At 44.1% G+C, this 1,153,433-nt stretch overlaps 4 protein-coding genes and 2 long non-coding RNA genes across 13 annotated transcripts in view; 3 read left to right on the top strand and 3 right to left on the bottom strand.

Moving 5' to 3' along the window:
* Positions 1-115,125: 115,125 nt before the first annotated feature.
* SPTSSA (serine palmitoyltransferase small subunit A) lies at positions 115,126-126,069 on the top strand. Its single transcript, XM_073577849.1, has 2 exons — positions 115,126-115,413; positions 125,409-126,069. The coding sequence occupies exons 1-2, from the start codon at positions 115,281-115,283 to the stop codon at positions 125,510-125,512; spliced, it is 237 nt and encodes a 78-aa protein (XP_073433950.1). The 5' UTR covers positions 115,126-115,280; the 3' UTR covers positions 125,513-126,069.
* Positions 126,070-305,060: 178,991 nt separating this feature from the next.
* On the top strand, positions 305,061-337,115 carry EGLN3 (egl-9 family hypoxia inducible factor 3). Of its 2 annotated transcripts, none has more exons than XM_073577848.1 (5): positions 305,061-305,740; positions 306,635-306,754; positions 306,847-306,983; positions 307,065-307,138; positions 336,851-337,115. In XM_073577848.1, exons 1-5 carry the CDS (start codon positions 305,384-305,386, stop codon positions 336,862-336,864), a joined length of 702 nt encoding a protein of 233 aa, XP_073433949.1. In that variant the 5' UTR covers positions 305,061-305,383; the 3' UTR covers positions 336,865-337,115. The 2 variants fall into 2 exon arrangements, with proteins under 2 accessions (XP_073433949.1, XP_073433948.1); XM_073577847.1 differs by lacking the exon at positions 336,851-337,115 and adding an exon at positions 323,122-324,095 and having other exon boundaries at positions 305,067-305,740.
* Positions 337,116-366,936: 29,821 nt separating this feature from the next.
* NPAS3 (neuronal PAS domain protein 3) lies at positions 366,937-953,567 on the bottom strand. 6 transcript variants are annotated; one of them, XM_073577841.1, is made up of 12 exons: positions 953,199-953,564; positions 732,601-732,660; positions 704,359-704,603; positions 606,390-606,472; positions 514,935-515,024; positions 471,425-471,599; positions 438,041-438,159; positions 431,055-431,248; positions 418,004-418,110; positions 388,343-388,490; positions 386,365-386,480; positions 366,937-372,914 (listed from the first exon to the last, which is right to left on the bottom strand). In XM_073577841.1, exons 1-12 carry the CDS (start codon positions 953,345-953,347, stop codon positions 371,509-371,511), a joined length of 2,892 nt encoding a protein of 963 aa, XP_073433942.1. In that variant the 5' UTR covers positions 953,348-953,564; the 3' UTR covers positions 366,937-371,508. The 6 variants fall into 6 exon arrangements, with proteins under 6 accessions (XP_073433942.1, XP_073433946.1, XP_073433945.1 ...); XM_073577845.1 differs by lacking the exon at positions 953,199-953,564 and adding an exon at positions 952,952-953,170; XM_073577844.1 differs by lacking the exon at positions 953,199-953,564 and adding an exon at positions 927,560-927,696.
* Positions 380,437-386,178, bottom strand: LOC141091994 (uncharacterized). Its single transcript, XR_012232639.1, has 2 exons — positions 382,517-386,178; positions 380,437-382,002 (listed from the first exon to the last, which is right to left on the bottom strand). It is a non-coding gene; the product is annotated as an uncharacterized lncRNA (long non-coding RNA).
* On the top strand, positions 927,871-1,050,882 carry LOC141091996 (uncharacterized). Of its 2 annotated transcripts, XR_012232640.1 has the most exons (5): positions 927,871-927,984; positions 949,869-949,982; positions 1,012,590-1,012,868; positions 1,049,938-1,050,043; positions 1,050,646-1,050,882. It is a non-coding gene; the product is annotated as an uncharacterized lncRNA (long non-coding RNA). The 2 variants fall into 2 exon arrangements; XR_012232641.1 differs by lacking the exon at positions 1,049,938-1,050,043.
* Positions 1,050,883-1,091,948: 41,066 nt separating this feature from the next.
* The window catches only part of AKAP6 (A-kinase anchoring protein 6), a 476,852-nt gene continuing 415,367 nt past the window's right edge, over positions 1,091,949-1,153,433 (bottom strand). Inside the window, exons 11-15 of the mRNA XM_073577839.1 lie at positions 1,139,997-1,140,143; positions 1,135,679-1,135,894; positions 1,103,934-1,104,146; positions 1,100,542-1,103,349; positions 1,091,949-1,098,947 (exon numbers count right to left, since the gene is read on the bottom strand). Of these exons, the coding sequence (XP_073433940.1) occupies positions 1,098,909-1,098,947; positions 1,100,542-1,103,349; positions 1,103,934-1,104,146; positions 1,135,679-1,135,894; positions 1,139,997-1,140,143 (3,423 nt within the window). The 3' untranslated portion in view covers positions 1,091,949-1,098,908. The remainder of the gene's footprint in view (positions 1,098,948-1,100,541; positions 1,103,350-1,103,933; positions 1,104,147-1,135,678; positions 1,135,895-1,139,996; positions 1,140,144-1,153,433) is intronic.

Genomic DNA, 1,153,433 nt, shown 5'->3' with positions numbered 1-1,153,433 from the left:
TTGACCATATAAGGTACCTGAAGTCTGGTCACATGAGAGAGAGAGCGCATGGATCTGATTGGGCCATGTGGAAGGTCCCGGCAGGCCTAGGTGGAGGAAGGTGGGCTACCTTCCTGAAGACCACGTGCTGAGGCTGCTGACCCGGTGAGGCCTACGTATGCAGGCTGTATGTGAGGAGGGATAAGCCTCCTGTGCTTTGCTGAGGCTCCAGGACTGAGCCTGAAGTAATGGACATTTTTATGTTCTTTTTTGCCTAGGCTAGAGGCTATTTTTGGTGATATGCTGATTTATGGTTTATGACACAAATAAACCGCATGAACTTTAAAGGAACCTGCCTCTTGACTGTCTCCCACTGCACCTGAGTGAGTCGAATCCCTACAGCGGGTTTTTATGTTTGGCAGCTGTCACACACTTAAAGACGCTTTTTATTGTAAAAATAGTTTTTGCATCACCACATTTTGAGAGCTATAATTTTTCCATATTTTGACCCACCGAGTCATGTGAGGTCTTATTTTTTGTGGGACGAGTTGACGTTTTTATTGGTACCATTTCCGGGCATGTGACATTTTTTGATAGCTTTTTATTCTGATTTTTGGGATGCAAAATGAACAAAAAAACAGCATTTCATGAATTTCTTTTGGGGGGGTGCCTTTACACCGTTCCGCGTGTGGTAAAATTGATAAAGCGGTTTTATTCTTCGGGTTAGTACGATTACAGCGATACCTCATTTATGTCTTTTTTTATGTTTTGGCGCTTTTATGCAATAAAAACAATTTTATATAAAATATAATTTTTTTGCTGATGATGCTGTATGGTGGATCATTCTTTGTGGGACAAGATGATGTTTTCAGCGGTACCATGGTTATTTATATACTTTTTTTGATTGCGCGTTATTGCACTTTTTGTTCGGCAGTATGATGATAAAGCATTGTTTTTTGCTTTGTTTTTTATTTTTTAAGGGGCTTGCTAAAGGGGTTAACTAGTCAGACAGTTTTATAGGGGGGGGCCGTTACGGACGCGGTAATACTAAATAAGTGTACTTTTATTGTTTTTTTATTTCCAAAACATGAATTACTAAGGAAATTTATTTTTTAAATTAGGGAATTTTTATAAATTATTTTTAAATGTTTTTTATTTATTTTTTTATTTTATTAATTTGTCCCAGTGTGGGACATAATAATAATCTTTATTTATATAGCGCCAACACATTCCACAGCGCTTTACAGTTTAACAGTTTCAAAACACAAGTCATAAGTAAGGGCTGCCCCTTTAAGAGAGACTTGCCTGCTGCCCCTGCAAGACTTTCAACTCAGGATCCGTTTTAACAGAGGGTGCCTCTCAGGGGCCACTTTGGCCTCAGGGTCTGATTTGGTGGGTGGGGCCCCTCAGGATCCGATTCGGTGGCCTGGGCTCCTCAGGGCTTGAATTGGTGGCCGGGTTCCCTCAGGGTCTGATTTTGTGGGCGTGGCTCCTCAGGGTCCGATTTTGTGGGTGTGGCCCCTCAGGGTCGAATTTTGTGGGTGGGGCCCCTCAGGGTCCGATTTTATGGCCGGGGCCCCTCAGGGTCCGATTTTGTGGCCGGGGCCCCTCAGGGTCCGATTTTGTGCCCGGTGCCCCTCAGGGTCCGATTTTGTGGTTGGGGCCCCTCAGGGTCTGATTTTGTGGGTGGGGCCCCTCAGGGTCCGATTTTGTGGGTGGGGCCCCTCAGGATCCGATTTTGTGGCCGGGGCCCCTCAGGGTCTGATTTTGTGGGTGGGGCCCCTCAGGGTCTGAATGTGTGGCTGGGGCCCCTCAGGGTCTGATTTTGTGGTTGGGGCCCCTCAGGGTCCGATTTTGTGGCCGGGGCCCCTCAGGGTCCGATTTTGTGGGTGGGGCCCCTTAGGGTCTGATTTTGTGGGCGGAGCCCCTCGGTCCAATTTGGTTGGCTGGGCCACGCTTGGTCCGATTTGGTGGGCGGGGCCACTCTGGGTCCGATTTGGTGGGCGGGGACCCTCGGGGTCCGATTTGGTAGGCGGGGCCCCTCAGGGTCCGATTTGGAGGGCGGGGCCACTCTGGGTCCGACTTGGTGGGCGGGGTGTTATGAATGGGTCACCGAGGAAGAAAAAACCTAAACAAGCTAAGCCCAGAAAAACCAGAGAGGTTAGTAACTATGCAGATCCCTGATCCTAACCACACAACTAGCAGCAGCCGTGGAGCGTACCTACGATGAACCTAGATGCCTCGTCACGGCTGGAGGACTAAATAAGCCTAAAGCAAGAAAAGGGGAAAACTAACTGCCCCAGAGCAGACCCCAAAGGAATAGACAGCCCACACACATGTATTGACGGTGAAACAAGATGAAAACACAGACACAGGCAGGAAAATAGGCTGAGCAAACGATGGGGCCCAAATTAACTAGAAAGGAGAGGAAAGGAAAGACACTGTCTGCAATCTGCCAAAAACCCTACAAAAATAATGTCCAACACTTCTGATAACAAAATTAACCCTGAAGTAACTAGACTTCTCCCACTATATCAGCACTCTGAAATATTCTGAGACAGAGCAAAAAGAGGCCAATCTAATAAGGGACAAAAAGCAAATTGGCAAATACAGATAAATAAGAGTGGAAATTCAGCACAGCCCCAGCCGAGGCTTGCTGACCACACAAAAAACTGAATAGAACAACAAAATCAAGTGTGAACATTAGCAGAAAAACTTAGCTTGAGCTGACTGGAACAGAGCTGAGAACCAAGACCTGACAAGCAGAAGGAATCACCAGCACCAGAGTAGGGCGTCGGCTGTCTTAAATACAATCTGAGATTCCTGAGGTCCAATGGTCATCCTCATTATCAGGTGGCAGATCTCTACTGATTAAATCAGCCTCACTACCTCCTGTTACCACCAGAGGGACCCTGGAAGGAGAACTCACAACTGGTAGACCAGAAAATGAACTCACAACACGGGACTGTCCCGCTGGGAGGTATGAATGCTCCCCACCATACACCTTGTACACATATGGCTCTGCACACATCATAAACACACGGTTCCGCTTTTTATGCCTCGCACACACACAGCTTCGCTCTGTACACCTCGCACACACACGGCTCCACTCAGTACACACATGGCTCCACTCCGTAAACCTCGTACACATGCGGCTCTACTCCGTACACCTTGTACCCACGTGGCCATGCTCTGTAAACCTTGTACACAAATGGCTCCACTCCGTAAACCTTGTACACATGCAGCTTTGCTCCATACACCTTGTACACTCGCAGTTCCGCTCCGTACACCTCGCACACACGTGGCTCCGTACACCTCACACATGTGCGACTCTGCTCCTTACACCTTGCACACGCGCTGCTCAGCTCCGTACACATCTCTGCTCCGTACACGTGCGACTCCACTCCGTGCACCTCGTACACACGCACGGCTCAGCTCCGTGCACCTTGTACACACGCACGACTCAGCTCCGTGCACCTCGTACACACGCACGGCTCCGCTCCGTGCACCTCGTACACACGCACGGCTCCGTACACACGCACGGCTCCGCTCCGTACACCTCGTACACATGCACGGCTCCGCTCCATACACCTCGTACACACGCACGGCTCTGCTCCGTACACACGCACGGCTCCGCTCCGTACACCTTGTACACACGCGGCTCTGCTCCTTACACCTCGCACACACATGGCTCCGCTCTGTACACCTCATACACACGCAGCTCTGCTCCATACACAGGGCTGAGCTGAGACCAAAAAGCAGCCCTGACACAAAAAAAATTCACCAGCCCACATACAATGAATGTCCTCACCCAAATCATAGAACACTGGCAGATTGTGCCAACTTTTGCTTTAGCTGACACACACACACACGTACCACACAGCTCACACAAGTAGCTCACGCACAGCTCACATGTATCACACACACACACACAGCTTACCTTGTCACGCACACACACAGCTCACCCGTATCACACACAGCTCACACGTATCGCATACACACCGCTCACATGTATCACACACACACACACACCTCACACGTATCACACACACAGCTCACGCGTATCACACACAGCTCACACACCACAGCTCACACGTATCGCACACACACACACAGCTCACACGTATTGCACACACACACACAGCTCACACGTATCACACACACGGCTCACACGTATCACACAGCTCACACCTCACACGTATCGCATACACACACACAGCTCACATGTATCACACACACAGCTCACACATATCGCACACACACACAGCTCACACGTATCACACACACAGGTCACACGTATCACACACACAGCTCACACGTATCATACTGATAGGAACTGAAGGAGTTAAATTGAGTTCTGTCTATGTTGCATTCTCTTGTTTAAAACCTTATCTGTTCTTCGAGGAGATGTCTCAGACATCTCCCTTGTGAACCAAGGTCAAATACCTCTGCTTTTTCGCCTAAATGACTTTCTTTGTCTAAAACAAGTTGTAAAATCATTTGTACTGCGCATGTCTGTAAAATGTTTAAATTCTTTACTATAAAAGACGGAAGCCTAACTGATAAGCCAGAGGCGTCTTGGAGGCATCCTGAGTTGTACCATACAGCTGGTGTCTGTGTAGTTCTTCTCCACGGAGCTGATTTAATTAGAGACATATGATGCTTCACACCCAAGAACATCGGTCCTTCAGATGAAAGAGTAATCTGAGGGATCCCGACAGTTTCCTGGCGCCCGAAACAGGGACCTGATATAGGCACCTCTCCAAGACTACCCGATCTACAGACCACACCAGTTACTGATGAAATTGTGAACAGCAGACCTAAACACCTGGCCAGGTAAGAGATCAATTTTTCTCTTCTCTGCTCTTCATAATCTATCATTATAACTAAGGTCCGTATAAAGGGGAATCTAGTAGAGGAGGGGGCCGTAAAATCAGGTCCATATAAGAACTCTGAGGAAATCGGGTGTGACACGCATATGTAATTTCTGCTCGAATGAGAGGTTACTGTAGGTTCTGTGTGTGCACAGCTATTTTTAGAAAAAGAGCTGATGCAAATCAAAATGGGAGAGGTCTGACATTATGGAATATAAGGCTGGGTGAACAGTTCATACTGCGCAGCCCGGACGGACAAGTTTTTCACAATAGACGGTTCCGCACTAGGAATAGAGGAGGTTGTTGAATGGCTACTTTGATTTGAAAGGTTGTGGAAAGTAGACAAATAAGCTGCACAGTAGGTATTCGTTCAAAGAGTGGTGATATTGCCTAACTGGGCCATGTGACAGCGTCCTTTCGGGGAGGTCACCGCCTAAGCTTAAATCAACACCCTTTACGAATAAACCTTGTGACAGATAAGAGTGTGACCGAATGAGCACAGGACCGTGAAATGAGCCTGTGACAGGATATGACTGAAGAACCCCAGTAGATGGACACTTTATTTACAATCCTGTGTGTTGTGGGAGTATTTCTGTTTGGATGCTACATAGCATATAAGTACACGAAACACGTAGTACACCGAGGAACAGACACTCCATTTAGCCTGTTAGCACCTTAGGAAGAAGGTAACGAGGTATAGTAGAGCCTAGTCTTGAGCTTACCCAATACACCACCTAAGGCAGGGGACTAACAGGAAGACAACAAGAGAGACAGGATAAGAATAAAAGATAAGATGGGGAACAGTCAGGGAAAGATACCTGAAGAAGGAAATCGGTTATGTGATATAATTGAGGATAGATATGGAAGTAGTGCAGCAAAGAACCTGGAAAAAGTATTCATCAAATCCAAAGTGCAAGATAGGCAGGCTGTGTGAATCCTTGTATATATGTCTATGAGAACCTCTGAATAAGATGAGAGATGAGTAATTGAGTATAAAAAAAAAAAAAAAAATCAGTGAATGAGCACGTATGAATGAATCATCACACATCATTTTTGTGTCAAGAGATTTGTGACCTTTCTAGTTGTGGTGGAATCCCGGACAGATGCGTTATAGATATTTCAAATCTACATCTGAGACTGAATGAATTGAGTAATGATATAGTTCGTGTTATATGTGGCATTACATTGTAAAGTTTCCTGAATGCATTTGGCCAGAAAAAGGGCAAGGCATGGTTAATCTCATTATACAGTTATCTGCTCTTACAGTGAAATCCCGTGATTTTGAGTTTCTTTGTAGAAATTGATTTTGATAAGTCTAAAGAACTACAGAATTCTGTGAAGGACGACGCTGCATTCTGATGGGAGGGGGGAATGATACCGCTGCGTAGTTTTTCTTCTCCCTTCGCTCTTATCTCTGCTGAGTGTGAGCTGTGCTCAAAATTCTCTGTAATTCTATCCATAAGGTACACGCTGAAAGATTTGTGCATTTTAAAGCAACAGTACTTAATTGAAGATTGGAAGTTAAAAGTAAGATATGGTGCCTAATTTAGAAGGGAATTGTAAGTGATTGCTTGGTCATTAATGTGTTTGAACCTGCTTCTAGTTGTGTGATTGATTTGTATAGCAAATTGTGTCAAATTACAAGAGACAGAGAAGGAAGGAAGCAGTAAAACAAGTGGGACAAATATTGAAAAAGGCAAAAATACCAGAGTGTGAATGTTTGGATGTACAAAAAGGCACAGACAAGGGAAGAAAATAGCAAGTGAATAAATGATGCTTGAGAATGTGCAGCAGTGTGGAAGGTGTATTATGAATGTTTGATTGACAAAGTGTAACCAGAGACCCAGACAAAACAGATGGACTTGTAAACACTGTGGTCAGACTCAGACAAACCCAGACTGAATAGCTACTTGTGTGACCTGTGCTACTGACCTAAGAGAATTGCACTAAATCCTATCCAGACAAGATCATAAGAAGCTGACATAATAGTGTGGATAGTGGGTAGTAGGGACATTGGCCCTTGAGGAGTAAGCTGACAGTAGACATCAGACGGCCAACCCCATCAGGACCTAGAAGTGTGACTAGAATAAGAAAGATACAGGTGTATTATCCCTGGAGCCCCTCTGACCAGCTAGCTTTGCTGAAGCAGCTGCCTGCCCCTGAAGACCAACCATTCCCGTTTTACAGACACATAAAGGAAGTACAGCAGACATATAAGTGTACCTGGGCAGACCTAGAGAGGTTGATGAGTTTAAAGGCAGGTGACGCACTAGATCATATAATTAAGACACATACAGATGTGACAAAGAATCAGGCTTGGGGCATGGATGATAAATCTGCACAATCTGGGGAGACGTACTGTGAGTCACTAAGACAATGGGCTGCAGTGGAACAATCAGAGCAGTCTGTACTCCTGACTAATGTGACACAGCAAAGAGGAGAGAGTGTAGAGATGTACTTTGGACGGTTACAGCTGAAATGGGCAGACATGGGGTACATTTGCATAAACCCACTTGATGTTAGAATACTGGTGAATGCATTCATTGACGGTATGAACAAAGACTTACGAGACGCAGTACAGACAGCCAGACCTGAATGGAGACATGTAGATCCGAAAGACCTCCTTAAGGTAGCTAAAGAAATTGAGCAAACAAGGATAATAAAACGACCTGTCATGTATGCTGGAGCACAAGGAAAAAAGTGGAGACGTAATAGGGAAGGCATGTGAGATGACACTGACGTTTCTTTTGACAATCTATTCCCCACATGACATCCATGCCATACTCCTACAAGTTCAACCAAAACATCTGTCTAGGGCCAGACAGCTCCGACTTGAGTGTGCTCTACTAATTCCTGAGTATGTCACTCCTCAAAAGATGTAACGTTCTGAATCCAGCCACCCTCCTGCCTATGGATTCAGAAAAGGGGGAATTGGTGACCGTATTGGCAAGTGAGGAAGGATACTTTGACATGACGCATGAACATGTCTGCATAGAACTGATGAGTCAGGAGACAGTTGGGTTTGCACACATTCATGAAAAACCTGTTCCTAATGCAGACTTTGAGTTTCTTTTTTGTAGATGGCCCCAGATACCACCAGGATGGACGATTCTACACTGGATATGCAGTAGTATCCTCACATGAGGTAATCCGAGCGGAACCACTCTCTCCTCACATGTCGGCGCAGGAGGCAGAGTTGAAGGCACTCACTGAGGCGTGTAGAGCCGCTGCAGGTAAAGTCGCTAATATTTTCACAGATTCGAAGCCCATTAAAAATGCAGAGCTGGTGAAACAATTGATGGAGGCATTGATGTTACCAGTCCAGGTTGGCATTGTCAAGGTAAAAGCACACACAAAGGTGACTCCGTGGAGGTAGAGGGCAATAGAAGGGCGAACGAGGCTGCTAAAATAGCACAAGGCGGCCTAGAGAGAGCAGTGGACGGTGGCGGGGAGTCAGCGTATTCCAGCCACATTGGGTCTAGATGTCCTGAAATCCCTCCAGCAAAAGGCTGCCCAAACAGAGAAGGTACACCGGGGGAGACTGGGAGCTGAGCTGAACTCAAATGGAGTATGGGAGAATAAGGATAAAATGTGCCCACCAAAGTCCCTGTTCCCAATCATGGCGCAAGCAGCACATGGCCCCAATCACACCTCAAAAAGTCACATGTGTGCCATGGTAGATGCCTTCTGGATCGCTCCTGGCTTCAGTTGCGCAGCCGCGAAACTTGTACAATCATGCCTCATCTGTGCACAGCACAACCCAGGTAAAACAGTAAAAGTCCCTAAGAAAGCGACACCTAGGCCTCTCTACCCGTTTCAGAGACGGCAGATTGACGACATACAGCTACCAAGGTAGGAGTGTATGCAAATATCCTAGTATGTGTAGATCTCTTCTCTGGATGGCCAGAGGCCTACCCGGTGAAAACGGCTACAGCTCGAGCCACTGCAAAGAAACTGGTGATGGAACTAGTACCACGATTCGGTGTCCCTGAAACAATTGAATCAGACAGAGGTACACACTTTACTGCTGAGGTAATGCAAAATGTAATGCAAATGATAGGTGTAGAACAGGCATTTCATACACCCTACCACCCACAGAGTTCAGGGAAGGTAGAAAGAATGAACGGGACACTGAAATTGAAAATACAGAAAACCATGGAGCAGACCCATAGACCATGGCCAGAGTGTCTCCCATTAGCATTATTCTCAGTAAGGTACACACCCACGGGGAAAACTAAACTGTCACCCTTCGAGATACTGTTTGGAAGACCACCGAACACAGGGTTGTACTACCCACAGGTCTTAACACTTAATGTGGATAATTTGACAAGTTATGTAATCCAGTTGCAAAAGCATTTAACTCAAATGCATTCTCTAGTTTTCTCTTCCATTCCAGATCCAGATAGTGTGGAAGGAACTCACTGTCTACAACCTGGTGATTACGTATATGTCAAGAAACACTCCAGAAAGACCCTTGAACCCCGATATCAAGGACCTTACCAAGTACTCCTAATAACGCCTACTTCTGTTAAGTTGGAAGGACGACCAACCTGGATCCACGCATCGCATTGCAAACTAGCCACAGGAGTTAACAAAGCATAAGAGTGCATAATGTTTTGGTTTGGTTTTGTTGCATTATCTGTAATAATGGTAGCTGCGTGGGACAATCTAAATTCTCCAATGTCCTTGAATAATAAGTTTATACAACATCATGAAAAATTACTGAATGATTGGTCAAATCATTTGCTGGATCTGCACACATTCACCAGTATCAGCCACTAGTATTCCGTTCCTTGTTATTCCTATGCCACCCGAGGAATTATTTGCCTGGACCAGTTGTTCTGATACACTTGCTAATAATGCCACAAATAATGTGAAGTTATGGAACACAACTGTTGGTATACCTATTGTGGGATGGGTAGGATACCCTTGGTGGCAGGGTAATCTTTCAGGAAGTAATACATACCTTCAATATCTGGCATATAAAGGGGGGGCTTGGGTACCCAGGAATAGAACTCGATTAACCTACCTGGGGCAAATTCCAATGTATGGCCTACAAGTTAGTTTTAATGTAACTTCCCACTCTACTGATGCCTTCAAACCAATACTGCTAGAAAGAAGGTTGCATAACACGTCCTGGGAGTATTCCAATTTATTTCCCCAGGGCAATAATGAAACTTGTTTTAATATTTCAGGTAATATACCTTGCAACGAGTCATCTGGATATGAGAAAGGAACTCCCACCTGTGGAAATCCCGATGTAGGGTAGTGTAGCCCTTTAGGACAACTTCCAAATTGGTGTATGGTTCAGAATGTATCTGTGTTCATAGATTTAGTTCATAGACTGGTATTACAACATTCAGCCCTATGGGACCTACCTAGTGACATGTTCTGGGTATGTGGAGACAATGCATATAAATGGTTGCCAGTAGGGGTAAAAGGTGCTTGTACTCTGGGTCGTTTGACTCCAGCTACCTTTGTTATTCCGAATGACCAGTTGAATACTCAGAGCATACCTAAACACACGTTGTACAAAAGAGCTGCTGACAATACACCTCGCCTCTCTGGGAGACCACATATAGTGCAGATGAGTGTGGCTAATAAAATTGTCAGCTCTATTTTTATTTATCCTATGATTACTCAAATGTGGGATAAATTAGTCAGGGCTACAGATTACTTAGATGACCAAATATGGGATATATTGGATATATTGAACACCACCGTTGCTGTCCAAAATCATTGTTGTTTGTATCTTCGTAATATATGTGCTATTGAAACTTGTTTTTTGGTGTATCTCTGTATGCAAGAAAAGATGTAGAAATAGATAAGGAAGTTTGACTGTAAACAACAAGAATTTAACTATTATTCCTTTGAGTCCTAGATTGACATCTCATTTCTGGCATGAAGGAGCGTACTCTTGCAATGATGGACGTGGCTTCAGTATCTGGGGGATGGAGAAGGTAGAAGACCTGTCTCCCTCAGGCAACCCGTCGGCCTGGGATAGTACCTGGTGAACGAGCCACTATCCGCTGTTGTTGCAGGATCCAGTGTTCCAGATTGTGGAAAATGAAGATGTCAAAGGGGGGAATGATAGGAACTGAAGGAGTTAAATTGAGTTCTGTCTATGTTGCATTCTCTTGTTTAAAACCTTATCTGTTCTTCGAGGAGATGTCTCAGACATCTCCCTTGTGAACCAAGGTCAAATACCTCTGCTTTTTCGCCTAAATGACTTTCTTTGTCTAAAACAAGTTGTAAAATCATTTGTACTGCGCATGTCTGTAAAATGTTTAAATTCTTTACTATAAAAGACGGAAGCCTAACTGATAAGCCAGAGGCGTCTTGGAGGCATCCTGAGTTGTACCATACAGCTGGTGTCTGTGTAGTTCTTCTCCACGGAGCTGATTTAATTAGAGACATATGATGCTTCACACCCAAGAACATCGGTCCTTCAGATGAAAGAGTAATCTGAGGGATCCCGACAATACCCAGCTCACACCTATCACACACCCAGCTCACACATATCACACACAGCTCACAATATCACACACCCAGCTCACACGTATCACACACCCAGCTCACACGTATCACACACAGCTCACACGTATCACACACACAGAGCTCACACATATCACACGTACCACACACAGCTCACACGTATCACACACAGCTCACACGTATCACACACACAGCTCACACGTATCACACACACACAGCTCACACGTATCACACACAGCTCACACGTATCTCACACAGCTCACACGTATCACACACAGCTCACACGTATCACACACAGCTCACACATATCACACACACACAGCTCACATGTATCACATGCACACAGCTCACACGTATCACACACACACAGCTCACACGTATCACACACACACAGCTCACACGTATCACACACACAGCTCACATGTATCACACACAGCTCACATGTATCACACACACAGCTCACACGTATCACACACTCTATCACAGCTCACACACAAGTAGCTCACACAGCTCACACTCACACAAGTAACTTACACACACGTATCACACAGCTCACGCTCACACACAGCTCACACGTATCACACACATGTATCACACAACTCACACACACATGTATCACACAACTCACACACACGCATGTATCACACAACTCACACACAGCTCACACACACACATGTATCACACAACTCACACACAGCTCACACACACGCATGTATCACACAACTCACACACACACATGTATCAGACAACTCACACACACGCATGTATCACACAACTCACACACAGCTCACACATGCATGTATCACACAACTCACACACAGCTCACACACGCATGTATCACAGTTCACACACACAAATAGCTCACTCACGATGACAGACAGCAGTCCTGCATAAACCAAGGAATGACGCGCACAGGACCTGTGATGAGGTCACAGGAGGGGAGGAGTCATGGGTCACATGATCAGGGGGCCCTGACACTTTCCCTCCTGTGACCGCATCAATTACAGCCATTTGCACGACCGCAGCATCAGCGTGCAGAGGCTAAATTGTAGGTGCTGCGGGTAGAGGAGCGCATAATGCCGCCCCCTGCTGCCTGCCGCTTGAGCAGCTGGTGCAAGTCGCCTCATTATAGGTGCGGCCCTGGGTCCAGCCATCTTGAGGGAGTGAAGAATGGATGGAGATAGTGAATGAGCTACACATGCACACTTACACATAGAATGACTTTGATTAGTGAACGTGAACTTTGCAGTGCAGTGTCAGATCATTGATCTGACACAGGCACTGCAGCAGGCTTTCTCGGCGCCTGCTCTCTGCAGGCACTGAGGAAGCCGCCTCCCTGCAGCACCCATCCTGGATCCGGGAGCCTGCAGGGAATGAGACCCTCCGAGCAGAGCAGCACATTGCGCTGCTTTGGGGTTCTCAGGGTAGTGCGCAGGGAACCCCCTCCCTGCGCGATTCTTCCCTGTGCCCCCGGTAGACTGCGATCATGTTTGATCGCAGTGTGTCAGTGGTTAATGTGCCGGGTATCAGCTGTGATAATCAGCTGACACCCGGCCGTGATCAGCGGCGCTCCTCCCTCGGGGGCACCGCTGATCGTTTAGATGTACTATTACTGGCCCGGGTACCATGGACGGGATAGTGTTAGCAGCGGATTAATCAGCATAACATCCAGAGTCAGCAACACAGAATGTAGATTTATTCATATCCAGGTTGAACAACTTACAGCATGAAATGTGATCAGTTTGGTATCTGCTATGGCTTGCAGCATGGGAGCATTACAACAACAAGAAGGGAAGAGAAGGAGGGGGCATCCTGTCTGTTTTTTTTTTTGTCACTGAACTTTGTTAACAATCTCACAATATGCACAATATATAAAGTAGTACAGTAGTAGTTGTTGCAGTACATACAGATCAATATGCATTATTCCATCACCCCCACTCGACAACTACTTATCCTCTTAGTCCCAGTGTGGTTCTCAATTCTTGGAACCTGGCTCGTGGCAATGGCTTTGTCATAATGTCAGCTGCCATCTTATCAGTTTCACAATAGATGAACTGAATTATGCCACGATCTATCAAATCACGTAAATGATGATGTCTGACGTCAATGTGCTTGGTTCTAGCACTGATTTTTTCACTGCATGCAAGTTTAATGCATCCTTGGTTGTCCTCATAAATCACCGTCGGCTGAGTTGACGGTGTGCCAAGATCATCCATCAATTGTCTTAGCCAAATGACCTCCTGGATTGCATAGACTGCGGACACATACTCCGCTTCTGTAGATGACAAGGCAACAGACACTTGTTTCCTACTAGACCAGGAGATTAAACTTTCTCCAACTTTAAACAAGTATCCGCTTGTGGATTTACGATCATGCGAATCACCAGCCCAATCTGCATCTACATAGCCGGTGAGTTCTAGATCTCCCGTTGCAGACAGCTTTAAATTTACATCTTGCGTTTCTTTTAAATATCGGAGAAGTCTCTTAACAGCATTCCAGTCTCTTTGGCGTGGTTTTTCCACATATCTGCAAAGGATTCCAACTGTTGTTGTGATATCCGGTCAAGTCATAGTTGATATGTATAGAAGTGCCCCCACTGCCTGACGATATTTCTCATTGTTTGGCAACAGGTCATCTTCTTCCAGCTTCAGGTAGGATGGTTCCATTGGGGTTGATATACCTTTGGCTTCTGACATTCCAAACTGATTCAGAATCGAATTAATTTTTGCATTTTGGTTTAGAAGAAAACTTCCATCTTCCTCTCTCTGGATTTGGTTTCCTAGATAATATGTCACATTTCCAAGGTCTTTTGTTTCAAAATGCTGGTTCAGAATTTCAGCCGTTTTTCCAATTTCTGCGTCTTCCTGATGAACTATAATCACATCATCCACATATAAGAGAATATACATCCACTTTCCTTCTGTATATTTTGTGTATAAGCATGGATCCGCTTGACCTCTTTTAAAACCTTCTTCCAACAAGACCTTATTCATCTTGGTATTCCATGCTCTTGCTGATTGCTTAAGACCATAAAGTGATTTTTGTAGTTTGCAAACAAGATTCTCTTCACCCCCTTTTACATAACCTTCAGGTTGAGTTATGTATAAGTCCTCCTCAATGTCACCATTTAAAAAGGCAGTTTTTATATCCAAATGTCTGACAATCATCTTTTGTACAGCAGCTACAGCTAACAAAGCTCTGAATGTGGTCTGTTTAGCGACTGGAGCAAACGTAGCATCGTAATCTTCGCCATACTTTTGAGAATATCGTTTTGCCACCAACCTTGCTTTAAATCTGGGGACTTTACCTTCAGAGTCATATTTGGTTTTGAAGACCCACTTGCACTTGATTGCCTTTTTGCCCTGTGGCAGCTTGGTGAGTTTCCAAGTTTGAAGTTGATGAAGCGATTTGATTTCCTCATTAGCAGCATTACATAGTAACATAGTAACATAGTAATTAAGGTTGAAGGGAGACTTTAAGTCCATCTAGTTCAACCCATATCCTATCCTAACTTGCCCTAACATGTTGATCCAGAGGAAGGCAAAAAAACCCCATGTGGCAACAGTAAGCTTCACATTGGGGAAAAAAATTCCTTCCCGACTCCACATACGGCAATCAGACTAGCTCCCTGGATCAACGCAATATTAAGGAGACTAGTGTATATACCCTGTAATATTATACTTTTCAAGAAAGGCATCCAGTCCCTTCTTAAATTTTAGTAGTGAATCACTCATTACAACATCACATGGCAGAGAGTTCCATAGTCTCACTGCTCTTACAGTAAAGAATCCGCGTCTGTGAGTATGCTTAAACCTTCTTTCCTCCAGACGTAGAGGATGCCCCCTTGTCCCCGTCACAGGTCTAAGAGTAAAAAGATCATTAGAAAGGTCTTTGTATTGTCCCCACATATATTTATACATTGTAATAAGATCACCCCTAAGCCTTCGATTCTCCAAACTAAATAACCCCAAGTGTAATAACCTGTCTTGGTATTGCAGACCCCCTAGTTCCCTAATAACCTTGGTCGCTCTTCTCTGCACCCGCTCCAGTTCAGCTATGTCTTTCTTATACACCGGAGACCAGAACTGCATTGATCCACTTTGTTCTTTCATGGACAGGTAGTTCTTGCATTTCATCCCATGACTGCGGCTCTGATTCAGGTAGTGTCTTGACTATGTAGGATAGACGTTTAGCTGGTACGCCTCTGTTTGATCTTGAAGATCTCCTGATTTCAGATTCACCTGATTTTTCTGTTGCTTCTTCAGTGGTTGAAGAATCCAGCCAGACCTCTACATCCTCCTTGTTATTGTCTTGTAATTGTGACTTCAGCTGGACTTACTGGCGTGATGTCACAAAACTTGGGGGACACAAAGTTCTCATCAATCACTACATCTCTACTTATTGTGATCTTGTTTGCTTCTGGGTGTAGAATCCTATAACCTTTCTGGGTTTCACTGTAGCCTACCAGGATCCCTTCCTTAGCGTGAGATTCCCACTTAGTTCGCCTTTCTTTGGGAACATGTACAAGCGCTTTACTTCCGAATATTCTTATATGATGTAGTTTTGGCTTTCTGCTGTTCCATTGCTCAAACGGAATTTTCTCTGTAGCTTTACCTGGTAGTCTGCTCTGAAGATAGCAAGCTGTCATGATTGCTTCACCCCAATATGCTGTGGGCAGATTTGCATCAAACAACATACTTCTTCCACTTTCACAGAGTGTTCGGTTCCTTCTTTCCGCGACACCATTTTGCTCAGGATTGTAGGGTACAGTGGTCTGAAATAGGATTCCATTTTTCTTTAAAATGCTCTGTGTCTCATTACTTGTGTATTCAGTTCCATTATCTGCACGTAGAATCTTTGGCATTCTCCCAAATTTATTATATACCTCAGCTAGATATACTTCAAGTTTCTCTGGAACTTCTTCCCTGCTGTGAAGCAGATGGACAACTGTATATCTTGAATGATCATCAATAAATGTGAGAAAATATCTCTTCTTCCCAGGAGTCTGAGTGCTCATTGGAGCACAGACATCTGTATGTATTAAATCTAGTGTCTGTTCTGTTCTTATAGTACTTCTCTTAGGAAAAGCTTTTCTAGACATTTTCCCTTTGATGCAGCTAGTACATTTCATTATCTGCTTACATAGATCAATTGTAATGTCCTCAGCTAGTTGCTTTTGAACTAACTTCCTTATTGCTTCTGGGTCTCTGTGTGCTAGGCGCCTATGCCATACATGAATGCAGTTATTGTGCCTCTCTTCCTGAGCAGTGTATACACACTCTTTGCATTTAAGCTGGTAAAGTTCATTTGTGATTTTTCCTTCTGCTAGTGTGTGGCTCTCTTTTGAGATGATGCAGCTATCATGCTTAAATGTAACTTCATTTCCTTGTTTTGTGAGTTTCTTCACAGATAGTAAATTACTCTCAAGACTAGGCACACAGAGCACATCTTTTACTGGGATCTTCTTGCTTTGTGTTGGTGAGATTTGACAATCAATATAACCATCTCCTATACCTTGTGAAGTCATGTACTGACCATTAGCCATAATCACTTTCTCTGACTTACTTTGGTTAAGCTTAGAAAAGAAGTCCCGGGGGGGCGGAGCCTGAACGTTGGTGGAGCAAGAAGCAGGAAACCTGAGCTCCCGGACAAATGCACCAAAAGGGGCTCTAATATCACCAGAGCCTTCTTTTTATACCATCCCCGCATTACAACCCAAACCAGGACCCCACTGGATCGCATAGACCCTGGGTGGCAAGTCACGTTCGGGATAAAGAAGGGATTCATATAACTGTGGCCCTGCAGGCGGGAGATTGCCGGAGTGGCGGAAGGATATACTGCTAACAGCACCATCGCCTCGGGTAGAGGACTTCACCCCTGACCCAAGGCTGTCAGATAAGAGAGACCCCGGAGCTAACCCTCCCCTGCAAATAAGGTACCATTGCGAAACCCCCTGACCAGGACACATAAAATCGCTACTATTCTCATAGCTGGGGGACGGCTACAGAGAGTGTGTATCACGCCGCAGCATTGAAAATAGTCCCGTCGGGCTTGCAGAAGACACGCGGCCCGGGACCTAGAATAGACGTGCAGCGGCACGCTTCAGCCTCCTCCCCTCTCTGCAGTCAGTGAGAGAGATCTGAGGAATTCAAGCGTCTCCTGGAGCTGAGGTAACATTGAAATAACAGAAGCAAGGTGACGGAGTGTCTTAAGCAGAGGGGTCTGATTCAGGGGACAGAGGACCAGGAGAGCATGGTCATTCTCCCTAACTCCGTAGCAATAAAGGAGATAATCAATTAATCAAGTGGGGGCCTGAGACTGTCTGACCCGAGGGGTGCGAGGAGAGAAGGGAGTAATATAAGGAGCCTTAGATCTGTATTAAGCGCTCCCCCCCCACCAGTGCTGTCCCTACATCTTTCATCCCCCCCTTATTTGCTTTCTAATTAACCCATGTTATACCTAGCTGTACGAATATAAGAGAGGATTCTCTGGAAAACCAGCAGAAAGTGGTTATAGACTGCCATCTAGTGACCAGAGCCAGAACGACATCTCTTTCCATTGTTTATCACTTATAAGATTGGGCATAAAATGGAACATTAGAACAATGTCAGTAGGTAACTATGGTACGTTGGCATATTGGTCAATGATATTGTGCAACTTAATAACATGGATAATGTTAATATTGTGTTCTCCCCCTCTTTACCTTTCTGTTTTCTCTACCCTTTTCTTTCTTTCGTCTGGTCTACTTGTCCTAGACCCCCTCCCCACACCTATAGGCACAAGGATTCGTCCCCGTCGTGAGCTGCAAGGATGCTGCTGTGTACAGAAACATGATGGATTCGGATAAGGTACACACATTCATCTCTTTTAACGCACATGGGCTGAACTCTCCAAACACTAGACGCCACACATTACAACTATTCAAAAAACAGCAGGCAGCAGTATTGCTTATTCAGGAAACGCACTTCAAACCGGATAAATTGCCCTCCTTTGAAAGCTCGATTTATGATAAATGGTTTCATGCGACAACCACCCAGTCCGGTTCCAGAGGAATGTCAATAGCAGTGGCAAGGGGAGTGTCCTTCCAGCTAAGAGAAACTATGGCGGACCCTCAGGGTCGTTACATCTTTGTCAAAGGTCTACTAAACGGTGCCCTGGTAACATTGTGCAGTTTATACGCACCAAATAAAAAACTATTGAGATGGGTACTCTCAACACTGAAAAAAATTGATGGCTTTAGAGAGGGTGCATTGATAGTGGGTGGGGACTTGAATGTTGCATTAGAGCCTTTGCTAGACACGACTAAACAGAAAAGTTCGCTCTCACCTAAAGATCTTTACAGAATAAAGTCACAACTGGGATCTCTACAATTGATTGACACATGGAGATATCTAAACCCCTCTGACCGAGACTACACCTTCTACTCCCACCCTCATAAATCTTACCACCGTTTAGACTATATTTTTATATCCAGTAAAATGCTTGCCAATATACAACAGGCAAAAATAATTCCGAATATTTATTCCGATCACTCTTCGGTTTTGTTAAAATTCTCATTATCTAAAGCCTTTCCCCGACATAGAGTATGGCGGCTCAATGAGTCAGTACTTGGAAGTACCGAGGTACAGACACGTATAAACAAAGTGCTCTCCCAATATTTTGAGCAAAATGCTTCACCAGAAATTTCCTCACAGATACTATGGGAAGCACATAAGTCAGTTGTCAGAGGGGAGTTGATATCTATCACTTCCTTTCTAAATAAACTGCAACAAAAAGAAATCCAGGATCTTTATGATAGTATATCACAGCTGGAGCTTACACATAAACATAAAATAGATCAACATAGCTTAGAGAAGCTGCAACAAAAAAGACAGCAACTTAAAGACATATTAAACTCGAGATCTGCTAAGCTCTATGCAACATGGAAAAACAGAATGTACGTCCATGGAGACAAAGCATCCAAATTAATGTTATCGCAACTAAGGAAGCGGCAGTCATGTACGCTGATTAACTCAATCAAGAATGAACAAGGGTTCAGCTCGCAAACTCCTGAGCACATGGAGCGGGCATTCCTTGACTACTATAAGAAATTATATAATCTCCGTCCGGAAGATAACGCCGATTCCGCACTTAAAAGAAGCATGGACACTAGGTCCTTCCTAAGCACTTTAGATCTGCCTGTCTTGTCTGATTCCCAAAAACAATATCTTACTAGACCTTTTTCACTGGGGGAGTTGCAGTCCGCCCTGTCAAAGTGCCCGAAGGGGAAAGCGCCCGGTCCAGATGGATTCTCAGCATTTTACTATAAATCCTTCTCTGGCCTCCTACTCCCACATTTATTGAACGTTTGCAACGCAGTTTTACAAGGCCACCCATTGCCAAACCAAATGCTTACAGCCAGAATATCCCTAATACACAAAGAGGGGAAGGATCCTGAACAATGTAGTAGCTATAGGCCAATCTCTCTCCTTAATGTGGACCTAAAAATCCTAGCAGGGCTGATGGCAAAAAGAATGGCCAAGTCATTGCCAAATTTGATTTCCTTAAATCAGACCGGGTTTGTGGGTGGAAGGGAGGGAAGGGATAATGTCCATAAAGTATTGCACCTTCTTCAATACGCAAAAAATCGTAAACTACCATTGATGCTTCTTGGAACAGATGCAGAGAAGGCCTTTGACAGGGTGGACTGGGTATACCTACGGGAAGTGCTGATCAAGTTTGAGATACCCGAAGCGTTTATAGCAGCCGTAATGGCAATGTACGATAAGCCCACAGCACATATTAGGATTAACGATTTTACAACAGATGCATTTACTATAAAGAACGGAACAAGACAGGGCTGTCCCCTATCCCCGTTGTTATTTGTGCTAGCAATGGAACCTCTCTTAAAGGCCATACAAGTACATGAGGGAATAGAGGGTATTCGCATCAATAAGACACACTATAAAATAGCGGCATTTGCGGACGATCTCTTAGTCTTGATGACTAATCCTTTGCTGGGACTCCCAACATTGATGGCTCTTATAGATCAATATAGCAAAATTTCCAATTTTAAAGTAAATATGTCTAAGTCGGAAGCGCTAGACATACATATATCCCCGAATACCTTAGCTAAACTAAAAAGTACATACCCATTCACCTGGCCAAAACAATATATCAAATATTTAGGTGTAAAGATAGGAAGATCGGATAGAGACCTTTTTCAACAGAATATTCCCCCCCTAATTGCCTCAGTAGAAACCATCATGAAATCATGGAGGGACTCGTATGTGTCGTGGATGGGAAGGAAAAATTTACTGAAGAGCCTAATCTTACCCAAGTTCATATATATTTTCCAAATGCTCCCTATCACCATCCCCAAATCGTATCTTTTTAAAATTAATACATTATTCCGCAGATATGTTTGGAAAAAGCAAAAGCCCCGATTAGCATACAGGACATTAACATTAAACAAATCGAGGGGTGGGATGGGTGCACCAGACATAATGAGGTACTACCAAGCGACAATGCTTACCAGAGTGGTAGACCTGTTGCGGTCTCCTAACAATAAGCAGTGGATTGAGGTGGAGGAAGCCCTAGCACCTTATCCCCTGAGATCCATCCTTTTGGCATATCCTTGTAAAAACATAAACAAAAATCTACCTAATATACACACCAAAGCTACCTTAAAATTATGGAAGGGATTGGTGAAAACTCTAGTTCCCCCTTTGTCCCCCTTACTCAAGTTGGCAGATATAATGCCACATGCATCTTATTCCCGAGACAATGATGTAATCAAACCCGGTTCCCTGGCAAATGTAGCGGTTGATGACCTCTTGGCGGACGGGGCACTCCCCTCCTTTCAGGAACTGAAGAAGCAACCAGGGCTTTCCAACTTGACCTTTATACAATTTGGCTCTATAAGAGACTCCTTGGCACAGTATCTTTTAGGAGCAGACGTTACCCGCCCACTGACTGCATTTGAGACTCTCTGTGCAACAAAGGATAAACCCAAAAAGATAATGTCGTCTATTTACCAGATTTTAAATATAACTGACTGTTGTCTCAAAAGAGCTTATATAACACATTGGGAAAAGGATTTGGGATTCAAGTTTACCCCAAATCAAATATCACACATTTATAATTCATCTCATGGCCCATCACAATGTGTTAGAGCACAAGAGAATTCCTTTAAAATAGTCGCCAGATGGTATATTACACCACAGCAGAACACTTATTGGCGGACGGGGTCTTCTGCTAGATGCTGGAGATGCTGTGATTCGGAGGGAACATACTTACATATGTGGTGGTCCTGTCCACCCCTGCTGCAGTTCTGGCGACTAGTAGAGGATTATATCGGGGAAATTGTGGGCAAAAAGCTTACATTGACACCGGAGATAGTGCTTTTAAATTTTCTGTCACCGACTGGACATAAAAATACTGCTCTGTTGACTCAACACATTCTTTCAGCAGCGAAACTTTTGATACCTATGAACTGGAAGTCAACTACCATTCCATCTATATCCCAATTGCAAGAGAAGGTAGATATGCTATATCAAGTAGCCAAACTGGCTGCCTTGGTGAATGGCTCACTTTCAGCTTTTGAAAGAGTATGGCACCCATGGACCCGATTCAGATCCATTAGTAGAAGTTGATAAGGCTATGGTGGCCTCCTTGCTTGGCTTTATCAGAGTGGACGAAATCCTTGTTGCCTAGTGTTCCCCCCCCCCTCCCCTTATCTCCCTTATATTCCACCCCTATATCCCAACTTCTTCCTCTAATTACTTGACCTCCTGTCCCTTTACTCCCTATACTGTTTTTTTTTTTTTCTCTTCTCTTTTCTTCTTTTTTGTTCTTCTTCATCTTTGTTTGAAATCATGGCATATGTGATGTAGCAGGGGCGTGTGGATGGGAAGAACCCAGATTTGAACCCAGATAATCCTGCTGCTGGAAGTTCCTTTAAGGCTGTTGGTGTCCTTAAACCTCTATATATCAATAGTTTTTGCCATGAATTGATATTTCAAACTATCTGTTTATCTCCTGAAAAGTGGAATTTGTAGGTTATATAATAATTTTGTAAGCTACCCTGTTGATTGCTTTCTTTCGGATGTAACTTGCAGATTTCAATAAATAAAACATTAAAACAAACAGAAAAGAAGTCCCTGTTATTAGTCATGTGACTAGTTGCTCCAGAGTCTATACACCATGCATGCTTTGATGTATTTACACTGACAGTAAATGCAGTTTCAGTATTCACAGAATCATTTTCTGCAGACACAGCACTTTTAACCCTTTGAAGACTGCTTTGCTTTTTCAGCTGATTCATTCTAGCTTTCCAGACTCTGCAGTCGGCTTTCAAATGTCCTGATTTCTTGCAAACAAAACATTCACGTGTTTCTTTTAGTTGCTTTCTGTTATCATTTAGATTTTGTGTCTGTAAAGCAGATTCTGCATCGCATGTCCTGCTGTTTACACATTCCGCTTTCCGCTTATATTCACTATGAGCTTCCCTCTGACATACTCCAATGTAAACTCATCATCTGGGCGCGCATCTAGTGCGGTTACAAGCGTGTCATAGTTTTCTGGAAGACCACTAAGCAGTAATGCGTCTACATGAAAGTCCTTCAAATCTTCCACAATGCCTCTCAGGCGCTCTACAATCTCTATAATGCTTGTTATGTAGTCCTGCATATCCTGGCCATTCTGTAGTTTAGACTGGTACAATTTTCTCATGAGATAAAGTTTATTGCTTAAATTTATCCTCTCATGCACCTTTTGCAGCTGCTCCCACATTTCTCTTGCAGTTTCACTTTTACACACATGCACAATCTGATCATCATCTATACTGAGTGATATGGTACTTTGTGATTTCTGATCCATCTTTATGCACTCCTGTGATACTGGGTCAGGTTTAGGCTCCTGTGTGTATTTCCACGTACCTTCTCTTATCAGCAGCATTTTCACTTTGAATTTCCAGGATTGATAATTCTGGTTAGTGAGACTTGGTACTGTAAACTTCATGGAGTTGCCGCTGCTGGTGGCCATCTTTGCTGTCTTCCTTTCTTTTCTTTTCTCTGTGCTCTGGGGATCTGGGACTCTAGGACTCTGGGCCCATAACCTGTTAGCAGCGGATTAATCAGCGTAACATCCAGAGTCAGCAACACAGAATGTAGATTTATTCATATCCAGGTTGAACAGCTTACAGCATGAAATGTGATCAGTCTGGTATCTGCTGTGGCTTGCAGCATGGGAGCATTACAACAATAAGAAGGGAAGAGAAGGAGGGGGCATCCTGTCTGTTTTTTTTTTTTTGTCACTGAACTTTGTTAACAATATCACAATATGCACAATATATAAAACAGTACAGTAGTAGTTGTTGCAATATATACAGATCAATATGCATTATTCCAACAGATAGTACGTCTGATGTCAGAAAGAGGTTAAATTATTTGAGTCAGAGATGTGTCCAGGCTTCTTCCCCATGCAGTTCCCATTCAATTAGAGTTCTGGTTCCATCCATTTCAGCCATCTTCCTGCCCACCCATCCCTACTTTTAGGGAGTTCCGGAAAAATGCTTGTGCTTCCCATTGACTTCCATTATAACTCGTTACTCGAGTCGAGCATGTCCAAGCGTCCGACCTGCTCGAATCAAGTACCATGCACTCAAGCATTTTAGTGCTCTATCATCAAAACCAGGGCCGGTTTTAGACAAATTGGGGCCCTAGGCAAAATTCAAAGTGGGTACCCGACATCCACATAAAACATGCACGTGTTACAGCGATATCGGTGTCACCAGTGTTTTCAATCAGTGTGCCGTCCATGTGCCATCTGTGTTTTTCCGGTATGGATAATGGAAATGAAATTACAAAGCTTCTCATATACTTTCCATGTTAAACATGGACGGCATACGGACGACACATGTACGGAAATTTTACATGGACTCATAGACTTGTATTGACCCTTGTCATCTGTGCTTCTGGGAAAACACGGACATGAGTGCAGCACTGTAGGTTAAATAGGGGACACGTGGCATCTGTGAAAATCATGATAGGTCTTGTGAAGGGGGCTGTACAGTCACATAATAGAAAACATTAGCGGAATTGCCGTCTTTTTCTACATCCTACCTCACAAACAGCAGAATAAAAAGCGATTACAAAATATCTTACATGTCCCCCAACCTACTCTGCTAAATCCCCTCTGGCTCTGTTGCCGATGGTTTGGGGTCCCTGATGGTTATTATTCACTTAGCAGCTATAATATAAGGTGCTGCCACAAGACCACTGCAGCCTAGTGCTAAGACTGACGGAGACCTCCAGAGCCACAAGACCACTACAGCCCAGTGCTGAGACTGGCAGAGACCTCTAGAGCCACAAGACCACTGCAGCCCAGTGCTAAGACTGGCAGAGACCCCCGGTGTCATGAGCGCTTTGGAGGTGACAGGCTATCATCCTGCGTCAGGCCTCAGAAGGTCTGAGCGCCTGTCCATACAGACTGCTCCCTGAACCATCTGCCTCTAGGACCCAGCGTCGACCTCCTCCTGCCCTGAGAAATTGGGACCTATTTAGATAGTGGCTCAGATGTGACGCAGTGCGGGTAAAGCTTCATTTCCACTTCTGCATGCTAGAGTGTTGGACCTTATCAGAGTACTCTAGTTTGGTGTCAGAAATCCCTCTTCTGGTATCCGTATATGGCGATTCAGCTAAGTGTTCCCCTGTTTGTCTCACCTTACCTTCTTTAGTTTAGCGGAAACTGCCTAGCGCGCATCTCTCTCCCGTTCTCTATTCAGGACTAGGCCCCAGGGAGATTCAGGGCCTCAGGTTCCGGCTCGGCGAATGGTGAGGAACCAATATAGGGACTCGGTAGGAGTTCTAGGGAGAGATTAGATCCAGCTTAGCGGTCTCCATATCCCTTCCTTAACATCTGGGCCCCCTTCCCCATTTCCCTTTGTGTTACATTTGGTTTTCCCTCACCGTGTGTGACATTGTTGCCAGCCTCACTGTTTAGAGAAAAAAAAAAAACTGACACGTGGTTCATTTGTGCATGTGTTTTGTGTTTTTTTTTGGTTGGGGTTTCTTCTCTCTTTCTCCCTTTGGAGATGGATGCAGTCACTGAGTTGGCTGAGCGACTTTGCTGTCTGTCTCTGGAAGTGACTGATCTCCGTCGGGAGGTTCTGCAGCAGCAGCAACTGCAGGTCGCCAGTGTTGGGGCCTCTGCTGCTGAGCCGGGTCGGCCTGAACCTAAGATTGCTCTCCCTGACAAATTTTCAGGAGGCAGGGACAAGTTTTTTGTGTTTAAAGAGGCCTGCAAATTGTATTTCAAACTTCATCCCTACTCATCTGGCAGTGAAGAGCAAAAAGTAGGGATTGTGATTTCTGGGCTTTTTCCTTACCACAGGACTCTGTTTGTCTCCAGTCTGTGGAGGCATTTTTGGGGGCCGTGGCCCTCATTTATGACGACCCTGACCGAGTTACCCTGGCGGAGTCTAGACTTCGCTGACTCCTGCAGGGAAACCAGTCAGTAGAGTCATATAGCTCTGAATTCCGTAGGTGGGCAACTGACACAAAATGGAATGATGCGGCTCTTAAGAGCCAATTTTGTGAGGGTCTTTCTGAAAAACTAAAAGATGTTCTGGCTATGTATGAGGCTCCTGTGTCATTGGAGGTGGCTATTTCGCTTGCTATACGTGTGGATAGACGCCTTCTGGATCGGTGGGTAAGAACACTTTCCCCAGGTCCCTCTGGTGGGAGTCGTTCCCCTGTGTCCGGGGATCAGCCTGGCGGTGAATCTGTGTTGGGGGAGGAGGTAGAACCCATGCAGTTAGGAGGGGCCGCCACCCCGTACTTCTCCGCTGAGAGTCGCAAGAAAAAAGGTGTTTGTTTTTTCTGCAGGAAAAAGGGTCATTTTATTGGAGCCTGTCCTTTGGTACCAAGGCAAAAGGGTACTCGGTTAATCCTTGGTGGTTTGGAGTTAGATAAGCAGGTCGTGCATTTTTCTTTTGCTTGTAGTTCCTGATTTGTCCTGTCAGCAGAGGCGGTGCTAGAAAGCAAGGCTGAGAACATTTCTGCGTTTGTCGACAGTGGAGCTGGAGTCAGTATGGTGGATGCCGAGTTTGTGAGAACTCATGGCCTTGCTTGCTGTACATTAGCTAAGCATATTCCCATTTTCACCATTGATTCAGCTCCACTTGCACAGAAGACTCTCACACAAATTGTTCATAATATAAAACTGAGGGTGGGGCCGACTCATTCTGAAATAATTCCATGCTATGTTTTAGAGGGGATCCCCACTCCAATTGTGTTGGGCCTACCCTGGCTGGTCAGACATAATCCAGTGGTGGATTGGCAAGCCAGGGAAATCATTATATGGGGAGATTACTGTCAGGAAAACTCTGCTGAAATCTTGCTTTGAGGATGTCTTTTTGGGTCGCCTTCACACACCCAGGGCAGCGGGGCACTCGGTACCGGGCCGGTGTCAAGGCGGGAATGTGTCACAGCAGCGGTGACCCGGTCCGTGGCACTGGGCACCCAATATCAATGGCTGTGATGTTAATGGTGTTAAAGTTTCTATGAATAGTTCGTGACACCACCCGTGGTGTTTAGCAAGTAAGATGGTAAGCCAACGCTTCATACAGATCCGCTGGGACTGATGGTGTGGTGCAGCAGAGATGGTATAGCTCCCCACAGGTGGAGCTGTAGTCCCAGGGCAGTGTAGGTGCAATGGATGAGGAGAGGCGCAGAATGGTATGGATGCTGGTACCCAGGTGTAGTGTTGCGGGAATAACTGGAGGACACCAGAGTATGCGGTTCCAAAGCTTTACTCACTGTTTGCAGTTCACTCAACTGCCTGCCTCCGTACTGTGTTCTCCAGGTCAGGGCTCCAGCCAACCTCCAGGCAGGATAGGATTCTCCCTTCCACACTCCAACATGTACCTTACTGAACAACTCCTCCAATGCGCCTTTAGGTGCGAAGCACTCCAGTACTTAGTTACCCTGGAATGCCTCTCTCTAGGTGTTCCTAGCCTTTACTTGTATGACAGACAGCTGTAGCCTGCTTCGGGGACTCCACTCTGCGTCCTGGCTCTCTATTCAGTTGCTGTTGTGTCCCAAGTCTATGATGGGAGCAAAGCGTTAATGGCTCACTACTCATCCGGTGTCTGTTGCCAGACATAAAGATCCAATCAACCTCGGGGACCGGGCCCCGGCCTTTGCGCTCTCTGGACTGGAAGGGTTCTCTCTCTTTCTCAGCCTGCTTCCCACCGTCCTTCTATTCTCCTTCGTTCCGATCTGTTCTATCTCTCTTATGGAATCTGTAGTCTCCAGTCTACGTCTCTTTCTCCTTCTCTTCCTTCCCTAGGGAGCTCGTTCCACTAAGACCAGTCCTCAGCCTCTCCTGACTAACTGCCTTCCTCCGCCTTGAGCTCCTCTCAGGCTGACCTGCTGTCAGCCTGCTCTCTCTCTCAGACCCTCATCTGACTGATTTCCTTCTCTGGGACTCACCCCAGACTGACCTGAAATCCTACACCTTCCCTCTCTTTTATATCTAACTCCACCCGCCTCCCCAGCAGCTCTCGTGTTACGAAGCCAGGGACCACAAAAGGCACCCTATGACCTTTCCAGCATAAAGCATGGATGGGTCCCTGCTGAACTATCCTGTGTGTGGGGTGCAGGTGTTGGAATGCAGAAAGGAGTTCTCAGCCTACCTGGATGGTGGGGCACTACACCTTAGGAGAAGGTGCAGTACCTCTGTGGCGACTGAAGCCTCAGGGGCGCCACATTTTTGGAGAGGGGGAGTCAGGAGCTACCCCCGCATCGTGCATACGATTGTCCCATTAACCTGATCCCCGTAGCTAAACTGCCCTAATCCATACTGTATAATCTTTCTGGCCGAGAGACAGGCTATGAAGGAGTTCATTGCCGAAAGTCTGGAGAAGGGACACATCAGACCCTCATCTTTGCCCGTTGCAGCAGGGTTCTTCTTTGTGAAGAAGAAGGATGGCAGCTTTCATCCCTGTGTAAATTTCCAGGAATTAAATCAAATCACCATCCGAGACCCATACCCTCTGCCTCTGATTCCAGATTTGTTCAGTCAGGTGATGGGAGCTAAAGTGTTCTCCAAGTTGGACTTAAGAGGGGCTTACAATCTGGTTAGGATCAGAGAGGGGGACGAATGGAAAACTGTCTTCAACACCCCTGAGGGGCATTTTGAGAGCCTGGTTATGCCATTCGGTCTCACTACTGCCCCTGCAGTTTTCCAGCACTTCATCAACGACATATTTCATCACTTGGTGGGCAGGTTTGTGGTGGTCTATTTAGATGACATTTTGATTTATTCGCCGGATTTCGAGACCCATCAGGGGCATGTTAAACAGGTTTTACAGACCTTAAAAGATAACAAACTGTACGCCAAACTAGAGAAATGTGTTTTTGCCATACAGGAAATACAGATTTTGGGATATTTGTTGTCATGTTCAGGGATTCGGCTGGATCCGGAGAAGGTCCGTGCTGTTCTGGACTGTGACCGCCCTGAGAACCTGAAGGCCTTGCAGCGTTTTCTGGGCTTTACGAATTTTTACTGAAAATTCATTCGGAATTACTCTGCAATTGTTAAACCCCTTACTGACATGACAAGGAAGAGGTCGGATTTTTCTAATTGGTCTGAGGCCACTCTGAATGCTTTTTCTTCCCTAAAAAACTGTTTTGCCAAGGCACCCATACTCAGTCAACCCGATGCCTCTCAGCCATTTATTGTAGAGGTTGATGCATCGGAGGTGGGGGTGGGGACTGAGTTGTCTCAGGGTCAGTCTCCTGGTAAATGGCAAAAATTGTCATCGGCCGAAAGGAACTATGACATGGGCAACAGGGAGCTGTTGGCAATTAAATTGGCATTGGAAGAATGGCGACATTGGCTGGAGGTGGCTGCCCATCCTATTACAGTTATTACTGATCACAAAAATCTCACATATCTGCAGTCGGCCAAGCGTCTGAATCTGAGACAAGCTAGGTGGTCATTGTTTTTTACAACGTTCAATTTCGTGGTCACTTTTCGCCCTGGGGTCAAAAATGTTAAGGCGGATGCTCTGTCCAGAAGCTTCCCGGGTGGGGAGACCAAGAGAGTCCAGTACCGATATTGCAGGGGGGTAGTTGTTTCGGCACTATAAACTGAACTGGAGGCTGAGGTGTTGGAGGCACAGAGGGACGCCCCTGTCTCCTGTCCTTCAGGGAAGCTATTTGTACCACCCAATCTGCGCCGCAAGGTTATTAACGAACACCACAACTCGGTGCTAGCAGGGCATCCAGGGGGTAAAGCAACTGCGGACCTTCTCTCTTGTCATTTTTGGTGGCCGGGGTTGCAACGGGATGTGGTGGAACAAGTGTTCGCATGCAGCACTTGCGCTCGCTGTAAGGTATCGCGCACTCACCCATCTGGTACTCTCCTCCCATTACCCATTCCCTGCAGGCCTTGGACACATCTATCCATGGATTTCATCACGGACCTACCAGTATCTGCGGGTAAAACAGTGGTGCTGGTGGTCGTGGATAGATTTAGTAAAATGGTCCATTTCGTCACATTACCAGCACTTCCTAATGCCAAGACTCTGGCCCAGGTTTTCATTAATGAGATCGTAAAACTTCACTGGGTTCCCACCGATGTCGTGTCTGATTGGGGAACCCAATTTGTTTCCAAGTTCTGGAGGGCATTCTGTTCTCGACTGGGGGTACAGCTGTCCTTCTCTTCAGCCTTTCATTCCCAGTCGAACGAGCAGACAGAGCGGGTCAACCAGAATTTGGAGACATACCTCAGGTGTTTCATCTCTGAAAACCAAGAGGATTGGTCATCTTACTTACCAGTAGCTGAATTTGCAATTAATAATCACCATCAGGAGTCCACTGGCAGGCCACCGTTTTTCGGTGCGTATGGTTATCATCCACAGTTTGTTACCTTTAATGAAGGAGGGGCTTCAGGAGTTCCAGAGGAGGAGCGTTTCACTGTCTTCCATGTATCCAAAGGGAGTTTGTAGCTATATTCTGCACTGCCGCTTTAGACAAATTCCAGGAGAATGCTGTATGATTGCAGTGGTTTTATTCTACGCGTTTCAGGGGTCTCATGCCCCCTTCATCAGGAAATACCACCAATATCAACTAGCAGGATCTGGGAAAATCCTCCTGGTTCAAGACTGCACAGCAACAGAGGGTCTGTTACTTTCTCACCTTTTTTTTTTTTTTTTTTTTGACTAGGTGGTATTTCCTGATGAAGGGGGCATGAGACCCCTGAAACGCGTAGAATAAAACCACTGCAATCATACAGCATTCTCCTGGAATTTGTCTAAAGCGGCAGCGCGGAATATAGCTACAAACTCCCTTTGGATTCATCATTTCTTTGGTCACTGAAGACCTGTGGATCTGCAGCAGCCGCTACCTACACGCTCTTATCTCATCCTAACCAGGTGAGCATATTTCATGATATACTGTCTTTTGTAACGTGGATAAGACCCTATTGCGCTTTTTTGTCTCCCCCTTTTTTTGCAATAGTTATCAACTAGCAGGATCTGGGAAAATCCTCCTGGTTCAAGACTGCACAGCAGCAGAGGGTCCGTTACGTTCTCACCTTTTTTTTTTTTTTTTGACTAGGTGGTATTTCCTGATGAAGGGGGCATGAGACCCCTGAAACGCGTAGAATAAAACCACTGCAATCATACAGCATTCTCCTGGAATTTGTCTAAAGCGGCAGCGCGGAATATAGCTACAAACTCCCTTTGGATTCATCATTTCTTTGGTCACTGAAGACCTGTGGGTCTGCAGCAGCCGCTACCTACACGCTCTTATCTCATCCTAACCAGGTGAGCATATTTCATGATATACTGTCTTTTGTAACGTGGATAAGACCCTATTGCGCTTTTTTGTCTCCCCCTTTTTTTGCAACTGTCTTCCATGTGGCAGGGCGTCCTGAAGAATTTGAGAATTATGGGAGGCAGGTACAAACGTATGGCTGACAGGAGACGTGTGCCAGGTCCGGACAAGAATGTGAATGACTTTATGTGGTTGTCCACTAGGAATATTAAGCTGAAGGTTCCTTCTTGGAAGTTGGACCCAGGTTTATTGGTCCTTATAGAATATCTGCTGCAGCCCCCCGCTTCTCCCACGGTCTCCCTTCCTGCCTTCAGCGGTCACGTGGTACCGCTCATTAAACTCATGAATATACACATATTCATGAGTGTAATGAGCAGTACCACGTGACCACTGAAGGCAGGAAGGGAGGGAGACCGTGGAGAAGTGGGGCTGCAGAGACCATGCCAGGGGGGTAAGTATAGCGATATTCACCTGTCCAGGGTCCATCGCTGCTCACTGCTGTTTGCTGCGTCCTTTGTCAGTAACGCCTAGGCAGCAGAGGGCGCGGTGACGTGGTTAGTGCATGCTGCGCCCTCTGTTGGCTGAACAGTCACTGACACAGGAAGCGGCAGACAAGGGTGAGCAGCGATGGACCCCGGACAGGTGAATATCTCAGGTGCCAGGTCCTGAGCAGGAGAGGTGAGTATGGCATTTTTTTTTGCAGCAGCATATGGGGGCATAATATATGGAGCATCTTATGGGGGCAGCATATGAGGGCATACTCTATGGAGGAGCATATGGGGGCATATTCTATGGGGCAGCATATGGGGGCATATTCTATGGCCCAGCATATGGGGGCATATTCTATGGAACATCATATGAGGGCATAATCTATGGAGCATCATATGGGGGCATAATCTATGGAGCATCTTATTGGGGCATAATCTATGGAGCATCTTATGGGGCCATAACCTTTATGGGGTATATTATTCTATGGAGCATCTTATGGGGGCATTATTAACCTTTGTGCAGCATGATATGGGGTGTATTTTGTTTGGAGCATCTTATGGGGCCCATTATGAACTGTATGGAGCATTTTATGGGGCTCCTGATTCAATATGGATATTCCAAAACATTTAACATACTGATGTCGCAATTAATTTTACTTTTATTGGTATCTATTTATATTTTTGAAATTTATCAGTAGCTGCTGCATTTTCCAACCTAGGGTTATACACGAGTCAATAAGTTTTCCCAGTTTTCTGTGGCAAAATTAGGGGGGTCGGCTTATACACAGGTCGGCTTATACACGAGTATATACAGTACTTGGTGCATAAATTGGCTTAATTCCTGTGTGCCCATCAACCGTGGCAAGGTAACCTTCTTCTGATGAGTCCCTGTTCTACTGTACATACCTCTCTTTAGCTATCAACTGTTTCTGGGCACAACACTTGCACACCTCACTTACGACAGTCATGGGCATAAGAGACTGCAGTCAGACACTGACTTCATCTCTTGTATTGATGTCGTTCCTCTTGCCTCTCAGCTGTGACCTGGGCATGCCCCCTGGGCTGTCCAGGTCACAGCTGTGGGAAGAGATTGCGCCCATTTTGTTGTAGAGTATGCTTTGGGCTTTATTTTCCCCTGTCATCGCACACACTGCTCAGGGCGTGCGATGACAGGAGCTGCCGGTAAAACCGCCGGTCATAGCGCTTTGGGGTCATGCTGTCAGATGTCAGGGTGACCCTGCAGTTGTGACTGTCACCCGCGGTAACGCTACTTCCAGTACTGTCGGGTTGATACTGGCAGATGTCAGCGTGATCCCGCAGCCGACTGACCAGCAGCGGTGACCTGTAGTAAAAAGCTGGCGTGGGCCGATGAGACTAACAGTGACAGAGGTGCCACTGATGGGAGAAGTAGTATCATCTGCCGGCGCCTGTGCTCACAGATAAAAAAAAAGCCATTACACTCACCGAACACCTAATTCCCGATTCCCTCGTCTCCTAGAAGTAGTGTAAAATAATAAACCAACATATACTCACCTGTCTGCCATAGTCCAGGTAATACAACTGTCCCACGGCGATCTCAAGTGTAGAACAGTCACTTCGGCTATACCCGGCCGCCGGTGATACACTGACAGGAGGTGAATGCTCCCTCAGTGTATCACTGAGCTGCCGTGAGAGTTCACCGGAGTTCATCAGCTCCGATGCTCTCATTTACAGCACCGCTGCGTGAGAACTTTCCCACGCAGCAGTAGTGCTGTAAGTGAGAGCACCGCAGCTGATTAGCTGATGAGCTACAGTGAACTCTCTCACGTCAGCTCAGTGCTATACACTGCAGGAGCGATTACCTCCTGTCAGTGTATCGCTGGCTGTCTTTGAAAGCAGTCACATCAGTGACTGTTCTCAAAGTGATCAGAATCATTGTCTGGACATAATGGATTATTTTCTCTGTGGACAGGTGAGGAATATTGTGGTTTATTAATTTATTTTTGTTGCAGGAGATGCTGGCTTCGGTGGATTAGGCGTTCGGTGAGTATGGTTTAATTAAGATTCATTAAATGAGTTGGTGTCATTATTTCAAATAAAGGACTTTATTCTGGGTGTCTGTGTTGTATAAACTATCAATATGGGGTTAGTAATGGAGAGGTGTCATATTGACACCTCTCCATTACTAACCTGTGGGCTTGATGTCACCTGACACTACAAAGGTGACATCAACCCCACAAACATAAACCCCACTTGCCACCGCTACAGAGCAAGTGGGAAGAGCAAGGCTGAGTGCCAGACTTGGCGCATCTTATAGATGCGACTTTTCTGGGGCAGCTGAGAGCTGATGTTTTTAGTTACCCATTGCCCCTTCCTATTGTATTAATATCAGCCTGGAGCTGTCTGCATAGCCTTTGCTGGTTATAAATTATAGGGGGACCCCATGTCATTTTTTGGGGGTCTCCCATTTTAAGAGCTAGCAAAGGCTAAGCATTCAGCTGCGAGCTGATATTAATAGCCTGGGAAGATCCATAGGTATTACCCCCTTCCCAGGCTATAAATATCTGCCCCCAGCCATCGGCTTTCCCTCTGCTGGTTATTAAAATTACGAATTTTTTTCTTTAAAACTAACAGTTGCTGTCTGATTACAGCCTATGTACGTTTGTTCTGTTAATGCTCCTACACAGGCTGGTGACAATGTGTGTGTAGGTTTGTGTGTGTTTGTGTTTATAAATCGGCTTAGTAATGAGGGTGTTGGGCTGAATGTGAGCGTGTGAGCGTGCGTGCATGTGTGAGAATGAGAATGAGCATGTGTGCGTGTGATTGTGAGCATGCGTAAGTGTGAGTGTGCATGTGTATTTTCCTATGTGAGTGTGCATGTGTATTTTCCTATGTGAGTGTGCATGTGTATTTCCTGTGTGTGTGTGAGCGTGTATTTTTGTGTGTGAGCTTGTTTATTTTCCTGTGTGAGCGTGTATGTGTGTGTGAGCATGCATGTGTATTTTCCTGTGTATCAGTGTGCATGTGTATTTTCCTGTGTGTGAGCGTGCATGTGTACTCCCCAGTTTATGATACAGCGAGCAGCATCAACTAACAGAATCGTTCCAGCCTGCCATCCTTGGTGACCGTCTACTTGTCAGTATAATTTTGCAGTCACCAACAAAATGGCTCGGCATTGTGTTTCTAAATATCATCTTCTCTTATTCCTTAGCAAACACCCAGAAGGGGAGGGGATTAGTGACCACACACATGTGAGCAGATGCAGCCCATATTTACTGCAGTTGTAAGGTGACATACGAGTTGTAGTTGTACACTAGGGTTTTTGTGTCAAGTTTCAGTAGTGCTCCCTCTAGTGTTTAAAAGTGGAAATACCAAACCTTGTTAAACTATTTTTCATATTTTACTAAATTATAAACAAATTAAAATATTTTTTAACAAAATTGAAACATTAATTCTTTACATTTTTTCAACTGCTGAAAATTTTTTTTTTTTTATGGTACCTTCCCTTTAACTCCTGCCTATGGACGGTATAGTATGTCTAGCGCGATCAGCGGCGCTCACGGGGTGAGCGCCGCTGATCGCGGCCGGGTGTCAGCTGATTATCACAGCTGACACCCGGCACTATGTGTTAGGGGCGGTCACGGACCGCCCCCGACACATTAACCCCTGGCACACTGCAATCAAACACGATCGCAGTGTACCGGGGGTTTAGGGAAGCATCGGAAGGGAGGGGGCTCCCTCCGTGCTTCCCTGAGACCCCCATAGCAGCGCGATGTGCAGCGCTGCTGCGGAGGCCTCCTTCCCTGCAGGTCCCCGGATCCAATATGGCGGCGGGGACCTTTCGGGGGCCTGCAGGGAGCTTGCATCCTCACTGCCTGCAAAGGGCAGGCATGAGGAGGTCTGCTTCAATGCCTGTGACAGATCGCTGATCTGTCACAGCGATCTGTGATGTGACAGATCAGCGATCTGTCATATGACAGTGATGTTCCCCCTGGGACAGTATAATAAAGTTAAAAAAGAAAAAGTGTAAAAATAATTTATAAAAAAAAATCGCTAAATAAAAAAAAAAAAAAAAATTCCCTAATAAATTCATTTTTGGAAATAGAAAAAAACAATAAAAGTACACATATTTAGTATCGCCGCGTCCGTAACAACCCGCCCTATGAAACTGTCTCATTAGTTAACCCCTTTAGTGAACTCCTTAAAAAATAAAAATAAAAAACAAAGCAAAAAATAATGCTTTATTATCATACCGCCGAACAAAAAGTGCAATAACGCGCAATCAAAAAGACAGATATAAATATCCATGGTACCACTGAAAACGTCATCTTGTCCTGCAAAAAAAACGAGCCGCCACACAGCGTCATCAACGAAAAAATAAAAAAGTTATAGCTCACAGAATAAAGCGATGCAAAAATAATTATTTTTTATATAAAATTGTTTTCATTGCATAAAAGCGCCAAAACATAAAAAAATGACATAAATGAGGTATCGCTGTAACTGTACCGACCTGGAGAATAAAGCTGCCTTATCAATTTTACCACATGTGGAACGGTGTAAACGCACCCCTCAAAAGAAATTCTTGAAATGCTGGTTTTTGTTCATTCTGCGTCCCAAAAATCAGAATAAAAAGCGATCAAAAAATGTCACGTGCCCAAAAATGGTACCAATAAAAACGTCAACTCGTCCCGCAAAAAATAAGACCTTACATGACTCGGTGGGTCAAAATCTGGAAAAATTATAGCTCTCAAAATGTGGTGATGCAAAAACTATTTTTACAATAAAAAGCGTCTTTTAGCGTGTGACAGCTGCCAAATATAAAAACCACCATAAATAGTAAATCAAATCCCCGTTATCACCCCCTTAGTTAGGGAAAAATAATAAAATTAAAAAAATGTATTTATTTCCATTTTCCCTTTAAGGTTAGGGTTAGGGCTGAGATTAGGGTTAGGGGTGTGTTGGGGTTAGGGATGGAGTTAGAATTGGGGAGTTTCCACTGTTTAGGCACATCCGGTGCTCTCCAAACGCAACATGGCGTCTGATCTCAATTCCAGCCAATTCTGCGTTGAAAAAGTCAAATGGTGCTCCTTCCCTTCCAAGCTCTGCCATGCGCCCAAACAGTGTTTTACCCCCACATATGGGGTATCAGCCTACTCAGGACAAATTGCTAAACAACTTTTGGGGTCCAATTTCTCCTGTTACCCTTAGGAAAATAAAAAATTGGGGCAAAAATATCATTTTTCTGGAAAAAAATATGATTTTTTTATTTTCATGCCCGGCATTATAAACTTCTGTGAAGCACTTGGGGATTCAAAGTGCTCACCACACAACTAGATAATTTCCATGGGGGGTCTAGTTACCAAAATGCGGTCACCTGTGGAGAGGTTCAACAGTTTAGGCACATCAGAGGCTCTCCAAACGCGACATGACACCCGCAGACCATTCCATCAAAGTCTGCATTCCAAAACGTCACTACTTCCCTTCCGAGCCCCGACGTGTCCCCATACAGTAGTTTTCTCCCACACATGGGGTATCAGCGTACTCAGGACAAATTGGACAACAACTTATGGGGTCCAAATTCTCCTGTTACCCTTGGGAAAATAAAAGAATTGGGGACTAAAAGATCATGTTTGTGGAAAAAATGATTTTTTTATTTTCACGCCCGGGCGTTATAAACTTCTGTGAAGCACTGGGGGGTTCAAAGTGCTCACCACACATCTAGATAAGTTCCTTAGGGGGTCTAGTTTCCAAAATGGGGTAACTTGTGGGGGGTTTCCACTGTTTAGGTACATCAGGGGCTCTCCAAAGGCAGCATGACACCCGCAGACCATTCCATCAAAGTCTGCATTCCAAAACGTCACTACTTCCATTCCGAGCCCTGACGTGTGCCCATACAGTAGTTTTCTCCCACATATGGGGTATCAGCGTACTCAGGACAAATTGGACAACAACTTTTGGGTCCAATTTCTCCTGTTACCCTTGGAAAAATAAAAGAATTGGGGACTAAAAGATCATTTTTGTGGAAAAAATATGATTTTTTTTATTTTCATGCCCGGGCGTTATAAACTTCTGTGAAGCACTGGGGGTTCAAAGTGCTCACCACACATCTAGATAAGTTCCTTAGGGGGTCTAGTTTCCAAAATGGTGTCATTCGTGGGGGGTTTCCACTGTTTAGGCACATCAGGGGCTTTCCAAACGCGGCATGGCGTCCAATCCCAATTCCAGCCAAAAAAGTCAAATGGCACTGCTTCCTTTCCGAGCTCTGCCATGCGCCCAAATAGTGGTTTACCCCAACATATGGGGTATCAGCATACTCAGAACAAATTGCACAATAACTTTTAGGGTCCTGTTACCCTTGGGAAAATAAAAATGGGGGCGAAAAGATCATTTTTGCGGAAAAAAATGTGATTTTTTAATTTTACGGCTGTACGTTATAAACTTCTGTGAAGCCCTGGAAGGTTCAAAGATCTCACCACACATCTAGATAAGTTCCTTGGGGGGGTCTAGTTTCCAAAATGGTGTCATTTGTGGGGGGAGTCCTGTCATGCCTGCCATGTCTGTTATGCCGCATGAACCCTTGAGCAGTGTGCACGCGCACCAGAACTATCATGCCCGTCATGCCTGGTATGACGCATGACTCCTGGAGCAGTGTGCACTGAACTATCATGCCCGTTATGTCATATGCTGTAAGATCCCTGGAAGCAGTGTGCACATGCACCTTGTGACTGCTGTGCTGCAAGATGCCTGGAGCAGTGTGCACGCGCGCCTCATCTCATGGCTGCCTGCCAGTGCGCATGTGTGTTTTACCTTGTGGCTGCACGCCGTTGCTGTGTGACCGTCCGTCTCTGCTCTGCCTGCGGCGGTCCTCTCTGTGTTTCTGGGGCCCCTGATCATGTGACCTTTCCTATGTTCCAGCACTGTGATGCAGCAATCCTCTGTATTCTTGGAGCCCCTGATCATGTGACCTTTCCTATGTTCCAGCACAGTCTGATCCAGCAATCCTCTCAATGGTCTTGGAGGCCCTGATCATGTGACCTTCTCTATGGTCCAGCCCAGGCTGATCTAGCAACCCTCTCTATGATCCTGGAGGAACTGAACCGGAAGTCCTCTCCTGGTCCTGACCCGGAAGTGCAGGTGCTAATGCATTACATCAGACCGCCCCTTCCTATGGTTCGGGGCCTGAGTATCGTGTTGCTTCCCTGCAAGGCTGCTTGGTCTGCTCGGTTGCTCCCTGTATTCTGTGCCCCTGCACTCTGCCCTGTAGTGCATCTCTGCACACGCTCTGTGCTTGTATTCTGCCTCTTGTCTCGTGCCATGTCTTGTGTTGTCTCTCGTGCCGTGTTTTGTCCTTGTTATGCTTTGACTTGTAGTACTTCCTATGTTCTCTGCCTTAGCCTGTTTTGCTATGTCTCGCCTTAGCTATTCTTTGACTTGTAGTCTTTCCTCTGTTCTCTGCCTTGCCTGTTTCGCCATGTCTGGTTTTTGCTTTTCTGAGCCTTGTAGTACTTCTCATGTTCCCTGTCTTTGCCTGGTTTTCCTTACTCTGTCTTCTGGTGCTCGCTAGCACATTCCATGTCTAGTCTCAAGGTCCTGCCTTGACCCGGCTCTGGGCTTCGGCCTACGCTCTGCTGCTAGACTCTGTCCTATCATGCTCTCTTGCATGTTTCCTGGCTAATCTCAAGGTTCTCCCTTGACCCGGCTCTAGGCTTCGGCCTACGCTCCGCTGCTAGCCTGTTGTGAGTTCATTCTCTGGTTCACCAGTTGTGAGTGCTCCTTCCAGACTCCCTCTGGTGGTAACAGGAGGTAGTGAGGCTGATTTGATCGGTGGAGATCTGCCACCTGAGAATGAGGATGACGATTGGACCTCAGGAGTCTCAGATTGGATTTAAGACAGCCCACGCCCTATTCAGTTGCTGGTGATTCCTTCTGGCTTGTCAGCTCTTGGTTTTCACCAGCAACTGAATAGGGCGTCGGCTGTCTTAAATCCAATCTGAGACTCCTGAGGTCCAATCGTCATCCTCATTCTCAGGTGGCAGTTCTCCACCGATCAAATCAGCCTCACTACCTCCTGTTACCACCAGTGGGAGTCTGGAAGGAGAACTCACAACTGGTGAACCAGAGAATGAACTTACAACACTAGCCCTTTACTCTCTCTCTGACCCCGCTCTGTGCTTCTGCCTACGTTCCGCTACTTGTTCTGTACCTTGTCTAGCTTTGCCTTGTTTCTTGCCTTGCCTTGATTCTTCGTGTGCCCTTTGCATGTGCCTGGCCTTCCTAGCCTCCTGTCTGTGCCTCAGCCGTGCCCGCCCTAGCCGTGCCCACCTGCTTGTGCCTCAGCCGTGCTCGTCGGCAAGTGACAACTGTGTCGCCTGTTATGCCTCAGCCTAGTTCGTCTCAGTCTTGCCTGTCTGTCTGTGTCTAAGCCCGACCAGCTAGCTAGTGCCCCAGCCGTGTTCTCCGTGCGTCCTTGCACCCACACTGTCTCTGCACTGTGCTTTGCGTGCTTCTCTAATAGCACACACAGGCCCTAGCCTGCTCCTTGGCATACCTCCCCGTGCTTCTGTAAAAGTACGCGCAGGTCTTGCCATGTACCCTGTCGTGCCCTCTAGCACGCACAGGCCCTAGCTTATACCCTGTCGTGCCCTCTTGCACGCACAGACCCTAGCTTGTACCCTGTCGTGCCCTCTTGCACGCACAGGTCCTAACCTGTACCCTGGCGTGCCTCCTAGCACGTGCAGGCCCTTGCCTTAGCCTGAACCCTGGCGTGTCTCTTAGCATGCACCCTGACTTGAACCTGACCCTGGTGTGCCCCTCTACACGCGCAGGTCCTTGCCTTGAACCCTGACCCTGGCGTGTCCCTAGGCACGCGCAGGACCTTGCCTTGAACCTGACCCTGGCATGCCCCTCTGCACGAGCAGGACTATGCCTTGTACCTTGAACCCTGGCGTGTCCACACGCACCGAGACTCGTACTTTGAACCCTGGCATGTCCCCTACACACGCACCTTGCCCTGGACCCTGGTGTGCCTCTAGCACGCACCCTGCCTGGAACCTTGCCTTGGACCTTGGCGTGTTCCCTAACACGCACCGTGTCTGGAGATCTGTTGTGCCTCCTTGCCTGAACCTGGTTTGCCTGCCGGATGCCTGGAACCTGCCGATCGCTGCCAGAGATCGTAAGCCTGACGACTGCGGCCTGATGTCCGGAGCTGATGTCCGCAGCCTGATGCCCTGATCCTGTCGATCGTTGCCAGCTGTCCGGAGTCCGACGCCATCAAGCCCTTGCCTGTACCCAGGCAAGCCCTTGCCTGTACCCAGGCATGCCATTGACCTTGGCGTGCCCACGCACGCACCTTGCTGTGTTTTCCTGTTTTCACGTCTTGCACCTGATGTTACCCTGAGTTTGCTTTAATGAAGATGCCTTGAAATCACGTCTTGTCTTGTCTTGTTTCCTGCACGTCCCTTGTTGTCAGACACTCGTGTCTTCCTTGAGCTGGCCGTCTGGTCCCAGCAGTCGTGGTGACTCACCCCCTTGGTCTTGCCCCTGACACTCCCTGTATAGGGGGTGGTTCCTCACAAGGTCAGCTCGCCCTAGGTGGGTGGGTGCCACGACCCAGAGGGTCCACTCTAAAGAGAACGACTCAGCGTAAGCTGACTCCGTCACATTTCCACTGTTTTGGCACATCAGGGGCTTTCCAAACGCGACATAGTGTCTGATCTGATCTCAGTTCCAGCCAAAAAAGTCAAATGGCGCTGCTTCCCTTCCAAGCTCTGCCATGCGCCCAAATTGTCGTTTATACCCACATATGGGGTATCAGCATACTCAGGACAAATTGCACAATAATTTTTAGGGTCCTGTTACCCTTGGGAAAATAAAAATTGGGGGTGAAAAGATCATTTTTGTGGAAAAAATATGATTTTTTAATTGTACGGTGGCTGTACGTTATAAACTTCTGTGAAGCCCTTGTGGGTTCAAAGTTCTCACCACATATCTAGATAAGTTCCTTGGGGGTCTAGTTTCCAAAATGGGGTCACTTGTGGGTAGTTTCCACTGTTTAGGTACATCAGGGGCTCTCCAAACGTGACATGGCGTCCGATCTGAATTCCAGCCAATTTTGCATTGAAAAAGTGAAACGGCGCTCCTTCCCTTCTGAGCTCTGCCATGCGCCGAAACAGTGGTTCCCCCCCAAATATCAGGTATCAGCGTACTCAGGACAAATTGCACAATAACTTTTGCAGTCCAATTTCTCCTGTTACCCTTGGTAAAATATAAAAAATTGGACCTGAAATAATTTTTTTGTGAAAAAAAGTTAAATGTTCATTTTTTTTTAAACATTAAAAAAATTCCTGTGAAGCAGCTGAAGGGTTAATAAACTTCTTGAATATGGTTTTGAGCACCTTCAGGGGTGCAGTTTTTAGAATGGTGTCACTTTTGAGTATTTTCTATCATATAGACCCCTCAAAGTGACTTCAAATGTGATGTGGTCCGTAAAAATAAAATGGTGTTGTAAAAATGAGAAATCGCTGGTCAACTTTTAACCCTTATAACTTCCTAACAAAAAAAAATTTTGGTTCCAAAATTGTGCTGATGTAAAGTAAACATATGGGAAATGTTACTTATTAAGTTTTTTGTGTGCCGTATCTCTGTGATTTAAGGGCATAAAATTCAAAGTTGGAAAATTGCGAAATTTTCGCCAATTTTCCATTTTTTTCACAAATAAACGCAAGTTATTTGAATGAAATTTTACCACTAACATGAAGTACAATATGTCACGAGAAAACCATGTCAGAATCATTGGGATCCATGGAAGCGTTTCAGAATTATTACCTCATAAAGGGACAGTGGTCAGAATTGTAAAAATTGGCCCAGTCATGAACGTGCAAACCACCCTTGGGGGTAAAGGGATTAAATGGGCAAAACATGTCTCTACCGGGCCATGAACTTACAATTCAAATGGGTAAGTAGAACTGATACACTTCACCTGCTGGTCAATGGGCGGAGTGCAGAGTCAGGCTGGAGGCAATCACACCTCCAATAGTAAAGTACAAAGAAAAAACCTGACCAGCACCTCCTAAGTGTGAACAGGTGCAAGCTGCAATAGCTGCATTATATAGAAAAAAAAACACAGCAGAATTTTATATAAGCCAAGATATATGCAAACACTGAAAACATTGAATCTAAACTGTTATTACTCACTAAGATGTACTTACAAAAATTAAGGCTCAGCGCATAAAGTGGCCAATACCCAATTCATGTCTAAATATTTAGGCTGTGTGCACACGATGCAGATTTCCAGCGGATCCGCAGCGGATTTTACTGCTCAGAAACGTTGCATATCCGCATTGTGATGTACAGTAGCCTTAAAATCAATGAAAAAAAAAACCGCTGTGCAGACGCTGCGGATTTTTCCGTGCGGTTTTCCTGCGGTACAAAATCCGCAGCATGTTACTTTTGTGCGGTTTTCCATCTCCCCTGTCACCAAATCCGCAGGGGGAAAACCGCAGTGGAAAACCGCACAAAAACCGCAGGAAAAATGGAAGAAATCCGCAGGTAATTTGACCTGTGGATTTCTTCCATTCTGCGCGGAAAAATCTGCAGGGCTAAAAAGTCCGTCTGCACTCAGCCTTAGGCTGCACAGCGTTTTTTTTTTTCATTGATTTTAAGGCTACTGTACATCGCAATGCGGATATGCAACGTTTCTGCACGGTAAAATCCGCTGAAAATCTGCATCGTGTGCACACAGCCTTAAAGAGAATCTGTCAGCACGATTTTGTAATGTAAAGTAAAGACATGGCTGTTATGGCTCTATAATACTGTAGAGGAGAGTGCAAAAATGCAGGATTTCTAATTTTAAAATAAAAATAATAAACAAAAAGTTACTAATTATTTTTTTGGTGGCATTGCTGGGATATTTAAAGGGTTGTCGCCTGAAAAGTATATTTCGAAATAAAAGTGCACCTGTCACCTTTTTTGGCCGATACAAGATACGGCCACCGCCTTTCAGGGCTTATCTACAGCATTCTATAATGCTGTAGATAAGCCTCCGGTCCAACCTTCAAGATAAGAAAAATAAGTTTTATTATACTCACCGGGGGGAGGGAGTGGCCAATGCGTTCCGCTCCGATGGGTGTCGCAGGTCCGGGTCCGACGCCTCCCATCTTCTTGCGATGCCGCCCTCCTGCTTGCTTCCTCACTTCTAGTATTGCACTTCTGCGCAGGCATATTTCTCTGCCCTGTTGAGGGCAGAGCAAAGTACTACAGTGCGCAGGCGCTGGGCCTCTCTGACCTTTCCCGGCACCTGCGCAGTGTATTGCTTTGCTCTGCCCTCAACAGGGCAGAGAAGTACGCCTGCGCAGAAGTGCAATACCGGGAGTGAGGAAGCAAGCAGGAGGGCGGCAGCGCAAGAAGATGGTAGGCATCGGGGTCGGACCTACACCCATCTGACCGGACCGCACCACAGGTGAGTACAATAAAACTTATTTTTCTTATTTTGCTGGTCGGACGGGGGGGCTTATCTACAACATTATAGAATGCTGTAGATAAGCCCTGAAAGGCGGTGGGCGCATCTTATAGCGGCCAAAATAGGTGACAGGTTCCCTTTAATAAAAAAAAAAAAAGAAAAGACATTGCAAAAATCTTTATAAAATATTTTTAACACAAAAAAAAACTGATTTAAACAATAGATGATTTTGTGATGACACAATCCCTTTTCATGTGCAGGTTAGGTTAGATACAACTGGTATAGAACGTGAACGTACTAGTACAAAGATAGCACAGTCATAGCCTCAACAAGTACAGAGAGGCTTCTATCCATTTGTAGCTGGATTAAACTCGCAGTCCACACCTGCACTCTGCCTGTACAAACTAATGCCGCCTCAAAATAACTACATTTTTTGTCTAAACTGGTGTTGTATATTTTTAACTTCTTACAATTGACAGCACACCTGACAAATCTACTGTTATTATTCAGCAGTGTATTTTATTTTTTTTTCCTGGAATCATCTATTAAAGTTTTATGTTTTACTATTGTATGTAAATCACTTTATTGTATTTGAAGGGAATTTGTATCTGATTCATGCTGCCCAAACCACCTGCGGCATGAATCAGAGTCTAGCTGCACGATGGCAGGCAGGTGTAGCTCCAGCAAAATACGGTTTGAAGATTCAGCTGGGCTTTAATTCATGCTAAAAAAAATTGTCACAAGTCTTACAGAGGGATGCAGCATGCTTGAAATTGGGGTGTATTCATAGAACCATCAAAATTTTTCTTGAAAATAGTCAATCCAGTCATAAAAAATATGTTTAGAAATAAAAACGCACATTAACCAACAAAGATTTGAGAAGAATCCAACGTAAATCGACCAGGAAACCATAATTCTGCAGCGCTGTCATTTTCCAGAGCTGCAACCTCCCTGAAGGTTCAGACTACAAGGTGTTCAGTGTTCAGAGACATGACTGAAGTAAGGAGGGCTGAAACTTGACCACAACTGAGCAAGACACGGAATTACAAGGCGTTCAGTGCAAAGAGACAAGGCCGAGGTAAGGAAGGCTGAAACTTGACCACAACTGAGCAAGACACAGAAGTACAAGGTGTTCAGAGATTAGAGACATGGCCGAGGTAAGGAAGGCTGAAACTTGACAACTGAGCAAGGCATAAAAGTACAAGGTGTTCAGTGCGAAGAGACAGTGCCAAGGTGAGAAAAGCTGAAATCCAACCACCACTGAGCAAGACACAGAAGAAGAAACGTCAAGTCTGGCCCAAAAAATATCTGAAAACAAGACTAATGGACAAGATGGTTGGGCCCATGGCTGGATTAGTAACGGGAACAGACCTCCACTTCCACACAGACACCAGCAAAGTGGAGGTGAGGTAGTGCTATGGACTGGTATCAGTAAAGATGAGCTAATTGGAACTTTTTGGGTTAAAGATGGGCTCACAATCAACTCCCAAACTGTTATGAATGGGTCACCGAGAAGGATGGCAGGAATAGGCTAAGCCACCAGAAGACCAGAGAGGTTGGTAACTAAGCAGATTGCAGAACCCTGATCCTATCCGCACAACTAGCAGTAGCCATGGAGCGTTCCTATGATGCCCTAGAGGCCTCGTCACAGCCGGAGGACTAACTAAGCCTAAAGACAGAAAGATGAAATCTAAACTGCCCCGGAGCAGATCCCCAAAGGAATAGACAGCCCCCAAATATATATTGTCGGTGAGACAATATGAGACACAAACACAGGCAGAAAACAGACTGAGCAAATGGTGGGGCCCAAGCTGTCTAGACAGGACAGGATCGAAAAGATACTGTCTGCAATCACGCACAAAACCCAACACTACTGATATACAAAAAACCTGAGATCACGTGATCTCACCCCCGCTAGATCAGCACTCTGGTATAAACTGGCAGCAAGCAAAAAGATACTAACATAACAGGGGACTGAACAAGCTGCAACATATGAAGCAGGGCCCAGTGCTGCCCTCAGCAGGGAGCACGCTGAACCCTAGCAACAAAACAGAAAGCAAAAAAAGACACAACCAGATTAGATGCAAAGGATTAGCAAAAGAATCACTTAGCTGAACCATGCAGATCAGGCAGGGGACAAAAGAGCTCCAAATGCACACTGAGGAAATCACCAGCAACCTCCAAGAGCAGCCAGCTTAATTATATGCTCCCAGCCAGTAATCCCAGGTTTCCAATTATTGTCGTCAGGTGGGGAACTTCCATCAACCTGACCAGGTCCACTACTCTCAGCAACCACCAGAGGGAGCAGAGGGAGCTTCGGCTCAGAAGTCCGAGCAAGAGAATTCACAACACCAAACCTACCTCTAGTATTTCGAAGACACTTTCTTCAAGTAGTAGTGGTACAGGAAAAAGTCTGCATCTTTCAAGAAAATCATGATTTTCTGCAGGACAAGGCTCCATCGCAGCATCGAAGTCTTCACTGCTCGACTGCCAGTAATAGCCTTAAAGATGGAAGAATAATGACATGGTCCCTTTCTCACCTGACCTAAACCCTATTAAGAACCAGTGGGGCCTTCTTAAACGGAATCTGTTGTGAGTTCATTTTCCCCTTCACCATTGAGGTCTGATGAACTCCCTCTTCTGGTGAAGGAAGGTAGTGAGGCTGATTACCAAGCACCTGAGCAGGATGATGATGACTGGGTGACTGGAATTGCTGACTGGATATAAGGCAGCCGACGCCCTTCTGCCTTGCTGGTGAGCTCTCTGAGGGATTCTAGGAGACCAGTCTGATTCCTGCTCCTCAAAAGCTAAGTTTTCTGCTCTGCTTTTTGCATTTGTGTTTTGGTTTTGTTTTGCCTTGTTTTTCTGGATTTCTGCCATTCCCTGCTGGGTGAGCTGAATTCCTTTTTGCTCTGTCTTCAGAAAATACCTGAGTACTGATATAGTCTTTTTTGAAGCCTAGCGTCTTCAGGGCTTTTTCCCTATCGGTCTGTTGGCTCTTGTTTTGATAGGGTTTTGGCGGATTGCAGACAGCAGCTTTTCTGTCCTTTCCTTTAGTTAGCTTGGGCCCCATCATTTGCTCAGCCTATCTTTCTATCTGTATGAGTGTTTTTTCATCTTGCTTCACCGTCATTATATGTTGGGGGCTGCCTATTGATTTGGGGTCTGCTCTTGGGCAGTTTAGATTTCCCTTTCTGTCTTTAGGCTATTTAGTTCTCCGGCTGTGATCGAGGGGTCTAGGGCACCGTAGGAACCCCCCACGGCTACTGCTAGTTGTTGTTGATAGGTTCAGGGGTCTGCAATCCGATAGCTGCCAACTTCTCTTGTTTTCTGGACTTAGCTAGTATTTCTGTTTTTGCCTCCTACGGTGACTCATTCATAACAGAATCACCAGCCATACCGCAGATCCTAGGGTCCTCAATAGCAGGAAAGAATTGTATATATTCTTTCCTCTATATCTCTGAGGCCATAGGGGGTATTTTTTTTTTCTCTCAATGGAGATAAAGCAATTGTCTGATCGTGTGGAGCAGCTCGCTGCGGAAGTGCGGGGAATTTCCGCCTACCTTGCTCATTCACATGCTGCTGAACCAAAGATCCCTACTCCTGATGTGTTTTTTGGGGATCGGTCTAAATTTTTGAATTTCAAAAATAATTGTAAATTATTTTTTGCCTTGAAGCCTAACTCGTCAGGGAGCTCCGCGCAGCAGGTTAAAATTGTCATCTCTTTGCTGCGTGGCGATCCCCAGGATTGGGCGTTTTCTTTGAAACCAGATGATCCTATTCTGACTGTGAACGCATTTTTTCAAGCCTTGGGGTTGTTGTATGACGAACCTAATGCTATTGATCAGGCTGAAAAGACCCTGTTGGCATTGAGCCAGGGTCGAGATTCTGCAGAATTGTACTGTCAAAAATTCCGAAAGTGGGCGGTCCTTACTACCTGGAATGATAATGCCTTGGCAGCTCTCTTTTGGAAGGGTTTGTCAGAAGCCGTAAAAGATACTATGGTGGGATTTCCTGTTCCCTCTGGTCTTGACGATTCTATGTCATTAGCCATTCAGGTTGATCGGCGTTTACGTGAACGCAGGACTGCACGAGAGGTGTTGACACCTGTTGAACAAGTGTCTGAACCTATGCAATGTGATAGAGTTTTGTCCAGGGAGCAACGTCAGGAGTTCAGAAGGCGTAATAAGCTGTGTTTTTTTTGTGGAGATGCCTCGCATATTATTTCTGTCTGTCCTAAACGAGAGAAACGTTTTGCACACACGTTTTCTGTGGGTGGTGTGCAACCTAAGTTTCTTCTGGCAATTACTCTGATCTGCTCCCTGTCCACATTTTCCGCCAAGGCTTTTGTGGATTCGGGAGCAGCCCTGAACCTAATGGACTTGGACTTTGCTAAATGTTGTGGATTTCCGATGACACCTCTGCGGACGCCTATCCTGTTGAGGGGGATTGATGCTACTCCTTTGGCGAAAAATAAACCTCAGTTTTGGACCAAGGTGGTAATGCGGGTCGCCCCAGACCATCAAGAAAATTGTAGATTTTTGGTGTTGCATAATTTGCATGATACCATTGTTCTGGGGTTTCCCTGGTTGCAAATTCATAATCGAGTTTTGGATTGGAAATCTGTGTCTGTGGTGAGTTGGGGTTGTCGGTGTGCCCTTAGTGAGGCTCCTGTTTTTTCCACCTCTCCTCAGTCGCATGATGTTCCTGACTATTTGGCAGACTTTTATGATGTATTTAGTGAGAATGAGTCTACGTCTTTGCCTCCTCATAGGAGTTATGACTGTGCAATTGAACTGAGCCCGGGGTGTAAATTTCCCAAGGGTCGTCTCTTCAATTTATCTGTACCCGAGCACGAGGCTATGCGATCTTATATTAATGAGGCATTGGAGAAGGGTCATATTAGACCATCCTCTTCACCCTTAGGTGCCGGGTATTTTTTTCGTGGCCAGAAAGGATGGTTCATTAAGGCCTTGTATTATCGTTCCCTCAACAAAATTACTATTAAATATCAGTATCCGTTACCCCTGATTTCGGATCTATTCTCCAGAGTTAAAGGTGCTGGCTGGTTTACCAAGCTTGACCTCAGGGGGGCGTATAATCTTATTCGCATTAAGCATGGGGATGAATGGAAGACAGCGTTTAATACTCCGGAGGGACATTTTGAGTACCTGGTGATGCCTTTTGGGCTCACTAATGCCCCTTCTGTCTTCCAGTGCTTCATGAACGACATTTTCCGAGACTTTGTGGATAAATTTTTGATTATCTATCTGGATGATATTTTGATCTTCTCCAAGGAGTGGGATTCTCATGTGGAACATGTTTGGACTGTGTTCCGGATCTTGAGGGAGAATTCCCTGTATGTCAAAGGATCGAAATGCCTTTTTGGGGTACAGAGGATTTCTTTTTTGGGATTTATTTTGTCTCCGTCAACTATTGAAATGGACCCGGCCAAGGTACAGGCCATTTATGATTGGGTTCAGCCCACTTCTTTGAAGGCCCTCCAGAAATTTTTGGGTTTTGCTAATTTTTATCGGAAATTTATAGCAAAATTTTCTAGTATTGCCAAGCCATTGACTGATCTGACTAAGAAGGGTGCTGATGTGTTGAATTGGTCTCCGGAGGCTGTTTCTTCCTTTCAGGAGCTGAAGCGAAGATTCACTTCTGCCCCGGTTTTGCGGCAACCTGATGTCTCACTCCCGTTCCAGGTAGAGGTGGACGCTTCTGAGATTGGTGCAGGAGCTGTTTTGTCCCAAAAGGATCCTGTAACATCTAAAATGAATCCCTGTGCTTTCTTTTCCCGAAAGTTCTCTCCATCTGAACGTAACTATGATGTGGGGAATCGGGAACTGTTAGCCATGAAATGGGCATTTGAGGAGTGGAGACCTTGGTTGGAGGGAGCTAAACATCAAGTCGTGGTCCTCACCGACCACAAGAATTTGATTTACCTGGAGTCGGCCAAACGCTTGAATCCTAGACAGGCTAGGTGGGCCTTGTTTTTTACATGTTTTGATTTTGTGGTCTCTTTTCTTCCTGGCACTAAGAATGTCAAGGCTGACGCTCTCTCTAGGAGCTTCTTTGCTGATTCTCCTGTGGTGACCAAGCCTGCTACCATCTTAGGCGAAGGGGTAGTTCTTTCTGCCATCTCGCCCGATTTGAGACGTGGTCTGGAAGAGTTCCAGGAGGACAAACCTGAGCGTTGTCCCAGTGGAAAGTTGTATGTTCCTGACCAGTGGAAGAAGAGAGTGATGTCTGAAGTTCATTGCTCTGCATTGGCTGGTCATCCAGGTATTTTTGGTACTAGAGATCTGGTGAGTCGGTCTTTTTGGTGGCCCGCCTTGTCTCGTGATGTCAGGAATTTTGTGCAGTCCTGTGGGACTTGCTCCCGGTCTAAACCTTGTTCTCGCTCTAGTGGGTTGTTGATGCCTTTGCCGGTCCCCAGGAGGCCATGGACCCATATTTCAATGGATTTCATCTCTGATATGCCTGTCTCTCAGAGAATGACTGTTATTTGGGTGATTTGTGATAGTTTCTCTAAGATGGTTCATATTCCTCTGAGTTGGTGCCCCTGTTTTTGCAACAGGTGGTTCGCTTGCACGGGATTCCTGAGAACATTGCATCTGACAGAGGATTTCAGTTTGTGTCTAGATTTTGGAGGACTTTCTGTTCCAAGCTGGGAATTCAGTTGTCCTTCTCCTCTGCTTTTCACCCTCAGACCAATGGGCAGACGGAGAGAACAAACCAGACCTTGGAGTCGTATTTGAGATGTTTTATTTCCGCTGATCAGGATGATTGGGTTTCATTTTTGCCCTTGGCCGAATTTGCTTTAAATAATAGAGCTAGTTCTGCCACTTTGATATCACCTTTTTTTTGTAACTTTGGGTTTCATCCTCGATTTTCTTCAGGGCAGGTGGAGCCTTCGGTCTGCCCAGGTGTTGACACTGTGGTGGAGAGAATGCACCAGATCTGGGACCAAGTGGTGGATAAGTTATCTCTCTCCCAGGAAAAGGACCAGCGGTTTTCCAACCGACATAGGACCATTGGTCCCCAGTTTAAGGTTGGTGATATGGTTTGGTTATCATCAAAAAATATCGCTATGAAGGTGGCTTCTCCTAAGTTTAAGCCTAGATTTATTGGACCTTACAAGATTTTGGAGATTATTAATCCGGTCTCTTTTCGTTTGGCTCTTCCTGTCACATTTAAAATCCATAATGTGTTTCATAAGTCCTTGTTGAAGAGGTTTGTTGAACCAGTTGTTCCTGGGGTGGCACCTCCGGACCCTGTATTCGTTGAAGGTAACATGGAATATGAGGTAGAGAAGATGCTGGATTCCCGTCTGGCTAGACGGAGACTCCAGTATTTTGTTAAGTGGAAGGGTTATGGTCAGGAGGATAATTCCTGGGTCTCTGCCTCTGATATTCATGCCAAAAGATTGGTGCGTGCCTTTCATCGGGCTCACCCTGATCGCCCTGGTGGCGTGGACGAGGGTTCGGTGACCCCTCCTCAAGGGGGAGGTACTGTTGTGAGTTCATTTTCCCCTTCACCATTGAGGTCTGATGAACTCCCTCTTCTGGTGAAGGAAGGTAGTGAGGCTGATTACCAAGCACTTAAGCAGGATGATGATGACTGGGTGACTGGAATTGCTGACTGGATATAAGGCAGCCGACGCCCTTCTGCCTTGCTGGTGAGCTCTCTGAGGGATTCTAGGAGACCAGTCTGATTCCTGCTCCTCAAAAGCTAAGTTTTCTGCTCTGCTTTTTGCATTTGTGTTTTGGTTTTGTTTTGCCTTGTTTTTCTGGATTTCTGCCATTCCCTGCTGGAGTGAGCTGAATTCCTTTTTGCTCTGTCTTCAGAAAATACCTGAGTACTGATATAGTCTTTTTGAAGCCTAGCGTCTTCAGGGCTTTTTTCCCTATCGGTCTGTTGGCTCTTGTTTTGATAGGGTTTTGGCAGATTGCAGATAGCAGCTTTTCTGTCCTTTCCTATTTAGTTAGCTTGGGCCCCATCATTTGCTCAGCCTATCTTTCTATCTGTGTGAGTGTTTTTTCATCTTGCTTCACCGTCATTATATGTTGGGGGCTGCCTATTGATTTGGGGTCTGCTCTTGGGCAGTTTAGATTTCCCTTTCTGTCTTTAGGCTATTTAGTTCTCCGGCTGTGATCGAGGGGTCTAGGGCACCGTAGGAACCCCCCACGGCTACTGCTAGTTGTTGTTGATAGGTTCAGGGGTCTGCAATCTGATAGCTGCCAACTTCTCTTGTTTTCTGGACTTAGCTAGTATTTCTGTTTTTGCCTCCTACGGTGACTCATTCATAACAGGAATCTGTCACCCCTTTTTTCGACTATGAGCTGCCGACACCGGCATCAGGGGCTCATCTACAGAATTATAGCATGCTGTAGATAAGCCCCAGATGTAACCTGAAAGAGAAGAAAAAGGAGTTATATTATATTCACCGGGGTGCGGTCCGGTCTTGGTCCGATGGGTGTTGCTGTCCGGCGCCTCCCATCTTGTAATGGTGATGTCTTCTTCTTTGCTGCCTGTCGTGGCTCTGGCGCAGGTGCACTGTAGAATACTGCAGTGAGCAGGTGCCGGACCTTTACCCCTTGCCTGGGAGCCAGTCCCAAAGTCACCATAGACGATGTCACCTTTGAAGAGACTCTGACGCCAGAGGCAACAGTGCCAGGAGCTGTTGCAGCGGAACTGGGACCTAGTCTCAGAGTTGCCAGGGAAACCGCAGGTGGTCGAGCATGACGTGTTGACGGAACTGCATGTAAGGGTGAACCTCAAGCCCTATAGAATTCCGGTAGCACAGAGAGAGGTGATATGCAATGAGGGGAAGATGATGCTAGACCTTGGGGTGATAGAGGAGTCGAAAAATGGTTGGTCGAGTCCATTGTCCTCATACTGAAGCCTGACAGTGAGTGGCGGTTTTGCAACAACTACCGCAAGCTGAATGAAGTCTCTAGTTTTGACGCTTACCTGATGCCTTGTGTGGACGAACTCATTGAGACACTTGGACCCACAATATATATTACAACCCTGGTCCTGACAAAGGGCTATTGGCAGATCCCCATGTCCCTGGCTCTTCAGTAACCCCATCAATCACAGACACACTTTCAAAGGCCCCTTTTAGGGTAAGATCCCACAGTCCCAAAATTTTCCCCAGACACCCCCAGCTCAGAAACTTCGACCTCATTGGTCACCCGCTTGTCTTCATCACCAGCTAGGACACACAAGGGGAACTCTTCCACCTCCGAGTGCAATGGGGATTCATCAGGGTTGCGGTGGCTCCTGCCTGAGACACTGGGCACCTCTGCTTTTCCCCACAAGTCCCAGAACAGGCTGAAATCCGGCCCAGGGTGTAGTAAGTCCCTGACTACTGAGGAACTCAGTACCACGGCTTGTTTTAAACAACACTCTGGCAGCAGTGTAGTCTTTGGCATCCCCACGGATACAGCGGACACCCACGTTTCCCTGTGATCAACTGGTGTGAAAGTGTGGCCATAATCAGGGTCACCAAGCTCACGGAGTCCAAGAGTCCTGACACCAGCACTCCGTTTATGGTAACGGGACATGACTGCGGCCCCTCTCTGAGCTGATAGTCCACACTGCAGGCTGGGTAGGCATAATATAAGCAGCACCTGCCTAGGCTGCAATCCTTCTGCTCAGAGGACATAGGACAACGGGCCGCTATGTGTTCTGGACCGTGACACCACCAGCAGATCAGGTCTTTAGCAGCAGCCTTTGGTAGCCCCTCAGCGGCTCATGGGGACCTCGGACTCACCCCAGTAGTGGATCTTTTACCCCTCTTTTGGGAATCGGGCACCTGCTGGGTACCCCAGTATGGAGATGTACCACCCCCTGGCATCCTTAAGAACCTCTCGACCACCTGGCACCTTTCTACGAGGCCCACCAGGTCATCCACATCTCAGGGTTCACCCTGGGCAATCCAGGTCTGCACCAGCCTGGGGAGTTAGTGAATAAACCGGTCCATGACCACCTGCTCGACCATCTGGGCTAGAGTGGAGGACTCTGGCTACAACCATTTCTGGACCAAATGCAACAAGTCAAACATTTGTGAGCGTGGAGGCTTATCACCACAATATGCCCAGTGATGAACCCTTTGGGCTCTGACAGACATAGTGACCCCTGAGCGTGCTGCCAATATGTCTGTTTTCAACTTGGCATATTCATAGGCATCCTGTAATGTCAAATAATAACAGTCCTTCTGGGGCTCAGGAGTCAAATAGGGGGCCAACACCTCTGCCCACTGCCCTGGTGGTAGCCTCACATGCTCCACCACCCGCTCGAACACAATAAAAATGCCTCTATATCATCCTCTGGGGACATCTTTTACATGGTTCGTCTTATCACTTTCAGGATGCAGGAGTTATCACCTTGATGTAGGGGAGGGGCAGTTTCTCTGCTGCGGACATCTCCCGCCATTCCATCTACCTTTGTTGTTGTTGTATCTGTTGTATTAGGAGTTTAGTAGTCTCCTGCTGTACCTGGTGCTGCTGCTGTTTGCTCAGGATCAGGTGCCTGAGTAGCTCCTCCATTTTGTCCGAACGCTGTTCCATCCCTGTAGTCGCCTTCACCCAGGACATACGATTTATCCATCGCTGCTACACGTGTTCCTAGAACATTGCCCTCATTTTCCAACACGTATGAGGGTTTGACACGCTTAGCTGCTCATCGAGGTAGACACCGGATCACGTTTGGTTAAAGACTCAGGGTGGTTTATTGCATCATAAACCCAGAACCCAAACAGGTAACAAAAAACAGCCTGTCTGGCTCAAAAAGAAAGCAAAAAGTTCATATACAGTCCTGTCCAGTTCTTCTATGGCAGCTCTCACATGAGCTTCAGTATGGAGACTTCCTTTCTCCACACAACACAGCCAAAGAATAAAAAACTGGCTGGAAATTTAACTCCCTCCAGCCACACCCCGAAGGCGGAGATATAGTGATATGGTGGATAGGCGTCCCGCCCATCTCTAACCTACCCACCATGAAAGCCATGCCCATATAGCAACTGGATTGCTCTCAGCACCTATGATGCTGGAGAAAACACTTATAGTATATATTCATATATAAGCCGAGTGTTTCAGCACTGGCGGGGGAGGGGGAGCAGCGGGTAAGAGACAGGAGCCGGCGGAGGAGGGGGAGTGGTGGAGCTGCGGGTCACAGAGCCAGGAGCCGAGGCTAAAGTTTGTGCCGCTGCGGTAATAGCTCACAGTGCCAGCCGCAGCCATCGGCTTCCAGCACACATACTCACCTACCTGTGCGCCTTCGGTGAGTCGGTGACACTGCATCTCATTCCGGGCACAGGCGCCAGCAGCTCTCTTCCAGCCGAGTGGTCACGTGGTACATCTCATTAAGGTAATGAATATGCACTGCTCTCCACTCCCATAGGCGTGGAGCGCATATTCATTACCTTAATGAGCGGTACCACTTGACCACTTGGGTGAAAGAGAGCTGCTGGAAGCCGGAACAAGATGCATTGCCACCAAGGGAGCGCAGGCAGGTAAATAAAATGTTTGTTTTTTTTGTTTTTTTTAACAGGAATCATACATAGAGATAAGGGGATAAGGAGCCATGCATACCAGGAGAGGGACTGGGGATCCATACATACAGGAGAGGGACTGGAGAGCCATGCATACCAGGAGAGGGACTGGGGAGCCATGCATACAGGATATGGACTGGAGAGCCATGCATACAGGATAGGATCCATGCATACAGGATAGGGACTGGAGAGCCATGCATACAGGATAGGGACTGGAGAACCATGCAGACAGGATATGGACTGGAGAGCCATGCACAATAGGATAGGGACTGGAGAGCCATGCATACCAGGAGAGAGACGGGGGAGCCATGCATACAGGATAGGGACTGGAGAGCCATGCATACAGGATAGGATCCATGCATACAGGATAGGGACTGGAGAGCCATGCATACAGGATAGGGACTGGGGGAGCCATGCATACAGGATAGGGACTAGAGAGCCATGCATACAGGATAAGGACTGGAGAGCCATGCATACAGGATAGGGACTGGGGGAGCCATGCATACAAGATAGGGACCGGGGAAGCCATGCATACAGGATAGGGACTGGATAGCCATGCATACAGAATAGGGACTGGAGAGCCATGCATACAGGATAGGGACTGGAGAGCCATGTATACCAGGGGAGGGACTGGGGAGCCATGTATACAGGATAGGGACTGGGGAGTCATGCATACAGTATAGAGACTGGAGAGCCATGCATACAGGATAGGGACTAGAGAGCCATGCATACAGGATAGGGACTGGAGAGCCATGCATACAGGATAGGGACTGGAGAGCCAAGCATACAGGATAGGGACTGGAGAGCCATGCATACAGGATAGGGACTGGAGAACCATGCATACAGGATATGGACTGGAGAGCCATGCATAACAGGAGAGGGACTGGAGAGCCATGCATACCAGGAGAGGGACTGGAGAGCCATGCATACCATGAGAGGGACTGGAGAGCCATGCATACAGGATAGGGACTGGAGAGCCATGCATACAGGATAGGGACTGGAGAGCCAAGCATACAGGGTAGGGACTGGAGAGCCATGCATACAGGATAGGGACTGGAGAGCCATGCATACAGGATAGGATCCATGCATACAGGATAGGGACTGGAGAGCCAAGCATACAGGATAGGGACTGGAGAGCCATGCATACAGGATAGGGACTGGAGAACCATGCATACAGGATATGGACTGGAGAGCCATGCATAATAGGATAGGGACTGGAGAGCCATGCATAATAGGATAGGGACTGGAGAGCCATGCATACCAGGAGAGGGACTGGAGAGCCATGCATACCAGGAGAGAGACTGGGGAGCCATGCATACAGGATAGGGACTGGAGAGCCATGCATACAGGATAGGGACTGGAGAGCCATGCATACAGGATAGGATCCATGCATACAGGATAGGGACTGGAGAGCCATGCATACAGAATAGGATCCATGCATACAGGATAGGGACTGGAGAGCCATGCATACAGGATAGGGACTGGAGAGCCATGCATACAGGATAGGGACTGGGGGAGCCATGCATACAGGATAAGGACTGGAGAGCCATGCATTCAGGATAGGGACTGGAGAGCCATGCATACAGGATAGGGACTGGAGAGCCATGCATACAGGATAGGGACTGGGGGAGCCATGCATACAGGATAAGGACTGGAGAGCCATGCATACAGGATAGGGACTGGAGAGCCATGCATACAGGATAGGGACTGGAGAGCCATGCATACAGGATAGGGACTGGGGGAGCCATGCATACAAGATAGGGACCGGGGAAGCCATGCATACAGGATAGGGACTGGAGAGCCATGCATAATAGGATATGGACTGGAGAGCCATGCATACCAGGAGAGGGACTGGAGAGCCATGCATACCAGGAGAGAGACTGGGGAGCCATGCATACAGGATAGGGACTGGAGAGCCATGCATACAGGATAGGATCCATGCATACAGGATAGGGACTGGAGAGCCATGCATACAGGATAGGGACTGGAGAGCCATGCATACAGGATAGGGACTGGGGGAGCCATGCATACAGGATAAGGACTGGAGAGCCATGCATACAGGATAGGGACTGGAGAGCCATGCATACAGGATAGGGACTGGAGAGCCATGCATACAGGATAGGGACTGGGGAGCCATACATCCAATGACAGGGGCTGGGGACAGGGGAGCCATGCATACAATGACAGGGACAGGGGAGCCATGCATACCACATAGGGATGAGGGGACAATGCATACCCGGCTTATACTCGAGTGAATAAGCTGACCCAGTTTTTTGTGGCAAAAGTAGGTGCCTCGACTTATACTCAGTTCGGCTTATACTTGAGTATATACGGTATGGCTTTCACATTGCGCAGGAAAGCAATCTTTGTGAAACATATCTCCCCTCATATAAGACACCACTGTATATATATACAGTGGGGAAAAAAAGTATTTAGTCAGTCAGCAATAGTGCAAGTTCCACCACTTAAAAAGATGAGAGGTGTCTGTAATTTACATCATAGGTAGACCTCAACTATGGGAGACAAACTGAGAAAAAAAAATCCAGAAAATCACATTGTCTGTTTTTTTTTCATTTTATTTGCATATTATGGTGGAAAATAAGTATTTGGTCAGAAACAAAATTTCATCTCAATACTTTGTGATATATCCTTTGTTGGCAATGACAGAGGTCAAACGTTTTCTGTAAGTCTTCACAAGGTTGCCACACACTGTTGTTGGTATGTTGGCCCATTCCTCCATGCAGATCTCCTCTAGAGCAGTGATGTTTTTGGCTTTTCGCTTGGCAACACGGACTTTCAACTCCCTCCAAAGGTTTTCTATAGGGTTGAGATCTGGAGACTGGCTAGGCCACTCCAGGACCTTGAAATGCTTCTTACGAAGCCACTCCTTCGTTGCCCTGGCGGTGTGCTTTGGATCATTGTCATGTTGAAAGACCCAGCCACGTTTCATCTTCAATGCCCTTGCTGATGGAAGGAGGTTTGCACTCAAAATCTCACGATACATGGCCCCATTCATTCTTTCATGTACCCGGATCAGTTGTCCTGGCCCCTTTGCAGTGAAACAGCCCCAAAGCATGATGTTTCCACCACCATGCTTTACAGTAGGTATGGTGTTTGATGGATGCAATTCAGTATTCTTTTTCCTCCAAACACGACAAGTTGTGTTTCTACCAAACAGTTCCAGTTTGGTTTCATCAGACCATAGGACATTCTCCCAAAACTCCTCTGGATCATCCAAATGCTCTCTAGCAAACTTCAGACGGGCCCGGACATGTACAGGCTTAAGCAGTGGGACACGTCTGGCACTGCAGGATCTGGTGGCGTAGTGTGTTACTTATGGTAGGCCTTGTTACATTGGTCCCAGCTCTCTGCAGTTCATTCACTAGGTCCCCCCGCGTGGTTCTGGGATTTTTGTTCACCGTTCTTGTGATCATTCTGACTCCACGGGGTGGGATTTTGCGTGGAGCACCAGATCGAGGGAGATTATCAGTGGTCTTGTATGTCTTCCATTTTCTAACTATTGCTCCCACAGTTGATTTCTTCACTCCAAGCTGGTTGGCTATTGCAGATTCAGTCTTCCCAGCCTGGTGCAGGGCTACAATTTTGTTTCTGGTGTCCTTTGACAGCTCTTTGGTCTTCACCATAGTGGAGTTTGGAGTCAGACTGTTTGAGGGTGTGCACAGGTGTCTTTTTATACTGATAACAAGTTTAAACAGGTGCCATTACTACAGGTAATGAGTGGAGGAAAGAGGAGACTCTTAAAGAAGAAGTTACAGGTCTGTGAGAGCCAGAAATCTTGATTGCTTGTTTCTGACCAAATACTTATTTTCCACCATAATATGCAAATAAAATGAAAAAAAAACAGACAATGTGATTTTCTGGATTTTTTTTTCTCAGTTTGTCTCCCATAGTTGAGGTCTATCTATGATGTAAATTACAGACGCCTCTCATCTTTTTAAGTGGTGGAACTTGCACTATTGCTGACTGACTAAATACTTTTTTTCCCCACTGTATATATATATATATATATATATATATATATATATATATATATATATATATATATATATATATATAATATATATACAGCATATATATATATATATATATATATATATATATATATATATATATATATATATATATTCAAGCTAAAATCTATTCAAAAGACACTCACTAAACCCCCAACTCACAAAGAGTCATCTTTCAGTGCTCAGGAGAGGAAACCCACACCTTTCCCCCTTTGGGCTAATATCAAAAATGCCAATCAACATGTTATTTTGTTTTAAATTACATGCTAACTTGAACAAATGAAGGTCATAGATAAAGGATGCAATGATACAGAACAGGGTAAGCGGTCAAGTATTATATTAAATATACAAAAGTGCAGTAAAACAAGTAAAAAAACAGAGAAGGTGGGCGGGAAATGCTTCTGCCATATCGTCTAATAGGAGAAAGAGGAAAATACAGTGAGACAGGGAGTCGAATTTTACCATAAACACACAAAATCGGACTCGTGTTTCTAAAAGGGGTAAACACCCAGCCTAATACAATCAACATAAATATAGATACTAAATACTGCAGGATTTGAGGGTCCTCCCTTCCTAGAGTCATGTGTCCACTTTGCTTAGTACTCTGAGGAGCTCAGAAAAGGTGTGACACATGGGTAAAGCAGAGCCTTCTGCACTAAAATGCTATACGTAGATGTAATTAGCTATTATTGTGTAACACATCTCTGCACTAGTCTGGTGCTGCTGAAAATTGACATTGTCAGTGTGCACATTATTCTCCCAGTAATTATGAAAACAAAGAGGCAATGAAAGAGGGGCACGTTCATGAATGCAAATACCTACTTTTACAAAGAGAAGAATTATTTTTGCTGGACCCCATATTATACAGTGCCTTGCAAAAGTATTCGGCCCCCTGGAACTTTTCACCCTTTTCCCACATATCATGCTTCAAGCATAAAGATACCAAATGTAAATATTTGGTGAAGAATCAACAACAAGTGGAACACAATTGTGAAGTTGAACAAAATTTATTGGTTATCTTAAATTTTTGTGGAAATTCAAAACCTGAAAAGTGGGGCGTGCAATATTATTCGGCCCCTTTACTTTCACAGTGCAGCAAACTCACTCCAGAAGTTCATTGTGGATCTCTGAATGATTCAATGTTGTCCTAAATGACTAATGATGATAAATATAATCCACCTGTGTGTAATCAAGTCTCCGTATAAATGCACCTGCTCTGTGATAGTCTCAGGGTTCTGTTTGAAGCACAGAGAGCATCATGAAGACCAAGGAACACAACAGGTCCGTGATACTGTTGTGGGGAAGTTTAAAGCCGGATTTGGATACAAAATTATTTCCAAAACTTTAAACATCCCAAGAAGCACTGTGCAAGCGATCATATTGATCAACTTCAAGTACTGAGGAGGACACATTCATCTTACACTGGGTCTACTTTATAAAGGTTTTCTGCCCTTTACAACACTAGATTGTTGTACATGGTCAAGTCCAGTATTTGAACCTCATTCCTTAAAGTGGTTGTCCAGTCCAAACCAATAAGTCTGCAATCACTCTGTGTGACTGCAGACTTATGAATCCGCCAGCGCATGCACTATGTGCTGCGGCCTGCGGGGATTCACCAGCTTCTTAGTCAGGGTTGGAGGGTATGTATGAGTTATACTGTACATATTCCCAGCAAGGTGGCGCAGCCTCGCTCTCCATATGCTTCACTAGATGGGGCACAGCCTCGCTCGTTACAAATGTATGTTGCGAGGTAACATACACCAGTTGGTTTTAACTGATGGTGCGCACTGACGTCAGCCACCAGCCTCTGATAGGTCGTTGGTCATTTTAACACAATTGCGGCAGATCTGGAGGGAAAGGACAGCGCACGGCACTGAGAGTGCAGGCAGACAATAATATTTTTTTTCCCTTCTTCTGTGGATGTGGCATGATGCAAGACTAGGGAAACAGGACCATGGACATGGGGTCAAGACTGGGGAAATGGGGCCAGGGCCAGGGACATAGGGGCCAGCAGTAGGAACATAGGGCCAAGCACAAGGGACATAGATGCAAGGACAAGGGACATAGGGGCCAGCACAAGGGACATGGGGCCAGCACAAGGGACATAGGGGCAAAGACAAGGGACATAGGAGCCTGCACAAGGGACATTTTTTATCTAAACGCAGACATCTCATTTTTCTCTGAGAAAAAAAAATACCTGCAATTCAATATTAAAAAAAAAGCCATGTCAATCAAATTAAGAAATCAAGTTTAAACACAGTAGTCTAAAAAAATACAGTTCAAGACATAGCAGGGTTACACCCTGCTGTATATTATCTTCCCCTGTCAATACAACACCCTCTTTCAATCTCTTTCTACATTTTGTTCAGGGCTTCAGGCAACCAGTCCTCAACAATTTGCTGAACTTGTTTTGAGGCTTCTACAATGTCTAATACATAGCCATGGCCTCCATGCAGCAGTCATTCAAACTCGCCAACTTCTGTGTCTCCCATTCCAGGCTCCATCCACATTCTCTCACCAATATCACATGGCAGTGTCTACATGGTGGTGTCTTGGGTTTCACTGTTCCTCAGGTTCCTGTCAGACTCTTAGCCTCTAACGTCCATCAAAAATTCAGGTGCAAAATCCGTTGCACACCTCCACCTCATAGATTGTTTCTGGTGTCCCCATTAACACAATATATAGCATCATCATAGATATAGCACCTCTCCATCTCATCATGTACACATCAGGTGGCACCTGGGCTACATGGCATAAACCAGTGCAATAACACAGGATGCAAGAATTCAATAATATCACATATGGAATTGTCAACCTGAAAGTAATACCAATTTCTTTAAGGTAAATGTTAGATAAATATTCAAGAAAGTTCACTGCTCAGGAGCATAAACCTCTTTTCTATACATGTGTCATGCCTGTAGTAAGGATGGTGGACTAATGCGGTGGCGTTCCTGCCCTTGAAGACACCAATCGCATTATGTAAATATTGTATCATGTGAGATGTAATTTATTGTGTTGTGTTTGCATGGGTAATGTAATATATAGTGTAGTATGCGTAGATACTTGACTGTAGCGTAAGGGGTACTTCACACTAAGCGAGATCGCTAGCGAGATCGCTGACGAGTCACCAATTTTGTGACGCATCAGCGATCTCGCCAGCGATCTCGCTGTGTGTGGGTATCGCTGATCGTGCAAGAATGTCTTGGGCCATTGTTTGATAGTTGGTCTCCCGCTGGCCAGCACGCATCGCGTGTGGCAGCGGGAGACCAACGATCAGCGAGCTCCCATTGCTGTAAGCAGACGCTGGGAACTGGTATCCAAGGTAAACAGCGGGTAACTAAGCGCCGCGAGCGCTTAGTTACCCACTGTTTACCTTGGATACCAGCTCCCGGCGCGAGCACGCTGGTATCCAGGGTACACAACGGGTAACTACGGGACGCGCGTGCTTAGTTACCTGCTATTTACCCTGGATACCAGCGTCCTTGCTTGTCCTGATCGCTGGTGAGATCTGCCTGTTTGACAGCTCACCAGCGATCATGTAGCAACGCACCAGCAATCCTGACCAGGTCATATCGTTGTCGGGATCGCGTTGTTTAGTGTAACGGGACCCTAAGTTAAGAGTGAAAAGTTGGGACTAGCTCATAGTGGGAGGGGCTAATGTAAGGGAAAGTGACTCCTTACTCCTTGGAAGGCAGATAGGGTCTGGAGTGCATAGTGAGAGGTGCCATTTATGAGGGTGACCCTAGATGAGAAGCCCAGAGAGAAAAGATAGCAAGATCCTAAAGATAAGTGACTATGAGAGACAGAGTGACCTTCTGGAGACAGGTTCTAGGAGTGGACGCCTAGCCACAAGATCTTAGGCTTGTAATGGTGTGAGGTAACGAGCCTAAACACAACTGAGTACGGGGGACTAGTGAATGATCCTGAGCGAACATTTCAGTGCACCAGTACTGGAAGAAGTAGGACGCGGAACTGCTGAATAAGTCAGAAAGCCTTGCTAATCAGGACTGTTGCGTTAAAGCTGGGTTTTGGCGAAGTAGGGAGAAACACTGAACATAAAGATCCCTGGAGTAAACTAAAGAGGAAGGATACTGAGTGAAAAATGCTTCATGTTGCAAAAAAAATGTTTATAAGACTTTGTACCTGCCATCCGTTGTTTATAATACTTACCAAATTGCTTAGTTTATTTTTGAACCGTGGTCTCCCTCATTGAATTGTGAAACATCTGGTCCTGGCAAACCAGCAACATTGGTTACATGCAGCATGCATGAGCATAAGGTACTCACTAGCGATGAGCGAGTATACTCGTTGCTCAGGTTTTTCCGAGCATGCTCAGGAGTTCTCTTAGTATTTTGGCGTGCTCAGAGATTTAGTTTGTGTTGACGTAGCTGCATGATTTGTGGCTGCTGGACAGGCTGAATACATGTGAGGAATGACTGTTCGTTAGGGAATCCCCACATGTATTCCAGGCTGTCTAGCAGCCGCAAATCATGCATCTGCTTCGACACAAACTATATCTCTGAGCACGCCAAAATACTCGGAGGACACCCAAGCAACGAGTATACTCGCTCATCACTATACTCACAGTACAAGTCCCACACACCTAGCCAGAACCTCCACTTTCATGTAAAGTGGCGGGGTGCCTCAGAAGAGTGCCTCGCCCACAGCTACCGCCATGAGACACATTACAGCTGCACATACATACAGCATAATAAGGAGCTCAAAAAAGATCTTGCTGCTGTATGGAATAAAACGGACGACCTGGAAAACAGGTCCAAGCGCAATAATGTCCGTATTGTCGGTGTCCTGGAACGCTGCAAGGGCAAAAACCCTACTACTTTTATCGAAGCCTGGATAAAGGAAAAAGTTGGGCCAGACAATCTGACTCACTTGTATGTGGTGGAGCACGCTTATAGGGTCCCGGCTCGTCCCCTTCCCCCTAGCCATCCACCAAGAGCCATCCTGGCTAAAGTACTTCACTACAGAGACAGAGACAGTATTCTTCGGTTCTCAAGAGACCACCCTAATCTAACTATTGATGGTTCTAGAGTTTCATTCTATTCGGATTTTTCACCGAAAGTGCAAAAAATGAGAGCTCAATTTGTTGATATTAAAAAACGACTGAGGGCCCTTGACCTCAAGTACTCTATGATCTTCCCAGCCAAATTGCGGGTCGAAGTTGTGTAGGGTCGGTGGGCCGAGCTGGGGGGGTGGTCCCTCTTCTTACCATGCAGAGACGAAACAGAGACAAGATGGAGACAGATTCTGGGTGCAACAGGTCCAAGTTTTATTCTCTCTTGCCGCCCACTTGATGGCCTCCGCAGTACACCACACTTCACTTCACGGCCCACCGTTTCCAGGGCCCATTATACACACTGTACTTTTACTTTAGGGATGTACATGCACGTACCGTCCTTTCTTCACTGTTTGATGCTTCTGACAGGTCCGTCACTGTGGTCGCCTTAGGCCCGTTAACCAACAGCAATTTTACTGGTCAGGCGTCGTGTCAAATACGGTGTCCCACACCCGGTGTCTAGTCTCTTCTGTGGTTCTTCCTGTCAGGACCACCCCCCTGACGTTCTCTCTCCTCAGTCCCCCTGGTCTGTTTCTCCTCAGAGTGCACAAACTGTCGTAGTCCTCCTGTCACCTGAGCTCCTCCTGGGGACTGGAACTTTCTGGAACCCTCCCTCAGTATTTATATCATTCCCGGTTCCCTGTGACTCCGCCCCCCATGACCAACGGTTTCCTAAGCCCTAAGCTGATGTCAAGTCCTTTGCTCACACTCCTCCCTGCCCTCTAATGGTTAACTGTTATGAATGAGTCACCAGAGGAGGAAAAAACAAAAACACAAGCTAAGTCCAGAAAACCAGAGAGGTTGGTAGCTAGCGGATTGCAGACCCCTGATCCTATTCACCACAACTAACAGTAGCCATGGGGGGTTCCTACGGTGCCCTAGACCCCTCGTCACAGCCGGAGAGCTAAATAAGCCTAAAGAAAGAAAGGGGAAATCTAAACTGCCCCAGAGCAGACCCCAAAGCAATAGACAGCCCCCAACATGTATTGTCGGTGAAAAGCAGATGAAAACACAAACACAGACAGAAAGACAGGCTGAGCAAATGATGGGGCCCAACTAACTAGATAGGAAAGGACAGAAAAGATGCCCAACACGTCTGATAGAAAAGGCCCTGAAGTCACTAGACTTCAAAATCACTATATCAGCACTCAGGTATATTCTGAAGACAGAGCAAAGAGATGAACTGATCAGAGACAAAAATGGAGTTCAGCCCGTCCCAACCAGGGCAGGCTGAACACAAACACTAAGTAAACAGACAAAATCTCATGGAAAAATAGCAGAGCAAAAACTTAGTTTTTAGTAGACAGGAACTAAACTGGATGCCAGAGCTCAGAGCAGAAAGGATCACCAGCGACCCTGCAGGGCGTCGGCTGCCTTATATCCACTCAGAAATTCTGGATGTCCAATCACACTCCACCTGTTCAGATGACAGGTTCTTCCCATCCAGATCAATTTCACTACCTCCTTTCACCAGCAGAGGGAGTTCATCAGACATCAGAGGTCAAGGAGAAAATGAACTCATAACAGTACCTCCCCCTTGAGGAGGGGTCACCGAACCCTCATCCACGCCACCAGGGCGATCAGGATGGGCACGATGAAAAGCACGAACCAATCTTTCGGCATGAATATCGGATGCAGGGACCCAAGAATTATCCTCCTGGCCATAACCCTTCCATTTAACCAAATACTGGAGTCTCCATCTAGCCAGACGAGAGTCCAGTATCTTCTCAACCTCATATTCCACATTGCCTTCAACCAATACAGGGTCAGGAGGTGCCACCACAGGAGCTACTGGCTCAACAAACCTCTTTAACAGAGACTTATGAAACACGTTATGGATCTTGAATGTAACAGGAAGAGCCAAACGAAACGAGACTGGATTAAGAATCTCCAAAATCTTGTCAGGTCCAATAAATCTAGGTTTAAACTTTGGAGAAGTCACCTTCATAGAGATATTCTTTGATGACAACCAAACCATATCACCCACCTTAAACCGGGGACCAATGGTCCTGTGCCGGTTGGAAAACCGCTGGGCCTTTTCCTGGGAGAGAGACAACTTATCCACCACTTGGTCCCAGATCTGGTGCATTCTCTCCACCACAGTGTCAACACCTGGGCAGGCAGAAGACTCCACCTGCCCTGAAGAGAATCGAGGATGAAACCCAAAGTAACAAAAAAAAGGTGACATCAAAGTGGCAGAACTAGCTCTATTATTTAAAGCAAATTCGGCCAAGGGCAAAAATGAAACCCAATCATCCTGATCAGCAGAAATAAAACATCTCAAATATGCCTCCAAAGTCTGGTTTGTTCTCTCCGTCTGCCCATTGGTCTGAGGGTGAAACACAGAGGAGAAGGACAACTGAGTTCCCAGCTTGGAACAGAAAGTCCTCCAAATTCTAGAAACAAACTGAACTCCTCTGTCAGATACAATGTTCTCAGGAATCCCGTGCAAGTGAACCACCTGTTGCAAAAACAAGGGCACCAACTCAGAGGAAGATGGCAACTTAGGGAGTGGTACAAGATGGACCATCTTAGAGAATCTATCACAAATCACCCAAATAACAGTCATTCTCTGAGAGACAGGCATATCAGAGATAAAATCCATTGAAATATGGGTCCATGGCCTCCTGGGCTCCGGCAAAGGCATCAACAACCCACTAGAGCGAGAACAAGGTTTAGACCGGGAGCAAGTCCCACAGGACTGCACAAAATTCCTGACATCACGAGACAAGGCGGGCCACCAAAAAGACCGACTCACCAAATCTCTAGTACCAAAAATACCTGGATGACCAGCCAATGCGGAGCAATGAACTTCAGATATTACTCTCTTCCTCCACTGGTCAGGAACATACAATTTTCCAATGGGACAACGCTCAGGTTTGTCCTCCTGAAACTCTTCCAGAGCACGTCTCAAATCGGGCGAGATGGCAGAAAGAACTACCCCCTCACCTAAGATGGTAGCAGGCTTGGTCACAATAGGAGAATCAGCAAAGAAACTCCTAGAGAGGGTGTCTGCCTTGACATTCTTAGTGCCTGGAAGAAAAGAGACCACAAAATCAAAACGTGTGAAAAACAAGGCCCACCTAGCCTGTCTAGGATTTAAGCGTTTGGCCGACTCCAGGTAAATCAAATTCTTGTGGTCAGTAAGGACCACGACTTGATGTTTAGCTCCCTCCAACCAATGTCTTCACTCCTCAAATGCCCATTTCATGGCTAACAGTTCCCGATTCCCCACATCATAGTTACGTTCGGATGGGGAGAACTTTTGGGAAAAGAAAGCACAGGGATTCATTTTAGATGTTACAGGATCTTTTTGGGACAAAACAGCTCCTGCACCAATCTCAGGAGCGTCCACCTCTCTGAAACGGGAGTGAGACATCAGGTTGGCGCAAGACCGGAGCAGAAGTGAACCTTTGCTTCAGCTCCTGAAAGGAAGAAACAGCCTCCGGAGACCAATTCAGCACATCAGCACCCTTCTTAGTCAAATCAGTCAATGGGTTAGCAATACCAGAAAAATTAGCTATAAATTTACGATAAAAATTAGCAAAACCCAAAAACTTCTGGAGGGCCTTCAAAGAAGTGGGCTGAACCCAATCATAAATGGCCTGTACCTTGGCTGGGTCCATTTCAATAGTTGACAGAGACAAAATAAATCCCAAAAATGAAATCCTCTGTACCCCAAAAAGGCATTTCGATCCCTTGACATACAGGGAATTCTCCCTCAAAATCCAGAACAAAGTCCGAACATGTTCCACATGAGAGTCCCAATCCCTAGAAAAGATCAAAATATCATCCAGATAGATGATCAAAAATTTATCCACAAAGTCTCGGAAAATATCATTCATGAAGCACTGGAAGACAGAACGGGCATAAGTGAGCCCAAAAGGCATCACCAGGTACTCAAAATGTCCCTCCGGAGTAATAAACGCCGTCTTCCATTCATCCCCAAGCTTAATGCGAATAAGATTATACGCCCCCCTGAGGTCAAGCTTGGTAAGCAAGCAAGCACCTTTAACTCTGGAGAATAGATCAGAAATCAGGGGTAACGTATATTGATATTTAACAGTAATTTTGTTGAGGGAACGATAGTCAATACAAGGCCTTAATGAACCATCTTTCTTGGCCACGAAAAAAACCCCAGCACCTAAGGGTGAAGAGGATGGTCTAATATGACCCTTCTCCAATGACTCCTTAATATAGGATCGCACAGCCTCGTGCTCGGGTACAGATAAATTGAAAAGTCGACCCTTGGGAAATTTACACCCAGGGCTCAGCTCATTTGCACAGCCATAACTCCTCTGAGGAGGCAAAGACGCAGACTCAGTCTCACTAAATACATCATAAAAATCAGCCAAATAGTCAGGAACATCATGCGACTGGGGAGAGGTGGAGAAAACAGGAGCGTCACTAAGGGCACACCGACAACCCCAACTCATCACAGACAAAGATTTCTAATCCAAAACTGGATTATGGATTTGCAACCAGGGAAACCCCAGAACAATGGTATCATGCAAATTATGCAACACCAAAAATCTGCAATTTTCTTGATGGTCTGGGGCGACCTGCATTACCACCTGGGTCCAAAACTGAGGTTTATTCTTCGCCAAAGGAGTAGCATCAATACCCCTCAAAGGGATAGGTGTCTGCAGAGGTGTCATAGGAAACCCACAACGTTTAGCAAAATCCAAGTCCATCAGGTTCAGAGCTGCTCCCGAATCCACAAAAGCCTTAGCGGAAAAGGTGGACAGGGAGCAGATCAGAGTAATTGCCAGAAGAAACTTAGGTTGAACACCACCCACAGCAAATGTGTGTGCAAAACGTTTCTCTCGTTTAGGGCAGACAGAAATAATATGAGAGGCATCTCCACAAAAAAAACACAGCTTATTACGCCTTCTGAACTCCTGACGTTGCGCCCTAGACAAAACTCTATCACATTGCATAGGTTCAGACATTTGCTCAACAGGTGGCAACACCTCTCGTGCAGTTTTGCGTTCACGCAAACGCCGATCAACCTGAATGGCTAATGACATAGAATCGTCAAGACCAGAGGGAACAGGAAATCCCACCATAGTATCTTTTATGGTTTCTGACAAACCCTTCCGAAAGAGAGCTGCCAAGGCACCATCATTCCAGGTAGTAAGGACCGCCCACTTTCGGAATTTTTGACAGTACAACTCTGCAGAATCCTGACCCTGGCTCAATGCCAACAGGGCCTTTTCAGCCTGATCAATAGCATTAGGTTCATCATACAACAACCCCAAGGCTTGAAAGAATGCGTTCACATTAGTTAGAATAGGATCATCAGGTTTTAAAGAAAACGCCCAATCCTGGGGATCGCCGCGCAGCAAAGAGATGACAATTTTAACCTGCTGCGCGGAGCTCCCCGATGAGTTAGGCTTCAAGGCAAAAAATAATTTACAATTATTCTTAAAATTCAAAAATTTAGACCGATCCCCAACAAACACATCAGGAGTAGGGATCTTTGGTTCAGTAGCATGTGAATGAGCAAGATAGGTGGAAATTCCCCGCACTTCAGCAGTGAGCTGCTCCACACGATCAGACAATTGCTCAATCTCCATTGAGAAAAAATTCCCCCTACGGCCTCAGAGAAATACAGGAAAAAATATACACAAAAAAAAATTCTGACTTTTTTTTTTTTTTACAATTCTTTCCTGCTATTGAGTACCCAAGAAACTGCGGTATGGCTGGTGATTCTGTTATGAATGAAATATATATATATAAACTTGGCACACACCAAAGGTTTCTGATGCAGAAAGGTGATTTTTAATTATACAACAGTACATACATACACAGACGTTTCGGTCTAGGACCTTCATCAATGTACGATATATTGTACTGTGAGATTCTTAGTGACTGGGCTTTGTGAGATAGACCAATCCTGTGAGGAGGCACATGAAGCCGTCCCACTGACTTTCGTAATGAAGCAAACTATTGCGATCAGTGGGTTTCCTATAGAGGTCAGTGGATAGGTGTCCCGAATCATCCTTCATGACTACCGTATCAAGGAAATTGATTTGTTCAAGGTGATAGGTCATGGTGAAGCTCAGTCCAGGCCAGGCTGTTTGTAACATGGAGAAGAAGGATTGTAGTGTATCTAGTGATCCCCCCCAGATACAGAAGATATCGTCGATATATCTCTTCCACACTAACGCATGAGTGCGGAAGAGACAGTCACGATATATGATGTGATCCTCCAAATGGGCCACGTAGCAATTTGCATACGGAGGTGCGGTGTTCGAGCCCATCGCAGTCCCCCTCGTCTGCAAATAATATGTGTCTTCAAAAAGAAAAAAATTCCTGGTTAAAATGATGGACAATAATTCACAGCATAGGTTGGTTTGTTCAGGATGGAATTTGGATAGTTCCAGAAGTCTCCGCACTGACTGAATACCCTGTATGTGGGGAATGGATGTATATAGATCTTTTACATCAAAAGTGACAAGAATGGCATCTTTAGGGACATGGTCCAGAGTACGGATAACATCCAAAAAGGCCCCTGTATCAAGTAGAAAGGAGGGTGTCTGTTTGATGAGAGGTGTAAGAATTTTCTCTAGATATTTGGAGATGGGAGAGAAAATTGACTCCGTAGAGGCCACGATAGGTCTTCCTGGTGGGTTATCTAAGTTTTTATGTACTTTAGGCAGTATATAAAAAACCGGTGTAATGGGGAATCTTTTGGTTAGAAAATCACAAGTTTTGTTATCTAGGACTCCGCTCAAATTATATTTAGATAAGGTAGTTTGAATAATGTGTTTTATTTCGTTGGTGGGATCCCTCTCAAGTGGTAGATAAACCGAGGTGTCACTCAATTGGCGATGAACCTCACCCAAATACATTGTTTTGTCAAGGACAACAATGGCTCCCCCCTTATCTGCTGGTTTGATAATAATGTCTTTGTCGTCCTGTAAGGTTTTAAGAGCTTGTTGATCAAGTGCAGTAAGGTTGGATGGGAAATGCATACGCCCTTTATGGATGTCATCCCGCAGATTTTGGAAAGTGTTATCAATAAAAGAGATGAATGTCTCTAGGGCATGTGAGCCTGTGGGAGGTCTGAAGTTGCTTTTATTCCTCAGTCCTAGGCTATCTGAGGATAGCAAGAGAGGGTGTGGTGGTATAGTACTATTGTTGGTGCCAATAGCATTGGAGAAGTGTAATTTCAGCCTTAGTAATCTATAGAACCTCTGAAAGTCCATGTCAAGATTAAAGGTATTGTACCTATAACTTGGGCAGAAGGAAAGGCCTTTTTGTAAAACCCGGTATTCTGCTATACCTAAACTTTTGGAAGAGATATTGATTACCAACGGGTCATTACCTGCGAGCGAGTGATACGACCGGAGTCCATGTTTCTGTGTGGGTCTCTTCCCCCTGCGGGTCCTCTTCTTTTCGTGGATCTGCGTGTCTGGCCTAAAAAACGACTGTATGAGGCCTGTTTGTCATGATCCGATCCCGAAGACGAGATGTCCATGGTGGATCTGTAATTGGAGTAGGCATTGAAGTTCCCGGAGTTGTAAGATTCTCGCCATTTGTAGACTCTATTCTGTTCGTAATCTTCTGTGTCACGGGCAAACTTATTCCTCTTTCTGGTCTCGGTGTCTCGTCGGTGTTGATCGATGACACCGTTGATCTTGGTCTTCAAATTATTGAAGTCTTCAGTGCTGATGGAAGATGAGAGCTGGATTTCTATGTTAGAGATTTCCTCTTTGCACTTTGCAATTCCTAGATGTAGATGCTCTAACGTGAGGGTCATAAAGTCAAAGGAACATTTGTTAATTATTTGTTCAAATTTAGAACAGAAATCACTTGAATCGCTGAAGAGGGTGGGACGTAGGGGAACCCGTAAACCTCTCGGTATCCTCTGAACTTTAAGGTATTCAGTGAGGGTAACACAGTGTAGCTCCAAATTGGTGCACCGCCTGAGTGTCCTCTCCAAGTCACGACCTCTGGTCTCCCTGGGAGGCAGTCTAAGGAAATCGCTGGGAAGGGTGGATTGTGCTATAATGTGAGATGTCTCCTCTGCATTATATGAAAACGTAAGGGATGTCATTGCCCAGAAGGGTGTGCACAGCGTAAAGGGTAGCTATGTAAGAACAAAACCGTTGGCACAACCCTGAGAATTGTAGGTGGTGCCCAAGTAGGATCCCAATCCGTGAACTAAATATATATAAACTTGGCACACACCAAAGGTTTCTGATGCAGAAAGGTGATTTTTAATTATACAACAGTACATACATACACAGACGTTTCGGTTTAGGACCTTCATCAATGTACGATATATTGTACTGTGAGATTCTTAGTGACTGGGCTTTGTGAGATAGACCAATCCTGTGAGGAGGCACATGAAGCCGTCCCACTGTGGGACGTACATTGATGAAGGTCCTAGACCGAAACGTCTGTGTATGTATGTACTGTTGTATAATTAAAAATCACCTTTCTGCATCAGAAACCTTTGGTGTGTGCCAAGTTTATATATATTTAGTTCACGGATTGGGATCCTACTTGGGCACCACCTACAATTCTCAGGGTTGTGCCAACGGTTTTGTTCTGTTATGAATGAGTCACCGGAGGAGGAAAAAACAAAAACACAAGCTAAGTCCAGAAAACCGGAGAGGTTGGTAGCTAGCAGATTGTAGACCCCTGATCCTATTCACCACAACTAACAGTAGCCGTGTTGGGTTCCTACGGTGCCCTAGACCCCTCTTCACAGCCGGAGAGCTAAATAGGCCTAAAGAAAGAAAGGGGAAATCTAAACTGCCCCAGAGCAGACCCCAAAGCAATAGACAGCCCCCAACATGTATTGTCGGTGAAAAGCAGATGAAAACACAAACACAGACAGAAAGACAGGCTGAGCAAATGATGGGGCCCAACTAACTAGATAGGAAAGGACAGAATAGATGCTGGCTGCAATCACGCAAAATCCCTGCCAAAAATAATGTCCAACACGTCTGATAGAAAAGGCCCTGAAGTCACTAGACTTCAAAATCACTATATCAGCACTCAGGTATATTCTGAAGACAGAGCAAAGAGATCAACTGATCAGAGACAAAAATGGAGTTCAGCCCGTCCCAACCAGGGCAGGCTGAACACAAACACTAAGTAAACAGACAAAATCTCATGGAAAAATAGCAGAGCAAAAACTTAGCTTTTAGTAGAAAGGAACTAAACTAGATGCCAGAGCTCAGAGCAGAAAGAATCACCAGCGACCCTGCAGGGCGTCGGCTGCCTTATATCCACTCAGAAATTCCGGATGTCCAGTCACACTACACCTGTTCAGATGACAGGTTCTTCCCATCCAGATCAATTTCACTACCTCCTTTCACCAGCAGTGGGAGTTCATCAGACATCAGAGGTGAAGGAGAAAATGAACTCATAACAGTCAACCCAGGTACTGCACGTCCACCACACTTTCCTAGCTGTTTCCCCACTGTAGTAACTGACAACTATCTGAACTGTGCAAACCTTTCCTTCTCTATACTGACAGGTCCGTCCGTCAGGTCACCTTCCCTACACTCCCCCTTTCTTTGTCCATTGTCGTCCTCGACAATCGTCATCCCTGCCTTCGTCGTTCTGAAGCTTCACCTACACTCTGTTGTCGGACCAGCTGTTGGGCCAAACCCACTACCTGCGGGGGCCGAACCATACTGGGAGCACCATGCTCTGAGTAGCCTACTGCTACCTACCAGCGCACACGCCACATGACAACGTCTTTCACACTGGGCTAGGTACACTCATATTCTCTCTATGGCATGTACCTTCCCCTACTCTCCCCTTCTGTTACCTTCCAGTGTCTGGTACGCCATGATCGAGGTCTCACACCTACCAGATCATTGCCGATGTCCATCTCTCCTTCAGGGGTGTCTGTGGTGTCAGGGACCTGACCTACGACGGCTGTCTTTTCACATCTTTCACCTCTTGTACCTTTCCTTCAATTACTTGTCATGGTCGGCGTCTCGATCTCCCAGACCCTCTTCACACATAGACCCCTCTTCGGATCTCACACTTCCCGTTGGTCCCTCAGACCTTCCCTTACCCGGACCTGTTGCATTTTACTTTGGCATATTATACATTAAACAACTTTATAATAGCACAAGCACCCATTTTTATTTTTTTTTTTTCATTTTTTTTTCCTTCTAAAACCAACATATAACAATACAACATCACATGTTCTCCTCCCCATTCCTTTGAGATTGACACTTCCCTTTTTTTTTTCATCCCGGCCATGTCAGGCAAACTAACTGCAACAAAACATTTTCTATAACTTGGACGGAAAACTGTCCTCGTGGTCTGCACAACGGTGCAACGGAATCCTGACAGTCCAGACCATCTCCTGATGGCCGGTAGCAAGGGGCTCCACAGCCGTGGAGCTCCTGGGATGCAGGGAGTGTCCACAACAGTCCTCTTTACAGGGGTTAGCCTTCTTCGGGCCCTGCCAGTAGTGCCACCGCATAATATCGGCGGGGGCAGTATTCTTTATAATAGGAAACTAAGTCGCCTTCCTTCAGAGTCCGGCCATGCCGTATGGAGGCCACATTCACATACACCTTCTGGCCAGTCTTATCACGGATTAAACCGTACCCCGTCAGCGTTGGTGTACACCAGCCGCCCCTTCGATCTCCTCACCGCCATACCTGCCTCTCCCTTTTCATGCAGCTGCTTCCAGATCGCTTGCTCCCGTTCCTTCTTCACATTAATAACCTCCGCCACCCAAACGGAGGGTACTGCGCAGGCTCTAGAGTCCGGTGGGCGGGACTTTGCTGGAAAAGCGCGTGGGCCAGAGGTAGCCGATGATATCTGCGGCCCAGCAGCCGCTGGGGCCGGGTGGCGGACAGGAGCAGCTGTGTTTCTGGAGGACTGGGCCACAGGGCCTGTCAAGCAGGCCGCAGCCGGTTCTAGCGCTGGCATAGCCGTGGCCACAGGGTAGGCCGCATCCAAAACCTCCAACAGAGCCGGGGTGGCGGCCGGTTCAGGTAATGAAGCTGTTACCAGTCGGGGGAGCACAGCTGCGTCTTCTGTAACCGAGCTCTGCGCTGGTGACTCCGGGCAGGATGACTCAGGGACGGGGCGGGGGCTTTGCTCAACTCCACGTACACCATAGGGCCCTCCGTGGTCAGAACTTCCGTTACGCTGGAGGCTGCGTGCCGCGGCAGAATGGTGGGGGCCGCTTGTGAAGCCGCCGGCAGGGCCGGGGGAACTCTCATCTTCCCCGGCGCCGCGGCCTCCGTCACGTCACCACACGGCTCCTCCCGCAGTCTCCGCTCCTCAACTTGTTGTCCCGCGGGCCTAGCCTCCAGGCTCAGGGACTCTGCGGGGAAGTCCTCCGCCGGTATCAATGGCGGCCGCTCCTTCTGGCTCCGCACAGGCTCCGCTTCCTGCCCGTGGATCTGAAGATGACGTCTTCTGGCACAGCTCAGTCTCCCGCCGCCATTGCCACTCCAGGCGGCTGATGCCCCGACACCCGCAGCGTCTCATACCGTCCGGTGGGCAGCAATCGAATGGCGCCAAGCAGCCGCACCCAAGCTTTTCTTCAGTGTCACTCCCTCTGTGGGGTGGGGCGTCGGCAGTCCTCTCCACCCACCGGTCAGGGTTCAATATATGGAAGCGTCGGTCTCCGGGCACATACAGCTTCCCTTTGGGGTACGTTGGAGGGGGTCCCAGTCCATTCTGAACAACTGCGAACACCCGGACCTCTGCTCTACGCTGAAGCAATACCGCCATACTGCACAGTACTTGGTACCACCCCGGATCCTCTGCTGCCCACACAGATCCGTCACAGCGCTCCCAATTTGTATTCCACAGGTAGGTAATTTGTAATCCACAGGTGATTGTAATCCAAACAGACTAGTCCCAGTCTTTTTCCATTCTTTGAGGCAGGTCTGCCGCAGAAGATGACGCACTAGCGGCGTTGATCCTGCTGACTACGCCAAGTGTAGGGTCGGTGGGCCGAGCTGGGGGGGTGGTCCCCCTTCTTACCATGCAGAGACGAAACAGAGACAAGATGGAGGCAGATTCTGGGTGCAACAGGTCCAAGTTTTATTCCCACTTGACGTCCTCCGCAGTACACCGCTCTTCTCTTCACTTCACGGCCCACCATTTCCAGGGACCGTTATACACACCGTACTTTTACATTAGGGACGTACATGCACGTACCGTCCCTTCTTCACTGTTTGACGCTCCTGACAGGTCCGTCACTGTGGCCGCCTTAGGCCTGTAAACCAACAGCAATTTTACTGGTCAGGCGTCGTGTCAAATACGGTGTCCCACACCCGGTCTCGTCTCTTCTGTGGTTCTTCCTGTCAGGACCACCCCCCTGACGTTCTCTCTCCTCAGTCCCCCTGGTCTGTTTCTCCTCAGAGTGCACGAACTGTCGTAGTCCTCCTGTCACCTGAGCTCCCCCTGGGGACTGGAACTTTCTGGAACCCTCCCTCAGTATTTATATCATTCCCGGTTCCCTGTGACTCCGCCCCCATGACCAACGGTTTCCTAAGCCCTAAGCTGATGTCAAGTCCTTTGCTCACACTCCTCCCTGCCCTCTAATGGTCAACCCAGGTACTGCACGTCCACTACACTTTCCTAGCTGTTTCCCCACTGTAGTAACTGACAACTACCTGAACTGTGCAAACCTTTCCTTCTCTATACTGACAGGTCCGTCCGTCCGTCAGGACACCTTCCCTACAATTAGGAACAAATCTCATTTTTTCTGGAAGCTACAGAGGCAGCTGAATGGTTGGATCTGAACGAACAACATCTACGAAGGGAGGTGGAGGACTGTGGTGAAGAAACATCTTTTGGACGTTCTGGACGTTTTGAGCTGATCCTGTGTCTAGATGGTTGCTTTGTGCTGTGGGGTATTATCCTGAAATATGTGGGGGGCGAGATAGGAACTAAAGTGCCCGGTATTTGGCTTTATACATTTTAAGGGGGATAACATTGTCCTTCTTTGTGATGGGCCTAATACAGTCGAGGGTTACGCTGGGATGTGTTATTAGGGGGGAGGGAGGAAATAGGGGGGTGTTAGGTCCTTTGATAGGTGCACATATGTCCAAATGTATTTAGCTAAGATTAGTTGGATATTGTTGTTTAAGTTTAAAAATACCAATTATGGGGGACGTTAAAATTCTTAGCTGGAATGTTAGAGGGATGAAATCCCCAGTAAAAAGACAGGCGATTTTTTCTTTTATTATGGACTGCAAACCAACTGTAATTTGCTTGTAAGAGACGCACCTTACACGTGAAACACTTAATATTCTGGATAAAAGGTGGATATTGGCGGGATATCATTCTACATATTCCCAGTACTCTAGAGGTGTCAGTATACTAATTAGACGGGGTGCTCAATTTTCATGTAATCGGGCGGTGGTAGATGAAGAGGGGCGATTTGTTCTTTTGTATTGTATGTTGTCTGCGGTCATGATGGTACTCATATCTATATATATTCCCCCGCCCTATAGTAGCAAAATCATATATAAAATCCTAACTATTTTGAGAGATTTTCCAGGAGTCCCATATTTAGTGGTGGGTGATTTTAACAACATTTTGGACGCCCTTTGGGATAGAGGTAATCATGCACGTATAAAACTGGAAGGCAACTGCACACCATTCAGGGCGTTCCTGCGCGAGCTAGCCTTAACTGATTTGTGGAGATGCAGGAATCCTGGGGTATATCAGTACTGTTTCTCCTCTACTTTTTCCTCCTTGTCTCGTATCGACTTGGCTCTGGGCGACGGTCTCATACTGGGGAAAATTATGAATGTTGAATATCTATCGAGGACAGTGTCGGACCATTCGCCCCTGTGTATTATAATAAAAGGAGATAATAATATGTCACGAGATAGGCCGCTTTGGCGTTTAAATCTGTTTTGGCTACTACTAGTGGACAAGACTGATTCATTCACATCTGAATTACAGGAATTTTTGGGGTTTAATGAGAACTCGGCCTCTAGTCCAGCGGTTTGGGAGTCTCTGAAGGCATATTTGCGTGGTATGTTCATACGTGAGATTTCAAAGATCAAGTCTAGTTCTAGAATGAAATCCAAACTTTTGCTCCAGGAATTGGAAGATGCAGAGCGCGCTTTTTCAATACAGGTCACTCCCAGTGCACAACAGAGACTTAAGGATGCTCAGTTGCGAGTGACCAAAATGTCTCTGGAAGCGGCAGCGCAGAAACATATGTTCCAATCGACCCAATTCTTTGAAAATGCAGAAAGTGTGGGGCACCTACTCTCAGTTATAATGTCAGCACAAAAGGGGTCATCGTTCATACCTGGGCTCAGTGGTGAAAATGGGACACTCGTTACTGATGCGCCAGGAATCCTGGGAGTTTTGGGGGCCTTCTTTACTAACTTGTATACCTCTCATTCTGGGGCTTCCGCGGAAGATCTTGAGGATTTTTTGGGACTAGCTAAGCTCTCACTACTCTCTGACGCAGACAGAAATTTGCTCGATGAACCCCTGGGTTTGGATGAGCTTGAGGAGGCCTTGAGTACTATGTCTAATGGCAAGGCACCGGGGGTGGATGGCCTGCCAGTGGAAGTCTATAAAAAATATAAGTCGGTATTACTCCCACTGCTGCTGACTACACTTAATGATAGTCTTGGACTTGGGATCCTCCCGCCGTCCATGCGGGAAGCTATTACTGTCTTACCGAAAAAAGATAAGGATCGTACCCTCCCGACCTCGTACAGGCCAATTTCCCTTCTGACAGTAGACATCAAATTATTAGCAAAGGTACGGGCCACTCGTCTTTCGAAGGTAGTGTAATCTTTAGTACACCCGGATCAGATGGGATTTATGCCTCGTAAGTCAACGGCCCAAAATATTAGAAGATTGTATCTTAACATGAAGGTGGGGGCAGATAATGTGGGGAGGAGGGCGGTCCAGTCTCTTGATGCTGCTAAGGCATTTGACAGCGTGGAGTGGAAATACCTTTTTGCCACGCTTCAATGCATGGGTTTCGGTCCAGGCTTCATTGGTTGGATTAAGCTTCTGTACTCTGCACCACTGGCAAGAGTGCGGGCGAACGGATTGCTGTCTGGGCCCTTCCCTCTTCACAGGGGTACGAGGCAGGGCTGTCCTCTATCTCCGCTGCTCTTTGCCCTGGCGTTGGAGCCCTTGGCTTCGAGGATAAGACTAAACCCGGAAATTGAAGGATTTAGGTATGGGGCATTGGAGGAGAAAGTGGCTCTTTATGCAGATGATATTCTTTTGTTCTTATCGGACCCTGACACATCACTGGATAGTGCAATGTCACTTCTTACCTCATTTGGAGCTGTCACGGGACTAGTTATAAACTGGGAAAAGTCTGCTATTCTTCCATTAGACCCAACTGTAATCAGAGTTCCACAAGTGCCGGTAGTGTCGTGTCTTAAATACCGGGGTATTAATATATCTAATAACATACCAGACTATGAGCGTTTTAATCTCTCACCGCTTGTAGCTAAGATTAAACAAAAGATTACGGCATGGGCTAAGTTACATCTGTCAATGGTGGGGAGAGTGAATCTGTTGAAAATGGTGATTATGCCACAACTTTTGTATGTTCTTCATAACTCCCCGATTTGGCTTCCTCAAAATAGGTTCTTTAAAATCAATGCACTATTCAGGGATCTTATTTGGCTAAAAAAGGGTGCGAGGATCAAGTTAGAACACTTACAAAGGGGTAAGGAGGAGGGAGGGCTGGCATTGCCTAACCCTTGGTTATATTTTTTATCTTCTCAGTGTCAGCATCTAGCAGGGGGATCGGAAGACGCATCTGTGGAGATGGGGGGAGGTCAAGGGATTCTCAAGTTTCTTGGGGGTCGGGGACCTCTATTGTCTAAGTTGGAGGCGAATAAATTCAGACCTTGGATAGCTAAACTTCCGACGGTAATGCTTATGGTTAAGGTGTGGGGTAAAATCAAAAGTTTAAGAGGAATTGCTGGGTTCACGAGGTATGCGCCCATATGGGATAATCCGCACTTGCCGCAATTGAGGACATTGAAAGGGTTCGCGCAGTGGCGACGTGTGGGTATCTGGTGAATTGCACAGCTGATAGATGGGGGGGTCTTCAAGTCATTCGATTACCTGCGAAGAGATTTCCCACTTCAACACTCTACATTCTACCAGTATTTACAGATGAGGCACGCTTATACAATGCAGACTCGCATGCACCCTATTATTATACATCATGATGCTTTAATTAATAGGCTCGGTCTGCTGACATCCACGAGAGAATTGATTTCTTTTGTGTATGGGGAACTCCTTTCAAAGGTGCTATTAGGTCACCCGATAACGGCGCTAATGAAATGGGAACAACAAGTAGGTGGGATTTCGGCAGACCAATGGGAATCAATAATGCAAATGATCCCTAAGTTGTCCCTTAGTGAGCCCATTCGTCTATCCCAACTATACATCCTCTACAGGGTTTATAGAACTCCAAAGTGGTTGTTTGATTTGGGTTTGAGACCGGATTCAAAATGTCCCAAATGTGCGCTTGACAATGCGGATATTCTACATATGCTCTGGATGTGTCCGTGCATACAGATATTTTGGATTATGGTTCTTAACTTAATATATGTAGCCACTGAGCAGGATATTCCCAGAGATCCCACTGTCTGTGTACTGGGATATGTGGAGGAGATGAGGGGTGACGATCATCTACAAACATCAGTTGCTAGAATTCTCTTTATTGCTAGGAAACTAATAGCGTATCACTGGATCTCGGATAAGGCCCCTTTACATTTAGCGATGCACCAGCGATCCCGACCACGATACAACCCGGTCAGGATCGCTGGTGCATCGCTAAATGATCGCTAGTAAGTTGCCACACAGGCAGATCTCACAGCGACATAGCGATGCAGCAGCGGTCATTACTTACCTTTCAGACGCGGCGATCCTGAGGTCCTCCCGCCCGCGTCCACGTGTCGCTCGTCGGCGCCAGCAGGAAGCCCAGCAGGAAGTGCCTGACGAGAAATGGAGCTGTACGATCTCACGCGATCAGCGACAGACAGCGGGGGAGCCGGTCGGAGGTAAGTATCACACATAGCGATATCGCTAGCAATATCGCTGCTGCGTCACAAAATCGGTGATGCTTTAGCGATATCGCTATGTGTAAAGCCCCCTATAAAGTCCCCACGTGGAAAGAATATGTAAATAAGCTTAACCTTACATTGTGTAGAGAGAAGGCCATTTATCTTAAACGAGGAAGGCCGGCGATGTTTGAAAAAATCTGGGCAGGATGGTTGAACATTCCAGGTTTATCGTCTGTAAATTTGTTATCGTAACAACATGTTCATGATACTCTGAATATGATTTATGTATACATTATCATACTATGCGCCTTAGGATGTGTGCCTTATCTATGTATGCTTTGTATCTATTTTGGTATAACTTAGCATTGGACCAGGGAACGGGATGGGGGGGTGGTAGGGAATGTGGTAAGGAAAGTGGGGTACTTTGAAATAAGTGATGTTATGTTTTAAAAATTTCAATAAAAAATATCTGATTAAAAAAAAAATTTTGTACAAGGAGTGACATAAGGTCACTCAAAAGCAGTGTGAAAGACTTGTGGAAAGCATGCCAAGACGCATGAAAGCTGTGATTAAAAATCATGGTTATTCCACAAAATATTGATTTCTGAACTCTTCCTGAGTTAAAACATTAGCATTGTTGATTCTAAATGATTTTGAACTTGTTTTCTTAGCATTATTTGTGGTCTGCAAGCACTGCTTTTTTTTTGTTCTTTTGACCATTTCTCATTTTCTGAAAATAAATACAAAATTTAGTGCTTGGAAATTCGAAGACATATTGTCAGTAGTTTATAGAATAAAAGAGCAGTTTACATTTTACTCAAAAATATACCTATAAAGAGAAAAATCAGACAAACTGAAAATTTTGCAGTGGTCTCTTAATTTTTGCCAGAGCTGTATAGTGGACCTAAAAAGTCTACACACAGGTTTTTGTAATGTAAAAAACAATCATACCAACAATCATTTCAGAACTTTTTCACCTTTGTAAGTCATAATCTGTAAACATCCTTTAAAGGGGTTGTCTGGTCAAAACCCATAAGTCTGCAATGACTCTGTGTGACTGCACATGAATCCCCCCCCAGCGCACGCACTGTGAACTGCAGGGATTCCTGGTTTCAGACCCGTTACTTTCTATGTAGCAAGTTAGCCTAAAGGAGCTACCCCAACAGAGGAACCCCTTCTCCAAATGAATTCACAGCAGCCATTATCTCATTCTGTAGATACATTTTCTGTATTAGTTTTCTACTAATTTCAACGGCATGTATCATTTCATGGGATACAGTAAAATCAATAGGAATGCTGATTTTATTTGATCAGGAATAAAAAAAACTGCCTGACACAATTAATATGTGGGAACACCGTCCAACCGAGTTTCTTGTAGGTAGTTTTTTCTGATATCCCTTTGCCTGCTTTGAAGCTTATCATTGTGACCTTTAGCATATGGGATATGTGCCATTCCTCATACCCAGGGAATCTTTATTACTTTATTGCAGTTCGAATACTTAACCCCGTGGAGTTAATATTATCTAAGTTATGATTATACATTTTTGATGGCCAAACAAACTGGCTGTCCTATAAACTTCATTTGTCATTGTTGGTCCAAAACCAAACTTCACAATGCGCCAGGGTAAAATTAGGTATAGTCGTTTAAAGGGAACCTGTCAGCAGGACTGTGATCAGTAATCTACAGTGTCAGTTTGGCGCCATTATACTGATTAAAATTATACCTTGGTTGATGAAATCTATCTTGTGTTTGTTGTTTTGGCTGCAGCCAATTTTTTTTCCTCCAACAAAATGACGCTGGCAGCGACACTTTCACAATAGCATCTACCGGCAACCCCAGTCACTCAGATTTGGTGATGCAGGGTCAGCTTCCAATTCCAAAAGTTGACTTGACATTACCGGACTTCAGAGGAAGCCGCAGCCGTGGATCACGCAATGGGGATGAGCGGACAGCGACAGCGCCGCTCACAGGCATATATGGAAACGCAAAGGTATTTGAAGAAAGCTTTATTTCCAAGGTTTAAATCGTTCTGCCCACTACAAATTGTAGTGGCCAAACTCTTGCTTTATGTTGCTTTATGGTGTTGCAGCCTCTGTGGCCTTTCAGAGAAGGTAAAGTGTATATACTGACAGACATGTGACAATTAGATTGCACACAGATGGATTTCATGTCGCTTTGCATGTGACTTATGAAGGTAATTGCTTGCGCCAGAAATTTTTATAGACTTCATCCAGAGGCGTAGCTAGGATTTTGGTTTGGGGGGGGGGCGAAACTTCTGAGTGGGCCCCTAACCAGAAAACCTCAGCAGATGACCGCGCTGTTGCCAAAAATAATCTATATATATTCCATTATTGCGGCGTCAGCATGGCCCCCCAGTACGCGCTGCATTAATGGAAGAGAGAGCGTCACATGACGCTCCCTTTCCCATCATTACCCTCTTCCTCTGACACACAGCGGGTGCGCGATGATGTCACTTCAATGCGTCCCCGCTGTGTGCCGGTCTGACTGCAGCGCAGCTCCTGACATCAGAGCAGAGCCGCCACCGAAATCAGAGTAGGAGTGAGGAGGAGAGGTGGTATAGTTTTTTTTAAATTTATATAGTGAGTCCAGGTTGCATGATTATGATACCCCGTATGGGAGGGGGCAGCAGCATGATACCCGGATGAGGGGGCAGCATGATATACCCAGTATAAGGAGGGGGCAGCATGATACCCCATATGATGGGGGGCAGCATGATACCCCGTATGAGGGGGGTAGTATGATACCCTACATGAAGGGAGGCAGCATGATATCCCGTATAAGGGGGGCAGAATGATACCCTATGAGGAGGGCAGCATGATACCCTATGAGGGGGGCTGCATTATATTCTGAAGGGGCTATATTATATTCTTTGGGGGGGCTGTATTATTCCATATGAAGGGGGCTACATTATAGAGAAAGAAAGAACAGAGGGGATGGGAGGAAAAACAGCAGACATGAACATGCAGCAGAAGGACAAACTAATCAAGGATACTAGATGTGGTAAAGAAGGAAGCTAAGAAAAAAGAAGCAAAACTTCTTTCCTGCATGCTGACCAATGCAAGAAGCCTGACCAATAAGATTGAAGATCTGGAGTTGGTAATATATGGGGAAAAATACGACATAGTAGGAATAAATGAGACATGGTTAGATGACAGCTATGACTGGGCGGCTAACTTGCAAGGATATGAATGTTTAGGAGGGATCGTAAAAAAAGGAAAGGGGGTGGAGTCTGTCTATATATAAAGTCCACTTTAAAGCCCACACAAAGAGAAGATATACAAGAGGGAAATGAAGAGGTGGAGTCTCTATGGGTGGAGATACAAGGAGAGAAAAGTAATAAAATCCTCATAGGGGTTTGTTATAAGCCAATAAATATAACAGAAACCATTGAAAATGTATTATTGAAACAAATAGACAAAGCAGCAAATCACAATGAGGTGATTATTATGGGGGACTTCAACTACCCCGACAGACTGGGAAACTGAAACCTGCGTATCTCAGAAAGGAAACCAATTTCTGTCAGTAACCAAGGATAATTATGTGCAGGGCCCAACTAGAGGGACAGCCCTTCTGGACTTAATTTTAAGCAACAGGCCAGATAGAATAACAGAAGTACGAGTCGATGGGCACCTAGGGAACAGTGACCACAATATAATACAATTCCACTTGTCCTTCAGTAAGGTGCCCTGGAAGGGGGTTACAAAAATGCTGAATTTCAGGAAAGCAAAGTTTGATCAGCTTAGAGAGGACCTTCGCCGAATTGATTGGGACAATGTCCTCAAAAATAGGAGCACAGAAAATAAATGGGAAATATTTAAATCAGTTTTACACACCCACTGCGAGCTAGCCATACCGTACAGAAATAAAAGGGCTAGGAACAGGAGAACACCAATGTGGCTAAATAAGGATGTAAAAAGGGCAATAAATAACAAGAACAAGGCATTTAGGAAGCTAAAACAAGAAGGCAATGAAGAAGCATTAAAAAGTTATAGAGAAAAAAATAAAATGTGCAAAAAACAAATACATTTAGCAAAAGTGGAAACTGAGAGACTCATTGCTAAGGAAAGTAAAACAAACCCCAAACTATTATTTAATTATATAAACAGTAAAAAGATTAAAATTGATGGTGTCGGCCCTTTAAAGAACAATGAGGGTGATATCATAGAGAGTGATGTGGGAAAAGCAAATGTTTTAAATACTTTTTTCTCAACAGTGTTCACACAGGAAAAGGATTTGCCAGGGGAAATGCAGAGTGATAATGTAAACTCCCAATTAAGTATTACCTGCCTAACCCAGGAAGAAGTGCAGAACCGCCTTAGTAAGATTAAAATTGACAAATCACCAGGCCCTGATGGCATTCACCCTCTGGTATTAAGGGAGTTAAGTAATGTGACAGACAGGCCTCTATTCCTTATATTTAAAGACTATAGAAACAGGGTCTGTTCCTTTTGATTGGCGGCAAGCAAATGTGGTACCAATATTCAAAAAGGGGTGTAAAAGGGAACCTGGGAACTATAGGCCGGTAAACTTAACATCTGTTGTGGGTAAAATTTTTGAAGGGTTTCTAAGGGATACCATTATGGAATATCGCAATGTTAATAAATGTTTAACTCCATATCAACATGGATTTATGAAGGATCGCTCCTGTCAAACTAACCTGATCAGCTTCTATGAGGATGTAAGCTCTCAAATGGACCAAGGAGAATCATTGGATGTCATTTATCTCGACTTCTCTAAAGCATTTGACACTGTCCCACATAAAAGATTGGTAAGTAAGATAAGAAAGCTTGGGCTAGGGGAAAATGTGTGTAGATGGGTAGGTAGCTGGCTTAGTGATAGAAAACAAAGAGTGGTTATTAATGGGGCATCCTCAGATTGGGCCAGGGTTACTAGTGGGGTACCACAGGGTTCTGTATTGGGCCCCCTACTATTTAATATATTTATTAATGATCTAGTGGATGGCTTACACAGTAAAATATCAGTATTTGCAGATGATACAAAACTATGTAAGGTAGTTAACACAAAGGAGGACAGTTTGCAACTACAGACAGATTTGAGTAAATTGGAGAATTGGGCTGAAAAATGGCAAATGAGGTTTAACAGATAAGTGTATGGTAATGCACATGGGAAGGAGAAACAGATGCTATAATTACTTACTAAATGGGAAACTGCTGGGGAAATCAGACATGGAAAAAGACTTAGGCATCTTAGTCAATAAGAAGCTAAATTGGAGTGCCCAGTGTCAGGCAGCTGCCACCAAAGCAAATAGGGTCATGGGATGCATTAGAAGAGGTCTGGGGACACGAGATGAAAACATAATTCTCCCTCTGTACAAATCACTCGTCAGACCACACTTGGAGTATTGTGTGCAATTTTTGACGCCGGTGCTCAAGAAAGACATTACTGAACTTGAAAGGGTTCAAAGGCGGGCTACTAAAATGATATATGGAGTTGGTTCACTACAGTACCCAGAAAGGTTATTGTGAAGCCTTTAACAGCTTTCTTCATAATTGTTTATTTATTGTCCTTCTGTGATTTCTTATGCTTGTCATTTATAATGCAACAGCGCCACCTACTGGCTGTCTGTACAAACAGCTTTGGAGTTCATTCTAGTCTACTTCTCTTGTTTGATCTATCCGGCCACCGTAGTCTCTACCTTTGACCCCTGGGAGACATCATATAACCTTATTCTCCAGGAGCCATTTTAGTTTTTCATTCCATGTGGTACTGAAGCATCTCTCTGCCTCCCGGCTTACAGAAGCACTGTCGGTAAGGAGATTCAGGTTTTGACTTAGGACTATCTATACGTCAGCGCTTTTGTGTTTCTCCTTTGTAGTCAGCATTAGTTAGATCTCATTTCCGTTTAAATAGGAACTACTTATGTACATATCTGTGATTTCAGTTCATGTATTACTTTACTATGTATGTACCATGTACTAAATGCTCCTATTGTTGTTTCACAGTTTCACTCTGCTTCATTGCAATAAAAGTTGAAAACGGAAACTTCTCCAATCAATGAGTTGCGTGAAGGGAGTTAGCTTTATGTCGATTTATGTACGCCTTACACATAAAGAGGACAGAACAGTGAAACGACACTTCTAGAAGCTACGCAGTGCACCGAACCCAATCAGTACTATAGATCAGTGACGTTAGAACCAACATGTCAGCAGCAGAGGGAAGCCAATGTGAGACACGGTCACACGTCTCTGTCAACTCCGGAAGCTCGACTAGGTCAGTGACCAGCTCCGCAGTCGCCAGAGCTCGCGCGAGAGTCGAAGCCGCAAAGGCACGAGCGACCTTTTCAGAAGAGGAAAGACGATTGAAATTAGAAAAAGCACATCTAGAAATGGCATTAGACAAACTAGCAGCCGAGAAAGAAGTTGCAGCCGCCATTGCTGAAGCAGAGGCCTTACAAGAGGCCGCAGATGCATCAGAGAAAGAACGTGACAGCATATCCTGTCACTCACAGCGCGTTCTAGACTATGTAACGCAACACGTTAAGATAGACGACAACTTGCACCCAAGAACTACACCAATTCCTGCCGATGAATTCACACAGAAACCTATTGCACTGAACGCAAACCTTATGACCCAAACTCCTTATATGGACCAATATGATCATCCCGTATACCGTGAACCCGCAATGCGGACGTCACCTAGATCAACAAACTTCCACAACATGAGCACAGGTTTCGAGAAAGAGAAAGATGATGTTTACTATGCAGATGAATGTAAAGATTACTACGGTCGACCAGCCCCGACAAATGACAACTCAATGAGTAGAGATCAAGGTATGCCTGACTTTCTTAAGTTTTACGCACGACGAGAGCTTATAACCAAGAGCCTCCTAAAATTTGACGACCGTCCAGAAGGTTATAGAGCTTGGCGTTCTTCATTTAAGAACGCTATCAGAGATCTCGAGCTGTCAGCAAGTGAAGAAGTTGATCTCCTAATCAAATGGCTAGGTAAAGACTCCGCAGAGCACGTAAAGCGAATTAGAGACATTTGCATTAACCACCCTAGTAGAGGGCGAGCCCTTATATGGGAAAGACTCGATGAATGTTTTGGATCACCAGAAGTGATAGAGAACACTCTCTTCAAAAGGGTTGAAGACTTCCCTAAGATTTCTAACAAAGGGTACCAGAAGCTGAGAGAACTAGGGGACCTGTTAATGGAGCTCCAAGTCGCCAAATCTGAAGGCGACCTACCAGGTCTCGCGCTGTTAGACACTTCACGTGGGGTCAACCTCCTAGTGCAAAAGTTACCTTATAATTTACAGGAGAGGTGGATCACCCAAGGCTCAAAGTACAAACAACGACATGGTGTTTTGTTTCCCCCCTTTGCCTTCTTCGTAGAGTTTGTGAATCAACAGGCAAAAACCCGAAACGATCCTAGCTTTGATCTGTCTCCGCTTGACGCTGCTTGTCTTAAAGTAGGTAAACCCACATTACTTCGCAGCGGGAAAGGCATGCCAATAGCTGTCCACAAAACTAGTGTATCCTCATCAGACTCTTTACACAATCCTCTACCCTTAGAGGACCCAGAGAAGCCCCATGCAAGAGACTTAAGCAAAGAGTGCCCTCTACACAACAAACCCCACTCACTACTAAAGTGCCGAGGATTCAGGAGCAAACCCCTGAAAGACCGCAAGATATTTCTTAGAGAAAATCGCATTTGCTTCAGGTGCTGTATAACAACTGCTCATTTGGCAAAGGACTGTACAACAGAAGTCAAGTGTGCCGAATGTGATAGCAGAGAGCACAACACAGTATTACATCCAGGATCAGCTCCTAAGTTCCTTACTCCTCTAGACCAGGCTACGGACCACGGCGGGGAGGAAGACGCCACAGCATCTCCCGAAGTGACGCCCCAATGTACCCAGGTTTGTGGAGAAGGCCTCAGTAACAAATCATGCTCCAAGATCTGTCTTGCTGTAGTCTATCCCGTTGGACAGAGGGAAAAAGCGGTAAGAATATACGTCATCCTCGATGATCAGAGCAACAGGTCTCTTGCTAGCTCAGCTTTCTTCGACATGTTCAAAGTTGAAGGAAACACCTTTACGTGTCTGCTCAAGACGTGCACAGGTGTGAGTGAGACGGCGGGGAGAAGAGCAACAGGCTATCAAATTGAATCTATAGATGGAGAACTATCTCTACCTCTGCCTACGCTGATTGAGTGCAATCAAATCCCAAACAATAGAGAAGAGATCCCTACTCCTGAGGCGGCATTACATCACAGACACCTGAGAGCCATAGCCGACCACATTCCTGCACTAGACCCAAAGGCTCAGATTATGCTTCTGCTAGGAAGAGACATTATAAGATTACACAAGGTGAGGCAGCAAGTAAACGGCCCTCATAATTCGCCATATGCGCAGAAGCTCGACCTAGGCTGGGTCATTATAGGCGACGTCTGCCTAAGGGATTTTCACAAACCAACCACCGTGAGCTCTCTGTACACAAACTCACTAGAGAGTGGGCGCCCATCCTTTTTGCCACCCTGCCCTAACAAGTTCCTATTTAAAGAGAATCTTAGTGGCCCTGTGCATCTTACCTTTAACGAGCGAGAAGACTACTCTGGTAGTACAGTCAACGACCATCTAGGATGTACAGTCTTCCACAGAACAAAGGAAGATATCAAGATAGCCCCTTCAATCGAGGATAAAGCCTTCCTAAAGATAATGGAGAATGAGTTTCTCCAGGATGAGACAGGAAGCTGGGTCGCACCACTCCCTTTCAAGACACAGAGGCGTCGCCTCCCTGACAACAAGAGTCAAGCACTAAAACGCTTTACTTCTCTCAGACACAACTTTCAGAGGAGACCAGACATGAAAGAACATTTTTTACTGTTCATGAAAAATATATTTGAGAGAGGGCATGCAGAAGTAGCTCCACCTTTAAAGGAAAAGGAAGAATGCTGGTACTACCAATCTTCGGAGTCTACCACCCTAAGAAACCAGGACAGATTCGGGTAGTCTTTGATTCTAGTTCCCGTTATGAAGGCGTCTGCCTTAATGATGTTCTCTTAACGGGGCCAGATCTTAACAACACCCTCCTTGGGGTCCTCATCCGATTCCGTAAAGAAGCAGTTGCCGTCGTCGCCGACATACAGCAGATGTTCCATTGTTTCTTAGTGAAATCAGAGCATCGGAACTTCCTAAGATTCTTCTGGTTCCGAGAGAACGATCCTACCAAAGACGTCATAGAGCATCGTATGAAAGTACATGTTTTCGGCAACAGCCCTTCCCCTTCAGTTGCTATTTATGGACTCAAACTGTCTGCACAGAAAGGAGAGGAAGACGTCAGGCGCTTCGTAGAAAGAGACTTTTACGTGGACGATGCCCTAAAGTCTTTTCCATCAGCAGAAGCCGCTATCAATTTGCTCAAAAGGACCCAGGATGTGTTAGCCCATTCAAATCTCAGACTACATAAGATTGCTTCAAATAGCGAAATTGTTGTGCAAGCTTTCCCCAAGCAAGATCGCGCTAGCGATCTGAAAGATCTAGACTTGCCTACAGATTCCATCCCTGTTCAACGGAGTCTGGGGCTCAAATGGGACCTCAATACTGACACCTTTATTTTTCAGGTTGTCCGAGATCAAAAACCATTCACAAGACGCGGCGTCTAATCCATGATAAACAGCTTATACGATCCGCTTGGGTTTGCAGCACCAGTGACGATCCAAGGTAAGGCTCTGCTCAGAGAGCTAATTACAGATACGTGTGACTGGGACACTCCACTCCCTCTTGAAAAGGAACTGTTGTGGACAGTGTGGAGAGATTCTCTAGAGGTATTGTCAAGCTTACGCATACCCAGACCATACGCACTTGTCCCTCTTGATGAGGTCCAGTCTAAGAGACTACACATCTTCTGCGATGCTTCCGAAAAAGCAATTGCTGTGGTAGGTTACCTCAAAACTGCAGACATTGGAAATCGAGCTCATATAGGCTTTGTAATGGGCAAGACGAAGTTGGCACCACGTCTGGAACTCACGATACCGAGACTAGAGCTTTGTGCTGCCGTCCTGGCAGTAGAACTATCTGAACTGATTGCAGCAGAAATAGACGTAGATCTCGAAGATACAATGTTTTATACAGACAGTAAAGTAGTGTTAGGCTACATTCACAATGAGACCAGGAGGTTTTACGTCTACGTAAGTAATAGGGTCCAGAGGATCAGAAAGTCAACACAACCTACCCAGTGGCACTATGTGTCAACTAACCTAAACCCAGCAGACTGCGCCACGAGAGGTGTAGCAGCGTCTCGCCTCAGAGACACTATGTGGCTCACAGGACCAGTATCGTTATACGAGACAAAACCTGAAACTCTGGAAAGAAATTCATTTGAGTTGCTAGAACCAGAATCTGACATAGAGATTCATCCTCGAGTCTCTACACTTAATACAGTTGTTTCAGACAAGCAACTCGGTATTGGACGTTTCAACAAGTTTTCTACCTGGCGGTCATTGTGTAGAGCTATAACCCATCTACGTCACATAGCTAGATCCTTTAAAGCTGAATCACCACAGTCAGAACATTGCAAAGGTTGGCATTGCTACCGCCAGACCCTTGACCTTGATATCCAATGATCCAGAAGATCCTCTTTTGCTCACTCCTGCTACTCTGCTCACCCAAAAGGTTGGTACAGTTGCTGCACCTACTGATGAGTTTCCTTCAAAAGACCTATACAGGTGCCAGTGGAAGAAAGTACAAACTCTTTCTAATACCTTCTGGGAGAAATGGAAAAAACAGTACATTTCTGTTCTCCAGACACGAGACAAATGGCAGGTTGACAAACCTAACATGCAGGTTGAAAGTGTTGTCTTAATCAAAGACCCTCAATCAAAGAGAAACCAATGGCCTCTAGGACTGGTCACCAAAGTGTTCCCGAGCGAAGATGGAAAAGTTAGGAAAGTAGAAGTGAGAGTTTGGAAGCAAGGTCACTCAAAACTTTTCTTGAGACCCGTTACTGAATTGATCCTGTTAGTTTCCCCTAAAGTGTGTTAAAGTGATATCTTCAAGACATCAGACGGGGAGTGTGAAGCCTTTAACAGCTTTCTTCATAATTGTTTATTTATTGTCCTTCTGTGATTTCTTATGCTTGTCATTTATAATGCAACAGCGCCACCTACTGGCTGTCTGTACAAACAGCTTTGGAGTTCATTCTAGTCTACTTCTCTTGTTTGATCTATCCGGCCACCGTAGTCTCTACCTTTGACCCCTGGGAGACATCATATAACCTTATTCTCCAGGAGCCATTTTAGTTTTTCATTCCATGTGGTACTGAAGCATCTCTCTGCCTCCCGGCTTACAGAAGCACTGTCGGTAAGGAGATTCAGGTTTTGACTTAGGACTATCTATACGTCAGCACTTTTGTGTTTCTCCTTTGTAGTCAGCATTAGTTAGATCTCGTTTCCGTTTAAATAGGAACTACTTATGTACATATCTGTGATTTCAGTTCATGTATTACTTTACTATGTATGTACCATGTACTAAATGCTCCTATTGTTGTTTCACAGTTTCACTCTGCTTCATTGCAATAAAAGTTGAAAACGGAAACTTCTCCAATCAATGAGTTGCGTGAAGGGAGTTAGCTTTATGTCGATTTATGTACGCCTTACACATAAAGAGGACAGAACAGTTATCAAAATTAGGTCTATTTACTCTAGAAAAGAGAAGACTTAGGGGAGACTTAATATATATTGTGGTGTAGTTACCACTATGTCAGCTAGGGGGCGCTGTGTGTGTGTCCCAGGACGGGTGTACAGGCACATTCAGTGTGGTAACAGGAGCAGGGTCCTAAATGACCATTATGGGTCTCAAGGTGGGTGGCCTTGGGATGCAGGCTCCAGGGTGTATTGATCAGCAGAGGTACTGCTGATCTTTCTGTTACACTGTGTCAGGGAAACCTGTGTGTGTCTATACAACCTTTAGTGATGTCATAGCCATGTGATCACCTGTGGGTGTGGTTACAGGACTATGTAATTGAGGTGTTTGGCACATGTGAGAGAGAGTGGAGGGAGTCTGTGAGAGTGTGGACAGACTTCCCTGTGTCCAGGTGGGACACTACAGAGAGGGGCCTCTATGCTAAGGAAGGAGAAGCCTTCCTGGGTCTGCGGCTGCAGATAGAGCGCTGCTCTGGACATTGCCCTGAGCTGGGTATATTAGTTGTATATGGGGAGGACTACACCTCCCAGCATGTGCTGAGACTCTCGGTCCGAGTCTGAAGCCACGGACGTTTATGTTCTTTTGTGCCTAAGCTAGAGGCTATTTTGGTGATACGCTGAGTTATGGTTTATGGAGCAAATAAACCTCATGAACTTTGGGAAGAACCTGCCTCATGATTGTCTCCCGCTGCACCTGAGCGAGTCGAATCCCTACAATTGGTGACAGACTGCGGGCAGCGACTCCCAGAAGCACATGTGGCAGCGCTGGCGATTCTGAGCCAGGAGAGCAGACGGTCTGACAACCGTGAGTAATACTGACCGAGGTCAGAGAAAGTGACTGTATTAAAATTTGTGGGATACCTCTGGAGGAGAAGAGGCGTCCAGGAACCTGTGTGGCCGACACAGGTAACAGACAGGAGTCTGTGTTGCACTGACCTGGGTCAGTGAGAGACTGTGTTCCTGGAGGGGTCAGTGAGCAAGGTCCTGGAGGGTCAGTGTTGGGAGGTTCTGGGAGAGGAATCGGATCCCTGGAACACGTGATATGACCTTGGACCTGATGAGGCGTGTGTTGGGCAGTCTCAGGCGGAGACGGATGTCCTGAAGAGCACCCGCTGAGCCCCTGGACCTGGTGAGGCTGGTGTGTTGGGAGACCCTGGGAGGAGGGCTGCTCCCTGAATAGCACCCGGTGTGCCCTGTGTGTTGGACGGTCTCAGGTGGAGACGGTACGTCCTGAGTGTCACACGAACAGGACATGTGAGAGACTGTGCATGTGTTTTTGTTTGTTTTTTTTCTTTTCCTCTGCAAAACCTGAAGGTGCTTGCTGTGGCTCAGTGGGGTCACGAAGGTCTCGCAGCACAGGGTCCTGGTGTTTTTCCTTTTTTGGGATCTGCCCTGGGAGCATTGGTAGCAGACGCTGTCTGTCTACACCATCCTGCTGCAGCTTTATTGCATATGACTAAGCGGATACAGTAGTTGTGGCTTTACACAACTATTAAGGGTGAGTACCCTGTATTATTGCTGCATAACCCATTATACCTGCACTGGTAAGGCCCTATGGGCGCACTTTTGTGGTTTCTTTTATCTTCGAGGGTGACAAGCGGTTTCCAGTAACCCGGCGGGGTTAAGAAGGGGACAAGCGGCTTCCGGTGGATCGGCGGGTCCACGAAGATGGCGCAGCAGGAGCTGCAGTGACACCAGCCGCTGTGTGTGTGTGAACAGCAGCCGGAGGTGCCGGTGATCAGTGACAGCAGGAGCTGTGGTGGTGCCAGCAAAGACTTGTGTGGTATCGTTAAAAGACAAACTGTACTGTGTGAACTGTGGCATAAGAAGTTCTGCAGAACGGACATGGGAAAATCCCAAAAGGGGGCGGTGACCCAAAAGGGAGTGGTAACCAAAAAAGGGGTGGAGTCCCAAAAGGGGGCGGTGACACAAATTGGAGTGGTAACCCAAAAAGGGGTGGAGTCACAAAAGGGGGCGGTGACCCAAATTGGAGTGGTAACCCAAAAAGGGGTGAGGTCCCAAAAGGGGGCGGTGACCCAAATTGGAGTGGCAACCCAAAGTGGGGTGGTGGTCCAGAAAGTGGCCAAGTGTGAAGTGACAGCACTGGGTGTCTCAGTAGGTATGTCTGGAGTACCGCAGTGTATGTGCAGGTCTTTTTCAGAATGTGGAATATCCTTTCCGGGTAGTAATGACGGGCCACAGATGTGTACAGTGATGCTGCACCGGGAAGGAGCCTTTGGTCGGCTGGACTCAGAGAGTCAGGTGACTCTGACAGGAACGCCTCTCGTTTTCTCTCTGACCGAGAAAAACGTCAGGGTTCGCTGTAAACACGGGGTCACGGTGAACTATGCAGTAGACACAGTAGTGTTTGAGGGGACCAAAGGTGGTGAGTGCCAAGGTAGAGGAATACCACGGGACTTAGTCTATGCCTGGGAGAGGGGCCGGGACTTTCTTTTGTTTGATGACGTTTGGTCTGACGATGGAGATGCTTCGACTGTGGGGCAAGCGGACACTGAGACAGTGACGGCTCCTGACATGGACAGGTCAGAGGTAGAACTGACCAGAGGAAGAAGTACATCTGCCCAACTGACGGACCTGACGTCTCGTGATAAGACAGATGGTGGGCTGGGAGATGAGACGACTGGACTAGACACATTGGTGCTGGACGGTAACTGGAGGGTTCACTCGACTGGTGTGACTGACCCAGTGGTACCCTTTGATGATATAATTAAAGAGGTAGTGGTGAGACACGTGCTGGCCAAAAGAGAACAAGATCATGAGATACAGCTGATAAAGGAGACTGTAACAGAACATGTCGAACGGGAAAGAGTCCTAAGGCAAGCAGCTGAGCACAGAGTGGATGAGCTGGAGAAGGAAGTCTCTGAGCTCAGAGGTCACCTGTCAGCATGTAAAACCATGAACAAGACCCTGTTGGAAGATATGGAGGTGCTCAGAGAGGCCCAAGAGAAGCTTCAACAGGAGATTCTCAGGAGAGAGGATCAGCGTCGCTACCTGGCAGAGGAGCGAGATAAAGTTCTGCAAGAACTCAGTGGAGTAGTAAAAGGTCTTCTGCAGAAGAAGTGGATGGGTGAAGACGTACAGCGGCCGTGCCCGACTGATAGCAAGGCAGAACTGCCAAAGCCCATCTTGGAAAAGGGTCCTGAAGACTGTAAATCTCAGGAAGATGGTGAACCAAGAGCTGCACAAGACAGTCACCCGGTCTTGGCAGATACCTTGAGGGAAGTGTCCGTGGGGAACCCAGAGCCATCTGTCCAGGATGAGAGCAAGTCCATGACCTTCAAGTGCGTGATGGAGGTACCCGAAGACGTGCGAGAAGCGTGTGCCAGCGAAGGTGTGCATGAGACCTTTAAAAAGGCAGTAAAGGCCTATAGTGTGAGCTGGGCACCAGAAACAGACCAGTTGATGATACTGGCAGAAACGGAAGACACAGAGAGAAGGGTGGCTGTCCTGAAGGAGATGCACCTACAATGTCTCCGCACGAAACAGATGCTCGTGGAGCGTAATAGGAAAGCCGCTCGACGTCTGGAGCTTGCAAGGGAAGCACAAAGTCGGCTGGGCTTTGTGGAAGACATAATTCCGGTACCCAGAAATCTGGTGGGGAAAGTCGTTGGCAGACTTGGAAAGGTGATGCAGGAGATGGTGAATCGATCCTGTGTGAAGAGAGTGAGGATCCCACCTGCTGGTGAAATCCAAGTCGTTATTGAAGATGACATGGTTCCTGTCATTGTGGTTGGTTCGGTGGAAAGCATTGGGAAGCTTCGCTTGCTCCTGGAATATCGGGTAGCGTACCTGAAGGAGATTGAGCAGCTAAGACAGGATCGGCTGCAGATGAATAAGCAGATACAGAACGTCAGGTGGCGTCCACCTCCAACCCAAGTTGTAAAGACCCGAAGGGATCCTCCAAAGAATGAAAGGACAGGTAGTCGAAGACAAGAACGTCGAGAGTCCGCAAGTGGCAGTTCTAATCTTAGTAGCATAGGCACGAGACCCGGTGGTGGACGTAGCGACAGAGGGTCAGACTCATACCAGCCAGTTAGCTCAACTGGACGTGGGACTCATGACCGTATGAACCGGGAGAGTCAGCTAGTGAGAGAAAGGTCGGGTGATGGAGCGCACTGCAGACAGATGGAGACTAAAGAGTGCCTGGTCACCCTGACGGACTTTGACGGGAAGGCCAAAGCCCAAGGCCGAGATACTGACCGCTGGGGGCGGGGGAGGCCTAACGTAAATATGATGCAGTATGACTGCCGAAACAGATGGAGACGGTCCTCTCGATTGGTAGGGCAAGGTGACATGAGTGCCCGGTCTCAAGATCCCTGGGTGATGTCATGTGTTCAACCCCACAAGTTTGAACAGAGGGGGGAGGTATGTGGTGTAGTTACCACTATGTCAGCTAGGGGGCGCTGTGTGTGTGTCCCAGGACGGGTGTACAGGCACATTCAGTGTGGTAACAGGAGCAGGGTCCTAAATGACCATTATGGGTCTCAAGGTGGGTGGCCTTGGGATGCAGGCTCCAGGGTGTATTGATCAGCAGAGGTACTGCTGATCTTTCTGTTACACTGTGTCAGGGAAACCTGTGTGTGTCTATACAACCTTTAGTGATGTCATAGCCATGTGATCACCTGTGGGTGTGGTTACAGGACTATGTAATTGAGGTGTTTGGCACATGTGAGAGAGAGTGGAGGGAGTCTGTGAGAGTGTGGACAGACTTCCCTGTGTCCAGGTGGGACACTACAGAGAGGGGCCTCTATGCTAAGGAAGGAGAAGCCTTCCTGGGTCTGCGGCTGCAGATAGAGCGCTGCTCTGGACATTGCCCTGAGCTGGGTATATTAGTTGTATATGGGGAGGACTACACCTCCCAGCATGTGCTGAGACTCTCGGTCCGAGTCTGAAGCCACGGACGTTTATGTTCTTTTGTGCCTAAGCTAGAGGCTATTTTGGTGATAGGCTGATTTATGGTTTATGGAGCAAATAAACCTCATGAACTTTGGGAAGAACCTGCCTCATGATTGTCTCCCGCTGCACCTGAGCGAGTCGAATCCCTACAATATGTACAAGTATATCAGAGGGCAATACAGAGATCTGTCCAATGAACTGTTTGTACCAAGGACTGTGACAAGAACAAGGGGGAATTCTCTTCGTTTGGAGGAAAGACAATTTCTGCACCAGCATAGAAGAGGGTTCTTCACGGTAAGAGCAGTGAGGCTCTGGAATTCTCTTCCTGAGGAAGTGGTGATGGCCAACTCACTGAATGAATTTAAGAAAGGAATGGATGCTTTTCTTGTGAGTAACAGTATAGAAGGTTACGAATAACAGAATATTATAGGTAGATGGTTGACCCAGCTTAGGGGAAGGAATTTTTTTCCCTATGGAGAAAATTGGCTTCTACTCTGTGGGTTTTTTGCCTTCCCCAGGATCAACAATGCAGAACAGCTGCACTAAAAATAGGCTGAACTAGATGGGCATAAGGTCTTCCTTCAGCCTTCAAAACTATGTTACTATGTTATGTTAGAGAGAGAGAAAGAACAGAGAGAAAGAAAGGAAGAACAGAGAGAGAGAAAGAACAGAGAGAGAAAGAAAGATTAGAGAAAGAAAGATTAGAGAGAAAGAAAGAGGGGGAAGAAAGAAAGAATAGGGAGAAAGAAAGAACAGAGAGAAAGAACAGAGAGAGAAAGAAATAACAGAGAGAGAAAGAACAGAGACAGAGAAAGAGAGGAAAGAGCAGAAAGAGAGAGAAAGAAAGAAATAACAGAGAGAGAAAGAACAGAGAGAGAGAAAGAAAGAACAGAGAGAGAAAGAAAGACTAGAGAAAGAAATATTAGAGAGAAAGAAAGAGGGGGAAGAAAGAAAGAACAGAGAGAAAGAACAGAGAGAGAGAAAGAGAGGAAAGAAAGAACAGTGAGAAAGAAAGAAAGAACAGAGAGAGAAATAAATAACAGAGAGAGAGAGAAAGAAACATTAGAGAGAAAAAGAAAGGATTAGAGAGAAAGAAAGAGGGGAAAGAAAGAACAGAGCAAAAGAAAGAACAGAGAGAGAAAGGAAGAGGGGAAAGAAACAGAGAGAGAAAGAAACAGAGAAAGAAAGATTCTATAAAGATACTATAGCAGCCCGGCTCCCATTGTAGTGCCCACCTGAGCCTCCCGATGCAGGACATATCATGATTCGCTCACATGGCCGACATCCCCGAGTCCAAGGCGATCCTGCTGTCCGCATTGTCGGGAGGACACGGGGATGGATCTGAAGCATTCCCTGAGGTGCCTCCATGGTTCCATCACAATCTCCTCCCGAAAGTACCTCATTTTTGATCAGCTTCCAGCACGTCACTTCCGGTGAAACGTCACGTGCAAATTTTAAAGTGCTCCTCGGGGCTGTACTCCTGTGTCAGCGGGAAAAGTAAGCTCCCGACTGGAGCAGACTCTCTCTCAAAATCGAGATGGTTGGGAGATATGACTGCTCCCCACCATACACCTTGTGCACGCATAGCTCCGCACACCTCATACACACACGGTTCCGCTTTCTATGCCTTGTACACACATGGCTCCGCTCAGTACACCTCACACACACGGCTCCACTCAGTACACACATGGCTTCACTCTGTAAACCTTGTACACATGCGGCTCTGCTCCGTACACCTTGTACAGACGCAGCCACGCTCCATACATCTTGTACACACATGGCTCCGCTCCCTACACCTCCTACACATGCGGCTCCGCTCCGTACACTTCGTAGATACACGGCTCTGCTCTGTACACCTCATACACACGTTGTTCCGCTCCGTACACCTCATACACACGCGGCTTTGCTCCGTACACTTCGTACATACGCGGCTCTACTCTGTACACCTCATACACACGCTGTTCCGCTCCGTACACCTCATACACACGCGGCTTTGCTCCATACACTTCGTACACACGTGGCTCCGCTCCGCACACTTCGTACACACGCGGCTCCGCTCCGTACACTTTGTACACACGCAGCTCCGCTCCGTTCACTTTGTACACACGTGGCTCCGCTCCGTTCACTTCGTACACACGCGGCTCGGCTCCGTACACCTCGTACACACGCGGCTCCACTCCGTACACCTTGTACACATGCGGCTCCGCTCCGTACACCTCGTACACATGAGGCTCCGCTCCGTACACCTCGTACACACGCGGCTCTGCTCCGTACACCTCGTACACATGAGGCTCCGCTCCGTACACTTCGTACACACGGCTCCGCTCCGTACACCTCGTACACACGAGGCTCCACTCCGTACAACTCGCACACACGCGGCTCCGCTCCGCACACAAGCGGCTCCACACCGTACACTTCGTACACACGCGGCTCCACTCCGTATACCTCGTACACACGCGGCTCCGCTCCATACACCTCGTACACACGCGGCTCTGCTCCGTACGCCTCGTACACACACGGCTTTGTTCCGTACACCTTGTACACACGCGGCTCCGCTCCGTACACTTCGTACACACGCGGCTCTGCTCCGTACACTTCGTACACACGCGGCTCCGCTCTGTACACATCGTACACACACGGCTCTGCTACATACGCCCTGTAAACTCCTCCTGTTCCCACACAGGAAATTCCCTTCATCCAGCCCCATGACAACCAGAACAGCAGAGTCCTGCATACACTGAGAGGCCCATGATCATGTGACCTCGACTCCTCCCCTCCTGTTACCTCATCACAGGTCCTGTGGCAGAGAAGAGAACATAGTGGCAGAGCAGGGGGATGATCGATTCTCCCTGCAGATACAGTTACAGTAGCGTAATTCCGGGTGGGCCCCCTCAGAGCACAGGGCCCGGGGCCACCGCCCCCCCCCCCGGTAGCTACGCTACTGGCTTCATCGCAAAAGGAGTAAAAATATATTGCACATGACAATTTTTAGTTATTTGATCCCAAAAGTTTAATGTGCTGTATGCCTATATTTTTCTCATTTCACCAACTTAGACTATTTAGTGCTGATACGTCACACACAAATAGGATTACAAAATTATTTAAACACAGGTTGTAATGTAACAAAATAGGTAAAAAGCCAAAAGAGGGTGAACACTTTTGAAGCCACTGTATATATGAACCAAAGGAAGTTTTTAAAGCTGCAGTGTACCCATGGCTACCTTCGTGTGCAGCGGAGTGATTCAACCTACCACAATATATACAGTGGGTTCAGAAAGGATTCAGACCCCTTTAAATTTTTCACTCTTTGTTTCATTGCAGCATTTGGTAAATTCAAAAAAGTCCATTTTTTTCTCATTAATGTACACTCTGCACCCCATCTTCACTGAAAAAACAGAAATGTTGAAATTTTTGCAAATGTATTAAAAAAGAAAAACTGAAATATCACATGGTCATAAGTATTCAGACCCTTTGCTCAGACACTCATATTTAAGTTACATGCTGTCCATTTCCTTGTGATCCTCCTTGAGATAATTCTACTCCTTCATTGGAGTCCAGCTGTGATTAATTAAACTGATAGGACTTGATTTGGAAAGGCACGCGCCTGTCTATATAAGACCTCACAGTGCATGTCAGACCAAATGAGAATCATGAGGTCAAAGGAACTGGCCAAGGAGCTCAGAGACAGAATTGTGGCAAGGCACACATCTGGCCAAGGTTACAAAATAATTTCTGCAACTCAAGGTTCCTAAGAGCACAGTGGCCTCCATAATCCTTAAATGGAAGAAGTTTGGGACCACCAGAAGTTTTCCTAGACCTGGCCGTCCAGCCAAACTGAGCAATCATGGGAGAAGAGCCTTGGTGAGAATGGTAAAGAAGAAACCCAAGATCACTGTGGCTGAGCTCCACAGATGCAGTAGGGAGATGGGAGAAAGTTCCACAAAGTCAATTATCACTGCAGCCCTCCACCAGTCTGGCCTTTATGGCAGAGTGGCCTGACGGAAGCCTCTCCTCAGTGCCAGACATATGAAAGTCCATATAGAGTTGGCTGGCTAAAAAAACACATGAAGGACTCCCAGACTATGAGAAATAAGATTCTCTGGTCTGATGAGACAAATATAGACCTTTTTGATGATAATTCTAAGCGGTATGTGTGGCGAAAAACAGGCACTGCTCATCATCTGCCCAATACAATCCCAACAGTAAAACGTGGTGGTGGCAGCATCAAGCTATGGGGGTGTTTGTCAGCTGCAGGGACAGGACGTCTGGTTGCAATTGAAGGAAACATGAATGCAGCCAAGTACAGAGATATCCTAGATGGAAACCTCTTCCAGAGTTCTCTGGACCTCACACTTGGCCGAAGGTTCACCTTCCAACAAGACAATGACCCTAAGCACACAGCTAAAATAAAAAAGAAGTGGCTTCAGAACAACTCTGTGACCATTCTTGACTGGCCCAGCTAGAACCCTGCCCTAAACCCAATTGAGCATCTTGGAGAGACCTGAAAATAGCTGTCCACCAACGTTCACCATCCAACCTGTTGGAACTGAAGATTATCTGAAAGGAAGAATGGCAGAGGATCCCCAAATCCAGGTGCGAAAAACTTGTTGCATCATTCCCAAGAAGACTCATAGCTGCACTAGCTCAAAAGGGTGCTTCTACTCAATACTGAGCAAAGGGTCTGAATACTTATGACCATGTGATATTTCAGTTTTTCTTTTTTAATAAATTTGAAAAAATTTCTACATTTCTGTTTTTTTTTCAGTCAAGATGGGGTGCAGAGTGTACATTAATGAGAAAAAAAATAACGTTTTTGAATTTACCAAACGACTGCAATGAAGCAAAGAATGAAAAATTTAAAGGGGTCTGTGTGTCAGCTAGGAAAACCACAGTATATAAGTACGCCACACAATATATATATAAAACTATATATTATACAAAGTGCCTTCAAAAAGTACCGTATATACTCGTGAATAAGCCGAGATTTTCAGTCCATTTTTTGGGGCTGAAAGTCCCCCTCTTGGCTTATACACGAGTCATATACCTGGGGGTCGGCAGGGGAGGGGGAGTGGGGGTGTCACAGATCATACTTACCCCCCCTGGCGCGGTCTCTACAACCCCCCGCTTCTCCACGGTCTCCCTTCCTGCGTTTCACTGTCTTTCGTGTGGCAGGGCGTCCTGAAGAATTTGAGAATTATGGGAGACAGGTACAAACGTATGGCTGACAGGAGACGTGTGCCAGGTCCGGACCAGAATGTGAATGACTTTGTGTGGTTGTCCACTAGGAATATTAAGCTGAAGGTTCCTTCTTGGAAGTTGGACCCAGGTTTATTGGTCCTTATAGAATATCTGCTGCAGCCCCCCCGCTTCTCCCACGGTCTCCCTTCCTGCCTTCAGCGGTCATGTGGTACCGCTAATTAAACTCATGAATATGTGCATATTCATGAGTGTAATGAGCGGTATCACGTGACCGCTGAAGGCAGGAAGGGAGACCGTGGAGAAGCGGGGCTGCAGAGACCGTGCCAGGAGGGAGTAAGTATAGCGATATTCACCTGTCCGCGGTCCATCGCGGCTCACCGCTGTCTGCTGTGTCCTGTGTCAGTGATGTTTAGGCAGCAGAGGGAGCGGTGAGGTGGTTAGTGCGCGCTGCCCCATCTGCTGGCTGAACAGTCACTGCGATGGACCCCAGATGGTTGAATATCTCAGGTGCCGGGTCCTGAGCAGGAGAGGTGAGTATGGCATTTTTTTTGCAGCAGCAGCACATGGGGGCAGAATATATGGAGCATCTTATGGGGCAGCATATGGGGGCATATTCTATGGAGCAGCATATGGGGGTATATTCTATGGGGCAGCATATGGGGGCATATTCTATGGGGCAGCATATGGGGGCATATTCTATGGAGCATCTTATGGGGGCATAATCTATGAAGCATCTTATGGGGGCATAATCTATGGGGCATCATATGGGGAATAATCTAAGGAGCATCTTAAGGGGCATATTCTATGAAGCATCTTATGGGGCCATAACCTTTATGGAGCATTATATGGGGCATATTATTCTATGGAGCATCTTATGGGGGCATTATTAACCTTTGTGCAGCATTATATGGGGTGTATTTTGTATGGAGCATCTTATGGGGCTCATCATGAACTGTATGGAGCATTATATGGGGCTCCTGATTCAATATGGATATTCAAAAACATTTAACCTACTGATGTCTCAATTAATTTTACTTTCATTGGTATCTATTTTTATTTTTGAAATTTACCAGTAGCTGCTGCATTTTCCACCCTAGGCTTATATGCGAGTCAATACGTTTTCCCAGTTTTTTGTGGTAAAATTAGGGGGGTCGGCTTAAACACGGATCAGCTTATACACGAGTATATACGGTATTCAAACTCTGTGAGCTTTTCCACATTTTTTCATGTCACGTCCACAAACTTAAATGTATTTTATTTAAATTTTATGTGATATGCCAACACAAAGTAGCAAATATTTGCGAATTATAAAGGAATTAATACATGGTTTTCTATATATTTTAAAAATATAAATCTGAAAATCTGACAAGCATTTGCAATCAGTCCTCCTGAGTCAATACTTTGTAGGACCACCGTTAGTTGCAATTATTGCTACAAGTCTTTTGGGCTATGTCTACCAGTTTTGCACAGCTAGAGGCTGAAATTTTTGCCCATTGTTCTTTGAACACTCGCTCTAGCTCAGTGAGATTGCATGGAGGCGTCTGTGAACAACAATGTTCATGTCTTCCTGAGATTCTCAATGGGATTTAGGTCTGGACTGTGACTGGACAGTTCACACAAGTGAATATGCTTTGATGTAAACCATCTATTGTAGCTATGGCAGTATGTTTAGGGTCGTTGTTCGGCTGGAAGGTGAACCTACACCCCAGTCTCAAGCGTTTTGCAGCCTCTAACAGGTTTTCCTCCAGGACTGCCCGGTATTTAGATCCATCCATTTTTCCCATCAACTCAGCCCAGCATCCCGGGCCCTGCTGAAGAAAAGCTTTCCCACGGCATGATGCTGCCACCACCACGTTTGATAGAGGGGATGGTGTTTTCGGGCTGATGTGTGGTGTTAGTTTTCCGCCAAACATAGCATTTAGCGCAAAAAGTTCTACGTTGGTCTTATCTAACCAGATCACCTTCTTCCACATGCTATCTGTGTTCCCCTGCATGGTTTTCTGCAAATTGCTAATGGAACTTCTTATGACTTGCTTTCAAAATGGCTTTTTATCACTCAGTAAAGGCAAGATTTGTGAAGTATATGACTAATAGTTGTCCTGTGGAAATTCTCCCAAATGAGCTGTGGTCCCTTGCAGTTCTTTCAGAGTGGCCATGGGCCTCTTGGCTACTTTTCTCATTAGTGCTCTCCTTCCTTGTAATGTCAGTTTAGGTGGAAGGCCAGGTCTTGGTAGGTTTGCAGTTGAGCCATACTGCTTCCATTTCTCAGATGTTCAAAGCTTTCGCTATTTTTTATAACCTAAGCCTACTTTACTCTTCTCCACAAAGTTAGCTCTGACCTGTCAGGTGTGTTCCTTTGATATTACGTGAAATTATAAGTAAAAGTTTACAGGGTATGAAAACTTATTCAATGCACTGTAAAAGGCCTAACTCTTTGTACATATTTAAAAAAAAAAAAAAAAAAAATGTTATAAATCCCTGCATCGTATGCTCGTCAGCTTGGTTCAGTCCAATAGGTGTCGGTGGTCTGGGGTCTATGCCTCCTCTATCAGCAGAATTGTTGTCCTCCTACCTTGAATGATGTGGATCACGCGTCCTACATCATTCATAGATCCCTGTGAATCTCACACACTTGTGCAGTTGAAGTGCAGGTACAGTTTGCTCTGCCTTAAGGTCAGCGCCAGGAAATTATACAACTTTGTTCTACATCTAGTATTTGTGTGGTGGCTTAGTTAAGATTGTCAAAATCTGATGACAGGTTCCCTTTAAAGACTTGTTACCTCTACTCTCTTAATGAAGCAGCTAGAGGTAAGCATAAAGCACCCCATTCATGAAAGTATTTCTGAACACCTTGAAATTATGCCAAATTTTTGTGCAACTTGGAATTTGAGTAAAAAATGTTGAGACTTTTGCCGTTTCTAGGTCAGTTCTCGCTGCTCCATCCACTAAAATGAGAGGATCATGGACAGAACGAGGCTAAGTCCATTAGAGTCAAAAATATTTGTTCCAAATGAGGCTTAATTTTTTTAATTTTGAAAAAATGCAATCCAGTCAGGTACTGGAGTACATTCCTGGCGGAGGCGTACAGCACTTGTAAGATGCACCTAATGTATTAAGTGGCAACTCCAAAACGCCACTTAGTTAAGACTGACATGATAAACAGCAGCTTTAATGAATTATGGCCAATAAGTATAGGCCACTAATCATGGGCCATTGCTTTGTGTTTACCCTGTGGGCCAAAATTTGCCAGCTAGCCCCTGTATTCTGTGTGTTTGCTGATGTAGCAAAGCTGTGTGTGTTTTGATGTAGCAGAGTTGTGTGTTGATGTAACAGAACTGTGTGCTTGTTGATGCAGCATTTGTTTGTTGATGCACCAGAGTTGTGTTTGTTGATGTATCAGAGTTGTGTGTTGATAAAGCAGAGTTGTGTGTTGATGTAGAAAAGCTATGTATTGATGTAGCAGAGCTGTGTACTGAAGCAGTAGAGTTGTGTTTTGACGCAACAGAGCTGTGTATGTTAGCTGTATGTTTGTTGATGTAGCAGTGTTGTGTTGATGTATCAGAGCTCTGTGTATGTTGATGTAGCATAGTTGAGTGTTTGTTGATGTACAAGAACTGTGTGTTGATGTAGCAGAGTCATGTTTTTGTTGATGTGGTACAGTTACTCACCAAAAAGGACACAAAAAACACAGAAAAAAGGCAGCTTATTCATGTAGGAGGTGGTTGATTAGAATCACAAATGCACAAATATAAGACTTGCATAGGACGCCAGTCTTTGATGTAACATAGCTGTGTGTTTATGTAGCAGAATTGTGTGTTTATGTAGTTGTGTGTATTGATGTAGTGCAGTTGTGTGTTGATGTAGTAGAATTGTGTGTGAGTAGATGTAGCAGAGTTGGGGATGTCGGCAGATAGGTGATTTTCAGGTCTCTGTCCAGCAGCAACAGATTACTGACATGGTCCTGTTTCTGCAAACTGATTTGCACCAACTAGGGGGAATTGCACTGTGTGGGAGGGCTCTCTGTGGGAATCATACTGAGTGGGGGTCCTGCATGAGCATTATACTGTGTATAGGAGGACCCTGTGGAGGCATCATACTGTGTGTGAGGCTTTGGCAGGTCCATCATACTGTGTGTGTGGGAGGACACTGTGGGGACATCATACTGTGTGTGGGAGGGGCGCCCCCCGAGGAAGCAGGGCGAAACGTACACGTCGGGGTCGGGTGACAAGGCTCCTGTTCACTGTGTTGCATGCTGCTGTGATCCAGGTAATGTGTACATGTGGATTGTCTACCTTTGTTTGAGCGTTTTTTTGCTAGTTACTTCACTGAGAGTATTGGATCCTGCCTTTAACCCTTACCAGTAAGATTCGAGTTGTTGAATCTCTGAGTGTTGTGAGTTGAGATGCAGTGGATTCACGGCACCCAGTTCCCTGTTGTGAACCCCTGAGTGGCATCATTGGCTTTGTGTAGTCACAGGTAAATGTGGGGGATTGGTTTCCACAGGGATTATTATAGTGGATACAGTCAATATTTATTGCTCTACAAACGGATTGTATCATGTCTCATACCATGCGGCAATTTAAATTTATACTAATACCATGGAGCCAGATTTGTCATTAATATTTGTTTCTGTACCTTGTAACATAATTATGCAAATATTTTTAATGATTTATTAATAAACTTTGATATTTAAAGATTAATGCTCATGTTTTGGTTGGGGCTTGATTGTAAGCCTCAGTTGCTGTACATACTTAGTGCGGTAAGCAATGTGCGGCTGCACCCTGTGACTGCTAACAGGGCACAGCATTCTATTAGTGTCTGTCCATGCATCGCTGTGCGGTGCTGAGCGCTAGTGGGACTAGAGGGGCTCTAACCCTGTGTCCTTGGAGCAGAGTCCTGTGTCTTAGCTCTAGCGCTCTCCTGCCGAGTCCAGTGAGGATAAACAGGCTCTCACACTTGTTCCAGCGGCTCAGTGAGGTAACTGAGTTCGCTCCTGTACACACCGGGTCAGCAGTTAACCCGCTGTGTCTAGTTAGTACTCCACCATTACCAAGCAGCAGTTAACATCTCTGCACGGTGGACCCCAGGCTGTGAACGCACATCTATACCGTCTTATATTATTTGGTGCGTTCCGCAAGCCCGTAACGTTATGCTAGCGCCAGGGTCTGGCTAGTAATGGCGGATGAACAGCGACTGCAGCGGTACATCCAGCAGCTGGAGGGCAGGCTACTGGCTCTTGAGCGCTCAGCCTCAGATGTGGATGTTAACGCAGTCGCTGTTCAGGCAGCTATGGAGGCTGTCTCCCGTGTGTCCCCTGCCATCCCTGCCCCGACTTTGTCCCACCTCCCATTGCCCAAGAAGTTCTCGGGAGATAGTGCTTGTAGGGGTTTCGTGAGCCAGTGTACCATACAGCTGGAGCTGCTGGCTGCACGATTCCCCTCTGAGTGGGCCAAAGTGGGATTTGTTATTTCCCTATTGTCGGGCAGGGCTCTGGAGTGGCCCACACTGCTGTGGTAGCGTGGTGATCATGTGGTGCAGAGTGCCTCGCGGTTCTTGGGCACTCTGAAGCAGGTCTTTTTGGGACCGCGAGTCACCCATGATAACACGCTCCAGCTGCTGGCATTATCGCAGGACTCGTCTCTGGTCAGCCATTATGCCATCCAGTTCCGGAGGCTGGCTTCAGAACTGGAGTGGTCAGATAAGACCCTCATTCCGATGTTCTGGAGAGGTCTGGCTGACCATGTAAAGGACGCCCTGGCCAACAGGGAGATTCCCGCCACACTGGAGGAGCTTATCACCATCTCCACCCGCATAGACCTTTGTTTTTCGGAGCGACGGTTGGAGAGGACCCAGTGTAGGCAGAGGTTTAGGTTGGCACCCAGTTATACTAAACCTCCGGAACCTCTCGATCGGGTGTCCGAGCTCCAAGAGGCCATGGGGAATTCTCGCGTGGGATCCAGGTCCCGGCCCGCGCGGGCACCCGTGGTCTGTCACATTTGCCGACAGTCTGGTCACCCTGCCAACAGGTGCCCACAGCAGTCAGGAAAACGCTCGCGTCTAGTGGCTGCTGGAGGAGGCTTACTAGATACTGCAATGTTTTCCTCCAAGCTGTCCTTTGAGGGGACGCTTGAGTTTGACTCTTCCGCTCTGGCGGTGGAGGTTTGCGTGGACTCCGGGACGGAGGGCAATTTCATGTTGTCTGCCTTCGCCCAACGGCACGCAATTCCTCTGGTTTTACTACCTCAGCCAGTCACCATCAGAGTGGTGAATGGAGCGACACTCTCCTCTCAGATCACCCACCAGACCACACCGCTGATAGTCTCGGTGTCTCCTTCCCATCAGGAGACGCTGTCTCTCCTTATCATGCCCGAGGGTATCGACCAGGTCCTCTTAGGGGTCCCTTGTTTGCGTCATCACTCTCTCCATATAGAGTGGTCCTCGGGGAGAATTCTCGGGTGGAGTAAATCCTGTGAGGGTAGATGTCAGAGGGAGTGCGTTCAGGTTGCCTCCACTGAAGTCCCTGCAGATCTCTTCTCTCTCCCCAAATGCTATCGACAGTATGCAGACGTATTCTCCAAGAAGGCAGTGGAGACCCATCTGCCTCACTGCCCATACGACTGTCCTATTGACCTCTTGCCTGGTGCTGAGCCTTCCCGGGGTCGAGTCTATCCCCTATCTCTCTCGGAGACAGAGGCCATGTCTCAGTATATCAGGGAGAATCTGGCAAGAGGATTCATTAGGAAGTTGGTGTCACCAGCGGGGGGCGGGATTTTTCTTCGTCCAGAAGAAGAATGGAGAATTATGTCCCTGCATCGATTACAGGGGTCTTAACGCTATCACCGTTAAGAATAAGTATCCTCTGCACCTGATATCGGAACAGTTCGATAGGCTATGGGGAGCGAGAGTGTTTACTAAACTTGATCTGCGAGGGGCTTACAACCTGAATCGCATACGTGAGGGGGACGAATGGAAGACAGCTTTTAACACCAGGGACAGGCACTATGAATACCTGGTGATACCCTTCGGGCTCTGTAATCCTCCAGCCGTCTTTCAAGACTTTGTGAACGACATCTTCCGGGGTATGCTCACCACCTCAGTTGTAGTCTATCTGGATGATATCCTCATCTACTCTCCCGATATTGACTCTCACTGAAGATGTTTGCAAAGCCCCTCTACGCCAAGTTGGAGAAGTGTGTGTTTGAGCAGGAATCCTTGCCTTTCCTGGGCTATATCATCCCCGCCCAGGGATTGGCCATGGATCCTGCCAAGCTACAGGCGGTGATGGATTGGACGAGCCCCATTCTCTCAAAGCGGTGGAGCGCTTTATGGGGTTCATAAATTATTACCGCCAATTCATTCCCCACTTCTCGACTTTGGTAGCCCCCTTGGTGGCCCTCACCAAGAAGGGTGCAAATCCCAAGTTGTGGTCGAAACCTGTCTCCAAGGCCTTCTCCTCCATTAAGTCCCATTTCGCTAGCGCTCCCATTCTACATCACCCCAATGTAGATAAACCCTTCATTCTGGAGGTGGATGCCTCTTCCGTCAGTGCTGAAGCGGTCCTGTTCCAGAAGGACACGCAAGGTCGGAAGCACCCATGCTTCTTTTTCTCCAAGACCTTCACACCGGCGGAGAGGAATCATTCCATCGGGGACAGGGAGTTGCTAGCGATGAAGTTGGCCTTCTCGGAGTGGAGACACCTCCTGGAGGGGGCTCGCCACCCTTTCCAGGTGTTCACCGACCACAAGAACTAGGTGCATTTGCAAACAGCCCAGCGGCTAAATTCTCGCCAGGCCAGATGGTCCTTGTTCTTCTCCCGGTTCCACTTCACCCTCCATTTTCTCTCTGGTGAGAACGTCAGGGCCGATGCTCTCTCCCGCTCTGTGGTGTCATTGGAGGAAGAGGAGCCTCGGCTGATCGTCCCGTCCGAGAGCCTGAGGACTGTGGCTCCGCTCGCCCTAGAGTCAGTACCTCCGGGCAAGACATTTGTGCCTGCCCATCTGCGACCGGAGGTCCTCTCTTGGGCTCACTCGTCCAGGGTGGGTGGACATTTCGGGACAAAACGGACCTCTGAGCTTCTGGCGAAGACGTACTGGTGGCCGCATATGGCCCGTAACGTCAGGGACTACATTCGGACGTGCGTCTCTTGTGCCCAGAATAGGTCCCCTCGGCAGCGGCCCACTGGGCTACTTTACCCCCTGTCGGTAGCGGACAGGCCCTGGGAGATGGTCGGTATGGATTTCGTGGTGGGACTGCCCAAGTCCAGTGGCAGCACGGTCATTTGGGTTGTCACCGACCATTTCTCCAAGATGGTGCACCTTTTACCTCTGTCCCGTTTACCTTCTGCACAGGGCCTGGCAGCGTTGTTCATTAAACACGCTTTCCGCCTGCACGGCAGGCCGGACAGGATTGTCAGCGACCGGGGTCCCAACTTTGCGTCTCAGTTCTGGAGAGAGCTCTGTAGTCTGCTCAGCATTGAGCTAAATCTGTCCTCGGCCTATCATCCCGAGACGAACGGGTTGGTAGACAGGGCCAACCAGACCCTGGTCACATATTTACGACATTTTGTCTCGGCCAGGCAGGATGACTGGGCATCCTTGCTGCCGTGAGCGGAGTTTGCTTTTAACAACGCTGTGGCCGACTCCACCGGTCAGACCCCATTCCTCCTTAATTATGGCCAACATCTGCGTGTCCCTGTGCCCATGCTCGTGTCCTCCACTGACTCTAGGGTGGCAGACTGGGCGGTGGAGGCACATGATATTTGGGACCGCACCCAGGATGCCATCCAGGCCTTCGCCCCTGGCGACTTAGTGTGGCTCTCCTCCCGTAATATCAGGCTGTGGGTCGAGTCCACTAAGTTCGTGCCTTGCTATATTGGTCCTTTCAAGGTCCTCAAACAGGTTAACCCTGAGGTCTACCGTCTGGCTCTTCCTCCACACCTGGGTATCACTGACACCTATCACGTGTCCCTCCTTAAAGGGACTCTGTCACCCTTTTTTTGGCCTATCAGCTGCCGGCATTGACATCAGGGGCTTATCTACAGCATTATGTAATGCTGTAGATAAGCCCCCGATGTAACCTGAAAGATAAGAAAAACACGTTAGGTTATACTCACCGGAGGGGGTGGTCCGGTCCGATGGGTGCGCTTGCGCCGGAGCTACTAAAGGAAGGGAAGAAAAGAACGGCATCGTATCAAGATGGGAGGAGCCGGACCGGACCGCGACACCCATCGGACCGGACCGCCACCTCTGGTGATTATAATCTAACGTGTTTTTCTTATCTTTCAGGTTACAACGGGGGCTTATCTACAGCATTACAGAATGCTGTAGATAAGCCCCTGATGTCAGTGCAGGCAGCTGATAGGGCAAAAAAAGTGACAGATTCCCTTTAAGCCCGTTCACATGTCCCGGTTTTCGGAGTCACCTACCGGGACATCCTCGTGGGGTGTAAGGTGGCACAGGGCAAAAAATATTATCTAGTGGATCGGAAGGGTCATGGCCTAGAGGATAGGACCTGGGAACATTTGTGCTCCCTTGCTCATTGCAGCCTTTGGGCATAGCAAAGCACAGGGGGGAGGTAATGTTAAGCATCGGGTTCCTGCCTCAGCACAGGAGGAATCCCAACCCTCGTCTTCTGTGGTCTCCCATTCCTCTCCAGCCACAGAGGAGTCTGCTCAGCAAAGACATAGCTCCCAGCATCTTGCTCAGTCTACTACTGCTGGCTCAGTTTCTGCTGCCAATCAGGGTTCAGCTATAGTAACCTGCAATAGCCAGCAGCGAGCAGCTCCTGGGACTAAGTCCTTCTTTCGGCCCACTGAGCATGCCCATGGGAAGACCTCTCATTGGAGGTCTGAGGTCACATGCTCAGGTCCTATTGCTGCTCCCATTGGACCACTAGGAAGGTCCCTGAAGGACGCTGCTACAAGAGTCACGTGGCCGCACGACCATGCGCTAGTATAGACAGTAATTGGTAGTGATGTGTGTGATGATGGATGCTTGTGAACCGCTGAATGACTCATATTGAAACCCCTTCCCTTTGATACGCATGTTGGTAGGGTTTAGAGTCCTGAGTCAGCGCCGACTTGTGGCACTGCCTAGCACCGCAGTGCTCCCAGCTCCTCACACATGCTAGCGCCAGAGTGCGCCACTCTACCTTAGGCACTACGCTACTGCAGATACTGCAGCATTCCTTAGAGTGGCGCCGTGCATGTCCTATGCGCTTTCCAGTCCTGAGCTTAGGCTGGTTAGTGGCGTCCGCCAGAGCTGTGGTAAGCAAAGTGCAGCTGCACCCTGTGACAGGGCACAGCATTCTATTAGTGTCTGTCCACGCATCGCTGTGAGGTGCTGAGCACTAGTGGACTAGAGGGGCTCTAACCCTGTGTCCTTGGGGCAGAATCCTGTGTCTTAGCTCTAGTGCTGAGTCCTGTGAGGATAAACATGCTCTCTCATTTGTTCCAGCGGCTCAGTGACGTAACTAAGTTCGCTCCTGTACACACCGGGTCAGCGGTTAACCTGCCGGTGTCTAGTTAGTGCTCCACCATTGCCAAGCAGCAGTTAACATCTCTGCACGGTGGACCCCAGGCTGCGAACGCACCTCTACACCATCTTATATTATTTGGTGAGTTCCGCAAGCCCGTAACACTAAGAGAGCATTGCACTATGTGGTAGGGCTCCTTAGGGGCATCATATCGTGTGGGAGAAGCATCTATAGGGATATCAAAGTATGTCAGGGTCGAGTGTGTGCATTATACTTGGTGGGATGGCTTTGTGGGGGGGGGGGGCATCATACTGTGTGTAGGAGGTCACTGTAGAGTATCAAACTATGCAGAGGTCCTGTGTCAGCATTATACCGAGTGGTAGGGCTCTATAAGCGCATCACACCGTGTATTGGAGGGCTCAGCAGGGGGCATTACATGGTGTGGAGGTCCTGTAGGAGCAATATACTGTGTAGGAGAGTTCATACTGCATGGGGGTCCTTTCTGAGCATCATACTGTGTGGGAGGGCTCTGCGGGGGCCTCATACTGTGTGTGGGGGCTCTGCAGGGGGGGTCATACTGTGTGGGAGGGTTCTGTGGGGGCATCATACTGTGTGTGGGCTCTGCAGAGGGGTCATACTGTGTGGGAGGGTTCTGTGGGGGCATCATACTGTGTGTGGGCTCTGCAGAGGGGTCATACTGTGTGGACTCACCGGGAGAGCACATATACATGAATGGTGATGTTGCCAGAGTCTGCCCCTCTTTCCTACCTGATACAGGTGGGAGGTGTGCTATAACCACATGTGGCAGCCGGACCGGCACCATATGCGCATAGCACGGCGGAATGGACAGCCTTCCAGCTACAAGTCCCACTCCTAAACTGACACAGGTTGGTGACCCAGTTACTAAAGCAGACACCCCACGTCACACCGCGCCTTGCAGGCAAGAGCTCATTCACGGCCACACCCGGCGCACACACTCATTCACCCAGAGTCACGTGACTGCTAAACAATTATCACGTGATGCAGGCGCTTACTATTCCACGGCTACTGTTCCCACTGATGGGCGGAGCTTATTGTCACAGGAACTGGCGCTCTGCGTATCGTTACGTCACCGGACTTTTTGTAGGTGCGAGGCGAGGCGGAGAGCAGCGTTCAGTGCCGGGTTCTCGTGTGATCTGACAGGTGTGTCCCGGAGGTTTTCGCTTATAGCTGAGGATGAAGGTGTCTTGTGACTCCGGTGCTCCGGGATCTCTGGGCCGGGCGTGGAAGCAGATGTCGTGGCTGTACTACCAGTACCTTCTGATCACTGCGCTGTACATGCTGGAGCCGTGGGAGAGAACGATCTTCAGTATCCTTATCAGTATGTACGAGGGGTGGGGAACTACAGGTGACAGCACGGCGGCCGGTCACGTGACACATGTCAGGCCCTCCTTGCAGCGAGAGTGTGCTCCCGGGCGGACACCGGATGCGTCCTGTCACAGGTCACCCGGGGCCACAGTGACTGCACGTACCCCCCCCCCCCCCCCAGAGTAGGGCCCAGTATGGGGGGAGTGTGTTCCTGTCACAGGTCACCCGGGGCCACAGTGACTGCACGTACCCCCCCCCCCCCCAGAGTAGGGCCCAGTATGGGGGGGAGTGTGTTCCTGTCACAGGTCACCCGGGGCCACAGTGACTGCACGTACCCCCCCCCCCCAGAGTAGGGCCCAGTATGGGGGGAGTGTGTTCCTGTCACAGGTCACCCGGGGCCGCAGTGACTGCACGTACCCCCCCCAGAGTAGGGCCCAGTATGGGGGGAGTGTGTTCCTGTCACAGGTCACCCGGGGCCACAGTGACTGCACGTACCCCCCCCCCCCCCCCCCAGAGTAGGGCCCAGTATGGGGGGGGAGTGTGTTCCTGTCACAGGTCACCCGGGGCCACAGTGACTGCATGTACCCACAGAGTAGGGCCCAGTATGGGGGGAGTGTGTTCCTGTCACAGGTCACCCGGGGCCACAGTGACTGCACGTACCCCCCCCCCCCCCCCCCCAGAGTAGGGCCCAGTATGGGGGGGGAGTGTGTTCCTGTCACAGGTCACCCGGGGCCACAGTGACTGCACGTACCCCCCCCCCCCCCCCCAGAGTAGGGCCCAGTATGGGGGGAGTGTGTTCCTGTCACAGGTCACCCGGGGCCGCAGTGACTGCACGTACCCCCCCCCCCCAGAGTAGGGCCCAGTATGGGGGGGGAGTGTGTTCCTGTCACAGGTCACCCGGGGCCACAGTGACTGCACGTACCCCCCCCCCCCCCCCCCAGAGTAGGGCCCAGTATGGGGGGAGTGTGTTCCTGTCACAGGTCACCCGGGGCCGCAGTGACTGCACGTACCCCCCCCCCCAGAGTAGGGCCCAGTATGGGGGGAGTGTGTTCCTGTCACAGGTCACCCGGGGCCACAGTGACTGCACGTACCCCCCCCCCCCAGAGTAGGGCCCAGTATGGGGGGAGTGTGTTCCTGTCACAGGTCACCCGGGGCCACAGTGACTGCACGTACCCCCCCCCCCCCCCCCCCCCCCCCAGAGTAGGGCCCAGTATGGGGGGGGAGTGTGTTCCTGTCACAGGTCACCCGGGGCTACAGTGACTGCATGTACCCCCCCCCCCCCCCCAGAGTAGGGCCCAGTATGGGGGGAGTGTGTTCCTGTCACAGGTCACCCGGGGCCACAGTGACTGCACGTACCCCCCCCCCCCCCCCCCAGAGTAGGGCCCAGTATGGGGGGGGAGTGTGTTCCTGTCACAGGTCACCCGGGGCTACAGTGACTGCATGTACCCCCCCCCCCCCCCCAGAGTAGGGCCCAGTATGGGGGGAGTGTGTTCCTGTCACAGGTCACCCGGGGCCACAGTGACTGCACGTACCCCCCCCCCCCCAGAGTAGGGCCCAGTATGGGGGGGGGAGTGTGTTCCTGTCACAGGTCACCCGGGGCCACAGTGACTGCACGTACCCCCCCCCCCCCCCAGAGTAGGGCCCAGTATGGGGGGAGTGTGTTCCTGTCACAGGTCACCCGGGGCCACAGTGACTGCACGTACCCCCCCCCCCCCAGAGTAGGGCCCAGTATGGGGGGAGTGTGTTCCTGTCACAGGTCACCCGGGGCCGCAGTGACTGCACGTACCCCCCCCCCCAGAGTAGGGCCCAGTATGGGGGGAGTGTGTTCCAGTCACAGGTCACCCGGGGCCACAGTGACTGCACGTCCCCCCCCCCCCCCCCCCCCAGAGTAGGGCCCAGTATGGGGGGAGTGTGTTCCTGTCACAGGTCACCCGGGGCTACAGTGACTGCACGTCCCCCCCCCCCCCCCCCAGAGTAGGGCCCAGTATGGGGGGAGTGTGTTCCTGTCACAGGTCACCCGGGGGCCACAGTGACTACACGTCCCCCCCCCCCCCCCCCCCCCAGCAGAGCCCAGTGCGAGGAGAGTGCTCCTGTCACAAGTCACCCGGGGCCACGGTGACTGCACATCCCCCCCCCAGAGTAGGGCCCAGTATTGGGGGAGTGTGCTCCTGTGTCTACAGTGACTGCATGTCCCCCCCACCAAGAGCAGGCCCAGTGGGAGGAGAGTGTGCTCCTCTCAGAGGTCTCCCGAGGTCAGCAGTGACTGCACGTCCCCCCACAGCAGGGCCCAGTATGGGGAGAGTGTGCTCCTGTCAGAGGTCTCCCGAGGTCAGCAGTGACTGCACGTCCCCCCACAGCAGGGCCCAGTATGGGGAGAGTGTGCTCCTGTCGCAGGTCACTTGGGGGACACAGTGACTCCACGTCCCCCCCCCCCCACAGCAGGGCCCAGTGTGGGGAGAGTGCGCTCCTGTCACAGGTCACCCGGGGTCAGTGTGAATGCACGTCTTCCCACAGCAGAGCCCATTGTGGGGAGAGTGCGCTCCTCTGACAGGTCACCCGGGGGCCACAGTGACTGCACATCCCCCCCCCCCCCCCCCCAGCAAAGCCCAGTGCGAGGAGAGTGCGCTCCTGTCACAAGTCACCCGGGGCCACAGTGACTGCACATCCCCCCCCCCCCCTCCCAGCATAGCCCAGTGCGAGGAGAGTGCGCTCCTGTCACAAGTCACCCGGGGCCATAGTGACTGCACGTTCCCCCCCTCACCCAGAGTAGGGGAGAGTGCGCTTCTGTCACAGGTCACCTGGGGCCACAGTGACTGCACGTCCCCCCCCCCCCCCCCAGCAGGGCCCAGTGCGAGGAGAGTGTGCTTCTGTCACAAGTCACCCGTGCCCACAGTGACTGCACGTCTCCCCACCACCACCACCCAGAGTAGGGCCCAGTATGGGGAAAGTGTGCTCCTGTCACAGGTCACCTGGGGGACACGGTGACAGCAGGGCCCAGTATGGGGAAAGTGTGCTCCTGTCACAGGTCACCTGGGGGACACGGTGACTGCACGTCCCCCACAGCAGAGCCCAGTGCGAGGAGAGTGCGCTCGTGTCACAAGTCACCCGGGGCTACAGTGGCTGCACGTCTCTCCCCCCCCCCCCCCCCCCTCCACAGCAGTATGGGGAGAGTGTGCTCCTGCCACAGGTCACCTGGGGGACACGGTGACTGCACGTCCCCCACAGCAGAGCCCAGTGCGAGGAGAGTGCGGTCGTGTCACAAGTCACCAGGGGCCACAGTGACTGCACGTCCCCCCCCCCACAGCAGAGCCCAGTGCGAGGAGAGTGCGCTCGTGTTACAAGTCACCAGGGGCCACAGTGACTGCACGTCCCCCCCCACAGCAGAGCCCAATGTGAGGAGAGTGTGCTCCTGTCACAGGAGCAACTTGTGTGAAAAATGTTGCATAGTAAGAAGCTTTTAGCTTTCAAAACTAGAAGTGCTAATAGTTTGTTCACTTTGCATTTTGTTGATAAAAATAATCAAAATAGAAATGTAAATCACATCAATATTGCCGCTGCCCTTTGCCTTTTAATATCAAAATTTGGTGTGCTGTCCTTTTTTGCATTCAAATGGGTATAAGTTCTTCTAAGTACTTGGACACAGTTTATGAAGTACCTCGGCAGGAAGATTACTCCTCCAAACATCTTGGGGAACTAACCATAGATCTTCTGTGGATGTCACTTGTTCAAATCCTTTTGTGTCTTTATGTGATCCCACACATCCTGGATCATGTTGAGTACAGGGGTCGGATCATCACTTCCACGACTGACTCCTTGTTTATGCTGAAGATTTTTCTTATTAAAGGCAGATACTTATTCATAATGCAATACCATCAGAGACCCCAAACACACGGCCAATGTAAAAAAATTGCACAAGTGACATCAACAGACGATCTGCGGTTCTCCAAGATGTTTGGAGCAACCTCCCTACTGAGTTCCTTGGAAACCTGTGTTACAAGTACCTAAAAGAACTGATGCTGTTCTGAAGGTAAAGTGCGGTAACAACAAATATTGACTTGATCTAGATTTCTCATTCACTTTCCATTTTCTTTTTGGAAAAAATTGTTACTTTGCAGCATTTTGTTTCCTCACTTGCCTGAAATCTATCCTTTCAGGCATTTTTCCCCCAAGGGGTTTTTGAAGCCTTTTGACTAAGGCTATGTGCACACGTAGCAGAATCAGAGCACGCTAGGGTTGTAAATCCAAAAGTTAGGAAAGAAAAATTAAGAGGTAGGAAGTAACCGACTTTAACGACCTTCTGACAAAAGATGAAGAACAAAAGCAATATGTCCTGCAAGTTGTAAGCAAATGCCGAGCATTATATTCTGACGTTTCAAAAACTACTTTAACAAAAGCTCTAGAATAGATTAGATAACTATGTAAAATTATCAACTCATGTAGGTTAGCGTGCTCTGATGGTTCATCTGTGCTACTGAGCAATTTATTAGCCATTAACAACTTTTCATTGTCTGTAATGGTGGGATCAAAAAACGATAATCCCACCAACTCTGCATTCAAATACCACAAATGGTTTGAAAATTTGGTCAGGGCTATTTCTGCAATGTTGTTGTCACATTCTTTATAGTCTAACAGACTATGCAAAATACCTAAATCTTAAAATACCTCAATTTGGATTTTTTCAAACTTTGAGCGACGAGCGGCACGGGTTAACGTCGTTTGATCGAGCTCAAATTTTGGCTATCTCAATATCTGGAAAGGGGAATCGTTTTGTGGGGTCCAGACGGACAAAATTCCGACATCGATTTTTTTTGCGGTCACCCTAGTCGGCAATATATTCTGACCTGTCTGTTATTGATTTTTTTTTTTTTTTTTTTCCAGCAGGACGGGCCGCAAAACGTCCCACACACGGATGACACAAAGGGATGTCATCCGTGTGACATGTATCGGCGCCTCAGAAGCAGCAGCACAGTAAGCACTGTTCCCCGGCGCCGGGTGCTAAAGACAATTCGCATCATTCTTTCCTGCTCTGCCAGTGATCAGCGCAAGCAGGGGACAATGATGAGTTAAGGGCCCGTTGCACTAAGCGATATCGCTAGCAATATCGCTATAACGTCGCTGGTTTTGTGACGTAGCAGCGATATCGCTATGTGTGATACTTGCCTTCGACCAGCTCACCCGCTGGTTATCGCTGATAGCGCGAGAACGGCCTGGGCCGTTTCTCGTCGTCAGCTTCCTGCTGTGGCAACGAGCGACGCGTGCGGGAGGACGTCTTCATCGCCTCGTCTGACAGGAAAGTAGCGACCGCTGCTATGTCGCTGGTGAGATCTGCCTGTTTGGCAGCTCACTAGCTACCACTTAGCGGTGCACCAGTGATCCTGACCGGGTCATATCATTGTCGGGATCGCTGGTGCATCGCTAAGTGTGACAGTACCTTTATGTTCAACTGATAACAGCGACAGCAGGTGCTGGCTGATGGGACTGTTACTCCCATCAGCCTACACCTGCTGCTGCTAATGACAGTGACAGCAGGAGTGGCTGATGGGAATATTCATCAGCCGCGGCCTGTGCTATAAATAAAAAAAAAAAAAAAGTTGTTCGCCTTGTATTTTTGATATCCAGCCAGGGAAAACTGACAGCTGGGGGCTGTAACCCTCATGTGTCGGGGTCCCCTCTCTGTGTGTGTTTGTTTTATTTTTTTCAATTATTTAAAATGACTAAACCAAATGGCGTGGGGGTCACCCAGATTTTTGATACAGCTCGGGGCTGGTATTCTCATGCGCCAATTGTGGCACTTTACCTGGCTTTTCCCACTTGCCCTGTGGCGATGGCAAGTGGGGTAATAGTTGAGGGATTGATGTCACCGTTGCATTGTATGGTGGCATGAAGCACACGGCTTAGTAATGGAGAAGCGTCTATAAGATACCTATCCATTACTAATCTATAGTTATATGGTAAAGACACAACCAGAATAATGTCCTTTATTTGAAATAAATCAAAACACTTTTCCATTTTTATTTAAAAATTTAACAGTTATCCTCACTTTGCTCCTAATTCCACTGAAGCCCTCATCTCCTGTAATAAAACAAAAATGAAAAGCAACAATATACCATACTTGTCTGTTGTTCTGTCCCACGCCGTAATCCACGTCTCGGGATAAACCGTTTTCAACCTGGACGGTGCCAAGACGCGATCGTCCAGGCTGAGAACCGCTGGGAAATGAGCTGTTGCGAGCGCAGCATTAGTGACCAGCGATGATGTCATCGAGGTTAACGGCGGGTCACTGAGGTTCCGCTCCCAGCCGGGTGGAACTGCGGTGACCTCAGCACCGTGAGGAAAAAGTCACTGAGTTCAGCTTAGTGAGTTAACCGCAGATCTTTGATCGATTGATGTCACCGCTGCTGCTAATAAGTGAGAGCAGGTGTAGGCAGATGAGAATAATAGTCCAATCAGCCGCCTCCTGCGCTTGTTCTCGCTTGAATATAACGCTCATCATTCTCCACTAATTGCTGGCAGAGCCGGGGGAGAATGATGCGAGCCGTCTTCAGCACCCGATGTCGGGGAACAGCCCTAACTGTACCGCTGTTTCCCTGGCGCCGGTGCGTGGTACTGCTACGACACACGGATGCCACAAATATTACACACACAGACGCTGATATGTCTGGTACTGGTTTTTCCAGTACTGGAAATATCAGGACGTGTGAAACCGGCCTTACTGACATACTTGCATTACAGTAAAATGAAATTAAATTACAAAGTGTGAAACATCATAATCCGCTTGTAAATGGAAAATTGTTCCCAAGCTGTTCTCGTTGCACAAAGACCCCTGAGGCTTTAGATTCCGATCTGGCCTATTGTTCTGGCTGTTTGCGCGTTGCATGTTTGGTGCAGATTTTTCTGCAGTGTATATGCAGCTGATTTCCCCCCCCCCCCCAAATCTGCCTGTTTTACATTTTAGATTTTGTTACTGATTTGGTGCAGATTGCAAAAGGTCGTTTCTTTCTCTGAATGTGCACATATACACATATACACATTGTGGATTTAACACTTGGCACCACTGGTTAATTTATGTGCAGGAAATATCAGCAGTATGTGACATTTGTAGCAACCTAATTACTTAGCTGATACTGTATTATGCTGTGGATTTTCTGCATGCATGTCTTCAAGGAAAATCTGCAAAAAATGGCCAGACTGAGAATCCAAGGCTTTTCTTGTCACCTAGCTGAGTATTTTTGCATTTATTCAGAAGTCTGAGTAGAATCTTCTTCTACAGTGATGTGTGTTCTCTTGGTTGGCTTTATGTATATAGATAGTTTGTTTTTTTTTGTTTCAATAGTTTTATTTATTTTTCCAAAAAGAAAGAGGGAAAAAAAACAAACTTTTTGTTTTTTTTTAACAATAACAAGCTGTGCATGTGGCATTTCACCTCTATCTTTTAACCCCTTTCTGGCCTTGGACGCAGTGGTACGTCCAATGTTTTGAACAGCTGACGTGCCTATTAGGTAAATCTCGCTGTCGAACGCTGACAGCGGGATTTAACCAGCTCGGCCGGAAATACGCACATCGCCAATCCCAGTCACGTGATTAGGGGTCAGCAATGCGTTGCCATAAAAACCTGAGGTCTCCTAGAGACCTCTATGGTTGTTGATGAGGCATTGCTATGAGCGCCACCCGGTGGTCCGCGCTCATAGCAATGCTGTAATTCTGCTGCATATAGGCGATCTGCTCATCACCTATATGTAGCAGAGCCGATCGAGTTGTGGCAGCTTCTAGCCTCCCATGGAGACTATTGAAGCATGCCAACATTAAAAAAAAAAAAAAAAAAAGTTTTGAAAAATATGAAAAAAAAAATATAAGTTTAAATCAACCCCCCTTTCGCCCCCTTCAAAATAAAACCATAATAAAAAAAAAATCACACATATTAGGTATCACTGTGTTCAGAATCGCCTGATCTATCAATAAAAAAGATATAGTGTAGGAGAAAAAAAATCGAAACGCCAGAATTACTTTTTTTTTTTTTTTTTTTTTTGGTCGCCGCGACATTGCATTAAAATGCAATAATGGGCGATCAAAAGATCGTATCTGCACATAAATGTTATCCTTAAAAACGTCACCTCTGCGCGCAAAAAATAAGCCCTCACCCAACCCCAGATCACGAAAAATGGAGACGCTACGGGTATTGGAAAATGGCATAACTTTTTCTTTCTTTTTTTTTTTAAGCAAACTTTGGAATTTTTTTTCACCACTTGGATAAAGAGAACCTAGACATGTTAGATGTCTATGAACTCGTAATGACCTGGAGAATCATAATGGCAGGTCAGTTTTAGCATTTAGTTAACCTACCAAAAAAAACAAACAAAAAACAAGTGTGGGATTGCACTTTTTTTTGCTATTTCACCGCACTTGGAATCTTATCCTGCGTTTTCTAGTACATGACATGGTAAAACCAATGGTGTCGTTCAAAAGTACAACTCGTCCCTCACAATGGTCATATTGACGGAAAAATAAAAAAAAGCTATGGCTCTGGGAAGAAGGGGAGCGAAAAATGAAAACGCAAAACCGAAAAAAGCTGGGGTCGTTAAGGAGTTAAGTATGTTATATCTTCACTCAATATGTTACTATACTTAAGACATATTTATTGTAATGAGAGGCATTTTATCAACTTTTCGCACGTTATAAATAGTAAATTGAAGGACATTTGGGTCTGATTAGTCAGTGGTAATTTACTTTTTGTTTTATTTAGAATTGTCGTTTTTAGATAAGATTAATTTTATTACCTCTGCATGCTGCACCACAAAAAAGAAAGTTATCTAGAGTTACTGCAAAATTTGGCTTCTTGAACTGTGATACATTTTGTTCTTTGCAGTATCTTCTTTTTTTTTGTGCATACTTTGTTTTACTGACTATTTGAAGATTTAGCATGAGTCGATTTTTCCTGCTCTTTAGCCCGTACAGCACTTTAGGTAAAGTGCAGACATGGAGCGCCACATTGGTGACTAAAGGCCCCGTCACACACAGCGACTCACCAGCCATCCCAACAACGATATCAACGTGTCAGGATCGCTGGTGAATCGCTACATGATCGCTGGTGAGCTGTCACACAGACAGCTTCACCAGCGATCAGCATAGCGACGCTGAGCGAGCGGCGTTGCTGTGTTCCTTAGTTACCAGCGCGCTGATGCCGAGAGCGCGCCCGTCCCTTGGATACTCAATGTGTACGTTAGTTACCAGCAGATCGCTGGTCTCCCGCTTGTCACACGCAGCGATGCGTGCTGGCCAGCGGGAGACCAGCGACCAAAGAAAAGTCCAGAGGTTTCCCAGAGCGATCAGCGATACCGGCAGGGGGGCCGATCGCTGTCACACAGCGATCTCGCTGGTGAGATCGCTGTTGTCACAAAACTTGTGACTCAGCAGCGATCTCGCTAGCGACATCGCTATGTGTGACGGGGCCTTAAGGCTATGTTCACATGAGAGCGGATCCAGTTGTGCAGACTCTACTTTTTTTTTGTCTGGCTACAAATAAACTATTTAAACGGAAAACTTTACCACTGTAGCCTATGGAAATGGAAAACAGATCTGTTAAATAGCCATCGGTTTTTCTCCCTTTTGAAATGGATCTAGTAAGCAAAAAGCTGATTGTTTTCAAAAGGAAGAAAAACAGATGGCTAATCGATTTTTCCATGGGAAACTAGGACTGCAGCCCTGATGTATGATGATCTGGTCACCCCCATGGAAAAACCTTGTCCTTCCAGCTGCAGTTTGTTTTTGTTCAGTTGTGCTTTACCTACCCCTGATCCATCATGAAGTCTCCGCCATAGCTCCCGGTGTCTGTTAGCTGCAGTACTCTCGGCGAGATGTCAGTGCTGCAGGCAGTGACAGTGAGCAGGGGTGAAGACTCCAGTGCTGGACCTGGGGAGGGTGAGGTTTTGCATTGTTCTTCTGTTAACTGCATGAAATGAAACTTTTATTTGGCAAAATTCCTTAACCCATTTTCCCTAGATTCCATGTTGGTGTCCATCATCGGAATGGCTTTGTATACAGGATACATCTTTATGCCACAGCACATCCTTGCCATCTTGCACTATTTTGAGATTGTTCAATGACGCATGACGTCCTTGCACAGCAAGGTCTATAAGGACAGAGCATCAGTCTTGGACATTTCTGGTGTCAGACTGGAACTTTGAAATTGTCTTCACCACGTCGAGCTGAGAAGATGCCAAAATTGGATGAGCATGGTCTCTAGTGAAACTGCCACAATCTTTACCCTATTGGCAAGGTCATTGCAGTCTTCTTCTAATGTCCAACCTCTGTTCAACCTACTGGTTTCATCACCCAAGAGCACTGCTAAACATGCTATTCTGGCAGGGCTGGGGGCAGTATTTGTGTCTGTGCGACATGTTTTGTGGAAAGTAATAGCTATTTTAATATTGCACTGTAAATGTTTTAGTTCAACTTTTTGTTTGCTTTTCTCTCCTTGTGTGGCTGCATCTCGTCTCATTTGGGTTTATGATGTCACACAAGTTTGGACACAATTTTGTTAATTGTAAAGTAAAAACACATGCAGCACCTCTGTACACAAGATTAATATTTTATCACTTACAAAAGGAAACTTTCTTAAACTGTTTAATTTCTGTATGATTAACATAAAATCTCAATATGACAGCTGTGCTTTTATGGTTATTTAACAGTTAGTACTATCTTTAATTTTGAAAATGCTCATAAAGCCAAAAAAAAGACCTTTCCACTTTTACTACAGACAATTTGGATCAGTTTTCCCAGCTATATCTAATTTTCATAGTTCGTAGCTTGTTGCCTAAGAGACCGGCCACCTCCTGCTGGACTGGGCTATAGCGCTTATAAGCACCGACTCCGGCTGGGATTGCTGGCGTGCGCTGTTGGATCCTGGTCAACTTCAGTGCTGTATAGGCCTGGCGGCCTCATGTAGCTGTATTCGAGAGTGCATAGTCCGATCGGAGCAGGAAGCTGAAAAGTAGTGTGCTCGTGAAAAAGTATGAGACAAACCCTTTAAAAAAAAAAAAAAAAAAAATGACCTCCATTTTAAAGGACATGGAAGCTTCATAGGAAGCTGAGTAACATGATACCTTGATATCTGCGATCTGATGTCTTATTCCTGAGAACTTCATGTTTTGCTGAACATGTAAATGAGTTGTTAAAGGGAACCTGTCAACAGAAAAATGCTGTTATAACTATCTCTTCTGCACTGACTCACAAGCTTGCTCTGGTTTGAGCATGGTCTAACAAGCCTTCTAGAGCCTGGTGACGTGGATGTCGTCATGAATACGTTGGATCACCATGACAGCGATCTGTCACTCACGATGATGTTGCGGGGGTGCAGATTGGATGGAGTCCCCTCCCTCTGTCTTCTAAATGCTGCAATTGATATTGATCACAGCATTTAGGAGGTTAAACTGCCAGGAGTGGTGCAGGCACCGCTCCTAGCAATGAGAGCCAGGTGTTAGCTGTCATGTAAGTGCTTATGCGCCAGGCGATTGCCATGATGTGTGTATGTATACAGTACAGACCAAAAGTTTGGACACACCTCATTCAAAGAGTTTTCTTTATTTTCATGACTATGAAAATTGTAGATTCACTCTGAAGGCATCAAAACTATGAATTAACACATGTGGAATTATATAATTAGCAAAAAATTGTGATACAACTGAAAATGTCTTATATTCTAGGTTCTTCAAAGTAGCCACCTTTTGTTTGATTACTGCTTTGCACACTCTTGGTATTCTCTCTGAGCTTCAAGAGGTAGTCACCGGAAATGGTCTTCCAACAGTCTTGAATGAGTTCCCAGAGATGCTTAGCACTTGTTGGCCCTTTTGCCTTCACTTTGTGGTCCAGCTCACCCCAAACCATCTCGATTGGGTTCAGTTCTGGTGACTGTGGAGGCCAGGTCATCTGGCGTAGCATCCCATCACTCTCCTTCTTGGTCAAATAGCCCTTACACAGCCTGGAGGTGTGTTTAGGGTCATTGTCCTGTTGAAAAATAAATGATGGTCCAAATAAATGCAAACCGGATGGAATAGCATGCTGCTACAAGATGCTGTGGTAGCCATGCTGGTTCAGTATGACTTCAATTTTGAATAAATCCCCAACAGTGTCACCAACAAAGCACCCCCACACCATCACACCTCCTCCATGCTTCACGGTGGAAACCAGGCATGTAGAGTCCATCCGTTCACCTTTTCTGCGTCGCACAAAGACACGGTGGTTGGAACAAAAGATCTCAAATTTGGACTCATCAGACCAAAGCACAGATTTCCACTGGTCTAATGTCCATTCCTTGTGTTCTTTAGCCCAAACAAGTCTCTTCTGCTTGTTGCCTGTCCTTAGCAGTTGTTTCCTAGCAGCTATTTTAACATGAAGGCCTGCTGCACAAAGTCTCCTCTTAACAGTTGTTGTAGAGATGTGTCTGCTGCTAGAACTCTGTGTTTCTAATCTGAGCTGCTGTTAACCTGCGATTTCTGAGGCTGGTGACTCGGATGAACTTATCCTCCGCAGCAGAGGTGACTCTTGGTCTTCCTTTCCTGGGGCTGTCCTCATGTGAGCCAGTTTCTTTGTAGCGCTTGATGGTTTTTGCCACCGCACTTGGGGACACTTTCAAAGTTTTCCCAATTTTTCAGACTGACTGACCTTCATTTCTTAAAGTAATGATGGCCACTCGTTTTTCTTAGCTGAAATCTCACTTATTAAACCTGACAGGGCACACCTGTGAAGTGAAAACCATTTCCGGTGACTACCTCTTGAAGCTCATCAAGAGAATGCCAAGAGTGTGCAAAGCAGTAATCAAAGCAAAAGGTGGCTACTTTGAATCACCTAGAATATAAGACATATAGTATTTTCAGTTTTTTCACACTTTTTTTTGTTATATAATTCCACATGTGTTAATTCATAGTTTTGATGCCTTCAGAGAGAATCTACAGTTTTCATAGTCATGAAAATAAAGAAAACTCTTTGAATGAAGTCTGTCCAAACTTTTGGTCTGTACTGTATGTATTTTCTTAAAAAAATTTTTTTAACTTTTGGCATGCTTTAATAGTCTCCATGGGAGACTAAAATCTGTGATAACCCGATCGCCTCTGCTACACACAGGAAATGATCAGATCGCCTGTATGTATCAGGAATGCTCATAGCAATCCGGCAATGACAACCATAGGTGGTCTGCTGGAGACCTCTGGTTGTCATACCAACCCATCGGTGACCCACGATCATGTGACAGGTCACCAATGGGCGGGATTAGTGACGCGCTTCCGGCGTGATCACATTAAACGCCGCTGTCAGTAACTGACAGTGGCATTTAACGGCTTAACAGCTGCAGGTGAATTGCTATTCCACCCGCGGTTGTTAGTGGCACATGTCAGCTGTTCAAAACAGCCGACATGTGTCGTGAAAGATGTAGGCTAAGGGCCGGGGCCAACATTAAAGGGAGAGACATGACGTGCAGTATCGGTATGGCGCATGTTGATAAGGGGTTAATGTACATTTTAAAAAATAAAAATCAATCATGTTTTATGAGGTAGTTTTTCTGTGAATATTTAAGTCTATATCCTATCCTATTGTTTGGTGACTGTCCTTGGTAAAAACTTAGTCCTTAGTAGGGATGAGCGAATAGTCACCGGAAATGGTTTTCACTTCATAGGTGTGCCCTCTCAGGTTTAATAAGTGGGATTTCTTGCCTTATAAATGGGGTTGGGACCATCAGTTGTGTTGTGCAGAAGTCTGGTGGATACACAGATGCTAGTCCTACTGAATAGACTTAGCTGCTTTTTTCTTGCCATAATACAAATTCTAATTAAAGAAAAACGAGTGGCCATCATTACTTTAAGAAATGAAGGTCAGTCAGTCCGAAAAATTGGGAAAACTTTGAAAGTGTCCCTAAGTAGCAACCATCAAGCGCTACAAAGAAACTGGCTCACATGAGGACCACCCCAGGAAAGCAAGACCAAGAGTCGCCTCTGCTGCGGAGGATAAGTTCATCCGAGTCATAAACAAAAACTAATTTTACAATGTTTATACTTTATTAAAAAACACAAACCAAGCAACTTGGTGCTGATCAAAAAACTCCAAACCAATTAGCGTAATTAGTTTGGGGCGTGTACCCATGACTTTTGCTTTGAGTGATCGGGGGGCATGTCCCCGTGGCCTGCCTTGTCATGGACATACGCACAATGAATAGGGGGCGTGTACCCGCGGCATATCATGGGCGTATAATCACCACCTTTTATGGCTCGTCATTGGTGACATCACGGACATGCGCGGTGTGAGGTTGGGGCGTGTACCCGCGACGTGATGAGCGCAAGGGGGAGGCCGTTTACAAGGATCGTGGGCATGCGCAGAATGACCTGGTGGTGTATACCGGCAAAGTAATACAGGTGTGATGGGCCTGCCTTTAGCCCCTAATGAGCGGTAACAGGAATTAGAATGGATTAAAGTGTAATACCTCTAGTGTCTGCAATTCTGCGCATGCGCAATACTATACGTGGAGACATCTATGAGACAATGTCAGTGCAGTGCGTTACTCTGGAATCTGGGATGCATGGTGTGGGAAGTATAAAAAACCGTCAGTAACCACACTCCTATTGATACCTGCAACCAGGCGCCACATCTGATGCTCAGAGAGCATGAAGGGATTATCATGAGCCTCCTGAGGAACTCCCATGTTAGGAGGGAAACGCGTCGAGGCGATATGAAGCTTTAATCAGCATTAAGCTAAGTTTCAAGTTGTTTATATTGGCTGATCTAAAATTTGGGCATGGTGCAGTATGAGGGCACACAGCAATTATTGGGTTAACACCTACATATGTCTTTGGGGGTGAATGTTTTTCAAATATGTCATGCTATGATAGATACCCCCAGGAGTATTAATCCAGTCACTTATTTAGATTATTGCCAAGGGACATGGTTTTGATAAGAGATTTATTGCTATGTCACATATGCTCTTCTCCTTAAGGGTTTGAGAGCCTTTATACATTTGATAGCCCTCAAGTAGCTACCTATGAGATTTAGGAGGTTATTGGTCAGTAGTCCATCTAATCCCCATATTTTAGTACCCTCAAGTCTCTTGTTTGTGAGACTAATTTGTTTATATGGAAGTTAGTAGGGTCAATAAGGGATAGCCGATGCAGAGCGGGGGCACCAATAAAAATCAGGGTGAAAAAGCTCCACTGGTAGGTAGGGACTGTAACAAACAGGGAATCCAGTTAGGAAATTTCCCTCCTGCTCTCCCCATAAAATAATCATTTTCTTCAGTTACTGGTTGTACCCTCTCTATATAAATTTTTGGTGGTGTGTGATAATTGAAATCTAATAGAACTGTTATTTATTGGACTGCTAAAATTGACCAGGTAGTTTTTTTTTTTTTTGTTTGGTCATTTTGTACTCATCCTGAGAGACAGTATTAAACAGGGTGAGTAGCGCATGCTATGTGATGGTTTACTGCATAGCACCCGGCCTTGTTATTTGGTAGTGTGACTCCGGCCTAATAGTTGTCCTATGGACAGATTCCTCCTGGAGCTGTGGCTCTCTGCAGCTCCTCGAGAGTGACCATGGGCTTCTTAGCTGCTTCTCTAATTGGTGCTCTCCTGGCTGGTAATGTCAGTTTAGGTGGATGGCCAGGTCTTGATTGGTTTGCAGTTGTGCCATACTGCTTCCATTTTGGGATGAATTGAACAGTGCTCTTTGAGATGTTCTTAGGCTAGATTCACATTTGTGTTCAGGAGGGCTGCGGATGGCTGCCTACTTCCTCCTTTCTTCCTCCCTGAAGCTCCGCCTACTTCTGTATGCGTCCCGCGTACCTATCTTTAACATTGGGTGTGCAGGGACATGCGTTGTATGCGGATGCGTCCGCATGCGGTGATTTGACGTGTGCGGCGACCGCATGAAAACGCAAAACTTTGCGTTTCCGTGCAGTCGCTGCACACGTCAAATCACCGCATGCGGACGCATCCACATACAACCTATGTCCCTGCATGCCCAATGTTAAAAATAGGTACGTGGGACGCATACAGAAGTAGGCGGTGCTTCAGGGAGGAAGAAAGGAGCAAGTAGGCAGCCATCCGCAGCCCTCCTGAATGCAAATGTGAACCTAGCTTTAGGCTATAGTATGTGTTTGTTTTTTTGGTTTTTTTTTTGTTTGTTTTTTTATTATAACCTAATCCTACTCTACAATTTTAGCCCTGTCACAATTTACTAATGATCTGACTTCTGGAGGCAATTGGTCACTCAGGATTTTATTTTTATTGAGGGGTATCAGACTACAGCGGCATGAATACAAATGCATGTCACAATTCTCACATTTATATTTTTTAAATATTTAGAAAACTATGTATCATGTCCATTTACTCTTTGCAAATATTTGCTACTTTGTGTTGATCTATCACATAAAATCACAGTAAAATACATTCAAGTTTGGGTGTAACGTGAAAAAATGTGGCAAAGACAACAAGGTATAAATAGTTTTTCAAGGCACTGTAATAATATAGTATGATTATCATTAAAAAAAATCACAAACGCTTTTTTATGGACAGTGAGAAATATGTTCTCTTTTTACACACTATAGGAATTTTTGATTGTTTAGTAACCATTGTCAAAAAGCTTCTTTTTTTTCTAATTAATATTTGTAATTTACATAGTTACCACAAATATCCAGTGGAGAGTTGTGATAGTTACATACATACTGATGCGCCACCTGGTCCCCAAAGCAATGCACAGTTCTCTATCCTTCAATAGTGAGTTTTCCAAGTCAGTCGCCTAATTAGCAAGCGGCTGTGGTCAGGGCTGCCATCAGGGTATTACTGCCCTTCCTGATATATGGGGCCCCTTTCTCTTCTCACCGGGCCCCAGCGACAGGCTTCTGCCAGTTTACTAACTAGCCAGCAGCAGACGCCAGTGCGCACGTCCTCTCCTCGATTCATCTGAGGTACTGACGCCGGCGTATGGAAGTGACGTCATACGCCAGCTGAATCATGGCGAGGACACCGCTGGATCTCAGCCAGGTAAGGAGAACCTTTTTTTTTTTTTTTTTGTAAAGCTGGGGTGAATTTGGAGAGACACTGGGGCAGTGTTAGGCACTGAGATTCTCCCACTGCACAGGATGGATCTCAAGCCTTGTCTGGTGCAGCGGTCTCCCATTCAGGCTCAGCTGCTGGAATGACTGCTCAGCACAGACTCTGGTCCCAGCACCTTGCCCAGGCTCATGTTGCATGTGTAGTTGCTGCTGGCTCTCCAGCTAAGCCTATGGTGACTACTGGTATACATATGCAGCTCTGTGCTCTGGAGCCTAAGTACAGATTTCACCCTACTGAGCATGTCCATGATATGGTGCCTTCCCATTGGTGCTCGGACGTCAGGTGCTCTGGTGATGTGGCAGCTTCAGATCGGACCACAGGCAAGATCCTGTCTGGACTAGAGCTTAAGGTATTAAAGGCTCTCAATGGCGCACGCCTGTGCGCTAGTATCATTTATGGTTGGTGTGTGAGTGGATATGCTACCACTCTGTATGCACGTGTGTGTGTTTTCAGTTTCCTCCTGAGTATTAGCCAGTTAGGGCTTTTTGTACCCGCTTGGCTTAGCATGTGTGCAGTTAGCACAGTGGATGTACAGGGGAAGTTCCAACCATAGAGCTGTGTTCCCATGTGAAATTTACAGGGTTTGTAGTTAGCGTCAGTTTTTGTATTTTTCTTGTGACTCAGCATCTGTTTCGGCCACGTGTGCTATTGGCACGGGTCAGTTACAGAGCGAGCGCAACCCTTTAGTTCTACCTCTCTGTGAGGCTAAGGGCAGGTTCACAATGCGTTATGGCAGTCTGTTTAACGGATTGCGTTACAACTTGGCATTAACGCATCCATTAACGCAGCCATAGACTGCCATAACGTGGCGCATCCCTAACGAATGTCAAAATCAGCATGCGTTAGCGATGTGCCAACATGCTGTGACGGACCCTCGGACGCGGTCTGCAGCGTTCGAGGGTCCGTCACTGCTAGTGCAGATGTTGAAGCTGCACTAGCGCGATCGCATAATGCGATCAAAAAAAGTAGCGTTAGCGCAGTCCGTTTTACGCATGCGTTGAACGGACTGCTCTAACGCAATGTGAACCTAGCCTAACAGAGCTGAGTGTTGTGTGTTTTGTTCATACTGCGTGGAGTTAACAGTCCTTTTTAGGAGTTTGCACGCTGTCTTTAGTTTGCCATTGTACACATTACCTGCAGTTTTACATCTCTGCACGGTGGACCCCGGGTTGTGAAAGCACTTTATTATTCTATTTTATTTAGTGCGTTCCGCCAACCCTAGCAGTATGCTAGTGCCAGGGTCTGGCTAGCAATGGCGGACGATTAGCGTCTTCAGTGGTACATTCAGCAGCTTGAGAACAGGTTGACCACCCTCGAGCGGGTGTCTACAGCTGTGGATCTTGCTGCATTGGTAGCACAAGCAGCCGCTACTAAGGTTACTGCTGTGGTTCCCGTTTCCTCTGTGCCACATTTTTCGCTGGCCGAAAAATTTTCTGGAGACAGCAAGGGTTTGTGAATCAGTGCTCAATCCACCTGGAGTTACTGGCTTCATGATTTCCATCAGAGCGTACCAAAGTGGGATTTATTATTTCCCTTTTGTCAGGCAGGACGTTGGAGTGGGCTACGACATGGGAACGAGATGATCACCTGATCCTTAGCGCCACTCGTTTTTTAGGGGCCACAAGTAACCCATGATTCCGCTCTGGAGCTCCTGGCTTTAACTCGGGGCTCGATTTTGGTTAGCCAATTTGCTATTCAGTTCTGTACCTTGGCTACCGAGTTGGAGTGGCCTGATTAAGGTTTTAATACCTATCTTCTGGAGGGGATTAGTAGATCATGTCAGGGATGCTTTGGCCACTAGGGAGATTCCAACTACCCTGGAGGAATTAATATCTGTGGTCACCCGATCTGCGGCATGTTGAGCGTGGCTTGGAGCGAGCCCATACTAAACCCCGGGTTCAGTTGGCTCTGAATTTCTCCAATCCCATGTGTCCGCCAATTCAGGTTTCAGGTTGATGGCCCTGTAGAGCCCATGGACGTCTCACAAGTGAAGCCAATCTCCCGCTCTGTACGTCCGCAGCCGACTTGTTTTGTCTGCGGGCAAGTAATCGCTTTCCCTATAAATGTACCAAGCGTCAGAAAGAGTCACAGCCTCAAGTGGCCTTGGGGAGAGGTTCACTAGTTCCTGTTGAGGTGTCACCGAAGTTGGCTTTTGGGATTTCTCTGACGTTTGGGTCGGCTTCTCTGACAGCGCAGGCTTGCGTGGACTCCGGGGCTGAGGGCAATTAAATGTCTGCTACCTTCGCCCAACGGCACGCTATCCCATTAGTAGTAATAATAAATTTTATTTCTATAGCGCCAACATATTCTGCAGCACTTTACATTTCAGAGGGGACTTGTACAGACAATAGACATTACAGCATAGCAATAATCACATAGATCATAACAGATACCAAGAGGAATGAGGGCCCTGCTCGTAAGCTTACAATCTATGAGGAAAAAAGGGAGACACGAAAGGTGGGTGGTAACAGTTGCCCTGATTGTATGGACCAGCCAATGTCTTTTCCGGTAGCTAATGGGTACGTTTTGCCAACCCCAATTTCCCATCAGAAGACTGTACCCCTTACACTCACCGTGTCTTCGAAGTTATCACTGAGGGTATGGATGAGGTACTTCTGGGGTTACCTTGGCTGCGTCTTCATTCCCCCCAAATTGATTGGGCAGCGGAGAGCATACAAAAATGATGTAGCTTCTGTAAGAGTCTGTGTCTGAAGGCCCAGGTACCCCTGGGCAAGTTCTATGTACCATCTAGAGCTTTAGTCGATCAGCAAAAACACTTCCATGCCTTCCAGTGTATGGCAGCTTTTAAGCATGGCAAACGTCGCTAAGGAGGGGGTGTTGGGGGGGTAATGTTAGTAATGTTAATGCTCCTGTGTATAATGTCCCCAGTGATCCCTATATTACCAGTACACTGACACTAGACTGGGTGCAGAATTATTAGGCAAATGAGTATTTTGATCACATCATCCTTTTTGTACATGTTGTCCTACTCCAAGCTGTATAGGCTTGAAAGCCAACTGCCAATTATGTAAATCAGGTGATTTGCATCTGTGTAATGAGGAGGGGTGTGGTCTAATGACATCAAAACCCTATATAAGGTGTGCTTAATTATTAGGCAACTTCCTTTCCTTTGGCAAAATGGGTCAGAAGAGAGATTTGATGGACTCTGAAAAGTCACAAATTGTGCGATGTCTTGCAGAGGGATGCAGCAGTCTGGAAATTGCCAAACATTTGAGGAGTGATCACCGAACAATCAAGCGTTTCAGGGCAAATATCCAACAGGGTCACAAGAAGCGTGTTGATAAAAAAAGGTGCAAAATAACTGCCCATGAATTGAGGAAAATCAAGCGTGAAGCTGCCAAGATGCCATTTGCCACTAGTTTTGTCATATTTCAGAGCTGCAACGTTACTGGAGTATCAAAAAGCTCAAAGTGTGCCATACTCAGGGACATGGCCAAGGTAAGGAAGGCTGAAAAACGACCACCTTTCAACAAGAAACATAAGCTAAAACATCAAGACTGGCCTAAGAAATATCGACTGATTTTTCTAAGGTTTCATGGACTGATGAAATGAGAGTGACTCTTGATTGGCCAGATGGATGGGCCTCAAGGCTGGATCAGTAAAGGGCAGAGAGCTCCACTCTGACTCAGATGCCAGCAAGGTGGAAGTGGGGTACTGGTATTGGCTGGTATCATCAAAGATGAACTTGTGGGACCTTTTCAGGTTGAGGATGGAGTGAAGCTCAACTCCCAGACCTACTGCCAGTTTCTGGAAGACACCTTCTTCAAGCAGTGGTACAGGAAGAAGTCGGTATCGTTCAAGAAAAACATGATTTTCATGCAGGACAATGCTCCATCACATGCATGCAAATACTCCACAGCGTGGCTGGCCAGTAAAGTTCTAAAATAAGAAATAATGACATGGCCCCCCTGTTAACCTGATCTGAACCCCATAGAGAACCTGTGGTCCCTCATAAAATGTGAGATCTACAGGGAGGGAAAACAGTACACCTCTCCGAGCAGTGTCTGGGAGGCTGTGGTGGCTGCGGCGCGCAATGTTGATCATAAACAGATCAAGCAACTGACAGATTCTATGGATGGAAGGCTTTTGAGTGTCATCGTAAAGAAAGGTGGCTATATTGGTCACTGATTTTTTTTTTTTGTTTTTGAATGTCAGAAATGTTTATTTCTAAATTTTGTGTTGCTCTATTAGTTTACCTGGTGAAAATAAACAAGTGAGATGGGTATAAATTTGGTTTATATTAAGTTGCCTAATAAAGGCCCCTTTACACATAGCGACACACCAGCGATAACAATAACGATCCGACCTGGCAAAGATCGCTTTGTCCTTACTTGATCGCTAGATAGCTTTCAAACAGTCCAATCTCCTCAACGACGCAAGACAGATCAGCGATCTGCATAATGACCTCGTTGGTCGTTGAGTACCTTTCACACTACTTAATTGTAACCGATTCCGACCTTGGTGGGCGTGCTTAAGCGTTTCCTTTTCAACGCCCCCCAGCACTGATTGGTGGTCACTGCTGCGTTCTCATTAAAGAGAACGTATTAGCGCTTCAGTTTATATCTCTGGAGCACTGTGGTTTACTTCAAAACCTGCATTGTTCTCGTTTGAGACACAAGTGCTTTTTTTGTTGAATTTGCAGTTCGTCCTTCAGCGACCCTGTTGAAGACGCATCAGCGATATTTTCCAAGACCAGCATTTTTGGCTCCATCTGAAGATGCAACAGTGCTATTTAACAAGACCGTCTTCATTTTTTTTTTCTCCGCCATACCTTTAGGATTTTTGCCACCTTCAAAGGTAGGTTTTGTTTGGTGTCTAAAGTTATAATGTTTGTATGCGCAATTTTTTTTTTTTTTTTTTTGCCGGGCTCCCCCCCATTGCTTTCTTTTTCAAAGCATAAACTTTTCTAGGTACACTGTGTCCATACGCAGTGGCCTGGTCAGCCATTTTTGCTTTCAGACTGCGCCCGCCCCCATTCTTGTTATTTCAGAGAGTGATACTTTTATAGCACAGCGACCATGTTTCTGCAATTCAAACTCTTTTTTACCTATTGTATGTCCATTGTGTCCATACGCACTGGCCTTGGCAGCCATTTTAGGTGTCAGACCGCGCCCGCCCCCATTCTTGCAATTTTTGAGCGTGATACTTTTATAGCACAGCGACCATGTTTCTGCAATTCAAACTCTTTTTTACCTATTGTATGTCCATTGTGTCCATACGCAACAGGCCTGGGCAGCCATTTTAGTTTTCAGACCACGCCTGCCCCCATTCCTTCTATTTTTGAGCGTGATATCCATTGTTTCCATACGCACAGGCCTGGGCAGCCATTTTAGTTTTCAGACCACGCCTGCCCCCATTCCTTCTATTTTTGAGCGTGATATCCATTGTTTCCATACGCACAGGCCTGGGCAGCCCTTTTAGGTTTCAGACCACGCCCGCCCCCATTCCTGCTATTTTTGAGCGTGATACTTTTAGAGCTCAGCGACCATGTATCTGCAATTCAAACTCTTTTTTACCTATTGTATGTCCATTGTGTCCATACGCAACAGGCCTGGGCAGCCATTTTAGTTTTCAGACCACGCCTGCCCCCATTCCTTCTATTTTTGAGCGTGATATCCATTGTGTCCATACGCAACAGGCCTGGGCAGCCATTTTAGTTTTCAGACCACGCCTGCCCCCATTCCTTCTATTTTTGAGCGTGATATCCATTGTTTCCATACGCACAGGCCTGGGCAGCCCTTTTAGGTTTCAGACCACGCCCGCCCCCATTCCTGCTATTTTTGAGCGTGATACTTTTAGAGCTCAGCGACCATGTATCTGCAATTCAAACTCTTTTTTACCTATTGTATGTCCATTGTGTCCATACGCAACAGGCCTGGGCAGCCATTTTAGTTTTCAGACCACGCCTGCCCCCATTCCTTCTATTTTTGAGCGTGATATCCATTGTGTCCATACGCAACAAGCCTGGGCAGCCATTTTAGTTTTCAGACCACGCCTGCCCCCATTCCTTCTATTTTTGAGCGTGATATCCATTGTTTCCATACGCACAGGCCTGGGCAGCCCTTTTAGGTTTCAGACCACGCCCGCCCCCATTCCTGCTATTTTTGAGCGTGATACTTTTAGAGCTCAGCGACCATGTATCTGCAATTCAAACTCTTTTTTACCTATTGTATGTCCATTGTGTCCATACGCAACAGGCCTGGGCAGCCATTTTAGGTGTCAGACCGCGCCCGCCCCCATTCTTGCAATTTTTGAGCGTGATACTTTTATAGCACAGCGACCATGTTTCTGCAATTCAAACTCTTTTTTACCTATTGTATGTCCATTGTGTCCATACGCACTGTCCTGGGCAGCCATTTTAGGTTTTAGACCGCGCCCGCCCCCATTCCTGCTATTTTTGAGCATGATATCCATTGTTTCCATACGCACAGGCCTGGGCAGCCATTTTAGGTTTCAGACCGCGCCCGCCCCCATTCCTGCTATTTTTGAGCATGATATCCATTGTTTCCATACGCACAGGCCTGGGCAGCCATTTTAGGTTTCAGACCGCGCCCGCCCCCATTCCTGTTATTTTTGAGCATGATATCCATTGTTTCCATACGCACAGGCCTGGGCAGCCATTTTAGGTTTCAGACCGCACCCGCCCCCATTCCTGCTATTTTTGAGCGTGATACTTTTAGAGCTCAGCGACCATGTATCTGCAATTCAAGCTCTTTTTTACCTATTGTATGTCCATTGTGTCCATACGCACAGGCCTGGGCAGCCATTTTAGGTTTCAGACCGCGCCCGTCCCCATTCTTGCTATTTTTGAGCGTGATACTTTTATAGCACAGCTACCATGTATCTGCAATGCAAACTCTTTTTTTACCTATTGTATGTCCATTGTGTCCATACGCAACAGGCCTGGGCAGCCATTTTAGTTTTCAGACCACGCCTGCCCCCATTCCTTCTATTTTTGAGCGTGATATCCATTGTTTCCATACGCACAGGCCTGGGCAGCCATTTTAGTTTTCAGACCACGCCTGCCCCCATTCCTTCTATTTTTGAGCGTGATACTTTTAGAGCTCAGCGACCATGTATCTGCAATTCAAACTCTTTTTTACCTATTGTATGTCCATTGTGTCCATACGCAACAGGCCTGGGCAGCCATTTTAGTTTTCAGACCGCACCCGCCACCCTTCTTGCAATTTTTAAGCGTTTTACTTTTATAGCACTGGCCTGTAATGAAACGTTCTCACCATTTCCTTTTTTTTATGTTTTCCAGATGTCAGCAAGTAGCCAAGATTTCATTCGCCAATTTATTGACTTATATCAGTCCATGCCCTGCCTATGGAAGGTAAAGTCGGTGGACTACAGCAACAAGTACAAAAAGAAAGTGGTGCATGAGAAACTTGTGCAACTCTATCAAGAACATCATCCCAGCGAAAACGGTTGATGAAGCTGTTATAAAAAAAAAATACAGGCACTACGGACTGTGTACAAAAAGGAATTAAACAAGGTTGAAAAGTCAACCAGGTCGGGGGCGGGTACAGAAGAGGTCTATGTTCCAAAGTTGTGGTACTACCACTTAATGGAGTTTACACGAGACCAAGAAATACCCCGACCTATGCATTGTTCAATGACGCTGCCTGAAGAAGAGGAACAAACTGTGACACGGCCTGACTCCCCTCTTGGCGATGTAGGTATATTTTGGGTTTCCCTCTAAATTGCAATTAAACATTGGTATGTACATGGCTTGGTTGAATTAAAATGAATGAGTCCATGATTCTTTTTCAAGGGTCCAAACTTTTTCCCTTCCACTGCTAAGTATAGAAGTTTAATAGTTTTATCACAACATTTTTTCTACCAAAGGTGAATGGCATTTCATATCCTGTACCGCTTGTCCCCCCCCCTCATAATATTTTCTTTTATCTATTTATAGAACACTATTTTATTTTTCTGTGTTTTAACCTGGTTTTTCTGTTCTTGCAGGATCGTACAGAAGATCTGTCACCTACACCATGTGTCAGTCAGGGCACCCCAATGACGCCAATCGCTACCGACGACAGGATGGCTATCATTGTAGAGGAGGCAAGTGAGCCAGCGGGACCTTACACAGTACAAAGGCGTTTCACAGTGTGTCGCAAAAGAAAGGCCACCGCTCCGCCATTTCCAGAGTTTGTCGATTTGGCAAAAAAGATTTTGGTACAGCAGGACAAACAACCCATTGGTGGCTTTGCACACATGGTAGACGACAGACTTCGGACACTTGACAAAACGCAAAGGCTACAGGCCAAGAGGCTAATTTTTGAAACATTAAATAAAGCTGCTGTCGGCAAACTGACTGACACTTTTACTCTTGTGGATGCCCAGTCACTTTCACAAAACCCATGGCCGCCGATGCAAGACCATGTAACCAGCACGCCAAGAAGGGGGATTCAGCCAACACAAACCATGAACTTTGGGACCCCCGATTATCTACCTGCCCCATTGTTCAATCCTGCAAGGCAGCAACTGAATGATTCTGACTGTTATTACACTCAATTATAGTTTTCTTGTAACTAAATAACTTAATGAAGCCCTTTTTGTTTTGTTATTCATTTTAAATAATGTAATAAAATTATACTTTTTGCATTACACTTGATCCCGGTTTCCATTTCTCCGTTGGCTGCGAAAAGTTGTTTGCCGCGCGACAAAGACGGGGTTCATTGGCTGGTGTGTAGCTATGGAAAGCATTCAATTTGGCCTTAACCCCTTAATGTCCAATGACGGACACAGTCCGTCATCAGACATCTCCCCTGCTTTGATGAGGGCTCCGGCGCTGAGCCCGCATCAAAGCCGGGACATGTCAGCTGTTATGAACAGCTGACATGTGCCCGCGCCTATTAACTAGTTAAAGCGGGCATTCAAATAGCATTTCCGGCCGCCGGGCCGGAAATGACCTCATCGCCGACCCCGTCACGTGATCGGGGGTCGGTGTCATGTTGCCTGGACAACCAGAGGTCTCTATGAGACCTCTATGGTTGTACCAGGCATATGGCTTTCAGTGCCACCCGGTGGTCGGCACTGAAAGCACGGCAGTAAATCTGCTACATATGGGCGATCTGCTCATCGCCCATATGTAGCAGAGCCGATCGGGTTGCGCATGCTTCTAGCCTCTTTTGGAGGCTATTGAAGCATGCCAAAAGTTTAAAAAAAAAAAAAAATTAAAAATAAAAAAAATTTAAAAAACCTAAAAGTTCAAATCACCCCCCTTTTTGCTGCAATCAAAATAAAACCATTAAAAAAAAAATCCCACATACACATATTAGGTATCACCGCGTTCAGAATCGCCCGATCAATAAAAAAAAAAAAAAAAGCATTAAACCGATCGCTAAACGGCGTAGCGAGAAAAAAATTCAAAACTCCAGAATTACGTTTTTTTTGGTCACCAAGACATTGAATTAAAATGCAATAACGGGCGATCAAAAGAACGTATCTGCACAAAAGTGGTACCATTAAAAACGTCAGCCCGGCACGGAAAAAAATAAGCCCTCACCCGGCCCCAGATAATGAAAAATGGAGACGCTACGGGTCTCGGAAAATTACGCAATTTTTTTTTTTTTTTTTTGTTTAGCAAACTTTGGAATTTTTTTCACCACTTAGATAAAAGAGGACATAGACATGTTTTGTGTCTATGAACTCGTAATGACCTGGAGAATCATAATGGCAGGTCAGATTTAGCATCTAGTGAACCTAGCAAAAAAGCCAAGCAAAAAACAAGTGTGGGATTGCACTTTTTTTTGCAATTTCACCGCACTTGGAATATTTTTACCGTTTTCAAGTACACGACATGGTAAAACCAATGGTGTCATTTAAAAGTACAACTCGTCCTGCAAAAAATAAGCCCCACATGGCCATATAGACGGAAAAATAAAAAAGTTATGGCTCTGGAAAGAAGGGGAGGGAAAAATGAAAATGCAAAACCAAAAATACCCCTGGTCGTTAAGGGGTTAACGTTTAATCTGCCCTAATAAAAAGATTATTTTATTACGTTAATATCTCATCTGTTAGGATGTAAAAAAATAGGTGACACATGAGCTGTTGAATTGTTTTTTTAAAACTACCTTTTTTATTGTGTACCAGATAATATCTGGTTGTAAAAGTTTTTTGTTTTTTTTTGTAATTTTTTTTTTTTTAAACATTTTTTACAACACATTTTTTTTCTATCTAAAAATCAGATCTAAAGGATTTTAAACAAAAAAATAAGTACAGTAAAAACAAAAAGTAAAAAAGAAAAAAACTTACTGGGTTCCACCCTGGGGTTGGGCTGCCACAAATCTATCCAGCATCACTCCAAGGTGGTTCAACGCAGCCATCGCCCTCCTGTGTGCTGCCAGCAGGTCCGGTAAGGTTGGTATTTCTGTAGAGTAAATACAGGAAAGATGTATATCTTTGTACCGTGTTAGCCAGTAGATAGAAAAATATTCAGGATTGAGAGTCCTCAGTAGTTGATACCTTTTAATGGCTAACGGAAAAGATGGTAACACATTGCAAGCTTTCGAGACTACTCAGGTCTCTTCATCAGGCTAGACTAATACAAAATCTGAAGTCACATATTTATGCACAATTCTAGGCTGTATTGTGCATAAATATGTGACTTCAGATTTTGTATTAGTCTAGCCTGATGAAGAGACCTGAGTAGTCTCGAAAGCTTGCAATGTGTTACCATCTTTTCAGTTAGCCATTAAAAGGTATCAACTACTGAGGACTCTCAATCCTGAATATTTTTGTAGAGTAAATAGTGAGATTTTAGATTAGTATATAGGATTCCGCAGTGCAGTTATTTTTTTTTTCTTTTTTTGATGCAGCATATGGGGGGCATAATATATGGAGCATTTTATGCGGTGCAGCATATGGGGGGCTTCTTCTATGGAGCAGCATGTGGTGGCATAATCTGTGGCGTAGCATATGGGGCCACATCCTATAGGTCAGAATATGGGGGCATAGTGTTATGTGGCAGCATATGGGGGCATAGTCTATGGGTCAGAATATGGGGGCATATTCTATGGGGCAGCATAATGTATGGGGGCATATTCTATGGAGCAGCATATGGGGCCATATCCTATGGGTCAGAATATGGGGGCATAATCTATGGGGCAGCATATGGGGCCATATCCAATGGGTCAGAATAAGGTGGCATAGTGTTATGTGGCAGCATATGCGGGCATAATCTATGGGGCAGCATATGGGGGCATATCCTATGGGTCAGGATATGTTTACATAGTGTTATGTGGCAGCATATGGGCAAAAAAACTTGGGGGGGTCGGCTTATACACGGGTCGGCATAAACGCGAGTTTATACGGCTCTTTTTTGTGGGCAAACACTTACGGTTTTGTGCCGCTTCTGCCTCGTCAGATGAGGTGATTACAGCCCTTCTGGATCCTGTGGCATCGCGGACTAGAAAAAAAAAAAAAAATTAAGCTGACCGCTCTTTAACCAACAAAATATCATTTCCAACATGCTGGAAACAAAAATAATGTTATTCAATTACCAGAGGCCGAGTCTGCACCAACTTCACGGAGTGATGCTGGAGAGAACGCAGCCCTCGGTGATTATATGGATGACCCAATTTGCGGCGGAGGCGTAGAAGCAGGCGAGGGGGTCCTTACAGGTTCTGGAGATGGTTGTGGTGGCGGGCTTGCCTGTTCAGCAGGGGCTGGTGGTGCTGAAGGTGGTGTCGCAGGTGCTGCTGGGGCTGGTGCCGCTGTTGGAAAAAAATTATACTGAGCGCTATACTACTTTATCTTGAATTGTGCATTTTCACATGGGCCAATGTCTACATTTTTTTTTTTTTTTTTTTTTTATTTCTAACTGTATACCCTGACTGCAGACAAAAAAAAATCATAAAAATGTTATGTAACATGAAGTACATGTAATCAACAACACTCACCTTGCTCCCTTCTCACTTGTTGTTGGAGGCTGGCGAGGAGGTCTCTGGAGCGGAAGCGCAGATCCGCCAGTTGTTTGCGGATTTGGGTGGTGGTGCGCTCCACTCCAAAGCGGCGTGACAATCCTCGCCGGACGGATCCTCCGCAACACAGCCCGCTTGTGTCGCATTGGGTGTGCATGCGCCTGTTCACACGCATAATCCCGCCTCTCCATCTCCTGGACCAGGAAGCGCATTTTGGCCTCCCCCCATGGAGTTGCTCTCTGCCTGGCAGCCATTGCTTCCTGTATTAACTTCACAACGCAGCAAGGACGCCCACAATAACGTATTGACGTCACAACGTCCGCGCGCCGCTGTCGGCGACGCTACAGCGTCAACGAAGAGAATCAGCAACAAGTGCACTCGACGGTGACGCTATAGCGTCCTTAAGAGGGCGAATACAACATGGCGGCTTCACGCCGTTGTAAATGTGTCGCTGGGCTGTGTGTGGGGCTGTGCTGTATATACTGTGTGGGGCTGGGCTGAATGTACTGTGTGGGGCTGGCCTTTATATACCGTGTGGGGCTGGCCTGTAAATAATGCGCGGGGCTGGCCTGTATATACCGTGCGGGGCTGGCCTGTATAATACTGTGTGTGGCTGGCCTGTATATACCGTGCGTGGCTGGGCAGTATGTTCCGTGCGTGGCTGGGCAGTATGCTCCGTGCGGGGCTGGGCTGTATTTACCGTGCGGGGCTGGCCTTTATATACCGTGCGTGGCTGGCCTGAATATACTGTGTGGGGCTGGCCATTATGTACTGTGTGGGGCTGGCCTGTATATACCGTGCGGGGCTGGGCTGTATGTACCGTGCGGGGCTGGCCTTTATATACCGTGCGTGGCTGGCCTGTATATACTGTGTGGGGCTGGGCAGTGTGTTCCGTGCGTGGCTGGCCTGTATATACCGTGCGTGGCTGGCCTGTATATACCGTGCGTGGCTGGCCTTTATATACAGTGCGTGGCTGGCCTTTATATACAGTGCGTGGCTGGGCTGTATGTACCGTGTGGGGCTGGGCTATATGTACCGTGTGGGGCTGGGCTGTATGTACCGTGTGGGGCTGGGCTGTATGTACCGTGTGGGGCTGGGCTGTATGTACCGTGCGTGGCTGGGCAGTATGCTCCGTGCGGGGCTGGCCTGTATATACCGTGCGGGGCTGGCCTGTATATACCGTGCGGGGCTGGCCTTTATATATCGTGCGTGGCTGGCCTGAATATACTGTGTGGGGCTGGCCATTATGTACTGTGTGGGGCTGGCCTGTATATACCGTGCGGGGCTGGGCTGTATGTACCGTGCGGGGCTGGCCTTTATATACCGTGCGTGGCTGGCCTGTATATACTGTGTGGGGCTGGGCAGTGTGTTCCGTGCGTGGCTGGCCTGTATATACCGTGCGTGGCTGGCCTGTATATACCGTGCGTGGCTGGCCTTTATATACAGTGCGTGGCTGGCCTTTATATACAGTGCGTGGCTGGGCTGTATGTACCGTGTGGGGCTGGGCTATATGTACCGTGTGGGGCTGGGCTATATGTACCGTGTGGGGCTGGGCTATATGTACCGTGTGGGGCTGGGCTGTATGTACCGTGTGGGGCTGGGCTGTATGTACCGTGCGGGGCTGGGCTGTATGTACCGTGCGGGGCTGGGCTGTATGTACCGTGCGGGGCTGGCCATTATGTACCGTGCGGGGCTGGCCATTATGTACCGTGCGGGGCTGGCCTTTATGTACCGTGCGGGGCTGGCCTTTATGTACCGTGCGGGGCTGGCCTTTATGTACCGTGCTGGGCTGGCCTTTATGTACCGTGCGGGGCTGGCCTTTATGTACCGTGCGGGGCTGGCCTTTATGTACCGTGCGGGGCTGGCCTTTATGTACCGTGTGGGGCTGGCCTGTAAATAATGCGCGGGGCTGGCTTGTATATATCGTGTGGGGCTGGGCTGTATGTACCGTGTGGGGCTGGCTTGTATATATCGTGCGGGGCTGGGCTGTATATACCGTGCGGGGCTGGGCTGTATATACCGTGCGTGGCTGGCCTTTATATACTGTGTGGGGATGGCCTGTAAATAATGCACGGGGCTGGCTTGTATATATCGTGTGGGGCTGGGCTGTATGTACCGTGTGGGGCTGGCCTTTATATACTGTGTGGGGCTGGCCTGTAAATAATGCGCGGGGCTGGCCAGTATATACCGTGCGGGGCTGGGCTGTATGTACCGTGCGGGGCTGGGCTGTATGTACCGTGCGGGGCTGGCCTGTATATACCGTGCGGGCTGGCCTGTATATACCGTGTGGGGCTGGCCTGCATATACTGTGTGGGGCTGGCCTTTATATACCGTGCGTGGCTGGGCAGTATGTTCCGTGCGTGGCTGGCCTGTATATACCGTGCGGGGCTGGGCTGTATGTACTGTGCGGGGCTGGCCTTTATATACTGTGCAAGACTGGCCTTTATATACCGTGCGTGGCTGGCCTTTATATACCGTGTGTGGCTGGCCTTTATATACCGTGTGTGGCTGGGCTGTATGTACTGTGTGGGGCTGGGCTTTATATACCGTGCGTGGCTGGCCTGTATGTACCGTGCGGGGCTGGCCTGTATATACTGTGTGGGGCTGGGTTGTATTTACCATGTGGTGCTGGCCTTTATATACCGTGCGTGGCTGGCCTGTATATACCGTGTGGGGCTGGGCTGTATGTACCATGTGGGGCTGGGCTTTATATACCGTGTGGGGCTGGCCTTTATATACCGCGTGGGGCAGGGCTGTATGCACCATGTGGGGCTGGCCTTTATATTCCGTGCGGGGCTGGCATGTATATACTGTGTGGGGCTGGGTTGTATGTACCGTGTGGGGCTGGCCTTTATATACAGTGTGTGGATGGCCTGTATATACTGTGTGGGGCTGGGCTGTATGTTCCGTGTGGGGCTGGGTTGTATTTACGTGTGGTGCTGGCCTTTATATACCGTGCGTGGCTGGCCTGTATATACCGTGTGGGGCTGGGCTGTATGTACCATGTGGGGCTGGCCTTTATATACCGCGTGGGGCAGGGCTGTATGCACCATGTGGGGCTGGCCTTTATATTCCGTGCGGGGCTGGCCTTTATATTCCGTGCGGGGCTGGCCTGTATATACTGTGTGGGGCTGGGTTGTATGTACCGTGTGGGGCTGGCCTTTATATACAGTGTGTGGATGGCCTGTATATACTGTATGGGGCTGGGCTGTATGTTCCGTGTGGGGCTGTACTGTATATACCGTGCGGGGCTGCGGGGGTTTTTTTTTTTAAAAAACCAAACACTTTGTTAAGTAATAAAATTTTGAATTTATTGCAGTAGTTATATCAAATGAAGAAAAGAAACATGTTTAATATACACATTTGCTGACTAGATTTGATGCTGCCAAGTAACAGCACCTGGCCCATTAAAATATTCGCAGTATTTCTCCCTGCAGGCCTTCGCATGATCCCTGTTTCTTCCTTTTGTCAGCGCTTGAAGTCCTGGTACTGTGGGATCATTATCACGCTACCCACCTAGAAGTACTTGACCATTTGTCTGGTCAACACAGTCCACATAGCCAGGCGGACTGTAGTCGATAGCATCGCGCCGCCGCAGGAAATTGCGCAGCACACAACAGGTCATAACAACCGAGTCTATGGATTCCAACTTTAGGTTGATGGGTGTGTGGAAAATCCGAAAGCGGCTGGCCATGATGCCAAACGCATTCTCCACAACCCTTCGTGCCCTCGACAAACGGTAATTAATATCCATGTTTGCTCCGTAACACTTTTTTGGGGGAACGGTTTGAGCAGGTTGGCATGAAGCGGGAAGGCTTCATCACCGACAAAAGCAAACTTAAGGTTGCCGGTTGTCTCTGAGTTGGGAGGCAAGTTCAGGTCACTGTTGTTCAATCGCTCTCCAAAAAGTGTGTTCCAAAACTCCCCCATCTGAAACCCTGCCGATCATGCCAACATCAACATTTATGAACTCGTAGTTGTCATTAACAAGGGCCATCAGGATTACCCTGAAATAGCCCTTATAATTGAAATAATAGGATCCGCTTTTCGGCGATTGGGTGATCCTCACATGTTTACCATCCAAAGCCCCACCACAGTTTGGGAACTGCCAAAGCCGCTCAAAATTAGAGGCAATACTTTTTCAGTCTGCCTCCGTTTTTGGAAACTGAATGTAGCTCCGTAGACTTTGGACAATGGCATTGCATGTTTCTGGAATCAAAGTGCTGAGCAGTGACAAAGAAACGGCAGAAGAAAATTGCAAATCTTGGAGTGATCGGCCGGTGGCCAGGAATCTCAGTGTCACGGCCAATCTTTCATCTACCGGTACAGCAGCTCGCATTGCTGTATTTTTCCTTTCAATTAATGACATCACCCTGGCAAGTAAAAATTTGAAAGAGTCCTCAGACATCCGCAGATAGTTCCTGAAATCCTGAGCATACTTCGCCTGCAGTTCTCTTACGAGCTGCATGTGTGAGAATTTGGACCTCTTCGCCAGCCACTCTCTGGTCCACATGCGATGCTTTCTTTTGGACCGCCTCTCTTGCATCTGTGACTCTCCAACAGCAAAGCAGCAGCCACTACAGCACGCTCCGCGTCGTTCATGATATTAAAACTGCAAAATAAAATAAAAAGATGAGACAATTTAGAAAAAAGCTTAAAATGAATAAAGCCACAAAATATCAACAATGGGGGCGGGCGCGGTCTGACACCTAAAATGGCTGCCCAGGACAGTGCGTATGGACACAATGAACATACAATAGGTAAAAAAGAGTTTGAATTGCAGATACATGGTCGCTGAGCTCTAAAAGTATCACACTCAAAAATAGCAGGAATGGGGGCGGGCGCGGTCTGAAAACTAAAATGGCTGCCCAGGCCTGTGCGTATGGACACAATGTACATAGAAAAGGTGAAATTGCAGATCTTGGATCGCAGAGCTAGAAAAGTTAACGCTTATCAATAGAGACAATGGACGAGAATGGTGGACGAGTCAAGAACAAAATAAGGGGAAAACTTAAAAAAAGGGAACGCTACTTTCGGTACAATTGAAAAACATACCTGGCAGACAGAGCAGTCCTTTGCTGAAATAAATGAATCCACGAATAACAGCGCACTTGCGATTCACACAGGGACGCTGTAGCAACCGCGGTGTGAAAGCCATTAAAATATGAACGCTGTAGCGACTCACACGGGAACGCAGAAGGCAAACCGGTTAATACCATCCACTGTGCGCGGGAACAAAGTGTGGAAGGAGTCGCTACAGCATTGTCTTTTATAACTACGTCGAACAATTGCACACATTGGGAGCGCTGTAAAGACCAATAGGGGCAGAGGAGGCGTGGCCGGTAACATAGCTAAGTCACGCCTACGTCACTGAGCTCTGCGTCGCTAATGAGGTCGCTCGTCGTTTTTAAGCTTCAAACACAGCGATAAGTGCTGGCCAGCGGGATGCCAACGATGGAAAAATGGACCAGCACTTTCGAGCACGATCAGCGATAGCCAGCGGGGGGGCCGGTCGCCACTACATTTCACACGTAGCGAGATTGCTAGCGATATCGCTATTGCATCACAATATCGGTGACGCTCAAGCGATCTCGCTAGCGATCTCGCTATGTGTGAAGGCCCCTTAAAGCTGCACAGTAATCGTTACCTGCACAAACAGATATCCTCCTAAGATAGCCAAATCGAAAAAAACACCCACTCCAACTTCCAAAAATATTAAGCTTTGATATCGGAGTCTTTTGGGTTTATTGAGAACATAGTTGTTATTCAATAATAAAAAGAATCCTCTCAAATACAACTTGCCTAATAATTCTGCACATGGTGTATATACAAAGCTCCTATATATAATATCACCAGTGATCACTCTGTTGCCTGTACACTGACACTATATACAGAGCTCTAGTGTATAAAATCACTGGTTATCACTGTTTTACCTGTGCAATATCCACTATATATAGAGCTCCAGTGTATAATGGCGCTGGTGATCCCTGTATTACCTGTACACTATACACAGTGCTCCTGTGTAGAATGTTACTGGTGATCTCCATTACCTGTACACTGACACTATATGCTGGGCTCCTGTGTATACTGTCACTGGTGATCACTGTATTTCCTGTACACTATACAATATATGCAGAGCTCCTGTTTATAATGTCACTGGTGATCACTGTATTACCTGTACACTATATGATATATACGGAGTTCCTGTGTATAATGTCACTGATGTTCCCTGTATTACCTGTACACTGACACTATACACGGAGCTCCTGTTTAGAAAGTCACTGATGATCCCTATGTTACCTTTAGGCCGGGGTCACACTAACCTGCGCAAAATACGGTCAGTATTTTACAAGTGTAATACGGATGACAGACCCCTAAACAGTGCTCCGTATGTCATCCGTAATCAAGGTGTGGTCACGTATTTTGCGCATGTCAGCATCCGTATGTAATCCGTATGGCGAGATTTTCTCGCAGGCTTGCAAAATGGACATATAATGGAGCCCTATGACAATTTTAATAAAGAAATGAAAGAATAGATATAGACACATAGAATGCGTGTATATATATATATATATATATATATATATATATTCTATGTGTCTATATCTATTCTTTCGTTTCTTTATTAAACCTGTCAGTGTGAGTTTACTGTATAGCGCACTGAATTGCCGGCTTTGCTAAAAGACACCGGGTGCGTATTTCTCGCAGTTCACATGTGGTCCGTGTGTAATCCGTATTTTTTGCGCACCCATAGACTTGCATTGGCGTACTACGGCCGTAGTACACTAACAATCGCAGCATGCTGCGATTGGCACAGAGCGTAGAATACGGATGAGAAATATACGGCTGGTGCGAGGGACTCCATAGAGAATCATTGGTCCGTGTCTAATGCGTGCTTTTAACGCCTCTCACTCGGCCGTATTCCTCGCCAGTGTGACCCCGGCCTTACACTGACACTCCTGACACTATACACTGCGAATATGTACAAAGCTCCTGTGTATAATGGCACTTATGGCAATATTAGTATTTTTTTTATTAATGATCAGTATTATAGTATTTGGTTACTATGTGGTGGTAATATGTGGTCCCGTCATGGTATGGCTGTATTTGTTCATTTTATGTGGTGGTAATATATGGTCTGGTCATAGTGTGGTGGTATTTGTCCATTGTATGTGGTATCATTCGGTCACTATGTGGTGATAAAATATGGTCCAGCAATGGTGTCACAGTATTTGTTCCTTGTATGTGGTATTATTCGGTCATTATGTGATGGTAATGTGGTCTGGTCATAGTGTGACAATATTTGTTCCTTGTTATGGGTATTACTGTTCTTTTTAAAAAATGTATGTGACACATTCCCTTAAAGAAATAAATGAAAATATACCTAAAAAGAATACAGGATATTTTAACAAATGTTTAATAGGTTAGAGTAGAGTCTACCTTGTCGTGGTGGTGGCTTAAAAAAAATCTTTTGGCCAAATCAAAAGCTGCTGGCTGGTGAAGCGGAGTTTTTCTATGAGTTAGCAGTGGGACTATGGAAGTTTTGAGGGTTGGAGGCGGAGCTGGGGTGGAGCCTGGGCGGAGACTCAAGGGGGCCTGAAAATTTTGCCAGTATGGAGCTCAGAAATTCCTAGTGGCAGCCCTAGCTGTGCCTTATGGTTTCTTTTCAGTCACCTACCTCACCGCCGACCCCCTGCTCTCCAGTGCCATGAGTAGGCTTTCCTTTCTGCAGTACCGCTAGGGGAAATTAAGGACACATATGCCCAAACTCTTGTTAAAGGGGTTGTCCACTACTAGGACAACCCCTTCTTGATTTGAATATTGAACATAAAGAGGAAGTCGGAGATCAGTGACAGCCCTGGCTTCCTGTTCATCTTCAATTTGTCCGAAGTTGGGGACAATGACACCAACGCTGATTAAGCACCAGGCACCACGTGTCATGCAACCATATGCGTGCCCTGGAACAACAAGTACCGACACTGCTGGAATGGCGCCGGCACAGGAGGTGAGTATAGGATTTTTAATTTTATTGAGGCCAAACATTTAGATCAAGCAGGGGTTGTCCTTGTTGTGAGTAACCACTCTTAGTGCTTGCATAGTGAGGTCACTTACTGCCTCTGAGCGTGTTGCGATGCACTTATCTTGCACACTCTCAAGGGACCATCCAGGTCATAAGTGACAGAGCTCCCTTGCTCTATGTAGAACTGCGGCAGACTCAGACTAAAATGCGTTCAGGTACTCATACCCCACCAATACACACAATGTTCCCTGTAATCAAGGAAAAATAGTAGCACACAAAGCCAAGAGCAGTGACTGTTTCTTTAGTTTGTCATGACTCTCAAAACTTGTTTAAAGGGTTTGTTCACTACTTGGACAACTCCTTCTTAATTGTTGTAATCCCCTGTATGAAATAAAAAAAAAAATATATACTCTCCTTCCTCACTTTGGCTGCAGCGCCAATAGCATTGGAATGGCTTATCAGCAGCTGCTAAAAGAGGGGTATGTCTGTATGTTATGGGTGATAAGAAAGTAAGTGTAACAGGGACAAGCAGTTGATAGGAGCAGTTGTGAGCACGTTGAGGCCTTCTGAGTGGACTTACATAGGGAGGTAAACTAACACTGGGTGAAGGATAAGTAAGTGCACAACAATAGGAAGGGGGAGCCCAAACAATAGGGAAGATGGTAGTGGAGAGCCCTAGACAGATCTAAAATCGCCCTCTGTGCCCTAAATGTCTCTATATAGGTTCTGCACCTATCGCCGAACAGGAACCTAATCCCTGGAACCTAGCGATAGGCCCTACATAGTGAGGGGACGGGGTAAGAACTAGTTAGCCCCACTAAATCTAAACACAGGGAAATCTTCTCTAGCTATGTATGACACTGTCCCTTGTTACAAGTCATCCTCTCTAGCTACAGTTGTGGCCAAAAGTACTGACGCCCCTGCAATTCTGTCAGATGATACTCAGTTTCTTCCTGAAAATGATTGCAAACACAAATTCTTTGGTATTATTATCTTCATTTAATTTGTCTTAAATGAAAAAACACAAAAGAGAATGAAGCAAAAAGCAAAACATTGATCATTTCACACAAAACTCCAAAAATGGGCCAGACAAAAGTATTGGCACCCTCAGCCTAATACTTGGTTGCATAACCTTTAGCCAAAATAACTGTGACCAACCGCTTCCGGTAACCATGAATGAGTTTCTTACAATGCTCTGCTGGAATTTTAGACCATTCTTCTTTGGCAAACTGCTCCAGGTCCCTGATATTTGAAGGGTGCCTTCTCCAAACTGCCATTTTTTAGATCTCTACACAGGTGTTCTATGGGATTCAGGTCTGGACTCATTGCTGGCCACCTTAGAAGTCTCCAGTGCTTTCTCTCAAACCATTTTCTAGTGCTTTTTGAAGTGTGTTTTGGGTCATTGTCCTGCTGGAAGACCCATGACCTCTGAGGGAGACCCAGCTTTCTCACACTGGGCCCTACATTATGCTGCAAAATTTGTTGGTAGTCTTCTGACTTCATAATGCCATGCACACGGTCAAGCAGTCCAGTGCCAGAGGCAGCAAAGTAACCCCAAAACATCAGGGAACCTCCGCCATGTTTGACTGTAGGGACCGTGTTCTTTTCTTTGAATGCCTCTTTTTTTTCTCCTGTAAACTCTATGTTGATGCCTTTGCCCAAAAAGCTCTAGTTTTGTCTCATTGGACCAGAGAACATTCTTCCAAAACGTTTTAGGCTTTTTCCGGTACGTTTTGGCAAACTCCAGCCTGGCTTTTTTATGTCTCGGGGTAAGAAGTGGGGTCTTCCTGGTTCTCCTACCATACAGTCCCTTTTCATTCAGATGCCGACGGATAGTACGGGTTGACACTGTTGTACCCTCGGACTGTAGGGCAGCTTGAACATGTTTGGATGTTAGTGGAGGTTCTTTATCCAACATCCGCACAATCTTGCGTTGAAATCTCTTGTAAATTTTTCTTTTCCGTCCACATCTAGGGAGGTTAGTTACAGTGCCATGGGCTTTAAACTTCTTGATGACACTGCGTACGGCAGACACAGGAACATTCAGGTCTTTGGAGATGGACTTGTAGCCTTGAGAATGCTCATGCTTCCTCACAATTTGGTTTCTCAAGTCCTCAGACAGTTATTTTGGTCTTCTTTCTTTTCTCCATGCTCAATGTGGTACACACAAGGACACAGGACAGAGGTTGAGTCAACTTTAATCCATGTCAACTGGCTGCAAGTGTGATTTAGTTATTGCCAACACCTGTTAGGTGCCACAGGTAAGTTACAGGTGCTGTTAATTACACAAATTAGAGAAGCATCACATGATTTTTTGAACAGTGCCAATACTTTCGACCACCCTCTTTTTTATGTTTGGTGTGGAATTATATCCAATTTGGCTTTAGGACAATTCTTTTTGTGTTTTTTCATTTAAGACAAATTAAATGAAGATAATAATACCAAAGAATTTGTGTTTGCAATAATTTTCAGGAAGAAACTGAGTATTATCTGACAGAATTGCAGGGGTGTCAATACTTTTGGCCACAACTGTATGTATGGCACTGTCCATTATTGTGTAGCATCCTCGGTTATGTAGAGCACCATCTCATTATTACATATATCCTGCCATTGTTACATATATCCTCTCTCATTATGTTATGTATTGTTTAGTTATTCACAGCATTCTCTCTATTACACAGAGTCCTCTCTTATTAGATATAAAATGACTGCTGATGGAGCAGCTGCTGTTCAGAAAACCAAACCATTGTAAATAAGTCCCTTGCTCAATCAGCAGTTATTGTATATCTAACAAGAAAGGACAGTATGTAACAAAGAACAGGACGCTGTAAATGGCAAAAATAACAAGAATCCGATATGTAAGGAATGGAACTGTACATAACAGGAGAGGGCACTATGTATTTATACATGTACTACATATATAGATATGGAGAGAGGGAGAACTGTATTTTTGTCACTATAAAAGGAAAGCAGCCCCGAAGCATGTCTTGCACTGCACAGGGGTCCCAAGCTGTCAGTGTCTTCCCCTCTTCAAATAAAAAAAATATATATATTTACACGGAAAAGCACAAAGTGGCCACACGATGGCAGTATAACACCACTCATTTATAACAACATGCGCCCTATCTAACACCACTAGACCTGCAACAGGAACTAGTGCAGATGAAATCACCCAGATATATGGACATCGGTAACTGATTTGTGTGTGATGTCTCTCAGTAATGAGCCCTGGTGCATGTTCTCTCAAGGGTGTAAGAGAAAGGCTGGAATAAGGGGCAGGCAATGAAGGTGGCTGTTTAGGGCAATAGTCCCCAACCTTTCTTACTGTGAGAGCCACATTCAGCTCTAGGACATGGTCACGAGTTACATTCAGTCCCCCTTTTCCCCCAAGAGTAGGGACACTGAGAACCTGATATAAAGACAGTCATAACGTCCCCACAAAAAGTACACTGCAACCTCGTGCCCCTTCCTTGTTGGCAAGATACTTCCATACTTACATCCAGGAGTGCTCACTTTACTCCCATTCAATATTCTTCATCAAGCATACATGTCATACTCTCATGTCCAGCTTCACGCACTCCTCTAACACCGTAGTGTACTAACTGTGAGGATTCAAAATCTGCAGTCACATAGACTGACGACCCAAAGCCTGGACAACCCCTTTAAAAACAACAGGATAAAACAAAAAAACTAAGTTAAGGCAGACCTGGGCAATGCGCAGCGCACGGGACACATCCGGCCCTTTCCCTCTGGCTGTTCCAGTGTGGCCTGCAGACCGAAACAACCAAAGGGCTGAAAACAGTGTCCCATGTGCTGCACCATGCCCTACCGCGCCTGCCCGCTGTCACCGCTATTCGTATCCTCAAGATGCAGACAATACATCGGTGAAGGACTTGGCCGCAGGCTCCTTCTTCCACCAATCAGCGTGTGCACTGCTGCTGAGACTCAGTGCATAGGTGCAGAGAGCCACGGGAAAGCAAATGAGGTTTTTTTTTTGCTTTCATATGTGTAGGGAATGTTCACATGTATATTGAAGGCTATCTGGGGGATCATACTGTATATAGGAGGCTATGTGGGGGATCATACTGTATACATCCTGTATACAGAGGGCTATGTTGGGGCTCATGCTGTATATAGGAAGGCAGTGTCGGGGTTCATACTGTATATGAAAAAGGCTGTGTCGAGGCTCATGCTGTATACAGGGATGCTGTATGGGGACTCATGCTGTAGACAGAAGTCTGTGTGGGGTCTCATGCTGTATATAGGGAGGCTTTGTGAGGGTTTGTGACGACAACATTTCATCTTAATTATCGAGACGTAAATTCGGCATTGGAGGCATAGACTTATTTTTATGTTGACTCTTCTTGTAGGTTGAATTGATATTTGTAAATTGATGAATGGTTGTTATTTACCTCTCATATCAACTTCTACAGTTTATTGTATTGTTATCTTTGCAAAACAGGGATGCAGGGTCACTGAACAATGATGTTCACTGATATGTTGATTACACATTACACCAGGCCATGCAGTTTGTTGATTGGTAAACGTTGAAGGATAAACTGTCCCCACAGCCCTTCATTTAGTATGGGGTCCCACACAGTGCCCAGTTCAGTCTGTTTGGGGTCCAATGCTGTATATAGGGAGACTGTGTGGGGGCCTCATGGTTTATATAGGGAGGTTGTGTGGGGTCTAATGCTGTATATAGGGAGGTTGTAGGGGCTCATGCTGTTTATCGAGGGATACTATATGAGGGCTCATGCTCTATATAGGAAGACTGTGGGGTCTCATGCTGTATCTAGGAGGAGGCGGTGTGGGTGCTCATGCTGTATATAGAGACTGTGTGGGGGCTCCTGCTGTATAGAGGGAGGCTGTGTGAGGGCTCATGCTGTATCTAGGAGGAGGCTGTGGGGGGCTCATGCTGTGTTTAGGGAGGCTGGGTGGGGTCTAATGCTGTATGTAGGGAGGCTGTGTGGGGGCTCATCTTGTATATAGGGAGGTTGGGTGGGGTCTAATGCTGTATATAGGGAGGCTATGTGGGGGCTCATGCTGTGTATATAGATAGTCTGTGTGGGGGTTCATGCTGTAGATAGGGAGGCTGTGTGAGGGCTCATTCTGTACATAGGGAAGCTGTGTGGGGGCTCAAGCTGTAGATGGGGAGGCTGTGTAGGGACTCATGCTTTCTATAATGCTGTATATAGGAGGTTGTGTGGGGGCTCATGCTGTATCTAGGAAGCTGTGTGAGGATCATGCTGTACATAGGGAGGCTGTGTGGGGACTCATGCTTTTTATAATGCTATATATAGGAGGCTGTGTGGGGGCTCATGCTGTATATAGGGAGGCTGTGTGAGGACTGGTGACGACACAGCATTTAATATCTTCATTATCTAGATGTAAATTTGGTATTGGAGGCATAGACTTATCTTTATGTTGACTCTTTTTGTAGGTTGAATTGATTTTTGTGATTTGATGAATGGTTGTTATTTACCTCTAATATCAGCTTCTACAGTTTATTGTATTGTTATCTTTGCAAAACAGGGATGCAGGGTCACGGAACAATGATGTTTGCTGATATATTGATTACACATTTTACCAGGCCATGCAGTTTGTTGATTGGCAAACATTGAAGGATAAACTATAAATAATCACACCCAGTATGTCCCCACAGCCCTACATTTAGTTTGGGGTCCCACACCGCACCATACCTAATATGTCCCCCACAGTGCCCCGTTTAGTATGGCCTTACAGCCTCCCTTTCACTATTAGGCTTCCACAGCCCTCCACTTAGAATAGGGGCTCTAACAGTCTCTCACTCAGTATAGAGACCCCCATGGTTCACCTTCCTCAGTATCATATCCCATTATGATGGTCCCGACAAATACTGACATTTAAAAGCAATAATATAAAGACTACTCACCTCACCCCATTCCCCCGGCATGATGCTCAATTCTTTGCAGTGTGAGTACTGAGGCTTGCATACAGCATTGCACCAAGTTTTAGACTTGCAGGCAACAGGGAGCCTTTCTATTCAAAAGCATCCGCATTCCTGCTAAATCTGATCAGCTTTCAGGTGCCCCTAACAGCCGCAGATGGAATCACGATCCACCCGCGACTGTTAACAAGTTAATTGCCACTGTCAATCTATGACAACGGCATTTAACTTGCACAAGCCAGAAGCAAGTCATAAGACATGCCTATCGGCACTCCTGTCACTGGATTGTGGGGCACCAATGGGTTGTCATGATATCAGGGGGTCTGCAGAAGACCCCGGGCCTGTCATTTTAAGTCTCCTATGAGGATATCATGGTTTATGCTACACATAGCGGTGTTGAAGCCCTGCTATGTATAGTACAGGCAATTTGAATATCGCAGCTTCAAGTCTTCTAAAAGCACTATTGAGGTGAGTAAAAAGTTTTTAAAAAAAATTTAAAATATTTATAAAACAGAAGTTCAAATCACCCCCTTTTGCTCTATTCAAAGTAAAATGATTGCCCTCTCGTGATGACATCGCAGAGCGCCAATTGGAAGGCAAAGGCAGCCCACACCCTCTTCTTGCCTTCTAAATGCTGCGTTCGACATAGATTGCAGCATTGAGCTGGTTAAACTGCCTGGAGCGGTGTGGGTGCCGCTCCTGGCAATGATTGTCGGGTGTCAGCTGTCATGTTAGCACAAGCGGCAGCGATCGCGTGTACAGCTGCTGTGCTTGCAAAATCGACATGTATCTATACGCCAAGGTTGGGACGTACTTCTCAACCTGAACAGACGTATGGATAGGTCTAAGATCGTGAAAGGGTTAAATAAAAAATAATAACCTATAGATATTTGGTATCTTCTTACTCGTAATGACCTGGAGAACAGGTCAGTTTTAGCATTTAGTGAACATGGTAAAAAAAAAATAAATTGTGGAATTGCACTTTTTTGCAATTTCACCGCACTTGGAATTTTTTTCCCATTTTCCAATAAACTGAAAGGTAAAATCAATGGTGTCATTCAAAAGTACAACTCATCCCACAAAAAGCAAGCCTTCATGTGGCCATATTGACAGAAAAATAAAAAAAAAGTTATGGCTCTGGGAAGAAGTGGAGCAAAAAACGAAAGCGCAAAAAAAAACCAAGCAAACAGAAAGTCGCAAGGTGGTGAAGTTTTCAACTATTACACTGTTCATGTAAAATTCAGGTGCCATACAGATGAACAAAACAGACATGTGGACATTAAAAATGGACACGGATGCAATACTGATATTAAAAATGGACAGATGTAAAATTAATACAGTAAAAATTTCGGCGTAAGGGAGTAACAATTGGCACCTCTATTGCTGAAAAATCACTATAGATCTACGATAACTCTTGTATTTTCCGTTATGTTCCTTCCCCTCTTCCTCCACAGCATATCCTTTCTTTATGTAACACTCCCTGAACATGTCACATCTGAAGGGCTGAGGATCATGCAGAGGTGCTGGGCACAATGTGTGGGATTAGGCCCCTGCTGATGAATTACACCTCCTGTCAGGCTGACCGCACCCAGCCTTGGCACAGCTTCCTCAGACGTGCGCTCCAGCACTCACATCTAGACACCTGCTGCAGATATTTGGTCATAGCAGAAACTGAAGAGAGGCCCCATATCCTGTTTGGGGATTCCTTATCTAAGCAGAAATCCTTTTTTCACATGCAAATGTCTAATCTTTTATCACCAGCTAAATCTATATTTCCTTCTTCCCAGTTTAACTCGAAAATTTACCTGAAAAAAATGCCATTTCTAAGACAATTTTCTTTTGGTTTTCAAACATCTATAGAGGCGCTGGTTTTTCTTTGATACAACAGCTAAAAAAGGTTAACGATCAAATCAATGTCAGTCCTCGAGACATATTCTGGGGAGAAGTTTGCCAGTTTCCAGCTACGATTTGGCAAAAACTGAGCAGATTTGGTGAGAAATGTCTGAAAAAATAGTACGGAATATCACTCTATTTTTCCAAGTACAATGCTGTCCTCCCATAAAAAAAAAACAGACTGCATCCAGCATAGTCAGTTGGGTCCCTTTACCGACCACCATGCCGGGGGCTCATAGCATTATGTTATTTTCATGTTTCTGTTCCTATAGCACAGCAAAAAACGGACATAATAATCAGAGATTGTGTTGTTACAAAATCAGCATCCAAGCTACAATACAACTGTAATGTGCAAATGCAGCCTAAAGGCCTTATTCAGATATATGCTTTTTTAATTTTAAATGACTATTTTTCATCAGGGCGCTGGATGCAATTTTCATTCATTTATAGTCTATGTGTCCATTTTTACCACTACTGTGGCATTTCCAAGTGCTCCTCCTAATTATGCAGTAAAAACAGACAGCACTCAGATGACACACGGATTTTTTTTTCCTTGGACCGGCTTGTTGGCCAAAAATTATAAAAAACATGGCAGATTTACCTGTCTGAAAAAGAAGTCCATTCAGTCATTATCGTACAGTGTTGTCACACCCAGTGGCTCTTGTTTTCATTCATTTGTTTTAGTTATGTATTTAATGTGTTTGGTTTGAGTTGTCTATCATGTTTTTGTTTCTTTCTTGGTCTACGTGTATGTTGTTGTTGTTTTTTTTTTTTAAATCTTTCTTATTTTCTTTATACTTGCACGTAGTTGAGTGGGAACAACCATCTATTGTTTCACTCCGTGATGAGTCATATGATTCATTCTATTGAATTAATTAACTACTCTCTTGTTCTCTTTTTGGCTTGTGAAACCAGAAAAAAAATATCTGCCTAGCTTTACATTGGAGATCTTACAAAAGGCATTCATAACCAAGATATTCTTCCTTTCCTGGGGTGAAAAACTGGAGCACTGACAGTTAACTGCTTTGCTTTGATCTGTTGTATACTTCATGGACAAATTATAGGCACACACGAACCATTCAGTTCAGCGTTTCCATTCAGTCGCAATGCCATCGATTCAGCACATTGTCTGACATTCCGGAAACAATGGGTCGTTCTAAAGAGCTTATCTGATTGTACTATTGTGTGGCCCCGTAATAGGTCCCCACCATTGTAGCAAGTTTGTGAAATTTCTTCCCTAATAAATATTCCACGATCAATTCTATTAGGGCTTGTGCACACGACCATATAAATTGGAAGAGTGCTATCTATAGTTTTGGCAGATAGTCCTCAGCCTCATGGTATTCTATGGGGCTGTGCACATGTACAATTTTTTTTCCTTGGACTGAGTGAAATGTGGAAAAAAAAAAATTTACCTATAGAGAATCGGATGGCACATTCATGACAATGGGTCCGTGAAAAAAATTGGGTCGCAGTTGGATGATATCTGAATGTGGTCCAATTTTCACAGACTGACAGAACAGAGAAGGATGACATCCGAATGTGGTGAAGAAAGGAGACAGAATGGAGAAGGTGGAGAAACTTTTTTTTGTTTTATTTTCCTCTCCACCTTTGAGAAAATCAGATCACACTCTGATCATTGTGTGACTAGCATAATCGGACTGATTTTCTCGGATGGTCTCGAAAATGGTCATGTGAACCTAACCTTATCTTTGCAATGTGAAACCAAAGCAAATTTAGAACAGAGGGATTGACTATTCCATAGTTTACTGCTTGTTGTCTACATTGCCAACCACCCCGGAGTGGCTAGTCTCGTAGACAATGAGTGCGCTCTTGCAAGTCGTCTGCTATAAACCTTCAGTGTAGCTTCTTCTGTGCTGTAAAGGCAAAACTGGATCCACTAGCAGCATCGCAGAGCGCACAGTTCAGACCAGTGGAATTACCATGCTGCTATTAAGAATTGTCATTCTTCAGGAGCATTGAAGCAGTAAGTTGGCAGGCAAAGGAGTTTTAACCCCAACAAAGATTTACAGAGCTGTGTCAGAAACACACTGCTCTATTATAAAATATACATAGCAATCAGAGGGATTGTCCTTGTTATTTCATTACCTGGAAAAATTGCTGTATCTTCTAAAAAGGACAAATGACCCTACTGAAATTTTCACTGTACATACTTTGGTTCATGAGAAGTCAGAGCGCAATGAACTTTAGCGACAGCGACGAGAAACATCCAAGTGATTTCACCAACACGTCCCGTCGGTTGTCCCCACTACAAGATAGATTGGCTGGACGCCTTTCTGCGCGCTGATAGTTTGTTGCTGCTTGCGTTTCCCTCCTGCCAAATTCCTTCTTCATTTGTTAGCCATGTACAGGTACAGTTTGGAGGAGCTGGTTATGAAAACTTATTGGAAAACAGAATCCTTATAGAGGTTCCAAAGTGTGCTTCTAAAGAAGTTGGGGGGTCGAAATCCGCCGTCCAACCCGTGTATTCTGTCATTGGTGAATAACGTACACGAACATTACTGGATAGGCATGATGGAGGGCGTTCGTAAGTGTCTAAGGAAACAATTCAAGATGTGAAACAGCGACTTCCGCCATCTCCACCTAAATTGTTGCTCATTGTTGCTCTCTCTTCTGTTATCTTTCCCTCCTCATTTAAGCATGCCATCTTACATCCACTACTTAAAAAACCATCCCTCGACCAAAACTGTGCCGCTAACTATAGACCTGTCTCTAATCTTCCCTTCATCTCTAAACTCCTGGAACGCCTGGTCCACTCCCGTCTTATCCGCTATGTCTTTGATAACTCTCTTCTCGACCCTCTCCAATCCGGTTTCCGCTCTTACACTCTACTGAAACTGCCCTCACTAAAGTCTCTAATGATCTACTAACAGCTAAATCAACTGGTCATTTCTCCATGCTAATTCTCTTGGATCTCTCTGCAGCATTCGACACTGTGGATCATCAGCTCCTACTCACTATGCTCCGTTCCATTGGCCTCGAGGACACCGTTCTCTCCTGGTTCTCCTCCTATCTCTCTGACCGCTCCTTTAATGTATCTTTTGCTGGTTCCTCCTTCTCTCATCTTCCCCTTACTGTTGGGGTTCCTCAAGGATCTGTCCTAGGCCCCCTCCTCTTCTCTTTGTACACTGCCCCTATTGGTCAAACAAGCAGTAGATTTGGTATCCAGTACCATCTCTATGCTGATGACACCCAATTATACGCTTTTCCTGACATCACGCCAGCCTTTCTAGAAAACACCAGCGATTGTCTAAACGCTGTGTCTAACATCAAGTCCTCACTATATCTGAAACTAAACCTGTCAAAGACTGAACTCCTTGTGTTTCCTCCCCCTACTAATGTACCTATACCGAACATTGCCATTTCTGTGTGTGGTTCCACTATTACTCCCCAGCAACATGCCCGCTGTCTTGGGGTCATACTTGACTCCGAGCTTTCATTCGCCCCCCACATCCGATCACTGACTCGCTCTTGTTATCTGCACCTCAAAAACATTTCTAGAATTCAACCTTTTCTTACTTTTGACTCTGCAAAAACTCTTACTGTTTCTCTTATTCATTCTCGTCTCGACTATTGTAACTCTCTTCTAATCAGTCTCCCTCTTACCAAACTCTCCCCTCTCCAATCTGTCTTGAATGCTGCAGCCAGGATCATATTCCTCACCAATCAATACACCGATGCCTCTACCTTGTGCCAGTCATTACACTGGCTACCCATCCACTCCAGAATTCAGTATAAACTTATTAGCCTCACCCACAAAGCTCTCCATGGCTCAGCACCACCCTACATCTCCTCCCTTGTTTCAGTATACCACCCTACCCACGCCCTCCGTTCTGCTGATGACCTGAGGTTAGCATCCTCAATTATCAGAACCTCCCACTCCCGTCTCCAAGACTTTACACGTGTTGGGCCAATTCTTTGGAATGCGCTTCCCAGGTCAGTACAATTAGTCCCCAATCCCCACAATTTTAAGCGTGCCCTGAAAACGCATTTATTCAGACTGGCCTACCGCCTCAACACAATAACCTAATCTATCCCTGTGTGGCACAGCCAAAAGTTTTACCATAACCAGTTTCCCCGCATCATGTTCCCACATGCTTTATGCATCCATTAGCCCTTTGTGTCCGTACTGTTACACACTTAGCATTATGGCTGGTCCATACAATCAGGGCAATTGTTACCACCCACCTTTCGTGTCTACCTTTTTCCTCATAGATTGTAAGCTTGCGAGCAGGGCCCTCATTCCTCTTGGTATGTGTTATGATCTATGTGATTATTGTTATGCTGTAATGTCTATCGTCTGTACAAGTCCCCTCTGAAATGTAAAGTGCTGCGGAAAATGTCAGCGCTATAGATATAAAATGTATTATTATTTTTTCCCAAGAGACAGGCATGTCATATTCCACATGTCAACAAGCGGCCAAGAAAAGTCATGATCCAGGTTGGATCTGGCAGAGTAAATGCACAAAGTAACAGTTTTTCCCCTTGGCTGTGTGCCAAAGGTGGTTTTCCCCCGGTGGCCATTAGGGTCATTACACTCTGGTTACCTTAGTTTGTGCACGTAATTATGTTACAGGTGTGAATGCTCTATAAGAGAGTAAAATATTCAGGATTGAGAGTCCTCAGTAGTTGATACCTTTTAATGGCTAACTGAAAAGATGGTAATACATTGCAAGCTTTCGAGACTACTCAGGTCTCTTCATCAGGCTAGACTAATACAAAATCTGAAGTCACATATTTATGCACAATACAGCCTAGAAAAAATGCAATAGATAAGACAAGTGACGTGAGGCAGAACTATCAATATGGGAGAGGGAGAAACATAAATATAAACATTGGACCAGTTCATAGATAAGGAGTCTGGATGTTTTATGGTCCTCTGATTGGGGTCTAGTTCTGTGTTGCCCCGCAAGGTTTTAAAAGGAAATTCCTTAATTGATGTAAAAAGACATAAATCCATGCGACACATTCATTCCAGCACTGAGAGTGTCAAAGTTCATCATAAATTTGTACTCCCAAACTCGTCTCTCTCTCTGAGATGTGAAGTTACCTTTCAATACCAGTAATTTCATATCCATGCTGCTGTGATCAGGGATACAGAAATGTTTTGCCACAGGTAGATCCATTCTTTTTTCTCTTATTGTGTGACGATGAGCATTCATCCTTGTTCTAAGCTTTTGCCCTGTCTCCCCCACATACAGACCCCCAGTTGGACATTTAGTACAAATAATTAAGTATACCACATTAGATGTAATGCAGGTGAAAGTACCTGGGATCTTGTAGTCCTGATGTAAGTTGGGGATCTTTATCTTGTCCGTGGTCATTATAAATGGACAGGTTTTACATTTTTTCTGGTTGCACGGAAAGGTTCCTGCAGCTGTTGGAGAGGACAGGGAGCTTCTGACAATGATGCTTCTTAAATTTGGGGGCTGCCTAAAACACAGCAGTGGGGGGGTCTGGAAAAATGGATTTTAATCGGGCATCTTTTTGTAGTAAAGGTTGTAATTTCCGTGCAGCTCCCCTTAGCACCTCCAGATTTGGGTTGTATGTGACTACTAGAGGCACTCGGTTATTTTCTTCTTTAGCTTTGTAATGTAGCAGGTGATTCCTTGACAATCTGGTGGCTCTTGTAATTTGGTTTTCAATTGTTCTTGGATGGTAACCCTGATTCAAAAAGGTCTTTTTGAGGCGACCAAGGTGTCTCTATCCATGGGGTTGGAACATATACGATTGTATCTGATGGCTTGGCTATAGATAATAGAGTTCTTTATGTGTTTTGGATGGAAACTGTCCCATTTAAGGTATGTTGGACGGTCGATTGGCTTCTGATACAGGGATGTCTCTATTTCATTGTTCACATGCACAAATGGACAGCGACATTTTTTTCTTATCTAAATGCAAAAAGGAGAATCTAATTCCCAAAGGACTCTGGATTACAAACCCAATTCTTCATACCTACAATACCCATTATGCACAAAACCTTTGTCACAGGACTTCTGAGAGACTAAGGAACCACCTTTTACATGTCTGCTACAGCATAAGGAGTAAAGTCCAGGGGCAATTTGAAACTCTGAGGAAAACACTTACAGAAAGCACAGAGCAAAAATTACAACAATACTACAACAAACTACGGACCTTTCTGGTTCATAACAAGGAAAAGAAACTACACAGACTGCGTCTCAATCCAGGACTCTATACAAACAGATACAAAACAAATCCAAAACCTGACAACTTGGACAACCACTCCATTCCAGACACAAAAGCATCTAACTGTGTCATCAATCTCTCAGATTATAAACCCAACAAAGTGGAACTGGCCGTGCTTTCTAGAGGACTCTCATTTTGTCCCACTAAGGCCCTAGATAAAACTGAACTCTGCAGTGATATGGAACAGTATTTCAGGAGACTGCGCCTGAGGGAATATTTCAATGATACAGAAGATTCAGAAAACACTCAGACCGAAGGAAAAGGGATCGTAACAACTAGGAAAAGGTCAGACTGGACACCTCCACCTGGATGCAACCCTCATTTGGATAAATATATAGACTCCTTCAGACATTTGATAAAATCCACAATCATAGACACTAACAGGAGACAAGCATCCAACATCAGTGCCCAGGAGAGAAAGGCCATACAGTCTTTAAAAACCAACAAAGAAATCATCATTAAACCTGCTGACAAGGGAGGTGCAATAGTCATGATGAATACGTCAGACTACATGAAGGAAGCAAACAGGCAACTTATGGACACATTCTACTATAGAAAATTGGAGTCGGATCCTACACAGGACTATTACAAGGAACTAAACAAGTTGGTTTCTTGTCTGCCTGACCAGTCCATAAGAGCTGGCGATGACCTGATACCAGAGACTCCAAGAATAGGGACATTCTACTTGCTTCCCAAAATCCACAAATCTGGAAATCCAGGAAGACCAATTATTTCATGTGTGGGCACCCTCACTGAGCAGGTATCTGGATGGGTAGAGGGTATTCTTAAACCACTGGTGAAGGATACATCCAGCTACATTCAGGACACAACTGACCTATTGAATAAACTAGCAGCAATAGGTCCTCTACCAGAAGGAACCATCCTGGCCACCATGGATGTGGAATCTTTGTACTCTAATATCCCACACCAAGATGGTTTACATGCCTGCAAATTCTTCATGGAAAACACAGGGACTGATGCTAATGCTGTGGTGAAACTTATAAAATTCATCCTCACCCACAATTACTTAGATCCTGTTGTCAAATTCAATCTACAGGAGACTGGCACAGCTATGGGAAGTAAAATGGCTCCACAGTATGCAAATCTTTTCATGGCCAAGCTTGAAAGCGATTTTTTGTCCTCATGCCCCATCAGGCCCCTGGCCTACTACCGCTTCATTGATGATATTTTAATCATCTGGACGGAGTCTGAGCAACAGCTAAAGACGTTCCACGAACAGTTTAATCAATTTCATCCCACCATCAATTTAACACTCAACTACTCCAGTACCGAGATTAATTTTTTGGACACCATCATTAAGCTAAAAAACAATGAAATAGAGACATCCCTGTATCAGAAGCCAATCGACCGTCCAACATACCTTAAATGGGACAGTTTCCATCCAAAACACATAAAGAACTCTATTATCTATAGCCAAGCCATCAGATACAATCGTATATGTTCCAACCCCATGGATAGAGACAAACACCTTGGTCGCCTCAAAAAGACCTTTTTGAATCAGGGTTACCATCCAAGAACAATTGAAAACCAAATTACAAGAGCCACCAGATTGTCAAGGAATCACCTGCTACATTACAAAGCTAAAGAAGAAAATAACCGAGTGCCTCTAGTAGTCACCTACAACCCAAATCTGGAGGTGCTAAGGGGAGCTGCACGGAAATTACAAACTTTACTACAAAAAGATGCCCGATTAAAATCCATTTTTCCAGACCCCCCACTGCTGTGTTTTAGGCAGCCCCCAAATTTAAGAAGCATCATTGTCAGAAGCTCCCTGTCCTCTCCAACAGCTGCAGGAACCTTTCCTTGCAACCAGAAAAAATGGAAAACCTGTCCATTTATAATGACCACGGACAAGATAAAGATCCCCAACTCACATCAGGACTACAAGATCCCAGGTACTTTCACCTGCATTACATCTAATGTGGTGTACTTAATTATTTGTACTAAATGTCCAACTGGGGGTCTGTATGTGGGGGAGACAGGGCAAAAGCTTAGAACAAGGATGAATGCTCATCGTCACACAATAAGAGAAAAAAGAATGGATCTACCTGTGGCAAAACATTTCTGTATCCCTGATCACAGCAGCATGGATATGAAATTACTGGTATTGAAAGGTAACTTCACATCTCAGAGAGAGAGACGAGTTTGGGAGTACAAATTTATGACGAACTTTGACACTCTCAGTGCTGGAATGAATGTGTCGCATGGATTTATGTCTTTTTACATCAATTAAGGAATTTCCTTTTAAAACCTTGCGGGGCAACACAGAACTAGACCCCAATCAGAGGACCATAAAACATCCAGACTCCTTATCTATGAACTGGTCCAATGTTTATATTTATGTTTCTCCCTCTCCCATATTGATAGTTCTGCTTCACGTCACTTGTCTTATCTATTGCATTTTTTCTAGGCTGTATTGTGCATAAATATGTGACTTCAGATTTTGTATTAGTCTAGCCTGATGAAGAGACCTGAGTAGTCTCGAAAGCTTGCAATGTATTACCATCTTTTCAGTTAGCCATTAAAAGGTATCAACTACTGAGGACTCTCAATCCTGAATATTTTTCTATCCACTGGCTAACACGGTACAAAGATATACATCTTTCCTCTATAAGAGAGTGTTAGCTGTGTTAATGACTGTTGGTGATAAGATCCCCATTTGCAAGCAAGCCTGCGTGAAGGATGGAGCTAAAGGAGAGTCACGGGCAGCTCAGTGAGAGTCCGGGTGTGTCAGCTATGGTGTCTGCAAGGAGTGCTGGCATGGCGTGGTGGAGTTGCAGTTATGGTGTCAGCAAGGAGTTCGTGCATGGATTGGTGGAGTGGCAGCTGCGGTGTAGAGCTGCACTCAAAATGCTGGACTTGGTTGCTGAGAGCTGGATTCAAGCATGCTGGACTTTTTGGCAGAAAAGCTGCTCTCTGCGGGACTCTGTTTCTGGACAGCTGCACGCAGGTGTGGACTCTGTTTGCTCCAAGGCTGCACTATGATGCTGAGAAGGTCCATTTCTGGACAGCGCACCCAGATGTCGGACACGGTGGAGGAAAAGATGCACGCAGGTGGTGGGCTCTGTTGCTGGGAGCGTAAGCAACAGAGCAAAGCTAAGTGGTGTTCCCCTGTTTTGTCACATTTCCTTATGTGTTTTTAGTGCAGTGGTGGGATTAGTTTCCACACCAACCAATTCCCTAGTGAGGGTTTAGGTGCAGGGCGAGTCAGGGTTTTGAGGTTCCTGATCGTCGCCCAGTGCGGAATCGGCCTAGGGAACATTAGGAGTGTAGAGATACTGACTCAGGGGAGTGCAGGAGGTCTCCACTTCCCCGTTTCCCTATCGCAGGGCCACCGTTATTATTGTTACCCAGGTTTTCCCCTATTCCCTTTGTCTTATTGTATCAGTTACCGGCCTGCTGGCCATGTCATTCAGGACGGGGCACGTGACAAGAAAGGTCTTGTTCAACCATACAGAGTAACTGTCATTCAGGAATTAAAAAGGCCCGAAAAGAATTCATTATTACCGAATTTTTTTCTTTGGGGCCATTTGCAGGGTTGGGTATCCAATAACAAGCCACGAACATTAAAGGTGCTCTGAGAGAACTTAAAGGGAGAATTCAGGCTATGACCCCAGACATCCTGCAGAATACATTCAACATTATGGGACGGCGCAACATTTTCAACATCTGCTTTGAAACCAAGGTATGTACAGTGCAAATTTCACTATAATCTACCATCTCTTTTAGAAGTTACTGCAATTTTTCTGGGTAAAGTAGTGAGTGAATTACCCTGTATAAAATTATACATTCTCCTCCTGCTCTTGTTAGTACAACAGTGACGGTTAGGCTGGGGTTATACTTGTGAGTGTGATGCGAGAAACTCACGCGAGTCTCTCGCATCAATACCCGGCACTGCCGCTGGCACTCAGGACTGCACACTCAGCTGCACACTCCGGTCCCGAGTGCTGGTGGCAGCGCCGGGTATTGATGCGAGAGACTAGTGCGAGTTTCTCGCATTACACTCACAAGTGTGACCTCATCTTTACAGACAGAATAGGCCTCTGAGCAAGAACAGTATATGGACTGTTTGCACTCCAGTAGTCCTGTCTATGACCGAAGCTTATTGCTGCTTTGGAGGTAGAAGTGGCCCCTTTACCGCTTTGGCCCCTGTGCCAGAGGCGTATCTGTGGGGTCTTTGGAGCGGGGATGGGAGTGTTTAACATGAGTGGGGATGGGAGTGTTTAATGTGTGTGGGGAGAGTTGGAGTGGGGATGGAGGATTTAATGTGTGTGGAGATTTGGAGTGGGCATGGGGGATTTAATGTGTGTGGAGATTTGGAGTGGGATGGGGGATTTATTGTGTGGGGGGATATTTGAGGACACAAATTGAGGAGTAAAAGGGGTGTTATAAGTTTATACTAGAACTCTATGGAGCCCGATGACGTGGGTCAGAAATTAAGACAGACACGGTATAATGTAGTGACCTGATTTTCCGCAGTAGAAGCATAAATTTTCTCAAAAACAATGTTCCTTGCGTGTGTCGACGGTACTGCTCCGATCCGTATCAATCTGCATAGGTTCATCCTCTGCCGGAGAAGACGACTTATTTTGAGTTTCTCTGGAGGAAGATGGGAGGAATATGGGGTTATTACGATTGGCCTCAGCGCACTTCTCCTGCCGGCATTCCGTGATATGAATATCTATCCGGATACAATGATTTATAAAGTCAGTCAGGTTAGTAGGTGATTCACCCCAAGCAAGTTCATCTTTAATAGTAGCAGACAAACCCCTCCTGAACATTGCATATTTTGTTGAGTCACACCATGTAGTGTCCAGCACCCACCTCCGAAAATCCATAGCATATTCCACAACAGGACGCTTTCCTTGGTGAAGTACTAATAATGCGTGATATTTCGGTTAGGATCATCGAACATCTGACACATAGCAGCAATAAAGTCATTCAGAGAATTCAAACATGCATCATTGGTTTCAATTAGAGGATTTGCCCAGGCTAAAGTTTTGTTTGTCAGCAGCATTATCGTGGTTAATACTTTATCCCGATCAGTTGTGAACTGAGCCGCACATGCAGAAAAATACAACTGACATTGATTCAGAAATTCATGAAATTTCTCTCTTTCTCCACCAAACCTGAATGGTGGGAGTTTGGGGAAAGCCAGATCTGGAGTTGGAGTTGGGACTGGAACCGCAGCTGCAGTCTCCACATTTGAGAGGCGAGAGGTCATAGCCTGGATAGCATTATCAGCTACATTTGCATTATGATTAGTTTGAGCCTCTAATGCCCCCAGCTTAGTCTTAATTGCTTGCAGCTCCCCATGCAGTCCCGTGGCAAATGAGCACAGCTTTTTCACTTGTGTCTCCACCGTATCTGTCCCAGTGAGCTCCATCTTTTGTGGCTTGTGTATTCTGTTATAAGTTTATACTAGAAATCTATGGAGCCCGATGACGTTGGTCAGAAATTAAGACAGACACGGTATATCACAGTTCAAGATGTGTGTATATATATATATATCTTATTGCAAAAATGTGCACTTCAGCTGACAGATGCAAAGTAGACAATAAGATAGTCTCAGTAGTATGCCTAAGTAATAGTACAGACCGAGGGTGCAAATACCAGTCCAGCAATGCGGAATCCAGGACCCAGAGCCCGGGCCTAATGGAGAGCAGACCGTAGCAGAGGTGGGTGCAGAGCAGGTATAACAGCAAAGTCCTTCCGTGGTACATAGATACGGAAACAAGCGGGGTATCCCGAAGAGTAGAAGGGGCAAGCAGGTTGCTAGTCCTTCCAGCTTGGCAGCAAGTAAAGAACAAGATACACAAGCAATGCATAGTGTGCAGAGTTCCCTTATGTATACAGCAAACAGGAAACAAGGAGTCTCAGACAGGAAACAAGATGGCCCCCGTGAAGCCAGCAACTCCATCTTGGTTAAGGGCAGAATCCATCAGAAGTAAGGGCAAGAGCAGACAAAACAGATATATAATCCCAGTCCTTACAAGGGGAGATACAGAGCATGTATGAGGAAACATTATGGGGGCATGTATGAGGAAACAGTATGGGGGATGGGTGGCATGTATGAGGAAACAGTACTGGGGAATGGGGGGCATGTGTGAGGTATCAGTATGGGGGGAATGGGGGCATGTATGAGGAAACAGTAGTGGGGAATGGGGGGCATGTATGAGAAAACAGTATGGGGGATGGGTGCAGACAGTGTGGGGAGCGAACGGGGGAATTTATGCAGACACAGTATGAGTAGCGATGTGAAAAATGTTTGTGGACAGAGTACAGGGAGTGAGTTTGATGGGATGTGTGCAGATATACAGTATGTGGAGTTGGGGGTATGTGTGAGCAGTCAGTATAGAAAATGAGGGGGTAAATTCACGAGGAGACAGTATGATGAACGGGGGGATGTGAAAGGAGACAGTATGAGGAGGAAGGGGAATTGTGTGAGGAGACAGTATGGGGGGAGAAAAGTGAGTGGGCACAGAATAGAGAATGAGTAGTGGGGGCGTAGCATGGGGGGACAGTATACCAAGAATGAGGAGTATGATGAGAGAGTACAGTATAAAGACTGGACCCTATAGAGTGGATACAGTGTGAGAGGACAATGTGAAGAAGGGGCCGGTATGGAAAGGAGAGGTAAGTGTAGAGAGAATGTACAATAAGGGTATGTGCACACGTTGCAGATTTGTCTGCAGAACTTTCTGCACAGAATCTGCATCTCTTGCCAGAAAACGTAGGTGAAAATCTGCGTGTTTTTTATGCGGATTTGATGCATTTTTGTGTGGATTTTCATGCACTTTTTTCCTGCAGATTTGTCTGCGTTTTTGTAAGCTAAAAAAATGTTAGTTACCAAAAAAAAAAGTTGTGATGTCATTTCTTTATCCAACCTCTTATTTTGCATACTCCATTGCTCACACAGATAGGTAGATAGATCTATAGATAGATAGATAGATAGATAGATACATAGCTATATCTATCCATATATCTATCTATATCTATCTATAGATATACCCATAGATATAGATAGATACACTGTATGGATAGATTGATATAGATAGATATATGGATAGATATATCTATGTATCTATAGATCTATCTATAGATCTTTCTATAGATAAATCCATCTATCTATAGATAAATCCCTAGATCGATTCATCTCTAGATTGATCGATTTATCTCTAGATAGATAGATAGAAAATCAAAAAAGATAGAGGCAGCACACCATATGAAATTTTAGAAAAAAGTGTTTTTAATAGCCCATGTGGTGAAGTTTCGGTCTCAAGTGCAGATCTTTCTCAAGTACACATCTAGATAAGTTCCCTGGGGGGGTCTAGTTTCCAAAATGGGGTTACTTGTGGGGGGTTTCCACTTGTGAGAATCATGTGGGAATAGTGGATGAGGGCAGGTATATCTCGCCCAGATTCCTTTCCTATGTGGCCTAGTCTGGTCAGTATCGCACCTGCTTACTAATGGATAATGGGAGGTGGATATAAAAGGATGCAAGGTGGTTGTGTGAGTGTCTCAGCCTGGGAACACAGAGAGCCTGTCTGTGTGAGAGACACACACTTGAGTGGAAGCAGTGCCCACTGCAACTGTGGTTTGGCTGGATGGGAGAAGCCCGCCAGTTGGTAGTTAGGTTGTCCATTGTTTAGTTAGTGCCGGACAGGCAAGGATTTGTTTTATGTTTTATTTCCTTTTGCATTGCTTTCACCGTTAATAAACCTGACCCACGGTCAGTTATACACGAATCCCAGCTCTGCGCCTGAGTTTCATGCTGACTGCACGTGACCTTTGACCCCAGCAAAGGCGATCCCGGAGTGTTTTATCACACACTGTTCAGGAACATCAGGAGCTCTCCAAATGTGACATGGCGCCCGATCTCAATTCCAGCCAATTTTGCGTCAAATGGCGCTCCTTCCCTTCCGAGCTCTGCCATGCGCCAAAACAGTGGTTCCCCCCCACATATCAGGTATCAGCGTACTCAGGACAAATTGCACAATAACTTTTGCAGTCCAATTTCTCCTGTTACCCTTGGTAAAATAAAAAAAAATTGAACCTGAAGTAATTTTTTTGTGAAAAAAAGTTAAATGTTAATTTTTTTTAAACATTCAAAAAATTCCTGTGAAGCACCTGAAGGGTTAATGAACTTCTTTAATGTGGTTTTGAGTATCGTCAGGGGTGCAATTTTGGAATGGTATCACTTTTGGGTATTTTCTATCATATAGACCCCTCAAAGTGACTTCAAATGTGATGTGGTCCCTAAAAAAAAATGGTGTTGTAAAAATGAGAAATCGCTGGTCAGCTTTTAACCCTTATAACTTCCTAACCAAAAAAAATTTTGATTCCAAAATTGTGCTGATGTAAAGTAAACATGTGGGAAAAGTTACTTATTAAGTTTTTTGTATGCCATATCTCTGTGATTTAAGGGCATAAAAATTCAAAGTTGGAAAATTGTGAAATTATCAAAATTTTCGCCAAATTTCTGTTTTTTTCACAAATGCAAGTTATATGAATGAAATTTTACCATTAACATGAAGTACAATATGTCTCAAGAAAAACAATGCCAGAATCACCAGAATCTATGGAAGCGTTCCAAAGTTATTACCTCATAAAGGGACAGTGGTCAGAATTGTAAAAATTGGCCCGGTCATTAACGTGCAAACCACCCTTGGGGGTAAAAGGGTTAACAAATAAACGCAAGTCATATCAAAGAAATTTTACCACTATCATGAAGTACAATATGTCATGAGAAAACACTGTCAGAATCACCAGGATCCGTTGAAGCGTTCTAGAGTTATGACCTCATAAAGTGACACTGGTCAGAATTGAAAAATTGGCCCGGTCACGAAGGGAAAAACAGGATCTGGCGCGAAAGGGTTAATGAAATAAAACATTACACAGTTTTCCCATTTAATTGTATGCCTAATCCATGTGGTGCCCTCGATCTCCTGAAAAAAATATAAACAAATACTCCCTGTTCCGACGTAGTCCATTTAATAACGAGTGTCCCATGACTTTCTCCCCTATAAAGATGTCACATCAGGAGATGTGACCTCTCTACAGGGCCTCCAGTGACACACTGACAGGAGACAATGGCTCCTGCAGTGCATCACTGAATTTACCTGAGTTCAGGCTCTCACTTTACAGCAATGCTGCATTAAATTAGGGTTAGGGTTACGGGACCTCTTTCCACCTGTCAGTTCATCGTGGGAGCCCCTGTAGAGCACTGACATCGCCCGATGTCAGTGTTCTACAAGGGAGATCGTCATGGGACACTCGTCATTAAGTGGTCTACGGCAGAAAGGTAAGTATAGGTTGGTTTATTATTTTTATTAGGAGGTCGAGGGCTCCGGGGACTAGGTGATTGGTGAGTATGTACTCTATGTTACATGTTGTATGTACTGTCTGTAATGTATGTGTATATGTACTGCATGTTCTGTATGTTTTTTTTTTTTTACACTTGACATGCATTATCTGACTACTTTCCCATCATCGGCAAAGCAGTAGTCCCATCAGACAATGGCTACACAGCAGACACGCACACACACAGGGACACACAGAAATGCACACACACAGCCCCGCAGGCCCAAACACAACCCCACAGACACAGATTCACACAGACCCCGCGTTTCTAGCACTCACATTCGCAGCAAATCCGCAGATCTTTTCTACATCTGCGGTTTTGCTGCGGATGTGCCTGACTCAATGGAAGTCAATGGGTGCAGAAACATTGCAGATCTGCAAAAAAAATTGACATGCCGTGGGAAAAAAACGCTGCGTTTCTGTGCAGATTTTTTTGCAGCATGTGCACAACAAATCTGCATTTCCTATAGGTTTACACTGTGGATTTGATGCGAATCCGTGCAGCCAAAAATGCTGCGTATCTGCAATAAAATCCGCAACGTGTGCTCATAGCCTAAGAGGGAGAGCGTGGGGTCATATTTTGTGCAGACAATATAGTGAGGGTCAATTTTTTATTCAGGAGCATTACAATGACACTTCTATCTTTAAGGGCATCATGTGGAGATTTTCTGCAAAACAGTGGAGAAGATGGAAGTCTGCATAGATGAGTTGTGGATGAGAAATTTCATCACGGGGTCTGGACAAGATGAAGAAAAGAAGGAGAACGACTCCAGAGACGACATCATCTATAAGGTACCTGGATGTAAATATTATTTGTGAAACAGACTAATTCTCGTGTTTTTATTTATGTTAGGAGCATTAAAGGGGTTGTCCAGGTTTGTGCTGAGTCTGGGGTCATTCTATATGACCAGGCTCGGTCTGGCCTGGCGGGGTACCGGGTAAATGCCTGGTGGGCCCCAAGGGTCGCTGGGGCCCTTTAAAAATGTTGCCCCTTTAAATGAGTTGGCTCTTTAAGAGCGCATCCCTTGATTTGCAGGGACGCGTGTGCACATACCATAGCGCCGCGCGTACCCCGCTGAGGCACTGACGCGCGGTCGGGCGGCAACCCCCTGGCTGGCTGGCTCCGGCTCCACTGACTGTGATGATTCACCCTGCCCGCCGCGTGACCTTGCTGTTCTTGATGGGCGGTGACACCCGCCCCGCGCTCTACTTTCCGGCTCTGTAGCTGGCTGCTGCCTGGCTAATAACGTAGCAGCGCCAGTTGTTATGATTGGGTCACCGAGAAGGAAAGCAAGACCAAGCTAAGCCACAGAAAACCAGAGAGGTGGGTAACTAAGCGGATTGCAGACCCCTGACCCTATCACAACAACTAGCAGTAGCCGTGGAGCGTACCTACGATGATCATAGATGCCTCGACACAGCCGGAGAACTAAATAAGCCTAAAGCAAGAAAGGGGAAATCTAAACTGCCCCAGAGCACACCCCAAAGGAATAGATAGCCCCCAAACATATATTGTCGGTGAGACAAGATGAAAATAAACACAGGCAGGAAAATAGACTGAGCAAACGATGGGGCCCACACTATTTAGACAGGACAGGAAAGGAAAGACTCTGTCTGCAATCACGCAAAAACCCTCCAAAAAATGCCCAACACGTCTGATAGAAAAATACTGAAGTCATTAGACTTCGCCCACTATATCAGCACTCTGGTATATTCTGAAAGCAGAGCAAAAAGAGGCCAATCTAATAAGGGACAAAAACAAACCGGCACAAGCAGTAACATAAGGATGGAAATTCAGCAAAGCCCCAGCCGGAGCTGGCTGACCACACAAAACAAATAGACAAAACCAGATCAAATGTGAACAATAGCAAAAGAACACTTAGCTGAGCATGCAGGGACTGAGCTGGTAACTAAGACCTCAGGAGGCAGGAAAAATCACCAGCAGGGATAGCGGGAGTCGGCTGTCTTAAATCCAGTCAGAAACTCCAGATCTCCAGTCATCCTCCTCATTATCAGGTGGCAGGCCTCTGATAATTAGATCAGCTCCATTACCTCCAAGTAACCACCAGAGGGAGCCCGGAAAGAGAACCCGCGACCCCTCTGTCAATACAACCAGCTCCACCACCTTCACTAGTAACCAGAGGTAGGCCAGAAAGCGAATTCACAACAGCCAGCATTCAGAGAAGAGGACGCCGCCGAGCTCTGCTCTCCCTGATGCTCCCGCTCCCTCTGCTCGCCTCTCTGTGTGTACACTGCCGCCCTCCAGTCCAGTGAGTAGAGAGTAGTAGAGAGACTGAGTCAGGGTCTGTGCGTCCAGTGTCCTCCTCGAAGTTAGGCAGCTTTGCTCTGCCGGCTCCCGACTCCCGCTATTCTGCAGTGCTGGCCCGGCTGTGTGGTGGTGTGTGCTCTCCGCCGGGCTCCCTGTCTAACTCCTGCTTTGCGGCCTGCCCTGTGTAGAGAATGATGGCTAGCCTGGTGTGGTGAGCTGCTCTGCTGTCTCTGCACCCTCCATGATGGGGCCCCAATGAGAGGAAAAATAGGTTTCTGGGGCCCCCAGAAACCTATTTTTCCCCTCATTGTGGCCCCATCAGGTAGCCGCCACAGCTTCCAGGGAGGGTGGTGAGATATACTATTACACTGTGTAGGTGACCACCTAGTCTGGGGGCCCCAACGGAGGTCGCCTACGCAGTGTGTAATAGTATATATAATCTCACCACCCTCCCTGGAAGCTGTGCCGGCTACCTGATGGGGCCACAATGAGAGGAAAAATAGGTTTCTGGGGGCCCCACCGTTGTCGCCTACACAGTTTAATAGTATATGATTCTCGTCACCATGCTCCCTGGAAGCTGTGCCGTAGCAGAGGAGGCCATAGTATGCTGCATGGAGGAGCAGGGGGTCATAATGTGCTGCATGGAGGAGCAGGGGGGCCATAATGTGCTGCATGGAGGAGCAGGGGGGCCATAATGTGCTGCATGGAGGAGCAGCGGGGCCATAGTGTGCTGCATGGAGGAGCAGGGGAGGCCATAATGTGCTGCATGGAGGAGCAGGGGGGCCATAATGTGCTGCAATGAGGAGCAGGGGTGGCATAATGTGCTGCATGGAGGAGCAGGGGGCCCATAATACTGTATGAAGGAGCAGGTGCCCCATAATACTGTATGGATGAGCATTATATGGGGCCCATAATACTGTATGGTGGACTATGAGGTGCCCATAATACTGTATGGCGGACTATGTGGTTGCACATAATACTGTATGGCGGACTATGTGGTTGCCCATAATACTGTATGGCGGACTATGAGGTGCCCATAATACTGTATGGCGGACAATGAGGTGCCCATAATACTGTATGGCAGACTATGTGGGTGCTCATAATACTGTATGGAGGACTATGTGGTTGCCCATAATACTGTATGGCAGACTATGTGGTTCCCATAATACTGTATGGCGGACAATGTGGGTGCTCATAATACTGTATGGAGGAATATGTGGTGCCCATAATACTGTATGCCAGACTATGTGGAGCCCATAATACTGTATGGCGCACTATGTGGTGCCCATAATACTGTATGGCGGACTATGTGGTTGCCCATAATATTGTATGGTGGACTATGTGGTTGCCCATAACATTGTATGGCGGACTATGTGGACCCAATCGGCAGAATGTGGAGCTTTTATCCCCATTAGACTGTAGTGGCATGTCTGACTTGATCACTGATCCATTCTTTCCCTCAGTGGCTGAACTTGTTTTTTATAGAAGCCCCAAAGAGAATGAATGGAGCTGCGGTCAGATATCCTACCTGCCACTCCATTTTAAAATGGGGATAAGTGTCCTATCAGGGATAAAACTTCCTCATTCATCCAATCGGTGCAGTTTCTAAAGGTCGGACCTTAAGTGATCACCTATCCTGAGGAGCCCATGGATCGGTGATAACTTGTTTTAACCAAAGAACCCTATTAATGTAAGCTACTGTAAATATACATCCCAGTTATGGGGGCGCACAGTAAATGTGCAGGAGCCGTCTGTTTTACAGCCGATGCTCCACTATAATGGGGGTAATGACTGATAGATATTTGCATAAAGCTGTAGGGTGGGCCCCTGGAGTCTATGCCCCTGGTGGGCCCCAGACACCCCAGTCTGACCCTGTATGTGACTGCAGACTTCTGAATTCTCACAGTGCTTACTGAACGCTGTTAGGACTCTCTCGTGCCTGCGATTTACATACATGCAGTCACGTGCTGACTAGACGTGTGTGGCCTCACTCAATGAAAATGAACTGAGCGAGGCCGGGCACGTCTAGTCGGAATGTGGCCAGAAGTATACAAATCACATACTTGTGCTGACATGACCGTCCACCGGCAAGGGAGAATGCTAAAAGTATTCAGTGCATTCATTGTGAGAATTCAGAAACCTGCAATGTCAGGATTCAGCTCTGCAGGTTCCAGTAGTCATCACATAGACTCTTCACTTATATGCAACTTTCATGCTTATGGTCCTGTGACAACGAGCTTCTTTTCCTGCTTCTCTCAGTTTTTCACTGAACATTGAGAGCATTAGGGAGAGCAGCTTGTCGGTACATGACTAAGGCTGGAGTCAAACACAACGTTTAAAAAAAATCCGTTTTTCATGGACCAGAATCGCACAAATGTTTCATGAACAGTGATCTGTATGTCATCTGATTGTAATGCGAGGATGCGATTTTCTCACATCTAAGCATCCGTGTGGCATCCATATGGCATCCGTATGGCGAGATTTTCTCACCTGCTTGTACAATGGACATATAATGGATCCCAATGACAGGTTTTAAAACACAAACGAAAGAATAGATATATACACATAGAATACATATATATATATTTATAGTTCATAGAGTTCTACATAGCAAAATAGCTGCTAAATCAATTGCCGGCTTCTGTAAATTCATTACAGAGCCCGACATGAAATGACACGTTTTATATACAGTAAACCATTTCATTTCATTTAGTTTTATATATGTCTTTGACTAATAATTATAAAAAAAGGGGGAGACAGAAGCGCACAATAGGGTCTTATCCAATGATATAAACGTTTCACAGATATGGATCCACTCACCTGGTTCAGTTGTGTGGAACACAACAACCATAAGCACAAATGGGTAGGATCCGATGAACTGCAGCAATCAGCCGGTCACTAGAATTGCATATATAGGAAGGAGAGAAGTCCGGCTTTCAGGATCGCGCTGTTCCAGTCCAAAGTTCACAAGGAGTTAATCCAAGGACCAAGCAGTGATTATAACTTTCTTTTTATTCCATAAACTCTACGCGTTTCGTGTACACACTGTACACTTCGTGTACAAGTTACTTTGCTCCTGAGGAAGTGTACAGTGTGTACACGAAACGCGTAGAGTTTATGGAATAAAAAGAAAGTTATAATCACTGCTTGGTCCTTGGATTAACTCCATGTGAACTTTGGACTGGAACAGCGCGATCCTGAAAGCCGGACTTCTCTCCTTCCTATATTTGACTAATAATTAGATTAGTGTATGTTTGTAAAATTTGGGACATGTAGGTGTTAAATTAATGGGTAAATTCGTTGAAAACAATTGTGTGGGCTCCAGTGGTATTTTCTCCGTCAGAGAGGGAAAGCCAGTAACTGAGGGCAGATATTTATAGCCTTGGAAGGGACCATGGTTATTGCCCCCCCCCCGGCTAAAAATATCTGCCTACAGCCACCCCAGAAAAGGCGCATTTATAAGATGTGCCAATTCCGGCACTTAGCCTCTCTATTCCCATTGCCTTTAGTGGTGGCTCATGGGTTAATAAGGGGTTAATGTCACCTTGCTATTGAAAGGTAACCTGAAGCCTGGTTAATAATGCAGAGGTGTCAATATCCATTATTAATCCTATAGTAGTAAAGGGTTAAAAAGACACACAAGCACATTAATTAAAAATATTTTAATGAAATAATTACAGTTTTTGAACAAATTTATTATGCTGCCAATCCAACAGAATCCTTTCTTCTCCGTAACAAATAAAAAAAACAAAAAAAACCCAACAATATCCTTATCATTGTTAACATGATTTCATTCATTCTGCAGTGGTTTACAGCTGGGCCGGTAGCATTAGCACCGGTCCCGTTTGTAAACTAGTTAACCCCTTGTGATGGATTGCAGCGGTGGACCTGGCTGAACTTCCGAGTGGTATGGATATTGTTTTTTTTTATTTTGCAGCAGTGTGTCCTCCTCCCTAGAAAGAACAACAGGGGGTAGATTCTGTGTATGTCTCTCCTTGAGGCGTCTATCCACCCGGATAGCAAGGGCCATGGCGGCCTCCAATGACCCTGGAGTAGCATACTGCACCAGAGTATCCTGACGCTTAGCTTACAGACCGTAACAAAAATGGCTCCTAAGAGCAGGGTCATTCCACTGAGTGTCAGTGGCCCATCTCCGAAACTGAGCAGTGCTCCTCAGCCAGCCGGCTCCCCTGCTTGATCTTACGGAGTCGAGACTCAGCCAGGGAAACACCATCAGGATCCCCATATACCAGCGCCAATGCTGCAAAAAAAATTGTCCACTGACCGCAAAAATGGTAAATCGGTTGACAGGGAGAATGCCCAGGATTGGGGATCACCCTTGAGAAGGGAGACTACAATCCCCACATGCTGCTCCTCACTCCCTGAAGAACAAGGGCAAAACCTGAAATATAACTTACAGGCCTTTTTTTTTTTAAAAAAATGTATCTCTCCCTCCAGAGAACTTGTCAGGGAGAGATATCTTGGGTTCCGGTTAAGCTGAGACCATGAACACAGATACCTGCTGAACCTGCTGAATCACCTGAGACCAGAGCTCTGTTAACTCATCCGTGAGGGTCTGGATCAGGCAAGCCGAAGCCTCTACTTGCACCATAAGTTCTCAGGAGGAATAGTGCCGTTGGTGATAATGTCATGACCACAAGGGTCAATCCAGAGAACGACACAACAAACACCAATAACGGGATGGAAAAAGGGGGAGGAAGGTGTGGCGCCTCTGAGGGTTCAGTCGCCACAGAGGTACTGCACCTCACCCAGAGGTGTGGTATCCTATTCCCAGGTAAGGAAGGGGCACCTCACTGGACTCTTAATACCTGCACCCAATACACACCCTATAGCAGCAGGGCACCCTGGATGTACCCTACGAGAGGATGATCTCAACCCTGCCTGGGTAGTAAAGGGTGTTGGGAGGTGGGTGGAGTTAGAAGGAAGAGAGCAGGAGAAGAGAGTTAGTCAGAAAGGAGACTGAAGGGAAAATGAAAGGGAGCAGACGTGCTGACAAGCAGCTCCCTTGAAAGCTGAAGGAAGGAGACAGAAGGAAGCTCCCTGAAGAGGGAAGTGATCCTAGAGGCATGGTGCAGCGACCTTACTGCCCGTGGGGCTTGTTCCACGCCAACTAACCTTGGGTGGAGAGATCAGGTCGTAGTGGCGTACTGGACCCCTAGTCCAGTGGAATAGTCAATGGATTCAGCTGGCAAGCCAGAGGAAGAGGCACCTGTAGGTACCTCAGCCACAGGCCACAGTTATCTTCTCCAGAAAGTCAGCCATAAGGGATCAAGGGGACGCAGAGAGGACATCGCCCGACAAGGTCTGCGGCTGCTGGCCTGGGACACTGACTGTGAGGTGTTGGGCAGGAAGAGGAGTAGAAACCAGCACAGTGAGACGGCCAGGAAAGGCATATACTGAAGGGAGTCCTGGGAAGTTGGATATTGATCTACCCTAGAGTTTGCTGGGCCCCTCACCTGGAGGACGCAGCACCAAGCTGGGCACCAGAACTGTGAGCAAACCTTTGGAACTGCACCCAGCTGTGTCCTCTAATTATTCCTGCATCACCTATCCAACTCTGCTACATCTAACATCATCCATCCAACATCTTATTTATCACAACTACCCTGAGACAAAGCTCTGCATGTGGAGAGCTAGTCCAACTCTGCTGCATCACCACCAGTCCCAGAGGATCTGCACCGCAGCGCTGGTCACCAGAAAACCATAGGTGGCGTCACGAACACTTTATTGCAAACTTTATTATCCCTTGTAAATATGTAGGGAAGGTAACCTGATGGCCGGACAGACGTGTCAGAACAGGGAAAGGAAGGTTTGCACAGTTTAGACAGGTGTCAGTTACTACAGTGGGGAAACAGCTGAGAAAGTGTAGTGGACGTGCAGTACCTTGGGTTGACCATTAGAGGGCAGGGAGGAGTGTGAGCAAAGGACTTGACATCAGCTTAGGGCTTAGTAAACCGTTGGTCATGGGGGCGGAGTTACAGGGAACCGGGAATTATATAAATTTGACAGGAGGGTGTTGTGAGTTCATTCTCTGGTTCACCAGTTGTGATTTCTCCTTCCAGACTCCCTCTGGTGGTAACAGGAGGTAGTGAGGCTGATTTGATCGGTGGAGATCTGCCACCTGAGAATGAGGATGACTATTGGACCTCAGGAGTCTCAGATTGGATTTAAGACAGCCGACGCCCTATTCAGTTGCTGGTGATTCCTTCTGGCTTGTCAGCTCTTGGTTTTCAGCTCTGTTCCAGTCATCTAAAGCTAAGTTTTTCTGCTAATGTTCACACTTGATTTTGTTGGTCTATTCAGTTTTTTGTGTGGTCAGCCAGCCCCGGCTGGGGCTGCGCTAAATTTCCACTCTTATTTATCTGTATTTGCCAAGTTGCTTTTTGTCCCTTACTAGTTTGGCCTCTTTTTGCTCTGTCTCAGAATATTTCAGAGTGCTGATATAGTGGGAGAAGTCTAGTGACTTCAGGGTTAATTTTGCTATCAGAAGTGTTGGACATTATTTTTGTAGGGTTTTTTGCAGGTTGCAGACAGTGTCTTTCCTTTCCTTTCTGGTTAGTTTGGGCCCCATCGTTTGCTCAGCCTATTTTCCTGCCTGTGTTTGTGCTTTCATCTTGTTTCACTGTCAATACATGTGTGGGGGCTATCTATTCCTTTGGGGTCTGCTCTGGGGCAGTTAGTTTTCCCCTTTTCATGCTTCAGGCTTATTTAGTCCTCCGGCTGTGACGAAGCATCTAGGAACTTCGTAGGTATGCTCCACGGCTGCTGCTAGTTGTGTGGTAGGATCAGGGATCTGCAATCTGCATAGTTAACAACCTCTCTGGTTTTCTGTGACTTAGCTTGTTTTGCTTTTTTCTCCTCGGTGACCCATTCATAACAGAATCATCAGCAATACCGCAGATTCTAGGGTACTCAAAAGCAGGAAAAAGTTGTTAAAAAAAGAAAAAAAAAGTGTCAGAATTGTTTTTTTATATTTTTTTCTCTGGGGCCGTAGGAGAAATTTTTTTTTTCTCTTTTCCTAATGGAGATTAAGCAATTGTCTGATTGTGTGGAGCAGCTTGCTGCTGAAGTGCAGGGAATTTCCACCTACCTCATTCAGTCACATGCTGCTGAACCTAAGATCCCTACTCCTGATGTGTTTTCTGGGGATCGGTCTAAATTTCTGAATTTTAAGAATAATTGTAAATTATTTCTGGCCTTGAAGCCTAACTCATCGGGGAGCTCTGTGCAGCAGGTTAAAATTGTCATCTCCTTGCTGCGTGGCGATCCCCAGGATTGGGTTTTTTCTCTGACACCTTAAGATCCTATTCTGACTAATGTGGATGCATTTTTTCAAGCCTTGGGGTTGTTGTATGATGAACCTAATGCTGTTGATCAAGCTGAGAGAACCCTGTTGGCATTGAACCAGGGTCAGGATTCTGCAGAGCTATACTGTCAGAAAATCCGAAAGTGGGCGGTCCTTACTACATGGAATGATAGTGCATTGGCAGCACTCTTTCGGAAGGGTTTATCAGAGACCGTAAAAGATGTTATGGTGGGATTTCCTGTTCCCTCTGGTCTGGATGATTATATGTCATTAGTCATTCAAGTTGATCGGCGTTTACGTGAACGTAAAACTACACGGGAGGCGCTGCCACCTTTTGAACAAACGTCTGAACCTATGCAATGTGATGGGGTTTTGTCTAGGGCGCAACGTCAGGAGTTTAGAAGGCGTCATAAGCTGTGTTTTTTCTGTGGAGACGTCTCTCATACTATTTCTGTCTGCCCTAAACGAGAGAGACGTTTTGCACACACATAGGCTGTGGGCAGTATACAACCTAAGTTTCTTTTGGCAATTACGCTGATCTGCTCCTTATCCACGTTTTCCACTAAGGCTTTTGTGGATTCAGGAGCAGCGTTGAATCTGATGGATTCGGACTTTGCTAAACGTTGTGGTTTTTCCATGACGCCTCTGCAGACGCCTATTCCTTTGAGGGGTATTGATGCTACTCCTTTGGCGGAGAATAAACCTCAGTTTTGGACCCAGGTGACAATGCGAGTTGCCCCAGACCACCAAGAAAATTGTAAATTTTTGGTGCTGCATAATTTGCATGATACTATTGTTCTGGGTTTTCCTTGGTTGCAAACTCATAATCCAGTTTTGGATTGGAAATCTGGGTCTGTGCTGAGTTGGGGTTGTCAGTGTGTTCTTAGGGACGCTCCTGTTTTCTCCACCTCTCCTCAGTCTCATGATATTCCTGATTATATAGCCGATTTTTCTGATGTATTTAGTGAGAGCAAGTCTGCGTCTTTGCCTCCTCATAGGAGTTATGACTGTGCAATTGAGTTGATGCCTGGGTGTATATTTCCCAAGGGTCGGCCTTTCAACTTATCAGTACCCGAACATGATGCTATGCGATCCTATATTAAGGAGTCATTGGAGAAGGGTCATATTACACCATCCTCGTCACCTTTAGGTGCTGGTTTTATTTTTGTGGCCAAAAAAGATGGTTCATTAAGACCGTGTATTGATTATCGTTCCCTTAACAAGATGACGGTTAAATATCAGTACCCGTTACCTCTGATGTCTGATTTATTCTCCAGAGTTAAGAGTGCCTGCTGGTTTACTAAGCTTGACCTCAGGGGGGCGTATAATCTTATTCGCATCAAGCACGGGGATGAATGGAAGACTGCGTTTAATACTCCGGAGGGACATTTTGAGTACCTGGTGATGCCTTTTGGGCTCACTAATGCCCCTTCTGTCTTCCAGTCCTTTATGAATGATATTTTCCGTGACTTTGTGGATAAGTTTTTGATCATCTATCTGGATGATATTTTGATCTTTTCTAGTGATTGGGATTCTCATGTGGAACACGTCCGGACTGTGTTCCGGATTTTGAGGGAGAATTCCCTGTTTGTTAAGGGATCGAAATGCCTTTTTGGTGTACAGAGGATTTCATTTTTGGGATTTATCTTATCTCCATCGACTATTGAAATGGACCCGGCCAAGGTACAGGCCATTTATGATTGGGTTCAGCCTACTTCTTTGAAGGCCCTCAAGAAGTTTTTGGGTTTTGCTAATTTCTATCGTAAATGTATTGGTAATTTTTCTGGTATTGTCAAACCACTGACTGATCTGACCAAGAAGGGCGCTGATGTGCTGAATTGGTCTCCTGAGGCTATCTCAGCATTTCAGGAGCTTAAGCAGAGATTTACTTCAGCTCCAGTTTTATGGCAACCTGATGTCTCACTTCCATTTCAGGTGGAGGTAGATGCTTCAGAGATTGGTGCTGGAGCTGTTTTGTCCCAAAAAGACCCTGTGACTTCTAAGATGAATCCCTGTGCCTTCTTTTCTCGAAACTTCTCCCCATCTGAACGTAACTATGACGTGGGGAATCGGGAATTGTTGGCCATGAAGTGGGCATTTGAGTAGTGGAGACATTGGTTGGAGGGAGCTAGACATCAAGTTGTGGTCCTCACCGATCACAAGAATTTGATTTATCTGGAGTCGGCCAAACGCTTGAATCCTAGACAGGCTAGATGGGCCTTGTTTTTCACGCGTTTTAATTTTGTGGTCTCTTTTCTTCCGGGCACTAAGAATGTTAAGGCAGACGCCCTTTCTAGGAGTTTCTTTGCCGATTCTCTTAGTGTGACCTAGCCTACCACCATCCTAGGTGAAGGGGTAGTTCTTTCTGCCATTTCGCCCGATTTGAGACGCGCCCTGGAGGAATTTCAGGAGGATAAACCTGAGCGTTGCCCTATGGGAAAATTGTATGTTCCTGACCAGTGGAGAAAGAGTGATGTCTGAAATTCATTGCTCCGCATTGGCTGGTCAATGGTATTTTTGGTACCAGAGATTTGGTGAGTCGGTCCTTTTGGTGGCCTGCCTTATCTCATGACGTCAGGAATTTTGTACAGTCCTGTGAGACTTGTTCTCTGTCTAAACCCTGTTCTCGTCCTAGTGGGTTGCTGATGCCCTTGCCGGTGCCCAAGAGGCCATGGACCCATATCTCAATGGATTTTATTTCTGATCTTCCTGTCTCTCAGAGAATGACTTATCTGGGTGATTTGTGATAGATTTTCGAAGATGGTCCATCTTGTACCACTCCCAAAGTTGCCATCTTCCGCTGAGTTGGTGCCCTTGTTTTTACAACAGGTGGTTCGGTTACATGGGATTCCTGAGAACATTGTGTCCGACAGAGGAGTCCGGTTTGTTTCCAGATTCTGGAAAGCCTTTTGTTCCAATCTGGGAATTCAGTTATCCTTCTCCGCGTTTCATCCCCAGACCAATGGACAGACTGAGAGAACAAACCAGACCTTGGAGTCTTATTTGAGATGTTTTATATCTGCTGATCAAGATGATTGGGTCTCATTTTTGCCCTTGGCCGAATTCAAACTGAACAATAGAGCTAATTCTGCCACTTTGTCACCCTTTTTCTGTAATTTTGGGTTTCATCCTCGATTCTCTTCAGGGCAAGTGGAATCTTTGTCCTGCCCAGGTGTGGACACTGTGGTTAAGAGAATGCAGCAGATATGGGACCAAGTGGTGGATAAGTTGTCACTCTCTCAGGAAAAGGCCCAGCGATTTTCCAACCGGCATAGGACCATTGGTCCCCGGTTTAAAGTGGGTGATATGGTTTGGTTGTCGTCTAAGAATATTCCTATGAAGGTTGCATCTCCTAAATTTAAGCCAAGATTTATTGGTCCTTATAAGATTTTGGAAATTCTTAATCCTGTTTCGTTTCGATTGGCTCTTCCTGTTACGTTCAAGATCCATAACATATTTCACAAATCTCTGTTGAAGAGGTTTGTTGAGCCAATGGTTCCTATGGCAGCACCTCCTGACCCTGTGTTGGTTGAAGGCAATGTGGAATATGAGGTAGAGAAAATATTGGATTCTTGTTTGGTTAGACGGAGACTCCAGTATTTGGTCAAATGGAAGGGTTATGGTCAGGAGGATAATTCTTGGGTCTCTGCCTCTGATATTCATGCCAATAGATTGGTTCGTGCTTTTCACCGGGCCCATCCTGATTGGCCTGGTGGCGTGGATGAGGGTTCGGTGACCCCTCCTCAAGGGGGGGTACTGTTGTGAGTTCATTCTCTGGTTCACCAGTTGTGAGTTCTCCTTCCAGACTCCCTCTGGTGGTAACAGGAGGTAGTGAGGCTGATTTGATCGGTGGAGATCTGCCACCTGAGCATGAGGATGACGATTGGACCTCAGTAGTCTCAGATTGGATTTAAAACAGCCGACGCCCTATTCAGTTGCTGGTGATTCCTTCTGGTTTGTCAGCTCTGTTCCAGTCATCTAAAGCTAAGTTTTTCTGCTAATGTTCACACTTGATTTTGTTGGTCTATTCAGTTTTTTGTGTGGTCAGCCAGTCCCAGCTGGGGGCTGTGCTGAATTTCCACTCTTATTTATCAGTATTTTGCCAATTTGTTTTTTGTCCCTTACTAGTTTGGCCTCTTTCTGCTCTGTCTCAGAATATTTCAGAGTGCTGATATAGTGGGAGAAGTCTAGTGACTTCAGGGTTAATTTTGCTATCAGAAGTGTTGGACATTATTTTTGTAGGGTTTTTTTGCAGGTTGCAGACAGTGTCTTTCCTTTCCATTCCTTTCTAGTTAGTTTGGGCCCCATCGTTTGCTCAGCCTATTTTGCTGCCTGTGTTTGTGCTTTCATCTTGTTTCACCGTCAATACATGTGTGGGGGCTATCTATTCCTTTGGGGTCTGCTCTGGGGCAGTTAGTTTTCCCCTTTTCATGCTTCAGGCTTATTTAGTCCTCCGGCTGTGACGAAGCGTCTAGGAACTTCATAGGTACGCTCCATGACAGCTGTTAGTTGTGTGGTAGGATCAGGGATCTGCAATCTGCATAGTTACCAACCTTTCTGGGTTTCTGTGACTTAGCTTGTTTTGCGTTTTTCTCCTCGGTGACCCATTCATAACAGGAGAGTTCCAGAAAGTTCCTGTCCCCAGAGGGAGCTCCAGTGACAGGAGGACTAAGACAGTTTGTGCACTGTGAGGAAAACCGAACCAGGGGGACTGAGGAGATAGAAAGTCAGGGGGGTGGTCCTGACACCAGAGTACCGCAGTATAGACGAGGCACTGAAGTAAAGCATACCATATTGAGAGAGAGAGACGACTGATCAGTAAAAGTGCTGATGGTTTACGGGCCTAAGGCAGCCACAGTGACGGATCTGACAGGAGCGTCGAAGAGTGAAGAGGGGATGGTGCGTAAATGTACGTCCCCAGTGTAAAGTACGGTGTGAGGGAAGCGGCCCTGGAAACGGGGGGCCGATAAGTGAAGTGAAGCAAAGTGAATTGAAGTGCGGTGTACTTTGGAGGCCATCAGGTGAACGGCAAGAGAATAAACTTGGACCTGTTGTACCCGAAATTGCCTCATCGTGTGTCTGTACGTCACTGCGTGGTATATTGAGGGACCACCCCCCCAGCTCGGCCCACCGACCCTACACTTGGCTTAGTCGGCAGGATCAATGCCGCTAATACAAGAACTTCTGCGGCAGGCCTGCCCCAAGGGATGGAAAAAGACTAAGACTGCTTTGTGTGGATTATAAGCACCTGTGGAATACAAATTACCCACCTGTGGATTACAACTTGGGAGCGCTGTGGCGTATCTGCGTTGCCAGCAGAAGATCCAGGGAGGTACCAGGACTGGTGCAAGATGGCTGTGCTGCTTCAGCGCAGAGGAGCGTTCCAAATGTTTGCTGTTGTTCCCAATGGACTGGGGCCCCCTCCTACGTACCCCTGGAGCCAGCGATATGTACCAGGAAGCCGGCGCTCCCATGTACTGGACCCTGGCAAGTGGTTGGAAAGGTCTGCCATCGCCCCACCCAGCAGAGGGAGTGGCACAGGGAAAAAGTTTGGCTGCGGCTGTCTGGCGCCATTCGAGTGCTGCCCATTGGACGATATGAGACGCTGTGGATGTCGGGGCACCGGGCGCCTAGAGTGGCGGTGGCGCCGGGAGGTCGAGTCACGCCAGGAAACGTTCCCCTCAGGGCCACGGGCAGGCAGCTGGATGGTGAGTGAAGGAGCGGAACCATCGGGACCGTAGGAGAATTTTTTTTTTTCTCTTTTCCTAATGGAGATTAAGCAATTGTCTGATTGTGTGGAGCAGCTTGCTGCTGAAGTGCAGGGAATTTCCACCTACCTCATTCAGTCACATGCTGCTGAACCTAAGATCCCTACTCCTGATGTGTTTTCTGGGGATCGGTCTAAATTTCTGAATTTTAAGAATAATTGTAAATTATTTCTGGCCTTGAAGCCTAACTCATCGGGGAGCTCTGTGCAGCAGGTTAAAATTGTCATCTCCTTGCTGCGTGGCGATCCCCAGGATTGGGTTTTTTCTCTGACACCTGAAGATCCTATTCTGACTAATGTGGATGCATTTTTTCAAGCCTTGGGGTTGTTGTATGATGAACCTAATGCTGTTGATCAAGCTGAGAGAACCCTGTTGGCATTGAACCAGGGTCAATGCCAACCAGGGTCAGGATTCTGCAGAGTTATACTGTCAGAAATTCCGAAAGTGGGCGGTCCTTACTACATGGAATGATAGTGCATTGGCAGCTCTCTTTCGGAAGGGTTTATCAGAGACCGTAAAAGATGTTATGGTGGGATTTCCTGTTCCCTCTGGTCTGGATGATTATATGTCATTAGTCATTCAAGTCTATCGGCGTTTACGTGAACGTAAAACTACACGGGAGGTGCTGCCACCTTTTGAACAAACGTCTGAACCTATGCAATGTGATGGGGTTTTGTCTAGGGCGCAACGTCCGGAGTTTAGAAGGCGTAATAAGCGGTGTTTTTTCTGTGGAGACGTCTCTCATACTATTTCTGTCTGCCCTAAACGAGAGAGACGTTTTGCACACACATAGGCTGTGGGCAGTGTACAACCTAAGTTTCTTTTGGCAATTACTCTGATCTGCTCCTTATCCACGTTTTCCACTAAGGCTTTTGTGGATTCAGGAGCAGCGTTGAATCTGATGGATTCGGACTTTGCTAAACGTTGTGGTTTTTCCATGACGCCTCTGCGGACGCCTATTCCTTTGAGGGGTATTGATGCTACTCCTTTGGCGGAGAATAAACCTCAGTTTTGGACCCAGGTGACAATGCGCGTTGCCCCAGACCACCAAGAAAATTGTAAATTTTTGGTGCTGCATAATTTGCATGATACTATTGTTCTGGGTTTTCCTTGGTTGCAAACTCATAATCCAGTTTTGGATTGGAAATCTGGGTCTGTGCTGAGTTGGGGTTGTCAGTGTGTTCTTAGGGACGCTCCTGTTTTCTCCACCTCTCCTCAGTCTCATGATATTCCTGATTATCTAGCCGATTTTTCTGATGTATTTAGTGAGAGCAAGTCTGCGTCTTTGCCTCCTCATAGGAGTTATGACTGTGCAATTGAGTTGATGCCTGGGTGTAAATTTCCCAAGGGTCGGCCTTTCAACTTATCAGTACCCGAACATGATGCTATGCGATCCAATATTAAGGAGTCATTGGAGAAGGGTCATATTACACCATCCTCGTCACCTTTAGGTGCTGGTTTTATTTTTGTGGCCAAAAAAGATGGTTCATTAAGACCGTGTATTGATTATCGTTCCCTTAACAAGATGACGGTTAAATATCAGTACCCGTTACCTCTGATGTCTGATTTATTCTCCAGAGTTAAGAGTGCCTGCTGGTTTACTAAGCTTGACCTCAGGGGGGCGTATAATCTTATTCGCATCAAGCACGGGGATGAATGGAAGACTGCGTTTAATACTCCGGAGGGACATTTTGAGTACCTGGTGATGCCTTTTGGGCTCACTAATGCCCCTTCTGTCTTCCAGTCCTTTATGAATGATATTTTCCGTGACTTTGTGGATAAGTTTTTGATCATCTATCTGGATGATATTTTGATCTTTTCTAGTGATTGGGATTCTCATGTGGAACACGTCCGGACTGTGTTCCGGATTTTGAGGGAGAATTCCCTGTTTGTTAAGGGATCGAAATGCCTTTTTGGTGTACAGAGGATTTCATTTTTGGGATTTATCTTATCTCCATCGACTATTGAAATGGACCCGGCCAAGGTACAGGCCATTTATGATTGGGTTCAGCCTACTTCTTTGAAGGCCCTCAAGAAGTTTTTGGGTTTTGCTAATTTCTATCGTAAATGTATTGGTAATTTTTCTGGTATTGTCAAACCACTGACTGATCTGACCAAGAAGGGCGCTGATGTGCTGAATTGGTCTCCTGAGGCTATCTCAGCATTTCAGGAGCTTAAGCAGAGATTTACTTCAGCTCCAGTTTTATGGCAACCTGATGTCTCACTTCCATTTCAGGTGGAGGTAGATGCTTCAGAGATTGGTGCTGGAGCTGTTTTGTCCCAAAAAGACCCTGTGACTTCTAAGATGAATCCCTGTGCCTTCTTTTCTCGAAAGTTCTCCCCATCTGAACGTAACTATGACGTGGGGAATCGGGAATTGTTGGCCATGAAGTGGGCATTTGAGGAGTGGAGACATTGGTTGGAGGGAGCTAGACATCAAGTTGTGGTCCTCACCGATCACAAGAATTTGATTTATCTGGAGTCGGCCAAACGCTTGAATCCTAGACAGGCTAGATGGGCCTTGTTTTTCACGCGTTTTAATTTTGTGGTCTCTTTTCTTCCGGGCACTAAGAATGTTAAGGCAGACGCCCTTTCTAGGAGTTTCTTTGCCGATTCTCTTAGTGTGACCTAGCCTACCACCATCCTAGGTGAAGGGGTAGTTCTTTCTGCCATTTCGCCCGATTTGAGACGCACCCTGGAGGAATTTCAGGAGGATAAACCTGAGCGTTGCCCTATGGGAAAATTGTATGTTCCTGACCAGTGGAGAAAGAGTGATGTCTGAAATTCATTGCTCCGCATTGGCTGGTCAATGGTATTTTTGGTACCAGAGATTTGGTGAGTCGGTCCTTTTGGTGGCCTGCCTTATCTCATGACGTCAGGAATTTTGTACAGTCCTGTGAGACTTGTTCTCGGTCTAAACCCTGTTCTCGTCCTAGTGGGTTGCTGATGCCCTTGCCGGTGCCCAAGAGGCCGTGGACCCATATCTCAATGGATTTTATTTCTGATCTTCCTGTCTCTCAGAGAATGACTTATCTGGGTGATTTGTGATAGATTTTCGAAGATGGTCCATCTTGTACCACTCCCAAAGTTGCCATCTTCCGCTGAGTTGGTGCCCTTGTTTTTACAACAGGTGGTTCGGTTACATGGGATTCCTGAGAACATTGTGTCCGACAGAGGAGTCCGGTTTGTTTCCAGATTCTGGAAAGCCTTTTGTTCCAATCTGGGAATTCAGTTATCCTTCTCCTCCGCGTTTCATCCCCAGACCAATGGACAGACTGAGAGAACAAACCAGACCTTGGAGTCTTATTTGAGATGTTTTATATCTGCTGATCAAGATGATTGGGTCTCATTTTTGCCCTTGGCCGAATTCAAACTGAACAATAGAGCTAATTCTGCCACTTTGTCACCCTTTTTCTGTAATTTTGGGTTTCATCCTCGATTCTCTTCAGGGCAAGTGGAATCTTTGTCCTGCCCAGGTGTGGACACTGTGGTTAAGAGAATGCAGCAGATATGGGACCAAGTGGTGGATAAGTTGTCACTCTCTCAGGAAAAGGCCCAGCGATTTTCCAACCGGCATAGGACCATTGGTCCCCGGTTTAAAGTGGGTGATATGGTTTGGTTGTCGTCTAAGAATATTCCTATGAAGGTTGCATCTCCTAAATTTAAGCCAAGATTTATTGGTCCTTATAAGATTTTGGAAATTCTTAATCCTGTTTCGTTTCGATTGGCTCTTCCTGTTACGTTCAAGATCCATAACATATTTCACAAATCTCTGTTGAAGAGGTTTGTTGAGCCAGTGGTTCCTATGGCAGCACCTCCTGACCCTGTGTTGGTTGAAGGCAATGTGGAATATGAGGTAGAGAAAATATTGGATTCTTGTTTGGTTAGACGGAGACTCCAGTATTTGGTCAAATGGAAGGGTTATGGTCAGGAGGATAATTCTTGGGTCTCTGCCTCTGATATTCATGCCAATAGATTGGTTCGTGCTTTTCACCGGGCCCATCCTGATTGGCCTGGTGTTGTGGATGAGGGTTCGGTGACCCCTCCTCAAGGGGGGGTACTGTTGTGAGTTCATTCTCTGGTTCACCAGTTGTGAGTTCTCCTTCCAGACTCCCTCTGGTGGTAACAGGAGGTAGTGAGGCTGATTTGATCGGTGGAGATCTGCCACCTGAGCATGAGGATGACGATTGGACCTCAGTAGTCTCAGATTGGATTTAAAACAGCCGACGCCCTATTCAGTTGCTGGTGATTCCTTCTGGTTTGTCAGCTCTGTTCCAGTCATCTAAAGCTAAATTTTTCTGCTAATGTTCACACTTGATTTTGTTGGTCTATTCAGTTTTTTGTGTGGTCAGCCAGTCCCAGCTGTGCTGAATTTCCACTCTTATTTATCAGTATTTTGCCAATTTGCTTTTTGTCCCTTACTAGTTTGGCCTCTTTCTGCTCTGTCTCAGAATATTTCAGAGTGCTGATATAGTGGGAGAAGTCTAGTGACTTCAGGGTTAATTTTGCTATCAGAAGTGTTGGACATTATTTTTGTAGGGTTTTTTTGCAGGTTGCAGACAGTGTCTTTCCTTTCCATTCCTTTCTAGTTAGTTTGGGCTCCATCGTTTGCTCAGCCTATTTTGCTGCCTGTGTTTGTGCTTTCATCTTGTTTCACCGTCAATACATGTGTGGGGGCTTTCTATTCCTTTGGGGTCTGCTCTGGGGCAGTTAGTTTTCCCCTTTTCATGCTTCAGGCTTATTTAGTCCTCCGGCTGTGACGAAGCGTCTAGGAACTTCGTAGGTACGCTCCACGACTGCTGTTAGTTGTGTGGTAGGATCAGGGATCTGCAATCTGCATAGTTACCAACCTTTCTGGGTTTCTGTGGCTTAGTTTGTTTTGCGTTTTTCTCCTCGGTGACCCATTCATAACAGGAGAGTTCCAGAAAGTTCCTGTCCCCAGAGGGAGCTCCAGTGACAGGAGGACTAAGACAGTTTGTGCACTGTGAGGAAAACCGAACCAGGGGGACTGAGGAGATAGAAAGTCAGGGGGGTGGTCCTGACACCAGAGTACCGCAGTATAGACGAGGCACTGAAGTAAAGCATACCGTATTGAGAGAGAGACGACTGATCAGTAAAAGTGCTGATGGTTTACGGGCCTAAGGCGGCCACAGTGACGGATCTGACAGGAGCGTCGAAGAGTGAAGAGGGGATGGTGCGTAAATGTACGTCCCCAGTGTAAAGTACGGTGTGAGGGAAGCGGCCCTGGAAACGGGGGGCCGATAAGTGAAGTGAAGCAAAGTGAATTGAAGTGCGGTGTACTTTGGAGGCCATCAGGTGAACGGCAAGAGAATAAACTTGGACCTGTTGTACCCGAAATTGCCTCATCGTGTGTCTGTACGTCACTGCGTGGTATATTGAGGGACCACCCCCCCAGCTCGGCCCACCGACCCTACACTTGGCTTAGTCGGCAGGATCAATGCCGCTAATACAAGAACTTCTGCGGCAGGCCTGCCCCAAGGGATGGAAAAAGACTCAGACTGCTTTGTGTGGATTATAAGCACCTGTGGAATACAAATTACCCACCTGTGGATTACAACTTGGGAGCGCTGTGGCGTATCTGCGTTGCCAGCAGAAGATCCAGGGAGGTACCAGGACTGGTGCAAGATGGCTGTGCTGCTTCAGCGCAGAGGAGCGTTCCAAATGTTTGCTGTTGTTCCCAATGGACTGGGGCCCCCTCCTACGTACCCCTGGAGCCAGCGATATGTACCAGGAAGCCGGCGCTCCCATGTACTGGACCCTGGCAAGTGGTTGGAAAGGTCTGCCATCGCCCCACCCAGCAGAGGGAATGGCACAGGGAAAAAGTTTGGCTGCGGCTGTCTGGCGCCATTCGAGTGCTGCCCATTGGACGATATGAGACGCTGTGGATGTCGGGGCACCGGGCGCCTAGAGTGGCGGTGGCGCCGGGAGGTCAAGTCACGCCAGGAAACGTTCCCCTCAGGGCCACGGGCAGGCAGCTGGATGGTGAGTGAAGGAGCGGAACCATCGGGACCGTAGGAGAATTTTTTTTTCTCTTTTCCTAATGGAGATTAAGCAATTGTCTGATTGTGTGGAGCAGCTTGCTGCTGAAGTGCAGGGAATTTCCACCTACCTCATTCAGTCACATGCTGCTGAACCTAAGATCCCTACTCCTGATGTGTTTTCTGGGGATCGGTCTAAATTTCTGAATTTTAAGAATAATTGTAAATTATTTCTGGCCTTGAAGCCTAACTCATCGGGGAGCTCTGTGCAGCAGGTTAAAATTGTCATCTCCTTGCTGCGTGGCGATCCCCAGGATTGGGTTTTTTCTCTGACACCTGAAGATCCTATTCTGACTAATGTGGATGCATTTTTTCAAGCCTTGGGGTTGTTGTATGATGAACCTAATGCTGTTGATCAAGCTGAGAGAACCCTGTTGGCATTGAACCAGGGTCAATGCCAACCAGGGTCAGGATTCTGCAGAGTTATACTGTCAGAAATTCCGAAAGTGGGCGGTCCTTACTACATGGAATGATAGTGCATTGGCAGCTCTCTTTCGGAAGGGTTTATCAGAGACCGTAAAAGATGTTATGGTGGGATTTCCTGTTCCCTCTGGTCTGGATGATTAAATGTCATTAGTCATTCAAGTTGATCGGCGTTTACGTGAACGTAAAACTACACGGGAGGCGCTGCCACCTTTTGAACAAACGTCTGAACCTATGCAATGTGATGGGGTTTTGTCTAGGGCGCAACGTCAGGAGTTTAGAAGGCGTAATAAGCGGTGTTTTTTCTGTGGAGACGTCTCTCATACTATTTCTGTCTGCCCTAAACGAGAGAGACGTTTTGCACACACATAGGCTGTGGGCAGTGTACAACCTAAGTTTCTTTTGGCAATTACTCTGATCTGCTCCTTATCCACGTTTTCCACTAAGGCTTTTGTGGATTCAGGAGCAGCGTTGAATCTGATGGATTCGGACTTTGCTAAACGTTGTGGTTTTTCCATGACGCCTCTGCGGACGCCTATTCCTTTGAGGGGTATTGATGCTACTCCTTTGGCGGAGAATAAACCTCAGTTTTGGACCCAGGTGACAATGCGCGTTGCCCCAGACCACCAAGAAAATTGTAAATTTTTGGTGCTGCATAATTTGCATGATACTATTGTTCTGGGTTTTCCTTGGTTGCAAACTCATAATCCAGTTTTGGATTGGAAATCTGGGTCTGTGCTGAGTTGGGGTTGTCAGTGTGTTCTTAGGGACGCTCCTGTTTTCTCCACCTCTCCTCAGTCTCATGATATTCCTGATTATCTAGCCGATTTTTCTGATGTATTTAGTGAGAGCAAGTCTGCGTCTTTGCCTCCTCATAGGAGTTATGACTGTGCAATTGAGTTGATGCCTGGGTGTAAATTTCCCAAGGGTCGGCCTTTCAACTTATCAGTACCCGAACATGATGCTATGCGATCCTATATTAAGGAGTCATTGGAGAAGGGTCATATTACACCATCCTCGTCACCTTTAGGTGCTGGTTTTATTTTTGTGGCCAAAAAAGATGGTTCATTAAGACCGTGTATTGATTATCGTTCCCTTAACAAGATGACGGTTAAATATCAGTACCCGTTACCTCTGATGTCTGATTTATTCTCCAGAGTTAAGAGTGCCTGCTGGTTTACTAAGCTTGACCTCAGGGGGGCGTATAATCTTATTCGCATCAAGCACGGGGATGAATGGAAGACTGCGTTTAATACTCCGGAGGGACATTTTGAGTACCTGGTGATGCCTTTTGGGCTCACTAATGCCCCTTCTGTCTTCCAGTCCTTTATGAATGATATTTTCCGTGACTTTGTGGATAAGTTTTTGATCATCTATCTGGATGATATTTTGATCTTTTCTAGTGATTGGGATTCTCATGTGGAACACGTCCGGACTGTGTTCCGGATTTTGAGGGAGAATTCCCTGTTTGTTAAGGGATCGAAATGCCTTTTTGGTGTACAGAGGATTTCATTTTTGGGATTTATCTTATCTCCATCGACTATTGAAATGGACCCGGCCAAGGTACAGGCCATTTATGATTGGGTTCAGCCTACTTCTTTGAAGGCCCTCAAGAAGTTTTTGGGTTTTGCTAATTTCTATCGTAAATGTATTGGTAATTTTTCTGGTATTGTCAAACCACTGACTGATCTGACCAAGAAGGGCGCTGATGTGCTGAATTGGTCTCCTGAGGCTATCTCAGCATTTCAGGAGCTTAAGCAGAGATTTACTTCAGCTCCAGTTTTATGGCAACCTGATGTCTCACATCCATTTCAGGTGGAGGTAGATGCTTCAGAGATTGGTGCTGGAGCTGTTTTGTCCCAAAAAGACCCTGTGACTTCTAAGATGAATCCCTGTGCCTTCTTTTCTCGAAAGTTCTCCCCATCTGAACGAAACTATGACGTGGGGAATCGGGAATTGTTGGCCATGAAGTGGGCATTTGAGGAGTGGAGACATTGGTTGGAGGGAGCTAGACATCAAGTTGTGGTCCTCACCGATCACAAGAATTTGATTTATCTGGAGTCGGCCAAACGCTTGAATCCTAGACAGGCTAGATGGGCCTTGTTTTTCACGCGTTTTAATTTTGTGGTCTCTTTTCTTCCGGGCACTAAGAATGTTAAGGCAGACGCCCTTTCTAGGAGTTTCTTTGCCGATTCTCTTAGTGTGACCTAGCCTACCACCATCCTAGGTGAAGGGGTAGTTCTTTCTGCCATTTCGCCGGATTTGAGACGCGCCCTGGAGGAATTTCAGGAGGATAAACCTGAGCGTTGCCCTATGGGAAAATTGTATGTTCCTGACCAGTGGAGAAAGAGTGATGTCTGAAATTCATTGCTCCGCATTGGCTGGTCAATGGTATTTTTGGTACCAGAGATTTGGTGAGTCGGTCCTTTTGGTGGCCTGCCTTATCTCATGACGTCAGGAATTTTGTACAGTCCTGTGAGACTTGTTCTCGGTCTAAACCCTGTTCTCGTTCTAGTGGGTTGCTGATGCCCTTGCCGGTGCCCAAGAGGCCGTGGACCCATATCTCAATGGATTTTAGTTCTGATCTTCCTGTCTCTCAGAGAGTGACTGTTGTCTGGGTGATTTGTGATAGATTTTCGAAGATGGTCCATCTTGTACCACTCCCAAAGTTGCCATCTTCCGCTGAGTTGGTGCCCTTGTTTTTACAACAGGTGGTTCGGTTACATGGGATTCCTGAGAACATTGTGTCCGACAGAGGAGTCCGGTTTGTTTCCAGATTCTGGAAAGCCTTTTGTTCCAATCTGGGAATTCAGTTATCCTTCTCCTCCGCGTTTCATCCCCAGACCAATGGACAGACTGAGAGAACAAACCAGACCTTGGAGTCTTATTTGAGATGTTTTATATCTGCTGATCAGGATGATTGGGTCTCATTTTTGCCCTTGGCCGAATTCAAACTGAACAATAGAGCTAATTCTGCCACTTTGTCACCCTTTTTCTGTAATTTTGGGTTTCATCCTCGATTCTCTTCAGGGCAAGTGGAATCTTTGTCCTGCCCAGATGTGGACACTGTGGTTAAGAGAATGCAGCAGATATGGGACCAAGTGGTGGATAAGTTGTCACTCTCTCAGGAAAAGGCCCAGCGATTTTCCAACCGGCATAGGACCATTGGTCCCCAGTTTAAAGTGGGTGATATGGTTTGGTTGTCGTCTAAGAATATTCCTATGAAGGTTGCATCTCCTAAATTTAAGCCAAGATTTATTGGTCCTTATAAGATTTTGGAAATTCTTAATCCTGTTTCGTTTCGATTGGCTCTTCCTGTTACGTTCAAGATCCATAACATATTTCACAAATCTCTGTTGAAGAGGTTTGTTGAGCCAGTGGTTCCTATGGCAGCACCTCCTGACCCTGTGTTGGTTGAAGGCAATGTGGAATATGAGGTAGAGAAAATATTGGATTCTTGTTTGGTTAGACGGAGACTCCAGTATTTGGTCAAGTGGAAGGGTTATGGTCAGGAGGATAATTCTTGGGTCTCTGCCTCTGATATTCATGCCAATAGATTGGTTCGTGCTTTTCACCGGGCCCATCCTGATTGGCCTGGTGGCGTGGATGAGGTTTCGGTGACCCCTCCTCAAGGGGGGGTACTGTTGTGAGTTCATTCTCTGGTTCACCAGTTGTGAGTTCTCCTTCCAGACTCCCACTGGTGGTAACAGGAGGTAGTGAGGCTGATTTGATCTGTGGAGATCTGCCACCTGAGAATGAGGATGACGATTGGACCTCAGTAGTCTCAGATTGGATTTAAAACAGCCGACGCCCTATTCAGTTGCTGGTGATTCCTTCTGGTTTGTCAGCTCTGTTCCAGTCATCTAAAGCTAAGTTTTTCTGCTAATGTTCACACTTGATTTTGTTGGTCTATTCAGTTTTTTGTGTGGTCAGCCAGTCCCAGCTGGGGGCTGTGCTGAATTTCCACTCTTATTTATCAGTATTTTGCCAATTTGCTTTTTGTCCCTTACTAGTTTGGCCTCTTTCTGCTCTGTCTCAGAATATTTCAGAGTGCTGATATAGTGGGAGAAGTCTAGTGACTTCAGGGTTAATTTTGCTATCAGAAGTGTTGGACATTATTTTTGTAGGGTTTTTTTGCAGGTTGCAGACAGTGTCTTTCCTTTCCATTCCTTTCTAGTTAGTTTGGGCCCCATCGTTTGCTCAGCCTATTTTGCTGCCTGTGTTTGTGCTTTCATCTTGTTTCACCGTCAATACATGTGTGGGGGCTATCTATTCCTTTGGGGTCTGCTCTGGGGCAGTTAGTTTTCCCCTTTTCATGCTTCAGGCTTATTTAGTCCTCCGGCTGTGACGAAGCGTCTAGGAACTTCGTAGGTACGCTCCACGACTGCTGTTAGTTGTGTGGTAGGATCAGGGATCTGCAATCTGCATAGTTACCAACCTTTCTGGGTTTCTGTGACTTAGCTTGTTTTGCGTTTTTCTCCTCGGTGACCCATTCATAACAGGAGAGTTCCAGAAAGTTCCTGTCCCCAGAGGGAGCTCCAGTGACAGGAGGACTAAGACAGTTTGTGCACTGTGAGGAAAACCGAACCAGGGGGACTGAGGAGATAGAAAGTCAGGGGGGTGGTCCTGACACCAGAGTACCGCAGTATAGACGAGGCACTGAAGTAAAGCATACCGTATTGAGAGAGAGACGACTGATCAGTAAAAGTGCTGATGGTTTACGGGCCTAAGGCGGCCACAGTGACGGATCTGACAGGAGCGTCGAAGAGTGAAGAGGGGACGGTGCGTAAATGTACGTCCCCGTTGTAAAGTACGGTGTGAGGGAAGCGGCCCTGGAAACGGGGGGCCGATAAGTGAAGTGAAGCAAAGTGAATTGAAGTGCGGTGTACTTCGGAGGCCATCAGGTGAACGGCAAGAGAATAAACTTGGACCTGTTGTACCCGAAATTGCCTCATCGTGTGTCTGTACGTCACTGCGTGGTATATTGAGGGACCATCCCCCCAGCTCGGCCCACCGACCCTACACTTGGCTTAGTCGGCAGGATCAATGCCGCTAATACAAGAACTTCTGCGGCAGGCCTGCCCCAAGGGATGGAAAAAGACTCAGACTGCTTTGTGTGGATTATAAGCACCTGTGGAATACAAATTACCCACCTGTGGATTACAACTTGGGAGCGCTCTGGCGTATCTGCGTTGCCAGCAGAAGATCCAGGGAGGTACCAGGACTGGTGCAAGATGGCTGTGCTGCTTCAGCGCAGAGGAGCGTTCCAAATGTTTGCTGTTGTTCCCAATGGACTGGGGCCCCCTCCTACGTACCCCTGGAGCCAGCGATATGTACCAGAAAGCCGGCGCTCCCATGTACTGGACCCTGGCAAGTGGTTGGAAAGGTCTGCCATCGCCCCACCGAGCAGAGGGAGTGGCACAGGGAAACAGTTTGGCTGCGGCTGTCTGGCGCCATTCGAGTGCTGCCCATTGGACGATATGAGACGCTGTGGATGTTGGGGCACCGGGCGCCTAGAGTGGCGGTGGCGCCGGGAGGTCGAGTCACGCCAGGAAATGTTCCCCTCAGGGCCACGGGCAGGCAGCTGGATGGTGAGTGAAGGAGCGGAACCATCGGGACCGTAGGAGAATTTTTTTTTTTCTCTTTTCCTAATGGAGATTAAGCAATTGTATGATTGTGTGGAGCAGCTTGCTGCTGAAGTGCAGGGAATTTCCACCTACCTCATTCAGTCACATGCTGCTGAACCTAAGATCCCTACTCCTGATGTGTTTTCTGGGGATCGGTCTAAATTTCTGAATTTTAAGAATAATTGTAAATTATTTCTGGCCTTGAAGCCTAACTCATCGGGGAGCTCTGTGCAGCAGGTTAAAATTGTCATCTCCTTGCTGCGTGGCGATCCCCAGGATTGGGTTTTTTCTCTGACACCTGAAGATCCTATTCTGACTAATGTGGATGCATTTTTTCAAGCCTTGGGGTTGTTGTATGATGAACCTAATGCTGTTGATCAAGCTGAGAGAACCCTGTTGGCATTGAACCAGGGTCAATGCCAACCAGGGTCAGGATTCTGCAGAGTTATACTGTCAGAAATTCCGAAAGTGGGCGGTCCTTACTACATGGAATGATAGTGCATTGGCAGCTCTCTTTCGGAAGGGTTTATCAGAGACCGTAAAAGATGTTATGGTGGGATTTCCTGTTCCCTCTGGTCTGGATGATTATATGTCATTAGTCATTCAAGTTGATCGGCGTTTACGTGAACGTAAAACTACACGGGAGGCGCTGCCACCTTTTGAACAAACGTCTGAACCTATGCAATGTGATGGGGTTTTGTCTAGGGCGCAACGTCAGGAGTTTAGAAGGCGTAATAAGCGGTGTTTTTTCTGTGGAGACGTCTCTCATACTATTTCTGTCTGCCCTAAACGAGAGAGACGTTTTGCACACACATAGGCTGTGGGCAGTGTACAACCTAAGTTTCTTTTGGCAATTACTCTGATCTGCTCCTTATCCACGTTTTCCACTAAGGCTTTTGTGGATTCAGGAGCAGCGTTGAATCTGATGGATTCGGACTTTGCTAAACGTTGTGGTTTTTCCATGACGCCTCTGCGGACGCCTATTCCTTTGAGGGGTATTGATGCTACTCCTTTGGCGGAGAATAAACCTCAGTTTTGGACCCAGGTGACAATGCGCGTTGCCCCAGACCACCAAGAAAATTGTAAATTTTTGGTGCTGCATAATTTGCATGATACTATTGTTCTGGGTTTTCCTTGGTTGCAAACTCATAATCCAGTTTTGGATTGGAAATCTGGGTCTGTGCTGAGTTGGGGTTGTCAGTGTGTTCTTAGGGACGCTCCTGTTTTCTCCACCTCTCCTCAGTCTCATGATATTCCTGATTATCTAGCCGATTTTTCTGATGTATTTAGTGAGAGCAAGTCTGCGTCTTTGCCTCCTCATAGGAGTTATGACTGTGCAATTGAGTTGATGCCTGGGTGTAAATTTCCCAAGGGTCGGCCTTTCAACTTATCAGTACCCGAACATGATGCTATGCGATCCTATATTAAGGAGTCATTGGAGAAGGGTCATATTACACCATCCTCGTCACCTTTAGGTGCTGGTTTTATTTTTGTGGCCAAAAAAGATGGTTCATTAAGACCGTGTATTGATTATCGTTCCCTTAACAAGATGACGGTTAAATATCAGTACCCGTTACCTCTGATGTCTGATTTATTCTCCAGAGTTAAGAGTGCCTGTTGGTTTACTAAGCTTGACCTCAAGGGGGTGTATAATCTTATTCGCATCAAGCACGGGGATGAATGGAAGACTGCGTTTAATACTCCGGAGGGACATTTTGAGTACCTGGTGATGCCTTTTGGGCTCACTAATGCCCCTTCTGTCTTCCAGTCCTTTATGAATGATATTTTCCGTGACTTTGTGGATAAGTTTTTGATCATCTATCTGGATGATATTTTGATCTTTTCTAGTGATTGGGATTCTCATGTGGAACACGTCCGGACTGTGTTCCGGATTTTGAGGGAGAATTCCCTGTTTGTTAAGGGATCGAAATGCCTTTTTGGTGTACAGAGGATTTCATTTTTGGGATTTATCTTATCTCCATCGACTATTGAAATGGACCCGGCCAAGGTACAGGCCATTTATGATTGGGTTCAGCCTACTTCTTTGAAGGCCCTCAAGAAGTTTTTGGGTTTTGCTAATTTCTATCGTAAATGTATTGGTAATTTTTCTGGTATTGTCAAACCACTGACTGATCTGACCAAGAAGGGCGCTGATGTGCTGAATTGGTCTCCTGAGGCTATCTCAGCATTTCAGGAGCTTAAGCAGAGATTTACTTCAGCTCCAGTTTTATGGCAACCTGATGTCTCACTTCCATTTCAGGTGGAGGTAGATGCTTCAGAGATTGGTGCTGGAGCTGTTTTGTCCCAAAAAGACCCTGTGACTTCTAAGATGAATCCCTGTGCCTTCTTTTCTCGAAAGTTCTCCCCATCTGAACGTAACTATGACGTGGGGAATCGGGAATTGTTGGCCATGAAGTGGGCATTTGAGGAGTGGAGACATTGGTTGGAGGGAGCTAGACATCAAGTTGTGGTCCTCACCGATCACAAGAATTTGATTTATCTGGAGTCGGCCAAACGCTTGAATCCTAGACAGGCTAGATGGGCCTTGTTTTTCACGCGTTTTAATTTTGTGGTCTCTTTTCTTCCGGGCACTAAGAATGTTAAGGCAGACGCCCTTTCTAGGAGTTTCTTTGCCGATTCTCTTAGTGTGACCTAGCCTACCACCATCCTAGGTGAAGGGGTAGTTCTTTCTGCCATTTCGCCCGATTTGAGACGCGCCCTGGAGGAATTTCAGGAGGATAAACCTGAGCGTTGCCCTATGGGAAAATTGTATGTTCCTGACCAGTGGAGAAAAGTGATGTCTGAAATTCATTGCTCCGCATTGGCTGGTCAATGGTATTTTTGGTACCAGAGATTTGGTGAGTCGGTCCTTTTGGTGGCCTGCCTTATCTCATGACGTCAGGAATTTTGTACAGTCCTGTGAGACTTGTTCTCGGTCTAAACCCTGTTCTCGTTCTAGTGGGTTGCTGATGCCCTTGCCGGTGCCCAAGAGGCCGTGGACCCATATCTCAATGGATTTTAGTTCTGATCTTCCTGTCTCTCAGAGAATGACTGTTATCTGGGTGATTTGTGATAGATTTTCGAAGATGGTCCATCTTGTACCACTCCCAAAGTTGCCATCTTCCGCTGAGTTGGTGCCCTTGTTTTTACAACAGGTGGTTCGGTTACATGGGATTCCTGAGAACATTGTGTCCGACAGAGGAGTCCGGTTTGTTTCCAGATTCTGGAAAGCCTTTTGTTCCAATCTGGGAATTCAGTTATCCTTCTCCTCCGCGTTTCATCCCCAGACCAATGGACAGACTGAGAGAACAAACCAGACCTTGGAGTCTTATTTGAGATGTTTTATATCTGCTGATCAAGATGATTGGGTCTCATTTTTGCCCTTGGCCGAATTCAAACTGAACAATAGAGCTAATTCTGCCACTTTGTCACCCTTTTTCTGTAATTTTGGGTTTCATCCTCGATTCTCTTCAGGGCAAGTGGAATCTTTGTCCTGCCCAGATGTGGACACTGTGGTTAAGAGAATGCAGCAGATATGGGACCAAGTGGTGGATAAGTTGTCACTCTCTCAGGAAAAGGCCCAGCGATTTTCCAACCGGCATAGGACCATTGGTCCCCGGTTTAAAGTGGGTGATATGGTTTGGTTGTCGTCTAAGAATATTCCTATGAAGGTTGCATCTCCTAAATTTAAGCCAAGATTTATTGGTCCTTATAAGATTTTGGAAATTCTTAATCCTGTTTCGTTTCGATTGGCTCTTCCTGTTACGTTCAAGATCCATAACATATTTCACAAATCTCTGTTGAAGAGGTTTGTTGAGCCAGTGGTTCCTATGGCAGCACCTCCTGACCCTGTGTTGGTTGAAGGCAATGTGGAATATGAGGTAGAGAAAATATTGGATTCTTGTTTGGTTAGACGGAGACTCCAGTATTTGGTCAAATGGAAGGGTTATGGTCAGGAGGATAATTCTTGGGTCTCTGCCTCTGATATTCATGCCAATAGATTGGTTTGTGCTTTTCACCGGGCCCATCCTGATTGGCCTGGTGGCGTGGATGAGGTTTCGGTGACCCCTCCTCAAGGGGGGGTACTGTTGTGAGTTCATTCTCTGGTTCACCAGTTGTGAGTTCTCCTTCCAGACTCCCACTGGTGGTAACAGGAGGTAGTGAGGCTGATTTGATCGGTGGAGATCTGCCACCTGAGAATGAGGATGACGATTGGACCTCAGTAGTCTCAGATTGGATTTAAAACAGCCGACGCCCTATTCAGTTGCTGGTGATTCCTTCTGGTTTGTCAGCTCTGTTCCAGTCATCTAAAGCTAAGTTTTTCTGCTAATGTTCACACTTGATTTTGTTGGTCTATTCAGTTTTTTGTGTGGTCAGCCAGCCCCAGCTGGGGGCTGTGCTGAATTTCCACTCTTATTTATCAGTATTTTGCCAATTTGCTTTTTGTCCCTTACTAGTTTGGCCTCTTTTTGCACTGTCTCAGAATATTTCAGAGTGCTGATATAGTGGGAGAAGTCTAGTGACTTCAGGGTTAATTTTGCTATCAGAAGTGTTGGACATTATTTTTGTAGGGTTTTTTTGCAGGTTGCAGACAGTGTCTTTCCTTTCCATTCCTTTCTAGTTAGTTTGGGCCCCATCGTTTGCTCAGCCTATTTTGCTGCCTGTGTTTGTGCTTTCATCTTGTTTCACCGTCAATACATGTGTGGGGGCTATCTATTCCTTTGGGGTCTGCTCTGGGGCAGTTAGTTTTCCCCTTTTCATGCTTCAGGCTTATTTAGTCCTCCGGCTGTGACGAAGCGTCTAGGAACTTCGTAGGTACGCTCCACGACTGCTGTTAGTTGTGTGGTAGGATCAGGGATCTGCAATCTGCATAGTTACCAACCTTTCTGGTTTTCTGTGACTTAGCTTGTTTTGCGTTTTTCTCCTCGGTGACCCATTCATAACAGGAGAGTTCCAGAAAGTTCCTGTCCCCAGAGGGAGCTCCAGTGACAGGAGGACTAAGACAGTTTGTGCACTGTGAGGAAAACCAAACCAGGGGGACTGAGGAGAGAGAAAGTCAGGGGGGTGGTCCTGACACCAGAGTACCGCAGTATAGACGAGGCACTGAAGTAAAGCATACCGTATTGAGAGAGAGACGACTGATCAGTAAAAGTGTTGATGGTTTACGGGCCTAAGGCGGCCACAGTGACGGATCTGACAGGAGCGTCGAAGAGTGAAGAGGGGACGGTGTGTAAATGTACGTCCCCGGTGTAAATTACGGTGTGAGGGAAGCGGCCCTGGAAACGGGGGGCCGATAAGTGAAGTGAAGCAAAGTGAATTGAAGTGCGGTGTACTTCGGAGGCCATCAGGTGAACGGCAAGAGAATAAACTTGGACCTGTTGTACCCGAAATTGCCTAATCGTGTGTCTGTACGTCACTGCGTGGTATATCGAGGGACCACCCCCCCAGCTCGGCCCACCGACCCTACACTTGGCTTAGTCGGCAGGATCAATGCCGCTAATACAAGAACTTCTGCGGCAGGCCTGCCCCAAGGGATGGAAAAAGACTCAGACTGCTTTGTGTGGATTATAAGCACCTGTGGAATACAAATTACCCACCTGTGGATTACAACTTGGGAGCGCTGTGGCGTATCTGCGTTGCCAGCAGAAGATCCAGGGAGGTACCAGGACTGGTGCAAGATGGCGGTGCTGCTTCAGCGCAGATGAGCGTTCCAAATGTTTGCTGTTGTTCCCAATGGACTGGGGCCCCCTCCTACGTACCCCTGGAGCCAGCGATATGTACCAGGAAGCCGGCGCTCCCATGTACTGGACCCTGGCAAGTGGGTGGAAAGGTCTGCCATCGCCCCACCCAGCAGAGGGAGTGGCACAGGGAAAAAGTTTGGCTGCGGCTGTCTGGCGCCATTCGAGTGCTGCCCATTGGACGATATGAGACGCTGTGGATGTCGGGGCACCGGGCGCCTAGAGTGGCGGTGGCGCCGGGAGGTCGAGTCACGCCAGGAAACGTTCCCCTCAGGGCCACGGGCAGGCAGCTGGATGGTGAGTGAAGAAGCGGAGCCTGTGCGGAACCATCGGGAGCGGCCACCTAAGTTACCAGCGGAGAGCCTCCCTGCGGAGCCCCTGAGCCTGGAGGCTAGCCCCGCCGGAAGGCGGGATGAAGAGCGGAGACTGCGGGAGGAGCTGCGTGATGAGGAGACTGAGGCCACAGCGCCGGGGAAGGTGAGAGTTCCCCGGCCCCGACAGTGGCTCCGCAAGCGGCCTCTACCATTTGGCCGCAGCGTGCGGCATCCTGTGTCTCCGAGAGCCCGGCCAAGGAGGGCCCTACCATATACGTGGAACTGAGCAGGGCCTCCGCTCCTGGTTCTGAACCACTCCACCCGGTGGCACCATGCCTGGTGGCACTGGTGCGGAGTCTGACCGTAGGCGACCCTGTTGCATTCCCTCTGCCGCTAGCGACCGTATCTTCAAAGGCGGCCGCTGCCCCGGCTCCGGATAAAATTTCAGGTGCGGCCTACCCTGCGGCCGCGGCTGCTATGCCGGCACTGAAATCGACTGCGGCCTGTGTGACAGGCCCTGTGGCCCAATCTCCTAAGAACACGGCCGCTCCCATCTGCCACCCGGCCCCAGCGGCTGCTGGGCCACTAACATCATTGGCCGCCTCTGTCCCGCTCCCTTCTTCGGCGGAGTCCCACCCACCGGACTCCCGAGCCTGTAGTGTGCCCTCTGTTTGGGTCGCAGAGGTTATAAGGAAGAAGAAGGCCCGGGAGCGGGAGATATGGAACCAGCTCCACGCAGGGGGAGAGGCTGGAATGGCGGATAAGAGGTCTAAGGGACGGCTGGTGCATACCAACATCGCTCAAGGATAAGGCTTTATTCGGGATGAGACTGGCCAGAAACTTTACGTAAATGTGGCTTCCATTCGTCACGGCCGGGCTTTGAAAGAAGGAGACTATGTGTCTTACTACAAAGAGTACTGTCCCCGTGGTTATTATGCGGTGGCCGTACTGGCGGAGCCTGAAGGATGTGAACCTCCGTAAAGAGGACTTGTGTGGACACCCTCGGTATTCTAGGAGCTCCACAGCTGTGGAGCCCCTCATGACTGACCGCTAGGAGGCAGAGTGAACTGTCAGGAGTTCGTAGCACCGTTGTGCAAGTTATAAGGACAGTTGTATGTAGAGGAAATTTTCTTTTGTTGTTTATCTGTTGTTTTTATTTTCTTTTTCTTTCCTTCTCCGTTCTATGTACCTTTTCTAGGAAAGTATACGTAGATATGTTTACCTGACAGAGTGGGGATACAAAGAAACGAGGGAGTGTCCATGTCCAAGGAAGGAGGAAAAGAAGATATGCAATGTTATATTGTTATATGTTGGTTTTAAAAGCAAAGGAAAATGAAAAAAAATATATAAAAAAATGGGGTACTTGTGATATTGTAAAGTTGTGTTGGTGTATAATATTCACAAGTAAATGCAACAGGTCCGGGTAAGAGAAGGTCTGAGGGACCAAAGGGAAGTGTGAGATCCGACAGGGGTCTATGTGTAGAGAAGGTCTGGGAGACCGAGACGCCGACCATGACATGTAGCTAAAATAAAGGCAAAAGAGGTGGAAGATGTGAGAAAGACAGCCGTCCTAGGTCAGGTCCCCGACACCACGGACACCCCTGAAGGAGGAAGGTGGACGCCGGCAATGATCTGGTAGGTGTGAGGCCTCGATCATGGCGTACCGGACAGTGGAAGGTAACAGAAGGGGAGAGTAGGGGAAGGTACACGCCATAGAGAGAATATGGGTGTACCTAGCCCAATTTGAAAGACGTCATGTGGTGTGCGCGCTGGTGAGTAGCAGTAGGCTGCTCAGAGCATGGTACTCCCAGTATGGTTCGGCCCCCGCAGGTAGTGGGTTTGGCCCAACAACTGGTCCGACAACAGAGAGTAGGTGAAGCTTCAGAACGACGAAGGCAGGGATTGCGATTGTCGAGGATGACAATAGACAAAGGAAGGGGGAGTGTAGGGAAGGTGACCTGACGGACAGACAAACGTGTCAGAACAGGGAAAGGAAGGTTTGCACAGTTTAGACAGGTGTCAGTTACTACAGTGGGGAAATAGCTGAGAAAGTGTAGTGGACGTGCAGTACCTTGGGTTGAAAATTAGAGGGCAGGGATGAGTGTGAGTAAAGAACTTGACATCAGCTTAGGGCTTAGGAAACCGTTGGTCATGGGGGCAGAGTTACAGGGAACCGGGAATGATATAAATTTGACAGGAGGGTTCCAGAAAGTTCCAGTCCCCAGAGAGAGCTCCAGTGACAGAAGGACTACGACAGTTTGCGCACTGTGAGGAAAACCGAACCAGGGGGACTGAGGAGAGAGAAAGTCAGGGGGGTGGTCCTGACACCAGAGTACTGCAGTATAGACGAGGCACTGAGGGTAAAGCATACCGTATTGAGAGAGAGATGACTGATCAGTAAAAGTGCTGTTGGTTTACGGGCCTAAGGCGGCCACAGTGACGGATCTGACAGGAGCGTCGAAAAGTGAAGAGGGGACGGTGCGTAAATGTACGTCCCCGGTGTAAAGTACGGTGTGCGGGAAGCAGCCCTGGAAACGGGGGGCCGATAAGTGAAGTGAAGCAAAGTGAATTGAAGTGCAGTGTACTTCGGAGGCCGTCAGGTGGGCGGCAAGAGAATAAACTTGGATCTGTTGTACCCGAAATTGCCTCATCGTGTGTCTGTACGTCACTGTGCGGTATATCGAGGGGCCACCCCCCAGCTCGGCCCACCGACCCTACAAATATCCCTTTTAATTGGATGCCCAGGGCGACGGATCGGGTCACAGCTGCCGTGACATATCCTTTTAAGAAGCGGCCCAGTACTGAGTATCCCCACTGCCCTGGTGGCGATCCAAAGGCCCTAAAAGTAGGGAACAGGCAATGTGGCACCTCCTAACTCAGCCTGTTCCTATCCCTAAGCTCCCCTAATACCCTATGCAGGTCCTTCCCCCTGCCACGATCACAAACTTCGTCCATAGCCGTCACCTCACTTAACCCTGTCTAGTGCACTGGCCGACAAGGATGCTAGCATCACTACTGCAGATGGTATAAACACAGGGGATAATGACAAGCACAAGACAGACAGGGTAAATACACAAGTAACTTAGCTCCAGACACCGCTGCCAAGCTCCACATCGGAGAGGACACGGAAACAGAACCCCGAACTCCATAGAAGTAGCCGATTCGGCGCTGACACCAGAGAGCTGTAACTCCACGGCTGGTCTCCATAGAAAACTCTATCACCAAAAGTCAGCTGATGCATCATGTGACTATTTAAAGGATGGTGGGAGTGGTCACCACCCACACCAGCTGACCTAGCAACTCAGCAGCAGCTTGCAGCAAGGAAAACTGACATTAACCCTTGCTGGCACAAAAGCAAAAAACAATGTTTAATTTAAAGCAGAACCAGAGCTGTCACAAATCCAAAAATGGATTGTGACAGTTTCTTTGCCTTTTTTTCTCCATTTTTTTAAGTTGCTTTTATTGTTTGCTAGCTGAAGAGCCTGACGCTGCCCGGGCATAGTAACTAACTACGGTTAGTTATAATAAATTATAATGTTTTTATCTATATATATAAAGCTGAGTGTATAGCCCCGCCCATTCCGCATAGCCACATTCACTATAATATCCCACATCATCCCGTCAGCCAGAGCTACCGGACTACTACCCATAATATCCCACGTCATCCCGTCAGCCAGAGCTACCGGACTACTACCACTAATATCCCACTTCATCCCATCAGCCAGAGCTACTGGACTACTAATAATATTCCACATCGTCCCATCAGCCAGAGCCACCGGACTACTACCACTAATATCCCACATCATCCTGTCAGCCAGAGCTACCGGACTACTACCCATAATATCCCACATTATCCCATCAGCCAGAGCCACTGGACTACTGCTCCTAATATCCCACATCATCCCATCAGCCAGAGCCACCGGATAACTATCACTAATATCCCACATCATCCCCTCAGCCTGGAGTCAGAACCAGAGCGCTGAGTGGAACAGTCCTAACTTCCATAGTGGGGATCCCTTTAAGAGAGGCCTGGCGTCAGAACCAGAGCGCTGAGTGGATTTGCCCTGACTTCCATACCAATGATCCCTTTAATATAAGCCTGGGGTGAGAATCAGAGTGCTGAAGGATTTACCCTAACTTCCATACCGGAGATCCCTTTAAGAGAGGTCTGGGGTCAGTACAAAAGCGCAGAGTGGATTTTCTCACTTCTGTACCGAGGATCCCTTTAAGAAGGGCCTGGGGTCAGTACCAAAGCGCAGAGTGGATTTGCCCTAAATTTCATACCAATGATCCCTTTAAGAAATCCTGGGGTCAGAACCACAGAGCTGAGTGGAACAGTCCTAACTTCCATACCGTGAATCCTTTTAAGAGATCCTGGGGTCAAAACCAAAGCGCTGGATGGATTTGTTCTGACTTCCATACCAATGAACCCTTTAAGAGGGAAGATGTGCCCATAGGATGGAGGATGTGTGATGGTATATGGGCACGGGAGGGGGGATTCATTTCTGTCATGTGCTCTGTGCTCCTTTCAGGGGGGCAGACAATGGCTGTGAGCTTATGTTCCCGAAGATGCTATATTTCTCCCATCATGTCAGTGTCTGCTGAGGTGTTGTCAACTGGGAAAACTGTTGGTCATAGCAACCAATCACAGCTCAGCTTCTTTTAACCATCTCTGGTGAAATGATAGATGCTTACGGATTGTTTGCAAGGAAAACTGTTGCTCATAGCAACCAATCACAGCTCAGCTTCTTTTGAACAGCTCTGGTGAAATGAAAGATGCTTCGTGATTGGTTGGTGATACACACACATTCATTTTTATATATAGAGATAACTATGAATCAATAAAAATGTACCATTTTATTACCTAGCTATATTTGCTTCCTTGTAATAAGCAACTTCATAACATTCAGCTAATTAAAATTCATGACAATTATGAAGCGACCCAACACATCTATCTCAAATGGATGAGGGGGGGACATGTTACTAGGGAACGCAACAGCCCTTCACATCTTTTAATTAGGGAATGTAATTGTTTTTATTATGCAGTATTAGATGCCATAGCTTCTGTGAGATGAATTTGTCCCCACACTGCCCCTTTATATCTCCTTTTCAATGATATTTGATGAAAACAATTAGATTTAATTAAGACAGTATCCGTGAGAGAAGGGCAGGGGACAGCATCCGGCTTTTCCTTAGAATAAGCGCTTATTCCTGGCAAGGGTGGAAGTTCTTCACAGCTGCATGGAAAACACCGTTAAGGATAACCTTTCTATGACCGAAATTATAGCTACTCAAGGGTAGTCAGAAATGACAGTTACCGTATATTGTTTCTAGAAATGTATACACCAACCTGTCAGCTCACTTATGCCTGTTTTAATTAATACTAGTATTCCCCATGACATCTGTATTGTCTCATTACTCAATGCCAAGCAACAGCTGTAAAATTAAATACAATTTTAGGGCAGATAAAAAGAGAGAGAAAATCCTGTGCAAAGCCATATCTTCAATATGGGTGTAATGAGGCTTTGTTAGTGCAACTTGGCAGCTCTAAAATAGTTACTATGGACAGCATGCCTCCCAGCTTTTGAAGAAGGGAAAGAGGGACAAAGGATGAGGCGCGCCGCCGCACATTTAGGCCACGCCCCAGACCACACCCATTTTGTGACTAGTCACACCCATGGCCTCGCCCAATCGCACCCATTTAGCACTGCTGATCACACTGACTGGTACTGGGGGCATAGTGGCTGGCATTATGGGCACAGTGGCTGGTACTGCGGGCACACTGACTGGTACTAAGGAAAAGAAAGAGAAAACAGAGAGAGAAAAAAGAAAATAGAGAGCGAGAGAGAAAGAAAGGACAGAGAAGAAAGAAGGGAAAGAAAGCACAGAGAGTGAAAGAAAGAACAGAGAGAGAAAGAAAGAGGGGAAAGAAAGAAAGAAAGAACAGAGAGCAAAAGAAAGAACAGAGAGAGACAGAAAGAAAGGAGAAACAAAGAACAGAGAAAAATAAAGAGGGGAAATAAAGAAAGAACAGAGAAAAAGAAAGAGAAATTAAGAAAGAACACAGAGAAAGAAAGAGGGGACAGAAAAAAGAACATAGCGAGAGAAAGAACAGAGAACGAAAGAAAGAGGGGAAAGAAAGAACAGAGAGAGAACAGATAGAAAGAAAGAACAGAAAGAGAGAGAAAAAAGAGAAAGAAAGAACAGAGAGAAAGAAAGAGGGGAAAGAAAAAAGAAAGAACAGAGAGAGATAAAGAAAGAACAGAGAGAAAGAAAGAGGGGAAAGAACAGAGAGAGAAAGAAAGAGGGGACAGAAAAAAAAGACCAGAGGGAGAGTGAAAGAAAGAAAGAGGGGGAAGAAAGAAAGAAAGAAAGAAAGAGTAGAGAGAGAGAATGAAAAAGAAAGAAAGAGAAAAAAAGAAAGAACAGAGAGAAAAAGAAAGAGGGGAAGAAAGAACAGAGAGAGAAAAAAGAAAGAAAAAAATGAAAGAAAGAACAGAAAGAAAGAACTGAGATATAGAGAGAAAGAAAGAGGGGAAAGGAAGAACAGAGAGACAGAGAATGAACAGAGAGAGAAAGAAAGAAGTAAAGAAAGAAAGAACAGAGAGAAAGAAAGAAAGAGAGGGGAAAGGGAAAGAAAGAACAGAGAGAGAGAAAGAAAGAACAGAGAGAGAGAAAGAAAAAAAGAAAGAACAGAGAGAGAGAGAAAAAAAGAAAGATTAGAGAGAGAACGAAAAAGAGAGGGAAAGACAGAACAGAGAATGAGAAAGAAACAGAGAGAAAGAAAGAACAGTGAAAGAAAGAAACAGAGAGAGAGAAAGAAATATTCTATAAAGATACTATAGCAGCCCGGCTCCTATTGTAATGCCCACCTGAGCCTCCCGGTGCAGGACATATCATGATCCACTCACATGGCCGGCATTCCTGATTCCAAGGCGATCCTGCTGTCCGCGCTGTCGGAGGAGGACATTGTGATGGATCTGAAGGATTCCTGGTTCCATCACAATCTCCTCATGAAATTACCTCATTTCCGGTCAGCTTCCAGCGCATCATTTCCAGTGGAACGTCATGTGCAAGTTTTTTAAGTGCTCCTCAGGGCTCCGCCGTGTACTCCTGTGTCCGTGGGAAAAGCCCACTTTGTATTCCTCGTACACAGTTGGCTCCACTCTGTACATCCAGTACACATATGGCTCCACTCCATACACACGCGGCTCCACTCCGTACACCTCGTACACACACGGCTCCGCTCCGTACACCTTGTACACACACGGCTCCGCTCCATACACCTCATACACAAGTGGCTCCGTACACCTCGTACACACGCGGCTCCTCTCCGTACACCTCAAACAAACGCGGCTCCGCTCCCCACACCTCGTATACACACGGCTTCACTCCGTACACACGCGGCTCTGCTCCGTACACCTCATACACACGTGGCTCTGTACACCTCATACACACGTGGCTCTGCTCCCCACACCTCGTATACACACGGCTCCGCTCCGTACACCTCATACACACGTGGCTCTCTACACCTCGTATACGCATGGCTCCGCTCCGTACACCTCGTTCTCAACGCGGCTCCGCTCCGTATACCTTGTACATACGCGGCTGCACTCCGTACACCTCATACACACACGGCTTCGCTCCTTACACCTCATACACACACACAGCTCTGCTCCGCACACATCGTACACACATGGCTCTGCTACATCTACACTGTAAACCCCTCCTGACCCCACACAGAAACTTTACCTCATCCAGCACCATGACAACCAGCACAGCAGAGTCCTGCAGAGTGCAGACAGACACGGACAGAGGCCCCTGATCATGTGACCCCTGACTCCTCCCCTCTCACAGGTCCTGTGCGCACAGAACACACAGCCCAGCCACATCATTGCAGGCTGCGGTGGTTCTACCTGGGAGGGCAAGGATCATGGGATCGGTGGATGGGGGGGCGTGGCGGCTCAGTGCAATGCAGGAAAAATAGCATCCTGGCGGGACACGGGAGGGGGGGTGTCAAAAATGGGACTGTCCCGCGGGAATCAGGACGCTTGGGAGCTATGGTCCTGGACAGATTCAGTGCTAACCAGTCCACTTACCAAATCTGAGGGATTGTCCTGGGATTGTCCTGGCCTTCACCCTTTAACCCCTGTACAGGGATCTGGACTTAAACAGGGGCACCTGGGCTGTGCCCACAGAATAAGCTGCTGTTCAGTGTTGCAGGTTGGCAGGAGTGGTCAGGTAGCTGAATCAGAACCAGGAGGACAGGAAAACAACAAAATCAGAAGACGCGAGAATAATTAGTAAGACAAGCCGAGGTGAAAACAGGAAACAAATACACTATACTATGAGCTGAACAGACAGAACTAAACCAAAGGAGCACAAGAATATATCCAGCAGATCCCAGCAGTGTGGTGACGGTGCTCTCCAATTGGCAATAGCAAGGAGCTGATGGCTTCGGCTGGACAGCACACAGACACACCAATACTGCAAGACTGGACTACAGGTCCAAGCCACCATAATTTAAGAAGCTGGACAGATGATGTGTCATGCAGAGCTTCTGGTTCCATTGTCTCTTCTATCAGTAGCATTGCTCCCGGTGACAGAAGCAGACGTCACTGTAGCAGGTCCTGGTGGAGATGTGACAGTGGGATCCAGTTTTTGAGCTTTGCATTTGAAAATGAATATTGGAAAACTGTAGTTGGTTCAAAGGCGGGCAACTAAATTACTAATGGGATGGAAGGCCTCTCCTACTATTATTGTTACAAAACCTACAAGAGACAAAATGAGCCAAAAGCCTGCTGCAACTAAATAAATAAAAAGCAAAAGTGCATTTAAATAACACAGAGTTCTTAGTAATACTGTTTTTGATCAAAAATAGCATCCCGATCAGAGTCACCTTGTCGACGGTGGGATGACTTTTATGCTATTCTTGATCAAAAACAGTATTACGTGGAAGGGACGGGGCTGTGGTTTAACTGCTGTCCCTCTGTTAAGAGGTGATGTCAGTTCCACTCACCTGTGTGACCAGTAGAAGCGCCACTGCAGCGCAAAACTGCTGTCGTCCCTTCCACTTCTGCTCCCATTCTCCCAACGCCGATGTTTTCAAGTATTGGAATAAAGAAGTCTTTTTATCGGTGAGTGCCATCCGTTTCTTTCAATTTTGGCATATACCAACTTAAACCAAGCTCATTTTGTGTGTTTTTTTATTGTTGTTATTAATGGTCTTCATCTCAATCTCAACTTGATGGATGACTGCTCCGTATGAAGATTGACATTGTGCAAGCCTAGATAGGTCCACCAGGGTCTTCTCTGCCATTATCAAACCATCAGGTTGATGGTCTTCCTGTTCACCTTGTTCCTTCTATTCTTCCGACCATGATGTCCTTCTCCAGTGATTGCTCTCTCTGTATGATGTATCCAAAGTAGGCAAGTTGCAGCTTGGTGATCCTTGCTTATAGCTAATCTAGATATAGAGCCGGAGGAGAAAGGTTGAACTTGATGAACTTTTGTCTTTTTCCAAATTATGTACCATATTTGTTTTTATACATTCATAACTTATATATGGCACATTAGGAGCAGTTTGCCTTTCTTGCAGACACCATATTCTGGCAGATGGGCCGGGGAAGAAGCCAAAGACCCTACCCATAGTCCAGACCCATGGCACCGAAAGCACATTACACTAAGAACAACCAGGCTCGTTACTCACTAGTAACACATTCAACTCTGCTCAACATCCAGCAGACTGACACTCCCTCAAAAGACTGCCACTCCATGAAGCTACTTCTTCATTCTTATCAAAACATTACAGGTGTATCTAATAAATACTCTGCAGAGCTGGGATTTAACCCTGTCCTTCCCAGCTATGATACAATCTCATGAAAAGGAGAAAGTGTCATGATCCAAGGTTGATCTGACAAGTAAATGGACAAAGTAAACTTTTTTTCCTTTGGCTTGGTGCCAAAGTGGGTTGATTGCCCCCGGTGGCTATTAGAAATATTACATGTGGTGTCGTTTGTTCTAAGTTGCCCCAGTGGTGGTGAGCGGTAGTGCACTTTAGTTTCTTTGGTTTAATGTGCACGTAATTATAAAACAGATGTGATGCTCTATAAAAGAGTGTCAGGTGTGTTTGATCACGGTTGGTGATATTGATAGTTCGTCATTTGGGAAGCAAGCCTGGGTGATGAAGGAGCTGAACGTGAGTCCTGGGCAGCCCAGTCAAAGGGGACGAGTGGCAGCTAGGGAATCTGCATGGAGTGCTGGCATGGATTGGTGGAGTCCAACGATGTGGTCTGCAAGAAGGGCTGGCATGGCGTGGTGGAGTCGCAGTTTATGGTGTCAGCAGGAAGTTCTTGCATGGCTTGGTGGAGTGGCGACTATGGTGAGAGTTGCACTCAGCATGCTGGACTTGGTTGCTGAAAAATGGACTCAAGCATGCTGGACTTATTGGCAGAAAAGTTGGACTCAAGCATGCTGGACTTTTTGGCAGAAGCTGGACTCATCTTTGGGACTCTGTTTGCTGGGCTGCTGCAACTGGTGGTGGACTCTGCTCCAAGGCTGCACTATGGTGATGGATCCAGTTATGGTGATGGATCCGGTTGAAGAAGATGCATGCAGGTGGTGGGCTCTGTTGCGGGGAGCATAAGCAACAGAGCAAAGCTAAGTGGTGTCCCCCTGTATTGTCATTTTTCCTTATGTGTGTTTAGTGCAGTGGTGGGATTAGTTTCCGCACCGACCAATTCCCTAGTGAGGGTTTAGGAGCAGAGCGAGTCAGGGTTTTGAGGTTCCTGTGCGTTGCCTGGTGCAGAACCGGCATAGGGAATGTTTGGAATGCAGGGACACTGGCTCAGGGGAGTGCAGGAGGTCTCCACGTCCCCTTTCCCTATCGCAGGGCCCTCCATTATTGTTGTTACCCAGGTTTCCCTTTATTATTTAAATTCGCCTTACTGGAGGCGGGGTTTCCAGCTGCATGTCTTATTATTTAAATTCGCCCCACTGGAGGCGGTGTATCCAGGGTCACGTGTGTCATATGGGTTCGCCTTGTGGTACTCGCTGCGTCCAGACACGTGACCGTGACATTATCACCAACCATACATTTTTTTTTCTGGTTAGCCTTGGCCATGTGGAGACCGCTGAGTAATTGCTGCCGGGCCTCACTAAGGTGAGTGAGAAGCGACACGGTGTGTTAGAGCCGCTGCAGCAGTAGTCATCAGTGTCTGGGGCCTTCCCTTTGGCTTCAGCAGAAAATCAAATGGCGGCTGCGGTCTGGCAAAAAGCCCTTAGAGTCTCTGCTGGGGAGCGGGACTTGTTCATACTGGCGGACGCACCCAGACAGGTGGAGTTGATGATCCCCATGGTGCTGTCTGGGGTTCCCCGAGGTGAAGGGGTACGTCCCTGTAGTGAGCAGACTGGTGTGATAGTCCACGGGGCTCACGCCAAATCTTCCATACCATTGAAGAAGCCGCCCCCTCCTGGTCGTGTGAAGGCAACCAGAGAGTGTATTTTTCCTCCATATTCCTGCGGCTCTGGCAAAGTGCCCCCTAGAGTCACTGCTGGGGAGCGGGACTTGTTCATACAGGCGGATGTACCCAGACAGGTGGGTGGAGTTGGTGATCCCCATGGTGCTGTTTGGGGTTCCCCGAGGTGAAGGGGTACGTCCTTGTAGTGAGCAGACTGGTGTTATAGTCTGCGGGGCTGACGCCAAATCTTCTATAAAACCGAAGAGGCTGCCCCCTCCTGGTCGTTTGGAGGAAGGCGACCAGCGAGTTTATATTTCCTCCATATTCCTGTACCCTTCTCCTCCAGGTGTGAGTGGCAGGTGTGCTGCAGGGGAGTAGGGACAAATCTCAACCCTCGCCATTAACCAACCCTGGGAGGTGGAGACTTCATGGTGAAAGGGTTGGAGGGTGGTGTCCCTTGGTGAATAGCGGGGGTGTGAGTGTGGTGACACAGGGGGATGCCTCTGGATCTGGTGGTGTCCCCCTGTATTGTCATTTTTCCTTATGTGTGTTTAGTGCAGTGGTGGGATTAGTCTCCACACCGACCAATTCCCTAGTGAGGGTTTAGGAGCAGGGCGAGTCAGGGTTTTGAGGTTCCTGTGCGTCACCCGGTGCGGAACCAGCATAGGGAGAACTTTGGAGTGCAGGGACACTGGCTCAGGGGAGTGCAGGAGGTCTCCACGTCCCCTTTCCCTATCGCAGGGCCCTCCATTATTGTTGTTACCCAGGTTTCCCTTTATTATTTAAATTCGCCTTACTGGAGGCGGGGTTTCCAGACTTTTATATATATATACGTGTAATATCTAAATTCCCCAGTTGGAGGCGGTGTATCCAGCTGCACGTCTTATTATTTAAATTCGCCCCACTGGAGGCGGTGTATCCAGGGTCACGTGTGTCATATGGGTTCGCCTTGCGGTACTCGCTGCATCCAGACACACGTGACCGTGACAGAAAGGCTTCCAATTAACCTATCCCTCAAAGCCAGACGACCATAGTGAGAGTCAGATGTTAGTAGCCTCTCATAGCCAAAACTAAAGGAGACCCAATCTTGCTCCTAGTATCTGCCTGGGTTCCCACCCAAGTGAGAACTAGGAGTCATCTAAGTTGGCTCTCCTCCCAAGAGATAATACAAAATCCCAGGAGCAGAGAGCATCATATCATAGGTGCACTTTGCGTTCCCCTATATTATACTGTTGGTGTTTTTGTACTGTAATAGGTTCTGTATGTTGTAACAATATTTTGTGTATTATTGTCACTGGTTATTTTTAGATATATATATTTTGATTGGAGGATTGCTGGAGGTGTCCCCTCTAGCTATGATATTTACAGTTGGCAGATTACATTGTGCCATTACTGAGGTTCCGGTATCAGCACCGACATAGTTATTCGGTGTGGGATCTGCAAGATGATTCCTCTGGCTAGTGCGCATGTCTCTGGCTGGTACTGGCATGATGCGTTCCATTGGCGCCGCTGTATGACACATGTGTGTCACTTATGTCATCAGGGTCTTTCCCTGTGACACATGCGGTCATTCTGGCGCCGGATGTGACGCCACTTCCAGTTTCCAATCCGGAAACATGGGCTGCTAATGGCGGTACATTCAACACCTGGTAGAGGTATATTTAAGGAGGACCCTGAGACAGATAATACCGCAGCAGCCCCCGGAAGAAGCCCACATGAAACGCGTGTCGGGGTGGAGAGTGCAGCACCGCTGGCAGTTATGGGTAAGATGTATATAGGTTTATGACCGGGTAACTTGTCAGTTAGGGACAGATCAACTTAGTTGGGAATTAACTATGTCTCTGCTGATTCGGTCTCTGGGGTCCTATGCACTGGCATGGTATGTATAATTAAGAGTATCTGAACCCTGCTGCCATACTTTTGGTGCTGTATTTGTGTTGTACCAATGTCTCCTGTCATCTTTCTGTCATGATATTTTCTGTTTTTCAAAATTTGTGTGATATTGATTTTATCAAGTGGATTGGTACTCTGTTTTTCCTGCATGTGTATCTCCTCCCAAGAGAGAAGAGCCAGGGGTCAGGACGGTTTGGAACCTCATGGCCACACACAATCCAAGCTAACCTATCAGAAGGGAACTGCATCCTGACAAATCGTAGCAAAGACACATGCAAAGGGTGGAACACAAGTTAAAAGCTACTGTATTAGTTACATAATGAAGGCTGTTCTAGTGTAATACTAGCCATTAGTGTTGAGCATTCCGATACCGCAAGTATCGGGTATCGGCCGATACTTGCTGTATCGGAATTCCGATACCGACTTCCGATATTTTTTCAATATCGGAAGTCGGCATCGGAATCGGAAGTTCAAAGTTGATTGACAGCCGAAATGACGTCATCATGATGCGCGGTGTGTGCGCATCATGATGCGCCGTCATTTCGGGCCTTCCGGGGGTCTCTGCCGGCCTGCCGGGGGGCTGTGTGGACTGCCCGGGGTCTGTACCGGCCTGCCGGGGGGCTGTGCCGGCCTGCCGGTGGTCTGTGCACCCTGTGGGGGTCTGTACCGGCCTGCCGGGGGGCTGTGCCGGCCTGCCGGGGGGCTGTGCCGGCCTGCCGGGGGGCTGTGCTGATGTCCGGGGGTCTGTGCAAGCATCGTCCGATGGGACTATAAGTCCCATCTGGCGATGCCTGCTACCATGACAGTGATTGACACATTAGCCAATGATGGGACAGTAGTAGTCCCATCATCCGGCTAATGTGTTAAATGTTAAAAAAAAAAAAAAAATACTACATACATACTACATACATACTACATGCATGCTACATACATACTACATGCTACATACATACTACATATATACTACATGCATGCTACATACATACTACATGCTACATACATACTACATATATACTACATGCATGCTACATACATACTACATATATATACTACATGCATGCTACATACATACTACATACATACCACATATATACTACATACATACTACATGCATGCTACATACATACTACATACATACTACATACATACCACATATATACTACATACATACTACATGCATGCTACATACATACCACATACATACTACATACATACTACATGCATGCTACATGCATGCTACATACATAACACATATATACCACATACATACTACACACATACTACATGCATGCTACATACATACTACATATATACTACATACATACTACATACATACTACATGCATGCTACATACATACTACATGCTACATACATACTACATATATACTACATGCATGCTACATACATACTACATGCTACATACATACTACATACATACTACATGCATGCTACATACATACTACATGCTACATACATACTACATATATACTACATGCATGCTACATACATACTACATGCTACATACATACTACATATATACTACATACATACTACATACATGCTACATACATACTGCATGCTACATACATACTACATACATACTACATACATACCACATATATACTACATACATACTACATGCATGCTACATACATACCACATACATACTACATACATACTACATACATACTACATGCATGCTACATACATAACACATATATACTACATGCATGCTACATACATACTACATGCTACATACATACCACATAATAATAATAATAAATTTTATTTTTATAGCGCCGACATATTCCGCAGCACTTTACATTTCAGAGGGGATTTGTACAGACAATAGACATTACAGCATAACAATAATCACATACAGTAGATTATAACAAATACCAAGAGGAAAGAGGGCCCTGCTCGCAAGCTTACAGTCTATGAGGAAAGAGGGAGACACGAAAGGTGGGTGGTAACAGTTACCCTGATTGTATGGACCAGTCATAATGTTAAGTGTGTAACAGTACAGACACAGAGGGCTAATGGAGGCATAAAGCATGTGGGAACATGATGCGGGGAACCTGGTTATTGTAAAACTTTTGGCTCTGCCACACAGGGATAGATTAGGTTAATGTGTTGGGGTGGTAGGCCAGTCTGAATAAATGCGTTTTCAGGACACGCTTAAAATTGTGGGGATTGGGGACTAATCGTATTGACCTGGGAAGTGCATTCCAAAGAATTGGTGCGGCACGTGTAAAGTCTTGGAGACGGGAGTGGGAGGTTCTGACTATTGAGGATGCTAATCTCAGGTCATCAGCAGAACGGAGGGCGCGGGTAGGGTGGTATACTGAAACAAGGGAGGAGATGTAGGGTGGTGCTGAGCCATGGAGGGCTTTGTGAGTGAGGGTAATAAGTTTATACTGAATTCTGGAGTGGATGGGTAGCCAGTGTAATGACTGGCACAAGGTAGAGGCACCAGTGTAACGATTGGTGAGGAATATGATCCTGGCTTCAGCATTCAAGACAGATTGGAGGGGGGAGAGTTTGGTAAGAGGGAGACCGATTAGAAGAGAGTTACAATAGTCGAGATGAGAATGAATAAGAGAAACAGTAAGAGTTTTTGCAGCGTCAAAGGTAAGAAAAGGTCGAATTCTAGAAATGTTTTTGAGGTGCAGATGACAAGAGCGAGCCAGTGATCGAATGTGGGGGGCAAAGGAAAGCTCGGAATCAAGTATGACCCCAAGACAGCGGGCCTGTTGCTGGGGAGTAATAGTGGAACCACACACAGAAATGGCAATGTCGGGTATAGGTACATTAGATACATACATACTACATACATACTACATGCATGCTACATACATACTACATATATACTACATGCATGCTACATACATACTACATGCTACATACATACTACATACATACTACATACATACTACATGCATGCTACATACATACTACATGCTACATACATACCACATACATACTACATACATACTACATGCTACATGCTACATACATACTACATATATACTACATGCATGCTACATACATACTGCATGCTACATGCATGCTACATACATACTACATACATACCACATATATACTACATACATACTACATACAATACATACATAGACATACAGTACATATAACATAGAGTAACATACTTACCAATACTTGTCACATTGTTCCCCGAAGCCATTGTCTTTTACGGAATAAATATTAACATAACAAACCACAAAAATACTCACCCACGATCCGAAGCAGTCCACGAGTGTGTCCCACGACGATCTTGGGTAGAGAACTGCAGCATCAGCTGATGCTGCCGTTCTCTACGGGCTGCAGGAATCCAATGACGGAAGGTAGGTATCCTTCCGCACTGTATTCCTCCGCCACTTAAAAAAAAAAAGTCCCTATTCTCACTTTATGCCATTGCTGCGTGGGAAATTCCCACACAGCAATGGCATAAAGTGAGAATAGGGACTTTTTTTTTTAAGTGGCGGAGGAATACAGTGCGGAAGGATACCTACCTTCCGTCATTGGATTCCTGCAGCCCGTAGAGAACGGCAGCATCAGCTGATGCTGCAGTTCTCTACCCAAGATCGTCGTGGGACACACTCGTGGACTGCTTCGGATCGTGGGTGAGTATTTTTGTGGTTTGTTATGTTAATATTTATTCCGTAAAAGACAATGGCTTCGGGGAACAATGTGACAAGTATTGGTAAGTATGTTACTCTATGTTATATGTACTGTATGTCTATGTATGTATTGTATGAATGTATTGTATGTAGTATGTATGTAGTATATATGTGGTATGTATGTAGCATGTAGTATGTATGTAGTATGTATGTAGCATGCATGTAGCATGCAGTATGTATGTAGCATGCATGTAGTAAATATGTAGTACAGTATGTATGTGGTATGTATGTAGCATGTAGTATGTATGTAGCATGCATGTAGTATGTATGTAGTATGTATGTGGTATGTATGTAGCATGTAGTATGTATGTAGCATGCATGTAATATATATGTAGTATGTATGTAGCATGTAGTATGTATGTAGCATGCATGTAGCATGCAGTATGTATGTAGTATGCATGTAGTATGTATGTGGTATGTATGTAGCATGTAGTATGCATGTAGCATGCATGTAGTATGTATGTAGTATGTATGTAGTATGTATGTGGTATGTAGCATGTAGTATGTATGTAGCATGCATGTAGTATGTATGTAGCATGCATGTAGTATGTATGTAGTATGTATGTAGTATGTATGTGGTATGTATGTAGCATGTAGCATGCATGTAGTATGTATGTAGTATATATGTGGTATGTATGTAGCATGTAGTATGTATGTAGCATGCAGTATGTATGTAGCATGCATGTAGTATATATGTAGTATGTATGTAGCATATATGTAGTATGTATGTAGCATGTAGTATGTATGTAGCATGCAGTATGTATGTAGCATGCATGTAGTATATATGTAGTATGTATGTAGCATATATGTAGTATGTATGTAGTATATATGTAGTATGCATGTTGCATGCATGTAGTATATACACTCACTGGCCACTTTATTAGGTACACCATGCTAGTAAGGGGTTGGACCCCCTTTTGCCTTCAGAACTGCCTCAATTCTTCGTGGCAGAGATTCAACAAGGTGCTGGAAGCATTCCTCAGAGATTTTGGACCATATTGACATGATGGCATCACACAGTTGGCGCAGATTTGTCGGCTGCACATCCCTGATGCGAATCTCCCGTTCCACCACATCCCAAAGATGCTCTATTGGATTGAGATCTGGTGACTGAGGAGGCCATTTGAGTACAGTAAACTCATTGTCATGTTCAAGAAACCAATCTGAGATGATTCGAGCTTTATGACATGGCGCATTATCCTGCTGAAAGTAGCCATCAGATGTTGGGTACATTGTGGTCATAAAGGGATGGACATGGTCAGCAACAATACTCAGGTAGGCTGTGGCGTTGCAACGATGCTCAATTGGTACCAAGGGGCCCAAAGAGTGCCCAGAAAAAATTCCCCACACCATGACACCACCACCACCAGCCTGAACCGTTGATACAAGGCAGGATGGATCCATGCTTTCATGTTGTTTGCGCCAAATTCTGACCCTACCATCCGAATGTCGCAGCAGAAATCGAGACTCATCAGACCAGGCAACGTTTTTCCAATCTTCTACTGTCCAATTTCGATGAGCTTGTGCAAATTGTAGCCTCAGTTTCCTGTTCTTAGCTGAGAGGAGTGGTACCCAGTGTGGTCTTCTGCTGCTGTAGCCCATCTGCCTCAAAGTTCGACGCACTGTGCGTTCAGAGATGCTCTTCTGCCTACCTTGGTTGTAACGGGTGGCAATTTGAGTCACTGTTGCCTTTCTATCAGCTCGAACCAGTCTGCCCATTCTCCTCTGACCTCTGGCATCAACATGGCATTTCCGGCCACAGAACTGCCGCTCACTGGATTTTTTTTCTTTTTCGGACCATTCTCTGTAAACCCTAGAGATGGTTGTGCGTGAAAATCCCAGTAGATCAGCAGTTTCTGAAATTCTCAGACCAGCCCTTCTGGCACCAACAATCATGCCACGTTCAAAGGCACTCAAATCACCTTTCTTCCCCATACTGATGCTCGGTTTGAACTGCAGGAGATTGTCTTGACCATGTCTACATGCCTAAATGCACTGAGTTGCCGCCATGTGATTGGCTGATTAGAAATTAAGTCTTAACACACAGTTGGACAGGTGTACCTAATAAAGTGGCCAGTGAGTGTATGTAGTATGTATGTTGCATGTAGTATATATGTAGTATGTATGTTGCATGTAGTATATATGTAGTATGAATGTAGCATGTATGTAGTATGTAATATGAATGTAGCATGTATGTAGTATGCATGTTGTATGTATGTAGCATGTATGTAGCATGTAATTTTTTTTTTTTTTTTTTTTTTACATTCAACACATTAGCCGGATGATGGGACTACTACTGTCCCATCATTGGCTAATGTGTCAATCACTGTCATGGTAGCAGGCATCGCCCGATGGGACTTGTAGTCCCATCGGACGATGCCTGCACAGACCCCCGAAGCCTGCACAGACCACCGGCAGGCCGGCACAGCCCCCCGGCAGGCCGGCACAGCCCACCGGAGCCTGCACAGACCACCGGCAGGCCGGCACAGCCCCCCGGCAGGCCGGCACAGCCCACCGGAGCCTGCACAGACCACCGGCAGGCCAGCACAGCCCCCCGGCAGGCCGGCACAGACCACCGGAGCCTGCACAGACCCCCTGGCAGGCCGGCACAGCCCCCCGAAAGGCCCGTACAGACCCCAGAGAGGCTGTACAAGGCAAAAACAGGGTTTTTCTTATTCCGATACCGGAAGTCCCATAGACTTGAATGGGACTTCCGGTATCGGAATCGGCGATACCGATACTTTTTTTTAAGATCGGCCGATCCATTCCGATCCGATACTTTGAAGTATCGGACGGTATCGCTCAACTCTACTAGCCATATCTTTGATCAGGAATTTAAAAATTCCCCATCCTAGCCAGAAGGCCCAAAATAGGGTGTGTGCTCTAAAGAGAAATAAAAGTAAAAGTGCAGTGAAAACGTTACAAAACGCAACAGTATATATACACTGCTGAAAAAAATAAAGGGAACACAAACAACAGAATATAACTCCAAGTAAATCAAACTTCTGTGAAATCAATCTGTCCACTTAGGAAGCAACCACTGATTGACAATCAATTTCACATGCTCTTGTGCAAATGGAATGGACAACATATGGCAATTATTGGCAATTATCATGACACCCTCAATAAAGGAGTGGTTCTGCAGGTGGGGACCACAGACCATATCTCAGTACCAATTCTTTCTGGCTGATGTTTTGGTCACTTTTGAATGTTGATTGTGCTTTCACACTCGTGGTAGCATGAGACGGACTCTACAACCCACACAAGTGGCTCAGGTAGTGCAGCTCATCCAGGATGGCACAACAATGCGAGCTGTGGCAAGAAGGTTTGCTGTGTCTGTCAGAGTAGTGTCCAGAGGCTGGAGGTGCTACCAGGAGACAGGCCAGTACACCAGGAGACGTGGAGGGGGCCATAGGAGGGCAACAGCCCAGCAGCAGGACCGCTACCTCAGCCTTTGTGCAAGGAGAAACAGGAGGAGCACTGCCAGAGCCCTGTAATGACCTCCAGCAGGCCACAAATGTGCACTTGTCTGCACAAACGGTTAGAAACCGACTCCTTGAGGATGGTCTGAGTGCCTGACGTCAACAGATGGGGGTTGTGCTCACAGCCCAACACCGTGCAGGACGCTTGGCATTTGCCACAGAACACCAGGATTGGCACTGGCGCCCTGAACTCTTCACAGATGAAAGCAGGTTCACACTGAGCACATGTGACAGAAGTGACAGAGTCTGGAGATGCCGTGGAGAGCGATCTGCTGCCTGCAACATCCTTCAGCGTGACCAGTTTGACAGTGGGTCAGTAATGGTGTGGGTTGGCATTTCTTTGAAGGGCCGCACATTTGTGGCCTGCTGTCGAGGTCACTTTGCAGGGCTCTGGCAGTGCTCCTCCTTTTCCTCCTTGCACAAAGGCTGAGGTAGCTGAAATGTATGTTCAGTAAATGCACTCAATGCTTGGTCAGGGCTCCTTTTGCATTAATTACAGCATCAAGGCAGCGTGGCATGGAGGTGATCAGCCTGTGGCACTGCTGAGGTGTTATGGAAGCCCAGGTTGCTTTGATAGCAGCCTTCAACTCGTCTGCATTGTTGGGTCTGGTGTCTCTCATCTTCCTCTTGATATTACCCCATAGGTTAAGGTCAGGCAAGTTTGCTGTCCAATCAAGCACAGTGATATTGATGTTTGTAAAGCAGGTATTGGTACTTTTGGCAGTCTGAACAGGTGGCAAGTCCTGCTGGAGAATTACATTTCCATCTCCAAAAAGCTTGTCAGCAGAGGGAACCATGAAATGCTATAAAATTTCCTGATAGATGGCTGTGCTGATTTTGGTCTTGATAAAACACAGTGGGACCTACACCAGCAGATGACATGTCTCCTCAAACCATCACTGATTGTGGAAACTTCACACTAGACCTCAAGCAGCTTGGAATGTGTGCCTCTCCACTCTTCCTCCAGACTTTTGGACCTTGATTTCCAAATGAAATGCAAAATTTACTTTAATATGAAAACAACACCTTGGACCACTGAGCAACAGTCCAGTTCTTTTTCTTCTTGGCCCAGGTAAGACGCTTCTGCCATTGTCTAGTGGTCATGAGTGGCTTGACACAAGAAATGTGATACTTTTAGCCCATGTCCTGGATATGTCTGTGTGTGGTGGCTCTTGAAGCAATGACTCCAACAGTAGTCCACTCTAGGTGAATCTCCCCCCGAATTTTTAAATGGCCTTTTCATGACAAGCCTTTCAAGGCTGCGGTTTTCCCGGTTGCTTGTGCACCTTTTTCTACCTCACTTTTTCCTTCCACTCAACTTTCCATTAATATGCTTGGATACAGCACTCTGTGAACAGCCAGCCAGCTTCTGTGGCTTACCCTCCTTGTGGAGAGTGTCAATGACTGCCTTCAGGACATCTGTCAAGTTAGAAGTCTTCCCCATGATTGTGAAGCCTACTGAAACCTTTTCAGGTGTTTTTTGTTAATTATTTTAATTTACTGAGATAATGACTTTTGGGTTTTAATTGGTTGTAAGCCATAATCATCAACATCAACATAGATCACTCTGTTTGTAATGATTATATATAATATATGCGTTTCACTTTTTGTATTCAAGAACTGGAATAAATTAACTTTTTGATGATATTCTAATTTTGTGAGAAGCACCTGTATGAGGGTCTCCCATTGTTTATGAAGCCCCACAATCACACCACAAGTTTTATGAAAAATGAAATAACATTATATACTCTCCTAATCCAGGATCTCGATGAGTCCATAGGCGAGGCTTGGGCAGGTCAATGTCCTGATGTCATAGTGCCAACTCATACACAGAACCTCAGTGTCCCAGCGCATCTGCCACTGTATCACCAACGGAGAGCTGTAGTGCAGGGCGATTGTGTTTCCTTCCACTATTGCACAGCTTCACTGTATAAGAGTGCTGTTGCACACTGATGTACTCAATGGTGGCGGTAGCTCCAGGAGGACCCCTCTCAGAGTGGGGCTTGGGGCCACTGCACTCTCTGCCTCCCCCTCCGGTACCTACGCTACTGGTGGCAAAACAACTGTTATACATACCATGGAAAGTTTTACATTGCATATTTCATCAAACAAATAATGGAGTATAGTTAGACTTATACATCATTTTTCATTGCTTTGTAGTATCTTTAATAATAACAATATGGAAGAGGCCAGGAGCCATTTGGTGAGCTGCATTTCTTCCTACATGTTCACAGACTTACCAGTGGAAAAACCAAACTTCACATGCCACAAATGCAAGCTTGTGTCCCTGTTGGAGGAAAAGTTGCAAAATCTCGAAGAGAGGTTAGCTACATTGAAAATCATTAATGAAGGTGAAGAGTTCTTAGACAGAGCAGAATTATCTCTTCATGTTACAGAAAGAGAAGAAATTTGAAGTGCACCTGAAGAAACAGAGGAATGGAAACATGTGACCCAGAGAAGCAGGAGGATCGGGAGGCAGTCAGCTCCAATACTGCTCAGGAACCAGTACCAGGCTCTTACACAGGAGAACGATGAAGAAATACATCAGGATAAGACTTTGCCCACAAACAGCAACCTTGTACGCCCTCAGAGTCGTCCTGGATGGAGAAAGAAAAATGTTGTGAAGAAGAAACGAAGAGTGGTGGTCATGGGGGATTCGCTGTTGAGAGGAACAGAGGCCGCTATCTGCAGACCGGATATAACCTCAAGAGAAATGTGCTGTCTTCCAGGTGCAAAAATTAAAGATGTGTCTGACAGGATATCTGGACTCTTCAGACCTACTGATGGCTACCCATTCCTGCTAATACATGTGGGGCCAAATGACACAGCAAGAAACGACCTGGAAACCATCTGCAGTGACTTTGAAGACTTAGGTAAGAAAGTGAAAGAACTGGGAGCGCAGGTGGTCTTTTCTTCCATCCTCCCAGTGGATGGCCATGGAACAAGGAGGTGGAATAAGATTCTGCAGGTGAACAACTGGCTACGTCGATGGTGCCGTCAGCAAGGATTTGGATTTCTGGATCACGGAGTGAATTACCTATATGATGGGCTACTTGTTAAAGATGGGGTGCACCTTACGAAGACTGGAAAACATTGTATTTGGAAGTCGCCTTGCTACACTTATAAGGAGAGCTTTAAACTAGAACAATGCGGGAAGGGAAGCAAAAGGCCAGAAAAAGCCATACACCTGACAAATACTATTGAGAACTCTGCTATTAGAAATGGGAGGAAAGAACAAAGACAAAAAAATCTAAATAATAAAAATATTGGAGAAAGAGAAACCAATCACAAACTAAAATGCTTCTATACTAATGCACAAAGCATGGGCAACAAACAAGGAGAATTGGAACTACTAACGCAGGAAAAGAAATATGATGTCATTGGAATCACTGAAACTTGGTGGGACAATACACATGATTGGAATACAAGGCTAGAAGGATACAACTTATTTGCAAGAAACAGACTTTATAAACGAGGAGGAGGTGTCGCATTGTATGTTAGTGTGGCGCCCCTGAGGCTCAGTCGCCACAGAGGTACTGCACCTTCTCCTAAGGTGTAGTGCCCCACCATCCAGGTAAGGTGGGAACTCCTTTCCATGCTCCAACACACGCACCCCACACAACAGGGTAGTTCTGCACAACCACATTGCGGCTCAGTGCTTAGAGAGTAGCAGAGCACCTCTGGTGGTTCCCTGCATGGAACACTGGATGTGCTGGGAGGTGGGTGGAGTTGAGATATATAAAAGAGTGGGAAAGTGTAGGATTACAGGTTCAGTTTGGCAGAAGGTCAGGCGGCTAAGAAGTCACTCAGACAGGAGTGAGGATCCCTGGAAGAAGGGATGGAGGAAGGAGTGCTGCAGCTGCCTCAGTGATCTGAGCCAGCTAGCACGGGAAAGGAACAGAAGGAGGAAGACGTAGAACTGCAACCTAAGCTTCCATAAGAGAGAGAAGGATCAGTACGGAATGAAGGAGTAGAAGAACAGAGAGGAGACGTGGGTTGGAAGAGGAACCCTACCTATAGGTTCTCAGTGCAAGGCCGGGGCCCGGTCCCCGAGGTTGAATGGACACTTATGGTTCTGCAGCAGACACCAGTGGAGTAGTTGGCTGTAAATGCACTACTCCCAACTAAGACTTGGGCACAACAGCAATTGAATAGAGAGCCAGGACTCCAGAGAAAGGGGTCCCCGAGAGAGGCTACAGCTGTCTGCCATACGAGTAGAATTGTTAGGAACATCTGACAGGAGGAACTCCAGAGTACCATGGTACTGGAGATCTTCACACCTTAAGGCGCAATAGAGGAGTCATTCGGGAAAGGTACATGTTGGCGGAGTGTTGGAGAGGAGCTTTCCATCTGGCCTGGAGGTTGGCTGAGTCTCTGACCCGGAGGACACGGCCCGGAGGCAGGCACCCTTGTGTACCGCAGACTGTGAGTAAAGCTTTGGAACTGCAAGCCTCGGTGTCCTCCATTCATTCCCACGCTAACCCATGCAGCACCGCTACATCTGGGTACCCTCTTTTACACTGCCTGCGCCTTTCCACAACCATTACAACTACACTGCCCTGGGACATCAGCCCTGCCTGTGGAGGGCTATACCATCACTGCTGCATAATACCATCTGTCCCAGAGGATCTGTCTGCAGCGTCGGCTTAACACCACCCTTGCCGAGCACCACAGGTGGCGTCACAAACTATTCCATTCCATTAACTACATATACATTCCGCCATTGACTAGGGCGCCCAGGGCCACGGTCCGGGTCACCGCTGCTGTGACACATCCCCCTGACACCGGCCCGGTACCGTGTACCCCACAGCCCTGGGAGGGCGACCCATTAGAAACGCGTATATCTGCACAGAGATTGAAGCTTCAGAGACTGGGAGTTCTGTGGAAACTGTTTGGGTAAGAATACAAGGACAGAACAATGGAAAGGACACCATTGTAGGCATTTACTACAGGCCGCCTGTGCAAGCTGAAGTTATGGATGAACTCTTTATGCATCATGGCTGAGTTCTCCAAAAAATATGACATAGTTGTCATGGGAGATTTCAACTATCCAGACATTTGTTGGGAATCTCTCTCAGGCAAAACTTTATCTTCCAAAAGGTAGGGGAGAAAACAAGGGGAACTGCTACCTTGGATCTAATCCTTATAAACAGGGAGAAAATGGTTGAGGAGGTAAAAGTGGCTGGGACACTAGGAGGTAGCGACCACGCTATTTTAGAATTTTGGATAACTAGAGGAGGAAGACCTGTGAAGACTCAGATGTCAAGGTTAGATTTCAGAAAGGCGGATTTTAACCCCTTTCTGACATCAGACGTACTATCCCGTCCATGGGACCCGGGCCCCTATGCCCATGGACGGGATAGTACGTCTAGCGCGATCAGCGGCGCCCACGTGGTGAGCGCCGCTGATCGCGGCCGGGTGTCAGCTGATTATCACAGCTGACACCCGGCACAATGTGTCAGAGGCGGTCACGGACCGCCACTGACACGTTAACCCCTTGCACACCGCGATCAAACACGATTGCGGTGTACCGGGGGTTAAAGGGAAGTACCAACAGGGAGGGGGCTCCCTCCGTGCTTCCCTGAGCCCCCCACAGCAGCGCAACGTGCAGCGCTGCTGCGGGGGGCTCTTTCTCTCCAGGTCCCCAGATCCAAGATGGCGACGGGGACCTTCGGGGGCCTGCAGTGAGCTGGCTTCCTCAGTGCCTGCAAAGCGCAGGCATGAGGAAGCCTTCTGCACTGCCTGTGACAGATTACTGATCTGTCACAGTGATCTGTGATGTGACAGATCAGCGATCTGTCACAAGACAGTGATGTCCCCCCTGGGACAATCTAATAAAGTTAAAAAAAGATTAAAAAAAGGTGTAAAAATAATTTTAAAAAAATCGCTAAATAAATTTAAAAAAATATATATATATTCCCTAATAAATTCATTTTTTGGAAAAAAAAACCAAAACAGTAAAAGTACACATATTTGGTATCGCCGCATCCGTAACGACCTGCCCTATAAAACTGTCGCATTAGTTAATCCCTTTACCGAACCCCTTAAAAAATAAAAATAAATAACGAAGCAAAAAATAATGATTTATTATCATGCTGCCGAACAAAAAGTGCAATAACGCGCGATCAAAAAGACGCATATAAATATCAATGGTACTGCTGAAAACGTCATCTTGTCCCGAAAAAAAACGAGCTGCCACACAGCATCATCAGAGAAAAAATAAAAAAGTTATAGCTCACAGAATAAAGCGATGCAAAAATAATTATTTTTTATATAAAATTGTTTTTATTGAATAAAAGCGCCAAAACATAAAAAAAGACCTAAATGAGGTATCGCTGTAACCGTACTGGCCCGAAGAATAAAACCGCTTTATCAATTTTACCGCACGCGGAACGGTGTAAACGCACCCCCCCAAAAGAAATTCATGAAACGCTGGTTTTTGTTCATTCTGCGTCCCAAAAATCGGAATAAAAAGTGATCAAAAAATGTCACGTGCCCGAACATGATATCAATAAGAACGTCAACTCGTTCCGCAAAAAATAAGACCTCACATGACTTAGTGGGTCAAAATACGGAAAAATTATAGCTCTCAATATGTGGTGATGCAAAAACTATTTTTACAATAAAAAGCGTCTTTTAGCGTGTGACAGCTGCCAAAAATAAAAACCGCCACAAATAGTAAATGAAACTCCCCGTTATCACTCCCTTAGGGAAAAATAATAAAATTTTAAAAAATGTATTTATTTCCATTTTCCCATTAGGGTTAGGGCTAGTGCTAGGGTTAGGGCTAGGGCTAGGGCTCAGATTAGGGTTAGGGGTGTGTTGGGGTTAGGGTTGGAGTTAGAATTGCAGGGTTTCTACTGTTTGGGTACATCAGGTGCTCTCCAAACGCAACATGGCGTCTGATCTCAATTCCAGCCAATTCTGCGTTGAAAAAGTCAAATGGTGCTCCTTCCCTTCCAAGCTCTGCCATGCGCCCAAACAGTGTTTTACCCGCACATATGGGGTATCAGCCTACTCAGGATAAATTGGAAAACAACTTTTAGGGTCCTATTTCTCCTGCTGCCCATAGGAAAATAAAAAATTGGGGCCAAAATATCATTTTTGTGGGAAAAAAAATGATTTTTTTATTTTCACGCCCGGGCGTTATAAACTTCTGTGAAGTCCTTGGGGGTTCAAAGTGCTCACCACACATCTAGATAAGTTCCTTAGGGGGTCTAGTTTCCAAAATGGTGTCATTTGTGGGGGGTTTCCACTGTTTAGGTACATCAGGGGCTCTCCAAAGGCAACATGACACCCGCAGAGCATTCCATCAAAGTCTGCATTCCAAAACGTCACTACTTCCCTTCCGAGCCCCGACGTGTGCCCATACAGTAGTTTTCTCCCACATATGGTGTATCAGGGTACTCAGGACAAATTGGACAACAACTTTTGGGGTCCATTTTCTCCTGGTACCCTTGGGAAAATAAAAAAAATGGGGACTAAATTATCATGTTTGTGGAAAAAATACGATTTTTTTATTTTCACACCCCGGCGTTAAAAACTTCTGTGAAGCACTGGGGGAGTTCAGAGTGCTCACCACATATCTAGATAAGTTCCTTAAGGGGTATAGTTTCCAAAATGGTGTCATTTGTGGGGAGTTTCCACTGTTTAGGTACATTAGGGGCTCTCCAAAGGCAACATAACACCCGCAGACCATTCCATCAAAGTCTGCATTCCAAAACGTCACTACTTCCCTTCCAATCCCCGACGTGTGCCCATACAGTAGTTTTCTCCCACATATGGGGAATCAATGTACTCAGGAAAAATTGGACAACAACTTTTGGGGTCCATTTTCTCCTGGTACCCTTGGGAAAATAAAAAAGGGGACTAAATGATCATGTTTGTGGAAAAAATACAATTTTTTTATTTTCACGCCCGGGCGTTATAAACTTCTGTGAAGCACTGGGGGAGTTCAAAGTGCTCATCACACATCTAGATAAGTTCCTTAGGGGGTCTAGTTTCCAAAATGGGGTCACTTGTGGGGGGATTCCACTGTTTAGGTACATCAGGGGCTTTCCAAACGCGACATCGTGTCCGATCTCAATTCTAACCAAAAAAGTCAAATGGAGCTGTTTCCCTTCCAAGTTCTGCCATGTGCCCAAATAGTGGTTTACTCCCACATGTGGGGTATCAGCATACTCAGGACAAATTGCACAATAACTTTTAGGGTCCTGTTACCCTTGGGAAAGTAAGAATTGAGGGTGAAAAGATCATTTTTGCGGAAAAAATATGATTTTATAATTGTACGGCTGTACAAACCTAGTTTCCAAAATGGGGTCACTTGTGGGGGGTTTCCTCTGTTTAGGTACATCAGGGGCTCTCCAAACGTGACATGGCGTCCGATCAGAATTCTAGCCAATTTTGCATTGAAAAAGTCAAATGGCGCTCCTTCCCTTCTGAGCTCTGCCATGTGCCAAAACAGTGGTTCCCCCCCCACATATCAGGTATCAGCGTACTCAGGACAAACTGCACAATTACTTTTCCAGTCCAATTTCTCCTTTTACCCTTGGTAAAATAAAAAAAATTGAACCTGAATTATTTTTTGGGTGAAAAAAAAGTTAAATGATCATTTTTTTTTTAAATATTCAAAAAATTCCTGTGAAGCACCTGAAGGGTTAATAAACTTCTTGAATGTGGTTTTGAGCACCTTGAGCGGTGCAGTTTTTAGAATGGTGTCACTTTTGGGTATTTTCTATCATATAGACCCCTCAAAGTGGCTTCAAATGTGATGTAATCCGTAAAAAAAAAATGGTGTTGTAAAAATGAGAAATCGCTGGTCAACTTTTAACCCCTATAACTTCCTAACAAAAAAAAATTTTGGTTCCAAAATTGTGCTGATGTAAAGTAAACATGTGGGAAATGTTACTTATTAAGTTTTTTGTGTGCCGTATCTCTATGATTTAAGGGCATAAAAATTCAACGTTGGAAAATTGCGACATTTTCAAAATTTTCGCCAAATTTCCGTTTTTTCACAAATAAACATAAGTTATATGAATTAAATTTTACCACTAACATGAAGTACAATACGTCACGAGAAAACAGTGTCAGAATCACCGGGATCCATGGAAGCGTTTCAGAGTTATTACCTCATAAAGGGACAGTGGTCAGAATTGTAAAAATTGGCCCGGTCATGAACATGCAAACCACCCTTGGGGGTGAAGGGGTTAAGGAATTCAGAAAGAAAATTGGAGGGAACAAATGGCTGGATAGCCTTAAGGACACAAATGTCCAGGAAGGATGGGAAATCTTGAAAAATGAAATTCTCAAAGCACAATTGTTAACAATTCCGAAAAGAGTGAAGAATAGGAAGCGTTTAAGGAAACCAGGATGGATGAACACAGAACTTAAGCACATGGTAAAAAGGAGAGAAAGGAAGAAAGAAATATTTATAAAATGGAAAGAGGGAGGCATATCTAAAGAAGAATATAATGCTGTCTGCAGAATGGGAGGAATAGGGCTAAGCAACAGCACATGTGAAAAAGACTTGGGTATACTAATAGATCACAGACTGAATATGAGTCAACAGTGTGATGCAGCAGCAAAAAAGGCAAATGCAATTCTAGGATATATTAACAGAAGCATACAGTCTAGATCACGTGAAGTCATTATTGCCCTCTACTCCTCTTTGGTCAGACCTCATCTGGAATACAGTGTCCAGTTTTGGGCGCCACATTTAAAAAAAAACATCAACAAACGAGCAAGCTCAGAAAAGAGCGACCAGAATCGTGACCAGTCTGCAAACCCTGTCTTATGAGGAAAGGTTGCAGGATTTGGGAATGTTTAGCTTGCAAAAGAGAAGACTGAGAGGAGACTTAATAACTGTCTACAAATATCTCAAGGGCTGTCACATTGCAGAAGGATCATCTTTATTCTCATTTGCACAAGGAAAGACTAGAAGCAATGGGATGAAACTGAATGGGAGGAGACACAGATTAGATATTAGAAAATACTTTTTGACAGAGTGATCAATGAGTGGAACAGGCTGCCAGGAGAGGTGGTAAGTTCTCCTTCAATAGAAGTCTTCAAACAGAGGCTGGACAGATATCTGTCTGGGATGATTTAGCGAATCCTGCTTTGAGCAGGGGGTAGGACCAGATGGCCCAGGAGGTCCCTTTCAACTCTACGATTCTATGATGCTATGATCATCTACATTGTACATGTCAGTAACAATAAAGTATTTAACGTTCTTCAACAATAGTAATGCTTAATAGATCTACATTTATTGTAATAGAAGATGTTTAGGAATCATTAAATTCTAATGATAATTATTTTTCAGTCCCCCTGAAGTGTCCCATGACTCTTCTGCTTTATAGCATTGTAGCAGGGATGTGTAATATTTAATGGAACTCCTTGGTGTTCCTAGTTATTTCAGTACTAGTGGAGAGATAATAAAAACAGACCTTGGGGTTAAAGAGCAATATGATATACAAGATCAATAAAATTTGATTGCACAGTGGTGTCGAAAAGATTTGAAACTGGCACAAGTTTTGGTGGTCACAATTTTGCTGCTTCAGTTTTTATAGTTGCAATTTGCTTTTCATCCATGCAGTCTGCTAACTCACAATGTTTCTCACTTTTGCTGAGGATAACACCAAAAAGAGGACCCCACAATTTGTTACCCACTTTCTTACAAGTGCAGCGATACCCCACTTGTAGTCAAAAAGTTCTGTCTGGGCAAATGACAGGGGCATTATTTGAATTTTGGAAAGCAAATTTGTCTGAAAGATGGCAGACACCATGTCCCATTTACACAGCCCCTAAAGTGCCTAAACAGCAAAAAAAAAACTCCACATCTGACCCCATTTTAGAAACCATATCCCTCAATGATTTTATCCAGGGGTATAGTGAGCATTTTGATCCCACAGGTACAACACAGAATTTGATAACATCAGGTCGTCCTATTGAAAAAATTCATTTTTTTTTCACAAAAATCATGCTTTATCCCCAAATGTCTCACTTTTGCCAGCGATAACACCAAAAAGCATTCCCTACAATTTGTTACCCACTTTCTTACAAGCTAGGCGATACCCCACATATAGTCAAAAAGTTCTATTTGGACAAATTGCAGGGCTCAGAACGGAATGGGCACAATGTGAATTTTGGAACACAAATTTGCCTCTATGTGGAATAGATTGTCATATGCTGAAACTGTGTGGTTCAAGAGCAACATAAATCCCCCATAAATGTCTTTATCAATTATACCCTGTAATTTATTTTTATAGGGAAGTAGTGAGTAGTTTGATACCATCATTTTTTAGATAGTTGATGCAGCGCAAGTTTGAAAACATACAATTTGCATTTTTTTCACTGTCTCTTTTATTAATCTTTTTTTGTACATTCTGAGGAACTCACTTCAAATTTTATTGCACTAGTTTTTCACTGTTCTAAAGTACTTTCAATATGGACACACGGCTTTGCCTATAATAATAGAAGGCACGTCATTTGGTCTTTAGGGTAAAATTGAAGGAATTCCAGGATCCATTCAAAGCTTACAGAGACCATTGAGCAAACAATAAAATCTTTCTAGGAATTATTACTCACAGAGGGTGACAGGCCTCTAATAGCATATTTTGATGATAATAAAACTTGGTGTTGCTAATAAAACAATTGTTACACATTTGCATATTTTGTAGCAGGAAGAAAAAACATTACTGTAAGGAAGGCAAAATGTGGTGGAAAATGCAGCCAACCATGTGGCAAAATTTGTTCCAAAGATGAAAGAAGACCAGCAGGGCTAGAATGACAGAGACTTTCTAAAACTGGTTGTACAACGTCTGTTTAGCGCCATCAATCCCTATATGAGAGACGAATGTGCCAAAAGACGTGGTACACCATAGCAAGCTCCCGCCCACCAAGGTTAAAACCGCTACGTATATGTGTAAGGAGGTGGCGAGGAATCTCATGTGCCCTCCTGCATACCAGGCACATGTAGCCCTTGCGGCACCTGAATGGTTCCCTTATGTTTAATTGTGTTAATGTGCCATGTCTCATATATACTGTGCAATGTGAAATGTTTTATATCTGTCATGTCAATGTATATTGCCATTGCACTGTATTAGATATTAGTGCAGGGATAGAGAGAGTTAATGAACAGGGCTGGACTAGCAGCCTCAAGGAAGCAGGAAGCTCCTGCTTCCAGGAGCAGAGCCCAGGCAGAACGGCTTGAGGCAGGTTGTGTGTTCCCGTCTGGGGCACAGGTGTGTCCCCGCTTGGGACAGAAGGAGCCCTCGTCTGGGGCATATGTGCATCCTTATCTGGGACAGAAGAGACCCCCCATCTGGGGCATAAGTGTGTTCCCATCTGGAACAGTGAGGACCCCCGTTTGGGGTATATATGAATCCCCGTCTGGGACAGGAGGAATCCCCGGCTGGGGACTTCAAGCTGCCAAGGAATGCCGGGCAGTGGAACAGGGCACAGGAGCTGTGATAGTGCCATCCAGGTGACTTCCAGGAGCCTTGGGAGCTGATGCTTTTGCTGCTGCTGCCGAAGGAGCCGCATCTTTGAATAGGGACAGTTCAGGAATTGTTATCTTTTTCCATTCTTTATCTTCATTAAACATGTTGCTTCTGTTGGGCCCTAAATAGTGTGACGTGTTGTGCATCCGGAGGACGCCGTGCCAACGTGGAGAGCATCCGTGATTCTAAGGTAACCCACTATGACCTGGGGCTGGGACTAGAACTGTCTATTCATGTGCAAGGGGCCGGGGTGCTCACTGACTGTGACCTAGTGGACCCGGCTATGACTACCACCCCGTGTCACCTTGTTACATTTGGCGCAGTCAGCAGGATCAAACCCAGCAGCCCTGCAATCCTAAGAATGCCAGTGAAGGATCTGGGGACTACGACTGGGGCGGGAGGAGCTGAGATGGCGTTCCTGACACCTTTCCCAATTGGAACCAGACGAGGGACTGACAGTGATTTTGAAATGCTGATGGAGAAGACTACCGAGCCATGTGAATTGTTGACCGCTGTGAAAGAGTTAAAGAAGGCGGCTGACAGTGACTTTAAGGTGGCGCCAAACACTGGTAAGGAGACAGCCATTGGTGTGAAAATGATGGATGGTGCCACCTTTCGTGGGAGTCATGCAAGAGATTTGGCACCAGAAGAAAGAAGGCCGCACCCTGCTGTGATGGATGCCAGCCCGAAATGGGTGCGGGCGAAAAGAGAGCTCCCGCCCCCACCGCAGAATCTGGAGAAATGGGTGAAGCTGCAAAAAGTGATTCCACCCACAAATGGGTGGAACTCAGAAGAGCAAGACGGCGATACAGGAAGAGAGACGCCATTGCCGAGTGAGTTACCTGTCCGTGTGCAGCAGCTGGTGAGGAAGATCTTTGGGAGCTAGAGCACCACAGATGTGGAGGACCCTGAGCCAGAAGCAGTCAAGAAAGCAGAAACGGTGGAAAGAGGGACCACCATGGCCGTGATCTTGAGTTTGCGCGGCCGCAGTGGAGGACTGTCGCAGCCGGAACCAGTCACAATGAGTTCGATGCTTACCCTCACCATAATCCTCACACCTGTTTTTGCCCCGAGGACCTTATGCTGTGGTGGTCACAGTGGTCTCTGATATTGAGGAGAGACAGGTGCAAGAGACACAATGTGTCCGCCGAACGCTTGCAACGACCGCAGCTCCTGCAGTGAGACAGAGGGCAGAGGTGCCCTTAAGGAAATTGGTGGCCACAGTTGGGTCATGGGAGCGGTAGGCTCCAAGTTTGCTGAGCCGGCCTTTGCAGGAGGAAAGAAGATAGTGATCCAGTGCCAAAATGCGGCCCATTATGCTATGCAGTGGCCCTGTACTGACTGATGTGGCCCCTTTAAGAGAGTTGTGCCATTTGCACCGAAGTAATAGAAAAATGTATGAGGAGACTGTTCCGCATTTCTGGAAGGGCAGGGAACCCTGGATGACACCAGGACTGAGTGTCGGTGGTGACCCGCATGGTCATGAATAAGAGACTGTTTGTTTTTGTTTTCCCCCTTGCTCATCCAAGTTTTATTTGTGCACATTTGCGCATCCCCTGCTGGATTGCGGGACTGAAGCCCTGAAAGGATTAATCATTGTGGACTGTGTGTGCGGTTTCTTTGAGGACTGTGTTGTTTTAACCCTGGACTGTTCCCTGATGCAACCACCTATGTGTGTTTGAGGACCCATGATCTGCTAAAAGGAGGGAGGGGGAGAGATCTGTGCAGGAGGACCCGAGGAGCGAGCCGGGTCAGCACTGGAAGAACCATGGATGAGTTGGCCGTTGGGCCGGTGTGTTTCTTATTGGTCCCAGGAGCCAAGGGACCAGGGTCTGTTGAACCTTTTTTAAGAGAAAGTTGTGCAGGAGGACCCAAGGAGCGAGCTGGGTCAAGGACTGAAGGAACTAAATGGACTGTTGCCATGCATCAAAAGTGACTTCCTGTGTTTGGCTACCGGAGCAGGAAAGGACTGGCCCATAGGCCTAAATTGTTATGCAACACTGTATTTGTCTGTGTACCATGAGCAAGGGGATCGGGGTCAGGCGGACCCACATTGAAAGAACTGAACTCTTTGCTCCAGGGCTCCAACCTAGAGGAGTTATCAGAGACTGTATCACTTTTGCTGTTGTGCTTATGTGTTTTATTAAAGAGCAAAATTTGTGTTCTAACCATTTCAAATTTTCAGGTGCCACCATGGTCGGGGATGACCATAAATCAAGGAAGGAGAGTGGAAGGAGGTGGCAAGGAACCTCATGTGCCTTCCTGCATACCAGGCACATGTATCCCGAGCGGCATCTGAATGGTTCCCTTATGTTTAATTGTGTTAATGTGCCATTTCTCATATGTACTATGTAATGTGAAATGTTTTATATCTGTCATGTCAATGTATATTGCCATTGCACTCTATTAGACATGATTAGTGCAGGCATAGAGAGAGTTAATGATAGGGGCTGGACTAGCAGCTTCAAGGAAGCAGGAAGCTCCTGCTTCCAGGAGCAGAGCCTAGGCAGGAGGGCCCTGAGGCAGGTTGCGTGTCCCCATCTGGGGTATAGGTGCGTCCCCACTTGGGACAGAAGGAGACTCCATCTGGGGCATATGTGCGTCCCCGTCTGGGACAGAAGAGACCCCTCCATCTGGGGCATAAGTGTGTTCCCGACTGGAACAGTGAGGACCCCCATTTGGGGTATATGTAGATCAGGAGGAATCCCCGGCTGGGAACTTCAAGCTGCCAAGGACTGCCGGGCAGTGGAACAGGGCACGGGAACTGTGATAGTGCCCTCCACATGACAGTGAGCTTCCTGGAGACTTAGGAGCTGATGCTTTTGCTGCTGCTGCCGAAGGAGCAGCATCTTTCAATAGGGACAGTTCAGGAATTGTTATTTTTTCCATTCTTTATCTTCATTAAACATGTTGCCATTGTTGGGCCCTAAAGAATGTGACATATTGTGCATCCAAAGGATGCCATGCCAACGTCGAGAGCAGCTGTGATTCTGAGGTAACCCATTGTGACCTGGGGCTGGGACTGGAATTGTCTATTCATGTGCAAGGGGTCGGAGTGCTCACTGACTGTGACCTAGTGGACCCGGCTATGACTACCACCCCATGCCACCTTGTTACATATGCACAAAACAACCAATACCCTATAGAATCCGTAAAGTGTTGCCTGGTACAGGAGTTTCAGCAAGAACCATGCAGTAAATCCCATAGTGTATAAGTATGGAACATCCTCATTATTAGAGATTCTCCAATAAAATGATCATGCCCGTATCACTAATATAAATATACTGTATAAGTAATATAAATGGTAGCAAAAGTTTTCTGTAGCCAGCCACAGTCATTAAAACCAGTCAAAATAAGATGATTGTTCAAAAATGTTTGTGATTAATCAAGTCCTGGAATTAATTGTCAGATGACCTGACTTTAAAAGAACATTTGTGGGGTCCACTTTCTGAAGTATACTGGAGTATACAGATGTGGGTGCATGGATGAGAATTTATCTGAATAATATGTGGTATGTGATGCACAAATTCTGGAATTAATTGTGAAATGGGATAAAATATTCTTTTTATTACTTATCCAATTAAAATTCCTCTCTATTGGTGCCCACTAAACTGAAAATATAAATTATTTGGAGAAAAAAAGAAGACACTACCTCACAATTTGGTCTTTTTCATGTCAGGTAAATAATAGGAAGGTGTGTGGTAGATTTCAAAGCAGGGGTTGACACAAAGGCCTGGTTGGAATGGGCACATGGGGCAATAATATTGGGAATCTCTTCTAGTGTGCTTCCTTCAAACCCTGCATCTGTTTTGGGGATGGTTTTGGGTGGGAGTGGCAGAGACAAGGAGAATAATTTGTCTCTTCAATAGACCCTCTGGGTTGTGGCACTAACCCACCCAGGGCGAGCTAACCTATTGAGGATCACCCCCTATACAGGGAGTGTCAGGGGCAGTTCCAAGGGGGGCAAGGCACCACGACTGCTGGAACCAGGTGGCCGGCTCACAGGAGACACGACTGAGTGTGTCTGCAGGATGCAACATGGAGAGTGCAGAAAACAGGAGTGTGCAAAGCGTGGACACAGGGGCACGCAGGGTATAGGACAGTACAGGGCGAGTGTACGGAAGTACGGAGGGTTCAGGACAATACAGGGCGTATACACAGGAGTGCTCTAGATACTGGATAGTGCAAGGTGAGTACACAGGAGCACGTATGGTGCGCACTGACAAGCATGCCTGGGGTTGCGGGCAAAGCAGGGCGCGTGCAAGGGAGCATGCCAGAGCACAAGGTTAAACAGTGCGTGTGCTGGGAAGCACACCAGACTACAGGGTTAGGCAGCACGTGTGCTGGGAAGCACACCTGAGTGCAAGGCAAGACAGAGGGCATGCTGAGAAGCACAACAGGAACATAGGACTAGAGCAGAGCACGAGCAGAGAAGCACGACAGGGCACAGTACAGGAGCCGAGGGCGTGCTAGGGAGCATGGCAGAGCAGAGTGCAGGAACAGAGCATGTGCTAGGAAGCACAGCAAAACAGAGTACAGGAACGGAGCGTGTACTAGGAAGCTATGATTCTAAGCACGGCAAGGCAGAGTGCAGGAACGGAGCATGTGCTAGGAAGCATGACAGAGCACAAGGCAGGGGACGCGAATACAGCGCGCAGCCAAGCAAGGACCAAACATACCAAGCCTGGAAGCATAACAATAATCAGGCACCTCCCATAGGAAGAGGTAGCCTGATATAGGGCAAGAGCACAGGGACTTCCTGTTCAGGTCCTCCAGGACCATAGAGATGGCGTGGCTGCAGTCAGAGCAGGGAAGAGCGCGCTTGCTTACTGGCAACGTTGTGCAGCCATGAGACTAGGTGCAAGAGGTGCACGTGCGCACCCGACGGGACACCTGGAGCGACCGCGGCACCGGAAGTGGTGACGTCGGGTGCGGAGTCCCGGCCCCAGGTGAGAGCAGCGTGACACTCTGACTTGAAGACTGCCTCCTGTGCCTGCGTTGAGTCAAAGAAGAGATACTCGACTGGAGAAATATCAGTGCTCCTTGTGACCTTTTATAGAGGACAAAGCAATAGTAGGTGGCAATCTGGATGAGGTAGATTTCTACCTTTTTGTATCAGACCCTGGTCTCCGCTTCACCAGATACGGTTGAAGCACATAGTCCAACAAGTCAACGCCTCCCATATATTTATTGTAGTCTGTGATGCAGACTGTGTTTTCCTTGTCTCTGGTAGCACCCTTGTCTCTGACCGTCACAGTGGTGTTCGCATGCAACGTGATCAGCATGTAGACGTCCTTCTTGTCATTCCACTTCACTGCAAGAAGTTGGTCGCTTGCAAGTGAGAATGATATCCCCTTTTCCAAACATCTCCCAGAACAACTTCCAGAAGAGGAGAGGGACAGCCCAAGTGCTGCCACATTTACAAAATATTGGGTGCTTTTAATCAATGTGATAGGGTCTATTACAGTAATCAAAAGCCATCAGCCAATCAGAAAAATTCCAGCGGTTGCTGAGTGCAAGGAGGCAAATATTGGCGGGCGCACTGAGCATGGCCCACCATTTTCTTTCTTCAGAAGGAGGGGAGCTGGGGGTATGTCGGTTTCAGTACTAAGGTACTGGGTGGGGGGCTTGGGGACATCAATTCTCTCTTCTCTGACATATTAGATCATATCAGAGTAGAGAAAATCTATTTTTAACTGGATCAGGGGTTCTTTTTACATGATCACCGTTATTCATTGAATAACGGCGATCATGTCATTGGAGACCAGAAAAAACGGCCCTGATCATGTTGTCCAGGGACTTAAGCGCCCGTTATGCTGTAACGTCACTGGTTTTGTGATGTAGCAGCGATATTGCCAGCGATATCGCTACATGTGACACCTCCGACCGGCTCCCCCGCTGGTTATCGCTGATCGCGCGAGAAGGCCCTGGGCCGTTTCTCGTCGGGCGCTTCCTGCTGAGCTTCCTGTGGCGCCGACGAGCTACGTGTGGACGCGGGCAGGAGGACGTCAGGATCGCCGCGTCTGACAGGTAAGTAGCGACCACCGACCCCTGCTATGTCGCTGGTGAGATCTGCCTGTTTGGCAGCTCACTAGCGACCACTTAGCGATGCACCAGCGATCCATATCATTGTCAGGATCGCTGGTGCATCGCTAAGTGTACGGTTGTACCCTTAGCTACTCCCGGTAGCTGAAACCCCAGAGAGTTTGCAACTCTGTGGGGCGTTACAGCCTTATTCCCGATCACCATTTTAAAATGACAATGAAGGAATAAGACCCCCAATGGTTGCGTATCAGTGGTCATTAAATGGTTAAAAGCCTATTTACACAAGCAGACCACTCTTCAGGTGAACACTGAACAATATGTAAAGGATCCTTCAGTGAGCTGAATCTGTCATTGTTCTTGGCAGATCCTGTTTACACAGGACAATGCACTGAAGAACAATGATCTTTTGTGTAAGCAAAAACACAAACAATTTTCTCTCATCCCAGTGAATTGGTCCAATTATGCTAATCTCACTCTGATAAAAAAAAATCTCCATATTCTCCATTCAGTTTGTCAATAAAAATGTCATCCGAGTGTTTTCCACAGACCTATAGACATGAATGGGTGAGTGCCATCCGATTATTGGAGACAACTTTTGCATTTCTTTTTCCTCGGACTGACTCTGACTTGTGCACAGACCCACAGAATAACATGAGTACGAGTGCTTTCTGTCAAAACAATGGATAACATTCATCCAATTTCTGTCATGTGCATGAGCACTTAGGGTGTGGATCAGAATCGTGTGGACATTGGCCTGCTGTATGGTCAGAGCCTCTGCTGTGTGGTCAGAGCTTCTACTGTGTGGTCAGAGCCTCTGCTGGGTGGTCAGCCATACTGTGTGGTCAGAGCCTCTGCTGTGTGGTCAGAGCCTCTGCTGTGTGGTCAGAGCCTCTGTTGTGCGGTGTGTGGTCAGCCACACTGTGAGGTCAGAGCCTCTGTTGTGTGGTCAGAGCCTCTACTGTGTGGTCTGAGCCTCTACTGTGTGGTCAGCACCTCTGCTGTGTAGTTAGAGCCTCTGCTGTGTGGTCAGAGTTTCTGCTGTGTGGTCATAGATATATAGACTCCTTCAGACATTTGATAAATTCCACAATCATAGACACTAACAGGAGACAAGCATCCAACATCAGTGCCCAGGAGAGAAAGGCCATATGGTCTTTAAAAACCAACAAAGAAATCATCATTAAACCTGCTGACAAGGGAGGTGCAATAGTCATGATGAATACGTCAGACTACATGAAGGATGCAAACAGGCAACTTATGGACACACGCTACTATAGAAAATTGGAGTCGGATCCTACACAGGACTATTACAAGGAGCTAAACAAGTTGGTATCTTGTCTTCCTGACCAATACATAAGAGTCGGTGATGACCTGATACCAGAGACTCCAAGAATAGGGACATTCTACATGCTTCCCAAAATCCACAAGTCTGGAAATCCAGGAAGACCAATTATTTCATGTGTGGGCACCCTTACTGAGCAGGTATCTGGATGGGTAGAGGGTATTCTTAAACCACTGGTGAAGGATACAACTAGCTACATTCAGGACACAACTGACCTATTGAATAAACTAGCAGCAATAGGTCCTCTACCAGAAGGAACCATCCTGGCCACCATGGATGTGGAATCTTTGTACTCTAATATCCCACACCAAGATGGATTAAATGCCTGCAAATTCTTCATGGAAAACACAGGGACTGATGCTGATGCTGTGGTGAAACTTATAAAATTCATCCTTACCCATAAATTACTTTGAATTTGACAGCAAGATCTATCTACAAGAGACTGGCACAGCTATGGGAAGTAAAATGGCTTCACAGTATGCAAATCTTTTCATGGCCAAACTTGAAAGCGACTTTTTGTCCTCATGCCCCATCAGGCCCCTGGCCTACTACCGCTTCATTGATGATATTTTAATCATCTGGACGGAGTCTGAGCAACAGCTAAAGATGCTCCACGAACAGTTTAATCAATTTCATCCCACCATCAATTTAACACTCATCTACTCCAGCACTGAGATTAACTTTTTGGACACCATCATTAAGCTAAAAAACAATGAAATAGAGACATCCCTGTATCAAAAGCCAATCGACCGTCCAACATACCTTAAATGGGACAGTTTCCATCCAAAACACATAAAGAATTCTATTATCTATAGCCAAGCCATCAGATACAATCGTATATGTTCCAACCCCATGGATAGAGACAAACACCTTGGTCGCCTCAAAAAGACCTTTTTGAATCAGGGCTACCATCCAAGAACAATTGAAAACCAAATTACAAGAGTCACCAGAATGTCAAGGAATCACCTGCTACATTACAAAGCTAAAGAAGAAAATAACCGGGTGCCTCTGGTGGTCACCTACAACCCAAATCTGGAAGTGCTAAGGGGAGCTTCACGGAAATTACCACCATTACTACTAAAAGATGCCCGATTACAGTCCATTTTTCCAGACCCCCCACTGCTGTGTTTTAGGCAGCCCCCAAATTTAAGAAGCATCATTGTCAGAAGCTCCCTGTCCTCTCCAACAGCTGCAGGAACCTTTCCTTGCAACCAGAAAAAATGTAAAACCTGTCCATTTATAACGACCACGGACAAGATAAAGATCCCCAACTCACATCAGGACTACAAGATCCCAGGTACTTTCAGCTGCATTACATCTAATGTGGTGTACTTAATTATTTGTACTAAATGTCCAACTGGGGGTCTGTATGTGGGGGAGACAGGGCAAAAGCTTAGAACAAGGATGAATGCTCATCGTCACACAATAAGAGAAAAAAGAATGGATCTACCTGTGGCAAAACATTTTTGTATCCCTGATCACAGCAACATAGATATGAAATTACTGGTATTGAAAGGTAACTTCACATCTCAGAGAGAGAGAGACGTGTTTGGGAGTATAAATTTATGACGACCTTTGACACTCTCAGTGCTGGAATGAATGTGTCGCATGGATTTATGTGTTTTTACATCAATTAAGGAATTTTCTTTCAAGACCTTGTGGAGGCATCACAACACATTAGGAGACCCCAATCAGAGGACTATAAAACATCCGGACTCCTTATCTATGAACTGGTCCAATATTTATGTTTCTCCCTCTCCCATATTGATAGTTTTGCTTCACGTCACTTGTCTTATCTATTGCATTTTTTCTGTGTTGTATTGTGCATAAATATGTGACTCTTCAGATTTTGTATTAGTCTGGCCTGAAGAAGAGACCTGAGTAGTCTCGAAAGCTTGCAATGTGTTACCATCTTTTCCGTTAGCTATTAGAAGGTATCAACCACTGAGGACTCTCAATTCTGAATATTTTGCTGTGTGGTCAGAACCTCTGCTGTGTGGTCAGTGCCTCTGCTGTGTGGTCAGAGCCTCTGCTGTGTGGTCAGAACCTCTGCTGTGTGGTCAGCCACACTGTGTGGTCAGAGCCTCTGCTGTGTGGTCAGAGCCTCTGCTGTGTGGTCAGCCACACTGTGTGGTCAGAGACTTTGCTGTGTGGTCACAGCCTCTACTGTGTGGTCAGAGCCTCTGCTGTATTGTTAGAGCCTCTGCTGTGTGGTCAGGACCTCTACTGTGCGACCAGAGCCTCTGCTGTGTGGTCAGAGCCTCTGCTGTGTGGTCAGAGCCTCTACTGTGTGGTCAGAGCCTCTACTGTGTGGTCAGAACCTCTTCTATGTGGTCAGAGCCTCTGCTGTCTGGTCAGAGCCTCTGCTGTGTGCTCAGCCACACTGGTCAAAGCCTCTGCTGTGTGGTCAGAGCCTCTGCTGTGTGGTCAGCCACACTGTGTGGTCAGAGCCTCTGCTGTGTGATCAAAGCCTCTGCTGTGTGGTCTGAGCCTCTGCTATGTGGTCTGAGCCTCTGCTGGGTGGTCTGAGCCTCTACTGTGTGGACAGAGCCTCTGCTGTGTGGTCAGCCACACTGTGTGGTCAGAGCCTCTGCTGTGTGGTCTAAGCCTCTGCTCTGCTATGTGGTCAGAGCCTCTGCTGTGTGGTCAGAGCCTCTGCTGTGTGGTCAGAGCCTCTGCTGTGTGGTCAGAGCCTCTGCTGTGTGGTCAGAGTCTCTACTGTGTGGTCAGCCACACTGTGTGGTCAGAACCTCTGCTGTGTGGTCAGAGCCTCTGCTCTGCTGTGTGGTCAAAGCCTCTGCTGTGTGGTCAGAACCTCTGCTGGGTGCTCAACCACACTGTTTGGTCAAACCCTCTGCTGTGTGGTCAGAGCCTCTGCTGTATGGTCAGCCACACTGTCTGGTCAGAGCCTCCACTGTGTGGTCAAAGCCTCTGCTGTGTGGTCTGAGCCTCTGCTGTGTGGTCAGAACCTCTGCTGTGTGGTCAGAGCCTCTGCTGTGTGGTCAGCCACACTGTGTGGTCAGAGCCTCTGCTGTGTGGTCTGAGCCTCTACTGTGTGGTCAGAGCCTCTGCTGTGTGGTCAGAGCCTCTACTGTGTGGTCAGAGCCTCTACTGTGTGGTCAGAGTCTCTACTGTGTGGTCAGAGTCTCTACTGTGTGGTCAGAGCCTCTGCTGTGTGCTCAGCCACACTGTCTGGTCAAAGCCTCTGCTGTGTGGTCAGAGCCTCTGCTGTGTGGTCAGCCACACTGTCTGGTCAGAGCCTCCACTGTGTGGTCAAAGCCTCTCCTGTGAGGTCTGAGCCTCTACTGTGTAGTCAGAGCCTCTGTTGTGTGGTCTGCCACACTGTGTGGTCAGAGCCTCTGCTGTGTGGTCAGATCCTCTGTTGTGTGGTCAGAGCCTCTGCTGTGTGGTCAGAGACTCTGCTATGTGGTCAGAGTCTCTGGTGTGTGGTCAGAGTGTGTGGTCAGAGTCTCTGGTGTGTGGTCAGAGTCTCTGGTGTGTGGTCAGAGCCTCTGCTGTGTGGTCAGAGCCTCTGCTGTGTGGTCAGAACCTCTACTGTGTTTTCAGAGCCTCTGCTGTGTGGTCAGCCACACTGTGTGGTTAGAGCTTCTGTTGTGTGGTGTGTGGTCAGCCACACTGTGTGGTCAGAGCCTTTGCTGTGTGGTCAGAGCCTCAGCTGTGTGGTCATAGCCTCTGCTGTGTGGTCAGAGTCTCGGCTGTGTGGTCAGAGCCTCTGTCGTGTGGTCAGAACCTCTACTGTGTGGTCAGAGCCTCTGCTGTGTGGTCAGCCACTCTGTGTGGTCAGAGCCTCTGTTGTGTGATGTGTGGTCAGCAACACTGTTTAGTCAGAGCCTCTGCTGTGTGGTCTGAGCCTCTACTGTGTGGTCAGAGCCTTTGCTTTGTGGTCAGAGCCTCTGCTATGTGGTCTGAGCCTCTACTGTGTGGTCAGAGCCTCTGCTGTGTGGTCTGAGCCTCTGCTGTGTGGTCTGAGCCTCTGCTGTGTGGTCTAAGCCTGTGCTGTGTGGTCAACCACACTGTGTGGTCAGAGTTTCTGCTGTGTGGTCAGAACCTCTACTGTGTGGGCAGAGCCTCTGCTGTGTGGTCAGCCACAGTGTGGGTACAGCCTACAGCTAAAATCTGCAGGCAGAAAAAAATACTGCATGTGATCAGAGTGATGATTGACATAAACTTTACAAAAATGCACCACAATGTGAAAACAAGGATTGATAACACAATCTGGAGAATTTCATAACTTTTTGTTTTTATCTTAAGTATCATTACAGTGAACTTGTGAGGAAATGTACAAAGTGCAAATTGCAAACTATATGAGGTAGGTGGGGCATTGCCACACCTGATCGTCAGCTTTTTCATATTTCCAAGTTCTCTCTTAGACTGTACGTGATGAGGAACAGATATCTGTAAAACCGCTCCCATACTGCGCACGCACTCCATGTTAACCCTATCTTAACTTTGTGAGATTACCAGTCTTCGTTCTGTGGTTTGGAAAAGCTAAAGATAAATATGTACTTTTTTAAAAACTCAGTTTGTAAAACCGCACTAACCACCGTGCTTCATCATCATAACACCCCACTCTGCTCCACATGCAGCTATATTTTCTTAGTAATATGAGACAGTTTAGGGCTTTGTTGCACTTTCTGGATAAGTGTTATAATGCACTTTTTGGTGAAAGAAGGGGTAGCACCAAATGAGAGCAGATAACAGAGCGCTTTAGGATATGTTCACACATAACAGACAAATGGGTCCGATATTTCTGGATGGGATTTATAAACATCACAGTCTGCAGAAACAACCACATACAAATGTATGGAATGTGTTTCTAAGGGCTCATACTCACTTGCGAGAGACTCGGTCCCAGGTTTTCATGCAAGAGACTCGCTCGAGAATCGGGCGAGTCTCTCGCAAGTATGAGCCCTCAGGCACAGAATTTTCGACAAAGATTTGCTGCCATGCAACAAAAACGCATGCGTCCATGGGACCTTTGGGTACCTTTTTTGTAAAGCGCCAGGTTTTGATTCCATTATTGACTTTACCTTTTAGAATCTACATTTGATTTTGGTTCAAAAACTGCAGTGGGTTTTTCCTAAAAAAAAAAAAGGCTACCCTGGGGCCAAGAGCACGTGAGTGGTGATGCTAAGGGCCACCCATTTTTAGTGCCATTCTGCATAATTATATCTCGCATTCTTACCTGCAAAATGGACAAGATTAATACATTCTATGATATTCTTGTGAACTGACAATGGCTCGGTATACGTAGAATTTGTGCCCATTTTTCGGTGAAAATGCTAAGGAAGTACATGCCAACAGTGGCTACAGTCAGCATGGATGTAGAGGCATCGATATACATTCCTTTGCTGAATATGTCTGTATAAAGCCCCCGTCTCACATAGCGAGATCGCTGAAGCGTCACTGGTTTTGTGACGCAACAGCTACCTCGCCAGCGATCTTGCTACATGTGACACACAGCAGCGACCGCCCCCCACCCCGCTGGATATTGCTGATCGTGCTCGAATGTCCTGGGCCATCGTCGGCATCCCGCTGGCCAGCATGCATCGCTGTGTTTGACCCGACGAGCGACCTCGTTGATGACGCAGAAATCAGGGACGCAGGCTGGAATCGTTCAGAAAAGCTGCTGTGTGACAAGGTACCAACGACCGCCGAAGATCGCTAGTTGGTTGCTGCTTCGCTGAAGAGATCTGCCTGTTTGGCAGCTTACTAGCGACCATTTAGCGACGCACCAGCAATCCCTACCAGGTCATATCGTTGTCGGGATCGCTGGTGCGTCGCTAAATGAAACGGGACCCTAAGAAAACTTAGTCTGCTATGATTTCCTATACAGCTAAACAAACAGCATACAAGTGAATAACTGCCAGAATGAGGCTCTATGCAACATTCTCCTCCGTATTCTGGATTTTTTACTGATTTATTTTACTAATTTTTATAGCGCCATTAATTCAACGGCGCTTTACAGACATTATTGGCACTGTCCCCGATGGGGCTCACAATCTAAATTCCCTATCAGTATGTCTTTGGAATGACACCTATGCAAGTTTTATGGATACATTTCAGTTCTTATACATGGCCAATGTCTCGGGTTTACCGCAACAAAGAGAAGTCAGAAGACCGCAGCGTCTGAGTTCTTCTATTCCTGTGCTGAATAGAAGCACTTCACCTTCAAATTTACATTTAAATGGTGCAAATTTCTTCAGGCTGTGCAGGGGTTAATCTGCTCTGTTGAGAGCTCTTGGAGAAAAGGCTCTCAGTTGTGCACTGTTAGCCACTCCTATCCCCTATATAACCTGGGTCCTGACTGACACACATCATCATAGATAGCTTATGTTGCATGGCTGGAGGTTGTTGTTGGTGGTTATTTGAGAAGGCGTTTGGTGGTTTTATCTGTGACTGTTGCTTGGTTTTGTGAGTGTGATAATTCCGTTTCTTCTCCTACTTTGGTTTTACCCCCATCCTCCACTCTCCAGTGCGTAGCTCTGTGAGTGTATATTTGTATGCTTGGTATTTTCAGTTACCCCTGTTCGTATTACCTTTTTAGTCTGGTTGGTGTACAAGTCTGGTTGGTGTACTACTGTGCACTACTACTCCCTTCTTCTCTGGGTGGGGGAAGGGTACAGACTAAGGGTGGATTTAGGAGCTAAGTCAAGGTACGTGGCCCTGGCATCTTCACCTTCAAAAGTAACCTGGGGAACAGGGCAAGCTAGTGAGCCCCATAGCATTAGGGACAGGGAATGAGCCCCTGGTTCTGGGTCATGCAACAAGAGAGTCGTGACAGCCAATTTCCATTTTTGCCATTTTGTTTTTTCCTCCACTTCTTCAAAGAACCATAACTTTTTTATTTTTCTGTCCACATAGAGGTATGAGGGCTTGTTTTTTTGCGGGTTGAGTTGTAATTTTAATATTAATACCATTCGTTTTACAATATAGTATACTGGGAAACGGGAAAAAAAAAAAGTGCGGTGAAATTGTAAAAGAAAAAGCAATTCTGCCATTGTTTCTTGAGAATGGTTTTTAAGAAGTACAACATTGTGTGATAAAAACGATCTAGGAATATGATTCATCTCTTCAGTACGATTATGGCAATATGAAACGAGTCCAGTTTTTTAAATTATTTTAAAGGATGAAATTCAGAAATTGTAAAAAAAAAAAAAATGTTTTGGGATGTGTCTCAATTTTATGAGGCCCGTAAAGTTTTAATTTTTCGGCTAACAGAGCTGCATGAGGGCTTATATTTTGTGGGGCAAGACAAAGTTTTTATTCATACTATTTTCTTGCAGCCTTTTTTTGCACTGTTGTGGTGCTAAAAAAAACGCAATTTTGGCATTTTTAATTTTTTTCTGTTTACGGATTTTCCCGGTTGGGTTAATTAGTTTAATATTTTGACTGATCAGACTTTTGTAAATGTGATGATACCACATACAGTGGGTATGGAAAGTATTCAAACCCCTTTATATTTTTCACTCTTTGTTTCATTGCAGCTATTTGGTAAATTCAAAAAAGTTCATTTTACCAAAGCCATGTTAGTGATTTGGGCCTCAGCAGTAAGGAAAAGTATATTACATCAATGGTTACACTCAAATGTTCTGTCAAAATCATTAATATTGACAAAAATTCATTTTCTGTTTAAAATGGACTGGTTGGAAACCTTGACCAACAAAAAAAAGTTAACAGAGAAGTTCTTCACCAGATGGTCGTTTTTTGTTCCATCCTTGGATACAGAATCTAGGAACAGACTTAGGAAGCAATTTGAGAGCACCAGATGGTACCTGGTAGAAAGCATCAGTGGACACGCACCAATTTAAGGAATCCTTTCAAATGATGACGATTGTAGGAAGGGGGGGGAGGAAAAGGTGGGATTTTGGCTTAATGTCATAAATATACTGTAACTGTCTGTACCTTTTCCTTGTTGTTAAAATTGTTAAATTAATAAAAATAGTTTTAAAAAAAAAGTTCATTTTTTGCTCTCATTAATGTACACTCTGCATCCCATCTTGACTGAAAAAAAATCAGAAATGTAGAAATTTTTGCAAATTTATTAAAAAAGAAAAACTGAAATATCACATGCTCATTAGTATTCAGACCCTTTGCTCACACTCATATTTAAGTCATATGCTGTCTATTTCCTTGTGATCCTCCTTGAGATGGTTCTACTCCTTCATTGGAGTCCAGCTGTGTTTAATTAAACTGTTAGGACTTGATTTGTATAAAGGCAGACGTCTGTCTATATAAGACCTCACAGTGCATGTCAGACCAAATGTGAATCATGAGGTCAAAGGAACTGGCCATGGAGCTCAGAGACAGCATTGTGGCAAGGCACACATCTGGCCAAGGTTACAAAAATTATTTCTGCAGTACTCAAGGTTCCTAAGAGCACAGTGGCCTCAATAATCCTTAAATGGAAGACGTTTGGGACCACCAGAAGTCTTCCTAGACCTGGCCATCCAGCCAAACTGAGCAATTGTGGGAGAAGAGCCTTGGTGAGAGAGGTAAAGAGGAACCCCAAGATCACTGTGGCTGAGCTGCACAGATGCAGTAGAGAATTGAGAATGTTCCACAAAGTCAATTATCACTGCAGCCCTCCACCAGTCGGGCCTTTATGGCAGAGTGGCCCGACAGAAGCCTTTCCTGTTGTGAGCTCATTTTCTCGTTCACCTTTGGTGTCCGATGAACTCCCTCTGTTGGTGAAAGGAGGTGGTGAAACTGATTTGGATGAGAGACCTGTCACCTGAACAGGTGGATTGTGATTGGACATCTGGAATCTCTGAGTGGATTTAAGGCAGCCGACGCCCTGTTGGGTTGCTGGTGATTTCTCCTGCTCTGAGGTCTGGCCTCCAGCCCAGTTCCTGCCTTCTAAAGCTAAGTTTTGCTCTGCTATTGTTCAATGAGATTTTGTCTGATTTACTTAGTTTTTTGTTCAGCCAGCCCCGGCTGGGGCTATGCTGAATTTCCATTTTTGTCCCTGATCGGTTTAATCTCTTTTGCTCTGTCCTCAGAATATATCGGAGTGCTGATTTAGGGATTTTGAAGTCTAGCCACTTCAGGGCCGTTTTTCCTATCAGACATGTTGGGACATTTTTGGTAGGGTTTTTGCGGATTGCAGCCAGCATCTTTTCTGTCCTGTCCTATCTAGTTAGTTGGGCCCCATCGTTTGCTCTGCCTGTCTTTCTGTCTATGTTTGTGTTTTCATCTTTTTTCACCGACAATACATGTTGGGGGCTGTCTATTGCTTTGGGGTCTGCTCTGGGGCAGTTTAGATTTCCCCTTTCTTTCTTTAGGCTTATTTAGTTCTCCGGCTGTGACGAGGCATCTAGGACCACCGTTGGCACGCTCCATGGCTACTGTTAGTTGTTGTGAATAGGATCAGGAGTCTGCAATCCGCTAGCTACCAACCTCTCCGGTTTTCTGGACTTAGCTTGCATTTTTGTTTTTTCCTCCTCCGGTGACTCATTCATAACACTTTCCTCAGTGCCAGACATATGAAAGCCCACATAGAGTGTCATGATCCATGCAGGATCAGGACAGATAAAAAGCACAGGTAACCTTTTTTTTTCTTAAGCTGTGCTTAAGTTTGGTTTTTGCCCCCGGTGGCCATTAGGATTATTGCACTGTGGTGTCATTTGTTCTAAGTTTGCCCCGGGTGGTGGTGAGCATCATTGCACTCTTGTTTCTTTAGTTAAGTGCACATGATTATAATGCAGGTGTGATTGCTCTGCTCTGCTATAAGAGTCACAGGTGTTGCAATCAGTGTTGGTGATAGTGTTCACTTCAACCAGCCTTGGTGGAGGAAGGAGCTGGAGAGCGTTCCTTGCAGCAGTGTCTTAGCCCTGGTGTGGAAGGAGTCATAGGGGATTTCCTTGTAGCTCTGACAGAGCTTGGTGGCAGCGATTCAGGAGGAGAGCTGCATTCTGGTGGTGGACACTGTTGCCAGGAGCAAGAGCAACAGAGTAAAGCTAAGTGGTGTTTCCCTGTTTGTGTTTTTCCTTAGTGTGTATTAGTACAGCGGTGGGGCCAGTACCTGCGCCACTCAGCTCCCTAGCAAAGGATAGGTGTAGGGTGTGCTAGGGCAACAGGTTCTTGATCGGCGCCTGGTGCGGAACTGTCATAGGGAACGTTAGGAGCGTTAGGGACACTGACTCAGGGGAGTGCAGGAGGTCTCCACATCCCCTTTCCCTATCGCAGAGCCCACCATTGTAACTGTTTCCCCTTTCCCCGTGTCTTGTTGTTTTAGTTACCGGCCTGCAGGCCGTGTCACACAGGACATTATCACGTGTCGCGTCTTGTTGTTTTAGTTACCGGCTTGCTGGTCACGTCACACAGGACGGGTCATCGTGACATAAAGTTTGACACATGAAGGACTCCCAGAGTATAAGAAATAAGATTCTCTGGTCTGATAAGACAAAATAGAACTTTTTGATGATAATTCTAAGCGGTATATGTGGAGAAAACCAGGCACTGCTCATCACCTGACCAATACAATCCCAACAGTTAAACATGGTGGTGGCAGCATCATGCTGTGGGGGTGTTTGTCATCTGCAGGGACAGGATGACTGGTTACAAATGAAGGAAAAATGAATGCGGCCAAGTACAGAGATATCCTCGATGAAAACCTCTTCCAGAGTGCTCTGGACCTCAGGCTTGGCCGAAGGTTCACCTTGCAACAAGACAATGACCCTAAGCACACAGCTAAAATAACAAAGGAGTGGCACCAGAACAACTCTGTGACCATTCTTGACTGGCCCAGCCAGAGCCCTGATCTAAACCCAATTGATGATCTCTGGAGAGACCTGAAAATGGCTGTCCACCAATGTTCACCATCCAACCTGACAAGACTGGAGAGGATACCCAAATCCGGGTGTGAAAAACTTGTTGCATCGTTCCCATCCTAAGGTTGACTCCATGATGACAGGCACAGAGGTTTTCAACAGACTCCAGGTTGTCATGGCAACACAGGGGCACCCCACGATTGCGTTATGTGGGCGCCGATGGACACATAGAATAATTGGCCCTCATATCAGTTAGGCAGTGGCATTTTGTAATTGCCCTCAGCCGCGGGGGCCGATCTCTCATGGACAGGGAGACCGGCGCTCCTCACTCACCCTGTTCGTGGCTCAAGATGATTGGCGGCTCCGTTCCCTGCTAGGAACCTGCATCCCCTTGGCAGGTCTCCTGCAAATGCTCTTAGGAGGCACACACGTGACAGTCCTTGGTTGTGCCGGGTCTATCCCTATATAGGAGTTCGCTCGCTGGTAGCTCCGTCAGGGGTATTCTGTGTTTCAGCCTAGGGGGTTCTCCCTTGTGGCTTTACCTGCTTTATAACCTGAATAAAGCTTTGCTGATTCATCTGACATCCTTGTCTGGCTGGTTCCTAGGGCTCAGCTTCCACAGAGTCATCTGTGGACTAGTGGGTTCACTAAGGCCAGGTTCACATAGCGTTAAATGTAGTCCGCTCAACGCATAGCATTGACTGACTGCATAACGCTACTCACATAATGCGATCGCATTAAGTGATCCCGCTAGCGCAGATGCAGCCCGCATCCGAGGGTCCGTCACAGAATGACGGCACATCGCTATCGCATGTCGATTATGACATGCATTAGCGATGCTCTCCTCTGTAGCTGTGTATGGGTGCGTTAACGCATCCGTTACATAGCGTTAATGCCACTATGTAACGGATGCGTTAAACGCACTCCTTTAACGCTATGTGAACCCAGCCCTATCTTGCTCCGCCTGCCTTGGCGTGACACATTAAACAGATGAACTGCCATGGATGGAGCTCTGCACCACTCGCAGTTATTGGGAGCAAGTCTTTGCTTTATGTTTCAGCCATTATCTGCTAGGTATGGGGCATGCTCACCTCGTGAGCCTGCTCCATAGACCTGCCATCGATATACGCCATACATGTACGCTGGCAAACAAATGACAATATGGATGAAAACTGAACGAGTTTTCTGGATAAAAATCAGACAATTTTTCATATGCACATCTGAACTCGGACTTGATTTGCAACTTTTTCGTACCTTGTAAAAACAAGCATGAATTTCAAGAGTTTTTTGCATGAGCGTTTGCTGTTATTTTTTTGGCAAATTCTTTTTTTTCTATAAAAATGGAAATATAAAAATCACAGCATCCCTATATCACATGGTATTAAAAAAATATATATAACGAGAGCAAAATAATTTTTAAAAAAACTGCCAAAAAATGTTTACTAACACAGGTCATAAAACGAATACACTTACAGGCAGAACCCAAGAAAAAAAAATGCGCAAATACCCTGCAGTAAGTAAATAGTAATAGTACGTGTAAATATCATAGGGAAATTAGCTAACACTATTTTGATTTAAAAAAAAACGTAAAAGCCATCCCACCGCAACAAGGTGAACCCAATTGAGACAGTACCTAAGTCTTGTAGTTCACCATGCTATGTGTCACTAGATGTAAAAATAGATAAGGGTAGAGCCAGTCCTGGGGTCCTGACTATGCAGCCACCTGCCTGTGGAAAACTATAAGCAAAAGGGATGGCCCAAAAGGGGGAGCCCCATTCCTGTTTGCACAAAATACAAAAAAACTGAAACCAAACTCCCCAAAAGCCAGAGACTATACTGGTATAAATTAAATGCATTTCTCTATTACTATTTAACAGACTGAATCCAATGAGCAAATTAGTACTTTGCACTTGCAGGATACAGCAGCCCCCTTGATAAAGTTGAAGGCAGCACAGGTGCAAAATAATACACTAAAAGGGTGAAAAAAATAGCACAGATAGTTTGAAGTGAATGTATCCAAGCAGCATAGTTCATAGCAAAAAATGAATTGGATGGATCCAATGGCTGGATATCCTTAAAGACAAAAATGTACAGGAAGGATGGAAAATCTTGAAAAATGAAATTCTCAAAGCACAGTTGTTAACAATTCCGAAAAGAGGGAAGAATAGGAAGCATTTAAGGAAACCAGGATGGATGAACACAGAACTTAAGCACATGCTAAAAAGGAAGAAAGAAATGTTTATAAAATGGAAAGAGGGAGGCATATCTAAAGAAGAATATAATGCTGTCTGCAGAACCTGCAGAGCACTTATCAGATTATCTAAAGCTGACAATGAATTGAGGCTTGCAAGAGATGTCAAAAGCAATAATAAAGTATTTTGGGGATATGTCAAAAGTAAAAGAAAAGTCAAAGATACTATAGAAATTTTACAGGATGAAAATGATGAAATGGTAAGCCAGGATGTTGAGAAGGCTGAACTTTTAAATTCCTATTTTGCATCTGCTTTCTCTCAGAAAGGAAATGTAACATCAACTGTTCTTCACTGTCCTATTAAGGGAATAGAGGAATCCAGGATATCTATAGACAGAAAGATAGTGAGGAAACACTTTGCTAACCTAAATGAATTCAAGTCTCCATGTCCAGATGAAATACACCCCAGAGTACTGAAGGAGATAGCAGAAGAAATTTTTGAACCCCTCTCCATAATCTTTGAAAATTCTTGGAGAACAGGAGAAGTCCCAGAAGACTGGAGAAGAGCAAATGTTGTTCCTATCTTCAAAAAGGGGAAGAAGGTGGACCCAGGCAACTATAGGCCGGTGAGTCTGACTTCTATATCAGGAAAGATCTTTGAACAAATTATTAAACAACATGTATGTACGTACCTAGATAAGAATGAAGTGATTAAACAGAGTCAGCATGGGTTTGTAACTAATAAGTCATGTCAGACTAACTTAATTTCCTTCTATGACAGAATCACTGATTGGGTGGATCAGGGAAATGCTGTAGATATAGTATATCTTGACTTCAGCAAAGCATTTGACAAAGTATATCACACAATCCTTATTGAAAAAATGACTAAGTATGGAATGGACAAGGCAACTGTTAGGTGGATTCATAACTGGCTTAGTGATCAGACCCAAAGAGTGGTCCTAAATGGCTGCACATCCAGTTGGAAGAATGTCTCAAGTGGGGTACCACAGGGCTCTGTCCTGGGCCCTGTATTGTTCAACATCTTTGTCAACGATTTAGATGAAGGAATTGAGGGTAAACTGATTAAATTTGCTGATGACACAAAGCTAGGAGGGATAGCTAGTACTAGAGAAGAGAGAGAGAAGATTCAAGAAGATATAAGTAAACTGGAGCAGTGGGCAGCAACTAACAGAATGGTTTTTAACAGGGAAAAATGCAAAGTACTACATCTGGGCAATAAAAATGAAAAAAGCATATACAGAATGGGAGGAATAGGGCTAAGCAACAGCACATGTGAAAAAGACTTGAGTATACTAATAGATCACAGACTGGATATGAGTCAACAGTGTGATGCAACAGCAAAAAAGCCAAATGCAATTCTAGGATGTATTAACAGAAGCATACAGTCTAGATCACGTGAAGTCATTATTGCCCTCTACTCCTCTTTCATTAGACCTCATCTGGAATACTGTGTCCAGTTTTGGGCGCCACATTTTAAAAAAGACATCAACAAACTGGAGCAAGTTCAGAAAAGAGCGACCAGAATGGTGACCGGTCTGCCAATGTGGCGCCCATGAGGCTCAGTCGCCACAGAGGTACTACACCTCCTCAGGTAAGTTGGAAGCTCCTGACCACGCTCTAACACTCGCATCCCACAGAACAGGGTAATTCAGCAAAGCCACATTGCGGCTCCTTGCTTAGAGAGTAGCAGAGCACCTTAGGTGGTTCCCTGCTTGGAACACGAAACGAGCTGGGAGGCGGGTGGAGTTGAGAATACATAAAAGAGCGGCAAGGTTTAGAGTTTCAGTTGGTTCGAGGTCAGTCTAGGAGAGGAAGCCACTCAGAGAGGAGTGAAGAAAGAAGATCCCTGAGAGAGGGATGGAGGAAGGAGGTGCTGCAGCAGACCTAAGTGACCGGGTCTGCTGGCACGGGAAAGGAAGGAAGGAGAAAGACATTGAACTGAAACCTGATCTTCCATAGGAGAGAGAGATTAGTACGGAACGAAGGAGTAAAAGGGAACAGAGAGGACGTGGGTTAGAGGAAGAACCCTGCCTAGAAATTCTAAGCGCAAGGCCGGGGCCCGGTCCCTGAGGTTGTATGGACACTAATGGTTCTGCAGCAGACACTGGTGGAGTAGTGGGCTGTAAATGCACTACTCCCATCTAAGACTTGGGGCACAACAGCAAATTGGATAGTGAGCCGGGACTCAGGAGTAAGGAGTCCCCGAAGCAGGCTACAGCTGTCTGCCATACAAGTAGAGTTCTTGGGAACATCTGTCAGGAGGCACTCCAGTGTAACTCAGTACTAGGAGTACTTCACACTTAAAGGCGCTATAGAGAAAACGTTCAGAAAGGTACATGTTGGCGGAGCCTTGGAAGGGAGCATTCCATCTTGCCTGGAGGTTGACTGAGTCCCTGACCCGGAGGACACAGTACAGAGGCGGGCACCTGTGTGTACTACAGACTGTGAGTAAAGCTTTGGAACTACAAGCCCTAGTTGTCAGGAACACCACACTGAACTTGCTCACTGAGCCAGTGCGCGTGTCCTGAGTAAAGCGAACAGTGCTCAAAGATACCTGTGGAGCGGGCAGCAGCCGAGTAGATGCGTATTTCAGAGCCGCAGGACCTGAAGCACGTGACTGCTAGGGGCGTCGCCTAAACTCCACAGAGCTAGGAGTTGTAAGATAACTCCTAGCAGGGTAACTGCGAGACAAAGTTACCAGGGGGCATAGACAGGGAGAATAGTCAAGACGTAGCCAATGAGTCACACACAGAGATAGCTGCAAAGGTACAAGAGGGGCGAGCAGAGAGTAGTCAGGTCACAGGCAATGAGTCATACACAGAAATAATAACGCAGTACAAAATCAACAGGCAAACTCACAACGGGAAACAGAACCGGGTCAGAACCATACAAGCAAACTATAGCAACAAACAGGCACACAGGGGTCAGCACACTAGGCCAAAGGCAAAAGTATAACTGGCAGGGATTGAAGCTTCCCAGGGGTTTAAGAAGCTCTCCCAGAACCAGAAAGAGGCCACAATCATTAAACCCAGGTGTGCAGGTCAAAACCTGCACCGAGCTCCAGACATTAACCCCAGGTGTGCAGCTCAAAAACCTGCACTGGGATCATGACACTAGTGTCCTCCATTGATTCTTGTGCCAACACACCCAGCACTGCTACCTTAGGGTACCAGCTTCTACACCGCTTGTGCCTCTCCTCTTCCCCCACATCTACACTGCCCTGGGGCTGCAGCTCCACCTGTGGGGAGCTTCACCATCTTGGCTGCAACACACCACCAGACCCAAAGGATCTGCAAACAGCGTCGGCCTAACATCTCACTTGCCGAACACCACAGGTGGCGTCACGAACTATTCATTCAAACCATTACATTTCCCCTATTACTTGGGCGCCCAGGGCCACGGACCGGGTCCCCGCTGCTGTGACACATCCCGCTGATCCCGGCCCGGTACCGAGTACCTCACAGCCCTGGGAGGGCATCCCACAAACACTGTCTTATGAGGAAAGGTTGCAGGATTTGGGAATGTTTAGCTTGCAAAAGAGAAGACTGAGAGGAGACTTACAGTTGTGGCCAAAAGTATTGACACCCCTGCAATTCTGTCAGATAATACTCAATTTCTTCCTGAAAATGATTGCAAACACAAATTCTTTGGAATTATTATCTTCATTTAATTTGTCTTAAATGAAAAAACACAAAAAGAATTGTCCTAAAGCCAAATTGGATATAATTCCACACCAAACATAAAAAAGAGGGTGGACAAAAGTATTGGCACTGTTCGAAAAATCGTGATGCTTCTCTAATTTGTGTAATTAACAGCACCTGTAACTTACCTGTGGCACCTAACAGGTGTTGGCAATAACTAAATCACACTTGCAGCCAGTTGACATGGATTAAAGTTGATTCAACCTCTGTCCTGTGTCCTTGTGTGTACCACATTGAGCATGGAGAAAAGAAAGAAGACCAAAGAACTGTCTGAGGACTTGAGAAACCAAATTGTGAGGAAGCATGAGCAATCTCAAGGCTACAAGTCCATCTCCAAAGACCTGAATGTTCCTGTGTCTACCGTGCGCAGTGTCATCAAGAAGTTTAAAGCCCATGGCACTGTGGTTAACCTCCCTAGATGTGGACGGAAAAGAAAATTTGACAAGAGATTTCAACGCAAGATTGTGCGGATGTTGGATAAGGAACCTCGACTAACATCCAAACAAGTTCAAGCTGCCCTGCAGTCCGAGGGTACAACAGTGTCAACCCGTACTATCCGTCGGCGTCTGAATGAAAAGGGACTGTATGGTAGGAGACCCAGGAAGACCCCACTTTTTACCCCGAGACATAAAAAAGCCAGGCTGGATTTTGCCAAAACTTACCTGAAAAAGCCTAAAACGTTTTGGAACAATGTTCTCTGCTCAGATGAGACAAAAGTAGAGCTTTTTGGGCAAAGGCATCAACATAGAGTTTACAGGAGAAAAAAAGAGGCATTCAAAGAAAAGAACAAGGTCCCTACAGTCAAACATGTCGGAGGTTCCCTGATGTTTTGGGGTTGTTTTGCTGCCTCTGGCACTGGACTGCTTGACCGTGTGCATGGCATTATGAAGTCTGAAGACTACCAACAAATTTTGCAGCATAATGTAGGACCCAGTGTGAGAAAGCAGGGTCTCCCTCAGAGGTCATGGGTCTTCCAGCAGGACAATGACCCAAAACACACTTCAAAAAGCACTAGAAAATGGTTTGAGAGAAAGCACTGGAGACTTCTAAGGTGGCCAGCAATGAGTCCAGACCTGAATCCATAGAACACCTGTGGAGAGATCTAAAAATGGCAGTTTGGAGAAGGCACCCTTCAAATATCAGGGACCTGGAGCAGTTTGCCAAAGAAGAATGGTCTAAAATTCCAGCAGAGCATTGTAAGAAACTCATTGATGTTTACCGGAAGCAGTTAGTCGCAGTTATTTTGGCTAAAGGTTGTGCAACCAAGTATTAGGCTGAGGGTGCCAATACTTTTTTCTGGCTCATTTTTGGAGTTTTGTGTGAAATGATCAATGCTTTGCTTTTTGCTTCATTCTCTTTTGTGTTTTTTCATTAAAGACAAATTAAATGAAGATAATAATACCAAAGAATTTGTGTTTGCAATCATCTTCAGGAAGAAACTGAGTATTATCTGACAGAATTGCAGGGGTGTCAATACTTTTGGCCACAACTGTAATAGCTGTCTACAAATATCTCAAGGGCTGTCACATTGTAGAAGGATCATCTTTATTCTCATTTGCACAAGGAAAGACTAGAAGCAATGGGATGAAACTGAATGGGAGGAGACACAGATTAGATATTAGAAAAAACTTTTTGTCAGTTAGAGTGATCAATGAGTGGAACAGACTGCCACGAGAGGTGGTGAGTTCTCCTTCAATGGAAGTCTTTAAACAGAGGCTGGAGAGACATCTGTCTGGGATGATTTAGCGAATCCTGCTTTGAGCAGGGGGTTGGACCAGATGGCCAAGGAGGTCCCTTCCAACTCTACGATTCTATGATTCTATGTTCGATGCGGTAACATTCAAGCATTGCACTTTCTCCTGTTGTGTCATTTTTTTTGTCATATTATTTTTCATTGTTTTTTTGGCATGTTGGAAGGACAGTCACTTTTTTGTTTAAAGGCAGCATGCTTTAAATTTGCTGGGGTTTTTTTTAGCTAATTTGTGGCATTTTTCTCCCTTAGACATCTATTGGTTTTTTTTCTTCCTCTTTTCCCATGTAAAAAGAGTTGTTTTTTTTCATCTGCCATTTGTCAGATTACAAATCAAAAGATTCTAAGGGCACAGTCAGACGGCCATATAACATGTATGCTGATTGCATCGAAATGCTCGAACTGGCCGGTAGCTCTCTTGACCCAAGCGTGATAGTATGCATTTCTATGCAGCTGTCATGCTAGGGTCAGAATAGCCATCGGGCCAGTCCGAGCATTGCGATGCGATTGTCGTCCGTGTTATACGGCCATCTGACTGCGCCCTAAGAAGACTTGCATAATCTCAAGTGATTTAGAATATGAAGAACACAGGAAAAATATATTACCAAGAATTTGCGCATAGTAAAGTACATTTCTTGAAGAATAAAAGGCAGAAAATAAAACATTTATTATTTGAAATGGAACTCCAACAGTTTATATGCATTTTTTGCCAATAAATACTTTAAAAAGAGCCAGTGGTGGCAGTTTAAGGCCAGTGTCATACAAACATTTCTTGCATCTATAGTTCTGATGAAAGCCTTATGACCCAACGGAATTTACGATGCCTATGAATGCAAGTGAACCAACTTTTAGAATTCCAATAAAAATAAAGCCCAGTAACGTGTCATTCCTGGTAGATAAACAAACACTGTACATTGTTTCAGTGCACGTTATTCTAGGGCACAGTGTTTTGCAACAGTTATTCTATGCAGAAAGTGTCAAAGGCATTTGATACATTTGGCACATGTTCAATAAACATTAAAGTTCTATTTTAGTAAGGCGACGATCACACGACTACTTTTGTTCCACGTACTGTCCGTGAAAAAACTGAGAGCACTCGGACCGAGGTTATTCAGTAGGGCTGTGCAGATGATTTTTTCACATGGACTGAATGTCTGCATGAAAACCAATCACAGTCTGCATTAATATATTTGGTATCTCAGATGAGACTTGTTCATTCAAGTCTATGGGTGCGCAAACAAAAAAATCAGGTCCTTTGTGGATAAAGTATATAGCATCCGATTTTTACGGGGACGTTGCAATTCTTTAAAATAGGAAACTGTAGCTGGTATTGTAAATTGTAACAATTGCTGATAAACAAAAACAGCACGTGGATGGTAATACATATGAAAAAATCATCCATTTTCTCTGACAACTTTTTAGACCCTCAAGGGAACTTTGCCTAAGAAGAAGTTATCACCTATGTACAAGATAATGTCTAGATGCATGGGAATTCCACCACTGAGGCTCCACCAATCATCACAATAGGAGGCTCCAGTTCCCCATTTTAAAGGGAATCTGTCACCAGATTTTTGCTACCAAATCTGAGAGCAGCATGATGCAAGGAAAGAGACCCTGATTCCAGATATGTGTCACTTATTGGGCTGCTTTCTGTAGTTTTTATAAAATCGTTTTATCAGCAGGAGACGAGCACTATAGGATTACTTAGCTTGTAATCACATGGTCCAACCCAACCACTGATTGGCTGCTTTCTGCCTATGCACAGTGTATACAGTAATCTACCAATTAGGGGTGTGGGCGGGTTATACAGAGCTCAGCATTCAGAGAACTGCTAGATCTGCAGAACATAAGATTAATCAAAACTGCAGCATCTTGTAAAGTAAGTGATACATTTCTAGTATCAGAGTCTCTTTTCCTACATCATGCTGGTCTCAGATTAGGTAGCAAAAACCTACGGACTGGTTCCCATTATTGGTGTGGCAGAACATATGCTCACTGAGGGCTACCAAAAATACAGTATAGAGCTCAATTCAGCATTGATAATGGTAAGAAATGCTTCTTACTAGAATTACGCAACAAAAAAATATCTAAAACGAGAATAACTGTCAACAAATGGCATCTAAATTGGTTATCAATATATTTTCTGGTTCAGCACTATATTAAACTTCATATGTAGCTCGCAAAAAAATGTCCAACAGTTTTTAATAAATTTGCCCCAGAATGATTGTAATACAAATATCTATAGTAAATGATTTTCTTATGGACACAAAGCTAGTGCACATACAACCTGATTATGATCCCTCCAGCAAAGAAATTTAAACAGGACCCATAGACGCAAAAAATTACATCTCGCTTCCTTTGCAAAGAAGTCAACCATGGACAGTCGTTTTGAATCTGCTTGATCCCTCCAGATACGAGGTATGATGACATTTGTACTTCCTGCATTTTTCAGGCTTTTGGCACTGTATCAGACAGGTGTCTTTTCAGCAGTGACAAGCCTGGAAAATAGATGCGTGCAGCGCCTCACGTTTATGCATTCCTCAGCTAAGGCTGTGATTGGTCTTCTAGTTTGCTCCTATAACCAACACTGGTATAAGCTTGGAAATGCATTCATTGAATAATGACATGATAATAAAATGTGGCTGTCCTTTATTCCCAAAATCTATTTGTAATAGCTGTTTTAAGCTTATTTTATTTACTGCTTGAAAGATTCCAGTGAAGAACCAGAAACTAGAGAAACATCCATAATCCTTGATGTGCTGTACAATACGTTGGCTCTACTGTATAATTCTGAATAATATGGTAATTCAGGCGCAATTGATTTTTGTCACGATTCCACCACTCGCGTTACCCTAAGGACACTGTGAGTGACAGCTCAGCCGCCCTATAGGGTCAAGGACATGCTCGACTGTCAGTATTGTGTCAGCCCAGTCGTCCAATCTGAAGCAGGGCTGTCAGTATTGTGAATGACTGCCCGGCTGTCCGGTCCTGTGGGGTTTCCTCATGGTGTCACCTGTTCAGGGTGATTAACTGGCTATTTAGCTGTCTGGCAATGGTCAGACCATTGGCAGTTGTAGCCTTGCTCAGTGGTGTGTTTGCTCTGTGTTCTGATCTTAGTTTCAGGACCTTGGATTTCCCTTTTGACTACTGATTAGTATTACTCCTTTTGCGTTTGTTGCACTGTGACCTTAGTTACCTGACCCCCAGACTTTGCCCCTGACTATTTGTTTTATCCCTTTGTCATATATCCTCTTAGCTTTTGACCTTGGACATCTTGACTTCCCCGCCTCATGGCTTACCCATGAGAAATGACGCATCACATTACAACTGGACATGCAACTGGAACTGTGATGATTCAAGGTTCTGGTGCACATTAGCCAGATTCTGAATCATGTGGGTCAGATTCACCACTAGATCGCAAAGAGTGTGAATAGGATTCATATTGGCGAATCTGACATAAATTATTCAGGATCTGGCTAAAGAGTACCAGAACCTTGAATCATTGCAGTTCCAGTTGCAGGGCCAGCTTGCCTAGCTTTATGGAAACCCCTTATAACTCTTTGCTACGGACAGTTACTGTGATGTCTGTACCTTCAGATGTGCAGTTGACCTCTTCCGAACCTGCAGTAGCCCTTCCTGATACAATTTTGTGAGAGAAGAATCAGTTTTGGGTATTCAGGGAGAGATGTAGGTTATTTTTTACCCTGCTCCCTCAGTCTTCAGGGAATGATCCCCAGCAGGTAGAAATAATTATGTCCCTCCAGAGAGAGGGTCTTCAGACTTGGGCATTTTCACTGTCTTCACAAGCCCCAGAACAAGTTTCTGTTGATGCCTTAGGATTAATCTATGACGAACCTGATAGATGTGGCCCTGAGGTGTCAACTCCGTAATGGTGTGTCCAAATCTCTTAAAGAGAACCTGTCAGCAGGATTTTGCCACCTTAACTACAGGCATGGTCATATTTGTGCTTTGATACTGATTAACATTATACGTGCGTTGAAGGAATCCGTTTTGTAGTTTTTGTTTAATCTGTGTTTGAAGTTTTTATTTAATGATATCTTTGTGCATAGGGGCGGCCTGTGGTTGGGGTATTATCTTGGTGCTCTGGTCCCTTATTCATCCTCCTGTGAAAATGACAGGTCACAGATTGGTCAGGGACCTGCCTACTTTAAATATTATATCTGCGCAGCCTGTGGAGTGGTTTCCGACAAAAATCATTCTGCTTACAACAAAATGGCACCGGAGCATGCGTGGTCAAATGTATCATCAAGTCTAGATACTCTCATATATACGCATGTGCCGTCTACTGTGAGCAGTGGACTAATGCGGGAGCGTGCAGAAGAAGACATTGTCTTATAGTGATCAGTAGATTAGAAGGACAGCGTCCAAACTTCAATGAAGTAAAAAAAATTTGTTTTTATTCTGGCAAATACGGTGCAATGTTTCTACAATCCCCGGGTCTTTATCGTCAGCGTAACACCATAGTGCAAGCAGCAGATAGAAATAGCATTACTGATTAATGACACCAATAAGAACAAGTCCGCCTCCTTGTAGCTATGGCGACAAGTCTACTATTCCAGAAGGTCCATTCCTGGATATGAGGTAATGTTGTGCATCTTGATGTCATCCAGTCTTAGATCGGATGTTATTTGGTCAAGCTGTCACATGACTCGCTAAACTTATATTGTCCAATCAAGAAAAGAGATATACCTCGTGATTAAGTCACCTGACTGTGAATAGAGGTCACATGACTGTAGGTCCTGCATGTCAAGGCTAAGGCTACTTTCACACTTGCGTTTTTTTGAGCTGCGCACCGCAAACGCACATAAAAAACGCATCATGCGTTTTTGTGCGTTTTTTGCAGTTTTGCGCGCGTTTTTTTTAAAAAACGCATGTTTTTTTGCGCTGACGTATGCATTAACATGCGCACGTCAGCGCACCCATAGACTATAATGGGTGGTTGGGTGAAAAAAAAAAGTCGGACGCTCAAAAAATGCAACAGAGTGCATTTTGTGCGCCCGAGCGCACACTACAAAAAAACGCATGCGCGTACAAACGTGTACAAATGCATGTGTATGCGCACCCCTGTTAACAATAGGAAAAAAACGCATGCTTTTTTTGCACGAAAAAACAGCGCAAAAAACGCAAGTGTGAAACCAGCCTAAGTTCACACTAGACTTTTTTCCTGTGGGTTTCACCCATTGACTTGAATGGGTAGTGTAAAAATGCTGAAAAAAAATGCACCAAAAATGCAGTAATCAGGTTTTGCTGTGTTTTTTTTGTGCCAAAACCTGATTCTATGGAATATGACTTTTTTTTTCAACATTAAACTTTATCAGCATGCACAAGAGACAAATCTAACATGCTTTTTTCTGCAGCTTCTTACCTGCCAAGAGATCAGGTTTTGCTGCAGAAAAAAAAAAAGCAGAAAAAAGCCTAGAATGAACTTACCCTAAAGGTATAGAAAAACTGCTGCATAATGAAATTTCAAAATTAAAAAAAATCATAAAAAATGAGGAAAAGAAAAGGAAAAATATATAATTTAAGTATAATCAAAAAAGGAAGGAAAATGCAAAGCCAACGGAGGGGAGACAAAAAGGGGCGAATAGACCTTTTCACAGAACCACCCACCAGAAATTCCTGTACCCCTCAGTCTGTTGTCCCATAGATAATGGTCTAAAATAGGAAAAACAAAAATCAATAAAAACATACTGAGTAGGAAAACACAGCAAAATATACATAATGTTATCGGAAACATCCCAGGATATTATCCCCCAAATTAATAACTGTAGGGAAAAGACCCTGTAACTCATATCTCAGCCAAGCTCCTTTTTCTTTAAGATTTTTAATCTATCACCCCTCGCCTCCTAACCGGTACACTGCCTATCATCCGTAATCTTAGCTGATTGGCCGAGAGCCGATATCCCATGAAATGTTTTGGTAAATCAACAAGACCCTTCTGTGTTTGCTAATACGTGCCCATATTTCCATAGTGGTCTCACCCACATAGAATAGCCCACAAGCAAAGGGTATTAAATAAATTACTAAATTAGAAGAACATGTAAATCTGTCCTTTATTTCTTATGTTTTTACCACTCCAGAGGTGCGAAAAGGAGTCTCCCTTCAACATGGGGATTTAAAATTTTCATGTGTAGGGTGTCCTCTAGACAGAAGTGACTAGTGTTTTTTTAATATTCCAACCATCTTTCCACTAGATGGGCAATATGTAGACACAAATGTAATCTTCCCTGTTTTATACGGTTGGCTTTTAAATTTCAAAACATTCTCAGATTTCAAATGTAATGCCTTGGTCTTAAACCTATAAATTACAGAAAACTGACGGCACATCAAGAACTAGTCTGAACAAGTGCATACCAAAAAACAGCTTACATATCAAAATGAGGAAATGGTTGCACTCAATCGCATTAAGGCATGTCAAGGCACGAAGTTTGAGTAGCGTAATAGCTTTTGAAATTTAGGAAAAACACATGAGATGCTTAGCACAAAATGTGGCCAAAAAATGTGAGCCCATTCACCAACGTCAAGGTGATCTCATTGAATGGGTCCCTTACCTGACTGCCTAGTGTGAACACTTACCTCTGGCTAATAACTTGGTAAAGCCTATATTTATAGGAAGGTCAGAGTAGTGAAGGGTGGAGTGCTCAGTCAGAAAGCTAGCATAGAAATTACAGAAAACTGACGGCACACGTAGAACTAGTCTGAAACCTAGTCATCAGGGCCAGCTACAGGTTTTCGTGGGCACCATATAGTGCTCTATACAGTATTATGGGCACCACATAGTGCTCCATCCAGAATAATGAGCGGCCCCATATAATGCTCCATACAGTATGAGCACCACATAGTGCTCCATATATTGCTCCATACAGTATTATGGGCACCACATAGTGCTCCATACAGAATAATGATCCCCATATAGTGCTCCAAATAGAATCATGAGCCCCACATTTTGCTCCATACAGTATTATGGGCACCACATAGTGTTCCATACAGAGTAATGAGCCCAATATATTGCTCCATACAGTATTATGGGCACTACATACAAAATAATGGGCCCCATATAATGCTCCATACAGTATTATGGGCACCACATAGTGCTCCATACAGAAAAATGGGCCTCATATAATGCTCCATACAGAATAATGACCCCCATATATTGTTCCATACTGTTAGGCATCGGGTTCCAGTTGCTGCACAGCAGGAATCCCGAGCCTTGCATTCGGCAGTCTCCCATTACTCTCCGGACGCACAGGAGGCTGCTCAGCAGACTTGTCGATCCAGGCGCTCTGCTCAGACTAGCTCTGTAGGTTTAGTTGCTGCTGCCACCTCTGGTCCAGCTGTAGCAACGCAGGCTGGTCAGCAGCGAGCTACTCCAGGGACTAAGTCCTCCTTTCGGTCCACTGAGCATGCCCATGGGACGATCTCTCATTGGAGATCGGAGGTCACATGCTCAGGTCCTTCTCCAGCTAGGATTGGACCATCAAGAAGGTCCCGGAAGGACGCTGTTATAAAAGTCGCATGGCCGCACAAAGATTAGACAAAGATTAGACCATGTGGAGTGAGTGTTGTATGCATGTATGAATGTCTCTGGTGAATGACTCATTGGAAACCCCTACCCTTGGTATGCATATGATGTGCAGCCTAGCTTGTCAAGTGCCCAGATCTAGGTGTAGGTAGAGGCTGTCACAGACAAGAATCTGTGTCCACCGCTGGCTCTACATGCCACGGTGCACGTGCTCGGCACTTCTCCAAGGTCAGCGTCTATAGTGGTGTCCACAGGTGCGACGCCACGTGCTCAGAAGGTCTAGAGGGACTCTGACCCCGTGTCCTTGGGGCAGAGTTCCGTGACCACATTCTGTGCGCCCCCTTGCTAAACTCTGTGAGTGCTAACAGACTCCGGCATTTAAGTTTTGCAGTACAACGGCTCTGTGACGTAACAGAGACCGCTCCTGTTCACACCGGGTGACATTAACCTGCGTATGACCTTTGTATACCGCTATCTACATCTGCCATTACTAAGCAGCAGTTTATCACCTTTGCACGGTGGACCCCGGGCTGCGAATGCACCTACTATCATTATATTATTTGGTGCGTTCCGCCAGCCCGTAACATTATACTAGCGCCAGGGTCTGGCTAGTAATGGTGGACGAACAGCGACTGCTGCAGTACATCCGGCAGCTGCAGGGCAGGTTGGCGGTTCTCGAGCGTTCAGCCTCAGCTGCGGATGTTACTGCGGTCGCTGTTCAGGCAGCCACAGAGGCTGTCTCCCGTGTGACCACTGCCATCCCTGCCCCGACTTTGTCCCGCCTCCCGCTGCCAGAGAAGTTCTATGGCGATAGTGCGTCTTGTAGGGGTTTCATGAGCCAGTGCTCTATACAGCTGGAGCTGCTGGCAGCACGATTCCCCTCCGAGCGTGCTAAAGTGGGATTTATTATTTCCCTCTTGTCGGGCAGGGCTTTGGAGTGGGCCACACCGCTGTGGGAGTGTGGTGATTATGTGGTGCAGAGTGCCTCACGGTTTTTGGACACTCTGAAGCAGGTCTTCCTGGGACTGCGAGTCACCCATGACACCATGCTCCGGCTGCTGGCATTGTCACAGGGCTCGTCCATGGTCAGCCATTTTGCCATCCTGTTCTGGACGCTGGCCTCGGAGTTAGAGTGGCCAGATAAGGTCCTCATTCTGGCATTCTGGAGAGGTTTGGCTGGCCATGTGAAGAATGCTCTAGCCACCAGGGAGGTTCCCGCTACATTGGAGGAGCTTATCACCGTCTCCACCCGTATACACCTTCGCTTTGCCGAGCGAAGGTTGGAGTGGTCCCAGTGTAGGCATAGGTTTAGATTAGCACCCAGTTTTGCTAAACCTCTGTAATCTCCCGATCGGGCGTCCGAGCGTCAGGGGGCTTCCCGTGAGGGATCCAGGCCCCGGCCCGCTCAAGCCCCTGTGATCTGTCATGGTTGCCAGCAGTCAGGTCACTTTGCCAACCGGTGCCCACAGCGGCTGGGAAGATGCTCGCGCCTAGTGGCTGTAGGGGGCGGCTCACTAGAATCCGTGGCATTTTCCTCCAAGTTGTCCTTTAAGGGGACACTTGGGTTTGGTTCTTCCACTCTGGCGGTGGAGGTTTGCGTGGATTCCAGAGCGGAGGGCAATTTTATGTCATCTGCCTTCGCTCAACGGCACGCGATACCACTGGTTATGATGTCCAAGCCAGTCACCATCAGAGTAGTGAATGGCGCGACTCTGCCCTCACAGATTAATCACCACACTACTCCACTGTTACTCTCGGTGTCTCCATCTCAGCAGGAGACGATATCCCTCCTTGTCATGCCCGAGGGTATCGATCAGGTCCTTTTAGGGGTTCCCTGGTTGCGGTATCACTCTCCCCATATAGAGTGGTCCTCGGGGAGAATTCTTGGTTGGAGTAAGTCATGTGAGGGTACATGTCTGAGGGAGTGCGTCCAGGTTGCCTTCACCGAGGTCCCGCAGATCTTTCCTCGCTTCCCAAACACTATCGACAGTATGCAGACGTGTTCTCCATAAAGGCGGTGGAGACCCTTCCACCGCATCGCCCCTATGACTGTCCTATTGACCTCTTGCCTGGTGCTGAGCCTGCCCGGGGTCGAGTCTATCCCCTATCTCTCCCGGAGACAGAGGCCATGTTTCAATACATCAGGGAGAATCTGGCAAGAGGATTCATTAGGAAGTCAGTGTCACCAGCGGGGGCGGGATTCTTCTTCGTCCAGAAGAAAAGTGGGAAACTACATCCTTGCATCGATTACAGGAGTCTTAACGCCATCACCGTTAAGAATAAGTATCCTCTGCCCCTGATATCGGAGCTGTTTGATAGGCTACAGGGAGCAAGAGTGTTTACCAAACTTGATCTGCGGGGGGCTTGCAACCTGATTTGCATCCGTGATGGGGACGAATGGAAGACGGCATTTAACACCAGGGACGGGCACTATGAATACCTGGTGATGCCCTTCGGGCTTTGTAATGCCCCGGCCGTCTTCCAAGACTTTGCAAATTATATCTTCCGGGATATGCTTACCACCTCGGTAGTAGTCTATCTGGATGATATCCTCATCTACTCACCAGATATTGACTCCCACCAGAGAGATGTTTGCAAAGTTTTTGACCTCCTGCGGGCAAACTACCTCTATGCCAAGTTGGAGAAGTGTGTGTTTGAGCAGGAGTCCTTGCCTTTCCTGGGCTATATCATCTCCGCCCAGGGTTTGGCCATGGATCCTGCCAAGCTACAGGCGGTGATGGATTGGCAGGAACCCCATTCTCTCAAAGCGGTGCAGCTCTTTATGGGGTTCATAAATTACTATCGCCAATTCATCCCCCACTTCTCGACTTTGGTAGCGCCCTTGGTAGCCCTCACCAAGAAGGGTGCAAACCCCAAGTTGCGGTCGGACCTGTCTCCAAGGCCTTCTCTATTAAATCCCATTTTGCTAGCGCTCCCATTCTACATCGCCCCGATGTGGATAAACCCTTCATTCTGGAGGTGGATGCCTCTTCCGTCAGTGCTGGAGCGGTCCTGTTCCAGAAGGACTCGCAAGGTCGGAAGCACCCATGCTTCTTCTTCTCCAAGACCTTCACACCGGCAGAGAGGAATTATTCCATAGGGGACAGGGAGTTGCTAGCAATGAAGTTGGCCTTTTCAGAGTAGAGAGACCTCCTGGAGGGGGCTCGCCATCCTTTCCAGGTGTTCACCGACCACAAGAACTTGGTCTATTTACAAACAGCCCAGTGACTGAATTCTCGCCAGGCCAGATGGTCCTTGTTCTTCTCCCGATTCCACTTCACCCTGAATTTTCTCTCCGGGGAGAACGTCCGGGCCAATGCTCTCTCCCGCTCCGTGGTGTCATCGGAGGTGGAGGAGCCTCGGCTGATAGTCCCATCTTAGAGCCTGGGGACCGTGGCTCCGGTCGCCCTTGAGTCTGTACCTCCGGGAAAAACTTTTGTCCCTGCCCGTCTGCGATCGGAGGTCCTCTCTTGGGCTCATTCGTCCAGGGTGGGTGGACATTTTGGGACCAGACGGACCTCTGAGCTTCTGGTGAGGACATACTGGTGGCCGCATATGGCCCGTGACGTCACGGACTATATTCAGGCGTGGGTCTCTAGCGCCCAGAATCGGTCCTCTCGGCAGCGGCCCGCTGGGCTACTCTATCCCCTGTCGGTAGCGGACAGGCCCTGGGAGATGGTCGGTATGGACTTTGTGGTGGGACTGCCCAAGTCCAGTGGCAGCACCGTCATTTGGGTTGTTGCCGACCATTTCTCCAAAAAGGTTGCATCTGGTACCACTCTCTCGGCTTCCTCCTGCACGGGGCCTGGCAGTGTTGTTTTTTAAGCACGCTTTCCGCCTGCACGGCATGCCGGATAAGATTTTCAGCGACTGGGGTCCTCAGTTTGCGTGCCTGTTCTGGAGAGAGCTCTGTTCCCGGCTCAGCATTGAGCTAAATCTCTCCTCGGCCTATCATCCAGAGATGAACGGGTTGGTAGAGAGAGCCAACCAGACCCTGGTCACATATCTACGACATTTTGTCTCGGCCAGGCAGGATGACTGAGCATCCTTGCTGCCATGGGCGGAGTTCGCTTTGAACAACGCTGTGGCCGACTCCACCGGTCAGACCCCATTCCTCCTAAATTACGGCCAGCATCCGCGCGTCCCTGTGCCCATGCCCGTGTCATCCACCGACTCTAGGGTGGCAGACTGGGCGGTGGAGGCACGTGACATTTGGGATTGCACTCAGGATGCTATCCTTGCGTCCAAGGAGAGAGTGAGGAACTCCGCTGACACACACCAGCGCCCTGCTCCGACCTTTGCCCCTGGCGTCTTAGTGTGGCTCTCCGCCCGAAACATCAGGCTGTGGGTTGAGTCCGCTAAGTTCGCACCACGCTACATTGGCCCCGTCAAGGTCCTTGAGCAGATCAACCAAGTGGTCTACCGTCTGGCCCTTCCACCACACTTGGCTATCTCTGACACGTTCCACGTGTCCCTCCTTAAGCCTGTTCACATGTCCCGGTTCTCCGAGTCATCTGCCGGGACATCAGACCTGTCTTCGGACGAGTTTGAGGTCAATGCCATCGTGGGATGCAAGGTGATGCGGGGCAGAAAGTTTTATTCAGTGGATTGGAAGGGTCATGGTCCAGAGGCTCGGACCTGGGAGCCAGTGGAGAAAATCCACGCTCCGCTCCTTATTGCGGCATTTGAGCGTAGCGAGGCTCAGAGAGGAGGGGGCCCTAGGAGGGGGGTATTGTTAGGCATCGGGTTCCGGTCGCTACACAGCAGGAATTCCGAGCCTTGCATTCGGCAGTCTCCCATTCCTCTCCGGCCGCACAGGAGGCTGCTCAGCAGACTCGTCGATCCAGGCACTCTGCTCAGACTAGCTCTGTAGGTTTAGTTGCTGCTGCCACCTCTGGTCCAGCTATAGCAGCGCAGACTGGTCAGCAGCGAGCTACTCCAGGGACTAGGTCCTCCTTTCGGTCCACTGAGCATGCCCGTGGGGCGATCTCTCATTGGAGATCAGAGGTCACATGCTCAGGTCCTTCTCCAGCTCGGATTGGACCATCAGGAAGGTCTCGGAAGGACGCTGCTATAAAAGAGTCGCATGGCCGCACAACCATGCGCTAGTATAGACAAAGATTAGACCATGTGGAGTGAGTGTTGTATGCATGTATGAATGTCTCTGGTGAATGACTCATTGGAAACCCCTACCCTTGGTACGCATGTGTTGTGCAGCCTAGCCTGTCAAGCGCCCAGGTCTAGGTGTAGGTAGAGGCTGAGTTAGAGATTAGAATCTGTGTCCACCGCTGGCTCTACACGCCACGGTGCACGCGCTCGACACTTCTCCAAGGTCAGCGTCTATAGTGGTGTCCGCAGGTGCGACGCCACATGCTCAGAAGGTCTAGAGGGACTCTGACCCCGTGTCCTTGGGGCAGAGTTCCGTGACCACATTCTGTGCGCCCCCTTGCCGAGCTCTGCGAGTGCTAACAGACTCCGGCATTTAAGTTTCACAGTACTGCGGCTCTGTGACGTAACAGAGACCGCTCCTGTTCACACCGGGTGACGTTGACCCGCGTATGACCTTTGTATACCGCTATATACATCCGCCATTTCTAAGCAGCAGTTTACCACCTCTGCACGGTGGACCCCGGGCTGCGAACGCACCTACTATCATTATATTATTTAGTACGTTTCACCAGCCTGTAACACATACAGTATTATAGGCACCGCATAGTGCTCCATGCAGAATAATGAGCCCCATAGATTGCTCCATACAGTATTATGGGCACCACATAGTGCTCCTTACAGAATAATGAGCTCCATAGATTGCACCATACAGTATTATCGGTATCGCATAGTGCTCCATACAGAATAATGAGCCCCGTATATCGCTCCATAAAGAATAATGGACCCCATAAAATGCTCCATACAGAATAATGAGCTACATTGTCATGACGCTGGACAGGATGGTTCCGCCTCCATCCTGGTCAGGTCAGTGTTAATTCTAGTTCGCCTCTCTTTGGGTCTGGGGCAGCTATTTAATGTTGGCAGTTCCTGGATTTAGTGTCGGTGATACTTCCATATACTAGGTTTGTGGTTGTTGACCCAGGTTACTCATCCGTAAATGTTGTGCCTCTGTGCTTTGCTGTGTATAATCTGGTTTGTCCCCTGACTTCTGCCTCTGCATCCTGCTTTGTACTGCTCTGTCCTTCCCTGTTATCTGACCCTTTGGCTTGTCTCCGGTTACTCTGTCTTATCCCTACGTACCACGCTCTCGTCTGGTTTTGGACCCTCGGCTCTCCTTTGACTAAAATACTTTCTGTGCCTGTACTCCACGCACTCAGTTGCCTTCCCTGTCAACAAGTGCTGTGACTCTGCCCTCCGGGCACGTGACTGCTTAGTTCCAGGTCCTATGCTCACAGTTTAGTCTCAGGTTCTTGAGCACTGCGTGCCTGGTTCCTTCACTCCCTGCGCTTGTTCACGTGCCCCCTGATAGTGCCCCTTAGGCTGTGGCAGTGACACCACTGGTGTCATCACACACATATATTGCTCCATACATTATAATGAGCCCCATATATTGCTCCATACAGAATAATGAGCCCCTTATATTGCTCCATACAGAATTAGCCCCATATATTGCTGCATACAATATAATGAGCCCCATATATTGCTCCATACAGAATAATGAGCACCATATATTGCTGTATGCAGTATAATGAGCCCTAAATATTGCTCCATACAGAATAATGAGTCCCATATACTGCTCCATACAGAATAATGAAGCCATATACTGCTCCATACTGTTACACCCAGTCCCTGTTCTGGCGCGGCGCCCAGGTCTGCCACTCTTACACCTGGTCCGCGTCCAGGTCTGCCGCTGCCCCCCATTCTGGGTACTCACCTCATGCCTCGCACGCTGTCCATAGGCAGCAGCCGGCCTCCTCTGTGTCTCATGCGACTCCTCAGCATTCAGGTCTCTCCCCTGCCTCCACCTCCTGGCGTCCTGTCGGCAGATCTGTAATTAAAGCTATTAGGGCACGCCCACGGGCTCTCCTGCCTTCTTAAAGGGACAGCGTGCATTTTTCAAAAAGAACAATTAACCAATGGCAGCGCACTGGCTGCTATTTCTGGCCTCTCCTCCATAGGGAGAGCGCCGGAGCAATGAGTATCAATCATTGCTACATCCAGTTCTCTTGCTAACCTGTCTGCGCTGCGTCTGCAGTCTCAGTGCATTCTCTAATGCTATCTGTCTCCACAGAGTATCAGTATCCTGACCTTCCTGGTTATATCTGCAACCATCTGGGTGAAAACCATCTTGTTCCGCCAACAGCCATCCAAGTCCAAGGACTAAGTGAAGGTCACTGGAACCCCAACTACTTACCAACTACCCAGATCCAGGACCCGTCTCATTACGGACTCTGCTGTAACTTCTGTTATTCCTTTTGGTCCCACTGGGACAGCTGCCACGTGTCCGGGGTCTAACTGGAGGTAGCACCTGTGTCCTCCGGGTATTCCATTTTGGTCCTGTCTGAGGGGCTTTACTACGGGTACCCGGGGCTCACTAATCACACCCCCTTCGGAGCTCCCCGGACCGTGGTCCCGAGGTTCCACTTTAAAAATAAAAAATGAATGTGAACTTCACCATCTCTGCCTCCGCTTCCATTCGTAATACATACGGTATATAATAGGCCACGTATATTGCTCCATGCAGAATAATGAGCCCCATATATTACTCAATACATAATGGGCTCCATATAATGGTCCATAAAGTATATGATGAACTCCATATAGTGCTCCAGTATATGATGGGCCCCATATATTGCTCCATTGATAATGGGCCCCATATAATGCTCCATACAGTATAGGATGGGCCCCTTATAATTCTCCATACAGTATAGGATTGGCCCCATATATTGCTCCATACAGTATGAGTCCCATATAATACTCTATACAGTATATGATGGGCCCCATATATTGCTCCATACAGAATGGGCCCCATATGATGCTCCATATATAATGGACCGCATATGATGCTCCAGTGTATGATGGGCCAATATATGATGCTCCAGTGTATGATGGGCCAATATATGATGCTCCAGTGTATAATGGACCCTTATATGATGCTCCTGTGTAAGATGGGTCCATACAATGTTCAATACGTAATGGGCCCCATATATGATGCTCCAGTGTATGATGGGCCCATATATAAGGCTCCAGTGTATGATGGTCCCCAAATATTGCTCCGTCTTCCGGCTCTCTTCACTGTGGTTGTTTAGGCAGAGGGCGCACAGACGTGACATCATTGAGCCCTCTGACCTGAGCATCACAGTCAGAAGACGTGGAAGATGCTGCAGCGGTGGAACAGGGAGAGGTAAGTATCATAAGTGCTGGAGCACGGAGCAAGCGGGAAGGCCCACTCGCGGGCGCCGGCAGTACAGAGGCAGTCTCATTCCTGATAAAGAAGAATGTCCAAAAACTTCAAGCTCACGTCAGAGCTAATGAACATGAACTGCAATTCAGTATAGACCCCATTAATCTCAGATTGAAAATCAAGGCGTTCTTTCATACTCTCTTCCCATAAAAAAACATTGTCAATATAGCGCTATCAGCTATGGACAAAGCACCACCTTGGATACCTGTTCACAAATCTGTCCTCAAAGACAGCCATGTAGATATTTGCATATGTTGGGGCCACATTGGACCCCATAGCTGTCCCCCTTTGCTGCAGGAAGTACTCATCACCAAAGAGAATATAATTCCTCCATAGTTTGAACCCCAGCAGTGAGTGGACAAGTTATGCACACTCCAGTGACATGTCCAAGCTGATGAGCATGTCAGCAACAGCCGACAGACCTTGTCATGATCAATTGAAGTGCAGAGTGATATAACATCAAAAGATGACAAACTTTTGTCATTAGACACCTTTACACCCTTAATTTTATTTTTGAAATCACTTAAGTGTCTTTTATATACAGTATGAAATGGCATTACCAGCAAAATTCCTCAGAAGTTGATCCAGAAAATTGGTTACCCTATTAAATAAAGAACCACGTCCCAAGATAATAGGACTGCCTGGTAGACACTCCAAACTTTTAAGGTTCTTTGGTCTGCTGTTTGCACTATGGTGGTATGCTTAATAAAGACTGATATTGTCAAAACGTTGCACTGTATTTGACAGAATAAAAAGATTTTTTACTTCACTTAAGTTTGGATGCTGTCCTTCTATTCTACAGATGATTACTTTATCCAAGTGAGCTACTTGGAGATTGGGATGCTGCATCTGTGTGGGTATGATGACCTGATTTCTGTAAGTACTTACAGAGTGCTGCGGATAACCTTTCTACATTCAATTGTCTTATAATAAATCATTATATATTTTAATGCATTGGTGGCATAGCAGGGTTGAACTTCTCTGAAGTTATCTTTTTAATGATAATACCGAATGGAGGCATCTTGTTCGCAGTGCCGATGACAATGTCTTCTGCGTGCTCCTGCACTGATCCTCTGGTCAAAGCAGGCGGCGCATGCACAAATTGAGACTTGATGATAGAAGCGACTGTACATGCTCACCATTCTGTTGTAGGCAGAAAGATTGATTTTTTCAGAGACCACTACACAGGCGCGATATTTAAAATAGGAGGTCTCGCTGACGGATCAGTGACCTTTCATTCACACAGGAGGATGAATGAGGGACCAAAGATAAGACCCCAACCACAGACTGCCTTGATGCATGAAGAAATCATTAAATTAAAACTTCAAACACAGATTAACAGAGAGCAATTGTGGGAGTAGAGCCTTGGTGAGAGAGGTAAAGAATAACCCCAAGATCACTGTGGCTGAGCTCCACAGATGCAGTAGGGAGATGGGAGAAAGTTCCACAAAGTCAACTATCACTGCAGCGCTCCACCAGTCGGGCCTTTATGGTAGAGTGGCCTGACGCAAGCCTCTCTTCAGTGCCAGACATATGAAAACCAGCATAGAGTTTCCTAAAAAAAACACATGAAGGACTCCCAGACTATGAGAAATAAGATTCTCTGGTCTGATGAGATGAAGATAAAACTTTTTGGTGATAATTCTACGTGGTATGTGTGGAGAAAACCAGGCATTGCTCATCACCTGCCCAATACAATCCCAACAGTGAAACAAGGTGGTGGCAGCATCATGCTATGGGGATATTTTTCAGCTGCAGGGACAGGACTACTGATTGCAATTGAAGAAAACATTAATGCAGCCAAGTACAGAGATATCCTGGATGAAAACCTCTTCCAGAGTGCTCTGGACCTCAGTGTTGGAATAATGCATATTGATCTGCATGTATTGCAACAACTACTACTGTACTGTTTGATATATTGTGGATATTGTGAGATTGTTAACAAAGTTCAGTGACAAAAAAAAAAAAAAAGGGACAGACAGGATTCCCCCTCCTTCTCTTCCCTTCTTATTGTTGTAATGCTCCCATGTTGCAAGCCACAACAGATACCAGACTGATCACATTTCATGCTGTAAGCTGTTCAACCTGGATATGAATAAATCTACATTCTGTGTTGCTGACTCTGGATGTTACGCTGATTAATCCGCTGCTAACAGGTTATGGGCCCAGAGTCCTAGAGTCCCAGATCCCCAGAGCACAGAGAAAAAAAAAGAAAGGAAGACAGCAAAGATGGCCACCAGCAGCGGCAACTCCATGAAGATTACAGTACCAAGTCTCACTAACCAGAATTATCAATCCTGGAAATTCAAAGTGAAAATGCTGCTGATAAGAGAAGGTACGTGGAAATACACACAGGAGCCTAAACCTGACCCAGTATCACAGGAGTGGATAGAGATGGATCAGAAAGCACAAAGTACCATATCACTCAGTATACAGTCGTAGCCAAAAGTATTGACACCCCTGCAATTCTGTCAGATAATACTCAGTTTCTTCCTGAAAATGATTGCAAACACAAATTCTTTGGTATTATTATCTTCATTTAATTTGTTTTAAATGAAAAAACACAAAAAGAATTGTCCTAAAGCCAAATTGGATATAATTCCACACCAAACATAAAAAAGAGGGTGAACAAAAGTATTGGCACTGTTCAAAAAATCATGTTATGCTTCTCTAATTTGTGCAATTAACAGCACCTGTAACTTACCTGTGGCACCTAACAGGTGTTGGCAATAACTAAATCACACTTGCAGCAAGTTGACATGGATTAAAGTTGACTCAACCTCTGTCCTGTGTCCTTGTGTGCACCACATTGAGCATGGAGAAAAGAAAGAAGACCAAAGAACTGTCTGAGGACTTGAGAAACCAAATTGTGAGGAAGCATGAGCAATCTCAAGGCTACAAGTCCATCTCCAAAGACCTGAATGTTCCTGTAAAAAAAGAGAAGAGCCAGCACTGCCAGTGGTCAGAACGCATAACATGAGGTGCATATGCACATATCTTACTGCATTCAAAATGAGACATTTAGCAAAATATTGATCAATATATTGAGCCGCCCCGCCACGCCAAGGCAATCTCATATGGGGGGTCCTACTCTACATTTTTATTTATTCACTGTGCCATTGCGGCCTCCTAAATGTTTTAAAAGCAAGACCATATCAAATGCAATCCATACCTGAAGCATATCTGCATCACTCCCGTGCAGCCAGATGGAGCAGGTGCAGATGAAGGCCAACCAGGTCTGAACACAGACATCTCAGGTTTGACCTCCACACACTGCCTGACCAGCAAACACAGATGAAGGGCAATGCAGGCTCAGACATGGATGCAAAAATAAATAAAGCCTGGGGCAGGGCGGGGCTGCCGTGAGTGTGCACAGCAGCCTAGATCAATCACAATAAACACAGAAAAGATGGCGAACATGACCCAGCGTGCACGGCAACAGTGGTGGTCAGCCACAAAAACAATTTGCAATAAAAAAAGAGAAGAGCCAGCACTGCCAGTGGTCAGAACGCATAACATGAGGTGCATATGCACATATCTTACTGCATTCAAAATGAGACATTTAGCAAAATATTGATCAATATATTGAGCCACCCCGCCACGCCAAGGCAATCTCATATGGGGGGTCCTACTCAATATATTGATCAATATTTTGCTAAATGTCTCATTTTGAATGCAGTAAGATATGTGCATATGCACCTCATGTTATGCGTTCTGACCACTGGCAGTGCTGGCTCTTCTCTTTTTTTATTGCTGAATGTTCCTGTGTCTACCGTGCGCAGTGTCATCAAGAAGTTTAAAGCCCATGGCACTGTGGCTAACCTCCCTAGATGTGGACGGAAAAGAAAAATTGAAAAGAGATTTCAATGCAAGATTGTGCGGATGTTGGATAAAGAACCTCGACTAACATCCAACCAAGATCAAGCTGCCCTACAGTCCGAGGGTACAACAGTGTCAACCCGTACTATCCGTCGGCGTCTGAATCAAAAGGGACTGTATGGTAGGAGACCCAGGAAGACCCCACTTCTTACCCCGAGACATGAAAAAGCCAGGCTGGAGTTTGCCAAAACTTAACTAAAAAAGCCTAAAACGTTTTGGAAGAATGTTCTCTGGTCAGATGAGACAAAAGTAGAGCTTTTTGGGCAAAGGCATCAACATAGAGTTTACAGGAGAAAAAAAGAGGCATTCAAAGAAAAGAACACGGTCCCTACAGTCAAACATGGCAGAGGTTCCCTGATGTTTTGGGGTTGCTTTGCTGCCTCTGGCACTGGACTGCTTGACTGTGTGCATGGCATTATGAAGTCTGAAGACTACCAACAAATTTTGCAGCATAATGTAAGGCCCAGTGTGAGAAAGCTGGGTCTCCCTCAGAGGTCATGGGTAGTGTTGAGCATTCCGATACCGCAAGTATCGGGTATCGGCCGATACTTGCTGTATCGGAATTCCGATACCGACTTCCGATATTTTTTCAATATCGGAATTCGGCATCGGAATCGGAAGTTCAGTTGATTGACGGCCTGACGTCATCATGATGCGCGGTGTGTGCGCATCATGATGCGCCGTCATTTCGGGCCTTCCGGGGGTCTCTGCCGGCCTGCCGGGGGGCTGTGCCGGCCTGCCGGGGGGCTGTGTGGACTGCCCGGGGTCTCTGCCGGCCTGCCGGGGGGCTGTGCCGGCCTGCCGGGGGGCTGTGCACCCTGTGGGGGTCTGTACCGGCCTGCCGGGGGGCTGTGCCGGCCTGCCGGGGGGCTGTGCTGATGTCCGGGGGTCTGTGCAAGCATCGTCCGATGGGACTACAAGTCCCATCGGGCGATGCCTGCTACCATGACAGTGATTGACACATTAGCCAATGATGGGACAGTAGTAGTCCCATCATCCGGCTAATGTGTTAAATGTTAAAAAAAAAAAAAAAAAAAAAAAAATACTACATACATACTACATGCTACATACATACTACATATATACTACATACATACTACATACATGCTACATACATACTACATGCATGCTACATACATACTACATGCATGCTACATACATACTACATGCATGCTACATACATACTACATATATACTACATACATACTACATACATACTGCATGCTACATACATACTACATACATACTACATACATACTACATGCATGCTACATATATACTACATGCTACATACATACCACATGCATGCTACATATATACTACATGCATGCTACATACATACTACATATATACTACATGCATGCTACATACATACTACATGCTACATGCATGCTACATACATACTACATACATGCTACATATATACTACATACATGCTACATACATACTACATACATACTACATATATACTACATGCATGCTACATACATACCACATACATACTACATACATGCTACATACATACTACATACATGCTACATATATACTACATACATACTACATATATACTACATGCATGCTACATATATACTACATACATGCTACATATATACTACATGCATGCTACATATATACTACATGCATGCTACATATATACTACATACATGCTACATACATACTACATACATACTACATATATACTACATGCATGCTACATACATACCACATACATACTACATACATGCTACATATATACTACATGCATGCTACATACATACTACATATATACTACATGCATGCTACATACATACTACATGCTACATGCATGCTACATACATACTACATACATACTACATGCTACATACATACCACATATATACTACATACATACAATACATTCATACAATACATACATAGACATACAGTACATATAACATAGAGTAACATACTTACCAATACTTGTCACATTGTTCCCCGAAGCCATTGTCTTTCCGGAATAAATATTAACATAACAAACCACAAAAATACTCACCCACGATCCGAAGCAGTCCACGAGTGTGTCCCACGACGATCTTGGGTAGAGAACTGCAGCATCAGATGATGCTGCCGTTCTCTACGGGCTGCAGGAATCCAATGACGGAAGGTAGGTATCCTTCCGCACTGTATTCCTCCGCCACTTAAAAAAAAAAAGTCCCTAGTCTCACTTTATGCCATTGCTGCGTGGGAATTTCCCACACAGCAATGGCATAAAGTGAGACTAGGGACTTTTTTTTTTTAAGTGGCGGAGGAATACAGTGCGGAAGGATACCTACCTTCCGTCATTGGATTCCTGCAGCCCGTAGAGAACGGCAGCATCAGCTGATGCTGCAGTTCTCTACCCAAGATCGTCGTGGGACACACTCGTGGACTGCTTCGGATCGTGGGTGAGTATTTTTGTGGTTTGTTATGTTAATATTTATTCCGTAGACGACAATGGCTTCGGGGAACAATGTGACAAGTATTGGTAAGTATGTTACTCTATGTTATATGTACTGTATGTCTATGTATGTATTGTATGAATGTATTGTATGTATGTAGTATATATGTGGTATGTATGTAGCATGTAGTATGTATGTAGTATGTATGTAGCATGCATGTAGCATGTAGTATGTATGTAGCATGCATGTAGTATATATGTAGTATGTATGTAGCATGCATGTAGTATATATGTAGCATGTATGTAGTATGTATGTGGTATGTATGTAGCATGTAGTATATATGTAGCATGCATGTAGTATATATGTAGTATGTATGTAGCATGTATGTAGTATATATGTAGTATGTATGTAGTATATATGTAGCATGCATGTAGTATATATGTAGTATGTATGTAGTATATATGTAGCATGCATGTAGTATATATGTAGTATGTATGTAGTATATATGTAGCATGTATGTAGTATGTATGTAGCATGCATGTAGCATGTAGTATGTATGTAGCATGCATGTAGTATATATGTAGTATGTATGTAGCATGCATGTAGTATATATGTAGCATGCATGTAGTATGTATGTGGTATGTATGTAGTATATATGTAGTATGTATGTAGTATATATGTAGCATGTATGTAGTATGTATGTAGCATGCATGTAGCATGTAGTATGTATGTAGCATGCATGTAGTATATATGTAGTATGTATGTAGCATGCATGTAGTATATATGTAGCATGCATGTAGTATATATGTAGTATGTATGTAGTATATATGTAGCATGTATGTAGTATGTATGTAGCATGCATGTAGCATGTAGTATGTATGTAGCATGCATGTAGTATATATGTAGTATGTATGTAGCATGCATGTAGTATATATGTAGCATGCATGTAGTATATATGTAGTATGTATGTAGTATATATGTAGCATGTATGTAGTATGTATGTAGCATGCATGTAGCATGTAGTATGTATGTAGCATGCATGTAGTATATATGTAGTATGTATGTAGCATGCATGTAGTATATATGTAGTATGTATGTTGCATGTAGTATGAATGTAGCATGTATGTAGTATGTAGTATGAATGTAGCATGTAATTTTTTTTTTTTTTTTTTTTTACATTTAACACATTAACCGGATGATGGGACTACTACTGTCCCATCATTGGCTAATGTGTCAATCACTGTCATGGTAGCAGGCATCGCCCGATGGGACTTGTAGTCCCATCGGACGATGCCTGCACAGACCCCCGGAGCCTGCACAGACCACCGGCAGGCCGGCACAGCCCCCCGGCAGGCCGGCACAGCCCCCCGGCAGGCCGGCACAGCCCCCCGGAGCCTGCACAGACCACCGGCAGGCCGGCACAGACCACCGGAGCCTGCACAGACCCCCTGGCAGGCCGGCACAGCCCCCCGGCAGGCCGGCACAGCCCCCCGGCAGGCCGGCACAGCCCCCCGGAGCCTGCACAGACCACCGGCAGGCCGGCACAGACCACCGGAGCCTGCACAGACCCCCTGGCAGGCCGGCACAGCCCCCCGAAAGGCCCGTACAGACCCCAGAGAGGCTGTACAAGGGCAGGAAAGGGTTTTTCCTATTCCGATACCGGAAGTCCCATAGACTTGAATGGGACTTCCGGTATCGGAATCGGCGATACCGATACTTTTTTTAAAGATCGGCCGATACCATCCGATACGATACTTTGAAGTATCGGATGGTATCGCTCAACTCTAGTCATGGGTCTTTCAGCAGGACCATGACCCAAAACACACTTCAAAAAGCACTATAAAATTGTTTGAGAGAAAGCACTGGGGACTTCTAAGGTGGCCAGCAATGAGTCCAGACCTGAATCCCTTAGAACACCTGTGGAGATATCTAAAAATGGCAGTTTGGAGAAGGCACCCTTCAAATATCAAGGACCTGGAGCAGTTTGCCAAAGAAAAATGGTCTAAAATTTCAGCAGAGCATTGTAAGAAACTCATTGATGGTTACCGGAAGCGGTTGGTCGCAGTTATTTTGGCTAAAGGTTGTGCAACCAAGTATTAGGCTGAGGGTGCCAATATTTTTGTCTGGCCCAGTTTTAGAGTTTTGTGTGAAATGATCAATCTTTTGCTTTTTGCTTCATTCTCTTTTGTGCTTTTTCATTTAAGACAAATTAAATGAAGATAATAATACCAAAGAATTTGTGTTTGCAATCATTTTCAGGAAGAAACTGAGTATTAGCTGACAGAATTGCAGGGGTGTCAATACTTTTGGCCATAACTGTAGATGATGATCAGATTGTGCATGTGTGTAAAAGTGAAACTGCAAGAGAAATGTGGGAGCAGCTGCAAAAGGTGCATGAGAGGATAAATTTAAGCAATAAACTTTATCTCATGAGAAAATTGTACCAGTCTAAACTACAGAATGGCCAGGATATGCAGGACTACATAACAAGCATTCAAGAGATTGTAGAACGCCTGAGAGGCATTGGGGAAGATTTGAAGGACTTTCATGTAGCCGCATTACTGCTTAGTGGTCTTCCAGAAAACTATGACACGCTTGTAACCGCACTAGATGCGCGCCCAGATGATGAGCTTACATTGGAGTATGTCAGAGGGAAGCTCATAGATGAATATAAGCGGAAAGCGGAAGGTGTAAACAGCAGGACATGCGATGCAGAATCTGCTTTACAGACACAACATCTAAATGATAACAGAAAGCACCTAAAAGAAACACGTGAATGTTTTGTTTGCAAGAAATCAGGACATTTGAAAGCCGACTGCAGAGTCTGGAAAGCCAGAATGAATCAGCTGAAAAAGCAAAGCAGTCTTCAAAGGGTTAAAAGTGCTGTGTCTGCAGAAAATGATTCTGTGAATACTGAAACTGCATTTACTGTCAGTGTAAATACATCAAAGCATGCATGGTGTATAGACTCTGGAGCAACTAGTCACATTACTAATAACAGGGACTTCTTTTCTAAGCTTAACCAAAGTAAGTCAGAGAAAGTGATTATGGCTAATGGTCAGTACATGACTTCACAAGGTATAGGAGATGGTTATATTGATTGTCAAATCTCACCAACACAAAGCAAGAAGATCCCAGTAAAAGATGTGCTCTATGTGCCTAGTCTTGAGAGTAATTTACTATCTGTGAAGAAACTCACAAAACAAGGAAATGAAGCTACATTTAAGCATGATAGCTGCATCATCTCAAAAGAGTGCCACACACTAGCAGAAGGAAAAATCACAAATGAACTTTACCAGCTTAAATGCAAAGAGTGTGTGTACACTGCTCAGGAAGAAAGGCACAATAACTGCATTCATGTATGGCATAGGCGCCTAGCATACAGAGACCCAGAAGCAATAAGGAAGTTAGTTCAAAAGCAACTAGCTGAGGACATTACAATTGATCTATGTAACCAGATAATGAAATGTATTAGCTGCATCAAAGGGAAAATGTCTAGAAAAGCTTTTCCTAAGAGAAGTACTACAAGAACAGAACAGACACTAGATTTAATACATACAGATGTCTGTGGTCCAATGAGCACTCAGACTCCTGGGAAGAAGAGATATTTTCTCACATTTATTGATGATCATTCAAGATATACAGTTGTCCATCTGCTTCACAGCAAGAAAGAAGTTCCAGAGAAACTTGAAGTATATCTAGCTGAGGTATATAATAAATTTGGGAGAATTCCAAAGATTCTACGTGCAGATAATGGGACTGAATACACAAGTAATGAGACACAGAGCATTTTAAAGAAAAATGGAATCCTATTTCAGAACACTTTACCGTACAATCCTGAGCAAAATGGTGTCGCGGAAAGAAGGAACCGAACACTCTGTGAAAGTGGAAGAAGTATGTTGTTTGATGCAAATCTGCCCACAGCATATTGGGGTGAAGCAATCATGACAGCTTGCTATCTTCAGAACAGACTACCAGGTAAAGCTACAGAGAAAACTCTGTTTGAGCAATGGAACAGCAGAAAGCCAAAACTACATCATATAAGAATATTCGGAAGTAAAGCACTTGTACATGTTCACAAACAAAGGCGAACTAAGTGGGAATCACACGCTAAGGAAGGGATCCTGGTAGGCTACAGTGAAACCCAGAAAGGTTATAGGATTCTACACCCAGAAACAAACAAGGTCACAATAAGTAGAGATGTAGTGATTGATGAGAACTTTGTGTCTCCCAAGTTTTGTGACATCACGCCAGTAGTTCAGCTGAAGTCACAATTACAAGACAATAACTAGGAGGATGTAGAGGTCTGGCTGGATTCTTCAACCACTGAAGGAACAACAGAAAAATCAGGTGAATCTGAAATCAGGAGATCTTCAAGATCAAACAGAGGAGTACCAGCTAAATGTCTATCCTACATAGTCAAGACACTACCTGAATCAGAGCCACAGTCATGGGATGAAATGCAAGAACTACCTGTCCATGAAAGAACAAAGTGGATCAATGCTGCTAATGAGGAAATCAAATCGCTTCATCAACTTCAAACTTGGAAACTCACTAAGTTGCCACAGGGCAAAAAGGCAATCAAGTGCAAGTGGGTCTTCAAAACCAAATATGACTCTGAAGGTAAAGTCCACAGATTTAAAGCAAGGTTGGTGGCAAAAGGATATTCTCAAAAGTATGGCAAAGATTACGATGCTACGTTTGCTCCAGTCGCTAAACAGACCACGTTCAGAGCATTGTTAGCTGTAGCTGCTGTACAAAAGATGAATGTCAGACATTTAGATATAAAAACTGCCTTTTTGAATGGTGACATTGAGGAGGACTTATACATAACTCAACCTGAAGGTTATGTAAAAGGGGGTGAAGAAAATCTTGTTTGCAAACTACAAAAATCCCTTTATGGTCTTAAGCAATCAGCAAGAGCATGGAATACCAAGATGAATAAGGTCTTGTTGGAAGAAGGTTTTAAAAGAGGTCAAGCGGATCCATGCTTATACACAAAATATACAGATGGAAAGTGGATGTACACTCACTGGCCACTTTATTAGGTACACCTGTCCAACTGTGTGTTAAGACTTAATTTCTAATCAGCCAATCACATGGCGGCAACTCAGTGCATTTAGGCATGTAGACATGGTCAAGACAATCTCCTGCAGTTCAAACCGAGCATCAGTATGGGCAAGAAAGGTGATTTGAGTGCCTTTGAACGTGGCATGATTGTTGGTGCCAGAAGGGCTGGTCTGAGAATTTCAGAAACTGCTGATCTACTGGGATTTTCACGCACAACCATCTCTAGGGTTTACAGAGAATGGTCCGAAAAAGAAAAAAAATCCAGTGAGCGGCAGTTCTGTCGCCGGAAATGCCATGTTGATGCCAGAGGTCAGAGGAGAATGGGCAGACTGGTTCGAGCTGATAGAAAGGCAACAGTGACTCAAATTGCCACCCGTTACAACCAAGGTAGGCAGAAGAGCATCTCTGAACGCACAGTGCGTCGAACTTTGAGGCAGATGGGCTACAGCAGCAGAAGACCACACTGGGTACCACTCCTCTCAGCTAAGAACAGGAAACTGAGGCTACAATTTGCACAAGCTCATCGAAATTGGACAGTAGAAGATTGGAAAAACGTTGCCTGGTCTGATGAGTCTCGATTTCTGCTGCGACATTCGGATGGTAGGGTCAGAATTTGGCGTAAACAACATGAAAGCATGGATCCATCCTGCCTTGTATCAACGGTTCAGGCTGGTGGTGGTGGTGTCATGGTGTGGGGAATTTTTTCTGGGCACTCTTTGGGCCCCTTGGTACCAATTGAGCATCGTTGCAACGCCACAGCCTACCTGAGTATTGTTGCTGACCATGTCCATCCCTTTATGACCACAATGTACCCAACATCTGATGGCTACTTTCAGCAGGATAATGCGCCATGTCATAAAGCTCGAATCATCTCAGATTGGTTTCTTGAACATGACAATGAGTTTACTGTACTCAAATGGCCTCCTCAGTCACCAGATCTCAATCCAATAGAGCATCTTTGGGATGTGGTGGAACGGGAGATTCGCATCAGGGATGTGCAGCCGACAAATCTGCGCCAACTGTGTGATGCCATCATGTCAATATGGTCCAAAATCTCTGAGGAATGCTTCCAGCACCTTGTTGAATCTCTGCCACGAAGAATTGAGGCAGTTCTGACGGCAAAATGGGGTCCAACCCCTTACTAGCATGGTGTACCTAATAAAGTGGCCAGTGAGTGTATATTCTCTTATATGTGGACGATGTGATTGTAGTTCATCAGGAAGACACAGAAACTGGAAAAATGGCTGAAATTCTGAACCAGCATTTTGAAACGAAGACCTTGGAAATGTGACATATTATCTAGGAATCCAAATCCAGAGAGAGGAAGATGGAAGTTTTCTTCTAAACCAAAATGCAAAAATTAATTCAATTCTGAATCAGTTTGGAATGTCAGAAGCCAAAGGTATATCAACCCCAATGGAACCATCCTACCTGAAGCTGGAAGGAGAAGATGACCTGTTGCCAAACAATGAGAAATATCGTCAGGCAGTGGGGGCACTTCTATACATATCAACTATGACTCGACCGGATATCACAACAACAGTTGGAATCCTTTGCAGATATGTGGAAAAACCACGTCAAAGAGACTGGAATGCTGTTAAGAGACTTCTCCGATATTTAAAAGAAACGGAAGATGTAAATTTAAAGCTATCTGCAACGGGAGATCTAGAACTCACCGGCTATGTAGATGCAGATTGGGCTGGTGATTCGCATGATCGTAAATCCACAAGCGGATACTTGTTTAAAGTTGGAAAAAGTTTAATCTCCTGGTCTAGTAGGAAACAAGTGTCTGTTGCCTTGTCATCTACAGAAGCGGAGTATGTGTCCGCAGCCTATGCAAGCCAGGAGGTCATTTGGCTAAGACAATTGATGGATGATCTTGGCACACCGTCAACTCAGCCGACGGTGATTTATGAGGACAACCAAGGATGCATTAAACTTGCATGCAGTGAAAAGATCAGTGCTAGAACCAAGCACATTGACATCAGACATCATCATTTACGTGATTTGATAGATCGTGGCATAATTCAGTTCGTCTATTGTGAAACTGATAAGATGGCAGCTGACATTATGACAAAGCCATTGCCACGAGCCAGGTTCCAAGAATTGAGAACCACACTGGGACTAAGAGGATAAGTAGTTGTCGAGTGGGGGTGTTGGAATAATGCATATTGATCTGTATGTATTGCAACAACTACTACTGTACTGTTTGATATATTGTGCATATTGTGAGATTGTTAACAAAGTTCAGTGACAAAAAAAAAAAAAAGGGACAGGATGCCCCCTCCTTCTCTTCCCTTCTTATTGTTGTAATGCTCCCATGTTGCAAGCCACAGCAGATACCAGACTGATCACATTTCATGCTGTAAGCTGTTCAACCTGGATATGAATAAATCTACATTCTGTGTTGCTGACTCTGGATGTTACGCTGATAAATCCGCTGTTAACACTCAGACTTGGCCGAAGGTTCACCTTCCAACAAGACAATGACCCTAAGCACACAGCTAAAATAACAAAGGAGTGGCTTCAGAACAACTCTGTGACCATTCTTGACTGGCCCAGACAGAGCCCTGACCTAAACCCAATTGAGCATCTCTGGAGAGACCTGAAAATGGCTGTCCACCAACACTCACCATCCAACCTGACGGAACTGGAGACGTTCTGCAAGGAAGAATGGCAGAGGATCCCCAAATCCAGGTGTGAAAACCTTGTTGCATCATTCCCAAGAAGACTCATGGCACTCAAAAGGGTGCTTCTACTCAATGCTGAGCAAAGGGTCTGAATACTTATGACCATGTGATATTTCAGTTTTTCTTTTTTAATAAATTAACAAAAATGTCTACATTTATTTTTTTTCAGTCAAGATGGAGTGTAGAGTGTACATTAATGATAAAAAAAATGAATTTTTTGCATTTACCAAATGGCTGCAATGAAACAAAGAGTGAAAAATTTAAAGGGGTCTGAATACTTTCCAAACCCACTGTATATGGCTCGAGGGATATTAGTAGTGTGATTATACTGTATATATAGATTGGGAGATATTAGTAGTGTGATTATACTGTATATATAGATCGGGGGATATTAGTAGTGTGATTACACTGTATATATAGATCGAGGGATATAAGTAGTGTTATTGTACTGTACACATGTGGTCAAAATTGTTGGTACCCCTCATTTAATGACAGAAAAACTCACAATAGTGACAGAAATAATTTGAATCATTTGAATCTGACAAAAGTAATAAATTAAAAATCTATGAAAATGAACAAATGAAAGTCAGACATTGCTTTTCAACCATGCTTCCACAGAATTAAAAAAAATAAAACTCATGAAATAGGCCTGGACAAAAATGATGGTTCCCCTGAAAATAATGTGACAAAAGGGACATGTTAAATCACGGTGTGTCCACTAAATAGCATTTCAGGTGTCTACAATCTTGGAATCAGTGAGTGGGCCTGTATAGAGGGCTACAGATACTCACTGTGCTGTTTGGTGACATGGTGTGTATCACACTCAACATGGACCAAAGGAAAGAGTTGTCTCAGGAGATTAGAAAGAAAATTATAGACAAACATGTTAAAGGTAAAAGTTATAAGACCATCTCCAAGCAGCTTGATGTTTCTGTGACTATAGTTGCACATATTATTCAGAAATTTAAGCTTAATGGGACTGTAACCAACATCCCTGGACGTGGCCGCAGGAGGAAAATTGATGACAAATCAAAGAGACGGATAATACGAATGGTAACAAAAGAGCCCAGAAAAACTTCTAAACAGATTAAAGGTGAACTTCAAGCTCAAAGAACATCAGTGTCTTATCTCACCATCCGTCGTTGTATGAACCAAAGTGGACTTCATGGGAGACGACCAAGGAGGACACCATTGTTGAAAAAAAATCACAAAAAAGCCAGACTGGAATTTGCCAAACTACAGGTTGACAAACCACAAAGCTTTGGGGAGAATGTCCTATGGACAGATGAGACAAAAATTGAACTTTTAGCAAGGCACATCAGCTCTATGTTCACAGATGGAAAAATGAAACATATCAAGAAAAGAACACTGTCCCTACTGTGAAACATGGAGGAGGCTCTGTTATGTTCTGGGGCTGCTTTGCTGCATCTGGCACAGGGTGTCTAGAATCTGTGAAGGGTACAATGAAATCTCAAGACTATCAAGGAATTCTAGAGAGAAATGTCTAAGAGGAAACACACAGCTAAAAACACCCAAGAATGGCTAAGTGGAAAACATTGGACTATTCTGGAGTGGCCTTCTATGAGCCCTGACCTAAATCCTATTGAGCATCTTTGGAAAGAACTGAAACATGCCGTCTGGAAAAGGCTACCTTCAAACACGAGACAACTGGAGCAGTTTGCTCTTGAGGAGTGGGCCATAATACCAGTCAAGAGGTGCAGAAGTCTCATTGACTGTTACAGGAATCGTTTGATTGCAGTGATTGCCTCAAAAGGTTGTGCAACAAAATATTAAGTTAAAGGTACCATCATTTCTGTCCAGGCCTATTTCATGAGTTTTATTATTTTTTTTTAATTCATTGGAAGCATGGCTGAAAAGCAATGTCCGACTTTCATTTGTTCATTTTCATAGATTTTTTATTTATTTTTTTGTCAGATTCAAGTTATTTCTGTCACCATTGTGGGTTTTTCTGTCATTAAAGGACGAGTACCAACAATTTTGACCACGTGTGTATAGGGGATATTAGTAGTGTGATCAGCGTCGGACTGGCCCACCGGAGAACCGGAGGATTCTCCGGTGGGCCCTGGCATCTGGTGGGCCCTGGCACCAGCTGGCATACAGGGCCAGCAGTTGCCTAGGGCCCCCGCTGCTCCAGGTGCCCCCAGCCAGTGGTGTGTCGCACACCATGCAGCTGCTATGGGGGCCCCTGCCAGCGGAGCAGCAGCGGGTGTCAGGAGGCAGGAGTCCCTGTCCCCGCTGCTAAAGAGAAATGAATATTCACTGCGAAGCAGTGAATATCATTTCAGGTCTCCACCCCCAGAGGCCCCGCCCCCAGCCCAGTAAGCCGCTCTGCAGACTACAGATGTAAATCAGGGCCGGTGCCGCCCTCAGTCCTCTCTGCTCCTGGCTCACAGCCAGTGCGCGATGACGTCACTACTTCGCGCACCCGCTGTGTGTCTGGCAGAGGGGGCAGCTCCTGACACTGAAGCCGGGATCAGCGTGGGAGCGAGGAGGAGAGGTGAGTATTGTTTTTCTTTTTTTTTTTTATATCTCTCTCGCTCTATCTGTCTCTCTCTATCTATCTATCTCTATATCTCTATATATCTCTCTCTCTCTTATATCTATCTTTCTATCTCTATCTATTATCTATATCTATCTATCTCTATATCTATCTCTATCTATCGTTCTATCTTTATATCTATCTTTCTATCTCTACATCTATCTCTATATCTTTCTATATATATCTCTATATCTATCTATTATGTCTATCTACCTATCTCTATATCTATCTATCTTACTCTATCTATCTCTATATCTATTATCTCTATATTTATTATCTATCTAGCTACCATCTATATCTATCTATCTATCTTTATCTATATATATCTCTATCTAATATCTATATCTATCTATCTCTATACCTATCTATCTATTTATCTATCCGTTATCTATCTCTATATCTTTTCTCTGTATCTATCTATCTCTATATCTATATCTCTCGCTATCTATCGCTCTATCTTTATATCTATATATCTATCTCTATATCTATCTCTATATCTATCTCTATAGCTATCTATCTATCTCTATATCTATCTATCTTTCTATCTCTATATCTATATATCTATCTATCTTTCTCTATCTATTTATCTCTATATCTTTTCTCTGTATCTATCTCTCTCTATATCTATCTATCTCTATATATATCTATTATCTCTATATCTATTTCTCTCTATATCTCTCTCTATATCTATCTATCTATCTATTTATCTCTCTCTCTATATCTATCTCTCTGTATATCTATCTATCTTTCTATCTCTATATCTATCTCTATATCTATCTATCTTTATCTATCTATCTCTATCTATTATATATATATCTATCTCTATCTATCTATCTATCGCTCTATCTCTATATCTATCTTTCTATCTCTACATCTATCTCTATATCTATCTTTCTATCTATCTCTATATCTATCTATATCTATCTATTATGTCTATCTATCTATCTCTATGATCTATATCTACCTATCTCTATATCTTTCTATCTTACTCTATCTCTATATCTATCTGTTATCTCTATATTTATTATCTATCTTTATCTATCTATCTCTATCTATTATCTATATCTATCTCTCTATCTATTTATCGATCTCTGTATCTATCTCTCTCTATATCTATCTCTCTCTCTATCTACCGCTCTCTCTGTCTCTATCTATCTTTATATCTATATCTATCTCTATATCTATCTATTATCTCTATATCTATCTACCTATCTATCTCTATATCTATATCTCTCTATATCTATCTCTATATCTCTCTCTCTATAGCTATCTATATATTATCTCTATATCTATCTATCTATATATTATCTCTATATCTATCTATCTCTATATCTATCTATCTATCTATCTCTATATCTATCTATCTCTATATCTGTTATCTCTATATCCATATCTATCTCTATATCTATCTATCTCTATATCTATCTTTCTAACACTATATCTCTATATCTATCTCTATATCTCATTATCTATCTCTATCTCCATCTCTCTCTCTTTATCTATCTATCTTTTGATCTATCCATCTATCTCTATATCTATCTATTATATATATCTATTATCTCTATTATCTATATCTATCTATCCATCTATCTATCTAGCTATCTCTATCTATCTATCTATCTTTCTAACTCTATATCTATCTATCTCTATACATATCTCTATATCTAGCTATTATCTCTATATCTATCTCTATATCTATCTTTCTATATCTATCTGTCTCTATATCTATATCTATCTATCTCTATATCTATTATCTCTATATCTATCTATCTCTATATATATCTCTATATCTATTTTTATTTATAGCCATCTATCTATATATATTTATCTCTATATCTATATATGTCTATATTATTATTATTATTATATCTGTATATCTCTATCTATTATCTATCTCTATCTATATATCTATCTATCTCTATATCTTTCTATCTATAGCTATCTATCTCTATATCTATCTATCTATCCATTATCTATTTTCTATCTATCTCTATATCTATCTACCTATCGATCTATCTATCTATCTATCTATATTTCTTTCTATATCTATCTTTATATCTATCTCTATCTATCTCTATGAATCTTTCTATCTATATCTATCCATTATCTACTTTCTATCCATTATCTACTATCTATCTCTATATCTATCTATTTCTACATCTATCTTTCTATCTATATCTATCTAACTCTATATCTATATATCTATATAGCATTATACCCTATGATGGGGCAGCGTTATACCCTATGAGGGGGGCAGTATTATACCCTATGAGGGGGCAGCATTATACCCTATGAGGAGGGCAGCATTATACCCTATGAGGGGGGCAGAATTATACCCTATGAGGAGGCAGCATTATACCCTATGAGGAGGGCAGCATTATTCCCTATGAGGGGGCAGCATTATACCCTATGAGGGGGTGCATTATTCCCTATGAGGGGGGCAGCATTATTCCCTATGAGGGGGCAGCATTATACCCTATGAGGGGGTGCATTATTCCCTATGAGGGGGGCAGTATTATACCCTATGAGGGGGGCAGTATTATACCCTATGAGGGGGCAGCATTATTCCCTATGAGGGGGGCAGTATTATACCCTATGAGGGGGTGCATTATACCCTATGAGGGGGGCAGCATTATTCCCTATGAGGGGGCAGCATTATACCCTATGAGGGGGTGCATTATTCCCTATGAGGGGGGCAGTATTATACCCTATGAGGGGGGCAGTATTATACCCTATGAGGGGGCAGCATTATTCCCTATGAGGGGGGCAGTATTATACCCTATGAGGGGGGCAGTATTATACCCTATGAGGGGGCAGCATTATTCCCTATGAGGGGGTGCATTATTCCCTATGAGGGGGTGCATTATACCCTATGACCTATGAGGGGGGCAGTATTATACCCTATGAGGGGGGCAGTATTATACCCTATGAGGGGGTGCATTATACCCTATGAGGGGGCAGTATTATACCCTATGAGGGGGCAGCATTATACCCTATGAGGGGGCAGCATTATACCCTATGAGGAGGCAGCATTATACCCTATGAGGAGGGCAGCATTATACCCTATGAGGGGGGCAGCATTATACCCTATGAGGAGGCAGCATTATACCCTATGAGGAGGGCAGCATTATTCCCTATGAGGGGGCAGCATTATACCCTATGAGGGGGTGCATTATTCCCTATGAGGGGGGCAGCATTATTCCCTATGAGGGGGCAGCATTATACACTATGAGGGGGTACATTATTCCCTATGAGGGGGGCAGTATTATACCCTATGAGGGGGGCAGTATTATACCCTATGAGGGGGTGCATTATACCCTATGAGGGGGTGCATTATTCCCTATGAGGGGGGCAGTATTATACCCTATGAGGGGGGCAGTATTATACCCTATGAGGGGGTGCATTATACCCTATGAGGGGGTGCATTATACCCTATGAGGGGGTGCATTATACCCTATGAGGGGGCAGCGTTATACCCTATGAGGGGGGCAGTATTATACCCTATGAGGGGGGCAGTATTATATTCTATGAGATGGCTGCATTATATTCTATGAGATGGCTGCATTATACTATGTGAGGGGGCTGCTTTATATTCTATGAGGGGGCTACCCCAACTCCTGCTACATAATTAAGACATGTACAACCTTATATTATACCCAGATATTAGCGTGTTTTACCGCATAATTGGTGGTCTGGTATTTAACTCTATGCAGCTACATAGTGGGCCCCAAGAATGATATTCTCTGGTGGGCCCAAGGTGTTCCAGTCCGACGCTGAGTGTGATTACACTGTAGCTATAGATGGAGGCGTGTAGAGTATGGAGACAGCACTGTATATGGTGCTCCTTCCCCTTCGGTTGTGTGGTGCCTTCTCCCGTCCCTTCCTCAGTGTCCCCGCTGTCTGTCCGGCTGTGCTGTCCACCTCGCTGACACACAACATTCTCCCTCCCTCACACACCCTCCCCTCCTCCCGCCATGTTTACTACTCTCAGCACTTTGCAGTAGAGGCTACATGCCGAACCAGGATTCCTCAATGGCGGATGACACGCCCACTACCACGCCGTCTCCTGGTAACCTGAACACGCCCAGACGTGCTTAGGCAAATTGGCGGCCAGCTCCGTGTGTCCCTCGAGCACGTGCTGATGTGCGCGCCCAGGCCACGCCCTCCTGGCCCTGTGATTGGCTGCAGCCGGCGGGCTGTGATTGCCGGCCGTACAGTGTAGCTGTGACTCCGCCCGGCGTGAGCAGTGCTCATCTCGCACGTAGTGAGGTGTGCGGAGCAGGAGATGCTGATACAGACACGTAGCTGAGCCTTTATAGCGCACACTGCCTCACTGCACGGACTTCATGGGGCGCGGGCATGTCCCGGGGCATCCTGCACTGGTACCACTGTCCTAGGCGGCTTGTCGGGACTCTGGCAGGTCACATGGCCTCCTGCTGACAGCTAGGGTGGCACCATGCCCTGCAGGCGCCTCTGACCCCTAGTGCCCACCATAGAGCCAGCCATGCCGTTCAAGCAGGGGCCCTCCGTGGACCTGGAGAAGCTGGCCCTGGAGCACATCGCGCCCCGCCTGCTGTCCGCTGGCTACTGTTATCTGGACCACATTCTGGGCGAGGACATGGGCACCCGAGTGCTGGAGCAGGTGCGGGGTCTGCACCAGGACGGCGCCCTGAAGGATGGCCAGCTGGCGGGGCACCTGCAGGGCGTCTCCAAGAGGCACCTGCGGGGGGACAAGATCGCCTGGATCGCGGGCACGGAGGCCGGCTGCGAGGCCATCGGACTGGTCCTGTCGGTGATTGATCGCCTGGTGGTGTTATGTGGCAGCCATCTGGGCCAGTACTATGTGAAGGAGAGGTCCAAGGTGAGGCTCAGCCCATACACTTCTGGCCACCACAAAACTCTTTTGGTCCTGACTTCTTCTGGACTCCCCAACATAGGTGTCCTCATTGGCACGAGAGAAGGAACAATCGGCTGCTTCTTGTGTCCATGATCGACTCCTTTTCACTAATTGCAGGATCTGCTCTGGTTTTGTGTCTTCCATTTACTAATTTCTGGTACTGTTGGTTTCTTGGTACCCATCTTAGACTGGTCTGTCCCTGCCGTGGGTGCGGGGTGCCCTAGCTGTGTCCCTGCCGTGGGTGCGGGGTGCCCTAGCTGTGTCCCTGCCGTGGGTGCGGGGTGCCCTAGCTGTGTCCCTGCCGTGGGTGCGGGGTGCCCTAGCTGTGTCCCTGCCGTGGGTGCGGGGTGCCCTAGCTGTGTCCCGGCCGTGGGTGCGGGGTGCCCTAGCTGTAAGCTGTCCTCCATGGCATGGGCTCCAACCCCTGGGTTGTGGAGTTTTCTGTGTACGCCTGGCTTTAGCTTCACCTCTTAGCATAGGCCACATTTAACCCTATCCTGCCATAAATGTACTAAATAGAGCTCGGTGTTATAGTTGTTCCATAGTGAAGATGGCAAACTATAGAGCGGTAGTTATATTCCAGTGAGGGCGACCCTAGGACGGGGCCAAGGATAGTGTCCCTACAGTCACCAGTAACGTGATCTCAGCCCACAGAGGCATGGCATGCTGGGGCAGTTTATTAAATGTGATCGACTTCCCTAAAACAGTCCAGAATTTTCTGAGAGTGATGAGAATTCACCCCCCCCCCCCTAAAAAAACAAAAAAAACCCAAACATATAAAGCCGTGAAATGCTGATGGCATGCTGTGATTGTCTCTACTGAGGGCAACAGCGATAACGCAGACACCTGTCATTTCAGGCAATGGTGGCATGTTACCCTGGGAATGGAGCTGGATATGTGCGACACGTGGACAACCCAACTGGAGATGGCCGCTGCATCACCTGCATTTATTATCTCAATAAGAACTGGGATGCCAAGGTGAGAGAGCAAATATGGCCCACGGTTAGTCCTCCGCACAGCCACGTATGGTTGTATTGCCTTATGTTACCTGCCGCTATCTTGTCCTGCAGGTCCATGGTGGAGTGCTGCGCATCTTTCCTGATGGCGGCTCCTGTGTGGCTGATGTGGAGCCTCTTTTTGACCGGCTGCTTTTTTTCTGGTCCGACCGTCGCAACCCACATGAGGTGCAGCCATCTTATGCCACCAGGTAATAGCCGAGTGATAGACTGAGAGCATGGCACTTGGGCACTGCACTCCCTAAGTAACTGGTGTTCCTTCATCCTCACAGATACGCTCTCACCGTCTGGTATTTCGATGCCAAAGAAAGAGCTGCAGCCAAGCAGAGGTTCAAACGATTAAGTGGTAAGTGCACAGGGTGGGAATGCAGAAGTCTTGTCACCTCCAGCAACACAGATGTCAATGTGTCAGGGAATGATTACAATTCTCTCTATAGTGAGCACTGACTGTTACTGATGGTGTAAGGAAGCGGCTGCAGGGAGAATGTAACCTCATGCTCTCCCTGCAGCCACTGCCTGTGAGCCGGTTACACAGATTTACCTGCAAATTACTACTGTCGGCAGGTAAATGGCGTTTCTGGACGTAACCCGTTCCTTTAAGAGGATGAACTATTTCTTTGCCTGGGATAATATTGGAAATTCCCTTTGTTTCTGAGATTACAGGGATTCCAGTTACTCCTTCGATACCTTCTAGATCCGACCACAGGCTGCCATACACCGCAGCTGCCAGGTTGTACATCAAGACCAGGACATTTAATGGGGACACACATGTAATATGGAGCTTCCGGCAGTTAGTGAATTGCTCCTTCCCTGCTCTGCCCTCATTCACATTGAGGTCGGTTGACACATGGTGAGGTTTTAGTTTCAATAAGTTTTATTTGAAACATCATATGAAAACATAAAAACAATAACCAATCTCCCATGCAAACATGGTGAGGTTTTAATACTACAGACAGGACCGTCCAGACTGGGTACACCTTGTAACGGTGGGATGGCTTTTATGATGTTTTGATCAAAATGGTGATAATGAAGAAGCCTATGTTATTTCCATGTACTATTACAGTTTACTTACTACATGGTTTTTGCTCGTTTTGTCCACAGTGTGAACGTGCTTTTACACTTTACACATATACCAGCTTATGTTCCAGGTCATTTCTTTGGCTTTGTATGTTAGTTGGCTAAAACGAGTGTTGAACGTCGTCATTCTGCCATTTGTTTTTTTTACTCTATATGAATGGCAGATTTCACAGCAGTCTGAACCTCTGCTCTGTTTGCCAACTATCGCAGTGGAATTCCTCTTTAATCTAGAAATTCTGATAATTCAACAATTCTTTCTAACACCGACTTTTGTGATTGACTTTCTTGGGGCTTAGAGGAGAGAATCCCGAACAGTTGGATGGGTGGTTCACATCTCCTCCAAGATCAACTGTCGGAAGGTCGGGTCGATAGCACTGATAAAGGCCGGTTAGGCTGACATTTAAAGGGTATTGTGACCTGTCTACTGTCAAACTTGGTGCTAAAAAAAAAAGTACTGAAATAATGGTGTGTTACTCTACATGTAGCAAACATAGGGATAGAATCCATTGTTTAATTTGTATTGTCACATCTGTACTGATTCCCCCCACATTTCTATGTAGTGACCCCAGAGATGAGACGCGCATCCTTGTATTACTAGAGCAGTAAATCTGCCCCATCAGATGATCGTAATGTAGGAGAATCGGCCTTTTGTGCTGATTGCTACATATCTGCCCAGAGGACACAATGTATACATTGCTTCCTCTCCGTGCAGACATGTGTACGTGTGTGACATTGCCTACGTGCCTCTGTATGGCAAGGGAGGAGCCGCCTGTAGGTTGGATCACACTGCCAGTCACAAGTTGTTTGGTGATTAGGGAGCTGTCCTTATCAGGGGCCACAGTGCCCCCCTCCGGGTGGGCTGCCTATAGGCACAACACGGCTTGTGCTCACCCAGAGCTTTCTAAATCTTTCACCTGTCTGGTGCTCACTGATCGGCTTCTATGTGATGGTGTGTGTGTGTATGTATAAATATATATAATATATGGAAACAGCACAGTACTTAGCTTCGGGTGCCCGGCCCCTGGCAGAAAGTCCCGCTTTCAGCCACAATATCCAATATTCACTCCAAATAAAGGCAGCACTCCATGGTAATTGTTTTCAAGTGGTAGAAAAATATTCAGGATTGAGAGTCCTCAGTGGTTGATACCTTTTAATGGCTAACTGAAAAGATGGTAACACATTGCAAGCTTTCGAGACTACTCAGGTCTCTTCATCAGGCTAGACTAATACAAAATCTGAAGTCACATATTTATGCACAATACAACACAGAAAAAATGCAATAGATAAGACAAGTGACGTGAAGCAGAACTATCAATATGGGAGAGGGAGAAACATAAATATAAACATTGGACCAGTTCATAGATAAGGAGTCTGGATGTTTTATGGTCCTCTGATTGGGGTCTAGTTCTTTGTTGTGAAGCCCCCACACGGTTTTAAAAGGAAATTCCTTAATTGATGTAAAAAGACATAAATCCATGTGACACATTCATTCCAGCACTGAGAGTGTCAAAGTTCGTCATAAATTTGTACTCCCAAACTCGTCTCTCTCTCTGAGAATTGAAGTTACCTTTCAATACCAGTAATTTCATATCCATGCTGCTGTGATCAGGGATACAGAAATGTTTTGCCACAGGTAGATTCATCATCAGATACAATCGTATATGTTCCAACCCCATGGATAGAGACAAACACCTTGGTCGCCTCAAAAAGACCTTTTTGAATCAGAGCTACCATCCAAGAACAATTGAAAACCAAATTACAAGAGCCACCAGATTGTCAAGGAATCACCTGCTAAATTACAAAGCTAAAGAAGAAAATAACAGAGTGCCTCTAGTAGTCACATACAACCCAAATCTGGAGGTGCTAAGGGGAGCTGCACGGAAATTACAACCATTACTACTAAAAGATGCCTGATTAAAATCCATTTTTCCAGACCCCCCACTACTGTGTTTTAGGCAGCACCCAAATTTAAGAAGCATCATTGTCAGAAGCTCCCTGTCCTCTCCAACAGCTGCAGGAACCTTTCCTTGCAACCAGAAAAAATGTAAAACCTGTCCATTTATAATGACCACGGACAAGATAAAGATCCCCAACTCACATCAGGACTACAAGATCCCAGGTACTTTCAGCTGCATTACATCTAATGTGGTATACTTAATTATTTGTACTAAATGTCCAACTGGGGGTCTGTATGTGGGGGAGACAGGGCAAAAGCTTAGAACAAGGATGAATGCTCATCGTCACACAATAAGAGAAAAAAGAATGGATCTACCTGTGGCAAAACATTTTTGTATGATGGACCACAACACCATGGATATGAAATTACTGGTATTGAAAGGTAACTTCACATCTCAGAGAGAGAGATGTGTTTGGGAGTATAAATTTATGACGACCTTTGACACTCTCAGTGCTGGAATGAATGTGTCGCATGGATTTATGTCTTTTTACATCAATTAAGGAATTTCCTTTTAAAACCGTGTGGGGGCTTCACGACACAGAACTAGACCCCAATCAGAGGACCATAAAACATCCGGACTCCTTATCTATGAACTGGTCCAATGTTTATATTTATGTTTCTCCCTCTCCCATATTGATAGTTCTGCTTCACGTCACTTGTCTTATCTATTGCATTTTTTCTAGGCTGTATTGTGCATAAATATGTGACTTCAGATTTTGTATTAGTCTAGCCTGATGAAGAGACCTGAGTAGTCTCGAAAGCTTGCAATGTGTTACCATCTTTTCAGTTAGCCATTAAAAGGTATCAACCACTGAGGACTCTCAATCCTGAATATTTTTCGATCTACTGGCTAACACGGTACAAATATATACATCTTTCCGTTTTCAAGTGGTAGTGAGTTTATTCAGCCCACATATCAAGGCAACGTTTCGGCTCAACTGAGCCTTTCTCAAGCGATATGTGGGCTGAATAAACTCACTTCCACTTGAAAGACTTACTATGGAGTGCTGCCTTTATTAGGAATATATATTATATTTATTTCATGGTGGGAGCAGTGTATATAGCAATATTTTAATTAAAATTAAAAGCGGCTTACAGTTCAAGCAAAGCCAGTTTTTGTTTTTTGTTTCCTCTGACTTAATTGGAAGTATGCAGCTTTTTAGTTCTTTCAGGGTGTTTGCAGTGGGTTTTTTTCACCATAGAAAGTAATAAGAACGAGGGGGAAAAACAAAACAAAAACGCAAGAGTCTGTGAGATTACCGTGAATCAGCTCTTGATGCAGAACATTATTAATCTCTTCTCTTTCGTAGACTAAGTTCCCACGATGAGTTTTTGATTACGTTTTTCTGCATCTATTAGGTTGTGGGTTTTTTTTTGTTTTTTTTTCTCATTTAGTGTATTTTGTCTTGGTTTTTTTATTTTTTTTTTTTTTTTCATGCTGTTTTCTCGTGTTATTTTCAGCTCCAATTTGTCTCTTCAAGTGCCAACATAGAATGAAGTGCCAAAGAAGTCTCATAAAATATACAGTTTATTGAAAATATTAAAACTAATACTTGAAAAATGAAGATATGGCGTAAAGCAGAGTACCAAAAAAAACAGGGGGAATAAACACTATACACAAATATATACATTGGTAATGAAAAACATATAACATGGACACAGACAACAGTGTGTCAGCCTGCAGCTCACAGCTATGGTAAATAGAGTGGTATGTATGAATAAGAGAGGTATTAAAGGATATATCCAAAGGGAGTGGGCCTAAATCAATGGCACTTCAATACAACAACATATCCAACAAGAGCAACGAAGTTATGCCATATAAAAATAGCCTTTATTAATGCATTATGCCAAATAACTTATAAAACCATTTAAAAAGAGCGATACATGTCTATTAAGCCTTACAAGGAAATGCATGTATAACCTGCCACATGGCAGACAAACACCAAAAAAGAGCATACAGTATAAAATATACACACTTTTCTATGCGCTGGTTTCCTGATGTGAGGAACTGTGTGTTATTGACAAATATATATGCTATACTATCTAGCACTACAAGCCACCTCTGACTATTGTTTGACAGATTATATACCGTATTTTTCGGACCATAAGACGCACTTTTTTCCCCAAAAATTTTGGGGGAAAGTGGGGGGTGCGTCTTATGGTCGCAATGCACGGTACCTGGTGCGCTGGTGGCAGCGGGCGAGGCTCTGCGGTGCGGTGGTGGCAGCGGGCGGCGCTCTGCGGTGGTGGCAGCGGGCTGTGCTCCGGTGCAGGGGCGGCGGCGGCTCCGCCGGCATTTCTTCGCAGCCCGGAGGCCCCCGCACACCCCTTGCTGGGCGCCGCCATGTTGCGGTGGCCTCCGGGAGCATGGCCGCCGGTCCTGGGACGGCGCATGCGCAGCTTCAGATCTCGTTGCCGAGATTTGAATCTCGCCCCCCGAGATCTCGGCACGAGATCTGAAGCTGCGCATGCGCCGTCCTCGGAACGGCGGCCATCTTGCCGGCGTCCATGCTCCCGGAGGCCACCGCAACATGGCGGCGCCCAGCAAGGGAACTGTGGTGGCCGCCGGGCTGCGAAGAAACGCCGGCGGAGCCGCCGCCCCTGCCACACCTGCCCCTGCCACACCTGCCCCTGCACAGAGCCACCGCACGAGCCTGGACCACTGAATGACCCCTGTGACTACTTCTCCACCTGTGCCGGATCCCTTCCCAGGTAAGCTGAATTTGGACTGTAAGACGGACCCCCATTTGACACATTATTTTTTTTTCCCTATTTTCCTTCTGAAAATAGGGGTGCGTCTTATAGTCCGAAAAATACGGTATACAAACTTAACTGGTCATTGCTAAATACATGGGATATTTCCTTACTTAGAATAATCTTTACAGACACATCTTGTCTTCACCTTGATACTTGCAGAGTGTTTTCTGGACAAACACAATTTGGAGCAAATTACATTAACTCTTTCCAGTCACTGTACTGCTATATGAGCTTATATTTTATACTGTATGCTCTTTCTTGGTGTTTGTCTGCCATGTGGCAGGTTATACATGCATTTCCTTGTAAGGCTTAATAGACATGTATCTCTCTTTTTAAATGGTTTTATATGTTTTTTGGCATAATGCATTAATAAAGGCTATTTTTATATGGCATAACTTTGGTCTTGTTGGATATGAGGTATTAAAGGCGCAGCCGTAGTACTTGCATTAAACGATGCACCCAAGACAGGTAATGGTATAGTGTTGACTCACCAACGTGCGTTTCACCCAAGCTTCGTTGAGCTGCAGGCTGACACACTGTGTCTGTGTCCATGTTATGTGTTTGACAGACTGTTGTCTGTGTCCATGTTATGTGTTTTTCATTACCCAAGTGTATATTTGTGTATAGTGATTATTCCCCCTGTTTTTTTGGTGCTCTGCTTTACTCCATATCTTTATTTTTCGAGTATTTGTTTTAATATTTTCAATACGCTGTATATTTTGAGACTTGTTTGGCACTTTATTTTATGTTTGTACTTGATTCTATTTATGGTGTGTCTCTATATATTCTTTACCCTATCTCACATAATTTTTGGTACTTTTTTTGTCTTGTTTTGTTAATTAAAGCAATAAAGTTTTCTCAACGTTAATTACGTGTAGATTACATGCAGTTTTTTTAGTGTGTTTTACTGCGGAAAGGCACTAGTGTTTTTACCTTTTTGGATTTTCCTCATCTCATTCTAGTCTTTTAGAAAAATCTGCAAATAGAAGGCATATTTACCACCACAGAAATTGACATGTTTAAGATTTCAGACTCTCACTGCTATAAAACAAAACCAAACACATTGGGCAGAAGATTTCAATAAATCCCATCCACTTTGCTGGAATTGGAATTGGGCAGCACGGTGGCTCAGTGGTTAGCTATTCCTGGGTCCTGGGTTCGAATCCCACCAAGGACAACATCTGCAAGGAGTTTGTATGTTCTCCCCGTGTTTGCGTGGGTTTCCTCCGGGCACTCCGGTTTCCTCCCACATTCTAAAGACATACTGATAGGGAATTTAGATTGTGAGCCCCATCGGGGACAGTGATGAAAATGTGTGCAAACTGTAAAGCGCTGCGGAATATGTTAGCGCTATATAAAAATAAAGATTATTATTATTAATTGTAAGATGCTGCACTTTTACCCAGCATGAAAATCTCAACAGATACTCATCGTGGGAACTTAACCTTACGGCTGGGGTCACACTTGCAACTACAATGCAAGAAACTTGTCTCAATACCCGGGAACTGCCGCCAGCACTCGGGACCGGAGCGCTCCGCTGCATAGAAATGCATGCAGCCGCACACTTCAGTCCTGAGTGGCGGCAGCAGTGCTGGGTATTGAGGGCGAGAGGCTCGCGTGAGTTTCTCGCATTGAAAGTGTGACTCCGGCCTACCTCTGTTTGTCGATTTCATGCTCCAAGTATAGGTCTATGCAACAGGTTCCTTCTAGAGCGTAGTACGTGGGACCTGAGGCACATGTCAATTACATAATACCGGACCCAATTAATCATTTACGCTTTTTTTTTTTTTTTTGTATATATATTTTTTTTTTTTCTTTTTTGTCTTATGATATTTGACGTATTTTGTCAATTTTTTCCAAATGTGGTTCATGAATTTTATTCAAAATTAAGTGCTTTTTTTTTTTTTTGTACCTTTTTACTGTAAAAGGTCACGTTTCACTAAAACGTTGCAAAATTTGTGCAAAAATTAGACATGGGTAAAATCACTTTGGGGATTGCGGTAACTGCAGTACATCTGCCCTAAAGTTTTGCACCTTTTTTAAAAAATTACAGGTAATGAATCAGCCAAAAACATCTGGAAACATGAACACACATAAAATAGACTTTAACCCCTTTTACAGGGATTATAGGCGATCGCAGGATCAATTCCCCCCCCCCCCCAAAAGTTTAAGAAAATAAATATGCATTGGGAGTGCTGGCAAAATATATGGAAAAAAGTGGCCAAATCCTCTAACTACACCGATATGAAATTTTGATGTTTTGGTATCCCACTCACTCTGGAGCTCCTTCATAGACTGAACCACCAGCTCCCAAATATTTGCTGGGGTTGCTCAGCACTGGGTTCTCGGTTCCATATTTTTTTTGGTCTTGTCCTGGGCTGGCTGGATTTTGGGAAAAGGTAAAAACCTTAATACAAAAGGTTCTGTATGTGGAGTTTGAGCTGGACTCTGCTATATACCTACTAAATGTTTCCGCTAGAGCAGGGTTCCCGAACTCCAGTCCTCAAGGTCCACCAACAGATCATGTTTTCAGGATTTCCTTTGTATTGCACAGGTGATCCAATTATCACCTGAGCAATACTAAGGAACTCCTGAAAACATGATCTGTTGGTGGACCTTGAGGACTGGAGTTGGGGAACCCTGCGCTAGAGGGGTGGGGAGGAATTCGACCAGACTGCTGTTACATCTGTTGACGGCAGCTAGATGTTTGATTGCCCTTTATTGGAGACAGACTACTTCCCCCTCTTATCAGAAGGTTTTGGGTAGAATAGCTGACATCCGCAGGATGGAGCACATGACAGCCTTATTGAATGCGGTTTGGACAGATTTGAAACTGTCTGGGCTCCTTAGAACTATTTTAGGGCCCAAAAGAACCGTATGGAGCATGTTGGTTTTTTAATAGGTTTCTTCTTCCCTTCCCTATGGGTATGTCTCATCTTATGTTTTATAAGCATTATAATAGGTGTATGGGTATGGAGTCATCTTAACTTGGCATCCTTTAGAACTGCTGTTGGACTGTTTTGTTTTTTTCTGTTCTATTGCACAATATGTTTTGATGCCACTGTGCAAAACGTCTTCCAAGAGTTCATTCTAATTTTTCTCCTTTCTTTCTGATCCTCCAATTTGTAAGCCAAATTGTGATTTTCTTCTTATTTCTGATTGTAAAATATTATAAAAATGGTTATTAAATATATATATACGAATTACCCCAGTAAAAATATTAAATAAACAATACTTGGCATTGCCGCTTCCGTAAAAGTTCAATTTACCAAAATTATTTAAGTAATCCGGTCGGTGGAAGACTTTAAAAACTGTTAAGAGAAAAATTAAAAAATAAAAATTGGAAAAGTGTTTTTTCTCAGTTGTTGCAACTCCCAAAAAGTTCAATAAGAGGCAATCAAAACTTTGTATTTACCCCAAAATACTTAAATACAATCAATACAATTTCAGCTCAAGGCGCAGAAAAAAAGCTTTCACAAATCTCCAACAACTACAGAATGACAATTGTATGATTCTTGGAAAATGGTGAGATAAATTTTTATATCAGCCCTCAGCTGTCTGCTTTTCTTTGCTAGTCATTAAAAATGGGGGCGGCCAAAAATGAAGTGGGGTCACTCCTATTTTTAATACCTTCATGACCGGAGCTATTTTTCATTTTTCGTTCCTCTTCTTTCCAGAGCCATAACTTTATTTTTCCGTCAATATGGCCGTGTGAGGGCTTATTTTTTTGCAGCACGAGTTGTACTTTTGAATGACATCATTGGTTTTAGCATGTCATGTACCAGAAAATGGGGAAAAAAATTCCAAGTGCGGTGAAATTGCAAAAAAAGTGCAATCCCACACTCGTTTTTTTGCTTGACTTTTTTTGCTAGGTTCACTAAATAAACTGACCTACCATTATGATTCTCCAGGTCATTATGAGTTCATAGATACCAAACATGTCTATGTTCTCTTTTATCTAAGTGGTGAAAAAAAATTCCAAAGTTTGCTTAAAAAAATGCGCATTTTTCCGAGACCTGTAGCGTCTCCTTTTTTCGTGATCTAGGGTCAGGTGAGGGCTTATTTTTTGCGGGCCAAGGTGACGTTTTAATTATACCACTTTTGTGCAAATACGTTCTTTTGATCGCCCATTATTGCATTTTAATGCAATGTCACGGTGACCAAAAAACGTAATTCTGTCGTTTTGATTTTTTTTTTTTTTTTCTTTCTTGCTACGCCGTTTAGCGATCGGGTTAATCTTTTTTAATTTTTTTTTTTTTTTTTATTGATCAGGCGATTCTGAACGTGGCGATACCAAATGTGTGTGTTTTTAATTTTGTTTGGGGCGAAAGGGGGGTGATTTGAACTTTTAGACTTTTTTTTTTTTTTTTGTTAACTTTTGGCATGCTTCATGCCACACTTGATCGGCTCTGCTACATATGGGCGATGAGCAGATCGCCCATATGTAGCCGATTTGCTGCATTGTTATGAGCATCCACCACTGGGCGGCGCTCACAGCAATGTGCCTGCAAAAACCATAGAGGTCTCTGAGACCTCTGGTTGTAGAGGCAACGCATCGCCGACCCCCGATCACGTGACGGGGGTCGGCGATGCGTTTACTTCCAGCCCGGCCTCCGGAAGCGGTAGTTAAATGCCCGCTGTCAGCGTTTGACAGCGGGATTTAACTAGTTAATAGGCGCGAGCGGATCACGATTCTGCTCGCGCCTATTGCGGGCGCATGTCAGCTGTTTATAACAGCTGATATGTCGCGGCTTTTAGGTGGGCTCAACCCCCAGAGCCCACCTCAAAGCAGGGGAGTCTGACCGCTGACATACTATCCCGTCAGCGGTCAGAAAGGGGTGGGTTAATAACCAGGTAAGGCAATGCAGACGACTGTGAGCGGATACTAACAGGCTGGGAAGGTCCATGGATATCGGCCCCTTCCCAGCTCACAATTTTTTTATTGTATCTTAATTTAAGTAATTTATCTATCTACGTTTGTTTGCAGTGCAGTTGTTCTGCTCTTACCCCTATTTTGCTTCCTTTTGCAGTCATCTAGCCCTTACCACCAATTTACAGATATTTTGCAGCACCAAAGTTCTGGTGCCATTTTACCTTTTAGGCCGGGGTCACACTGGTGATTAAATCGGACGAATGCAATGCGATAAAAAATCGCATTGCATTCGACCCAATGTTATTCTATGGGGCAGCTCCCATCATGTGATTTTTGGTCGGATCCGATCCTCGGACCGAGACAATCGCAGCATGCTGCGATTGTCACCGATTTTCGGATCGGATTTGACAATGCAAGTCTATGGGGGCGAGAAAAAATGGGACTACAAACGGACCAGATGTGTGACTTGCGAAAAAATCACACCCGGTGTCCTTTAGAAAAAGCCGGCAATTCTTCCAATACAGTAAAATCACACTGACCGGTTAAATAAAGAATGAATAGATCTAGATATATTATTATACATGTCATAGGGACACATTAATATATACTTCAAATTCATACAGTTCATCATAGCAGATTAGCCGCAGAAACATTTGCCAGCTTTTGTATAATTATTCTCCTGCCCGACATGAAATGACACATGGTTTACATATAGTTAACCATTTCATTTCATGGTTTTTTTTGTTAGGTATATCACTATTAATTAGATGAGGGTTTGTGGATAAAATTTTGGACTTGTAGGGGTTAATTTAAGGGGTTAATTCGTTGTGTGAAATTACGGGGACTCCCTGCAGCCTCAGTGACGTCAGCAAGAGTCCCTGCAATTTCATACAACGAATTAACCCCTTAAATTAACCCCTACAAGTCGGAGCATAATTGTACAAAAGCCGGCAAATGTTTCTGCGGCTATTCTGCTATGATGAACTGTATGAATTTGTAATATATATATTAATGTGTCTCTATGACATGTATAAAATATGTGTGTGTGTGTCTAGATCTATTCATTCTTTGTGTGGGGAAACCTGTCATTGGGCTCCATTATATGTCCATTTAGCTATCCTACGAGAAAATCTCGCGAGACGGATGTCAAACGGATCCTTACATGCGATTAAAATCGCATCAAAAACGGATCACTGGTTAAGATACCTTTGTGCGATTTCGGACCGTTAAAATGGGACTGTTTGTTTTTTTTTTTGTTTTTTTTAATGGTTGTGTGTGACTCCAGCCTTATATGGGTTCAGGTTCGGGCCAAGTTGTGGTAACTGAATTGTAGACTGAAGTTTGTCCAGATCCGAGCGTCTACAAATCCACTCATCCCTAGTCATGTTCTATTTTCCAATATTAAATTTCCTTATAAAATGTAAAATGCATATACCGTATTTTTTGGACTATAAGATGCACTTTTTTTTTCTTCCAAAAATGTGGTCGAAAAGAAGGGGTGCGTCTTATAGTCCGGATGTATCGGCTCTGGCTATGGTGGGCAGGTGGGGGAGCGGCATCGGAGCAGTGGATCACGGGCAAGAGCCAGCAGCTGCGGCTAACTCCTGTGCCCGCTACTAAAGAGAAATTATTATTATGCATTTATATAGCGCCATTTATTCCATGGCGCTTTACATGTGAAAAGGGGAAATATAGACAAGTATAATAAACAGGTGTAAGACAAGGGACACACAAGTACATAAGGAGAGGGGACCCTGCAATGAATATTCACCGCATTCCATGCCCATGGGCGTGGAGGCCAATGAATATTCATTTTTCTTTAATAGCATCTTGGTATGATTGGGGCCCCCAATCCCAGTCCTGGTATGCAGGCCCCTACCCTGGGACTATGCGTGCAGAGAGTAGTGAGTATTCATTGCTCTTTGGTAGCTTACACAGTGTCAGCCAGAGCCTTCCTGCTGCTGCCAGCCGGCACGTGTGCCACTACTTAAAAGAAATGAATATTCACCTCTCTGGGCGTGGAGAGGTGAATATTCATTTCTCTGGGGAGCAGTGAGTATTCTAGCAGCTGTGCTCTGCTTGTGAGCAACGCATGACGTCCCTGCTATGCGCTGCATACAAGCATAATGCAGCTGCTGGCATCGGAACAAGATGCTGCGAGGGAGCACTGGGAAGGTAAGTGTAATGTGTTTAATTTTTTTTTTTATTCATGTTTTCTGATAGGGCCATGCATAATGGGGATGGGGGGGGGGGGCGTGCATACCTGGATAGGGTTGAGATGCTGGGGCCTTGCATACCAGGATAGGGACGAGATATGGGGGGGGACTGCATACCAGGATAGGGATGAGGAGGGGGGGCTGCATACCAGGATAGGGATGAGGAGGGGGGGCTGCATACCAGGATAGGGATGAGGAGGGGGCCTGCATACCAGGATAGGGATGAGGAGGAGGGGGCCTGCATACCAGGATGGGGATGAGGAGGAGGGGGCCTGCATACCAGGATGGGGATGAGGAGGGGGGGGCCTGCATACCAGGATGGGGATGAGGAGGGGGGGGCCTGCATACCAGGATGGGGATGAGGAGGGGGGGGCCTGCATACCAGGATGGGGATGAGGAGGGGGGGGCCTGCATACCAGGATGGGGATGAGGAGGGGGGGGCCTGCATACCAGGATGGGGATGAGGAGGGGGGGGCCTGCATACCAGGATGGGGATGAGGAGGGGGGGGCCTGCATACCAGGATGAGGAGGGGGGGGCCTGCATACCAGGATGGGGATGAGGAGGGGGGGGCCTGCATACCAGGATGGGGATGAGGAGGGGGGGGCCTGCATACCAGGATGGGGATGAGGAGGGGGGGCCTGCATACCAGGATGGGGATGAGGAGGGGGGGGCCTGCATACCAGGATAGGGATGACGAGGGGGGCCTGCATACCAGGATAGGGATGACGAGGGGGGCCTGCATACCAGGATAGGGATGACGAGGGGGGCCTGCATACCAGGATAGGGATGACGAGGGGGGCCTGCATACCAGGATGAGGAGGAGGGGGGGGGCCTGCATACCAGGATGAGGAGGAGGGGGGGGGCCTGCATACCAGGATAGGGATGACGAGGGGGGCCTGCATACCAGGATAGGGATGACGAGGGGGGCCTGCATACCAGGATGGGGATGAGGAGGGGGGCCTGCATACCAGGATGAGGAGGAGGGGGGGGGGCCTGCATACCAGGATAGGGATGACGAGGGGGGCCTGCATACCAGGATAGGGATGACGAGGGGGGCCTGCATACCAGGATGAGGAGGAGGGGGGGGGCCTGCATACCAGGATGAGGAGGGGGGGGGCCTGCATACCAGGATAGGGATGACGAGGGGGGCCTGCATACCAGGATAGGGATGACGAGGGGGGGCCTGCATACCAGGATAGGGATGACGAGGGGGGCCTGCATACCAGGATGAGGAGGAGGGGGGGGCCTGCATACCAGGATGAGGAGGAGGGGGGGGCCTGCATACCAGGATGAGGAGGAGGGGGGGCCTGCATACCAGGATGAGGAGGGGGGGGCCTGCATACCAGGATAGGGATGACGAGGGGGGCCTGCATACCAGGATAGGGATGACGAGGGGGGGCCTGCATACTAGGATAGGGATGACGAGGGGGGGCCTGCATACCAGGATAGGGATGACGAGGGGGGGCTGCATACCAGGATAGGGATGAGGAGGGGGGCCTGCATACCAGGATGGGGATGAGGAGGGGAGGGGGCCTGCATACCAGGATGGGGATGAGGAGGGGGCCTGCATACCAGGATAGGGATGAGGAGGGGGGGCCTGCATACCAGGATGAGGAGGGGGGGGCCTGCATACCAGGATAGGGATGAGGAGGGGGGGGCCTGCATACCAGGATGGGGACGAGGGGGGGGGAGCTACATACCAGGATGAGGGGGGGGGGAGCTGTATACATGGATGGGGAAAGCAAGTACGGAATTGACTACATTTTATACTTCAATTTTCTTTTTCCTAATTTCCTCCTTTTAATACCTAGATGTGTCTCATAGTCTGAATTACAGTAAATGTATTTTATAGCATGTAAAAGACTAAAAAAATAATGCACAACAGTGTATGTAGCATCCATGTAATATAGAGCGAAACAGAATGTATTTAATTTAAAAATTATTACAAATTAAATATTGTAAAGCTTCATCCTCTGTGTATTTTAAGAGGGGGCATTTTTTAAAATATTTGAAGTAAAGGTAGAGAAACTTCTACTTTTGCTTTAGTCATAAAGGCCCAGGATAGACACAGGGAAGGGGATTAAAAAACTGGGAAAACTTATTGACTTGTGTATAAGCCTAGGGTGGAAAATGCAGCAGCTACTGGTAAACTTCAAAAATAAAAATAGATACCAATAAAAGTAAAATTAATTGAGACATCAGTAGGTTAATTGTTTTTGAATATCCACATTGAAGCAGGAGCCATATATAATGCTCCATACAGTTCAAGATGGCCCATAAGATGTTCCATACAAAATGCACCCCATATAATGCTGCACAAAGGTTAATAATGTCCCATATGCTGCCCCATAAAGATTATGGCCCCATATGCTGCTCCATAGATTACGCCCCCATATGCTGCTCCATGGATTACGCCCCCATATGCTGCTCCATGGATTACGTCCCCATATATTGCTGCCGCTGCAGAAAAAAAAAGAAAAAGACATACTCACGTCTTGTCGCTGGGGGCCTGGTGCCGGTGTCCTGAGCAGGCGGTGACAGGTTCTGATGTCATCGCTGGCTCAGGACTCCGACACTGGCGATATTTACCGATCCCCAGTCCGTGGCTGCGCGCTGCTCTGTCCTCTCCTCCTCTGCGTCCTGTCAGTGACGTTCAGGCAGAGGGTGCAGTGACATAGTTGGTGCGTGCCGCGCCCTCTGCCTGAACGTCACTGACAGGACGCAGAGGAGAGGACAGAGCGGCGCGCAGCCATGGACCAGGGACAGGTGAATATAGCTTATACTTACCCCCTCCTGGCGCGGTCTCTGCAGCCCCCCTGCTTCTCCCGGTCTCAGGCTCCTTTCAGCAGTCACGTGGTACTGCTCATTAATGTCATAAATTTGTGCATATTCATGACTTTAATAAGCAGTACCATGTGACCGCTGTAGGAAGGAGCCTGAGACCGGGAGAAGCATGGGGGCTGCAGGAGGGGTAAGTATGACCTGACACCCCCGCTGACCCCCTGGTATATAACTCATATAAGCCGGGAGGGCGACTTTCAGCCCCAAAAAATGGGCTGAAAATCTCGGTTTATACGCGAGTATATACGATATATAGCGCCATTAATTCCACAGCGTATTGGAGACCTCCTCATCACTGTCCCTAATGGGCGCACAATCTAGATTCCCTAGCAGTATGTCTTTGGATTGTGGGAGGAAACCAGAGAACAAACAAACTCCTTGCAGATGTTGTCCTTGGTGGGATTTGAACTCGGGACCCCTACGCTGCAGTGCTGACCACTAAGTCACCGTGCTGCCCCTAAGTGTTTAAAGTGGACAAGAGTGCTGCCATTTTTCCCAATATCATACAGACTCTGGACAATTTTCTGTGCCATTTGCTTCTTTTTTTTTTTCAGCAGCTGGCGTTCACTTATCTCTTGCGATAATCTTATTTTTCTTCTCAATGCAGAGTCTAGGCAGGATTCTACCTCAGAGAACAGCTGATAAGCACCTCAGAAAATTCCAATATTTCCATCTTCCCAAAATGCTGGCGTGAGGTGAAAATAGTGAAGACGGGAGGATAACAAATGAAATCATGTGTCATCAGCTTTTAGTATCACGCAGAGGGTACAATTACAAGGTCCATCATATCACACGGAGGGTACAATTACAAGGCCCATGCCACATCAAACGTTGGCACATGAATATTGAACTCCGGATTCTAACCATTCATGGACTTTGTATGGACCAAGAACAAACGGATGGAGCTTCCTTTTTTTTTTTTTTAACGTGATTGCTGTCTGTATCCCAGGACTGTCCACTAAACGTCTGTTGCCTGTATTAAAGGGGTACTCCTTTCTTATAAAGTAGTGACGTATAGCTGAGATATTCCATTAATTCATGTTTATTGGTGGACTGAAATCTGAGAGCCCCATTGATCCTCTGACTGGGCTTTAGCGCTGGTAAAGGACTTCATACAAATTTTTTTTTTTTTTTTCCCCTGTAAAGTGGTGGCCTAGACAAGAGCTGAACATTTCTGTGGCCCTTCCATTCTGAAGATCTGTGGAGCTCAGACTACGAACAATTGTGAAGCTGGGAATACCCCTTAAAAAGACCGTATTTCACCTCCATGCATGGATTGAGCAATGCTTTGCCACAATTTTCTTTTTGGTACAGATTATTTAAATACTGTAGAGTCTGAGAGACTATGTATTGTGAATACACTGTATAATAAAAGCACAGCAGAAATTATGCCGAGGAAGTCAGTGATTTGTACAGATATTGACCAAAAGACATGTCTGCGGGCCAGAGCTTGTCCACTTCATTGTGTATCTAGTAATCCTGACATACCTTGTTAATCACCCTGTCTATTTATATCTGACAGCATTGTGTAAATCAAATTTTGAAACTGATTTTTCAGAATAAACTGTGCAATCAAAGCGACATGTTGTGATTTATTAAGGGCCAAACCCAGAGATGCTCCCACCAGCCCATAATTTCTTCCTATTTTTATGGAAATTCTGCTACCAGCTCAGGGGTACAGTAATGAGGACTCTGTGTGCCCCCACACATGCTAATCTGCTCCTGGGCTGGTGATGACACAGGATATAACTGAGCGTGGTACACTGACAATATATTTGTCATCTGGAGATGGTTGGACACACAATTTTCCAAATTCAAACGTGACCTTAATCTTAACTCACCTTTTTGAGAAATGTAGCATGTGTCACCGTAACTCCTTCCAAGATTAGCTAATTTGGGTTGAGAAACAATCATCAGATCTGCCATTATTTGTCTAAGGCTATGTGCCCACGTAGTGTTTAAATCCGGACACTGAAAACCGGACTCCTTCCCGATGGCGCTGCCATCCTGGGCCTCAGCGTTCCCAGTAATGCCTTGCGAGACCTGTGATGACGTTGGTCTCGCGTTGCTATAGTGATTTCACGAGACCGCGTCATTACAGGACCTTGCCGCAAGGCATTACTGGGAACGCTGAGGCCCGGGATGGCAGCGCGGGACGTCGGAAGGTAAATATACCCCGTTTTTTTTTTTTTTTTTTTTTTTTATTTATTTTTTTTTCTTCTGGGGTATGGTACCCAGGGCCTGGAGGACAGTCTCCTCTCCTCCACACCGTGGGTACCAACCGCACATGAGACGCTTAACTTCGCGCATGGTGGGCATAGCCACATGCGGGAAGTAAGCGATTCTCATGCATTCCTATGGGTGCGGAATCGTGGCAATTCTTTGCGATTCCCCACAAAAGATTGATCATGCTCCGAATTTCCGCAATGCAATTTCCGCCGCGGAAAAAAGCACAGCATGTGCGGAATGCATGGGGTGCGTTCTGTACAAGATTTTTAAACGTTTTCGCGCCAAAAATTGCGGCAAAAACGCTTAAAAATCACATCGTGGGCACACAGCCTAAATTAAATATGATGCATCGGAGTTAAGAAAATAACACAGCCAGTGCCTTTTTTTTTTATTTTGTACAATTCTTGTCAATCTCAGATGCCCAGTCATAAGTCTCTATTACAACCACAAAGATAAAGAGAAGTGAGAATTGAATTCTTACATTACCTAAGAAAGGATATTTAATTTGTGTATAACAAAGCTGTAAATTATGGATTCTGCCAAATTCCTTTCAAACTGGCTCTGTCCTGTTTACTATACTTTCAGAAAGAAATCTTAACAAGAGATAACCGAACTTGTTCGTAAACTGTTTGCAAATCTCAAATTCAGCCCGAATGTAGCACATTCGGATTCGTGTTCCTCCAAGGTCGGGAAAACTTGGTCACAGTTCGGTAATTCATCGCATTTCCACTAGTACTTATGTTATGACTTTGGCTTGGATACTGGTGCTGTATGATGAGCGGGGGGTGGGGGACATGTTTGAGGGGAGAGGTTAGAGAGGAGTGGCAGCCTCCTTTTTTTTTTTTTTTTTTTTTTTTTTTTTCCTTCCTCTCTCCCCTTATCGTTGTGTGAAGATTCCATCAGCCAGTCAGGGCACAGAAACCATCCAGATACAAAGGCTTATGTCATTGGCTGCCAAAGTCACATGTCCCTCTCCATATAAAGAGCGGACATGTTTTGTCACTGTAACAGCGCAGAGAGGCTGCTACTGGATAGTCAGTTAGCATTACTTTTGATTGTCAGTCAGTTAGTTCAGATACATCGGATCCTGTGTGGCTGTGAAATCGACTTTCCAGCAGAGCAATCATTTTTGCTCATTGTGGTTTGAGACATCAGGGCACATTTCAGCATACACTTTTGAATAGAGCAAGGCTGAGGCCCGACCGTTGACACGGCCGTCAAGTGGGCAGGAGTAAAATGTGCGGTGACTGTTAAAAGGAGATGACTGGGATTGTCTGATCCTATAGCATGAGACGAGGTGGATTTCCCACCTAAATACAGAGACACTCCTGGTTTTGAACGAACAAATGCTTTTTCAGTACAACCCCAGTGAGTCTCTCACCACCGACACCAGTTGGAGCCACATTAAAACCCACCTGGTGACTTGTGTGTCTCATGCGATGTGGATGAGCACCCAGAGCCAGTCACGTTCACTATTGAGAGAAAGACTGTTATGAAAAGGAAAAATAACCAAACAATTGTATACATAATTTGTATTGCCAAGTCTGAAACGACACAAGCTATAAAACCGTCACATTACTTAATCCATATGGGGAAAAGTTTATTGACCGTATATTGTGTCCAGCTTGTGCCGCTGGAGACACTCGCCCTGTACATTAAGTGGTCTCTCCCCACTACAGTAATGCTATACACATGAATGCTAAATGCAGTTTAGGCACACTGCGGGGCTAAGGGAGCACTTAAAGGGGAGGTCCAGTGCCTAAAATGTATTTTCTAATATCCTTACTCTAGCAACTTTTGTAATTTGCTTTATTACACAATACCATACACTGTTCCCTATCTAGTAAATCCGTAAATGTGCTTTATTTTACACTACTTCCTGTTAAGTTTTGTTTGACAGGAGTCTCAATTGTGACGTCACAGGAGGCTGGGGCTGCAATCACTACCTGCAGCCCCTCCTGAAAGAGGATGTCACAGGGCACAGCACTACAGTTACTAGTGTCTTGCATCACTGCAATTTGTGTCTAATATGTAAGTGCTGTGTGTGCTATCTGCATCTACTGTGTTACAGCACACATGGCGCTATGTGTCTAATGTGTAAGTCAAAGGTCTCAAACAAGCGGGCCACAAGCGGGCCGCATGCGGCCCCTGAGGCAGGCATCTGCGGCCCGCGGTGCTTGTTTCAATCCCTGAGGCAGGTAGACGGTGGAAGGCACGCATTCAGGAGCGCGCAATGGCTGTTCTGTGTGCACAGGACCTGGGATGAAGTCACAGCAGGGGAGGAGTTAGGGGTCACATGATGAGGGCCTCAGTGTATGCAGGATGCTGCTGTCTGTGCTGGTTGTCATCGTGCTGGATGAGATTAAGTTTGTGTGGGGTCAGTAGGGGTTTACAGGGTGGATGTAGCAGAGCCGTGTGTGTACGAAGTGTATGGAGCGTGCGGCCCATTTACTCTGACTAGTTTGAGACCCCTGGTGTAAGTGCTGTAAATATGTAATGTGTAAGCACTTTGTGTACTATTTGTGTGTAATGTGTTAGTGCTGTGTGTATTCTTTACGTCTAATGTAAGTGCTGCATGTACTGTATTCATCTAAAGTGTAAGCGCTTTGTTTGCTGCATGTGTATAATGTGTAAGTGCTGTGTGTACTGTCTGTGTAAATACTGTGCAGAGCTGGTTTTTGACAAAGTGGGGCCCAAAATGCTAACATATTGCACCATCACACAAACCTTTTGGTTGTATTTACATGTACAGTACTGAGATTAGGCCGTTTAAAAGAGTGTGGTCGACAATATTGAAGTAGTGCTATGCTTGTTTCCCGACCTCTACACCGGCTAAGGAACAATGATGGGGACAGAACGATCACTAGTCGATCAATCTGTCCTCATACAGTTTCCTCTTTTCCTTTCTCCCATGACAGCACCACCTGAGAGAGGGTATCCACCCACCAGGACAGGAAACCTACGGAATAAAAAGGCGGTACCTCTCCTGTCCTCGTAGGAACCTGCAGAATGAAGCAGTACACTTACCCGGGGGGGGTGTTCAGGCACGTGGAATGCCTTCCGTGGGTGAAGTGATGCCGACGGGGAGGTTGGTGCAGCGCCATGCAGGCTGAGATCTCTTAGGCAAATGTCTCCTAGCCAACACGAGGTCCCGGGTCTGCAAAAGCTGGGGGTTGCAGGACTGCCCCAGCAATGTGAGCAGGGACTCGCTTCCGGGTCTGCACCCGTAGGGGGGATGCTGGAGAAATCTGCATGTCCTGGGGCCAAGTGTGCCGGAAAGCAAGGCTGTGTGGGACGCAGGATGATATCCGGCGTGAACCGATGATGTAGCGTGCCAGGGATTACAGCGGCCATCCTGGACTGCGCATGAGCAGGGCTAAGGGGATCCCTGCACACATCGCGCCAAATTTGAAACTTCAGGATACGGAGCCAGAGGTTGGCAGGGCCATCCAATATTTAAGGGGAAATGCCCAGAAAGATTGTGGCATTTCCTGCATCAATCCGCATCATGGATGAGCTGCAGCAGCCACAGCAGCTTCACCTGATGCCACTGCAGCAGCTGCCACCACTACCACCATCTTCTTCAATGAGCCTTTTCAGCACCGCTAGCAGCATCAGCAAGGATGTGATGGCAGCTGTGTAAGCAGCAGGACCAGCCTAAAGAGCAAGGCAGGTCACAAGCCCACCTCCAGGGGGAGATGTTCTTCGTTACCAGCTCAGCCTCCGTCTCCGGTACCGTAGATTGATCAGCTGAATGGTGAGTGATCTACATGAAAGTGCACTGTATTAAAACAGGTCCCCCTTTCTCTGTGTATTCCTTTACTAGGGAAGACCCCTCCAACGTAGTTCAAAGCAGAACAATAGGTAGTGTGCTGTTTGCAAGGGTAATTTACCAGGCACTTATAGGAAGAGACTCTGCCCAGGGTGTATACAGCAGACAGTTTCAGAAGAACCCCCCAGGTTTGCTATGGGCCTGAAGGCCATCATTAGATCGGAGGTCCAGAAGTCCTTAAAACACCTGATGGGGCAAAGAGAAGAGGGGAAGCCAGAACTACTGTTGTCAGAGTCTGAAAGATTAGTAGAGTTTAAGGGAGAGGATTAGGACCTGACTGATTCATCCTCCTCTGAGGACACAGGGGGTAGGCCCTGCTTCCCAGCTGAGGATACTGACAGGCTGGTCAGGGCAATAAGGTCCACTATGGGCATATCTGATCCCAAGACTACCAAAACAGTTCAAGACATTATGTTTGGTGGCTTGGATCAGAGGAAGAGGCGTTTCTTTCCAGTTAATGAAAAGATCAAAATGCTCATTAGTAGAGAGTGGAAAAGGCCGTAAAGGAAAGGTTCACTACCCTCTTCTTCAAAAAGGAGATATCCCTTTGATGAGGAAGAGGCGGGCATATGGGAGAAGACCCCAAAGACCGTTGTCGAAGTCGCTAAGTCAGTCAGAAGATCTCCATTGCCCTTTGAGGACCTAGGGACTCTCAGGGATCCCTTGGATAAGAAGGCAGAGGTCTTCCTAAAACAAGCCTGGGAATCATCGGCAGGCTCATTAAAGCCGGCAATAGGAGCAACCAGCACGGCAAGGTCTATGATGGTGTGGCTACAACAGCTTGGCGACCATCTTAGAGACAACACCCCGAGTTAAGATCCTGGTGGATCTTCCGCTGTTGCAGGGAGCAGCTTCCTTCTTGCCAATGCCTTGGCCGATTCTGTTAGAATAGCGGCAAGATCGGCAAACCTGTCTAATGCTGCCTGCAGAGCCCTGTGGCTCAAAAGCTGGCCAGGAGATGCCCAGTCCAAGACTAGGCTATGTTCTATCCCGTGTGAAGGGAAATATCTTTTCTGTCGAGTCCTGGATGATTTACTTGACAATGCAATAGACAAGAAAAAAGGCTTTCCCAGACTGTCCCTCAGTTCAAAAGCTCCTTTCGTAGGAGAAGGTATAGCAGGAGTAGACCCTCCAATGAACAGGGCGACTGCAAGGATAAGAAACCAAGGAGCAAGGGTTTCATGTTCAGGGGTTCTTCGAGGAGCCGTAAATCCTCCAAGTGATGGGCTGTCCCAGGTGGGAAGAAGGCTGTCTCACTTCCAACTTGCCTGGGAGGAAATCTCGGCCAATACCTGCGTACTCAGTATAATAAGATCAGGGCTGAGACTAGAGTTCACATCCATCCCCAGGCACAGTTTCAGGATCTCGTCCCCCAGATCCTAGAAGGAACAACAGGCCCTGGAAGCAGAGGTGTTATTTCAACTTCAAAAGAGGATACTGGTGGATGTGTCAGTTCAGCAGCAGGGGAAGGGGCTTTATTCTCCCCTGTATCTGATAAGGAAGCCCGACCAGTCATTCAGGAAAATTATCAATTTGAAAGGCATCAGATCATTCAAAATGGAGTCGATAAAGTCAGCAATAAAGATCTTGTTCCCGTCATGCAACATGAATGTCTTAGACTTGAAGGACGCATATTACCATGTCCCCATTCATCAGGAAGACCAGCAGTACCTGAGGGCAGCGGTGTATATAGACAGACAACTCAGACATTTCCAGTGCAAAGCTCTGCCCTTTGGTCTGTCAATGGCCCTGAGAATCTTCAAGATAGTTCTGGAGGTGACGGCACATTTGTGGGAAAAGAATGTGTTAGTAGTGCTATATCTGGATGATTTTTTAGTGATTGGCAGAACAGAACACAAATGCAGTTCTCCGCTAAATCACATCCAAGCCACTATGTCAAAACTCGGTTGGATGATAAATATCAAAAAGTCGAGCCTGCAGCCCCTGAACGTTCAAACCTTCTTAGTGTTTATTTTGGACTCAGAGAGGCAGGTCTGTCTCCTACCAGAGGAAAAGAGACAGGATCATAGCCCTAGTGTCAGCAGCATTGACCAACCCGATCATGTCCCTGAGTAAAGCCATGTCCCTGCTAGGATCAATGACGTCATGCATCCCAGCAGTACAGTGGGCACAGGGTCATTCCAGGGCCTTACAGCAGGATGTCCTAGAAGGAGAAAGGAAGCTTGCTGGATGCCTAGAGGAAAGATTATGCTCTCCCAGGAAGCAGTAGACTCCATGGCCTGGTGGCGGGATCCAAGGAATCTGTTGCAGGGTATTCCATGGTCCCACCAGATATAGGACGTGATAATAACGGATACAAACACGGAAGGATGGGGTGTGCATCTCAGGGACCTTATAATCCAGGGAATCTGGTCAGAGGCAGAAGCGGGTGTTTCCTCAAACTACAAGGAGCTGCTGGCAATAAAGAAGGCAGTAATAGAGTTCCTTCCCCATTTAGAAGGAAACAATGTTCAAATAATGTCAGACAATCGAACTTCAGTTGCCTATATCAATCACCAGGGGGGCACAAGATCCGGCCCCTAATGCGGCTAGTTCGAGAAATTCACCAGGTCATGGAGGAACATCAGCTACAAATATCGGCCCTACACATAAAGGGAAAGGAAAACGAGGAAGCAGATTTCCTCAGCCAGACAACCTTAAAACAGGGGGAATGGGAACTGAATCAGTCAATTTTTCAGCAGATTGTGGATCTTTGAGGGCAACCAGAGATAGACTTGTTTGCCAACAGGAAGACAAAAATTTTCTGCTCTCTAAAGCCAAGAGAAAAACCATACACAGTGGATGCACTCTAGATTCCTTGGGGTTTCCAACTGGCTTATGCATTTCCCTTGTTAATGTTGATCCCGGCAGTTCTGAGGAAAATTCGGGAGGAAGGAGCAGAGGTCATCCTTATTGCGCCGTTTTGGCCCAAGAGACCATGATTCTCATGGATGGGGAGAATTTCCTTGGCAGATCCCTGGATTCTCCCGGACATTCCGGGTCTCCTCAGGCAGGGCCCAGTGTCACATCCTCAGAACTCAGGTCTACATTTGATGGCCTTTATTTTGAGAGGGCGCTGCTAGCACAGAAAGTGGTCTCTCAGGCCTTGGTCGCTACCCTGATGCAGAGTATGATTCCTATAATAACTAGGATATACGGCAGGATATGGTCTAAGTTTTTGGCTTTATCAGGGCAGTCTGTTGGGGGTATTATCCAAATCAGAGCTATTCTAGAGTTCCTTCAGAAGGGTATGGAGATGGGCCTTGCCACCAGCACCCTTAAGGTGCAGGTATCCGCCTTAGCGGCCCTATACAACTATAACCTCGCAGCAGATAGATGGGTGGCTAGGTTCATTAAAGCATGCCAGAGGACTAGGCCTATACCAGCTCCAAAAATGCCTCCATGGGACTTAAATCTAGTCCTGGAAGCCTTAACAAAATCACCCTTTGTGCCCCTACATGAATTTTCAGATAAAATACTAACACTAAAAAAACAGTGATACTAATGGCCTTGTCGTTGGCATGCAGGGTTAATGATTTACAGGCCATATTTATTAATCATCCTTTTATGCAGGTATCAGATGATAGAGTGGTTTTGAGGCCAGACCCAGCATATCTCCCAAAGTGGCCTTGAAGATTCATAGGGACCTTATAATCCAGGGAATCTGGTCAGAGGCAGAAGCGGGTGTTTCCTCAAACTACAAGGAGCTGCTGGCAATAAAGAAGGCAGTAATAGAGTTCCTTCCCCATTTAGAAGGAAACAATGTTCAAATAATGTCCGACAATCGAACTTCAGTTGCCTATATCAATCACCAGGGGGGCACAAGATCCGGCCCCTAATGCGGCTAGTTCGAGAAATTCACCAGGTCATGGAGGAACATCAGCTACAAATATCGGCCCTACACATAAAGGGAAAGGAAAACGAGGAAGCAGATTTCCTCAGCCAGACAACCTTAAAACAGGGGGAATGGGAACTGAATCAGACAATTTTTCAGCAGATTGTGGATCTTTGAGGGCAACCAGAGATAGACTTGTTTGCCAACAGGAAGACAAAAATTTTCTGCTCTCTAAAGCCAAGAGAAAAACCATACACAGTGGATGCACTCTAGATTCCTTGGGGTTTCCAACTGGTTTATGCATTTCCCTTGTTAATGTTGATCCCGGCAGTTCTGAGGAAAATTCGGGAGGAAGGAGCAGAGGTCATCCTTATTGCGCCGTTTTGGCCCAAGAGACCATGATTCTCATGGATGGGGAGAATGTCCTTGGCAGATCCCTGGATTCTCCCGGACATTCCGGGTCTCCTCAGGCAGGGCCCAGTGTCACATCCTCAGAACTCAGGTCTACATTTGATGGCCTTTATTTTGAGAGGGTGCTGCTAGCACAGAAAGTGGTCTCTCAGGCCTTGGTCGCTACCCTGATGCAGAGTATGATTCCTATAATAACTAGGATATACGGCAGGATATGGTCTAAGTTTTTGGCTTTATCAGGGCAGTCTGTTGGGGGTATTATCCAAATCAGAGCTATTCTAGAGTTCCTTCAGAAGGGTATGGAGATGGGCCTTGCCACCAGCACCCTTAAGGTGCAGGTATCCACCTTAGCGGCCCTATACAACTATAATCTCGCAGCGGATAGATGGGTGGCTAGGTTCATTAAAGCATGCCAGAGGACTAGGCCTATACCAGCTCCAAAAATGCCTCCATGGGACTTAAATCTAGTCCTGGAAGCCTTAACAAAATCACCCTTTGTGCCCCTACATGAATTTTCAGATAAAATACTAACACTAAAAAAACAGTGATACTAATGGCCTTGTCGTTGGCATGCAGGGTTAATGATTTACAGGCCATATTTATTAATCATCCTTTTATGCAGGTATCAGATGATAGAGTGGTTTTGAGGCCAGACCCAGCATATCTCCCAAAGTGGCCTTGAAGATTCATAGGAGTCAGGAAGTAGTTCTTTCCTCCTTCTGTAGAAAACCAGACTATAGAGGAACCCAGACTTCACACACTAGACGTCAGAACTGCCTTGATGCAGTACTTAGACAGAACTAGCCAGTGGAGGAAGGATGAGGCATTATTTGTGTCATTCCAAGGAATCAAGAAGGGGTGTGGTGTTAAAAGGGGGACCATAGCTAGATGGATAAGGGTTGCTATTAGCTTAGCTTACACCTCTAGTTATAGGCCAGCTCCTGGAAACCTGAAAGCCCATTCCACCAGGGCCATGGCGACCTCCTGGGCTGAAAAAGCGGAGGTGTCGATCGACAAGATATGTAAGGCAACCACATGATCTTTGCCTTCGACTTTCTATAGACACTTTTGCCTCAAACTGTCCTCCTCTGTTGACCTGTCCTTTGGGAGAAAGGTATTGCAAGTGGTGATTCCTCCCTAGGGTACTTTTGATCTATTTAAATCTCTCAAGTGGTGCTGTCATGGGAGAAGGGAAAAAATCTTAGTTACTTACCGTTAACGGGATTTTACAGATCCCATGACAGCACCCTTATATTTCTTCCCCCACTTTGTCTCTTGTGTGCACTTTTAAAGGGAATCTGTCACCCTTTTTTTGGCTTATTAGCTGCCGGCATAGACATCGGTGGCTTATCTACAGCATGCTGTAGATAAGCCCCCGATGTAACCTGAAAGAGAAGAAATACACGTTATATTATACTCACCGAGGTGGGCGGTCCGGTCCGATGGGTGTTGCGGTCCGTCCGGCGCCTCCCTCCATGCGATGACGCCCTCTTCTCCCGTCCTGAAATGGTTCCGGCGCAGGCGCAGTGCTCTGCCCTGTTGAGGGCAGAGCTGAGTCCTGCAGTGCGCAGACGTCAGGAGAGGTCTGGCGCCTGCGCACTGCAGAATTCTGCTCTGCCCTCAACAGGGCAGAGCAATGCGCCTGCGCCGGAGCCATTTCAGTGCATTTTTGGGTGGGCCATTTATATGGATACACCTAAATAAAATGGGAATGGTGACAGTTTTCTTGCGTAGGGTGTCTTGCATTGAAATCTGCTGCAATGACCCGGGTACTGTATTCACCAGACATCAACACAATTTCTATCCACTCCTCACATGTTAACCTCTGCGACATGTCAATGGCTGTAAACAAATGGAAACTTGTAAATGACTCTTAAAAGAATATTTTTTTCCCCCAATGTGATAGCTTACTGATTGCTACATGGGTTTTTTTTTGCCTTCCTCTGGATCAACATGTTAGGGCAAGTTAGGAATCAGGATAGGATATGGGTTGAACTAGATGGACTTAAAGTCTTCCTTCAACCTTAATAACTATGTTACTATGTAAAAGACACCATTGTTTTTCTTGTGAAATTCTCAATAAGTTTGATGTGTCACATGATGCTCTTCCTATTGAAAAAAATAAAGTTGGATCCAAAGTGGCTGACTTCAAAATGGCCACCATGGTCACCACACATCTTGAAAAGTTTTCCCCCTCCTATATACTAATGTTCCACAAACATGTAGTTGATATCATCAACCATTCCCATTTTATTTAGGTGTATCCATACACTTGGCCCACTCTGTAGAAAAAAAAGAACACATGCAGAAAGCAGGCGGGGGGGGGCAGAACAAGCAGGGCCAACAGAGAGCAGACGCCGGTAGCACAGCAGACATGGGCAACAAAGTGCAGACAGGAGCAGGGGTAACAGACTGCAGATATAAAGGAATATACTTCCCCATCCTGTTGTATTTCTCCCCCATTCTTGTTTATGCTGCCCTCATCCTGATATATGCTCCTCCCATCCTAGTATATGCTCCCCCATCCTGGTATATGTCCCCCTATCCGGGTATATGTCCCCATCCTAATATATGCACCCCCATCTTGGTATATGTCCCCCCATCCTGGTTTATACTTCCCCCTCATCCTGGTACATGTGCCCCATCTTTGTATATGTCCCCATACTGGTGTATGCTCCACCATCCAGGTATATGTCCCTCCATGCTCTCTCATCCTGGTATTTTCTCCCCTATCCTGTTATAAAGTATAAAATGTATAATCCAGCGACATAGAGCATAATGCAACCCCATATAATACAGTCCTATAAAGTACATAGAAGAGCAGTAGAGCAGGAAGGGGCAAGAAAGTGCAGCCACAGACAGGAGCAGGGGTATCAGACTGCAGATATAATGGAATATGCTCCCCCATCATGGTATATGCTTCCAAATCCTGGTATATGCTCCCACATCCTGGTATATGTCCAGCCATCCTGGTATACGGTCCCCCATCCTGGTATAGGCTCCACTATCCTGGTATATGCTTTTCCATCCAGGTATACAGTATGTCCCTCCATACTCTCCCATCCTGGTATATGCCCCTCATCCTGGTATATGCTCATCCATCCTAGTATAAAGGGTATAATGCAGCCCCATAGAGTACATACAATATAATTCAGCCCCATAGAGTATAATGCAGACCCACATATTTAGTATTTTGTGTGGTCTCTTTTTTTAAGGGCATAAAAGTGCAAAAATGAATGCTAAACATGTTGAACAATATTTACTACTAACATAAAGTACAAGGTGTCAAGAAAACCAATATATAAAAAAATAGATTGATAGAAACATAGCAAGTTATTACCCGACAAAGTCAAATGTCAGATTTCCTAAATGGAATGGATTCAGAAAATCTTAAACTGGCATGAAGGTGTTCATGCCCATATTCCCCCATACTCCCCCATATAGCTGGAAATCTTATGTACAGGTTCATGTTAGGTCTAAACACCATAGAAAGGAAATATTCCAACCTCTCTATGAAGTTCTACAGTAAGAACTGCGGGAAGACATCATAATGTCATTATATGCAGAATATGTTGGTGCTATATAAGCAACAGCAAAAAAAACACGAACCCTGAAGTTTGGTCAGGCAACCTAGATCACCAGGTTTCTTTCCCTGTGGCCTTCATGTCAAATCAAGAACGTTCCCAAACCATGATGGATCTCGTTCGTATACTATACGTAAGCATCTGTGCTGCACTTCTCAGGGCGTCATCTACAAGCGATTGACCAAGTGGACTTGGGCTCACGTGGTGGGGAATTGGCTAGGACTCTTGCACAACTGGAGAGCAGATGGTTTCATCGGATGGGGACTCTGAGCCCTAGGGGTCTCAACGAATGTCTGGGATTTTCAGCGTTTCTTTAATGTTGAGTTCACCATGTATTTTAGGCATCCTTTTTAGGGGTAAGGGTTTAATGAGTTTTTAGTCTACTTTTTTAATTTGCGTTTTTCTGTTTTTATTATATGTCTAATTATTTGTTCTCATTTTTTAGGTTACTTACCTTGAGGGATCTTTGTTTCGGGGTGCCATGAGGATTGTGCCTTCCGTTTGTCATTCATTTGGTGCCTTTTTTCTTGTGCGGATGAATCAGGATCTGGGATATTGTTGCTCAAGTCACTCTTTATGTATGGACCCATTACTTCTTAATCCGTAAATGCTTATGAAATACCAAATTAACTCATTTACATCTTGGTTCAATTCAACTAGTTACTGTACCATAAGTATGAAGATTACCGGAAGGGCATTCTTTTTTACACTTTTATTGCCTAGTGGTTGGATTATCTGTTATTAATATATATATATATATATATATATATATATATATATTTGTTTGTTTTTTGTTTCAGGATTTTCTTTTTTTGGATTCTGTAATATCATGACTACTTTTATAAGGTCGGTTTCACATTAGCGCTTTTTAAGCGCACGCACGGCCGGGGGTAGCTCCGCCCCCGAGCCGGCTCTCTGCCTGGCGTGCCCGCCCCTTGCTTGTAGCGCCGCCTACTAGCGGACAGCGGCGCCTGCGATCGGCGCACCCTATCTTTAGCATAGGGTGCGCAGATCGTGCGCAGGCCGTGCGCTAGTTGCGCTTTGACCTGCGCTGCGCACTTTTGACGGTGCGCCGTGCGCGCCAAAATCCGAAAAGTTTGATTTTGGCGCGCACGGCGCACCGTCAAAAGTGCGCAGCGCAGGTCAAAGCGCAACTAGCGCACGGCCTGCGCACGATCTGCGCACCCTATGCTAAAGATAGGGTGCGCCGATCGCAGGCGCCGCTGCCCGCTAGTAGGCGGCGCTACAAGCAAGGGGCGGGCACGCCGGGCAGAGAGCCGGCTCGGGGGCGGAGCTACCCCCGGCCGTGCGTGCGCTTAAAAAGCGCTAATGTGAAACCGGCCTAAATCATTAAATTTTTCATGCTTTTTCATGTCACATAATATTTATGACTTTGGTGTCATTTTTTTTGCACTTGTCACTTTATAATCCTGATTTTGAGGTCATCATGATGCATTTGTTACTTTATTTTCATGAGCTAGGTGCTATCCTGATGCACTTGTCACTTTATATTTTATTTAACTATTGTAATGTGCAGTCACTTTATCTATTTATCACCTTATTTAATGAACCTGAATTTAATCTTTTAATTCTGTGCACTGTCACTTAACTGTTCACCTTATCAATAAATTTGCATATTGTTTGCACTGTCACTTTCATTTATTCTTTGCACTCTCATTCATCAGCACTCATTCTAGTTTCTAGTTAGTTTGCCCCGGTTAATAATAAAGAATAATACATTTTATTTCTATTGCGCCAGCATATTCCTCAGCACTTTACATTTCAGAGGGGACTTGTACAGACGATAGACATTACAGCATAACAATAATCACATTGATCATAACAGATACCAAAAGGAAAAAACATGTGGGAACATGATGCGGGAACCTGGTTATGGTAAAACTTTTGATTGTGCCACACAGGGATAGATTAGGTTAATGTGTTGAGGCGGTAGGCCAGTCTGAATAAATGCGTTTTCAGGGCACGCTTAAAATTGTAGGGATTGGGGACTACTCGTATTGACCTGGGAAGTGCATTCCAAAGAAGTGGCGCAGCACGTGTATAGTCTTAGAGACAGGAGTGGGTGGTTCTGATTATTGAGGATTCTAACCTCAGGTCATCAGCAGAACGGAGGGCGCGGGTAGGGTGGTAGACTGAGACAAGGGAGGAGATGTAGGGTGGTGTTGAGCCGTGGAGTGCTTTGTGGGTGAGGGAAATAAGTTTGTACTGGATTCTGGAGTGGATGGGTAGCCAGTGTAATGATTGGCACAAGGTAGAGGCATCGGTGTAACGATTGGCGAGGAATATGATTTCAATTTATGTTTAAATATATTTTTAGTCCTGATTATCAGCACTTTAATAGTGAATTTCATCTCTATAGTATGCTTCCGGATAAGTGGGCATGCGTGTTTCATCACAAACACCACGCACTTCCGGGAGAGCCTCTTTCTGGGCTTGCGTGCATTCCAGCGTGCGGTTCAGGGAGCTCATTCCCGGAAGTGCCCTTATCACATGGAGGATTGATGACCGCATGTGCCATAATGTCTGTGGCTTACAATAACGAGCGGCACATATAATCGTCACACAGCACTCCTATTGGTTCCGATTTTCCTTATAAAGCCTCACACCCCTCTATTACACACCCCCAGAAGAAGCTAGGGTGAAACACGCATCGGGTGAGGGGGAATCACCTGACCACCCACACATTCCACGTTTCCTTCTGGATGGGTTCTATGGCCATGTAAATTCAGGTAAAATACCTTTATCATGCTATTCATTTGGTTATACCTTCTATGTGAGGCCGCCATTGGTATTGGGACATTTTTTGTTTTTGATGTCTTCTGACAACTTTATACATTTTTAATAGTGTCCTCAGCAATGGGGTCCTTTTTCATTTAAAGGTAATACCATTGTGCTATAATTATACTTGCATTTAGGTATTTTATTTATTTAGTGCAGCTGACTTTCTTTTTGGGCCCGGACTTTACAATTGTGTCTATTTTTATTGTGTGAGATTGGTTTTCAGGTGCCCCCTACTGGGTATTTTGAGGTGATATGTTTTGTGTCTTGCAATTTTTAAATATTTATTAATTGAAATTTAATTTTTAATGAATATTCTGGTTTTCTCCATGTAGTCCGCTGTCTAATCACAGCTAGACTTGTTGTTTGTATCATTTTTGAAGTGCCATTTCATTACTCTAATTTAGGACTAATTATCTTATAATTATATTAGAATAAGGCCTGGATTCAGATATCATTTTTTTTTCTTTACATATATGAAAAATGGTCCTTGTATTTCTGGCCTCTCCCCTCTGTCAATCCCTGAACTAGCTCCTCTTACCCAAAGACTCCAGTTCAAAACCCTAACCATGACATACAAAGCCATCCTCCGTACATCTGTGACCTAGTCTCCCGGTACTTACCTGCACGAAACCTCCGATCCTCACAAGATCTCCTTCTGTACTCCCCTCTTATCTCCTCTTCCCACAATCGCATACAAGATTTCTCCCGCGCATCCCCTCTACTCTGGAACTCTCTACCACAACATATCAGACTCTCGCCTACCATGGAAACCTTCAAAAAGAACTTGAAGACCTACCTCTTCCAACAAGCCTACAACTTGCAGTAACCACCGATCCACCAAACCGCTGCACGACCAGCTCTACCCTCGCCTACTGTATCCTCACCCATCCCGTTGTAGATTGTGAGCCCTCGCGGGCAGGGTCCTCTCTCATCCTGTACCAGTCGTGACATGTATTGTTTAAGATTACTGTACTTGTATTATGTATACCCCTCCTCACATGTAAAGTGCCATGGCATAAATGGCGCTATAATAAATAATAATAATAATAATAATAATTTGTTATGGACCATGATGTAATTGTAGAAATAGCAGATTGTACACCTATCAAAAACACTAATGTGTGAAAGAGTCCTAGGGTTTACATTTTACACTAATATACACATACCAGTATATATGTTTTCCATAACATAATGTTTATATGTGCTATAAAGTGGCAACCAAAAGTTTTGCAATTTTTATAAGTGTGATTACTTCTGCCTGGTTGTTGTGATGCCATTTTTCTGGTGATTTTAGTAAACCGTAATCAAATGGTTGTCAGCTATAAAGATGAAAATTGTGTTTGACATTGTTTTATCCCATCATGTGTTAACTTTCAACATGTGCTGGGCCAAATGTTTTGCATATTTTGTTATAGGTAGTTGAATTTTCCCTAAAAAAATTTTTTGGGTTTGTATGTGACACCATTCTAAAAACTGCACCCCTCAAGGTACTCAAAACCACATTCAAGAAGTTTAATAACCCTTCTCATGCCTCACAGGAATTAATGGAATATAAAAAAATAAACATTTAACTTTTTTTCACAAACATTTTCCTTTAGACCCAATTATTTTTATTTTCTTAAGGGTAACAGTAGAAATTGGAGCATACAATTTGTTGTGCAATTTCTCGTGAGTATTTCAACACCCCACATATGGAGGAAAACCACTGTTTCGGAAGGAGCGCTATTTGACTTTTTGAATGTAAAATTTGCTGGCATAATTAGAGGATTCCATGTTGCGTTTGGAGAGCCCTTGATGTGCCTAAACAGTGGAAACCCCCACAAGTGACACTATTTTGGAAACTAGACCCCTCAGGGAACATATCTAGATGAGTGGTGAGTAGAGATGGGTGAACCCGAACAATAAAGTTCACCATCCGTACTGACCACCTACTGATCGGGCACGGACACCGAACACAGACTTCACCAGGAAGTCCGTGTTACTGTCTGGGTTCGGCTGCCCGAACACCAGCGGCAAACACTGCTTCTGAACGGCGTTGAAATCATCCCCTCCGGTCAGAAAGCCGTGGTTCCCAGAGACAGAGTGAGCGCTCAGCTGTGATCAGAGGTATAAAGTTTACCTCCGTCACTAGTGTCAGCTGATTGACTACAGCTCCCATCCTCCGACACCTGCTGCTGCTAATAACAACGAGCGCAGGAGCGGCTGATGGGTGTATTCATTAGCCAGCTCCTGCGCTGTAAATAAATAATTTAACAAAATGGCGTGGGGTCCCCCCATTTTTGTCATCCAGCCTCGCTAAAGCAGACAGCTGGGGGCTGGTATTCTCAGGCTGGTAAGGGGCCATGGATATTGGCCCCCAAGCCTAAAAATAGCAGCCCACAGCTGCCCAGAAAAGGCACATCTACTAAATGGGGTTAGTATTTGTGGGGTTGATGTCACTTTTGTATTGCCAGGTGACATCAAGCCCACGGATAGTAATGGAGCGGCATCTGAGACACTTATCCATTACTTAAGCCCCCGTCTCACATAGCGAGATCGCTGAAGCGTCACCGATTTTGTGACGCAACAGCGACCTCGCCAGCGATCTCGCTACATGTGACACGCAGCAGCGACCGACCCCTGCTGGATATCACTGATCATGCTTGAATGTCCTGGGCCATTTTTTCATCGTCTATGTCCCGCTGGCCAGCGCACATCACTGTGTTTTACCCCAATGAGCGACCTCGTTGGCGACGCAGAACTCAGGGACGCAGGCGGGAATTGTCAGAAAAGCTGCTGTGTGACAAGGTACCAACGACCGCCGAGGTCGTTATACGGTTCTCCGGATCGTTGCTGCATCGCTGAAGAGATCTGCCTGTTTGGCAGCTTACTAGCAACCATGTAGCGACGCAACAGTGATCCTTACCAGGTCGTATCGTTGTCGGGAACGCTGGTGCGTCGCTAAGTGAAACGGGACCCTTACCTACAGTTATATGATAAATAAACACACACCCAGAATAAAGTCCTTTATTAGAAATAAAACAAAACACACTTTTAAATTTTTATTTGAAAATAACAAACACAGTTTTACTCACCTAACGCCTAATTCCACCGAAGCCCTCATTCTGTAATAAACCAAAAAATAAAAAACAATATCCCTCACCTCTCCGTCGTTTTGTCCCACGCCGTATTCTATGTCTGAGGGAAAAACAGTTTTCAACCTGGACATTGCCAAAATGCGACCGTAAAGGCTGATAACTACTGGTGACTGAACTGCGAGCGCAGCCTCAGTGACCGGCGGTGACATCATCGAGGTTACTGCCGGTTACTGAGACCGTGTTCCCTGCCGGGCTGAACTATCGTGACCTTTGTGAGATCCCCGCTAGCACCGTGAGAAAAACTCAAGGAGCCATTTCGCTTTTCCAGAGCCTTTGTACTACCTATATTTTCATTGATAGATGACAGACCTGAATAAGGACTTGCTTTTTTTTGTGGATTAAGTTGAAGCTGTTATTGAGAACATTTTACTTAATATTTAAGGTCACATTTATCCGGCACTCTACACTGACCACTTATTTTGGGGATCCCATCTAAATCTCCAAATGCCTTATAAATGAAACCCAGAGGGATCCATTCACAAAAATGTGGCAGCAGAGTTTCTCTGGACACCATGTGGCCTCTGTTCAGTGGTTTCCTTCTTTTCAGAAGTGCACAAAAATGTGGTCGACCGTGCCTTTATGCTTGCCTAAAAGACAGACACCGCTGGATCACAGGTCCCATGGCGTCCACAGTGCCTCCATCTGCCTCGTTATAGGGAATCTTCCACTGGGGGTTCTGTCTGAATCACGTATTTCAGAGATTTACACAAAAATTCTGGTGTAAGCGCTCAGCGCAGAGCACAGGATAAATGTGAGCTGAGCCTTACTGCGATGTTTGTGAGCCAGAATGAAAACATCAACAGTATGTGAACAATTTGTTTTTTTTATTATTTATGCTGTTGCTTGTGTTCCTTGTATAAGTGATAAGGCGACTTTTTTCTTCGGGTCGGTGAGGTTACAGCAATACCTGATTTATATCGGGTTTTTATGTTTGGCTGCTGTCATACACTAAGATGCTTTTTATTGCAAAAACTAGTTTTTGCATCGCCATATTTAGACAGCTATAATTTTTCCATGTTTCGGCGAACAGCTTATTTTTTGTGGGACGAGTTGACGTTTTTATTGGTACCGTTTTCAGTCACGTGACATTTTTTGATCACTTTCTATTCCAATTTTTGGGAGGTAGAATGAACAAAAAAAACAGGAATTCAGGAATTTTTTTCCTTTTTTTATACTGCTCCATGTGTGGTAAAATTGATAAGGCAGCTTTATTCTTCGGGTCAGTACAATTATACCACATTTAAATAATTTTTTTTTAGATATTTTGGCACTTCTTTTACACAATAAAAACTTTTATAGAAAAAATTATTATTTTTGAAATGCTTGGTTCTGAGAGCTATAATTTTTATATTTTTCCACTCATGGAGCTTTATGCGCGGCTTGTTTTTTTGAGGAACAAGATGAAGTATTCAGGTATACCATTTTTATTTTTTCGTCTTTTTGATCGCATTTTATTGCACTTTTTGTTCGATGGTATGATGATAAAGCAGAGTTTTTTGCCTAAAAAATGATAGTGTTGGTCCCCTTAAAAATAGTCTGGGTGAAATGGTGGATGAGGATGAGGAAAAAGCCAATATGCTAAATGACTTTTTTTCAACAGTATTTACACAAGAAAATCCCATGATGGATAACATGATCAGGGATAAAAATTCTCCATTAAATGTCACCTGCTTAACCCAGCAGGAAGTACGGTGGCGTCTAAAAATCACAAAAATTGACAAATCCCCGGGCCCGGATGGGATACACCCCCGAGTACTGCAGGAATTAAGCACAGTCATGGATAGACCATTATTTTTAATCTTTAAAGATTCCATGATAACAGGGTCTGTACCACAGGACTGGCGTATAGCAAATGTGGTTCCAATATTCAAAAAGGGGACAAAAACTGAACTCGGAAATTATAGGCCAGTAAGTTTAACCTCAACTGTGGGTAAAATCCTGGAGGGTTTTCTAAGAGATACTATACTGGAGTATCTGGAGAAGAATAACCTCATGACCCAATATCAACATGGGTTTACAAGGGACCGTTCCTGTCAGACTAATCTGATAAGCTTTTATGAAGAGGTAAGTTCCCGACTGGACCAAGGGAATGCAGTGGACATGGTGTACATGGACTTTTCAAAAGCTTTTGATACGGTGCCACACAAAAGGTTAATGCATAAAATGAGAACAATGGGGATAGGGGAAAATATGTGTAAGTGGGTTAAGAGCTGTCTCAGGGATAGGAAACAAAGGGTGGTTATTAATGGAGCACACTCGGACTGGGTCACGATTAGCAGTGGGGTACCACAGGGGTCAGTTTTGGGCCCGCTTCTTTTTAACATATATATTAATGACCTTGTAGGGGGCATAGAGAGTAGAATTTCAATATTTGCAGATGACACTAAACTCTGCAGGGTAATCAATACAGATGAGGACAATTTTATATTACAGGAGGATTTATGTAAACTAGAAGCTTGGGCTGATAAATGGCAAATAAGCTTTAATGGGGATAAATGTAAGGTCATGCACTTGGGTAGAACGAATAAGATGTATAATTATGTGCTTAATTGTAAATCACTGGGCAAAACTGTCACTGAAAAAGACCTGGATGTATGGGTGGACGACAAATTCACATTTAGTGGCCAGTGTCAGGCAGCTGCTGCAAAGGCAAATAAAATAATACCCTTTTTGGTATCTTTATTGGCAGCACTTTGTGGGTTGGCTCCTATATATATGTAGCGCTACTGGTTTTTATGGTTATTATAACATTTGGTGTAAAATAACTTTATTATGTGCCATTAAAGCTTTTACTGCCTGTATATATGTAACAGCACCGCTTTTTTTATGGTCATTATAACACTTTTGTGTGAAATAATTTTATTATGTGCCATTAAAGAGTCTTGTCGCTTTGGTTTGCACTGGGTACATATACTAATTAGGGTTGTATGATATACTCAATTTTAACTAATTTTTGTACACATTTATTTGTAATTAATTAATAAATACTATTTTCACTTTATCAAATTGTCGTGCACTTCATTATATGTATTGCACTCCTTTTTCTTCTTTTGGTATGTCCATCTAGTTCAGCCTACTTTTAGTGCAGCTGTTCTGCATTGTTGATCCTGGGGAAGGCAAAAAACCCACAGAGTAGAAGCCAATTTTCTCCATAGGGAAAAAAATTCCTTCCCCTAAGCTGGGTCAACCATCTACCTATAATATTCTGTTATTCGTAACCTTCTATACTGTTACTCACAAGAAAAGGATCCATTCCTTTCTTAAATTCATTCAGTGAGTTGGCCATTACCACTTCCTCAGGAAGAGAATTCCAGAGCCTCACTGCTCTTACCGTAAAGAACCCTCTTCTATGCTGGTGCAGAAATTGTCTTTCCTCCAAACGAAGAGAATGCCCCCTTGTTCTTGTCACAGTCCTTGGTACAAACAGTTCATTGGAGAGATCTCTGTATTGCCCTCTGATATACTTGTACATATATTTTAGGTCTCCCCTAAGTCTTCTCTTTTCTAGAGTAAATAGACCTAATTTTGATAACCTTTCTGGGTATTGTAGTGAACCAACTCCATTTATCATTTTAGTAGCCCGCCTTTGAACCCTTTCAAGTTCCGTAATGTCTTTCTTGAGCACCGGCATCCAAAATTGCACACAATACTCCAAGTGTGGTCTGACGAGTGATTTGTACAGAGGGAGAATTATGTTTTCATCTCGAGTCCCCAGACCTCTTCTAATGCATCCCATGACCCTATTTGCCTTGGTGTCAGCTGCCTGACACTGGGCACTCCAATTTAGCGTCTTATTGACTAAGATGCCTAAGTCTTTTTCCATGTCTGATTTCCCCAGCAGTTTCCCATTTAGTAAGTAACTGTAGCATCTGTTTCTCCTTCCCATGTGCATAATCTCAGCCCTAACCCTAATGGGAAAATGGAAATAAATAATTTTTTTTTAAAATTTTATTATTTTTCCCTAAGGGGGTGATAACGGGGGGTTTGATTTACTATTTATAACGGGTTTTTATGTTTGGCAGCTGTCACACGCTAAAAGACGCTTTTTATTGTAAAAATAGTATTTGCAACACCACATTTTGAGAGCTATAATTTTTCTATATTTTGACCCATCGAGTCATGCGAGTTCTTATTTTTTGTGGGACGAGTTGAAGTTTTTATTGGTACCATTTTCGGGCACTTGACTTTTTTTATCGCTTTTTATTCCGATTTTTGGGACGCAGAATGAACAAAAACCAGCGTTTCATGAATTTCTTTTGGGGGGTGCGTTTACATCGTTCCATGTGTGGTAAAATTGATAAAGCCCTTTTATTCTGCGATACCTCATTTATGTCTTTTTTTTATGTTTTGGCGCTTTTATGCAATGAAAACAATTTTATATAAAAAATAATTATTTTTGCATCGCTTTATTCTGCGAGCTATAACTTTTTTTATTTTTTCACTGATGATGCTGCATCGTGGCTCGTTTTTTTGCGGGACAAGATGACGGTTTCAGCGGTACCATGGTTATTTATATCTGTCTTTTTGATCGTGCGTTATTGCACTTTTTGTTCGGCGGTATGATGATAAAGCATTGTTTTTTATTTTTTAAGGGGTTTGCTAAAGCAGTTAACTAATGGGACAGTTTTATAGGGCGGGTCGTTACGGACGCGGCGATACTAAATATGTGTACTTTTATTTTTTTCTTTTTATTTCCAAAAAATGAATTTATTAGGGATTTTTTTTTTATTTAGCGATTTTTTATAAATAATATTTACACTTTTTTTTTTAACTTTATTACATTGTCCCGGGGTGGGGGGGGAGTCACTGTCATGTGTCAGATCGCTGATCTGACACTTCACACAGCGCTGTGTCAGATCAGCGATCTGACAGGAGCTGCAGAGGCTTCCTCACTGCCTGCTCTCTGCAGGCACTGAGGAAGCCACCTCCCTGCAGGCCCCCGAGGCCATACTGGATCCAGGGACCTGCAGGGAAGGAGGCCCCCAGAGCAGCGCAGCACATCACGCTGCGCTGGGGGGCTCAGGGAAGAATGGAGGGAGCCCCCTCCCTGCCGATGCTTCTCTAAACTCCCGGTACACTGCGATCATGTTTGATCGCAGTGTGCCAGGGGTTAAAGTGCCGGGGGTGGTCCGTGACCGTCCCTGACACATAGTGCCGGGTGTCAGCTGTGATAATCAGCTGACACCCGGCCGTGATCAGTGGCGCCCCCCCCGGAGCGCCGCTGATCGCGATGACGTACTATCCTGTCCCCGGTCATAGGGGCCCGGGTACCGTGGATAGGATAGTACGTCAGATGTCAGAAAGGGGTTAATGGAATATTTTTTCTTTCATTTTGTTCTTTATTTGAGGATTTTTTAAATATATTTTTACACTTTGTAATAACTTTTTTTTTACCCTTTTTTACATTGTCCCAGGCTGGGACATCACTGTACAGTGACAGATTGCTGATCTCATACTCTGCAATGCTTCTGCACTGCAGGTCATCAGAGCAGCGTCTGACAGGCAGGGGAAGAGGCATGTCACCTCCTGCTTTTAGTAGACTCCAACAAGCCACCTTCCCTGTAGGACCGTGAAGGACCCTGCTGCCATCTTGGGGCCAGGGGTCTCCATGGAGACCATCAGGATAATGCGATAGCATCACATTGTGCTGGTGGGTACCACACAGGGAGCTCATTCCTTGTGCGATGCTCTTCTATGTCGCTGTCACTACTGACAGCTGCATCAGAGGGTTAAACGCCTGTGATCGGTGCTAGCACCAACCATGGGTGTTGCTGCAGGGTGTCAGCTCTCACATAGAGCTGACACCCGTACTCGATCGCCGCAGCGCTCAATGTGAGCCCGCACCATCGTGGCGCCATACATATTCTTCTCTTTAGAACAAGGCGAAAAAATGGGAGTAATGGATTCAAAAAAGTTTTCTTAATATAAAAATATAAATTTTATTCAGCAATAATTACCATATAAATAGCATAATAGCAAGTAGTACAAAGACGCAAACAGGACAACAATAGAGAAGGGGAGACTGGAGTATAATCCTGTGCGTTTTTTTGCTCACGAGCGCGAAACGCGCGTCGGGGGTTGCCCTGCGGGATTTGGGGTCACTGTGCACACGTTGGTAAGCTGTCCTTTCCATTCTTATTGCCGATTATGGCTATTGTGAGATTCCTAATGGACAGGGTCTGCCAACTTTACCGTTAGTACTTTGCCTCTCTATTTTTGTATCCTGCCCTTGCTTACATTATACAAGCGTATTGTTTGCTTGTGGTTACTCTGGGTTAGGGGTACTTTTTATGGCATTTGCTTTTGATATACTTTTTGGCAGGTACTTTTGTGCATATGTTCTTGGTGCACAGGATTATACTCCAGTCTCCCCTTCTCTATTGTTGTCCTGTCTTTGTACTACTTGCTATTATGCTATTTATATGGTAATTATTGCTGAATAAAATTTATATTTTTATATTAAGAAAACTTTTTTGAATCCATTACTCCCATTTTTTCGCCTTGTTCCATGTCATATATGGAGTGGAAATTGCATTATAATGGCGGTTTATTTTACTAGGTCACCGCCTTTGTTCTTCTGTTTAAAAGTGTTGGGCTTTTTTTGTGTCTATATACTTCTCTTTGCGGGAATGCAGCTCCCACAGAACGGTATATGTACGGCTCATGTCAGGAAGGGGTTAAAGCAAGAGGTTATGCTACAAAATACTAAGTTATGGCATTGTAAGCTATGAATTACTGTCTACGTTGTGATCAATAGATAATATATGCAACACTTTTGGCATTCATTTATCTTTAATTAAATGAACATACCTATGTTCTAAAGCATTTTGATTAAAATTAAGGCTTTGCATGATGACGATTTCATGCACTTTCTATTCATCACCAGGAAAACGGCAACACAACAATCAGACAGAAGAGATCACACTTTAAAAAAAATTCTAAACTTTTGGTCGCTTCTGAATATTAGGAATATAGAATCTTTCAGTTTTTATTAAAATTGAATGCAATACCATTTGCGATCAGTGTCAGAGATCCGATATTGGCAGAAAATGCGGCCAAGAATGGAGGTCTGCAGCTTGGAAGAGGATCTCACTTTTATGGCTACTGATGCCCTCTAGTGGCTATGCCTTTAAATACCAATACTTGAAATCACAAAGTTTTACTTCTAAATGCAAATGATATTATTTTTTCTATTCACTCTCTTATTCTGCCACCAAGTTCACCTAGATGTCCAGTACACCAATTCAGAATAACCCTTCTGACGATTTTAAATACAGGGTTAAAGGCAGAAAAAGGCCGCATGGACTGTCTCATCTGCACTTGCATTTTTTTTCTTTTGCTTTCCAATCTTAGGATAGATATACAGTATGTTTTTTTCTAGGCATGTATAAATTCACTTCCTTCACACTCTGGTTCATGGCCCAAAATAATCACTCTTTGACTTGAAAGATTTTCTCTGTTGCTTGACCCCTTCACGACATCCGATATATATATACGGCGCATGTCGGAAGAGGGTGTATGGAGCAGGCTCACGCAACGAGCCCGCCCCATACTTCGAAGGCCCATACCTGGCAGGTGATTGTTGTGTATTGCAGCCAGGACCTGCCCCTAATAATCACATGTGGTGTGGTGCTCCACCCACGATTGTTAACTTATTAAATTGTGCTTTCAGTTTCTGACAGCAGCGTTTAACACGCACCGACATGCGCATGTGTAATTAACTCCACCCACTGGCACACCTGTGATCGTGGGTCACTAATGGGTTGTCATGACAGATGGGGGTCAACTGATGACCCATGTGCTTGTCATTATAGAGCACCTCTGATGCCCTGCCTGTGGCCGGCTTGGAAGGAGACTGATTTTTTGCTATATAGTGGGTATGAAAAGTATTCAGACCCCCTTTAAATTTTTCACTCTGTTTAATTGCAGCCAAAATAAATTCAAAAAAGTTCATTTTTTTCTCATTAATGTACACTCTGCACAACCTCTTGACTGAAGAAAAATAGAAATGTAGAAATTTTTGCAAATTTATTAAAAAAGAAAAGCTGAAATATCACATGGTCATAAGTATTCAGACCCTGTGCTTAGTATTGAGTAGAATCACCCTTCAGCAGGGCCGGACGGGCCATCTGGCAAATGCCAGAAGGGCCTGTCTGGTCATGGACTGCCTTGCCTCCTATGTTGTTAACAGAATCGTTTTTTTTCATTATACCCATACTGTTAAGAGATGTGATGGAGCACAAAGTTGCTGTCTCCATCACTTACCTCAGTAGGCTACGGTTATCATTAGAAATATTGGTCTTGTAGAAAATCTTCCTTCCCTCCATCCAGGGTAATATTAGTAATGTATCCCATCTGGTTCATGGGGACGAGGACAATATGGGCCTGTGTGATTTCAAATGCCAGGATTGAATTTCAGCCCCAGTCTGTACCTGCTTTTGAGCTAGTACAGCCATGAGTCTTCTTGGCAATGATGCAACAAGTTTTTTACACCTGGATTTGGGGATCCTTTGCCATTCTTCCTTGCAGATCCTCTCCAGTTCTGTCAGGTTGGATGGTGAACGTTTGTGGACAGCCATTTTCAGGTCTCTCCAGAGATGCTCAATTGGGTTTAGGTCAGGGCTCTGGCTGGGCCAGTCAAGAATGGTCACAGAGTTGTTCTGAAGCCACGCCTTTGTTATTTTAGCTGTGTGCTTAAGGTCATTCTCTTGTTGGAAGGTGAACCTTCGGCCAAGGCTGGGGTCCAGAGCCCTCTGGAAGAGGTTTTCATCCAGGATATCTCTGTACTTGACCGCATTCATGTTTCCTTCAATGGTAACCAGTCGTCTTGTCCCTGCAGCTGAAAAACACCCCCATAGCATGATGCTGCCACCACCATGTTTCACTGTTGGTTTTCGCCACACTTACCGCTTAGAATTATCACCAAAAAGTTATATCTTCGTTTCATTAGATCAGAGAATCTTATTTCTCATAGTCTGGGAGTCCTTCATGTGTTTTCTAACAAACTCTATGCGGGCTTTCATGTGTCTGGCACTGAGGAGAGGCTTCCGTCGGGCCACTCTGCCATATTAGCCTGACTGGTGGAGGGCTGCAGTGATAGTTGACTTGGTGGCTGCATTATTGTTTTCTTCAATTGCAACCAGTAGTCCTGTCCCTGCAGCTAAAAAGTATCCCCATAGCATGATGCTGCCACCATCTTGTTTCACTGTTGGGATTGTATTGGGCAGGTGATGAGCAATGCCTGTTTTTCTCCACACATACCACGTAGAATTATCACCAAAAAGTTTTATCTTCGTCTCATCAGACCAGAGAATCTTATTTCTCATAGTCTGGGAGTCCTTCATGTGTTTTTTTTAGGAAACTCTATGCTGGTTTTCATGTGTGGCACTGAAGAGAGGCTTCCGTCAGGCCACTCTACCATAAAGGCCTGACTGGTGGAGCGCTGCAGTGATAGTTGACTTTGTGGAACTTTCTCCCATCTCCCTACTGCATCTTTGGAGCTCAGACACAGTGATCTTGGAGTTCTTCTTTACCTCTCTCACCAAGGCTCTTCTCCCACGATTGCTCAGTTTGGCTGTACTGCCAGGTCTAGGAAGACTTCTGGTGGTCCCAAACTTCTTCCACTTAAGGATTATGGAGGCCACTGTGTTCTTAGGAACCTTGAGTACTGCAGAAATTCTTTTGCAACATTGGCCAGATTTGTGCCTAGCCACAATTCTGTCTCTGAGCTCCTTGGCCAGTTCCTTTGACCTCATGAATCTCATTTAGTCTGACATGCACTGTGAGTTGTGAGGTCTTGCATAGACAGGTGTGTGCTTTTACAAATCATGTCCTATCAGTTTAATTAAACACAAATGGACTCTAGTGAAGTAGAACCATCACAAGGAGGATCACAAAGAAATAGACAGCATGTGACTTAAATATGAGTGTCCGATCAAAGGGTCTGAATAATTATGACCTTTACCAAATGGCTGCAATGAAACAAAAAGTGAAAAATTTAAAGGGGTCTGAATACTTTCCATAACCACTGTATGCGGTGCTGTTGTGGCATCACTGTATATAGCACAAGCGATCAGGCGATGTCATCTTCAAGTCCCCTAAGAGGTCTAACAAAAACAGTGAAAAGTAAAAAAACAAAACAAAAAAACAATATATTTTTTTTAAATATGATAAAAAAAACCTAAAAGTTCAAATCACCCCCTTTCTATACACATATTTGGTATTGCAGTAGTTAGACAAGTCCAACCTATCGAAATATAAAAACAATTAATTCGATCGATAAGCACCGTAAATGGAAAAAAATCAGGAACGACAAAATTATGTTTTTTTGGTTGCCGCAGTTCTCAAAAAAGTGCTGTAACAAACAATCTAAAAGTCACATCTATCCCAAAATGATACTGATAAAAACATTCTCTCGTCCCACAAAAAATAAGCTATCACACAGCTCCATTGTCCGAAAAATAAAAATGTTATGAGCTTTGGAAAATGACAAAACAAACCCCAAACTTTTTTTTGCAAACTTTTAATTTTTTTTCTCACCACTAAAATAATAAACAAATTGGACATGTTTGGTATCTCCGTAATTGTCTTGATGAGGCGAATCAAATAGCAATGTTATTTTATTACAAAATGTACACCGTAAAAACAATTTCTAAAAAACTATGTTTAAAATTGTGTTATTTTCACTATTTCATTGCACTTGGACTTTTTTTCCCGTTTGCGAGTGCACTGTGTGGTAAAATGAATGATATACAACAGTACAACTCGTGCTGCAAAAAGCAAGCCTTCATATGTCTATGTAGGCAGAAAAATTATATTTTTGCATCGCTTTATTCTTAGAGCTATAACTTTTTTATTTGTCTGCTGATGACGCTGTATGGCATCTTGTGTTTTGCAGGACAAGATGATATTTTCAGAGGTACCATTTTTATTTACATTCGTCTGATCGTGTTTTATTTCACTTTTTTTTCAGCGGTAAGATGATAAAGCATTGCTTTTGCTTTGTTTTTGGAGTCTGATCAAGTTAAGTTCCTTCCCCCCTTGTTTGTCTCCCATTTGGTCTTTAGTGTATAGTGGGGACTGACCAGTGCTATCCTCCCCTCACCTCCCTATCCAGCGCCTAGCTCTAAGGACACACAGGGCTTAGGTTTCCTGCTCGGCAATTGGTGAGGAACCAATATCGGGATGGTAGGGTAGGCATGGTGTTATTAGATCTGCCTAGAGGTCTCCACTCCCCCATTCCCTAAGGTTTGGGCTGCCTTCCCCTCATACCTTCGTGTTGCACTTAGTCTTTCCCACACTATGTGTGGCATGCACGCTGTATCACACATGATGGCCATTAGATATGTGGCACTGCGGATTGTATCACAAATGATGGACTTTTGTCATGTGGCACTGCGGGCTGAATCACACATAATGGGGATCAGATACGTGGCACTGTGCAGTGTATCACACATGATGGGCATTAGATACATGGCACTGAGTGTAGTATCACAGATGATGGGCAATGGATATGTGACAATGTGTGCTGTATCACACATAATAGGTATCAGATACATGGCACTGTGAGCTGTATCACACATTATGAGGATTAGATAAGTGGCACTGTGTGCTGTATCATACATGATGGGCTTTAGATATGTGGCACTGCGCACTGTATCACAGATGATGGGGATTAGATACGTGGCACTGCACGTTGTATTACACATGATAGGGATTAGATATGTGGCACTGCGTGCTTTATCACACATGATGGGGATTAGATACGTGGCACTGCAAGCTTTATCACACATGATGGAAATGAGATGTGGCACTGCATGCTGTATAGCACAGATTATGAGGATTAGATATGTGGCACTCCATGCTATGTTACACATAATAGGGATTAAACCCATGAAAAAAAACAAAATTAATTTGACTCAGAGCCATGTTAGACTACAGCCAATAAGCAGCATGTGACACAGATGCAACCTTTCCTATTTAATAAGAGCAGACGTTACATCCGGCCCTACAGAAAATTGATAAGCTGCAGCCATAAAGTGGCCGCCCGTTGGCTGCTGCTGGCACATGACACAAGTCATCTCACTGTTGGGAAACAGCAGCACCGACATTACTGTAACAGTACTGCTGTAGAAGGTGGATATGGACTGTTCTTATTTTAATTGTGGTCCTGAGTTGATTAAGCTGGAGTGATGTTGTATTGGGTGACCCTTTTAACTCGGCAAGTATGGCGTCTGAGCAAATTAAATATTCACAAAGCCCCCAGACCAGATGGCATTCATCCATGGATATTGAGGGAGTTGAGCTCAGTAACTGGCAAATTGATGTGTATTATCTGTCATGATCTCAGTGCGGGTTTGACTCGCACATGTGGGGTTAATGTCTGGAACCAGTGTGGATGACTGGCATTTCTGGGGTTAAAGGTTGTGATCCCAGTGCAGGCTTACCTGCACACCTGGGGCTTATGATTGTGGCCTCTCCCTGGTTCTGGGAAAGGCTTCTTATAGCCTCAGGATGCTCCCATCCCCGTCAGTTATACTTTCACCCTTGGCATTGTGTGGTGACCCCTGAGTGTGTTTGTGCTGTGTTCTCGTTTATCTGATACTCTTTGTACGATTCGGTCTGTTCTCTGGATACTGCTTGTTGGATTCTGCTTGGTACCTTCTATGTCTGTTTGGCTTTGACCACTGCCTGTCCCCGACTATCCGTTCTATCTCATCCCTGGTACTTTATTGTTATCTCTGTGTATGACCTGGTTTGTCTGACTTTGAGTATTCCTGTATAGTATTTTGCCTATCTCTGACAGCAGGACGCTAAGCCCTGCCCCCTTGCGGTCACATGACCGTAGGTCCTTCACTGCTCAGATTTTAGCGTCTCCAGGTCCTGTTTGCTTGAACTATCTGGCCGTGTCTGACCCCGGGCCCCTCTGCAGTATCTTCTTGGACTCTCTTGTAACAAGGTCTGTGCCACATGATTGGATGGTACAAATCTGGATATATATCTTGACTTCTGCAAAGGCATTTAACACTGCACTCCACAACAGCCTTGTACTGAAGGTCTACTGTAGAAGCAGCGACTGGAGGACACTGTATACACATGGGTAAAAAAAAATAAATAATTAGGGACTGAAAACAAACAGTTGTAAGCGGTGCATTCCCTAAATGGGCGGACAGCATCACTGTGGACCACAAGGACCTGTGTAAGGCCCAATTCTTTTTAATGTCTTTATTAACCCCTAACTCCTATCTCCAGCCAACTTTTAGTTTTGGGTTTTTCTCTCGCCATCTTCCAAGAGCCGTAAGTAGACACACAAAAAATTACAAATTTGGTTTGTGTTGCCCTTTTCTGAATGGTTACTGTTCTCGATTGAGCTATTTGTAGTCTTGTCTATTCCGCGTAGAGCGTATGCTTTTAATGATACCATTTTGGGGAGCATAACAATGTTCTGAACACTTTTTATAACATAACATTATATTACAGAAAAGTGGAAACAGAAAAAGAAACACAGTTTTGGCATTTTGATCTCTGTCTCATCACAGCTTTTATTTTATGTGGTATTTACTTTGGTATTTTAGTAAGACCGCACTTTACGGATATAGCGATACCAATTATGTTTGGTATTGTACTGACCTGAAGAATAAAGTTATCTTATCACATTTACCGCATGGTGGACACCGTAAAAGAAAATATTTAAAGACAATGTCTGAAATGCTATTTATTTGTTCATTGTGTTTTCCAAAACTTAGAATCAAAATCTATTAAAAAATGTTATGCACCCCCAAAATGGCACCAACAAGAACTTCAATTCATCCCGCAAAAAACAAACCCTTACTCAGATCTGTCATCTGTAAATTAGTGATGTGCGAATGTGCTTGCATAAGGTGTTATTCGAGTATGGTCGTGTGCTAAGCAAGTGTCTTTGGGGTGCTCGAAAAATATGTTCAAGTCGCCGCTGCTGCATGTCTCGCACCTGTTCGACAGGCACAACACATGCAGGGATTGTCTGTTTGTTAGGCAATCCCTGCATATATTCTGGCTGTCGAACAGCCGCGAGACATGCAGCTGTGGCAACGCGAACATATTTTTTGCGCACCCTCAGTTAGCAACTGAGCATACTCAGATAACACCTTATCCGAGCAAATTCACTCATCACTACTGTCATTAGAAAAATGTTACTAGTAGCTCTCAGGCACAGGAAAAGCCACATAACTCCTAAAAGCCAATCCAGTAAAATCAATGTTCCCAAAGTCAAATGCCATCTTCTGAGATCTGCAATATGCCCAAGACATGGCATTCAATATGAGTTTGTTGGAGGCTCAACACCCGACAAAATTGGAAGTGATCATCTGAAAAGTGGTCTGCAGTAGCCGGAACTACGCAAGATATAGGTGGACCATAGCAGCTCCATACATTACTTAATGTCAGCAGCCAAAGGAAAAGCCAAATGCGCTCCTTCTCTTCTGAGCACTGCCGTGTGCCCAACAGTACTGTATGGAAACTTATCTATATATATATATAAACGCCTTATCATGTCTGTCTGTAACCGAAATCGTTGGTCGCTGATTGGCGGGCGCAGTCAGGCGCAGCGCTCAATGGGGCGGCAGGCCTTGATCTGTAAAAAAAGAGAATTAAAACAAAAAAAGTTATTCTCACCTTCCGACGGCCTCCGATCTTCTTTCCACGTGCCCAGCTTTGCGGTCCCAGTAATGCATTGCGCCTTAGACCGGAGATGACGTCACTGTCGCAAGAGTGCGACGTCATCAGCGGTGTTACTGGGACCGCGAGGCTGGGTGCGTGGAAAGATCGGAAGCCGTCGGAAGGTGAGTATATAACTATTTTTTTTTTAACAGAGTCCACGCATACCAGGAAAGGGGGATGAGGGTGACCATACCCAGCAAAGGGGGGTGAGGGGGCCCATGCATACCAGCAATGGGGGGTGGTGAGGGGGACCATGCATACCAGCAATGGGTGGGTGAGGGGGACCATGCATACCAGCAATGGGGGGGTGAGGGAGGCCATGCATACCAGCAATGGGGGGGTGAGGTGGACCATGCATACCAGCAATGGGGGGGTGAGGGCGACCATGCATACCAGCAATGGGGGGTGAGGGGGACCATGCATACCAGCAATGGGGGGGGCAATGCATACCAGCAATGGGGGGAGGGGGACCATGCATACCAGCAATGGGGGAGGGGGACCATGCATACCAGCAATGGGGGAGGGGGACCATGCATACCAGCAATGGGGGGGAGGGGGACCATGCATACCAGGACAAGGGGGTGAGGGTGACCATGCTTACCAGGAAAGGGAGGTGAGGGGACCAGCAATGGGGGGAGGGGGACCATGCATACCAGCAATGGGAGGGAGGGGGACCATGCATACCAGGAAAGGGGGGTGAGGGGGACCATGCATACCAGCAATGGGGGGGAGGGGGACCATGCATACCAGCAATGGCGGGAGGGAGACCATGCATACCAGCAATGGGGGGAGGGGGACAATGCATACCAGCAATGGGGGGGAGGGGCACCATGCATGCCAGCAATGGGGGAGGGGGACCATGCATACCAGCAATGGGGGGGAGGGGGACCATGCAAACCAGGCTAAGGAGGTGAGGGTGACCATGCTTACCAGGAAAGGGAGGTGAGGGGACCATGCATACCAGGAAAGGGGGGGTGACGGGACCATGCATACCAGGAAAGGGAGGTGAGGGGGCCATGCATACCAGGAAAGAGGGGTGATGGGACCATGCATACCAGGAAAGGGGGGTGAGGGGACCATGCATATCAGGATTGTGGCATGAGGGGACCATGCATACCACGAAAGGGGGGTGACGGGACCATGCATACCAGGAAAGGGGTGAGGGGGACCATGCATACCAGGAAAGGGGGGTGAGGGGACCATGCTTACCAGGAAAGGAAGGTGAGGGGACCATGCATACCAGAAAAGGGGGGTGACGGGAGCATGCATACCAGGAAAGGGAGGTGAGGGGGCCATGCATACCAGGAAAGAGGGGTGACGGGACCATGCATACCAGGAAAGGGGGGTGATGGGACCATGCATACCAGGAAAGGGGGGTGAGGGGACCATGCATATCAGGATTGGGGCATGAGGGGACCATGAATACCACAAAAGGGGGGTGACAGCACCATGCATACCAGGAAAGGGGGGTGAGGGGGACCATGCATACCAGGAAAGGGGGGTGAGGGGACCATGCTTACCAGGAAAGAGGGGTGAGAGGACCATGCATACCAGGATTGGAGGGTGAGAGGACCATGCATACCAGGATAGGGGGGTGAGGGGACCATGCATATCAGGATTGGGGGGTGAGAGGACCATGCATACCAGGATAGAGGGAGGAGGGGTACCATGCATATCAGAATTGGGGGGTGAGAGAACCATGCATATCAGGTTTGGGTGGTGCATTATTGCATTATTACAGTATTAAAACTTCATAAATAAACTACATACATATTCTAGAATACCCGATGCATTAGAATCGAGTCACCATCTAGTAGGATATTACAGTACTTGGGAGAAATAGCATCATAAATTACTGGGTTGTTTTGTTCTTACTTGCCGTGGTAAAGATGAAACATTTTGATCTAAATCTACTCATTATTGTAATACATGTTATTTTTCATTTTCACAATGGTAAAGAATTTGGAGAAACATTTGTACTGTAGTATAAAAATCCTCATTACACTCTTAGATTATTCCCTAAGTGTATTTTCCAAAATGAGGTCACTTTGCGGGTTTTCTGCTGTTCTGGCATCTTATATGTTCTGTAAGTAGCCCCCATAATGTATTACTGCCAAATATTTACTCTAAAAACCAAATAGCGCTTTTTCCCTTTAAAGGTCTGCCGTGTCAAATTTTACTTGATGCTCTTCTAGCACCTCGGGGCTGTGCAAGTAGTGTGCGCAAACTATCCCAGACAAGCTTGGACTCCTAAAGCCAAATCGCTTTTTTGCTCCTGAGCCCTGCTGGGTGTCCGAACAGTAGTTTCCTACAACATATGGGCTATTGCCTGGGAGAATTTGTTTTACATATTGTGGGGTCCATGATCTCCTATTGCACGTTGTGAAAATGACAATTTGGAGTTAAAGCATCATTTTAGTTAAAAATTTTAATTTTTGCTTCTCAATGTTAATCATTTTTGAGAAGCATCTCTAGGCACTAGACAAACCCTATGTAAATTCTTTGAGGGGTGTAGTTTGCAAAACTAGATCACTTATGGCACTCTGGCACCTTGGGGACACTAAAAATGAAAAATGGTATCCACAATCTGTGCTATGTGCCCAAACAGTAGTATTCAACCAAATATGTGATATTGGGTGCGTAGAATAAATTGAAAAACAAATTGTTTGGGCCAATTTCTCTAGTTACCTTTGTGAAAGGTAAAAATTGGAGGCTAAAAAAAACATAATTTTTCATTTTCTCTTCCCAATGTTATAAACTTTTATAAAGCATTTATGACTCCAAAAAGGTAAGTTCATCTCTAGATGAATTCCTTGAGTGGTGTAGATTTCAAAATGACATCACTACTTGTGGTTAGTCTCTGCTGTTTTGGCCCATTGGGGGAACTACAAATGTGGCATGGAGTCCACAATCAATTGCAGCCAAAGTTGTGCTCCAAAAGTCAAATAGTAATCCTTACCTTCCGCATGTTATCACCGGAAGCACACTGGCATCCTCATGTCACAGCATAGTGGCTGTTCCTACCTTACTGATATATGACTTTCACCATGTTACCCTGAATATTTGGATTTATTTTGACAATATTCACTTACAGACTTCCTTGACAAAGGCAATTGTGCCGAAACGTCGGATGGATTGATGTCTGTTTTTCCATTATGTCGGCTATTCATGAAACGGATTATCATTTGAAATTTCTACCTCTTTGTGACTTCTTGAGTGCCAAAGGTTATCATTTTATATTGCATCCCTAATTTCCTCCAAGCACAATCTTCATATATATTGAGTGCACCACTCCTGACTGACCCTAGTGATATTTGCTAATATGCTGATTGCACATTGTCCAGGCCAGCTAGTTTGTTGACTTGTAAATCAGAGGGGGAAACACTATGCAAATAGATTACATAATCAAACAATGCAGGTTGGTCTCATCACCATTCTTCCCCTTTTCCTGTGAATGCTGACTTGAAGGATATTTGTCAACTATAAAAAGGATAGATACCCCCACATACAGATATACCTCCAGAAGGCCAAGAGATCCAAAGAACCAGAGACTCTCTACAGGACAGCAGCCAGGACATCATGGCTCAATCTCGAGGGACACAGATTTGTCATTCTACAGGATGCCAACTTAGGGGACCTCAGCTCCAGCTGGAAGAAGAGATCTGCTCCATTGACCATCATGAATCCATAGATACATTTGGGGTAGTCAGGATTTTGACCCACTGGTCGACTGAGCCCCATGGATATGTTTGTGGGGGTCAGGAATGGGACCCTCTTGTCACCTGGTTCCATAAAGACGTTTGGATAAGCGAGGTTGTGGCCCTTCAGTCAACTAGCCTTGTACCTCATTGGACTGTCATCTTCCAAAACTTGTCGCTACCTCCTTTCTGTGTGTGTGCCACAGGTGGGGTAGTTAGCCCTGCAAGCTCTGAAGTCACAGCTGCTCTTATCCTGGTGAGTCAGTGGAAGGGTGAGACTCTGTAATTTGGACCATCTTGGGTATTGTGCTGGGACTGATCTATATGTTGTCTATATTGTGGTTCAATAAAATATTGCCACACTGTTTTACCCTCATCCTGTGTTGTCTGAGTAGCATTACATTTACATTAAAAGGAGAGTGGAGGTTCAGTGGGATAATCCCTGGTCTGCGCGGTTTCAGCTAGCAGGGCAGGTCACCCCCCGTGCCTCCATAAAAACATTTTCCTCCTTTAATGCCCACCATAATTTGTATAATTAAACTGAAAAATAAACTGAAATCTTTTCAGTTGGAAAAAACAAAAGTAAAGAACTAAAATAATGTGCTTGCATAAATAAGCCCACCCTTATACTAATACTTTGTTGATGTACCATTTGAATATGACAGCAGTCTTTTTGCATGGAAGTTTATTAGCTTGACATATCTAGAATTGCCTATCTTTGCCCACCCTACCTTGCAGTAGCACTTCAAATCTCATGAAGGTATTGATGCAAAATTGACTGATATTTGGAACTGTTAATTCCCTCCACATTGGCTAAATCTCCAGTTCCAGTTGCCAAAAAAACAGCCCCAAAAATAATGCTGCCTCCACCAGGCTTCACTGTGGATATGATGTTCTTTTGGTGCTGTACACTGTTGGCCTTGTACCAATTATACATTTTAGAATTATGGCAAAAAGTTCACCCTTGGCCTCAGCAGATCATAGCATGTTTTCCCACATGCTTTTGGCAGACTTGGTGTAGGTTTTTAGCAGAACACAGCCTGGCTTGGATGTTTTTCTTTGTAGGAAAATGCTTTCATTTTGCCACTCTACCCCACAGGTCAGACTTATGAAGAAAACCGGAGATTGTTGTCCCACCTCTCCTTAAGTTTTAGGCAGGTGTGGAAAGAAAGTGGCAAAGTAAGAACAGTCTAAAAAATAGAGCTATTAATAGTATATATATATAATTTGACAAAATACAAAGTGAATGAATAAAATATATTTGCCTTCAAAACAGCATCAAAGCATTGGTAGGTTTTGTAAGAACTTGGTAGGGAGGTTTTTTGAAACATTTTTGAGAACAGATCTTCTATGGATGTATGTTTGCGTAAATCATGTTTCTTCATGGTGTACCAGACAGACTTTGATATTGAGATCATTGCTCTGTGGAGTCAGATCATCACTTCCAGAACTCGTTGTTCTTGTTTATACTTAATATCTTTCTTAGTGACATTGGCTGGATGTTTGGGGACGTTATCCTGCTGCAGAATAAAATTGGAGCCAATCAGGCAGCTCCCTGATGATATTGCGTGATGGATAAGTATTTGCTTGTATTTCTTAGTATTGAGGACATCATGAAATGGGCAACCTTAAGGAACATAGATGCAGTGCTTGGTCAAGGAAACTTAATACTGCAGATGAAGAACGCATCATAGTTACTTCCCATTGAAATCGTACGGTGTCCAGCCATACCATCAGCTTAGAACTGACAGCAACAAGTGGAACATAGGTACATACAGGGTGGGCCATTTATATGGATACACCTAAATAAAATGGTGTCATCAACCATTCCTTACACTGGTTACCCATCCACTCCAGAATTGAGTATAAACTTATTGCCCTCACCCACAAAGCACTCCATGGCTCAGCAGAACCCTACATCTCCCTCATCTCAGCCTACCACCCTACCCGTGCCCTACGTTCTGCTAATGACCTGAGGTTAACATCCTCAATAATCAGAACCTCACACTCCCGTCTTCAAGACTTTTCACGTGCTGCGCCAATTCTTTGGAATGCACTACCCAGGTTAATACGATTAATCCCCACAGTTTTAAGCGTGCCCTAAAAACGCATTTGTTCAGACTGGCCTATTGCCTCAACGAATTAACCTAAATATCCCTGTGTGGCTCAGTCAAATTTTTTTACCATAACCAGGTTCCTCGCATCATGTTCTCACATGCTTTATGCATTTAATAGCCCTCTGTGTCTGTACTGTTACATATTTAGACTGTTAACTGGTTCATGCAGCAACAGGAACTCCAGATTCTTACACTATGGCTGGTCCAAACAATAAAAGCAATTGTTACCATCCACCTTTCATGTCTTCCCTTTTTCCTTATAGATTGTAAGCTTGCAAGCAGGGTCCTCATTCCTCTTGGTATCTGTTTTGATCTATTTGTTTATTGGTATGCTGTATTGTCTGTAGAAGTCCCCTCTACAATGTAAAGTACTGCGGAATATGTTGGCGCTACGGAAATAGAATTAGTATTATTATTATATTATTATTTAGGTGCATCCATATAAATGGCCCACCCTATACATTTACTATCGGTAGTAGTCTGGCCAGAAGTGGTCTTTATGGAAGAATTGAAAAAAAAGCCATACCTTCTTCAACGCCAATTATAAAAATGTTGGTAACTGTAAAGAAAACAAGAATCAGAATGCGATGATTTTTAAATCTCTTATAGCCATATTTTATAGAATATGGGTTTCCAAATAATTGCATTCTTGTTTTCTTTACATTTTACACAGCATCCCAACATTTTTGGAGTTGAGGTTGTACATGGAAACAATGTAAAGTGACTTAGCTACGCACAAAAACATACCAACTGGGGTGCTGAAAAATGGCAGCAGGTGTCTGGAAATTGTGAAATATTTGACTACAACAGAAAGCAGTTTGTTTGCCGAAGGGCTGGAGAGGGTACAATAGTGAGTGTCTGCAGACAACAGTGGAGAATGGTGGAAGTTCCTAGCAAGACTAGAGCTGCAGGTCAGCACATTGAGTTGGGAATTTCATCAAGGTCATTGACGTTCTCAATTTCTCAAAATACAGGCAGGTACTCATCCATAGTGCAATACCATCAGGAAGGTGTCTGGTTGAAAATTGATTCTACAGCAAGATAATATCCCCAAAAATAAAATTTTTGGTGTAAGGGTACCTCTACACTAAGCGACGCACCAGCGATCCCGACGATACAACCTGGTAAGGATCGCTGGTGCGTCGCTAGTAAGCTGTCAAAGAGTCAAATTTACCCAACGACGCAGCAACGATCTCGGCGGGATCGCTGGTGCGTCGCTTAGTGTCACACAGCAGCGATTCTTACGACTCCAGCCTGCGTCCATAATTTGAGTCGCTAACGAGGTCTCTCGTCGGTTTCAAACATAGCAATGCATGCTGGCCAGCGGGACACCAGCGATCAAAAAATGGCCCAGGACATTCGAGCACGATCGCAGCGGGGGCCCAGTTGCTGCTAAGTGTCACACGTAACGAGATCGCTGGCGACTATGAAGTACCCCTAAAGGAGAACAAGGAGTCTTGCAAGCGATGACTCAGTCTCCGCAGAGCCTTGATCTCAATATCATTGGTCAGGGATTACATGAAGAGACATAGGGTGTTGTGCAAGCCTATATCCAAAGAAAATCTGTAGTTACTTCTCCAAGATGTTTGGAACAACTTCTGCCTTATATGCGATGTTCCTTCAAAATCTGAGTGTGAGAGTAACCTAGAAGTATTGATACCTTGATGGTGTTTTGAAAGGAAAGTACAGTCACACCAACTATTGATTTTGATTTAATTTCTATTTTGTTCACTCATTTTTCATTTTAGTTGGTGAAAAATAAACTACTAGTAATTTTATTTAAGAAAACATTCTTACTTTGCAGGTTTTTTTTCCACACCTGCCCAAAACCTTTGCACAGTGCTACATATATGTGTAACTACATTCATTATGGTCATAATAAAGTGCTTATTTATGTCATCTTCTTAATTGCATTCACTACTGCTTCCTAGAATGTAAATCAACAGAACCTTGAAAAAAAAAATGCTAAAGCTTGTTATTTAGTTAACACCGATAAAAGGAACATTGTTTTAACCTACTGCAAACAGAGAGGAGAAGGCCCTGCTGCAGACCATTGTCTTACAGCAAAAGGCAAGACAGAGAGAAGGGGGCAGCATGGCTGACCTTCTGTAAGACACAAGGAAGAGTTCTGCAAATATTTCAGTATAGTTTCATTTAAGATCAGTGGAAAGAGGAGTACAGACACAGTGCCATCCTAGGATCTGAGCCTGTTTCTAGTACTGCAAATAACAAAAGATTAAATAAAAGAGGGGAGAAGCCAGCGCTGCTTAATGGTCAGAATGCAATACATAAAGTGCATATGCACATATTGATTTCTAACTGTATCTCAAAATGAGACATTTAGCAAAAAATTGATCAATTGTTTGAGCCACCCCGCCGCGTCAAGGCATTCTCATATGGGGCAGTCCTATACGTTTTTTATATTCGCTGTGCCATTACGGCCTCCTAAATGTATTAAAAGCAAGACCACATTAAATGCACACTGTACCTGAAGCATTTCTGAATCACTTCCATGGCGCCAGAGAGGACGAGTGCAGATAAAGGTTAACCAGGTCCAGACAGACATTTCAGGTCCAACCTCCACACTGCCTTACTAGCACCACAGATGAAGGGTGATACAGGCCCAGACACAGGTGCACAATCAAACAGAGTCTGGGTCAGGGCAGGGCTGCTGTGTGCCGTAATGGCACAGCGAATATAAAAAAACGTAGAGTAGGACTGCCCCATATGAGAATGCCTTGACGCGGCGGGGTGGCTCAAACAATTGATCAATTTTTTGCTAAATGTCTCATTTTGAAATACAGTTAGAAATCAATATGTGCATATGCACGTTATGTATTGCGTTCTGACCATTAAGCAGCGCTGGCTTCTCCCCTCTTTTTATTTAATAACAAAAGATTGACTGGCACATCCAAGCTAGTGTGAACAGGTTCATACTAGGAGCTGATATCTCCATATACCATGTCTAGTACTGCAGCCACTGCAATTGAAAAATCCTTAGGAAACCATTCAATGTTGTCTTAATCTGCATTTCTTTGTTCTAAATACATGATTGATTTGTACATTGTAAGATGATGGCAATACTTATGGGTGCCATATTTTCACATTCACACCTGTGGTTCCCAATTTTTTAACAGCAAGAATAGCGCAGTCTATAGCATTGTTCTCATCACTGAAAATATAAAAAACCCCTTTAGGGTTCCATTGTGAATCATTGTGATCCATTAAAAAACATATTAATTATAATTGTAATAACACAATAATGAACATAAATCATGTCACTAGTAGAAGTGTAATTTAATCTTAAAGGGAAGATCCCTTGACTGTTTCCCACCTCTAAGGCCGGTTTCACATTAGCGTTCGGCTGAGCTGTGGAGGTACGCAGGATGCATGCAGAAGTAGGCAGAGTTAAACGGAAAGGGTGCTGAAGTAGGTGGAGCTTAGCAGAGGAAGTATGCAGCCCTCCGCAGCTCAGCTGAATGCTAATGTGAATGTAGCCTAATATAGCAGTATGTATGGGATGTTTCTTACTCTGATAAGATTTTTCATGAATCTTGCTACTCGCTGCAATATTTGAAAAATGAATTTTAATCCTGCATCATGGCAAATGCTTATAAGGCAGAATTAGTTCTGCAAGGCATCTCTTCCTCGTACTAATCCTACCTCAAATCATCTAATCACACCTCCTTTGGCAGGACAGCCTGAAAAACTATGCTACTATGACGAGAACTCTCCTTTAAATCTTACTTCTTGTTCCCATAGTCTAGACTCGGGTTAAGTATATGAGTTTACTGTTGATGGGAAAATTTTTGAAAATGTATAACACTTTGTTCCCTTTTTTTAAAACAAAGTAGCAAAAAAAAGTACAGTAACATATTGCGGTAAGTAATTTTTATGTATTTTGTCTAGCAATAAAATTCCTTAAATCTTACTTACGATGACCATAATCTCAAGTAAACACTGCTGTTTTTAGCTGAAGACAGAAAACAATCCAAAAGTTTTTCTAATCATGTATGATCCAGCCGTAAGAGTCTTCTTGATCAAGATGGTGTTAATGTGTGAAATAAAAGATGCCAAAACTGCAAACAAATCCAAAATGTAAAGTTTATTATGAAAATGGTACCTGCCGGATGAATCAAAAATTAATTTACATAAAAGACAGCATGTATGGTGTGTAAGCAGGCCTAGAAAAGTATAAAAAAGAACCTTGTTTTAAAAAAATGAAATTATGTACAAATTATTATTTTTTTCTTATTTTTTTTATTTTTTTCTGCACCGTATTAACTTGATGGTTAATGGAAAAATAATGTTTTTCTTATCTTTTTTTTTTACAACAGATGAGGCACGTTGAGTTAAAACTGAGTTAGTCTTCAAAACACAATAAAACGTACCCATAACTTTCGCATTTTTTAACGTTTTAATATATATACTTTTAAACGTTTAAGTTGGTAACACTGCTGGGTTTACAGGTACAAGTTGTTGTTTTTTTTTCTATTTCCTATTAACCCTCCCTTTTTATTTTAATAATAAACCAAAGTGGCACCAACCTCATAAAGTTTTCATATTAATTTACAAGAAATAGTTAAAAACACAGACACAGTCGTCACAAATAAAAAAAATGACCTTTTTTTTGTCATTTTTGAAAATTGTCAGACAATTTATTTTGAAAGCAGCTGTTAAACTTGCTGAATTGAAATAACCAGATATCTTCAATAGTTTATTATTATTATTATTATTTTTTTTTAATCTTCGACACAACACAAACATTTATTAAAAAAATATATAAAAAAAAAAACAAAGCAGAAAAATAACAAACAGAAAACGAGAATGGAAGACAAAGGATAAAACAAAAAATATTTGACGTGAGATTTCAGTGTTTTGCAACCATCAAGAATGTGCAGGGAGGAGTCATCATTATTACTGACCCATTCCATCTTTACAAAATTCTAGATGTACATTTTCTGGTAGTGGATTTATGGCTGAATCTCCTGACAGAGAACTAGGGTCAACATTGTGATACCCCCGGCGCTGCAAGAAGACATAAAAGGCTATGACAGAGGAGGCATAAAAGTTGTAGTTTGTATTTAGCTCTTAATTTCCCTCTCTTGACATAGGAGGTAGAACCAATGCATGGCTCCAATGTAATTATCTGAAAGCAGCAATAAATAGAGAGAAATTAGATCATTAAGCTTATGTATTACTACGTTGTGATAAGGTACCCCATTATGGTGTGGGATCCTCATTATGGAATGACTTACGTTGCCCTCCAGCTTATGGGAAGGCTTCAAACTGAATGCACTAGCATTCACTGCATATGTTATGGGTCTGATGGCTATATCACTCTGCATAACGCAGAGATGGACCTGCATGGACTGTGAACAGATGTAAAAGAAGACTGACAGGACTAGATAAAAGTGTCCGCAATACAACAATGTTTCCATCATCATTAATGAGCCTCCTCTAGATTGAATAGATGCTAAAGTACACTAGGCTACTGATATGTCAGATCAACTTCTCTACAACTCCAATGTCTTCTATCAGTAGAGATATTTATCTCTATGTAGGAGAAAGAGGAAAGAGCTGTCCGTTCCCTCCCTTGCACAAAGCAAGTAGGTGGCTTTTTTATTTTTTTCAAAAAAGATTTTTTTTTTTGCTGGTTTATGTAAGATAGACAGACATGAAACATAGGTAAAAAATTACAGAACAGTCATTAGGACAGAGTACTGAAATTTCACAACAGTAAAAGCGATAGCCAAAATGAAAAACAAGGAAAGAGCAAAGTTACCCATAGGGTGTACCAACAGTGAAAGCAGCGTTGCCACTATACAAACATCCACGAGCCCCCAGGTACCACCGATTCACTGACACACAGGGAGTAAAGAACGTGACAGACCCAGACTACAGTTTTTAAAAGCACAGAGAAAGACAACAGAGATAAACACTCACATTAGCGTAGAATATACTGCATATTGTAACACACGTTGAAATTGGAATGAGACAGCTAAAAGACACTCGGAAATGGTTCTTTTTCTTTTTTTTTTTCATTTTTTTCTAAACCTCTTTAGATTTGTCTTTTTTTTTCTTCTTATTTTAATACACGAAGCAACACATTACAAAGTCTCACACCTGGTAATAGATGTTTCACGGATAAGCTGCCAAACAAGACTGGAAGTAGGAAATAAAAACCTATTACTCCATGAAACGTCACACTTTTGGTCCCCTTCCCCCTTTCAGATTTTTAGTGACCCAACCAAAGGTCAATGCTTGTACTCCCCTTGTTCTTAACTTCTCTCTCTTATCTTCTGGAAATCCCATTTGCCTTTTTTTCAAAATTGTTGGCAGAGACTTTCTTACTGAGCATATTGTAAAACATTTCTATGTGTTCGTTGTTTACAAGAATTTGTAAGCCCCGTCGAAGCATATCGGACGGGAGATAGAAAAAAAGCAAAGCAAGAGGAACATATATGGTAAAAAAATATGCAGGTTAAGATAACTTTTACATCTTATTTCTTTTAACCCTCCATTTACTGTAAAGTATAACAGAGAAACACAGTGCTGGTGAGGACACGTAACATGTAACACCAAAAAACATGACGGGTCAGTAAAGTGTTTTGTGCAAAAAAAAAAGGAGTCTGCAAAGTAACCCACGATTTCCATATCATTCTGCCACTGGCAATATTTTGTTTGGGCAAATAACCTGGCTGATATTGGTAATGAATGGCATGGATTGAAGCACTATAATGGCTTTATTGGCCTATGAGTATCATGTTCTAAGCCTCCCTGGTAGTAAAGAAAAAGTTGTATTTAGGGGAAAGGACTACCTTGCCCAAGAAAGAGTAAAAACAGTGTATCACTGTATATGGGTATCATAATAATCTACTAAGAAAAGGATTTGAGTTTACCTACAGCTAGTTATAACCAGGAAGTGTCAAGAATGTTCTCTCCCAACTTTTCCAAGTCATACTGACAATTTTTATTAATGTTTGTGGACCAGAGGAATTGTTTTCTGTGCATCCTTCCAACCAGTGATATTACACCTAAACCTGTTCTTCCACAATGTCTTCGAATTGCCCCTTATTGCTGCTATTTTCAGTAATTTTTTGAGGGGGCGGCTATGAAAAGTTAGTGCATACCTCCGATATTTAATGATTTTTCACAATTTATGTATCCCCCAATACAACTTTAACAAGGTCTCCCTACTTCAGCTTTTTATGGTCCCCCCAATCTTCCAACCTAACTCAAGGTGCCTCAAACAACAGCTACCTACCATCCCAGCACCTGCTCCTTAAATTATTAGAGAAGACACCTTATTTTAATCTCTTCTTAACTTTCTTTCAATAGGTAAATGGAGAAATTCTTGGGCTATTCTCTGAAGTGGTGCTATAGATTTCAAAAATCTTCAAATACTGTACTTCTTGGGAAAAAATTGACAACGGCTTTTCTTACGTCCTACAACGAGTACTAAGTCTTTCTCACAACATTTGTTATGGTGTGTTATTGGTGGCGGCTGAATATTATGTACATGTGGGCATACTGTAAAATTGGAAGATTTGTAGTAAAACAGTCCTTATACTTCAGAATGGCAACAATAAGTAGCAGAAACTGCAATTTTGGCTACCAAGAATGGTCGGAAGAACCTATTGCTCCTTCTGAGGTGTTCCAGAAGTCGTATCACAATCCTCAGTAACAGATGGGCATCAAACACTCAAACTAGATCCTGCGGTTAGAAGATTTCATACATACTTTGTCTTTTTCATAGTACGTGAATCTGGTGCGGAAAACTCTCTTTCCTGCTTGTGACGTGTGTGAAGTAATACCTTTCTATACACACCCATAACATCTCCCTTGAAAAGACAAGGCATCTTGGTACATCAATACACAGCTGTCTACAGACTGTTCCAGTCAACACCATTTTGCAATATTGGGGGGGGGGGTGTTAATGCAACACTGACTATACTTCCATCATCTAGTAGTGCATGCCTGCCAACTCTTTCCTTGCCAAAGCAGTGGCACTGCCCCTCTGGCAATGAAAAAGTGAATGGCTCCAAGGTCTAGCAGCAGAGAAGGAGAGGTCCAAACATTCTGAGAAATCAACATTACAACGTATGTGAACAATGTCTTAGTATTTTGGCAGTGACAGGGTAAGGAGTAAAAGAAGCCTACAATGGTGTCTGAAGTTAAAAGAGGGATTTTGAGGTGTGAGTCAAAGTGCTGGAATATTTTATGTTGTAAAGGATCAGAACGCAGCCATTGCTCCCTCCTCTAAGTGATGGAGCAATGGGCACAGTGCGAGCGGTCCCCAGGAGAGGCATCTGCCAGCTAAACCAAAGCCGCAGAAAAGGAGACTGATGGAGGAACATATATTTTATGCAGCCCAGCTAAGTATGAGGTGCGGAAGACAGGGCTACTGGTCCCAAAAATTTTTGGAGGAAGATATTAAAAATTAGGATTGAGACTTAAAGAACATCTCCTCTAGCGGCTTTGGAGTAGGGAGCAGCGGAGGAGACATGGGGTGACCAGGTTTAGTGGCCCCTATCACCAATATAGCCACCTACATTCTGAATTATTATATAATGTCTTTCTCTACTCTCTGAAGTCTGTCCATTTTCTCCTCCTTCTCTCATTTATTAATTTTCCTCTTTGTTTTCTTTCTCAGTCCTCTTTACGTTCTAGAGTCTGTGCTGCATGGATACCATTGCTGTACACTGGGAAAGGAAGGGAGGAGAAAATTCCTTCAGCCGTGGTGAAGACACTGGCAGCAGGAACTTGGGTAAGACCAGCACCTGTCACCGCTCCTCCAAAAGGACCAGACATGTTTAGCCGGTGTACATGATGGTACAGCATCTCCATTGGGGTTTTGGGGTCTAGACCAAATCCAGGGCCATTTACATCCACAAAGTTCACAGGGTGGGCATTAGGGAGCAGGTTGCCTTGCATGGCTAGTGTCACCTCAGCTGGGGCATAACGAATGGTGCCTGTGGTGTACACCCTCTGTCCACTGCTTCCCGTCGCTGCAAGGGTTCCTGCAACACGATGCACAAGAGGAAGGACCACATTTCCAGCCTGAAGCCTTTGTAGTGCTTCTAACTCTCCTGCATACAGAAGAGAATTTGATGGGCCGCCTGTTTGAAGAGGTTTTTCACGGGGTGAGGCAGAGAGTGGGGGTGAAAGTGGATCTGAATTTACAGGACCCAAGCCCCCTGAAGATCCAGAATACTGCGCTTTGCTGCGCCCAGCTCCATCCGCCCCGCCTGGGGGCGTGAGAACAGAGTCTGGTATAGAGACATGGAGAGCTGGAGGTGCAGCAGCAGAAGATGATGGGGAAGGGGAGAAGTGCTCGCCCCCTGTTGGAGGCTTGGTCATACTATAAGGGGATTCATTGCGTGAAATCTCTCGATTAGGTGGGAAATTCCAAATACTGCTGTCATTATCAAAGTTGATTGGTTCTGCCATTTCCGTCTTGATCTTCAGCACAGATGAAGTAGAACAAGTGCCTGTTGGCGGAGGAGTGGAAGGAAGCAGTCTTGGAGGATCCCCCAGCGTACTCTGTATCCCACTGGGGCTGGATCCCTCAGACAGTCGTCTTCTGCGGCCACCACAGTGTCCTAAACTCTTTCTCCGTCTCCTTTTTCTCCGCTGGTGTCTGCCTAGAACACCAGTCACACAGACTGCCTGCTCCTCTTCATCGTCTTCGTCATCCTCTCCACTCTCAGAGTCTTTGGCGCTGTCAGAGCTGAGGGACTCAGGCCCACGCATGTCTGTCTCACTCTCAGTATAGCGCTCTACTTTAATGTGCATAGGACCAAGTGCTCCCAGAGCACTAATACTCCCTAGTGCACTTAGCCCTCCTTCTTCTATCTCTTCTGCTGCCTTCCTAACCTCACAGTCTTCACTTTCTTCACTCTCCTCACTACAGGCATCACTTGAGCTGTTAGCTTCTTCATCGCAATTCATTTCTGGATCTGAATGTTGTCCAGGCTGTTTACGGTCTGGCTCTGGATCCTCACTCTGCTCAGACAGATTTCCCTTTCCATCTGACTTTGGATTATCATTATCCTCTGTGAAAATAAGAAATCACAAATTTATTTTATTGCACAATAATTTTACATTGAAATACTTCATAAAATATCTTTAGATATATTGGAAATATAAATATAAATAACTTACTATTATCCAGTGGTGTGAAGGTGTGAAAAAGCGTTTTCTCCCTTTCTGATTTCCTATTCTTTTGCATGCTTGTCACACTAAAATGTTTCAGATCACCAAACAAATGTAAATATTAGACAAAGATAACACAAGTAAACACAGTTTTTAAATGAGGGTCTTTATTATTAAGGGAAAAAGAAATCCAAACCTACAGGGCCTGTGTTAAAAAGTGATTGCACCCTAAAACTAATAACTGGTTGGGCCACCCTTAGCAGCAACTGCAATCAATCATTTGTGATAACTGGCAATGAGTGTTTTACAATGCTCTTGAGGAATTTTGGCCCACTCATCTTTGCAGAATTGCTGTAATTCAGCCATATTGGAGGGTGTTATGAATAGGTCACCGAGGAGGATGGCAGGAATAGGCTAGGCCACCAGGAAACCAGAAAGGTTGGTAACTTAGCGGATTGCAGATCCCTAATCCTAACAACACAACTAGCAGTAGCTGTGGGACGTACCTACGATGCCCTAGAAGCAACGGCACAGACGGAGAACTAACTAAGCTAAAAGCAAGAAAGGTGAAATCTAAACTGCCCCGGAGTAGAACCCCAAAGGAATAGATAGCCCCCAAACATATATTGTTGGTGAGGCAAGATGAGGTACAAACACAGGCAGAAAATAGACTGAGCAAATGATGGGGCACAAACTGTCTAGATAGGATAGGAAAGACACTGTCTGCAATAACGCAAAAACCCTAAAAAATCCAACACGTCTGATGTACAAAAACACTGAGGTCTCACGATCTCTCCCCCACTATATCAGCATTCTGGTGTGAACTGACAGCAAAGCAAAAGAGACTAATATAACAGGGGACTGAACAAACTGACACAAGCTGTAACATATGGAGCGGGGTCCAGCACTGCCCCAGCAGGGAGCACGCTGAACCTTCACAGCAAAGCAGAAAGAGGCAAAACCAGATCAGATGCAAAGGATTAGTAAATGAACAACTTAACTGAAAAATGCAGGATCAGGCAGGAGACAGCAGACCTCAAAATGCACAGGGAGAAACTAATCACCAGCAGCAACTGAGGGAAGCCTGCTCACTTATATCCTCCCAGTCACCAACCCCTGATTTCCAATCATCGTCGTCAGGTGGCAGACTTCTGTCAACCCGGCCAGCTCCACTACCCTCAGTAACCACCAGAGGGAGCCCCGACTCAGAAGTCAGATCAAGAGAATTCACAACAGGAAGGTTTCCAAGCATGAACCTCCTTTTTAAGGTCATGTCACGGCATCTCAATCAGTTTAAGGTCTGGACTTTGACTAGGCAACTTCAAAGTCCTAATTTTGTTTTTCTTAAGCCAGTCACAGGTGGACTTGCTGGTGAGTTTTGGATCATTTTCCTGGTGTATAACCAAAGTGTGCATCAGCTTGAGGTCACAAACAGATAACCGGACAGTCTGCTTCAGGATTTTTTTGGTAGATAGCAGAATTCATGGTTCCATTAACCATAGCAAGTTTTCCAGATCCTGAAGCAGCAAAACAGCACCAGACCATCATACTACCTCCCCCATATTTTACTGTTGGTATGATGTTCCTTTTCTGAAATGTTGTGTTACTTCTACGCCAGATGTAATGGGACATACACAATCCAAAAAGTTCAACTTTTATCTCGTCAATCCACAGAGTATTCTCCCAAAAGTCTTGGGGATCATCAAGATGTTTTCAGGCAAAACTGAAACAAGCCTTTATGTTCTTATTGCTCAGCAGTGGTTTTCATCTTGGACCTCCGTCATTTTTGCCTTGTTTCTTTCTTATAGTGAAGTCATGAACTTTGACCTTAACTGAGGCAAGTGAGGCCTGCAATTCTTTGGATGTTATTGTGGGGTCTTCTGTGACCTCTGGGGGAAAACTTGGTTGGCCGACCATTCCTGGGAAGGTTCCCCTCTCTTCCATGTTTTTGCCATTTGTGGATAAAAAAAAGCTTTGGGCCTTCAGCAAACCACCTTTAGAAATGTCTTTATAACCTTTTCCATACTAATAAATCTCAATTACTCTGTTTCTCATTCCTTCCAGAATTTATTTGGATCTCGGCATGATGCCTTGTTTTGAGGATCTTTTTGTTCACTTCATTTTGTCAGGCAGGTCCTATTTAAGTAATTTCTTGAGTGAGAACAGGTGATCAGTAATCAGGCCTTCGGGTGGCTAGGGAATTTTAACTCAACAACCCAAAGATCTGATAAATCACAGTTAATTTATGTTTTAAGTGGGGGGAATCACTTTCACACAGATGCCTGTAGGTTTGGATTTCTTTTTCTCTTAACAATAAAGACCTTCATTTAACAACTGCATTTTGTGTTTACTTGTGTTATCTTTCTTTATTATTTAAATTTGTTTGGTGATCTGAAACATTTAAGTGTAACAAACTTGCACAAGAATAGGAATCAGCAAGAGGGCAAACACTTGCACACAACTATACTTGCATTCATAAAGCTGCCCTGATTATCAAATATCAGCATGGTTCTGGCAGCTCTATTTCTGGCTTTACAGTAGAGAGTTTTCTGTGTGTGTTTTCAAGGCTGTGTGTGGAGCAGGCTGGCTGACTGGCTTATTTCATTGACAAGCCAGCCTCCTTCTCTTTCTATGCCTAGGTTGTAATTTGAATGTACTGTATGTGTATTCATATTTCTACCACATCTTTTTGTATTGGACAACCCCTTTAATAGTGTAATTCAGTACATGTGTGCAGCAATTTTCTTTATGCATTTCATAAAATGGCTTATCACACATCCATACCTTACATAGATTAATTAAATATACCATAAATTATATGCTTAATGAGAACCTAAATTATACAAGGAATCTGAAGGCATTTTAATTATATCATAGTCTGGTGAAATCTAACTATCCACATATTTTCATTTAAAGCCCAGTTAATAAATGATAAATTACTCTGGTAGCTTAGGCAAAACAGTTTATAATTGTAAACATAAAAAGGCTTCTGTGTAGATATTGCATTCTTTGATTTTACTACATTCCCTTATACTGCATTCCTTGATTTCGCATTCCCTGGTGTATTCCCTTATATTGCATTCCCTGGTGCATTACTTATATTGTATTCCCTTATATTGCATTACCTGGTGTATTCACTTCTACTCCATTCCCTAGTGCATTCTCTTATATTTCATTCCTTTATATTACATTGCCCGATGCATTCCCTTATATTACACTCTCTGGTGCACTCCCCTATATTGCATTCCCTTATATTACATTCCCTGGTGGATTTCCATACATTGCATTCTCTTATATTACATTCCCTGGTACATCCCCATATATTGCATTCCCTGATATTACATTGCCTGGTGCATTCCCTTATATTGTATTCCTTTATATTGCATTCCCTGATATTACATTCCCGGGTGCAGTCCCTTCTATTGCATTCCCTTATATTACATTCCCTGGTGTATTCCCTTCTATTGCATTCCTTAATGTTACATTCCGTGGTGCATTCCCTTATATTGCAGTCCCTGGTGCATTCTCTTATATTACATTCCCTGGTGCATTCCTTTATATTACATTCCCTGGCGCATTCCCTGGTGCAATGCTGTAGATAAGCCCCCGATGTAACCTGAAAGAGAAGAAAAACACGTTATATTATACTCACCGTCACCGGGGTGGGCGGTCCGGTCCGATGGGTGTCGCCGTCCCGTCCGGCGCCTCCCTTCTTCATACGATGACGTCCTCTTCTCCCGTCCTGTAATGGCTCAGGCGCAGGCGCATTGCTCTGCCCTGTTGAGGGCAGAGCAGAATTCTGCAGTGCGCAGGCGCCAGACCTCTCCCGACGCCTGCGCACTGCAGGACTCTGCTCTGCCCTCAATAGGGCAGAGCAATGCGCCTGCGCCGAAGCCATTACAGGACGGGAGAAGAGGACGTCAACGTATAAGAAAGGGAGGCGCCGGACGGGACGGCGACACCCATCGGACCGGACCGCCCACCTCGGAGAGTATAATATAACGTGTTTTTCTTCTCTTTCAGGTTACATCGGGGGCTTATCTACAGCATTACAGAATGCTGTAGATAATCCCCCGATGTCTATGCCGTCAGCTTATAGGGGCTAAAAAGGGTGACAGATTCCCTTTAATATTACATTCCCTGGTGCATTCCTTTATATTACCTTCCCTTTGTTGTCCGACCACCACAACCCCTTTGTATACCAGACCAATGCTCTAACCCCGTAACTTCCCTCTCCAAAATCACTGAAGGAGAGCTTGCTCATCTTCTCTCCAAATCACACCTCACCACTTGTGCACTTAACCCCATCCCATCCCACCCCCTCCCCAACTTCACTACTACACTAATCCCATCCCTAACCCATCTCTTTAACCTATCACTAACTTCTGGTACCATACCCTCTGCTTTCAAACATACCACATTCACACCTATCCTCAAAAAGCCATCCCTTGACCCAAGTGCTATGCCAGCTATCGCCCCATATCTTTGCTCCCATTTGCTTCCAAACTCCTTGAGCAGCACATCCACGCTGAACTTTCCTCTCACTTTGCATCTAACTTGCTCTTCTACAACCTACAATCTGGCTTCTGTCCCCACCATTACACTGAGACTGCCCTGACCAAACTTCCAAATGACTTAGGCCTGTTTCACACATCCGTTTGTCTCCATCAGTCAAAATCCGCCGTTTTGCAAAAAAAACGGATCCGCCATTTTTCTTGGCGGATCCGTTTTTTTCCCCATTGACTTGCATTATCGGCGGATCTTGACGGATGGTCATCCGTTGGATCCGTTTTTTTACGGATTCGCCAAAATTTTGGCGTCTGCTGATATGACGGACAATGAAGCGTTTTTTAGGCTGGCCAGATCCACATCTGCACACTGCGCATGCCCGGAAGAATTGCCTTTGCCGGATTTAACCCTAAATCCCAGTCTCTCTCTCCTTTTTTCCGGGCACGGGTTCCTTTAAAATTCAGCCGTCGCCGGATCCGTCTGAACAACGGTCCGGTGCCACACGTTCCTGTCAGTCCGCCGACGGATCCGTTTTCCGCCATTTTGGCGGTTAACAACTGATCTGAAAGACGGATGTGTGAAACAGGCCTTACAGTACTTACAGCCAAAGCTAACCAACAATTCTCTATACTCCTCCTTGTAGACCTGTCCTCTGCCTTCGACACAGTTGACCACTGCCTCCTACTACAGATCCTCTCTACCTTTGGTATCAAAGACCTTGCCCTATCCTGGATCTCCTCATACAGTACCTTTCCAACCACACATTTAGCGTTTCCTACTACCACACTACCTCCTCATCTCGCCCCCTCTCTGTTTGCATCCCTCAAGGCTCTGTCTTAGGACCCCTTCTCTTCTCAATCTATACCCTTAGCCTGAGACAACTCAAAGTCCTATGGCTTCGAGTACCATCTATATGCTGATGACACTCAGATCTAACTCTCTGGCCATATGCCACCTCTCTGCTCTCCAGAAACCCAGAGTGTCTATCAGCCATATGCTCCTTCTTCTCCTCTCGCTTCCTCCAGCTCAATGTGTACAAATCTGAACGAATTATCTTTCCTCCATCTCGCATACCTTCCCTACCTGATCTAGCTATCACAATAAATGAACTCACACTTTCCCCTGTCCCGGTAATCCTCTGCTTTGGAGTAACCCTTGACTCTGCCCTGTCCTTCAAACTGCACATCCAAGTTCTCGCCACCTCCTGTCGCCTCTAGCTCAAAAATATTTACAGAATCCGTCCTTTCCTCAACACTCACTCTACCAAAATGCTTGTGCATGCCCTAATCATCTCCCGCCTCGATCACTGCAACATCCTCCTCTGTGGCCTACCTTCTAACACTCTCACACCCCTCCAGTCCGTCCATAACTCTGTTGCCTGACTAATTAATCTCCCTCCTCGCTACACTCCTGCTTCCCCTCTTTGCAAAACCCTTCACTGGCTCCCAATTTCCCAGCGTATCCAGTTTAAAGTGACACTGACCAACAAAGCCATCCATAACCCTTTTTCCTCCATATATTTCTGAACTAGTCTCTCAATATCTTCCCTCACGTAATCTCCGGTCCTCCCAAGACCGCCTTCTCTCCTCCACGCTTATTCGCGCCTCACCCAATTGCCTCCAAGATTTCTCCCGAATATCCCTCATCCTCTGGAATTCTGTGCCCCAACATATCCGGTTATCCATCACATTTGGATACTTCAGACGGAACCTGAAAACCTATCTCTTCAAAAAAGCTTACAATCTGTAATGACTACGCAGCAACCTCAACACCATCGGAGCTACTGCAACCCCCGTCCTACTGTCTCCTTCCCCATAATCCTGTAGAATGTAAGTCCGCAAGGGCAGGGTCCTCTTCCCTCTGTATCAGTCAGTTATTGTAAGTTTGTTTACTGTAAGTGATATCTATAATTTGTATGTAACCCCTTCTCATGTACAGCACCATGGAATCAATGGTGCTATATAAATAAATAATAATAATATTGCATTCCCTTATATTACATTCTCTGGTGCATTCCCTTGTATTACATTCCCAGGTGAATTCCTTTATAATACATTCCCTGGTGCATTCTCTTATATATCATTCCTTGGTGCATTCCCTTATAATGCATTCCCTTACATTACATTCCCTTATATTACAATCCCTGGTGCATTTCTTGATATTCCCTTGTGCATTACCTCATATTGCATTCCCTGGTGGATCCTCTGATATTACATTCCCTGGTGCATTCCCTTAAATTACATTCCCTTATATTACATTCCTTGGTGCATTCCCTTATATTACATTCTCTGGTGCATTCCCATACACTGCATTCCTTTATATTACATTCCCTGGTGTATTCCCTTATATTACATTCCCTGGTGCATTCCCTTATGTTGCATTCTCTTATATTACATTCACGGGTACATTCCCTTATATTGTATTTCTTGACATTTCATTCCCTGGAGCATTTCCTTATATTAACTTCCCTTATATTACATTCCCTGATATTACATTGTGCAATATTGCATTCGCCTTATGTTACATTCCCTTATATTGCATTCTCCTTATATTACATTCTCTGATATTATATTCCCTGGTGTATTCCCTTATAATACATTCCCTGGTACATTTCCTTATAATGTATTTCTTGATATTTCATTCCCTGGTGTATTCTCTTCTATTGCATTCTTTAATATTACATTCCCTGGTGCATTACCTGATATTACATTCCGCAATATTGCATTCCCCTTATGTTACATTCCCTTATATTGCCTTCCCTGATAATACATTCCATGGTGCATTCCCTTATATTACATTCCCTGGTACATTTCCTTGTATTTCTTGATATTTCATTCTCTTGTGTATTCCCTTCTATTGCATTCTTTAATATTACATTCTGGGGTGCATTCCCTTATAATACATCCCGTGGTGCATTCCCTTATATTACATTCCCTGGTGCATTCCTTTACACTACATTCCCTGGTGCATTCAGTTATATTACATTCCCTGGTGCATTCCCTTACACTACATTCCTTGGTGCATTCCCTTATATTACATTTCCTTGTACATTTCCTTATAATGTATTTCTTGATATTTCATTCCCTGGTGTATTCTCTTCTATTGCATTCTTTAATATTACATTTCCTGGTGCATTCCCTTATATTGCCTTCCCATATATTACATTCCCTGGTGCATTCCCTGATATTACATTCCCTGGTGCATTCCCTTATATTACATTCCCTGGTGCATTCCCTTATATTACATTCCCTGGTGCATTCCCTGATATTACATTCCCTGGTGCATTCCCTTATATTACATTCCCTGGTACATTTCCTTGTATTTCTTGATATTTCATTCTCTTGTGTATTCCCTTCTATTGCATTCTTTAATATTACATTCCGGGGTGCATTCCCTTATAATACATTCCCTTATAATACATTCCCTGGTACATTTCCTTATAATGTATTTCTTGATATTTCATTTCCTGGTGTATTCTCTTCTATTGCATTCTTTAATATTACATTTCATGGTGCATTCCCTTATATTGCCTTCCCATATATTACATTCCCTGGTGCATTCCCTTATATTACATTCCCTGGTGCATTCCCATACACTACATTCCCTTATATTACATTCCCTGGTGCATTCCCTTATATTACATTTCCTTATAATGTATTTATTGATATTTCATTCCCTGGTGTATTCTCTTCTATTGCATTCTTTAATATTACATTTCCTGGTGCATTCCCTGATATTACATTCTGCAATATTGCATTCCCCTTATGTTACATTCCCTTATTTTACATTCCCTGGTACATTTCCTTGTATTTCTTGATATTTCATTCTCTTGTGTATTCCCTTCTATTGCATTCTTTAATATTACATTCCGGGGTGCATTCCCTTATATTATATTCCCTGGTACATTTCCTTGTATTTCTTGATATTTCATTCTCTTGTGTATTCCCTTCTATTGCATTCTTTAATATTACATTCCGGGGTGCATTCCCTTATAATACATTCCCTTATAATACATTCCCTGGTACATTTCCTTATAATGTATTTCTTGATATTTCATTTCCTGGTGTATTCTCTTCTATTGCATTCTTTAATATTACATTTCATGGTACATTCCCTTATATTGCCTTCCCATATATTACATTCCCTGGTGCATTCCCTTATATTACATTCCCTGGTGCATTCCCATACACTACATTCCCTTATATTACATTCCCTGGTGCATTCCCTTATATTACATTTCCTTATAATGTATTTCTTGATATTTCATTCCCTGGTGTATTCTCTTCTATTGCATCCTTTAATATTACATTTCCTGGTGCATTCCCTTATATTACATTTCCTTATAATGTATTTCTTGATATTTCATTCCCTGGTGTATTCTCTTCTATTGCATTCTTTAATATTACATTTCCTGGTGCATTCCCTGATATTACATTCTGCAATATTGCATTCCCCTTATGTTACATTCCCTTATATTGCCTTCCCTGATAATACATTCCATGGTGCATTCCCTTATATTACATTCCCTGGTACATTTCCTTGTATTTGATATTTCATTCTCTTGTGTATTCCCTTCTATTGCATTCTTTAATATTACATTCTGGGGTGCATTCCCTTATAATACATCCCCTGGTGCATTCCCTTATATTACATTCCCTGGTGCATTCCCTTATATTACATTCCCTGGTGCATTCCCTTACACTACATTCCTTGGTGCATTCCCTTATATTACATTTCCTTGTACATTTCCTTATAATGTATTTCTTGATATTTCATTCCCTGGTGTATTCTCTTCTATTGCATTCTTTAATATTACATTTCCTGGTGCATTCCCTTATATTGCCTTCCCATATATTACATTCCCTGGTGCATTCCCTGATATTACATTCCCTGGTGCATTCCCTTATATTACATTCCCTGGTGCATTCCCTTATATTACATTCCCTGGTGCATTCCCTGATATTACATTCCCTGGTGCATTCCCTTATATTACATTCCCTGGTACATTTCCTTGTATTTCTTGATATTTCATTCTCTTGTGTATTCCCTTCTATTGCATTCTTTAATATTACATTCCGGGGTGCATTCCCTTATAATACATTCCCTTATAATACATTCCCTGGTACATTTCCTTATAATGTATTTCTTGATATTTCATTTCCTGGTGTATTCTCTTCTATTGCATTCTTTAATATTACATTTCATGGTGCATTCCCTTATATTGCCTTCCCTTATATTACATTCCCTGGTGCATTCCCTTATATTACATTCCCTGGTGCATTCCCATACACTACATTCCCTTATATTACATTCCCTGGTGCATTCCCTTATATTACATTTCCTTATAATGTATTTCTTGATATTTCATTCCCTGGTGTATTCTCTTCTATTGCATTCTTTAATAATACATTTCCTGGTGCATTCCCTGATATTACATTCTGCAATATTGCATTCCCCTTATGTTACATTCCCTTATATTACATTGCCTGGTACATTTCTTTGTATTTCTTGATATTTCATTCTCTTGTGTATTCCCTTCTATTGCATTCTTTAATATTACATTCCGGGGTGCCTTCCCTTATATTACATTCCCTGGTGCATTCCCTCATATTACATTCCCTGGTGCATTCCCTGGTACATTTCCTTATAATGTATTTCTTGATATTTCATTCCCTGGTGTATTCTCTTCTATTGCATTCTTTAATATTACATTTCCTGGTGCATTCCCTTATATTACATTTCCTTATAATGTATTTCTTGATATTTCATTCCCTGGTGTATTCTCTTCTATTGCATTCTTTAATATTACATTTCCTGGTGCATTCCCTGATATTACATTCTGCAATATTGCATTCCCCTTATGTTACATTCCCTTATATTACATTCCCTGGTACATTTCCTTGTATTTCTTGATATTTCATTCTCTTGTGTATTCCCTTCTATTGCATTCTTTAATATTACATTCCGGGGTGCATTCCCTTATATTACATTCCCTGGTGCATTCCCTGGTACATTTCCTTATAATGTATTTCTTGATATTTCATTCCCTGGTGTATTCTCTTCTATTGCATTCTTTAATATTACATTTCCTTGTGCATTCCCTTATATTACATTTCCTTATAATGTATTTCTTGATATTTCATTCCCTGGTGTATTCTCTTCTATTGCATTCTTTAATATTACATTTCCTGGTGCATTCCCTGATATTACATTCTGCAATATTGCATTCCCCTTATGTTACATTCCCTTATATTACATTCCCTGGTACATTTCCTTGTATTTCTTGATATTTCATTCTCTTGTGTATTCCCTTCTATTGCATTCTTTAATATTACATTCCGGGGTGCATTCCCTTATATTACATTCCCTGGTGCATTCCCTCATATTACATTCCCTGGTGCATTCCCTGGTACATTTCCTTATAATGTATTTCTTGATATTTCATTCCCTGGTGTATTCTCTTCTATTGCATTCTTTAATATTACATTTCCTGGTGCATTCCCTTATATTGCCTTCCCTTATATTGCCTTCCCATATATTACATTCCGCAATATTGCATTCCCCTTATGTTACATCCCCTTATATTGCCTTCCCTGATATTACATTCCATGGTACATTTCCTTGTATTTCATTTTCTTGTGTATTCCCTTCTATTGCATTCTTTAATATTACATTCCGGGGTGCATTCCCTTATAATACATTCCCTGGTGCATTCCTGTTAGGGTAGGCGGAATGCACCAAATAATAAAGATGGTAATAAGGTGCATTCGCAGCCCGGGGTCCACCATGCAGGGGTAGTAACCTGCTGCTCAGTAATGGCGGATGCTATATGGTGGTATACTATAAAGACACACGTGGGTTATCGTCACCCGGTGTATACGGGGGCGGACTCTGTTGCTCCACAGAGCCGCACTACCGCTGAACATAAACGCCGAAGTCTGTTTGTGCTCACAGAGCTCGGCTAAAAGAGCGCACAGTGTACGGCCACAGAACGCTACCCCAAGGACACGGGGTTAGAGTCCCTCTAGGCCCACTGAGCGCGCAGCGTCGCTGCCACGTGCACCGTTAGACGCTGGCAGTGAAGTATGGAGCACGTACACTGAGGCGCGTTGGATCACTGGTGAGGACCAATGTCTGACTCAAACCCTGACCTACCTACACCTAAGCCTGGGCGCTAGCAGGCTAGGCTGCACAACACATGCGTACCAAGGGTAGGGGTTTCATAATGAGTCAGTCACCAGATACATTTATACGTGCATACATCTCTCACACCTTATAGTCTGTAGATACAGTCCATCCTAGCGCATGGGCGAGCGGCCATGCGAACCTTTTATAGCCACGGGCGTCCGGGACCTTCCTGGCTTCTCGGATGGGCCAATCCGAACACGAGCAGGACCTGAGCACGTGACCCTTGATCTCCAATCGAAGATCACTCCACGGGCATGCTCAGTGGCCCGACATGAGGACTTAGTCCCTGGAGAACCTCGCTGCTGAGCAGCATGCATTGTCATAGCTGTGCCAGAGGTGGCAGCAGCAAGCAAACCCACGGAGTTGGCCTGGGCAGAGCGCTGGGACGACGAATCTGCTGAGCATGCTCCACTGTGGCCAAAGAAGAATGGGAGACCGCTGGGTACAAGGCTCTGGATTCCTGCTGTGCAGTGGCAGGAACCCGACACCTAACAATTCCCTGGTGCATTCCCTTATATTACATTCCCTGGTGCATTCCCTTACTCTACATTCCCTGGTGTATTCCCTTATATTACATTCCCTGGTGCATTCCCTTATATTACATTCCCTGGTGCATTACCTTACACTACATTCCCTTATATTACATTCCCTGGTGTATTCCCTTATATTACATTCCCTGGTGCATTCCCTTATACTGCATTCCCTTATATTACATTCCCTGGTGTATTTCTTGATATTGCATGCCCTGGTGCATTCCCTTATATTACCTTCACTCATATCAGTGTGTGTGGTGCACAGTGTCACAATTTCCCTGTATTCTCTGTGCGGATGACAGATTATGTGACTGGATTTATGTGATTTTCAAGCTTGTGGTCATGCACTGAGCAGACGCGTCCAACTTTTATACATTTACTTCTAACTGAATGAGTTGACAAAAAGTATGCAAATCACAGCTGCCACGTGACTACCTACTTGTCCAGCAATATTGGGAAATCTTGACTGAGTGCGCATTACCCATTATCCTATTGGGATAGGGTCTTGGAGATGGGAATACCCCTTTAAGGCCTCATACCCATTGGCGATTAAAAAAACGGTCCGATTTCTGGACTGGAAAAAAGGGTGGAGTGTTATGCCAGTGTCATGCGATTTCTATGCGATTTTTAATCTTTCCATCCGTTTTCTATCCATTTTACATCCATTTTTTTTTCCCAGTAACTCTTTTTCTACAGTCTTTTACAGGACCATTTACAGTGTTCTATGCCACAGAATGGTAATGCATCCGTTTAAAACGGATGGAAAACGGATGGTCCGTTTTTGGTCCTTTTTTTAATTGCACCCATTGACTTGTATTGGCGAAAATCGCTGCAAATCACAGCATGCTGCGATTTTTTTCTCAGACCGATTTTGGATGAGAAAAAAATCGCAAGTGAGATGTCACCCATTCACTAACATTGGTCAGAGTGCAATCCGATTTAAAATCGGATTGCAATCGTCCGATTTTATCGCCATAAGCTTCTTGCGTTACCTTTTTATGCGTGAGCGGAAAGTTCAGATGTATGTCCTAGACTGAGGTTTTCAATACATTATAAATATGTGAAAAGCAGAATAAAGAGAAGTATAACAGCTGTAATGTAGTGTTCACGGCTGTGTTACCTGAATTATCCTTGGAGTCTGAATCCGAGTCAGAGGTCTCTGAAGATTCCGATGTCTTTTCAGGCAAATGTGGCAGCTGAGCAATATCCATTGGAACGTCCTTGTATTCGGGCAAACTAAATCAGTAAAAAAGCGATGTGAGATGTTGGGGTTACATAGTTTTGAAAAATGTGCAATTTTTTTGCTCAACTTAGAATTGTGCAAAACTGTTTGCAACTTTTGGCATTTGTACGCCAGCTTGAATCAGCTCCGCCAAAATGAGCAGTGTTGGAGCGGGGCCGAAACTGACAGGGAAGTGACCTCGCCTCCTGTCAAACTTATCAAAAATGCATGCCACAAGGGAGATGCGGCTAATTTATTAAGTAGCGTGCACCTCTTAGCTCGGCACCACGCACCCCAGAAAGACTGGAGTAGCGCACACTGTGTGTAAAGTACAGTCTTCATGAATTGACCCTATTGGCTTTTTCATTATTAAAAATAATGGTGACTATAAGAAAAATTTGCATATAAAATATCGTGTAAAAACTACAATATAAGATTAAAATTTGCAAACTACATCTCCAGTGAGGAATGCAGTCTATTGGTATTTTCCAACTCTCATCTGCAGTACTTACTTGGCTGCTGCACAGCTCTGACATTTGCTGCAGGTGGCACACTAGCTCTGCTCATTATCTTAGTGCATCTCAGCTTCCAATGGTGGAATTAAAAAAAAACAGTTTTGTTATTTTTCTCACTTGATAAAGTCGTGTATTAGCCTCTTGCTGCTTTTTGTGGCAGGTTGATACAGGAGTGCTGTTACTGGTTCCTTGCACCAGCTATGTAACATACTTGTACTACGCACACGTCTATTATATATAAATTCATGACTGCATCTTAAAGGGAATGTCCGGTATTGGGCAAAATTGGCTTACAAGCAGTAATGCCTTCAAATATAAGGCTCTGCTGCTCCAGCGTGGCATCTTTGATGCTTATTGGTGGTCATTCTTTACCAAGCTGCAGTAGTGATATTCCATCTAGAAAATATGATTGCTGCAGCCAATCACTGTCTTCAGTGTGCTTATGCCTTCAACTCTGCATCAACACTGAGGATAGTGACTGGCTGCATTGGTCAATTGTAGAACGGGCAACACTGCAGCCCTTTAACTGAAGTGGAAAAGCAGCAATGGAGCCCTTCATTGCTTACAAAATTATGGTAAAGCATTACCTGCCAGCGCAACAATTTTTCTCAGTCCTCGTTTAAGCAGTCTGATAAAAAAACCCCCACTAAGCTACATATATACAGCGGGTGAAATAAGTATTGAATACGTCACCAATTTCTAAGTAAATCGATTTCTAAAGGTGCTATTGACATGAAATTCTCCCTAGATGTTGGTAACAACCCATCCAATCCACACAGGCAAAAAAAATCAAACCATAGATGTACATAAATTATGTGTAATAATGGAATATGACACAGGGAAAAAGTATTGAACATTGGAAGAAAGAGAGATGCAAAAAGCTATGAAAAGCAGATGAAATGTATCAGAAATTAGAAAGCAATCATGCCACTTAGTGACAAATAATATCAGCTAGTCCAATAAAAAGGTGTCTCAATACCAAGGTGCAACCCAAGAAACATCCCATGATGGGTAAAACCAGTGAGCTGTCTCAAGACCTTTGCAACGTTATTGTTGCAAAATATACTGATGGCATTGGTTACAGAAGAATTTCTAAATTAATGAAGGTTCCAGTGAGCACTGTTTGGGCCATAATCCAGAAGAGGAAAAAACATCATTTTACCATAATCTGACCATGACCAGGTACACCACTCAAGATTTCTTATTTTTATGGTTTGATAAAGGCTCTGCATGGCCAAAATGTTGCAAATGAATCTCCTTATGTACTAATAAAGTAAACTGAAGGAGGATGTCTGGCACCTTGGTTTCTGGATTTCTTGTTTTCCAGTTAGGTGATGGGGAGATATAAAGCTTGAAATTACCTGAGTATATAATTGACCCAGATGATGTTTCTCTCATTGGCATTTTTAGCATTGAATGAGATGGTAGCACAAGACTGAACCCAAATGTAGCCACCATTCTTCTGCATCCATCGGTAATACTTTGTTACACACTGGCCCTTGTTCAACACTGCAGAGAAAAGACACAGGTTCAGTTCTTTCGTTGTTAAGCAGAACAATCAATGCACAGATTAATCTGATATATTAATAAGAGTACTGATAGCAGCATTATTGCGGCTAGCAGCAGGTGAGCTCCACCGTCACATAGCATTGCACTTACAGCACAGGAGTGTGCCTCCTAAGCGTTGGGAGTACAGCACTAAACTCTACTGCTATCACATTAAAGTCTCTCTCCGCCAGCCTCTTAGAGGTTATTTGAAGGTATTTGTGCAGCTTTGATCCCTGGGCTCATTTTGGGGGATTCCAGCCGGCCAGAAAATACAGTATTTTCTTTTCATCTTGTCAGAGAGAATTTACAGCTCTCAGATGAACAAAATCCCAGTCGGAGAGATCGGGTGGGTGTTGGGGGGACCTGAAACCATGGGAGTTAATATGTGAAGACAGCATAGGGAGAGGTTTCAGAGATGGAGGAGAAAAACGAAAGAGTGATAAATAGTGATGGTGTCATAGAAAGGAAAAAACATTGAGCAATATACTTCTTACCGCAGCTAAAATCAGCAACTCATGTGTTGTCAACGGCAGGCGTAGAGAAATACTACAAGCAATAGTGAAGGATTATGACTTTATTGGTAGAACTCCCAAAAACGTTTCAATTATTCGTCCTATCATACAATATATGAATGGAAAACTGAACTGTAATCTATTTTTGCAAAAAAAATAAAAAATCAATGTGACTATAGCATAAGTAGCTTTGTGTCAAGTATGCAGTAAAGTGGACTTTTTTGGAAGTATTTGCTAATGGTTTGCTGCCAAGACACCACTGATATCGGTCCAACATCTAGATGGAAACATTCATTGAGCAGTTGTTACGTAAAAAGACAAAGACGAGGCACTAACCTGTAATTGTCATAAGTGCACTAACGGGAACCAAAGATTCACCTGTTCCAGGCAGCCACACTAGTCAACTAGCTACTGCAGATGCTGGACAGATGCCTTTCTAGTGCAAGTGACAAATTGTACCCAGGTCTGATAAATTCTAAGCTTTTTGTGCCAGAATTGTTTCATTTCACTGTTCAGGCTATTTCTAAGAACTGCCATTGCACTCACTATTTGCCACACTATTAGGCTTTGCTACTTATCAAGCTACGTGAAGTCTGACTCTCCATGCTTCTTTCCATATCAAACTCAACCTAGTGTCTAAAGGAAAACGTTTCTCCTTGTGTAAAGTGCCAAGCCAGTGTAAGGAGACTTATAGGCCATGCAATGCTCCGCTGGGAAATTAAATATGCAACTATTCAGAGGGGAAGCAGACTAGAACTCTGGTGCCACCTACTGGGGGTGGAAATTCTAAATGTCAATATCAACCCTTTAACAAACCTTGCCACATGACCACAAAGCAAAAGGTCTGACTTGGCTAAGTGAGGGACCTCTGACTGGGCATCTAAAGGGAAATGTATCTCCTTGTAGAGAACACCAAGTACAGTAAGTAGACTTATAGGCCATGCAATTCTCCTCTGCTATGCTCATTAAGTACTCTTCATCTCTAAAGAGGATATTTGCATGCTTAATTTCCCAGAGGAGCAATGCATGGCCTAGAAGTCTCCTTACGCTTGCTTGACACTCTCCATAACGAGAAACTTTCATTTGTATACCTTCTCTCTGTGGCCTCTCACCAACCCAAATAAGACCTCATGCTTTGCACTGATGAACGTCAAACACCCCAAAACATATGTCTGCAAATGGAGTGTCTAGTTTGGCTTCTTTATCCTAAGTCATGTGTTATGGATTGCTAATGAGTGAATATTGATTTTTAGGATTGCTACCCCCAATATAGGTGAAGCTAGAGTTCAAGTCCTGTTCCTTTCTCAAGAACTTGAACTAGTATTGGACATTGCTTTCTTAAACATTACCACGGTCAGTGGTTACATAAAAAAAAACTGCTGAAATCAGGGGACATTTTGATCATATCAGCACCTACCATCACTCATACGCACTTGACAATATTATGACCTTAATAGAAATATGTAACATGATTTAGTAAAGGTAATGCGTCTGAAATTCTATGCACCCAAGGGGTCAAAAATGGGAGCATAATTTTAAACCATATGGCAATGGGTGGGCAGAATTTGGTCAGTGTGTGGCCAGCCACTCAGCATACTCTCACTCTAACTGGTTTAATTTTTCAAATAAGACTTTTTCCTGTGGACACCCATGTTGCTATGTCATAATAAATAAATCTAGTATTCATTTAGTGTTACTAGTCTGCAGCTAGCTTTGTCCTCTAAACTGATTAAGATGAAAATTGCCCGCAGGGTGTCCTGACTAATACATGGCCTTGTTTTACAGTTTTCACACATATTATATCTAAATTTCATCTTTGTAAATGATCTGCAGCTTCCATCTTGTTTGGATCCAGAGTTTGCATCCTGCATTTTAGTAAACAGCTACATGTAAAATTTTGCAGGATTTAGAGCTGAAATTCACCAACAGTTCTAGTTAATAAAGCTGTGCATGCAGTTTGCTCCTGTGATTTGCAGTGGAGTAAGGATGGCCATACAATTATGACTGCTGTTCTGCTGATAGATATCTCTCCAGACTGCTCCCATATCCATGCACTGGTGACATGCTTGTATTCTCAGTAGGAAGCATTTATTTATTTTATTCACTTATAAAGCGCCATTAATTCCTCACCGCTTTACAGACGTTGTCATCACTGTCCCCGATGGGGCTCACAATCTAGATTCCCTATCAGTATGTCTTTGGAGTGTGGGAGGAAACCGGAGAACCCGGAGGAAACCCACGCAAACACGGGGAGAACATACAAACTCCTTGCAGATGTTGATCTTGGTTGAATTTGAACCCAGGGCCCCAGCGCTGCAAAGTAACAGTGCTAACCACTTTGCCACTATGCTGCCCTACACAGTTGCTAGTAGTTTGTGTGCTACAAAACACATTAGATAGTTGGACAGCACCACCAAAATTAGCAGCTTGAACTGCACAATATAATGGACCCATTTAACACTTTGTGATTATGAAATCCCTCTGCACTGGTTGCTTACTTTTTTACACATGTATCATGTGTGATTTCCATTTTGAGAAAAGCTGGAAAATAGTCTGCATTACAGGAGACTCACTGCTCTCAGCTATAAGGCTATGTTTCCACCGTCAGGAATCCCTGCGCTTTGGATGCAGCAGATACCCCGCTCCGCCCAAAGCACCGCCCCCTGTTGTACAGACAGTGATTCCACATGCGTTCACTGAACACATGCGGAATCACCGCATCCTATTCATAGATTGTGTTATTTATCTTGCGGAGACAGAGCGTCTCTGCAAGATAAATAGATATGTTGTGGTCTATAAAGACGCGCCGCATGTCCGGTTACGCAGAGCCGCCGGATGCAGCCGTGCACGCATAGTGGAGACGGGATTTCATAAAATCCCCTCCACTATGCTGTAACATCTGGACGTTGCGGCTGTACGCAGAGTCCAATCCGCAGCAAATCCTGAAGGTTTCCTGACTGTGGAAACATAGCCTAACTCAAAACCTGCGCAAGAAAAATAATGCAATGAACTGTGTGTAGGTTAAGAAATATATAATATATTGACCTCTGATGAAGCATTTCTGAAACGCGTGTTGGGTGTTTGGTGAGTGAGCATCTATTGCACTTTATGTGATTCCATTTTTGGGAACTACTCTATTTTGGCACTTCAATCTAAATTACTGTATGGGTATGTATATGTTATACCATTTTCTGTTTAACTATCTATATAATTAAGCACCTCTACATGTACTCTGTGTGTTTATTATTTTACCACTGGGGCTCCCTCATTGACTCCCCCACCAATTTCTTCTACTTTAGTGTCTTTTAATACTTTAGCAAATTCACTTTTTAAATAATAAGCAATTATATATCCTATAGTCTTACCACACATTTGTTGATTTTGGTTTCCAAACATATAATATGAATACTAATTAGAACGCTAAACCAGGGGATTAGTATAGAAATAAGGGTGCATTTATTCTGGCCAGATATTGGGCAGAAGCATTGCAAAGAACGGCCAGTGTAAATAGCTGGCCAATTGCCTAACAAAGTAGCATTTTTTCAGATGAGGTTGCTTAAAAATCAGTTTTGGAAGCACGTGCTGCCGAGAACAATGATATTTTATGCACACAGATCTATCGTATTGTTAATACAACAGTCGTTATGTGCACATAGAAGTGTGGTCGGCCGCTATAAATCGACTATTAAATAATCACAGATTGGCAAACATGTAGGCAACAGGTGATTGTTTGACAGCTGCAATCTTGTAATGTGAATGCACCCTAAGGCTATGTGCCCACGTAGTTTTTAGGTTGTGCGGATCTTGTTGAAAAATCCGCAGGACAAAAGTCCTGCGGTTTATCTGCGGATTAGCCTGCGGTTTTGCCCTGCGGTTTCACACCTCATAATGATAAGGTGTGAAACCACAGCGGAAACGGCACAAAGAATTGACATGCTGCAGATTGTAACCCGCAGCAAATCCGCGCGGAAAAATCTGCAGAATTTCCATAGGAAATAAAGGTATTGTACAACGCAGCAGAATCCGCAGCGTGTGCACATACCCTAAGGTGCGGTACAAACTGATATGTTGTAATTAGTATATTAAACATGTGTGAAAAGAAATCATGACATTTTAAAAAAGTTTGTCTGGGGATATATAATATTGATGAAGAATCCATGGGATAGGTTATCAACATTAGATCGTTGTTATCGCATCAGAGAAATCAGCTTTCTTTCCCACTTATCAGATACTTCTTCCCCTGCCACTTGATTTAACTATTCACTTTGAAAATACAGTTCAAGTTGTACTGCTAGCATGGTGAGGTGTCAGGTTACAGAGCCTATTAAATTCTATGCATGGAGAGAGATGCAGGAGAAGTGAAGAAGCAAGCAGAGGGAGATACAGAAAGATTGTGCTGAGCTTTCCAACAAGTCTTTTATCTCACACCTAAGCTGGATTCACATCTACAATGATCACTACAGCTTTATAATTTCCTCCATGCATCAGCTTCTCTCTGTGTGCTAAGGAATGAAGAGCAAGAATCCCTCTCTGTGTGCTGTGCATGGGAAACATAGCAGAGCCTGCAGGGGGGAAAGTGGGGAAAAGGCAGGATATTATAATTGCAAGATAAAAGGTTATTCTTCATGTACACACCAGACTGCCTACTTTGAAAACTTACTTGACAGTACAGTTACCTTTTAAGTGCCTGTAGCTTGAAGGAACATATCCATTCATCTCTGACTATGGTAATTGAGCATTAAAACATACACAAAATAAATAAATAAAAAGTCTGCAAAGTAAAGGGTATATGGGCACATGGTTAATGGCGAGTCTTTTTCTTTGAATTGAGATTTATACGTTTTGGGTCACATATGCATTAATGAGTTTGACGTTTCATTGCCTGGTAGTCGGTATCACTGTACAATGCAGCATGTTCAGAGGAACATAATTAACCATGAAATTACATCGGTGTCTCTCACATCTTTTTTAGAGAAAACTGCAAGCTGAGGGCAGTTCCCAAATGTCACCAGGAGGGGGCAGTATGTCATCAGCAGCCCCATGTCCCCTTACTGTGTCCTTGTCTCTGTCTGTCTGGAATAGAAAACCTTCTAACTGCTGTAATAAATTTGGCTAAATTAGTGGTTAAATGGTTATCTCAAGTAATATGTATTTGCATTAATCATCTTGCTGCAAAGCAGAGTTGAGGAAGGCTCCGGAGAAGGCACTAAATTCATATTGTCCATTTAATTGTGGCTAATAAGTGCTACACAATACACAGTGTGCTGGGGAGAGCGGGGGTGCGGGAAAAAGGATGGATTGCAGGGGAAAAACAGCAACATCGGTAAAGCATGTTGACCCCACAAAAAGATAATGCATAACTGGTCTGCTCAGAAAAACCTCCGAATATGTCCTATGTGTGCTACAAGATTGAAATAACTTCACTAGAGCTAGCCTTTCATGGAGGACGGTGAAATGTTGGGTGAAGGATGGTATTCCCTGCCTTTACAAGGTTTTTTTGTCATCTTCCATTCATAATGTAGAATTTTCGATAATTAAAAAAATCTGGTTACTCTACTAGCAGTTACACATACATTAAGCCTCATGAACATGGCTGTTTTACAGCTCTATGTTGTAAGGAAGCAACCAAAGAGAGGTGCATGGTGTCCTACTGTACATCAAAAAGACATGATGTGGTTCCATCAGATGCTAGAGGAACTCATCTTCCAGAGGAGATGATATCCACCAGAATGAGGTGAAGGAGTTGGCGAACAGAGTCACTGGAGACTCCATGTGCCAACGTAAAGCCTCCTGCTTGATTTGGTACATGTCCACTTATTAAATGCACCTACGTTTTCTTGCCTCTTGCCTTTGTGGTATCCGTTTTTTCTCAAAGTGTCGGAAAGCAAAAGTTTTCTTTCATATTGGAAAAAGTGTAAACTTTGAATGGTATGTTCGAAAATCAGTGATGAACCTGGTCTTTCCAATGTTCCAACTTATGAGGTTGAGCATCAATGCACACAACACTGCTGTAGGTTTTATGCCTGATAGGACCATGACTGTTCTCTCCATTGGTTCTTTGTGTAAGATGTGAATTCTGCTTGAGCACAGAGCTCAGTGGGTGTCAAGAAATATCGCACGTTGACCGGGTGCGTTAGTGTTAAAGGTAAATGAACATAGGTTCTTAAAATCCCACTAATAAATCAATAGCTAGCATGGTCCATCTTTGACCATGAGGTTCCTGCTCACCATCCCTTGACCAACAAATACACCAAGGGGAGAACGTCCTGCGATTTAAAGTCAGTGGCTCAAAAACATTACACTGCTGCTCAGTATGGAGAGAAATCCCCATTTATTTACATGCAATATAAATACAGTGGGTACAGAAAGTATTCAGACCCTATTAAAATTTTCACTCTTTGTTTATTTGCAGCCATTTGGTAAGTTCAAAAAAGTTCATTTTTTTTTCTCATTAATGTACACTCTGCACCCCATCTTGACTGAAAAAAACAGAAATGTAGAAATTTTTGCAAATTTATTAAAAAAGAAAAAATGAAATATCATATGGTCATAAGTATTCAGACCCTTTTCTCAGACACTCATATTTAAGTCTCATGCTGTCCACTTCCTTGTAATCCTCCTTGAGATGGTTCTACTCCTTCATTGGAGTCCAGCTGTGCTTAATTAAACTGATAGGACTTGATTTGTAAAGGCACACACCTGTCTATATAAGATCTCACTGCTCACAGTGCATGTCAGACCAAATGAAAATCAAGAGGTCAAAGGAACTGGCCAAGGCGCTCAGAAACAGAATTGTGGCAAGGCACAGATCTAGCCAAGGTTGCAAAAGAATTTCTGCAGTGCTCAAGATTCCTAAGAGCACAGTGGCCTCCATAATCCTTAACTAGAAGAAGTTTGGGACCACCAGAAGTCTTCCTAGACCTGGCTGTCTAGCCAAACTGAGCAATCGTGGGAGAAGAGCCTTGGTGAGAGAGGTAAAGAAGAACCCCAAAATCACTGTGGCTGAGCTCCACAGATTCAGTAGGGAGATGGGAGAAAGTTCTACAAAGTCAATAATCACTTCAGCCCTCCACCAGTCGGGCTTTTATGGCAGAGTGGCCCGACCAAAGCCTCTCCTCAGTGCAAGACACATGGAAGTCCGCACAGAGATGGCTCAAAAACAAATGAAGGACTCCTAGACTATGAGAAATAAGATTCTCTGGTCTGATGAGACGAAGATAGAACTTTTTGGTGATAATTCTAAGCGGTATGTGTGGAGAAAACCAGGCACTGCTCATCACCTGCCCAATACAATCCAAACAGTGAAACATGGTGGTGGCAGCATCATGCTATGGGGGTGTTTTTCAGCTGCAGGGACAGGACGACTGGTTGCAATTGAAGGAATCATGAATGCGGCCAAGTACAGAGATATCCTAGATGAAAACCTTTTCCATAGTGCTCTGGACCTCAGACTTGGCCAAAGGTTCACCTTCTAACCAGACAATGACCCTAAGCACACGGCTAAAATAACAAAGGAGTGGCTTCAGAACAACTCTGTGACCATTCTTGACTGGCCCAGCCAGAGCCCTGACCTAAACCCAATTGAGCATCTCTGGAGAGACCTGAAAATGGCTGTCCACCAATATACACCATCCAACCTGACAGAACTGGAGAGGATCTGCAAGGAAGAATGGCAGAGGATCCCCAAATCTCGGTGTGAAAAACTTGTTACATCTTTCCCAAGAAGACTCATGGCTGTAGTAGCTCAAAAGGGTGCTTCTACGCAATACTGAGCAAAGGGTCTGAATACTTATGACCATGTGATATTTCAGTTTTTATTTTTTAATACATTTGCAAAAATGTCTACATTTCTGATTTTTTTCAGTCAAGATGGGGTGCAGAGTGAACATTAATGAGAAAAAAATGAACTTTTTTTTAACTTTCCGTACCCACTGTAAGTGCAACTGCAAAGTGTAACTGTACAGTGTTTTAAGCAAGGAGTAGCAGTTTCCACTAAATTACTGTAGTTACATGTGATGTAGTTCTGTGCAGTAAATGTAATAGAAGAATATTATTTGTGCTAATCCTTAGGGGATCTATGGAGTTAATTTCCAAATCGAGGAGAACCCCAAATAAACCCTCACTAGAGGACCATAAAATGTAACTTTTATTTCTATTAATTAAAATAAAGTATATACAAAGGGTATAAAACATTTTGTCCCTAATCTGTCTCAAAAGTCTGCAGTTATTTTATGCAGTATTCCTGCTAATTTATATTTATAAAGTGTATAGCACCCGGTATGCTAATACATATTGGCAGAATAGGACAACAAATTTTAGCTCCCGCATCCCACCAACATGTTTCACCGCCCTATTAGACATAGGCTTATTATATATATATATATATATATATATATATATATATATATATATATCCCTCCAAAGACCATCTATGTTCCTCCACTATTTTTGTTGTATCTATGGAGTTAGTAAGAGAGGAAACTACATGCTCCAGACACATAAGTGAGTAATAAAACAAGAAAGAAATGAGCCGGACCATAAGTTGGTATAAGTGCAAAGTCTAAGAGCATGTTCATACTGGGACCATTTAACAGACAAAACCCTAGAAGAAAACAAATGAACAAATACCATATAGTAAATGAATAGTTAACGTACAAATAAATTACATAGGGTACTTAGTTATCACAATTTTCTTTAAACAGTATAAAAGCCATCCCACCGTGACAAGGTGTACTCAGTCAGGACGGTCCTGTTTAATATTAAAACCTTACCACGTGTCAACCGACCTCAGTGTGAATGAGGACCGAGCAGGACAGGCCCATTTGAAGTTTGACAATGACCAACTGGATGATCCAGAGGAGGCATGAGAAAAGGTCATGTGGTCAGATGAGACCAAAATACAATTTTTTATTATCAACTCCACTTGCTGTATTTGGATGAAGAAGAAGAATGAGTACAACCCCAAGAACACTGACCCATTCGAGAAGCATGATGGGGGAAGCATCATACTTTGGGAACGCTTTCCTGCAAATGGGACAGGACGACTGCACTGTAGTGAAGGGAGGATGGATGGGGTCATGTATCGTAAGATTTTGGCCAACAACCTCCTTGCCTCAGTAAGGCTGGTTTCACATTTGCGTCTGTGTGCGCAGCGTTTGATCCACATAGATCTGCATGCGTCATGCACACATATATTTAACATGGCGTATGCAGGGACATGCGTTTGCATGCTTTTGCGTACGCATGCGTCATTTCGCGGTGCGTGGCAAACGCAACATGTTGCAATTTTTGAGGCGTCAAAAATCCGTCAAATATGCGCAGGCATGAGGATGAGTGCATTAAAAAACCCGCATTACGGCCTATGGGAACGCATTGGTATACAAGGATATGCGTATGCATGCATTCGATACGAATGCATTATCAAAATACATGTAGAAATCCCATGAGACACGCCCATTTTTGTCTGGTGTCATATCGAATGCATGCTCATAAACAACGCAAACGCATGAAAAAACGCATACAAACTCATGCACACGCAGTGGTTTTCCCGTCATGCGTAAAATGATGAGCATAAAAAACACTGCGTAAACATGCGCTTTTGCATGCGGACTCAAAACGCTAATGTGAACCTAGCCTAAGAGCATTGAAGATGATTCGTGGCTGGATCTTCCAGCATGACAATGACCTAAAATGCACAGCCAGGGCAACTAAGGAGTGGCTCTGTAAGAAGCATTTCAAAGTCCTGGAATGGCCTAGCCAGTCTCCAGATCTAAATCCAATAGAAAATCTTTGCAGGGAACTGAAACTCAATGATGCCCAGCAATAGCCCCGAAACTTGAAAGATCTGGAGAAGATCTGTATGGAGGAGAGGGCCAAAATCCCTGCTGCAGTGTGTGCAAACTTGTCAAGAACTACAGGAGACGTCTGACCTCTGTAATGGCAATCAAAGGTTTCTGTACCAAATATTAAGTTCTGTTTTCCTATTGTATCAAATACTTATTTCATGCAATAAAATTATTAATTGTGTTAAAAATTATACATTGTGATTTTCTAGACTTTTTTCAGATTCTGTCTCACAGTTGAAGTGTACCTACAATAGAAATTACAGACGTCTCCATTCTTTGTAGGTGGGAAAACTTGTAAAATCGGCAGTGTATCAAATACTTATTTTCCCCACTGTATTTAGAAAAAAATGCGCAATAGATCTGTGAATACAGCATATGACTGAGAGATAGTTGCTCTAAGAAATGCAGAATAGGCAGACAAATTATATCACAATTTAATAAAAATGACCCATAAAGGCACAGAAATATATAAAATGATGTGACGGAGACATCGGATCCAGCGAAAGAGACATACAAAAGTTGGAGAATCTTGACTCTTGTCACATGCCAGAGCTTTCTTCCTGTTATTAAGCTTTTTGATGCCAGGGGGCAAGCAACTTAACCCTGCCTTGGTACAATCAATTTGTATTTTACTACATGTGTCCTTGCATTTCTCCGAACACCTGTCTACAGAGGGACTTTTCTCAGCGAGCCAATATAATCACCAGAAAGAACAAGGCTTGGCTGCAGCGTGACTGGCAGACCCTTTCTCACTCTCTTGCTGTCTCTCCCCCTCCGCTTCTCTCGCTCCAGTCACCAAACTGGCAGCTTCAACATGAAAAGGAATAAAACTGCTTTAATCTGCACCTCTCGCCCACGGCACCCTGACAGTCAGCTCCGTCCTCCGCGGCAGCCTTAAAAACAAACGCCAGATGACGCCTGAACGCTGAGGGACGCAGCAGGGAGGGGGTGCAAAGGGAGAGGGGGTGTTCAAACACGGATGGGAAAACTGAGAAGTCTCGGGGATTTGGGAACTAAAGTTAGACTATGTCCTTCTCTGTACTAGGAAGGTCAGCAAGTGGATTTTGGTATTTAATATGCATTACGTTGAGAGCTACATCCTAAAATGTAGAGAGAACACGGCCCCTGGAACAAGCGGCGCAATATCCTGTGTCAGAAATGTAATTTATTTCCATGAATAAATTCTACAATGTGAAAATGCATGTTACAGCAGGGGGTGTCCAAGAGATCACAACCGAAACTGTAACCATTTGTAGCTTCAAGCACCAAATATCTTCATCTAAAGGTATCACAAGTGAAAATAAAAAGTACAGAGGTGTTTACAGCACACCTGCCCTTTCAGAAAAACTCTGCATGGTCTTACTGACTCCTACTTCCGCAACTAGATAAAGCTACTTTAAGACATGTACCAGTATAATATGTCCAGGAATTGTACTAATTATCTGTAACTTAGCATATAGTTTTTCCTGTGTGGGTGGTCACTCTTCATCAGTATTCTGTCAGCACTACAGGAGCTTGAGCTTCCTTTCCCTAATTTCCCAGCATGCATTCCTTCAGCCATTGACAAATGGCTTACCGGCACTGAACTGAAAACCTGTATTTGTAGTAGGCAACAAGTTGGGCAGAAGGGAGATACCTACTTTGAAGTGATCTTTCTGGGTTAAGACACCATAAATTTTTAATTTGCAGATTGGATTGCCCATTCAGCGCGTAGGAATGATTGTTCTGATTATCAGCTCATCTAAACAAGTCAGCAATCACCCGACCAATGAGCAAAATGCTCGTTTATATGGTGACATGATTTTTAAGCAGGTTTCAAAATTGTTATCGTGCACCACCGATAACATGATATTCTGAGCGCACAGAACGATCGTAGTACAGTTTGTTCTGTGCACATAGAATTTTGGTTGTCCGGTCTGTCTTCCTGAGTAGAAGCAGCGCTGCTTCTTACTAATCTCAATTCTCCTCCACATGGCAATCAGTTTTGATGAAGGTCTAAACAGACTGAAACGTTATATTGTGGATTACCAATAAATCTGTTACACGCTTATACATTTCTGAGTGCTAGGTTTATTGCTACTACTGGATTATGGGTTGCATCTCTACTTGGGCACCTGAATCACTCACCAGGAGTGCCGTATATTCCGTCTCTACATTAACCCCTTCACCCCCAAGGGTGGTTTACACGTTCATGACCGGGCCAATTTTTACAATTCTGACCACTGTACCTTTATGAGGTCATAACTCTGGAACGCTTCCATGGATCCCGGTGATTCTGACATTGTTTTCTCGTGACATATTGTACTTCATGTTAGTGGTAAAATTTCATTCAAATAACTTGCGTTTATTTGTGAGAAAAATGGAAATTTGGCGAAAATTTTGAAAATTTCGCAATTTTCCAACTTGGAATTTTTATGCCCTTAAATCACAGAGATACGGCACACAAAAAACTTGATAACTAACATTTCCCACATGTTTACTTTACATCAGCACAATTTTGGAACCAAAATTTTTTTTTGTTAGGAAGTTATAAGGGTTAAAAGTTGACCAGCGATTTCTCATTTTTACAACACCATTTTATTTTTAGGACCACATCACATTTGAAGCCACTTTGAGGGGTCTATATGATAGAAAATACCCAAAAGTGACACCATTCTAAAAACTGCACCCCTTAAGGTGCTTAAAACCACATTCAAGAAGTTTATTAACCCTTTATGTGCGTCACAGGAATTTTTTTGAATATTTAAAAAAAAATGAACATCTAACTTTTTTTCACAAAAAAAATACTTCAGGTTCAATTTTTTTTATTTTACCAAGGGTAACAGGAGAAATTGGACTGCAAAAGTTATTGTGCAATTTGTCCTGAGTACGCTGATACCTGATATGTGAGGGGGAACGACTGTTTCGGTGCATGGCAGAGCTCAGAATGGAAGGAGCGCCGTTTGACTTTTTCAATGCAAAATTGGCTGGAATTCAGTTCGGACGCCATGTCACGTTTGGAGAGTCCCTGATGTACCTAAACAGTGGAAACCCCCCACAAGTGACCCCATTTTGAAAACTAGACCCCCCAAGGAACTTATCTAGATATGTGGTGAGAACTTTGAACCCACAAGGGCTTTACAGAAGTTTATAACGTACAGCGGTACAATTAAAAAATCATATTTTTTCCACAAAAATGATCTTTTCACCCCAATTTTTATTTTCCCAAGGGTAACAGGACCCTAAAAGTTATTGTGCAATTTGTCCTGAGTACGCTGATACCCCACATGTGGGGGTAAACCACTATTTGGGCGCATGGCAGAGCTCGGAAGGGAAGCAGCGCCATTTGACGTTTTTGGCTGGAATTGAGATCGGACATCATGTCACGATTGGAAACCCCCTGATGTACCAAAACAGTGGAAACCCCCCACAAATGACACCATTTTGGAAACTAGACCCCCTAAGGAACTTACCTAGATGTGTGGTGAGAACTTTGAACCCCCAAGGGCTTCACAGAAGTTTATAACATACAGCCGTACAATTAAAAAATCATATTTTTTCCACAAAAATGATGTTTTCACCCTCAATTCTTATTTTTCCAAGGGTAACAGGACCCTAAAAGTTATTGTGCAATTTGTCCTGAGTACGCTGATACCCCACATGTGGGGGTAAACCACTATTTGGGTGCATGGCAGAGCTCGGAAAGGAAGCAGCGACATTTGACGTTTTTGGCTGGAATTGAGATCGGACACATGTCGCGATTGGAAAACCCCTGATGTACCAAAACAGTGGAAACCCCCCACAAATGACACCATTTTGGAAACTAGACCCCCTAAGGAACTTATCTAGATGTGTGGTGAGAACTTTGAACCCCCAAGGGCTTCACAGAAGTTTATAACATACAGCCGTACAATTAAAAAATCATATTTTTTCCACAAAAATGATGTTTTCACCCTCAATTCTTATTTTTCCAAGGGTAACAGGACCCTAAAAGTTATTGTGCAATTTGTCCTGAGTACGCTGATACCCCACATGTGGGGGTAAACCACTATTTGGGTGCATGGCAGAGCTCGGAAGGGAAGCAGCGCCATTTGACGTTTTTGGCTGGAATTGAGATCGGACACATGTCGCGATTGGAAAACCCCTGATGTACCAAAACAGAGGAAACCCCCCACAAATGACACCATTTTGGAAACTAGACCCCCTAAGGAACTTATCTAGATGTGTGGTGAGAACTTTGAACCCCCAAGGGCTTCACAGAAGTTTATAACATAAAGCCGTACAATTAAAAAATCATATTTTTTCCACAAAAATGATGTTTTCACCCTCAATTCTTATTTTTCCAAGGGTAACAGGACCCTAAAAGTTACTGTGCAATTTGTCCTGAGTACGCTGATACCCCACATGTGGGGGTAAACCACTATTTGGGTGCATGGCAGAGCTCGGAAGGGAAGCAGCGCAATTTGACGTTTTTGGCTGGAATTGAGATCGGACACCATGTCGCGATTGGAAAACCCCCGATGCACCTAAACAGTGGAAACCCCCCACAAATGACACCATTTTGTAAATTAGACCCCTAAGGAACTTATCTAGATGTGTGGTGAGCACTTTGAACCCCCAGTGCTTCACAGAAGTTTATAACGCCCGGGCGTGAAAATAAAAAATTCGTATTGTTTCCACAAACATGATCTTTTAGTCACCATTTTTTTATTTTCCCAAGGGTACCAGGAGAAATTGGACCCCAAAAGTTGTTGTCCAATTTGTCCGGAGTATGCTGACGCCCCATATGTGGGAGAAAACTACTGTATGGACACACGTCGGGGCTCGGAAGGGAAGTAGTGACGTTTTGGAATGCAGACTTTGAGGGAATGTTCTGCGGGTGTCATGTTGCCTTTGGAGAGCCCCTAATGTACCTAAAGAGTGGAAACCCTCCACAAATGACCCCAGTTTGGAAACAAGACCCCCTAAGGAACTTATCTAGATGTGTGGTGAGCACTTTGAACCCCCAAGGGCTTCACAGAAGTTTATAATGCCCGGGCATGAAAATAAAAAAAATCGTATTTTTTCCACAAACATGATCAATTAGTCCCCAATTTTTTCATTTTCCCAAGGGTAACGGGAGAAATTGGACCCCAAAAGTTGTTGTCCAATTTGTCATGAGTACGCTGACACCCCATATGTGGGAGAAAACTACTGTATGGACACACGTCGGGGCTCGGAAGGGAAGCAGTGACGTTTTGGAATGCAGACTTTGATGGAATGGTCTGCGGGTGTCATGTGCGTTTGGAGAGCCCCTGATGTACCTAAACTATTGAAACTCCCCACAAGTGACCCCATTTTGGACACAAGACCCCCCACGGAACTTATCTAGATGTGTGGTGAGCAGTTTGAACCCCCAAGTGCTTCACAGAAGTTTATAACGCTCGGACGCGAAAATAAAAAAATCATTTTTTTCCACAAAAATGATATTTTTGCCCCAATTTTTTATTTTCCTAAGGGTAACAGAGAAATTGGACCCCCAAAATTGTTTTGCAATTTGTCCTGAGTAGGCTGATACCCTACATGTGGGGGTAAAACACTGTTTGGGCGCATGGCAGAGCTTGGAAGGGAAGGAGCACCATTTGACTTTTTCAACTCAGAATTGGCTGGAATTGAGATCAGACGCCATGTTGCATTTGGAGAGCCCCTGATGTGCCCAAACAGTGGAAACCCCCAATTCTAACTCCAACCCGAACCCCAACACACCCCTAACCCTAATCTCAGCCCTAGCCCTAACCCTAGCCCTAACCCTAATGGAAATAAATACATTTTTTTTATTTTATTATTTTCCCTAACTAAGGGGGTGATAACGGGGGGTTTGATTTAATATTTATGGCGGTTTTTATACTTGTCAGCTGTCACACGCTAAAAGACGCTTTTTATTGTAAAAATAGTTTTTGCATCACCACATATTGAGAGCTATAATTTTTCCGTATTTTGACCCACCGAGTCATGTGAGGTCTTATTTTTTGCGGGACGAGTTGACGTTTTTATTGGTACCATTTTCGGGCACGTGACATTTTTTGATCGCTTTTTATTCCGATTTTTGTGACGCAGAATGAACAAAAACCAGCGTTTCATCAATTTCTTTTGGGGGGGTGCATTTACACCGTTCCGCGTGCGGTAAAATTGATAAAGCGGTTTTATTCTTCGGGTCAGTACGATTACAGCAATACCTCATTTAGGTCGTTTTTTTATGTTTTGTCGGTTTTATGCAATGAAAACTATTTTATATAAAAAATAATTATTTTTGCATCGCTTTATTCTGCGAGCTATAATTTTATTTTTTCGCTGATGATGCTGTGTAGTGGCTCGTTTTTTGCGGGACAAGATGACGTTTTGGATATTTATATGCGTCTTTTTGATCGCGCGTTATTACACTTTTTGTTTGGCGGTATGATAATAAATCATTATTTTTTGCTTCGTTTTTTATTTTTATTTTTTAAGAGGTTCGCTAAAGGGGTTAACTAATGGGACAGTTTTATAGGGCGGGTCGTTACGGACGCGGCGATACCTAATATGTGTACTTTTATTGTTTTTTTTTTTTTATTTCCAAAAAATGGATTTATTTGGGGGAATATTTTTTTTTTTTTTCTAATTTATTTGGCGATTTTTTTAAAATTATTTTAACACTTTTTTTTATTTTTTTTTTACTTTATTAAATAGTCCCAGGTGGGACATCACTGTCCTGTGACAGATCGCTGATCTGCCACATCACAGATCACTGTGACAGATCAGCGATCTGTCACAGGCAGTGCAGAAGGCTTCCTCATGCCTGCGCTTTGCAGGCACTGAGGAAGCCAGCTTCCTGCAGGCCCCCGTCGCCATCTTGGATTCGGGGGCCTGCAGGAAAGGAGCCCCCCGCAGCAGCGCTGCACATTGCGCTGCCGTGGGGGGCTCAGGGAAGCACGGAGGGAGCCCCCTCCCTGCCGATGCTTCCCTTTAACCCCTGGTACACCGCGATCATGTTTGATCGCGTGTGCAAGGGGTTAACGTGTCGGGGGCGGTCCGTGACCGCCCCTGACACATAGTGCCGGGTGTCAGCTGTGATAATCAGCTGACACCCGGCCGCGATCAGCGGCGCTCACCACGTGGGCGCCGCTGATCGCGGTAGACGTACTATCCCGTCCATGGGCATAGGGGCCCGGGTCCCATGGACGGGATAGTACGTCGGATGTCAGGAAGGGGTTAAGGCAGTGCAGTGATCTTTACACCTCCTTTTTGATTGGTTTAATTTTGCAACATCATTTTTAGCCTAAACTTATGAGCATTTATGTGCTACATTAAAGAGAACCCATCAGCTAATTTATGATTACACCACTATGTGCAGCATGAAACAGAGACCGGCCCACTCGTCTAGATCAGCAGATCTCCCCTATACACACACATGAAGAGCCATGGCCATCTGACTTAAGGGTCTTTTACGCATAGCGAGATCGCTAGCGATATCGCTAAAGCGTCACCGATTTTGTGATGCAACAGCGATATCGCTAGCGATCTCGCTACGTGACATGTACCTGCGACCGCCCCCCCGCTGGATATCGCTGATCGCGTTGGAACGTCCCGGGCCATTTCTTTCTCGTTGGCGTCCCGCAGGCGCCGACTAGCGAAGCATGGACGCAGGCGGAAGATGTCATCATCGCTGCCGTCTGACAGGGAGGAGCGACTGCCGAGTATCGCTGGATCGCTGCTGCGTCGCTGGTGAGATCTGCCTGTTTGGCAGCAAACTAGCGACCATTTAGCGATGCACCAGCGATCCTGATCGTTGTCGGGATTGCTGGTGCATCATTAAATGTAACGGGACCCTAAGTCCTGATTCACACATCAGAAACAGACCCATGTATTTTCTCAGGTGTCATCCTAGTGGTGTCCTAGTTTATTTATTTATTTTACTCATTTATATAGCGTCATTAATTCCACAGCGCTTTACAGTCATTATTGGCACTGTCCCCGATGGGGCTCACAATCTACAATAGATTCCCTATCAGTATGTCTTTGGAATGTGGGAGGAAACCGGAGAACCCAGAGGAAACCCACGCAAACACAGGGAGAACATACAAACTCCTTGCAGATGGATTACCGTATATACTCGTGTATAAGCCGAGATTTTCAGCCCATTTTTTGGGGCTGAAAGTCCCCCTCTCGGCTTATACACGAGTCATATACCGGGGGGGATCGGCAGGGGAGGGGGAGCGGGGGTGTCAGATTATACTCACCCTTCTCTGCAGCTCCCCTGCTTGTTCTATGTTGTCGGCGCTGCTCTCTTCCTGCTTCAGCTGTCAAATGGTACCCGCTCATTAAATATGCGCATATTTAATGAGCGGGTACCACGTGACCGCTGAACCAGGAAGAGAGCAGCGCCGACAACATGGAACAACAAGCAGGGGAGCTGCAGAGACAAGCGCCAGGACCCGGTGAGTATGAACGCAGGGGGTTGGGAGGCATAGTCACCTGTCCCTGCGCTCTGCTGTCTTGCGTCCTCTGCAGTGACATTCAGGTCAGAGGGCGCTATTGCTCTCTGCCTGCACAGTCACTGCAGAGCGCAACGCTGATGAGCAGGGGGCAGCGACTGAGGTGAGCATACAGGTTTTTGGTTTTTTTTTGTAAGGGAGGCAGCGGCAGCAGCAACATGATGGGGCCACTCACTGTGCAGAAAAGCTGGGGCCACTCACTGTGCAGAAAAGCTGGGGCCACTCACTGTGCAGAAAAGCTGGGGCCACTCACTGTGCAGATAACTGGGGCCACTCACTGTGCAGAAAAGCTGGGGCCACTCACTGTGCAGAAAAGCTGGGGCCACTCACTGTGCATCATAACTGAGGCCACTCACTGTGCATCATAACTGGGGCCACACACTGCAGATAACTGAGGCCACTCACTGTGCACCCTCGGCTTATACACGAGTCAATAAGATTTCCCAGTTTTTTGTGGCAAAAACAGGGGGGTCGGCTTATACTCGGATCGGCTTATACTCGAGTATATACGGTAGTTTTTTTTCTCGTCCTTTTTTTCCCCCTGAAGCAGGTAATTTGTATGAACTTTTTTTAATCAATGCATCAGTTAAAACCAGGTTGAGCTCATCTGGATCTCTAGTACACAGTTTGTCCTCCTAGAGACACTGGTGTCTCTCACATCCCCATAGACTTTATTGGCTGAGTCTGATTTGCAGAACTAATAATAGGATGGACCTGTTTATAAAATTGATGGGTGTATGGATCACCGACACTCTCTTGGGCTGATTCATCAAAGTGTTTCAAAACAATTCGAAAAGTCGCAAGTTACACAAAAATCTTATGTCTTTTGGCATCACCAGTTTGAAGCCGCTCCAGCAAAATGGGTGTAAATGGGAAGAACCAAGGCGGCACGAGGCATGGCTATGCCCCCCAATCAAATTCAACAAAAGTGTCAGCGTTTCTTACACGAGAAATACTCCAGATCTTTATCGGAATAGTATTAATGGTGAGGAGTGTAATACCACGGCCGCTGGGGGGTAGCTTCTTCGGCTGCTCCAGTACTCACTGTGCTGGAGGCTGTTTCATCTCCAGTATGCTGTTCAGCTTTGGGTCTTAAATGACAGCAGACAGAGGATGGAAACAACTTAAACAGTTCAACTTTATTCTCTTCAGGGCACAGAACGTCCACAATGGCTACAGGACTCTTTACTTGGTACCAGCAATACATCTTCATCTACAGCAGCACTCTACTTCTCCTTCTCCGCTACACACGATGCGAACACATGCAAGCAGGCGAGCACGCCACACGGAACATGGTGAACACGGAACTTAGGCCTTTCTTCCTGAGACCGACTTCAGCCCACGAAGGTACAGTACCTGTCTACTCCGGTATATCTCACCCCTTTACGGCACTGTTGTTCCTGCACGTCTCTAAGCTGGTGGCTCACTAGACTCTTCACCCAGCTCCCGCTCTCAGCTGTCACTCCACAGGGGCTCACCCACTGACCTCCCTGGCTTGACTCTTCTCCAGACACGGGCTGGTTTCTGCAGACTGACTTGGTTGTCACTTCAGCTCTTCACTTCTAGCTGACTTGACACTTGAGACTCTTCCGTTAGTCTCCCTAGTCCTCCAGTTCCCAGTCTCTAACTGTCGGACCTCCAGTGACCTCTACTCACTGGCTGCTGCTGTAGGCATCTGCTGTACTCCACTGTCCAGTACAGCTACCCCCAGCTCAACTAACTCAGGAGGGAAAACTCTCTCCTTTTTGCTTCTGTCTAGCCACTCCTCTAAGTTAACCCTTCTAACGGTCTTCTCACTAGTTGAGCTCAGTGCCCCCATCTAGTGGCCCTTTTCTAGCATAACAACTAACAACCTGATGTCACGTGGAAGCAAACACACACATGCACACGACATCCATACTGCACACAGATAATACGCAATAATGTCACTATTTACAGGGTGAGGCCCTTGACCTCCTTACAGGAGCACAGAGGCACACATCACATTATTAAATGTACAAAATTCATTGAGTGGCTTGTTACATGAATGTGACCCATCATTCTCTAGCAAGCTCTTCATTAAGATTGGCATGTGCAATGCCAGTGTTAATCAATCTGCCCCTATGGGTCCATGTGCTGACTGCACTAGGACGCGTCACATGGATGTAGCCTTAGCGAGGTGGGGAGAATGCACACGTCTATGACTAGGCATTTTAGTCACCTTCTCCATGGTTGGCATTTTAAACTATGTTTTTCATGAAATGATGGATTAACTCAGAGTAACGGAAGGTGCAGACGAGAGTATTTTCGGTCCAAGTGCACCCGGATTAATGTTATGCTATGGGACTGTGCACTTGATTGTTCTTTTTTTCGGACAGTGTCTGTACGAGGAAAAAATTACTGCCTGCCCAAGTTTGATCGGATATTCGTATGGCACCCGGTTGTGTAAGTAAATGAGTGCGTGGAAACTAATGGACTACACCTCGATGACATCTGAGTGCAGTTTGATTTCCATGGCCTCACAGATTGGAGAAATCTTGTTCCCCATGATCTCACACCGTGCTCAAATTCTTTCATCCGGGAGAATTCGATCACATTATGGCGATTAGAGCGTGATCTGCATAATTGGCCAGACTCTCTCAGACTCTCAGATGAGAGAATATACATAGGGTCGTGTGCACCTTCCCTAAGATAATGATCGAGCTGGTCTCTGATTTATGTTGCCCAAACAAATTAGCTGAAAGATTCGCTAGTCCATTTTCCAAAACCACACCTCATTGATGAAACAGACACAAGATATAACATAAAATACACATGCACCACAATGTGCCAGTCGCACTTTATTACACATACATCAGGAGTCCATACTCCAGTAAATCCAGAAGGGAATGCGGACTAAAAAAGAAATTAGGGTTGGAAGCCCTGACAATGTTGGAGGAAGCTGGTGCTGGGGGACTGCCCATGGCACCTTTTGTCACTAATAGGCAGTGCGTGGAATGATCGCTATCTCAGGGTGCGATGCACCTTCATATTGTTGTCATTGTGCATTGTTCCTGTGGATTGTGTTCTTTTAAGTGATGGCTGGAAGTTCTGCTGTGTCCTTCATGTATATGCGAGAAATTAGCAGCTGTAGACACTCCCTTAGCAGACAGGGTGACCTTTCTGAGAGTCAAACGACACCCGCCTGCTCCTGGCAGCTTCTGCTTTCCGTAATTTAGGGCTCAATTAGGACTTTAACATTGAATGAAACAGCTATAAAAATGGCTGTAACGTCCATATTCCATTTATCAGATGGCAGGGAGAATGTGTCCCTAAGGTAGCGACAGGAACAGAGGGATATTATTAGACAGGAATAAACACTGGACTTTCACATGGGAGGTTCCATCTTTGCCTTTCATGAAACTTTAAACATTGAGATTTTTTTCCATTTTTAAAAATCACTTAGAATTTCATACATAATAAGCAACAGTATACAAGTTATAGCATGACGTAAATCTCATTCAGGCGTCCGTAAATGTTATGTCCATAGTTTTCACCCATTCATTTCTATAGCGTGTTCACTTGTTCATGTTATTTTTCAGACCGTGTGTCCACAAAATAATTACGGAGATACATTTCTAATCGCACACTATGATGCTGACTGAACTCTGATAAAACGAGGATCCATAACACTAATGAAAATCGGACCTTTGTTTGGGCAAAAAAGGTCTTAACCAAGGACCACATTACGACTGTCCTTTTTTGTTAAGAAGTAAGTGGGGAGCCTGAGATAGATGATTTCTCCAAATAGAACTGAATTAAAGTGGCAAGAGGTGTCTCTAATTCCCCTCAAAAGGGCTAGAATTTCTAGCAAAACTTGGAACTGAACTTCTGATTGTGGGATCCCGGCACGGAGAGTGAGATCCCACAACACTCTGTGATCCCCTCGCTGTGAGAACACATGATCTTTCCACACATCAGCTGATTAATGCAGATCCACCATCTTTATCCTCTGGCAAAGAGCTGTGATTGTCGAAGAAAAATGTGTCTGGCTACAATGCAGCATTACATGGTGATATTCAGAAGAATGGCCAACCATGTGGTGCAAGAACAGGCAGAAAACCTCATACATAGATATCAAAATTATGAGATTCGAATATTATAGGGGCAGAGGGTCTTATTGTGAGACAATCCTTTATTGCGCACACCTGTCAATTCATGTGACTGAATAAGCTGTTGTTGAGAATTATATTTCTGGCCATTCCATGCTTTGTATCCTGTATATTTTACCAGCTTTCTCCTTTGAATGTTATCTCTCTCTCTAATTTTCAGTTGCCACTAAACCAGGTGTAGAAACTAAATCCTATGATGACTCCCTAACACAGCACACACAGATATAAAGGTTCCCTGCCTGTCTATGTAGCACATTTTCAGAAGCATCAGTGTGGAGAAGGTGACTTGACGGACAGACTTGACTGGAAGTAGGAGGAGACAATTTGTGCAGTACAGACGAAGATTGGCAATGACAGAAAGGTAACAGCAGGGAGAGACAGAAAAGGGAGTGCAGTACCGAAATTTGATCACAAGATGGCAGGGGGGAGTGTAGTTCAGGACTTAACATCAGCTTATGGCTATAGAAACTGCTTAGTCATGGGGGGCAGGGAGATAGAAACCCAGGAGGGGAATTCTCAGTTAGAGAGGGGATAAATAGGACTGGTTGGGGTTCCAGAGAGGTTAGTCCCGGGAGGAGCTCAGCAGAGGAAGACTCAGGACAGAAGACGGAGAACGGTGAAGAGCTCGATCAGGGGACTGATAGAAGACAGTCAGGGGTGTGTGTTATGAATGGGTCACCGAGGAGAAAAAAACAAAACAAGCTAAGTCACAGAAAACCAGAGAGGTTGGTAACTATGCAGATTGCAGATCCCTGATCCTAACCACACAACTAGCAGCAGCCGTGGAGCATACCTACGATTATCCTAGACGCTTCGTCACAGCCGGAGAACTACATAAGCCTGAAGCAAGAAAAGGGGAACACTAACTGCCCCAGAGCAGACCCCAAAGGAAAGACAGCCCCCACACATGTATTGACGGTGAAACAAGATGAAAGCACAAACACAGGCAGGAAAATAGGCTAAGCAAACGATGGGGCCCAAACAAACTAGAAAGGACAGAAAAGGAAAGACACTGTCTGTAATCTGCAAAAAACGCTACAAAAATAATGTCCAAAACTTCTGATAGCAAAATTAACCCTGAAGTCACTAGACTTCTCCCACTATATCAGCACTCTGAACTATTCTGAGACAGAGCAAAAAGAGGCCAATCTAATAAAGAACAAATAGCAAATTGGCAAATACAGGTAAATAAGAGTGGAAATTCAGCACAGCCCCAGCCGGGGCTAGCTGACCACACAAAAAACTGAATAGAAAAACAAGTGTGAACATTAGCAGAAAAACTTAGCTTTAGATGACTGGAACAGAGCTGAAAACCAAGACCTGACAAGCCAGAAGGAATCACCAGCACCAGAATAGGGAGTCGGCTGTCTTAAATCCAGTCTGAGATTCCTGAGGTCCAATAGTCATCCTCATTATCAGGTGGCAGATCTCTACTGATTAAATCAGCCTCACTACCTCCTGTTACCACCAGAGGGAGCCTGGCAGGAGAACTCACAACTGGTGGACCAGAAAATGAACTCACAACAGGGGTGGCCCTGACACGACGTACCGCAGGACAGACGAGGCCCCGGGGTACCGATTGGACGACGACCTCGGGCAGGTGAAGCGCTGGTGGTAGATTGGTCTAGGATAGCCCCAGCGAAAGATCCGCGAGGGACGTCATCACGACTAAAGGAAAGGTGAAAGGTACCTGGGCCTGGAAACGGAGAGCTGTAAAGGAACTGCGGTGCATGGCTATGGTCGTCAGGAGGACGGTCAATAAACCCGGATCTGTTACAACTGAATTCTGCCTCTGTCTCGTCTTTGCATCGTCTGGTCATGGTAAACAGTGGACCACCCCCCAATCCGGCCCCCTACCACATCAGCATGGAGAACATTACAGAGCTGTACTGAGTAGTGTAGCTGTGAATCCAGCTCAGGGGTAAGATAAACACTTACTAAAAAGCAGCAGCACAGGTTGGAGTTTTTTTGCCTCTCTCTCATAATGATTTTTTTCTGTTTTTCAGAGAGGATAATGAGGTATGGAAGCATGAAGAGGTGGAAAGATATGCAGATTTCTCTGATAAGATACATTACAATGTTTTTTATATTCTCTTGCACTATTGATTTATGTGAGATGCTCATTAATCCTGGTGATGGAAGTTGTGAGTTTTTACTATTCACAGATTTTTTTTTTTCTTTTTTAAAAACCCTGCATTTTCTAATTGTATTGATTTTTGTGAAGGGATCATTTAACTGTAATCAATATCATAGAAGCCCTTTTGCAAAGACACTCTGCCACACTTGACGTGATATGCAACAGCCATGGCTACTCATGGCGGCTCAGAGAAATATATGATATTTGTTCTATATATATAGGGTCTGGGCCAATCTAGAGTCTGGAAAATAGGGTCTGAATCAGGGTCCCATAAGCAAAGGGGCCAGATAAAAGTAGGGTCTATGATCTGATTTGGGCCAGCATGAAAAAGTGGTCAGGAATAAGGAGTTAACTCTTGCACCTGTAGAAATGTACGGTCTACATTTCTGGTCCTCAGTCTATGTTTAGTTTGGGGCTCTAGAGCGTATATTTATGTAGGGTGTTTATTTTTTTTGGGGAGGTGTACATTTATTTATGGGTTTAGGGTCTTTATTTATGAAGTGGTCTGGCAAGTAGTTTATATTTGTTTAGTGAGTATTACCGTATTTGTGGCTGGGATTAGTTTTTGTGATGAAGATGGCACATATATTATATATTTGTAACTCAAATTCTGAAAGTTTGGGGCATGCAATTTACACACGGGCCACTTTGTATGGTTTTCTGAGTCACACAAAGTGGCCGCACATCTGCGGTAGTCCATTTTCTTATATTTCACATCAAGGTCAACCCAAAAGTATCTTTGAAGCTGTTTTTGCATGAAAAAAAAGTTTTTGTGTTTGTCACCATTTTCCGAGTTCCCTAGCATTTTCCGTTTTCAGGATCTGGGTGAGGACTTATTATTTACACCCTTAGCTGATATTTTTATTGATATTTTTTGGGGCAGATACAATGTTTTGATCGCCTCTTATTGCATTTTATTGGCATTTCAATTTTTTTTCTTGCTACGCTATTTACAGATCTTTCATTTATTGTATATTTTGATAGATCGGACATTTCTGAACGTTGCAATACCGAATGTTTTTTTTTTTTTTTTAATTGTTTTAATTTTCAAAGGTGCAAGGTTGAACTTTTACATTTTTTACAGAATTTAATAGTCCCTTTAGGAGACTATTATTGTCCGATCGCTTGTGCAATACATAGCAGGGTTTCAGTACTGCAATGTATAGCAGAAATCACGATATCCTATGGACGCCCACTACGAGCCCGGTGCTCACATGAGGATCATAATGATAGCCATGAAGGTGTTCTGAAGACTGCTGGCTGTCATGACAACCCATCGGTGCCCCGTGATCACATGACAGGTGTGCCAATGAGCGGCTGGAATGATGCGATTCCATCCGCAGGTGGTAAATCCCACTGTCAGAGATTTGAGCTCTTTTTCATACAAAGAAAAAAAACACTGTTAACATAAAAAAAAACATGTAACACAAAAATATGATTTAGGCTGTGTGCCCACGATGCGATTTTTAAGCGTTTTTCCCGCGATTTTCGTCGCGAAAACGTTTAAAAATCTTGTACAGAACGCACCCCATGCATTCCTATGGCATTCCGCACATTCTGTACTAATGCTGCACTTTTTCCGCGGCGGAATCGCATCGCGGAAAAAATCGCAGCATGCTCATTCTTTTGTGCGGAATCGCAAAGAATTGCCGCGATTCCGCACCCATAGGAATGAATGAGAATCGCTTACTTCCCGCATGTGGCTATGCCCACCATGTGCGAAGTTAAGCGTCTCATGTGCGGTTGGTACCCACGGTGTGGAGGAGAGGAGACTGTCCTCCAGGCCCTGGGTACCATACCCCTGTAAAGAAAATAAAAAATAAAAAATCAGGGTATATTTACCTTCCGACGTCCTGCGCTGCCATCCCGGGCCTCAGCGTTCCCTGTAATGCCTTGCGGCAAGGTCCTGTAATGACGTAGTCTCGCGTGACTCTAGCGGTCTCGTGAGATCGCTATAGCAACGCGAGACCAACGTCATCACAGGTCTCACAATGCATTACTGGGAACGCTGAGGCCGGGATGGCAGCGCGGGACGCCGGAAGGTAAATATACCCCGATTTTTTATTTTTTAATTATTTTTTACATTCTTTCTTTTACTATTGATGCCGCATAGGCCGCCTCAATAGTAAAAAGCTGCTCACACTTGTCAAACACTATGTTTGACGAGTGTGACCAACCTGTCAATCACTTTCCAAGCGATGTCGCTTGGAAAGTGCTTGAATATCGCACGCGAAAATCACGGCAAAATCGCGAACATAATCGCGGTAAAATCGCGCGGGAAAAAAAACGCGCTATTTCTGGGAAGGAGTCCGGTTTTCTGTGTCCGGATTTAAACGCTACATGGGCACATAGCCTTAAAGGGAACCTGTCACCAGGCTTAGCCAATACGAGTTTTGACCACCGCCCTTCAGGCCTGATTTACAGCATTCTCTAATGCTGTATCTCAGGCCAACCCGACCTGTAAGAGAAGAAAAATAAGTTTTATTATACTCACCTGCGAGGCAGTCCGGTCTGAGGGGTGTTGCTCTTCTTGATCTGGCGCCTCCAATCTTCTTTTGATCGTCATCCTCCTTCTTGCTTTGCATGGATGACGCGTCCCTGTGTCATCCACCCAGTCTGCTCGGCATCGCGCTCCTGCGCAGGCGTACTTATCTTCCCCAGTTGAGGGCAGAGCAAAGTCCTGCAGTGCGCAGGCGCCGGACCTCTGAGCTTTCCTGGCACCTTGAGCAATGCAGTACTTTGCTCTGCCCTCAACAGAGCAGATAAGTACGCCTGCGCAGGAGCGCGATGCAGGGGAGCCTGTGTGGATGATGCAGGGTCTCGTCATCCACATGAAACAAGTAGGAGGGCGGCATCGCAAGAAGATGGGAAGCGTCGGACCAAGAAGAGTGACACCCCTCGGACCGGACCGCCTCGCAGGTGTGTATAATAAAAGTTATTTTTTCAGTTCTTAAAGGTCAGTTTGGGGGCTTGTATACAGCACTATAGAATGCTGTATATAAGCCCTGAAAGGCAGTGGCCGCATCTCATATCGGCCAAACCTGGTGACAGGTTCCCTTTAAACAATGTCATTTTCTAACAACACATGCAAGAAACTGAACTTTACAGCTGAGAACGCTACTATAATTAGTAGACCATATAAAAGTAAAAAGAAGACAAATTTTAAGGCTAATTAAGACTAAAAACATGTTCATAGGAGCTGGTTTATCTTTCTTGCTACATCAGTTTTTAGCACTGAAAAGTTGCTAATTATGTGGAACGTTTTATTTGTGTCTTTTTACATTTTCCACCTCTAAAGCCACTATGCTATTGGATAACCTGCAAAAAAGATCACACCTCACAATATTCAAAACTGCTGTCAGGTAGCTTGTTAACCCTTCAGGTGCTTCACAGGAATTAACACAAAGTGGAATAATTTAAATGAAAAATTATATTTTTTCCATTGGTATCTAAGGGGAGAGTGACAAGCCAGGTCTGGCATGTCAGTATGAGGAGACAAATGCCTTACAATGCTCCTCTGGGAAATTAAATATTCAAATTGTCTCTCCAGAGAGGACAAGGACTTGAACTCTAGCGCCTACAAGTCACTATCAACTCTTTAACGAGCCTTGAAAAATGACTTAGGATAAAAGCCAAACCAGAATCCCAATTTGCAGACACTGAATTTTAGGGTGTTGCCAATTAAAAGTACAAAGAATTAGATCTGATTTGTCTAGGTGAGAAGATTGGGACTGAGGTATAAAGGGTAAGGGTTTACTAATAGGTGGCACTAGAGTTCAAGTCCTCTTCCTCTCTGAAGAGACAATTTGCACATTTTCCACTAAAATACACCTAACATTTTAACAGGCCACCATAGTTAGTAGATCCTGAGGCCATTACTTGGCCTCAGAATACTATGGCAACCATCGGGACCACAAAATTACGTTTTTGTGGCGCAAATCTGGTTAAATAAGCAATACCTTTCCTCTGTTAACCATCTAGATGTTGCTGTTGCTATTAACAGCAGCATCCAAGGGGTTAGATGGCCATGATTAGCACCAATACCAATCGTGGCCGATGCAGCAGATATAGTAGACATCTGACACCCACTGCATTTTCGTTGGGGAATGCTATTCTCTTATTTCCCAGGTCAGTAAAAATGCATATTGGTGGTCATAGAGGGGTTACGGCAAAACCAATACTACATGCATTGTTCATCTACAAGCTGCTTTGCTGGATAGCACAACATTCATTCCTAATATTGTGTCAGACAAAAGAAAAGGTATAAAGAGATCAGGTGTTAAGTAGTCCACTTATTACATGTTCCCGGAATAAATAGGCCTGATAACTGAGAACGCCAGGTAACAGTGCAACATACTCACAGTCCAGGTGGCTGTGCCTAATGCCTTCCACATCTTCAGCATGAATAAAGTGATAGCATCGTTTACCCATCAGATCCACAGCATTGAGGTCCATGTAATCACTGACTCTGCAATATTTAAGAAAGGTAAATGTATATAAAATAATCTTAATAATACCTAAACACCATCTAAGGCTACCATTAGCACTGCAATGGATAGAGGAATATTTACCAATGTTCATTTCCAGTCCTTTAGGAGGAACTGTCACTTACCTTAAATAAGTCATTTACTACCTGGTGCAAATGTCACTATTGTCCTGCCTCCGGCATTAGCTATTGTTCCTGTGCCTGAGATATGACCTTGCTATCCCTGAGCATAAATGTAGATTTTTAGCCATCTGGGAGTGGTCCTGAATGAAACACCCACAAAGAAGAGTTGATGACCACTCCTACTTGACAAAATAACTAGATTTTCAGACTCGGTTAGAGTTGTGTAGCTCTGTAAATTTGGCTTATTCTTACACTGTCTAGTATAACTCTACACCACCTACTAGATGGCTTACTGTACTGCAAAATTTTAGCTCCTAATGTCATTACATACTAAGCTGTCTACGCAAATAAAAGTTCACACATATAAAAGTGAAACCAAATAAAAGCAAAGTAAAAGTAAACCTATAAAAAAGTACATCCATTTAAAAATACACCCATATAAAAGTATGCCCATATAAAAGTACAACCATATAAAAGTAAAAAGGTAAAAGTACACTCATAAAAAAACAAAACTCATAACAGTAAAACCATATAAAAAAGTCATGTAAAAGTACACCCATATAAAATAAACCCATGTAAAAGTATGCCCATATAAAAGTACAACCATATGAAAGTAAAAAAAAGTACACCCATAAAAGTAAAATAAAAGTACATTCATTTAAAACAAAACTCATAACAGTAAAACCATATAAAAAGTCATGTAAAAGTACAACCATAAAAGTACAGCAGCATAAAAGTACAACCATATAAAAGTTAAATAAAAGTAAACTCATATAAAAGTACACCCCTATAAAAGTACAAGCATACAAAAGTGCATTCATATAATTACAGTACACTTATAAAAATGCAACAATATAAAAGTAAAATATAAGTACGAATAAATAAAAGTACACCCCATGTAAGTACAAGCATATGAGTACACCCATGTAAAAGTACAACAATATAAAAGAACACATACAAGCACACTTATATAAAAGTACACTTATATAAACGTACACCCATAAAAAGTATGCCCATATAAAAGTACGCCCATATAAAAGTATGCCCATATAAAAGTACGCCCATATAAAAGTATGCCCATATAAAAGTACAACCATATAAAAGTAAAACAAAGTACACTCATAAAAGAAAAAACTCATTTAACAGTAAAACCATATAAAATAGTCACGTGAAAGTACAAAGTACACCCATATAAAAGTGCACTCATATAAAAGTACAGTTGTATAAAAGTACAACCATATAAAAGTAAAATAAAAGTGAACTCATATAAAAGTACACCCCTATAAAAGTACAAGCATATAAAAGTACATTCATATAAGTACAGTACACTCATATTTTACTTTTATATTGTCGTATTTTTATAAGTACACATAAATAAACTACACCGATATAAAAGTACACGCATATAAGAGTACACCCAGGTAAAAGTACAACCATATAAAAGTAGGCACAAATACAAAGTACACCCATATGTAAGTACACTTATATAAAAGTAAAAGCATATAAATCTAAAATAAATATACACTCATAAGAGTATAACCAAATAAAAGTACACACTTATTTCAATTCTCACATATAAAACTACAGTCATATAAAAGCATGCGTACACACCAAAACACACACACTAAACATTATTTTGTGGAAATGTAGCCAAAATCTTGGTGTTTTTCACTCAGTAAATATTCGCATTATCATCAAATAAGGTAAATGTTCTCTGTAGGTACAGAGACCACTTCAATTTGTCTTTACTCTTCTGTCCTATACTTGTTGCTTTCTAGTCACAGTAAACAGACTATCATTTCCTTTGCTCTGGATAGTAAGTGACAGTAATTTGGTGAAAATACAGATTGTTAATTATGTTTTCCCCATGTGTGATTATGATATTGATGACATATCCTAATGATTACATACAGGACCTAGGAGTGGTATCCATATCTGGCCATTGCTGAAGCTGGTAATGGCTGGTCCCCCGTAGTGCCAGGTGTCAGACCCTAATGATGACCCTCCTCATGTTAAAATGACAAATATCATACTAGTGGAACAACCCTTTCATTCTCCCACATATGCTGAGATGGCTCCTACTGTATGTAACTCATTCTATGCTAAGAACTTTGTAAAGCAAATATAAGCATACCATTTATCCCCCTCACAAGAGTTAAATCTCCTCCTTTTGTCCTTTCCAAAGACTTTGCAAAAGTGAATGTAACTGGAAGTAATTAACGAGCAATTATTTCTGTCGGATCGCAAAGGCGGAAAACAACGAGGCCACTAATTACCCAAAGCGCGGGCGACACAACACTTTCTGCGCTGCTGTATCGGAATTATAATAATCAGCGGATATTACTCGACGAATGATATAAATGACAAAGCGTGTAATAACCTGTAATAGCACTAATAATAGTAATAATAAGCCTGGTGATAATAGCAATGATCATCATTATATTGCTTGAATAATGAGATCACTAATGAAGCAACGCGAAACAAAGGAAGTCATAATATAGTGCTGTATACAATAACAGAGAAAAATGTGTCCATACACCCACAACTGGCCATAACAATGCCGCACATTACATCTACCCTGCAACTGTGGGAGGTGTCCACAATATACTGTAGGTTCACATCATACTGTCCAACAGCAATTCTGGAGAGGCACTGTGAGGCACATGGCACATATGACAGTACGCCCATATAAAAGTATGCCCATATCAAAGTACACCAATATCAAAGTACTCTCAAATCAAAGTACGCTCAAATCAAAGTACGACCAAATCAAAGAACACCCAAATCAAAGTAGATCCAAATCAAAGTACACCCAGATCAAAGTACACTCATAACAAGGTACACCCATGAGGTACACCTATAACGAGGTACAGCAATAACGAGGTACACCCATAACAAGATACACCCATAACAAAGTACACTCATAAGAAAGTACACCAATATCAAAGTACGCCCAAATCAAAGTACACCCAAATCAAAGTATGCCCATATCAAAGTACACCAATATCAAAGTACACCAAAATCAAAGTATGCCCAAATCAAAGTACCCCCATAACAAAGTACAGTAATATCAAAGTACACCCAAATCAAAGTATACCCAAATAAAAGTACACTGATATGAAAGTACACAAATATAAAAGTACACCCAAATAAAAGTACACTGATATGAAATTATACCAATATAAAAGTACACCCAAATAAAAGTATGCTTATATAAAAGTATACACCCATATAAAAGTTCACCAATATCAAAGTACACCATATCAAAGTATAGTTATATAATACTATACCCATTTAGAATACACCAAAATAAAAAGTACACTTATATGAAAGTACACCAGTATAAAAGTACACCCAAATAAAAGTACACCCGTATAAAAGTACACTCATATCAATGTACACCCATAACAACGTACACCAATATCAAAGTAAGCCCATATCAAAGGACCAATATACAGCTCTGGCAAAAATTAAGAGACCACTGCAAAATTTTCAGTTTGTCTGATTTTTCTCTTTATAGGTATATTTTTGAGTAAAATATAAATTGTTATTTTATTCTATAAACTACTGACAACATGTCTTCGAAATTCCAAGCACTAAATTTTGTATTTTCCGAAAATGAGAAATAGTCAAAATAACAAAAAAGCAGTGCTTGCAGACCTCAAATAATGCTAAGAAAACAAGTTCATTATCATTTAGAAACAACCATACTAATGTTTTAACTCAGGAAGAGTTCAGAAATCAATATTTTGTGGAATAACCATGATTTTTAATCACAGCTTTCATGCGTCTTGGCATGCTTTCCACCAGTCTTTCACACTGCTTTTGGGTGACCTTATGCCACTCCTGGTACAAAAATTTAAGCAGTTCTTTATTTGATGGCTTGTGACTATCCATCTTCCTCTTGATTACATGCCAGAGGTTTTCAATGGGGTTCAGGTCTGGAAATTGGGCTGGCCATGACAGGGATTTGATGTGGTGGTCCTCCATCCACACATTGATTGACCTAGCTGTGTGGCATGGCGCATTGTCCTGCTGGAAAAACCAGTCCTCAGAGTTGGGGAACATTGCCTGAGCAGAAGGAATCAACTGTTTTTCCAGGATAACCTTGTATGAGGCTTGATTCATACGTCCTTTGCAAAGATTAACCTGCCCAATTTCAGCCTTGCTGAAGCATCCCCAGATCATCACCGCTCCTTCACCAAAGTTCACAGTGGGTGCAAGACACTGTGGCTTGTACGCCTCTCCAGGTGTCCGTCTAACCATTAGACGACCAGGTGTTGGGTAAAGCTTAAAATTAGACTAATCAGAGTTTACCTTACTCCAGTCCTCTATGGTCCAATCCTTATGGTCTTTGGCAAACTTCAGCCCGGCTCTCCTTTCCTTCTCATTGATGAAAGGCTTCTTTCTAGCTTTACATGACTTGATCCCTGCCTCTAGGAGTCTGCTACGAACTATTCTTGCCGTGCACTTCAGCCCAGCTGCCATTTGCCATTCCATTTGTAGGTCACTTGACGTTATCCGGCAGTTGCTGAGTGACATTCAAATAAGATAACGGTCATCCCGGTCAGTGGAGAGTCATTTTCGCCCTCTGCCGGCCTATAGCTTTGTTGTCCCCAATGTCTGCTGCTTGTCCTTGTTGTAATGGATTGCCATCTTAGAAATTTTAAGGATGGAGACAACATGACACTCACTGTATCCCTCTGCTAGTAAAGCCAGAATTGAGCCCTTCTTTTCCTCACTCAAGACTTTTCTTTTCAACTCCTTTGGCATGGTTAAAAGTTATTTTTTCATTCCTATTACTTTTGGGATATTACAAGCACTTGTTTTGCCATCCAGCTTATCCTATTGCAACAGGATTGTGAACATCACAGCAGGTTTTTTTTTCATATTTTCCATAGATAAATAAGATTTGGTTCAGGTGATCACCTAATCAGAAGCACAATAAGTAGAATGAGGTGTACTCTGGTTGGAATACAACTGACACTGGAATGCAATGGCTGTCAGACATGTAGAGGAGCTGATTTTTATAAAACTGTGCAGTGGTCTCTTAATTTTTGCCAGAGCTGTAAAAGTACACTGATCTGAAAGCACACAAATATAAAAGTACACCCATATCAAAGTACACCCATATCAAAGTACGCCAATATCAAAGTACACCAATATCAAAGTACACACAAATTGAAGTACACCAATATTAAAGTACACTGATATGAAAGTACACAAATATAAAAGTACACCAAAGTAAAAGTACACTGATATGAAATTATACCAATATAAAAGTACACCCAAATAAAAGTATGCTTAAATAAAAGTATACACCCATATAAAAATGCACCAAAATAAAAGTACACCAATATCAAAGTACACCCAAATCAAAGTACACTTAAATAGTACACCTATATCAAAGTACACCCAAATAAAAGTACACCAATATCAAAAGTACACCCAAATAAAAGTACATGTACATAAAAGTGCACCAATATCAAAGTACACCAATATCAAAAGTACACCCAAATAAAACACCAATATCAAAGTAAGCGCATATCAAAGTACACCTACATCAAAGTACACTCATATCAAAAGTATACCTAAATAAAACACCAATATCAAAGTAAGCGCATATCAAAGTACACCAACATCAAAGTACACCAATATCAAAAGTATACCCAAATAAAACACCAATATCAAAGTAAGCGCATATCAAAGTACACCCACATCAAAGTACACCCATATCAAAAGTATACCCAAATAAAAGTACACCAATATCAAAGTACACCCAAATAAAAGAACACCAATATCTACAACAATATAAAAATACACTGACATGAAACTACACAAATATACCCATATCAAAGTACGGTACACCCAAATAAAAGTACAATAATATGAAATTACACCAATAAAAAGTGCATCCATATCAAAGTACACCAAAATAAATGTACATTTATATAAGAGTACACCCATATCAAAATACACTCAAATGAATGTACACTAAAATAAAAGTACACCCATATCAAAGTACACCAATATCAAAGTATACCCAAATAAAAGTACACTAATATGAAAGTACACCGATATCAAAGTACACCTAAATAAATGTACAATTATACAATACTACACCCATACAAAATACACCCAAATAAAAGTACACTTATATTTCACCAATATAAAAGTACACTTATATGTACTTTTATAAGTACACCTATATGAATGTAAACATATATTAGTACACTTATATAAAAAAAAACCCAAGTAAAAGTACACTTATTTAGGAACACACCCATATAAAAGTACACCCAAATAAAAGTACACCAAAATCAAAAGTGCACCAATATCACAGTACACCCATATTAAAGTACTACGAAATCAAAGTACACCAATATCAAAGTACACCAATATCAAAGTATACCCAAATAAACGTACAGCCATATAGAAAAACTCCCAAATAAAAGTGCACTTATATAGAACACATACAAAAATACAATATAAAACTACACCAAAGTAAAAGTTTGCTTATATCAAAGTACCCCCATATAAAAGTATACTTATATTTCACTCATATAAAAGTACACTTATATAGCAGAATAACCATATAAAAGTAACCCCAAATAAAATTACCGGTACACTTATATGAAAGTACACCAATATTAAAGTACACCAAAATAAATGTACACTTATATTTCACCAACATAAAAGTACAGCTAAATAAAAGTACACGTAAGTACTTTTATAAGTACACCTACATAAATGTAAACATATATAAGTACACTCATAAAAATATGCCCAAACAAAAGTGCACTTACTTAGGAAAACACCCATATAAAAGTACACCCAAATAAAAGTACACCTACAGTATATTAGAGCGCAAGCATCTAAAAGTACACTTGTATAGAACTACACTCATACACAAGTATACCCAAAAAAAGTACAACTATAAAAAGTACCCCCATATAAAAGTACACTGTTATGAATGAGTCACCGTAGGAGGCAAAAACAGAAATACTAGCTAAGTCCAGAAAACCAGAGAAGTTGGCAGCTATCGGATTGCAGACCCCTGAACCTATCAACAACAACTAGCAGTAGCTGTGGGGGGGTTCCTACGGTGCCCTAGACCCCTCGATCACAGCCGGAGAACTACATAGCCTAAACTGCCCCAGAGCAGACCCCAAAGCAATAGGCAGCCCCCAACATATAATGACGGTGAAGCAAGATGAAAAAACACTCACACAGATAGAAAGATAGGCTGAGCAAATGATGGGGCCCAAGCTAACTAAATAGGACAGGATAGGAAAGCTGCTGTCTGCAATCCGCCAAAAACCCTATCAAAACAAGGGCCAACAGGCTGATAGGGAAAAAGGCCCTGAAGACGCTAGGCTTCAAAAAGACTATATCAGCACTCAGGTATTTTCTGAAGACAGAGCAAAAAGGAATTCAACTCACCCCAGCAGGGAATGGCAGAAATTCAGAAAAGCAAGGCAAAACAAAACACAAATGCAAAAAGCAGTGCAGAAAACTTAGCTTTTGAGGAGCAGGAATCAGACTGGTCTCCTAGAATCCCTCAGAGAGATCACCAGCAAGGCAGAAGGGTGTCGGCTGCCTTATATCCAGTCAGCAATTCCCGTCACCCAGTCATCATCATCATACCTAGGTGCTTGGTAATCAGCCTCACTACCTTCCTTCACCAGAAGAGGGAGTTCATCAGACCTCAATGGTGAAGGGGAAAATGAACTCACAACAGTACCTCCCCCTTGAGGAGGGGTCACCGAACCCTCATCCACGCCACCAGGGCGATCAGGGTGAGCCCGATGAAAGGCACGCACCAATATTTTGGCATGAATATCAGAGGCAGAGACCCAGGAATTATCCTCCCAACCATAACCCTTCCACTTAACCAAATACTGGAGTCTCCGTCTAGCCAGATGGGAATCCAGTATCTTCTCTACCTCATATTCCATGTTACCTTCAACCAATACAGGGTCCGGAGGTGCCACCCCAGGAACTACTGGTTCAACAAACCTCTTCAACAAGGACTTATGAAACACATTATGGATTTTAAATGTGACAGGAAGAGCCAAACGAAAAGAGACCGGATTAATAATCTCCAAAATCTTGTAAGGTCCAATAAATCTAGGCTTAAACTTAGGAGAAGCCACCTTCATAGCAATATTTTTTGATGATAACCAAACCATATCACCAACCTTAAACTGGGGACCAATGGTCCTATGTCGGTTGGAAAACCGCTGGGCCTTTTCCTGGGAGAGAGATAACTTATCCTCCACTTGGTCCCAGATCTGGTGCATTCTCTCCACCACAGTGTCAACACCTGGGCAGGCAGAAGGCTCCACCTGCCCTGAAGAAAATCGAGGCTGAAACCCAAAGTTACAAAAAAAAAGGTGACATCAAAGTGGCAGAACTAGCTCTATTATTTAAAGCAAATTCGGCCAAGGGCAAAAATGAAACCCAATCATCCTGATCAGCGGAAATAAAACATCTCAAATACGACTCCAAGGTCTGGTTTGTTCTCTCTGTCTGCCCATTGGTCTGAGGGTGAAAAGCAGAGGAGAAGGACAACTGAATTCCCAGCTTGGAACAGAAAGTCCTCCAAAATCTAGACACAAACTGAACTCCTCTGTCAGATACAATGTTCTCAGGAATCCCGTGCAAGCGAACCACCTGTTGCAAAAACAGGGGCACCAACTCAGAGGAAGATGGCAACTTAGGGAGTGGTACAAGATGAACCATCTTAGAGAACCTATCACAAATCACCCAAATAACAGTCATTCTCTGAGAGACAGGCATATCAGAGATGAAATCCATTGAAATATGGGTCCATGGTCTCCTGGGAACCGGCAAAGGCATCAACAACCCACTAGAGCGAGAACAAGGTTTAGACCGGGAGCAAGTCCCACAGGACTGCACAAAATTCCTGACATCATGAGACAAGGCGGGCCACCAAAAAGACCGACTCACCAGATCTCTAGTACCAAAAATACCTGGATGACCAGCCAATGCAGAGCAATGAACTTCAGACATCACCCTCTTCTTCCACTGGTCAGGAACATACAACTTTCCCCTGGGACAACGCTCAGGTTTGTCCTCCTGGAACTCTTCCAGAGCACGTCTCAAATCGGGCGAGATGGCAGAAAGAACTACCCCTTCGCCTAAGATAGTAGCAGGCTTGGTCACCACAGGAGAATCAGCAAAGAAGCTCCTAGAGAGAGCGTCAGCCTTGACATTCTTAGTACCAGGAAGAAAAGAGACCACAAAATCAAAACGTGTAAAAAACAAAGCCCACCTAGCCTGTCTAGGGTTCAAGCATTTGGCCGACTCCAGGTAAATCAAATTCTTGTGGTCAGTGAGGACCACGACTTGATGTTTAGCTCCCTCCAACCAATGTCTCCACTCCTCAAATGCCCATTTCATGGCTAACAGTTCCCGATTCCCCACATCATAGGTACGTTCAGATGGATAGAACTTTCGGGAAAAGAAAGCACAGGGATTCATTTTAGATGTTACAGGATCCTTTTGGGACAAAACAGCTCCTGCACCAATCTCAGAAGCCGGTGGGAGCCGGCGGACGGAAGCCTGCACGATGATGGTGCTCCCAGGATGGAGCAGTTCTCTCTCTGGCTGCTGCTGAACATGAGGCTTCCCTGAGCGCAGCAGTCCCTCTCTTGATTGCTGCAGCACGCCCGGCTTCTCTTCTGGCAGCGGTCTCTCTGGAGACGGTGGGGCCCTGTTGCAGCGCCAGTACTCAGTGGGGAGGGGAAGCGGAGCACGCTGACTGCGTGCTGCCCTCTTTTCGCTCCAAACTCCGCTGCTGCGCGCGCTTTTCCCTTTTATTCCCCCGCCCCTTTGGTCAGGAGGAAAGTCCGCCTCGCTTAAGCTTCCCCAAGGCAACAGGGAAAGGTCTGCCTCGCTAAAACTTCCTCTAGGCAACAGGGGAAGCAGCCTCGATAGTTCCGGCCCTGGCAAACAGGTACCCGTGGACCGGTCGTCCGCCTTACAGTAACACACACACAAACAACACAAAGACTGAGTCAACTTACCCCTTTTTTACCTGGTTTCAGGTGTGATTTTCATATTGCCCACATCTGTTATTTGCCACAGGTGAGTTTTGAACGAGCATCACATACTTGAAACAAAGTTGTTTACCCACAATTTTGTAAAAACGCTAACAATTTTGTCTGGCCCATTTCAGGGGTTTTGTGTGAAATTACAGTATTATGCGGACCATAACCATATGATGCACCCCATTTGGGTCGGAAAATAGGAAAAGCTTTTTTTAAAATAAAATGTTGGTGCATTTTATAGACCATTTTAAAGTCAGCATACCGGGGTAGGGCAGTGGTGGAGCGGGGTCACAGGAGGCAGGCTCACTGCTTCAGGAGGCCAGCGGCGATGCAGATTGAGATCTCAGGAGACAAGATCTCAATTTGCACATGCGTCTCCTCTGGTGGCCATTTTCCTGAAGTCCACCGCAAGGAAATCATTGGAAAGGGGACTCCGCTCACCAGCGCTGACATCTTATGAGAGCCTAGGGCCCACAGCATCGCCCCACTCCTGCCGCCGATGCCATTTTTTTCTGTCTATTTTTGCGTTGCTCCAATACACACAAAGGAAATAAACATGTGTATAACAAAACATGTGTAATTGAAATTATTTTCTGGAAAAAAAAATACTTCATTTTCTGGAACAATTTCAAGGGTGCCAACACTTTTGGCCATAACAGTATGTATATATTTTCCTACTTTATCTGTTATAAGATGCTCTCTCATCACATGACAGACATTACTTGCATTATGCTAGTCACTTTGGATACAAGATGGCCATTGAGCTGCCTTTCTATAATGACTGGATTTATCTAGTAGGTAATAGCCAATGATATCTTAATTCCCTGCTCTAGGGCTCCTCTCTATCAGACTATGTATAGGATCTTGATGCTTCTAGCCCAGCAAGGCATTATAACCATATGTCTGGTGGTGCCTAGCGCTAAGTGGTGCCTGGGTCTGTGGTGGGTAAATATACTTAAGGAGCTGGTCTGGGGTGTACATTAAGGCTGTGTGCACACGCTGCGGATTATGTGCGGATTCATCCGCGCGGATTTTGTAAAATCCGCAGGTGAAACCGCAGGTCAAAAGACCTGCGGTTTTACCTGCGGATTGCTCTGCGGTTTTGCCCTGCGGTTTTTCATCTCCTCAATGGAGGAGATGGCAAACCGCAGGAGAATCCGCAGAAAGAATTGACATGTCAATTCTTTCTGCGGATTGAAAACCGCAGATAATCCGCGCGGAAAATTCCGCACCGTCTGCACTGCGGTTTTTGATTCCCATAGGGAATCATGGTACTGTACACCGCAGCAAAAACTGCTGCGGGTCCGCAGCGGCCAAAACCGCTGCGGAACCGCAGCAAAATCCGCAGCGTGTGCACACAGCCTAAGGGTTTCAAATGAATGAAGGGGCCTGGTGTTTTAGTTAATTTAGGAGTCCGAACTTATTTAAAAGTGTTCACTGAGGGCTGAATCAATTTATGGGTCTGACTTTAGAGTCTGAATTAATCTGATTCTAGCGCCACCACTGTTTGATGGAAGGGTCTGATTGCAGCAATCTTTAGTAGTCCCTAGAGCGGTAAAGGCAGGGTGCACAACTTTGACCTAGCATTTGTTGTAGATGATACAGCATCAATGTCTTTGAAGAGAGAATATCCTTACCTAAAGACTCTTACTTTAGGCAATGATAAATTCCTTAAAAATATTTAATGAACAATGTAATGTAAGGATGACGTGGCACCCACACCACGAATTACTAGGCACAAGTTGTCCATGCTGAAACTGGTTGCCAGAGAAAAGCGGCACTGCAGTGTCCATTGATCTACGTGTTTTCACGTGTACGGTACCATCACTGGATACAGAGCATACACTGATCTTTATTTTTTTAATTGGCAGATCCCCAGAGGTTTAGTTTTTTGCCTTTGTATGGATTTCCACATCAGGAAAGTAATAGGTTGAACTTTATGATCCACAATTTATCCTCCTGACACAAGTTCTTGAAACTTGAACTGTGAATTGTGTAGGAGGAGAGCACAAGACTCAGCTTTCAGAAATATCTAGAAAAACCATAATACATTCTGGCTACTGGGACGGTTGGGGCTTACTGTATAAACATGGCCTTGCTTGGACATCACGCTTTTCCTGCAGTGAGATGAAATAACTTCTGCTATTTAAGAATTTGGGACAATATGCCTCCTCATGTTGCACACATACACTTTTTTGTCTATGGATATATCCTCTGAGCAGAGGACAGCCATGCAGCATGTTGGACTGGGGTACCAAGAGACCACCAGTAACATTGATTCTGGTTACCCACTCTTCAGTTAAATATTAATATTATTGGCCTGAGAGGGAGGATACTATACGATTTGCTGCTGCTCTTTAATGTGCTTTCATCCTATGCTATCATGAAATAACAAAATGGGTAGTTTCTTGAATAAATGAGATGCCTTTACCTGCATATAATGCATCAAGTGTACTATGCCAAGCACTGCTTGTGTGTGTGTGGGGGACCACAGGGAAACTCACCTCTTCCTCTGTGGGCCAGACCGAGCCTGACCAGACATGATGAGATATTCTGCTTACAAGTGTAATATTTCAACAGCATGTATTCTACCTTGTTAAATAGGATGACTGGTCATTTAAGAAAACATCAGCTATTCTAGAATGTAATATTGTACTTCATATGCAGTGCTGACCAATTCAGAATCTCCTGATGATTGCACGTGCTTCAGTCTAGAAGATCACATACCTATTTTCACAGTATATAATGTTGAGGTCCATGTTGACGCGTGTTACAAACATGTGGCAGTCAATGCGGACTTCATTGATGGTTGGCGGAGGGAGCGCATGAGCCACAACTACTAAGCCCATCACCTGTCCTGTACCAGAGCGACCATGAGACAGAGACACGCGGAGTCGCAATCGTCCAGTAACATGGATCACCTAGAACATACAGGAAGATCAGTCAGTAAAAATTAGAAACAACCATTTAATTGATATAATAAAGAGATGAATAGTGCATTCAAAGGGTAACATTTAGAAATAATTTGAGGAAGAAAATAGCAAAATTCTATAAAATTGTCACTGGCTGTTCCAGCAATGTGGACATATGGCTACTTTAGCCCCTCACTGACTGTGATGTAATGTGTTGGCCAAAGTTGCGACCAGTTACCTGCCTAAACTAACCAGATGATAAAGATGAACTGGGGAGACTGGCAGGGACCAGGTAGTCTTAGAAGAGGATCAACACTGATTGGTAGGATCAGTAAAACTTTTTATGTTTAAAATCTTCTATGCATATATTTTTTTTAATTCAGGTGTGAAAAACCTCATTATTAAATAATTCACAGGGTAATTGATTATAAGACAAGTAGTGATTAATATAATTAACATAATCAATAGTGCAGTCTTAATCAAAGAATGAGGATAAAAATTATAGAAGAAACTCCTTAAAGATATAAATAAAGATAATTGGAGAGCTGACTTCAAAAATTAAACATGATTTTATTGATACAATAAAAGGTAACATACATAGAATCATAGAATCGTAGAGTTGGAAGGGACCTCCTGGGCCATCTGGTCCAATCCCCTGCTCAAAGCAGGATTCGCTAAATCATCCCAGTCAGATGTCTGTCCAGCCTCTGTTTGAAGGCTTCCATTGAAGGAGAACTCACCACTTCTCCTGTACACAAAAATTATTGAGGAAGGAAATGATAGGATTCACAATAGAAGCCCTGGGAATGAGGCGTTAGGGGTAAGAGGCAGTATCACAAATTACAAAGTGCCGGTGCACAGACTACAGAATTTCCAGGGGCCAACCCCAGACGCACGTCTCGCATAAACTTTCTCAAGGGCTTCTATTGTTGATCCCATCTATTCCTTCCTCAATAATTTCTGTGTACAAGATTATGTATGCTACTTATTATTGTATCAATAAAATCATGTTTCATTTTTGAAGTCAGAACTCCAATTATCTTTATTTAGATGAAAAACTTCATTGGAACTGAGGGGCACAGAAGAAAAAGAAAACCTGTTCTAGAATCAATGGAGCAGTGGCAATTGGAGGAGGAACTCCGTTGAAATGTAAAAATCAAGTGAAAGTTCCTGTTTAAGAGAGTTGGGATTATTTTTTGGTGGCACTTCCATTGCGCGCTTAATTTTGCTTGGAAGAGAAAATAAAGGTTCATATAATCAAGGACAGGGTGGCATGAAAAGGCAAAAACATGAAGCAAAGCTGGTGGAAAAAAACAAAAGTCAGAAATGTAAAAGAAGAGCTGGTCAGTAGGAGGCAGGGTGCCGCAGACCAAATAATCGGAAGACTAGCCGAATACAGTAAGTAGATTCCTCTCTGACACATGTGGGGAGTTTTGCTGCTGGATTGCTCGTGGCAAGAAACACATCAGAGACTCCTGTGGTACTTTTATATATTTCAGCAGCTAAATCTAATATGACACTGAAGGCGGGAGGGAGCCGATGTACACATAACATCAGGAGCAAGCTCCCCTTCCTATGACCTTAACTGTTATTCAGGAAACTGTGGTTAACGACTAAGCAGCCGGTAAGATCTCTATACTGTTCCAGACATGAAATGGTTAATGTATGATCACGGAGAATCAACCTCACAGGAGAATGTGGCGGGCATGTGACTTTCTATAGTATGCCATGAAGGAAGCAGGGTTGTCCATTACTTCTATCTACTTTTTAACTATTCATGTTAGATAAGGTCCCTTAGGTTATGTGCACATGGTGATTATTTGCATGAGATTTTTCTCCACCAAAAACCAGAGTGTTGGCCGGCAAAACGCTGGATAAAATATGTTCATTTTTTACGCATTTTTACAAGAGGCTTTTGTGAGTTTTGAATTGAATTTTTTCCCATTCATTTGTTGGAAAACACTTTTAAAGCGCTAAAAAAACTGACATGTTGCTGATGTGAAAAAACACTTTGATGGTTCAAATCCGAAAATAAACAGTAAGCAGCTTGTTCAGCAGATTTCAGATATCTCATTCACTTTGCTGGTACTGTAATGTGCAGCTTTTTTACCCTTAAAAAAAAACAAGAAAAAAATCCAAAATGAGCACATACCCCATCGTTTGTAATAGTATTGTACATGTAAATAACACAGGATACCTATTTAACACTACTTTGATAAAAAAAAGCATAAAATCCCTCCCACCACGACAAGGTGTACCCAATCAGGGTTTGGTCCTATCCTAGTATTAAAACCTTACCTTGTGTCAGCCAACCTCATTGTGAATAAGGGCAGAGCAGGATACAGGCCCGATATAGGACTGTCCCAATTGGGTGCACCTTGTCGAGGCGGGATGGCTTTTACGCTTTTTTGATCAAAATCATGTTAACAAAATACCTTTGGGTTATGTCTGTTAAATCGCCACAGTGTGGATGTGCTCTTACACAGTGCACTTATACTAACTTATGCTCCAGATCACTTTTTTGGTTTTGCTTTTTTTACGCTTGAAAACTTCTTGGAAAAAATACAGCAAAAACGCAACGTAGGAACAAACCCTTAATGCCAATTTATCCATGACTGAGCATGTAGCCAAAATTGTAGTATGGATGTTACATACACAAGACACCTATTGATGGACAGCTACTGCATTTAGGTACCAGCAACTAAGACTCATTATAGACTTCCATAGTTGATTACAATATCTAAGACTCTATTCACATTGCATTTGACTGATATGCTCTGTGTGCATTTCTTCGTAATACATTTGAGTGATGTGCTCAGTGTGCGTTTCTTCAGATTGCATTCTAGGGATATGCTCTGTGTGCGTTTCTTCAGATTGCATTCTAGGGATATGCTCTGTGTGCGTTTCTTCAGATTGCATTCTAGGGATATGCTCTGTGTGCGTTTCTTCAGATTGCATTCTAGGGATATGCTCTGTGTGCGTTTGTTCAGATTGCATCCTAGGGATATGCTCTGTGTGTTTCTTCACATTGCATCCTAGGGATATGCTCTGTGTGTTTCTTCACATTGCATTCTAGGGACATGTTCTGCATGCGTTTCTTCATATTGCATTCTAGGGATATGCTCTTTGTGCGTTTCTTCACATTGCATTCTAGGGATATGCTCTGTGTGCGTTTCTTCACATTGCATTCTAGGGATATGCTCTGTGTGCATTTCTTCACATTGCATCCTAGGGATATGCTCTGTGTGCGTTTCTTCACATTGCATCCTAGGGATATGCTCTGTGTTTGTTTCTTCACAATGCATCCTAGGGATATGCTCTGTGTGCGTTTCATCACATTGCAATCTAGGGATATGCTCTGCGTGCGTTTCTTCACATTGCATCCTAGGGATATGCTCTGTGTGTGTTTCTTCACATTACAATCTTGGGATATGCTCTGTGTGTTTCTTCAGATTGCATTCTAGGGATATGCTCTGTGTGCGTTTCTTCACATTGCATCCTAGGGATATGCTCTGTGTGCGTTTCTTCACAATGCATCCTAGGGATATGCTCTGTGTGCGTTTCTTCACATTGCATTCTACGGATATGCTCTGTGTGGGTTTCTTCACATTGCATCCTAGGGATATGCTCTGTGTGCGTTTCTTCACATTGCAATCTAGGGATATGCTCTGTGTGTTTCTTCAGATTGCATTCTAGGGATATGCTCTGTGTGCGTTTCTTCACATTGCATCCTAGGAATATGATCTGTGTGCGTTTCTTCACATTGCATCCTAGGGATATGCTCTGTGTGCGTTTCTTCACATTGCAATCTACGGATATGCTCTGTGTGCGTTTCTTCACATTGCATCCTAGGGATATGCTCTGTGTGCGTTTCTTCACATTGCAATCTAGGGATATGCTCTGTGTATTTCTTCAGATTGCATTCTAGGGATATGCTCTGTGTGCGTTTCTTCACATTGCATCCTAGGGATATGCTCTGTGTGCGTTTCTTCACATTGCATCCTAGGGATATGCTCTGTGTGCGTTTCTTCACATTGCATTCTAGGATATGATCTGTGTGCGTTTCTTCACATTGCATCCTAGGGATATGCTCTGTGTGCGTTTCTTCACATTGCATTCTATGGATATGCTCTGTGTGCGTTTCTTCACATTGCAATCTAGGGATATGCTCTGTGTGCGTTTCTTCACATTGCATCCTAGGGATATGCTCTGGGTGCGTTTCTTCACATTGCATCCTAGGGATATGCTCTGGGTGCGTTTCTTCACATTGCATCCTAGGGATATGCTCTGTGTGCGTTTCATCACATTGCAATCTAGGGATATGCTCTGTGTGCGTTTCATCACATTGCAATCTAGGGATATGCTCTGTGTGCGTTTCATCACATTGCAATCTAGGGATATGCTCTGTGTGCGTTTCATCACATTGCAATCTAGGGATATGCTCTATGTGTTTCTTCACATTGTATCCTAGGGATATGTTCTTTGTGTGTTTCTTCACATTGCATCCTAGGGATATGCTCTGTTTGTTTCTTCAGATTGCATTCTAGGGATATGCTCTGTGTATTTCTTCACATTGCATTCTAGGGATATGCTCTGTGAGTGTTACTTCACATTGCAATCTAGGGATATGCTCTGTGTATTTCTTCACATTGCATTCTAGGGATATGCTCTGTGTATTTCTTCACATTGCATTCTAGGGACATGCTCTGTGCGTTTCTTCACATTGCATCCTAGGGATATGCTCTGTGCACTCCTTCACACTATCCATGCAAGGGATTTGCTCTGTGTATTTCTTCACATTGCATTCTAGGGATATGCTCTGTGTATTTCTTCACATTGCATTCTAGGGATATGCTCTGTGAGTGTTACTTCACATTGCAATCTAGGGATATGCTCTGTGTATTTCTTCACATTGCATTCTAGGGATATGCTCTGTGTATTTCTTCACATTGCATTCTAGGGATATGCTCTGTGCGTTTCTTCACATTGCATCCTAGGGATATGCTCTGTGCACTCCTTCACACTATCCATGCAAGGGATTTGCTCTGTGTATTTCTTCACATTGCATTCTAGGGATATGCTCTGTGTATTTCTTCACATTGCATTCTAGGGATATGCTCTGTGAGTGTTACTTCACATTGCAATCTAGGGATATGCTCTGTGTATTTCTTCACATTGCATTCTAGGGATATGCTCTGTGTATTTCTTCACATTGCATTCTAGGGATATGCTCTGTGCGTTTCTTCAGATTGCATTCTAGGGATATGCTCTGTGCACTCCTTCACACTATCCATGCAAGGGATTTGCTCTGTGTATTTCTTCACATTGCATTCTAGGGATATGCTCTGTGTATTTCTTCACATTGCATTCTAGGGATATGCTCTGTGAGTGTTACTTCACATTGCAATCTAGGGATATGCTCTGTGAGCGTTACTTCACATTGCAATCTAGGGATATGCTCTGTGAGCGTTACTTCACATTGCAATCTAGGGATATGCTCTGTGTATTTCTTCACATTGCATTCTAGGGATATGCTCTGTGTATTTCTTCACATTGCATTCTAGGGATATGCTCTGTGAGTGTTACTTCACATTGCAATCTAGGGATATGCTCTGTGAGCGTTACTTCACGTTGCAATCTAGGGATATGCTCTGTGAGCGTTACTTCACATTGCATTCTAGGGATATGCTCTGTGTATTTCTTCACATTGCATTCTAGGGATATGCTCTGTGCGTTTTTTCACATTGCATTCGAGGGATATGCTCTCTGCATTTTTATACGTGTGCCACCGTACACACTATGGTCAGATACCACCGTCACTGACTCTCTTTGTAACCTAAATTAATTTGTGGGATCTATTGAAGACACTGACACATACATGGGGAAATGGACTCGATGTAAAAAAAACAACCAATCACCACAACTAGGCTGTAGATATTTATACTGGAGTGCATGAAGAATGTCGACCCAAGAGCCATGGGCTGGCAACTAATGACTGTTCTTAATGCCCGTGTAATGCTGACACTTTACATCTCTCTCCTGGTAATAGACAGTGGTTATAACCTCCTTCTCCTAATCACTTTCTATCAAAACCCATAGGATGGGCAGTTTGTGCTCCTGCAGCACCGATGCCAGTTTTTTTCCGCTCAGAAACAAGCATGATTTGTGCTTCTCTTTTTTTATGTCTCCCGCCTCAGGAGAGAGGAACCATCCTGATTCTTTATACACTGAGGCTCTTCAAAGACACCTTTAGATTGTAGGGAGCCTGGGGGGGAATTCTCTCCCAGACACAATTTGGAAGCAACATGAAGGCCTTGAAGTTGAAAAGCAAAGAAGAGGGAAAGAGGGAGGACAGAGGGAGCAGGGCAGAGGAAGGGGGTGTGGGACAAAGGCTGGAAAGAGTCCCCCCCCCCCCCCCGCAGTCCCCTTCACTCTCCCTGTGAAAAAAAAGTCCTATTCAGAGTATTACATATGACAGAATCGAGTCTTGCCTTTATGCTGTGATAGGTATGACCTTCCATTTAGTTTGGGAGACAGTATAATAGAAAAAGAAGAAATAAAAGTAGACCACGCATATACACGCGAAGTAAAAAGAAGAAGCAACAGACACAATCAGATCACAGCCATAGATACAATATTGGAAGAGCACAGTCATGAATTAACATCACGACAATCACCGACAATGGATCAAATTACACTTTAAATCTGCGATGACCTCAATATGTAGTCCAATGCACCAAGAAGAACCTATTGTCCTCTCTCCTAAAAACACTGTCTTTTTCTCCTACCTGTAGAACTTACCTTGAACCCCGAGGATTTGATATGCACGCCTCTCTTGGTCAGTGTTGACTTCATCCGAATGAAGAAAGACCTTTCTAGAGAGTTGTCCTGAGGGAGGATCCCGGGGCTGGAGGACTCCACTACAAAACAAAATGGATAGATGTTACAACGGACTATAATCCTGTCCTACGTCTACACCGAGGAAAATAACAGATTTAGAGCTATCCATAGGAAAAGATGGGTCTATTCTCATCAGCACCTTGGATTAACGAAGAACATTTAGAATTAATCTTACTATGTGCTGTCCCTACAATTAATACCACCCTGATGAAAAATTACAAGTGCGAAAATTATCCAAGCATATCTTCTAATAATCACACAGACTTTAATTGTGGAATCATTAGGTTCTGTAACGTGTATATGTTCCTCAATGTGCATTGAAGGGGTTAATGAAGAAAATACATCAACGCCATGAATTGGGGTTAAGTATCCATTGCTCCGCCAGATAATTCTCTTCTCTAATCCAGTGGAATCAAACCTATTTCTTTTATCACAGGGCTCCCATTTTGAATTAAACAAGCTCATTAGTTCTAATCAAAAGCTTCAAGATCAAAAACTGGAGTGTCGGCTTCAGATCCAGCTGGTTCTAGGATCCGAAGCTCTGCTTCACCAGAGAATGGGATCACAGGAGCCTCACGGTGGGGCGGGCCAGAGGAGATCGGGAAAACATTACACGTCCTCACTAGTGCAAGAGGAAAATCTGTTCGGAATCAGGTGTCAGACCCATTCGATCGCATGTCCACACGGTGATAACCGAGGTTATCTGGGTGGAAAGTCAGCCCGTGAAGCTTGTGTTTTGGCAGCTGAGAACATGTCTCTTTGATGGAAAAAAATAAACTGTGAACATCTCGACCCTTAACTCGTGAAAAAGAAAAAACGGGGACTGATAAAAGGTAACAAGTTCAGGGTTTGCTTTTTTTGTTTCACTTTAGTTTTTCTTGTAAAATAAATGGGGAAAACGCACATCCCCACTCATCTGACAACCAGCCATCTAATCCGTCCTGTGAAATTGAGTGGTGTTTCTGCAATTGTAGGCTTCAAACAGACAGACCCGTTATGGCTCCATTTTCATTACAGGTGAAAAGGGCTTTATTAGACAACAGACAGAAAGAAAATAAGGAATTCTGCCTTACTTCTAGAGGGCAATATCCCAAATCTAGGGCACTCGATCACTTTCATGATGGTCTGCAAAGTTAACGCAGCTGTATAGTACAGGGGTCCAGGAGACTGTGTGTATCAATGTACCGGCTCTATGAAACAGCCCACCATGCAGTATGTCAACAGCTTTAATAACTGTGTATACCTTTGCACAAAATGTTTTTAATTGTTCATTTACATTAAAGAGGACCTCTCACTTCCTCCCAAAAAAAATGATTCTGCTGACTTTTTTCTGTTTTGCACTGCATCACTCCATTGCCGAGATATTCCTATGTCACTTTTGGGGCACAGTGTAGAAATCTCTGCTTGGAGTTTAACTGGAAGTCTGTACATGGTCTCCTCTGCGGCATATATTTTCATAAACGTGTAAAGAACAGCAAGTCGGCACTGCCAATAATACTGCCGATGTGAGATTGTAATGTCCATACTGCTCGTGGAGGCTGAACCCCGAGATCTCGGGTGCTAGTGCAGAAAACACAATGTATGAATCCAATGAGAGGAAAGAATAGCATAGCACTCACCGATCCAGGTGAAAAAGTCCACTTTATTTAGCAATCCACATTAAAACTTCATGGCCGGGAGGCTGGAGGGAGGAGTGAGCAATGTCTGATGACGGCCGTTTCGTGCTTACTACCTCCCTCCCAATTGTTGCTGATCACAGCTCATCGACTTACCTAGTACACTCCTATGCTGCCTAGCTGTGATTGGTAGTGTCTGGGAGAAAGGGATGAAAGAGCATGCCCAGAGAAGACACTGAAGAAATGCCACGTTGGACTACAAAACAGAGATTTCACATAGTGCTCTCCAGAATAAACAAATGTGAGTATCTCTGCAATAGAGCCACACAGCCCAAAACGGAAAAGAGCACCAGACTATGGGGAGCTCAGACATTTAAGGTAATTTAGGTAACCCCATTTTTGGAGCAAATGACAGGTCCTCGATAAACGCAAAATTAAGCAATTTTCTAAATCATCTTCATTAAAAATATCCATTAAATGACTAAGGTAATTATCTACAAACCAATGGTCGATCATTTACTAGCCTGTTTAGACTGAGTGACGAAACGTCTACAAGTATAGAATGATTGTTTATACAATCTTTCTGTGTGAGCAGAATATCATCTTATCGGCAAAACATAACGTCTTTCCATGCGGCCAAGTGCTACCAATAACAACTATTTTTGTATGCAAAGATAAAAATCAGTGAACCTAAATCTTATTCATCAGGTATTTGTAGACCTGTTTAGATGAGACAATAGTCGGGACTATAATTTGGAATCAGTGTTATTACGGATGTTCCTTCGAGGATTATTGGCTTCTTCTAAATGACCCAAAGTCCTTTATCTAACGAAGCGGTCTGCTAAAAAGATACAAACCTATCATAGCTCCTGCTCTTGACCACTCTCTACATCCCTCTCCATTTTCTCAATATTAATGCACCACTCCAGTGTTTTTTTATTGCCCCATCTTTTACCAACCATAGCTTTGTACTGAGCCTCATAGCCAAACATTGAAAAAGTGACCTCCCGTCTGACCAGAAGAGGCTGTGCGAGTCAGCTGCAGTCAGATGATGCAGGGGAGGACTGGAGTGGTGTCAGAAATGGCAGAAGACAGAGATAAGTGCATATTTCAATACACTAACTACACACAATTGGTAAAAGAGAGGGCAATAAAAAATGCTGGGGTGGGGTTAAGGATAACCAAGGGGGGTTGTTCACAGATTTGTAGTGGAGAGAGGCGAAAGCATCTAAAATTTTATGGAACAGTCAATACCGATATAGACAAGGAAAAAATCACTTGGAACAGAAATAAGTGCAATTACAGAAACGTTAGTGAGGACAGCAGCAGCCCCGATATTCATAAAGCTTTAATCGAGCATGTACAACAGGGAGAGGCAATCTCACCAGAAAAAAAAAGCTGAAATCTGACTAGGGCTGCAAACTACATATCGGGAGTCGGAAAAATGAATGAAGGAATAACTAAAGTTAGTACCGTAAATTTCATTATAACAACAACTCTACATTACATATATTTTAGCACCTAAAACCCTTTTCTGATAAGCGCCTTATAAACTGGTTAAAGGCAATTTACCTAGAATAATGACTTTTTTCACATCATGCACCAAATCAGGTGTACTCAACTAGATAAAAAAGTATTTTGATGTCTACTAAACAATAACTACAAGCTCTTATGGGGTACATATATGCCAAAAGCATGAGTACGGTATATGTTCTTGAGGTGTACTTTTTAATCCCCTTTGATGCAGCATATGTGACATCACTGGATAATTATAAATTCCAACATTACTCTGTATTTCCCATTGTACAGATTAATCATTGCCTTTAATTATATAATGTAAAGTTATGCAGTTTTCTAAAATACATTATATTTTAAAGGGAACCTGTCACCTGATTCATTCTTCACAAACCGTGGGCAGCCCTAATCTGAGCCTGGCTGCACGACTGACGCTAGGTATACTTTTCTCGGAAACGCCGACGCGTATAATTAGAAGATCTCCCAGTAGACTGACAAGTCTCTAGCTGTGGGAATCGGCTGACGGGTTCCCTTGAACTCCCCATCTTTATGCCAAGTCCACAGGAACATATGAAAAATTGTCTATTTTTCGTTCATAGAAAAAAACAAATTTTTTTTTCGTCCGTATGGTGGTCTGTTTGTCATCCGTAAGTCTGTGTTTGACACCTGTATGACACCGCTTTTACTTCCACAATTAAGAAAATTATGAAAGACCGAATACAGATTCCTATGTAAAATTTTCGTCAATACAAATGTAACAAGTATCACTTAGGCTGGTTTCACATTAGCGCTTTTTAAGCGCACGCACGGCCGGGGGTAGCTCCGCCCCCGAGCCGGCTCTCTGCCCGGCGTGCCCGCCCCTTGCTTGTAGCGCCACCTCCTAGCGCACAGCGGCGCCTGCGATCGGCGCACCCTATCTTTAGCATAGGGTGCGCAGATCGTGCGCAGGCCGTGCGCTAGTTGCGCTTTGACCTGCGCTGCGCACTTTTGACGGTGCGCCGTGCGCGCCAAAATCCGAAAAGTTTGATTTTGGCGCGCACGGCGCACCGTCAAAAGTGCGCAGCGCAGGTCAAAGCGCAACTAGCGCACGGCCTGCGCACGATCTGCGCACCCTATGCTAAAGATAGGGTGCGCCGATCGCAGGCGCCGCTGTGCGCTAGGAGGTGGCGCTACAAGCAAGGGGCGGGCACGCCGGGCAGAGAGCCGGCTCGGGGGCGGAGCTACCCCCGGCCGTGCGTGCGCTTAAAAAGCGCTAATGTGAAACCAGCCTTACATGGGTTTTTTGCCTCTGAATTTAAAGGGGTTTTCCACTACTTGGACAATCACTTTTTGTATGAAACAGGTCCCCTTTGAAAATAAAACCCAGTTCATACTCACATCCCAGACCAATGTCAGTTCAGCGATTATGTCTTGAGAGCGCTGCAGACTGTCACGCCGCGCTCACCTGGGGGCGGGACCTCGGCCCCGACGTCATCTCTTCTGGAGCCGCGGTCACTCCGGGGGTCCCGCCGGGTGCGCGCACGCACCTCTCGTACTTAGGTCCCTGTCTCCTTCACGTTATGTCTGCGTTTGCGCGCTTTTCTCAGTTCGGTCTCCAGGTCAGTCCTCTCTATGGTACTGGAGGACTTGACCCGGAAGCTCTCGTGATCATTTGCTATATCAGGCTACCTCTTCCTAGGGGAGGTGCCTCATTATTGTTGTGCTTCCTGGCTTGGTCTGCCGTGTCCCTGCCTGGCTGTGCGCTGTATTCGGGTCCCCTGCCTTGCACTCTGTTGTGCCTCTTGGCACACGCTCTGAACCTGCACTCTGCCTTGTACTCAGTTGTGCCCTCTGGCACACACCCTGCTCCTGTACTCTGTTACACCTCCTAGTGGAAACTGAAAGGAAAAGAGCGCAATAGGGTCTTATCCGAGAAAATAAGGATGTAAAACAATTAATTATACTCACCCTATGCAGGAGAGTAACAGGCATAAAGGAACACGGTCAGCTTGCTGCACATCCAAATGACCACGCCGTGGCCATAAAATCTTCAGATTCACAAGTAGAATTTTTTATGGATTAAGCGTGCGCTGCCAGACCATCACTCCTCACAAGTTGTGTGCTTAATTCATTTATTACCCAACGTGTTTCGAAGTTAAAAACCTCTTCCTCAGGGGATGACATGTACCTGGTACATGTCATCCCCTGAGGAAGAGGTTTTTAGCTTCGAAACGCGTTGGGTAATAAATGTATTAAGCACACAACTTGTGAGGAGTGATGGTCTGGCAGCGCACGCTTAATCCATAAAAAATTCTACTTGTGAATCTGTTACACCTCCTGGCACACCTGCTGCCTGACTCAGTGCTCTGACGTGCTCCTTGCACGCATCCTGCTTCACTCACACCCGGACGTACGAAGTCTCTGTATACCACGTGTTCTCATGTCCACGCTTTACACGTTCCTGCAGACACACTCACCCACTCGTGTCTCCTGTGAGCCGGCTGCCTGGTGCCAGCAGTCGTGGTACCTCACCCCCTGGGGCTTGCCCCTGACACTCCCTGTATAGGTGGTGGTCTTCACTAGGTCAGCTCGCCCTGGGAGGGTTGGTGCCACGACCCAGAGGGTCCACTCCAGGAGTCGTCACACAGACAATCAGCGGCCTCTATAGGGCTGCAGTACTCTAACCTCCTTCAGATGTCCGAGTTTAACAACGGGACATGAGTGTCGGCAGACCCGGTGCTGACATCGCTGGAAGGGAGCCGGTTTCGGAGGTGAGGTGTTATTATTTTCAATGAGACCCTTTTTCATTTAACCCCTTCATACAACATGATGTATTGTATTCTTACGTCATGGAGCGACTAATGAGACCCTTTTTCATTTAACCCCTTCATACAACATGATGTATTCTTATGTCATGGAGCGACTCAGGTACGTTGCAGCGGGCTCAGAGCCAGTGCCCACTCTACACAGGGCAGATGTCGGCTATATTATAAGGCCGACATCTGCTTCTGACAGCAGCGATCAGAGCGCCCACTGATCTCTGCTGTTAACTTCTTTGCAGCTGCAGTCAATCAATGACAGCAGTGCGTTGCTTTACCAACCGGGGGGGGGGGGGGGCCATGTCCAGGTCCATGCCTGTCATGTGATTCCTTCTGTAATGTCCTGTCTCTGGCTGGGTGTCAGAGGAGACTGTGATTTTTACTACTGTGATTTTACTGTATGCCATACAAGCAATTAGACACATGTTCAAGTTCCATATAAGTACATACAAAATAAAACACAGGGAAAAAAGGAATAAAAAATATAAGAAAATATGTTTATTTATGTGCAAAAATAAAGTTTTGGGTATTTGGAAAAGTAAAGGAAGAAAATGCTGCCCATTAGACGGGCGAGAGACTGTCAATGTTACTGGCTGTCCATGCCTACAAAGCGGAGCGATTTTTTGCAGAACGGAGCCATATGTACATGGAGAATGTACATATGTACAGTATCAGTGCTGTAATGTGAAATCACTGCAGCGTCAGTGACCGCTCATGTTCCAGCCATTGGATCAAATGGAAATAGGGACATTGATACTTTTCCATTTGCATAATAAAGAATATTTACAATCCCCAAAATTATGTATGCATATATTAAGTGCTTTCCATTACAATGATGAAAGATTCTTTGCAAGTGCAATATTGTTTAGGCAAGCAACAGACACTGCCACTAGTGGGCGACATACTACATTGGAGAATGCATAGTGTTGAACTGCTGATGTCGCAGCCACTATGTGTGGAGACGGCAGAGCATACTAAAGACTTGTTGCTGGAGGGTTAACAAGAAACCGTGTGCATATATTATATGTAAAATTAGAAAAATACCCACAAAACTTTGTTACGCAGTAATAAACTTATATGAATTAATATTAATGCAGTCACCAAATAGATCAGCGAGGACAACCATTACAATTTAAAGGGATTTTCTAGGATTCTAAATCCTAAGAACAGGGCTATACCGATTTTTTTCAACTGGGGCTTGTGTGTTAAAAAATAGTGATGCAAGTGGTCAAATTCTATGGAAACAATAAAGGGAATCTGTCAGCAGATTTTTGCTATTTAATCTAGGTACAGCAAGGAGTAGGGACAGAGACTCTGAATCCAGCGATGTCAATTATTAGGCTATGTGCAGTTGTTTCCTCACAATGAATGTTTTATTAGCAGGACATTATCACTGCACTGCCTAGACTAAATCTCCTGTGAGCCCTGGTCTGACCACGCCCCCTCCTCTGATAAGCAGCTCACTGTCAATAAATTGTGTACATAGAAAGTCTGGTGGGGGCAGACTTAGCTTTCTGAGCTCTGCTACATGCTACACTCTGATACTAGAACTCTGATTTTGTCACAACTGCTATACCCAGTAAACTAAGTGACACATTGCTGGAATCAGGGTTTCAGTCCTTACATTGTGCTGCTCTTAGATGGGGTAGCAAAAAACTGCTGACAGATTCCCTTAAAGTGGTATTGTCAAGTTTGGAAGTTATCCCTTATCCGTGAGATAGGGGATATCTTACTGTTCTCTGGTAGTCCAACCCCAAGCACTTAATTGATCTCGAAAACCGGGGTTCTAAAGACACCCATGTGAAAGGAGAGATGATCAACAATGTGCACTTCTGCTCCATGCCTTGTTATGGGAGTGCGGAAGACCAGCTGAGTGCAGCACTCTGCTATCTCCAGTGCTCCCACAAATTACCTTTATCTATAACAATGAGTCCCCATCGTCCTCCTCAGTTCTAGGTAATGAAGGTCTATCCAGAACCCCAAGTACCCCATATCTGTACACGTACACACACAATCTCATGGAGCTGTTCCACAGGAAACTAAAATAAGGCTTGAGTCTACGGATCATATAAAAGACACTCACTTTGAGACTTCCAAAACAATCATGTGCATAAGTCCATCATATTTAAGGGGGGGGAGGATTTTACTCAATACCATATGGTGGATATTATAATTCACTTTCTTGATATAAACTAAGATCATTTATAATAATTGTCCAAGGAGCATTCATGTTAAAAGCGAGTCCTCTACTATGAATTTTGTCTTCGCTGGTCAACGTCATGTTAGCAAGGTCCGAACAAAATGACCCCATACAGCCTGGTCTGTTCCCCACATGTCATTGTTGGATTGTATCTCATTATTAACACATCAGAATGATATCGACATAAAGGGGTTAATCCTTTCTCCCAAAATGATCAATGCAGAAGTGCTATATTTAATCGAAGCTACTTTGTGACAGTACCGGTAGCGCAGAGCCGTGGTGGCAGGAAATAGGTTAATAAGCAGTCTGCATGCACCAGCTCTGTGTAAATGCACTGCGTTGTGTGTGTATATTTCCTGGGGCTGTATCTTTTTGCCTTTCTTGTCTCTCTCTGTCTGCTCTCTCTCTGTCAGTACACCCAGTGGATTAACAGACTATTGAGGATTCTCTTTTAAAAGGAGCTCTTTTAAAAGGGTCAGATAAAGAGAGAGAGCGAGAGGGGAAGAGAGAGAGACTGTCAAAATGAGCCTTAGACAAAGATTTATTATAAACGATTTAAAGGGCTTAATGTATGTATCCCCAATGAGGCCTCGCAGCGATGAGAGGAGAGAGATGGATTGTGAAAGACGGCTGAGCGGAGGAGGGGGGCTGTTTCGCTGTTGCGCCCTCTAACACCCTTTTGCACACACATACACACAGCAGGAGCGAGGAAATGCATTCAATATTTCAAGACAGGAATTGTCCCCATGTCACAGAGACAAGTATCTAATGAGTATGTTAAGGGACGGCTATGTACACAATTCAAAAGATTTTTCTTTTATTAGCCGGACAGTGTAAACTTCCCCAAGAAGCAAAGTTTATACAATATTTAATACCATAATTGTCTCATCTTTTGGGGATGGATCCAGGGCACAGTAGGAGTTTGCATTATTTTTTTCTATTTTACATATCGCTATACATACCGTATATAGTAAAAAAAATTATTTCTGAAATCTTGCAATTTTCCCCAATGGTCAAATATCAGGCTCAAATTTTCTGCTCTTTTCATCATCCACATGGACATAGTCAGATTCACTTCAAAAAAAATATTTTCAGGGCATCCTCTGATTATAAATGGGGTGGAGATAACCTTCATTTATAGTGAATAGGGATGAGCGGACCCGTGGAAGTTTGTGTTCTGGCACCCGACCCAAACTTTATTCCAAAGTTGGGTTCTGGTACCAGAACTGTGCCTGAACTGGAACCTCATTGAAAATGTGGAGACCCGAATATCTCTCTCTCTCCTTTCAGGATCAAGATTTTCCATTGGTTACAAGAATACAAACTACTCCCACAAATGTGAGCCATGGATTACAAACAAGATTAATTCCTAACAAATTAATTCAAAACCATGTTTCAGAGTTTAGACTACAAAATCAATTTACTAATTAATATGAATTCAAGCACAGGTAAGTTTAATTATCAATTACTGAGGTGTCCAGCAGACAGTTGACTATTAAAGGATGTTAAAAAGAAAACCCCTTCCCATTTCATGCTGTCAGCAATGGTTCACAAGGAAGAGAAATGACACCTGAGAAAGAAAATACTTTCTTTACACAAGAAAGGTGAGGACTACAAGAAGATCAGCAAAGGTTTGCTTATCAGTCAGAATACTATAGCAAATGTGATCCAAAAATTTAACAAAAGTGGAACTGCAATCATCTCACAGAGATGTCCATGTTGACCACGGAAATTAACACCTCAACAGGAGCATCTTCTGATGAGAAGGGTTGAAGGAAATTGAGATGCAAATTCACTGCAGTTAGCAAAAGAAGTAGGAGGCCAAACCGGGGCGAGTGTTTCCCATGACACAATACATCGTACACTGTATGTGGGTATCAGATACGAAGGAAGCACCTCCTACAGCCCATATAACAAAAAAATGCCTATAATTTGTCAGGGCCCATGGAAACTATGAGACTACTGGGTCTCTATACTCTGGAGTAATAAGACCAAGATAAATGTTTTTGGAACCGATAGCTTCAAAACTGTATGTTGTGAGTAGTACAAAGAAAATTGCATGGTGCCTACAGTGGAACATGGTGGTGGCATGTACTTTATTATGGGGCTGTATGAGCGCTGCTGATGTCAGGGAGCTACATTTCATTGAGGGTATCATGAATTCACAGATGTACTGCTCCATACTGAAAGAGGAAATGCTGCCATCACTCAGTGCCTTTAGCGATGGTGATGATTCAAAACACACATCTAAGGCATCTGTTGCAGTTCTGAAGAACAGGGTGAAAGTGATTCAATAGTCAAGTTTCTCCTGATCTGAACCCAACCGAAACGCCTTATTGGGAATTCTAAAGAGCAAGTTGTCACCACTCTCCATCCAGCATCCAGGCTCTAAGGAGGATGCTCTTGAAGAATGGAAAAAGATAGATAGTGCGATGTCATCAGCTTGTTCATTCCTTGCCTAGAAGACTGGGTGCTGTCCTTACCAATCATGGATGTCATACAAAATACTACATGTAGTAGTTTTTGATGTGGGGTGTACTCACTTTTGCAACAACTAATTTGAGTAAAACTGAAGATTTTGGAATGAAAGCTACATTATTAACCTAACTTTCATGTGATGGGTCAAAGAAATGTTCTATAAGTCTCAGTCTTGCCAAAATTTTGAAAATTGATCTTGTGTTTAGTCAGATATTGATTAAAATCTTACTTTTCAAAGGGGGTGCACTCAGTTATGCTGTGCACTGTATATAGAGCCAAAATATTACTTATTATGCAGAGAATTTATTAAACACTTTCTATAGAAAACTGGCACAGGTTTTTACACAAACATTTGTGATTTTTGGAATTTTTCCACCAACTCCAGCACTTTCATCCAAGTAGTGGAATATGAATAGGTATATGAATAATGTGCCATCTTGATAAATTGTAGCCATGGCTACATTTGTATAATTGGTGTCATTGAGTGTTTATTTTTGTTGTTGGTGCTCGGGCTTAATGTCTTTCTGCCGCCGAGCGTCGCGTGGCCAAGATTTGTAGCCCTGGAGGACATTGCGCATCATAAGGTTGCCAGGCAGACATCGTGAACTTATGGAGAGCCATAACTTCTGAGGCCTGGATGCGGCAGGAAGTCCTGACCTACAGTCATGGCCAAAAGTTTTGAGAATGACACAAATATTATATTTTCACATGATCTGCTGGCCTCTGTTTTTATGTGTGTTTGTCAGATGTTTTTATCACATACAGAAATATAATTGCAATCATATTATGAGTAGCAAAAGGTTATATTGACAGCTAGAATGAGTTAATGCAGCAAGTCAATATTTGCAGTGTTGACCCTTCTTCTTCAGGACCTCAGCAATTCTCCCTGGCATGCTCTCAATCAACTTCTGGATCAATTCCTGACTGATAGCAGTCCATTCTTGCAAAATCAATGCTTTTATTTTGTCTGAATTTGAAGGTTTTTGTTTGTCCACCCGTCTCTTAATGATTGACCACAAGTTCTCAATGGGATTAAGATCTGGGGAGTTTCCAGGCCATGGTCCCAAAATCTCTATGTTTTGTTCCCTGAGCCATTTAGTTATCAACTTTGCTTTATGGCAAGGTGCTCCATCAAGTTGAAAAAGGCATCGCCAAACTGCTCTTGGACGGTTGGGAGAAGTTGCTCTTGGAGGACATTCTGGTACCATTCTTTATTCATGGCTGTGTTTTTAGGCAAGACTGAGAGAGAGCCCATTCCCTTGGCTGAGAAGCAACCCCACACATGAATGGTTTCAGGATGCTTGACAGTTGGCATGAGACAAGACTGGTGGTAGCGCTCACCTGGTCTTCTCCGAATAAGCCATTTTCCAGATGTCCCAAACAATCGAAAAGGGGATTCATCAGAGAAAATGACTTTACCCCAGTCCTCAGCAGTCCACTCCCTGTACCTCTTGCAGAATATCAGTCTGTCCATGATGTTTTTCCTGGAGAGAAGTGGCTTCTTTGCTGCCCTCCTTGAGACCAGGCCTTGCTCCAAGAGTCTCCGCCTCACAGTGCGTGCAGATGCACTCACACCTGCCTGCTGCCATTCCTGAGCAAGCTCTGCACTGCTGGTAGCCCGATCCCACAGCTGAAACACTTTTAAGAGACGGTCCTGGCGCTTGCTGGTCTTTCTTGGGCGCCCTGGAGCCTTTTTGGCAACAAGGGAACCTCTCTCCTTGAAGTTCTTGATGATGAGATAGATTGTTGACTGAGGTGCAATCTTTCTAGCTGCGATACTCTTCCCTGTTAGGCCATTTTTGTGCAGTGCAATGATGACTGCACGTGTTTCTTTAGAGAGAACCATGGTTAACAGAAGAGAAACAATGATGCCAAGCACCAGCCTCCTTTTAAAGTGTCCAGTGGTGTCATTCTTACTTAATCATGACAGATTGATCTCCAGCCCTGTCCTCATCAACACGCACACCTGTGTTAATGGAGCAATCACTGAAACGATGTTAGCTGGTCCTTTTAAGGCAGGGCTGCAATGATGTTGAAATGTGTTTTGGGGGATAAAGTTCATTTTCTAGGCAAATATTGACTTTGCAAGTAATTGCTGTTAAGCTGATCACTCTTTATAACATTCTGGAGTATATGCAAATTGCCATTAGAAAAAATGAAGCAGTAGACTTTGTAAAAATTAATATTTGTGTCATTCTCAAAACTTTTGGCCATGACTGTATACTGAAGAGGTTGCAGATGCAGTAAGCGACAATAGAAAGAAGAGAACCGGATGGCGGTCAGCGATGAGGTGAGTATTACATTTTTTTTCCCATCCCTGTTCAAACTTACATACATATTTGGGTTAGGAACAAACAAAAAACATGACAAATTAATTAATAGGCCTGCACTTACTAAAAAGTAACTAAACTTTCACATTTATTTATTTATTTAGAATTTTGTCCAGTATGGAAAGTTATGAAACTTTTGCAAATCACTTTTGTTTTTTTTTATGAATTGTCCTTATTTCTGTAAAAAGAAAAAGAAAACAAGTAAGCTGCTTCAAAACTCCTGATTTTTCCAGTATATATATGTCTGCCATCAGCGGCATTGATATCAGTATGTACTTTGGAGTACTGATGATGGCAGTGAAAGTGTCAGCACCTGTCTCCTTCTCTGAGCGTTATCAGGACAATTTCTTATACCCAGAGATAGTAAGAACTCAATGCTGAGCTGACCCTTTCACTGCCATTATTTGTACTCCAAATGATTTCATTTTGATATCAATGCAGCTGTAGGCAGGCAAATAGACTGGGGAAAATAGGGGTTTGGAAATCACTTACAAGAATTATTTTTACAGGACTGAAGACAAATTCCCCAATAAAGTGATTTGAAAGTTTCCTAACTTTATTTCCACTTGTTTATATTCTCATTATTCCTGATTTTCAATGTACAATTTAAAGGCTGCAGGCCTCTCCCATACACTGCCCCTGACTGTATCGTTGTGGTCTCAGTGATCTCAGGGGCCTCTCCGCTGTTAAAAACGAATATGAATAAAACTAAACGTGTCATTTTCTCTCTATCTAATGTTATTCCTCTGCAGCCATAGCCGTCATTGTGTATCGCACCATCTTCACTCCCCGAGCCTGTGTGATTCAGGACTCTCCTTCTGGACCACATGCTGTAATAACGATCTGAGGTATGAGAATCTGTCTTTTCCTGCTATATACTCTGATGTGTTGTATTAGGGCGCACACATAATAGAGGCTTTGTAAGCTTAACAGTGACTTGCTTAAACACACTGCCCAGGAACAAGCTCGGACTGGCCTACAGGGGAACAGGAGAATTCTCTGGTAGGCCCTGTGAAGGAGAGCTAATGAGCAGTGCTATTACATTTGATTCACAATTTGTAGGAAAAGGGTATAATCTAATAATTCATTAAACAAGCTAGTCAAATTAATATTATGTAGAAGTAAAAGTAAATGTGTACTAGGGTCAGGTTATTTTTGCACGTAGCTGAGCAGTGGGCCCCAAGAATCAATGTAACTGGTGGGCCTTTGCCAAGCCAGTCCAACACTGCCCAAGATGTATATTTTCTATTTACAGTATATTTTGTAGAGGCAAAATATGCTTTAAAAAGAAACTCAGCTCTTCAGCATTTGCATCCAATTAAGTGTTTCTTGCCACTGATTACACACCATGTACCCTTACTACCACTGCAGCCAATCACTGGCATAAACGGTCTGTGTCATACACACAGGCATTTTGTTGGTGTGCAGATGATATCTGATCAGCTGCAGCAAGTAAACAGAGACCAGCAGAACAGAAGCAATGGATGGTGGGGATCTAGGTGGGTATTTTATTCTCTTATTTTAAAGCTTTCTTTGTGTTTGCAAGAAATGTGTTTATCCTGGACAATGCTGTTAAACTTCATGTGTAGTTTCACACATAAGTTAACAGTTGATACTATATATAATCACACAAGCCGAGTAATTTGTAAACCCTTTGTAATACTTATCTTGTATTAAGTTATGACCTAGAATTCAGCTCTGAAGCCAACAGAATTGTGACTATAGCTCTGGAATATAATAATGGCTGTGACTCAGTAAAGCGGATTGTCAATCAAAGTGACAGGGTGTGCTTACATGGGCTGGGTGTGCTTACAGTGGCGTGGTGTACTTACGGAGGTGTGGTGTGCTTACGGAGGTGGGGCGTGCTTACAGTAATGGGGCACGCTTAGAGTGGTGGGGCATACTTACAGTGGTACAGTAATGGGTCACGCTTAGAGTGGTGGGGCATACTTACAGTGGTACAGTAATGGGTCACGCTTAGAGTGGTGGGGCATACTTACAGTGGTGAGGCATGCTTACAGTAATGGGGCATGCTTACAGTGGTGGGATGTCCTTATGGTGGCGGGGCGTGCTTACAGAGGTGGGGCATGCTTACAGTGGAGGAGCATGCTTACAGTTATGGGGCATGCTTATAGTGGCTGGGCATGCTTACAGTAATGGGGCGTGCTTACACTGGCAGGGCATGCATTTGGTGGCAATGAGAGATGCGTGCTTATGGTGGCGGAGTGTGCCTACGGGGATGGGACGTGCTTACACTGGCGGGGTGTGCTTACAGTTGCGAAGCATATTTGCAGTGGCAGGGTGGTGAGGCATGCTTGCAGTTGCAGGGTTTGCTTACAATGGTGGGGCATGCTTACAGTGACAGGGTGTGCTTACAGTGGTGGAGCATACTTGCAGTAGCAGGGTGTGTTTACGGTGGTGGGGCATGCTTGCAGTGACAGGGTGTGCTTACAGTGGTGGAGCATACTTGCAGAGGCAGGGTTTGCTTACGGTGGTGGGGCATGCTTACGGTGGTGGGGCATACTTGCAGTGGAGCATACTTGCAGTGGCAGGGTTTGCTTATGGTGGTGAAGCATACTTGCAGTGGAAGGGTGTGCTTACAGTGGTGGAGCATACTTGCAGTGACAGGGTTTGTTTACAGTGGTGGAGCATACTTGCAGTGGCAGGGTGTGTTTACGGTGGTGGGGCATGCTTGCAGTGACAGGCTGTGCTTATAGTGGTGAAGCATACTTGCAGTAGCAGGGTGTGCTTACAGTGGTGGAGCATACTTGCAGAGGCAGGGTTTGCTTATGGTGGTGGGGCATACGTGCAGTGGCAGGGTCTGCATACAGTGGTGAAGCATACTTGCAGTGGAAGGGTGTGCTTACAGTGGTGGAGCATACTTGCAGTGACAGGGCTTGTTTACAGTGGTGGAGCATACTTGCAGTGGCAGGGTGTGATTACAGTGGTGGAGCATACTTGCAGTGGCAGGGTATGCTTACAGTGGTGGAGCATACTTGCAGTGGTAGGGTGTGTTTACGGTGGTGGGGCATGCTTGCAGTGACAGGGTGTGCTTATAGTGGTGAAGCATACTTGCAGTGGCAGGGTGTGCTTACAGTGGTGGAGCATACTTGCAGAGGCAGGGTTTGCTTATGGTGGTGGAGCATACTTGCAGTGGCAGGGTCTACATACAGTGGTGAAGCATACTTGCAGTGGAAGGGTGTGCTTACAGTGGTGGAGCATACTTGCAGTGGCAGGGTTTGATTACGGTGGTGGGGCATATTAACACTGACAGGGTTTGCTTATAGTGGTGGAGCATATTTGCAGTGGCAGGGTGTGCTTACAGCGGTGGAGCATACTTGCAGTGGCAGGGTCTGCTTACAGTGGTGAAGCATACTTGCAGTGGAAGGGTGTGCTTACAGTGGTGGAGCATACTTGCAGTGGCAGGGTCTGCTTACAGTGGTGGAGCATACTTGCAGTGGCAGGGTGTGCTTACAGTGGTGGAGCATACTTGCAGTGGCAGGGTATGCTTACAGTGGTGGAGCATACTTGCAGTGGCAGGGTGTGCTTACATTGGTGGAGCATACTTGCAGTGGCAGGGCGTGATTACAGCGGTGGAGCATATTTGCAGTGGCAGGGTGTGCTTACAGCGGTGGAGCATATTTGCAGTGGCAAGGTGTGCTTACAGCGGTGGAGCATATTTGCAGTGGCAGGGTGTGCTTACAGCGGTGGAGCATATTTGCAGTGGCAAGGTGTGCTTACAGCGGTGGAGCATATTTGCAGTGGCAGGGAACTCTTACAGCGGTGGAGCATATTTGCAGTGGCAAGGTGTGCTTACAGCGGTGGAACATATTTGCAGTGGCAGGGTATGCTTACAGCGGTGGAGCATATTTGCAGTGGCAGGGTATGCTTACAGCGGTGGAGCATATTTGCAGTGGCAGGGTGTGCTTACAGCGGTGGAGCATATTTGCAGTGGCAGGGTGTGCTTACAGTGGTGGAGCATATTTGCAGTGGCAGGGTGTGCTTACAGCAGTGGAGCATATTTGCAGTGGCAGGGTGTGCTTACAGTGGTGGAGCATATTTGCAGTGGCAAGGTGTGCTTACAGCGGTGGAGCATATTTGCAGTGGCAGGGTGTGCTTACAGCGGTGGAGCATATTTGCAGTGGCAAGGTGTGCTTACAGCGGTGGAGTATATTTGCAGTGGCAGGGTGTGCTTACAGCGGTGGAGCATATTTGCAGTGGCAGGGTGTGCTTACAGTGGTGGAGCATATTTGCAGTGGCAGGGTGTGCTTACAGCGGTGGAGCATATTTGCAGTGGCAGGGTGTGCTTACAGCGGTGGAGCATATTTGCAGTGGCAGGGTGTGCTTACAGCTGCTGCTGCTCACAGTATAGTGATCAGTACCGAGAGCGATGACCGTAATCACCACCTGCACCTTCCCCATGACTGAAAGCCGGCAGCTTTCAGTAATGTGATCGGGAAGCACTGTAACACTTTTTACCTGAAGATTATCCCTATGTTTGCAGGTAAATAGTATTTTCCGACGTGGCAGGTTCCCTTTAACTGCATTCTATATTTAAAAAAACATTTTATCCTTAAAGGGGTTTACTGGGACTAAATGTTATTTGTGTGAAGAGTCCCAGAATTAAAAGCTAACAAACACAGTTATTCTCACCATCCCAAGATCCAGCGCTGCATCTCCACTGCCCCGCATCCAAATTTGACAGGATGCAGCACATAACTGACCCCTGCTGCCAATCACTGAGTTCAGTGGCTCATGCAGCCTACACTGCCATCATCACTGAGACAAGTGATTTGACTGCAGATATCACATGTACTGAAGTGGTAACGTCAACCTGCAGTCTGTCAACAAAGACCAGGGGCTGCGGCGGAGAGGAAGTGCTGGACCTGGGGAGGATGGGCAAAACTGCGTTTGCTACTTTCTATGTCTGCAACCCTTTAAGCAGAGAACTTTGAACCCTGAATATACCATGTAACAGAAAAAAATAAACCTGGTCACTGTAAAACTAAGGTTATCAAGCTACCCTTGGACTTGAATAAGTGATAAGACGAGATCCATATTACATAGTTCTCCCAATATAACTGGTTCCCGACCAGAGTCATTTATGTATCTTAATAATGTGCACAAGAAGTGAGTTCAGTAACTTAGGTGAGATCCCATCAATGTACGACACTTCCCTTAGGGAACTGGAGGGTTAAATTAAACTGATAGAGCAGTGAATTAACCTCCCCCTTGCCTTCCCTCAGCAATCCCAATGCGTTTTGGATGGTTTTATCCATTCTAACTACCAAAAGCTGCGATACCCGCCTGTCACGTCTAATCTTAATATAAAAAAAAAAGAAAAATTGAAAGGAACAAATTAATATGCAAATTTCATCAGCTTTGTAATAAAAATGTCCTTGGAAAAAATGCAGAATAAAAAAAAAAGAAGAGGAAGGAAAAAAAAAAAAAGGTACAGGACCCATGAGGTTTGGGGTTTGAATTATCACGGCCTCTGGATCCGGGATGTTGTTCGGAGAAAGAAAGGCCCGTTAGGAAATCAGGGAGGAGATCTGACTTGGAAATAATTATGATAAAGAAAAAAAAAAGTGCGCATGCAGGCAGAATAAATGGTTCATCTCCTCGCAAGGTCTCTGCTGCTTGCTATTCACTCAGAATTATCAGGATTCGTTAAGGAGGGGGCCACATTTATGGACAATTCAGCTGTTGTATGGGGGGAGGTTTGGTGGATAGATTTGAGGTTGCACGCATTTCATGTTTAGTTTATGAAACGACTTTTAGTAACTTGCTATTGGATTTGAAGTCACTGACATTGTGATCCCTATAATGCTCAAAATTTGGAACGACACATTCATGCATCAGTTCACATTTGTGTTTTTAGGGTCCCTTGTGTTTAATGGTAAGGAAAGTGCTTCGTATGTAAGGTACAAGGTACTATACCTATAAGGTATAGTAAGAATCTATGGGTTTCAAGTACAAATTCCATGCCTGGACCTGCAATCTAAATGCCAGTGGTGTCACATGTCAATACTATGGTTAGGAAAATTCTATGCCCAAAACGCGTTGGAACCTTTTTACGCTGTATTAATACGTTAGTGAAGTTTTATATTCAAATGGCTTGATACCTTCTTTTGCTTTGCCTGCATCTCAAGTCAACTAGGAGCTCTTACGTCTTGTGCCAAGGGTCTTCAGAGCCAATCTACGGGTGGAGTGGGTGAACTTTGTGCGCATCAGATACCATAACCATATATAATGTGATCACATGCACTGTGTGGCATTGCCTCTCTATAGTACTAGCCGATACGACCCCTGATGCAAAAAATTTTGGATGAAAATTTCATATTTTAATTCCACTGATACGACTACTACCTGTATTCCTGATAGGAATGGACATATGCAATCCGATGACAGCAGATGCTGGGAAGCAAGGTGTATACAAACATGCAGATTTATACACAGGTTTTACCGCTGTTAAACCCACAAACCCTGACATTTACCATACTGCAGGTGTGGCGAGGTTGAGTTTAACTGCATAAACACCCTGTAAGTAGGCTGTCATATTTCTTGTCAGACGGGGCCTTTTCTCCGCCAGAGACTCGCTATCTCTCGTCTCTGTAATTGAATTGCTATCGAGCCACAAGAGACAGCAGTACGCAGCGCTGTGAAAGAAGGAGAGAAAGCTAGCGCGGAAGAAAGGAGGAGGGGAGGCAAAATGAAAACAAAATGGAAATGTATATGAGAGGCCGAGAAGAACAGCAAACATAAATGTAGAGGTGAAAAAGTAAATGAGAAAGGACAGTTATGGGGTAAGAGACGGCAAATAAATGGGATGTCCAAATCGGTGTCATGGGCACCAGGTGGGGGTAATGCATGCTAACTTGGGATGTGTTTCATCCTGATCCACCATAGATGTCCAGTATGCAAGAGGGGTCCGTGGCACTACCAAATATAAGACTGAAAGGCCTCCATGCTGAAACAACCAGGAACGAACAACCAGAAAGGGAAGATCACCAGAAAGGAAACGTAGCAAAACAGATGGCGTGCAAGCAAGAATTAGTGGTAAAAAGGTGTAGTAAGAATCTATTATACCAGAATGAAAAGAATTAAATTGACATGCCCATTTCTGCATAAAGAAGAGAGATTAAAATTACAGAATAATTTAAAGGGGTGTTCCGAAACTAAAATGTATTTTAATCTTAAATGTGTCAGGATCCTGCCAGCGCCGGCGTGCAGCCTCCTCTGAGCAGGGACTCACCCGCACTGTAGGGGGGCCCGGGGTCAGGTACAGCCGGAAAGTACAGATACACAGAACCTGTGGACGCTGAAGTTTAGCAAGCAGTGAAGGACCTACGGTCATGTGACTGCAAGGGGGCGGGGCTTAACGTCCTGCTTTAAGAGATGGCAGGACACTATACAGAAATACTCAGAGTCAGGCAAAACAGAGGTCATACACAGAGATAGCAGTAAAGTACCAGGGATGAAACAGAACGGATAGTCGGGGCCAAGCAGGGGTCAAAACCAAACAGACATAGAAGGTACCAAGCAGAATCCAACAAGCAATATCCAGAGAACAGACTGAGTCGTACACAGAGTATCAAGCAACCAGAACACAGCACAAACACACTCAGGGGTCACCACACAATGCCAAGGGTGAAAGTATAACTGACGGGGGATGGGAGCTTCCTGGGGCAATAAGAAGCTTTCCCAGAACCAATGAGAGGCCACCATAATAAGTCCCAGGTGTACAGGTAAGAGTCTGCACTGAGATTAAACCATTAACCCCAGAAGTGCCGGTCCACCAGCACTGGTATCATGACAGTACCCCCCTCTCAACGGGGGGCCTCTGGACCCCCAGGCTTGCCCGGGTACCTAGCATGGAAAGCCCGAACCAGGCGATCCGCATGCATCAACCGGGCCGGCACCCAGGACCTGTCCTCCGGCCCATACCCCTTCGAATGAACTAGTGACCAGTCTCATATTCCACATGTCCCTCAATCGAAACCGGAGGAGCAGCGGACTCGGATTCTCCCCAGACTGCTTCAAAAGGCTTCAGTAGAGATCTATGGAAGACGTTAGGGATCTTGAAAGAGGGTGGAAGGCACAGCCTATACGCCACTGGATTGATTTTTTCCACAATCTTGTACGGGTCAATGAATTTGGGGCCCAACTTGGCTGACGGAATCTTTAACTTAATGTTTCGCGTGGAGAGCCAAACTTTCTCTCCAACCTGAAACATGGGACCAGATGTTCGTTTCCTGTCCGCGAAAAGCTTATACCTGCCTTGAGACCTAGATATACGCTGCTGGACTTCTGTCCGTGTATCTTTTAACCGCCGAACAGAGTCCTCAGCCCCAGGACACCCTGAATCCAGACGAGAAAACTCACCAAAATGAGGACTGAACCCATAGTTGATCAAGAAAGGGGACATACCAGTGGATTGACTCACCCGACTACTGGAGGCAAATTCTGCCAACGGCAGTATATCACACCAGTCATTCTGTCTAGCAGAAGTCAGACACCTGAGGATCTGTTCCAGAGACTGATTAGTGCGTTCCGTCTGACCATTACTGTCGGGATGGTATGCAGACGAAAAGGACAGAGATATCCCTAATTTTTTGCAGAAAGCACACCAAAACTTAGCCACAAACTGCACACCGCGATCAGACACCACATTCAGGGGTACCCCATGCAAGCGGACCACATGCTGCACAGACAATCTGGATAAGGTCTCAGCAGAAGGTAATGCGGACAGGGGTATAAAATAAGCCTGCTTTGAAAATCTGTCCACCACTATTCATACCACCACATTACCCCTGGAAGAGGGAAGATTGGTAATAAAATCCATGGACAGGTGAGGTCTTTCGGGAACTGCCAAGGGCATCAGCTCCCCCGCCGGCCGGCTATGAGAGCTTTTAGAACGAGCGCAGACCCCACAACCAGAAATGAATTTCTTTATATCAGAACCAAGGGTAGGCCACCAGAAGATCCTAGCCACCGCCAGTCGCGTGGCTGATATACCAGGGTGAGCACACAGCTTGGATTCGTGGAACTCTTGCAAGAGTTTAAGGCGAAGTTGATCTGGTACAAACAACTTGCCCCCTGGTTTGGCCGCAGGAGCCAGCGACTGGGCCCCCTCAAATTCTTGTTCCAATTCAGACAAGATCCCTGCTACCACCACCTCAGGGTGCAGAATGGAGGACGGTGGCTCAGGGGCAGACACAGGACAAAAACTACGAGATAAGGCGTCAGCCCTGACATTCTTTGACCCTGGACGGAATGTAATAGTAAACTGGAAACGAGAAAAAAAAAGCGACCAACGGGCCTGTCTGGGCGTTAGTCTTTTAGCAGACTCAATGTATGACAAATTTTTGTGATCAGTGATCACAGTAACTGGGTGACTGGCCCCCTCCAAAAAGTACCTCCACTCCTCAAACGCCAACTTGACCGCAAGAAGCTCTCTATTGCCTACATCATAATTTCTTTCAGCAGCAGAGAACTTCCTGGAAAGGAAAGCACATGGCCTGAGGTTGGTAAGAGTGGCAGGCCCTTGGGACAACACTGCCCCCACCCCCACCTCGGAGGCATCCACCTCCACCACAAATGGTTTGGACGGATCTGGCTGTACCAACACAGGAGCAGACATAAAACATTTTTTCAGAGTCGCAAAGGACTCTTTTGCGAGCGAGGACCAATTTCTCACATCCGCACCTTTGCACGTTAGATCCGTGAGAGGTTTGACCACCTGCGAAAACCCCTGGATAAATTTGCGGTAATAATTGGCGAACCCCAAGAAGCGCTGAAGACCCTCAAGATCTCGGGGTTGCACCCAATCCGCAATGGACTGCACCTTCTTGGGGTCTATGCGAAAACCCTCACAGGATATAATTAATCCCAAAAAAGACAATTCTTGAACACAAAATACACATTTCTCCAATTTGGCATACAGATGATTTTCTCTCAGTCTTTGGAGAACAGTTCGTACATGTTCCAGATGAGAATGCCTGTCGGACGAGTATATCAAAATATCATCTAAGTAGATAACGACAAAATGACCAATGAGATCCGAGAATACCACGTTGATGAAATTCTGTAATATGGCGAGGGCATTGGTAAGACCAAACGGCATGACTAAATTTTCAAACAGTCCCTCGGACATGAGGAACGCAGTTTTCCATTCATCCCCCTCCCAGACACTTATCAAATTATATGCCCCCCGAAGATCCAGTTGAGAAAACCACTTTGCCCCTGATAGTTGGTTACACAAATCGGGAATCAACGGGAGGGGGTACGTATTCCGTACAGTAATCTGATTAAGCTCCCAAAAATCGAGACAGGGACGAAACCCGCCATCTTTTTTTTTTTTTACAAAAAAGAAACCTGCCGCCACAGGTGAGACTGAAGGACGCATGTGTCCCTTGCGCAGACTTTAAGCAATGTACTATTTCATAGCCAAGCGCTCAGGGCCGGATAAATTAAACAGACGGGCTTTAGGTAATTTAGCTCCCAGGACCAGCTCGATAGCGCAGTCAAAGGGTCTATTTGGCGGTAATGTCTCGGCCTCGCTTTCAGAGAATACATCTTCGAAGTCCTTCAGGCATTCGGAATACCTTCCAGCTCGACAGATGATACAGACAAAGATTTAACAGGTTCAACCAGCAGTGCGGATTTATCACACAACTTAAAATCATTAAACCCCCATTGAACAATCTCATCCGTTTTCCAGTTAATAACTGGGTTATGGCGTTGTAACCAGGGCATGCCTAACACCAACCCTGCAGGTAGATTGTCCAGAACCAAACAACTTAGGTTTTCCACATGAGTAGCGCCCACTCTGAGCGAAAACAAGTCAGACATAAAGAGAATTCCCTCCTTAGTGAGGGGAGAGGAGTCAATGGCCACCACCTTGATCGGAACCTTGAGCCTAACTGTCCCTATCTTGCAGCGTGTGACCAATTGGGAGTCAATGAGATCAATCGATGATCCGCAGTCCACGAAGGCTGTAGAGGGAAAAGAACAACCGTCCACCAACAGTTCCACATGCAGACACTCATCACCATGTCCTCTGCCAATTGCACTCGGTCAGGCTCATCATAAATGTGCCCGAGGGCCTCAAAGAATGCATTCACAGACACTCTCTCAGGGGCAGTGGGAGGAAGGGAGAAAGCCCAAGCTTGTGGGGACCCTCTTAATAAAGACATAATGACCCCTACCTTCTGGTTTTCATCCCCAGAGGAACGTGGTCTCAAACTAAAAAAAAAAGTTTGTACCCCTCCATGAAGACCCTGAACTCCTTTTTGTTCCCAGAAAAAAAGTCAGGCAGTTTAACAGGTGGTTCCGGGGACATCAGAACAACATCCCTCGCCCCAGCCTCCGGAGACCTAGCAGATAAAGCCCCTCGCACTGTCTCAGAAATCTGCTGCTGAGAACGAGCCAGAGCTTGCTGCTCCAGAGATAAACCCTGAAACATCTGACTCAGATTTTTCATCTGGTCAGCCAGAGACTGTATGGGATCCATAACTCTCTGCACAAAAAACCCAAAAAACTTAACGGTCAGTTATAATGTCAGGATCCTGCCGACCATGTGACTGCAAGGGGGCGGGGCTTAGCGTCCTGCTTTCAGAGATGGCAGGACACTATACAGAAATACTCAGAGTCAGGCAAAACAGAGGTCATACACAGAGATAGCATTAAAGTACCAGGGATGAGACAGAACGGATAGTCGGGGCCAAGCAGGGGTCAAAACCAAACAGACATAGAAGGTACCAAGCAGAATCCAACAAGCAATATCCAGTAAACAGACTGAGTCGTACACAGAGTATCAAGCAACCAGAACACAGCACAAACACACTCAGGTGTTATGAATGAGTCACCGAAGGAGGAAAAAAAAAAATACAAGCCAAGTCCAGAAAACCAGAGAGGTTGGTAGCTATCGGATTGCAGACCCCTGATCCTATTCACCACAACTAACAGTAGCCGTGGGGGGTTCCTACGGTGCCCTAGACCCCTCGTTCACAGCCGGAGAACTAAATAAGCCTAAAGAAAGAAAGGGGAAATCTAAACTGCCCCAGAGCAGACCCCAAAGCAATAGACAGCCCCCAACATGTATTGTCGGTGAAAAGCAGATGAAAACACAAACACAGACAGAAAGACAGGTTGAGCAAACGATGGGGCCCAACTAACTAAATAGGAAAGGACAGAAAAGATGCTGGCTGCAATCCGCAAAAAACCCTACCAAAAATGTCCCAACCGTCTGATAGGGAAAAAGGCCCTGAAGTCGCTAGACTTTAAAATCACTATATCAGCACTCTGGTATATTCTGAAAACAGAGCAAGAGATAAACTGATCAGAGACAAAAATAGAGCTCAGCCCGTCCCAACAAAGGCAGGCTGAACACAAAACACGAAGCAAACAGACAGAATCTCATGGAAAAATAAGAGAGCAAAAACTAAGCTTTCAGTAGACAGGACTAACTGGTTGCAAGAGCTCAGAGCAGAAAGGATCACCAGCACCCCTGTAGGGCGTCGGCTGCCTTATATCCACTCAGTGATTCCGGGTGTCCAATCAGGCTCCACCTGTTCAGATGACACGTTCTTCTCAACCCAATCAATTTCACTACCTCTCTTCACCAGCAGAGGGAGTTCATCAGACATCAACGGTGAAGGGGAAAATGAACTCACAACACTCAGGGGTCACCACACAATGCCAAGGGCGAAAGAATAAATGAGGGGGGATGGGAGTTTCCTGGGGCAATAAGAAGCTTTCCCAGAACCAATGAGAGGCCACCATAATAAGTCCCAGGTGTGCAGGTAAGAGTCTGCACTGAGATCAAACCATTAACCCCAGAAGTGCTGGTCCACCAACACTGGTATCATGACAAAATGTCTGTCTTATTAATGAAATAATCTATTTTTTTTTCCAATACACTGCAATTGAAAAGACCCTGTCGTTTCCTCACTATGCTGCTAACTGCTTTTTATAAAGTACTTCCTCTCTGATGATGCTTCATTTGAGAATCCTAGTGCATCCTAGTTGTCATCAGGTGGCAGAGGCTGGGGTCACTTGCGAGGCATCTCTTGCAGGAGCAGCGCTGGTCACTGCTTTTCCTGCATGCCAGGTATTTTTCTTACAACGTGCACCGACATTGCCCTCTACTGCTGGTTCGTCTCTTTTCATCGGAGACGGAGTGTGAGCGCACTGTCACTATCCATATTGCACAGTGACAAGAATCTATTGCTCATACGTCGGAAATGATAATTGATGTATGCTCAGTGGGGGAGGGACTAGCCCAGTCTCTGAAATGAAGGTCACTGATGACACTTCACTTCGAGAAGGGAGCAAAGGCTGCGGCAGTGACCGCAGCCTCTGCCCCTGATGACGACTCGTTTGACTATCCCAGCATGCACTGGGAATCTCAAACAAAGAGTCATCAAACAAGTAGGTACAAAAAAATAAAGCAGTTAGATAGAGAGGAATTATAGGGACTTTTTAATTAAAGTATATTATAAAAGAAATTAGATTATGACATTAGATAGATAAACATTTAGGATTAAAGTAAATTTTCATTTTGGACCACCCTTTTAATGACTGCTGACCATAGACCATCACACGTACCTTGATTAATAGCAAGTTGCATACGTTACATAAATACCGTAAATATTTCCCATTTTTGTCAAATGTCACAATCATGGTTTCATTTGTCCAGAGTGACTTCCTTTCATTCCTCAAGGAAATAAGAAATTGTCAAAACGAAGCAGATTTGTGGCAGACATTTCTGTGACTGAAAAATAGTTCCATTGACTTGAGAGGGGTTGTTTCTTGCAAAATGTGCTACATCTCCATAATTCAAATGAATACAACAGGCACAGAAATTTCTGCTAAAAATCTGCCAAATTAATAACCCCTCAAAATTCTCCTCTGCTCAATCCAACAGAAAGAAAATTCAAGTCTTTATCATAAAAACAAAAAAATATTCAATAAACTGTACAATATACAAAGTCTCTACTACTGAGATGCATCCTAAATCATCACAACATTCTTACATCAATCATATAAGAAGTTTAATTAAATAATAATAAAGATTTCATCCAATCATACAGTATGTTGCTGTGTTAACATCTATAAGACAATGGTAAATGTTTGTACTTTCCTTTACATTTTTTAGAATTTGGCAAAGTATAAAATAATGGACAATAGGGGCAAAAGTTTAGTAGAAAATTGAAACCCAAAGTTAAGTATAAAAAAAACTTACTTCTCACCCCCAATGAGGGTGGTCTTTTTTGTCCTCTCTCATTCTCGGGTCCTCTACCAGAGGCCTGGGAGTTTGAGGGTTCTGCGCAAGATCTTAGTTGTTCCCAGCATTGCGCGTATCCAGACAGAGAGTTCAGATGTTGCTCCTGGGATCTGTTGTAGCCATTTTCACAACTTAAGAGTTACTGCTTCTAGGGCTCCTATCACCACTGGAATCGCTGTTGCCTTCACCTTCCACATTATCTCCAGTTCTCCTTTGAGGACCTGGTATTTCTCCAGATTCTCATATTCCTTCTTTCTGATGTTGCTGTCACTTGGCACTGCCACATCTATTATCATTGTCGTCTTCTGATCCTTGTCTACTATCACAATGTCTGGTTGGTTAGCCAACACCTGCTTATCCGTCTGGTTGTTGAAGTCCCACAGGATTTTAGCCCTTTCTTTCTCCACTTTCTCTGGGGTCTCCTACTTGGACTTAGGGGGACTTAGCCCACATGCTGTGCAGATGATCCTGCATACAATACCCACTACTTGGTTGATTTTTGTGGGTATATATATATATATATATATATATAGTGGTGTAGTGACCACTGTGTCTGCTAGGGGGCACTGTGTGGGTGCCCCAGGACAGGCGTATAAGCATTTCCAGTGTCCTGATAGGAGTAGGATGCTGAATGATCGTAATGTATCTCAAGGTGGGTGGCCTTGAGATGAAGGCTTGATTATGTGCTGATCAGCAGAGCTGATCTTTCGTGCCAATGTGTTAGGGAGAAACCTTCAGGTGGTTGGTGAGACGGGCGGAACCAGCTACCTACAAATCCACCCAGGGGTGTGTTTAAGAACGCCATAGTAAAGTGTATATGAGTGTGTGTGAAGGACCTGTGATGAGGTCATAGCCATGTGACCTGGTGGGCGTGGCTACCGACCATATAAGGTGGCCAGGGTAGGTCACATGGAGTGAATGCTTGGACCCGGTTGGCCCGTTGTGGAAGGTCCCGCTGGGAGATGGGGCTTCCTGCCTGACAGCACGTGAAGTGGCTGTGTGTAATGGCTGCCAGTATAAGAGTTCCCAGGGGAGGGAATGAACGTCTGCAGTGAGCTGAAGCAGCCATGAGGTAACCCTGACGGGGTGAGAACTGTGAGGCTAGAAGGCCTGCGCAATGGACATTGCATAACCTGTGTGAGTACAGGCTTAACAGAGTGGAGCTCTGCCATGGACGCTATGCTGTTTATATGAACTTTATGTTGCTGGTCATGGTTTATGATGCCTGAATAAACCGTATGGACTGTTATTGCTTTATGGAAAACCCATGCCGGATCTGATTGTTTGGCTGCCAAGCGAGTGTCCCCAACCTTGAATGACAGCGCTACCTTACTCTATATATATATATATATACACAGTACAGACCAAAAGTTTGGACACACCTTCGCATTCAAAGAGTTTTCTTTATTTTCATGACTATGAAAATTGTAGATTCACTCTGAAGGCATCAAAACTATGAATTAACACATGTGGAATTATATAATTAACAAAAAAGTGTGAAACAACTGAAAATATGTCTTATATTCTAGGTTCTTCAAAGTAGCCACCTTTTGCTTTGATTACTGCTTTGCACACTCTTAGCATTCTCTTGATGAGTTTCAAGAGGTAGTCACCGGAAATGGTCTTCCAACAGTCTTGAAGGAGTTCCCAGAGATGCTTAGCACTTGTTGGCTCTTTTGCCTTCACTCTGCGGTCCAGCTAACCCCAGACCATCTCGATTGGGTTCAGGTCTGGTGACTGTGGAGGCCACGCTATCTGGCGTAGCACCCAATCACTCTCCTTCTTGGTCAAATAGCCCTTACAAAGCCTGGGGGTGTGTTTGGGGTCATTGTCCTGTTGAAAAATAAGTGATGGTCCAACTAAACCAAAATCGGATTGGAATAGCATGCCGCTGCAAGATGCTGTGGTAGCCATGCTGGTTCAGTATGCCTTCAATTTTGAATAAATCCCCAACAGTGTCACCAGCAAAGCACCCCCACACCATCACACCTCCTCCTCCATGCTTTACGGTGGGAACCAGGCATGTAGAGTCCATCCGTTCACCTTTTCTGCGTCGCACAAAGACACGGTGGTTGGAACCAAAGATCTCAAATTTGGACTCATCAGACCAAAGCACAGATTTCCATTGGTCTAATGTCCATTCCTTGTGTTCTTTAGCCCAAACAAGTCTCTTCTGCTTGTTGCCTGTCCTAAGCAGTGGTTTCCTAGCAGCTACTTTACCATGAAGGCCTGCTGCACAAAGTCTCCTCTTAACAGTTGTTGTAGAGATGTGTCTGCTGCTAGAACTCTGTGTTGCATTGACCTGGTCTCTAATCTGAGCTGCTGTTAACCTGCGATTTCTGAGGCTGGTGACTCGGATGAACTTATCCTCCGCAGCAGAGGTGACTCTTGGTCTTCCTTTCCTGGTGCGGTCCTCGTGTGAGCCAGTTTCTCTGTAGCGCTTGATGGTTTTTGCCACTGCACTTGGGGACACTTTCAAAGTTTTCCCAATTTTTCAGACTGACTGACCTTCATTTCTTAAAGTAATGATGGCCACTCGTTTTTCTTTACTTAGCTGCTTTTTTCTTGCGATAATACAAATTCTAACAGTCTATTCAGTAGGACTATCAGCTGTGTATCCACCAGACATCTGCACAACACAACTCATGGTCCCAACCCCATTTATAAGGTAAGAAATCCCACTTATTAAACCCGACAGGGCACACCTGTTAAGTGAAAACCTTTTCTGGTGACTACCTCTTGAAGCTCATCAAGAGAATGCCAAGAGTGTGCAAAGCAGTAATCAAAGAAAAAGTTGGCTACTTTGAAGAACCTAGAATATAAGACATACAGTATTTTCAGTTTTTCACACTTTTTTGTTAATTATATAATTCCACATGTGTAAATTCATAGTTTTGATGCCTTCAGAGTGAATCTACAATTTTCATAGTCATGAAAATAAAGAAAACTCATTGAATGAGAAGGTGTGTCCAAACGTTTGGTCCACTCCGGCAAAAATTAAGAGATCACTGCACAGTTTTATTAAAATCAGCTTCTCTACATGTCTGACAGCCATTCCATTCTAGTGTCAGTTGAATTCCAACCAGAGTACACCTCATTCTACTTAATGTGCTTCTGATTAGGTGATCACCTGAACCAAATCTTATTTAACGAAGGAAAGTATAAAAAACCCTGCTGCGGTGTTCACAATCCTCTTGCAATAGGACAAGCTGGATAGCAAAACAAGTGCTAGAAATATCCCAAAAGTAATAGGAATGAAAAAATAACTTTTAACCATGCAAAAGGAGTTGAAAAGAAAACTCTTGAGTGAGGAAAAGAAGGTCTCAATTCTGGCTTTACTAGCAGAGGGATACAATGAGTGTCATGTTGCCTCCATCCTTAAAATTGCTAAGACTGCAGTCCATTACAACAAGATCAAGCAGCAGACATTGGAGACAACAAAGCTACAGACCGGCAGAGGGTGAAAACGACTCTCCACTGACCGGGATGACCGTCATCTTATTCGAATGTCACTCAGCAACCGTAGGATGACATCAAGTGACCTACAAAAGGAATGGCAAATGGCAGCTGGGGTGAAGTGCAAAAGCCAAAAGGATTGGACCATAGAGGACTGGAGTAATGTAATCTTCTCTGATGAGTCTAATTTTCAGCTCTGCCCAACACGTGGTCGTCTAGTGGTTAGACAGAGACCTGGAGAGGCGTATGAGGCACAGTGTCTTGCACCCACTATGAAATTTGGTGGAGGATCGATGATGATCTGGGGATGCTTAAATGTTTGTACCAGGAGTGGCATAAGGTCACCCAAAAGCAGTGTGAAAGACTGATGGAAAGCATGCCAAGACGCATGAAAGCTGTGATTAAAAATCATGGTTATTCCACAAAATATTGATTTCTGAACTCTTCCTGAGTTAAAACATTAGTATGGTTGTTTCTAAATGATTTTGAACTTGCTTTCTTAGCATTATTTGAGGTCTGCAAGCACTGCTTTTTTTTTTTTTGTTATTTTGACCATTTCTCATTTTCTGAAAATAAATACAAAATTTATTGCTTGGAAATTCGAAGACATGTTGTCAGTAGTTTATAGAATAAAAGAGCAATTTTCATTCTACTCAAAAATATACCTATAAAGAGAAAAATCAGAAACGGAAAATTTTGCAGTGGTCTCTTAATTTTTGCCAGAGCTGTATATTTACAATATTTTTCCAGAAAAGTTGTGTAAGTTCTATCACAACTTTACAAAAGGTAATAGCAGGCAAAGATTTCCTTGGCATTTCATACATCCAGGCTTTTTATTCTAGATTGGAGTACAAAATGCCCAGTCAAAATGTCATATTAGTGCTACGCAGTACTGTTCACATAACAATGCAAATTTTGGAACAGTAAATATAGTCTAGACTTAATGTAACCAATTATTAAAAGTAATTATATACATGCTGAGATATGAATACAGCAGTATGCAAACTGCTGCGCGGCAAAGAAGCAGAGATTACAGTGATTGTAAAGAAGTCTCCCAAGGAACATACAAACCGCCACCTACTTTCAACAATAGTGCTGTAATACTGTTTGCATAAGCATTAAACTTGGGGAAAACATTTCAAATATCTCTGATATTGTAACTGTTTCTGGAAAGTCATTTTACTCCATCTAAACATACTAAGAATGACAGTCCTGAAGATTTGTATTCATTTCAAATAGATATGCCGAAAACAATACTATACATTCTGGATTAGTCCCATGACTAGCAAAGAGCATGTAGCAAGAGATGGGTGTTTGTTTTTTTTGGCTGAAAGAAGGATACCTCGGACTTGTAAAGGATCTAAACAAACAGAGGCTCAGAGGCCCCTCTCAATTCCAAAACACTGTCCCTTTTGTGCTCACATACATAGTGAACAACAACAAAATAAAAAGAGGTTTCCAGCATTCCTCGAGAGGCTGATCCAAAGAGAATAAGCAGGAGGCAAAAAAAAAAAAAAACTAGCAATGAAAAAGGGAAAAAAAAAAACACAGAAAACCACAAACGTGGAACTTCAATTAATTTAAAGCTTCAATCAGTAAAGGATAAATCCGTCACAGATCTAATTACTAAGGCTCTCGGAAGGCCAGGGACAAGACGCCAATCTCGTGGCTGTTTGAACAGCGTGATGAACTGGGGAACGATGGATATCAAGTCATTTTGTTTAATTTATAAATGGATTTTCCCCTAATGCTTGAATTATCGTCAGAGCACAATGAAGGAGAGGGGGAGCACAAGGCTATAGCTGATCCCCCCCTTCCGTTACCATTTTCTGGGATGGAAGCAATGAGCTCTAAGCTTATTTAGAGTATTCCACAGAAATGTCTGAGTCTTATCTTACAAAATTCCTTCGGCCATGTAAAGACTTATACAAGATCAGTGCTGGTAAAATCGAGGCGCTCACTATAAAAAGTAATATGATGAGACCCTGTGGTGGGGGATTGACACAAATTGTGCCCCTTTCCACCTATCCCTAGGTTCACAATCATGCACCACTTTACACAACTGATGCCCAGTGCGGGATCTAAGCGGGGTTGCATGACACAAAGCTTTATAGACCACCTAAGTCGACGTTCCACGATAAGTTTTCTTGAGTTTTTGATGTTGCAGATTTTCTGCATTCATTAAGTAAAATAGGTTACTTGCATTTTTTTGAGAAAAAAAAAATCACCAAAAACTCATAGTGGGAATGTAGCCAAAGTAAGTACCGTAAGAACCCTTGTCATGGTCCACCCTATCAGGCTCTACACTAGGCATAAGACATGTTTTGGCTGGTGTGCTTTTTTAATGAATTCTCTTTCAATTAATTAATTAGTTATTTTTTTTAATTAACTCTCTTTCAGATGAGAAACTGGACTTGAGAGCTAAATGCCAAATTCCAAAACACTTCGTCCACAAAACTAAAAATCTTGCAAAATTTTTGACTGCAGCTCAATCAGCATCTGAAAAAACAAATCTACGGCCTTAAGACCCATCTACGTAGGAAGGTTATCTGTCCAAAATGAGTGCCGATCAGCCTCATGTTGCAACCATTAGTAAACTCACCTGGCTCTGGGGTCTCAGACTGTGAGGATGACGAAGCTGAGCTAGCTCCATCATCGTTGGCACTCTGTGAGAGAAGTCCACGTCCTGGGGGAAGTTTCATTCCAAGTTGCTCTGCCGTCTCCACGTGGTCCCCTGGGTGAACATAGTCAAACATACTGCTTCCTGTCAGCTCCACCTGCAAATAATAATGAAATGTTTTACAAAATTAACAACATTGTGAAAAATTACTATTGAAAATTAAAAGTTTCTATAAATGAAAATGCGTTCTCCGTGAGGTGTACTGTATGTAAGGCACCCATCCTATACCTCACTTATGTGTGTAAGTGTAGCTCATAGTGGCAGCTTTATTACAAGTATAAAATGTGATAGAAAGTAGATTCATTTTGGATAATTAATGCAGACTATGTTTACATAATTTTGGAAAAAGCCTAATTGTAAAAGCCATAACAAAAAACATAAAGCAAATTTGAAATGCGTTAATCCTATGACAATCCAATGCAATTTATAATAATGCATCCACTAATGTGGCCCAAGTACGATTACAACCTTTGCACCCAGCGAGTTATACCAGTCAGAATATCCAATATCAAGTAGTCAGTGAAATATTGAAAAAAAAAGTTTTTTTCAATCCAGCAAAGAGAACTGAACGCAAAAATTCTTTATTGTGACTTCATTAAAATTATTTAAAATTACTGACGCATTTTGAATCTCGACTCTTAATTGTAGCTATCTACTATAAAGAGTCAGATAGACTTGAAACGCGTTATTTTTTTTATACCTAGGCCACTATATTAATTAAAAACCAAGAAAAATGAGCCAGAGTAAAAGTTGGTATGCATGCAACATATAAATTTTTGTGCTCAGTACAAAGGTGTGGACCCCCTTTTCTTTGAGCTGGGCACTGCATTTACATAGCTTCCCGTGGCTGGGTGTCCACATCCGGGTCTCAGTCCTGCTCTGCCCTTATTCACACTGAGGTCATTTTTGATACATGGTAAGGTTTTAATATTAGAGACAGTATAGGACTGTCCCGATTTGGGTACACCTTGACATGGTGGGATGACTTTTACGATTTTTGGGATCAAAAACAGTGTTTAGTAAGAGCCCTATGTGATTTATATGTACTATTACATTTAACTTACGTACCGCAGGGTATTTGCGCACTTTTTTTCCATCCTAGGTTTTGTACTATTTTAATGAAGTCACAAGAAAGAATTTGTACTTTTAATTTGCTTTGCTGGATTGAAAAAAAACTTTTTCCATTACAAAATTTCTTGACACCTCACAAGCTTTATCCATGCACAGGGGAGGGAGTGGATTCCCCAGGGACCAGACTGAACATCAGACCTATATTTGATGGGTGAGCTGTACCCACATGCCTTATTATATTACTAGTCAATGGATTATACCGGAGTAGTTTATATACTTATGTAACAGCTCTATGGTCTATATGTTAGGGTCCTTTCACATTGTGTTCTGTTTCCCCATTGAGGTATACGTCCGATATACCCTGCAATGCGGAGTCCGGACGCATGCGCTGTCAGGGCCATAGACGGTAATGGTGAGCGAACGTGTTCTCTGCCATGCACTTTTTTTCGGGAGTGTATGCCTACAGGAGGCGGACACTCAGACACCGTATTCTACATCTGAGGGTCCACCTCCTGTTGGCGTATACTCCCAAAAATGATGCACGGCAGAGCGCACGTTTGCTTTGCCGTCACCATTATAGTCTATGACTCTGTTAGGGCATGTGTCTGAACCCCGTTTTACAGGAGATTGCGGATGTATGCCCCAACGGGACACAGAACGCAATGTGAAAGCACCCCAACATATCGGAAGCATGGGGTCAAGAGTAAAACAGCATAATGCTTTTTTATATTGACACTGAAGATTAACTATAGTGACGCCCAGAGAAAATATAGAGACTGTTGATATTGGTAAGAAATGTCTGATATATTAAGAAATCAGAATGACGGTCCTTTCACTTCTCCACTATCCTCTTATTCGCTCTGTATGTTTCTCCACTTGGCTCATGGTTATTAATTTACAGAATCAACGCTGGGAACAGCTTTTGTGATCTCATATTAAATTTCCCCCTGAATCCGCCCCGTGGCAAAAATTACTCACATCGTTAAAAAATATTTAATTAGGCTGCAGTTTATAGCGGGCTCACTAGGGAGATGCCAGAATTAATGTGATTTGCATGAATTCCAGGGCCTTTTTCCTGGCGGAGAAGAGTTGGGAATTTGCTTTTTTTATCGAGGTCGCTGACACAGACAAGGACGGAGGCTTCTGAAATGCGCAGAGACACCAGAGAGCGAATCCCACTGCAAGTGGGGCTTACACAACAGATTACGGGCTTCATCCCACCTGACTCTCCTTTTCACCTTTTATATATTGCTTTGCTTAATACAGCATAAAAAAATAACATCTTGTGGGAATATTTAACCTTATGCTCCATTTTTAAAAATCAGCCATGATGAGAGCAGCAGAAACGATTAGCCGTAGCAATGACCTTGCTCTACTCGTGACGTTCGCATGATCCTTCTTTGCTTCTACCTTTAATCACGACGCTAGTCTTAAAGCTGGTCAACCTTTTCTAATATCGTCTGTAACAAGGGAAACCATCTGTACAACGCTACTCGGTTAGTCTTCCATCTATAGAAAACGGAAATATCCGCCCTTATGGCCGACGCGTGATTTGTGAACGGTGGTAGCGTCAACCTCTTCTTTCTTAGCAACGTCAATCCTACCCTGTAGACAATGTCATCAAGATTCACATTTTTCTAGACCTGAAGCTTTTTTTTTCCTTTCTCTACCACGGCTGTAATAATTTCTTTTGAACTGATAAAAATAAAGAATAAAAAAATCAGCGGACAAAAGGCAAACAGGAAACACAATCAAGATTGTTCTTTTATTTCTTTAAACAGGCAATTAATGGCACAGGAGAAATCGCAGCGAACACATGATCAACATACCCTCCGCCGATTGGTAAGGGATACAGGGGTTGCTTAGCAACCGGTAATGGAATAATTGAAGGACTATTCCTTCATCTGCTAGACAGGTTTGGAAATTGATAGATTAAAACACCGGGTATGTATAAACATACAGTGCAATGAAGTATCCAATCTATCCGTTTTATATGGAGAAGCTCCCACGTGGTATCGGTTTATAGGAAACGGCAGTTTTAGTCTAACGGTAAAATTCATCAGTTCCCATGTAGCTCGCCATTATCCGGATGTTCAATATAGAGGTTTTGTTTTTACGGTGTGTAGAATAGAAAAGGCCAGGGCGAGCTTACAGGAGACAGGAAAAGAAGATGTAAGAGGAAGGAAAAGCAAAAAGATCAATCAAAGAGATAACCAACAATATATAGCTTTACCGTCAAAATATATATATAAAAAAATAGAATAGATGTAAAGGCGTAAAAAATGATTATGGAAGACGTCTTCAAGGTCACAGAGTTGTAAAATGTTATCTCGTTGTAGATCTTCCACTTCAGTGGCTACTTTCTTTAACAGGAGCCAGTATCTCCGCCTTCTCCTCTCCGAGGTGTCAGGAGGAAAAGGCTTGGAACGCAACCAAAAGGAAACATGCATATTTCAGAAGTGCGGTTTCATTAGAAACCTCTTGTTGAGAGATGATTTATACCTGAGAGGGACGGAACTTGGAACTCGGACAAAGCCATCATGGGATGTCAGAGGATGGCACTAGTCATCCTTCACCCGGGATGGACAGTGACATATGAGAGGACCTGCCTATGACAAGGGGATTTAGCGCTCGGTGACAGTCACCTCCCACCCCTTCTCTCAAATTAAGCTCTATATTGCCAGAAACACAAAAGTATATGGCCCTGACATTTGGTTATTACAAAGAGATGACATGTTCTGCTGTATAAGACGTAAAATACAAATATTAGCAAAAGGTAACAAGTCCCAAAACGTAAGCAGATAGTGACAACTGGCCAAAAATAAATGTATCCGGATGAATGACTGATGTTTGGTTGAGGTCCATACTCGTAACTTTCATATTAGATTTCACATGTTTTAGTACCTGTGCCTAAACTTTACAGATTATCGTATGCATGCATAATAACGGCATGGATGGAGAACATGCAGAGTAATCCAGTGACGCTGATCCTCGGCTGAGCAGGGGTTAAACAGCTGCGGGATGCTGGCGAGGCCTCTGTAGGCTGCATCTATTGACTCTCTTCCCGCAGACGTTTAGTAATCCACGCTGACTGTTTGTCTTAATATTGCTCTCCGTTTTGCAGTACAGGGGAATTATGCAGTTTAGATGTCTGTATATTAAAAAAGGATTTAATTAAATCTGGTGCCTTGAACACCCCCCAGCACACGCGGATTCAGGCTATAATGACAAATTTACTTCCTATTTATTACCATGCACAGGGGACCTGCTAGCTGCCTCCTCTCGCTCCTAACTTTCCAAAATTCACATTCTCTGCATATTACCATAATATTCATTATCCCAACAAGGCATAAAATGTGACTTCCCACGAGTGCAATACCTAATTCCTCAAAAAGAGACAAAGATAGCAACATAATCATTGAATTACAACTTTTTACATCTGTTCATTTTGTCGGAATCTAAATTCCGCTGTTCGGCAGGAAACTGGGAGAGATTGGAAGCCCCATATAGTGGTAACAGTTGCAAACCATCCTTGTGATAACGGTTTATTGTTTTATTAGCAGCAATTATCTCTATTGTGGTGTTGATACACGATTCATTTAAAAGAATGTGTGCCTGTCATCATCACAGAAGGGTCAATATATTGTAGCATATGACCCGCGTAAAGGCCCACTTAGAAATGCAGGCCATGGCAAATAAACAGCCGATGATAGGCTTCATGCAAGACAGCAGTCGCTTCAGCCTGACGCCACTTCTATGTGCACAGAACGATCATTAACACAATTGCTCTGTTCACATAGAACAACAGGTCATCAGCAGCACATGTGCTGCCGATAACAATGTGCTGCCAATAACAATGATTTTTAAGCTTGCTTTAATAAAATCATCTCACCTGACGAACAAACAATGCTTACTAACCTATTTAGACAGCCTGATGATCAAGAAATAATTGTTCTCAGTAGCGTTTTGCTCATTTCCCAATTCAGCCTCTCTAACTAGACCCTAAGATGATCCAAATCTTTCTAACAAAGTCCTGAGCTTTAGACAAATATCAATTTGGCTATCAGTTCTGCTTTGTGGCTCTTTCCTCTCTAGTATGTACAGTATGTACATATGGGTTCTACATTTGTATTTAACCATTTAACCTGACTGCAGAAGATTCGGGAATAACAAAAACAGATTTATTAAACTTAGCGTGAAGATTTTTTTTTTTTTAGTTAGAAAGTGGATCTCCCTCAGGACAAGTAACTTTGGCATCAGCTCTTTCCATAATTCCCATAGTCTTGAATGGAAAGCGATATGTCCACCCTTCTTATCTTCTTATTTAGCTTGCGGGTTTGTTGGTCAGATTTCCTAGAGGAATGGGGGTCAGTGAACACATAGTTGGGGTCCCAGAAGTAAGATCTCTGTTCTGTAGATGTGCCTTAGGAATACTCCTTCTAAACATGACAAGCCCCTTTAAATAAAGACAATTAGTAGTTAGACTAAAACATATATATATGTGCCTATACATTGTACACTGCAGTTGAATGAATACTTTCTTGACTTCTTCCTTCCCCCATACACATTCTTGCAAAAGGGAGAAAGATGCTACCAGACAACTCAGTGGGCCACTCATTTCCTGGCAGAAAAAAATGATGGACCATTGATATCGGATTTGCCATTGACTTAACTCAATCCTTTTACATCACACCACTTTAATTGGTTCTGCCAAAATCGATGTCTTCTACCCTTTTTTAAATATAGATGGGGCCTCATAGGCACCGAGTGCTGCCGTTGTACCCACTGAGTGACCCACTAAAACACACAGGAGCTGCGCAATCCTTCTCAGCCAATCATCAGAAAGGAAGACATCGACACAACACAAAATGGACTCTTTAAAAGACCCCTGAAGAAAAGTTTGAAGTGGCATAAAAAAAGGATATTTCAAAATGTTAGTTTTACAACATAAGCTAATAGATGCTCTTATCAACGTTAGCACCAGATCTATCCATTTTTCTATCTACATATAGGTAGATAACATGATAGATAGAAGATAATAAATAGATGATAGATATTGTTGTAATTATTATTATTATACATTTATATAGCGCCATTTATTCCATAGTGCTTTACGGGGAAAAGAGGAATTATAGTCAAGTACAATAAACATGTGCAAGACAAGGGACACACAAGTACAGAAGGAGAGAGGACCCTCACAGTCTACAGGTAGATAGATAATAGATATAATCTATATATATATATATATATATATATACGCCTTATCGTGTCTGTCTGTAACCAAAATCGCGGGCCGCTGATCGGTCGTGGCCACCAGGCCCCTGCCAGGCCGCAACCAATCAGCGACAGGCGCAGCTGTTTCTAATGGTAAGCTGCGCCTGTCGCTGTTTGGTCGCGGCCGCTAGGCCCCGACCAATCAGCGGCCAGCACAGTCGGGGACAGCGCTCAATCAGCCGCAGGGATTATTCCATTAAAAAGATTAAAAAAAATTAGTATCACCGACGGCCTCCAATGTCCTTTCCACCCGCCCGGCCTCGCGGTCCCAGTAAGGCTTTGCAACTTAGACCTGCGATGACGTCACTCTCGCGAGAGCGCGACGTTATCAGCGGTATAAGCCACAAAGCATTACTGGGAATGCGAGGCCGGGAGCGTGGAAAGGACATCGGAGGCCGTTGGAAGGTGGCCATGGGTAACAAAAACAAAAACACAAACATACTCACCTTCCGGCGGCCCTCAGACTATTTTCCTTCTCTCTCCAACGCGCCCGGCATCGCAGTCCCAGTAATGCTTTGCGGCTTATACCGCTGATGACGTCCCCTCTCGCAAGAGTTATGTCATCTAAGTTTAGCGCTAAACAGAACTGACAACACGATGCCGGCTGCGTGGAGAGGAGAGCGTGGGGGGGCGCACCCGCATTTCTGATTGGTCCACATCGACAGAGAGATGCCCGCGCCAGTGATTGGTCGGGTAAACAGGGCCGCGTTGCTTATTGGTGAGGGGGGTGAGGGGACCATGCATACCAGGATTGGGGGGTGAGGGGACCATGCATACCAGGAAAGGGGGGTGAGGGGACCATGCATACCAGGAAAGGGGGGTGAGGGGACTATGCATACCAGGAAAGGGGGGTGAGGGGACCATGCATACCAGGATTGGGGGGTGAGGGGACCATGCATACCAGGATTGGGGGGTGAGGGGACCATGCATACCAGGATTGGGGGGGTGAGGGGACCATGCATACCAGGAAAGGAGGGTGAGGGGACCATGCATACCAGGATTGGGGGGTGAGGGGACCATGCATATCAGGAGTGGGGGGTGAGGGGACCATGCATGACAGGAAAGGGGGGTGAGGGGACCATGCATACCAGGAAAGTGGGGTGAGGGGACCATGCATACCAGGATTGGGGGGTGAGGGGACCATGCATACCAGGATTGGGGGGTGAGGGGATCATGCATACCAGGATTGGGGGGTGAGGGGACCATGCATACCAGGATTGGGGGGGTGAGGGGACCATGCATACCAGGATTGGGGGGTGAGGGGACCATGCATACCAGGATTGGGAGGTGAGGGGACCATGCATACCAGGATTGGGGGGTAAGGGGACCATGCATACCAGGAAAGGTGGGTGAGGGGACCATGCATACCAGGAAAGGGGGGTGAGGGAACCATGCATACCAGGATTGGGGGGTGAGGGGACCATGCATACCAGGATTGGAGGGTGAGGGGACCATGCATACCAGGACTGGGGGGGGTGAGGGGACCATGCATATCAGGAAAGGGGGGTGAGAGGACCATGCATGCCAGGATAGGGGGGTGAGGGGACCATGCATACCATGAAAGGGGGGTGAGGATACCATGCATACCAGGATTGGGGGGTGAGGGGACCATACATACCAGGAAATGGGGGTGACAGTGAGCATACATACCAGGATTGGGGTGTGAGAGGACCATGCATACCAGCAAAGGGGGGTGAGGGGACCATGCATACCAAGAAAGTGGGGTGAGGGGACCATGCATACCAGGATAGGGGGGGTGAGGGGACCATGCATACCAGGATTGGGGGGTGAGAGGACCATGCATACCAGGATTGGGGGGTGAGGGGACCATGCATACCCCGAAAGGGGGGTAAGAGGACCATGCATACCAGGAAAGAGGGGTGAGAGGATCATGCATACCAGGATTGGGGGGTGAGAGAACCATGCATATCAGCATTGGGGGGTGCATTATTGCATTATTATTAAATCTTCAAAAATAAACTACATATATATTCTAGAATACCCAATGCGTTAGAATCGGGCCACCATCTAGTGATATATAGATAGATAAAGATATAATGATATATACAGGGTGGGCCACCTAAATAAAATGGGAATGGTTTGTGATATCAACTTCCTGTTTGTGGCACATTAGTATATGGGAGGGGGAAAACTTTTCAAGATGGGTGGTGACCATGGAGGCCATTTTGAAGTTGGCCATTTTGGATCCAACTTCATAAATGGCCCACCCAGGTTTATTCATATAAATGGCCCACCCTGTAGATAGAGAATAGATAGATATGGAATAGATAGATTGATAGATAATATATAGATGATAGATAGATAGATAGATACAGAGATAGATATATAGATATGGGATAGATAGATATAATATATAGATAGATAGAGAATAGATAGAATGCTAGATAGATAGTGAGATAGATATGGGATAAATAAATGATAGGTAGATAGATAGATGGATAGATAGCGAGATAATAAATATGGGATAGATAGATATGGGATAGATAAATAGATAATAAATAGATAGATATTGGATAGATTGATAGATAGGATTGATAGATAGATAGATAATATATACATTAATAGATAGATATAGGAAGATAGATAGCTTGAGAAAGGTAGATAGATATAGATATTAGGAAGATAGATATTAGGAAGATATATATTAGGTAGATAGATGATAGATAGATAGATAGATAGATAGATAGATAGATAGATATTGGGTAGATAGATATTAGGTAGATAGATATATATATATATTAGGTAGATTGATAGACAGGATAGATGATAATAGATAAATAGATAATAGATAGATAATGGATAGATAGAGTGATAGATATCTATGACGTTCCTGCCATGCGCTGCTTACAAGCATAAAGCAGCTGCTGGCACCGGAACAAGACGCTATGAGGGAGCGCAGGAAGGTAAGCATAATGGTTTATTTTTTTTACATTTTTTGATGGGGGCCAATCATATCAGGATAAGGATGGTGCCATGCATACATGGATAGGGATGGGGCCATGCATACAAAGATAGGGATGAGGAGCCATGCATACCAGGATAGGGATGAGGCCATACATATAAGGATAAATGATAGGGTTGGGAGCCCATCATACCAGGATAGGGATGAGGAGCCATGCAGACAAGGATAGGGATGAGGAGCCATGCAGACAAGGATGGGGATGAGGAGCCATGCATACCAGGATAGGGATGAGGATCCATGCATACCAGGATAGGAATGACGAGCCATGCATACAAGGATAGGGATGAGGATCCATGCAGATAAGGATAGGGATGAGGAGCCATGCAGACAAGGATAGGGATGAGGAGCCATGCAGACAAGGATAGCGATGAGGAGCCATGCGTACCAGGATAGAGATGAGGATCCATGCAAACCAGGATAGGGATGAGGATCCATGCAAACCAGGATAGGGATGAGGATCCATGCACACCAGGATAGGGATGAGGAGCCATGCATACCAGGATGGGGATGAGGAAGCCATGCATACCAGGATAGGGATGAGGGACCATGCATACCAGGATAGGAATAGGGTCATCCATACAAGGATAGGGATGAGGAGCCATGCATACAAGGATGGCGATGAGCAGGCGGTGCATACCAGGATGGGGATGAGGGGACAATACATATCAGGCTTATACGCGAGTCAATAAGTTTTCCTATTTTTTTTGTGGTAAAATTAGGTGCCTCGGCTTATACTCGGGTCAGCTTATACTCGGGTATATACGGTCCATAGAATGATAGATAGATATGAGATAGATAATAGATAGATAGAAAATAGACCGATGTGGTATAGATACATTAGATAGATAGACAGATAAATAGATGACTCTTTCATGTAAAGCAGTCTTTGTTTGTTAATTAGGGCATATATTAGGTGGTGTAACAAAACTGAAACTTTTAAATGCACCGTGTATATATATATATATATATATATATATATATATATTTTTTTTTTTTTTTTTCCTAAAGATAAAAAAAAAATTTCCTTACTAGTAATTTTCAGAGAATGACCCAGGCAGCTAACAATACACTGTAGCATAGCATTATGTTAATAGTGATACATTAATGTGTACAGTTGCATATGTAAAAGTATATGTGCAGACATAAATCTATAGTAAAATGCTTCCCCATATGGCAGATGTAGTGTACGGCGTGCTACGATGGATGATATATGTGTGTACAGAGCTGTCTCTGGCTGGCAGTCTCACTGTTTGTTTTCACATGCTGAGCTGGGTATAATATTCTCGGCTTGAATCTTTATTACCCATCTGGCACAGGCCGCGCCGAGTATCATTCATTCCATTTACACAAACAAATATCAGGGCTGAGCATTCCCCGCACAGGGGCTGAGGTCGCCACACCTTACACTGATAGCCCGTGCTGCCAGGCTTCGGTCAGGGCATTACCATTTCTGCTATATATAGACAGATCTGTGAAAATGTACCTTTAATTTTGTGATTTACAGCATCAGAGAAGATGATGGCAGTGCACAAATCAATGGTAATAACCAGAAGAATATTTAGAATTGAGAGTCCTTAGTGGTTGATACCTTTTAATGGCTAACTGAAAAGATGGTAACAAATTGTACTTAATTATTTGTACTAAATGTCCAACTGGGGGTCTGTATGTGGGGGAGACAGAGTAAAAACTGAGAACAAGGATGAATTCTCATCGTCACACAATAAGAGAAAAAAGAATGGATCTACCTGTGGCAAAACATTTTTGTATCCCTGGTCATAGCATAATGGACATTAAATTACTTGTATTAAAAGGCAACTTCAAGACTCAGAGAATCTCTGAGTACAAATTTATGAAAACTTTTGACACGTTCAGTGCAGGTATGAATGTGTCGCATGGATTTATGTCTTTTTACATTAATTAAGGAATTTGCTCCTCAGACCTTCTGGGGTCATCACAACACAGAACCAGACCGCAATCAGAGGGCAATAAAACCTTCACACTGCTTATCTATGAACTGCTCCAATATTTATGCTTATCCCTCTCCCATAATGACAATTCTGCTTCACATCACTTGTCTTATCTATTGCGTTATTTCTGTGCTGTCTTGTGTATAAATATGTGATTCTTCAGATTCTTTAATAGTCAAGCCTGATGAAGAGACCTGAGTAGTCTTGAAAGCTTGCAATTTGTTACCATTTTTTCAATTAGCCATTAAAAGGTATCAACCACTGAGGACTCTCAATTCTAAATATTCTTCCATCTACTGGCTAACACGGTACAAAGATATATATCTTTCCTGTATGGTAATAACCAGAGCATTGCAATGACAATAAAGCAAATAAATCAACAAGCACCAGAAAATGCTACTTTTAACAGGTCAAAGGGTCTTCAATTTAATAGAAAGTATTTGCACAGAAGTATCTGGGTGCGTACTTGTGACCCTGATGAGACATCGCTGAGCAACCGGTGGACAGTATTGAGAATGTCTAAGGTGGAAACATAAGGCAATTAATATAAGTGATCCAAAATCATAGGTTGGTGACAAGAGATGAGAGAAAAATTGGAATCAGATTGAATAATTAATCTATCATGGGTATATGCTTACAGAAACTAGTTTAAAAAATTAATAGCTGGGCACATTGTTTACAATGCGGGTGCCCACCAGTGTTCAACTCCAGAAAATAAGTTATAAAAAATGATTTAGTCTTTGAAACTGCAAAAACTCTTACTGTCGCTCTTATTCATTCTTGTCTGGACTACTGAAACTCTCTTTTGATCGGTCTCCCTCTTACCAGACCTTTTCCTCTCCAATCTGTCCTGAATACAGCAGCCAGGGTCGTATTTCTGTCCAGCCGCTGCACCGATGCCTCCACCTTGTGCCAGTCATTGCACTGGTTACCAATCCGCTACTGAATACAATACAAACTTGTTTTTCTCCCCCACAAAGCTCTCCATACTTCTTCACCACCCTACATTTCCTCCCTCATCTTCATCACCCTACCAGTGCGCACCGCTCCGCAACTGATCCAAGACTAACATCTTCCATCTTCAAGACTTCTGTCATGCTGCGCCACTTCTCTTTAATGCACTTCCCTTGTTGATCCGATTAATACCTATTCCCCACATTTTAAACACCATCTTTTTATAGACTGGCCTATCAGCTCACTTCACTAATCTAACTCTTCCCTGCTGCCTTTCTCTAAATTTTCCCCAGAATTTGGTCCCTCCTATTCATCCATCTTTACATCCTCCATGCACCCAATACCACTTGGTGACTGTACTTAGATCCTGGCTGACGACTGGCTCATGCAGCTTTATATCATTTATATCATAACCCCTATTTATTATAATGATGGCTGGACCACACAACAGCACTTTAGCATTTTTTACGTACTGTGCCCCCTCTTTCCCTATAGATTATGAGCAGGACCCTCACTTCTCCTGTAATTGCTGAACTAGGTGTTTCTCTGTAATGTATTTATTGTCTATACATGTCCCCGCTCCATTGTAAAGTGCCTTGGATTATGTTGGCGCTATAGAAATAAAATTATTATGACCAAGTTATTATTTTTTAGTCATGCAGACTAAAAATATATCTTTTTTTCACTGAGAATTGTAGCATGTACTAAGGTCTGATTTACATATAAGACCTGCCAGGCGAACGCAACGTGTGTGCCATTAAAGAGTAGACCTTACAGATATTGTCCATATGGCATCCGTTTTTCAAGAATACATTGCAAAAAGGTTTTTTCTTCTTTTTATAGACTTAAAAAACAAATGTAATACAGATGTCAAATCGGGAAATCCAAACCACATCTCAGGGACAACCAGGGTAAGGGGGACATTTCCAGCTCCAAAACAGGTGGAATTGTGTATTATTTGGAGCTATTGGACTCCTAAGGGCCCACATATTATTCTTGAACCGGGGCCTCTCCTGTGTCCGCCAGTGACCACATCTGGATATTTTTTAGCATATAAGGATTACAAACTGTCCTTTTGTTTTAAAGAGAAAAAATGAGTGTTTTTTTTTATATGTATAGACAGAGTCTAAGCTGACTCTAGAAGTGGAGTGAAGTAAGCAGAAGACAAAAATTATGAATGGACACAAAAATAAGAAAAAGTTCCAAAATAAAGAGTGGAAAGTGCCCAATCTCTTACCATGAAGAGAGGTAACAGAAGGTGTGACCCAACTATACAAGGAGGAGACATCGAGGAATAGGTAGAAGGTGAAGGGTGGTGACAGGAGGTGCACCGGAGATGATAGAAGGTGAAGGAATGATGACAGAAGGTGAGGGAGCAGAGCAATGGAGGAGTGGGAGGAAAGCTGCCGCCTTTGCCATTGAATGAGTGCAGCTGAGCTTTTCATTTCGGTGTGAGCCCTGCGGTCTGTTTAGAGCAGGTCGATACACTTGTCTGAGGCAGAGAATGGATTAGCACATCATTCATGGAGCAGGCGGGAGGTGCTGCTCAGGGCGACAGGGACCGAAAAACTAAATTACAGAATGTGGAGGGGCAGAGGGCATAAGGGGCAGATCACATGGGAGGACTGGGGACCAACGCTAAAAAATCCTTTAACAGTCTCGAAATGTGTACCACGTACAGCCCTATTTATGCTGCCCCCCCATCCTCCCTATCATAGCAATAATCTTAGAAGAGCAAACAGCTCACCCGAAACACTCAAGTTATTATCACACAAACGACCATTAAGACCATGTCTGATTGGCTACAATATTACACCACACAGCCCCTTGATTACAAGCAGCAGCAGCGCTCAATAATTGTGACCCCCTGGCATGTGTTAGAATGCATGGAAATGAAGACTGGAATGAACGCTCAGGTTATAAAATTGCTTATCTTTAATATGATATCTTTCTTAAAAAGATAAAATATCCAATTTATTAAAAAAATAAAGTCTTCTTGACATGTACAGTTGTAGAAATAATGAACTGAAGATGCAACCAGGACAAGGCTTCATGCTAAATAAAGTCCACAGTGTTGAAAAATAAAGTACACAAAGTTGGGCAGATGTGTAAATATTTGCTACACGTCCAGATAATTGATACATTGTGGCTTTAACAGTATCTCACCCATCAATGCATTGGTCTTTGACTTTTCTGAAAATGATAAATATTATATATATAAATGTTACATTACATTTCCATTGTAAGTGGTCTGTGCCAAGTACGGCAGTCTGTCCCTCATCTCACTAAACCTATTTCTTCTAAAATACTCCTAACAATAAAATGCACGCTCGCCATAAAGCTGCAGTGCTTAACAGGTTAATACCCTGACACAGTATTTGTCAGTGCTATACACACTTTGCAGCTTCCTGTTGACATCTTTAATATTAACCTCCCTAACTAACACCGATGATCAGCGGGTGTCACCGAGATGAAATATGAAATACTGCTACCAGCGTGCGCTCATTTATCAACAGAGGATGAAGAAGAGGCGAGTGGGTGGGGGTTGGCAGGAATAACATTTAGGAATGGGGGAGGAGAAGCATCTTGTACCTCTTCCAAGACTTTACAATGTAAGTGGTGCAAAGCTTTTATTTTCCCACGGGTTATTATATGGTGTGAATGCTCCCATGCAGGGAAGTAACCCTAACAGTTGTAAGAACAAAACCCCCATATTGTCCAAATTTTAAAAAAATTGGACGTTGACATCGTCATTTGGCGGATTGTCATTTACTTTGCAGCAATCTTTAATGAAAGAGTTAAGTGCCCTTGGCCGACAATTACCCCATCCATGGTGGGGTTTAGGCTACGAATTCACCTGTCTCCTCCCCGAAGCAATGGAAACATAGGAACCTTGACTCTGAAAGTCAGGCCCTGCGCCGAGTGATAAGATTCCCCAGGGATCACTGGCATTATCTCTCTTCAGCACTTGGACAGCTCCCAGCCATTGGCAGCCATGTGCCTGGCTCTTCTAGAAAGGAGGGGAGACTTGCAGCCCCTGAGAAATCAATTTGCTTGCCTGGTCCCCCTATTTGCTTTTCAGAATGCCCTTGTCGGACGAGCAGTGAGACATCTGAACGTGGCTCGCTGATAATACAGCCAGTGAACTGTGTCCTGGGAATTCTACGCCCCTCTTCCAGGATCTTACAATTTCCTCTCTCCTGCCTCAAATCTCTGCTCATTGCCTCTCCTGCCCTCTGCCAAGCAGCTCCATTGTATTAGCATGTCTGAGGAGCTCCACTATGCTTCACATACTCATTGTGCTCTATAAATGCCGCATACTCTCAATAAACACGACAATATAATTATGGGAACAATTATTTTTTTTACGTTTTAACACAATTCACCTGAAACACCAGTACCCCAGATATTATTCCACTATATTATGGCACCTGCTCATGACAGTGGGGGGAGACAGAAGCCCCCGATTAGTCAAAGCATACAGCATCTAGGGTGACAGCAAAACATTATTTACCCCAATATTTACCTATATGCTTCTAATAAAGAGTGGGGCTGCCATGATGTACAGAAGTGTGATTGACTGCAGCAGTGACATGGTCAACTGCAGGATTGCTGGTGAGCCCCAGAGAAGTGATTATGAAAGGTAATGTATGATTATTTTATGTCATCATCATCATCATATTGCCAGCTATTAGGCAACTTTTATAAAATCCACCTTTAAATAAAGAGGTTACAAAGAGCATCCCATATTTTGATGATACACTGCGTCTATGCACTAATTGATTTTAATGTGTTTCTTCTCCCTGTGATGGTGCTGCTGGAAAATGAAACCCCCCAGATTCCAGTTGTCCACTGGATTAAACAGCAGGAAGCCACATAACCAGCTTATTCATTGGAGACCCTACTAATAGAATGTAGAGTTGAGCGAAACAGGTCGGTCAGATTCAAAAGTCGCCAACTTACGCCAAAGTCGGGTTTCGCCGAGTGAAACCCGACCATAGCGTGAGGTCGACCATGCGGTCGTCGACCCAAGCGCCAAAGTCGGATTTCACAGAATGCTTGCACGTGACTTTTTTTCAGCCAATGAGCAAGGACATACACTGTGGGCAACGAGATGACATGTGCAGCATCCAGGGAGGGAGAGAGAGAGAGAGATTTTGCGCACTTTAAAAAAGCGGTCCGGCATGTAGGTGTCCTCCACTCCCTGCCGACTTTGCTTCCCCATTGACATGCATTGGGTTTCGTGTTTCAGTCAGACCTCAGACTTTTCCCGATAGTCGGCCGATTTCGTTCGACTCGACTTTTGAGAAAGTCGGGTTTCATGAAACCCGACTCGACCCTAAAAAAGGCAAAGTCGCTCATCTCTAATAGAAAGGAATTGCTCAAAACAGCCATTACACTTCCAAAATAATTTTGACGGGGAAATAAAAACTAACAAATGTAAAATAATGTAGTTACATAAGTGTGAACACCCTCTTATAATTGGAGTTGTGTTCAGAATTACCCAGTCTCACGTAAGCTCATGTTACATACACTACCGTTCAAAAGTTTGAGGTCACCCAGATAATTTTGAGTTTTCCATGAATACTCACACTTTTATTAATCAAATGAGTTGCCAAATGAATTTAAAATCTAGTCCAGACATTGACAAGGTTCGAAAAAAAAGATTTTTATTTGAAATAATAATTTTCTCCTTCAAACTTTGCTTTCGTCAAAGAATGCTCCCTCTGCAGCAATTACAGCATTGCTGTCCTTTGGCATTTCAGCAGTTAATTTGCTGAGGTAATCTGGAGAATTGTCACCCCATGCTTCCAGAAGCCCCTCCTAAAAGTTGGTTTGGCTTGATGGGCACTTTTTGCGTACCATACGGTCAAGCTGCTCCCACAAAAGCTCAATGGGGTTGAGATCTGGTGACTGCACTGGCCACTCTATTACAGATAGAATACCAGCTGCCTGCTTCTTCCCTAAATAGATTTGGAAGTGTCTGTGTTTTGGGTCATTGTCCTGTTGTAGGATGAAATTGGCTCCAATCAAGCGCTGTCCACAGTGTATGACATGGCGTTGCAAAATGGAGTGATAGCCTTCCTTATTCAAAATCCCTTTTACCTTATACAAATCTCCCACTTTATCAGCACCAAAGCAACCTCAGACATCACATTACCTCCACCATGCTTGACAGATGGCGTCAGGCACTCTTCCACCATCTTTTCAGTTGTTCTGCTTCTCACAAATGTTCTTCTGTGTGATCCAAACACCTCAAACTTGGTTTCGTCTGTCCATAACACTTTTTACTTATCTTCCTCTGTCCAATGTCTGTGTTCTTTTGCCCATATTAATCTTTTCCTTTTATTAGCCAGTCTCAGATATGGCTTTTTCTTTGCCACTCTGCCCTGAAGGCCAGCATCCCGGAGTCGCCTCTTCACTGTAAACGTTGACACTGGCGTTTTGCGTGTACTATTTAATGAAGCTGCCAGTTGAGCACCTGTGAGGTGTTGATTTCTCAAACTACAGACTCTAATGTACTTGTCTTGTTGCTCAGTTGTGCAGCGGGGCCTCCCACTTCTCTTTCTACTCTGGTTAGACCCTGTTTGTGCTCTCCTCTGAAGGGATTAGTACACACCATTGTAGGAAATCTTCAGTTTCTTGGCACTTTCTCGCATGAAATAGGCTACATTTCTAAGAACAAGAATAGACTGTCGAGTTTCACATGAAAGTTCTTTTTTTCTGACCATTTTGAGAGTTTAATGGAACCAACAAATGTAATGCTCCAGATTCTCAACTAGCTCAAAGGAAGAACAGATAATAACAAACCATCCAAAGCACAATGTATGATAGAACACCCACTCGACCCATATCAGTGATCGGTAATAGAGGGCTTCCACAGGACACTCCAGATAACCAAAGACACCATAAGGAGTACAAAGTCCAAAGAAAATAAAATATATATAATTTTATTAGACATAATTGTCACAAACATGAATACATACAAAAGGATCAGGTAATGAAGGCAAGGTCACAGATTAAATACCATGTAAAAAATGCCAAAGTGCATTATACCACCATGGGAATAGATTACAAAAGTACTGGCCAGTATATGTACTAACTCCCCCACTGTTGGAACCGGCCAAAATACAATTAAATATACATCATAAATAAATGCCCCAAGTGCTTACCCATAAGCGATATGAATCAAGACCAAAGCCACACGCCACCGACGCGCGTTTCGCTGCTCTTTTTCAAGGTGCCGTACTGTGTGTCACACCAGGCCGATTTTTATATCCCTCCATTTCACAATCTACGAATCACAGCGTATGTCAATGGTAACACCCCCCGGAAGTTACATCATCAGCATCATAATGACAGAATGCCAGACACAGCGCATACAATCAGTCACGCCCCCTGGAAGTTACATCATCAGCGTCATGGCAACATGATGCCAGTCACAACCATACAACCAGTAAAGCCCCGGAAGTTACATCACAATCGTCATAGTAACATAATGCCAGTCACAGCGCATACCACCAGTAACGCCCTCCGGAAGTTGCATCATCAGCGTCATAGTAACATACTGCCAGTCACAGCACATAGAACCGGTCGCACCCCCCAGAAATTACAACAACAGCATCATATAATATGATGCAAACTCCAGCATACATAACCGGTAACACCCAGAAGAACCTATCAATGATTTCATAGCAACGTAATGTTGTGCACCAGATATTAGAACGGTCACATTTTTCATATGTATTTTTGTGATACATAATTTATAATATGTGGTTATTGTATGTAATTTCGGATCAATGTCTTGGTGCCCTTTGGTTGTTTCACAAGTGCGCATACTTCTGGTTGTCTCTTACATGGAGCATTGCGGGGGGCGCTGGATGATGACGTGTATGTGTCGGTGATATCTGTTGACTTGCCGACATACGACGTCATTTGCCATGCCTCCTGTGATGTAATTTCCGGGGGTGTTACCAGAAATATGCGCTAATGTTTGTGGACAGCGCTGCTATTGTGGTCCCTTTGTGACCATTCTAATATCTGGTGCAGAACATTACGTTGCTATGAAATCATTGCTAGGTTCTTCTGGGTGTTACCGGTTATGTATGCTGGAGTTTGCATCATATTATAAGATGCTGCTGATGTAATTTCTCGGGGGTGCGACCGGTTCTATGTGCTGTGGCTGGCAGTATGTTATCATGGCGCTGATGACGTAACTTCCAGCTGGGGGGGGCGTGACCGGTTGTATGTGCTGTGATTGGCAGTATGTTACCATGACGCTGATGATGTAATTTCTGGGGGCGTTACCGGTTGTATGCGCTGTGACTTGCATTAGGTTTCTATGACGCTGATGATGTAACTTCCGGGAGGCGGTACCGGTTGTATGTGCTGTGTTTGGCAGTAGGTTACCATGACGCTGATGATGTAATTTCCGGGGGCGTTACCGGTTGTATGCGCTGTGTTTGGCAGTGTGTTACCATGACGCTGATGATGTAATTTCCGGGGGCGTTACCGGTTGTATGCGCTGTGTTTGGCAGTGTGTTACCATGACGCTGATGATGTAACTTCCGGGGGGCGTTACCGGTATGCGCTGTGACTTGCTTTAGGTTACTATGATGCTGATGAAGTAACTTCAGGGGGGCGGTACCGGATGTATGTGTTGTGACTGGCATTATGTTACCATGACGCTGATGATGCAACTTCTGGGGGGCGTTACTGGTGGTATGCGCTGTGACTGGCATTATGTTACTATGACGATTGTGATGTAACTTCTGAGGCTTTACTGGTTGTATGGTTGTGACTGGCATCATGTTGCCATGACGCTGATGATGTAACTTCCGGGGGGCGTGACTGATTGTCGGCGCTGTGTCTGGCATTCTGTCATTATGTTGCTGATGATGTAACTTCCGGGGGGCGTTACCATTGACATACGCTGTGATTCGTAGATTGTGAAATGGAGGGATATAAAAATCGGCCTGGTATGACACACAGTACGGCACCTTGAAAAAGAGCAGCGAAACGCACGTCGTTGGTGTGGGGCTTTGGTCTTGATTCATATCGCTTATGGGTAAGCACTTGGGGCATTTATTTATGATGTATATTTAATTGTATTTTGGCCTTTTCCAACAGTGGGGGATTTAGTACATATACTGGCCAGTACTTTTATAATCTATTCCCATGGTGGTATAATGCACTTTGGCATTTTTTACATGGTATTTAATCTGTGACCTTGCCTTCATTACCTGATCCTTTTGTATGTATTCATGTTTGTGACAATTATGTCTAATAAAATTATATCTATTTTATATTCTTTGGACTTTGTACTCCTTATGATGTCTTTGGTTATCTAGCTCAAAGGAAGGTCAGGTTTATAGCTTCTCTAATCAGCCAAACTGTTTTCAGCTGTGCTAACATACTTGCTCAAGGGTATTCTAACCATCCATTAGCCTTCTTACACAGTTAGCAAACACAAAGTACCATAAGAACACTGGAGTGATGGTTGTTGGAAATGGGCCTCTATACACCTATGAAGATATTGCATTACAAACCCGACGTTTGCAACTAGAATAGTTATTTACCACATTAACAATATATAGAGGGTATTTCTGAATCATTTAATGTTAGCTTCATTGGAAAAAACTGTGCTTTTCTTTCAAAAATAAGGAAATTTCTAGGAGACCCTAAACTTTTAAACGGTAGTGTATTAGTAAGTACAAAGCCGCCATCATTTATAGTGCTTCTGATGAACTCCATATAAAGTTTAGCTGTTCTAGGAGGATTATCGCGACATTTTCTCAGTTGCATTTTAAAGGCAATGGCCATAAACAGCAATACAATACAGGAAAAGTATCTCATTATTGAAGGTTATCAATCAAGAGAAGGGTACGCAAGAATTTCTAAATCATTAGCTATACCCATGGAGTTGGAGTTGGTATAAAATGGACAGACTTCAACTTCTAAAATATATAATACATTGGGTTCAGTACTACAATATGTAAATATTGTCATAATTTGGGAAAGTTATAAAATGTCCTATAAATTTCTGTTCTGAGGAGTTGAATCTGTGCTGCACTATATGTACATGCTCAGTAGTGACCAGTGCTGTGGGGTCATAGATGAGATGAATCTGAGCTGCCCCTTATGTACATGCTCAGTAGTGACCAGTGCTGTGGAGATGTAGATGAGATGAATCTGTGCTGAACTTTATGCACATGCTCAGTAGTGACCAGTGCTGTGGAGATGTAGATGAGATGAGTCTGTGCTGCACTTTATGTACATGCTCAGTAGTGGCCAGTGCTGTGGAGGTATAGATGAGATGAATCTGTGCTGCCCTTTATGTACATGCTCAGTAGTGACCAGTGCTGTGGAGATGTAAATGAGATGAATCTGTGCTGCACTTTATGCACATGCTCAGTAGTGACCAGTGCTGTGGAGATGTAGATGAGATGAATCTGTGCTGCCCTTTATGTACATGCTCAGTAGTGACCAGTGCTCTGGAGATGTAGATGAGATGAATCTGTGCTGCCCTTTATGTACATGCTCAGTAGGGACCAGTGCTGTGGAGATGTAGATGAGATGAATCTGTGCTGCCCTTTATGTACATGCTCAGTAGTGACCAGTGCTCTGGAGATGTAGATGAGATGAATCTGTGCTGCCCTTTATGTACATGCTCAGTAGTGACCAGTGCTGTGGAGATGTAGATGAGATGAATCTGTGCTGCCCTTTATGTACATGCTCAGTAGTGACCAGTGCTCTGGAGATGTAGATGAGATGAATCTGTGCTGCCCTTTATGTACATGCTCAGTAGTGACCAGTGCTGTGAAGATGTAGATGAGATGAATCTGTGCTGCCCTTTATGTACATGCTCAGTAGTGACCAGTGCTCTGGAGATGTAGATGAGATGAATCTGTGCTGCCCTTTATGTACATGCTCAGTAGGGACCAGTGCTGTGGAGATGTAGATGAGATGAATCTGCGCTGCCCTTTATGTACATGCTCAGTAGTGACCAGTGCTGTGGCGATGTAGATGAGATGAATCTGTGCTGCACTTTATGTACATGCTCAGTAGTGACCAGTGCTGTGGAGATGTAGATGAGATGAATCTGTGCTGCACTTTATGTACATGCTCAGTAGTGACCAGTGCTCTGGAGATGTAGATGAGATGAATCTGTGCTGCCCTTTATGTACATGCTCAGTAGTGACCAGTGCTGTGGAGATGTAGATGAGATGAATCTGTGCTGCCCTTTAAGTACATGCTCAGTAGTGACCAGTGCTGTGGAGATATAGATGAGATGAATCTGTGCTGCTCTTTATGTACATGCTCAGTAGTGACCAGTGCTGTGGAGATGTAGATGAGATGAATCTGTGCTGCACTTTATGTACATGCTCAGTAGTGACCAGTGCTGTGGGGTCATATATGAGATGAATCTGTGCTGCCCTTTATGTACATGCTCAGTAGTGACCAGTGCTGTGGAGATATAGATGAGATGAATCTGTGCTGCCCTTTATGTACATGCTCAGTAGTGACCAGTGCTGTGGAGATGTAGATTAGATGAATCTGTGCTGCCCTTTATGTACATGCTCAGTAGTGACCAGTGCTCTGGAGATGTAGATGAGATGAATCTGTGCTGCCCTTTATGTACATGCTCAGTAGTGACCAGTGCTGTGGAGATGTAGATGAGATGAATCTGTGCTGCCCATTATGTACATGCTCAGTAGTGACCAGTGCTGTGGAGATGTAGATAGATGAATCTGTGCTGCCCATTATGTACATGCTCAGTAGTGACCAATGCTGTGGAGATACAGATGAGATGAATCTGTGCTGCCCTTTATGTACATGCTCAGTAGTGACCAGTGCTGTGGAGATGTAGATGAGATGAATCTGTGCTGCCCTTTATGTACATGCTCAGTAGTGACCAGTGCTGTGGAGGTGTAGATGAGATGAATCTGTGCTGCCCTTTATGTACATGCTCAGTAGTGACCAGTGCTGTGGAGATGTAGATGAGATGAATCTGTGCTGCCCTTTATGTACATGCTCAGTAGTGACCAGTGCTGTGGAGATGTAGATGAGATGAATCTGTGCTGCACTTTATGTACATGCTCAGTAGTGACCAGTGCTGTGGGGTCATATATGAGATGAATCTGTGCTGCCCTTTATGTACATGCTCAGTAGTGACCAGTGCTGTGGGGTCATATATGAGATGAATCTGTGCTGCCCTTTATGTACATGCTCAGTAGTGACCAGTGCTGTGGGGTCATATATGAGATGAATCTGTGCTGCCCTTTATGTACATGCTCAGTAGTGACCAGTGCTATGGAGATGTAGATGAGATGAATCTGTGCTGCACTTTATGTACATGCTCCGTAGTGGCCAGTGCTGCGGAGCTGTAGATGAGATGAATCTGTGTTGCCCTTTATGTACATGCTCAGTAGTGACCAGTGCTGTGGAGATGTAGATGAGATGAATCTGTGCTGCACTTTATGTACATGCTCAGTAGTGACCAGTGCTGTGGAGATGTAGATGAGATGAATCTGTGCTGCCCTTTATGTACATGCTCAGTAGTGACCAGTGCTGTGGAGATGTAGATGAGATGAATCTGTGCTGCCCTTTATGTACATGCTCAGTAGTGACCAGTGCTCGGGAGATGTAGATGAGATGAATCTGTGCTGCACTTTATGTACATGCTCAGTAGTGACCAGTGCTGTGGAGATACAGATGAGATGAATCTGTACTGCCCTTTATGTACATGCTCAGTAGTGACCAGTGCTGTGTAGATGTAGATGAGATTAATCTGTGCTGCAGTTTATGTCATGCTCAGTAGTGACCAGTGCCATAAGCAGTGTATAATTTTAAGGGTACGTTAATTTTAACATTTAGAGATAGAATTTCAAAAATAAAATCCAGAAAATCACATTGTATAAATGATATAAATTTGCATTTTCAGTGAGAAATAAATATTTGATCCCTCTGGCAAACAAAACTCTTAATACTTGGTGTCCAAACCCTTGTTGGCAAGCACAGCAGTCAGACGTTTTTTGCAGTTGACGATGAGGTTTGGGCACATGTCAGCGACCCATTTTTAATGCCCTGGCGGAGGGAAAGAGGTCGTCACTGAGTATTTTACGGTACATGGTTCCATCCATTCTCCCAATGTTGCAGTGAAGAAGTCCTGTGCTCTTAGCAGAGAAACACCTCCAAAACATAATCTTTTTACCTCCATGCTTGACAGTGGGGATGGTGTTTTTTGGGTCATAGGCAGCAATTCTCTTCCTCCAAAAACAGCGAGTTGAGTTAATTATTATTTATTTATATAGCACCAATGCCAAAGAGCTAAATTTTTGTCTCATCTGATCACAGCACCTTCTCCCAATCACTCACAGACTCATCCAGGTGCTTATTGGCAAACTTCAGACGGGCCTGCATTCTTGAGCAGGAGGACCTTGCGGGCACTGCAGGATTTTAAACCTTTACGGTATAATGTGTTACCAATTGTTTTCTTGGTGACTGTGGGCCCAGCTGCCTTGAGATGATCAAAAATAAGTTCTCCCATGTAGTTTTAGGCTGATCTCTCACCTTCCTCATGATCAAGGATACTCCATGAGAAGAGATTTTGCATGGTGCCCCATATTGATGCCATTTTGCATTTCTTCCATTTTCTTACTATTGCACCAACAGTTGTCTCCTTCTCACCCAGCGTCTTACTTATGGTTTTGTAGCTCATTCCAGCTTTGTTCAGGTCTATGATCTTATCCCTGACATCCTTAGAAAGCTCTTTGGTCTTGCCCATGTTGTAGAGGTTAGAGTCTGGCTGATTGAGTCTGTGTACAGGAGTCTTTTATAAAGGTGACTATGTAAGGCAGCTGTCCTTAATGCAGGTAATTAGTTGTTTAGGAGCTTCTAACTGGTCTTTAGGAGCCAGAACTCTTAACGGTTGGTAGGAGATCGAATACTTATTTCACACTGCAAAATCCAAATAAATTTATATAATTTATAAAATGTGATTTTCTGGATTTTATCTGGATTTTATTTTTGTTATTCTATCTCCCAATGTTAAAATTAACCTACCCTTAAAATTATAGATTGTTAATGTCATTGTCAGTGGGCAAACTTCCAAAATCAGCAAAGGATCAAATAATTATTTTCTTCACTGTACATATACACTCACTGGCCACTTTATTAGGTACACCATGCTAGTAAGGGGTTGGACCCCCTTTTGCCTTCAGAACTGCCTCAATTCTTCGTGGCAGAGATTCAACAAGGTGCTGGAAGCATTCCTCAGAGATTTTGGACCATATTGACATGATGGCATCACACAGTTGGCGCAGATTTGTCGGCTGCACATCCCTGATGCGAATCTCCCGTTCCACCACATCCCAAAGATGCTCTATTGGATTGAGATCTGGTGACTGAGGAGGCCATTTGAGTACAGTAAACTCATTGTCATGTTCAAGAAACCAATCTGAGATGATTCGAGCTTTATGACATGGCGCATTATCCTGCTGAAAGTAGCCATCAGATGTTGGGTACATTGTGGTCATAAAGGGATGGACATGGTCAGCAACAATACTCAGGTAGGCTGTGGCGTTGCAACGATGCTCAATTGGTACCAAGGGGCCCAAAGAGTGCCCAGAAAAAATTCCCCACACCATGACACCACCACCACCAGCCTGAACCGTTGATACAAGGCAGGATGGATCCATGCTTTCATGTTGTTTACGCCAAATTCTGACCCTACCATCCGAATGTCGCAGCAGAAATCGAGACTCATCAGACCAGGCAACGTTTTTCCAATCTTCTACTGTCCAATTTCGATGAGCTTGTGCAAATTGTAGCCTCAGTTTCCTGTTCTTAGCTGAGAGGAGTGGTACCCAGTGTGGTCTTCTGCTGCTGTAGCCCATCTGCCTCAAAGTTCGACGCACTGTGCGTTCAGAGATGCTCTTCTGCCTACCTTGGTTGTAACGGGTGGCAATTTGAGTCACTGTTGCCTTTCTATCAGCTCGAACCAGTCTGCCCATTCTCCTCTGACCTCTGGCATCAACATGGCATTTCCGGCCACAGAACTGCCGCTCACTGGATTTTTTTTCTTTTTCGGACCATTCTCTGTAAACCCTAGAGATGGTTGTGCGTGAAAATCCCAGTAGATCAGCAGTTTCTGAAATTCTCAGACCAGCCCTTCTGGCACCAACAATCATGCCACGTTCAAAGGCACTCAAATCACCTTTCTTCCCCATACTGATGCTCGGTTTGAACTGCAGGAGATTGTCTTGACCATGTCTACATGCCTAAATGCACTGAGTTGCCGCCATGTGATTGGCTGATTAGAAATTAAGTCTTAACACACAGTTGGACAGGTGTACCTAATAAAGTGGCCAGTGAGTGTATATATACAGTATATATATATATATACACTGTGTGTATATATATGTGTGCCTAAAATACAAAGGAAATGTGTCGTCTTTAATCTTATCCCTTTTAGGCTGGTTTCACATTAGCGTTTTTTTTGCCCAGTGCATTGTGCGCGTCCATGCGCATGCGTACCTATGTTTAACATGGCGTGTGCATGGTCTTGCGTTTGCACTCGTTCGTATGCGTTTTCATGCGCATGCATTTTTTCAAGGTGTGCGCTTAGGCGCGCCAGACGCCAGACGCAACCTGTTGCATTTTTGGGTCCGCCAAAAGGCGTCAAAAAACGCATGCGCACACTTGGGCACGGAATGCGACAAAATAATGCATTACAGTCTATGGGAACGCAGGCGTGTGCATGGACATGCGTTCGTCTGCGTTTTCGTGCGCATGCGTTTTTGGCGTAAAAATGTGTAGACAGTAGTCTTAACCCCTAGAGAACGAATGCGCATAAAAACCACAAATGCATGCAAAAAAGCATGATGCGTTTTTTGCATGCGTTTCTATTGCGCATGATGCGCTGTGCAAAAAAAAAGCTAATGTGAAATTAGCCTTAGAGATCATTTCATCTTCAAATTGCTTCTGTTCACAATAACAGTACTGTAATTTTTACCTGGTGTGTCCAAACTTTTACATGTCACTATGTTTTTTTTTCTTATTTTTTTGTGTCCTAATATTGATATTTGGATGGATCATACATTTTACATGGTTATGTGTGTTTTTTTATTCATCTGTTTGTAAGCAGTGGATCCGTATTTATCTATTCAACCTTGATGTGAATGACCTATCTTTGAGGTAAGTCATCCACATCAAAAATATGGGGTCCAATTCAGACACTCAACACCCCCACCGATCAGTCGATAGTAGCACCAGTCAGAGCAGGACAACACCAGTCAGTCACACTGCTTAGTGGCCACTGATGAATATGGCAGCTCAGTTTTGTGCATAATCGGTGATCTTCAGTACCCGGCAGAAGCCCCTGGACAGGGTGACACACCGATGATGTTCTATTCTGTACACTGGATACATCCAGCCTATGCCGATGCTGCAAACAACTGATCGGTGGGGATGATTGGTTTTGACCCCCCCTTCCCCGATCTGATGTTGATGACTTACCTCAAGGATAGGTCATCAATATAAAAGTGGTGGTAAACCCCTTTAACAATAATCACCGCAATTTGATATCTCGCCTTCTCTTCAGTGAGCAATTTTGCTAGGTAACATTTATTTATTGATTTACTCACCCATGTTACACTCATTTATGCCATACAATTCTATAGAAATGTTTGTAATGAAAAGTGACTATAATATCACTACAATACAGTGGGAAAAATAAGAATATGATACACTGCCGATTTTGCAAGTTTTCCCAGTTACAAAGAATGGAGAGGTCTGTAATTTTTATCGTAGGTATACTTCACCTGTGAGAAACAGAATCTAAAAATAAAAAACAGAAAATTACATTGTATGATTTTTAAATGCTTAAATTCCATTTTATTGTGTGAAATAAGTATTTGATCACCTACCAACCAGCAAGAATTCTGGCTCTAACAGACATGTTAGTTCTGTCTGCACAGGGCTGGGATGGGTTACAGGACAACAGGCAAGTAGATTGGGGAGAAGGCAACAACTGTTGGCACAATTATTAGAAAATGGAAGAAACACAAAATGACTGTCAATCTTCCTCGGTCTGGGGCTCCATGCAAGATCTCGCCTAGTGGGGTAAGCATCATTTTGAGAAAGGTGAGGAATCAGCCCAAAGCTACACGGGAGGACCTGGTCAATGACCGTAAGAGAGCTGGGACCACAGTCTCAAACATTACCGTTAGTGCCACACCATGCCGTCATGGATTAAAGGGAATCTGTCACCTCATTTTGACGTGGTATTTAAATGACTTGGGTCCGGTCCGATGGGCGGTGTTTCGGGTCCTTTCCTCCACCCCTCCTTGGCCGCTGTCCACAATATTTCAGGGAATTTCCGTACATGGCCTCCATATTACGCGCGTGCGCATTACAATCTGGAGTCGCGCACGCACTGCGGGCAAAGCCGAAAAGCATTAGTGCGCATGCGCCGGTGAGCTATGTCCCGGAATTATTTCGCTGTGCTCCGTGACATAGTTCACCGGCACATGTGGTATATAGGGAGGAGTGGGACAAAATCCCTGCTGCAGCGTGTGCAAACTTGGTCAAGAACAACAGGAAACGTCTGACCTCTGTAATGGCAAACAAAGATTTCTGTACAAAATATTAAGTTCTGTTTTACGATCAATCTAGTTCTATCAAGTATCAAATACTTATTTCATGCAATAAAATGCTATTTAATTATGCGAAAATCACACAATGTGATTTTCTAGATTTTTCTTAAGATTCTGTCTCTCACAGTTGAAGCGTACCTACAATACAAATTACAAACCTCTCCATTCTTTGTAGGTGGGAAAAAATACTTATTTTCCCCACTGTATGTACGTACAAAGACTAGCTTCCTGACAACTTAGGATTTGACTATGGCAGTACCCTAGCTATTCCAGATGTGTCAATTCCCTGAAAGCACCAGGCTTTCTTTGGGCATATGCTCTCTTGGCATGGAAGCCTCTGCCTGTGGCGGGGACCCAGGAGTTGGTTCTGTGTTGGCCCAGGGAAGGCAGCAATAGTTTAGCAAGCTCCCTGAGCACACACGCTCTACCATCTGTTCAACAAGGAAAACACACACGTCTCAATTACAGAGGAATGCCAATGCACTGACAGGCAGGGTCGATTTGCATCTAGGCGTGAAGTTAAAACCCAGACTACGGGACTAGCTTGATTATCTCTCACACTCAATCTGCTGGACTGGCCTCATACCTCCAATATTTATGCTGACCACTCTCACCAACTAGTCACACAACATCGCTTACTGGAAGTGAGGACAAATGTTTTACACCTACGTGCCTTGTGTTAATTCGGTTTATGCTGCTGTTACGACCCATGCCATGGCACTTGGTGCAGCAGAAATTATTCTATGCAACAGAGTGATATCATAATATTAGTCTCTATTCACATTGTGTTTGTAAATTCTGTCTATGCAAACATCCAGTTTGTGAAAGGTTTGCATTTGTTCCCCATAGAAAGCCATGGGAAAAGGAACAAAAATACAGCACAATATACATATTTTTGTAGTATGTGGCTGCATAGAAAAAGTCTATCAGTTCGGGACATTAAAAATCAAAATTATAGCAATGTACAGTATCTCAGTTCAGCAGATAATAGGATGCTACCTTGGGATCCATTGGATCAATATTTGTTGGTGGTGTGACAGGGTCACTGGTGTCGTACATGAGGGGAGATATGTGTCACAAAGATTGTTTTCATGCGCGATGTGAAAGCCAAAGGCTATGTGCACACGCTGCGGATTCACCAGCGGATTTTTCCGTGCGGATCCGCAGGTAAAACCACAGGTAAATTGACCTGCGGTTTTACCTGCGGATTGGCCAGCGGTTTTCCCCTGCGGTTTGACACCTGGACAATGGAATAGGTGGCAAACCGCAGCAAGAAGTGACATGTCAATTCTTTCTGCGGATTTAAAACCGCAGCTTTTCCGCAGTGAAAAAAACGCAGCATGTGCACAGCAATTTGTAAATCACATAGACTTACATTGTACTGTACACTGTCTGCAGAACTGCTGCGGATCCGCAGCGGCCAAATCCACAGCGGATCCGCAGCAGAATCCGCAGCGTGTGCACATACCCTAAGTGTTTTGTCCAGCATAATAGGTGCTGAGAGCAATCCAGTCACTACATGGGCCTGGCTTTCATGGTGGGTAGGTCAGAGATGGGTGGGACGCCTACCCACAATGGAGGTGTGGCTGGAGGGGAGATAAATGTCCAGCCAGTTTTTTTTTCTCAGTACATGTGTGTGGAGGAAAGCAAGCCTCCGGACTGCTAGCTCCTGCGAGACCTGCCGTATGTGTTCTCCCAGAGGACCTGGGCAGGATGGTGCATGGTCTTTTTATTTTCATTTGAGCCGGACATGCTGTTTTTCTGTTAACATTTTGTTTTTAGTTTATGAGGCAATAAACCACCAAGAGACTTTAACCACCCATGTGCCTGAGTCTACCTCGAGGAGCAACTAAGCCTGTCAGCCCCTCACACGTGGTGGAGAATGTGGGAAACGTTCCAGGAACACGTGTAGCAGCGGTGAATAAACCGTATGTCCTGGGTGAAGGCGGCTACAGGGATGGAACAGCGTTCAGACAAAATGGAGGAGCTACTCAAGTACCTGATCCTGAGGCAACAGCAAAAGCACCAGGTACAGCAGGTAACTAATAAGCTCCTAATACAGAAGCTGCAGCAACAGCAAAGACAGATGGAACTCCTGGCGAGAGGTGTTGGCCAAATATCTGACAGGTTAGCCCCAGAAAACTTATTTTGACATGACCTTGCAGGATGCTCGGGAATATGCCAAGTTGAAAACGGAGCTACTAGCACGCTCAGGGGTCACTATGTCTGTCAGAGCTCAAAGGGTTCATCACTGGGCGTGTCGTGGTGAAAAACCTCCCAGCTCACAAATGTTTGACTTGTTGCATTTGGTCCAGAAATGGTTGCAGCCGGAGTCCTCCACTCCAATCCAGATGGTCAAGCGGGTCATCATGGACAGATTTGTTCACTCGCTCCCCAGGTCGGTGCAGACTTGGGTTGCCCAAGGAGACCCCCTGAATGCGGATGACCTGGTGGGCCATGTAGAAAGGTACCAGGTGGTCGAGAGGTCCCTGAGGAAGCCAGGGGGTGGTACATCACCATACTGGGATACTTAGTGCGAGCCCGAGTCCCAAAAGAGGGGTAACTGAGCCACCACTGGGAGGAGTCCAAGGTCCCAAGAAGCCACTGAGGGGCTACAAAAGGCTGCTGCTAAAGACCTGATCTGCTGGTGGTGTCATGGTCCTGAACACATAGCAGCCCATTGTCCTATGTCTTCCGAGATGAATTGCAGCCTAGGCAGGCACTGCTCGTATTTTGCTTACCCAGCCTGCAGTGAGGACTATCAGCCCAGAGAGGGACCGCGGTCATGTCCCATGACCATAAACGGAGTACTGGTGTCAGGACTCTTGGACTCTGGGAGCTTGGTGACCCTGATAAGGGCCACGCTTCCCCAGCAGTTGATCACAGGGAAACATGTGGGTGTTGACTAAAACGAGCCGTGGTAAGGAGTTCTATGAGGTCGGGGTAGTCATAGATTTACTACACCCCGTGATAATCGGGCGGGACTTCAGCGTGTTCTGGGACTTGTGGGGAAAAGCAGGGGTGCCCAGTGTCTCAGGCAGGAGCCAGCACAACCCTGATGAATCCCCATCACAGTCAGAGTAGTTCCCCCTTTGAGTCCTAGCTGGTGATGAAGATGAGCCGATGACCAGCAAGGCCGAGGTTCCTGAGCTGGGGGTGTCTGGGGAAAATTTCAGGACTGCTCAAATGCGGGATCTTACCCTAAAAGGGGCCTTTGAAAATGTGTCTGTGATTGATGGGGTTGCTCAAGAGCCAGGGGCTGACACCAGGTACCCACACTTTACAGTCAATAGCGAATTGTTGTATCGAGTGACTACACTGAGTGGAGGTGAAATAGTGGAGCAGCTGTTGGTTCCAGAGCCATACTGGCGGAAGGTTCTAGACATGTCCCATTTGCATGTTTTGGGGGGACAGCTGGAGGTGGAGAAAACACAGGAGAGAATATTGCAGAGGTTCTATTGGCCGGGATGTTACTGGGAGAACTGGAACTATTGTAGGTCCTGCCCCAACTGTCAAACAACCGCTCCCTCTTCTCACTTCCAAAGTCTAGATTCCATTCGAGCGAATTGTCATGGACCTGGTAGGGCCTTTAGTTAAGTTTTGGCATGAGAGCACCAATATATTCTAGTGATCATGGACTATGCAGCCCAGTACCCTGAAGCAGTACCCCTAAGGAACTCTTTGGCTAAGAGTATTGCCCGGGAGCTTGTCCATATTTTTGCTAGGAGAGGCCTGCCGAAGGAGATTTTGACAGACCAGGGAACCCCCTTCATGAGCAAGCTAATGAAGGAACTGTGTAGGGTCCTCCAGAGCCCAGCTGCAAACTTCAGTGTACCATCCACAGACCGACGGCCTAGTAGAACGCTTCAATAAAACCTTGAAAGCCATGCTCAAAAAGGTCACTGGTCACAGGACGGTCGAATCTGGGACTACCTGCTTCCGTTTTTGTTCTTTCCCATTAGGGAAGTGCCCCAGGCCTCTACTGGCTTCTTGCCGTTTGAGCTCCTGTATGGTCGACATCCGCGAGGGCTCCTGGACATCACCAAGGAAACATGGGAAGCTGAGGTCACGCCACACAGATGCGTCATAGAGCATGTTGCCCAGCTGCAGGAGAGAATGGCAAAAGTGATGCCTATCATGAAAAAGCATCTTCTCCAGGCACAGGAGGCACAAGCAAGGGTGTATAACCGGTCAGAGGGCTGAGGCAGTTCCAGCCCAGGGACCGCACGCTTTTGCTTATCCCTACGGTGGAGAGAAAGTTCCTAGCCAAGTGGCAAGGCCCATATGAGGTGGTGGAAAAACTGAGTGAAGTTAATTACAAAGTACACCAGTAGGGGTGAAGGAAGCCGCACCAGGTCTATCACGTGAACTTGCTCAAACCCTGGTTAGACCGAGAACCGCTGGACACCCCTTGCCTGGGAGCCAGTCCCAAAGTCACCGTGGATGATGTCACCATTGCAAAGACCCTGATGCCAGCCCAGACGCAACAGTGTCGTGAGATTTTTCCCACGAAACCAGGACCTATTCTCAGAGTTGCCAGGGAAAATGCAAGTGGTCGAACATGACGTGTTGACAGAACCGCATGTAAGGGTGAATCTCAAGCCCTATAGAATTCTGGAAGCACGGAGAGAGGTGATATCCAATGAGGAGAAGAGGATGTTAGACCTCGGGGTGATAGAGGAGTCAAAAAGTGGATGGTCAAGTCCCATCGTTCTCGTACCAAAGCCTGACAGTGAGTGGCGGTTTTGCAACGACTATTGCAAGCTGAATGAAGTCTCTAGTTTTGACGCTTACCCGATGCCTTGTGTGGACAAACTCATTGAGAGACTTGGACCCGCAAGATACATTGCAACCCTGGACCTGACGAAGGGTTATTGGCACATCCCCATGTCCCAGAGTGCCAAGGAGAAGACAGCCTTCTCAATGCCTGATGGGTGTTTTCAATACACCAGGATGCCCTTTGGTCTGCAGGGCGCCCAGGCCACCTTCTAGAGGGCAATGGATCAGATCCTGGCTCCGCATAAGAAGTATGCTGCAGCGTACCTTGATGACATAGTGGTCTTTAGCCCTGACTGGGCTAGTCATCTGGTACAGTTGGTCATGGATGCTTTAAGAAGTGCGGGATTCACAATAAATCCGAAGAAGTGTGCCATAGGGAAGGAAGAGGCCAAATACCTGTGATATGTCGTCGGAAGGGGCGAAACTAAACAACAGATAAATAAGAACGAGGCGATTCAGAAGTGGCCGCAACCGCTTACCAAGATGCAAGTGAGGGAGTTTCTTGGAATTGTGGGCTATTACCGGCGGTTCATCCCAAGTTTTTCTATAATCACCGCACCATTGACGGATCTTCTTAAAGGTACCAAGTCGACCGTAGTTAAATGGACTACTGGCACAGAGATGGCGTCCCAGGAGCAGAAGCAGGCTCTGTGTAATCATCCGATTCTGGTCGCACCAGACTTCAGCAATGAGTTTGTAATCCAGACAGATGCCTCAGAAGTCGGGTTCTGTCTCAGGAGATAAATGGGGAAGAGCATTCTATTCCATCCTGTATCTGAGCCGGAAGCTCTCATCATGCAAGAAAAATTACGCCATTGTGGAGAAGGAGTGTCTGGTCATAAAATGGGCAGTGGATACGTTGAGGTATTATCTACTAGACCAGGGGTTCAAACTCGTGCCCAATCTTGCCCCTCTGAGATGGTTAAGGGAGAAACAGGGTAAGAATGCCCGGGTGACAAAATGGTTCTTAGGCCTCTAGGATTTCAGTTTCCACGTAGAACATAGGTCCGGGAAGCTACACATGAATGCAGATGCCCTCTCCCGAATTCCCTGTTTGGTGTCTGAAGGTGCCAAAGCCCACGGCTTTTGGCAGAGGGGGGGAATATGTGACAGGGTCACTGGTGTCGTACATGAGGGGAGATATGTGTCACAAAGATTGCTTTTCTGTGTGATGTCTAAGCCATAAGTGTTTTCTCCAGCATGATACGTGTTGAGAGCAATCCAGTTGCTATATGGGCATGGCTTTCATAGTGAGTAGGTCAGAAATGCCCGCATGCCTACCCACCATATCTCCACCTCCAGGGTGTGGCTGGAGGGGAGTTAAATGTCCAGCCAGTTTTTTTTGTCTCGGTAGCTCTTGCGAGAGCTGCCGTATGTGTTGTCCTAGAGGACTTGGGCAGGACGGTGTATGAACTTTTTATTTTCATTTGAGCTGGACAGGCTGTATTTCTATTACCATTTTTTTTTTTTGGTTTATGAGGCAATAAACCACCAAGAGACTTTAATCACCATTGTGCTTAAGTCTACCTCGAGGAGCAGCTAAGCCTGTCAATCCCTCACAGTGAATACATTTGGTGACTGCGTGCGGAGATTTCTAGATGCATTTGTTGAGTATTAGGCTTTGTTCTTTGTAGGAGGCACTGTCACACAATCGGTTATATATTGCTATATTTTTGTGAAAACAACATACACCACAGAAAAATCCAATGAATCCCATTGTAACTTGTCATCTCCATTGTTGGCAGTACTTATATAGTGCCGTACTGCATTATAAAATTTTTGTTAATGATGGACACAAATGTGAACACAACCTTATCTGCAGTTTTCTGCAAATGTATGGGTTAAAAAGGATTGAACTTTTTGGTCACGATTCCAAAAGGTCTGCTTGTCTCAAAGCCAACACTGTGCATCACCAAAAGAACACCATACTCTGAGTGAAGCATGGTGGACGCAGCATTTGTAAGGTAAGAAAATGAACAGTTCCAAAATCAGTCAATTTTGCATCAAAACTTTCAGGCCTCTGCTAAAAGGCTGAACATGAAGAGGAATTTTACCTTTCAGCAAGAAGACAACCTTTTGCATGCCTTCAAAACAACAAAAGAGTGGTTTCATGTGGTACAATTGAAAATCTATGAGTGACCTGAAAAGGGTGCTGTACACATGAGGTGCCCTTATAATCTGATAGATCTGCAAGGAAGAGTGGGCAAAGATTGCCAATCCAAGATATTCCATCGGATATCGACTTTTATGTCTGTATACAGTATATAAACTGGGAAGGTTTGGAAAGGACAAATGTGCACTGATAGGACAGTACCGTAAGGAGCCAGATGGAGGTGAGGGTGATGGTAGCAGTCACCTGTAAGGATTGTGGACACAACACCTGTAGAAGGCTGATGTGCTGCAGCTGCAGCCCTGTGGCTGGAGGTCAGCATTGTCCAAAAAATAGTCTAGCAAAGATGAGATTACCACACTCTACAAGCTGCAGTCACGGTAAGGATGAGATGCAAAGGGTAGAAGTAAGTTTTTTTTATTCACACGAACGCGTTTCAGCACCTTTCTCAAGGTAAAAGAAAAATTTCATATCTATAAACCAGCTTTCAGGTCAACATAACCATGGCTCTATAAGCTGTTTATTAATTACAGTAACACTGTCCAAGACACCAAATTCTTGTGGTACCAGCAATCCATGTGTAGACAGATTCCTACCAAGCATCAACACTACAGGCCATTGCCCATATCCCCTTCATTTTTCAAATCTATTTAGTGAGCACAGACCAGCGCTTCCTACTACAAGTTATTGATTATATTCTCTGTCCTCTTTCATTCGGCTTGACTGTCTCTAAAGTGCAGTGCATCACTTAGCAGGACAACCATATTACCCATTCTCCAGAGGCTAATAGACTCCTTTATTGCTGACCATCACACTAATGGACTTTCACTACTATGTGGCTGCTTAGTGACCCCAGTTGATTCCATAAAATGTTGAAGTTCCTACAGAAGAACACCACTTGTTCTGCATAAAGTATCTGTTTACCTATGAACTCCATGTCAGCTTTCAAACAGAAGAAATACCTTGTAAACAAATAGCATTGCTTTTCTTGTACTCATTCTAAAGGTGCCCCGACACTACATCATTATCGTGAACATAATACTCAAGGTAATCATGGAGTGTAAACAGGCTGCCGATCACCCATTCAGCAAATTGCTCGTTCATTGGATGAAATTATTGCTTGGCTTGCACAAAAGATTACTATTCTCAGCAGCACATCATCCTGTGTAAACAGGACCTGCACTGCCAATTTCAATGGCAGCCTGTGTTGTTTGATTGATGTTTTACCGATCATTCAGTGCGCATCTGAAGCAGGGTCGGCCTGGGTAAACGGGCTATTAAATTAATGCCGACTGGTAAATATTTTTGACAGTAAATGGGGATGCTTAATGTTGAGCATCGTTAAGTGTAAATGGACCTTAGGTTACAATCTTTAGTAATGCATTTCCCCAATGCATTAAGGGAAATTAGCCAATACTGACCAGCAATACTGTTCATACAGACTGTGACTAAAGCTAACATCACACACAATTTTTAGACAGTGCAAGCTTAAGCTCCCACACACCTTAGATTATGGTTGGCTGAACGATGGGTCGGCTAAACGATGGGTCAGCTAAATGAAGGGTTGGCTAAACGATGGGTTGACTAAATGATGGGTTGGCTGAATGATGGGTGAGCTAAATGATGCGTTGGCTAAACGATGGGTTGGCTAAATGATCGGTCGGCTAAACAAGACGTCGGCTAAACAATGGGTCGGCTGAATGATGGGTCAGCTGCATGATGATTGGCTGAATTATGGGTGAGCTAAATGATTAGTCGGTTGAATGATGGGTCAGCTGAATGATGCGCAGGCTAAACGATGAGTGAGCTAAATAGGTCAGATGAAAGATGAGTCAGCTAAACAACTGGTGGGCTAAACGATGGGTTGGCTAAACAATGGATCAGCTAATCGATGGGTCGGCTAAACAATGGGTCAGCTAAATGATGGGTTGGTTGAATGATGGGTCAGCTGCATGATGGATTGGCTGAATTATGGGTGAGCTAAATGATTGGTCGGTTGAATGATGGGTCAGCTGAACGATGGGTAGGCTAAATGATGAGTGAGCTAAATAGGTCGGTTGAATGATGGGTCAGCTAAACAATGGGTCGGCTAAACGATGGGTCGGCTAAACAATGGGTCGGCTGAACAATGGGTTGGCTAAACAATGGGTCGGCTAAATGATGGGTCGGCTAAACAATGGGTGGGCTAAATGATGGGTTGGTTGAACGATGTGTCAGCTGAACAATGGATTGGCTGAACGATGGATCGGATGAACGGTGGGTCAACCAATTGTTCAGTTAACAGAAGTCTCGGATGTCTCTCCCATGTTTTCTATGAAAGAGCTGCTGTCAGACATCTACAGTGCAGCTTATCTCACAGTAACAATAAGATTGGCTGTCGAAAATCAGACATGCCGTATCCTTACTTCTCTGACAATCATCTGTCTGGGGTCCCCATAGATATTAGACTGATGACTGATATCTGTCGATATCAGCCGGTTCAGCCAACGTTAGCCCCATATGCATGGGGGACGTTATTGTTAAAATCCGGCAGATTTAACTTATTGAGTCAGTCTGTTTGTTAAGTCTGGAGCACCTTTAGACTGTCTTGTGAAAGAGGGAATTGATCAAGACGGGCATTTTCTACAGCTGGATCTTATACAGTTGTACAAAAGTAAGGTGTGGCAAAATTACTATGAGGAATGCAGCTTTTAATGAACTTTGTGCATTTTTTTGGCTCATTGTGCACTAGAGACAAAAATTGTACTCCAGTCATGGACTTTGTCCCTTTCTGCTATAATTTATTACCACTTTTGTGGTTTAAATTATAGTGAATCTATCTAGCAGTGCTAGTCCATGCCCCATCCAAAAATCTCTGTCCACGTTTTAAAAATTTGGTAAAATAGAAATGAAAATGGCAAAATAAAAAAAAATGTAAATGTAATGTAAACTATTGTACGTATTGCAACTTTTTATTTTTGTCATAAAATGCTTAACTAATAATCTCCTAATTTTACGCCACCTTTTAGTTGGTTTACTTGGTGCCAGAAACTTGCAGCAAAAATCTTGAAATATTTTTGGCACACAGCATTGCATGTTAAGCCACAGACCCTTTAGCGGAGATACATTCCATACCACATTGTCCATTAAGATGAATGAAGTGTCTCAAACAAAATAGATCTGGTGCAGCCTCACTTTTTGCCACAAAGTCTCGCTCAGTGCTTGATAAATCACCCCCAAATATTTTTCCAATTTTCAGTAGTGAAATAGTAAAGTTAAAAATGCACACAGATACATGTAGAGTAAAAATACGCCTAGCCTTAGCGTCGATGTAAAATAATACAATCACCTGTAAAATGGTGGTCAAAAAGTAGAAATTCCCCTTAAACATTGCCAACTACGCTAACAATGAGTAGTACAGGTGCAAATAAACTTTACTTGAAAAACAAGAGGACTTAGTAAAGCAATGCTGTTGTCTTAATGGCTAACTGATCAGTCAGAGGTCTATTATGTGGAGTCATGTTTAGTACCTAGTGATGAGCAATCATGCCAAGATAAGGTGTTATCTGAGCATGCTTGAATGCTAATAGTATTCGAGCACGCCGAATATACTCTATGTTTGAGTCCCGGTGACTGCATGTCTCGCGGTTGTTCGACTGCCGCCACACATGCAGGGATTACCTAACAAACAGGCAATCCCTGCATATGTTGTGGCAGGCAAACAACCACGAGACATGCAGCCGCCGGGACTCGAACATAGTATTAGAACACGGCGAAGATACTCTTTACGCACCTGAGCGTGCTCGGATAACACCTTACGTGGGCACGTTGGCTCATCGCTATTAGTCACAATCTGCCACCATCACATTGCAAAATTAGCAATCATACCGCACGGTGGCTCAGTGGTTAGCAGTGTCACTTTGCAGCGCTGGGGTCATGTGTTCAAATGTAACATCTGCAATAAGTTTGTATGTTCTCCCCATGTTTGTGTGGGTTTCATCCGAGTTCTCCGGTTTCCTCCCACACTCCAAACACATACTGATAGGGAATTAGATTGTGAGCCCCAATGGGGACAGTGATGATGATGTGGTATGTGATGGCGCTATATACATCAGCATAATAAATAATTAATCATTGATGGATTATGTTCTGTTCTCCATCATATTACTAACCTCCGATAGGACACCAGGGACACTGTTGCCCTCCGTCACATACTAGTTTATAACCAATCTATCATCACATTGCAGGATTATAATCTGTTCATTGCGGGATTATACAATATCACATTGCTCATCTGGCTGGTCATTACAAGTTCACTTTCAAGAAATATTAAAAATGATCTACAACATGTTTTTGGTTGTAAAAATAAAAGTATTCTTTAATAAATAGAAGTAATCTACACTATAGGGCAGAATGTTTATTTGCTGCTTATTTGTAGGGATTGATTTAGCTTTGATACAAAACTGGAGCGCCCGGGGTGCGCGCGCGGTGGCGTGCATGAAAGGGCGCGCGCGGTGCAGGTAGGGCCGTGGGGTACTCGGTACCGGGCCCGTCGACTTCAACGGGGGACGGTGTCACGGCGGCGGCGACCCGGTCCGTGGCCCTGGGGCGTCTATTAAATAATAAAATAGGGGGGAAAGTTGTTTGTGATGTTGTTGGTGATGTGGTAAAAAAGAAGATAAAGTTTGTAGATGATTAAATACGTGACGCCACCTGTGGTATTCTAGTCAGAGGTGACCAGCGCTGCGGTGTTGTTCCCCTGAGACTGTTGGTGTGTCGCAGCTGAGGTGAAAATAGCTCTCCACAGGTAGAGCAATTGTCCCAGGGCAAAGATGTTAGATTAATAATCAAAATGGCTGTGAACGTTGGGGTGCAGAGAAATGAGAGAAGTTGCAGTCCGGAGTACCACATACAGGTGATGGAATGAGTCCGGCTCGCCTGGAGGCATTCAGGGGATCCACCTTGCCAGGTGGGGGTTTAGGACCTTCCTTCTGTGCTTTGTGTGTGGGTCTCTGCTGTTTGTAACCAAGCTGAGACCCTCTATTTCATGATGGTTTCTATAACCTGTACAGCTGTCAGCGTGAGCCTATTCCACGGGTACCGTCCTTTTCACCGCCAGCCCCGGGCTCCTTATCCGCTGCCATGCCCTCAGGTGATCAATGTCACACAGGAATTTACAATCCCCTGTACTTTGAGATTCGGCGATCAGGACATACAGCTCCTGACCACCAAGAACTCTGGCGTCCCTTTCTCTCCAATAGCGCTTCGCTCTGGGGGCTGCTATCCGCAGTTTTTTTTTTAGCTTCACCAGAGCCTCTCAGTCTCTGGTCGTGTCCTTTCCCTCTTTACAGATCAGCTCCCTGTCTTGAACTGACAGGATCTTTCAGAAAGATATTTTTACCTCACGTTTAACTGTCTTGTCTTTTCCTCACAGCTGCTCTCGTTTCCATGACAACTCCCTCAGCTCACTTCTAGCTGACTCACCAACCCCCTCTGCTGGCCAGAATTGATAAGGCATCTCCCTTTTCAGACCTGCAGCAGGAATTGTGATTTAATCTATGTTACCTGGCATGGGGGTCTCTTTTCTGCCTCCAAGCATGACTTCACCTCTTAGAGGGAGGTAATGTCTTTGTGACAACCGGACTCTGGGGTGTCACAACACAACTACATATACGTGTAAAATATGCATAAAACAGCAATGAAAAATATACAAAAGTGTCTGGCCATTGGAGACGGGTCAGTACATGCATTGCCCTTTAAGACTCCAGCAGTACTGAGCAGCACCGTTTCTGCAGAATCATGATATAATTCATGTAGCTGGATAATAGCTGCATTACCTTTATAGTTGCAGCATACTAAGTAGATCATTACTACTTGTACTTTACTCCATACCATAGTTGTGTATGTGGCAGACTGTTCCGCACAACCTAATTGAGACTGTTCTTAGATTTCCTTGGAGCAATGCTCCGGAGCGCTCCATTGTGTGTCAATGCATTAGCGATAATAGAAAAACACCAAATGGCAATTATGTAAAATGACAACAATACAAGTAGAGAGAAGGGACTAAAAAAAACAAGAAAATCAAAAATCTTCCAAATATTTTCCTGCACTCAGTATTGGAGAATGAATGCTTACTCTTGCGTGAAGTGTCATGGAAGATAAGCAGGTGGGACTTTGAATCCCAGTTTTCGCATTTCAGGGATATTAAAATGCATCACAGATATTTCTCTACCCGATCTTATTTAATGGGATAGGTAAGCAGACAGCAGTGACAGTGTCAGATCCCACGGCACACGGCTTGGCCAGGAACAGCCGATAATAGGACACCGGGGACACACTGCTGCCCTCTCCAAGGTCACATCAGGCAAAGAGCAAGAACCCACCGAGACGAAGCGAGCAATGCATTAATATGGGGTGATGCCCACGGCTTTACCCCGAAATGGTTCATCAATATGCGATAATCACAAACACACATCACTAATGAACTCCTGGTAAGATGGGGGCAGAAGTACACAGGTGCCATCACCGTCTAGGTGGTCGGTACATCTTGCTCAAGCACCATCATATACATGTAAATCCTACATAAAAAAACATTTTCTCAATAAAGGAAGATATTAATAATAATTATAATAATAATACTTATATATTTTTTTTATTGCCATAGCACAAGAAAGTCAACTTGAAACTTCGCCATGTGGAAAGAAAAAGTGCATATGGTACACAAAGAGGTAATAAACGTGATAAAAGGGGCATGCTTAAACAAAGGAGGAGACATAGAAGTAGCACACGGAGGTGTTACATACAACAAGGAGCCATTTTCTCGACTGAATATAGATAAAACATATGGGTGAAACATTTTGACTACTCATCATCTTCTGGTAGTCATCATACCCCGTGAGGACCTAAGCCTCGAGATGGCGTTATTGGAACTATGCCGTGGTGATATAGTGATGGATGAACCTAACGGGACACTGCTATATGGAGACTATTGTGGCATGTATATAGGAATACTAGGCAGCATGGGGAGTGTGGAGTTGTTTCTATGGCACTAAAATGTGGCCGTACTGTTCCATATAGTAAGGACAGTAGGTGACAAGTGCGGATATTTTCTCTATGGGCAGAGAAAAAATATAATAAAATCCCTTAATAATAAGACAGAAGTAATTGAATCGTGCTCCCTCCTATTATCTTTTTCTGATCCATAGTTCAAAATATGAATATTCATCCTAGGAGTTCCCCATAGTAAAAAAGGTTAGAAAACTCTACCCCAGACATTGCTTGCATCACCGCCTCAATACTTAATGAACTGATAAGCTGCCGTCTCATCAATATTCATGAAACCCACAAAATGTATACCTCCGCTCGGCATAGGCGACTGTAGATTCTGGTAAGTTATTATTTATGCCGACAATCACCTTTTCTTTTTTTGCAAACTGGCCAACAATAATAGTGAGAAAAAAATAAAATATCGCTAACCATTAAATGTCTATTTAACGCCCAAAATATATTGACATTTGACAATTTCTCATTTTAATACACTTGGTAACGCTAAGATTTCATACGCACTTGCCATTTTTTTTGAGAAAAAAAATACATATGCACATGACAGATAAATGATGATGCTCCGAGTGTGAAGAGACAGATGAGGGACACTCACCTGAGACAAGCCAAGGTAGATGGACACAGTCTCCGAAATGTACAAAAATTTTCCCTCCTGGTTTAGTGCAAATACAAATCCGTCCAGAGACTGCGGGGAAAAGAACAAGAGACAGTCACAAACGGAGAGGAAGGGAGGAAAACAGGCAGGAAAACAGGCAGGAGACAGCCGAAAAAGGGGAAAGGGGAAGTGTGGTACACAAGAGGAGAGCACAGCTATACATAAAGTGATAGACAATGTACACTGGAAAAGCAAACACAGTAATACATAGACAAATGCATAAAACCCTGGCGTTGAAAAATGAGATATTAGAAAGTTCTGCAAATCATCGGAAGAGGGAGCAGAGAAAAGGCACACAATTCTAGCACAGATTCGTGCCCTAGAGTCTGATCCCGGGGCGAAACGAACGCCCAACAAGAAACGGAAAATTATTTATTCCTCTACAATGAAAAAATATCACCAATAAATAAGACAACCATAACAGCTCCTAAAAGGGTGGGATTTCCATTTATCATTTGTTTTTCTTTTTAAAGAAGCACTTCCAAAAAAGTTTATATCCTCTAGCACTGTGTACTTACAATTGCTCATTTTGCCTTTCTACCCAGCTAATTCTTCTCTTTTCCATTAGGTTTATAACATCATGTGATTAAAAACCGACTAGCTGAATCCTTCTAAGCTCTATGTAGGAACAGAAGTCTCATTTCCCTGCAAGAGTCATCCCCCTCTTCAGCTTCTGACCCAGCTGCTCCCTCCTCCCCCTGCCAAAGTCTGTTGCAGGGATGACTCAGGGAAGGAAAATTAACCTCCTGTTTCTACAAAGATCTTAAAAGGATTCAACTAGTCGTTTTTTAATTACATGATGTCATAGACCTAATGGAAAAGAGAAGAATTAGCTGGGTAGAAAGGCAAAATAAGCAATTGTAAGTACACAGTGTTATATAATATGATTACTGCAATATATTAAGAGGATAAATACAAATTTTGATGGGAGGATGAGGGCTTCTTTAAGCTGAAGCCGAACACAACTGATGCCAAAGTTTGTTCTAGGCCCAATCCAGCACAACAACCAATTCATCAGATGAGTGAGGACATCCTGTGGAAAGCTATGGGCTCAGTTCTGACACTAGTTTCCCTCTGCAATTTCTGTTCCACATCAGAGGGAAAAATGGAAGAGACAACACAAAGGTGGAAACAAGCACTGAGGTGTAAACAGGAGATCTATCTAGTGGTCAGTGACATGGACGCCTGTTTCCACAATGATGAATAAGTAGGCATATTTGCCATTTTGAAACCTATAAAAGCTCAATGACAAACCCTATAGATGTCCCAATGAAAGAATAGAATTTAACAAAAGAGTTCTCCGGCTATGACCAGACATACATTAAGTTGGGCAGTGTTCACCTGGTGCATATTTGGGTTTATGTAGCCATTTACAATCGCCCAACTGGCTAGAAGGAACCTTACACAGGAACACACTGAGGCAACCACTACAGCGGATTCATTACTGGGACGGAATCATGTTCCTCTGACTGAAAGACAACAGTTTAGACAAGAAAAAAATGAGACTTTTTGTGGTCTTTGAAAAGGCTCCTCACAGATATTCTCTGTTGTTACTCTTGGATAGAAGTAACAGAGGAATACATACATATTATAAAAAAGCAATGGCTAGATACAAAATTGGTCAGAAGACAACACGGACTGTCAAAACACACAGGAAACTATAGAATTATAGTGAAGTAAAATTACGGTAACCTTAAATATTTGAGAGTATATTGGAGTATCTAAGCTCGGGTGTACGGAAAACTCTGGGATGGGGTATAGGGAGTCTGTAGTACAAAGAAACCCTAGGGATTGTTGCACATTTTTTACTCATTTAGACCGGTGTCTGCCAGTAAGTTTGGGTGTGCCATGTCCTCAATATTGGGACAGCCGCTCAATACTGGTATTGATCAACATACTATATATCGATGATTGGCGCTCATTACACACAGATTATCTATCCTCAAGAAGGGAAGGTGGGCAGCACGATGGCTCAGTGGTTAGCTCTGCAGCCTTGCAGCACTGGGGTCCTGGGTTAAAATCCCACCAAGGACAACATCAGCAAGGAATTTCTATGTTCTCCCCGTGTTTGCATGGGTTTCCTCCCACATTCCAAAGATATATTGATGGGGCAAGTGATGGTAATGCATTTAAAGCGCCGGGGAATAAGATAGCGCTATATAAGCAAAAGCATAATATTATAATATTAAACCTTATGGTCCATAAGGTTTATAGAGTTCTTTTATAGCTATGTGCAAATATCAAAGGCCGATACAGATCTAGCAATATCCATGTCTAGTTCTGTAAGTTTGATAAGGTGACATTAATAAAGTCTACGGGAAGGCTACAACAACATAAGTTTTTTTTTATAAAAGCATGTAAAGTGGTTTGTTGAAGCGTTTTCGATTAGGCTGTCGTGCCAATCCTGCTTAAAGAGAACCTGTCAACACAATTTTGTAATGTAAATTATAAGACATGATTTTAATGGGGCTGTAATACTGATTACATTGATACCTTTGGTGTAGAATTCCACTTTGTGGTTCCTATTTAATCACCATTTGAAGTTTTCTGCTAATTAGACTTTAGTGCACAGGGACTGGACTGTAGACGGGGTCTTCTCCTCCTTGTCTGTGATTCCCCGACCCTCCGCCTGCCTCCAGTCTGTAAAGCCCCCTGCCCATCCGCCTGCTTCCGCTTTGTGATTCCCCAGCCTATTCGCCTGCCTCCGGTGTGTGATTCCCCGGCCCCTCCGCCTTCCTCTGGACTGTGATTCCCTGACCCTTCCACCTGTCTCCGGTTTGTGATTCCTGGGCCCCTCCGCCTGCCTCTGGTCTGTGATTCCCCAGCCACTCTGCCTGCCTCCGGTCTGTGATTCTCCGGTCCCTCCGCCTGCCTCCGGTCCGTGATTCCCCGGTCTCTCCGCCTGTCTCTGGTCTGTGATTCCCTGAGCCCCTCTGCCTTCCTCCGGTCAGTGATTCCCTGGTCCCTCCGCCTGCCTCTGGTCTGTGATTCCCTGGCCTCTCCACCTGCCTCCAGTCTGATTCCCCAGGCCTCTCTGCCTTCCTAAGTCTGGGTCTGTGATTCCCTAGCCCCTCCGCCTGCCTCTGGTCTGTGATTCCTCGACCCCTCCGTCTGCCTCCAGTCTGTGATTCCCAAACCCCTCTGCCTGCCTCTGGTCTGTGATTTTCCCGGCCTCTCTGCCTGCCTCCGGTCTGTGATTCCCCAGGCCCTTCCGCCTACCTCCAGTCTCATTCCCTGGCCCCTCCGCCTGCCTCTGGTCTGTGATTACTCAGTCCCTCTGCCTGCCTCCGTCCGGTCTGTGATTCTGCGGCCTCTTCGCCTGCCTCCGGTCTGTGATTCCCCAGATTCTTCGCCTGCCTCAAGTCTTTGAATAACAGGTCTCTGCTTTATCAGAGACCTGCTTCATCAGTTAGAAATTTCCTCTTCCGAGAATCACAGACAGGCAGGTGAAGAACCTGTGCACAGTCTGGCCCCAGTGCACCGAAATCCCATTTGCAGAAAACTTCAAATGCCAATTACAGAAGAACCAAAAAGTCAGGAGAGATCGCTGCCGGTCACATGGTCATCCGAGCCATCGTTTGGGCATTGGGCCTCTTAGGCCGGAGTCACACTGGCGAGGAATACGGGTGCGTGAGAGGCGCAAAAAGCACGCATTAGACACGGACCAATGATTCTCTATGGGGTCCCTCGCACCAGGAGTATATTTCTCCTCAGTATCCTACGCTCCGTGCCACTCGCAGCATGCTGCGATTGTCAGCGTACTACGCACGTAGTACGCCAATGCAAGTCTATGGGTGCGCAAAAAATACGGATTACACACGGAGCACACATGTGACCTGCGAGAAATACGCACCCGGTGTCTTTTAGCAAAGCCGGCAATTCAGTGCGCTATACAGTAAACTCACACTGACAGTTTTAATAAAGAAATGAAAGAATAGATATAGACACATAGAATACATATATATATATATATATGCATTCTATGTGTCTATATCCATTCTTTCATTTCTTTATTAAAACTGTCATAGGGCTCCATTATATGTCCATTTTGCAAGCCTGCGAGAAAATCTCACCATACGGATGCCATACGGATTACATACGGATGCTGACATGCGCAAAATACGCGACCACACCTTGATTACGGATGACATACGGAGCACTGTTTAGGGGTCTGTCATCCGTATTACGCATGTAAAATACTGACCGTATTTTACGCAGGTTAGTGTGACTCCAGCCTTACAGTCCTGCTACTAGGAATACGAGTATATGAGTATTATATCTTTGTAGGTAATACATTTTGATTTTGGTGAATGAAGAAGTAATAGTAATATTATTTCCCAGAATGAGATTTCTTTGAGTATCTTTTGAAGCTTTTCCTTTCTATGCCATTTGTGGTGAAAACCTATTATTATCCCAGTTCACTAATATGAGGTAGTTATTTATTATTGTCTGCAATGTCACAGATACAGAAGAGCCGCAATCTGGTCTCTGGTCACTGTTTCTCTGAGCATGACATCAGCATGTACAATGGCCTGCCCAAATATCACCATCCTAAAAAAAAAAAAAAAAGAGGCTCACATATATTTTTTTCATGGATACTGGAAAAATGTGCCCTATTTTTATTCATCTATATAAAAAAAAAAAGTAAGCAGCATTCCTAAAATAGTGCAAATTTTAGGAGTCTAATGGCCAATATGGCGATGTTTCGGTTCACAGTGTGGGCCAAGCTTGAGAAAGGTTCACACTATGAAACAAAATGTTGCCACATGGGCTATTCAAGTCCTTTAATTTTGCACAATTTTTGATAATCTGCTTCCATTTTCTAGGTAAGGGCTCATTCACACAACCGTATTTTTGGTGCGAGTGCTGTCCCTGAAATAAACGTACCGCACTCGTACTAATGATATTCAATGGGGCAGTGCCGGCGGGTGATTTTGCACTGCCCCAAAATATTGCAGCGTGCACTAGTTTCTTCCGAACATTGGATGAGACTTGCGCACTCAAGTCTATGGATGCGCATTGCAATTCTGTAACATAGGAAACTGTAAATGGTCCTGTAAATCATTAATAGCTGTTGTAAAAAAGGGATTGTATACGGATGGTAAGCAAGAAAAAAAATCATCCCACTTTTCTGGATCCATCCATCATCTAACATCAGCAGGGAGGAAGTAAAGGACTAGCGTAATTCAAGTATCATTCCGCGCCATATTAAAATGAATGTCTGATGCCTGCAAGTGAACAAACAGCATAAAGCTGAAAGAATTCATTAATTATATTAGCTAAATTTGTACTCTTAATTGCATGACCAATGAAAAACAAAACTACCCAGGAATGGCATCTTTATATATTCTAATTTTAAAATACTGTTTTTCCAATGTAAATTTTCCTCTGCTAGACAGACATTTTTCTACTTCTGAATTTGTACGTAACAAGGAAAGAAAATTTTGTTTTCAATGCTAGTCCACTTCACAAAGTAATCAAGGTCAACTGCGACTGGCATGAATATGCTGATGAAATGCACCATTTATCATTCATGCATATTTTCAATTCTACTTGCAATCATTTTCACCAACACAGGTATTATTTACGATTTGGTCTGAAACGTTGAGGCGTAGCATTGACGCTTCCAACGTTGTCACATCCACACGCATTTGTCTTTGTCATAGTATTCAAAGATCGTCTACAGACAAATTATCGAAAAATAGATAAGCTAGCTCTAACTGTTGTTGAGAGTAGGTGCTCAGAAAAATGACTCTGTCATCAAATAGCAAAAAAATACTTTGGCACAGTGATGAGAGGAGGTAGAATCTTGGTGTATAGTTTTATTATAATCCAACCCGTGCAGAACAGAAAAAAAGCCAACAATTTGGCTGTATAAGGCCTCTGTTAAAGTAAACCTGTATGAGGAGTGGTCGGAAGATCCAAGTGATGCGTAACTAGCTGCGTCATCACTCGGATCTTCTGACCACCTCAACATACAGATATAACGTGACAAATGTCTTATAGCTGAAACGTTGGCTTTTTTCTGGTCTGCAACTATACACCAAGATTCTACCTGCTCTTATCACTTGTGTGCCAAAATATTTTTTAGCTTTAAGAAGAAAGGACGGGTTGCACTCACCAATCTTTAAAAGTTCCACGCTTTATTGGAAATATTTAAAACATCTTCACTGGGAGAGTGAATAAAGGAGTGTGCAGGTGCTGACGACGGCCGTTGTGCGCTGTGGCTCTTCTCCAGGATTGACCCGTAGAAGCGCAACAACGCGAAACGACCATCGTCAGCACCTGCACACTCCTTTATTCACTCTCCCAGTGAAGATGTTTTACATATTTCCAATAAAGCGTGGAACTTTTAAAGATTGGTGAGTGCAACCCGTCCTTTCTTCTTAAAGCTGGATCTATGATGCTGTTGTTTTCTGGGTAAGCACCCGAAGTCTTGAGGCATTTGCCTGCTGTATATTATAACACCATGTGCACAGATTGTTAGCGGTATTGGTGGTGCTCTCCTCTTTTTCTGTTTGATACTATCAGAGTATTTTTTAGTACAGGAAAATTATCTATGGAAACGTATCACATGTGGTACCGAATTTTTTGATCTTAATCCTCACATTCCACGGGGAGAACCTTCACAAATGGCAATCCAAAAATGTGTCTTTTCACAGAAATTTCAACAGGTGTCTTAGAAGGCCCCAATTCCTATAATTGTCCATCCTTTTCCTTATGGCACCAGTGGATGAGATATATCGGAATGTAACGTATATGACATGTAGGCAAGGTGGAGGTTGAGGACCAATACTTCCAAAAGATGATGACTAATAAATTGTTACAGGACTTATACGTGCCCCCTTGTGGCTGCCATACGTGTCTAACCCAATTCTTCAATAGTACACGCACGCCGGTAACTGTAACTGTGAGAATTGCAATGGATTTGTGTGTTACAGCCTGTTACTTTGGTTAATCAGCTGTTGCCATACAAGCGGCTTAAGCTGCAAGAAGGTACGAGAGAAGATTGTCTGCATATATGCGAGTGCTAAAGTGAATGCAAAAATATCTGTACAGAATGGAGAGATCAAGGAGCAAAAATGTCAAGAGTCACCTAAGAGAGCAGCGAATAGCATGGAGAGATTAACAGATATTAATAAAAAAAAGAATAAAATGAAAAGAATGGCAGAAAGAGATAGGAGTGACAGCAGCAACTAAAAACAATAGGACCGAGACAAGAAAGGATGATCAGAACTTGTAAAGCCTGAGCCAAGATGTGTCACATGATGTCTTCAGAACTAAAACCGTGCACAGGGTTCCCTGCCAGAGTGAAATAAGAGGTAGCGAGAGAATTGGCAAGGGATAGGCAGAAACAGAGGGAGGGAATGGAGGAATGAGGCAGAGAGAGGGAGGGAGGACAAGCCTCTCTCCTCAGGTTATGAATGAATGAGCACTGTTGTTTTTTCATCTCAGTGTGCAAGGATTTAATTAAGTGATAACAGTCACCTTGGGTGGCTGTACTGACCAGTAATGTGTAGGTAAGCAGCAGACAGGGGGAGAGGCAGCTTTAATCTATCTGCAGACTGGAGAAAGGGGCAGCATGGGGGGCAGGAAGCTATTTGGCAATTTTTTTTTTCCATCGATGATAAAATCAGCATTAAAACAAAAGCAAGAGAAAGGTAAAAAAAAAACAAAACAGAGAATGTTAGAAAAGTACGGTAGTTATCCAGAAAAGGAAACAATATAACACTACTGTTGTAAAGGAAATAGCACAGTGTGTTTCTAAGACCTGCAGAGAACAGCTGTGCCATACCTGGGCTGCTGAATCAGGTGGAGAGACACCTGAGCTCATGTAATGCCGGATTCAGCAGCACTTGGAATGTCAACCTCTCCCAGGTCCTTTTTCCAAGATAGATGTGGTATTGGAAGCTCGGTTTAACCAGCACAATACTCTACGTGTTATCCTTCGCCAATAACATAGCTACGGAAATTGAAATTGAAATACATGATCCTGCCACCATATGATTCTGTCCTTATCATATTTTAAAATATATTTAAGGAGCCCTCTTCAATATAAAAGAAGTGGAGTAACTAAAGAAACCATGATTATTAATATGTGTGTGGCTACTCCGCGGGGTAAGTCTGGAAAACGCTCTCCCGATGGAATACTCTGATCAAGCATTAAAGGGAAACTGTCAGCAGGTTTTTGCTATGTAAACTGAGGTCAGCTTGAGCTCGGGGCTGAGACACCATTTTCAGCGATGTGTCACTTATTAGGGTGAGTGCTGCTGTTTCAATACATTGACGGTTTTATCAGCAGGAGATTATCACTGCCTGGACTAGCATTCACATGAGCCCTGGTCCGACCACACCCACTCCTCTGATAAGTAGCTCACTGTCAATAGACATTACACAGAAAGCTGTGGTGGCGACTGGGTTAGCTTTCTGAGCTCTGATACATGCTACATCTAAAAGCCCTGATTATGTCACAACAGCTACACCCAGTAAACTAAGTGACACATCACTGGAATCAGGATCTCTTTTCTAATATTATGCTGCTCTCAGATCAGGTAGAAAAAAATCTACTTACAGATTCCCTTTAACAAAAAGTGATTGCACCCTCACTCATTCATCACAATTTCTACAGTATACAGGGGTAAAAATGTCTACACTTAGAAACCTTATAACGACTCTTCAAACCTTTAAAAGGGAAAAAAAACAGCAATCCTTTCATAATTAAATGAACACGCAACAAGTACTTCAATTAGGTTGACTTAAAGGGTTAATCTTATCTTCATTGATGGATATTCTTGGATAATGCTTTAAAAAGCACTTTTGAAATATACTGTATATTAATGTTTTATTAATATTTAAAAATTGTGTCAAATTACTGGCGTACTTAAAAGACACTAAAGGGACGGCAGTGCAGTTGCGCCAAATTTTGCGACTTTATAAAAAGTCACAATTGATGACTCAGGGAAAAACATCTGGAATTGCTAAATTCTACCAACAAGGCGGAAAAACAAACAGGCGAGCACATATAAAATAGAATAAAAAAATGTGCAGCTAGAATAACAAATTGGGTGCAAACAAAAAAAACATGCAAAACTATACAAAAAACAGGCACAAAGGCAATTAGGGTCATAGTGTGTACCTTAAAAAATCTGAAAGTTTAAAGAAAAAACACACAAGTGGGATACAAAACGAATGTGACCCCTTCATAGCACATGCTTATAAAAAAAAAAAGCCCCATGATGATTTGATATGCTGTTATATACAGTGGCATGTAAAAGTTTGGGCACCTCTGATCAAAATTGCTGTTATTATGAACAGTTAAGCAAGTTGAAGATGAAATGACACATTTCCTTTGTATTTTAGGCAAAAATTTATATTCATCTTTGACATTTTAAAAACTACAAAAAGGAAAATTGGCAGAGGCAAAAGTTTGGGCACCCTTGGAGATTTGTCTGCTCAGATAACGTTGACCAACTTTTCAGACCTTATTTAGCTTTTAGAGTTATGCTTGTTCACTATCATAATTAAGAAAGGCCGGGTGATGCCAGCTTTATAAAACCCAGCCTCCTCTAACCTTGTGCCAAAAACATCAGCCATGGGTTCTTCTAAGCAGCTGCCTAGCACTCTGAAAATGAAAATGGTGGAGGCCCACAAAGCAGGAGAAGGCTATAAGAAGATAGCAAAGTGTTTTCAAGCTGCCTTTCCTTAGTTCGAAATGTAATTAAGAAATGGCAGTTAACAGGAACAAGTGGAGGTCAAGATAAGGTCTGGAAGTCCAAGGAAAATTCCAGTGAGAGCTACTTGTAGGATTGCTAGAGAGGCTGGACTGCAAAAGACCTTCAGAACGATTTTACAGACTCTGGAGTTGTTGTACATTGTTCTACTATTCAGAGACACCTGCATAAATATGGCCTTCATGGAAGAGTCATTAGAAGAAAACCTCTCCTGCATCCTCACCATAAAATTCAGCATAATAAATATGCAAAACAAAAGAACAACTAAACAAGCTGGATGCATTTTGGAAGCAATTAAGTCAAAATAGAACTCTTTGGCCACAATTATCAAAAGGTATGTGTGGAGAAAAATGTACATAGAATTTCAGGAAAAGAACATCTCGCCAACCATTAAGCATGGGGGTGGATCGATCAAGCTTAGGGGTTGTGTTGCAGCCAATGGCACGGGGAACATTTCGTGGGTAGAAGGAAGAATGGATTCAATGAAATTTCAACAAACTCTTGATGCAAACATAATACCATCTGTAAAAAAATGCTGAAGTTGATAAGAGGATGTCTTCTACACATGGATAATGATCTACAATAGACTACAGCAAAAGGTGATAGCTGAAGGTTTTACAGTGGCCCTAATATGAACATCATTGAAAATCTGTGGCTAGACCTCAAAATAGCAGTACATGCAAGATGACTCAGGAATTTCACAGAAATGGAAGAATTTTCCAGGGAAGAATGAATGAAAATCCCTCAAACAAGAATTGAAAGACTTTTTCTACCTAAAATACAGAGGAAATGTGTCATCTTGCTTAACTGTTCACAATAACAGTAATTTTGACAAGGAGTGCCCAAACATTTACATGCCACTGTATCTGTATGTGTGTATATATATACATATTTACATATGTATACACACATACACATTTCAACATTGAAAAACAAGCATTTTAGTTGGCAGATACTTTGCACTGGTATATTATCACAAAACAAGGATTTCTAGAGTTCCACAAAAAAATGTCAAGAGTAACTGCACCGTAACATACAAATAAGAGACGTTTGAGAAATTAACATAATGTATTATCACCCTCGCAATAGAAAGAGCTGTAAGATCACATTGTGCTAGGAGCAGAACTCCACATGTATCGCTGTGTATTACAGCTTCATCAGGGGTGCCTCTCCTAACTCAGTATTCAACATGTATACCCTGAACACTTGGTATAGTACAATATGCAATCATTATGAATAACCTGAATGGCCGTACAGGGTGCAGATAGTATGTTACTCCAATTCGGCACGCTAACACTATTCCCAAGTCCTTATGGTGATGGCCTCCCGGCTAGACCAGCATTGCATCCATTTCCACAGGCCCGACCCCAACAATAAGTGGTGGCATATCCTAGCAATATGTCATCACTACGCAAGATGAGAAGATCCCTTTAAAAACAAAAGCCCTGGTTCAAAATAACATTTGAGAGATGCTCATAATTAAAGAACTGGAGAATTTATCATTTGTCTTTTTCTGAACATTTTCTGTCAATTTCTTTGATTTTTTAATTTAATTTAATTTCAGTGATTGCTAGTTTGTTTTCATGGAAAAATCTACCACAATTTATCATGATTTAAAGCGCCTCAAAAAGAGTAATTTCAATAAGAGTATACAGACGTTTGATATATACCGGTTGTCTTTTAGATTGTAAGAGACCATTTTATATTAAAAAATGACAAAGTAATTTAAAAAAGAGGTCTTAATTATATAAGTGAAATTGCGAGACACCAAGAACAATCCATAGCCTTGATCTAATTTGACTTCTGTTTATTCGAGGGATCAGTCCGTTAATCCTCCTGGCCTCTTTCCCTGCACTCTAGTCTATGGCAGTTACCGGCAGTTGCTATATATCTACCATTCTACATGCTTTATGATGTCTAAATTTACAGCCATCATTCAATAAAGTATAATTCTCAGCACTACAGCTCTGCGCGGTGTCCCGTCCGCTTTATCCAATCATCCATCACACAGGATTTCACAACTGCTCTCATGGAAACTTCAGTTCTCCCAGAGATGCTCCCGGTGCTGATGCTGTAGAGAGGGCGCAGAGGTTAGAAGAGAGCGGTTAAGGGCAGCGCAGAACAGCGGGCGAGACAGCTCCAGAGAGAATCCACACAGGATCCGGCCTATGTGTAGTAATTATGCTAATTGCATGGATGCCCTTGCTCATTTTTTGCCGAGCAGCTGAAGATAAATAAAGGGAAATTGCCCCGCACACGGCGCGGTGCGGGAGGAATGCTAAGCAGCTCTGTTTGTTGTCTGATTATAGGTCTGTTTACACTAAATTCCAGAGGTAATTGCTGATTTTGATTGCACGCTTATTTGTGCGCCTTTACAGCCGGGGGACACTGGGGTCTGTCTGCCTTTATAATTAAACCATTTTGTGACATGGGCGGAGAATGGGCAAGGCTTTCGTGTCACCGGGATTAGTCTAGTTTCGCAGAAATAAGAGCAACGCTTCAAATGACTGGGCAGAGGATGCAAAGAGACTCTCGGTAGCTCAGAATAGTTGTGCACAATATTTCTTTTTGTGGTTCTTAAACTAAAAGGAATGTTCTGCTTTAATAACTGCACTTGTGCCATTATGAAAAGAGCTAGCTACCTGAAAAAGAATAGAGGGGTACGTGGGCCCTAAAGCTGGCCATACACCCTAGATGGTTGTCGGCCAATCATTCAGCCATCTCAATTGACACACACATACACAGCAGCGATCGTTCTCTATGAGAAAGCAGTCTACTGACACGTCGGCTGACGGCTTATCTCTGGGAGAACAATGCGATCAGCGGTTCGAAGTCTCTCCTGACTGGAGGCCGAACCTGTCGATATTGGCAGATTCAACCAATAATGTGTCTAAGTCTATGGGGGTCCTAAGACGCCGTCTCACATATCAGACTTCAGTGACATTTGAAAGCTGAGGGTGTTGAACATTGATTTCCCAACGGTTAGTAACATTTTATGGACTGTGTAAGACTCCCGAAAATTAAGAACTGGAGGTACTCCGCATTTGAAGACGTGTGAACATACTACCTCACAAATTGTACCATTACTTTTTAGCAAACTTTTAGAAAACAATACATTTTCAGATGGGCACCCTAGGAAACACAAGATGAAGTTAATACTATATTTTCTTCTGGGGTCATGAATTGGACAAAAGATGCTTCCTACTAGAAAACCTTTAGCCAAACTCCATTAGATCAAACTGAGGCCTTAGTTTCCCCGATATAAGCCTTCAGAGGGACCTGTGGTAAATAAAGCAGTTATTCTGGACTTTAGCCTGGATAGCATGGCATATATAAAAGAGATATTTTATATAGAATCACCAGTCTATAATTTGCTTTAATTTGTTTCTTGTGGTTTAGTGTTTCTAGAAAAAATGCTTACACTCATATGATGTCCTCCAGATAAAAAAAAATCAGATTATTATCAAACTAGCATGACCCATGCGGAATTTTCGCACATTGCTCATTGGGGGCGCAGGTAATTTCAGAAAAAGCAAGCTGGTCAAATTTAAAGGTATTTCATGAGCTAATGAACACAGACAGGTATTCATATATGTAGATTGGTAATACAATAAATTGCTTTGATAAGTAGAGGCCAAAAAATGTCTTCCAGTTGAGGTGCCACCTGCAGGTCATTGTTTCTTACTGCCGGTTTATGAAAATGAATGTTTAAACTGTATTTAGTGATAAAATTGTGAATGTGTGGTTTGTTTGCCTCTTTTCTTCCTGAAGGGGGCAAGTTTACCTTTCAAATGGTGTATCATTTGTGTGTGAGGGGCGAAGTAATCAGCGAGAAAGCAGTGCATGTTTACAAATGTGTTTGCATATGTGACTCACCATTTGTGTGTGGGGCAAAGTAATCACCGAAAAAGCAGTGCATGTTTACAAATGTGTTTGCGTATGTGACTCACCTGCAGTGAAGTGTGCAATCCTCCAATGTGCCTGAAATAGGCTGGGCAAGCTGGAAAGACCCCAAGGCAAATGTTTGGATTTGTTTGTGATGTCCGTAAGCAGCTTTGTGGTAGTGTACTTTGGGGTAGTGTGGTGCCACCTGCAGGCCATTTGACCTTTCAAATGGTGTATCATTTGTTTGTGTGGGAGGAGTATGAACAGAGCAAGTGTGCAATTCAATAGACAGTGCATGTTAACAAATGTGTTTGCATATGTGACTCACCTGCAGTGGAGTGTGCAATCCTCCAATTTGGCTGAAATAGGCTGGGCAAGCAGTTCGACAAGTTGGAAAGCCCCAAAGGCAAATGTTTGGATTTAATTGTGATGTCTGTAAGCAGATTTGTGGTAGTGTGCTTTAGGGTAGTGTGGTGCCACCTGCAGGCCATTTTTCCTTACTGCAGGTTTATGAAAATTAATGTTTAAACTCTATTTTGTGATCAAATCGTGGATGTGTGATTTGTTTGGCTATTTTCTTGCTGAAGGGGTCAAGTTTACCTTTCAAATGGTGTATCATTTGTGTGTGAGTGCAGTATGAACGGACATACAAAGTAATCACCGAAAAACAGTGTTTAGAGAAAATAGAATAGATTACTAAACGGGTGTCATTGCGCATAGTGTCAAGAGTACGGCATAAATAGTCCAAGGTAATCAAAAATCAAGTACCATCAAAAAACTTTAAAAATTATACATTTTATTAGATATACTTTAAAATATAAGGAAAATTCTAAATCAACAAACAAAGACACAAATGTTTAAAATATTCACCCATATAAGCACTAGGTAGTCCTAACTTCTTGATCTACCTTGCTGCGGAGGTTGGCACTCTAAATTATAAGACAAATGGTGCCCCCGCTCCTCAATGGTTGTCCATGCAAATCCCTGTGTCTCCCTATTCTTGGGTTCAAGGACAATAATATAAATAGTTATCTCATCAAAATCACTACCAGGGTAGATGGTAGATAATTAATTCCTCACAATTCTAGTTACAACAGCATATATTGCAAGCGGTCCATCAGGAGGCCCAGATAATCAGGATAAATAGATGTGAAGGTAGATAGAGGATCCAAAATGCTGTGATGTGCACTATGCCCATTCGCCTTATATATCCCACCTGGGATTGAAAAAAATCCTAGTTTCTGGCAATAAAATAACAATAGCATATAATGACATTTCCCTCTGGTCTCCATAAGATATAGTGCGCATGTGTAGATGATACTGTCGACAGGAACACACGTTGTTACCAATCAATTGGCTGATGCATGTATTCAGGGGTGACATCGCCGATGTCACTTCCAGCCATCAGATTAAAGCGTGTGAACTACCGGTGTTGTGTTCCACACTGGAAAGTACCTCCATATTGTGAGCATCCAGTGCCAAACCTATTTGCGCTCCAAGTTGGAATGCATCCTTTTAATATGTGCCCTGACATATCTCACCCAAAGTGTTCCTTCATGACAAACATAAGTCATATAGGTAAGAAAGCATAATATACAGCTCTGGCAAAAATTAAGAAACCACTGCACAGTTTTATAAAAATCAGCTCCTCTACATGTCTGACAGCCATTCCATTCCAGTGTCAGTTGAATTACAACCAGAGTACACCTCATTCTACTTAATGTGCTTCTGATTAGGTGATCACCTGAACCAAATCTTATTTAACAAAGGAAAGTATAAAAAATATTGCTGTGGTCTTCACAATCCTCTTGCAATAGGACAAGCTGGATGGCAAAACAAGTGCTAGTTTGACACCCCAGAGTCCGGTTGTCGCAGAGACATTGCCTCCCTCTAATGGGTAAAGTCATGCTTGGAGGCAGAAAAGAGACCCCCATGCCAGGTAGCATAGATTAAATCACAATTTCCTGCTGCAGGTCAGAAAATGGAGCTGCCTTATCAATTCTGGCCAGCAGAGGGGGTTGGTGAGTCAGCTAGAAATCAGCTGAGGGGGTTGTCATGGAAACAAAACAGCTGTGAGCTGTGAGGAGAAAGGACAGTTTAAACGTGATGACGTGAGGTAAAGAGATCTTTCTGGAAGATCCTGTCAGATAAAGACAGGCAGCTGATCTGTGAAGAGGGAAAGGACAAGAGCAGAGACTGAGAGACTCTAGGGAAGCTAAAATTCTGCATATAGCAGACCCCTGAGTGAAGCGCTAATAAAGAGAAAAGGGACATCAGAGTCCTAGGCTGAAAGGAACGCCCTGATAGCCAAATCTAAAAGTACAGGGAATTGTAAATTCCTGTGCGACGTTGATCACCTGAGGGCACGGCAGCGGAAAAGGAGCCTGGGGCCGATGGTGAAAAGAACGGTACCCGTGGAATAGGCTCACGCTGACAGCCGTGAAACCCATCACGAATAGAGGGTCGCAGCATAGTTATATACAGCGGAGACCCACACACAAAGCGCAGAAAGGATGGTCCTAAATGCCCACCTGGCAAGGTGGATCCCCTGAATGCCTCCAGGCGAGCCGGACTCATTCCATCACCTGTATGTGGTACTCCGGACTGCAACCTATTACCAGTAAAAGGTAAAGAAACTGCACCTCTCTGTGTCTTTCTCTCATTTATCTGCACCCCAACGTTTACAGCCATTTTTACCATTTATTTAACATCTTTGCCCTAGACTACAGCCCTACCTGTGGAGGGCTACAACATCATAGCTGCGCCCAACATCCATCCCAGAGAAGCAACACCGCAGCGCTGGTCACCTCTGACTAGAATACCACAGGTGGCGTCACGTATTTCACCATATAATAACTTTATTTTCATTTTTTACCACATAAATACCACACAACTTTCCCCTATTTTATTACTGGATGCCTCTGGGCCACAGACAGGGTCGCCGCCGCCGTGACACCGTCCCCCATTGAAGTCGACGGGCCCGGTACCGAGTACCCCCAGGCCCCGCGGGGCGCTCCACTATTAATAGCCCAAAAGTAATAGGAATGAAAAAATAACTTTTAACCAAGCCAAAGGAGTTGAAAAGAAAAGTATTTACTAGCAGGGGGATACAGTAGCGTCATGTTGCCTCCATCCTTAAAATTTCTAAGACGGCAATTCATTACAACAAGGGCAAGCAGCAGACATTGGGGACAACAAAGCTACAGAACAGCAGAGGGTGAAAACGACTCTCCACTGACCGGGATGACCGTCATCTTATTTGAATGTCACTCAGCAACCGCAAAATGACAACAAGTGACCTACAAAAGGAATGGCAAATGCCAGCTGGGGTGAAGTGCACGGCAAAAACAGTTAGTAACAGGCTCCTAGAGGCAAGGCTCAAATCATGTAAAGCTAGAAAAAAGCCTTTCATCAATGAGAAGCAAAGGAGATCCAGGATGAAGTTTGCCAAAGGTTTGAACCATAGCAGACCGGAGTAAGGTAATCTTCTCTGATGAGTCTAATTTTCAGCTTTGCCCAACACTTGGTCATCTAATGGTTAGACAGAGACCTGGAGAGGCGTACAAGCCACAGTGTCTTGCATGCACTGTGAAATTTGGTGGAGGATTGATGATGATCTGGGGATGCTTCAGCAAGGCTGGAATTGGGCAGGTTAATCTTTGCGAAGGACGTATGAATCAAGCCGCATACAAGGTTATCCTGGAAAAACAGTTAATTCCTTCTGCTCAGGCAATGTTCCCCAACTCTGAAGACTGTTTTTTCCAGCATGACAATGTGCCATGCCACACAGCTAGGTCAATCAATGTGTGGATGAAGGACCACCACATCAAATCCCTGTCATGGCCAGCCCAATCTGCAGACCTGAACCCCATTGAAAACCTCTGGAATGTAATCAAGAGGAAGATGGATAGTCAAAAGCCATCAAACAAAGAAGAACTGCTTACATTTTTGTACCAGGAGTGGCATAAGGTCACCCAAAAGCAGCGTGAAAGACTGGTGGAAATCGTGCCAAGACGCATGAAAGCTGTGATTAAAAATCATGGTTATTCCACAAAATACTGATTTCTGAACTCTTCCTGAGTTAAAACATTAATATTGTTGTTTCTAAATGACTATGAACTTGTTTTCTTAGCATTATTTGAGGTCTGCAAGCACTGCATTTTTTTGTTATTTTGACCATTTCTCATTTTCTGAAAATAAATACAAAATTTAGTGCTTGGAAATTCAAAGACATGTTGTCAGTAGATTATAGAATAAAAGAGTAATTTACATTTTACTCAAAAATATACCTATAAAGAGAAAAATCGGACAAACTGAAAATTTTGCAACGGTCTCTTAATTTTTGCCAGAGCTGTATGTAAACCACCAAAGTCCCAACAGGTTTGATAAGTGGGAGATAGACGATCAAGAGCAACATAATCCTATGTAAAATGACACAAAAGTGCCCTTTAAATAAGGGGAACACACCCATTTAGATGGAGGGGACCATAATGCTATCCCAGATGGAGATAAGGGAAGACGGAAAAAAAACAAATCCATGGATAAGGGATCCATAGAATATGGATCCACTGTATGGCAAGTATAAACCATCTAAGAGTCATCAAGTCAAAATCTGCTGCGAAAGATCGAATAGGCATTCCCTACAAAAAGCACCCATATGACAATACTTCATTCAGAACCCCAGGAGTCATTGAATCCATCCTGAGGATTCATTTATATTCCTTCTGCAGGATTAGTACTCGTATATTTACGTCACCCTTTCTTGTCTTCATTTTGATCCCTCCTATGATGCAGAAGGAAATGTCACCAATCCTCCCCCTATGTGCTTGGTATATGTGTTGCGCAATAGGGGTGTCCCATTGATGTTACATGTCCTAAAGAAAACTCAATCCGTTCATAAGGCGCCGCCGCCTAGTTTGATGCCATAATCAAAGTAAGCCTAAGTATCTTTTGCTGAACGATTCTACAGTCAAAGCTGATGATTCTAGGTAGAGCGAGTTGCTATCTTCTAAATATATACCGTAGATACATGTATATACATACGTGTACACACACACAACGCGTTTCAGAGCCAAACAGGCTCCGCCATCAGGTGCATACACGCATGGTTCTGATGAAATGTGTTGTTTCTATACATTTGTAATAAATAGTTACTTTTACTTTGACCAATTAGGCAGCAGCGTAACAGTAAGAAATAATGTTAGAAAAAATGTCCTGAAAATATCACAAGAAGTTATAGAAGATGACAGATGCTTTCCTAAGTGAATACTAACTTATACTTTAATTTTCTAATTATCTTTTATATGATAAGTGGTGCTGCAATGTTTTTCTAAGATGGCAAATAATAGCACTTAGAATTACAAAAGGCCTCACTAACGAAAGGCAACGTGTCAGCTAGTTTTCTTTCTTTTGCCAATTACAACAGATAATAAAACATGATAATTTATAAATTGTTTTTAATGCTAATTGTAGATTTTTTTCCCCTGTATATGATTACGTGGGCAGCCATTTTGCCCAAGCTTTCTTCTGTGTTAGTTGTAATTAGCTTTACACCAGTCATGGCGCAAATAAAACGACATTACGTTACTGAGTTTTATGTCACAGTGTTGTTGGCATGCTCTGTGATCTGTGCAGAGGTGACTGTGCAGGGAGGGGAAAAGAAGATTTATATGCCCTTTAAGAATTGTCAATAGCGGATCCTGTGTTATCTGCTTCCAACTTTAAAATAAATATGTTACCTTTTATTATATTTTTGTCTATGGTAAGAATGAGATATCTGCAGAGAAATGATCTACTGTATATTACAAGATTTCAGGATTGTTTTAAAATAAAGGTAATGACTTGCAAATTAGAAAAAAAATCACCAAAAATGAACAAATTGGTTTTCTAGACATTTTCTTTATGTTGTTTTTCCTACTTTATCAAACAACGTACTACAATATACTGTATTATTAACCCCAAACTAAAGGTCCAAATAAATCGTCCTTCCTATAAACCAACAATCCGAAAAAAACGGAAGAGATAGAAGAGCATGAATAAAGATAAATTTAATTAATACAACAAAATTAATGATGGGCAAAACAAAAAGGAGAAGAAACAAAGAGGTGTTACAATGCCATGAGCACACCAATCATGTTTACAGCATCCCACACAATGGTATTATATCTACAAAGAATATTGCACATGAGCCCACTAAAGTGCCACAGAACATGATATAAACATAATATACTCTCAGCAAAGTGCTGTGTGCATTACCTGGCGATGAGAAACAGAACCCCGACGCGCGTTTCACGTCAGCTTCCTCAGGGGGTTGTTTTATATATATACACCCCTTTGTTAGGAGTTGTTTTCTGGAGTGTACAGCATCTTTATATCCCTACTATGTTTTATCCACTGTGTGGCTTGCTACTATATTGTGTACACATCTGGGCATTGCTTTTATGCAATTATATGTGGCTCACATGTAAACATGATTGGTGTGCTCATGGCGTTGTGACACCTGTTTGTTTCTTCTCCTTTTTGTAATATACTGTATTACTCTGCCTGAAACCTCTGCTGTATATACAAATGCATTGTTCTATTACCAATTATCGGACAATCCATGCATATTTGAAAGGATGTCCTTTTGTCTACTTGCTTGCAAAAATCAATACAACGTAAATAAGCTCCTTAATAAGAATAAAGATGGAAAACTGTTGTTAGTGCCTGTTTAATGGTAGTTCCTTGGTATGATAATGAATGAATGAACTTCCGCCTATCTGACTATTCCTAAGTAACAATAATAAACACACTAATGTCACAGTAAAGTGGTAATAAACACAGTGATGTCACAATCCAGACATAATAAAGGAAATGATGTCACACTGCTGAGATTACAAAATAGTCACATATCTGTACAATGATACTAAAATATTGATGCCTCAGCACGGTATTAATCATACTGATCTCCAAGTCAAATGATGATGTACAATGATGTCAGAATATAGGCATAGAAACTGTGATGTAATAGTGCACACAGTGATGTTACAGTGTGGAATAGTGCACACAATGATATTGTCGTGTGGAATAATGCACACAGTGATGTTACAGTGTGAAACATTGCACACAGTGATGTTAGAGTGGAGTACTGCACACAGTGATGTTACAGTACATAATAGTGCACACAGTGATGATATACTGTGGAATAATGCACACAATGATGTTACAGTGTGGGATAATGCACACAGTGATGTTACACTGTGGGATAAAGCACACAGTGATGATATACTGTTGAAGAGTGCACACAGTAATGTTACAGTGTGAAATAATGCACACAGTGATGTTACAGTGTGGGATATTGCACACAGTGATGATATACTGAGATATACTGTGGAATAATGCACACAGTGATGATATACTGTTGAATAGGGTACACAGTGATGTTACAGTGTGGAATGCACACAGTGATGATACAGTGTGGAATAATGCACACAGTGATGTTACAGTGTGGGATAATGCACACAGTGATGATATACTGTTGAATAGTGCACACAGTGATGTTATAGTGTGGGATAATGCACACAGTCATGTTACAATGTGGGATAATGCACACAGCGAAGTTACAGTGTGGGAAAAAGCACACAGTGATTAAATACTGTGATACACTGTGGAATAATGCACACACTGATGTTACAATGTGGAATAATGCACACAGTGATGATACAGTGTAGAATAATGCACACAGTGATGTTACAATGTGGGATAATGCACACAGTGATGTTACAGTGAGGGGAAAAAGCACACAGTGATTAAATACAGTATGAATAATGCACACAGTAATGTTACAGTGTGGAATAATGCACACAGTTATGATACAGTATGGGATAATGCACACAGTGATGTTACAGTGTGGGATGATAATGCACACAGTGATGATATACTGTTGAATAGGGCACACAGTGATGACATACTGTTGAATAGTGCACACAGTGATGATATTCTGTTGAACAGTGCACACAGTGATGATATACTGTGGCATAATGCACACAGTAATAGTATAGTGATATACTGTTGAATAGTGTACACAGTGATGATACACTGTTGAATAGTGCACACAGTGATGCTAGAGTGAAATAATGCACACAGTGATGATACAGTGTAGGATAATGCATACAGTGATGATATACTGTTGAATAGTGCACACAGTGATGTTACAGAGTAGAATAAGGTACACAGTGATGATACAGTGTAGGATAATGCACACAGTGATGATATACTGTTGAATAGTGCACACAGTGATGATATACTGTTGAATAGTGCACAAAGTGATGTTACAGAGTAGAATAATGCACACAGTGATGTTACAGAGTAGAATAATGCACACAGTGATGATACAGTGTAGGATAATGCACACAGTGATGATATACTGTTGAATAGTGCACACAGTGATGATATACTGTTGAATAGTGCACACAGTGATGTTACAGAGTAGAATAATGCACACAGCGATGATACAGTGTAGGATAATACACACAGTGATGATATACTGTTGAATAGTGCACACAGTGATGATATCCTGTGGAATAGTGCACACAGTGATGTTACAGAGTAGAATAATGCACACAGTGATAATATAGTGTAGGATAATGCACACAGTGATGATATACTGTTGAATAGTGCACACAGTGATACAACAGAGTGAAATAATGCACACAGTGATGATACAGTGTAGGATAATGCATACAGTGATGATATACTGTTGAATAGTGCACATAGTGATGATATACAGTTGAATAGTGCACACAGTGATGTTACAGAGTAGAATAATGCACACAGTGATGATACAGTGTAGGATAATGCACACAGTGATGATATACTGTTGAATAGTGCACACAGTGATGATACACTGTTGAATAGTGCACACAGTGATGATACACTGTTGAATAGTGCACACAGTGATGTTACAGAGTAGAATAATGGACACAGTGATGATACAGTGTAGGATAATGCACACAGTGATGATGTACTGTTGAATAGTGCACACAGTGATGTTACAGAGTAGAATAATGCACACAGTGATGATACAGTGTAGGAAAATGCACACAGTAATGATATAATGTTGAATAGTGCACACAGTGATGTTACAGTGTGAGATAATGCACACAGTGATGATATACTGTTGGATAGTGCACACAGTGATGTTATTGTGTGAGATAATGCACACAGTCATGTTACAATGTAGGATAATGCACACAGTGATATTACAGTGTGGGAAAAAGCACACAGTGATTAAATACTATGATACTGTATACTGTGGAATAATGCACACAGTGATGTTACAGTGTGGAATAATGCACACAGTGATGATATATTGTGGAATAATGCACACAATGATGTTACAGTGTGGGATAATGCACACAGTGATGTTACACTGTGGGATAAAGCACACAGTTATGATATACTATTGAATAGTGCACACAGTAATGTTACAGAGTGGAATAATGCACACAGTGATGTTACAGTGTGGGATAATGCACACAGTGATGATATACTGAGATATACTGTGGAATAATGCACACAGTGATGATATACTGTTGAATAGGGTACACAGTGATGTTACAGTGTGGAATAATGCAAACAGTGATGATACAGTGTGGAATAATACACAGAGTAATGATACAGTGTGGAATACTGCACAGTGATGTTACAGTGTGGGATAATCCACACAGTGATGATATACTGTTGAATAGTGCACACAGTGATGTTATAGTGTGGGATAATGCACACAGGCATGTTACAATGTGGGATAATGCACACAGTGATGTTACAGTGTGGGAAAAAGCACACAGTGATTAAATACCGTGATATACTGTGGAATAATGCACACAGTAATGTTACAGTGTGGAATAATGTACACAGTGATGATACAGTATGGGATAATGCACACAGCGATGATACAGCATGGGATAATGCACACAATGATGTTACAGTGTGGGATAATGCACACAGTGATGATATACTGTTGAATAGTGCACACAGTGATGATATACTGTTGAATAGTGCACAGTGATGATATTCTGTTGAATAGTGCACACAGTGATGATATGCTGTGGCATAATGCACACAGTAATAGTATAGTGATATACTGTTGAATAGTGCACACAGTGATGATACACTGTTGAATAGTGCACACAGTTATGCTACAGAGTGAAATAATGCACACAGTGATGATACAGTGTAGGATAATGCATACAGTGATGATATACTGTTGAATAGTGCACACAGTGATGTTACAGAGTAGAATAAGGCACACAGTGATGATACAGTGTAGGATAATATACACAGTGATGATATACTGTTGAATAGTGCACACAGTGATGATATACTGTTGAATAGTGCACACAGTGATGTTACAGAGTAGAATAATGCACACAGTGATGATACAGTGTAGGATAATGCACACAGTGATGATATACTGTTGAATAGTGCACACAGTAATGTTACAGAGTAGAATAATGCACACAGTGATGATACAGTGTAGGATAATGCACACAGTGATGATACAGTGTAGGATAATGCACACAGTGATGATATACTGTTGAATAGTGCACACAGTGATGATACACTGTTGAATAGTGCACACAGTGATGTTACAGAGTATAATAATGCACACAGTGATGATACAGTGTAGGATAATGCACACAGTGATGATATACTGTTGAATAGTGCACACAGTGATGTTACAGTGTGGGATAATGCACACAGTGATGATATACTGTTGGATAGTGCACACAGTGATGTTATAGTGTGGGATAATGCACACAGTCATGTTTCAATGTGGGATAATGCACACAGTGATGTTACAGTGTGGGAAAAAGCACACAGTGATTAAATACTGTGATATACTGTGGAATAATGCACACAGTAATGTTACAGTGTGGAATAATGTACACAGTGATGATACAGTATGGGATAATGCACACAGCGATGATACAGCATGGGATAATGCACACAATGAGGTTACAGTGTGGGATAATGCACACAGTGATGATATACTGTTGAATAGTGCACACAGTGATGATATACTGTTGAATAGTGCACAGTGATTATATTCTGTTGAATAGTGCACACAGTGATGATATACTGTGGCATTATGCACACAGTAATAGTATAGTGATATACTGTTGAATAGTGCACACAGTGATGATACACTGTTGAATAGTGCACACAGTTATGCTACAGAGTGAAATAATGCACACAGTGATGATACAGTGTAGGATAATGCATACAGTGATGATATACTGTTGAATAGTGCACACAGTGATGTTACAGAGTAGAATAAGGCACACAGTGATGATACAGTGTAGGATAATATACACAGTGATGATATACTGTTGAATAGTGCACACAGTGATGATATACTGTTGAATAGTGCACACAGTGATGTTACAGAGTAGAATAATGCACACAGTGATGATACAGTGTAGGATAATGCACACAGTGATGATACAGTGTAGGATAATGCACACAGTGATGATATACTGTTGAATAGTGCACACAGTAATGTTACAGAGTAGAATAATGCACACAGTGTTGATACAGTGTAGGATAATGCACACAGTGATGATACAGTGTAGGATAATGCACACAGTGATGATATACTGTTGAATAGTGCACACAGTGATGATACACTGTTGAATAGTGCACACAGTGATGTTACAGAGTAGAATAATGCACACAGTGATGATACAGTGTAGGATAATGCACACAGTGATGATATACTGTTGAATAGTGCACAGTGATGATACACTGTTGAATAGTGCACACAGTGATGTTACAGAGTAGAATAATGGACACAGTGATGATACAGTGTAGGATAATGCACACAGTGATGATGTACTGTTGAATAGTGCACACAGTGATGTTACAGAGTAGAATAATGCACACAGTGATGATACAGTATAGGATAATGCACACAGTTGTGATATACTGTTGAATAGTGCACACAATGATGTTACAGTGTGGGATAATGCACACAGTGATGATATACTGTTGGATAGTGCACACAGTGATGTTATAGTGTGGGATAATGCACACAGTCATGTTACAATGTGGGATAATGCACACAGTGATGTTACAGTGTGGGAAAAAGCACACAGTGATTAAATACCGTGATATACTGTGGAATAATGCACACAGTGATGATATACTGTTGAATAGTGCACACAGTGATGTTACAGTGTGAGATAATGCACACAGTGATGATATACTGTTGGATAGTGCACACAGTGATGTTATAGTGTGGGATAATGCACACAGTCATGTTACAATGTGGGATAATGCACACAGTGATGTTACAGTGTGGGAAAAAGCACACAGTGATTAAATACTGTGATATACTGTGGAATAATGCACACAGTGATGTTACAGAGTGGAATAATGCACACAGTGATGATATACTGTGGAATAATGCACACAATGATGTTACAGTGTGGGGTAATGCACACAGTGATGTTACACTGTGGGATAAAGCACACAGTGATGATATACTGTTGAATAGTGCACACAGTAATGTTACAGTGTGGAATAATGCACACAGTGATGATACAGTGTGGAATAATGCACACAGTGATGTTACAGTGTGGGATAATGCACACAGTGATGATATACTGTTGAATAGTGCACAAAGTGATGTTACAGAGTAGAATAATGCACACAGTGATGATACAGTGTAGGATAATGCACACAGTGATGATATACTGTTGAATAGTGCACACAGTAATGTTACAGAGTAGAATAATGCACACAGTGATGATACAGTGTAGGATGATAATGCACACAGTGACGATATACTGTTGAATAATGCACACAGTGATGATATACTGTTGAATAGTGCATACAGTGATGTTACAGTGTAGGATAATGCACACAGTGATGATACAGTGTAGGATAATGCACACAGTGATGATATACTGTTGAATAGTGCCCACAGTGATGATACACTGTTGAATAGTGCACACAGTGATGTTACAGAGTAGAATAATGCACACAGTGATGATACAGTGTAGGATAATACACACAGTGATGATATCCTGTTGAATAGTGCACACAGTGATGATATACTGTTGAATAGTGCACACCGTGATGATATACTGTTGAATAGTGCACACAGTGATGTTACAGAGTAGAATAAGGCACACAGTGATGATACAGTGTAGGATAATGCACACAGTGGTGATATCCTGTTGAATAGTGCACACAGTGATGATATCCTGTTGAATAGTGCACATGGTGATGTTTCAAAACAGTAATAATAAATATTATGACATCACAGGACACCAATATGTGACACCACAGACATACTACACCGTGCCATAACACAAGGATTATGACCATGGTGATGTCACAGCACAAGGAGAAGAAACACTGTAATAAAGAGGCGGCTGGGCCCCTCAGGCTTTAGGGCCCAGCCTGGCAGCACTTCCTCTGCAGTGAATGGTGGCAGGAGAAGGGTTACAAGTGTAGCTCAGTATCAGGCTGAATGAGAAGATACGGATCACACAGACGCAGTACTTAGTGGCCCAGAGAGGCATTTGTCTGCTCTGTGAGCTGCTCTTGACACATCCTCCAACGGAGGAGCTGAGTACTCTTTGTCTTGGGTTTGATGCAGGTTAAGTGGCCCATACATCTCTCTGGAATCTCAAAAGCACCTTGAAGGCTAATGGCAGCGCAGCACACCACACGGCCTCGCTGATAGGATCTTCAGCAATTTCCCTTCTTCCATCGCGCTAATCACTTGTCTCTCCTACTCTTGCTGGGTTTTCTCCACCGTTTGATGCTCTTAGTCGAGTTTTACATTGTATTCTCCAACAATGATGTAAAGCGATTGTCACTGCCACAGCATGTACCAGACACTGTGATGCCGGAGTAAAAAGGAGCCGCGGCTCATTGTGTCTGTCCATGGAAGTTGACAATGTGACAGGTGAACGTGAGGGCAGGTAACGTGAGGAGCGGCAGGAGAACATTCCAAATAAAAAAGACTGCAACGTAGGAGGGACTCGGCTTACACGCTCCAAAGTCTGACTGTTGGGACAGAGACGACCTTGATACTTGACCCTCGTGTTGTGGCACCACATGGCCATTCTGTGACATGTCGGGAACAGGGAAACAGGTGCATGTTACACGATTGTGCCGAAATTGCTTTCTATTCTGCTGGTCCCTTTGCATGTAAGAAGTATAAATGCTACTGCTGGTGCTGGAGGGATGGTGGTGACAGCTGCGGAGCTAGAGGAGGTATGAGGGGCCGCTGACATTCTTTCTATAAAGGTCACAAGGCAGGTATCCTGCTGGATTGGATTGGAGGCAAAAGGTCAGACATGAGTTGAGAGATTATGTAATTATCAAAGTCCACCATCGAACAGGGAGGGCAAGGAAAGGGCTGATACCGTTGGGACTTTGGCTGGCAGAGTACAGATGGACAGAGCACTCGGGCCGTGCATGGACGTTCCTCCTAACTTGTAGTGAACTGACTGATTTCAGTATGGACAGGCGTGCTAAAATGAATGCCTGATATATTTCTTTTCATTCTTGGGCTATTAAAAAAAAAATATATATATATCATATTTGAGACAACAGGTTGGCTCAGTGGTTAGCACAGTTACTTCGCAGCTCTGGGGCTCTGGGTTTGAATCTAGTCAACAGCATCTGCATGGAGTTTGCATTTTGCTAATGTTAAAAGAAATATGCCAGCAGATTTTTGCTGATTAATCTGAGGGCAGTATAAGGTAGGGGATGATACACAGATTTTGGGGATATATCACTTATTAGGCTGTGTACTGTTTCTATCACTGACTGGACTACATGGCACGTGACCCCTGGTCTGACAACGCACCCTCCTCTGATAGGCAGCTCACTATCTATAGACAATGTACACAAGAAACTGTGATGTGGACGGGGGGCAGCTTTTGAGCTCTGCTACATGTTATATCTAAAAACTCTTAATTGTGTCACAGCTGCTGCATCCAGAAAGCTAAGTGACACATCACTGGAATCAGGTTCTCTTATCCTACATTATTCTGCTCTCAGATGAGGTAGCAAAAACTTGCTGACAGATTATTCCTTTTAATATGATCTCCATTGGGGATAGGGACTAGTATGAATGGTGACGAGCTGGACAGCGCTGAGGAACATGTAGGGGTAGAGTCATTGGATTGTGCAGTTATGGGACTGCTGGATGTGAACGACACATAGGTGAATGGATGCACGGATCAGTATATAAACTATATATAACTGTACCATCACGAATTAGAAGGCAACATAACCTTCAATCTGGTGATAAAAGACGAAAATTTAAAAAACATCACACAATGTTATGCTCTAGAACTAAACCTGTGTCCACGGTTATTAGTATAACAGGCCACTGTTTCAAAGGGAACAAAAAGAATTCTCTGAGTGCAAGCCAACTAGAAGATGCTATTTCTTAAATAATCTGGCTGTAGCTGAAAGTTTCAGCGATCAGAAAATCAATGAGAAACAGATTAATGTGAGTGCAAAGCAGAGCATGGGGAGAGAGGCTGAGAAAACGTGGTCCGGGAACCAGCTGTACAACCTCAAATCAGGCCGAACTAAATGTGTAAGCACAAATCATTTCAGCTACTTTACTGCTGGATCTCTGGGTGTATCCTACATATCTTAGCTTATTTCCAGGAACCCTACGGTCAAGAAATGTCTGTAATGGCATCCATGCTTCAGAGGTGGGATGGGGTGTGCACGAGCGCCAACTCAGTGGAGGAGACATGATCTCATAGACTTTCCGGGGACAGATGTGTGCAGCTTTTTATAAAGTATCAAACATGAAAACTTTGCTCTTGGGTAAAACTTCATCTGGTCCTCAGAGTGTTACAGGTAGGTGGGAAGTGAAGGCAGAGGCGGACATATCATTGGTGCAATCTGTGCAGCCGCACAGGGACGCCTAGAGGTACCGGGGTCACTTCCATCTCCAAAGCAGGTAGAATTCTGCATTATAATGAGATACTGAACTACAAAGGGCCCATATATTGTTCTTGCACAGGGGCTTCTTCTGTCGGGGTTCAACAGTGAGTGAAGGGGATGTTGTCAAATTACTAAAAGCGCAACAGTGTGGTCATATAGGCCCCTAATCCACCATCCAACATCTAATCCATCAGAGACAGATTCAAATTAAAGATCTTCTGTCTTGGGCATAACAGATACACATTGCTGTAATAGTAGTCAGAAGTCATAGGGGTGGAGCTACAGTGCCGAACAGTCAAGCTGGCCGGTCCCTCCTGGTGTATGATCACAAGCCATCTCCAGAAGCATCCAATGAGATTGCAGTGAAGGAAGTACTTGGTATCTGTGCACTGTGCATGCACCAAATTCTGATGGAGGTGGCAGGATAGTAAGTGCCAAACCTAAATTATGTTAATCGACCTAAAAAAGGGTCAGCAAGTTCACCTGTTGCAGAGACTGGCTCCTGCCCTGTGACTGCTAGCTGACCATAGCATTCCCCCCTTATGAATCTAGGGTAAAGTAGAAGATAATCATTGACAACCTGTCACTGACCTGGATAACAGGTTGGTGGTAGATTGGGGACATAAATCCTGCTGGTCATTTAACAACATGAATATTACTACAGTTTACTGCACACATTTAATAGAAGAGTGCATACTGTATAACTTATAATATATAACTTTCCTATGGGGAAACTAATAGCTTCCATTCAGGACAAGGCTACAGAATCTCATATCACGTTTTCAAAGCCCCAATATTGAAATCGCTTGGGGGCTCAGTGCTCAGACGACCAGCAATCAGTTAGTTATTATTTATTTTTAGATATTATTTATTTTTAGAGCACTAATAGCATAGCTACCGGGGGGCTGGGTGGGGAGCGTTCGTCCCAGGCCTCGCACTCGAAGGGCCCACCCTGAGCTATGGTACAGTAACTGTATCGGCGCATAGCCCTCCTATATAGAGGCCTATGGGGAGTGTATTAGTCTATATAGAGGACTATGGGGTGTGAAATATACTATATGGAGGACTTTGGGGAGTGCATTATACTATATAGATGCCTATGATGAGTGCAGTATACTATATGCAGGATTATGGGGTGCATTATACTATATGGAGGCTATTTAGGGGGCCATCATATTACAGTGAAAGAACCATCATACAGCAGGGGAGCTAATGTGGGGCCTTTGTACAGTGTGGGGACCATCATACAGTGTTGGAGCCCTCAATTTGGGGGCTACTAAGGGATCAGTATACTATGTGGGGGCATTGTACTGTGTATAGTGTAGCTGCACAGGGGGGAATCAAAACATTATTTAATGTTACGTGGCACTTATTGTTATAGGGGCACTCTTGTTATTGTGACTTTCAAAGGGGCACACAAGGCATTATTACTTCTTAGGGGGCAAAACGTGGGCACTGTTTTCTAGGTCTCTTGCACAGGGCATTACTATATTTTAGAGGGCTTGTTTTACCATCTAGAGGTCACACAGTACCACAGAGCAGATGCAGTAATAAGGACCACATATGGCAGCCGAAGCTCAACATTGAGGAATCAGCAGGATAAGGAGCTTGTGCAGGTTGGGAATAGATGGGGATGGTGCAGGAAATGTGAGAAATCAGATGGGTCTGTGTTGCAATCGCTGCAGCCGAGTCCTCGCTGGAGAAGTTGTCATGGCGGTCTAGGCCAGATGGAAAAGAAGAGAAAAGTGAACGACTCTATAAGAAAAAAAAAATGATGTAAGTCACTATCTATAGCTATACTGTGATCACTTATATGGTCTGCAGGACAGGTATCTACCACTATATGGTCACCATATGGTGGTAACATCAGTGTTGCTCTTTGTATAGAGATTTCTATTAGTAACAGCGCGGTCATCTGCTGTGGTTCTTCTACATCCGCTATTAGGGTGTGCCATCATAGTTGTAATCAGGGTCACCTGGTTAGGGGCCACTCAGGAGTTTTACTCCCCCTGAACCATACCCCAAACCCCTAGTTAACCCTAACAGCACCAATGATTCCATGGTGCACTATATAAGAAGTAGTTACATACAAAGCACAAATAGAAATTACAGTGAACAAACTAATGGTGGCAGACTGGTACAGGGGGAGGGGACCCTGCCCTTGCTGTGCCCTCTTCTATTGACGAGTGATAACTTGTTTTTTTGGGAGAGAGAATAGCCCTTTAATGGATAACAAGTGTTGACCTCACATCACATGCAATAATACCCTGAATTGGGCAGCAATAATACTGAAGAATTAATACACAGCTTGAACTATGGAGAAACTGCAGCTAATAAGCACCTAATAGAAATCTCAAAGTTCTCAACCACTTTGATGTACTTTGCTGCATTTTTCTCAAATAACTCCCCTAAAAAAGTTGTCTAAGTTAAAAATAATAGAGTTTTGTTCTTTCCCTAAAATAGAGGCTCCCTTCTCCATTGGCTGCAATCAGTGAATGGTGATGAGCTGCAATACTTGTCTGAATGCTTTGCTTTTGCAAAGATACAAGTTTCGGATCTTCTACACCAAAATATCTGGCATGTGTAAAATCCCTCCAGTCATTAGAGGACTAATTTTGCATATTTTCAGAAACTAATAAATAATGAATAAGCTGAAAATATCTGGAAACCATTGCAGCCAGGTATATTTTTTCATTAGACTTTCTGGAGTGTCAGAGAAAGTATAGTTAGAAGATAGTTGGAAGGACCACAGCTGGAGACCAGACTCATCCAGTGCCGCCCCCAGCCGGCTTCTCCCGACCGCTCCAGGTGATTGACAGGTCTTCTCCCTCATTTGTGCATAGGTAGAGACCTGTCAATCACCTGCAGAAACCCTACATACTACAAGCCATTGACGACCTTCATGAGCAGCAGTGGCTGAGTACCGCTACACATGGCCAAGTGAATTAAAAGCAACCTGACTGCAGTGAGCGATGTGAAGAAGATAACCCTGGGTGCCAAACACCAAGGTACAGGGGCAATTATCCACCATTTTTGATGTTACAGAAATTAACCCAGAAAAAAAATTCTAACTATTTCTTTACAAACTCCCCAGAAGATCCCAAGGCGTGCAAGTCAGAAAACGGAAAAATAGGAAAGCACAAAGCGGAAAGAAACATTGGATTCAATTGCAAGAGACTTAATATTAGTTCATATTGCGCTGGTTGATAGAACGAGTATTTAGGAATAATCTGAGCCCTGCAGATGACACAGTTCAGGTTTTAGTATTCTCAGTCACCGTCCTGGTAGAACATGATCCACATTTATCAAAGCCCTTCCCTGACGTTCCTCCCAGAATGCATCCGTCTGTGATTACAGATTAATCACGCGGCAGCGTTAAGAGTGGCCTGTTGTGACAGTCCCGTTCCTCGGTATGACATCTAGATACCGCCTTCTTTCGGGAGAAAGCTTCCATATCAAATAACGTAAGCTGTGCAATGTTGTATGCATCTACTTCACATTCCTCACAAAGGTGGGACCCTACCACTGATCAGACGTCATCTAAGGTATCAGTGCAGAATTGCTGAATATTACAGGTCACACAACACTCCTGGAAAACCACAAAACACCCAGGATCTGGAGCGAATATTAGCCCCATGTTCTCTTACACTACTTGTCGCGTTCAATGGCAATTTGAGATTTAAGATCACAGATGACGGCTGAGGAATATGAAGAGATTGCCAAGACTGCAGGTAAAGCTGCACAGTAGTGCCCCCTAATGGCACAATTTTCGGAATCTTTTTACAGTAAATAGCAGGTTTCTCCAGTTTAATTACAGCTGGTTATACTTGATCTAATGTCAGTTGTGATTGGTCCGGCATCACTAGCTGGATCAAAAAATGCAGCATGTCACATTACTGTGATCTGGCTCTAGAATCTGTCCAGGACTGATGTCACTGACGTCTGGGGAAGTACTCACAGAAATCTATGGATCAGTTCTAGCTACATATTTACTACCAAACCAGAAGACCAAAAATAAAAGCTATATGGCCACATATATATGAAAAGGAGGCCTTAAAAGGGCTGTCCAACCTGAATGTGACTGCAGACATATGAATCCTCCCATCACACACTGTGAGGATTCTGCGATTTATGCAATTTGCATAATTTCAGCCACATTCCCACTAGATGTGTCCAGCCTTGCGCAATACACTTGCATTAAGCAAGGTCGCACATGTCTAGTTGGCACATGACTGCGTGTATGCAATTCTCACACTTGTGGTCACGTGCCCCCTGCTCCTGTGACCGAAATCCGAGAATCCTCACAGTGCACGTGATGTGAGGATTTACAAGTCTGCAGTCACATAGAGTGTGTCTTGTTCCACAACTTGGGACTCATACAGTATCGTAGTGTCGTTGAATTGTTTCTGCTTCATTGTTATGTAATCAGTTTGCCTTTTAGAAGTTTGTCCTCTCACCCCCCCCATAGCCCAGCTGTAATATCAGTAACCCCTTTCTGCTTCCCCAGATACTGTAGGTCATCCATCTTGCTAACATCATCTCTACACAGCCCTGGTCCAGAATTGTCTTTTTACCTATTATATTTGTGCATAACCACAAGAATTCAGCTTGAAAATAAACCTTTTTTCTGGAATCTTTAAACATGCTTCCTGCAGTCGAGTCAAGCTATCTGATGAAATCTCGGTGTCAGTACAGGTTCATAGAGACTGTCACGATCCCAGTGCAGGTTTTGACCTGCACGTCAGGGGTTAATGACTTGAGCTCAGTGCAGGCCTTGACCTGCACACCTGGGGTTAATTATTGTGGCCTCTGTTTGGTTCAGGCAGAGCTTTTTATTGCCCTGAGATACTCCAATCCCTGTCAGGTATACTTTTGTCTTTGGCCAAGTGTTGTGACCCCTGTGTGCTTGTTCGTTGTCTTCTAGCTTGCTTATATGGTTCTGATCCAGTTCTATCCCTGTTGTGAGTTTGCCTGTTGATTCTGTACTGTATATCTGCTTCTTTGGTTTCTGACTTCTTGGCTACGTCTTGACTATCCGTTCTGTCTTGCCCTTTGGTAATTGTCGTGCTATCTCGTGCTTTGACCCCGGCCTGATCTGGTTTATTTCCCTGTCTATGCCTATTAGTAGCTTTGTTCCGTAGTTACCATTCTAGGAGTTTTCCTGCAGCTCCTAACTCTTGGGAGTTTAGGCCACGCCCCCAGCAGTCACATGCTTCAGGTCCTGTGGGTCTGAAGCACGCATCTTCTCTGCTGCTGCCCGCTCCACAGGTATCTCGGAGCACAGGTTGTCTTACTCAGGACACGCGCACTGGCTCAGTGAGCAAGTGCAGTGCGGTGTTCCTGACATTATAACTGACAGGGATTGGAGTATCTCAGGGCAATAAAAAGCTCTGCCTGAACCAAAGAGAGGCCACAATAATTAACCCCAGGTGTGCAGGTCAAGGCCTGCACTGAGCTCAAGACATTAACCCCTGACGTGCAGGTCAGAACCTGCACTGGGATCATGACAGAGAGCCTACAACCAGTGCCTACAAGAGCCCCACACTCACAGCCTAGTTATGGAGTCAGAATAGAGTGACTACAGACTTGTAGCCTAAGGTCGGACAAACCCTTTAAGCCCCATACACATTAGATGGCTGTCGGTGGAAGATTAGTTCAGCCGATGTTTCGGACGGCAGCTTTTTCTCCCGTCTTCCCATACTCAGGAGTGATCGCGCTGCTGTGTGCGTCGGTGTTCTCCATGAAAGAGCTGGTGACAGACATGTTTGGCGGGTACTTATCTCTGGATAACAAAGGGATCGGCAGTGGGAAATCAGACATGCTGGACCCTTACCTTCCTGGACAACCATCTGTCAGGGGACCTATACACACTAGAGTGTCAAAAGACCCCATTGATTGTGTATGGGGCCTTAACTGTCAGCCAATTTCAGGACTTTTTTTTCTTTTCAATTTTGCTTATTCACTAAACTCTGGAAATAAATCTCTCTCTCCAAAGTGATAGAACAAGATAGGATTCCAAGAAAGGTGAATAACAACCTATGCAGGAGGTGTTATGGTGGGAATACCGTTAGCAAACTTTTATAGAAAGGTTCACACAAGTGTATAAAAAAAAATTGCACCATTTTCGTCAGGAAAAAAGACAATTTTTCATCTGTATAACATCTGTCTTTATACATCAGCACTGAGTAACGTTTACAAGACCAAATAGTTTCCTATGCTAGTAATGACAATGTATCTGTACAAGCAGATGCAATCGGCTTCATCGGTATGGGATCTAATTTTATATGTGCTCTCATAGACTTCAATAGCGAAGTCTCCATCAAAATACGGAGAGGACTCGTCCATACTGTGGACATTGACGCTCGGTCATTGGAACAGCACTACTGAATAACAGTGGTCCTTGTACTGTCCATGTCAGGTCAGGTCTTTCCGAGGACGGCAATCGGAACGAAGACAGATATAACAATCACATAAAGAGTGTCTGTAGACAATATTGGCTATTTTTTTCTTTCTGAATAAGTGATTTGAAGTATGTAGCACTGGGGACTATTGTGTATCCCAGCCACCAGTGCCTTTTGTAATGCAAAGAGAAATATATTCAGTCGGTGTACTGTTTTTCCTGCACTGGGTCTCTTGAAAAGGGTTTACTTGAAAAAAAAAAATCTCACAGGCTAGCTAGCTGTAAAGACCAGGCCGGAGAAGAAACCACTCAATTACCCCTCCTCCCGTTATTTCTAAAGGCTCACTGGGTATATTTGTTTAAAGTGCATTTTTTTCCCTGAGCAATTAGAGGGATACGCACCTTTAAATGGCACCCAGCAGGTAGAGTCAGAGCCCTGAAATAACCACGCAAGGCATCAAGTAATTGCATTAGAGGGTGAGGTGATAATTACACCGAGTTGAATAATTCATTATTTAGGCTATTTGTAATGCATGCTAATCTGCTGTCATTAGACACAGCTAGGAGCGCGGTGTTAGGAAGGTGCCGCTATGTGAACCCAACATGGAAGAGGGAGGGGGGCAGAGCCAGGCAAAAAAAAAAAATCTATAGTGTACGTACATGGCAAACTAGTTTTTAGTGAATGTGACTACAGCAGCACTTCCACTGCAGTGTTTGCCAGCGTGACACTACACTTCCACCAGGAACCTCCAGGTGGCGCACACCTCTTATTCGGTTTATCATGTGCACACGGAGAGTTTTTGCAGAGTTTCCATAGCAGAAACTAATCAGGAGTTTTGAATAGGATTTGGAGAGTTACCACTCAGTTTATGCTCCAAAACCTCTGTAAAAAAATCTGTAAAGGTTTGTGAACAGGCCGTCTTCAAGATGCCAGCAGACCTGCGGGGGTCTTCTTATTCCTTAAACAGCTTAGTCATTTTTCTATAGTTTCACCTACAACTAGAGAGGGGCTTCATACTAGAAGCCACCCGAATAAACCGCACTCTACTTCTTTTAATTGGTTCATGGTTTCCAAAATCAGCAGCTAAAAAAGACTATGTCCACAGCAGGGCCGTTTTTTACATTGCTGTGCATTATGTTCTTTTTTCTTACTGCTGCGGTTTGGCGACACTTTTCTATGCTGGTTCCAGGCAGAATGCACCTGAAAAGGAGGTGGTGAGCACATGCCCTAAGGCCGGTGTCACTAGTACATCAGCTCTCCATTATTTTTGCAGACACATCATAGACCCATTACTATGGTTGTCCCTTTTCATATGTCCTTTGTCTGCAAAAAATAAATGGAGACATGTCTGACTTTTATCCATGCTGCAGATCAATACTGCCAACGCAAGTCAAGTGCCCACTGAAAAAATAAAAGGAGACCACATATGTCACCCTTGTGCTGCCCCTTTTTATTCTTTACTGGTTAGGAGAACCTAAGATTTTTTTTTTCCATACATGAAAAATGGATGCAACAAGGCTTGTAAAACCTGGTGTCCCAGGAAGGAGCGCAGTGCTTACAAGCTCTTTCCAATAAAGTTTGTCAGCGCTGCTCTAATGCCAGCAGTATGGCTGTGTCCTGCCAACTTCAGTGCTACGGTGCTGCTCCGATGCTTTTGCTTGCAGCATCACAGAGCATGAATTTTGAACCACTGGAGCAACAATGCCACTGGTCCAAAATGTCAATCAAGCAGGAGCACAACTAACCCCAGCAACTCTGTATGCGCTTGAAGATCAATGTTGAGACCACCCCTTTAATGTATATCTGCTTCCATAAGAGAAAGCGGACAACCTACGATTATTACGTTCAATGTATATCTGCTACCAGTAGAGGGAGCTCTCTGCATTCTGCTTTCAATGTATAAAGGTATGCAGGAATCTCCCTCTAGTGGTGACTGCAGGTACCAAAAATATTAAGTGTAAAGTCTGTGCAGTGGATTGAAAACTCAGCAATACAATACAGCACTTATATTATTATAGAGATATATTGGAAAAGTAATTATCACATCTGAGGTTATTTAAATAAAATAGAAAGCATTAAAAATACATATACAGCCATAAAGCTGACACAAGACTGAAATGAATGCAGCCACAATTATAACGGTTCAGAAATTCTAATGATTGCCTTATTTGACCTGTTACAGCCACAGACGAGATCCAGATACATCCTAGCTTCAGAAATGTCGGGAAAACCCACTGCAGCAATAAAGGGATCCAGTGAGCATACAGTGAGTGTGGATCACTAATATATACAGGCCGTGGGATTATGTGCTGATGATTCGCTCATACATGTGCATTTGTAGGATTAACATTTGTAGCTGTGATGTCCCCGCGCCTACGTCTGGCCTCCTGCAGCCTGCACACCGCGCTGCCTGCTGATAAGAGATTCCCACGAGCATTGGGACATTAGGATTCTGAGAGAAGTCGCCGTATTTGTCTTCATTCTGTCTGACTGTCCTCGTGTGTTATTATTAGGGGCTGTCAAGCAGCTGCGTGGCGGAGAAAAAATGGCCTCACTTGGCTGTGAAGTTGAATGCAAACAGCCACTACAAGACATTAACCCTGTTTTGCAATAAGGAACAAGAATCCCTTCCCTATTAATTATTAGTTGGGGTGCAAACTGCAACCCGGAGGATAGGAAACCAATGGCTTTAGATTACACTGGTCAACAGCATTTTTGGTGCCAAAGATATTTCATCGAATTTAGGGTATTTTTGGGGTGCTGATTCTGAATATGTCATCAGTTTTGCCAGATTGGCTCAAGTTTTTGAGATTTTTGGTATCTTATTTATAGCACTTGTTGGTAAATGCGACGCATCATCTCATTAATTTCTTTGGATTAGTACTTGAACTGAGCAGTTCTCAATATAGTTTTGTGTTAATTAGTGTTCTAAAAGTTTGTTCATAGCTTGATTTTTGCACTAACTTTATGTTGTTGTCTGTTTTCCAGTGAAAAGCATGAACTCATCAAGAAGAAGTTGTCTTAACGATCCAGACTCATTCTGTTACATTTGTGGTGAATACACACTGCCAAAACATAGAAGAAACATAACAGACTTCGTAAAAAAAGTGTATTTTGCCTATTTTGGGGTTATGCTTGGGGACCAAGACAAGTTTTGGGCACCACACATAGTGTGCAAAGCATGTATCGAATTATTACGAAAATGGAGCAAAGGACAAAGAAAAAGCTTCAAATTTGGTGTTCCAATGGTGTGGAGAGAGCCAAAAAATCATCATGATGACTGTTATTTATGGTAAACACAGGTACAGGCACATCTTCACAATGAGGGACAGGCCTTCTTGCAGATTCCATGTTACTCCCATTTTCGTTTCTTATGCTTATTGAATCCTTGCACTTGCACTGCACAGAAATAACAGTCATCATGATGATTTTTTGGCTCTCTCCACACCATTGGAACACCAAATTTGAAGCTTTTTCTTTGTCCTTTGCTCCATTTTCGTAATAATTCGATACATGCTTTGCACACTATGTGTGGTGCCCAAAACTTGTCTTGGTCCCCAAGCATAACCCCAAAATAGGCAAAATACACTTTTTTTACGAAGTCTGTTATGTTTCTTCTATGTTTTGGCAGTGTATATTCACCACAAATGTAACAGAATGAGTCTGGATCGTTAAGACAACTTCTTCATGATGAGTTCATGCTTTTCACTGGAAAACAGACAACAACATAAAGTTAGTGCAAAAATCAAGCTATGAACAAACTTTTAGAACACTAATTAACACAAAACTATATTGAGAACTGCTCAGTTCAAGTACTAATCCAAAGAAATTAATGAGATGATGCGTCGCATTTACCAACAAGTGCTATAAATAAGATACCAAAAATCTCAAAAACTTGAGCCAATCTGGCAAAACTGATGACATATTCAGAATCAGCACCCCAAAAATACCCCAAATTCATTAAAATATTTTGGACACCAGAAAAAAAATTTTTTTTCGTTGACCTGTGTTATGTGTAGGAATTTCTTTCTTAAAGGGAACCTGTCAGTCGATTCATCCTGCCCAAACCACATGCAGCGTGAGCAGACTAGTCTACACCGCCCCGGGCCGGCTCTTCCCTCCGCTGATAGAGGTGATTGACAGGTGTCTCACTAAGTAAACATGGGGTACAGATATATCAATCACATGGCCTGGCGTGGCGCAGGGAGCGTCTCAGAGAATATACCTGGCTGTGATCATGCATCCACAGGCCGGCTCTTCCCAGCACTGCAAGAGGTGATTGACAGGACTCTCACTAAGTACACACATGGTAGAGACCTGTCAATCACCTGGTGCAGCACAGGGGGCGTCTGAGAGAACATAGAGTTGTGGCCAAAAGTATTGACACCCCTGCAATTCTGTCAGATAATACTCAGTTTCTTCCTGAAAATGATTGCAAACACAAATTCTTTGGTATTATTATCTTCATTTAATTTGTCTTAAATGAAAAAACACAAAAGAGAATGGAGCAAAAAGCAAAACATTGATCATTTCACACAAAACTCCAAAAATGGGCCAGACAAAAGTATTGGCACCCTCAGCCTAATACTTGGTTGCACAACCTTTAGCCAAAATAACTGCGACCAACCGCTTCCGGTAACCATCAATGAGTTTCTTACAATGCTCTGCTGGAATTTTAGACCATTCTTCTTTGGCAAACTGCTCCAGGTCCCTGATATTTGAAGGGTGCCCTCTCCAAACTGCCATTTTTAGATCTCTCCACAGGTGTTCTATGGGATTCAGGTCTGGACTCATTGCTGGCCACCTTAGAAGTCTCCAGTGCTTTCTCTCAAACCATTTTCTAGTGCTATTTGAAGTGTGTTTTGGGTCATTGTCCTACTGGAAGACCCATGACCTCTGAGGGAGACCCAGCTTTCTCACACTGGGCCCTACATTATGCTGCAAAATTTGTTGGTAGTCTTCAGACTACATAATGCCATGCACACGGTCAAGCAGTCCAGTGCCAGAGGCAGCAAAGCAACTCCAAAACATCAGGGAACCTCTGCCATGTTTGACTGTAGGGACCGTGTTCTTTTCTTTGAATGCCTCTTTTTTTCTCCTGTAAACTCTATGTTGATGCCTTTGCCCAAAAAGCTCTACTTTTGTCTCATCTGACCAGAGAACATTCTTCCAAAACGTTTTAGGCTTTTTCAGGTAAGTTTTGGCAAACTCCAGTCTGGCATTTTTATGTCTCGGGGTAAGAAGTGGGGTCTTCCTGAGTCTACCATACAGTCCTTTTTCATTCAGACGCCGACGGATAGTACGGGTTGACACTGTTGTACCCTCAGACTGCAGGGCAGCTTGAACTTGTTTGGATGTTAGTCAAGGTTCTTTATCCAACATCCGCACAATCTTGCGTTGAAATCGCTTGTCAATTTTTCTTTTCCGTCCAAATCTAGGGAGGTTAGCCACAGTGCCATGGGCTTTAAACTTCTTGATGACACTGCGCACGGTAGACACAGGAACATTCAGGTCTTTGGAGATGGACTTGTAGCCTTGAGATTGCTCATGCTTCCTCACAATTTGGTTTCTCAAGTCCTCAGACAGTTCTTTGGTCTTCTTTCTTTTCTCCATGCTCAATGTGGTACACACAAGGACACAGGACAGAGGTTGAGTCAACTTTAATCCATGTCAACTGGCTGCAAGTGTGATTTAGTTATTGCCAACACCTGTTAGGTGCCACAGGTAAGTTACAGGTGCTGTTAATTGCACAAATTAGAGAAGCATCACATGATTTTTTGAACAGTGCCAATACTTTTGTCCACCCTCTTTTTTATGTTTGGTGTGGAATTATATCCAATTTGGCTTTAGGACAATTCTTTTTGTGTTTTTTCATTCAAGACAAATTAAATGAAGCTAATAATACCAAAGAATTTCTGTTTGCAATCATTTTCAGGAAGAAACTGAGTATTATCTGACAGAATTGCAGGGGTGTCAATACTTTTGGCCACAACTGTACCTGGCTGTGATCATGCATCAGCAGGCCGGCTCTTCCCAGCGCTGCTAGAGGTGATTGACAGGTTTCTCGCCAAGTACACATATGGTAGATAGGTAGATATGTATCGATCACCTGGTGAAGTGGAGTGAGCAACTGAGAGAATATACCTTACTACGATCATGCCATCAGGCTCTGATTCATGCATCAACTAACAGGTTCACTTTAAGGCTGGGGTCAGACTTGCGTGTGAATGCGAGAAACTCGCGCGGGTCTCTCGCATCAATACCCGGGAACTGCCGCCGGCACTCGAGACCGGTGTGTGCAGCTGCATAGAAATACATGCAGCCGCACACTTCAGTCCAAGTGCTGGTGGCAGTGCCGGGTATTGATGCGCGAGTTTCTCGCCTCACACTCGCAAGTGTGACCCCGGCCTAAGGAGGATTTTCCAGGTTCTTTATCACTGGGGTTCCAACCACTAGAACATATACTGATGGTGAGAACAGGAGCCCCAAAGTGTCATGGATGAACAGAGCAATGCTTGATCACTGCTCCATTACTTCCTATGGGACTGATGGAATGACAACTTGTGTCAGTCCCATAGAAATGTATAGAGCGCTGGTCGAGCACGCATACTACCGCTCCATTTACACAAGGACTTTGTCTGTGAAGATTTAGTGAATCCTATATGGAGCAGGGGGTTGGATCAGATGCTATGAGTCACTTATTCTCAGGATCGGTGGGGTATTAGCAATTTATCAGTTAGCATTTTTACTCAAAAACCCTCTTCAGGGACTATCAGCACAGAGAGACTGTTCAAACCAAGCACAGGCGCTCGGTGCATCATAGCGTGGCCACACAGTGCACCTTCCCACCTGCTTGTTTTCCTTCTATCTCTGCCCCTACCTCCTTTGATTGACAGCTCTGGATTGAAAGGTACAGAGAAGGTTAGAAATAGATGGAAACCAAGTAGGTGGGAAGGTGCGCTCACGTTTGGCCACGACAAGGGTGCACCGAGCTCCCCTTTTAAATTGGTTTCCACTGATTCAATTTACATTTTTCTAAAGATACTATGTGGTGACAACCATTATGGTCACCATATTTGCTGCCAAGTTGTCAGCCGACGGTTTGGTACCTAATATTGTTCTGCTAGACGCAGAATGACATGCACCCATCTTACATAGACAGACAGCCCTGTAGGCGACATGTGCAGAAGCGGTGTACGCGTACTGACCGTCTTCGCTCCATCTGCGGTTTTTGACTGTAAGCTTTCGTTAGCGCGCTGTAACTCAGAGGCGTAAGTAGCCATTTGCATATAGATTGCTCAGGCCCAGTTGTCACCTGCCATCTTTCTGAGCCATTACGCCAGACACACACCTTTCATGTACATGTTACAATTTTCTGAAACATTGGCTTTGAGCGTTCTTAGTAGCCGGTGTCCAGAGCGCCTCCAAGCTCTGCAGCTCACCCACTCTTTCTTCTCTTCAATAGATGGAACGATTAACCCTCCCCCCTTTCACCTATTCTCCCTTTTTTTGTAGGGTTGGGGGATTTTATAATTCATGCAGCTATTCCATTCTGTCTTTCTGCATCCTTAATTCTTACATTCGCCCCCCTTCTTTACACAAACACCGCCATGCTAATGTGGCTGGGCTGACAGACAGGATACTCTGCGCTCTGAATATCATTTAGATAATTAAAAATGACAGCTGAATCTTGCCCGCTGCCGACCTCTGGACCCTCCCCCCTTCTCTCGCTCTCCTTCTCGGGAGGCCTGAGCCTGACTGATTGCTGTCAGTCAGAAGCCAGGGTGTTGGTGAAGGGAGGGGAGAGGATGTCCGCCAGCCATGAACCCTGACCCTTGCCGTGGATCTGAAATAGATAATAACCTTAAAATGCTATTAGACTTTAAAAGCAGGCAGCATATGCGTGTGCAGGTCTCCCTGCTCCTCCCCGGGGGGATCACGCAGATCACCTCCCCTCTGCTGCGCACTCACAGGTGAAGGGGGCCAGAACACTCAGACGAGAAGATTTTTATGTTTTTATGTTGTCTGGTTGGTAACCCATTCGTTACGGGGCATTATTCAAATGAGGAACAAAAAGACAATTGTGCATTTTGCTACATGGAAACCAATGATTCTGGAATAAAAATGAAAGATGCTGCAGGCACCTGTTACATGGCGTAGAGACTAGATATACTCCGAAATAAATGTGCTAGCCTTCACACACTAGATACTTTACCCATCACATCCTACATGAGACCCAACAATCTATTTTCACATCTCACACTTTAGAGCCAATCTCATAGAAAGTCAATAAACATACCTAAATTAGGGTCAGTGGAATTGCACACGAAAACAGAGAAAGGACAAACAAACGTCTGGTCAAGGCAAAATATTAGTGCTTAGAGGGAACCTGTCACATTGGACACGATGTCTGACTTGCCAGAAGGAACAGATTAATTATACTGTATACATCTTTGAATGAAAAGATTCATTATCACATGTATTATATTAATTTTCATCTATTTTTATCTTTAGGAGTCCAGTGGGTGGTCCTAAACACTGACAACTATCTGTATGAGTGTGCAAACAAATATAGCTGTCAATCACCAAGTAGGACCGCCCAAAGTACACTTACTGTAAATATAGAAAGAGCAGGAACTATAATGAATAATAGTAGGTCTTTTCCCACAAATCAGTTCATCAGTCTGCTTGGCTCCTTCTGCTCTATAATATGGTTTCTGAAAACATGTAAAGGATCATAGATTCCCTTTATGATGGAAGCGATAAGGAGGAATGTTTGGTTAAAGTATCCTTCTTAGGCCACATGCACACATTGAGCATTTGGTGAGTTTTTTACCCCAGTATGTGTAAGCCAAAACCAGGAGTGGGTGACAAATACAGAAGTGGTGCAAATGTTTCTATTATGCGTTTCCTCTGACCGTTCCACTCCTGGTTTTGGCTTAAAAATATTGGGGTAAAAAACTCACCAAATACTCAATGTGTGTACATGGCCTAATTCTCATCTCCCATCCAAAACTACAAGTGAATACGGATGTGCTGCAGGTTCTCAAAGGGAAAGCAGCTCCAAGTCAACAAGGTGAATCCTTCATTCTTGGGATTTTGGTGTCCACAGCAGTTGGACACCCAAGATCAGAAAGCATAGTGATATGTCATCACTTAATGGGACACAGACTCTCTGAGCTGTTGTGAGGACACATCATCGTTACAGAAATAAGACATTTTGATGTGAGTGTGGATTACAGTATATAAAACTGGAATTACACTTTCCATACTCTTTACACTTAAACTCAATCATCACCACTCGTTACTATACTGATCATCACCACTCCTTCTAGCAACACCACTCATTACTGTACTCATCATCACCACTCCTATCACCACCACTCATTGCTATATTCATCACCACCACTCCTAATATCATCACTACTCATTACTATACTGACCATCACCACTCATTGCTATACTCCTCACCACTACTTTTATGATCATCACCACTCATTACTGTACTCATCATCACCACTCCCACTATCATCAGCAATCATTACTGTACTCATTACTACCACTCCTACTATCAACACTCATTACTATACTCATCATCACCATTCATTACTATACTCATTATCACTGCTAATTACTGTACTCATCACCACCACTCCTATGATCATTACCACTCATTACTATGCTGATCATCACTACTCCTGTTATCATCACCACTCATTACTATACTGATCATCATCATTCCTTCTATCATCATCACTCATTACTATACTGATCATCACTATTCATTATAATACTCATTATCACTGTTCATTTCTGTACTCATCATCACAATTCATTACTGTACTCATCATCACCACTCCTACTATCAACACCACTCAGTACTATACTGATCATCACCACTCCTACTATAATCACCACTCATTACTATTCTCATCTCCACCACTCCTACAATCATCACCACTCATTACTATACTTATCTCCACCACTCCTACTATCATCACCACTCATTACTATACTTATCTCCACCACTCCTACTATCATCACCACTCATTACTATACTCATCTCCACCACTCCTACTATCATCACCACTACTCCTAAGCCTGGACCTAAGTGTGAATGACTTTGTGTGGTTGTCTACCAGGAATATCAAGTTGAAGATCTGTTTTGGGAAATTGGGACCTAGGTTTATTGGCTTCTATAGAATAACCGTCGTCATTAACCCTGCAGCTTTTCGTCTTGACTTATCCCAGGCTGTTAAAATTCACAATCTGCTCTACAGGTCTCTGCTCCAGACGTATGTGGAGCCTCAAGTCCTCTCCCCTGCAGCTGCCCCCAATCATTGCTGATGGTAATTTGGAGTTCCAGATTTCGAGGATGGTTGATTTTCGTCTTCAGCATAGTTCCCTGCAGTACTTGGTGCACCGGAGGGGTTATGGTCCAGAAGAGAGTATTTGGGTTTCAGTGTTTTTTGTAGAATAGAGCATGTCACTTCTTTCAGCATTTTTTCAACATTTTTCTATGGAATAAGATTTTTTTTCAACACTAAACTTTATCAGCATGCACAAGAGACAAATCTAGCATGCCAAAACCACAGCAAAAAAACAAACAAACAAGGAAAGCATGCTTCTTTTCTGCCAAGAGATCAGGTTTTGCTGAAGAAAAAAACAGTGAAATAACGCCTAGTGTGAACTTAGCCTTATAGTTGCAACACTGCATATGAAATTTCACAAACCGTCATGCCCACACTGGGGGGATATCTGCAGCGGCGTTTGTACAAATCTGTAGTTCTGAAATCCGCAGCAGGCCAATTCATGCTGCAGATGTTACAGGGGAGTTCAGCCATTGCAATGCATGGAGTACTGTGTGTGGTTTAACCACACTATTTTTGCTATGAAATCCACAGAGGCATTTGGTGTTTACCGTTATGAATTTCACTGGAACGATTCCACTTCGTTAGGGAACACCCTAAGGAAATACTCCACCTGAGTCAACACCCAGTGGGGTTTCCACTGCGGATAATCCACTGAATGTTACAGTAGCAAGATTGTAAAGGATACTTTAAGAAATCTCATGTACATACTACAGAATATAGCGGCACCATAGTCTGACCTGCGCTGTGGGTTTGAAATCCGAAATAAATCAATTTATGCAGTGGATGTCACTGTGCATTTCAGCCCTTGCAACACTAATAATAATAATATGTGCAGCTTTACTGTACAACTAAATTCAAAGTGTTGTTAATCGTTATGGATTTTGCTGTAATATTTCTTCTACGGTAAATCTGCAGCGGAAATGTCCCGTGTGCAGGTATCCTAAGGGTATATTCCAACGAGGATAACAAGCAGCGGACTTTCTACGTGTGGAATATCTACTGAGTATTACAGTAGCAGAGTGGTGAATGACGAGTCACCGAGAAGCTGGATGCAACTTTAATTCATTTATTTAAAATCTAACTTCATGTATAAGACAATTACTAGGGTTCTACACACAAAATCAACATCAGACTTGTTTTCCGAGGAAGCACTTACTCCTCTTCCAAAACTTCAAGGACTGTTCTCCTTTTTTTAAGTTTAACAAGCACATAAATAGTCTCTTCAGAGAGGAAGTGGACTAGCAATCCTAAAAGTCAATATTGACTCTTTAACGAGCCTTGCAATATGATTTAGGATAAAAGCTAAACTAAAATCTCAATTTGCAGACACAGTGTTTTGGGATATTGCCCCTCATCAGTGCAAACTATGAGATCTGATTTGGCTAGGTGAGAGGCTCTGGACTGGGGTATACAAGGTAACGTTTCTCCTTGTGGGGAGTGACAAGCCAAGCCTGGCATGTCAGAGTGAGGAGACTTACAAGCCACGCAATTTACAAATTTCATTTCTCAGAGGAGCGTGGATAGCTTGTAAGTCTCCTCACTCTGACACGCCAGGCTTGGCAGTCACTGCTGCATCCAAACATTATAGTTCTGACCTCTGATCATTCCGGTGTTGTCCCAACATGATAATCCTTTCTATACTAAGACAAGTCTGGCTTCATAAACCTTAGCTGATAAGGAACAGATGGAGGGTTGGCTGACTACAAGTACTACATTAATAAGCTAAGTCTGACAAACTGTTTCAGCCGCTCTTTTCATATTTTATCTGCTCTGGCAAACAGAGGGGGGGTCTATATTTACTGGATGCTCGTTGTGACATCCATAAGCCAGAGTAAAAGGGGGCTGTCCTGCTAAGACAACTTCTTTAACTCATAAGACAAATTAAACGGCAACTGTCACACAGAAGCAGTGTGAAATGTGACAAGAGACTATAATTTTTGTTTTTTACATTAAATTAGGTCCTTTAAGGTCCAGTCAAACCAAGTGACCATCTATCGGCAACATGGGAGTTAACTTCTGATCGGTAGATGTCTCAACACTGGAATCCTCACCGTTTAGGAAATGGTGTCATGCAGAGTGAAGGGAGATACTAAGTGCAACACGAAGGGATAAAGGAAAGGGAACCAAACACAAGGGAAGGGGGGAGTGGAGACCCCTAGACAGATCTAACGTCACCTTGTCATCCCTATATAGGTTCCACACCTATCGCCGAGCAGGATACCTAATCCCTGCCTGACCCTGGCGATAAGCCCTGCAACAGGGGAAGGACAGGATGAACGTTTGCAATCTCCACTACCCCTAAAGACAGATGGGAAACATAAACAAGGGGAAACACTTAGTTTGAGTAGCCTCAGCGAGAAACACAGATGTCCTCCAGCAACCCAAAGAGGAAGATAGCCAACTGCAATAACTCCAAGCTGCAACAGGGAACTGGAAATAAAAATATCAATCGCAACTCCTAGTAGCAAGCTGGGGGTTAAAAACATCCCGGTCCAGGTATGTTCACTATAATAATAATAATCTTTATTTTTATATAGCGCTAACATATTCCGCAGCGCTTTACAGTTTGCACACATTTTCATCACTGTCCCCGATGGGGCTCACAATCTAAATTCCCTATCAGTATGTCTTTGGAGTGTGGGATGAAACCGGAATGCCCGGAGGAAACCCACGCAAACACGGGGAGAACATACAAACTCCTTGCAGATCCTGGGGAGGTTAACACTGGGTCCTAAAGTCAGAAGAACTAGGAAGGAGTCTGCAAAGCCAACCTCTGAGACCTTCTGCAGCTAGATGCAGTGCAACTGTCTGCATCCTCTGACACACCCGAGTCAGATGAGAACATTTTTATATTTAATGGGGAACTTTTATCTCCATGTCAAACTAAAGCGGCATGTTAGATGCGTGACTACTGCTCCATTCATTCTCTATGGGGCTGCAGGAAAAAGCCTGTCAGCCCCATAGGGAATAAAAGGAGCACTATACTGAACCTATACATTAACTACTGTAGCAGCAAAGGCTGCTTTACTGTCCGTAGTGAGTCAACCAACCAATAACCATCTGATCAGCTCCTTCTATGTGAAATAATCTAAAAGTATTGATGAGATAGGTACAATTACAGCGAAAAATGAAAATGGCCATCAGACTGTTTCATGGAAGAAGCTGAAGATCGCACAACACACTGGGTCAATGTTTCAGAGAGAAAGTATTTGCTCATGGCAGGCGGGTTACTTGGCAAATTTCCCAAGACAAACCAACCACAGCCAAATAAGATTAACATTAGCTGGCGGTGCTGTGCTTGTGAATAGAAGAGCTGGCTGCAAGTTAAGAGGGTGTTAGCTACCTGTAATTGACTCGAAAGTTGTTAGATGGCACAGTTCTATAACTGATAAGGAAAGCAAACACTTACATTGCCAAAAGAGTGGCTGCCAAAATGATTTTTTGGCCAAAATTCAAAGCATTTAACATTTCCCTTCTAAAATGTATCTGTGAAGTAAACAGCTGTACTGATGCACCCATTAAATCTTTTGCCGACTGTATACCTAGTGTATAGCATTCTTCATGAGAAGGAATACTCAAGGCTATATTTACTTGAAATGTTCCATAAATGGCCTTCGTTGCAGATTATTTCACAAAGGAGGTAACATTTTCAGCGTTATTTTTCCAGCAAAACCACAGACAACAAGATGGAACTCAATGGTCACCACAGGTGTCCATCATGTGAAGGACTAGGCAATCCAAAGACATACTGATAGGGAATTTTAGATTGTGAGCTCCATCGGGGACAGTGATGAAAATGTGTGCAAACTGTAAAGCGCTGCGGAATATGTTAGCGCTATATAAAAATAAAGATTATTATATAAAAATAAAGATTATTATAAAAATAAAGATTATTATTATTATAAAGATTATTACTACATTGTGGCTTTCATGTTTAATGGAAGATGTGAAATAAAGTTATTCTGGTTCCAAGATCTGCAGAAAAAGCAATCCACGAAGAGCACAAACCTTCACAGGATAATACAGTATGAGGAGCATGTAGCAATACCACCCTATTAGGCTGTGTGCCCACGATGCGATTTTTAAGCGTTTTTGCTGCGATTTTCATCGCGAAAATGTTTAAAAATCTTGTACAAAACGCACCCCATGCATTCCTATGGCATTCCGCACACGCTGTGCTAATGCTGCGCTTTTTTCTGCAGCGGAATCGCATCGCGGAAAAAATCGCAGCATGCTCATTCTTTTGTGCGGAATCGCAAAGAATTGCTGCGATTCCGCACCCATAGGAATGCATCAGAATCGCTTACTAAGCGTCTCATGTGCGGTTGGTACCCACGGTGTGGAGGAGAGGAGACTGTCCTCCAGGCCCTGGGTACCAAACCCCTGTAAAAAAAAGAAAAATAAAAAATCGGGGTATATTTACCTTCCGACGTCCTGCGCTGCCATCCTGGGCCTAAGCGTTCCCAGTAATGCCTTGCGGCACGGTCCAGTGATGACGTAGTCTCGCGTGACTCTAGCGGTCTCGTGAGATCGCTATAGCAACGCGAGACCAATGTCATCACAGGTCTTGCAAGGCATCGCTGGGAACGCTGAGGCCCGGGATTGCAGCACGGGACGTCGGAAGGTAAATATACCCCGATTTTTTATTTTTTTATCATTTTTTACATTCTATCTTTTATTATTGATGCCGCATAGGCGGCCTCAATAGTAAAAACCTGGTCACACTTGTTAAACACTATGTTTGACGAGTGTGACCAACCTGTCAATCACTTTCCAAGCGATGCTTCAAATCGCTTGGAAAGTGCTTGAATATCGCACGCGAAAATCACGGCAAAATCGCGAACAAAATCGCGGGAAAAAAATGCGCAATTTCTGGGAAGAAGTCCGGTTTTCAGTGTCCGGATTTAAACGCTACATGGGCACACAGCCTTAGGCTACTTTCACACTTGCGTTTTTTTGCGCTGCGCACCGTGCGCAGTGCAAACGCACATAAAAAACGCATCATGCGTTTTTGTGCGTTTTTTGTGGTTTTGCGCGCGGTTTTGAAAAAAACGAATGCTTTTTTTGCGCTGACATGCGCACGTCAGCACACCCATAGACTATAATGGGTGGTTGGGTGAAAAAAAACACATTGCATGCGCATGCTTTTTTGGGGGCAAGTCGGACGCTCAAAAAATGCAACAGAGTGCATTTTGTGCGCCCGAGCGCACACTACAAAAAAACGCATGCGCATACAAACGCGTACAAACGCATGTGTATGCGCACCCATGTTAAGAATAGGAAAAAAAAACGCATGCGTTTTTTTGCGCGAAAAAACAGCGCAAAAAACCACAAGTGTGAAACCAGCCTAAGACTTCTCAGAAACTTCTTTTTGCTCTAACTGGAATCGTTTCCCCAAAAATTACGAATAATTTTAATCTTTATTGATAACTAAAACCAAACTGGTTTAAGATCTGTGATTGGGGTCAAAGTCTAAAAGCCACATACAGAAGCACCATTGCCATTACCTAAGCACATGAACTACTCACAATATAAACTGCACTAGTTATTAAAGGGGTTTCTACTTTCAATTTTATTTTACGCAAATATTTTTTGCCCAAAAAAACCCCAAGAGATTTCTAACCAGAAAAAATAAATTTGCATGCTTGCAGATGACAGTAAAACACAATTTTTCTGAATTTTATTTTACTATTTGGTCTTGGACATATTAAAAATAATAAAATTCCCGTTTCAGCATTGCGTTTCCACTGCTGCTCCAGTGATTGTGTACAGCCTGCAGCGGTGACGTCACTTCAACAGCGCTGCAGCCAATCACTGGGTAGCATTCTAGACATGACAACACTATTTCAGTTTGTACACAATCATCAGAGAAGCAGAGGAAACAAAGTGATGGACCCGGGAAGAGAAAATTCGACCCGCTGTAACCTTTTTTCTAAACTTTTTATTAAGTAATTTACAGGAGAAAACGATGATAATAATAACTAAAAAAAATTAATAATAGTACAATGTTCCCAAATCCTATCCTGAACCTCCCCACCCTTCCTTGTGTGCCTCCCAACCGAACCTACATCCTAGTCAACCAACAGAGTCACTGTCCCATGTCATAAAGAAATGGCCATTTTCCCACTAAGAACTTCTGTTAAATACCAGTTTGTACCATCTAAGTTTGACACCAATCTGATTTTACTATTCTAAATATGGCCAGTAGTGATGAGGGAATGTTCTAGGATAAGGTGTTATCCACGAATGCTTGTGTGCTAACCGCTTGTCGTCGGCGTGCTTGAATAATATGTTCGAGCTCCCACGGCTGCATGTCTCACGGCTCTTCGACAGTCCCAGCACACGCAGGGATTGCCTAACAAACAGGAAATTGTAGCTGTCGAACAGCGGAGAGAAATGCAGCCGCGGGAACTCGAACATATTATTTGAGCACCCTGAAGACACTTGGTTAGCACCAGAGCATGGTCGGATAAAACCTTATCTGAGCACATTCACTCCTCTCTAATGGCCAGGATAAATTAGTAAAAAAAAGTTGAAATGGGGATAACCCCTTTAAATGGATCCTGTTATGAATGGGTCACCGAGGAGGATGGCAGGAACAGACTAAGCCACCAAAAAAACAGAGAGGTTGGTAACTAAGCGGATTGCAGACCCCTGATCCTATCAACACAACAAGCAGTAGCCATGGAGCGTACCTACGATGATCCTAGACGCCTCGGCACAGCCGGAGAACTAACTAAGCCTAAAGCCAGAAAGGTGAAATCTAAACTGCCCCGGAGCAGATCCCCAAAGGAATAGTTAGCCCCCAAACATATATTGTCGGTGAGACAAGATGAGACAAAAACACAGGCAGAGAGAACAGACTGAGCAAAAGGTGGGGCCCAAGCTGTCTAGACAGGACAGGACAGAAAAGATACTGTCTGCAATCACGCACAAAACCCTAAAAAAATCCAACACATCTGATATACAAAAAACCTGAGGCCACACGACCTCACCCCCGCTAGATCAGCACTCTTGTATGAACTGGAAGGAAAGCAAAAGATACTTAACATAACAGGGGACTGAACAAACTGACACAAGTTGTAACATATGAGCGGGGCCCAGCGCTGCCCCCAGCAGGGAGTACGCTGAACCCTAGCAACAAAGAAAGCAAAAAAAAGGCACAACCAGATTAGATGCAAAGGATTAGCTGAAGAATCACTTAACTGAACCATGCAGATCAGGCAGGAGACAAAAGAACTCCAAATGCACAAGGAGGAAATCACCAGCAACCACCAAGGGAAGCCTGCTCAATTATATGCTTCCAGCCAGTAATCCCAGATTCCCAATTATCGTCGTCAGGTGGCAAACTTCCATCAACCTGGCCAGCTCCACTACTCCCAGTAACCACCAGAGGGAGCAGAGGGAGCTCTGGCTCAGAAGTCCGAGCAAGGGAATTCACAACAGGATCCCTTAGATCTGGTGAGGCTGCTATACTTTGAACATTCATATCATAAAGCTGTTCTTACAATGAACATCTTATGAAGCCATCTAAAGAGAGCTTATAAGTCCAATGTATTCAGTCTCTCCCCACCCAGCTGCAGCTTGTACTGAGCGGTGTGACATGTTAGCCCCAGCAGGGAGGAGGGACATTGATGAGGTTAATCAGACTAACTGGGTGGAGGTAGAGTTTAAACTTTTAAAAGTATTATTCAGCCATTATGATATTAATTTTCAAAGTTACAATTTACCCAGTATAAATACACAAAGATCTACTTCATGTACGCAGATTATTTTATACAATCTTGCAGCAAATCTGCTTTTAAATTGTAACTTGACAGACCGATGGATTAGATTATTTTAGCAATAATTTCTTATCAAAAATATTCTATTATGAATTTTGTGATGCTCATGGAAATTCCCAATGTCTGAGGCTTCTGAGAGATCAGCGCTGGCTCGCCTGTTGTCCCTGGACTTCATGTACCGTAAGTCTGACCTGCAATTTCTTCCTGGCTGACAAGATAATTTCTCTTCAGGACATCAGCGATCTTTGCTGAAGTTTCTTGTAATGTGGAATCTCCATTGCCCATTTTTTTCTGCTGCTTCTTAAAGTGATTGAAACCAAGGGGTGGAATGTATACTATGAATTATTTTTATATGGTTTCAATCAGTTTAATATAATATATACTGTATCCTTACTTCCAGGGAGGTAAGCAAAAGGTCACTGAAACTTAAGATAAAGGAATGTAAATTACTGGTCATTTGCTTATCCATCAACAAAGGACCATTGATATTCAAGGAAACTACCCTAATTAGATTGGGTGTGTTAACTTTCCCCATGGATTGTCACCTGGTAAAATCTCATCTATTTGGTTTCAGGGGACTTTCCCATTAGCATTCAAGGATAGATCAAAGCTTTTTAACTAAGACACATTTGGATGCTTTTGGGGGGACACAGAGAGACAGAGGGCAGAAGCGATGTGTACAGACGAGAGAGGACACTGAGATGAGACTATCTGAATAATGTAACATATGAATAATGCCTGTTTCTGATTAAAGCATATGTATTTATAGTTTTATAATGTTTAATATTTGATCTTATCACTTATTAAGTAAATCAATTTAGTAAATTCAATTCTTGTGTGAGCATTTTCTTATTCATCACAATCCATTGGAACCCTTACAATACAAATTGGTGTCAGAAGTGGGATTGTTTTGAATAAAAATGTTTGCAAAATTGAATAAGTTTGTTAAGAGTAGGAAAGCAGTTGAGAGTAGTGTCAGATCTTTGCCAGAATGGGTGTTACCAGGAAAGTGGACCCCAATGGCAAAGGAATGTAACAAATATATGGAGGGACAGCGCTTATCAAATCCCCAGGATGTGGCTGCCAAATTTGATCTCTCAAGTTATGATGCAAAAAAGCAGAAAGCTGCAGCAGCCGTTGGATGGATCTGTGTGCAAGTGTCTCAAAGCTTACAGGAGGAGATAGATAATTTGCGTTTAGAGCTGCATACAGCTATAGAGCAAAGGGTTAGCTTGCAATCAGCCTTGAGAGACCAAATTAAACAACATGACAATATGCAAAGGAATTTTGAAGCTTATGTAATGAAAAATGTGAATAAGAATAGGCGCAGGAGGAGACAGCAGCCAGTGTCAGATATTCATACTGCACAGATTAGGACCATGATTGCACATGAGAAATGGTCAGATTTGCTAGAATATGATGGCTGTAACAGTGAGACAGATGAGGAAGAAAAGCAAGCCAGACCGATTGTGACTACTAAAATGAGGAGAGAAGTCACACAGCGTAGTGGAGATAGGATGGATGCAGGAAACGCAGCTACAGGAGCGGAAGCTTCAATGACCGAGGAAACTAGGAAGTATACAGCAGGAGAATTAACAGAATTAGCTACCAGGTACAGGCAGCAAGCAGGAGAACCTTTGTTAGCATGGATTCTCAGATTATGGGATCAGGGAGCCGATACTATACTCTTGAACCGTCTTGAGGCAGTAGGACTTTGTAGTATTTGTACTGATCCTATGGTACGTCTAAAAATGAGACGTGCAAGGGACACTACAGAGACTTTCTCTTTGCTGCATTTGGTGAGGGATTCTGTGGCACAAGTGTATGACTCTCCCATGGAATTAATACCACAGACACGATGGGAGACTCTTGCAGATGGAGATCAGAGATTGAGAGAAATCGCAGGTATAGATGGCATAACTCGCAATCCTTTGTCAGATCTGAATGATCATTTTGCTGTTGTTGAGGATTGGAAGGGACCAGATGCTGCAATATTGACAGTATTGATGAAGGATAAGTTCATAGAAGGTGCCCCAGCGTCATACAAAGCCCCATTGTTCACTATGTTCAGTGCACTTATGGGAAATTCCACTACTGTCTACACAGCATGCAATTTAATCTCCCAGCTATCTGCTCTAGAGAGAGCAAAAGTATCAAAAAATAGTACAGTAGAGAGAGTAGATCAAGAAAGGAGAAAAGAGGATGATACTCAAATTAGAAAGAGCAGGACGGAGTTGTTTTGTGACCTGATAGCTAGTGGAGTTCCATTCCAGGATATAGATGGGATCTCTACAAGTGACCTGTTGAGGAGATGGCAAGATCTGAGGAGAAAAGGTAAATTGCAACTCACCAGACCCAAGAGGGTGGCGACAAATGAGATAGGGGGTTGGAAAGATAGAGGTGGGACACCTGATGGAGGCATGCAAAGCCCCCACTGTAACTGTCCCTTGCACTCTTCCAATACTATGGCATACTACACCCCCTGCCAAGATTCCCTCATGGACTAATTTTAAATGCAGATTTTAGATAAAAGTTGTGGAATATTCCTGAAAATTGTTGTTTGAACAGTTTTGCCATTTTTTGATGTCTAATGATGTTTATTTTTGTTCTAGAGTTTCTTAGAGAAATATTCCTGTGAGCATACTATGAAGTATGCGCTGGCTGATATATGAAGAGAAATACTCCTGTGAGCATACTGTGATGTACACGCTGGCTGATATATGATGAATTGGGTTTGGTCTTGGTGATGCATAAATGTGCATTCCTCACCTGAGGGTTTGTAATACACCTTGATGTTTTAAAAGGCAAAAGACCACAGCAGATATAAGATGATTCTGTATGTGGGAGCCATGAGAGAAACATACAAGGAAAAGAGGGAGTGACAGCACAGACAATGAATTTAAGACTGACCTAAAGTTAGATGACTGATAATATACTGTGGGGTTGACAAGATAATAGGTGACTTATTTGCACTAAGTGTTGTCTTTGTCAGTATGTGCTTTGTGTATCCACGTGGTATTTTTATTTTTACTTTTTATTTGGTATATTTTTATTTTTTATGAGCTCATTTTTTGAATTTTAATGGTACTGTGTTTAGCATTCTTGGTTTTTAAAGGAATTGTTTTTTTTCTCTTTTCAGTCCACTACATGTTGGATTGGGGGGTGGGGGGTGTAATTAACCTTTTGTTTGCAGGAGTAAAAGAAGAAACCTTGGCCATTTAATTAACATGTAAATACAGTGCACAGTAAAATAGTTCATTTCTGCAGTAGTGAAAAAGGAGTCCATCTACCTAATATAAGATGATATTTTATGACTTATTTTTGAGTTTTAATATTTTTTATCTTTTGGGAGCTCCCGTGCAAATTGGGTTTTGAAGAACATATCTGTTAAATGATTTCAATGAATGCTAGTTTGTTAATGTCAGTCTTTTGTTCTCGATATAGCTTTGCTCACCTACACCTGAGTCATGCAGGTGTAGGTGAGCAAAACACCAAAGTGTGTGTTTGTCTATATGTAAATGAGAATCTCTCCTGCTTTCTGAATGAGTGCATTAGGTGAAGCCAGAGTGTGTGTGTTGATGTAATGTGTATATTATTATGTAAAAATAGTAATTTGCTAGAATTGGGTTAATAGCAAATTGGTTTGGGTTTTGTTTTCCTTAACATGTAATTGTACTGATTCTGACTAGTAGTAACATTATTTTGTGATCTCCATGAACATGATTGTACTGGTAATTATGATCAGTTATTATGCAAATGTGATTGACATGAATTTGATGTGTTTGATAACTGGTATCTGATATTTTGATATTATGATTTATTTCAGTGTATAAGTCCATACACATATGATATATTTTATGTAGTGGTTATTATCTAGAGTAGAAATATTTGCTACAGTAGAAAATTTCAAAGGTCATTCTGGGCACAATTAATTTAGACCAACAAACCTACGGTAATTTTGTTTGATTCATTTGATCAAGGGGTGGAAAACAAGTCACCAGGACTGAGTTATATTGAACAAGTTATTCTATCTTGGACTGTGAATATATCATGGACTGAGTTATTTTGGACTGAGTTAGCTCTGCCAAGACTTTGGAACTTTCAAGTATGATTGTGAATTTCATTTTCCCTCAGTGCAGGCTGTGTCTTGTGTGTAGACTGAAGATGTCCAATTGAGCGCTGAGACTAAGCCCAGATGATGCTGAACCGTCACCAGGGTGAATAAGGCCCTGAACAGCGGCAGCAATAAAAGATAAAGGTACTCTTATGCTCAGCCATGGACACCTGCACTCCCCTCACCCATTGCTTTGGAGAAACGAGGGGTTAATGTCATGAAGGGCAGGGATAGATTGCTCTTTAGAGTCTGTTCTTTTGCTAACCAGGGAAAGTAGTGAAGTCACCCCAAAGTGATGAGGGCATAATACTCCCCGTGCTTCCCTGCAACAGACTGATTTAAAAATTGCGGTCAAGAAGATCCGAAGAAAGAAGATTTCTACAGACATTTGATATTTCAGAACCTGCTGGTCCAATGTTGTTTTTGTTTTGATTTTTTCCGTTTTAAGCCCAGGATGTTGTTTTTTACCAAAACGGTTTTCTATTGGTAGCAAATAAGTAAATATATATAGGAACAATGCAAATAATGATAAATGGTATAGTTTAGTGGCAGGTTAATTAATTAAAGTGATTGAAACCAAGGGGTGGAATGTATACTATGAATTATTTTTATATGGTTTCAATCAGTTTAATATAATATATACTGTATCCTTACTTCCAGGGAGGTAAGCAAAAGGTCACTGAAACTTAAGATAAAGGAATGTAAATTACTGGTCATTTGCTTATCCATCAACAAAGGACCATTGATATTCAAGGAAACTACCCTAATTAGATTGGGTGTGTTAACTTTCCCCATGGATTGTCACCTGGTAAAATCTCATCTATTTGGTTTCAGGGGACTTTCTCATTAGCATTCAAGGATAGATCAAAGCTTTTTAACTAAGACACATTTGGATGCTTTAGGGGGGACACAGAGAGAGACAGAGGGCAGAAGGGATGTGTACAGACTAGAGAGGACACTGAGATGAGACTATCTGAATAATGTAACGTATGAATAATGCCTGTTTCTGATTAATGCATATGTATTTATAGCTTTATACTGTTTATTATTTGATCTTATCACTTATTAAGTAAATCAATTTAGTAAATTCAATTCTTGTGTGAGCATTTTCTTATTCATCACAATCCATTGGAACCCTTACAATACAGTGTGTTGTGTCATATCCGCAGAGTCTAGTGACCTGAACTAACTGCCTCATGGGCGTAAATGTGAAAAGGGCCCTAAGAAAGTATGTGAGACACTGGAAGACATAGGGTCTCCTGTGATGGCATCGACTCAATTTAGAAGTCAGCGGAGAGCAATCTGAATACAGTTACAGTCATTTCCATTTTCAGAACTTTTTGAATAATATTCTTCACTCCAATTTTAGAATTTCCTTTATCGAAAGTCTGAAGTGGAGGAGGTTTATTTGCATCTTTTGATATTGTATAATCTTTATTTTGCTATCATGTGTCATTCGAATAACTCTGCTTTCTATTTCTATATGCTAGAAAATGAATAAAGAAAAGTATATACAAAAGATATATTTTCGTTATCTGACGGTAAAAGAAAAAAATTACAGCAATACAGCACTTTTCGGTATGGCACTGACTTACTACTCACAAAACAATAGTGAGAGCTACAAGTAGCAGGAGATGTGTTGATGTAACCCGTCTTCTTCATGACTTGGTGCACATTTACCTAGAAACACTGATGCTGTTTTGAAGGCATGAATCAATTTAGATTATCTTGTGTTCATTCACTTTGCATTTTGTTAATTGATAAAAAATAAACTATTATCAAATATTTGGAAGTATTCTTATTTTGGAGCATTTTTTCCCACAAATACCTACAACTTTTGCACAGTACTATAGAATAAGCTTAGTTCATCAGGTGGAGTTTATTTGACAAGCTTGCAGGCTTCCTAGATTTTTACCATCTGACAATAGAAGATTTAGATAGCCTTTGTCCACTATTTGGACCTTGGAAATTAATAAAAAGGGGATTTTACCTCAACAAGGATTAATGAAATAAAGATAAAACAAAAAAGCTCTTTTGACATCCAGAGTGAAAAACTTTTCTTCACTCTCTGTCTTCAGATTGCCACAAAAGTTGGGAAGGAAGATGTCTTGAGACCTGTGAAAATACGTCACCACTTTAGGTAAGAAGGAAGTATTTAATTTGAGAGTAATTCTGTCTTCTGACAGAAGATATGGCTCTTGAATGGATAATGCTAGAAGTTCTCCTATTCTGTTAGCTGTAGTAATTGCACCCAGGAAAATCACTTTAAAGGTGAGAAATCTGATGGAAGACTCTTCAGCAGGTTCAACAGGAATCATGGTTAACCCTGAAAGACCACAATTCAAGTTCCAAGAAGGAGATAAGTTTTTAATTCTTTGCCTCAACCATGTCAGAGTTGTAAAAAAAATATTTCTTTGCAATGGTGTGCAGAAAGTTGTGAGTCAAAAACAGAACTTAAGCCTATTATCTATAGTCTCAAAGTTCTAGTAGAGAGGTCTTTGTTAAGACCTGCCTGTAGAAAGTCTTAGATCCAATTTCGAATGACCAAACAATTTTGAGAATTTATTCCAAACCATGTTGTAGATGGCTAGAGTAACTTTCTTATGGCTTGCCTAAACTGCATCGATGACATTTGTAGACAGGACCTTTTTTCAGAATGGAACTTTTAGTAGCCAGCCAGCAAGAAGAAGATTCTTGAGGATTGGATGAATCAAGAAGATATTTTATGAGAAGGAAGAAATAATCATTGACTGGTAGAGTCTTTGAAAGGTTGAACAATGTGGAGCAAGGACGATTACTCTGCAGTTTTTTTACACACGTGATCAAAATTTTTGGTACCACTCGTATAATGATAGAAAAAGCCAGACATTGCTTTTCAACCATGCTTCCACAGAATTTAAAAAAATGAAACTCATGAAATAGGCCTGGACAGAAATGATGGTTCCCTTAACTTAATATTTTGTTGCACAACCTTTTGAGGCAATCACTGCAATCAAACGATTCCTGTAACTGTCAATGAGACTTCAGCACAACTCGACAGGTATTATGGCCCCTCCTCAAGAGCAAACTGCTCCAGTTGTCTTGTGCTTGAAGGTTGCCTTTTCCAGACGCATGTTTCAGCTCTTATAACTTTTACCTTTAACATGTTTGTCTATAATTTTCTTTCTAATCTCCTGAGACAACTCTTTCCTCTGGTCCATGTTGAGTGTGATACACATCATGTCACCAAACAGCACAGTGAGTATCTGTAGCCCTCTATACAGGCCCACTCACTGATTCCAAGATTGTAGACACCTGTGATGCTAATTAGTGGACACACCTTGATTTAACATGTCCCTTTTGTCACATTATTTTCAGGGGAACCATCATTTCTGTCCAGGCCTATTTCATGAGTTTTATTTTCTTTTAATTTCTGTGGAAGCATTTGTTCATTTTCATAGATTTTTTATTTATTATTACTTTTGTCAGATTCAAGTTATTTCTGTGACCATTGTGGGTTTTTCTGTCATTAAATGAGGAGTACCAACAATTCTGACCACATATGTATAAAGGCCCCGTCACACACAGCAATCTCGCTAGCGAGATCGCTGATTTTGTGACGCCACAGCGATCTCACCAGCAAGATCACTGTGTGTGACGGGGATCAGTGACTGGCCCCCTGCCGGGTATCACTGATCGTGCACCATCGTGCACGGCCGTTTTTTCATCGCTGGTCTCCCGCTGGCCAGCGCGCATCGCTGCGTGTGGCAGCCGGAGTAAACGATCAGCCAGGCTCCCAGCGCTCTAAGCAGGTGCTGGGAGCTGGTCTCTAAGGTATATATCGGGTTACTAAGCGGCGCGCGCCGCTTAGTAACCCGATATTTACCTTAGAATCCAGCGTCCTCGCTGGTGCTGATCACTGGTGAAGCTGCCTGTTTGGCAGCTCCACAGGGATCATGTAGCAATGCACCAGTGATCCTGACAAGGTCGTATCGTTGTCGGGATCGCTGGTGCACCGTTTAGTGTAATGGGGCCTTAAGATTATAAGAACTCTTGAAATTAGAGGCAGTGGAGGAAATGCATAAACCATCTCGATGCTCCAGTTCTGGGTTTAGGCATCTACTGCTTTTGGTTTATCTCTCATGTCTATATAGAGCAGAAAAGTGTTGTTCTTCTATTGCAAACAAGTCTATTTTTGGATGAAACCACATTTCAACCTGAAGAGAAAAGATGTTCAGATTTGATGACCACTCCTTGAATCTAAGGGTCTGCGACTTGGGAAATTGGTTACTGTGGATTCTTTTCCTCTCAAATGGTCAGCTGTCAAATACAGAATATTTCATTCAGCCCAACAAGAAATGCAATTTGACAATTCTTGAAGCATTCTGTTATGTTCCTCCTTAATGTTTCATAACCACTACTGATGAGCTCTTGAGAAGTGATTTTTCAAATACCTGTTAGGCTCCAAAGCTGCTCTCAATTCTTTATGATTGGAAAAAAGGATTTTCAAGGTTATCGTGGCCATGAACCTTGATGATAAGCATCCACAACATAAGCTCCCCAAACCCAGGCACTTGCATCTGTGGTTAACAGGAGAACTGGATCCAGATTCTATAGGATGTTTAATTTTGGGGGTCCAAACATCACTTTAGGGATTTTCTTACCTTTTGTGAAAGTTACATATTTTTTGTACATGGACAACTGAGATCTGTATCTAACCCCTAAAAGGTGTGCTAGCATAGGTTTGGAAAGGAACTGGGACCCGGCTATAACCAGTAAGCAAGAATTCATAATCCTCAAAACTGACATGGCTTCTCTGATTAAAAAAAACACTTTTCTTTAGGAGGTCTTGGAAATTCTTTTGGATGAAAAGCCTTTTTTACCTTTGGTAGATAAGAGATTTGACTCGTTGAATACAGGCAGGCTCCTAAAATAAGTTTCTTTGAGATGGTAACAGGTCTGATATTTCTAGATTCAGAATCTACCTAAGTTTATAATAACCACAGTCAAGCTGTAGAAGAAAGGAGGCGCTCGTAATGAGAAAGCACAAAATTACGTATTATAGCTGTGTTCTTATGTCTAAAGAAAACCATAACTTCTACCATTCATTATGATAAGACTCGTTGGGCTGAAGCTATTCTAAAAAGTAGAATGACAAATCGGAATTGACAAATCTTGTTGACGGAAATAATAGTGAATCTTAGAAACTCCTGAAGAGAATGATGTATTTGCAGGTGGATGTAAGCATCTTTTAAATCTATAGTAGCCACACCGGTGGTTTTCTGGATTAAATGAACTGTAGTCTTTACTGTCTCCATCTTAAAGCGCCTGTAGACAATGAAGCAATGGAACTCTTGATTTATTATTGTATGGAAGGAGCCATTTGGCTTCTGCACTAGAAAAAGATGAGAATAATGACATTTTCCCAAGTCTGAGAATGAACAAACGAAAGCTCCTAAGTACACCAGATTCTGAACTCTCTTTTACATTCTTTCTTAAAGTACATTTTTTAAGCTGATTATGTAACCTCTTCTGGTAGTCTTTAAAATCCAAAGATTTGTGGTCACTGTTTCCTACACTAATGTATGAATCTTAATAATCTTTCAACTTTTTCGGTGTCATTGCGTTCTGTTAGATTGATTTGGAATGAGGATGAACTCACTACCTTTGCCGTCTTTCAGGTAGGTCCAGTGGCTTGTCTTCTCTTCCCCTACAATCACATTCTTTATTCCTAGCGTGATGAAACTTCCTTTAAGATTTTCAACGCTTTTCTTCTGGAAATCCCTTTTCTAGTTGCACCAGGATTTGGTCTAAAACAGGGCCAATAGCTAAATTCCCTACAAAGACTGAACACACTCAGCCAAACCATCTGCCAGAAAGCTCATCGCTAAATTTAAAGTACCACTCCAGCGTTTTTTCTCATTTCCTCTTCCATTAGGTATCAGAAATGAATGTTCAGTGTATGTACCAGTCACAATCTTCTGTACTTTCTTGCACTCCTTTTATTCCTCTACGGCATCATGGGACTGCAGCGTGCATAGCCATCCGTTACTTCATTTATTAAAATAAGTTGATGAGCGTTTCGGTCCAAGTCACATAGTATGGCATTGAGAAAGTCACTTCTGTTCCATACAAAAAGGCTGTGTGAGTCGGTTGGTCGTAACCGTGGTAAAATGATGCAGAATTTACTGGAAATGGTAGGAGACAGCGACCCGTAAGTATTTTAATACATACAGTGAACAAACATTATTGATGGCTAATGGATGGAGAAATAAAACAAATGCTGAAGATAAACTTTAACCCCTTCCAGACCTGTGACGCCACATAGGTGTCATGAAAGTCGGTGCCAATCCGATCTGTGACGCCTATGTGGCATCATGGCAAGATTGTGTTCTTGCATGTAGGGTGACCGTGGTCACTGAAAGGTCACCCGACCTGCAGGTATGTGGGGACTTGTACTTCACCCCGGGGGAGTGGCTTTGCCATCCCGTGACTACGACCACTCAGATTGGCTGTTGAAAGTGAAACAGCCTAACAGAACAATTGTAATATTTCACCAATGAAACTTGGTGAAATATTACAATCCAGCCATGGCTGATGCTCCAATATCATCGGCCACTGCTGGAGACCACGATCTGCCCCCGCCACCGACTGACGACGGTGATCTGACACTGCCGTCAGTATTTGCTCCCTTCCCCTCTTCTGCCCTTCGCCGTCCGATTCCATCCCCTCCCCCCAGTACCTCTCGAGTCCCGGTGTCCCTGCCGGTGTCACTCTGTCTCTGGGCCTTCCCCCATGGGCGCCGCCATCTTCTAAAACGGTGGGCGCATTCACAGTGTGCTCGCCATGATCTACCGGTAGATTCATTCCAGGTACATTTTGATCACTGTGAAAGACCCTATCACTGTGATCAAAATAAAAAAATAGCAAATAACCCCCCCTTTATCACCCCCATAGGTAGGGAAAAATAATGAAATAAAGAAAATATATTTATTTCTATTTTGCATTAGGGTTAGGTTTAGAATTAAGGTTAGGGTTGGAATTAGGGTTAGGGTTATGGTTGGAATTAGGGTTAAGGTTGGAATTAAGGTTGGTGTTGGAATTAGGGTTAGGGTTGGAATTATGGTTAGGGTGGGGATTAGGGTTAAGGTTAGGGGTGTGTTGGGGTTAGGGTTGAGATTAGGGTTAGACTTGTGGTTAGGGTTATGGTTAGGGGTGTTAGAGTTGGAGTTAGAATTGAGGGGTTTCCACTGTTTAGGCACATCAGGGGCTCTCCAAACGCGACATGGCGCCACCATTGATTCCAGTCAATTTTGCGTTCAAAAAGTCAAACGGTGCTCCCTCCCTTCCAAGCCCCGACGTGTGCCCAAACAGTGGTTTACCCCAACATATGGGGCATCACCGTACTCAGGACAACCTGGACAACAACTTTTGGGATCCAATTTCTCCTGTTACCCTTGCTTGGGAAAATAAAAAAATGGTGGCTAAAAAATTATTTTTGTGGAAAAAAAAGATTTTTTATTTTCACGGCTCTGCGTGATACACTTCTGTGAAGCACTTGGGAGTTCAAAGTGCTCACCGTCACCACACATCTAGATAAGTTGCTTGGGGGGTCTAGATTCCAAAATGGGGTTACTTGTGGGGGGTTTCTACTGTTTAGGCACATCAGGGGCTCTGCAAATGTAACATGACGCCCGCAGACCATTCCATCAAAGTCTGCATTTCAAAACGTCACTACTTCCCTTTCGAGCCCAAACGTGTGCCCAAACAGTGGTTTCCCCCCACATGTGGGGTACCAGCGTACTCAGGACAAACTGGACAACAACTTTTGGGGTCCAATTTCTCCTGTTACCCTTGGGAAAATAAAAAATTGCAGGCTAAAATAATTTTTTGTGGAAAATTTTTTTTTTTTATTTTCACGGCTCTGCGTTATAAACTTCTGTGAAGCACTTGGGGGTTCAAAGTGCTCACCATAATTCCTTGGGGGGTCTAGTTTCCAAAATGGGGTCACTTGTGGGGGAGCTCCAATGTTTAGGCACGCAGGGGCTCTCCATACGCGACATGGTGTCCACTAACAATTGGAGCTAATTTTCCATTCAAAAAGTCAAATGGCGCTCCATTCCTTCCGAGCCCTGCTGCGCGCCCAAACAGTAGTTTATGACCACATATGAGGTATCAGTGTACTCAGGAGAAATTGCCCAACACATTTTAGGATGCCTGGTGCCCATGTGAAAATTATAAAATTAAGGCTTTTTCACAAATGAAAATTTGTGAAAAATAAAGTACTTTTTCATTTTTACAGATCAATTTGTGAAGCATCTAGGGCGTTCAAAGTGCTCACTATGCATGTAGATAAGTTCCTTGGGGGGGGGGTCTAGTCTCCAAAATGTGGTCACTTGTGGGGGAGCTCAAAGTTTAGGTACACAGGGGCTCTCCAAACGCGATATGGTGTCCGCTAATGATTGGAGCTAATTTTCCATTCAAAAAGTCAAAAGACGCTCCTTCCCTTCCGAGCCCTGCCGTGCGCCCAAACAGTGGTTCCCCCAACATATGGGGTTTCAGCGTACTCAGGACAAATTGGACAACAACTTTTGGGGTCCACTTTCTCCTTTTACCCTTGGGAAAATAGAAAAATTGTTGCTAAAAGATCATTTTTGTGACTAAAAATTTAAATGTTTATTTTTTCCTTCCATGTTGCTTCTGCTGCTGTCAAACACCAGAGGGGTTAATAAAGTTATTTATTAACTATTTTGTGTCACATAACTCTCTGGTTTAACAGAATAAAAATTCAAAATTTGAAAATTGAGAAATTTTTAAAATTTTTGCCAAATTTCCGATTTTTTCACAAATAAATGCAAAAACTATTGACCTATATTTACCAGTAACATGAAGCCCAATATGTAACGAAAAAACAATCTCAGGATCAGTTGAAGCGTTCCTGAGTTATTACTTCATAAAGAGACACTGGTCAGAAATGCATAAAATGGCCAGGTCATTAAGGTCAAAATAGGCTGGGTTATGAAGGGGTTAACATAGGCATGTCGAAAGAAGATCTTCTACCTTGCAGTCCTCTCTACCATGTGGATCTCAAGCTAATTAAAAAAAAAATAGAGAACTTTCCACAATGGTTACCGCCATGTTTGGTTTCAGTAGAGTTAAAACTGCTTCCTAAGTTTTAAGGAAGAGGCCCTTTGTATTCCTATCTATGGGATCTCAAGGATCTCTTGAGTCTTCAAAGGGCAGGCTTAGGTTTATTTTTTGTTTGTTTTTTTTAAACTACCATGGCCACCTGTACTTCCATTTTGGGAATTTCATCCCAGATTCCTGTGTCCTCGTTATTAAAGTGCAGACGCTCTTTCATTTTTCTTGTAATAACTCATTTTATTTCAGGAAGCTGCCACTCATTCAAAATTAATTTCCTGACAATGTTATGAACAGTGAAAACTCTTTTCTTACTCAATCTGAGATCCCCAAATGTTTTGTCATGTGTAGACCAAGGTTTTTCCTTATCTTCTACGTTCAGAGAACTACGAACTGCCGTAAGGAGAACGTCTGTATCTTCAGAAGAAAAATAATACTTGTCACCTTCTTCTAAAGCAACAGTAACTACCTCTTCCTGCTTCTCCAAGGATAGTTTAAAAAGAAATCAGAGTCTGGTGAGAAACTAGTATAACCTAAGATGTGTCTTTTAGATGGGGGGAAGAATTTGGACTTTGTTGATAGTTCAGTGCTGGAAGGGACAACTGGACATCCTGTCTGATTATAGCTTCAAGCTCCTCGTAGGCAGATAATTACGCATCCTGGACTTTTTGTACAGACTTTACGAAGGGGCTTCTAATATGAAATCAGGCACCCAATTAATAACGCAGTCCTCTGTTAGTTTTCATTAACATCCAAGAGATCCCTAGGTTCCGAAACCAGAAGTTTAGTTGTGTGAATATCAAGAGCTTTTTCTCTGCTCTGCTGGTAGAATCCCATGAATGGACTCGGTGTTAGGAGTCAGGTTCCTGCGTCTGCTCTGCAGGAATCCAGACCCTTACATTCTGCGGTCTCTTGCTCTTTATCTACCGCAGAGGAGATTGCCTTGCAGCAAATCTCTCCAGGGGCTAAGTCCCTCTGTCCTCCTATTGAGCATGTTCATGAGACGGTTTCCCATTGGAGATCGGGAGTCATGTGCTCAGGTCTTGCTCCAGATCTCATTGGTCCATCTCGGAGATCTGGAAGCTTCCGGAAGGTCCCGTCTGCTATAAAAAGCGTGCATGGCCGTTCCGCCATGCGCTAGTATAGACTAAACTGCTATGTGTGAATGGTGACGGACGTATGATTCTGGTGAATGACTTATTGTGAAACCCCTTCCCTCTGATATTATGCATGTGGTTAGGGAATTAGTTCAGTAGTCTGCGCCAGTCTGTGGCAAGTCTTAGGCCACTGTGCACACCGCACCTCTGCGCTAGCGTCCGACATAGCGCCTGCTTTGTAGCTGTGTCGTCCAGCGGCAGTGTGCTGCGCCGCGCTGCAGGCCTTCTTGGCGTTCGCAGTAGCTACACCGCACACACGGTAGGTCTAGACGGACGTAGCCCCTCTGTCTTAGTTCCTGCACCTGTGACCTTATACCATGTGTGCATTTACCTGAGGCCTGTGACTCTAACAGGCTCAGCCTTTTTGTATGTTTTTGTTGCGGTGCCTCTGTGTGTGAACAGAGCCCGCTCTTCGCACTTCGGGTGAAGTTGAACCCGTGCGCATTATATTGCCATATTGCTCATCTGCCATTACTCAGCAGTGGTTGTAACACCTACTGCATGGTGGACCCCGAGCGGCGAACGCACTTTATTATTATTTTTATTTAGTGCGTTCTGCCGTTCCTAACATTATACTAGCGCCAGGGTCTGGCTAGTGATGGCAGATCAGCAGCAACTCCTTCAGTGCATTCGCCAGCTAGAGGGCCAGTTGGCTACTCTTGAGAGTGTTATCGCAGCGGCGAAGTCTTCGGAGGCTGCTGTACAGGCGATCGCAGAGGCAGTTTCACGTATGTCCACGTCCTCCCATGCGCCGACAGTTACCCACCTCCCGTTGCCCGATAAATTTTCTGGCGATGGCGCCTCCTGTAGGGGTTTCGTCAGCCAGTTCTCTTTCCAGCTGGAGTTACTGGCTGTGCGATTCCCTACGGAGCGGGCCAAGGAGGGGTTTATTGTTTCTCTTCTGTCGGGCAAGGCATTGGAGTGGGCTACGCCACTATGGGAGCGTGGTGACCCAGAGGTTCTGACCGCTGCTCAGTTTTTAACAGCTATTAAGCAGGTTTTCCTGGGACCACGGGTCATGCATGACACCTCTCTACAGCTACTGGCTTTGACTCAGGGATCCCTCTCGGTTAGTCAGTATGCCATTCGTTTTCGGACACTGGCTTCCGAGCTGGAGTGGTCTGACAAAGCCCTCATCCCTGTGTTTTGGAGAGGTTTAGCTGAGCATGTTAAGGATGCTCTTTCTACCAGAGGAGCTGATTGCCACCCGTATTGATCTCCGCTTTTCGGAGCGCGGGCTGGAGCATGCTCAATCCAGACGGAAGGTTACTCCGGCTCCCAACCTCTTTGAACCTCTGGAATCACCCGAGCCAGAGTGTTCACTCCCAGAGCCCATGGAGGTGTCTCGTGCCAGTCTCGAGGCGCGTCCGACACTAAGTTCCACTTGCGGCTGCCACTGTCAGCACTCTGTTCACCAGGATAACGAGGCCCCACAATGGCCAAATTCTGTGCTGCTGGGCAAGACCTTTGACCCCCTCACCTTCGGCCGAAGGTCCTTGCATGGGCACACGCGTCCAGGGCGGGTGGTCACTGTGGCTACATGCAGACCACAAAACTCCTGTCAGGGTCGTATTGATGGCTGCACAGGGCTCGGGACATTAAGAAATATATTCAGGCATGCGCCTCGTGTGCTCGGGTAAGCTTCCTTAAACAGAGAGTGGAGACGTTCGCCAACACACCGCGGCGTCCCACTTCAACTTATGCTCAGGGCGGTTTTGCAGCTCCTGTTGTCTCCCACGTGTCCCTTCTTAAACCTGGCGATCTTGCCGCCTCTGATACCTTCCACGTGTCCCGATTTTCCGTGTCACCTACTGGGACATCAGACTTGCCTTTGGACGAGTCTGAGGCCTATGCCTCTGATGGGCACAGGGTGGTGGATTGGAAGGCTCAGAGAGGAGGGGGCCCTAGGAGGGGGGTAATGTTAGGAGTCAGGTTCCTGCGTCTGCTCTGCAGGAATCCAGACCCTTACCCTGCTTTGTAGCGGTGTCATCCAGCGGCAGTGTCCTGCGCAGCGTTGCAGTTGCAGCCCTTCTTGGCATTCGCAGTAGCGACACCGCACACACGGTAGGTCTAGACGGACGCAGCCCCTGTGTCTTAGTTCCTGCACCTGTGACCTTATATTGTGTGTGCATTTACCTGAGGCCTGTGACTCTAACAGGCTCAGCCTTTTTGTATGTTTTTGTTGCGGCGCCTCTGTGTGTGAACAGAGCCCGCTCTGCGCACTTCGGGTGAAGTTGAACCCGTGCACATTATATTGCCATATTGCTCATCTGCCATTACTCAGCAGTGGTTGTAACACCTACTGCACGGTGGACCCCGAGCGGCGAACGCACTTTATTATTATTTTTATTTAGTGCATTCCACCGTTCCTAACACTCGGGAGCTGGAGATGAATAAAGTGCGGTTTTTATCATGCGGTTATAATATCTACACGTTTCGAAATTATCCACAGTAGATTGTGGTTCTATCCAGAGGAAGAAGCGGGATAACTTTGAAACGCGTAGATATTATAACCGCTTAATAAACGCTCTTTATTCATCTCCATCTCCTAAGTCCATTCGTGGGATTCTACCAGCAGCGCAAGGAAAAACCTCTTGACTCCCACACAGCTAATCCACTGGCATGATGACCCGTGGTTTGCAGCAGCTGGTTTATGCTTAAAGATTGTTGCAATAGCAACACCATCAGGAGAGCGAGCACTCCCTTTTTTTTAAAGAATACTAAAATCAGATAAAACCCTATTTGCACTTTCTTTGCTCCCCAGTTTCCTTGAAACCAGAAGTTGCGACTCAGTATGAGACGTTATGTAATTGCCGAAATGCACGAAACAGCATAATCCCATGACCCAACAAGGTAACTCACAGACCAAAGCCAGGGAAACTGGAAAGTGCTGCCATTTAAGGAACCAGCAAAGCCTGCATCAACAGGGAAGTGACATGCTGTTCAAAAAATAGAACAAATGCTTTCAAAAATAGAACCATTACTAGTTTTTTTTTTTATCAATTAACAAATCACAAGTGAAACGAAAAGTGAACGAACAAAAGAAATATCTAAATCATATCAAAATTTGGGGTGACTGCTCTTTGCCTTCAGGACAGCATCAAAAATTTTAGATAGACTTGTACAAAGTCAGGGATTGTAGGATTATAATCAGGTGCATGAGTAACCTATTAACCAAACAGGTGATAATTATTAATGTCTTCATATGTTCAATGAAATAAAGTCATTAAGTGAAACAGAAGCAGCTGTGTGGGGAGCTTAAATTGGGTTAGGAACAGCCAAACTCTGCTACAAAAGTGAGGTTGTAGAAGAGCTTCATGACACAGATCATGCACCATGAACAAGACTGAGCGTAACAACAAGACACAAGGTAGTTATACTGCATCAGCATGGTCTCTTCCAGGCAAAGTATTAAAAACAAACTGAGATTTCAAGTTGAATTGTTTAAGTTCCGCTGAAGAAGCGCAAAGAAAATAGAAGTGTTGAGAACCGTAGCAGCAGGGGTCCGTCAAGGAAACTTAGTGGAGCAGATGAAAGACACTTCATGCCTACATCCCTTCAAAACTGTCAGCAAGAGCAAGCAGTGGGACTCAGTAACACCCATCTATTATATGGAAAAGTCTGGCAAAAAGTGGTCATCATGAAATAATTGTGGCTAAAAAGCCATATGTTCTACATGGCAACAAAGCCAAGAAACTCAATTAAGCACAAAAACCTGTAACCTGGGGTGCAGGAAAATGTCAACAGGTGCTATTAGCTGATGAGTCAAAATATGAAATATTTCTCGGTAATGGAAGGCAGTATGTTTACTGAAGGGCTGGAGAATGGCACAATAATTAATGTCTACAAGCACTGCTGAAACATGGGGGAGGTTTGTGGCTGCATTTTAGCAAATGGAGTTGAGGATTTGGTGAGAATTAATGGTGTCCTCAATGTTGAGAAATACAGGCAGATACTGATCCATCATGCAATACTATTAGAGAGGCTTCTGATTGGCTCTAAATTTATTCTGCAGCACAACAACTCCAAACATCCAGCCAAAGTCATTAACAACTATCTTCAGCGCAGAGAAGAATTAGGCCTCTTTCACACATCAGGTTTTCGCCGTCAGGCGCGATCCGGCGCTTTTGACAGAAACCGGATCCGGCGAAATGCAATGCCGGATCCGGTTTCCCCCCCATTGACTTGCATTTGCGCCGGATCGCGCCGGATGGCCATGCGTTTCATCCGGTTTTCGCCGGATCCGGCAATGTGTCGCGATCCGGCGTCTGGAAAAAACGTCTACTGTAACGTTTTTTGTCTCCGGCGAAAAAGCCGGACACGCCGGATCCGGCGCGTTCGGCTTTTTCACACAATGAAAGCCTATGAGCGCCGCAATGCGCTGGATCCGGTTTTTTGGTCTGAGCATGCTCAGTAGCTCTGCCCACAGGAGATATATAAAAGCAAGACAATGGGACCCTCAGCCACACCCAACATGCCACCCAAGCCAAGAACCAGGAGCAGGAGAAGGCAGCAGACATCTGCAGCAGCAGCACCATCAGCACCACCCCAAATGGAGCAGCAAATGGAACATGCTGAGGAGGGGAGTCCAGCAGCAGATGAGAGACGGTAATTATCAAATCCCCCATTCCTCCAAACTAGGGCCATGGAATATCAAGATATTCATTGGCCCTTTGTTTCTCTTTATTCAACAGCCGCCAAAGAGATGCAGCAGCAGCAGCAGCAGCAGAAATGGCATCACTGGCAGCAGCAACAGCAGCAGCAATACCCACAGCCATGGAGTCTGGCCATCAACAGGACAGCACATCTTCTTCTGGGAGCCCTCCCTCGCATCGTCAGCATTTGACGGTAAGTTTTTATTTCCAAAATCCATCATCTCTGTAATATATGTCTATTCATTGACTTTTATTTCAAAACAGGAATCACAAGATGAAGAGGAGCTCCCAGAAGAAGAAGGAAGGGGTGGACAGACACCTGGAGTGGGCTCACAATTGGTAAGTTTTTTGCATCAAACGCAGAAACACAACATCACACTACACACAACACATAGAAAACAATGTTCTGCAGACCACACACAGCAAACAAATGCCTACATCCAAAGACATAACATTTTTTGTTTTCTTCTCTAGTCTTCCCAATCTGGTGCTCGGCCAAGAGGTCCTCGCAGTGCCTCCCAGGGTCGTCGGCGACAGCAACGCGGCGGTCACCAGCGTGTAAGTATAAATATTTTTGCTTTGTTTTTTTGCACTTTTTATTTCATTTCTTTTGTGGAGGCTAATTATGTTATTTTTGTCTTTTTCTTTAACAGCCTTCACAGCGTGCTCCCGACTCTGACGGTGAGGATGGAGGGATTGATGTGGACCGCCTCATCGATCTCGTCAGAGAAAGGGTGCCGCTCTGGAATATGGCTGACCGCCGCCACGCTGACATGATCGTTACCCGACGACTCTGGGAGGAAATCTGTTCTCTCCTTGTGGGCCGCTGGGAGGACCTCGAAGCTCGGGCCCAGATTAAAGAGCGTAAGTATATACAGTACCGGTTGCTTGATGTAAACCAGTGTTTCCCGAACTCCAGTCCTCGTGGTCCCCACGGATCATGTGTTCAGGATTTCTATTTACTATGGAAATCCTGAAAACATGACCCCTGGGGACCATGAGGACTGGAGTTTGGGAAACACTGATGTTGTATACTAACCACTCCTTTCTCGTTTCAGGGAACAGAATTGTGAATCGGTGGCGGTCTGTGAGGGATCGTTTCAAGAAGGAGTTCAATAAAGAGATGCGGGCCCCGAGTGGATCTGGAGGACGCAGGAGCAAGTACAAGTACGCACAAGCCCTGTCGTTCCTCCGGGAAACAATGCTCACCAGAAGGTAAATATTACACACCACATGTGAAAAAATGTTAGATGTAACTTTTTTTTTTCAGCCAGTGCCATACCATGTCAGTATTATAATTGTTTTTTTTTCTCTTTATTACACAGCACGGTGAGCAGCACTCGGGAGCCTGCACGATTGGACCCTTCTGAGGCGATCCCTGAGGAGACCGGCACCGAGGGACACTTCGACCGCCCCGGTACATCTGCACCTTCCCAGCCTTCCCACACATTCGACCCATCTGTCCAATCCACCAGCACAGGAGCATCGTGGCCGCCTACATTACATGAAGCTGCTGGTGAGGAGATCGCTTTCCCTTTACCCCACCCTTCTGCCCCTGCCACCTCTAGTACACCTGCGGGTACTGGGCGGCAGCGGCAGAGGGGTCAGGAAAAGAGTTATGCGCAAGAGTTCTTGCATCTGAATGCATCTTTCCAGAACTGTCTCAAAGTCTTGTCAGAGCAAATCTCCGCAGGCTTTCAGCAGATCAACTCCAGCATTCTGGAGGTGAAGACACTTCTGCAAACCATGCATTCAGAAGCAAGATCTTCGCCAAACCACACCTTTTTCAGGTCTGTTGTGGAGCGCATGGCAACACTATCTCCTACCCAGCAGATGCATGTAATGCATTCGTGCCACGGTGCTCTACAGCAGGTTACCTCCCAACCTCCACCTCCCACCACTGTAGTTCCTCCACCTGCACCCCCTCCAGCCACTTTCCATCCTCCCCCTCCTATTACATCTGCACCCCCTCCAGCCACTTTCCATCCTCCCCCTCCTATTACATCTGCACCCCCTCCAGCCACTTTCCATCCTCCCCCTCCTATTACATACCAGCAACCTCACCAGTACCAGCAACCTCCCCAGTACCAGACATCTCCCCACTTCCAGCAACCTGCCCCGTACCAAACTCCTTCCCCGTACCAAACTCCTTCCCCGTACCAAACTCCTTCCCCACACAACTTTCCATCAACATCATCTGCTCCTACAGTCCCTGCCCAACCCTCCACTCCACCGCCCACCACCTCTTCTGCCTTCCACATGTCCACCCATTCTGTAGCTTTTTCCACACCTTCACCTGTAACTGTTCCTTCCCCACCACGATCCCAGTCCTCTCTCCACACACCCAGTGTCGAAGTGTCCCGCAGCCCCTCCAGCAGTATTTCCACCCCACAGTACACAGATTTGTAATGTGTGTTTTTTGTAATAAAAATGCCCATTGGGTTTAAAACCTTTATTAAAAAAGTTTTTTGCACTTTAAAAACATTTTACAAAAAAAAAAAAAATTTAAATAAAAGTTAAATTATCGTTTCACAATGGTTGTCTGTCATTTCTTTCTGCGGCGAACTATGTTTTAAAAAAAGGTTAAATACAGGGTATTTCAAAGGTAAAAAGGTATTCAAAACCAGGTATATAACTGTGGGTAAATTTTAGCTTTTTGCCACAGTTGTGTTCCTGGTTGTGTTTGAAGCAAAGTATTTCACCTAAAAAGTTGTGTTTATTGTTGGTGATTTCCTACCAATGTACACAACTTTTGTTAAAAGGTGAAATACTTTGCATAAAACACAACCAGGTACACACCTGTGGCCTAAAGGTAAAAATAGTAAGACCATGACAAGATAGCCAACTTTGGTTGGCAAAGGTATATACTGTTGGTCCAGAAGGTACACAAGTTTGGTTAGGGCACAAATCTTTCACACTCTGTCATCCCAGTGTACTCTGCCTTGAGGTGACAAAGTATAGTGGAAAATTGTCCCTGAAACCGTCACAGAACTTCTAGTGGTAATATTTCCAATGACAACATCCATCTTCGCCAGTAACTTGCTCTTCTCTCCAACCTGCACTTTCTTCTCTACAACCTGTCAAAGAAGGGCTGTAGGAATATGCTATATCTAGTTTTCCAGTAGCCAATCCCGTTCGGAAGGCCACAAGGGTCAATTTTAAAAACCGGATCCGGCGTAATCCGTCGAAAAACGGATAGAAAAACGGATAGAAAAACGGATGAACCGGATGAGACGGATCCGGTTTTGTCTGTCAAGAACAAGACGGATCCGGCAGAAAACCGGATCCGGCACTTCAGGTTTTACAAAACACGGATCGCGCCTGACGCCGAAAACCTGATGTGTGAAAGTAGCCTAAGGCTAGGTTTTCTGCCGGATCCGTCTTGTTCTTGACAGACAAAACCGGATCCGTCTCATCCGGTTCATCCGTTTTTCTATCCGTTTTTCTATCCGTTTTTCGATGGATTACGCCGGATCCGGTTTTTAAAATTGACCCTTGTGGCCTTCCGAACGGGATTGGCTACTGGAAAACTATATATAGCATGTTCCTACAGCCCTTCTTTGACAGGTTGTAGAGGAGAAAGTGCAGGTTGGAGAGAAGAGCAAGTACTGGCGAAGATGGATGTTGTCATTGGAAATATTTTGAAGAATTTGGCGGATTTTACAGCGGAGGCAAATCGTTTGAGGGTGATTGTTCTGGAGAAGGAGAGAGCGAGACAGCAGCGCATCAGGCATCGTAGACGACGTTTGTGGATCCACCCCATCACAGCCAAGAGAATGACGCGTGGGGTCTATTCTACACTATGCATGGACCTTCGACGAAACCCGGATAAATTTTTTGGATATGTTAGGATGAAAATGGAGAATTTTGATTACTTGGTGGAGCGCATTGCACACCTCATAAGAAAAGCGGACACCTATTGCCGCTTCTCAGTTTCACCCGCAGAGCGTCTGATGGTGACTTTAAGGTAAGCCACATTTATTGGATATGATCGCATCAGAGCACACTTTCACTGCAATCTTGTTGGTGGTAATTTGTATCTCCAAGTGTTATAGGTCAGTTTTGGTATGTAATGCTGTGATTTAAAACTAATTTATTGTTTGTTAATTCCCCACAGATTTCTTGCAACTGGAGAATCCCTTTCGTCACTGCATTTCCAGTACAGACTCGGGATTTCCACCATATCTGGAATTGTGAAGTACACATGCCGTGCACTGTGGGACTCCTTAGCTGAAGAGTTTTTACCAGAGCCCACAACAGAGAGGTGGATTGAAATTGCTGACAAGTTTCAACAGATATGTCAGTTTCCAAACTGCTTGGGCGCTGTGGACGGGAAACATATCCGCATTGTAAAGCCAGCTGGATCGGGATCGGAATATTTCAATTACAAGAAATATTTTTCAATTGTCCTCATGGCCATCGCTGACGCGGAACACAAATTTATTGCGGTTGATATTGGGGCCTATGGCCGCTCCAATGACTCTCAAGTTTTCAAACTGTCTGCCATGGGGCGTAAACTGTATGGAAACACCTTCCAGTTCCCACCACCTAGACCGCTGCAGCAAACATCTGGTCCACCTATGCCATTTGTCTGTGTAGGGGATGAAGCCTTCCAGCTGTCAGAACACCTTTTGAAACCGTACTCTAGCAGAGGATTGACAAGACCAAAACGCATTTTTAATTACCGCCTCACAAGAGCAAGAAGAATGGTTGAATGTACCTTTGGTATTCTGACAGCCAAATGGCGGGTCCTATTGACTGCGATCAACCTCAAGACAGAAACTGTGGACGAGGTGATCAAAGCGTGCGTGGTACTCCACAATTTTGTTATCTGCAAGGAACCCATTTCCATTGAGGACACCTCTGAAGAAACCACCTTGCAAGATTACCATGACATTACCACTAGAAGTTCTGTGACGGTTTCAGTAATGAGGGACAATTTTGCACTATACTTTATGTCACCTCAAGGCAGAGTACACTGGCAGGATGACAGAGTGTGAAAGATTTGTGCCCTAACCAAACTTGTGTACCTTCTGTACCAACAGTATATACCTTTGCCAACCAAAGTTGTCTATCTTGTCATGGTCTCTATTTTTAGCTTTAGGCCACAGGTGTGTACCTGGTTGTGTTTTATGCAAAGTTTTTCACCTTTTAACAAAAGTTGTGTACATTGTTAGGAAATCACCAACAATAAACACAACTTTTTAGGTGAAATACTTTGCTTCAAACACAACCAGGAACACAACTGTGGCAAAAAGCTAAAATTTACCCACAGTTATATACCTAGTTTTGAATACCATTTCACCTTTTAAATACCCTGTATTTAACCTTTTTCGCCGCAGAAAGAAATGACAGACAACCAGTGTAAAATAATTTAACTTTTATTGAAAAATGTTTTTTTTAGTAAACTTTTTTAAAATTTTAATAAACATGTTTAATAAAAATTTGAAACTATAAAACTGAAACCATAAAACTGGTCATTTTTATTTAAATACACACATTATAATTCGGTGTAGTGTGTGGTGGAAATACTGCTGTAGGGGCTGCGGGACACTTCGACACTGGGAGTGTGGAGAGAGGACTGGGATCGTGGTGGGGAAGGAACAGTTAGAGGTGAAGGTGTGGAAAAAACTACAGAATGGGTGGACATGTGGGAAGCAGAAGAGGTGGTGTGTGGTGGAGTGGAGGGTTGGGCAGGGACTGTAGGAGCAGATGATGTTGATGGCAAGTTGTATGGGGAAGGAGTTTGGTACGGGGCAGGTTGCTGGAAGTGGGGAGATGTCTGGTACGGGGCAGGTTGCTGGAAGTGGGGAGATGTCTGGTACGGGGCAGGTTGCTGGAAGTGGGGAGATGTCTGGTACGGGGCAGGTTGCTGGAAGTGGGGAGATGTCTGGTACTGGGGAGGTTGCTGGTACTGGGGAGTTTGCAGGTACTGTGGAGGTTGCTGGTGCTGGGGAGGTTGCTGGTGCTGGGGAGGTTGCTGGTGCTGGGGAGGTGGATGGTGCTGGGGAGGTGGATGGTGCTGGGGAGGTGGATGGTGCTGGGGAGGTGGATGGTATGTAATAGGAGGGGGAGGATGGAAAGTGGCTGGAGGTGGATGGTATGTAATAGGAGGGGGAGGATGGAAAGTGGCTGGAGGGGGTGTAGATGTAATAGGAGGGGGAGGATGGAAAGTGGCTGGAGGGGGTGTAGATGTAATAGGAGGGGGAGGATGGAAAGTGGCTGGAGGGGGTGTAGATGTAATAGGAGGGGGAGGATGGAAAGTGGCTGGAGGGGGTGCAGGTGGAGGAACTACTGTGGTGGGAGGAGGAGGAGGTTGGGAGGTAACTTGCTGGAGAGCAGCGTGGCATGAATGCATTACATGCATCTGCTGGGCAGGAGAGAGCGTTTCCATGCGCTCCACAACAGACCTGAAAAAGGTGTGGTTTGGCGAAGATCTTGCTTCTGAATGCATGGTTTGCAGAAGTGTCTTCACCTCCAGAATGCTGGAGTTGATCTGCTGATAGCCTGCGGAGATTTGCTCTGACAAGACTTTTAGACAGTTCTGGAAAGATGCATTCAGATGCAAGAACTCTGGCGCATAAGTCTTTTCCTGACCCCTCTGCCGCTGCCGCCCAGTACCCGCAGGTGTACTAGAGGTGGCAGGGGCAGAAGGGTGGGGTAAAGGGAAAGCGATCTCCTCACCAGCAGCTTCATGTAATGTAGGCGTCCACGATGCTCCTGTGCTGGTGGATGGGACAGATGGGTCGAATGTGTGGGAAGGCTGGGAAGGTGCAGATGTACCGGGGCGGTCGAAGTGTCCCTCGGTGCCGGTCTCCTCAGGGATCGCCTCAGAAGGGTCCAATCGTGCCGGCTCCCGAGTGCTGCTCACCGTGCTGTGGAATAAAGAGAAAAAAAAACAATTAAAATACTGACATGGTATGGCCCTGGCTGAAAAAAAAATTTACATCTAACATTTTTTTTCACATGTGGTGTGTAATATTTACCTTCTGGTGACCATTGTTTCCCGGAGGAACGACAGGGCTTCTGCGTACTTGTACTTGCTCCTGCGTCCTCCAGATCCACTCGGGGCCCGCATCTCTTTATTGAACTCCTTCTTGAAACGATCCCTCACAGACCGCCACCGATTCACAATTCTGTTCCCTGAAACGAGAAAGGAGTGGTTAGTATACAACATCAGTGTTTCCCAAACTCCAGTCCTCATGGTCCCCAGGGGTCATGTTTTCAGGATTTCCATAGTAAAGAGAAATCCTGAACACATGATCCGTGGGGACCACGAGGACTGGAGTTCGGGAAACACTGGTTTAAATCAAGCAACCGGTACTGTATATACTTACGCTCTGTAATCTGGGCCCGAACATCGAGGTCCTCCCAGCGGCCCACAAGGAGCGAACAGATTTCCTCCCAGAGTCGTCGGGTAACGATCAGGTCAGCGTGGCGGCGGTCAGCCATATTCCAGAGCGGCTCCCTTTCTCTGACGAGATTGATGAGGCGGTCCACATCAATCCCTCCATCCTCAATGTCAGAGTCGGGAGCACGCTGTGAAGGCTGTTAAAGAAAAAGACAAAAATAACATAATTAGCCTCCACAAAAGAAATGAAATAAAAAGTGCAAAAAAACAAAGCAAAAATATTTATACTTACACGCTGGTGACCGCCGCGTTGCTGTCGCCGACGACCCTGGGAGGCACTGCGAGGACCTCTTGGCCAAGCACCAGATTGGGAAGACTAGAGAAGAAAACAAAAAAAGTTATGTCTTTGGATGTAGGCATTTGTTTGCTGTGTGTGGTCTGCAGAACATTGTTTTCTATGTGTTGTGTGTAGTGTGATGTTGTGTTTCTGCGTTTGATGCAAAAAACTTACCAATTGTGAGCCCACTCCAGGTGTCTGTCCACCCCTTCCTTCTTCTTCTGGGAGCTCCTCTTCATCTTGTGATTCCTGTTTTGAAATAAAAGGCCATGAATAGACATATATTACAGAGAAGATGGATTTTGGAAATAAAAACTTACCGTCAAACGCTGACGATGCGAGGGAGGGCTCCCAGAAGATGATGTGCTGTCTTCCTGGTGGCCACACTCCATGCCTGTGGGTGGTGTTCCAGCTGCTGCCATTGCTGCTGCTGCTGCTGCATCTATTGGGCGGCTGTTGAATAAAGAGAAACAAAGGGCCAATGAATATCTTGATATTCAATAGCCCTAGTTTGGAGGAATGGGTGATTTGATAATTACCGTCTCTCATCTGCTGCCGGACTCCCCTCCCGTTGTTCAGCATGCTGCTCCAATTGGGGTGGTGCTGATGGTGCTGCTGCAGATGTCTCCTGCCTTCTCCTGCGCCTGGTTGCTGTCTTGGGTGGCATGTTGGGTGTGGCTGTGGGTCCCACTGTCTTGCTTTTATATATGTCTTGTGGGCAGAGCTACTGAGCATGCTCAGACCAAAAAACCGGATCCGGCCGCCGGATCAGGCTTTCGCCGGATCCGGCGCATTGCGGCGCTCATAGGCTTTCATTGTGTGAAAAAGCCGGACGCTTTTTCGCCGGAGACAAAAAACGTTACAGTAGACTTTTTTCCAGACGCCGGATCGCGACACATTGCGACACATTGCCGGATCCGGCGAAAACCGGATGAAACGCATGGCCATCCGGCGCAAATGCAAGTCAATGGGGGGGAAACCGGATCCGGCATTGCATTTCGCCGGATCCGGTTTCTGTCAAAACCGCCGCATCGCGCCTGACGGCGAAAACCTGATGTGTGAAAGAGGCCTAAGGCATCCTGAAAATGATGATCCAACCCAAAAGAGCTGTGATCTCAGCATCATTGACTCTGTCTGGGATTACATGAAGATATAGAAGTATCTGCCCAAGCCTCATACACAGATGATCTGTGGTTACTTTTCCAAGACGTCTGGAACATCGTCCCTGTAGAGTTCCATCAAAAACTGGGTGCAAGTGCAAGAATTGATTATGTTTTGAAGGCACCAAATTTGGATTTGATTTGGATTTCTCTTTCTGTTCATTCACTTTATTTTTATTAATTAAGAAAACACAAACTATTGACACATTTACTTTTGAAAGCATTCTTACTTTGCAGCATTTTTTCCACCTCTGCCTAAAACATTTGCATAGTACTGTATCATTAGTACCAATCTCCCCAAAGGGCATAGTTGGAACAGCAGGACCAGGGAGCTCACACCTACAGAGACCTGGTGTGGTCCATTACACACCACATAGAAGGGAAATCATGTGCATCTGCTCTATTATCATCTTTCTTAAAGAAGCACTCCTCCTCCTCCCACCAAAGTTTTTATCCTCTTAAAATATTGCACTCATCATATTATATGGCACTTTGTACTTACAATTGCTCATTTTGCCTTTCTACCCTGATAATTCTTCTCTTTTCTCTGCTCTATATAGAAACAGGAAGTCTCTTGTCCATGCATGAGTCATCTCTACACCTCCTGACCCAGCTGCTCCACCCTCTCCCCCTGCCAGGGACATTTGTAGTGACTCATACAGGGAAAATTGACCTCCTGTTTCTACATAGAGCTTAAAAGGATTCAGCTAGTCAGTTATTAACCACGTGGTGTCATAGACCTAATGGAAAAGAGAAGAATTAGCTGGGTAGAAAGGCAAAATGAGCAATTGTAAGTACACAGTGCTATATAATATGATCATTGGGTGGAGGAGTGTTTATTAAGAAAAAAAAACAAGACTTTCGTCAGCTACAATCTTTGCAGGTACAAAAAAAGTACCTCTCTACGTTCTGCCTGCCACTGCCTGTGTGTCCTGTTCCTGTACGGACTATGGGGGCAATCTCTGGTGGTGCGGCCATGGTCACAAAATAGAAAACTCTAACTGGCTTCCTATGACAATTGTATCTAATGACTGTGGATAGGGGGCGCTCTGAGAAATTATGTGTTGCTGCAAAAAAAAAACAGTTTAATCTTTGGTCCCAGGTCACATGTTGCATACGATTTTATTGTAAGTCATCTCTATTATGAAGCCAAATAGCAGCTTGGAAATAATTGTGCAAGAGCAAGTCACAGAAAAGACCCACCAATCATTTTTTTTTTGGTCATGCAACTTATGTGAGAGTAGCTGGTGTGTGACATGTCGCCTTGTTAACTAGATTGGGATCTGCCCTGGAGACTGTGGGAGTATGTGCTCACACCGCGCCAAGGAATATGTTATCACTATCTAGCGGAGGGTCCTATATTAGACTTTGTGCAATATGTGACATACATGACATGGGAATATAGTGCTGGGTGGAAGCAGATGGATCCAGGCCGCTCTGAAGTCACAGGTTTGGCTAAAGGGTCATGGTATTGGCCAATTTGTGTTCTTTGATACTTCACAAACAGGTCTCCGTGCTCTGACCGCGTGTGGATTTAATAGCCGTGCAACATGGAAAAATTAAGTAATTTTAATTATGCCTCCAAGTTATTTACTGCAATTAAGACCATTTATCATATGCAAATTAGTGCAAACGGGTCTCATTAGTTAGTAAATTACTCAATATGAGCCGAACAATGTAGCACTCCAGTTTGTAATGAAAAATCCCTGTAGAGGCGAGCAAGATCAATTAAGCTAATTTGCATATGCAAATATATTCACTTTTGCCATTTTTCTATCTTTAGTTCGGTGATTTGGGATGATTTTCCCTTCCAGGTGCTATTTTGTTCTGCAAATCAGCCCCCACTGCGAGGATCTGGAGGAGACCTGCCGGGTCCGGCGCAGGAGAGGTGCAAGTGGTGCAGGAAGCAGATACGATTTGGTAGACTCCCTACAGGCGGCAGAGGACTGGGGGGAAAGTAATGCACCTGGGAGAGTCATCTCCCAGAAACCAAGTGAGGTATCATTTTCAAGCATATTAACACAGACACAATCAAATCTAACTGCTGACTGCACACATGTATCACTAAGTATTTGTCATTTATGGCTGGCTGGAAGTCTCCCACCGATTTAAACATGATGTGGTATTTCTTAATTCTGCAGGTCGGAGAAATTTTAGATAATTTTTTCTTGTTCTCTGATAAAAAAAAAGTTGCTGGATTGTAACAAAGGATGTTAAATAATTTGTCGGACAGCAAGGAATACAATAAAATATAAAACTTTCACATCCCCCGTTGAGCCCGTGAGCCTATATTCCTGCTTTGCTGCAGTGATAGCATGTCGTATGTCTAAGTAAACGCTGCAGCCAATCCCTGACCCCAGCGATCTTAGGCTGTACGTGCGGGCATAGATATCGGATTTATGGCGAGGTTTCCGCTGTATGAATGTGTCCATCGTTGTATTCTACTTTTAGGGAAGACACATAAAGAATAAACAATGCCCAACAAAATAAAGCAATGCTTTTCTTTCCAAACCAAACATCTAGGAATATCATGGGCTAAAAAAAAAAAAAGGAAAGAAGGCACAGTATAATCATTTTACGATCTGTATCAATATATTAGCCTATATTATCCTTGTGCAGGAGCAGAGCTTCCCCTCAATTACCCAGGGATGGAAGCCAATAAAAAAGGGTTAATCTCACTTTTGCAGCCTTAATATGACAACACATTACAAGATCTGCCTTCTTAAAGGGAATCTGTCACAATAGGTGTTTGCTCCCCCATCGGACAGTGGCTTGATGTAGGGGCAGAAACCCAGCGATGTGCCACTTACTGGGCTGCTTGCTGCAGTTCTGATAAAAACATTGTTTTCTCTGCTACAGATCTAGCTGTTCTCTGAATGCTGCGCTCAGTATAACCCCCTCCAACCACTGATTGGCAGCTTTCTGTGTTCACCACGCATAGGCAGAAAACTGTGGTTGGGGCGGGGATATATTTGGCTCACTATGCAGGACTTTATGGCAGCAGGTTTACTAGTCCTCCAATGATAATTTCCTGCTGATAAATCAATGATTTTTTTCAAAACTACAGTACACAGCCCAATAAGTGACATCACTGGAATCAGGGTCTCTGCCTCTACCTCATGCAGCTCTCACTTTAGGTGGCAAAAACCTGGTAACAGATTCTCTTCAAGACTTTAATACCTCCTGTAACTCACGTCTACTGAATGTACTGTAAATACATGTGAATATCTAATGTAAGTATTCGTGCAGGGTTTATAGAACAAAAACAAGGAACCCTGGGGTGCTGCTGGAGAATAGATGGATCATGGGTACAGGTATGGTCACATTATTGAGGCCATGTGTTTCAGCACTGTACAAGTGCCTCCATCAGGCCATCAGCACCTTCGCTGCCTGATGAAGGCAACTGTATGGTACTGAAATGCATGGCCACAATAATGTGACCATATCTGTACCCATGATCCATCTATTCTCATGCATGGCCCCTTGTTTATCTTCTACAACCTGAATTCATCATGGTGGTTGCCATTGTGCATAACTGACCCAAGGAGGAGTAGCAGAGTCACTACATTTACCCAAAACCCCTACACTATTGCTCTGCTTTTTTGTCTTTTTCTTTTAGACGTAATGTAAGTATTAGGTAGGCGCATGCTAATCCAGCCAGGCACCGATCCAGCTGAAATTACATTTTACAATTTTGATTATAACTTTACATAATACCATAAACAATACTAGAAATTATTAAGAAACTGTAGCAGCATGTTAGATGTATTAAAGAGGTGGTCCGAAATACAAATTAATGTGAATCCTAAATCCCTATCCATTTAATGCCATAATATAAACTAATTTCTAATATACTTTAATTAATAATTTTCTATCCTTACCACACTGCACTAATTGCTTTTCTTTTTTTTCTCTACAACATCGTTCACTGAGATACTCAAATGAAATGTCATCAGGAGGCAGAGGCAGCAGTCAGTGCTGCAGCCCCAGCCATCTCCCAGAAAGAAAGGGTCATCGAAGGCCTTGGTTTCAGAGGCTGTGCTAGTCCCTGCGTGATATGCACTGTGCACAATGACAGTGCGCTCTGTCGCCGGCTCAGATCAGTAGTAGCGAGCCGGCAACAGAGTGTATTCAGTGCAAGTAACATCACAGTCCCTGAAACGAGGGTCACTGATGATGCTTTGTTTCACGGTGGGGACAGAGACTGTTGTAGTGGCCACATCCTGTGCCCTCTGAAAATGAAGAGTCATCAAAAAGGAGATTGTGGAAAAAAAAGCAGTTAGATAGTGCAGTGAGGGAATGATAGGGAATTTTTAATTAAAGTTTATTAGAAAATAGATTAGATTATGGCATTAAATAGATAGATAGGCATTTAGGATAAAAATTAATTTATATTTTAGACCACCTCTTTAATTACTAGGTTATATATTTATTCATTTATATAGCATCATTAATTCCACAGCACTTTACAGACCTCATCATCACTGTCCATCAGGTATGGACTGGGGTTGAAATTCAGCACTGGCATTTGTCGCTGTCCCCAAGAACCAGATGGGATTTATTACTAATATTTCCCTGGATGGAGGAAAGCAAGATTTAATACAAGACCAATATTTCTAATGATACCCGTGGCCCGCTGGGGTAAGTGATGGAGTCCGCAACTTTGTGCTCCATCACAACTCTTAACAGTATGGGTGTCTTGAGAGCACTGGTTCTGTTAACAATGTAGCAGACAAGGTAGACAATCTAAATTCCCTATCAGTATGTCTTTATAATGTGGGAGGGAACCGGAGAACCGGGAGGAAACCCACGCAAACACGGGGAGAACATACAAACTACTTGCAGATGTTGTCCTTGGTGGGATTTGAACCCAGGACCCCAGCGCTGCAAGGCTGCAGTGCTAACCACTGAGCTACTGTGATCTAGCCTAACTATTGAGATCTTCTTATAAAAGTTGTGTGCCTTTTTTTTTTTTTTTTTAAGTAAGAGAAATTCATGACTCTTTTCTTTTTTTTCTTTTTAGAGCTTTTACCAAGGGGGCAGTGTTCACAGGTTAACAATGCGGAGCAGCCAAAAGATACACCCAACGGGATCCCAAGAGTCACGCCCCCTTGGAAAAATGACCATAAAAAGTAGCAATAAATAAAAAGGCCCATATCTCTGGAAACATATAGCGGATTGATTAACAACCCCCCCCCCCCCCCCAAAAAAAAATAAAAAATCAACAGGTTAATCAAGGGAGTAACGAATAGAAGAGTGAAAACTGCACACTTGACGCCTTCTGATGATGTGCTTTTATAGTCACCTGAACGCTGCAGCCAATCACAGGCTTCAAAGGTCCCGTTGACATCCAGCCGTTCGCCTTGGTCACCCTCCTATGCACTTACAATAGATCTGCTATGAGACCGGGGGAAACACTCTGTTCATGAATTCATCAGACACCATCAACTATGAGTCTGCTGTATTTTTTTTGAGCTCCAAGTACCCAAACAATGTAACAATTTTGTTTGCTCTTTTGGGCTTTGTAGACACCTGTAAATGTAATAAGTTTCCAACCTCTTATATGTAAAATCTGATATTTTCACTACAATTTAGTGGCGTTTTTCTCAAATCAAAGTAACATCCAGCGATGGATGGTGTAAAGGCAAATCCTTACTAGGAAATCACCATCAATACATCATCGCATGCAGTAAAGCCGTGAGCCCTGTAGACCTTGCTCCTTCTGAACCTAGTAGAAATGTCTCTCATAAAGTACATATCTCATCTGCAGGTAAATGTTCTGGATCATGGAAAAAACAGAGATTTTATATGTCGGGCTGTACGCTTTAATCTGTCCAACCACTAGGACAGGGTGAGGAGATACTCAGTGATATGCACGCTCTCTCTCCTGCCCTCCCAGCGGTGATGGCCGCCTGCGGGACTTTATCAATCACAGGCAGATGCCTGGTTTAAATGTCAGTGCCGGGGCTGTAGCCATCCATTCATCTACCAATTGATCAGGGATGTCGGTGAAAGAGCGCTGCTGATTAACCCTTCCCGGAGCTGAAACCTATGTCATCTGATTTCAGAAGCATAAACGCAGAAATGCGCTCTATTATGTCAATTACCACCATGGCGAGGGTGTATGTATGTGTATATATATATATATATATATATATATATATATATATACACACAGAGCAGTCTATTCTGTATATATAGGCACTGCTGTCATAATACAAATACTTGCCATAATTCTGCTAGTGATTAATTAGCATCACTTAAAAGTCCTGCCCTGCCTTCACTCTTTATCCACCTTTATTCCACAAGGGATCTGGTCTTAACGAAAAGAACGAGCGCACCCACCCAGAGCACAGTTTTCACCTCTCTCCATGCAATCCAATCAAGTATTTAAATTACGTGTATTTCCAAGAGGCAGAGGTTACAGAACAAGAGATTACGGTTACACAAAAGTCACAACAACAAGGGTTATTGACATCACTTTATGAAATATAAAAAATGTTTGCACGACAAAAAAACAAACAAACAGTAATGAAAAAAAACTATTAGGTTCTTCTTAAAGGGAATCTGAACAGTTTCCCTATGTCCCACAAGCCGGCCCCATGTCTTTAACCTACTCTGTATACTGCTTCCATCCAGACCCGTTCTTTTGTTTTCTATTTAATCAATTTCCATAAAACCTTTTAAGCAAATCAGCAGGTGAATAGTGGGGGCGTTTTCCTCCATAATCATCCCCGTGGGCAGGAGTAACATGTTTACCAAAGACGCATCACTACTGGTTCTTTGTAAACTGTCTCCCAGGTGTATGCACCCCGGCTTCACCGGCAGCGGTAACGTAGGACACAGATAGCCGCAAGATTTGCAGAGCAGCCAGTAATGGTTGTCAGTGTCTTGCATGCACGGTGTGCCGTTGAAACCAGGGTGCAAACACCATGGTAGCAGAGATTTGCAAAGAGTAGGCGGTGATACTGCTCTTGCAAATTATGTAACTTGCAAATCTTATTATGTCACTTATGCCATTGAATTCTTTTGGCCCATAACTGGAGATTTTGCAGGGTCAAGATGCCCAGAAAAGGCTTCAGAACCGCCAGCCCCTGACATTTCTCTAATTCACTACTGATGAGACCCAGTTAGCCAACATTTCATGGTTAGTACATAGCACCAGAACTAGCACAGCTCCATACATTGTGCAATGGTTCTCTCACGGTCTAGTTAAAAGTATTGTCCATTACTTGGACAACTCCTAAAAATCAAGATCCACGAGTGAAATAAAAATACAGTAGCTTATACTCACCTCTCACATTGGGGATATTCTATTGAAGACGGCACTGGGTCTACCAATGCTCGTGCAATTATTTCACTTGAACAGGTTGAGACCCAGTGAGGACATTGCTGGAACGGTGCCAATGAAGGAGGGGAGTATACACTTTTCTTATTTTACTTGGAGAAGGATATTATCAATACCTTATATGGCAAGAAATATCAATACAATTGTAATCAATGTCTTATTCTACTTGGAAAAGGGTGTTATCAATTTCTTATTGTACTTGGAGAAGAATGTTGTCAATACCATGGATGGCAAGAAGAACAAACAAACAATTCTGGAACAAATCAAGCCAGACATGTCACTCGAAGCAAGGATCACCGAGCTACGATCTACCTATTTCGGACACAATATACGAAGAGAGCAATCATTCGAGAAGTATATCAAGATTGAAATAATAGGAGGAATAAGATAAAAAGAAAGACCAGCAACCTGGTGGCTTGGTACTAACAAGATATCTGCGGAGAAGACCCTGGTGGACCTGTCTAGGCTTGCACAAGATCAATCTTCCTATAGAACATCCATCCATTAAAATGCCCTTGCTCGAGATCAAGCCGAAGGATGTTAAATAATAATAATTCTACTTGGGGGGAGTTGGGCATTTAAGAAAGGGTTGCCCAAGTAAAGGACAACTATGTAAATGGAATAAAGTTGATGTACAATTCTTAATCACAACATAATGTACAGAGGCGTGTCAGTGCCAGTATACTACAGTTCCTTTAATTAAATCATCAATGTTACGTAATGGAGATAAACCCCCACTAATCTGATATTGATGATTGTAAGGCTAGGTCATCCATACTAAAGTCCAGAAAAACCCATTTAAGGTGGTCATGCACCTTCAATTGTTGCTTGTTCATTTGTTTAAATGTTTTTGCACCTGACAACGCTTGATATTTTCTGTAGAACAAAGGAAAATTGCAAATGCCCGATGTGGTTCTCCTTGAAGTCCACCAAATGTATAACTGTATGGTTATTTTTAGAGTGAACTTTAATCCCACAGCCAAAAACTATCATCAGTGGCTGAAGACCCCAAGGTATGGGGAGATGATTAACAACAACAGAATGTCTTTGAGTAGACCCCTATTATAACTTAGTATGTTTTATTTTTCTTAAAAAGAACTCAGTATCATAGCTTTAAAGACAAAAGATTTGCTGATTCTCCTGCAAGGTTGATCCAGATGAAGCAAGAACCCTTATGAGAATAAAGCTAATGTTCTTCATCTTAGTAGCAAAAATACTTTGTGACACCAAGTATGACAATAGGAATAAATCCATGGATCAACGACCCATATCTAAAAATCTATTAACCATAGCCTGTAAATATTCCACTTGAGAAAATCCACTTGTAAACTCTTTAACTGAACACATCATGACCACTTCCATCATCTCACCATGAGTTTTCAAGACAACTATTTCAATAGGTAAAATTTTAGGAAAAAATGGCATTGTACAATCAGAAGTCTCCATTTGTTCTCTGCAGAAAACAAAAGTGAAACAGTAGTGTATGATCATTGCTGGATAAAGCAGGGGTGAAACCAACCAAAGAGGTGGAACTATAACATGGTGCACTGCAATCAGATTACTTTCTATACAACTAAAATTAGGCAAAATAGGAATCATTTGGCTTATTCGATTGGGACGTTACAAAATTACACATCGTTAAGTAAAAAAAAAAATCTAAGGAGCATTTTCCATTGGTTCTAACCATCCAACAATGTCAGCAATGGTGGACATTCCCAAAGCCCACACTTTTCATAATAATTAAAATACAAATATTAACATTTTAATAACTTAGATCAAATACTCATAAACATATAACTGCATCATAAGAAGTCAAAAACAAATTATGTAATTTTTTTACAGTAAAAGTGCATTGAAATCAACAGATTGAAGAAAAGAGAAAATGATTGAAGTTCCCTTAAATTTGACACATTTATAACAAATGTTATGATCATTTAAAGTCAGAGTAACTGGACTGTGATCAAGAATCACTATATATCTTGAGCATATGACATGAAGCATGTTTTGTACCTGTAGGATATGACTCCCAAGATGAGATTCAAAGATATCAATGGCCAAGGAGCTGGGGCTTCTTCTCCTCTGGGATCCTATAACTAAAAAGGAAAGTTCTTTAGTAAGAGACTGAGACACACATCATTTATCATATCAGAAATTCTGGCTTCAGCAGAGTCACAGAAGATCATGGCGGAGTGTATCCATTACACTCGATTCAATTCTTCTATTCTCAAAGCGATAGGCTGTGAGACGATCTAACCACCCGGCATCTCCAACTGCTTTACTACATAAAGATGGATATTCACAGAGAGCTCAAAATCAGTGCATTTTACGTATGCCAAACCCCACCTTTCAGAAATGCCATCAATGAATGGAATGAACGCTAAACACTTTATCATTGCAAGATCCAATTTCTTTGTCATTTTCTAGAGTTTAATCCAGCACTTTAGGGAAATAAAAAGGAGACAGTACGTCAGGCAGTCAGCGGGGCACAGGGATACAAAGCAGGCAAATAAGGTCTCCTACTAGACAGAAACTTGGCTCTCTATTACCACTTATTGGAGGAAGCCTAAAAGTCGGTGTCATCCTTTTAATTGGCCTTGCCACAAGACACTGGATATTTAGCCAATTGAGCGTGTTTTTCAAAAAAATAAAATGTTCCATCTGCAGAAAGCTGTTTCAGGGGCTCATGCAATTGCAAAGGGAAATACTAGTTGGCCGAACTTGATAAAAAATTGGCGGCTATCAAGAGTCAGGATTCTTCCTTTTAGAAGGGAGCACAGTCCCAGCGAGCACTGTTGCCCTTTTTATTAAGCCCTGCGTCACAATTCTCCCCAGGCTTTGATTGATGGCTGTACTAGCCATTAAGTCAGTGTCTTCTGAGATGAAGTCTCACGAATGCACCAAGTGTTCCTACCTAGCACATCTGCAGTGCTCTCCCTGCTGTAAGAAACAGCCTCATGCACATGCGCAGATTGTCAGGTTTTGTTACCATATCCGATGCTGTCATTGCTTTAAGAGCAATAAAAATGCTCTTTCAGCTCTTTGTATAACCTACAAAAGTATCCTTCATATTTTGCCTCTTGTGCTTGTATCCCATATAGAATGGTGGAAGTTGACGAGTTTTGGAGAAAGAAAAACATGATTCTAAGATACTCTGTTGGGAGATATTTACGTTACAAGTGACTATGTGGCCATCTAGTGGTTTGGATGTGAATTGCAACCTATCGAATTGTTTCACTAGCATGCTGCAAAACTGTATTTAATTTGTATCAAGACAAATTGGATTTCTTAAGAAAACTCACAGAAAAATAAAAGCGCACACGTACTGCTAATATTAAATGCATGAGTTTAGGCGTAAAAGGTCATTTTTGTTTCAACAGGCTTTCCATAAATCAATAGTAATCAAAGAAACTTTGCAATATATCAGAGAAAAATGCTTTTTAATAAACTGCTAAAACAGAAAAGAAGGACAACCAGATCACTGAGGGATCAGATTACAGATCCACTGCAAGGAGCAGAATAAAGCCATGGACTGTACATGGACTGCATATGGATGACCAATGAAAAGAAAAATCATCCACGTTTTCTGACTGAAACTAGGAAGTTTTTTACAAGGTCATGTGAACCTATCCCAAGAGAAAGAGTCAAAGGTCTGTCTCGAAAGTCTGCAGTCACTCTATTTGACTTCATACTTATGAATCTTCACATCGCCCTCACTGCACACTGTGAATTTTCTCTGATGCCAGTGAGGAGACCGGACAACATGACCGCAATTATATGATATTCATACTCCTGACCACATTCTGACTAGACCGTGGCCGTGGACGTCTAGTCGGAATGTGGCAAGAGGTATATATATTGCAGTCAGCACTGGAGAAACCTCACAGCGCAAGTTTTACTATAAAGTGACGGTAATAAAAGTTTGCTGTTTGTTTTTGTCTAAATCAAGCAGGTTTAAAGCCACTAGTCACACATGCTCAGTCACTCTCACAACCTCCAGTGATCTACTGTTTACTGCGGAGAAGCCAGAAAGCTATGTGATACTCTGTAGTGAACAGGTAGAAACATTCAATGGTAACTGAACTTGCAACACACTTTGCATAATTTAATAGTACTGGCGAATATAAAAAAAAGTTGCAATATATATATAAAAAATCTGCTTCCTTCTCCATTATCAGCCACTTCTCCATCCTCTGCCTCTCAAACATATTATCCACTAAAAAAACCCAGCTCAAATCTGTCTTGCTCAGACAAGTCATACAGCCAGCTCACTGCGGTGTCATGTGCACAGCCCATTGCCCTCTTTGGGTAGTGGTGGAGGAGGATGGTTGGGGAGAAGTGAGAAGAAACAAGCAGAGGGAGACACGGAAAGATTGTGCTGAACTTTCTAACAAGGGTTTCACATCACTGCAGTGCTAGATCATATCTGCATGGATCACTACTGCTGTGTAATGTCCTACATGCTACTGCTGCTCTATGAATGCTAAAAAAGGAATGAAGAGCAGGAATCCCTCTCTGTACTGTGAATGGGAGACATCATAGCAGCTTGTCTCCTCCCACCAGCTGAGAGTGAACTGCAAATTAAGATAAAGAAGATGCAGAGGGGAAAACTGGTGAAAATGTAGCATATAATTACCAAAAGTAGTGTTATTCTTTATGTGCACAAAATATAACTTAATCTCAAAAGTTACTTGAAAGCACAGTTACCCTTTCAGCTCATTAGATGGATCTGTACATTGCTAAACCAGGTGTTGCTATACTCATAGAATGTAAAAAAAAAATGGCATAACTCATTCTTAACAACATTCTTATGATCTATACAGTGGAAGTGATATGTAATTGTGGGCCAATCTCTTTAAGGAATAATAAGTTGCACATTCCATGTTGAATAATAAGGCAGGGAATAAATACAAGACTTCATTATTTAGTTGCTATAAATAACTTCGGCCATATGCATCAACAGTGCCCCGTAATCAGTGTCTACGGTCATCCTCCATGTAGTCCTGAAGACAGGTAATTGAATATTGGTTTGCGGTTGAAAGTACATGTAATCCAGGAAACGAACATCTAGGCCCTCGGCAGCCACCATTGTTCAGTAATTTAATATCCATGTGCTGAGTCCTCTACATCAACCGTTGTTCAGCAATTGATTATCTGTGTTCTGAAGCTCTTGCAGCGTTGTCTGAGAAGCTCTCTATTTGTGGACCTAAGGCTGTGCTGTGAGTGCCAGAAGAAGTTCTCCGAGTTGGACCTTGGGAATAGCAGAGACGAGCAGTTCACTCCATATTACTCTAAATTCAAAATGACACCTGAGTGCCATAGTTCCAAGTCCTGATTAACGAGTTGTAATTAACCTGCTCTTTATGAGATACCGAAATTAAAATTAGCCCATTAAACGTTTTTTTCTCAATTTTTGTTTTAATTAAAAAAACTACAGTGAAACAAATCTGTCTAAAACTCATCCACTTTATGTCTCCTCATTTACTTGGGTTATAAGAATATCATTTGGAGAGGAGCAATTGTGTTGTACTAATCTGATTATTTTCTACCTTATCAGCGCGGTGGAGGAATCAGAAAGCCCATGGTAGCAGTCGGTATAAGCAACAGGACCAACTTTTAGCGGCATCGTCTTTCAGACTATATTTCCCTCTTTATCAGGCTTGGACGACATTGGGTTCTTTCATAAAATAACTACGGCTTCAAAATACATCGCTGCAGTTTAGAGATGAGATTTCAGTGTCATGTCAGTTGCAAATCTCAGTCTAATCATTCACGTTATTATGCAGTGTAGGAGGCAAACAACACCGCTTGGTGAAAGTGTAATTCAGTCCATGTCAAAACCAATACGGTAATGCTAAATACCTGCAGCTTAACAGAAAGAATTCACTCTCAAAGAGACAAAATAGGTCTCAGCTTTTAATGCCTAACAACTGTGTAATGCCCAAAAAGTGTGTAATGCCAAACAACTGTGTAATGCCCAAAAAGTGTGTAATGCCCAACTGTGTAATGCCAAACAACTGTGTAATGTCCAAAAAGTGTGCAATGCCCAACAACTGTGTAATGCCCACTAACTGTGTAATGTCAAAAAACTATGTAATGCCCACTAACTGTGTAATGACCCCACTAACTGTGTAATGCCAAACAACTGCGTAATGCCCACTAACTGTGTAATGTGAAAAAACTATGTAATGCCCACTAACTGTGTAATGACCCCACTGTGTAATGCCAAACAACTATGTAATGTCCAATGTGTAATGCCCAACAAGTGTGTAATGCCCAACAAATTTGTAATGCCAAACAACTGTGCAATGCCAAACAACTGGGCAATGCCAAACAAATGTGTAATGCCCACTGGGTAATGCCCAACTGTGTAATGACCCCACTAATTGTGTAATGCCAAACTATGTAATGCCCACTGTGTAATGCCCAACAACTGTGTAATGCCAAAAAACTGTAATGCCAAACAACTATGTAATGCCCACTGTGTAATGCCAAAAATACTGTGTAATGCCCACTAATTGTGTAATGCCCAACAAGTGTGTAATTCCCAACTGTGTAATGCCAAAAAACTGTGTAATGCCCACTAACCATGGAATGCCAAACAACTATGTAATGCCCACCGTGTGCCCACTGTGTAATGACTCCAACTGTGTAATGCCAACCAACCGTTTAATGCCCAACAAGCGTGTAATGCCCAACAACTGTGTAATGACCCCACTAATTGTCTAATGCCAAACTATGTAATGCCCACTGTGTAATGCCAAACTACTGTATAATGCCCACTGTGTAATGCCCACTAACTGTATAATGCCCAACAAGTGTGTAATGCCCAACAAGTGTGTAATACCTACTAACTGTATAATTCCCAACAACTGTGTAATGCCAAACAACTGTGTAATGCCAAACAACGGTGTAATGCCCACTAACTTTCTAATGACCCCACTAAATGTGTAATGCCAAACTATGTAATGCCCACTGTGTAATGCCCAACAAGTGTGTAATGCCCAACAAGTGTGTAATGCCCAACAAGTATGCAATGCCCAATTGTGCAATGCCAAACAACTGTGCAATTCTAAAAAACTGTGTAATGCCAAACATTCATGTAATGCCCATTAACTGTGTAATGCCTACCAACTGTGTAATGCCCAACAAGTGTGTAATGCCCAACGACTGTGTAATGCCCACTATGTAATACCAAACTATGTCATGCCCATTAACTGTGTAATGACAAAAAACTGTGTAATGACCAACAAGTGTGTATTGCCCAACAACTGTGTAATGCCCACTAACAGTGTAATGACCCCACTGTGTAATGCCAAACTGTGTAATGCCAAACAACTATAATGCCCACTGTGTAATGTCCAACAACTGTGCAATGCCCACTAACTGTTAATGACCCCCACTAATTGTCTAATGCCAAACAACTATATGATGCCCACTGTGTAATACCAAACAACTGTGTAATGCCAAACAACTGTGTAATGCCAAACAACTGTGTAATTCCAAACAACTGTGTAATGCCAAACAACTGTGTAATTCCAAACAACTGTGTAATTCCAAACAACTGTGTAATGCCAAACAACAGCGCAATGTGCACTAACTGTGTAATGCCCAACAACTGTGTAATGCCCAACAATTGTGTAATGTCTAACAACTATGTAATGCCCACTAGCTGTAAAATACCAAACAACTGTGTAATACTCAACAAGTGTGAAATGCCCACCATCTGTGTAATGTCAAATAACTGTGTAATGCCAAATAACTGCGTAATTATTATTATACATTTAAAAAGTGCCATTTATTCCATGGCGCTTTACATGTGAAAAGGGGAAGTATAGACAAGAACAATAAACATGTGCAAGACAAGGGACACACAAGTACAGAAAGAGACAAGACCGTGCCCGCGAGGGCTCACAGTCTACAGGGATGGGTGAGGATACACTAGGAGAGGGTATAGCTGGTTGTGCGGTGGTTCAGTACACTGAGGGTCATTGCAGGCTGTAGGCTTGTCGGAACAGGTGCGTCATCAGGTTCTTCTTGAAGGTTTCTGTTGTTGGTGGAGTCTGATGAATTGCGGCAGAGAGTTCCAGAGAATGGGGGACGCACGGGAGAAGTCTTGTATGCGGTTGTGGGAAGAAGAGATAAGAGGAGAGTAGAGAAGGAGATCCTGAGAGGATCGAAGGTTGCGTGCGGGTAGGTACCGGGAGACCATGTCACAGCTGTATGGAGAAAGGTTGTGGATGGCTTTGTATGTCATGGTTAGGGTCTTGAACTAGAGCCTCAGGGTAATAGGAAGCAAGTGAAGGGCCTGGCATAGGGGGAGGCTGGGGAATAGCGGGGAGACAGGTGGATTAGTCAGGCAGCAGAGTGTAGGATGGACTGGAGTGGTGCCAGAGTGCTAGAGGGGAGGCCAGAGCGTAGGAGGTTGCAGTAGTCAAGGCGGGAGATGATAAGGGCGTGCACTAATGTTTTTGTGGTTTCATGGTTGAGGAATGCGCGGATCCAGGAAATATTTTTGAGTTTGAGTCGGCAGGAGGAGGCAAGGGCTTGGATATGTGGCTTGAAAGAGAGGGTATAGGGTAGAGTCGAGGATCACCCTATGTAATTCCCACTAACTGTGTAATGCCAAACAACTGTGTTAAGCCCAACAACTATGTAATGTCTAACAAATGTAATGCCTACTAACTGTGTAATGCCCAAGTATGTATTGCCCAACAACTGTGTAATGCCCACTAACTGTGTAATGGCCCCACTAACTGTGCAATGCCAAACAACTATGTAATGCCCAATAAGTGTGTAATGCCCACTACCTGTGTAATTACCCCACTAATTGTGTGTAACAGAGTGTCACTGCCAGCCTGTACACATGGACCATACTGTAATTAGGCTTACATTAGCATTCCTGGTCCTGTATCTGGTGGGGGCATGCTTGTCTTTGTTCCCCTCTGCAGGGGGCATCTCCAATACACAAACCTGTAGACAGACTGCAGAACTCGGTTTCTGGAATGTTCTTAATCCTTGGAGCTATGCTTAAGGGGGTGGATGTTGGGATCAGCCCCCTTGTTGGGCAGAGATACTAAGAGTGGTAGGACAATAAGCCACATGCTCAGTTAGTTGACGCTGTGCGCTTTGAAGGACAAGGATATGCAGCTGCGGTCCTGTGTCATGTATGGAGTTTGGATATGATTTGACACATGGAATTGTGATGTCTCAACACCTTGCTGGATTTGAGGACTGAATCTAAAGACTGTTGTGTGGTGACTTGCGAAGGGTTGGGATCTTATGCTGAGGCGAGATCCCGGTGACGTGCGTATTGTTAGAAGCTGCCATGTGGGACTGTGTTGTGTTTGAAGTCATCCAAGGACTGACTATTTCTAATTTTCTTTCGTCAGATTGCCCGGTGGCGCCCCCTGATCTGCTTCCTTTGTGTGAACTCATTGTAGGTGCCCAATTGTGTAATGCCCAACAACTCTGTAATGCCCAACAACTGTCTAATGTCTAATTTCCTAACTCTGTGATGCCTAATGCCTTCACAATGAAGCACATAAGAGTTTAGTGCCAAGAAGATAGTGGCATCTGTAGCTTTTTTCTGCAGTTATTCATTTTGTTACATATCGGAGAAGAAGTGGGAAGAAAACCAGACATGGTAGATATAACAAAATATCATTATACACATAGGAAGAGAGTCAATTGATGGCTACATTTAGAAAGTCCTCAGTGTTCCTGAAAGGAAACAGAGTGCATGAAAGGAATGAGACTAATCATTCTTCTCCGCTGCCAATTCCTCCATACACATACAGTAATAGTATTCACTTTCATGGTCCAAAGGAATAAGAGATGACCAGACCAGGATGAGATGCAGGTGTACTCATTTATGAACTGAAAATGGTAAAAAAAAAATCTTATCCAGAACTCTGAAGATATTTTTACTGTGGGCCTAAGAACTAAAAGGCAGGTAGTTGCTAACACCTACAAATAACTCCTCGCCCTAAAATAAATACACAAATAACAAACAATATTTATAAATATATCCAAAACGTATTAATAATAAATTGTATACACAAAAAGTAGAAGGAAAAAAAAATAAAAAACACCCCATAAAACACAGAAAACAAGAACAGGCAGTGTGATCAATGGTAAATCACATTATGGTAAATAATAACCAATATAAATTAAATCAATTTGTCAAACAATGGGGAGGGTACAGTAGTATATGCATATATAACCAAATGTCCTCTTCTCCTTCGCTCTGCTCTGTTAATGGAGTGTGACTGCCAATGTCATGCTGATTGACAGCCGCCTCCTCGCTGCTTAACGTCAGCATGATGTCAGTAGTCACGCCTTGTTGACAGAGTAGCCCAGAAGAGGACGACGTGGAGGAGCTGAATCACTGGCAGACGCGGTCAGTGACCGATCTGAGCTGTTGCCGAAGTTACATAGTTACATAGGTTGAAAAACCCAACAATTATACCTTTTTGTCACTAAATCATCTATAACCCCCAATGTTATGAGTGCTGAGGAAATCATCCAGCCCTTGTATAAAAGCTGTTATAATGTCTGCCATTACTACCTCTTGTGGTCGGCATTCCCCAGTCTGACTGCTCTAACTGTAAAGAACCTTTCCTATTTAGCTGCCGACATCGTCTTTCATCCACCTATAGTGCGCATATTCATGACTTTAATGAGCGGTACCTCATGACTGCTGAAGGAAGGAGCCTGAGACCGTGGGAGAAGCGGGGCTGCAGAAACCGCGCCAGGAGGGGTTATGTATACACGATATTAACCTGTCCCCGGTCCACCGCTGCGCGCCGCTCTTTCCTCCGCGTCCTCTGGCTGTGATGTTCAGGTCAGAGGGCGCGATGAACAGTTACTGACAGAGGACCCGGAAGACAGCGGCGCACAGCGGTGGACCGGGGACAGGTGAATATCGCGGGTGCCGAGGCCCTGAGCCAGCGGTGACACCGGCACCTGTAACCCATAGCGCACCGGTGTCCCGCCTGCTCAGGACACTGGCACCTGGCCCCCAGCGATGAGAGGTATGTCTTTTTTTTTATTTGCAGCAGCATATGGGGCCATAACCTTTATGGAGCATCTTATGGGGCAGCATATGGGGGCAAAATCTATGGAGCATTTTATGGGGCAGCATATGGGGGCATAATCTATGGAGCATCTTATGGGGCAGCATATGGGACATAATCTATGGAGCATTTTATGAGGCAGTTTATGGGGCATAATCTATGGAGCATCATATGGGGCAGCATATGGGGGCAAAATCTATGGAGCATCATATGGGGCAGCATATAGGGGCATAATCTATGGAGCATTTTATGGAGCATCTTAAGGGGGCATAATCTATGGAGCATCTTATGGGGGCATAATCTATGAATCATCTTATGGGGCAGCATATGGGGCATAATCTATGGAGCATTTTATGGAGCATCTTATGGGGGTATAATCTATGGCGCATCTTATGGGGGCATAATCTATGGAGCATCTTATGGGGCATAATCTATGGAGCATCTTATGGGGGCATAATCTATGGAGCATCTTATGGGGGCATAATCTATGGAGCATCATATGGGGCATAATCTATGGGGCATTTTATGGAGCATCTTATGGGGGCATAATCTATGGAGCATCTTATGAGGCATAATCTATGGAGAATTTTATGGGGCCATAACCTTTATGGAGCAGCATATGGAGCATCTTATGGGCCATTATTAACCTTTGTGCAGCATTATATGGGGCGTATTTTGTATGGAGCATCTTATGGGGCCATCATGAACTGTATGGAGCATTATATGGGGCTCCTGATTCAATATGGATATTCAAAAACATTTAACCTACTGATGTCTCAATTAATTTTACTTTTATTGGTATCTATTTTTATTTTTGAAATTTACCTGTAGCTGCTGCATTTTCCACCCTAGGCTTATACGCGAGTCAATAAGTTTTCCCAGTTTTTTGTGCAAAATTAGGGGGGTCGGTTTATACTCAGGTCGGCTTATACACAAGTATATACGGTACTTTGTTTTAGTGCACAGGTGAGGGAATGATGCTTGCCGGTCACATTGGGATAGACTATCACTGTGTCAGAAGCCTGCTGCAAACACAAAAAGAATTTGATGTAGCACAGATACGAAGTATTCTGTGCCTTTTTTTCCAGAGAAAACCCTATATTAATAGTATCCTTTTAAAACACCTTAAAAGCGCATGTACACATTTACTATTAATGTGAGCATTGACATGCTAGCGCATAGGAGATTTAAAAAATTATGCCCTTCTTATGGTTCATTTATATTAGATGATGCGCAGAACTTAAAGAAGCACTCCTCCTCCCATCATATTTTTTAACCTCAAAATATATTGCAGTCATCATATTATATAGAAATGTGAACTTACAATTGCTCACTTTGCCTTTCTGCCCAGCTCATTATTCTCTTTTCCATTAGGTCTATGACATCATGTGATTAAACACATACTAGCTGAATCCTTCTAAGCTCTGTGTAGAAACAGGAAGTCGCTTTTTAATGCATGAGTCATTATTAAAATGAGAATGGGACATCACTGCTAAGTCCCTGGCAGGGGGGATAAGTGGAGCAGCTTGGTCAGGAGTTGAAGGGGGAATGACTCATGCAGGGAAAACATTTCCTGTATCTATAGAGCAGAGAAAAGAGAAGCATTATCTGGGTAGAAAGGCAAAATGAACAATTGTAAGTACACAGAGCCATGTAATATGATGACTGCAATATATAGAGGATAAAAACTTTGATGGGATGAGGAGGGCGTCCTTAACAACAACTGATGATGAGTTAGGCTAGTTTCACATTAGCGTTTACGGCCGCAGCGTCGGGCTGCGCACGGCCGCTGCTAAGCCCCGCCCCTGCCGTGCCTCTGCCGGTAGCTCCGCCTACGGATGCATGACGCTGCATGCGTCCCCTATCTTTAGCACTGGGGATGCAGGCCGTGCGCAGTAAGCGTTTGGCGGCGCATGCGTCCTTTTGACGCTGTGCCGAGCGCACCAAATTGCAACCTGTTGCGCTTGGCGCTGGTCGGCGCAGCGTCAAAAGGACGCTTGCGCAGCCAAACGCATACTTCGCACAGCCTGCGTCCCTAGTGCTAAAGATAGGGGACGCAGGACGCATGCAGCGCCTTGCGTCCGTAGGCGGAGCTACCGGCGGAGGCGTGGCAGGGGGTGTGGCTTAGCGGCAGCCGTGTGCAGCCCGACGCTGCGGCCGTAAACGCTAATGTGAAACTAGCCTAACTTGTTTGCTGATCGGCAGTCGTTTAACAGCCTTTTTACACATGCAGACCGCACGGCTGATGTCCACTGAACCATCTCTAATAGATCGTTCTACGCACATAGGATGTCATTTTTCTTGGCAGCGCAAGTCTTGTGTATACAGGATGTTGCGCTGCGGAAAACGATGATTTTTAAGTCTGCTTATTAATAATTTTACCCGATGAACAAGGGTTTTGTTCATTCATTGACTAACCAGCAGCCTACACGCAAATCTGAGTGTGAAAGGCGTGCCCCAAGGAATGCCTGGCTACAATAATCTTGCATTGTAAATGCGCATTTAGAATAAACAGTATGTAGGTGTATCTTACATAGGAGGTGTACACATTAATTGATGGAAGGACTACCCTTACCTTTCTCCAGGGATATCCCGCCCCTCCTGCACTCCACTATGACCTTGTGACTGTGACCTTGGTCTCACAATCCCAGCTTTAGCCACTGGTGGGCCACCAGCATGCATTTCATATGCAGATGAGATCTGATATATGCAGATCAGATGCATTATATGCAAATGTGAATCATTCAGATGTAAATTGTCTGCCCTGAAGCATGTTGACTGTGTGAAAGCGCCAGTGTGTGTATATTTCAGTCTGCAAGTGCGGCTGTTTGAGTCAAATACAGAATCTTGTCTACTTCAAGATGAGACTTTTTAATCCCTGCCTTTCTAGTTAAAGGGTGTTTTTTTTTCCTTTCCTTGAAACAAAAAAATAAGAGTAAGAAACAAAAGAGCAAATTGATCAGAGTTGCAATGGAACAGCTGGCTGCCCCCACAAAAAAGTTTTGCTTACATTCTCTTCTCTAACCCAACTCCGACTAGTTATTTGATCTCGTTCTTGGGAACAGAATATCCAAATGCCAAAAATGTAATAATGATTTTACCACTTTAAAAAGTATTTTAAAAACATAAACCATATAGATTCTACAACGTTATTTTATGTAAGCTCTTTAAATAAACACTACAAACTTTAATCACTACAAGTTTTTTCTCTGAGATTCATGGAGAAAACTGGGACAATTTTAAACTGAATATGTGTGGCACCCGTGTGTCCGTTTTTTACCTCCAAGTATCAGCCCTGGGACATTTGTGTGATATACGTTTTTATACATCAACATTTTAAAATGTACACAATCAAATACAGTTTGCCAGGGTGAATAATGGCAATGGATCCGTAAAAATTGGATGCAATATGGATGATCCGTATGGGATCCGATTTTTTCTGCTCACCAATAAACTTGAATGGGCGAAGCTGACCCGACATACGGATTCAGTCTATGAAAATAACCCTCTCACCTGAAAAGCCTAAATTGTAACATATTGGACCTAGTGTTATCCCCGTGATGTCAGTTTTTTCATGGCCAGCACTAGGACTGAAAGTACAGTCGTGTGAACTTAGCCTTACCAGATGTGATGTCTAGAACGTGCAACATCTCAATCACTCACTGAATCCATAGGTGACTTCAATAATGTGAAAGTATTTTTATGGCCTTTGTATTTACACTGGATACAACAAGTGCAAATTCTCTAGATCTCACTTAAAGGTGTTCTCCTGGACTTTAACACTGATGGCCCATAGGGCACAAATGTCTGATCACTGGGAGTGTGACATGGCACCCTTACCCATCAGCGGTTCCCAGTGTCGGTGGCGGCCTGAACTGCTCAGTTGATGTGTTGCACAGCTTCACTGATGGAATAGAGGCCATGGCTGGCACTGCACATCCACCCCCTATTGATTGGAATAGGTGGCGGATATGCAATACCCGGCCATAGACATTATATATTGGACAGAGCTGTGCAGTTCTGCAACTGAGCAGTTCCTGCCAGCGGCACCAGTAACAGCTGATTGGTGGAGGTGCCGGGTGTCGAACTCCCACCGATCAGACATTTATGTTACAGTAATGTTACAGGCCCGGACAACCCTTTTAATCTAAAAAGTCATAACCAAGGTGTAGCTACTGGAAGGCCAGAAGTCACCTCATCTGTGCGAAGATGCTCTCTTTTGTATTTCACAGACATTAAATTTCTCTCTCTCTTGTCACACTTCACATTATTCCATCGCATAATTTAAAAGCAAAAGAATACATGGAAATAAAACTGAAATCGTGAAGTTCAGATTACGGAACGGACTCTTATAACCTCATTTTAACCACTTTGGGGGCTAAGCCCAATCAAAACAAAATATCCAGTACCGAGCTGTTTTATATACGGTAATTATTTTTTGAACCTAGACAGTGATTTATTAACTTACCCCATTGGAATTACCTTTAAAAGATCCACATTACTCTTACGTTTAATTACAAAGCATCTTGAGACTTGTACTCGTAATTTATGTTATACCAATCCTTACTAATCCATTCTCTCAGTGTGATGGCCTGTATACTGGAGGACATCATTGTACTCTTGTAGGTACATAACAAAATGATTCCATTTACAAATTGTTTAACCATTTCCCTGCCAAGGGTGTATTCCATCACGAGATACATCTAGGCTACTAATGGCCATATCTCGGCCTGGATTGCAGCTACAGAGACGTGTGTACACATACAGCTTTACAGCACACACATTAAAATACACTCTATGCACACAAGTACACGACACGGCTGTATGCACACTCAGATCTGCTATATAAACACACAGTTCTGCTACATTCAGATGTGAGCTCTACTACACACACACAAACAGCTCGGCTACATATAAAGACATAGATCTGCTGTAGATACACATACAGTTCTACCACACACACAGCTCTGCTACATACACACACACAACTCTGCTACATACACACAGATTTATTACATCAACACACACATATTGTATACAAACTGAAGTTTGTTGCAGACTGATCACAAGACCTTGACCCCTTAACGACCAGCGGTAATTCAGGTTTTGCTTTTTCGTTTTTCGCTCCCCTTCTTCCCAGAGCCATAACTTTTTTATTTTTTTATGTCAAAATGGCCACGTGAGGGCTTGCGTTTTGCAAGACAAGTTGTACTTTTGAACAACGGCATTGGTTTTAACATATCATGTACTGTTAAACGTGAAAAAATTTCCAAGTGTGATAAAACTGCAAAAAATGTGCAATTCCACAGTTGCTTTTTTTTTTTCTTTTTTACCATGTTCACTAAATGCTAAAACTGACCTGCCATTATGATTTTCATTATGAGTTCATAGGCAACAAACACGTCTAGGTTATTCTTTAATTAAGTGGTAAAAAAAAATTGCGCCATTTTCCGATACCCGTAGCGTCTCCATTTTTCGTGATTTGGGGCTGGGTGAGGGCTTATTTTTGCGCGCCGAGCTGACGTTTTTATTTTTACCATTTTGGTGCAGATATGATCTTTTGATCGCCCGTTACGGCATTCGGACGTTTTACATTTTTTTATCGTTACGCCGTTTAGCAATCAGGTTAATTACTTTTTTATATTGATAGATTGGGCGATTCTGATAGCGGTGATACCAAATGTGTGTATATTTGTCTTTTTATTATTGTTTTATTTTGAATGGGTAGAATGGGGGGTGATTTGAATTTTTATTTTTTTATATTTTTAAAAACTTTTTTTTTGTTTTTACTTTTTGCATGCTTCCATTGTCTTCATGAAGCTGCAGTTGTCTGATCGCCTCTGCTACACCCAGGCAATGATCAGATCGCCTGTGTGTAGCAGAAATGCTCACTTGCTATAAGCGCTCATAGCAATCTGGAAATGACAACCATAGAGGACTGCTGCAGACCTCTATGGTTGTCATGCCGATCCATCGGTGACCCATGATCATGTGACGGGGTCACCGATGGGCGGGATTAGCAACGCACTTCCGGTAAGCGCGAGTTAAATGCCGCTGTCAGAGATTGACAGCGGTATATAACTAGTTAACAGCCGCAGGTGTATCGCGACTCCACCCACGGCTGTTGCGGGCACATGTCAGCTATAAAGATCAGCTGTCATGTGCACGGAAAGGTGCAGGCGCAGTGCCGAAGTAAGCACCGAATGGGGAAACCAGCATCGGTGTACTATTACGCCCAATGTCGGAAAGTGGTTAAAGATCCTTTACTTTGTGAGAACTTGCAGCATACGTGCAGCTTTGGTGATGTGCAGATCCTGGCATCTCTCTCTCCTGCCCTGGTCCGATCAGAATGATCACTGTTGGGCAAGAGAAGAGTAATCTGTTCCATTGAACCGTTCTTTCAGAGATCAGGAAGGATGTTGTGTCTGCAATGCTCTTCTCCATCAGAGGAAGCTGCCTCCAAACTACAAAATGCAAAAACTTTTTAGCAAGATTTTTTACCTTGCTAAAAAGTGTGTACTATAATCCAAAAATAAGGTAAATAAATGTGGTATTTTATTAGTTTTACTGACATACAGCGTAAATGAGTTTAAATATGGTAAAAAAAATAATGTAATTTACATTAAAAAACATTTCCTTTCATTTCTAATGTCAAATCTGGATTATAATACAAAGTAGTTAGGGAATTTTTATATCATTCAAAAACAAAAGTGAACGATCAATTTAGTTGGGTCACTTCCAGTATACACATGAAAGTGATTTCTGGACATTTATGATGAAGGGTTTGACCCGAAACACATGAAATCTACATGGTTTGTGTATGTAAAATTGTACATACACTGCTCAAAAAAATAAAGGGAACACTTAAACAACAGAATATAACTCCAAGTAAATCAAACTTCTATGAAATCAAACTGTCCACTTAGGAAGCAACACTGATTGACAATCAATTTCACATGCTGTTGTGCAAATAGAATAGACAACAGATAGAAATTATTGGCAATTATCAAGACACCCTCAATAAAGGAGTGGTTCTGCAGGTGGGGACCACAGACCACATCTCAGTACCAATGCTTTCTGGCTGATGTTTTGATCACTTTTGAATGTTGGTTGTGCTTTCATACTCGTGGTAGCATGAGATGGACTCTATAACCCACACAAGTGGCTTAGGTAGTGCAGCTCATCCAGGATGGCACATCAATGCGAGCTGTAGCAAGAAGGTTTGCTGTGTCTGTCAGCGTAGTGTTCAGAGGCTGAAGGCGCTACCAGAAGACAGCAGGTCAGTACACCAGGAGATGTGGAGGGGCGTAGGAGGGCAGCAACCCAGCAGCAGGACCGCTACCTCAGCCTTTGTGCAAGGAGGAACAGGAGGAGCACTGCCAGAGCCCTGCAAAATAACCTCCAGCAGGCCACAAATGTGCATGTGTCTACACAAACGGTTAGAAACCGACTCCATGAGGATGGTCTGAGCGCCCGACGTCCACAGGTGGGAGTTGTGCTCACAGCCCAAACACCGTGCGGCCTCCAAAGAAATGCCACCCCAGTTTGATTTCACAGAAGTTTAATTTACTTGGAGTTATATTCTGTTGTTTAAGTGTTCCCTTTATTTTTTTGAGCAGTGCAGTTAAAGAAGCCCTCCTCCTCCAATCAAAGTTTTTATCCTTTTAATTTATTGCAGTCATCATATTATATGGCACTGTCTGTGTTCTTACAATTGCTCATTTTGCCTTTCTACCCAGCTAATTCTTCTCTTTTCTCTGCTATATGTAGAAACAGGAAGCCTCTTTTTCCTGTATGAGTCATCCCCCTCTACAACTCCTGCCCCAGCTGCTCCCTCCTCCGCCCCCAACATTGACTTTTGCTGTGATGCGTTCAATGCCGGACAGGGGTTATTATGAACTAAAAAACAACAGATTCTGTATTTTTTTTTACTTGATAAAGACATCTGTCCTAATAGCTTAATCGTCCATCTTTGCAGCAAATGATTCTCTCTCCATCAGCACAGACTTTTTAACGTTGTTCTTCCTTATTTTTGACACTTTTTACCTGGGGGCTCCCCAGCCACAAGACAGCAGCAGGGGGAATTTTAAATAACAGGGGTTCCATACCTAAACATCCCCTAAGTGAGCCATACCATTTTTTCTTCCTCCTTAAATAGGGTTATCGCTTTCCCCACTTCTTGCCTCATTTACTACATAAAAAATGTCTCTGCACATGGTAGAAGTCAGGAATACATTACTTACAGAAATATCATGTAGATTTACACCAGTCCTGTCCACAATGTTTATTTTAGGCCAAATCATCTCTTTCAGCAGGAGCAACCTTAAAGCTTTAGTCTACGTCTTTGTAGCACAAAGAAACCCCCATCATTGAATTGCTTCCTCCACCCACTGTCAGCCAAAAAAATAATTAAATATCTTGTGTGTACTTTATTTCTGAGGCAACTTTTATGCTTCCAAAACTTTTTCTATGCTCCATTTTTCTTTTGCACAGTGCCAGCCCTTTATGATGCCCTTGTCCTTGTTGGAGGTAAAAGTCATGGGACCATGACGGAACTACTGTCCTTTAAAAGAACAAGGAGTGTGAGAGCTCCATCACATTACCCAGATCAACCACAGACCCCCGTGGATTCCCTCCACATGAGGCATCTCCCTATGAATGGGAAAGATGTTTAGCCCTTGAAGTTACCAAGCAACTTGCTCGGCCCTCACAGTACACAAGTGTGGGGCAGCTTGGAGACTGGGAAAAAGAATTTAGAAAGGGGGGTGCAGTGTCGTCATCTGAAAAGTATGCAAGCATACGTAACGTTTCTGCTCTGTGCTAACAATTAGCAAAGCACTGGAAAAAGGCTTATCCCATCAGCATATCCGACACTGAGAATATCAGGAATTAAATGTGATAGCAGACATTTTACATAAATACAAGAAGTTAAAATTGCATCTCTTACTTGACTTTTTAAAAGTTTTTTTGCAGAAAGAAAAGCTACAGGCAGATGTTGGAAATATACAAAAAAGCTCTGTAGTGTGATCATTTTGCAGGTTAAAATAAATGTGAGTCTTTAAAAGTAGCCAAAAACAAACATTAAAAAAATACATTAAAAAAGAAAACTAAAGGAAGATCTACAAAGTTGGGAATTTTAGAATGCTTGGTTTCCTCCTTTGTAGTAATAATTACATAACAATGGAAAACCTTGCTTATATATGTACGTTATATCTTGCTTATACTGTACATTTTATTTTTTCCCATCTTTTGCATGTATTTTACTTTACACATTGTTTCACTATTTGTTTTATGATTTCACTACATCAATATTGACCTCTTTAAAAAGTTCACAATCAATGTCATGTGACCATGTACCTCTGATGGCGGAATATTGGGCCCAAAACGCGCTGTTCAATTAAAAAGTTTTTATCACTACCTTTGACAGTTTCCTCCTGCCAGCGCTCACCAAGTCCGTGACTTTTTTCCTCCTCACATCGCCTTCAGACATATCACATACATCCTGAGAAAAAGAGAGCGCAACAGCAGCTCTCATTTCCTTCAAATGTATGTGATTTGGCCAAAGGAGTGGAGAGTGAAGCCCCTGATTGGCTGCAGGGATCACGTGACATAACAATGTTACGTAATCCCTGGGAGAGTCATTGCTGACACCACTTGAACAGAACTGGAGGTACCAGTATTAGTTTACTGGGGGCAAAGATATGGATTGAGAAATGGTTGTTTGAGTAGTGGACAAGCCCTTTAATAAATACTCAAAACATCATTAGAAATCAAATTAAAGGGATTTTCCAGTAGAATGTTGGCGGTCCAAAACACACACCCCAACCCCTTATCAGCTGCTTTTTGTTTACACTGTGGCATAGGCAAAAATCTTCCAATCAGAGATGGGGCAGGGTTGGACTACATGGCAGAAGAGTTTATGAGTCTTCTAATAATAATCCCCTGCTGATAAAACAGTGATTTTATCAAAACTACAGAAAGCAGCCCAGTAAGTGATACATGTCCTGAATCAGTGTCTCTGCCCTTACAATATGCTGCTTTCAGTTTAAGTAGTAAAAACCTGCACAGATTCCCTTTCAGACTAACCAGTTTGATTAAAAAAAAGAACAGAAACATTAAAAACCCATAAAAATACATGCAAAAATTTATGATAGGGTGAATTACTCCATCATAATGATGGCATACAGATTAGATTGTTTCACGAGCTATATAGAACAGCCTTTAGTTTGGTGTCAGCAGCACAGGTCGGTCAGTTACAGACAGAATGTAAAGTGATAGGAGCCTCCAGTGGAAATATTCCTGACACCTGAATGTGAGGATGGAGCGGCTCAAATCCAGTTGAGTGAGCAGACAGCAGCACCTTGCCTATCTACCCCTCCTTTCTGGGTCTCTGAAGCGTGACCTGCAGACTGGGCCAGCTTCCTATGTATACCAACTACAGCCCGCGCCATTGCTCTGACTTCTAATGGATACAGTAAGACCATGTCTGAGTGCTCCCCTTACCTGTCATGTAAGAGGGTCCGCAGAGGGGAAGGCTGACAGGTGCTCTCACACTAGTACAGGGGAAAAAAAATCCTGACAAGAGCTGCCTCGAAGCGTGTATCAGAGCATATATATATATATATATATACTGTACATATATATATGGACATACAGATGCAGGCTCATATTACATCATTTAGATATACAAGTAAAAATAAGATTCCCATGGTCGCAGCAGTGGGCACAACTGGCACAGAATACGCTGCATTTTAAAAGGGAATCTATGAACTATGAATATGATGCATCCTTATCTGCACGTTTGTTGACTTTGATTTGGTGCTACCCTTCTAACCATACACATTTCTAGGATGCACGGTAACATGCAGATTTTCCTTTTGCATTTTTCAGACTAAGATCGAAAGTAGCATTAGAATCTAGAGATAGAGAATGTATCCCGGCAATTTGACGGTGCGGCACAGATTTTACATTTATGTCGCATATTTTCCCCGTTGAGAGGAAGTCAAAATTAGCAACAAAACTCCATGTTGGTGAGATTTTGCTGTGAGGATCAGCAGCAAAATCTGCAAACCCTGAAGAAAATACATCTTGTAAAGTGTAAAATAAATAGAAAATCACTATAGTCAATTCCCTGGATGCTTCTGTGGCTACTTGGCTTCTCCTCTACCGGTCTCTGTATCAGCTAGTCTCCTGTGACAACATTTCGCCCCACATGACCACTACAGCCAATCACAGCTGCAGTGGTCACATGTGAAGAGACTTTATTGTACGGTGACTAGGTTGTGCAGAGACCAGCAGGGGAACCGGTTATAGCTCCACGATGTAGGCATAGCATTATTTAGTATTATTTTTCGCTATACACAGTGGCAATTCTGCCAACAAACTCTGCATGACTCAGGTGCAGATGTGCCTTTGTGGAAGTCCTATTTTGCACACAGAGAATGTTCCTCACAGGCTCACACATACAGTAGTATAAGGAGATCTAGGAGAGACTTATCTCTCACACCTCTCCAGTCCATCCTTAATTCTGCTGCCCAAATAATCCACCTCTCTCCTTCTCTATTTCTCTCCTCTCCAATTCCCCAATATATCAAACTACTAACACTGACCTACAAGGACGTCCATAATCTGTCTCCTCTGTATATCTCCCAATATCTTCCAACAAGTAATCTCCGGTCTCCCATATGTCTTCTCCCGAGTATCCCACATACTCTGGAATTCTGTGCCCCAAAACGTCTGATTATTCGTCACATTCGGAATTTTCAGGCGGAACTTGAAAACTCACCTCTTCAAGAAAGCTAACAGCCTGCAATGATCCCACTGCCACCTCATCAGGCACCACCACACTACCACCGGAGCTGCCGCAACCACCCGTCCAAGAGTCTCCTTCCCCATTATCCTGTACAGTGTAAGCCCACAAGGGCAGGGTCCTTTCTCCCCTCTGTACCAGTCTGTCATTGCTAGTTTGTTAATTGTAATTTATACTTGTATTTTGTATGTAACCCCTTCTCACGTACAGCACCATGGAATCAATGATGCTCTAAAAATAAAGAAAAATAATAGTAGTTAAAGTAGTTATACTGTCCTGCATTATCAAAGGTGGGTTGACAAAGTTGGGAGGAGGATGCTGCTACATGTATGTGTGACATCTCTTCTGATCCCTGCTGGCACACCACTGCAGGGTGACACTACGTAGCAGAGGACACTGTAGCAAGGGAATGAAAATGGAATCTCCTATTAGGAGGAGTTAATTCTTTTCATATCTATATAGGTAAAGAAAGGAGTCATCTTTTATAACGAGGTTTAGGTCATGAAGTCAAGTCTGGCCACTTTCTTCATGACTACTTTGATAGTAAATCGTTAAACAAAATGTTGAGTGCTACAGTGCTTCCAAATCTATGTATCAATGCTAGCACCTATCTATGTATCCTATGTATATATGTAGCTTTCAATTCTATGTATCAATGCTAGCACCTATCTATGTATCCTAGCTATGTATATATGTAGCTTTCAATTCTATGTATCAATGCTAGCTTTGACACCAATCTCTCCTTCACATCCCACATACAATCTCTTGCCTGCTCTTGCCGCTTACACCTAAAGAACATCTCTAGAACCCGCCCCTTTCTCACCATGGAAACAACAAAAACCCTCATTGTCGCCTTTATCCACTCCCGCCTGGACTACTATAACGCTCTTTTAATTGGCCTCCCCCTCACTCGACTTTCCCCTTTCCAGTCCATCCTTAATGCAGTAGCCAGGGTCGCCCATCTGGTTAATCCGGTATTCAGACGTGTCTGCTCTTCGCCAGTCGTTACACTGGCTGCTCATTCACTACAGGATAAAATTCAAAGTACTTATTCTCACCCACAAAGCTCTCCACAGTGCGGCACCCCCTTAATCTCCTCCCTCATTTCTGTCTATCGGCCTAGCCAATCGCTGCGCTCTGCAAACGACTTTCGAATAACCTCTGCACTAATCCGTACCTCTCACTCCCGACTCCAAGATTTATCCCGCGTTGCGCCAATCCTCTGGAATGCTCTAGCCCAAGAAATTAGGACTATCCACAACTTGCACAGTTTTAGACGCTCCATCAAAACACATTTGTTCAGAGCGGCCTAATACGTTCCCTAATCAAAGTAATTTTATGTGTAAGTGTGTGTGTAACCTATTTACTATCGCCATCTATCCCCCACTCCCTCAAGACGGCTGGACCATCATTTTAAATACAAATACACACCTGTATTTTGTATCTCCCCCACCTCATTGTAGATGGTAAGCTCTCACGAGCAGGGTTGTTTTATTTTGCTTTAATTATTGTATTGTTAACATTGCTACTTATGACTGTTGTGTTTGAAACTGTTAAACTGTAAAGCGCTGCGGAATATGTTGGCGCTATATAAAGATTATTATTAGCACAAATTCCGTTGGTGTAACAAAGTATAGGTTTTCTGAAGCTGTTTGCAAAAGGAACAAAGACGGATCTTTCCTTTGTTTTACTGAAAATTTCGATAATAACAAGGCAGTTACTGTATTCAAGATCACAAGCTTTGGTGGAATCTGGCCACCTCTAGCCACCAAGAAAATATGCTATTGCTTAAGAGGTTGCGCTCAATCCTACGCTCCAGCCCATAAGATTGTATAGAGCTGTCTGTCATGGACAACTAGACTGCAGCTACAGACGGTGCAGGGGTGAAGAGAGGGAGGCGTGCGTTACACAGAGGGATGGGAGGAAATGGGGAATCAGCAACAACCTGCGGCTGGTGTTCCATCCTGCAGAACAAGACGATAACTCATCCAGGCAGAAAAATATCAGTGCAGAGGGAATACAAGCTCTGCCTGAGTGTAATTAGAGAGTAACCTGCACTAGAACACGATACAAGGATCCACTCGTACACAAAGGAGTCTCCAGACAGAAGTGCGTCACAATGGATTAACTAAATCCATTACACCGTTACCACAGTGCACCGCGCGTTCATACGGAAATGTTTCCCTCCTTGATTTGCAGAGCCTTATATCCTATCCAAATAGTCTTGCGCCCGATGCCCTCTTTCCTGTAATCAGATCTTATTCTATATGACGGGCATGGTGCTCAGAATCTTACTTGGAAATGTACAGAAAAGAAAAAAAGTCGATATTAGAAATGCAATCCAAAAAAATGGGCAACGTTTCGGTCTAATACTCAGACCTTCATCAGACAGATTGCTATTAAGATAAGGAATCGGGAAGAAGCGTTATGTAAGAAATAGGTGACAACCCTAACGATAGGCGCTCTCTTTTGTGCTGAATATATGGAGTGGTATCACTACCTATACAGAGTGATGTAAATCCTTGCTATGTACCATACCAGTCATTGCTTACTGTTTATTTCACATTTCTGTCTGTTCTATTCAGCATCTTGTATTTGCTTGCATTGTGGCTATTATCAGTGCAGGCTGATGATGTACTCTCTCCTGCATGCTTTTTTTATATGTTATTCATCGCTCCTCCATCCTGTCCTAGGATAAGCAGCCATGTCTCTAGCAGCCAGTACCAACCCATAAGAACACAGAGTCCATTATCCTAAAGCATGCTTGCCATTTCAGGAAACTTTTCAGAAGCCGTCGTGTGTACATGAGGAATAACAGATTTTACGCCCAATATATGACTCCCATCCTGTAATTTTCATCAGTTTCCCTTCTGCAAGCTCCATCTCTCTGGTCTCTGAGCTGGTGGATAGAGAAAAACTCGCCCGATAGCTCCTATAAACAATACATAGAATCAGAGGGAATCAACCTCTTTCTTTGTGTAGCACATGTTCAAAAGCAGTAACAGCATGAAAAACAATACACAGCAGCATGGAGGATGCTATACAGCAGTAGTGAGCTGTGTGGCTGTGAATCCAGCACTGCACTATAGCGAAAAAGAGGTGTTTTTTCAGATTAATGGGTGACTTTAGGAGACAGTAGGGAGAGGAAAAGTTACGCACAAGTGGAGAAAGAAGTCAGTTTCACTAAAAACATATATTATAATATGCAAACGTTTAAGTAAAGTTTGTTGAAGAGACCATTTAACCTGTTTACGTAATTAGGAGCACATGGTTTCAGCTGATTTTGTTCATTCACTTATTTGTTCTGTTATTCCGGTAGCAGGCTTCGGTAGTCTTCAAGACTTCAATTAGTGACTGGTTCTAAGGGTATGTAATGGGAGTGCCTGTGTTATCTTTATTATAAGTCTTGGTAGGGGTGAAGGCTGAGGACCATCTCATACTGTGCTAATTCTATGGAGGCCAATTCCAGATTACCAATTAGGAATAGTAGCTTCGGCCAATGGCCTCTACATCTTTGGTGCCCAACACAATGGATGAAAAATAATATTGATTTGATAATAAAAGCTTGACAGGCTGACATTGGAGGCAGCAACGGAGCTCCGATGTGAGCATTAAAGCAAGGGGCAGTGAAATGTTGTTCCAACTGTTGTTGGGTATATTTGAGAATTCACAAATAGTAGAGGAAGGGCATTTATGCGATTGGGCATTGCAACTGTGTAACTGGCCAGAACGGAGGTGGGATTGGAGGAGAGGTAAGTAGCCGGGAGTTCTAGCCACCTCTATATCATATGAGCACATTTATGAGTAGAAGCTTGGGGAGCACAGACAAGTATATATAGGCCTACACCCGAGGTCCAAGTTAGTTCATTACCTTTTATGAATAATAATGAAGTTTGATTCAAATCAATAGTGGGTGAATATGCAGAACCCGGTCTTGGCTACTATACAGCTCCGTAATTGAGCAGTTCCAGCCGCCGCCAAGACCAGGAACAGCTGATTGGCTAGGGTGCTGGGTGTTATACCCCTACCGATCAGACACTGGTGACCTATCCTAAGGATGGGCCATCAATATTAAAGTCCTGGACAACCCCTTAAGGCTATGTGCGATTTTTGACGCGATTTTGACGCGTTTTTTGACACGCGATTTCTGGGATCATTGGGGATGGCTAAAAACGCTAAGAAATGCGGGAATTAATGGGCATGCTGCGTTTTTAGCCGCTAAGCGATTCCTGAGCGGTTAAAAACGCATGCATTGGCACAAAAAGCCAAAAACGCATGCTAATTAATTTGATGCATCTTTTAAGCGTTTCTGCAGCGTCTGAGCCGGCTCAAACGCTGCGGAAACGCTTAACAAAACGCATCGTGGGCACACAGCCTTAAAGTGTGCCCTAAAAATACTTTATTCTAGGCAGCTTTACAACATCCATTAATTTATCTGCTCTGTTTCCCCCTTTTCATATTTTTCCTCAGAACCAGGTCGCCTCTTTCTACAGCATCCTGCCCACACCATGCACACAAATGCATACATACCTGTTATAAAATAAGGTTGCACCATGGCACAGAACAATCCATTTTCGCATTTTTCATCACCCCTGTAGATTACACACTTTGAGCAGAGACTTAATTACATGTCTGAATTTTTGAGTAGTTGTGACTGTGTAATGCCTGATTGTGAAAAGTGCCGTGGACTACGGTGGCGCTATCAAATGAAAAATTACAATAAATCAGAACTATTCACACTTTTATTTTTTGATTCGTTACAAACAGTAAATCTCTTATATACCTTCTCATATGCATGGACAAAACCCCTGCACTTATAGGCATGTTTGTATAAATGAAGGCAGATAAAGGAGAAAAATTAGTTTATTAGCTTTCAGTGCCACATCATTCCTCCTTCGTAAATAGACCATAAAGAGCTTTTTCATTAGAAAAAGCAATTTGGCTCTGACTGATACGTGCCACGAGTAGCTGCAGATTGAGCAGTAATATAAACATCCTTACAAAATAATAGGCTACAACAAGAATATGTTAGCTATACGGGGAATCCACAGAGAACCTAGCACCCATTAGGACGCCTATTGAAACATACAGTTTAAAGCAGATATAACATTGTTTACCTTTTGGAATTAATGATCAGAAAATGATTTTATAGTAAATAGCATTTATTTTAATAATAAAGAAAATTAAGTTTATTTTTCTATATCAAGAACATTTAATATGATTTTGAAGCTGTATCTAATATAGCTTCATAATATATACGGTATATATTTTAAAATTTTACTTTTTATTATTCAGAAATCATAAAATACATCCCATCTTGGGCATCCAAGGCTTGCGGCCTCCTCCTTCATGGTTAATACTTTTACTACTGGCTAAAAACACAATGATTATGAACAATGTGATTACTGGAAATAAAGTCTACATTATGTAAGAAAATGATTTATGTTTCATTTAAATGCATGCTCATGTTTGATGTGTATACATGAGGAATAACACTATTTATGATCATCAAAGGGAACCTGTCACCACTTTTTTGGCCTACTAGGTAAAAATATCATTTGAGTGTCAGCTATGCGTTCTACAACTAGTTCTGAAACCCCCTGGCTCCCCATGTATCATCCATAAAAACCTTTTTAATTGCTCCCGCGCAGTATGGTAATCTGCTTGGTCTGGTCCGATAGGCGTTGCCTCCGTTTCCTCACTCCACCCCTCCTCGGCTTGCTGTAGGCATCCTTCACTGTGAAGATCGCGTACATATTTCGCAAGTGCGCACTGAAATGTGACCTCGCGTGTGCGCAGTATGCTTTGCCCTACTGAGGGCAAAGCTGAAAATCAGTAGTGCGTATGCGCCGGCATATGCAGTTGTTTCTTATGTCCCTGAAGTATTTCGCGGCCATGCGCACTACTGATTTTCGTCTCTGCCCTCAGTTGGGCAAAGCATACAGCGCACGCGCGAGGTCACATTTCAATGCGCACGCGCAAAATATGTACGCGATCTGCGATCTTCACAGCGAACAATGCGTACAGCAAGCCGAGGAGAGGTGAAGTGAGGGAACAGAGGCAACGCCCAATGGACCGGACCGAACAGATTAACATACAGCGCGGGACAAAAAAAAAAAAAAAGTTTTTTATGGGTGATACATGGGGAGTCAGGGAGTTTCAGAACTAGTTGTAGAACGCGTAGCTGACATTCAAATGATATTTTTACCTAGTAGGCCAAAAAAGTTGTGACAGGTTCCCTTTAAATGAATCATTTTTCCCCTACACTAGAAGCGTCAGCATTTCCTCATTTCTGCTTTTTGTTTCCCTTCAGTTCTACTCGATCCCCGCTCTATCAGCTGCTGTTATTTGATCTTACACTGCAGAGAGATTTGTAGACAGATTTGAACAATTTTTGAGAGCGAATGATCAGCACAGGAGGCAAAATGTGACTGATGGATATAGAAACAAGCAGATTTCTCTAACAAGATATAATGCAAACTTTCTGATCTTCACTTGTACCTTTATTGATTTGGTTTGTAACTCTATATCTAGTCATATAAATGTCCGGTCCGATGGGCGGGGCTTATTCAACTGCTCCCCCCTCCCTGTCTTGCTCTACACAAGAAGAAATGCATAGAGCAAGACAGGTAGGGGGGAGCAGTTGAATAAACCCCGCCCAGCGGACCGGACAGCGGCAGTTTACATACATCTGAACCGATATAAAAAAGGTATTTATGCGTGAAAGGTGCGGGGTCAGGGGGAAGCAAAAGTACTAAGAGAATCCTTATGTGACACACAATTGAATGATATCATTATATGATATCTCAAAAAAGGGGTGACAGATTCCCTTTAACCGATAAAAAAGTAGAGGTGACAGGGATAGAAATCCACTCACCTGGTTTGGTTGCTAAAAGCAACATGTAACTAGCATACAATTAAATATATGTCAGCCGCTGCAAAGACACCAGTCATTGGAAAGACCAAATAGTGGAAATCTGGAAGATGTCACTCATGCGCTGCTGCTGATGTAGCCACAAAACATCAAACAGAAGGAAGATTATAACATTAATTACAGGTTTACATAGTCAACACGTTTCGAGGCCACGCAGGACCTCTTCATCAGGACAGAAACCTGATATGACTGTCAAACTGGTTGTCCTTTTAAACTGTACTCGTTTGAAAAAAAACCACCAAACCGGGTACATAACTGTGTCAAAGTTCAGCAGTGTCACGGGTCTGATGTTAGGTTGTGTTTCTTCCTGCTGTCAGCACTGGGTGGGGTTTTTCAATATTTAAAACCTTGAATCAGTTCCCACTGCCAGTCAATAGTTCTGCAGACCTGGTATATATATACCTATGTGCTGTGCTCCTGTGTTTTGTCCTGATTTTCTCATTCTTTGACTTTACATTTGACTTCCCGCTTGCTTTATTATTTTGTCCCTGACGTGACCTCGTGGTCCTGACCCAACTACCTATCTTTCTTACCAGCTTATACCACCGAACAACAGCTGACTCTGTGGCCATTCCTAGGGACCCCTGTGTAAGTACATGTCCCTGTGCAGGGGTTAAAGGGTGAAGGCCAGGGCAACCCCTCGGTTCTGGATAACGGCCAAGACTGTTTGTGGTAGCTATTTTGGAGCTGCCAGTTGACCACAAACAGTGCCATTGTGAGAGGACCTTCCGCTTGTCATCATTATGTAATTGTATTACCTTGTCTATATACCGTACCACTTTTCTCCTGAATATAACATTATTGATTTGTTGTTTGTTTTTGTTCCAGTACCTCTCCATGCCCGAGATATGGCCCAGTCTTTCTTATATGCAAATCTAATTTGGTTAGCCAAGTGGGCATGATCCCCGTGAAGAGTTGATGATCACATCCACTTTGCTAACAAGACACAAAGAAAAGAGAAGCATGGGAACAAAAGAACATCACTAGATTCTGGAGAACAGCGGCTTGTGACAATAACAGCAAGTGATAAAACTATGATATAACAATAGAAAAATGATAAATAAAGTGATGTCATAATACAAAAATCCTAACTGTGATATATTGGCACAATAAATGACCAAAGTGAATTAACTGCACAGTTATGGCAGCAAAAGTGATGTCAGAGTAAACGAATAATGAAAACTGTAGTCAAAAGAAAAGTAATTGCACAATGATGTCACAGAACATTGTAATAAAATGTGACGCACAATGTTGCAGTGCATGTAGTGATGTAGTTAGTTGTGATCTACAGCAACAAACAAAGGAAGAACAATGGAGATATACATGTCACATATTCCCTAGAAACAGATGCCATGGAGAGAAAATATTGAAATAAAAGCTGCTTATCCCTCTGGGCCTCTCATCATAGGCCGGCCACCGACACACATAAATATAAATTTCACAGAAAATAACCTGCTTTACTCCAACTACCTGAGCAATAAAAATTAATGAACTTCAACGCTCCCCCCAACATCAGCTCCAAACAGCTCTGCAGCCCAGCCTGCCCGGGACCAGCTGAGTGATTCCAGCGAGCCGCAGACTATTCATCTCCCTGCTAGGACAATTTTAATTTAAATGCAATTAGAGGCTGGGAATGAACATTATGCATTAGATAAAGCCTGAACATGAAGACTATAATAAATACCATTTCACAAGAAAAAAAAAATTAATTACAGAGCATTAGGGCAGAAGTCAGAGTTTCATCTCTGTGTTCCAATAAATGTTAAATGCTTTTTAAACATACCAGCAAGAAGATATATGAAAAGATACAGAGGGGGTAATTTATAACACATTGTATCTTATTGTATGGAGAAATGCATCCTTATGTTGTGCTTGGCCAATGGCTCCTTTGGTTGGGGTACCCTGACATTTGAGTTCTCAATAAATGCTTCTGGTACATATGATGTTTTCACTTTCACCTCGTTTTAAAGGTAATTCTCTACTCATTTAACTAAAGCGCCATTTTAATACAAGTACATATCAGCTAAATGAAATCGCATATCACCTGGGGCGTGTATATAATTGTCAGGCTCACTAGTTGAGGTGAATCCACCAAGGTCTGGCTGTAGCCACACAGGTCACGGGATTCGTTGCAGCAGGTGGGTGTTCCACAGAGGAAAAAGGCAGCAGAGGTACTGGAAGCCACAGGAAGATAGGAAACGACCTTGAGGTCACAGAATGGTAGCAGAGGTTCTGTAAACTGCAACAGATAGCAGAGGCACTGGAAGCTGCAGACAGCCAGGAGATGTCCTGGAGACCGCAGATGGGTAGTGGAGCAGAGGCCTTGAAAGCTGCAGGCAGACAGGGAACGTCCTGGAAACTACAGACAGGTAGCAGAAGTAGTGAAAACCGCAAACAGGTTGTTGTGCACCAACAAACTAAGAAACTTCATACCAAGATACAAAAGTATGCCTTACTAAGCCTTATGTAGGCATACAGTATTGCAGTAGGTCATATGGGAGCATGCCAGGCTACTTGCAAAGCCTTACAAACACAAGAAAGTTTAGCGGACTAAGGTGAAGGGAGCAGAGCCAAGACCCAAAACAGCTGTGAAACAGTTTTACTTTTAAAAGCCATTCGAGGAACATGCAGTTTAGATGACTTGGCCAAGAGGGAGGGCCCCGATGGCTACTCCCTGCTCTTTCCCCTTGTACTTACATATAGGGAGAGGACTATCAGTCTAGGTGAGAAGCTGCCGAGAACAAGCATCTTGGACTATTTTTCCAAGACACATGCTCCTGGCTAGCTATTAAAAGTATGCTTTCTCTGAAACATGGTAGCATTTCACAGAAGATGTGCAAGGCTAGAATAGCACCTGCGGCCTCCGACTGATGCTTCCCAAGGTTTGGTCAACATGAATCTGCTGGCAGGTTCTTTTAACAGAGTGTGATAACTCTTGCTTGGAAAATGGCAGCTTATTTACCCAATGCTCCAAATAAGCTGCTTGTAAAAATCTTACTAAATGGAGTTCAAATATGCTTTTTTTGTAGCAGTTTTTTAAACCAAAGCCAGACGTACACTACTATTCAAAAGTTTGGGGTCACTCAGACAATTTTGTGTTTTCCATGAAAACTCATACTTTTATTAATCAAATGAGCTGCCAAATGAATTTAAAATCTAGTCCAGACATTGACAAGGTTCGAAAAAAAGATTTTTATTTGAAATAATTTTCTCCTTCAAACTTTGCTTTCATCAAAGAATGCTCCCTTTGCAGCAATTACAGCATTGCAGACCTTTGGCATTCTAGCAGTTAATTTGCTGAGGTAATCTGGAGAAATTTCACCCCATGCTTCCAGAAGCCCCTCCCACAAGTTGGTTTGGCTTGATGGGCAAGCTGCTCCCACAACAGCTCAATGGGGTTGAGATCTGGTGACTGCGCTGGCCACTCCATTACAGATAGAATACCAGCTGCCTGCTTCTTCCCTACATAGTTCTTCCATAATTTGGAGGTGTGCTTCGGGTCATTGTCCTGTTGTAGGATGAAATTAGCTCCAATCAAGCGCTGTCCACAGGGTATGGCATGGTGTTGCAAAATGGAGTGATAGCCTTTCTTATTCAAAATCCCTTTTACCTTGTACAAATCTCCCACTTTACCAGCACCAAAGCAACCCCAGACCATCATATTACCTCCACCATGCTTGACAGATGGCGTCAGGCACTCTTCCAGCATCTTTTCAGTTGTTCTGCGTCTCACAAATGTTCTTCTGTGTGATCCAAACACCTCAAACTTGGATTCGTCTGTCCATAACACTTTTTCCAATCTTCCTCTGTCCAATGTCTGTGTTCTTTTGCCCATACTAATCTTTTCCTTTTATTAGCCAGTCTCAGATATGGCTTTTTCTTTGCCACTCTGCCCTGAAGGCCAGCATCCCGGGGTCGCCTCTTCACTGTAGACGTTGACACTGGCGTTTTGAGGACCTGTGAGGCGTCGATTTCTCAAACTACAGACTCTAATGTACTTGTCTTTTTGCTCAGTTGTGCAGCGGGGCCTCCCACTTCTTTTTCTACTCTGGCTAGAGACTGTTTGTGCTCTCCTCTGAAGGGAGTAGTACACACCATTGTAGTAAATCTTCAGTTTCTTGGCAATTTCTCACATGGAATAGCCTTCATTTCTTAGAACAAGAATAGACTGTCGAGTTTCACATGAAAGTTCTTTTTTTCTGGCCATTTTGAGAGTTTAATGGAACCAACAAATGTAATGCTCAAGATTCTCATCTAGCTCAAAGGAAGGTCAGGTTTACAGCTTCTCTTTTCAGCCAAACTGTTTTCAGCTGTACTACCATACTTGCACAAGGGTTTTCAAGGGTATTATAACCATCCACTAGGCATCACATAGTACCATAAGAACACTGGAGTGATGGTTGTTTGGAAATGGGTCTCTATACACCTATGAAGATATTGCATTACAAACCAGACGTTGGCAGCTAGAATAGTCATTTACCACATTAACAATGTATAGAGTGTATTTCTGAATCATTTAATGTTAGGTTCATTGGAAAAAACTGTGCTATTCTTTCAAAAATAAGGACATTTCTAAGTGACCCTAAACTTTTAAGCGGTAGTGTACATTATTTAAAAGCATTGTGAAATACGAAGGGCCAACTTCTTCTTGCAGGATCCATTTCTGGCTTGGGCTCAAAAAACCGTAGTGTTGTTTAAAAAAAAGACGTGAGCCAGCTTTATTAATACTGTCTTAAAATTAGATAGCTTAGAATGAGACTAGATACACCAAATTTATCACATCAACTCAAGCTAAATGACAAATTTGGCACGTCTTTAAACAAGAACTTTACGTGACATCCTGGTTTGCTTAGTTGTGAATAGTTTTTTTAGCTAAAGATTTGTTGAAAATGTTGTTCATCTTAAAGAGAAACCATCATCAGAAAGTGACTTATTGCTTAAATCAGGTTTTTCGCATTACATGTATTTTTTTTTTTTTAAATCTTGCCAATTTTTTTATATCACAACCTTTATTGAAGGGGTTGTCCACTACTTGGACAACTCCGTCTCAATCACTATGTCCCTCCTTATAAAATAATACTTAAAAACTCACTGTTCCAGCAGTGTCTGCACTGGTTCTCCTGGGGCTCACATGACACTGTTGTCACATGATCCCTGCAGCCAATCAGCGACTGCTTCACTCTCCTATCCTTCCTCTGGATGCCTGATTTGTCTGAAAGTCCATGGGAGGGCCAGTGCTCACACCTCTGGAACAGTGCCCACATCAGAAGGGAGTATAAGTGTTATTTTATAAGGGGGAACATAGCTATTGAGACGGGGTTGTAAGAGTAGTGGAAAATCCCTTTAAAAAATAAACACTAATCTTACAATTTTCACAGCGAGGCTTTTAATAAAGTTTACAGCACCATCTTCTTAACATCAGAGGCAGGAATGTAATGACAAATAACACCTATATACACAGTTGATAACACAGGATCCACCAATCACAGTAGGCGATGTCACAGCTCACCCTGCTCCCCCTTCCTTCACAATGACCTTTGCACTCCCTCATTAGATGCTTCAGTAGGAAAAATAGGGTCGGATTCTGATCATTGCAGCTAATGTACGTGCGGAGGTCCTGAAATAACAGGAAGTTAGAGACTCAGGTTATGTGCCCACAAAGTTTTTAGGTTGTGCGGATTTTGTTGAAAAATCCGCAGGTAAATCCGCTATCTGCGGATTAGCCTGCGGTTTTGCCCTGCGGTTTCACACCTCATAATGATAAGGTGTGAAATCGCAGCGAAAACCGCAAAGAATTGACATGCTGCGGATTGTAACCCGTGAAAAAATCTGCAGCATGTGCACTGCGTTTTTTTTCCCCATAGGAAATAAAGGTACTGTACAACACAGCAGAACCTGCTGAGGACCCGCAGGGCCAAATCCACTGCGGATCCGCAGCAGAATCCGCAGCGTGTGCACATACCCTAAGAAAGCTCCAGTGGCCAATATGAAAACTGCAAGATTTCTATTTTATATTAAAAAAAAAAATACATTTAACACAAAAACCTGATTTAGCCAATAGGTCATTTTCTAATGATAAATCACATTCTAACAATCCAATTTACCTCTACTCTAACAATCACCAAATAATAATAAAAAAAAAAGAGAATACAACCTACAAAAAAAGGAACAAGGGCATAATTTACCAGCATTAAAGACCACCAATATTTGGTATAGATGACTGTTACCAGTGGTCCACCTGAAGCAGCATTTCAGAATCTTCCTGTACAAGAAACAGACTTAAACGTAGCTGTCCAACTCCATGATGCCTCCATGCCGAAGCCTTCTCTGATCACCAGGCTCTAGTGATGACCTGGCTTGCTGACACTGCGTACTACAGCCAAAGACTGTAACTGTGACATGTTGACACCACAAAGGTCCCCATTTAAGCCAGTAATTGTACACCATTGGTAAAAATGGTTATTGGTGACTCAACCTTTTTACCATAAAGTTTCCAATCCAAAAGATATTTGTAATACCTGTTCTTTATTTTTCTACTTTCTCCTGTGATTCACTCATTTACACATATGACTACTTATATACGTTAATCTTCTACATGAACAACAACCAGTACTAATTTCAGACGAGTTCTGATCATTTTATTCCAACTATACCATGATCGCTGAAGTAACTTCTTAAAAAGCTCATGCAAAGTATCACACTGAGGCTCTTACATATCTATGTACTCCCTTTCTCAAATTCTCACGTTACAAAGTGTTAATAAAGTATATTTAATTTATCTAGAGAAGTACCTAGCCTCACCCAATCATTCTCAGTCTACAGTCTCTAGACTGCCAATCCATAGAGCTTGAGGATCTGCATGAAAATGTCAGTCATCTAGATTAAGGCCAGGTTCAGACGCCTGAGATCACGTTCCAGATTCCCAGGGGACATCCATTCAGACATGCCCCCGATAGAGCCATAGATAGCGCAAAAGGAGTCCAAAGCATGCCACTTTGTTCTCTGCTTGCCCCTTTTTTCTAGTGTTGGCTATCTTTGGTTCTGTCTGAATCCCATTTTTCAGGTGCTTAAATGGAAGTTGCCAAATGAGCCAGAAAGTTGCCAAATGGTCTAGACTTGGCCTTAATGGTTGGAAGCTATGAATTGCTTAAAAACTTATTACGTTCACCAACATTCTTTTTTAGACATCTAATTCCTATTTTATTCAATGGAATAATTTGAACTATCCCATCTAAAGTTTTCTATACAAGAAATGCTAACGTCGTGTACTAAAAAAAATGGTCCCTATTCATCAAGACCGGCATTGCTCACACGAATGTTGATGAGGGTGTGTGCTAGAGTCAGATACTCTAGATTCATGAAGTGTTGCATGTATCAGGAGCGTCTGGCGAGTGGCATGGGCGCTATGCTACGCCAGAAATCTTGCTCCAGTCAGGTACTGGCGTAGGGTATGCCACAGCTCATTGTGAATTAGGCAAACTGTGGTATCATGCACCCTTCCGACAACAAAAAAGAATCAAAGCCATAATCAGAGCATTTCCAAATAAATAGAGAGGATGGGGCGTGAAACAGATTGCAGGGATGACGTGAGTAGATGATGAGAGTAGATAATTCCCATTGCACTCTCGTATGGAAGCGATCACAAGACTACATGGAGACACACACCTCTTGCTGACCAGTCCTGGCACACTCCCCTGCTCTCTCATTAAGATGCTCAGAGTTCGCCCATCTGTGCAGGACATTTGCATTTTGCCTTTTAGAATTCTCTGATTAAAATGTGGCTGCCCTTTCAGCTTAATTAGTTTTGCCAAATATCCTGACACTTTCACCTCTCGGCTCGGCCCACCAATCAAGCAGAGCAAAGGAACAAACTGAAGCCAATGAAAAGATACTGAGAATAAAAGGATGGTGCGGTGATCGGAGGCGATACGGGAGAAGGTGCTGCATAAGTAGCCGATCCGAGACATATTTCATTCCAATGTTATGAATTAGCAATAAAGAGTAAAGAATTTGCTTACAGTAAACAAATTTTAATGAATATACAATCATTTCTGATGGATGACTTGTGGGTCCTGTGCTATTTTTTGTAGGTTGTTTTGCACCCTTTTCCATCTTATATGTAACATTGGAATATATGGACAAAAACAAAGTATATTCTTTAGTCTTAACATGGCCAAACTGTTTGATATTACCAAAATGAACATCAAATAATATCAATAAGAAAAGTATTAAGTGTTTAGAGTGTATAAAATTACATGACAGTACAAGTTGTAAACATTTTTAAAAAGTTATATTTAAAAAAGCCCTCCTCCTCCTCCTCATCCCATCAAAGTTTTTATCCTCTTATTATATTGCAGTAATCATATTATATAGCACTGTGCACTTACAATTTCTCATTTTGGGTTTCTGCCCAGCTATTTCTTCTCTTTTCTCTGCGTAGAAACAGGAAGTCTCTTTCCCTGCATTTATCATTCACCTCTTACTCACAACTCATACAGGGAAAATTGACCTCCTGTTCCTACTTAGCGTTTAGAAGGATTCATAGTTAGTTAGTGTTAGTGTTTAATCATGTGATGTCATAGACCTAATGGAAGAGAGAAGAATTATCAGGGTAGAAAAGCAAAATGAGTAATTGTAAGTACACAGTGCTATATGATGACTGCAATATATTAAGAGGATAAGGAGTTTCATTAGAGTACTTCTTTAACAATTTATTTCTGTATAAATGCATACATTAATGTCCCGGAGTGAAGCCTCTTGGGGAACTGAGGTAGCGTTGAAGGTCATATACAAAAAATAAAAAACAAGTGTCAATTCCGCTCACCCATAATTCTTAGTCGGTTCAGGGTAGAAAAACCCTTAATCACAGAGTCCTTAATTGCTCTAATTAAGGGTTTTTCTATGTGAAACGAGTAAGAATTACGGTATGTATTTTTTTTAATATGTGCACATTCTCACAATTTTTTAATCCTATATGATGAAAGACTAAGTTTTAGCAACTTCCCTTTGGTGCTGGAGATCATCCCCTTTTGGACCATTGAGAGGTACATTCTGCCAATTATGAGGTTTTTGTCCAAGAGAAGAAATAAACCTGATGTGGGTATCAGTACTTTCTTGCAACTTTGAGCTCAACATTATATCTTGCAGGCAAAAATCTCCTGTTAGGTCGCTGCCAATTACTAGAAGTCACCAAATCCGCCCAGATTCCAAAAATGGTCAATTAGACTAAATCCCCTGGTCAAAGACCCATCTCAGCATCCAGGAACGTTTATAATTTACCAATGAATTAACCACGACAACTCCTGGCAAAGATTTCTATAATTATGCTGCTCTTACAGTAAAGAATCCCATTCTAAGTTCATGATGAAACTTTCCTTGCTACGGACAAAGTGGATACCTGTTGGTTGCAGTTCTGGATTTAAATGGATCAAAATTCCCATTAGTGTATTTTTATACAGAAATGATTTCATCCCGTCTTTTGTTTGCCCTCACTCTATTTTTTTTTTTAATTTTAGAGGTTGCAATTAATTAATTCCTATGTAAGAAATGGAATGAAAAAATATCAAGCAAAATACCGTACACACATATTAAATGGGGTGTGCACTCCTGGAATTACGGTATCCTTATTATTAGGCCGGTGATGAAAAAAAAAAATTAAAATTAAATAAAACTATGGCAAATAAAAAGTTGCTAGACATACCGTAAATCAGTGGTAACCCTGACCAAATTTAAGACTACGGTGATGCATGACTAGACCACCCACAGCCTCAATTTCTGTCCTGGCACTTATTAGACAAAGCAGGAACTTTACAGTACATCAGTAGGATTAAATAGCATTGGCTTGCATGATTAAAAGTTTAAAATACACATAAAAAATAATAAAAGTATAATAATAAAAATATACTCAAAAATATAATAACGTTTCCTAGCCTTCCAAAAAATAACATGACCGTCTTCCTTTCACATGGCTGAGTTTCGCGATATGCTCACAACCAATCTGCCCGCGCAACCTCCAAGACGCCCTCCAAAGATTTCTATTGTTTTGCCTCCCTATAAATCTCACACTTGAGAAGGACCGCCAAGTTCTCAGTTGAGTTTAAATCCGGTGAGAAAGGCAAAGAGGTCATTAATCGGTCATCTCTACAACCATTTTTTTTGGATAGCCAAGTAGTCGGGTGCTTGGGTACTTTTCATAAGCAATTAGTTTACACTTGGCAAACACTGCGCTCAATAATATAAATCTAAACATATGTAATTACTTACTTTAATTCATACCCCGCACAGGTACCAATCATATGAACTGAGGAGTATAATCATAGGATTTCTGGGTTATTAGGTGTATCTGCATACCTGCAACAGGTGAATGTTTTATGTTTCTAAAGACTACATGCAAACTCACAAGTCTGCTTATAGTCTATACATTTATACTACCAGAATAATATTTGTAACGCTGGTGGGTGTGGACCGGGCTTACCATGGAGGGGCATGACTAGGCATCTACTCGGTCTTCATTAGAGCCTCTGGTGGTGAGGATAGGCTGGCCTCACCCTGGAGGGGCGTGAATATGTGTCTACTGGGTCTTAACTAGAGCCTCTGGTGGTGAGGATAGGCTGGACTCACCCTGGAGAGGCATGATTAGGTGTCTACTGGGTCTTCACTAGAGCATCTGATAGCGAGGATAGGCTGGGCTCACCCTGGAGGGGCATGACTAGGCATCTACTCGGTCATCAATAGAACCTCTGGTGGTGAGGATAGGCTGGGCTCACCCTGGAGGGGCGTGATTAGGTGTCTACTGTGTCTTCACTAGAGCCTCTGGTGGTGAGGAAAGGCTGAGCTCACTCTAGAGGGGTGTGACTAGGTGTATACTTGGTCTTTACTAGAGCATCTGGTGGTGAGGATAGGGTGGGCTCACCCTGGAGGGGCGTGATTAGATGTCTACTGGGTCTTCACTAGAGCCTCTGGTAGCAAGGATAGGCTGGGCTCACCCTGGAGGGGCGTGATTAGGTTTCTACTGGGTCTTTTTTAGAGCATCTGGTGGTGAGGATAGGCTGGGCTCACCCCGGAGGGGCATGATTAGGTGTCTACTGGGTCTTTACTAGAGCCTCTGGTGGTGAGGATAGGTTGGGCTCACTCTAGAGGGGTGTGACTAGGTGTCTACTTGGTCTTCACTAGAGCCTCTGGTGGTCAGTATAGGCTGAGGTGTCGATTAGGCACCAGGCAGCACTCCAGGGCAGTTCCCGGGACTACAGCAGCTGACTGGAGAGTCAGGGGCGCGGGTAGTAGGCTCAAAATGCGTAGAGAATAAACCGCACTAACAACCTTGCCTAATTCTAACTCCTTGATTGGATACACACCTGCAACACAGGTCACCCGCTATCTCTAAACTACCTGCAAATGAACTACAAACATATTTAAGAATAATTGATTTCATATCATGGGTGTCTAAAGCTTTGAAAACTGATAGAATAGGCCATCAATGTCTGTCCTCAGCTTATTCAACCAATAAAGGACTTATGACACGCTCCTGCAAGCTCTGCTTCCTTATTGTTGGCACAGGCACAATACGCTTCTTTATATAGGTATCATACTTTGTACTACAACCCAGTCTCAGTTATGAAGAGCCACCAGAACTGAAGCAAAATGCACGTTAGGATGGTGCACTGGGTATTCGTGCTCTTCCTTACTTGCATTTTTTGGCTTCTTCTTTGGATCTTTATGTAAGTTGCCTATGGAGTCTACATTGTGATTTATTGTACACAATGGGCCTAATTATTCATCATTGCATTTGTGTCTATTTTCTTGTCTGTTTTTTGGTATTTTTTTTACTGTTTTTCATTTGCAGTATATTATATGATAAAAATGGATGATGTAATTCTAAAATATAACTTGTCTTGCAAAAAAATAAGTCCTCCTATCTCTATATCGACAAAGAAATAAAAAAAAACAGTTATGGCTACTGGAATAAGGCGAACAATGACAGAAGCGTAAAAATTGAAATTAGCCGCAGAGGCAAGGGCTTAAAAAAATGTAGATAAAGATCAAAACAAAGAACTGGTATTATGATTCATTATTAGCACAATGCCCATAGGCCAATCAATATGAGAAAGGATTCTATTCAGTTGGGGCAGACATTGCAGTGACTAATGCTGAGAGGTGAACAATGGCCAATCAATATGAGAAAGGATTCTTTTCAGTTGGAGCAGACATTGCAAGTGGTCAACATGAGAGGTGAACAATGGCCAATCAATATGAGAAAGGATTCTTTTCAGTTGGAGCAGACATTGCAGTGACTAATGCTGAGAGGTGAACAATGGCCTATCAATATGAGAAAGGATTCTTTTCAGATGGAGCAGACATTGCAGTGACTAATGCTGAGAGGTGAACAATGGCCAATCAATATGAGAAAGGATTCTTTTCAGTTGGAGCAGACATTGCAGTGACTAATGCTGAGAGGTGAACAATGGCCAATCAATGAGAAAGGATTCTTTTCAGTTGGAGCAGACATTGCAGTGACTAATGCTGAGAGGTGAACAATGGCCAATCAATATGAGAAAGGATTCTTTTCAGTTGGAGCAGACATTGCAGTGACTAATGCTGAGAGGTGAACAATGGCCAATCAATATGAGAAAGCATTCTTTTCAGTTGGAGCAGACATTGCAGTGACTAATGCTGAGAGGTGAACAATGGCCAATCAATATGAGAAAGGATTCTTTTCAGTTGGAGCAGACATTGCAGTGACCAATGCTGAGAGGAGAACAAAGTTTTAAAAAGACCTAGATATTTATGTCAAACAACATGTTTTTTATTTGTTCCAGGGAAAGTATCCGGCTTCTAGAATAGATAGTCGGGAAGGATTTTTTTACCAAGTGAGGCTACAATAGCTTAGAAGACTGTTTTTGGCTGCATAAACTTTATTGATATATTTCTTTTTGCAACTCTGGTAATTATAAAAATAAAAGCCATCAGTAAGGTGCATCTGCTACATGCGGTGTGCCAGGGCATCTCTTGCATGCGCTCACATCACTGATCAGATGACAGATGCCCTGTGAAGAGGAGTCTATGTGATGATTTAAGGTAGCTTGATATAGTGGCAGCTAGAAAGACTGCTTGGAAATAATAGATGATCAGAATAGCGGCTGAACTAATAAGTATGCATACATAGCACGATTAATCAATTTACAGTTCTCTGTGTGCAGACTGTCGAAGTTTCATAGCACAATTACACACATAACATGGCAATTTCATAGATAATAACGAACAGGATCGGTTGATTATGGAACGTAGGAGATATCTCAAACAAACAAAGATACCATAGAATAATCAGGCAAACGCTGCTGCAGGTGATTTCCAACTTCGGACTCAAATCTTCTAACATTTAACACCATGTCATATTTAGATTCAATATTTTTACAAATAATATAATATCTATAAAAGTACCTGTCACGCTAAACCCATAGAAAATCACTGTTTTGTCTACTTTTGGTACACACCCCAGAATCTGGAGTGATTGTCATGCTCTGGAACTTGCCATCTTCTTTTTTACTTGAGTGAGTCTTTCCTCTTCATCAGCATTCTGCCTGCACTACAGGTGCTAGAACTTACATTTTCTCATTTTTGAACATAGATTGTGTCTGCTATGGTTCAATCCTTTGCTACCCCTAAAATAACACTATGTCTCTCTGTTTTGGCTGTATGCAGTTTGACAAAGGCTAATCTCTAGTTACTATGATCACTCTTGGCACCTGTGCGGCTGGAGACAGATTGCACTTGACAACATGTGGTGGACAAGTTAGGCAGCAGGGAGACACCTTTTATAGTGGGATTTTTTTTTTGTCCCTAAGACAATATGATTATTGAATTAAACCACTTACATGTTGCCTATTTAGCACTTTACCTAGGCTGCTCTGATACTACAATTTCCCTTGGGATCAACAAAATGTATTGTATACTTTCGTAGATCCAGTTTTCTGAAAGTACAGTGACTAATATATTTTTGGGGACTTTTACTTGCCTGACACGTAGATCCAAATCCCGTGAAAACTCCACAGTTGAGACCTTTGCAGCTGACTGCAAACTGCTATTAACAGTATGTAGTAAGCTCATAACCCTCAGTCTCCGAAGTATATAATTTAGTTCTATGACTAGTAAAAAATGCAGCTCAAACGACCATAAATGCATTAATTAGCATAAAATGTTGGCCCAATTAAGAGAACAAAGTGCTCGCACTAAAGGCCTCCAAACAGATTAAACTAATGACAGATGAACCCACCAATATCGGCAGCAACACCAGACATTTGAACATAATGGGGGAATCCTGAATCTCCCGCAGCAGATGATGGCAGCGAGATCCAGCATGTTGGATCTCTAATGGCTGATACTTTTGTGCTCTTTGAGATTATGCACACTTTATCCAAGTACAGTTTATCAAAGTACTGGCAGTTATAACATGGATGAATGTGACACGCATCTCTATTCTCTTCATACAGGTAACCAGCTTTTCCAATCTCTGCTCTGAATCCACTCCTGTGTCTCCATTCAATGTCAGCAAGCAGTTAATCTTGAATGCTATCTCTGTGTTTTCAACTCTGCAAGCTTCTATATGGTAACCAGCTTTTCCAATCTCTGCTCTGAATCCACTCCTGTGTCTCCATTCAATGTCAGCAAGCAGTTAATCCTGAATGCTATCTCTGTGTTTTCAACTCTGCAAGCTTCTATATGGTATATAGTTTTTTTCAACTTACTCTGCTTGTCCCCTTATGTTGTGAGGTCAAGAAACTTTTCAAAGTGCTTTATGATCCATGTAGTGCTGGACATGTGTTTATTTGACCACAACATTTTATTGGGTCCTGGTGTCTCAATTTAGTGTGATTGATTAACGAGAAGAGAGAGAGCCCAAAAAAAAAAAGTTCTAAGTCTTATCCTCCTATATATTCAGACATAGCTTGGGGATAGCATTTATGCAGGGGGCATTTATGCACACTTTATCCAAGTACAGTTTATCAAAGTACTGGCAGTTATAACATGGCAGTTAGACAGGTAAGACATTTATATACATCTACTCCCTGTACATTTGGAGTACAACAAATATATACCATATGCATTTGTGTAATTTTAATCCTGGCCGCTGCATTCACACACATCCACCGCCCTGGCATTAACTCTCTAAACTCCATCCACATTGGCCCCTCGCTTCTTTCCTCTCCTATGTATAGCACTCATGCTCTTTTCACGTTGTTAAACTGCACAGATCCAGTCAGTCCCACCATTCAACATCAGAGACGCTCTCACAAATCATTTAACCATCTGCTCACTCTTTCTATCCTCCTTCTCCTAGTCGCAGGAGACATTGCTCCCAACCCTGGTCCCCCATGTTATAGAAAGTCAAACCTCCCGACTGCTACACTCAGAAACCCCTCTAATCTTATTAATATTCCCTGCATGCCATCTGTCTCTCTTAATTGTGCACTTTGGAATTCTCGCTCAGTGTGTAACAAACTCTCCTTCATTCATGACTTTTTCCTTTCTAATTCTCTTAACCTCCTGGCTCTTACTGAAACCTGGATCCAGCAGTCAGACACTACCGCTGCTGCTGCTCTTTCATACGGGGGGCTTCACTTCTCTCATACCCCAAGATCAGACAATAGAGCTGGTGGAGGCGTTGGTCTGCTCCTATCACCAAAATGTACCTTTCAGGTTATCCCTCAAGTACCCTCACTTGTCTTCCCTTCTTTTGAGGTCCATGCCATCAGACTCTACACCCCCTTCTCCATGCGAGTGGCGGTGGTGTATCATCCTCCCGGCCCCTCCCATCAGTTCCTGGATCATTTTGCCACTTGGCTTCCACATTTTCTCTCCTGTGACATCCCTACCCTCATCATGGGTGATTTCAACATCCCCATTGCTCTTCCCCTCTCACCATCTGCTACTCACCTTTAATCTCTAACCTCCTCATTTGGCCTTTCGCAGCTTACTAATTCTCCAACGCATGAAGACGGAAACTCCCTCGACTTGGTCTTCTCTCGGCTTTGTGCAGTGGATGATTTTGCAAACTCCCCTCTCCCGCTCTCTGACCACAATCTTCTTTCATTCTCTATCAAGAACTGCCATGCTGCTCAGGTCACCCCCACTGTCCATACTTATAGAAACATACAGGCCATTAACACCCAGAAACTTATGAAGAACTTGCAGTCTTCATTGGCCCCTATCTCCTCCCTCTCCTGATTCTGCATTGAAGCATTACAATGAAACACTTCAAAGTGCCCTGGATGAATTTGCACCCCCTATAAATAGAACACCACAACGCAGACGGCGACAACCCTGGCACACGGTGCAAACACGTTTCCTGCAGCGGTGCTCCAGGTGCGCCGAACGTCTGTGGAGAAAATCCAATCTACCCGAAGATTTCATCCATTTTAAGTTTATGCTTAGAACATACAACACTGCCCTTCACCTCTCCAAACAAACCTATTTCAACACCCTCATCACCTCACTGTCCAATAACCCGAAACGTCTCTTTGACACTTTTCATTCTCTACTCAATCCAAGAGTACAGGCCCCAACCACGGAGCTCCGAGCTGACGATCTGGCCAATTACTTCAAAGAAAAAATTGACCAGATCCGACAGGAAATTATCTCCCAATCACCTCATACCATGCACTGTCCTCCCTCCCCCACTGCATCGAACTCTCTCTCTGATTTTGAACCAGTCACAGAAGAAGTAAGCAGGCTCCTTGCATCTTCTCGCCCAACTACTTGCACCAGTGACCCATTTCCGTCACAGCTCCTTCAGTCCCTTTCCCCTGCTGTCACCCCTCACCTAACTAAAATATTTAACCTCTCTCTCTCTTCTGGTATTTTTCCCTTCTCATTTAAGCATGCCATCATACATCCACTACTTAAAAAACCATCCCTCGACCAAAACTGTGCCGCTAACTATAGACCTGTCTCTAATCTTCCCTTCATCTCTAAACTCCTGGAACGCCTGGTCCACTCCCGTCTTATCCGCTATCTCTCAGAAAACTCTCTTCTCGACCCTCTCCAATCCGGTTTCCGCTCTTTACACTCCACTGAAACTGCCCTCACTAAAGTCTCTAATGATCTGCTAACAGCTAAATCAAATGGTCACTACTCCATGCTAATTCTCTTGGATCTCTCTGCAGCATTCGACACTGTGGATCATCAGCTCCTCCTCACTATGCTCCGTTCCATTGGCCTCAAGGATACCGTTCTCTCCTGGTTCTCCTCCTATCTCTCCGACCGCTCCTTTACTGTATCTTTTGCCAGTTCCTCCTCCTCTCATCTTCCCCTTACTGTTGGGGTCCCCCAAGGATCGGTTCTAGGTCCCCTCCTCTTCTCCTTGTACACTGCCCCTATTGGTCAAACAATCAGTAGATTTGAATTCCAGTACCATCTCTATGCTGATGACACCCAATTATACGCTTCTTCTCCTGACATCACGCCAGCCTTTCTAGAAAACACCGGCGATTGTCTAAACGCTGTGTCTAATATCATGTCCTGACTATATCTGAAACTGAACCTGTCAAAGACTGAACTCCTGGTGTTTCCTCCCTCTACTAATGTACCTATACCCGACATTGCCATTTCTGTGTGTGGTTCCACTATTACTCCCCAGAAACAGGTCCGCTGTCTTGGGGTCATACTTGATTCCGAGCTTTCCTTTGCCCCCCACATTCGATCACTGGCTCGCTCTTGTCATCTGCACCTCAAAAACATTTCTAGAATTCGACCTTTTCTTACCTTTGACTCTGCAAAAACTCTTACTGTTTCTCTTATTCATTCTCGTCTCGACTATTGTAACTCTCTTCTAATCGGTCTCCCTCTTACCAAACTCTCCCCCCTCCAATTTGTCTTGAATGCTGCAGCCAGGATCATATTCCTCACCAATCGTTACACCGATGCCTCAACCTTGTGCCAGTCATTACACTGGCTACCCATCCACTCCAGAATTCAGTATAAACTTATTACCCTCACTCACAAAGCCCTCCATGGCTCAGCACCACCCTACATCTCCTCCCTTGTTTCAGTATACCACCCTACCCGCGCCCTCCGTTCTGCTGATGACCTGAGATTAGCATCCTCAATAGTCAGAACCTCCCACTCCCGTCTCCAAGACTTTACACGTGCCGCGCCAATTCTTTGGAATGCACTTCCCAGGTCAATACGATTAGTCCCCAATCCCCACAATTTTAAGCGTGTCCTGAAAACGCATTTATTCAGACTGGCCTACCACCCCAACACATTAACCTAATCTATCCCTGTGTGGCAGAGCCAAAAGTTTTACCATAACCAGGTTCCCCGCATCATGTTCCCACATGCTTTATGCCTCCATTAGCCCTCTGTGTCTGTACTGTTACACACTTAACATTATGACTGGTCCATACAAACAGGGTAACTGTTACCACTCACCTTTCGTGTCTCCCTCTTTCCTCATAGACTGTAAGCTTGCGAGCAGGGCCCTCTTTCCTCTTGGTATTTGTTATAATCTACTGTATGTGATTATTGTTATGCTGTAATGTCTATTGTCTGTACAAATCCCCTCTGAAATGTAAAGTGCTGCGGAATATGTCGGCGCTATAAAAATAAAATTTATTATTATTATTATAAGATGCTATCAGATGATTATGGCAGTGTCTCTCATACAACACAAAGGAACACTGAATTCTGGCTAAATAAATTAGAATGTCAAAGAAGCTCTCCTCCTCCTCCCATCAAAGTTTTATCCTCATAATATATTGCAGTCATCATATTGTATGGTGTACTTACAATTGCTCATTTTGCTTTTCTACACAGTTAATTTGTCTCTTTTCCATTAGGTCTAGGACATCATGTGATTAAAAACAGACTGCCTGAATCCTTCTACGCTCTATGTACAAATAGGAAGTCTCTTTTCCTTGCATTAGTCATCATTAGATCTACAATCAAATATCACTGCAAAGTCCCTGGCAGGGGGGAGGAGTGGAATAATTGGGACAGGAGTTGAAGAGGGGGATGACTCATGCAGGAAAAAGAGACTTCCTGTTTCTATATAGAGCAAAGAAAAGAGAAGAATTAGCTGGGTAGAAAAGCAAAACGGGCAATTGTAAGTACACAGACAGTGCCATATAATATGATGATTGCAATATAGTAAGAGGATAAAAACATTCATGGCAGTGCTTCTTTAAATCAAAACTAATAGTAGTTATTATAAATACAGTATTGTTCAAAAGTTGTAGGCAGGCATGGAAAATTGCTTCAAAGTAAGAATGTTTTTCAAAATAGAAGTGTTAATAGTTTATTAATAGTTTTTTTTTATCAATTAAGAAAATGCAAAGTGAAAAGAGAAATCTACATCTAATCAGTATTTTTTGTGACTGCCCTTTGCCTTCATGACCGCATCAGTTCTTCTAGGTGCTTGTTCTTGCACACAGGTTTTGCAGGACCTCGGCAGAAGGTTGTTCCAAACATCTTAGAAAAGTAACCTCAGATCTGTGGATGTCACTTGTGCAAATCCTTCTGTCTCTCCATGTGATCCCACACAGACTGGATGATGTTGGGATCAGGGCTCTATGAGGGTTGGCTCATCACTTCCAGGACTCGCTGTTCTTCGTTACTCTGAAGATAGATCTTAATGACATTGGCTGTACGTTTGGGGTCATTGTCCAGCTGAAGAATAAATTTGGAGATTTGGATCCAATCATATGCCTCCTTGATGCTACTGCATGATGGATACGTATCTTCCTGTATTATGCAGCATTACATCCACTGAAGATCTGTGGTTACATCTCCGAGATTTTTGGAACAACCTCCCTGGTGGGTTCCTTCAAAAGAGTGTACCTAGAGAAATTGATGTTTTGGTGCAGTTTTGAAGATAAAGTGCACACGCATCAAGTATTAATTTGGTTTACATTTCTCTTTTGTTTGTTTACTTTGCATTAAAATAATCTATTAACATTTGTATTTTGTAAATCATTCTTTGCAGCATTTATGAAATAAATGTGTATAAGGCCAGTTCTTGGGATTCTTTATTTTAGGTCTCATATTCCTTTATAATGTATCACTTCCCTCACTTGTCCCACATGGTCAGTGGCGAATTCTCTCTATTGTCATCTGTACAGAACTTCTCCTCTGTGGCATATTACATGTTGTCGTCAGGCTTTCGCTGTACCTTGCCGTATCCGTCTCTCAGCCTCATTTAATACAAATATGACTTTGCGGGGAGAGGAAATGATTTAATTTATGATCACTCATCCCTGATGTGGATCCTATGAATGTGAAAATCTCTGTTTCTAATTTTAATTGCTCCATTCGCTCCCTGCAGGAAGGCAGCTAAATTGGCTTGGTGAAATAGTGGCGAGTGGCATGAAAACAGAGGCTGCATTTTGTACCGTTTCTAAATAACAATGCCAATTTTCACAGCGTGTCTCAGAGAAGCATTAGCAGTTATCTGAGCCGGACTCACTGCTCACCTACAATCTAAGTAGTCGTCACAGACATTAGAATTATAAATTGTGCAGCTTTTTACTTCTGTTCACATGTGCAGGTTTTAAAGCAATTTTCCACTGCAATATTGACTTAAAGAGAACCCGCCATTTGCCATAAATATGTATATTTTTTACAGGGTGTAAATACTTCTGCTCTCCTGAGTTGTTTTCACTCTACGTGACTGCAGACTTGTTAATCCTCACATCGCGCGCACTGACTCTCCAGCACTGACACTGGGAGCGAGCATGTGATTCACTTGTATACTTTCGACCACATTCCGACTAGACTTGTATGGTCTCTCTCAATACACTTGCATTGAGCGAGGCCGCATACATCTAGTCGGAATGTGACCGCAAGTATGCAAGTTACGTATTTGAGGTCACGCACCCGCTGTTGACACCAGAGAGTCCTCACAGTGCACGCGATGTAAGAATTCACAAGTCTGCTGTCACATAGAGTGACTGCAGACTTGTAGCCTTAAGCCAGACAACCCCTTCAAGCATGCCTTAAGCCAACGTGTCAAGTGGTTTGAAAAATCTTCTTTAAAAGTTTGCATTAATCTTGGGAGGCCAACAAGAACACAAAATATGATGCATGCTTTTTGTGTGGAGATTCGAATGTGTGAACCGTATTCCAAGTTATGGGCTGCAAACTTATCACAGCATATGTAACTAGGCCAAAGAAGCTAAGCTATAGGGAACGTGCACATTGAGTATACGAAGCAGATTTTCAGCCAAGATTTTCCTGGAAGGAAAATCTACAGCAAAATACTTCAGTAAAGTTGGGAAGTAGAGTTTACAAAATCTCATCTACACACTTCAGGGAAAAGCCGCATCAAAAATTGACTGTTGCTGCCGATTTGATGTCTCCCGCATGCAAATTTATGGGGTGGATTATACCACAGATTTCACCCTTTGCATTTCCGCAAGAAAATCAGCGAATAAGTTATGGGTGAACATAGACTTTGTAGTTATTTATTGGAATAGATCAGGGAAACCATGGGGTAAAAGCAGTTGAGGAGCTCTTGTCTACCTCTTTTTTACATTAAGGGATTGTCCAACACCATAAATCTTTCAGTAGGTTTTTGCTCCCTCTTCTGAAAGCAGCATAATGTAGGAAAAGAGATCCTGAATCCAATGATGTTTCCCTTAGGTTACTGGGTGCAGCAGGTCTGACACAATTCTTATTTATAGATGGAGCAGAGTTCAGAAAGCTAAGCTTACCCACACCAGGATCTGTATGTACATTGTCTATAGACAGTGAGCTGCTTATCACAGAAGTGGGCTGAGTCGGACTAGCATGCATACACTGCTGTAGTCCAGCAATGTTATTCCCCAGGTGATAAAACCTTCATTGTAATTAAACATCTCCACACAGCCTGATATGTGACACATCGTTGAAATCTGTGTTGTAACCCCTACGGCATGCTATCCTCAGATATAGCAAAACTTGCTGACAGATTCTCAGATATAGCAAAACTTGCTGACAGATTCCCTTTAATGTATCTAGTAAAATAAAGAAATATAGTTACCTCTGGAACTGCAGTGCTTGGAGCTGTTGCCCGTCTGAGTGCTAAATATGACTTTTCTCAATTTTAATAGGGTAATTCAAATGAGGAGTGGCTGATAGTGGAGAACCCCTTTAATAAACAGCGGTAAAAAAAAATACTAGATATATGAAGAGTGAAAGTCTCTGCACACATTTTTCAGACAACCGCATAGAGAGTGAGTTGTAGCACACCAAGCTCAGTTTTTCAACCTCTATTTCATCACTATTGATTTGTAGAAAGATGACTGTGGCACCCCATGCTGATGTCCACTGATATTTACAGTCTGTATAGCTTAAATGTGTTTGCTGCTGATGGAGGTGATGCGAGCAGTAGAGCTGATGATATGATTGATCTCCAAGGTTCAAATATTGTCTTTATGGGAGATTTGAATGTAATAGCCAGAATAAACCTCTGATCTCAGAAACCATTGAGCCTAGATCAGAAATACCTTTTCATGAACCTCATATTTTGCTGGGCAGTTTTATGAATTTTATAAGAAGCTATTTAATAACATATCCATTCATTTTTGCCAACAAGATGTATCTAAGATGAGCTGGATTTTTACGACCGCCAAAAGAGCAAAATTTTTGAATAATGTAAAATAAGTAACTGCCTACGTTTATCGGGGGGAAGATGCAAAGTTTTGGCGCCTGACCAATATCTGGATGATTTCATAAGTACAAGGGCCAGCTTAGATAGGGGATCCTGCATTGTCTAAAGATCTAGTAAACTAAAAAAAAACAACGAACAGTAGTAGTATTTTTAATCTGGAGATCCTAGGCATCTCAGATTCACAATCTCATAAATGTTGGCAGAAAACACAAATATGCATTTACTTGTCCAGAATGCAGTTTGCACAGACAGGGTATTTAAACAAATACAGCCATGTCTCCAGCCAAGCCATTCATCGAAAAAATTAAGCAACTTTTTGAAATGGACCCACGATTTTAATTTAGTGTGTTGGCAGAATTTGTCAAAATCTATGGCAAGTCTCATGCCCTAATGCGCACTCAGGGCCCGATTCATCAAAGCTTCCATAACAGAATTCTGTAGTAAAAGCTTGAAAAGTTGTAAAATTAAGACAGGCGCTGTTGAATCGGGTCCTATGAGTACAAACGGAAAGTCCCCTTTAAAAGTAAAGCATAAGGTAAACATTATAGGAGTTGTTGTCCACTATTAGGACAACCCCTTCTTGATCAAAATGTTTGATCCCGATAAAATAATAAAGCTTATACTTACCTCCCGTGGTGGCGAAATTCCCCTGGTGTCAGCACTCGCTCTCCCCGGGGCTCTCATGCGATGTTATGACACGTGACGCCAAAACCCAATCAGCACTGGCGTCACTGTCTCCACCTTCAGACAAATCAAACATGAAGAAGAAATCTGAGATCAGCAGCAGCCCCGACTTCCTCTTCATGTTTGATTTGTCCAAAGGCGGAGACTGTGACGCCAGTGCTGATTAAGCACTGGTGTCACATGTCACAACAACAACACGGGAGAACAACTGCCGACACTGTGGGAACGGAGCCGGCACGAGAGGCGAGTAATAGTTGCATTATTTTATATGGGCTAAATGAGGGGTATGACGAGAAGTTGTCCAAGTAGTGGAAACCTCTATAAGTATTCGCTATAAGTATCTCTATTTTAATAAAAAAAACAACTAAGCAATATCTCCGATTCTCAGCTGGAACCAGACACACTGTTCTTATAGTCTAAGATGATTGAATGTAAAGTATTAATGGCTGGATTGAAGGTTTAAAAAAAAAAAAGCTGAGAGTTTTTCACCTTCGGACTTGAAAAAAGAGATCTGTGTGATCCTAAAATAATGACATTAATATCAGCCACACTGCATGTAAAGCACATTAAAACCAGCGGGTTTAAAGGGCCTTCGTTCTTTAGTCAGCTATCATTTCTGTCCTTGAAGCTCATCTTTTGAAAGAAGTGCAAGTTGTCTTGCAAACGTGGTTCTATAAGTTGATAGACAAATCCATAACAGGGTGCACAGAGGGGAACCTATTCATTAAAGCCAAAGTTGTACACTCCATTCTTAATGAAGGGGTGTTTTGGAGTAGGCTGTGCTGAATTCATTGAGAAGTGCACACCATTTAATGAATTCTGCGCACCTTCTCAGTGGCGTGCGCAACCTTGTGCCTGGCCAAACCACCTCTACAGTTGTCCCTGTTCTACATTATGAATTGTAACTGGATCAGATCATCAATTTAAAGGTCCTTAAAGGAATGCTCTGTTTTCAGCTTTCACCTGCTGGGCACTTGAGGTCCGAAGATGTATGGACTGGTGGGCCACAGTAGGCATCGGTGCTGCCGTGTCTCATCAAAACAATTGACAGCACAAATGTTGGTTTTCCAGTTGTCAGACGAAACCTTACACTGATGTAATATTTTGGGTTGTGCCCCAACGCTTATAAGAAGGCTAACAGGATATGAGGGAGTGGTTTGGTGCCAAATTTTAAAGTGCATTTGAACCAGTTAGCGGCTTAGGTATCTGTTATAGCTATACAGTGGTACATCTCTTAACAGAGCGGCAACCCGTTCAAAGCACAGACAATTTCTGCTTTTGTATTTCCATTTTTTCCTCCACTTCTTTACAGAGCCATAACTCTTATTTTTCTGTCCACATAGACATATGAGGGCTTGTTTTCTCAGGGATGAGTTGTACTTTTGAATGACAGCATTCATTTGATCACATAGTGTACTGGAAAATGGGAAAAACATTCCAAGTGGGGAGAAATTGTGGAAAAAAAACAATTTTGACATTTTTTTTTGGGAATTGTTTTTACGGTGTATATTTTGTGGTAAAACTGACCTTGTATTATGATTCTCCTCATCAATACAATTGCAGCAATACCAAATGTCCAGTTTTTTAAATTATTTTAGTGATTTAAAAAACACAAACAAAAAACAGTAGAAGTTTAAAAAAAAATAACAAAGATTTGTCATTTTCCTAAACCAGTAACATTTTTCAGCCGATGGAGCTGTGTCATGACTTATTTCTTTCTGGGCAATACAACATTTTTATTAACCCCTTTCCGACATTGGGTGTAAATTTACGCCGATGTTGGACTCCCTCCCTTTGATGTGGGCTCCGGCGGTGAGCCCACGTTTCCCAGCACATATCAGCTGTTTTGAACAGCTGACATGTGCCCGAAACAGCCGTGGGTGAAATCGTGATCCACCCACGGCTATTAACCCGTTAAAACTCTGACAGCGGCATTTAACTTGCGCTTCCGGCCATCGGGCCGAAAATCCACACACCGGTGACCCTCGTCAAGTGATCGCGGGACACCGATAGGTTGGCATGACAACCAGAGGTCTCCTGGAGACTTCTATGGTTGTCTGTTGTGAGTTCATTTTTCCCTTCACCACTGAGGTCTGATGAACTCCCTCCTCTAGTGAAGGAAGGTAGCGAGACTGATTACCAAACACCTGGGCAGCTAGATGATGACTGGGTGGCTGCAATTGAGGACTGGATATAAGGCTGCCGACGCCCTTCTTCCTGGCTGGTGATTTTCCTGCTGGATTCTTGGAGACCAGTCTGATTCCAACATCTCAAAGCTAAGTTCTTCTGCTCTGCTTTGTACTCTTCAGTTTTGTTTTTGTTTTGCCTTGTTTTTTGGGAGTTCTGCCATCCCCGGCCGGGGGGTGAGCTGAATTCCATTTTTGTCTCTGATCTGTTGTTCTTTTGCTCTGTCTTCAGAATATACCTGAGTGCTGATATAGTCTTTTGAAGCCTAGCGACTTCAGGGCCTGTTTTTCCTATCAGTCGGTTGGCTCATTTTGATAGGGTTTTTGCGGATGGCAGACAGCAGCTTTCCTATCCTGTCCTATGTAGTTAGCTTGGGCCCCATCATTTGCTCAACCTATCTTTCTATCTGTGTTAGTGTTTTCATCTTGCTTCACCGTCATTATATGTTGGGGGCTGCCGATTGCTTTGGGGTCTGCTCTGGGGCAGTTTAGTTTTTCCCCTTTCTGTCTTTAGGCTATGTAGTTCTCCGGCTGTGATCGAGGGGTCTAGGGCACCGTAGGAACCCCCCACGGCTACTGCTAGTTGTTGTGGATAGGTTCAGGGGTCTGCAATCCGATAGCTGCCAGCCTCTCTGGTTTTTCTGGACTTAGCTGGTATTTTGTTTTTTCCTCCTTCGGTGACTCATCATAACAGTTGTCACTGCCAGATTGCTATGCACGCCATCCGGTGGTCAGCCTCAGCATCACTGCATATAGCAGAAATCACGGTCTCCTTTGCAGCTTAGACAAAGTCAGCATACCAGCGCGTGTTAAATGCTGCTATTAGAGATTGACAGCAGCATTTAACAGGATAACAATTGCGGCCGGAGAACCACTCCTCCGCGATTGCTAGCAGCAGATCCTGGCTGTAATACACAGCCATCACCTGCAGGGTATAGAGGTCGCTGTGTGAACTAGCATCATACACCCACTCCTGACTTGCGCCGTACATGTACGGCGGATGTCGTGAATGTCTGAGCTTAGCAAATGGTAGATTATCATGATGAGATCCAGAGAGTATAAGAAAGGTTTTACTTACAGGTGAGCGCTACTATCAACTGCACTCCCACCTTGATCCTTAGCGTACTGCCCTATCTGGACGCATTTGTCCCACCCAGATCTTCCCTAACATGTGATCTTGACTCATGGTATTTGTAGATAGATCTGGTAGCTCTCCTATGCTCGGAAATCCACAGTACCTGAAGATAAATCTGTGGCCTGATCGATGGAGGTAGTCTTCAAAAAAGTTTAAAATTCTGCCCATGTGTCATTAACGTACTTAAATGTTAGAAAAAAGCTGAGGAGCAAAAAATGCAACAGGGTCTAATCTGACATTAATGGACAATAAGTAGTGCTCATTTGGTAAAATAGTGTCTCACACAACAAGGACTTGCCTTTGTATGTGGTTATATCTGGATGAAGAAGTCTGAATACTTTGAAATACATTGATAATAAAACTCCATCAAGTCTACGTTGCAGCTTGGACCATTGTTTCGGATGTCCATCCCACCTATTGTTTCTATTCTGGCATTACTTAAAAGTTCAAATAGCAAGCAAAGAAGTATGGTTTCCAAAATTGCCTATTTAATAAAAATGTATTTATGTAAATACTGCTTCACGTATAGGGTGTGCGGGCCTGTAATTACAGCCAATCCATAGGAGATTTTGTCATTTAACCAATGTAGTTAAAAATCAATGACACGAACTGGAGTTTCTTCCAAAAATTGGTGACATTTGCTCAAAGAATTTTCAGCAAGTCTAGACTTTAGAACAAGTTTAAAAAATATTCAACATTTTATATAAAAGTCCTGTATGCCAAGAGCCTGTGTGTACAGTACAGGTGAAGTATAGATTAGACTGCTCCCGCATGAAATCCCAATGGTGTGCAGATGTCATATGGAAAAGGTTGGTCATTGTAGCGAATGATCTGAGATCTTCATTGAAGTAGAACGACAATGATGAAAAAATTAAAAAGCTTTAGGCTTTTTCCACTAGCCATAAGACAAATCTGTAAGTAGCTGTAATACCGATGCCATAGAAATGTAGGAAGGTCCATTGAACCATATTACACAGGTGATATTTCCCATACTACAAACAAGGACAGGTTCCTCTGTTGTGTGCGCAAGGTTTTATTTTTATATATGTCTGGCAAATTTGCCAAAATTTTTGTAGAAATTTGATAGGACATCATAATTTTATTTTTGGTTTACTTCAAGTGGGAAATTGTTGCGAGCTTTTAATAACATAACATTGGATATCCCTGGGTCAAGATGTTCCCCAACCTGAGTTAGACATTTGCTCAGCATAACGTTTTTTTTTAAGTTTTTCCAAAAATAAAATTAGTGAAGACTATACTGAGAGCTTTTCAACTATTCTGCATTGTGGAAACCACCCCAAAGAAATCCTATACCTACTGGGAAATGTTGGATTATTTTGCTGGCTGTTTGCAGACAGCATTCAGACTGATGTTTGCAGAAGCCGCCTGCGAGCCTTGAAAGTGTTAATCAACACACTAGCCAGACACTGCAGCTTGTAGAGACTAGTGAATTGATTTAAAAGGTTTAATACGAGCATCAGCTTGCGCCTATTACTGCTAGTAAGCTGTACTGAGGTTATTTGTTCGCTTGGAAAAAATAGTGCTGCTTAGAATGAGCACATTAAGGGTAAAATTGCAGAGAAAACCCCATTACAACTTTATTGCTGGCAAATTGGAACCAAAGCTCGTCTGTATTTCAATTACTCAGTTACCAAAGAGATAAATCCTTTTCTTCTATTTTTTTTTCTGCTCTCTCCCTTCTCTCTCTCTTTTTGCAGACGTTCAATCTCAGACTCCGTGATGAGAAATCCTCTTATTATACCCTACCGACAGCACGCGGTTTTTCTTAGCAATTTCGAGAAATTGTCCATTAAGTTCTTTTTATTACGTCCCAAAAGCTTCTAAGCTCACAAGACATTTATCATAGCGAAATGCTGGCCGAGGCGTTTCAAGGTCCCTCCTCCCCCGTCAGAGCCTCACCAATTCCTTAACGTGCATCACACTGTGTGTTTAACATGTGCCACCACCACTGCTTTATTCATTTCTTTCATGTACGTCATCCTTAAAAAGTTTGGAACAAGAAAACAATAGCACTTTTTTTTTCTACATTAATATTTTTTTTTATGTTTGGCATTGGTGAAAATATCACAAAGGCTTTTCAAGCTACTTTACCCCTTCCAGTCACTAAAAGACATTGGAAAATCTCTTTATGATTATATGATACTTCCCTTTTATCACGGTGGGAGGTCTAAAGACCGGAGATGATTACCCTCCATAGCTGACAGTGAGACAGCTCTCCAGTTATGGTCAGCTTTACTTCAACTGTAGACTGTGTTCACTCACGGGAAAATAAGTAATGGCGGAAAAGATGATGATGTCAACACTAACACACAAAAAGGACACTGCAAACATCCCTACTTTCTCATCATCCAGATGTCACCGCCATCTCTTGGCTTCTTCCTTCTGTTCTGATGGAGGTCAGATAATATCTGGTTGATTGGGCAGCTACATAAAAAATACCACCTACCCTCTTCCCAAACTAAGCCTGCACTTTCCCTTAAAACTGATCTCTTTTGGTCACCCGTCCTGCTTTCCTGCCTACTGAAGATGTCCAGCTGGCAAGAATGGATGGATATTAATGGCAGCTGCCAGGAGGATGTGGATGCCAAAAAGTCTATGCAACAACCTCTGGACGTTTCATCCAAACAGAAGATTACTGATGTTCATTAATAGTGATGAGTGGATGTGCTCGGATAAGGTGTTGTCCGAGCATGATCGGGTGCTAACCGAGTGTCTTCGGCGTGCTTGAAAAATCTGTTACAGTCCCGGCAGCTGCATGTCTCGCGGCTGTTCGACAGCCGCAACACATGCAGGGATTGCCTATTAGACAATCCCTGGCATGTGCTGTGACTTTCAAACAGCCGTGACACATGCAGCCACGGGACTTGAACATATTTTTCGAGCACGCTGAAGACACTCGTTTAGCACCCGAGCATGGTCAGATAACACCTTATCAGAGTACGTTCGTTTATCGCTATTCTTTAGTCTACTCTGCGCTATCATAGGCTTTTGGCCTCCTGAAACAAATCATTGCTATTATTATGTATTTCCAATAGTTCATGGATGGAAGTGGCATCTGGAGAATGGAACGGTACAAAACTCCAACTGTTGAGGAGAGTGGATTTATTATTTTCAGAGACACTAGCACATTTTTTAATAAGTACAATGGATACACTAAGGTATTTTTACCTACGTGTGCTCTGGTCCTCCAAGAAGAAGCTGTTAACGGAAATCTGTCACCAGATTTTCCCAACATAAAGGATAGCCACCAGCATTATGGCCTCTTCTATAGCATCCTAAAATGCAGTAAAAAAAAAGTCCGCAATCCACTCTGCAAATCCTAAAAAAGATCTTTTATTATACACACAGAAGACCCGTTCTGGTCCGATAGGCGTCTCTGGTCTTGATTTGGTGCCTCCTCATCTCCTTACGATCGCCTTCCTACCTCTCTGCTTCATGTGGATGATGCGTCCTACATCACCCACACAGTATCCTCCAACGCGTTCCTGTGCAAGCACATGTCTCTTGGCCCTGCCGAAACCGAAGGCAGAGCAAAGTACTGTAATGCGCATGTGCCAGGAAAGGCCAAAGAGCACCTGTGACCCGTAGGCAAAGCCAGCACTTTGCTCTGCCGTCAGCAGGGCAGAGGGAAGTGCGCCTGCAGCAGCGTGATGGGGAACACTATGTGGATGACATAGGACACATCATGGACATGAAGCAGGGAAAGGGGACAGCAATAATAAGAACAGAGGAGGCACTGGAACAAGTCCAGAGACGCCCGTCGGACCATACCATCTGTGGATATAATAAAAGCTGTTTTTTGGAATATGCTAAGGGGATTGGGGAATTTTTTTTGACAACATTCTAATATGCTGTAATAAAGGCCTTAAAGCTGTTGGCCGTACTTTATATGGGGAAAACCTGGTCTATACATTTTAGCTCCTAGACCGCATAGGCAATAACCATTCCTGCAGCACACGACTGAGATATACAACCTAAGTTGCCAAAATGACTCCACCTTCTCTTACATCACGCAGAGCTATGCAGATATTGACTGAAGCGGCAACGCGAGTTTCTCTTCTTTCCGTCCTTGATTATACCAAGAGCTCTCGGCTTTCTTTCAGCTAATTACTCACTGTTTGTGATCCAAATGTTTTCCCCTGTAGGATAGCACACTATAAAATGTCTAGTTCACAGGCTGTACTTTGGTCAGTATTTTGCATTTGTATAATGGAAAGCTTTGAACCTCTTCTGTCTTTTGGATCCATCTCCGGTCTTGGCATCCAAAATACAGACCAAAACGCTCTACTAACATTCTTTATCATTGATGTACAAGATGCCTCTCTTTTTTTGGGGGGAAAAATCAAACTACCCTGTCCCCCCAAGAAAAAAGTCTTTGAATGCACAGAGTACTGTATTCTGATACGTCTGTACAAACATGAATCTGTATGGACCTTCTCCATACCCACAGTATGGGTACGTGCGCATCATCCAAGTGCTCGCCTTTCCAAGTTTTAAGAAGATGTAAAAAACAATTGTTACAAATTTTCATTAAAACATGAGAAATAGAAATTGGACAGACCGAGTTGACAGAGGGATAATTTGGAAGCACATATCCTAATTACTGGAGTCCTAAAGGAGGGAAATGGTTAAAGGTTATCCAGATGAAAACAAGGATATGGTCCTTTTTATCTCTCGTATTTCTGATTATTAGAATAAGAATCCACGATATGCTGATTAGATAACCCCCTCCCCTTTCTTCATTTTGACCCTCTAAGCCCAGCTTCTCGCTGTATCACCAGAGAGGTGAAGCATGTGGCATAAAATCTATAATTGTAATCAAGTGTGTCTAAAAGCTGTCATTACCAGGAGCCACTCCAAAGTCAAGACGGCAATAAGGCACCGGCAGCGGTGTGCAAGTCATAAAGTTATAGCAACGTCGCCATAGTCTGTTCTTCCTGATGGCGGTACAGAATTTTTTACCTTTTTCTTTTTGTATCCCATGAAAAAGTCAGAATATCTATAATTATATACAGAATCATTACTACGCTAGAGCCTATGGCTGTGACCTTTACGTTAAGACCCTAAAAAGTTCTCAAGGGATCAGGTGAAAGGTCACAAATCAAGATGTCGCTTGTCCTGATAGAAGTGCCTATCAGACAAGTGTAGGCGGTAAATGGAAAGATCTACAGTAATTGTGGAACACTGGATAGGAATACATTATAATGGAAAGATCTACGGTAATTGTGGAACACTGGATAGGAATACATTGTTACCGTCTTCAAATCTCAATATGGATTCTCAGTCTGGATTTGCCCTAACTTTTTATCTACCGGTCCTCTCTTTTTTAAGTATCAAAAAAAGCTAAAATCAGACAAATATGCCAATTAATATACAGAAAGTCCAATAATATTTTAGAAGAAAATAAATTGCGGCACTCATCCTTGCATAAAATTAAGAGACTTTATTTCTAGGTAGGCAAGATAAAAGTAACAGCGTGGCAGTGAATGGCATACTCATATGTACGTACAACAGCCATTTCACGCTTAGCAGATGCTTCTTCCTGGTCCCAAGGAACCAACAAGAAGCGCCTGCTTTTTGAACCAGCGGTAGGCACTCTCCCTGACGTCATGAATGAAGGAGCCTAGAAGTATGCCAATAACCCCAAAATAGAGAGCTCATGTATCCTTTCCACATAAAGCAAGCTAGTATCTCTAGCTCAACAGACAACAAGGCGGGGATACATGGCGACGTCACATCACATGACCAAAGGTTGCACTATGCTGCTTCTATATTGCCCACTGATACAGACATGAACAGTCTATAATTTTAAGTGTAAGTTAATTTTAACATTGAGAGATAGAATATCAAAAATAAAGTCCAGAAAATCACATTGTATAAATTATATATATTAATTTGCATTTTGCAGTGAGTAATAAGCATTTGATCCCTCTGGCAAACAAGACTTAATACTTGGTGGCAAAACCCTTGTTGGGAAGCACAGCAGTCAAATGTTTTTTTGTAGCTGATGATGAGGTTTGCGCACATGTCAAGAGGAATTTTTGTCCACTCCTCTTTTCAGATCATCTCTAAATCATTTAGATTTTGAGGCTGTCGCTTGGCAACTCGGAGCTTCAACTCCCTCCATAAGTTTTCTATGGGTTAAGGTCTGGAGACTGGCTAGGCCACTCGATGACCTTAATGTGCTTCTTTCTGAGCCACTCCTTTGTTGCCTTGGCTGAATGTTTTGGGTCATTAACTTGCTGGAAGACCCAGCTACAACACATTTTTAACGTCCTGGTGGAGGGAAGGTTGTCACTCAGGATTTTACGGTACATGGCTCCATCCATTCTCCCATTGATGTGGTGAAGTGGTCCTGTGCCCTTAGCAGAGAAACACCCCCAAAACATAATGTTTCCACCTCCATGCTTGACAGTGGGGACTGTGTTCTTTGGGTCATAGGCAGCATTTCTCTTCCTCCAAACATGGTGAGTTGAGTTAATGCCAAATCCCTCAATTTTTGTCTCATCTGACCACAGCGCCTTCTCCCAATCACTCACAGACTCATCCACGTGTTCATTAGCAAACTTCAGACGTGCCTGCACATGTGCCTTCCTGAGCAGGGGCACCCTGCGGGCATTGCAGGATTTTAAACCTTTACGGCGTAATGGGTTACCAATGGTTTTCTTGGTGACTGTGGTCCCAGCTGCCTTGAGATCATAAACAAGTTCCCCTCATGTAGTTTTAGGCTGATCTCTCACCTTCCTCATGATCAAGGATACCCCACGAGGTGAGATTTTGCATGGTGCCCTAGATCAATGTCGATTAACAGTCATTTTGTATTTCTTCCATTTTCTTACTATTACACCAACAGTTGTCTCCTTCTCACCCAGAGTCTTACTTATGGTTTTGTAGCCCATTCCAGCATTGTGCAGGTCTATGATGTTGTCTCTGACATGCTTATAAAGCTCTTTGGTCTTGCCATGTTATAGAGGTTACTACCCTTAATGGCGTATAGGGCTCGGGAAGCAGAAGGGGCCATGGAGAGGAAGCCCTCTCTTCTGCTCACCGGGACCCAGCGACAGGACTCTGCAGGCTCAGCAACTGATTGTGCATCCTCAGAGACACGTTCAACATTCAGTTATAATCTATTTCCGTGCAGGAGGCTCCTCACGTACAGTAAAAGTTAACAGCCACCAGCCAATCACTGACGTCAGCGTGCATGTTGACAGCGTATGATGTCACTGCCATATGTCAACTTCTTCGCGCCTTAGATGCATCTAGCAGAGGACACCGCTGGACTTTGGCCAGGTAAGGAGAAACTTAAGTTACAATAAGTAGGGTCCAGCCAACAGAGTCTACACTGTTATGGTAGCAGCTTAAAAAAATATTTTAGCCAAAACAAAAGCTGCTGGCTATGTATGTGATCTGGTGTTAGATGGGAACTGATAATGTGTGATTGGTAAGGACGTGGTTCGGAAGTGGAGTTTTTCTATGAGTGAGCGTTGGGACTGTGGAAGGTTCGAGGGTTGGAGGTGCAGCTGGGGTGGAGCCTAAGCGGAGTCTCAAGGAAGCCAGAAAATGTTGCCAGTATGGGGCCCCGAAATTCCTGGTGGCAGCCCTGTGTACGCGGCCACATTGCAACTGACAAGAAATCCAAACCTGCTGCATTATTTGAGCCTTTGTAGAAATAGTGGGCACAGAAGGAACTACAGAAACTCTCAGGAACACCACTAGGAGGAGCTCATGAGTGCTTCAATATACAAGATCCCGATTACACCTATGGAGGAGAACGTGATTATTTGAACTTCATTCACTGAACAACGCGTTTCTACCTCAGCTCGTGGCCCTTGTCAGGCTCCATAAAAAATAGAACATCCAAATAGACAATACTCTTCCTATTAGATGCCACATCTCACACAGTCAGTGATAATAATAAAAACATTCCCAAAAAATATCAAGAAAACAGCACATATCTAATAAAAATTACATACAAATATCTTACACCTTAAAAGCAATCTCTTATCTCGGTATTCCGCCAACAACTCCCTTTCATCCTGCCACCTCGAGGCACCAGCGCAATGACGTGCCTATGGTAAACTGAGTGGGTCAGAAACTATAGACGATGGACTGAAAAGTATCGGAGAGCTGCTCTAATGTTCCCAAGTCCTGATGACATCAATTGTCTCGATGCATTGTTATTGCTGTTCATGACAATTAAATAGATGAATAAATGTGCACCCAAAATACCATAATTCATTTTATTCGATGTATTATTCTCACACCCATATTTCTACCATTAATAACATGTAAAAAAATATAAACTTGTACTTAAAATACCATAATGCATTGTATTCTAGCACCAACATTGTTTCGGTTCTTTGGATTTCCTTTTATCAGGTTATCTCTATAGCCTTATTTACACCATTAAGATACAGGTTGTGCAGCTTGAAAATCCAATGGGAATCACATCTATTCATATCGATGATGGCTATCTGGGATATCATAGTTACATAGTTAATATGGTTGAAAGAAAGATAAATGTTCATCAAGTTTAACACAGGGATGGGAAGACATGTACATCGATGACCTGACTGCCCAAAAGACCTTATTGTTCCCTTCTGATCCCATTTATCAATCAACTGGACCAAACATTCAGGAAAGAACTTTAACCCCTTCCCAACCTGTGACACAGCGTATGCGTCATGAAAGTCGGTGCCAATCCGACCTATGACGCATACCCTGTGTCATGAATTCAAAGCCCCCCTGCGGGTCGGGTGACCGGGGTCAATGAAAGGTCACCTGACCCGCAGATACAGGGGGCTTTGTAATTCACCACAGGGGGCGTGGCTTCGCCCCCACGTGGCTACGATCGCTCTGATTGGCTGTTAAAAGTGAAACAGCCAATCAAAGCGATAGTAATGTTTCATCAATGAAAATTGATGAAATATTACAATCCAGCCATGGCCGATGCTGCAGTAGCATCGGACATGGCTGGAGACACCGATTTGACCCCCCCCACCGGCGATCGCCCCCCCTGCCACTGAATGACAGCGGCGATCTGCCGCCGCTGTCATCATCTGCCCCCCCTCCCATTCCCTTCGCTCCCCGCCAGCTTCCGATCCCCCCCTCACCCACTCTCACCGCCCCGACACCTTCCAAGTCCCCCCGTCGCTCCCGGTGTCTGGCGGGTCCGGTTCATGGGCGCCGCCATCTTAGAAAATGGCGGGCGCATGCGCAGTGCGCCCGCCCGAATCTGCCGGCTGCAGATTCCATTATTTCATTTTGATCACTCTCAGAGTGATCAAAATGAAATAAAAAGTAAATGAACCCCCTGATTATCACCCCCATAGGTAGGCAGAACTAATAAAATAAAGAAAATATTTTTATTTTTATTTTTCCATCAGGGTTAGGGTTAGGGTTGGAAAGAGGGTTAGGGTTGGAAAGAGGGTTAGGGTTGGAAAGAGGGTTAGGGTTAGGGTTGGAAAGAGGGTTAGGGTTGGAAAGAGGGTTAGGGTTGGAAAGAGGGTTAGGGTTGAAAAGAGGGTTAGGGTTGGAAAGAGGGTTAGGGTTGGAAAGAGGGTTAGGGTTGAAAAGAGGGTTAGGGTTGAAAAGAGGGATAGGGTTGAAAAGAGGGTTAGGGTTAGAATTAGGGTTAGGATTGTGGTTAGTGTTATGGTTAGTGTTGGGGTTAGGGGTGTGTTGGGGTTAGGGTTGGGATTAGGGTTAGGGATGTGTTGGGGTTAGGGTTGTGGTTAGGGGTGTGTTGGGGTTAGGGTTGGAGTTAGAATTGAGGGGTTTCCACTGTTTAGCCACATCAGGGGGTCTCCAAACGCGACATGGTGCAACCTTTGATTCCAGCCAATTTTGCGTTCAAAAAGTCAAATGGTGCTCACTCCCTTCCAAACCCCGACGTGTGCCCAAACAGTGGTTTACCCCCACATATGGGGTATCAGCGTACTCAGGAAAAATTGCACAACAACTTTTGGGGTCTAATTTCTCCTCTTACCCTTGGGAAAATAAAAAATTGGGGGCTAGAAAATTATTTTTGTGGAAAAAAAATGTTTTTTTCATTTTCATGTCTCTGCGTTATAAACTTCTGTGAAGCACTTGGGGGTTGAAAGTGCTCACCATACATCTACATAAGTTCCTTGGAAGGTCTAGTTTCCAAAATGGGGTCACTTGTGGGGGGTTTCCACTGTTTAGGCACATCAGGGGCTCTGCAAACGTAATGACGACTGCAGACTATTCCATCAAAGTCTGCATTTCAAAACGTCACTACTTCCATTCCGAGCCCTGACGTGTGCCCAAACAATGGTTCCCCCACACATATGGGGTATCAGCGTACTCAGGACAAACTGGACAACAACTTTTGGGGTCCAATTTATCCTGTTACCCTTGTGAAAAAAAAAATTGCGGGCTAAAAATCATTTTTTTTGAGGGAAAAAAATGATTTTTTATTTTCACGGCTCTGCGTTATAAACTTCTGTGAAGCACTTGGGGGTTCAAGGTGCTCACCATACATCTAGATAAGTTCCCTGGGGGGTCTAGTTTCCAAAATGGGGTCACTTGTGGGAGGTTTCTACTGTTTAGGCACACAGGGGCTCAGCAAATGTAACATGACGCCCGCAGACCATTCCATCAAAGTCAGCATTTCAAAATGTCACTACTTCCCTGCTGAGACCCAACGTGTGCCCAAACAGTGGTTTCCCCCCACATATGGGGTACCAGCGTACTCAGGACAAACTGGACAACAACTTTTGGGGTCCAATGTCTCCTGTTACCCTTGTGAAAAAAAAATTGTGGGCTAAAAATCATTTTCTTTGAGGGAAAAAAATGATTTTTTTATTTTCACGGCTCTGCGTTACAATCTTCTGTGAAGCACTTGGGGGTTCAAGGCGCTCACCACACATCTAGATAAGTTCCTTGGGGGGTCTTGTTTCCAAAATGGGGTCCCTTGTGGGGGGTTTCTACTGTTTAGGCACACAGGGGCTCAGCAAATGTAACATGATGCCCGCAGACTATTCCATCAAAGTCAGCATTTCAAAATGTCACTACTTCCCTTCCGAGCCCCGACGTGTGCCCAAACAGTGGTCTTCCCTCACATATGGGGTACCAGCGTACTCAGGACAAACTGGAAAACAACTTTTGGGGTCCAATTTATCCTGGTACCCTTGTGAAAATAAAAAATTGCAAACTAAAAAATTTTTTTTTTAAGAAAAAAAAAAAGATTTTTTATTTTCACTGCTCTGCATTATAAATTTCTGTGAATCACCTGGGGGTTCAAAGTGCTCACTATGCATCTAGATAAGTTCCTTAGGGGGTCTAGTTTCCAAAATGGGGTCATTTGTGGGGGAGCTCCAAAGTTTAGGCACACAGGGGATCTCCAAACACGACATGGTGTCCGCTAACGTTTGGAGCTAATTTTCATTTCAAAAAGTCAAATGGCGCTCATTCCCTTCTGCGCCCTGCCGTGCACCCAAACAGTGCCCCCCCCACATATGGGGTACCAGCGTACTCAGGACAATCTGGACAACAACTTTTGTGGTCCAATTTCTCCTGTTACCCTTGTGAAAATAAAAAATAGCGTGCTAAAAAATCATTTTTGAGGAAAAAAAAATGATTTTTTATTTTCACTGCTCTATGTTATAAACTTTTGTGAGGCACTTGGGGGTTCAAAGTGCTCACTACACATCTAGATAAGTTCCTTAAGGGGTCTAGTTACCAAAATGGTGTCACTTGTGGGGGAGCTCCAATGTTTAGGCACACAGGGGCTCTCCAAACGCGACATGGTGTCCGATAACGATTGGAGCTAATTTTCCATTCAAAAAGTCAAATGGCGCTCCTTCCCTTCCGGGCCCTGCCCTGCACCCAAACAGTGGTTTATGACCACATATGAGGTATTGGTGTGCTCAGGAGAAATTGACCAACAAATTTTAGGATCCATTTTATACTGTTGCCCATGTGAAAATGAAAAAACTGAGGCTAAATGATAATTTTTGTGAAAAAAAAGTACTTTTTTTTTTTTTACAGATCAATTTGAGAAGCACCTGGGGGTTCAAAGTGATCACTATGCATCTAGATAAGTTCCTTGGGGGGTCTAGTTTCCAAAATGGGGTCACTTGTGGGGGAGCTTCAGTGTTTAGGCACACAGCGACTCTCCAAACGTGACATGGCAACCGCTAAATATTCCAGCATATTTTCCATTCAAAAAGTCAAATGGCGCTCCTTCCCTTCTGAGTCCTGCCGTACGCCCAAACAGTGGTTTATGACCACATATGAGGTATCGGTGTACTCAGGGGAAATTGCCCAACAAATTTTAGGATCCATTTTATCCTGTTGCCCATGTGAAAATGAAAAAAATGATGCTGAAAGGAAATTTGTGTTGGAAAAATTAAAATGTCCATTTTTTCCATCCACATTGCCTTAGCTGTTGTGAAACACCTGAAGGGTTAATAATCTTCTTGAATGTGGTTTTGAGTAGCTTGAGGGGTGCAGTTTTTAGAATGGTGTCACTTTTGGGTATTTTCTGCCATATAGACCCCTCAAAGTGACTTCAAATGTGAGGTGGTCCCTAAAAAAAAATGGTTTTGTAAATTTTGTTGTAAAAATGAGAAATCGCTGGTCAACTTTTAACCCTTATAACTTCCTAACAAAAAAATATTTTGCTTCCAAAATTGTGCTGATGTAAAGTAGACATGTGGGAAATGTTATTTAGTAACTATTTTGTGTCACATAACTCTCTAGTTTAACAGAAAAATTCAAAATTTGAAAATTGCAAAATTTTCAAAATTTTCGCCAAATTTCTGATTTTTTCACAAATAAACGCAAAAATTATCGACCTAAATTTACCACTAACATGAAGCCCAATATGTCACGAAAAAACAAACAATCTCAGAATCGCTAGGATGCGTTGAAGCGTTCCAGAGTTATTACCTCATAAAGGGACACTGGTCAGAATTGCAAAAAATGGCCAGGTCATTAAGGTCAAAATAGGCTGGGTCATGAAGGGGTTAAACATTTCAATAAACATTTGGTATTTTCTTCCAGTAAAGCATCTAAGCCCTTTTGGTAACCAGTGGTGGTCCATGAACAATTTCAGACATCATACTTTCTTAACGGGGTTATTAGCAGATTTTCTGTAGATTTCTTAGGTCACTGTATGAAATGTAGAGACAGGATATGATTTTAAAATACGATCTTATCTTATATTAAAGTGTCAATTATTCTACCTTTTTTCCAAAGATTTGGTGGTCAGGCCAATATATTGTCCTCATTCACATTTAATGGTGTAAATTACGAATGTGGAACTGCAATTAGGGCGCAGTCAGATGGCCGTATAAATTGGATTAAGATCTTAAGACTGCACGGACAGGCCGGCGACTCTACCGACCCAAGTGTGACAGCTGCACAGAAATACATGAAGCAGTCATGCTCGGGTAGGGAGAGCTGCCGGCCAGTCCGTTCACTACATTCTGATCTTAGTCCGATTTATACGGCCGTCAGACTGTGTCCATAAGAAAATGTTTTATTTCACATAGCTCCTGAGTGATGTTAGACTGAAAAGTTTTCTCCAGGGCTGTGGAGTCGGTAAGCCAAACCTCTGACTCCGACTCCTCAACTTCCATGAAACCGACTCCAACTCCACCAAAATGGGCTCCGACTCTGACTCCACAGCCCAGCCAGGGCTGTTTAGCCGGTAAGCCAAACCTCTGACTCCTCAATTTCCATGACACTGACTCCACCAAAATGGGCTCCGACTTCACGACTCCTACTCCACAGCCCTGGTTTTCTCTTATTATTAGTTCGGGTAGACATGCAAGCAGCGGGAGCTTGCTGATTGCAACCACAACAAGCATTGGGATGTGACGGAGGAGCAACGCAGATCTTTACCCTGGGTGATGTCTGTTACGGCTAAATTGGCCATGTAACCCAAAGCTACGGAAAGGCAACATGTTTAATTCCGTAGGACACCCATTAGCTCAGTGTCATTGGTCTATGGCCACCACATACATGCTTTGGTAGTAATCGACCACCCTGATTTTGCTGCAGCGGAGAAGCTTCTTTTCTGCTATTTGAAGTCACCGTGCCTTTCACATCACACGCTCTGCCTCATTCGAGCGTCTGTTTTCAGAATAGAAGACGAGAGATGCCGAACGTGTTACTAAACTTGAAACTGCACCAAAATCAAAAGAATTCTTTCTTTCTTTTTCCTGACATTTGAATTCATGCAAACTCAAAGGCCTGGAAGACAACACAGTTTAATTATAATATACATTTCTCCTGCCTAAGTCATGCCAATTACATCTGATTGGATATTTTCTTTATTCAACAAACCCCTTTCATGTCATTTTAATTTACTGTCAAAGCAGCCGGAATATTGGAAACTAAATTATTTACTTCAACCCATAAACCAATAATGTTCCATTTGTCTCGTACGGGGAGAGTCTGGGCTAACAAGATTATTAAGGACATTGCTTGTAATAGTGAATGTCCTTCACCGCATGTCTGCTCCCGCTGCGCTCTCAGAAAGCAGACTTCAAAGCCCCTTGTGCCATTCCGTCACACCGCCTCTGATTTCAATTACTGCCTCTCTGGGCTCTGTGAGAGTGGATCAGACGCTCTCCCTGTCCGCTCCTGTCAGACACACCGAGAGCGGCTTGCTCACTGGGGACCAGTATTCCCAGGTCTCCAGGAGAGGTCTATACGTAGCTGGCATTCGGTGCACTCACAGACCTAGATCGCCATCAGCGTTCCGATTTTATAAGGGTTTCCTAGAGTTTAACAATGGTCAACATAAAAGTGAACACAGGGCTCCGCATAAGGTTGATGTCTCATAGCGAAGCCGTCCAAAGACAGCCCTATGGTTCCAATTTATAAAACTGTCCGTTTTCTGGCAGGGCTCTATCCATGCACAAGACACGTGGGCTCCATACTCACAGAAATGGCACGCGAGCACCTAATTGTAGGCCACTTCCATGTACCATTTTTTGCAACGTTTTTAGCTAGAGACATTTGGGATATAGAAAAATTACCGTATGCATTACATTCATAGGATTTCTCCTGAAACACCAGGCACTAGGTACACACCATTCATTACAAATCCTACAGACTTGAAAGAAGTTGACCTATTAAAAAAAAAATCACATTTAGCTAAAAATAATGAGTTTAATGTGGGCGAAATGCGTTAGTAAATCTGTAAATACAGGAAGCATGCATACGGTAAGTTGGTGGTATTATTATTATTGAAGTGTTTGTTGCTACGCTGATCTGTCAGTGATCGGCTGGTAGCTCTAAAATGACTGCCATGATCATGCTTCACACAAGCCACTCCATTTACCAGCTCTCGAGGGTTGCCTTAGCCTTCACCATTTAACCCTTGTACCAGATCTGGACTAACACAGGGATCCCTGGTTTGCTGGCCAGTGGTGCAGGCTGGCAGGAGTAGTAGTAACCAGGTCAGAACCAGTAGTCAATCAACATACAAAATCAGTAGGCAGCAAAGGACAACATCTCCAAGGAGTTTGTATGGTCTCCTTCTGTTTGCCTGGAGTTTCTCCTGGTTGTCTGGTTTCTTCACACACTCCAAAAACATACTGATAGGGGATTTAGATTGTGAGCCCCAATGGGGACAGTGATAATGATGATGTCTGTAAAGCGCTATGTTATATGATGCCGCTATATAAGTAGGTAAAATAATTAGCCAAAGTTCCCCCATCTGAAGACATTCTTTTCTTTACAGAGTGTTGGCAGCTCTATTGTGCTCGACACAGGATATGTAATGGGGGCTGCCTGAGTACCTAATTTTAAAAGCAAAGCCAGCACCTTCAGTGTCACAGACATTTTGTAGAAGGAAATGCGACCACACTCTCATGAATTCAAACCATCAAGTGGATTTTTTCATGCCACATGCAATTTTATTCATGTAATAGCCACAAAACATAAAACGTGTTCTTATCCTACCCTCCTCCATATCCTGGCACAACTTCTATATGAAAAAGACCCGGGGAGGGTCGAAACATTCCAGTTTTCTCGCAATTATCCTCACGTCTTATTACGTACGTTTTGTGCCTATTACATGAATAAAATTGCATGAAAAAATCCACTTGATGGCTTGAACTCAAGGATTCGAGAGAATGCGGTTGCTTTTTCTTCTACTATATTTGGGGATCATCCAGTTCGACTAGCACCTCCAAACACAACTGGGTGCACGCCAAACTACTTCATACTTCCTTCTACAATTTGTAGACAGAAAAGGGGGCTGGCTTAGCTTCTAAAATTTGTGAGTCATATTCAGACACAACACTGGTGACGTGCCATAACAGGAAAGAAGGTCAAACACAAGCCCAAAGCAGATATCTTCAGATAGAGTCACCTTGGATAGTTTAAGTATTTTTGTAAGGCTTAGACTGTTGGCCCCCCTTGACAATTTGGGAACATTTTGTATTTTGAGAAACAATGTCCTTACAATTCTACCTAATTGCTGCTGACTTTTTTTTTTACTCTCACTGATAACATCCTCATATTTCATCCATCGTTGACGGGCTATACAACACAATTTCTCTCTTCTACACAAAATCTAGCACTGCCAACAGATATTCCCAAGGAATTACATTACACAGGACTGCAATATATTACATTTTGTCTAAAGGTTGTGCTAGACACATCTGAATAATTACAGTGTCGCATACTGGTGATCGTGGCATCCAGGCTGCACAGCCACTTAAAATACAACTTACATCCAGAAATGCAACATAAGGAACCATTTAGAAAAAATAACCTTTACCGGTAAAAGCCCCTATTATTTGAGCCTCTGTAGGAAGATTATCGGGGAGATCTATGTCCAGCCCATAGATCTGAACAGCTCATTTACATATGAGAAAAAAATAGATGTCTCAGGAATAAGAAAGAGATTGTACAACCAAAACAATCCCTTGTTCACATATGCAACCCATGCTTTGGATTTTGGATCACTATGCCAAAAATACAGTCTTTCAGTTCTAAAAGGAAAGGCAGTCTATGAGGTCCAGTCATCTGCTTACGTCTCAGTGGCGCCACCAGTTCCATATTAGCTGGTTGCTTGGGTATCTGGTTGATCAGCTCTATTGGTGACATCGTATCTCAGCACAGGCTAAAATTTGTCATTACACAGTCACATATGGCAGAGCCTCCAGCACCATTTACTCCACTATTATCGACTACTGCGCACTGCGATGACAGGTGGGCGCCTGCTACGCCAACATGAGCATACAGATGTGCTACCTGCAGTGTTGTCCAGCAAAGCTATGTGCTCTGCATGATTTATTCTCATCATTAGCTGCATATTTCCACAAGGAAAAGAGCTGGGGTTTGGGATCCGAGCAAGACCTAGAATCTTTCACTCCCAACCATGCTCCATTGTATGATAGTACGGCTTCACAACGTGGCAGCTGAGGCTCTGCCTCTTCTTCTAGTGGAATATTAATGAACACCGCAGCTTGTCATCGAGCTGCTACTTACTAGGATAAAATATAATTTATGGCTAGAACATACAGTAGGCCTTAAATAGTAAAAAACACAACTTGCTTGCATTAAAATGATACAACTTTAGAAGACGCTTTCATCTGTCAGTGAATACAACATCCTTGTAATTCAGTATTCGGTGGCTTAAAACCTGCCCTGACCTTTCTCAAAAAGTGGCGTTAACTAAACAAGAGAGGAGAACAAGCCTCAATTATATCCTAACGCCACGATGAGCTAGCTCTTAAAGGGGCTATCCGGGACTTTAATACTGATGGCATATTCGCCAACGGAAATAGCTGATTGGTGCAGTTTCTGGTGTCGAATCCCCATCGACCAGACATCATTGATAACCTCTCCAAAGGAAAGGCCATCAATGTTAAAGGGAATCTCACCAGGTTTTAGCTATTCCATAGGAGAGCACCATAATGTAGGTGACAAAATCGCTATTTTATTTGACTGAGCCCTCTATAACCCCGCCCATACCACTGATTGGCAACGTTCTGTGTGCACTGTGCATAGGAGGAAAGCTGGCAATCAGTGGTGGGGGTGGGGTTATACAGAGCTCATGAATATGGAGGACAGGTTTACTAGTCCTCTAGTGATAGTCTCCTGCAGTTTATCAAAACTAGAGCAAGTAGCCCACTAAGTGACATATGACTGGAATCAAGGTCTATGTCTCTACATTATGCTGCCCCTGATCTAACCTGAAAGATAAGAAAAACAAGTTTTATTATACTCACCTGGGGGTGGTCCGGTTCGATGGGCGTCGCAGGTCCAGGGCCTCCCATCTTCATGCGATGTCGTCATCTTCCTTGCTTCGTGTCGTAGCTCCTGCGCAGACGCTGGGCCTCTCTGACCTTTCAACAGGGCAGATAAAGTACACTTGAGCAGGAACCACTCACCCCATGCCAGGGACTTTGCATGTAGTAGAACTGTAGTTCTAATGATGACTCATGCAGGGAAAGAGACTTCCTGGTTTTATAGAGAGCTTAGAAGGATTCAGCTAATCTGTTTTTCATGACGTAATGTCACAGGCCTACGTGTCATACAACCGCACGAGAGCCCCGGGACCATGAGTGCCGACACCACTGGAATGGCGCTGGTACGGGAGGTGAGTATAAGATTTTTTATTTAATAGGGGTCAAACATTTAAATCAGGAAGAGGTTGTCCTAGTAGTAAAAATCAACCTTCCAGTGAACACCCTAAAAAATGCTTTACATCATACTGCTGATCAAAAAGTGGAATAAAACACAATGAAAAAGTCACATGTAAATAAAACTGGTATGGCTGAATAAGTCATCTTGTCCTGCAAGAAACAACCTCCATACAGCTCCATCAACGGAAAAATAAAAAATTGAGAGCTCTCAGAATAAAGCGATGCAAAAACAATTCTTTTATCTATCAAATAATTTTATTATGTAAAACACCAAAACATAAAAAAATGATAAAAATGTGGTATCGCTGTAATCTTACTAACCCAAAGAATAAAGCTGTCTTGTCAATTTTACCACACGCGGAATGGCTTAAAATAAAAAAAGTAATAATAAATCTTGTATTGCTGGATTTTGTTCATTTTGCCTCCCAAAAATTAGAATAGAGAGCAATAAAAAAAAAGTTGTGTGCCAAAAATTGTAGCAATAAAAACATCATTTCGTCCTGCAAAAAACGTCATCACGTGACTCAGCAGAAATACAGAAAGATTATAGCTCTCAAATAGTCATTGCACCTGTAGATAAATTCACAGAGGGGTGTAATTTCCAAAATGGGGTCACTTAAGAGGATATTCTGCTCTACTAGCACTTAGGTATATGGAGTCCGCAAACTAAGCTATGACAATTTGTTCTCCGCTCCATCCCTCCCGAGTCTCGCCGTGTGGCTAAGCAGTGCGGTACAGCCACATATGGGGTATTTCCATGTTCAGCACAAATTGTGGGACTAATTTTGGTGCCATTTTTTTTCCATTTTCCTGTGTAACAATGTAAAATCTAGGGCTACAACAACATTTTGTGGTAAAAATTATTTTATATTCACCGCTCAATGGTATAAAATTCATGTGGTGTCAATATGATCACTGAACCCTTACATGAATTAATTGAGAGGTGTAGTTTGTAAAATGAGATCACTGACAATGTGACACGGCACCCTCAAACCATTCCAGCAAAATGTGCGCTGTAACATGGCGCTTCTTCCCTCCTGAGCTTTGCACTGTGCCTCAAAGGTCCACAAATGAGGTATTGGAGCACTCAGGAGAATTTGAACAACATATTTTGTGGTCCACTTTCTCTTATTACCCCTTTTGAAAATTTTAAATTTGGGGCCAAAGTTTCATTTTAGTTGAAAAAAAGGGTAATTTTCCACTGACTTAGCTAATGTTATACAATTCTGAGATTCACCTAAGGGTTAAAATGCTCACTATACCTCTAGATCAGTGGTTCCCAAACTCTAGTCCTCGTGGACTCCAATAGGTCTTGTTTTCAGGATTTCCATAGTGTTACACATGTGAGAGAATTCCTGATGCCTTGATGATCCTTCCATCACCTGTGAAATACTAAGGAAATCCTGAAAACATGACCTGTTAGGGTCCGCGAGGACTGGAGTTTGGGAACCCTGCTCTAGATAAATGCCTTAAGAGGTGTGGTTTCCCTAATGGTGTCGCGTATGGGGGTTTCTGCTGTTTTGCCATGTCACGGGCTCTTCAAATGTGACATAGCATCTGCCATAGTTTTCCACCACACATGGGACATCATTGTGCTCCGGACAAATTGCACAACAAATTGTATGGTTCATTTTCTTTTGTTACCCTTGTGAAAATGACAAATTTGGGGCTAAAAGAACATTTGTGCAGGAAAAATGTATTTTTTCATTTGCTTGTATCAACTTAAAAAACTCTGTGAAGCACCTGCGGGTTCAAGGTGCTCACAACACCTCTATATAAATTCCTTGAGGGTTGTACTTTCCACAATGTGGTAATTTGTTGGAGATTTCCACTGTTTTGGCACATCAGGGGATCTACAATTGTGACATGGTGTTCACTATCTATTTCAGCCAATTTTGTGCTCCACAAGTCCCTTCCGAGCCCTGCCGCGCACCAAAATGGTAGTTTCCCTACACATATGGGTTATTGGCGTACTCAGGGAAAATTGAACAATAAATTGTACTGTTTATTTTCTCCTGTTAAATACAAAATTTGAGGCTAAATTAACATTTTGTGGTAGAAATTAAAATTTTAACTTTTTCCTTCCATGTAGCTTTAATGCCTGTGAAGCACCTAAAGGGTTAATAAACTTTGTGAACATGGTTTCGAGCACTTGAAGGGGTTCAGTTTTTTTTTAAATGGTGTCACTTTTTTGGTATTTTCCGTCACTTCAAATGTGACCGAAATAAATGGTTTTGTAAATTTTGTTGGAAAAATTAGAAATTGCTGATCAACTTTTAACCCTTCTAGCTCTCTAATAAAAATGATGCAGATGTAAAGTAGACATGTGGTAAATAGTAGCTACAAATTATTTTGGGCAGCATGACTAACTGGTTTAAGGATATAAGAATTGAAATTTAGAAAATTGCAACAAAATTCCAATATTTTCACAGATAAACGCAAAAAAATTCTACCTAAATTTACCACTAACATAAAGTACAATGTGTCACAAAAAAACAATCTCAGAATCATATGTTGAGGTGTTCTAGAGTTATTACCACATAAAGTGATGCTGGTCAGAATTGTAAAATTTGGCCTGGTCAGTGGTCATGAAGGTGAAAACAGGCTTCGAGGTGAAGGAGTAGAGGATAAAAACTTTGATGGAAGTATTTCTTTGAGAAACATTGCTCTAGAGATGTCGCATAAGGCTGTGATTTAGGACCAAAAATTCTGATTTTGGATGATCAAATATACATTACCATTGACTATGTGCAGGGTTCAGGACTATGTTTAAAATGTAGGACTAATAATGGAGTAATAAATTAGGGCATCTGTCGCCATTTGTTATCTTCTAGCTTCAAAACTACACAACAAAGAACTAATTTAGGACTAATATTACCAATGTAAAATTCAAGAAACTCCAACCCACGCCTAGGTGCGCCTCCAAAACAGCCACTTTTGGGCTGTCTCTTTTCCGAATGGATGTCAAGTCAAAAGTGTGCTCTAATTTCAGAGGTAATTAATACTACAACGTACAAAAAATGGCAAAGGGCTGCGATAAAGTTTAGACACTGGTTACCAGTGTGTTCTTCAGGAGCGTTCATGATATTTTATTTATGGGATACTACTCGGAAAAATGGAGAAACACTCATTAAAATTATGATGGAAATGAAAAGGCGGCTGCAGATGTTTACTACAGGCGCATTACAAGCCAATACAATAGCCCTTCATGGAATAAAAGCATTGATTTGTTAATATTTCAATTAAACAGGTCAAGAATTTCAATCGCTCCAGGCTCCAGAGACTAAGCACATAGTTCTGCTGGCGAGGGTCATGTTTCCACATAATTACCGTCCCTCACAATTTCGCTCAGGTGATCAGTCTGTCGGTCATAATTATGAAGGTGCAGGAACGAAAAATTCAGATTACAGCTTTTCAGTGTATTTTAAGACTTAAAAATGTGAATAGTGATTGGCTGCGGACACTAAAACGCAACTTTGGAAGGCCAATAATCAGGGCACACGCGATCCTGAAAATACTCATCCATGACTATCAGCCCTTCTACCCAGGCTGGCAATAATCCAACATATGAACAAACTGCTAAAATTCACCATTATCCACAGCACATGCCCAGTGTAAACAGACATTGAGCTCCCATGTAAACTGATGATGAGCTGCCTGTGTAAACAGATGATGAGCTGCCAGTGTAAAGAGACGGTGAGCTCCCATGTAAACAGATGATGAGCGACACCGTGTAAACAGATGATGAAATGCCCCGTGTAAACAGATGATGAGTTGCCTGTGTAAACAGATGATGAGCTGCCAGTGTAAACATATGAGCTGCCCGTGTAAACAGATGATGAGCTCACAGTGTAAACAGATGATGAGCTGTCCCATGTAAATAGATGAGCTGTCCCATGTAAACAGATGATGAGCTGACCATGTAAACAGATGATGAGTTGTCCTGTGTAAATAGATGATGGGCATCTAATGTAAATAGATTAGCTGCCCGTGTAAATCGATGATGAGCTGCCCATGTAAACAGATGATGAGCTGCCCGTGTAAACAGATGATGAGCTGCCCGTGTAAATAGATGATGAGCTGCCCGTGTAAACAGATGATGAGCTGCCCGTGTAAATAGATGATGAGCTGCCCGTGTAAACAGATGATGAGCTGCCCGTGTAAACAGATGATGAGCTGCTGATTATCGCATGTGCTTTGTGTGCGGTATGATAGCATTAAGGATCGTTCTCTGAGCATAGGAATGTGGACCATCACTGTGTAAACCCATCAGAACATAATCTTTTGCTTGTTTCAAGGAAAGGTCATATTTAGCAAGAAAATTATTTCCATATTTCCAAATGGGCAGTCATTAATTTCTATATCCATCATGTTAGGTTATGCTCAAGCGTTGTGTATTCCCAGGACAGAAATGCGAGAATAACATTCCAATTTCTCCCGCAGATTTGCTGTGGATGTTCTGCAGGTTTGACACAGATAGATCTGAACAAGGACTAGCCCCCACAGTCAATTAAAAGGGCTAATCCCTCACTTTCTCACATGGAATCACAGTAACATTGAGCATTCTACCTTTTTCTATAGTGGATCTTTGAAATCGGTTTTTCTACTGCTGAACTGATTTGGGCACAGAATATCAGCCAAAATCCGTGTGAAGTCCAACATGTGCGATACTAAATTTTTTCTGTACAATGCACTGCACGACTGTCCTCAACATCTTCGCGGAATAATGCTAAAAATTCTAAATGGAATTGAAAAATGTAAAGTGTGATATGGACACTTTTTATGTGCTCCCCGTCCATTATAACAGAACAATTGGACATATACTGTAGATTTAGGTGTAGTACTCATATACAAGCAGAAATACACTATGCTTGACATAGGTCATCAATGTGTGATCAGGGGTGCGACGTTTGACACTCCCACCGATCAGCTGTTCCCAATGTCAGCGGTGGATGGAACTGCTGACTTAGGCCGGGGTCACACTTGCGAGTGCAATGCAAGAAACCCGTGTGAGTCTCTCGCCTTAATACCCGCCACTCGGGACTGGTGTGTGCGGCTGCATGTGTTTCTATGCAGTTGAACGCTACGGTCCAAACCGCCGCCGGCAGTGCCAGGTATTGAAGCGAGTTTCTCGTATTGCACTCGCAAGTGTGACCCCAGCCTTACGGAGCTGCACAGCTCCATCGAAGGAATCGTGGCCGTGGCTGGCTACCGCACATCCACCCCCTTTTGATTTGAATAAGAGGCAGATGTGCAGTACCTGACCGCGGCCACTATACAGTTGATGGAGCTGTGCTACCCTTCCTACTGAGTAGTTCTGGCTGACATTGGGAACGGCTGATCGGCGGGGGTGCCACCAATCAGACATTGATCCTGGACACTTCTTTTAAATCATTATTCAGAGTGAGGTGGAAGACAACATTATTTTTAAACAAAGTGATTTGCGGATTGTCTTGTTCTAGCCACATGATAACAAGGTGTATCAAGTGCAGTCAAGTTGTCTGGAAGTCCAAGGATATCATTGGTGAATGTGTTTGAAGTTTTATCCCATTCATTTCTAAATGAGTTTTTTTTTTTTTTTTTTAAAGAAATGGAAAAAAGGTCTATCAACTTCTGATCTGTTCTGTGTTGTATTGGAATATATAGTTGTGAGTGCTGTATATTATGTGCACAGCAGCTCTGTATCCATAGAACAAGAGCTGGAGCGCACCAGATTAGTAGCCAAGACGCATGTGTACTAATCAGGAGAACAGATTACAACCCACCGCTGACTGTTCCCCATCATCTGCAGAGCGCTACTGTCACTTTAATACGCCGCTCAAATCTAATGCACAGATATTTGTAATAAGTTGTTATAAAGCTGTAGGAACAGATTAATTAAAGGGAAGAGAGATGTGGAGAAACGCCAGGAGACCGCAGAACGACCCGAGGCTGATCTCTAAGCCTCCGCATAGTACAGTGCGACGTGGAGGAGGATTGCAGAAACACCGGATAAAAAGAATAAATAGAACGAACGAAGGAAACAAATAAAAGGTTTATAAGTGAAAGGATCTATTTCCAGCAAATAATCTGCTCTGCCAGTCACTGTACACAGCAATTGCTAGCATTGCTTGTCGTCCTTGGTTTATAGCTCTGTTCAGACCACAGACTTTTCTGCTGCTTATGCTACAACATGGATTTTTAAAAGAACAGCCGACCCGGGCCAACGCTGGCCTGAATACAATCATAATCCTCTTTTCACAATGGCCCAAATCCTCAGCTATAAGACACACGTGGCGTTGGCGGTCAGTCTAGTTTCATTACAAGTCCATCGAGCTCAACCTATAACCTAACATGTTGATCAAGAGGAAGGCAAAAACCTCACGGGGCAGACACTAATAGCTCCATATTAGGGGGAAATCGTCTGCCCGACTCATGTATGGTGATCAGACTAGTTCTCTGGATCAACCTCCCATCACAGAATCTAGTGCCCATAACCTGTAACATTATACTTTTCAAGAAAGGCATACAGACCCTTCTTAAATTTTACTAGTGAATCACTCATTACCACATCATATGGCAGAGAGCTCCATAGTCTCACTGCTCTTACAGTAAAGAATCCGCGTTTGTGAGTATGCTTAAACCTTCTTTCCTCCAGACGTAGAGGATGCCCCCTTGTCCCCGTCACAGGCCCGTTATTATACAGATCTCTGTACTTTCTCCTCCTAAATTTGTACATTGTAGTAAGACTAATATGACACATGATTATATGAGAGTTTGATGCCTTTCTGCTACAGAAACTCACTATAAGTGCATGTGCATTTTTACCTGAATCTAATGCTAAGTCTTAGGCCTCATACCCATTGGCGATTAAAAAAACGGTCCAATTTCTGGACTGTAAGAAAGGGTGGAGTGCTATGCCAGTGTCATGCGATTTCTATGCGATTTTGAATCTTTCCATCCGTTTTACATCCGTTTGCAATCCGTTTTTTTTTCCCAGGAACTCTTTTTCTACAGTCTTTTACAGGACCATTTACAGTGTTCTATGCCACAGAATGGTAATGCATCTGTTTAAAACGGATGGAAAACGGATGGTCCGTTTTTTTAATCGCACCCATTGACTTGTATTGGCGAAAATCGCTGCAAATCACAGCGTGCTGCGATTTTTTTTCTCAGACCGATTTTGGATGAGAAAATAATCGCAAGTGAGATGTCACCCATTCACTAACATTGGTCAGAGTGCAATCCGATTTAAAATCAGATTGCAATCGTCCGATTTTATCGCCAGTGAGTATGAGGCCTAAGGGGAAAATCTGTACAGAAAACTCAACGTACCGGCAAGAGAGATTTGAAACTTGCACCACAGGTCAGTTTACACGGAGTAAAAAAAGGAAGCAACGAGGGCAGGAGATTTCTATTAATCCCATCCACTTTGCTGGAACTGTAAGGGTCTATGCACACATTGCAGAGCTGTCGCATTTTTGCAGCATTTGCTTCAGATTTGTCACAAATCCTGATGCCAGCAAAGTGACTGAGAATCCTGAAGTCTTGTGCACATGTTGCTTATTTGTGACTCGCAGATTTGGTGCAGATTCAGATCTGCAGAATGTCACTTCTTTCAGAGTTTTTATTCCAGATTCTTTGAGCGGAGAAAAATCTGTACGAAAAACGCATCAAAAGCGTGGCAGAAATGCACCTATTTTATATTGTGTTTTTCCAGCCAAAAGATGCAGAAACTGTGCAGAAATTTCTGCACCAAACGTGTGCACAGACCCTAAGGAGCTGAGTTTTTGCTGCATTACAAACTGATCGTGGGCACAGAGCCTAAGGGGGAAAAAAATCCTTCCTGACTCCACATACAGAAATCAGACTACCATACATTCTCGCGTATAAGCCGAGATTTTCAGCCCATTTTTTTGGGCTGAATGTCACCCTCTTGGCTTATACGCGAGTCATATACCGGGGGTCGGCGGGGGAGGGGGAGCCGGGGTATCAGAGACCATACTCACCCTCCTGGTACGTTTCTGCAGCCCCTGCTTCTCCGTAGGTCATCTTCTTCCTGCGTTCAGCGGTCACGTGGTACCGCTCATTAAACTCATGAATATGCGCAAATTCATGAGTTTAATGAGTGGTACCACGTGACCGCTGAACGCAGGAAGAAAATGACCGATGGAGAAGCAGAGGATGCAGAAACAAGCCAGGAGGGGGCGAGTATGACGGGGGGCTGAGCAATATTCACCTATCCCCGTTCCATCGCCGGGCACCGCTGTGTCTCCAGGTCCTCCTGCTGTGACGTTCAGGTCAGAGGACGCGATGACGTAGTGCGCGCCCTCTGCTGAACGTCACTGCAGAGACCTGGGAGACACAGCGGTGGACGGCGATGGAACAGGGACCGGTAAATATCGCCAGTTCCGTGGGCTCAGGACACCGGTACCTGACCCGCAGCGATGGAGAGGTGAGTATGTCATTTTTTTTTTAATTGCAGCAGCAGCGGCAGCAGCAAATAAGGGGTATTTATGGAGCATCTTATGGGGCAGCATTAACCCTTGTGCAGCAGCATATAGGGGGTATTTATGGAGCATCTTATGGGGCAGCATTAACCCTTGTGCAGCAATATATGAGGGGTATTTATGGAGCATCTTCTTGAGCAGCATTATCCCTTGTGCAGCAGCATATGGGGGGTATTTATGGAGCATCTTAGGGGGCAGCATTAACCCTTGTGCAGCAGCATATGGGGGTATTTATGGAGCATCTTCTTGGGCCAGCATTAACCCTTGTGCAGCAGCAATATATGGGGGGTATTTAGGGAGCATCTTATGGGGCAGCATTAAGATAAGATAATCCTTTAATCGTCCCACCATGGGAAAATTCAGAGCATTACAGCAGCAAGGCAAGAACAAGTACAGATACAGATGCATAAAGGCATTACATTGACAGTAGGTAGGTACATATACGAAAAAAAAAAGATATAACCCGACTATCACGACTTTGGATGTATCAGTTCACTGTTTGGGTCGTTCTCCGTTTTGGACAGTGCTGGTTATACAGCCTAACTGCAGCAGGAAGGAAGGACTTTCGATAGCGCTCCCTCTCACATTTAGGATGAAGTAGCCTGTCACTGACAATACTGCACATCTTTGTCACGGTCTCATGCATGGGATGGGAATCATTCTGCACCATGTAGCTCACCTTGGCCAGTATCCTCCAGTCGCCTACTTCCTGAACTGGATCAAGGGGGCATCCCAGGACAGACCTGGCCCTTCTAATCAGTTTGTCCAGCCTATTCCTGTCCCTGGTTGATATGCCACTACCCCAGCACGCCACACCAAAGAAGATGACTGATGCCACAACAGAGTTGAAGAAGGATGCAAGGAGTGCCCCCTAACTCCGAAGGCTCTCAGCCTTCTGAGCAGATAAAGCCTACTGTGGCCCTTCCTGTACACTGCATCCAAGTGATGGGCCCAGTCAAGCTTATTATTGAGGATCACACCAAGATACTTATAGGTGTCAGCTATCTCAATGTCATTTCCCTGAATGTTCACCACTACTGGTGGATTTTTTCCCTTGCGAAAGTCCACCACCAATTCCTTGGTCTTCCCGGAATTAATCCTAAGGTGGTTCCTCTGATACCACTCCACAAAAGCTTGGTTAGTATCTCTGTACTCTCTTTCATCTCCTCCTGTGATGAGGCCTACTATTGCAGAGTCATCAGAATACTTCTGCAAGTAGCAGCTAGATGAGTTGCACTTAAAATCTGCAGTGTACAGTGTGAAGAGAAAAGGGGCAAGAACTGTACCTTGAGGTGCCCCTGTATTGCAGATCACCGTGTCTGACACACTGTCCCGAACCTTTACAAACTGAGGTCGGTTCGTGAGGTAGTTAAGGATCCAGGTGGAGAGTTGGAGGTCCACACCAACAAGGCCCAGCTTGTCTCTCTGTAGACCTGGCTGTATGGTATTAAAAGCACTAGAGAAATCGAAGAACATTATTCTCACAGTGTTCCCAGGTTTCTCCAGGTGAGAGTCCTATCTAGAAGGTGGATAATGGCATCATGCACACCAATGCCCGGCTTGTAGGCAAACTGGAGAGGGTCCATATCCGAGCTCACTAGAGGACGGAGACGTGTGAGAACCAATCTCTCTAGTACCTTCATCAGGTATGATGTCAATGCTACAGGTCTATAGTCATTAAGGTCTTTCGGATTAACCCTTGTGCAGCAGCATATTATGGGGGATATTTATGGAGCATCTAACAGGGCAGCATTAACCATTGTGCAGCAGCATATGGGGGGGATTTATGGAGCATCTAACGGGCAGCATTAACTCTTGTGCAGCAGCATATGGGACGTATTTATGGAACATCTTCTTGGGCCAGCATTAACCCTTGTGCAGCAGCAATATATGGGGGGTATTTATGGAGCATCTTATGGGCAGCATTAACCCTTGTGCAGCAGCAATATATGGGGGGTATTTATGGAGCATCTTATAGGGCAGCATTAACCCTTGTACAGCAGCATATGGGAGGTATTTATGGAGCATCATACGGGGCAGCATTAACCCTTGTGCAGCAATATATGTTGGGTATTTATGGGCCATCTTCTTGGGCCAACATTAACCCTTGTGCAGCAGCAATATATGGGGGTATTTATGGAGCATCTTATGGGGCAGCATTAACCCTTGTGCAGCAGCATATGGGAGGTATTTATGGAGCATCTTATGGGGCAGCATTAACCCTTGTGCAGCAATATATGGGGGGTATTTATGGAGCATTTTCTTGGGCCAGCATTAACCCTTGTCATGAGTTTAATGAGTGGTACCACGTGACCGCTGAACGCAGGAAGAAAATGACCGAGGGAGAAGCAGAGGCTGCAGAAACGTGCCAGGAGGGGGTGAGTATGATGGGGGGCAGAGCAATATTCACGTAACCCCGTTCCATCGCCGTCCACCGCTGTGTCTCCCAGGTCTCTGCAGTGACGTTCAGCAGAGGGCGCGCACTACGTCATCGTGCCCTCTGCTGAATGTCACTGCAGAGAAATGGGAGACATAGCGGTGGACTGCGATGGAACAGGGACCGGTAAATATCGCCAGTTCCGTGGGCTCAGGACACCGGTACCTGGCCCGTAGCGATGGAGAGGTGAGTGTGTCATTTTTTTTTAATTGCAGCAGCAGGAAATAAGGGGTATTTATGGAGCATCTTATGGGGCAGCATTAACCCTTGTGCAGCAGCATATAGGGGGTATTTATGGAGCATCTTATGGGGCAGCATTAACCCTTGTGCAGCAATATATGGGGGGTATTTATGGAACATCTTATGGGGCAGCATTAACCCTTGTGCAGCAGTATATGGGGGGTATTTATGGAGCATCTTATGGGGCAGCATTAACCCTTGTGCAGCAGCATATTGGGGTATTTATGGAGCATCTTATGGGGCAGCATTAACCCTTGTGCAGCAGCATATGGGGGGGTTTATCTATGGAGCATCTTCTTAGACCACCATTAACCCTTGTGCAGCAAAACCCTCGGCTTATACACGAGTCAATAAGTTTTCCCAGTTTTTTTGTGACGAGTATATATGGTAACATCCATCACAGAATCTAGTGCCTATTACCTGTAACATATTGTTCCAAGGTCTTCTAGGATTAGTGCTAAGTGTCTCAGACTGCCTATGCACAGAGAAGCGCGGTTCCCCACTCAGATGATAGAAAAGGGGCACAAGAATAATCAAAATAATACTCCAGAAAGTGGGCATCAGGTATACAGTACAGACCAAAAGTTTGGACACACCTTCTCATTCAAAGAGTTTTCTTTATTTTCATGACTATGAAAATTGTGGATTCACTCTGAAGGCATCAAAACTATGAATTAACACGTGGAATTATATAATTAACAAAAAAGTGTGAAACTGAAAATACTGTATGTCTTATATTCTAGGTTCTTCGAAGTAGCCATCTTTTGCTTTGATTTCTGCTTTGCACACTCTTGACATTCTCTTGATCAGCTTCAAGAGGTAGTCACCGGAAATGGTTTTCACTTCACAGGTGTGCCCTGTCAGGTTTAATAAGTGGGATTTCTTGCCTTATAAATGGGGTTGGGACCATCAGTTGTGTTGTGCAGAAGTCTGGTGGATACACAGCTTATAGTCCTACTGAATAGACTGTTAGAATTTGTAGTATGGCAAGAAAAAAGCAGCTAAGTAAAGAAAAAGGAGTGGCCATAATTACTTTAAGAAATGAAGGTCAGTCAGTCCAAAAAATTGGGAAAACTTTGAAAGTGTCCCCAAGTGTAGTGGCAAAAACCATCAAGCGCTACAAAGAAACTGGCTCAAATGAGGACCGCCCCAGGAAAGGAAGACCAAGAGTCACCTCTGCTGCGGAGGATAAGTTCATCCGAGTCACCAGCCTCAGAAATCGCAGGTTAACAGCAGCTCAGATTAGAGACCAGGTCAATGCCACACAGGGTTCTAGTAGCAAACACATCTCTACAAAAACTGTTAAGAGGAGACTTTGTGCAGCAGGCCTTCATGGTAAAATAGCTGCTAGGAAACCACTGCTAAGGACAGGCAACAAGCAGAAGAGACTTGTTTGGGCTAAAGAACACAAGGAGTGGACATTACACCAGTGGAAATCTGTGCTTTGGTCTGATGAGTTCAAATTTCAGATCTTTGGTTCCAACCACCGTGTCTTTGTGCGACGCAGAAAAGGTGAACGGATGGACTCTACATGCCTGGTTCCCACCGTGAAGCATGGAGGAGGAGGTGTGATGGTTTGGGGTTTCTTTGCTGGTGACACTGTTGGGGATTTATTCAAAATTGAAGGCATACTGAACCAGCATAGCTACCACAGCATCTTGCAGCGGCATGCTATTACATCCGGTTTGAGTTTAGTTGGACCATCATTTATTTTTCAACAGGACAATGACCCCAAACACACCTCCAGGCTGTGTAAGGGCTAGTTGACCAAGAAGGAGAGTGATGGGGTGCTACGCCAGATGACCTGGCCTCCACAGTCACCAGACCTGAACCCAATCGAGATGGTTTGGGGTGAGCTGGACGGCAGAGTGAAGGCAAAAGGGCCAACAAGTGCTATGCATCTCTGGGAACTCCTTCAAGACTGTTGTAAGACCATTTCCGGTGACTACCTCTTGAAGCTCATCAAGAGAATGCCAAGAGTGTGCAAAGCAGTAATCGAAGCAAAAGGTGGCTACTTTGAAGAACCTAGAATATAAGACATATTTTCAGTTGTTTCACACTTTTTTGTTAATTATATAATTCCACATGTGTTAATTCATAGTTTTGATGCCTTCAGAGTAAATCTACAATTTTCATAGTCATGATAATAAAGAAAACTCTTTGAATGAGGTGTGTTCAAACTTTTGGTCTGTACTGTATGTACTCAGCATTGGTCACCTACTGTCAGATCTTGATGTAAAACCGGAGGTACCCTTTAAAGGGAATGTATTTACTCTAAGCACATTAGTGAAATACTCATTAAAAATGAAGGATCTGTGGGGGGTTTTTACATGCCTTTCCAGACATTTTGAAACAGCATATATTCATTTATTTATTTTACTAATTTATATAGCGCCATTAAGTCCACAGCGCTTTACATACATATATATGGCCAATACCATTTCATTTCCCTGCTGATTATTGTCATGCAATTAATAGCATATACATGGTTCAGGACCGGTCATTCCCTATGCAAGCAGTTTACCATAAGTCTACAACCCTGCCATAATAATGCACGTGTACATTGAGCATCGGTCATCAGGTCTGTATAGCACGTGCGTCACGGTATTAGTGTCAGCTACCAGAAATGTATGGTAATTTTACATAGGCGCAATGGAAAAATTAAAAGGTGGCAGACAGTGAACAGTAAGAAGCGGCATGACAGCGAGTCAGGGACCTGAGAAAGATAGACATGTGCAAGCGCCAAAGCCTTATATCCACAATGTTTTTTAAAGCAGGAAGGGAAAGGGGCAGAGCACGGCAAACTGTAAGGTAAGGTCCTTATCTGCTCTCACATTCTGCAATTCTGCATGAGAAATATTATTTGTCATTATGGAGGGATTTGAACCCATGCTGCTAAACACACCGCCCTGATTTGAAAACGGATGCGTTATGGGAGCAGCGACCAAAACAGCTCTCCTCCTCCTCCTCAGCCAAAAGCAATTTCTTTTTCTAATTTTAGTTATGCACAAGCCTGCGGGCATCATGAGCGTTTAGTAATTAGTTTTATAATTACTGCTGTTTTGCTCGCTGTCATTCAATTTTTCTTACAGCCCGGCCCGGGAATGCAATGTCTCTTGCCCACAGCTGTGGAAATTGCTCTACGATTAGAAAGCAAAAAAATAAATAAAAGAAACAGGGAGATAACGAACAGCAACAGTCTTTGTTGGGTGAGATATGATGCCAAATTTTGCCTGTTCCAGTTAACCCCTGAAACAAAAAGAAATGATTCGCCTCGGGCTGTGAAACAAATGCAGAAAGATATTGTACTGGGCTGAATCCTTGGTACATTTCTCACGTTCACGCTCCATTCTGATAGAATAGTATTACTGCTTGGGAGTTTGTATCAGGACTAAGAGATGGGTATGTGCTCCCCAAAAGCATTCTCTCCACTAAGTGTCCTGGAATGTGGCCGACATTGACATGTGGATCTGAAGAATTGTCAACAACTAATCATGAAAAGGAGACTGATGAAGGGAGTACCGGACCAACAAGTGGCCTTGCACTTTATACAGAAACAAGCCAAGAGAAAAACACCCTATATTATGACCAGGGGCGGACATATCATTGGTGCAACCTGCATCGGTGCTCCCCAACAGGTGAGGGCGGCTCACTTATACCTCCAAAGCAGGTGCAATTTTGTATTTTTATTAGATATTGGGCTGCAAAGGGCCCATGTATTGTTCTTACACAGGGACCCTTTTCTGTCTGTGTCCGCCAGTGAATATGACGCAGGGTAAGGTTTTAGGACCATCCCAAATTTGGGTACACCCTGATGCTGCTGGGATTGTTTTCTACCTTTTTTTTTAAATCAAAAACAGTGTTTGCTAAGTACCAAATTTTACTAACACGTTCTATTGGGTATTTGTTTATTTTATTTCTGTCTTGGGTTCCGTCTGTCTGATGGCTAGTGTGAACATGCTCCTACTTTGCATACATACCAACTTGTACCCCAGTTAACTTTTTTTGGTTTACCCTATAGTAAGTAAACAAATAAATGGTAACTAGCTTGGCCCATGCAAAATTTTCGCACATTGGTCGTGGGGGGCGCAGGCAATTTCAGAAAAAGCAAACTGGTCAAATGTAAATGTATTTCATGAGCTGATGAACACAGACAGGTATTTATATATGTAGATTGGTAATACAATAAATTGTTTGATAAGGAGAGGCCAAAAAATGTCTTCCGGTTGAGGTGCCACCTGCAGGTCATTGTCTTTCTGCAGGTTTATGAAAATGAATGTTTAAACTGTATTTAGGGATAAAATCGTGAATGTGTGGTTTGTTTGGCTCTTTTCTTGCTGAAGGGGGCATGTTTACCTTTCAAATGGTGCATCATTTGTGTGTGTGGGGCGAAGTAATCAGCGAAAAAGCAGCGCATGTTTACAAATGTGTTTGCATATGTGACTCACCATTTGTGGGTGTCTGGGGCGAAGCAATCACCGAAAAAGCAGTGCATATTTACAAATGTGTCTGCATATGTGACTCACCTGCAGCGAAGTGTGCAATCCTCCAATGTGTCTGAAATAGGCTGCGAAAGCACTTGGGCAAGCTGGAAAGACCCCAAGGCAAATGACTGGATTTGTTTGTCATGTCTGTAAGCAGCTTTGTGGTAGTGTGCTTTGGGGTAGTGTGGTGCCACCTGCAGGTCATTTGACCTTTCAAATGGTGTATCATTTGTTTGTGTGGGTGGAGTATGAATTGAACAAATGTGCAATTCAACAGGCAGTGCATGTTTACAAATGTGTTTGCATATGTGACTCACCTGCATTGAAGTGTTCAATCCTCCAATTTGGCTGAAGTAGGCTGGGCAAGCAGTTCAGCAAGCTGGAAAGCCCCCAAGGCAAATGTTTGGATTTGTTTGTGATGTCTGTAAGCAGCTTTGTGGTAGTGTGTTTTGGGGTAGTGTGGTGCCACCTGCAAGTCATTTTTCCTTACTACAAGTTTATTGAAAATTAATGTGTAAACTGTATTTTGTGATCAAATCGTGGATGTGTGGTTTGTTTGACTATTTTCTTGCTGAAGTGAGCAAGTTTACCTTTCAAATGGTGTATCATTTGTGTGTGTGGGTGCAGTATGAACGAAGATACAAAGTACCGTAATCACCGAAAAACAGTATTTAGAAATAACAGAATAGACAGTACATGCAAATAACATAGGGCACTTAGCTAACACTACCTTGATCAAAAAAGCATAAAATCCATCCCTCCGCAACAAGATGCACCCAATGTGGACTGTCCCATCCTGCCTCTAGTATTAAGACCTCACCTTGTGTCAGCCAACCTCAATGAAGATAAGGGCAGAGCAGGACCAAGTCTGACTGGTCAGACAACTGCCCATCGAAAGCAAAATACAGGGGGTCAAATAATTATTTGATTCTTTGCTGATTTTGTAAGTTTGCCCACTGAAAAAGGCATGAACAGTCTATAATTTTAAGGGTAGGTTAATTTTAACATTGAGAGATAGACTATCAAAAATAAAATCCAGAAAATCACATTGTACAAATTATATAACTTTATTTTCATTTTGCAGTGAGAAATAATTATTAGATCCCCTACCAACCATTAAGAATTCTGGCTCCTACAGACCAGTTAGACGCTCCTAATCAACTCGACAGCTGTCTTACATAGTCACCTTTATAAAAGACTCCAGTCTACAGACTCAACCAGTCAGACTTTAACCTGTACAACATGGGGAAGACCAAAAGAGCTGTATAAGGATGTCAGGGACAACATCATACAACTCCACATAGCTGGAATGGGCTACAAAACCATAAGTAAGACTCTGGGTGGGAAGGAGACAACGGGTGGTGCAATAGTAAGAAAATGGAAGAAATACAAAATAACTCGATCGACATCGATCTGGTATAAAATCTCACCTCGTGGGATATCCTTGATCATGAGGAAGGTGAGAGATCAGTTTAAAACTACACGGGGGGGGGGGACTTGTTAATGATCTCAAGGCAGCTGGGACCACAGTAACTAAGAAAACCATTGGTAACCCATTACGCCGTAAAGGTTTAAAATCCTGCAGTACCCGCAAGGTCCACCTCCACATGTGCGGGCCCGTCTGAAGTTTGCCAATGGACTCCTGGATGATTCTATGAATGATTGGAAGAAGGTGCTGTGGTCAGATGAGACAAAAATTGAGGTATTTGGTATTAACTCAACTCACCATGTTTGGAGGAAAAGAAATGCTGCCTATGACCCAAAGAACACCATCCCCACTGTCAAGCATGGAGGTGGAAACATGTTTTGGGCGTGTTTCTCTGCTAAGGACACAGGACTACCTCACCGCATCAATGGGAGACTGGATGGAGCCATGTACTGTAAAATCCTGAGTGACAATCTCCTTCCCTCCGCCAGTATATTAAAAATGGGTCATGGCTGGGTCTTCCAGCAAGACAATGACCCAAAACATACAGCCAAAGCAACAAAGGAGTAGCGCAAAAGTTGCCCATTAAGGTCAATGGGTGGCCTAGCCAGTCTCCAGTTCTTAATCCCAAAGAAAACTTATGGAGGGAGTTGAAGCTCTGAGTTGCCAAGCGACAGCCTCAATATCTTTATGATTTAGAGATGATCTGCAAAGAGGAGTGGACAAAAATTCCCCCTGACATGTACGCAAACCTCATCAACAATTACAAAAAGCGTTTGACTGCTGTGCTTGCCAACAAGGGTTTTGCCACCAAGTATTAAGTCTTGCTTGCCAGAGGGATCAAATACTTATTTCTCACTGCAAAATGCAAATAAAGTTATGTAATTTGTACAATGTGTTTTCTGGATTTTATTTTTGATATTCTATCTTTCAATGTTAAATGTAAACTACCCTTAAAATTATTGACTGTTCATGCCTTTTTCAGTGGGCAAACTTACAAAATCAGCAAGGGATCAAATACTTCTTTCCTCCACTGTAGATGAAATGCCTAGCTAAAAAAGGTGGACCTGTTTTACAAGGTACAAGAAACTACAGCAAAACCAAAGATATTAGCCGGAGTATTACACAGAAGTAAGTAGGTGGATGGCCGGACAGCTGGGGAATGAATAGCCCCCCAGAAAACGATTCATATGAGTATGTTGACTGTTCTATTAGACTAGCAACTATCGGACGACTTCTTTCTAAAAGCGATAGCCCGCCATCCATTGGTTGAGATATTTTAACTGTTCTGACAAAATTGGTTGATCCAACGACCGAAACACTTTGATGAACCTTCAGATAGAAAATCACAACATGGCTATTATTCCTCAGCTGGTGACCGTTAACTCCACTGGATTAACTACCGTGGGCACCTAGAGCTGAGAGCCAGCAGTAGCAGCTATACCAAAGCTTGAAGAAAACACCTAATGGTGAGCAAAACTCCACGGAAGACGTAGCGTCCTCTCACACTGGTCTCCCTCACACACTTTTACTTACCGTTTTACCCTATGAGCACTTTTCCTCTTCTTTCCAGTTCCTAAACCCTTGATTGATTACGTGTCATTGGTTGTTACATTTTATCATCACATTTTGACTAATGTGTATCACCACCCAGAGAAGCCCATAGACTTTAGATAGGTGTCAGCCGCACGAGAATTTGGCCAACAGCTATCCCTCCTTACCCCATACCGCATACACATGCACGCTCGGTCAAACATGTATTTTTTATAGGGAGGGGAGAGTGAGCCGCTGCCAGGCTCCTATCCTAATTATTAGGGGAACCTAATTACTATGTACACACAGATGAATGGACATTACAGAGCTCTGTCTATTCATCTCTTTAATCCTTCTTTTAATAACCTTTCCTGTAACCATGAAAACTGGTCATCCTCTAAGTCTAGAGAAAAAAAGATTCAATCATCATAGACCGGGATTATTTACTGTAAGAGCGGTGAGCCTATGAAATTGTCACATCAATGTCGTAGGGGTTGATTTGGTAAAGGAACTTTAGAGGGGTCTGGATGTTTTTCCCGAGAGATGTAATATTACCCATTCTGGTGATCTTATGGGTGCTGGTGATTCATCCACAGATCTTCTGGTTGCCATATTTTTCAGCTGTAATAGGCAGGCAGCTGTTGAGGGGCTCCTGTCTGCCGCTGGATCTATACTTTATGATTATAAGTTGAAGTTGATGGACCGGTGTCCGTCATCTATTAACTGTACTTGTGTAAGGGGCAGGTTTTCAACTCCCTCACGCAACAGGACCTTGTATAAAATACCTGTATCACGTGTCTAAGCTGCAGTACCAGACTTGGCCATGTACACAGACGCTGGCGCTGTTTTGGGGTGGTAAAAACTCAAAAAGACCTCTTTAACTTAGATTTTTATATTTTAGGAGGATGTTATAAGCTAAAACTAGATTAATGCTGTATCTTCTTGCACTTTTAGGCTGAGTGCAGACGGAGTTTTGAGCCCTGCGGATTTTTCCGTGCAGAATGGAAGAAAACCGCAGGTCAAATGACCTGCATTTTTCCTGCGGATTTCTTCCATTTTTCACGCGGTTTTCATGCGGTTTTTGTGCGGTTTTCCATTGCGGTTTTCCCCCTGCGGATTTGGAGACAGGGGAGATAGAAAACCGCACAAAAGAAGTAACATGCTGCGGATTTTGTACCGCGGGAAAACCGCGCGGAAAAATCCGCAGCGTCTGCACAGCGTTTTTTTTTTCCATTCATTTTAAAGGTACTGTACATCACAATGCGGATATGCAACGTTTCTGCGCGGTAAAATCCGCTGCGGAAACGCTGCAAATCTGCATCGTGTGCACACAGCCTAAGATCACTTTTTAGTAAAATTATTACAACAAATCAGACGGTAGAGCTAAACAGCATCAAATACGTACATGTAACATTGAATACCTAAATATTACTTGAATTTGGTATGAGAAAAAATTGCAAAGAACTGTGGGATCCTATATGATATATAAATTGTGAACTGGCTATGTAGGGGTTAAAGCAGACAGCTTATGTTTGCAGCGCTGTCAGTCAATAAGCACGGCGGACTCATTAATCTGCCATCTTTGTTTACCTCATTGCGCAGCCTGATTAAATGAATGATTGCTGACAGCTCTATGCATTTTTATTGTGCATACCCCGACAGCAAAGAACCGTTTAATGTCATCTAATATGGAGCGAAGAACGGAAAGACACTGGCGCTGTGACAGCGGCCTTCCAGACTCTGAACACTTCTGAGATTACGGCCCGGAGTATGAAGAAAGGTTCTTGGGAAAAGATCCCAGCACTTACAATCACACAGAAGTGTATGATGCTTTCTGTAAGGTGTCCATTCATGACAATCCAATGGGTCATGGCCAGGATATAGGGACGCGACAATATGCATTACACCGCTCTGATATCCTGTATAACATGAGCAGGAGCAATTCTCCAATGCCAGACACCAGACTGCTGCAGGGGCCAAACCAACATCCTGAACATAGTTCTGCTTATATTCTTATTTTACATCAATTTTATTACTCAACATTCAGTAGAATTCAGGATGATAGTTCGCTGCTACTGCTATTACATGTTAAAGTAAGCCTGACTGTAACATGTATTCTTACTCGTAGCAACTAATTAAAGCCATACAATATACTGCTATTTGTAAAGTTTAGACTCATACTGCTCCTGTTATTAAGCCCTTATTCCTTGATCGTCGGCTCCCCCCACACAGTATGATGCCCCTATAGAACCCAACACACAATATGATGCCCCTATAGTACCCAACACACAGTATGATGCCCCTATAGTACCCAACACACAGTATGATGCCCCTATAGTACCCAACACACAGTATGATGCCCCTATAGTACCCAACACACAGTATGATGCCCCTATAGTACCCAATACACAGTATGATGCCCCTATAGTACCCACAGTATGATGCCCCTGTAGTACCCAGCACACAGTATGATGCCCCTATAGTACCCAGCACACAGTATGATGTCCCCACAGCACCTCACACAATTATGATGCCTTACAGAACCCCATACAAGCATGACATCCCCACACACAGTATGAACCCCCTACAGCCCCCACATAGTATGATATTACAACAGTTCCTCACAAAAGATAATGTATCCACAGCCTCCCAACACACAGTATGATGTCCCCACAGCACCTCACACTAGTACATTGCCCTTACAGACCCCCATAAAAGCATGGCGTTAACAAAAACGGTATGAAGCCCCTACAGCCCCCACATAGTATGATGTTACCACGGTTCCTCTCAAAAGATGATGCCCCACAGCCTCCCAAAAGAGAGTATGATGCCCCCACAAATCCGCACAAAACTAGGATGTCTCCTCAGCCCCCATACAATTAAGACATCCCCACACACAGTATCAAGTATATAGTATGATGCCATCACAGTTCTTAACAAAACATGGTGCCCCCACAGCCTCCCAACACACAGTATGATGTCCCCACAATACCTCAAACAAGTACGATGCCCTTACAGACCCCAATGTAAGCATGACGTCCCCACACAAAGCATGAAGCACTTACAGCCCCAACAAAATATGACATCACCACTGTTCTTCACAAAAGATGATGCCCCCACATCCCTCCCATACAAATATGAGGTCCCCAAAACTCATCACACAGTAAAAAGCCCCAATCGTCTCCACACGGTATGATGCCCCCAGTCATCCTCATACAGTATGATACACCCACACAGCATGATTGCTCCCACAGTTCTCTACACAATATGATGGCCTCTACACTTCTTCACATACATTATAATGGACCCCATAGCCCCACCCTCCATGCACACATACACACACAGTATGTTTGCTTCCACAACCGCCAAAACACAGTATAATGGACCTCACTACAGCCAACACACAGTATGTTGTCTCCACATCTCCCCAAACACATGATACCCTCACAATTTCCAACACACTATGTTGGCCTCCATACTGTGACAGTCACTGGTATAGTATGTGAAGAACGATACGTGTCACTGTGCACTGTGCAGTGATATAAAACCAGAGTGTTTTTGCCTCCAGCATGCTGAGAGGGTTAATAGGAACGTATGTTATGGGCTGGTTTTAAAGGACCTTCATAGAGCAGGTGGGCGGAGGTCCACCATATCTTCACATTCAGAGTCCTGCAAAGACTTGTGTAAGGTCAAGGTCATGTCACTATCACATGGGTGTTAAATACCTGGCCATAAGAGTCAGTGTGTGGCTGGATTGGGGAGTGGTGAAACTCTCATCTGGCTCCCATATGAGCTAAGGACACTGTGTACGTTGCCTGCAGGAAAAGGACTTTGATGGACTTTATCTTTGTTTTACTTTTATGCCAGAAAAGGCTCTGGTTATTTTGCTGAACCCTGCTAAAGTTTATGCTGTCTACAATAAACCAGCAGGTGAACTACTACCAGAACTGTTATACACAAACATGATGGCCCTGGCACAGTTTCCCACAACTACTGAATGACAATGAAAAAAAGAAAAACAAACTACTCAACTAACCCAGTTTCCTCAATGCTGTTCTCCGGTCTGTGCAATGTGTGGACTGAGGCTAGCCATCATTAGATTGCTCCTGCTATGCTAAGACTCAGTTGCACAGGCTGGATGATGGAAGAGGGAACCGACGGGTCCTTGTTCTACCATTTTCTTCACAGGTATCTGCATCTTTTAATTGAGACACTGGGCAGAGGGACAGCCGAGTGGTGTGATCCACCACTGTTTCCAGCTTCTTGGCTGTCCCTATCTGTGGGCCAGGCAGAAACAGCTGAAGGGTCGCATACGGCCCTCAGGCCACTGGTCTGCTTTATAACATCAGTATTAGATAAGCCCAATAAACAGACTTGTATCAAATAAAGAAAATATATATATTTTTCTATTTTGCTAGTTTGTTTTAAATTCTATAAAGTGCACTGAACTTGTCATTTTTATGAGAATATATGCTTCGAGCCCAAGTTGTGACTTCATGTAAATGATCGGGATCAAAATTATACTTACACTGTAGCAATTAGAACTAAGAACCAAACATTGGCAAGAAGCACATAAAAACAATAACACATAATGAGTGTCAAACTGCTGTATGGAAATAGAAAAAAAACTATAACTGGCATGACTCTCGGCCTCACTTTTAGATGACTTTCTCATCTAGTTCAAGATCAAAGTTCCACTTTAATAACGTCTTTTTAGGATGTAAACTTATAAATCTGTGTCGCAGTAAAAGCATTTATACAGTGTATGTGTTACTTTCCATATGACAGAAAAATATTCAGGATTGAGAGTCCTCAGTAGTTGATACCTTTTAATGGCTAACTGAAAAGATGGTAACACATTGCAAGCTTTCCAGACTACTCAGGTCTCTTCATCAGGCTAGACTAATACAAAATCTGAAGTCACATATTTCACCTGCATTACATCTAATGTGGTGTACTTAATTATTTGTACTAAATGTCCAACTGGGGGTCTGTATGTGGGGGAGACAGGGCAAAAGCTTAGAACAAGGATGAATGCTCATCGTCACACAATAAGAGAAAAAAGAATGGATCTACCTGTGGCAAAACATTTCTGTATCCCTGATCACAGCAACGTGGATATGAAATTACTGGTATTGAAAGGTAACTTCAATTCTCAGAGAGAGAGACGAGTTTGGGAGTACAAATTTATGACGACCTTTGACACTCTCAGGGCTGGAATGAATGTGTCGCATGGATTTATGTCTTTTTACATCAATTAAGGAATTTCCTTTTAAAACCTTGTGGGGGCATCACAACACAGAACTAGACCCCAATCAGAGGACCATAAAACCTCCGGACTCCTTATCTATGAACTGGTCCAATGTTTATATTTATGTTTCTCCCTCTCCCATATTGATAGTTCTGCTTCACGTCACTTGTCTTATCTATTGCATTTTTTCTAGGCTGTATTGTGCATAAATATGTGACTTCAGATTTTGTATTAGTCTAGCCTGATGAAGAGACTGAGTAGTCTCGAAAGCTTGCAATGTGTTACCATCTTTTCAGTTAGCCATTAAAAGGTATCAACTACTGAGGACTCTCAATCCTGAATATTTTTCTATCTACTGGCTAACACGGTACAAAGATATATATCTTTCCGATTTCCATATGACAGTAATTGATCCATTGAGTGAGTGAGTGATCCAGAGAGTGATCCATGACAGTCATGGCTTTTTAGATGGTCATCAACATAAACATTTTAGGAAGTTGTCCAGAACTGTGATACCGATGACCTATTCTCAGGATAGTGCAACACTGGCAGATCTCGGTGGGGGTTTGACAACTGGCCCCTCCAGATCAGCTGTATCAGCTCCAGTGGTGGCCGGATGCATACAATGTATGGCGGCAGCTCTGTACACTATGTAGCAGACATTCTCTGTACTGCAGATCAAATCACAATCACTTTGAAAGGAATTGACCAGCAGTACCCAGGAATAACACAGTGAGCAGAGCCGTGCTGTTCTGGTTACATCCAGTCACTACTGATCATGGGGGTATCCGGAAGCAGATCCCCACTACTTCGATACAGATGATCAACCCTAAGGATATGTCATCATTATCATAGACAACCCTTTATCATCATATCATACCATCATTATCATGGACAACCCTTTTGATGCCAACGTCTACAAAGTTGACTTATGATTTTTTTTTTTTTTTAATTCCCCTACAGTTACAAATTCTAGAACTTTAATAGAAATGCACCTTTGACAGAGGTGTTGGGAGGTGGGCCTTCCATGCGTAGGTTCCATGGCGGATCTCCCTGGTTGGCAAAATCTCTCATCTTTAGGTAGCTGATGGTCAATCGAATGATGGAGGCCTTATCCAGTTGACTGGTGATGGCTGCAGGTAGTGGAAGCAGTTTGGCAAGCTCGTAAAACTCAAAATTTTCCTTTCCACGTCGAGAACGGGCAGCATCCCTGGATTTCTCTTTTCTCAGGGCTTGTAAACTGTGGAAAGAAACAAACATAGTAAAGAGTACATCTAATATATGAACATAACTTTCTATACCTGTAAACTCATCCATAGTTAGTGTCTACAAAGCCTCAGAAATATGCATTCTGAATAGAGATGGGCGGACAAACTCGCCAAGTAGTGGACAGCCCCTTTAATAAACTTGAACAAACTCTCTCAATGTAGTGGACAACCCTTTTGACTTTTGCAGTAATCAAGAAGGGTGTAAAAATGGTAATAAAAAAAGAAATAAAGAAAATATTCTCACCTATCGGACATCCGTTGCCCCTTTATAGTGCTCACCTCACTATGTTCCACACCAATCTCCAAGTTTTGCTTTCTGGCAGAGGGCATCATGTGGCCGCTGCAGCCAATCAGCATTCAGAATAAGACCGCGTTCACATTATGTTTTAGCAACACTCCAGTGTTTCTGCTGGGGCATCCATTTGAAGTCTTGAAAAATGGTATTCAGGCATTGATGTTAACGAAACAGACTTTGTATTCTGTTTGACCTCATTTTTGAAGGTGTCTGCCTTCATCAGGTTGGCACAAAAATGCAGTGTACCACATTTTTTTGTCCACCTGAAAAAGAGAGACACTGTGGAAAATGTGGTCAGGCAAAGAACGAAGTTACTCCTCCTGCTTTATTAAAGTTGATGGCCCAGTCAGCAGATGAACATTAATCCTGTTTTTCAGGGTTCTGAAGGATGCCTCAACAGAACCACTAACGTGTGACTATAAAGTGATGTGAACATAGTCTTAGCCGACACAAAGCGCCCTCGTCCGGCTCAGATTAAGTCAATCTGCTGCAGTGGTCACCTAATGTGCCACACCTCAAACTAGTGGATAACTCCTTTGAAGTGGTTCTGTCAGGTCTGTTATGAGTTCTGCTTAACCCTACATGCAAGGTGACTGACAGCTCCTTCTGGATGAGTCTGTATACAGTGAAAACTGTCAATCACCATTTCTAGGCAGGGAAATCAGGCTATCACTGAGCCCGGGAAGCATTTAGAATGTGTTTTTTTTTTAATGAAAACTATAAATCAATTCATAGAAACTATATGTTTCTTCTATCCCATGCAGTCCTTAGATAGGAGAGCATAGTAGACGAAGTGCAGTGTGGAAAGATGCAAATCTCAAGAAAGGTCAACTAAAACACATCCAAGAAGCCAACTAGAACTTATAAGAACATTTAACCTCGGACAAATTGATATACATTACTTGAAAAACTTCTTGTGATCCAAACACTCTGAACAACTCCTTTTCTTTTTATTTATGAATTACGGTACACAGTATAGAGTTACAAGTTTGCAAGAAAAAGATGCACACGGGGGATGAGGTCTCAGCAATTAGGAATATAACCCAATATTTGCAGAGCAATGATTTAGGGTTAACTTCCCAGAACACTATATGTTTCTGTCTCTTAACATGTAAAGTGTCAGACGTGCACCAGGTTATGGATTTTCCTGAGCACACCTTCTCCTAATCAATTACTCCAGCCTGAGAGACGAAGAGGCTGCTCAGCATCCCCAACTCTCCCATCAAAAATTCATCAAAGGCCGGAGTTCTGTAGCTTTGAAGCCTCCCTGCACCTCTCGTGTTTCGATGTCTAGCGATCAGAGGCACCACCCGTCGCTCCCTACCCTGGCCTCTGTAATGGGAACGCTTGTTCTAACATGCTGAGCTTTCGAGGCATCTAACGGGAGAACAAGTGCAAAGGGGCCACTGCTGGGACTCCTTAGGAAACCATGGTGCTAGTCATGTTAACCATCTCACAGCCAAAAACACCTGACACACAATCCTAAAAATGGCTAGAACTGTAAGAAAGTCTAAGGAGAGCCAAATATTTACTGAAAGTGCCTGATTTCTGGAAAATGTACTAAACTACTTTCATAGAATGATAGAGTTGGAAGGGACCTCCAGGATCATCGTGTCCAACCCCCTGCTCAATGCAGGAGTCACTAAACCATCTCAGTCCAACCGATGTTTGAAGACTTCCATTGAAGGAGAACTCACCACCTCTCGTGGCAGCCTGTTCCACTTATTGATCACCCTCACTGTCAAAAAGTTTTTTTCCAATATCTAATCTGTATCTTCTCCCTGTATTATGTAATGAGTGACTAACCTGAAAGTGTGGCCTTTGGTACACTATGACTAGTTCATATCGAATACCAACACACCATCATTAATTGGATTGCACGATTGCACCTTTTGGACAATCCCTAACTGTTAGATGGTTCTTTGACAATTAGTTGATCATAACGTGATCAATGAGTGGCTTTAATTTCACTTTAGAGTCTACAGTGGGAAAACTAAGCATTAGGCCTCATTCACAGTTTTTTTGTATGAGAAAAAGGGATTGCGTTTCATCAAATTTTCATCCAAGTTTGATAGGAGTTTCTTCACCTTTTCCTAACTATCAGTCAGTGAAAAATGGACCACATACGGATGGCATCCAAGTGCTGTCAGATTTTTTTCACAGATCTATAGACTTTCATTGCCAAGTTTGATCTGACACTCAGATCAATAGCGGACATGTCTTGGTACTTTTGCACGGACCACTTGGTCAGTAAAATATCGATGACATGTAAACAGCCCTATATACTATCACAAGTAGGACTGCTATCTGTGAAAAACACGGATCGCACTTGTACATAAAAAGTTGATGTGTGATTGAGCCATTAGGGCTTGTGCACATGACCAAATTTCTAGTATGACTGCTGTTTTTCACAAATAGTGCTTGTGACCATAATATTCTATGGGACTGCGCAGATGTCAAATTTTATCTTGGGGCAGGGTGGTCTGCAAAAAGAAAATCGGAGACAGGTCCAATTTTGATCTTAAGATTCAGATCGCAATTGGCAATGCAAGTCTTAAGGACCTGTCATACTAAGCGATATCGCTAGCAATATCGCTGTATCGTCACTGGTTTTGTGACGTAGCAGCGATATTGCTAGCGATATCGCTATGTGTGATACTTACCACCGACTGGCTCCCCCGCTGGTTATCGCTGATCGCGTGAGAACGTCCTGGGCCGTTTCTCGTCGTCAGCTTCCTGCTGGGCTTCCTGCTGTGACGACGAGCAACACGTGGACGCGGGCGGGAGGACGTCAGGATCGCCGCGTCTGACAGGTAAGTAGCGACCCCCGACCCCAGCGATGTCGCTGGTGAGATCTGCCTGTGTGGCAGCTCACTAGCGACCATTTAACGATGCACCAGCGATTCTGACCGCGTCATATCGCTGGTCGGGATCGCTGGTGCATCGCTAAGTGTGACAGTACCTTAAGGGTTCGTGAAAAAAATCGGACAAAACTTGGTTGACATCTGAGTGTGCTCTGACTTTGATGGACTGACAAAAAGGAAAAGGTGGAGAAACTTTATTGTTTCTCGTCACGTATGACAAAAATTTACGCTACTTTGATCAAATTCTGGTCAGAATAAATGGTCTGTTTTTCCAGGATGTGGATAAATTGGTGGTGTGAACCTACCCTTATACAGTGCCCATTCTGCAAAACTTAGGTCACGACAGGTCCTCTGGAGCGACAGGTCCTCATAACTACTCATCACTCTCACGGAGAGATGATCATCCCCATCAATAACTCAGAAATGTTTAACAATGTATCAAAAATTGAGATTTGTAAAATGGTTAAAAGAAATGGATGAACTGAGAGGATGAAAGTAAAACCCTAAAATGTTCCCGTGTATTTTTAAGTCATATTTAAAGATTTATAAATGGCTCCCTACCACTCACTACCAGCACAACAGAAAACAAGCTGGATACATGAACCCATATCATAAAAGCAATTGAGGTCCATTTTCCTGCAAGGGTATGCGCACGTTAGAATTGAATCCGCTGTGCATTTAACGAGACAATGTGTGCCAAAAATCCAGGGCTGATTTTTGCTGCAGATTAATATCTTTATCATTCAATGACGTGGTTTATCCGCGCAGAATCTGCAACATGAAATAGCTTGTTCCCGCGTCTTGCGGTTTCTTTTTTTTTTCTGCAGCACACACCGAAATTCACTAGCTTTTTTTTTGTCTGCAGCAGTTAAATAGGATGTCGGATACACTTCTCCGTGCTTTTAATCTGAATTATAGGATGAAAAACGAGGTCTTTGGTTTTCCGCTTTGGTGTCCATCACTTACAGGAGAAGATGGGGAAGCATGTTTCATTATTTTCTCCCATTTATGATGGACTCTGTGACAAGGACACGAGAACAAGGAATAACAAGAAGCTCTGTGGTCCAGATCCAGCAGTGACTGGTGGAAGTGCTCCAAATATTTGTTCGGGATTGAAACATTTTCTTCTCCAAAGAGAACATGTATATTTGTATCCACCATAGCTTCTTATTGTATTTTTCCATAAATCTTAACCAAATCTACCTGCTGCCCGGTATTAACGCCCGGGAGAGAATATTGGCTAATGTTGTATTGGCTAGACAGAAAGGCTTACATTCCATGTTTCTGGCTGAAGGCCCTCCGTGTTGCTGTCAGCGCGGTACAGCTGTGTTCTTTCGTCCCGTGCTTTGTTGTTGCTGATTGGATTTGACAAGTGAAGCAGTGGAAGGAGGGGGGCACCTGACCTGAGTGAGGGTCACCCGGTACGTCAGGTGTCAGTGCAGTAATGGGACGTGACACCTCTATTCTGCCCATCTTGTAGCACAGACCTTGGTGGTGATAATTGCATTTATCTGCAGATTTTTACCTATTTGTCTGTTTAGCAAATAGCTGAAAGGATTAAATGTGTGTCAGGACCTCTCCTTTTGTGGGCACCCCCAAGAAATAATAGAAAAGCGAGGCCAGGATGGTATTAAAGGAAACCTGTCATGTCCAGAAAAGCGATTTATCAGCAGATATAGGGATAATTTACAGGTAACTAGCCAGCTTATTGAAGTAGGGGCTTCAGAGAGAAAACTGAGTTATCTCCTCCCTGCAGCCGCTAACTTCAGAGGGGCTGTAACAGGTAGCAATCACTATAAAGTGAGAGTGCAGTAATCATACTCTGACACATTGATTGACAGCCTGCTCTGCACATGCATTCTGCGCACACACACTGCACAGCAGGCTGTCAATCAATGTGTCGGGGAGTGATAACCGTTAGCGGTGGCTGTAATAGCTCCCTGAAGCACCCCGAAAACTGGAAGCTAGCAGCTGTAGGGAGAAACTATAAGTTAATTTTCTCCCTGTAGCTGCTGCTGCAGTAAGCTGGCTAGACAACGCTATTGTCTGTCTCTCATCCGAGAAATTTGGGCGGATAATCCTAATCCATGATTAATGTTGATCAGAGGGTGATCAGATTTTCTTGGATGTGGAAAAAAAATCTCCATCTTCTTCCTTATGGCAGTCTGTGAAAATATCAGATCTGATTTTTTTCCACGGACCCATAGACATGAAAAGACAAGTGTGATCTGATAATTGGATGCAACTTGACCATGCTGCAATTTTTTTTCCTTAGACCAGTCAGTGCAAGGTAAAAAATAGGACATGTGCACGGCTCCAAAGAATAACATGAGGATCAGTGCTATCTGTTAAAACAACGGATACCTCTTGTTCGATTCCGCCATCTGTGGAATCGTTACACTGAAAACCTCAAAAATATTACCCATCTGATTCAGAATACTACCTTTCAAACAAATCACCCCTTAACGTGTACCTTAAATTTTATGGATAGATGATCACAGTGCAGCAGTGTGAACATTCATCAGATTTCTAAACATGCAGCAAAACAGATTCTGCTTCTAAGTAGCGTCACGGACTGGTGGCGGTCTGCGCTGCCGAGTACTCATGTGTATGCACAAGGAGACAGAATGTCCTGGGCTCGCCTAAGGCCTGTTTCACACTTCCGTTTTTTCAAATCCGTCAAAATCCGTTGGTTTCCGTAAAAAAACGGATCCGCCATTTTTTTGCAGGATCCGTTTTTTTGTCCCATAGACTTCCATTAGTGGTTACCGCGGATCCGTCAAAAAAACGGATCCGTTTTTTTTAAAAACGGATCCGTTTGCATCAGTTTCCGTCAAAAAAACGGAAACGGATCCGTTTGGCGGACACAAAAACGGAAGTGTGAAACAGGCCTAACAGGAGTGGAGCCAGCAATGTAGATTCACACCACAGCTCACTTCCATAATGGATACAGGAGACAGAGCAGGGTTTTTCCTAGTGCAGTGACATGACCAGCATGTGGCCAATCCATGTCGCTATAAAGAAACAGAACCTGCTGGATAGTGCTCAGAAAACGGATTCTTGTGCACAGTCCTAGTCTATAAACACTTTCTATATAATTGTCACACCATAAGGCCTCATTCAGACGTCCGTGTTGTTTATTTTCACGGCTACAACACAACACTTATGGTAAAAAACAGACATACAGATGACACACTGGTGGTAATGACGGACACAAGGGTGACACACTGATGGTAAAGACGGACACAAGGGTGACACACTGATGGTAAAGACTGACACACGGATGACACCCTGATGGTAAAGACGGACACAAGGGTGACACACTGATGGTAAAGACGGACACAAGGGTGACACACTGATGGTAAAGACTGACACACGGATGACACCCTGATGATAAAAACAGACATACTGATGGGAAAAACTGAAATTAAACTGGACTTTTAATGGTCATGTACAAACCTCCTGACATTACAAGGATTGGTACTGATGTGCTGTCTAAGTGCCCCAGTGCCAAAATGGATTGAAAATGCTTTTAATCCCTTTAACCCCAAGGGTGGTTTGCATGTTAATGACCGGGCCAATTTTTACAATTCTGTCCCTTTATGAGGTAATAACTCTGGATCGCTTCCATGGATCCCGGTGATTCTGACAGTTTTCTTGGCACATGTACTTCATGATAGTGGTAAAATTTCTTTGATATGACTTGTGTTTATTTGTGAAAAAGTGAAAAAAATTGAATTTTGGCGAAAATGTTGAAAATTTCGCAATTTTTTGACTTTGAATTTTCATACCCTAAAATGACAGATATATGTCACACAAAATACTTAATAATTAACATTTTCTACATGTTTACTTTACATAAGCACAATTTTGGAACCAAATTTTTTGTTGTTGTTAGGAAGTTATAAGGGTTAAAAGTTGACCAGCGATTCCTCATTTTTACAACACCATTTTTTTGGGGACCACATCACATTTGAAGTCACTTTGAAGGGTCCATATGATAGAAAATACCCAAAAGTGACACCATTCTAAAAACTGCACCCCTGAAGGTACTCAAAACCACATTCAAGAAGTTTATTAACCCTTCAGGTGCTTCACAGGGATTTTTGAAAATGTTTTAAAAAAATGAACATTTAACTTTTTTTCACAAACAATTTACTTCAGATCCAAATTTTTTTATTTTACCAAGGATAACAGGGGAAATTGGACCCCAAAAGTTGTTGTACAATTTGTCCTAAGCACGCAGATACCCCATATATGCAGGAAAACCACTGTTTGGGTGCATGACAGAGCTCGGAAGGGAAGGAGAGCCATTTCACTTTTCAATGCAAAATTGGCTGGAATTGAGATTGGACGCCATATCGCGTTTGGAGAGCCCCTGAACTGCCTAAACAGTCGAAACCCCCCCACATGTGACCCCATTTTGGAAACTAGACCCCCCAAGGAATTTATAAAGATGTGAGGGAAGAACTTTGAACCCCCAGGTGTTTCACTAAAGTTTATAACGCCCAGGTGTGGAAATAAAAAATCATACTTTTTCCACAAACATGATCTTTTAGTCCCCAATTTTTTATTTTCCCAAGGGTAACAGGAGAAATTGGACCCCAAAGGTTGTTGTACAATTAGTCCTGAGTGCACTGACACCTCATATGTGGGGGGAACTACTGTTTGGGCACATGGCAGAGCTCGGAAGGGAGGGAGCGTCGTTTGACTTTTTCAAACCAAAATTGGCTGGAATTGAGATCAGACGCCATGTCACGTTTGGAGAGCCCCTGATGTGCCTAAACAGTGAATACCCCCCCACAAGTGTCACCATTTTGGAAACTAGACCCCCTAAGGAACTTATCTAGATGTATGGTGCGGACTTTGAACCCCAAAGTACTTCCCAGAAGTTTATAACGTAGACCCGTAAAAATAAAAAATTTCACAAAAATTATCTTTTCGTCCCAATTTTTTATTTTCACAAGGGTAACAGGAGAAATTGGACCCAAGAAGTTGTCCAATTTGTCCTGAGTATGCCGATACCCTATTTGTGGGAGTAAATCACTGTTTGGGTGCACATAAGAGCTCGGAAGGGAAGGAGCACCGCTTGACATTTTCAATGCAGAATTTGCTGGAATTGAGATCGGATGCCATGCTGCGTTTGGAGAGCTCCTGATGTGCCTAAACAGTAGAAACCCCCCAATTCTGACTCCAACCCTAACCCCAACAAACCCCTAACCCTAATCCCAGCCCTAACCGTAACCCTAACACACTCCTAACCCTAATTCCACCCCTAACTCTAATCCCAACCCAAACCCCAATTCAAACCCTAACCCCAATTCAATCCCAACCCTAACCCTAACTTTAGCCCCAACCCTAACCGTAATCCCACCTCTAACCCTAATCCAAACCCTAACCCCAACTCAATCCCAACCCTAACCCTAACTTTAGCCCCAACCCTAACTTTAACTTTAGCTCCAACTCTAATCCTAATTTTAGGCAAACTCTAACCCTAATGGAAAAATGGAAATAAATACATTTTTTATATTATTTTTCCCTATCTAAGTGGGTGATAAAGAGGGTTTTGATTTACTATTTTTTTTATTTTGATCACTGGGAAGGGTCTATCGCAGTGATTAAAAATGAACCAATAGGAAAAAATCTCCTATTGTTGCTGGGTGCCGACCGGCAGATCTCGGCGGGTGAACTGCGCATGCACCCACCATTTTCCCCCGGAAGAAGCTGGTGGCCCAGGGGACTTCAGTGGGGCCTGCAGGGACAACTGAGGTATCGGGAGGGGGGTGATCGGGGGACCCTATTTCTCCTCTGACTTGCGATCACATCAGAGGAGAGAGAAATTAAATGGAAAATCAGACTTTTTTTTGCGGTCGCCGTTATACCGTTAATAACGGCAATCACAACATCGGGGTCAGTAAAATCCAACCCGAATCATGTTCTCTGGGATCTCAGTCCCGGAGAAATTCCAACGCTGGGGGGGGCGCTATAACCTTAAACCTCAGTGCCGTTAAAAAGATGGTTTAACTATCCTTAACTGTTGCCGTCAAATGGCGTATCATTAACCCCTTTACCCCCAAGGCTGGTTTGCATGTTCATGACCGGGCCAATTTTTACAATTCTGACCACTGTCCCTTTATGAGGTAATAACTCTGAAACGCTTCCATGGATCCCACCGATTCTGACATTGTTTTCTCGTGACATATTGTACTTCATGTTAGTGGAAAAATTTTATTCAAATAACTTGCATTTATTTGTGAAAAAAAACGGAAATTTGGCGAACATTTTGAAAATTTCACAATTTTCCAACTTTGAATTTTTGTGCCCTTAAATCACAGAGATATGGCACACAAAAAACTTAATAAGTAACATTTCACAAATGTTTACTTTACATCAGCACAATTTTGGAACCAAAATTTTTTTTTGTTAGGAAGTTATAAGGGTTAAAAGTTGACCAGCGATTTCTCATTTTTGCAACACCATTTTATTTTTACGGACCACATCACATTTGAAGTCACTTTGAGGGGTCTATATCATAGAAAATACCCAAATGTGACACCATTCTAAAAACTGCACCCTTCAAGGTACTCAAAACCACATTCAAGAAGTTTATTAACCCTTCAGGTGCTTCACAGGAATTGTTTGAATGTTTAAAAAAAATGAACATTTAACTTTTTTTCACAAAAAAATTACTTCAGGTCCAATTTTTTTTATTTTACCAAGGGTAACAGGAGAAATTGGACTGCAAAAGTTATTGTGCAATTTCTCCTGAGTACGCTGATACCTGATATGTGGGGGGGAACCACTGTTTCGGCGCATGGCAAAGCTCAGAAGAGAAGGAGCGCCGTTTTGACTTTTTCAATTCAAAATTGGCTGGAATTCAGATCGGACGCCATGTCACGTTTGGAGAGCCCCTGATGTGCCTAAACAGTGGAAACCCCCCACAAGTGACCCCATTTTGGAAACTAGACCCCCCAAGGAACTTATCTAGATATGTGGTGAGAACTTTCAACCCACAAGGGCTTCACAGAATTTTAAGCGTACAGCCGTACAATTAAAAAATCATATTTTTTCCACAAAAATGATCTTTTCACCTCCAATTTTTATTTTCCCAAGGGTAACAGGACCCAAAAAGTTATTGTGCAATTTGTCCTGAGTACGCTGATACCCCATATGTGGGTGTAAACGACTATTTCGGCGTATGGCAGAGCTCGGAAGGGAAGCAGCGCCATTTGACTTTTCTTGGCTGGAATTGAGAATGGACACCATGTCGCGTTTGGAAAGCCCCTGATGTGCCAAAATAGTGGAAACCCCCACAAATGACACCACTTTGGAAACTAGACCCCCCAAAGAACTTATCTAGATGTTTGGTGAGAACTTTGAACCCCCAAGGGCTTCACAGAAGTTTATAACGTACAGTCGTAAAATTAAAAAAATCAAATTTTTTCCACAAAAATGATCTTTTCACCCTCAATTTTTATTTTCCCAAGGGTAACAGGACCCTAATAGTTATTGTGTAATTTGTCCTGAGTATGCTCATACCCCACATGTGGGGGTAAACCACTATTTGGGCGCATGGCAGAGCTCGGAAGGGAAGCAGCGCCATTTGACTTTTTTGGCTGGAATTGGGATTGGACGACATGCCGCGCTTGGAAAGCCTCTGATGTGCCTAAACAGTGGAAACCCCCCACAAATGACACCATTTTGGAAACTAGACCACCCCAAGGAAATTATCTATGTGTGGTGAGCACTTTGAACCCCCAAGGGCTTAACAGAAGTTTATAACGCCCGGGCGTGAAAATAAAAAAATCATATTTTTCCACAAACATGATCTTTTAGTCCCCAATTTTTTTATTTTCCCAAGGGTAAAAGGAGAAAATGCACCCCAAATATCGTTGTCCAATTTGTCCTGAGTACCCTGATACCCCATATGTGGGAGAAAACTACTGTATGTGCACACGTCGGGGCTTGGAAGGGAAGTAGTGACGTTTTGGAATGCAGACTTTGATGGAATGGGCTGTGGGTGTCATGTTGCCTTTGGAGAGCCCCTGATGTACCTAAACAGTGGAAACCCCCCACAAGTGACCCCATTTTGGAAACTAGACCCCCTGCGGAACTTATCTAGATGCGTGGTGAGCACTTTGAACCCCCCCCCAGTGCTTCACAGAACGCCTGGGCATGAAAATAAAAAAATCATATTTTTTCCACAAACATGATCTTTTAGTCCCCATTTTTTTATTTTCCCAAGGGTAACAGGAGAAATTTGACCCCAAAAGTTGTTTTGCAATTTGTCCTGAGTAGGCTGATACCCCATATGTGGGGGAAAACACTTTTTGGGCGCATGGCAGAGCTTGGAAGGGAAAGAGCACCATTTGACTTTTTCAACGCAGAAATGGCTGGAATTGAGGTCAGACGCCATGTTGCGTTTGGAGAGCACCTGATGTGCCCAAACAGTGGAAACCCCCCAATTCTAACTCCAACCCTAACTCCAACACACCCCTAACCCTAATCTCAGCCCTAACCCTAATCCTAGCCCTAACCCTAATGGGAAAATGGAAATAAATACATTTTTTTAATTTTATTATTTTTCACTAACTAAGGAGGTGATAAAGGGGGGTTTGATTTACTATTTATGGTGGGTTTTTATATTTGGCAGCTGTCACACACTAAAAGACGCTTTTTATTGCAAAAAATAGTTTTTGTATCATCACATTTTGAGAGCTATAATTTTTCCACATTTTAGCCCACAGAGTCATATGAGGTCTGTTTTTTGTGGGACGAGTTGACATTTTTATTGGTACCATTTTCGGGAACATGACTTTTTTTATCGCATTTAATTACAATTTTTGGGAGGCAGAATGAACAAAAACCAGCAATTCATGAATTTCTTTGGGGGGGGGCGTTTATACCGTTCTGTGTGTGGTAAAATTGATAAAGCCGTTTTATTCTTCGGGTCAGTACGATTACAGCGATGCCAAATTTATATTTTTTTTATATTTTGGTGCTTTTATGCAATAAAAACTATTTTATATAAAAAAATAAGATGACGTTTTCAGCAGTACCATGTTTATTTATATCCGTCTTTTTGAGCGCGTGTTATTCCACTTTTTGTTCGGCAGTATGATGATAAAGCATGGTTTTTTTTCCTTGTTTTTTTGGGGGGGTTCACTAAAGGGCTTAACTAGTGGGATAGTTTTATACGTCGGGTTGTTACGGACGCGGTGATACCAAATATGTGTACTTTTATTGTTTAGATTTTTTTCCATTCAAATATTTGTTTATTGATATAATATTGATTTTATTTATTTTTTATATTTTAACAAGTATTTAATTTTTTTTCTTTACTTCATTGCATCTTTTACACTAAGGCTGTGTGCACACGCTGCGGATTCCGCTGCGTTTCCGCAGCGGTTTTGGCCGCTGCGGACACGCAGCAGTTTTAGCTGCGGTGTACAGTACCATTCATTTGAATGGGGAAAAAAAAACGCTGTGCCGACGCTGCGGAAAAAAACGCGCGGATTTGCTGCGGTTTTGAATCCGCAGAAAGAATTGCATGTCAATTCTTTCTGCGGAAACCGCTGCGGGTTCCTATCTCCACCATTGTGGAGATAGTGAATCCGCAGGACCAAACCGCAGGCAAAACCGCAGATAATCCGCAGGTCTTTTGACCTGCGGATTATCTGCGGTTTTTGCAAAATCCGTGCGGATTAATCCGCAGCGGATTCCGCAGCGTGTGCACACACCCTAAGGCTGGAGTCACACACAGCGAATAAAAAATTGGTCACATTTTAACGGTACGAAATCGCACAAAGAATTCTTGTCCAGGGATCCGTCTGTCATCCCATTTTCCGGCGTGGAACCGATTTTATTCGCATCTAAGCATCAAATTGACATCCAATGCCAATGCCTGATGCTCTTTGCTGTTGACCTAGAAAAGTCTTGCGATTTAATCACAAGTCACACGTGTGGTGCGTTTTCAATGCGATTTTTTATTGCATCCATAGACTTGCATTGGCGAATCCGATCCGAAAATCGGTGACAATTGAAGCATGCTGCGATTGTCTCGGTCCGACGATCGGATGCGATAAAAAATCGCATGATGTGAGCTGCCCCATAGAATAACATTGGGACGAAAGCAATGCCATTTTTTATCGCATTGCATTCGTCCGTTTTAATAGCCAGTGTGACCCCGGCCTTAGTCTCATTATGGGACACTCATTTTGTGCAGTCTGATCACTTCTATGGCAAGCAGATGAGGCGTTTTTGCAGCGTTCACCCATTGGCTTGAATAGGTGCTGAAAAAACGCAGCAAAAACTCAGGTATCATTATTTGCAGCGTTTGTTTCTGCAGAAAAGTCATGGACATTAGCATGGACAAAGAGACACAAAAACGCACCTAAACCTGCGTTTTTGCCTCAGCTTCTTTCCTGCCAAGAAATCAGGCTTTGCTGCAGAAAAAAAAGCCACAAAAACGCCCAGTGTGAACTTATCCTTAGACTGGCCATGAACAAGAACTGCATATACACGTTGGTTTGAAAAGCATAGGACAGGGTTATTCCCATCAGGGTGTCCTGTTTTAATGTGTGCATTTTTATTCTTTTATGTTTGAAAGTGCTAATGAACATTAATGTTTTTACTTTCATACTGGAGACCAAGTGCTGGAATTTTTCTCTTTCTTTGACTAAATAAAATACTCCACATCTATGGAACTGTATGGCAGATAAAGTTGCCCTCTAATGTGAAGTCTTCTTATGTTCTGCTCCATTTAGGGTGTGTTTTGTTTTCTGTAGCTGTGGCAGTATGTGCATGTTCCAGTTTGAATATCCCGCCGATAACCCACGGTGGTCTTCTGCAGCATAGATGGGCACGCTATGGATGTCTAATCCTGCAGCCAGTTTGCACTGCAGCCTTTCTCCACTGTGTGTATGAGATTTCATAAAGCCTCATGCACTATTCTGCGATTGTAATATACAGAGAAATCCACTGCAAACAAATCCCATGTGAACAATCCCTTACAGTACCTAAAGGAGATGTTGCCCAGTATCATGTTGAATTAAATTGTTCCTCAGTGGCTGCAATCTGGGAGAATTGTATAAAATGCTTTGAAATAATGTCACTTTGGAGCTGGTGTCACTTTGTGCAGTTTCCGATTCGTTGTTTACACTTGATCTTTACATGGATTATTCACTGTGCTGGTAATACAGTGATTGATGTGAGCGGTAGAATAGCAGTACGGCGTGCTGTTATTGGCTGCTCATTGTGTCTTCTAGCCCTTCCCTCTACCTTTCGCCCTGTAACAAGGCAGAAGGCTCACTTCCCCTATGGAAAGGTGTATAGCAGTCAACGCTGCAGGACTGAAGGAGTTAAGCCGAGCTGCCTCCGGCTGTCAACATTAATTTCTCCCAGACTCAGTAAACATCAGGAACATAAAAGGCCAATTTCACAACTAAATATAGCGGCGTATTTTGGTGTGATATAAATGGCAGATCACTGCTGTAGAACACGACAGGCGGAGTGTCCCAGTGATCCACGGCTTGGGGGTAGGGGGATATCTTATGCTGGTGACATCAATTTCACTGAGCGCACCAACCTCACTAAGCTCACCAGCCTCACTTAGGGCACCAGCCTCACTGAGCGCACCAACCTCACTGAGCGCACCAACCTCACTGAGCGCACAAACCTCACCGAGCGCACCAACTTCACTGAGCGTACCAACCTCACTGAGCGCAGCAACATCACTAAACACATCCATCTCACTGAGTGCACCAACTTTACTAAGATCACCAACCTCACTGAGCGCAGCAACTTTACTGAGCGCACCAACGTCACTGAGCGCACCAGTCTGAGGGCAACAACCTCACCAAGCATACCATCTTTATTGAGGGCACCAACCTTACTGAGCGCAGCAACTTTACTGAGATCACCTACCTCACTAAGTGCAGTAACTTTACTGAGCGCACCAATGTTACTGAAGGCACCATCACTGAGCCCAACAACATCACTGAGCACACCAACCTTACTGAGCAAAACAACCTTACTGAGCGCACCAACCTTACTGAGCGCACCAACTTTACTGAGCTCACAAATCTCAATGAGCACACCAACCTCAGAGATCACCAACTTTGTTGAGCTCACCAACCTCATTGAGCAAAACGACCTCACTTAGGCACCAACCTCAATGAGCACACCAACATCACCGAGCACGTCAATCTCACTGAGCGCACCAACCTCACCGAGTGCACCATCTTTACTATGCTTACCAACCTCACTGAGAGCAGCAACTTTACTGAGCGAACCAATTTTACTGAATGCACCAACCTCACTGAGGGCTGTGGTTAATACAGGTCCGTTACATCTGAAAATAAAGACATTCTGTGGAATAGAAGGATATCAGAAATCATGAGTCACATCAGCATGATCATCAGTCTATTCCACAGTGGACGGCTAGTAGTACGATTAGATGGTTTATTAGTGCAAAGTAATTAGAAGACAGCCCTGTATTCAGAGGCGGACAAACTCTGCAACCTCACAGGGACCCAAGAGGTAAAGAGGCCACTTCTATCTCCTAAGCAGGTGGAATGATGCATTATGATGAGATGTAGGACAGCAAAAGGCACATATATTGCTCTTCTGTATGTGTCTGCTCCTACCTCTAGTATATGATTCTTTAGGGTTTGTCCAGCCTTAAAATACATAAATGAGATTTATAGAATAAGTTCTATAACTTACAAATGTAGTTCAGTTATGACAGTTCCCCTGTTCGTCAGCTAGCCGCTCAATCTGATATCCTGACGCCTCACTTCTAGACCTGTTGTGTTCGTGTGTCATCAGATCCGTGAGTGAAGGAGGCTGGCTCATTACAACTCATTTTTTGTCCATGTAGATTGGGATTCCTGCTGTAATCTAACTATATTAGTACATTTTACGCTAAGTGCACACTAGGGTGACCGGATCTCATATGGGGGGGAAAAAATGTCAGAATCTTGTTCGTCTGGACCCCACAAAACGATTCCCCTTTCCAGATATTGAGAGAGCCAAAATTTCAGCTCGATCAAACGACGTTAACCCGTGCCGCTCGTCGCTCAAAGTTTGAAAAAATCCAAATTGAGGTATTTTAAGATTTAGGTATTTTGCATAGTCTGTTAGACTATAAAGAATGTGACAACATTGCAGAAATAGCCCTGACCAAATTTTCGAACCATTTGTGGTATTTGAATGCAGAGTTGGTGGGATTATCGTTTTTTGATCCCACCATTACAGACAATGAAAAGTTGTTAATGGCTAATAAATTGCTCAGTAGCACAGATGAACCATCAGAGCACGCTAACCTACATGAGTTAATTTTTCTTTCCTAACTTTTGGATTTACAACCCTAGCGTGCTCTGATGGTTCATCTGTGCTACTGAGCAATTTATTAGCCATTAACAACTTTTCATTGTCTGTAATGGTGGGATCAAAAAACGATAATCCCACCAACTCTGCATTCAAATACCACAAATGGTTCGAAAATTTGGTCAGGGCTATTTCTGCAATGTTGTTGTCACATTCTTTACAGTCTAACAGACTATGCAAAATACCTAAATCTTAAAATACCTCAATTTGGATTTTTTCAAACTTTGAGCGACGAGCGGCACGGGTTAACGTCGTTTGATCGAGCTCAAATTTTGGCTCTCTCAATATCTGGAAAGGGGAATCGTTTTGTGGGGTCCAGACGGACAAAATTCCGACATCGATTTTTTGCGGTCACCCTAGTGCACACTGTGCGGATCGTCCCGCGGATTTTTCCACACAGATTTTAAGAAATCCACAGGTCAAATGACCTGCATTTTTCCTGTGGATTTCTTCCTTTTTTTTGCGGTTTTACAACGGTTTTTGTGCGGTTTTCCCCCTGCGCATTTGGAGAATGGAGCAGGTGGAAAACCAAACAAAAGAATTGACATGCACTTCTTTTAAATCCGCAGCAAATCCGCACTGATTTTTCTGCACCATCTGCACAGCTTTTTTTTTTTCATTGATTTACATTGTACTGTAAATCACAGTGCGGATCTGCAGCGTTTGTGCCTTAAGGCTATGTGCACACGGTGCAGATTTCCTGCGGATCCACAGCGGATTTTTCCGAGCAGAAACGCTGCAGATCCGCACTGTGATTTACAGTACAATGTAAATCAATGAAAAAAAAAAAAAGCTGTGCAGATGGTGCAGAACAATCAGTGCGGATTTGCTGCGGATTTAAAAGAAGTGCATGTCACTTCCGCAGGGGGAAAACCGCAGTGGAAAACCGCACAAAAACCGTAGAAAAACTGCAAAAAAAAGGAAGAAATCAGCAGGAAAAATGCAGGTCATTTGACCTGCGGATTTCTTAAAATCCGCGTGGAAAAATCCGTGGGAGGATCCGCACAGTGTGCACTTAGCCTATAACTTCCTTTTCAATGCTCATTTTTGGCTGGAAAAGCCTAATACAAGCCACTGCTCCTTTCATGTGAATGGGACTGAGCCGCACTGCCAGACATGGCCTATAGAGCGGTGCTCATTCTTGATGAAACGTGTACCGCAGTTTAGACAGATATTTAGAGACTGATCAGTGAGAAATATGTCTAGAAACCTCCCGTCAGCTTGTAGCAGGGCAGCTTCTGGAGTCTTGTGTATACAACCATATCCAGGAAACCCATTTTAGACCTCATCAGTATTATAAGGAGGCACATAGGATAAAGCAGAAAAAAAACGACACATCCTAGAGTCGGGGTGGATATATATTTCAAAAACTATTTCACCTTTAGATGAATATATGAAACAAGATTCTCTATACCATGATGAATACAGGTGAATAATATTTACAATCTATTCATATATCTACTGTGAGGCAGTGACCGGTGTCATATGCGAGGGTCACTATGTGTCCCCCAGGATGCACATAGAAGCATATTGTGGCCGCGTGAGTGTATTGCAGTCACAGGCATAGCTGTGATTGCAATGCAAAATAAAAGTAAGTGTTGGTCTTGGAAAACTATTTGTCCAAGGCAGATTTAAGAAAACCTGACATGGGTTTTTATTTTTTAAGCGGACTACAGGATGGTAGTGGGGTGGTACGCTTCCTTCCTGGCCAGGTCTTCCAGGTGGCCTACAGCCACAATATCCTTGTAAAAAAAACAGAAGTAGGGAGTTGGGTGTGACAGTTTTGGTTTGCAACCTTGCAGAGCAAAAGGCTCTGCAACGCTTCAGCCTTTGTGAAGCAACACAGAGGCAAGTGGAGCCAAAAGGCCTAAACACCCCTCTGCATATATGGCGGTGCAGTCGCCTACGGTAATGGTCTCAGTTACAGACTGTCTTGTTTCCCGGCTGCGATCCGGAGGATACCATTTGCTTTCCGTTTTGTGAGTACGCTGAAACATTAAAGAGACTTTGTTTTGAACTTTCCTGTGGTCACTGCATGTCTGTCACACTGCACCAACCCCACTACACTACTCCTATTTGTGCATGTTTATTTGTGAATTAAGTAACTAATGATGCTTTTTTAACTTGACCATGTGCACCCACAGTTTGGGATTTTTTCCTGATGAATTAGTCGGATGACATTGAAACGCGTTGATAATAAACAGCATTGCTACTAATCCTGTCTCCAGGAATCTTCCTTTGGATCTTCATCAGCAGCACAGAGGATCCACTTAGAATCAAAGAATAATAGAATGGTAGACTTGAAAGGGACCTCCTGGGCCATCTGGTCCAACCCCCTGCTCAAAGCAGGATTCACTAAATCATCCCAGACAGATGTCTGTCCAGCCTCTGTTTGAAGACTTCCAATGAAGGAGAACTCATCACCTCTCGTGTCAGCCTGTTCCACTCATTGATCACCCTAACTGTCAAAAAGTTTTTTCTAATATCTAATTTGTGTCTCCTCCCATTCAGTTTCATCCCATTGCTTCTAGTCTTTCCTTGTGCAAATGAGAATAAAGATGAACCTTCTACAATGTGACAGCCCTCAAGATATTTGTAGACAGCTATTAAGTCTCCTCTCAGTCTTCTTTTTTGCAAGCTAAACATTCCCAAATCCTGTAACCGTTCCTCAGAGGACAAGGTTTGCAGACCGGTCACAGCTCTGGTCAGTCTTCTCTGAACTTGCTCCAGTTTTTTATGTCTTTTTTTAAAATGTGGTGCCCAAAACTGGACACAGCATTCCAGATGAGGTCTGACCGAAGAGGAGTAGAGGGCAATAATGACTTCACGTGATCTAGACTGTATATTTCTGTTAATACAACCCAGAATTGCATTTGCCTTTTTTTGCTGCTGCATCACACTGTTGACTCATGTTCAGTTTGTGATCTATTAGTATACCCAAGTCTTTTTTCACATGTGCTGTTACTTAGCCCTATTCCTCCCATTCTGTATATGCTTTTTGTCATTTTTATTGCTCAGATGTAATACTTTCCCCTGTTAAAAACCATTCTGTTAGTTGCTGCCCACTGCTCCAGTTTATTTATACCTTTTTGAATCCTGTCTCTCTCTTCTCTAGTATTAGCTATCTCTCCTAGCTTTGTGTCATCAGCAAATTTATTCAGTTTACCCTCAATTCCATCATCCAAATCATTGATAAAGATGTTGAACAATACAAGGCCCATGACAGAGCCCTGTGGTACCCCACTTGCCACTTTACTGGTTGGTTTGCCAACAGACAGCCAACATTTTTGAGGGTTTTTTAATTGTTATGTACTACACAACCTTATCAGGTGAGTACCTCCTTTTCCACTTACTGTCTCTGGCCATTGGATAAGACCCTACTGTGGTTTTTTTCATGATCCCGGTCTCTTCTACAAACACACAGGATATGACTTAATACAAAAGCTGTTGAAAAGCTTTTATGCAATATCTAAAGATTGTTTGAAACGGGTTTGTGATTTATATTGGTGTAGGATAGATATTATGGCTTTTAACATGGATTAATGAAACATTTTTAGAAGAGGACTCTCATTGTTGGATCTACATATTTCTCCATATTGCATCCACATTTGTGGCACAGCCAATTTCTATGCACATGGCGAAACTTTAGCACCTCTGGGATTTCTAGGCACATGGCAAAATTTCACCACCTCTGCGATTTCTAGACACATGATGAAACTTCGGCACTTCTGTGACACAAACTTTAAGTTTATTTGTAACACACAGAAGTACATGTAGGACAATTTGTAATCATTTAAATTCTATAAAGTGCAGCACAAAAAATTTGGAGGCTTTGAAATCCTTTTTTTCTCTACCAATTCCATGGGGAGTCAAACTATTTTCTGCAAGGGAGAAGCGTATTGTTCACAGAATCTCAATACAAACAATATTAATGTGTAACACCCCCTTTGGGGTTAAGAGCATTTTATCTATGAATTCATTATTTTGCCAACACCGGATAAAAGGATCTCTGGGCTCTCTAATGACGAACCTACAGCTGATTTAAACCTAACTACTGCAATTTCAGCAATTCTTCCTCAAAATCACACAGGCGTATGTCTCTCTCGACCAACCCATATCACACTTGACTGGCAAAATGATGGTCTGGCGTTTGGTTAAATTGTTCTCCCTGTCAATAAAAAAAAGCTAAGGAAAACCGTCAGCATCAGCCACCCTCTTTCCAATATCTCCAGCTCTGTGAAGGAGATCTTTCTGTGCATTCATTCATACTTATGTGAAGTTGTCCTTAAAGGGACATTGCCTATTAAATACACAATCATCTTGCATGATTATAGCTATAAATACATATAAATTGTGCATTAAAGCAAAGCAAAAGATGCTTAACTCAAACGGCCAATATACAGAGGCAGGGTGCCCCAAAGGGAAATATTTGCAGACCCTTAAAATACATTTTTCTCTTATCTCTACCTGTAAGCAAACACTGCAGCTTTTCTTAATATTTTTTTCTGCCAGTTGAGTACTTTGACATCCAATTAGCCAAAAAAAACCAAAAAGCCTTCCGTCATTTTGCCTACAAATATAAAAATAGAGTCAAAGAAAAAATAAGTCAGCTCACCCAAAAAGAAGGTAGAAAATCCAATTACAATGACTAAAGACCTTGGGGTCTGAAACGCGTCTGCCAGTAGGATCTTCCCTCTTCTGGGGTTGTGACTTTTATGCTGTTTGTTATTATTTTTAAGATAAAATGATATTTTTATGGGATTTCTGAAGCTGGATCTTTTCTACTATAAAGATGCTGCTCTTTTCAGCTGTCCTTACATGGAGCTGCCTGTGTAGCTGGCAGATCTGCATTCATTTTCACTAGCCCTAAATTTTCTAAAAGAATATTGTTTTTTAACATGAACTGTACCTACACTTCAACTTTCTAACACCTTGAAACACCCTGCAGATTGGTGAAAGTCATGGTCCTGAGATACCCACCAATCGCTCAAAACACTTGTAAGGAGGCAGAAGAGCTCAGCTCCTGAGTGCTGGCTGAGTCGGATCTCCACCAATCTGTAGGGCATTTCAACACCTAACAAAAAAATGTTAACGTACCACTTCGGGGTTTGTTGGCTTTTTTTCATCACTGGTTAGGTATCAGTAATGTACGTTCTTTGTGTATAGTAAAATACTCACCATTTGTTGCCTCCTACTGTTTCCGGCGTGGTTCCAGTCCATCTCTGCCTTTTTGTGGTTGCAGCTCTGACTGGCCAGAAGTCACTGTTAATAGTTATTATCGCTCTTAAAGGGAATCTGTCACCCTTTTTGGCCTTGCAGCTGCTGGCATAGACATCGGGGGCTTATCTACAGCATTCTGTAATGCTGTAGATAAGCCTCCGATGTAACCTGAAAGAGAAGAAAAACACGTTATATTATACTCACTGAGGTGGGCGGTCCGGTCCAATGGGTGTCGCCGTCCTGTCAGGCGCCTCCCTTCTTAATGCAATGACGTCCTCTTCTCGCGTCCTGTAATGGATCCGGCGCAGACGCACTGCTCTGCCCTGTTGAGGGCAGAGCAGAGTCCTGCAGTGCGCAGGCGTTGGGAGAGGTCTGGCGCCTGCGCACTGCAGAATTCTGCTCTGCCCTCAACCTGGCAGAGAAATACGCCTGCGCCGGAGCCATTTCAGGACGGGAGAAGAGGACGTCATCGCATGAAGAAGGGAGGCGCCGGACCAGACCGCAACACCCATCGGACGGGACCGCCCACCTCGGTGAGTATAATTTAACGTGTTTTTCTTCTCTTTCAGGTTACATCGGGGGCTTATCTACAGCATTACAGAATGCTGTAGATAAGCCCCCGATGTCTATGCCAGCAGCTAATAGGGGATAAAGAGGGTGACAGATCCCCTTTTATGTAAGTCTATGACAGCCTCGTTCTGATTTTCAGACTTATAATGAAAAGTGACTTACTGTCTGCCCAGCAAAGACTAAGAGTGATTCGGGACAGACACAAGGTGCAGAAGAGGACTGGAGAGGTGCTGGAAATGGCAGAAGACTATGGCTGATATTTTACTACACACAAGGACCATATATTAGTAATACTAAACTGGCGGTGGCATAAAAAAAACATCGGAGTGGTACTTAAAAGGGTCATCCACTACAAGTACAAGGACAACCCCTTCTTGATAAAATGTTTGGCCCAATAAAATAATAAGGCCTTGTAAGATAGCGCCTACTGTGTGTGTTGGGGAACACTTGCTTGACAGCGGATTAACGTAGACAGGCATGGTTTTTCACACAAAACAGGCCATACGGTTTATTTAAAACGTCATAAACCGCACCGTAAGCCAGGTTTCACACCACCGGCTTACACACAGTCTATTATTTCAACACGTATGGCTTTACAATGCATTCACTAGTCACGCCTGACTCTCTCCAGTCACCGGGTGACCGCACAGTTCAGGAACTGACCTTTGTCAGTGCACATAGTTCTTTCTCCATACCCGGGGTTACCTCTCGGGAGCTCCTGCTCCACAGGCTGACTCCTTGTCAGTCCAAGGTCCTCAACAGGATGGCATCTTGCTCAATACAGGTCCGCCCCAGGCTCTTCACACACATGTGGCCTGTCCGGATGCTATTCAGGACCTAGCATTCTGAACCATTCAGGTCCATACACTCTGACCATGTGACCAGACCTCAGTCACATTATATGGTTGTAACCACCCCCATGGATGGGCGGTGCATGTGTGGTTAGTCAATTCCCACCCAGCTCTCTGACTAACCCCATAAGTCCCCCCTTATAAGTAAACACAACAAACAATTGCGGAACTATAAGTCCCAGCATAACCATATAATTTTGGGCTTACAGCGCAGAGGACCTCTTCGTCACATACCAGCCATTTACAATAATGTCAGTCCCTAATTTACCATCATAATTATGCCTCTAGGCGCATCCTGAAGCGCACACACAGCACCCCCTAGCTGCAAGAGGGGTCACTGCCTCACAGCCTACACTCACTTCCCGTGCTGGTGCCGTTCCCACGGTGTCAGCACTCACTCTCCCAGGGGACCTCGTGCAGTGTTGTGATACATGACGCCGGTCCAATCAAAGCTGGCGTCACTGTCTCCGCCTTTGGACAAATTGAACATGAAGAAGAAGTCTGAGTGGGAACGGCGCTAACACAGGAGATGAGTATAGGGCTTTACTATTTTACCTGGGATAAGTGAGGGGTACAAGAAGAAGTTGTCCAGGTACTGGACAACTTCCATAAGAGTGCAGGCACACTGAGGATTTTTCTGCAGTTTTTGCCATACAATTTTTGTAAAGGCTATTCTCACATCAGTATTTTGCATCAGTGCATGCCAAAACCAAGAGTGGAACTTACAGAGAAAAATTATGACACTGTGTTACCAAGGTTTTGTCCCTTGGACAATTTTGAGTGTTCCTGATAGATATTTTCATGCTGATTTCAGAAATGACTTCAGATTTTTCCTATCACGTAAGGGAAATGATACGAAACATTATAATATTCTGTTATAATTCTAAAAACTCATGAACTTTTTCTGAAACAATATATTCTGAATTTTCCACTGAAATAACATAAATCGCTGATCTACATATATGCAAGCAAGCAGCAAGAAAGAGTGAATGGCACTCAATGGAAAAAATGCTAGTCTGAGGGGGTCAGACTCCTTGTAGGAATGCTCGGACCTGACACCCATAATGTGGTGGTGCACCATCTTGCTGGAAAACTCAGCGAACGTGCCATCTTCAGTGCATAAAGAGGGCAACACATCATGTAGCAATTTTAGATATCCAGTGGCATTGAGGTTTCCATTGATGAAGAATGTGCCCACTATCTTTGTACCCCATATACCACACCAGACCATCAATTATGGGTGTCAGGTCCGAGCATTCCTACATGAACAGTTTCCTAGAAAGTGGATTATTTGTCGTGGGCCAGTTGAATGGCCACCAAGGTCTCCCGATCTGACACCCTGAGACTTATCTTTGGGGTCATCTGAAGGCAATTGTCTATGCTGTGAAGATACGAGATGTGCAGCACCTGAAGCAAAGGATACTGGAAGCCTGTGCTAGCATTTCTTCTGCGGTGTTGCTATCAGTGTGTCAAGAGTGGGAGAAGAAGGTTGCATTGACAATCCAGCACAATGGGCAGCACTTTGAACACATTTTATAAGTGGTCATAAACTTGTAAATAACTCATGAAAGAATAAAGTTACGTTAAAACCAAGCAAACTATTGTTTTTCTTGTGAAATTCTCAATAAGTTTGATGTGTAACATGACCCTCTTCCAATTGAAAAAAAATAATGGTCGACTTCAAAATGGCCACCATGGTCACCATCCATCTTGAAAAGTTTTCCCCCTCCCATATACTAATGTGCCACAAACAGGAAGTTGATATCACCAACCATTCCCATTTTATTTAGGTGTATCCATAGAAATGGCCCACCCTGTATAACAAAAAGGTGTGCCCATGATGCAAGAATTCATGTTGATCTTGACTGGAAGAGGAGGCCGCACAGTGGGGTCAGATCTTTCTTATATTACATGGTCATATTGTGAGCCACACAATCGTGAATCCAACACAAATCCACCCGGGGGACAATTTATACAACCGTTTGTCTCATCCACGCGTCAAAGAACCTATTTACTCTGAATACATTTGCACCTCCATTTAACTTTGCAAAACAAAATTTTTTGTGTCTCCATATGAAATTGAAAATTGTTATGCCCCCATAGACCAAAATGGATGGGTAACACCGGCATTTGCATGAGCTATGTGCGACTCCAGTTTTGAACAGATTTCACAAGTTGCTCCTTGACATTTTCTAACCTTAGTGTCATAATCCATGCTGGATCAGGACATATAAAAAGCAAAAGGTAACCTATTTTTTTCCCTAAGCTGTGCTTAAGGTTGGTTTTTGCCCCCGGTGGCTATTAGGATTATTGCACTGTGGTGTCGTTTGTTCTAAGTTTGCCTGCGGTGGTGGTGAGCATCATTGCACTCTAGTTTCTTTAGTTAAGTGCACATGATTATAATGCAGGTGTGATTGCTGGCTCTGCTATAAAAGAGCCACAGGTGTTGCAATCAGTGTTGGTGATAGTGTTCATTTCAACCATCCTTGGTGGAGGAAGGATCTAGAGAGGTCCTGGCAGCTCAGTCAGAGCCCTGGTGTGAAAGGAATCATAGGGGATTTCCTTGTAACTCTCACAGAGCTTGGTGGCAGCGATTCAGGAGGAGAGCTGCATGCTGGTGGTGGACTCTGTTGCCAGGAACAAGTGCAACAGAGTAAAGCTAAGTGGTGTTTCCCTGTTTGCGTTTTTCCTTAGTGTGTATCAGTACAGCGGTGGGGCCAGTGCCTGCACCACTCAGCTCCCTAGCAAGGGACAGGTGTAGGGTGTGCTAGGTCGACAGGTTCCTAATCGGCGCCCGGTGCGGAACAGGCACAGGGAACGTTAGGAGCGTTAGAGACACTGACTCAGGGGAGTGCAGGAGGTCTCCACGTCCCCTTTCCCTATCGCAGGGCCCACCATTGTAACTGTTTCCCTTCCCTTTGTCTTGTTGTTTTAGTTACCGGCCTGCGAGCCGTGTCACACAGGACAGTTTCACGTGCCGCGTCCTGTTGTTTTAGTTACCACCCTGCTGGTCGCGTCACACAGGACAGGTCCACGTGACACTTAGGTGAAACCATGTGATTATTAAATCCTGTCAGTTTTTTTTCTTATGTGAAAAACAGTCCGTGCTTTTTCAGTGTGCTGGATCCATTTTCGGTCCGTGTGTCAGATTTTCACAATACGTGTTGCACCCATGCTCTTCCTGTTTTTTTCATGCAGCCATTAATTTGATTTGTGAGTGTGATCCGTAACACGGATGGATCTAGGACATGTCACCATTATTTTCTTTTGCTTAAAATCAGACCGCAAAAGGACATGTGAAAAAACACCTGGAGTATAATAGGTCTGTGATTTGTAAAAATAAAATAATGATGTGTATGGATAATTCAACAAAAGATGGATCCGGCATCAAATTTCAAAATTTAAACTGCATGCATTATTAAATAAATCTCTTAGGCCTGATGAAGCAGGTGTACTTACTTTAAAAAAAGTTTGAATATCTGCTTAATGCTTTCCTGATTTTACAACGCACACTTTGTGAGACTAGCTGTTGCTGCTCAACTTAATATCAGACGAACATTCTGACATTAATTTTCAGAGTAAGTATGAGAGCCTCCTCGGGTCCAAGTGATCCATTTAATTACGGTTTGTATTATGAAATCTGGCAATAGATCCATGTTAATTCACAATGTCAACCGTTCAATACTGCTTTATGTCAGTTTCATGGGTCTAAAGGTTCAGGATACAAAGTTGGTTGAACTTGCCGATTTTGAAGGGATGACCTGACCAGCTAACATATATAGGGGCTTACCGACTCTCTCCCGACAGAAGATGCCAAGGGAAGAAGGATCCGTCTCCTGTTGAATTTCAACAGGGAAACCTTTTATTCGGTGGGGACATAAGTGGCTGCCGAGGCCGATCGAGGCAGTGACATCACATGAGCCAAGCTAAACATTTCTGTGCATGAAAGAGTCGGGAGAGAGAGCTGCCAGCTGAACAATTGTTTTAATATGCACGGCTGGCTTAAAGAATAACATAGGGCAAATTAAGGATGCAAATCTGGAGACACACACTAGAATTGTTAGAATAATCTAAGCCGACCCTTAGGCCCCGATTCATCAAAGTGGTTTCACCAGAAATCTGGGGTAAAACAATTTGAGCCAAACTTTTGCAACTTTTGGTGTTTTTACACTTGTATTGCCCAGTTCCAAAGGTAACAGTAGCGAAGCGAGGGCGTGGATGAGACGAGCTATGGCGTACCTGTGCGCGCCAAGGCGCACCATACTTTTCAGACGAGCCGGATTGATTAGGAGTCGTGCTTCTCTTAATGAATCAGGCGCCTCTGACTCCAGCACGCCTCCTCATCAAGACCAGCGTCAGCCACACCGGTCTTGATGAATCGAGGCCTACGTCTTGTTAACCCTAAATATGATCTCTTTAACAATCATTGCCAAATTGGTAGCAGCCCTTATTTCAAGATATTACAGGAGCCCACATCTGGCCTGGAGGACTAACACTGCTTTTAAGCCCTAAAAAGTCTAGTCTGCAATCAGCGCCTTATTCACTATAGATTATAGCATAATGTAATATTGACGAGGGAAAAAAAATGTTCAAGGTGCATCGAAGATTTCACAGAAATGTACCGTAATTACAATAAATTGCACAAACAGAATTTTTGATATGACTGCAATAAAAGTTATTATTTGTATTCCATCTGTTTGCAAAATGACATTGGGTATGGATGGGTGAAAGAAAACTAAATTGTTACACCCTTCCCAACATTTGTATTATAATTATGTACCTTAAGTTGAGGTCTGGAGGACAAGGGATGGGACAAGCGGTCATAGGCCTGGAGGCTCCCCTGCCATGAGAAAAAAACAAATTACACACATCAGGCAGGTTATTACCCTCTTTAGCCATGCACCTTGTTATATCCCCAGTCCTCAAATACAACTATTTGTAAAGTCATTGTTAATTGAGGATTTATGGTGTTTTCTTCTACCACATTTTGAAAGCAAACAACGGTAAATAACTTGCATTTAGACCCTTTATAGCTTTCTCTAAACCCATCCAATACATTGGATATACACATACCCGTCTCCCTTTTCTTCCTTATACTGTAAATAGTCGGTATCCTAAATCTCACCAAGGCTAGGTTCACACGTTGCGTTTTTTTTCAGGCAAAACATGCTCTCTTAGCACTAAAGAAGCTACTTACAAAAAAGCAGGTTTTGCTGCGTATTTGCTGTGTTTTTGTTGTCTCTTGCACATGCTGATAAGGTTTAGTGCTCCCCCAAAAAAATCACGATGTAACTTCCTTAAGGTTTTTGCACCAAAAACGCAGCAAAACCTGATTGTTTGCTGTGTTTTTGCACTGACTAATTGCTTTCTATGGGGAAAAAAAACCCTGCAAAAATGCTGGAAAAAGTGACATGCTGCAGTTTGCAAAAACACAGCTGTTTTCCACATCAGTCAGGAAAAGAAAACAATGTGTGTGCACGAGATTTCTGAAATCCCATAGCTTTTGCTGGTATTGTAAAATGCAGCTTAAAATTTGCATGAAAAACAAAAAACACACAACAAAAACGTAATGTGTGAACATAGCCTAAGTCATCAGTAAACAGTGTTTCTTATACGTGTATTCTTAATGGACAATGATTATTAATTCCATGAATCTGTAAGAGTGCACAATACAACTACTCTATGGGAATGGGAATTGGGAATGGAAATTTTAAAACCAACAGAAACTTTTAAATATTCTTGTCCCAGGAAGAAGTGGTATCTATTGTACACTAAGCTATACAATACTAAAAAGTTGCACACCTTTCTACAATAATTCCTGTATTAACCGCTTCCTGCTACATGTAAGGCGTTTGACAGAGGGAGATTGCTCCCTCTGTCACGGTAACAGTTCCTCACAATTGTCCTTCACATGACAGCTCTGGATTTTCATGTTCAAACAGACATGCCACTTTCTATTAGGACGCAAAAAAAAAAAAATCAATAAAACGTCAACCCAGGACCAATCACAATCCAGTGTTGGACTGGGGTGCCAAGGGCCCACCAGTAACCAACTCCATCCCCCCATTTTTCAATTACATGCAAATGTGACACTATTCTCAATCGTACATTTACATAACAGTGATCTGGACAGATAGGTAAATTAATAAGATGCTGCCTTTATCTGTACATAGTGATACAAGTATATTGCGCCAAGCACTGATCACAAAAGAGGGTGGTGGCTGACTCTTGCACAGGGGCCCACCAGAGGATTCTCCTGTTCTCCTGTGGGCCAGTCCAAGCCTGCCGCTAGTTCCCAATAAGGAGTTTGACAGAGGGAGTGCGCGATAAAGGCTTAATAGATCAGGCAAGACGAACAATCTATTAGGCTTCAGAAAAGCAATGTCGGCTGATATAATGCACTCAACTACATAAGTAGTGCAGTGTATTATCAATGTGATCAAAGCATGGTCAAGTTTAAATTAAAAAAAAAAAAATCCATAACAAAAAGTTGTTTATTCTAACGGAAAACACTCAAAAAAAGACACATTGTGTTTGTAATGACCAGTAAAAGAAAGATCTATAATTATTTATCCCGCATGGTGAATTTCATAAAAAAAAAAAAATGAACAACAAAGCCAGAATTTACAGCTTTGTTCATCCTGAATCACATAAAATTAAATAAAAAGGTGATTCAAAAGACAATTGAATCGCAAAATTGCACCAATTAAAAATTCAGCTTGTTACACACAAAAAAGTCCGCATACAGTTCTGACAACAAAAATTGAAAATTTTTGGCTCTCAGAATATAATGAAAAAAAAATGAATAAATAAAAGTGATTTTCTTGTGCAAAAGTAGTAAAACCTAAAAAAAAAATAATTAGGCATCACTGCAATTCTATCAACAACACATACTATAAAACTGATCGGGACTGGCTGAGGCACTGACGTCTTGTCAACAGCACGGTAGCGAAACAATGAAAGTAGTGTTGGAGACTCACCCGTGGACCCGGGGAAGGCGAGTGTAGGAGCGGTTTGTTTGTTTTAAAAAAAAAAAATGCAGCAAGACACAAATGATATGTAATAGGATAATATCCATTTAAATTTCTGATATTAAATTTCTGATAATCTTCTTGCGGTGTCTCCCATTTTTATATCAAACTAGCTGAAGAACCCAGCGCTGCCCGGGCATAGTAACTAACTACGGTTAGTTATAGCAAATTATAATGATTATATCTATACATATAAAGCTCAGTGTAGAGCCCCGTCCATTCCGCATAGCCACATTCACTATAATATCCCGTCAGCCAGAGCTACCGGACTACTACCCATAATATCCCACATCATCCCGTCAGCCAGAGCCACGGTACTACTACCTCTGATATCCCACATCATCCCGTCAGCCAGAGCAAGTGGACTACTACCCCTAATATCCCACATCATCCCATCAGCTAGAGCCACCGGACAACTACCCCTAAAATCCCACATCATCTACTACCCCTAATATCCCACATCATCCCATCAGCCTGGAGTCAGAACCAGAGTGCTGAGTGGAACAGTCCTAACTTCCATACTGGGGATCCCTTTAAGAGAGGCCTGGCATCAGAACCAGAGCGCTAAGTGGATTTGCCCTGACTTCCATACCAATGATCCCTTTAATAGAAGCCTGGAGTGAGAATCAGAGCGCTGAGTGATTTACCCAAACGTCCATACCGGAGATCCCTTTAAGACAGGTCTGGGGTCAGTACCAAAGCGCAGAGTGGATTTTCCCTCACTTCCGTACCGAGGATCCCTTTAAGAGGGGACTTGGGTCAGAACCAGAGCGCTGAGTGGATTTGCCCTAACTTCCATACTGGGGATCCCTTTAAGAGAGCCTGGGATCAGAACCAGAGCGCTGAGTGGATTTGCCCTGACTTGCATACCAATGATCCCTTTAATAGAACCCTGGGGTCAGAATCAGAGGGATTTGCCCTAACTTCCATACAGGAGATCCCTTTAAGAGAGCCTGGGGTCAGTACCAGAGCATTTGAAGGCAATTGCCTGACTTCCATACCGGGGATCCCTTTTAGAGAGGCCTGGAGTCAGAATTAAAGCGCTGGATGGATTTGCCCTGACTTCCATACCAGAGATCCCTTTAAGAAGGGCCTGGGGTCAGTACGAAAGCGCAGAGTGGATTTCCCTAAATTCCATACCAATGATCCCTTTAAGAGACCCTGGGGAGAGAACCACAGAGCTGAGTGGAACTGTCCTAATTTCCATACCGGGGATCCCTTTAAGAGAGGCCTGGGGTCAAAACCAAAGCAATGGATGGATTTGCTCTCACTTCCATACCAATGACCCCTTTAAGAGGGAAGATGTGCCTACGGGATGGAGGATGTGTGATGGGTATATGGGCACGGGAGGGGGGATTCATTTTTTGTCATGTGCTCTCTGCTCCTTTCAGGGGGGCAGACAATGGCTGGGAGCTTATGTTCCCAGGGATGCTATATTTCTCCCACCATGTCAGTGTCTGCTGAGGTGTTGTCAACTGGGAAAACTGTTGGTCATAGCAACCAAACACAGCTCAGCTTCTTTTAACCAGTTCTGGTGAAATGAGAGATGCTTCGTGATTGGTTGGTGATATACACACATTCATTTTTATATATAGAGATGACTGCTGATTGGCTGCAGCTTTCGCTATTCTACCAGGGCCGCTGATGGCAGCAGTCAAATGACAGGTGGGAGACACAAACATTGCTCTCACAATCATCTTCTCCACTGCTTCCTGCTGCAGTACACATGTAATGACATGACAGTGCTGGGAGAGAAGAGCTGCAGCTGGAAGCAGTGATGAAAATGATTGTGTAAACAGCGTTAGTCACATGAAATGCTCTGGATCTATCCCATATAAAGGGGCATTATTCCCTGACACCATGGACAGATCCAGAGCATTGTATGTAATGTCATTATAGGTCAGCTCTTCACCTCTACCACCACCTGTAATATCAATAAGCGCCTTGAGAGAGGAGATCTCAGTGTGATAAGGTTATACACATCAGTATTAGCAGATCACAGTGAAAAAGTCTGTTGTAACCTTCTCGGGGAGCATTTGCTTTTTTTACTCCCCCATATATGAAGTTGCCTTCTTATGATTGGTCAAAGTCATAGAAGAGATAAAGTAAACACCCTAGAAAAGAATCTTTGTCAACACCCCCTTGTTGAAAAATAAATTAGCATACTATTCTCCCAAAACATAAAAAAAATATCTCTGCAACAGAGAGGAGGAATAAAACTAGATGTGTAGCTCCTGAAGGAAGTACAGATAGTGCTTTGAAATGGTGCCCGGGATGCCCCTTTAAGAGACTTGCCTGCTGCCCCTGCAAGACTTTCAACTCAGGATCCGTTTTAACTGGGTGCCTCTCAGGGGCCACTTTGGCCTGTGGGGCCCCTCAGGGTCCGATTTGGTGGACGGGGCCCCTCAGGGTCTGATTTGGTGGGCGGGGCCCCTCAGGGTCCGATTTGGTGGACGGGGCCCCTCAGGGTCTGATTTGGTGGGCGGGGCCCCTCAGGGTCCGATTTGGTGGGCGGGGCCCCTCAGGGTCCGATTTGGTGGGTGGGGCCCCTCAGGGTCCGATTTGGTGGGCGGGGCCAATCTGGGTCTAATTTGGTGGGCGGGGCCACTCTGGGTCAGATTTGGTTGGCGGGGCCACTCTGGGTCCGATTTGGTGGGCGGGGCCGCTCTGGGTCCGATTTGGTGGGTGGGGCCCCTCAGGGTCCAATTTGGTGGGCGGGGCCACTCTGGGTCCGATTTGGTGGGCGGGGCCCCTCGGGGTCCGATTTGGTGGGCGGGGCCCCTCGGGGTCCGATTTGATGGGAGGGGCCACTCTGGGTCTAATTTGGTGGGCGGGGCCCTTCAGGGTCCGATTTGATCGGCGGGGCCACTCTGAGTCTGATTTGGTGGGCGGGGCCACTCTGGGTCCGATTTGGTGGGTGGGGCCACTCTGGGTCCAATTTGGTGGGCGGGCCCCTCAGGGTCCGATTTGGTGGGCGGGGCCACTCTGGGTCCAATTTGGTGGGCGGGGCCATTCTGGGTCCAATTTTGTGGGCAGGGCCACTCTGGGTCCGATTTGGAGGCCAGGGTGGCTCAGCCTACGATTTGTAGGCCAGGGTCAATCAGCCTCCGATTTAGAGCCTGGGGTCACTCAGCTTTCGATTTGGCGCGTCGGCCCTTTAAGAATCACTTAGGTGCGTCGTCCGTTTAAGAGCCAGTTTGGCGCACTGAGCTTCTAAATCCACTTTGGCACACATTCTCTCTCAGGGGCATGCGTCATGTGATGAAGCTAGAATTGCATTTGTGCTGTGGGTTTCGCTTTAAGAGCTGATATTATCTGTCAGAAACTGTGTCCTGGAGAGGTCATGTGACGTTCGTAGGCATTGGCATAGTAACTGGGTGTGCCTGCGCATATCAATGAGCTTAACTGCCATTTGAATCGCCTCAGGGCATGTTTTCCCTGTGGCAACATTTTCCCATTGAAATGCATTGAGGAAAATGTTTTTTTCAAACGCAAATTGCGCTAAAACTAAAAATCCAATCGACACGAAAAATACTTAGCACACCACTCGTGGACGCTGGCTTCGAAACGACACCTCAATGGAGTCTGTGCGTGTAGTGGTTCGGGCCGCATTAATTGCGGAAAATCAACTGAATAATAAGAAGAAGCAGAAGAAGAATAAGTTAGCAGCGTTCGGATTACAAGATGGTGTCACACAACAGATTACATCAGTGACTGCCATCCCCATGTGCAGATTAGAAGCTGCAGACCCCCATCACTGGCTATCACACAGTCTGTTCTCACTGTTGCCAGCAGCCTGGGACAGTGAGGGAAGGAATTACTGATAATGAGTTATGCATTGTAATCATGGAGTGGCCCAGAATACAGGACGATTTTCCCTCCTCACTAGAGTTTCACTTTCCATAGATCACTGTTCAGTGTGTGTCTGGGGGAGGAGCAGCTCTCTGCTCTCTGCAGTGAGGCTGCTGGAGGGGGAGGATTCTTACTGTGTGATGAGGGCTGCTTCATGTGGATGGGGAGGGCCTGTAGCTATGGAGGGCAGGGTTGATGCTATAGAGGGCATGTTTGGAGTAGAGTAGGAGGTTACGACTAGTTCTTATTTCAATGCCATAACACCCCCCCTGGACGTTCTGTTCAAAATATCTAGAAAACCGTGCAAACTAGTGACAGAAAGTAAATTACTTACTGTCATAATTCTGCAGCCCAGATATGTACTGAGATTATGTGAAAAGCCCGGACAACCCCTTTAACATGCCAAAAGTGATGAAATGTCCCTGCTAACACATTGATCTGCATTAGATCTGCGGTGGTTCACCTAATTCTAGATACATCTTTTACGATGCACCAGTCTGTTAAAACATTATAGACAGTTATTCATAGTTTTTGCTTTTCACAGAGAATAAGGAACGGTTCTATTGTCTCATTGACATTGGTCGATGATGTACTGATTCCTCACTCTTGTTCCACCAACCCTAGACCTGTTTTGCGCAGCTAAAATAAGCCTCTCCGAGAAAAAGGTCCAGATGGCCAAAGATATGAGAAATACAGGTAAGTGGGTACCGTACAATGTTGGCTTCACTGGTTACTCCAGAAGTGCGCACACCAGTGCATTGGGGGCTTGTAGTGTCAGTTCGCAGGTTACAGCTCAAGTTGTAATGCCTCAGCGCCCTCATAATCCCTATGTCTTCTGTCTTTCAAAGAATTTCTCTGGCATTATGAGTGCAAAGTCATCAAAAGCAGCCTGGAGTCTTCTCATATTAATCCCCAGTGTGCACACTATTGTAATGTATTCTGCTCCTGTATCCGGCATAAACCCTAAATAATCCTTATTTCTGGCTCTGGAATACATTGAGAGGAAAGTGAGACATGGAGGACAGCCTCCCCATTACTGACTGCATCCATTTTTAGATCAGTAGGTGCTTGGGATCTACGGTAAGATTTCCCTGGCATCCAGCTTGCACACATACACTTTCTGAAAATTCCTTCATTTTTCTTTTTAACACAGCAAATTATACCCTGTATCAAAGACTGATTACATGGATCTAGAAGTAAATTCATTTTACATCCTAGGTAGGTCTGGCATCACAGTAGTTCCCGCCATAACCCTATCGCATTCCCATCACAACCCGTACAAAGGCAGATTTAGAAGAGCCGATAATTGGGAATGAGCAATTGTTAGAATGTTGGGTTGCCGATTGGCTTGTGTAAACATGGGGCAATCACCCGATAAACATGTTGGGCAACTGGATCATTCATGCTGGCATTAATCATCAGTAAGATCATATTCTATGTGCGCAGAATGATTGCTTCAACGATTGTTTTGTGCGCGTAGAATTCTGCTCTGCCAGTCTTAGCAGCTCATTAAACGACTGCCGATCAGCAGTTGTTTAATGGTTGGGGTCAGCCTTATTCAAGATCATGTAAAGTTATTCAATTCGATTTTCCAGGACTTTCATTACAAAGGCCACTCTTTCCTAATATTAAATTGATAGAGGTCCAACTTCCAGAACCTCCATGAGCTGATTACAAGGGCAGCAACTTTCAGCCCTTCACTGTCTCTCTGGCACAGATAGGTATGGTTTGTTGCATTTGTACCCTCTAGTATAAAATGTGAGGATTGCCTTCTAAGCAATGAAGGGGACAATTCCATGGAGGGGATACTGGAAAATGGATCCCCACCTATCTGACTTATCTTAGATAGGTCATCAACAGGAAAGTCTCAAAAAACCCTTTAAATCACTGTATGATTAAAACATTCCGCAACTTTCTAATAGAAGTGTGTCAAGCCCGAAAATGGTAAACTGCAAGAAGTAGTGTAAAGACCTAGCCGAGAAGGAAACATCCAGTCTAGGCCATGCTCTGCACGATTGTGGCCGTTAAACGTTGACTAGGTAAATGCAAACCACAATTCTACATACACAGAACTATCATTATGTGCGCATAGAATCATAGAATATCATGTTTTCGGCAGCACACCACCTGTATGCACAAGACAATGTGCTGCTGAGAATGATGATATGTAATCTTGTTTATAACTCATCACTCAATGTTTAGCTCCCTCGTAAGGGTTTGCAGGCCTGTTTAGAAGGGCCAATAATTGTGTAAGAATGTTCGTATGATAATTTGTCACAAAGCACACGGTGAATGCAAGTCAAAAATAAGATGCGTATAAAGCGTTATGGTCCATATACAACGCTCGTTCCCGATCATCTACCTGTGTAAATGGGCCATAAGGCTTTTACACATCAATTACCGTATATGCTGCGACATATTCTCCATCTCATAGGGTCACAATAAGAATAATATGAATGTTTTGTAATTGATACCGTTGAGTGGATTGCTGTAGTATATTGCGTTATTCCAAAACTTTCTATTCATTTAGTCAATATATACCAACTAAACCGAGGCCAAAGAGTGTCAGTCGAGCTCCTGTAACACTCTGGCCATATTTAGCATGTATTTTCCTGGCATACATGTTAAACATACATCAGGAGCACCTGCACAAATGTCATTGGTACACTGATGAGCTCACAGAGCATTGCCTAGCTCGGCAAACAGCCTGCTCAATATTCCCATTAACTGACAGCAAACCAATATTGTGAAAATGTTATAGAACTAAAGCACAGAAGAATACATCAGAAAGCACCCAGGGTGTACACGGCTCAATTCTACTTGTGGTGATACAGAGCTCCGGTGTGAAAAGTATCCTTGGATCTCAGCACTGAACTGATCCTCTGGTTGGACACTAAAGTAGCCTATCAGAGCAGAAGAGAGAGTGGTGCAGATCAGAGCGAGAGCGGTGCAGAGATCCAAGGATCCCGCGATCACAACACCAGAAGGATTACTGTGGGTTTTCCTTGGCCATGCTAGCAGCATGTCCACCAACCTAGGTATATTTCAACTGCTTTGACCCTTATTTAACTAGTGTTGGTAACAGTTTTATAGGGTCAGACTTTATTTTAAAATTACAAAAATATGTCTGAACTTCACAAACATAGCGAGAAGTTCATCATCGAAACCTGAAAATGCCAACATCTCTATATGAAGAAAATGTCCGATTCCGAAACAGCCTAATTATTGTCAATAAGAACTAGTTGAGCAGATGTTCTGCAATATAATCACACATTGTGAATAACAGGGCATCTAGAGCCGAAATGCTTTTGGCCATAGCATTCAGAGGGACTACATGGCAAGCACCTCTTATAGGCCCCCTCCTAGCCCATATCACTGCCGGGAACTAACACCTATGCAAATACACTGAGCCGTGTATGGATTAGCATATGCAAATTGCTCTTATGCATATGGATTTTCAGATGTGTTGGCTGCAGGGTGAGAGTGGAAAAGGCCAGCAGAGAATAACTCTATCCTGAGGGAGGAGAATGAGATGAGAGACTGACCCTGGCGTTAACCCTCTCACCAATACAAACATGCTAAGAGTTAAGCACAGGATTATATCTGTGGCGCGATGCAGAATTTATTAGTGCCTCCATATAGTTATAAAATAATATGACATGTAGTATGTAAGATTTATTTGCCAGCTGTTACATTGCTTAAAAGCCGACTATTACTACCCATGCCCTGAAATTAGGACTATTTTGACCCCTGACTAATACTCCTGTGCTAAATATACAGAGTAGTGTGATGGTCCATGGTAGAAACACACTACAAGTTACTCCAACAAGGTGTCTCAGTGTTCCCTTGACCACAGTGAGATCGGCATCATCATTATTTGCATTTCTCTAACACACATTTAATTTAAAACTCTAATAAAAAAAAATGTAAAAGTCCAAGTGTGTGCCAAGGTATAAGAGCCCCTCATAGGGTGGTAAGCAACATTTGAGGTTACTACCTATTTTTTTTGCTGTGCAAAATAAAATTATTTTTTTTTAAAGAGTCCAATCTATAATGATTAGTATATAATAAGTGACCCAACTCCTTCAGGCAACAATGTGTGAAGAAACAATGTCTCCAGGGCCATTGTGACTTCCCGTCGATGCTTGTGTAGTATAAACATGACAAACGGTCTTTAGTGTGAAGAATTATTCACATAGAACCCGATCTTTACTTCTCTGGCCACCAGACATTGTAGTCAGGTCAACATGCCTCTTGAGGAAGCTGGGCGAAACGCATTTAGCACTCTGGGACATCATATCCCAGTAGATGAATGCCAAGTATGCTATCTATGATCACTATGATGCGTTATACTTTTATTACTGTCTCATCTCATCTCTTTATACGTTATGCTCTTTGCTAATGTGATTACGGTGATGAAGACGCAGTCACAGTGCAACTGTTTACTCACTGGGGTCACTCTGCTTAGAGATTCTGCATCATTACCCTTTTGCGAACCATGGTCTACACTCACGTCATGCGCTAACCTATGCATTATTGTTACTTAGCACTGTACATAGATATCTATAGGAATAGTTTTCTGTTTTAACTACTATATGGCCATATGATTATTGCATATTGTAGTATTTATATACAGAATCACTATTATTATCTTGTATACAGTCCTTAAACCAAAAGATTACTACCTGCCTGGATGACACTTTGTCTCTCTAGAATCTTTTATTTCTTGTATTTTTATCCTATAAATTTAATAACTATAATAACTTAATAATTTACTATTTTAATTTTAACAAGTTATTTTGGATGCTTTGGTCTTGCTGCCTTCTTCTTCCAGGTGTTCTATACTGAGGATCTTAGTGTAATGTAATATTTAGGTGTTGTCCCCATCACCCGGATTATTTCTAAGGATTTGCTTATTTCCATTGTAGTCGGGAAATCCCAATGTCCGGTTGTCCGATGATGTTGCAGTCATTTTTCCCAGTATACTTCACGATTTGTGAGAATGAACGACATGGAACCTGGACACATATGGAGATTAGTGATTTGTAAAAAGCCTAAAGCTTAAGGCTGTGTGCCCACGTTGCGTTTTATTAAGCGTTTGTGCCGGCTCAGACGTTGCAGAAATGCTTAAAAGAAGCTTCAAATTAATTTGCATGTGTTTTTGGCTTTTTGTGCCAATGCATGCGTTTTTAAATGCTCAGGAATCGCTTAGCGGCTAAAAACGCAGCATGCTCATTAATTTCCGCATTGCTGAGCGTTTTTAGCCTTTTCCAATGTTCCCAGAAGACGTGTGGAAAAAAAACGCGTCAAAAACGAGCGTCTTTTGTGCAAGAAACACGCGCTTCCTGGGAAGGGGATCAGTTTCCTGAGCGTTTAAAAACTCTAACGTGGGCACATAGCCTACATGTGCAAATACTTTCGAAAGGGTATGGTGACGATATGTGAAGATGTCCGAGTGGGCCGATTGGTTTCGCACAATATATACATGACTAGGTGCCTGCGCATTGTGTTTGGACAGCGGCAGTAAGTCCGTTCCGTATTTCCCTGTCTTCCTGGTACGGCTGTGTTCCTTGTCCTCACTACCCACATTATCTGACAGAATAATCAGTCAATTGAATCAGAGAAGTCCTTTTCGAGCAGGGTAATTTTCTCTCTCTCTCCCTGCCCCCTCCTCTTCTCTCTGCTCCATCGGACTCAGCCACCTGCTATAGTCAGTGATGTGGAACGGCTTGGAATTAGCCCTGAAATTAGCACCAGTCCCCAGTTAAAAAGCTGGCAGCAGTCGAACATGCCACCATAATAGCCAAGAAAGAGTCAGGCTGCTTAAATTCCATCGGCCAGACTGGAAATCACAGAGCCCAATGTCATCTGCCTCCCGCTGACGGTTCGATACTGCCTCTTCCATTATGCATGGAAAAGCACGAAAGTAACAATTCCTCAAATGACCCATTCCCTTACAATAAGTCGCTGCGCAGCGATCGCCTTTATTTACATTGGCTGCGTAATCCATAATCCGCTGAATAGTAGCGTCCTATTACATCTCCTGGATCACCAAGATCCATTCACAGGTATCAGCAATGGGGACTGTAGAGGAAATCTACAATGGAGGACAGGAAAGCTTTAATCATCTACAATACTGCTATTTTCCCGTTTTTATTCTTGCCTATTATTTTTGAATGTCTCTGAGCATTAAACTTCAAAATGATGAGAATATGATCTGCACGCCGCTGCATCAAGTATAAAGCAATGTTCATATCTTTTTACAGACTCCACAATTGCAGTTTCGTTGTCCAAGGACAGCTCTGTCACCTTCCCATCTGTCTTGTGAAGCATTTCATGTGGCAGACAGGTGGCCGGACGGAAACCCAGCTCCTCCGGGGCCCAGATCAGATTAAATCTGAGAGAGGGCTGTCTGCAAAACCAGGTACTGGCTGCACTGTTCAGTCTGACCCAGCGATCCGATATGTAAACGCTCAAAGGGCTCAAGGCCAGCAGCCAAACTGAACGCGCTACTCCAGAAGAGCCCACCTCTACAGAACATCAAGGTCCCGTCTACTATGTAGTCAGAAGAAGCTTAAAACAATGATGGTACAAATTGAGGCAGAAAAAAACATTAATATCAATGTAATTTAACCCTAAATCAAGATTATTCTTTGCGTGCACCTGGTGCAGAATAATTGGGCATTATTCGAAGAAAATATAAATGTACGCAGTTGGAAAACAACATTATCGGGTCAGACACAAACTATTCAGTAGAATTTAGAGCATTTTGGTCTTTCTTTTCTTAACCTTTCTTCTCTTCTTACTTCTTTGAACTTGATGAAGTAGGCATAGCTATAGCGGTGCAGAGGTCGTTTTACCTGCGGGCGTCCAAAAGCCTCTCTGCCACATAAATAGACAAGAACAATATGAATACCATAAGTTACTTGGGGGAGGTAGTAGATTTGGTATAAAGCCCAAAAGTTTTACGGCACAACTGACAGCAATGGTCTCACATCCTGATCTAAAACCAGTGGAAGTAATTTTAATTTTACTGTCATCAACGTCTCCACTCATTTTCTGTTTTCCACTAGAGTGTGGAGCATAGCTATCGGAATTACACACATTAATTTCAAAGGCGTATTTCTGATGTTAGGGGTGATTGGTACTGATGTTGGGCAATAAACCCTTGCTTTAAAACACCTCTCCAGCATTATTTTTCTTATGTCAGGGCAGGAGTGGTGCCACAACGTAAGTTCCCTGACCCTAGTATTACACTCGCCAGCTCACGTCTTCACCTGTCCCCCGCTCCAGTACCACTCCGCCATCATTTGACTGTAACTTCTGATTGACCAGAAGTCAGAGGTAAAGGTCACAAACTCTCAGTGTCTCATTCTGGCTCTCCTAGACTTACATTGCATAATGACCTCTGGACCACCCAGCAAACACTGGAGGCATCCGGGAGGTCACAAACTGCAGAAGATGATCTGAGTGGAAGAGCTGAAGATGGCAGCTAAGAATATTATTAGGGGCAGTGAACTTACATTCGTGTCACTACTCCTGCGGCAAAATTAAAAAAAAAAACTGGAGTGCTACATTAAGGCTGCTTTTATACTTACCATGTTTTTTTCTATGGGGCCGCAAGAACAGCCAGCAAAAATACATCGGAGCGCCGTGTCCCGCATGGCCGTGAGGGCCATATATATGGCTGTGAAAAAATATCGAGCTTGCTCGATATTTTTCACGGCTCACGGCCCCCATTTAAATCAAAGGTACTGCAAAAACAACGGTAGCTTGATTTTGCGGTACACCGTATTTGCGGATTTAGCGAATGGGATGATTTAGCGAATCCTGCTTTGAGCAGGGGGTTGGACCAGTTGGCCTAGGAGGTCCCTTCCAACTCTACGATTCTATGATTCTATGGATTGCCGTTTTTTCCCTGCAATTTGTTACAACATTCCCTGTTGGTGATCCGAGAAGGTATTTTGCGCCCCATTTTTGCGGGAGACCGCAAAAATCACGGCAAAATGGCCCGTAAAAACAGGCTGCAAAATACCTGGCATGTGAAAAAGTAGCCTTTTAGTAGGCTTCTAGTTTTCCCTGGTGCTGTAGATGGTAGGACTGGAGTGGGTCACCAGTACTAAGACTTGACCAAAACCATTAGAAATATGTTCTCCCATTGGGAATTTTTCATATAGTGAATATACTTTGATTTTTTTTAATATAAAAAGGAAATAAAGGAAAATTGAAATATAAAAGGTAAGAGAGAAGCTTATATAACCAAGTGTTCACCTTTCCCATTTCTGCTAGAAAACAAATGATAACATCGTGTTGAATTATTTAGTATATTAGTCCATTCTGACTCTTGCCACATTTATTCGTCGACCAAGAATAGTTGCTGACAGTTCTTCTGGTTTTCAATAAAGAGAGTACAGTAGCACAATATAAAGTTATGAGTAAGGAAACGTTTCTAGCAAAAAACAGCATTGTGGCTTCTATTATTATGATATTTGCAATATCAAAGGGGTTGTCCACTACAGGGACAATGTTCCCCTTTGTGAAATAATAACACCTACAGGGCCTGGAACGCCCCACTTTTCAGTTTTGGAATTTCCACAAAAATGCAAAATAACCAATAAATTTCGTTCAACTTCACAATTGTGTTCCACTTGTTGATTCTTCACCAAAAATTTACATTTGGTATCTTTATGCTTGAAGAATGCTATGTGGGAAAAGGTTGAAAAGTTCCAGGGGGCCGAATACTTTCACACGGCACTGTATATTCACCTCTGGTGCTGGAGAGCCGTGCCACTTGTGCTACTACTGGCTCTTCTGGGGATCGCATGACATTGATACTGCAAGCCCAGGAAAGCCAGTGCTGACACTACCACAATGGTGCCAGAGGCAAGTATGGGGGTTATTATTTTACAAGGTGTAAACATAGGGACTGAAAAGGGGTTGACCAAGTAGTGGACAACCCATTTAATAATGCTTACCGTAGTTTAAGCAAAAAAGAGGACTCAAACGACCTTGGATAATATACTTTTAAAACAATAAATTAATAATTTAAAAAAATAAGCCAAATATCAAAAATTCCAAAAAGGATAAACTAACAGTGAGATCTCAACTAAGCATAGAGCAGGGATAGAAGGTTTCCGGAAGTAACATTTACTCCACATGGTAACTCCATCTACCCATGATCAATGACGAAAAATCCAGAAGAAGAAACACCAAAGCTCCTGTGATGGAGAGATCAACTGTACGCATCACGGGGAGGAACACGATCAGAACAGATTTCAGGAGACACAAGGAATCCCCTGTTCAGTTAGTTTAATAAATGTAACAGGGGCATCTACAAAAATCATTAGGGCTCAGAATATAGCTCAGAACAAGCTCTACATCTCCAAATAGGGCACCAAGGCATGAAAGGAAAAAGCCAAAGTATGGCGTACATTTGTGTGTGTACAGACATGTAGTTGTGTGCATTGCAGTACAACATTTTGTGCTGATTAATTTTAAAAAGTGTCTTTTTAAAGACAATTTTTTTTTCTCTGACATAGAGCTGAAAATCTACACCATTTATTCAGAAAATAGCAAAGTCAATGGGGATTGGTTATGTGGGGAGAGTTTACATACTTGGGGAGTAACATTTAGGGCAGGTGCAGATGACCATGCAGTCTCTCATCGAGTCGATGCAAATGACAGTTTAATCATAGTGTCATCCGATTCTCTCAAATGAGAAGATGGAGAAAAAAATGTATCCATCTTCTCCATAGTGTCAGTCCGTAATAATCCTACTGCAGTCAGATGTCATCTGAGTGCTTCCCCTTGCTTGGCCAACTGCAATTCGGACAGATCAAACTCGGGCATGCAGAGATTATTTCCACAGACCTACTAAATGTGATCAAATATCCAGGGCTGTTAATTCAGTGGTGCCATCAGCCTTTGCTTCCCTGATGACGTCACATTTTGTCTCATGACTGCACATGATGCTGACGTCAGTGACTGGTCACAAGCATATATACAGCCCCTCTTCGGTGCAGGGAAATAAAGACTGATGGTTTGATGATTTGTAAAAAGAAAAAGTAAAAACTATGTTCTCATCATGCGACCTTATTATGCAGCTCATGATCTTGAATGGTATCAGAACATTAACTTATTAAAAAAAAAAAAAAAAAAGGTATAAACAACCTTCATAAAGTATCTTTATTTCTAAACGTCACATTTCCACAGTGTCTACCACAAAGAACTCCCAGGGAACAGAAGTCACTTTGCAGGATTTTTCCTTTGGAAGCTGTGGAGATATTAATAAACTTGTTGGAGGATATAAAAGCGGGATAATAACAGTGGTGAAGGGCTGTAATTAATGTGCATCTCCCGCAATAACTGGGTGATTTACAAGGGGCACCTTCTCTGAAAGTGAGGATGGTGGTATATGACGGAAAAAGCGCCATAAAAGGAACTCATTAAACAGAGGTAAAGTAATTATGGATTGAAAAATCAATAAAGTTAATTTGTTTAAACAACAAGAGACATTTTATGATGCTGTCCAGTCCAGAATATTGCACAGAAAGAATAAAAATATGCTATTATATAAGGGTAACGAAGGCTAAAAATGGAGGAAAAAAAACTGTTTATTCAGCAAAACACAAGATGTGTCTGCGCTAAGGTGCTTAACCCACATTTATGAAATAAGGGGCCTCTAACAATATTGCATTTAATGTGTAAATACACAACACAGAGCTTGCCATTGTATAATATTACATTAAAGGGATTGCCTTATCTTGACCAACCCTTTCCACTCCCTTAAGAAAGGCTAAGGAGCCTGACAGATGGGCAGTTTCTTTTTATGGACTTCCCTCTATCAGCCAGACTGGCGACTCTTTAATAAGTAGTGTTTCCTGTTCTGGTCAACCCAGTGTGGTAATGTCAATAGAGTGCCCCAGATGAAGCCTCGTAGGCGAAACGCACATCAAGGCTGGCAGCAATCCGGCAGGAGAGGACGTTTTGATGGGTTTGTGCCTGGTTACAATTACCAATCTATTATTTATGTCCATATTATACTTGTATTGTACTACATCACCCACAATACCTACCCTTATGTTATCACATGTCCTCTCCTGCTGAGTTTGTTGCCCTTTTCTGACTGTTGTGCACATTGCTCTGGTTTTTATTGGTTTAATTAATAAAGTTTTGATATATAGCTCACATTTTGGGGCTTATGACCCATTTTTCTTCTTCCCTAGTTTTAACGAAAATATGCTGTCAATGCCAACTCAATAAATGGTGACACTCAAAGTAAAAAAAATCAGCAGTCATCAAACCAATTGATTTATACACTCACACAGGAATAGCTATCAATTCATTTGTGGGAAGAGTAAACCGCACTAAGAAACTCAGATTCTGTAAGTGCAACATTTATAATGATTATTTCTTGGGGGAAAAAAATAAATAAATCTATAAATAAAGCCAGGTATGATTGAACTCAAAGCCCCCTGCCCCTATTAACATATACCACCTAAGATAGTGCAGCACGGAAGATGGATAAGTCCTCTATAAATCCCAGGACAATGCAGATACCATTCACGCTTTGATTAAATCTTTGGTACAATTGCAGTAAAATATTATGGATGCACCAAATTCTGTGAACATACAACTAATGGGAAATGGTGATTAGTAAATCAGGATTGCGGAACTTTACTTATTTTATAATATTTAAGGTTAAAAGGTAGAAACACAAGTCAACTGAGTTCAACCTATAGTCCAATATGTTATTCATTGATTTTCAATTTTTAAATCTCGATAAAATCTGATGGATTTTTCTGATCAGGGTTTGATCAGACGGTGCAATACTTGGGAGATGTTCCAGCAACTTCGACCAAAGGATAGCTATGAGTAAGGACCCTCTAGTCCGAAACGCGTAAGCGTCTGTCACATTGGTGAACCATATGTTTTTTATGCATCTATTCTGTTTTTAATCATTTTTTTGGAATAAAGTCTTTTGATTTTAAACCATCCTTTGGTCGAAGTTGCTGCAACATCTCCCAAGTATTGTGCCTACAAGATTTTCCGGAATCCAAGTTCCCTGCACCGCCCAGGATTGATTGCATTCCTCCAGACTTCGCATTTGCTACGGTTTGGTGAGCTGACAAAAAACTTTTTCCTTTGATCAGAAGGTGGTACGAGTGTCATCAGTACGCGGAGAAAATTTATTTAAAAAAAAAAAGAAGCCATTTCTCCACTTTCTCCATAGTGATAATTTGTGAAAATCGGACTGCACTCAGATCAAACTGCAGTCCATTTTTTTCACAGACCCACTGACTTGAATTGCTGATTTTGATCCAACCCTCGGATCAAAATCGGACATGTCTCTGATATTTTCCGCTGAAGAAAAAAAAATCGGACATATGAATGTCCCCATAGCTATCATAGGATATCACGGATAGTACTTGTATGTCAAAAAAATAGATGTCTGAATGAGCCCTCATCTTGACATCAAACAGACACGTTTACTTTACTGGGGAAGGAACAGGAGAAAGGTCCGGGGCTCAATGTTTTGGAAAAATTGTGGCTTCTTGTTGCAATAGTCCAATGACAGAAGTATAAAAAAAAGTTGCTACTTCTTCAAAAAGAAGCACCTGCTAGGTCACTCCTTCTCCCTTGCATGGGATTACCGTATATCACATTTTTACTTCCTACCAAATTAACAAGGGGGACACCAGCGGCTGTATTTGCGGGCGAGCTCAGCATGTCTACACTAGAGTTCTGAGTATGTAATCCAAAACACAAAGGATGGAGTAGAGCAGCTCTTCTGCGTTTCTCTTCTTACTGTTGTTGCTCTTTACCCTATGGTGCTGTTTGGCTTTTTGGCATAAAACCCGATTGTCAAATAAATCCGAGAAAAAAAGTGAAGCGCATGCCATATTCCTCATCATGGTGCACGTCTGTAGATGAATCGGACATGCAGTACATTTCTTAACCCCTTAGTGACCAGGCCAAACTTTTTCAAATCGGACTTGCTGTCAGAAATTTATGACACTCATTTTTTTTAGAGACTTATTCAAGTTCTGAAAACATCACTCCTCATCATATTCAAAACTGCTGTTTAACAACCCTTCATGTGCTTTTTAGGAATAAAGGCAAAGTGGCATGATAGGAATGAAAAATTTTATTTTTACCACCCAAGTGTTGCTAACTTTTCAACAGGCCACTATAGTCGTCAGATTCGAAAGCCATTATTTGGGCTGTGAATTGCTATTGCAACCTTCAGGACCACACAATCATAATCCCATGGTGCTGATAGGATTAAAAAAGGGCCTCTCAACACTCTGTTAACAATCTAGATGCCGTAGTCACTATTGACAGCAGCATCTAAGGGATTATACGGCCATGGTTGGTGCCAACACTGATCATGGTTGATGCAGCACGACGTCAGCTGTAGTGTACAATCGACAGCTACTGCATTTTCACCCATCGAGGGGATGCTATTCTCTTATATCTCAGATCAGTAAAAAAATGTATTTGGTGGTCACTAAGGGGTTAAATATTGCAAACATGAATGACTCAATCTCTTACAGTAGCATGTAAAAGATTGGGCACCCCTGGTCAAAATTACCGTTATTGTGAACAGTTAAGTAAGTTAAAGATGAAATGATCTCTAAAAGGTCTAAAGTTAAAGATGAGATATTTCCTATGTATTTTAGGCAAAAAAAATATATTATCAGTTTTCACATTATAAAAATTTCAAAAAGAAAATGGGCCTATACAAAAGTTTGGGCATCCTTGGAGATTTGTGTGCTGAGATTACTTTGACCAAGGTTTCAGACCTTAATTAGCCTGTTAGGGTTATGTTTTGTTCACTATCATCGCAAGGAAAGGCCAGGTGATGCAAATTTCCCAGCTTTATACCAACCCAACCTCCTCTTACCTTGTGCCAAAAAACAGCAGCCATGAGTTCTTCTAAGCAGCTGCCTAGCACTATAAAAATGAAAATGGTGGAGGCACACAAAGCAGAAGGCTATAAGAAGATAGCAAAGCATTTTCATGTTGTCATTTCCTCAGCTTGAAATGTAATTAAGAAAAGGCAGTTAACAGGCCCAGTGGAGGTCAAGATAAGGTCTGGAAGACCAAAGTTTCAATGAAAGCTGAAGGATTTCTAGAGAGGCAAATCTGAACCCGCACTTGACTGCAAAAGATCTTCAGAAAGATTTAGCAGACTCTGGAGTTGTGGTACATTGTTCGACTGTTCAGAAACAATTGCACAAATATGGCCTTCATGGAAGAGTCATCAGAAGAAAATCTCTTCTGCATCCTTATCATAAAATTCAGTGTCAACAGTATGCAAAAGAACATCTAAACAAGCCTGATGCATTTTGGAAAGAAGTCCTGTGGACTGATGAGGTTAAAATAGAACTTTTTGGCCACAATGATCAAAGGCATGTGTGGAGAAAAAAGGGTACAGAATTTCAGAAAAAGAACATCTCATCAACCAATAAGCATGGGGGTAGATCAATCATGCTTTGAGGATGTGTTGTAGCCAATGGCACAAGGAACATTTCACAGGTAGATGGAAGAATGGATTCAATGAAATTTCAACAAATTCTTGATGCAAACATAGCACCATCTGTAAAAAGCTGAATTTAAAAAGGGGATGGCTTCTACAACTGGATAATGATCCTAAACACACGTCAAAATTACCAATACACTACCTCAAAGGCTGAAGGTTTTACAATGACCCTCACAGTCCCCTGATCTGAAGATCATTGAAGATCTGAGGCTAGATCTCAAAGTGCATGCAAGACAACCCAGGAATCTCACAGAACTGGAATAATTTTCCAATGAAGTATGAGTGAAAATCCCTCAAACAAGAACTAAAAGACTCTTGGCTGTCTACAAAAAGCGTACTAAACATGTAGGGTGCCCAAACGATTGCATTGGACCATTTTTTGTTTTGCAATTTTTAAAATGTAGATAGAAGATAAAAATATATATCATTTCATCTTCAAGTTGCTTAACTGTTCACAATTACAGTAATTTTGACCAGGGGTGCCCAAAATATTACATGCCACTATAGATGGAGTGAAGCTGGAAAAACTCACCAAATTTTCATAATATTCTTACGTATTTTTAAAACCTTCGTCCAGACAGACTGTAGGTAAGTAAAGGTTTAAAAAGGAGGTAGATTATTGGATAAATCGGAGAGATGGGGCAGAGGGAGACAAGAAAACAACTGCAGACATTTAGGGAGAAGAGTTCCAGCTCACCGCACAAGGAAGCCCGAGCGAGCGCACAGCTGTTGGGAATAGGGAGCTCTTCCTTATGCAGACGTGCATAAGGTATGATTAGAATTCCACTTAAAAGTTAGATATGTAAATTAAAAAAAAATAATTACAAAAACTCCCCAGCCATCAGAGTGTGTTTGTTCAAATACAAATTACGCTCCCACATCTGCCACTTATTAATTTTGAACTTTTTACTGCGTCTATTCCTCAGTTCAATCTGTTTATTACCATGAATCCATTTCCAAAGATTGTCTCTAATTAAGCTATAATTTGGATCAGCCAGGTAAAAGCACAGAAAGTAATACACACGTTACATATACACATGTACGTACAGTAGCTTACTGCAAATTGCCGGGGACCATTTAAAATCCTTTTAGTTTTTTTTTCCCTAGCCCTTTCATTTAATTAACTCTTTAAACACTGGAAAGATCACAAGCAAATGGCAATAAGTAGTTGAATATGCTTTTCAGCCTTCACATCAAGATATGCTGAAAGTCTCATTCAAACGACAGAGATTTTTTTGAAAGTTCTTCAAAATTGTTTTTCATAAAAGCAGCTCCAGAAACATTTGTAACAACTGCTATTAGGTGATGCTGATACTTTAAAAACACAGCGTTTATGTTTAGATACCAATAATGTTTTTATTGCATGTGCCCGACTGAACTAGGAAAGGAGTTTGACCAGATTGATGAACAGACCACATTGTCTCTGCATATACAAACCTACTAGAGTGGGTACTTTATAGATTTCTTTGAAAGTTATTGTTCTAAAATACTGTCCATGTAACCCCACTCCATATGCCAAAGGAGATCATGGCGTAAAGTCTTCTTCTTAGGACCCTTCAATGACCCAGAATGGCGAACAGCTCTGTATCATCAACTCATGTTCTGCAGAACTCAAACACTCTTTTCATTACATAATAATACATGGCCCAAAGATCGGACCCACCACGGCACCCCACATCACAGAAATCAGTTGCTTGCTACAGGTAACCTAAGCTGGCTATTTCATTTACCAAATCTTATGGAGATGAAAGGATCAGAATTTTATGCATGATCTAACATGTAACTAATATTTCATAACAGTGTTAACATGTCATAATGACATGATATTGGGAGTCTGGGTGCTGACGCTTAATAATAAAATGAACTTGAGCAGTCAGTTGATTGTTGTATTTCTTCACTTCTGGTCACTCTGTGAGCCATTCTGCAAAAAGCAAGGAATGATACTTGGAATTTGGAGTTGGAAAGGAATTTTTGTTCCTCTGACATGAGGAAAATGTCTTTTTTTGCCAACTCTTTATAATCAATGTTGTAGGAGAGGAGGTTGAAGCAGATGGAGATACAGACGTAAAGTACTGTGGAAAAGTTTACGTAAGTATGAAAAATGCTGCAAAATAAGATTATTTTCAAAGATAAGAACAAATGTTAATAGTCAATTTAACAGTTTATTTTGTCAATTAAAATAAAAAGTCAATAAAAAAAGAGAAATCTAAATAAAATCAATGTTATCTGTGATCACCCTTAGCATCAATTCTTCTGGGAATAACTGCACAAAGTTATGGATTTGTGTTACATGTATTATTAACCTATTATACCAAAGAAGTGATAATGATCATCATTTCAATAAGTAGGTTGAAACACAGTCGTTAACTGAAAAAATTTGCTATGCAGGAGTAATAAAATCTGGGTGAAGCACAACCATATTCTGCTACAAAACATAGGTTGTGGAAGACCGTTTCAGGTTGCAGACCATACACCATGACAAAACTGAGCACAGAAACAAGGCACAAGGTAGTTATACTGCATCAGCAAGGTATCTCCCAGGCAAAGGTTTCAATAAAAACTGGGGTGTCAAAATGTGCTGTTCAAGCTTTTTAAAGAAGCACCAAATTTGGGCAATGTAAAAAATTGTAGACACAGTTGTCAAGGAAACTCCAAGCAGTGTATCAGTGTAAAGTCGGTTGTCAGTCAGTGCCGAGGCTTCGTTACAGGTTCGCTCACTGTGAACTAAGTGGTGACTGAAGCCATGCTTCCATGACTGAAAGTCGGAGGCTACTGGGAGGAAAAAGGCTAATTTCTTCATCGCATGTGTATTTGTATGTATGTGCAGTGTGTGTATATATACAGTACATGTGTATGTGCAGTGTGTGTATATACAGGGTGGGCCATTTATATGGATACACCTAAATAAAATGGGAATGGTTGGTGACCCAGATCGGCGCGCTGAATTTGCAGAATAGGCAAAACAAAAATTGGAACAGGACCCACAGTTTAACCAGAACATTATGTACAGTGATGAGGCAAACTTTTTTGGGTGGGCCATTTATATGGATGCAACTAAATAAAATGGGAATGGTGACAGTTTTCTTGCGTAGGGTATCTTGCATTGAAATCTGCTGCAATGACCCAGGTACTGCGTTCACCAGATATCAACACAATTTCTATCCGCTCCTCACGTGTTAACCTCTGCGACATGTCAATGGCTGTAAACAAAGAGAAACTTGTAAATAACTCATATGTAACAACCTTGCTGGCGTCACTGCATGGCCACCCATTCCCCACCACACACCAACTTACTCACTGCTCCAGGTCATGCTGTGATTTCTAGAAGTAAGAGACTTGGCACTCAACTTATGATAAGGAAATCCAGATTTTTTATTTAGGCAGTTACAAAAACAGAGGACGTTTCTGTCCCAGATGGACATTCATCAGCCCGACTGCTGTATGAATAAGTATAGATACAGGGCTAAATGTGCCTGTAGGTGAAGGGTGCGTAGCAGCAACCGTAATTAGAGTTTGGTCCTGCAAATATGAGAAGGGGTGTATAGGTCAAAGCTGACCAAAAGCAGGGATTTGAACATCTTACAATGGTGGATTCCGGGTCAGTGTAGGAGAGGCTAAGCACAGCGCCTGCTTTTCAAATCCCTGCTTTTGGTCAGCTTTGACCTATACACCCCTTCTCATAACTGCAGCTTTTCAAATCCCTGCTTTTGGTCAGCTCTGACCTATACACCCCTTTTCATAATTGCAGCTTTTCAAATCCCTGCTTTTGGTCAGCTTTGACCTATACACCCCTTTTCATAATTGCAGCTTTTCAAATCCCTGCTTTTGGTCAGCTTTGACCTATACACCCCTTCTCATATTTGCAGGACCAAACTCTAATTACGGTTGCTGCTACGCCACCTTCACCTACAGGCACATCTAGCCCTGTATCTATACTTATTCATACAGCAGTCGGGCTGATGAAGGTCCAACTGGGACAGAAACGTCCTCTGTTTTTGTGACTGCCTAAATAAAAAATCTGGATTTCCTTATGATAAGTTGAGTGCCAAGTCTCTTACTTCTATCTTACTGGCTTGGGAACCTACTTGAGCACCTTCACAGTAGTGCTACGGTTTATTCTCTTATGCTGTGATTTCTGTCTGCTGCCAGCTCCATGCTCTGTGCCTCTTGCTTCCTGTCTGCTCTCTGCATGCTTCCTGGCTGTGTGCATAGGGGGGGTGGCACCAGAACTCTTTGCTTCTTATGGAGTCAGGGTGCACCTGTCTAATGTGTCCCTGACCAATTACCAAGAGGCCTCTAGTATTTAGGGCAGCTCCACCCTGTGTATCCTGCCTGTGCAATGTGTTAACTCAGTTAGTTTCCTGCTGCTGAGTAAGCCAGGTACTGTCCTATGCTTCACCCTCTCTGTAGGTTTTATTCCTAGTCTCTGTGTCTCTGTACCTTGCTTAGTACCTCCGTCCGCCCTCAAGGAGGCAGTATATCCTGGTCCCTGTGCTATTATTCCTTGTCTTGTCTTATCCTGGTCCCTGTGTCTTTGATCCTGTCTCTTGTCTCGTACCATTACGTTGTCTGAACTCTGCCCTACCTGTCTCTTGGTCTCCTTGTCCGTGGCTACTTTCCCGCTGTGTCTATCCTTGTGTCCTCTCTGCCTGTGCTCCACACTCTTGCTGCTTTGCTTCTGCCCTGTACTCTTGCGGCTCCACACTCCTGCAGCTCTGCCTGCTCCGTACTCTTGTGACTCTGCCGGTGCTCCGCACTTTTTTGCGACTTTGTTTCTGCCATGTACTCTTGCGGCTCTACTCGCGCTCCGTACTCTTGTGGCTCTGCTTATGCTCCGCATTCCTGCAGCTGTGCCTGCTCCCGACTCTGCCTGTGCTCTGCACTCTTGCGGTTCTGCTTGTGCTCCGCACCCTTGCGGTTCTACTTCTGCCGCTGCAGAGACTCTTGCTGTTGACTGCAGCTTCTCACCACAGCCTTGCGTGTGGTGAATTCGCTTTCTGGTCTACCTCTGGTTACTAGCCCTCTGGTGGTTACTGAAGGTAATGGAGCTGATTTGATTAACAGAGGCTTGCCACCTGATAATGAGGAGAACGATTGGAGATCTGGAGTTTCTGACTGGATTTAAGACAGCCGACTCCCTCTATCCCTGCTGGTGATTTTTTCCTGCCTCCTGAGGTCTTAGTTTTCAGCTCCCTGAGGTCTTAGTTTCCAGCTCAGTCCCTGCATGCTCAGCTAAGTGTTCTTTTGCTAATGTTCACATTTGATCTGGTTTTGTCTATTTCAGTTTTGTGTGGTCAGCCAGCTCCGGCTGGGGCTGTGCTGAATCTCCATCCATTTGTTACTACTTGTGCCAGTTTGCTTTTGTCCCATATTAGATTGGCCTCTTTTTGCTCTGCTTTCAGAATATACCAGAGTGCTGATATAGTAGGCGAAGTCGTGTGACTTCAGTAGTATTTTTCTATCAGACATGTTGGACATTTTTTGCAGGGTTTTTTGCGTGATTGCAGACAGTGTCTTTCCTTTCCTGTCCTGTCTAGTTAGTGTGGGCCCCATCGTTTGCTCAGTCTATTTTCCTATCTGCGTTTGTGTTTTCATCTTGTCTCACCAACAATATAGGTTTGGGGGCTATCTATTCCTTTGGGGTCTGCTCTGGGGCAGATTAGATTTCCCCTTTCTTGCTTTAGGCTTATTTAGCTCTCCGGCTGTGTCGAGGCTTCTAGGGTCATCGTAGGTACGCTCCACGGCTACTGCTAGTTGTGTGGATAGGATCAGGGGTCTGCAATCCGCTTAGTTACCAACCTCTCTGGTTTTCTGTGGCTTAGCTTGGTCTTGCTTTCCTCCTTGGTGACCCAATCATAACACTTGAAGTTCCTCAACTCCTGTGTGAACAGGTCTCTTTCTGCTCCTCCATACACCATTCCTTCCTGCCAGTACCAGTACCTGCACCTGCTGTTTGAACAGGTAAAAACCTGTTCTGTCATACTCCACTCCTTCCTGCCTGTTCCAGTACCTGCTGTGTGAACAGGTCTCTACCTGTTCCTTCATATACCACTCCTGCCTGCCCCGTGTCTCAGCCGTGCCTGCCCTGTGTCCCAGCCGTATCTGCCTGTGTACTAGCCATGCCCACCTGCCTGTCATTCGCACCTGTCCAAGTGTCCTGTCCCCCAGTGGGATCAGCAGCCAGAGCCAGACACCGCCCTGGAGTGGCACCTGGCAGCTACCTGCCGCACAAGCCTGACCTCACCATCAGAGGCTCCAGCGAAGACCGAGGTAGCTGTGTTAGTCACGCCCCTTCCAGGGTAGTCTGGTTTGTCGCACAGTGGGGCCACAAACCCCTGGCTCACGCCCACCAGTCAGGGCGTGAGCGTGACATCATGAAAGCATAAAGTTACATTAATACCAAGCACACCATTGTTTTTCCTTGTGAAATTCTCAATAAGTTTGATGTGTCACATGACCCTCCCCTTCCCATTGAAAAAAATAAAATTGGATCGAAAATGGCCGACTTCAAAATGGCCGCCATGGCCACCACCCAACTTGAAAACTTTTTCCCCTCCCATATATAACTATGCCACAAACAGGAAGTTGCTATCACCAACCATTCCCATTTTAATTAGGTGTACCTATACACATGGCCCACCCTGTACATTTGTGTGTGAAGTATGTGTACGTATATACATGTATGTATGTGCAGTGTGTGGGTATACCTATGTATGCATGTGTAGTGTGTGCATATACGCTTATGTGCAGTGTGTGTATATAAATGTGTATGTGCAGTGTGTTTCACGACATGATTATATTAGAATAAATGATTTTTTTGATTAAGAATATATGTGAATTGTTGTTCATGAAAAAAAAAACCACCACCTGAAAATAAGCCCTAACCCATCTTTCAGCGCAAAAAATAACATACGATTCTGTCTTATTTTCAGGGAAACACGGTATGTCCTTAAGTAAAAGGCCAGAATACAGCGGCTTTAAGTCAGTACTCCAGATCAATAAAACTGCATTTCAGCAGTTGTCTAAAGAGATCAGCTACAAAAGAAAATGATCAGGAATTGATATGCTCTAGACAATAGAATAACTTTGTGAGCACTGAGGATGGCATCATTTGAATATTGTTCGTATAGACGTGTGATGTCCATTGTACTTGACGGCTCAAATGACATGTCTAGTAATTGTGAAATAAAATGAAAGAAAAAAAAGATAATGAACTCCTCCTACGACTGCTTGAAAATTAATCATGTGAAAAAATTAATCTGCCACTTTTCAAACACTGTTTAAAAGGTTTTATTCCAAGTTACAGTATTTATTAAAGCTTGCTCATTTGGACTCGCTTCAAAAGTAGCGGCTAAAGCAGATACCGTCACATGCAAAAGATTAGAGGAGTTCATATGCTGAGATGTGAAAACTTTTTGTAAGTTTATGTTTACAAACAATTTGTCATATTCCATATGGATTGTGATTTGTATTAGAGGGACGATTATCACGGTCACAAGGTGCAGTAAAGAAAGCTGCCGTATCTGCAGGCTCAGACCCTGGCACAAAGATGTTTTTTGCTCAAAGGCCTCTGGTGTAACATCAAGGGTGGCGGGAGGGGAGGGTGATTAAGAATGCAATTCTCAAAAGCTGAGCAATTCATTAACAGGCTGGGATCAATACTCTTCCATTACTTTCTTCTGGCTGGGGTGTGAGGGCAGGATGTAGGGGAGATGCACAGGAGAATCTCAGCCCTCTTCCCTCCCTCCTCTTACTTGCAAAAAGTCATTTGGCTGAGACTTAACCATTTATCGTCAGACACATATTTTTAGACGTGCTAACTAACTTTAAGAATTAACTTTTTCCAAAAAGTTGATAAACCTCTTCTTTACAATAAAATGCTGTCAAAAGTAGACATTGTCCCATCTTCAGTGCTAAACGCAAACTTTAAATTACACTTTGAATATATTCATATCAAGCGAAATGACAAAAAATCAGGAGCAATTCGACTCATAGGCCTTTATCTCCGGTATCATAACTTGCTCTTGTGAGTGCAAAAAAAGTAACCATTTCAATAAATTTCAGTTACGTAGTCACATAGCTTGCCACCTAAAAAGATGCTATTGAGCGCGTGTTCATGAAGCTAAATGTTTATGGGCACAGTTTTACAGTCGTTTTATGTCAGAACTGGGACATAGGTTAGGATCTAATGTTATAAAAGATAATTACACAATATGATTATGGGAGAAAATGAAAGGACCTGAAGAAAGCCAGTTTAAACACAAGAAACTGAAAGCGGCATTTAACTAGTTAGCCACGGGTGGATCGCAATTCCACCCACGGCTGTTGCGGGCAGATGTCAGCTGTATAGATCTGCTATCAGGTGCCCAGAAGTGGGCAGGCTCAGTGCCGGAAAACGCATCAAACAGGGGGAGTCCGACATCGGCACATTGTTGCGCCAGATGTCAGAAAGGGGTTAATCACTAAGGAGACACACCATGCTGTCCACCCCAGATTTTTTTTTTCCATGGACTTGGCTTGATCTAGAGCGAGCCATGGCAACGTGATGAACTTGATCTTGTGCAAACCTAGATAGGTAGGGTCTTCTTCGATATTATTTGGATAGTATCAAGCCATCGGGTTGCTGGTCTTCCTCTTCATCTTGTTCCTTCCATTCTTCCGACCATGTCCTTCTCCAGTGATCCAGTGATTGCTCTCTTTGTATGATGTGTCCAAAGTAGACAAGTAATAGCTTGGTCATCCACACTTCGAGTGACATGTCTGGCTTGATTTGTTCCAAAATTGATTTGTTTGTTCTCTTTGCCGTCCATGGTATTGATAACAACCTTCTGCAGGACCACATTTCAAGGCATCGTCTTTTTTTATCATCCAGTTTTCTTTATGTTACTATAGAAAAGAACAAACTATGTACAATATATTTTTAAAACTCCAAAATTCTTTTTTCACTGGTATCATGGCCTCTGATTTCAGATTTCTGTGTTAGCAATTTTATTTTACAGAACAGTGAAAGGCCTTATTCACACGTCCATGTTGAGCGTCTGTGCTGTATCCGATTTTTTTATGAATACAACATGTACCAATTATAGTCTATGATGGTAGTCACATGTCTGCTTGTCACAGTCGGTGTGTTCATGCAAGACGCATGGAGACACATCCGTTTATTTTCTGGCAGCATGAATGAAAAGGGCAAATATAAATTTATGGGCCTGTGAAAAAAATGTACAGCACACGGATGGCATCCTTATGCCATCCATGTGCAGTCTGTGCTTAGGAGAGGCATTGACATGTATTTCTTGGTCCATTCGTGGAAAACACTGATGACACTGATGGTAAAAATGGACACACAGATGACACACTGATGGTAAAGATGGACACACAGATGACACACTGATGGTAAAGACAGACACACGGGTGACACACTGATGGTAAAGACGGACACACGGATGACACACCGATGGTAAAGACGGAAACACGGATGACACACTGATGGTAAAGGCGGACACACGGATGACACATCGATGGTAAAGACGGACACACGGATGACACACTGATGGTAAAGACGGACACACGGGTGACACACTGATGGTAAAGACGGACACACGGATGACACACTGATGGTAAAGACGGACACACGGATGACACACTGATGGTAAAGATGGACACACGGATGACACACTGATGGTAAAGATGGACACACGGATGACACACTGATGGTAAAGACGGACACACGGGTGACACACTGATGGTAAAGACGGACACACGGGTGACACACTGATGGTAAAGGCAGACACATGGATGACACACTGATGGTAAAGACGGACACATGGATGACACACTGATAGGAAGAACGGACACACAGATGACACACTGATGATACAAATGGACACACTGATGGTACAAACGGGCACCTGGATGACACACTGATGGTAAAAACAGACACACGGATGACACACTGATGGTAGAAAAGGACACACGGATGACACACTGATGGTAAAGACGGACACACGGATGACACACTGATGGTAAAGACGGACACACGGATGACACACTGATGGTAAAGACGGACACACGGATGACACACTGATGGTAAAGACGGACACACGGATGACACACTGATGGTAAAGATGTACACACGGATGACACACTGATGGTAAAGACGGACACACGGATGACACACTGATGGTAAAGACGGACACACGGATGACACACTGATGGTAAAGATGGACACACGGATGACACACTGATGGTAAAGACGGACACACGGGTGACACACTGATGGTAAAGGCAGACACACGGATGACACACTGATGGTAAAGACGGACACATGGATGACACACTGATGGTAAGAACGGACACACAGATGACACACTGATGATACAAATGGACACACTGATGGTACAAACGGGCACCTGGATGACACACTGATGGTAAAAACAGACACACGGATGACACACTGATGGTAGAAAAGGACACACGGATGACACACTGATGGTAAAAACGGACACACGGATGACACATGGATGCAAAACACTGATCACACCGGAACCATTTTTTCACATACAGTGCCCACAAGTAGTATTCAACCCCCTGCAGATTTAGCAGGTTTACACATTCGGAATTAACTTGGCATTGTGACATTTGGAATGTAGATCAGCCTGGAAGTGTGAAATGCACTGCAGCAAAAAAGAATGTTATTTCTTTGTTTAATTTTATTTTAAATTGTGAAAAGTTTATTCAGAGGGTCATTTATTATTCAACCCCTCAAACAACCAGAATTCTGTTTGGTTCCCCTAAAGTATTAAGAAGTATTTCAGGCACAAAGAACAATGAGCTTCACATGTTTGGATTAATTATCTCTTTTTCCAGCCTTTTCTGACTATTTAAGACCCTCCCCAAACTTGTGAACAGCACTCATACATGGTCAACATGGGAAAGACAAAGGAGCATTCCAAGGCCATCAGAGACAAGATCGTGGAGGGTCACAAGGCTGGAAAGGGGTACAAAACCCTTTCCAAGGAGTTGGGCCTACCTGTCTCCACTGTTGGGAGCATCATCCGGAAGTGGAAGGCTTATGGAACTACTGTTAGCCTTCCACGGCCTGGACCGCCTTTGAAAGTTTTCTCCCGTGCCGAGGCCAGGCTTGTCCGAAGAGTCAAGGCTAACCCAAGGACAACAAGGAAGGAGCTCCGGGAAGATCTCATGGCAGTGGGGACATTGGTTTCAGTCAATACCATAAGTAACGTACTCCACCGCAATGGTCTCCGTTCCAGACGAGCCCGTAAGGTACCTTTACTTTCAAAGCGTCATGTCAAGGCTCGTCTACAGTTTGCTCATGATCACTTGGAGGACTCTGAGACAGACTGGTTCAAGGTTCTCTGGTCTGATGAGACCAAGATCGAGATCTTTGGTGCCAACCACACACGTGACGTTTGGAGACTGGATGGCACTGCATACGACCCCAAGAATACCATCCCTACAGTCAAGCATGGTGGTGGCAGCATCATGCTGTGGGGCTGTTTCTCAGCCAAGGGGCCTGGCCATCTGGTCCGCATCCATTGGAAGATGGATAGCACGGCCTACCTGGAGATTTTGGCCAAGAACCTCCGCTCCTCCATCAAGGATCTTAAGATGGGTCGTCATTTCATCTTCCAACAAGACAACGACCCAAAGCACACAGCCAAGAAAACCAAGGCCTGGTTCAAGAGGCAAAAAATCAAGGTGTTGGAGTGGCCTAGTCAGTCTCCTGACCTTAACCCAATTGAAAACTTGTGGAAGGAGCTCAAGATTAAAGTCCACATGAGACACCCAAAGAACCTAGATAACTTGGAGAAGATCTGCATGGAGGAGTGGGCCAAGATAACTCCAGAGACCTGTGCCGGCCTGATCAGGTCTTATAAAAGACGATTATTAGCTGTAATTGCAAACAAGGGTTATTCCACAAAATATTAAACCTAGGGGTTGAATAATAATTGACCCACACTTTTATGTTTAAAATTTATTAAAATTTAACTGAGCAACATAATTTTTTGGTTTGTAAGATTTATGCATCTGTTAATAAATCCTGCTGTTGTGTGAAGTTTGAAGGCTCTAACTTATTTGCATCTTATCAAACCTGCTAAATCTGCAGGGGGTTGAATACTACTTGTAGGCACTGTAAGTGTTTAAACATGGACATGTGAATGAGGCCTTAGAGACTATGCTATTGTAATCGGGGGCAAAAATTGTGATTGAAAGGGGAATTTTAAAATCTCAAATACTACAAAATGACTGTGTGTGATCATTAATGTAATTAGCCTAAGAGTGCAACGTCCCTATATTATATCCTACTGGATAAAGCTGGTCCGGTTACCAATGATGCGGGAAGTACAGAACCAGCGGCTTGCAGCTTCACTACCATTTGATTGCTGTTGGACATGATTGGCCAACGATAGATATGACAAATGCAGTTTCTATTTCAATGTGTCAAAGCGTGTCAGATCCCTGGAGCGTGTTAGAAGCGGCACACTTTATTACTTTTCTTTCTTTTTTTTGCCTCCCTCCTCCTAGAATCAACTTCAATTCTTCAGTGAATTAGAGGAATCCTACTGACCCTCAGCTTGTCACTAGTCATATTCAAGATAATGATTTCAAAGTCCTCCTAAGTTTTTCCTGCATGAGAATATAGGAAACCTTTGCTTTCTTAGCATCCCCATATCTTTAATTATCGTTTTGTGCGAATTATACCTGCAATCAATATTTACAGCGCTTGAACACATATCTGACAAAGCCCATTATGAATCCATAAGGTCCATCGTGATTAATTAGGACAGGTTCTAAAATGGATAAGTCCGAGCGGTCATGGCTTCATAATGAATGCCTGGTGTAATGTACAGGGAAAAGATATGCTTGCAGTGGAGCTGCGGTTAAAGCTGCAGAGTAGCTCATAGTTCATGAAAATGTAGCTGCGATACAAGAAAAAATGTCCGGAAGAGAGATTGGTTTGGAATCAAGAGTTACGCATAATGCAACCATGCATTATACACCAGCTGCTAAATGGTCTGCCCGCTTCATATCGCACTGATCAGCTAATCAGTTCAACAAATCCACCATCACTTTTTGTGATATTACACAGTAAAGCTTTTAATGTGTTTTGACGTGTGGCAGCAATTGAAAAGGTTAATATTTCCAGTTCTGTAGTCACAATTTGCTCCAAGTTATTGCCAAAGCCTTTTAGAAGCGTTTTACCTTCTGTTTCATAATGGAGCTTTCTAGACTCCAGCAACACATTTAGTCTTTTTGCTTAAACTGGTGTTTACCGCATTTTTTTTTCTCCATCGAGTTCCATTGCTTTTTGGTCACACAGTCTGCATCAACTCCTCAAAACTACAAGAGCCCTGGTGCACGTCACTGTAAGGTGAATGGGGTGGGACGAGCTTCCTTGGAAAACAGAATAATCATCGATGTCATGGCCCAGTTCTGAAAGGAAGCCATGATCAGTTTGTGTATATGGGATCTACCTAATGAAAATCAACAATGTGCCTGTTTTTCGTGGTCAAACCCCAACATATTTCCTAAAGAGGAGGAGACGTGTGTTTTGTTATAAAAGAATATTATATAAATATGTCCTAAATTGTGAGCCTTCGCGGGCAGGGTCCTCTCTCCTCCTGTACCAGTTATGACTTTTATTGTTTAACATTATTGTACTTGTTTTTATTATGTATACCCCTCCTTACATGTAAAGCGCCATGGAATAAATGGCGCTATAACAATAAATAATAATAAATGTCTGTAATGGATATAACCCTTTAAAAGGAATCTGTCACCAGGTTGCTGCCCCATCTGAAAGCAGCAGACCCTGATTCCAACGATGTATGACTTACGGCTGCTTGCTGCAGTTTTGAAAAAATCCCAGTTATATCTGCAGCAGATCTACCAGTTTTCTAAATACTGAGCTCTGTATAACCCCGCCCACACCACTGATTGGTAGATTTCAAAGTGCATAAGAAGAAATCTGCCAATCTGTCACAATCCATTTCTTGGATCTGTGTCAGATCTGGATTTCCTCACATTTAAACCTTTTTTTCCGTTTCGGCCATTGGGGCTTAATATGAGTTTTCACCCCCGGGTGCCGCTGGTGTTACTACAAGTGTAGTTGGTCTGCTGATGGGTTTTCCCCCCGGTGGCTGCTGGTGTTACTGCATGGTTACTGCATGGTGATTAATTACCAATGCAGGTGGTGACTACTCCCCCTCCTTCCTATAAAAGGTCGGCAGGTGCTGTAGACCACTGTTGGTTATACACTTGCTCTTGGGAGACCAACCTAGCTGGAGTTCAGGAGCTGACAGAGTTCTGTGGTGCTTCAGTTGTTTTCTGTTGTCAAGTAGCTACCTCTGCTGCCCAGGAGCATTGCAGCAGAGCAAGTTAAGTATTGTTTTGTTTTACCCTGTCTGTTGAATCTTTCCTTTGGGTTTTTGTGGTAGTACACTTTTTCCCTGTCTCACCTCCTGGGGAGGGGGTTTTGGGCTTCAGCTCAGGGCTAAACAGGAGACAAGGACAGGTCGGAGACTTGGGCCTCACTACCATTAAGTGTACCCCAAAGTTAAGAAAAGTCAGGTCACCCCCTTTGTCTTAGGGGCAGTTCAGGGGCGCCCTTCTTCCACGTCACCTGTTTTCCCCTTACTGCCCTGTGACACAATCTGTGGTGGAGGCAGGGTTGGACTACCTGTCAGAAGGTTTACTGGTCCTCTAGTGATAATCTCCTACTGATAAAATACTGATTTTTACCAAAATTGTAGCAACCAGCCCAATAAGTGACATCACTGGAATCAGAGGATCTTCTTTCCCAGATTAGGTGACAAAAACAGATTCCCTTTAATATTGCTTAATAGAAATATGTTGCTTACAATCTAGAAAATATGTGTTATAGTCAGCGGCAAACATTTTAAGTATAGCTAGCAACTTTTCACTAGAAGGGCTCACTCAGATGTCAATGATTTTTCTCATACAATAGCATCGGACTGAATTTTATCAGAGATTTTGATCAGAGTGTCAGAGTTTTGTCAGTTTTTTCAGACTAATAAAAAAAACAATGGAGGCTTCTCAATCTCAGGCAACTGAGTGGTGTTGGATTTTTCTCACAGACCCATCGAATAGCTCTGGGGAATTTGACCCAATACGCGGATCAATTTCAGGCAAGTCTCCGTTCTTTTGTGTGGTCCATTCAGTCCGAGGTAAAAAATGCAATTATGATTTACCCCATAGACCATCATGCGAACAAGCGCTATCCATAAAAATCATGCCCCTATGAGTCCTAAGAGTGATTTGACGTCTCACACCGAAAATGTTACTGTCATTTTTAGGACTGCAGGTAAAGTATTGGTGTGTATACAGCGCTGATACAAGTCATAAAATCATTGGCAGACAGATTTGTCATTTCTTCTTTCAGCCCAAATCAAAATTGCACGTCTGACCCTCAAAGGAAAAAGTGAACCCCTTCACAGGGGAGTGTGTGAAATTGCCTTGATGCTAGTGTATTGAACAGAAGGGATTGAAAGGATTACGACAGGTCTCTGCGGCACTCTGCCACCAGCAGACAATACCATAGGGTCACGCCGAGATGCTGTGGTGCACAGAAGAATGGAAAATTGAATTGCTTACCCTTTCTGATCCATGACCCCTGCTCTATCACGGAGATGGGGGCCTGACAGAACCACTGAGATTTTGGTAGAAGTCAGCAGTGATATCAAGCCTGCCCCCTCCTCCTATTTGTGGCAATTTTAATGAATGCAGCATATAAGGCTGTGATAATCCATTTTTCCCCAACTCTCCTCCCTGGTAGGATACATTTGTGGCAGAACCTTCATGACTAATATACAGAGAGAAGCAAGATACCCGTGTAGCCCGGAGTCTGACAATCTAATAATGAGTAGGATGTGGTGTGCGGGCGCTCGCCATTTACGGACAAGAAGCTGATTAATCGTTAAGCTATTTATTCAATTAATATTCCACAATGTTACCTAACCCATACATGTATAATATTCCAAAGCCCGATGCACAGTACCAAGCGACCGACATGCACAATATCCCTCCCAGACTAAGCCTGTTATAGCTTTCTGACCAGTGTCACTTTATATGGTAATAACTGTGTCCCAGTGATTCTGAGATTTTCATGAGACGTTGTACTTTAGGTTGGTGCCAAGTTTAGGTCAATATGAATTTTGACAAAAATTAAAAAAAAAATGCAATTTTCAAAATTTGAATTTGTGCTCTTAAAACAGTAAGTCATATCACCCAAAAACGATTAATAAATAACATTTACTGTATGTCTAGTTTATGTCGGCAATGTTTCTTTAAACTATTTTTTGGAAAAGTTAAAAGATTAGCATTTTATAATGAAAGAACCTATTTTGCTTTATGGACCACTTCACTTTTGAAATGATTTTGAAGGGCCTATATGTGAGAAAACCCCCAAACAAAACCCAATTTTAAAATCTGCACTTCTAAAAGCATTCAGAACTGTGTAAAGGAAGTTTGCTAATTCTTCAGGTGCTTCACAGGGGTAACAGAAGAAAATAGACCTCACAATTTGTTGTGCAATTTCTCCTGAGTATAAATGGTTGCTTTAACCTGAATTTTTTTTTTTAATTTGCACAAGGAGTAATGAAAGCAAAAGAACCACACAAATTGTAAGGCAGTTTCTCGTAAGTACGCAAATATCACATTTGTGGTCAAAAACTACAGGTTCGGCACACAGTAGGGCTCAAAATGGAATGAGCATTATTTTAAAGGCAAATTTTGTTGGAATAGGTTTTGCAGGTGCCACATCATATTAGCAGCGCCCCTGAGGTGCCAGAAAAGTCAAACCCTTCAAAAATTACCCCATTTTACAATCTACAACCCTCCATGAATTCATCAGCAGGTGCAGTGAGCATATTGACAACATGGGAGTTTCACAAAATTAAATACCATCAGGCTTTGAAGATAGATATTTACTGTACCAGTTTTCCGCTAAAATAATGTTGTAGGCCCAGAGTTTTCATTTTCACAAGCCTTAGTAGGAGAAAATGGACCCCAACATTTGTTACATAATTTCCCTTGAATGCAGGAATACTGCATATGTAGACACAGAACAGAGCCCTTAATGGGTTAATATAGTAGTAGAATTATACTTGAATTTTACTCGCTTATACAGCACCATTAATTCCACAGCTCATTACACACATCGTTATCATTGTCCCCATTGGGGCTCACAATCTAGATTTCATGTTTTTGGAGTGTGTAATGAAACCAAAATACCCAGAGAAAGCTTACATAAACACGGGGAGAATATACCTTTGTGGTTGGACTGAATCCAGGACCTCAACGCTGCAAGCTACAGTGCTAACCACTGAGCCAACAGATTTGCCCCAAAACTCCAAAACATATGATTTTCCAGCTGGTTCTCCACACTGGATATTTTATCTTTATTTCCTAGTGGAGATTCATGGTACTGAACAGGAAAAGGAGCTGCCATGGATCCTTAGGTCACGTGAAGCTGTCCAGCTTTCTCCATATTATGTACAATGATGGCCCAGTGATGAGGGACGGACTGTAACTGAAATTTAGCCTTGGCATTTGAAAGCCTACGGCCACCCCCATAACATATGCTGATCAACACACAACCTCTCCTTACCACATGCTGGACCTACACAGCCCCCAATAATGCATGCTGGTCCCCACACAAACTCCTATTCCATATGCTGGCACCACACAGCCCCTCACAAAATATGCTGTCCCCCACAAAGCCCTCTATACCAAATGCTGGCCCCACATAACCCCCCATACTATATTCTGGCCCCACACAGCCCCTCCATAACATATGATGGTCCCCACACAGCCCCCCCCCATTACGTATGCTGATCCCCACAGAACCGCTAACAGAGTATCCTGGTCTCTACAAAGCCCCCTGTTGTGAATTCTCTTTCTGGGCTCCCTCTGGTGGTTACTGAAGGTAGTGGAGCTGGTCAGAATGACAGAGGTGTTGCGAGTTCTCTTTCTGGGCTCCCTCCAGTGGTTACTGGAGGTAATGGAGCTGGTCAGATTGACAGAGGCTTGCCACCTGATAATGATGACGACGATTGGAGATCTGGGGTTTCTGACTGGAGTATTTAAGACAGCTGACTTCCTTCAATCCCTGCTGATTTTCTTCCTGTGCCTTCTGAGGTCTGATGTCTCCTGCTCTGTTCCTGCATGGTTCAGCTAAGTGGTTCATTTGCTAATCTTTTTGCTTTTGATCTGGTTTTGTCTGTCTCTGCTGTGTGTGGGTCAGCTTGCTCCTTCTGGGGCTGTGCTGGATCACCACCCATATGTCACTGCTTGTGTCAGTTTGTTCTGTCCCCTGTTATATTGGTCTCTTTTTGCTTTGCTTTCAGTATATACCAGAGTGCTGATATAGTGGGGGCGAAGTTGTGTGACTTCAGTGTTTTTTTGTGCATCAGACGTGTTGGTTTTTTCAGGGTTTTTGCGTGATTGCAGACAGTGTCTTTCCTTTCCTGTCCTGTCTAGTCAGTTTGGGCCCCATCATTTGCTCAGTCTATTTTTCTGCCTGCGTTTGTGTTTTCATCTTGTCTCACCGACAATTTATGTTTGAGGGCTATCTATTCCTTTGGGGTCTGCTCCGGGGCAGTTTAGATTTCACCTTTCTTGCTTTAGGCTGAGTTATCTCTCCGGCTGTGCCGAGGTGTCTAGGGCATCGTAGGTACGCTCCACAGCTACTGCTAGTTGTGTGGCTAGGATCAGGGGTCTGCAATCCGCTTAGTTACCAACCTCTCTGGTTTTCTGGTGGCTTAGCCTGGTCCTGCTATCCTCCTCGGTGACCCATTCATAACAGCCCCCCATAGATTATGATGGTCCCCATACAGCCCCTTCCCCAATAAATAAATCTTCAAACTCGCCTAATCCAGGCTCCACAACCTCTGCAGCTGCTATTGCCATCTATTCCTCCATTTTGTCTCGCAGAGAATGAGGCCAGTGCGATGCACTGACATCCAGCAGGCCGAAAGTAGCCTCTGTCCTGCTGGAGAAAGTGGCCCATCTGGCATTTGCCTGATGGCCAGTCCGACCCTGCCAGTGACACATATTATACTTGCTCCACACTGGTTCTATTGGACTGAACTTGGATCGCTATGGCATGTTAAAGTTGGTCACATATTAATATTTAATGATTACTGTTTATTTATCAGTACATAGATAATCCTAACATGATGGAACATATATAGAGGCTACGAGCTGATCTGGGAACCCAAGGGTTATTAAACAAAGCTCTAGGGTAACAAATTGTGAGTCGTATTTTCTGTATGTTTTTATGACACCTTGAAAATTATTTGCACTTTTTAGCACTGGTGCTAATTACAGCTTCAGCTCCAGGTGCCAGAAGAGTGTTAATTAGGAGATTCATTAAAATTTTTTTTTTTTTGCGAAATGATAAAATGAAAGGTGAAATAATAATCATGGAAGAATGACTCCAATGATCACTCGTCCTGTTATAGATTTTTTGGCCGCCAATGCCAAGTCCATTTATAATACGACATTGATTCCAACTTGAGATTTTACCACATGTTCAGAGATTTCTAAACATATGCATATGCCTTAATAAACAAGACAACACCTAAATTAATCTGGCTGCTAATCCCCTCTCACATAGTGACATTAGTAGACCTCAGAGAACCTTATCTGAGAAGATTAGGATAAAACTGTTTTTTTCTGTAATAAGTTCCTGTGATCTGCATGAAAAACAGCTTTTTGTTGTCTGGAAAAGACGAAAATGACAACACAAAAGTCCTGGAAAAGTTACTTAATAGAATAAGACCAAAAAAGGTACCGGTATCTACAAATATTGCATTAAAAAGTTTACAATAAACACCTGAGATAAAAAAATAGAGATACTGAAATGTGTGAGCGTTTCCAGTTTTATAAGGTTTTTATAATTACAGGGCCAGTTTTAGACAAATTGGGCCCTGGGCAAAAGTTTAATGTTGGGCCCCAAATGTGAATATATAGCTCCAACACACAGACATTATAGTTGTATTTATATGCACTGAGTTAAGACCGTTAAAGGAGTGTGATCACCAATATTGAAGTCATTCGTCGCTTGTTTCCCGGCCTGTTTATACCAGCTGAGGGAGAATGATGGGCACAGAATGATCACTATTAGATCAGCCTGTCCCCATACAGTATCATGTTCCCAGCAGTACAGCTTCAGTTTTCAACAGGCAATGTGCTGTTGAGAACAATTATTTCTGTTTCGGCATAAACAATCCAATCACTGAATAGGCAGCATTTTGCTCATTTAGTATAATGCACACCCCATAGTCCTCCATATAGTATAATGCATACCCTATAGTCCTCTTTATAGTATAGTGTGTCCCATAGTCCTCCACATAGTATAATGTGCCCCGCAGCCCTCCATATATACACTCCCCATAGTCCTCAATACGCCTAGTTTGTCTCCCCCTAACGCTGGCCTTGTATATTCTTTAGTAAGGCCTATCTACTCTTTTATATTATATGACTCATCAAAAACTGATATTTCTATATATTTTTACATGCTGTAATTAGAGGACTAACCTGCAGAGTAATATTCTGGTTGAAAAGAAGCAGACTACTGCAATTCCCATTTCTGTATATGTTAGTAACTTGTCATTACTATAAAGGCAATGCAACGTAACTCTGTAAAGGAGGTGAATGCTGTATATATATCATATCTGCATAGTTAGTGCATAAGCTCAGTACAAGGATGTCTGAGATTACTGTATTGTGATGGGCAAGGTGGACCAATATCTAAACACCCCCCCTCCCCCGTAGAGATAAGTGTGCTGTCGGGCGATTGATTCTTCAGCCAAAAGTTTGACGAAAAGTCATCTCAGCCATTTCTTCTCCCATTTCTCTTGTTCGGCTAAGCACACCTGTGTTCTCCATGATTAAGCAGCCGACAGACATCTCTGCCAGTGGCTTATCTTAGGGAGAAAAAACTGGTTAGCAGTCCGAAATCAGACATGTCCAGTCAACATCTCCCCTGACAATCAGTTCGCTGGCGTCCCCATACACAATGGAGTGTTGGCCAAACCCGTCAATCCAGGCAGGTGCGGTTGACATTAGTCTAATGTGTATGGGAGACATAAGGGCTAATTTACACTGGTGGTCATTTAATAGCTAGTTTAGACAAGCCGACCACACTTTTGATGTGCACAGAGTCATCACAATTGATTGCTCTGTGGACATGGGTTGTCACTGTCCTCAGCAGCACATGTCCTTCTTACAAAGAACAATGCGCTGCTGAAAATAATGATTTTTAAGAAAGCATAAAAATCCTTTCATCTGATGAATGAGTGTTTAGCTCATTCATTTGGTAGCCTGTTTACACTGGCCGATTATCAGGAAACAAGCATTTCTAGGAACTCACTCATGATAATCAGCCAGTGTCATCTTACTAGATTTACGGTCATAGGTTTACATTAGCCAGAGTTTAAACAACTGTCCCTGTATGGCCAGTATAAGTGAAAACGCAGAGAAAAACGTATGGAAAATTATAGAAACTGAATACAACATCTGGAAAAAAAAATGAATGTGCATGGCTATTGCTCACATCGCCATTCTTCACCCAACGGTGCCCAACAGGTACCATTGACTGTAATGGAGTGTGTTGGACCTCTCTAGTATTGTCTGTCTTTTCACCGTACTGTGCAATTTTAGCATGTATTTTGGCCTGATCTGCAATGGAGGCTTTTTTTCCTTTTTAGTGACAGATGCCATAGTGTGGCATCCACTGCAGACATCTATTTAAAGCTTACTTCTCAACATTAAATGTAGGCCATAAACATGATGTCAAAACCGTGTCTTTACTGCAGCTAATTGCCGTCCACAGACAACACAGACAAGTCATCACTTAAGCCATTGAGGAGTTAGGTGAAAAGAGACTTACTGGGACCAGAAAATCATTGGCTTCATAATGACAGAACAGACTTTGTTGCTTTACACTATTGTAAGCTGTTTGTTCTTAAACACTGGGTTGGAAAAAGATCTCAAAATGAAGAATCTTATATAGGTAATAATGTTAACATTGTGAAAAAGACGTTGTCCACTACTTTTACATTGATGACCAATCCTTAGAGGGTCATCATCTAGAAACCCCAGCTTGTTTCACCCACTGAAGAATGTCAGAATAATAAAGAGTGAAGGGCTATATATGTGATATACAGTAGGAGTAGAGGGTCAGATGTCCCTCAGTGGTTAGATCAGTTCCTATACGACATAGGCTTGCTTACAATATCAGTGGCGTGTTACCTATGTTTCTGTAGTAACCAGGACTGTGGAGTTGGTAGGTTACAGTCCAACTCTCTCACGCCCAAATACTTGTTTTTAACTGTATATATAAACTGTTGTGCATCTGCCTCAGCTCAGCAGGGCTTCATCACCTTCCCCTATGGCCTCTGCCCTCTGTTGTGCTCCATGCCAGGTTTTACAAGTGGCCCGGCATGCTCCTATCTCATCATATGCATAGGTTTATACACCTGTGTCTCGGTTTTAAGACTCTTAGTTCTGCTTGTTTCACTGTGCACCACTGACTGCCTTTTCTTGGACTTTCCTATGTCCTGTCTGCCTGTGGCCTCCAGTGCTCCAAGTCCTTGCTCCATACATGCCTGCCTGCTGCTGCATCAACACGTGGGATCTGTGTGCCCACCCGGACCTGGGGCTTAGACGACATCACACAATGTGATAGATTTCCTATCAATATGCATTTGGAGTGTGGGAGGTACTGGAGAACCCAGAGGAAACCCACGAAAACAGGGGGAGAACATATAAACTCTTTGCAGATGTTGTCCTTGGTGGGATTTGAACCTAGGACCCAAGGGCTACAATGCAACAGTGCTAACCACTGAGCCACCATGCTGCATTTATCTTTAAAGGGAACCTGACAGCTGAAAAATGCTGCCTGACCCTTGGGCAACATGTATCAGACACTGGCTGCTGACTTCAGCCATGTATGTTTAATTCTGAAACACTGCGGCATTTTAAAAAAAGAAAGCACAGTTTAATAACCGCCAGGGACCGAGCCGCATTTAAGACTAGTCGGACAGGCGGGCCCCAAGTGAGCTTTCTCCACCCACTCCACTAGAGTGACAGCTCTCTCCCTATACACGCATGCATGCTAGACATACATAGCTGTGTACATGCTGTCCGTAGATCTGGCAGATGTCGGCTGTCAGGTCCTCTTTAAAGGGAATCTGTCACCCCATTTTTCGAATATCAGCAGTCAGCACCGCCATCAGGGGCTTATCTACAGCATTCTTTATGTATGTATGTATGTATGTATCCTGAAAGGTAAGAAAAATGAGTTATATTATACTCACCAGGGGAGGCGATCTGGTCTTGGTCCGATGGATGTTGCGGTCCAGCGCCTCCCATCTTCTAACGGTGTTGCCTCTTCTTTGCTGCCTGTTGTGGCTCCTGCGCAGGCGCACTGCTCTGCCCTGTTGAGGGCAGAGCAGAATACTGCAGTGCGCAGGCGCCGGACCTCTCCTGGTGCCTGCGCACTGCAGAACTCTGATTTGCCCTCAAAAGGGCAGAGCACTGCGCCTGCGCAGGAGCCACGATAGGCAGCAAAGAAGAGGACGTCACCGTTAGAGGATGGGAGGCGCCGGACCGCAACATCCATCGGACCAAGACCAGGTCGCCTCCCCCGGTGAGTATAATATAACTCATTTTTCTTATCTTTCAGGATACATCGGGGGCTTATCTCCAGCATTACAGAATGCTGTAGATAAGCCCCTGATGGCGGTGCCGGCTGCTGATACTCGAAAAATGGGGTGACAGATTCCCTTTAAAGATATAAAACAGGTATGCCGATACATACCACAATGCAGACCAATATGTAAGGTGTATAAGCTAAACACAAGCCCTGAAACAGTAATCCCAAATCCAGACGGCTTTCACACTGCAATTTCCGTTGGATGATTTACCGACGTACACCTCTGACGGATGTCTTCCTATTATATAGAGAAAATCAACACAGCGGACGCAGTGTGAATTCACCCCAAGGGAAACCTAGAGCAGTGCAAAAAAAGGAATAAACATATAGCTCAACTTACACATTTCTTTCATACATTCCTACGTATTTTTGAATAAAACAAAATGTTAAAAGAAACATTCAGGCATTTATACACCAGACATACAGGACAGTAGGCAGGTCATGAAAGACTAGATTTACAGTAGGATTTTCCCTAGAAAGGGCTGTACTACAGTCAGCTGGGAGTAGCAATTCTGTCGATGACCGCAATACAGATGGCAGGAGGAGAATCCAGAATAAAAGCAATAAAAATACCGTGCAAACCAATGAACTGAAATAAAGCAAACAGATAATGCGTGCTACAAATGCAGGAGTTCATGTAGCAATGCTTAGCATGACTTGCTGGCATTCGGTACCAAGTGACAAGATGGGTTATTGGACAGCAGGGACCATGCATGCCTCCTCCGTCCTCCCACATCTGTCTTCCCGGGGAGCTGGAGAAATTGTGCGATTATGTTTGGAGGAGAGAGATGCACGCACACATCATGCTCTTGGATAAACAGCGCCGGGTTCCTGTGCCTCCCCAGGCCCTGTTCATCCTCCCTCCTCCCTGCGCCAGAAAATGGAATCAATTGCTTGCAATTGGCAGCTCTGTGTTTTTAGCAGCACGTCGGGCGAGATGTTCAGGTGCTCTGATGGGTTTGATCTCCTGCCGACACTCTTTCTCCAGACTTCCCGCCGCTTCGCTTTGTGAGCTGAATTTTTTTTTTCTCTGGGTTGAGAACCTATCTTTGTTTAACCCCTAAGTGCTAGGTGGGGGTCTGTGTTTTTTTTTTTTCACACCCACACAATGAGGGGCTCATCTCAATATTGTAATCTTCTCCAGAACACATCGCAACTCATCTATGTCGGTATAATACGGCATTTAGGGTCTATTACAGAAAATCCTGCGATGCGCTATAGGTAAAACGCATTCATGCTTGATGATTGCAATACTAAAAAAAGAATGTCCGTCTGGTAAACATTATACGTGGAGCACACTGGAAAGCTAAACCACTTTTTGGGATGTTTAATGGAATTGTGCTACTCTGTATGGCAATTATCTAGTATGTCGGTGGTATTACAAATGTTTAACTATGTGTCCTACAATGCTAGAAGAGGTCTCAATGAAAACACTCTCCAGCACAAAGGATTCTTCTCCACCAGAGGTGTATTGTAGTGACATCACAAACTCACAGGGGGAGCCTTTATCCACACTATGGCTGCCAATAAAAGGATCTCCAATCCTACCAGATCCAAAAGACAGACTTCTGCTAAATATACAGTTGGGTCCAGAAATATTTGGACAGTGACAAGTTTTGGCATTTTAGCTGTTTACCAAAACACATTCAGGATACAGATATATAGTAGATATGGGCTTAAAGTGCAGACTCTCAGCTTTAATTTGATGGAATTCACATCCTAATTGGAATAAGAGTTTAGGAATTACAGCTCTTTAATATGTAGCTGCCTCTTTTTAAAAATGCCAAGAGTAAGAGGACAATTATTTCAAAGCTTTTTAATATGCTGCATGGGCTATTCCCTCGTTAATCAATCATCAATTAAGCAGGTAAAACATCTGTAGTTGATTTCAGGTGGGGCATTTGCATTTGGAAGCTGTTGCTGTGAACCCACAACATGCAGTCAGAGAAGCTCTTAGTGGAAGAGAAACAGACCATCCTTAGGCTGCAAAAAAAAGAAGAAATCCATCAGCGAGATAACAGAAATTTTAGAAGTGGCTAAATCAACAGTTTAATATATTCTGCAATAAACAGGGCACTGGTGAGCTTGGGATCGCAAAATGGCCAGGACATCCACAGAAGACAACAGTGGTAGATGATCTCAGATTCCTTTTGGAAAGAAAATGAAGAAAAATGCCTTCACAACATCCACCCAAGTGAAGAACACACTCTAGGAAGTAGGTGTTTGAGTATCTAAGTCTATCATAAAGAGAAGACTAAATGAGAACAAACACAGAAGGCTCATCACCACAAGGTGTAAACCATTAATCAGCCTTAAAAATAGAATAGCCAAATTAGACTCTGCTAAAAAATCATTTAAAGAAGCCTTCCAGTTCTGGAAAAGCAAAACTAAGATCAACCTGTACCGGAATGATGGAAAGAAGAAATTATGGAGGAGGCTTGGAACAGTTCATGATCCAAAGCAAAGTACATCCCTGTAAAACATGGTGGAGGCAGTGTAATGGCATGGGGCATGCATGGCGTCCAATGGCACCGGGTCACTATTGTCTATTGATGATGTGACTGAACACAACAACAGCTGGATGAATCCTGAAGTGTACAGGGCAATACTTTCTGCTCAGAATCAACTAAATGTAACAAGATTGATTGGATGGAGGTTCACAGTACAGATGGATAATGACTAGCATACTGTGAGGACAGCCTACAAGTTTTTTAAGACAAAGAAGTGGAATATGCTGCAATGGCAGTCACTAGATCTCAACCCTGCATTTCACATGCTTAAAGACAAAACTTAAGGTAGAAAGACCCACAAACAAGCAACAACTGAAGTCAGCAATTGGTGATGCCCATGGCGTCCAGACTTCAGGCCGTCATTGCCTGCAAATGATTCTCTAGAAAGTATTAAATATGAACATTTTCTGATAGTTAATTTGCCAAATTACTTTTGAGTCCCTGAAATGAGGGGTTATTGTAAAAAAAAAACACAGTAGTTGCAATTACTAAATGTTTCACAGGATACTTTAGCACAAACTTTTAGATTTAGGCTGCGTTCACACGTCGCTTTTTTGCGTTTTCTACTGCACGATTTTGCCCCGAAAACACAAAAAAAAATAGCATCCCATGCAATCCTATGGGATTCCGCAATGCTGTACTAATGCTACGGATTTTCCCGCGGCGGAATCAAATCGCGGAAAAATACGCAGCATGCTCATTATTTTGCGGAATAGTGGCTGTGCCCACCATGCGAAAAGTAAGCAGAACATTTGCGGATGGTACCCATGGTCCGGAGGAGAGGAGACTGTCCTCCAGGCTGTGGGTACCATATCCCCGTAAAAAATAGAATAAAAAATAAAAAATGGTGTTATAATCACCTTCCGGCGTCCCGCGCAGCCTTCCCGGGCCTCAGCGATGCTTCCGTTCCCAGTAATGCCTTGCGAGATCTTTGATGACGTCGCGGTCTCGCGATAATGTAGCGGTCCCTATTCCTCGCGAGACCGCTACATTATCGCGAGACCGCAACGTCATCAAAGGTTTCGCAAGGCATTACTGGGAACGGAAGCATCGCTGAGGCCCAGGAAGGCTGCGCGGGACGCCGGAAGGTGAATATAACACGATTTTGTATTTTTTTTATTATTTTTAACATTATATCTTTTACTACTGATGCCGCATAGGCAGCATCAATAGCAAAAAGTTAGTCACACTCGTCAAATACTATCAGTTCTCCAAGCGATGCTACAGATCGCTTGGAAAACGCTAGCATTCTGAAAGCTAATTACGCTTGCAAATCGCTAGTTTTTCCGCGGGAAAATCGCAGGAAATTAAGATGCGATTTTCCCACAGAATGGAATTCCGGAATTCTCGTGGTAACTTCCGCGAGAGTACCGCTACATGTGCACATAGCCTAAGCCTGAAAGTCTCCACTTCAATTGCATCTCACTCGATACATTTTAAATCAATAGTAGTGCCATGCAGAGCTGAAATTTCGAAGATTCAGTCACTGTCCAAATATTTCTGAACCTAACTGTAAATTGATCTCCAATCTTAACAGATCCCAATAGCAGATTTCACTTCTGCTAAACATAAGGCTGAAGGGAAAACTTAGAGTCCTTAGATAATGGATAAGACCTAACATGTAAAACTGTAGCAATTCATATGTTTTGATAAAATCAATGGCACGGGATCCGGGTGAAGTGTCAGTGGAAGAGCTGCTGATGAATATATTCAGATAGTCGATATTTTCAATAGCTTTATTGGACAGATTTCAGGTCAACGCGTTTCGAAGTCATACACAGGACCTGATGAAGAGGTCCTGTGTATGACTTTGAAACGCGTTGACCTGAAACCTGTCCAATAAAGCTTTTGAAAATATTAGCGCATCCACTGACACTTCACCTGGATCCTGTGCCACTCTTTCCTTATAGATCTGTGCCTTGCAGCGGCTGATAGGTGCTAAACATGTTGTATAGGTGCAACTTGATCAGGTGAGCAGATTCCTTTTTTCTCTGCATCTTATTGTGTTATCAGTTAAGACCCTATTGCGCTCTGTTTTTCCTAGTTTCCTATATCTTCTTGATGAAATCAAGGCTCACCTCATAATTCCTATAATTTTGCTGACTGAGCGTTTCACCCTACTGGCTTCTTCTGGAGCAAATATCATATTAGATGAAGTACTTTGTGCAGGAGACAGATTTCATTACGATTACGTGACCAAGTATATTCACTATTTCATAGTAGAGAAGTTATAAGTGGATTTTATTTCTTTACTATCACCTCCTCCAATGTGTTTCCTCTCGATACCCTTGGATTGTTCTATTCTTATTGGGGTAAAATAACAGAATGGAAAAAAAAGTAAGGTCAAAGCAACAGTCAGGTAAAAAAAAAAAAATTGTATTACATTGTCCTTCTGCTTCCTTTTAGCACCAACTCATAGACAATGGGTTATGTTCTATTTAGTAGCACCTTTGATTATACACTGTCCATTACAATGTATTTCCAGAGCCTGGGAGAAGGAGGAGGGAGTGTTAACTACAGAAAGAAAAGCGTACAAGAAGCCATTACAGGGTGACACTTTGCATTGCAGTGACAGATTTGGCCACGTTCCAGCTTTCCATCTGCCAGGTCTTTGATGTCCCTACATTCCACTTCCAAAAAAAAATAAATAAAGTGAAACATTTCAGGTAGAAGAACATCAGTCATCTCCCAGCATACTCTACTCATGACTCCTACTTGTACAGCAACCATCTGATATTTCCTGTGTGCAGCCACACAACGTGGTCCACCTAGTGGGAGCCACTGCCACACATAAAGAATTCAGACCCCATACTGCGCAAAATGTTTCAGCAGCCCTGAGCATATGGACCAGAGGTAGAAAAGGTACATGACAGATGTGTGACGTGGCTTGCTGTTCAAAGACTATAATGAGGCACAACACAATCATACCATTTTGGAGGTATAAGCAATAGGTATGTTGTCTGCTGTGTATGATATCGATAAAGACCGCAATCAATTGGTTTCATAGTGGAAAACAGAGCGGTAGTACACATATTTTCCTGATCGCCTCCATCTGGTGAGGCCGGTGTACTTATTTTGAAAATCAATTTCTAAATGTCTGCATATTCCACTTAATGTTAAAGCAAGCATTTTAAGAACTAGACTGTTCAATTTAATACCAGAATTACACAGTCTGACATTGATCACCCAAGTAGGTACACAAGCCATTGGGATGCATTTAAAGAAGCACTCCCACCAAAATGTTTATCATCTTAATATATTGCAATGATCATATTATATAGCGCTGTGTACTTACAATTGCTCATTTTGCCTTTCTACCCAGTTAATTTTTCTCTTTTCCATTAGGTCTATGACATTGCGTGATTAAACACTGACTAGCTGAATCCTTCCAAGCTCTATGTAGGAACAGGAGGTCAATTTTTTCTGTATGAGTCATAAGTCCCTGGCAGGGGGAGGAGGGAGCAGCTGGGTCAAGAGATGAAGAGGGGAATGATAAATACAGGAACAAGACACTTCCCGTTTCTACATAGACCAGAGAAAAGAGAAGAATTATCTGGGTAGAAAGGCAAAATGAGCAACTGTAAGTGCACAGTGCTATATAGTATGATAACTGCAATATGTTAAGAGGAAATAAACTTTGATAAGAGGAGGGCGGCTTCTTTAATAATGTGTGCGGAGTGTATTCTGAAATCTGGTCCTCTGTGATCAACTTTATTTCGGAATGCGTTCTTTTACACTTTTTAGTTATTAGGCTGGGGTCACACTGCGTTAAGGCAGTCCGTTAACGCTGCCATTGACCCCCATTGACGCTGTGCCGTCATTCACTGACGGAGCCTCGGATGAATCATCAGCGCTAGCGGTATAGCATAACGCATATTGCGTTATGCTATAGCGTTAACGCAGCCCATCAACGCTATGCGTTGAACGGGCTGTGTTAATGCAATGTGAACCTGGCCTTAGGGATTTTTTCTAAGTTACGCTAAATTATGATTATTTAATAATAAAGCATCATTAATTCCTTGGTGCTGTAAATGGAAAAAGGGTTACATACATATAACATACGTAACATTAAACGAACTGGCAGATGGGTACAGAGGGGGCGAGGACCCTACCCTGAAGGGCTTACAATCTACATGGTTTTAATGGAGTGCAGCACTCGTATAAGGGAGCAGAAGTGTGCTTCATATATAAGGGCACCACAGATCGCTGGTGATCCACCCCACCCGGTATGTAGAATAACACTCTACTGAGGCCGCAATAAGAATTGAGGGATTTCAAAACCCATCTACAGAAAAAGAAGATTTACAAAAGCTAAACAATAAGATAGCAAAAAGGAAGCTGTGAGAATAAGAACACAGTATGAGACGAAAGTAGGAGCTGTGCAGTCGGGCTATAAAGATTTTTTTTCTTTCTCTTGTGCAAATTGCATATTACCTAGAATTGGAATTTATTTTTCATGAACAAAAATGTGGAACAGTTTGCAGGAAATGGTCTGAACGTCAGGCCTACAGAAGCTACGACTACACGTAGACTTTTTGCGGTACGTCTTTCCTTTCAAGCGTAACCCTATTGATCCATTTTCAAAAGATTTTTATTCCAAGTAATTTGTATTAAAAACTCGGAGTGTCATGGACCCCATTCATAAAGAAGCCTTAAAACATATGCCAGATCCGGCTCCAAACAGCTCTCGATGCATCCGAATAGATCGCATTGACTATTAATAAGATGCACAAGGTCCTATTGTCCTCACATCATAAATCGCTTAATTAAAACACAAAGATGCAACATGGTCCACACATGACGTGTGAATAATTGTGATATTTTCTGCTCCCAATTTGCTAATGGCGTTTGCCAGATTTTCTTTTTTAAATGCAGTGGAACGCATTTAATTAGTAAGTTTTATAACTTTCTAATAGACTTCACATTTTAAAGGGAAGGTGCCGTGTTTTTTCATAATTTAATGTAAAAAAGAAAATAGTATAAAAAGATATTGTCCCCTAAGGTTGACTCAGTGGTGTGTGTGGTTTATTTTTTTACTGTATTAATGCAGCCACTGGGGGCTGCCATCTTACCTTTCTGGCTGCTGAACGACACTTTCCATGCTCATTTACGGCAGTCCCTGGGCATAAGAGCCAACAGTCGGCTCCCGACCCTATCTGTATCATTGCAGCAGCATCAGCAGCTGTGAACTGGGCATGCCTCTGTGGGCAGCTCAATTCACAGCTGTAGGTGTGGCCTGGCGCCATCTTATTAGAGCCCAGTGAAATACTCTGTGCTGCTGTCACCCTGCTCCCAGAATCCTTGCTGCCTGCCATCCTCGGTGACCAAAGACCCATTCCTCTCCTCGGCGATGTGTGAAAGCGAGGCGACAGGGGCCTGATATATGGTGGAAGGAGCAGAGTGACAGCAGCACAGAGTATTTCAGGAGAGCAGTCTGCTGGTCTGTGGGGGGCACCCTGTTCGGTGCCAGGGATTGTACATGGAGCGCTGTGTTATATACACATGGATGGACAGTCTTCTTGTCTGCTCCACAGAAATCCAGGAAACATTTCTGCTGATTGATGACCTGTTCTGATCCAGAGTTTGCATGCAAAGACAGTCAGTAACTTTGCAGGCCCCATCAAAATGGCTGCTCACTGGGTTCCTAAATGTCATCCTCTCTTTTCCCTTAGCAAACACCCAGAAGGGGAGGAGAGGAGTGACACCACACCCATATCAGCAGATTCCGCCCATAATTACTGCAGGGCAGTAATGTGAGCTAGTTGTACACTAGGTTTTTGTGCCAAATTTCAGTAGCTGCTCCCCCTAGTGTTAACAAGTGGAAATGCCAAACTTTTTAAAATTTATTTTTCATATTTTACAAAATTAAAAACAAATAATAATATTTTTTAAGAAAATGTAAACAATCATTTTTTCAATTGCTGAAAAAATTTTTTTTGGATGGCACCTTCCCTTTAAGGGCAGCTGCAGATGAACGATTTTTCCTCCATCTGAGAAAATTGGTCCAAGTTTGCTAATTACACTCTGATCACAATTTGATCCGATTTTCTCGAATGTGGAGAGAGAGAAAAAAAACTTTCTCCACCTTCTCCATTATGTCAGTCTGTGAAAATGTCATTCAAGTGCGGTCCGATTTTACCCACGGACCCATAGAGTGGATTGGGCGAGGGTCATTTGATTCTGAGAGGCAAATCGTGCTGTTTTTTTCCTCAGACCGAAAATCAAAACTACAGATACCACTCATCCGATTTTTACAGTCGAGAGCACGAGTCCTAAAAGGTAACCAATTGCAATAACCAAACCAGCTCCCCTCTCTGTCTATGCATCGTCCATGACAGAGAAGTGGGTTGTATTAGGTACTGCGATGAGTGATTAGCGGGTCGTCTTCTCACATAGTCACGGACAAGTGCTGGCAAAAATACTGTCCTAGAAGGGACACACATCAGTAGAAGATTTGCAGGGAGTAGAGATGTAATCTGAAGATCATCAGAAATAAAATAGTAAGTCGCATAATATACTAATTTTAATGTAAGGGGTAGCGTTTCTCCTTGTGGAGAGTGACATACCTGGCATTCCAGTGTAAGGAGACTTATATGCCGTGCAATGCTCCTATGGAAAATTAAATATGCAAATTAACTGTTCAGAGAGGAAGGTGGACTTGAATTCTAGCACACCTATTGGAAGTAGCAACCCTAAAAGTCAATATCGACCCTTTATCAAGTCTTACCACATGACTTAGGATAAATGCAAAACCAAAATCTAAGTCATGTGACAATGTTTGTTAAAGGGAATCTGTCACCTCATTTTTGGCCTATTAGCTGCAGCCACCGCCATCAGGGGCTTATCTACACCATTCTGTAATGCTGTAGATAAGCCCCTGATGTTACCTGAAAGATAAGAAAAATGTGTCGCGGTCCGGCGCCTCTCATCTTCTAGCGAAGGCGTCCGCCTTCTTACTTCTGCGCAGGCGTACTATATCGGCAGAGTAAAGTACTGCAGTGCGCAGACGGCGGGAAAGGTCAGAGAGGTCCGGCGCCTGCGCACTGCTGTACTTTACTCTGCCCTCAATAGGGCAGATATAGTGCGCCTGCGCAGGAGCTGCGGCATAAGTAAGAAAGAGGACGCCATCGCTAGAAGATGGGAGGCGCCAGACCACGACACCCACCGCACCCCCTGGTGAGTATAATCTAACTTGTTTTTCTTATCTTTCAGGTTACATCGGGGGCTTATCTACAGCATTACAGAATGCTGTAGATAAGCCCCTGATGGCGGTGGCCGCAGCTAGTAGGCCAAAATTGAGGTGACAGATTCCCTTTAAAGAGGTGATATTGACTTTTAGGATGACTACCTCCAATAGGAGGCACTAGAGTTCTAGTCCCTTCCTCTCTGAGGAGGCAATTTACATACTTAATTTCCCAGAGGAACATTGTAGGGCCTTTAAGTCTCCTTACACTGGCATGTCAGGCATGTCACCTTCCATAAGGATAAATGCTACCCCTTAGATCCCAGTCAAAGTGCTTATTTTAAGACACTTAAGTCAATTTTTTTTTTAGTTAGAAACCCCCTTTGAGCTGGATAATAAGTAGTGAAAAATATGCTGTTTATGTATGAAAAAAATCTTACTTCTACAAAAAAAAAATAAAAGGATAATTCATGTCAGGTTAAACAACATGAGGAAATGAAAGGGTGGACAATCAAGATGATAACCTATAACTAAGGCCTGGGTCTCATAGGGGACACACGGTTATATCAGCCATGCGTATAGGCTGCCACTTGTCACTGCAGAGGGGATTACAGTATACCGGAGGGGTTTACCATGCAAGGATCAGAATGTATACCTATACCATTACAGCAGTATAAGACCTCACCTATCTCCTATGTATGACATTCAATCGACAATTCGATCTGACAAAAAGTGCCTAGAAATTGTTTCCATATTCTCTGTTTTTCGTATTTTGGAAATTATGTATAAACATAATAAAAACGTATCAGAAGTGTAAAGATGTTACCTTTACTGAACTGGCAATGAACTAACAATCAGCGTCTTTGGGCTAACCGGTGGATGAGACAAGGCGGAAGGCAGCCGCTGCTGGAGACGAGACTGGGTTTGTCTGAATGTAAGTGTCCTGCAAGGTACATTCTAATTAGGTGTGAGGCTCCGAGCGCCTCACTAGCATGTTAACTCTGCAACATGACAGCATAATTTGACTTCTTAAAGGATTATGCAAATTACCGCTCATCATTTCATTACAAGACTGGAAGGAAAAAACTGACAGGCAATTTATACATAACACACCTTTCAAATCCTCTACACGTGTAACACCTGGGCCATGTAACTGCGCTCCCGGGACACTCCATTCATTATACCACTGCAATCCTAAAAACCAGAAATTGCTTCCAGCATAAGAAGAAACTTGCACATCTGAAAAAAACGGCTATTAATAACATCCCATTGATCATGTCAGTTATGTGCCACATACACTTGCTAAAAGTAAATGTCGCCTTTCTGATGTATCTAAGAGTAACCAGAGACTTCCATCTGTTCAGTGTCTGTCCACTACCTACGTCTGTAAGCAGTGACATTAACCAATGCATCCAAGGAGCAGGTCCATACGCCTTGTGTTGTACACAATTCTCACACAAGTTTAGGGCCAACAAAACAAAAAAAAATTAGCCAAACTATAAGCAGGTATACATGCAAAGTGTAAGAGCACATTCACACTGCAGTCATATCACAGGCAAAACACAAGAAAATAAAAAACAAAATAAGCATATACCCTACAGCAAGTGAGTAGTAACAGTACATGCAAACAACACATGGTACTTAGTTAATGCTATTTTGATTTTAAACAAAGTGTAAAAGCCATACAACCGCAACAAGGTGAACCCAACAGGAACCAACTCGATGGGTACACCTTGTCGTGGTGAGATAGCTTTTAAGTTTTTTTTATCAAAATAGCATTAACGAAGTACCCTATGTAATTTACCTTTGCTATTACTATTTAGTTAATACCGGGTATATGCTCATGTTGTGTTTTTTTTCACAAGTTTAGGGTTTTAAACACTAACTTCTTGCTATTTGCAATGTACTTACTGAAAATAAGAGATCCTTGGGACCTTCTTTACCATCACCTGCATATTAGAAGACACTGTTTTAATGTACACACTTCCTACAGCACAGTATATGCCTATAGCATATACACAGACTGTGAAGCATGCTCCTGTGTGTGTAGCTACACCACAACCTCCATACTGCAGCAATCCTCCAAGATTACAAGGTAAAAGATATTTCTGTTTGCCCTTTTGATGCCCTTATATACCTACACTGAACAAAAAGAAATAACTTGGCAAGTAGCCTTTATAAAAAAAATCCTACTAATTGTGTCTCTAGTTTATTTGCAGATCTATATGTCTCCATGGTACCAGACAACAAGCATGCTACTTCTTCCTAATATACATTTGGCATCTTAATAGGAGCCTGTCATCTCCAAAATGCATTTTACTTAGCTGTTCAATTATATATGGGATTTTTTTTTTCTTTTTAATGGCCTTCAACTCAATGTTGATCCATGGCAACTTCTGTAGGAAGATCGATCTTGTGCAAGCCTAGATAGATCCACCAGGGTCTTCTCCACTGTTATTTTTGATAGTATCAAGCCATCAGGTTGCTGGTCTTCCACTTCGCCTTGTTCCTTCTATTCTTACAACCATGATGCCTTTCTCCGGTGATTGCTCTCTTCATATGATGTGTTCAAAAAGTAGGAAAAGTACAGTAGCTTGGTAATCCTTGTTTTTAGTGATATGTCTGATTTGATTTGTTCCAAAACTGACCTGTCTATTCTTTTTGCCATCCATGGTATTGATCACATCCATCTCCAGCACCACATTTCGAAGGCAATTCTTCTTTTCTCTTGTTTCTTTATCGTCCAGGTTTGCATCTGTATGTTACTATAGAAAAGACCAAACTATATATGAGACCTTGTCCAGTGACTTCATTGTTGATTTGCCCATAGCTTATCTATTGACTTCAGGTGTCGTCTCTGTATATTGAGTGATCATTGATCCCAGTAGGTTGAAGTCTTTTACAAATACCAGTTCATCACCATACATCTCAAATGTGTCTCAGTTGTACTTGTCAGTACTCCATATCTTTACCTTTTGTGTTAAGTAGCAGTCCCATGTTCAAGCTTTCCATCTCGACACTCCATAATAAGTCCATCTTTCCATCTATGCTTCTTTAGGGGACTTATCCCCTAGAAAAAATACATTAGAACTGTACAATTTAGTTTTTCAGTGCCTGAGAACATTATTTTTAATTCAAATGCGGGGACTTTTGTGACAAAGGGATCAGGGCACCATTACGCCCCTTCAATTTGCATTCTGGAAACTTCTCCCATTTCTGATTGACAATGCTCACTTGCCCAGAACAAGTGATATCTGAACTCAGTGTTGGAGAAGGTTTGTGCGCACTGACACTGCCTGAGATCGATTGCATGCACACAGTGTGTGCGGGTTCTCCACTCTGGCTGCTCTCTGAAGCGGCTCGCTACACTTCCGGGTGTATTAAGGGGGCTTCACACATAGCGATATCGCTAGCAATATCGCTAAAGCGTCACCGATTTTGTGACGCAGCAGCGATATTGCTAGCGATATCGCTATGTGTGATACTTACCTCCGACCGGCTTCCCTGCTGGCTATCGCTGATTGCGCGAGAACGTCCTGGGCCGTTTCTCGCCGGTGGCTTCCTGCTGGCGCTGACGAGCGACGTGTGGACGTCTTCATCGCCGCGTCTGACAGGTACTGTAACAACCGCTGCTGCGCCTGTTTGGCAGCTCACTAGCGACCATTTAGCGATGCACCAGCGATCCTGACCGGGTCGTATCGTTGTCGGGATCGCTGGTGCATTGCTAAATGTAACGGGACCTTTAGAAGTGAGAGGCGGATGCAAAGAACAGCCAAGGAGGAGAAAGCGTCCATCTACACTGTGGGCTCAGTCAGAGTCAAAAGGTCAACTAGGCTGAGCTGAAATCCCATAAAAGACCATGTTCCCGCGAGTAGTGTGTGGATAAGTCGTTATGAAAACTTGTGCCCACTTTGCCTTTACAGATACTGTTGAACTGTGCTTTTTTGGCCGTTTTATCTTTCTAGGTTTTGTTTGTTGGGGATTCTGAAACAATGCATGTAACAATGCAATTACATTTCTAAGTGCATAATTCCAGTGAATGCATTAAAAAAAACCTAAAAACTGCACGAAAAACACAAGAAAAGGAAAAATGTATAAGAGATAACCTGCAAGAACACAAGTATCCGAGCAGGTTGTTATTGGGTATTTTGACACATTTTTGGAAAAAATCCAGTGGAAAAAAGCAGTGTTTTTACACTTGGGAAGAAGGTCTGAGTCAGGCCACGTTCACACATTCAGTATTTGGTCAGTATTTCACATCAGTATTTGTAAGTCAAAACCAGGTGTGGGTGAAAAATACAAAAGTGGTGACATGTTTCTGTTATACTTTTACCACTCCTGGTTTTGGTTTACAAATACGGATGTAAAAAACTGAACAAATACTGAAAGCGTGAACGTGGCCTTAGACGCCTTAAACTATAAGAAGGCTACCATTTACTCACTAGGTTTCCAATTTCTAGGTGTGGGTTCAATGGAGAGCGACACATTGTGCAGTGAGAGTGATGGGACGGTTACTTACTGCCACAGGTACTGCAAGAGGAAATGTGACCAAAAAAGCCACCTTGGGGAAGCTATTATGGCTGACAAGACCGCTGTCAGGCAACAACTTCAAATTTAAAAACAGTTACTGCCCATGTGGCAAATCATTGCAGAAATGGGTCAATAACCAGAACCATTTTTATCACCACTACTATTCTTTTTGTCATATACTGTATATTTAATGATCTATGGTATTGATTACATAAATAATGGTTCTCTATGACTTTTGCTTGAATTTGGAATAAATTCAGTATAACAAGCTGGTAAAAATTTTGGTGGGCTGCAATTCCTATCAAGCCACATAGACATATAAACTGTGTTCCAAATTATTATGCAAAAAGAGTTTAGGAGTGATAAGGTTAGAATTTTTTTGTTTGTCATTTAAACTCATTGATGGTGATGTGTGTCAGGGCTCTTTATATCACTGAAAGCAATTGCAGATACCTGTGCAAATTAGTTTGGCAGGTGTGTCCAAATAAAGGCAAGACTACTTAAGTAGGCTGTTCCACATTATTAAGCAGCCTACATTTTTTGCCAAAATGGGAAAGAAAAAGGATGTGTCGGCTGCTGAGAAGCAACAAATTGTGGAGTATTTAGGTCAAGGCATGACTACAATCAACATTGCCAAGACACTTCATCGTGATCATCGCACAATCAAGAAGTATGTAGCTGATTCCCAGCACACACGTGTGCGTGCTGATAAGGAAAAATTGAGGACTCTTTCCAACAGGCAATTGCGTCAGGTTAAAAGTGCAGCTGCAAAAATGCCTTGTCATAGCAGCAGACAAGTTTTTGAAGCTGCTTGTGCCTCCAACGTCCCCCGAACAACAAGATGCAGGGTCCTTCAGAGGCTTGCAGCTGTGCGTAAGCCATCCTGTCGACCACCTCTATCCACTGCACACAAGCAGAAACGGCTCCAGTGGGCCAAACGAGACATGAAGACTGACTTCCAAACTGTTCTGTTCACCGATGAGTGCAGTGCAACGCTCGATGGGCCAGATGGATGGAGTGGAGGATGGCTGGTTGATGGACACCCCATGAAAACACGGCTAAGGCGCCAACAAGGAGGAGGTGGAGTAATGGTTTGGGCTGGAATCATGGGGAGAGAGATTGTCGGCCCCTTTAGGATCCCTGAAGGAGTAAAGATGAACTCCATAATCTATGTGGCGTTTCTAAAACAGCACTTCCTGCCATGGTTCAAGAGGAAGAACCGTGCTTTCCGCAGCAAGATCATTTTCATGCATGATAATGCACCGTCTCATGCTGCAAATAACACATCTGCATCTCTGGCTGCTATGGGCATAAAAGAGGACAAACTTATGGTGTGGCCACCATCTTCCCCTGACCTCAACCCCATTGAGAACCTCTGGAGCACCATCAAAAGGAGTGTCTATGATGGCGGGAGGCAGTTCACATCTAAGCAACAGCTCTGGGAGGGTATTCTGTCCACATGCAAAACAACTGACGCACAAACCATCCAAAAACTGACAAATTCAATGGACGAGAGTGTTCAGAAGCTTCTTTCGAACAAGGGGTCCTATGTGCAAATGTAACATCACCTAGAATAAAGTTTTGGCTTGAAAACTGTTTGATTTCATTTTGTAATAAACTGATAATGCTTATAATTTCACAATTGACCATTTTTTTGTTCAAAATAAAAAGGTTGAAAACTGCTGTGCATAATAATTTGGAACATGCATTTTGAGTGTTTCTTATTTTTAAAAATATACTGTTTTCACAGGCAGTTTGTTCAAAAACATTGCAATTATACTAGAATATTAGATGACTGGAAAATAACAATGACTGCAATTCATATAGGTAATTTAGAGAAAATATGAGGAAATATTTTTTGCATAATAATTTGGAACACAGTGTACTGCAACTCCTGACAGAGTACCCCAATTTTTTTTTTCTTTTTATAGCCGATCATTATCTAGCCAAGCACAAAGGTGATGAAAAAAGTATCTATATGATTTAGATGTCAAGCTGTCTCGTGAAAGTCTGGTATTGAAGTGTTACAAATCCTAAAACCAACAGCAAACATAGATATGCGCCTGAGATTATGGACTGCAGCAATAGCCCCGCTCATATATACATAAATGTATCTCTTTTGTTTTGTTTTTTTTGACGTTCTGTATATATTTTTCAGACAGTAACCAAACTCATGAAGTTCCCCTATTAATCCACAACTGACTGATGAAGGGGGTTAGCTACCAGGGCAGAATTTAAATAATTAGTCACGAGCGGTGGAGCTGGAAGGGTGAAAGAGGGGAGGACGAGAGGAGCAGGGAGATGCTTTGAGGCAGGGTAGTAAATTGCTCTATTTTCGCAGGTAATTTAAATGCAAACTAGCAGCAACTTATCACAAGAATGGATTTTCCACCATCTGGTCAAATAACAGGGGATTTGTTTAGTGCCATGCAAAGAATCGAGTGATGGGGAGAGAAGGCAGATTAGCAGGTAAGTCCTACAGTCGGGCAAAATGTATTTTGTGCAAACAAGAACAGACGAGGCTTTTAACAATTACACCTGTCAGAACCTCCAGAAAGCAATCCATCTCCAGCGCCCGAGACCAAGCGAGTTCATAACCAAATGGGATTGAGCTGCGTGCTGCTTCCGAAGTTAAGGATGAGGTGGGCACAGAGGGGGGCGGGGAGAGACTGAAGGACAGGGGCACCGGATGTCTGAAGGTGATGTATGGGTGCTGGCATCGGGCATAATATCCTTATATACACATGTAAGGAGAAACCTCACATCAGCCGCGCAGGAGCAGAGGGCCGTAAATCTGCACATAATATATTGTATGGTTAATTCTGCCAGTGCCTCGGGCAGGAGCATAAGTAACAATGTATAAACAGCCGATGCGGCGCCATTGCTCGGTCTTGGCCGGCCATTTATAACACACCGCTACACTGAAATCGCATTTTGCTGCCTGAATCGTTTCCACATTGGACCTTGAACCTCTTGCAAGAAAACGAATGGTCTTAAAACTACATGCAATGCACAAGTCAGTATCGTATGAGAAAAAAAGTTTAACCCCTTAATACCAACTTTTTTTTCCCTGAAGTGTCTAGAAATAAAGTGCCGTGGCAAACCGGAGCTTTAAAATGCTCCAAATTCACAGAGCTTGTAAACTATTTTTTGTGCAAAATATAGACGTTATAGAAACTATGTCACTGTCAGTATTGGGGGCCACAAATCACTCTCTAGTGGTCTGATCAAAAGCAAGGAGAGTACAATCATTAACCTTTAATAAACCATAGTATTTATTATGCATTTCATATATAGCGCCATTAATTCCACAGCACTTTACAGACATCATGATCACTGTCCCCATTGGGACTTACAATCTAAATTCCCTATCAGTATGGCTTTGGAGTGTGGGAGGAAACCCACTCAAACACAAGGAGAACATACAAACTCCTTGGAGATGTTGTCCTTGGTGGGATTTATACCTAGGACCCCAGAGCTTCAAGGCTGCAGTGCTATCCACTGAGCCACCATGCTAATATAAAAACACCTCTATCCTCCCAAGGCTATGCAGCTCTCTGCACACCTATCCTGGGGTCCTTGGCACTGCAGGGCCCGGTGCTATACTCTGCCATTATTTACCCCACTTTATGAATACAGCCCCCTGATGATGCCTCGCTATTGAGGTGGAAAAGAGTAGGGAGGGATTAGGGGTACTATCAAGTACAGGTCTTATTTGACTACTGCCCTTGTTTGGGTGGGAGTCAATACACGGGGCACAACAGGGGACATTATTTCACAGATCACTTCCCCAGCACCAGCATCCAGGATGGATCTTTTCCATCACAGAGGAATGGGTGAGATCTAATCTTTTTATCCAGCACTGGTAGGTTTGGGCACTTTATCATTTATGATCCAGTTTCTCATCTGTATTCATGTCTGTGTGAGCATTGCTTATTTTTACTAGGTTTATTAAAAGTTAGTTCTTAATTATAGTACTCTCCTTGATGCAAAATATTGATGCAAATATACCAGCTGGGGGGGAGAAAGAAAGAAGAAAACATCAACTTTGCTACAATTTGCACTATTTGCTCTCCCACTGAAGCGCAGGAGCTTTACATCACTGCGAGGTTTCTACTATGTGATGGTTGTCTCTTAGGCTAGGGTCATGTGTCTGCCTTACTCTCATCCGAGAGAACTGGGCCATTATGCTGATCGCACTCTATATCAGAATTTGATCCGATTATCTAAGATGAGAATAAAAAAAAATATAGTAAATCTCCATCTTCTCCATTCTGTCAGGCTATGAAAATCGGACCACACTCAGATGTCAGCTGTCATCTCGATGTTTTCCATGGACCCATAGACATGAATGGCCGCGTGCAATCCGATAATAGGATGCCAATCGTGCATGTTGCAATTTTTTCCTGAGACTGCCTTGGTCCGAGAAAAATATCAGCCGTGTGTGGCCGGTCCATCTCAGCACACCTGGTTATGGCAGACCACCACTGGAGTTAGGGTTGCCATCTCCACTGTGTCAAGGCACAGTCAGGAAGTAGAGGTCGGCAGAAAGTGGGTAACATTGTATCCCATGAGATCAGTAAGTTCTGCTTCTCAAAACTGTTCCATGAGAACTTGCAGCGGAATGTCTGTGCTGCCGCTAACTCCTTCTCCTTCATAGAATGTTATCAGCACCAACTGTCATCTCAGTCATGAGAAAATATTACAACTAAATAACAAAGTATACTATTTTCATGTGTAATAATTATTACAGAAACAACAGTTACTTTTCAAAAATGCTTCAAACCAGTTAGACCTCTTAAAAAAAACAAAACATTTTTGGCTCCTGGACACTATTATTGTCAGTTCTAGCCAGCAATCGGACAATTGCACCACTCTGGTGGGTTTTTTATTTCATTGCCAAACTAGTATTATACTTACCAGCCATTGTCTTCTCTTCCTGGCACCGCTCTGATCCCGTTCTGCGATCTTGTAGCTGCAGATCCTGACTAGCCGAAAGTCACAAGCTGTCAATGGAAGTCTATGGGAGCCTTAGGCTACGTTCCCACGAGGAGCTTTTGATGTTGCAGAATTTCTGCACCTATTATTTAAATGAGGTTCCTTGCGTTTTTTTATTGCGTTTTTGATGCTGTGGCATTTGTCTCTTGTTGGTGTGTCGTGCTTTTGTTTTTTTTTAAATTTCCAGGTACAGTGCCTACAAGTAGTATTCAACCCCCTGCAGATTTAGCAGGTTTGATAAGATGCAAAGTTAGAGCCTTCAAACTTCACACAAGAGCAGGATTTATTAACAGATGCATAAATCTTACAAACCAAAAAGTTATGTTGCTCAGTTAAATTTTAATAAATTTTAAACATAAAAGTGTGGGTCAATTATTATTCAACCCCTAGGTTTAATATTTTGTGGAATAACCCTTGTTTGCAATTACAGCTAATAATCGTCTTTTATAAGACCTGATCAGGCCGGCACAGGTCTCTGGAGTTATCTTGGCCCACTCCTCCATGCAGATCTTCTCCAAGTTATCTAGGTTCTTTGGGTGTCTCATGTGGACTTTAATCTTGAGCTCCTTCCGCAAGTTTTCAATTGGGTTAAGGTCAGGAGACTGACTAGGCCACTCCAACACCTTGATTTTTTGCCTCTTGAACCAGGCCTTGGTTTTCTTGGCTGTGTGCTTTGGGTCGTTGTCTTGTTGGAAGATGAAATGACGACCCATCTTAAGATCCTTGATGGAGGAGCGGAGGTTCTTGGCCAAAATATCCAGGTAGGCCGTGCTATCCATCTTCCCATGGATGCGGACCAGATGGCCAGGCCCCTTGGCTGAGAAACAGCCCCATAGCATGATGCTGCCACCACCATGCTTGACTGTAGGGATGGTATTCTTGGGGTCGTATGCAGTGCCATCCAGTCTCCAAACGTCACGTGTGTGGTTGGCACCAAAGATCTCGATCTTGGTCTCATCAGACCAGAGAACCTTGAACCAGTCTGTCTCAGAGTCCTCCAAGTGATCATGAGCAAACTGTAGACGAGCCTTGACATGACGCTTTGAAAGTAAAGGTACCTTACGGGCTCGTCTGGAACGGAGACCATTGCGGTGGAGTACGTTACTTATGGTATTGACTGAAACCAATGTCCCCACTGCCATGAGATCTTCCCGGAGCTCCTTTCTTGTTGTCCTTGGGTTAGCCTTGACTCTTCGGACAAGCCTGGCCTCGGCACGGGAGGAAACTTTCAAAGGCTGTCCAGGCCGTGGAAGGCTAACAGTAGTTCCATAAGCCTTCCACTTCCGGATGATGCTCCCAACAGTGGAGACAGGTAGGCCCAACTCCTTGGAAAGGGTTTTGTACCCCTTGCCAGCCTTGTGACCCTCCACGATCTTGTCTCTGATGGCCTTGGAATGCTCCTTTGTCTTTCCCATGTTGACCATGTATGAGTGCTGTTCACAAGTTTGGGGAGGGTCTTAAATAGTCAGAAAAGGCTGGAAAAAGAGATAATTAATCCAAACATGTGAAGCTCATTGTTCTTTGTGCCTGAAATACTTCTTAATACTTTAGGGGAACCAAACAGAATTCTGGTGGTTTGAGGGGTTGAATAATAAATGACCCTCTGAATAAACTTTTCACAATTTAAAAAAAAATTAAACAAAGAAATAACATTCTTTTTTGCTGCAGTGCATTTCACACTTCCAGGCTGATCTACAGTCCAAATGTCACAATGCCAAGTTAATTCCAAATGTGTAAACCTGCTAAATCTGCAGGGGGTTGAATACTACTTGTAGGCACTGTATTTGGCTATGACAAAACTTTATTGACATACTTAGGAGCAGATTACATGGGTTTCCGCCCGGGAATTTTACCTGCAGAGTTTTCACACCTTAGAGTAAGCCTATGGGGAAATTCCACACAGAAGATTCAGCGTATCACAAGAAAAACGTACATGTTGCGGATGTGATGCTCGCACCGCAGGTCAGTTCACGCTGCGTTAAAAAGAAGCACAGAGGGCAGGAGGCTTCTATAAATCCCATCCACTTTGCTGGAACTGTAAGACGCTGCGCTTTTTACGCAGCGTCAAAAATGCATCAAAAGCTCATTGTGGCAATGTTTGCCTCCCATAGATTTCTATTGAGAAGTGACCTTCTGCTCGCCCAACAAACAAGTGATCCAGTAGGGCACAACTAGCAGAAGATGAATGGAGTGGCGCCAAAACCAGAAGACAACGACTGGTAAGTATATTACTACGGTAGGGAACATGCATTAATGATGCCATTCTGGTGGTGAAATAAGAAAAAAAACCGCAGTGGTGCTTTACCAAACGTCACCGTTAGATCTCCATGATCCGTTGCAGAGTAAAATAGCCAGAGAGAAAGGTGGCTGCCCACACTGGGAACAGACTTCTTGGTAAGCAATAAGCGCTAATTTTCAAAAGGATTCATGGGACAAACTGTGCTATGGAAATGCTGCGCCTGGAAATCCTTTTAGGATAGAAACGCATTAGCTTTTCCACCATCAGGCATACATACCTATGGCTAGTAAAGATAAAGATAGTAATGGAGATTATTTTTAGCATATTTGGTGACGCCTGCAGCAGTGATGGATACCTTGCTACATGCATGGGTGCACTGGCAGTAATGAATTCCATCTGCACAGTCTCCTTCCAGTCACCAGAGTGCGCTGATGAGCCCGGGCTTGTGCATTTAAAGGTCTTGGTGCGTACCTGTGCGTATGACAGGTGGGATGTATGGCTCTGGAGAAGACGGGAGTGATAAATGGTGCCGGCCTGTTCTTCCAGCATGCCACGCTGAAAGCAATAAGCCTGGCCCAGCTCCCGCTAAGGAGATAATGTCCTTGATTCCATCAATACAGATTACGAGGCAGGTGAGGGGGCCACGCAGCTTAATAACCTGCTGCCTGCCACAGAGAGCACTGACATGGAGCATGCGAGAGGAAGACAGGAGAACAGAACGCAAAGGAAAGGGAACAAATGTAGGGGAAAAGGAGAGGGGGCGACCAGGAGAGTGACTACCGGAGAGCGAGACATGACACAGAGAAAAGAAGAGAAATTTACCAACGGCAAAGTTAAAGACGACATGTCGGAAAGGGATCATTGACCACGTGAAATAAAAATAATGGGATAACGGGATATTGGCAGAAAATGCTACATTTTAATATGACGTGTAAAAAAAAAAATACAATATCGGGAAATAAAATACCAATGACATGAAAATATAATATATGTAGAGGCATCGAGGCGTCTCCCCCGTCTCTGTGGTGTCACACACACGGTCAGACGGCGCGCGCCTCTCTCCGCTGCTCGCCCGGAGTCTCCTTGCTACTTCAGCCAGCAAGGGCAATTAGGACATTCATTTAGCTAATTGTGTGCAGGTTCTCCTGGAGCCTGTTCTGTGACAGGCCGGGCTACCGCAGTGCCAATTTATCATTCATCACTTGGGTGGGGCTCCAGCCGGCATAGATCAACGCATAGAGACGAATGACGGCACCGCCGGGCCTCAGGTGACAGCTTACTGGTATTCTGGAGATTAAAAGGTGTCAAGGCCATGGATGGCACGTAAACAAGGACATACCGTCTATAGGGGAGGAGACGCCGGGAATAACAGGAGCAGAAACATGCAAAGATCAAGATGACGGACAAGGACGATTCACAGAGAAGACGACGTCTTTGTAGAATGTGTCATCGCTGAAAATATCAAAAAGAGAGAATGGAAGAGGAGGGAAGAAATTCTAAAATCCAGGGGTCAGCTGAAAAGCTGAACGGTGGGCCCAGGAGAACCCAGGATGAAAAATGAGATGATGGACAGAGAGAAGACAGACTATGCAGAGCGCAGTGCCCAGGGGAGGAGAGGGAGCGATGGCAGCCATATACAGACGAGCAGAGCTTCCTGGCCCACAAATGGCAACTGTCTGTGAGCGAGAGAGTAACAATAGGCACGCAGGTTACACGATGATTAATGATATTAAAGAAAATCACTTCTGAGACTGATGGGAAAGACGAAGACAAATGTCCGCCTTCTCAAGGAATAAATGTGATTTTATAGATTAACAAGCCTTCCATGTATAGAGGACATGAACCTGACCCAACAGGTGGTCGTGTGCCAATGTGAACCCCTGTAATGTACCCCATATTGTATTACGTGCCCAAGTAACCATCAAGAGCGACATCCTCACCTGTACAGAGAGCTGATGGAACAAAATGAATGGAGTCCACACTCTGCTCCAGGACTGATAACACATGGACAAGGGTGACATGGACACATTTACCAATTGTATACCCAGACGGCACAAGAGGCACCGTGCGCGGCTAAGCCTTCCCTTCATTTAGGCTAGGGTCACACCACTGATTTTCTCTCATCCCAAAAAATTGTGCCGATTATGTTAATTACACTCTGATTAGCGTATTATCACAATGTGATCCGATTTTCCCAAATGGGGAGAAAAAAAAAAAATGTCCATCTTCTCCATTCTGCAGAAATCGCACTGCTCTCAGATGTCACCCAAGTGCAGTCCGATTTTTTTCCACCGACTCATAGATATGAATAGCTGAGTGCGATCTGATGCAATTCGTGTATACTGTGGATTTGCCTCTCAGAAAAAAAAAAATCGGACTTGTGCACAGCCCCATAGAATAACATGGCAACAAGTGCTATCAGTCAAAATGATGGATGGTACTTGTCTGATTTTTATGCCATTAATGATAGTCTTCATTGCTGCTTGCACTGGCCAACTATTGGCCCTTTCATTACACGTTATCAGACATGATCTGTGAATGTATAACAAGATCCCAAGTACAGAGTACAGAATAGTGATACTTCTTATGTCACCCTCAGTGACTTTAGGAGAAAAATCCCCTATGGAGCGCGTTCCTGTACACCAGACATGGGCATGGGTAAGATTAACCCCTAACTACTTTGTCTCTATGCCGCACGTGTCTGTCCCATATACCTAGATCCATTTACAAGCCATGGTTACATGTGTACAGGGATCTACTACAGGCAATAATATAATATGGTGACTAGGTTTAATTTACCGACAACATTACACTATTGAGTAAGGGATATGATTCTAATTAGGGAACTAGCACTTTTTGCTCCCTAGCCCATTTATGTCCATATGCAGGATTGTTCTTTCATCTGGTTTTTCCCGGCTCATGTGCAAACAACTATCTGTTTCGTGTTATATGCTGTACTATTCATCTATGTGAATTTTAAATTTTGATACTATGACATTAAAGACATTAAAGACCTTTTTAATATTTTCGGATCTTTTGGTATTATGGTGTTTATTGCTTGGTGTTGTATGATCTGTGAATGTACATGAAGCTCGCTGCGACATTGACACAAGACACATCAGCCTAACAAAAGGTGCAACAGTGGCACGGCTCCCCAGTGGGGCGTACAATAGCAATGGATGTGGCAGATCTGGGATTATTGCGATGGTTGTAGGTGGGATAAATGCACATTGTAGGAAATATACCCATGCATTATCGATGGCTCAGCAGCCCATTTACCACTTTGGGTATGATGGTCTCCTTGGGTTGTGTGGGAACCATTATAATACCCACCGTTTTCCCTTTTCCTTTACGGTCTGCTATCAGAGTAATGATAGGCATAGCTGGTACGAGACAAGAGAGGCAATAGCTATACAAAGGCTGATATTTTCCTAGCTAGAAAAAAAAAAGCTGAGATTTGCCTAAAATTGGAAGCGTCCCAGAGCCCGGCGAACCATTCGGCGACTGATAAAGCAGATGTGCAGGAGCCGGAGAGGTATATCACAGGTATCTCTCCAGACAGCTAAGTAAACAGAGGCGCGCACGCACACACACTGTGCAGCCAGCCGCACTCTGCAGTATATTAAGCAGCTGTTTGCATGTGCCGGCCGTGTCCGGAGTGACAGCTGTATTTTCGCTTGCTTTGACATTGAGTCTGATCTGGGTGAATAGCTCATATCCATTAAAGTGCTATTACAGCAGTGACTGGCTGCCAGGCGGCTCCTGATCAATCCTAACAGCCAGTGAGCTGTCATACTGGGAGAAGCCGAGCTCGCTGCTCGCAAGGGGGACAGAGTATGAAACCACATCTCCAGCATAAAGCACCGCCGCATTCAAGGAATGATAGCGGCTCATTCTGCACCTTTCATCCATTTACCATTTGCTCTCTTTATTTTTTTTTCCAGACATAGTCATTCAGAAAAAAAACACATATAAAATATCAAAAGAAAGGAAGAATGGATATCAAAGGAAATAAAAAAAGGGGTCATCACGTTTAAAATTACTCCTAATCAGAGCAATGGAGGAATCCGACCTGGAGCTCAGATGCCCGTTCTGCAGCATAAATAGGCACGTTATTCACAGGACGATACAAAGGGTATTGTTGTATCTTGATACTGGCAGCATATCCTTAAAAGGTGTCATTGATAACTTATCCTCAAAGGAATGAAGTGTCCAGTCTTCTGATGAAAATCTACAGTTACTCTATGTGAGTGCAGTCTTCTGAATCCTTACAGAGCATGCACACTCTCAGGATTCTCTGGAGTTGCCGGCAATTTGCATGCTTCCGGCCACATTCCGACTAGACGTGCCCGGCCTTGCTCAATTCACTTGTACTGAGTGAATTGGAGCAAGTCTAGTTGGCACATGACCGCATATATGCAAATTGCATCACCGCCAACACTGGGCAGTCCTGACGTGTGCATGCTGTAAGGATTCACCAGACAACCATTTAAGGATAGATAATCAGTTGGATCCAACACCTGGCATCCATACTGATTAGCTCCAGTGGCAACTGGATGGAAACACTGAAAGAAATTGAAGAACACAGTTGCCACCCAAACAAATAACTGCGAAGTGTTAGAGGTGTTGATTGTCTTAACGTACCAAGGATAGGGCCTCAGCTGTTATATGCTAGGACATCCCCCACTAAGTCCTATAAATTGCAAGATAGGGTCATTATGGACCCGACCTGTTATTCCAGGACTGCAGAAAATTTGTTTGTTGACAGCACACTTTCACAATTTAATGAACAATTGGTTGCAAGATTCACCTAGCCCATGAATCTTTAAGGGTTACAGACACACAAAAACTAAAAAGTTGTGTAAGCTACCAGAGGGGCTCCAAAAAAAAAAAAAAGCAGAATTTATTCAATCAGCATTGATGCCGAGCACTTAACATAGAACATATTTATTTGGCTGAAATGTATATATTTGGAAGCTGATGACGGAATAAATTGTTGCACTATTCTGAAGTCCCCCCCCCCGAACACCACAACAACATTTTAGCTTTGTTATTCCAAGACATCCTACAAATGTTCAATGGGAAATTTGAAGGCTAAGTCAGGCTTTATTCACTCTGCATTTTCCTTGTCCATTAGATATGCACCTTGGGAAGATTTCCCGATATGTATGACTGATGGATGCCACTTGTGTATGCATCCATCGCCATAGACTTCACTGTTACAAAAAGGTCTACGTCACATAGTATATAGTATATGATCTGAATGCCACTATATCAAACAGTACAGAAAATTGCAGTACTAACAGAAATAAGTGCGCCAATATATCAGATAGAGGCCGATGGGTGCATTTAACATATAGCTTCCTTGGTGCATACCACAAACGAATACTACAAACATTGTGCAAAGCTGCCAAAGGAAATGCCATTGCTGTGTAGAGGTGTGATTGGGATTCAGCAATGTTTAGGAAGGTGGTTCTCGTCACCAATCATCCACAGGACACAAGGGTTCCCAGAAGAACTCTGCCCAGGGCATCAAATTGCCTGTGTCAGCAATCTTTCTCCCCATAAATGCAACATATCAAAAGAGATATCTTGATACCCTTCATCAGACGGCCTGCTTCTGTTGCTCCATGGCTTGGTTTTAATGATCATGAGTTCATCTTAGGTTCCCCTGTTAGGGCACCTTAGTTACATAGAGCATGCAGCAAGCAGTGATGCACCTATCGTAGAAAGATGGCAGAATTAACCTCATTAAATAAACATCATATCAAAATGAAGACCCATACATGCTGCATACAACTAACAAACATGGCCATCTGAAAGGGCAACAAGTCAATAATCTCAATGCAAAACGCAACGAGTCAGCTTCTCCCCACCTGAAACTACCACTTACATTGAACAGATAACATCCCAATATAGCAAACAGGTATATCCATGGTTTATGCCCTGTCCATGGAAAATGCATGAAACTACAAATTTAGAACTTCAGGCTTGTTTTCATCTTCTTTGCCATTCCATTCCTTTTCTCCATCATGGAACAAAAAACATTGGAGTCAGAGGGAAATTGATGCTAAAAGGCATACCAAAGTCTATAGGATTGTTTCCATTCATCCGTCACACCAGTTGATGTGCCAGTTTGCTCATTCAGTCAAATCAGAAAACAGATAAATGGAATATGTGGGTTAACTTGCCGGTATAGAAAAATGGAAGACGAGATCAATATCAAGGAGTGCACTGTATTAGTCAACATTTTGAAGCTCCAAACTCCTTCATCAGGACAAACCAGTGTTTTAATTCTCAATATAATTACTCAAAAGATAAAAAAAATCTTTAATATGTGTCTTTAATAGAAGAGCCCAAGCAAATCATTAGAAGAGGTCACGATACCACGACTAAAATTGACCAAAGTTAGATCTTCCCACAAATGGGGACCAAATGAAGACATAGTTACCAGGCTCAGACTGTCCCACAGGATAACAGGAGAATCCTCCGGTAGACCCCTGTGAAGGAGCGCTGATGCTATTACAGTTGATTCAGAGTTTGCAGAAAAGGGTATAATCTAATCATTTTTTAAGCAAGTTAGCCAAATTAATATTACATGAAAGCAAAAAATAGGGCCAGGTTATTTTTGCATGTAGGTGAACAGATGGCCCCAAGACTTAATGTGACTGATGGGCCTTTGCCAACCCAGTCCGAAATTGGAATAGTACCTAGCACCTTATGTTCTTAGTGAAGATACTGGAAATATTGGTAGTATGTTACATGCAGGATGGTGCACTAAACCAGAAGGAATTATCTGTGGTGTGCTCCACTTCTCTCCTAGTGAAGCACTAAATTAGTATGCCCTGCTCCTGACCTGATAACGCTTTGTACAAGCACATTATTATCTTCATTATAACAATGTTTCCATGTAAACTGAGACCTGAGTGCAAAGAGTTACTATGTTACACAGTCAACTGAAACAGCTTACAAGGAAGAATCCAATGTTTCAGTCAGCTGTGCACATTGTAACTCTTTGCTTTATGCACATTTCCCAGCTGTCAATTTACATTGCAACACTTTACAAGAGAAGTTGATCTATTGAGCTACTGGGAGAATAGCTGATATAAACACCAGCCAGCGTTGGAGCTGACAGCAGAGAGAAGGCGCTGCAGAGACAGAGTGCAGAGAGAGGGGAGATACTGGAAACAGAGCAGAAGAGGGGGAGCGGGAGACGGCTGAGAAGAGAACGTGCAACACTGGTAAGGCTGGCTCACAGCTGCAATGCCAGGAGCCCTCCTCACAGAGTACGGGGAAAAAAAAATATGGGCATCGTAATGGGAACCCAATTGGACCCATTACATCCAATGGGCCTGTACTGGAGTAAGTCATAGAAAGGATCCCAAGTGTTATTTCGTTTTTAGAATAACAAATGTGAACCCAGCCTAAAGGCCCCAATACACAGAAGACTAACATTGGATATCAACAGCATTGCCCGACGGTCTAATATGTATGGGGGCTTCCCAACTCTCCCCTGGTTGATGGTGCCTGGGGAGAGCAATTTCCAGTGGTTGATGCTTTTGTTTATGGGATATAACCCACTGTCAGAGATGTTTGCCAACGTCAAGTGCTTGGCCGAGCCAAGCTCTCCTGTATAGGGGAAGTCAGAAGAGATAGCTGTTGGCTCAAAGAACATCTATCTATTGTAGATGTGCAGGGCTTAAGGAGGGGGCATTAAAGAAAAAGACATTGATACAAAATAAGCTCAAGTCCAAGGAGCCATGTTTTGGATAATGAAAACCAGTAATAACTAATAAGGGCAAGAAGTAATGGTTTCCAAGCAAAAACTGATGGCAGGGAGTACCATAATCCAAATAAATGCTCTTCATTACAGTCTCTTAAACCATCCTATATATCCCTTTTTACATCTGTCTTATTCATACCTGTCCTGGTAGGTGTCCAGGTCCTATTCTCTGTCAACCAGGTCCAATATCACTATCAACCCTGAGGAGCATATTTCCACCACCTGCCTCCATGGAGGCCACCTAATTCCCTCTACCATTTCTTGAGGACATCAAGTATTGGTAAATTATTACCAAGATTCTCAGTATAGAAACTAGACACTTAAGGGGGCATAGCATGAAAAGATCATTTGTGTATATTTACTTGAAAATATTAAAATGGAAATAACCTAAGGCCAGAGGAGATGGTCCAATTTTTTTTTTTCCCCTCTGGACACTAAACAATATATTCTAAAATTTCTAGAGAAGATTTGGTCAATATAGAGGGAGTATGCAGCTACAATAAAATATGGAAGAACCAGAAATTATCAAAGACATTCTCCGGGACTTTCTAAAAATTTCCCAGTAAAAGTGATAACATAATAAATTAACCATAACTTGCTTTTCCAAACCCTCACCACACCGCCAAATCTTCTTGCAGATCAAGTGCCATACATCATTTGCGGTCATGTGCCATACATGCCTGCATCAGTCAGCAATTGGCTGCAGTGGTTACGTGAACGTTGTATGTGACATCATCAAAGCAGAAACAGTGGAGACCACTGCAGAGCTGCACTGGAATTGTTGGAAATGTGAATGATAAGTAATAGTTATTTGATTACATTATCAGAAAAATCGCTGTAATATTTACTACATTGATACCTTTGGTCAAGAAATCTGCTTCTGTAATCACTATTTTAAGTTTTCTGCTAATTAGAATCCTGTGCACAGGGGTCGGACTGTACACGGGCTCTTCTCTCTGTCTGGGGAATCACAGACTGGAAGCAGGCGGAGGGGCCAGGATCACAGACTGGAGGCAGGCGGAGGGACCGGTATCACAGACTGGAGGCAGGCAGAGGGGCCGGGATCACAGACTGGAGGCAGGCGGAGGGGCCCCTGGGAATCACAGACCGGAGGCAGGCAGAGGGGCACGGGGAATCACAGACTGGAGGCAAGCGAAGGGGCCAGGGAATCACAGACCGGACGGACGCAGGCAGAGGGGCCTGGGGAATCACAGACCAGAGGCAGGCGGAGAGACTGGGGAATCACAGACCGGAGGCAGGCGGAGTGGCTGGGGAATCACAGACTAGAGGCAGGCAGAGGGGCCAGGAATCACAGACCGGAGGCAGGTGGAGGAGCTGGGATCACAAACTGGACACAGGCTGAGGGGTTGGGAAATCACAGACCGGAGGCAGGCGGGGGGGCACGGGGAATCACAGACTGGAGGCAGGCGGAGGAGCCTGGGTAATCACAGACCGGAGGCAGGCAGAGGGGCCGGGAATCACAGACTGGAGGCAAACGGAGGGGCCGGGAATCACAGACTGGAGTCAGGTGGAGGGGCCGGGAATCACAGTCTGGAGGCAGGCGGAGGGGTTGGGAATCGCAGACTGGAGGCAGGCAGAGGGGCCGGGAATTGCAGACAGGAGGCAGGTGGAGGAGCCGGGGAATTCGCAGACCGAAGGCAGGCAGAGGGGGCTTGGGGAATCACAGACCGGAGGCAAGTGGAGGGGCACAGGGAATCACAGACTGGAGGCAGGCAGAGGGGCCGGGAATCACAGACTGGAGGCAGGCGGAGGGGCCTGGGTAATCACAGACCGGAGGCACGCAGAGGGGCCGGGAACCACAGAATGGAGGCAGGCAGAGGGGCCGGGAATTGCAGACAGGGGGCAGGTGGAGGGGCCGGGGAAATCTCAGACCAAAGGCAGGCGGAGGGGGCCTGGGGAATCACAGACCGGAGGCAGGCATAGGGGCAGGGAATTACAGACCGAAGGCAAGTGGCAGGCCAGGGAATCACAGACAAGGAGTAGGATACCCAGTGCACAGTCTGCCCCCTGTTCCCCAAAATGTAATTTGCAGAAAACTTCAAATGGTGATTAAAGAAAACCCACAAAGTGGATTTCTTCACTAATTTATCAATGTAATCCGTACCACAGCATCATTACAGCCAGATCTTTACAGTACAAAATCGCACTGACAGGTTCTCTTTAATGGCTGTGGTACAATACAGACACAAATTATAAGCAATCTTCACATAACACTAAAGTAATGGTATTTTGCTTGCTCCTCTTGAGTCTTGCAATGCTAGCCTAAGGCCAGCAGTGTATTCAGACAAAGTACCTTGCGATGGTCCTGGTATATATTATGCAGATGGTACAAGGATGACCAATACAGGACAAACCCTACAAACTGCTGACACCAAGCATAGGTAAAAGGGTATCGTTTTAGAGACCATTGCACTCTGCTTAGAAGAAATGGAAAGACTTTAAAGGGAACCTGTCATCAGGTTTTCCCAATATAAAATACGACCAGCACCTACAAGCCCTCTGTTACAGAATCCTAGTGTGCTGTATGTAAGTTCCCCAGGTACAAAAAAGATCCTTTATTATGCTCACAGATGGCACGGTCCGGTCCGATGGGGGTCTCCGGTCTTGATTCTGTGATTCCTCTCTTACAATAATTGCAGTCCTCTTTTCCTGCTTTGTTGGATGATGCACCCTACGTCATCCACACAGTCCCCCTTTGTGCAAGTGCACTTCTCTCTTCTCTGTCGAGGGCAAATCAAAGTACTGTAGCGCGCAAGCGCTGGGAAAAGCCAAACAGTGCGCAATAACTCGTAGGTAAAGCCGCGCATGTGCACTACGGTACTTTGCTCTGACCTCAGCAGGGCAGCGAGAAGTGTGCCTACCGAGAAGTGTGATGGGGAAAATGTGTGGATGATGTAGGATACGGGAAGAAAGACTGCCATCATAAGAGAGGAGGAGCCGGATCAAGACCAGAGACACACCAACGGACAGGACAGCACTGTCTCTAATTATAATGAAAGGTATTTTTTGCGCCTTGTAGAGCAGATTGGGGACATACATACAGCATACTAGTATGAGGGTTGAAAGATGCTGGCCGTACTTTAAATTGGGAAAACCTGGTGACAGGTTACCTTTAAGCCTGTATAAGCAGCAATACAAGAGATAAAAGAAAAAGATCTATTTTAAAAAAGACAATAAAAAGTCTAAAATAGATAACAAAAAAAATATTATGAAGTGCGGTACAAATAAAACACTTTATTTTCTATTTTTGGAGCCTGGATACAAATACAATGTGTCAAGAAGAAACAATTTGGAAACAGATGTGGCTTCTATTTGATGTAGGTACGGACGGACAGAATGAAATAAAATAAAATGTTCCGGCTCTGCTACCCAGAGATCAATAAATAGACCCCTAATGTCACATTCCGATGGAGAGTGAGCAAGGGAAAAATATGCTTCCCTCCAATCTCCAGCACGAAATCTGCGCGATAAGGTTCAGATGGCTGGGTGTAATTCCTTTGGCAGAGCAGTGTTGCAGAGAGTAAAACAGAAAAGAATAAAAGAGCAGTGAATTATTGTTATGGGAGATTTCGCCACTGCGTTTTTTCTGCACTGCTAGATCATATTTGGCTGTTGTGATTTCACACAGTCACTGACCTTTTGATCGCTAATTAAAACGCTGATTGCCTGTTAAGTAAGGCAGTGCCGTTATGGTCAGAGATATCTGGTGCGCTAAAAGTGAGGGTGGGCGCACTAACCCCTGTGAGCCGTTATACAACACTGTGGCACTCTGCCTCCAGAGTCAGGAATTGCCCCTCTGCTGTAACTGTGATCCGACAGTGTCATCCCACCAAGCCGCTCTCATACATTACAATACATACCAAAGAGACAAACTGCTTCAATTACAAGAGAGATGTTATCAAAAGCAAAGGAGTTAACATGCTCCAGAATGATCATTAAATAAAGTACAAAGCCAGAGCCGCCTAATAAACCATTCAGGACTTCAAATTAACACTATGTTTTTTAAACAGTGCAGTCTGTGTGGCGCAGATTGCTACATCTCCAATGAGCCCTTCATTTCTTAAGAAAATAATCACGTCTTCCTCGTGGTATTAAAGCATTTCTTTTCATATTCTTTTTTTTTTCTGTTCTCCATCTCTGGGAGTGAAGATAGTATCAAAGGAATACATCCCACTATCCTCAGCACCAGAGCCCAATCCCGGGGGGACGCATGCTCCGCTACCGTGCTGGAGGTCAGTAGTTACAGCCATCCCATAATGACTAAAAGACAGGAAAATATCCATGCAGCCTTCCAGAATTAGCAATCATTCGGTTATAAATAAGCAATACTTACATCCTCCCAATTGTTCCATTGCCCAGCTATCGACGACCACTCTATGAAGCAGATCGGACATGTATTTATCACATGGTCAAAATTGATTGTTTTAGTAGCACACCTGAACAGTCCGCATTGAACAGTCACTGTACTGTCAGACCGATTGATCTCTTTTGATATGAGCTGCTAATCACTTTACTAAAAAACGGCGTTGTTTTCCTACCCCTAAAAAACCTAAAAGGTGACAGACACTTAGAGTCTCATTTTTGTCTAACTTGTCGTCCACTGCCTGTAATTAAATTGAACCTGTCTCTATGTTTTTGCCACCTAACTTGAAAGCAGTGTAATGTAGGAGCAGAGACCCTGAATCCAGCGATGTGTCACTTACTGAGCTGCTTGTTGTAGTTTTGATAAAATCAGTATATTAACAGAAGATTATGAAAAAAGGACTAGTAAACCTTCTGCCGGGTCATCCTCCATATCCATGAGCTCTGTACAAACTCGCCCAAAAACTGATTAGTAGATTTCTGTGTACACTATGCATAGGCAGAAAGTAGCCAATCAGTGGTGTGGATGCATGATACAGAGCTCAGCACTTTTTTGAAAACAAGCAGCCTAGTACGTCACACCGTTGGAATCAGGGTCTCTTTCCCTACATTATGCTGCTCTAAGATGGGGCAGCAAAAACCTGGTGACAGATTCCCTTTAATAGTGACGGAGAGAGATGCCAAGAAGGATAACAGGAAGTAAGGCCAGTTGTTTTATGTCTCTGCTCCAGCTCTCCTGACTGTCAAATTGCATAGAGTAGGTATCACAGAGAGTTGGGCTTTCAAATTGGGGCGGGAAAGTCTATGGAAATTTTCAAAAACAATGCACGCTTGCAAGCGAGGATAAGGAAGTTCTAGTACCTATAGTCCTGACAGAATGCCTAAGAAGATCCTTCAGCTGAAAAAGAACAGATGGCAAACTGCAGAGCATAAAAATCAGGACTGTTTCGGAATATGTTACACTGGTACATGCATCAAAATCAGTTTTAATTTGTGAGGGATGACGATAGTAAGACCAGTGTTTTTTGTAGAAGGACAGGCACAACTTTCTATGGACTGCTCAGGCTTATGCCCACTAGGGTATTCAGAAGAGTTTTATGGTACTTTTAGTACCTCTGACTTTCTTTGGGGATACATGCTCCATCACATGCCATATTCTTGTATCACAGAGCATCCAAGATGCCCCGTACAGTGGTACACGGAGTGCCTACAGGTTTGAACCACGTGGCTCTTACAAGCAGCTCTGGAGAAACATCACCGTTTAGTCTAATGATATCACACCTATGGCCATGGGTAATAAAAACAAGGGGCCACAGGGAGAACATGCAAAAAATGTCTGCCAGGCATTAATTACGCTTGGCAAAGAGGCGCGTGTCTTTTTCAACACCACAAACGTTGTGCCAATTTTTATAAATGTGCCTCACAGTAGAAAACCATTCACACTGCATCTGTGAAAACACTTGGAGCTGGAAGTCTCTGTAAGAATCACCTGCACGCTATAAGGAAATGTAAGACGTAGAGACATGATGAATGTTACGCCTCTCCTGATGTACCCAGGAACCGTCAGAAAGGCAGTGTCCGCACTCACCACAAAAGTACATGCCAGCACAGTCCCTTTTGCTTAGTTCCCCTCAGCACAGCTGTTTTATGTGATGCTTCAGGATTAAAGTGAGAGAGGTGCTTGAGCGAAATGCTACTTATCAAGTCAGTGAGGCCTTTGTAAATAAGAAATCAATGATTCAATGTGTATTCATCTCTCTGTTCTCTGGACTTCTAAACCCCTGTTGTTTTAACCCTTTCACCAATAGAAAAAGGTCCAATTTCAAGGCACTGCCAGGGATAATCCTTATTTAAAAGTTGCAAAATTACAATGAATAATAAATTGTAGAAGGATTTTCAATCAACCCTGAAAGAGTTTCAGGCACTTAAAGTGAACTTGTCTATTGAAAACTTGAGGTTGATTCCAGCCCGTCTTGTGATGTATATGCTCCTGTGATGCCCCAACCCCTCCTGCAATGAATAATCCCCAATTCCTCCTGTGATGCATATGTCCCAGCGTCTCCTGTGATACATATACCCCCGTATCTCCTGTGATATATTTGCCCCAGCTTCTCCTATGATGTATGTGTACCAGCGTCTCCTGTGATGTATATGCCCCAGCGTCTCCTGTGATGTATATGCCCCAGCGTCTCCTGTGATGTATATGCCCCAGCGTCTCACAAAATTAGAATATCAATAAAGAGTTAATTTATTTCAGTTCTTCAATACAAAAAGTGAAACGTATATTATACAGTCATTACAGAGTGACCTATTTCAAGTGTTTATTTCTGTTAATGTTGATGATTATGGCTTACAGCCAATGAAAACCCAAAAGTCATTATCTCAGTAAATTAGAATACTTTATAACACCAGCTTGAAAAAATTATTTTAAAATCCGAAATGTTGTCCTATTCAAATGTATATTCAGTAAATGCACTCAGTAGTTAGTCGGGGCTTATTTGGCATCAATTACTGCATCAATGTGGTCTTGGAGGCGATCAGCCTGTGGCGCTGCTGAGGTGTTATAGAAGCCCAGGTTGCTTTGATAGCAGCCTTCAGCTCGTCAGCCTTGTTCGGTCTGTAATCACTTGAAATAAATAAAGTCATTATAAACAGAGTGATCTAATACATGAATTTCACTTTTTGTATTGAAGAACTGAAATAAATTAACTTTTTGATCAAATTCTAATTTTTTGAGATGCATCTGTATATGCCCCAGCTTCTCCTGTGATATATATGCCCCATCTTCTCCTGTGATATATATGTCCCATCATCTCATTTGATATATATTCCACAGTGTCTCCTGTGATGTATATGACACAACCCCAGTATTCTATGTTATGTATATGCTTCAGTCCAGAGACTCCTGTGTAATGTGTATATGTGATGTATATGCAGCAACCCCTGGAGGCCTCCCACTGGTTGAGCTGTAAAAAAAAAAATATAATGTAAACAACTTACTGTTGCAAATTCTTTTCAAATTTCATCACAAAGAGTCACCTACACTCCAGAGTGACAGAAACCTTTAAAAGTAGTTACGAAAAGCAACATCATCAATATCATCCAACATCACAGATCACACCAAAGACAAGCATCTCCAACCGTCACATTAGCGGTGAGCTGTCGCAATTGTTTGACCAAATATAGCAGGGTAATTTTCAAGTTGATAATTTTGTAAACCCCCCTTGAATTTTGTACGTCCCCACTCCTGACCTATAGGAAAGGCCACCAAAGTGTGATCTATGGCTTCCAACCCCCAGGACCAAACCATGAACCTTTGTTTTTCTGGTTGTCAACTTTTGTGCCTCAGCTGCAAACTGAAGTAAGCCTATATACCACATGAAAGAAATGGAGTTTTCAGAGTCAGGCAAGAATGATCCAAACAGAAGAAACTATAAAGAAATGACTTTATACTTCTCTTTGGTTTCAAACACTGCACTGATAACAAACGAATATACAAAAAAAGTATCTTCAAAATGAACTTAACCTGTAGAATTGTCTAAAAATACACTGCCTTTGTAGTGTAAAAAAAAGATAAAATGCACCAATGTTTAAAACACAGAAACCAAAAGGGTTAAGATCAGAAGCTGCTTAAATAGAGAATAGATACGTCTGAGGTTATGAGAAGAGTCCCCAGTCAGTGGATCTAACATACAAATAATGGGACCTGCTCCCAATCTGCGGCTTGGTTTCTATTCCCAAGCTCTCCGATAGAGGGGATTTCCTCCTCAACAAGCCATAAGCCTTTTACTGCTCTAATTGTGACTCATGAGACACAACTCCAGCTCCTGGCTCCTCTAGTGCCAAGGGGAAATCAGAGAAAGGGATCAGCATTGGCTCCCATGTTATCATGGCGAAAGATACAGGACAGTTACACATCCCTCTCCTAGTGGTTTATGTACGTCCACCGATGTTTGTACACAAATAACCGCTGGCCACAAGATCTGCGCTCGGGGAAGTAATTTGAAGGGCGAGTTTAAGGTATGTCCACATGGGTCATAAATGTTGAGGATATTACCTGCAGAAGATCATCGCTTGCATAGTTTTTACCCTGTGCTCATGGCAAAACTATGTATAGAAATAATATACAGCAGCTTATAGAGTATATATAGTCCGAATTATGGACCTGGAGGGATCTATGTCCCTGTATGATGGCTCCAAGAGTCACCATATTCCACCATGAAATATCGTATTTGTGTAAAGACTGTAAGGCGGGTCAGCATTTTGCAATGTTGCTTTTCAGCACTCGGCTTTGGGTTTATGCCCCACCAAAACCAACATATACTTGAAGATTATGTGTTCTTACCATTTGAGTCTTTGCTTCCTCCAAGTATTTCAGCTTCCTACACTCTATACCAACAGAATAGTTGCCTACCTGTATAAAGTTTCCCCTGGGTAATGTGACACTGACACTTTAAAGTGTGTGTGGTTACATTGTTAGGTATGTTAAAGGAGTCTTCCCTTTAAGAAACGTTGTCCCTTAAAGCTACTCTAGGTCTAAAATAACACAAAGAGAAGGTAGTCACCTTTTGGCTTTTGGGGTTCATTGGGCAACATCAGCCAGATAGGAGAGAGTAGCATGAAGAGAACAATAATTTTGGGGTGCAGTAGGGGATGCCTTTTTCATGCCTGTAACAGGTGTAATGAAAGTGCATGGCAACTAGCAGTGGGTTTCAATAAAGGGTATCCATAGTGGCAGCAGCCAGGGTAGTCTGGATCGATACCTACATGACAAGCATAAGAGGGAAAACCATTTTGCTATAGGCACCATATGTTTTTAGTGAAAGTGATTTTCCACTTTTAGAAAAGTAATTCTCAAACGTTACCCATCATGTAAAACTGCCGCTGGTCTGGTCTGCAGTGACAACATGATGTTAATAGCTTACATCACCGCTGCAGCAGATCACTGAGCAGAGCGGCTCGTGCTACCAACCTCACCAACCTCAGTGACTGAGCCCATTAACTGTAGGAACGGAGTGCTATCTGCTTCTTTTATTTTATGTGACAGACATGTTTGGGATCCACATTTTAAAAGTGGAAAAACCCTTTAACGTTTAACAACTTCAAACAGTTGCTTCTCTATAAGGGCGTGTTCACATTTGTAGAATATGCAATGCATATTACCAAATCTCATCCACATGCTCTGGAGAAAATAAATATTACCAGTGCTGCAGATATAATATCTGTAGCTGTCAATTTTTGCTGCAGATATTCATAGCATAAATTCAAAGGGTAAAGTCTGGTGTAAATCTCCCACCTTTCCACAATTGGGATTTGACGTTTGCGCAGTGGATACGTCCCTTTAGACAATTGTGTTAATCCTGAAAGGGTCAGATGACTGTTACTCCTGACAATGTCAAGCTGGACCTGGTGCCGGTGTTTTATTTCGGTTCACTAACTTTGTGTGACACTGAGTAGCATCTCATGGACAAGTTGTGAGATGGGATGGTCTAGGAGTCCAAGGTCAGAAGCCAGGAGGGTACATCATAAGCAGAAGGAAGAGGAAAAAGGTGTAGATAGGTAACATTCCAAGGTCAGAATACCAGGGGATAAAACAGACAGATACAAGAAGGAGGTCCACAACGAAAGATCAACAAACAGAATGCACGGCACAGAGAGACAAACCACACAGAAGCTGAATGTACGTCTGGCAGAGTTTTGGGAGACACAGACCAGTTAAGTAGCCTGGCAATCACCTGGAATAATGAACACTTGGAGACAGTCAGTGCCTCCCAGTCTTAGATTGGATGACTGAGCTGTCAATCAAATTACTGACAGCTTCAGCACGCCCCTGCACCAGATTGGACAGCTGGGCTGTCAGTAACTGCATCCTAGAAACACAGAGGGGTGGAACCATGACACTAGCCAAAACATTTCCCAAGCATCCTTCCAAACTTCTATAAAGACCTGCAGAATATGTAGGTGCGATAAAAGCAAAGGCAAATAAACAAATGCAAACAATAAAACAGAATTTTAATAGCAGATGCATTTTTAATGAGGGAATGGGTTTTTAATCTCTGATGTAATGAATCTAAGTGTTATCTAGCTTTGAGCTGCTCCTGCTGCAAGGCCTGTTTCGAAAAAATATAACCTGCACAGAAGTGACTGGTATACAGTGATGGTACAACCACCCTTCGCATAGATGGCTATGTTCCCACAATGACTTTTGGTGAGTTTTTTTATGCTGCGTATTTATTTTTTTTTAAATGCTGCAAGTAACCTATTTTACTTAATGGGTGCAGAAATGGCGCAGAAAATCTGCAACATCAAAAACTCATTGTGGGAATGTAGACTAATAGAAGTAGTATTTCCAGAATAGTGCTAAAAAGACACACAAACATGCCGCTCACAGATACATTTCCTTGCTTTTCAGTGCTAATCTTGTAACACTCAGTTTAGTTTATTGGGATATGAAGCCGTATATGATGGAGTACTGAACATAATACAAGTATCTCGTAGACGCAGGGGGAAGAAGATTCTCCTCATCGCTGCTTTAAGTCGTCATGAAGAAATGATTTCTTTCCTTGGGGCTCAGAGGCCTCTCTACAGAGATCACTTCCAGGAAGGGAACTAACAGGACGTCATTCACAGAGCAGCAGGGCAGGGAACCAGCGGCCGTCTCTGTCTGCATGCTGACAAGGTCACATCTAACTGACTGCTACATAAACCACACGCTTTGCCTCCTGCAGATACACAGAGTACAGATCCTTGTCCTGCAGTTACAGAAAGTGTAACCACCTCTTTGGGAAAAAAAAAACACGACATGGATGTGTCCAATGCTATACAGAGACGACAGGCATAATTTAAAGACCAGGAACTATCCACATATATGCATGGACTACACAATCCCCTGGTCTGATCCTCTGAGGAAACAACATCTAAACAATGGAAACACGTGTTCGAGAACTCTGCAGTCAGTGTTTACTATGGATAAGAGCACTATTGCCATATACCTACGAAAAGGTACATACAATGGGGGGAAAAACTATTTAGTCAGCCACCAATTGTGCAAGTTCTCCCACTTAAAAAGTTTAGAGAAGCCTGTAATTTACATCATAGGTAGACCACAACTATGAGTCAAAAAAAAATCCAGAAAACCAACTTGTTTGATTTGGAAGATTTATTTTTCAAATTATAGTGGAAAATAAGTATTTGGTCACCTAAAAAACACTCACAGACCTGTAACTTCTTCTTTAAGAGGCTCCTCTGTCCTCCACTCATTACCTGTAGTAATGGCACCTGTTTGAACTTGTTATCAGTATAAAAGACACCTGTGCACAACCTCAAACAGTCTGACTCCAAACTCTACTATGGTGAAGACGAAAGAGCTGTCTAAGGACACCAGAAACAAAATTGTATCCCTGCACCAGGCTGGGAAGACTGAATCTGCAATAGCCAACCAGCTTGGTGTTATGAAATCAACTGTGGGAGCAATAATAAGAAAACGGAAGATATACTAGACGACTGATAATCTCCTTCGATCTGGGGCTCCACGAAAGATATCACCCCGTAAGGTCAAAATTATCACAAGAACGGTGAGCAAAAATCCCAGAAACACACGGGGGGACCTAGTGAATGACCTGCATAGAGCTGGGACCACCGTAGCAAAGGCTACCATCAGTAACACACTACACTGCCAAGAACTCAGATCCTGCAGTGCCAGATGTGTCCCCCTGCTTAAGCCAGTACATGTCCGGGCCCAGAAGAGTATTGGGAGAATGTCATATGGTCTGATGAAACCAAAGTAAAACTGTTGGGTAGAAACAAAACTTGTTCTGTTTGGAGGAGACAGAATGCTGAGTTGCATTCACAGAACACCATACCTACTATAAAGCATGGGGGTGGCAACATCATACTTTGGGGCTGTTTCTCGGCAAAGGGACCAGGACAACTGATCCGTGTACAAGAAAGAATGAATGGGGCCATGTATAGTGAGATTCTAAGTGCAAACCTCCTTCCATCAGCAAGGGCATTGAAGATGAAACATGGATGGGTCTTTTAGCATGATAATGATCCCAAGCAGACCACCAGGGCAGCGAAGGAGTAGCTTCGTAAGAAGCATATGAAAGTCCTGGAGTGGCCTAGCCAGTCTCCAGATCTCAACCCCATAGAAAACCTTTGGAGGGATTTGAAAGTTTGCGTTGCCCAGCGACAGGCCTAAAACATCACTGCTCTAGAGGAGATCTGCATGGAGGAATGGGCCAATATACCATCAACAGTGTGTGCCAACCTTGTGAAGACTTACTGAAAACGTTTGACCTCTGTCATTGCCAACAAAGGATATATAGCTAAATATTGAGATGAACTTTTGTTAATGATCAAATAGTTATTTTCCACCATAATTTGCAAAACACATCTTGCCAAATCAGACAAGGTGATTTTCTGGATTTGTTTTCTCATTTTGACTCTCATAGTTGTGGTCTACCTATGATGTCAATTACAGGCCGGTCTCATCTTTTTAAGTGCTAGAACTTACACAATTGGTGGCTGACTAAATACTTTTTTTCCCCCACTGTATATGTTTGTGCATTCAATACTTTGACCATTGTGCCTGCTATTTAGGGCCATTTTGTACTCCATATACCATTTTGTAAATACTGGGAAAGACAGAATGTTCGGAATTTGTTTTTTTTATACATATTTTAAAAACATACTACAGGATACTTTAAATTGTCCTCTATCAAAAGACATTTAAAAAGGATTAATTTCATGGGTCTGAATATTCAAACTGCCATCTAGGTGCTATTATTGATGCCTTGCCTCGCTCTCCTCTATGCCAAGCGTTTTCCTGCTCACAAAGCTGCCGCTGCACAAGTCCTGCACGTGTCGGCTCTGAGACATGTATTTAGAATTAACACGTCCACAATGACACTGTATTGCAGGAAAGCGTCTTTGGATATTTTTGCTGAGCGCTTCCGGTCAGACTCTTCCTACCGGCAAATTCAGTGGAAGAGAAATGTAACCTTTTTGAGTAAGGCTAGGGTCACAACACCACCGTATTTGCTCTCAACCAAGAAAATCGGAACAATTATGCTAGTCACACTCTGGTTATTATTTGATCAGTGTGATCCAATTTTCTCAGGTATGGACAAGATGGAAAAAAAAGTCTCCATCTTCTCCATTGTGTCAGTTTGTGAAATCGTGCTGCCCTCAGCTGTCATCCAAGTGTGGTCTGATTTTTTGACGGACCCATAGACTTGCATGGCTGAGTGTGATCCTATTTACGGATGCAAATACTGCATGCTCCGATTATAAACAATCGGACATGTGCACAGCCCCATAGAATAACATTGGTCCGAGTGTGATCCAATGTTTTGTTGGATCCGACGCGGAGAGAAAATACAGTTGTATACACGATCCGTAAGAGTAAGAAACCGTATGTGGACAAAGATTAGTTGATTTTTATGATGCCAAGATCTTCACAGTGGAAAATCATACAATACAAAATAAAGAGTAAAGTTGCTTTTCTCCAGACTCCTCGAGTATCTGACGGTAGAGTCTACCCTGAGTGTAACTATCTATTTATGACCTTTATATGTCAGCTTTCATTCTAAGATTTAGATTTAGGTGTTGAACTGTTCATGCATAGACATAAGTACGGTATTTCTCTTTATTATCAAGTTGTTTGGCAGTTTTTTAACCTCTTTATAATAAATATAGCCCACATCACACCTTCCAAGGAGGTTGTCACCCAGTTTTCCCAAAAACCAATAGTTTGTCTGTATAGCATTAGGAGCTGTCTAGCCTTTATAAGGCAGCATATTATATACTGTATATTAAATAGGTAATGCAGGATCAAGTAAAAAAGTGGACAGGGGGGCAGCCACAAGAAGCCACTGCTTGTTTAGTTGCTGCCGAAATGACATCACAATGACATAGATAACCGCTAGCCTATGAGGACACGTACAGCAAATGCAGGGAGGAGGCAGGAGGGGTGGCACTGGAGTGTCAGGGAATGGCATTTTCTGTCTTAATTGATCACTTTTTCGTTGATCTCATGCTAAATCTTTAAAGGGAATCTGTCAGCAGGATTGTGCACAGTAACCTGCAGACAGGGTCAGGTCGGCGCCGTTATACTGATTACAATGATATGTTGGGTGATGAAATCATATTATTCATTATGTAAACTAGGGGGCAGGTCAGTGGGGGATCAGTGACCTGTCAGAAGCCATACACATGAAAAACTAATCATAGCACCACATGAAGACCCCCCCCACAGGCTTCCCCAGAGCACGAGAATCTCATTAACTGAAAATACAGATTACACAACAACCACAAGAAGGATTCCATCAACCCAGGTATAATTGTAATCAGTATAATGGTGCCGACCTGACACTGTAGCTTACTGTGCACAATCCTGCTGACAGGTTCCTTTTATTATTGTGCTGTTATAAATTAATACTGTGCCATACAAGGAACATGCTTTACTCGTAAATGTGTCCATTATGTTTTTCATGACAGCATTGGCCCCACCCGTCTTTTGTTTCCCTCCATGTATGTATGGTAGTAACTAGAGATAGTAGTTGGTCATCCTTGAGGATTCAGGGCAGCAGGAGAGCAGACCTTTCTTCATAAATGCACAAAACCCATTAATCTTCTATGCAGGGGGTATTAGGGTATGTTTTGGGGGGTTTTTTTAGATTTTGGAATGGAAACTCTCCAAATTCTCCTCACAAATACAAGTAAAACTTCTCAAAAAGGCCAAGTTTCTACTCCAACAACTCATCAAAAAATACTCAATATGAACACACCCTCAGACAAGTATGTTTAAGGGCAGTGTACAAAGAAATCTGCCAATCACTGGTGTGGGTGGGATTATACACTGCTCAGCATTTAGAAAATTGGAAGGTCTGCAGCAGATGAAACAGGGATTGTAGCAAAATGACAGCTACATATCATTAGTTGGCAATCCCTGTAATGGCAGTCATATTAGTTGTCATGAAAGAGGCCAGACATATTACATAGCGTAGTTGTCGGCTGACCTATCATTCGGCTTACAGCTAACTTTCCTGTCTCCACCATACACAGGAATGTGTTAATGTGATCTCTATGAGCGATATGCTACCAAAATCTGGTAGTCGTTTATCTACCCACTGAAGAAAAAGATTTGAGCGACTTGAAATCCAATCTGTACAAACCGACATCTTAGATGGTCAGCCAATCCCTGTGAAATTGGGGTGGCTTTGGACAACTTTTATCTAGAGTGAAAGGGGTCCTTAAAGGGGTTGTCTAGGCTTCAGGCACAAACCTGCATTGTGCACTGCCAGGACTCACAGGTCACGAGATGGCAACTGTCATAGTTGTGGGTTCAAACTTTTGAGCCTGTGCTTTGTGGTCAGCTTCTTTATCTGCAGAACCACAGGAGATACACCTTTTCTCTGGGTGCTTAGTGTTTTTTAAACTTGCTTCAGTCTTTTTAGGTTAACTGATGTTTTCATCTTCTGTTTCTTTTTAGCAAGTAGGCAGAATATTCTCTAACAGGACGTACTTAATCCGTTATTTTGCATTTCATGGTTTGTTTTACTCACTCTGGGATCTTTCTAATTCAGCACACTTTCCCTTCTGTAGGCAATTTGCACTCTGCTCTTTAGGAGGAACATGAAGTGCTCAACACCCTTTCAGGCAGCATAGGTCCGAGTTGCTATTGTGTAACCTGTGGTTAGGGCTATCTCAGCTCCCTCAACAATAAGTAAGGGCTGTGGGGTCAGGATCTCTAGTCTGTACAGGAACTAGCAGTATCAGTTGAAGTTTTTTAGTTGTGTTACCTATTTTTTCAAGTGAGTTGCTATACTATCCTAACAGCAAGTATGTGATTTCCATACTTAAGGCCACATTGTGACTAGATGCGTCCAACCTCAATTCACTTATATTGAGTGAGCCCTTGCACGTCTAGTGGGTATGTGAACACATGACACGCACGATGCACATCAGAGAGTGACTGCAGACTTGAATCCCAAATGTTGATCTTGTTCTCTATACAATTTTGTGTACAATAACTGCAACTTAGAAGAAAATATCTGTACTTTGAAACACGTCTTACTCTTTTAGGTTCCTATATGTACAGTGGCTAGCAAAAATATTCAATCCACTTGGCTTTTACCTATTTACAACTGGTGTTTATATATGTTTGTACTCTGATTTGTATGTGATGCATCAGCACTAAATCGTCCAAATTGGTTAAGTGAGTTGTGAAAAATATAGGCAAATTTACATTTCTGGGATAAAATAAATGAAAATTGGGATGTGCATATGTATTCACCCCTTTTGCAATGAACCCCCTACAAATTACTGCTAGCAATTACCTTCATAAGTCACATGCTTAGTGAAAGGAAGTTCACCTGTGTGTACTCTTAAGTGTCACATGGTCTGTCAGTATACACACTTTACCTTTTCTGAAAGGCCACAGAGGATGCAAAACCATTAAGCAAGAGGCACCACTAACCAAACACCATGAAGACCACTGAGATTTCTAAATAAGTCAGTTGGGTTATAAAAAAAAAAAGTAATTTCTTCTCTGATGATCCACAGAGCACCATCAAATCCATTATCATCAAATGAAAAGAACATGGTACCACAACAAACCTGCCAAGAGAGGGCCGCCCATCAAAACTCTCAGCCCAGGCAAGGAGGGCATTAATCAGAGAGGCAGCACAGAGACCAAAGGTAACCCTGAAGGAACTGCTGAGTTCCCAAGCAGAGACTGGAGTATCTGTCCATACGATCATAAGAAACCATACTATCCGAAGAGGTGGCCTTTATGGAAGCATAGCCAGAAAAAAAGCCTTTACTTACACCCAAAAACTATAAAGCTTGTACTGAGCTTGCCAAAAAGACACATGAAGGTGCTGTGGTCAGATGAAACCAAAATGTATCTTTTTGGCCACTAAGTTAAATGCTATATCTGGCACCAAACCAACACAATTCATCACTCCAACAACACCATTCTCACAGTGAAACATGGTGGTGACAGCATCATGCCATAGAGATGTTACCACTCAGCAAGGACAGGGAAAAAGGTCCAAGTCAAGGGGAAGATTGATGGTGCGAAATACAATAATATTCTTGAGCAAAATCTGCTTTCGTCTGTCAGTGATTTGAGACTGGGACGGAGGTTCACCTTTCAACAAAATAATGACCCGAAGCATACTGCTAATTCAACACTTGAGTGGTTTAAGGGGAAACAAGTAAAAGTTTTGGAGTGGCCCAGTCAAAGCCAAAACCTTAATCCAATTGAAAATATGTGGTCAGACTTGAAGATTACTGTTTACCAGAGGAAACTAACTTGAAGTAGCTGAAGCAGTTTTGCCCTGAAGAATGGGCAAAAAAACAGTGGCCAGATGTGGAAAGGTCATAGAGACTTATCCAAAGCGACCTGCAGCTCTAATTTCCGCAAAAGGAGTCTCTACAAAGAACTGACTTTAGGGGGGGTGAATCGTTATGCACACTGACAGTTTCAGTTATTCTGTTCTATTTGGAGTTTGCTTTACATTAAAAAGAAAGCCAATTATTCACAGTGTAGGCATGTTATTTTTTGAGGGTTGCATTGCATCAGCTCATATAAAGAACAGCGAAATTCCAGGTTGTGAGGTAGCAAAACTCGAAAAATGCTAAGGGATTGTGGTGGTGAAAACTGTCACAAGCTACTGTTTGTGTATATATTCAGTACATTTAGACATCCATCAGTGTTTGCCCCTCAGTATACTTCTCTGGACTTTCTATCATCAGATGAAATATACATTGATGTGCTACCATGTCATGTCTATTTTACATATAGAGGACCTTTGGGTGAACGGCTTATTCAAAAGGGCTTGCATTCGCACTGTTTAGCAAGTCAGGGCAATGGCCGGAACAGTAATTTTCAGAGCTGGCTGCTGCTAGGGACTGATTGTCATGGGCTCTCGGACTTCCAATTTGTTTTGCTATGTATATTCTTACACATTCTGGTGCTGGGGTTGAGGGGTGACAGTGGTGACAGCCAGAAAGAGTACATTGCCAGATAATTAAGGGCATCCAAATGCAGCTTATATCCACGTGGCCCACTCAGCTGTAACAGGATGAAATAGGTAGTTCACGGTATAAAAACATCACACCCTGGTGTATCAGTAATACTCTGCAGAAGCATTACCGCAACATCCCAGGAAATTCGGCTCCGTAATAAATACCCCCCCTCCTCAGCCGGAGAAACAGAACATGGTGAATAGAAGGCTCCAGAGTATTCCTTCGCTCTCGCCTTATCTGCCTCCTATTGTTTTATCCTCTTTTCTATATCAGAGCCATAAGTATTTCATTACTGGTTATCTGACCGGTACCCGGAGAAGCAGTAACAATTAACACCCCCAATCCCCCTCCCTCATCTTCTTTCAATGTGATTGATACCGGCCTTAACTTTCAATTTGTTCCAGTACACAGATCATGAAATTCTAAATGTGATCATCCTTATTGACCTACACTCTCCTGCGCCAGGCTACAATACGCAGAATGCAATTATTATCTGGGGAGCTTTAACCTCTTCTCAGCTCCAGCATCCCCACATGCACATGAAGCACTGGAATGGAAGAGGTTAATTTTAATATATAAGGAATTAAAAGGCCGCACAATAAACATGATGGCCAAACAAAAATTTATTGATTTTTGAGCACATGCAAAAGTAGTAAAGTTCACGGTGCTACTCTAATGTTCTGGATAAAGACGACACGAACGTGGCCATGAAATGACCACCAATCACCAACGAGCAAGCCGATCGCTTGTCATTTAATGGCCTGTGTAGAAGGAACGACTGCACTTTCATGTGCACAGAAAGATCATTAATGCGGTCATTCTCTATGCACAGAACATTATGTTATTGCTTCATTTAAGCAGGTGATATGCTGCTGTGGACAATGATTTGTAAGCACGCTTAACAATCATTGCATTCGACAAAATGGTGTTTTTCTTGTTAGCCTGGTGTTTACTGGCCTGTTTAGCAGGGCTGTGGAGTCGGAGTCGGTGTCGGAGTTAGTTTTGGTTGGAGTCGGAGTCGGTAGAAATGTACCGACTCCGACTCCAGCTTTAAAAAAAATGTATTAATATTTCATAATTGAACTTTCATATGAATTTTATAAATGTTACTCAAATATATATGTTCTATCAAACTATGAACAACAGTGATAAGCAGTTCTGCTGGAGATAGAGACATTTCTTACTTCTTGTGTGTCACTGTTCTCCACTGCCCTTATCTAATCTTATACTTGGTTAACCACATGCTGCCCCAACCCCCCTACTTACAATGTATGAAACTGAAAGTGAAAATGTGTTGCAAATTCTTAGTAGTAAAGCTCCTCCTCTAGACTAGATCATACTAGGTGTGCGTCTTCCAAGCATCTCACAGCTGCCTGCTACTCAGAAGAGGAAGACTGTAAGAAGTATTATCCTTTCAACAAACTTTGCATAAGTTAACTGCGAGTACATGAGGAATAATAACAGTATTACTGACCACTATATCAGTTGTACGACCTGGCAATAATTTTGTACAATTGTTTTTAGGAAAAACAATTGTCATTTGGATTGTGAATGCAGAATTAAAAACCTGAGAATGTCAAAGAAGCATCACATTAAATCAGCTGTATTTGAACATTTCACCATCACTCAAGATAGAAAACAATATGTCTGTCAGTGTATGACAAATGATCCAGACGAAAACAAATGCTGTGAAGCCAAGATGCGTGCATATTCAGGCAAAGATAAAAATGCTCCTACCAGAGCTTCTAATCTAAAGAGACATTTACAGCGCTTTCATCCAGAAGTACTGAAAGCAGTGGATGAGAAAGACTGCATCCAAACCAATGAACCAGTGCCCAGCTCTTCCAGCCAAACAAAGGAGCAGAGAACTTTGCAGCCATCAGTTGCAAGATATTTTGTCAGTGACAAAGTTACTGTGACAATGACAGTAGATACATTTAAAAAACAGATCATAGAGCTTGTTGTAAAGGATAGTGTGCCTATTTCATTATTTTCACGACCAGCTTTTATGTGTCTGAATGGGGAAATGGCCCGCAAGCTTGGTGTTTCTCTGGAGAGAGAGAGTATTAGAAAATTAGTAATCGAAGAAGCTTTTAAACAAAAGGAAGAACTTAAAAAAACTCTCAAGGGACGCTTTCTGTTTCTTAAAATGGATGCCTGCACACGTCACAGAGTGAACTATTTTGCCATCAATGTCCGATTTGTTTGTGACAAAAATGAAATAGTTACCAAGACATTGGCAGTAAAAGACACCAAAGCTCATCACACCAGTGAGTTTCTCCAGGTCTTGGTGGAAAAGGTTCTGCAAGACTATGAACTTAAAAAAGAGCAAGTTCTTTCTGTCGTAACTGACAATGCTTCAAATATGATAAGTACTATTAAGCTAATGAATGAGAGTAATGATGGTGACCAGCAGCTAGAAGAACATTCTGGGTCCACAGACACAGAAATGTTTGAAATAGAGGAACACAGTATTGTAACTGAGGAGCAAACTGAAGTTGCTTCAGATGAACAGCAACATGATAGTTTAGATGATCTTGTTGAAACTGTGTCAATATGTTCTTTTATTCATCACATGCGCTGTGTTGTGCATACGCTACAGCTGGCTATAAGAGACAGTCTGCAAGAAGGACATGCTGCTGCACTGATTGGAAAGGTGAGAAAATTGGCTACTGTTGCCAGAACCCCTAAAGTTGACTCAATTTTGAAGAGACGTGCTGGAAAAGGGGCAATTATTGATCAAGCCACACGATGGGGCAGTACTTACTTAATGATTCAGCGCTTGGTTGAACTGAAAACCTTTCTTTTAGACATGGCTAACCCTCAACTGACGCTAAATGAAAGTCAGTGGAATCAGGTGACTGAGCTGGAAAAATTGCTAGTGCACCCATTTACAGTGACTAAAAAGTTACAAGCAGAGGACTTAACTCGAGGTATTTTCTTAAAGGAGTGGAAGAACCTGATGTTTCGCCTGTCCCAAAGAGGAGGGTTAATTGCAAGTGGCATTGCTACATCAATGAAACGGAGAGAGGAGCTACTATTACAAAATAACATTCTTTTGGCAGCTGTTTATGTAGACCCAATGCATCGGATTCTTCTAGATGATCAACAGCTAAGTAAAGGAAAAGAAGCTCTGTTTGAAATAGCAGTAAGGATGAAAGGGTTGCAGAACAGTCAGGAGGAACAAGAAGAATTTGGTCGTCCTGCCACATCTTCACCCTCATCATCAACTGATGAAGAATTTAATTTCGAAAAATATTTGGATCACAAGGACCGTGCAAAGCGTTTCCGCATAGAAGAGTCATCCCCATCAAGGAACACAGCCAGTACATTTCAGCAGAATTTTTCATGTGCACTAAAAGAAATTGAGAAATTTGACCGTTCATCAAAAATAACAGTGCAACAAGCGATTCCTCTGTATCCTGACATTGTCAAAGATGTTGCCCGAGTGGTTACTGCTTTGCCACCAACACAAGTTAGTGTAGAGAGGTAGTTCTCTGCTCTCAAAATAATTAGATCAGATTTGAGGGCATCCATGAAGGAGGATCTGACAGAGGCAATACTTTTTCTGAGGACAAATTTATAGATTTCTTCTTATTAACTGCATAAGTGTTTATTGCATATTTACTTACAGTTTAGAAAAGTTTGTAAAAGTTATTTGCTATATTCTAATTGTATTCTAATAAATGTAGTTTTTGCTCTAAGTGGTCTGATTACTTATATGATGGTGAGAAACTGAATAAGCACGATGTTTAATATTTTACAACAGTAAATTTGTTGTTATGAATTGGCCATTTATGAAGGAGTCGGAGCCGGAGTCGGAGTCGGAGCCTGATAAAATCCAGGAGTCGGAGTCGCAACTGTGGCTTACCGACTCCACAGCCCTGCTGTTTAGATTAGCTAAAAGTCTCGAATGAGCTTTCTAAAACAAGCACAGTTTTTATCCTCTTAATATATTGTAGTCATCATATTATATAGTGCTGTGTACTTACAATTGCTCATTTTGCCTTTCTACCCAGTTAATTCTTCTCTTTTCCATTAGGTCTGACATCACGTGATTAATAACGGACTAGCTGAATCCTTCTAAGTTCTATTTAGGAACAGAAGGTCAATTTTCCTGAATGAGTCATCCCCCTCTGCAATTCCTGACCCAGCTGCTCACCTTCCTCCCCCTGCCAGGGCCTTTTGCAGTGAGTTATGACTCATACAGGGAAAATTGACCTCCTCGTTCTACATAGAGCTTAGAAGGATTCAGCTAGTCAGTTTTTAATCACATGATGTCATAAAATTAATGGAAAAGAGAAGAATTATCTGGCTAGAAAGACAAAATGAGCAATTGTAAGTACCCCACACTATATAATATGATGACTATGAAATATTAAGAGGATACAAATTTTAATGGGAGTGCTTTTTTTAAGTGGGTCTGAAAAATCCTTTTCTTTTTTTTTTTTTTTTTACAAAGTAACATTTTAAGTCATTGTGATTAATGATCTTATCATATCAGTCAGGTATAAGTGTAATATAGTTCTATCCACAAAAAGAAATGGGCAATCAGAAAACAGCTTATTGCTGAATTATGAAATAATAATAATAATAATAAATTTTATTTTTATAGCGCCGACATATTCCGCAGCACTTTACTTTTCAGAGGGGATTTGTACAGACAATAGACATTACAGCATAACAATAATCACATAGATCATAACAGACACCAAGAGGAATGAGGGCCCTGCTCGCAAGCTTACAGTCTATGAGGAAAGAGGTAGACACGAAAGGTGGGTGGTAACAGTTGCCCTGATTGTATGGACCAGCCATAATGTTAAGTGTGTAACAGTACAAACACAGAGGGCTAATGGATGCATAAAGCACGTGGAAACATGATGCGGGAAATCTGGTTATGGTAAAACTTTTGGCTGTGCCACACAGGGATAGATTAGGTTAATGTGTTGAGGCGATAGGCCAGTTTGAAAAAATGCGTTTTCAGGGCACGCTTAAAATTGTGGGGATTGGGGACTAATCGTATTGACCTGGGAAGTGCATTCCAAAGAATTGGCGCGGCATGTGTAAAGTCTTGCAGACGGGAGTGGGAGGTTCTGACTATTGAGGATGCTAACCTCAAGTCATCAGCAGAACGGAGGGCGCGGGTAGGGTGGTATACTGAAACAAGGGAGGAGATGTAAGGTGGTGCTGAGCTATGGAGGGCTTTGTGGGTGAGGGTAATAAGTTTATACTGAATTCTGGAGTGGATGGGTAGCCAGTGTAATGACTGGCACAAGGTAGAGGCATCGGTGTAACGATTGGTGAGGAATATGATCCTGGCTGCAGCTTTCAAGACAGATTGGAGAGGGGAGAGTTTGGTAAGAGGGAGACCGATTAGAAGAGAGTTACAATAGTCGAGACGAGAATGAATAAGAGAAACAGTAAGAGTTTTTGCAGAGTCAAAAGTAAGAAAAGGTCGAATTCTAGAAATGTTTTTGAGGTGCAGATGACAAGAGCGAGCCAGTGATCGAATGTGGGGGGCAAAAGAAAGCTCGGAATCAAGTATGACCCCAAGACAGCGGGCCTGTTGCTGGGGAGTAATAGTGGAACCACACTCAGAAATGGCAATGTCGGGTATATGTACATTTGTAGAGGGAGGAAACACCAGGAGTTCAGTCTTTGACAGGTTCAGTTTCAGATATAGTGAGGACATGATATTAGACACAGCGTTTAGACAATCGCCGGTGTTTTCTAGAAAGGCTGGCGTGATGTCAGGAGAAGAAGCGTATAATTGGGTGTCATCAGCATAGAGATGGTACTGGAAACCAAATCTACTGATTGTTTGACCAATAGGGGCAGTGTACAAGGAGAAGAGGAGGGGGCCTAGAACCGATCCTTGAGGGACCCCAACAGTAAGGGGAAGGTGAGAGGAGGAGGAACCGGCAAAAGATACAGTAAAGGAGCGGTTGGAGAGATAGGAGGAGAACCATGAGAGAACGGTGTCCTTGAGGCCAATGGAACGGAGCATAGTGAGGAGGAGCTGATGATGCACAGTGTCGAATGCTGCAGAGAGATCCAAGAGAATTAGCATGGAGTAACGACCATTTGATTTAGCTGTTAGTAGATCATTAGAGACTTTAGTGAGGGCAGTTTCAGTGGAGTGTAAAGAGCGGAAACCGGATTGGAGAGGGTCGAGAACAGAGTTTCCTGAGAGATAGCAGATAAGACGGGAGTGGACCAGGCGTTCCAGGAGTTTAGAGATGAAGGGAAGATTAGAGACAGGTCTATAGTTAGCGGCACAGTTTTGGTCGAGGGACGGTTTTTTAAGTAGTGGATGTATGATGGCATGCTTAAATGAGGAGGGAAAAATACCAGAAGAGAGAGGTTAAATATTTTAGTTAGGTGAGGGGTGACAGCAGGGGAAAGGGACTGGAGGAGATGTGATGGAAATGGGTCACTGGTGCAAGTGGTTGGGTGAGAAGATGCAAGGAGCCTGCTTACTTCTTCTTCTGTGACTGGTTCAAAATCAGAGAGTGAGCTAGATGCAGTGGGGGAGGGAGGACAGTGCATGGTATGAGGTGATTGGGAGATAATTTCCTGTCGAATCTGGTCAATTTTTTCTTTGAAGTAATTGGCCAGATCGTCAGCTCGGAGCTCCGTGGTTGGGGCCTGTACTCTTGGATTGAGTAGAGAATGAAAAGTGTCAAAGAGACGTTTCGGGTTATTGGACAGTAAGGTGATGAGGGTGTTGAAATAGGCTTGTTTGGAGAGGTGAAGGGCAGTGTTGTATGTTCTAAGCATAAACTTAAAATGGATAAAATCTTCGTGTAGATTGGATTTTCTCCACAGACGTTTGGCGCACCTGGAGCACCGCTGCAGGAAACGTGTTTGCACCGTGTGCCAGGGTTGTCGCCGTCTGCGTTGTGGTGTTCTATTATAGGGGGTGCAAATTCATCCAGGGCACTTTGAAGTGTTTCATTGTAATGCTTCAATGCAGAATCAGGGCAGGAGAGGGAGGAGATAGGGGCCAATGAAGACTGCAAGTTCTTCATAAGTTTCATAATATTATGTTCAACATATTCTCAAGACCCATTTAGAGTTTATTATTATTTTTTTATTATTATTTAGATCCGGACTCATTGCTGCCACTTCAGAACTCTCCAGCACTTTGTTTCCATCCATTTCTGGGTGATTCTTTAAGTATGTTTCAGGTCATCGACCTGATGAAAGACCCATGACCTAGGACACAAACCTAAAGTTCTGACATTGGGCACTTCATTGTGAAGCAAAATTCATTGGTAATCTTCAGATTTCATGATGCTTTGCACACAGTCAATGCACCCAGTGCTACAGGAGGCAAAACAACAGCAAAAACATCTTTGAACCTCCACCATATTTGACTATAGGTACTATGTTCTTTTCTTTATAGGCTTCATTTCATTTTCGGTAAACAGTAGAATTATGTGCTTTAACAAAAAGCTCTGTCTTGGTCTCATCTGTCTACAAGACGCTTTCTCAGATGGATTTTGGTTTACTCATGTACATTTTGGCAAACTGCCGTCTAGACTTTTTATGTCTGTGTCAGCAGTGGGGTCCTCATGGGTCTCCTGATATAACGTTTAATTTAAATGTCATGAGATAGTTCGCGCTGACACTGATGCACCATGAGCCTGCACGACAGCTTTAATTTATTTGGAACTTGACCGGAGCTTCTTATCCACCATCCATACAGTCATGCGATGCAACTTTCATCAATTTTTCTCTGTCATCCAAATCCATGGAAATTAGCTAGTGCCATGGGTTGTAAACTTCTTGATTATGTTGCGCATCCTGGACAAAGGAACATAAAGATCTCTGGAGATGGACTTCTAACCTTGAGATTGCTGATATTTTTCAACAATTTTAGTTCTCTTAGTCCTCAGAAAGTTCTCTTCTTTTTCTGTTCTCCATGCTTAGGCTAGTTTCACACTAGCTTATTTTCCCACGCAGCGCTCGGTGCCGCTAAGCCCCGCCCCCTCCGCTCATCGCCATCTACTATCGCACACGGCTGCATGCGATCTGCGCACCCTATCTTTAGCATAGGGTGCGCAGACGGTGCACAGACAATGCGCTAGTAGGATTTTAGCGTGCCCTGCGCACTTTTGAAGGTGTGCGCCAAACGCACCATGTTGCATTTTGGTGCGCACGGCGCACCTTCAAAAGTGCGCAGCGCGCGCTAAAATCCTACTAGCACACGGCCAGAGCACCCTATGCTAAAGACAGGGTGCGCAGATCACATGCAGCCGTGTGCAATAGTAGGCGGCGATGACCGGATGGGGCGGGCAGGGAGCCGGCAGGGGGCGGGTCTTAGCAGCACCGAGCGCTGCGTGGAAAATAAGCTAGTGTGAAACTAGCCTTAGTGTGGTACACACAGACACACAATGCAAAGATTGACTCAATTTCTCCCCTATTTATCTGGTTTCAGCTGTGATTTTAATATTCCCCACACCTTTTACTTGTGACAGGTAAGTTTGAACGAGCATCACATGCTTGAAACAAAGTTGTTTATTCACTATTTTGGTAAGGTGCCAACACTTTTGTCAGACAGTTTGTGTGTGAAATTATGTACAGTTTGCCTTTTTTTTCCTCTTGTTATGTGTTGTTCCAATACACACACACAAAAGAAAAACATGTGTAAAACAAAACATATAATTTTTTTTTGGGGGGGAGAAATACTTCAATTTCAGGAACAATTTCAAGGGTGCCAACACTTTCGGCCATGACTGTAAGTGATAGAAGTTCACTGATAGATAACATTCTTAAGAAAAAGAGAAGGTGTCAGCTTTTGCCTATTCCCCATGTCTAATAAATAATCCTTTGTCCATCAAACATCACGAATTATCAGAACGTCAGACTTGGATTTAGGTCAAAATATTCACAGTTAAATCTTAAATCCCATTGTGCTAAAAAGATTTTCTACAACAAATGTAGCACAGAGAAATGGAAGTACGATTCTGAGCATAATGGTAGTTATTAATATAATTTTGCAAGCCCCTTTTAAAACGATGGATAATTTTTAGTCCATATTAACTCCATTGAAGTACCTTCATTTATAATGATCTAAAGCCAAAGCAAACAGACATTTATATTTGCATTCATCAATATGGGAGCCGGATTGATTACATGGTTAAAATGGAATTGTTCCAGCAATTTTCAATAATCCTAAATCTATCAAGCAAGAGTAACAGACTCTTTTGATTTTTCTTTACTCGAATATGGCTAATCTATTTGTCTCTGAAATTCCCAATGATGCAAATTCATCCCATAAATCTAAATATCAATAGTGAATTTAGAAGAGCTGTGTCTATACTCATTCCATCGAGCCAACCGTGGTTAATACTCTTGTCTACACAGCTCTAGCACAAAGATACTCCTAAATTCCCCACACAAGATGTCTCCTTAGTGCCTTCTCCCTAAATAAATCCAATTAGAAGATTAACAAATTTTATCTCTTTTAATTAGAATGTCTGTAGAATTTTATAAACACAGACAAATAAGGAGTTTCCTTTCCCTGTTCCTTTAGGCTTTTTTTGCGTTTTGACATTTTTCCAAATTTAGATGCAGTGGAATACTTACACTATGCGTGTGTCTATAATCCAGACCATCCCGCACATAAAGACAAGATCCACTACAAACCAGAAAGAGTAAAACGCCAACGTAATACACAAAAAAGCTTCTCTCCTTTCATATAATTCATAGAATCAACTGTAATCACAGCCAATAGCTACTCACTTATCAACTATATAAGACATATAAAATACATATAATTCATAAACTATACACATAACATACATATATAACTCATGAACTATACACATAAAATACATAACTCATGAACTATACACATAAAATACATATATAACTTATGACCTACACACAAAATACATATATAACTCAAGAACTATACACATAAAATACATACAGCTCTGTCAAATTAAAAGACCACTGCAGTTTTATAAAAATCAGCTTCTCTACATGTGTGACAGCCATTCCATTCTAGTGTCACTTGAATTCCAACCAGAGTACACCTCATTCTACTTAATGTGCTTCTGATTAGGTGATCATCCTGAGCCAAATCTTATTTAACAAAGGAAAGTATAAAAAAAACCCTGCTGTGATGTTCACAATCCTCTTGCAATAGGACAAGCTGGATGGCAAAACAAGTGCTAGTAATATCCCAAAAGTAATAGGAATGAAAAAATAACTTTTAGCCATGCCAAAGGAGCTGAAAAGCAAAGTCTTGAGGGAGGAAAATAAGGGCTCAATTCTGGCTTTACTAGCAGAGGTATACAGTGAGCGTCATGTTGCCTCCATCCTTAAAATTTCTAAGACGGCAGTCCATTACAACAAGGTCAAGCAGCAGACATTGGGGAGAACAAAGCTACAGACTGGCAGAGGGTGAAAACGGCTCTCCACTGACCAGGATGACCGTCATCTTATTCGAATGTCACTCAGCAACCACAGGATGACATCAAGTGACCTACAAAAGGAATGGCAAATGGCAGCTAGGGTGAAGTGCACGGCAAGAACAGTTCGCAACAGGCTCCTAGAGGCAGCGCTCAAGTCATGTAAAGGTAGAAAAAAGCCTTTCATCAATGAGAAGCAAAGGAGAGCCAGGCTGGAGTTTGACAAAGACCATAAGGATTGGACCATAGAGGACTGGAGTAATGTAATCTTCTCTGATGAGTCTAATTTTCAGCTTTGCTCAACACCTGGTCGTCTAATGGTTAGACGGAGACCTGGAGAGGAGTACAAGCCACAGTGTCTTGCACCCACTGTGAAATCTGGTGGACGATCGGTGATGATTATTATTATTATTTATTGTTATAGCGCCATTTATACCATGGCGCTTTACATGTAAGGAGGGGTATACATAATAAAAACAAATACAATAATGTTAAACAATACAAGTCATAACTGGTACAGGAGGAGAGAGGACCCTGCCCGCGAAGGCTCACAATCTAAAAGGGATGGGTGAGAATACAGTAGGCGAGGGTAGAGCTGGTCATGCAGCGGTTTGGTCGATCGGTGGTTACTGCAGGTTATAGGCTTGTCAGAAGAGGTGGGTCTTCAGGCTCTTTTTGAAGGTTTCGATGGTAGGTGAGAGTCTGATATGTTGTGGTAGAGAGTTCCAGAGTAGGGGTGATGCGCGAGAGAAATCTTGTATGCGATTGTGGGAAGAGGAGAAAAGAGGGGAGTAGAGAAGGAGATCTTGTGAGGATCGGAGGTTGCGTGCAGGAAAGTACCGGGAGACGAGGTCACAGATGTATGGAGGAGACAGGTTGTGGATAGCTTTGTATGTCTTGGTTAGGGTTTTGTACTGGAGTCTCTGGACAATGGGGAGCCAGTGAAGGGATTGACAGAGGGGAGAAGCTGGGGAATAGCGGGGGGACAGGTGGATTAGTCGGGCAGCAGAGTTTAGAATAGATTGGAGGGGTGCGAGAGTGTTCGAGGGGAGGCCACAGAGCAGGAGGTTGCAGTAGTCAAGGCGAGAGATTATGAGGGCATGGACTAGGGTTTTTGCAGATTTTTGGTTGAGGAATGAACGGATTCGTGAAATATTTTTGAGTTGAAGTCGGCAGGAAGTGGAAAGGGCTTGGATATGTGGTTTGAAGGAGAGATCAGCGTCAAGGATTACCCCGAGGCAGCGAGCTTGTGGGACTGGGGAGAGTGGGCAGCCATTTACTGTAATGGATAGGTTCGTTGGGGGGGGGTCACGTGAGATGGGAGAAAGATGATGAATTCTGTTTTGTCCATGTTAAGTTTCAGAAATCTAGCGGAGAAGAAGGATGAAATAGTGGACAGACATTGAGGGATTCTGGTTAGTAGGGAGGTGATATCTGGTCCAGAGATGTAGATCTGTGTGTCATCAGCATAGAGATGATACTGAAAGCCATGAGATTCTATGAGCTGTCCCAGGCCAAAGGTGTAAATGGAGAAGAGCAGGGGTCCTAGGACTGAACCTTGTGGGACTCTGACAGATAGGGGACGAGGTGAGGTGGTGTGTGAGTGGGAGACGCTGAATGTCCGGTCTGTTAGGTATGATGAGATCCAGGATAGGGCCAAGTCTGTGATGCCAAGGGATGAGAGGGTCTGTAATAATAGGGAATGGTCCACTGTGTCAAAGGCAGCCGACAGGTCCAGGAGGAGGAGGACAGAGTAGTGTCGCTTGCTCTTGGCGGTTAAGAGGTCATTGGTGACCTTAGTAAGGGCAGTTTCAGTGGAGTGGTGTGACCGGAAGCCAGATTGTAAGCGGTCCAAGAGGGAGCAAGAAGAGAGATGGGAGGACTGTTCAAGGTAGACGTGTTGTTCCAGTAGCTTGGAGGCATAGGGGAGAAGTGATATAGGGCGATAGCTAGATACAAAGGATGGGTCAAGAGAGGGCTTTTTGAGGATAGGTGTGATGGAGGCATGTTTAAAGCTTGAGGGGAAAACACCAGTTGTTAGTGATAGGTTGAAGAGATGGGTTAGGGTTGGGATGAAGACTGTGGTGAGGTTTGGGATGAAGTGGGAAGGGATCGGGTCAAGTGCACAGGTTGTGAGATGTGATCTTGAGAGTAGAGTGGAGAGTCAATCTTCTGTAATGGTGGAGAAGTTGGTTTTGGAGGTGGAGGGCTGGGAAGTCGGGAGGAGGGGCTCTGGGGGTTGTTGACCAAAACTGTCTCTGATATCAGAAGTTATCAGAAATCTGGTGGAAAATCGGTGATGATCTGGGGATGCTTCAGCAAGGCTGGAATTTGGCAGGTCAATCTTTACGAGCGACGCATGAATCAAGCCGCATACAAGGTTATCCTGGAAAAACAGTTGATTCCTTCTGCTCAGGTAATGTTCCCCAACTCTGAGGACTGGTTTTTCCAGCAGGACAATGCACCATGCCACACAGCTAGGTCAGTCAATGTGTGGATGAAGGACCACCACATCAAATCTCTGTCATGGCCAGCCCAATCTCCAGACCTGAACCCCATTGAAAACCTCTGGAATGTAATCAAGAGGAAGATGGATAGTCACAAGCCATCAAACAAAGAATAACGGCTTAAATTTTTGTACCAGGAGTGGCATAAGGTCACCCAAAAGCAGTGTGAAAGACTGGTGGAAAGCATGCCAAGACGCATGAAAGCTGTGACTAAAAATCATGGTTATTCCACAAAATATTGATTTCTGAACTCTTCCTGAGTAAAACATTAGTATTGTTGTTTCTAAATGATTATGAACTTGTTTTCTTAGTATTATTTGAGGTCTGCAAGCACTGCATTTTTTTGTTCTTTTGACCATTTCTCATTTTCTGAAAATAAATACAAAATTTAGTGCTTGGAAATTCGAAGACATGTTGTCAGTAGTTTATAGAATAAAAGAGCAATTTACATTTTGCTCAAAAATATACCTATAAAGAGAAAAAGCAGACAAACTGAAAATTTTGCAGTGGTCTCTTAATTTTTTGCCAGAGCTGCATATACCAAATTCATGAAGCATGTGTACCATATTGAAGAACTTGGCGAAAGAAAAAGTCAATGAATACTACAAGACAAAAAAAAAATATATAAAAAAGTGACTTCAATAAAACACAAATGATGAATTGGAGCCTAAGGCTAGGTTCACATTGCGTTAATGCAGTCCGTTCAACGTATAGCGCTGACAGACTGCATTAACGCTACTGTCATTTTGTGATCACGTTTAGCGATCACGCTAGCGCAGCTTCCCTGTCTGTGTTAGCGGTGACGGACCCCCGAACACTGCAGCCCGCGTCCGAGGGTCTGTCACAGAATGACGGCACATCGCAAACGCATGCTGATTATGGCATGCTTCAGCGATGTGCTAAATAATGGCGGTCTATGGCTGCGCTAACGCATCCCTTACATAGCGTTAGTGCCGCTATGTAACGGGTGCCGTCAGCGCATTCCCATTAGCGCAATGTGAACCCATCCTTACACTTCCCGTGTGCTCCTATCTCCTGAGCTGTGCATTTGTAAGAGGTCTTTTGAGTGATTGAGGGGGTCCCCACCAGATTCCCAACAACAAATCTCCCAAAAGTTTAGTTAGTCGTTAAATTGTTAATAGTACTACTGACTTGAATCTAATCGTTACTGAGTTTTTGTATGGCCAATAGCTAGATAAATAGCTGGTAGCAAAAACTCCCAGTATTTCCTTACCAATGTTAAAGCCATACTGGCAGCTATAGATTCATATGATTCAAATGGAAATTGCAGGACCTTGCCTGACATTGCAATTGATGGCTGTCCTAATCATTCATATATTAATGATGTTTCTGATACGGTTTTCAGGCACTGATGGTGGTTTTGGTGTGGTATTCACATATTGATGATGGTTCAGGTGACGTATTCATGTACAACTGGTGGTTCTAGTACTGTATTCATGTACATATGGTGGTTCTAGTACTGTATTCATGTACATATGGTGGTTCTAGTACTGTATTCATGTACATATGGTGGTTCTAGTACTGTATTTATGTACATATGGTGGTTCTAGTACTGTATTCATGTACATATGGTGGTTCTGGTTCTGTGTTCATGTGCTGATGGTGGTTGTATAATAATAATAATAATAATCTTTATATAGCGCTAACATTCTGCAGCGCTTTACAGTTTGCACACATTATCATCCCTGTCCGCGATGGGGCTCACAGTCTATATTCCCTATCAGTATGTTCTATGACTGTATTCATGCATTCATCATGGTTCTAGTGATATATTCATGTACTGGTGACAGTTATGATGTTGTATTCATGCAGTGGTGATGTATTTATGTACTAATGACTGTTTTGGTGATGTATTCCTCTACTGACTGTTGCTCTAGTGTATAGAGGTTGGCTCTTATCCTGTACAAACATAGCAGTCTTTAACATGTTAGATAACATGCTACATGGCTTTGTTAATAAAGTAGTTTGCTGTCTAACAAGTTGAAGATTGTTACGCCTAGAAACTTTCATATTTGGTATGGGGCAGACAGATGGGAGTTCTAACTAGGTGTGCTGTGAAATCTGTGCAGATTTCCTGTAGCCAAGGATCGCTGACATGGACCAGGGTCCTGCAAATCTTTTTGCTTAACTGTAAGCATCAGTATTGCTGTACATCAGGGATCAGCAATCCTCAGCACTCCAGCTGTTGGGAAACAACCACTTCAAGCATTCACTGACAACCACAGGCTGTCAGATGGCAGTCAGGGCATGTTGGGAGCTGCACTACATCATGATATCTAAACAGGATTGTCCAATACTCCTATTCGGAGAATAAATGTAAGACAGTGCCATAATAAAATACTCATCAAGGGAATATTTTGCTATATTATGCTTACATGAAGAGGAACAATATGAATTTAGATAAAGTGAAAGTTTCTATTAACCCTTTAATGTTCTGAGTGACAATTTAGCAATTTCGTTTGTACCTCTGCATTTCAACTGCCATAAATTTTTATTATGTTATCTCTCCATTGATATGTATGCATGAAGACTTTTTTCTGTGTGCGTGTCTGTATTAAATTGTTCGGATGTACATTTGAATTATTTATATTTTTTGAGGTAGGAATATTAAATAATATAAATTTTGGAATACTGTTTATGGTTCCAAAAACCGTGTTGCAAATTACGCTTGTTTCTTTTTGTTTTTTTTTACTGAACTGAATTTGAGAACTGCAGCGTTTAATATCTGCAGCGTGTCAATTGTTTCAGCATTTTTTTTCACCCATGCAATGACAAATACTTACCAGCGGTTTTCGAGGCGTCTTCTTTGGAGAATAGAACTATTGTAACTCTATTAAACATGAACTGTTTACAAAGGACATGTGTAATTTGCACCCGCTGCAAAAAAAAACAACAAAAATGCTATAAAATGGGAAGTTTTGAATGCAGCGTATTTACTGCTAAGAAAGCAGATTTTGGCTGAAGAAAAACAAAAAACAGCAAAAACGCTCCAAGTGAACACAGCCTAAAACAACACATAACTTGTAGATCGATAAGCCAGGTGCTCTGTTCCACTTCACGTGTTTCAGCTTACAAATATGCATTTTTGTTCAGTTAATTTAGCCCATTTTCATCTACTTAATATACGGTAAACTACTTGCAGTCCAACAGAACTCCAAAAGTGGCTATCCTCCAAGTTCTAATCTACAGTGTTCCTCAACACACATAGGGTAACCACCATTAATTTCTTACAATTTTGCTTAGACGTACAATGTTTGGTTAAGCAATCATGTGCACCCAATGGGTATTTTTTGTCACTGGCACAATGCCGCCATTGGAAAAGGTAGACGGCAGGTATTTTCAAGGGTGATCGGGAACAACATGCTACCCCTATCAGATTCACTGCCAATATTTTTCTTTGTGTTGTCATCAAAGTAATGCTGCTCTCTCCATTGTTTGTTACTATTTTCCTTCTTTGTAAAGTGCTTATACTGCGGGCGGCGTAGAAATAAAATGATACCGAGGATTACTCTGTTGTACATCTCTCTCTCTGTAACACCTTTTGGTCAATGCAAATAGCCTTGGTAATAAGAGGCGGCAGACATACGGGGAGCGCGGGCATCTCCGGAGCAGGCTCTGCTCTGTGCCTCTGCATTGTTTTGATGTAGTGAAGATGAATCTAGCTAAAAAGGATTACACACCTATCATTTATTTAACAAGAGCATCGTGTCCTCTGCCTGGGTTTTAGGTATGCCGTGTGAATTCTTGGAACAGATTTATTCATATGTGGCTTGTATATTAACAGCTTTTTTTCCTGTATTCTGCCTTGGCTGGGTGTGCAGCTGAGAGGAGAACGCGCCCTTTTAACAAGTTGATTTATTTCTGGAGAAGAAGAGGGGAAAAACATGAATAGAAAGCAATGCACTTGTTCAAAGGCAGGGAGGAAAGACACGGCAATGAACGGTTTATTCCTATATATCTGACCCTTTACTAAAGCACAGACCAAAATCCATATGTTTTTATTAAAGTACAGACCAGAATCTAATGTTTCTTATTAAAATAGACCAGAATTTAAAGTGTTGCTACTGGGGAGCAGGACAAAATGGGAAATTTCTCATCTCTTAATTACAAGTTATTTCAATTAAGTACAATACTGATGTAAAGGTAAGGCCAGACGTGGCATTATAGGTGTGATGTGGACGCAACATGGCTGAGAATGGCAGCTGCCAGTTGGTGCTAGGGTTTCCAAATAAAACACTTCTTTCATTTTGCGGGGAAACAGCTGTTACCCACCAAGCCAAGTGGCCTGAAAAAAAATATTGCAAAACGATGTCAGCCTTAACCCTTGGGTGGCGGAATAGCTGTACCCTAATGATCCCTTTCAGTAAACTACTATAAACTATTGATATCTCCCCTTCATAGTGACGTAGAAAGAGGTCTACTTTTATTCCTTACATCTGATCTCCGTCAGAGAGTTGGCACAAATGGATTCACACGATCAGGCCCATTGGCCACATCAGTAATCTGTGGCTGCTGGAAGAGAGCCCAACGAACCTCCTCCTACCTCCGCGGCTCTTCTTTTGATTAGCTGGACTGGCGCCGTGTCACATGTACTTCACGCTCCAATTATGACATCACGCTAGCACGACTAATCGCTGCCAGAGAAGACGTAATAGTACATGCTGAATTACCAACCATGTGATACATGGACAGGCCTGCCCTTCTAGAACGGTAGTCACCTTAAGGGCTCAAGCAGACGGCCATATTATTGGTCTGAATGTGATCTGACAAAACATTGGATCCGTCATTTGGACCAATGTTATTCTATGGGGTTGTGCACATGTCCGATGAAAAAAGTCGTTGCATGTCTATGCTGATACTCTAATCAGATTGTGATTAGCATAATCGACCCGATTCTCTTGGATGAGACAATCTACGCCGGTCTGCTCCTAGCCTAAAGGTACTGTCACACTTAGCGATGCACCAGCGATCCCGACAACGATACGACCCGGTCAGGATCGCTGGTGCATCGCTAAGTGCTCGCTAGTGAGCTGCCAAACAGGCAGATCTCACCAGCGACATAGCAGCGGTCGGGGGTCGCTACTTACCTGTCAGACGAGGCGATGAAGACGTCCTCCCGTCGCTCATCGCCACAGCAGGAAGCTGACGACAAGAAACGGCCCAGGCCGTTCTCGTGCGATCAGCGATAACCAGCGGGGGAGCGGTCGGAGGTAAGTGTCACACATAGCGATATCGCTAGCAATATCGCTTCTACGTCACAAAACCAGTGACGTTATAGCGATCTTGCTAGCGATATCGTTTAGTGTGACAGGCCCTTTACTAAGAGCAGTAGATATCCCAACTTTAACAAGCCATTTCACAGCTGAAACTATGATAATAACATTGACGATATGTTATTACGGTACTTTATTAATTAAACACAATGCAAAAAAGTAAAATGGCCTCTGGCAGGTTATATCATGGGACAGAGACAGAAGTGCCATGGGGCACCATTCATATCAATGACATACGACTGTACAGGAGAGATTAGGCACTGCATAGATTAATGCAGTGGTAAAATGAGTGTGGCCCCCCAAAAATCTGCAATGGGATCTCTGGATGTAACGAAATTAACACCTTTATCACCAGATAACCTACAGGAGATGGTTTAACTCCCTGATGCCTGCACAGCCGCGCAGTTCTCCTTTGGCAAGGGGATGCAATCGGAAGCAGCTGGAAGAAGGTAGCTCTTATTTTTCCTGTCCTTCCAAGGCTAGGCCAGCTGCCAGCTCTCTGAATTATGAATAAGCAATGAACAAAAGAATGCAGATATGGTGCTGACAAGATAATCCTAGGAAATTTATCTGTGACAAATTTCCCAGGATTAACAAATTACATTTGCACAGAACAATAAAAAAAAGGGATAAATATGCAAAGGGGGAATGAAGAAGGTGGTAGGTGTTCAGTGGCAGGTACAGTGAGCGGGAACGACGCTGCATCTTAATAAAGGCACAGGGCCAGGTTAACTAAGCGGAATGCCGCCGTACGGTACAGCGCCCCCCCGCCACAAACCACTTTATTGTAATTAATTGGCTGTATCTGTCTGGAAGAACCATGACTGATTAGTAATTATGAATTTTTGGTTCTTCAATGGTAAGAAATCATTAAACCCATGTTTTCAGCTGTAGCATTATTAATGACAGACCCTTATCTATGAGGGGGTGCAAGCAAAGAATACCGTGGCACTCCGCTCCTCTGGCTTTTCTAGTACGGTCACTCTGCTGGTGGCGCTGTTGCCATTTCTGAATGGATTTCACAATTTTCCTTAGTACCGAAACGGCAGTTTCAGCAGCAGAAGAAAAATAGAAAGCCCATAGTTAGCCACTGAAGCATGCAACGTGCAGTTCTGAAAGGACAGCATTAGGTTTGGGCTCAGTATAGTATGCGAGACCCAGCTGATGGTGCAGTAACAAAATCATTGCCAAAGTCACTAAATACAAGATATCAGCATGGAAGCCACCGATGCCACACACTGCTATGTGTGTCGGGGGCAGTGATATTGAATAATTTGGGTAAATGTCTTCGAAGCAACAGGTCTCTGTTAAGTTATTTTAGCACCAACATATTCTGCAGCGCTGTGCATAGATTGCAATATTCCTATCTGCTCCTAACAGAATTCACAATCTAAACTCCCTACAATGTTTTTCGCATATGGAAGAAACTACACTAAAGAATGATAATCCAAAAAGTGCATACAGGCAGCGATAATATATGTAAAATACCCATCGGTTACTCCTAGATGGTCCAGTGCAACAGCCAAATTAGTTCTCTGTTTACACTGGATGCAAAGTTATAGATGTCTGCAGCCAGTCAATTGCCTCAGCGCTATACAGATCAAAATCATGAAGCATCAGGGTAGGTATCCGGGCAGTGATGTCTGCAACCAATATACAGAACAGAAGTACAGGGGGAGAATATATGTTATTCCATTCATTTCACATGAGTTGCTGCTGGTGTGCAGCTCTTGGATTATCTTGGACAATCCCTTTAACTCCATGCAATGTTGCTCTTGGTCAGATCTAACCCCAGGCTGTTAGCAGCAATCATTATCTATTTATTTTACTCATTAATTTAGCGCCATTAATTCCACGGCATTTTACAGACATTATTGGCACTGTCCCCGATGGGGCTCACAATATAAATTCCCTATCAGTATGTCTTTGGAGTGTGGGAGGAAATCGGAGAACCTGGAGGAAACCTACTAGAGATGAGCAACTTTGCCTTTTTTAAGGTTGAGTAGGGTTTCATGAAACCCGACTTTCTCAAAAGTCGAGTCGAACGAAATCGTCCGACTATCGGGAAAAGTCGGGCTCCGACTGAAACACAAAACCCAATGCAAGTCAATGGGGAAGCAAAGTCGGCAGGGAGTGGAGGACAGTAAACACACCTACAGTGCCCATTTCAATGCCAACGACATCATAATAGTTACGCATTGAAAACTGTGGGTTATTTGGCTAAAGTTGTGGGGGGGGTAGGGCTGGCGCCAGGTTTTCGTGTGCTCCGGCCCAAAGAGTGTCAGTGAGCCCCTTTAACACGTAACACAATTCATGATGCTCCGATACAGCAGAGAAATAGTGGTATAGTACAATGAAAAATACTTCACTGCTTACATGACATGACTGATATCTATTTTAAATTCTCCAATAGCTCAAAAAAAGGACAGTATATTACTCCATACAGTATTATGGCCACCAGATAGAGTGCGCCATACAGAATAATGAGCCACATATATTTCTCCATACAGAATAATTGGTCCCATATAATGTTCCATACAGTATATGACGAGCTCCACATAATGCTACAGTATATGTTGGTCCCTATGGATGATGCTCCACTGTCTTATGGGCCCAAATAATGCTCCAAATATAATGGGCCCCATTTCTAATGCTCCAGTGTATAATGTGCCCTGTAAATGCTGCTCCAGTGTATGATGTCCCCCATTTGGAATGCTCCAGTATATGATGGGCCTCATGGATGATGCTCCAGTGTATGATGGGCCCAAATAATGCTCCATATATAATCTGCCCCATTTAGAATGCTCCAGTATATGATGGGCCCTATGGATGATGCTCCAGTGTCTTATGGGCCCAAATAATGCTCCATATCTAATGGGCCCCATTTCTAATGCTCCAGTGTATAATGGGCCCTGTAAATGCTGCTCCCGTGTCTGATGTCCCCCATTTGGAATGCTCCAGTATATGATGGGCCTCATGGATGATGCTCCAGTGTATGATGGGCCCAAATAATGCTCCATATATAATCTGCCCCATTTAGAATGCTCCAGTATATGATGGGCCCCATGGATGATGCTCCAGTGTCTTATGGGCCCAAATAATGCTCCATATCTAATGGGCCCCATTTCTAATGCTTCAGTGTATAATGGGCCCCGTAAATGCTGCTCCTGTGTCTGATGTCCCCCATTTGGAATGATCCAGTATATGATGGGCCAAATGGATGATGCTACAGTGTATGATGGGCCCCATATCTCATTCTCCAGTGTATAGTGCTCCCCAAAAATTGCTCCCAACCTTTAAAAAAGTTAAATACCTCTCCTCGCTGGGCACTGCTCTACTCTGGACTCCTCAGCGTCAACATCTTTCAGCTCTCTGCACTTGGACTGTTTAGGCAGAGGGAATACAGACGTGATGTCATCGCGCTCTCTGACCTGAATGTCACTGTCAGGAAACGCGGAAGACATCATGGCGGTGAAGCAGGGAGAGGTAAGTATTGAAAGTGCTGTGGCTCTGAGCAAGCAGGGAGGGCCCACTTGTGGGCGACGGCACTGGCACAGGGCCCCTCATAGTATGCCGGTGTGTCTGACGGCGAGTGGGCCCTCCCACCGGCAGAGACACTTTTGCGTACTATGAGGGGCCCTGTGCCAGTGTCGTCACCCACGAGTGGGTCCCCCACCTGCTCAGGGAACCGGCACTTTCATCTGCACCTTCCTCTGTGTCACTGTGTAAGGTGGTATAGTATGCGGGAAGGGGCACCTGAGTTTCATCAGAGTCAGATTCTGGCTCTGTAGAGTGCAAGGTGAATGTAGTGCAGTGAATGTACAAGCAGAATCATCTAGCAGTGGCTGTGCATCAGTGCACTCCATCTCTGAATCATGTTGGGCTGGGGAATTCAGGATTTGACTTGATAACCCAGGCATGGTATGTGAAAAGAGCTCCATGGAGTAATCTCAAGTCTGGGCTGCCACATCCTTCACTTTTGGTGGGGTGAAGGACACAAGGAAAGGGGTTGTTCCTGACCAGAAGCCTGCACTGACCACTCAGTGCTTGCATTTTTTCCAACTTCAGAAGAGGAGGCGATAGAGCTTGAGGATGTTTCGGCAATGTAAGCCAAAACCAGTTCCTGATGCTCCAGCTTTAAAAGCGGTTTACCTACTCCCAGAAAAGGGAGCCTTTCAGGCCTTCCATAGCCAGACCTTGCCGCAGTCTCAACACCTCCTGCCTTAGCTGGTATTGTACTTTTGGCACTACCAGCAGATGCACCACCACCACCATCAGTACCAGCTAGCCACCCACACCCACGTCCGCGGCCTCTTACACCATACTTCCTAATTTTTGTGAAAATGGACCCAAAATACCAGCACATATATGGTACTGTATCAGAAGCGTACAGCTTTATACAGTGTAGGGGTCATTGTAAATCTCCGTATATATTTCATGAGTCAGACACAGACGCTCACAGGCTCAGTATGAATTGGACAATACTATAAAAAGTTGAAAAAGGGTACAGTATCACCAGATACAAAGTATATATCGTATAGTTTAAACATTCTAAATCTCCGTATATATTTCAGTAAGCAGACACAGACGCTCTCAAGATCAGTATGGATTACACCTCAATATAAAAAGCAGTAAAAGGGTAATGGATCAGAAGCGTACAGCTTTATACAATGTAGGGGTCATTGTAAATCTCCGTATTTATTTCCAGAGTCAGAAACAGACTCTTACTGGCTCAGTATAAATTGGACAATACTATAAAAAGTTGAAAAAGGGTACAGTAACACCAGATACCAGGTATATATAGTCTAGTTTAACATTCTAAATCTACATATATATTTCAGGAGGCAGACACAGACGCTCTCAGGCCCAGTATGGATTCGACAAGAATATAGAAAGTTGAGAAAGGGTACAGCATCTCCTGATACCAGGTATATCCGTATATATTTCCAGAGTCAGAAACAGACTCTCACTGGCTCACTATGGATTAGACCAGAATATAAAAAGCATTAAATTGGTAAGGTATCACAAGCCTAGAGCTGTATACAGTGTTGGGGTAATTTTTAAATCTACATATATATTTCAGGAGTAACACACAGACTCTCACACGCTCATTATGCATCACACCATAATCTAAAAAGAAGATCCGCAAGAAATAATCACACATGTGGGCCAATGCTCCAGGTGTCAATGATGCACTTAGAGTGGTGGGTGGAGGAGGACTTTCTGGCAGAAAGGGTACTGTAGCAACAAATACCAGGTATATATAGTATAGTGAAAATAGAAAAAATCTACGTATGTATTTCAGGAGGCAGGCAGAGACGCTCTCAGGCCCAGTATGGATTAGACAAGAATGTAGAAAGTTGAGAAAGGGTACAGTATTACCAGGTACCAGGTATATATAGCATAGTTTCAACATTCTAAATCTCTGTATATATTTCAGGAGGCAGACACAGATGCTCTCAGGCCCAGTATGGATTCGACAAGAATGTAGAAAGTTGAGAAAGGGTACAGTATCACCAGATACCAGGTATATATAGCATAGTTTAAACATTCTAAATCTCCTTATATATTTCCGTAGTCACCCTCAGACGCTCACTCAGTCTGGATTTGACCATAATACAAAATGTTGGAAAAAGGTACTAGATAACAAGATAGCTAGTATATATATTGTAGAGTACAATTTAAATCTCTGTATATATTTCCGTAGTCACCCTCAGTCGCTCACTCAGTATGGATTTCACCGTAATACAAAATGTCTAACAAAGGTACTGTATCACAAGATAGGAGGTGTATATAGTAAAATTTTTATCTCCGTATATATTGAAGGAGTGAACCACACACGCTCACCCAGTATGGATTATACAGTAAGAAAAAAATTTGAACTAAGGTACTGTATCAGCAGATAGCAGGTGTATATAGTATTGGTGAAAATGTAAATCTCCCTATAAATTTCCAGAGTCACATACAGATAGCATGTATTTCTCCGTGATACCAGCCAGGACACGGTACTGTGTGAGGAGTGTACAGCTCTATACGATGTGTGAAATAATGAACGTTCGTTCACTTTGCAGAAAAAAAGAAGGTAGAAAGTAGGAGTGCTGTGTAAAAAGCAGTCTGCACGCAGTGTACACACAGCAATAGTGCTATAAGGCAGACTAATAACTAGCGCTGCTGCACACAAGAAAATCCTCCCTGTCACTGGCAGGCAGCCTAATAACTAGCGCTGCTGCACACAAGAAAATCCTCCCCTGTCACTGCACAGTAACTGTACACAACAATTGCGTTCTGCACAAGCACATAAAAACTTATTTTCACAGGCCTAAGTGATTCCCTAATGTTAAACAGCGTCACCAACCTCTCCCTACTGTAGTGATGGTCAGAAGAAAAATGGCGGCCGGCAGAGAGGGCTTTTATATACACTCCGTATATACAGTATTTCAAGAGTCACCCTCAAACGCCGCTCACTCAGTCAGTATGGATTTAACCGTAATCCAAAATGTAGAAAAAAGGTACTGTATCAGCAGATACCAGGTGTATCCAGTCTAGGGGTAATTGTAAATCTCTGCCTATATTTCCGGAGTCAGACACAGACACTCACAGGCTCAGTATGGATTACACCAGAATATAAAAAGTAGAAAAAGGGAAATGTATTTGAAGCGTACACCAGTATACAGTGTTGGGGTGCTTTTAAATGTTTGTATATATTTCAGTACCAGTAAGCCAGTCCAGACTCTCCGCTACAGGAAACTAGATGTTTGCAAGTACAGACGGAAAGTTGAGTGATTGCAGAAATTGGGAATTACTAATCACGGGAAAACCTCCCGGGAGATTTCGCAGAGGCGATGCTGACCCTCAATTACTTTGTCTGTGGAGACAGCAAAAACGGTTCTATGTGAAGAAAAGTTTGCTGTATCGCAGTAGCATGGATCCCATCACCGTAACTCGTCTCCATCAAATTGAGACCACAGGGAGAGATGTAGACATGGTCCTCACTGCCTATCATGATGTGTCTGATCACTTTGAGGTGCAAAAGACAGAAGCCACAGGCCGTTGGCGATTCTATTGGATTGGCATGAGAGGAGACATTGTAAAATGGTGGCAGGAACGTCACACGTCTGTGACTAGGAAAACTGTGAAAGCTGATCATAAAGCACCCCTGCATCCGATTGTGAGTCGATGTCCATTACAAATGCTAGCCATTGATCATCTGAAGGTGGAGCCCAGCAGGACTGGCCATAGATACGTTTTAACTATCATCGATCAGTTCAGCAAAGTTGTAGTGCCCGTCCCTGTGAAGGATTTAACTGGCCAGACTACACAGCTTTGGAGCAGGCAGAGGTAAGTCTTGCAAGTGCTTGGTCCTGAGCAAGCAGGGAGGGCACACTCGTGGGCGGCGGTACTGGCACAGGGCCCCTCATAATACGCCGGTGTGTCTGACAGCGAGTGGGCCCCCCCACCATCAGAGACACTTTATTGTACTACGAGGGGCCCTGTGCCAGTGCCGTCGCCCAAGAGTGGGCCCACCCACTTGTTCAGGGCAGCGGCACTTGCCCGGGTGCGCCAGGTGGTGACCCCGGCCATGGGGGGGGGGGCAGCCCAGTTAGGGAGGTTGAAAAAATGGCATATGTTGATGTGTAGGCTGTACATTCAGCAGGTGCAAATGGAGGAAGTGGAGAAGTACGAGGAAGAGGAGGACAAAAGCGAGCCATTTTTATTGCCACCTATGTGTCATCAGGGGAAGGTGGGACAAAATCCTTTGAAACCCATGCATGGTTCATTTTAATGAAGGTTAGATCATCAACATTTTGGGTCGACAGACGGGTCCTTTTTTCTGTCAGGATTGATCCACCAGCACTGAAGACTCTTTCAGATAACACACTAGCAGCAGGGCAAGCAAGCTCCTGTAAGGCATATTGTGCCAATTCAGGCCAGGTGTCCAGTTTACAGTCCCAACAGTCAAAGGGGAATGACCTGTGAGGGAGAACATCGATATGGGAGAAGTAGTTTGTAACCATAGTTGACAACTACTGTCTCCTGTCACTTGCAATCGATTCTGCATTAGCAGTCGTGGGAGCGGTACTTGAAGAATTAGTCCACAACATGGTCATGAAACCCCTATCTCCAACGCCACTTCGGCTGTGTGTACCACGAACACCTCTACCATTTTGACCTCTACGGCTCGTGGGAGAAGCAGCACCGCTGCTGTGTGCTGGGAATGCCTCCAAAAAATGGTTTACCAGAGTTGCTTGTTTGTTAGCCAATATTATCTCTAAGTTCTCCTGTGGCATGATGTTCTGTAATTTGCCTTTATAGCGTGGATCCAGGATGCTGGCCAACCAGTAGTCATCATCCTCCATCATTTTGGCAATGCGGGGGTCCCTTTTTAGGATCCGCAAGGCATAATCACACATGTGGGCCAATGTTCCAGGTGTCAATGATGCACTGCCAGTGGTGAGTGGAGGAGCACTTTCTTGGAAATCCACATCCCTCCAGTCACGCACACACCCTGGACCTGACCTTGGCACGCCAACATTATCTCTTGCCCCCTGAGAAGCATCCTCCTCCCCAAAATAATCATCCCCCTCATCCTCCTCTTCTTCCTCCACCTCGTTCAGGTCAGTTGCCCTCGCTGACAATGGCTGTCAACAAGGCTTCCCTCCTCCTCTTCCTCCTCCTCTGCTGCAGATGCATGATCCTTAATGTGCGTCAAAGTTTCATGAGTAGACGCATAAGTGGTATGCTCATGCTTATGATGGTGTCGCCTGCGCTTACCAGCCGTGTGCATTCCTCAAAACACTGAAGGACTTTACAGAGGTCTTTCAGCTTTGACCACTGCACACCCGACAATTCCATGTCTTCCCTCAAACTGCCTGCCCATGTATCCTCCCACAAATGCATTACAGCCTGCCTCTGTTCACACAGCCTCTCAACCATGTGCATGGTGGAGTTCCACCTTGTTGCAACGTCTATGATTAGGCGGTGCTTGGGGAGGTGGAGCGATCGCTGCAGCTTCTGCATACAACTGGAGTGTATGGGCGAGCGATGGATGTGCGAGCACAGTCTTCGCACCTTATTGAGCAGGGATGTTAACACCGGATAATTATTTAGGAAGCACTGCACCACCAGGTTCAAGGTGTGAGCCAGGCAAGGTATGTGTCTGAGTTTTGCAAGGGCTAAGGCTGCCACAAAATTACGGCCGTTATCACTGACTACCTTGCCTGGCTCAAGATGTAGACTGCCCAGCCATGACTCAGTTTGTCGATGCAAGTAGTCGGCCAGTACCTCCGCAGTGTGTCTTTTGTCACCCAAAGACATAATCTTTAAAACAGCCTGCTGCCGCTTACCACTAGCTGTTCGATAGTGGACACTGGCAGCTGCGGATGGCGTGCTCGTGCGACTGCGCTCTGTCAACGAGCTTTCGCTTCTGGAAGAGGAGGAGGAGGGTCGAACGCCTACAGCCAACTGTTTCCTATACCGTGGGCTAGGCAGCACTGTTCCACCGCCGCTGTCCCCTGTGGAGCCAGCATCCACCACATTAACCCAGTGCGCAGTGATGGACACGTAACGGCCCTGGCCATGCCTACTGGCCCATGCATCTGTTGTGAGGTGCACCTTTCCACTAACAGATTGTTTGAGTGCATGGACAATGCGGTCTTTCACATGCAGGTGGAGGGAAGAGATGGCTTTTCGAGAAAAGAAGTGCCGACTGGGTAGGTCATAGCGTGGGACAGGGTAGGCCATGAGCTCTCAGAACGCTTCGCTTTCAACCAAACGGAAGGGCATCATCTCTAATGAGATCAGTTTGGCAATGTAGCCGTTCAAAGCCAGTGTACGCGGATGAGAGGATGAGTACTTTCTTGTCCTACTCAGAGTGTCTGGTAGGGTGAGCTGGACTTGAGAGCTGCATAGGGGGGAACTAGCGGTGGACATTAAGGACTGAGAGGGGGTTGGTGATGGTGGTGTTGGTGATGGCCTAGATTCATTTTTTTTTTTGCAAAAACATTGTGATTCCCTGACTGCTTTGGCCTTGCGACGACACCTCAACATTTCTTGCTGGTGGTGTGCTTGTAGTCCGTCCACGCTTGCAAGTGCATGGTGGTTAAATGTCTAAGCATGCAACTGGTGTTTAAATTTCTGAGATTTTTACCTCGGCTGATGGTCCTTCCGCACTTCTTACAGATAACCTTTGCCTCATCAATAGGATTTTGGTCAAAAAAGTGCCACACTGCACTCTTCCTACTATGGTATAAATTTTCAGGGCTTGCACGGTGAGCAAATTTGACCATCTGGCCAAGCTGTCCTGCAACTCTTTTTGTTTTTTTAACTAGTTTTGGTACAGCTACGGGCCTGCCAGATAACCGCTGCTGCGATGTCGATGCCTGCTGCGGATCCTTCTCCTCTTCCGAGCTATTGCCAGCGGCACCCTCTTCCCCAATGGATGCCAATCCGGGTCAACAACTGGGTCATCCATCACCTCCTCTTCAATTTCATCTGCACCTTCCTCTGTGTCACCGTGTAAGGTGGTATAGTATGCGGGAAGGGGCACCCGAGTTTCATCAGGGTCTGATTCAGGCTCACTAGACTGCGAGGCAAATGTTTTGCTCTGGGTCAATGTACCAGCAGAATCATCTAGCAGTGGCTGTGCATCAGTGCACTCCATGTCAGATTCATCTTGGACTGGGGAATTCAGAATTTGACTTGATAACTCTGGCATGGTATGTGAAAAGAGCTCCATGGAGTAATCTGAAGTGTGTGCTGTGGCATCCTTCACTTTTGGTGCGGGTGAAGGACACAAGGAAAGGTGTTGTTCATGACCAGAAGCCTGCACTGACGACTCTGTGCTTGCAGTATTTGTAACTTCAGAAGAGGAGGCAATAGAGCTGGAGGCTGTTTCGACAATGTAAGCCAATACCTGTTCCTGATGCTCCGGCTTTAAAAGCGGTTTACCTACTCCCAGAAAAGGGAACCCTAAAGTCCTTCTTGTGCCAGACGATGACGCAGGTTCAACACCTCCTGCCTTAGCTGCTATTGTGCTTTTGCCAGAACCAGCAGATGCACCACCATCAGTATCAGCTGCGCCCCCACGCCCACGTACGCGGCCTCTTCCACCATAATTCCTCATGTTTGGGAAAATGTACCAAAAATACTAGCAGAGATATGTTACTGTATGAGGAGCGTACAGCTGTGTAAGGTGTATGGAAAAATTTAAATCTCCGTATATATTTCGTTACACACAGACGCTCTCCCAGTATGTATTTGACCGTAATCCAACCAGCAGATATACGTTACTGTATCAGAAGTGTACAGCTGTATGTTTTTGGTGAAACTGTCAATCTCCGTATATTTGTTTCCGGAGTCATACACAGACGCTCTGGCAGTATGTATTTGACTGTAATACAACCAGCAGATACACGGTACTGTATGAGAAGTGGACCGCTCTATACGATGTATTGAAAAATGGAAATGTCCGTATATGTATTTCTGGAGTCTCACACACACACACACACACGCTGTGTCTGTATAGATGTGACCGTAATGCGAACAGCAGATATACGATACTGTTTGAGAAGCGGACAGCTCAATACAGTGTATGGAGAAATGGAAATGTCCGTATATGTATTTACGGAGTCTAACACACACACGCTGACTCTGTATAGATGTGACCGTAAAGCGAACAGGAGATATACGATACTGTTAGCGAAGCGGACAGCTCTATACGGTGTATGGAAAAATGGAAATGTCCGTCTATGTATATACGGACTCACACACACACGCGCTGTCTCTGTATAGATTGGACCGTAATCCAAACAGCATATATACGATACTGTTTAAGAAGCGGACAGCTGTATATGGTGTATGTATGGAAAATTTTAAATCTCCGTCTATTTTTTTATGGAGTCAAACACAGATAGCATGTATTTGTCCGTGATACCAGCCGGTACACGGTAGTGTGTGAGGAGCGTACAGCTCTATACGGTGTATGTATGGAAAAATGAAAATCTACGTCTATTTTTTTCCGTAGTCACACACAGACGCTGCCTCTGTATAGATTTGACCATAATCAAACAGCTGATATAGGATACTGTTTGACAAGCGGACAGCTCTATACGGTGTATGTATGGAAAATTTTAATTCTCCGTCTATTTTTTAACGGAGTCACACACACACGCTGTCTCTGTATAGATTTGACCGTCATCAAACAGCAGATATACGATATTGTTTGACAAGCAGACAGCTCTATACGGTGTATGTATGGGAAAATGAAAATCTCCATCTATCTTTTTACGGAGTCACATACAGATAGCATGTATTTGTCCGTGATACCAGCCGGTACACGGTAGTGTGTGAGGAGTGTACAGCTCTATACGGTGTATGTATGGAAAATTTTAAATCTCCGTCTATTTTTTTACGGAGTCACACACACATGCTATCTCTGTATAGATTTGACCGTAATCAAACAGCAGATATAGGATACTGTTTGACAAGCGGACAGCTCTATATGGTGTATGTAAAAATTGAAATTTCCGTATATGTATTGTGGGGATGTGACTCGCTCAGGTGCAGCGGGAGACAATCAGGAGACCGGTTCTTCCAAAGTTCATGAGGTTTATTTCTGTCATAAACCATAAAACAGCGTATCACCAAAAATAGCCTCTAGCTTAGCCAAACAAAACATAAACCTTCGTGGTTGCAGACTCAGACCGCGAGTCTCAGCACATGCTGGGAGGTGTAGTCCTCCCCACATACAGCTCCCTGGTTCAGGAGCAGGTCACATTATAAGGCTGTAGCCACACCCACGTTCCCAGCAGCTGACTGGTCACATGACTGTGACCTCACCACAGGTCCTTCAAACAAAAACAATAACAATATCTGGTATGCTTTACTTCTGCCTTACATTATGGAGATAAGCCATTTATGAGACACATATCTCCCATCAATTACACGACCCTTAGCCCTGCCACATACCTCCCCCCTCTGCCTAAAGCCGTGGGGCTTGGCACTTTCACCTACCAGGCAAGGGATTCTGGAGAGGGCATCGGCATTCCCATGTAGCTTCCCGGCCCTATGCTCTACATGGAAACTGAAGTCTTGTAGGGCTAAGAACCAGCGGGTGACCCTAGCATTCTTGCCCTTGGTTTCCCTCATCCACCTGAGTGGGGCATGGTCGGATATTAACCTAAACTTCCGTCCCACCAGGTAGTACCGTAATGTGTCCACTGCCCATTTTATGGCCAAACACTCCTTCTCTACAACTGAGTAATTTCTCTCACAAGAAGTCAACTTCCTACTCAAGTAGAGAACAGGATGCTCCTCCCCACGTATCTCTTGGGAAAGGACTGCACCTACCCCGACATCTGAGGCATCTGTCTGGAGGACAAATTCACGTTTAAAGTCTGGGGCCACCAAAACGGGCTGCTTACAAAGAGCTCCCTTCATTTCTTGGAAGGCTGACTCTGCTTCTTCGGACCAGCTGACCATCACTGACTTTGTCCCTTTAAGCAGATCAGTTAGAGGTGCAGCCATTGTGGCGAAGTTTGGGATAAACCTCCTGTAATATCCCACAATCCCCAGGAAGGCTTTAACTTGCTTCTTTGACAGAGGTGTCGGCCATGTTTGAATTGCCTCCACTTTATTGATTTGGGGTTTGATCTCGCCACGCCCCACTACATATCCGAGGTACTTGGCTTCTTCTCTCCCCAAGGCACACTTCTTCGGGTTTATTGTAAACCCCGCCTCTCTTAGAGCGTCAAACACTGCTTGGACCTTTTCCAGGTGAGTCTCCCAGTCCGGGGTAAAGATGACGATATCATCCAGGTATGCGGCAGCGTATAGCTTATGAGGTGCAAGGATTCTATCCATCGCCCTCTGGAAGGTTGCTGGAGCTCCCTGTAGGCCAAACGGCATCCGGACATACTGGAAGCACCCGTCTGGTGTGGAGAATGCCGTCTTCTCCTTGGCTTCCTGTGCCATGGGGATCTGCCAATATCCCTTGGTCAGATCCAAAGTGGTTATGTACCTGGCAGGTCCAAGTCTCTCGATGAGCTCATCAACGCGTGGCATGGGATAAGCGTCGAACTTGGAGACCTCATTCAGCTTCCGGTAATCGTTGCAGAACCTCCATTCACCATCAGGTTTTGGGACCAGGACAATCGGGCTCGACCAGCCGCTCTTGGATTCCTCAATGACCCCGAGCTTCAACATACGCTGCACCTCCTTGGAGATTACCTCTCGCCGGGCCTCAGGAATACGATATGGTTTCACGTTCACCCGCACATGTGGCTCGGTCAGAATTTCGTGCTCCACCACCTTCGTGCACCCCGGCAACTCTGAGAACAGGTCGCGGTTTTTCTGGAGTAACTCCCGGCACTACTGCTTCTGGGCCTTCGATAGAGTCTCCGCTATGGTAACGGCTCCAACCTCCCCTTCTAGGTTGCCCAGCAAGCACGGAGTTACCGCTGGCTCTCTATCTTGCCACGGCTTGATAAGGTTAACATGGTAAACCTGGTATGGCTTCCGTCTTCCGGGTTGGTGGATCTTGTAGTTTACGTCTCCCAGTTTCTCCACCACCTCATATGGCCCTTGCCACTTGGCCAAGAACTTACTTTCCACCGTCGGTATTAGCACGAGAACTCGGTCTCCCGGATTGAACTGCCTCACTCTGGCTGACCGGTTGTAGACCCTGGCCTGAGCCTCTTGTGCCTGGCGGAGATGTTCTTTAACAATGGGCATCACCTTCGCAACCCTCTGCTGCATCAGTGCCACATGCTCAATGACGCTTCTGTGGGGCGTGACTTCGGCTTCCCAGGTTTCCTTGGCTATATCTAGGAGACCTCGCGGATGCCGGCCGTACAGAAGCTCGAAGGGGGAGAACCCCGTGGAGGCCTGGGGAACTTCACGGATAGAAAACAGTAAATACGGTAAGAGACAATCCCAGTCTCTACCATCTTCCTCTATGACTTTTCTCAGCATGCTCTTCAGGGTCTTGTTAAACCTCTCAACAAGGCCATCTGACTGTGGATGGTACACTGAAGTCCTCAGCTGGGAAATTTGCAAGACTCTGCACAATTCTCTCATCACCTTGCTCATAAAAGGTGTCCCCTGGTCGGTCAGGATCTCCTTCGGCAAACCCGTCCGGGAAAACACATGGACCAGCTCACGGGCTATACTCTTCGCAGAGGAGTTTCTCAGGGGAATGGCCTCAGGATAGCGTGTGGCATAGTCCAGGATGACTAATATATACTGATGGCCCCGAGCTGATTTAACTAAGGGACCGACCAAGTCCATGGCAATTCTCTCAAATGGCACCTCAATAATGGGCAGTGGCACAAGAGGGTTCCGAAAATGAGATGTGGGGGCAGTTAACTGACATGTCGGGCAGGACCTGCAATAGTTTACTATTTCCCGGTGACACCCAGGCCAATAGAACCTCTGTACAATCCGTTCCTGGGTTTTTTCCACCCCCAGGTGTCCCCCCAAGATGTGTGAATGGGCCATGTCCAACACTTTTCGTCTATAGGGGCCTGGTACTATTAACTGCTCTGCCACCTCCTCCCTTATTTTCGTGACCCGGTACAACAATTCCCCACTCAACATAAAATGGGGAAACCTTGTGTCTGCTCCCGGCTCTTGTGCAACCCCATTAATGACGGTGACATTGTTAAAGGCTTCCCTTAGTGTGGGGTCCCTATGTTGGGCAGTCCCAAAATTCTCCCCGGCCACCCCTAACTCCGGGATGTCAGGTACAGGGGACCCTTCCTCTTCATCCCCAACAAGGACACATAAAGGGAACTCGTCTGCCTCTGGTGGTGGCGATACCTCAGTGGGGTGGATTGGTTCCCTGCTCTTGCTAGCACACTCAGAACCCATCCCCCACAGATCCCAAAACAGACAGAAATCCCGGCCAATAATTATGGGATGCAACAAGTCTCGAACAACGCCAACTTCATGCGACTCGGTGCCATGCGCCGTTTCAATCTTCACCCTAGCCATAGGGTAGTCCTTTGCATCGCCATGTATGCACCGAACACCAATCTTTTTACCCGGGAGTATGTTTAGAGGAAAACTGGCCCTCACAAGGGTCACCAAGCTCCCGGAGTCCAGAAGCGCCATTACTGCTCGACCGTTCACCTTCACGGGACACGCTTGTGGCCCCTTGTTAGGTAGCGAGTTCACACTGCAAGCTGGATAAGCGTAGTATGAACTACGGCGTCCCATGCTGCAGTCCATCTGCTCGGTGGTCTGGGGACAACGGGCCGCTATATGTCCTGGCCCATGACACTTCCAGCAAATAACACCCGAGGGGACCTTGGGCACCGCCTCCCCCGCCCCTTTTGACCTTGGACGCACCACCCCTTTTTGTGACTCCGCCCCCTGCTGGGACCCACAATATGGAATGGGCTGCTTCCCCAAGGAACCTTCCATCCCCTGGTATCTCTCGACCAGCCCAACCAGTTCATCAGCATTTTGGGGATCACCCTGGGCAACCCAAGTCTGTAGAGGTCTCGGCAGAGAATGCACAAACCGATCCATCACAACTCGCTCTACCATCTGTGCAGGGGAAGCCGACTCTGGCTGCAGCCATTTCTGGACCAGGTGCAACAGGTCAAACATTTGGGAGCGCGGGGGTTTGTCCCGGTGATAGGCCCAGCGATGAACTCGCTGTGCCCTGGTAGTCATTGTTACCCCCAAGCGTGCGAGAATTTCCCCTTTTAATTTGGGATACTCTCTGGCATCTTGTACCGTCAGGTCAAAGTACGCCTTCTGGGGCTCCCCCGTTAGGTAAGGGGCCAGTACCTCCGCCCACCGCTCTGGCTGAAGTTTTTCCCTCTCAGCCACCCTCTCAAACACCGTCAGGAAGGCCTCCACATCATCCTCAGGGGTCATTTTTTGTAATGCGCGTCTTACCGCCTTCTTGACGTCGGTGGCATCAGCCCGACCTGGGGTTGGGGCGCTCGTCCTGCCCTCCTGGATGGCGGTTGCCAGAAGCTGCATCTGCTGCCGTTGTTCCTGCTGGCTCTGCTGGAACTGCTGCCGCTGCTCCTGCTGGCTTTGCTGGATCTGCTGTAACAACAGCTTGTTGGTTTCCTGCTGCAGTGCCTGGGACTGGACCAGGTGTTTCATGAGGTCCTCCATGATTCCAGGCAATGCTTGTTGCCCCGCTGCAAACTTCACCCAGGACATGCAGCAACTGTCTCAAGTCTCTGCTGGGACCGCTGCCCGCACGTGTACCACCAATTGTGGGGATGTGACTCGCTCAGGTGCAGCGGGAGACAATCAGGAGACCGGTTCTTCCAAAGTTCATGAGGTTTATTTCTGTCATAAACCATAAAACAGCGTATCACCAAAAATAGCCTCTAGCTTAGGCAAACAAAACATAAACCTTCGTGGTTGCAGACTCAGACCGCGAGTCTCAGCACATGCTGGGAGGTGTAGTCCTCCCCACATACAGCTCCCTGGTTCAGGAGCAGGTCACATTATAAGGCTGTAGCCACACCCACGTTCCCAGCAGCTGACTGGTCACATGACTGTGACCTCACCACAGGTCCTTCAAACAAAAACAATAACAATATCTGGTATGCTTTACTTCTGCCTTACATTATGGAGATAAGCCATTTATGAGACACATATCTCCCATCAATTACACGACCCTTAGCCCTGCCACAGTATTTACGGAGTCTCACACACACACGCTGTCTCTGTATAGATTTGACGGCAATACAAACAGCAGATATACAATACTGTTTGATAAGCGGAGAGCTCTATACGGTGAATGTATGGAAAAATGAAAATCTCCGTCTATCTTTTTACGGAGTCACACACAGATAGCATGTATCTGTCCGTGATACCAGCAGGTACACGGTAGTGTGTGAGGAGCGTACACCTCTATACGGTGTGTGAAAAAAATGAATGCTCGCTAACTGTGCAGAAAAAAGGAATACTAGTATTTTTGCTTTGAAAAAAGCAGTCTGCATAGCAGTGTGCAAACAGCAATGCAGCTATCAGGTACCCTTATAAGGCAGCCTAACAACCACCAGCGCTGCTGTACACAAAAGTGTGAAAAAAATGAACGCTCGGTAACTGTGCAGACAAAAGGAATAAAAGTATTTTCGCTTTGAAAAAAGCAGTCTGCACAGCAGTGTGCACACAGCAATGCAGCTATCAGGTAGCCTTATAAGGCAGCCTAATAACCACCAGAGCTGCTGCACACAAATATATCCTCCCCTGTCACTGCACACTAACTGTTGTGTTGTACAGTGAAAATCGCATCAGCAGAAGCAGTTTTTGTTTTTTCCTGCCTAAACACTCTCCCTATTGAGAACGAGCAGCAGCAACCTCTCCCTATGCTAAGATCGGCAGAAGTAAGATGGCGGTCGGCGTTCACGGTCTTTTATAGCCACTGTGACGCCAATCACTGCAATGCCCTTCTCTAAGATGGTGGTGGCCGCTGCCCATGTCATCGCGTTGCCCACAGTGTGCATCCTTGATCATTGGCTGAGAAAAGGCGCTGGAAGCATTATGGGAAACGCGACTTTGGCGCTCGAATTGGCGACCGCATGGCCGACCTCACGACATGGTCGGGTTTAGATCGGCGAAACTCGACTTTAGCGAAAGTCGGCGATTTTTTAATTTGACCGACCCGTTTCGCTCAACTCTAAAACCCACGCAAACACGAGAACATACAAATTCCTTGCAGGTGTTGCTCTTGGTGGGATCTATGCACTACACAAGTGGTCAAAATTGTTGGTACCCCTCTTTTAATGACCGAAAAACCCACAATGGTGACAGAAATAACTTGAATCTGAAAAAAGTAATAATGAATCAAATGTCTATGAAAATGAACAAATGAAAGTCAGACATTGCCTTTCAACCATGCTTCCACAGAATTTAAAAAAAAAATAAAACTCATGAAATAGGCCTGGACAGAAATGATGGTTCCCTTAACTTAATATTTTGTTGCACAACCTTTTAAGGCAATCACTGCAATCAAAGATTCTTGTAACAGTCAATGAGACTTCTACACCTCTCGACAGGTATTTTGGCCCACTTCTCAAGAGCAAACTGCTCCAGTTGTCTCGTGTTTGAAGGTTGCCTTTTCCAGACGGCATGTTTCAGCTCTTATAACTTTTACCTTTTAACATGTTTGTCTATAATTTTCTTTCTAATCTCCTGAGACAACTCTTTCCTCTGGTCCATGTTGAGTGTGATACACACCATGTCACCAAACAGCACAGTGAGTATCTGTAGCCCTCTATACAGGCCCAGTCACTGATTCCAAGATTGTAGACACCTGGGATGCTAGTTAGTGGATACATCTTGATTTAACATGTCCCTTTTGTCACATTATTTTCAGGGTTACCATCATTTCTGTCCAGGCCTAGTTCATGAGTTTTATTTTTTTATAAATTCTGTGGAACCATGGTTGAAAAGCAATGTCTGACCTTCATTTGTTCAAGTTCATAGATTTTTTATTTATTATTACTTTTGTCAGATTCAAGTTATTTCTGTGACCATTGTGGGTTTTTCTGTCATTAAACGAGGGGTACCAACAATTTTGATCACGTGTGTATATTAATAACAGTATTGGGACAAACCTCTAAACCATTGGATTCAGTATTTTCCTTTAATCCCATTACTACAGATGTAAAACATCAGATTCCCATCTGCCTTTAGGCAGAAAGCGTGCGTGCAATGTAGCTTCTGCGCAGACGATGTGGATCAATGGCAATGCAGTTGTGTCGATTGGCCATCATGGCAGAGTTTCAGCTACAACCGCATAGTCAGGCCGTTTTCGTACAAACACATGAAGGAATAGGTCTATCTAAATATCTCATAAGACAGTCAAAAAGGGAAGGGTTGGCACTACCAGAGCATTTCCAATACGACACATCTTATGGCTAAGTGGTATGGCTAAATGGATATCGTAGTGCTCAACTTCATAGGAGACAATTGTAATAGGTGCTTCAAAAAGAGTGTGGCACTCACCAACTATAAAAAATTCATTTTCTCATCATTAAAACATGCTGAGGAAGAAATGGGATACGCTGTGGACGATGGACGATTGAAGTGTTACAACGCTTCTACGAGTCCTCTCCAGCATGTTTTAATGACAAAATAAAGTGATTTTTTTTTTTATGGATGGCGAATGCCACTCTAAAGATCTCATGGAATTTGAGCGTGGCATTGTAATAGGAGTCACCGGTGTATCAACTCAGCCACAAAAAGGAGACAACATATAGTCACAGAGCCCTGAGAGTGGGGACGACATATAGTTTGACATGTGGGAATATAATTTATACCAAAACCAGCGATTAATCTGGTTATATTGGACTGATAGTATTTTGATAGTATTTTGAACACTACTGTACATACTGCTTACTGAACTAATCTCCCATTATCTTCCCTCACGTAATCTTCGATCTTCCCAAGACCTCCTACTCTCCTCCACACTTAAGGCCCCGTCTCACTAAGCGATCTCGGTAGCGAGATCGCTGCTGAGTCACAACTTTTGTGACGTAACAGCGATCTCACCAGCGAGATCGCTATGTCTGACAGCGATCAGCGAGCGGCCCCCCTGCCGGTATCGCTGATCGCTGCAAGAAATCTCTGGACATTTCTTTGGTCGCTGGTCTCCCGCTGGCCAGCACGCATCGCTGTGTGTGACAGGCGGGAGACCAGCGATCAGGTGTAAAAAATAATAAAAAAAATAAAAAATATAGTTATTCTCACCTTCCGACGTCCCGTTCAGCCATCCTGCCTCTCTCCACGCTCCGGTCCCAGTGATCCGTTGCACAAATGACCGCGAGACTTTCTTATTCCTCGAGACCGTGACATCTCGCGGTCATTCGTGCAAAGGATCACTGGGACTGGAGCGTGGAGAGAGGCAGGATGGCTGAACACGACGTCAGAAGGTGAGAATAACTATATTTTTTATTTTGATTCTATTTTTTTCAGCGATGGCCAGCGATGCCGGGCGCTCGGCATCGCTGTGCTGATCGCTGGTGAAGCTGTCTGTGTGACAGCTCACCAGCGATCACATAGCGACTTCCTAGCGATCCTGACACCTTCATATCGGTGTCGGGATCGCTGGTAAGTCGCTTAGTGTGACGGGGCCTTTATTCGTTCCTTACACAACCGCCTTCAAGATTTCTCCTGAATATCCCCCATCCTCTGGAACTCCATGCCTCAACACGTCCGATTATCCACCACCCTCGGATCCTTCAAACGGAACCTGAAAACCCATCTTTTCAGGAAAGCTTACAGCCTGCAATAACCATTCTGCCGCCTCACCACCGCCTGAGCTGCCGCCTCATCACCACCAGAGCTGCTGCACCCCCGACCTTCTGTCTCTTCCCCACTATCCCGTAGAATGTAAGTCCGCAAGGACAGGGTCCTCCCTCCTCCGCACCAGTCTGTCATTGTAAATTTGTTTACTGTTGACGATATCTATAACTTTGTATGTAACCCCCTTCTCATGTACAGCACCATGGAATTAATGGCGCTATATAAATAATAATAATAATTATACTGCAGAAAAAGCCTGTGTGGAATTTGATTGGAAACTCACCTGCAGTGCAGATTGTTACTTAGCAGCATGTCAACTTATGGTTGATTTTTCACTGCCGATTTCATGCTTTGCAACAGAAAAGGTGAAATTTATGACAATTCTGCATCTAGTTCATTTGTTTCTAAATGTTTCTTCAAATCTGCATCAAAATTTATGGAAAACTTATTCACATAATTTCCATTTGGTGTGCACTTAACCTTACAAAGACCAATGGTGTTCAGTCCTTCAGTTGACCCTGCTGCATATCAACAATGCTAAACACAAAAACACAGATTTCTCTTGAAAGAGTAACTGAACCTTTGGAAGGTTTTCTTATACACTGCTCCAAAAAATAAAGGGAACACTTAAACAACAGAATATAACTCCAAGTAAATCAAACATCTGAAATCAAACTATCCACTTAGGAAGCAACACTGATTGACAATCAATTTTACATGCTGTTGTGCAAATGGAATAGACAACAGATGGAAATTATTGACAATTATCAAGACACCCTCAATAAAGGAGTGGTTCTACAGGTGGGGACCACAGACCATGTCTCAGTACCAATGCTTTCTGGCTGATATTTTTGTCACTTTTGAATGTTGGTTGTGCTTTCACACTCATGGTAGCATAAGACGGACTCTACAACCCACACAAGTGGCTCAGGTAGTGCAGCTCAACCAGGATGGCACATCAATGTGAGCTGTGGCAAGAAGGTCTGCTGGGTCTGTCAGCGTAGTGTCCAGAGGCTGGAAGCGCTACCAGGAGACAGGCCAGTACACCAGGAGATGTGGAGGGGGCCGTAGGAGGGCAACAACAGGACCGCTACCTCCGCCTTTGTGCAATGAGGAACAGGAGGAGCACTGCCAAAGCCCTGCAAAATGACCTCCAGCAGGCCACAAATATCCATGTGTCTGCACAAATGGTTAGAAACCAACTCCATGAGGATAGTCTGAGGGCCTGACGTCCACAGATGGGGGTTGTGCTCACAGCCCAACACCTTGCAGGAAAGCTTGGCATTTGCCACAGAACACCAGGATAAGCAAATTCGCCACTGGCGCAGAGTGCTCTTCACAGATTAAAGCAGGTTCACACTGAGCACATGTGTCACGGGGGCTTAGTTCAACTAAGGCTGAAATACCCGGGGCCCCTGTGGTGTCCCTTTACTAGGGGAAACCCTGTCTGACCCTCAACCCAGGGTTTTTGCTGAAGGTGCAAATGCCTGAGCCTCCGACCTTTCCTTATCTCCTGCTCAGCCCTGCACTTAACCCTCCACCCTCCACCCAGTGAGAAGTCACCACCAAAGCTCCCACACAAATAATGACAGACAGGGAGAACTTAAACTGCACTGCGCCGCACACACACAGGAATAAACAGTAATGTGAACAGGGCACAACTAAACACAAATATGGGAAGGAGAAAGGATAACGACGGATCATACGACACCAGATATGAATCTCTCTCTCTTGAACACCTCCACTCCAGACCGGAACCACTTGGTATGAAACACAAGCTATAATCGGCGACGCCCATAGGCCAGCATGACTATTTAAAGACCGTGGGCGTGACTAACCATCCAACCTGGTCTCCAGCAGGATTAACCCCCGAGAGCCTGAAGATCAGGCCGGCGCCACTGAGGCTATAGTGGCTGGAGGTGGAACTACCTCTGCCTGCCGGATGCTGTGGTGTGAACAGCGTCCGACATGACAGTACCCCGTCTTCTACGAGGGACCCCAGGGCCCTCAAGACTCATAGGACCCGGCTTGTCCGGATGACGACGGTGAAAAGAACTGACCAGCCGATCCGCATGTATGTCTGAGGCTGGAACCCAAGACCTCTCCTCTGGACCATACCCCCGCCAGTGCACCAAATACTGAAGAGTACGGCGTACTACTCGAGAGTCCACTACCTTGGCGACCTCGAACTCTAACTCGCCATCCACCATGACTGGAGGTGGCATCGGCGTTGTGTCCACAGAGCCTACCACCTTTTTCAATAAAGCCCTGTGAAACACGTTGTGTATCTTGTACACTGCGGGAAGTTCCAACCGATAAGCCACTGGGTTAATGATGGCAGAAATCCTAAAAGGCCCAATAAACCTTGGACCCAGTTTTAAAGAAGGGATTTTGAGTTTTATGTTCTTCGTAGCTAACCACACCCATTCACCCACACACAGGTCCGGACCTGGCACGCGTCTACTGTCAGCCACCCGTTTGTACCTGGCACTCATGCTCAACAAACGCTGTTTCACCCGCCTCCAGACTGATGACAATTGGGCTCCTAGCTGATCCTCCTCCGGGACACCCCCGGAGTCACCCTGACGTAAGGTACAAAACTGAGGATGTTGACCGTACACACAAAAGAATGGAGACTCTCCTGATGACTCTTGGCGGTGATTATTTAATGCGAATTCGGCCAGAGGAAGGAAAGTAGACCACTCCTCCTGGTTGTCGGACACAAAGCATCGTAAATACTGTTCAAGATTTTGGTTCATGCGCTCAGTTTGTCCATTAGACTGTGGATGAAACGCCGATGAATGTGACAACTTGATCCCCAACCTTGAGCAAAAAGCTTTCCAAAACCTCGCCACAAATTGCGTACCCCTATCAGATACTATGTCAGACGGTACTCCGTGGAGTCTGACCACCTCCTTCACAAATACCTGAGCCAACGTCTTAGCATTGGGCAAAGAAGACAACGCCACAAAATGCGCCATCTTTGAAAAACGGTCAACCACCACCAGGATGACCGTGTTCCCTGCCGAGGCTGGCAAGTCAGTGATAAAATCCATGGAGATTTCTGTCCATGGCCTATTGGGTACCCCCAGAGGCTGTAGCGTGCCAGCAGGACGGGTTCGGGGTGACTTAGCCCTAGCGCACGTGATGCAAGCTGCCACGTACGAGACCACGTCCTGCCGGATTTTGGGCCACCAGAAACGACGCGATACCAGCTCTAAGGTGCCCTTCACCCCTGGGTGACCAGCCAGTACCGAATCGTGGTGTTCCTTCAACACCTTAGGCCGAAGATGCAGGGGTACAAATGATTTGTTGGCGGGAAGTCCTGGTGGTACCTCCTCTTGGGCCTCGGCAATCTCCGCCTCTACCTCAGTCGTGAGAGCCGAGACCACTACCCCTTTCTGGAGGATGGGTACCGGCTCTTCCCGAGGTTCTCCCCCCGGAAAACACCTAGACAAAGCATCCGCCTTGGTGTTTTTAGCCCCGGGACGGTACGTCACAAGAAAATTGAAACGAGTAAAAAACAATGCCCAGCGAGCCTGCCTAGGAGACAGACGCTTGGCCGACTCCAGGTAGAGCAGATTCTTATGGTCGGTGATAACTGTGACCTGGTGAGCCGCCCCCTCCAAGAAGTGTCGCCATTCCTCAAAAGCCAGCTTGATGGCCAACAACTCCCTGTTGCCGATATCATAATTCCGTTCGGCCGGCGACAACTTCTTGGAGAAGTAGGCGCATGGATGCATCTCGCTCAAGGACGAGCCTTGAGACAGTACTGCCCCCACTCCCACCTCCGACGCATCAACCTCTACCACAAAAGGTTTAGACACGTCTGGTTGCACCAGAATGGGGGCTGAAGCAAAACTATTCTTCAGACGCTCAAATGCACGTATAGCCACCTCAGGCCAGTTCGCCAGATCGGCACCCTTTTTTGTCATGTCCGTGAGCGGTTTGGCGACAGTCGAAAAGTGTTTTATAAATTTCCTATAATAATTCGCAAACCCCAGGAACCGCTGGAGTGCTTTCAGACTCTCCGGCCTCTCCCATTGCAACACCGCTTGCACCTTAGCGGTGTCCATTTTAAAACCAGCTGCGGACACAATATATCCCAAAAAGGGCAACTCCTGGACAAAAAATAAACATTTTTCCAGCTTAGCATAGAGCTGGTTCTTCCGGAGCAACTGTAACACCTGCCTAACATGCTGCAAATGAGTGTCCCGATCGCTAGAATAAATGAGGATATCATCCAGGTATACAATCACAAATCTCCCCAGGACATGAGCAAAGACATCATTAATAAAATGTTGGAAAACGGCAGGCGCGGTGGTCAACCCAAACGGCATAACCAGACTCTCAAAATGACCCTCAGGAGTGTTAAACGCCGTCTTCCACTCATCCCCCTGACGGACCCTTATGAGGTTATACGCCCCCCTGAGGTCCAGCTTGGAAAACCATTTTGCCCCCGCTACCTGGTTGAACAAATCCGGGATCAACGGCATTGGGTAGGGATCACGGATAGTAATCTGGTTTAACTCTCGGAAATCCAGACACGGGCGTAACCCCCCATCTTTCTTCTTAATGAAGAAAAACCCCGCGGCTACAGGCGAGGACGAAGGCCGGATGTGACCTTTGCTCAGACTCTCCGCGATGTAGTCTTTCAGAGCTTGTCTCTCAGGGCCAGAAATATTAAACATCCTGGCCTTAGGTAATTTGGCCCCGGGTTTTAGCCTAATAGCACAGTCATAGGCTCTATGTGGAGGCAGTTCTGAGCAACCCTTCTCAGAGAAAACATCCGCGAAATCCTGCAAAGCCTCCGGCAGGCTGGGCGTCACGGCGGACACACATGTGGCCAAGCAATTGTCTTGGCAGAAACCACTCCATTGTACTATGTCCTGAGTTTTCCAATCAATTACCGGGTTGTGCCTGGACAGCCATGGAAAACCCAGGACCATTTGAGCTGGGAGATTACGGAGGACCCTACATGTAACCGACTCAGAATGTAGGACCCCAATGTGGAGTTTCACCTCTGCCACAAACTCAGTAATCTCCCCTTGAGGGAGGGGAACAGCATTAATGGTCACCACCTGTATGGGGTGAGGAAGTTTTTCAATCTTAAACCCGGCGGTGTGTGCAAACTCCTCATCTATGAGATTGGTGGCGGAACCGCTATCCACAAACACTGATATAGGTAGCTCTCTGCCGGCGACAATAACCTTGGCAGGGAGCATACATTGAGATACCATCATGGAGGATATGCATACGCTCAGTTGGGTCTCCTCCATACCCTCTGAGCTTAACAGTTTTCCGCCGGTGTGACCCTCTTAGGTAGTACCGGGCAAACGTTAACATAATGACCACCTTTACCACAGTAGAAACATGCTCCGGACTTCCGGACTCCCGGAGCGCGAGGCTGAACCTGTGCCACGCCAGCAATCTGCATAGGTTCAGGGGACTCATCTACTTCAACCACACCTGCACCTCTGTTTTCCCCCAGAGGTAGCGTCTCCTGTGCCCCCTGACGAAAACGGCGATCAATACGTATCACCAAACTCATGGCAGACTCCAATGATGCCGGAGTCTCATACATCAGGAGGGCTTGTTTCACCCTCCCTGATACCCCATGAATAAACTGGCTCCGCAGTGCTGGGTCATTCCACTGTGTGTCTACAGCCCAGCGGCGAAATTCCGAACAATAGTCTTCTGCCAAGCGCTCCCCCTGGCGGAGGGCGCGGATTTTAGATTCCGCTAGAGCCAGTCGGTCAGGGTCATCGTAAATGAGCCCGAGGGCAGAAAAAACATTATCGACCGAATGAAATGTAGCAGAGTCAGGTGGTAAGGAAAATGCCCATGCTTGGGGGTCACCACTCAGTAATGACAACACCAGCCCTACTCGCTGGGCCTCATTACCTGAGGATATTGGCCGCATGCGGAAGTATAATTTGCAGGCCTCCCGAAATACGACAAATTTGCTGCGATCGCCTGAAAATCGTTCTGGCAGCGGAAACTTCGGCTCTGCACCGATACCTGCAGATGCCGTTTGCACCTTTGCTACTACCAGGCCCTGCTGCTGAACTGCCCCATTCAACTCGGAGACCTGTATGGACAGCGCCGCCAACTGGCGGGTTATGGAATCCATGGGATCCATGGACTCCTGAAAAAATGTGGGCCGATTATAATGTCACGGGGGCTTAGTTCAACTAAGGCTGAAATACCCGGGGCCCCTGTGGTGTCCCTTTACTAGGGGAAACCCTGTCTGACCCTCAACCCAGGGTTTTTGCTGAAGGTGCAAATGCCTGAGCCTCCGACCTTTCCTTATCTCCTGCTCAGCCCTGCACTTAACCCTCCACCCTCCACCCAGTGAGAAGTCACCACCAAAGCTCCCACACAAATAATGACAGACAGGGAGAACTTAAACTGCACTGCGCCGCACACACACAGGAATAAACAGTAATGTGAACAGGGCACAACTAAACACAAATATGGGAAGGAGAAAGGATAACGACGGATCATACGACACCAGATATGAATCTCTCTCTCTTGAACACCTCCACTCCAGACCGGAACCACTTGGTATGAAACACAAGCTATAATCGGCGACGCCCATAGGCCAGCATGACTATTTAAAGACCGTGGGCGTGACTAACCATCCAACCTGGTCTCCAGCAGGATTAACCCCCGAGAGCCTGAAGATCAGGCCGGCGCCACTGAGGCTATAGTGGCTGGAGGTGGAACTACCTCTGCCTGCCGGATGCTGTGGTGTGAACAGCGTCCGACATGACAACATGTGACAGAGTCTGGAGACATCGTGGAGAGCGATCTGCTGCCTGCAACATCCTTCAGCATGACCGGTTTGGCAGTGGGTCAGTAATGGTATAGGTTGACATTTCTTTGGAGAGCCGCACAGCCCTCCATGTGCTTGCCAGAGGTAGCCTGACTGTCAATAGGTACCAAGATGAGATCCTCAGACCTCTTGTGAGACCATATGCTGGTGTGGTTTGTCCTGGGTTCCTCCTAATGCAGGACAATGCCAGACCTCATGTGGCTGGAGTGTGTCAGCATTTCCTGCAAGATGAAGGCATTGAAGCTATGGACTGGACCGCCTGTTCCCCAGACCTGAATCCGACTGAGCACATCTGGGACATCATGTCTCGCTCCATCCACCAACGTCACGTTGCACCACAGACTGTCCAGGAGTTGGCGGATGCTTTAGTCCAGGTCTGGGAGGAGATCCCTCAGGAGACCATCCGCCGCCTCATCAGGAGCATGCTCAGGCATTGTAGGGAGGTCATACAGGCACGTGGAGGCCACACACAATACTGAGCCTCATTTTGACTTGTTTTAAGGACATTACATTTCACTTTAATTTTGTGTGTGATTCCATTTCTAGGCCTCCATTGGTTAATAAATTTGATTTCCATTGATGATTTTTGTGTGATTTTGTTGTCAGCATATTCAACTTTGTACAGAACAAAGTATTCAATGAGAATATTTCATTCATTCAGATCTAGGATGTGTTATTTGAGTGTTCCCTCTTTTTTTTTTTGAGCAGTGTATTTCAGTACCCTTATAATTCTAAGCAGAACGGTAGGGTACTGGGTCCTGAGAAAGTGTAGGCGAGTGAGGAAGCCTCTGCCTTCTACTGGATCCGTACTCCGGTCTGAGCGAGAGATCATCCGGGAGTTGTGCGCTCCTGTCTGCTGAGTTGCCTACCTCTCAAGGGAAGATGAGTGATCGGTGGGGGTTCTCAGGACCGGGATCCCCACCGATCTGCTTGTAATTATAAGGGCATTGAACAATGAAAAAAAACTTATAAAGGTTTAGTTACACTGTAAATCAGGAGCAGCTATAATTAAAAAGAGAAATTGGCAATTCTTCATTACTGGATCAACGCAGTTAATGGCACATAAAGCAAGCACATTTTTAAAGGTTTCTTTTTCCTATTTGATACATGGTAATTTGAAGAATTCTCCATCACTAGGTGCACAGTTCAATTAACTTTCTGTTTGCAAATCATAGTAAAGAAAATGAGATATTAATTTTCATGCTGAACTCTAGAAGAATAAAACTGATGAATAATAATTGTCATGTGTACCGACTGATAGGCGGCCAAGCACAGGACTCGGAAAGCCTGAAGTTTGTAGGACTAGGCCATAAGTTAACCTTAACTCATGACGGCGCTTACCATGAACAGGCTCATCTCATGGCTTAAGGTTCTATAAGCTGACACGTTTTGGGTTGGCAACTCGTATTCATGGTTCCATGACAATTGTGTACAAGATAATTGTGTACGGACAATTGTGTACAGAAAATTGTGTACAGGCCAATTGTGTCCAAGGACAATTGTGTACAAGGACAATTGTGTACAGGGCAATCGCCTTGTACACAATTGCCTTGTACACAATTGTCATTGTACACAATTGGCCTGTACACAATTGTCTGTACACAATAGTCCGTACACAATTATCTTGTACACAATTGTCCTGTCACCTGTACACAATTGTCCTGTCACCCGTATTCATAGCTATTATAGAGATATAAGATGAGGGTTTAAACAGGAAAAGGAAAAGGTACAGTGTAATCAAAGAATTGTTGTAACCAATGAAAGACCAGTATGAAGAAAAAAAGAAAAAAAATTATTTTGTTTGCCTTTTTTTTTGCTTTTTTCTTCATGCTGGTGTTTCATTGGTTACAACAAATGCTATGACTAGAATCCACCTTTTCCTTTTACTATTTAAAGCCTCATGTCATGTCTATAACAGCCATGAATAAGGGTTGCTAATTAAAAACGTGCAAGTTTATGAATCCTAAAGATCTTTTTTTGCTTTTTCTCACTATGTTTTTAATTGCAAAATAAAGCTTATGTTTTAACCTATTTTTCATTGGTACTGGAGCCCATCCTCATGGACCTACTCTCCCAATCCTGAACTGGATTCCAGCCTCGTTGGGTTCCTGCGCCACACCCTGACCAAACAAAGGGTTCCTATGAGAATGCAAATGGGTTTCACACTGAGTTATCCCCAATGGAAGCTGATCGGATTACCATTTTTTCCCCTTCGCTAGATAAGTGCAAGAGTAAAAGTTTCAGCACCTATAGTGCTGGTAAAAGGAATCTTCAGCACCTATAGTGCTGGTAAAAGGAATCTTCAGCACCTATAGTGCTGGTAAAAGGACGTTTCAGCACCTAAAGTGCTGGAAAAATACTGCCCACAGACTAAGTTGCATAACGAGAATCAGGACAGTTCCTGGACATAATTGACTGCTACTGCATATGTACCAAAAGCCGTTTTGATGAGTTTCAGATGAAATGACTGGAAGTTAGGATACTGTATATTAGGGAAATACAAGTATGTGCAGGGGACTAGGGGGAGAAGCTCTGACTGATTGTCTGGTAATAATATAAGATGGAAGTATTGTAAATGTACACACCTTAATATATTTTATATTTCTACCCATCCTATAGACCAGGAAGACATCAAGAAATGTGGCTCCTAAAGTGTATCACAATTCGATCAATCCTGATGTATCCAAATTTAAGGCGAAACCAGAACACAAATGAACCGCCTGCCATGTGAAAAAATACATGAGAAACTACCAGATGATACAATAATAAACTATAATGTGTAATCCTATAAAAAGCTTACTTGTGTGTTTGTGCAAACAAGGTCATAGGAAAAAACAGAGAGGAGAAATTTAGGATGAGACTAGAGACCACAATAGATCCTGTAGGCACCAGTGAACAAGTCAGTATTACATCACTAGAATTACATCTTAATAACCAGCTCTAAAATCGCTCACAACATCATATGCTAGCACCAAAACATCAGATGCGTCTACAGCAGTGAATCCATCTCCAGACAGAAGGCTGCCAAACGACGGCAAGGCTCGGCACGTCGAGATGAAAATAAAAATGACACCGTGTCAACACACGGATCAGCTGTTTTCTACGGCATCTTCATCCCAGACCAAAATATCACTCATACTCAGATTCTCTCACCTGGACAGAAAAGCGTTAGTCCAAACACCACAATCTGGCCACAGCCCCAAATATGTTCCATTACTTTCCAAAATCTTCTATTTGACATTAAAAAGGTTTTAGCTGGTTGCAAGGAGAGAGTTAAAAATATTCTATATCAGCAAGGGTACGCCGTCCTTCTGATATCCGAAATCTCCCTGTGTTGCTGTAATTTCTGTTATTAAATTAATGACTTTCTTAATATTATTTCCCCCACACCAACTTATGAGCGCGCGGGATCTGTGCCAGGAACCTTCTCCAAATTCTTAGCAGAGGTTTGTAAAGACGAGGGATCTTATGAACAGTCTGAACCTACTGGGCGTGCAGCACAATGCCATCCTTCAGGGTCACAATCCCTGTCACCAAGATTCAAAAAAATACTTTTTTTTTTTAATGTATTATTTATATCCCTATATAAATGTACGAGCAGTGAATGAAAATGTCTGAGTTCAACCTAAAGCTGTTTATAGACACAATGTTTATATTTTTTGTAATATGGATAACTATGATAAATTACAATTACAGTTAAGTTTATAGTAGTAAAAAATCCAGGGCTGTGGAGTCGGAGTCGTGGAGTCGGTGCTCATTTTGGTGGAGTCGGAGTTGGAGTCGGTATAAAATGGACCAACTCCGACTCCTAAAATATATAATAAATTGGGTACAGTAGTTCAATGCAGAATGTGCTGAATATTTTTTCATAGGAATTTGGGAAAGTTATGAAATGCCCTATAAATGGCTGTTCTATTCCTGATCTAAGGCTACATTCACACACAGCATTTTTTCTGCGTTTTTTGAGTATACGTTTTTCAGTTGCAAAAGCAGATCAGCTTTTTAAAAAACGGCATCACCTGAAAGGTTTTTGAGCTCATAGCTAATGTTTTCAATAGCTAAAGCAGATTAGAAATCTGCTCTATCTATATATCCATTTATCCATATCTGTCTATCCATATCATATCTGTACCAAAAAGAATGAAAGCCGGATAGCACACAGACTAAAACTCCTTTTTTTTTTTTAGCACCAGTCAGGTACACCTCATAGCTGCCCAAAAGGACGCCCAGGACAGGCATTGCTTGTCTTCAGTAACACATCAACATCAATTGATAGTTGGAATAAACCGGATTACTTACCGGTAAGGCCTGTTTCACACTTCCGTTTTTGACCATCAGTCAAAATCCGCCGTTTTTGTAAAAAAACGGATCCGCCATTTTTTTGGCGGATCCGTTTTTTTCCCCATTGATTTGCCTTACCGGTGGATCTTGACGGATGGCCATCCGTTGGATTCGTTTTTTTGCGGATCCGTCAATTTTTTTTGCGTCCGCCGAGATGCCTGGACGGACCATGTAACGTTTTTTGTGCATTTTTATAGTGCGCATGCCCGGAGTAATGATGTCAGGCGGAAATTTAACCCTGAAATCATTTCTGGCGGAAAGAAACTCTCTCTCCCCCCCCCCCACTTCCCGGGCAGCGGTTCCTTTAAAATTCTTCATTCGGCGGATCCGTCAATGAAAAACGGATCCGGTGGCATCCGTTCACATCAGTTACGAATGGATCCGCTTTCCGCCTTTTTGGCGGACTTTAACTGACACAAAAAACTGAAGTGTGAAACAGGACTAATACTCTTTTGTAGAGTCCACGACAGCACCCACTGAGAGAGGGGATCCGCCCCCCGGAACAGGAAACCTACAGAGAGATAAATGGGGCGGTCCCCCTCGCTCCCTCAGTTTGGGTTACAGAGAACCAAGAGGAACCGCCATACATGTTTTAGTCAATTTGATAGTCAACCAGTTGACACTTATAAATATCTATTACTTGCTATACACACTAACAGATCCCTTATTCCTTTTTTTTTTCCTCTTTTTTTTTTTTTCCCCCACCACCAAGGAGAATCACATGTGAGTTTCTAAATTAAGGAAGGGAAGTGAACGGGTGCTGTCGTGGACTATACAAAAGAGTATTACCGGTAAGTAATCCGTTTTTTTCTCTTCGCCACAACAGCACCCACTGAGAGACTTTCAGAGATAGTCACTTGGGAGGGTACACCGTGCTAAGGACCGCTCCACCGAAGGCCAAGTCGTCAGAAGGATAAATCTAGTCTATAGTGGTTATAAAACGTAGAAGGAGAAGACTAAGTTGCAGCCTTACATATTAGCTCAATTGGAACGCCTGCATTCTCTGCCCAGGAGGATGATATGGCTCGAGTAGAATGCGCTTTTACTCCCTGTGGAAGGTCTTCTCCCTTTGCCAAATATGCCATCGTGATCGCATCTCTGATCCACCTGGACAGCGTGTTTCTTGTAACTCTAGACCCCTTCTTGTTACCCTGGAAGGAAATAAAAAGAGACCTACTCTGCCTCCAGGGACTGGTTCTATCTATGTAGGTCAGGACTGCTCTTCTGACATCTAGTGTGTGAAATTTAACCTCTTCTGGTGTCACTGGGTTCTCATAGAAGGAGGGAAGGCAGACTTCTTGGGCTCTATGAAATCTAGTAGCCCGCTTGGGAAGATAAGACGGGTCTGTTTTTAACACCAGTTTGTCATGACTTACTGACAGGAATGGGGGATCTACCGATAATGCCTGGAGATCACCTATCCTTCTCGCCGAGACTAGGGCTACCAATAGAGCAGTTTTAAATGAAAGGTATTTTAATGATGCTAGGTGCATAGGTTCAAATGGGACCTGAGTTAAGGCATCTAAGACCAAGTTAAGGTCCCACGCAGGCACCTGGGGGATGTGGACTGGAGTCGCCCTCTGACATGCTGAAATAAATCGGGTCACCCATCTATTGCCTGCCACATTATGGTTATATAAGGCTCCTAGAGCCGATACATGAACCTTTAGGGTGTTAACCGAGAGTTTTAACTCACGGCCCTCTGCAGGAATTCTAGAATAGCTCTAATGGGTACCTCACTGGAAAGCTTTGCGTTGTGAAAGGTTAAAAATTTCTTCCATATTTTTACATAAATTTTTGTTGTTGACTCCTTTCTACTCTCTAGTAGCGTGTTAATAAGATTATTTGAGAACCCTCTTAATCTTAATAGCCTCCTTTCAAATTCCATGCCGCTAGGTGCAAGGATTTGACTCGGGGATGGTGGTAGGGTCCCTGGGAGAGAAGGTCCCGATGTAGCGGGAGAATCCATGGGTCGGTTATCGACATCGCTCTCAACCATGAAAACCACGGCCTCTTGGGCCAAAAAGGGGCTATTAGGATTACTCTCGCCCCTTCTTCCCTTATCTTCCTGACCATTATCGGTAGTAATATCATCGGAGGGAAGGCGTAGGCCTGTCGAAATGTCCAGGGTATCTGCAGGGCATCGGGGACGTCCGGACTGTCCTCCCTGAACAGTGAAGCGAACATTTTAAGGCGTCTGTTGGTTCTTGTTGCGAACAGATCTATGTCTGGTTTGCCCCATTTGGCAGTTATCATTTTGAAGATGTGTCGGCTGAGAACCCATTCTCCTTGGTGTAAAGTTTGGCGACTGAGATAGTCCGCTCTGGAATTGTCTATTTCTCTGATGTGGGTGGCGGATAAGGAGTGGAGATGTATTTCGGCCATTTCTAGAATAACTTCCGCGATAGACAAGAGTGGTCCTGATCGCGTACCTCCTTGCCAATTTATGTATGCCACCGAGGTTATGTTGTCTGTTTGGATTCTCGTGTGGGTACCCTTTAGCTGCGGAAGAAATTTAGATATAGCAAAATATATCGCTTTTAGCTCCTTCATGTTAGATGAGCACCTTGTTTCGAGTTCGGACCACCGACCCTGCACCATGTTTTCTCCTAGATGGGCTCCCCATCCCGAGGGGCTAGCGTCCGTGGTAACCACTCAACAGGGGATAATCCACCACGGAACACCTCCTGTTAGATTGTTAGGGTTTAACCACCACCTTAAAGAGCTAATTACCTCCGGTGATAGGGATATTCTCCCATTCAATAGCCCATGTAGCCTCTCTGTCTCCCGTAAAATGGCCCACTGCAATTTTCTGGAATAGAATTGGGCCCATTGTACCGCCGGAATGCATGATATTAGGGACCCTAATAAGGACATGCCCTCTCGCAAGGTCATTGAGTTCTTATCACATGCCATCCGTACTTTGAAAATTAAGGTTCGTGTTTTTGTTTGTGGTAAAAAACATTTCTGACTTACAGAGTCTACTTGAAGGCCCAGGAACGTCTGACAGGTTACCGGTTGCAGTCTGGACTTTTCCCAGTTGACCAGCCAGCCTAGTGTCTGCAGGGATGAGATTATGTTAGCTACTCTTCCTTCGCATTGGGACACCGAATTTCCCACTATAAGCAGGTCGTCCAAGTACGGGACTATTAAAGTGTCATCTAGCCTTAAGTACGACATCACCTCTAGCATCAGCTTGGTAAAAACGCGGGGTGCCATGGATAACCCGAACGGCATTGCAGTGAACTGGAAGTGTCGTATCTGGCCCTTTATCAAGGCTGCCACACGAAGGAACTTTTGGTGCTCTCTGTATATGGGGAGGTGATAATAGGCATCCTTTAGGTCCAATACTGCCATATAGCACCTAGGAAACAAGAGTTTTATCGCTGAACGAATTGATTCCATCTTAAAGGACCGCAGCCTTAGAAACGAATTAAGCTTTTTTAAATTAATTATCGTTCTAAAGGAACCATCCGGCTTAGGTACTAAAAATAGGGGAGAATAGAATCCTGTTCCCCACTCTTCTCTTGGCACTTCTATCAGAACATGCTTAGACAAGAGCACCGTTATCTCTATCTCCAAGGCTTGTTGTTGCGTTGGGGACTTCAGGGAAGTCAATAGGAAGGAGTTCGGTGGGCACCGAACAAATTCTAGCTTTAGGCCCGATGACATGATATTAATTGCTCAAGGGTTCGATGTTATTTTCTGCCACTGATGACTGTATTTTAGTAGCCTACCACCTACCGGTGTTTTATCGCTACCGGAACCTGTCCCCTGACCTAAAGGGACGCTTTCCAAATAAGTTGCCTCTCTGTTTGGCATCTTTATTATCCCAACGTTCCTGGGATCTGAAATCTTTCTTTTTCCCAAATGGAGGCTTCCTGAAGGCTCTCCTGGTAAAGGGAATGTATGGGTTAGGGAATCCTTTCTTCCTCTCCCCCGCTTTTGTCAGGATGTCATCCAACTGTGTTCCAAACAGGTACTTACCCTGACACGGCATAATACAGAGTTTGGTTTTAGTTTGTACGTCACCTCTCCACCCCTTCAACCATAGGGCCCGTCGGGTCGTGTTGGTTAAACCCGCCGTTCTGGCAGATAGACGGAGGTAGTCAGCTAAGTCGTCGGATAGGAAGGCGGCCGCTCCTTTAATTAGGGGAATGGAGGAAAGGAGTTTATCTCTAGATGCTCCACTCTTTATTTTATCCTCCAATTCGTCCAACCATACTATCATGGACCTTGCCGTGCAAGTGGCTGCTATAGCCGGCTTAAAGGCCCCTTTGCATGCTTCCCAAGACTGTTTGAGGAAAGTGTCTGCTCTGCGGTCTAGTGGATCAGACAATGTACCTGCGTCCTCTACTGGTAGGGAAGACCGGCGGGAGGTGGAGGCAAATGCCGCATCCACCTTGGGAGGTTTAGACCAAGACGCCAGCTCGTCATCATCAAAGGGGTATTTTCGCTTGGAAGCCAAGGGGATAAATGCTCTTTGCCCCTGTCTTTCCCATTCCTTCTTTACCAGTTCCTTAATAGCTGGTACTACGGGGAAGGCTTTGATTTTCTTTTGGGCAATGCCCGCGAATATAATTTCCTGCGGGGTTTTGGGTTCTTTAACGTCACACAACCCCATGGTATTCCGCAAGGATCTGACCAAATTGATCACGCTGTCTGTGGGGAAACAAGCCTGCTCCTCCTCTTCCGAGGTTAGGTATTCCTGAGACCTGTCTGAATCCAATTCCCCAGCCTCCGAAGGTGACCCCGATATCGGTGACCTTACTCCTCTAATGGAGGTCTGTGCACCATGACTACTAGCACCGCCTAAGGCCTGTAGCTCTTCTCTGATAATCATACGAATATCCTCTTTTCTACCGGAAGACTCCTCCCGCAGGGTTTGATCAATACATAACTGACATAACCGTTTTGGGTGACCATCTGGGAGGGGCTGGGAGCATAATGCACATTCCCTGTGTTTATTTTTCTCCGTTCTTTTGGCCTGAGGGTATATAAACAGAAAAAAGAAAGGAACGCCATCAGCTAAGAGCTTGACCCAAAACACTCACCCGTGAATTTCGTCAGCTCAATAACGGCTGTGGGGCTCGAGGCTCAGGCTGAGGTGAGGAGCGAGGTGCCTTCTTCCGCTTCTTCTCTGAAGCTTCGCTCTGTCTAGAGCGTCCGCTGGTCTCTCTTCTGGAGCTGCTGCTCCTTCTGGTGTTGCTATTTCTTCGGGTACCACTTTGAGAGGATTCTCCTAGCTGTCCCTCGAGGAGCGAAACCTGGTCGTTTACCGACGACATGGCTGTGCACCGGTGTGCCTCTGGCCGGTGCCTTTATGCAGCCTCCCGGTTTCACTTCCTTTCCTCGTCTCCTCAATTTTTTTTTACCCATCTTCTTGCGCTACTGCGCATGCGCGGTCTCCCCGCGATCTCGCGCTACTCCTTCCTACCCCGGAAGTGCCCCTACCACTTCCGGGTCGCCTGGCCTCCTTGCAATGGCGCTGGTCATTCACCTTTCCTGGCCGCGCTCTCACCCGTGGTCCTTTCCTGACCGCTGCCCCTGCACTGCTGGATCATCATACCGCTACATAGCAAGGTATCTGCCGATTCTACCTTAAGCGCCTGTGGCACACCCTGCGTCCTGCTCAAGCTCAGGGCATCATCCTCCACCCTGGCCTTGCTATCCCCGGTTTTCCTTGGGGCGGGGGGGATCTTCTCCAGGTTCCCCGGACCCTTGACGCTGTGCCGCGCTTTGTAATGCGCAATCCCTTCCTAGGGATTTTCCAGGTGCTCCTCCAATGCACCTCCTGGTGAGCTAGGCACTCCTCGCCACGGCCTCACCCGCATTACCAGCAGAGGGGGGATTCCTATTCCGGATCCGCCCGTGCTGCTTCCAGCTCTGGGGCCCCCGTTGCTCATATAATGCCGCGGGCGGCTACCAGGCCAGGAATCCTCTTCTCTGTGGGTTCTTTCCTAGGAACAGGAAACCAAACTGAGGGAGCGAGGGGGACCACCCCATTTATCTCTCTGTAGGTTTCCTGTTCCGGGGGCGGATCCCCTCTCTCAGTGGGTGCTGTCGTGGCGAAGAGAAAAAATAGACTGCATTCATCACCATATCTTCTTAAAGTGCAGGCTTTATTTTCAATTGTAGGGGTGTGCAGTATGAGGTTCTGCAGCAGCTGAGGTGTGCAGTATGAAATGAATATATATATATATGGGGGATTTCTTGCCTTATAAATGAGGTTGGGGCCATCAGTTGTGTTGTGCAGAAGTCTGGTGGATACACAGCTGATAGTCCTACTGAATAGACTGTTAGAATTTGTTTTATGACAAGAAAAAAGCAGCTGAGTAAAGAAAAAGGAGTGGCCATCATTACTTTAAGAAATGAAGGTCAGTCAGTCCGAAAAATTGGGAAAACTTTGAAAGTGTCCCCAAGTGCAGTGGCAAAAAACATCAAGCACTACAAAGAAACTGGCTCACATGAGGACCGCCCCAGGAAAGGAAGACCAAGAGTCACCTCTGCTGCGGAGGATAAGTTCATCCGAGTCACCAGCCTCAGAAATCTCAGGTTAACAGCAGCTCAGATAAGAGACCAGGTCAATGCCACACAGAGTTCTAGCAGCAGACACATCTCTACAACAACTGTTAAGAGGAGACTTTGTGCAGCAGGCCTTCATGGTAAAATAGCTGCTAGGAAACCACTGCTAAGGACAGGCAACAAGCAGAAGAGACTTGTTTGGGCTAAAGAACACAAGGAATGGACATTAGACCAGTGGAAATCTGTGCTTTGGTCTGATGAGTCCAAATTTAAGATCTTTGGTTCCAACCACCATGTCTTTGTGCGACGTAGAAAAGGTGAACGGATGGACTCTACATGCCTGGTTCCCACTGTGAAGCATGGAGGAGTAGGCGAGATGGTGTGGGGGTGCTTTGCTGGTGACACTGTTGGGGATTTATTCAAAATTGAAGGCATACTGAACCAGCATGGCTACCACAGCATCCTGCAGCGGCATGCTATTCCATCCGGTTTGTGTTTAGTTGGACCATCATTTATTTTTCAACAGGACAATGACCTCAAACACACCTCCAGGCTGTGTAAGGGCTATTTGACCAAGAATGAGAGTGATGGGGTGCTACGCCAGATGACCTGGCCTCCACAGACCCCAGACCTGAACCCAATCGAGATGGTTTGGGGTGAGCTGGACCGCAGAGTGAAGGCAAAAGGGCCAACAAGTGCTAAGCATCTCTGGGAACTCCTTCAAGACTGTTGGAAGAACATTTCCAGTGACTACCTCTAGAAGCTCATCAAGAGAATGCAAAGAGTGTGCAAAGCAGTAATCAAAGCAAAAGGTGGCTACTTTGAAGAACCTAGAATATAAGACATATTTTCCGTTGTTTCACACTTTTTTGTTAATTATATAATTCCACATGTGGTAATTCATAGTTTTGATGCCTTCAGAGTGAATCTACAATTTTCATAGTCATGAAAATAAAGAAAACTCTTTGGATGAGAAGGTGTGTCCAAACTTTGGTCTGTACCATATGTATGTAATCGATATTATACAGTGTATTACATATTTACAATTTATTACAGTTTTTTGTGTTCTAAAGTTGTATTCCAATAAATAGATATTATGTTCTATCTAAATATCTTGATTATTGGATCATAGAAATGATTAAATGTCTGATGTTCACATTGTACTACAATAAATTTTTCACTTAAATATAAGCAATATATGTGGGAGTCGTGGAGTCGGTGTAAGGGAAATTGAGGAGTCGGAGTCGCAGGTTTGGCTTACCGACTCCACAGCAAATCATCTGCTTTAATTAATTCATTTACGCTCTGTTGCTCCAATCACTCAGGGTCCGAATCATTCAAGGGGCTTACACAAATTTCTTGCAGAAAAAAAAACAGCAAAATTGTGCAAACTTTTTGTGCAACTTTTGGCATTTTTACATCAATCATTGTTAGCTCTGCCAAAGTGGGCAGAGCTGGCGCATAGCTAATCCTGCCTGGCAGATCAATCGTGACTGTGGGTAGGGTTTTCGGTTCTGCTGCGGTCCTTCTGCGTTTGTACCAGCCTCCTTTTTTAAAGTTTGCTCTAGCATCACCCTTGCCGCTTGTGCACATTCATCTCCCTGTGGTCTTTAGCAAAATTGACAACTGAATGTCGTCAGCATAATAGTGCCGGAGGCTGCCCACAGTCTTGCCACAAGGTCCTGCCCTGATGCAAGAAGAGGAGGTTTCACCAAAACTTCTAACGTGAATTAAACAGCAACCAGGATGCGCGTTTCTTCCCTACAGGTATCTATAAAATCAGCATAAAAGCGTCATTATGGCCATGCCTTTATTTTAACATATGGTACTAAATCATGATGGCAAGCTCCCTTTAAACGTATCTCACTCCAGCACTGCTCCCTTCACTAAAATTGGGGTGCAAACCACCAATCTAAAACAATATGGACCTTATCGCTCACACTTAAGTTTCTTGACAATTGCAAAAGAAAAATACATATGGGCAAAACAAATATAGTACACATCCAACAATGGCAAATCCATAAGAAAAGAAGACTATGATAAAGTAAAAAACAATACCAGACCAAGTAATGATGCACTATTCACTGCTCTACCCTACAGCACATACTGCAGGAGGCATCATTACAATAATCCATCAATAAGGGTTTGATCGCACGTTGCATTTTTGCCGCTTTGTTTCCGTAGAAACCCCCCCCAGCGTTTCCCAGTACCAGCAAAGTGAATGACATCTGAAATTTTGTGCATATGCTGCAAATTGCAAGTGGCACCAGTATGCCGGCAACTGAGTGCCAGCTGAAAAAGTTTGTACTGCGCAATCTAAATGTCAAGAAGTAATGTAGTAATGAAGTAGACGTCAAACCAAAGAATTGGTGGCTTCAGGTGGACACAATGTCAGAATTAAAACAAAGCAATGAATTCCCAGTAATGGAGCGTTAGCCCATAAAAATACATGGTACACCTTGACTGTGGGATTCCTTTCGCCTTGCCCAAAGGGTCAATCTGCCTCTGAGGTCTCTTTTTTTTTTATACATAATGCTAATCCTGAAAAAATGGAGGACAACTGAAGAGAAACCAATAGAGTTGTACGGAAAACATGTATCCGTATTTGTCTGGAAGAACAATGAATTAGAGTAACAAAAAAACACATGAACATAAAAAATGTTAGGCGTTAGCCTTTCAGGAGCCATGGTCATACTGGCAGCTACTCAGTTTTCCCAGAATGAGATGGATAAATGCCTGCCCTGAGGCTGGATCCTGCTTAGTGTATGGCCACAGGACATGTCTTCCACCACAATACCACCTCCAGCGCATTGGAATAGCAGATCTTGCAATGTCTATACGATGCAGATATTACCACTGGAGGAGTCATTTGGAAACGTGGGTCCTCAGGCTTTGCCTTTGTCTCCTTCCATATATATATATTTTCTGTGCACATACAAAAAAGCCAATAGCATTATAATTACCTCTCAATCCATTCAAATACAAACACACAGCACTTTGTTTTTAATTTCTCTTTTAATTCCACTGGTATTGATCTGTTTGCGGCCAGGAGAAGATTGGGCTGAAGGTCTTAATCAGGAAGGGAGACGCAGCAAAAGAGAGAAAGAGATATTGGAAAAGATATATAGGGAGCGACAGGGAGGGTTAAATAGAGAGGTAGAAGAGAGCGTGCACACGGAGACATAAGGAAAGACACGGCGGTGGATGAGAGCGACAACAGGGCACTGAGTGACAGACATGAAAGAAGCCCTGAGAGCGAGAGATGCTGGCCAACCAACATTCCAGAACAAAAGACACTCGGACCAGAAAGCAGCAAATTAAGTTGGCTGATTTTGTGTCATTGCTTATTATTATATCCCTCCCGCAGGCAAATCCGCATCACGCCAGAAGGATTATATCATTTACACATGCAAATGGGCTCTGTATCTTCCTATGGATATCATGCAAGGGATTCATTCCCGCTCCATGCACCGACATATCCACCCTGCACAGGCGGGAGTAGTGAGGGGGTGAGGGACGCACGGGGAGGGAAAGAGAGGAGAGGATGAGGCTCCAGAGCCACAGATCGCTTCTTGTCTGCTGCAATCTTCTCTTTATAGAAGTCTCCAGGAAAAGGAAAGGTCTCGGATGATCTACTTCATCAAACACAGCTGTTCTTATGGCAGCTTTCAATATTCGGACACTCTCTTTTTCCCAAACCAATAGACATTGCAGATGTGTTGACAGGTGCCGCCAGTTTTTGGTTGGGATCGCCAATAATCTGATATCTATGAAGGCTGTCGCTTAACTTTCCATATTGGAAGGAGGGAAATGAATCGGATGAGCTGTAGTTTTGTTTTCCGATTCCGCTCAGCTTATTAATGTGCATTATTACATGGTCCGGACATCTTAACATTCATTCTGTAGACGTGGATGGGACGGTTTTCTGTAGTAGGTGTATAAAACGCATTCCAATGTACGGGAGGGAAATCTGCCATATGTGAACCTACCACAACATACAGGCCCGATCGGTGCGTAAAGCGACTAGAGCATACAAATCCCTATATCAGCAGCCAACCACAAAATCCACCAAGCAGAAAGGTCCTTTTTGTGCCGCCATACCATGCTCCGCCAGGTTCCCAATGAGGGAGAATAACTCCATAAAACGACATGTGATGGGGCCACAACTTATTCATGTCAAATTCATGGAAAAATAAAAAACACCTAGTATGACACCGCATAAAGTAGGAAGCTTATGAGGGTATAGTAGAGACCTCATCAATGTCTACAGGTATACAATGGAGTCATTATACAGCAGCATGCAGGAGGCTTAGGGCCTCGGTCAGACATCGGGAGTCACGTACATCAGTGTTCACAGACAGAACATGTATTCAGTATATTCTACACGGCTGTTCACACGTCTAGGTTTCTTTGAAAAAAAAAAAAAAATTAGACTGTTTGATTGCAGTCACAGATCAAGATTATCCAAACAAGTCTATAGTTCTGGGAAAAGTCACACACAGCTCACGCATGGCGTCAGTAAGGCCTGTTTCACACATCTGTTTGTGTCCATCAGTCAAAATCCGCCGTTTTGCAAAAAAAACGGATCCGCCATTTTTCTTGGCGGATCCTTTTTATTCCCTATTGAGTTGCATTAACGGCGGATCTTGACGGATGGCCATCAGTTAGATCCGTTTTTTTTGCGGATCCACCAAAGTTTTGACGTCCGCCGACATGTTCGAACGGACCATGCAACGTTTCTTCGGGCGGCCGGATCCGCATTTCTCACTGCGCATGCCCGAAAGACTTCACTCAGCCGCAAATTTAACCCTAAACTCTGTTCTGGCGGCTGAAAAATCTCTCTCTCTCTCTCCTTCCCCAGGCAGCGTTCTTCCTTTGACGGATCCATTAAAATAACGGTCCGGTGCCAAATGTTGTGGTCAGTACAGGAACGGATCCGTTATCCGCCATTTTAGTGGATTTTCACTGACCAAAAAAACTGATGTGTGAAACAGGCCTAAGATGTTTTTACAATTACAATGGGAAGGAAAAGCTTTGCAAATTTTTTTCTTTGCAATTAAGAAAAACACTCTTGGAAAACTGACCAAAAACTGATCCAAAACATGGATGAAAATTGGTGATTTTATGTTACGTATTTGAAAAAATTTAAACAGACCACTAAATGATGCCTACGGCAAGGGTCACGCGAGAGTACTTTTTGTCATCCAGGAAAATTGGATTAATTATGCATATTACACTCTGATCAGAGAGCAGTCTCATTCTCTTGGATGAGGAAAAGATGGAGAAAAAAATATCTCATTCTCCATTGTGCCAGAGATTGGACAGCAGTCAGATGTCATCCGAGTGCAATCTGATGGTTTCCACACACTCATTGACTTGCATGGCAGAGTGCGATCCGAATATCAGAGCAAACTTGGGCATGCAGAGATTTTTTTTCCTTGCATTGGCTCTGTCTGAGGGAAAAAAATCTGACACGTGCATGGCCCCATAGACTAATATTGGTTCATGTGCAATCTGATGTATTCTTGGATAGTACTTGGACAGCAAACACGCTCGTCTGCACCTGACCTTATACTGAGGACACATAAACGTATCCTATATGCTTCTATACACTGGCGGACACAAACAGAAAAGGGCCCCTGTGTAAGAACAATATATGGGCCCTTTGCAGCCCAAGAGCTCCTAAAAATGCATAACTGCACCTGCTTTGGAGGCATAAGGCCTCTTTCACACTTCAGTTTTTCGCCGTCAGGTGCGATCTGGCTTTTTTCTGTAAAACCAGATCTGGCAAAATGCAATGCCGGATCCAGTTTTTCCTCATTGACTTGCATTAGCGCCGGATGGGATTACGTTTCATCCGTTTTTACCGGATCCGGCTACTTGTCTCATTCCGGCGTCTGGAAAAAACGGCTACTGTAACGTTTTTTGTCTCCGGCGAAAAAGCCGGAAGCGCCGGATCCGACGCTTCCGGCTTTTTGCCACAATGAAAGTCTATGGGCGCCGGATTCAGAAAAAGACAGATCCAGCCACCGCATGCTCAGATCCAATTGGCCAGCCCCCAGGAAACAGATATAACCTGCTAGACGGATCCGGCAGAAAAACTGACCCGTTTCTACAGTTCTCCAAAATTTATGCCGGATCCGTTTTTTCTAAAAATAGCCGGATCCTGCCTGACAGCAAAAAACTGATGTGTGAAAGTAGCCTAAGTGAGCCACCGTCAACCTTTTGGGCTCTTGTTTGGAGCACAGGTAGCACCATTGATATGTCGCCCCTGCTTGGCTGCTTCTATAAACTAGGACTAGATAATGTAAAACTGCTCACAACAGCTGCACAGGCAGAGATGAAATTCTTGCGTTCCCCATAAATTATGCATGCTTAGTATTAAGCCTAATATTGGATAAAATCGACAGGATAACAGAAATATTGCATTTTGCAGCTTTCATTGTTAATCAAGTTTAAAAATAATTTTCTGGCAAATTTTAAATCGAAATAATCTGAAGCAAATTAAACTGCTGTCCCAGATTAGATTTTTATTGCGTATGCTTGAAGAAAAATCCCTGCCTGTTTATTGGAAAGAGAGAGAACAAAGACATCTAATGCAAAGCCCCTGCACCACACATATTCCAATAATACCACTGCAAACAGAACAAGCCCCTGCCAGCTAAACACCGCCTGATATACTTACATCTACTCCTGCGGGGATCTTGCTTATGAAACCCAAGTACTACAAGCACCTTAAAGCCTCGTTCATACATTGCTCAAAAAAAGAAGCTCTGCTTTTTTCCTGCAGGTCTGTAGATAATGGATGGAGGGAAGTCGAACATGCACACCCCTACTCTATTGCGGGAACGCCTGCAGAGCCCTATTCTTGGAATTGCTGGGGTCAAAAGTGGTCGGACCCCCAGCAATCAGCAAGTCGTTCCCTATCTTATAGATAGGGGATTTTTTTTTTCGGGGGGGGGGGGGGATTATGCACATTTAACCTTGAACGAAAGTCAAGATGAGAATGTTTAACAATATAAAATTGTGTAATTCATCGAGAATAAAATGACGTATCAACCAAGGCTGTGGAGTCGGTGTCCATTTTGGAATAGTCGGTATATATTGGACAGACTTCTAAAATATATAATAAATTGGTCAAAGTAGTACAATGCAGGATGTGCTGAATATTTTTTTTTTCAGAAGAATTTGGTAATGTTATGAAATGGCCTATGAATGTCTGTTCTGTTCCTGATCTAAGGATCTAGGGTTTTAGTGGTGAAGCTCCTTCCTCTACAGGTCAGAGGAAAAAAGCACTGGGAAGGAATGCCTGCAGATCTGCACTCATCTCAGAACTGCTAGAGCTAACAGGAAAACATGAGCCAAGCATGAGAGAGTAGGAGTCGGAGTCAGGGAAATTGAGGAGTCGGAGTGGGAGTCTTGGCTTATCGACTCCACTGGCTTGGTATCAACAGTCAATAGAAACCAAAGTCATCGACCAACTGAGGGCTGGATTCCAAATCACCCCAAAAATCAAAGTAAAAAAGTGAATTTCATCACACAACTCATAAATGTGGCTCAGGAGTGTGTCTGGCCCCCATGTGTCTCCTGTGGTGATGATGATGATGATGATGATGTCCTTGGGGATCACCTCGCAGACCTGGGCCATTGTGCATGAGCAGAGAAGTCGCTTCCTATATGACACGGAGGCTTTCTACCACATGATTTGATATTTTTAATTGGCTTGTTTACTGTAACTGGCCATGCGGCCATTGACTATAGGCAAGCAATTAGCAAATAAATTCTAATAATGCAGTGGAAAATTTGCTGTGATACTTTACAAGAGGCAAAAAGAGTTAGAGACAAAAAAAGTTTGGAAAAAAGTAAAAGCACAATTATTAACAGAAAGTTCACTATCCCCACTCATTAACAGCAACCATAAATGCAGAATGCTGCCAAAGTACTAAACTAAACATTTCCTGAAAGAAAGTAAAAAACTACAGAGAGAATGAAACTAAGAGGCCAAAGAGCTATTATAGTATCCTGACTCCAGAAGAAATCAGCATCCTGCTGTTGAAGTCACAGCACTTATTTTAAAGGCACATACTTTGAAATGGCCAACCAAAATCATAGTGTACAACTATCTTTTTAGCTCTAAAATAGTGATTGCAGATTGTTTAAAAAGAAAATTTTTTTTCCATTTTGTGCTGTGACACTCCATTGCAGAGATATACACAAGAGTTGCTTTTGGAGAGCACTATGTGAAATCTTTGCTTGTAGAGCAACTTGGTGTTTCTTCAGAGTCCTCCCAGATGCTCTGCAGCATTAGAGACTGATAGACTACTAGATCTGATTGGCATTGTCTGCGAGGATGAAAGAATACAACCCAGAGAAGACTCTGAAAAAATGCCAAGTTGAACTACAAGCAGAGAAGCAACCAAAAGCAACAAATGTGAATATCTCTGCATTGGAGAAACGCAGAACAAAAAGGAAAAGAGCGTCAGAATCAGGGGAGCCCAAGGATTTTAACAAGCATTTAACTCTGTTTTTAAGGATGTGACAGGTCCTCTTTAATGTCAATGGAAAACCCACTTTGAAATTCACACATTTTTTTAAGAAGCTTTGAATACCTCTGCAAAACCACTTCAAACCCTGTTTAAAAAAACAACCAAAACTATGTTTCCTGAAATGGATTCCTTTTGAAAAACAGAATTTTTTCATCTCCAAAATACCCTGAGTGAATCTAGCCTAAAGTGAAAATTAGGGGAGCCTGAGCGTAAATTACCCTAGATGCAGATACGTCTCTTGGCCAATTCAGAAAACTCTTCTTGCTACCTTCTTAAGCTGGAGTCACACATAGCGACTTACCAGCGATCCCGACAACGATATCAACGTGTCAGGATCGCTGGTAAGTCGCTATGTGATCGCTGGTGAGCTGTCAAACAGACAGCTTCACCAGCGTTCAGCACAGCAACCCCACGCGGCATCGCTGTGTTCGTTAGCGCTGATGCCATGGATCCATGTCAAAAATAAAATTAAAATAAAAAATACTGTTACTCTCACCTTCCGACGTCCCGCGCAGCTTTCCCGCCTTTCTCCACGCTCTGGTCCCAGTAATCCTTTGCGAGAATTACCGCGATGATGTCTGTTCTCGAGGGATCGCGAAGTCTCGCGGTCATTCTTGCAAAGGATCACTGGAACCGGAGCGTGGAGAGAGGAGGGAAGACTGCGCGGGACGCCGGAAGGTGAGAATAGCAATATAATTTTTTTTTTTATTATTTTACAGCTGATCGCTGGTCTCCCGACTGTCACACGCAGCGATGTGTGCTGGCCAGCGGGAGATCAGCGACGAAAAAAATGTTCAGAAGTTTCTTGCCGCGATCAGCGATACCGGCAGGGGGGCCAGTTGCTGATCGCGGTCACACACACAGCGATCTTGCTGGTGAGATCGCTGTTGTGTCACAAAACTTGTGACTCAGCAGCGATCTCGCTAGCGAGATCGCTATGTGTGACTGGGCCTTTACCCTCCGGTTAGCTGTATCTGAGCAGATTTTATCTGCCATAATATGACTCTCTGGTGACGGATCATATTGAATCTGATCCACATATACAACTACAATGTCTTAAGTAAATAAGAGGCCACAATGACATTAGGACATTCACAGACTATGTCCCTACAGATGATTGCTTCCTCCTGACACTATACTCAGCATATCTCTTACTTTTTCACTATCATTTCAGACTCTGATAACTGTTGGACGGTGATCGCTGGCCAGTGCATTAGTGCCCCTGCATCAGCTCTTCACCGGCTCTCCCAACCACCTGACAGAACACTAGAGAAGAACTGCGCTAAAGTACACTGCCTAATGGACTAATCTCTCAATATAAAAGGATATCTCAAATGCATTGCAGGAAATATACTGCAAAATAAAGGAGGAGATGCTGAAGCGGGAGGGGGAAAAAAAAAAGATAACGTTAATCTCTAAGATGTCCTCTTCTCTCCGTCTCATCTGGGATTCAAAGCTTTATAGCAGAACGTCTGGTAAATGCTTCTCATTCACATTGTTAAGAATATATCAGAATTAATTACATAGATATAGGATTTTAATAATGCAGGTTTTTTATACCATTTCTGCACTATGTAGGAAATGACTTTTGGGGCAGAGTAGCACCACTTTTTTTTTCCTCCTGAAATATTTTGCATTGTTTATAAATGGTATTGTCGGGCAAAGCGCAGCACTTAAAATCCAGAACACGGTGATCTTAACAGTTAAAACAGAAAAATAGGCTTGCTTTCAGCTAGTTGCAGGTATCCAGACAGGAATATTAGCAGTTGCTGTTTTCTGCAGCCCAACAATTTATTTTCTCTGGTCCCATCTGAGAGATTAACAAATTGCTGCTTCTACCATTACCAGAGCCAGATTTAATCTGGCTATATGGCGGTCAATTCCCCCATAGCCTGACTACCGCACCAATGTAATCTTTTAAAAAAAGTGATCGTTTAAGAGGCAGGTTTGCAAACCATAGGCAATGGAGGGGACACGTTGCACAGCGCCGGATGGGACACATTGGACAGCCCCAGATGGGATGTGTTGGACAGCACTGGATAGGATGCATTGGACAGCACCGGAGAGGACGCGTTGGACAGCACCGGAGAGGTCGCGTTGGACAGCAGCGGATGGGACACGTTGGACAGCACTGGATGGGACACGTTGGACAGCACCGGAGAGGACCCGTTGGACAGCACTGGATGGGGCACGTTTGACCCATGTTTCAGATAAAAATAGACGTCTTGTTTTTAGTTTTTTTTTGTAGGCACTTAGTCCACAAAAAATATGGACGCGAGAACAGCCCCATAAATTATAATTGATAGGAGTTCTAGACATGAAATTACGGAGAGAATACGCTACATATGTGAACAACGAACTCTGAATGAGACCAAAGGGGCATTCCCATTTCAGGAATGCTGTGTATCAGATAGATGCAGTTCCCACATTTGACTTTAAGGTGGTCCCTAAGGATAATTGTGTTTCTGATTACCAGAATAGTGATGCCAACAGCACAATGATTACCCAAAAATACTGGGAAGGTATAGAGAAATCCTTAAGAAGTCTCTCAAAGCAAGTTTTCTGAAACAATGTATTTTATTTTTTAACTTGCTATATAAAAAATAATTTCCACTTTAATTCTTATCATCCAAGCATAGTAAATAGCATTCAAAGAAATTCAAAGGAAACCATGCTTTTTTTTTTTTTTTTTTTTATAGAACTGTGTAAATGTTTTAGGCAGGTGTGGAGAAAATGCGGCAAACTAAGAATACTTTAAAAAAATTAAAGGGAACCCTCTGTTATAGCAGTCTATTATGATATGTATATGTCTCTTTTGTTCATTCACTTTGCATTTTGAGGACACACATGTAGGAGGCGTCATCCAATTTAAGCAGGGCGGCGATTGCAATAAGAGAGGAGGCGCCGGATCAAGACTAGAGACCCCCATCAGACAGGACTGCCCTGTCTGAGTAAAATAAAAGTTATTTTTGGGCATTGCAAAGCGGATTGGGAACAGACATGCAGCTTACTAGAATGCTGTAGGAGAGGGTTGAAAGATGCTGGCCGTACTTTATATGGGGAAAAACTAGTGATTGATTCAGTTTAAAGGATTGTTTATTTTTATCAATTAACAAAATGCAAAGTGAATGAAAAAAAGAGAAAACTGAATCAAATCAATATTTGGTGTGTCCAACCTTTGGCATCAAAGCATCACTTCTTTTAGGTACTTGCACACAGTTTTTGAAGGAACCCGACAGGGAGATTCTGCCAAACATCTTGGAGAACTAACCAAAGATCTTTTGTGGATGTTGCTTGTGTCAATCCTTTATGCTCTTCGTGTCATCCCACACAGACTGGGTGATGTTGAGATCAGTACTCTGTGGGGTCGATTCCAATTTTAAAGTGAAGTAAGCATGATGTGTTTTTAATCTGCTGAACTAAGTTTCCTTAGCCAACCATTGTGCCTACGCTTCTCAACAATGCCCATTTCCTGGTGCTCCTTCAAAAGAGCTTGGACATCTCATCTTGAAACACCAGACAGTTTTGAAATCTTTGCCTGGGAGAGACCCTGCCTATGTAGTAAGAGTTTGGCTGTTCATCACCCAGTTTTTATTACTGCCACGCAGCGGTTTCTAATTCAGTTAATAATTGTATTTCAACCTACACATGAAAATGATGATCATTATCACTGGTTTGGTATAATTGGTAACTCATACACCTGACTATAATCCTGCAAAATAACTCACTTAATACAAGTGTAACTAGAATTAATGCTGTTTTGGAGGCAAAAGGCAGTCCCCCAAAACATTAAAGAGGTTGTCCACTACTAGGACAACCCCTTCTTAAACTAAATGTTCGGCCCCGATAAAATAATTAAGCCTATACTCACCGCCAGTGCCGGCTCTGTTCCAGCCGTGTTGGAACTTGCTCTCCCTGGCACTGTGATGCGGTGTTTTGACACGTGACGCCGGAGCTCAATCAGCACTGGCATCACTGTCTACGCCTTTGGAAAAAACTAAACATGAAGAGGAAGTGAGGAATCAGCAGCAGCCCGGACTTCCTCTTCATGTTCAGTTTGTCCGAAGGCAGAGACAGTGACGCCAACGCTGATTGGGCACCAGGCATCACATGTAATTCTACCGCATCACAGCCCTGGGACCGCGAGTGCCGACACTGCTGGACCAGAGGCGGCTCGGGAGGGGAGTATAGACTTTATTATTTTATCAGGGCCAAACATTTAGTTTAAGAAGGAGTTGTCCTAGTAGTGAACAACCTTTAACTTGATTTCCCTTTTGTTCCTTCACTTTGTTAATTGATAAAACTAAATTATTAACATTTCTATTTTTGAAAGCTCTTTCTTTATAGCAATTTTTCCCGCATGTACCCAAAACCTTTGCACAATAAAGTACATCCCAAGCACCAAGAAGAGAACTTGGTCATATACTGCTCTATTTTCTACTCCAGCATGTTCAATAGTGCAGACCCAAACATAAGCTGTGCGTGTAAGCCAAAATCTTCCAATGCAGGACCTGATCCTGTGCTACAGACGTCTCCGTTTGGCTCATTTCTATGGATTTATGCATAAACTGTTAGCTGGAACGATTACCGCTCAAGTAACGAGGAGGAGGTTGGGAAGATTTTGACAGTCTGGTTGGTTTGTTCTCTTCTTTTTTCTCCTTAATGACTTTATCAACGGAAGCCCATTGACTATTGCCAGGTCCTGTGTTGGTATGAAGAGTGCCTGTAACATTGCTGAACAAACAATCAGAATGAGATCGCTCCAAGAAGAACCAAACAATATCAAATTTAAAAGAACACTAGGGAGCAAAAATTTAGAATCAGTATGACATCTCTTAGTGTTTTTAAAGAACGGCTTGTTATATAAACTTAAAGGGGTTAACTGGGACTATTTTTTTTTAAATGTGTCTAAGAACTTCCAGGCAGGTACCTGCTAACTACTTGCCTGTTATGCCCAGAGCCGATCCCTGCCGGCATTGAGCGGTCGTGGAAAACTCCTGCTGGGATTCAGCAGGATACCCCGACGCCACATCCACAGAGCAGTGTCTTCTCTTCCTCTCTGCTCTCTTGACGGGGCGTGACTGCTGATGTCATGCTGAGTGACAGCAAGTTCCCCATTGGCTATCTGTGGGAAGCCTTCTGTCATTCAGCATGATGTCGGCTGTCACGCCCCGTTGGCAGAGCAGCTTGAAGAGCTGTTCCGTTGATGTGGAGCAGCTAAATCACCAGCAGGAGCAGTTAGTGACCACTCTGAGCCAAGACCAGCGCCTCGGTTGGCAACTCCTAACCAGTTCGTTTCCCATATTTGGGAAAAAAAAGTCCTGGATAACCTCCTTAAAATATATAATCACAAGCCTTGTTTTCAGCAGTTACTCCAGTGTCCCAAGAAACACTCATGAATCGGACTTAATTATGTTTAAATGCTTAATGGGATACCCTGGGACTCTGAAATGGATGGTCTCTCCATCATTACTTTGATGGACATCACTATTTTACCCATGGGAACTTTTTTCTCGGCAGGCAAATTCTTTATATCTTTTATAATTTTCTTGTCATAATCGCAAATTTCAACTCTCTCTCTCATTCATTTAAGTATGAAAGGGTGGTGGTTCCAGACCTTAAAGTATGCCTTTATAACACAATTGCAGCACCCCATAAAATGGGGATAAAAGATTGGTATCCAGCCTCAGATCGGAGTCAATTTACATTCCAAGACTTCTGTTTCCATATAAGAAAGTAGGATTGTCAATTACTTTGGTAATATATTGTCAAAATTTGAATATTAATCAACAAGTTTTTGATATCATGAAACAAAGATCAGGGCTTTAAGAGTTTATTCTTTTTCTCCAAAACGGAGTTTTAATTTGCCATCTTGAAGCATTAGGCGTAAGAAAGGTTATCTTTCAATTCTCAACTTTTGGTTTGGAAATTAAAGTTTTTCACATATACAAAAAGACCACACTTATGAACAAAGATTTTGCATGTTATTTGCAGATTAGTCAAGCTATAATTTATATTAGGTGGTTTTAGGTTTGAAGTTTATGCAGCAAAGGTACAGGTACATAGTTCCAAAAAAGGGATGCAAAATGGGATAATTTCACTCTGGGTAGAGAACGTAAAATATTCACCTTCAAGGGAACCTCAGCTGATTCATGCTGCCGAACTACAAGCAGAAAAAAAAAATCAGAGACCCAGTAAACATTTTATCCATCTATGTGCTACTTAGAAACACTTCAACATTTCAGAGAGACACACAGATGTTTAGACCACAGGAGCGGCTCTCTGATTCTTGCTTCCGGTGGTTCGGGCAGCATGAATTAGCTGACAAAGTTATACAAGGCAATTTATAGAATTTACCTGCCATATATGATACATATGGTGGCCTACCATACCCAAATAATCTACAGGGTAGGCCATTAATATGGATATACCTAAATAAAATGGGAATTGTTGGTGATATCAACTTCCTGTTTGTGGCACATTATTATATAGCAACACCGCAGAAGAAATGCTAGCACAGGCTTCCAGTATCCGTTGCTTCAGGTGCTGTACATCTCGTATCTTCACAGCTTAGACTATTGCCTTCAGATGACCCCAAAGAGAAAGTATAAGGGGGTCAGATCGGGGGACCTTGGTGGCCATTCAACTGGCCTATGACAACCAATCTACTTTCCAGGAAACTGTTCATGTAGGAATGCTCGGACCTGACACCCATAATTGATGGTATAGTGAGATATATGGGGTACAGATAGTGGAGTCATTCTTCATCAATGGAAACCTCAATGCCACTGGATATCTGAAATTGCTACATGATGTGTTGCCCTCTTAATGCACTGAAGATGGCACGTTCCCTGAGTTTTTACCAGCAAGATGGTGCACCACCACATTATGGGTGTCAGGTCCGAGCATTCCTACAAGGAATCTGACCCCCTTAGACTAGCATTTCTTCTGCGATGCTGCTATCAGTGTGTAAAGAGTGGGAGAAGACGGTTGTATTGATGATCCAACACAATGGGCAGCACTTTGAACACATTTTATAAGTGGTCATAAACTTGTAAATAACTCATGAAAGAATAAAGTTATGTTAAAACCAAGCACACCATTGTTTTTCTTGTGAAATTCTCAAAAAGTTTCATGTGTCACATGACCCTCTTCCCATTGGAAAAAATAAAGTTGGATCCAAAATGGCCGACTTCAAAATGGCCGCCATGGTCACACCCATCTTGAAAAGTTTCCCCCCTCCCATATACTAATGTGCCACAAACAGGAAGTTGATATCACCAGCCATTCCCATTTTATTTAGGTGTATCCATATAAATGGCCCACCCTGTAGATTTGTCAGGGATAATAATGGGACTAAATATCAGAGATGTTAAGTATAAATTACAGGAAATATATCAGCTGGGAGTGAGGACACAGAAAATACAGTAAGCTTTTTTTTGTAGTGTTCCTATGTAGTAAAGAATATAATTATTACTAAAGGATATTTTCCTGAATTCACTTTTTATGTTGGCTTGCACTAACAGAAAATAACCCAGTAGTTGCTCTACCTCGCCTGACCAAGAGACGTCTCTCTGCCGATGCTCCAGGTCTTTGTTGACAGATTGCTACAGCCAATCACTGGGCTCAGCAGTGATATAATGAGTATGGCATATGCTGCTGAGCCAAGTTATAAGCTGCAGCAGTCACATGTGCTGTAGTCGTGATGTATACCGCGGCAGCCTATCAAAATAGAGTGGATCAGCAATGGTGTGGCGCTGCTGGAGCAGCAGTGGAGAGGCGCTGCTGGAGCAGCAGTGGAGAGGCGTTGCTGGAGCAGCAGTGGAGAGGCGTTGCTGGAGCAGCAGTGGAGAGGCGTTGCTGGAGCAGCAGTGGAGAGGCGTTGCTGGAGCAGCAGTGGAGAGGCGTTGCTGGAGCAGCAGTGGAGAGGCGTTGCTGGAGCAGCAGTGGAGAGGCGTTGCTAGAGCAGCAGTGGAGGGGCGCTGCTGGAGCAGCAGTGGAGAGGCGTTGCTGGAGCAGCAGTGGAAAGGCGTTGCTGGAGCAGCAGTGGAGAGGCGTTGCTGGAGCAGCAGTGGAGAGGCGTTGCTGGAGCAGCAGTGGAGAGGCGTTGCTATAGCAGCAGTGGAGAGGCGTTGCTAGAGCAGCAGTGGAGCGGCGTTGCTAGAGCAGCAGTGGAGAGGCGTTGCTAGATCAGCAGTGGAGAGGCGTTGCTAGAACAGCAGTGGAGAGGCGTTGCGGGAGCAGCAGTGGAGAGGCGTTGCGGGAGCAGCAGTGGAGAGGCGTTGCGGGAGCAGCAGTGGAGAGGCGTTACGGGAGCAGCAGTGGAGAGGTGTTGCGGGAGCAGCAGTGGAGAGGTGTTGCTAGAGCAGCAGTGGAGAGGTGTTGCGGGAGCAGCAGTGGAGAGGTGTTGCGGGAGCAGCAGTGGAGAGGTGTTGTGGGAGCAGCAGTGGAGAGGTGTTGTGGGAGCAGCAGTGGAGAGGTGTTGTGGGAGCAGCAGTGGAGAGGTGTTGTGGGAGCAGCAGTGGAGGTGTTGTGGGAGCAGCAGTGAAGAGGTGTTGCTACAGCAGCAGTGGAGAGGTGTTGAGGGAGCAGCAGTGGAGAGGTGTTGCGGGAGAAGCAGTGGAGAGGTGTTGCGGGAGAAGCAGTGGAGAGGTGTTGTGGGAGCAGCAGTGGAGAGGTGTTGTGGGAGCAGCAGTGGAGAGGTGTTGTGGGAGCAGCAGTGAAGAGGTGTTGCTACAGCAGCAGTGGAGAGGTGTTGCGGGAGCAGCAGTGGAGAGGTGTTGCGGGAGCAGCAGTGGAGAGGTGTTGCTAGAGCAGCAGTGGAGAGGTGTTGTGGGAGCAGCAGTGGAGAGGTGTTGTGGGAGCAGCAGTGAAGAGGTATTTTTAACTAGCGCAGGTGATTGACAAAAAGAAAAACGTATTGCCCTTTTAACGATTACAATATTATTTTGTCAACAATTTGTATGAACAGCTTTTGTATTTAAAATGTATTTATTTTTTTTAGTTCTACGCAAGTCCACAGCATTTCTCTCGCTAATATTTCCTCATGAATTATGACCATCATTCCCCATCTAGATTGGTTATTGTGAAGAGTCTTTTCTACCCGAAATGCGTAAGCATATGTTTGGTTTAATATGTGACCATTCTGCTAATTTTTGTATTCTACATGATTAAAGGCTAATAAATTGGACCAAGGAGAGCTGGTTGACCAGAACATAGTTCATATGACACACCCAGACCACAGACCATCCACATGTCCAGTAATCTAGGTCACATTCACACGTTCAGTATTTTACCTCAGTATCTGTATTCTAAAATCAGGTGTGGATCAATCAGGTGAAAAGTATGATAGAAACATGTCACCACTTCCGTATTTATCACCCACTCCTGGTTTTGGCTTACAAATTACAAATACTGATGTGAAATACTGACCAAATCCTGAATGTGTGAACGTGGCCTTAGAATGGATCCAGCAGCGATCCGTTGGCAAAAAAAGTTGTGCAAACTGATTTCAGCTGCATTCGGTTTTATAACACTGAAGTCTATGGAAAATGGATCTGTTAAATAGGCACTTGATCCATTATATGGTTACTGGAACAATTGTAAATGGAAGAAAATGGATGGCTGTTTAACAGATTCGTTTTCCATAAACTTCAATGTTACAAAAATGGATCCAGCTAAAATCAGTGTTTTTTTTTGTTTTTTTTTAAGACGGACAAAAAAAAGCTGATGGATCTGTTCTACCGGAGATTACTGGGCGTGTGAACATGGCCTAACACAGGAGTGGTGTGCTGAATTGATACTTCCTCCATTTTTTCGTAGATCGGTTAATACCAGGTTTATTTGGGCTTTTAGTAGATCAGAATACATTACGCCTCAAATCCACAGTGGAGTGCAAACGTTTTTTTTTTCCCAGCTTTCTAACAAAAATTTCCATACAAAACACAGTGGCCACCACGATACGTGTGAAGTTATATGAAGATATCCCTTCTTGTATGAGGCCACCACGGTGAACAAGGTTACACAGACTGGCAGATCTTTACTGGAGGCTCGCTAGAAGACTGTAATAAAATTTGCAGGCGGAGGGGCCTTCACCACATTGCACAGAGCTTCTGTAAATAAAAAGTTAAACAAAAAAAAGCAAAGAAAAAAAAAAAAAAAAGCACTTTTCCTTTACAAAGTGAATTTGAACTGACTGAATACACAGCTTTTTTCGCTTTTTTTTCTGAATGAAAGGACATAGCAGATGAATGAGTGGGGAGATGCTAATTCCAGCTCTGTAACAAAGGGGCCTTTCTGCGAGCGGATTTCACACGCAACAATTAAACATATAATCATTCTGAGAAAATGCAAAATGCATGAAGTTTTGCTTTCTCAGAGTGCAAATTATATGCGAGGAGCGAGAAAATTATTCTACAAAGTCAAACAAGACCTGCTGATACGCAACAAGAAATTTAGATTTAAAGAGTACTGGGTATATTTACATATAAACACCTATCATTATCTACCTATGTCCAGAAGTGCCGGACTAGTTCTACCTCTGGGGAGAGGAGCATACATTTTGTCAGGCTTCTAGGTCTTGATATATGCAATATCGATAGAACATTCCTAGAGTCTAATGATATGTTCAATACTTCCAGCGTGTCGCCATATAGCAGACGCATAGCCCAACGCTCCACCAGTCCTTCCAGTCCCATCTGGAACACCAGTAACTGGGGCCCAGTGCACATCTACCGTCCTAAATAGAACAGAGTTTAACTAAGAAGTGCTAATTTTACTCCTATTTGGCCAATATTTTACTAAAAATATATATCAAAATATTTTAGTGTTATAGATATAGATAGGAGTAAGAAAGTGGTTTTCTTCCATTCCTATGTCATTAAACAGCTATTCCCATCTCCAGGATCCTATCCTAATATGTAGTCGGTGTAATTCTAATAATATTATTAGCAAATACCTCAACATAGAAATATAGCACAGTTCTTCTGATTCACTATGTCGCTTACCCCATGTGAAGAGCATTGCAGGAGCTTAGGTATCCATGGTTACGAGTAGCCATATAATGACAGTTGTTAGTGCTCGTAACCATGGATGCCTAATCTACTGCAACGTCCTGCACAAGGAGTAAGTGACATAGCGAATCAGGAGAACTATACTACATTTCTTATTGGATGTATTTGCTATTTTTATTACTACTACACCTACATCGTTACTGGGATATTATCTTGGAGATGGGATTATCCTTTTAAAGTCATATGAAAGATGTAATAGTGGCTATAGTGGTTAACACCCAAGTTTCATAGCAAACGATAAGAAATTCATGAATAGAATGGTAATCCCTTGACACAAGAAGACGACAAATCCAAAACAGCCAATTAATCCTCATCCACAGGGCCAGATTATGGATTATTAGTAACGGATCCGCAATATGGCACACATACGACACAGGTACGAAAACATGGGAACAGAGACATTTCTTGCTAAAAGCAAAGGGGGAATATGAAGCTTTAAGTCACAAACAGTGAGCTCCTACCGTTCTTTTTATCTTAGTGGGATATGCTCTTTAACATTTACTTTCTTAATAGATCTACAGTGGGGGAAATAAGTATTTGATCCCTTGCTGATTTGGTAAGTTTACCCAAAGACATGAACAGTCTATAATTTTAAGGGTAGGATAATAAGTAAGAAAATGGAAGAAATAGAAAATGACTGTCAGTCAACATCAATCTGGGGCACAATGCAAAATCTCACCCCATGTATCCTTGATCAAGAGATTAGCCTAAGGGTATGTTTCCACTAAGCACATTGCCTGAACTTTGGACGGAGCGTAAAGCAGGCTCCGCCCAAAGCCCCGCCCCTTCTGTAGACATGGTGATTTCAGATGTGTTCATTGAACACATGGAGTATCACCGCATCGCATACATTTGACCGGGTTATTTACAGTGCGGAGATTGAGCGTCTCCGCAAGGTAAACAGACATGCTGCGTTCTAAAGAGACGCGCCGCACATCCGATTTCGTGGGTGTGTCTCCAGCATAGTAAGAGGCATAGTGGAGACGGGATTACATAAAATCCCCTCCACTATGCTATAACATCTGCCCGCTGCGGATTAAACGCTGCGGCTGTACACAACGTTCAATCCGCAGCAAATCCGGATGTAATAAGGTCCGTGGAAACACATGGTACCCTAAAACTACACGAGGGGAACATGTTAATGATCTCAAGGCAGCTGAGACCACAGTCACTAAGAAAACCATTGCTAAAACATTACACCGTAAAGGTTTAAAACCCTGCAGTGCTCGCAAGGTCCCCCTGCTCAAGAAGGGACATGTGCAGGCCCATGTGAAGTGTGCCAATGAACACCTGGATGTTTCTGTGAGTGATTGGGAGAAAGTGCTGTGGTCAGATGAGACAAATATTGAGCTCTTTGGCATTAACTCAACTCGCCGTGTTTGGAGGAAAAGAAATGCTGCCTATGACCCAAAGAACACTGTCAAGCATGGAGGTGGATACATTATATTTTGGGGTTGTACATCTGCTAAGGGCACAGGACTACTTCATCGCATCAATAGGAGAATGGATGGAGTCTTGTACTGTAAAATCCTGACTGACAACCTCCTTCCCCCTGCCAGGACATTAAAAATGGGTCATGGCTGGATCTTCCAGCAATACAATGACCCAAAACATACAGCCAAGGAAACAAAGAAGTGGCTCAAAAAGAAGCACATTATCATCATGGCATGGCCTATCGAGTCTCCAGACCTTAACCCATAGAAAACTTATGGAGGGAGTTGAAGCTCCGAGTTGCCAAGCGACAGCCTCAAAATCTTAATGATTTAGAGATGATCTGCAAAGAGGAGTGGACCAAAAATCCTCCTGACATGTGCGCAAACCTCATCATCAACTACAAAAAAGTCTGACTGCTGAGCTTGCCAACATGGGTTTAGCCATATAAATCTGGGAGACAGACGGCACTTCAGAGTGAATGCCTTATTTAAAATGGAATATACAGGACTTAAAAAAAAAGTGGCTAAGCAGTAACAGGCAGGTAGTTGCTACCTACCTGCCTGTTGTGCATGGTGCCGTTCTCCGCCAACACAGAGGAGTCACAGACATATGTTGTTGACAGGGCAGGACTATTGGTGTCAAGATGATTGACAGCTGGCTACCAGCTGCTTAAATGGAGGAAGTTGGCTGTCAATGAGCATGATGCCAGTGGTCCCGTCCTGTCATCAGGAAGAGAAACTGCTGCTCTACTGACAGGGTGGCAGCTGTATCTCCGACAGGAGCGGTCAATGACCGGAGACGGTTACATCAGGCACACAGTTGTCTTAGTTAGCAACTACATGCCTATTAGTGCTTAGGCACTTTTTTTAAAGTCCCAGCGATCCCCTTTTTAACCCTTTCACAACATGCTCTGTATATATATATATATATATATGGCGCAAGTCAGAAGCGGGTTTATGGAGGGGTCTCGCATAGTGAGCCCACCCCATACCCGGCAGGCGATGGCTGTGTATTACAACCAGGATCTGCAGCTAACAATTGTGGGTGGAGTGGAGCTCCGCCCGTGATTGTTAACATGTTAAATGCTGCTAGCAATCTCTGACAGCGGCAATTAACTCGCCAAGCGCAAGTGTCCTTACGTGACTGCGACATCATTGCGGGTCGTTGATAGGTTGTCATGACAGTCGGGGGTCAGCTGATGACCCCGTGTCTTTAAACTCGGGGTACCAACAATTTTGACCACGTGTGTACACCTGGTGCAGTAATAGCCCTGGTATCATTATACAACCAGTGCAGTAATAACCTTGGCACCGCTATATGCCTGTTACCGTTATATACCTAGTACAGCTATACACCTGATACAGTAATACACGCGATAACGTTATACACCTGATACCGTTGCACACCTGATACCGTTATACACCTGGTACAGTAATAAGCCTTATACCGTTATACGCCTGGTACAGTACTATGTCTGGTACCGTTAAACACCTGGTACAGTAATACACCTGGTATAGTAATGCACCTGGTACGGTAATAAGCCTGGTACCGTGATACACCTGGTACAGTAATACGTCTTGTACCATTATACGCCTGGTACAGCAATACGCCTGGTACCGTTCTACACCCGATACAGTAATAAGCCTGGTACCATGATACACCTGGTACAGTAATACGTCTTGTACCATTATACGCCTGGTACAGCAATACGCCTGGTACCGTTCTACACCCGATACAGTAATAAGCCTGGTACCGTTATACACCTGGTACAGTAATACGCCTGGTACCGTTCTACACCCGATACAGTAATAAGCCTGGTACCGTGATACACCTGGTACAGTAATACGTCTTGTACCATTATACACCTGGTACAGTAATACGCCTGGTACCGTTCTACACCCGATACAGTAATAAGCCTGGTACCGTTATACACCTGGTACAGTAATACGCCTGGTACCGTTCTACACCCGATACAGTAATAAGCCTGGTACAGTTATACACCTGGTACAGTAATACGCCTGGTACCGTTATACACCTGGTACAGTAATACGCCTGGTACCGTTCTACACCCGATACAGTAATAAGCCTGGTACCGTTATACACCTGGTACAGTAATACGCCTGGTACCGTTCTACACCCGATACAGTAATAAGTCTGGTACCGTTAAACACCTGGTACAGTAATTTGCCTGGTACCGTTTTACACCCGATACAGTAATAAGCCTGGTACCTTTATACACCTGGTACAGTAATACGCCTGGTACAGATGTAAAAAGCATTTTCACTGAAGTCTCGGTCTCCTGGATTTATAAACACTTATTGACCTGTTTAGTGGATCAGGTAAAAAAGAAGATTTGGAAAGATACTAAGCTCAGCACCACTTTAGCTGTTAATTAATATGAAGCCTTTTATGTTCATAATGAATAGAAAAGCTTTTTTTCCAGTCAATGACCAAGCCTTTAGCAGGCCTTGCAACAATTGAGGATAAAATCCCCAACCTGTGCCTCTTCAACCCCCCCCCCAAAAAATGACATTTAGGGTACGTGCACACGCTGCGGATTGGGGTGCGGATTTGGCCGCGCGGTTTTTGTAAAATCCGCAGGTAAATCTGCAAGTCAAAAGACCTGCGGTTTTACCTGCGGATTGCTCTGCGGTTTTTCCCCGCGGTTTTTCCATCTCCACAATGGAGGAGATGGCAAACCGCAGCGGAATCCGCAGAAAGAACTGACATGTCAATTCTTTCTGCGGTTTCAAAACCGCAGAAAAACCGAGCGGAAAAATCCGCACCGTCTGCACTGCGGTTTTTAATTCCCATAGGGAATAATGGTACTGTACACCGCAGCAAAAACTGCTGCCGACCCGCAGGGCCAAATCCGCAGCAGAATCCGCAGTGTGTGCACACACCCTCAGAGGAAGATATGGCCTTCTTCATGCTGGAAGACCTGTTTAAGTGTTGGACAGTGGCATACAGGATAGCTACTTCTTCCAGTGGTGTGGCAGGAAGGTTTCTTTCTTCTGGAGGAGAGCTCATTTCCATGCTTTTGGGCCAAGGAACATTGAATGGCCTATGTAAGGTGGGGGGTCTCCACAAGGAGAAGCAGTATTCCCCTAGAACTTGTATTCAGCTGAAAGGGAAATGTCTCTCCGTCAGTGAATGAAAAACTGACTTTCTGACTACATAAGGTGACCTCCAGGACGATATCCTGCAATAAACATTCATTCCAGCCATTTCTGAACACATTGATGAGCAAAGGGTCTTCTCCACCGTCGCCCTCCTTATGAGTCCTATGGTCATAGTTCTGGTTCCGTAAAATCGAGAGGTCACAATATAGCAGGGCTAATAGGGAGGCGAAGAACTTGGCTGACTTAAAGGAGCCATAAACTAATTAGCAAATAGAAACAAATGAATGGTACCTGACCATCTCCTCACTGTCAGGATCGTGCGGCAGTGCCATACTTTAGTAGAGAAGGGGTTAAATAAAATCTCTCCTTAGCTACAACCTTTCAAATGCCAGAAGCCGAGCAGGCAGCGCGATTAAAGGGCATTAAATTAAAAGATCCCCCTCCTACAACTTCAATCAGAATTTCGGGCCGTGTGTTATTTAGCTTCAGCTCCTCAAGTGCAGCAGAATAACAAATTGCAACACTTTGATTTACTTTCTGCCGACACCAAATGGCGACAGGTGATAAAGAGAGCGCTGTGGCGCGGGGACGAGAAGCTTTCCCAGGAAATTAATTCCATCTTAAAGATTTCTATCCCGATATAAATATGTATGGACGTATTTACTTGTGACTCAGTCTTTAGCGAATATATATATATACACACACACACACACACTTATATAGAGAGATATATGCTCAATACATAAGGACATTCGGGACATCAGAGAAATGAGATACGATGTTACGTATCCAATTTAGTAAGGGTTAATAGTAATCAACGCACAGTTCCACAAGACCAATTAAAAGGATATTAATATCTCGGACATTTATGCCATAAATATTTGATATGGGTTCAAGCTCTGGCACCCACTGACCCACATCTTCCTTTAGATTGTGGAGAAGTCTTGTAAAAAACAAAAATGGAGAGGAAGAGCAGATTTCTCTATTTACTTCTTTGGGAAATCCAAGAATTGCCAAGCAAGAGGGTAAACAGGCTCAATGGCAATGCACGGTAATCAGCTGGATGCAGGCTAGAGTCACTACAGCCTATTTTCATCCAACAGAATCGGGCCAATAATGAAAATCATACTCTGCTCAAACTCCGACCAGAGCGTGATCATAAGGTGATCTGAGTTTACCGGATGATGAGAAAAAAAGAGAAAAAAAATCGGACATGTGGACAGCCCCATAGGATATCATAGGTATAAGTGCTATCCATGAAAACCCCAGAAAGCACTTATCCGAGAAAATTGGTCCATGTTGATAGTTATACAGGATCTGTTTTAAAACAGATTCTAATAAATCTTGATGGATTCCAAAGACTGATAATGAGGTCAGTCGGGTCTAAGGGGTCTGCCATGAAGAGTAGCGCTGCTGGCGAAGATATATATCTCAGATCAGTAGAAATCATTTCCCTGCTGCTCTCAATGTTTCAATGTGCGTGAAAATGCATCAGATCGGGATCCAATCCGTTATTCTACATTGAGAAGCAGAGAAGGTTAACTGTTTTGCAGTGAATCTGAAGCAAATCTGTGGGAGAAAGTGTTTCTTGTGTGTTTTTTAGAATCTACGGTTAGTGTACTGTAGTTTGCGTTACTTTGAGTGGACGTAAAAAACGGACACACGGACGGCACACGAGGACGTAGAAAACCGACACACGGACGGCACACGAGGACGTAAAACACGAACACATTGTCAGCACACGTGGACGTAAAAAACACCTGGATGTAAAAACGGACACACAGACGGCACACGTGGACGTAAAACACGAACGGCACACGTGGATGTTAAAAACGGACACGATGGCACACGTGGACGTAAAAAACGGACACACGGATGGCACACGTCGACGAAAAAACGGACACATGGATGGCACACGAGGATGTAGAAAACGGACACACAGACGGCACACGAGGACGTAAAACACGAACACGTGGACAGCACACGTGGACGTAAAAAACGGACACACGGACGGCATAGGTGGACGTAAAAAACAGACACACGGACGGCACACGTGGACGTAAAAGACAGACACACAGATGGCACACGTGGACGTAAAACATGGACACACGGACGGCACACGTGGACGTAAAAGTCAGACACACGGACGGCACACGTGGGCGTAAAACACGGACACACGGACGGCACACGTGGACGTAAAAGTCAGACACACGGACGGCACACGTGGACGTAAAGCACGGACACACGGACGGCACACGTGGACGTAAAAGTCAGACACACGGACGGCACACGTGGACGTAAAAGTCAGACACACGGACGGCACACGTGGACGTAAAACACGGACACACGGACGGCACACGTGGATGTAAAAAACAGGCACACAGACGTAAATTAGAAAAAAAAATCGTCTGCGTTTTCTGAATGAAACTTGGGGATGATTTTTCATACCCTCGTCTGCAGGCGTCCTTACTCAGAGATTTTTGTACATTTTCATAACCAACAAAGCATACGAGGGCTGAACTAGACCATGTTGAATACTATCCTGAGAGAGACTGCCATCTGTACTAAAAATCGTATTGCATTCAGACTAATGTTATTCTAGGATTGTGTGTTCATTTACGTTTTTTTTTTCCAGCTCGTATCGGATCACAATAAGACTGAAAAAAACTTGCAGCATGCTGTGATTGTAATCGGAATTCAGATCGTGTCCCTCAATAGAAGTCAATGGGTGCGAGAAATTTAAAAAAAAAAATATATATCGCACAGCACTCGGACTATGCGAGTGCTGTCCGATTTTTACTCACCGATCTCCTTTGAATAGCCGGCAAGTTAATCTGCCACATACAATAAAATCACAGACAGCGTCACAGGTTAGAATAGATATATACACATAGAATACATAGATATATAGATGTCAGTGACACACACACATATGTATACGTATATATATTAGATAGCTAGATAGAAGAAAAGCCGGCAATTCAGCAGCCACGGTGGTGTAAAATCACAGCAGGAGCCGACAGAATAGAAGAGATGAATTACATACAGTAATCCATTTGTCCCACAACGGGTCTAGCTCCGCTACATCTAGATGACAGGCTGCATGGTTGCATAAATACATGTACAGTAAGCTGCACACACACTGTACTAATTGTATATGTCACTGACATCTGTATATCTACCTATTGTGTTTGTATTTACTGTGTGTAATCCATCTCTTCTATCCTGTCGGCTCCTGCTGTGATTTTACAGTAAAGCTGGAGTCACACATAGCGACTTACCAGCGATCCCGACAACGATATCAACGTGTCAGGATCGCTGGTAAGTCGCTATGTGATCGCTGGTGAGCTGTCAAACAGCTTCACCAGCAATTAACACAGCGACGCCGACCACGCGGCATCGCTGTGTTCGTTAGCGCTGATGCCATATTCATGTCAAAAATATTGTTATTCTCACCTTCCGACGTCCCGCGCAGCATTCCCGCCTCTCTCCACGCTCCAGTCCCAGTAATCCTTTGCGAGAATTATCGCGATGACGCCCGTTCTCGCGGGATCGCGAAGTCTCGTGGTCATTCTTGCAAAGGATTACTGGGACCGGAGCGTGGAGAGAGGCGGGAAGACTGCGCGGGACGCCGGAAGGTGAGAATAACAATATTTTTTAATTTTTTTTTTATTATTTTACAGCTGATCGCTGGTCTCCCGCCTGTCACACGCATCAATGCGTGCTGGCCAGCGGGAGATCAGCGACGAAAAAAATGTCCAGAGGTTTCTTGCAGCGATCAGCGATACCGGCAGGGGGGCCGGTCGCTGTCACACACAGCGATCTCGCTGGTGAGATCGCTGTTGTGTCACAAAAGTTGTGACTCAGCAGCGATCTCGCTAGCGAGATTGCTGTGTGTGACGGGGCCTTAAGTGGCTGCTGAATTGCCGGCTTTTCTTCGATATATACATGCTTGGAAGAATATCTTGTTTGAAAACAATGTGTAAATGACTGAGAAGTGCTCCTATGTCAAAGCTCATGTTAAAAATCGCATTGCAGTCGGATAGCAATCACACTGCGTTTGGATGTAAATCGGATGCTAGGTGTGAAAAATCGGATTGTACCAGCACAAAAAACGCATGACACTCGTCTGACTTTGTAGGAAGAAAATCAGACCGATTTTAAAATTGCTAGTGTCACTCTAGCATTACAGAGCAGTCTTGAAAACGTTCTCCACTGTTTCTAATAAAGCTCCGGTAGCCCAGCCATGATAGATGGCCAAGCAAAATCCTCTGGATAATAGGAGCAGTGCACTAGTCATTAGGCTGCTGTTTACATTTATTATTATTACTGTTTTATACCTAGGTGACTAGGATATTACTGAGCTGCTTTTGCATTTCAGTACATACATCGCTTTTTCATCGTTTTTCCTGTAAGCATTTATCATAAGATTATTTTCAACTTTTAAGAAGGTCACAATTGTGTTTTAATATATTTTGTGCCCACAACTATCCATTCTCCCCATGTGCATTGTTTGCTACATGTTTTCCATTGCCCCATACTGCAGTGTGTGCCGTGTCCGCTTATCTGTGCTGCACCGCTGGGTCATTTCTGGAGGTTAGAGGAACTAGATGCTCCTATCCTGTAGTATTAGCCCCTTCACCCATTTTCATATTCAGAAAATGGATTGTCACTACTCATCCCTAGATATGGTAATTGGTCTACTGGTTAAGGCCAAGCTCATACGTTGCAGTCAAGATACAATTTTGTTGCTGCAGTTCTTGAAAAATCACGTCAAAACGGTGCATAAAAAAAAAAAAAAAAAATAATAATAATAATAATAATAATGCAACCGCAACATGTGAAAGCACCCAGAGAGCTATTTATTATTCACTTTTGAGTTGAGATTGTCATTAAAAAGGTTGTTCTAGTCACCTGACCACCGCAGCCAATCACAGGCTTCAGCGGTCTTGTAACATCTGAATGTCACAGTCATTTCCAGAGCCAGCACAAGCGACTGACGCAGACTGTGCTGATTGATCAGGTGTGACAGGTGGCGAGTCTGCCACTGATTGTTATTTTATATCAGACTTTGCTTTAAAAAAAAAAAAATAGAAAAAACAATACCACTATATACTTCTTTAAAAATGTCCGCGTTGCTAGCAAAGATTTGTTGCCACTATTAGTGACTGACCATAATGAACCTTGTCTGTTTTCACCCTGTATGCAAGTAGTGATGTAATCCCAGCCACCTTCATTGCCATGTGAACCATGTGAAATGATGACTGGCACAGATATTTCCCTTCAAAACCCGCAGGTTTAAACATGTCACTTTCTAATTAACAGTACAGCTGCAGTGAGAACAAAGTTGTATCCTCCCTGCAGCCACTCGCTTCCAATCATTGGGTTGATACTGGTGTCAGTGACAGTCAAGGCTCGGTATACAGGGACTGTGCTGGCATCATGCACACCATTAAACTGAACTCCAAACATGGACTTCTCCTGGAAGGCTGTTTTACAGTTGGGGGAGGAAAGAGAACATTCCAGCTCTAAACTTCAGGTCTCCATTTATTTCTATGGGGTTCAGGTTCATGTTCGGGTACAGTTTTGGTACCCGAACCAAACTTTGGACTAATGTTTAGTCGACCCCGACCATCCACGGGTCTGCTCATCCCTAATAATGATGTAAAATATTGATCAAATACCGTACTTAACGTGACCTAAGTTTTTGGTTTTTTTCACAACTCACCGGACCTTTTAAAAATAAAAAGGGGTTGAACACCCTTTTTATTCTTTTATTATTTGTATTGCTCTAGTCTATATAATCAGTAATGATGATCTTAAGACTGATTCTTTATGAAATAATACAGAAGTCACCAGCTAACCCAATAGAAGAGTGTTAGGACAGTTGTACACATGCCACAAACCACTTTGGCCTCGATTCTTCATTTGGGTTTCCTTTTTAAATTTTTTTTTTTCTTATCTTTCTTTTAGCACTAGCGGATTTTGAGCAAAATTCATCAAAATGGCGCATGATGATATTTGATGAACTTGGCTCACATTCAAAGATGTTTTATTTCCTCCTCTACTTTATTTATGCTTTTTAGAATAAAATGTCACCCAACTGTTTTAGTAAGCTTCAGAATCTCGCTGCACAAAAAAAAAAAGACAGATTTTTTGCTCAATTTTGTGACATTTCAAAATGTCTCAAAAGGATAAAATAGCCCAATAACATCTGCGTAATAAAAACCGTGCCCAGTTTGCTGCAAAACTATCGTAAATACGTCCGATGGATGAAAAAACTAGTGGCGCAAAAAAAATGAATAAAAAATGCCTAAAAAGTAAACTTTGCTTTAAAAAAAAGGCCAAATAGAATCTGTAAGGAACATTTAGAAGTAATCATTATATTTTCATTACAAAGTTGCTTTTGATAATTCAGAAAGCTTAATATAAAAATGTTCCAAATAGAAACTATTATTAAAAGCCACAGCAACCGATCACCTACACAGGGCTGGACACAGCGCACTGCTAGGAGCTGATAACTAGTTGCCATGGACTTGGTCCTTTACATCATGCTATTAGGAAAACACTTGAAGGAGCCTCTGTGGGGGATATTTCCAAGGAAATTCCTAAATTGTAAACTTGCAAGCACATGGCAACCAATTAGACATTTGCTTTCATCATGAAACTTGCACTACATGGTTCAGAGTTAATTGCTGATTGTTATCTGGAAGGTGCAGCACAGCCCCATCGACTAGGAGTACATATTATAATGATTGAAAACCATTCTTTTGCTTCAGGAATTCTTTCATTTCAGTTCATGACCTTGGAAATTTTCTTAAATAACAAAAAGTACTTGACCGGACCAAATCTTCTCAAAAGAGTCTAGTAAACTCATAAAAAAAAAGTTTTTATCACAATGCACCTGTTGGTCGATACTGCAGAAACAAGATACAATTAGGGTTATGTGTAGTCATCAAGCTCAATAGTATTTGCTGCTACAACCTGTAGGCTGACTGAGGAAGATGGGGCTGGGAGAAGGCAGAGGGTTGGGAAGTGCTTTGACACTCCCAGAGGACTTAAGCCTCATTTGCATACCTGTTAAAACAGTGATTTTTCAGATCAGGGATTAACAGACTCCATCAGTAAAGGTGAGGAGCAATATGACCATATAAACAACTTGAAGTGGATGGATTGTTCTGACAGATTCCCTTTAGTGATTAGAGACATGTTCGCATAATACTATTAAAGTGAATGTGTGTTAGGTGTTGGGTTCCTGCCTCTGCACAGGAGGAATCCCGACCCTTGCCTTCTGCTGTCTCCCATTCAGTCCCAGCCGCAGTGGAGCCTGCTCAGCAAAGCTGCCGATCCTGGCATCTTGCTCAGGCTAGTGCTGTTGGGTTGGTTGCTGCTGCCTTCACTGGTTCAGCTATAGCAGCCTGCACTAGTCAGCGGCGAGCAGCTCCAGAGTCTAAGTCCATTTTGCAGCCTACTGAGCATGCCCGTGGGATGACCTCTCATTGGAGGTCGGAGGTCACCTGCTCAGGTCCTCAAGCAGCTCAGATTAGACCATCAGGAAAGTCCCGGAAGGACACTGCTATAAAAGTGTCGTAGGGCCACTCGGCCATGCGCTAGTATAGACTCATTATGTTATTGGTATGTGTGATGATGGATGCATGAATCTGGTGAGTGGCTCATTATATTACCCCCTCCTTTGATACGCATGTGTTAGGGTATCTGAGTCAGCGCCAACGGGTGGCTTTGTTTCCGCCACTGTGCTCCTAGCATTGTCACACACTAGCGTCCGGTGGTGTCATCCTGTACAAGGCACTGCTGTATCACGCCAAGTCAGCACCCGCCAGTGCAGTGCCATGCGCAAGTTGTGCGCTGTTTAGCCCAACCTTGGGCGATTAGTGGCGCATGCCAGTGAGGCACCGTGCACACTTGCACGTCTCTCACTAACCGCAATAGCGGCGCCGAGTGCTGCTGGTCTAGAGGGACCCTTTCCTTTGTCTCTGAGGCAGGGTCTTGTGACCGTATAGCAGCGCTCCCTCAGCCGAGTTCTGTGAGGTTAACAGGCTCTGGCTTTACTTCCAGCGGCTCTGTAAAGTAACAGAGTTCACTCCTATACGCACCGGGACAGTGGTTACCTGCGGGTGCTCAGATAGAACTCCACCATTACCTAGCAGCAGTATACCAGCTCTGCACAGTGGACCCCGGGTTGCGATCGCACTCTCTTATATTTTATCTTTAGTGCGATCCGCAACCCTAACAATGTGTCACCAGGTTTTCCCAAACTAAAATAGGCCTGCACCTTTAAACACCTTTTATTATACCTACAGAAGGCGAGTTTCAGTCCAATGGGCGTCTCTTGTGATGATACGGCGCCTCCTTTCCTGCTTCGTGTGGATGATGTGTCCTACATCATCCACACATTGTCCCCCATCGCGCTCCAGCTCATACACACTTCTTTTTGTCCTGCCGATGGCAAAGCAAAGTATTGTAGAGTGCAGACACAGGGAAAGCCCAAAGAGCACTGATGACCTTGAAGTATTGCCAGCGCATGCTCATTATAGTGGCTTGTCTGCCCTCGGCAATGCAGATAGAAGTGCGCCTGCATTGAAGTGCAATGGGGAGCAATTTGTGAATACTCTAGGATACGCCATTCACATGAAGCAGTAAAGGAGGACGGCGATCGTAAGACGAGAGAAGGCGCCTGATCAAAACCAGAGACGCCTATCGGACAGGACATACATACGGCATATTACAACGATGTAACAAAAGGCTTACAGGTGCTGGCCGTACTTTATATGGGGAAAGCTGGTGACAGGTTCCCTTTAAAAAAAATGGAAACTTTGGTAATAGTAACAATCTGCTATGGACAGTCTTCTTGTAAGTACAGTACATAAAGGTTAAAAGCAACTTTGTAACCAGTTTTCTATTTGCTCCAAATAATCTAAAATGCTAAATAAATCAACATGCCAGGAAATTCATCCTATTAGCATGGCCAGCAGGAAAGAAGGATAAGCCCCTTTACAAACAGCTAGGTTTTAAAATATCGTTGTAAAATAGTATAGAAAAAAACAGAGACCGTGAATGTTGCCTGGAAGAGCACTGAGCCAACTTCTACCATCAGCCTCCTGGCCTGGATGGCCTTCATGGGAAAACATCTCTGTTGTGAGTTCATTCTCCCCTCCGTCACTGAGGCCTGGTGAACTCCCTATTCTAGTGAAGGAAGGTAGTGAGCCTGATTATCAGGCACCTGGGACTAATGAAGACGATTGGCTGAGTGGAGTCACTGACTGGATTTAAGGCAGCCTACGCCCTTTCTGCCCTGCGGGTGATTTCTCTGTGGACTCTTGGACACCAGTCTGATTCCTGCTCTCCTAAAGCTAAGTTTTCTGTTTTGCCTTTTTGCATTTAAGATTTGTTTTGGTTTTTCCTGCTTTTTGGATTCTGCCACTCCCTGCTGGAGTGTGCAGTGTTCCGTTAGCTCTTGTCTTCTGAAAGTACCTGAGTGCTGATTTAGTTTTGAAGCTTAGTTGCTTCAGGGCCATTTTTATATCAGCTTGTTGGCTTTTGTCTCTGATAGGGTTTTGGCAGATTGCAGACAGCAGCCTTCCTATCCGTTCCTATTTAGGTAGTTTTTGGGCCCCGTCTTTGCTCAGCCTGTCTTTCTGTCTGTGTAAGTGTTTTCATCTTGCTTCACCGTCATTATATGTGGGGGGCTGCCTATTGCTTTGGGGTCTGCTCTGGGGCAGTTAGATTTCCCCTTTCCTTCTTTAGGCCTATGTATCTCTCCGGCTGTGATCGAGGGGTCTAGGTCATCGTAGGAACCCCCCACGGCTACTGCTAGTTGTGTTGATAGGTTCAGGGGTCTGCAATCTGATAGTTGCCAACTTCTCTGGTTTTCTGGACTTAGCTAGCATTTCTGTTTTTGCCTCCTACGGTGACTCAATCATAACACATCTCTTTATTAAGGCATACATAGCCAATGCTGTGTCCTATATACACACCTATGGTTACTATATGGTGGTTGCTATACATGGTGGTTATATACATGGTTACTTTCATGGCACCTGAAAGAAAATCTAGAGCTTATAATCTAGAGCCATATTAATAGCACAGACATCAGGACATCCCACAGAGATGGCTGCTGAAAAAGGGAACAGGGATGTAGATATGGGATGCATCTGTAGGAGCCAGATACAATGAGGATTCTCTTCCCACTTCTACTTTATGGACGAAGCTTGCTGAATACTGATCTCCTCAGGTAGTGCTGATACGTCACCATTTGTGCTACAAGAAACATTTATCTCCATTTACAAAGTTTCTGACACCCTCAAGTGTCTCCAGACAAGAAGCAATTGAGTACATCTTTGAAAACTTTGAAAAAAAAGTGTGATGAAAACTACCCAGCGTTCATCTCAGGGACTTTCATAAGCCACACACCACCATTGCAGAGCAACAGATGGGGGCGATAGTGAGACAAGGGGATATACTGCTGCATTGTATCCCTAGCTCGTACCTGTAGGTGTCACCGCCATCACTTAGGCCCAGGACTGGCTGCAGCCGTCAGGCGACCGATGGGTGGGAACCTACACAGACGTGCTCATGTGCACAGATCATGCGACCACCATTCAACCCTATGTATTTATGGGCAGCGGCAGGCCTTGACCTGAAGAGCGGACATAATGAATTGGGGAGGATAAATAACTGCCTTGGTCAAAACACAAACATTTAAGGCATTCTAGAAACGTAACTAGAAAGTGGCCAATTCCTATAAATGTTTCAGCAATAGCAATGTGTGCTAGAGTCGCTCTTCTGTGGGATGGGAGCAGTCCGGCTAACACAAACACACATCACATCAAATGAGCCTTGGAACCTTTTTTGAAGGTGATAACCACTGTATACAGGCAAACACGCCCAATCTCCCGAGTTTGAGAATCACTGATCAAAATTTGGCCTTGGTCAAATTTACTCAGATCCTTACTCTTCCCCATTTTCCCTGCTTTCAACACTTTACGAACTGACTGAATATTCACTTGTTGCCTAGTATCATAACACTTAAGGAGCTGTCCATATCTTAAACATAGTTGATTAAAACAATCTTTAAAAGCTAAGCATTTTTCAAATTTACACTTGTATAACATTCCCTACCGTTCCCTTCCATGTTTTCCTGCCTCTGTGCCTCCCCTGCTGGTTTCCACACCCCTTCTTCCTTGAATGTCATTAGTGATGGGGATGGGCGGTTCTCCTCCGTCTTCCAAACTGCTGGGTGGGTCATCTCTTATTGCTGGTGTTTTGCCAGTGCTCTCCGCACCAAAACCTCAAGGCGAGAGAGCACGGTGAGCATGCGCTGGTTGTCTATCCCACTTGTCAATGTGTCCTCCCTTCTTTCTGGCGTTTTGTCCAGCGCACTCTGCTCCAAACCCCCTCTGAACGCCATCAAGAAAAGAGGACACCCTGAGTGTGTGTTGTCTATTCCAATGCAAACTCAGTGTGTCCTCGCTCCTTGCTGGAGTTCAGAGAATGTTAAGAACAGAACGCAATGACAAAACGCCATCAAAAAGGGGGGACACATGAGCAGCAGAACAGGCCAGACACTAATGTCACTAATGACAAGGAAAAGGGGGCACTGAAACAAGCAGCAGAGAGGGACAGCAGAGTGTAGGAGCAACCGAGTGCACATCGCTGAGGAGACCCACCCTGAACGTTGGAAGTTTCACAAGAGAAGTCATTGGAAGTTTATTTTAAAAAAAAAAACGTAGTGAGGTTAGCAAGGGAACAGTAGGTAGTTCTAAACATGTGAAATAGCTTTGATTCTGCAGCATCACTCTTCTATCTCTACTTGTTGCAGCATATGAGAGCACAACTTGGGCGAGCAGAGGAGCCATGTCGCTAGTCCAAACTGTCCCCTACTGAGACAAACATTTTTAAATGCTTTATTCTCCTGTTTAAAATAGAAAACCAAATATTCACTTCCCACACCGGCATGCTCCAGTCCGAGGGTAGTGTGAGTGATGCTGAGCAATTAGCGGCTGCTGACTGGCTGCAGGGCTCACATGACATTGTTGCAATGGGGCATGAAGTAAGTTTATTTTTTTCCTTAATTTTAAAAGTGAAATACAAGGTAGTAGTGGAAAACCCCTTAATATTACATATTAATATAATAACTATACTATCATACATGATTATATTACTATCACATTTCATTTTCTACAACTTTATTTTTGTATTCCATTTTTTCTACATGACTATGTAGAGATGACATTGCTGAATTTTCTGCTACTGCAATTATTTGCTTTATAGAAGGCACCTGCACATAGGAAAGCATCAAATTCACTGACTTCTATGTGAGAGTGTTGCTGACATGCTCAGTGACCTGTGCAGAGGACACTGTACAGGGAGAGGGAGGAGGTCAGCTGTCCACATCACTTTCTCTCAATGGCAGATCCTTGATTATCGGTCTCTAGATTTATAATAGAGTTTTATTTTAAATGTCACTTTAAATCTTCCCCTCTGAAGGTAATGAGATGCTGCAAACCTTGTGTATACAGCACATACTGAAAAACTCTCCAGAACGTCAAAGTAAATTGTGTGCTAAACGGCCAATTTAATAAATGCAATATTTCAAGATATCCCCAACTTCCTATCCAGTCGGCGGGGGGGGGTCCATCTGGATGGAGCAGAGCGGAGATCAAGCATCCTCTATGGGACCGCTGGAGAAGGTGGAGTACAGCACTTGGCTATCTCCAGCAATCACTAGAGGATGAATAGAGCTGAGGTTCACATGCTCACCCTTCAAAGCCCTACTGTTGGGGTCCATGCAGATCCCAGATGTTGTACAGCAAGTCTGTGCGGAGGTGGGTGGCCGCTTTGCTTATAACAATAGTTTAGTGGGAAAGCAAATAGAAAAAACAGACATTTCAAAATTTGGACATACATATTATCTTAATGCAACAGATCGTCATGCCCACACAGGGGTGGTGAGCAGCACAATATACATTCTTATAGTCACTTCACATTCCAGCCACAAGTTACTAAATCTTTTTTGCAAGCATGCATGGCCTTTAGCTGAACTCATATAGGACCAGTACGGAAGGAGAATCAAAAGGAAAAAAATATAGTTTAAGACTCTTCAGGTTGTCAATCACGTGATTGCAAGGACCAAACTGGTGACGTACACTTTCCTAAATACTGCGAGGATTTGATAGTCTGGGGACAACGTACAGTCAGTGAAGATGTGATATCAGTGAGTTAGGTGACAGGGCACACTGGACAATGATAGCTATGAGAATTCAGGTAGGTACACAAATATTTGGCCAGTGACCGAATTTTTGTGATTTCAGCTCTGTAGGCACTATTTTTTTTTATTTAAAATGAAACAAGTGAGATACAACTGAAGTGGAGACTTGTGGGTTTAATTAAAGGGGTTTTCAACAAAAACATCCTGTAAAATGTTTAGGAGTTGGAACCATTCTTCTACAAAGCCTCATTTCAGGAGCTCAAAAGTAATTGGACAAATTAACTTTATCATAAATAAAATGTTCCTATTTAATACTTTGTAGAGAATCCTTTGCAGGCGATGACGGCTTGAAGTCTGGAAGCCATGGACATCATCAAGCGCAGGGTTTCCTTCTTTGCGATCATTTGCCGGTCTTAACTGCAGCTGACTTCAGTAGTTGCTTGTTTGTGGGTCAGAATATTCCACCTCTTTACCTTAAACTCCTGGGTTCCTTTCTCAATATGTTTTTGGTCATTGGACGCCGCTTCACAGTACAGATGGACAATCACCCTTGCTGCATTTAGGTGAATTTGAGCAGAAAGTATGGCTGTGTACACTTCAGAATTCATCTGTCTGCTTCTGTCCTCAGTCACATCATCAATAAACACTAGTGACCTAGCAACATTAGGAGCCATGCATGCCCACGCCATCACACTGCCTCCACCATGTTTTACAGAGGATGTTCTGTGCTTTGGATCATGAGCCGTTCCATGTCTCCTCCATACTTTCTTCTTCCCATCATTCTGGTACAGATTGATCTCAGTTTTGCTTTTCCAAAACTGGGAGGCGTCTTTAGATATTTTTTTTTGGCAATGTCTAATCTGGCCTTTCTATTTTTAAGGCTGATTAATGGTTTGCACCTTGTGGTGAAACTGCTGTATTTGCTCTCATCAAGTATTCTCTTTATGGTAGACGTAGGCTGGAGTCACACTAACCAGCGCAAAATACGGTCAGTATTTTACATGCGTAATACGGATGAATGACCCCTAAACAGTGCTCCGTATGTCATCCGTAATCAAGGTGTGGTTGCGTATTTTGCGCATGTCAGCATCCGTATGTAATCCGTATGGTGAGATTTTCTCGCAGGCTTGCAAAATGGACATATAATGGAGCCCTATGACTGTTTTAATGAAGAAATGAAAGAATAGATATAGACACATCGAATGAATATATATATATATATATATATATATATATATATATATATGTATATGTATTCTATGTGTATATATCTATTCTTTCATTTCTTTATTAAACCTGTCAGTGTGATTTTACCGTATAGCTCACTGAATTGCCAGCTTTGCTAAAAGACACCTGGTGCGTATTTCTTGCAAGTCACATGTGTGGTCCGTGTGTAATCCGTATTTTTTGCGCACCCATAGACTTGCATTGGCGTATTACGGCCGTAGTACGCTGACAATTGCAGAATGCTGCGATTGGCACGGAGCGTAGGATACGGAGGAGAAATATACGGCTGGTGCGAGGGACCCCATAGAGAATCATTGGTCCGTGTGTAATTCGTGCTTTTAGCACCTCTCTCTCGGCCGTATTCCTCGCCAGTGTGACCCCGGCCATAGGGTGTGTGCACACATTGCGGATTCTGCTGCGGATCCGCAGTGGATTTGGGCCTGCGGATCTGCAGCAGATTCTCCTGCGGTGTACAGTACCATTAAATTCAATGCAAAACAAAAAAACGCTGTGCACGTGCTGCAGAAAAATCTGCACTGAAACGCAGCGGTTTGAAATCCGCAGCATATCAATTCTTTGTGCGTATTCCGCAGCGTTTTTACACCTGCTCCATTACAGGTATCCGCAGGTGTAAAATCCGCACAAAAACTGCAGAAAATCTGCAGTAAATCTGCACTAAATCCGCAGGTAAAACGCAGATCATTTTACCTGCGGATTTAGCAAAATCCGTGCGGAAAAATCTGCAACAGAATCAGAAATGTGTGCACATACCCTTAGATACTGAAACACCTACTTGCTGTAGAGTGTTCTTCACTTAGGTGCATGTTATGAAGGGGTTTCTTTTCACCATGCAAAGGATTCTGTGATCATCCAGCACTGTTGTCTTGCATGGACATCCAGGCCCTTTGACTTCCCAAGCTCACCAGTGCGCTTTTTGGACAGAATGTACCAAACTGTTGATTTGGACACTCCTAACATTTCTGCTATCTCTCTTATGGATTTCTTCTTTTTTTCAGCCTAAAGTTGGTCTGCTTTTCTTACACTAAGAGCTCCTCTGACATCATGTTGTGGGTTCACAACAACAGTTTAAAAATGCAAATGCCACACTTGGAATCAGCTCCAGAACTTTTACATGCTTAACTGATGATGGATTAGCAAGGGAATAGTCTACTGAGCTCATTGAACAGCTTTTTGCGATAACTGTCAAATTACTTTTGGTTTCTCAGAAAAGAGGCATCTGCATATTAACAGCTGTAATTCCTATGTCCTGAACGTCTGCTCTTTAAGCCAATATTGACTATATAAATGTATCCTGAATATGTTTTGGTAAACAGCTAAAATGCCAAAACTTGTGTCACTGTCCAAATATTTCTGGACCTAACTATCGATGCTGTACTAGTTATGTGATATATGCTGTACCAGCTAAGTGACTTTGTCCCCTCTTCTCCCTATATACTGGCCTATACTGATGACACCCAATTATTCACATCATTACTTGACATCACCTTTGCATTACTACAAAATATCAGTGATTTTCCACTGTCTCTAAAATTAGGTCTCTCTTTGGTCTTAAAGGGAACCTGTCAGCAATTTTTGGGCTACCAATTAAAAATATAATTTTAATTTAGTGTCAACTATGCATTACACAACTACTTCTGTAACCCCGACTCCCCATGTATCATCCATAAATACCTTTTTTTATTCCTCCCACGCTGTATGTTAATATGTTCGGTCCGGTCTGATGGGCGTGTCTTCTTTTCCATCTCTCCACCCCTCCTCGCTTGCTCTACGCATTTTTTGTGGTGAATTTTGCCGAGCGCATAGTTTTTGTGCGTGCGCATTCGAAAAGCATCTCGCACGTGCGCAGTATGCTTTGCCCAACTGTGGGCATAGACGAAAAGCGGTATTGCGCATGCCCCAGCAGGGAACACAGAAATGGCAGCTAAATACTTCCGGGCCATAGAGAGCAAGCGCGTATGCTGGCGCATACGTAATACTGCTTTTCTGCTTTGCCCACAGATGGGCAAAGCATACTGAGCACGCGCAAGATACCATTTGAATGTGCAAGCGCGAAAACTCTACGCAATGTGTGATATACACAGCAAGGAATACGTACAGGAAGCAGAGGAAGGGGGAGACGGACACTAAGCCACGCCCATCAGACCGGAAAGAATAGATTACCATACAGCGCAGGAGGAATAAAATGGGTATTTATAGATTATACATGGGGGTAACAGAAGTAGTTGTGCAATGCATAGGTGATACTAAATTAAATGATATTTTTAGCTGGTAGCCCAAAAAAGTGCTGACCGGTTCCTTTTAAACAGAATCTCTCTAAAACTGTATTCCTTGCAATTCCTCCCTCTACTAGCCAACCCTACATGCAATATTGCCATTTCCATATGAGATTCTACCAGAACTCCCCAGCAGTACGCTCATGGTCTTGGGGTCATATTTGACAGAGAACTTTCCTTTATTCTCTATACTCCCTGACAGAAGTTATGTCGCTTATCCATGTTATGTAAATAAAAGCTTATAACCTGACGTTAAATTCATCCATTGATTGCATAAATTATTCTTTTGAAAGCTGAAATCCTCCGAAATGTGGTTTAGGTTAAGAAAATAAATTGGCATCAATGCAGAAATATTGATCATTTAACTGACTGGTGACCGGATCTTCCAGCTTTATTTAAATGCCCCTATTTATAATAGTGTTGGTTGGACCATACACGACAAGCACTTTTTAACTTTAATTTCCCCCACTGTATTTCGTGATCTATTGTAGCTTGCGAGCAGTATCCTCACTCCTCCTTGGCATTTTTTGTGTTTTGCTACCTCACAACCTGGAATTTCACTGTTTTTTTTTTTTAGTGTTTCCATCAGATCATGTAAGGAACACGGCTACAACTGTGAACATGTAGTTTTCCTTTAATTGTAATAGGAATAAATAACTGAAAACTTCAGTATGCATAACTATTCACCCCCTGAAGTTGTAGAAACTCCTTTTGCGGTAATTACAGCTGAAAGTCACTCCATGAGCTTTCCACATCTTGCCACTGGGATTCTTGCCCATTCCTCAAGGCAAAACTGCTCCAGCTCCTTCAAGTTGGATGGTTTCCTCTGGTGAATGGCAATCTTCCAAGTCTGACCACAGATTCTCGATTGGCTTAAGGTCAATGCTTTGACTAGGCCATTCCAACACTAAAGTGTTGCTTTAGCAGTATGCTTTGGGTCATTGTCTTGTTGGAAGGTGAATCTCCGTCCCAGTCTCAAATCACTGACAGACAATTGGTTTTGCTCCACTATATCCCTACATTTCACACAATCCATCTTCCCCTCAACTAGAACCATTTTCCATGTTGCTGCTGCTGAAAAACACCCCCACAGCATGATGCTATCACCACCATGTTTCACTGTGGGGATGCTGTTCTTGGGATGATGAGCTGTCTTGGTTTGGCAACATAGTGTTTACCTTGGGGGCTAAAAAGTTAAATTTTTGTCTCATCTGATGACAGCAACTTCCTCAATACATTTGGGAGTCTTGCATGTGTTTAGCAAACTCAAACCAAGCCTTAGAAATTGTGTGTGTAAATAAAGGCTTTTTTTCTGCCCACTCTTCCATAAAGGGAGCCTCTATGGAGCATATGGCTTATTGTGATTGTATGGACAGATACTCCAGTCTCTCCTTGAGAACTTTGAAGTTGCTTCAGGGTTACCTTTGGTCTCTGTGCTGCCTTTCTGATTAATGCCCTGCTTGCCCGGGCTGAGAGTTTTGATGGGCGCCCCTCTCTTGACAGGTTTGTTGTGGTACCAAGTTCTTTCCATTTGATGATAATGGATTTGATGGTGCTCCGGGAGATCATCAGAGATTCTTTTTCCCAACCCTGACTTGTACTTCTCAACAACTTCGTCCCTGACTTGTTTGGAGATCTCCTTGGTCTTTATGGTGTTTGGTTAGTGGTGCCTCTTGTTAATGGTGTTGCAGCCTCTGTATCCTTTCAGAGAAGGTAAAGTGTATATACTGGCAGACTATGTGACACTTACATTACACACAGGTGGACTTCCTGTCATTAAGCATGTGACTTATGAAGGTAATTGCTTGCTCCAGAAATTTTTAGGGGCTTTGTAGCAAAAGGAGTTAATACTTGAATGGCACATGCCATTTTTTAGTTATTTGATCCAATACATTTATTTTTTGTCTATATTTTTCTCACTTCTCAAACTTAGACTATTTAGTGCTGATGCGTCACACACAAATCGGATTACAAAAATATTTAAACACAGGTTGTAATGTAACAAAATAGGTAAAAAGCCAAAAGAGGGTGAACACTTTCACAAGCCATTGTAGGTCTCTTCATAAAGTATCAAGGTATCAGTATTAGGCTATGTGCACTAGGGTGACCACAAAAAATCGATGTCGGAATTTTGTCCGTCTGGACCCCACAAAACGATTCCCCTTTCCGGATATTGAGAGAGCCAAAATTTGAGCTCGATCAAACGACGTTAACCCGTGCCGCTCGTCGCTCAAAGTTTGAAAAAATCCAAATTGAGGTATTTTAAGATTTAGGTATTTTGCATAGTCTGTTAGACTATAAAGAATGTGACAACATTGCAGAAATAGCCCTGACCAAATTTTCGAACCATTTGTGGTATTTGAATGCAGAGTTGGTGGGATTATCGTTTTTTGATCCCACCATTACAGACAATGAAAAGTTGTTAATGGCTAATAAATTGCTCAGTAGCACAGATGAACCATCAGAGCACGCTAGGGTTGTAAATCCAAAAATTAGGAAAGAAAAATTAAAAGAGGTAGGAAGTAACCGACTTTAACGACCTTCTGACAAAAGATGAAGAACAAAAGCAATATGTCCTGCAAGTTGTAAGCAAATGACGAGCATTATATTCTGACGTTTCAAAAACTACTTTAACAAAAGCTCTAGAATAGATTAGATAACTATGTAAAATTATCAACTCATGTAGGTTAGCGTGCTCTGATGGTTCATCTGTGCTACTGAGCAATTTATTAGCCATTAACAACTTTTCATTGTCTGTAATGGTGGGATCAAAAAACGATAATCCCACCAACTCTGCATTCAAATACCACAAATGGTTCGAAAATTTGGTCAGGGCTATTTCTGCAATGTTGTTGTCACATTCTTTATAGTCTAACAGACTATGCAAAATACCTAAATCTTAAAATACCTCAATTTGGATTTTTTCAAACTTTGAGCGACGAGCGGCACGGGTTAACGTCGTTTGATCGAGCTCAAATTTTGGCTCTCTCAATATCTGGAAAGGGGAATCGTTTTGTGGGGTCCAGACGAACAAGATTCTGACATTTTTTTCCCCCCCATATGAGATCCGGTCACCCTAATGTGCACACGTAGTGAAAGGTGCTGCAGATTTTTCCGTGCGGATTTGGAAAAATCCACAGGTAAATTCTCAGGTCAAAAGACATGTGGTTTACCTGCGGATTAGCCTGCGGTTTCACACCTCTACAATGAAGGTGTGAAACCGCTACGGATTCCGCACAAAGAATTGACATGCTGCGGATTGTAACATGCGGAAAAATCCGCAGCATGTGCACAGCGTTTTTCAGTTTACCATTGAAAACAATGGCACTGTACAACACAGCAGAAACTGCTGCGGACCCGCAGCTGCAGAAACGCTATGCATCCGCAGCAGAATCCGCACCGTGTGCACATGGCCAAATGCAGAATCCGCACCGTGTGCACATGGCCAAATGCAGAATCCGCACCGTGTGCACATGGCCTAATGCAGAATCTGCACCGTGTGCACATGGCCTAAGTTGTGAGGTGCTGTATTCTGTGTAGTCTACGTTGTGTTGTGCACTGTGAGTTGTGTTGTGCTGCGAGGTACCGTGTGCTGTGCAGTGCAAGTTGTGTTGTGGAGTGTGAGTTATGCCTGCAGTGCTGTGCAGTGTGAGTTGTGTTGCATTTTGCGCCCTGTGCAGTGTGATTTGTGCTGTGCAGTGCAGAGTTGTGTGTAGTGCTGCCATGTTAGTTGCCACGTGTGCAGTGTCACTTGCCCCCTATGAAGTGCCACTTGCCCCATGTGCAGTGCCAGTTTCCCCCTGCAGTGTCACTTGCCCCATGTGCAGTGCCACTTGCCCCCTATGCAGTGTTACTTGCCTCGTGTGCAGTGCCAGTTTCCCCCTATGCAGTGTCACTTGCCCCATGTGCAGTGCCAGTTGCCCCCTATGCAGTGTTACTTGCCCTGTGTGCAGTGCCAGTTGCCCCCTATGCAGTGTCACTTGTCCCATGTGCAGTGCCAGTTGCCCCCTATGCAGTGTTACTTGCCCCGTGTGCAGTGCTACTTGCCCCGTGTGCAGTGCTACTTGCCTCGTGTGCAGTGCTACTTGCCTCGTGTGCAGTGTCACTTGCACCGTGTGCAGTGTGGCAGCCCCGTGTGCAGTGTTACTTGCCCCGTGTGCAGTGTCGGCAGCCCCGTGTGCAGTGCCAGTTGCCCCGTGTGCAGTGTCGGCAGCCCCGTGTGCAGTGCCGGCAGCCCCGTGTGCAGTGCCAGTTGCCCCGTGTGCAGTGCCGGCAGCCCCGTGTGCAGTGTCAGTTGCCCCGTGTGCAGTGCCAGTTGCCCCGTGTCAGTTGCCCCGTGTGCAGTGTCAGTTGCCCCGTGTGCAGTGTCAGTTGCCCCGTGTGCAGTGCCGGCAGCCCCGTGTGCAGTGCCGGCAGCCCCGTGTGCAGTGTCAGTTGCCCCGTGTGCAGTGCCGGCAGCCCCGTGTGCAGTGCCGGCAGCCCCGTGTGCAGTGCCAGTTGCCCCGTGTGCAGTGTCGGCAGCCCCGTGTGCAGTGTCGGCAGCCCCGTGTGCAGTGCCGGTTGCCCCGTGTGCAGTGTCAGTTGCCCCGTGTGCGGTGTCGGCAGCCCCGTGTCCTGAGCTGTGCGCCTGTCACGCCGGTGTAGCCCGCGTCCCCCGTGCTGCGGGCAGAGCAGACGTCTCCTGTCACACACGCCGCGCACTCCGCTATCCGCAGACGCTCGGGCCTTCGCCATCCACGGTCTCTCTTACCGTTCTCTGCGGGAAGGGTCCTGCTGAAAGCCGGGCTTCGTGGGCGCCATGTTCCGGGCAGCGGCCCCGAGATGTCCGTATGGTCATTCCGCGCCTGGTGTGGGGGAAGCCGCCATCCTCCGCTCACACACAGCCCCGACCCTCAGCCTCCTCCTCCCGAGGGTGACAGCGGCTGTAGCTACGGCGCCTGCATCCCTCCATCAGTGCTCCATCACCGCCCTCCCCGCTCCTCCTCTCCCCTCCTTCTCCTGGTTACCTTCCCTCTCCGGTCACCCCTCACCTATCCTACCGCCCGGCGGCACGGAGCTCCGCGGCAGAGCCTACCGTCCACCTGGTCACACAGTGCGGCAGGGCACGTGTCAGCCGGGCTCCATACAAGCCCCGTCCTCTCTCTGCAGGCACCTGTTGTGCCCCTTCATATATATGTAAGGACCACCGCTGTAATGTCACCGCTGTAATGTGTCCCCCGCTGTAATGTGTCCCCCGCTGTAATGTGTCCCCCGCTGTAATGTCACCGCTGTAATGTGTCCCCCGCTGTAATGTGTCCCCCGCTGTAATGTCACCGCTGTAATGTGTCCCCCGCTATAATTTCACCGCTGTAATGTGTCCCCCGCTGTAATGTCACCGCTGTAATGTGTCCCCCGCTGTAATGTCACCACTGTAATGTCACCGCTGTAATGTGTCCCCCGCTGTAATGTCACCGCTGTAATGTCACCGCTGTAATGTGCCCCCCGCTATAATGTCACCGCTGTAATGTGCCCCCCGCTATAATGTCACCGCTGTAATGTGTCCCCCGCTGTAATGTCACCGCTGTAATGTCACCACTGTAATGTTCCCCCCGCTATGTCACCGCTGTAATGTGCCCCCCGCTATAATGTCACCACTGTAATGTGCCCCCCCCGCTATAATGTCACCGCTGTAATGTGTCCCCCGCTGTAATGTCACCGCTGTAATGTGTCCCCCGCTATAATGTCACCGCTGTAATGTGTCCCCCGCTGTAATGTCACCGCTGTAATTTGTCCCCCGCTATAATGTCACCGTTGTAATATGTCCCCCGCTGTAATGTCACCGCTGTAATGTGTCCCCCGCTATAATGTCACCGCTGTAATGTGTCCCCCGCTGTAATGTCACCGCTGTAATGTGTCCCCCGCTGTAATGTCACCGCTGTAATGTGCCCCCCGCTATAATGTCACCACTGTAATGTGTCCCCCGCTGTAATGTCACCGCTGTAATGTCACCACTGTAATGTTCCCCCCGCTATGTCACCGCTGTAATGTGCCCCCCGCTATAATGTCACCACTGTAATGTGCCCCCCCCGCTATAATGTCACCGCTGTAATGTGTCCCCCGCTGTAATGTCACCGCTGTAATGTGTCCCCCGCTATAATGTCACCGCTGTAATGTGTCCCCCGCTGTAATGTCACCGCTGTAATTTGTCCCCCGCTATAATGTCACCGTTGTAATATGTCCCCCGCTGTAATGTCACCGCTGTAATGTGTCCCCCGCTATAATGTCACCGCTGTAATGTGTCCCCCGCTGTAATGTCACCGCTGTAATGTGTCCCCCGCTGTAATGTCACCGCTGTAATGTGTCCCCCGCTATAATTTCACCGCTGTAATGTGTCCCCCGCTGTAATGTCACCGCTGTAATGTGTCCCCCGCTGTAATGTCACCACTGTAATGTCACCGCTGTAATGTGTCCCCCGCTGTAATGTCACCACTGTAATGTCACCGCTGTAATGTGTCCCCCGCTGTAATGTCACCGCTGTAATGTGTCCCCCGCTATAATGTCACCGCTGTAATGTGTCCCCCGCTGTAATGTCACCGCTGTAATTTGTCCCCCGCTATAATGTCACCGTTGTAATATGTCCCCCGCTGTAATGTCACCGCTGTAATGTGTCCCCCGCTGTAATGTCACCGCTGTAATGTGTCCCCCGCTGTAATGTCACCGCTGTAATGTGTCCCCCGCTGTAATGTCACCGCTGTAATGTGTCCCCCGCTATAATTTCACCGCTGTAATGTGTCCCCCGCTGTAATGTCACCGCTGTAATGTGTCCCCCGCTGTAATGTCACCACTGTAATGTCACCGCTGTAATGTGTCCCCCGCTGTAATGTCACCACTGTAATGTCACCGCTGTAATGTGTCCCCCGCTGTAATGTCACCACTGTAATGTGCCCCCGCTATAATGTCACCGCTGTAATGTGCCCCCCGCTATAATGTCACCGCTGTAATGTGTCCCCCGCTGTAATGTCACCGCTGTAATGTCACCACTGTAATGTTCCCCCCGCTATGTCACCGCTGTAATGTGCCCCCCGCTATAATGTCACCACTGTAATGTGCCCCCCCCGCTATAATGTCACCGCTGTAATGTGTCCCCCGCTGTAATGTCACCGCTGTAATGTGTCCCCCGCTATAATGTCACCGCTGTAATGTGTCCCCCGCTGTAATGTCACCGCTGTAATTTGTCCCCCGCTATAATGTCACCGTTGTAATATGTCCCCCGCTGTAATGTCACCGCTGTAATGTGTCCCCCGCTATAATGTCACCGTTATAATGTGCCCCCGCTATAATGTCACCGCTGTAATGTGTCCGCCGCTGTGATGTCACCGCTGTAATGTGTCCCCTGCTATAATGTCACCGTTGTAATGTGTCCCCCGCTGTAATGTGTCCCCCGCTGTAATGTCACTGCTGTAATGTGCCCCCGCTATAATGTCACCGCTGTAATGTGCCCCCCCGCTGTAATGTCACTGCTGTAATGTGTCCCTCACTATAATGTCACCGCTGTAATGTGCCCCCCCGCTGTAATGTCACTGCTGTAATGTGTCCCTCACTATAATGTCACCGCTGTAATGTGTCCTCCGCTGTAATGTCACTGCTGTAATGTGTCCCCCGCTGTAATGTCACCGCTGTAATGTGTCCCCTGCTATGTCACCGCTGTAATGTGTCCCCTGCTATAATGCCACCGTTGTAATGTGTCCCCCGCTATAATGTCACCGTTGTAATGTGTCCCCCGCTGTAATGTCACCGCTGTAATGTGCCCCTGCTATAATGTCACCGCTGTAATGTGTCCCCCACTATGTCACCACTGTAATGTGCCCCCGCTGTAATGTTACCGCTATGTGTCCTCCGCTGTAATGTCACCGCTATAATGTGCCCCCCGCTATAATGTCACCGCTGTAATGTGTACCCCGCTATAATGTCACCGCTGTAATGTGTCCCCCGCTGTAATGTCCCCGCTTTAATGTCACCGCTGTAATGTGCCCCCGCTGTAATGTCACCGCTGTATTGTGTCCCCCGCTATAATGTCACAGCTGTAATGTGTCCCCTGCTGTAATGTCACCGCTGTAATGTGCCCCCACTATAATGTCACTGCTGTAATGTGCCCCCCGCTGTAATGTCACCGCTGTAATGTGCCCCCCGCTGTAATGTCACCTCTGTATTGTGTCCCCCGCTGTAATGTCACCTCTGTATTGTGTCCCCCGCTGTAATGTCACCGCTGTATTGTGTCCCCCGCTGTAATGTCACCGCTGTAATGTGCCCCCCGCTGTAATGTCACCGCTGTAATGTGCCCCCCGCTGTAATGTCACCACTGTAATGTGCCCCGCTGTAATGTCACCGCTGTAATGTGTCCCCGCTGTAATGTCACCGCTGTAATGTGCCCCCCGCTATAATGTCACCGCTGTACTGTGTCCCCCGCTATATTGTCATCACTGTAATGTGCCCCCGCTATAATGTCACCGCTGTAATGTGTCCCCTGCTGTAATGTCACTGCTGTAATGTGTCCCCCGCTATAATGTCACCGCTGTAATGTGCCCCCGCTGTAATGTCACCTCTATGTGTCCCCCGCTGTAATATCACCGCTATAATGTGCCCCCGCTATAATGTCACCGCTGTAATGTGCCCCCGCTTTAATGTCACCACTTTAATGTTTCCCCCAATATAATGTCACCGCTGTACCGCTATAATGTCACCGCTGTAATGTGTCCCCGCTATAATGTCACCGCTGTAATGTGGCCCCGCTGTAATGTCACAGCTGTAATGTGCCCCCCGCTGTAATGTCACCGCTGTAATGTGCCCCCCGCTGTAATGTCACCGCTGTAATGTGCCCCCCGCTGTAATGTCACCGCTGTAATGTGCCCCCCACTATAATGTCACACCTGTAATGTGTCACCCCGCTGTAATGTCAGGGCTGTAATGTGTCCCCCTGCTGTATTGTGTCCACCGCTGTAATGTCCCACTGTAATGTGTCTCCCGCTGTAATGAGTCATCTACTATAATGTCCCCCACTGTAATGGTGCCACCGTTGTAATGTCAGCACTAGAGTTGAGCGACTAGAGAGTCACTCAACTCTAGTCAGCATCCATGTAATGGTGCCACTGTTGTAATGTGTCCACCGCTGTAATGTTCTCTGCTGAAATGTCCCCACTGTAATGTCACAGCTGTATGGTGTCCTCCGCTGTAATATGTCACCGCTGTAATGGTCCCCCACTATAATGTGTCCACTGCTGTAATGTTGTCACTGCTGTAATGTGTTCCCCGCTGTAAACTCACTGCTGTAATGTGTCCCCTGCTGTAATGTCCCCTGCTGTAATGTTGTCACTGCTGTAATGTGTCCCCCTGCTGTAATGGGTACCCCACTATAATGTACCCACCGCTGTAATGTCGCCCAATGTAATGGCGCCACCGCTGTAATATCGATGCCGCTATAATGTCCCCACTGAAATGTGTCCACCGCTGTAATTTCAGCCACTGAAATGTCCCCACTATAATGTCACCACTGCTGTAATGTTCCCCCTGTAATGTGTCCACCGCTGTAATGGCATCACCGCTGTAATGTGTCCACTCCTGTAATGTTGCCACCTCTTTAATGGCGCCACTGCTATAATGTGTCTCCCCGCTGTAATGTCGCCACCCCTGTAATGTGTCCCCCACTTTAATTTGTCCACAGCTGTAATGGCGCCATCCCTGTAAAGGTGCCACCCCTGTAATGTGTCCCCTGCTGTAATGTCGCCACCGCTGTAATATCTGACAGGTGACTCTATAATACGCATAGGGGGAGACCTGTGAAGTCTCGGGTGAGTGGGGCAGGAGCAGCTACTGGGGTCCGGACTCTTGGACTCATCTCTGTCGCATCGTCCCTGGTTGGCATTTTAAAGTGTATTTTCTACGAAACGCCCATCATTATGGGTGAAACATACAGTTGTGCTGAAAAGTTTACATGCCCCGGCAGCATTTTTGCTTTCTTGGCCTTTTTTCAGAGAATACAAGTGATAACACCAAAACTTCTCCACTCATGGTTGGGTGAAGCCATTTTTTGTCACACTACTGTGTTTTCTCTTTTTAAATCATAATGACAACCCAAAACATCCAAATGACGCAGATCAAAAGTTCACATACCCTGGTGATTTTGGCCAGATAACCTGTACATAAATTGACACAGATAGGTTTGAATGGCTACTAAAAGTAAGATCCTCACCTGTGACCTGTTTGCTTGTAATCAGTTTGTGTGCATAAAAGCTGAGTGAGTTTCTGGGATCCAGAGAGACTCTTGCATCTTTCATCCAGCCACTGAACAAAACAACGGTCAGGTAGACAAACAAAAATTTCATCCACAACTGCCAGGAAAATTGGGATGCAAAGAAAAACTCACAAATAACATGAGCTGAAATACTTGACTCTCTGAAAACTAGCGGTGTGGCTGTTTCAAGATGCACAATAAAGAGGCACTTGAAGAAATATGGGCTGCATGGTCGAGTCGCTAGAAGAAAGCCATTACTGCACAAATGCCACAAAGTATCTTGCCTACAATACGCAAAACAGCACAGAGACAAGCTTCAAAACTTCTGGAACAAGGTAATTTGGACTGATGAGACCAAAATTGAACTTTTTGCCCACAAACATAAACGTTACATTTGGAGAGAGGTCAACAAGGCCTATGATGAAAGGAACACCATTCCTACTGTGAAGCACAGAGGTGGATCATTGATGTTTTGGGGAGGTGTGAGCTACAAAGGCACAGGAAACTTAGTCAAAGTTGAAGGAAAGATGAATGCAGCACATTATCAGCAAATACTGGAGGCAAATTTGCAATCATCAGCCCGTAAGCTGCGCATGGGACGTACTTGGAAGTTCCAACATGACAACGATCCAAAACACAAGGCCAAGTCAACCTGTCATTGGCTACAGCAGAACAAAGTGAAGGTTCTGGTGTGGCCATCTCAATCTCCTGAACTGAATATCATTGAATCACTCTGGGAAGATTTCAAGCACGCAGTTCATGCTAGACAGTCCAAGAATTTACAAGAACTGGAGGCTTTTTGCCAAGAAGAGTGGGCAGCTTTACCATATGAGAAAATAAAGAACCTCATCCACAACTACCACAAAAGACTTCAAGCTGTCATTGATGTTAGAGGGGCAATACACGGTATTAAGAGATGGGGTATGTGAATTTATGATCAGGGTCATTTGGATCTTTTGGGTTGTCATTATGATTTAAAAAGAGAAAACACAGAAACACAGTTGTTTGGCAATAAATGTCTTCACCCAAAAACTACCCATGTGTGGAGAAAAGTTTTGGTGTTGTCATTTATATTCTCTGAAAAAAGGCCAAGAAAGCAAAATTTCTGACGGGGTATGTAAACTTTTGAGCAGAACTGTAACTGGCTGCAATAACGGTCCCTGTCCCTGGCTCCTGCTATCTGTGGTTCAGGGAACATGGACATGAATCAGCGGACAGGTTCCCTCTAAGCTCTCCTGAAAATAAATACCGTCCATGCACCACAAGTACAGACTCGTATATAGATGCAAATTCTCCAAAACTTTCTAAACTAATAGGGTGCATAGACCAGGCCCGGACACTCTAGAATACAGACACCAGACCAATCCCCCCAAAATACAGATAATAGCCCTAACTTCTGAAAAACACCGTCCCAAGACCAGACTCCTTAAATCAATAAGAACCTTAAACCATACCCTCTATAAAGTAAACACTAGTTAGTCATAGCTCAAAGCTAAAAAATCAGACTCCTAAAAACAAAGACCCTCAAACCCTATTCAGAGACCCCCAAACCAACCCTCAAATTAAAGACCCTCCCGCTTTACAGCCCCAGAATAACCAGGCTTCTCCTTGTTTCTGAACCCCATAGCAGACCCCAAACTACCTCCTTAGGCCCGATACTCACTGATTTTCAGATACTCTGCCCTCCTCGTTCCCATGGTCCCACCAACTCCACACAAAGTTCTTGCTCCCATTGTCAGGTGGTGGTATACAGTGTTGCTCCAGAATGGAGGGAAGGGAGGACATATGTATCTGATTTACTGGCTTTTACAGGAGATCTCCCCTTCACATACAATTCTTTTCTCTGCCCAGACATAGATGGGAAGATTACCCCTAATTGGAAAAGTGGTTCAGTGTTTTGTGCTACGATTGGTACAGGGACAAGCTGTAAAAGAGAACTGAAACAATTGCAATGATTTTCTATGAAGATAATTGCTGCCACTGATGTAAATGGAGTTCATTGTTGTCCCCAGCTGATCAAACGTTACTATTGTAGTGTAGTAACACAGTATCAAAGTCTACAATGGTAGAAAGAACCTCTACGTCAGGATTTCCTCATATCACTGGGACAGAAGGCTCAGACTTAAGGTTCATTTACATTGTGAGATTATAGTGAGGAGCGTTCCTAGGAACGCTTGTTTGCCCATAATCATGCAGTGTAAACAGGCTGGTGGTCACCCAACAAATGAGCAGAGCACTGCACAAAAGAGCACCGTTCTCAGCAAAACATTGTCCTGTGTATCCAGGACCTGCTCGGCCTAGAACAATGGCCACCTGTGTGCACTGACCTAACCTAACAGCCTTGTATCTACCTATGAGGCTCATATCTCAGGTCAGAAGACCAGCAGTTTCCCCAGGAATTTTGGCCATAAAATGAAATGTACAATACAAGTTGTGTGAATGCTCCTTTAGGCCAAGTTCACATATTTAGTGATTTTTCTTGTATGCAAAATTTGGTCATTCATAATGCTTGATCTGTATTTTTCAGCTGAGTTTTTACCATTAGTGTGTTATCCGTACAAGCTTGGACTGGTCCACAAGGGAACAGGTGAGTCTCGGGCCCCTGTGCAGAAGTGGGCCCCACCCCATATATATGAGCACTAGTTGGCACTATACTCTTGAATTACAATGTGCAGACAAGAACATCATCTCATCATTCAATTACCAACTAACCAGTTTATTATACACCGCGTTCCAAATTTTTATGAAAATTTGATTTAAGTATCATAAAGATGCACATTTTTGCTTTTCAAGCAAACTCATGGATGGTATTGTGAATCTTTGCTGTTTGTATCACTGAAATCAATCTCAAATACCTGTGATAATTAGTTTAGCAGTTGAGCCCAATTAAAGGAAAACAACTTACAGAGGACATTCTACATTATTAAGCTGGCCACAGGTTTTGTCATGATCCAGGTTGGATTATGACAGATAAATGCACTAGTAACTTTTTTTTTTCCTTCAAGCCTTTGGCTTTAAGGTAGTTTTGCCCCCGGTGGCCATTAGGGTCATTGCACTGTGGTGATTTCAGTTCTAGTTTTGCCCCCGGTGGCCGGTAGGGTCATTGCACTCTGGTTTCTTTAGTTTAGTGCACGTAATTATCACTAAGAGGTGTGATTGCTCTGGTTTATCTATATAGGTGTGTCTTGTTCTCTCACTCACTGTTGGTGATATTGCTCATTTCCAACCAAGTCTGGTGGAGGAAGTAACTGCAGAGAGGAGTTCCTTGCAGCTCAGGCAGAGCTCTGGTGTAGTAGCTTCAGGTGGAAGCTGAATTCTGGTGGTGGACTCTGTTGCTGGGAGCAAAGCTAAGTGGTGTTACTCAGGGGAGTGCAGGAAGTCTCCACGTCCCCATTCCCTATCGCAGGGCCCTCCATTGTATCAGTTTCCTTGGTGTTTCCCTTTATTATTTTAATTCGCCCTGCTGGAGGCGGTGTATCCGGTTATACGTGTAATTCTGAAATTCGCTTGCTGGAGGCGGTGTATCTGGTTGCACGTTATATTATTTAAATTCGCCCTGCTGGAGGCGGTGTATCCAGGGTCACGTGTGCCATAGAAATTCGCCCTGCTGGAGGCGGTGTGTCCAGTCACACGTTGACCATCACAGGTTTCAAGCAATATGGGAAAGGAAAAGGATCTCTCTGCTGCCAAAAAGTGTCAAATATTGTAATGCCTTGGACAAGGTATGAAAACATTAGATATTTCATGAAAACTTAAGCCTGATCATCGTACTGTGAAAAGATTTGTAGCTGATACAGAGCACAGATGGGTTTGTGCAGATAAAGGCATAATGAGGAAGGTTTCTGCCAGATAAATTGATCAGATTAAGAGAGCAGCCGCAGTTACAAAGCAGCAAACTGGTATTTGAAGATGCTAATGCTTCTTGAGTCCCGCAAACCTCAAGGTGTAGGACCCTCCAGAGGCTTGTAGTTGTGCATAAACCTATTATTCGGCCACCCCTAAACAGTGCTCACTAGCAGGAATGGTTGCAGTGGGCCCAAACATGCGTGGACTAATTTTAAATCAGTCTTGTTTACTGATGAATGTCGTGCAACTCTGAATGGTCCAGATGGATGGAGTAGTGTATGGTTGGTGGCCACCATGTCACAACAAAGCCAGGGATGTTAGCAAGTAGATGGCAGAGTTATGTTTTTTTGCCAGAGTCATGGGGAGAGAGCTGGTAGGCCCCATTAGGGTTCCTGAGGATGTAAAAATGACTTCTGCAAAGTATAGTGAGATATGACTGAACACTTTCTTCCATGGTACAAAAAGAAGAACCTGGTCATCCGTAGAAAAATCATCTTCATGCATGACAATGCACCACCTCATGCTGCAAAGAATATCTGAGTCATTGGCTGCTATGGGCATAAAGGGAGAGAAACTCAATCTGGCCACCATCCTTCCCTGACCTCAACCCTATTGAGAACCTCTGAGAACAGAATATCTATGAGGGTGGGAGGCCGATCATATCAGAACAGTGGCCCTGGGAGGCTACTCTGACATCCTGCAAAGAAATTCAAGCAGAAACTATCCAAAAGCTCAAGTTTAATGGATGCAGGAATTTTGAAGGTGATATCATAGAAGGGGTCCTATGTTATCATGTAACTTGGCCTGTTAATATGTTTTTGATTTCAGTAAATGTGACCTCTTATCGCTGCAATTTCAGTAAATTACCATTTTTAGTTCTTCACAACCTATAAAATGATTGGAAACGCTGGTGTGCATAATAATTTGGAACAGTGCTTTTTGAGTTTTTGGGGTTTGGAAAAAAAATAATGTTCTCATTAGGAGATTTTTCTAATAAAATGTGATTTATACACTTGATGACTAACGGTTGATGACTTGAAAATCATATCGACTCATTTGAATCAACCATTTAAGAAAATCAAAATAAAAAGTGGAATGGGGTGTATAGAATCATATAAAGAATGATAGTTACATTTGTGAAGGAGGGTAATGTAATATTTGCATGTAGCGGAAGTCAGTGGTACTAGAGGACCCTTGGCTCTACAATGCGAAACCATACCCATACTTATTTTATGCCAAAAAACAAAATTCCCAAGCTTTCCATAGCCACCAGTCTGTAAAAAAACAGCGCACACATGCAACTAGGACGGTGTCAGTGTGCTGTCTGTTTTTGCCAACACAATTCTAAATATTTAGAAGCCAGGTACCTGCTAGATAAAGACAGTTTGTCCCCCCAAAAATTCAATTTAAAGTAAGCAGTTAGTCATATAAAGGACTCCCCATATTAAGATTGTTGGTGTAGTCCAGATTTCTCAGATATTGTTATCCAGAAAACAATCATTAATCATTATGCAAATGAGGGGTCTTGGTGCACTCTTGGTGCGGCTATGTGATCAGTGAACTGTGTCAACCCTTCTAATACCATGCCTTTCCCTATGTTGATTCCAGAAGCGAGCTTTCAGCCAAAAACTTGGCTCTACACGCACTCTCCGACACTATAGGAGTCAAACGGAAACACACCTATCCCCCTCTCCTTTCTCTGAGGCCACCGGCTCGCTACACTTCTATTGATCAGTAGAGAGGGATGTCTATAAGCCCACCCAGTTTGCTTGCTCTCAAGGTTGACTTTTTAGTTTAGGCACTATCAATCAACATAGGGTGGGATAGTAAGGCTATGTGCACACGCTGCGGTTTTTGCTGCGGTTTTGGCCGCTGCGGATCTGCAGCAGTTCTGCAGACAGTGTACAGTACAATGTAAGTCTATGTGATTTACATTCTGCTGTGCACATGCTGCGGATTTTCAACTGCGGAAAAGCTGCGGTTTTGAATCTGCAGAAAGAATTGACAGGCCAATCCGCAGGTAAAACCGCTGGTCATTTTACCTGCAGTTTTATCTGCGGATCCGCAGATACAAATCCGCGGTTGAATCCGCAGCGTGTGCACATAGCCTAAGGCACTGGGGTCCCGTTCTCAAAATATATTAGATATGGGCCATATTGACTTAAATAGACTCCAATGGGATTCTGTAATGAAGTCTGTAATTTTAATAATTTTTTTTTTTGCTGAGTCTCTGCAAATTTCACCCCTTATTGAAATCAGTGGCAAAAATCTGCAACATAAATGGACGTGCTTCAAATATAAAGTGAGCACAGAAGGTCAAATCCCGCACAGATTATTTTGCAGTGCACTGGTGAAGATTTCATGCACCTTGCTTCAATTGTAATAAATGATGTAATTTTTTTTCTAAGAAAATTCGTCCAGTGTGAACATACCCTTAGGTTTGAAATCACTGCAACTTATGACATGGGATGAGACATGTAGGAATTGTTAGCCGTCTTGATGTCTGCATGTTCAACCAGTAACAATACTCCAATACGCGATCAGTTGTTGAGAGAAATGTGACAATCAATATGGCTGCACTTCCTGCTATCCCTTTTACAAAGCTGGCCACCACCACAAACAAAAGACTATAAAATAAATAATTTATATAAATAATAATTATTTATATAAATAAATAATATAAACTATTGGCAATCACAACTCATTTACTAATAGGTGGCAACACTTGCAAGCATTTGCATGGAAATATTTTCAGTAATTTTTACCACTGGATTAATTAAAATTAATTACAGATACAAAAACTAACATTATACGGTACTTAGGCATACATGATCTCTTTATCATTTTAGGTTGAAAGCAACAAGGGAAACATTTTGTCAATTTTGGTGTAGCTGCAAAGCCACTGCAACATGATGTGACACTCGTAACCCCAACCTTGGGGTCAAGATAAATTCAGAAATCAATAATATTAATTAAGAAGTCGATGGTGATTAGAATAGCTGTAATGTTGGACTTCTTAACTGTCCTATTTTAACTAGCAGCTCGCACATATAATCAGCAGAGCTTTTAGTGTGGCCAAATTACATTTCACTTTTCCAGTAAAGTAGCTCTCAGTAGTGTAACACATGTATGGGCAATACTATATTTTTAGGCTACCCTATTCTCAAATTGATGGTCCACTCATCTACTGGGTAAATATAGAGGTTTTCTGGGGTTTTTTTCTTTACAGTAAGGCTATGTGCCCATGTAGCGTTTAAATCCGGACACTGAAAACCGGACTCCTTCCCAGAAATCGCGCGTTTTTTTTCCCTGCGATTTTACCGCGATTCTGTTCGCGATTTTCGCGTGCGATATTCAAGCACTTTCCAAGCGATTTGAAGCATCGCTTGGAAAGTGGTTGACAGGTTGGTCACACTCGTCAAACATAGTGTTTGACAAGTGTGAGCAGCTTTTTACTATTGAGGCTGCCTATGCGGCATCAATAGTAAAAGAAAGAATGTAAAAAATGATAAAAAAAATAAAAAATCGGGGTATATTTACCTTCCGATGTCCCGTGCTGCCATCCCGGGCCTCAGCGCTCACAGTAATGCCTTGCGAGACCTGTGATGACGTTGGTCTCGCGTTGCTATAGCGATCTCACGAGACCGCTAGAGTCACGCGAGACTACGTCATCACAGGCCCTTGTCGCAAGGCATTACTGGGAACGCTGAGGCCCGGGATGGCAGCGCGGGACATCGGAAGGAAAATATACCCCGATTTTTAATTTTTTATTCTTTTTTTTACAGGGGTATGGTACCCAGGGCCTGGAGGACAGTCTCCTCTCCTCCACACCGTGGGTACCAACCGCACATGAGACGCTTAACTTTGCGCATGGTGGGCATAGCCACATGCGGGAAGTAAGCGGTTCTCATGCATTCCTATGGGTGCAGAATCGCGGCAATTCTTTGCTATTCCGCACAAAAGAATGAGCATGTTGCGATTTTTTTCCGCGATGCGATTCCGCCGCGGAAAAAAGCGCAGCATTAGCACAGAATGTGCGGAATGCCATAGGAATGCATGGGGGGTGTTCTGTACAAGATTTTTAAACGTTTTCGCAGCTTTTTCGCAACGAAAATCGCGGCAAAAACGCTTACAAATCGCATCGTGGGCACACAGCCTAAAGCTTAATAAGCACAGCAAAATGTGAAACTTTTAATGAGAATTTCTACCCTTTTTTTTCCGTATGTTTTCCAAGGGTAAAAAAACACTGTTCTTTATTGTACCAGCAAAGTGAAGGCGATTTCTGAAATCTCCTTCACACGCTGCTTGTTCTTTCCTTACGGATTTGAACCATCTGCACCGTATCAATTCTTGTTTTTCAAAGAGTTTTTCACTCATGCCAATGAATGAGAAAAAAAAAACGCGCAAGCATCAACGCATCAAAAACGAGCGTAAAAATGTGCATATTGTACACAGCGCTTTTCGTGCCTACACTTAAAGATCTGCTGCAAATACTCAACGTGAGCACAAAGCCTCACATAAAATAATACTACATTGTCTAGGTAATTGTCTATGATCTCTATGCACGTCAAGCATATTACCAGGACAGAGTTATGTTGTCATTGTCAAGTTGTTGTTTACCTGGATTGGATATAATTTTGCCAATTTTCCACAGTGAGGTGCTTTCACATTGGAGCATTTTCTGCTATATATACAACCAACCAAACTCAGCTAACGTTTATTTACCAACCTATGGAAAGTCTATATTGTATGGACTTCACCAAAATAAGAAAAATATGATCTAGTGACTAATAATATGGTCATTATGACCTTTTTCGCTCCACTGAGCATGCTCGTGGCTTAACCTCCCATTGGAGTTCAGGGGTTACATGCTCAGGTCCTGTGCCTGTTCCTATTGGACCATCAGGAAGGTCCCGGAAGGACGCTGCTATAAAAGGTTCGCATGGCCGCTCGGCCATGCGTTAATATAGACTTTAATGGCTAAGTGTGGGTATGATGATGGATGCTTGAGACAGGTGAATGACTCATTATGATTCCCTCCCTTGGTTGTGCATGTGTTAAGGTTTGTAGAGTCAAAGTCAGCACCTAGCGCCGCAGTGCTCCCAGCTCCTCACACACGCTAGCGCCAGAGTGTGCCATTCAGCACAAGGCACCACGTTACCACATATACTGCAGCATCTGTCAGAGCGGCGCCGTGCGCAGATAGTGCGCTTTCCTGCTCTAAGCTAGGCTGGTTAGTGGCGTCCGCCAGGGCGGTGCTGCATGCTCCAGTAGCGGTTTACTTTTGGTCCGTTCTCCTGGCATCGCAGTTGCGGTGCCGCATGCTAGTGAGTCAAGAGGGACTCTAACCCAGTGTCCTTGGGGCAGAGTCCTGAGACTCTACACTAGCGCTCCCTTTGCCCATTCCTGTGGACTTAACAGGCTCCGACATTTGTGCCAGCGACTCTGTGAAGTAACAGAGTTCGCTCCTGTACACACCGGGTCAGTGGTCAACCCGCCGGTGTCCAGTTAGCACTCCGCCATTACCGAGCAGTAGTTTACCATCTCTGCACGGTGGACCCTGGGTAGCGATCGCACTTCCTTATATTTTATATTTAGTGCGTATGTTCGCAGTCTACAGTGCCATATTTAGTTCTCTTTTAATTCCTTGCTGGTTCTTGTAATTTGTTTCCCGCCATGTTTGCAGAGTAGGAGGATCTATCTGGCGTGATTTAGTTATGACTACTCTACAATTCTCCATCATCTCTCTCCCTGAAACAGTGAGTGAGAACCTGCAGCTGCATCTCCCTCCAGCCCATTTGGTTTTCTAGATGTTTGCTGAATTTTCACGGCACAATCCATTCCATTAAACGACCAAAGGGCTATATACAAGAAAATCAGCAGTTTACCAGTTTAAACAGGCCAAACAATGTTTTTCACATAGAGAACGATTTTTAATACGATCGTTCTGTGCCCATAGAATACCATGTTGTCACTATCACAGCTGTTTACACAGGACAATGCACTGACAAAAAACGTGACATTAAATGGCCCATTTAGACGGGCCAATAATCAGAGTATGGACATTTCGTAAGTGTTCCTACAAAAGCCAGTTCCCAAGTTATTGACTAATTGAAATGGGCTTTTGCTTTTCTAGATTTTTTCATAACTGATGAGGTTTCTAAACATTTGCAGACAGTGCCATTTTCTGCTAATTGGATATATAACAAGTTTCATAGTTGCCTATAATATGGAATAGAAATATATACAGTACCTTTAACAACTGTTCATACCCTGTGAACTTTTCCACATTTTTTCACATTACACCCACAAATATAAATGTATTTTATTTGGATTTTATGTGATATACCAACACAAAGTAGCAAGTATTTGTGATTTGTGAAGCAAATGATACATGGTTTTCTAAGTATTTGAATATATCTGAAAATTGTGATGTGCATTTTTATTGAGCCCTCCTGTAGTCTGATACCCCTAAATAAAATCCTCAGCAACCAATTGCCTCCAGAAGTCACATCATTAGTAAATTAAGTCCACATGTGTGTAATTTATTCTTAGTATAACTACAGCTGTTCTGTGAAGGCCACAGAGGTTTGTGTGAGAACATTAAGGGTCAAACAGCATCACAAAAACCAAGAAACACACTTGACAGGTCAGGGATAAATTTGTGGAGAATTGTAAAGCAGGGTTAGGTTATAAAAAAAAAAAGCCCAAGCTCTGAACACCTCACAGAGCACTGTTCAATTCGTCATCCAAAAATATAGGGGCATGGCACAACTGCAAGCCTACGAACACATGGCCGTCCACCTAAACTGACATCCCAAGTAAGGAAAGCACTCATTAGAGAAGCAGCCAAGAAAACCATGGTCAATATAGAGGAACTGCAGAGACTTGGGGAATAATCTATCCACAGGATAAATATTAGTCATATGCTCCACAAATCTGGTCTTTATAGAAGTGTGGCAAGAAAACCGTTTTTGAAAGTAAGCCATAAGATGTCCCATTTTTAGCTTACAAAAAAGCCATGTAGGGGACAAAGGGAGCATGTGGAAGAAGGTGCTCTAGTCAGATGAGGCTTATGAGCTAAATGCAAAATTCCATGTGTGGCAGAAAATTAACACTGCATATCACCCGGAAAACGCCATCCCCACCGTCAAACATGGTAGTGGCAGCATCATGCTGTGGGGAGGCTTTTCTTCAGCGGGAACAGCGAAGCTGTTCAGTGTTGATTGGAAGTTGGATGGAGCTAAATACGGGGGCAATTCTGGATGAAAACCTGTTAGAGGCTGCAAAAGACTTAAGACTGGGGAGTAGGTTCACCATCCAGCAGGACCACAACCCTAAACATACTGCCGGAGCTATAATGGATAGTTTACATCAAAGCATATTCATGTGTGTGAACGGCCCAGTCAGTCCAGACCTAAATCCCATTGAGAATCTGTGGAAGACATGAAAATTGTTGTTCACAGACGCCTCCATGCAATCTCACTGAGCTACAGCGAGTGAGCAAAAAATAAAGGGCAAAACTTTGAGCCTCTTGATGTGACTTGTATCAGCAATTGCAGCTAAGGCTGGAGTCACACTAACCTGCGCAAAATGCGGTCAGTATTTTACATGCGTAATACGGATGACAGACCCCTAAACAGTGCTCCGTATGTCATCCGTAATCAAGGTGTGGTCGCGTATTTTGCGCATGTCAGCATCCGTATGTAATCCGTATGGCATCCGTATGGTGAGATTTTCTCGCCGGCTTGCAAAATGGACATATAATGGAGCCCTATGACAGGGTTTCTAACAGAAACGAAATAATAGATATGCACACATAGAATGCATATATATATATATATATATATATATATGCATATATATATATATATATATATGTATGTGTATTCTATGTGTCTATATCTATTCTTTCGTTTCTTTATTAAACCTGTCAGCGTGAGATTACTGTATAGCGCACTGAATTGCCGGCTTTGCTAAAAGACACCTGGTGCGTATTTCTGGCAAGTCACATGTGTGGTCCGTGTGTAATCCGTATTTTTAGCGCACCCATAGACTTGCATTGGCGTATTACGGCCGTAGTACGCTGACAATCGCAGCATGCTGCGAGTGGCACGGAGCGTAGAATACTGAGGAGAAATATACGGCTGGTGCGAGGGACCCCATAGAGAATCATTGGTCCGTGTCTAATGCGTGCTTTTTGCGCCTCTCACTCTCCTGTATTCCTCGCCAGTGTGACCCCGGCCTAACCGTGGTCCTACAAATTATTGACTCTGGGGGGCTGAATACAATTGATGGTTACGATTTTGAGATTTATATTTTTTAAAATATTTGCTACTTTGTGTTTATATGTTACATAAAATCCCCCCAAAATACACTTAACTTTCTGTTTGTAATGTGAAAAAATGTGGAAAAGTTGACGGAGTATGAATACTTCTCAAGGCATTGTGTGTGTGTATGTATATATATATATATATATATATATATATATATATATATATATATATATATATATATATACACATATACATATACTGTATATTGGATATTGAAAGAGAAATCGGTAGTGGTATTATCAGAGCTATTTTTTACAAACCTGCAGCACATTGGGCAGAAATATTATTTTGCTACATTTCGCATACTAATATAAAATGGCAGGGTGCGGCATCTATGTTTTGGGTGCCAGATGACAGCACTTCTTGAGATTCTTGAAAATGTTAAAATTCTTGGTGGTCCATTACCTTTCATCAAACATCTATTGCGATGCCATATAACAGCATATTTTCCCTAGAGTTCAATCAACCACTAGTATCCAGTGAGCCGCTACAGCTAGTGATGGCCAGCAGCGGTCACATGTTGGGATGCCATTGCTGAAGCACTGAGTACAAAGACGACTTGGATCAGGGAAGTCTAAGGATCAGAAATGTGAGTATAGCTTCTTTTGTTATTACCTTCAAAGTGGTTTGTAAAAACATGTTTATTGGCAGGAGAAGCCCTTTAATTGTATGTTTCATGAGAAATATTATCAATTTTACAATGTGAACAATTATATATTATTTGAAATGTGAAGTCTGTGAAACGATTAGAATACTACAGAACTGAAGATATTTTTCCAGTATGTCTTTTAATACCACACCTACCTCCATGTATACCCTTGCTACCCACCTTACCACCAATTGCATACCCATTGCTCTGCTCTATACCAACAGAGTAATGACAAATTGTGATGTCTAATGGTTCTATGCCTGGGTGACTAGTTAGACGATATTATACATGATATGTACAGTATATAAACATGCATCAACAATGTTGGTCTGGGGTGTCAAGGGTCAACCAATAACATTGACTTTGGGGGCCCACTTCTCACCTGCATACAAATGTTACACAAATTTATCTATATCTCTATATAATAATAAACTGGGTAGTTTGGTTAATGAATCATGAGATGCTGCTTTTTTTCTGTACAGAGTGAATTATGCCAAGAACTGCCCATATAATGCAGTTGGTGGACCAGATCTGCACAGGGGCCCACCGGGAGATTCCCCTGTTCCCCTATGGACCAGTCCGAGTCTGTGCATCAATAATCATAGAAAGTCCGAACTAAATGCAAGTTAATCTAACAAATTTAAAATACCCCTAGCAGTTCACATATGGCACATTTATCCATGCAGATCCGTAAGATTCCCCCTGTAAGATGCATAAGACATCTGATAAGATTAGGGTGTTATAGCCAGCATTGGTGGATCGGATTTTCTTCTGTAGAAGGGAAAGTTGATGGGCCAGTATAGCTCTCTGATCTAACATCCCACGATGTCATCCATCATAACATAAAGCATCTACCGAGACCTGTTCTAGTCCATCTCCTGTGCAATCCAAGTGTAATCACCTTAGTCTTGTCATTGCTGCTCCCCGCGTGCAGTGGTGATTGGCATTTCCTGGTATCGGCGGGATTGAACTGATATTAGAGCTGATACTACATGGAATATCCTGAGCTTTCTGTACAGCGGAGTGGCATTACATATTCTTGTTGCACAAACTCAGACAACAGAGCCTTTTAATAGACAAGTGATATACAATGACGCCAAATAACGCCAACTATAAAAAGCAAATGCCCATATGACCACCCTGCTTTTTTCCATTAGTTCCATCCAGCCAATAGCCGATATGATATGGCACATACAATATATTTTTTTTCTACATTATATAGATCAAATTCCAGCTGCCACAAAATAACTACTGCCTTTACATTATAACATAAATTAAGCAGGTTCATGCAAAATCTGCAGTTGTTTTTCACATGTGTTACATTAGATGTAATAGATTGTCAGCTTTGTATACATAAGGGATAATTATATGCTCCAATTTTCTTAGAGGCGTCAACATGCAAGAAAGGGAAGTTTAGATCAGGAATGTTTGTGCACATGCTTCCCACACGTGTGCACCTATATGCGCGGCTCATGTCCACACCCCACATGAGCACGCTTTGATAGAAATGATATATATTCCATTTATGAATTACCAATAAATCTATACTTGTGTGTGGACCTGACAGCAAAAAAAAAAAAAAAGAATAAATAGGAGGTCACAATAGAAGCTAAAATCCTTGGACATGTCAATAAACCAATACTGATCACACAGTGTTTTACATCTTCCAATTACAGGGGCTGACGTTCCCCTCGCTCAGGGTAAAGCCCTCCCCTCTCTAGCTTATCGAGCAGAGTTGATAGGTGATGCTGGAAGCTATGTCTGCCAAGATACAGGGCAATGCCATTGATGGGTTAACTCTTTATGCACCAGGCGAGTAGGGCCACACATTATTTCGGCAAGGAGCTGGGGGCCACTTTGACAGCAAAAAAAAGGGTTGGACAGCTGGCTTCTAAAGTAATGGTAGTACAAGTAGATTGCCTGAAGAATAATTGAATTTCGGGGCTCTTCTGAAAGCAAACACTGGCTGCTCTGCCTCCTTTCTGTGCTGTACAGGGTGGCAAACTCACTGATTCAATTATTTGCTAGTAATTCAATGTATACTGTGTGCAGCATTTTACTATTGTGCGCTTTAAAGGGCTAGACACAATTTAATATATCCGTGCCAATTCAAGATCTCTGTGCGCTGTCCTAAAGTCATATGCCAGGAAATACTCCTATTCCTAATAGTATGTAGTGCTGCTACTTTGAGAATGATGTCTCTCATTAAGCCAAATTCCAAGTCAGTGCCAGTCATCAACCCTATATACAGTATCTCCTATGTATTCAGTCCTGTAAGCGAGATCCAACCATCTCCAGTAAGAAAATGAGACGCACACTGTATTTTTTAACTCCGACTAGTATATACGGTTGTGCAATAAATACACGCATATTGTTATACAATCTGTGCCCATTATAACACTACATAGATGGCAGAATATATCTGCAGCAGCTGAATTTATGTTCTTCCTTTCATAGGGAGGCCAGTAGCCTTCCGTCAAACATTATAATTGCAGAGTTAAAAAATATTAGGTTTCTAAAAAGTATAATTACATAGCGCATTGATATTTGTGCTCGTCTTTGAGGCTGCTCATAAAAAAAGAGTCATATATTGATCTTAACGTAAATGATATATACCGTATACGATGTACGCGCCACTTTGCTTTCTGGCACAAAACGCTTTATCCCTTTCCTACTGGCTTTTAATTATTTACTAAATTAGCCCATGTTTCCACCCAAGCAGCAAGGTCAAGGTCATATTTTACAGGTATTTGAAAGTTGGATTCTTAGACCATGTATATATTAGATTGCAACATTTCAAAACGAATTCTTTGTAGTCTACTCTGACACGTTGACTTTTGGCGATTTATGTTCGCCTCCGGGCAACACGTGTAGCACATGATCCAATGGCTACATATATAAATACCTGATGCATCATGCATCCATTTCTACTGATGTGACAGGTAAAAGTATATGTATGGTATGTCCTGTGTCTAATCTATGGTCGTGATATTGAAACATTGCTACTAATAGCTAACTATATTAGGAAATTTCTGAATAAATGAATGAAGATGCCTTAGCCAATATTCATGGAAAATATAAATATACTGCTAGATTTAATAGATTTATAAAATAATACTTATAAAGCATCGCTATTAGTGATAGTAGTATGAATGTGAAATCCTTCATTTTGGATTTTATTTTAGGTAGAATCCTAAAGCATGTTCCCAGTCACCGGGAATAGTGTTCCCTAATGGAAGAAATGAAGCTATTCATTCGTAGAATATAGTGAGAGCAATATGAAAGCTTGAATAGCAATGGTTTATAGGGAAATCTAAAGTTTGTGTGTGTGTATGTATATATATATATATATATATATATATATATATGCAACATATAATATTTTCAATTATATAAAACTAGGTATCACTTAGTCTGTCCTGTGCTTCTAGGTATCTTGCTGTAAATCTCCACAGTCTGTTTGGCCTTTTTTTTTCTCCTCGTTCATCAGCCACTCCGCTCACTTTGTGATCCTATCTGTGTAGGCCATAAAGGGGTTAATGTAATCAGGATTATGATCGCTTCTGTAATCAGCGTTAGCGAAAAGAGTATTGCTATTTTCCTTTGAAAAGATGCTGCAGTGATGTGTGAAGAAGGCTCTTGCCTGCTGTAGGAATGCCTTTAAACCGATAGCATATGTTACAGAAAAAAAAAGAAAATGTGACAATATCAATTGTCTTCCTTGAATATTTCTAAATAATTAAAAAAAAAAAACAAAACTGTGAAATAAAGGTTATGCATCGAAAATATCTTTCATATGCTTGCTGCAAAAAACGTAATCATGAAATGCTACTATATTGTTTTCGCTTAAAACTGAATAGAAATGGAAAGAAAATACCGTATAAATAAAGTTGGCATATGAGCTCTGCTTTGGATTTTACTGCGATACATTACTTGATAAATCCGATATTTTGTATTGTAGAAAACAAGTAATGACTAACTCGGACCCAGCGAAAAACAGAACATGAAAAACCGAAAAATCAGTAAAGGAAAATATTCCCGTTTGAGATCAGACCTTTAAACACCTGGATTTACGGTACCGTATACCAGCGTCGAGTTATGTGCCATTGCTATACATTTTTATAGGGTGACCTCTTTTTTTTTGGTTTACTGAGATTACAATGTTCGATTGCAAGCTCTGCATTGAAATCAATGTCTTATTGTCTTTCCTGGCTGACCTCTGCTCCCCCTCCTTCCCTCGTCCCAATCCTGTGACTGATCCCTAGCACTTTGGGGAGTGACAGGCCATTTCCATATGTTCTGATAAACAAGGTGCGGGCAGAGAGAGGAATATGATTAACCCCTGCTGATTTCCAATTCTCATCCACCTCTGAAGGACACGGCTTGCAAAGTATTAGAGCTTCAATCACATCCAGAGATTGGGATGGAGAGATATTCGCAATGCTTTAGAAATTGCTCATAATAGGCCAACAACTAGGAATCAGATAGAAAGCTCTAATAGAAATGTACAATCGAGGCTTGCACAAATCAGATGTGAATGTGTGTGTGTGTGTATATATATATACACACACACACACACATATATATACACACACACACACACACACATATATATACACACATACACACATATATAGTCTAAATTGTAGACATCATATATAATTCTTTACTTCAGATAAGCTTTCTGAGTTTTTCCTTTTTGTCACATATCTAATACACTCAATATATTAACCCACAAAAACATTATATTTATTACTATCATATAATTCATCCAAAAGGTGACATCAGCGTAACAAAGTTTACAGTATTTTTGCAATGATAAATTAGTCTTACATGTCTGTTCATACACACAACTATGCTTGATAATTCATCTTTCTAGTAATATACAACATGATGTAACAGGTGTATACAGTATATGTGCTGTGTATAATATATATATGTGTGTGTGTAATATATAGATTGTTCCCTCTCTCTATATGACATGCACAAAGTGGATCTTGTCTACAGAACTTAGCACCAAACTTTGTGTAAATATTTATATCAACACCGTACATACAAATGTAAATAAATAAATGCAATTACTAGTGTCTAGTCTAAATAACCTCACCATGGAGGGGTTCTATACATGTGTTGCATTCCAAGCTATATGTGCCCACACTCCTCAGTCTTCCTCATATACATAACTTCTATAGACTGTGAAGACAAGCCACACATGTTATAATGGAATATTACAAAGTGTCTTGAAGCTGTAGCGCACTCTCCAGCAAGGGTCCAGCAAGAACAAGATGGATTTAATGACGCTCACAGACAGTGACAGCCACATATAGTGGTGATGGGTAAAGCTTACAGACAGGTGCAGAAACTTTAAAATGGATGTTTGCTATTCAATCCCAGCTCTATATAAAGGAGACCTACACAATGGGATTTACAGCATATTACATTCTATTATGGGGGGGGGTCACTTAATTCTACTGCATTTACTAATTTTTAATTAAAGGTAGAATTGGAAAAGGGTAATAGGAAGATAGGGGATTCAGGACTGGAGAGCACAGAGCAGGACATGGCATGAAAAATAATTTCAAGTAAATGGAAAGCTATCAATGTGCAGCAGGGAAACCTCCTCCTATAGAATATCCCTATGTTATATACATATTAACACATCCGTGCTATATATATAAAACTGCCTTATTTTGATGCCTAAGACAACAACATACAGAGTAGGTGCATGTTACATAGTTCTGATCAAAAATAAAACTACTTGTTGAAATAAAACAGTTCTCATGTATGACATATATAATAAATGTGTGTGTGTATATACAGTATATGTGTGTATAAATATGTACATATGTATACGTGTATATATATCCTATGTATGTAATGTGTATATATATATATATGTGCGTATGTATATAATGTGTATATATATATATATATGTGCGTGTGTATATTTGTGTGTATATATGTGTGTGTGTGTATATATATATGCGTATGTATATGTGTGTGTATTTATGTATGTGTGTGTGTATATAAAATGTGTGTGTACAATGTATGTGTGTGTGTGTGTATATATATATATATATATATAATGTATGTGTGTGTATTTATATATGTGTGTATATAATGTATGTGTGTGTATAATGTATGTGTATATATAATATATGTATGTGTGTGTATAATGTATGTGTGTGTATATAATGTATGTGTGTGTGTATATAATGTGTGTGTGTATATAATGTATGTGTGTATATAATGTGTGTGTGTATATAATGTGTGTGTGTGTATCTAATGTATGTGTGTGTATATAATGTATGTGTGTGTGTATATAATGTGTGTGTGTGTATCTAATGTATGTGTGTGTATATAATGTATGTGTGTGTGTATATAATGTGTGTGTGTATCTAATGTATGTGTGTGGATGTATATAATGTATGTATGTGTGTGTGTGTATATATATAATGTGTGTGTATCTAATGTATGTGTGTGTATATAATGTATGTGTGTGTGTGTGTATATAGTGTGTGTGTGTGTGTGTGTATAATGTGTGTGTATATAATGTATGTGTGTGTATATAATGTATGTGTGTGTGTGTGTATATAGTGTGTGTGTGTGTATATAATGTGTGTGTGTGTATATAATGTATGTGTGTGTGTGTGTATATAATGTGTGTGTATATAATGTGTGTGTATATAATGTATGTGTGTGGATGTATATAATGTATATGTGTGTATGTGCCCCCCATCCACTCACTGTATATCCATCTATCATGCTCTGCACTATGCACATGGTCCATTCATGGTGTGACAGACCTTTGAGGGTCCTGCTGCCCACCATGCTGTGAGTGTCCTAGCCCTGGCTCTGGCTGGAATAAACTTGCCATCCCAGCTGCAGGCTGTTTCTGGCGCTTCCCTCCTCACCCAGCCCAGGTTGTGGCATCACTCACACAATGCCCAGGATTAGTTAATACTAAGTCTCTCTGCTTCCAGATGACTTTGGTTTTGATGTTGCAGAGGACAAGCAAGCCCGGGACGCCCCCCATAAACTCACCATAGCCAAGTGCCTGACATCCCCCCCAGATTCGGCTTCAGCAGACCTGTCAGGAGGAGGTTTCCTTAAGGAATGGCACAATGTATATACCAGGCGGCGATGATGCCAGGGATGCAGGATGGGGGTGTAATGACTGAGGTACCACATTCCCAACTAGGCAGCAGACCCCCCCACCCCCAGAACAACTCATCGCCCATAGAGGAACAATACCGGATGCCACATGACCCCGGAGATGCCACCTACTCACCGCTGCTGGTAGGAGCTGACCCCGGGCACATTGTGCGGGTGGCTCCCGTTGGTCCCCCCGCTCCTGGCCGCCCCGGGCTCGGGAGGAGCCCCTCCAGCTCCTGGAGCCGCCGTCACCTGCACGCTGAAGTCCGGGAAGATCCTGATCATCGCGGCGACCGCTGAGTGACTGAGCCCGGGCAGATCACATCCCCTGCCCGGGGAGCCCCGCACACCATCCGGCACTGAGACCCCGGGGAAAGAGGGGAGGGGGAGACAGACGGAGCCTGAGACAGAGAGAGGAGGAGAAGAGCGGGGCTGCTGCACTCACACCATCCTCCTAGTGATCAGCTGCCGCTACTACTGAGCCTGCAACTGGTGACACACTGCACTCCGGCCACACTGCACTCCACACTACATACAAACTGCACTCCAGCCACACTGCATCCACACACTGCACTCCACACTACATACAAACTGCACTCCAGCCACACTGCATCCACACACTGCACTCCACACTACATACAAACTGCACTCCAGACACACTGCATACAAAATGCACTACAGACACACTGCATACACACACTGCACTCCACACTACATACAAACTGCACTCCAGCCACACTGCATCCACACACTGCACTCCACACTACATACAAACTGCACTCCAGACACACTGCATACAAAATGCACTACAGACACACTGCATACACACACTGCACTCCACTCTACATACAAACTGCACTCCAGCCACACTGCATCCACACACTGCACTCCACTCTACATACAAACTGCACTCCAGCCACACTGCATCCACACACTGCACTCCACACTACATACAAACTGCACTCCAGACACACTGCATACAAAATGCACTACAGACACACTGCATCCACACACTGCACTCCAGCCACACACTGCATACACACTGCACTCCGGCCACACTGCACTCCACACTACATACAAACTGCACTCCAGACACACTGCATACAAAATGCACTACAGACACACTGCATCCACACACTGCACTCCAGCCACACACTGCATACACACTGCACTCCGGCCACACTGCACTCCACTCTACATACAAACTGCACTCCAGACACACTGCATACAAAATGCACTACAGACACACTGCATCCACACACTGCACTCCAGCCACACACTGCATACACACTGCACTCCGGCCACACTGCACTCCACACTACATACAAACTGCACTCCAGACACACTGCATACAAAATGCACTACAGACACACTGCATCCACACACTGCACTCCAGCCACACACTGCATACACACTGCACTCCGGCCACACTGCACTCCACACTACATACAAACTGCACTCCAGACACACTGCATACAAAATGCACTACAGACACACTGCATCCACACACTGCACTCCAGCCACACACTGCATACACACTGCACTCCAGCCACACACTGCATACACACTGCACTCCAGCCACACTGCACTCCACACTACATACAAACTGCACTCCAGACACACTGCATACAAAATGCACTACAGACACACTGCATCCACACACTGCACTCCAGCCACACACTGCATACACACTGCACTCCGGCCACACTGCACTCCACACTACATACAAACTGCACTCCAGACACACTGCATACAAAATGCACTACAGACACACTGCATCCACACACTGCACTCCAGCCACACACTGCATACACACTGCACTCCGGCCACACTGCACTCCACACTACATACAAACTGCACTCCAGACACACTGCATACAAAATGCACTACAGACACACTGCATCTACACACTGCACTCCAGACACACTGCACTCCAGACACACTGCATACAAAATGCACTACAGACACACTGCATCCACACACTGCACTCCAACCACACTGCATCCACACACTGCACTCCAGCCTCACTTCATCCACACACTGCACTCCAGCCACTGTACTCTATACACTGCTATCCAACCACTGTACTCTATCCACGCTACATCTGCACTTCAGCCACACTGCATCCACACACTGCACTCGAGCCACACTGCATTCCAGCCACTGTACTCTATCCACACTACATCTATACACTGCATTCCAGCCACACACTGCATCCACACACTGCACTCCAGCCACCGTACTCTATCCACACTACATCTATACACTGCACTCCAACCAAACTGCATCTATACACTGCACTCCAACCAAACTGCAGCTATACACTGCACTCCGGTCACACTGCATCCACACACTGCACTCCAGCCACACTGCATCCACACTACATCTATACACTGCACTCCAGCCACACTGCATCCACACTACATCTATACACTGCACTCCAGCCACACTGCATCCACACTACATCTATAGACTGCACTCCAACCACACTGCATTCTATACACTGCACCCCGGCCACACTGCATCTAGACACTGCACCCACACACTGCATCCAAACACTGCACTCTATCCACACTACATCTATACACTGCAATCCAGTCACACTGCACCTATAGATTGCACTCCAGCCATGCTGCATCTGTACACTGCACTCCAGCCACACCCTGCCCTGCAGCCACACACTGCACTCAAGCCACACTGCATATATACACTTCACTCCATACACACTGCATCTATACACTGCATTCTAGTCACACTGCATCAATACACTGTCCTCCAGCCACACACTGTTCTCCATCCACACACTGCATCCCATCCATACACTGCATCTATACACTGCCCTCCAGACACACACTGCATCTATACACTGCTCCAGTCACACACTGCCCTCCAGCCACACACTGCATCTACATACTGCCCTCCATCCACACACTGCATCCCATCCATACTCTGCATCTATACACTGCACTCCATCCACACACTTTGTCTATACACTACACACATCCACACACTGCATCTTTACATTGCACTCCATCCACACACTGCATCTACACATTACACCTCAGTCAAACTACATCTACACACTTCACTCCAGCCACACGCAGCATCTGCACACTACACTTCAGCCACGCTGCATCTACACACTGCACTCAAGCCACACACTGCAGTTACACAGTGCACTCGTCACACACTGCATCTGTACTCCATCCAGACACTACATCTATACACTGCACTCCATCCATTCACTGCATCTACACACTGCACTCCAGCCACACTGCATGTACACACTATTCCATCCACACACTGCATCTACATACTGCATCTATATACTGCATTGTATCTATACACTGTACTCCAGCCACACACTACATGTACACACTGCACTCCAGCCACACACTGCATCTACATACTGCACTCCATCAACACGCTGAATCTACACACTACACTGCATCTGTACAATGCACTCCATCTACACACTGAATCCATGCACTGCACTCCATCTACACACTGAAACCATAGATTGCACTCTGTCCATACACTGCATTTATGCAATACACTACACTAACTACATCTATACAATACACTCCATAGATGCATCGATGCACTGCACTCCATCCATGCACTGCACATATATACTGCACTCCATCCATGCACTGCACGTACACACTGCATTCCATCTTCACACTGACTCTATACACTGCACTCCATCCACACACTGCATTTATGCACTACACTCACTGCATCTATACAATACACTCCATGTACACACTGCACTCCATCCAAACACTTCACGTACACACTATACTCCATCCACTCACTGCACTTATGCACTGCACTTTATCCACACACTACATGTAACACTGGACTCCATCCACCCACTGCATCTATACACTACACTTCATCCACACATTGCATGTACTGCACTCCATCCGCACACTACATATACACACTCCATTACAGCCACACACTGCACTGTGCTATACACTGCACTAAAGTCACACCCAGCATGTACACACTGCACAGTGGTATATACTGCACTTTATCAACACACTGAATATATACATTGCACTCCATCTGCACAGTGCTATACACTGCACTCCACACACTACATTTACACAGTGCATATATGCATTGCACTCCATCCACAGACTGCATACGTCATCCACAGACTGCACAGTGCTATACAATATGCTCCATCCACACACTGCATGTATACACTGCATATATACGTTACCCTCCATCCACACACTGCTTTTGTCAGACACTGCACGCCATCCAAACAGTACATAGTGCTATAAACTGTACTCCATCAACACACTGTATGGTGCTATACACTGCACTCAATGCACATAGTGTATGGTGCTATGAACACCACTCCATTCACACACTGCATGGGACTATAGATTGCGTTCCCTCCTCATAGTGCTGTACACTGCAGTCAATCAACACAGTGCATGATGCTATACATTGCACTTTATTCACACACTGCATGGTGCTATACTGCATTACAAGTATTCTAAATAGTGCTTTACATAATGCAGTATTCACACACTACATGTTGCCTCATACAGCACTCTATCCCCTTTTTGCCTCACGCTGCATTCAAGCCACACATTGCTTCACACAGTCTTCCATCCCCACCATGCACAAAACCTCACTCTGAATTCCATTGGCGCACTGCACTTCACTTTGCGCTCAGTAAACTACACTATGTCTAACATTGAACGTCAACACAGTACTTCATCCACAATCTTGCATTGTACCCACACTGCACTCTATTCTCATACTACACTGCAACCATATAATGCACAAAGGCTCCAACTATACTCTTACACCACACTGCCCCGCATTGTAATCCACTCACCTGCGTGCACGTCAACCTCACACTGCAATGTGCATTACACTGCACAACCTCCTCACACTGCACAGTAGCATTATGCTACTTGCAGACACATAGCTGTGTTTTATGCATACTGCATGCACTGCACATTGGAAAAGAATACCACAAAATAGGTTAGATAGGTAAGATAACTACATCTGTGCACAAAGAATATTATCTGTGCTGAAGCTCTGAAGATTGGTGACTTCATCAGAATTTACATATAACCCAAGAATAAAAAAAAAACAAAATGAGCATATACCCTACAGCAAATAAGTAAGTAAATAGTAATAGTACATATAAATAACAGGGTATTTAGTTATCACGATTTTGATCAAAAAAGTGTAAATGTAAAAGCCATCCCACCGCAACAAGGTGTACTCGAATAGGACGGTCCTAACCTTTAGGCTATGTGCACACGTAGTGAAAGGTGCTGCGGATTTCTCCGCGCGGATTTGGAAAAATCCGCAGGTAAATCCACAGGTCAAAAGACCTGCGATTTAGCCCTGCGGTTTCACACCTCTACAATGGAGAAGGTGTGAAACCGCAGCAGAATCCGCACAAAGAATTGACATGCTGTGGATTTGAACCCGCAGCAAATCCGCGTGGAAAAATCCGCAGCATGTGCACAGAGTTTTTTATTTTACCATTGAAAACAATGGTACTGTACAATGCAACTAAATCTGCTGCGGATCCGCAGAGCCTGAAACGCTGCGGGTCCGCAGCAGTATCCGCAACGTGTGCATAATAGCCTAAGTGATAAAATGTGGGTCGCCCTCGCACACCCAGGGCAACGGGGGTACTCGGTACCGGGCCGGTGTCAAGGCGGGAATGTGTCACAGCAGCGGTGACCCGGTCCGTGGCCCTGGGCGCCCAATATCAATGGCGGTGATGTTAATGGTGTTAAAGTTTATATGAATAGTTCATGACGCCACCCGTGGTGTTTGGCAAGTAAGATGGTAAGCCAAGGCTGCATACAGATCCGCTGGGACTGATGGTGTGGTGCAGCAGAGATGGTATAGCTCCCCACAGGTGGAGCTGTAGTCCCAGGGCAGTGTAGGTGCAATGGATGAGGAGAGGCGCAGAATGGTATGGAGGCTGGTACCCAGGTGTAGTGGTGCTGGAATAACTGGAGGACACCAGAGTATGCAGTTCCAAAGCTTTACTCACTGTTTGCAGTTCACACAACTGCCTGCCTCCGTACTGTGTTCTCCAGGTCAGGGCTCCAGCCAACCTCCAGGCAGGATAGGATTCTCCCTTCCACACTCCGCCAACATGTACCTTACTGAACGACTCCTCCAATCCGCCTTTAGGTAAGAAGCACTCCAGTACTTAGTTACCCTGGAATGCCTCTCTCTAGGTGTTCCTAGTCTTTACTTGTATGACAGACAGCTGTAGCCTCCACTCTGCGTCCCGGCTCTCTATTCAGTTGCTGTTGTGTCCCAAGTCTATGATGGGAGCAAGGCGTTAGCGGCTCACTACTCCTCCGGTGTCTGTTGCCGGACATAAAGATCCAATCAACCTTTGGGACCGGGCCCCAGCCTTTGCACTCTCTGGACTGGAAGGGTTCTCTCTCTTTCTCAACCTGCTTCCCACCGTCCTTCTATTCTCCTTCGTTCCGATCTGTTCTTCCTCTCTTATGGAAGGTTAGGTTATCAATCTTATCAGTCTCTTTCTCTGGTTTTTCTCATGCCAGCAGCCCAGATCACTGGGACCTGCTGCAGCACGTCCCTCAGACTCCCATCTTCTCTCTTCTCTCTCCTCTAACCAACTAACTACTAACTCTCACTCTTCCCACTCTTTTGTATCATCTCTCTCCACCCGCCTCCCAGCACATCTCGTGTTACGAAGCAGGGTTCCACGAGGGGTGCTCTGCTGACCCCCAGCATGAAGCTGTTAGGTGGCCCCACTGAACTATCCTGTGTGTGGAATGCATGTGTGTAGCGTGGTCAGGAGTTCCCACCTTACCTGGATGGTGGGGCACTACACCTTAGGAAAAGTTCAGTACCTCTGTGGTGACTGAAGCCTCAGGGGCGCCACATACCCCCCTGTTAAACACAGCACGTCCGCGGGCTGTAAGACAGCAAAAGGTACAATACAGGAACACACAAAAATGTTTAAATGCTATTCAACAATACTTATCTAATCTTCCTAATGTAGGAGGCACATTTCTTAAACGTTACAAAGAGGTTAACTTCCTATCTTAGTATCAAAAATTTACTTAAGTGCAATTCCTAGTTCAAAGTGCTATACTCAACACATTTTCTTTATTACATTTTCTATCAATTTTTCTCTATTTCTTTCTTCTACTGGACGCAAGACACTGACCATCTACTCTTGGCCTGTCACCTGTCACTTTCAATTCTTCAGTCTTTATTCAATTCTCACATTCTATCTAAAAACTTTTCTAATTCTCTGTATCAAGCATGCTATAAAAGACATTTACTTTTCATAAGACACAACATTATCAAATACGTTATCATAAAACTTTCAAAATTCTTGTAAGGTGCTGAACACTGCTCCCAGCAGGGATTTCTTGCAGTGTCCCTTGAGGTAGACATCATTCTTCGAAAAGTGTCCATGCAAAAACATTATCTTTGCAAAGAGTCTCTTTATATGTAAAACCAAGAAAGGGCACCTAAAGAGGTGCAACTATTTACAATAAAAGGTTTTGGATCAATCAGCGTCTATGATCTCTACAGTTCCATTTGTAGAAACAGGCAACAAAAGTGCTACCGGAAAAACATGATAGCAAAAGCAACAAAGCACAACTGGTGCAACAAACCCTCCTGGGTAACGAGATTTGGTAAATGTAAATTTCAATTGCGGCTACAAGATTCAAAGTAGTCATTGGCAATCCGTAGGTACTCCTCTTCCCACGGTGTCAAGCCAGGGATCTTTGGTTTGGGCTGCCGAACTGGAGGTGTTGCAGGAGCAGCCTGGTTCCTAGGATCAGGTACCGGAGTAGTCTGAGTGGTACCGCTGGATGGAGGGGCATTGACTGGTTTCGATGGCAGGTACCTCTCTACGAACTCTGCAGGGATACATCGTACATTCAGGGCGTACCACCCCCGGAGTCCCACATGCCGGGTGAAGGTCACATACTCCCCAGGCTGCAGATCTCTATCATGATGTCCCTTTCTCAAATGCGACTCAACTTCCCTCCGGTTAAAGAACAGGTCACCAATGCGCTTGGGGTCCGCAATGAATCCAAAACCCCTCTCCTTATTCACATTCAGCACCTGTCCCCAACCGGCTGCATCCCAGGGGCCATGATGACCTGCACGGGCCCTCTCCTTCCGGGCCAGATCCGGGCCCAGCACAGCCTGCTTCCTCTGCTCCCTCTCCCGATATTCCGCTGCCAGCTGCCGAATAGTGTTCCGACATCCTGCCCAACTCTCTTCTTTCTCCCGCTCTTCCCGTTACCTGCTCTCACCCACGGCACCAGCATCCCGGTCCCAGACCAGATCCAGGACGACCTGGCCAGCCTCTGCGACTGCAGCACACCCCGGGGCCTTCCCAGGTGGAGGAACATCCGACATACCTGGGGCCTCCTGGCGGTGCGGCCTCTGCTCCAGTGCAGGCGGTGATGGAGCGGATGGTGGTTCCGGATTCGCGGGGGCTTCGGTCAGGACCCGCGCAGCCGCAACAGGTCCAGGCGGGAGCACTATCTCAGCTCCCGGGTCCTCCGGTGACTTCTTCGGGCGAGCGAGCCTCAGCTGCATGGACAGCGTGGAGGTGAAAATTAACGCTGCCGGGGAACAGTCCGGTGCGGCAGCAGCGGGTACCGATGGAGGGGGTACCGCTGATGTAGGCCCCACCGGGGCGCGCTGCCGTCTCAGCCTCTCCAGCGCTTCTCTTCTTAGCTGCAGACGGGCAGTCAGTTCCGTGATCTCATCCTGTAGCTGCCGGTAAATCATGCCAGCTTCAGGGTTGGAGCCGTCAGCCATGGTGCCGGGGGTTTGCACTTCCCCGCGCTCCACCGGCCTCCTTCCCTCACTCTCCAAGATGGCGTTCTGGCGTTCTTCTTGCTCCGCCCTTCTGCTCGCCACTGGCCTTCTCTGCCCCTCCTTCCGGGGGCGGCGTCTTCCCGCGCCTCCATACCAAGCCAGTATACGAACCCCTCGGGGGGGGGTGCGCCATGCATCGGTCACATAGTAATTCAGGCAGGGACGGCCCAAGACTCTTCGCGGTCTTTTCTTAGGACCTCCCATCTCTTCACACCCTTCTCCGCGCCAGCAGCCATTTCTAATGTCCATTTTACAATCTATTAAATTTGGTCTTCTGCACATTTTCAAAAGTTGTAAATCCAAGGCACACAGAACCCGATGGTATCGGGTCTCGTCATCCTGTTCGTGACGCCAAAATTGGGTCGCCCTCGCATACCCAGGGCAGCGGGGGTACTCGGTACCGGGCCGGTGTCAAGGCGGGAATGTGTCACAGCAGCGGTGACCCGGTCCGTGGCCCTGGGCGCCCAATATCAATGGCGGTGATGTTAATGGTGTTAAAGTTTATATGAATAGTTCGTGACGCCACCCGTGGTGTTTGGCAAGTAAGATGGTAAGCCAACTCTGCATACAGATCCGCTGGGACTGATGGTGTGGTGCAGCAGAGATGGTATAGCTCCCCACAGGTGGAGCTGTAGTCCCAGGGCAGTGTAGGTGCAATGGATGAGGAGAGGCGCAGAATGGTATGGAGGCTGGTACCCAGGTGTAGTGGTGCTGGAATAACTGGAGGACACCAGAGTATGCGGTTCCAAAGCTTTAACTCACTGTTTGCAGTTCACACAACTGCCTGCCTCCGTACTGTGTTCTCCAGGTCAGGGCTCCAGCCAACCTCCAGGCAGGATAGGATTCTCCCTTCCACACTCCGCCAACATGTACCTTACTGAAGACTCCTCCAATGCGCCTTTAGGTGCGAAGCACTCCAGTACTTACCCTGGAATGCCTCTCTCTATGTGTTCCTAGTCTTTACTTGTATGTCAGACAGCTGTAGCCTACTTTGGGGACTCCACTCTGCGTCCCGGCTCTCTATTCAGTTGCTGTTGTGTCCCAAGTCTATGATGGGAGCAAGTCGTTAGCGGCTCACTACTCCTCCGGTGTCTGTTGCCGGACATAAAGATCCAATCAACCTTGGGGACTGGGCCCCGGCCTTTGCGCTCTGGACTGGAAGGGTTCTCTCTCTTTCTCAACCTGCTTCCCACCGTTCTTCTATTCTCCTTCATTCCGATCTGTTCTTTCTCTCTTATGGAAGGTTAGGTTATCAATCTTATCAGTCTCTTTCTCTGGTCTTTCTCATGCCAGCAGCCCAGATCACTGGGACCTGCTGCAGCACATCCCTCAGACACCCATCTTCTCTCTTCTCTCTCCTCTAACCAACTAACTACTAACTTTCACTCTTCCCACTCTTTTGTATCATCTCTCTCCACCCGCCTCCCAGCACATCTCGTGTTACGAAGCAGGGTTCCATGAGGGGTGCTCTGCTGACCCCCAGCATGAAGCTGTTAGGTGGCCCCACTGAACTATCCTGTGTGTGTGTAATGCAGGTGTGGAGCGTGGTCAGGAGTTCCCACCTTACCTGGATGGTGGAGCACTACACCTTAGGAGAAGGTGCAGTACCTCTGTGGCGACTGAAGCCTCAGGGGCGCCACAAATGTAATAAGACAGATCTACAATATGAAGAAGTGAGAAGCAATGTAGATTGTCCAGAGCATCGGTGTTTAACTGCATGTGAAGCTATAACCTATACATACCTAAATCACTTGTTACAAGCAGGAGCAATGAAGGAAGCACTGGAGGGCTAGCTACATCGGCTGAGCAATCATTCAGCCAACAGCCAGCTAACGTGTATGGCAACCTTCACTGACTATTATTGGCAGGATGTCCGGCAATAATTCTCGCTCTATGATCACCCTTTTATCCCATAATATGAGTCCTGATAACCTCTCCTCACATGTTAACATGTTTATTTGTAAATAGCAGCAGCAATATTTGTAATCTTTTAAACTGCCCTATTAGTCCATGCTGACATAATAGAGGGGGAGCCCTCTAATCCTGACTCCAGTCCGTATGTACGCAGTGATATCATACGTATGAAAGCATCCTCATTCTATGCCAAGAGAGCGACTGACAACATTGGGGCCGTAGCCTTTTCACTTTCAGGTAAGACACTATCCTGGGGGACACTTATTAAAAAATGAGCAATAAATGTTATAAAAACCACACAAAGAGAAAAATGCTGAAGCAGAGGTAACATCCACCTAATGCATTTTCTTCAACCCTACCTTCATGTGCATCATTCTATCCTCAAACACATTATTCTCCCACCTAGGACATCTTTTCCTTTGATTCTAATATACAGTAGTGTTAAAAATAATAGCAGTGTGTTAAAAAACATGAGCTAATAACATAATCTTTATACTAGTTTTTATTTCCATGCATTGGGAACATTGCACCCTGCTTTCTATCAAAACATGAAAAGAAATGTATATAAATATTTAACCCCTTAGTGACAGAGCCATTTTGCAGCTTAATGACCAGGCCAATTTTTACAATTCTGAACACTGTCACTTTATGAGGTTATAACTCTGGAACGCTTTAGCGGATCCCACTGATTCTGAGATTGTTTTTTTCGTGACATATTTTACTTCATGTTAGTGGTAAAATTTCTTCAATATAACTTGTGTTTAGTTATGAAAAAAAACGGAAATATGGTGAAAATTTTGAAAATTTTGCAATTTTCAAACTTTAAATTTTTATGCCCTTAAATCAGAGAGATATGTCACACAAATTTCTTAATAAATAACATTTCCCACATGTCTCCTTTACATCAGCACAATTTTGGAAACAACATTTTTTTTTTTGTTAGGAAGTTATAAGGGTTAAAATTTGACTAGAGAGTTCTCATTTTTTCAACACCATTTTATTTTTACGGACCACATCACATTTGAAGTCACTTTGAGGGGTCTATATGATAGAAAATACCCAAAAGTGACACCATTCTAAAAACTGCACCGCTCAATGTGCTTAATACCACATTCAAGAAGTTTATTAACCCTTTACGTGCTTCACAGGAACTGAAGCAATGTGGAAGGAAAAAATTTACTTTAGAACCAATTTTTTTTATTTTCACAAGTGTTAAAAGAGAAAATTAACCACAAAATTTGTTGGGCAATTTCTCCTGAATACGCCGATACCCCATATGTCGGGGTAAACCATCTTTTGGGCACACGGCAGAGCTCGCAAGGGAAGGAGCGCTGTTTGACTTTTTCAACGCAGAATTGGCTGCAATTGAGATCGGACGCCATGTTGCGTTTGGAGAGCCCCTGATGTGCCTAAACAGTGGAAACCCCCAACAAATGACCCCATTTTGGAAACTAGACCCCTTAAGGAGCTTTATCAACACCACAACAAAAAACCACTCATCGACCATAAGTCCCAGAATCAAAATATATAGTTTATTAGTATACCAGGGATAATACTGAAGGAAAAAACAATGCATGAATAAAAATCCGTATATGCAGAAAAAAGGGGGCGATACTATCCAAATCAAAATTACATACCAATATTAAAAAAATGCTTTTAAAAAATTATTGTAATATCACTCTGCTGTGTAATATAAAATTATGTGCACAAATATACATAACTAGCAAAGATATAGATAAAGTACATATATAAACAATGTGCACCATATGAAGTAAAGTGCAAGTGCTAAAGGACACCACTAGGTGTCATTGTGCAGACAGACTACATTGAGAACCAGGGCAGACAGTGTAATCAGTGTAAAGAGGTATGGAACAGAATTTATATAGTAACTTTCAGCATACAATGCTCCTGGTCCCCTGGATAGTCACCCCTCCCCAACGCGCGTTTCGGCACGTTTGCCTTCGTCAGGGTCATATACGGATTTTTATTCATGCATTGTTTTTTCCTTCATTATTATCCCTGGTATACTAATAAACTATATATTTTATTTCTGGGACTTATGGTCGATGAGTGTTTTTTTGTTGATAAATTTTCCGACTGTCCTTGTGGCATTATATGGTCTATTTAGCCAGCAAGTATAACATACTATTTGACTTGATACTTTTTACTATTTAGTGCTGGCTATTTTCTCTCTTTGGTGTTTTGCTCCCTTAAGGAACTTATCTAGATGTGTGGTGAGCACTTTGAACCTCCATGTGCTTCACAGAAGTTTACAACGTAGAACCGTGAAAATAAAAAATCATTTTTTTCCACAAAAATGATCTTTTTGCCCCCAAATTTTTATTTTTACAAGGGTAACAGGAGACATTAGACACCCAAAGTTGTTGTGCAATTTGTCCTGAGTATGCCCATACCCCATATGTGGGGGTAAATCACTGTTTGGGCGAACGGCAGAGCTCAGAAGGGAAGGGGCACTGTTTGACTTTTTCAATGCAGAATTGGCTGGAATTGAGATTTGATGCCATGTCGCATTTGGAGAGCCCCTGATGTGCCTAAACAATGAAAACCCCCCACAAGTGACCCCATTTGGGAAACTAGACCTTAGCTAGATGTGTGGTGAGCACTTTGAACTCCCAAGTGCTTCACAGAAGTTTATAATGTAGAGCAGTGAAAATAAAAAATCATTTTTTTTCCTCAAAAATGATTTTTTAGCCCACTATTTCTTATTTTCAAAAGGGTAACAGGAGAAATTGGACCACAAAAGTTGTTCTGCAATTTGTCCTGAGTACGCCGATACCCCATATGTGGGGGGAACCGCTGTTTGGGCGCATGGGAGAGCTCGGAAGGGGAGGAACGCTATTTTGGAATGCAGACTTTGATGGAATGTTCTGCGGGCGTCATGTTGCGTTTGCAGAGCCCCTGATGTGCCTAAACAGAGAAAGAATCCCAGAAGTGATCCCATTTTGGAAACTAGACCCCCCGAAGGAGCTTATCTAGATGTGTGGTGAGCACTTTTAACCCCCAAGTGCTTCACAGAAGTTTATAACAGAACCGTGAAAATAAAAAATCATTTTTTTTTCCTCAAAAATGATTTTGTAGCCCGCTATTTCTTATTTTCCCAAGGGTAACAGGAGAAATTGGACCACAAAAGTTGTTGTGCAATTTGTCCTGAGTACGCTGATACCCCATATGTGGGGGGGAACCACTGTTTGAGCACATGGGAGAGCTCGGAAGGGAAGGAACGCTATTTTGGAATGCAGACTTTGATGGAATGTTCTGCAGGCGTCATGTTGTGTTTGCAGAGTCCCTGATGTGTCTAAACAGTGACAAAACCCCACAAGTAACCCCATTTTGGAAACTAGACCCCCGAAGGAGCTTATCTAGATGTGTGGTGAGCACTTTTAACAAGTGCTTCACAGTTTATAACGCAGAGCCGTGAAAATAAAAAAATATTTTTATTTTTTCCACAAAAGTGATTCTTAAGCCCCCAATTTTTTTATTTTCCCAAGGGTAACAGGAGAAATTAGACCCCCAAAGTTGGTAAATAATGGAAACCCCTCAATTTTTGTTCCAACCCTAACTCCAACACATCCCTAATCCCATCCCTAACCCTAATGCTAATTCCTAATCCTTACCCTAATTCCAACCCTAATTCTAACCCTAACCCTAATTCTAACCCTAAACCTAATTCTAACCCTAACTCAAATTCCAATCCTAATTCTAACCCTAACCCTAACGGAAAATTGAAAATAAATATATTTTCTGTATTTTATTATATGTACCTAACTAAGGGGGTGATAAATGGGGGGGGTTTACTATTTTTTTTTTGTTTTGATCACTTTGATAGTTTATCACAGTGATCAAAATGAATGAATGGAATCTGCCAGCCGCCATTTTCTTCCGAATCTAAGATGGCGACGCCCATCGGAGGAGGCAGGAGGGACCCAGGGCCACCGGGAGGGGACCCAAGACCACCGGTAAGTACCGGGGGGATCGGGGACCCTATTTCTCTCTCCTCTGATGTGCGATCACATCAGAGGAGAGAGAAATTTAATGGAAAACCGCTGGGTTTTTTTGTGATCGCCGTTATAGGGTTAATAACAGCGATCGCAAAAGCGGGGTCGGTAGATACAGACCCGAATCATGTTCTCTGGGGTCTCCCAGGCAGCCGAGACTCCGGAGAAAATCCGACGCTCGGGGTCGCGATTTAGTACCCTTAACTACCGCCGTTAAAAGGCATATTGGCGGTCGTTAAGGGGTTAACTATTTTACAGAAAATAAACAATCAACATTGGGCTGTCCTAAAAAAAATAGCAGTGTTTGCATTTATCTTTACAAACTCACAATATGTGTTACTTTTTGTGGATTTGGCATTCCTGTGAAACACTAACGTAATAGTTAGTTGTTACTCAGTTTTTTAGAACTGCTTCACATGTATGTGGCATAGAGTCACCCAACTTCTGGCACCTGTCACCTGTTATTCTTGCACTGGATGCTTGGCCTAAATCCCACAATTTTCTGACATTTGTTGGCTTTGCCTCAGAAATGTAATTTTTAATGTCACCCCACAAGTGTTCTATCTGAATAAGGTCTGGGGATTGGGCTGGCCACTCCATAACCTCAATTTTGTTGGATTGGAGCCAAGATTTTTCTTGCTTACTGGTGTTTTTAGGGTCGTTGTCTTGTTGAAACATCCAGTTCAAGGGCATTTCCTCTTCAACGAAAGGCAACGTGACCTCTTCAAGTATTTTAATATATGCAAACTGGTCCATGATCCCTGCTACTTGCTAAATAGGTCCGGCACCATAGTAAGAGAAACATGCCCATATCATAATGCTTGCACCACCATGCTTCACTGTCTTCAGAGTGTACTGTAGCTTGAATGCAGACTTTGGGGCTCATCTGACGAACTGTCTGGGGCCCTTGGACCTAAAAAAGAACAATTTTACTTTCATCAGTCCACAAAATGTTTCTCCATTTCTCTTTAGGTCAGTTCATGTGTTCATTGGCAAATTGTACCTGCTTCAATACATGTCTTTTTTAACAGTGGGGGACTTTGCGGGGACTTCTTGCTAAGAGATTAGCTTCACACAGGTGTCTTCTACCTGTCACAGTTCTCACAGGTAACTTGAGATTGTCTTTGATCATCCTGGAGCTGATTATTGGATGAGCCTTTGCCATTCTGGCTATTCTTCCATCCATTAGAATGGTAGTCTTCCGTTTTCTTCCATGTCTCTCTGGTTTAGCTTTCCATTTTCAAGCACTGGAGATCATTTTAGCTAAACAGCCTATCATTGTCTGCATTTCTTTATAAGTTTTACCTTCTCCAATCAACTTTTTAATCAAAGTGCCCTGTTCTTCTGAACAATGTCTTGAACGACCCATATTTCTCAGGCTTTGGGCTCATACTCACATGCAAGAAACTCGGAAGAGTCTCGCACGTCAATACCCGACACTGCCACCGGCAATCGGATCGGAGCGCTCAGCTGCATAGAAATACATGCAGCTGAACGATCCGATCCGAGTGCCGGCGGCAGTGCCGGGTATTGACGTGCGAGACTCGTCCGAGTTTCTTGCACGTGAGTATGAGCCCTTTCAAGGAGAAGTGCATGTACAACATGTCCTGGCTTCACCCTTAATTAAGGGCTACCTTATTCTCACCCGTTTCTTCACAGAATGGTTGTCCTCACTAATTGAACTCCACACTGCTATTATTCTGAACATCCTCCTTTCAATTAATTGTTCTAATACAGACTCATAAACCTACAGATCATGAATGCGGAGTCTGTTGGTTTTCTTAGAATCTACGGCACCAACTGCTAAATTGTTTGACGTGTGGGAATATAATTTATACCAAAAACAGTGATTAGTCTGATTAGTCATATCGGACTGATAGTATTTTGAACACTACTGTATTTGTCATCTCACTCTTACTATAGCAATATTACCACTATTCTCCCTTGTTGTCTCACCTCTTGGTCCATTTACTCCGTGACACTTTTCTTTTTCTCCTCCCTTCATTTTCACTTCCCATACTTATTCATTCTATTATCCTTTTATTCTTATTTTTATTCTTCATCTTCCCCGCTCTTTTTTCTTCATCTTTAGATTCACTATCTTTCTTACATCCACCTTATCACTTTTTTATCTTCTCTCCATCTTTCTCCTGAAAAATTATATTTTTGACCAATATCTTCCTTCTTGTACTTCTTTTTCTTTTATTCACCATATCCCTTACTTCTGGCTATCTCCCCAACTCCTTTGTCACCAATTCTCTAATTTGTTTCTCTCACTCTTATAGTCCTATAGTCGCACACACACACTTGACGCCACATTCACTTATTTGCTGTCACTTCATTCTGAGTTCTAGTCCTCCTATATCTTTCTCCTTTTTCCTTTAGGAAAATACTTTCTTCACTTTTATTTATTTTATTATTTTTTATTGTTTTGATCTCCTTTTTTTCTTTGCACTTTCCTTCTTCTCACCCACAGCCCTTCTGCCCACTCACTGTTTTCTTTCTCCGCATATCATTTTTCATCATATGCTCCTTTTTTCTGTACTATCTCGCAGACATATTTGCTCTTGGTTCTCACTGTACTTTATGATTGAACCCCTCTGACAATAAATCATAAAATATCACTTTATTATGGCTTTCTTCCTTTACTCCTTTTCTTTCATTCACCCATTTCACTCATTTTCCATCTCTTTATGGCCTCACATGCTAATTGCTTCATCTCCAATTCTCACGCCTGCTTAGTCAGGTTCTAGACCCCTCTATTCACGTTTTACATTTTTCTTGGTCTTCTTTGAAGGGGTATTCCCATCTCCAAGATCCTATCCCAATACATATTAGGTGTAATAATAATAATATTAGCAAATACCTCCAATTAGAAATGTAGCATAGTTATCCTGATTCGCCATGTCATTTACCCCATTGCCATGTCATTTACCCCAGGGCATTGCAGTAGCTTAGGTATCCATGGTTACGACCACTAACAGGTAACTGTCACTATAAGAGTGTTTGTAACGATGGATACCTACGCTACAGAAATGCCCTGCACATGGGGTAGGCGACATAGCTAATCAGAAGAACTAGGCTCATTTCTAACTGAAGGTATTTGCTAATATTATTATTACACCTGTCACAAATTGGGATAGGATCTTGGAGATGGGAATACCTTTTTAATTCCTTATCAACTCTTCCACAAGTTCTCTGTTTTTACTTCCTAGTTGTGATCTGTTTTTTTATTATATCTTCCCACAAACCCTTTTTTTCTCTTTATTGACTATCTCATTCCTCTCACTTCCTGCTTTTCCTTTAGGGGAGTTTCTTCAATCATTTTAGCCTTTTTAAAGCTCACTGGCAGAGTGTCTTTGTTTTTTTATACCTTGAAAAAGGCACCAATCTGGCACTGAAACACGGTAATAAAAGCCTTAATTTTATACCATCGAGGATTCTTCATTTCTGCAAGCGCAGCCCAGATACCGCAATATCTCCACTAAAGTGAATTGCTACCTGGAAACATTTTTGCTGCAGCCACGGATCCTGAGGCTCTTATAAGGCCGGGGTCACACTAACCGACGCAAAATACGGTCCGTAGTTTACATGCGTAATATGAAGAAAGGTCCCCTAAATAGTGTTCCGTAATCAAGGTGTGGTTGCATATTTTGCGCATGTAAGCATCCGTATGTAATCCGGAAGTGATCCGTATGGCGAGATTTTCTCGCCAACTTGCAAAAAGGACATTTAATGGTTTTGAGGCCTGCAAACTATTTAAATCATTAGCCTGCACCCTATTTATTGGCTCTGGAACAGGTGGCTGCCTCCATTCTGTCCATTTTTGACCTTGCCTTGTCTAGGTGTGTTGCTGTTGTTTGTCCAACATGACAGACAGTCTGAGTTTCAACACCACTGAGCAGGTTCTCTTCAACTGGCTTTTGTCACTCCGCTTTGGTCACTCATACCCAGTGATAGTGGATCCGCGGAGGAGGACACGCATGTGGGTCCATCCACTTTTGAGGCAACTACTCACAACAAGAGGTCATTTCCACCGGCTCTATTGTTCTCTGTGGGATCATCCGGAAAAATTTTTTCAATACTGTCGCATGAGCATTGCAACATTTGATCTCCTATTGGAGTGCACCCTGGGATAACCTTCCAGGACACAAGGATGCGCAAAGCTATATCTGCAGAGGAGCGACTTCTACTCACATTACGGTATGTACTACACAACCACATTCTCTATGTTCATGTTGTGTTGTCCAAAGTATGTGTATTTTATTATTTGGGTACCATTTTTTTTACCCTCATCTTAGTCCACATATGTTTAAACTTATAGACCAGAATATTATGTGTATTATATACTGAATATCACGTAGTCATTATGCTTGAAAAATATGTGTGTTAGTAGATATAACAAATTATGTTTTTTATGTTTTTAAGTGTTGTTTAACAAAATGTTGGCTTTTACATTTTACATTTCTGTTGTTCTCCAGCTTCCTGTCCACTGGCCTGTCTTATGCCGCACTCCACCATGAGTTTCTCATTGGAAGATCTACCATTTCTGGCATAGTCAGGTCGACATGTAGTGAAATCTGGTCAAGACTACATCAACTCGTCATGCACGAGCCCAGGATGGAAGACTGGTTGAGGATCACAAGGGACTTTGAGGAGGAATGCCAGTTTCCTAATTGTATTGGGGCCCTTGATGGGAAACATATCAGGGTGCATAAGCCGCCGAACTCTTGTTCCCAATTCTTCAATTATAAACAATACATTTCTGTTGTATTGTTGGCTCTGGCCGACCCTCAATGCAAGTTTATAATTGTCGACATTGGGGCTTATGGAAGGACGGAAGACTAGAGTCTTCAATACTTCCATTATGGGTCGGCGGCTACGCACCAACCAGTTGGATCTACCGCCACCACGCCAGCTACCAGGCTCGACTCAAGAATCAGTCCCTTATGTCCTTGTGGCAGATGAGGCATTTCAGTTAACGCGCAATGTAATGAGGCCATATCCCCGTCGCAACCTGGACCACCAGTGCAGAATTTTTAACTTGCGCCTATCACGTGCTCGGCGACTGGTGGAGTGTTCCTTTGGCATTCTTTGTGCCAAATGGCGGGTCCTATAGTCTGCCATTCAGCTGAGTGAACAAAATTTTAATGAAGTTATAAAAGCATGTGTCGTTCTTCAGAACTTCACCAGGATACATGATTGTTCCTCCTCTGCTGGTGTTGTGCGTGGGTCAGACAATGTGCGTAGGGCGAGACCACATGTCATCCCTCAACGTAGACCACTTTCTGGTCTCAAAGTGCATGATATTTTCACAAATTATTTTATGTCACCTGAGGGGGAAACTTCTTGGCAAGAGCATGCTGTATCTATGTTATAAATTTTTGCTTTTTGTCTGTGTAAATATATATATTTCAACCCCTTATGTTTCTCTCACTTTGTAATTCCCTTGGTAAGCATATGTTAGTATGTCGTGATCTTTTTGCATAATTTAGACAGAGACGTTAAATTGATTTGACAAAAATTTTTACTTTTGCCATTTTTTTAAACCATATTCTTGCCATATGGTTAATGTGTAAATGGCACAAAGTGGCATTTTTGCAGATTTGAAATGTTTCAAACAACACATTTGCAGAGCCAAAAAAAAAAAAGACCATAATTACCAAACAAATATTACAACTTTACAAATGGTGGTAGGTCAGGGGAGGAGAAAGCGGAAGCCCAGCCTGGGTTGGCTGCTGGCTATTTTGCCCAACTTGGCCCTCGCCCTGTGTGGGGGCATACTCTTGCCCATGATGTTGGTAATGTGCTCCCTCCTGGGATTATGGTGGGTACTGGGCAGTCTGATACTGTAGAGGGGCCTCCTGTTGGGGCTGGTAGGCCCATGGCTCATACCCCCAAAAATAGCCATGTCGTCCCCAACCAGGTTGGGACCAGCCGACAACACTGGGTGGGAACAAGTGGCCATATTGGTGAGGTTGGTTAGAGGCAGACATATGTGGCTGCTGTGGCCAAGGTTGGGTAGGGGGAGGAAGGGCGTGAGGTGTACACCCATGTGTAGGAGGATCCTCAGAGCCTGATTGAGCAAGGATGTGTGTGTGTGGTCTAAGGCGCATCAGATTCCTTGGGGAAAGCTGCCACCTCTCCAGAAATTCAAATACCTCATATGGAGTATTGAGGGTGTGCTTGCGTCAATCAGGATCTGAAAAGATCCTCGAATACGTAGCCTCACCTCACAGGGAAGGGACCGAAGATAACGGGCCAGGCTGCGTGAGTACGCCTCCTCCCCATCATCATTATTCACTCCTGCAAGATAGTTGAGGACCCCTGTGTCCACATTTGTACTGGTATCTTGGGCAGGTATCTGGCGCCTTCTTCTACCTCGCCGGGATGGTACAGCAGGCTGGGGGGAGCCCTCTAGGTGGGCAGTTGGGCTGCTGCTGATGTTGCCCTGATCATCCTGTATGGCGGGTGGTGCTGCAGCTGATGGTTCTGCTTGTGGCTGTGGTCCTGGTGGTGGGGTTTGTGGTGCAGGTCCAGATGCAAGGGCAGGCGATGAAATTTGACCCATGCTTCTTGGAGGGGGAGAAGATGGGCCAGCCACCTCTTCCCCTCCAGCCACAGGATCTATGATGGGCTCTGTATCTGACGCAGTTTGCCTTTCTGTAAGGTTAGACTGAGTTTTGTTATGAAATATAAAATAGCCAAAACAAAAAACATTGGTTTTGGCCCTGTAAAGTATCTGTGTAATGTGGTGTGAGGTTTCTACTTACGGTCTCAGATCCAGAATTGAAGCGAGGAAGGAGAGGCGATCATAGTAGACATATTTTCGCCTTGTGTGGCCCGCATCACCACTCCTGGCCCGCTGTTGACGTTCCCGCCCGTACTGGTCGCGGATGCTGTGCCAGCGTCTCATCACATCTTGAACTGCAATGTGACAGAACATATTCTACATTTCACATATTTGCAAAACAAACTTTACAAAAAGTAGCATAGTTATGTGGCCTAGTAGGGTGTGATTTCTACCCAGGGTGGCATAAATAATTCAGGCAGCCAGGCCAGATACACAGGGTCACAATAACTCAGGGGGCAATTAACAACTCCAAAATTGGTTGCCTAGGCATTATGAGGAGCTTGTGGACAGGGACCAATTATGTCAGGGTAAAACAATGGGTCAAATTCAAATCTACAGGCCTCAAGAGGCAAAAAGCTCAAGCACAGGAAGGGGGGGCTACTTCCAAAATCCTTTTTTGATGTGAGGTAATTTTCAACACTTTTTTTTGTTGAACTTACTCATTTGCTGCTGCTCCTCACGTGGCCGATCATCAGAATCGTGGAACATCTGGCGACATATGCGCCTCCATGCCGCCTCCTTTCTTGCCCGGTCGGCATAATGGGCATCACGTTGGTCCCATATTTCCAGGCACTCCTGCACTAATACAATCAGCATCTCCACATTCAGGTAGTAGGGTGCCATGATGCTGTACTCCGTGGAGGCGTACTTCCTGGATGTCTGGAGCATTTTTTGAGCTAATTAGCATGTCTAAGCTTCCTGATAATTGGTTGGCCCATTTCCTGTCACTTGCCAAAGTCGTGCGTATTTCTCTCAAGTCACACGTGCGGTCCGCGTGTGTAATGTGTCGCTTTTGCGGACCCATAGACTTGCATTGACATACTACGGGCGTAGTATACTGACAATCGCAGCATGTTGCGATTGGCACGGACCGTTAAATATGCGCGAGAAATATACTGATGGGAGCTACCCCATAGAGAATCATTGGTCCGTGTGCAATGCGTGGTTTTTACACCTCTCACTCGTCCGTATTCCTCTCTAGTGTGACCCCGGCCTCACTCTCACCCTCCCTCAATTCTCTTATGGTATTGCTCTGTTGTTTCTTTCTGTCCCCTTCAGACTGCAGCAACATTCACATAATGTTACATTTACTGAGTATACTGACCTTTATTATCAGGCACTGTTCTGCTTACTTTGTCTAATTCATTTGCTTTTTGGTCGTAGTAAGGTATTGCATTAGGATATGTGCTCACAATGTCTTTTTCAGTCTGGCGAGCCCACAGAGTTTTTCAAAAGAAAGACATTTCCAGAGCTACCTGTGTTTTTTTTTCTTGAAGAGTCTATGTTGTTTACTAAGTGCTTTTTTTTACTTTTATGACCACTGGTGCCTTTTTGAGCATTTTTCTAGTGTTTTTGTGGTGTGTTTTTTTTATTGGACAATAAGGGGCAGCGGCAACAGAAGCTGTGATAAGTGACCTCAGTGCTACCCCATGTGGACGTCCTGTTTCAGGGGGATGTAATCTGCAGAGAAGTGACTGCGGGGCTGTCATGGTTTCATAACTGACTGTGGAATCTATGGAATCTGGAGTGTGCTGGACTGTCGGTTTTGCGAGTGACAGTCCAGTCATCCAATCCTATGCTAGTGCGTTCTGGGCTGACAGCCCTGCTGCTCAATCTGGTCAGCAGGTATAAGGGGGTGAGCTAGAATTACTTCCTTGCTTCCCTTCCTTTGATTGTTTTTCATGTGTTGATTGTCACGCTCGCGCCTTGGCTGAGTGGCGCGAGCCGGGGGGTTGTGGCCCCACTGTGCCACAAACCAGACTGTCCTGGAAGGGGCGTAATTACGGCAGCTACCTCGGTCTTCACTGGAGCCTCTGATGGTGAGGTCAGGCTTGTGCGGCAGGTAGCTGCCGGGTGCCACTCCAGGGTGCTGTCTGGCTGTGGCTGCTGATCCCACTCGGGAACAGGACACCTGGACAGGTGCGAGTGACAAGCAGGCTGAGACACAGGGCAAGCAGGCACGGCTTGGTACACTGGCAGGCAGGCATGGCTTGGAGACAGGGCAAGCGGGCACGGCTTGGAGACACAGGGCAAGCGGGCACAGCTTGGAGACACAGGGCAAGCGGGCACGGCTTGGAGACACAGGGCAAGCGGGCACGGCTTGGAGACACAGGGCAAGCGGGCACGGCTTGGAGACACAGGGCAAGCGGGCACAGCTTGGAGACACAGGGCAAGTGGGCACGGCTTGGAGACACAGGGCAAGCGGGCACGGCTTGGAGACACAGGACAGGCGGGCGTGGTATGAGAAGGGACAGGTAGGGACCTGGTCACACAGCAGGTGTAGGCAGGAGGGAGTGGTGTATGTTGGAACAGGATCTGGACCTGTTCACACAGGGGGTGCAGGTATGGATATAGGCAGGAGTGTGGAGTAGGCTGGGCTGCAAGGGAGCCGTGCAGGCAGAGCGGCTAGGGAGCCGTGCAGGCAGAGCGGCTAGGGAGCCGTGCAGGCAGAGCGGCTAGGGAGCCGAGCGGGCAGAGCGGCTAGGGAGCCGAGCGGGCAGAGCGGCTAGGGAGCCGAGCGGGCAGAGCGGCTAGGGAGCCGAGCGGGCAGAGCGGCTAGGGAGCCGAGCGGGCAGAGCGGCTAGGGAGCCGAGCAGGCAGAGCTGCAAGAGAGCAGATGCACAGACAGGGAGGACACAAGGAAAGACACAGCAGGGAAGGAAGCCACAGACAAGGAGAAAGAGAGACTAAGGTAGGACAGAGTACAGACGAGGTACTGGGACCAAGACTCAAGGGCCAGGATATTCAGCCTCCTGGCAGGCAGACAAGGTACAAAGCAAGACTAGGAGTAATCCTCCAGAGAAGGAGATACACAGAACAGGGCCTGGCTTCCTCAGCAGAAAGTTGCTAACTGAGTATAGACATTGCACAGGCAATGGTTCAGTGGGTGTGGCGGAACTAAATAGTCAAGGTCTCTATGTGATTGGTCAGGGACAGATTAGACCGGTGCACCCTGACTGCATAAGAACCAGAGAGTTCTGGCGCCGCCCCCCTATACACACATAGCCAGGAAACATACAGGAGAGCGGAGGCACAGAGCACAGGACTGGCAACAGACAGAATTCACAGCATGACCCGGAGCAGTGAGTAAGTTGATGTGCGGGGGATGGGAGGCCATGCAGTGACGCCAGCAGGGTTGTTACAGTACCCCCGCTTTACGGCCCCTCTTCCTCAAGCCTGCCAGAATGACCTGAAGATGGAGTATGGGACCACACACAGTCCAGGTTGACACGACATCCTTCAGGTAGGGTGGAATATGTGTGCCATCAGGAATCCCAGGGTGCCAAGCTTCTTGGTGCTCGATGGAGTCAGCTTCCAGCACAGAGGGTATGAGGACTTGGATTTCTTCCTCCTGAGTGGCAGAAAGCAGGGACCTGGAAGCCTCAGACTTGACCCCTACATCAGCCGGCCAGCTGGAAACAGAAGAGACCTTCACTGAGTCCAACTTCAGCCCAATATCCCAAGAAAATTGGACCTCCTCCTCCAAATGGGTAAAAAACAGATACATAGGCCACTGTTCTCACCTCTTCATCCACCTGCCACATGGAAGTTGGAGGCATACATACGGGGAGCCACTTCCGCCTGTTACCCGGAAAAGACTGGGCCACTTCTTTCAAGTTGGCGAATGAGTACTGCTTAATCCTGGGACCTTCACCCACTGGCCATGGAGGAGCCGAGGGCATCCACTCAGGATCCATCTTCAGCCCACTATCCTGGGGAAGACAATCAAGTGACAGGGATGTTCCTGGGGACTGGTCACCGGAGGTGTCGGAAAGGGCGCCACTGCTTTCTTTTCTTCAGTTACGTCAGCACACCATGACTTAATAACTGGCAGATCAGGTGGAGAAGGTGACGATACAGAAAACTGGCCTTGCAGTAGTGGAACTAGGAACCTCTGTTGGCTAGGCAGCTCCAAATGCAGCACCACGCTGGGTCTTTGGACCGGAAGGGGCAGTAGAGTACCCGGCTCCGAACGACCGGTGGGCAAACTGGACAGCAGGTGGAAAACAAATGTCTTCCTGTATAACGCTCCGATTAGGAGTTGTAGTTGACCCCTCAGTACTGGACTGTTCTCAAGTAGGGCTCGGCCATCACCATACACCCTCAAAGGATTCTGGAACTGTGGAGCAGGAACCACGCACAGACTCCGTCTGGCTTGCAGATCTGCAGGGCCGAAACTCCCACAAGGCACCGGAACAGTCACAGACTTTAGTGGAGAGGAGGTACTTTCACCAAGGGCAGTCTCTCCTACTGACCCAAGGTTCTGGAGCTTTGGCTTCACAGGGCAGAGACCGTCAGGTTGTTCCTTCTCAGGACTGGCCTCTGGTGACAACCTAGCCAGCCCCTTTTTTTCAGACCTCTTGGATCTTGCATGGGGGGCTGCTCTGGCAGGCTGAGGAACAGATGGGTCATGGACGGTCACCGACGGAGAAGATGACTTGGCCCCAGGCTTCTTTCGTCCGGTCCGTTCCTGGAAGCTTAGGGGGGAATACTCTTCAGGAGACACTGTACTTGGCTTGTCAAAGGCTTTGCAGAAGGCCACCAGGAAGGCCGGTAAGCTCAAGGTGATGGGATCCCCCGCTTCCCAAAGGGGGTTAAGCCACTGCAATGCATCTCCTGTTAGGTAGGACATTAGTAATCCTACCTTTACCCGATCGCTGGCGAAGTAGGGAGCATGCCATTGAAAATAGCGTAGGCACTGTTCCATAAAGGCATGACACTGCTTAGGGTCCCCATCATATCTTGGCAGGTCCGAGGGAGGTTCAACTTTCGGTATGCCAGCCTCTAGTTGAGCAAACAGTCTATTGGAGACCACAATGGTGGGTGGAGCAGTGAAGGATTGGGCTTCAGAGCGGGTAAATTTATTTGGTTGCCCATACTGGCAAAAAAGCTCATCTTGTTCCGAGAGCGAAAGGACATGGGACTCAGCGGGGACCATGGCCTGTGCAAACTGTCACGCTTGTGCCTTGGCTGAGTGGCGTGAGTCGGGGGGTTGTGGCCCCACTGTGCCACAAACTAGACTACCCTGCCAGGGGCGTACTACGGCAGCTACCTCAGTCTTCACTGGGGCCTCTGATGGTGAGGTCAGGCTTGTGCGGCAGGTAGCTGCCGGGTGCCACTCCAGGGTGCTGTCTGGCTGTGGCTGCTGATCCCACTCGGGAACAGGACACCTGGACAGGTGCGAGTGACAAGCAGGCTGAGACACAGGGCAAGCGGACACGGCTGAGACACAGGGCAAGCAGGCACGGCTTGGTACACTGGCAGGCAGTCACGGCTTGAAGACACAGGGCAAGCGGACACGGCTTGGAGACACAGGGCAAGCGGGCATGGCTTGGAGACACAGGGCAAACGGGCACGGCTTGGAGACACAGGGCAAGCGGGCATGGCTTGGAGACACAGGGCAAGTGGGCACAGGACTGGCAACAGACAGAATTCACAGCATGACCCGGAGCAGTGAGTAAGTTGATGTGTGGGGGATGGGAGGCCATGCAGTGATGCCAGCAGGGTTGTTACATTGATGTTTACATATGATAATGTTGGTAATGTCTATGATTAATATTTGTGGTACTGCTACATAGTAAAATGTATTATCGCTCACATTTCTGGTACTGCCACATTCATGTATGTGATACCATTTTCTGTAGGATAATGTATAATGTGTTTTTTCAATTTTTTACTGTATATAATAATGTTTTGTTATGGCTAATGTACAGTTCAGGGAAAGTAAAGTGCATCCTTTTGGAGCATTAGAGGAGGGCACCTTAGTATTATAGTTCTCATAGATAAGGACAGGTGTTGTTCCTTTGTGGGCCACTAGATGGGGACATACTAGTGTGCACTGTAGGTGTAGTTTATTTAGCTTATTGTATGGTTATTGGGGGTTAAGTGTAGGAAGGGCTGCCGGGTGGCAAAACAGGAGTTTCTAGGAAGTTAGGTCAGATGGGGCCAGGGTTCCTGAAGTGTCCACATGGGCTATAGGCCCGGACAGCTTAGCAGCCACGTAACGTTAAATCGCTGCAGCCCACATTATCCACGGCCACTGTGCACCTTTGCAGTGGGCCAGAACAGGGAAGGAAAGATGTGGCGACTCATCGCCTGGGCGGATGCCTTTAGAGCAGGAGTCGGTTGGACTGAGGAGATGAAAGAAGTTGGAGCTTCGACGAGATCGGTACAGACAGGCCGGATGCTTTACCAGAGGCAACCAAGCCTGGTGAATGATGATTTTGAGTCTGAGGTGAAACAGGCAGAAGGAATTGTCATCATGGCGAGGTTAGGCCAGGAAGGAACTGGGGAGCAGTCTAGGATGGTCTGGTCCGGGTGTGTATTTCACAGAAGCGACAGCAAAGCGGGGAAAGATAAGGAAACAAGTGAATTCCATGATGTGCCAACTGTGGATGTAACGTGTGCAGTATTAAGTAAAGAGAATGTTCGAGTTATTCTGGACTGTTTCTATGTAGGGGGTGGACTAACCTATGGACCCTTTCTGAAGTGGGAAGGACATGTAAAAGGTGATGTGCACTATGCTTTATTATATGTGTATGGTTAACAGCTGGAAATTAGTACAGGACGACATAGTACCGGGTTTTGGCCACAAGATGGAGACGGGGAGCAGTGAGAAAAGGACCCAACAGCAGGCCTTAGGCTAGAGAAACTGTATAGTCATGGTGGGTGGAGTTACGGGACTGGGAAGGGGATTTCCAGAAGGAGGAGGTAGGAGGAGTTATAAGGAAGGAGGGTCCCAGGGGTAGGGCAGACACCCAGGAGGAATAGAGAAGTGAGAAGAGCTCAGGACGGAGAAAGGAGAAGCTCAGGAAGGACAAAGGAGAAACAGAGACGGTTACTCGGAGAGGGGGTGGCCCTGAGAAGAAAGCCGCAGGAGAGGACGGCAGTGACTAACGGAAGGTTTGGGTACCAACGGCTGGACACCGAAGAGTGAGTAGATGTACAGCGGACGGACTTAGCCAGGAGGAAGTGCTGTGGCCGTGGGCCTTATGGCAGCCACAGTGAAGGAACCCGGAGGGGCTTTGCCAATAGTAACAACAGGAAGTGACGGGTACCCGGGCCTAGGGGCAAAAGCTGTCGTGCATGCCGTGGATGTCAGGAGGACACCCAATGAAGTTTGGACCTGATTGAATGGATTCCTGTGTCTGTCTCCCATCTGTCTCACAGCTGAAAGGGACCACCCCCCAGTTGGCACACGTACTACATTATTATTATTATTTTATTATTATTTATTGTGTTAGCGCCATTTATTCCATGGCGCTTAACATGTAAGGAGGGGTATACATAATAAAAACAAGTACAATAATGTTAAACAATACAAGTCATAACTGGTACAGGAGGAGAGAGGACCCTGCCCGCGAAGGCTCACAATCTACAAATCTACATTATTGGGGGTCGGCTGGAAGAGGGACCTTTGCCGCCTGGGAAGTGCCCAGGAGGACCTGAATCTGGAGATGCAGGTACGCTGAAAAGAAGAATACAGTTTTCTGTAGGGGAAGGTCAGGACACAGATGCTTCAGTGTCTTTGGTCACGACTACAGTCCTGTCCTCCCCTTACACAGGCATTTCCCCAGGTGCCTCCTGTCCATAGATGATTTGCTAGGTATATACCTGGCTTGCAAATGAGCAATAGATTGTCAGCTGTAGCTTTGCTTTAAGTAAGTGTGTTTGCTTAGCCCTGTGTCTGACTTCTCATCTTGTTTATGATCTTTGGTCTGCTGTAACAATTCTTGTGGATTTTCCCTTTTACTTTTGACGCTGTCTGACTTCAGGTATCTGACTCTGGACTTGACCTTTTACAATCTGTTTGTTGTACTCCCTAGTTTTGACGTACACGGACTATTTACTGACTACGCTTTTGACTCACCATTCTGTATTAAAAGCCCTCCTTGTATCTGACCTTGGATTTCCTGATTATCCCGTCTCCCGACTCGCCCGTGAGTAGAGACTCAACGTCACATTACAACTGACCATATACAATTTTTTTTTCCGCCAGTATGGAGCTTGTTCACATGCTTAGTGACCAGGTGGTGAATTTCACTCAGATGATGCAGGATCTGGCTAGAAAATGCCAGAGTCCGGGACCATCACAGTTCTAGTTGCAGGGTCAGATAATTAGTCTAATGAAAACTTCCTCTAGGTCTTCACTGCCAGTGGAAACTGCGATATTTGTTCCTTATGATGTTCAGTTGGTCTCTCCTGAACCAGCACTGGTCCATCCTGATAAATTTTTGGGGAAGAGAAACCAGTTTATAGTGTTCAGAGAAAGTTGAATGCCAGCAGGTGGGAATAGTTATGTCCCTTTTACGAGGTGGCCTCCAGACTTGGGTATTTTCCTTGCCCCCACCAGCCCCAGAACGGTCTTCAGTTGTTGTCTTTTTTATGCCATATGGGCTATTTATGATGAACCCAACAGAATTCAAGTCTCCATGGCTAGGATCATGAACCTGACACAGGAGAGCTGCACCGCTGAAGACTACTGTACTGAATTCTAACAGTGGTCGACTGAGGTTCAGTGGAATGATATGGCCCTAGATTGAAATTTCATAGAGGTCTGTCTGAATCCCTGAAAGACCCTCTGGTTCTGCATGATCCTCCTTGTTCTTTGGTGGAAGCCATAACCTAGGGAGTACGGATGGACTGCAGAATTCATGAGAGGCATGGTGGACAGCGGGATGCCTTGTATTCTTCCCTGGAGCAGGTCTGTTTACTCATGGTATTATTATTATTTATTATTATAGTGTCATTTATTCCATGGCGCTTTACATGTGAAAAAGGGTATACATAACAAAAAACAAGTACAGTAGTCTTGAACACAATGAGTCACTGACCGGTACAGGAGGAGAGAGGAATCATAATCTGCAAAGATAGGTGAAGTAGGGTCCATGGATGTTGTAGCTGACAGTTTTCGTGCTGTGGAGAAAAAAACAGACAGAATCTTGGACTCTTTCTTTTTTGGCTCGCAGATCATTTTTTAAAGGACTGTTCAGCCCGCCCTCAAGTAAGTAAGTCAGTGGGAAAACATCTAAGTTTGGGTGATAGTCGAGGAGGTCACCTAGACTTCTAGGTACCTTCTTCCACTCATCCCTGACCTTTATAATCAGCTTACAGGGGATAAAGATAAATGGTTTTCTAACACTGATCTTAGAGGGGCTTATAATTTAACACTCATCTCGAAGGGTGATGAGTTGAAAACGGTGTTCTTAATGTCGGAAGGTTTGCGCAAAAATCTTGTCATGCCTTTTGGGTTAACCAATGCACCAGCAGTATTTCAAAACTTTTTGAATTATATATTTTCTGATTGCATTGAGAGATTTGTTGTTATTGTAAGGAGGTCGACGAGGCCGAGGGTACTTGCATGCCGGGTCCGGAACTGAAAGGGCTACATCCTCTGTTCCCGGGGGGAAGCCTGAATGAGCTGGACCTACCTCTGAACCCAGGAGGGCGGGGAGAACTTGAAAAGGGCGCGCAGCATCGGAAGCATAAGCAGAGTCTGGGGAATAGATAGCTCAGCTGAGATCTTTGCTTTGGCACAAGCGTGTGGCTATGAAGTCACTTCAGCAGACTAGCAAGACCCACATGAATATGGACACGGCATATTTATTGTGCACACTTGTTATTCAATGTTACACATGCCAAACATGAAATAAAACATCTAAGGCCGTCTGGCCACTAACTAACAGTAGCAGGCTAACAACAAAATAAACCTATATAACAGCAAACAAGTCCATGTAATCTTACTGTGTCAGCTCCCAGCTCAGCAGACCAGAGATAGACTGAAAGATCCCAGCTCCTCCTGATTATATCAGCTGGACCAGTCAGGAAACCAAAACCTGGATTGAATAAGTGGAGGGGGAACTACCAGTCCTTTCCATGCTGATCACTAAGGAAACCAGGACTGGATTACAGTGAAATAAACTGGCTTCATCATCAGTACAGGGAGACATATGAAATGAAACGGGGAGAAATATACCTGTTTTCTAGTACCTCTCCCCTTGGCACCTCACACACCCCCCTCCTCTGTTCGAGCCTGTGGGGTCGGTCATGACGAGTCACCAAGCAGTGCGTTCTAGACAACGCATCTGCATTTCTGTGCGCTGTCCCCGCCCTGTGCTCAACGGAAAATTTAAACCCTTGTAATGCTAAGAACCAGTGTGTCACCCGCGCATTGCCTTCTTTTGCCCGGGACATCCACGTTAGGGGCGAATGGTCCGTCACTAGTCTAAACTGGCAACCTAGTAAATAATAGCGCAAGGTGCACAGGGCCCATTTCACAGCCAGGGCTTCCCGCTCAACTACACTGTAGTTCTTTTCTGCTCTCGTAAGCTTTCTGCTTAGATAGGCCACTGGGTGTTCCTCGCCATTTGCTTCTTGAGACAAAACCGCGCCGAGGCCCACCCCAGAGGCGTCCGTTTGGACAATAAACTCTCGTTTAAAGTCTGGTGCAACCAACACTGGTTGGTCACAGAGGACTGTTTTCAATCGCTGAAAGGCCTCCTCTGCTTCTGCGTTCCACTTTATTGTGACAGATTTCGACCCCTTAGTAAGATCTGTGAGAGGAGCTGCGATGGTCGCAAAATGTTTGATGAACCGCCTATAATAACCAACGATCCCTAAAAAAGCTCCAACCTGTTTTTTGGTTACTGGTCGTGGCCAATTTTGAATAGCGTCCACTTTATTGGCTTGAGGCTTCACGACGCCTCTCCCTATGCTATATCCCTGATAGCGAGCCTCTTCCAATCCCAACGTACATTTCTTGGGATTGGCAGTCAACCCAGCTGTTTTTAGGGAGTCTAAGACGGCTTGTACTTTTGACAAATGCGTGTCCCAGTCATCGCTAAAGATAATGATGTCGTCCAAGTACGCGGATGCATACTGGCCATGGGGTTTTGGGACAATATCCATTAGACGTTGGAAGGTGGCTGCGGCACCATGCAACCCAAATGGCATATCTCGGTACTGGAATAATCCCTGGGGCGTAACAAAGGCAGTTTTCTCTTTGGCTGATTCCGTGAGTGGAATCTGCCAATAACCTTTTGTTAAGTCAGTAGTGGATATGTACCTGGCCGAACCCAGTCTCTCTATCAGTTCATCGACTCTTGGCATCGGGTAGGCATCGAATTTCGATACTTCATTTACTTTCCGAAAATCGTTACAAAATCGGATAGTCCCATCGGGTTTGGGCACCAGTACGATAGGGCTAGCCCAATCACTCCGGGACTCCTCAATGACCCCGAGCTCTAACATCTTCTTCACTTCCTGGGCAATGGCTTGTCTCCGAGCCTCCGGAATTCGATATGGTTTTAGCCGTACCCGCGCCTGTGGATCAGTAACAATGTCATGTTTAATTAGGTGAGTCCGGCCAGGAAGTTCCGAGAAAATATCTGCGTTCCTCTGTATGAACTCCCTGGTCTCTCGTTTTTGGCTTTCGGATAGCGTGTCTGCAATACCCACTTCTGGCGGAGCTACCTGGGGGTCCTTTACCTTAGAAGGTGGTGCCCCTCAAGGCCCATCCTCAAGGGCAGCTCCTGCCACCAGACTCTCCCTGTCCCGCCAGGCCTTAAGCAAGTTTATGTGGTATATTTGTTCGGGCTTTCACTTGTCTGGTTGGTGTATCTTATAATTTACTTCACCTATTCATTCCAGCACTTCGTATGGTCCCTGCCATTTCGGAATAAATTTATTCTCTACGGTAGGCACCAATACCAACACCCTGTCTCCGGGTTGAAAGACTCGTGTTTTTGCCGCTCGGTTGTATACCGTGCTTTGGGCATGTTGTGCACGCTCTAAACACTCTTTAACTATTGGCATAACTGCTGCAATTCGGTCCTGCATAAGTGTTATGTGTTCAATTACACTGCGATAAGGAGTCACCTCTTGTTCCCAAGTCTCCTTGGCAATATCTAACAGGCCTCTAGGACACCGCCCATAAACCAACTCAAAAGGTGAAAAGCCTGTGGAGGATTGGGGTACCTCACGTATAGCGAACAGGAGGTATGGTAGTAGGGCATCCCAATCTCTCCCGTCCTTATCCACCACCCTTTTCAACATTCCCTTTAAGGTTTTGTTAAAGCGCTCCACCAAACCGTCAGTCTGAGGGTGATATACTGAGGTACGCAAATGGGAGATTTTTAGTAGTTTACATAAATCCTTAAGTATACGAGTCATAAAGGGGGTCCCTTGATCCGTAAGTATCTCTTTCGGAATGCCGGTGCGGGAAAACATATTAACCATCTCCTTTGAAATTGATTTCGCATTGGCATTCCGCAAGGGCTCTGCTTCGGGATAACGCGTGGCGTAATCCAATACTACCAAAATGTACTGATGATCCCTGGCAGATTTAACTAATGGACCGACTATATCCATTGCTATCCTCTCGAAGGGCACCTCTATTATTGGTAAGGGCACTAAGGGGCTTCTAAAATGTGACATAGGTGCGGTCAATTGACACGTAGGACATGACCGACAGTACTGGGTCACGTCTCCCACTAGACCCGGCCAAAAGAAACGTTGCAGAATACGGTGTTTTGTCTTTTCCTCCGCCAGGTGTCCTCCCAAGGGATGTTTATGTGCCAACTCCAAAACTACCTGGCGAAAGGACTTAGGTACCACTAGTTGTTCTACCACCACCCCTCGCACCTTGTCTATGTGATATAACATATCCTGCTGCACCGCCACGTGTGGGAACTCGTTTTGAGCCCCTGGGTACAGTGGTCTTCCCTCGGAGACCTTTATGTTTTCCCACGCCCTTGCTAGAGTAGGATCCTGGTGCTGAGCGGTCCCGAACTTGCCACGGGCCACCTCAAGATCAGGCATTTCTAAAACATCCTCTAGCTGGTCTGCCTCGCCTGCATACACAGCCAGAGGAGAGTCCGCAGATTCTAGTACTTCCTCTGAGATGGGTTCTCCGTCGTCTTGCTGCAATGGTTCAGGGGCTAGCTCCGGAGTACCGTCTTCAACTAGAGGGTTCACGCCACTTTTGAAGTTCCACAAGTCCAAAAATAAGGGAAAGTCTCTCCCCAGGATTACACGGTGTCCCATAGACTTTATGACTGCCGCCTGATGTCTTTTGGTCCCTACTGGCGTGGCAAGAGTAACCCAGGCAGTGGGGTAGTTCTTAGTATCCCCATGGATGCAACTAATGCCCACGGTTAAGTTCGTTAGGGCGCTAGAGTCCACCAAACTGGCATGTACCAAAGTTACTTGACTGCCGGAATCCAAGACGGCATTCACACTATAACCGTCAACCTCGACGTGGCACACGTGTTGTTAATTTCCCGTGAGGGTCTCCACCACACAGGCTGACTGCACATATAACGAAAGACGCCTCATAGCGTTACAGTCCATTGGCTCTGTAGTCATTGGGCAGTTAGCTGCTACATGGCCAAGCCCGCGACATCGCCAACATTGTATAGGCCCTTGTCTCCTCGATGGAGATCCCAGACGAGGCTGGCTTGATGTGAGCCCGTACCACTTCCATAGTCCTTTGTAGGTCTGCTACCCTTCATTGTGACGTTCTCTTCTTTTGAAGATGAAGTAGGTTTCGCAGGACTCTCCAGCGATTTCTTGGGGAGCCAGTGGGGTGCTAACGTCCCTTGGAGTAGGCTTTCAGAAGCATTGTAGCGTTCGACCATATTCACCAACTGGTCAGCGGTAGTTGGGTCACCCTGTCCAACCCACCTCTGGATCTTAGCGGGTAAGGACCGCAGGTACTTGTCTAGAACAACACGCTCCACCATCTGTGCGGACATCAAAGCCACTGGTTGCAGCCATTTTTTTACTAGATGGATGAGATCGTGCATTTGTGAGCGGGCTGGCTGATGCTCCACAAAATTCCATAAATGCACCCTCTGTGCGCGTACATACGTGTTTACTCCCAGCCTTGTCAGGATTTCGCTTTTGAGTTTGATATAGTCCATAGCATCCGCTCCACTCAGATCGTAATAGGCCTTTTGTGGATCTCCGCTCAGAAATGGAGCAACTACCTCAGCCTATCTGTCCAGTGGTAAGTGCTCACGTTCTGCAATACGTTCAAACACGGTGAGGTATGCTTCCACATCATTGTCTGCGGTCATTTTAAGCAAAGTCTTCTGTACGGCTTTCTGCGCACTAGCAGCGCTTTGTGCACGGTTTCCCTCATCTCGGGGTTGCCGACCAAGGCCTGTTTTATTGCCTCCAACTGCTCTTGCTGCATCTGGTGTTGCTGCTCCAGAGCCTTCTGGAAGCAAGTATTAGTCTGCTGCTGTTGCACATTTGCTTGCAATAACTGCTTCACTAGTTCCTCCATATTACTGGAGTCTTGGCTCTTCAAAAGCGCAGAAGCTTCCAGCCAGGACATACACAGCGTTTTCTCTGCAGTCACAGTCCAGCAGCCACAAGTGCCCGCATTCGAAACACCATTTGTGGGGAATAGATAGCTCAGCTGGGATCTTTGCTTTGGCACAAGCGTGTGGCTATGAAGTCACTTCAGCAGACTAGCAAGTTCCACATGAATATGGACACGGCATATTTATTGTGCACACTTGTTATTCAGTGTTACACATGCCAAACATGAAATAAAACATCTAAGGCCGTCTGGCCACTAACTAACAGTAGCAGGCTAACTACAAAATAAACCTATATAACAGCAAAGAAGTCCATGTAATCTTACTGTGTCAGCTCCCAGCTCAGCAGACCAGAGATAGACTGAGAGATCCCAGCTCCTCCTGATTATATCAGCTGGACCAGTCAGGAAACCAAAACCTGGATTGAGTAAGTGGAGGGGGAACTACCAGTCCTTTCCATGCTGATCACTAAGGAAACCAGGACTGGATTACAGTGAAATAAACTGGCTTCATCATCAGTACAGGGAGACATATGAAATGAAACGGGGAGAAATATACCTGTTTTCTAGTACCTCTCCCCTTGGCACCTCACAGGAGAAAGCACGCGAACCAGGTCAATCTGGCACCGGCAGAGAGCAGTGCAGGGGGCAACGCAGAGAGCAGCATGCACAGCGGTGAGCAGCGCGCCCTGCTTCCCCCACCAGAGGGTACCGGTGTGGCGACAGGCCATATAGAAGGAACACCCGTCGCCTACAGATCAGAAACGTGCAGAGCAGAGCCGTGTCAACAGAGCAGAGCCAAGCCAGGTGCTGCAGCAGCCAGAGAGAGGAGTGCAGTCACTTTCCGTCAACAGCGTGGACCAGAGAGAGAGAGAGATGGGCAGTGTGTGCCCGGTGGTCATGACGCCAGGTGCCAGACTCTTCAGGATCATGAGCACTGTGCGCATGCCGCCTGAAAGAGACCGGGAGTGTGACCGTTATCCACACCCCGACTGTGATAGAGAATATCTGCCCAGACACGTTTGACCTGACTTTACCAGTGCATATTTTGCGGAGCCACGCTGGGCTCGTACAGGACTGTGGCCCTCACCATTGTTTAGCCACTACAGTATATGAACTAGGGGCGGTGGAAGGTACCGGAGACTGACCACTGTCACCAGAAGATGGGGTATTGTAATTTGCCGGACCCCACTAGAAAAGACACCCCGCCCGTCTTTGCCAGCGCTATTGAGTGTGCAGCAGGAGCTGCAGTGTTAGGACTTCCTGATACGCTTGTTGCCGTTATTTGAGCCGTTGTACCTCACTTTGCTATCTATACTGTTTAACCCTTCTCCTACCTGCGTGGAGTGTTCCCCTGTAAATAAACCTGTTAGCTTTGCATCCCGCGCATCACTGCATCCCGCGTTCCTGCGATTTCTACATTATTTACCTTGATGATATTTTTATTTTCCCTCCTGATTTGGATTCTCCCCAGAAACATGTCCGTGTTGCTTGTGAAAGTTGAGAAATGCATTTTTTCTGGTCAGAAAGTTTCCTTTCTGGGATACATTTTGTCAGTTGATGGTTTTAAAATGAATTGTGCGAAGGTGCAGGCCGTAATAGACTAGTGTTTAACCTAGTGGCCTAAATACGTTGCAATGTTTTCTGCGATTGACCAAGTAATGTATTGCGCCTTTAGTCTTCCTCTCTGGCTGCTCTGATGTCTGAACTCTCTCGGAGCTGCCCATGTGTCCACTTACAGGAACAACACTACACATACACTTCTGTGCAGGCCATATCTCCCTGACCAACTATCCCTCATCCTCTGCTGTGCAATCCGCATAAATGGGTACTGGATGTTACAGCAGGTTCTGTGCGTGTTAAAGGCGTGGGCCAAAACTAATATTGATTTTAATCCTATATGTCTATTTATTGCAATAATGTAATCTATTTTCTAATATACTTTAATTAAAAAGTATCTAATGTTCCCTCACTACATTATCTAACTACTTACTTTTTTATTTACATATTTCCGATTTTATGACATTTCATTTGAGAATCCCCAGTGCATGCTGGCTGCTCAAAATACAGTAGATGTCATAAGAGGAAGAGGCTGCGTTCATTCTGTCCCCCCCTGAAATGAAACATCATCGACATCTGTTTCAGGGGCTGGGCTAGACCCTGATTGCTGTGTTGTTTTCTTACAATGTACACTGACAGTACGCTTTCTTGCCGACTCGTAACTTTTTGTTAGATCTGGCGTGGGAGCGTACTGTCACTCTGCATTGATGAGAATACCACACAGTGACAAGGGAACTCGTACTGAGCATACATAAGAATTGAAAACCAACGCATCCTTAGTAGAGCAGGAACTAGCTCAACCCTTGAAATGGATGTCATTCATGGCACTTCATCTCAGGGTGGGGGCAGAGACTGCTGCAGTAAAGACATCTATGTTATTAACCAAAACCCAAGATCTTTAATCTGCTCCATAACCCCTCTAATGTACAAGATATTGCAAGAACCCTATCATAACCCAAGAATCAAGGATTTTGTACTTAATACGCCACACTGCCTCAACACAATAGGAGGAGAATTAGTAACGGTGCACTGGTGAATGGTATGTTTTAAGGAGGGATTTATGGAACACTTTGGGTGTCCAGAAGGAAGGGGGGAGTTTCAAATGGAAGCCAACTGGATTAATGATTTTAGTTATTCCATATAGCTTGATAAACTTGGGACCAAGCCTCGCAGAACGGACCTTGAGTTTCCTATATACACCATATCCCCAACATCAAAGCTTGGCCCATCCATGTGTCTCTTATTAGCCGAGGAGGTCTGTCAGCCCTTTACCCTTCTCAGGTTATCTATGGCTTTGGACCAGATATGATTCAACCTATCTATTCATTTACCATCCTCTGTAGTATCCAACTTGAAGGCCTAAAAAGAATAAAGGTGAGGGTTAAACCAAGATTACAGAAGAATGGAGAGATCTCAATGGACTCTTGATTCTGATTACGGTATTAATGTTAGACTTAGCTAAAGGCACATATTCCACAGTCAGATTCAGAGTCAGATTGATGATCAGAGATATAACATCGAAGACATTGTTTGAGTGTCTACTTGGCACATTCAGTCTGACTATTGGTCTCTGGGTGGTAGGCAGATGAAAGGGACAATTAAATATTGATCTTACCACAGAATGACCTACAGAATTTGGAAGAAAATTTTGTCAGGAACCAGGGCCGCCATCAGGGCATGACAGGCCTTACATGTGTATGGGGCCCGGTGATTAGGGGGGCCCGACCACGCTGGCAGCCCGATCCGCGCTGGGGCCCCCCTACATTTTATTCAGGCTTCTGCAGCTTTATTTTAAATTCAGACTCAGCGCCTGCCGGGCCCCCCGGGCCCCTCGGGCAGGCCCCCCCCGCACCATGGTCCAGCCAGCGCCGAAATCCCCCCCTGCACAATGGTCCAACCACAGCTCCGCCCTCACCTGATGTCACACACTGCTCCTCCACTTCCTCATTCAGTCAGTGTGCCACGTGGGACTGGGAGAGGGAGGGAGCCTCGCTACTGGAGCACAGCCAGATGACAAGGTAAGAAAATTTTTTTTTTTTTTTTTCAGAGCGGCTATCCAGGGGGCCCGGGGCAGAATGCTGGGGGCAGAATGCTGGACGCTGGGGGCAGAATTCTGGACACTGGGGGCAGAATTCTGGACACTGGGGGCAGAATTCTGGACACTGGGGGCAGAATTCTGGACGCTGGGGGCAGAATTCTGGACGCTGGGGGCAGAATGCTGGGAGCAGAATGCTGGACGCTGGGGGCAGAATGCTGGACGCTGGGGGCAGAATGCTGGGGGCAGAATGCTGGACGCTGGGGGCAGAATGCTGGATGCTGGGGGCAGAATGCTGGACGCTGGGGGCAGAATGCTGGGGTCAGAATGCTGGACGCTGGGAGCAGAATGCTGGACGCTGGGGGCAGAATGCTGGGGGCAGAATGCTGGACGCTGGAGGCAGAATGCTGGGGGCAGAATGCTGGACGCTGGGGCAGAATGCTGGACATGGGGCAGAATGGACATGGGGCAGAATGCTGGATGCTGGGGCAGAATGCTGGACACTGGGGGCAGAATGGACATGGGGCAGAATGCTGGACACTGGGGGCAGAATGCTGGATATGAGGCAGACTGTGAGACGGGGCAAAATGCTGGACATGGGGCAGAAGAATGCTGGACGCTGGGGCAGAATTCTGGACATGGGGCAGAATGCTCGAAGCTGGGGCAGAATGCTGGACGCTGGGGGCAGAATGCTGGATGCTGGGGGCAGAATGCTGGACATGGGGGCAGGCTGTGAGCTGGGGCAGAATGCTGGACGCTGCGGGCAGAATGCTGGACGCTGGGGGTAGAATGCAAGACACTGGAGCAGAATGCTGGACATGGGGGCAGAATGTGACCGTGAGACACAGGAGGGGGCAGAATGTGACAGTGAGACACAGGAGGGGGCAGAATGTGACAGTGAGACACAGGAGGGGGCAGAATGTGACAGTGAGACACAGGAGGGGGCAGAATGTGACAGTGAGACACAGGAGGGGGCAGAATGTGACAGTGAGACACAGGAGGGGGCAGAATGTGACAGTGAGACACAGGAGGGGGCAGAATGTGAGACACCGGGCATGATTGGAGACAGATGGGACAGGGTCATGGGGCAGGATGGATACGATTTAGACAGATTGGTCAGGAGGGGAGATCATATGGGGCAGAATGGATACTGATGAGGCAGAATGCTGGACATGGGGCAGAATGGACATGGGGCAGAATGCTGGATGCTGGGGCAGAATGCTGGATGCTGGGGCAGAATGCTGGACACTGGGGGCAGAATGGACATGGGGCAGAATGCTGGATGCTGGGGGCAGAATTCTGGACATGGGGCATAATGCTGGATGCTGGGGCAGAATGGGCATGGGGCAGAATGCTGGACACTGGGGGCAGAATGCTGGATATGAGGGCAGACTGTGAGACGGGGCAAAATGCTGGACATGGGGCAGAAGAATGCTGGACGCTGGGGAAGAATTCTGGACATGGGGCAGAATGCTCGAAGCTGGGGCAGAATGCTGGAGACTGAGGCAGAATGCTGGACGCTGGGGGCAGAATGCTGGACATGGGGGCAGCCTGTGAGCTGAGGCAGAATGCTGGACGCTGCGGGCAGAATGCTGGACGCTGGGGGTAGAATGCAAGACACTGGAGCAGAATGCTGGACATGGGGGCAGAATGTGACCGTGAGACACAGGAGGGGGCAGAATGTGACAGTGAGACACAGGAGGGGGCAGAATGTGACAGTAAGACACAGGAGGGGGCAGAATGTGACAGTGAGACACAGGAGGGGGCAGAATGTGACAGTGAGACACAGGAAGGGGCAGAATGTGATACACCGGGCATGATTGGAGACAGATGGGGCAGGGTCATGGGGCAGTATAGATACGATTTAGACAGATTGGTCAGGAGGGGAGATCATATGGGGCAGAATGGATACTGATGAGGGTGGGATGGGAGAACATATGGCTGAAGCCAGGAATGAGACACACGGGGGTCAGGATGGGGGATATTATTACCATAGGGGCTAATTAAGGTATATTATTACTGCAGTGATGTATTTATTTTCTTTTCTTGAGGATACTGTTGTAAATGGGGGGCGGTCCTGTTACTGTGTAGAGTGATACTAAAATAAGTAATGTGTTCTGCAAGCGGAGCTCTAGATAACTGTGTTATTTCCTGCAGAGACAAGTCCTGGCTGGAAGACGTGATGGCGAGCTGTGCTGGATGAAAGATGAAAACCAAAGATGAAGGACTTCACCTAGAGACATCACTGGTGAGTTAGTGTGTTACCTGTACACTGACACTATATACAGTACAGAGGTCCTGTGTATAATGTCACCGGTGATCACTGTGTTACCTGTACATTATATACAGAGCTCCAGTGTATAATGTCATTGATCACTATATTACCTGTACACAGACACTGCATACTAAGTACAGATCTTGTGTGTATAATGTCTCTTAGGCCGGTTTCACATTAGCGCTTTTTAAGCGCAGGCACGGCCGGGGGTAGCTCCGCCCCCGAGCTGGCTCTCTGCCCGGCGTGCCCGCCCCTTGCTTGTAGCGCCGCCTACTAGCGGACAGCGGCGCCTGCGATCGGCGCACCCTATCTTTAGCATAGGGTGCGCAGATCGTGCGCAGGCCGTGCGCTAGTTGCGCTTTGACCTGCGCTGCGCACTTTTGACGGTGCGCCGTGCGCGCCAAAATCCGAAGTTTGATTTTGGCGCGCACGGCGCACCGTCAAAAGTGCGCAGCGCAGGTCAAAGCGCAACTAGCGCACGGCCTGCGCACGATCTGCGCACCCTATGCTAAAGATAGGGTGCGCCGATCGCAGGCGCCGCTGTCCGCTAGTAGGTGGCGCTACAAGCAAGGGGCGGGCACGCCGGGCAGAGAGCTGGCTCGGGGGCGGAGCTACCCCCGGCCGTGCGTGCGCTTAAAAAGCGCTAATGTGAAACCGGCCTTAGGCTAGTTTCACACTTGCTTTTTTTTGCAGCGCGTTTTTCCCGCAAAAAAAAACGCATTGAAAAAACGCATACAAAAGCATACAACTGCTGCGTTTTTTTCAAGCATTTTTATGAGCATGCATGAAAAAAACGCAGCGTTTTTATGCGTTTGTATGCGTTTTTAGTGCGTTTTTACCGCGTTTGCGTTTTTTCCAACATTAGGTGGCCCCTCACACTAACCCAAACCATGACTTTACTAACCCTAACCCTGACCCTAAACCCTAACCCTGACCCTAACCCTAACCCTTAACCAAACCATACTTAACCCTAACCCTGACCCTAACCCTAACCCTTAACCAAACCATACTTAACCCTAACCCAAACCCTAAACCCTAACTAACCCTGACCCTAACCCTAACCCTGACCCTAACCCTAACCCTGACCCTAACCCTTAACCAAACCATACTTAACCCTAACTAACCTTAACCCTAACCCTAACCCTGACCCTAACCCTTAACCAAACCATACTTAACCCTAACTAACCTTAACCCTAACCCTAACCCTGACCCTAACCCTTAACCAAACCATACTTAACCCTAACTAACCCTAACCCTAACCCTGACCCTGACCCTAACCCTTAACCAAACCATACTTAACCCTAACCCTGACCCTAACCCCAACCCTAACCCTGACCCTGACCCTTAACCAAACCATACTTAACCCTAACCCTGACCCTAACCCTTAACCAAACCATACTTAACCCTAACCCTGACCCTAACCCCAACCCTAACCCTGACCCTGACCCTTAACCAAACCATACTTAACCCTGACCCTAACCCCAACCCTAACCCTGACCCTAACCCTAACCCTAAACCCCCTTAACTAACCCTAACTCTAACCCAAACCCCTAAATTCCATGGTTAACAAAAAAAAAAGCATGTGCAAAAAAACGCATACATGAGCATGCCAGTGCGCATGTATGCGCATCCATAGGCTATAATGGCCATTTTTAGCGCAAAACGTGCGCATATGTGCGCATGCGCTTTTTTGCAGGGCCAAAAAATGCAACATGCTGCGCCTGGAAAATACAAACGCACACCCCAAAAAAACGCAGCGCATGAAAATCGCATACATGCGCTTACCAGCGCGCAGGTATGCGCACCCATGTTAAATATAGGGGGAAAAACGCATGCGCACATATGCGTTTTTTTCCAGCGCAAAAAAACGCAAATGTGAAACCAGCCTAATGGTCATAGTATTATGTTTTTTTATTAATGTCAGTATTGTAGTATTCAGTCTCCATGTAGTGGTAATATGTGGTCTGGGCGTGGTGCAGTGGTATTTGTCCCTTGTATATTCTATTATTTGGTCACTTTGTGGTGGTAATTTGCGGTCTGTTCATGGTGCGGTGGTATTTGCTCCTTGTATGTGATATTATTCAGTCACTATGGTAGTAATATGTGGTCTGGTCATGGTATGGCGGTATTTGTTCCTTGTATGTCTTATTATAGGTCACTATGTGTTGGTAATATGTGGTCTGGACATGGTGTAGCAGTATTTGTTCCTTGTATGTGGTGGTAAGTTGTGGTCTGGACATGGTGCGGTGGTATTTGTTCCTTGTATATTATATACAATATAATATATGGTTCTCCTCCTATCTCTCCGACCGCTCCTTTACTGTTTCTTTTGCCGGTTCCTCCTCCTCTCACCTTCCTCTTACTGTTGGGGTTCCTCAAGGATCGGTTCTAGGCCCCCTCCTCTTCTCCTTGTACACTGCCCCTATTGGTCAAACAATCAGTAGATTTGGTTTCCAGTACCATCTCTATGCTGATGACACCCAATTATACGCTTCTTCTCCTGACATCACGCCAGCCTTTCTAGAAAACACTGGCGATTGTCTAAACGCTGTGTCTAATATCATGTCCTCACTATATCTGAAACTGAACCTATCAAAGACTGAACTCCTTGTGTTTCCTCCCGCTACTAATGTACCTACACCCGACATTGCCATTTCCGTCTGTGGTTCCACTATTACTCCCCAGCAACAGGCCCGCTGTCTTGGGGTCATACTTGATTCCGAGCTTTCCTTTGCCCCCCACATTCGATCACTGGCTCGCTCTTGTCATCTGCACCTCAAAAACATTTCTAGAATTCGACCTTTTCTTACTTTTGACTCTGCAAAAACTCTTACTGTTTCTCTTATTCATTCTCGTCTGGACTATTGTAACTCTCTTCTAATCGGTCTCCCTCTTACAAAACTCTCCCCTCTCCAATCTGTCTTGAATGCTGCAGCCAGGATCATATTCCTCACCAATCGTTACACCGATGCCTCTACCTTGTGCCAGTCATTACACTGGCTACCCATCCACTCCAGAATTCAGTATAAACTTATTACCCTCACCCACAAAGCCCTCCATGGCTCAGCACCACCCTACATCTCCTCCCTTGTTTCAGTATACCACCCTACCCGCGCCCTCCGTTCTGCTGATGACCTGAGGTTAGTATCCTCAATAGTCAGAACCTCCCACTCCCGTCTCCAAGACTTTACACGTGCCGCGCCAATTCTTTGGAATGCACTTCCCAGGTCAATACGATTAGTCCCCAGTCCCCACAATTTTAAGCGTGTCCTGAAAACGCATTTATTCAGACTGGCCTATCGCCTCAACACATTAACCTAACCTATCCCTGTGTGGCAGAGCCAAAAATTTTACCATAACCAGGTTCCCAGCATCATGTTCCCACATGCTTTATGCATCCATTAGCCCTCTGTGTCTGTACTGTTACACACTTAACATTATGGCTGGTCCATACAATCAGGGCAACTGTTACCACCCACCTTTCGTGTCTACCTCTTTCCTCATAGACTGTAAGCTTGCGAGCAGGGCCCTCACTCCTCTTGGTATTTGTTATAATCTACTGTATGTGATTATTGTTATGCTGTAATGTCTATTGTCTGTACAAATCCCCTCTGAAATGTAAAGTGCTGCGGAATATGTCGGCGCTATAAAAATAAAATTTATTATTATTATAATATATTGTATATTATATACAATCAATTATATTGATATTATTGGTCATTTTAAAAAATTGAAAAATAAATAAAAATATACCTAAATTGTATTGCATATTTTAACAAATATTTAATAGGTTACAGTAGAGTAGGGCCTGGCCAAAAGTGTCTACCCTGTTATGGTGGCGGCTTAAAACAATCTTTTGGCCAAAGCAAAAGCTGCTGGCTATATGTGTGACCTGGTGATGGGAACTGTTAATGTGTGATAGGTGAGAAGTGGAGTTTTTCCAAGAGAGAGTGGTGGGACTGTGGACAGTTCGAGAGGTGGAGGCGGGGATGGATGGAGCCTGGGCGGAGTCTACAGTGGGCCCAGAAAATTTTGCCAGTATGGGGCCCCGAAATTCCTAGTGGCAGCCCTGTCAGGAACAATATTTTCAGGAATCCCATGTAGTCAGAAAAAAACAGATCTGCCGCGTCTTAGGTCTGAAAATTAATGAATAAATGAATTTTCATTTCCATCTTTGCAAGCTTTAGTTAATGGTAAATGTTCATTTTATTGGGTATCTTTTAAAATGTTGTAATGTCACTCACTCACCTCAAAGACTTTTATGGTCTATGTCTGCTATATAATCTTTCATGGCCTGATGTTCTGAACCTGAAAGATTATATATTTTGCCCTTGGGTAAATGGGAGTTTGGTTCCAAAGTAATAGTAAAATGCCAGTGCTGAATTTAAGCCCCAGTCCATACCTGGATCTAGAAATCATCTTCTCTTGTCCAGCAGAGATTAGAAGTCGCAGAGGTGGAGCAGAGAGTGTATTTTGGAGTAAGTATGTTTTTTTTCTGTTATAAGCATAACTTAAAAAGCAAAATAGTAAAAATATCTTTAATACAATAAAATGCTATCATATGTTATTACCACAACCTCCAATGCCTCATGGACCTAGCTGATTTCATCTCCATTTCTGTACAATATGATACAAGCAAACCACAGTCTACTAAATCAATTAGATGTTTATATACATGCACCAGACCCTACTGTAAATTGCAAAAATATATGCAGTTACCCAAATAATACCATGATGTCAAAAACCCTTGGGTGATTGATATATTAATAATACATAATAGGGGTAAGAATGGGCCTCATTCCTAAAACCTGTCTAATTGCAAATCTGACCTTACAGCAATGAATCCACAGAGCATTTTTAATTTTAAAGAGCAGGTCCACACTGTCAAACTTTTCAACGATGTCTTCCTCGATTGGTAGTTGTTTTCCGCCTTTGTGGCCAACAGCCCCATATCTTAGATCACTTTGTAATTTCTACCTTTGACATTCTCACTCTCATCCTCAGAAACATTATAGGGAACCTGTCAGCAGGATTGTGCACAGTAACCTACAGACAGTGTCAGGTCGGCGCCGTTATACTAATTACAATGATACTGGGTTGATGAAATCCATCTTGTGGTTGCTCTTTAACCCCTTTTACCCCCAAGGGTGGTTTGCATGTTAATGACCAGGCCAATTTTTACAATTCTGACCACTGTCCCTTTATGAGGTAATAACTCTGGAACGCTTCCATGGATCCCGGTGATTCTGACATTGTTTTCTCGTGACATATTGTACTTCATGATAGTGGTAAAATTTCTTTGATATTACTTGCGTTTATTTGTGTAAAAAAATGGAAATTTGGTGAAAATTTTGAAAATTCCGCAATTTTCCAACTTTGAATTTTCATGCCCTTAAATCACAGAGATATGTCACATAAAATACTTAATAAATAACATTTCCCACATGTTTAATTTACATCAGCACAATTTTGCAACCAAATTTTTTTTTGTTAGGAAGTTATAAGGGTTAATATTTTAAACAGCGATTTTTCATTTTTACAATATCATTTTTTTTAGGGACCACATCACATTTGAAGTCACTTTGAAGGGTCTGTATGATAGAAAATACCCAAAAGTGACACCATTCTAAAAACTGCACCCCTGATGGTGCTCAACAAAAGTGACACCATTCTAAAAACTGCACCCCTGACAGTGCTCAAAACCACATTCAACAAATTTATTAACCCTTTCAGGTGCTTCAGAGGAATTTTTGGAATGTTTAAAAAACATGAACATTTAACTTTTTTTCACAAAAACTTTACTTCAGCTCCAATTTTTTTTATGTTACCAAGGGTAACAAGAGAAATTGGATTCCAAAAGTTATTGTGCAATTTCTCCTGAGTGCGCAGATACCTCATGTATGTAGGTAAACCGCTGTTTGGGTGCATGGCAGCGCTCAGGAGGGACGGAGCGCCGTTTGACTTTTCAATGCAAAATTGGCTGGAATTGAGATTGGACGCCATCTGATGTGCCTAAAGAGTGGAAACCCCCCACAAGTGACATCATTTTGGAAACTAGACCCCCTAAGAAACTTATCTAGATGTGTGGTGAGCACTTTGAACCCCCAAGTGCTTCACAGAAGTTTATAACGTAGAGCCGTGAAAATAAAAAAATCATATTTTTTCCAGAAAAATTATCTTTTCGCTCCCAATTTTTTATTGTCCCAAGGGTAACAGAAGAAATTGGATTCCCCAAGAGTTATTGTGTAATTTGTCCTTAGTACGCTGATACCCCATATGTGGGGGTAAACCACTGTTTGGGCACATGGCAGAGCTCAGAAGGGAAGGAGTGACAGATTTTACTGTTATAGTTTGCAGGTGCCAGGACCCACTGGGAAAGCCCATGAGGTGCCAAAACAGCAGAACCCCCATAAGTGACCCCATTTTACGAACTACACCTCTCAATGAATTCATCTAGGGGTGCAGTGATCATATTGACACCATGGGTGTGTCACAGAATTTTATACCATTGGGCAGCCATGTGGAGAGACTCAGGAGGAACGGAGCGGGTGCTCAACACTTAGTTTTATTTTATTCAAATATTTATTTAGTGATAGAATCAATATTGATTTTTTTGTTATTATTATTTTTTTTTAAATAGTTTTACAATTATTTTAAAAAATTTTTTTTTTAACTTTATTCTAACTTTTACACTTTGTCCCACTATGGGACAATCATTTTTTGCAGGCTGATCACTGGTATAGCATGCAGATGAAGCAGCATCTGCATGCTATAGAAGCTGTCAGCACTGCACTTACTGCACACTGACCTGAGAGACTTCCTGATCATGCACTGTACATGACAGGAAGTTTCTCAGCTCGTCACGTCCCGGGGTCTCCGATCCAAAGGCAGAGGGGCTGTCAGCCCTCTGCCTGCTCCCAGAATGCTGCGATGGTGTTCGATTGCAGTATTCCGGGGGTTAAAGTGCCGGGAGCAGTCTGTGACCACTCCTGGCACTTAGTGCTGGGTGTCAGCTGTGAGAATCGGCTGACACACGGCTGCGATCAGCCGCACACCCCCCCGTGTGCCCAGGGCACATGGATAGAATAGTACGTCTGATGTCAGAAAGGGGTAAATCATTATTTTTAGTTTTGGAGTTAATGATATGCCCGTGCTCCAGTTCGGCCTGTGTAGGGGGGGTCTTCATGTGGTGCTCTGATTAGGTATTCATAATGAAGACTGCTGACAGGTCACTGATCCCTCACTGACCTGCCCTCTCGTTTACGTAACGAACATTACATATACATGTTTTTAAAAAAAAACCTGCAGGCAGGTGTCAGCTCTGTTATCTGTGCTGCAGCATAATCGCATGTGTACTGTGTATATTATTATTATGGTTGAGGCTATCCTGATACTTCATTTTTCACTGTGTATCACTATACTTGATTGGCCAGCAAACTCGCCTGACCTTAAACTCATAGAGATTCTATGGGGTATTGTCAAGAGGGAGATGAGAGACAACAAACCTAACAATGCAGACAAGCTGAAGGGTGCTATCAAAGCAACCTGGGCTTCCATAACACCTCAGCAGCGCCACAGGCTGATCTCCTCCATGCCACACCTCATTGATGCGGTAATTGATGCCAAAGGAGCCCCGACCAAAAGTATTGAGTGCATTTACTGAATATACATTTCAGTAGGACAACATTTCAAACTTTAAAATCATTTTTTCAAGCTGATGTTATAAAGTTTTTTAATTTACTGAGATAATTACTTTTGGGTTTTCATTGGCTATAAGCCATAATCAGCAACATTATCAGAAATAAACACTTGAAATAGATCACTCTGTCTGTAATGACTCTATATAATATGTGAGTATCACTTTCTGTATTGAAGAGCTGAAATAATTGAATTTTTTTGATGATATTCTAATTTTGTGAGATGCACCTGTACAACGAATGAGGAGTCACAAGTAAAAAATCCAGATATTTAATTTTTTCCGCCTGTATGGGGTGAAAGAAATTCTCACCTTTTTGTATATTACTGCATTGGGGACAATGCAAGCATGGAAAGGTGCCATTTTTAGGAATACCCAAAAAGGTCTGTTTAGGTAACTTGGCAATCAGACACATGAAGACAGGAATATGCAGGACCTGGTCTTCTTCCAATTTTGCTCATTGTATGTTTTTAACCATTCCTGTGTCTTGCTCTGTGACCACAACATTCTTTCCTTCTCAATTGAAATGTGTTTCCCCACTCAGAACATACCTACAGTTGTGGCCAAAAGTATTGACACCCCTGCAGTTCTGTCAGATAATACTCAGTTTCTTCCTGAAAATGATTGCAATCACAAATTCTTTGGTATTATTATCTTCATTTAATTTGTCTTAAATGAAAAAACAAAAGAGAATGAAGCAAAAAGCAAAACATTGATCATTTCACACAAAACTCCAAAAATGGGCCAGACAAAAGTATTGGCACCCTCAGCCTAATACTTGGTTGCACAACCTTTAGCCAAAATAACTGCGACCAACCGCTTCCGGTAACCATCAATGAGTTTCTTACAATGCTCTGCTGGAATTTTAGACCATTCTTCTTTGGCAAACTGCTCCAGGTCCCTGATATTAGAAGGGTGCCTTCTCCAAACTGCCATTTTTAGATCTCTCCACAGGTGTTCTATGGGATTCAGGTCTGGACTCATTGCTGGCCTCCTTAGCAGTCTCCAGTGCTTTCTCTCAAACCATTTTCTAGTGCTTTTTGAAGTGTGTTTTGGGTCATTGTCCTGCTGGAAGACCCATGACCTCTGAGGGAGACCCAGCTTTCTCACACTGAGCCCTACATTATGCTGCAAAATTTGTTGGTAGTCTTCAAACTTCATAATGCCATGCACACAGTCAAGCAGTCCAGTGCCAGAGGCAGCAAAGCAACCCCAAAACATCAGGGAACCTCCGCCATGTTTGACTGTAGGGACCGTGTTCTTTTCTTTGAATGCCTCTTTTTTTCTCCTGTAAACTCTATGTTGATGCCTTTGCCCAAAAAGCTCTACTTTTGTCTCATCTGACCAGAGAACATTCTTCCAAAACGTTTTAGGCTTTTTCAGGTAAGTTTTGGCAAACTCCTGCCTGGCTTTTTTATGTCTCGGGGTAAGAAGTGGGGTCTTCCTGGATCTCCTACCATACAGTCCCTTTTCATTCAGATGCCGACGGATAGTATGGGTTGACACTGTTGTACCCTCGGACTGCAGGGCAGCTTGAACTTGTTTGGATGTTAGTCGAGGTTCTTTATCCAACATCCGCACAATCTTGCGTTGAAATCTATTGTCAATTTTTCTTTTCCGTCCACATCTAGGGAGGTTAGCCACAGTGCCATGGGCTTTAAACTTCTTGATGACACTGCGCACGGTAGACACAGGAACATTCAGGTCTTTGGAGATGGACTTGTAGCCTTGAGATTGCTCATGCTTCCTCACAAGTTGGTTTCTCAAGTCCTCAGACAGTTCTTTGGTCTTCTTTCTTTTCACCATGCTCAATGTGGTACACACTAGGACACAGGACAGAGGGTGAGTCAACTTTAATCCATGTCAACTGGCTGCAAGTGTGATTTTGTTATTGCCAACACCTGTTAGGTGCCACAGGTAAGTCACAGGTGCTGTTAATTACACAAATTAGAGAAGCATCACATGATTTTTTGAACAGTGCCAATACTTTTGTCCACCCTCTTATTTATGTTTGGTGTGGAATTATATCCAATTTGGCTTTAGGACAATTCTTTTTGTGTTTTTTCATTTAAGACAAATTAAATGAAGATAGTAATACCAAAGAATTTGTGTTTGCAATCATTTTCAGGAAGAAACTGAGTATTATATGATAGAATTGCAGGGGTGTCAATACTTTTTGCCACAACTGTACATAACACATACTGTATATATAGAAATGTACATGCCATCAACACCCAGAAACCTATGAAGAATTTACAGTCATCATTGGCCCCAATCTCTTGCCTGTTCTGACCTTGCTTTGCCACATTGTAATATGCCACTCGAAAGTGTCCTTGTTGACGTCGCACCACATACACTCAGAACGAACTGGCACAGACAATTGAAACTCTGGTACATGCTGCAAAAACATTTTCTCCACCAGTGATCCAGGTTTGCCAAATGTCTGTGGAGAAAAACCTTTGTGCCAGAAGACTTCATCCATTATAAGCATGTGCCCAAAATATAGAAATCTTCCCTTCATCTTGTTAAACAAGCCTACTTCAACACATCCATCACCTCACTTTCCAACAATACAGACCCTGAATATGTTGGAACTCAAGGTTACATGGTTGCTAAGATAAGAAGATCTGAGTTTTTCTAGCTTTTCCATAATGTGATTGTATTAGCTATTTTGAGTTCTTTACAGTTGTGACATTCTGACAAACACATCTGACACATTTGTCCTTCTGATATAACATATACATTAGATGGTTGATTGATCTCTCTAAAATCAAAGAGTCCAGACTATATAAATGTAATGTGTTTGGCCGGCTTTAAAGAGTCAAATACCTACAAGTCGGACATCAAAGTGGCTTGGAGTTCAGGAGAGCATTATGGCCCCTAAAGTCACTAACAGAGTAGAGACCCTTACCTGCCCAGGTCTAGAACAAATGCACTGCAGGGTGCAGCCAGCCCATATAGCAAGATGTCAGCAACACAGGTGCAAAATACCAGATTAACAGCCACTCTCCACATACCCATTCCTGGAGGGGGTGACTGCCCAGTATACAATTGCACAAAGAGGGTCCGCATAGGGTACCGTTCACACAAAGGGAATGCATGGTGTCTGGTTCACAGCCTATTAGTAACGCCCCTACTATTCGATTAGGCGGGCTGGCCAGCACCCTCTCATTGCATCCTAGTGTGAACACCCCTCATACGAGACCAAATGTGTCTGGGCTCGGCTGCACCCCGAATCATGTAGTGCAAAAAATATTTTTTACCAATTAGTGAGGTATTAGCTGATATTTTGGCCAAAATACTTGAGCCCGTAAACTGCGCCAAAGTTCCTCACGCTTACGGGTCCCTACACTAAACTAAATAGCAAAGCCATTGAAGAAGAAGACTCAGGTCTTCAAAATTTCATATATAACAACAAGCAAAAAGGCAGCAACACTTACCTGCCCAGGTCTAGAACAAATGCACTGCAGGGTGCAGCCAGCCCATATAGCAAGATGTCAGCAACACAGGTGCAAAATACCAGATTAACAGCCACTCTCCACATACCCATTCCTGGAGGGGGTGACTGCCCAGTATACAATTGCACAAAGAGGGTCCGCATAGGGTACCGTTCACACAAAGGGAATGCATGGTGTCTGGTTCACAGCCTATTAGTAACGCCCCTACTATTCGATTAGGCGGGCTGGCCAGCACCCTCTCATTGCATCCTAGTGTGAACACCCCTCATACGAGACCAAATGTGTCTGGGCTCGGCTGCACCCCGAATCATGTAGTGCAAAAAATATTTTTTACCAATTAGTGAGGTATTAGCTGATATTTTGGCCAAAATACTTGAGCCCGTAAACTGCGCCAAAGTTCCTCACGCTTACGGGTCCCTACACTAAACTAAATAGCAAAGCCATTGAAGAAGAAGACTCAGGTCTTCAAAATTTCATATATAACAACAAGCAAAAAGGCAGCAACACTTACCTGCCCAGGTCTAGAACAAATGCACTGCAGGGTGCAGCCAGCCCATATAGCAAGATGTCAGCAACACAGGTGCAAAATACCAGATTAACAGCCACTCTCCACATACCCATTCCTGGAGGGGGTGACTGCCCAGTATACAATTGCACAAAGAGGGTCCGCATAGGGTACCGTTCACACAAAGGGAATGCATGGTGTCTGGTTCACAGCCTATTAGTAACGCCCCTACTATTCGATTAGGCGGGCTGGCCAGCACCCTCTCATTGCATCCTAGTGTGAACACCCCTCATACGAGACCAAATGTGTCTGGGCTCGGCTGCACCCCGAATCATGTAGTGCAAAAAATATTTTTTACCAATTAGTGAGGTATTAGCTGATATTTTGGCCAAAATACTTGAGCCCGTAAACTGCGCCAAAGTTCCTCACGCTTACGGGTCCCTACACTAAACTAAATAGCAAAGCCATTGAAGAAGAAGACTCAGGTCTTCAAAATTTCATATATAACAACAAGCAAAAAGGCAGCAACACTTACCTGCCCAGGTCTAGAACAAATGCACTGCAGGGTGCAGCCAGCCCATATAGCAAGATGTCAGCAACACAGGTGCAAAATACCAGATTAACAGCCACTCTCCACATACCCATTCCTGGAGGGGGTGACTGCCCAGTATACAATTGCACAAAGAGGGTCCGCATAGGGTACCGTTCACACAAAGGGAATGCATGGTGTCTGGTTCACAGCCTATTAGTAACGCCCCTACTATTCGATTAGGCGGGCTGGCCAGCACCCTCTCATTGCATCCTAGTGTGAACACCCCTCATACGAGACCAAATGTGTCTGGGCTCGGCTGCACCCCGAATCATGTAGTGCAAAAAATATTTTTTACCAATTAGTGAGGTATTAGCTGATATTTTGGCCAAAATACTTGAGCCCGTAAACTGCGCCAAAGTTCCTCACGCTTACGGGTCCCTACACTAAACTAAATAGCAAAGCCATTGAAGAAGAAGACTCAGGTCTTCAAAATTTCATATATAACAACAAGCAAAAAGGCAGCAACACTTACCTGCCCAGGTCTAGAACAAATGCACTGCAGGGTGCAGCCAGCCCATATAGCAAGATGTCAGCAACACAGGTGCAAAATACCAGATTAACAGCCACTCTCCACATACCCATTCCTGGAGGGGGTGACTGCCCAGTATACAATTGCACAAAGAGGGTCCGCATAGGGTACCGTTCACACAAAGGGAATGCATGGTGTCTGGTTCACAGCCTATTAGTAACGCCCCTACTATTCGATTAGGCGGGCTGGCCAGCACCCTCTCATTGCATCCTAGTGTGAACACCCCTCATACGAGACCAAATGTGTCTGGGCTCGGCTGCACCCCGAATCATGTAGTGCAAAAAATATTTTTTACCAATTAGTGAGGTATTAGCTGATATTTTGGCCAAAATACTTGAGCCCGTAAACTGCGCCAAAGTTCCTCACGCTTACGGGTCCCTACACTAAACTAAATAGCAAAGCCATTGAAGAAGAAGACTCAGGTCTTCAAAATTTCATATATAACAACAAGCAAAAAGGCAGCAACACTTACCTGCCCAGGTCTAGAACAAATGCACTGCAGGGTGCAGCCAGCCCATATAGCAAGATGTCAGCAACACAGGTGCAAAATACCAGATTAACAGCCACTCTCCACATACCCATTCCTGGAGGGGGTGACTGCCCAGTATACAATTGCACAAAGAGGGTCCGCATAGGGTACCGTTCACACAAAGGGAATGCATGGTGTCTGGTTCACAGCCTATTAGTAACGCCCCTACTATTCGATTAGGCGGGCTGGCCAGCACCCTCTCATTGCATCCTAGTGTGAACACCCCTCATACGAGACCAAATGTGTCTGGGCTCGGCTGCACCCCGAATCATGTAGTGCAAAAAATATTTTTTACCAATTAGTGAGGTATTAGCTGATATTTTGGCCAAAATACTTGAGCCCGTAAACTGCGCCAAAGTTCCTCACGCTTACGGGTCCCTACACTAAACTAAATAGCAAAGCCATTGAAGAAGAAGACTCAGGTCTTCAAAATTTCATATATAACAACAAGCAAAAAGGCAGCAACACTTACCTGCCCAGGTCTAGAACAAATGCACTGCAGGGTGCAGCCAGCCCATATAGCAAGATGTCAGCAACACAGGTGCAAAATACCAGATTAACAGCCACTCTCCACATACCCATTCCTGGAGGGGGTGACTGCCCAGTATACAATTGCACAAAGAGGGTCCGCATAGGGTACCGTTCACACAAAGGGAATGCATGGTGTCTGGTTCACAGCCTATTAGTAACGCCCCTACTATTCGATTAGGCGGGCTGGCCAGCACCCTCTCATTGCATCCTAGTGTGAACACCCCTCATACGAGACCAAATGTGTCTGGGCTCGGCTGCACCCCGAATCATGTAGTGCAAAAAATATTTTTTACCAATTAGTGAGGTATTAGCTGATATTTTGGCCAAAATACTTGAGCCCGTAAACTGCGCCAAAGTTCCTCACGCTTACGGGTCCCTACACTAAACTAAATAGCAAAGCCATTGAAGAAGAAGACTCAGGTCTTCAAAATTTCATATATAACAACAAGCAAAAAGGCAGCAACACTTACCTGCCCAGGTCTAGAACAAATGCACTGCAGGGTGCAGCCAGCCCATATAGCAAGATGTCAGCAACACAGGTGCAAAATACCAGATTAACAGCCACTCTCCACATACCCATTCCTGGAGGGGGTGACTGCCCAGTATACAATTGCACAAAGAGGGTCCGCATAGGGTACCGTTCACACAAAGGGAATGCATGGTGTCTGGTTCACAGCCTATTAGTAACGCCCCTACTATTCGATTAGGCGGGCTGGCCAGCACCCTCTCATTGCATCCTAGTGTGAACACCCCTCATACGAGACCAAATGTGTCTGGGCTCGGCTGCACCCCGAATCATGTAGTGCAAAAAATATTTTTTACCAATTAGTGAGGTATTAGCTGATATTTTGGCCAAAATACTTGAGCCCGTAAACTGCGCCAAAGTTCCTCACGCTTACGGGTCCCTACACTAAACTAAATAGCAAAGCCATTGAAGAAGAAGACTCAGGTCTTCAAAATTTCATATATAACAACAAGCAAAAAGGCAGCAACACTTACCTGCCCAGGTCTAGAACAAATGCACTGCAGGGTGCAGCCAGCCCATATAGCAAGATGTCAGCAACACAGGTGCAAAATACCAGATTAACAGCCACTCTCCACATACCCATTCCTGGAGGGGGTGACTGCCCAGTATACAATTGCACAAAGAGGGTCCGCATAGGGTACCGTTCACACAAAGGGAATGCATGGTGTCTGGTTCACAGCCTATTAGTAACGCCCCTACTATTCGATTAGGCGGGCTGGCCAGCACCCTCTCATTGCATCCTAGTGTGAACACCCCTCATACGAGACCAAATGTGTCTGGGCTCGGCTGCACCCCGAATCATGTAGTGCAAAAAATATTTTTTACCAATTAGTGAGGTATTAGCTGATATTTTGGCCAAAATACTTGAGCCCGTAAACTGCGCCAAAGTTCCTCACGCTTACGGGTCCCTACACTAAACTAAATAGCAAAGCCATTGAAGAAGAAGACTCAGGTCTTCAAAATTTCATATATACCCTATGTGAACGGTACCCTATGCGGACCCTCTTTGTGCAATTGTATACTGGGCAGTCACCCCCTCCAGGAATGGGTATGTGGAGAGTGGCTGTTAATCTGGTATTTTGCACCTGTGTTGCTGACATCTTGCTATATGGGCTGGCTGCACCCTGCAGTGCATTTGTTCTAGACCTGGGCAGGTAAGTGTTGCTGCCTTTTTGCTTGTTGTTATATATGAAATTTTGAAGACCTGAGTCTTCTTCTTCAATGGCTTTGCTATTTAGTTTAGTGTAGGGACCCGTAAGCGTGAGGAACTTTGGCGCAGTTTACGGGCTCAAGTATTTTGGCCAAAATATCAGCTAATACCTCACTAATTGGTAAAAAATATTTTTTGCACTACATGATTCGGGGTGCAGCCGAGCCCAGACACATTTGGTCTCGTATGAGGGGTGTTCACACTAGGATGCAATGAGAGGGTGCTGGCCAGCCCGCCTAATCGAATAGTAGGGGCGTTACTAATAGGCTGTGAACCAGACACCATGCATTCCCTTTGTGTGAACGGTACCCTATGCGGACCCTCTTTGTGCAATTGTATACTGGGCAGTCACCCCCTCCAGGAATGGGTATGTGGAGAGTGGCTGTTAATCTGGTATTTTGCACCTGTGTTGCTGACATCTTGCTATATGGGCTGGCTGCACCCTGCAGTGCATTTGTTCTAGAGCTGGGCAGGTAAGTGTTGCTGCCTTTTTGCTTGTTGTTATATATGAAATTTTGAAGACCTGAGTCTTCTTCTTCAATGGCTTTGCTATTTAGTTTAGTGTAGGGACCCGTAAGCGTGAGGAACTTTGGCGCAGTTTACGGGCTCAAGTATTTTGGCCAAAATATCAGCTAATACCTCACTAATTGGTAAAAAATATTTTTTGCACTACATGATTCGGGGTGCAGCCGAGCCCAGACACATTTGGTCTCGTATGAGGGGTGTTCACACTAGGATGCAATGAGAGGGTGCTGGCCAGCCCGCCTAATCGAATAGTAGGGGCGTTACTAATAGGCTGTGAACCAGACACCATGCATTCCCTTTGTGTGAACGGTACCCTATGCGGACCCTCTTTGTGCAATTGTATACTGGGCAGTCACCCCCTCCAGGAATGGGTATGTGGAGAGTGGCTGTTAATCTGGTATTTTGCACCTGTGTTGCTGACATCTTGCTATATGGGCTGGCTGCACCCTGCAGTGCATTTGTTCTAGACCTGGGCAGGTAAGTGTTGCTGCCTTTTTGCTTGTTGTTATATATGAAATTTTGAAGACCTGAGTCTTCTTCTTCAATGGCTTTGCTATTTAGTACAGAGTAGAGACCCCCAGACATTACAGAATGGATTATCATTCTTTTGATGTCATCTTGAAAGAAATGGTTACCAATGAATGCGTGCCTTCAGACCCTCAATGATAAGTCCGGCGTCATTAGGAACATCATTACATTATTAAACAGATCAGTAGTCTGACCTATTATTATTATGGCTCATACAATGTTACAGTAGTTATTAATGTCTACTGCTTACATTCATGGGTTTCGCTTTATCAGGGTTGGCTCCTTCCGAAAGATCTTGCCAACCTTCTTAAGAGCCAAAGGTAAAATCAGAAAGCGCAGGATCTCTCATTGTAATGACTGGGTCTCAGTGAAAGCTCTGAAATTGTCTATGCCACATATTCTTGTAGTAAATATTTCATCAGATATCATCCCAGTGCTTCTTACAATATTTTCTGAAAAACTGACACATTTTTAAGCTCAAAATATTATTAGTGACACTAACCTATGGATACGCAACACCATCCAGAGCCACTGCCCCGTAGATTAGATGTTAGAAAAAACTTTTCAACAGTGAGGGTGGTCAATGAGTGAAACAGGCTGCCACGAGAGGGGGTGAGTTCTACTTCAATAGAAGTCTTCAAAAAGAGGCTGGACAGACATCTGAGATGGTTTAGTGAATCCTGCCTTGAGCAGGGGGTTGGACACGATGACCCTGGAGCTCCCTTACAACTCTAACATTCCATGATTCTATGAGATATTGGCCTGACTCCATTGATTCAGATCTTTGGACTCTAATTTTTGTGTTCATGCAACTGACTAATGCAGATTGTATCCTCCAGTGGGACTGTGTGTATTGGCTTCGTAGAAGACAACATTGTTTTAGTGATTATTAGCATCATAATATTGGTGACTATTCTTTTAGTAGTATTCAATCAGTACAGTTGGCTTTAAATGGGGATTTTGATAACATTCACAACACTAATATTGTAATTATATCTCTGTTTCATCCTAATCTATTTCATCTGCACAGACTAGAAGCAGCAGGGGTCAGAACATCTATTCAAGGGATTTTCATTTGTCAACTTAACAGAACACCATCTCTACAGTCATCATTGAGGGCCATTCTGAAGCTATGGAGAGCACAGCAGCAAAGGAGAACATGAAGATGTTGAGAGACCCTGAAGATGGCAGAATGAGCAGATCCACTCATAGGCCTGTGCCAAACACTTCACTCTTACCAGTAATATAATTTCCTCATGTGCCGGACAACTCCAACTTTTGGTGAAGTCTTGGGCAAAGAAGAAATAAGGTGTGTGATAAGGTTGCGTTATGGGGTTGGGAAAGGCCAGAATTGTTTTTTAAATAACATCTAGCACATACCCGTGATATTTTACCATTACATGTAGTTGGATTTTCTTATATTTATGACAGTGCTGTCATAGGTCTGGGAAAAATTGTGATGGCTGGCTATTAAGAGAATGAGGAGGCTGGATATTTTATTAAATTTAGAGATAGTTTTCATTAAAATCATAGGCACGAGGTAAGTGTTTGACCCTTACATTAATAAATTTTCATTGTGTTCATGAAAACTCCAGCTTTTGTAGGTGTTTTGGATAAATAAAAATTAAGGGACAAGATGGCTGGCTATCAATAGGTGGAGGAGGCCGGATTTAAAGTGGTTGTCTAGTAAGAATATATTAATGAACTGTCCATTAGCTAGGCCAACAATATCAGAGTGTTGATGTATGAGAGCTTATTTTTTACCTAGCAAACTATTGTTTTCATTGATAACATTTTGTGGTACATTTAACTTTTTGATCACTTTTTTTTATACACTTTAGTAAGCAAAATTAACACAAAAAAATAAACATTTAAGTGAAATTATTATTTTTTTAAATATAATTCACTGTTACGTTCAATTAACATGTTATCTTTATTAGGCAGGTCAGTACTTCCACTACAATACAAAATTCATATAGATAAACAAATCACCATCATTATATTTTGATGCCCATGTTTTTTGTTTTTTTCTGTAGACAGAATTGTGTGAAGGCTTATTTTTTATGGCAGGACAAGCAGTTTTTTTCTACTGGTACCATTTCCACTTTTTAATTTATTATTTGGTAAGCCTGCATGAATAAAAAAAGAGAAAAATGTGAAATTGTTTTTCAACATTACTTTTTGTGGCGTTTATAGGTCAATGTAATTAACATGATTTATTTATTTTTAATATTAGTTTTATTATTACTAAATTCTTATCGATTACTACAATAACTCTACTATTCCCTCACACTTGCAACTTTGTAATAGGTGATGTGAATAAAGCTGAATTATGGACAGCTATTTTGATGTGGAGGAGCTCGGATTTGTTTTCTTTCCTTTTTATTTTTGAGATAGCACCACCCCTGTGACTGAAGCCAGATCTCTGCCAGGAAGAAAAATAGGTAATTTCATACTGGCAGCGGGGCTCTAAATATGGGGCGCTGGGCAGGTTCACAAAACTATTAATTAACCTGCAGATTAATCCCATATCTGCAGGTTTCACGTGACAGGTTCCCTTTAAATGCTAAAGCAGTTGGCAATATGAGATTGGTGGGTCCAACACCCTGCACGCCTATGATCAGCTGTTACAGGCGCCAGTGGAGGTAAACAGTAACTATAGACCTTCATTGTGCTACAAAATCATTGATATGTTGAGGTCTGGATGGGAGAGAATAGGCCAATACCATAAGAGAAATTGTAGAGGGTGAAAGTAATGGTAGTGTTCGCCTGGGGGGGTTGTGTAGGGACCCCAAACCTATAAGAGCCTTACAATCTGTGGCTGCAGCCCCATGGATGGAGATAACAATTCACTTTAGAGGAATGATCACAATACCTGGGCTGTGCGGAAATGAAGAATCCTCAATGGTATAAAATTAAGTTTTTACTACACCAGCGCATTTTGGCACTGGACTGTGGCCTTTTTCAAGGTTAAAAAATAAATAGCATTGGTGATCTCTCCAGTAAATTGAAAATCACTGTTATGTGATATAGGAGAGTTCCTGAATCATAACATTGGACCTTACATGCTCCAGGATGTCACCTTGGGCAACACAATGCCAGTCTAAAATGTCAGTGAAGGATTTCAGGTCCAGAACATAGCTACACTACTATTATTATGGTGCTATGAATGATTTGAAGAAAAAAAAGCTCAATTTTTTTGGGAAACGTGATTATGAAAACAGATATGTCAGTATAGCCAAAATTCCTTTTTATACATAGCTATCATTTTGTGTATGGAGCACTTGCCTCTTAATGAATCAGGAGCATCCAACAAACAAGTGCTATGTGCCAATAGTATTACTCTAGTCCCTAAATTAGATGAGCACGCCTCCTCCATGCCTCTGTCTTGCCCCATCTCCACCCATTTAGGAGTAAAATCGACAAAAGTTGAAAAGTTTTTGCAAACAAGAGCGTGACTTTTCAAAGCAAATTATGACAGAATTCAGGTGAAATTGCTTAGATGAGTGTGCTTTGTGTACTGTGACAAGAACTAATCTTGAGTAGTGGGGTGCGCACTCTTAAAAAGAGTTCCTAAGGGTACCTGTTCCTTCGGGGGTCGGTCTGATTTTACTATTAACTGCTGATAATACTACGCATGGGCAGGTCATAATGTAGCAGGAGCGGTTAGCGTAGGACAGCTTCTTCTGTCTCCTCACAGCCGCTGATCTGACATCATCATTCCTGAGAAAAATTTCACTGTGATGTTCTGAGTCCACCAAAATCAGATAGGGACAATAGTTTGTTAAAAGGAAAAATGTATTAAAATCCATTCATTTAAAAAAGGCTTTCCAACTCAACAAAGTCAAATCAAGGATTTAAAATTTTAAAAGAAATTTTGTCCTTTTGTGCTGCGTCTTACCGAAGACTTAGCTCAAGGGAGCAATCAGTTAGAGATCAGAGGTTGCACTAGAATATGCAAAGCACTGACTGCAGATTGGTCACGAGAGAACTGCAGAATTATCTGCCTCTGACCTTACGGAACAGAGGCACGTGCGGTGTGGAGACTTGACATCCACTCATTTTAAGGTGTCATTAAGGGAGAGACACTCATCGATAGAGTACAAGATGTTGCGGTTAGTGTCAGAATATATTAACGTCAAGTTGGAAATGACGAGCAAACAACATTGCATTCTCCTGGTTCCAGCATCAGTTTACCACAGGCTAATGGCTACTACAGTAAAGATTTACACCATATGGGATATTTATAAAGAAATGCTTCTGTTCTTAAAAGATTAATATTGGTTGAAGCAATTTCCATTGCTCTTTCTGAATAATCCATACAGCAATTGTATTTGGAGAAAAATCTACTATATTTATATTCATCTTTTGGGATCGCTAATGTAAATTACAGATTAAATTAAAGTGCAAAGTCGGGAAAACACATGTAAACTGATGCACACTAATGTGTAAGCATATAATAGGTATAACAATAATAATAATAAGACTGGCAGAAATAAAAGATCTATTCTAGAGTGTTTTGAGCTTTTTTTCCTATTAAACATGTTCTATTTTTTACTTAGATATCACACTGAATTGTTTTTGATCTTTAAATGGAACCTTTCAGCTTGGCTGATTCTAGCTTTTCTGCTACATGAAGTGAAAATGTAAATGGTGCCCACAAAAAACATATACTAGTAAGAGTTCCAGAACAAAAAAATGTAAATTTTGCTACTCTAACTTGTAGCTTAGAAATCCGCATCAACACAAACATAATTTCAAATGGTCAAAGGAAGAAGCCCCAGAACAAGTTGCCTCACAACAATACTCTAAGCACCTTATTTATACTGCATATCAACATAAAAAATAGTTTTCTCCAAAATTTTTCAGTGGATTTTTAGCCCCATGATGGATATAGCCATCACAGAGCAAGTCAGCTGTGTGGTGTGGGCCCAGTAGCTCTGCCCACTCCACACATGGCAGATGCAGGCAAAATTAATAAGCCGGCATCTGTGTGTTGTGAGTTCATTTTCCCCTTCACTACTGAGGCCCGAGGAACTCCCTCTTCTGGTGAAGAAAGGTAGTGAGCCTGATTGTCAAACACCTGGGGCTGATGATGATGACTGGCTGAGTGGAGTTAATGACTGGATATAAGGCTGCCGACGCCCTTCTGGCCTGCGGGTGACTTCTCTGTGGACTTCTAGGAAACCAGTCTGATTCCTGCTCATCTAAAGCTAAGATTTCTGCTTTGCCTTTTTGCATTAGTGTTTTGTTTTCCTTGCTTTTCTGGATTCTGCCATTCCCTGCTGGGGTGAGCTGAATCTTCTTTTGCCTGTTGCTCTGTCTTCAGAATATTCCTGAGTACTGACATAGCCTTTTTTGAAGCCTAGCGTCTTCAGGGCCTTTTTTACTGTCAGTTTGTTGGCTCTTATTTTCATAGGGTTTTTTCACGGATTGCAGACAGCAGCCTTCCTGTCCTTTCCTATCTAAGCTAGCTTGGGTCCCATCTTTGCTCAGTCTATCTTTCTGTCTGTGTTTTGTTCTTTCTTCTTGCTTCACCGTCATTATATGTGGGGGGCTGCCTTTTGCTTTGGGGTCTGCTCTGGGGCAGTTTAGATTTCCCTTTCTGTCTTTAGGCTATGCAGTCCTCCGACTGTGATCGAGGGGCCTAGGGCATCGTAGGAGCCCCCCACGGCTACTGCTAGTTGTGTTGATAGGTTCAGGGGTCTGCAATCCGATAGCTGCCAACTTCTCTGGTTTTCTGGACTTAGCTAGCATTTCTATTTTTGCCTCCTACGGTGACTCAATCATAACAGAATCACCCGCCATACCGCAGATCCTAGGGTACTCAATTGCAGGAAAGAATTGTAAAAAAAAAAAAAAGTGTGTATATTTTTTCCTCTATATCTCTGAGGCCGTAGGGGGAATTTTTTTTTCTCTCAATGGAGATAAAGCAATTGTCTGATCGTGTGGAGCAGCTCGCTGCGGAAGTGCGGGTAATTTCCGCCTACCTTGCTCATTCACATGCTGCTGAACCAAAGATTCCTACACCTGATGTATTTTTTGGGGATCGGTCTAAATTTTTGAATTTCAAAAATAATTGTAAATTATTTTTTGCCTTGAAGCCTAACTCGTCAGGGAGCTCCGCGCAGCAGGTTAAAATTGTCATCTCTTTGCTGCGTGGCGATCCCCAGGATTGGGCGTTTTCTTTGAAACCAGATGATCCTATTCTGACTAATGTGAACGCATTTTTTCAGGCCTTGGGGTTGTTGTATGACGAACCTAATGCCATTGATCAGGCTGAAAAGACCCTGCTGGCATTGAACCAGGGTCGTGATTCTGCAGAATTGTACTGTCAAAAATTACAAAAGTGGGCAGTACTTACTACCTGGAATGATAATGCCTTGGCTGCTCTCTTTCGGAAGGGGTTGTCAGAAGCTGTAAAAGATACTATGGTGGGATTTCCTGTTCCCTCTGGTCTTGACGATTCTATGTCTTTAGCCATTCAGGTTGATCGGCGTTTGCGCGAACGCAGAGCTGCACGAGAGGTGTTGCCACCTGTTGAACAGATGTCTGAACCTATGCAATGTGATAGAGTTTTTTCCAGAGAGCAGCGTCAGGAGTTCAGAAGGCGTAATAAGTTGTGTTTTTTCTGTGGAGATGCCTCACATATTATTTCTGTCTGTCCTAAACGCGAGAAACGCCTTGCACACACGTTTTCTGTTGGTGGTGTTCAACCTAAGTTTCTTCTGGCTATTACTCTGACTGTTCCCTGTCCACATTTTCCGCCCAGGCTTTTGTGGATTCGGGAGCAGCTCTAAACCTAATGGACTTGGATTTTGCTAAACGTTGTGGATTTCCGATGACACCTCTGCAGACGCCTATCCCTTTGAGGGGGATTGATGCTACTCCTTTGGCTAAAAATAAACCTCAGTTTTGGACCCAGGTGGTAATGCGGGTCGCCCCAGACCATCAAGAAAATTGCAGGTTTTTGGTGTTACATAATCTGCATGATACTATTGTTCTGGGGTTTCCCTGGTTACAAATTCATAATCCAGTTTTGGATTGGAAATCTGTGTCTGTGGTGAGTTGGGGTTGTCGGTGTGCCTTTAGTGAGGCTCCGGTGTTTTCCACCTCTCCTCAGTCGCATGATGTTCCTGATTATTTGGCAGACTTTTATGATGTATTTAGTGAGAATGAGTCTGCGTCTCTGCCTCCTCATAGGAGTTATGACTGTGCAATTGAACTGAGCCCGGGGTGTAAATTTCCCAAGGGTCGGCTCTTCAATTTATCTGTACCCGAGCACGAGGCTATGCGATCCTATATTAAGGAGGCGTTGGAGAAGGGTCATATTAGACCATCCTCGTCACCCTTAGGTGCCGGTTTTTTTTTTGTAGCCAAAAAGGATGGATCATTAAGACCTTGTATTGATTATCGTGCTCTCAACAAAATTACTGTTAAATATCAGTATCCGTTACCCCTTATTTCTGATCTATTCTCCAGAGTTAAAGGTGCTTGCTGGTTTACCAAGCTTGACCTCAGGGGGGCGTATAATCTTATTCGCATTAAGCATGGGGATGAATGGAAGACGGCGTTTAATACTCCGGAGGGACATTTTGAGTACCTGGTGATGCCTTTTGGGCTCACTAATGCCCCTTCTGTCTTCCAGTGCATCATGAACGATATTTTCCGAGATTTTGTCGATAAATTTTTGATTATCTATCTGGATGATATTTTGATCTTCTCCAAGGATTGGGATTCTCATGTGGAACATATTCGGACTGTGTTCCGGATCTTGAGGGAGAATTCCCTGTATGTCAAAGGATCTAAATGCCTTTTTGGAGTACAGAGGATTTCTTTTTTGGGATTTATTTTGTCCCCGTCAACTATTGAAATGGACCCGGCCAAGGTACAGGCCATTTACGATTGGGTTCAGCCCACTTCTTTGAAGGCCCTCCAGAAGTTTTTGGGTTTTGCTAATTTTTATCGGAAATTTATAGCAAAATTTTCTAGTATTGCCAAGCCATTGACTGATTTGACTAAGAAGGGTGCTGATGTGTTAAATTGGTTTCCGGAGGCTGTTTCTTCCTTTCAGGAGCTGAAGCGAAGATTCACCTCCGCCCCGGTTTTGCGGCAACCTGATGTCTCACTTCCGTTCCAGGTAGAGGTGGATGCTTCTGAGATTGGTGCAGGAGCTGTTTTGTCCCAAAAGGATCCTGTAACATCTAAAATGAATCCCTGTGCTTTCTTTTCCCGAAAGTTCTCTCCATCTGAACGTAACTATGATGTGGGGAATCGGGAACTGTTAGCTATGAAATGGGCATTTGAGGAGTGGAGACATTGGTTGGAGGGAGCTAAGCATCAAGTCGTGGTCCTCACTGACCACAAGAATTTGATTTACCTAGAGTCGGCTAAGCGCTTGAACCCTAGACAGGCTAGGTGGGCCTTGTTTTTTACACGTTTTGATTTTGTGGTTTCTTTTCTTCCTGGAACTAAGAATGTCAAGGCTGACGCCCTCTCTAGGAGCTTCTTTGCTGATTCTCCTGTGGTGACCAAGCCTGCTACCATCTTAGGCGAAGGGGTAGTTCTTTCTGCCATCTCGCCCGATTTGAGACGTGCTCTGGAAGAGTTCCAGGAGGACAAACCTGAGCGTTGTCCCAGTGGAAAGTTGTATGTTCCTGACCAGTGGAAGAAGAGAGTGATGTCTGAAGTTCATTGCTCTGCTTTGGCTGGTCATCCAGGCATTTTTGGTACTAGAGATCTGGTGAGTCGGTCTTTTTTTGTGCAGTCCTGTGGGACGTGCTCCCGGTCTAAATCGTGTTCTCGCTCTAGTGGTTTGTTGATGCCTTTGCCTGTCCCCAAGAGGCCATGGACCCATATTTCAATGGATTTCATCTCTGATATGCCTGTCTCTCAAAGGATGACTGTTATTTGGGTGATTTGTGATAGGTTCTCTAAGATGGTTCATCTTGTACCACTCCCTAAGTTGCCGTCTTCCTCTGAATTGGTGCCCCTGTTTTTACAACAGGTGGTTCGCTTGCACGGGATTCCTGAGAACATTGTATCTGACAGAGGAGTCCAGTTTGTGTCTAGATTTTGGAGAACTTTCTGTTCCAAGCTGGGAATTCAGTTGTCCTTCTCTGCTTTTCACCCTCAGACCAATGAGCAGACAGAGAGAACAAACCAGACCTTGGAGTCATATTTTAGATGTTTTATTTCTGCTGATCAGGATGATTGGGTTTCATTTTTGCCCTTGGCCGATTTTGCTTTAAATAATAGAGCTAGTTTTGCCACTTTGATGTCACCTTTTTTTTGTAACTTTGGGTTTCATCCTCGATTTTCTTCAGGGCAGGTGGAGCCCTCTGCCTGCCCAGGTGTTGACACTGTGGTGGAGAGAATGCACCAGATCTGGGACCAAGTGGTGGATAAGTTATCTCTCTCCCAGGAAAAGGCCCAGCGATTTTCCAACCGACATAGGACCATTGGTCCCCAGTTTAAGGTTGGTGATATGGTGTGGTTATCATCAAAAAATATTGCTATGAAGGTGGCTTCTCCTAAGTTTAAGCCTACATTTATTGGACCTTACAAGATTTTGGAGATTATTAATCCGGTCTCTTTTCGTTTGGCTCTTCCTGTCACATTTAAAATCCATAATGTGTTCCATAAATCTTTGTTGAAGAGGTTTGTTGAACCTGTTGTTCCGGGGGTTGCACCTCCAGACCCTGTATTGGTTGAAGGTAACATGGAATATGAGGTAGAGAAAGTACTGGATTCCTGTCTGGCTAGACGGAGACTCCAGTATTTGGTTAAGTGGAAGGGTTATGGTCAGGAGGATAATTCCTGGGTCTCTGCCTCTGATATTCATGCCAAAAGATTGGTGTGTGCCTTTCATCGGGCTCACCCTGATCGCCCTGGTGGCGTGGTTGAGGGTTCGGTGACCCCTCCTCAAGGGGGAGGTACTGTTGTGAGTTCATTTTCCCCTTCACTACTGAGGCCCGAGGAACTCCCTCTTCTGGTGAAGAAAGGTAGTGAGCCTGATTGTCAAACACCTGGGGCTGATGATGATGACTGGCTGAGTGGAGTTAATGACTGGATACAAGGCTGCCGACGCCCTTCTGGCCTGCGGGTGACTTCTCTGTGGACTTCTAGGAAACCAGTCTGATTCCTGCTCATCTAAAGCTAAGATTTCTGCTTTGCCTTTTTGCATTAGTGTTTTGTTTTCCTTGCTTTTCTGGATTCTGCCATTCCCTGCTGGGGTGAGCTGAATCTTCTTTTGCCTGTTGCTCTGTCTTCAGAATATTCCTGAGTACTGACATAGCCTTTTTTGAAGCCTAGCGTCTTCAGGGCATTTTTTACTGTCGGTTTGTTGGCTCTTATTTTCATAGGGTTTTTTCACGGATTGCAGACAGCAGCCTTCCTGTCCTTTCCTATCTAAGCTAGCTTGGGTCCCATCTTTGCTCAGTCTATCTTTCTGTCTGTGTTTTGTTCTTTCTTCTTGCTTCACCGTCATTATATGTGGGGGGCTGCCTTTTGCTTTGGGGTCTGCTCTGGGGCAGTTTAGATTTCCCTTTCTGTCTTTAGGCTATGCAGTCCTCCGACTGTGATCGAGGGGCCTAGGGCATCGTAGGAGCCCCCCACGGCTACTGCTAGTTGTGTTGATAGGTTCAGGGGTCTGCAATCCGATAGCTGCCAACTTCTCTGGTTTTCTGGACTTAGCTAGCATTTCTATTTTTGCCTCCTACGGTGACTCAATCATAACAGAATCACCCGCCATACCGCAGATCCTAGGGTACTCAATTGCAGGAAAGAATTGTAAAAAAAAAAAAAGTGTGTATATTTTTTCCTCTATATCTCTGAGGCCATAGGGGGAATTTTTTTTTCTCTCAATGGAGATAAAGCAATTGTCTGATCGTGTGGAGCAGCTCGCTGCGGAAGTGCGGGTAATTTCCGCCTACCTTGCTCATTCACATGCTGCTGAACCAAAGATTCCTACACCTGATGTATTTTTTGGGGATCGGTCTAAATTTTTGAATTTCAAAAATAATTGTAAATTATTTTTTGCCTTGAAGCCTAACTCGTCAGGGAGCTCCGCGCAGCAGGTTAAAATTGTCATCTCTTTGCTGCGTGGCGATCCCCAGGATTGGGCGTTTTCTTTGAAACCAGGTGATCCTATTCTGACTAATGTGAACGCATTTTTTCAGGCCACGGCTACTGCTAGTTGTGTTGATAGGTTCAGGGGTCTGCAATCCGATAGCTGCCAACTTCTGTGGTTTTCTGGACTTAGCTAGCATTTCTATTTTTGCCTCCTACGGTGACTCAATCATAACACTGTGTCTATAAGGGTTTTCTCACATTAGCGTACAAAAAATAGCTGTGATGTTGCTCCTGAAAAGTTGGATGAGTGTAATCCATATCTAGTTGGATAGATAAATAGAATGCATGTCATGATCCAGTTCAGAGTTTGTTTCTGATTATTCTCTCCCCGGGATGGTCAAGCAGGGGTTAATCTTCCCTGTCTCGTTTTGGGATCTGTCTGCTATTTCAGTCCGCTGTTACCTGCAAGCAGCATCAGTTAAAGTTCCTGCCTCCTGCTTAAGCAGCTGACCCCGTTATACCCTGATTTGTCCTCTGCCTGTTTTCCTAGGTCCTGTTCCTGTGTTCCCTTGTGACTTCACTCGTCGTAGTAATCGCTCTCTGTGTTGTGACCCCTTGGTATTTGACTCGGCTTGTCCTCTAAGGCCTCTTTCACACTTCCGTTTTTGACAATCAGTCAAGATCCGCCAATTTTGAAAAAAAACGGATCCGCCATTTTTCTTAGCGGATCCGTTTTTTTTCCCATTGACTTTCATTATTGGCGGATCCTGACTGATTGCCGTCCGTTGCATCCGTTTTTTTTAGGATCCGCCACAATGTTAGTGTCCGTCAACATCCTCAAAGATTTCCAAATGGAGCTTGCAACGTTTTTTTCGCCGGCGGATCCTCCAGACACTGAATTAACCCCAAAATCTGTCTGAGTGCCGGACAAAAAAAAAATTCTCTCTCTCTCTCTCTCTGTCTCTCTCCTTCCCGGCCAGCGGTTCCTTTAAATTTCCTCATTTTCAGGATCCGTCTAAAAACGGATCCTGTGCCATCCGTTCACATCAGTTGAGAACGGATCCGCTTGTCTGCCTTTTTGGCGGATTTTAACTGATGCAAATAACTGAAGTGTGAAAGAGGCCTAACCTGTTTGGCTGTCTTCTGTCTCTGACTTTTGTGCTCCCGACCGGCTCTGACTTCTCTGGCTTGTTACTGACCATGTGTATTGCTGTGACCTCTGGTACTTTGTTCCCTCTCTGTTGTTGATCCGGCTTTTCTGACTACTCTTCCATCACCTAGTGGCTCTTGCCTGGTGCTCTATGGCTTCAGTGTGAGTGTACCTGTTTTTCCTTCACCAGCAGCCCCTGGTGGAGGTTGTGTGCTACTGCACTGCAGCGGGCATTACAATACATATGTAGAATAGATAGATCAATAAATATAATAATAGATAGATATGTAAATGGGACAGATGTCCTGTAGATATTTAATGTCACAAGATCCCTACATGTATAAACTATATAATAAACCATAAGTAAGTTCTCATGCTGCAAGCGGTGGCATCAGTATAGTTGCCACAATTCACAGCTGATGAACTTGTCATGACGCAGGATGTTTTTTTTTCTCCTGTTCTGGTCAGGTGGGGGTTATCTTTGGATAGCCTTTCTTTGGTTCAGGGATGGCTATTTAGGTCTGCTTCTGGCCTGGTTCTGTGTCTGATACTTCTGCTTACCCGGTTTGAGTTGCTGACCCTGGTTATCATTCTGACATTGTTATGCCTCTGTGTGCTTGTGTGTTTCATTGTATGACCCGGCTACGACTGTTTCTCCTTCTTTCTCTCGATTCGGTGTCGCTTTGTTTTTCTAGGTTCTGACTCCCGGCTCTGTCCCTGACCTCACTCTGTCTTGCCCTTTGGACCCGCACTCCCATCTTGCTACCGACTTCGGCTTGTCCCCAACCATCCTTCTGTCTCGTGCCTGGCTACTGCTCTTCTTCCCTTCTGACCTCGGCTTGCCTGACTACGTACTCGGCTCTCGTCCAGCTGTCGACTCCAGGCGCCTCCCCAGTTGTCACGTGATCTGCGAAGTCCTGCTCGTGCATCGCGGTGTCCATGCACTCCCTGACTGTCCTGCGTCTCATGTGGAGCGACTGCTAGAAAGACTCACAGTGTGTGTGTGTCTTTACAGAACTGCAGTAACCTTACTGATGTCATCGCTCGTCACAGCAGCCAGGTTCTCCTGCTGCGCAGTATGAGTACTGGCTGCAGCTCCAGTCTATGGAGCTGTGTTCTCTGAATAGGGCTCCATAGACTGGACGAAGGAGACGGGGATTGTTGTGGGACCTCCATATTATGGATTATGGCAGACAGGTGTAGATTAATTTTGTGGGGTAGGAAATGGGTAAAAGAGGGTAATTTGTGGGGACTGCTTTTTACAATTAAAGAACTTTTCTGTGTGTGTGTTTTATTTCTTTTGACTACAGGGTTCATAATGAGGGTGTCTGACAGACACCTCTTCATTACTAACCCCTGGACTTGATGTCAGCGGACGTTACACAACTGACGTCAACCCCCAAAATATTACCCCAATTGCCACCACACCGGGGTAATACAGAGAAGCCAAGGCTAAACACCAGAATTGGCGCATCTAATGGATCCACCCTTTCTAAGGAAGCTGAGGGCTAGAGTTATTAGGCTGTGAAGGGGCCAATATCCATGAACTTCCCAGCCTATTAATATCTGCCCACAGCTGTCGGCTTAGCCTTTGCTTGTTATTAAAAATAGGGGGATCCCATGTAATTTTTGGGGGGTCTGATATCCCATATGTGGGGTGGAACCACTGTTTTGGCGCATGGCAGAGCTCAGAAGGGAAGGAGCGCCGTTTTGGAATGCAGACTTTGATGGAATGGCCTGCGGGCGTCATGTTGCGTTTGCAGAGCCCCTGATGTGGAAATGGGTTGCCCCTCACACCCAGGGCAGCAGGGTACTCGGTACTGGGCCGGTGTCAGGGGGATGTGTCACAGCAGCGGTGACCCGGTCCGTGGCCCTGGGCGCCCAATATCAATGGCCGTGATGTCAATAGTGTTATAGCTTAGTTGAATAGTTCGTGACGCCACCCGTGGTGTTTGGCAAGTAAGATGTTGAGCCAACGCTGCATGCAGATCCACTGGGACTGATGGTGTGGTGCAGCAAAGAGGGTGTAGCTCCCGACAGGTGGAGCTGTAGTCCCAGGGCAGTGTGGGTGCAATGGATGAGGAGAGGCGCAGAGTGGTGTAGATGCTGGTACCCAGATGTAGCGGTGCTGAAGATGTTAGCGACGAATGAATGGAGGACACCAGGGCTTTACTCACAGTTCGTGGTACCCGCTGGTGCCCGCCTCCATGCCGTGTCCTCCGGGGTAGAAACTCAATCAACCTCCCGTGCAAGTCAGGGTTCTCCTCTCCAACACTCTGCCAACATGTGCCTTTCCTGAACGACTCCTCTATTGTGCCTTTTATTGTGAAGAGCTCCAGTACCATAGTTCTCTGGAATTCCTCGTCAGATGTTCCTAGAACCTTACTTGTATGACAGACAGCTGTAGCCTCTATCGGGGACTCCTCTCAGAGTCCTGGCTCGCAAATCGGTTGCTGTTGTGTCCCAAGTCTTAGATGGGAGTAATGCATTTACAGCCAACTACTCCACCGGTGTCTGCTGCAGAACCATAAGTGTCCATACAATCTTGCGCTGAGAACCTATAGGCAGGGTTCCTCTTCCAACCCACAACTCCTCTCTGTTCTCCTACTCCTTCGTTCCGCGCTGTTCCTTCTCCCTCTTATGGAAGCTTAGGTTGCAGGTCTACGTCTTTCTCCTTCTCTTCTCTTTCCCATGCCAGCTGGCTCAGATCACTGAGGCAGCTGCAGCACTCCTTCCTCGCTTCCTCTCCTAGGGAGCTCGTTCCACTAAGACCAGTCCTCAGCCTCTCCTGACTGACTGCCTTCCTCCGCCTTGAGTTCCTCTCAGGCTGACCTGCTGTCAGCCTGCTGTCTCTCCCAGACTCTCGTCTGACTGACCTGTAATTCTAACCTTTCCCACTCTTTTATACTAACTCCACCAACCTCCCAGCACATCTCGTGTTACGAAGCAGGGTTCCACGAAGGGTGCTCTGCTACCCCCAGCCTGAAGCTGCTAGGTGAACCTACTGAACTATCCTGTGTGTGGGATGTAGATGTTGGAGTGTGGAAAGGAGTTCCCAACTTACCTAGGCGGTGGGGCACTACACCTTAGGAGAAGGTGCAGTACCTCTGTGGCAACTGAGCCTCAGGGGCGCCACATACCCCCCGTTAAACCCAGCACGTCCGCGGGCTGCAAGATAACAAAGTAGACAGCAAAGAAACATACAAAAATTTTGTAATGCATAACAACTTTTCTTATACTAATCTTCCTAGTATAGGAAGTACTCATTTTGAACGTTACAAACAATTCTATCTTAGATTCTATCTAAAATTTTTAATGCTAAGTACAATTCTCAATTCAAAGTGCTATTCTCTGTAACACATTTATTTTTCTAATTTCACTGTCTCTTCTAGACGCAAGACGCTGACCACAAGTACTTGGTCCGTCACCTGTCTACTTTCAATTCTTTATTCATATCACTCATCTCTATATCAGACATTCCTAATTCTTCTATCAAAGCCATTTCTCAGTTACTAATACTCAATAAACACATTATCAAATACTTCACAGTAAAACATTCAACAGTTATTCTTGTAAGGTGCTGGACACCGCTCCCAGCCGGGATCTCTTGCAGTGTCCTTTGAGGTAGACATCATCTTCGAAAAGTGTCCATGCAATAACATTATCTTCGCAGAGTCTCTAAATGTAAAACCAAGAGAGGGCACCTAAAGAGGTGCAACTATTTACAAGTAAGAGTTTTTGGATCACTCCAATTTCATGATCGCTAGTTCAAATTGTGAAAACGCTGCCATTGCAAAAACTAGGCAACAAAAGTGCTACCAGAAAAACAAAACATGATAGCCAAAACAACAAAGCACAACTGGTGCAAACAAACCCTCCTGGGTAACGAGAGTTACTGGTACATTCTTAATGCTGGTCCCCTCCTGGGGTTGGTATCCCCGTCCCAGACCCGATCTAGCACGACCTGGCCAGCCGCTGCAACCGCGGTACACCCCAGGGCCTTCTCAGTTGTCGGGACATCAGACATACCTGGGGCCTCCTGGCGGTGTGGTCTCTGCTCCAGTGCAGCAGCGGCAGTCACCGCAGATGTAGGTCCCTCCTGGGCGTGCGGCCTGTTCAGTCTCCATAAGGCCTCCTGCCTCAGTCGCAGACAGCACATCAGCTGGGCGATTTCGTCCTCCAGCTGCTGGCGGTTCATTTCCGAGATCGGGTCGGAGCCTTCAGCCATGGCGCCAGGGAGATCCGTTTCCCCGCGCTCCACAGGCCTCCTTCCCTCACTCTCCAAAATGGCGTTCTCTTGTTCTTCTTCCTGCCTTGGCCCCTTTCCCGCCACTGGCTTCTTCTGCCCCTCCTTCCGGGGGCGGCGTCTTCTTCCAGCGCCTCCATACCAAGCCAGTATACGAACCCCTCGGGGGGTGGGCCATGTCGCTGTCACATAGTAATTCAGGCAGGGAAGGCCCAATACTCTTCGCGGTCTTTTTTTAGGACTTCCCATCTCTTCACTCCCTTCTTCTCCACGCCAGTGGCCATTTCTAATGTCCATTTTACAGTCTATTAAAATTGGTCTTCTGCACATTTTCAAAAACACAAAGTCTCACAAATGTCAGGCACACAGAACCCGATGGCATCGGGTCTCGTCATCCTGTTCGTGACGCCAAAATTGGGTCGCCCCTCACACCCAGGGCAGCAGGGTACTCAGTACCGGGCCGGTGTCAGGGGGATGTGTCACAGCAGCGGTGACCCGGTCCCTGGCTTTGGGCTCCCAATATCAATGGCTGTGATGTCAATAGTGTTATAGCTTAGTTGAATAGTTTGTGACGCCACCCGTGGTGTTTGGCAAGTAAGATGTTGAGCCAACGCTGCTTGCAGATCCAGTGGGACTGATGGTGTGGTGCAGCAAAGATGGTGTAGCTCCCAACAGGTGGAGCTGTAGTCCCAGGGCAGTGTGGGTGCAATGGATGAGGAGAGGCGCAGAATGGTATAGATGCTGGTACCCAGATGTAGCGGTGGTGAAGGTGTTAGCGACGAATGAATGGAGGACACCAGGGCTTGTAGTTTCAAAGCTTTACTCACAGTTCGTGATACCCGCTGGTGCCCGCCTCCGTGCCGTGTCCTCTGGGGTAGAGACTCAGTCAACCTCCCGGGCAAGTCAGGGTTCTCCTCTCCAACACTCCGCCATGTGCCTTTCCTGAACGACTCCTCTATTGCGCCTTTTAATGTGAAGAGCTCCAGTACCGTAGTTCTCTGGAATTCCTCCTGTCAGATGTTCCTAGAACCTTACTTGTATGACAGACAGCTGTAGCCTCTATCGGGGACTCCTCTCAAAGTCCTGGCTCGCAAATCGGTTGCTGTTGTGTCCCAAGTCTTAGATGGGAGTAATGCATTTACAGCCAACTACTCCACCGGTGTCTGCTGCAGAACCATAAGTGTCCATACAACCTCGGGGACCGGGCCCCGGCCTTGCGCTGAGAACCTATAGGCAGGGTTCCTCTTCCAACCCACAACTCCTCTCTGTTCTCCTACTCCTTCGTTCCGCGCTGTTCCTTCTCCCTCTTATGGAAGCTTAGGTTGCAGGTCTACGTCTTTCTCCTTCTCTTCTCTTTCCTGTGCCAGCTGGCTCAGATCACTGAGGCAGCTGCAGCACTCTTTCCTCTCTTCCTCTCCTAGGGAGCTCATTCCACTAAGACCAGTCCTCAGCCTCTCCTGACTGACTGCCTTCCTCCACCTTGAGCTCCTCTCAGGCTGACCTGCTGTCAGCCTGCTCTCTCTCCCAGACCCTCGTCTGACTGACCTGTAATTCTAAACTTTCCCACTCTTTTATACTAACTCCACCCACCTCCCAGCACATCTCGTGTTACGAAGCAGGGTTCCACGAAGGGTGTTCTGCTACCCCCAGCCTGAAGCTGCTAGGTGAACCTACTGAACTATCCTGTGTGTGGGATGTAGATGTTGGAGTGTGGAAAGGAGTTCCAAATTACCTAGGCGGTGGGGTACTACACCTTAGGAGAAGGTGCAGTACCTCTGTGGCGACTGAGCCTCAGGGGCGCCACAGAAACCCCCCACAAGTGACACCATTTTGGAAACTAGACCCCCCAAGGAGCTTATCTAGATATGTGGTGAGCACTTTGAACCTCCAAGGACTTCACAGAAGTTTATAACGTAGAGCTGTGAAAATAAAAAAAATCATATTTTTTCCACAAAAATGATCTTTTTGCCCCAAAATTTTTATTTTCACAAGGGTAACTGGAGAAATAGGACCCCAAAAGTTGTGCAATTTGTCCCCCCAAGAAGCTTATCTAGATGTCCTGAGTACGCTGATAGCCCATATGTGGGAGTAAACTACTGTGAACGCCTTACTGCAATCCTTGGGAAGCAGAATGCACAAATCCACAAAAGGTGAAGAATTGGTTTTATTTTTACGCTGTTCCTCGTGCGGTATTAGTGATTAGGCAACTTTATTCCTCGGGTCGGTATGATTACAGCGATGTCAGATTTATATCCTTTTTCGTGTTTAGCTTCTGTCACACACTAAAAGACGCTTTTTTTGGAAGAATTTTTAGTAAGAAATTTTTGCATTGCCGTATTTTGAGAGCTATAATTTTTCCATATGTCGGCCGACAGAGTCATGTGCAGGCTTGTTTTTTGCGGGACGAGCTGACATATTTATTGATACCATTTTCGGGCGCATAACATTTTTTGATCGCTTTCTATTCCAATTTTTGTGGAGGCAGAATAAAGAAAACCCAGCAATTCAGGAATTGTTGTTTTTTTTTTCTCCATTCCGCATGTGGTAAAATTGGTAAGGTAGTGTTTTTCTTCGGGTCAGGACAATTACAGTGATACCTCATTTATATCTTTTTTTTATGTTTTGGTGTTTTTTACACAATAAAAACTTTTACAGAAAAAAGAATTATTTTTGCATCACTTTACTCTGCGAGCTATAACTTTTTTAATTTTTCCGTGATGACGCTGTATGGCAGCTTGTTTTTTGCAGGACATTTATATCCTTGTTTTTGCTCGCGTGTTATTAAGTATAATTTGCTACTTTTATATGTTTTTTTTAACGGCATTCATTGAAGGGGTTAACTAGGGTGACACTTTTATAGATGGGATTTTTACGGACACGGTGATACCAAACGTGTATTTTTTTTGTTTATTTTTTTTTTTTTTACATAAAAATGTGTATTTTTAGGGGAATTTTTTATTACTTTTATTATTTTTTTTTTTATAATTTTTTTAAAAAAATATATTTTTTTTTACCTGGACCCTTTATGGGACTTTTACTTTCATTTCAGGTATTATACATTGCAATACTCCAGCATTGCAATGCATTATACCCTATGGAAAAAGCTGCTGAGACCATGCTGTGAGCTGAATGACCCAGAGGTTGTCATGACAACCCCTGGGTCACCATGGCACAGATCGGGCCCTGAGATTACATCGCGGGGTTGCCGATCTGAGGCAGAGGGAGCCCCTGACACTCTGCCTCCCCTCTGAATGCTGCGATCGCGCTCGATTGCAGCAGTCAGGGGGTTAACAGGGGGGGCGGCGCTCCTGGCTGTCAGTGCAGGAAGCTCAGCCATTGCAGCGCTGAGCTCCTGCTCTGATCGGGCAGGAGATGCTGAAATTTCAGCATCTCCTGCCCGATCGATGCTGTCTTTGGTCAGTCAGATTGACTGACCAATCACAGCGCTTGGGGTGCAGGGACCAACTGCAAGGGTTCCTGCTCCCCTTGCCGTGCCTATCAGCTGTCTATGAGAGTTGTCGGGACTGAACTACCGCTGCGTGTTTACACGATGTGGTAGTTCAAAGGCATGACGGGGATAGCCCGTCAGGGTGCGGGAAGTTACATCCTGCCATGACGGGCTATCCCCGTCAATGGACATTAAGGGGTTAAATGGGAGAACTTGCACAATTGGTGGCTGGCTGACTACTTTTCTTTCCCACTGTATCTATCCAGGTGTTTCTCGCAAAATTAGAATTTTGCCAAAAAGTTAATTTATTTTAGTTATTCAATACAAAAAGTGAAGCTCATATATTATATAGAGTCATTACTAACAGAGTGATCTATTTCACGTGTTTATTTCTGTTAATGTTGATGAGTATGGCTTACAGCCAATGAAAACCCAAAAGTCATTATCTCAGTAAATTAGAATACTTTATAACACCAGCTTAAAAATGATTTTAAAATCCGAAATGTTGTCCTACTGAAATGTATGTTCAGTAAATGCACTCAGTACTTGGTCAGGGCTCCTTTTGCGTCAATTACTGCATGAATGCGGTGTGGCATGGAGGCGATCGGCCTGTGGCGCTGCTGAGGTGTTATGGTAGCCCAGGTTGCTTTGATAGCAGCCTTCAGCTCCTCTGCATTGTTGGGTCTAGTGTCCAGGCCCGGATTGATGATCTGGAGAACCGGGCAGATTCCCGGTGGGCCGGCGGCTCTGAACTACAAAATGGGCCGCTGACTAGGCTCTGCGTGCGCTCGCGCTCCTGTTGGTGCACGCGCTGATAAGGGCCGCAGTGGCTGCGTCAGTGTGCGAGCGCGGCCCTCATCAGTGCGGGCAAGCAGAGCGTGCGCACACACAGAGCCGAGTCAGAAATTTGAAAGGGCCGCCTGGGCGCGCACAGGACGCCTCTCTGCTCTCCTCCAGGGGCGACGCTAACATCACAGCTCTGGGGCTCTTGTCCTCCTGTGCAGCTGGCTCTGAGGGAGAGAGCAGCGCAGCAATCAAGATGAAACGGCAGCATAAGGTCAGGTCAGCATAGGTGGCTGCTCCCAGGGAGAGATTAGCTCCTGGTGACAGCTTCTCCTGCTCTCATCTGCTAGTATCCCGGTAGAGAGGAGACACCGGGGGATGTGCAGGGACAGAGCTTCTGTGAGCAGGAGAAGCTGAAGAGCTGCACATGGACACCAGCCTCCCCTGCACCACAGAGAACAGTGTGTGTGAGCTGTATGCACGTGGGTGGCTCTGTATATGTGTGAGGTTGTGTTTATGTGTGAGGCTATGTGTGTGACTGTGTGTGTGTGAGGTTGTGTGTATGTGTGAGGTTGTGTTTATGTGTGTGTATGTGTGTGGCTGTGTGTATGTGTGTGGCTGTGTGTTTGTGTGAGGCTGTGTGTATGTGTGTGGCTGTGTGTATGTGTGTGGCTGTGTGTATGTGTGTGGCTGTGTGTGTGTGGCTGTGTGTGTGTGGCTGTGTGTGTGAGGCTGTGTGTGAGGCTGTGTGTATGTGTGAGGCTGTGTGTATGTGTGAGGCTGTGTGTGAGGCTGTGTGTGAGGCTGTGTGTATGTGTGTGTATGTGTGTGTATGTGTGTGGCTGTGTGTATGTGTGTGGCTGTGTGGCTGTGTGTATGTGTGTGGCTGTGTGGCTGTGTGTATGTGTGTGGCTGTGTGTATGTGTGTGGCTGTGTGTATGTGTGTGGCTGTGTGTATGTGTGTGGCTGTGTGTATGTGTGTGTGTGACTGTGTGTGTGGCTGTGTGTGGCTGTGTGTGGATGTGTGTGGCTGTGTGTGGCTGTGTGAGGCTGTGTGTGGCTATGTGTGAGGCTGTGTGTGGCTATGTGTGTGGCTGTGTATGTGTGTGACTGTGTGTGTGGCTGTGTGTGTGTGTGTGGCTGTGTATGTCTGCTAGTATCCCGGTAGAGAGGAGACACCGGGGGATGTGCAGGGACAGAGCTTCTGTGAGCAGGAGAAGCTGAAGAGCTGCACATGGACACCAGCCTCCCCTGTACCACAGAGAACAGTGTGTGTGAGCTGTATGCACGTGGGTGGCTGTGTATATGTGTGAGGTTGTGTTTATGTGTGAGGCTGTGTGTGTGAGGCTGTGTGTATGTGTGAGGCTGTGTGTATGTGTGTGACTGTGTGTATGTGTGTGACTGTGTGTATGTGTGTGGCTGTGTGTGTGTGTGGCTGTGTGTGTGTGTGGCTGTGTGTGTGTGTGGCTGTGTGTGTGTGGCTGTGTGTATGTGTGTGGCTGTGTGTATGTGTGTGGCTGTGTGTATGTGTGTGGCTGTGTGTATGTGTGTGACTGTGTGTATGTGTGTGACTGTGTGTATGTGTGTGACTGTGTGTATGTGTGTGGCTCTGTGTGCATGTGTGTGGCTGTGTGTGCATGTGTGAGGCTATGTGTGTGGCTGTGTGTATGTGTGTGGCTGTGTGTGTGGCTGTGTGTGTGTGTGTGGCTGTGTGTGTGTGTGAGGCTGTGTGTGTGTGTGTGACTGTGTGTGTGTGGCTGTGTGTGTGTGTGTGGCTGTGTATGTGTGTGTGTCTGCTAGTATCCCGGTAGAGAGGAGACACTGAGGGATGTGCAGGGACAGAGCTTCTGTGAGCAGGAGAAGCTGAAGACACCAGCCTCCTCTGCACCACAGAGGATAGTGTGTGTGAGCTGTATGTACGTGTGTGGCTGTGTGACTGTATGTGTGTGGCTGTGTGTATGTGTGAGCTGTATGTATGTGTGTGGCTGTGTATGTGTGAGGCTGTGTGTGTATGTGTGAGGCTGTGTGTGTATGTGTGAGGCTGTGTGTGTATGTGTGAGGCTGTGTGTGTATGTGTGAGGCTGTGTGTTTGTGTGTGTATGTGTTTATGTGTGTGTATGTGTGTGGCTGTGTGTATGTGTGTGGCTGTGTGTATGTGTGAGGCTGTGTGTGGCTGTGTGTATGTGTGAGGCTGTGTGTATGTGTGAGGCTGTGTGTATGTGTGAGGCTGTGTGTATGTGTGAGGCTGTGTGTATGTGTGAGGCTGTGTGTATGTGTGAGGCTGTGTGTGTATGTGTGGCTGTGTGTGTATGTGTGGCTGTGTGTGTATGTGTGGCTGTGTGTGTATGTGTGGCTGTGTGTGTATGTGTGGCTGTGTGTGTATGTGTGGCTGTGTGTGTATGTGTGGCTGTGTGTGTATGTGTGGCTGTGTGTGTATGTGTGGCTGTGTGTGTATGTGTGAGGCTGTGTTTATGTGTGTGTATGTGTGAGGCTGTGTGTATGTGTGAGGCTGTGTGTGGCTGTGTGTATGTGTGTGGCTGTGTGTATGTGTGAGGCTGTGTATGTGTGTGGCTGTGTATGTGTGTGTGAGGCTGTGTGTTTATGTGTGAGGCTGTGTGTGTATGTGTGTGTCTGTGTGTATGTGTGTGGCTGTGTGTATGTGTGTGGCTGTGTGTATGTGTGTGGCTGTGTGTATGTGTGTGGCTGTGTGTATGTGTGAGGCTGTGTGTATGTGTGAGGCTGTGTGTATGTGTGAGGCTGTGTGTATGTGTGAGGCTGTGTGTATGTGTGTGGCTGTGTGACTGTATGTGTGTGGCTGTGTGTATGTGTGAGCTGTATGTATGTGTGTGGCTGTGTATGTGTGTGTGAGGCTGTGTGTGTATGTGTGAGGCTGTGTGTGTATGTGTGAGGCTGTGTATGTGTGAGGCTGTGTATGTGTGAGGCTGTGTGGCTGTGTGTGTATGTGTGGCTGTGTGTGTATGTGTGGCTGTGTGTGTATGTGTGGCTGTGTGTGTATGTGTGAGGCTGTGTTTATGTGTGTGTATGTGTGAGGCTGTGTGTATGTGTGAGGCTGTGTGTGGCTGTGTGTATGTGTGTGGCTGTGTGTATGTGTGAGCTGTATGTATGTGTGTGGCTGTGTATGTGTGTGTGAGGCTGTGTGTGTATGTGTGAGGCTGTGTGTGTATGTGTGAGGCTGTGTATGTGTGAGGCTGTGTATGTGTGAGGCTGTGTGGCTGTGTGTGTATGTGTGGCTGTGTGTGTATGTGTGGCTGTGTGTGTATGTGTGGCTGTGTGTGTATGTGTGAGGCTGTGTTTATGTGTGTGTATGTGTGAGGCTGTGTGTATGTGTGAGGCTGTGTGTGGCTGTGTGTATGTGTGTGGCTGTGTGTATGTGTGAGGCTGTGTATGTGTGTGGCTGTGTATGTGTGTGTATGTGTGAGGCTGTGTGGCTGTGTGTGTATGTGTGAGGCTGTGTGTGTATGTGTGAGGCTGTGTTTATGTGTGTGTATGTGTGAGGCTGTGTTTATGTGTGTGTATGTGTGAGGCTGTGTTTATGTGTGTGTATGTGTGAGGCTGTGTGTATGTGTGTGTATGTGTGAGGCTGTGTGTATGTGTGTGTATGTGTGCGGCTGTGTGTGTGTGGCTGTGTGTATGTGTGTGGCTGTGTGTATGTGTGTGGCTGTGTGTGTGGCTGTGTATGTGTGTGTGTGTGTGTCTCTGCTAGTATCCCGGTAGAGAGGAAACATGGGGGGGATGTGCAGGGACAGAGCTTCTGTGAGCAGGAGAAGCAGAAGAGCTGCACATGGACTCCAGCCACCCCTGCACCACAGAGGGCAGTGTGTGTGAGCTGTATGTACATGTGTGACTGTGTGTATGTGTGTGTGGCTGTGTGTATGTGTGAGGCTGTGTGTATATGTGAGGCTGTGTTTATGTGTGAGGCTGTGCGTGTGTGTGAGGCTGTGTGTATGTGCGTGGCTGTGTGTATGTGTGTGTGTGTGTGTGTGTGGCTGTGTGTGTGAGGATGTGTGTGGCTGTGTGTGTGGCTGTGTATGTGTGTATGTGTGAGGCTGTGTGTCTGTGTGAGTCTGTGTGTGTATGTGTGAGGCTGTGTGTGTGAGGCTGTGTGTATGTGTGTGAGGCTGTGTGTATGTGTGAGGCTGTGGCTGTGTGTATGTGTGAGGCTGTGGCTGTGTGTATGTGTGAGGCTGTGGCTGTGTGTATGTGTGAGGCTGTGTGTGTATGTGTGAGGCTGTGTGTGCATGTGTGAGGCTGTGTTTGTGTGTATGTGTGAGGCTGTGTGTATGTGTGTGGCTGTGTGTATGTATGAGGCTGTGTGCATGTGTGTGTGTGTTGCTGTGTGTGTGTGTGAGGCTGTGTGTGTGGCTGTGTGTATGTGTGTGGCTGTGTGTATGTGTGTGGCTGTGTGTATGTGTGTGGCTGTGTGTATGTGTGTGGCTGTGTGTATGTGTGTGGCTGTGTTTGTGTGAGGCTGTATGTGTGTGTGGCTGTGTGTATGTGTGTGGCTGTGTGTGTGGCTGTGTATGTGTGTGTGTGTCTGCTAGTATCCCGGTAGAGAGGAAACACAGGGGGATGTGCAGGGACAGAGCTTCTGTGAGCAGGAGAAGCTGAAGAGCTGCACATGGACTCCAGCCACCCCTGCACCACAGAGGGCAGTGTGTGTGAGCTGTATGTACATGTGTGGCTGTTTGACTGTGTGTATGTGTGTGTGGCTGTGTGTATGTGTATGGCGGTATGTATGTGTGAGGCTGTGTTTATGTGTGAGGCTGTGTTTATGTGTGAGGCTGTGTTTATGTGTGAGGCTGTGTTTATGTGTGAGGCTGTGTTTATGTGTGAGGCTGTGCATGTGTGTGGCTGTGTGTATGTGTGTGGCTGCGTGTGTGTGTGGCTGTGTGTGTGGCTCTGTGTGGCTGTGTGTATGTGTGTGGCTGTGTGTATGTGTGTGGCTGTGTGTGTGGCTGTGTATGTGTTTGTGTCTGCTAGTGAGGCTGTGTGTATGTGTGTGTATGTGTGAGGCTGTGTGTATGTGTGTGGCTGTGTGTATGTGTGAGGCTGTGTGGCTGTGTGTATGTGTGTGGCTGTGTGTATGTGTGTGGCTGTGTGTATGTGTGTGGCTGTGTATGTGTGTGGCTGTGTGTATGTGTGTGTGTGTGTGTGTGTGTGTGTGTGTGAGGATGTGTGTGGCTGTGTGTGGCTGTGTGTATGTGTGTGGCTGTGTATGTATGTGTGTGGCTGTGTGTGTGTGGCTGTGTGTATGTGTGTGGCTGTGTGTATGTGTGTGGCTATGTGTGTGGCTGTGTGTATGTGTGTGTGAGGTTGTGTGTATGTGTGATATGTGTGTGAGCTGTGTGATACGTGTGAGCTGTGTGTGAGCTGTGTGATACATGTGTGTGATACATGCATGTGTGAGCTACTTGTGTGTGAGCTACTTGTGTGTGAGAGCTGTGTGATACATATGTGTGTGAGCTGTGTATGTGAGCTGTGTGATACGTGTGTGTGAGCTACGTGTGTGATACGTGTATGTGTGATATGTGTGTGATACGAGTCTGATTGATATATGTGTATGTGTGATATACGTGTGTGTGAGCTACTTGTGTGTGTGTGAGCTGTGTAATACGTGTGTGTGTGTGTGAGCTGTGTGATAAATGCGTGTGTGCATGAGCTGTGTGTGAGCTACTTGTGTGTGTGAGCTGTGTGATACATGTGTGTGTGTGTGAGCTGAGTGTGTGTGAGCTGTGTAATACGTGTGTGTGCTACTTGTGTGTGTGAGCTGTGTGTGATACATGCGTGTGTGCGTGAGCTGTGTGTGAGCTACTTGTGTGTGTGAGCTGTGTTATACAGGCATGTGTGTGTGAGCTGTGTGTGAGTGTGAGCTGTGTGATACGTGTGTGTGTGTGTGTGCGAGCTACTTGTGTGTGTGTGCTGTGTGATACATGTGTATGAGATACGTGTGTGATACGTGTGAGCTGTGTGAGCATGAGCTACTTGTGTGTGAGCTGTGTGATACATGCGTGTGTGTGAACGTGAGCTGTGTGTGAGCTGTGTGATGCATGCGTGTGTGAGGGTGCGCTGTGTGTGTGAGCTACTTGTGTGTGATACATGCGTGTGTGTGCGCTGTGTGATATATGTGTGTGATACGTGTGTGAGCTACTAGTGTGAGTATGAGCTACTGTACTTGTGTGTGTGTGTGAGCTGTGATACATGCGTTTGTGAGCTGTGCGTATGTGAGCTGTGTGTGAGCATGAGCTGTGTGTGAGCATGAGCTGTGTGAGCTACTTGAGTTTGTGAGTTGTGTGATACATGTGTGTGTGATACGTGTGAACTGTGTGATCATGAGCTGTGTGATACATGCGTGTGTGATACGTGTGAGCTGTGTGTGTGAGCATGAACTGTGTGTGTGAGCTGTGTGATACGTGTGTGTGTTACTTGTGTTTGTGAGCTGTGTGATACGTGTGTGTGAGCGTGAGCTGTGTGAGCTACTTGTGTGTGTGAGCTGTGATACAGCGTGCGTGATACGTGTGAGCTGTGTGTGTGATACTTGTGAGCTGTGTGTGATACGTGTGAGGTGTGTGTGTGATACGTGTGAGCTGTGTGTGTGATACGTGTGAGCTGTGTGTGATACGTGTGAGCTGTGTGTGTGATACGTGTGAGCTGTGTGTGATACATGTGATCTGTGTATGTGTGATACGTGTGAGCTGTTTGTGTGTGGTACGTGTGAGCTGTGTGTGCGTGATACCTGTGAGGTGTATGTGATACGTGTGCGGTGTGTGTGATACGTGTGAGCTGTGTGTGTGTGATACGTGTCCCACAAAAAATAAGACCTCACTTGACTCGGTGGGTCAAAACATAGAAAAATTATAGCTCTCAAAATGTGGTGATGCAAAAACTATTTTTACAATAAAAAGCGTCTTTTAATGTATGACAGCTGCCAAACATAAAAATCAGTCATAAATAGTAAATGAAACCCCCCTTTAGTTAGGGAAAAGTAATAAAATTAAAAATAAATGTATTTCCATTTTCCCATTAGGGTTAGGGCTAGGGTTAGCGTTGGGGCTAGGGTTAGGGCTGAGATTAGGGTTAGGGGTGTGTTGGGGTTGGAGTTAGAATTGGGGGGTTTCCACAGTTTAGGCACATCAGGTGCTCTCCAAATGCAACATGGCGTCTGATCTCAATTCCAGCCAATTCTGCGTTGAAAAAGTCAAACGGTGCTCCTTCCCTTCCAAGGTCTGCCATGCGCCCAAACAATGGTTACCCCCACATATGGGGTATCAGCCTACTCAGGAAAAATTGCGCAACAACTTTTGTGGTCCAATTTCTCCTGTTACCCTTAGGAAAATAAAAATTGGGGGCAAAAATATCATTTTTGTGGAAAAAAAATATGATTTTTTTAATTTTATGGCTCTACGTTATAAACTTCTGTGAAGTTCTTGGGTTTCAAAGTGCTCACCACACATCTAAATAAGTTCCTTGGGGGGGTCTAGTTTCCAAAATGAGGTCACTTGTGGGGGTTTCAACAGATTAGGCACATTAGAGGCTCTCCAAACGCGACATGACACCCGCAGACTATTCCATCAAAGTCTGCAATCCAAAACGTCTCTACTTCCCTTCCAAGCCCAGACGTGTGCCCATACAGTAGTTTTCTCCCACATATGGGATATCAGCGTACTCAGGACAAATTGGACAACAACTTTTGGGGTCCAATTTCTCCTGTTGCCCTTGGAAAAATAAAAAAATTGGGGACTAAAAGACCATGTTTGTAGAAAAAAAATATGATTTTTTTATTTTCTCGCCCGGGTGTTATAAACTTCTGTGAAACACTTGGGGGTTCAAAGTGCTCACCACACATCTAGATAAGTTCCTTGGGGTGTCTAGTTTCCAAAATGGGGTCACTTGTGGGGGGTTTCCACAGTTTAGGCACATCAGGGGTTCTTCAAAGGCAACATGACACCCGCAGACCATTCCATCAAAGTCTGCCTTCCAAAACGTCACTACTTCCCTTCCGAGCCCCGACATGTGCCCATACAGTAGTTTTCTCCCACATATGGGATATCAGCGTACTCAGGACAAATTGGACAAAGCAACGTACTCAGGACAAAACTTCTGTGAAGCAATTGGGGGTTCAAAGTGCTCACCACACATCTAGATAAGTTCCTTGGGGGGTCTAGTTTCCAAAATAGTGTCATTTTGGGGGGTTTCCACTGTTTTGGCACATCAGGGGCTTTCTAAATGCGGCATGGCGTCCGATCTCAATTCCAGCCAAAAAAGTCAAATGGCGCTGCTTCCCTTCTGAGCTCTGCCATGCGCCCAAATAGTGGTTTACCCCCACATGTGTGGTATCAGCGTACTCAGGACAAATTACGCAATAACTTTTGGAGTCCTGTTAACCTTGGGAAAATAAAATTTGGGGGTGAAAAGATAATTTTTGTGGAAAAATATGATTTTTAATTTTACGGCTGTACGTTATAAACTTCTGTGAAGCTCTTGGGGGTTCAAAGTTCTCACCACACATCTAGATAAGCTCCGTTGGGGGTCTAGTTTCAAAAATGGTGTCATTTGTGGGGGGTATCCACTGTTTTTGGCACATCGGGGGCTCTCCAAACGTGGCATGGCGTCCGATCTGAATTCCAGCCAATTTTGCAGTGAAAAAGTCAAACCTTCCCTTCTGAGCTCTGCAATGTGCCGAAACAGTGGTCCCCCCCCACATATCAGGTATCAGTGCACTGAGGACAAATTGCACAATAACTTTTGCAGTCCAATTTCTCCTGTTACCCTTGGTAAAATAAAAAAAATTGGACCTGAAGTAATTTTTTTGTGAAAAAAAGTTAAATGTTCATTTTTTTTAAACATTCAAAAAATTCCTGTGAAGCACCTGAGGGGTTAATAAACTTCTTGAATGTGGTTTTGAGCACCTTGAGTGGTGCAGTTTTTAGAGTGGTGTTACCTTTGGGTATTTTCTATCACATAGACCCCTCAAAGTGACTTCAAATGTGATGTGGTCCCTAAAAATAAAATGGTGTTGTAAAAATGAGAAATCGCTGGTCAAATTTTAACCCTTATAACTTCATAACAAAAAACATTTTGGTTCCCAAATTGTGCTGATGTAAAGGAAACATGTTGGAAATGTTACTTATTAAGGTTTTTGTGTGCCATATCTCTGTGATTTAAGGGCATAAAAATTCAAATTTGGAAAATTGCAAAATTTTCAAACTTTTCGCCAAATTTCCATTTTCACAAATAAACGCAAGTTATATCAATGAAATGTTGCCACTATCATGAAGTACAATGTGTCATAAGAAAACAGTGTCAGAATGACCAGGATCCATGGAAGTGTTCCAGAGTTATTACCTCATAAAGGGACAGTGGTCAGAATTGTAAAAATTGGCCCTGTCATTAACATGCAAACCACCCTTGGGGGTTAAGGGGTTAATAAATATGTTGACTCAGACAGAATCCAATTCCACCCTGCTCAATCCCCATCACAGCCAGAGTTGGAGGAGCTCCCCTTGTGTGTCCTGGAGGGTGACGAGGATGAGATGGTGGTCAGTGAGGCCGAGGTTCCTGATCTGGGGGTTTCTCGGGAAAATGTTGGCATTGCTCAGATGCGAGATCTTACCCGAAAAAGTGCATTTGAAAATGTGTCTGTGATAGATGGGGTTGCTCAAGATCTGGGGGCTGACAGCAGGTTCCCATACTTCGCCATGAATGGCAAGTCACCTTATCAGGTGACCACACTGAGGGGAGGGAAGATAGTGGAGAAGCTCTTGGTTCCAGGTCCCTACCGGTGGAGGGTTTTAGACATGACCCATGATGACAAAACACAGGAAAAATAATGCAGATGTTCTATTGTCCAGTGTGTTACTGGTAGATCCTAAATTATTGTAGGTTCTGCCCCACCTGCCAGAAAATCGCACAACAAATCGCTCCCTCTACTCACTTCTGAAGTCCCCTAGTTCCATTACCGGCGATAGAGGTCCCATTTGAAAGGATTGCCATGGATCTAGTGGGTCCTCCAGTTAACTCTGCACTAGAGAGCAAGTTCCTAGGCAAGTGGAAAGGCCCATATGAGGTGGTGGAGAAACTGAGCAAAGTGAATTACAAGGTAAACCAGCCAGGCCGAAGGAAGCCACACCAAATATACCATGTGAACTTGCTCAAGCCATGGCGAGATAGGGAATTGCTCCAGAGCGGGGTGCCACCTGGTACGTATGGACTGTGTTGCAGCGTTTTGTTTTCAATGTTGTTTTTCCTGTTTTAGCTAGAAAGGCTGAGTTTATTTTCCCCACGTGTTGGTTTATGCTACCTTAAAATAAACCAACGAGGATTTAAAAAGACAGTGTTCCCATTTTCTACCTACGTATACCGCCACGTGAGTTGAACTACCACAATTTAGATATATATATATATATACTAGCTGAAGAGCCTGGCGCTGCCCAGGCATAGTAACTAACTGTGGTTAGTTATAGCAAATTATAATTATCCTCCATCCCATAGTCCCGTGCCCATATACCCATCATACATATCTACGATCCCATAGGCCCGTGCCCATACACCCATCTTACATATCCTCCATCCCATAGTCGAGTGCCCATATACCCATCACACATCCTCCATCCCATAGTCCCATGTCCATATACTCATCACACATCCTCCATCCCATAGTCCCATGCCCATATACCCATCATACATATTCGCCATCCCATAGTCGAGTGCCCATGTACCCATCACACATCCTTCATCTCATAGTCCCATGCCCATATACCATCATACATATCCTCCATCCCATAGTCCCGTGCCCATATACCCATCATACATATCCGCCATCCCATAGTCCCGTGCCCATATACCTGTAATACATATCCTCCATCCCATAGTCCAGTGCCCATATACCCATCACACATCCTCCATCCCATAGTCCCGTGCCCATATACCCATCACACATCCTCCATCCCATAGTCCCGTGCCCATATACCCGTCATACATATCCTCCATCCCATAGTCCAGTGCCCATATACCCATCACACATCCTCTATCCCATAGTCAACCATTATGACATCATAATGAGCGGTGGGGCTTGCAACCTATGATGACATCAGCGTCGCCATTGCAACCATTATGACATCATAACGAGGGGCGGGGCTTGATACACACACTTTTTCCCCATTAAGTAGATAGGGGCAAAATTGTTTGGTGAATTGGAATGCGCGGGGTAAAATTTCGCCTCACAACATAGCCCAGGATGCTCTCGGGGTCCAGACGTGTGATTGTGCCAAATTTTGTGGCTGTAACTGCGACGGTGCGGATGCCAATCTCGGACATACACACACATACATACATACACATCCACATTGAGCTTTATATATTAGACTAGCTGAAGAGCCCGGCGCTGCCCGGGCATAGTAAATAACTGTGGTTAGTTATAGCAAATTATAATTATCCTCCATCCCATAGTCCGTGCCCATATACCCATCATACATATCTACAATCCCATAGGCCCGTGCCCAAATACCCATCATACATATCCTCCATCCCATAGTCGAGTGCCCATATACCCATCACACATCCTTCATCCCATAGTCCCATGCCCATATACCCATCACACATCCTCCATCCCATAGTCCCGTGTCCATATACCCATCATACATATCCTCCATCCCATAGTCCCGTGCCCATATACCCATCATACATATCCGCCTTCCCATAGTCCCGTGCCCTTATACCCGTCATACATATCCTCCATCCCATAGTCCAGTGCCCATATACCCATCACACATCCTCCATCCCATAGTCCCGTGCCCATATACCCGTCATACATATCCTCCATCCCATAGTCCAGTGCCCATATACCCATCACACATCCTCCATCCCATAGTCAACCATTATGACATCATAATGAGCGGTGGGGCTTGCAACCCATGATATCATCAGCGTCGCCATGGCAACCATTATGACATCATAATGAGGGGCGGGGCTTGACACACACACACTTTTTCCCCATTATGTAGATAGGGGCAAAATTGTTTTGTGAATTGGAACGCGCGGGGTTAAAATTTCGCCTCACAACATAGCTAGGACGCTCTCAGGGTCCAGACGTGTGACTGTGCCAAATTTTGTGGCTGTTGCTGCGACGTTGCGGATGCCAATCCGGACATACACATACATACATACACACGTACATACACACATACATACACACCCACATTGAGCTTTATATATTATATATATATATATATTATATATATAATATATATATTATATATGTTATATATATTATTATACATTATATATATATATATATATATATATAAATCCTGCAGACATTTATCTAATATATATATATAAATATATATATATATATATATAAAATATAGATATGTATATGTGTATATATAGATATATAATGCAATGCATATTGTATATCTTATTCTACATGTATATATTGTATATAATACCCAATTATGAACAGTAATGTAAAAAATTTTAGGAAGGTGTAGTTAGAATCCTTTCAAAAATAGAAGTGTTAATAGTTTATTTTTTATAAATTACCAAAGTGAATGATGAAAAGCGCAATACTCAATATTTGGCGTCACCACCCTTTGTATTCAAAGCATCAATTCTTCTAGGTACACTTGCATAAAGGGAGGGATTGTATGATTATAGTTAGATGTACTAGGGTACTAGTAACCAATGATACCAAACTGGAGATAATGGTCATCATTTTGATATGTAGCTGGAAGTACGTTCATTAACAGAGGCAGATGTATTGGAGGTTTAAAATTGGGTGTGGATCAGCCAAACTCTGCTACAAGTGTGAGGTTGTGGAAGACAATTTCATGTCACAGATCATAAACCATAGTAAGAGTGAGCACAACAACACACAAGGTAGTTATATTGCAATAGCAAGGTCTCTCGCAGGTAAAAATTTCAAAGCAGACAGGGGTTTCAAGATGTGATATTCAAACTCTTTTGAAGAAACTCCAAAAAAATGGTCAGTGTTGTGAAGCGTAGATGCAGTGGTCAAGGAAACTTAGAGACACATCATGCTTCCCTTCAAACTCAGAAGATGCCCAACAATGCCATCAGCTCAGAGCTGGCAACAACCAGTTTGACGTGGAAAAACATGGTCAAGCACCTCAATTTTGCATGAAAACGTAAGCAAAGACTCAACTATGCCCATAAATAGGAAGTAGTGTAAGGAGGTGACAGTGGCCGTCATATTCTCCCCTGGACATTGTTCACATTTTATGCGTGCAGTTCCAGAGCGTTTATAAGTATTATTGTGTTTATTTACTGCAATGTGAATGTATTTGATATGTGTTATGTACAGAATTAGGGATAGTATAGAAGATAGTAGAGGACCATAGTGGGATTAGAATAGAGGGGGCATACTAGAGATAGGGAATAAGAGTATTAGCCTAGGTATAGTCAGCATATGGGTTTTCCAGACTGGGAGGCGATACAGAGTAGTGTAGTGCAGAACAGTGAGGATATAGTGCAGACACTTCCTGGTTAAGTGAGCAGAGCCCGGGCAGCCTTGCCCAGGGCAAGAAGTGCATACGCAGCAGTGAGTAAGGACAGTCGGACAGCCGTGGGGACAGAGTTGCTTCGGCAAGAAGGGGCCCCAGGTTGAGTGGTGTGCAGACAGTCACCAGCTTAAATGAAACCAACCTGAACAGGATCCGAGGGGCAGGTGAGACACAGTCCAAGTTAACTTTAGCACTTTCTTTACTGAGTACTTCACATGTTACATCCACAGTTGGTACATCATGACATTTACTGGTTTCCTCATCTTTCCCTTTCCGGCTGTCGCTTCTGTGCAGTACATGCCCAGACCGGACCATTCTAAACTGCTCCCCAGTTCCTTCCTGACCTGACCTTGCCATGATGACAATTCCTTCTGCCTGTTTCGCCCCAGACTCGAAATCATCAGTCACCAGGTTTGGTTGCCTCTGGTAAAGAATCCGGCCTGTCTGTACCGATCTTGTCGAAGCTCCAACTTCCTCCATCTCATCAGTCCAACCAAATCTTGCCATAAAAACATCTGCCCAGGCGATAAGTCGCCACATCTTTCCTTTCCTGCAGTGGCCCACTGCTATGACACACAGTGGCCGTGGGTAACATGGGCTGCAGCACTTGAACATTGCGTGGCTGCCGAGCTGTCCGGGCCTATAGCCCATGTTGACATTAGGGCACTCTGGCCCCATCTGACCTAACTTTCCGATAGCTTCCCTCTTAGTACCCAGCAGCCCCTCCTACAATTAACCCTCTAGAAAATATCCTATAAGGCTCCACTAGTATGCCTCCCACCTAGTGGCCCACAACAGAACTACACTTACCTGTATCTATAGGAATTATATACTAAAGTGCCCTCTAATGTCCCCCAAAAAGGATGCATTGACTTACCCTAACAGTGCATGAACATGGGTCACATATAATATACAATATTACATTAAAGGGACACAAGACAACATAATACAGTTCTCTACCATAAAAGATGAGCGATAATACATATTTCTATGTAGCAGTACCGCATGCATTTATCATAGACATTATCAATTAGCAATATGTAAACATTAACAATCAAAGGGCAAACCGAGGAAGGGAAGCAAGAAAGACATTATATCTCACCGCCTTATACTAACACTACAGCCCGTTGCCACGAATACCGCCCTGGCTACCTTACAGTAGGGTGCAGAAAAGTGGCAGCAGTTGCTCTGGACGTATTAGTCAAAATCTTGAATACTTGGCTGTATCAAAAGGCAGTTTGTTCACAAAAGGTTGCAGAGCGGTACAATAAGTGTCAAACAGTGAAACATGGTGGAAGCTTTGGGTTGCATTCAGCAAATGGAATTGATGATTTCCTCCAGATTGTTCAAGTCTTCAATGCTGAGAAATACAGGGAGATACTTATTCATCATGTAAAACCATTGGGGAGGAGTCTGATTGGCTCCAAATTTATTCTGCAGCCGGACAATGATCCAAATATACAGCCAATGTTATTATTAATTATCCTCAGTGTAAAGAAGAACATAGAGTCCTGGAAATGATGATCCGATGTGGGATTACATGAAGAGAGAGAAGGATTTACACAAACAAACGATCATAGTTTCAAGTCCCCCTAAGGTGACTAAACAACAAAGTGGAAAAAAAAACATAAAAATTCAAATCGTAGTCATTTCCTCAATTAAAAATAAAGAAATGTAAAGAAATACATGATTGTTATTGCAATGGAAAATAAATCTGACGCTCCAAAAACTGAAAATTAGAAATATTTATTTATTTAGCTTCATGGTCCACTGTGTTACAAAATTACGTGATGTTTCAGTCAACACAACCTCTTTCAAACATGCCCCGAGAGTTTGTGACTACCAGAGTACGTGGAGGTATACTGCACTATGAGAACTGTGACCGTTGTCACTCAGGGAAAAGCGCTCGTATTTCCCTATCCATGCATATTTGGCAATGTCACATCTGTAAAAGTCAGATCTATCGAAATATAACATTCAATAACACAATCACTAGATGCTGTAAAGAGGAAAAGAATCAGAATTGTTTTTGTCAGCTGCAAAACTGCAAAAAAAAATTAAATAAGATACAATCAAAATGTAGTATGTACTCCAAAATGGTAGGAATGAAAACATCAACCCGAAAGGCAAAAAACTAAAAGCCCTCACAATGCTCCATTAATGGACAAAGTACAAAAATGTTATGGGTCTCAGAAAATGGTGGCACAAGCAAAACTAAAATTTATTTTTACATGGAAGGAGTATAATTCAGCTCACCTTTAGTCGGTACCTTGTGAACTCAAAAGAAGCACAAGATCGCGTCTCTGCCAGACGCTAAGGTTATTGCTTGTAGAAGAAAAATATCCAGCTTCATAGATAAAATCAAAAACTTTTATTCAAATCCATTAAAATGAAAAATTAGCTGCTATGACATACTCTACCGGAGTGAAGCGGAGGAAGGGTAGAAATGGGAAAACTGAAGTACTGAAGCCCACACACTCTGATGTTCCACGTTGTGCCGACGTCACGGGAATCTGCACTAACATCACGCACTTGCGCAGTGTTGAGCAGGTCCCTGCACAGGCGCAGTGACGAGCGGCTCCACGCACTTGCGCAGTGACAATTGTCTCCACGCGCAAGTGCACTCAATCTGGGTGTACGTACCCAGCTTCATTGACTGTATGAGCATGTGCTGGAGCCACTGCGAGTGTGTCTGTGACCACGCTTCTCACTTCACATGCGAGGGGAGCCGCTCGACACTGCGCAAGCATGGGATATTAGAGCAGGTTCCCGTGACATCAGCGCACCCCGGAACATCAATCAGAGGGTGTAGGCATCATCAATATGATGAGCCCGTGACTAAAGAAAATGAAGCGCCACCATTATGACTGAAAGAGAAGATACTATATAACTATACATAGTGATTTTTGGAGATGATTATGATGACATGATGATTGAAAACAACGTATTAGTAATACACATTTCATGACTAACAACACACTGGGAACAGTTTAGTTGCTGCTAAAAATGGCGTAAAAGGTTCCCTTTAAGTTAATCAACTAGAAAATTTGGTGACTTTTGGCGTTTTCATGCCATTATGAATTAACTCAACTGAAATGGGAGGGGCTGTGGAGGAGCCAAGGCATGTGCTTGGCTACGCCCCCCATTGAAATGATCAAATTTGCCAGAATTTCCTATGACAGAAATGCTACTTTAGCCCTCAGCCCACCGAGGCACATGCCAAGTACTAGAGATGATGATGTTAAGGCTCACTTGGTGAGGTGGATCCTCCAAGATCAAGGTCAAGGTGGGCACGGACCACAAGCATCAGTGTAGCAGGCAGGTGATGCATGTGGTAGACAGGAAGCAGAGGAATTAGAGACCGCAGGTGGATAGGAGACTGGGAACAGGTAGCTGAAGTACTGGAAGCCGATGGCAGACAAGACACTTCCTGAAAATCACAGATAGGTAGCAGAGGTACTGCAGACAGGTAAAAGAGGTACTGGAAGCCTCAGGAAAACTAAAGTTTTAATGCCAAGACACAGGTGTGTATATAGGCCCATGCGGATGATCATATGGGATCACACAGGGCCATCTGCAAAGCCTGTTGTGGAGCATAAGAGTTTAGCAGACTGGGGTGAGGGAAGCAAGGCACGAATCCATGTCAGGTGCATAACAGCTGAATTCATTAAGTAGCGTGTGCCTGTTAATGAATTTGGCGCCTTATACTCTGTCAAGATTAGCGTAGCACGATCTTGTGCTGCTCAAGTCTTGGCGAATTGGCCCCGATGACTTTACACATGTAATTATTAGGTTGATTGGCTGCTTTAAAAGATTTCATTTTTGATTTCCCATAATTAAAAAACAGTATAAATGAGTGAAGCCTTATGGATTAATAATGGACATGATAAAATGTGTGCACAGTCACTGCATGACACTGGTCAGGGTACTCCGCACACCTTGCACTCGGCCAGGAGGTCCAGCCAGACACCAGTAACACACAAGTCTGGCTTTAAATTCTGCAGCTAAATAATGTGTCTTAATTTGTTTAGAGCCAAAGAGTGAAGGTAAAGGTTAAGACTGATAGAACAGAGCCAGGACAACGCGTGCACTGAATGTGAGACAAGATGTATGTCTTAAATTATTTATCTTTTTCAGGCTTTGTCAATACTGGTATAATTCAGACCTCAAAAGAGCCCCAGGAATCCACAAGCAGATCAATTCCTGCTGATAAAATCCCTGCGGAATCACAAAGTTTCAGATAGTAAGGAGGTTGTGGGGAGAGAGAGGGGGGATTGGAAATAGCTGTTTTTATTTTCTTTTAATAGATTTTTCTTACCCCTGAGGTGAGCAAGATGTTCATTTTTTTTAACTCCGATACTGCCAGAGGGAATGGAGGAGGAGCGGTGAAATAGTCTGCACCTTGCTGACAACCACTTCACTGTGTATTAACCCCTGAGTTCTTGGAAGATTTTTTTTTTTCTTTCAAATTAAATTCACCGGCAGTCTTTTATTTTAGATACATTTTTTTTTTTTTACTAAAACTTACATTATATTTTATTGCATTGATTGAAATGTCTGGTTAATTTGAGCGTCCCACATACACGCAATATGTTATAGCACAAACCTATTAAAGTTTTCATGTTACCTTCAAATCTTGGAGAAAAATCTTTGGATTTGAATGCAGCAATGTTTGCCCATGAGAGGCAGATTGATGTTACTTTGTATGGAATATTTGATTATTATAAACTCTTTGTATGTGTTTTTTTTATAACCAGCAATGGTACAGGTGGGCAGGTGTAGCGCCATCCTCCTGCTGCTTAATACATCTCTGTTTACGAATTGTTCCATGTTCTTCTATTCCAGCAACTTGTAATAACGAGATCAAGGCTCTGGAGGAGCAGAAACTTCACACTCTGGCACAAATCATTGACTCATAACAAGCTGATCACCATCCACATGATCTTTATGGATTTTCATTGAACATGTAGATAAGTTTTCTCTAACTGCAAGAAGTGAAAAATGGAGTGTACTGAGTCTTTTCTATAGATATGTATAAAGGAATACTAAATCTAGAAATAAATTACTAAATTAAACATTAAATTGTTTGTGAATCTGTAGCAAATACTGTATGTTCTTGAAACCATCACTCATATAGAAATCCTGAATAGAAAACAGGGGTTAAAGAATAAGGACGCCTTTGGTGGCATTTTATTTTCTTAAAGGGCATCTGTCAGTAGGATTAACCTTCCTAAGCCGTATATATGGGCATGTAGGTCATAGGAGGCTGAGTAAAATGATACCTTGATATCTGCAATGTGATGTTTTATTCCCGAGAAATCCATGTTTTTCTTATATGTAAATGAGCTGTTCCAGGCTATGGGCCGGAAATAGATCTGCATGGAAAACATGGATTTCTCTGGAATAAGAAATCGGATCACAGATATCAAGTTCTCATTTTATTCAGCTTCCTACGACCTACATGCCCATATAGGCGAATTAGGAGTGTTGATCTTAGTGATAGATTCCCTTTAACCCCTTTCTGCCATATGACATACTATCCCATCCATGTACCCTGGGACTTAATTCCCAAGGACGGGATAGTACGTCATAGAGATCAGCGGCGCTCACGGGGGGATCGCCGCTGATCACGGCTGGGTGTCAACTGATTATAGCCGGCACTATGCGTCAGGGGCGGTCACGGACCGTCCCCGGCACGTTAACCCCTGGCACACTGCGATCAAACATGATCGTAGTGTACCGGGGTTTAGGGAAGCATCGGCAGAGAGGGGGCTCCCTCCGTGCTTCCCTGAGACCACCGGAGCAGTGCGATGTGCTGCACTGCTCCGACTGTCTCCTTCCCTGCAGGGAGGTGGCTTCCTCAGTGCACATCGCGCTGCTGCAGGGGCCTCCTTCCCTGCAGGTCCCCGGATCCAATATGGCGGTGGGGACCTTCTGGAGCCTGCAGAGAGCCGGCTTCCTCACTGCCTGCACAGCACAGGCATGTGGAAGCCTTGTGCAGTGCCTGTGTGAGATCCCTGATCTGTGACAGCGATCTGTGATGTGTCAGATCACATGACAGTTATGTCCCCCCTGGGACAATGTGATAAAGTTAAAAAAAAGTGTAAAAATAATTTATAAAAAAACGCTAAGTAAATTAATAAATTAAAAAAATAAAAAATATTCCCTAATAAATTCATTTTTTGGAAATAAAAAAAATAAGAGTACACATATTTAGTATTGCCACGTCCGTAACGACCCACCCTATAAAACTGTCCCATTAGTTAACCCTTTTAGCGAACCCCTCAAAAAATAAAAAACAAAGCAAAAAACAATGCTTTATCATCATACCACTGAACAAAAAGTGTAATAACGCGCAATCAAAAAGACGGATATAAATAACCAAGGTGTCATGATCTCAGTGCGGGTTTGACTCGCACACGTGGGGTTAATGTTTGGAACCAGTGCTGATGACTGGCATTTCTGGGGTTAAAGGTTGTGATCCTGATGCAGGCTTACCTGCACACCTGGGGCTATGATTGTGGCCTCTCCCTGGTTCTGGGGAGGCCTTTGCGACGCTGAAAAAATGTTTTATGTCTGCTCCTGTGTTAGTACAGCCAGATCCGTCCAAACCATTCGTCGTGGAAGTGGACGCCTCTGAGGTGGGGGTGGGGGCGGTGTTGTCCCAAGGGCCTGCCACTCTAACCAACCTCAGGCCATGTGCTTTCTTTTCCAAGAAGTTCTCTACTGCGGAAAGAAATTAAGACGTAGGCAATAGAGAGCTTCTTGCGGTCAAATTGGCGTTTGAAGAATGGAGGCACTTTTTGGAGGGGGCCAGTCACCCGGTTACGGTGATCACGGATCACAAAAATTTGTCGTACATTGAATCTGCTAAAAGACTAACGCCCAGACAAGCCCGTTGGTCACTTTTTTTTTCCCGTTTTCAGTTTACGATTACATTTCGTCCAGGGTCTAAGAATGTCAAGGCTGACGCCTTATCACGCAGTTTTCAGCCGGTGTCGCCCCCTGAGCCACCGTCCTCCATTCTTCACCCTGGGGTTGTGATAGCAGAGGTCTCATCTGAATTGGAACGGGAGATTCAGGGGGCCCAGTCGCAGGCCTCGGCGGCCAAGCCAGAGGGGAAGTTGTTTGTCCCAGAGCAACTTCGCCTGAAACTCTTGCAGGAGTTCCATGTATCCAAGCTGAGTGCTCACCCTGGTACTTCAGCCACACGTCTGGCGGTGGCTAGGATCTTTTGGTGGCCTACCCTTGGTTCGGACATAAAAAAATTCATTGCTGGTTGCGGGGTCTGCGCTCGTTCTAAAAGCTCTCATAGCCGGCCGGCAGGGGAGCTGATACCCTTGGCAGTGCCCGAGAGGCCATGGACTCACTTGTCCATGGATTTTGTTACCAATCTCCCTCCATCTAAGGGTAATACAGTGGTATGGGTAGTGGTGGACAGGTTTTCTAAGCAGGCTCATTTCGTACCCCTGTCCGCACTACCGTCAGCTGAGACTTTGTCCAGGTTGTTTGTGCAGCATGTGATCCAGTTGCATGGGGTACCCCTGAATGTGGTGTCTGATCGTGGTGTGCAGTTTGTGGCTAAGTTTTGGCGTGCTTTCTGCAAAAAATTAGGTATGTCTCTGTCCTTTTCGTCTACATACCATCCTGAGAGCAATGGGCAGACGGAGCGCACTAACCAGTCCCTGGAACAGATCCTCAGGTGCCTAACCTCTGCTAGACAGAGTGACTGGTGCGATGCACTGCCGTTGGCTGAATTTGCCTTCAATAGTCGGGTGAGTCAATCCACTGGTAGGTCCCCTTTCTTGATTAACTATGGGTTCAGTCCTCATTTTGGTGAGTTTTCTCGTCTGGATTCGGGGTGCCCCGGGGCTGAGGACTCTGTTCAGCGGTTAAAAGATACATGGGCAGAAGTCCAGCGGCGTATATCCAGGTCTCAAGGCAGGTATAAGTTTTTCGCGGACAGGAAACGAACACCTGGTCCCACGTTTCAGGTTGGAGAGAAAGTTTGGCTCTCCACGCGAAACATTAAGTTAAAGATTCCGTCAGCCAAGTTAGGACCCAAATTCATTGGCCCGTACAAGATTGTGGAAAAAATCAATCCAGTGGCGTATAGGCTGTGCCTTCCACCCTCTTTCAAGATCCCTAACGTCTTCCACAAATCTCTACTGAAACCTTTTGAAGCAGTCCGGGGAGACTCAGAGTCTGCTACTTCTCCTGTTTTGGTCGAGGGGCAGGTGGAGTACGAGGTTGGTCATATCGTAGATTCCAGGTTGGTACGGCGGTCGGTACAGTACCTGGTTCATTGGAAGGGGTATGGACCGGAGGACAGGTCCTGGGTACCGGCCCGGTTGATGCATGCTGATCGCCTGGTACGGGCTTTCCATGCTAAGTACCCGGGCAAGCCTGGGGGTCCAGAGGCCCCCTGTTGAGAGGGGGGTACTGTCATGATCTCAGTGCGGGTTTGACTCGCACACGTGGGGTTAATGTTTGGAACCAGTGCTGATGACTGGCATTTCTGGGGTTAAAGGCTGTGATCCTGATGCAGGCTTACCTGCACACCTGGGGCTATGATTGTGGCCTCTCCATGGTTCTGGGGAGGCTTCTTATAGCTTCAGGACGCTCCCATCCCTGTCAGTTATACTCTCGCCCTTGGCATTGTGTGGTGACCCCTGAGTGTGTTAGTGCTGTGTTCTGGTTACTTGATTCTCTGTGTATGACTCGGTCTGTTCCCTGGATATCGCTTTGGATTCTGCCTGGTACCTCCTATGTCTGTTTGGTTTTGATCTCTGCTTGGCCCTGATTATCCGCTCTGTCTCATCCCTGGTACTGTACTGTGATCCTGTGTATGACCTTTGGCTTTGTCTGACCTCCCGTCTGTTTGTCCCTCCTGTACTCCGTTTGCCCGTACTGTTGTGACCTCCGTTTTGCCTGACTCTGAGTTGTACTGTCATATCTGAAAGCAGGACGCTAAGCCCCGCCCCCTTGCAGTCACATGACCATAGGTCCCGTGCAAGCTTGTTCATTTTCAGTGTCCGCAGGTCCCGTGCCTCTTTACTTTCCAGCGCTGACTGGACCCTGACACTATTAGTTGTATCACGCCTGGTCACCTCTGCTGCCCTGCTCCCCAGGTAACTCTTAGCACTGCTTCTATACTCAGGACACGCGCACTGGCTCTATGAGCAAGTGTAGTGCGGTGTCTCTGACACAAGGTACCACTGAAAACATCATCTTGTACCGCAAAAAACGAGCCACCACACAGCGTCATCAGTGAAAAAATAAAAAAGATATAACTCGCAGAATAAAGCGATGCAAAAATAATTATTTTTTCTATAAATTTGTTTTCATTGCATAAAAGCGCCAAAACATAAAAAAATCACATAAATGAGGTATCGCTGTAACCGTACTGACCCAAAGAATAAAACCGCTTTATCAATTTTACCACACATGGAACGGTGTAAACGCACCCCCCAAAAGAAATTCATGAAATGCTGGTTTTTGTTCATTCTGCGTCCCAAAAATCGGAATAAAAAGCGATCAAAAAATGTCACGTGCCCGAAAATGGAACCAATAAAAATGTCAACTCGTCCTGCAAAAAATAAGTCCTCACTTGACTCGGTGGGTCAAAATATGGAAAAATTATATCTCTCAAAATGATGCAAAAACTACTTTTACAATAAAAAGCGTCTTTTAGCGTGTGACAGCTGCCAAACATAAAAACCAGCCATAAATAGTAAATCAAACCCCCCTTTACCACCCCATTAGTTAGGGAAAAATAATAAAATTAAAATAAAAGTATTTATTTCCATTTTCCCATTAGGGCTAGGGTTAGGGCTAGTGCTATGGTTAGGGCTAGGGCTAGGGTTAGGGCTGAGATTAGGGTTAGGGGTGTGTTGGGGTTAGGGTTGGAGTTAGAAATAGGGGGTTTCCACTGCTTAGGCACATCAGGTGCTCTCCAAACGCAACATGGCGTCTGATCTCAATTCCAGCCAATTCTGCTTTGAAAAAGTCAAACGGTGCTCCTTCCCTTCCAAGATCATGTTTGTGGAAAAAATATGATTTTTTTATTTTCAGGCCGGGCGTTATAAACTTCTGTGAAGCTCTGGGGGGTTCAAACTGCTCACCACACATCTAGATAAGTTCCTTAGGGGGTCTAGTTTGCAAAATGGGGTCACATGTGGGGGGTTTCCACTGTTTAGGTACATCAGGGGCTATCCAAAGGCAACATGACACCCACAGACCATTCCATCAAAGTCTGCATTCCAAAACGTCACTACTTCCCTTCCGAGCCCTGACTTGTGCCCATACAGTAGTTTTCTCCCACATATGGGGTATCAGCGTACTCAGAACAATTTGGACAACAACTTTTGGCATCCAATTTCTCCTGTTACCCTTGGGAAAATAAAAATATTGGGGACTAAAAGATCATGTTTGTGGAAAAAATATGATTTTTTTATTTTCACTCCCGGGCATTATAAACTTCTGTGAATCACTGGGGGGTTCAAACTGCTCACCACACATCTAGGTAAGTTCCTTAGGGGGTCTAGTTTCCAAAATGGGGTCACATGTGGGGGCTTTCCACCGTTTAGGCACATCAGGGGCTTTCCAAACGCGACATGGCGTCCGATCCCAATTCCAGACAAAAAAGTCAAATGGTGCTGCTTCCCTTCCGAGCTCTGCCATGTGTCCAAATAGTGGTTTATCCCCACATGTGGGGTATCAGCGTACTCAGGACAAATTGCACAATAACTTTTAGTGTCCTGTTGCCCTTGGGAAAATAAAAATTGGGGGTGAAAAGATCATTTTTTTGGAAAAATGTGATTTTTTAATTTTACGGCTGTACGTTATAAACTTCTGTGAAGCCCTGGGAGGTTCAAAGTTCTCACCACACATCTACATAAGTTCCTTGAGGGGTCTAGTTTCCAAAATGGTGTCATTTGTGGGGGGTTTCCACTGTTTTGGCACATCAGGGGCTTTCCAAACACGACATGGCGTCCGATCTAAATTATAGCCATAAAATTCAAATGGCGCTGCTTCCCTTCCGTGCTCTGCCATGCGCCCAAATAGTGATTTACCCCCACATATGGGGTATGAACATACTCAGGACAAATTGCACAATAACTTTTGGCATCCTGTTACCCTTGGAAAAATAAAAATTGAGGGTGAAAAGATCATTTTTGTGGAAAAAATATGATTTTTTAATTGTACGATTGTACGTTATAAACTTCTGTGAAGCCCTTGTGGGTTCAAAGTTCTCACCACATATCTAGATAAGTTCCTTGGGGGGTCTAGTTTCCAAAATGGGGTCACTTGTGGGGGTTTCCACTGTTTAGGCACATCAGGGGCTCTCCAACCGTGACATGGCGTCCGATCTGAATTCTGGCCAATTTTGCATTGAAAAAGTCAAACAGCGCTCCTTCCCTTCTAAGCTCTGCCATGCGCCGAAACAATGGTTCCCCCCACATATCAGGTATCAACGTACTCAGGACAAATTGGACAATAACTTTTGCAGTCCAATTTCTCCTGTTACCCTTGGTAAAATAAAACAAATTGGACCTGAAGTACTTTTTTTGTGAAAAAAAGTTAAATGTTCATTTTTTTTAAACATTCAAAAAATTCCTGTGAAGCACCTGAAGGGTTAATAAACTTCTTGAATGTGGTTTTGAGCACCTTGAGGGATGCAGTTTTTAGAATGTTGTCACTTTTGGGTATTTTCTATCATATAGACCCCTCAAAGTGACTTCAAATGTGATGTGGTCCGTAAAAATAAAATGGTGTTGCAAAAATGAGAAATCGCTGGTCAACTTTTAACCCTTATAACTTCCAAACAAACAAAAAAATTTTGGTTCCAAAATTGTGCTGATGTAAAGTAAACATATGTGAAATGTTACTTATTAAGAAAAAATTAAAAGTTGGAAAATTGCAAAAATTTTTCACAAATAAATGCAAGTTATATGAATGAAATTTTACCACTAGCATGAAGTACAATATGTCACGAGAAAACAATGTCAGAATCACCGGGATCCATGGAAGCATTTCAGATTTATTACCTCATAAAGAGACAGTGGTCAGAATGGTAAAAATTGGCCCGGTCATGAACGTGCAAACCAATCTTGAGGGTTAAGGGGTTAAATAGATGTATTTTTTACCAAAAATCATTTCTTGCTATTGGGTCATTGACAATTCTGCACTGTTTGCCTTCAGTTCATTAAGTCTAAAGTCCTTTCCTTCTTCTGCCTATTTTATCTTGATTTCTATTGGTAATACTGGCACTTCATCTTTGTACTGTCTTAGGGTCTTGTTACACTAAACCACGCACCAGCGATCCCGACAATGATACGACCTGGTCAGGATTGCTGGTACGTCGCTACTTAATCGCTGGTGAGCTGTCAAACAGGCAGACTCATCAGCAATCAGGACCAGCGAGGACGCTGGTAACCAGGGTAAATAGCAGGTAACTAAGCACGCGCGTCCCTTAGTTACCCGTTGTGTACCCTGGATACCAGCGTGCTCGTGCTGGGAGCTGGTATCCAAGGAAAACAGTGGGTAACTAAGCGCGCGCGGCCCTTAGTTACCCGCTGTTTACCTTGGATACCAGCTCCCGGCGTCTGCTTTCAGCGCTGGGAGCTCGCTGATTGTTGGTCTCCCACTGCCACACGCAGCGATGCATGCTGGCCAGCGGGAGACCAACGATCAAAAAATGGCTCAGGACATTCCTGCATGGTCAGCGATACCCGGCGGGGGGGGCAGTCTTTGATGCGTGCCACACACAGCGACATCGCTGGCGCGTCACAAAATCGGTGACGCATCAGCAATCTCGCTAGCAATTTCACTTAGTGTGAAGTACCCCTAAGAAATAACTATAAAATTTGAGAATACCCTTATTCTATTGGTTCTTAGGAATAAAAGATAGATACAATGACACCATTGGCTCTAGTACATGTTGGTATTGTAGTTCCTATTGGTCATTCATCTATTAAACTCATTATAAAAACCCAAACCATGCTCCTTGTTCATAAATGCCCCCTGACGAAGCCTTAGGTGAAACATGCGTTGGGGCTGGTGGGCCAGCACATGTACACTCTACCCCGGTACATTTACATTCCATCTTTGATGTAAGTATTAGACATGGAACTATCTTCTAGCAAAAAATTGTTTAGCAATAGTCATTGTTTCCTTTTTTGCTTTGACTAGTGGTATTTGGTTAGAGGCCATAATGTTGAGAGACCCTGCTGTAAAATACATACCGTATATACTCGAGTATAAGCCGAGATTTTCAGCCCATTAGGCTGAATATGCCCCTCTTGGCTTATACTCGACTCAAATACCAGGGGGTCGGCGGTGGAGGGGGAGCGCGGGTGTCAGATCATACTCACCCCCGCACAGTCTCTGCAGCCCCTGCTACTCCCATGGTCTCCGGCACCTTTGTTCAGCGGTCACGTGGTACCGCTCATTAAAGTCATGAATATGCGCACTGGAAGAGCTGCAGTGCCGGAGACCATGGGAGAAGCAGGGGCTGCAGAGACTCGCCAGGAGGGGGTGAGTATGACGGGGAGGATGGGGGGAGCCATGCTATATTCACCTGTCCCGATCCACCGCCGCGTGCCGCTCTGTCCTCCGCGTCCTCTGGCTGTGACGTTCAGATCAGAGGGAGCGATGACGTAGTCAGTGCATGCCCTCTGCCTGAACAGTCACTGATAGAGAACACGGAAGAAAGAGCGGCGCGGTGATGGAACGGGGACAGATGAATATCGCAGGTGCCAGGGCCCTGAGCCAGCGGCCACACTGGCACCTGTCCCCCATAGTGCGCCGGTGTCCCCACCAGCTCAGGACACCGGCACCTGGCCCCCAGCGACGAGAGGTGAGTATGTCATTTTTTAATTATTTGCAGCCGCAACAGCATATGGGGCCTATTCTATGGAGCATCTTATGCTTATGGTGCCATTACCTTTATGGAGCAGCATATGGGGCATATTATTCTATGGAGCATCTTATGGGGCCATAACCTTTATGGAGCAGTATATGGGGTATATTATTCAATAGAGCATCTTATGGAGCCATAACCTTTATAGAGCAGCATATGGGGCCTATTCTATGGAGCATCTTATGGGGCCATAACTTTTATGGAGCAGCATATGGGGCATATTATTCTATGGAGCATCTTGTGGGGCCATAACCTTTATGGAGCAGCATATGGGGCATATTATTCTATGGAGCATCTTGTGGGGCCATAACCTTTATGGAACAGCATATGGGGCATATTATTCTATGGAGCATCTTATGGGGCCATTATTAACCTTTGTGCAGCATTATATGGGGTGTATTTTGTATGGAGCATCTTATGGGGCCATCATGAACTGTATGGAGCATTATATGTGGCTCCTGATTCAATATGGATATTCAGAAACATTTAACCTACTGATATCTCAATTAATTTTACTTTTATTGGTATCTATTTTTATTTTTGAAATTTACCAGTAGCTGCTGCATTTTCCACCCTAGGCTTATATGCGAGTCAATACGTTTTCCCAGTTTTTTGTGGCAAAATTAAGGGCCTTGGCTTATACTCGGGTTGGCTTATACTCGAGTATATACGGTATATGAAATAATTCTCTGCTAACTTTATTTACATGCATGCTGGCACCACCTTTTTTAGGAGTGCTCTGTTTGTGTAATTTATGTTTGCTCATTCATATTATTCTTTTAAATATATTGAAATAAAATGCTATTTTATATGAGACCTATTTTGCACACTTGCAAAAAGGTTGTTGTAGTTGCTCGTTTTTTGATGGTATTTACTGTTTTTCTTCTGTAACCACTGTGTTGCCATATCTAGTGCTGGATGCAAAATGAGTTATCTGAGAATCTGTAAGGGTGGTTTCACATTAGCGCTTTTTAAGCGCATGCACGGCCGGGGGTAGCTCCGCCCCGAGCCGGCTCTCTGCCCGGCGTGCCCGCCCCTTGCTTGTAGTGCCGCCTCCTAGCGCACAGCGGCGCCTGCGATCGGCGCACCCTATCTTTAGCATAGGGTGCGCAGATCGTGCGCAGGCCGTGCGCTAGTTGCGCTTTGACCTGCGCTGCGCACTTTTGACGGTGCGCCGTGCGCGCCAAAATCAAACTTTTCGGATTTTGGCGCGCACGGCGCACCGTCAAAAGTGTGCAGCGCAGGTCAAAGCGCAACTAGCGCACGGCCTGCACACGATCTGTGCACCCTACGCTAAAGATAGGGTGCGCCGATCGCTAGGAGGTGGCGCTACAAGCAAGGGGCGGGCACGCCGGGCAGAGAGCTGGCTCGGGGCGGAGCTACCCCCGGCCGTGCGTGCGCTTAAAAAGCGCTAATGTGAAACCACCCTAAGTGAGCTTCTTCCGACACGAGAGTTTATAATTACAATTCATTATTCAAAAATAAGCAGTGCAACACAGAAATACATGCACTTAGAGGGAACTTATCATTTTCAGAAATTCTGTTTACCCGCATATATAGTGTTTAAATCATGGCTGGCTTACTGGATTAGCGGCTTCAGGTAGAAGTTGAAGTTATAATTAGAGATGAGCAAATGTTTGCCAATTTCAAATTTGGCACGAACGTTACACATTTGGATTCATGTTTGGATTTCCAAGTTTTTTTTCCTATAAATCGGCATAAGTCGGCAGGGGTGGATTAAGGGTAGCCAGGGCCCCGGGCTGTTCAGACTCTGTGGGCCCCCCGGTCATGTGACGGGTCATGTGACGGGGTCGGGAAGTCACTAGTTTTCATGACGCATACGGTGCGTTAAGAGGCAGGAAGGGGTTAAATACTGAGGTGAAAAACTCAGCAAATACACAACGTGTGCACGAGACCTCACAAATACTGAGGTAAAAAACACCAAATACTCAGCGTGTCCATGAGACCTCACAAATACTGAGCGAAAAAATCACCAAATACTCAGTGTGTGCACGAGGCCTTATAAATACTGAGGTAAAAACTCACCAAATACTTAGAGTGTGCACGAGGCCTTACAAATACTGGAAGGCTTCCACCCAACATCTAGTCCTGACTCACCTGTACCTAACATCGAAACCAGCTAATAGTCTGCAATCACCTGCTGATCTGGACCCATGTCCTGTCAGACAAGTTACTTCACATGAGTCACACAGAGGTTTCTGCTTCATGAACTTTCCCAGATAGAAGAAGCAGCCTCTGATGTGCAGCCTGTGGCTGGATACACAGGAAGAGACGCTCCTCATCACAGGCTGTGCCCAAAATGGCAGCAGAGGGGTTAACGCCACAGACAAGTCGCTGTCTCCTCACACACTGGACACGACGCTGCATCTGGCGACGAACAAGCGCACATTGCTGTCACGGTCACGCGCGGCTGGACACAGCACCTCCAGCAGGACGGATATAGATCACATGCGTGACCCTGGATACACCGCCTCCAGTTGGGTGAATTTAAATAATAAAGCGTGCAGCTGGATACGCCGCCTCCAACAGGCGAGTTTCGGAAATACACGTAAGTCTGGAAACCCCGCCTCCAGTAAGGTGAATTTGAACAATAAAGGGGAAACCTGGGTAACAATAACAATGGTGGCCCTGCGATAGGGAAACGGGGAAGTGGAGACCTCCTACACTCCCCTGAGTAAGTGTCTCTACACTCCTAGCGTTCCCTAAGCCGGTTCCGCACCGGGCGCCGCTCAGGATACCTTTAAACCCTAGCTCGCCCTCCACCTTAACCCTCACTAGTGATGAGGACGGTGCGGAAACTAATCCCACCACTGCACTAAACACACATAAGGAAAAGAGACAAAACGGGAACACCACTTAGCTTTGCTCTGTTGCTTATGCTCTCAGCAACAGAGCCCACCACCTGCGTGCATCTTTTCCTCAGACCGGGCCCAACACCATAGTGCAGCCTTGGAGCAAACAGAGTCCACCACCTGCGTGCAGCTGTCCAGTAAACAGAGTCCAGCATATGAGTCCAGCTTTCTGCAAAAGAGTCCAGCATCTTGAGTCCAGCTTTTCAGCAACCGAATCCAGCTTCATGAGTGCAGCTCTACACCATAGCTGCCACTCCACCAAGCCATGCAAGAACTCCTTGCCGACACCATAGCTGCAACTCCACCAAGCCATGCCAGCCCTCCTTGCAGACACCATAGCTGCCACTCCAGGACTCTCACTGAGCTGCCCAGGACTCTCTTTCAGCTCCATCCTTCCCCCAGGCTTGCTTGTAACTGAGGACTAATCACCAACAGTGATTGACACATCTGACACTCTCTTAAAGAGCAATCACACCTGTTACATAATTGCATGCACAAACTAAAGTAACCAAGTGCAATAACACTCACCACCACCGGGGGGCAAATTTAGAACAAAAGGCACCACAGTGCAATAATCCTAATGGCCACCGGGGGGCAAAAACCAAACCTTGGCACACAGCCAAAGAAAAAAAAGGTTACCTTGTGTATTTATCTGTCAGATCCAACCTGGATCGTGACAGTACCCTCCCCTTAATGAGGGGCCTCTGGACCCTCAAGACCGCTCCTCATTAGGGAACCACCTACAGCGGGGACGCCCAGATCCAGAGTTCACCCCAACCACTACCTGACACTTCAGGTTTTATGACAAACGCACCGCTGGTATTGGCAATATAAGTTCTGGAGGCACCACACATCTGCAAAGCGCTGACCTGGGGAACGAGTTATGTATGTGTATGTTTGGTATGAGCTGATAAGACTCTGCAACACACTTCCACAAGATGTTTTTTGGTGGCCACCCATACAAGCTCGTTCACACACAGGTGCGGACCTGAACGTTTATTGCCACACATTCGTTTGTCATAATTAGGTGAACTCATTCTGGGATCAACAACAGAGGCGTCCCCCTGTGTCACCACACTCACACCCCCGCTATTCACCAAGGGAACACCACCCTCCAACCCTTTATACCACGAGGTCTGCGCCTCTCTGGGTTGGCTAATGGCGAGGGTTGAGTCATGCCCCTACTCTCCTGCAGCACACCTGCTGCTCACACTGGAGAGGAAGGGGCCCGGGATATGGAGGAAAAATACACTCCCTGGTCGCCTTCCTCCGAACGACCAGGAGGGGGTGGCTTCTTCGGTGGTATGGAAGATTTGGCGTAAACCCCGCGGACTATCACACCAGTCTGCTCACTACAGGGACGCACCCCTTCACCTCGGGGAACCCCAGACAGCACCATGGGGACCAACTCCACCCACCTGTCTGGGTACGTCCGCCTGTATGAGCAAGTCCTGCTCCCCAGCAGCAACTCTAGGGGGCTTCTTCGCCGGAGCCACAATTTGATTTTTCCGGTTGAGCCAGAGGGAAGGCCCCAGACCCTGAATACTGCTGCTGGAACTGCTTCTACACCATGCAGGTCCTCACTCATCTCAGTGAGGCCCAGCGGCAATTGCTCACAGGTCTCCACATGGCCAAGGCTCACCAGAAAAAAATGTATGGTTGGTGATTCTGTCACGGTCACGCGTGGCTGTGTCATGGCCCCCGGCCTTGCCATCATGGCCCCCGGTCCCCCTGTCACGCTCCCAGCCCGGCGTCCCAGTGCGCGCGGCTATACTTACCTCGCCCGGCAGCCGCACTCCCTCCAGCCCCGGCGTCGGCGTCTCTCTCCGTCCGGCCCGCGGCTGGTGGCGTCACCGCAGGCCTCACGCATGCGCCGTAGGCCGCGGCCGGCTCTCCACAGCTGAGCTGGTCTCCGGCAGTGCCCTGCCCCGATTGCACCGCCGGACCAATGAGGGCACAGCGGCAGCTATATCAGGCCGTCCTCCCCTAGTGGAGGCGCCTGACCGTGGTTGTTTCTTGCAGCACCTTAGGCCCTGTGTTCTCGCCTGGCATCAGGCTCCCTGCCTAATCTTTGTGTTTCCTTCCAGCTCTGCTCCTCGTGTCCGTGCCTGCTCCAGTCCCTGTGTCTGTGCCTGCTCCAGTCCCTGTGTCCCTGCCTGCTCCAGTCCTTGTGTCCGTACCTGCTCCAAGTCCTGTGTCCGTGCCTGCTCCAGTCCTGTGTCCGTACCTGTTCCAGTCCTGCCTACCGGTGTCTGTACCTGCTCCAAGTCCTGTATCCGTACCTGCTCCAAGTCCTGTGATCGTACCTGCTCCAAGTCCTGTGTCCGTACCTGCTCCAGTCCTGTGTCCGAGACTGTTCCAGTCCTGTCTCCGTACCTGCTCCAGCTCTGCCTACCTGAGTCCATACCTGCTGTCAGTCTCAAGCCTTGCCTACACGGGCCTCAACCTGCTGTCCTGTTCTAGTCTAGGCTACCAGTGTCTGTTCCAGCCGTCCTTACGCAGTCCTTCTTCCTGTCTGCAGCTCTGTGATCCATTCCGAGCCGCCCCTCTTGGTTCCGGCTGCCGTGGCATTCGAGTCTCTGGACTTGCGCCAAACGGTCCCTGTAAAGGGGTTGGCCACACCTGGTTGCTCCTCCGGGGCCCCTCGGTGCCACGGCCCAGAGGGTCCACTCCAGGGAATTCCGCCTTGCCGTGTGCGGTGCTAACAGTACGGTCAGGCCATGGATCCCGCCGGTGTTTCAGCTCCCGGTCAAAAGGAGTTCCTCTTTTTACGGGAGAACCAGGGGCGCATCATGTCGGTCATGAAGGCCATGGTGTCCCGCCTGTCCGCTCTTCAGGCAGCCGATCCGGGGAATGCCGCTCAGCTGGCCGGCCTCCAGCAGGAGTTGAGCCAGCAGCGGGACGCTCAGACCCATATTTTGTCTTATATGGCCTCGGTAGACAGCCGTCTGGGAGATCTCCAGTCCGCCGCTGCGGTCTTGGCCGCCATCCCCAGTCCCGCTCCGTTTCCCTCTCCTCGCCTTGCCAAACCACCCCGATACGGTGGGGACCCCAAACAGTGTAGAGGGTTCCTAAACCAGTGTGGCTTGCATTTCGAGCTTCAGCCTCACCAGTATCCCTCCGATAGGGCCAAGGTGGCCTTTATCATGTCCCATCTGGAGGGAGACGCCTTATCCTGGTTAAATCCGCTCTGGGAGAGGGACGATCCCATAGTCTCTAACATCCCGGTTTTCCTGGACACCTTTCGTAAGGTGTTCGATGAGCCCGGATGGGTAGCCTCACTTACTGAATCACTTTTCTACCTCCACCAGGGCACCCTGACAGTTGGTCAATACGCCATTCGGTTCCGCACCATGTCCTCCGAATTGGGTTGGAATAATGCGGCATTGGTCGGGGCCTTTTGGCGTGGGTTGTCGGGCAGAATTAAGGATGAGTTGGCGGGGCGGGATACTCCCACCACCCTCGAGGACCTCATCTCCCTGGCCACTCGAATAGACCTCCGGTTCCAGGAGCGCACCCGAGAATCGACAGGAGGCCCATTAGGCCTGCCCCGACCGCTAGTCGGTCCTTTAGTCCACGCTCGCCTGGTCCTGTACATACTCTGCCTCCTGAGCCCATGCAGGTGGATCGGGTCCGGATGGCTGAGAGACGTCAGAGGGAGAGACGGGAGCAAGGTCTTTGCCTTTATTGTGGGGGAGCATCCCACTTCATCCGCTCTTGTCCTGAGAGACCGGGAAACTCTTCCACCTAGGCCAGGTATGAGAGACCTTCCTAGGTGATTATGATTCCTCTCAGGCCCTCACACTTTCTGTTCTTCTACTTTCAGAGGAGAGGCGTGGGTCCGAGGTGGCCTATGTGGATTCGGGCTCAGCAGGCAACTTCATCCGGCGTGAAGTTGTGGACAAATATCGTATTCCCGTGGTCACCCTGAAGAACCCCCGGATTATCGCTTCCGTTGACGGCCGACCGCTACTAGAATCCATCACCGTGGTCACTGAGGAGGTTGTCTTGCAAGTTGGTGCTCTCCACCGTGAAAAAGTGGCCTTCTACGTGTTGCCCGACTTGTCTCATGCCATTCTACTTGGTCTCCCGTGGTTACGGACACACCAGCCGGTACTCAACTGGTCGACCGGGGAGGTCTTGCGCTGGGGAGATCCGTGTCATGGTCGCTGTCTGAACCCCATCATCCAGTGGTTCCCGTCCGCCCACCTCAGGAGCTCTCTGGGCTTCCCTCAGCCTATTGGGCTTATGCAGACGTTTTCGACAAGAAGGAGTCGGAGGTCCTTCCACCACATCGGCCCTTCGACTGCCCGATCGAGCTAATCCCAGGTTCTACTCCTCCCAGGGGCAGGATCTACCCGCTGTCCCCTGCAGAATCCGCAGCCATGTCTGAATACGTGACGGAGAACCTCGCCAAGGGATTCATTCGGAAGTCTTCGTCTCCTGCAGGTGCCGGGTTCTTCTTTGTTAAAAAGAAGGACGGTTCGCTGTGCCCATGTATCGATTATAGAGGATTGAACAACATCACTATCAAAAACCGGTACCCACTTCCTCTTATCCCGGAGTTGTTTGACCGTCTCAGAGGGGCACGCATCTTCTCCAAATTGGACCTCAGGGGGGCGTACAACCTCATCCGCATCCGTGCCGGCGATGAATGGAAGACCGCCTTTAACACCCGTGACGGTCATTATGAGTACTTAGTGATGCCATTCGGTCTGTGCAATGCCCCGGCGGTGTTCCAGGAGTTCGTCAATGAAATCTTTCGGGATCTCCTGTACTCCTGTGTCGTAGTATACCTGGATGACATCCTGGTCTTCTCCTCAGATCTTCCATCCCACAGGAGGACTGTCTGCCTTGTTCTTCGGCGTCTTCGAGAGAATCGTTTATATGCCAAGATGGAGAAGTGCCTGTTCGAGCAGACCTCACTGCCTTTTCTGGGCTACATCGTCTCCGATGCCGGGCTGCAGATGGATCCCGAGAAACTGTCCGCCATTCTCAAGTGGCCTCGCCCCGTTGGCTTAAGAGCCATTCAACGTTTTCTGGGGTTCGCGAACTACTATCGGCAGTTCACTCCGCATTTTTCCTCACTCTCCAAGCCGATCTCGGCCCTTACCCGAAAGGGGATTTCTGCTAACTCTTGGACACCCGAAGCCGAAGAGGCCTTCCAGTCGCTAAAACAGGCTTTTTCCACGGCTCCCGTGTTGATCCGTCCTGAGAGCAGCAAGCCTTTCGTGCTGGAGATGGACGCTTCCTCGACTGGCGCCGGGGCTGTCTTATCCCAGAGGACCGGTTCGGGCCGCCTACGCCCCTGTGGATTCTTCTCCAGAGCCTTCTCCCCTGCTGAGTGTAACTATTCGATTGGCGACCGCGAGCTTTTGGCCATCAAATTGGCATTGGAGGAGTGGCGTCACCTTCTGGAAGGAGCAGTTCACCCATTTGTTGTTTACTCTGACCACAAAAATCTAGCCTACCTCCAGACCGCCCAGAGACTCAATCCTCGACAGGCTAGATGGTCCCTGTTTTTTGCTCGCTTTGATTTCGAGCTGCACTTCCGCCCTGGAGACAGGAACGCTAAAGCCGATGCTCTATCCAGAGTCTTTCAACCAACTGAGTCTGGGGAGGAACCTTCCCATGTTATCGAGCCTACGAGGATAATCACAGTGGCCCCGTTGTCTCTGCTTTCTCCACCTCCGGGCAAGACTCTCGTGCCAGAGAACGTCAAGAGGAGAGTTCTTCTGTGGGGGCATTCCTCCAAAGTGGCTGGTCATGCCGGAATTGGGAAGACCCTGGCTCTCATAACGCGGTATTACTGGTGGCCCACTCTTCGACAAGATGTGGCAGACTTCGTCGCCTCCTGTTCCTCCTGTGCTAGGAATAAGACACCTCGTCGTCCTCCATTTGGCCTGCTGCTTCCCTTGCCGGTACCGAAGTCACCTTGGGAGAATATCGCCATGGACTTTATCACGGATCTGCCCCGCTCGTCTGGCTGTACGGTGATTCTTGTGGTGGTGGACCGCTTTTCTAAAATGGCGCATTTCATTCCGTTAAGCGGCCTTCCCTCCGCACCCGGATTAGCCAAGATCTTCGTCCATCAGATTTTCAGACTACACGGTCTACCTCAACGAATTGTCTCTGATCGTGGAGTACAGTTTACGGCTAAATTTTGGAGAGCGCTTTGCAAACTTCTGGATATTTCCTTGGATTTTTCATCTGCCTATCATCCGCAGACCAATGGGCAAGTGGAACGAACTAAACAGACCCTGACTGCATACCTTCGGCATTTTTCCAACGCCCACCAGGATAACTGGGTTGATCTGCTTCCTTGGGCGGAGTTCGCCTATAACAATCATGCCGGCGAACCCTCTACTAAATCGCCCTTTTTTGTGGTATTCGGCAAACATCCTAACATACCTCTTCCTGTCACCCCAACCTCCGAAGTACCGGCAGCCAACTCCCTGTTCCAGGAATTCTCTGAAATCTGGTCCGAGACCAACTTCGCCCTCAAAAGGGCCAGCGAGAGAATGAAGAACCACGCAGACAAGAGAAGGCTGGATCCTCCACCGTTTCACATTGGGGATAAGGTCTGGCTTTCATCCAAGTACATCTGACTAAAACTACCCTCTTACAAGCTGGGCCCCCGGTACATAGGTCCTTTTGAGATCCTGGAACGAGTCAACGAAGTCGCCTACAAGTTGAGGTTGCCTGCTTTGCTCCGTATCCCGAACACCTTCCACGTCTCTCTCCTGAAACCTGTGGTCCTGAATCAGTTCCATCCTTCACCTACTCCAGCACCTCAGCCGGTGGGCTGGGATGACACTTTCGAGGTAAGGGATATTCTCGCCATGAGGAGAGTTAGAGGGAAGACCTTTTTCCTTGTTGACTGGGAGGGTTTTGGTCCTGAGGAGAGATCCTGGGAGCCCCGGGAGAACATCAACGCCCCCCACATTCTCAGCAAATTTTTTGCCAACCGCAGCAGGGGGCGGCTTAAGGGGGAGGGTACTGTCATGGCCCCCAGCCTTGCCATCACGGCCCCCGGTCCCCCTGTCACACTCCCAGCTCGGCGTCCCAGTGCGCGCGGCTATACTTACCTCGCCCGGCAGCCGCGCTCCGTCCAGCCCCGGCGTCGGCGTCTTTCTCCGTCCGGCCCACGGCTGGTGACGTCACCGCAGGCCTCTGCTCCTTGTGTCCGTGCCTGCTCCAGTTCCTGTGTCCGTGCCTGCTCCAGTCCTGTGTCCGTACCTGTTCCAGTCCTGCCTACCGGTGTCCGTACCTGCTCCAAGTCCTGTGTCCGTACCTGCTCCAAGTCCTGTGTCCGTACCTGCTCCAAGTCCTGTGTCCGTACCTGCTCCAGTCCTGTGTCCGAGCCTGTTCCAGTCCTGTCTCCGTACCTGCTCCAGCTCTGCCTATCCGAGTCCATACCTGCTGTCAGCCTCAAGCCGTGCCTACACGGGCCTCAACCTGCTGTCCTGTTCTAGTCTAGGCTACCAGTGTCTGTTCCAGCCGTCCTTACACAGTCCTTCTTCCCGTCTGCAGCTCTGTGATCCATTCCGAGCTGCCCCTCCAGGTTCTGGCTGCCGTGGCATTCAAGTCTCTGGACTTGCGCCAAACGGTCCCTGTATAGGGGTCGGCCACACCTGGTTGCTCGTCCGGGGCCCCTCGGTGCCACGGCCCAGAGGGTCCACTCCAGGGAATTCCGCCTTGCCGTGTGCGGTGCTAACAGGCTGGACGGATTTAGATGACACGCGTGACCCAGGATCCACTCCACCCAGACTTCCTGCACTCCCCTGAGTCTGTGTCTCTACACTCCTAGCGTTCCCTAGGCCGGTTCCGCACCGGGCACTGCTCAGGATACCTTTAAACCCTAGCTCGCCCTCCACCGAAACCCTCACTAGTGATGAGGATGGTGCGGAAACTAATCCCACCACTGCACTAAACACACATAAGGAAAAGAGACAAAACAGGGGAACACCACTTAGCTTTGCTCTGTTGCTTACGCTCCCAGCAACAGAGCCCACCACCTGCGTGCATCTTTTCCTCAGACCGGGTCCAACACCATAGTGCAACCTTGGAGCAAACAGAGTCCACCACCTGCGTGCAGCTGTCCAGAAAACAGAGTCCAGCATATGAGTCCAGCCTTCCGCAAAAGAGTCCAGCATCTTGAGCCAGCTTTTCAGCAACCGAATCCAGCATCATGAGTGCAGCTCTACACCATAGCTGCCACTCCACCAAGCCATGCAAGAACTCCTTGCCGACACCATAGCTGCAACTCCACCAAGCCATGCCAGCCCTCCTTGCAGACACCATAGCTGCCACTCCAGGACACTCACTGAGCTGCCCAGGACTCTCTTTTAGCTCCATCCTTCCCCCAGGCTTGCTTGTAACTGAGGACTAATCACAAACAGTGATTGACACACCTGACACTCTCTTAAAGAGCAATCACACCTGTTACATAATTGCATGCACAAACTAAAGTAACCAAGTGGAAAAACGCTCACCACCACCGGGGGGCAAATTTAGAACAAAAGACACCACAGTGCAATAATCCTAATGGCCACCGGGGGCAAAAACCAAACCTTGGCACACAGCCAAAGGAAAAAAAAAAGGTTACCTTGTGCATTTATCTGTCAGATCCAACCTGGATCATGACAGTAAAAAAAAGTTACCTTGTGCATTTATCTGTCAGATCCAACCTGGATCATGACAATTGCGCAATGTTAGTCATGTCCCAAATGTTCAGCATGTGGAGGACCAAGGGGGACTAAAAAGACCCCAGGATTGGAACAGGAGCATGGGAAAGTGGATGGCCGTCGGAGGGGTAGGGTTTATATAGGGGTCTGAGTAAATAAATATATATATATACACACACACACACATATTACTACATGCGGGTAGCGCACACATGCACAATCCTCAGGTTGTATAACTTTCAACTGGTCAAAACATTTCTCTCAGTAGGCCAAGAAAGAAATGTGGCAGGAATAAAGTACACCTCATAGTAAGTTATGAGTGAGGCAGAGGTGACAAGACCCGCCATCTCATGCCCACCTTACTAGAGGTGCCCACTGTCCACATATAGCAAAGTTGATGGAAACAGACGACTTCCACTATAATGATTGGTTACTGGCTGCCCAACCACACCCATTTCACAACTAGTCACACCCATGTCCATGCCCCAACACACCCATTTAGCACTGCTGATCACACTGACTGGTACTGAGGGCATTGTGGCTGGCATTATGGGCACAGTGGCTGGCATTGTGGGCACAGTGACTGGTACTGTGAGCAAACTGGTACTGAGTGAAAGAAAGAACAGAGAGAGAGAAAAAAGAAAACGGAGAGAGAGAGAAATAGAAAGGAGAGAGAAAGAAAGAATAGAGAGAAAGAAAGAAGAAAGAAAGAGCAACAGAGAGAGAAAGAAAGACAGAAAAAAGAACTGATTGAGAAAAAAAAGAAAGAGGGGAAAGAAAGAAAGAAAAGAGAGGGAGAGAGAAAGAAAGAGGGCAAAGAAAGAACAGAGAGAGAAAGAAAGAAAGAGGGGAAAGAAAGAACAGAGAGAAAAAAAGAAAGGAAGGAAAGAAAGAAAGAACAGAGAAAGGGGAAAGGTGAAAGAAAGAAAGAGAAAGAAAGAACAGAGAGAGAAAGAAAGAGGGGAAAGAAAGAACAGAGAGAGAGAAAGAAACAGAGAGAGAAAGCAAGAAAGATTCTATAATGATACTATACCAGTCTGGCTCACATTGTAGTGCCCACCTGAGCCTCCTGGTGCAGGACATATCATGATCCACTCACATGGCCGACATCCCCGAGTCCAAGGCGATCCCGCTGTCTGCACTGTCGGAGGAGGACAAGGTGATGATCTGAAGGATTCCCTGAAGTGCCTCCATGGTTCCGTCACAATCTCCTCCCGAAACTACCTCATTTCCGGTCAGCTTCCAGCACGTCACTTCCGATGGAACGTCATGTACGAGTTTTAAAGTGCTCCTCGGGGCTCCGCTGTGTACTCCTGTGTCCGCGGGAAAAGTAAGCTCCCGGTCGGGGTAGTGGGGTTGACTCTCAAATTCTTGGACGGTTGGGAGGTATGAATGCTCCCCATCATACACCTTGTACACGCATGACTCCGCACATCTCATACACACGGTTCCGCTTTGTATGCCTCGTACACACTTGGCTCCGCTCCATACACCTCGCACACACACAACTCCACTCAGTACACACATGGTTCCACTCCGTAAACCTCGTACACATGCGGCTCTGCTCCGTACACCTTGTACACGCATGGCTCCACTCCGTAAACCTTGTACACATGCGGCTTTGCTCCATATACCTCGTAAACATGTGGCTCCACTCCGCTCCGTAAACACAAGGCTCTGCTCCGCACACTTTGTACACACAGGGCTTAGTTCCCTACACCTCGTACACACGCGGCTCTGCTCCATACACCTCATACACACAAGCGGCTCCACTCCGTACACATCTCTGCTCCATACACACGTTGCTCTGCTCCGTACACCTCGCACACGCGCGGCTCCGTACATCTCGTACGCGCGCGGCCCTGCTCCGCACACCTCGCACACGCGCGGTTTTGCTCCACACACCTCGCACACGCGCAGCTACGCACACCTCGCACACTCGTAGCTCCACTCCGTACACCTCGCACACGGGGGCTCCACTCCGTACACCTCGCACACGAGGGGCTCCGCTCCGTACACCTCGCACACACACACAGCTACATCCACCCTGTAAGCCCCACCTGACCCCACACACACTTCCCTCATACAGCACGATGGCAACCAGCACAGCAGTCCTGCAGACATTGAGGGCTGTGTGCACAGAGCAGGGATTTATCAGTGAGGGGCTGCGGTCGTGCGGTGGCCGGTGGGTCCGTCTGGGATGGGAGGGTGAGGATGGTGTCGGTGCATGGGGGGGCATGGCGCTATGGTGGCAGATTATAATGGGGCAATTTACCCTGGGCTGGTGGGCCCCCCGACACCACTGGGCCCAGATTGACCTTATTATAATCTGCCACTGTAAGTCGGCCAAAGTTCGATAAATGACCTAGTTTATTAAAGTCTCTTTCAGATGTCATTGTTTCCGGTAACAGCACGGACCGTAAAAACGTGCCGCACACGTGCACACTGATGACACTAACATGACACCCTGTAAGGCTTGCTCATCTTTAGTTACAATCTCCCTGCAGCCACTCATTTCCAGTCATCAGTGCAGGGAGTGGTTAGAGTCCCCACTCACTGCACTATGAGTGTGCTGCAATCACTCCCCAGCACATTTTCTAGCCTGCTCCGCACACATATGCCACTTAGGCTGGTTTCACACTTGCGTTTTTTTGCGCTGGATTTTAGCGCTAAAAAACGCATGCGTTTTTTTCCCTATATTTTGCATGGGATGCGCTTATGTGCGCATTAGGGTGACCGCAAAAAATCGATGTCGGAATTTTGTCCGTCTGGACCCCACAAAACGATTCCCCTTTCCAGATATTGAGATAGCCAAAATTTGAGCTCGATCAAACGACGTTAACCCGTGCCGCTCGTCGCTCAAAGTTTGAAAAAATCCAAATTGAGGTATTTTAAGATTTAGGTATTTTGCATAGTCTGTTTGACTATAAAGAATGTGACAACAACATTGCAGAAATAGCCCTGACCAAATTTTCGAACCATTTGTGGTATTTGAATGCAGAGTTGGTGGGATTATCGTTTTTTGATCCCACCATTACAGACAATGAAAAGTTGTTAATGGCTAATAAATTGCTCAGTAGCACAGATGAACCATCAGAGCACGCTAGGGTTGTAAATCCAAAAATTAGGAAAGAAAAATTAAAAGAGGTAGGAAGTAACCGACTTTAACGACCTTCTGACAAAAGATGAAGAACAAAAGCAATATGTCCTGCAAGTTGTAAGCAAATGCCGAGCATTATATTCTGACGTTTCAAAAACTACTTTAACAAAAGCTCTAGAATAGATTAGATAACTATGTAAAATTATTAACTCATGTAGGTTAGCGTGCTCTGATGGTTCATCTGTGCTACTGAGCAATTTATTAGCCATTAACAACTTTTCATTGTCTGTAATGGTGGGATCAAAAAACGATAATCCCACCAACTCTGCATTCAAATACCACAAATGGTTCGAAAATTTGGTCAGGGCTATTTCTGCAATGTTGTTGTCACATTCTTTATAGTCTAACAGACTATGCAAAATACCTAAATCTTAAAATACCTCAATTTGGATTTTTTCAAACTTTGAGCGACGAGCGGCACGGGTTAACGTCGTTTGATCGAGCTCAAATTTTGGCTCTCTCAATATCTGGAAAGGGGAATCGTTTTGTGGGGTCCAGACGAACAAGATTCTGACATTTCCCCCCCCCCCCATATGAGATCCGGTCACCCTAGTGCGCATACACATGCATTTGTATGCGTTTTTCCGTGCATGCGTTTTTTTGTGGTGTGCGCTCGGACGCACAAAATGCATCCTGTCGCATTTTTTGGGCGTCCGACTTGCCTCAAAAAAATACATGCGCGCGCAATGCGTTTTTTTTACAGCAAGACACCCATTATAAGTCTATGGGTGCGCATATGTGCGCATTGCCATGCTCATGTATGCGTTTTTTTGCGCATGCGTTTTTTTGTTGACCATTAGTTAGACAATGGAATTTAGGGGTTTGGGTTATAGTTAGGGTTAGTTAAGGGGGTTTAGGGTTAGGGTTAGGGTTTGGGTTTGGGTTAGGGTTAGTATGGTTTGGTTAAGGGTTAGGGTTTAGGGTTAGTTAGGGTTTAGGGTTAGGGTTTGGGTAGGGTTTGGTTAAGGGTTAGGGTTAAGGTTAGGGTTAGTATGGTTTGGTTAAGGGTTAGGGTTAGGGTCAGGGTTAGGGTTAGGGTCAGGGTTAGGGTTAGGGTATGGTTTGGTTAAGTGTTAGGGTTAGGGTCAGGGTTAGGGTCAGGGTTAGGGTTAGGGTTAGTAAAGTCATGGTTTGGGTTAGTGTGAGGGGCCAACTAATGTTGGAAAAAAACGCAAACGCGGTAAAAACGCACTAAAAACGCATACAAACGCATAAAAACGCTGCGTTTTTTTTCATGCATGCTCATAAAATTGCTTGAAAAAAATGCAGCATTTGTATGCGTTTGTATGCGTTTTTTCCATGCGTTTTTTTGCGGGAAAAACGCGCTGCAAAAAAAAGCAAGTGTGAAAGTAGCCTTACCTGCAAATTACCACTATATCTGCAGAGGAATATAAAACATATTTGTCTGAAAGTGACAGTATGATTAAGGCTTCTTTTACACTTACCGTTTTCTTTGCGTCCGGTATCGCTGCAATTTTCACGGTCTGCTGCTATAACGGACTTGCGGGTCGCCGTTTTTCTGGTTTCCAATACTATGGAAAAAGTTTTGGAAAAACAACCGGCGTTCCGCAAAACCGGAAGTCATGGTGCACCGCAAGAAAAACTTCCGTTGTTTTTGTGGCCTCATTGATTTTCAATGGGGGCCATGTCCGTAAGTCGTGAAAAAAATCGAGCAGACTCAATCTTTTTTCATGACCGTAAATACGGCCCTCACGGCCATATGGCGCACGGAGCTCCATGGAATTACTGTGTGGGCCGCAAAAACACGGTAAGGGTATGTGCACATGTTGCGGATTTTGATGCGTTTCCGCAGCGTTTTTGGACGCGCGGAATTGCCTCAAATCTGCAGTGCAGAGTGCACACAATGTTAATGAATGTTAAATGCAAAAATGCTGTGCACATGCTGTGGAAAATTACTTGCGGAATCGCAGCGTTATATTTTCAGCAGCATATCAATTCTTACTTGACAAGGTTTACTGAACATTTCTCCATAAAAACGGAAACCCAGAGACTTAATTTTGCTACTGTATATTCAATATTCAAGTTAATGATAAAAAATACAATTCAGTATATGATCTTTCATACATTGTAGTTGGTTTTAGCAGTAAATCTTATCTTTATTTTCTTTTTAATAAGAAAGTTGTCTCATTATTTGCTTTGTTACCACACACAGAGAATTGACGCCGAAAACACCTTCTACTTTCTTCTTTATATGGCTATCTTTTTCCATTCAGACCAAGCTACACATACAGTACCTGCTCGCACAAGGATATAGTATATAGAAGCCTCTAATCTCATTTACCGAAGATTCTGATATATCATGAATCGGGAAAGCATGTTCCAGCATACCTAGTGCTGAGAGAGTTATTAGGGCATTCCAGGGCCGGATTTTACGAGTAGTCAAAAGAGATGGGTGGGAATAACTGCTCACATATCCCCACTCGAGGGGCGTGGTTTGGAAGATAAAATGGAGACCGTCACCAAGTGTCTCATTCAGTGCCTGAGTCTGGAGATGCGTGCATCTCCTTTGTATTGGTCTGTGCTAAGGCCTTAAGAGCTGGACACTATCCTGAACTGGTGAACCTGCAATATTATGTGGACTTTATACTTTGTGTTTTCACCTTGTGCCAGAAAAGGCTGTTCTTTTGTTTGGTTTTCCTGAGAGGTTTATGCAGTCTTAATAAACCTGCCTGGACATTTTAACGAAACCGCTTTCTGTGCCTACTTCAGCCATATCTGAGTGAGTACAGTACAACTGGTGCTAGAAGTACGGGCATAAATCTCTAGGGGCATTGTGACTGCTGTATATATACCGCATGTCCTGGGTGAAAGCAACTGCAGGAGCGAAATCCAACAACATGGAGGAGTTGATAAAACAACTGGTGCAGGCTAATCTTCAGCAGAAACAGATATTGCAGCACCAGCATCCTCAGCAACAGCAACAGTGGCAACAGCAGCAGTAGATGCAGCACCATCAGACAGAAGATGGAACTCTTAGCTGAGGCGATCAGTGGCAGCGCAACCGCCTCAACCCCAAGTCCAGGTAATGACTTACATGTGAGGAAGACAGTAAGAAGAACATTGCAAAAGATGACCTCAGGTGATGACATTGAGGCGTTCCTCACGGTTTTCGAAAGGGTGGCAGAATGGGACAAATTGCTCCTGAAACAGTGGGCGGAGGTTCTGGAGCCATATTTAACAGGTGAACCACAGAAGGCCTATTATGACCAGGTTTTGCAGGTTGCAAAAGAGTATGCTAAGTTGAAGATTGAGATATTGGCATGCTTAGGAGTATCTCTGTCTGCGAAGGCACAATGGGTGCACCACTGGACCTATTGTGGTGACATACCTACCCATCCCAAATGTTTGACCTACACCTGGTACAAAAAAGTTTACAACCTGAATCTTCCTCCCCAGCACAGATGGTCAAGAGGGTCATAATGGATAGCTTCATACATTCCCTTCTGAGGCTGGTGCTATCCTGGGCTGCCCACAGAGATTCCCGGAATGCCGATGAACTGGTGGGTGTGGTCGAAAGGTACCAGGCAATTGACAGTTCCTTGGGGAAGCAAGGGGCCTTAGCATTTCCATATTTGGGTTCCCAAAAGAGGGGAACTAGAGCCACCTCTGGGGGTGTCTAAGAGCCCAGGAGGCGTCTGAGTTGTTGCTAAGGGCCCCATTCAATAACGTAACTTCTTGGAGATGCCACACCCCAGGTCACATAGCCACCCATTGCCCTATGCCCACCAAGACAATGAACTGCAGCATTAGACGGTGCTGCTCATATTTTGCATATCCTGCCTGAAGTGCTGTCCCTCAACTAGGCGAGGGGCCGCAGGCATGTCCTGTATCAGTGAACGGAGTTCAAATGATTAGCCTGTTGGACTCAGGTAGTTTGGTAACCTTAGTAAGGGCCACAATTCCTCATCAGCTAAGCTAATTCCTGGGAAGATGGTGGGCATCCGTTGTATCCATCGGGACACTAAGGACTACCCTGTGGCCCAAGTAGTCATAGACACAATCTGTGGCACCGAGTCCTTTGAGGTGGGCGTAGTCAAGAACCTATTGCATCCTATTATTATAGGGCGGGACTTTGCATTATTTTGGGACTTGTGGGAAAAAGGGAGTACGTCTGGACAAAAGCCATGTCCCTGCCAAAGAAACCTCTCAGGCTGCAGTTGACGGGTTTCTTTTGTTAGTGCGTTTTGTGTGTTGGTGATGAGGATGAGGTAGCATCCCTGGAGGCCGACATCCCTGAGCTGGAGGTGTCCGGGTTAAACTTTGGAACCGGCTAACTCAGAGATTTAACTCTAAAACTGGGTGGGCAATTAATTTTCCCGAGGGGCCACATGAGAGACCATGACTGTTGTGGAAGGCCGAACTAATAGCTTGAAATTAATTCTACTCAATATTATTTTATTAATATTAACTGTATCACTTAACATTGAGCATAATTAAGTATGCTGACACCCCCCTATATATCTTTGAACCCACCCACAGCCCCTTATATACAGCATGAGCCTCACACAGCCTACTACATATGCGGCATGAGCCCCACACAGCCTACCTATATACGGCATGAGCCCCACACAGCCTCCCTATATACGGCATGAGCACCACACAGCCTCCCTATATATGGCATGAGCCCCACACAGCCTCCCCATGTACAGCATGAGCACCACACAGCCCCCCCAAGTATGGCATGAGATCCACACAGCCTCCCCATGTACAGCATGAGCCCCACACAGCCTCCCCATATACAGCATGAGCTCCACAAAGCCTCCCCATGTACAGCATGAGCCCCACAAAGCCTCCCCATGTACAGCATGAGCCCCACAAAACCTGCCCATGTACAGCATGAGCCCCATACAGCCTCCCCATGTACTGCATGAGCTCCAGGTTCCACATATACTGCATGAGGCCCCATACAGCCTTCTTATATACAGCATGACACCCCCATAGCCTCCCCATGTGCAGCATGTCACCCCCATAGCCTCCCGATGTGCTGCATGTCACCCCCATAGAATCCCCATGTTCACCCCAACAGAATCCCCATGTTCACCCCCATAGAATCCCCATGTTCACTCCCATAGAATCCCCATGTTCACACCAGAGAATCCCCCATGTTCACCCCCATAGAATCACCATGTTTACCCCCATAGAATCCCCATGTTCACTCCCACAGAATCCCCATGTTTACCCTCATAGAATCCCTATGTTCACCCCTATAGAATCTCCATGTTCACCCCCATAGAATCCCTATGTTCATCCCCATATTCATACACATGGAAAAAAAAAACACCACATAACTACCTCGGTCCTGTTCCCAGGCGCCCTGCTTCTGCTTCTGTTGCCGTCTCCAATGCGCTGACTCTCCGGCCCTACACAGCTGACGTGATGACATGACTTCATAGCGTCAGCTGTTTCACACACTGATTGGTGGAGGAAGTGGCCGGAGGCCCCTCCTCTACCAATATTGACAGCGGGAGACAGCGAGCGGGCGGGCACGGTGCAGCCTACGGACCTCAGGTTTTCAGCCCGTGGCTGTCTCGGTCCACGGGCCAGACTGAGACAGCCAGAGGGCCAAATGTGGTTCGCGGGATGCACTTTGCCCAGGTCTGCTCTAAAAGGTGTATTTTATGATGTGACGATACTTAATGGTGTTGCTCAAGAGCTGGGGACTGACACCTGATACCCGTACTTTGCTCTAAATGAGGAGTTACTATACCGGGTCACCAAGCTGAGAGGTGAGGTAATTGAGCAGTTACTGGTGCCAGAGTCATACAAACATAAGGTGTTAGACAAGGCCTATACACATGTGTTAGGTGGTCATCTGGTCGTAGAAAAAAAACAGGAACGGATCCTCCAGATGTTCTATTTGCCCAGTTGTCACTGAGAAATCATAAATTATTGTAGGTAATGTCCTACATGCCAGCTGACTGGCCCAGTGGTTCACTTCCATAGCCCCTTAGTTCAGTTGCCTATTATTGAGGTGCCATTTGATCGAATAGCCATTGATTTAGTGCAGACATGAGCAAAGTGTGGCCCTCGGGCCACATATGGCTGGCACTCTGGCTGTCTCAGTCCAGCCCACGGACCGAGACAGTTGAGGAGCTGGAAAACAGAGGCCCACAAGCTGCACTGTGCCCGCCCACTCGCTGCTTCCTCTGTGTCCATCTGCGCTTACTTCATTGATAAAGGAGGGGCCTCCGGCCACGTCCTCCACCAATCAGCGTGTGAAAGAGCTGACGCGATGACATCATTTCACCACCTTTGTTGTGTTCTGTGGAGATTCATCGTACTGGAGACACCGAGGCAGGAGCAGAGTGTCGGGGAACGGGACCGAGGTGAGTATGTGGTGCTCTTTTTTTTCATGTGTATGGGATGTTTGGGTGGGCATGGGGAGGCTATGGTGGATGTCATGCTGTAAAAGGGAAGGCTATGGGGGCTGTCATGCTGCACATGGGGAGGCTATGGGGGTGTCATGTTGCACATGGGGGAGGCTATGGGGTGTCCCGCTGCACATGGGGAGGCTATTGGAATGTCTTACTGCACATGGGGAGGCTATGGGGGCTTCATGCTGCACATGTGGAGGCTATGGGGCGGCCTGCTGCTCATGGGGAAGCTATTGAGGTGTCCTGTTGAACATGGGGAGGCTATGGAGTGTCATGCTACACATGGAGAGGCTATTGGGATGCCATGCTGCACATAGGGAGGCTATGGGGGCCTCATCCAGTAAATAGGGAGGCTATGGAGGTCTCATGCTGCACATGGGGAGGTTTTGGAGGTCTTATGCTGCATATGGGGAGGCTACGGGGGCTTCATCCAGGACATGGGGATGCTATGGGGGTCTCATGCTGCACATGGGGGCCTCATCCAGGACATGGGGAGGCTATAGGGGCCTCATGCAGTATATGGAGAGGCTGTGTGGGGCTCATGCTGTATATAGGGAGGCTGTGTGGGACTCATGCAGTATACAGGGAGGCTGTGTGGGACTCATACCTTATAGGGAGGCTGTGTGGGGCTCATGCAGTATATATGGTGAGGCTGTGTGGGCCTCATGCAGTATATGGAGAGGCTGTGTGGAGCTCATGTTGTATATGGGGAGGCTGTGTGGGGCTCATGCTGTATATAGGGAGGCTGTGTGGGGCTCATGCAGTATATATGGGGAGGCTGTATGGGGCTCATGTAGTATATAAGGAGGCTGTGTGAGGCTCATGCAGTATGTATGGGAGGCTGTGTGGGGCTCATGCAGTATACATGGGGAAGCTCTGTTTGGCTCATACATTATTTACAGGTGCTTCTCACAGAGTTAGAATATCATCAAAAAGTTAAATTATTTCAGTTCTTCAATACAAAAAGTGAAACTCATATATTATATAAAGTAATTACAAACGGTGATCTATTTGAAGTGATTATTTCTGTTAATGTTGATGATTATGGCTTACAGCCAATGAAAACCCAAAAGTCATTTACTCAGTAAATTAGAATACTTTTGCTGAAAAATAAGGGAGGTGTGGGATACATTTCTGCAACATCTCATCAACACTTTTAGCATATCTATCTCTCTCTCCCCGGAGTGGTCATGTACCAGTCGTGACTTGTATTGTTTAAGATTACTGTACTTGTATGTATTATGTATACCCCTCCTCACATGTAAAGCGCCATGGAATAAATGGCGCTATAATAATAAATAATAATAATAATAATTTAATATTCTTGCACAGGAACAGTTGGTGAGGCTTTCTGTCCAGCAGCGCCGCATTTTGTTCTTATGGGCGGCAGCCACACGTAAAAGCATTCTTCATTTGTGGGCACAAGATGTAACACCTTCTTTAAGCCTAATTACTACAAAAGTAACATATCTCTTCAAAATGGATTGGATAGAGGCCTTACTTAATAAAGAAAAAGACACCAATCGCTTTTTTTCACATGGTCCTCCTTTATCAATACTCAGACATCTTCCACACGCCAGGCGATACATAGTTGTTTCCAGCTCACCAACTGGTATATGAGAGAGCAGCTTGCCGGTAATATCCCTTGTTAGACTCGATTGAAATTGTGTTACGAAGTTATGGAGTTTGCCCGGGGGAGTGGGGGGAGGGGCGGGGTGGGGGTTATAGTTGAAAAATGTCGTCTAATGTTAATAATATTGCATAAATGTCCTTCTGCTATGTTATTGGACATTATATGTATAGTTTGTATTACACTCAATAAAGATGGATTAAAAAAAAAAATTAGAATACTTTTTAACACCAGGTTGAAAAATGATTTTAAAATCCAAAATGTTGACCTACTGAAATGAATGTTCAGTAAATGCACTCAATACTTGGTCGGGGCTCCTTTTGCATCAATTACTGCATCAATGAGGCGTGGTATGGAGGCGATCAGCCTGTGGCACTGCTGAGGTGTTATGGAAGCCTAGGTTGCTTTGATAGCACCCTTCAGCTCGTCTGCATTGCTGGGTCTTGTGTGTCTCATCTTTTTCTTGACAGTACCATGGGGTGAAGGTCAAGCATGTTCACTGGCCAATCAAGCACAGTGATACTGTTGTTTTTCAAACAGGTATTGGTAGTTTGGCAGTGTGGACAGGTGCCAAGTCCTGCTGGAGAAAGAAATTTGCATCTCTAAAATTCTTGTCGGCAGAGGGAACCATGAAGTGCACTGACTTTGGTCTTGATAACACACAGTGGCCTACACCAGCAGATGACATGGCTCCCCAAACTATCACTGATTGTGGAAACTTCACACTAGACCTCAAGCAGTTGAATTGTGTGCCTCTCCACTCTTCCTCCGGACACTTAATTTCCAAATGAAATGCAAAATGTACTTTCATCTGAAAACAACACCTTAGACCACTGAGCAACAGTCCAGTTCTTTTTCTCCTTGGCCCAGGTAAGACGCTTCTGGCATTGTCTATTGGTCATGAGTGGCTTGACACAAGGGATGCGACACTTGTAGCCCATGTTCTGGATACATCTGTGTGTGGTGGCTCTTGAAGCAATGACTCCAGCAGCAGTCCACTCCTTGTGAACCTCTCCCAAAATTTTAAATGGTCTTTTCTTAACAATCCTTTCAAGGGTGTGGTTATCCCGGTTGCTTGTGCACCTTTTTCTACCACACTTTTTCCTTCCACTCACCTTTCCATTAATATGCTTAGATACAGCACTCTGTGAACAGCCAGCTTCTTTAGCAATGACCTTTTGTGGCTTAGCATCCTTGTGGAGTGTGTCAATGACTGCCTACTGGACATCTGTCAAGTCAGCAGTCTTCCCCATGATTGTGGAGCCTACTGAAACAGACTAAGGAAACTTTTTAAAATGCTTAGGATTTATTTATTTATTCTAATGACTTTTGGGTTTTCATTGGCTGTAATCATCAACATTAACAGAAATAAACACTTGAAATAGATCACTTTGTTTGCAATGACTTTATACAATATACAGTATGAGTTTCGCGTTTTGTATTGAAGAACTGAAACAAATTAACTTTTTGATATTCTAATTTTGTGAGAAGCATCTGTATATGAGGAGGCTGTGTGGGCTCATGCAGTATATAAATGGAGGCTGTGTGGGGCTCATACAGTATATATGGGGAGGCTCCTTGGGACTCATGCAGTATATATATAGAGGCTGTGTGGGCCTCATTCAGTATATGGGAAGGCTGTGTGGGGCTCATGCTGTATATGGGGAGGCTTTGTGGGGCAAATGCTGCATACAGTGAGGCTGTGTGGGGCTCATGCTGTCTATGGGGAGGCTGTGTGGACTCATGCTGTATATGGGGAGGCTGTGGGGGGCTCTTACTGTATATAAGGGGCTGTGGGGGGCTCATAGGTTATACAGAAAGGGCTGTACTTGGGTTCAAACAATAAATAGGGGGTTGTCAGCATAGTTAATTCTGCTCAATATTAAGTGATACAATTAATATTAATATAATTATCATTAATATAATTATATCATATTGATATTAATATTGAGCAGAATTCATTTCAGCCCATTGATTTGGCCCTCCACAACAGTCACGGTCTCTCATGTGGCCCCCTCAGGAAAATTAATTACCCACCCCGATCTAGTGGGACTCCTTGTCAAGTCTGCCAGAGGGCATTAGTATATCCTAGTGGTAATGGACTATGTTACACAGTCCCCGGAAGCCATACCACTATGAAATTCCTCCTCCAAGTGTACAGGCCAGGAGTTGGTCCACATCTTTTCAAGAATGGGGTTGCCTAAGGAGATCCTAATGGACCAAGTGACCCCATTCATGTCAAAGGTAATGAGGGAATTGTACAAAACCCTACAAATTACCCAGCTCCGGACCTCAGTCTACCATCCACAGATGGATGGCTTTGTAGAAAGGTTTAATAAAACCTTGAAGGCCATGTTGAAGGTCATAGAGATGAACAGCTGAGACTGGGACTGTCTACTGACGTACCTGCTATTCTCCATCAGGGCAGTCCAACAGGTCTGTGCTGGATTCTCCACTTTTGAACTATTGTATGGCCGACACCCCTGTTGGCTCCAGGACGTAGCAAAGGAGACATGATGGGTGGAGTCTACGCCCTATCGGAGTTTAATCGAGAATGTGGCCCAAATGCAAGAGAGTATTGCCAACATCATGCCTATTGTGAAAGAACACCTTCTTAAAGCACAAGAGGCACAGCTGAGGATGTACAATAGATCGGTGAGGGTGAGACACTTCAACACTGGTGATCAAGTACTGGTGCTGGTACCTACGGTGGGGAGCAAATTCCTGGCCTAGTGGAAGTGCCCCTATGAAGTAGTTGAAAAGTTTGGAGACGTCAACTATAAAGTCCACCAACCAGGGAGAAGGAAGTCTTACCAGGTGTAAAACGTTAACCTGATAAAGCCATGTCGAGATAGGGAGCCAGTGGAACCTCCGTGTTTGGTGGCTAAGCCTGAAGCTGACATGGAATAGGTTAAGGTGGGTGAAACGCTGTCACGTGACCAAAAGCATCAGTGTTGAGAGTTGCTACATCAGAACAGAGACCCGTTCTCAGACCTACCATGTTGTACTAAGATCACAGAGCATGAGGTTCTGATGGAGCCTCATGTCTGAGTCAACTTGAAGCCATATTGGGTTCCCCAAGCCCGCCGAGAGGTGATCTCGAAAGAGGTGAAGCGGATGCTGAGCCTGGGGGTTTTTGAAGAGTCCAAGAGTGGCTAGTTCAGTTCCACAGTCTTAGTGCCGAAACCAGATGGAGAATGGTGGTTTTGCAGTGACTATAGGAAGTTGAATGAGGTCTCTAAGTTCGATATTTACCGAATGCCCCATTTTGATGAATTGAGAGGCTAGGGCCGGCTCGGTACATTATCACCCTTGACCTCACAAAACGGTATTGGCAAAGTCCTATCTCCAAAGACACCAAGGAAAAGACTGCCTTCTCAACACCAGACAGATGCTTCCTGTACACAAGGATGCCGTTCGGGTTACAAGGAGCTCCACCTACCTTTCAGAGAGCCATGGACCAGATCCTAACTCCCCATAACAGGTACACAAAAGCCTATCAAGATGACATTGTGATCTTCAGCCAGGATTGGGGAAGCCATCGAAACAAAGTACAGGTGATACTTGATGCTCTACAGAAAGCTGGATTTTCTATAAATCTGAAGGAATGTGCCATGGGAATGGAAGAAGCTAAATACTTGGGCTATGTCATAGGTAGGGATGAAATAAAGTCCCAAATAAAATTGAGGTGATCCAGAGTTGGCTACAACCCCTCTCATAGAATTACGATGGAGTAATTCTTCTAGCAGGATGACAACTTCCGACTCAGATACAGTTGTGCTCAAAAGTTTTCATACCCCAGCAGAATTTTTGCTTTCTTGGCCTTTTTTCAGAGAATATGAATGATAACACCAAAACTTTTTCACCACTCATGGTTAGTGGTTGGGTGAAGCCATTTATTGTCAAACTACAGTGTTTTCTCTTTTTAAATCATAATGACAACCAGAAACATCCAAATGACCTGATAACATGTACAGAAGTTGACACAAAAGGGTTTGAATGGCTACTAAAGGTAACATCCTCACCTGTGACCCGTTTGCTTGTAATCGGTGTGTGTGCATAAAAGCTGAGTGAGTTTCTGGGATCCAGACAGAATCTTGCATCTTTCATGCAGCCACTGATGTTTCTGTATTGTGAGTCATGCGGAAAGCGAAAGAATTGTCAACAGATCTATGAGAAAAGGTAGTTGAACTGTATAAAACAGGAAAGGGATGCAAAAAGATATCCAAGGGACTGATAATGCCAGTCAACAGTGTTCAAACTGTGATTAACATATAGAAAATCAGGGGCTCTGTAAAAACAATACCACGGTCAGGTAGACCAACAAAAATTTTGTCCACAACTGCCAGGAAAATTGTTCGGGATGCAAAGAAAATCCCACAGATAACATCAGCTGAAATACTGGACTCACTGAAAAACTAGCCGTGAGGGAGAAGGGGAACAATGCCCGAGTGACGAGGTGGTTTCTAGCATTTCAGGATTTTAACTTCCATGTAGAGCATAGGCCAGGAAAACTGCATGGCAATGCTGACGCTCTGTCGAGAGTCCACTGTTTGATGGCGGAAGGTGCTACGCCTCCTGACTTTGGGCAGAGAGGGTATATAAGATGGCCACCGGACAGTTCCCATGTAAGTTGTTTAATGTTCTGTTGAGCCACAATTCAAAAGTAATGTCTATTTTTCATTAGTTGATATTCAGTAAATTTAAAATGAGAATTACATTTGTCAGTTCCAAGTTATTTCAAAACGGTCCCAATAATTTTGTCCATGTCTGTATATACACTCATTAATAATGGAATTCTAACATCAAGAAGGAAAAGTAGAAGAATGGGAAATCTAAGGATGGATAGGTGTGTTACTGATATGCAAATTTTGAAAAAATGGAAACAAAATTTTAAAAATATCTCAATTTATTCAGTATCAAGTATGAAATCCACATGCAGAAATCCCCACACTCACACTTCTTGGCTGCTATCAATGAAGTTGTTAATGGATGGCTGAGGAATAATCTGCCCCGCTGAATACACTTGGGCAAATTATCAAGATCCACTGCTGGCAGCTACTTTACAATTAATGACCAATGATATTCCAGAGGTGCTCAATGGAAGAAAAGTTCAGAGACGCTGTAGGAAATGCTAACATGTTTAGGCCATGCAGGCTGCTCACAGTAGAACGACCATTTGGTCTGGCGTCATCATGTTGAAAAATGGCTTGTTGGACACTTTGGAAATATGACAGTACCATTGGTTTCATAATTGATCCATTCTGCGCTGCAAGCGTAAATGGATGTCACATACCAAGCCAATGGTGGTGGTGTATACACAAATCCTCAGATGTTTTTTCACAAGATTAGGCAGTGAAGCCAGACGTCAAGTTACAGATGCTCCCTTAACCTCACTCCCACCACCACTTTCAGAGGCTCTTGCACTGCACAGCCTTGACAACAATGGAGACTGGAATAGAGGTTTGTCCTCTTCAATGATGAGTCCCACTTTTGCATTGGATGCAGTGATAGCCATAGATTTGTTCTGGAGACAAGGTGAGCAGCGCCAATAAAAGTCCTTAACAAGGAATCGTCCCATCGGTCCTACTCCTAGGATTAAGGTGTGAGGTAGTATACTGTATGATAGGTGGATCCCTCTAGTCTTAATTCCAGGTACACTAATAGCTCGGTGCTACATTGATTTGGTGGTCGAACTAGTGGCCATTTCTCCAAAGTGACCTAGGAGACATTTTTCAACACAATAAGCTGCATGTCGCTTGTGCTAATTTGAGCAGCTTGTATGGCCTAAACGTGCTACCATGGCATGCAGAGTCTCTGAACTTGTCTCCCATCGAACAAATCTGAGACATTATTGGTCTAAAACTGGAAAGGGAGCTGCTAACATCCGATCTTGATGATTTCTGTGTCCAAGTGCATTTAGTATGCCAGAATGCTCCTTAGGCCTGTTTCACACTTCCGTTTTTGTGTCCGCCAAACGGATCCGTTTCCGTTTTTTTGACGGAAACGGATGCCAACGGATCCGTTTTTAAAAAAACGGATCCGTTTTTTTGACGGATCCGCGGTAACCGTAATGGAAGTCTATGGGACAAAAAAAACGAATCCTGCAAAAAATGGCGGATCCGTTTTTTTACGGAAAACAACGGATTTTGACGGATTTGAAAAAACGGAAGTGTGAAACAGGCCTTAGACAAAAAGTATTAATCTCACTAATAGCAGCCAAGATGTGTAAGTGTGGACATTTCTGCGTATGGTGCTCATACTCGATATCAAATACAGTACAGAGGTTTTGAAAAATTTGTTCAATTTTCGTAACTTTTGTATATTATTAACATGTTTGTGATGGTGTGATATGTTATGTGGATGTCATTGTTGTATATTCCTATTTTTAACAATTCCAGTTATTTTCATAGTGTTTTTCTTATTACATTGTAAGTCTACAGCCTCACTGTATCTGTCTCTTGATGACCCCCTGTAGTGCATTAATCCATAAGGCCTTTTGTTCTCCTCTGGGAGGCAACTTGTTGGACTACCCCTGGACAAGGAAGGGGGTGGGGGGAAGAACGGCAGCTGGACAAGTCAGTTCCGGTAGAGACAAGATTGTGAAAAGGCTGCATTTCAGAGAGAAGGACCCATTTTTATCCTCTGGTGCTAGAGTTTTGAAATCTCGTTTCCCTGGACATTTTATCCTGATACTGGACTGCATTCTTATTCTGGACTATCTTATCCTTTGTGTGGTGGACTGAATATGGACCTTTTCGTATTTTTGCCTGAATAAAGGTCTTGGAATTGTTCACTCTTCGCTTGCTCTGTTGATTGTGTGATACCAGAGAAGGACCCCGTGACAATGTTAATATAATTCCACAACTTTTCCTTTTTTGATGTTGCAATTTTAATATTCATTGTAAATATGTAAATAGAAAATTGCTTGTCGTGCTTGTCTTGTGGTATTCATTGATTTTATTTTTTGCTAAATAATTCAAAATGGAGCATGTGGTTCATGAATTTTAAGAAAAAAAATTCTATTATTTTGTATTTTACCTGTTTTGAAACTTTTTAGAGCAAAAAGTTGCGCTTTTTATTAAATGGCGCAAAAGTTTTGGCAAATTTTTTTGTTTCTATAAAATTCCTCCACTCCATGGGGGTCAGTATTATATTTGTGACTATTTAATAAGTCACAATTGATGAATCAGAATAAAAACAAATCTGAAAACCTTATACATTGGCCACAATGGCGAACATAAATAAAAACAGGCAAATACGTATGGAAAAAGAAGGTGCAAATTAAATTAAGAATTAGGCATAAATGAAAAATAGGCAAAAAATATCAAACAGTAAACAAAAAATGCAATAATTAATCGGGTTCTATTTGTTTGTTGTGCTAACCGAGTGTCTTTGGTGCGCTCAAAAAATATGTTTGTGTTCCCGGGGCTGTTCGACAGCCACAACACACGAAGGGATTGCCTATTCATTAGGCAATCCCTGCATGTGTTGCGGCTGTCGAACAGCCATGAGATATGTTGCTGCGAGGACTCGAACATATTTTTCAAGCAAGCCAGTCACTCGGTTAGCACACAAGCATGACGCCTAATCCCAGCAGGTTTGTTCATCACTAACAATTATCATAATTAATTACCAATTAACAAACCTCCAAATATCTATTTTTTCTTAATGTGAAAACATGGAGTTAAGTAAAAAAACACACTAGACAAAACATTGTGGTTTTCTTAGCATTTATTACTGAAGTTCCCATGCATATTAATGAATTTAAGGCCAATATCCCCACAAGGTCACACTACAGACACTAAAGCTTTTGCCACTGATATAATACATCCATGTATATACAGAAAATATTCACACATTCCTCATCCATGGATCTCATATTTCTCTTAAGCTGAAAAAACACATCCGCTAACCAAATTGATCAAACTACTGCATTAATAAGACATATGGCAAGGCACCCTTTCCTGCGAATTTACCCCTTACTGTAAAATACTTATGAAAATTGCAGTCATTCAAATTATTTTCTGAATAACACTAAAGTTTTAGATAGAAAGGAATGAAGGAGCCTATAAAAGACAATTCTTTATGATCCAACTCCATGTGCCCTAGTGGAAATGTCAGAGACTGTACGATGTAAATGTTTCCTTTGTATTTGACCAAAATGGACAATTATTAAGTTTAGAGGTGTCGCACTATAGAATATGGTTATTATGCAGCTTTTTAACGCTCAAATCTTGCAAAATGTTAATTTTGGATTTGTTACTACCACCATGATTTCCTATGCAATCTATTATGGTTTTCGGTTTGTTGATTTACAAAGCATGTTTCCTTTTTCTTGGTCGTTGTATGTAACACTACACATGCAACAAATGTAAAAATTATCTAACAAAGCTGTCATTTTGTGCATTTAACTAAAGTCAATATTTAAAACCGTGCTTCATAATTGAAGAAATTTCCCACCGTACAGATTTAGTTTTATTTTTATAAAAGTGATAGTTTGATTTCACGATTCACATGGCTTCCAAATCAAGCGACACATTAAGATGTGGCTCAGTGGTTCGCACTGCACCCTTGCAGCACTGGGGTCCTGGGTTCAACTCCCACCAAGGACAACATCTGCGAGGAGTTTGTATGTTCTCCCCATGTTTGCGTGGGTTTCCTCCCACATTTCAAAGACATACTGATAGGGAATTTAGATTGTGAGCCCCAATGGGGACAGTGCCAATAATGTATGTAAAGTGTTGTGGAATTAATGGCACTATATAAATGAGTAAAATAAATAAATTACTGATCACTGAGTTGCAATGAATATTTTTTTTCAATGTAATAGGCAAAGATTGTTTGTATACTGTAATGTGAATATTCATTGATGCAACACTTATGTTAAAACATTTAGCTCCAGTGAAGGTCAATACTTACTGCCCACTTTAGCACAAGAGACCCCAAAAATTGGTTAAACTGCTAGCTTTCAAATAAGGTTATTTCTCTCATTCGCACAGTTGTACGGAGTCTTAATATGGCGTCCATAGAAATTGATGTGGCCCTAATTCTATGAAATGTAAAAACTAGCATGCCACTAACTAGTATATGGCAACTTTATTGTGAAAACATCTCATGATTAACTGAGGCTGAGCGAGGTGAGAAGTTCCCATATTGTTGTGAGTGATGCGTTACTTTCCTTATATAATTACTTGGGACTGACATAGCGGATGGTTTACCACTAGTGATGAGCGAACGTGCTGGGATAAGGTGTTATCTGAGCATGCTCGGGTACCAACCGAGTGTCTTCTGCGTGCTCGAAAAATATATTCGAGTCCCCGCGGCTGCATGTCTCGCGGCTGTTCGACTGCTGCAAGACATGCAGGGATTGTCTAATAAATGGACAATCACTGCATGTGTTGTGACTGTCGAACAGCCGCGAGACATGCAGCCGCGGGGACTCGAATATATTTTTCGAGCACGCAGAAGACACTCGGTTAGCATACGAGCATGCTCAGATAACACCTTATCCCAGCACGTTCGCTCATCACTCCTAACCACTTGTTTTCATTCTTGAATATTTGATATTGTCAGACCATTATACTTCCATATAGGACATATTCCTGTGGGACGTTGGATTACAGAGACATTGTAAGAACTTCTGTAGAAACTTCATGCGCGTGTCACTGCCGTGTGTACAGAGCCTGAGAATGAGGATGAATCTGATCTTTCTTGATTAGACATATTCTTGATATGTTTGGTAAAAAAAAAAGTTTAACTATTGGACTTTGCACACAAAAAATATATTCCCCAATCCAAATCTTCATAAAAATGCTTTTTATTGAAAAATAAATAAAAAAAACAAACAAGGAAACATGTTTCAAACTGCCTTCTTTAGTGATTGGTGATGAGTAAAGACAGCAGCCTAAAACGCGTTTGACTGTTATATCTGGAACTCGCCATACCACTTTTTAATTCTTTTTCAATAAAGAGTGTTTTTATGAAGATTTGAATGCTGGAATATATTTTTTTTCTCTGATTGTTTCCTATGGCACGGGAAGTTTCCCTGCATTGATCCTTCATATATGGGCGAGCTGAACTTTTTCTTCCCCTTTTTTTGCCATTATTGGACTTTGACCCCCCTGGAAAACATATAAGATTTTCCTACTAGACTGGACCAATATTTCCCATTTCATATTCCTGTATACATCCCCATATGTGTATCCACACAAGTATAGTGTGTAGTCATGATATTACATTTGTACTGTTTGGATGGACATTTGTAGCTATGAACCTTTGCTCTTGGTGGCACAAGTTATGGCACTTATTCCATTTAGCGTGACTTTTAATATTTAATATAAAAAAGTGGTCAATATTGGTGACTGTTCTTAAAAAAGTACTACATAATCGCTCATAAGTAATTACTACCCAACATGAAACTTGTCATCCAGTACTTATGGGAATATGAACCATGTTGCAGTGACACATTCCGGCACATTATCCTTCTGTGACAAAGTTCACATGTAAAACTGTTTGGGGGACAAAAGCGCACAAATATGGAGCAGTATCGCCCGGTGAGGTTAGTGAAAGGTGGGAGTGTTGCTGCGGCCCCAAGGCTGGAGGATTCCAGATAAATAGTAGTAGATGAGGACAATATCACATTGAATAGGTTGCACTGTGGTAAATAAGAAGATTTTTTTGTGTTTCAAAATGGTTCTTTCTTGTTTTCAATGTGTTTCGGAACAAAAAGACCCAGAGGGTAAAGAACCATATTTAATTAATTATAGCCCCAACCCCCTGAGGAAGTTTGTCTAGGTGAAACTTGTTGGGAGGCTATGAGTTACTTTTAATCAGCTTTAGTGTTTCTTGTCTACGTTGTGAATGATACTTACCCTGAGATTGCTATATTAGCTCATGGACTACAGCCCTGACCTAGGCAGGATAGCACAATAATATGCATTAGGATAAATAGCCGATAGCGTAGGGTCCTTTAATATCAGGAATTCAATTAAATATAGAAAAAAATACAAGATGACTTCAGTATATTTTAATAGTTAGAGCACCTTTATAAATGTAATCAAATAAAAGTCAAGTTTTATTACAATCCCTTAAATAGGGTATTTTTACCCTGTGGGTAATTTGTTAATCTGAATCTTCAATCCTTAAAGGGTTGTTTAAACACCCACTAGTTTATTTTTCGGCACCAAAAGGGCACCTTTCTCTAAGTAAAAAAGAATAAAACATTTTTCTCCAGGTGAAAGACCAAAAAGGTTTTTCTCAACATTTCAGAAATCGACCAGCACCAAAACGCGTTGGAACAATAAAGGGTTATTTTGGAACACAAAAGGCTTCTCATTTAGCATAGTGCAGCCCGTACCATATGATACCATCCCCCTCTACTATAAGGTTCACATGTAGGCTTGATCTTCCTGGTTCTCGATAACACATTTAGTTTTTTTTACTATATTATGTGAATTCTGTAATTAATGCGTGGGTCACAAATTAGCACTAGAACTTTAAAAACATTTATGATCCCTAAAATACTTTCTTGTGAGAGTCCACACAAATGCTAATATGACAGCTGTAAAAATGGTCAATATTTGATGGTAGAAATCTGCCAGCAGAAGTTTTAAGTGACAGTAGTTGTTACAAATGCGGGAAAGTGCCATTACTTTTCAATTTTAAGGTTGATAAGATCCTCTGATCACCTAGTAAGAACTGAAGAAATAGAAAACAGCCGTCTGCAATCGTTTCATTGAGCGCTAACTTCGGAGATGTTCTGTTATAGGCAGGTTTACCATATTGAAGAAAAACTAGAGTAATCACAGCATTTTATATTGATTCGTAGCACACTAGAGATGACCAGGGATGGGAAATCTAACACGGAAATGTTAATATTTGTTTTTCATTTGGATAGGTCACTTGGTGCATTCTGGTAGGACATTTTTTTAAAGATTTCATACCACGGGTGGAACTTGGTCATGACGTGACTATATGCACCTGTCAACTATCAACTGTATAAAGAAAGCTCAGTAACAAATGATTGACATTGTCAAGAAAATAGCAGCCACAAGCTACTAGAACTGATCTGTAAGGGTATGTGCACACAACGTCCTTTTCAGTCAGGCAAACCCACAGAGATAGTCAAGAGGAAGACACTTCAGGAAAAGCTGGCTTTTTTCCATTTTTTTCCCCCTGAGTTCTTATTCGATATTTTTGACCATTGAAATGTATTTTTTTAGTGTTTTTTGTAGTTTTTGTGGCATCTTTTTTCCTGGTGTTCTCTGGACTTTTCATTTTTACGCTATTCAACAATGAAGAAACCATTAGTGTTAACATTAGCACTGTTAAATGATACTCAAAAAAATTGAACATATGAAGAGCAAATAGTTTTGATGCATTTTTGGGCGCTCCAAAACCTGCCTGTGCGCACACACACTATAAACTATGCGATATCTGAGTTTTCATTTTTGACTGAACTTTCTCATCAGCAGCCAAACTGCAGCTTCGATCCTGTTGAATAGGAGATTAAATAATGATATTGTGGGCAATTTATTTTTGTAATGGAAAAAGCAGCGCTCTATTTTAGTTTCATGTTGCTCCAATGCTAGAGATTGAATAAAGGATACACATAATATAGAAGTAGATATGACTTATGAAGCTGATTTGCATTGTTTCATTTTGTGTATGTGGCGTAGGTGAAAGGAAGAGCAATTTAGTATCTATACAAAGACCGCAAAGCTGAACCTTCCACATTACAGCTGGACCAACCATCGTGAATCTAAGTTTGATTATCTGCTTGAAGTCCAAGTGCTGCAGTGGAAATATGGAAGACTTTGATAAGCCGCACCAACAGGCTTTTCTTAGGATAGGTCATCGATATCAGAGTATTGGAAGGGTCTGACTTCTAGTAATCCTTTTGATCATTAACTTGATGGGGTTGTAGTGTACCCTAGTTTCCAAACATTTGTAACCCATAAAGATATTGTAGCTAAACTACTACCTGTTCATGTTTTAAGACAGAAGTGTGAACAGACTTAAAAATAATCTTTGCTGATCTCCCAATTTTCATAGGAGGATTTCTGCAAATTTTTCTTGCTCCAGAACGTGGGAGTTACGTGTGAGTCAGTCATATAGAAAGGAGCAATTTAAGTCTTGACAAGCCTCTCTTGCCTTTACTTTGACCTCAGTTAAAAGGCAATTCTGATGTGAGCTGCAACACAAAGGGTGATAAGGATCTAGTTTTAATGTCATATAAAGAAAAATACATGGCTATTTTTCCCTTAGTAATAGGTTACTAAGAGAGTGAATCACTAGCAACTGTTCAAGGAACCTGTCATCAGATTCATGCTGCCTGAACCATTGTCTACGATGTTTCAGTGTAAACTTATTTTGAAAAGCCAGCCGCGGACTATATGTCTCTGTAGACAAGTTTGAGGCAGGTCCCCGGTGGCTTCTCCCTGCTCATTTTGACTGACAGTTCTCTCCCTATGTACACACAGAAGTTTGGAGTAGGGTGGAGAGAAGTCAGCCAGGGACCCGCTTTGGACCAGTCAGCGGATGGCTTTAAAAGGTATGATTACTCTGAAACATGAGCATTTCAGTGTAAAACACACCGAGCTGCAGTCACACAGCCAATATCTGATTTATGCTACACAATTAACCTTCACCACTTTGTCAACGTACACAGAGATTAACATAAGTTGTAGTCACAGATCCAGTTCTGTGCCTTGACTCATCATATAAATGTGAAGAATTTATTTTAATCCTAAATGTCTGTTTAGTTAATGCCATAATCTAATATCTGTTCTAGTATACTTTAATTAAACATTCCCTTTCAATCCCTCACTACGCTATCTAACTTTGATGATGCTTCTTTTGAGATCCCCAATGCATGCTGGCACACTTAAATGAACCCTCATCAGGGAGTAGAGGCTGATCTCTGCTCACAGTATTTTCCCTTTACAATGCACAGTGACACTGCGCTCTCTTGCTGGCTCATTACTTATCATCATAGTCGGTGAGGGAGTGCACTGTCACTGTGCAGTGAGAAGAATATTACACAGTGAGCAGTGAGCTCATAGTCTGGAACTGACAACCGACACATGCTCAGTAGAGCAGGGAGTGGCCCAACCTCTGAAACAGATGTCACTGATGACTCTTTGTGTCAGGGATAGAGCAGAGGCTGCGGCATTGACCGCAGCCTCTGCCCCCTGATCAGATATCATATGAGTGTCCCAGAATGCACTGTGGATTCACAAACGAAGCGTCATCAAACAGGAAGTAGGTAAAAAAAAGCAGTTAGATAGTGCAGTGAGGGAACGATAGGGACTTTTTAATTTAAGTATATTAGAAAACATAAGATTGTTACATTGAATATATAGCCATTTAGATTAAAACAATTGTTAGTTTCGGATCACCACAATAACATATGAAGCTTTTTCTGCCCCCCAAAAATCCTGAAATGGCATTAATAGCAATTTTAAACTAATTTACAGTGTTCCAAGCATAAAAAAATAAGTTTCTTTAACATTTTTTGCTTTTATATGTTCATCTTGGTGCTGCTGCAAATCTGCTGATGGTGGGCTCTGGGCAGTATCAGTCTCACTCCCCCCTGGTGGCTGATAGTAATATCCCTTGTTACTTATGCTGTAGAGGGATGCTTCTTCGCCATACTGCTGTCCTCTTGCTGAGGCTCGGGTCCTTCCCAGGCAAGCATGGCAAAAAGCAATTTCTATTGGCTGTACTTACAGTGATCATAGGATCACTGAGTGGAGACCAGGCAGTGGGGAGAATAACTGAGCATGTCCACCAGCACTCAGCTCATCATTGGACGATCACACTGCTACATACTTTTAACTCCATATGGCGCCTTACTATATAAGGTAACATCAGAACTCTTTACTTGAGTGTTCTTTAACAGCATGTGAATGGCAAACATTATTAATTTTTATGTTCTGCACAATGAATATGATATTTTAAAGTGGCAGAATATCTTTAATGTGGCCACATTTAATGAATGTCAATCATGCACATTGATTTTGGTGGTACCAGTCAACTTATTTTATATGTGATGGTCCTGCTGTTGAAGATAGAAGGGTCAGGCCGGTTGCTATATTGGATATGAGTATTTTTACAGGACATGAGCCACTGCTAAAACTATCTGCCTCTTACTCCCCTCTCTCCACTGACAACACACGCACTCTGCAAGCAAGTGTACATGTGTTTAGGGGTGTCAGGATGGCTGAGCTGAGCTTGCTTGTGCATGGAGGGGTTGGATGGAATAGTAGTTGACAGATATTTAAGGCGTATGGCCACTTTAAGTCCTTATGTCATGAAAGCAAAATGCATTGAAGCAATGATTGTTTTGTGACTCTAGGTCCTTATGTCTGTATTATAACTTATACACTGTGCATAGTGTTGTGTATAGATGGTGAGATTTTGCTACAATGATAAGGTGTCTCACTAACAGACAGGCAACAAGTAACTTATCTGGATCATGGGATCCCTATGGAGCGGAGTTATAAAGATACTAAAGACATGTGGAGCATTCAAAAATCCTTAATAAAAAAATTGTGTAAAATGAGAAAATTTCTTATTTTGGCATTCAAAAGGTTTGATACACTCAACTAAATCTTTAATGCAAAGACCATAGCACACGGTGATATATGAGGTCATAATAACTATGTGTAATAGATTACATTATTTTATTTTCCATTAGGTCCCTATTAGTGCTTCACTACTTACATCTTAATTGTCTGAACAGCCATCAATAAAGCAAATGAATGTCTTTGTGGATGGTGACTGAATACTGCCATCAAAGACACCCTCTAATCAGACAAGGGGTTAATCCAATACAGACCTTGCCATATTACTTATTCCAACCATTGCGTTTTCCACGACTTTTACCATTTTGCACTTACATTTTTGAGTTTCTGTTCCCAAATCTGTCTTTTTCCTTGTTCACATGCTTGTCTACCTGCATTCTGGTCATACAAACGTTACCTTTTTGGAACCACACATATTACATTTCCTCTGCTTTTATATGGTGGCAAAAGGTTGACACTTTTGATTCTCAATCTGTTTTACTGCATCCATTGTTAATAGCACATTTTCATCTACTGCCTCAAAACTGAATTGTAATATGCCCTTGAGGTTATTCTCTATACTTGCTCCCAAAGGCCAAGATTTCAGACCTTTTATGACCTTTTATCACCAAAAAATGAAAGGCTCGTACTCAAGGGTAATACTGATTGCCAGGCATAGGGCAATGTATTATCAATACCCTGTTGTATACCCACTCAGTGAAAGGGTTTATATGTTCTTAATTTCTCACAAAAAGCAGATGGAAGAAAATCCAAGATGCTGTGCGAGAGGAAGCATAGACGAGAGAGCAGTGCAGACAACACCGCCACCTTCACCTTTGCAGAGGATTCACCCTAGCAAAGAGAAGGCAGTTACACGTCCTTGTTGGTTTTGGATCCATTTAATGGTCTCTGAAATAAAAAAGAAAAGAAAATATCATTGCATTTTCAATGTACCCAAAAAATGAAAAAGGCTAACATTTATAATTCCGCCGCTTTAAATACCACCAAGGACTGAGCTGCACGGGAGACTAGTCGGACAGGCAGTTCCCTGGTGGATTTTTCCCGCCCATTGCCCTGGATTGACAGTTGTCTTCCTGCATGCCAAAATAGGGAGAGAACTGGACAATCGTGCTAGAAGGGCAGGGATTTAGATTAGCTCGCCAAAATACTTGGACTTAATCTTTCAGTCATAGAGGCACAGCCGGCACGCTACAGTCATCGCTTAGTACGGCTGTAAGCACGTCTCTGCACTGACTGACAGCTCAGCAGTGCACCAGTATAGAGCTGGCTGTCAGTCAGTGCTGTAGGCATGGTTAGAGCTGCTGCTCACTGAAGCCACTCCTCTATGACTGAAAGTCCAAGACTGCCGGGAGGAATAAAGTTCGTTTCCTCCTGGCAGTGGGGCTCACAGTGCAGGGATGGGCAGCTTCAGGATACCATTAACCTGCAGATTAACCCCATATCTGCATGTTAATAGCATTTTTCACATAACAGGTTCCCCTTAAATACTCGTTTAGATGAGGTTATTATACAGACGTGTATTGTCCAAGTACAATCGGATAGCACACTGACCAATGTAATTAAATAGGGCTGTTAATTTTACTGTGAATTAGGGGCCATATGAAAAACATCCCAGGGTTCACTATTCTCTTGAGTATCTCTGACAATATTTGCTCATTCAAGTTTATCAGTACGTAAATAAATCGGATCCAATATAGAATATGGAACATCCAAATATCATCTGACTTTTATGAATACTTTTGTTACACTTTAAAATGTTGATGTATATATAAGCCCCATGGATGTTACACGGATGCCATATGGGTGTCACATATAAAGTACGGACACATGGATAACAATAAAAATGAAAATCGTCCAAGTTTTCTGGATGAAAATTGGATGATTTTTCATATTCTCAGCTGATGCCGGCCTTACACTACCTCTGCACATGGCACCTTTTAAATAAAAATGTTATTTCCTTGGGTGAATCAATGATTTTGTATTTATTTGGTAAATAATGTAAAGTATCTTGAAATATACTTTCTTGGCATTAAACTCATTTATAAGCGGTACTTTCTGTGCCAGTACAGTTAACAACCGTAATGCTATTCTAATTATAACAGCTAATGAGCAATTGCATATTCATGCTTTGCTTTACTTACTGTGTCTATCATTAGATGATATTTAAACGAGCATTTATCTTTGTGTCACATATGCAGATGGTATATTCTAACATAGGAGCTAATCCTTAATTACAATAAGAAGTTGGGGGTAGGAGCCAATAGCTAATAATCTGTATTTTATTTTTATTTTTTTCAATGATTTACAGTTTTAGTGAATTGCGGCAGAGTTATATGTTTGTTATATGACCTACAAGTTTGCAATTTGACTGACATCCATTTTGTATTTGTAGTAAAACATACCATTGGATCAGTGTAGTTTAGGAATATAACATCTAAAGTGATACCTAGCAGATATGGTATGCATACATGGATATACCTACCTTCTGATGCCCAGTGCCGAGGCTTGCACCACCTGTTGCCATTGTCCTTTGATCTCTGACCCTTTTGTGCAGTATAGGCAGGCTTGAGACTGCAGACTTTACAGAACTTTTGGCTTTAGGCTCAAAGCGAACTTCTTTAGTGGAAGGCATTTTCTTGTAAGGAACATTGCTGTTAGTTCCTTTTGCAGCAGCAGTTGAGTGATCCTGAAATTTCCGGGCAGAAACTCTATTGACGGATAGCTGCCCTGAGATTGTGGGTCTGTTCTGAGCGCTCCCATCAGCAGTACCTTTTACTGGTAAAGCTTTTAATATTGGCTGTGGGGATGTCAGCTCAGAAGAACCTTTAAGATCAGAAGACTCATCACTTGTCTGTTCTTTTATGCTTTCATCTGGACATGCCTCAAACATACTCTCTATTTGATGATCTGTGGATCCTTCTGCAGTTGTAGGTGGTGTTGAAGCCCTTGCCGATCCACTAAGCTCTCCACAATCACTGTCATGAGAAGAAAGAGATAAGTAAGAGTAGAAGTCACCTCTTTCAAGTTGTTTGCGAGAATGTTCCAGCACTTTTTTCCTTATTTGTGCCCCAGTCCCTTGTTTCTGGCCAACTTCTGGAGATGATCCATGAAGTGCATTAGATGTCATATCCAGAATTTCCTTTACAAAATCTTGTACAGAACAATCTGGACTGCTAGACCTTTCATGAGTAGAACTATGACAAGAACATGACCCCTCATCTGCTGATCCATGAGCAACCACAGAAGGTGGATCTTTTTCAAGCTGCAATAAACTGTTATCCAGCATATCTACATCAGCAACTGAATCACTTGTAACCCGCAAGTTGCTCTTCCCTTTAGAAGAAGGTCCTAGCTCACGTGGCTTGTGGAAAGCCAATGCAGGCATGCTTGGAGGATGAAGTTTTTCTGTTTTGGTAATTGATATTGATGGGTATGGACCAGATTTTATTTTTTTTTCAGGGAAGATTCTATTGGTCAAAGTGTCCTTCATGGTAATTTCCCTATTATTTAAATTTCCATTTTCCATGTCATCTACCAGTTGATTTGAGTTTAGTAACATCTCTTCATCACCTACTTTTTCCAAAACGTTATTAGTACTTTTAACATTTCCATTGCTCTCTTTCTGTCTTTGCATAGAAAATGGCAAACTCTTCTCAGATTTATGTGTCCCAGACAAGTCTTGTACTAGTCTGTTTATTTTTCTTCTCTCTCCTGAAAGGAAAAATGAAGGCCTGATCCAGGCTTGCAACTCCCTTCTAATAAAATCAGATCCTAAGGGAAGATCTGTGCCATCTCCACCATCATCCTCACTTCCCAAACTAGAGTTTGGCCCCTCAAGTTCCTCTTCCTCCTCTTCTTCAGTTAACGTGAGTGTGGAACTAGACAGCAAATCACTATCATCTTCTTCGTCAGTGCAGGCCGAGGTACATGATACATTAACAATCATACTCAGATTGGCTTCACTTTCCTCTCCTCCAAGGGAACGACTCAAGTGTTTGCGGAAAGATGCATTGGAATTGAGCAATCCTAGTCGGCCTTTCAGCATAAGCATATCTTCAGATCTTAGTGAAAGTTCCTCACTACTACTCAGTTCTGTCACCTCGGAGCCAACATCTTCATTACCTGATGATTCTTTATCTAGTGGGGACTGCAATCCAGTAAGTGATGCCTTACGAGAACCACTCCTTAGAGTTATGTCATCAGAAAGACTACGCTTCATTTTTTGTTCCAATGGGCATTCTATGTCCTCCAATCTTTTTAGTAGGTCCAAGGTACGCTTACTTAATTCTTCTCCTGGTTCACTTCCTGGGGTAACATCAGCTGAACCTTGCTGACTAAAAAGGTCTTCATTGCTCTTATATGAAGCTGGCCAGCTCTCGAGAGACACGCTACGCCTGAGAACTGCAGATTCTAGAACTTCACCAGCTCCTGAAAGCGATTCCAGTGAGGATGAATTAGGTGGAGTGTTTTCTGGACTTAGAATTTCAATAAGATCCTCAACTGTATCTTCTGGACTATGATCTTCTGAGCTAGCTGTAAGCATTGTTCTGTTTGCACCAATCTGTCCTGGAATTCTTTGGAGACAAAAACTAGGTATTAGCCTCTGAGTTTTTTCGAGCATCACAAATTTGTGTTTATCAGCTTGTAATTGTGAAGAATCAATAAATGGGAGCTGGCTTTGTGGCTTTGTTCTGTAATACTGAGTATGTCCAATTTCTTTATCCCCAACTTGCCCCACATCCACATTCTGAACTAAGCACCCTTGTGGTATTTCTCCATCAAGTGACAAACATCCTTCTGAATTGGCAGCAGTCACACCTTCTCCACTTGCAATTCCACTCTCGCTCTCAGAAAGTCCACAGGAATCTTTCTGATGTTTTTTTCTATGAAAATGAGGGGTTTCAGAAGATCCATCAGCCAAGTCTGGCAAAGATAAAAATGGAAATCCTTGAAGAAGAGAAAGAGGGAGGGGTGCTAGGGTGCTAGATTTCTTTGAAGTTTCTTTAGGTGAAGGATCTATGTTTGTTCTGAAAATCTCTATGTCATGCACACTGTAGACTTGATACACAGCAGGTGTTTGGAGAGGACTTTGTTGTTGAACTTGATCTGAAACACCTTGTTCTGTGCATTGTCTTCCATCTGATAGAAATGTCTCTGCTTTTATCTGCTCTTCATCCTGATCACCACCTATGGCCTCAATTGTGATATCAGTCTCATCCCATTCCAGAGCTTCCTCGCCGGGAGCACTACTTAAATCAGCCCAATCAGGGTCCACCAGTAGATCCATTTCCTAAAATATCAGAGTTACACAGTAAATATAATGTTTACATGGCTATTGTTAAACAGATATCATGTGTACTTATGTTCATAGGAAACAGACAACTTATTATGCAATAAACCATCAGCATTGTTTGTGTTTACAGATCTGTGGAAGTCCAAAACCATAGAGATGCATAGGTACACGTAAGATCTGTAGATACTGTAAGATAACATTAATTGGAACTATTAACAGAGTAATTTATTTTATATTTTAGGAACAGTAGAAATTGCTGTCAAGGTGTTCGTACACTTTAAATGCACACAATATACAATATTCATGCACAGACTGTAACAGAAGGATCAATTATACAATGGAAATATAGCTAGATACCAAATCTTAGCCATGTATCTGCATTCTATACAATAAATGGTCATATCTGAAATGTGCAAATTAGAAATTTATTAAAGGTCTCTTACATCTATCATGATTAAATATGATATTAAGGGAGGCGCATTCCTATATTACTAGCAGCTGTAAGCTGCTATGAGTGAATTGCCTCCTGCAATCTGATACTTCTCTGAACACAAAATAAATCTCTTAATTTCCAAACTCACCTGCTCTTCCCCCAGTTCCCTCAGAAGATGCCTTTGCCATTGTGTGCTCTGCATCACAATGGCTTCCCATCTCCTCTCCAAATTGACACTAAGAAGCTGCAGATTGGGGACATCATGTTGTGGAATCTGGTCCTGGAGGTTTAGAAGATGATGACATAAACGCAGGATGGATGACACACCGCGTCTCCGAAGCCTGAGCTCAGAGCAAAGAGTCTATAGGAAAAAGAACAGATGCAGAACATATATAAATGCGAATTACATAGTAGTAAAATACCACAACAAATGGAAATGTGCACCACGTGTTATGTATTTCCAAGGGCTCATAGATATAATGTTCTCAAAAAACGACAGTATTTCGTAGTTACTTTTTCTGTTCCTACTCTAGTACCTCAATCATTGAATTTTTTTTTGCTTAAGAAGCAATTCCAGGCAAGTTCATAAAGTATGTCTCTTCTGCCCTTGCTCACCTACCTTCTTTGTTATGCCCTGGCACTATTCTACATCTCATGTTGCCTTACCACCTATAAATGTTGTGTGTGGATGAGGTGGTCCTGGTGATATGTGATTTCATCTCTCTTACTTTAGGGTGTTTTTTACCGTCCCTCTATGAATATGTATGGTTCTTACCAGGTGCATATGTAAGGGGGACGAACGGACCGCGGGTACCTGCATGCCGGGTCTGGACAGAGGGGCCGGGCGGATAAAAGAGGAAAGCGCATGCAGCAGGAGAGTTTTGGCGCGAAAAAGACACCACATCAGCCGTTGTTATTGAGTTCCCAGCAGGAGTTACAGTTTGAGGAACTTCTGACACAAGTGCTTCACAAGAACTGTCCTTACTTGATCCTTTATTCTTTACCTCAGAATATCCTTTGCTTATTGTCCTGTTTAACCCATTGTTTAACCCTTTGCCTCCCTGTGTGGTGTATTCCCCTGTTCTTAAACTTGTTAACCCTTGGTTTGCCTCCTGTCTGTCACTGCATCCCGCAACCTGCTTACACTTGGCATAGTCAGCAGGATGCAGTTTACGGTTGCAGAGGTGGCAGACCAAGCAGTCAGGGGTGCCCCAAGGGCCAGTATACTGCAGGGGACAATATTGAGTAACCTCCCTAAGTTTACAGGGAACAACATTCTGTTATGGAACTGGACTGAGCGAGTCAGGGGTATGTTGAGGATGCACCCCATGACCTCCATAATGAAGGCAGAGGTTGTCCTGATGGCTCTGGATGGAGAGGCGAGAAACTCCATTATGTTACGGCCTCCCCATGAGCGCGATACCTTTAACAAGGTGCTACAGATTATAGAAGAGATGCACGGAGACCCCACAGATGTTGATGAATTGCGTATGTGCTATTTCCACCGGGTCCAAAGGGAGCAGGAGTCTGTGACCCAATACATGAATGTGCTGCAGAAGATCCACGCTGTGATTTTTAAGCGAGATGGCATAGGCGTAGGACCCCTGACATAGTGCTGAGAGACCAGCTAGTGACAGGCTTTAGAGAAGCACTTCTTAAGCAAGCTTTGCATGAGCACATGTGAGCTAACCCGTGCAAGAGTTTTTCAGAGATGAGGGCAGAAGCTTGCAAAAGAGAACTGGAGCAGAGGACCGCAGCCTTGGCAGGGATAGTGCGGAGCCGCGAGGCATCTACCCAGAACGAGGAAGAGCAGGAGTGGTCCCGCGAATTACGGCAGGGAATGCAGAAAATATGGGAAGAAATTGAGAGCCTGAAGGAAGTCCTTGCTGCCACCTTGGAGTCCGCTCTCATACTCCAGGGAAACTTACGTCAAGCGGAGAGAGACATTAGAGGAGAGATGCGGAGCATAAGAAAAACTCCAGACGCAGCCCCAAAATTTATTTTCAGATCCTGGGGTGAAGAGCAATTGCAGAGGAGGAATGCTTCCTGTAGAGGACAGTGATCCAGACCGAAGCGCCCACCAGACAGGCATGGACGTGAGTGTTGGACGTGTGGAAGAATGGGGCACCTGTCTAGAAGTTGCTATACAAGACAGCCGACAGTGAAGATTCTCTCACCCTCCTGAAGGTTATGCCAACTGGAGAGAGCACTGCATCTGGAAGAAATGGTACGGTGAGAGGAGGGGAGCCGCACCCAGAACCAGACAGAGCCATGACATCGGACGCCAAGAGGAGAGGGAGCAGATGTTGACTGTCTATAGTAAGGTGAAACACTCACTACCACAGTTCCCGACGGTGATGAGGAAGAATCCCTTGCCTCATCCTCTGAAGTGGATAGTTCACCGCCTGCTAGTCCAAGTGAAGTACATAGGCCTGAAACTCCAGAGATAGCTGCTCCGTTGAACCTGGACATACTCCCGTCCCCTATGACCCAACCTGACTACCACTCAACCTGAGGTTCTGAGTACTCCTGATGAGCAAATTCAGGAGAAGCCTCAAAATGTTCAGTGTGCACAGAAAAGTTTCTTTTGGCAGAATGTGGTGCAAAGGAGGCAGAAATGGATGTGAAAACTGTGGGCATCTGTCCCACCTATGGAGGACATAAAAGAACATGAAGAGGAGAGCTAAAGGAGAGGAGGAGTGTAAGGGGGATGACAGGACTGCGGGTACCTGCATGCTGAGTCCGGAAATGTTGAGACTGCATTGTTGTGAGTTCATTTTCCCCTTCACCATTGAGGTCTGATGAACTCCCTCTTCTGGTGAAGGAAGGTAGTGAGGCTGATTACACAGCACCTGAGCAGAATGATGATGACTGGGTGACTAGAATTGCTGACTTGATATAAGGCAGCCGACGCCCTTTTGCCTTGCGGGTGATTACTCTGAGGGATTCTTGGAGACCAGTCTGATTCCTGCTCCTCAAAAGCTAAGTTTTCTGCTCTACTTTTTGCATTTGTGTTTTGGTTTTGTTTTGCCTTGTTTTTCTGGATTTCTGCCTTTCCCTGCTGGGGGAGCTGAATTCCTTTTTGCTCTGTCTTCAGAAAATACCTGATTACTGATATAGTCTTTTTGAAGCCTAGCGTCTTCAGGGCTTTTTTCCCTATCAGTCTGTTGGCTCTTGTTTTTGAGAGGGTTTTGGCGGATTGCAGACAGCAGCTTTTCTATTCTGTCCTATTTAGTTAGCTTGGGCCCCATCATTTGCTCAGCCTATCTTTCTATCTGTGTGAGTGTTTTTTCATCTTGCTTCACCGTCATTATATGTTGGGGGCTGCCTATTGCTTTGGGGTCTGCTCTGGGGCAGTTTAGATTTCCCTTTCTGTCTTTAGGCTATGTAGTTCTCCGGCTGTGATCGAGGGGTCTAGGGCACCGTAGGAACCCCCCACGGCTACTGCTAGTTGTTGTTGTTAGGTTCAGGGGTCTGCAATCCGATAGCTGCCAACTTCTCTGGTTTTCTGGACTTAGCTAGTATTTCTGTTTTTGCCTCCTACGGTGACTTATTTCATAACACTGCATCCCCTGTTCCCGGGGGGAAGCATTAGTGTGCCGAACCTTCCTCCTGACGGGGGGGGGACCGGGGGAATAAAAGAGGAAAACGTGTGCAGCAGGAGAGCTTTGACGCAAACCTGGGGCAGCGCACAGTGAGAGGAGCGCTGCGCCCCATCCCTATAGACAATACCGGTGCTGCGACAGGCCCCACCTCCTGCAGAGGGGCCGTAGCAGAGAGAAGGGCCAGAAGTGGTGCCGCAGACCAGATAGAGAGGGAAGCCGTGTGTCCAGTAGCAGCAGAAGCCAGGCAGAGGAGTGCTCTGTCCTGGGAGCATCAGCAGCGTGCAGGCCAGTGTCCACCATCTCCCGCCTCCAGCAGCGGAGACCAGAGAGGGACAAGAACGTGCAGTGTGTGCCCGGTGACTACAGAGAAAGGTGCAGTGTGCCTGGTGACTATAGAGAGATGGAGACGCACAGTGTGAGCCCGTGACTACCAGAGAACAAGGTGCCGTATGCTCCATGTCCGTACACGTGCCCCATAAGAGTGACCGGGAATGGGACAGACACTTGCACCCTGACTTTGCCAGTAAATATTTGCCCAGGTACTTGTGCTCTGACTTTGTCAATGTATATTTGCCAAGCCACATTGGGCTCGTACATTACTGTGGCCTTCACCGTTGTTAGCCACTGCATCTTAAGGACTAGGCTCAGCGGAAGGTACCAGAGACCAATCGCTGCTGCCAGAAGACGGGGAATTGATGCCCACAGGACCTTCCTGGAAAAGACACCACGCCAGCCGTTGCCGGCGCTATTGAGTTCCCAACAGGAGTTACAGATTGAGGAACTTCTGACTCAAGTGCATCACAGGAAGTGCCGTTACTTGATCCTTTATGCTTTACCTCAGAATATCCTTTGCGTATGTCCTATTTAACCCCTTGTTTAACCCTTTGCCTCCCTGCGTGGAGTATTCCTCTGTTATTAAACTTGTTAACCCTTACTCTGCATCCTGTCCGTCACTGCATCTCACAACCTGCTTACACATACACTTGAATAAAAGTGGATTTCTGACTGTATTTTTTTATTGATATTACTTACAGACCATGGTACTGTGCATTTTATGGTATTTTGATAAGTCTATTAATGAATTATATTTGGGCTTCATGTGCACTTGCAATTTATGAGTGGATTGATACCAGGCTAACTATGTATACAACCGGACTCTCTTTCCTGTATCATTTGTTCATATTTTAGTGTTTTTTTATAGTGTTTCTTGTGAACTATGAAGCTCTGGAGAGGGACAGAAGCGTACACAAAATAGGACAATACCGTTCGGTGAAGGATAAGTATAAGCGATGGTACCTTTGTACCCGTGTGTTATGATTAGGTAACCGAGGAGGATAGCAGGGCAACCAGATAACCAGAGAGATTGGTAACTTAGCGGATTGCAGACCCCTAAACTGACAACACAACTAGAAATAGCCGTGGGTCGTACCTACGATGCCCTAGATGCCTCGGCACAGCCAAAGAATTAACTAAGCCTAAAGAGAGAAAGGGGAAAGCTAAACTGCCCTGGAGCAGAAGCCCAAAGGAATAGATAGCCCCCGAACATATATTGACGGTGAGACAAGATGAGGCACAAAACACAGGCAGAAAATAGAGTAAGCAAATGATGGGGCCCAAACTGTCTAGATAGAACAGGACAGGAAAGGATACTGTCTGCAATCACGCAAAAAACCCTAAGAAAAAATCCAACACGTCTGATATGCAAAAATACTGAGGCTACACGACCTCTCCCCCACTAAATAAGAACTCTGGTGTGAACTGGATGCAAAACAAAAGATACTGATATAACAGGGGATTAGAAATACTGAAAAGACTGACATGAGCTGTGGCATATGGAACAGAGTCCAGCACAGATCCCAGCAGGGAACAAGGTTGAACTCACACCAGTAAAGCAGAAATCAGAGAAAAGCAAAAAATGGATCAAATGCAAAAAGATTCAAGCAGACAAATAACTTATCTGAAAGATGCAGGACAAAGCAGGAGGCAAGCAGACTTCCAAAATGCTCAGGAAGAAAACCAAATCACCGGCAACAACTGAGGGAAGGTTGTTCACTTAAATCTCTCCAGTCTGTAACACCTGACTTCTAATCATCCTCCTCAGGTGATTGACTTCTGTCAGCCAGACCAGCTCCATTACCAGCAGCAACCAGCAGAGGGAGTCCAAATTCAGAAGTCAGGTCAAAAGTGTTCACAACACCCGTGGCTGGAAACAGTCAAGTTAAGGTGTGCTGTGCTGCGGGAATGTAGAGCTTTTGGATTCCAAATTGTTTTTTATTAAAGTGCCACTCCAGCATTTTTTTCATTGCATCGTTGGAATGATGCTTTAGATTTAAGTCCACTGTCCCCTGTCTCATACTCACACGTTGAACACCTTCATTCTTTTCCTGTGTCGCTCTAGTCCAACTCCAGTGAAAAGGGTCTGCTCGAGCGCATCGGAGAACATTTTTCCAACTTTTCAATATAAGTCTATGAGAGCCTCGGTCTGGCCTTGTTCTGGTTTTCATAGACTTGCACTGAGAGCTTGTGACATAACTTCTGACTTCTAGCCAGTCAGAAGCTACTGTCACAAGATGGCGCTGCTGGAATGGAGTGGCGTCCGTAAGAGGTGAAGCCATCAAAAGGTGAGTATAGGACAGGGCATGGGGCTTATATAAAAAGCGCCAATCCAGTGCTGAAAAACACAAACAAATGCTGGAGTGGTGCCTTACACCAATGCATTTCTGCACTGGACCAGCGCCTTTCTTAAGGCAATTCATGTGCGGATACAGTAAAATCATACTGACAGCCTAGAAAAGAATAGATAAGATAGATATACACACACAGAATACATATATATACATGTCAGTGATAAACACACATATATATGTATTTATATTACATAGATAGATAGATAGATAGATAGATAGATAGATAGATACTGTAGATAGAAGAAAACCCGGTAACTCATTTGCGATGTACAGTAAAATCACACTGACAGGTTAGAATAGATATATACACATAGAATATACTGTATGTGTATATATATATATATATATATATTTCTATGTATAGATGTCAGCGACACACACACATATATATATATATGTATATATATATATATATATATATATATATATATATATATATCACGGTGATCAGCTGTGAATACACTGAGCATGAACTGCCGTGACCTCTTCACTGGCATTTTCCCACGGTACAGAGGTTATCGCAGTTCACACTGTGAGGGATCGCAGACTCTGACATCACCGCTAGTCAGTGAGGCTGTGCTGGCAGGATCTCTTCATTCACCAGTGGTTTTTCAGCCGAGCCAGTCAAATCTTAGCACCGTCCAAGTTGAAAAATGTATATCCCCCACATATGGATTAGGGTGTGGGACACAACTACGGAAAGGTATGGTATATTGTTGCTTTTTTATTTTATTTTTATTACAGGAGAACGTGGGCTTTGCATGGATTAGTTGTGGTTGTAAGTATGGTTTAATTAAGAATAATAAAGGAGTATGTGTCTAGTTCAATTAAAGGACTTTTTGTCAGGGTGTTTGAGTTTTCTTTACAATTTGACTATGGGGTTAGTAATAGGGGCGTTTTATTGATGCCTCTACATTACTAACCTTGGGGCTTGATGTCACCTGAAAGGTGACATCAACCCCACAACTATTATCCCATATGCCACTGCTACAGGTCAGTGGGAAGAGCAGGGCTATGTGCCAGAATTTACGCCTTTTCTGGGGCAGCTGAGAGCTGATGTTTTTAGCCAGGGGAGGGGTCAGTATCCATGCTCCCTTCTTTGGCTATTAACATCAGCCCTCAGCAGTCTGCATAGTCATTGCTGGCTATGAATTATAGGGGGACCCCACGCCATTTTTTTCCATAAAATAATCTTTAATTAATTAAATACATGTCCAGTATTTTGCACACACTCTACTAATTGTATTTGTCACTGACATGTATTTATCTACCAATTCTATGTGAATTTACTGTATGTAAACCATGTCTCCTATCCTGTCGGCTCCTGCAGTGATTTTACAGAAGCCGGCAAATGAATTACCGGCTATTCTTCTATATATCTCTCTCTGCAATATAAATATATATATATAAATGTCACTGATATATATACTGTATATATATATATATATATGTGTGTGTGTGTGTGTTTTGATGAATATTTGGTTTTAAAAGGAAATGTAAAGGACAGAGAACTGCTGTATGGAAAAGCTCATGTTAAAATCGCATTGCATACGGATTGCATATGCATGTCATACAGATGTTCCGTTTAAAAATCGCACAGAAATCACATGACAATTGCATGGCACAGAGAAGGAGAATCTGGCTAGAACGATATATGGGTTTGTTGGAAAAGATTCACTATAATTTGTATTTTATTCATTGGGATCCCTGAGGTTGGTATTCATGAGTCCAGTGGGCGGTCCTATTAGTGATTGACAGCTATCTCTATGTGTACAGTCATTAGGGGCAGACTGTCAATTACTAGTAGGAACGCCCACTGGACTCATACAACAAACAAAGTGATTTTAATTAATAAAATTCAAGCTGTGCTGAAATTGCTCCAACAAGAATGTATATCTGATCGACCCCTCTTGCTCTATAACACCCTGCCTGCAGATCAGATGCCATTTTCAACTTGAAAGGTTCCGTTTATTGCAATAGCCTCCCCATACTCAGCAGCCACTGCAGAGGAAACTGTATAGAAAGATGTACATTTCCCAGGAAATAACAGCAGATCACTGGCTAATAAGAAATATAATAATAATAATAATAATAACAACACAAAATTAGAATATCATCAATTAGTTACTTTAATTCAGTTCTTCAATACAATATTAGGGCTTTACCTGGACTGTAATATTGCTCAGGATGTAGGATTGTACCACTCGCCTTAATCTAATGAAGAAGTAAAAGGACTCATTGTTTTGTTGCTGTATTCCTTCATTTCATGAACATCTTTCTATTGTTCCTTTCAACTGTTTGTGCCTTGATGTCCATTATAATAATTGCACCTTGCTGCTATATACACTGAAACTATAAATGAATATTATTTCTGGTGGTAAAATTGTGCCTGCATTTGAATAATAGTACCAATAAGGAAAAACATCATGTAATTACAGCTAAAAATCATAACATTACTTTCCTTTTTGTGCAAACTGCAGATTCCTGTCTATAGTCCAGCAATGCAGACATGCTGATTCTGACTCCATGGCAGTGACTAGGTTAAGTGTCAGCTACTGGAGAACCAAGAGGAGCCATCAATATGATTCGTCTTACACAGACACCGGGTCTGACAAATAGGCCGATTAAAAGGCCACTGAGAGCCATCTCTCTCTGCCAATTATCACCATGTATCATCCCTGGTCCAACGAGGGAGGCAGAAATATGGCCTTTTAAATGGCACTATTAAAGTGCTCACTGATAATGAAGCACATGGCAGGGCCCTAATCACTGCTCACAGGAGAGAAGGACCCAAGGAAGTGCATACGTCAGACTGGTAACCAGCCAAGTGAATGGAAATAGGGCAGGGATACAGCACGGATCTACTGGAAGACACACGGAGCATTATCACATGATTATACAGCCTACAGGAAATTTGATATGGTAACTCGGAGTCAATCTGAGTCCTATGTGGGCCTAGAAAAATAATTAAAAATTCTTCACAACGTTTCCCAGGGTAGTTACTGTCACGTGCCCCATCCTGTGTGACACGGTCAGCAGGCCGGTAACTAATACAAGAGGACACGGCACGTGTAATTGTCCAGTGTGATGCGGCCCGCAGGCCGGTAACTAATACAACAAGACAAAGGGGGATAGGGAAACAATTACAACGGAGAGCCCTGCAATAGGGAACGGGGAACGTGGAGACCTCCTGAACTCCCCTGAGTCAGTGTCCCTAACGCTCCTAACGTTCCCTATGCCGGTTCCGCATCGGGCGCCGCTCAGGAACCTGTAGCCCTGGCACACCCTACACCTATCCCTTGCTAGGGAGCTGGGTGGCGCAGGCACTGGCCCCACCGCTGCACTAACACCAACATGAGGAAAAGTGACAAACAGGGAAACACTTAGCTTTGCTCTGATGCACTTGCTCCTGGCAACAGAGACCAACACCTGAGTGCATCTTCCTCCACCGGGTCCAACACCTGGGTGCAGCTTTACAGCAACAGCGTCTAGCACTGAGTGCTGCCTTGGAGCAACAGAGTCCAGCACCTGAGTGCAGCTGTCCAGCAACCGAGTCCAGAAAACTGAGTGCAGCTCTCAGTAACAGAGTCTGGCAAACTGAATGCAGCTCTACACCATAGCTGCCACTCCACCAAGCTTTGCAGGAATTCTTCACTGACACCATAGCTGCCACTCCAGGACTCTGAATGAGCCGCCATGGACTCTCCTCCAGCTCCCCATCCAGCTCCTTCCTTCACCCAGGATGGTTGGAAAGCCCAACAATAAAAATATCACCAACGTGAGTGAGCACTACTGACACACCTTTATAGAGCAAACATACCTGTTAGTGATTCCCGTGCAATTACTCTAACCACCACCGGGGGCAAACTATCTTTAAAAACACCAGTGCAATGACCATACTGGCCACCGGGGTAAAACTATCTCTAAGCATAAGTGCAATGACCATACTGGCCACCGGAGACAAAACCAACCCTGAGCAAAACAGCTCACAGGAAAAAAAAGGTTACTTGTGCATTTAATGTCAGATCCACCCTGGATCATGACAGTTACATGGTCATCCATATTACATAAAGGTTAGCTTAACCCTCATTTGGCTGCCAGTCATCTATCCTGAATCCCAAAACACATGGACACCTAGTTCAGCCGAGTGTACATGTGTTCTTGAGGGCTCGCTCAGCGTATATTGAGCGTATATTCTCTCATCCAAGAGAATCAGCTTGATTATGGTAATGACACTCGGATCAAGCTCTGTCAGAGTTTAATCCGAGTGTCACCTTAGTGTAATTCGATTTTGTCACATTAGAGAAACACGTCACAGGTGTGGAGAAGATGGAGAACTTAATTTCTCCATCTTCTCCATTGTCTCTGTGTGCGTACATTGGACTGCACTGGGATGACATCCAAGTGCAGTCTGATGTTTCACACGCACCCATAGACTTGTATGAATAGTATTGGCATGAAAAAAAGAATTGCGGATCTGCATTGCCCCATAAGGCCACATCGCACTAAGCGAGACCGCTAGCGATATCGCTTAAGCATCACCGATTTAGTGACGCAGCAGCGATATTGCTAGCGATATCGCTATATGTGACACTTACCTCCGACTGGCTCCCCCGCTGTCTATCGCTGATTGCGCTAGAACGTCCTGGCCCGTTTCTCGTCGGCGCCAGCAGGAAGCCGCCGACGAGAAATGGCCCAGGACGTTCTAGCGCGATCAGCGATAGACAGCGGGGGACGTGGGCGGGAGGACGTCTTCATCGCCTCGTCTGACAGATAAGTAGCGACCGCCGACCGCTGCTACGTCGCTGGTGAGATCTGCCTGTTTGGCAGCTCACTAGCAACCATTTAGCGATGCACCAGCGATCCTGACCGGGTCATATCGCTGGTCGGGATCGCTGGTGCATCGCTAAATGTGACGGTACCCATAGTATAACATTGGGCCGAGTGCTATTAGATAAAACATCAGATAGCAATTGGATGTGTTATACACTCATGTGAGTGAGCTCTAATAAGGAGAGTGGAGTAAACCACTGCAAGACACCTCTGCTAGTGGTCTTTCTTGTTGGAAAACAAAAGGATTGGACTTTGTAATTCACCAAGCTCAATGCTTTTCTACCCTGACATTCTCAATTGTACATGGAAAGACTAGAAGCAATGGGATGAAACTGAAAGGGAGAAGATACAGTTGAGATATTAGAAAAAATTTTGACAGTGAGGGTGATCAATGAGTGCAACAGGCTGCCACGAGATGTGGTGAGTTCTCCTTCAATGGAAATCTTCAAACAGAGGCTGCAGAGACATCTGTCTGAAATGGTTTAGTCAATCCTGCGTTGAGTAGGGGATTGGACACGGTGACCCTGGAGGTCCCTTCCAACTCTAACATTCTATGATTCTATGGCATAATCCAGGTTAGTCAATAAGCGCCCATACACCTTAGGTAGTTTGACAGTCCCACCAAAATCCAGTTCAGTTGCTAGTATAGGCATTTTAGTCTATTCTTCTGGAAAGTCCTAAAACAAGGCAGTTCCAACTGGACAATTGCCATATGTTCAGTCATTCTTATTGAGAACCTTTCACCCTTATTGGGGCCATTTTTGCGGACAAGAATATGGGAGACAGTGTGGCGGTCACTGTATGGAGCTCTATGTCTTTGTTAGGACAGGTGCAGATGACCACAGATTCTTTCATCCAAGAGAATCAGGACCACTATGTAAATGAAACTCGGATCACAGTTTGATCCTCTAAGAAGAAGAAAAGATGGAGAAAAAAAAAGTCTCCATCTTCTCCATTCTGTAAATGGCTGAAATCAGCCTGCACGCAGATGACATTGAAGTGTGATCCGATGTTTCCAAGTCCTCATTGACTTGTGATCTGAATATTGGATCAAACTCGGCCAAGTCTCAGTCCAAGGAAAACATTGGATATGTGCACGGGCCCCTAGACTAGCATGGTCCGATATTTTGTTGGATCGTTCTCAGACTGAAAATACGTGACACTTGTGTGCCAGGCGTTCCTTCATGGAATACCTGTAATTGATTGGGACTTACTCCAGAATATAGTGCTATTGAAACAAAACCAATCCCAGTATAAACCACTAGGTCACCAGGGCTTGCTAAACTGAAGTAGTATGGAATACCATTTATTACTATGCACAATTTTTCATCATTGTTTGGCTACAAGTGAAAGGTAATTACTGAATTATTTTTTTACAGGTTTATTTATATTAATGCTCTCACTCTTACCATGAGCCGCTCATGTAATACCGGCCGTAACCATGAACAAGAGTGGTGCTGTTACTGAAAAATAAGCAGACATTTTTTCTAACCTCAAGCTCCTTGAAGTTATCATGGAGTGGCCGTGATTCTCACTAAGGACTGAAGACTATATATGGCTCTTAGTTATCTGTGGTGTAAATTAAAGTGGCCGTCTTACCAGGTTTAAAGCTAAGTTTTATCATGGCTTGGAGAGATCAATATAGCAATTTCTCCCAAGTGCTTTGCTTGCTGCTGGGCAATTTTCTCCAATACAGTTCACATTTAGAAGTCTATGTAGTGAGGGAAAAACAATATCGCAGATCTAGAAGTTTTCATTTTACCAGCAGGATGGTGTAAGATAGGGAACATAGGACAGGCCAAGGACTGGGATTTTACATTTACTATTTGGATACCTGGATGTAGTGATTTAAAAGGCAATACAGTAAGGTTATGTTCATCTGTTATGTCAGCACCTGTATATTCTGACATGTCGCTTGTCTGATCCATTTCCAGGAACCAACAAATGTAATTATTTTCCAAGAGGGATCCATTCCATAACTTGTGCAAACAGAAGGAGAGGGACCCCATTGATTATTATTATGGGATCTATCTGGGTGAGTAATTTTTATTGTTACAAACCAGGTAGTCATTAATATATAATGAGTGTCCGCCAGCTTCAAAAAAATGTAGAAAAAAAGAAGGTTAAAACAACACTCAAAAGAATCCCCTGGAGTGCTGTGGTTACCTTTTTTTAGGACAGGGTCACAGCAATGTGATCTTTAGGTCAGGGTGACACTTGCGAATGCAATGCAAGAAATTCGCTTGAATCTCTCACCTCAATACCCGGCACTACCGCCGGTGGATCGGACCGTAGCGTTTGGCTGCATAAAAAGACATGCAGCCGCACACTCTGGTCCCGAGTGGCAGTGGCAGTGCCAAGTATTGAGGTGAGAGACTCACGTGCGTTTCTTGCATTGCACACGCAAGTGTGACCCCGGACTTAGGTTATGTGCACACAAAGTCTTTTCAGGAGAATTCTGCTCCCAAAACTGCCTGAAAAGGTGTTATCTAAATGCTCAAAAGAATGAATTTTATGTTAAAAATGATTTGCTGTACAGACGCTCCAGCATTTCAGTGTCTTTTAATTCCTTCAAGTTTTCAAAGATTCCAAGCAATTAAAAGAAGTGAACTGATCGCTCTAAATATGCCCTATGCTTTATAATCAAAGTCAATTGAAATGCTCAAAAGATGCTGGGAAGAGGTCTTTATGAACGTTTTAGCTTGAAAAGCTGCAAACAGTTTCTTCACTCTTGAATAGTGTAAACCAGTAAAAAAGATACCCTAAGAATGCTAGAAAAACACTAAAAATTTTTTTTTGCCGATGCTCAAAAATATCTATAAGCCATCATAAAACAACAACAACAAAAAAGACACTAATAAAGATGATTCATGGGGAAAAAACATGGGCATTTCCTCAAGCACATTCTTTAAAGACACTTGGTTTGCACTTCTGGAAATCGTAGCACATACCCTTTGTCATCAATTTTGAGAGTTGCAGCAAGGAAAATCCAATTTCACTATTTTTCACTTGTTTATTTTATTCCTCATTTACTCCATATTAAACAAAAACATTTTACCTAACTTCAGCAATAACCTGTTTATTTTCTGGTACTGTAACAGTATTTGATCACGGTGTTAGGTTTTTTTCCGCGGATGGACAGAAGGTTTGTTTCACCATCCATATAATTTCCATGTCATTCGTCTCTCCCTTGTAAGGTTTTGGCAAGTGCTGGACCCCATAGCTTATAAATCATTGCCTCCTTTGGATGTATCTCCTTGTGTTTAAGTAAAATCAAGAAAAAATTGTTGTATGGCAAAAGTCTGAAAGTCTGGCAAGTTTATATAATGGATTTAAGTAAATCTCAACTCAATAAAAGTAAATGTGAAATGTTACGTGATCAATTTGATATTGTCCCCTTTAATCACCCATACAAGGAGACTTTAGTCAAATAAAATTGCATCAAGGACATTTGGCTGCTATAGACATACTGCTCAATACAGAAAACTGGCAGGGGTTTCCGCTAGGACAGGGCTCAATGGCCCGGTGACCTCAGCACCAAGACTTTATTACTAATTATAGTGGGAATATCGATCTCTTATCGCACCTGTCAGCATCACTTAACCTGACTCTTGGGCGATGCAGAAGGTGGTGGCAGATTCTACTAGACACGCGAAGATGGAGGAAATTGTTTTCCACTCAAACATTATTTAATATCTGTGTGGTTGGTAATTATGTTGGTTAAACTTTTAGGCCATAGTTTACGGTCGTAACTTATTACTATACTACTTTCTATTGTAAAATCATAATATTTCCTAAATGATCAGAAGCACAGGGTTTTTTTTATATACGGTAGATGTATCAGGCAGCAATCCATAAAGTAACAAACTAAAGAGTTTAAGTTTTAAAAGGCTATGTTCACATGTTGTTTTTATATTCTTTTTTGTTGTTGTTTCTTTTGCCATGTGAGGGCTTGTTTTTTGCGGGACGAGTTGTACTTTTGAACGATACCATTGGTTTTACCATGTCGTGTACTAGAAAAAGGGAAAAAAAATCACTAAATGCTAAAACTAACCGGCCATTATGATTCTCCAGGTCATGACAATTTCATAGACACTAAACATGTCTAGGTTCTTTTTCATCTAAGTGATGAAAAAAATCCAAACTTTGCTGAAAAAAAAAGCGCCATTTTCTGATACCTGTATCATGACGTCTCCATGATCTCAGGTTGGGTGAGGGCTTATTTTCTGTGTGCCGGGCTGATGTTTTTAATGATACCATTTTGGTGCAGATATGGTCTTTTGATCGCCCGTTATTGCATTTTAATGCAATATCGCCGTGACCAAAAAAACGTAATTCTGCCGTTTTGTCTTTTTTTTCTCACTACGCCATTCAGCGATCAAGTTAATCCTTTTTTTCATTGATAGATCGGGCGATTCTGAACGCGGCGATACCACGTGTATGTTTGATTTTATTTTTACAGTTTTATTTTATTTTTTTTATATTTTTAAACACGTTTTATTTTTACTTTTGGCATGCTTCAATAGTCTCCATAGGACACTAGAAGCTGCCACAACCCGATCGGTTCTGCTACATAGAGGCAATGGTCAGATCGCCTCTATCTAGTAGAATTGCTCACTTGCTATGAGCGCCGACCACTGGGTGGCGGCCACAGCAATTCGGCACTGATAAATATAGAGGTCTCCAGGAGACCTCCGGTTGTCATGCCGACACACCAGAGACCCGCGATCATGTGACGCGGGTCACCGGTGTGCGTATTTCCGGCCCAATTGCCAGAAGCGCTTGTTAAATGCCGTTGTCAAGAGTATGTCAGCGGCATTTAACTGGTTAGTAGCTGCAGGTGGATCGTGATTTCAATAAAGCTTACATGTCCCGGGAAAAATGTGGGCTCACCGCCGGAGCCCACATCAAAGGGAGGGAGTCTGACATCGGTGTAAATATACGCCCGATGTCGGATAGGGGTTAAAAAGACCAGCAGTTTTCCAGTTCAGTTAGGGGGAAAAAAGCAAGTGCATGAGATTTCTGAAATGTCGTAGCTCTTGCTGGTACTGTAAAAGCTGTTAAATAAAAAAATAGATCCAAAAAATAACTTGTGCTACTGTATATAAACATAATAAAAATCACATACTGCTACTTAAATCTCTACACCAAGAGAAAAAGTAGACAGAAAAAACACAAGAACAATTTTTATCCCTTGTTAAAATTGCAATTTTATTAAATGCTAGCTGAAGAGCCCGGCGTTGCCCGGGTATAGTGCCTAACTGTGGGTCCCGCTTTCTTCCTTAACATCCTCGCTCTCCACCCGCCGTCCCATTCTATCCCTCCTCAGCAGCGCTCTACATCCATGTCCTGGTGTCCCTCCACAGCCCCGCTCTCTTCTTCCGCAGCCCCGTTCTCTTCGTCCACAGCCCTACTCTCCCGCTCTCTCCCTCCACAGCCCCGTTCTCTTCCTTCACAGCCCTGCTCTCCCCGTCCACAGCCCCGTTCTCTTCCTTCACAGCCCTGCTCTCCCGCTCTCTCCATCCACAGCCCCATTCTCTTCCTTCACAGCCCTGCTCTCCCGCTCTCTCCATCCACAGCCCCGTTCTCTTCCTTCACAGCCCTGCTCTCCCCGTCCACAGCCCCGTTCTCTTCCGTCCCAGCCCTGCTCTCCCGCTCTCTCCGTCCACAGCCCCGTTCTCTTCCTTCACAGCCCTGCTCTCTCCCTCTACAGCAGGGGTCTCAAACTCGGCAGACTAAATGGGCCGCACATAAAAAAAAATTTGAGCTGGGGGGCCGCATTCCTTTCAAACTTAATACACCCCATACACGCGCGGCTCTGCACACCTCATACACATGCGGCTCCGCTCTCTACAACTCGTACACACAGTGCTCCTCTCCATACACCTCGTACACACACAGTTTCGTACACCTCGTACACACAGGGCTCCGCTCCATACACCTCGTACACACAGGGCTCCGCTCCTTACACCTTGTACACACAGTGCTCTGCTTCGTATACCTCGTACACACAGTGCTCTGCCCCGTACATGTCGTACACACAGGGCTCCGCCCCGTACACCTCGAACACACAGGGCTCCGCTCCGTACACCTCGAACACACAGGGCTCTGCTCCGTACACCTCGAACACACAGGGCTCCACTCCGTACACCTCGAACACATAGGGCTCCGTACACCTTGTACACACATGGCTCCGCTCCATACACCTCATAGACACAGGGCTCCACTCCTTACACCTTGTACACACAGTGCTCCGCTTCATACACCACGAACACACAGGGCTCTGCTCCATCCACCCTGTAAACCCCTCCTGACCCCACACATAAGCTTACCTTCATCCAGTACCATGACAACCAGCACACAGACAGCAGCGTCCGTCCTGCACACACTAAGGCCCTTGATCATATGACCCCTGACTCCTCCCCCTCCTGTGACCTTATAACAGGTCCTGTGCAGTGTGTGCACACACAACAGCCAATGCCATCGCCGCTTCTGAATGCGTGCCTTCACCCGTGCCTCAGGGAGTGAGACATGTGGTGCACCGCGGGCTGCAGATGCCTGCCTCAGGGGCCGCATGCGGCCTGGGGGCCGCGTGTTTGAGACCCCTGCTCTACAGCCCCGCTGTCGTCCTTCCTCCACAGCCCCGCTCTCCATGCACCACATGCGGTGACCAGAAGAGAGAGGTGCGCAGATTGTTCGTTCTGCAGGAGTGGGCGGAGCTAGAGTGGAGCTGCAGCGCATGTGATTGGGCGGCCTGCAGGGGCGTGGTCTAGCGCGGGCGGACCTTGCCGGAGTGGGCAAAGCTAGAGCAGAGCTGCAGCGCGTGTGATTGGGCGGCCTGTGGGGGGTGTGGCCTAGCGCTGTAGTAGGCCGCAGTAGAAACCGGGGACTAAATTTAGGCCAGGAAGCTGCAGGGGAGACGGCGGATAGCGCAGTTGGTGACGGGGAGCGCCGACTGAGCCAGGACAGGGCTGGGAGCGTGCCGGCACTATTCAGCCCCTGTCCTGAAAACTGTCTTCCTCACAGCCCCGCTCTCCATGCACTGTCCTGCTGTATCCGTCCTCAGCCCTGCTCTCCAACCGCGTCCCACTCTGCTGCTTCGTGATTGGTTGGTGTCCCACTCTGCTGCTTCGGGATTGGTTGGTGATACACACACACACATTCAGATTTATTTATAGAGATACAATAATTAAAATGTTAATAATTAATTACAAATTCCTCCAAAATGCTAAGGAATACCTTTTGGCTAGGGACATCACTAAACACACCGAAAAATAGAACAATATGCCTTTTCATAAATTTAAGATTAATCCCTATTCAAAATACTGACAAAGGCACTATTCAGTCCAAACTAATAATAAACTAAATAATGTTTATGATTATCACCTCATATTCACGGCTGGCTCCAGGTTTTTGAGGGCCCCGGGCAAAAGAGTCTCAGTGGGCCCCCCTTTAACACATACCACTATTCATGCCGTGTGGCATCTGTGGTGCTGGCCAAAAAACGGACTTGTCTCCATGTGGATCACACGGACACGCATGTGATCAACATGGACACACGCACTGTGGCAAAACACGTTCACGTGAAGGAGGCTATTGATTAGTAGTGTACGTATGAAGGAAAGATGAGAAAGAAAGGAAGAACAGAGAGAGAGAGAGAAAGAGAAAGAAAGAACAGAGAGAAAGAGGGGAAAGAAAGACCAGAGAGAGTAAGAAAACAGAGAAAGAAAGGAAGAACAGAGAGAGAGAAAAAAAAGAACATAGAGAGAAATAAAGAAAGATTAGAGAGAGAAAGAAAGAGTGGACAGAAAAGAAGAACAGAGAGTGAAAAAAGAAAGAGGGGAAAGAAAGAAAGAAAGAAAGAACAGAGGTAGAGAGAAAGAAACAGAAATAAAGAAAGAGGGGAAAGAAAGAAAGAACAGTGAGAAAGAAAGAGAAAGAAAGAACCGAGAGAGAAAGAAAAGAGAGAAAGAGAGGAAAGAAAGAAAGATCAGAGAGAAAGAAAGAACAGAGAGAAGGCGAAAGAAAGAGGGGAAAGAAAGAAAGAACAGAGAGAGAAAGAGGAGAAAGAACAGAGAGAGAGAAAGAAAGAGGGGAAAGAAAGACAGACCAGAGAGAAAGAAAGAAAAAGAACAGAGAGAAAGAAGCGTGGACAGAAAAAAAGAACAGAGAGAAAAAGAAAGAAAGAGTGGAAAAAAGAACAGAGAGGGAGAGAGAAAGAAAGAGGGGAAAGAAAAAACAAAGAGGGGAAAGAAAGAACAAAGAGGGAAAAAGAAAGAAATAACAGAGAAAGAAAGATGGGAAAGAAAGATGGCAATGAAAGAAAGAACAGAGAGAGAGAAAAAGAAAGAACAGAGAGACAGAAAGAGGAAAGAAAGAAAGAAAGAGGGGAAAGAAAGAGAACAGAGAGAGCAAGAAAGAACAGAGAGAAATAAAGAGGGGAAAGAAAGAGAACAGAGAGAAAGAAAAAAGATTAGAGAGAAAGAACAGAGAGAGAAAGAACGAACAGAGAGAGAGAAAGAAACAGAGAAAGAAAGATTCTATAGAGATACCATAGCAGCCCGGCTGCCATTGTAGTGCCCACCTGAGCCTCCCGATGCAGGACATATCATGATCCACTCACATGGCCGACATCCCCGAGTCCAAGGCGATCCCGCTGTTCACGCTGTCGGAGGACACGATGGATCTGAAGCATTCCCTGAAGTGCCTCCATGGTTCCGTCACAATCTCCTCCCAAAATTACCTAATTTCCGGTCAGTTTCCAGCACGACACTTCCGGTAGAAAGTCACGTGCGACTTTTAAAGTGCTCCTCGGGGCTCCGCCGTGTACTCCTGTGTCCGTGGGAAAAGAAAACTCCCGGCTGGGGCAGTCTCTCTCTCAAAAATTGGGACTGTCCGGCTGGACCTGGGACGGTTGAGAGGTATGAATGCTCCCCACCATACACCTCGTACACGCAGAGCTCCACTCAGTACACTTCCGGCTCTGCTCCCCACACCTTTTACACACGCCTCTCCGCTCCCCACACACACGGCTCCGCTCCGTACACCTCGTACACGCTGCTCCGCTCCCCACACCTCGTACACACGTGGCTCTGCTCCGTACACCTCGTACACACATGGCTCCGCTCCGTACACCTCGTACACATGCTGCTCCGCTCCCCACATCTCGTACACACGTGGCTCCGCTACTCACACCTCATACACACGCGGCTTCGCTCCGTATACACAGCTCCACTCCGTACACCTCATACACACGCTGCTCCGCTCCCCACATCTCGTACACACGCAGCTCCGCTCCCCACACCTCGTACACACGCGGCTCCGCTCCCCACATCTCGTACACACGCGGCTCCGCTCCCCACACCTCGCACACACGCGGCTCCGCTCCCCACATCTCGTACACATGCGGCTCCGCTTTGTACACCTCGGACACACGCGGCTCCGCTCTGTACACCTCAGACACACGTGGCTCTGCTTCATACACCTCGTACACACATGGCTCCGCTCCGTACAGACCTCGTATACACACACAGCTCTGCTCCGTACACACACAGCTCTGCTACATCCCTCCTGTAAACCCCTCCTGACCCTACATCCCCCCTGTAAACCCCTCCTGACCCCACACATAATAAACTTCACCTCAACCAGCAGCATGACAACCAGCACAGCCGAGTCCTGCATACACTGAGGGCCCTGATCAAGTGACCCAACTCCTCCCCTCCTGTGACCGCATCGCAGGTCCTGTGCGTGCAGAGATGCCCAGCAGGAGCGTTGTCATTGCTGGGGTTTATCAGGGCTGCGGTGGCTGGTGGGGTCTCTGGCAGGGTGAGGATGGGGTCAGTATATGGGGGGCATGGCGGCGGCCGCGGGTATCGATGCCCAGACAGCGTGAGTGGGCCCCCTCTTCTCGTCAGGTCCAGTTGGAAGAGCAAGGCAAAGTGCCAGATTTGGCGCATCTTATGGATGGGGCGGCTGAGAGCTGATGCTGAATACAACTCCCATCATTGTTGCCTGGTACTAGGTAGCGCTGATCTCAGGGAGACCCAGTGAGAATGATGAGAGCTGCCTTCAGCAGCCGGGAACCTGGGAACAGTGTGAACTGTACCGCTTCTTCCCAGGCCCCGGTACTTGTCACGCTGATGACACACAGATGTCATCCATGCGTCATCAGTATGCACGTGCGCGACATGCATTTTGTCCGTGCTGCTGATAGAAAACTGACATGTTTGTGCGTTTTTCACACAGTCCGTGACATGTGCGCACCACCATTGAATACAATGGTTGTGTGTGAGTCCACATTTGCAACCCTTAAAAAATGGACCTTATACGGACACAAAAATAACTGATGTGTGAATGGGGCCTAAGTGAATCTATCAAGCTTCTGACTTTCACCATGGGAAAATAAGGCTATGTGCACACGCTGCAGATTCAACTGCGTTTTTTTCCGCGCGGAACCGCAAGTAATGTGACCTGCGGTTTGGTCTGCGGTTTTGCCCTGCGGTTTCACACCTCTACTATGTTAAAGGTGTGAAACCGCTGCAGAAACCGCACAAACAATTGACATGCTACGGTTTGTAAACCGCAGCAAAACCGCACGGAAAAAACCGCACCGTCAGCACAGCGTTTTTGAAAACCCATAGGGTTTCATTGTACTGTACTTGGTCTGCGGAACTGCTGCGTTTCCGCAGGGCCAAAACCGCTGCGGAAACGCAGCAGAATCCGCACCGTGTGCACACAGCCTAAAAGAAAACGAGAATCTCAGGTTATGTTTACATGTTGCTTGTTTTGCAAATTAAAAGCAGCTTTTTACAGTATAAAAACCACATACTGATACTTAAATCTCTACACCAATAATTAAAATATTAATAATTAATTACAAATGCCTTCCTGAAGAAGTGTGGATGAAATGCGCATCGAGGTGGGGGAACACAGCTCAGACATCACAGATCTTGTAAGTATTTATGTTGTTACACTTCTATGCCCTTTATTATTATGGCGCTTTGACTACATGCACTATTACTGGTGGAAAGTAATTCAGTTGAGGTGACCAATATGAGGTGATAATCGTAAGAATTATTTAGTTTGGACTGAATAGTGCCTTTGTCAGTATTTTGAATAGGGATTAATCTTAAATTTATGAAAAGGCATATTGTTCTATTTTTCGGTGTGTTTAGTGATGTCCCTAGCCAAAAGGTGTTCCTTAGCATTTTGAAGGAATTTATAATTATTAATATTTTAATTATTGTATCTCTATATATAAATCTGAATGTGTGTGTATCACCAACCAATCACGAAGCAGCAGAGTGGGACGCGGTTGGAGAGCAGGGCTGAGGATGGATACAGCAGGACAGTGCATGGAGAGCGGGGCTGTGAAGAAGACAGTCTTCAGGACGGGGCTGAATAGTGCCGGCACGCTCCCAGCCCTGTCCCGGCTCAGTCGGCGCTCCCCGTCGCCAACTGCGCTATCCCCCGTCTCCCCTGCAGCTTCCCGGCCTAAATTAAGTCTCTGGTTTCTACTGCGACCTACTACAGTGCTAGGCCACACCCCCCACAGGCCGCCCAATCACACGCGCTGCAGCTCTACTCTAGCTTCGCCCACTCCGGCAAGCTCCGCCCGCGCTAGACCACGCCCCTGCAGGCCGCCCAATCACATGCGCTGCAGCTCCACTCTAGCTCCGCCCACTCCACCCAGCTCCGCCCACTCCAGCCAAACGAACAATCTGCGCACCTCTCTCTCCTGGTCCCGGCGTCACCGCATGTGGTGCATGGAGAGCGGGGCTGTGGAGGAAGGAAGACAGTGGGGCTGTACAGCAGGGGTCTCAAACACATGGCCCCTGAGGCAGGCATCTGCATCCCGCGGTGCACCACATGTCTCACTCCCTGAGGCAGGGGGAAGGCATCCATTCAGAAGCGGCGATGGCATTGGCTGTTCTGTGTGCACACACTGCACAGGACCTGTGAGTCAGGGGTCATATGATCAGGGGCCTCAGTGTGTGCAGGAGAATGCTGCTGTCTGTGTGCTGGTTGTCATGGTACTGGATGAAGGTAAGTTTATGTGTGGGGTCAGGAGGGGTTTACAGGGTGGATGGAGCAGAGCCCTGTGTGTTCGAGGTGTATGAAGCGGAGCCCTGTGTGTACGAGGTGTATGGAGCGGAGCCCTGTGTGTACGAGGTGTACGGAGCGGAGTCCTGTGTGTTCGAGGTGTACGGAGCGGAGCCCTGTGTGTTCAAGGTGTACGGAGCAGAGCCCTGTGTGTTCGAGGTGTACGGAGTGGAGCACTGTGTGTACGAGGTGTACGGGGTAGAGCCCTGTGTGTACGAGGTGTACGAAGCAGAGCACTGTGTGTACGAGGTGTACGGGGTAGAGCCCTGTGTGTACGAGGTGTACGAAGCAGAGCCCTGTGTATACGAGGTGTATGGAGTGGAGCCGTGTGTGTACGAGGTGTACGGAGCCCTGTGTGTACGAGGTGCATGGAGCGGAGCCCTGTGTGTACGAGGTGTACAGAGCAGAGCCGCATGTGTACGAGGTGTGTGGAGCCGCGCGTGTACGGGGTGTGTTAAGTTTGAAAGGAATGCGGCCCCCCAGCTCAATATTTTTTTATGTGCGACCCATTTACTCTGCCGAGTTTGAGACCCCTGCTGTAGAGAGAGAGAGAGCAGGGCTGTGAAGGAAGAGAACGGGGCTGTGGACGGAGAGCGCGGGAGAGCAGGGCTGTGATGGAAGAGGACGGGGCTGTGGATGGGGAGAGCAGGGCTGTGAAGGAAGAGAACGGGGTTGTGGAGGGAGAGAGCGGGAGAGCAGGGCTGTGGACAAAGAGAACGGGGCTGTGGACGGGGAGAGCAGGGCTGTGAAGGAAGAGAATGGGGCTGTGAAGGAAGAGAGCGGGAGAGCAGGGCTGTGGACGAAGAGAACGGGGCTGTGGAAGAAGAGATCGAGGCTGTGGAGGGATACCGGGACATGGATCTAGAGCGCTGCTGCGGAGGGATAGAACGGGACGGCGGGTGGAGAGCGGGGATGTTAAGGAAGACAGCGGGACCCACAGTTAGGCACTATACCCGGGCAACGCCGGGCTCTTCAGCTAGTATTTAATAAAATTGCAATTTTAACAAGGGATAAAAATTGTTCTTGTGTTTTTTCTGTCTACTTTTTCTCTTGGTGTAGAGATTTAAGTAGCAGTATGTGATTTTTATTATGTTTATATACAGTAGCACAAGTTATATTTTGGATCTATTTTTTTATTTAACAGCTTTTACAGTACCAGCAAAAGCTACGACATTTCAGAAATCTCATGCACTTGCTTTTTTCCCCCTAACTGAACTGGAAAACTGCTGGTCTTTTTAACCCCTATCCGACATCGGGCGTATATTTACACCGATGTCAGACTCCCTCCCTTTGATGTGGGCTCCGGCGGTGAGCCCACATTTTTCCTGGGACATGTAAGCTATATTGAAATCACGATCCACCTGCAGCTTTTAACTAGTTAAAGGCCGCTGTCAAACTCTTGACAACGGCATTTAACAAGCGCTTCTGGCAATTGGGCCGGAAATACGCACACCGGTGACCCGCGTCACATGATCGCGGGTCTCCGGTGTGTCGGCATGACAACCGGAGGTCTCCTGGAGACCTCTATATTTATCAGTGCCGAATTGCTGTGAGCGCCACCCAGTGGTCGGCGCTCATAGCAAGTGAGCAATTCTACTACATAGAGGCGATCTGACCATTGCCTCTATGTAGCAGAACCGATCGGGTTGTGGCAGCTTCTAGTGTCCTATGGAGACTATTGAAGCATGCCAAAAGTAAAAATAAAACGTGTTTAAAAATATAAAAAAAATAAAATAAAACAGTAAAAATAAAATCAAACATACACATGGTATCGCCGCGTTCAGAATCGCCCGATCTATCAATGAAAAAAAAGGATTAACTTGATCGCTGAATGGCGTAGTGAGAAAAAAAATTCAAAACGGCAGAATTACGTTTTTTGGTCACCGCGACATTGCATTAAAATGCAATAACGGGCGATCAAAAGACCATATCTGCACCAAAATGGTATCATTAAAAACATCAGCCCGACACACAGAAAATAAGCCCTCACCCAACCCGAGATCATGGAGACGTCATGGCGCTTTTTTTTTTTTTTAGCAAAGTTTGGAATTTTTTTTCATCACTTAGGTGAAAAAGAACCTAGACATGTTTAGTGTCTATGAAATTGTAATGACCTGGAGAATCATAATGGCAGGTCAGTTTTAGCATTTAGTGATTTTTTTTTCCCTTTTTCTAGTACACGACATGGTAAAACCAATGGTATCGTTCAAAAGTACAACTCGTCCCGCAAAAAACAAGCCCTCACATGGCAAAAGAAACAACAACAAAAAAGAATATAAAAACAACATGTGAACATGGCCTTTTAAAACTTAAACTCTTTAGTTTGTTACTTTATGGATTGCATTGGTCACCTCAACTGAATTACTTTCCACCAGTAATAGCGCATGTAGTCAAAGCAACATAATAATAAAGGGCATAGAAGTGTAACAACATAAACACTTACAAGATGTGTGATGTCCGAGCTGTGATCTCCCACCTCGATGCGCGTTTCGTCCACACTTCTTCAGGGAGGCATTTGTAATTAATTATTAATATTTTAATTATTGGTGTAGAGATTTAAGTATCAGTATGTGGTTTTTATACTGTAAAAAGCTGCTTTTAATTTGCAAAACAAGCAACGTGTAAACATAACCTGAGATTCTCGTTTTCTTTTATTTTCCCATGGTGAAAGTCAGAAGCTTGATAGATTCACTTAGGCCCCATTCACACATCAGTTATATTTGTGTCCGTATAAGGTCCATTTTTTAAGGGTTGCAAATGTGGACTCACACACAACCATTGTATTCAATGGTGGTGCGCACATGTCACAGACTGTGTGACAAACGCACAAACATGTCAGTTTTCTATCAGCAGCACGGACAAAATGCATGTCGCGCACGTGCATACTGATGACACATGGATGACATCTGTGTGTCATCAGCGTGACAAGTACCGGTGCCTGGGAAGAAGCGGTACAGTTCACACTGTTCCCAGGTTCCCGGCTGCTGAAGGCAGCTCTCATCATTCTCACTGGGTCTCCCTGAGATCAGCGCTACCTAGTACCAGGCAACAATGATGGGAGTTGTATTCAGCATCAGCTCTCAGCCGCCCCATCCATAAGATGCGCCAAATCTGGCACTTTGCCTTGCTCTTCCAACTGGACCTGGCGAGAAGAGGGGGCCCACTCACGCTGTCTGGGAATCGATACCCGCAGCCGCCGCCACGCCCCCCATGTACCGACCCCATCCTCACCCTGCCAGAGACCCCACCGGCCACCGCAGCCCTGATAAACCCCAGCAATGACAACGCTCCTGCTAGGCATCTCTGCATGCACAGGACCTGCGATGCGGTCACAGGAGGGGAGGAGTTGGGTCACTTGATCAGGGCCCTCAGTGTATGCAGGACTTGGCTGTGCTGGTTGTCATGCTGCTGGTTGAGGTGAAGTTTATTATGTGTGGGGTCAGGAGGGGTTTACAAGGGGGATGTAGCAAAGCTGGGTGTGTACGGAGCAGAGCTGTGTGTGTATACGAGGTCTGTACGGAGCGGAGCCATGTGTGTATGAGGTGTGGGGAGCAGAGCCGCGTGTGTACGGAGCGGAGCCGCGTGTGTCCGAGGTGTACAGAGTGGAGCTGCGTGTGTCGGAGGTGTACAAAGCGTAGCCGCGTGTGTACGAGATGTGGAGAGCGGAGCCGCGTGTGTACGAGGTGTGGGGAGCAGAGCCGCGTGTGTACGAGGTGTGGGGAGCGGAGCAGCGTGTGTATGAGGTGTACGGAGTGGAGCCGTGTATACGGAGCGAAGCCGCGTGTGTACGAGGTGTGAGTAGCGGAGCCGCGTGTGTACGAGGTGTACAGAGTGGAGCCGCGTGTGTCGGAGGTGTACAAAGCATAGCCGCGTGTGTATGAGATGTGGAGAGCGGAGCCGCGTGTGTACGAGGTGTGGGGAGCAGAGCCGCGTGTGTACGAGATGTGGGGAGCGGAGCAGCGTGTGTATGAGGTGTACGGAGTGGAGCCGTGTATACGGAGCGAAGCCGCGTGTGTACGAGGTGTGAGGAGCGGAGCCGCGTGTGTACGAGATGTGGGGAGTGGAGCAGCATGTGTACGAAGTGTACGGAGCGGAGCCACGTGTGTACGAGGTGTACGGAGCGGTGCCATGTGTGTACGAGGTGTACGGAGTGGAGCCGCGTGTATACGAAGTGTGGGGAGCGGAGGTGTGGGGAGCGGAGCAGCGTGTGTACGAGGTGTACGGTGCGGAGCTGTGTCTGGGGAGCGGAGAGGCGTGTGTAAAAGGTGTGGGGAGCAGAGCCGGAAGTGTACTGAGCGGAGCTGTGTGTGTACGAGGTGTATGGTGGGGAGCATTCGTACCTCTCAACCGTCCCAGGTCCAGCCGGACTGTCCCGATTTTGAGAGAGAGACTGCCCCAGCCGGGAGTTTACTTTTCCCACGGACACAGGAGTACACGGCGGAGCCCCGAGGAGCACTTTAAAACTCGCACGTGACTTTTTACCAGAAGTGTCGTGCTGGAAACTGACTGGAAATGAGGTAATTTTGGGAGGAGATTGTGACGGAACCATGGAGGCACTTCAGGGAATGCTTCAGATCCATCATCGTGTCCTCCGACAGCGTGAACAGCGGGATCGCTTTGGAGTCGGGGATGTCGGCCATGTGAGCGGATCATGATATGTCCTGCATCAGGAGGCTCAGGTGGGCGCTACAATGGGAGCCGGGCTGCTATGGTATCTCTATAGAATCTTTCATTCTCTCTGTTTCTTTCTCTCTCTGTTCGTTCTTTCTTTCTCTCTCTGTTCTTTCTCTCTGTTCTTTCTTTCCCCTCTTTATTTCTCTCTGTTCTTTCTTTCTCTCTGTTCTCTTTCTTTCCCCTCTTTCTTTCTTTCCTCTCTTTGTCTCTCTGTTCTTTCTTTTTCTCTCTCTCTCTGTTCTTTCTTTCATTGCCATCTTTCTTTCCCATCTTTCTTTCTCTCTCTCTGTTCTTTCTTTCTTTCGTTTTCCCTCTTTGTTCTTTCTTTCCCCTCTTTGTTCTTTCTTTCCCCTCTTTGTTCTTTCTTTCCTCTCTTTCTTTCTCTCTCCCTCTCTGTTCTTTTTTCCACTCTTTCTTTCTTTTTCTCTCTGTTCTTTTTTTCTGTCCACGCTTCTTTCTCTCTGTTCTTTTTCTTTCTTTCTCTCTGGTCTTTCTTTCTTTCCCCTCTTTCTTTCTCTCTCTCTGTTCTTTCTCCTCTTTCTCTCTCTGTTCTTTCTTTCTTTTCCCTCTTTCTTTCTCTTTCTCTCTGTTCTTTTTTTCTCTCTGATCTTTCTTTCTTTCTCTTTCTTTCCCCTCTTTCTTTCTCTCTGTTCTTTTTCTCTCTCTCTGTTCTTTCTTTCCTCTCATTCTCTCTTTTCTTTCTTTCTCTCTCGGGTCTCTCTCTTTCTTTCTCACTGTTCTTTCTTTCTTTCCCCTCTTTCTTTATTTCTCTTTCTTTCTCTCTACCTCTGTTCTTTCTTTCTTTCCCCTCTTTCTTTTTTCTCTCTCTGTTCTTTTTTTCTGTCCACTCTTTCTTTCTCTCTCTAATCTTTCTTTATTTCTCTCTATGTTCTTTTTTTCTCTCTCTCTCTGTTCTTCCTTTCTTTCTCTGTGTTCTTACTCGCTCTGTTCTTTCTTTACCCTCTTTCTTTCTCTCTGTTCTTTCTTTCTCTTTCTCTCTCTGTTCTTCCTTTCTTTCTCATCTTTCCTTCATATGTACACTACTAATCAATAGCCTCCTTCACATGAACATGTTTTGCCACAGTGCGTGTGTCCGTGTTGATCACATGCGTGTCCGTGTGATCCACACGGAGACAAGTCCGTTTTTTGGCCAGCACCACAGATGCCACACGGCATGAATCGTGGTATGTGTTAAAGGGGGGCCCACTGAGACTCTTTCACCTGGGGCCCTCAAAAACCTGGAGCCGGCCCTGCCTGGTGCGATAGCAAGTGGGGTAATTCTCACAGTGCTAGTAGTGATCTCATTGAGGTCACCGCAGTTGATCATCCCGGCTCACAGTGAACTCCCAGTGGGAACCACAACCTCAGTGACCAGCGGTAATCTCTATGACGTCACCGCTCGTCACTGAAGCTGTAATTGCAACAAATCATTGTGTCCTGGCTTTTAGTTTACGCGGTCACATCACGGCACCGTTCATTTTGAAACTCAGATGTCACAGAGATGGATTATGGATTATCTTCACGTCGGACAGGTGAGGGATTTGGTTGTTTATTATTTGTTTTGTTTTTTTACAGGGTACATGGGCATAGGAGGATTATCTTCAAGTCTGACATGGCAGGTGAGGGATATGGTTGTTCATTATTTTAGTTTTAAAGGGGACAAAAGCTTCAGTGGATTAGGCGTAAAGGCGAGAATAACTTTGCTTTTTTTATTTCTGTTTAAAATAAAGCAGTCAGTGTCTTTATTTCAATTAAAGGATTTTATTCCCGCTGTGTGTTAATTTCAAAACTTACTCTGGGGTTTATTAATGGAGTTTTTATAGACCCCTCACCATTACTAATCCTTGCGCTTGATGTCAGCTGACAATACAAAACTGTCATTAACGCCACAAATATTATCCTACTTGCCATCACAGAGATTAGAGCCATCTTATGGATGCACCCTTTTTCAGCTGTTAGAGGGTTGATGGTTGTCTGGGAGGGGGGACGCAATATCTCTGGCCTTTTCCCAGGATATTAATAACAACTCACAGTTGTCTGCTTAGCCATTGCTGGTTTGAATTTATTGGGGGACCCTACATCATTTTTTTTCTGGGGTTCCCCATAAATTCATCAGTAAAGGCTAAGCAAACAGCTGTGAGCTGTTATTAATATCCTGGGAATCTTTTGGGATATTGTCCCTTTTCTCAGATTATTAACATCAGCCTGCAGCTGTGGGCATTTCCTCCGCTGGTTATAAAAATTACGTGGGAGTCCACACCATTTTTTTAAATTTAATTCTTTATTTTACAAAGAAGGTACACCTCGGTTGTTCAATACAACTTCCATCAGTCATTTGGTTGCACTAATCTCAGGGAGACCAGGCGATGATGAAAGCTGCCTTCAGCAGTTGGTGCCTGGGAACAGCTCAAAGTGTACTGCTTCTTCCAAGGCGCTGGTATGTGTCATACGGACGGCACACAGTTGTGACACACGGACAGCAAATGGATACGCGGATGTCACATGGATGTCACATACGTACTTAAGGATAGCACAGACACAGACCACGGATCTCACCACTACTGTTTTTTCCTGTACAGGAATCATCAGGATGTGTGAAGGAGGACTTACAGGGTTCCATTTCCACAATAAACTTTTGGTGAGTTTTTGATGTTGCAGATTTTCTGCACCCATTAAATAAAATAGTTTATTTGCATTAAAAAAAAACCAAAACAAAACATGCAGCACAAAAAACTCCTCAAAAACTCATCATGGGACCATAGCATAGGGGAGGGTCCTTCAAAATGTATTGAAATTAGTCAGGGCTCTGTTACAAAAGTCATGATACTAGTGTGAATAAAAACTAATACAATATACAAATACCAATAAATCTTCAAGATTCTTATAACTGAACAAAACTGTTAAAAAATTAGTGTAACTAATAGAAGTTGACTAAATATATAATTGTTCTTACATAATAATTGCTACAGAAAATGTTACATATCGTAGTTACAAAGTTTCTTAGGGTGAAAAAATATTCTTGTCCAATTTAGTCTTTCTGGGAAGAATTAAACATCATTCAGTTCTAATTTTTTATTACCGTCCACACCATTTGTTATCAGATATTCATTTAGGCTCCAATTAATTTTTTGCAGGTTTTTTGAGCCACTTTTCTTTCTTGACTAATCGTTGGCTTTATTTGAGCTACTTTCTTCAAAATGTTGCATGCGGTTCAGGAGTTTTGCACAAAGTCAAGAAAATGTCCTTTACTTTTGCCCTTAACCCCTATTGGGACTTTTTAGTGTAAAAAGTTGCATGTTTTACAAAATGGCCTTAAAATTGTTAGAAAATATTTGGCGTACATAAAATCAATTTGGAGGGGGAAGACTAGAGAATATTTGTGCCAAAATCAAAAATGATCAAGTCAAAAATGATGAATCAGCTGAAAACATCTGAAAGCTCCAAACATTGCCCACAATGGCGAAAATAAAAAAAAGAAGATGAACGCATATAAAATGGACTTTTTAAAAAGAACAAAAAAGAACAACATAAAAGAAGGGTTAGGAACAAATGAAAAACAGGCGAAAAACAGCAAAAATGAGAAAAACACACACAAATGTAATAATGAATTGCATCATTAGTCTTTATTTTATTGCTGTTTTTGTATTTGCTATTTTTACTTTTGATTAGGATATTCTATAGTTGAATTATTTTAACTGCAAAGAATCCTTTCCTATAATAATGTCTGAAGTAAGGAATGCCCTTCGTGTAGTTCTTGGATGCACAAATCATGTACTAATTCTTTGTAGTGACTATACACACTGTGTGCTTACTAAAAATCAGTATAACTTAATAAGTTTTAGAACAAATTCTGAGGACTTACTGATGAGTCAAAGAGGTTCTGAGTTATTTTTTAGAATTAGTCCTACAATAAAGCTGTGCAAATATACAGGTACAAAAGTTACCGTAATGAAAAACTCAGGTGTGAAGGAGAAGGACAGTTAATTGCCTACCTGGAATTGGTGCAGCTCTCGATGGAGAATTTCTTTTTCTCTACGATTCTCTTCTTTTCCTACTCTCAAACTGGAGTTATACAGCGCTAACTCAGTATCTCTCAGCCATGATTTCAGCTCTTTGACTCGCTGATCCAACTGCTGCACTAAATTCCCACTCCCAGGTGAAAGGACAGGATGAGGTAAGAAGCTTGACAGAGCTTCAGAAAGAGATCTCTGTGGAAAAAGTGTATCAGAAGGCAAGAGAGGAGAGTCAATAGAAAGAGTTAGGTAAAGAGAATCAAGGAAGGCTCATGTAAAGCTACAGACCATAGAAAGTCTTGAATGATGGGTGTCTGGGGGTCATATCCCCTCTACACATATGTACCAGACATAAAAAGGATCTATCAATATTAATATCATATTGCTATGAAATAAATGCTAAAGCAGGCCCATCGCTACACAGTTACCTATAATACATAGTATACAGAATTATTAGACAATTTGTATTTTTGCTGATCAATTTTATTACTACAGTGATGTAAGTTAATCGAAAAGGTTAAAGAAGCACTCAAATGAAGATTTTTTTTAATAAATCTGTGTATATTTAATGTAGTACGTATATGTTAATATACTCACCTACTGCTAGCACCGGTGCCTTTTCCAATCTCCAGCACCCATCTGCTTCCCCTCTCAGCGACGTCACCACTCTTTAGGCCCTTCGCTCACCCTATGCTCTGTGTGTTACCAGGAAGTCTCTTTTTCAATGTAAACCTGTGAAGTCTCGTTCTGATACTCAATAGACTTACATTGTAAAAGTCACTTCTGGGTCACGCAGAGCACAGTGTGACCTGGAGAGTCTGCAGAGCAGTGACTTCACTGAGAAAAGGAGCAGATGGGTGCTGGACATGGGAGAAGGCGACGGTAAGTGAATATATTAACACATGCCTACTAGGGTATGTTTCAACGGTCTGCGTAGTGTTTGCTCAGGATTTGACGCAGGAGAAATCTGCACCAAATCTGCATCTGAGGTTACTCGGTGGGCAGTGCTGTGCAGCACAGACATTGTCCAAAAAATTGTAGCAATGCCCTTTCTGTGCTGGACTACAGTGGGTCATTCAGCTAAGTATATTGGTCAACTTGGTGGTGTGTTTTATCTGACTAGTTTATTTTGGCTAGTCAACAGGTGTAATTAATAGAAAAGAGTGAACTGACTCAAGGGTTATCAAATTCACCTTCCATTTTCCCCAACATTTGTATTTGACAGAATCTAAATTATTTGCAGTTTGCTTTGGATGAATACAGCAAATTGGCGGACCAAAGCTAGTTGACTGTATTGTAAAGGGAAGGGTTTAAAATAAATAGAACAAAAAGTTGATCACCAAGCCCTCACATGTCAAGATACACAAACCGTCTTTCTTGATCCAATCAGCCTTCACTGCACCATCTTTGACATCTTCCATTGAATATCATTTTTTATATGTTTATTATGCTCAGGGGTCTGTAGAGACCTCATAATTATGTAAACTTGGTGTGTTTAGAATAAAATCAATGCAAATCAAATCTCCTTAACAAATTTGAGCAAACTGGCAAATTCAAATTTTGGTAGTTTCACTCATCACTAGTATTTTTTTTTTCCTATTGTGGCCAATAGGACAACACCACAATCTATAGTGTGCTGGCATTTGCCTGTTTTTATTTGGCTTACTTCTATACTTTTTTGGGCTATATTCCTTCTGTTTTGAATTTGATCCATATCCCGCTTTTAACCCTGACTGTATCTTGACCTTGGCTTGTTTGACTGACCCTGGCTATTCTCCTGACTTTGCTACGTCTCCTTTTATTCCTGATTTAGACACTTAACTTACTCACCTAACTAGATTTGCCACTCTTGCCTCCAACTAACAGCTACTCTGTAGACACAACCCAGTGAGCCCTTTTGTAAGTAAAGATCCCTGTAAAAGAATTAAAGGGTGAAGGCCTGGTTGAAAACCTGCTAAGCAGAGTGGTTTGTGCCAAGACTATTCGATGTAGCCTTATTTAACTGATAGCCTCAGACAGACCTTTCAACATTCACTATTTAAACATATTATCCCAAACAAGCATTTATCCACAAGATAGGTAATAAATGTATGACTACCAGACTCCCATCATTGGAGCCGCCATTAATGACCAGCTAATTCTAGAAGTCTTTGAATGAAACAGTGGTTATGCATGTGCGCTGCCGCTAAGGCTATCCCGGTCAGTAAGGCCTCCTTCACAAGTCAGTGTCTCCAGTACATGTGGTGACAGTTTTTACACTTACTGGAGACACTCAGACATGTACACCCATTCAAATAAATGGGTCTGAGCAAATACCAGTGTGTTTCCATTGACCCCGTGTCCCTGGGCAAAACACGCTGACATGTCTGTTTTTTTATCAGCAGCACAGGATGCAAAATGTCCTGCACATGTGTCCTGCACATCTGTGTGTCATCAGTGTGACACGTACTGGCACCTGGGAGAAAGAGGTACAGTTTGCACTGTTCCCAGGAGCCAGGTGCTGAAGGCAGCTCTCATCATTGTCGCCTGGTCTCCCTGAGATCAGAGCAACCAGGCGACAATGATGGGAGTTGAATTCAGCACCTGCTGTGTACATTGTGTATAAAATTAATAATAAAAAAATATGGCGTGGGCTCCTGCATAAGTTTCATAACCAGCAGAGGGAAAGCCGACCGCTGGGGGCTAATGTTACTAATATGGGAAAGGAGCCAATATTCAAAAAGGTTTCAAGACTATTAATAACTGCTCATAGCTGTTTGCTTAGCCTTTACTGGTTAGTTTACGGGGGACACAAGAACAACAAATGATGTAGGGCCCCCCTATAATTTCTAAGCAGCAAAGGCTAAACAGACAGCTGTGGGCTTATATTAATAGCCTGGGAAGGGCCATGGATATAGACCCCACTCAGGCTAAGAACATCAGCTCTCAGCTGCCCCAGAAATGACGCACACATATGATGATGAAAGGTAACGTTATAGAGGTTACCGCAGTTCATCGGCCGGCTTACACTGAACTGAGTGTGGGAACAGCTGGATGTGACCTGTGGTAACCTCTATGATGTTACCACTTGACACTGAAGCTGTGTCTCAAGCTCAGCTCATTGTCTACTGGATTCATGGCTGAGTGGTTGCATCATGCCACCGCTCAGCCATGCAATCCAGATGTAGCAGAGCTGGAGTTTTTTGTGGAACAAATGGATTGTCATCAGACAGGTGAGGAATATGTTGTTTTATTATTTTAATTTTTACAGTAATATATTGGAAAAAGATGGTGTTTGTGTTGAAAGAAAGGCACAGACTCCTTTATTCAAATAAAGGAGTCTGTCTTTCTTTCAATTAAAGGACTTTATTCCGGCTGTGTATTATTTACAATATAACTGTGGGGTTAGTAATGGGGGTGTCTTATAGACACTTCTCCATTAATATCCTCTGGGCTTGATGTCAGCAGCCTGTTTAGCCTTTGCTGGTTACAAACTATAGGGGGACCCTACTTCATTTTTTTCTTGGGTACTCAATAAATGAACCAGTAAAGGCTAAGCAAACAACTGTGAGCGATTAATACCCTGAGAACCTTTTTGGATATTAGCCCTTTTCCCAGATTATTAACATAAGCCCCTAGAAGCTGGCTTTCCCTCTGCTGGTTATAAAAATTACACAGGAGCACAAACCATTTTTTTTCTAAAATATTTATATTACACATGACGTACATAGCAGGTGCTGAATACAACTCCCATCATTGTTGCCTCGTTGCGCTGATCTCAGGGAGACCTGGAGACAATAATGAGAGCTGCCTTCAGCACCAGGTGCTTGGAAACAGCGTGAACTGTACTTGTTTTTCCCAGGCACTGGTATATAAATGGCCACTGTCATTTCAACAAATTTTCCATAGATCAATAGTACAAATGAAGGTTTGTTATATATTTTATTAAATAAATAATGAGATAATATTTCTTCATTAATGAGCCACTTCCCCCATCTTAGTCTGTTAGTCCTTAACTCATCATTTACTTTGAAAAACACTGAAATCCATTTTGGGCAAAGAAAGACAGACTGACTCACAAGGCTATCATATTGCAGTTTCTATTAAACTCTATAGAGAGTGCAGGTTTCACAGCTACACTGCTCAGTACTGCTCCAACAGTAAGTTACACTGAATATTTTCCCACAAAAATGTGTATCAATCCAAACAGTTCCTACTGTTAGAGCTGGATTTACACAATACTTATTTTATTATTAGATAGGAAAGGAAAATTTTCTAAAAAGAATTACAGCGGCGATCCTTTAGCATGATATCTCACCTTCAACATATCCCACTTCTCCCTGATTAACTCTTCTTTGTCGGCAACGCTGTCCGGTAATACAGCACATTCACTCCTCAAGGTTGCCAGCTGACGTAATAAAGAATGTACCCGGTCCTCTCTCAATGATAACTCCACATTGCATCTCTGAAATAAAACAAAATTATAATCACATATTATTGTGCTATCTTTCTAGCAATTATAAGGTGACTAGAGTTGAGCGATACCGTCCGATACTTCAAAGTATCGTATCGGATGGTATCGGCCGATCTTTAAAAAAAGTATCGGTATCGCCGATTCCGATACCGGAAGTCCCATTCAAGTCTATGGGACTTCCGGTATCGGAATAAGAAAAACCCTTTCCTGCCCTTGTACAGCCTCTCTGGGGTCTGTACGGGCCTTTCGGGGGGCTGTGCCGGCCTGCCAGGGGGTCTGTGCAGGCTCCGGTGGTCTGTGCCGGCCTGCCGGTGGTCTGTGCAGGCTCCGGGGGGCTGTGCCGGCCTGCCGGGGGGCTGTGCCGGCCTGCCGGGGGGCTGTGCAGGCTCCGGGGGGCTGTGCCGGCCTGCCGGGGGGCTGTGCCGGCCTGCCGGGGGGCTGTGCCGGCCTGCCGGTGGTCTGTGCAGGCTCCGGGGGTCTGTGCAGGCATCGTCCGATGGGACTACAAGTCCCATCGGGCGATGCCTGCTACCATGACAGTAATTGACACATTAGCCAATGATGGGACAGTAGTAGTCCCATCATCCGGCTAATGTGTTAAATGTAAAAAAAAAAAAAAAAAAAAAAAAATTACATGCTACATACATACAACATGCATACTACATACATGCTACATTCATACTACATACTACATACATGCTACATTCATACTACATAAATACTACATGCAACATACATACTACATATATACTACATGCATGCTACATACATACTGCATGCTACATACATACCACATATATACTACATACATACTACATGCATGCTACATGCTACATACATAACACATATATACTACATGCATGCTACATACATACTACATGCTACATACTACATATATACTACATGCATGCTACATACATACTACATGCTACATACTAAATATATACTACATGCATGCTACATACATACTACATGCTACATACATACTACATATATACTACATGCATGCTACATACATACTACATGCTACATACATACTACATATATACTACATACATACTACATACATACTACATGCATGCTACATGCATGCTACATACATACCACATACATAACACATATATACTACATGCATGCTACATACATACTACATGCTACATACATACCATATACATACTACATGCATGCTACATACATACTACATGCATGCTACATACATACTACATGCTACATACATACTACATATATACTACATGCATGCTACATACATACTACATGCTACATACATACTACATATATACTACATGCATGCTACATACATACTACATGCTACATACATACTACATATATACTACATATATACTACATACATACTACATGCATGCTACATGCATGCTACATACATACCACATACATAACACATATATACTACATGCATGCTACATACATACTACATGCTACATACATACCATATACATACTACATGCATGCTACATACATACTACATGCATGCTACATACATACTACATGCTACATACATACTACATATATACTACATGCATGCTACATACATACTACATGCTACATACATACTACATATATACTACATGCATGCTACATACTACATGCTACATACATACTACATATATACTACATGCATGCTACATACATACTACATGCATGCTACATACATACTACATGCTACATACATACCACATACATACTACATATATACTACATGCATGCTACATACATACTGCATGCTACATGCATGCTACATACATACTACATGCTACATACATACCACATACATACTACATATATACTACATGCATGCTACATACATACTGCATGCTACATACATACTACATACATACTACATACATACTACATATATACTACATGCATGCTACATACATACTACATGCATGCTACATACATACTACATACATACTACATGCTACATACATACCACATATATACTACATACATACAATACATTCATACAATACATACATAGACATACAGTACATATAACATAGAGTAACATACTTACCAATACTTGTCACATTGTTCCCCGAAGCCATTGTCTTTTCCGGAATAAATATTAACATAACAAACCACAAAAATACTCACCCACAATCCGAAGCAGTCCACGAGTGTGTCCCACGACGATCTTGGGTAGAGAACTGCAGCATCAGCTGTTGCTGCCGTTCTCTACGGGCTGCAGGAATCCAATGACGGAAGGTAGGTATCCTTCCGCACTGTATTCCTCCGCCACTTAAAAAAAAAAAAAGTCCCTAGTCTCACTTTATGCCATTGCTGTGTGGGAATTTCCCACGCAGCAATGGCATAAAGTGAGACTAGGGACTTTTTTTTTTTAAGTGGCGGAGGAATACAGTGCGGAAGGATACCTACCTTCCGTCATTGGATTCCTGCAGCCCGTAGAGAACGGCAGCATCATCTGATGCTGCAGTTCTCTACCCAAGATCGTCGTGGGACACACTCGTGGACTGCTTCGGATCGTGGGTGAGTATTTTTGTGGTTTGTTATGTTAATATTTATTCCGGAAAAGACAATGGCTTCGGGGAACAATGTGACAAGTATTGGTAAGTATGTTACTCTATGTTATATGTACTGTATGTCTATGTATGTATTGTATGAATGTATTGTATGTATGTAGTATATATGTGGTATGTATGTAGCATGTAGTATGTATGTAGTATGTATGTAGCATGCATGTAGCATGTAGTATGTATGTAGCATGCATGTAGTATATATGTAGTATGTATGTAGCATGCATGTAGTATATATGTAGCATGTATGTAGTATGTATGTGGTATGTATGTAGCATGTAGTATGTATGTAGCATGCATGTAGTATATATGTAGTATGTATGTAGCATGTAGTATGTATGTAGTATGTATGTAGTATGTATGTGGTATGTATGTGGCATGTAGTATGTATGTAGCATGCATGTAGTATGTATGTAGCATGCATGTAGTATGTATGTAGTATGTATGTAGTATGTAGCATGTATGTAGTATGTATGTAGTATGTAGCATGCATGTAGTATGTATGTAGCATGCATGTAGTATATATGTAGTATGTAGTATGTATGTAGTATGTATGTGGTATGTATGTAGCATGTAGTATGTATGTAGCATGCATGTAGCATGCATGTAGTATGTATGTAGCATGCATGTAGTATGTATGTAGTATGTATGTAGTATGTATGTAGCATGCAGTATGTATGTAGTATGTATGTAGTATATATGTAGTATGTATGTAGTATATATGTAGTATGTATGTAGCATGTAGTATGTATGTAGCATGCATGTAGTATGTATGTAGCATGTAGTATGTATGTAGCATGCATGTAGTATGTATGTAGCATGTATGTAGTATGTATGTAGTATATATGTAGTATGTATGTAGCATGTAGTATGTATGTAGCATGCATGTAGTATGTATGTAGTATTTTTTTTTTTTTTTTTTAACATTTAACACATTAGCCGGATGATGGGACTACTACTGTCCCATCATTGGCTAATGTGTCAATCACTGTCATGGTAGCAGGCATCGCCCGATGGGACTTGTAGTCCCATCGGACGATGCTTGCACAGACCCCCGGACATCAGCACAGCCCCCCGGCAGGCCGGCACAGCCCCCCGGCAGGCCGGTACAGACCCCCACAGGGTGCACAGACCACCGGCAGGCCGGCACAGCCCCCCGGCAGGCCGGTACAGACCCCCACAGGGTGCACAGACCACCGGCAGGCCGGCACAGCCCCCCGGCAGGCCGGTACAGACCCCCACAGGGTGCACAGACCACCGGCAGGCCGGCACAGCCCCCCGGCAGGCCGGTACAGACCCCGGGCAGTCCACACAGCCCCCCGGCAGGCCGGCACAGCCCCCCGGCAGGCCGGCAGAGACCCCCGGAAGGCCCGAAATGACGGCGCATCATGATGCGCACACACCGCGCATCATGATGACGTCAGTCTGTCAATCAACTTTAAACTTCCGATTCCGATGCCGAATTCCGATATTGAAAAAATATCGGAAGTCGGTATCGGAATTCCGATACAGCAAGTATCGGCCGATACCCGATACTTGCGGTATCGGAATGCTCAACACTAAAGGTGACCTTTAAAAGAACCATGGTTGTAAATTCTTATGACTCTGAAAGTGATATGCAAAACCTCTGTATTGGTTACTACGGTCCAGAGAAGCCCTCACACAATTTTGTGGTTATTTGTGGTGAATTGGTGCTACATTGCCACATGGGCTAAAATACTGAAGATGTATTTTACACTGCTGTTTAGACATGTAGATCAAGTAAGTACAGGCCATACAAATCAATTAGCTATTGGCCGGACTGTTCTTAAAATTAAACTGCCCAACTCTTATCTACATCAAAATCATCTGTCAGGAAGAGTGATGAGGGAGGTCCCCAAACACATTAGACTGTGGACTTTAAGATGGTTGTCCACTTCTTCGACAACCCCTTCTCACAACTTATGTCTCACCCTACTCATATAATAACACCTATAACACCCATTCAGCTGTGATGCCGGCGCAGTTCCAGCGGTGTGGGCACCGAGTGTCCTGGGGATCACGTGACATTATTACAGTTACTGCTGTAAAAGCACCGGCACCAGAGGTGAGTATAGGTGTTATTATTTTATAAGGGAGAAACATAGGGATTGAGAAGGGGCTATCCAAGTAGTTGGGAACCACTTAAATGTGAGAACACGAAAAACAAAACACAAAACAAATATCCTACAAGTAAAAAAATAAAGAAATAAATTGCAAAAATTGCATGAAGATAGTAATAATAATAAGGGTATTTAGTTAACATAATTTTGATCAAAATAATGTACAAGCCATCCCGCCACGTCACGGCAACCCTTGTGGGACAGTCCTTGTGTTTATATGCATTTACATTTTGCATACACATTAATTTACTTTTTCAGCTCAGACCCAGTTTCTCATTCAACCACTTAAATGTGTATGGGGGACTTTAAATGTCTTTACATTTTAGTTTTGCTTAGCCAAAAAATGTATTGTTTCTCCATAAAGAAACCAGCAAAGTTGTTACATGCTATGCTCAATTGCCGGTAAGACTCCATAACCAGATGGTTTCTTTAAGGCGGACCGGTGTTCCCCCCATCTTGCCTCAAGGCCATATCACTCAGCCAGCCAAACTCTGCTCTACACTGATGAGTGGCAAAAACCTTGGAAACAGGCTGTCTCTATATGAGTTTCTGGCTTGGCATTTATCCCTGGTCATGATGCAAGGCTCATTAAAGGCTTAGACATAGATTATAAGGTTGCCACTTCTCTTACAAGATGGTTTCCTTCATTGTGTGAGAAAAATTTTCATACAGTTTGGCTTTTACAATGACAATTGTAGGGAAAAAAATGCAGCACCAATATATGCACAAATAAATTGCTAATGTAGGACAAGTACAATGATCTACAGTCTTTCTAGGAATAAAAGTTCAATGTCACTGAATTGTGGCATTAGATAGGACTCAGTAGAGCTAATGCAGTACTGAGAGTCCACCCTTCTGTATCTGCAATGCCAACAGCATTTTGGTAGTTGTAGACCATATGATTCTACATAGGGCTGCGTTAGGACAATCACATCAAAGGGGTAAAAGGAGCCATTATGGCAGACAACCTATACGTGGTCCATCAACTAAAAGAGGCACATTCACAAGAGCTTGTAAATTATTACTCATTATTAATAGCCTATGCGACACTATATAGGAAACAAAAATTCTAACCAGTTATCCTTCCTGTATAATGGGAGCACTCAACAAAACTATGTATTGTGAAGATATTCGGACCCCCATCATCTGGCCTTCAAACTTTGTTGCATGCCATAACCACACAAATCTCAGTTATTTTTCCTGCTTCCAACACATCACAGTATTAATGTATCCCACCCCTTAATAGTTTATATTGTGGCAAAATAATCAATGTTATTCACTTCATCTGACAATGGTTTTAATAATATGGCTGATAGCTACTCTATATATATTAAAGATAAGTGAAACTTTTAAAACTCCAATTTGGCAGATTCGATGAATTTTTCCAGGACATTCAGTTTGCGATGAATTGACTCTCAAATAGAAAATATTGCAAAGCCTCCAATTCCCCTGAAAAACATGTAAGACATTATTCCCTTGTCCTCACACACTAATCTTCCTTACTGTTGTGCTGTCACATGCACTATCTTTATGGATGAAGATGGAAAAAAATGCAGGATTGCAGTGAGCTGTCCTATGGCAAGTAATAGGTCCATGGTAACATAAAGCAGAAAATGTAATCCATGTGCCTGATGAAGGCTCCACAGCAGAGCCAAAAACTGGTTTGCATTTGATGTCCTATTTGTCTAAATAAAAAAGGATTGTAACTTACCACAAACCTATTACTGACCAAAGGACAGCGAGGTCCAATCCTACAGGTTTTCTGAATTCATCCATTTACTACGGTCACCCATTGGTTACCACTCCGGAAGGAATTGCAGCAGCCCCTTCTCACTTATATCAAAATGAGGAAATGGTTGCACTCAATTGCATTAAGGCATATCAAATATGAAATATATGAAATGTGAATAGCATAATGGCTTTTGGAATTTAGAAAAAACATATGAGATACTTAGCACAAAATTTGGCCAAAAGATGTGAGCTGTTGTGAGTTCATTTTCCCCTTCGTCACTGGGGTCTGGTGAACTCCCTATTCTGGTAAAGGAAGGTAATGAGCCTGATTATCAGGCACCTGAGTCTAATGAGGATGACTGGCTGAGTGGAGTCACGGACTGGATATAAGGCTGCCGATGCCCTTCTGCCCTGCGTGTGATTTCTCTGTGGACTTCTAGGACACCAGTCTGATTCCTGCTCCTCTAAAGCTAAGTTTTCTGTTTTGCCTGTTAGCTTTTTGTTTTGTTTTTTGTTTTCCTTGCTTTTCAGTATTCTGCCATTCCCTGCTGGGGTGAGCTGAATCTCCTTTTGCCTGTAGCTCTGTCTTCAGTATATTCCTGAGTACTGACATAGCTTTTTTGAAGCCTAGCGTCTTCAGGGCCTTTTTTCACAGTCAGTCTGTTGGCTCTTATTTTCATAGGGTTTTTCACGAATTGCAGACAGCAGCCTTCCTGTCCTTTTCTATCTAGTTAGCTTGGGCCCCTCTTTGCTCAGTCTATCTTTCTGTCTGTGTTAGTATTTTCATCTTGCTTCACCGTCATTATATGTTGGGGGCTGCCTATTGCTTTGGGGTCTGCTCTGGGGCAGTTTAGATGTCCCCTTTCTTTCTTTAGGCCTATTTAATTCTCCGGCTGTGATTGAGGGGTCTAGGGCATCGTAGGAACCCCCCACGGCTACTGCTAGTTGTGTTGATAGGTTCAGGGGTCTGCAATCCGATAGCTGCCAACTTCTCTGGTTTTCTGGACTTAGCTAGCATTTCTGTTTTTGCCTCCTACCGTGACTCAATCATAACAGAATCACCCGCCATACCGCAGATCCTAGGGTACTCAATAGCAGGAAAGAATTGTGTTTAAAAAAAAAAAAAAAAAAAAAAAAGGTGTGTGTATATTCTTTCCTCTATATCCCTGACGCCGTAGGGGGAATTTTTTTTTTCTCTCAATGGAGATAAAGCAATTGTCTGATCATGTGGAGCAGCTCGCTGCGGAAGTGCGGGGAATTTCCGCCTACCTTGCTCGTTCGCATGCTGTTGAACCAAAGATCCCTACACCTGATGTATTTTTTGGGGATCGATCTAAATTTTTGAGTTTCAAAAATAATTGTAAATTATTTTTTGCCTTGAAGCCTAACTCGTCAGGGAGCTCCGCGCAGCAGGTTAAAATTGTCATCTCTTTGCTGCGTGGCGATCCCCAGGATTGGGCGTTTTCTTTGAAACCAGATGATCCTATTCTGACTAATGTGAACGCATTCTTTCAAGCCATTGACTGATCTGACTAAGAAGGGTGCTGATGTGTTGAATTGGTCTCCGGGGGCTGTTTCTTCCTTTCAGGAGCTGAAGCGAAGATTTACCTCCGCCCCGGTTTTGCGGCAACCTGATGTCTCACACCCATTCCAGGTAGAGGTGGATGCTTCTGAGATTGGTGCAGGAGCTGTTTTGTCCCAAAAGGATCCTGTAACATCTAAAATGAATCCCTGTGCATTCTTTTACCGAAAGTTCTCTCCATCTGAACGTAACTATGATGTGGGGAATCGGGAACTGTTGGCCATGAAATGGGCATTTGAGGAGTGGAGACATTGGTTGGAGGGAGCTAAACATCAAGTTGTGGTCCTCACTGACCACAAGAATTTGATTTACCTAGAGTCGGCTAAACGATTGAACCCTAGACAGGCTAGGTGGGCCTTGTTTTTTACACGTTTTGATTTTGTGGTCTCTTTTCTTCCTGGAACTAAGAATGTCAAGGCAGACGCCCTCTCTAGGAGTTTCTTTGCTGATTCTCCTGTGGTGACCAAGCCTGCTACCATCTTAGGCGAAGGGGTAGTTCTTTCTGCCATCTCACCCGATTTGAGACTTGCTCTGCAAGAGTTCCAGGAGGACAAACCTGAGCGTTGTCCCAGTGGAAAGTTGTATGTTCCTGACCAGTGGAAGAAGAGAGTGATGTCTGAAGTTCATTGCTCTGCATTGGCTGGTCATCCAGGTATTTTTGGTACTAGAGATCTGGTGAGTCGCTCTTTTTGGTGGCCCACCTTGTCTCATGATGTCAGGAATTTTGTGCAGTCCTGTGGGACTTGCTCCCGGTCTAAATCTTGTTCTCGCTCTAGTGGGTTGTTGATGCCTTTGCCGGTCCCCAGGAGGCCATGGACCCATATTTCAATGGATTTCATCTCTGATATGCCGGTCTCTCAAAGAATGACTGTTATTTGGGTGATTTGTGATAGGTTCTCTAAAATGGTTCATCTTGTACCACTCCCTAAGTTGCCATCTTCCTCTGAGTTGGTGCCCCTGTTTTTGCAACAGGTGGTTCGCTTACACGGGATTCCTGAGAACATTGTATCTGACAGAGGAGTTCAGTTTGTGTCTAGATTTTGGAGGACTTTCTGTTCCAAGCTGGGAATTCAGTTGTCCTTCTCCTCTGCTTTTCACCCTCAGACCAATGGGCAGACTGAGAGAACAAACCAGACCTTGGAGTCGTATTTGAGATGTTTTATTTCCGCTGATCAGGATGATTGGGTTTCATTTTTGCCCTTGGCCGAATTTGCTTTAAATAATAGAGCTAGTTCTGCCACTTTGATGTCACCTTTTTTTTGTAACTTTGGGTTTCATCCTCGATTTTCTTCAGGGCAGGTGGAGCCTTCTGCCTGCCCAGGTGTTGACACTGTGGTGGAGAGAATGCACCAGATCTGGGACCAAGTGGTGGATAAGTTATCTCTCTCCCAGGAAAAGGCCCAGCGGTTTTCCAATCGACATAGGACCATTGGTCCCCAGTTTAAGATTGGTGATATGGTGTGGTTATCATCAAAAAATATTGCTATGAAGGTGGCTTCTCCTAAGTTTAAGCCTAGATTTATTGGACCTTACAAGATTTTGGAGATTATTAATCCGGTCTCTTTTCGTTTGGCTCTTCCTGTCACATTTAAAATCCATAATGTGTTCCATAAGTCCTTGTTGAAGAGGTTTGTTGAACCAGTTGTTCCTGGGGTGGCACCTCCAGACCCTGTATTGGTTGAAGGTAACATGGAATATGAGGTAGAGAAAATACTGGATTCCCGTCTGGCTAGACGGAGACTCCAGTATTTGGTTAAGTGGAAGGGTTATGGTCAGGAAGATAATTCCTGGGTCTCTGCCTCTGATATTCATGCCAAAAGATTGGTGCGTGCATTTCATCGGGCTCACCCTGATCGCCCTGGTGGCGTGGTTGAGGGTTCGGTGACCCCTCCTCAAGGGGGAGGTACTGTTGTGAGTTCATTTTCCCCTTCGTCACTGGGGTCTGGTGAACTCCCTATTCTGGTAAAGGAAGGTAATGAGCCTGATTATCAGGCACCTGGGTCTAATGAGGATGACTGGCTGAGTGGAGTCATGGACTGGATATAAGGCTGCCGACGCCCTTCTGCCCTGTGGGTGATTTCTCTGTGGACTTCTAGGACACCAGTCTGATTCCTGCTCCTCTAAAGCTAAGTTTTCTGTTTTGCCTGTTAGCTTTTTGTTTTGTTTTTTGTTTTCCTTGCTTTTCAGTATTCTGCCATTCCCTGCTGGGGTGAGCTGAATCTCCTTTTGCCTGTAGCTCTGTCTTCAGTATATTCCTGAGTACTGACATAGCTTTTTTGAAGCCTAGCGTCTTCAGGGCCTTTTTTCACTGTCAGTCTGTTGGCTCTTATTTTCATAGGGTTTTTCACGGATTGCAGACAGCAGCCTTCCTGTCCTTTTCTATCTAGTTAGCTTGGGCCCCTCTTTGCTCAGTATATCTTTCTGTCTGTGTTAGTATTTTCATCTTGCTTCACCGTCATTATATGTTGGGGGCTGCCTATTGCTTTGGGGTCTGCTCTGGGGCAGTTTAGATTTCCCCTTTCTTTCTTTAGGCCTATTTAATTCTCCGGCTGTGATCGAGGGGTCTAGGGCATCGTAGGAACCCCCCACGGCTACTGCTAGTTGTGTTGATAGGTTCAGGGGTCTGCAATCTGATAGCTGCCAACTTCTCTGGTTTTCTGGACTTAGCTAGCATTTCTGTTTTTGCCTCCTACGGTGACTCAATCATAACAGTGAGCCCATTCACCAACGTCAAGGTGATCTCATTAAACGGGTCCCTATTCTAACTGCCTAATGTGAACTACTGGCTAATAACAAGATAAAGCCTATATTTATAGGAGGATAGGAACCAAAAAGTGATTGGATGTAATTAAAATCACAGCTTGATGAAGGGCGGAGTGCTCAGTCAGAAAGCTAACATACAAATGACAGAAAAAAAATTCCAGACGCCATTATGCTATTCACATTTCATATATTTCATATTTGATATGCCTTAATGCAATTGAGTGCAACCATTTCCTTATTTTGATATGTAAGTTGTTTTTTGGTATGCACCTATTCAGACTAGGATGTGCCGTCAGTTTTTTCTGTTATTTATATGTTCGCTTTCTGACTGAGCACTCCGCCCTTCATCAAGCTGTGATTTTAATTACATCCAATCACTTTTTGGTTTCTATCTTCCTATAAATATAGGCTTTATCTTGTTATTAGCCAGTAGTTCACATGAGGCAGTTAGAATAGGGACCCGTTCAATGAGATCACCTTGACGTTGGTGAATGGGCTCACATCTTTTGGCCAAATTTTGTGCTAAGTATCTCATATGTTTTTTCTAAATTCCAAAAGCCATTATGCTATTCACATTTCATATATTTCATATTTGATATGCCTTAATGTAATTGAGTGCAACAATTTCCTTATTTTGATATGTAAGTTGTTTTTTGATATGCACCTCTTCAGACTAGGATGTGCCATCAGTTTTTTCTGTCCCTTCTCACTTATAGTGATGTGAGCTTCTATCATCTTTTTATGTGTGAATGCAGCCTCAATCCATATATATTTGCTATTTGGCGATCACATGATTGTTTTCTAATGTATTTAAATGGGGTTTCTACTACTAGGACAACCCCTTCTCTATCTAATAAAAATGATTATACTCACCTCCCCTGCTGGCACCATTCCAGTGGTGTCAGAACTTGCGTTCCCTGTGCTCGCATGAGGTGCTTACGTCACGTGAGCTTGGCGCCCAACCAGCATTGGCATCACTGTCCCCAGGTTCAGACATATAAGTAATCAAGAGGAGGTGAGTGACCAGCCTCAGCTTTCACTTCATGTTGACTACTTATACGTCCGAAGGCGAGGACAGTGACACTGGAACTGATAGGGCACAGGGCTCATGTAACGTAACAATATCACGTGAACATTGGGAACGCGAGTGCCAACACTGCTGATATGGGACCAGCATGGGATTTAAGTATTTATATTTTAACAGAGGGGAAGACATTCTGAATCAGAAGGGGTTGTCCTAGTAGTAGACAACCCCTTTAAGGACCTAAGGGATAATGTGCATTAACCCCCTGAGGAAGCAAGATCACTATAAGCAAAACGTGCATCTCTGGTGACCCTGCTTTGTGCATTATAAGATTACCGTTCTTGTTTTTATTATATATACCACTCCTCACCTGTAAAGCGCCATGGGATTAATAGCACTATAATAATAATAATATAATATTAATAATACTATGGGTAAGAACTTTCTTTTGTCATATACATGTGAATGGGTTTACATACGTGGTCAAAATTGTTGGTACCCCTCGTGTAATGACAGAAAAACCCACAATGGTGACAGAAATAACTTGAATCTGACAAAAGTAATAATAAATAAACAATCTATGAAAATGAAAAAATGAAAATCAGACATTGCTTTTCAACCATGCTTCCACAGAATTTTTATAAAAATAAAACTCATGAAATAGGCGTGGACAGAAATGATGGAACCCTGAACTTATTATTTCGTTGCGCAACCTTTTGAGGCAATCACTGCAATCAAACGATTCCTGTAACTGTCAAAGAGACTTCTGCACCTCTCGACAGGTATTTTGGCCCAGTCCTCAAGAGCAAACTGCTCCAGTTGTCTCGTGCTTGAAGTTTCCCTTTTCCAGGCGGCATGTTTCAGTTCTTTCCAAAGATGCTCAATAGGATTTAGGTCAGGGTTCATAGAAGGCCACTTCAGAATAGTCCAATGTTTTCCTCTTAGCCATTCTTGGGTGTTTTTAGCTGTGTGTTTTGGGTCATTATCCTGTTGCAAGACCCATGACCTGTGACGGAGATCAAGCTTTCTGACACTGGTCAGCACATTTCTCTCTAGAATCCCTTGATAGTCTTGAGATTTCATTGCACCCTGCACAGACTCTAGATACCATGTGCCAAATGCAGCAAAGCAGCCCCAGAACATAACAGAGCCTCCTCCATGTTTCACAGTAGGGACAGTGTTCTTTTCTTGATATGCTTCCTTGGTTGTCTCCCATGAAGTCCACTTTGGCTCATACAACGATGGATGGTGAAATCTGACACTGATGTGACACTGAATCTGATGTTCCTTGAGCATGAAGTTCACCTTTAATCTGTTTAGAAGCTTTTCTGGGCTCTTTTGTTATTATTTGCATTATCCATCTCTTTGATATGTCATCGATTTTCTTCCTGCAGCCACGTCCAGGGAGGTTGGCTACAGTCCCATGGAGCTTAAATTTCTGAATAATATGTGCAACTGTAGGAA

The sequence above is a fragment of the Dendrobates tinctorius genome, unplaced genomic scaffold (genome assembly GCF_039654945.1).
Source record: "Dendrobates tinctorius isolate UK_male_01 unplaced genomic scaffold, ASM3965494v1 ptg000057l, whole genome shotgun sequence".
NCBI lineage: Eukaryota > Metazoa > Chordata > Amphibia > Anura > Dendrobatidae > Dendrobates > Dendrobates tinctorius.
Note: the sequence above shows the minus strand (reverse complement) of the source record. Positions and strands in the feature narration are given on the sequence as shown.

Coding starts and splice junctions, on each gene's coding strand:
- NPAS3 (XM_073577841.1), bottom strand. CDS start 953,347: ATGATCAGGATCTTCCCGGACTTCAGCGTGCAGGTGACGGCGGCTCCA. Junction 732,661..953,198: donor GTCAGCTCCTACCAGCAGCG/GTGAGTAGGTGG, acceptor TTCTCATGGCAG/GGGAGCCTCCAGGCCTATGA. Junction 386,481..388,342: donor TGGGTCAATTATATACTCAG/GTAATTTCAAGC, acceptor TTACTGATTTAG/TTTGCCCGAATACAAGGACG.
- EGLN3 (XM_073577847.1), top strand. CDS start 305,384: ATGCCGTTCAAGCAGGGGCCCTCCGTGGACCTGGAGAAGCTGGCCCTG. Junction 305,741..306,634: donor ATGTGAAGGAGAGGTCCAAG/GTGAGGCTCAGC, acceptor CTGTCATTTCAG/GCAATGGTGGCATGTTACCC. Junction 306,755..306,846: donor ATAAGAACTGGGATGCCAAG/GTGAGAGAGCAA, acceptor CTTGTCCTGCAG/GTCCATGGTGGAGTGCTGCG.
- SPTSSA (XM_073577849.1), top strand. CDS start 115,281: ATGAAGGTGTCTTGTGACTCCGGTGCTCCGGGATCTCTGGGCCGGGCG. Junction 115,414..125,408: donor GTGGGAGAGAACGATCTTCA/GTATCCTTATCA, acceptor CATTTTCCCTAG/ATTCCATGTTGGTGTCCATC.